This window comes from Papio anubis, chromosome 4, assembly GCF_008728515.1.
Source record: "Papio anubis isolate 15944 chromosome 4, Panubis1.0, whole genome shotgun sequence".
In the NCBI taxonomy this organism is placed as follows: domain Eukaryota; kingdom Metazoa; phylum Chordata; class Mammalia; order Primates; family Cercopithecidae; genus Papio; species Papio anubis.
This window is the reverse complement of record NC_044979.1, coordinates 61,475,163-62,628,595: the sequence shown is the minus strand read 5'-3', so window position 1 is coordinate 62,628,595 and position 1,153,433 is coordinate 61,475,163. Positions and strand designations below refer to the sequence as shown.

Genomic DNA, 1,153,433 nt, shown 5'->3' with positions numbered 1-1,153,433 from the left:
CCCAGAGAGATGAAGAGGCAAGAAATGAAAAGCAAGTACTTAATACAGGGTTACTTATGGCTTTCTCATTTTGGCTTTTAGGTCTAGTGGCTCCTAAATTTTGTAAGATATTCCAGTATCCCTCTAATAAAATTATTCTTTTGCTTAAGTGGAAAAAGCATAACGTAAGAAGAAGGGATAGAAAGGGTGAAAGGGAGGCAGGAATATAGTCCAGTCAGAGGAGTTGGGGCATGGAAAAGAGCACAGAAGTGTGAGACTTGGTCAGTGCTCTATTTATTTTAATATAGTGTTGTGCTTTTTGATATTTTATTAATTTGCTACAGTATTGAAGTCCTACATGTAATCATTCATTATCAAACAATATATTTTTGTTAGAGAAAGTCTGATAAAATCTCGTTTCCTAATAAATTATTTACCATACTGCAAACTTCCAAACATCAATGAGTATAAGAAATCAATGGGTATAACTTTTTTTTTTTTCCCAAGATGGAGTCTTGCTCTGTCTCCCAGGCTGGAGTGCAGTGGCACAATCTTGGCTCACTGCAACCTCTGCCTCCCGGGTTCAAGCAATTCTCCTCTCTCAGCCTCCTGAGTAGCTGGGATTACAGGCATGTGCACACACATTGAGCTAATTTTTGTATTTTTAGTAGAGACTGGGTTTCACCAAGTTGGCCAGGCTGGTCTCAAACTCCTTACCTCGTGATCTGCCTGCCTTGGCCTCCCAAAGTGCTGGGAATACAGGCTTGAGCCATCGCACCAGGTCAGTTATTCTTACTTCCAATTCTTCTCTGAAAATACAAGTTGTTTTTGGAATAATAGTGGATACTGTCCAGTTTTTTCTGGAATATTTATAGCACAATCTACATACTTGTAATTAGAAAGAAGATAATCAACAGAATAATTTTATCCTCTGCGTCAAAAATGTAAGTAAAAAACTTTTTAAAGTTTTTATTTTTTAGGGATAGGGTCTCTGTCTGTCACCCAGGCTGGAGTGCAGTGGAGCCATCATAATTCATTGTAACCTTGAACTCCTGAGTTCAAGCAATCCTCCTGCCTCAGCCTCCCAGGTAGCTAGGACTACAGGTGTGTGCCAACACACCTGGCTATTTATTTTCTTTTTATGTAGACATGAGGTCTTGGTATATTGCCTAGACTGGTCTCTTAACTCTTGGCCCCAAGTGATCCTCCTGCCTTCGTCTCCCAAATTGCTGGGATTATAGCATAAGCCTTTGCACCTAGCCTAAAAGACATTTAAATTCGAGATTTGGGATTTTTTTTCCCAATGTCTAGAGCAAAAAGTAAAATTACTTCATATTCAACTCATATATATGTAAGAAATGTAAAAGGATGCACAAGTGAGAACTGATAAAGAAACAGTCGGATTAAAATACTGGAATAGAACAAAGATTTTTTTTTTTACATGGGAATATAGAGAAGTCATATTTTCAGACCCTCAATTAGGTAATTTTAATGAAAAAAATATAAATATCACTAATAACTTCCTTACAGTTTGTTTGTCATTTTCTGAAGACTTTTAGCCAAGAATGAAAATCTTCCAGTTTGTTTTGTTCATCTGACACTTTGTCTAACACCTCTTTGCCTGGATTCATCCATATGCATTTCATTATCCAACAAACTCTTCCTATTACTGTTTAAAATTTAGTAAAAGACATGATTGTTTCTGTATTACATTGGAATGTAGATCCTCAAAACCTTTGCTATAAAGTAGCCTTAAGTCAGCATGTACAATGTCATTATAGCTAGTGTCATTTCCACAGCTAGCAAACTGCAGCAAAAAAAAAAAAAAAAAAAAAAAAAAAAAGAAGATGGCATTTAAATTCTTAAGCCAAGTCATCTATGCTTTACATATGTAATTCACACATGATTTTGAGTAACGTGTTAGAAGAGGGACTCAATGTGTCAACCAAGTTATGTTTCCAAATAGGAACACTTCATACATTTGAACTAGGCTGGTGGATGCTGATAGTTTGTTCTTAATTTTCTTGCTTCAAATAGCTGATTTTTTTTAACATTATAGCTCTAATTTGTAAAAATGCTAATGTCAGTTTATTCTTCTATAAGTAACTGTATTTAAGAATTACCTATTCAGTATATCAGCTTGATTCTTTGTGTCTGACATGTATAAATGTTCTTGGGAGGATGGTCGTGGAGCTCTTTACATAAAAATATATCAAGCTCAATGTCATTTACGTAAACATTGTAAATTTCAAGTATCAATGGAAAATACAATAAAAAGTAAAGTCACATGCCACATAAACCAATTTCCTTTAATTATTTCCCGACTATATACGCCGTATCTTCTCTTTTCTCACTATACTCTGTCTCTCTAGTTGGATTCTATGTCTTCTTCATCATTTGGTCTCCAGAGTTTGGCACAGTGCCTAGATAGGCACTCATGAGTGTTTATTCACTCCATTCCATTAATAGTAACTTATTAAGTCCCATCTATTGTCAGATCCTGCTTAAGGTAACGGATTATAGCAGTGCACCAAAAAGTCACAGACTCCTACCTCCATGAGGCTCACATTCTAGAATGGTGCAAACTATAACAAAAAAGTAAAAATAGATGATATAGTACGCTAGACGTTAGTAAATGCGGTAGGGAAAATATGGATCTCTGAAAGAGAATAGTAAATGACAGAGTAGAAAGAGTTACAAATTGTAAAAGGGGTAGTTATGTTAGTTCTCCCTGAGATTATATTGGGTAAAGACCTGGAGAAGAGAGATGGTCAGCCATGTGGATATATGGGGGACAAGCATTTCACGAAAGGAGCATGTGCAAAGACCCTGAAGCAGAAGGTTGCTTAATGTTCAACAAAAGCAAGGACGCCAGCATGGCTGCAATGCAGTGAGCAAAGTGGGAAACAATAGGAAATGAAGTTAGGAAGTTAACAGGGAGTCAGATCCTGTGTGTAACATCTAGGCCATCCTAAACACTTTAGCTTTTAAAATAAGTAAGTTGAGAAAACATTGAAGGGTTAAAGAAAAGGCATGATATAATCTGATTTGTGTATTTTACACAATTACTCTGGTTCCTGCATTGAGACTCAAAGGAAAAAGCATTGAAGGAGAGAGACCGGGGCTATGTAAAGGGAACAGAGACACCTGAACCACAAGAAACTGAAGAAACAAATATAAAATAGAATCGAGGGATAGAGGAGAGCTGCCTGCAAAAACCTAGCAGAGTGCAAACCATCTACTGAGCTCTCAGTATATCATAGAGGAAGGGGTCACACACAGTGGTGCTTGTTTGTTTGGCCTCCCACAGATATGTGGATGTTAAAGGGAGTAATCACTTTCTTAGATAATAGTGGATAGTCTTCTTTGTCACTCCTGTAGTGTAGCCTTTTAAAGGCTAGTTGTAATGAAACATCTGAAGTCATATCAATAAACATTTTGTACTTTGTTACACTGAAGTCCGTTGTTCTATCTTGTTCATTCGTTGGATTTTTTACTCATGCGTGACTTGATAGCAGCATGTTTCAGTCATTTGGAAAATATTTGCTCACTGAGTTCTGCAAATATACAGTATTTTTTTAAAAATCACTTTCATTTATATCACCCTTAATTTCTTCAGGGAAAAGAAAAAAAAAAAAGCCTTTAACTATTAGGGAGCCCTCTGTGGCAGACAAAAGTTGTCCACAATTCTAATTTTCATTTGAAAGCCAGAAATTTATCACTGGCAATAAGTCACGACAGTTGCTTTTCTTGAAATGAAAGACTCACTTTCTTCATTTGTGAGAAAATGTCTGCCAAATACCCAGTTATGAATAACAATAATTTGTCGGTTGTTCTTTCAAATAAAAACAGTGTTCCATGAAATGGCACATGTGTTTTTTCCAGAGACAACTCTTGAATTTTAGTATCCAGCAAAAATACTTTGTGTCTCAAAGAATAGTAAAAAGACATATATCCAAGGGTTGAGATTTAGTATTAATAGTTTTACGGCTTCTAATAGGATGTTCTTAAGTGAAACTGGCTTTTAAAATTTAAGTGAATATGCTTTTTGGAGATTTCAACTACAGTTTGGTGCCAGTGCCTTAACTGTGTTAAGACACAAACAATTTTATCCTCGAATGCTTTTTTGCCTTTGAAGCTAATGTCAACATAGTAAAGCAAGCAAACAACATGTAAATATTAGCATGAAAATAGTTGTGATCTCAAGATCCCCTGCAAAGGTCATGGGAACTCTCAAGGGACTGTGGATTCAATTTTGAGAATCACAGGCCCAGGAGACTGGGAGAGGTACTGGACAGAGGAAATATAACATGATCATTCAGGTCCTTGATCATGAACATAAAATGAAAACTGGCAGGATGGTTGTGTGTTTTTCTCTAGATTTGTTCAACCATATGGATATTGTCTAGGATTAGACAAAGGATTGAACTAAACCAATTAAACGAGGATTATAGTTTGATTCAGCAAATCTACAGAAAAGAGAAGGTCAAGAGAGTTGAGTGTACATGCCAAAGAGTGGTAAGGATTGACTCTAAAATTTAAGCTGGATAAGGAGGAAGTAAAGACTTGATGGAGTAAGTGACAATAAAAGGATGGTAGAATTAATGAACTGTACGTCAAAGGATTGCTTTATTTGATTCCAGCTGATTCAGAGCTAGAAAGTTGGGAGGTGACAGCTGGCAAATGAAATATTTGAAAATGAGATTAAAGAGGTTTGCAATCATAGAGAGATCTAAGGTATAATCAAAGGACTGAGCAGCTTTGGTAGGGTCAAGAGTAGAGTTGTTGGAGGAGAGGAGATCAGGAACTGAAACACCATCTACCCACTAATATTTCAGAGCAAATAAGAGTATAGACTTTTGAGCCTTAATGCTTTGACTCACATCAAGTAGTCTTCTTAGCTGAATGGCTGTGGACAATTTGTTTGATTGTTCTGTGCCTCAGTTCTCCATCTATAAAATGGGAATTATAGTATCAAATGATGATTATAATATCTAATTAATGGGCTTGTTATGGAAGGTAAATGAGTTAATATATGTAGGGTACTTAAAACAGCGCCTGGCATAAATTGATACACATTTCATCTGTGGTAATTGTCACTAAAGCTATTGAAATCACCCAGAATTTGGGTAGAAGTAATAATGTTGGGGAGAGCTTCAATAAAGCATGAGCTAAAATCTTCATAAATGAAAGGCCTATTTCCTAGGGGCTGCAAAAAGGATGGGAAATAGATCCTTCAAAGTGATGACGTGAGATTCAAAGCTGGGCATGGTAGGAAGAAGGAAGGTAACTTGGTCTGGAAGTGACAATGAAGACCGGTATGAATCAGTAAGGCTCAGCAACATGAGAAGTACTTGTGAGCACTGAGCACTTAAATATCAGTGATTAACAATCAAAAAGTACCATTAGTACATTGAGGAAGATCTGGAGGATTAAGCCTGGTCCTCTTGTCCTCAAGGGACATCATCAAGGGAGGGCCAGGTTTAATCCTCCAAATCTCCCTCACTGTACTAATAGCACTTTTTAATGTTACTCCCTGATACACAAAACTTTAAAGCCAAACTTTACTCCTTCCTCCATGTATGCATGCCACCATGTTCTCTTGAGTTTATCTTTGCACAATCTTTCATTTCTTTTAATTCTCTCCCATTGTTTTAATTCTCACTGCCACCAGCCAGGCCTGAGCCTTCACTACTGCATACCTGGCCGTGTGTTATCATCAAGGCTGTTGGCTTTAACTCTAGTCTATCACATGTCTATCCTATGCATTTTGTCCTAATGCAGATCTCTATCTGATTTACTTTTTTCTCATACTTAAAAGGATAATAAAAATTAATGCCTTGTTATCATTTGCAGAAGAAAGCTAACTTATTTGGCTTGGTATTCAAATTCTTTCTTCTAGCCATTAGCCTTAATACCCTCCAAGCTTTTCTTTCCATTCTACATTATAGAGCATTCTCAGTTCTAAACATGTCTTTCCTCACCTTCCCACAAAAAAAAAAAAAAGTGTGATCTTTGTTCTCTCCCTTTTCACCCTCCCATTGCCTTCTGAGGGTTTTATCTTTGCCAGCTGTGTTTTCAATCTTTTGGGATTCAAATTTTGGAGAATTAAAACAGAAAAGAAGTGGGGGGTCTTAACAGGGGTGAGCCAGGGGTTTGCTTTTGAAGGGTGAGCAAGTTTTTGTAAGAAAGCATTCAAAGACTCAGCATGAGAGAAAATCCACCACTTTGAATCCAACAGGACACTCCTTTCTTTGGAGGACTGTTTCTCTGCCTTACTAAAGCCATATGACAATTGGTTAGGAATGAAATTAATATGTTTAGATGATAACCATGTAATTAACATCTCTATGGTAAGACTGAAAGGAGTAGTAAAGCAGTATCCCGCCCCCATCCCCCAGCCCACACCTCCGTACCCTGCCATGGAGGGAGAGCTGCATGTGTTGGTTAATAAGAATAGGTGAACCAGATTTGTTCAAGAAAGAGTTTGTGTCAGCCTTGGTCCTCCATAAAACCCCCATGAACTTTCTGAAATGTTGAAGCTAATAAGCGTTAAGGAAGACAGAATGGCTATCACGATGCTGCTCCATAATCAAGTGCTGAATGCTGGAGCTAAGGCCTGCCACGCTGGTAGCTTTGGTAGTTGAAAGTAATAACATATGCTTACCCTTTTCAATTATAGTCCAGCCGTCAAGGTGCTGGTGATCGGAATTACATTTTTCCATTAGTGGTCAGGGGAATCTTTCTCCCTCCCACTACCACCACATCAAACAAGGCAAGAGCTTAGTAGGAGGCTGTGCCCATTCATCAGGTTCCAGTGTGGCAGACAGGTCAGCAAGTGGGCACCTCTTAGGAATTATGCAGTCACCTGATGGTATTTTAGAAACAATAGTTAGTGTGGGCCAAACCTAACATTTATTGCTAGACAGCTGAAATATTTGAGTGAGATTAGCATTTCTTTATTTGTGACACTGGGGAATATATAATGGCAGTCTGCCTTCAAGAGGGGAAGAACTCAGATTATACACTGTATTTCTTATCCTGCTAAGGACACAGACCTTGAAGAAAAACTCTAACATTGATGCATTTATCCCACAGGAAGCCCCACATTTCTTTGCTCTTAGATTTCTAAGAAGAAAACTTTGGAGACCAAGTAAATAGCTTCAAAGGCATACCAGTAAATATGGAAGAAAGGAATGAGATAGACCAAATTAGAAAGAGTCACTAGATGGCACAATTAAAGATTGAGTCCTCTCATGATGATTCACGAAATGGGGGAATATGTGACCGGGACAATATTTATTTGTGTGTATATAGTCTCCATATTTTACATACTTCTGCACAAATAAGATTGTAATATTTGTTTATGATGATTCTACTATGCCTTCTCTCTCTCCCCTAAAGCTTGGCAAACCATTTCCAGGATGTTTTGCAATTCAGAATTTGAAGAGTAGTAGGCATAGATGAAAGGTCAGAGCAAGTGGGAAAGAATTTAGCATAAAATTGAGGGGGAGAAGGGTGAAGAAGCCTTGCTGTATGTATAAAGTTGATCTTTCCTTTAATCTTTCTCAAGAAGATTGAATTTGATATTGGAGTTGTGTGTTGTTTTTTCTTTTTTTTTTATTCCCTCCAATTTCTGTATATTTTGAGGCAGAGTCTCACTCTCTTGCCCAGACTGGAGTGCGATCTCAGCTCACTGAAGCCTCCACCCCGCTGGGTTCAAGTGATTCTCCCACCTCAGACTCCCAAGTAGCTGGGATGACAGGCACCTGTTATCATACTCAGCTAATTTTTGTATTTTTGTAGAGATGGGGTTTCACCATCTTGGTCAGGCTGGTCTTGAACTCCTGACCTCAGGTGATCCGCCCTCCTCGGCCTCCCAAAGCGCTAGGATTACAGGTGTGAGCCACCACACCCAGCCTCTGGATTTTTTTTACATGCTAGTTCACAGATAGACTAGATTGTGTAAGCCCTTCTTTCATTGGGGCTTTTCATTTACAGTCTTACATGTGGCTCACACTGTAAACAAAACATAACAAAAACTCCTTTGCCAAAGTCTGAATGCATTATAACCAAGCACACTATAACCATGCTTCCCAAACTGAACAGTAAACCAAAAATTAAATTCTATGCTTCCCCACCCTCCGAACAACTGAATTAAACTTTTCTCACAGGCAAGGGCATTTCAAAGTTGACCTGAAACATGAGTTCAGACCATGATGGGAAAGCATGGTTGGACATACCCCATGATACCCTCCTTCCTTTGTAATTCAGGCAAAATTGACCAGCATTAACATTAAAATGAGACCTTAAGATAATCTATTCTTTCCCACTACCTGGAGGTTTCATCTGCATAATAAAACTCTTGGTCTCCACAACCCCTTATCTTAACCCAGACACTCCCTTCTATTGATTCCAGGTCTTTAGATAAAGTCTTTCAACCAATTTCCAACCAGAAGCCCCCAGTTTGAGTTGTCCCATCTTTCTAGACCACACCAACATAGTCTAACATGTATTGATTGATGTCTTATGTCTCCCTAAAAAGTATAAAACCAAGCTGTAGTGTGACCACCTTGAGCACATGGTTTTAGGACTTCCTGAGGATGTGTCATGGGCATGTCCTTAACCTTTGCAAAATAAACTTCTAAATTAATTGAGTCCTGTCTTAGATACTTTTTGGTTTACAGAAGCAAGGGGCCGTGGGGCACCTGAGTAAAGATCTCAGTGGAACAACAAGATCTTTAAATATTCCAAGAAAGTATGCTGATATTTGTTGCATACCATGTGAACTATAATTTGTTTGGACTTAAACTACTTAATAAATTAATCTCTCAAGTATTTCCTTTGGCGTAAGACTGATGTAAAAAGTTACTGACACACCAATTGGGTCATGAACCAGAAAGTTCTAGAAACACTATAGCTTTCCAAATTCCATACCTTTTCTCCTTGCTTTCATTTCACCTATAATAATTTATTCCACCATCTTTATTTGAAAAATTACATTCTACTAATTTCCCTATTCAATTTCAAATGCTACCTTCTCCAAGAGGGCTTCCTATTAACTAGAAGATATTTCTGCCACCAGAACATTTTTGATTTATTATAACACTTGTAACATTCTATACTATCCTCTTCTCTCCTAATACACTGTGAAACCCCCAAGAGCAGAAACCATGTCTCAATTGTAGATTGAGATTCTTTCTCACAAATGAGGACAGTGAAACAGAGAAAAAATAGTTGATTAATTAGAAGGCAGCACAATAACTTAGTAACAGAATTAGAACCAAATCTTATATCTCCTGACTCTTGGTAGCATATATTTCTACAGAGAATTTCAAATAATAGATGCCTAAAAATATTTGATGAATATATTATCAAACAAATAATAGAATTAAACTGATTTTTCAAATAATAAATTTTCAAGATACAATCTAAGAAAAAATTAGATCTAATGTACCATTTATATTACTTTGAGATTAACATTAAGATAATTAAATAATTTTTATTCACATTTATTGCTGAGTGAAAAATCTGGGTTTTAAGAATTTCTCATACATTTCTAACTTAATAGGGTCGATGCACAAGTATAAATATTCAGTTTATTACATTCATTTGAAAAATATATATTTATGGAACATGTAATGGTGTAAAGTTTTGCAGCCACATGTAAATCAGCAATTTTACACTGTAGTTAAATGTTAATGCCAGCTATGTGATTTTTTTTGCCATATGTAATTTTAGCTTATAGTAAACAAGTTTAGAAATTTTTGTAAAATAATAAAGCTGTTTCTTTTCATTATCTACTATTATTTTTTCATAATACTCACATTTGTCTTTGCTTCCCTTGGAAAATAATATTTTGAATGTTGTTTGATAAATCATAATTTAAAGCAACACCATTTTTATTAGACTTGTATAAAGTTTAACACTAATTTTCAACACATGTTATGATTCAAATGACATATTTATTTATTTTTTTATTTCAATACTATATCTACCCTATACACTATGGACAACTTTTCTTAAGCAACTCATTGTTTTTTTTTTCCTTTTCTAGATTAAAATGGGCCCTAAAGTTACCAAACCCCATCATAAGCTCTGAGAGTGTTTATATATAAATTGAATGTACATCTGAATTCTCTCTATCACACATACATGCAATGTAGTAAATTCCTAGAATTTCATGTTGCCTCCACATCCATTTTGAATATAAGTTTAACTTTCTCATACCAAAAGCCTAGCTTGACAATTTCCAGTTCTATACCTCTTCCCAGTTCCTCAGTGTAGTGACCCATATATCTGCCTTATACAACTGTCTCCTAGTAATCACCTCTCTACAGAGCTAGATACAACCTACTTGACTTGCCCCACAGACCCCCATACCCTGCAAGAAGTTTGCAGATGTGCTGCAGTGACCCCCTCTCAGTGACAGCATGACTCTGTGGAATTCATGCCTGCTTACTCCAAACCCAAGGGAAACCTGCTTGAGTAATATCCTGGGCCCCAACAAAGGCTTCAGCCCATTATCCCTCTTTTTCTCTCTTTCTGTCTACCCTGCTGGTTGAGTATGCTGTCTCCTACAGCTCCCCTCTTCCCCTTGGTCCTGTGATGCTGCTCTCTTCATTCTGAGATCTGTAAATAATCAACTGATTCAGTTATTTTAAGTGTTTTGTTGTGTTGCCTCCTCTGTGCCTCACCTGACCAACACACTTAAACGTAACATCTTTCCCACTCACGGCTCTCCAAGAGAGCGGCAATCTTAGTAGGAATAAATGAGACACAGGTAAGACACAAGCCATAAGAGCATCTGCCACTACAAAGAAGTTTCCTGTGAACAGGACACCTGGTTACAAGTTGAACATATAGCTATCAGGCTGTCCACCAGGATCCAGAAGTATCCCATGAAATACATACTATAAACAACCATGACCAGATTCCCTGGAGCCCCATCTGGGCACGGCTAGATTTTATAGCCACTTTCCTAAGAGAGACCTCAAAGCCAACTTAGAAAAACCAAAACAACATATACATACATATTAGAGTATATGCAGATATCTCTAGTTATGGAGCTATAAGTTTTATCAAACCATTTTTTAACACTTTTAATAAGTTATTTCTTATGTTTCCACAATGCTATAGTGAACACTGCTCATTCCACAGCAGTATTCACTATAAAAAACTGTTCACTCAAAAAAGTTTGAGTTTTCAAACAGATTGCTTCAAAATGATTTACTGCCTATTTAAAATTATTGTATCAACTGTTCACAGTAAAATATAATATAGATCCTTTTAAAACACTATTTAGATTTGCTTTGTTCTTGATTTCATATATGTTAAAGTTATTGCATGTATCTATTTTTTTTTTCCCCCTACCCAATGACTTTTCAGATATTAAGGAGTCACATTAAAGGATCACGTTTTTACAGAAGAGCCAATTACATGCGTTAGGTATTCAAAGTAAGATTGGTTTCTCTCCTACACCAAATAAATGTCATAAAAGTTTCAGTAAGAATTTGTTAATATTATATCAAATTGTAAACAGATCAGCTGGTGACCTGATTTTATTTTAAGCTTTGCATTTCATTGCATTTCACAATTGACCTGCTGGTTAACACTAGCACAGAAAGGTGTAGGAATTCAAATAGCAAATGCCACACATATCTCAGCCTTTTGGTTTCTGTTTGGATGACATAGGTGTTTTAGACTTTCAGGCAACCAAATTATTTGCTTTAATGATGAGGGATTGAAACTATTTTTGCAATGTAGCAAAGATTTCACTCTTTGAGCCACAGTTGTGCTTAACACAAAATACACTAGTCATCATCTCTCTTACTCCTAAAAGGTTCTTCAAAATGTTTGTTTTAGGTAGAGAAATCTTCTTAAATATTTCTGAAATGAACCATTTAAACAAAGAGTATAAACAATATAGTTTGGAATGGATATTACAGACATACAATTGTCATTACAACAGGCAAACAAGCACAAAGTAAAAGCAGATCAAAAATAATGTTTTTAACTCGACACCAAAGCTGAGAAGCAAACTATCAGGAGATAAAAAGCAATTAAGATAAAAAGATCAAAATGGCTTATTCGAGTAGATTTCTAAAAGCCTTTCTCCATTATACTCACTTCATAACCTTGAGCAGGACTAAATAGATTTAATCCCTTGTGTGAATCTTATTTATCTGAGAATGCTTTATGATTGAAAATCTCAGTATCTTTTAAGATCAGCTACATACTTTTAGAATATTTGCCTTTGATAAAAGTAAAACAACCTCTTTGATTGCCTAGCTTTCATTAAGTAGTTCTAGTCTACTCTAGTGATTATTTTAAAGCTTTTACAGGTTTATTTTTAAAAAGCACTCCCTTCGTTTTAGCTGATTTGAACTAAACTCTGCCATTCTGCAGCTGATTTGCTAAATAACCTTGGGGAAGTCACGTAACACTTCTGTGACTCCATTTCTTTCAGCTATTTAAAGAGGGAGAAATAACCCACACAACTTGGAGAGGATACACAGGCTCTATAAAATATTAAGATTTACATGATGGAAGACATTTAATACATATGCACCTTTTGTAAAACAAAGGTATAATCTTACTTAGTATCTTACTGATCAGTATGCTTAACAAGAGCTAGCTTTCGACTTACAGTGCAAAGGGCTCATCTGCTAAATAGTGACCAAAACAAACAAACAAACAAACAAACAAACAAATAAATGAATAAATAAGATTGGGATAAGTATTACACTAATAGAGAAACCATAGAACTCGGTTGGGGGAAAATTAGCAAGCTAGAGCAACTCACCCATTCCAGAAAAATGATAAGAAACAGAACTCATCCCACACCTCCTAATGTTTTTAGGATAGAAATGTATGAGACTAAACAAATATTACCGGACATAAGAAGTACAAGGTTAAAACTATTTTCACTCAAATAGTATAAGTGGTGAGTTTCAGGTGATCCTTGTATTGGGATGAATTTGTGATGTTCTGTAAACATACTGCAAATAAAACATGATGAGTTAAGACAAATAACGGGATTATGGATGAAGAGCCTCAAATCTGATTTCAATCATCCACTTACTAGGTTTTTTTTGTTGTTGTTGTTGTTGTTTTCAGGTAAGCTGGTCTTTTATTAGCTGTTTGGCATAACAGGTTTCCAGTAAATAGGCATGGAGTTGCATGGAGGTGACAGAGGCAGGTGCAGGCACAGGGCAGCATCTCTCACTTCTTCTACTCGTTCTTTTCGTAGTCCCACTTGGAGGCTAAGCGCTGGATGGGATTCACCTTCATGTCCAGCATCCTCTTGGTCTGTATGGCCACCCACTCTTTGTCGAAGGTTTCTGGGAGGGGGCCGTACACATAGCTCTTCTGCCACATGATAATGAGCGCGGTGAAGCAGATGAAGAGCGTGGCACTGACCACAACCGTCTTCCACTCATTCGAGCCCCTGTTCATCTCAGCAAAGCTCTCCCTGAACTTAATGCGGTACAACTCGACTTTCTCATCCGTGGAGAGGCTGCTCCAGGACGCCTTCTCCTTCTTCTTCAAGGCCTTCTAGCTGGCAGACAGTTACTTGACATGGGCCACATCCGGCAAGGCATAGTCACGCCGATCCACGTAAGTTGGGAGCGAAAAGTCTTCGCTCTTCACAACACTTTCATGTTCTCCTACACACACAGAGGTGGAAATTGCTCACTTGCCAACTAGGCTTAATACCCTGGTAGCCAACATTCTGACGCCACTGCCCTTCGCGACCGCCCTCTACGCCCGGTGTCCCGCGACTGCACTTACTAGCTTTTTAATCTTGGGCAGGTTTTTAAATAATTCTATGCATCAATTTTTACATTTCTAAAAAAATCTTAGGGTGGTAAGAATACTGAACATGAAATCCACCATCTTAACAATTTTTTGTTTATTTTTATTTTTTATTTTTTTGAGATAGAGTCTCACTCTGTCACCCAGGCTGGATGGAGTGCAGTGGTGAGATCTCAGCTCACTGCAACCTTCACCTCCCCAGTTCAAGTAGTTCTCCTGACTTAGTCTCCCGAGTAGCTGGGATTACAGGCATCCGCCATCATGCCTGGCTAAATTTTGTATTTTTATAGAGACGAGATTTCAGCATGTTGGCCAGGCTGGTCTTGAACTCCTGACCTTAATGATCTGCCTGCCTCGGCCTCCCAAAGGGCTGGGATTACTACAGGCATCAGCCATCGCAACTGGCTTCATCTTAACAAATTTTTAAGTGTAATATTGAGGGTCAGAATATGATACCCCAAAGTATGGTGCCTTGGTGTGTTGAGTACTTTGAACTGAAGGATACTGGAACACCTCAGAAGCAATCTATCTCTCATTTTTTCCTGCCGTCCTGTCTCCCACTCCTTCTTTCAGAAGCAAGTCTTGGAAGTCAGAATATAACTTCCCCAAAGCAGGTCTTAGAAATGAGAACCCCTCTTTTGCAAAGCAAGCCATAAAACCTAGAACGGTCACTGTCCCCCTTCTCTCTTCTCCTTTGAAAATGCTCATTCCAGACGGGTCCTGTCCCCTACCCTGGAGGAAGGAATGCTACACAGAGAGGCCAAGAATAATCTGAACGGACAGTCCTTGTTAGGTTTCCCTCCTCAGTCTATCACCTTTAGATCATGCCCTTTTGTCCAATCACATTTCCTCATAACTCTCCATTCTTCATCAAATCTAAGTATAAAAATGGACATTTTTTTTTCTGGGTCTTTGGGTCTTCATTTTTGAAGGCTCCTGTGTCATGTTAAACTTTGATTAAGTAATTGGTTTCTTGTTAACCCATCTTTGTTATAGGAGTGCGGCCATGACCCTTATGATGAGTGAAGAAAGGTATCACAACTTTCCATCCTTACAAGACAATACACATTATTGTTGACTATAGGTAAAATGTTGTACTGCATTTCCCTAGAGCTTATTAATCTTTCTTGACCCAAAAGTTATGCCTGTTGACTAGTAATTCCCTATTTTCCTTTCCTCCCAGCTCCTGGGAGACACCATTCCCTTGTTTGATTATAAGAATTTGTCTGTTTCAGATACCTCATATAATTGGAATCATGCATCGTTTTGTCTTCTGTTACTGGATTATTTCATTTAGTGTGATGTCCTCAACAATACCTCTTCTTTACACAGGCACAACAGAACCTACAATGCAGAACTCCTGTTTTCTTGTTTCTTTCTTTCTTATTTTTCTTCTTGCAAATTTAACAAAAAAATGCATTTAAGGCATAAAGCATGGTTCCTGATAAAAAGATGTTTTTAAATGGTAGTTTTTACTAATTTGTAGCCAAATAGTTATTTCTTAGTTGGTACCAATCCAGATTTTAGAAAGTAGTTACATCGATTCTATAGCCTTAGACCATAAAATTCTCTGGGATCACTCACACACAGTGTGTGTAGAAGGAGAAAAAAATTCATGTGAGCCAAGAGGGACAGCAGCCCAAGGCTCTTTACTTCTACCCCAGCCAGGTCCCAACGTAACGGACCTGCTTGGTGTATGTTTCTGCTAATCACTGTATGAGAAATTCGGGACCTGATTTTAGCACTTAGTCCTTTCTCTCTTGCCCCAGTGTGAGTGACAAATACACCATTACTTTCTAAACATATTCTTGCAAATGCATTTAGTCTGAGCAATATTAAAAGGTATATTTACAGAAAATCACTTAATGGAAGTTCAACAAAGTAGTACACTAAAATTATGACTAAACATGATTTTTGTGTATTTTATAAAATTTATATATGTTATTTAATTTAAAAATAGTTGTCACATTAAAACACACACTCACAACTCCGATTTCACAATTCTACTTCTTGGAATTTATCTTATGGAAATACTCAGAGAAATTCATAACCATGGGTGTGTAAGTGTACTTACCGAAGCATAAATAATAGCAGAAATAAGTAACTTAAATGCACATTAATAATGTTATTGAACATAATCTATTGATATTTATTGATAGTCTTCATCAGCATTACTATGATTTTTTAAATAAAAGATGGCTTATACACAAAATATACATGCAGAAAAACACTCAACCTTTATTAGCAAAATTAATATAATCATAGAAAATATATCTGATTTTTTTTTTTTTTTTTTGAGACAGAGTCTCACCCTGTCGCCCAAGCTGGAGTGCAATGGCGCAATCTTGGCTCACTGCAATCTCAGCCTCCCAGGTTCAAACGATTCTCCTGCCTCAGCCTCCCAAGTAGCTGGGATTACAGGTGCCCACCACCATGCCCAGCTAATTGTGTGTGTGTGTGTGTGTGTGTGTGTGTGTGTTTAGTAGAGATGGGGTTTCACCATATTGGCCAGGCTGGTCTCAGACTCCTGATCTCGTGATCCGCCCGCCTCGGCCTCCCAAAGTGCTGGGATTACAGGCATGAGTCACCACTCCCGGCCAATACATTTTAAGACAAAAAGTGAATAATGAAATAGCATGAATAGTATAATCCCAATTTAATAAAATGTGTATGTATTACAAGAAGTTTATACTTACAGACACAAAAATATTCACTTTAGATTTGTTAGGACATTGGGTTTATAGGTTTTCCTAATTTTTTAAAACATTATCTGATTATTTTTTGTACCAAGCATGAATGAATTTATACTTACAAAAATAAAAAACTAAAATAATACAAAAACAATTAGTGAATCATATACTTCTTGTAACTTGAAAATACACCGATAGTTATAATGAAAAACTTCAGGCCTTGAGATAATAGGATTTTGAACACCTGGTCCAACTTCTTTATTTTTCAGAGAGTCCAGAGATGTAAAATTATCTCCCGAGGTTATGCAACTCATTATTATTATGTATCCAATATATACCAACCCTCTGATTCTCAAATGCTTGAAGTCAGCTTTCTTCAAGCCACATAATTAGGTAAATGTTACACATGATTACATTATTTATGGTCATAAAGATTACACTACAATTTTGTGTAACACCATTTTCTGAGTACACAATCTGGCCCATGCTGAATCTATAGACTTTTAAGATAATATGCTTGTTTACCTCCACTCCTATTCTTCAATTTATTGTTTGGTTTTAATTTTTAAATATATGTTGAAATAAAACCGAGATAATTGTGGTAAGTTCTAATTATGCAGCATCCTCACTTTGATTTATGGGGAAACCCTGGCCCCTCTGCCTATGAGTCTTAAATACCTCCAGCTTGCTAAGGCCTTAGAGATGGTAAAGAGCTCCCTGCTGTTTCAAAGCCCTAGGTAAAGTGGAGAATCCACATTCCATCCATTCCTCCCTGGGAGGAAGGGAGTTCGTCAGACATTCAGTACAGATCACAGCTGCTGAAACCACCAACGTGATTCCCACAGCCCTAGACTTAGATTCCCACAGTCTTAGACCTTTATGAGTCCTGAAGCTCTGCCCCGGGGTTCCTCCACAGGAGCACACCTCAGGCACCTGCTCCCTTCATCTTCTGGGAAACAGATGGAACCCCGGGCACTTTGTTATATTTTCACAGTTGCCTACACTAACAAGTTTGCCCCACCCCATTTCTTATTATTTCAGTTGTGTCAAACCTTCAGAAATTTGAAATTGAGGAAACAGCCATGGAATTAGAATCATAGCAAAAAGTATGATTTCCTGTAACTTTTCAAGAAGTCCTTGGGATTTTATAAAGATAACCACTAACTTACACAATGGTGGAAACCAGAGAGAATTTTAAATAATTTGGCAGCTAGTATCAATTTAATTGTTTCTTAAGAAAATGTACAATCAGGCAATTATTTCCACAAAATTTATTTAAAATTCACAGATGAACACATTATAACTTTCTAATGACTATGACAAAAATATAAAACTTTTTGACAAAATATGATTTCTAAGTTCAATGACTCATATTATTGCAGTATTCAACAATTTATATGAGCAGAATAGGATTTGGTTACATAAATATGTGTGGTGATAGTAGATACCTCACTGTTCTCAATGATGACCCCAAAGTGTTTGTAAGAGTATAAAGCAGTGAGGTAATTATGTAGTCTTTAAATCTCCAGAAAATTTCACCAAATATTAAAAAAAAAAAATCAGAAAATCAGGCCAACCACCTTGTTTTATATGTTTCTTCTTTTTCTTTAAAAGTGTGTATGTTTGCATTGTGTTTGTTAGTTAATGAAAATGATGAAGAGGATCTACATGTACTTGAGGGCCATTCTTTAACAAGGGAATTAATGTCATATAATGTAGAGTCCTTGCTAAGTAACAAGTCTAAATACTGAAATACCTTTTGGATCTCTCTCAGTCTCCCCTGCCAGTTTAAGAACAACCAGAAGGGTGAATATTTAGCTGCAAGTTGTCCCCACGGGGGCCGTAAAAACAAATAAGCTTTGAAAAATTTTGATTTCTTGGTTTTAGGTGTTCATAATGCTTGTTAGTGCATGCAAATAATCACATCCTCAGATTGTAAAATAAAGTTTTAAATTATTGAGTGACATAGTGATAATTGCACAGATTTGGTAATTTCTAAGGCAATAAAAATTATAGAACCTACCACAATCACTACCTTTAAATAATTATAAGGAGAAAAAAACCCAAAATGTACAGATACAAATAAATAGTAGAAATCATTCTGAAATACCTTTATATATTGTACATTAGCTAACCATCCAAAGATTATATGTAAAATATGTATATATTTTATATATATAAATATTATATATAATATGTAATATGTATTATATAAAATATATTATATATCATATATGTTATATACATATATTATATGTTATATATTATATAAATATATTATAATATATATTATTTTGTATGTAATATATAATATATAAGTTTATATAATATATAAATATATATAAAATATGTAAATATTTATATATATGAAATCATTAGATTGTTAGCTAATATATACCAACATTCTTCTCTCCTGGTGATGCAAATTACAGATGATGTTTCTCCATATAATTTCAAATGGAAACTATTTCTGAGAATATCATAGGTTAGTACCAACTGATAAAAATATGTCACATAGATTTACAACATAACATTATTTTGCCTCTTTAATTTTAAAGCTTTGATTGTAAAACTGCTGAGAATGGTGATAGAAATCATGAACTTCCCTCCCAACACAGACAGAGACCAAAGACAGCCACCTACAGAACACGTTCAAGGCGAGGGTCATTTGGAAAAAGAAGGAATTCATGAAATCCTAAACCTTTTACTCCCTCTTCAAGCAACTATAATCTGGCTTCTATGTCTACTGAGAGTGACTGCCCCATTAAGAAAACCAACAACTCCCAACCCCCACTGCCAAATCCAAAGGTTCTTGTGTTATTAGAGTTTATATTTAAAGTTAGTTTCTATTTCCTTTTTGAGATTCTCTCTCTACTCCCATGGATCTTTTATGCCCTATCATTGGTTAATAGTTTATTCCTCTTGGGCTCTTCTGTCTGAAACTTAAATGTTACTGTTCTCCTGAGAACAAGTTGGAGCTAGTTATTGCCCATAAACACCTTTCAGTCTGTATCTCCCTAAAGTATTATACATTCTATTTTTTACCTTACGCCTCCACTATATGTCCTCCTGGAACCTTGTTTAGAATTTAGTGCATCATCTTGAACTTACAGTTGTGTTTTCTCTTAATTTTGATAACAACAAGGACTCCGTCATCCAGGCAAACCAGGAGATGACGCCTTCTTTTTTGCTCACTACTTACCACTAAATAGACTAACACTTGCTGATTTTACCTCTTGCATGTTTATACATATGTTCTCTTTTCCCAGACACTGTAGCCACTCCTCCTAAAATCATATATTCTTTTTCTTGGATCTCTGCAGCAACCTTCTATTACCAAATTTTCCCTTTTCAAACATAGCCTCCTCAAAGCTGCCAAAGTGATTTATGTAAAACATAAGCTCAAACATTTGAAGTTTGTGCTTCAAATCATCAAAAGACGTCTCATTACATAAGGGATAAAGTCAAAGCTTTTGGTAGATCATCCAAGCCCTCCATAATCTTACCCTTTCCTAGATCTCTAGCTTCATCTTTGCTCTCTTCCTCTTCCACTCTAAACTCCTCCCTGCCTTCTTTCCTCATCCCATTCTCTCAGTACGGATCCTTTGCCCTTTCCTCCAGCCTTTCATCTTTTGGAAAATTTCTATTTGTCTTTCAAGTTCAATACAGCTCTTATTTCTTCTTGTAAGCCTTTTCTGAGCCACAGCCCACCTACAACCCCTAACTTATATACACTTCATTTCCCAGCAGGAATTGATAACCTTGACAATTAATAAAATCTAATATTACCTGTCATTTTATATAAATTTAATGTCTTCACTTTAAGACTTTGAATTCATGTCTTAACCCACGAAAACCTGGCACTCACTATCCCACTCCATTGAAGTTAGTAGAAACAGAATAATTTTTAGCCTTTTTACAGATAGACAATCTGAGTCATTTGACCATATTGGCTTCTTCGTGGTATACTTGAATCACATGTAAACACCAGCTTAGCCTTTGGTTCATTATACAATCTTCAGCGAGTTATTTGACATCTCTGCCTTTGATTCCTCATCTATAAAATGGGTTAATAATATAATCTATGCAAAATTTGTATAATGTGTTAATACATAGGAACTGTTTAGAGCAGTTCTTGTCCCATCATAATTATTATTATTAAGAGTTGATACATGTAGTAGATATAAGTGTAGAAATGTTGATGGCTATTGTGAAACTTCTGTTGTTGGTCTTCTTAGTTTAAAAGAATTTAAACAAGAGACAAAATAAGAGACATATGCAGCATACAGCAATTTATTGCAAAGGAAAATAATATTTTGAAAGTTAGGTGTAGAATATACAGTACACCCTGAGAGAGAGGATTCGAGGTGGGCTGCTCATAAGGATGAGACAGCAGAGACTGGCACTAGGAAGATTCCCTTTATGGGAGTTTTACGTAATTATTCATAAGGAGGTGGAAAGAGGTGTTACTAGTAAGCATGGTCTGGGTAGTCCACACGCGCAATGGCTGTACATGCTTATTCGTACATCACATGTCTCATTAGCATTTTAATTCTCCATCCAGGGGTGTGTTTTTTACTGTTATAATGAGCAAAGTTCAGTCGGAGGACAGGTAAAATAAAAATGCACATGCTCTGTATGGGGGAATTTCCCTACTGGAGTTACCTTTGCTTGAATGAGCTGGATTACAACACGAATGCTGGAGCTTACTGTGTTGACTGTGTGGTCACCATGGTGGCCACATCCTGAGAACATGGTTATTTCCTTGACTACCCATTTGACCTCATAAGTATACAAGATTATTCAAAAGGAATAAAATAAGTCTTTTCCTGAAGAACTGACCTTAGCAGGGATCTAATAGATCTGTTCTAAAACTAGTTTAGTTATAAAACTTTTCTTTAACTCAGGATGCCTTCTAAATGAATGACAATATTAAAATAATTTTCAAAGTTAATAAAATAATACAGATAAACAGTATTGAATGTTTTTAGTATCCAATTTAGGCACAAGAAAATTCTCTCATTTAAAATATGTCCTTCCTTGCCCACCTCAATTAAATCCATTTTGGTTTTGTAGATAATAATAATGTTGAAATAACATTTTTATACATAATAACAAGTTTTCTTGGCCTTTACACCGCCTTCATTATTCATAAAATTAAACATGTGTGTTCTTTTCCCCTCTAAAAATGTATTCTTTTCATTATAAAAATAATCACATTGTTACAGAAATACATATTGCTGAAACTCTCCTTACACCTTTATTGTTAAAGGTATTATGTAATTTGTTTGCTTTTCTAAAAAAAAAGTTTTTAAACCAAGATCATAATCATTTAATAAAAAATATACATATGCTCTATTTTAATCAAAAGAATTACTACTAGTGTTGATGAGGTTAACTGTTAAAGTAGAAACACTGACAGGCTCGGTGGCTCATGCCTTTAATCCCAGCACTTTAAGATGGTGAGGCAGGAGGATTGCTTGAGTCCAGGAGTTCAAGACCAGCTTGGGCAATATAGTGAGACCTCTGTCTCTACCAACAGTGAAAGAACCAAGCATGGTGGCCTGTGTCTGTAGTCCCAGCTACTCAAGAGGCTGAGGTGGGAAGATCGCTTGAGCCCTGGAGGTTGAGCTATGATCGTGCCATCACACTCCAGCCTTCCAGCCTGTGCAAAGCGTGAGATCCTTGTCTCAAAAAGGAAAAAAAAAAAAAAAAAAAAAAAAAAAAAACAGGTAGAAAAGTTGTCTTTCTTTTCTTCTTCCAAATGAGTATCTCAACTCATTGACACCATATTGTCCTTGTATTATCTCACTTGGGACCTGCCTCCCTTAGGTCATTCTTTTTTTTTTTTTCTTTTTTTTTTTTCTTTTTTTCTTTTTTTTTGAGACAGGGTCCCAGGCTGGAGGACAATGGCACAGTCTTGGCTCACTGTAACCTCTGCCTCTCAAGCTAAAGTCATTCTCACACCTCAATTTTCCAAATAGCTGAGACTACAGGTGTGCACCACCACGCCTGGCTCATTTTTGTCTTTTTTACAGAGAAGGGGTTTTGCCCCATTGCCTATGGTGGTCTTCAACTCTTGGGCTCAAGCAATCCAGCGATGCACCTGCCACGGCCTCCCAAAGTGCTAGGATTATAAGCGTGAGCCACTGCATGGCCCATTCCTTTTTCTTGAGATCTTTTTCTTCCCATATGCTCCAACAAAGCTTACTTGATCAATGCTTAATTTCTCCATGACTTTTCTGCTTTATTAATAGATGACAATAGAAAATAAATTAGGGGTATCTTAAACCTCAAAAGTAATGCGTAGGTTTTGAACTAGGGATCTTTGGACACACAATAGAAATGGATTTAGTGGTATATATTTCAGTGCTCGGGAAGGTCATATTTTGGAAAGGTGAGCTATCTGGTATCTCAAATTAAACATAGGGAGATAAGAATCCAACCTCCTTCCTGTGAGATTGGTTATACATATAAAGTATTTGTATGGCATGAATTATACATATAAAGTATTTATATGGTCTGAATATCAACTATTCACATTCATTTATTTTAAAAATATACTTTAGGAAAATACAATTTTATCGTAATCTACTTTGTAAGAATTAAGTGGTGTTGGTAAAATGATTTCATAAAAGATTGCCACTCATTGGATTCATATTAAAATTTTAAATTCTGAATGTGTGTTCCACTTTTAAAAATAACACAAATTAATAATTAACCTTTAATCTCTATATTAATACATTTTATTTCATTTTGAAATCCTTTTATAATACAGTGACTCATGGCCCAAAGATGTGCTTTGACTGCTAACATGGGACAATCTATTTTATTCTGGGAATGATCAAACGTATCCCAAATAGGCAAATCCTATCTTATAAAGTATTCAGATATTAAGTGTTGAAGACTTTAATTTTTAGATAATTAGAACATCATTCAGTCCTTAAATTAATAATTTTTTTAAAAAACATTATCTAAAGCTAATATTGAAATAGACTATAGGAGAGTCCCAGAAGCTAGCCTCTCTTAAGAGCTCTGCTAGGACATGTTCTAATAAGTTTTTCAACTTCAGGAATCTAGAGTTGATGTTTATTAAATTATTCACCCCTCCAGTACTGACTCCAGTAACCCTGCAGCCTCACACAGACCTACAGTCCTTGATCCTACCACCTCTGCACTTCCCTCCCAGTCCACCTTGATCATTCTTCTGCAGCCCAGTGACAGTCTATGGTCAATCATTATGATCAGTCTTCTGGATACTCTCTCTACTCTCTTGTCTCTCTTTCTTCACTATATTTGCCTAGGAAAAACCTAAACCTACTACACCTACTGCTTTCTGCATTTCAGCTAATAAATCTCCATTCTTCCAAATGTGCAGGCCTGACCCAACTATTTACTTTACATATAATTGATTAGCAAATTCTATCAGTTCCACCTATAAAATACATACAGAATTGATCATTTTCCATCGGTTTCAATACTCTCTTTGGTCCCAGCAAACATTATCTTTTTTCTGAATTGTAACAGTTTCCTGACAGGTATACCAGATTGATCGTTCTTCTCCCGTTTTGTTCCCAGCCTATTTTCAATACAAAAGCCAGAGTAATCTCTTTAAAAACATAAATCAGATAATGTCTCAACTCTATTTGAAAGACAATTGCTTTTATTCTCGTCTGAGTAGAAGCCTCTACTTCCCTGCCTTATTATCTCTCAGGTCTCATCTTTTTCTAGCCTCTCCTACTTGTCACTTCACTACAACCCATCTATCTTCTTGCTCCTCTTGGGTCATTCTAGCAATGCTCCCAGGTGCTTCACAGCCTTTAAACTTGTCCCGTTGGCCTGGAATGCTATTTTCCCTGGAGGCTAGGTTGGTTGAGGATGGAGAAGGGCTTGTTTCTTCATCTCCTACAGGTCTTGGTTTAATTATCACCTTCTCGGAAAGATTATTACTAATTACAGGATTTAAATGTTATCATCTCAATGACCCCACTTGCTTTTCTTGAGTTTTTTCTTTATCACATTTACACAATACAATTTATTCTACTCATTTGTATTATTTACTTTCCTCATGAGATGTAAGTCCATTATGTCATTTGTCAGTTTTATTTATTGTTGAATTCTCTAACTAGCACAGTGCTAGAACACAGTTTTTGCTCAACATAAGTTTGTTGAATATATTCAGGAAAAAACATACAATTGGTTTTTAGTCATCATAATTGGTAAGAACTTGGGCTTTGGAGTCAAAGATCTTGTGTTCATTTTTTGGTTCCAACGATTATGAGCTGCTTGAGCATGGAGATAATAACCATGTCCATCTCACAGAGCAGTTGTGATATATTAATGAAGAACAAGCCCAAAGGGTATGTTTTGGAGTTCTTGGCCAGAGTAAACACTGGTCACTGTTTTTATGAAAGTATTTTTGAGTGGGCAGGGAAATGTGCTGTGTATCCTGTATGCTGTATCTCATTAAGTCTACTTGCCCATAAGTTAAATGTGAAGTGCTATTGCCGCCAAGGACTCCAAGAATATCCGGACTCCTCCAAACTTTTAGACTAAATGAAGATATGGAGTAGGTTGATGTTTTCTCTGGGGTTGTGTCATGTCAAGTGTCTACTGGACATTTCTTAATTTATTCTGCAATTACTCATACTCACCAGTACTTATTGGAAATGTAAATAAAGAATACTGTAAATTATGATGAAAAGGATGGGGAAACATAGGATAAATAAAGAGGAGCTAAAAATAATCTCTGAAACCTGAGCCAGTCCAGAGACTGTGGTAGGTCCCAGAGGGGATTCCTGGCTCTAGGGATCCCCTAAGGCCTTCAGGGTTTACACTTTCCATTTGGGTGTGGACCTGTGACTCAGGCTGAATCATCCCCACTGAACTAGTCCAGCTGTTTCCATTTCCAGACCTATGAGAACTTCCTTGGCCTGCAGGTTGTTAAAGTAGTCATTGAAGTGAATCTTTTGCCTTAGAAAAGCAAAAAATAAACTCTGCTGTTTTTAGAGGTATGAATCAACCTGGGAGCCCAATCCTAAATTACAAAAAGTGGAAACAATTCACCCTAACTCTCCATTTAGAAACCACCTTTGCACCTGGACTTTTTTGGCTTAACAGCACATTCTAATGTGGAAGAAAAAGAAAAGAAGAAGAAGAAAAAAAACCTCATTAAGAATGGTAACTTTGCAAAAAAAAAAAAAAAAGCCTTTGTCACAATTTAGGAGTTGAAAAAAAAAGAAATTAAAACTCTTCTCATTCTAACATACAGTTCTATAGGATTGTTAGGATCTGCAAATATATTTGAATGGAAATCAAATTATTTAGGAAGAATATATTTTATTACTGTTTGTGGAAGATTTTGCAAGGCAATATGTGGTAGAATATTCAAAGTACTAGAGACGAGTTAGATCAGACTCTGGCTCATTTCCCAGAAAATATAATATTCTATAAAGAAAAGCAGTATAATCAGTTTCTTATGCTACCTATTCAGGTGTCTCACGTTTACTAGAAATTTAAAACAGATCTTCAAAGAGAAATCTACTTAACATGTAAAAGAATAAGACCAGATACCAACAGAAGCTATTGTTCTTGTGTATAAAAATTTTGAATGCATAAAATTTATAATTTTATAGAATTAGTAAAAATAAATAGAAAGGAATGTTGATAGATGTAGTGTTAGAATATGTTCATTAAGAAAAAAAAAAAAAAAACAATTTTACTTCCATATCGAATATAATCAAATAATCCTGTTGCAATTGAAAGACTAAAGCAGATTAAGAAATGCTACCACTGTGTTAGGTACAGCGATGTCCTCTGTAGATGTTGAACCAGTAAGTAAAAGAAAAATTAGCTGTAAACCAAGCTCAGAATTAAGTGGGCAAAGAAGAATGAGAAGCTAACAAAAATGCCTGAAATTAATGAATAGGTAGGTTGGCCCATATTAATATTCAAATATTCAACTTGAACTTAGAGAGATTTTTTTTTCTTGTGCTTTTGAAGTTATTTTTAAAAGATATGTATTTTTTAAGTCACGGAGATAAATTGTTACCAGAAAGGTTCAGGTAAGAGATCGTGAAAACTTAAGTAGTATTATGATTATTACTAATTCTGATATTTTGCTTTATAGCATAGATTCTTAATAGGTTTTGTATCATCAGCTTTTGCTGTTTGTAAGGCATTTTCGGTTCACAATGACTGCTGACACTGTCAGTGGTTATGGATGATAGCCAGGGGTGCTAGCTATCCTGCAATTCAAATCAATTAAGGCTTAAGGAAAGCATAAGGCATAAGGCATAAGGAAAACTTTTTTTTTTTTGACACGGAGTCTCACTCTGTCACCCAGGCTGGAGTGCAGTGGTGCGATCTCAGTTCACTGCAAGCTCTGCCTCCTTGATTCACACCTTTCTGCCTCAGCCTCCTGAGTAGCTGGGACTACAGATGCCTGCCACTGCGCCTGGATAATTTTTTGTATTTGTAGTAGAGACGGGGTTTCACCGTGTTAGCCAGGATGGTCTTGATCTCCTGAACTCGTGATCCACCCCCCTCGGCCTCCCAAAGTGCTGGGATTACAGGCGTGAGCCACCGCACCCGGCCTAGGAAAACTTTCTTACATAGTTTTGGAATATTTCGCTTTGAGAGACAGGACTAGCTGGATTTGCTAGGCCAACTTAGAATCCCTAAGCCTAGCTGGGAAGGTAACCATATTCACCTTTAAACATGGGGCTTGCAACTTAGCTACACATCAGGTAGTAAAGACAGCTCACTAAAATGCTAATTAGGCAATAACAAAAGGTATAGAAATAGCCAATCATCTATTGCCTGAGAGCACAGAGGGAGGGACAATGATCAGGATATAAACCCAGGTATTTGAGCCCTCAGCAGCTACCCTCTCTGGGTCCCCTCTCTTTGTGTGGGAGCTCTGTTTTCACCTATTAAATCTTGCAACTGCACTCTCTTCTGGTCTGTGTTTGTTAAGGCTAGAGCTGAGCTTTAGCTTACTGTCCACCACTGCTGTTTGTCGCCTTAGCAGACCCTGTGCTGACTTCCATCCTTCCGCATCCGGCAGTGTGTCCGGCCGTGCTTCTGATCCAGGGAGGCACCCGTTTCCGCTCCCAATCGGTCTAAAGGCTTGCCATTGTTCCTGCACCGCTAAGTGCCTGGGTTCCTCCTAATCGAGCTGAACACTACTAGTCACTGGGTTCCATGGTTCTCTTCCGTGACTCACAGCTTCTAATAGAACTATAACACTCACGGCATGGCCCAAGATTCCATTCCTTCGAATCCATGAGGCCAAGAACCCCAGGTCAGAGAACAGGAGGGTTGCCACCATCTAGGAAGCGGCCCACCACCATCTTGGGAGCTCTGGGAGCAAGGACCCCTCAGTAAACAGCCTGACATTCATATGGTTAAAACACTCATGATTATTTGAACCTAGAATTCATTCTATTTTACATATAAGCCAAAAATTACTTTTGTATGTTTTTCAAATTTACCAGATTTTTCAGGAATGTGCTCTAATGTAAATGTAAACATACATTTATTTATGTTGATTTGTTTTTATGATCTCCAAATACTATAGGAATTCTACTGTCTCTCTAGCTTAAGGTCTAAACTGAAATTAGCTTATTGGTCTTTTTCCTAATCTTGTTCCTTGGTGCAACCTTCTGTGACTAGAGACAAAGATTCCTGACCCAAGAAAAAGAATAGTTCTCCAAAGGCCTAGACAAGAGCTGCTATACGGTAACCGCTACAGGTCTCCTTTCCCTGGTTTCCCTGAATCTTACAGGGACAAAGAGACCTCCCATGGAGAAGTAATCACAAACTCATTTTTACCTTACCAGCCTTAGGAAAAAGGAAGCAATTTAGAAAGTGAGAAGAATCTAAATAGAGTTCTTCCCTGGGAAAGCTCTTCTAACACAATAGCCTACTTTGTCCATCTGTTAATGGTGGGAAAGAGTGGCCTAGAGCTACTGCTACAGCATATAGTCAACACTTATAATAAATTACCAGAGCTACTAGTTTTCGGGTGGTGATTGGTTTGTTTTTATAAACTACTTTGAGATAACTTTCTCAAAAAAGGAAAAGAACTAAATAATTATAACCTAATAATTTTTACAGATTTTATATGCACATTTATTATTAGTATGTAAGAAGTGATAATTTAAATATCTTTGTAGGCACATAACTTTTTTATTTTTTTATTATTTTATTACATAAAAAAAAAGAGACCTTACACTCCAGCCTGGTGACAGAGTGAAACCCTGCCTCGAGAAAAAAAGAAAAAAGAAAAAAAAAAAAAAAACTACAGTCTCCATATCCTGGCATATGTCATTATATTGAATATTTTATATATGCTATAAGATTTATAAACTTTCCACTAAGCATTTACTGGAGATCAATGCTCTATAACCATTTCTTTTATCATATATTTTTCCTATCTTTACTTAAACCACTTATCCAGATCCATTATTATTGATTTTCAGTAAAAGAGGGATGTGAAGTCACACATACATGTGCGCGCGCACACACACACGTACACACATCCACTGGAAAACATCCTGGGAATGATGGGTTTCAAATAACTCTTACATTTTGCAGATTACATCAAAATGGCTATCCAGAGCTTTATTACCTGGAGTGTGGTTCGTGGAAAAGCAATAATTGACATCACCTGGAGCTTGTTTGAAATGCAGAGTTATAGGCCACAGAATCAGAATTTGCATTTTTATGAATTTCCTCTTATGATTTGTATACATACACAATTTAAGGAATGACAATCGTGAAAAGGGTCAGCAAGCTTTCTGAAAATGGCCCAGTAGTAAATATATTAAGCTTTATAAGCCATTCAGTCTCTGTCTCAACTGCTTAACCCTGAAGGTGTAGTGCAAAAGCAGTTGGAGATAATATGAAAACAATTGGGTACGGCTGTATTCCAATAATACTTTACTTATGAACACTGAAATTTAATTTTCACATGTCAACAAAAAGTATTCTTTGAATACTTTTTCAAAGTATTCAAACTATTTTTCCTTGAATACTTTTTCATCACTTAAAATGTAAGAATTCTCCTAGGTCACTGTGGGCTGCCAGACTTAGATTGTTTGCTGCAGATCCAAAGCACAGTAACCTTCCATAAGGTGATATTCTATGCAGAGTTAACAGAATATCTGAGAAGCCAAAAGTAGAATTGCAAATAAAAGGAATCTGGTTTCAAACTCCTGGAAACCATGTTAAAGACAAAATGACAACAAAATAAGATAATCATGAAAAGAAAATAAATTCCCATTATTATCTATGCATATGTAACATATATATGTAATATATGTGGGTATGCATATAAAATATATGTATATATTTATATATGAATATACATATATGTATATATTCATATGTATATATGTATACATTGTATGCATATATGTATATATTATATATGACATATTTATATTATATATGATATAATATATACATATATGTATATTATATTTATATATTTATATTTATATGTTTATATACATATGTATTATATACATATATCTATATATGCATTGCATACATATGTATTATATATGCATATATTTATATATGTATTACATGCATATGTATAAAATCTATATATAAAATATATACATATATTGTATTTAAATACATATATAAAATATATACATATTATATGTAATATATAAATATATATTATATATTAATATATTGTATTATATTATATGTTATGATATATAATATAGATATATTATAAATATGAATATATAAATATTAATATATAATATAAATATATTATATATTTTTATATATTTATATATTATATATAAATATATGTATGTAATATGTGCTTATTATAGAATATATTAAAAAATGAAAATATTTAAGCTATGTAAATTATTTCCTCTGAGACACACTGTTAAACTCTCAGTCTATTTCCTATATTTTTGTGTGTATACACAACCACTACTCTATATATTAAATTTTATATTCTAATTTTCCCAGGTAATTCTATTTCGTAAACTTTTTATATATTTATAAATGAGCTTCCAAAATACATAATTTTAAAAGACAGCCTAATATGCTAATATAAGGATCCATTGCAATTCCTTAGACTTTGGTACTTTAAAAGACTTGTAGAAAACACAGTGAAGATAACTGAAAATTAAGAGAATGTATAATGATTACTCAGTATAACAAACTAAACCTTAAAAAAGGAGTGGTTGCAGACATGCCCAGTTGTAGAGTACAGAAGGATCTCATTTGATGCTACTCAATCGAAGAGCATTAACTGAAGAATCACCTCCAGGAAGGGTGGATACTTGTATACCCAAAGGGGAGATAACTAGGTACATTTTTCTTTGTAAAGTTAATGCGTATTTTAAAAAGCATTTTTTAAAAGTAAGTATTAGGTATTTGAAAAATCCTAATCCTTCTCGTATGTCCCTGTAATGCAAACTAGAAGGAAAGTGATTTCAAACCTAGTCTAATCATAATAATTTAAGACAATAAAAAGTTATTGAGATCATACAGAATAGCCGCTAGGATGTTTACTGTATATTACCTGCATGAAGAAAAACAGAAACAAATTGTGTAAACAGTGTGGTCCCTCCTGTTTGAAAATATTAAAAAATCTCTGTAGAGGTGTGATGACAAAGATAACACAGTTGACCCTTGAGCAACACGAGTTTGAACTGTGCAGATCCATGTATAGGTGGATTTATTCAGTAAATATATTTTAACCATTTCTTGAGATTATGACAATTTGAAAAAGACAAAACACATGGCCTACAGATATGAAAAATTAACAATAATCTAAGTATGTCATGAATGCATAAAATACATGTAGACATTAGTCTTTTTATCATTTACTACCATAACATACACATAAATTTATAGAAAGATAGAATTCATCAAAACTTAGGCACACATATACTTAGAGACTTTACATGGCAACATTTGCAATAGAGAGAAATGTAAATAAATGTAAAGATTCAGTATTAAGTCATAACTGCATAAAATTAACTGTAGTGCATACTATGCTACTGTAATAATTTTCCAGCCACCTCCTGATGCTATTGCAGTGAACTCAATTGTTGAGGGTATCTGCTCAAATGCCAGATGACACCAATCATCTCCATAAAAGCAGTTCATTTCTCTAGTAAATTGTATGTAACAGTAAGAAGTGTTTGTCCATAGTTCTGTGTTTTTCATTGTGTTTAATGCAGTACCTTAAACCTGGCATAACACCATGCGACCCATACGAAGTGTCACTAGTGATGCTGGAAGTGCTCCCAGGAAGCGGATAGGTCATGACATTATAAGAAAAAGCTGAATTCCTTGACATGTAGCACAGATCGAGGTCTGCAACTGGGGTTGCCCCCCATTTCAGACAGATGATTCATCTAGGAAATAGACAATGTAAACTTATTGTATGGACAAAGACAGTAAAGTACTGCAAATGTATTTTCTTTTCCTTGTGATTTTCCTAATAACATTTTCTTTTCCCTCGCTTATCTTATTATAAGAATATGGTGTACAATACATGTAACATAGAAAATATGTGTTGACTGTTTATGTATATGCAAATTTTTGACAATTTGGGGGATGGCACCCCAGCTCCCGTGTTGTTCAAGGGTCAATTGTACATCAAGTATTAAAACACTGAAATAAATTTTGTAATTGTATTGGCTTTTTACCAAAAGTGTATAATTTGCAATTCTGACTTTCCTTCACTTACTGTTGTGAGTAAAAAAGATGACACTAATGTATTTCTTTTCATTAGAAAAATAGTTCATCGTCTTCCAGGTTAGGAAGGGAAAGAACCAAAGAGTGGAATTTTAGTTAAATTTTAATTGATTTTTAAATTGTCTAAATTCCAAAAATCTAATATTTTATATAATTAAACTTAATTTTAATCTAAGTTATAAGCATTTCTTCAAAGCTTTCTTCAATATCTCCAAATTTGTTCACAGGTAGTGTGTGCCTCCATGCATGCATATGTATGTATTATTTGTTCCTTAATATAAAACTATTCTTAGGATTTATGCTGTGAGGATTGCCTTATAGATGACACATAATTTAATAAAAGATCCTTCAATGACTGGATAAACTAACATCCTTCTTGTGTCCAAGATACAATTATGCATAGTTTTATGAAAGAGTGACTTTTTATTTAAGACAACAGCAAATTATTAAGTTAGATGTAATTTTAGTTACAACTTGGCTAAAATCTACCTATAAACAATGTTAAAAATTGTCAGAATAAAAATAGAGTCACTTGTGTTAAAAAACAAAAAAAAAGAAAAAGAAAAAAAACCCTGAAAATGGAGCAGAAAAAGGACATGAAAGAATGGTTTTCATGCACAATTGTCTGGTTAAAAAAAAAAAAAAAAAAAGACATCACAAAAGGCTCTTCAAAAAACTATAACCTTGCACAAAAGCTATCACAACCTTATGCAAATAAGTAACTAGCTAACTAACTAATTAAATCAGTCAATCAAAAAAACTTCTGCCAGAACATCTACCCAGAAATTGCCTACTCAACTTTGCACTAACTCCACCCTTGTTATTAATCTTTGCAATTAAGGATAATTATCTCACACTAATTATGTAATCCTCTTCATTTTTTTTCTTTGAAAACATTTGTTTTATTTTACATCTCTGAATATGCACAGAGATGACTGTGACACACAAATACCCATTGCAGCTCCTATTCTGGACTAAGCATCATTTCTTTTAGCATATCCCTGGCCATTTGTTATTTAGGTTGATAAAAATAACAGCAAACTGCATAGTCTACAAGCCTGGTTTTCCTAATCTCCCAGTAAAAATAATGTACCATCCTTCAAGTTGCCAAATTTTCCTCATCTCTCCCCTTTTCCTATGAAGAAGTGTATATATGCATGCACCTGCACCTAATTGGGTTATTGGATAATCATTTCCCTGTGGCTCCCCCATGCTATGCACATTAAATAAATTGGCAATAATTAAAAGAGAGACAATTGAAACACAGTTATAAAGATAACTGAAGTGAATATGGTCAATCTATTTTTTTAGCTCACATAGATCCTAAATTGCCTTTTTAGTGTATCTTTTTTTTTCCCCCAAAAGAATACTAATAACTGATTGGAATCCCTTTAAAATAGCAAATGCTTCTCAAGGAATACATGATTTCAAAACAGTTATTTAAAGAGTAGGGTGAATGGCAAAGAAAATGCTATGCACATGTCATGAAACAAACATTTAAATTTTTTCTTTAAGTAAAATGTGTCTCACTAGACATTAGGGTACATTTTCATCTTACAGGTGAGATAATTACTGACTATAAAAGTACATTTATGGCTGGGCATGGTGACTCACACCTGTAATCCCAGCACTTTGGGAGGCCGAGGTGGGCAGATCACTAGGTCAGGAGTTTGAGACCAGCCTGGCCTACATGGTGAAACCCTGTCTCTACTAGAAATACAAAAATTAGCTGGGCGTGGTGACAGGCATCTGTAATCCCAGCTACTTGGGAGACTGAGGCAGCAGAATTACTTGAACCGGGAGGCAGACATTGCAGTGAGCTGAGATCGCATCATTGCATTCCAGCCTAGGCAACACAGTGAGACTCTGTCTCAAAAAAAAAAAAAAAAAGTACACTTATTTTCAAGGGTGGATCTTTAAAATCCACTAAAAGAGGCAAAGAAGGAAAGTTTCCCCGTTCACTTCTTGAAGGTTTGTTAAAAATGAACTGACAAAAGGAAGATTAATAGGAGAGAAAGGCATACAAATTTATTTAATGTGCATAGCATGGGGAAGTCACAGGGAAATGATCACCCAATAACCCAATTAGGTACAGATGCATGTATATATACACTTCTTCACAGGAGAAGCAGAGAGATGGGGAAAATTTGGCCACTTGAGGGATAGTAAATTATTTTTAGGAGGAGATTGGGCCTAAGGCTCAAACAATAGTTGCTAAATAATTTTCTTTGGAAATCGAATGGGATGTAGAGCAGACAATAGTTTGGGATGAAGTTTATCTGGGCTTTAAGTGTGGTGTTTAATTTTCAGTTTCTTTCTCTGCGATACGAGTTTAATCTTCTCTGGTTAATGAAATTTCAGGAAAGGCAAATGTGTTCTTTGCAGATCTCGTTTCTAGCTAGATAAGGGAACTTCAGAGAAAACTTCACTTTGTGCTTTGGGAGAGACAGAGGATTGAAAGACAGCAGGTAGGTGTTACAGGGGTGGCGGGAGAATCAGAGAAATCTTGAGTCTGCTTCATGTAAATGCACCATATTCCAGGGTTACATTTTCTGAGTCCCAACACACTCAAGTTTTCAACCAGTTCTAGAGTTTTCTGACTGAGGCAGAAAACACACTGATGTTAAAGATGAACATCTGAAATGTACCAGAGTCTGTTGCTGATATTTTGTTGCTTTGCATTTTCTTCTTCTAAAAGGAAAAAAAAAATAGTAAGTGTGGATAAAACAAGTTTCACTGTGGTGGACAGATAATATTTTTGCTATAAAATGTTTTTCCTTTAATATGCCATGAGATATCTTGATTATATATTTTCAAAAGTGTTTTTCTAGACACGTCTCCTCGTCCTTTCAAAAGAATTTGTAAGACTTTCCAGTGCAATAAGGGATGCTGGATCACAGTTCTGTCCACCTTCTCTTTTTGAAAGCAAAACAACACTAATTATTTCAGTGGTAATACATTCTTAACTAATAAAGAAAATCATCTGCAAATATCAGAAATCTAGTTTTGAAATGTTTGCATTAATTTCGATCTGAATCAGCATTTTGTGAGGTTTTTTTTTTTTTTTTTTTTTTTTAAAGGCAGTAGTAAGACCCACAACTTGCTGATAAACACATTTCTGCTGAGGAACGGGAAAGAGGAAAAGAGAATTCTGCATTTCTTCATTGGACCTAAAAGTGCTAATTTCACTAAGGAATACATCAAAAGCAAACAAGCAACGATTGTTTTAAAACTTTTACTGCAATACAACAATGAAGTAAACAGTAATCAGAAACACACCAATGTTTTTCCCCAAACAAAAAATGTAAGCAGGAAAATAACTTTGTCTATACTTGTACAGCTTGTTAGATCATGTCAGAAGGGCACGTCTGGCCGGGCATGGTACTTCACATCTGTCATCCCAGCACTTTGGGAGGCCAAGACAGGAGGATCGCTTGAGCCCTGGCATTTGAGACCAGTCTAGGCAAGGTAGTAAGATCTTGTCTTTACAAAAAATTAAAAATTAGCCAGGCATGGTGGTGTGTGTCTGTAAGTCCCAGCTACTTGGGAGCCTGAGGCAGGAGAACCACTTGAGCCCAGGAGGTCAAGGCTACAGTAAGCCATGATCAGGCCACTGCACTCCAGCCTGTGTGAAAGAGCAAGACTGTTTCAAAAAATAAAAATTTAAAAAGGCCTGTAATTAAGTTATCAAGAAATTTTAAAATAGTTAAAGTAGTTATTTTCATTGTAAGAAAAGCTTTCCTTTCTCCCCTACCCCACCCCAGGTATTTAACAGGAAAGAATGGGCTTTCTTATACATTAATTTTAAACTTTTGTGAAGTAGCAACAATTAACCATCAATAATTCGGCATTTCTCTTTACAGTTGCCATAGAGTTTCCTTTTAATTCCACAAAGCCCTTATCCAGTGTTTTCATGAAACAAAGACTGAAAATTCTACATACCAATGATTATTTCTGAAACCAATGCTAAGTCAAAGAAATATAAAGCAGAGCATTACACTAAATTTCTGAATCTAGTACACTAAAAGGAGTGAAACCTAGAGATAGTTACCTACTTTATAGAAGAAATAAAGACCTGCAAAAGCAGGTTGTATAATCATACTGTTTGGATGTGCAGCATCTAATTGAAGCAGACGTGTACTGTATTCATCCCTGCCCTATATCCTAGATCCCACCCTCCCCACCTCCAACAATCTATCATATACAAAGTATTGTGGGTAGGATTCCAAGGCTTTCCAGACAACCCACTGGATGTAGTTAGTGTAATGCACTGGTGTGAAGCATAAGATACAAAAAAGTCCCTTTCAATCTTCATTCGAGTTCTGCTATAGAAGAAAATTGGCAGCCAAACTGATTCTTCTCACAAACGAAATATGCTCATAAGTTTTTCAGGAAATCTTAATGCCTTTAACCTTTCTATGGCTTCTTTATCCTAACTACTAGAATGTAGTCCATATGACCATTTCCAACTTTGCATTTCCTCTCCTGCCACTTCCACCTCTTCCTCCACGAGCACCAGCTTCTTGAACTAGTTCATTTACCATCCGAATAAAATGCTCCTGGTATTGGCTAATTTGCCACAGCAATTAAGGATTCTCTTGACCTATCTGTTATAGCGATGCTGGAAAAGCAGGGAAGGACTCTATTGAGTAATTTGTCTCATCTGTCAAAACTGAGGCTGATTCTATAAAATTTCATGGGGATGTTCCCCAGAACTTGTAGTTGTTGCTGTCATAGTTGCAGCAGCTGAAGACACTGCTGAAGACTGAGGGGTCCTAGTAGTACCTGATTGGGGGTGGGGGACTGCTCAACCACAGCCTGACTTTTTCTACCTCCAGGGATTCCTATTAAAAGATACTGCACTGCTCTGTCAGGATTGTTGAAAATGGCTCTCAGGGACACAATTTCTTGCTCTTGTTTATAGCCCATTGACATGATCTCAGTTACCATATTCTCATAGGACTGACTTTTTACAAGTGCATTTGCAACTTCAAAAAGGTTTGGCAGAGAAGAATCCCCTGCTCTACTCTCAGTTAATGTTGAGCTAGTAGCCACTGGTATTTCTGCTGACTTTTCTGCAGGTTTATCTTGTTTCATTGCACTAGAAGGTACATGTTCAGGACATGCTGTTGTTGGTGGGATGATAGATGTAGGTGTGGATGTGGGAGCCAAGGCAGAGATGAGGGTTGCAGCCTGAGCCACAGCAGCTGCTGTGGAGGAACTCACTTCATAGTGGTGGCAGGATTTGATTGCTGCATTGTAGCTGGAACTGGTATTGTCACTGCTTTGGGTTTTATCACCATAGACTCAACAAGTTTATATTTTTTGAGAGCAGTATCATCATTGAGGATTTTGCCTGCATAAAATAATTTTTGACCTGCTACCAGAAAGTCATCTTTCCTCTTTTCAGATTCAACCTTCCTTTTCAGTACTTTCACTGTCTCTTCAGAGTCGATGTTGAACTTGAAGGTTGGCTGCCTAAGTTTTAGGGTGATCTGTGTGGTGCCCCTCACAGCTCCACTGCAGGCCCATCGCTGGTGCCAGCCAGGCTGGGTCTGTGGCCCAGCCAGGCCTTGGGGTCATCTGCGCTCCTTGTGCTCTGGGAAGGAAGGTGGTGGGGTTGGAGGCTTGTCATATTCACCCATCTGGGTGGTCTCACCAACAGCCCAGGCCCAAGGTCATGCTGATGCCTCCTCAACTATGGCTTTCCTTGTGAACAAGTGCATTGAGTCTGCAGGAGGCATGAGGAACTCTGTGACATAAGAGAATCCATTAGTCCACCACAGGATGGTGGTCGTCATCATCATGACCTGCCTCTCAGTGTTAGACAAATTCTTAAGGTGACCCCAGAGATCTCCACCTCCTAGTGTTCGTGCTCTTGTGTGATCCTCTTCCCTTGAGTGTGAGTGAGACACTTGACTTCCTTCTAGTCAATAGATAATGGCAAAGGTGATGGGATGTATATGTTTATGTCTATGTGATTACATGATTAAATGGTATTAGATTGTAGTGCTCATCTTGTTGGACTCTCTCCCTTGTTCACTTTGAGGAAGCTAGAGGCTATGTTGGGGAGCACCATGTAATAAGAATCTGTGGGAGACCTATAGGACTGAGGGCAGCCTTTGGAGTGACAGGCTATAAGAAACTGAATCCCTCAGTCCTACAGTTACAAGAAGCTGAATTTAACCAGCAACTTGAGTGAAGCAGATCCTTCTCTTGCAGAGCCTGTAATGAGACTTCAGCTCTAGCGGACACTGATTGCAGCCTTGCTAGACCCTGAGCAGAGGACCTAGCTAAGCTGTGCCAGCCTTCTTCCCCAGAAACTATGAGAGAGTTAGTGTATTGTTTTAAGTCACTGAGTTTGTGGTAATGTTGTTCCTCAGTGACAGATAACTAACATATCTAGAAAACCATAGTTCATAGATTCAGTATCTATAAGCTTGGTGTAAGAATATTGAAAATAATTTTTAAAATTCATGTTTATGAGGCAGGGCAACATAGTGAGATCCCATCTGTAAAAAAATAATAAAAATAAAATTAGCCAGGCAGGTTGGCACCTGTGTGTAGTCCCAGTTACTCAGCAGGCTGAGGTGGGAGGATTGTTTGAGCCCAGGAGGTCAAGGCTAAAGTGAGCTGTGATGACACTACTGCACTCCAGTCTGGGTGACAAAGTGAGACCCTGATTCAAAAAAAAAAAAAAAAAAAAAGAGAAAAAACATTTTCAAAGAAAACTATTTAGAAATAAACGTTTGTAAAGTTGGTGATTAAAGAGAGTAGGTCTTGGACAGAGGGAAATTATTATAGACTATTGGTTTCTTAGTTTTCCTTTTTTATTTGCATATTTTTTTGTAAGAGCTGAATAATGAGCAGTGGTTTGTGACATGAAAGCATCACTCACCTATTTAGTGATGTGATAGGATCAGCGGCCTAACAATAGCAATTTGAAAAGAAAGATGAAGTACAGAAAAAGAGAGTAAAGAGGATGTTAAAGAATGCTTTGCTGTAACAGGGACGAGGCTGTCGAGGAGATAGATAGTATAGAGAATAAGAGTTTGAAGGAAGACTGCTATTTTTCTTTTTCTTTTTAATATGAAGACTTGAGCACATTTATACATCTACTTTAAAAAGAGCAATTGAAAGAGAAAGGGGATAAGCAATTTATAATGCACAGTTTCTAAGAAGGGGGAAGAGATAGAATTCAGCCTATAGCTAGAAATATCAATGACAGATGAAGGAGGGATACCACATCCCTCCTTAATCAATTATTAATCAACAGAAATGTGTGCAGGAAATGAAAGCATATATGCATAAGTTTTTAGCTTTTTCTATGAAATAGACATCCAGGTTATATGCTATAAATGAGGAAAGATTTTGGGGAAGGGTAGCTTACACATTTGAGAAGGAATGTTTTGGGAAAGAGTACTGAGAAGAGTGAGACTATGGGTTTAATAGCCAAAGATCCTGAATTTGCTGGACAGTGAAGAGAGCCCAAGTGAGTTACTGTTTATACCTTCAGTGTAATATCCATCCTCCTTGTCATGGCTTTTTGAGAAAATACCTAGCTACTTTGTGTCTAGACACAGAGAAAGCAGGTGTATTAGTCCGTTCTCGCACTGCTGTGAAGAAATACCCGAGACTTGGTAATCTATAAAGAAAAGAAGTTTAATTGACTCAGAGTTCTGCATGGCTGGGAAGACCATAGGAAACTTACAATCAGGATGAAAGTCACCTCTTCACAGGCTGACAGGAGAGAAAAGGAGTGCCAGATGCTTATAAAACCATCATATCTTGTGAAAACTCACTCACTATCAAGAGAACAGTATGGGGGAATTGCCCCCATGATTCAATGATCTCCCACTAGGTCATCATCATGACATGTGGGGATTATGGGATTAAAATTTAAGTTGAGATTTGGGTGAGGACACAAAGCTAAACTATATCATTAGATAATCATGTTAATGCAGAGCTTGTGTTTTGCCCAGTAGTTGAAGAATAAGAGAGAGGGACTAAGGAGTTTAGGTTATCGGCAATAGCATTATTGAAACAGGGAAGTGTTAGACTCTAAGCAGGATAAGGAGGAAGTGAAGATAAGAGAGGCTGTTGGATTGAAAGAAAGTCAAAAGATAAGTAATCTAAAGGTTCTGATGAGATATTAGCTTTCTTTTATTCTGAGAGAGTATATTGTCTTTCTGCAGAGGTTTCATTTCATGAATGAGAGTGAAGAGGTATTAGGATGCTACTTACATCTCTTCAACAGTACACAGGAGACATTCTATATTTATAGCAATGCCTTTGAAAATATGAAACACTAGGAATAATACAAGAGCTAAGCTATTTCGATCCTGAAAAACCAATTATGCTGCTTCTTATGTTATTGTCGTAAGTTTTTTTTTTTGTTTTCTGTTTTTTTTTTGTTTTTGTTTTTTTTTTAATGGAGTCTTGCTCTTTTGCCAGGCTGGAGTACAGTGGCGAGATCTCCATTCACTGCAACCTCCACCTCTCGGGTTCAAGTAATTCTCCTACCTCAGCCTCCTGAGTAGCTGAGATTACAGGTGCACACCACCACGCCCAGCTAATTTTTGTATTTTTAGTAGAGACGGGTTTTCATCATGTTGGCTAGGATGATCTCTATTTGTTGACCTCGTGATCCTCCAGCCTCAGCCTCCCAAAGTCCTGGGATTACAGGCGTGAGCCACAGTGCCCAGTCAGGAAGCAGTTTTTAAGGGAAAAAAATAACCCACTGTTCAAATGGTACAAATAAAACAACTAACATATTTATAAACTTTCATGCAGACCTTTTCATAATCCAAAAATTGAAACAGGAAAACTTATTTAAATATTTGAATATGCTAATATTAACATGAAGACCATATAAAAATATAGAAATATTTGCATATTAAAAATTCGAGTATAATCATATGTGTTTCAGAATATGTATTCTACTTAAGTTATTATTATTACATCTATGATACAGGTGATAGAAAATAATACTCAGAAAAGTTAAATATTTTGATCAAGGGTACCACTCAGTCACATAGTATTAAACCAGGATCCAACACATGCTCTTTTACTGTAAATATTGTTTTAAAAAATTATTTCCAGTTAAAAACATTATTACAGACGCTTGTAGATAGTTGAAATTAGTGTTTAGCATTATACATTATAATTAATTATATTCAGTATTTATTTTCTTAGTAATTATACTTTCTTAACTTTTTGACTTCTGATAAAAATTTAGAGTTACTACGAGTAAAACAAGTATTTCTGAGGGATGAGCTTTCTAGCAAGAGGAAACAGCATGCACAAGTCCCTGAAGTGGGAGAATTATCAACGGACTCAATGTGTCTTGAATGGGGTGAGGAAGAAGGAAAATGATGGATAAGGTCAAAGATATAGTAAGGGTCCACATCAAGAAAGACCTCCTAGACAACTATAAGGATTTGATTTTTATCCTAATTGACATGGAGCAGAAGAGCGTTTGTGGGAAGGGATCTAGATGTGTTCATTTATTTAGAGGGAGGAAGTAGGTTTATAGATGGGGGGAATAAAGGGCAAATTAGAAATCAGAACATATTAAAGTACAGATGCTTATTAAACATGCAAGTGGAGATATCTAGAAGGCAAGAGGATATAAAAACTGTAATTTAGTGGAAAGGGTTGAATGGGTTGAGTTTATTGGTATAAATTTGGGATCCTCCGCACTTTGATGTTATGAAAAGTCATGGTCTTGGATAAGATTTCTAGAGGGTGTACTAGTCAGGGTTCAATAGAAGAAGCAGTTTCCCAAGAAGATAAATACAGGTTTGTTATAAGGATTTCAAATTATACATTTGTGGAAGCTGATTAATAAGTCACTGTAAGGTAGTTATCTTTATGCCTAACAATATAGCTTGGGCCAGGCGCAGTGGCCCATGCCTGTAATCCCAGCACTTTGGGAGGCCGAGGCAGGTGGTCAGGAGATCGAGACCATCCTGGCTAACATGGTGAAACCCTGGCTCTACTAAAAATACAAAAAATTAGCCGGGCATGGTGGCAGGGCCTGTAGTCCCAGCTACTAGGGAGGCTGAGGCAGGAGAAGGGCGTGAACCCAGGAGGCGGAGCTAGCAGTGAGCCGAGATTGCGCCACTGCACTCCAGCCTGGGCAACAGAGCGAGACTCCATCTCAAAAAAAAAAAAAAAAATACGAAAGCTTATTTACAGAGTTGGAGTGAGTGGAAAAGAAACACCAAATGAGAAAGAGAGAGAAAGAACAATCTAAAACCTCCATGCATGGACAATGAACAAGAGCCCAATGAAGACAGACCAAAAAGAGTATCAGTTTTTGTCCCCTCTGGTTTTGGTGATGTGGGTGTTCTGCAGAAGCTGGAGCCCTTAGTCATGGAGCTAAAGACACCCACCTGGCCCAGGAGACAGAGAAGCTGAAGGAGGTTCCTTGGACGGTGTACCAGTGGCAGGCCTGAAAGCTGCCACTGAAACCAACATGTAAGCAACCAGTGTGTTTTACAAAAATGACTGTTGTTTCTTTTCCACCCTTCAATTCTCCCAAGAACCTCCTTTTTGACTCAGCCTAATCGGAAATAAACACAAAAAGGAACTCTAGGAAAGGTAGTTCAGTTTAGCCAAGCTGACATATTGCAAATTTGCCATATTGGGTGAGTATAGATGGAGAACAGATGAAGTCATAGGTCTAAATCCTGTGGCACTCAAAAATTTAGAGGTCGGGAACATGGGGGCTTCTATGAAGTGTCTTTAAAAGCAGAAGGCACAACTCTCTTAGTCCGTTTTTTTTGCTGCTATAATAGCAAACCATAGACTGGCTAATTAATTAATAATAGTTTATTTAGCTCATGGTTCTGGAGGCAGGAAAGTTGAGTTTGAGAGGCCACATCTGGTGAGGATTTTCTTGCTGCCTCATAGCATAGGAGAAGACATCACATGGTGAGGAGGTACACATGTTTGACAGCAAGACAGAGAATAAAGCTGACTGACCTCATCCTTGCATCAGGAGCCCACTCTCAAGACAATAGCATTAATCCAGCCATAAGCGCAGAGCTCTCAGGACCTAATAACTTCTTAAGGTCCCACCTTTTAATACTGTCATAATGGCAATTAAATTTTGACATGAGTTTAGCAGGGGACATTCAAGCCATAGCTATACCCTTCTTTATTAATTCTTAATTATTGTTGCCCACAAAAAGGATGTGATGGCTGCAGTTGGGACTATGCGATGGAGGCTACCTTTTGAAGATGAATGAAATACAAGATAGAAAATGCTCATATTGGTAAAGATGCTCACTCTGGAACACCAGCCTTGGACTTAGCCCAGGACTGTGTTTACAAGAAGGAGAAGTCAAATTTGTCGTATTTAAATCACTGTTGTTTGGGTTTTCTACCACCTGCAACCAACCAAAATTCTAACTGATAGAGTAGATTCAGGAGAAAATGAGAGGTGAACAAATGAAGACTGAGTATAGACAGTATTTTGAAGAAATTAACTGTAAGTTGGAACCAGAAATGAATCTGTCACTGGAGGATAAGTGAGATTAGGGGAGATTTACTTTTATGATGGGAAACTACATTTTTTCTATGCTGTTTGAGAATTATTCAATAAAGAGGAATCATTTGATTATGTAGGAAAGATATGAAGAAATTGCATAATGAATAATGGAAAAAAATGAAAAATTCTAGAAGAAATATTTAACTAACTTGATTGCTTATTCAGAATGAGGAAATTTGTACTTGAATGATTTTTATCAAATGTCAATGTTAATATCATTATAGTTGAAAAACTATAGGAAACAGTGCCTTCTGGGAATTTAAATGAATTTCCATAAATTTTTATCCTATCATTGGAAATAAATAATATGTCATGTTTTTAATACTGTAAAGCTTACTTCATTGAAATAACTGGCAAGGTAGACTCTTATTTAAAACTTGTATCACTCAGGAAATCTTTAACTTGATTTTCACCCTTATTTGTAAAACATATTATTGTTTCTTGCATTTTAGCCCTGCATAACTCTTACCAATTTTATTGTACAAACACGATGTACTAGTTCGCTTTTCTTACTTAGCTATTAAAATTTCATACAGTAGAGTTTTAATTGAAATTCCATTTTTGTAACTTTTCTCAATAATGATTAGTGATCTACCTTGAGATCATTAAACAATGCATTGAAATTCTCCTGCAATTAATTTTAGGCATAGCTCTGCGCACATATGCTAATTTCTCTTTGGAAACATGATAATTTCTTAGTCCTATATAATACAAAGTAAAATTCTAGGTTGAAAATATTTTTTCTATTTCGATCTCAAGGGAAACATATTGTTTTATTATTTTGTTTTTATTTTTTGACAATCAAGAGGAATGAGGTTAGGGGTTAGAACAGTTTATATTTTGTTCATATTTTTGCATTATTTATTGCTTACTATAAACATGTGATTATACAAAGAGGACATGCAGGAATTATATCATTGTCTCATCGTAACAGTAACAGTAGAGATGCTTTAAGTATGAGACATGATGGTTAAAAATCAGGACTGATTAAATTTAGAGTTTTCTAAACTATAAAACTTAACTGAGTTTGCTAAATTTTAATCAACACATTTTCACAAAACATATTTGTCTATTTATCACCTTTGTTTCTGATATATTTATGGTCATCTTTTAAACATTCTGAGCCACTTGTTAAGCATATTTCCTGAACAGAATTCTTGCTGTTAACACTTAAAAATTTCACCCTTAACTAGCAAGACCCATTCTTGAAAACTAGCTATTTTCAGAACATAAAGTGTCACATTATCACTTAATAAAGCAAATTCTTAATTTTGTTATAAGAAACAAATTGTGAGCATAAATAGGCTTGTAACTATATTTCCTGGACAACTGAAAACATGTAGTACCAGTCCTGGCCTCCACATGGTGCTAGTGTTATGCACTGGAGCATGAGAAGCCAGAACTACCTAGTAATGCGAAATAACCACTCATCTCGCCCATCAAAAATAACCCCAATAGTAAAACAACCGATTCGAACAAAGAGGCGCTGTACCTGAAATCCTTGCTTATGCAAAATCTGGCTCATTTACAACAATCATCTGGTTCGTGTACAAAATGATTTGCCAAATCATTTTTAGAAATTATAGTAAAGCTGAATAAAAGGTGGCAAAAATAATAATTTTAGATTTCTTGTTCCATCTTTGGGATCTCACCAACATCACATTCTTTTTTCCATGTGTTGTCTCTTCCATGGATGGTTATTTGGAATTACGTTAAGGAGAGGAAGTCCTTATGGGGTGGTAGAGGGTGGGGAGAAGTGGCTTCATAGGCCTTCTGCCAGGTTTTCTCCTTGGTCACTGTGATTCCTTTGAACTATAAAATTCACTTTCAAAGCCAAAATATAATTTATTTTGAATATTCCTATTTTCAGTCATATTCTTCACAACTTTAAAGTCAATGTATGTTCCTCTTTAATGTAAAACAGGCATATTCATTGAGTTTATGTCAGTTTTATGTGATATGTAAAATTTTACATCTCTCTGCCAATTGTATGACAGTTGAAAATGCTATAAAATATTACACAATATTTGGTCATTTTGCTCAGTTTCTTGACAGCTGACTAATGGATAATTGCATTGGTTTTATCTAAATCCTTCCTCGTCTTTTGTGATGGAATATAATTGTTTTCTTCACTTTACGCTGACAATTGAACCTTCATCCTCTATCAAGAGAATCTGAGCAACTAAAGAAGTGCTCCAAATAATGAACAAGAAGAGACTGATGTTTGGTATCTAAGTATCTTAAGCCGTTGTAGATTGCCTTGCAAATAATACAAACTGAATAAATATTTATTGAATAAATCACTCAGTACCAACTGGTTTGGGTATGGCATTAACAAGGGCAGTTGAAAAATAATGGAGATTATAGAGAATATGAAAGAGGACACAAAACTTGGAAAAAAAGAGAAAAATTAGAAATGTATTACATTGAATTATGATTTACATTCCTCCCTCCCTTCCTTTCTTCTTTCTCCTCTTTTTTTCTGCCTCCCTCCATCCCTTATTTTTTTTTCAAGTACACAACTCAGAAACTGCTTGTCAAACAGTTAGATCACTTATTGCCAGGAAGAAAAAAACACATGGGCAGTCTTAAAGTCTAGAATAAGATTAAAGAAATCAGTGGATAACTTCTTTACTGAAGTTTATGGCATTTATTATTGGTTTCATAGTGAGTCAATTTCTTAAGTGGACAGAGTATAAAATGTTGTCTTTAGTTTAGGTACATTAGTGGTAACATTGTTTGAAAATGTTGGAATCTTTTGGACAAAATAATCTAAACATCAGTAACTATGTGTAAATGATTTATTACCCTTAAACCTTTTCTTGGAAACTTCTTTCTTCTTTTGTGACCATAACTAGAAATATGTGTCTTTCTCTCTGTGCATTTCTTCAGATATTTATATATGTATATATATTTCCAGAAATAAGAATAACCATTATTACCTGACAATTTTTCTTAAAACATTTATTTTCTTAGTTCCCTTAGGAATTTGTTCTTCAATAATTTTCCCTACGTTATTTAGCCATCCTGTTATTCGTGTTTGCCAAGCCTGAAAGACTAGCCAAAACCCAAAAGCCTACAGGGGTCGGTATTCAATTAACTAACGAAATCACTAATATGTGTGCAGCTGGTCACTCTGCAAATCACAGAAAATGTGTTCTGCCATCTGACACAACCTGGAATATAGGACTTTATTTGCTGAGTTCAATCACAGACACTGATTGTTGAAGCACCAACTGCTTTGAAAGGTTTTTATTTTAAAACTCTATATAGTTCATGATTAGCATTTATTAAGGATAAGTTCCTACTAGTATAGTATTTGGAGAACTAATGTGAAGTCTTTCTTAAATCATATTCTCTAAAAAAAAAAATTGGAATGGTTGGAACATGGACCCTGGTGTCTGGATTTAAAATGGTGATTATGCTGCTTACTGGTGTTTCTCTTCAGGCAAGTTATTAACTAAGCAGTTAACCAACTAACTAAGTTACCGACATCTGTGTCCTACATTCTGTTTTGTGTAAATGACTATAAAAATGGTACCTATCGCATCAAGTGATTTTCTGGGTTTAACTGGATTTTATATGAATATGCCTTGCATGCTGCCTAGCATATAGAGAATAAAAAGTTAACAGTAATCATTTTTATTCCTTTTAAAGTGGAATCAGTTTGGAATATAGTGATAGATGTTGAGAGTAATAATAACATAATATAACCAATTCACTGCTGGTGCCACCAATAACTCACAAATATGTATAAAAAAGACATAGAAACTCATCTATTATAACATATTATAGAAGTTTTTTTAGAATGTTAGATTTTTTCTTTTTTAAGTAGAATGTTAGATTTTTTAAAGCAACTGATTGGAGTTCTGTCTCTTTAAGGAATTATCTATAACCTATAAGGAAGAGTATAGGTAAACCTCCCAGGTCCTGTATATTATAGAATTTTCAGAATTAATCTTTTCATTTTGCCATAAAAAGGCAGGAAAATCATGACTGCTCTTTGATTAAAGTTCATTAAAGCTTATACATGGCTCCAAATGCTGCTTCTGCTTTTCTTTATTATTAAAAACCTAAAAGAAAATGAGAATAAACCTAGTATAAGTCAGAAACAAAGAATTTTAAAATTTTATGAGAGCAATTTCATTAAAATTTTATGAGTCTTTTTTGCTTTTTAGAATAGCTGGTCAAAATGGAAAAATACAAGGCCAACTTATTGGATTGTCAGCCATCCAAATGATAACATCAAAATAACATTAGCCAAACCTGTTTCAGGCAGGTGAATGATTGGATCTTATATGGTACTAATTGATGGAATGCCATTCTCTGGGACTACCCTTAGGAGCACACAAATCAGGAGTAATGTAGTTATCTGTCCTTATCTGCCTGAATCACTGAATGTGTGAAACAGTCAATCTAGACCCTAGATCCTTTACAAATTCTGTGATATAAGGCATATGAATAGAATGACCGATACAAGCATCAGCAGTCCTGACCTGTAAAACCCAGAAGCAGCAATGGTGGCAGCAGCAGCAACAGCAGGTCTTATTGGTGGGACATTTGAGGTGCTCCAGACTGGAGGTCATTGGGATAGCAGGGCTAGCAGGAATAGCAGAGGGATTAGTGAAGCTGAAATGCCATAACTACCACAGAGAAGTTATGTTATCTAAGTATCTTAAGCCCTTATAGATTTATAAAATTTATGTATTTCTGTCTTTAGTTATAAAAAGGATAATTATCATTGCCATTTTGATACTTTGATTTTACTGTTTTTAATCATAATGTTCTTCAGATGTAGTACTATGTGATGTTGTCCACCTATAAATAATATATATGTCATCATTTTTGTGTAAATGTTCAACTGCAAAAGCTAAAGGCATATTCCACCCCATTCTACAAGTGGCACAGGGAATTACTTTACCTCTTACTTGGCTCTCAAGTATCCACATCTCTCCCTGTCTGTATGCAGCTGCTGAAGTAAGTTTTAGTGGCACATAGAATGGAATACACCGTAATACACTGTCAGCAACTTGTTAATGCTGTAAGTTGGTCCAAAAGCACGTTCCCTAAAGCACAGCAGGTACAGTGTGTGCATTTAGTCAGGAGAGGCTACGCTCTGCTGTGGTAACAAATAAACTAAGCAGCTTAACATAACATGTTTCCTCCCATTCATACAAAGTCTCTTGTGGGTCTGAATAACTTTCTAGAGTAGCTGTCTCCAGTGGTGATTTAGTAATCTAAGATGATTCAATTTCATCATGCCACCATTTCAATGTAAGTTATCCTCTTTTGCTACAGAAAGGGCTTCAGAAAGACCAAATGATTTCTTAGGAGTATTTCACAGCCTCAGCCCAGATGTGATACATATCACTTCTGCTCATATTTCTTTGGCTAGAATTAGTCAAGTGAATTCACATGACTGCCAAGGAGCTGGAAAGTATAGTCTCCCATATGCCAAGGAATGAATATTGATGATACGATATTGAAGGAATATTGATGAGTACTGTCTCCCACAGTATGCAAGATAATTTTAAGTCACGCAGAAATAAACTTTTACTACTGTTTGGTTTTTGCATATATTTGAAAAATACAAGTAGGACATCAAGTCTATGAGGTAATGATTTCATTTTATATTAAATTAAGTTTAATTGCAAATACTAAATATTATATCAAAAATGGTGAATGTGGTAAACAGATGTCTAAAGTGTTGGTAACACTGCCCTAAAGGAACGTCTGTCAAACACAAATTTTAGCATGTGAAATTTCAGGCAAACTGGGAACATGAGGTGGGGCATAGCAGGCTGTTCTTTAACAAGGACCTGAGGTTGATTCAGCAGCAGATGGTATGGGATTGCCTCCTGGGAAGGCTTGTTCTAGAAGCTAGTTGACTTTCTGCTGTTGAAATTGGAGAACCAGTGATGGAACCCATCATGGGGGAGACTGGAACTCCTGATGAACACCCAATTTTCTTTTCTTTCTTTTCTCCTTCTTCTACCAGACTGAGATTGCTCTTCATACAATGATGTAAGACTAGCAAGAATGAGGGATTTTGGAATAAAACCCTTGATCTGGCAAGCAGTACCTTCCTAATTGGCATTTATCTTCTCACCTGGTTTTCCTTGTCTGATATTGTTCAAACTGCTAGCCTGGATCCTCTCAAATCAAATAGAGTAACATCACCCAATATTATTGGTAACTCCAAAGTTTTTCAGTCCACTAAAGCTCTTCCCTCACTGTTGGTGGTAAGTCAGTTGTTGTTGATGTTGTTAATTTTCTATTTCCTTGTTTCACAAGAGTATCTAGAAAAGGGTCCCAAGGGTTCAGATTTTGATGTTGTCATTTGTCTATAGTATTATTGATTTGTATGTAATTATTAAAAGCAGCCTCTTTTATTCTCAAAAAAAAGTCTTGTTTAGATGATAAATTATTTGATGATTCTGCTTCTGAGGATTATTCTTGTTTTATTTTATGATGTAGGTGACTAATTTTGTCCCAAAGACTCTTTATTCCACTGCTAATGCCACATGGGGGAATCTGAGGCTATAGATAGTTCTGAATGTTTAGTTTTCCTAACAGTCATTTTTTGGCATCATCTATATATTTTCTATAGGATAAAGATACAAGTAAAAACACATAAAGAGGAGTTAAAAGAAATAAGTAAGGACATTGGCAACTGGTAGATAAGCCAAAGCACATTTTGAGGAATCTAAAGAACCCATTATTCTGGCATTTACTTCTAACTTGCTCCAACTTAATCTGAAGGATGACACATAAAACCGAAGACAAATCTTGGCATTCATAACATTTATTCCCTTGTCAACATTTTAGAGGTGCATATTTTGTGTACAATGAAATGATTGTAATGTCTCACATTGTCTCAATTCTATAGTAGAGTTAGGACAGGCACTGTGCAATCTTAAGTAGAATTTCAGTTATGTGAGAGTAGCCATGAATTTGCAATAAAAGGTATAGGCACCACATTTACTTTTCCTATAATCCCACTGTTAGATAACATGTATAATAGCTGCTATTTATTTTGTCATTTGCTTCCATCCTGGAAGAAAACAAAAGAGAATTTTGAAGGTACAATGTATCACATTTAGAGCAACCTTTAGGTCTATAGCTCATCAGACTGGCTTTTAAAATATGCAAGCACTCCAGGTTAAAAGTCTCTAAATACTTCATGTTGTTTTACTGTTAAATAATGTTTAGAGTTTGCTATCTTTTGTAGACCTTGGAAATCTAATTATTTATAATATCCAGTGACATTTACATTTTGCTAAATATACTCTGCTTGTACAAGAACATCTCATGATGAGAAAAATGGGTAGAGAATGCCTGGCTGTACATTTGTTTCTATATAATGCAAAAATATCAAGGTGACTTATGTTATCTTTTTGTTGCAGTTTCATGATTTTAAAACATAATTCTCAAAAAGTGTTCCTGGCCGGGCGCGGTGGCTCAAGCCTGTAATCCCAGCACTTTGGGAGGCCGAGATGGGCGGATCACGAGGTCAGGAGATCGAGACCATCCTGGCGAACACAGTGAAACCCCGTCTCTACTAAGAAATAAAAAAAATAGCCGGGCGAGATGGCGGGCGCCTGTAGTCCCAGCTACTCGGGAGGCTGAGGCCGGAGAATGGCGTGAACCCAGGAGGCGGAGCTTGCAGTGAGCTGAGATCCGGCCACTGCACTCCAGCCTGGGCTACAGAGCGAGACTCCGTCTCAAAAAAAAAAAAAAAAAAAAAAAAAAAAAAAAAGTGTTCCTAACTATTAGCATTTAAAATACAGAATAAGAAGAAGTTATCATAGTTGAGATCAGGGTTTACCATTTAACTCTCCACTGTCAAATCAAACATCTATTCAAGTTTATTGGTATCTTAACATAATACCATTCATTTCCATGCCAACAGCTCCAGAGTGTTTGGCTTCGTTTTTGAGATTGATTGAAGGTAGATTGTAAAGTTGACCTATTGTGTTAAGCTTATTTACACAAACACAGTGTCTTGAAAAATCAACTCTGGAAATGCATAGCAGTTGAATCCTAAGGTATTTCACATTCTAAGTTTTCTAATACCTGCTTTACAGAAATCTCTTGGGTGGTGAACCTCGACTTTACCAGTTACCTTACCTGGGGGAAATTACTTCAACATTCTTAAATTTGAAGTAAATTTTAGGAATTGCTTTAGGAAAAAGGATTTGCTTTTAATTTCATTTGACAAATTTGCTTACGTAAATAATTTATTATTTCTAACAAATTTATGAGACAATCACAGATGAATTTTTTTTTTTTTTTTCAGGCTCTTGGAATACATTTTTCTTCAAAGACTTTAAAAATAGCATCCCTAAGATATAAGCAATACAAAAAGACTGAATTTTGAAAATACCTATATGGCAACAGTGAAAAACAGAATTTGGATCCTGGATGGTTACAAATAGATTATTTTAAAAAGAAGTTGGATTTATTCAACTTAGGTCAATTTATCTTGGTAAGAATTTAAAAGCGCTTTCTGATGCCACATCCTTGTCTGTCACCTATTCTTAAATAATCAGCCTGTTATGTGTCATCACCCCTCCCGAACTCCCCATTTCCCCCATCAAAATGTGGAGTTCTCTCCTGCTGCTGAGTAACGTGGGGCTGGTTATGACTGGGAGGGAGGATGGGAGCGGGGCACGTGGACCAGAAATACTTCCTAGAAACAGCAAGTACGCTGCTCAACCCTGCCTGAACTTTCCTGTAAACAGCCACTGACAGACTGCATCCCTGCTGGGTGGATCCTACGACTCCTAGAGGGAATGGCACTTCTTGTTTTTAATTAGCAAGGTGAAAGGTGAATTAAAACTAGCAGTTTGGCAAGTCAGTGCAAGAGGCTGACTTCTGAGAGGCTTCCAGGAGCCCGAAGAGAGGACCTCCACGGGAGAAGGGAGTGCGTGTGCGTGTGCGTGTGCTCTGGGTTTTTTTTTTTTTTTTTTTTTCTGAATGAACAGCTTTGCCTAAGTGACTGAAAAATACAGCTTCTTCCTGAATCTACCGGCGTAGTTGCTGAAGAGAGCTCTAGACAGGACATGGCTCTGAAGACTCACTCTTTGGAATGTCCTCTTGCTCCCGGCTTATAAACAACTGTCCTGAGGAAAGAAAGGTTTTACATAGCCAAATACAGCCTGACAAATGGCACTTCGGAACTGTGCTTTCTGATGACAACGCGTTCGATTTCTGACAAAGCCTCTCGCACGCTGCCCCTGGAGGGAAGTCCTAAGTAAAACTCAGACCCTCCTTAAAGTGAGGAGCGAGGGCTTGGACGGTGAACACGGCAGCATGGCATCCGCCGGGTACATTATCACCTTGCTCCTGTGGGGTTACTTACTGGAGCTTTGGACAGGAGGTCATACAGCTGATACTACCCACCCCCGGTTACGCCTGTCACATAAAGGTAGGTTACCTTTCCACATCCTTTTGTTTAAAAGAAAAAGAAAAAGAAAAAGAAAGTCGTTTAACATAGGCTTATGGTCTTCAAAGACCTTTAAAATGCACCTGAAAAATTTATTGCAAAACTGACCTAAAATTCTAAGTACCTCTGATTAATATGTCATACTCACCTCATCTGAAAACAGTGCAAAATCACATGTCAACTTAGAGATGTTATTTTTGTCTGTAAATACTGGGTTTTATTAATGAGGAGTTCACTCACTGGCAGAGGGAACACAGGAAGGGAGGAAGCAGGTTGTAAATAGCCTTGAGAGGCTGAATCCACCAAGTTAACAGTAGGTATTTAAATATCAGTTTATGCATGTGAGAAACAAGGATGCTGGGGAAGGGCTATAGAAATAGGGGTGCAATTTGTTCTTTTTGTTTTTGTTTTGTTTTGTTTTGTTTGCATAATGGAGGTAAGAGGAGGAGGAAAGAAAATTCCTGAGGAGAAAAATGATGCCCTATCCATAATAACTGTCATCATCATGTAATTAAAATGATTAACAACTAATATAAATTAGTTTTCCAGTGCAATTGATTATTAGAATTTTTTCATGTGTGGCAAAGCAAAATAGTTTATGACAATGCTTGTAAAATGGCTAATATTGATTAAAGTATTAGTATTCACTAGCATTTGTAGTGTTAATTTATATTGCCTTAATGAAGATCTGTCTAACAGCGAATGTTTAAACATTTCATTCTACAGTTGTCTTGTAAAGCAACATTATACTCATAAATAAATGATTAAAAGATTTTGCATCAGGACCAATACAAGCCAGTCATGAATATGTTTGATAACTCCTCCTGTAAACAAACAATCAATAAACAAAACCATGCTCAGAGAAAGTGACTTTGCTGACTTAAAATAAGTTCAGAATAAATTGTCAGCAAATAAGTATTTATTATCACCAGCCATTGAGACATTGAGACAGAAAACAGATGTAATACTCAGGATTACATAAGAATCATTTTTCAATTGTGTAAGCTTTTAAATTGACCCCCATTGTAGAAGGAACAGAAGCTTGCATTTTCTAAGTATAGGTAGAATATTTGTCAGGAGAAACAAAAAGGGAGTCCTCGATTTTATGTGACATGTTTGGTCTTTTTGTCTTTTTACTGGACAATCTTCACTAAATGTTATAGAAATTTTTCATTTTTAGAGTAGTTAAAACTATGGATATTTTCTTAGTTTAAATACATTTCCTATAATACTATCTAGTAGATAATACAAATTTAAGAAACACATTGATACTAAATTGGCAAAGTGTTTAAAATATAGTGCCCAGAATTAACACTAATCTTTTAACTTGGGAAGATGTAGCATGGTATGTATCAAAATGCCTATTCCAAAGAAGTTTATCATCAAAGATGTCAAGATGTACAAATTTGATGTGATGGAATATGGACAAATAAAGATGCAAAAAAATATAAATTGATTGTTTTTCTTATGTAGATGAATGGACAAGCTACCGGTTTTTGCAAGCTACAATTCTGTTACATCTAGTATTAATATTTTATACCTTGTTATTGGGGTACTTGTGTTTTCATGGTTCAATATCAGTGTGTTTTCCAACAGGTCACATTTTAATATTTCATAAGAGAGTTAATAATTTGATCAAAGAATACCAAAGTTCTCCGATACAAGTAAATGTTATGCATAATACTGCTATTGAGTTTGTCTTTATTATGTCACTTTTAATCAAAGAAATAATTGTAACTGATGTTATGAGTGGTGTCATATGGTGTGAGAGTAAAACTGCTAGTATCTATATGTACACTAGACTGAAAACTCCCACAGGATTTCCTTTACCTTTGAATTTAGTGGAACCAGCTGAAAATGCACAATATGATGTTTTTATACAAAGGCAGAATAGAGAGAGTTACCTGAAAATGGAATGTTCCTACTTGTGCAATTTTGTTAGTGAAGTCAGCTAAGAGATCACACTGGAGATGCTACCTGAAGCAGCCAATGCCTACTGCACCTCAGGGGCCTTAGTGAAAAGAAGAGCATATACACTGTCAGAGCAGGGTATTCAGTCCCACCAATATAATAGGAACAGCCCATTTATCTCTCTACACTCTGGAATTCAGTGAATATTTTAGAGGTCTTCAAAAACTAGGAATAAGATATTGCAGATTATTCTTTTGTGGTCTTGAATAATGTCAGTAATGGCAAATGTTCAGTAGTGAGTGAATTAAGATAATTAATATATAAATGAGTTTATAATCTTTCAATATAAGAGGCACTAGGTATATGTAATATAACACCTCTGCACTGCTGCCTGACCACTAGCAGGGAAATCCAGGAGGTTCCCTGGAGGTAGTCTACTAGAATAATTCAGAAATTCTTTTCACAGTTCATGATCTAAGCTGTATGGGAGAAAGGCAGGCATTTTTCTCATATTCTTCACTTTTAAGATGGCATTTGAAAATACAAACCTATTGTTTCTTCTCAAGGAGGAGGAGAAAGTTTATCATATACAGAGTTTGAGTTAAATTATATAAAAATATGTTCAGAAAAAAAAAAAAAAGGTCCAGAGATTTGCCTTTTTCCTCTCCCCTTCATTCTCCATTACTATTTCTTAACTAGACATGTTCTTAACTAGAGCTGGAAAGGAAGGGATCATTAGGATTAAAGAGGAGAAAAGACAGAGAGAGAGAGAGAGAGAGAGGCAGAGAGAGAGAGAAGGAGACAAGGTATAAGGGTAATATGAGGTGTGGAATATTTTCTAGTTGATTTCCTACTGCCTTGTACCCCAATGGGATAATATTGAATCCCTTCCTCTTCTAACTGAATATCTCACTCCACACTAATATTAAGAAAATATACTGGCTTAGGGCAAGTCTGGTAGATAAAATGATGAGATAATTACTCTTGTTGAGGCAATACATAAATCTTTTAATGTATTTTCTAGTTACAAGGTAAATTACATTAATAAGTAAAAATGTAGCAAAGATTAAGATGGCAAGATGCTGTCCTGCTTTGTAAAAATTTTCGGTCAAGATTCGAGTTGAATTTGGCTATATCAGGCAAATATTTAAAAGTTCATGAATAGTTATGCATTATAGCTAACTTTATCCCAGCTCAATAGGGTAACAATGGTGAGATTAATGCAAAATTTTAATATTCTCCCCCAAGGGTTTCCTTGAAAAATACTGTGGTCCTCAGGACAGAAACCAAGGAAGGAGGGAATGAAGGGAGAAGAGTCCTGGTGGATTCATCTACTTCCCTTTGTTGATATCTGTTCTCTCCTTATCTTTCACCATCCTGCACTAATGAGGTTACAGGGAAGGCAAAAATAAGCTTCTTGATAATGGAGCTCAGAGAAGAAAAAACAAATAAGCCAAGACCTATGTTGAGAAAGAAATACCAATGTACATGGAAAGCCCCAGAAATTCAATCATGGGAGCTTGGCAGACAGGCTAGGTGTTTGAAGTCTCAATAAGGATGAATGCTATTGCAGAAATCAAGGAGAATGGCTGCTTAAGCATAATATGTTCTCCTAGAATAGTTGGTGAAGAGACAGTTAAATAAAGGCATGGATATGGCAGAAGAACATTCCTAAAATATGTTAACACTACACATGTAGATTTAAACATGGAATATATACTTATGCAGATAGAACTTGCAATAGAGTGTTAATTAGTGTATCTGTATTGGGTATTATAACCAATTAAATACAGATTTATCATAGTTCAGAGAGCTCAGGATTTGAAATCAGAGGCCTCTACTCCAGCTCTAGTACTTCCCACTTAAAATAATGATAATTAATTGTCTGCATCTCAGTTTCCTCTATTTGAAAATAGGGGTAGTAATGGTATTTTGCCTGTATATTTTACTGGGTTTTTGAGATAATCAAGTGGAACAACAATATCTGTGAATGTACCTTATCACCTAAAAACTATTTATATTATTAATGTTTTTGCAGACTGATACAAAGTGAGAGTATTGGAAGGAAACAGGTCCTAAAGAGAAAAACCTTGAAAATGGTATGAGTTTATATTTCAACAAGTGCTAGGATAATGCTAATATAGAAGACAGAATAAACTTGCTCTTAAATAGCATAAAACATATGATTTATCTTGATAGATTGCACTCACTCCAAATCTCATCTTCCATATCTTTGACCTCTAGTTATAATAACTCAGAAGATGATTACATTGTCTGTGCATTTTCCAAGTTTCATGGCCTATATATTTTTTTGCTGTAGTGTACATATATCCATTTGTTACATGTATTCACTCTACAACACACATTTTAGAATTCATTCCATTTACAAGAAAATAATTGACAGAGAATTCTAAAAGAGCACAATGTTAAATAAACATTCTGAATGATCATTCTGGAGGCCGTGGTATTTATTTTATACCCAAGGCAAATAAAAAATGAGGTAGTGACTGAGCCAGTTTTTCCTGACCCAGCTCATAGCTTTGGTTCCTCTTCCAATAGCTTGGTATTATCAATAGTGACATTAGTCACACATCTCTGGGTGTTAGTAAATAAAAACTGGTCATATGACATGATTCATAAGCGGAGTGATTAAATAGGACCCAGGAGGAAACACTAGCCTATGTGCCCAGAGCTTCAGGGAGAGACAGTGAGAATTAAGTGGTGGATTTATTAAGAAATAGCTTATATTATAAAAAATACCACTGGATAAATTGTGAGGAATTACAATATGTTTCGTTGAGTCTGGTTTATACAAAATATGCTTTCTGTGGAGAGAGTCTTCCTAAGAATTTTAGATAGTGCTATTATTTGTGTTTTTATATTTGCTACAGACAAATATTGTCCATGTATCACATTGAAAGTCCCCGAATGGTTCTATGAATTATTAAATTCTTATCTGGATGTTGCACTTTACAGTGGGAAAACAGTTATCTTTTAGTATAGAAATAGGATGAGGGAAGGTCTGGGTTAGAAAAAAATAGTAACTGGAATTTATATATGAACTGGGCCAGTTTTGGAGTGGAAAATGTATGTGTATCAAACAATTTTTTTTTCTGCTTTGCAAGGAAAGTATTCTATACATAATATATAACCAATGCCTGTTCTTTATTAATAAATATATTCAACAGCTGTGATGTCATAATGAAATATTCTTTACAAAAATTATGTTGCCATATTGTTGTTTTGCTATCCAGGTCAGATTTGTCATCTAGTCAGAGCTGAGAGTATTACATAGAGAGGGCCTCTGTTTCTTTCTGGGATGAGATCACTTGGTGGCCTCAGTTCTATGACCACATAATAAAGCACCAAACCATGAAATTGGTTGTTACTGGTGAAAAGTATTGCTAACAGTCTGCTCAATCAGTTTTATTTCATCAAAGACATTTAAAAGAATCATCATTGGGACTTCTTAGTGGGAGTGTGTGCAAAAATGTATTTCTTTATCTTTGTATATAAAACTCTTCTGTGGTTTAATAGAGGAATTTAGTCTGCAGGAATCCAGAAATATCACTTTGCATGCATGCATGCCCCTTCATACGTAGCCATCCCAGTGTAAAAAGTCTTATAATTTCAGTCTCTGAGAATTAAAAACAAAACTAAACTAAAATTATACCATTTATAACGTTTTCCAAAGGGTGCAGAATAGATTTAGATTATTTTCTTGGTTTTAATAGACAGGGCCATAAGTTAGTAGTTTCTAGTATAACATATGACACTTTGTAATACTCTATACATTATACAAACAATGATGGTTATTTTGATAATTTTGTTTTCACAGTAAAGCCTTACATAACATTGGAGGTATAAGAGTAAACATCATTGTTATTATTAATTCCTTAGTCTTAAGTGAGCATTATTCTTTGCACTCATGATAGGAATGATAGTGACAAGACTGGATATTTTATAGTCTGGATATTCTGGACTAGGAATAAAAAGGACATGTCCATATCACATTTACTCCAAGTGTTGCAGTCTCTGATATTAAGAGAACGTTTTTGGTCATAAACAGTGATGATTTCAAGACAAGACATCTCTGCGGAACTGATAACTTCCCTTCATATGGCCCCTATGGTGGCCAAGACAACTGATTACTCGAGAAGTTTTCAGCCCTGGTTCTAATGCCTATTTCAGGATATTCTAACCATAGGGGTCCTTTGCCTTGGTAACCTTACCTCCACAACTAATAAAAGAGAAATCTATTGTCATGCCTGATTTCTGGGACTTAGAAATGTGTTTCATTTCCATCCTTGGTACCTAAACTCTCAGCCATCACTGTGCTCTGCTCAAGGATTTAGCTTGTAGCCTTGGCATAGGAAACACAGTAGCTAGAAAACACTCTTACATTCGAATTGCAGTGGCCTAAAAACCCTAGACTTTGGATGAGGCACATCTAATTTGAATCTGGCCTCTGACTGCACGGCATGAGCAAGTTACGTAGGTTTTCTGAATATGCATTTTCTCATCTTTAAAATGGTAAAATATAATCTGCAAAAATGTGAAAGGATTACATGAGATAATGCAGATTAATGTGCAGAATACTTAACCCTTAGGAAGCTTTTTATAAATTACTCAATAAATCAGATGAGATTCAGAGATAATTAATCTATGCTGTTCTCTTTTTTATTCTAAAAGCAATCATGAGCAAATTGTTAAATTACAACTTAGGATGAAGAGAGATCCTTAATCATCAGATTTTTACTTAAAAGCAAAGATTTTCTTTAATGAAAACCAGCTCTTACTAGAGTAGATAACTAGAAGGAACAAAGAATATAGATGTCTCTCATGTTTGTAAGTTATTGTAAGAATTATTTTGTTTATACTTTAAGGAAAGTTGGAATTTTATCTGATGGCACCTTGGAGACAACAGACCAAATCCACAAAATAAACAGTACTAACAAAGGTAATTGTAGGCCCAGCTTTGTGAAGCACAATAGAACTAATATTACTAAGGCCAGACCACACTGCCTAAAGTTAAACTAAACAGTGTCCTATAGGCAGCTATCAGCTCAGCATGTGTTGTTTACTTGGAAAGTGAAAGAAAGTCTCCCACTTTGCCTTCCCTTAGATGAACAGGTAAGATATCTGGTGCCATGCACAGTTCCTGACACTTCATAGGCATTCAACAAGTGCTCATCAAGTGAGTATCTGAATAAAACAAAATGATTTAAAACTATGTTTTTCAAAGGAAAAGGTGATGGGGTGGGATGAGCAGGAATACCATGAAACTGAGGAATCCTGGACAACTATTTATGGCCCCTTTAGCATAATATATGTTAGAGAAAAGGCTGGAGGTTTCTGTCTATTCACCTTCTTTCTCATCAGTGCTGCATTTAGTGAAACAGCTGGGACCTCCAGGCACCCTCCTGATACATCAGTTGAATTCTTTCATCTACATTCTCTCCTCCACCTTTTTCTCTACTTCCCCTTCTTTTTCTTCCTTCCCTTTCTTTTCCTCTTCTTCCTCTCTTCCTCCTTCTTCTATATATGTTGTGATGTCCTTGTCATTTCTGGGTTATCACTATACCCCCTCCTCCCTTTCTCTTTTCACTTAATTCTGTGGCTACCCTTTTGTGCGACTGGCAGTACCCCTTCTTTCTTTTTCTCTTCTTCTACTTCTCTTCCAGATAAATATTTTTGATTTCTTCATCACCTTAAGCCAAAAGGGGAAAGAAAACATACTTTTGGTGAAAGATATGTATTCATTGGTCTTCTGTGTACCTTCAATATTTGTTTCTTTTTTGTTGTTTAACACAATAAATACAAAACATAACCTTTGAATTATTTAGAAAAACTTTAAACTTACTAGGTATTGAACATTGGTTTAAATCCATGATGTAGGAAATAATGAAATACTAAATAAATAGCTTACTAGCTGCCTGGATAATGTACCCTCTTTTTCCAACCTGTTTTTCTTCTGGGAAGCTGATGCTCACAGGCACCGTAGGATTGTGGCAATTGCAGAGGACAGGAATTAGGGCACGGCACAGGAGAGAGCAGAGCCTGCCAGCCAAATATTCTGTAGCTAAACTCGGGTTAAATGTCAGTTAAAATATTATTGATGTAAACCTATTTCTATGCACTTTTGGTTTGTTTTCTCTGAGTTTTGAGCTTTAATTTAGGGAACCAGAATAAAAAGGGGGTTTTATTTACAGGATAGAGTGGTGGAACAGAATCCCTAAGAATAAGTCTCAGGGGTGATTTTAGGTAGCCAGATCAACTTCAGAACCGGAAAAGAACAGCAGCAAAGAAAATGAGAATAAAAGACGGTGAAAATAGAGGTCAGCTGAGGACACTGACTCTTTCCCTCCTGATTTGTTCTTTCCCAGGAAATGATGGGAATGGAGAGGGGCTTTAAGATACCCTGTGGAAGTAAAGTCAAATAGGAAATGTGCTCCCAGCATTGTGTATAGCTGTTTACTCCTCTTGATTGCTTTTTTTCTAACACTGAGTCAAAAAGTTTATTATGAACCTCAGGTCCTTTCCAATTATAGAAATGTAGGGCTCCTTTCTTCTCCTTACCAGGCTTCAAAAGGGTTTCTCCAAAACACTTTTGAAACTGGTATTAGGAGATAGTATGTTGTAGTGGAAAGGGTATGGACTTCCAGTTTTTGAATCTACAGTATATTTTATTTGATGCTGTCTTATTCTCGCTGAATCATTGAACTGAGGCTTCCTCTCCTCATCATTATAAAGGGAGTAATGGACACTGTCTTCGTATCTTGTATGATTTTGGTAGAAAAAAATTTAAATGTATCACAAAGATGAATGACATGGTGTTGTAGTATCTTATAATACTTTCTAATTTATGTAATTGTTTTTAAATATATTTAAAGGTCCTTCAGGGCAAGGAGTAATTTTTTGTAAGACCCTTGGGGATGGAATAAATTCACTTCAAATCATTCCTAAAGGCTATAATTACCGTCTGGGTTTTGGTGTCTATTGAATTGAAATGTACATATATTTAGTTGGCTTCCATATTATGGTCAAAATAACACAACTATAAAGGCCAACTTTATTTTTTTATAAGGTTCAGAGCTACTGCTAAATAATTCACCTGCAGGATGGCTTGATTGAACTTCATTGCACAGGAGATGATGCTACTATTATGGAAACTGGATTTAAACGAATGCTACAGAGTGTGGTCCATGTACTGCAGCATCAGCATTCCCTGGGAGCTGCTGAATCAGATCTACTGAGTCAATAATTCTGAGGCTCGGGAATCTCTGTTTTAACAATTCCTATGGGTGATTCTTAGTGAAGACTCAACTATGAGAAACCCTGGGCTGTGTGTGTGGAAGGATGCTACAAAGGAGCCCCAAGTTCATATTTACCGTTTTCATTTATTCCTCCTTTAACTTCATCTCCTAGGTTAAGGGTATTGTCAAATGTCCAAATGACAGCCTTGGTCTTGATAAATATACTTAGATTCATAGATATCTAACTATATCACCATTATCTGCTTATTTTTGTATTAAATATAAAGTGTACCTATACATTGATGATAATTTAGCATATAATTTAAATATTTTAAAAGACTATTGATGGTGTAAATTGTAGCATGTTGTAGCTATGATTGAGTTCTGATGAGAAAACATCTAATATTTGTCGATTGTGGAAAAGCATTTTGAAAAATTCTTTTATGCCTCAAAGAGAAGTTTTCTGGGACAAATGAAATTAGATGTCGCTTACCACTTCATCCTTTTGTTATACATCTTGATCATTGCCTGTATTAATCTGCTCTCACGTTGCTATAAAGAACTGCCCAGGCCGGGCGCGGTGGCTCAAGCCTGTAATCCCAGCACTTTGGGAGGCCGAGACGGGCGGATCACGAGGTCAGGAAATCGAGACCATCCTGGCTAACACGATGAAACCCCGTCTCTACTAAAAAATACAAAAAACTAGCCGGGCGAGGCGGCGGGCGCCTGTAGTCCCAGCTACTCGGGAGGCTGAGGCAGGAGAATGGCGTGAACCCGGGAGGCAGAGCTTGCAGTGAGCTGAGATCCGGCCACTGCACTCCAGCCTGGGCGACAGAGCGAGACTCCGTCTCAAAAAAAAAAAAAAAAAAAAAAAAAAAGAACTGCCCAATACTGTGATAAAATTAAGACATTCCATTAATTCCGTTATGAATGACCTCACTGCTCACCATGCACGATAAAGCTGTGTTGTTTTCACACAATATACATAATTAAAACATATAATTCATTTCAGAGTGCACAGAACACTATGTTATTATAGAGAAAGCCTTTTTAAAGTTTTTTTCCCTTAAATTCTTTTGGGGTAGAATCAATGGATATAGCTTTGGGACATAGTGGATAGCTATATATAATGAGAAATTAACAAAGTTTATTGCTTTAAACATTTTAATTTTAATCACATTAATAATAAGTAAAGTGACCACGTGCATTTGTTAACTATCATAATCTTTTCGAGGGACAGAATACAACAATTTCCTCCTGGATGTCTTGGACACCAGCCCAGAAACCACTGTCCTACCGCCTTGTAAAGAACTCCTCTTTCTAAAATATATGTTAAATTAGCAGAATATTTTGAATGGAAAAAAAAAAAAAAAAAGAACTGCCAGAGACTGGATAATTTATAAAGGAAAGAAGTTTAATTGACTCACAGTTCCGCAGGGCTGGGGAGGCCTCAGGAAACTTACAATCATGGCAGAAGGGGAGGCAAACACATCCTTCCTCATATGGCAGCAGCAGAAGTGCAGAGCAAAAGTCGAAAAGCCCCTTATAAAACCATCAGATCTCCCGAGAACTCACGCACTGTCAGAAGATGAGCTTGGAGGAAACTGTCTTCATGATTCAATCACCTCCACCTGGTTCCACCCTTGACACATGGGGATTATTACAATTCAAGGTGAAATTTGGGTGGGGACACAGAGCCAAACCATATCATTGCCTTCAGAGAATTAAAAGAGCCTATAATTTTAAAGTATAATTGGTTTGTTATTCATTCATTTATTCCATAATTATTTGTTCGGCTTCTTCAATGCTTTAGGTATGGAGCATTATGCTAGGATTTTAAGAATAAAAAATCCAGTTTTACAAACATAATGTGGTATACTGTTTGGAATCCTGGGATAGTAAAGGATTATTAGATAAAAACTAAGGAAATCTGAATAAAGTATGAATTTTAATTAATAATACTGTATCAATACTGGTTTATTAACTGTGATAAATGTACCATATAAATGTATAGTGTAAACAAGGGGAGCTAGGTATAGGTATAGGGGAACTCTCTGTACTCACCAAAAATGTTCTGTAAATCTAGAACTATTTTAAGAAGTTTAACACACACACACACACACACACACACACACACACACAGCTTTTAGTCAAACCCAATTCTCAAGAAACTTAAGATCCAGTTGTAAAAGGAGACAAGTCGTAATAAAGTAGGGTGCTTTTTTTTATATCCCAAGGGATGCTATAAAAGCATGAAATTGGGGCTGAAAAGAGAACCAAAGCTCAGTATTGAAGATGAATAAGAGGAGCTTGGGCAAGATGTTATGAACAAATTAGCTATGTCATACTCTGCCTTGCACCATCCTGCCATGTGCCCACAATCTTCCCATGGCATATAATGCATTGTATTCTCCCAGAAATTAACTTAATTCCACTGTGTTCGTGACTCTACCACACACACTACTATCACACGTTCTTTGTCCTTGCTAAATTTAATTTCCCCCGTTTCTAGATGACTTTGAGGAATTTTCAGATTTTTTGTATGAGTAATATATGATTACTACAAATTCACAGTTAGAGTTTGAAAATACTGAGGACAATTATATTGCATTTTATTGCTTGCATTCTTAGAATCTAATAAACGTTAGGTACTGAATATATTTTATGTATTGCATTTGATATACAGAATTTAATTGCTATATCTATTCACACTAGTGTTACCAATCTTAATTCTTTTGCTGGATGCCACATACAAATACATTCCTAACAGAGATAGCAGAAAATGAAATGATGGGGTTGGGAGAGCATTGAGAATACAGGAGATATGATGAGAATAGTTCTCTTCTGACCCTTTTGCAACACATTAGGCACTAGTTTGGCTTCAACTCTTCTATTACAAAGGTTCCGAAGAGAAATCCAGGACTGCTTAGAAATTATTCAGAAAATATCTGTAAATTATTAAAAGATATAGTTTGAGGCAGTGGCAGAGGATTGTATGACTTCCTCTGGGCCATTCAAATGATTATTGTCACATTTGACTCAACTTTTCTTCCCACTTGCTCCAATCATGATCTCCCAATTTCCAATGCAACACCTCATTCATTTCTACAGTGACAAACTATGAAGAAACAGAAAAAAAGAACTAATGCATTAATACCATGACAAAGCAGAAAGCAAAGAAAGTCAGAACCTGGAAAGAGTGATAACATACCCAACATCTTTGTTTTTTCAGAAATGCTCCAATTGACCAAAAGCAAGATTTTTTTTTTTTTTGTCAGTCTGTCCCTGTGCAACAATTTTATGAATAATTTGGCCATTTGTCTTTCATTTTTCATTTTAAAATTACAGCTATTGGTAGTAACATAGTGAGAAGGCAAAGCAATGACTAGGTTTTATCATTCTAATTAGTTTATGCAAGGTATTTTACTTTCTCAACCCAGGTTATTTGAGAAAGAACTTGTGAAAATTTCATTTTACTAAGATTTTATTATATCTATAAGCCAAGCAAAAATGTTTTTTCATGTGCTTCATTTATCAAAATCAATTGATAATATATTTTGAAATGTTATATCCTTATTTTTTTTTTCTTTTTGGTACTATACTATAATTAATGAAATACAATGCACTTAACACAAACTGTAAACTAATGAGCATAAGCAGAAATGTCATATTCAGAAGAAAGTACACAATTGTCACCATACCTTATTATTGTAAAGAGTAAATAAAAATGGAAATGGGAAGCACTGGATTATTTTATTTTTAGAAACTAAAGACAATCTATAAAAAGAAGTGTATAGAAATTAGGATCACTTCTATAATCCTGAGCAAAGCAAAAATGATATAGGTTTAAAGAAAATGTTAGGAAAAATAATGGTAAAGAAAAAATGATTTCTTTTGAAAACAGCTCTATTATTGATGAAACTGACATAATTTATTTTTCCTGATCCTAAGCAAAATAAATAGTACAATAAGAGCAAATAGAAAATAAAGAAAGGAAAAAGCAATTATAAGCTTGACATTGTCACAAAGCATACGTGTTACACATATTTCTGGTCAGATGAATGGTAACTACAAATACTTTTTAATTGGTTAGAATGAGTACTAGAATATTGAGCTTGCTGTAAGTTTCAGGTCTGGATAAACTTGAGCTAACCATATGGTTTATTCTTAGAATAGCCATATCACCCATAATCAAAATGTAAATTATAAAGAGAAAGAACTTTTTTCAAAGTCAGATGTTATAATTTTAGCTGTTGGGACATTCAATTATCCAAATCATTGTACATTTCCATTAATATGAGAAGGAAAATCTTTTTTTTCTTATTTTTGTCCAGAAAGAAGAAAGTAGATGGAGAAGATAGGACTATGAAACACTAGAATGGATTTAATGAGCCACCCAAAATATTGATTTTATTATTATATTGTTACAGTCATAAGAAGTTAATGTGTTTAAACTTCTATAACACATTCATGTGGTTTAATATCCTTGTAATTCCCCAAAGCAAAATTCGCTTGTAATAATATTTAAATAATCATAATAAGAAGGAAAATATTATAGGTAAGTGAACTGTACAATTAAAAAACAATCAAAAGAATGAAACTGTTTTGTCATTATACTGCTCAGAAGTAAGACAAAAGTTATATACTGGGCACTGTTTATGACAGATTTTTTTGCCAAATGTTTTTTACTTGTTCCAAAATGTGTATGCCCAAACTGAAGTCTGATATATTTTAGGACTGCAGAAGGATTTTTCCTATCTGTAGAAAAAAACTGAATTATCTATGATTTAAAAATCAATAAAGTTAAACAAGAATAAAAATGAGACATAAAACTAAAGAACCATTACCAATGAGATAGCTTACACACTAATAAAGCAGTTATCACTCAGAAACACGTTAGATGCCTTTTATAGTATTTGTCTCAACGGACATAATATACAATTCAAGGATTTTAATGTATGTGGTTATGTTTAGAATATAATACTATGCTTATTAGATACTTAAGTTTTTATATTAGTCAACAAATAGTTATATTGTTTTAAGTTAGAAATGCCATTTGTCCTTTTAGTTAGCTAATTTATATCTATAGGATAGTTAGAAGAGTTGGCAGCGCTTCAGTTTTGAATGTCTAGAATACCATTAATGTGAGAAAACAAATACAAAATTACCACTGGTTGTTTTGCTATGGGTGGAAAAGAATTCTTGCCAGTTAAGGAACTACTGCAGGGAGTGCTCTCCCTGTGAATGGTGTGTATAATATTGCAATTTTGTTGCTGACAGCACTGCTGCTTTTCACTTCTGCAATTCCCCAGCCAAGCTCCAAGTTTCCACTCACACTGCTAGCCACCAAAATCTCCCTTTATCTTCTATGACTATTTTTTTTTCCTCTTAACAAATAGGCCCAGCTGCTACTGCAGCCGGTTGCCCACACTCTCTCCCATACTGCTCTTGCTGAGGATGGCAGGCAGAGTAGAGAAGAACAGCTGAGATTGGCTTACTCTGGCATCTAAATAATTTTGGGTGGGTCCTTTCCTAACTTTATTATTCCATTTAATTTTATAATCTTTCCTTCTGTTGAACTTTAAAAAAGCATAAATTCTGTTTCCCTACAATGTTTTCCTCGTCTGGCTGCGACTGTCTTATACCTGGCTGCTCAAGACAAACAAATTGGTTCCTTTTGCACATTGTTAATTTTTTCCCAATGTTAAGCACTATTTAGGAATCAAATGTGGTAGAAACAAATTTATCGGTGTGATCTTGGACATGTTACTTAATCTTTCTCTGGCTAAACGAGGTGTATAATAAATATCATCTTCTCATTGGTTATGATAAAGATTAAATGAAAGAGCTTTTAAATGTATTTAGAGTAGTGCCTGGCACATAGTAATTGCTAAGAAGATGTTTGTTAGAAAGTCAGAGAGAAGAAGAAGAGGTAAAGAAGGGGGCATGGGAGAGGGAAGAGCAGAAGTAGAGAGGAAGGAGGAAAAGGAGGAAGGAATAATTGCTAAATGGAAAAACTAGTAATTGCACTTAGGGAATTAAAATCAACCTTACGGATTTAGCATTGTATGTCTTATTTCAACAACAACAACAACAACAACAACAAAATTGTTCATTGGAAAAAGACTATAGTTTAGGAATATTGTATAATTTTGCCCAAATCGGATAATTTTATTGAGGGTAGGAACTTTAGTGATTATTTCCCACTCTGTGAAGTCATCATGTCCATGGCTTCCAGATAGGTGGTCACATGTTTATCATTTTGAATTTGTGCATTTTCGTGGAGAGGGAGATGACTGCCTGACAAGGAATTCCGTTTCATTTTGTAATAGTCTAGTGAAGAGCAAGCACTTACCTACCTAATCTCAAATCATTTTCCATATTTTAGTCTTAGTTTTTTTCTTTAATGCTAGCAAGAAGGGCATAAGTCATGATGGCCCTCCAAATATATAAAGATAGTGTATTAGTTCATTTTCATGCTGCTGATAAACTCACACCTGAGACTGGGCAATTTACAAAAGAGGTTTATAACGTATTTACGGTTCCACGTTGCTGGGGAAGCCTCACTATCATGGCTGAAGGCAAGGAGGAGCAAGTCACATCTTACATGGATGGCACCAAGCAAAGAGAGAGCTTGTACAAGGAGACTCTCGTTTTTAAAAGCATCGGATCTCATGAGACTTATTCACAGGAACAGCATGGAAAAGACTGCCCCCATGATTCAATTACCTCCCATCGGGTCCCTCCCACAACACGTGGTAATTGAAGATGAGATTTGGGGGGAGCACAGTCAAACCATATCAGATAGTTATCATGCTTTTTTGTCATAGGTGAATATTCCTCAATCTCTTAACTGTTCTATCAGTATTTTGGCCATTCTCCGGTTTGTTAATGCCCCTCTTAAAATGGAGCAACAGAATTTATATTCCAGAGATGCTTGCTTTGTTTACAGAATAGTGGTGGTGTTAACCAATGACTTTTTTTTTTTTTTTCTTTTTTTGAGATGGAATTTTGCTTTTGTTGCCCAGGCTGGAGTGCAATGGTGTGATCTTGGCTCACAGCAACCACTGCCTCCCAGGTTCAAGCGGTTCTCCTGCCTCAACCTCCTGAATAGCTGGGATTACAGGCATGTGCCACCATGCCTGGCTAATGTTGTATTTTTAGTAGAAATGGGGTTTCTCCATGTTGGCCAGGCTGGTCTCAAACTCCTGACCTCAGGTGATCTGCCTGCCTCAGCCTTCCAAAGTGCTGGGATTACAGGCATAAGCTACTGTGCCCAGCCTACCAATGACTTTTATTTATTAAAGCCACCCAAGTTGACAGCAGCTTATTTGGCAAATATGCCATTTTATTCGATTACTGTCAGCCTTTCCAATGGTTTTCTCATAGGCTCTGTTGAGCCAACTTTTTCCTTTATTTCATGCGGGTGGTTTGTTTGCTGAAGTTAAGAAAAAACCTTCTTCTACTCCCTCCAGTCTAGAATGTAGATATGTGTAGTAACAATGTGTGGTGCCCTGAAAAAGACATGCACTTTGGAGTGAGACATTCCTATATTCAAAGACTATATAGTTCTGCTATTGTGTGTCTTTGCTTGATTTGCTCAGCATCATTTTCCACATTTAATGTCTTCAGGAAACTGGCTACTTAAAATGGTAAAAGTTGCATTCACTGTCTAAATTCTTTTAAAGTTTTTTTTTTTTTTTTTTTTTTTTTTTGTTAAATTTAAAATACACATTTCATGGACTTTATCTAAAATGTCAGTATTTGGAAGGAGTTTAACATACAGTTGAAGCAAATTTTAATTAAAGTATATAAAATATATGCTTTTCTGGCTTTCCTGGATGATGTAGACCAATAAATGTCATTGCCGGTTTTCTTTATAAATATTATAAAATTATTTACATACTTATAGTGAATGAAAGATCAATTTTAAGGTCTGGATAAACGTGAGCTAAACATAACCATTTTTTAATATGAAGAAACAAAACCATCTTTCTTCATGGCTAAAATAAACAGAAGCCTTTTTAAATGTCTTAATTTTTTATTTAAAAAGAATCTGGAATGGTCACAACAGAATGGCAGAATTAAAATACCATCATAGCTGTGATTGCTTAATTTTGTAACTTGAATTTGCTGTCATCTTGTAGATTTGCCAGTCTCTCTTGTAGAAAGTCTCATGTTTTTTTAAAAAAGCATATAATTTTTCAGAATAATTTTTAATTAACTCCTTGTAAGTCAAATGGTAATCTGTAAAAAATAATTTCACAAAAGACTTTATGTGTTAAAAAAATTCATAATTTCTTCAAAATTTAAAATAACCCCACATTTTAGCCAAATCTCTTTGCAGCCTCTATTTTGTTTTTGTTATAGGATCAACTTCACCAAATGCTCTTTTCCTACATTACCAGTTTATGAGCTGCTTATACTGTCTTAGAATTTTGAGTATACAGGAAGAACTATTTTAAGAATAGTAAAACATCATCAGTATAAGGAATATCACTAATGATCATATGCACCTATCCATACTACAGTTCTTGTAGCAATAATGAATTGACGATATTTCAAAATATCACACTGTGATAAACAAGGATGTCTGATCTCAGAAGATAACACACGACAGACTCAATGCTCTACCATAAATCATTTTGAATTTGTGTACCTTGTCAGATATCTTCGGGATGTTTTTCCGTCTGCTATCAGCATATTGTCTTCAGGTGCTTTCAAGTATGTTTGAATACAATATTAATCCTCTGACTTATAGACATTAATTAAAGTGATAGGGCCAACCTTTTGCTGTCTTATTTTATTTAATATGACAATCTCATCAATATGAGGAAATACAGAAATAAAAGACACATTCCTTTACATTATTATAGAGATTGTCAACGTCAATTTTTCTTTAAGAAATGAAATAATTTTTATTCCCGGGCAAGATGGCCGAAAGAAATAGCTCCCATCTGTAGCTCCCAGTGAGACCAACACAGAAGGTGGATGATTTCTGCATTTCCAACTGAGGTGCCTGGCTCATCTCTTTGGGACTGGTTAGACAGTGGGTGCAGCCCACAGAGGGTGAGCCGAAGCAGGGTGGGGTGTTGCCTCACAGGGAAGTGCAAGGGATTGGGAAACTCCTCCCCTGGCCAAGGAAAGCCATGAGAGACTGTGCCATGAGGGATGGAGTTACCAGGCCCAGACACTATGCTTTCCCCATGGTCTTTGTAACCCACAGACCAGGAGATTCCCTCAGGTGTCTGCATTACCAGAGCCCTGGGTTTCAAGCACAAAGCTGGATGACTGTATGGGCAGACACTGAGCTAGCTGCAGGAGGTTTTTTTCATACCCCAGTGGTGCCTGCAACACTAGTTAGGCAGAACTGTTCACTCCCCTGAAGAGGAAAGTGAAGCCAGGGAGCCAAGTGGTGTTGCTCAGTGGATCCCACCCCCACAGAGCCCAATAAGCTAAGACTCACTGGCTTGAAATTCTTGCTGCTAGCACAGCAGTGTGAAGTTGACCTGGGACACTCAAGCTTGGTGGTAGGACGGGCATCCGCCATTACTGAGGCTTGAGTAGGCAGTTTTCCCTTCACAATATAAACAAAGCCACCAGAGAATTCAGATAGGGCAGAGCCCATCGTAGCTCGGCAAAATTGCTGTAGCCAGACTGCCTCTCTAGATTCCTCCTCTCTGGGCACGGGATCTCTGAAAGAAAGGTAGCACCCCAGGCAGGAGCTTATGGATAAAACTCCCATCTCCCTGGGACAGAGGACCTGGGGCAAGGGGTGGCTGTGGGTACAGCCTCAGTCGACTTAAACGTTCCTGCCTGCCGACTCTAAAGAGAGAAGTGGATCTACCAGCACAGTGCTTGAGCTCTGCTAAGGGACAGACTGCTTCCTCAAGTGGGTCCCTGACCCCAGGTCTCCTGATGGGGAAATACCTCCCAGCAGGGGTCGACAGACACCTCATACAGGAGAACTCCAGCTGGCATCTGACAGGTGCCCCTCTCAGATGAAGCTTCCAGAGGAAGGAACAGGCAGCAATCTTTGCTGTTTTTCAGCCTCTGCTGGTGATACCCAAGCAAACAGGGTCTGGAGTGGAACTCCAGCAAACTCCAGCAGACCTGGAGACGAGGAGCCTGACTGTTAGAAAGAAAACCCACAAGCAGGAAGCGATAGCGTCAACATCAACAAAAAGGATGACCACTCAAAAACCCCATCTCAAAGACAAAAGTTCGACAAATCCACGAAGTTGAGGAAAAACCAGCACAAAAAGGCCGAAAATTCCAAAAACTAGAAGCCTCTTCTCCTCCAAAGGATCACAACTCCTCACCAGCAAGGGAAGAACGCTGGACAGAGAATGAGTTTGATGAACTGACAGAAGTATACTTCAGAAGGTGGGTAATAACAAACTCCTCTGAGCTAAAGGAGCATGTTCTAACTCAATGCAAGGAAGCTAAGAACCTTGATAAAAGGTTACGGGAACTACTAACTAGAATAACCAGTTTAGAGAAGAACATAAATGACCTGATGGAACTGAAAAACACAGCATGAGAACTTCGTGAAACATACACAGGTATCAATAGCCAAATCAAGAAGAAGAAAGGATATTAGAGATTGAAGATCAACTTAATTAAATAAAGCATGAAGACAAGATTAGAGAAAAAATTATGAAAAGGAATGAACAAAGTCTCCAATAAACATGGGACTATGTGTAGAAACAAACCCTACATTTGATTGGTGTACCTGAAAGTGAAGGGGAGAATGCAACCAAGTGGGAAAACACACATCAGGATATTATCCAGGAGAACATCCCCAACCTAGTAAGATAGACCAACATTCAAATTCAGGAAATACAGAGAACACCACAAAGATACCCTTGACAAGAGCAACCTCAAGACATATAATCATCAGATTCACCAAGTTTTAAATGAAGGAAAAATGTTAAGGGCAGCCAGAGAGAAAGGTCAGGTTACCCACAAAGGGAAGCCCATCAGACTAACAGCAGATCTCTTTGCAGAAGCCCTACAAGCCAGAAGAGTGTGGAGGTCAACATTCAACATTCTTAAAGAAAAGAACTTTCACCCCAGAATTTCATATCCAGTCAAACTAAGCTTCACAAGTGAAGGAGAAATAAAACCTATTACAGACAAGCAAATGTTGAGGGATTTTGTCATTACCAGGCCTGCTTTACAAGAGCTCCTGAAGGAAGCACTAAATATGGAAAGGACAAACCACTACTGGAAACTGCAAAAACATATGAAAATGTAAAGACCATCAACACTATGAAGTCACTGCATCAACTAATGGCAAAATAACCAACTAGCATCATATTGACAGGATCAAATTCACCCATAACAATATTAACCTTAAATGCAATCTGGCTAAATGCCCCAATTAAAAGACTCAGACTGGCAAATTGGATAAAGAGTCAAGATCCATCAGTATGCTGTATTCAGGAGACCTCTCTCACATGCAAAGACATACATAGGCTCAAAATAAAGATTTGGAGGAAGATTTACCAAGCAAATGGAAAGCAAAACCAAAAAAGCAGGGGTTGCAATCTTCATCTCTGATAAAACAGACTTAAACCAACAAAAATTAAAAAAAGAAAAAAAGAAGGACATTACATAATGGTAAAGGAATCAATGCAATACGAAGAGTTAACTATCCTAAATATATATGCACCTAATAGAGGAGCACCTGGATTCGCTAACTACCCTAAATATATATGCACCTAATAGAGGAGCACCCGGATTCATAAAGCAAGTTCTTGGAGACTTACAGGGAGACTTAGTCTCCCACACAATAATGACGGCAGACTTTAACACCCCACTGTCAATATTAGACAGATCAATGAGACAGAAAATTAACAAGAATATTCAGGACTTGAACTTAGCTCTGGACCAAGAGGACCTGATAGACATCTACATAACTCTCCACCCCAAATCAACAGAATATACACTCTTCTCAGCACCACATCACATTTATTCTAAAGCTGACCACATAATTGGAAGTAAAACACTCCTCAGAAAATGCAAAAGAACAAAAATTGTAACAGTCTCTCAGACCACAGTGCAATCAAATTAGAACTCAGGATTAAGAAACTCACTCAAAACTGCACAACTACATGGAAACTGGACAACGTGCTCCTGAATGACTAGTGGGTAAATAATGAAATGAAGGCAGAAATAATTAAGTTCTTTGAAATTAATGAGAACAAAGACAAAACTTACCAGTATCTCTGGGACACAGCTAAAGCAGTGTTTAGAGGGAAATTTATGGTACTAAATCCCCATAGGAGAAAGTGGGAAAGATCTAAAATCGACACCCTAATATCACAATTAAAATATCTGGAGAAGCAAGAGCAAACAAATTCAAAAACTAGCAGAAGGCAAGAAATAACTAAGATCAGAGCAGAACTGAAGAAGATAGAGATATGAAAACCCTTCAAAAAATCAATGAATCTAAGAGCTGTTTTTTTTAAAAGATTAACAAAATAGATAGACTGCTAGCCAGACTAATAAAGAAGAAAAGAGAGAAGAATCAAATAGACACAATAAAAAATGATAAAGGGGATATCACTCATGATCTTACAGAAATACAAACTATCATCAGAAAATACTATAAATACCTCTATGCAAATAAACCAGAAAATGTAGAAAAAAATGGATACATTCCTGGACACATGCACCCTCCCAAAACTAAACCAGGAGGAGTTGGATCCCTGAATAGAACAATAACAAATTCTGAAATTGAGGCAATAATTAATAGCCTACCATCCAAAAAAAGCCCACAGGACCAGATGGATTCACAGGCGAATTCTACCAGAGGTACAAAGAGGAGCTGGTACTATTCCTTCTAAAACTATTCCAAACAACAGAAAAAGAGGGACTCCTCCCTAACTCTTTTTATGAGGCCAGCATCATTCTGATAGCAAAACCTGGCAGAGACACAACAACAAAAAAAGAAAATTTCAATCCAGTATCCCTGATGAACATTGATATGAAAATCTTCAACAAAATACTGGCAAACTAAATCCAGCAGCACATTGAAAAGCTTATACACCATGATCAAGTTAGCTCCATCCCCGGGATGCAAGGTTGGTTCAACATACGCAAATCAGTAAATGTGATCTATCACATAAACAGAATTACAACAACCACATGATTATCTCAATAGATGCAGAAAAGGCCTTCAATAAAATTCAACACCCCTTCATGCTAAAAACACTCAATAAATAAGGTATTGATGGAATGTATCTCAAAGTAATAAGAGCTATTTATGACAAACCCACAGCCAGTATCATCATGGATGGGCAAAAGCTGGAAGCATTCCCTTTGAAAATCGACACAAGACAAAAATGACCTCTCTCCCCACTCCTATTCAACATAGTATCAGAAGTTCTGGCCAGGACCATCATGACAGAGAAAGAAAGAAAGGGTATTCAAATAGGAAGAGAGAAAGTCAGATTGTCTTTGCTTGCAGATGACATGATTGTATATTTAGAAAACCCCATCATTTCAGCCCAAAAACTCCTGATAAGCAATGTCAGTAAAGTCTCAGTATCCAAAATAATGTGCAAAAATAACAAGCATTCCTATACAACAGTAATAGAGAGCCAAATCATGAGTGCTTGCTACAAAGATAATAAAATACATAGGAATACAACTTACAAGCAATGTGAAGGACCACTTCAAGGAGAACTACAAGCCACTGCTCAAGGAAATAAGAGAGGACACAAACAAATGGAAAAACATTCCATGCTCATGGATAGGAGGAATCAATATCATGACAATGGCCATACTGCCCAAAGTAATTTATAGATTCAATGCTATCCCCATCAAGGTACCATTGACTTTCTTCACAGAATTAGAAAAAGCTATTTTAAATTTAATATGGAACCAAAAAGAGCCCGTATAGCCAAGACAATCCTAAGCAAAAAGAATAAAGCTGGATGCATCACACTACCTGACTTCAAATTATACTACAAGGCTACAGTAACCAAAACAGCGTGGTACCGGTACCAAAACAGATATGTAGGCCAATGGAACAGAACGGAGTCCTCAGAAATAATACCACACATCTACAACCATCTGATCTTTGACAAACCTGACAAAAACAAGCAATGGGGAAAGATTCCCTATTTAATGAATGGTGTTGAGAAAACCGGCTAGCTATATGCAGAGAACTGAAACTGGATCCTTTCCTTTCACCTTATACAAAAATTAACTCAAGATACATTAAAGATTTAAATGTAAGACCTAAAACCATAAAAACTCTAGATGAAAACCTAGGCAGTACCATTCAGGACATAGGCACGGGCAAAGACTTCATGACTAAATCACCAAAAGCAATGGCAACACAAGCCGAAATTGACAAATGTGAACTAATTAAACTAAAGAGTTTCTGCACATCAAAAGAAACTATCATCAGAGTGAACAGGCAACCTACAGAATGGGAGAAAATTTTTGCAAACTTTCCATCTGACAAAGGGCTAATATCCAGAATTTAGAAGGAACTTAAACAAATTTGCAAGAAAAAAAAAAATCAAAAAGTGGTTGAAGGATGTGAACAGACACTTCCCAAAAGAAGACACTTATGTGGCCAAGAAACATAGGAAAAAAGCTTATCATCACTGATCATTAGAGAAATGCAAATAAAAACCACAATGACACACCATCTCATGCCGTTAGAATGATGATCATTAAAAAGTCAGGAAACAACAGATGCTAGAGAGGATGTGGAGAAATAGGAATGCTTTTACACTGTTGGTTGGAGTGTAAATTACTTCAACCTTTGTTGAAGACAGTGTGACTATTCCTCAAGGACCTACAGCTAGAAATACCATTTGATCCAGCAATCCCATTACTGAGTATATACTCAAATGATTTTAAATCATTCTACTATAAAGACACATACACACGTATGTTTATTGCAGCACTGTTCACAATAGCAAAGACTTGGAACCAACCCAAATGCCCATCGAGGAGAGATTGGATAAAGAAAATGTGGCACATATACACCACCGAATACTATGAAGCCATAAAAAAGAATGAGTTCACGTCCTTTGCAGGGAAATGGATGAAGCTGTAAACCATCATTCTCAGCAAACTAACACAAGAACAGAAAACCAGACACTGTATATTCTCATTCATAAGTGGGAGATGAACAATGAGAACATATGGGCACAGGGAGGGTATCATCACACACTGGGGCCTGTCGGGGTGGGGGTCAAGGGGAGGGATAGCATTAGGAAAAATACCTAATGTAGATGATGGGTTGATGGGTGCAGCAAACCACCATGGCACATATATACCTATGTAATAAACTGCACATTATGCGCATGTATCCCAAAATTTAAGTATAATAAAAATAAAAAAGGGAAAAAAAAATAAAACCGTTTTAAAATTTAATCTATCTCAGGTAAGTAAAGAATAATTGTATTCTAAAAATATGGTAGCAAATATAATTTCTAAACGTAAATTCATGTTAAATGTGAAGTAGCATTTTTTTTTCAGGTAGAGATTTATAAAGCAGAAATGTTATTGCTTTTACAGATAGTTAAGAAAAATATAAATTAAAGTGCCTGAAGTAACAATGTATACTTATGAATCTCACTACAGGTTATTAATATGTTGGTATGTAAATTTTCTTTCAGATATGTAGCAATACATTCGAACACACAGGTTATATTTATAAGAATGGGTTCATGTTGTACATGTTGCTTTTTCATCTGCTATGAAGCGCTTTTTATGCCTTGAATGAGAGATATGCTTCCTCCATTTTATCTCATCATATTCCTTTTATTTGAATGTGCCATAATTCATGTACCCAATTTTATTATTGCAGAGAATTTTGGTTGTTTCTAGTTTTATTTTCTTTTTATAAATTATATCGCTGTCATCATTAGTATACATATGTCTTTATGAACTTGTTTGATTATCTCCCATGTATGAATTCCAAAATAAAATTGCCTGGTGAATGAGAAGGTATTTTGGGAACCTCCTCATATAGATTTAGAATAATATTATTTTTCCATTTTATTCCACCATCTTCTTATCCAAGCATCACCCTGAAATCAAGGCACTTTAAAATGCTTACTTTCTTTTTTAATTTATGTATCAACTTTTATTATAAGTTCCAGGGTACATGTGCGGGATGTGCAGGTTTGTTACGTGGTAAACATGTGCCATAGTGCTTTGCTGCACTGATCAATCCATCACCTAGGTATTAAGCCCAGCACCCATTAGTTGTTCTTCCTGATGCCCACTCCAACTTTTCCCCACCCTGACAGGCCCCAGTGTGTGTTGTTTTCCTCCATGTATCCATGTGTTCTCATTGTTCAGTTCCCACTTATAAGAAAAAACATGCTGCGTTTGGTTTTCTGTTCTTGTGTTAGTTGGCTGAGGATAATGGCTTCCATTATCTCCATCCATGTTCTGCAAAGGACATGATCTCTTTCCTTTTTAAGGCTGCATAGTATTCCATGGTGTATATGTACCATATTTTCTTTATCAAGCCTATCGTTGGTGGGCATTTGGGTTGATTCCATGTCTTTGCTATTGTGAATATTGCTGCAATGAACATACGTGTGCGTGCATTTTTATAATAGAAGAATTTATATTCCTTTGGGTATATACCCAGTAATGGAATTGCTGGGTCAAATGATATTTCTGGTTCTAAATCTTTGAGGTAGTGCCACAATGTGTTCCACATGAATGAACTAATTTACATTTCCACCAACAGTGTATAAGGGTTTGTTTTTCTCCACAACCTTGCCAGCATCTGTTGTTTCTTGACTTTTTAATAATCACCATTCTGAGTGGCATGAAATGGCATCTCATTGTGGTTTTTATTTGCATTTCTCGAATGATCAGTGATGTTGAGCTTCTCATGTATTTACTGGTTGCATGAATGTCTTCTTTTGAGAAGTGTCCATCCATATCCTTTGCCCACTTTTAAGTGGAGTCGTTTTTTTGTTTGTTTGTTTGTTTGTCAGATGGCTAGATTGCAAAACTTTTCTCCCATTCTGTAGGTTGTCTGTTCACTCTGATGATAGCTTCTTTTGCTGTGCAGAAGATCTTTAGTTTATTTAGATCCCATTTATCAAGTTTTCCATTTGTTGCAATTGCTTTTGGAGTTTTCATCATGAATTCTTTGCCACGCATATGTCCTGAATGGTATTGTCTAGATTTTCTTCTAGGGTTTTTATAGTTATGGGTTTTACATTTAAATCTTTAATCCATCTTGCTTTAATCTTTGTATAAGGTGTAAGGAAGGGGTCAGGTTTCAGTTTTCTGCATATGGCTAGCCAGTTCTTCCAGCACTATTTATTAAACAGGGAATCCTTTCTCCATTGCTTGTTTTTGTCAGGTTTGTCAAAGATGAGATGGTTGTAGATGTGCAGTCTTATTTCTGAGTTCTCTATTCTGTTCCATTGGTCAATGTGTCTGCTTTTGTACCAGTACCATGGTGTTTTGGATACTGCAGCCTTGTAGCATTGACGTCAGATAGTGTGATGCCTCCAGTTTTTTTTCTTTTCACTTAGGATTGTCTTGGTTATATGGGCTCTGTTTTAGTTCCATATGATTTTTAAAACAGTTTTTTTTCTAATTCTGTGAAGAATGTCAGTGGTAGTTTAATGGGAATAGCATTGAATCTACAAATTACTTTGGGCAGTATGGCCATTTTCACAATATTGATTCTTCCCATCCATGAGCATGGAATGTTTTTCCATTTGTTTGTGTCCTCTCTGATTTCATTGAGGACTGGTTTGTAGTTCTCCTTGAAGAAGTCCTTCACATACCTTGTTAGCTGTATTCTTAGGTGTATTATTCTCTTCCTAGCAATTGTGAATGGGAGTTCATTCATGATTTGGCTCTCTGCATGCCTGTTGTTGGTGTACAGGAATGCTAGCAAATTTTGCATATTGATTTTGTATCCTGAGACTTTGTTGAAGTCGCTTATCAGCTTAAGAATATTGGCAGCTGAGATGGTAGGATTGTCTAGATATAGAATTATGTCATCTGCAATAAAAGACAAATTGACTTCCTCTTTTCCTATTTAAAAACCTGTTATTTCTTTATGCTGCCTGATTGCCCTGGCCAGAACTTCCAATGCTATTTTGAATAAGAGTGGCGAGAGAGGGCATTCTTGCCTTGTGCTGGTTTTTAAGGGGAATGCTTTCAGTTTTTGCCCATTCAATATGATATTGGTTATGGGTTTATCATATGTGGCTCTTATAATTTTGAGTATGTTACTTCAATATCTAGTATATAGAGAATTTTTAACATGAAGAGATGTTGAATTTCATCGAAGGCCTTTTCTGTATCTATTGAGAAAATCATGTAGTTTTTGTCTTTAGTTCTGTTTACATGATGAATTACATTTATTGATTTGTGTATGTTGAACCAACCTTGCATCCCACTAATGAAGCCAAGTTTATCATAGTGGATAAGCTTTTTGATGTGCTGCTGGATTTGGTTTGCCAGTATTTTATTGAGGTTTCTTGTATCCATATTCATCAGGGATATTGGCCTGAAGTCTTCCTTTCTTGTTGTATCTCTGCCAGATTTTGGTATCAGGATGATACTGGCCTCATAAAATGAATTAGGAAAGATTCCCTCCTTTTCAATTGTTTGGAATAGTTTCAGGAGAAATGGTACCAGCTCCTCTTTGTACCTCTGGTAGAATTCAGCTGTAAATCCATCTGGTCCTGGGCTGTTTTTGGTTGGTAGGTTAAACATGCCTACTTTCTTTAAGCTAGGTTTATTCACATTATTTTTCTCAATATTAGGTATATGTCAGTTGTGCATTTTGATTAGCAAATACAAATCAGAAATACACCAAAGTCAGTGAACAAATTTATCTCACAAAATCATGTGTTCCTTTCATCATTTGTATTACTTTTTTTTTTTTTTTTTTTTTTTAGTATGGAATTCTACAGACAACCTTATTGAATATTTTAAAATCCCTCATTTCTATCACTTTATTCATTCTGAGCTATAGAGGCCATATAAGATGAGAAATTCCCTCTTTTCTCCCAGGATTCATTAAATAAAGAATAGATCATTTACTTAACTAGTTACAGTGAGCCTACTTAATTATTGATTACCTATTAAATGTCAGGATATTATTTTTAGAGGTTTTAATAAAAGAGAAACATGGTTTTGCTTATATCTCTCTCTCTTTCTCTCTATCCACAGGTACACAGATATATATTTATATTACCCACAGTTAATGATATTATATCCTCTTTTCCAACAGTAGCACTCATTTTTTTTTTCTAATTTATGTACTTTCATTTTGTTTCTCCTTTTAAAATATGTAGTGAGGGAAGGATATAGTATTATCTCAGATGTGACAAATTCAAGGCAAATGTGATAACTCCTTCTTAGTATATCCATAGCAGGTATTATTAATAAGTTGTGTCATTTTTTTTCCCTTGTAAGTCAAGAGATAGCATCAAGATTCTTAGTACAGGGCTTCAGTGAACACCACCAATATTTTCTTCATTTCTCATTTTCTACTGAAAACAAATAGAACTGATGGGCCATTTAAAATAACAAAAAATGTGTTAATAATAGGTTGTTGTAGCTCAAGGGATCACATTTATGGTTGCTTGATAAAATATAAAAGTCAATTAAGTAAACTTCAGATAAGCAACACGATGCTTTTTGTTTTTGGTTTTGTTTCTGGGTTTTTTATTTTGTTTTGTTCAAGTGTGTTCCAAATATTGTTTGTAGACATACTTATCCTAAAATTATTTGTATTTATCTAAATATTTTTATTTTAATTTCTCGGCTAAATTTGGCAAATCAAAGAATTTTTTTTCTGTATTTTAGAAAAATGGCCAGAAAAATATAAAATTATAATAACTATTAAAGGTTGTCCCATAAATTTAATACATAATAAGAACAAAAATAAGCATCCAGAAGACATTGAATAACCCAAAGATCTGCAAGACTTGTTAAATAAGGTATTACTATATAAAAATAAAAGAATGATTTTAATAAAAGGAGTTACAGTTTTCTAAAAGACAACTTTCTAATATCTATCAGAATATAAAGTTTTGGACCATTTTTGAGCCACTATGTAAGAATGCATGACAGGTATGTTTTTCTATGTGTGGATACAGTACACATATAATATACGTGTCTGCATATGTGGATGTCTGCAGTATCATATATGATGAAAATATAAGATATTTGATAAACCATTATGTATAATAATCTCATGTTTGAGAAAATATATATTCATGTATGTGTATGAAAGATATCCCCAATTTTATTATATTTTATTGTATTTATCTTTGGGCAGCAGCATATGAATTATGTTCACTTTCTCTTGAATACCTATTTAATTGTCTTTTATATTGACATTTATAATTAGAATGCCTGTAAAACTATGTTATTTTAATAACAGCAACAAAAATACTAGCTACTCAAGTAATAGAGAAAAGAAAGTCATTGAGGTAAATTTTACCAATACTTAATCAAGCCCTGTCCAAATGAGAATAACCTTGAGCCAACAGACTTTGTGTATTCCTGTTTTATTGATAATGCCTCTCTAGTTGTAATATGCATCCTGAGGACATCGTTGCTGATACTACTAAATACAAATTTTTATAAGTTTATTATCAGAATGAAGTAGTAGCTATAAAACGAAGTACTAAAATCAAAAAACACACTTGTCACTTACACAAAGGCAACCAGCTGTATAATAAGGTCAGAGAGAAGATAAAGATTCCACGGTATCTGAGAAATCTGAGTTTAAAATCTCAGCTGTTCTAATTTTTCAGATTGTGTGATTTTGGTTTAATTACTTAACCTTCATTAACATCAGTTTTTTCAACTACAAGTAAAACAGTAGCTACTTCATTGTTAAAATTCTGAATCATAATAGGTACTGACAATGTTCACTTTACCAGTTTCTCATTGCCTTTCTTATTCCGACTTATTTCTTCTCTGACTTCTCACCACTCCCAATGCTGGTGCCATCTCTTCTGTCATCGACCATCCCACTTTGACCATAAAAGGTGATGAGTAAAGCAGAATGCACAAAGGGTTATGTCTTATTTGTTATCTTCCTTATGGAATATAGTATTCTATTCTATTTATAGCGGATGATCAGTGAATGTGTATTGATAAGACAACATTTTATTTAAACAATATTTGATTTAGGAGCAATAGAGAAGGCATTATTTAAATTTTAGGTTGTTGGTGACGTAGTCATTCAACTCCTTATTTTTAATCATTTTTAGGTGGATTATTACTTTTTTAATTGTTGTGAAAGAATGCTTTTTAAACACTACTTTACTTTGTCATAATTCCAGATCAGCATCTGATAAAATCTGGCACATGAGTCGACCTTTCAAAGCCCATCAAACAGTGATTTACAATTTCCTCCTTCATAAAATGACTAATATAAATAATAATTTATTCTGACAATAAATTCCAGTCAGTGAAATGGAAGCCCTTCAGACTCTGTGACATGATTAAGGAAAAATATTTGGTGGGGTTAGTTTCATCCCTTTATACTTAACCTCAGGGCATTTGCTATCTGTCATGTATGAAATAGAAATTAGTCATTCTCAGAGGAGGATTATATATAAACCTTGCAAAATGAAGATTATATAGGGACATAAAATATTAAAACGACAAAAATAATAGAAAGACATTTGTGGGCTATGAAATATTTTAAATTATTCTAAAGTACATTTTTCACTTTGTGTTTTCTATTTATAACAATAATTTTTAACGTATAGTTTGGAATGTTAACCAAATTGATTATCAAAAATGAAGAAAATAAAGAGCATAAATTGGAATATTTAAGCACGGTGGCTCACGTCTGTAATCTCAGCACTTTGGGAGGCCAAGGTGGGTGGATTACCTGAGTTCAGGAGTTTGAGACCAGCCTGGCCAACGTGGTGAAACCCCGTCTCCACTAAAAATACAAAAACTAGCCAGGCGTGGTGGCAGGCTCCTGTAGTACCAGCTACTTGGGAGGCTGAGGCAGGAAAATCGCTTGAACCCGGGAGGCGGAGGTTGCAGTGAGCAGAGATCGCGCCTTTGCACTGCAGCCTGGGCGACAAGAGCAAAACTCTGTCTAAAAAAAAAAAAAAGAAAGAAGAAGAATGACAAACGTTTCTTGTCAGAGGCAGGATCTCATCTGGGCCTTCACAACTTGAATGAAGACACGGAGTAGGAAATTGCAGGCTCAAGTAAAAAGGCAAGAATGAAGTAGAAGTTTTAGTGGAGTTTCAAGGGAAAGCTGCACTTTTGAAAAACAGCAGGGATTATCATTGAATAAGTAGACTGGAGCCAGTTTGCCTGCTGTTTTCTTTTTATTGGAATCTTATTAAAATATATTAAAGCAATTTTTATAAAAATAAAAATTCAAATATACTTCCCCTTCCTATTCTGGTAAGATTTCATCTCAAGGCTAGTTATCTCTAAGATGTTTGGCATTTCTGTTTGGTCTGTAATACATATATACAAAAGTAGGAAATGCAAAACAGATTTATTTTTTCTTATGCAAAATAGGACATAGCATGAATGACGATTGCCCTAGCTACCTCAAATTTTGTAATAATCCAAAAATTTCTATATTGTGTACCATAATTACTACCATAGTTTGAAATGGTTTTGTAATACATACACTGTCTTTGCCAAAAGGTTAAGAAATTAGACTTACACATAATTATCGGGAGCTATTTATCCCAACTGAACATAATTACTGAAATCACAAGAACACAGATTTGAAAGGAACCCCAACAGGTTATCTAGTTCATGGTCTAATCTCTTCAAGGGCATACATTTAACCCACCACAATTTACCAATTTTTTTTTTCCTTTTCTTAATCAAGTTAATCCATTTTTCTTACTTTAAGCAGGATTGTTTAAAACCTCTCCTGATGAAAAAATTCTGTTTAGTAAATAAAGCCCTCTGGAGAGAGAGAGAGATTCCACAACAGCCCTTGGTATTTCGCTTTGGCTTGTGTTTAACAATATGCTTGCTGCAAACATTTCTTCAGGATATCTAAGGTAATTCCCTCATGGTTCTTCCACCGAGGACCGTTTTCTCTAGTCTTGTGTGTTTCACTTACAGCAATGGAAGTATTACTTTATAGTTGCTATAATCTGCATTTAGGTGGGAAAGTATGGGTGATAGGTGCAAATCTTTTCCATCTGTAGTAAAAAGTGATGGGGGTGTATAAAGAGTGACATTATTGATATTATTCTTTTTGACCCCCAAAAGTTTCATGTAGTTTTAACCTATAAATCTTTCCTTAAAAATAAAAATATCCTTCTTCCCCAGTCAGCTTCTAGGGGACCCATACTCACCTAAGGTTGATCACATTTTGGTAGAGCTTATTTTTTTTCTCTGGGTCATAATCCAAGCTCTTACATTTTCCCTAAATTATTCCCATCATCATCATTATATTATTCTGTTTTCAGGGCCTTCATTCCCACACTGTCTGCTAAGTAAGGGGTTTAAAAAAAATCTCATGTGAATTGAAAGTCATCTGTAGTGTAAACTGTACAATTTGTATGTTTACATTTTAGAACTATTTGGAGGAATCAAATCTCAAACTAAGGATAACAGTGGTAGTAATTTCAGGCCCCCTGTTGAAAGATAAGGTATAAAGGTGCCCCAGAAGCCCATTGAACAGTGATGGACACAGAGAAAATGCCCTATTCTATTAGCTATTGTTATTAGTTATGATGAAGATTGTGTTGTTGGTGGTATTGTTTAAATATGTTAGAGCAGGAGTTGTATCTTACTTGCTGTCTTTCTCCTGGAGTATAGTGCTCTGCTGTATTTAGAGTGGATGATCAGTGAGTGTGTATTAATAACACAATATTTTATTTAAGAGCAATGGATAGGACGTTATTTAAATTTTTAGATTGTTGGTGAACTAGTCATTCAAACTATTTATTAATCTTTTAATTCTTAATTGGGCATTCATCGTTGCACATCCCTGTCATTCTTTGGAAGTAGCTTGGCTTTTTGGCTTGTTTTGGCCAATGTAATGAAGCCAGAATTGATAAATGACACTTGTGCACAGAAACTGTGAACTTCGAGACTGAGAGTGTAATTTGTCACGTTTTCTTTTCCTGCCTCAGTAGTCATGAATGCACTTCCCAAGATGTAACTTCTGTCACCCTGGGTCCCAAGGCTGCTTGCTAAGCAGGATCTCATTTGAACACCTACTTCAGATATGCAAACTGGGTTAGAAATAAAAGTCTGTCGTTTTAAGCTACTAAGATTTTGGGGGTTTCTTTTTTATTGCGGCATAACCTGCCCTCTCTTGACTGATAACTGGCAACATGCGTATTTGTGAAGAAAATATTTTTGCTACTAGACATGACTAAGCAAACTATTTTCTCTGCACACAAATAAATTATGTTCAGGTGTCACTCCACATAACTGATTGTGCCATGCCAACTTTCTCTAAAGTAAATGTGGTGAAATCCTTTCCTTACAAGGAAGAAACACAGCATCTGCTATATTTGAATGGGAAAACTACTTCTGGCTGGCTGTCCATAGTGCTGAATGGGGAATAAAATCTGTCTGGCTGTTTATGTCCTGAATTTTGGCACTGAGGCAAAATGTGAGCAGCTCAATTTACCTATGTTATTGTATCCAGAATTCCTTCTTCTCCCATCTTAGGCATTAAAAAGTACGCAGTGCAATGACTTATCTTTCAACAGGTGCAATTGTTAATTACTTGAGATTTTCAGGGACAAACAGAGAAAATCTTCTCTCTCTTAGTAACATCAAGAAAGACTGAAGGGTGGAGAAAATAATTCTCGCTTCCATTTTTCAACCTCACGTACCTGATACTCCAATTAGAGACTCAGTGATATTTTTGAAATTTTATTTTTCTGCTTTTATGTATGAATATTTTTTTGTGTTTTCAGTGCTTTAAGAGATGCTACATCTTTAGAAGTCATTTTTTTTTTGGTAATTTTTTGGTAAATAATTATAAAGAAATGTACATTTTTTACTTTTTAATGGGGATGAGTAGGAAACTAAGATGAAAATATGTAGTTTCAGTGGAAAATAAGAGAGATACATAAAAATCATTTTATTTTAAAGAACTGCCTCAAAATTTGTTTATATCATCCCCAAAGTGCTGTTTTAAGTTTTTGTTTTACATTAATTTTACTGTCTTGATATTAGGAATAAGATATGATCAAAACAATTGAAATGTGGATCAAAAATACTGATAATCTTAATTCAAAAGCTTTGTTAATCATACTAATATGAATTATTTTTAAGCCTGAAATTTGGTTTTAGGTTATATTAGAGTAGGCCCATTTCTTTATGCAGATGGTAGATAAGGCTCCTTGTTAGTTCAATTTTAGATGAAATGAGTAAAGAAAGAGCACTTTCTGAAAACAGTAGTCATTTCATATTGTTTTGTGGTTTACAGTGCTCCATTAAAAACACATGACATTGTTAGGCCTATTTTAGGCAGTCATACAGTCTGATTCACAAGGAAGAATTGATAATTCCTTCCATGTTTTACTTCTGTATATTTTTAGATTTTGTTTTCTGTATGTCATTTTCTTACTGACAGGAGGATGAGGAGAAAGGCAGGATGGGTTAAATGGATTCATTAAAATACACAAAAAGGCAGAGTCTCCATTGTTTTCAGACTATAGAGTAGTTGTAATAGGATGCTTTTTCAAATATGAATAGAAATTATTTTCATAAAATATCTACTATATCTCAATGCTTCTGTTGTACCATCTCCAATCTCCACAATGTCTTCATATCCTTATTCGTATTTCACATACAAGCTAAAAAATTTCAATTATTTAAATGTATTTAAAATTAAAATCATATAGCTAGCAAATGACAAAACTGAATTCAAATTCAGTGTCTGTACTGGCTGAATCATGGATATGAGTTTTGAAAGGTTATTCCTACTTTATATATCAAACCCTTTTCCAATGGTAGAGAGGTTAGTTTTCTGAATGAAATATTAACTGTTATAAAACGTATGTGTTAAGGATGAGGAGATCTTATTGGGGAATTGCTATATAAACTCCAAAGCAAAGTTTCCAATGGGCTTTTTTCCAAGGGCTAGCGTGTGCTTGTCCCAGAAATAGACATGTATATTTTTTACCCACCCCTAGTGACACTAGAATACTCTGTTCTTTAAAATCTAGGGCTAAATTAGGCAAGGAAGGTTCAAACTGGACAAACCTACAATTATCAAAATCTCCTCTTAGAGCTTTAAGAAGGCAGTCGGGACTCAGCAGGTATTTTTATTTGCTTATTTTTCTCATCAATTGAAAACACAATCAAATTCTGGCTGTGTGACCTTGGGTATTTTGCTACCTAAGTTTCAGTTCTTCATTTGTAAAATACACCTATTTTTTCCATAGGATTGTTCTTTGGATTTATTTAAGTATCATATTTAAAGTTTCTATCACAGTGCCTGCCACAGTATGACCTTAAAACTGTATTTACTGAGAGCATGGGAGCATACATTTAAGAAAGAAATTGTATTATTACCATTACAGGTTCCAAGGATATAACAGAGAATAAAACAGACAAATTTGCTGCCCTAATTAAGCTTATAGTCTGGTAAGAGAAGATATTATATATTCTATTGGTTGAGTGGTACTCTGAATATAAATAAATAATAAATAAAACAGATTAAGGGGGATAGAGTGTTCCAGGGATTCTTTTTTACATAGGGTGATGAACGAGTCTCTGATAAAGTGATATGTGAGTAGAGAACTACAGGAAATTTGGAAACCTGGAAGGAAAACATTGTGGACAGAGAGACTGACTGGTGCAAAAGTATTGACGTTAGAATACCTTCTGTGAATTCCAACAGTGGAGGGAGCAGGGAGGACAGTGGGAAATGAAAGCAGCAGGAGAGCTGGGGAGCTGATCACATGGACCTTGGCCGCCATGCTGAAGGTAAGACACAGGCTGTATGATGGAAAGCCATTAAAGAGTTTTGAAGTGAGGAATGACTTGGTCTGACTCTCAGACTGAGAAGATCAGAATCCTGGTTGGCAGATGATAGATTTTACGGGTAACGCTTGAAACAGGGAAATAAATCTGTAGGGGATTTTAATAGTTTAGGTAGAACATGATGGTTACTTGAATGAGTGATATTGATGAAGGAAGAAAGAAAAAATATTATGGATATTAAAGGTAGAACTGGCAGAATTTGCCAATAGATTCTTGTAGGATATGGGAGGTAGAGAGGTACCAAGGATGCTTCCAAGTGTTTTGGCCTGAACAACTGGAAGATTGGAGTTGTCACTTCCTGATGGGGAAGGCTGCCGGAAAGGAGCAAGCATGAATATGAAGAGAAATGAGTGGTAGCTAGACGAGGACCTAAGTTCAAGGGGAGTAATGATTAAAGATGAGTGACATATAGCATAATATATATCACCCATCTGGATGTGAGATATATACTATATATGGAGTGATCTGGGGTGAGGAAAAAATTGATGATGCAAAAGAGGGGCTGATGTCCTTGAGTAGGTAAGAGATGGGATTTATTGAAGCAGAGCAGAGGCTGGGCTGCCATAGAGATGCAGAGGGACAGCAGTGTGGAGGTAATTGATACAGGTTGTTAAGTATTTGCCTAAAATTTGTCATTGAAAGTAATGGCAAACCCGCAATTACTTTTGCCCCAACCTAACAGATTTGATGGTGGTGGGGGAACTTGGAATTTCTCTTAAATATAAAGCAAGTTCCTCCATTGAAGGAGTGGAGGAAGAGAGAAGGTGTATATCAGTTTGTTAGGTCTGCCATAACAAAGTACCACGGAGGGGTTGATTAAAACAACTGAATTTAATTTTGTCACAATTCTGGAGGCTGTAAGCCTGAGATCTAGTTATCAGCAGGGTTAGTGTCTTCTGAGCCTTCTCACTTTTGCTTGTGGATGGCCTTCTCCCTGGGTCTTCATTCTTCATGTGGTCTTCCCTGTCTGTGTCCCCGCTGATCTCATTTTAAAATAATCACTTCTTTAGAGTCTCTATCTCCAAATATAGTCACTTTCTGAGGTATTGGGATTTAGGACTTCAACATATGGGTTTTATATTAATGTTAATATTAAGAGGGACATACTTTAGCCCCTAACAAGGTATTTAAAATTCAAGGAAAGTAACATATTGCCTAGAATGGTCTAGGAAAATGTAAAATTGCAGAGCAGCATTTAGATTAATGTAGTAGACCATTCATAGTTGAAACATTTGTAATATCTATAAGATTAAAAAATTTAAGGGACAATTAAGTTTAAATTTTAATAACTCTATGTCGTTTAAATTAAATAATTATTTTCCTGAAAATATACTCTGTATTCTAAGTAGTCCAGAAAATAAAATAGAAAATAATAGGAATGGCACTAGATTTACTCAGTATGCACACATATTCCAAGTATATTCATCAAGTGTTGTATATTCATTGTATCAGAAATTTACCTACAGAGGGTAAAAATTAGAAAACTAAGAAAGACAGAATAGATTGGTAGAGTGAGCTTTCTACATCTTTTTCATTCTATGACCCTCAGACTAAAATCTAGTCTGCCAATCTATAATACATTCTTATATTCTGTAATTAAAGTCTTGTGCTTTATTTGTCTCAGGTATTTAAAACATTGTTTTCTCAATCTCTTTGTAGTTTATCTTTAAATTGATAGATAATATTTTCCAGAAATATTTTGATTTTATTTTGCAGTTCATTGTACTGTATTTTGTTTAATTTCCTTTCCAAAGAGAGGGGAGTCTTTTTGGCTTTTTAGAAATCTTATTGTCCATAATTATTCAATATATACAATATTTAATTTTATAAATGTAAGGTTTAAAATACATTAGAAAATAAAGTAAGCATTCAGTACATAATTTAACTATGATTTTGAAGAATAATTTTGTTTAGTTAACTTAAAATATTTATTTTGTTTCAGATAAGAAAGTGATAAACAAGTTTTATGCAGGATTGTTTTTAATGAGTTTTAAATAAACCAAGTTTTAATTTATATGCGATATAGTTGATTTGGTAAATAAAATCTATCATTTTATTGTTAAATTCATCACCATTGATCACAATATATAGCTTGGGTAGGAGATTATGGTTGCTTGAATGAGAGTGGTATTGATTAATAGGGTAGCATAATTTTGTTAGCTACGCAAAGTACAATATTGATAATTTTCTAAAGCCCAAGATATTTATTTATATTTGGAAGAGTCTATCTCAATACAATATTAAAATAAGTTAAGCAGAAGTCTACCTAAAGTATTCACAAAATTTAGATGCCATCCAACTCAATCACTTTGTCTCTGAAAACATAGATTCTAAGCAAAAGTTTGAGAAAAGTACATACATGTACTTTTAAACATGTGTTTAAAGTAGACAGTGTGCCTGATCCATATCATAATTTTTTCTAGTAAATATGAACCTTTGTTGTTGTTAAGTAGAGTTTTTCTATTTAAATATCATCATTTAATGAAGCAGGGGACTGACATATACTCTTTCAATATAACCTTTTTTTTACTATTGATAGAGCATTTTTTGAACTTTATGGTTATCCTATGTGATAAAATATACAGTAGAGGTTAAAACATTATTTGAAATGTTTTTAAGAGAGGTGAAATGTGTGTGTAGGAAATACATTTTATATAACATTGTTTAAATTATCTTTCTCAATACTTAGCAATTTGTCAGAAGTTTCTCTACAATTTCTTGTTACGTTGAGATTTGTCAGATGGCTTTACTTTTACTTCTTGACAAGACTCCCTTGAATCTTTCAAATGAATGAAATTCTATGCTGCAAGTTGTACCACGGTCTACTTTTTTTCTCCTATCTCTCAAACAATGAGACTTGGGATTTTACCAACTTCGAGTGTTTTAATATGCCCATAACCATTTTGGGTTATATACCAGTTGAAAATCTAATGAATTCTCCAGAAAAACACAAAACTTACATACACTAAAAATGTTCCACACAAATTCAAACAATTCATGGATCCCCAAAAGACAATCCATGAATATTTATGGAATTCAAATCATAGTGCTTCTAGACCCACAAAGAAGTCTAGTTATAACAATTTTCACTTATGATCTTGATGGAATATAATATACAGTGAGAACAAGAGCGGGGTTGTTTATGATGAATTGAAAGCTCACCATACTAAAAGTATGAAAAATGTAAAGCTCAAAATTATATATGTACTGTAATTTCAATGATATAAAATGTGCATGCTCTGGACAAAAACTTAAAAAAATCGTGAAAAAAAAGAAAAGTAGTTTTGAAAGAGTAGTAGGATTATTAATAAACATTTCCTTTAAAAATTGAATTTTAAGCCTCTATTATTTTGTATTTTAAAAAATACAGTAAAAGGAGAAACCTACAAAAGAGACAACCTATACCCTGGACAAATGCAGTAATCTCTTACCTATTCTTTGAGTATCCACTCTTGCTTCCTTTCTTTTTGTTCTGTTGAACGAAGCTAAAATAATCTTTTTTTTTTTTTTTTTTTTTTTTTTTTAAGACTGAGTCTTGCCCTGTCACCCAGGCTGGAGTTCAATGATCTTGGCTCACTGCAACCTCTGCCTCCTGGGTTCAAGCACTTCTTCTGCCTCAATATCTAGGATTACAGGTGTGTGTCATCATGCCCAGCTAATTTTTTGCATCTTTAGTAGAGATGGGGTTTCACTATGTTGGCCATACAGGTCTCAAATTCCTGATCCCATGATCTACCCAGCTTGGCTTCCCAAAGTGTTAGGATTACAGGTGTGAGCCACCACACCCAGCCAGCTAAAATAATCTTTAAGAAATTCCAATCTGGTTTTACCACACCTCTAATTAATACTCCCCAATGGTTTGTAATTCCTCTCAGAATAAAAATCCTGAATGGGTCTCCAAGGCTCCTCCTCCCACCATTTCCTCCAGTTCACCAGCTTTTCCTAGAAAAAGGCTGTCTTACTTTATATATGACTTTATGCATTCATTCCTTTGTCTTCCTTCCTTCTCTTCTAAACCTTATTCATCCTTTACACTTCAGTTCCACATTTACTTCTTCTTTGGGAAAGCTCCTACTGATCTTTCAGCTTGATCATACTTATCGTATTCCAAATTTTTATTTTATAGCATTTTTCAAGTGAATAAATCATGATCCAATTCATATTTGTATAGAATCTTATACAAATTAAAAATATTAAGTTTTCTCTACATAGGTAAAAACGAGGATGAAGAACTACCATACTCTGGCTAAGTTAATCAATATAGGCGCCTAGCCTTCTCCCGTTACAATTAACATAGGCAAAGCAAAGCCTCTACAAGACAGTATGGCAATGAAATTACAAGAGTAACGAACATGCTCAGTGAGTGAGTGGAGAAGAATTTTACAGTTAGGCTGATAACATGACCCCTAAACCTCCAGTGATTTTCATATATTAAAAAAGAGAAAGTCAATTAAGCTGTATAAAGAATAACTTAAACACATTATCTGTTGTCATGTGGACATAATAGCTGACTGGTTGAATCTGTACTTTTTAAAAGTTATGTAAGGACAGCTTTAGGTCACTTCACACTAGGGGTTTCAAATGGAAAGACAAATTCGCTCAGTGGGAGCTCTTCAGCATCACCCAAATGGTTGAAATAGGAACTATTTCCAGTTTCACCAAACAGAAAGTGTTGGTACAATTGCACATAGAACCATTTGTGTGGACTTAACAGTTAAAAAAATAGGAATATTTGTCATCCCCTACATTATACTTCAGAAGCCTAAATATAACAGAAAGATTGTGAAATTATAGTATTTTTAGCTTTAATATCAGTATTTTTTGGAAGCTTCACTTTAGCAAATCTTATTTTGTAATCTAATATTGGCCACAATATAATATGTAAGTAGAAAATACATACATTAGTTAAAAATAATAATTTCAAATCTGATTTTAAAAAAATCTTTAGATTGCCAAAAAATGGACAAGTTGCTAAAATATTAAGGCCAATGAATCAGCAATTCAATAGCCTCTTCTAGGTTACCATGACAGAAAGAATCATTATCTACTTTGTTCTCTTTCTTCTGTAAACCAAGACTTACAAAGATTTTGCAGCTTGAAATGCATCCCAGACAGCAGTCAATTTTCAATTTTGTCATCAAGTACAGTTACCAGCAGGATGCTGAATGCTGACAAAACATGTAATGATTGCTACTCACCAAAGGGTAATTGGGATTCTGGATTTCAAAATGTTAAAATATTTGAGATGTGGGCAAAGATCGCATGACGAAAATACCAAAAGCAATTGCAACCAAAACTAAAATTGACAAGTGGAATCCAATTAAGCTAAAGATCTTCTGCACAGCAAAAGAAACTATCATCAGAATGAACAGGCAACTTACAGAATGGGAGAAAATTTTTGCAATCTAGCCACCTGAGAAAGGTCTAATATCCAGAGTCTACAAGGAACTTAAACAAATTTACAAGAAAAACAACCTATCAAAAGGTGGGCAAAGAATATGAACAGATACTTCTCAAAAGAAGACATTTATGGCTGGGTGCAGTGGCCAGCACTTTGCGAGGCCAAGGAGGGTGAATCACCTGAGGTCAGGAGTTTGAGACCAGCCTGACCAACATGGTGAAACCCCATCTCTACTAAAAATACAAAAACAGCCAGGGGTGGTGGTGGGTGCCTGTAATCTCAGCTACTCAGGAGGCTAAGGCAGGATAATCGCTTGATCCCGGGAGGCAGAGGTTGCAGTGAACTGAGATCGCACCACTGTGCTCCAGGCTGGGCGACAGAGTAAGACTCTGTCTCAATTAAAAAAAAAAAAAAAAAAAAAAAAAAAAAAAAAAAAAAAAAAAAAAAGGACATTTATGCAGCCAAGAAACACATGAAAAAAGGCTCAGCATCACTGATCATTAGAGAAATGCAAATAAAAACCACAATGAGATACCATCTCATGTCAGTCAGAATGGTGATTATTAAAAAGTCAGGAAACAATAGATACTGGCGAGGCTGTGGAGAAGAAATTTACACTGTTGGTGGGAATGTAAATTAGTTCATCCATTGTGGAAGACAGTGTGGTGATTCCTCAAGAACCTAGAACCAGAAATACCATTTGACCCATCAATCCCATTACTGAGTATATACCCAAATGATTTTAAATCATTCTAGTATAAAGACACAAGCACACATATGCTTATTGCAGCAGTATTTACAAGAGCAAAGACATGGAATCAACCCAAATGCCCATCAAGGAGAGATTGAATACAGAAAATGAGTTACATATGCACCATGGACTACTATGCAGCCAAAAAGAATGAAATCATGTCCTTTTCAGGGACATGGATGAAGTTGGAAGTCATCATTCTCAGCAGACAAACACAGGAACAGAAAACCAAACACCACGTGTTCTCCCTCATAAGTGGGAGTTGAACAATGAGAACTCATGGACACAGGGAGGGGAACGACACACACCAAGGCCCATCAGGGGGTCGGGGGTGAGGGGAGTGAGAGCATCAGTACAAATAACTAATGCACGTGGGGCTCAAAACCTAGGTGATGGGTTGATAGATGCAGCAAACCACCATGGCACATGTATACCTATGTAACAAACCTGCATGTTCTGTGCATGTATCCCGGAACTTAAAGTATATATATTATATATATAACATATATAATATATATACACATAAATATGCCAAAATTTTTAATTTTTTAAATTGTTATTAATTTTAAAATTCCAAGATATATATATACACACAAACACATATATATATAGTGAGAGCAAACCACTTAAGTTTAAAACCAAATTCAAAATACTGTGTCATTTCTACTTAAATTTAGTCAAAGACTTTTAACATTCAAGTACTTTTTACAAATTATAGACAACTTGATTCAGAGCATAGACATAGAATGTAAATGGAATAAAACATCTGAAGAAAGAAGTTTCCTTTCTCTGTATATGCTTTTTACTTAATAAACCAATTTTGCTTCACTTTAAAGGGAGAGAGTAACATTTCTCTGTCCTCCTTCGACCTATTTGCTTTGCAAATGTACTTTATTGTAACTTTTAAACAAAGAAAGTCTTCTCATCAATTGTTAGAAGTTTTAGCTTTCCAGAAACTGTGGTTATAGTCAAGTTCATTAAGAGAACCATGCAATTAGGGATATGAATCTCTTCATTCTCTCTACCTGAAGAAATTTCTGATAGAAGATAACTTGGCAGGATAATTTCTATACAAAGTTAATTTCCTATTCAGTTTCTCAGCACCTAATTTTCTTCTTATAGCCTTTAAATAACACTCACGCATGTAAAGGGAGTAGCTAAGTCCAATGGAAAGTATGAAAATGCTTGTATAAGCACTTGTTACAAGTACTTTTGTGTTGCAGTAGACTGCTCCAAAGATAGTTAGATTTTTAAACATTATTTTAGAAGAATGCAAAGCTCTACAATAGAAGAAACAATATGGCTTAAAGGTTAGAACGTATTTGCTTCTGTGAAAAAGTTCTTAAGCTTTTGGTCTTTTTCTTTACACTTTAAACAAAACTATATGTATCTCACTGCTGTTATTAGAATCAATTTGCTAAATAACTAAACTGAAACTAATATTAGAGATGCAGTACTTTCTCATCTTGTTAATAAAATGCTTACAGTAGCATCTAGTTTTTTTCTGAAAAGATGTGTCATTTTTCTGTATTTAAAGTTATGAATTACTTAAGTAGTATTAGCTTTGTCAATCATAAGAATACAAAGCTTCCTCCTCTCATCCCTTCTACCTGGTATCAATTTACAGATATTCCTATTCATAGCATAATTTTTTTTCAAAAAGGACCTGTCACAAAGTTTCAGGCTTTTTTGTTCTCTTTTATGTCTTGTGTTTCACCTCCCTAATATGGTCAGAAAGAACTGAAAGCAATCTAATACTCATTAGATTATGTTCATGTTCCTTCGCGTGAACTTCAGGGCTTTCTTGGGTGGTATTTGGGTAAGAGCTATTGATGTACACATTCATAGTACATTTCTAAATGCTTTATTACTCCCAGGAGTAGAAGACTTTGACCACTGGGTTAATAGTATATCACAAAGAAATATAATATTGGGTTGAAGTCTTACCAAAGAAAGCTTATACAATATAGCTTCTTTTTCTTGGACCTACGCATAAAGTAATAAAAATGACACATTTTTGGTAGGTTAAGTTTTAATCTTAATTCAATTTAACAAATATTTATTGCGCACCTACTATATGCTATCTATAATATTCAATTGAGTCAAGTGTACTTTTATCTATTAAGAAAATTATAATGTAAAATAATAATAATACATGTTAAAGTAGGAATCACATGGGCAAATTGTAGTACTACAGTATAGAATCATTACAAACAAAAGGTGATGAGAGCCATAAAAAGAAAATGAAACTAATATTTAAGAGTGCTTCTAGGCTGGGCACAGTGGCTCAAGCCTGTAATCCCAGCACTTTGGAAGGCTGAGGTGGGCAGATCAGAAGGTCAAGAGATGGAGACCATCCTGGCCAACATGGTGAAACCCCGTTTCTACTAAAAATACAAAAATTAGCTGAGAGTGATTGTGCGCACCTGTAATAATCCCAGCTACTTGGGAGGCTGAGACAAGAGAATCAGTTGAACCCGGGAGGCGGAGGTTGAAGTGAGCTGAGATCAAGCCACTGCACTCCAGCCTGGCTACAGAGGAAGACTCTGCCTCAAAAAAAGAAAATAATAATAAATAATACATAAAAATAAATAAATAAAAAGTGCTTCTAAATGCCAGGTATTTTAGACTTCTCTAGGTGAGATGAGGGCACATCTTTTTGGATGGGAGAGAAGCAGCAGAGATAGACATGCTCATTTGAAGACTGTTGAGTACTTACTATGCGAACAAAAATTTCAGGTAGAGTATCAAAAGAAGTTGTGTGAAGGCAGCGGCAGTTCATATGCTGATGAATTATGATTTGTAATTTGTGACACTTTCAAACTGACAGAAAATATGACTTGTTTCTTTCACATTTCCCAGCTTTGTCTTATTGGTGTTATCTACTTTATTGTGACTCCCTATGATTAGACAGGGATGAAAGCAAAAACTACATTGCTCCTACCCTGAAACTGAATTAGGGAGACAAAAATCCTCACCCATCCCATTCCTCAGGTAACCCAGAGCATACAAGAATCCTCTCCACTATTTAGAGTGAATCATAATGGCAGTAGTAATAGAAGTAGTAGTACTAGTAGTAATGAGAGAATTCAAATAAGCACAGTTGCCATTTATTGAACTCTTAGTATATGCCCAGGAATATGCTCACATTGATTAAATCATTATTTATCTTTACATTTCCCCATCAGGGTATGTTTTATGTCAAATCATTCGTAAGTGAAAGAAAATAACTTCTGCTAGATTAAACATACAAGACAAATTTGTTATTAGATAAGGGGATGTTTCATGAACCAGGGATGGTCAGTGTAACTGAGCCTCAAGAAGGGAGAAGCCTCAGGACCTGACAGTACATTAAGAACTCAGGAAGGAGGCTCCCTCAGTCTCTTATCTTTGCTTTTCTCTCTATATCTGTAGCTTGACTTTCTCTATTTCTATGTATGCATGACAAGAGAAAGGTAGTCACTTTACAGCTTCAGGAGGCTAACCAACATTAATTGCTATCTCTCAAGTCCCATTCTAAATTTTCGGGAAAGAATATATGACTATAAGAGCTTGGATCAGATACACAAAACTAAGCCAAAAAAAAAAAAAAATAGCTAGTATATCAAGTTCACTTAGAACACATATGGAGGAAGAGTTCACAAAGAAATAAATCATGTATGCATTCTCCAGTGTAAGAATGATTAAAGAAAAAAAAAAAAAAGAGTAAGTAATTTGCCCAAGTTCACACAGCAAAGAAATGGCAAAATGTGATTTTAAATACAGATTTTTGTCTGAGTGGTTTTCATTGAATGCTACCCAAGTAGCTCTCGCTGAAGTCTGTTGACTCCTGTATTAGTTTCCTACTGCTGGTAGGAAATGATCAAGTAGCAAGTTGCCATAAACATAGTGTCTTTAAACATAAAGTAATCTGATGGTTCTGGAGGTTAGAAGCCTTAAGTGGATTGTTAGGGCTGTGTCACTTCTAGAAGATCTAGGGATCACCCATTTCCTTTCCTTTTATTGCTTCTAGAGGCCGCCTGCTTTCCTTGGCCTGGGGTCCCTTCCTTGCACCATTCTGACCTCTGCTTTTGTCATCACATCTTGTTCCCTCCCTAGAATTCTCCTGCTCCCCTCTTAAAATAACCCTTGTGATTGCATTGGTTTCACCCAGATAATGCAGAATAAACTGCCCATCTCAAAATTCTTAATTTAATCAAGTCTTTAAGGTCTCTTTTGCCATAAAATATTCACAAGTTCCTGAGATTAGGGTGTAGACATCTTTGAGGAGGCCATTATTCCAAGTACCATGAGTCTCTAGAGTCTAGTCTAAGTAATTCCTACTTAGTACTGCACTTTGGGATTTACATTTTAGTCTTTTTACAACATCACATTCTACCCATTTCTTATTATTTTTATTTATCTGTGATGACTTTGACAAAAAGTACTATTTTTTTTCTGTTTCATCTTAAAGTTATGTGAGATTCTGCCATGCTTATAAGAATTAATATTTCTTGCTCCTGATAATTCCCAGATGCTTCATTTCTAGTGTAACTCATTCATTATTTGAGATGGACTTTGAAGCAGAGTTCTAATTTTGACAAAGATGAGAGCAAAGGATCCATTAAATTGGAAGAATTTTTATGAACAAAGCTGCCAGAGCAATGTAAACATGGAATATGAATAGAAAAGTCCGTTATGGAGTCTGTAGGGATTATGTAATGGAAGGATGAGAGAGTTAAAGTAGATTAGGAGCCATATCATAAATTTTTTCAAACTGATCTGTAATGCATTTATGTAATATGATTTATGGGAAAATGATAATTACTCAAAATTAAGTATTTTACAAATCTATTACTTTTAAATGTTTTTGTGTAGAAAAGGCCCATTTAGCTATTCGGGAAGCTGAGGCAGGAGAATGGCGTGAACCCGGAAGGAGGAGCTTGCAGTGAGCCCACATAGTGCCACTGCACTCCAGCCTGGGCGACAGAGTGAGACTCTGTCTCAAAAAACAAAAAAAACTTGCCATTCTTTATGTACACATGGGTTCTGCCTCTAAAATTTCAAACACGGTCTTTTAAAAATAATTGTACTATTTATTGTTTTGAAACAGACACACAAACATACACACACACACCACCATCAACACGTTAGCAAGACCTCATGCAAGACTGGATGTAAAACATGATTGGAACACCATAGACATATCCTCTTAAACAAAGGCTTGCTTATTCTGCTTATACCATTCTGTAGTTCTAATGATTTTTAATAGTATTAACTGGTTTTCTGAATGTAGGTATTTGTCTCTATGTAAAGTGTTAGGTAGTAGTTGCCCAATGGGCAAAATATATACTCATTTCCATTGTATTCATCTTGAGTATAACTATTCATACTTAGGTTAACAAAAATAAACTTAATTTTATTGTTATTAAAAACCAGCTATGAAAGTATTTAATGAATACAAGTCAACTTTGGAGCAAAAGCAGGTTCCTTGAATTTGAGCTCACAGTCTAAATGAACTATTTTGGCATCCACGAGATTAAAATGATTAAATTACTTCTCTCCTGTGTCTTATATTCACATAGGAAGTTTTGTACTTTTGCTCAACCACAGAATACTTTACCCTCCAGAAGGGGGGAAAAAAAAGTAATTCCATAGCTAATGAAAGGGACATTGTGTTCTGTGTAACTTAATGTTTCCTCTAGATTTACTATTTTAGAAAGGGTTAGAAATGGAAAGTATTAAGCACTAGTGACTTACAATGACATCATTCTGTATTTAATAAAATGTGTCCTTACTATTTTACCAAGACTTTCAAAATCATAGAACTTTATCTAATTTTATTTTTTACCTTAAAACTGAGAGTTCTTAGAATTTTTATATCTGATATGCATTTTCTGAAGTATGATAAAAGATAAGTTTAAATATTTAGGCAAATTTAACTGTTTTGCCTATGAAAATTTTCCCAGTGTACTGTGTTTATTAAAAAATTCCCACAATATTTACTGCTTATTCATTTATTTAACTGACATTTAATGAGTGTCACATATTTTATGTCAAAGGTATAAAGATACATAACATATAGATTTTGTTCTAAAGAGTAAATTTATATACACGTAAGTATATAGCATGTATTGAGATAAGTGATGACAAAGATATATACAAATGATTCAGAAACACCAAGAGGTGTCACAACAGGTTTGCTTGTGGCAAATATGTTAGTGGAGCTCTAGAAGCTTAATTGACTCTGAACATTTGGTCCCTTTAAGAAAAGATTGGACTTCTCCCAGTTTCAGCTCTCTCTGCAAATGCTTGGAGCAGCAAACTGCTAGCATTATGAACACAGCAAGCTTCCAAAGGGAGGACTCTAGCCTGTATAATAGCATCAACTCACCATTGATATTTCAGAGATAAACACTGACTTAGTTATCTATATGGGCAAGCAAAGAATAGATGAATAAAACCCAAGGTCACTTTATAAAAGCCACTAGTATTCAATTCCTTATATTATTTAATTCTTTCAATGCTTTTCCTCACTAACTCACTGACGAAAATTGACCAACAGAATAAAATGGCATCATTTATCATGGTGGAATTCTTAGAGTCTTTTAAAGGATCTCTAAAACAATTACATTTTGATATAATGAACATTTGAAGTCTACAGAGAAATACTAGAATAATGCTAGCTCCAGGATCTTACTGTATTTAGGTTTTGGCCCAGTCCTGGTGCCCATCTGTACCATCTACCAAAAGGCCTGCCACTAAAGGTAGATCTAGGTTACCTCTGCTTCAGCACTCTCAACCCAGTGGAGCCAACTACCATAACTCTCCATATTGAGGAAAATAAATCTAGTTTATGTGAGAACTTTTCGAAACCTAATATATTGATATGAAGCTTTGTTACAACAGTACAGAGTTAGTTGCAATGCCTTTGAAATATTTTTCTTCAACTTCCAGAAATGCACCACCAAGTGAACCTGATCATTTTTCTAATCTAAATTATTTCAAACTGCTTGTCTCTTACATACATTCTTTTATACTTATACATATAATATTTTAGTCAATAGGATAATTCTCTCTTTATACCAGAGTATGAAATATAAAAGTTCTATAGGAACATCAGGGTTAGTACTGTGAGTATTAGAATTGGGTTTGATGTTAGATTGCAATGACTTGGCTCCAGACTGCCTACATCATACATTTTTGATGAATTCATATCAGTTTACCATAGCAATAACCAAGACAAGTATAGTTGTGCTATATTATTTATACATGCTGAATCTATGTTTGGACAAAGTGAATGTAAGTCCAAAAAAATGTAGCATCGATTGCTGATTGATAATGGGCAAGATAATTAGAAAGCTTGCTAAGGCTAAGTAGGACAATTTAATGAGTGAAAGCTGGTAACTTGGGTTGAGAAAGACACAGTAAATGGATGAATATAAAGAACCAAATGCTAATACAGAGCATTGATTTGATTGAAGCCTTACCAGAAAGTCCACAGACACAGAAGATTACAAAATGAGCATCACATTTTGTGATGGGACACATTTCATTTAGCAAAAATAATTATCATAAAAGAGTGTCAAGACTTTTTGATGTAAGGCCTGAGAAATACAATGACCAGAGACTTTCATGACCAAGAATTTGGTGGGACTTAAATCATAATTTTAAATGTCTTTGTCTGGTCTTTGTCTAGTCTGGCACACTGTGGCTATAGAGTTTTTTAACCACATTGTTAGTATCAGAGGAGGTACTCATGTGGATATGTCCCTTTCCAGGAGTATAGATATGTGGGTGATATCCATAAAATAGATAGCACTGGTGGTTCTGTAAGCTAAGTATTAGTGTTCTTTCTTGTAGTGTTAGGCAGCCACCTGTTCAATTGGTCTAACTCTCAATCCACAGATTTGATGAGACACTGTAGTCATAGATTTGAGTGTTAAATGGGCATGCTATAATTGGAACAACTGAAATGACTGATGGAAGAGGAACTGTAGGATGAGAGAGTTCCCTAAAACCTTGCCCTTAGGAACCTATCACTTTCAGTTAGATTATTTGACCCTGCCGATATTACTTATCTGTGTCTATGACAAGTTTAATAAGCAGTTACAAGATTAACACACATAAATATAGGAAGGTCTAAGATGCCATCATGAGATCAGAGATTACAGAGAGAGCAAGAAAAGAGATTGGGACTTCAATAAAAAGAGATCCTATGTCTGGTAGAATGATGAATACGAATGTGGAACTGGGTATGGAGAGACTTGTGAGCAACATCTGCTAAGGTATTGGAAAAGCAGGTGAAGGAAAAGCAGGGTGGAGATTCAGGATTCACAGATTATTTTTATGGATTTTTCATATATATATGTCTATACACACAGAGCTAGCTATAAAAGCAAATTATTCTGTATTCAGTTATATATTTATTATATAGTTAAACTACAACTATATGTATGACTATATGTATGACTGTGTTACTATATATATATTACTATATATATATTACTATATATATATATCTCCTTTCTTTAGCCACTGAGAGCCTAGAAGCAGTGACACTAGTAATGAGCATATCCACTGGATATCATTCTTCATTAAAAGAAGCCAGGGTTCCTTGGAGAAGTGGTTGAAGTGGTTGAACTGGAGCAGGAAAAATATAAGATGAATCTAGAGCATTAATATGCTTAAAAAGAAGGAAAAAGAAAGAAAAGTAAAGATGGATGTCAAAAGAACATAGGAACCAACCTGAAAAACCTCACAATGGCTGAAGCTGGAACAATTTGGGCAACAAAATCAATTATGATATTACTAGATCATAACCCAAATAATAATATAAATATATGAATCATACAAATATAAATAAATAACTGAATAAAGAAGTAAATGAGAGAAGAGACAACTCTTCCTTGCAGAATAATTACAATTAAAAATGTAGATGAAATGAGGAAAATAGGAAATCCTCATTAGAACGTCACAGTACTAACTGCTGCAGGCAAGACACAAGGAAGGGCGCTAAAATTAGTGGACAAAAGTTTAAGGAGGAATGGAATATTTTCATAGTCATAAATGATTTCTCCCTAAAATACATTAATTATAAAGAAAAAAACCTTTTTAGTGGAGAAACCTGGCAGACACCACCTTAACCAAGTGATCTGGGTAACTTATCAAATCATGAACTCCCTACCATGATGTACTGAGATGTGATTCATTTCTGTGGTATCCTTCCCAATAATGCATTACCTCAATCTCATTATGAGAAAACACCAGATAAACCCAAACTGAGTAACATTGTACAAGATAACTGACTTGTCCTTTATAAGTATCAAGGTCATGAAAGGCATGGAAAGGATGAATATATATCACAGAATAGAAGAGACTAAGAAGATATGACAACTAAATGCAATCTGGGATGTTGAATTGGATTCTGAGAAAACAAAAGGACATTAGTGGAAAAATCAGTGAAATCTGAATAAAGTCTATAGTTTAGTTAATAACATTATGGCAGTATTAATTTCCTAGTTTTGATATGTGTATCACAGTCAAATTTTAATGTTAGGGAAAGCCAGGTAAAAGATGTATGTAAACTTTGTACTGTTTCTGCAAATCTTCTGTAAATATAAACTAATCTGAAAATAAAGTAAAAAGAAATGTGTGACATACAAAGAGAAGCCATTTTATGTGTCATGGAATTGTGAAAAACTGCTGTTTAATCATTAGTATTAGGATGCTTTTGATAGCAAGTAACAGAGAAACCAATTTTTTTTTTTGTCTTAATGACTTATTGAAAAGAAGAAATCTTGAAAGTAGGTGATGCTCAATCAAGATGTCATTCAAACATGACTCTAACTTCTTTTCAATTAGATTCTCTTTAGTTTAGCCTTCCCTCACAAGCTGCTTTACCCTCAACCTGGTGATGAGAAAACTGCAAAATTTTCAGGTCTATCACTAATGTCCAGGGAAAGAGTCCTACCAATTGCTGTCTTTAAAAAGCAAGGAACTGTTTTTTTTCCCAGAAGTTCTCTGGAAAACTCACCCCTCCCCAAACATAACTGGAATAAATTGGGTTGGATACTCATTACTAAGCAAATTGCAGATGCAAAGTGAATCATTCAGACCATTTATTTTAGCCTTGATTTCTAAGAGCAATCACTGGCCAGCAAATTCTGACTACTATGCCCACCCAAGAGCTGAGGATGGGGTGCTGAGCTATGTGGGAGCTGGTTTAAATAGACAGACTAAAATCAGGTTCTTAGAGAGGGGAACTGGATAAAAGGAATGAGCACTGTCCACAATAACATATTTTCAAAACAAAAATCATACATGTGATCTGGTACTAATAAATATTCTAATATGGGAGCAAAGACAGACTCCAAAATTCATACCCTTCCAGAAAAACCTAGGAAGGTTTGCGCTCATCCTCTCTACAGCACAGCGCTATAATTATTTTGGCAATCTGGGGGAGACCCAGTAGGTTAACTTATTAGTCCTTTAAATTCCAGCACTGATTAGTCTGATCCTTTTCCACTTGTTTCCTTCAGCAGTCTTGGAAATGGTTCGTTTGTTTACATATATTTGGCACATTTCCCATCTCTAATTTGATCACCTGCACCTGGAAAGTCCTGGTAATTTCATTCGAAAATTCAGGTGCCCTCATTATGAAACAAAGCATTAAATAAACTTCCTGCTGGCTGCAGAAATTTAAATTGTTCTCACGTAAGCACTTCACCTTCTTACACACTGAATGTTATATGAAAAGCAAACAAAAAAGTGTCTTTTGACAGAGAGCATAAAAATACTCCATGCTATCTAGAGAAAAAGCAATCTGTAATTGGAATGAGCTGGCAAAGTTCTCCATATTGGCATAATTCACCATATGCAAAAGCCTCAATACTAAAGATGCTGGTGATAGTATTGTAAAAAAGTACAGAGCTGGTTTGTGTACCTCCAAATATAAACACTCTTTAACCAATGTGAAATGAAATATTTTTATATATCTTATCTTTTGAATATAGTTTAATAATTATTATATGAAGGTAATTATAGTTATTCAAATGCCATCAAAAGAAGCCAACTTTCAGTTACACAGTACATGTTATGCTATGTATTTCTATAGTAAAATTGAAAAATATATGGATACACTGCTCTTGCACTGAGGGCCAATTGGATACATATTTGTACATCTGAACTCTCTGTTATCTCTAGACCCAGGCATCTTACTGCTTGTTGGATTTCTCCATTTGGATAAACCTTGACTGCCCAAATTCAGTCTGTTTAAAATGAAATTCATTACAACACAACCCAATCCTGTTTCTCTCTTCCATCTTTACTTTCAGTTAAGAGCACCACTATCCTTATGGTGGCCTCAGTCTCTAACGTCCAGGGTCATCTCTTATTCTTTCTCACTCCTTCTCAGCCTCTACTCACAGGTACTAAGTGTTCTGGATTGTATTTCTAAATATTGTTTTGATCTGTGCTTTACTTTCTAATCCTACAATGACTGTGTTGTTAGAGCAGATTATGTATTTCTAGCTGATCTCAACTCCAAAAATCTTCCTGCCTCCTCCAACACACAACACACGTGCACGCATACACACACACACACACACACAGAGCTTTCAGAGATAATTACAAATATGTAAATTTGATTTTATGATCTTGCCCCTCCCCACTTCAAATGATTTTATGCCCTACTACTAGCTAGTAACTAAAGTTTATTGACCAGTTGTGGTGGATCCCACTTGTAATCAAAGCATTTTGGGAGGCTGAGGTGAGAGGATTGCTTAAGCCCAGGAGTTTGAGGCTGCAGTGAGCTGTGATTGTGGCACTGCACTCCAACCTGGGCAACAGAGCAAGACCTTGTCTAAAAGAAAAAAAATGTTTATTAAACAAGGTCTTTCATAATTGGGCCACAAACTACCTTAGCAGCTTACTACAATGAATATCTTTTAGATCTCAGCTTGATTTTATTCATGTCCTCCTTTTTAAAACACTTGCTTCTCTCATCCTCCAAGACACCTTTCTCTCCTATTTCTCTTCCCTCTGGGACCAGACTTTACTTCAGTTGTTTTATTCACTCCTTTTATTTTAGTTAGCACCTTTATGGCAATTACTCCCAAATGTGGTACCTTCAGCTGAGATACTTTTCTGCATACCAAACCTACGTATTAACTGCCTATTACTTAATATGTCCTCTTGCATAGCAAATTGAACCTATCACTTTCTTCTCTCCATTTAATTTGTCCCTCGATATGCAATCATCAAATATTCATAATTTTAACTCCTAAATATTACTGTGATGTTTGAAAATGTTTCAGGTCTTTTGGTTTGATCTAGATAATGGTCATTGGTAAAGGATAGGTGGAAAAACAATATAAATTTAGATCTGTTATTTTAAAATTACATAAACCAAAAAGACTACTAAAAACACAGAATAGACTCAACAGTACTTTAAAACCTAGAAATAATTTACACTTTGCAAGTACAGCAAACAAATTATTACCAGCAACATACCTATTATAGATTTATTCATTTTATCTAGCTTCAATCCAGATTTTAGCATGAAATATGTTTGATATTGAATAGTAATTCTAACAGTAAAATAAGATGTGTGAATTTCATTATTTTATATGTAAATAACATTTAAAAAATAAAACCATTACTATATGCAGTATTTCTAAACTTTATGGTAAAGAATTTTTCATTATACTCTCCATAAACTGTTAAAATATTCATTAATATATAAACACCATGCTATTTTAATATACAAATACTTCTGAATATTGCTATTCTCACAATTGGAACAAAACATTACACTTACAAAGCAATATTATGGTTGTATTTTTTGCATGACTGTATTTGCAAGCTAGGTTTCATGTTATAACTGGATCAAAATGCTTGATTTAAAATTATATAGAAAAATTGATGTGAATACATAAAAAAAATGAAATCCTCACTCACCCTGTCTCATTTGTTGTATTCCAGTTGTTGTATCAAGTAGAGCTCTAGTTTGGTTTCTCAGGGCAAGCGGCATAAGAAGTCTGCACTTACTTATTTTCAAAGACCCTTAAAATACAAAGATAAGTATTTTTATACTTTTTGCAAAAGTTTTACGTGTTTATTTTGTTCAAACCATATGAGATTGCCCATCTGTGAATATTTTGCCTACAAAAAGTGGCAGTTTCATATGGTTCTTATATAATTTTCTCCTATTCTATTAAATTTACAAAAACTATTTTCTTAATTTACATGTGTAAAAACCATAAAATAGAAATGTTCAAAGAACATTTGAATTCAGCTTTACCAAATTGTAGCGAAAACTATTTTTTGTTAATATTGTATCATCTATGATAAATATATTTATTGATTCATAAATATAATAAATTTTATGTTACCTTTTATTCAGACTTGGAGCTGGAATGCTGGAAAAACTCTTTAAGCCATATACAGAATGTAGCATTGTAACAGTAACAAAATTACCATACTATAAAAACAATTTTGTTATGGCAGCAGGTCCCATGATATCCTATAATCCAATAAAGATTTGCATGTACTCAAAATAATTTAAAAATAAATAATTCTGAGAGTGTGTTTATATTTTGCTTATCTAAATTTTTTAAATGTTATTTCTACTGGCAGTAAAACTAAACATTTACTTGTCTGTTCCTTAAAGAATTGTTCTTTTTTTTTCTCTTGCAAATAACTCTAAGATAAAGTTTATAATGTATGAATGACATTAAGAAATAAATTAACAGAAAATTAAAACTTCCTGCTCAAGAACGAGTAGCTTAAAGCTTCATTTTACTAATGGAAATAATTCCTATTTCATTTTTATAAAGTATATAAAACATTTTTCTTCATGTTTTGTATCAGTTAAGATGCTTTAAACTCCGAGTAACACAGACATCACAGCTAACAATGAGTTAACACATGGGAAGGTTATTTTAATCTCACATTCTGTTAAAGCAGTAGTTTTGTGGTGATGGTGATATTAAAGATCCAGGTACTGTCCATGATTTCACCTTCTGATTCTCTCTGTATGTTAACTTGTACTCTTAGACTGAAACCTTTCAGAAGCCCAATATGTCTACAGGCATCATAGCTAGACAGCAAGGTCCAGAAGAAAAGGAAGACTGCTTCTTTCCATGCAGCTAAGTTTTCTGAACAAGAAAATCCCTTCCCCTTATCCCTCATTTTAATTGGACAGAATTACATCACATATGTCTGGCAAAATCAGTCATGGGCTAGGAAAGGGAATTACCTAATTGGCTTTAAATGATCAATATTCTACTTTTTAGTGCTTCTCTATACACATAGCAATGGTGAGAGTGAACACTCAAACAAAATAGGGGTTCTGTTATCAAGAAAGAAGGACAGAGCAATGCCTTGCTTTAGGCAACCTAATGTTTCCAATAGTCATCAAATATATTTATGCTCCAGATTTTGCCAATGAATCTATGCATTTTTATTTAGGTGAAGAAAACCTACATACAATGTTGTAAATGAATCTGAGTTTTTAATACTCTATTCTTAATATCTCTGATATAGAAAGTTGCCTAGAATGATACATAATAAATTTAAAGTTAACTCTTGAAAACAGAATAGGGACTATGAGGGGAGAGCACTTTCACTTTTTAATTCATGTTTCTAGGTGTCTGACATTTTACAATGAAAATGTGTCACTAATTTTGTATCTTAAGAACAAAAAAATAATTGTGTTTCCTAGTAATGTAGTATACAACAAAAATGATTGCAGTGAAAAGAAATACAATTTCTGCAATTCAAAAAAGAAGAATAAAGTGTATAATTTCAGACAGTATGCTATGATATATTGATCTGAGGAAGCCATTTCTCAAGGTGTGGGAAGTCTATCCCTGAACATGGTATACAGGAGTTTGATATTTAATAAAAGTATTAAGGCTTTTAGACCAAGCATACACTGCTGAGTCATTTCGAAGCCAGGTATTTCTGGATCATTCAGATTTGAATGATCCAATATAGTAGCCACTAGCCACATGTGGCTACTGAGCACTTGAAGTGTAACTTTAGTCAAAGTGAGATGTGCCATAGAGTGTAAAATACATACTCCATTTCAATAAATAAAAATATCTTATTAATAAATTTTGACATTAGTTACATATTGAAATCATATTTTGGATAACATTGGGTTAATAAATATATAATTAAAATAATTTTCATCTGATTCTTATTCTTTGATTGTTAATGCTGCTTGCAAAAGATGTGAAGTTTTAGATATGGTTTAAATTTGTGGTTCACATTATGTCTACTTTACGGCTCTGGTCTAGATGTCTCATGAGTGGGAAAGGTTAGATTGCAGTCTCCATAAGAGCTGAGCAGGCCCATGTAAAAATCAGTGGCTGAATGTGCTTGGTTTGAAGTTATATCTATGAAACTTGAATATTTAATTCTCTCAGGAATAAGATTAATTTTTAATCTCATAGATAATTATACTCTGGATAGATATAATCTGGATAAATAATAATCTCAGGTAGGAAAGGAACTCACTCTGAAGAAACAAGGGAGGAGTGTAAAACAGAAAAGGAATAATTATTCGTCAGAAATCTGAAGAAAGGAATAGTGTTGAGAGTAGCAGGCAACCCTGCCAATCAGATTACCGTCTGGCCTAGCCATCATAATAAAGATGGAGTGAAATTATAATTAACTTAAGAAATTGATAATTGGCTGAGCCAATGAAGTACCCAGAGCTGAGGCGGCACCTGATGCTAATCTAATAATTAATTGAGCACAGATGTGAAGGAGAGCTCTCCTTTCCAACTCATGTGCTTCAGCTTAGTAAGCAGTCAGAGATGAGGGAAGTGACAACATCACCTCCTCAGGAAGTTTCAAAAGGTGTCACCATAGAGACTCAAGAGCTTTTCAGCCTCTCTTTGGGGCATCTAAGGAGCAGCATGCTATAGCCGAAAGATCTCCCAGGAGCTTCAGGAAGTAGCCCTAGGGATTTGGGGATGAGGTTTCCAGATTATACAGCTGTGCTGTGGGTAAGCTTTCATGTTTTCTTGCTTTTATATTATGACTCATTTACTTTTCATGCTACTGTGATTCAAGGTAAATATGAACTATAATTTAAAACATTTAGAAACAAAATTAAATCATTTTAAGGTGAGTAGGATAGAGGAAAAAGGTTCTAACACTTAAATTTTAAGCTATTTGGAAATGCATCTATAGTAATGAGTGACTTCTGTGATCTACTTTACTACTTTGAAGTATTAACAGATGACATTGCTTTAATATTCAAATTATACACTGGAGAGTCTTGGCATTTACTGGGCATTCCCTCTTTCTCTGACCAAGCCACGCTTAGATCACTCAGTACTGCTTTAGAATGCCAGTTTCTTAATGTTCACCTGCCCAGGCTTTCAACTTCTGCCCCTCCTCCTCCTCCTCCTTCTTCTTCCTCTTTTTGAGACAGAGTCTTGCTCTGTCACCAGGCTGGAGTGCAGTGGCACGATCTTGGCTCACTGCAACCTCCGCCTCTGGGGTTCAAGCGATTATCCTGCCTCAGCCTCCTAGTAGCTGGAATTACAGGCACGCACCACCACACCCAGCTAATTTTTGTATTTTTAGTAGAAACAAGGTTTCACCATGTTGGCCAGGATGGTCTCGATCTCCTGACGTCATGATCCACCCGCCTTGGGCTCCTAAAGTGCTGGGATTATAGACGTGAGCCACCACGCCCAGCCTCAGCTTCTTTAAACATATGATAATCAAGTATTATATCCAGCATAAAAACAGAGAAACTTTAAAAATCATCAGGTAAAAGATTATTAGTATAAATATTGTCAGTTTTTACACAAAATATAATTAATTTAAATACATAATAAGCAAATTAATCTAGTGATAACTGAAGTATAAAAGGTTATAAAAATATAGAATGTATTCCTGCTTAAGAATAGCATTTACATATTTTAATTATATAAGTAAATCTTGAATACCTTATTGGTTTGAAAAAAATTACACAACATAGTTGCCTATCTTGCCACTGAAATTCATCTTCTTTCCTTTTATATAATCATGATTGTTAAATATTTTATATTTATACTGTCATTTTTCTGAACAATATTATATATTTATAAATATACTATCTATAATTATGGGTATCTATAATGTATTAACACAACCATATATCCATAACTTTTTATATATCTACAAATAGTTTTTAGTTTTTTTCTAGTCTTTTTTCTAAGTGGGATCATACTGTATAATAATGTTGTATTTGGGAACTGGAATTTCTGTCCACAATGTGTCTGCGAGTCTTCCCGTGTCATCACATCTTGAATCTACTTAATTCTTTTAAAGGGCTGCTTAGGTTTTCATAGTATAGACAAAACATAATAAATAACATTCAACTTTCAGGAAAGTTGATGAAAGCAATGTGTTTTACTTTTGAGAGAATAAACTGTATTTTTTACTGTAGAGTCTGTAAGTTTCCAACGGTTTCAGATTTGAGAAGCTGATGTGTATTTTCATGATCATTTACATATAAGGAAACCATGTCCAGTGAGCATAAAACTTACTCCAAATCAAATAGTTTGCAAGTTGTGTGTTGATATCTGACTATACTTGGCAGCCTTCCATTCATGTCAATGAGCTAAATTACCGATGTTAGAAAAGGTTAGTTTTTAGAACTGAATATGTAGTTGTGATAAAGCACTATTCATGATTGAGGAAAAACCTTGAGCAAATACCTAATAGATGTTGTGGAATATAGATTGTGATTTTTATCAAAATAAAATTGAATTGTGAATTCCTAGGTGTCTTGAACAGCCTGGTAGCAACTATCCAGCATAGGCACAGATATATTGTTCAGACTAATTAGCATTTTTGTGGCAAAAAGTCATGTATTTAAAAAATATATTTAAGTAATGTCTTCCTTTTGTAAAAAAAAAAAATTGAACCCAACAAATTTCGCCTGAAATTAAAATGAATTATTTTTAATTCCTCAAGGTTAATATTTGAAAACACATTGTATAGCTATGCAGCCTGAAAAAAGAAGTAACATAGACATACCCCTAGTCCTTCTCTTCTTGCCTTCTAAAGAAAACTCAGAATCTGCCAGCTTGGCTCCTGGTCTTCCGCTAAGCTTAATGAAAGTAATGGGTAGAAAAAACATAGATGCCAGGAGTGCTAGATTGAATTGGAAAGGACAACTTTATTTCTAGAAGAGTAAGGGAATACATCCATAACGGAAGGGAAGAGAAGAAAGTTTCTAAAATGTGGAACAATGACAGGTTTTGTAGACACCTTCTGTGTAAACCAGTTAAGGAAACAAGGAGAAATTTTTGCTGTACATTGTGAATGGAATCTCTTTTGGGGATTTAAAAAAGACTTTAGTTAACATTGATAAACCTGTTATGATTTTTTGAATATTAAAGTAAAGAATAATTTGAAAAACTAAATTTAATCTAACAAAGAGTATTTAACATGCAGTATAAAGGGTACCATTAGGTGAATAAAATTAAATAAAACAGCTGGAGTAAATAAAAAACTATCAAGGATAGAGATAGAAATTATTGCAAGAAGAAATACGAGTACATTACATATTTGTTCAAGAAGCCTTAAAATAAATAACAGGAGAGGAGTTTCAGTTGGAGAGTAATGTGATCTTAAATATTTCAACATAAGAAAGAAGTCACATGATGAAACTGAGTTGTAAAAAAATGAATCTTTTCACAGGATACAGGACAGATATCTCTGAAGAGAAATAGAAACTATCTCAGAAATATATTAACATGAAACAGGTGCAATTAATTAATAAAGGGTTAATTATTTCCTAAATATACTATTAAATACTAAAATTTTAAGTCAATAGATAACACAACTTAAGACTAAGGCATATAATAGAATATTTTTAACTAATTCAGATTTATTCCTATGAGTTATACTAAATGTAAAATAAAATTAGAAATAAACTTAACCAGGGTAATGGGTATATGTAAAATGGAATTAGTGGTACATCCTATGTAATTTGAATCACATACCCTTAATCTCTGAAAATTAGATACATGAATGAGCAATTAACATGATTCATAACACATTATAATTCTATTTTCTATAAACCTCAACACCATAATATTGGTATAGTGACATTTGCATCAGAAAATTATGCATTAATAAAAAAGATTTTTCTATAATTATTTCAATAAAATTATAGCTAACACTGAACACTTATTATATTCTACGAATTTACTAAATTCATACTAAGATACATATATTAACTCATTTGATTCTCAAGCAGCCCAAAGAGTTATCTACCACTTTTACCCCTATTTTAAAGAAAAGAAAATTGAGACATACACTAGTTAATTAACTTAAGTCACCCAATGTGTCAACTTGTCTGGGCTAAGTTATGCCCAGATAGCTGGTAAAACATTACATCTGGGTGTTTCTGTGAGGGTGTTTGAGGAACTTAGCATTCGAATCAGTAGACTGAGTAAAGTAAATCACCCTTACCAACGAGAGCAGGAATCATCCAATCCGTTGAAGTTCTGGATAGAACCAAAAGGCAGAGGAAGGTGAATTCCTTCCTGTTCTTGAACTAGAACATCCACCACCCACCTTCTCCTGCCCTTGAACATCTGGACTCCAGATTCTTCGGTTTTTGGGCTCTGGCGACTTACACCAGCAATTCTCCTCCCCCTCCCACCCCTCCTTCCAATTTTCATGTATTGGATTGAAAGTTATACCACAGGCTCCTCAGATGTAACTCAGATTGAATTACTCCACTGGCTTTCCTGGTTTTCCAGCTCGCAAATGACAGAAAAACTTCGCAGCCTCCATAACTGAGTGAACTAGACAATTCCCATAATAAGTCTCTCTCTCTTTCTCTCTCTGTCTCTTAGTGGTTCTGTTTCGGTGGAGAATCCTGACTAATGGATTCCCCAAATGAATTCTCAAAATTCTAAGTGATGGAGACAGCATTTGAATCTAGGAAATTTAGTGCAAAAGCTTATACTCTTAATCACTACTCAACAATGCCTTACTCAGCAGTTAATCCAAACTTTTTTTTTTTTTTTTTTAGACAGAAGCTCACTCTGTTGCCCAGGCTAGAGTGCAGTGGCACAATCTTAGCTCACTGCAACCTCCACCTCCTGGGTTCAAGTGATTCTCCTGCTTCAGCCTCTGAGTAGCTAGGATTACAGGAATGAGCCACCACTCCTGGCTAATTTTTTTTTTTTTTTCAGTAGATGTGGGGTTTGGCCACGTGGACCAGGTTGGTCTCGAACTCCTGACCTCAGATGATTTACCCACCTTCGCCTCCCAGAGTGCTGAGATTACAGGCCTGAGCCTCGTCTAATCCAAGTTATTTTTAAAAGCCAAAGCAAGGTTTATTTTTAGGGGAAAACAATCTCTCTTTAAATGTACAGCTTCTAAGACCAACTTGATGACTTTTAAGTGGAAGACTTTCATCCACGTAACTTTTTCTATGCTTTGCAGATAATGAGGGACGCTTGTCCATAAGCCCTGTAAAATGAACTGGTATGCCAAACTTACAGCACCTTGTTATAATCTAATAATTTTATTTACATTCCCTATATTATTCTTATATATTCCTGGTGAATAAACTGAAAACTAAGTTTGCTTCAACTTTCTAGAGGCACTACCTAATTTCTTACAAGCCTCAAATTGGTTAAAATTCTACCTTGAGTTTGTAAATATATATATACACACACACACACACACACATATACACACACACACACATATATATGTATATATATAAATCTTTAAAGAATGTTTGACATATGATTTATTATATATTTGTACTGTTGACATTTGCTTTCTATGATGATATTGTGTGGAAAGTCTTTAAGTTTCTCTTTGGTAAACTTTAGAAAGGAATAAAACACAAACTGAATTCTAAGAACTTCATAGTAACTAATTCTCAGATATATATCTATTATAGCCTTTATTTTATAGCCTTCAATTTACAAAATGCAGAATCACAGCTATTCCAGTAAGCATGAAATCTCCTATGCTGAAAGAAAAAAGGAAACTGTGTACTTGTCATTTACTGTCTTTTCTCTGTCTTCATGCATCTATGACCTTTTAACTTGAATATAGCAATTTCGGAGTTCAAGGAAACCTGGAGTCTGTACTTACATTGTTGACTATAGAGATTATTTCCTTTGCTAGAGCATGCTGGGTAATGATAGACTGTACACAAGGAAAGGAAAACCTGCAGATTTTTATTATAATGTTGCGAAAGATAAGTTTACTTAAAGAAACCTCTATTATAGTCCCTTCTTCTGCTTGTCTTGGTCTTCAAAAGAGAGTCTTATGATTAAAATAGCATGCCAAATCTCTTTGGCTGCTTTAAAGTGATATAAACCTAACATATTATATTAATACAACTAGAAAGAACCTTCAAGAGTTTCCAAACTTTATTACTCTTTTGGCAGTCCCAAATCCATCTGAGATCTAATGAAAGCTATGCACATTCTCCCTAGAAAAAGGAACATTTCTTTTGGATTGGCAGGGATTCAGGAACCCCCAGGTGTCCCACATGGTTCAGTAATGCCAGATTCACAACTCCTAATCCAGCCAATGTAACTGTTTCATAGATAAAAAAAATGATTCAGCAAGATTATGACATGGGGGTGTATGTCCAAATTATCTTGTAAATGCATTTCTATTTGCGTATACACATGCAGTGATACATTTGCTTGCTGTGAAATATACAATTTGAGCTCAAGTAATTCAGTCTATGCCTCCTTTGTCATAAGGATTTCTTCTCTCAGTATGCCTCTTAAAAGAAAACATTTATCATTGACTTTAGGCTACACCAGAATGATGTCATCTAGAGATTCATAATTTTATTTGCAAAGACTTTTTTCCAGTTAAAATCACATTAACACATTCTGGGATGTGCATGTGCATATATGTTTGGGCCAGGGGACACCATTAAACCCACTACCCAAAGTTGCCATTTATTGATCATTTGTTGATCATTTATTGATCAGGCCATTGAATTAGTATTTCTTCTGAATTTACCAAAATTTCATGAAGTAAGTAGCAAGGCAGGTCCCACTACAAATGAGGGCATTAAGAAGCATAGAGGTTAAGCAACATTGTAGACTTCACACAGCTTAGTCAGTGTTGGAGTTTTTGCGTGACCTGTATTCTCAGCGCTCAGGGCTTAATAGGAAAAGCTCAATTTGTTTCTCAAAGAAAACAAAACCAATGATGTCCTTAAAGTCCTCTTGGGCTTTGTGATTTAATAAAATAGAAAATATATTAACACAAATAGCTAAGATACAAAATAGAAAGCACATACAGTGAAGAGAAATGTACATAAATTGTTTAGAGAATTCAGAAGGAGCTGATTTATCCAGCCATTTATCAATCTGTGGTGTCTTAATATCCTAATACAATGAAGCTGACTATAAATTCGTCATGTAACATTTTATCTCTTTAATACTCATGAATACACATCTTCACATTCTGGCATAAAAGGCCTTCAATCATTCGCTTACTCACCATTGATGGAGTATCAGACAATTGTGCTTCAAACTCAGGATATATTGATAAAACAAAACAAGCAAATGCCGGCCCTTCTTCACGGAATGTACATACTGGTGGGAGAGACAGACGACAAAGAAACAAGAAGGCAAATATGTAAAACAATTGCTAATTTTAGTGAGTGTTATGAAAACTATGGGAGGCTCTGGTAGAGAAAAGTGAAGGAGTCTTTGTTTAGGTGGGATGGTGAGAGTGGTCAGGGAAGGCCTCTCTGTAAATGGGATACTGTTGCAGAGGTGGAAGCACAGACAAGGAATTACTCCTGAGAAGAGCAAAGAAACAGCTGTGCAGATGGAGGGAACAGCACATGCAAATAACTCATGGTCAGAGAATGCTTAGTGTCTTCAAAGAACTGATAAGGATTAGTATTGGGAATGTCACCTACTGTGACCTAGGCAGGGGCCAGGGGATGTTGACTCTTGCTTACAGTAAGGAGTGAGAATTTTTCTCAGTAGTAAGGCGAAAATGCTGCAAGACGTAAACAGGGAAACAATATAACTGAGTTTTTTGGGAGAAGATTGTGTTTGCTGTTCTAGGAAGAATAGATTGGAGGTGACAAGAGTGCAGGAGAAGGGACCAGTGAAAGGGCTTTGAGAACATCAAATTATCTGTCAATATTCAAACTTCATTTAAATAATGGCTTGACTCATGTATCTAGAGATTACACTTACACTATTTTTTTAAAGTTTACATCTATTGTCAATATTACAGGAACTACTAACTGTAGCTACTCTGGGGAGTGACATTGGCAGGAGGAAAGTGGGGAAGGCGTAGTGGGAAAGCTTGCTTTGCATTATATGCCTGAACTGCTTGGAACGTTCTGAGCCGGTACTTTAACTGCTTCCTGAGACAGCATCCAACACCACCTATTAAAGTTCTCCAGCATACCAACTGACTGAGAAATAATACACATTTTAGTTTTCTATCAGTGGTATTTTTTTAGAAATTAGTGTTCGAGTCCTACTCATTTTATAAATCTGTCAATGAATCATTAATTTGGAAATAAATTTATCAAATATTGGGTTCTATAGATATCACAAGGTCAACTTATGGATGTTAGACAACAGGCAGAGTGCACAACATTTGAGTCTGGTCTTTGGCATTCATTAGCTGCATAACTTGGGCAAGTAACTTCTTTCCAAGATCATTCCCCACATTTGTAAAATGTTTATTATAGCTGTGAGAAAGAACATATGAAAAAAAGCTTTATTACATGTATAATAGTAACATTGATTTTTATGGTTAATATATAGCAATTTTCTTTGATTTTAATCCCCTTCTTACTTAGAATAGAAGTTAGAATGCTGTAACATGCAAATAATAGAAAATTCTACCTCAACTGGGTAAAACAAGAACATTTATAACCTAACTTCGCACAAAATCCACACATAGGAGGCTCCAGAGTACAAGAGTCTAGTCCCTCTTTGTACACATTAGCTGTGTAGGCTCAACAGTGTCGCTGAGGACTCAAGTTCTTTCTGATTTCCCAACGCCTATCCTAAGCTCACTCCTCAGAATCCTCCTAGTCACAGGTTGGCTATGGCAGCATCAAGCATCACACTCACCCGCCCAGGCATAATGAACATTTTTGAAAGAAGAATTTATGTCATCTTGAATGTATCTTTTTAATAATGAGGGAAATTTTCAAGGAATCCTCCAGCCAAACTTCTTTAACATATCACATGAAAGACAGAATTTCACATATCAACATCTAACCAGTTCAGAATTGTGTCATATGTCAACATCTAACCAGTTACTGACAAGAAAATGGGGTTGTTATAATTGGGTGAGAACAGTAGATATTTAGCTCCTGAGATAGGGATGGAATGGAGTGGCTAGCCAAATAAATATGGGGAAAGACAAGAAGAAAGAAGAAGTGAATGAATGGTAAGCAGATAAAAAGCAGAATCTGCTACAGGAGAATGCCCCCAGCTACTTTTGCTCGTGCACAGGGATTGATTGACAGTTGATTTCTATACTGCTTCTCCTCCTTCAGAGACAAGCCCTTTCTCAACATCCACTCACATCTTGAAAGATGCCAGTCCCCAGTGGAAAGAAATGATAAGTGTTTTAAATGATGAAAATGCTAATTATCGTAATTTGATCATTACACATGCATACAGATATCAAAATATCACACTGTACCCCATAAATATGTACAATCAGCTTAAAAAATACTAGTCAAAGTTTTCTAAAAACACATCAGTTTAACTCCACATAGTCTTAGAAAGAATTTAGACCTACATAAACATTACACAAAATGTCTATATCACTTGATTCAACAATTCACTAATAAATGGGCAGAGATTTGTGAGGACACCTGTCAATAAGTAATTTTAATGTTATCAGAATTTTTATATCAAATTCAGAAAAATAATGTTACTATAATAATATAACTGATTAATCCAGACAAGGAGATAGCCACAAAAAGTAAAGCACATTTTAAATTTTGTTTATATAAACATATGTCTATATACATGTGTATATTTACATACATATACACAAAAAGTGAATGAAATATTTTATTTTTCGTTACTTATGTTTTCATATTTATATGTGTATTTGTGTTTGTATATGTGTATATATAACATATAAATGAATATTTGAAACATTGTTTCATTGTTATGCAAAAAGAAAAAGTATCTAAAAAAAATTCAAGGGAGAGATTAGCCATATTCCTGTAGTTAGGCAATCTAATTCTTCTGGCATCTGCCAATCCAAATAGATACTAAATTATTTTGATAAAATATTGGTCATTATTTTCCTGCTCTGTGCTGTTGGGAAGTTTTGCTTTCATCAGCCATTTATCTCAGGGATTTTACCTTTCCAATTTGAACACTTGATCAGAGGTACAACTGTCTACAGAATGGAATGGCTCCTGATTCTCAGAACTTCATTCAAACAGAGGAAAAAGGTGGTTTACCATCTTATTGTCTTGAGGAGTCTAAAACACAGCTGTAATTTGTGTCTTAGGGCCACTCACGTGACAAGTTTCAAATTCCACTGTTTATTGGGAGTATGGTCTTTTAATCTCAATTTTATTTTAAAAATAAAAATAAAATTTTAATTTTCTGTTATTTTATTAGTTCATTAATCACAAATGAAGCCTTTATTAGTTTATTATTTATATGTATATATTACTATTTATTTTTATTTAGATATATTTGTTTAATATAATTTTATTTTTATATTTACATTTTATTGACATTATAGTCTTTCTTCCTTTTGTATATGGGAAAAATGCTTACATTTGAGACTGCAATAGAATGAAATATTCTCTCCATGACTTGGGAGTTAAGGGTTAGTGTAGAATTATGATCCCTCATTAAGCCTGCCTTAAACACTTCAGTATTCTTTAGAAGTGTAATTCTATTTCTTTTAGCAGCACATGAGGAAAAATAATGTTAGTATTTTGCAGTTAATTCAATTACTTTCCACTTGTGAAAATGGTGACAGGATTTCCTATTGCTCTGAAAAGCCCTCCAACCATTATCCTTGATTGGCAGTATAGAAAAAATTCTGCTTGTGAATGAAATGAAAACATTGACTGTACACTCTGACAGATTGTTTTACAGGGAGTTTTAGTCCATTTTCTGATACTCTGACTCCAGTAGCAGTTTAATGATCAATTGATTAGCTAATAGCTTTGATCAAATTCCAGATTGAAATTATCACTTGCAGCGATTTTGACGTTATGTGATGTCGTTTTATTCCATATTTATTTTTGATTTAAGCTACTGATATTTGCAAAATTGCTTTTCTATGATGCAAAATTCAGTTTATTAAATTGGGAACACTAAAAAATAGTAGTTTAAAAACATACACTTTTTAAAATGCTATACCAGTTAAATAAACATACCATTAAAATGTTTAAAAAGTATGTGTAGCTAAAAACCCAGTAGTATTATTTCCTCATTAGGACTGGTCCTTCAAATGGGCAAATTGATAGAGTTCACTTCCTTGTTCTTGCAACTCAGAAGTTTAAATTACAAGAAAAATAATTAAAGTTCCATGGCTGTAAATATTACCATGGGCAGTGCAGTGATCTGCTGCAATTGTGTGTGGACCATTAAAAAAATGATTTGTAATTTTTACTGGTGGAATGATACACAAGGGGCAGGTATCTGGAAAATATGTGTTGAGTTTTATTTTTAAAGACCTGTGAGGAGTTAAGGATATTAGTTATGATATGGATCCCTAGACAGATGCTGAATTTTGTGAAGTTATGTCTTAATTTCACTTACTATATAGAAAGTAACATATACTGATGTTACTTTTGACAGCCTAGGATAATACGCCCATTTCAAAGTAGACATTTATGAGGTTTAATTTATGAAACTTTAGACTACTGAATATTAATTTACCCTTGTTTTTAAAGTCCTAGTTCATCATCTAGGGAATATAAAGAACTGCAATAATAAAGATCTAATACGATTTTTGACACGAAATTCAACATATTAATAGCTATGATAATCTTAAATAAATTTTTTGGTAACTGTATTTATTGAACAAATATTCACAGCATTTAGTGCCTTATATTTGTTTGGAAAAGAAGTTAAAAATTAAAATAATATAAACCCTATCTACCCTCAAAGCAAATAGGAGAGGGTTATATAAATTGACAGTTATGGTTCAATGGCATAAGTACTATGATACAGAGGATTAAGGAAGCATGGAAAATAAATTTATCATGTGGAAAAGTCAAGGAAGACTTCTTGGAGATGTTTCGTGAACTGTGCTTGATGAGTTGGAATTAGCTATATGAAGGAGAGTTGGAAAGTGTGTTCTAGACAAGTGGAAAATAATCAGTAAGTTACAACCAAGAAAAGATCATAGTCTAAATTCTGAATTTAGGAATAGGTAGTGAAAGTAAAGAGGTGGGGATGCACATGATAGATAGCAAATAACCAGAGCATACAGCATTTGTTGAGAGAATAGAAATGCAGGAAATGATTGAAAGGTAGCCATCTAGAATGATTCTATTGGTTCTAGCATTTTAGGTAAGGTGAAGATGATGGAAATGAGGTCAGTTTTAACTGTATTACTTAGTTTGTAGTAGAAGTGAGTAATTCAAGGAAGGTAAATTTGAGAGAAATTAATAACTTACAGGCAATCCAAACATTTTAAAAATAAGAAATAGAAGCATCAGAATATTCTTTCTATTTGTAAGTATTCCTATCAAGTTTTACAAATAATTTTGGATAAAGAGATTTACGATGTCATCGACTTCATTATCTTATCAAAGTTCAGATTGTTGTCAGTGTACATGGTTTTGTTTTTGTTTTGTTTGCTTTTTTAATGGAATTGACACATAAAATTAAATTGATTGCTGCTTTAGGCACAGAGTAGAGTGTGCTTTGGTTGACTCAACTGAGCAAAAGCAAGAACATTTACCATGTTCCCCAAAATGACTCATTCTCTCAGGAAGTTCATTCATGACTAGTTTTCCAAAAACAAACATAACAAGCCAGATTTATGGGCTACTATTAGCTACTTTTCTAGCTAGCCAATTAAAAAAAAATTCAATAGTTTTTGAGGTATAGTTGGTTTTGGGTTACATGGATAAAATATTTCGTAGTGACTTCTGAGATTTCTGGGATTTTAACCTTGCTGTAGTAAATGTGAATGAAGAAAGAAAAAGAATAATTGTCAAAGCAAAAACTTGTTTCTAGAGTTTTCTTTCAAATCTACATTATTATCAATTAACTGGGACCTGGTACAAGTCATTTTGCATTGTCCTAGCATTGCTAATAACAACATTTTCTTTTCCCTACTTTTTACCATGTACCAATGGTTGTCTTGCTACAAGTGAAATGCAGAAATATCTGCCAATGTCAGTGGGCCAATTTTAATCATAAGTTGACTTAGTTTATTTCAGAATATACTGAACAGCTATACAACCCTAAATTCTACTTATTTGATAGACAATGATTTCTTTAAAACAAACTTCTCTAAGACTTTTTAAAATTTAAGTACTTTTGAATTTGAAATAGATTGAAATTTTTGAAAAAGAATACCTAAAGTTGTTCTGCTAATCAATTCAAAATGAGATTGTCATACTAAAGCATCTTAATTGTACAAATAGATTGCATTTACATCGTTTATTACATAATACCTAGTTTATGCATAATAAATAACCAATCATTTTTAGTTTTAAAAAGTTTTCCACCCTGATAGATTTAAATACAATTAATTAATTAATGTATCATTTTTGAAGCCTAACATAACTACTCAATTCAACATGTATCTGCAAATAGTTAAACTTTATAATAGAATAACATGTTCTCTCTTTTGAAATCTATACATCTTAATAAAGCATGGCCACACTTTGCTCTCTTATATTAAATACTATAATATCAATAGTTATTAATTTAATTTCTATATATTTCTGATTAATTCAAATCATGGTACTAACTGATTCCAGAACTTCTGTAATTTTTATTATTCAAAGACTCACAAAGCTCTAAATCTAAAGGGCCAGTATTTGAATAAGCTGTCTTTTGTTATGTCTATATTTAATTGAATTTAGGCATAATCATTTCTATTTTGAAGTCATTTGCTTTTTATTATAGTAAGTCCTGGATTTCTTGGTTTTCTCTTCTTAGTTACAACTGATTCTACTAAGAGAGGGAGTTTGTTTGGGAGTAGTGGTGTAGTATAAGAAAATAAATATTTTCTACCTTCTTTTTTTTAATAACCAGTTTTTTCTACCATTTGTTTTATGAATTTTTAAGAACGAATAAAACAATTTTCTGTGTTGGTCAGTGCCTTTTAATAGACCAAATTACAGATTCTATCTTTTTTTTTGAGATGGAGTCTCACTCTGTTGTTTAGGCTGGCATGTAGAGGCATAATCTTAACTCACTGCAACCTCCGCCTCCCGAGTTCAAGCTATTCTCCTGCCTCAGCCTCCTGGTTAGCTGGGATTACAGGCATCTGCCACCATACCTGGCTAATTTTTGTCTTTTTATTAGAGGTGGGTTTCGCCATGTTGGCCAGGCTGGTCTTGAACTTCTGATATCAAGTGATCCACCCACCATGGCCTCCCAACATGCTGGGAGGATTCTATCTTTTATTAACTACAATAGTATAAAAATTCATTGGCATAGCAATGTTAACACAATATAGCCATGAAGCCAAATTAAATATCAGAAATCTAAGAAAACTCCCTGGTGGTAAATGAAACTTTTTTTTTTTTTTAAATCATTTAATACTGTATTTTTTAATGAGAAAACTCTTACAGTCATAATTGGATGTAAATATATTCTCTCACCAAATCCTAGTAGAAATTCTAAGGTAATATTTTTTCTTACATGTGCTAACAATATGAGTTAATGTTTAGATACTTTTTAAATTCTGGAAGCTATTTAGATTACACACGGTTTCTCAAAATGAATGTATTTTAGATGACTTTATTTAAAGATAAAAAAGAGTCATATCAAAGTCGAGATAAAATTGTAAATGAAGACTTTTTGCTATTGTTAAATATAAGTGTTATGAGATTATTTATAACTATGAAAAATAATGTATTAAATTACTTTCAATCTTCTGAATTGAGAAATATTCCTATGACTTTGTAATAATAATAAAAAATCACTTTACATTCTCTCTCCTAGAGCCAGTTCTCCTCTATTAATGCTTTAAAACCTCTAACATCTATCTCACATTTCATCTGTGTTTGAAATGAGAATGTGCCAACACTTTATTGTCAATATCAATTGCATCCAGTTTGGTATATTAGAGGATTATTAGAATATAATTCATTTAAGCAAAACATTACAAAATATACATACAAAATATAATATTACAGTGATTTCTCCTACTTGTAAAATAAATAAATGCAGTATTGATGAAATGGCTACTCACAAGACTTTTGTGAATTTTATGACCACTAGAACATGTCTTGGAGATTACATTATCCCCTCTGGTAGCGTTTTGAGTCTTGGTAAGTTACTTACACCCTATTATTCAAATTCTAACTTCAGTTAAAAGAGTAATGATTATTGAAAGCACAAACTTTCAAAACAAAGGGAAAACATGCAACATATGCTTTTCAAAACTGTCTTCAAATTTTTGGTCTCCTTGGACAAAAGGAGCGGTATAGATCAATCGGTCGATCTGTCTATCTATCTATCTATCTGTTTATCTCCAATCTGTCATACAGGCATATCTATCATTATCTGATGATATAAACGTTTACATAAAAATTTTAATTATGATATTTATATTTAAATCAATGTCTAACTCTGGTGTTTTGAGTAGTGATTAGGTGGACTATATATATATATATATATATATATATATATATATATATATATATATGTGAAGTGAATGTAAATCTTCCATTGCATAAGGGAGAAAGTGTTGAATCCAGTTTACAACTATTGAAATGATATAAAGCAAACTTATTACCATGATGGAAATTATTTGGAATTTTAGCTGTTGATAATTATTGTTAAATATAGATGAGTTGGCTGGGCGTGGTAGCTCGCACCTGTAATCTCAGCACTTTGGGAGGCCAAGGCAAGTGGATCACTCAGGAGTTTGAGACCAGCCTGCCCAACATGGTGAAACACCATCTCTACTAAAAATACAAAACATTAGCCTGGCGTGGTGGCATGTGACTGTAATCCCAGCTACTCAGGAGGCTGAGGCACGAGAATCGCTTGAATCCTGGAGGTGGGGGTTGCAGTGAGCCAAGATTGCACCACTGCACTCCAGCCTGGACAATAGAGTGAGACTCCGTCTCAAAAAATAAAATTAAAAAAAATATATAGAGAGATAGATCGATAGACAGATGAATTATGCTCTTTTGACATAGCCATTCTTACACTTTCATCTCGGATATTGAAAAGAACATACATTTGCATGGCAAACTGACGTATAGAAAAAGGTCAATAATTAGAAAATGCTTGGCAAGTTGTAGTCATTCCATGCTTATATATCCTGTGATATATAAGCATGAAGTCGTTTTAGAAACAGAAAGTCCAATTTTAGCTTGGCTTATTACTGCCCACTTTAAAGCCTACATTCCCTATCCTTCATTGTAACTAGCATATGAGTTACTCAATATTTACATGTTTGCAATTTTCCAATAAAAGGTTGATAAATACTGTCTTAACTCAGTTGATAGATAAACTTCCAAAGAGTACTGTTAAATTTGAAAACTAATTGAGCAAGGTATTGCATATATGCTAACAAACATTTCAAATTATTTTAACAAGATGCTGGTTATGAGAAACAAACCTTTGGATAGTTGTCATCTGCATAATTCTTACAATTCACTTTTATACTTTCTAATAGATTTGTATGCCTCTGTATATATGCCAATACATATTATTTGATAGTCATATGACATCATTCACTTGAATTTCTGTTTTCTTTGTAAACTAAAGTAGCAATACATTGTTTGAAAACTTAAAACTCTGCAATTCAATAAATACTTCACCACCTGAGTGCTACATTAACAAAATTTTGTTGTGTTTTAAATTGCTCAACTTAACTAGTTGCTTACAGGTTTGATGCAATTATACTCTGAAGGTCACAGTATATGTATCTCTGTCCTTCCAAAAAGGAGTTATAAATTGGTATTTTTCCTTATAAACACAATAAAAATGTTAAGATTTATTTTCTTTTTCAATTAGTCAAAAGCTAGAAAAACCAAAGAAGAGAGATGGTACAGATCTTTGGTGTTCAGAAAGAAGTGACCCACAGCTTACAATACGATTTAATGACCAGTGAGAGCAGATCTGCTATAGCTGTTCCAGATAATTATGAACCCAAGGGCTGACATAAAAATAAACAAATAGTTTCTTTTTTGTGAGAGCTTTGTATATTCAAACTCAAAATGGGTAGAAAACATAAATATTAGTAACATGTCAAGCACATTAAAATGACTTTAATAAATACCTGTTGAATTTAATGTGGAACCAAATAAAGTATATCCAATAACACTTAAGTAAAATTATTAAATAATATTTACATGATAAAAATTGCCACGTATTTTGTCTCTAAAATATACCTTGTACTGAGAATCTCATAGTCATAGAATATAATACCTGATCTTTAATTTGACCCTATCTTGTGTGCAGGTAATACTGTGATCTATTTCTATCTAAAGAGCAATTTCAAGATGTTACTCCATCCTTCCTGCCACTCTCCTTCAACGGGGGATAGGTAGTGGGAGTGTAATGTTATTTTTAGATTTTTCAACAAATACAATTTGCAGGGTCAAAACAAACTTATAATGAATTGAACTTATTAAACTAATGCATATTTCAAAATGAAGTGAAATAGTCACCAATTCTGAATCCAACATCTAAACTAAACCAGCAAGTAGAAAAATAAATAAGCTTAACTTGTTTGATTTCTCATCAAAAGAGACAGTCTCTAATTTCCATTTATTGTCCATTGTGTCCATTAACTTGTGTTCTATATAAAACTACCTCAAAACTTAGTGACTGAAAACACCTCAGTTACTTTAGTTCGTGGTTCTGTGGTTGAACAGTCAATACTTCTGGTGGGTGATCTCTGCTGGCCTTTCCCATGTGACTGTGGTCAGCTGGCTGTTGAACAATCTAGAATAGCCTCTCATACATGTCTCGCTGTTGGCAGATGATTGACTGTGGATTATCGGCTGAAGCACCTCAGTTCTCCACATGGCCCCTCATTCTCCAGCAGATTAGCACTGGCTTGTTCACTTAGTGGTCACTAAGGATTATAATCACAGAAAGAAACGGGGACTCCCAGTAGCAGACGTGATTAAAATCTCTTCCTCTAGTGTTTGTTTTTGCCTCATTGAGCAAAGAAAATCACATGGCTAAACCCAAGTTTATGTGGGTAAAGAGTACCCAAAAGTACAGATACCAGGAACTGAATTATTGTGGCTATTTTGCAAACAATCTACCTTAGTGTGTGTGTGTGTGTGTCTCTCTCTCTCTTTTTTAACGTTTACTACTCCTCCTCTCTTTTTCTCGGGGTATGACCTCACTCATTGTGTATATTTATGTCTTTGGAATCTGTTCTTCATAACAAAGATTTCTCTCCCCTGGCTCTATGCCGTATGATTTTCTTTTACTCATTCTCATTTATCCTACAAGAAAAAAATTTAAATTCAATATTTTCCAAACTCTAGTAATGGCATTTGACTATCTGTTGCTTTGTTCTTCAATTTTAAACAGTGCTGGAAACAAACTTGAGATGTCCTTCAGACAGAATTAGCCTGAGTGATTAAAACTCTGCATTAAGATGTTTTAATGCAAATCCTTCAGGATTTGGCTAGCATTCATATTTAGTGAAGAACTGGGAGAAAAAGTCGAGGCTAATATTTGAAGATCAAATTGCAGTGTTAATATTTGCATATAAAAACATTAAGCACTTACAGAGATTAAAGAGAGCATATAGTTTTGAAATTTACATTTTAGTTCATTTTTAATGCCTTTCTCAAAATGCTAATATTTTTATAAATGATTTTCAGTAGCTAGTAATAAATTAGAGCTTTAAAAAATTGTTTCATTCTATAAAATGCTAAATAAAATAATATTATAAAGAATTAAATATTTTTCTGATAAAAATAAAAATCCAAGAAGAGTATAGTATCTGATATATAATAAGCAGTTATTTTTATTATCACTCAAAAAAACTTCAAAGAATACCATGAATCATCTACATGTAGACATTTCTCTATTTATGATTAGTAGTTACCCTAAAAAGGTAAGGCAAGGAAACTTACACAATAGATATTAAGTAATTTGAAATTCCCTAGTTTTGAAGATTTAATTGCAAATAATGAAGAACATTACAGATGTTTATTATTTATGCTTCAATAAAAATGTCTTTATCCTCCTGTTATTTTTATAACTGACCAGATAATTTCAGAATAGTGATAGAAACAAACAAGATTTTTTTTCCCTCCATTTCCAGAATTGCAAACTTTACTGGACAATATCAATGTTTTCTATGAAAATTTTTAAGACAAATTATACATTTGTATATATATACAAACACTTTGTCAAAGGGTATAAATTTCAATTTTTTAAAATATGATAGTGTATAAAAATATTAATTTGAATATTAGGATAGTTGAAAAAATACTGACGACAATAAAAATGACAATGACATTGTTTATGTATTTTATCAATTTTTAATTGAATTATTTGTTTTTTGTTTGTTGACATAAGTTCCTTATAGATTCTGGATATTAGACCTTTGTTGGATGCATAGCTTGTGCATATTTTCTGTCTGTAGGCTTTCTGTAGGCTGTAGGCTATATGTTTACTCTATCGATAATTTCTTTTGCTTAGCAGAAGTTCTTTAGTTTGATTCAGTTTCACTTGTCAATTTTTGTTTTTCTTGAAATTACTTTTGAGGACCTAGCCATAAATTTACCAAACCTGATATCCAAAAGGGTACTTCCCTGTTTTTTTTTTGTTGTTGTTGTTGTTGTTTTTCTAGTAGTTTAATACTTTGAGGTTTTACATTTAGATCTTTAATGTATCTTGAGTTAATTTTTGTATATGATAGAAAATAGGTGTCCAGTTTTATTCTGTGTGTGCAAGCCAGTTATTCTAGCACTATTTGTTGACTAGGAAGTCCTTTCCCCATTGCTTATTTTTGTCAACTTTGTCAAAGACCAGATGGTTGTAGCTGTTCAGCTTTTTTTTCTGAGTTTTTTATTCTGTTCCATTAGTCTATGTATCTGTTATTTTTGTTTGTTTGTTTTATTTTGTTTGTTTGTTTTGAGACGGAGTCTCGCTCCATCACCAGGCTGGAGTGCAGTGGTGTGATCTTAGCTCATCGCAGTCTCCACCTCCTGGGTTCAAGCGATTCTCCTGTCTCAGCCTCCCCAGTAGCTGGGACTACAAGCGCCTGCCACCAGGCCTGGCTAATTTTTGTATTTTTAGTAGAGACGGGGTTTCACCATGTTGGCCAGGATGGTCTCCATCTCTTGACCTCGTGATTCACCAGCCTCGGACTCCCAAAGTGCTGGGATTACAGTATATCCGTTTTTGTACCAGGACCATGATGTTTTGGTTACTGTAGCCTTATAGTATAGTTTGAAGTCCGGTAATGTGATGCCTGCAGCTTTCTTCTTTTGCTTTGGATTGCTTTGGCTACTCATACACTTTTTTTGGTTCCATATGAATTTTAGAATTTTTTTTTCTACTTCTGCAAAAAAAAAAAAATTGATGTTGATATTTTGATCAGGATAGCATTGATTCTGTAAATTGCTTTGGGCAGTTTGGCCATTTTAACAATATTGATTCTTCCTATCTGTGAACATAGAATATTTTTCCATTTACTTATGTTGTCTCCAACTTCTTTGAGTTTGTGTTTTATAATTCTCATAATAAAGATTTTTCACCTCCTTAGTTAGATGTATTCCTAAGTATTTCATTGTTTTGTGGATACTGTAAGTGGGATTGTGGTCTTGATTGGCTCTCAACTAGAATGTTCTTGGTGTATAAAATGCTACTGATGTTTGTACATTCATTTGGTATCCTGAAACTTTACTGAAATCATTTATCAGTTCTAGGAGCCTTCTGGTGGAGTCTTCAGGGTTTTCTATGTAAAGATTCATATTGTCAGCAAAGAGAGATAATCTGAATTCTTCTTTTTGTTTTTGGATGCCTTTTATTTCTTTCTCTTGCCTGATTCCTCTGGCTAGCACTTCCAGTACCATGTTGAATAGGAGTGGTGAGAGTGGGCATCCTTCTCTTGTTCCAGTTTTCAAGGGGAATAGTTCCAGCCTTTGTTCATTCAGTGTCATGTTGGCTGTGGGTGTGTCATAGATCGCTCTTATTATTTTTGAGGTATGTTTTCTCGATGCCTAGTTTGTTGAGGGTTTTTATCATGCAAGGATGTTGGATTTTATCAAAGACTTTTTATCATACCTGTGGAGATGATCATATGGTTTTGTTATCAATTCTGTTTGTGTGTTGAATAACATTTATTGATTTGTGTACATTTAACCAAACTTGTATCCCAGGAATAATGCCTACTTGATCATTATGAAATAATTTTTTAATGTACTGCTGGATTTGGTTTGCTAGTATTTTGTTGAAGTTTTTCTATCTATATGTTCATCAGGGATATGGGCCTGAAGTTTTGTTTTTTCATTGTCTCTCTGGAAGATTTTGGCATCAGAATGATGCTGGCTTTGTGGAATGAGTTAGAGAGGAGCTCTCGCTCAACTTTTTGGAATAGTTTCAGTAGAATTTGTATGAGTTGTTTGTATATCTGTTAGAATTTGGCTGCAAATCCATCTGACCAGGATTTTTTTTTTTTTTCTTTTTTTTTTTTTTTTTTGGTGGGATTTTATTACGGATTCAATTTCAGCTTGTCATTGGTCTTTTCAAGTTTCCACTTTCTTCTTAGTCCATCCCTGATTCACACAACCAGGAGGTTGTCTGTTTCCAGGAATTTATTCATTTCCTCTAGATTTTCTAATTTGTGTGCATAGAGGTATTTATAATAGTCTCTCAGGATCTTTTCTTAATTTTATTTCTGTGGGCTCAGTTGTAATGACATTTTTATCATTTCTGATTGCACTTATTTGGATCTTCTTCTTTTTTTTTTTTTTTTTTTTGTCTGTGATAATCTAGCCACCAGTCTATCAATATTGCTAATTCTTTCACAGAACCAATTGTTGGTTTCATTGGTCTTTTATATGGACTTTTACATCTCAATTTTTTTCAGTTCTCCTCTGATTTTAGTTTTATTTTTTTCTGCTAACTTTGGTGTTGGTTTCTAATTTTTTTCCTAGTTCCTCTAGGTGTGATGTTATATCATTAGTCTGAGACCTTTCTAACTTCTTGATAAAGGTATTTTGCACTATGAACTTTCTTCTTAATGCTGCTTTAGCTGCATCCCGAAGATATTGGTAAGCTGTGTCTTTATTTTTATTAATTTCAAAGAATTTTTTGATTTCTGCCTTAGTTTTGTTTTTGACCCAAGGGTTATTCAGGAGCAAATTTTTAAGTTTCCATGTTTTTGTGTAGTTGTGAAAAATCTTTTCGTATTGATTTCTATTTTTATTGCACTGTTGTCTAAGAGTGTGCTTGCTATGGTTTTGATTTTTTGAGTTGATTAAAACTTGCTTCTTGAACAAGAATGTGGTTGATCTTAGAATATGCTCCATATATGGGTAAGAATAATTTATACTCTGTGGTTTTTAGGTGGAGTATTCTGTAGATGTCTTTTAGGTGCAATGTGTCAAGCATTGAGTTTAAGTCCAGAATGTCTTTGTTAGTTTCTGTCACTATGATCTAACACTGTCACTGGGGTGTTGAAGTCTCCCACTATTATTGTGTAGCTGTCACAGTCAAAGAGAACTTGTTTTATGAATCTCAATGCTCCGATCGTGGGTGGATATATGTTTAGGAGAGTTATGTATTCTTGTTTATTGAATCCTTTATTGTTATGTAATACCTTTTTTGTTATTTGTTATTGTTGTTGGCTGACATCTACTTTATCTGTTATAAGAATACTGACTCCTGCTCTTTTGTTTTCTGTTTATCTGGTATATCTTTCTCTGTCCCTTTACTTTGAGCTTGTGGGCATTGTTACATGTGAGATGGGTCTCTTGAAGATAGTAGTTGGGTCTTGTTTTTTAATCCAGTTTGCCACTCTATACCTTTTAAGTGGAGTTTTCAGACCATTTATGTTTAAGGTTAGTATTGATACGTGAGATTTTGATCCTGTCATTTTGCTATTAGCTGGTTGTTTTGTGGACTTAATTATGTAATTGATTTATATTGTCTATGGGCTGGGTATGTAATTGAGTGTGTTATCAATGAGCTTGGGATATCTTTCCATTTGTGTTTCCTTGTAGAGATCTTTTACCGCTTAGGTTAAATTTATTTATGAGGGTTTTTCTTTCTTTCTTTCTTTCTTTTTTTGTAGCTATTGCAAATTGGATTGCCTTCTTGATTTCTCCCACAGCTAGCTCATTATTGGTATACAGAAATGCTACTACTTTAATAATAGTATGTTGATTTCATATCTTGCAACTTTACTGAATTCATTTTTCAGATCTAGGAGGTTTTTTTGGTGAAATCTTTAGGTTATTCTAGATATAAGATCATATCAACAGCAAAGAAGGATAACTTGACTTCCTTTTTTCCAATCTAGATCCCTTTTGTTGTTGTTGTTCTCTTGTCTATTGCTCTGACTAGGACTTTTAGTACTATGTTGACTAAGAAGAGTAAAAGAGGGCATCCTTGCCTTGTTCCAGTTCTTAGAGATAAAGGTTTTCAGCTTTTTTTCTTATTCTGTAAGATATTAGCTGTGGATTTGTCATAATGTGACTTTATTATGTTGAGGCATGTTTCTTCTATGCTTAGTTTTTGAGAGTATTTATCACGAAGAAATGTTGAATCTTATTACCTGCTTTTGCTGTGTCTACTGAGATGAGCATGGCTTTTGTTCTTCATTCTACTGATGTTATGTATTATGATTATTGATTTGCATATGTTAATCCATCCTTGCATCCTTGGGATAAATCATGTTTTATCATGGTGTACTATATTTTTTATTTGCTGCTGGATTCATTTTTCTAGTGTTTTGTTGAGAGTTTTTGTATCTATGTTCATCAGGAATATTGGCCTACAGATTTTTGTTATTGTTGTTGACTCCTTGCTGGTTTTGTTATCAGGGAGATGTTGGCCTCTTAGAATGGGTTAAGGAGAATACCTTCCTCCCTCTTCAATGTTTCGGAATAGTTTAGGAAAATATGGGTTAGTTCTTTACACGTTTGATATAATTTGGCAGTGGAGCCATTAAGTCCTCAACTTTTATTTGTTGGCAGATTTTTTATTACTTATTCAATCTTACTGCTCATTATTGATCTTTTCAGATTTTCTGTTTCATCCTGATTCAATCTTGGTAGATTGTGTGTATCCAGGAATTTATCTATTTCTTCTAGGTTTCAAGTTTGTTAGTATATAGTTGTTCATAATAATCCCTTATGATCTTCGGTATTTCTGTTGTGTCAGTTGCAGTGTAACTTTATCGTTTTCTACTTTATTTATTGGAGTTTTCTTTCTTTCTTGATTAGACTAGCAGTTTATCAATTCTGTTTATCCTTTCAAAAAACAACTTTTTTATTTCATTGATTCTTTGTGTATTTTACTCTCTATTTTGTTTAGTTCTGCTCTGATCTTTATTATTTCTTTCCTTCTACTAATTTGAGGTTTGGTTTAACATTGCTTTTTTAGTTCTTTGAGGTGCGTTGTTAGATTGTTTATTAAAAATTGTATTTTTTTGATGTAGGCATTTATTGTTATAAACTGCTCTCTTAGCACGGGTTTTGTTTATCCCATAGGTTTTTGTATATTATGCTTCAGGATCCATTTGTTTCAATATTTAAAAAAAAAAAAATTAAGCTTTTTTTTCCTTGACTCAATGGTCATTCAGGAGCATGTTGTTTAATTTCCATGTATTTGTACAACTTGCAAAGTAATTCTTGTTACTGACTTCTGGTGTTATTCCATTTTGATCTCAGAAGATACTTGATATGGTTCCAATTTTAAGAAAATTTGTTGAGACTTGCTCTGTGTTCTAACATATGGCCTATCCTGTGGAATGTTTCATGTGCTGATAGGAAGAATGTATATTTTGTAGCTGTTGGATGAAATATCTGTGAATGTCTGTTTGGTTCATTTGGTTAAAAGTACAGTTTTAATCCAAAGGTAATTGTTAATTTTCTGTCTAAATAGTCTGTCTAAGATTGAGAGTGAGGTGTTGAAGTCCCCAAAGTTTGTTGTATCAGAGTCTATCTCTCCCTTCAACTAATATTTGTTTTATACATCTAGGTGTTCTACTGTTGGGCACATATACATTCACGATTGTTATGTCCTCTAGTTGAATTGATTCTTTTGTCACTATATAATGGCTTTCTTCATCTATTTTTACTGTTTCTGACGTAAAGTTTGCTTTATCTGATGTAAGCAAAGCTACTGTTGTTTGCTTCTTGTTTCTGTTTGTATGTAATATCTGTTTCTATCCTTTTGCTTTTTGTCTATATGTATCTGGAGACATGAAGTAAATTGCTTGAAGGCAGTCGTTCTTCTTTCACTCATACAGTTTATATCCTTTAGGTGGAAAACTTGCATGTTTACATTAAAGCTTATTATTGATATATGAGGGTTTATTCTTGTCAATCTATTAATTGATTTTTGTTTGATTTATATGTCCTTTGTTCCTTCTTTCTCTCTTCTTGTTTATCGTTGTGGTTTGGTGGTTTCATGTGGTAATATCTGAGTCATTTCTATTTCTTATCTGTGTGTTTGCTCTAGCAGTGGGTTTTATACTTTCATGTGGTTTCATGTTGGTGGATATCATTCTTTACCTTCCAGATTATGTTCTTAAGGGGGAAAGTAATATTTCAAAACATGTTAAAATTTAGAAAAGGTAAGTATGTTGGGGCAAATAACACTAACAACATAGACTAAGAGATTACCATTTAGGTTTAATGGCATGAGATTGTTTTGGACCTACAGGCTGAAAGTAAACAAGTATTTCACTACTCTTAAAGGGAAAAAAAGCCAAATACCATATTAGGTCATATTAAAAATTGTATATGATAATGGGGCCAAGAGTTAAAATATGTGAACCACTCTGAAATAGTAATCTCACATATGAAAATAAATTGAAAAAACATGAGCAAATCCAAGAAAGAGTCCATCATTGATTATAAGGTTGTAATAACAGTATACAAGAAAGGGTTAAATGAGTTTAATATGTCTAGTGCAAAAGAATGGAAACACTGGGCCAGGCACGGTGGCTCACGTCTGTAATCCCAGCACCTTGGGAGGCCGAGGTGGGCAGATCACAAGGTCAGGAGATCGAGACCATCCTGGCTAACACGGTGAAACCCCATCTCTACTAAAAATACAAAAAAAAAAAAAAAAGCCAAGCATGGTGGCGGGCGCCTGTAGTCCCAGCTACTCAGGAGGGTGAGGCAGGAGAATGGCATGAAACTGGGAGGCAGAGCTTGCAGTGAGCCCACATAGCGCCACTGCACTCCAGCCTGGGCAACAGAGTCGAGACATCTGGTAAGTAAGGAAGTGTATAAATTATATATAATTTTTATATGTGTTGTAAAATTGAATGATGGTAAGATTTACAATTCTATTAAAAGGACTTTTTAAAACAAATAAATTAAGAAGCTATCTTGTGGTGGCAAAAGTAAGAACTCCTTTGCCAATAAGATAAAATGCAAGAATTCCAAAGAAGGTCATAAAATTTTCACCCTTAAAAAGTGGAAAAAACATGTACAGCTGTTTTTTCTGGACAATGTAGTTATTCTGTAGCCTTTGGTCAAGGAAGCTGTAGCAGAAACACTCTCAAGTCCCGTCTAAGAAACAATTTTTAAGTTTGTATATTAAATATATATTCTGAATACTCCATCTACAAATTGATAAAAGATCACAAAGCACATTAAATCTTCATACATTTGATATTAATTCAAGGATATATTCTGAATGCTTAATACTTTTCGTTTTCTTTTTACTTTAAGTTCCAAGATACATGTGCAGAATGTACAGGTTTGTTCCATAGGTATACATGTGCCATGGTGGTTTCTTGCACCTATTGACCCGTCCTCTATGTTCCCTCCCCTTGCTCTCTATCCCCCAGTAGTCCCTGATGTGTGTTGTTCCCCTTCCTTTGTCCATGTATTCTCATTATTCAACTCCTGCTTGTGAGTGAAAACATGTGGTGTTTGGTTTTCTGTTTCTGTGCTAGTTTGCTAGGATGATGGCTTCTAGCTTCATCCATGTCCCTGCAAAGAACATGATCTCATTCTTTTTTATGGCTGCATAGTATTCCATGGTGTATATGTACCACATTTTCTTTATGTTTTTTTATCTTCAACTTCTTCTTGATTTACTCTTGAGAGGGTGTTTGTGTCTAAGAATTTGTCCATTTATTCTAGATTTTTTAGTTTATTTGCATAGAGGTGTTTACAGTGTTCTCTGATAGTAGTTTATATTTCTGTGGGATCAGTGGTGATATCCCCTTTATCGTTTTTATTATGTCTGTTTGATTTTTCTCTCTTCTTTATTAGTCTGGCTATTTTGTTAATTTTTTCAAAAAATCAGCACCTGGATTCATTGATTTATTTGGAGGGTTTTTCATGTCTCTATCTCTTTCCATAAAACTTTTAAAACCCATGATTACTTTCTTCTTTAAAAAATTATTTGTATCCTTTTTTTTAGCCGACCATATAAGTGTCATCTTTTCTATTACAACATTCCTGAACACATACTGTGAGCAACAATTGTAAGTCAGATGCCAAGTCAGGTGTTAAAGTTATAGAAGTTAAAAAAACAGACAAGTTTCTACTCCCATGTATCTGACAGCTAATTGGGAGAAAAAGTGATTGTGTAAACGATTAACTGTTAGCAACAACAGTAACTAAAAAGCAAAACATTTACTAAAATATTTTAGTAAAGATTAGGGTAATGTATTGGTGGAAAACTTTTAAAAATATACTAACAACAGTACAAAATAGAGAACACTGACACAGAAAAACTTGGCCATGGCATTCAAGGAATGTGTTTTCAAGATTTTTTTTTTTTCTTTTTTGATACAGACTCTCACTCTGTCACCCGGCTGGAGTGCAATGGCGCGATCTCAGCTCACTGCAACCTCCACCTCCCTAGTTCAAGTGATTCTCCTGTCTCAGCCTCCTGAGTAGCTGGGCTAACAGGCACGTGCCACCAAGCCTGGCTAATTTTTGTGTTTTTAATAGAGACAGGGTTTCACGTTTTTAATTTCTTGCAAAATAGTTGTCCTTGCTGGGCGCAGTGGCTCACACCTGTAATCCCAGCACTTGGGGAGGCCGAGGCGAGCGGATCACAAGGTCAGGAGATCGAAACCACGGTGAAACCCCGTCTCTACTAAAAATACGAAAAATTAGCCGGGCGTGGTGGCGGATGCTTGTAGTCCCAGCTACTCAGGAGACTGAGGCAGGAGAATGGCCTAAACCCGGGAGGCGGAGCTTGCAGTGAGCCGAGATCGCGCCACTGCACTCCAGCCTGGGGGATAGAGCGAGACTCCGTCTCAAAAAAAAAAAAAAAAAAAAAAAAAAGTTGTCCTGCAAATTATGCTTAATATTAAAAAATGATTTTATTTGCAAAATATATTTCGAAAGGCTATGTAAAACAATGACTTTTTAGAGAATGAGAGTTCACTGCCCACTCAGATATAATATTTTAATCCTCTATGTTATCACATTTCCATTATTGGCTTCTATATATAATTCTAGGAAGTTTGACAGCTCTTATTTGGCAACTATCTGCATGTACAATCGGTTGAACTGGCTGAGACATGAAGGAAGAAATAGTCATTGAAATGTTTTCATATAAAATTTAAAATTGATTATGTTTATTTTTTGGTGAAGTGAATTGTAGGCACCATTTCAGACAGGTATTAAATAGGAGTGGATCAACAGCTTTGACTCCTATGGGTAGGTGGAAGATTAATGGAAATAATCTAAGTTTAGAGAAAGGAAGGCTAAATGGAGAGGAGAGAATCATTTTTAACAGCTGTATATTTATATTTTCATAGGACTCAATATTTACAAAAAATTTAAAAAATAACTCATTGAAGTTTCTAGGAGGCAGGTAGAATAAAGGCAGACTAACATATCTGGATTGAAGACATAAGAGCAGGGGCTTTCACCTTTGGCACGCATCAGAACATTGATACAACCCAGCATGCTGGGCCCCACTCCAAAGTTTCTGATTAAGTAGGTCTGGGATAAAACTCCAAAACTTGCATTTCCAATAAATTCCTAGCTGCTGCTGTTGCTGGTCCAGAGACCACCTGTGAGAGGCATTAACATAGAGTATGTCTGGTTAAAAGTTGCAGCATTTGAGTATAAAAGGTCATCAGAACAACAAAAGCAATAATACTAACAGTAGTGGCAGAGGTAAAGCAATGGCAAAATAATAAGCTACAGAGAAATGTATTTTGTCGAATGCTATGTCTCTAGCTGATTCATAGCCACAGTCCTTCTGCCTTTAAGTGACCATGTTCTATTACAGGTGATAATCATGACACCGTAAACTGCATGAGGCCAGAGACCTTGTCTGTGCTGATCATCGCCATATCTGTGATAACCTTCTTAATTGCATAGTTTACTCAATCCAAAGGCTGGCCAACGATCAGATCCTGACTCTCAGGAATCTGAACTGAGAGGCAGAAACAGAGGATGCCTGTCTACAGTAGACACTGGAATTATGAAGTGAATGAGTAAATGAATTCAGCCAAAATCATGAGACAGTGAAAATTATCAGTAAACAAGGGAGTCAGTAGTGGAGAGGAGAGGAGAGCTGAGAGGGTACAACAACATCCTTGAAGGCAACTGGTCTGTTTCAGATGACTTTCCTGTGTCATGAAGGTAGCTTTATTTTGTTTCCTCTTGGGATTCTTATGAGATTTTTCAGTATCTGCACAATAACTCTCACCTCTCTCTCCTTTTTTGGAGACAGATTGGATATGATTCTTCTTCATGCTACTAAAAAGCCCAGGCTAGGACTTAAACACTTAGTTCCCTGGAATAATTTGCAAATAGTCACTTGTAAAGGTCTTAGAAGCCAGGGTCAGCTAAAACCAAATTTCCTCTGCCACAGAGGAACAGGTTGTCTAAGAAAGTTTCTCTGGGATAAAGATCTCCTGCTTTAACTGTCCATGTCTGCCAATTTCAGGGAATAGCTAGGGGAGAATATTACTTTCTAAGATAGCGCTCTTGCTGTAGTGGTTCCATTACATGTTCAATGAAAAAAAAAAAAAAGGGAAATTCAGAAAGCCTTCCTATGGCCGCCACTACCTATAACCCTGAAAGCATGCCTGGGATTCTGAGTGCCTCTTGGCAGGAGCCAGAGCTAGGTGGGAAAAGATATTGATTTACCCACCCTCAATTACATTATACAAATGCAGTTTATAGTCAATGTTGGAAAATATCAGGCCTTTTTCTATTTTCAAGTTGAAACTCTGAACTGAAAAAAAATCACAAAAAAATACAAAAGTACCTCTGTAACCAAAAATCATCCTTCAAGGTAAAGATTTCCACTTTAAATTAAGGTTAAGAAAACTCTGTGCTTTTAGATTTAAAAGAAAAAAAAAGAAATCCTTTTCCGATGTTTCCTTTGAAAGGTTTTCATTTCAAATATACGTATCCAATTGAACTAAAATGTCAGACTTATGAATATGCTGGGTTATCTTTTGGCATTGTGTTTTACGTATTGTGTACATAAGAGTCTGATATAAGCCACTGAATACATGCCCCCTCCAAATCAATAGTGAGCTTAGTGGGGATTTCGTGTCTGATTTTCTTTCAAAAGGGTTCTGTGACCAAAAACTCTTTGAAAATTCAATCTTTAGATATTATGTAGTAGACTTTCACAGTCATCTAAACTAAAAATTCTGATTTTCAAGATTTCTATGTGTTAACTATAAAATTAGTGATGCTATTGATATGAGTAATAGGATACCTTAAAATATATTTTCATTAGCATATTGTTGAAATACTTACCTCAAATGAATAGACCAACTTTTAAAGTCAGTTTGTCATCATGCAGCTACAGGTAAGATTGACATACAATTTTCAAAGTGAATTGAAAATGCTCTCAGCTGGTTACTATGAGAGTGCATGAGATTATGTAATGGGGCACTCTTGAAAAGGGCAGATGCTTAAAAAAAGCAGCTTAACTCAAAGCAGCAATTGATTCCTTGAGGGCAGGGTGTTAAGAACAAAGTTGTCTGCCAGAGGAAAGAATATGATTAGGGATTAGGAGGCAGGCAAAAAACAGGAAAGAGAAAATTGAAGTGTTTGCAAAAACCTGAAAAGTCTACAGTGAAATTATTTTGGAAGGAAGATAGGTAGTCAGATTTCTAAGGGAATCAGGAGAACCCTATGGGAAACATTTTATCACACATGGAGAATAGAAAGATGAATAATTTTTCACTTGAATATACTCATGTATTATTTTGTGGAAAATTAAATCTCACTTAAAACAGATGATTATAGAGATCAAGGTGTGTTTTCATATCCTTCCTGTTGAAAAACTGTGACTAACTCTCAGCTCATTAACTTATTTTCACATTGGCAATATTGTGCACAATTTGGTAAATACAAATTCCTGAAAACCTGTTGGTTTTTAAAATTCTGTTAGAACATTTGTACTTTCTTAGCACTATTAATGGATTCAATAAAAGGGCACTAACATTTCCATAATCATATATTATAATGTCTTCAGGATTTCTAAATTAGTAAATTTCAGGAAATTGAATCATAGTTTATAATTTTTTTAAACTATGCTTTGGAAAGCAGTGTTATATAATTGACAAAATAAGTTTACCCCAATCCATATGTTTGAAAATCTGTTACACACTTTATAAAGATATTTAGTATGAAAGTTTAAAAAGTATGATAAGTATGATAACCTATACTCAAAGCAATCTTCTGAAAAATTATTTCCTGATATGCAAAGTTCATTGGCACCTAGATCATATAGTTTATTAAAAATGGAGAGTACTTTTAAAGGATTTTAAAGACTAAAATATCATCTCATATAAATATTAAGTAAACATTCGTCAAAATTTATTTAGCTTAGTAATTAAAGAGAAAGCTAGTTAGACGATATAATCAGTTCAAAGGAGAATTCTAAGAACCACACATGCATTGGAAACAAGGAATTTTGAAACGAATTTACAAATAGATGCAAAACATGTCTATCCACAAGGCAATAATAAATTTTATATCATCACACACAATTTATCTGAATTTCTATGGATACAAATAATTAGCATTATCAGTTTTCATCATGAAAAGCAGTTAAATGAGCTGGACAAGACACCACTATTTCTTTAAAAAACAACTGTTTTGTTTAGAGTAGTTTTAGGTTCATGGCAAAATTAAGAGGAAGATACGGAGATTTCTCATATACTCCCTGCCCCTACACATGCTTAACCTCCCCTCTTATCAATATTCTTCACCAGAGTTGTACATTTGTTAAAATTGATGAACCTACATTGACACATCAATGACACCCAAAGTTTATAGTTAACATTAGGGTTCACTCTTGCTGGTGGATATTCGGTGATTTTGGACAAATGCATGATGACATGTATCGATTGTGTTAGTGTCATACAGAGTATTTTCACTTCCCTAAACGTCCTCTTTTGTCCATTTATTCATCCCCACCCCACCCACCACTAGTCCCTGGCAACTATAGATCTTTTTATTGTGTTCTTTGTTTTGCTTTTCCCAAAATGCCATATAGTTGGAATCATACAGTGTGTAGTCTTTTCAGATTGGTTTCTTTCACGTGCATTTAAGGTTCCTCCATGTGTTTTCACGGCTTGATAAGTTTGTTGTTGTTGCTATTGTTTGGTACTGAATAACATTCCATTGTCAGGACGCGGCATAGTTATTTTATCCACTCATCTACTGAAGGACATTTTGATTGTTTCCAAGTTTTAGCAATTCTGAATACACCTATAAAGATCAGCGTGCAGGGTTTTGTGTGAATATACATTTTCAACTCCTTTGTGTAAATACCAAGGAGTGCAATTGCTGGATTGTACGGTAAGAATGTATTTAGCTTTGTAAGGAACTGCCAAATTGTTGTCCAAAGTGGCTGTCTCATTTTGCCTTCCCACCGTTCCTGTTGCTTCACATCCTCACAGGCATTTGATATTGTCAGTGCTCTGGATTTTGGCCACTCTAAGAGGTGTGTAGCAGTATCCTATTGTTTTAATTTGCATTTCCCTAGTGACAGATGATATCGAGCATCTTTTCATTTGCTTATTTGTCATCTGAATACCTTCTTCTGTGAGATGTCTGACATCACTGTTTTTTTCTCCTGTTTTAAAAGTATTATTTCCTGGCAGTAATAATACTTAGAATATTAAAACAAATATGGATATAACTAAACATTTAAGATGATTTCCATTAGAGATTACTTTTTATGGTTGTGCAATGCTAGAGACTTGTATATATCATCTTTCAATCCTGTCAAATACCATTTGTTAAAGCTATCCGTCTGCAGAAGAAGAAACCAAGGCTCAAGCAGGTAAGTTTGTTGAACTCCTGCAATTAGCAACTGTCCTAGCAAAGATTTGGACTTGTTCTCAGCTCCAAGTCCAATACTGTTCCTGCTACATCAAAACTGATCCAGTCAAAGATGAGCACCAATTACTGGTGCCTTATTTATAATTCATAAACCACCAAAATGGGCTTTAATCTTCAACCAACCACATAGCTGGTTAAAATTATACTCTATTTGAAATTTTTGGACTGAAAAAGGTCAAAAAACATCATTTTCAATTGGTGAGTTAGCTAGAGTTAACCATTTAGGGAAAGCAAAAAGGGGAGCCAAATTTAAATCTTATATTTGATTTATATTGTGTTCCTTTTTTCACTAAAATATTTGTATTTCTTAACAGTTTTATTTTTGTAGTGACGCGACACACTATTAGTCATTCCTAATAACACTTAAGGTAGGAATTTTATCTTTCAATATTATATTTTGAAAGTAGAAGGTTTATTATCTCATTTTATTGTGGTTTGTCATTGTAGCCTTGCTTCTCAGCCATATTTTTATTAAAATGTACTAAAATAGTTGGTTCATTTATGAAATGTAACCATAATTTTAAAAATGCATCTCGAATACATCTTTACTGATATTAATAGCTCTATTATTTTCTTCTTCCTTCATAATTTGACAACTGTACTTTCTGAAAAATTGATAAATGCTTATTTCTGTTTTCCTCCTGAAATGACACAGTTTAAATTTTAAAGGGAAATTACTAAATAAATGCTCTTTAAGCAACCCTATATTTGTCTTTTGAAACCAAATACCAGTAGCACAGTAGACCATAAAATTATTCAGTAAAACCTTGGTGCCAGTTCCTATAAATTCAAACAATATGCAAAATGTGCATTTTGAAAAATCAAGGCTGGCATGTTTTCACATACATAATTATTTGAATCATTGCCCATGGCAAAGTGGCAGAATGTGGCATCTTTGGTGATTTCTTCAAATCTTTGTCTTTAAAAATATATATATCTAGTTATCTCAAGGCTTTGCCCCACCATTTACTGAAATTGTTTACTACATTGTACTCCTCTCCCAGATTGTTAAATTACAAATATTATGAAAGCTATTATTAGGAATATATGTTACACAACAAATCAATGGATAACTTACTTGGAAAAGGTCCTCAAATGTTTCCTATAACCTGGGTACACAGAAGGAACACTTATCCTTCTGGATCATGTTCAAATAGAAAAGCCATTGTAATGAGTTTTACAGCCTTTCTTGGGCATATGTGCAAATGAGAAGCTAATTATTTTGGAAGCCTATTGTGTACATTTTGGACAAAGTGCTAATGTCATATACCTAGGAATAAAACTGAAGTTTGTTTCCTACCTTCTTCCAAGTATAATTCTTAGAGCAGTTGGAAAATAGAGGGATGCACATTGAGCTGACTTACTGTTAGGCTGAAGTCGAGACATAAGTTGCTGACAATAGTAATCTCATTCTTCTAATGAATAGGTAAGAGGTAGGAATATATTTTCTTCATGTAATTGTTAGCATCTTTACTGACATAACATAGAGTTAAATTCATTGTTTTAATTTATAAAAATGTGTGAAATGATTTTTTGAATACCTTATCAAATATTAACTAATGCTTGTTTCAAATAACTAATATTAGTTTAAAATATTAATGAAAAAATCTCTGGTAACTGGTTTTCCTAAGAATTAATGAATACTGTTTAATATTTTTACACTGGAAATAATGAACACTGAAATGTTTATAATGTGAATTAAAATTAATTTTAGTTGTTTTACCATAATAAGAGCATATATTAAAATAAAATCCTATTTTGATGTTAATTAGTTTGAATTATTGATCAAAATTTATGTTGATACTTATTTTTAATATGCATAATAGTAATAATTTTTATTTTATATATTTTTATAGATTCATATAAATTACTTTCCTTTTATCTGTACAGTAAAAATTAGTAAGTTTCATTTTAATGCCAAAGCATTTAATTGAAGAAATATTATAAATATACTTGCTACATAAATTTAGTAATAAAAAGAATATTTGCTTTCAAATAAAATACTTTGACATAAGACTTTTGATCTTCAGTATATTATATTATTTACATGTATTCAGTAATTTATAAACTCTGTAAATGTCTTATTTGGTTTATGCTGCTATAACAAAATACCTGAGACTGCGTAATTTATAAAGAACATGAATTTGTTTCTTAGTTCTGGAGGCTGGAAGTCACAGATCAAACTCTGGCAGGTTTGGTGTCTGGTAAGATCCTAGTCTTTGCTTCCGAGATGGTGCCTTGAACACTGTGTCCTCACATGTCCAAGGTGAGGATGGAAAGGTAAAAGGGCCAAAAAGGGCCTGATCAGTTTCCTCCAGCCCTTTTATAAGGCTCAAATCCTTTAATGAGGGCAGAACCATCATGACCTAATCACTTCCCAATGACCATACCTCTTAATACTGTTTCAGTGGGGATTAAGTTTCAACATCAGTTTTGGAGAGGACATAAACATTCAAGCTGTAGCAGTAAACTAATTCCTAATTCAGATTATAAATTTGCATCTTATAATAATTAACTTGAGATCCCCAGATGGCATTCTACACCATTATGGCAAGCCTACAAATGCTTTCACTGTATATACTGTATCAAACAAGATACAGTCATTAAAATTGACAGCTTGTTCCCTGCACCCTCAATGTCTAGGTCTTTTTCCAAACACAATTTTCTCATGAAATGTAACATACATGATAGCATGAATCATTGTCTGTTTTGTTCATTAATGACTCTTAAAACGACCTGGCATTTAATAAGGGGCTCCATATATAGCTATTGAATGAAGGACTAATACTAGCAGTAGGCATTTAGTGTTGATAATACAGGTTATTTGCGTGGACATATGTAATATCCATACAAAGTCCTTGGCAACCTGGAAAGCACATTTTCCAAAGATACATGCTAAAGTATTATCAATAGTTACCTCAAAACGAGAAGATAAGTGCAGGGAGTGGAGGGAGAATGTCCGTTTTAAAAAACAATTTCATGTTACCTACATGAAAATCAGTATGTTTGTGAACATATAAAAACATATAACATATAATGTAAACATATAAATGTTTATGAACATTTCCTGTTATACTGGAAAGAGAACAGAGAAAATGCAGTTAGTGTTTTCTCATTTATTAGAAGTTGGATTAAGGGCAATTATAGGGAGCGAAAACAGAAGTTAAAAAGTATCCAGTTTGAAAAAGAGGACGTCAGAGAAAATGCTGGAGGTATGGCATAAACCCTCTTAGTGTGGAAATTTCTTAGTAAGGTCTCCACCTTCTTAGTTCTTAAATGTCCATGGATGAGCGGGTTATAATGAGCTGACTTCCATGCTACCAAGCATGAATTTGAAACAAGGAAGCAAATTGAATTTGCTAAAGTATAAAATAGATTACCATGTTCAGAGAAAAAAATCAGAAGGCATCATGAAGATGCCAAACAGAGATACAATTTTTAGAAAGACTTAAGCTGGAGTATCTCTGGTACCTTTTATCTCTAAAAATTATGAGTCGATTGATTTGCTGATTTGTAACAAGACATGAGCAAATCGCAATCACACTTTACCTCAACTTCTTTAGGCCTCATTGTAGACATGGAAAATATGTTTGCTTCTAGCGGGAGAAAGTGGTAGATGAATAGCAAAGAGAGTCGAATAATTCAGGATGTGACAATTTTATCTAATAAAACACATACTTTTATCTTTATGGGTGAGAGAAATGCTGTGACTTCTACCATGTGCTTTATTTTTTAAGCCTATTTACATGGGAGAAAGAAAAAAGAGAAAAGTAACACATCAATTCACTTCAATATTTAAAAAATAGATTTAGGGGCAAAAGTGCAGTTGTGTTACATGCATATATTATGTACTGGTGAAGTCTGGGACACTTCAACTTTTTGATGCAGAAAGCAAACTAGCATTAGATGGGTTTACTTCTATATCTCAGGTCTGGGCAATTTTTTTTTTTTTTTTTTTTTGGTCAAATGCATTTTTGATCTACAATAAATAATAGTAAGAAAATGGTACTTAATGAAATTCAAGACCGAACCTATTCTCTAGAATGAATAATTCCTGCACTTAGAGTTAAATTGTTTCTATTAAATGGAATTGTTTCTATGAAAAGCAGAAGTCTTTTTTTTCTATTTATTTATTCATTTATTTTGAGACAGAGTCTCGCTTTGTCGCCCAGGCTGGAGTGCACTGGCGTGATCTCGGCTCACTGCAAGCTCCGCCTCCCAGGTTTACACCATTCTCCTGCTTCAGCCTCCGGAGTAGCTGGGACTACAGGCACCCGCCACCACGCCAGGCTAATTTTTTTCTATTTCTGGTAGATACAGGGTTTCACCATGTTAGCCAGGATGGTCTCTATCTCCTGACCTCGTGAACCACCCACCTCGGCCTCCCTAAGTGCTAGGATTACAGGCATGAGCCACTGTGCCCAGTGAGAAGCACATGTCTTTAAACTTTTAGTAACCTTGTTAAAAGTGAATGTTCTGGAATTAAAAAGAATAATTCCAACGAGATACTTTCTTCTTATGATATTATATTACTACATTTGGAAACTACTGACATACTCTTTTGCACACTGGGTTAAAAAAAAAAAAAACTGCCCCTATTATTTTTTCCTCTCCAATTTTGTTGAATGTGTCTACATCTCTAGAATGGTCAGAAAAATTGTCTTAGCTCTAGGTAGAATTTGAAAGCAGTATTGCATGCACTTATCTTTACCCAAAGGCCTGGAGGAACACAAGTGTTGCCTCATTTCAAGTCATTTGGTTTCAACTTTTCTTTATTATTATTATTATTATTGTACTTTAAGTTCTAGGGTATATGTGCACAACATGCTGGTTTGTTACATATGTATACATGTGCCATGTTGGTGTGCTGCACCCATTAACTCATCATTTACATTAGTTATATCTCCTAATGCTATCCCTCCACGCCCCCCACAATAGGCCCCTGTGTGTGATGTTCCCCTTCCTGTATCCAAGTGATCTCATTGTTCAATTCCCACCTATGAGTGAGAACATGCAGTGTTTGGTTTTCTGTTCTTGTGATAGTTTGCTGAGAATGATGGTTTCCAGCTGCATCCATGTCCCTACAAAGGACACGAACTCACCCTTTTTTATGGCTGCATAGTATTCCATGGTGTATATGTGCCACATTTTCTTAATCCAGTCTGTCACTGATGGACATTTGGGTTGATTCCAAGTCTTTGCTATTATGAATAGTGCTGCAATAAACATACGTGTGCATGTGTCTTTATAGCAGCATGATTTATAATCCTTTGGGTATATCCCCAGTAATGGGATGGCTGGGTCAAACGGTATATCTAGTTCTACATCCTTGAGGAATCACCACACTGTTTTCCACAATGGTTGAACTAGTTTACAGTCCCACCAACAGTGTAAAAGTGTTCCTATTTCTCCACATCCTCTCCAGCACCTGTTATTTCCTGATTTTTAAATGATTGCCATTCTAACTGGTGTGAGATGGTATCTCATTGTGGTTTTGATTTGCATTTCTCTGATGGTGAGTGATGATGAGCATTTTTTCATGTGTCTGTTGGCTGCATAAGTGTCTTCTTTTGAGAAGTGTCTGTTCATATCCTTTGCCCACTTTTTGATGGGGTTGTTTGTTTTTTTCTTGTAAATTTGATTGAGTTCTTTGTAGGTTCTGGATATTAGCCCTTTGTCAGATGAGTAGATTGCAAAAATGTTCTCCCATTCTGTAGGTTGCCTGTTCACTCTGATGGTAGTTTCTTTTGCTGTGCAGAAGCTCTTTAGTTTAATTAGATCCCATTTGTCAATTTTGGCTTTTATTGCTGTTGCTTTTGGTGTTTTAGACATGCAGTCCTTGCCCATGCCTATGTCCTGAATGGTATTACCTAGGTTTTCTTCTAGGGTCTCAGTTTCCCTTGGCTAGGAAAACGAATTCCCTTCCCCCTTGTGCTTCCCAGGTGAGGCAATGCCTTGCCCTGCTTCAGCTCTCGCTGGTCAGGCTGCACATGCTGACCAGCACTGACTGTCCAACACACCCCAGTGAGATGAACCCGGTACCTCAGTTGAAAATGCAGAAATCACCCATCTTGTGTGTCACTCATGCTGGGAGCTGGAGGCTGGAGCTGTCCCTATTTGGCCATCTTGGATGCCCCCCGTCTGGTTTCAACTTTTCTACAATGATTCATTTTTCCATTGTTTACTATTTGAAATTTGAAAATCTTGATTTAAGATTACTGTTGAAATTTTAGAAGATAGTATGGATTTTGTATACCAACTTTTAAATAGAAAATCAGTAATCATTACTTTGGTCATAAAATGTAAAAATATAAAAATGTGAAAATCCATGTATAATGTACATGAATTTAGGGTAAACACATGCTGTAAACAACTCATTATACATATTTCTTAATTTATTTTAAATATGTAATTATGAGAATAAATTCTTAACATATTAAAGTGTTTTAGCATTGCATACTTAAGTATGCAGCAGTGAAATATTTCAGATATATGGGATTTTGAATTAATAATTCAGCAAATTTTTTAAAAAGTTAAAAAGGATAGGGAAAGCAATTAGAGCAAAATCTTGATAACATTTAGATTTGAATGATAGGTGTGTATAGATTCATAGTACTATCCTCTTAACTTTTGCATATTTTTGGAAATTTACATAATAAAAAATAAACATTTTGACCTAACAGAGACACATAGCTCTTCAATGAGTCACTGAAGATTTTTTATTTGATTTATGAAGTAGGATTGACAACTTCGTCTATGTGAAAATAAACTTACAAAAATATGAAAAGAAAATCTTAAACAAAATGCTTAGTTTTGAACATAAATAATGCCAAAACCTTTTAGTTAACCCTAGTTAGTTGTTTTGAGGTCCCTAAAATCCCCAAAATTCATTCATTCATTTATTCATCTGTATATATTCAACAAGCATGTGTTGATTACTCACCGAGGCCAGATATTAAGCTAATGTTTGGTCATATAAAGATGAAGAAAGCATGTTACTAGCCCTGAGGAAATCAACTAGAAGAAACCAGATGAATGAGAGTGTAAATGTATGTGTGCGTATATATATATATCTATACCTGTTTGCATATACGTATAAAATTGTAAGCATGTGGATGATTACAAAGTGGAGGACTGTAGGGAGTTATATATGGATGCAAAGAGGAGGAAAGAGATGAAAATTGTAAGAGTGTGGATGAGTGCTAAGTGGAAGACTGTAGGGAGTTATACATGGATGTATGGAGGAGGAAAGAGACTATGCAGTATCAGGGGAACCCACCCCCAATATTTCAACATAGGTTCTTTCTATATTCCATAAGTGCCAGCTGGCTGAGAAATAAAGAGAGACAGTATAAAGACAGGAATTTCACAGATGGACCCCTGGGGGTGACATCACGTATCGGTAGGACCATGACACCTGCCTGAGCCCCAAACCAGCAAGTTTTTATTAAGATTTTCAAAAGGGGAGAGGGTGTAAGAACAGGGAGTAGGTACAAAGATCACATGCTTCAAAGGGCAAAAAGCAGAACTACTAATAAGAGTCTAACGAAGATCACATGCTTCTGAGGGAATAGGTGAAAGGGCAAAAGCAGAACTACTGATAAGGGTCTATGTTCAGCACTGCACGTATTGTCTTGATAAACATCTGAAACAACAGAAAACAGGGTTTGAGAGCAGAGAATCGGTCTGACCACAGATTTACCAGGGCAGAGATTTTTCCCCATCCTAGTAAGCCTGAGGGTACTGCAGGAGACCAGGGCGTATCTCAGTCCTTATCTCGACCACATAAGACAGACATTCTCAGGGCAGCCATTTATAGACCTCCCCCAAGGAAAGCATTCCTTTCCCAGGGCATTAATATTAATATTTCTTGCTAGGAAAAGAATTTAGTGATATCTTCCCTACTTGTACATCCATTTATAGGCTCTCTGCAAGAAAAAAAATATGGCTGTTTTTGCCCGACCCCGCAGGCAGTCAGACCTTATGGTTATCTTCCCTTGTTCCCTAAAAATAGCTGTTATTCTGTTCTTTCTCAAAGTGCACTGATTTCATATTGTTCAAGCACACATGTTTTACAATCAATTTGTACAGTTAACACAATTATCACAGTGGTCCTGAGGTGACATACATCCTCAGCTTACGAAGATAACAGGATTAAGAGATTTAAGTAAAGACAGGCATAAGAAATTATAAAAGTATTACTTGGGAACTGATAAATGTTCATGAAATCTTCACAATTTATATTCCTCTGCCATGGCTCCAGCCAGTCCCTCCATTCAGGGTCCTTGACTTCCTGCAACAATGTAGGGTGGCAGTAACCCGAGCAGAGACAGAAACTATTCCTGATAAAATAATGTTTGCAAGTTTATGAAAGAGTGAGGGAGTATATATGTTTTTCAGGGTCAGAACTATGGTAGGGCATTAAAAGTGCATGGTATTTGCAGACTTTTGAGTCACTTTTCATGTATAATACAAAGACACTGTGACAATTAAAAATACTATGTCTAATATAAAATTTGTAGATGGTAGAGGGCATTTAATAGCGGCAGCAGTGAGGTTTTTAATGTTCTATATTTGGAGACATTTTTTATTGTCACCTCTGTGAATTTTCTATTGGCAACTAGCAGGTAGAGGCTAGGGATGCTGCTACATGTCCTGCAAAGCACAAGATAGTCCCACACCCCCCAAAATTATCTGAGCCAAAATGTCAGTAGTGTTGAGCCTGAGAAAGTCTGCTCCAAGATTCTTATTGATCATGTTTTGTAAAAAGTCCAAGGAAAATGATGCTCTGAGTTCTGTTATTGTTCATTTATCCAAATGTTTTAGTATGAGTACATTATACTATAAATCATAAAATATATATACCTGTGAACCTATTTCACACTTAAAGATCTAAAACCTTCCCTGTTCTGTGATATCTACCAGTGTGCTCTCTCTCGGTCTCATCCTCCTCATTCTTTTCAAGGGGTATCACTATCTTGAGTTTTATATTTATCACTCTTACCGTTTTGTTTAAAAAATTGTTCTTAAATAGTTTGATTTTGCTTGGTTTTGTACTTTATAATAGCAGTATTATCATCTAAGTGTTCTTCAGCTATGTGTTTTTATTGCAATCAATATGAAGTTTTAAAGACTTTCACACTGTTGAGAGTAGCTATATTTTGTTGTTTTTCCCACATGGTGATTATATGCCAGATTCATAAGCCCAAAAAGTCACTTTTCTTTCGATGAACATTTAGGCTGTTTTCAGTATTTTTTTGATATTAGAAACATGTAAAACCATTTCTTTAGTGTGTATACTTAGAATTTGTAGGTCAAAGGGTATATGGATGAATGTTTAGATAAAGGCATACTTTTCCAAAGGCTATTATAATATATAGTTCTACCAACAGACAATGTGAGTATTCCCCTTCATCCACATGTTTGCCAACACTTAGTAGTTTCTGATTTTTTATTTTTTCCAATCTGATTCATCTAAAATAACTCATTGAGGTTTTAATTATGTTATAGTTTTATTACTAATGAGGTTGAAAACTTTTTATATGTGTATTGAAATTTGTGTTCCCTTTTGTGAAAGTCTAATCATATTTCTTGCCTATTTTTTCTAGTGGGATGTTTGCATTTTTCTTGTTAATGTGTGGGACTTCTCATATATTTACCAATTATCTTGTACAGTGTCACAGATTAATGATTCCAGGAAATGGTTGGAGTTTCTATTAGGCATCTTGTCAGAATTTCTTGATATAGAAATGAATTTTTTGATGAGTAGATGATAAAATCATGGATATGATAATAGAGTAAGATGCTAAAACTGGTGGATATTCTGTCATATAAGCAAAAGAAAACAAAAATTCCTTTTAAATGGCATGTGTTTTCTCAATAAATGAATGTCAGATAGTAACTTATCATTTATATTTAGAATATATTCTTTTGTTTACCTTTTGAAAAATATATGCCACAATTATTTTTTAAAAATCAACAATGGTGAAGAAGGAAGAGCAACAACTCTAATTTCCCCTAATTGGAGCAGATTCATATAAAATGTTGAAATGAAGTAATGCCTGTTCATGCCTTTCTATATATGTCAGCATTCCACTGATATCACTGGGTGCCACACACATGCACAGGAATTCAGAAGTTAGCTTACTGGAATTGGATAGAATAACCATTGTAAGATCATAACAATTTGATTAGTTCTTCAAAACAAGGATTTGGTTCAACACAAAATACCATCTGTCTAATGCAATTGTGAATGTGGGTGTTACCCCTTCTCTAAATGATAGGTGAACTATATAGTCAATACCATATGTGTTTAATATGGAAGCAGATTAGATGAATGAAGACAGTTGATTTTCTTGGCTTAGGATGTTTCTTTAACGTATTTTTTGTAGATTGATTTGTGTAACCTCAAATGGCATAAATAAAGCTGTGGTTTTTACATTGCAAAAATTATGGACTAAAGTAATTTACTGCAGGATAGGCAAGGGTATTTTGACATGCCAATGTTAATAATGTGGATGCTTTAACCTAGAAAAAAGATTGATTTTTGGAAATGAAACTCCTAAATATGATTATTTACCATTCATTGCTGAACTGAAACAGTTACGGCCATAAATGCACAGAAGAAAAGGGAAGAAAGAATGGGTTTGAAATCATGATGATTATATTCTGGAAAAATGGAAAAGCATTCATGTTGCTGACACTCATGAGGAAGCTTAGAACTTTTAATACATTTGTCTGGGATCTAGCAGAAGATGAAAATACATGGATAAACTCATTTTTACATACTGTTTATCTTTAATAGTAATATTGGTGAACATGTCCTATGGATATAGAATTAAGAAAAGGTGAGTTAGACATTAGATACAGAGACAATAATGATTCAATGGAAATTGATGAAATACCTAAATATGAGCAGAGGTTCCATTCAGTTTTATTGATAGTAATGGGATAAAAATATATTTTAAATGAAAAATAAATCATTAAAGAAGCTGTGTTTTTGTGTAAAGGAAAATAGTGACAAATGTCAAAGACAGGAAAAGCATAATTGGATTTGATAATCAGACTAATAGGTGGTAAAACCAGGACTCTAACTCAGGTCCATCTGATGGATGGACTGTTCCATTTATAATTAGCACATAGCCTTTGTGATATGTAAAAGTCATACTTGAATAGAGATAAGAGTAATGGGCCGGGCGCGGTGGCTCAAGCCTGTAATCCCAGCACTTTGGGAGGCCGAGACGGGCGGATCACGAGGTCAGGAGATCGAGACCATCCTGGCTAACACGGTGAAACCCCGTCTCTACTAAAAAATACAAAAAACTAGCTGGGCGAAGTGGCGGGCGCCTGTAGTCCCAGCTACTCGGGAGGCTGAGCCAGGAGAATGGCTAAACCCGGGAGGCGGAGCTTACAGTGAGCTGAGATCTGGCCACTGCACTCCAGCCTGGGTGACAGAGCGAGACTCCGTCTCAAAAAAAAAAAAAAAAAAAAAGAAAAAGAGATAAGAGTAATGCTAGTTTGTTGAGACATTAAATGAGAAAACATGTTAAAGTATAATGTCAATTAAAGAGCTATACAAATATAAATTGGTATAAAATATTGATATGAATGTTTCCATATACCTCAAAAACTGAGTTTTCATTATGTAGAATACCAGTATCAAAAGTTTCTATTTGATTGGAGAAGAAATATTGTTTAATATGAGATTTTAGTTTCTGTTTTGTCCTTCTTATTTTCATACTTGCACATTCCCAGATGGTAGCCAGGCCTTTGGGCTTCTTTGTCTTGGGAGCATATGTTGTGATAGGCTGAAACAGAAAGTTGCTTGACAAAGGTAAGCCTTCTTCCTGGCTTTTGTTCTCTAAATCCTAAATGTGGAGAGTTTATGCCCAGAGGGGGAGAGGGAGGAATAGAATTTATGAATAAGATGGGTCCTTAGGTCAGAGCTGGAGCAACTGGGAGTAGTGAGGACTCTTATTTTCCTTGCTCTAGGCATGAAATCATGCCTAAGAGGAAAAAGCTGCGTGGTGTATTTAGGACCAACAGGTTAGTGTGCTAGGCACTAAGGCTGTCAGCCTACGTAAGAATCTCAGTGGTCAAGTTTTAGAAACACCAGAGAATTGACAGTGTCTTAAGGGATTATGCAGCCTGGGACTACAAATTTTCAGAGGTGACCAGGTGGACCAAAGACCAAAGGATCCGCTTACAAAATACTCTTTCTAGATATAAAATAGTCTAAAGATCTTTAGACTCTCTAGAGAGGGAAAAAAAAAATCTCAATAATGCACACAACTGAAACTCCTCCTTTCTGTTTAGTGGAGTCTCAGAGTCGTGGATAATTTAATTTAGATAAAGAGATAGTTTTTGGACTTAACTAGAATATTGTGATAGTCATACATCTATAAAGAAGACAGGTCCTGGGGAAGTAGTAAATCACAGATCTTTATACCTTGACTTGTTTCTAGCAAGCCATGAAAAACTTGACGTAGAGCTCTAAGGTGGAGAAAACTTAGTCATTAAATATTTTTAATTGCTTCCAAAATTACAGCATCAATGTGGGTGTCAGAAGTGATCAAGTTCATCTCAGTTCTCTGTTTCTCTAATATCTCTTAAATATAGATGTGAAAATGGAGAAAGGAAAGGCCTCAGGATAGATACAGTGTGTTTAAAAGGAAGTAGAGAGAGATTAATCCTGGAACAAAGACAGGAAATAGAAGAGACTAAAGCTCTGGTTCATGTGCCCACCTTGGTCTCACTGGAGCCAGATATGGAAGAGGATATTCTACTGAGGATAGCCAAGTTCACCCCTCTGGATCTGGCAGCCTCATCCAGACTGGGAAATGCTACCAGTTCCTCATCTTGTGTATTTATTTTCTGTTGAAAGATTAATGATTACTGTAGCCTCAGAGTGGGTGAACTTTTTCATATGTCTGCTTTAGTAAGCCTACTGGAGTCTGGCTGCTTGCCTCACCTGGCAGTTAAAAGGCAGGATATACCCCTCTGAAACTCTGTGGGTGGAAGAAAATTCGCCTTGGCCTGTGTTTGCTTTAGACAAACCTGCTAACCAACATCTCTAGCAGCAACCAAGAGGATTTGGCAAGCAGCCAATTTCCTAAGGTTAAACATAAATCTTTAGATATGATTTGATAAGAAAATAATAATACCATGCATTCATTATTTTGGTGGCAATTAAACCAAAGTGTGTCTGACCACAGCAGACCAGCTCAACTAAACTACCATGTGTTACCTTCCTTATTTAGGCTGTGAAATGTGGCAGAATAAGTGATTCCATTGTTAAGGGAAATCACACCCATAAAGAAAATCAGCATTGATGGATTTGTTACATAGATTTGGGCTTTGTGTTAAAATTCTAGCTGCAATTTTGCAAACTGGAGAAAAATTGGAAAAGTTTATAGAGCAATGATTCTGCTGATAGCATCTGATGAACTAGTCTCAGAATGTTAGACTTGTGTGGTGTTTATGGGTGAATAATGTGAAGTCCCATCAACTGTGATGTCTGACTGCCTAAATGCTAATTAATAATAACTTAAAATATTACTTTTAAAAGATTACCAAAAGGTGTTATTCAGAAATAAAATTATAATGTTTATTAAAATATACTTATGACATTAAATCAGTATTCTAAGAAAATCTGGCTCCAGTTAACATTTGGTAGTTTTTCAAAACTCTCAGAATGTATCACATAGGCACTTGGTTGAAATTTTAGGAAAGATAGCTTATTAGTTCATTCTCAGCCTTGGTTATCATTGCTTATCCTTTTCAAATGTCACCATTCTTGCTTTATAATCAGACATTAGGCTTGCTTAATTTCATTTTAAATTTATCATGCACTTTTTGTTTAAAGAAGTTTGAGTAAGGTATCTTCATCAATAAAATTTTGATGTAGGATTTGGTAACATTTACTTCAACCAGTTTGCTATGCCTTTTGACACAAATCAGCCATATCTTTATTGCTAAGCAGATATGTACACTCATAACTTGAACGTGCACTGTGTTACTCAACATTAATTTATTTTCCATTGGAATATGAGACACAGTGATATAATGAACATGAAATCTTTCGTCTAGACTCAGTGGACAGCATGAAAAAGTTTAAGACACTAATAAGAAGTTATTTCAAAGTACATAATTGGGTATTGATACAAATCTAATGTTGATCCTAAAGTGAAATCTAGATCAGCTAATGGAAGAAAAACAAATGAATATAAGATTTGTCTTGAGTAAAATTGTTAACATAGGAAATGTTGGTTATTTTTTGTCTTTGTCTTCTCTATCCTTGCCAGTTCATACTCCCATGTTACCAAGAGACTGGACTCTGTGCCTTTGGCAGCTTCCTCCTCCCCACTAGCTCTGGAGCTTGGTCCCATGCTCACCATATTCCCCTCCTTTCCCATCTCACACACACACACACACACACACACACACACACACACACACCCCTTATTACAATGCATCTTAACATGTTTCATTAAGCACCTCGTATTCAACTAGTTAAGTTATCCAGTCATCTAGTAAGCCTATAGTTATTCAGGGTAACAAGATTTGTAAATCTTGGTGTTTTAGTGGAACATTATAAGATACCGGTATAGATAATTCTATTAGTTAAACATGAAACTTTTTTTCCCAAATAAAAGCCTGCAGTTTTTTTATCCAATCTTATCCAATGCTGATACATTATAATACTTGTCATCATGGAATAATATGTGTCCATATATAATTATATATAGTATATGTTATAAAAATATAATATATAATATATAATATTTATATAATATGCCCCCATGTAATTTATTGAATTATGGTTCCCATTTCTAAACATCCTTAACAATAAGTGAAGCATACATGCACAATAAAATATATATAATATATAATAGTTTTATAATATATGATATATAATATATAATATATGTGTGTATATAGATATCAATCATACTACGGGAGATATATATTATATATAATACTGGATATATATTTGTATGTATATACACACATTCTACTGGATACACACATACACACACACACATACATATACAGCCATACCGTATACTACTGGAAAGTGGTGCTAACATATAATTTTCTTCTGACCTATCCCCCGTAGAGGCAAGAGAGCCCTGTGAAATGTCCTTAACAGTTGAAAGTTCAAGCTGCACAGCATTTTCCTAGTTTTAACTGGCACATCTGTTTGTTTTCTCCACTGTTTCTTTTTTTTTTTCATTTCTCTTCAACAGTTTTGACCTAAATAGCTGGGGAATTATGCCAAGGCAGGGTATCACACTGGATATAAAACTACAAGTTTAATAAAGCCTTGAAAAGCTTTCAAGACAAATCATAGTAGGTATTTGGGGAGTAGGTATTTGGGGATTGGGGGAAGAATTTTGTAATTATGAAGCGCATGATAAAAATCACTGTGGCCTGGAAGGACTGACTCAAAATGGATAGGAATTGGAATGGGGGAAGCCATGGCCCCAGGAGTTTAGTTGATTTAAGAGGCTTGGAAGACAAAGGAAGAACATTTGCCATCTTAGCAAATGAACATGGTTCTAGATGGGCTATTCCCCCATGTAGCTTATTCAATTATGGCTCCCATTTCTAAACATTCCTAGCACCAAATGGGGTATAAATGCACAATAAAATCACATCTTCAAATATTCATTTTGGAATCAACAAGTAATAGCTAACTTGTTGATTTAGCAAGGCCATCAGATCCTAAGTTTCCTATTAATGTATTTCTGCCGCTGGTTCATTAATTTTGTCAAATAGTAGCATTTATTAACTGGCATCAAATGTTTATGATTGAAAATGCTTTCATCTAGTAGCTTAATTATCCCCATGAATTGGGAAAAATATTAAACATTCCATTTTTCCAGCAAATATATTTCATTCAAGTAAAGGAAACCATTAAATCATGGCTTTAAAAACACATGACTAATCCAAGGAGTTATGAAGCAGTGACATAAAGAGTCCCACCTAGATGAGATGGAAACAATATGAAACTACAGCCTAAGAATCCTACTGGCCTATGTTTAAGAATATCAACTTCAAGGCTTAGATTCAGAGATACTTGGAATCCCACCTCTACCTGTTTATAGGCAACATGTCTTTAGGGAAACAATGTAAATCATGACCTTCAGTTTTTCCCATGAATAAAATGAAAATTTTATTTGTATCTACAATACTGAGTTGTCACAATAATTAAATAAGACAATGCACGTAAATTACTTAGGAAAAAGCGTACATGTGAGCACTTAGTATCTGCCATTGTGCTAACTGGAACTTTGGAACACAATACAGCAGAAACCTTTCTCTCTCATCAGTGAAGCTTTCATGCCTCCCCAAGTGGATCTCTCTAGGCTCCTACAAATCATACGAGTAAATAGTCATCAACTTGGGACTTAGAACTGATTATTATTTACAGGCATAGCTGCTCGAATGAAGAATTAACACCACTTCTAAACAACATTATTATTTGATATAATATATACTGGATTTGTTCAAGCACTATACTTCTCAATTATCTGTAATTAAGGTTTTAAATAAATGGTGAAGTAAGGAAGAATGCAATAAAAGAAATGTATATACTTCTCTTAAATGTATTTTAACAAGCCTGCCATTAAAGACCCACAAATAGTTAGTTATTTTCTACTGGGCAATGATACAGGTGCCTATTTCCAAGATGTCTCAGGAAATCTCAGGAAATAATTTAATTGGTATTTTATATAATTTTTTTGTTAATGTCTTTATGCTAAGGGAACTTACTCTGTGAAAGAGAAAAGAGAAAGTGACAATTTAGAAAGCGTTTGTGGGAGGGAAGTTTACATCGAAACTATAATGAATAAAGGATGTTTGACCTAACTAAAGTTTAAACGTTAAGGTAAACCGATAAAGAAGTGTGAAAATATCGTGGTATAAACATTACTCTGATATTGAAGTTTTAGCTTGTGTTTTCTCTTTTGTCTATACCTAGCAAAATGGGAGTATGTTCTCAAATCTGAAGTCAACATTGTTCATTGTATTATTTTATAGGCATGCAGAACAAGGAAAATAGAGTTATTCATCTGCTTAGGAAAAGAGCCATATTTAATCAATTTCCTCACCTCTTTCCATCTATATCATCTTCTGCCAGGAGGAATTCACTTTACTGTTTTAGTTACAATAGAACTGTCTTAGCTTGTAAGGAATCAGCAAGCATTTTTACACTCATATATCACATTATATTTCTAAAGCTATTAAATCACAAACTTTCCATTACAAAACAGCTTGTTAAGGGAATGATATTAGATGGAACTTTACCACATTGAGAAATCAAAACACAGCTTCGAGTTTATATGAGTCTGGATGCATAGGCAGGCTCTCTGGAATCAGAGAAGTATTTTGGTACTTGCAACCCTAGCAAATTTGGCTTTTTGTCTTGTTTAATAAAAAAAAAAATCCATTCAGTTTTATTTTATTGCTGCCTTTGGAATAACATGTTAAATATTCAAGGGTATTCATGGAAATTAACTGCCTTAAGACTGAAGTTTGTGAGCTTTTATTTTCTTTTTGACTGACTTATCCAAATAACTTTACATCTGTTTTTTCTGTTTCCCCAGAACTAACATTTTGTCAATCCATGTGTTTTATCAGTGCAAGACTATCAGTAATAATAACCATCACTTACTGAGCACACATTATAATAAAAAGAACTTACACTATACCAGTCCTACAGGTAGGTATAATTAGGAAAAACTGAGACCCATATTAACATAATAAGTAACTTCTCAAAAGTCTTACGACTAGTAAACTTTTTTAAAAGTCTGTATATATATAAAACATCACACTTTTTTGGACTTTTAAGCCACAAAAAGACTTTTGTTCAAAATTCTCTACTATCTTCCCTGATTACAGTAGGAATTTATAACTTTAAGATGTGTTAAATAGTTTTTCAAGATCTACCATGTAACAGTTATAGGGAATTAGAGGCAGAAATTTATCATGAAAGCAGATAAATTACTACCTAAACCCTGCTATTCAGGAGTTTACAGTCTAGTGAGAAGATGGCATTTAAGCTGATTATAAGACCAAGTAACTAGAAGGAAAAGGGAAGAACATAATCTGTGTTAGCCACAAAATTCCCCTACCTTCCGCTTTCTAGGGTGAAATATTACATGTTATTTCAAGTTTTACTTTTGAAAAGGTCAGTTTTTTCTTTATGGATTTTGTTTATGTTGTTTAGTCAACTATTCAAATACTGCAAAATTCTAACGAACAAAGTCATATAGAAAATAAAATGAAATTGTCTTTTATGTTAAAATATTTTAAATTTAAATTATAAGAGTTTGCAGATATGAAATAAGATTTAATAAATAAAATATTCACTTTCAATGAATACAAACTTACTGACACTCCTCACGGTTTTCTGTTGATTTATCTAATTCTAGTTATCAAGAGTTTGACCTTATTATTATTATTTTGAGACAGAGTCTCATGCTGTGGCACAATCATAGCTCACTGTAACCTCAAATTCTTGAGCTCCAGTGATCCTCCCACCTCAATCTCATGAGTAGCTATGACTACAGGAGTACAGGAGTGCGCCACCATGCCTGGCTAATTTTTTTTTTTTTCTACTTTTTTATAGAGACAGATTCTCACTATGTTGCCCAGGCTGATCTTGAACTTCTGACATTAAGTAATCTGTCTGCCTAGGCCTCCCAAAATACTGAGATTGTAGGAGTCAGCCACAGTGTCTGGCCATTCTTGACTGTCACTGAGTCACTACACAGTAGGAGTATTCAAGAGCTAAATTACAGGTAAGGATGTGGCTGACTGTAGCACCAAGCAACATTATGCCAGACTCTTCCCACCTTCTCTTTGCAGATTCTATTTCCTTAAAACTAGTCTTTCCAGGGCCTCTTCTAGAGTACGTTCTCCCATGCAGTCATCTTCTAAGGGTACTCTTTGGAAACATGAGAGGATATATACTCCTTCCGACTTATGAAATCTCATTTCATCATTCTGTGTGTTTCGGTCAGCATTCCTTGAGGTCTCACTCTCAAGGACTTACATCAGAGTAGTGCTATCCTCTTTCACTTTCTCTGAAAGGGAGCACCATGACTGCTGGTTTCTTGCATTTGCTGGCAATGCTGCATTTGTTGTCCAAAGTTCTCCTATCTGCTTAAAGAGGGCAAAGTTAAGCCAAAATGACACCCCTTCCATAATCTCCCATTATTATCTTGTTGCTGCTTCATTGGCCTTTGAGGATGGTTCTCAGATGAGCTAACAGTGACTTCTATTTCTGCCCTTTTCTTGAGCAGAGGAGAGAAACTGACAGAGAGAGTGAGGCTCCCAGTACCAACTCTGGTTGAATCCAGCAGCATCCACCCTGAGAAACATCTCCAATTTCTCAGTATTGTAGCCCCTCATGGTCAAGTGTCTTCTATTTGTTTATTGATTCAGCAAATGATTACTGACCCCTACTGTGTGTGGTAGGCACTGTGCTGAATGCTAAAGATAAAATAAGGAGTTTGATAGACATGATCCGTGCTGTTGTAATATATAGAAACTTTACATCACTTCCCATCACTTCAAAGAATTTTCAAATAGTTGAGTCCTGCCCAGTACCTCAAGCAAGGAAGTTAGTGTGATATGTGAAAAGCCATCTATATTCTTAATACTTTTTCTCCTAAAACTGATAAGGTGGAGCACAGGCCAGAACCTCCCTCACCAAACTCTCTTCTAACTTGATCACAGTCATTGTTTAATCCCTCCCCTAAGGATGTATGCATCTGAAAGTACTCAGTTGTCCCTTTATTGTGGATCTTGGCAATTCATCTCTTTCTTTTAACTATTTTTTGTGACATCTAAGTCATCTGGATACCACTTTGTCAAAATTTTTATTCCAGAAAATAGCTATATTTAAACAAACACCCTGTGTTTTATGCCATTGGGGCTACATAAAAACAAATTCATTAAAGCTCACAGATAAAACTAATTTCATAACCTCATTAAATGCATTCTTTTTATTTTAGCATTATTCTCTCATTTAATTGTGTTTCAGATTTACCTGGAAAGTTGAATCAAAATGCAGACCTTCTGCTTTCACACTCAGAGATATATACATAGCAGTTCTTAAGTGGGATTAACGAACCTACATCTTTATTTTTAAATTTTGCATTTTTGTTGAAAACAGTCCGTGGATCAACCCTTGAGAAGTACTACTTTAAGTAATACATAACTTAGTTGCAGATGTAGAATATCTGATAGGACATTAATATTCATATCTACTTACTAAATTATTCTGTATTTTTAGAATGATCTATTTAGAATAGGTACATGCATTCTAGGGACATAATATATGGCTGAGTCTAAGGGAAAAATATTAACAAAGCATATTTTAATCATAAATGTTCTTAGAGCAATGTCTTAGCTTAACATACATTGGTTTGTTTTTAATTTAAAGACCAGTAGTACTGTTTAATTTCGCAACTGATATAATACATCAGATTAATGTGGTTTAGTAGATTAATGTTTATACAAAGATTATGCCTGGTAGCTATTTCTGATCTAGAATAATATACGTGTTCTTGTATGCAAAGAAAGTGTTAGTAGAATAGCTAATTATATTTGTTCTACAACATCGTTCAAAAATAAAATTAGGCCAGACGCGGTGGCTCATGCCTGTAATCCCAGCACTTTGGGAGGCCAGCGAGGGTGGATCAACTGAGGTCAGGAGTTCGAGATCAGCCTGGCCAACATGGCAAACCCGTCTCTACTAAAAATACAAAAATTAGCCAGGCATAGTGGTGGTGAGTGCCTGTAGTCCCAGCTACTTGGGAGACTGAGACAGGAGAATCGCTTGAACCGGAGAGGCAGAGGTTGCAGTGAGCTGAGATTGAGCCACTACACTCCAACCTGGGCAACTGAGTGAGACTCTGCTTTAAAAAAAAAAAAAAAAAAAAAAACTAACTTAAGACACAAAAGGAAGGCTTTGTCTTATGTTTGACATATTTAACATGCAAACAAACCTTCACATTTTCTCCAAAACTCATCAAATGAAAATAATCGCAATAGAAGAGAACTTAGCAGAAATATTAGGAAAAGAGAATGGGATAGGAAACATGGCAGCGATGACATTAGGAAAAGAGAATAAGAAAGGATTTCGCAGCAAAAATGGTTTGGAAAGCTGAAAGACAAACAGGTAAGTAGTAACTGATTTAGCAAACCAAGAAAGCTGGATCCAAAACTGGAATAAAGAAGGCTTAGAGCCAATTCAATCTACCAGGGAACACCTCAAAAGTTTAGGAGTTGGAAGTACCAGATTATCAAAAATTGGGACAAACTGGCGCTCTACACAGGAAGATTTGCTGAAAGTCTCTCTAAAAAGTAATGAGATCATCCGCCTCTCCCTTGCCTACAACCAGATGTCTGTTGCTTTATCACTGGAAAAGTTAGGTTACTTAACTGTAGAAGATAAAGCAGAAGCTGACTGACTTGGGGATACCAGGCACTGTTGATGGGGGATAACTCTCCTAAAAATCTGAACATTAAGGGAATTTTTACTAGAGCATGTTGAAATTCCAGCTTCCCCCTGGGCTCCCAGAGCCTGGCATTAGACTTTATCTAACATAAAAAGATCAAATGCATCAATTGTGATCAATGCAAACCGCCTCAAAATAAGATCCTACACATCCTTAAAATGTTTCCACACAAAACCATTCTGTAAACTGAAAAGCCCCACCTACCCACTCAGAGCTTCCAATCAACTTTTTAGTGGCCCAGTTTTATAGATGAGCAGATAGCTATGAGTCTTACAAAGTATTTGAGGAAAGACTTAAAGTCATAGGATCCAGGAAATTAAGTCTCCAACATAAGAGAGAGCGTTGGGAATCCCTAGGCAATTGCGAAGAAAGATCCCAAAATAATATTTGTGTAGCTGACCTACAGCAGAGGAGATGCCTCCTGAAAAGGTTTATTCAAGAAGATGAAATTTTTTAAATATTGAGAGGAGATTGATACAACTGAAACAGAGTTCTGGGATATAGTCGTGAGAAGTACAAAGATAACCAAGCTAACAACAACAATATAACATAATTTTTCCAGAGGGAAAAACTTATGAAATTATATGTTTCAGGCATCAAAATTATTGATATATTTTATATCTTAATCATTTTTATAATCATGTAAAAATATTGATTTAACAATTTCAATATATTGGGAGAAGGAGATGTGTGTGTATGCCTACTGGATGTTGGTGGGGAAGGATGAGGCAGATAGAATTCTCAGTGGACATTCCTCCAAGGAAGATATGCAAATGATCAGTAAGCATATAAAAAGATGCTCAACATAACTAGGCATTAGAAAAATGCAAATCAAAACTATAATAAGATACCCCTCATACCTGCTATAATGGTTAGAATCAAAAAGTCAGATGAGGCCGGGCGCGGTGGCTCAAGCTTGTAATCCTAGCACTTTGGGAGGCCGAGGTGGGCGGATCATGAGGTCAGGAGATCGAGACCATCCTGGCTAACCCGGTGAAACCCCGTCTCTACTAAAAAAATACAAAAAACTAGCCGGGTGTGGTGGCAGGCGCCTGTAGTCCCAGCTACTCGGGAGGCTGAGGCAGGAGAATGGCGTGAACCCGGGAGGTGGAGCTTGCAGTGAGCTGAGATCCAGCCACTGCACTCCAGCCTGGGAGACAGAGCGAGACTCCATCTCACAAAAAAAAAGAAAAGAAAAGAAAAAAAAAATCAGATAAAAAGTGTTGGGAGGATATGGGAAATCAGAACTCATACACTGCTGGTGGGAATGTAAAATGATGCAGCTGCTTTTGAAAAATAGTCTGGCAGTTCGTCAAATGATTAGTTTTCCTACAACCCAGAAACTCCACTAGGTATATACCTAAGAGAAGTGGAAACATGTTCACACAGAAACTTGTATGCAAATGTTTTTAGTAGCATTATTCATAGTAGCCAAAAGGTGGAAACATCCCCAATGTCCATCAACAGATGAATAGATAAACAAAAAGAGGTATATCCCTACAATGAAATGAGTGCATGCTGATATATGCTACTATTTGGATGTACCTTGAAAACACACCAAGTGAAAAAAACAAGTTATAAAAGTTCACATACCAAATGATTCTATTCAGAAGAAATTCCAGAATAAGGAAATTGATAGAGACTAGTGAAAAAGGTAGCAGATAGATTAATGGTTGTTTAAGGCTGGGAAAAGAAGGTGGTGGTGGAGGCAGAACAAGTGATAGTTAAAGAATACATGATTTCTTTTAGAGGTGATGGAAGTGTTCAAATCTTGACTGCTGTGATGTTTGCACATATCTGTGACTGTACTGAAAACTATTTAATTGTGCACTTTAAATGGGTGAATTGTATGCTATGTGAATTATAAAGCTATTTATAAAAAAGAAAGATTGAGAAGCAGGAAAGCAACCATATTGTTCAGAGATTGAAGGTAAACACTAAAAAGTTACAGCATTAAAATTGGTTGCTTCTAGGGCAGAATTCCTCACCCTATTGACATTCATTCTTTGCTGTCCAGAGCTATACAGTGCATTATAGAATGTATAAAAGCATTCCTGATTTCTACCCACCAGATACCAGTAGCATCTCTCTCTCCCTTCACCATTTGTGACAACTAAATATGTCTCTAGACATTGCCAAAGGGCTCCCAAGGGAGGGGGGATTTCCCCAGTTAAGGACCACTGCTCTAGGGATTGTGAATTGGAGGAGAAGAAAGCTGCAATATGTAGGTATGGATATTTTTATAACAAATATTGAAAAATTATTTAAATATTTGTCTATTTAAACTGTGAATGTGTGTATCTTAGCTCAAGCTACCACAGAATGGATGCCTCAAACAACAGAAATGTATTTCTCATAGTTCTGGAGGCTAAGTCCAAGATCAAGTTTCGTGGCGATTCTGTTTCTGGTAAGGGCTGTCTTCCTGCCTGTAGATGACTGCCTACTTACTGTATCCTCATATGGCAGAGAGGAAGAGAGAGGTGAAAAGAAGAGAGAGAGAGAGTGAGAGAGAGGAGGGAGAAGAGAGAGAGATAGAAAAAGATTTTTTAAATATAAGGCTGCCAATCCTATTGGATTAAAGTCCCACCTTAATTACTTTCTAAAAGCCGTTTCTCCAAATATAGTGACATTTGGGGTTAGGGTGTGAACATACAAAATTTGTGGGGACACAATTCAGTCCATACCAATATATAACTTTGAATAAAATGAAAACTAAATACTGGATATTTCTACCGAAAATCTGTGATAAAATTGACCACAACAATTACTTCTTCGCCAAGATGCCAATGAGGTCACTGTCACTGAGGATGTTATTAACAGTATTAAGAATGCCGTTTTATGTTGTTGTCTGGTTTTGTTATTTTTTAATATTTACATTGATTTAACTAATCTTCCCAAAGTTTTACTGTAACTTTTGTGATGTGTTTTTTAACAACTATCTCAATATATCTGATTTTTAAAAAGGTCAACCAGCCTGTTTATAGGCATGATTTTTTTTATTGTTTTACTTGTTTTGCTTTAGGTAGACTTGAACACAAACCTTTATCATATGTTTCAAGAGACTGATGAGAAAAGTTGCCATTTAAGATAAACATTAACCTAATTTTTCCTCAGGCACGTTTATATTAGAACTAAAATGTATAGGTAATTGTACTATTTTTAAAAATTGTTATCTATTATTCAAAGCCTTAACATTTGATATGAGAAACAGATATTATTTTCATTGGTCTAAGACATTCTCCTGGCCAGCTAAATTCCTTCCAGGTACAGGTATCTCTCTGCATGTTCAACCCTTTTAACAGAGATTCAGTTTAAAGATGTCATTGGGTCAATGCATTAAAAAAAATCAAAACTTGGTAAACGTGATCAAAGCTTTATTTATATTTTTAGCAAATAATTAATCTTAGTTTTACTGTGTACATCATCAACATATAAAAGAAACAACAGAATAGGTACTTTTGAAAGAATTACCCCATTTATCAAGTAGACATTTTGGCTGCTTCACAAAAAAAGCCGATTCCATCACTGGTGTATATAGAGGAAAATTCAAATCAAATCATTTGTGCCACTTGGGGAAGTTTGATTAATGAGACCCTGCTTGGTTTTATTAATCTTTCCACATTCTTCACTTCTCACTCTTGACACCTAACCATCCTTTTTGGAAATCACCTTTATTTTCTTCACACTTAGTGAAGCTTTAATAATAATTTGGGTTTGAAATTTTTCCCACTGCATTTTTTTAAATAGACTATTTACAAGATCTTTATTTCTAAGCTCTTCATCTTTCTAATTTTCTAACCTCTTGTTAATAAAATTCACCTGGTAAAGAAACTAAAACATTAAAATAATTGAGCTCTTTTACCTCAAGCATTTTCTTTTGGCCATACTCCTTGGATTATAAAAAGGTATAAATATGCAACTTTGGATTGTAATATCGGAACAATAATGACTTTAGTACTCATTCTCAGGGTCATTGATAGGTTCTTTAATGCTGTCTTTGAAGCAAGTGTGAATAGACTCTAAATTACCATGAAGTATTCTGTGACTGCTGTGATTACCTAAGCAAAACATATTTGATAGATGGCATAAATGTTTGCCATGTCTGCTTAGTGAATGAATGAAATATTGCCTGCTTGAAAAAAAGTAACTTTTTAAAACTGGTCTCTTGGTCATGTTTAATTGCATGGGTTTATTGCTTTTTTTATGTACTGGCAAAAGCACAGTAAATGATTCAGGCAGGAAGCATGGTTGATGCCCGACACCACCCCTCGTTAGAGAGCAAGGAAAAGCCAAATTTAGGTGGAGTCAAATGGTCCACTGAACCTAGTCCCAAGCTATGAAACTCTTCGATGAGACTCAGGTAGGAGTCTTTATCTAAAAATAGATAGGAAGTTAAAAATTCCAGCAGATTCATACTCAAAATTAGGCAAAGGCTGATTTCACATTTAGCATATTTACAGAGAACACCAACCACTGGAGCCTGGAAATGCACAAGAAACAAAACAATTTTATTCCTGCCTAAGAGTGCCATTTTCAGGGTTTCAGAACACGGTGGGAGACCGTTGATTAGAAGGGAGCTTCATTCCTACAGAGGAATGGTTTATTATTGCCCCGAGGATAAAATCCTATCCCTACTTTGGAATACCACTCATGATTTACATCCTCATTCCTTTTCCAACCCATTACTTCACCTCCAATGCAAAATACTTACTTTAAACCAAGAATTGGCAAGCTTTCTGCAAAGTCAAATAATAAATAGCTTATAGGCTTTGTGGGCCAGTCACTGTCACAACTACTCATTTCTGCCATTGTTGCAGGAAAGTGGTCGTAGATAATACATTAACGAATGGATGTGGTTGTTTGTGATCAATACAACTTTATAGAAATAAATGACAGACCTGCTTTGGCTTATGGGCCATAGTTTGCTGACTCTTCCTCTAGACCAGTTTATTTACAAACTGCAAATTGTGACCACTTAACAGGGTGTGAAATCAATTTTATAAACTGGTTTTTAAAAACAGATCTTTACTTTTATTAATATTAATATCACTCTTAAAATTCTAAGATACAGTAAGACAAAAATAAAATATATAATGATTGTAAATAAAAAGATAAAATGTACTGTTATTTCTAATGGTAAAGCCATAGTCCTTAGAAACCCAAGAGAATTCACCTGAAAAACCTCTAGAATGGTGCTTCCCAAAGTTACCTACACATGGGAATCACCTGCAAGAACTTCAAAAAATCCTAATGCCCGAGCCTTGCTCCCAGCAGATTTAATTGACCCAGCAAGTGTTTTTAAAAAAATATGAGATAGAATAAATCAGAAAATATCAGTATTTATTTTGTGTTGTAACTCTTGTAAAGGAAGCATTGTTTTCAGATTTATATTACACAAATATGTGTATACTGACTGCTAAGTGAAATCTATTTGTTACCTCTGGGCATGGTCTAAAAAGTTTGAAAACTGCTCCAAGTTAAATAGAATTGGCAGAAGCCTTAAAAACGGAAACTTCATTTTCTTCCCATATGATATGCTATTTAGAACAATAGTTGAATTTTCACTAGAACTTGGGAGAAAGAGGAGAGTCCAGGCAGAAGTCCTCACAGAGAGTACAATCATGAAAACAGGCTCCTCTTTAGGACAATAGCCTAAACCACAGCTGGGAAGGCAGGCAGGGAAGGACCTTGCCCATCAGCTGTGCCTGGGCCAGACAACCAGCCACAATTCCAAATATCTTTCTACTTTGCCTTTGCCTCCTCCTCCTCCTTCTTCTTCTTCTCTCTCTTCTCTCTCTCTCTTTTTTTTTTTTTTTTTTTTTTTTTTTTTGAAAGAGTCTCTCTCTATGCCCTAGGCTGTAGTGCGGTGGCGATTTCCAGCTGGCTGCAATCTCTCGCCTCGGGTTCAAGCCGTTTCTCCTGTACCTCAATCTACTGAGTAGCTGGATTACAGGCACCACGCCACCCTGACAGCTAATTGCATATTTTTCGGTAGAGGGCCGGGTTTATGCGTTTGCCAGCCTTGTCTCTAACTCCTGACTTCAGGTGATCTGCCCACCTTTGCCTCCCAAAGTGTTGGGATTACAGGCATGAGCCACTGCACCCGGCCCCCTATTTTGCTTGTTTTAATTCTAAGCGTGATTCAAACAGAAATTAAGATGAGAAAAGGGAACTTCCCCTTTTAGGTTGTGACTCTTGGGACTGCACATGGTGCCCTAAGGAAATTTGAGTAATGTCAGTTGTACAGGTAGAGGAGAAGGAGGAGGAGAGAAAGATACAGAAGGTCACAGAGTGGCTTGTTGTGATGACACAGTGTTTGGGGGATAAAGGAACCCTAGAGATTTGTGGGGTGGAGAGAAGTGAATGAGGAAACTATGTAAAAATTAATCATTTTATTTTTTGGACTTAGTCTTCATTTTTATTAAAGATGTAGAACATCTTTAGTGATAAGAGTTCCTGAGGTGAGAATTTCTATTACAGATCACATCACATGTTAATTAATTAACAAACACACACAATGGTCGAAGCAAGATAAAGGCTCATATTTGGTGTTTGTTACTTTTTTCTCTTAAAAAAAGAAATGGAAATAATTTCAGTTAGGTTATATCTCAAAACTTTTGGTTTGTTTGTTTCAGTTGCTTATTAAATTGAAGTATTGAGAGAGTAAGTCAGAATGAGTAAGCACAGAGAAGAAACTTGATCCCAGGTTTCAAGATTCCTGGTTATGGAGTGTTTTTACCAGAGCAATACATTTGTCTTTATGTTCTTCTTAAAGAAAGGGTTGCAGCCTGCTATACTGTACACTGTAATGCAGTCCAGTCACACATTTACTAATTCATTCTTTCACAGACTATTGATTAAATTCCTATGATGTGCCAGTCACTACTAAGTGCTTATCTCTAAAACTAGAATGCGTCATCTTGGTGTGTGTCCTCATCACTTATATACTGTAGTAAGGGAAATAAATATTAAATCACTTTGAGAATATTCAGTTCTGGACAGGAAATATAGTTGAGTGTGGATTTCCTAAAGTCTTATCTGCCAATTATCTCTCCAGAATGTGAGAACAGCGTTCTAACTCCATTTTATGTTCTCACATCCCAAGAAAATAAGGACTTTAAAAAAAAAAAAAAAAAAACCAAGAAAAATAAAGAGGTGTTGAAATGAAGAAATCTTAAAATCTAAAAAGATTCCTGATTTTTTTAATGTTGTCTTAAATTTTTGCGTTGCACTATCTCCTTCAAGTTTCCCTAATTTATACATGCTTTACCCAGAAATAACAGTCAGCAATGCATACTAACTTTAAAAAGTCACGTTTATCACATGTTGATTTCAGAACCAAAAGCCAAATGTCCTCTCTCCTGATGATCCCCATATGGAACAGTTGAATGCAAATATTTATATTAAAATTATTTTCATAGGTGCCAATCTTATGCCTTAAAGTGGTTCAAATTAATAAAAGAGAAAACATACAAATCTTTATAATTTTTACAGTGCAAAAAAAGTGAACTATTTGTTAAGTAAAATATTTTGCTGTCTTAAAATTTATTCATTTTTATACTCAGTATCTGTTCTAACTTGGAAAATAAATTTAATGTCATGCAAACATGAAAGAAAAATATGAATATTTGAAGATGTCTCTATGAAGAGTATTCCAATTCCAACTGGCCGGGAACAGTGGCTTATGCCTGTAATCCCAGCACTTTGGGAGGCCGAGGTGGGCAGATCGCTTGAGGTCAGGAGTTCGAGACCAGCCTGGCCAATGTAGCGAAACCCCATCACTACTAAAAATACAAAAATTAGCTGGGTGTGGTGGCACGCACCTGTAATCCCAGTTACTCTGGAACTTGAGGCTGAGGCAGGAGAATCACTTGAACCCGGGAGGCAGAGGTTGTGGTAAGTCAAGACTGCACCACTGCACTCCAGCCTGGGTGACAGAGTAAAACTCCGTCTCAAAAAAAAAAAAAAAAAAAAAAAAATTCCAATCAAGAAGCACACATGCACACAAATGACTTGTTAAAAAAAAAAAAAAAACTATGAATTTTCCCAAGTTGTTTACCCCTTGTTTGATTTTTTTACAAAGTAGAAATAAATATTTATACTTGAACAAATAAAATATTAACTTTAGATGCTTTATTATAGAGTTATTTTAATAGTAAGCACATATTAGGGCAAGATGATTTTATTTTATAAATATGTTTTATTGATAATGTGTGCTAAGATAAAACTTTTCATGCAATTACAAATACTATATTCTCTTTCTTAAAAAAACTCTTGGTAATTTTATTGGAAAATGTCTGTGTGTATGTGAAAATGTAGGTATGCATGTGTTTTTGTGTGTAATGTATAAAATAAGTTATAAAATATTAATTACTTTATAAAATACAAACTACATCAAATTCATGTCTGCTGACGATCTAGAACCTTGATTTTTTTTTTTTATTCCCCCAGTGGAATTTTACTCTTGCTGCCCAGGCTGGATTGCAATGGTGTGATCTCAGCTCACTGCAACCTCTGCCTCCCGGTTCAAGTGATTCTCCTGTCTCAGCCTCCCTAGTAGCTGGGATTACAGGCATGCACCACCACGCCCGGTTGATTTTTTGTATTTTTCATAGAGATGGGGTTTCACCATGTTGGTCAGGCTTGTCTCGAACTCCTGGCCTCAGGGGGATCCACCCGCCTCAGCCTCCTGAAGTGGTGGGATTATAGATGTGAGTTACCACATCCAGCCAAACCTCGAATATTTTTAAAAAGAATATGTATTGGAAATTGTTTTGTGTAGAATGAATAAAATTTACTCCTGCCTTTTAATGGCTATCTAGTGTTCCACTGTAAAATTCTTCAATGATTTGTTTAACCAGTACCTATATATGTATTATCAACTTTATCACTCAAGATTTTTTATGATAACGTAATAAAAGTGATTTCTGATATATGTTTATAGTGAAAGTTAGTATTACGAAGTGGTTCTGAAGACATATTTTTAGGCAGAATACCTGATTTATGTTCTGCTACTGGTTATTTAAGATGTTTTAAAAATCAATTTTTTTTGTTCTTCAGTTTTCTAATATATAAAATTGAGAAAATCATATTACCTATTCACAGGGTTATTGAAATGAATAATAAGCAAGGTTTAAGGCCTTAAGTAGTGGCAGGAACCTTATAGTAAAAAATCAACAACGTTACATCTAGATCTGTACCCTCTGAATGTAAGTTTCATTCTCATCAATGAAATGTCTCACCAGTGAAATCACTGCATTATGCCCACAGCCTAGAAAAGTTGGCAGCACACAGAACTCAATATGATGTGAACTCAAATATGATGTGTTTATACACACAGAAAATGCCTTTATTTAATATTTTATGTAATAATTTTTAGATTATAAATAGATATTAAGTGGGCTTTACTACAGATGGAGAGAAGAAAGTACAATCCGACACAAAGATTAGGGAAGGGGAGAGAAGGAGAGATGGAGGGAAAGAAAGAAATTAAGGGCATATGAGTGCCCCAAAGTTCCTTTTCTAAATGTTTGATCTAATTAGAGCTGAGTTTGCATCATTGAGAGAATACTAATACTTGATTTTTGCTTAGTATCCCTACCTAGCATTTAAGTTCCATGGATTCCAGCCACTTGATTAGAGTCTGTCTCACTCTGCTCAGCTTTTTTCTGACATCTTTCCAGATAACACTACGTCCTGGATAGACTAGCTAGTCTGGTATGAACGGTCCAGTTGCTGGAACCGACCTAACTCGTGGCTATATTAAGATTAAAATCTCTTTGCATGCATAGATTAACTGGGTTCACAAAATGCTTGTAAATTTTTTGGAAGTCAGGATCTAATCTTTTAAGGAACTAAATCTCCTTACCATATGCTTTTATGTTTATTTTATAAAACATATTTGCTAGTTTTTGACAGGCCGTTCAAACTACCTTAATTACCAAGAGTATACAGAAACAGCTATTAACTCCTCTATACCTTGGTTAATGTCTTCATGAATCAGTCACTCGTAGAAAGAAAACAGGGTCATGGGCGAACTAGGACAAACGTATTAACACAATAACTAAAGTACAGTTTTAGGCGAACTAGGACAAACGTATTAACACAATAACTAAAGTACAGTTTTAGGCCATGATCTTATTTATAATGTGCATGCCAAGTTAGAGTGCTCCGTGGTAGAAATGACCTTTCATCCCTTTTATCAAGCATGCAATTTTCTAGTCATCTGAAGAGCTGCTTCTCCTGGTAGTTGTAAATTCTTTAATTACTATTTTAAACACTTATGTTGCATTCCAATGAATACTGTGTGAATGATTTCAAATACTCTACCAGAATGATAACTTATAATGAGGGTAAATGGGCAACTTGAATACTCTTTTAATCTCAGACCTCGTCTGGAAGATTTTAGCAGAGATATGACAGTTTCATTATCTAAAAAGTATTTACCTCTCCACTTGAGCATATTTTTCACATACTTAAACACTTTATAGTATAATTCATTAAAAAATCTAAAAGACTATCTGAAGATAGAGAAAACTAATAAATCATTTTTTCATTTAAATATTATTGCATCCTTTTTGTTCTGATAGTATTCTCTTTCTGAAAATGTATTTGTTTCAAAGATTTATCAAAAATTTGATACCCTAATTATGTCAACTAGATTATATTTTATTTTATTTGTCATAGTTTGCAAATGAAGTTAGTAAGTTAAAATGTTGAAAACATTAAAGATTTGGATAAGAAAAGCTTTTACAATGAAGACTTGGGTTTTACTTTTCCAGTCTTTTCTTGCCTGTATAGATAATTGAATGAGTATTTAATATTAAAATCAATAGTAAATTGAAGTTATAAAGAAATTTTGGCAATATTATTTATCTATGCCAAGCTTTGTGCTCTTGTTAACAGCACCTTATAATTCACAGTTTACTACTTGAACCATTTTCATGGTCTGATCTCTCATAAATCCCAGCTAGTCTTAAACAGTCCTTATCATCAGTTCCAACAAAGCTCTTTTTCAATCGCTGATAATGTTGTATTTCTAGTCTAACTTCAAAGAAATAGATGAAAATATTTGTTGCTACACTTGTGATTTTTGATATTTCAAGTTTTAAATTATTTTTTCAAGATTTATTTTTGTTTATTTGAGTTTCCAAGTTAGAAATGCTTCGTAGCTCATTTGCTAAAGATTAGTTCTTATAGTATATATTATGTAGAGACTTTAAATTTTATTTATATTCAGTATTGTCAGTAGGCTAACTTAGACCACAGTTACTTTTGCCCTACCAAAAAGGGCATTATAGTAAGAATTCTGACAAAAATTATAGGTAAGAATATATTTTATAGGTTCAGTAATTCAGTGTAAATCAGATAATCATTTTCATTGTGTGTATAGACATGGGTCATAACATTTTTGTTTAAAAGGTCATCTGTCTCATTATAAGTAACTTATTATTTTTCTTGATTTTCTTAACCTTAGATGTTTTTTTTTTTTTTTTTTTTTTTTTTTTTTCCTGAGAAAAACAAGAAATGGGGAAAGGATTCCCTATTTAATAAATGGTGCTGGGAAAATTGGCTAGCCATAAGTAGAAAGCTGAAACTGGATCCTTTCCTTACGCCTTATATGAAAATTAATTCAAGATGGATTAGAGACTTAAATGTTTAGAGACCTAATACCATAAAAACCCTAGAAGAAAACCTAGGTAATACCATTCAGGACAAAGGCATGGCAAGGACTTCATGTCTAAAACACCAAAAGCAATGGCTACAAAAGCCAAAATTGACAAATGGGATCTAATTAAACTAAAGAGCTTCTGCACAACCTTAGATGTTTAAGTACTCAATTACTTTAGGCAGAAAACAGGTTTTAGATATAATCACTGTGTAAATATTTTTATATTAATTGCCACAAATGATATAATTTATTTCCCAAAATATCACTAATGACCACAAGCAAAAAAAACTTCACAAAAATTCTACATAAATATTAACAATATATATGATTCTGGGAAAATACTTCATGAAAATGCTATCTTAGCTCAAGAAGTCTTTGCTACCATTTATGATTGAAAATTGTCCATTTGAAAGATGAAATATTGAAATCCCAAAGTTGATCTGCACTTATAGCTTCCAATGTTTAAGTATAAATATCTTTGAATATATATATCTGAGGCCTTACAACTAGGGTATTGTTGTAACCTAAATTCTTGAATAGCTAAGATAATTGAGCAGCAGCTGGCAGAAGCAGGGACCTAACCGTCATATCCTCCACACGAGCAGGGCTTAATGCTTAAAGGGTCATAGTGGGACTAATGGCCTAGACTTCCCTTCTCCTTATTTGTTCACCTACTCCAAGTAAAGAGCGAAGCCTTGGGAGAAGATCACTGGTGGTTGTATTAGTTTCCTAGGGCTGCCATAACAAAGTACCACAAATGGAATTGCCTTAAGAAACAGAAATTTATTTTCTCACAATCCTTGAGGCTGGAAGTCCAAAATTAATATGTCAATAGAGCCATGTTCCCTCTGAAGGATCTAGAGAAAAAAAAACTCCCCCCCCCCCCCTTCTTAGCTCATGGTGGTTGCTGCCAGTCCTGGGCATTCTGTGGCTTGCAGATGCATTGCTCCATTATTTGCCACCACTGTCACATGGTCTTCCCCACACCTCTATGTCCAAATTCCCCTTCCCTTACAAGCACACTAGTGATTGGTTAAAACCTAATCCAGTATAACCTCATATTACCTTATAAGACTCTATTTTTGAAGAAGGTCACACTCAAAATGCTAGGGGTTGGGGCTTGAACATATCATTATGGGGTCACAGTTAACCTCCAACAGGGCATGGAGATAGTCAGAGCTGATCCACGTACAGCCACAATATGAGATTACTTGGGACCCTCCCACAATTTAACTGGTTGATTGAAAATTCAGTTGAATAAAGATAGATGACAACATATACACCTTTTAAAAATATTCTCCTATTCTTTCCAAAACACAAATAGAGAACTTTAAAAGCACAAACCACTACACTATAACAAGGGGAAAGAAAACGATAACAACTTAATTTTGGCAAGTGGATAGCACACGGATGAGTGTAATTAATTTGGCAGAACCCACGTGGCCAAATTTTAATCCCACAGAGGCACAAATCAAGAAAACATTTGATTTGTTCCATGGAATCTCCTCCAAAGCTTGAGAAATTGAAAGTGCCAAGCACCTATATCAGTGAGGGCAGAGGTTGGATTCAGAACTTTGGTTAAAAAGTCTGTTTAATAAGCAGTTGGAATCCCAGATCTTCTACCTTATCCAACGTAACCTTGCTACTTCCTCTCCACTATCCCTGAAAATAATGAAAGAATTTTTTTTCTTTGAAGTAAGTAGAACAGACATCTTTGCACTGAAGTGCAGGACTGAAATCAGGGAAACAAGTGAAACAATAAATATTAAATATCAAGACAGATACTGTGCTGATATGTGTTTAACAACCATCTCTCTGGGAAGAAAGAGCTTTGATTTGTAGTATTTTCTGACCTCTATGGTGTAAATCTTACCACCACAGCCAATTTCTAACAATCAACATGATATCCTTGAATGTCAACTTGGGAAGAAATGTGTACAGGCTCTCAGTATCATTGAATTCATGCCAGTTACACTGATTGAGAGCCATCTAGCCTTCTTTTCCTAAGGCTTCAGAATGCTGGCAGCTCTCCAGAGACACAGTTGAAATATTCTCCTCAGAGGAATCTGACCAGTCTAAAGAAATATAATGATGCTGGACTTCCTCAAAAAAATAATAATAATCTACTAACCCTTTCTACAGCAAAGCTTACAGTTGATAAGCTCTACCCATGGACTTAGAGATTCAATTCTTGAGCTGCTTTGAAACATAAGTACACAACCCAAGATCACTGGATAGCTAAGGAAATCATCTAAAATGAAATATAGACACACACACACACACACACACACACACACACACACACACCCAAAAATGAAGGAACTTGGAAGAAACAAACTATTCTGGAAGAAAGTAAAGATCTTCATAAAGATTAGAGAAAACATTGCATCCATGAAACTAGATCAAATTGCTACTTTTAAAATGAGCAGAAAATAAAACAGCTCTTTGAATTTAATAAGAGAAGAAGAATAAAAATCTCAGATGAAGTTTTAAAAATTAAAGTTGAGGAAATAGTCCAGAAGTAGAGGGAAATGATGAAAAAAAAATACGTGAGAAGATAAGAAAATCTGAGGTCACCCCAGAAGTTCAAAAAATAAGCATCGCAGAAAGAGAAAACAGGGCCTATGTGAGAGAAGTCATCAATAAAGTAACGAATAATTTTTTTTAGTAATTAAATACATGTATTTTTAGATTGAGAGAGCCCAGTACAATGGATGAAAACAAACTCATACCAAAGAAGGTCATCATAACATTTTAGAACACTGGAGAAAAATAAAAGGCTCTGTGAGGTTCCGGGAAAAAAAAAAATTAAATATAGAACAGGTTACATAATTTTCAGGGATTAACATTGCTTTGTTCTTCATAGCTTCAAATTTGGAATCCAGGAGGCAACAGAAAATGCTATCTAATTTCAGAAGAAAATGTTTTCCAATATAGAATTCTGTATTCAAACAAAGTATCAATTAACTTAGGACATTGAATAAACATGGTTCAGACATGCAAATTCTCAAAAAGTTAAGCTTGATGCACCATTTCTTAGAAAAATCTTAGATTATGTACTTCAGCAAAACAGGATAGTTAGCCAAGAAAGAGTAGCCAGTCCAGAAAGGAAGGATTCAGGTCAGGAAGAAGCAAAAGGAATCCCCAGAGTAAGAGTGATGTGAGATCTCAGGATGAGAGCTGCACCAACAGAGGGTGGCTAGTCCACTGCGGAGGCTCCGGGAGAGATTTTCTTAAGGTGATGAAACTGATGGACTACCTGATGCATCCCAAAGCATTGAGAGGTATTCAGACAACCAGTAGAGAGTTGGAGGGTGAATTCCTAATTTACACTTAGAAAACTAAGCAGATTTTAAAAAGAGAGACAGAGAGAGCACTAAATTCCAGAAGTAAAAGTAGATCAGAAAGAAGAAAAAAACCATATTTATATCATGTATAACTTTTTTTCAGGGATAAGCTTTTAAAATGTCACAATATTTTAATAGCCCAAGAGCTCACAATTCTATACTATGTACAATGAAGGACGCGTTAAATTCATAAAACACACCACCTGCTTCTAGGAATGTTGTGTGGCCCCTGCACAAATGTGCTTTCTAAATTCCTAGAATTGCTAACTTAGTGAGTAATGAAACAATTTGGAACTTCTTTTTCCTTTGACTGAATGTTCAAATTGATATAAGATAGGTCTCAGATTTCAAAATTTTTGGTCCAAGACTTATAAAGACAGGTTTGGCCTTTTTATTTACAAAAGTATTTCTTTTATTTATCTGCTGAAGAAGATTAGAAAATATTCTTTCCTCTAAGTTACCTCAGGTGGACTCACAGAATATTAGCACATTAGTGATTTATAAACTTTTCTACTGATATGACTTCCTTATTAAGGGAGAAAGAAAACTATTCTTACAAGTTCTGTGAGGCAAGCTTACCTAAGTATAAATCAAAATGTGATTTTTGCTCAAAGCTGTATTCTATTTTTACTAAGGTAATCTTGTTGGTTTATATTGTTTATGAAGTATTAGATAACAATATTTAAATTAATACATAGACATTTGATCGAGCAAGTGTAATGTTTCTCTTTTATGAAATTTTAAAACGTGATTTTTGAAGCATTTTCTCAAAAGAAATGTGAACTATTTTATTAAATATTTATTTGTTACACATATCTGTTACCACGCTTTCTATGTCCTAGGCAGTGTGAATGCAAGGACAAAACATGTTCTTGCCCTAATAATGCAGCATTTAATCTTAAGAAAGAAAAATACATGTATATTATTTACTGTAATTTTATAAAATACTTTGGAAATCATAGATACAATGTATGGACACCAAAGGAAAATACATAGACAGGGAAAGGCCTTAATAATATTATTGTTTCTGGTAAAATGGAGGAAGATAAATCCACCAAGGAGACTAGGCGATTGGCCAGAGAGGGAGAACACACAAGAAAGTGTCAGGAAATCCAAAGCAGACAGAGTTGAAGATGGCAGAGTGGCTAAGAGGAGTACATGCCACTGAGAGAGAAAAGCGATAATGACAGGAGAGTTAGCAGTCAATTTCACAGGACAGGGCTGTTTGGTTACCTTCCTGGATGTAACTATCATGGATTGGTGAGACTGAAAAAACAGATTTTATCCATTAAAAATGAAATTTGTTACATTTTTTAAAACATGCCCTCTGACTCCCTCCCTCTCCATCCCCTGACCTCTTTCCTGAATAGTTTCTCCTTCTTAACACAACTAAAAGCTGATACCCTCTTGAGATCACTCTTTTATCTGTGACAAACACAAGCAAAAACTGTTCAATCTCCAACTCAACAAAAGTCAAGGTCAGGAAGACGAAAGGCAAACCTCTCAGTCCTTAATAACATGATTATAAGAAGGGGCAGAACCGCCACTGAGTGCATAGTGTGTACCCACACTGAACAGGAATGTCTGATGCTCATTTGCTCTGGTATACTCCCTGTAGCTCTTTTTGCCCCTGCCATCTGCCAACTTCCTATTTCCTTGGATTCACACCCTTCTTATGCTGGTGTTGCCGTTAGCCTGTGCTGTTCAAGTCTCTGTGCATAGTTGGTTAAATGCTACAGCTTTATAATTCCTCACCTTCCTAACGTATTTCCATTAATCCTGAGAATTGTGCTTAGGGGCTTACAAGAGTAACAGGATTGTTAGAAAAAAGTGGGAATTCAAGTGAGACTAAGCCTCTCAGGCAGACTGAGCAAAGTGTGAGGAAAAAAGTCTTGGATGAGACAGGGAACCAAATAAGGAGGGACTCATTATTGAGGTAGGAACAGAAAGGCAGCTAGAAGGATATCATAGTAAAAGATGGTAACATTTAATATATTCTATTTTTCTCCATTGTATCTTCTTAATAATGTCATGGATGTTATCTCTCATGCTGTCTTAGGTTGTGTTCCCAAAAAGACCCTAAAATTAGGTGTGCAAATGATTTATTAAGGAAGTGATGTCAGGAAACACTGGTAAAGTTCTGGGGATCAGGACAAGGAAGGAGGGGAAAAAACAAATAAGGATGCAATCTCAGGCAAAGTCCCTAGAGGGTAGCTTCAGCCTGATCCTACAGAGAACTTTATGTTATAGATTAAGCCCTAGATGTACCCTGATTGAGTCGAGGGACCTAGGCTTTTATATCCTTGTACCTGTCAAGTATTGTTCAATGGCTGTCCGAAGAAATAAGTTCCCAGGCACGTCTGGTTCTCTGTTGTGTTGATGAAATAGCTCCATTACCTAAAGACAGTCATCTGACGGTAACCACAAATAAAAAAATGTCAGGAATAAAAGCCCACCAAGTTAGAAAGAAACATATAGAAAGAAACAAAGGAAAGCAAAAAGTAATTTGTAGGTGGAGTACCTTTATATAAAATTATTGCTTAAGGTAGCACTGAAATTTAGGAGAAAACTGATAATTTCTGAAGAATCAACCATGAGACACATTTATGATACATCTATATGACACTTCTAAGTAGCACATCTTTATAATATATCTGTATAAATATCTTTATAATAGATATAGAGCATAATCTCTGTAATAGAACATAGCTGTCAAATTTTTGTCTCTTCCCTGAGTGCCATCTTGGCATCATGACTTTAGATATCATGTGGCTTAATTTCTGTAAAAGTGCCTACAATGAACTGAGTTGAGTCCTCTTAAAATTCATATATGAAAGCCCTAAACCCCTTAAGCCACTATATTTGGAGTAAGGAGATAATTAAAGTCATAAAGTGGGGCCCTCATAGGATTAGTGTCCTTATATGAAGAAACAGGACTCTTCTCTGTTTCCCATGAGGACAACACCAGAAGGCAGCTATATTCAAGCCGGGAAGAAAACCCACACCAAGAACCAAATTGGGTGGCACCTTGATCTTGAACTTCCCAGCCTCCACAACTGCAAACAATACATTTCTGTTGTTTTAGCCACCCAGTTTATGGTATTTTGTTATAACTGCCTAAGCAGACTAAAACAGTACCATATGCCTGTACTCATGTTTAAACATGGTTTATTTTCTTCAGGGAAAAAAAAAATGAAACTTAAAACAAAATTCCAGAAAGACTGTTTTTCCATGTAATATCAACTATGCCCTAGCTAATGAACAATAATGCAATTTCTGAGCCATCCTTATGTAATTTTCTCATATTCATTGTTATAAGTTGTGCAAGATTGGAATAGACTTCTGCCCTAATTTGCTGTCACACGTTTCCAGGTTGAACCTCAATGCTGCCTGTTTGTCTTGGTAAAAGTGTTCTTTCCATGATTTCCTTGCATCCTGGCAGAGTCTGGTCTCTAAGACACTACAGGAAAGACTATGATTTGAAAAGAAAATTCTTATTGGCAAGAACTGCTACTTATTGGCAAGAACTGGCAAAGCCCCCATAAAACTTTTACCAACCTTTTGTACATCTATACACAGAATCCAAAAAAAAAAAAAAAAATCTTAAAAGTTCAGGTCCTTCTCAGAACAGGGACCAAAGTATTCATTAACTGCAATGAAAACAATCTATTTACAGGCACACTGCAGAAAAGGGAGTTAGCCATGTGGCTGACATCTCAGTCACCCCACAACCTAATGCCCCATACGTGTAGGGATGAAAACAGGGCCAAGGCAGATTGCTACTGGGAGCCAGCCATCAGTGCTGGCAATATTCCAGCTTATTCTCTAGGGCAGGTATCTTTAACTGACCAGTTACAAAAAAAAATTAACTTGTCCATTCAGTGTGATCAACAATCTAGCCCTAAGTATGACTTAAAATTGTTTGTGAATGGCTATCTTTAAATGGACTCAAAATAATTTCTATCTAGCCCTGTGAATAGTTGCCACATTGGAAATGCTAAACTTGTGTCTATTAAGTATCTTAAATACGGTGTAGGTTGGCACTCTAGGAACTGATGATAGAGGTGGGTTTTGTTTTTTGGGCAGTTTTTGGCCTTCTATTGCTGCAGACCCAGTCTTGAGCTCGTTCTCATTGATTCTACCCAGACTTTTTCTCATGTCTACTAGTACTTCTCTTTTTGTTCAATTGCCCACTGGTGCAGTAGAAGTGGTAGTAGAAGCAGGGGGTGTTGGGAAAACTGGGTTAACTTTTGTGCTAGTTTATAAGGAGAAAGGAATGGAGAAAGGGAGAAAATTAATGTTAATTCTGTTGCCAAGTCTTTCTCTCCAAGGTACTTTCCTTGGTCCTTAGAAGGAGCTCAGTAATTGAGACGGGAGCAGCTGTCTAGCAAAGCCCATTCTTGAGATTCCCCAATCTGCTAATGAATGGAATTTTTAAACTGTACTTTCTTAGGCATAACTTGAAAGAAGAGATGTAAATTCATTGAGTAATAAATATTTAAGTAAATGAATGCAAGATCTGTGGTGCAGAATAGTTTTAAAGTTTACAGAAAACAGAGAGATCAGAAATTGCCTGAAAGAAGGTAGCATCCTAGCAGGGCCAATGACAAATGAATATCAGGGATGATTTTATCGTAAGCCTTATTTGTAATGTACACATTATTTAATTGTTCACATATTTATAGAGCACCTATGATACGACAAGCTTTAGATTGAGAGGTTAGTAAAGTTGTGGGGAGGACTGGACAGATCAGGTAATCTAGTCATGTCTTAGTTCTACACCTTGAGTCTGTGTCTTTGGGGCAAGTAACTGAACCTCCTCATCTCATGGTTTCCTCTTCTGCAAAATAGCAAAGATGAGAAAGATACATATCCCATGTGGCTGTTATGCAGGTTAATTGTGTCATTGTTTATGCCAGGTTCTACGCATACAGAAATAAGACAAAGCCTTCAAGATTTTCATGGTTTAGTAGTGGCTAAAGATAAGAAAAACAGTGATTAAAACTCAGCATGGTAAATGCTATAAGAGGAGACACATACCAGAGCTATGATACTCATAGCAGTGGTTACTCAGTCTGAAGAAAGGGTGATGGTTTTAGAGTTTGGTATGAGTCTTGAAGACTTTACTAGGGAGACAAGAAGACAAGGACTCCAGAAAAGACACAGAGATATGAGAAACATGGTGACTTCTAGGAATTGTAAAAAAATTTAATATATCTACGGTTAGAAGAGACTCTGGGAGTATGCTAGAGAATGAAGCCGGGTGATAGGGCTGAGTCATGCTAAAATGATGCAAACTTTTTTGTAGGGTTTTAGACAAGTCAGATTCTGGAAAGATGGTTCTAGGTGTAGTGAGGAAGATGTATTTGAGTTGATAATTCCAAGACAACTTAGTAATTCCTAAGAAAACAAAAGAACTGCAGCAAGAAGTTTCATTATGCTGTGAAGCAGGGAAACAGACACTCCAATGGAAACAAGGGTTAAATTTCAGAGCTGTGAAATAGTAGAAAGGGGAAGTAGGGAGCTTTCCTAAGAGGAAGATATGTGCTAGAGTCTGGTCCAATAGGTTCTTTGGACATCACCAAGCAAAAGCAGGAATGCAGCAGGACAGAGAAGAGGCCTCCATTAACATTCCGAGATCTGTCATATCTTTACCTCTCTTTCAAATAATGAATGTAATAGTCAACTATTATCACTTAATTATTACAGGATATATCATGTAATTATTATAGGATATTATTGTGATAGGATTATCACAAAAATCCTATCAGGCAAATACTATCATCTTTATTGTATGGATGAGCAAACTGAAATAAGTTTAAGTGATTTGCCTAAGATCAAATAATTAGTAAGAAGATAAGATTAGATATGAACCCACATTAGACTAAAACCAAAGCCCATTTCGATACAACTTTTCCAAACTATCAGCCTCTTTCCTGGTTGTATGTCCTGTCACCTTTCTCCAACCTATAGATTTCCTTGTATTTTTTTTTTCCTTTCCTCACCTATGACTTGTACGTACTCACTCATCTGCTATCTCTTTTTTTCTGAGCTAGTGAATACATTTGGCAAATGAACACATTGTTGATTCATGTTCTGCAACCTCAGTCGAATTCTTAGTGTTCCCCAAACAATTTTCTGTGTGCATCTTGTCCATTCTATGATCTGTTCCCCATAAATACCTCTCAGATTGAGACGATGGTCCTTGTGTACTAACTACAAATAAATCCCAACTCTCAGCTGCCATACTTTTCTCCTTTTATGAAGAAAAGCAGGGACTTCACATGGATTTGTTCACATTTCTGTGCCATTTTTGCACCCTCCATGCACAGACACATTTACCCATCTCTGATGGAAGTAACAGTTTGGTGATTTCTAAGCCCCTAATGGAATTAGCTCTGTTAATTACTTTTCTCACCCAGAGGCCCCAAACCATTCTTCTCCACCATGGTCCTCATTTGCTACCACTGTGTAGACACATTATCATTTACCACAGATCTCTCTTGTCTTTCAAATTACTCTTGTTCAGATCCCAATAACAGTTACAAACCAGGAAATTTCATTTTCCATTGCATAACAAGTATATGGGGTACTTGTTATGATTAATGCCTAAAGTTTGATCTCTGGAGGTTTTTTTGCATACGCATTGTTTCTCTTTTCCTCATTCCCTATTTTTCTTTTTCCCTTCCTCTATTTACAGCAGTATTGCAGCTCTAGGCTTCTGCTACCTCTCTCCCTAATTCTCACTCCATTCTACATAATAATGGTAAAGGAATAGCTAAGAAAGAAAATTATTCTATCTCTACAGAAGTGGGTGTAGTGATAACAATGGAATCTAGTAGCTAATGCGTTGCAGATTCTTTACTTAGTGGTTAATCTTTTTCTTTTATCCCTGTCAAAAGTTGCAGGAGTAGCAAAAGCAGCATTTCCTAGAGTATCATTGCAATTAAATTCCAAAATGTGAATACTTCTTCTTTTCCTAAGTTTTTGGGTAAAGCTCTCAACGTTGTTGGTGATTTTAGTACAAATCTCTCCAAGTGACAGTGCTTCATTGCTTACTCCTCCTCTGCTTCTGCAAAGCCAATTTGTTATTTGGAGAATGGAGTGTGTAAAGGCCATAGAGCAGTCTTTCATGCTCCGTCTAGCATAAAGCAGCTGCAAAAACACATGATTTGGAGCATCAAGGCTATTGCTGAAGACTTTTCCGTTAATGCAGATGTTCAATTTAAATGCATGTGCTTATAGACCCTGAAAGGAGTAAGGTCGACTTGCTATAGGAATACTAAAGATACATGGTGTTTCTTTCATTTTGGTAGTCACAAGGGTAAATTGTATCCAGGAAGTAAAACACTCTATGGAATGCATACCTTTCTCTGACAGTAGCAAATTCCCTTTCTATATTACATATATATATACACACACACACACTCAATAAATGTATATATGTGTTTATGAGTGTACATCATTACTGTTATTGCTGAAAGTTATTATTGTAGTTTCCCTGGAAGGTACTGGTAAAAGCAAACTCTCTCAAGCATTTTTGACTTTCATGATACAGTTAAAAACATAATGTAGCAGGGGAAGAAGAAAATATTAATTTTCTACTACTATTTCAACACACTATTTTGTCTCCACTAATGTTGAATATTAATGTGCTGAAAATATCAGAATACATTGGCTTAAATGGTTATAGTTAATGTATGTGCTGAAAATATCAGAATGCATTGGCTTCAATGGTTATAGTTAATGTATTCTCTCTGTTCTAAGCAATTTAGATGATTTGTAATTAAGAGTTTACATAATATTGACGTTTCTTCAGTTACTTAACCAAATAGCATCCCTCAGCAATGTCAAAATGAAATAATAGAAACTCCTCCCTGTGTTAAGATTTGCTAAGTATTATTTACATTCTGGAAGAGTTTATATTTTCATTATGTTTTTGTAATGGAAATATGTTTTTTTTTTCCTAAATACTTTACCCTTACCATAAATTATCTTCTAAGTAAAATCACTAACTTGAAAACGTGGAGGAAAACATTTTTACATTGTCTTTGTACCTTTGTCAAATTTTATTTTAAACTTATGTGATTGTCTAAATGCCTGTTTAGAAAGAAATATATGTTTCACTTTAAAGGAGGGAACCTGTGAAGCCAGAGTTCATGTAACTGCATGAGTTAGTGTGCCCAGAAATTAGTCCAGTGTATAAAAATATGTATTAAATTAATGAATAAAACTAAGTAGAAAAGGATTACTTATGTGGTTGGTTTATGATGCTATATAAAAATGTCAGTTTAATGATCTGAGGGAATCACTGACAAACAGTTGTTTTCCTTTTTTGGGGGTTTTATGGTTTTCCGTTGTTGTTGTTGCTGTTTGTTTTGACATGAATCTTACTCTGTCGCCCAGGCTCGAGTGCAGTGGGGCAATCTCGGCTCACTACAACCTCCACCTCCCATGTTCAAGCGATTCTCCTGCTTCAGCCTCCCAAGTAGCTGGGACTATAGGCACCTGCCACCACACTCGGCTAGTTTTTTTAGTTTTAGTAGAGACGGGTTTTCACCATATTAGCCAGGCTGGTCTCAAACTCCTAACCTCAGGTGATCCGTCTGCCTCGGCCTCCCAAAGTGCTGGGATTACAGGCATGAGCCACCATGCCCCTCCTACAAACAGTTGTTTTATGTAAAGACTCAACATTTGGGAGAATGAAATATTACATACAATTTTTTATAGTCTAGGGATCTTCCCCATTGCTGAGGTGGGCAGTCTATATGGAAGATTCCAAATAATAATTATTTCTGGAGTAAACTCTAAAGATTAAACAAATGAATTAATTATGGTGTAGGCAATCTGTGGACTTCTGGAAGCACCCGGTAATGGGAAGATGGTGCATGTTAGGAATATCTCATACTCTCCACTCCTCTAAGCAGCATAGGAAGGATGGATGAGAAGGCAATAGTTTAAGAAAATCAGTATCGGCCGGGTGCGGTGGCTCACGCCTCTAATCCCAGCACATTGGGAGGCCGAGGCGAGTGGATCACAAGGTCAGGAGACCGAGACCATCCTGGCTAACACAGTGAAACCCTGTCTCTACTAAAAATACAAAAAATCAGCCGGGTGTGGTGACGGGCGCCTGTAGTCCCAGCTACTCAGGAGGCTGAGGCAGGAGAATGGCGTGAACCCGGGAGGCGGAGCTTGCAGTGAGCCGAGATAGCGCCACTGCACTCCAGCCTGGGCCACAGAGCGAGACTCCGTCTCAAAAAAAAAAAAAAGAAAAAAAGAAAGAAAATCAGTATCATTTTCTGCTAATTTTCCTAATAATTTGCACTCATATTTTAGATAGTCTTTAAAACAAAGGAGAACAGCTCATCTTAAGTAATTTGTAACAACACTTACTCAGAATCTAGGACACTTCTTTTTTTTTTTTTTTCCACAAGAAAAGTCATTTATTGAGTTTAAAAAGTGTTTCACAGAGTAAAGCACCTGCAGCACAGGAACTTTCCTGAGAGGCCTTTGCTCCACTGCCTAGAGCAGTGAGAAGGCCAAGGAGAAGAGGAGGAGTGCTGGGCGAGGGTAGCTGGGTGTGAGCTGAATTTCCTGTTTCTTCACCCTAACCAATACTGTTGCTTAGTTTAATATCTTATCTGCTCCGGCACGGAAAATAAATATTTCAATTAGTAAAACTTCTACTAGTAACAGTGGTTGCTATTTCAAGGCGGAGGAGAAAATAATATATGGAAAAATGATTTTCCTCATTTATTATTTTCTGTGTATACACATATAAGTACACACCCGTAGGCAGGTAAAAATATGTAAGTAAATATGATGTCAAATTATTATCCAAAGTAGAATTCATATTTTTACCATTCCTAGCTCTCCTGATTATTAAAAAAGAATCCTGATGGATTCAGGTGAAAGATATATATTTCCATTTAATTATAATTTGTTACAGAATGTCTAGTTAAAATGGTCACGTACCTGTAACTTCATTTGCTTTTTTTCCCCTTTAGAATAAGAATAGGGTTGTTTTTCTACTTCTGCAATTTGGATACTTTCCAATTAAAAAGGAAACAGAATCTGGGTTATACATTAATTATGATATTCTACTGGCTTATAAAATATATACAATGTATGTAATGTTTGGTATGCAGTTACACTAAACAACAAAGTTTTTATTTATCTTCTTTTTTTAAAAAAAAAAAAAAAAACCCAACAACACCACAACATCTTTTTTAAAAATTACAGCAATATTGAAAGTTTTTTTTTTAAATGATCCTGAATTTGCACTCATGACTTTACAGGACAGAGAAATATGTTACAGGAAAGGGGTCCCGATCCAGACCCCAAGAGAGGAGTGGATCAGGGCCCCTTTGGTCTTGGATCTCACACAAGAAAGAATTTAGGGCGAGTGTGCAGTGCAAAATGAAGGCAAGTTTATTAAGAAAGTAAAGGAATAAAAGAATGGCTACTCCATAGACAGCAGCCCTGAGGGCTGCTGGTTGCCCATTTTTATGGTTATTTCTTGATGATATGCTCAACAAGGAGTGGATTATTCATTCCACCCCGCCCCCTGCACTTTTTAGACCATATAGGGCAACTTCCTGACATTGCCATGGCATTAGTAAACTGTCATGGTGCTGATGGGAGTGTAGTAGTGAGGACAACCAGAGGTCACTCTCGTGGCCATCTTGGTTTTGGTAGGATTTAGGTGGCTTCCTTACCGCAATCTGTATTATCAGCAAGGTCTTTATGACCTGTATTTTATGCTGACCTCCGATCTCATCCAGTGACTTAGAATGCCTTAACTGTCTGGGAATGCAGCCCAGTAGGTTTCAGCCTCTTTTTACCCAGTTCCTATTCAAGATGGAGTTGCTCTGGTTCACATGCCTCTGACAATGGTACATTTATATTAATAGTCTTGAAGAGATTTTACCAGCTTGATCAATATAGCATGGCGTTTATTTGAAGCATATATAAGTTATTAATATTTGAAAACCTGATTTTGTAACTTCTAGACATGTGATATGATTATTGATTGTCTAAAATTACATATGGAAATTACCCAGCAAAATCATTTCTCTTGTATGTGAATGTACATGTGCATATGTTTGTATGTGTGTATTTTTCAAGAAGACCCAGTGATAATGTTGCCTTTAATGCTAAAAGATAACCTAAATATAGTCTCCCAGACTTTTAATTTTGTGGCAAGGTCCCCTTCACTTATAAAGGATGTAATTAATATATAAGATTTTAAAATATGTTTGTGCAATCAACATTGGGCTAATTGTATTCATTAATATTCTGCTTTTAGAAATGCATATTTTTTGTTGTTTCTAACTTAAAACATTTATGGCACTGCTGGCTGATTCCCTGGGAACTCTGTGTGGAGCATTTGGAAGTGCTATGGAAAGAGGTAATTATGCTGTTCAGGGAATTTGTCAAGGAATAGCCCTGGAGGAAATTAAATTAGATATGATGGTTGCAGAGGCCACAGCCTTGATTTTGAGCCAAAACTGACTACCACTGTTTTAATTGAGCCTGAAAACTAGAAAGCTGGTAGCCACCTATTACTTGGGAAGACACATCTAATCGGAAATCAGTGTGCATGGTTCTTAATGACTCCAAAAACAAAGAACTGGAACAACCAAATATGAATGGCAATTCGTTAAAATCAATACTGTGATAAATAGAAACTTTCATATTATAATTGATGTGATGCTCTCTCTTTCATATTGCAAAAATATAAATTTTTTACTATCCATGTTTCAAAGAATATGTATGTCATTAGTTTAGCCTTTAGTAATGTATGTGATTACTTTAGCCTTTATGTAAAAAAACTGAGTAAAATGCTTTCCATTAATGGTGGAAGAACGTTGAATTCAGAGTATTTGGTTTTAAATATTAAAGTTTTAAAATTACATTGATAGTATTAACACGTCGTATTATTTTTATTGCGATAATACATCAAAATTAAAAGACAGGCACAATGTATATATGTTGTATCATCACATTCAAAGTACAGAAATAACTGTGCTGTGATATTTAAAACATCTTATTTATCTGATTTAGTATAATTGCCTTTATAGTTGTAAAGAAATTTGACATATTTTAGACTTTCTTGTTAAGTGCAAATTAATGTTAAACACAACTGTCTCTGAAATATAATTATCTGACTTCTTATTCTGTTTCTTCCTTTAGAAGTTACAGAGCATCAGAACAAAATGTAGTATCTGTTTTGAATGTAATGCCCATCTCTTTGCTTTATCTTACTCAGCATATATGCACACAGTAAGATGAATGTAGCTAATCCATGTCCTGTATTTCAAGAGTTCCCTACTTTGTGAGTCCCTCTAGGTAGACTCATCAAAAGTTTCAGCCATAAGTAATTTAACAGTGTACATCCAGCTTCTGTGGGTTGCTAGCTTGAGAGAGCTGCTCCTCTCCAAAGACTCTTCTTTCTTTGTCTAGGAAGCGTGCTTGCTTCTTCCATGCATAAAATTTCAAGGGGGTAGTGTTTTTTAACAAGCAAGCACACTTCCTAGACAAAGATCAATTGAGAGGGTGGAGGAAATCAGTCACTTGGATTACCTTTTCAGTGAAATAAAACCATTTTTGGACAAATTTGTCTTCATGGGCCTAAAACCATTCTTAGCATTTATGAAATGATAATTTTTTTTTTTTTTTTATTTCTTTGGGGTAAAAAAAAAAAAATAAAGTTAGTGAATTGTAACTTTTAATCTCTTGTACCAAAATAACAGTGACATTGTATGGTTCTTTCTTAGAAAATACTTTTCATATGTTGCAACAATTGGAACATGCAACAGTCTCTTCTTTATTTATTTTAATTACTTTATTTATTTATTTATTTATTTATTTATTTATTTATTTTGAGATGCAGTTTCACTTTTGTTGCCAGGCTGAAGTGTAATGGCATGGTCTCAGCTCATTACTACCTCTGCCTCCTGGATTCAAGTGATTCTCCTGCCTCAGCCTCCCAAGTAGCTGGGATTACAGGCACCCACCACCATGCCTGGTCAATTTTTTTCTTTTTTGTGTTTTTAGTAGAGACAGAGTTTCACCATGTTGGCCAGGCTGGTCTCGAACCCCTGATCTCAGGTGATCCACCTGCCTCACCCTTCCAAAGTGCTGGGATTACAGGCATGAGCCACTGCATCAGGACTCTTCTTTCATTTAATGTTGCTATTGGAGAATAGAGGGGAACCTTCACTTTGACTCCAACTTCAAATTCTGAATGGAGATTTGATTGCTCTAGACCGTTACCCACTTAGAAATGTTTAGCTGCAGGTAGCTAAGAAGTAGATCAGCTCAGACCTTCTGAAAATGCTCATCTACTGAACAGAGAACTGTAAGCACTGGGGCAACTATGAATGGTGTTTAATACTGGTTTTAGTAGAAAATGAAGCATTAGAATCCTTTGATATTTATTTGAATCTTTTCATCCTAAAATGTCTGCTTTATTTCTCATTGAATAAAAAAAAAAAAAAAAAAAAAAACATATTTAAGACTAACCCAAAGAAGGCATTCATTTCTAACATTGGCACGCACTTGGTACAATTGTCCTGCCACCATTTATAAGTGCATGAGTTAAATATGGCTTGAAGTATTTTAGACAGCTAGATTTCTTACTTTAGGGTCTTAAAAACCTTACAGACTACAGGAGCCACAAAAAGTTTACCAGAAAATTTGGAAAGTTGACAGCTGCTAAAATCAAACTTGTAGATTTCAACACAAACTTTTTTTTTTTTTTTAAGTTTAGTCCCCCTTTAATTATAATAAATCTGAGTGATGAAACACCATCTTTTAAAAATAACTTTCTGCCAATGGAATATTCAGATTAGCCATTATACAGAAGTGTGATATTATACATGTAATTATTTTCTTGAACATTGTACAAATTAGATTCATCACATGAGGGGTATCCTATTGGCTAGACAAGGGACATTTCACCAACTATCAACTAACCACATCATGGAATATGTACATAAACACCTAGGAGAAACCACATTTGCTTTGTAGCTTTCAGAGCAGTTTTACACAACACCAGATTTTGTGGTTTTAATAAATAGAGTGAGTTTCTATCTCTACTTTTGCCAGGTAAAAATCATAGCGATTGATAAGGAATATTCTATCAAAAAATCCTTTTTCTCTGTGGAGAGGAGAGAGATACATTTTCTCTACTAGAAGAGGACAGTATTGATTACATTGGAAATCCGTGGCATTTCTTCAGGGTTCAATGTTTGAAGGAAAAAGTTTGGAAGCATGCAAATACACTATGTTAGTATCTATCTACTGGGATATGCAATATTGTATTATTCTACCTCTTACTGTAAAGATGATGTGTTAAAATAATAAAAATGTATAAAACCTCTAGAAATATGAGAAGTTTACAATGCACAATTAAGTTAAAATCCTCTTGTGAAAAGATATAGACCAAAAGAAATTGGTAGATACTGCATATTCTCATCAGAGCTGAATTTTTATTCCTGTACAAATTGAAGAAAATACCTTATTATCAATTATAGCCATAAAAAGGATCTATGAATATTTTCTAATTCGTCTAAAATAAACACTTGCTTAATTAAAAATGGAGTGGATTCGACAGGATTAAATCTCATGAATGATCAATTTGTACTTTTATTAGATGGTTTGATGGCCATTCCAAAAAACAGACAATAATACTCAGGAATGTGAGGATCAACATTGTTACATCCATTATTAATATGTTGATGTAATATTCAAGCAAGATTTTTTTTCTCTCCCCTTCATGATCTTGTCTACAATGTCAAGCAGTGATTAGTTTTATTTTCCTACTATTATTGACTTGGGACTAGGTAATAGCTGGAACATTCTGGCAAGTTTGGTATCTTGGCAATTCTTTGTAACTGATCTACAAGCTTGTGAACCTGGGACTAAGTAAATACTATGTATGTACCTTATCTAATAGCTGAGCATTAGCAGAAACATTCTACAGCAGAGGTTCTCAATCTTTGTCACATTAGCATTACCCGGGGAAATTTTTAAAAATTCCAGGGACAGATCAAATAGGTCACACTCTCTTGGCAAGGGTCCCAGGCAACAACATTTTTAGAGCTTCCAGGAGATTCCAATGTGCAACCCACGTAGAGAATCTAGAAGATACGGAAGCAGAGTCAAAATTGGCAATGAGGAAAATCCCCTACACTGACACTGAATGTACCATAGATATAAGTTTTTTTGTTGTTTTTTGTTTTTGTTTTTGTTTTTTTCTGCCAGGGGAAGGGATAAGGTAAATTTTGGACCAAATTACCTAGACTTTTGGGACATACTCTCATGTGTCACAAAGTGTGTCTTATTGCCTCCAGGAAGCTGACACAAAAGTGAACAGTGTAATTGGCTCTGGCCTCCTTATTGTGGCAAAAGAGCAAATCTGTGTGCCAGGGCCTGTCAGGGCAACACTATGAAAACTACATTTGGATCAACCTTCATGTTGTCCCCCTATCCCCAACACATAGCCCTAGCCTAATATTATCCTCATTTTTCCCTTGAAAATCATCCCTCTCCTAGGTTTATCTAGTGTTATATTTATGCTAGATCTAGTTCAAGTGTTTAGACAAAGCAAACTTATTAGTTAATAAAGGTTTAAGTATAATACCTCCCAGGGGTCCCAAAATTTTAATAGAGTCTCTTGAAAGTCAAAAATATAAAAGTTGTAAAACTTTAATGACAGGAGTAACAAGGAGAGGATTAAATAATTGGGCTCAAGGGGCCCTTTACATTTTCCCCCTTCAAATTAAACCAGGTGTGCAAACTTGCCTATTAGATTAAGCCCTACTGAAAACATTAAGCTTCTGTTTATAATGCATTTAATGAATTTGCTGTTATCAGATCAAAAAGTATGTTTTTGTCTTTTTGGAGGAAATATGGAGTATTTTTGGTCATATAGTAGGGTAGTCAATTATACCGGAAAGTAATTATTATTTTACTCATGCCAATTTGCCACTGTGCATTACATTTATCTTTATTTACTAAGAGAAATGTGCTAAATACTTGTCATCCTGCATCCTAAATTCTCCATAGATAATTTATAACATAATGTAATTTAAAATGTCAGATGTACTATGCTATGTCATTGAATATTAAAGAGATGAAGTACAAATATTGTGAATATAATTGATTTTATAGAAGAAGTTACAACTTCTGACAGTAATTTTGTCTTTGAAAAATAATGCCATCAATCAATCATTTAGTTTATATGTTTATATTCAAGAATGTTCACACTAAAAATATTTTAGCAGTTCGAAGGCATTTAACAATTTAGGTATAATAATATTGTTTTAATCTTTACAAGGAAAATTAGGAGGCTAAGGGCTGTAATTGACAAGTTTTACGAAAGCGGGCTGAGACTTGATAGCTTTAAATGCCTCAATATAATGTCTGTTAATTTATATTATTTTTAGTACTGTGAACTATAACTGATATGCTCATTCCTTGATACTATTTGCATCAGTTTTGTTTGTTTGTTTGTTTGTTTGTTTTTTGAGACAGGGTCTCGCTTTGTCACCCAGGCTGGAGTGCAGTGGTGCGGCCATGCTCACTGCAGCCTCAACCTCGCAGGTTCAAACTATCCTCCCACCTCAGCCTCCCAAGTAGCTGGGACCACAGGTGCACACCACCATGCCTGGCAAATTTTTTTTTTTTTTTTTTTTTTTTGCAGAGATGAAATGAGGTCTCACTATGTTGCCCAAACTGGTCTGGAACTCCTGGCCTCAAATGATCCCCCAACCTTGGCCTTCTAAAATGCTGGGATTACATGTGTGAGCCACAGCGACCTGGCCTGCATCAGTTTTAATTGTCATGTTTCTTTTTGCTATTGCAAAGTGAAAGAATTATTGTTGAAGTAAAAGTTTTTCCACCACCTGCTTGCCCCTATTTGCTGCTACCCCAACATTCAGGTTCTTCATTTGTCTCTGTCTCTTTGTGTCTCTCTGTCTCCGTTTTTCTCTGTCTCTCTCTTTCTCCCATATGCACACACACACACCCACACACACAGAGTTCTGTTTTGAAGTGATAAATCCCAGCAGTCATTCACCACAAGCACTGTGAAGAATTATATCATCACTTTAACGGGTAGCTGCCAGTCAGGGAGGTTAATGCATTTGCTCCCTTCCAGTGGCAGAGGCTCCCTCTTCTTGATCATGGCAGAAAAAGAAAATTGACCTCCTGTTCCCAATTTTATAGGGAATTTTTCCTTCCAGATAGGGGTAGTGACCTTGCCAGAGGATCCAAGTATTTTTAAGATCATATTTGACTAGATGATGGATGGCCAGTTACCTGGGCACAAGCATCTGTTCTGATAAAGTTGGGGTCTGGGAATAGGGCAGCTACATGGTAATGAATTTTGCTCTCGCCTCCAGCTGGCAGGAATGATATTCTCAGAAATTTAGTTGATTTTCAAAGGAGATGATTGGCAGTCCTACAATAAAATACAGAATGTTAAGAACCTGATCTTCAATTTTATGACACAACTTCGGTTTCATTCTTGAAACTTGCTCTACTAATAAATTGCTTGTCTAGAACTAATTTTATGCTTTGAAGTTTATCCAGTGAGTTCTATAATAGATATTTTAACTTGTCATATAAAAGTGTCTTCCAAGTTTTCCATACTTTAAAAATTTATCATCCATTCTCTTGTTCTCAGTGTGTGTGGAAAGGTGTTCACATTTGCCTACTTACTTGTTTTCTAAGTAATAATGTTTTGGCATAGGAGATTACATTATGATTTTTTTTTTAATGTTTAAGCGTATATTTACTTATCGAAACACTACGTGAAATCAGGGTAAAATCAACTCAAGGAAAAATAGTTGTTTGATTCATTTGTACTTAAACCGACTAAAGTAGTACTAATGTCATTATGATGCAGCAAATACAAGACCTCTTTCTACAAAGATTAGCATAACCAACAAATTCGGGAATATAGTAAAACTGAGCCAAAAAGGGTGAGGAAATCAATTAAGTATGTTACAGCTTAACCGTTTACCTCAATAGTTTTAAAAAAATAAGCAAAGCCTCCCAATCCCAAAATAGGAATATCTTCATCACACCAATTTGTACTTGTATTTCTTATTCTTGAGGTTAGATTCTAAACTCTAAAGATATCCAAACTAGTATTAGATCTACTTATCTATAGCCAGAGACAGCTTTTATCATGTTGTTCTTAGCAGCCAAAGTTATTAAAATGTCTTTTCTCCAGGAAGATCCAATAGGAAAAAAAGAAACTTCTCTGATTAGGCTCCAGCCATACTCCACCCTCCATCAGATTGACTGGATAGGCATAATGGAACCCAGAACATGTGGTTTCCAAACTAGAAAAATCCTATCAGGGAGGGGAGGAGGGAAAAGGAAGGTTCAGCCAGTGCCCAGACTGAAATTGAGTAATATCAATTTCACTCATCTTCACACATCTTCAGGTTGCATGTTCGTGGAGTAGTTTAGGAATAAATCCATGGTTTGTGGAGTACTACAATACCTAGTCGTCTGCTGTATTACATTAAGGCCTTCCCCAGCAGCTTCCAAGGCAGCCTCCAAGTCACTGGCAGGAGAATTTGGCTGGAACTGCAAGCAGGACTGCAGAGATTCCTCTCCACAGTTAGAGAAGGGACTGTTCCAGGCCTGATTGTTCCAGGACTGGGTGCACCAGGTCTGAGCGTTCCAGGAGTGGTTGCTCCAGGACTGGATGTTCTGGGTCTGGTTGCTCCAGGATGAATTGTTCCAGGTCTGGTTGCTCCACGTCGGAAGGTTCACAGTCGGGTTCACCAGGCATCCCTGGTGGCAGGAAGAGTAGAGGCTGGGGTAGGTAGGTGCTGAGGCCTTCTGAGTCACACCATTGCTATTCTTTGGCCAGTTGTTTTTCTGCCACCTCTTAGATTTCATTCTCTGGTTCTGGAACCAGGTCTTCACCTGTTTGTAGCTGAGGTTCAGGATGTTGGAAAGTTCTTGCATCTGCTGGAGGCTGAGGTATTTCTGTCTCTGAAATCTATCATTGAGTACACACAGCTGGGCGGAAGAGAACACAGTTCTGGCCTTCTGTTTCTTGACGGGGACCTTGTCTTCCTTTTTTGTGGCACTATTCTCTGCAGCAGTAGGTTGTTTGCCTTTGGGACTGGTGGAAGAATCGGGGCTGTCCTGAATAAGCAGATCCATGGAGGAAGGAAGAGAAGAGACAGTCTCCGTGTGAGGCATCTCAGCAGAAGACATTTGCAAGGATGGATAGCTTTCTTCAGGCCCACAGATCACAGGCATAGGTGAAGATTCTTTGCCGTCGGATGCTTCCAAGCAAGGCAAGCTTTGGGGACAAGCTGGATCCACACTCATGTTAGTATTGAGGAAGAGGAGAAAAAAATGTAAGAGGTGGACTGGAAAAAAGGTTAAGGCAGCTTTAAGACTTTTCTGGAAGATGTTAGAGAAATATGACCTCCAGAAGCAGAAGTATCAAGAAGTCGGGATAAAGTGAGTCGCCTACACAATAACAGGAGGCAACCAGCTCAGTCCAGCAGAACCTACATTATGATTTATATGGGTTTTGTAAATCTTTCAGTTCTTCTAATTTTAGCATGACCTAAGTTATATTTTCTCATTTTCTTAAAAAGTGTGTGATACAGGTATACAGTTATGAAATATATTTTATTTCTTGCCCCTTATGGTTTTTCTAACCATGCTGTGCTATCAAATACTAGGTCTTATTTATTCTATTTTTTTCAATCCATTAACTGTCCTCACCTCCACACCATAAGCCCCCAATTCCCTTTCCCAGTCTCTGGGAACCATCCTTCTACTATGTCCATCGTTCAATTATTTTGATTTTTAGATCCCACAAATAAGTGAAAATATGTGATATTTGCCTTCCTGTGCCTAGCTTATTTCATTTAACATAATGATCTCTAGTTCCATCCCTGTTGTTGCAAATGACTGGATCTTGTTAGTTTTTAAGGCTGAATCATATTCTATTGTGTGTATGCACGACGTTTTCTTTGTCCATGCATCTGTTGATGGAACTTACGTTGCTTCCAAATCTTAGCTATTGTGAATAGTGCTTGCCACTGATGTTTGAAGCTTATCAAAAATTACAGGAAAGCAGATCAATAAGAATAAATTGGTTACTTTTTTTGTACCCAAAGCAATACACTTTTTGTGACAGCTTCACAAGAACTGAGCAAATATACAATTGTATCTTCAGCATAAATTCTTGTCTTTCCATAATGATAGAACTGATTTTGTAATTCTCATGGTTTCCAAAACTTAACAAATAAAAAATTTCTGGAGAGTATCCTCTGGACAATTTCAGTTATTATTCTATCATTTCTGTAATTATGAGAAAAATGTGATATTGATAAAGTGTTCAAATTATACAATAGTCATTGCTTTGGTAATATGTCAGTCTGAAAACTACAGGTTGAGGTTAATAGACTTAGGTTTTTAAATTAATTTTATTTGTTTCTGATCTTTATATTATCTGATCCTCTGTGTTAATTTTTATTTATTTGTTTTGATTGGGTTTGTAACATAAACTGCAATGAGATAGAACTTAGGATGAGTGAGACTGAAAATCAGGTTTTATGAAAAAAGGCTGAAATACTATTTTAAAAATGTGTACTTCCAAAGGTATCTATGACCTTTTATTAAGGGTAATATTATTTGATAAGTCCCTAAAATACGGGAAATATCTGTAATGCCCATTACTGAAAACTTATGACTCATCTTAATCCACAAAGAAACCACTATATAATTTATACAACTTCTTTTGTTATCGTAACTTGTAATAAGCAAAATGAATAATATCCAGAAATGTCGATATTCAAATGATAGGTGACAATAGGAAGTTTTATAACTTTCTCCGTGAGCTTCTATTTTTCTAATTTGAAAAATAGAAGCCATTTGAATCTACTGGTGGAGTGAAGGGTCAGTGAAATTACGTATATTGAGTATTTCACGCAGTACCTAACAGATAAGAGCCTTTCTGTGAATGTGAGTTGCCCTCCCTTCATAGCTTCCAGAGAAAACACGGGTGGTCTTCTTAGGTACTATTTGCCTCACGACAGGTTATAAACAACAGGGATTTCTGGATAGTAAATCAATACTAACTGAGGATTGCCAGAAAAGGAAAACAGAAGAAGAATTTAGTAGCAGCTTAGTCACTAAGGCAACTTTTTGTGAAAGAAAGTCATCAGTGAATTGTACACACAGCATTGGTTTGTCTTCTCTCTTCATGTTTCTCTTAGCCACATCTAAAGAGAACCCATCTACCCAGGGGGCCTATTACCTAGTAAGAAGCATCCGGCTCACTTGGTAGCTGCTACGGTAATTGAGGCATGCAATTTAACAGCAAATAAGATTTTGGTGATTGTCTGACAGTTCCAAACCTATGAAGTAATGGTAAATCGCACACAACTTCATCTCTATATCCACATAGCATCTACCGACAGCATTATTTTCTTTGTTATTATAATGTAGATGAGTAGGTTCAATTTCTATTAAATTAACAGGATATAAAATATTATAAAGTTGCACTTCATTCTACCTGAATTTGAAATTCAGTTATTATTCTATCATTTTTGTAATTATCAGAAAAATGTGATATTGATAAAATGTTCAAATTATACAATAGTCATTGTTTTGGTAATATGTCAGTCTGAAAACTACAGATTTTTAAAGGTATAACCATTTCAGATGTCAGATTGCAAACTCCTGGTATATCTGGAAACCATGTGTTTTTAGAAAGAATGTTTTACAGGATTAAATTACGTGAGTTGAGGGAAGGCTTTATTTTTATAAAGATAAGACTGAAGATCTTTATTAGAGGTCAAGTGAGGAAAATGTAGAGGCTATTTTGCTGTGATGCTGTAACATCACTTCAAACCATGCGTCTGTAAGAAAACTGACAATTCTGTTTCTGTCCTTACAAATCAGCCACCAAATTAAGTACAGTCTTGTGCCTCGTAACAACATTTAGGTCAGTGGCAGACTACTTATATGAGGGTAGTCTCATAAGATTATAATGCAGTATTTTTATTTTACCTTTTCTGTGTTTAGATATGTTCAAATACACAAATACTTATCATATTACAATTGCGTATAGTTTTCATCATAATAACATGCTGAACAGGTTTGCAGCCTAGGATCCATAGGTCATATATAGCCTAGGTGTGTAGCCATAGGTAGCCTAGGCTATACCATCTAGGTTGGTGTAAGTGCACGCCATATTTGCACAAAAATGAAATTCCTTAATTATGTATTACTCAGAACGTATTCCCATAAATAAGTGATAAATGACTGTATTAGAAAACTCATAAAAAATTTAAAGTTTAATAGTAATAGTAAGAATAAAATATTTAAATAATTTTTGCCTGCCAGTCTGGCACTTAGAATTCAAATTTCAAGGGTAGAGTAGAAATGCTTTGTATAATTTATTTCAGGTTGAGCTTATAAATTAATAAATAAAGAAATAAAACAAATTTCCTAGGAAATAAAGACAAATTTTTCTCTTGCAATCTGAGACGGGTATGGATAAAAAGAAGAAATATAAAATTGACCCAAATTATTATTGGTAGAAAATTGAGGTTTTAACTTAAAATATACAGTAGCTGTTTACACTGATCACAGTAATCACGTACTTGTGAAATTTCCTATTTAACTTTAAGCCTGTATGATGAGCCCTGAGAGTAACTATGTCCACTTGACAAAATGTAATTAAGAAAGCCCTATTTCAACAGGGGAAATTTGCTTTCACTGCCCTTGACCCATAATTTATTGACATCAAAAAAATAAAAATAAAAAGAGAAAGAAACTCATATATATTTGCTGGCCATTGGGTACTATGAATCATTTGATTCTTACAGTAGTCCTACCAGTTAGTTATTATTATCCCTATTTTACGATGAGGACAGGGAGACACAGACAAGTTCATTCATTTAACATATCGTTATCTAGTGCTTACTAAATAAACCATAAGAACTGGTCTAGGCCCTGGGGATATCACAGTGACCAAGATGGAAAGGCTTACAACTTCTCATGGAACATGTTTCTTGTCAGAAGAGAGAAAACATATATAAGTAAAGAAAAACCCATCAAACAAATTTAAAAAAAAAAACACAAAACCTAGCAGCATTCATGCATTATAGGATATGAAAAGAAAATGGTGCAACTTAGAATGCTTGGTTGGAATCTTTAGATTTCTTAAGACTGGGAAGGCTTGTTTATTAAGCCTTATTATTTCTTAAGACTGGGAAGGCTTATTTATTTCTTAAGACTGTGAGGGCTTATTTCTTAAGACTGGGAAGACAGAGGGAAGATCCAAATGAGAACAGGAGCCAGCTGCGTGGAGGTCCGAGGGAGGTGTGTGGCAGACGGAAGGAGAGTCCAGGCCAAACTCTATAAAGCCCAAGCCCTGGAGCTCTGTGAGGAAAGGAGAAAGTGGCGCAACACCGGGGCTGGGGTAGGCAGCCAAGAGATAGTGACAGACCTTGAGCCAGGTTTTAATCTAAGGGAGTTGGGAAACAGTGGGAGGAACATCACGACCCAATTTATATTTTTAAAGAAAGAAGTGATCACTCTCGCTACTGTGAGGTGAACTCATTGGTGGTGGTCGAGGGAGGCATGGAGGGGAGAAGACAGAAAAATAGGAAGAGCTTTCAGTGGTCCAGATGAGAGGTGGTTGAGGCGATGCTACGGACAGATAGTGTGGCACTCAAGAAAGAAGAATCAGGACAAATCCTTAGTTTTTGCCAAGAGCCAAAGAACCATTTACTGAGTGGAAGCCTGGGAAAGGAGTTGGTTTGTCTCTGGTAATCAAGACCTTATTGTTAATTTGCTAAATTTCAGAAGACTTTTAGACTCTAAGAGAAGATAGCTATTAGGACTTGGCTGAACAAGTATGTATTTAGGGGTCAAGATAGGAGACAAAAATTTGAGAGTCATATTTGAAAAACTTAAATTATCAAATATTCAATCCCACATGTGAAGAAAAAAATGTGATTCCAGTTTTAGCTAATTTACTTCTTTGTTGTTATAAGATGGATTATTTACTAGACAAAACATGTTATAGGCCAAAGGTCAATAAAGTTTTTGCTAGAGAAAAGTACACAATTTCAACAAAAACATAAAAAATTTTATATGTATTAAGTTACATTAGACCTGTCATTAAAATGATCAAATGAAGATATAGACCAGTCTGGCAATAATACCCTGTCTCAACTAAAAATACAAAAATTAGTTGGGTGTGGTGGCATATGCCTGTAATCCCAGCTAGTTGGGAGGCTGAGGCACAAAAATTGCTTGAACCCAGGAGATGGAGGTTGCAGTAAGCTAAGAATGTGCCACTGCACTCCAGCATGGGTGACAGAGAAAGACTTCCATCTAAAAAAAAAAAAAAAAAAAAAAAATGAAGTAGATGATAGACCTATTCAACTTCTTAGCATGACTTAAATTCAATTAAAAACACAGATTGTAGAGAATACATTAGTTCTATAACAGGATGTTTTTGAGTTGAGATAAAACCAAAATATATTTATGATTTAAATAATACGTAATTATATTGCAATTATGTATACATTAGCCAACTTTGTTCATAAATCAGAAGGCATCTAGCAAAATGCATTTTGTTTTATGGTGGTGCAGATTAAGTGAATGCAATAAAAATTGTTAAATATATATTTTAATGTGAATTAATGAAGAAGTAACCAGATATCATCCATTTATTTTAGACCTAATCCTAAGAAAGAATATGATGTAAATGTATAAAATAATGGTAACTTATTAAGTTTTAAATATTGTATAAGAGCCAATTTTCTGTAAAATGGCATAATCCAGAAAAGCTGACTTTTAAAATATTGCTGTAAAATGAATCCTACCTAAATATGCTTAACATTAAAAAATAAGTACCTAAATAAAATCAAAGCTTTGTTACCGCAGACAATTTCATAGGATACATGAAAGTATTTTGAAAGCAAGAGGTTGGGCATGGTGGCTCATGCCTGTACTCCCAGAACTTTGGGAGGGCGAGGCAGGTGGATCACTTGAGGTTAGGAGTTCGAGACCAGCCTGACCAACATGGTGAAACCCCATCTCTACCAAATACAAACATCAGCCAGGCGTGGTGGCGTATGCCTGTAATCCCAGCTACTCGGGAGGCTGAGGCAGGAGAATCGTTTGAACCCGAGAGGCGGAGGTGCAGTTGAGATCACGCCATTGCACTCCAGCCTCGGCAACAAGAGCTAAACTTTACCTCAAAAAAAAAAAAAAAAAAGACTCCTAGAAATCTGTTTTCTTTCTCTCCCCTCCTTTAAATATGTTTTTTGTTACTGCTGTTTTTTTTATTTTTTGAGACAGAGTCTCATTCTGTCACCCAGGTTGAAGTGCAGTGGCCCGGTCTCAGCTCACTGCAACCTCCACCTCTCAGGTTCAAGTGATTCTCCTGCCTCAGCCTACCAAGTAGCTGGGACTACAAGCACCCGCCACGATTCCTGGCTAATTTTTGTATTTTTAGTAGAGATGGGATTTCGCCATATTGGCCAGGCTGGTCTCGAACTCCTGACCTTGTGATCCGCTCACCTTGGCCTCCCAAGTATTGGGATTACAGGCGCGAGCCACTACACCCAGCCTCTTTTAAGTACATTTTAAGTGGCTAATGTTGCAGAAAAATGCCACAGTAGTTCATGTATATTCTTGGCTTCCTTAACTTCTGCTTTGGCTGAATATCTATGACATCTTATTATAAAATACTCGTTAGTCAAAATTCTGGAATTCTCACAAACAAGCACTCTATTTTGGGTAAAACCACACGTTTCTTATTCCCACATAATTTGCCAGTTGAATAGGAGTGCCTAGGACTTTGCTGATGTCCAAACTCAGCCTCTGGAAGACTGAGAATGCCCCTTGGCCACTTCTGATGAATCACATTGTGTGTGTGTGCCTGCGCACACATGTGCATATGTGTATTTAAACTTAGAAGCATTTTATATAAGCTGTTAATTGTTAACTTGATTAATTACTCTAGATAATCAAGAATTAAGTTTATGAAAGAGGCTGCATGAGATAAAAAAGGGAATTAACTCTATTTTTAAAAATAAAACACCTTTAAAATATCTTTCCAACATAAGTGATACAAAAATTTCTACATTTAAGGGTCCAGTTTCCTTCATCTCTCAGCCATGACCTTCATAATATAAAACTTAACAGTTTAAAAATTCCTTAAATTCAAATATGGACAAGCAACTTTAATCCAACAGAAAAATAGACAATGAATGTAATAAGAACAATCACAAAAGTAAAGTACCCTAAGATATATGAAAAGATGCTTAACTTCACCTATAATAAGAGAAATTCAAATTATATTGTCTCAATCAAATTAGCAAAACACCCTAAACTTTAATTACATATGGTTTATGAGGTATGGGAATACAGGCACTCTTGCATATAGTCAGGGAATTTTAACGTGATATAATCCCTATGGAAGCGAAGTTGGCAGTATTTGTTAAAATTACAAATGCTTTTGACCTGGTAATTCCACTTTAAAATTTATCTTACCAATATATTTGCACATCTGTGAATGGACATATATTCATATATATATATATACATTGCAGTGCTGTATTAGTAGTAAAAATTTAAAAGATTTCAAATGCCCACCACAGTGATCCATAAAACAAGATGTTTCTTGCAACTATAACCTCTCTAAGTTTTGATACACAAATACTTCTCAGATATTTTAAGTGAAGTAAAGAAAAGTAAAGAAAAAAGTTTATATTATGATTCCTTTTGACTGTAAAAAAGCTGAGAATTAATAAAGATTTATACATCTAATTTGCTGCATACGCATAAAAACTTGAAGGAATGCCCAAGATTTTAGACAAGATTAATCCGTTGAGGGCAAGGGAGTGAGAACTAAACAGAAGGAAAGTCCAGATGGGAGGAAGTTTATCTTTATGACTCTAAACCTTGATATTCTTTTGGGTTTTGAACCATAAAATGTATTCTCTTATAAAGGGCTGGGCACGGTGGCTCACGCCTGTAATACACGACTTTGGGAGGCCAACGTGGGCAGATAATTTGAGGTCAGGAGCTTGAGATCAGCCTGGCCAACATGGTGAGACCCCATCTCTACTAAAAATACAAAAATTTGCAGGGCATAGTGACACACTACTGTAATCCCAGCTCTTCAAGGGGCTGAGGCAGGAGAATTGCTTGAACCCGGAAGGTGGAGGCTGCAGTGAGCTGAGATCGTACCACTACACTCCAGTGGGGGCAACGGAGTGAGACTCTGTCTCAAAAAAATAAAAATAAAAAATAAAAAAATAAAAAAAAAGTGAATGTGCCTGATTTTATTAAGTACACAAGTTTGAAAAAACCTTGTTATCTAAAATTAATTTTCAGAAATAAAATGATGGATACTAAAATCTGATTTGTGTTATGTTTATAGAATTATATTGATCTTTAGTATTCCTCCGAAACTCCAGATATAGTTCCTAACACAGTGGATGTTCAATATACAGCTGATGCTTAAACAACTTGGGGGTTAGGGATGCTAACCCGCAGTGCAGTCTAAAGCTAGAGTATAATCTTCGAATCCCCCAAAACATTACTAATAGCCTACTGTTGACCAGAAGCCTTACAGATAACATAAACAGTTGAGTAACCCATATTTTTATGTTATATATATTATATACTATATGGTTACAATCAAATAAGCTAAAGAAAAGAAAATGTTATTAAGAAAGCCATAAGAGAAAATATATTTACTATTAAGTAGAAGTAGCTTATTATGAATGTCTTCATCTTAGTCATTAAATACATCTTAACTTTCGTTTTTACTTTTCCATATACCATTAAATAATAATTTACATATGACAAGAACACAAGGAATCTGAAAATTACAAATCACATTATTTTGTTTTCTTTGAAGAATTAAAATGCTATTTAATGTCTAGGCTATTCCTATGTATATTTGAACTCCTGCCTTCTTCGGAAAGTGGTTTATGACTGAGCAACTTGAAGTACGACAATGCCTATTGTACACCTTTGACTTGTGAAAATAATAGAACCTAAAAGTTCAAAGAATGCATGAAAGACAAGCCGATTGTCCATTGCTAAAAAGAGCAATTAGCAAATCAATGAGCTGGTCCTTGTTTACACTTTTTAAAAAGTTAATTGCTTATTTCTTTACGAATCTGTTTCAACATTATAAGCCACTAGTGATCATCAGTCAAATCTGTCAAAATCATCAAAGCATGTTGTGAGAAACCTTTTCTTTTGAACTATTACAAACTTAAAGAAAATTTCTAATGGCTATTTCCATATTTCATTCTCATTAACAATGCTTACTGCCTGAAATTCAATTTTTTTGTTGTTGTTGAATTAACCTTAGGACAATATTGAATAAGGTAATTAACTCAGAAAACCATGACAAGTTTAGTTAAAGTATTGAGTCTCAGGAAATCTTTAGTTGGCAGGTGACCGTGGAACAAGAAATGTGTGTTTAAGAAGGAAACACCTCTCCCCTGGTAATCTCTTTTTGTTTGAGAGCTGAAAAATGTGTGTTCTCCTCTCCTTCATCTTACACAAGAAACTATAGCATTTAAATATATTCTGACAAAGTGTAGAGAACTGTCTTTGTAATATAGTGATGTCAGTGAGTTTTAAAACTGTGTCTCTTGCAGGTTAAAAGGAAAGGCCACGAGAGGAAATGACTAAATCCTCAGAGTATATCTTCATTGACAGCTGATAATTAGCATGCAGCTTAGCAATAATAATTAGTTCCCTCTTTAGAAAATTTCCGGATGAACTCTGAGTTGGTGCATTTCAGTTTCATCTTATTTCTTTGTCCATTCCCTCCCCAAGCAATTCCTGTTATTTTTAGAGTAGGAAAACTCAAGAGGAGCTTGCTTCATTTAACTGAGTCAGCACTGTCCATTATTTGCACTGTGTTTTCTTGAGATAACCTGAGAGTAGAGTTTCTTCTGTCCCCATCTTCCTGCATATTTTCTGTTTCTTTCATCCAGGCAGCTTGAAGCAGTATGAAGGGATTTAAAGAAATCAGCCATTGCTTGGTAAATATGCCAAGTCCAGGGACCATGATTTGGAGTTCAGATAATTAATATGACTTAAAGGAGTGACTCTAAAACTAAGAAAGGAAAAATTCTTGAGGAGGGAAGAAAGCCTTGCTTGCCTTTATATTGCCTTCATCATATGCAAAAAATATTCAATACATTTTGAAACTCCATGGCAAATTAGGTAAAAATATTTACGTTTTCTCACAAGTAAGATATGTAAAACTAAAAATGTCATGAATCAATAAGTCAAAGCAACAAAAAATTTTGTAATTATTTGAGATAGTTTATAAAATACACAATAAAGGTGATTAAAATTGAATTGATATTAACCTGAATTTTTCTATTTATGTCATTGCCATTAAATTATTTTGAATTATCTCAATACAACCTATTAAATATTTAAAAAACCTTCTATTGTATTATTTATATCAGGCTCTGCAAAAAATGCATTCATTTCTGATGCATTATAATCTCTTAATAAACTAGACTTTGAATTGCTAGGGTATTTTTAAAATAATATTTAGAAATCTCATGTGCATTGTAACAAAGCTCTCCAGTCAACTTCTGTTGTTCAAATTTTGTCACCAACACTGACCAAAATAACCTTAACTCTGTACTGAATCTCTAATAAATTCTCTTTTTGCATGCAAAAAATGGGGAGAATAGTGTTTCTGAGGAGGTGTCACAATGATTACATGACATAAAAATGTCTAGCCCTTAGATAATACATACTATGTAACTGATCAATAAATATTTATTAACTGTTATTATCACCTTGAGAGTTAGGGTGGGGAGGATCAGTACCCGGATATAGGAGGAAATTTGGTTGCATAAAAAAGGAGACATCTCATACGTCTTCCCCTTTTACTTATATAATTTCATTTTGGGTAAAGTAACACATGTTCACTGGAGAAAATTTGTGTAATATAGAAATTTTACATAGATCTCTAGAAGAGCCTGAATTCTCATTTTCACTAGTTATTGTAATTTTTAAAAATACCACTAAAATGACATTTTCATCCTCATTCCTTTGAACATTTAATGAAGTTGAATTCTTTTTATGCAAATTCACTTTTTGTGTCCTCTTTGATAATGTGCTATTTACAGAACAGAGGTGATATTTTTTCTTCTTTCTTTAAAATAGTTTTTTTAAACATATTAAAGGACTGTATTAAAAACAATTTGTTTCCATTTGTGCTATATGTATATTTTCTTCCCCAGATTTCCCCTAATAATTATGTTTCTGCTTTTTTCTTAAACTTCAGAATTCCATGATTTATCAAACTTTACTGCTTTGATCTCATTAATTGTTTTATGTTTATAATGCTCTCTTTACAAATAAAGCATACTTCAATTTCTATGAATTTCATATGAATGAGATAGATGAAAGTCTGCTCATTCTAAAATAAATTGGAAATAGAAGCATTCTTCTCTATTCAGATATGAAATTTATTCTCCAGTCATGTGAGTGACTTTCACAATCCAGTTATTATCAGGAAAAATGACTTCAGATCAATTAATGAAAACTCAAATTTTGATATTTGGCAGATACTCTCCAACATGCAATATAATTATATAGTCATAAACATCTATATATGATTGAACATCTAACCATCATGAACACCTAAACATGATTATATAATCATGAGAAGCTATCAACAGCAGGCCAACTTATTTAGTCTAGCAGAAATACAGATTGCAACAAATTTATGGTATTATAAATTTGTTCATGAATAAAGACAGACTGGCTAAGTTTGCTATGGAATTGAGACATGCTTCATGTTGACTGCTCTGACCCCATACACATTAATTATAGAAACTACACATTTTGCCATGTGGCTTCCACATTTTAACCACAGATGGATAATTGTTCACAACACATCCAATCTAGAGGAAGCCAGTAACCCATGAATTATGAACACTAGCTGACACAATTTCATTATTTCCCTTGAGAATTTGAATTGCGAAGTGCAGGAGCCATTGTCACATTGTGGTGATGTGGGAGCTGGAAGGTTATATCTTACATATATATAATAAATATATATTACATATAGGTTATATATAATAACCTATTAAGTCATTTTTCCTGATAATAACTGGATTGTGAAAGTCACATGACTGGAGAATAAATTTCATATCTGAATAGAGAAGAACACTTCTATTTCCAATTTATTTTGGAATGAGCAGACTTTCATCTATCTCATTCATATGAAATTCATAGAAATTGAAGTATGCTTTATTTGTAAAGAGAGCATTATAAACAAAACAATAGGATATATTATCTGTGGTCATGAACAAACTAATGAATAAGCCCTTTAGAATCAGTACAGTGAAGCGGTGGCATTAAGAGAAGCAAGAAGCAAGAAGCAAAGATGCAGCATCTCCTAAGAGATAAACTACCTTGGCTTCTTTTTGTTTTCTGATTACCATGAGGCCAGGATTTCTGTCCTCACATTTACATTACTTTAATTTAATCTCTGTTCATTGCAATCATTAATATTCCAAATAATGTGGCTACCCAAGGCCATAAAGTGACTTTTGGTGGAGTGAATTTTGATGTTAGTTTAGTTGTCTTTCATTACGGGATGTAATTATAAGCACAGGTATGGAACTTGACACCTTAATTCTTAGTGATGTTGAATGTCGACCACAGTATTTTTCAGTATACCTATTACAACCTTAGAAGAAATTTCTCTTAGTTCTTAATACTAGATAATGCTCCTAAGCACTTGATAGTTTTTTTTTCCTTGTATTACAATGACTTCCTCTACTTTGGATTTTGGGAAGCCTGAGGCCAAATTTGGGATTCATTTTAACGATGTATTAGATATTAGAGGATGACTTCCAGTTAAATTTATTACAATCCACTCATCTTACTGTTTTTCTCTTACCCTCACTCCCCTAGAAATATATTTGTTTATTTGATTGGATATATTTGTATAAGTCATCTCAGATCCTTTTTGGAAAGAGGCAAATTAATCAAATAAAGTAGAAAAATCGAGTTAACATGGAATAAATAGTAGTAAATATATAACAAACATTCACATTCTTTTCAAAAATAGTTTCTATTTTAGAATGGCTCTGTGTCCATTATTACAGATATATGTCTAAAGCACAAACATTCATATATAATGGATACTTCTAACCTTTCTTAACTTAAAGTCAAAGATATTACAAAATTGTAACCACTTGAGAAAAGCAGTCTAGGCCTTAAGAGAAAATTAAAGATCAAGACAGGATTTATGCCAGTGAAAGTGGACAAGAAAAATATAAACCATGGCATTCATAAACTCTAGTTAGTGCTATGATTTTAAAATAACGTCTATCTACTGACAAGTCTTAATATCTTAGGAATTAAATTGTTGTCACTGTTTTGTTGTATGGTGTTGGTCAGGGTAGAGATAAGTCGAAGCATTCAATGCATTTTTTCTTTTCTTATATTATGAAATGTTTAAAGAAAACTACAGCCTGTTCATTAGGTTTTATAAATTTAAAAAATGATCTTAGAAATTATTCTAAGAAGTATCTTCATAAATAAAATGATATTTCTCAATTTATTACCTATGGTATGTAAGGATATTCAGTTTTATGTATCCAAACATATTTTGGCAACAATTTTCTCTGAGGCAATATGAATGAATCAGGAAAAGTAATCTCCAAAACTCCTTATTATATAGTTTTTTCACTGACCCTATAAACATTAGGGTCAGAGAAAAAGTTGTAAATGAATTTTCTAGCTACTTGACTTTAGGCAAACGTAAACATGAGACATCTGATAGTTAGACTTGCTGTTCACCACCCCTTCCCTTTGATAAGCTTCTAAAAGTGTGAAAAACAAAAATACAAGCTCAGCACTGTACTTTAAATGACTCCATAAAACATCTAAGTGTCGATTTGCTTCTTTCTTTTTTTGCACTCTTTCATCAGCTTCATTTTAGAAATGCAATTTAGTCAAAGAATTAAGAATTTTAAAGGTGGAGGGGTGATTAACAGGTGAAGAATCCAGTCTAAAGAGCTTAAGAGGTTGTTCAAGTTTACCTACGCAATTATTGTCAAAGCCAAGACTAAAACCTGGCCTTCCAGATTCTCAGTCTACAAAGACCTTTGGTTATAATATACACATCTGTTATACTTTAATTCTCATGTTTTTAGAGGTAAATTGAGTGATTTTTATTGTAATAGTGTATGACCATAAGATAGTCATTAAATTTCTGGGCACCTAGGTTTCTCCAGTAAAATAAAATACACTGGTAATTTAAACTGTTATACAGTAGTTGTTTACTGTTTTGTAAAAGACAAAATATATATATGTAAATGTACAGATCATTGAAAACGAAGATTCACAAAATTTGCATTTGTTGTATGCACACTTCGGTTCTTTCCCTTTGCTTTCTCCAAAGTACATATCTACAAAAACATGGACATTTTTGTGATCTCATAGGATAGATTTGGCCATTGAGAGGAAGAATAGGTTACAAGAGGTGATACATCAGAATAAAATAAGATTGATGATTCAATAATTAGTTTCCACTATTATTTACAAAGAAATAAGAACTACTACTTTTAGACTGTTAGAACTGTAATATACTTAGCAAGTAGGCAAATTGGTAAGTGGTAAAAGCAAGTAGAAGTTGGTGTCTATCTTGCCATGTGCATGCAGGGGTAATGAGGTACTAATCACCTCATTGGGCAGCAGGCAAGGTCATCCCTAGATGGAGTCACTCATGGACTGCCTCCTTTACTGACTGTGCTGCCTCTTCCTAAAATCCCTCCTAATTGAATCCTCTCATGACTTTGTCTTATTTCCCAGCTTAGTCCCCTAAGCTCTACACCTGAGTGTTCTGGGTAGCTCTGCAGCCTAGGAACCTATTCAAGCTAGTGTGTAACCATCCTTTCATCAGTTGTACCCATTCAGATTATTTCACTGTGCATTAAAACTGAAAAGTGTTGCCAACTATTGGAATAACTGGGGAAACTTTTCTAAAAATCCACTTAGCAGCCCTGATATAAAAATAAATGCTTATATATAAAGACAAAGTATAATGATAGCAGACCATTTTGAGCTATATTTTTGTTATGCCAGTGGATTCCAACCTGTGCTTCTCTTGCTGTATGTAAAGGAAAGCAGTATGATTCTACTTGGACAAAATTATTAAACGGAAAAAAATTGTCTTCCAGGATTTAAGAACCTCTAATTTTTCAAACGATTTTATTTTCCTTCCCAAGTAAGTTGTGAGGGTGGGAAAAGAAGGAATAATAGGGAATGTATTTTCTACCATTGAAATTTTTGCTAATACCCTTGCTTTCATGCCTATATCAGAAGTTTCAAGCTGTATGTTTTACCTATACATATTTAATTTTAAAATATCAGAATCTGGCAAACCTCTTATGTGTTATACCTATTATTCCTTTTTTCCCACCCTCAAAACTTATTCTCAGATTATTTATTTAGGTGAATAGGCAAAAGACTCAATATCTCAAAGATAACTCAATAAGAAAAAGTTTTACCTTTATAAGGGATATATTGATTTTAGCAGTATTGTTCATTTCAAACTAAAGATTTAAATTTAACTCTACTCCACAAAGTTTGGAGCATCAAAGTTTGAGGGTAGAGATATAGGTAAGAAATATATTATTAATACAGAGGAAAAGATACTTTTAGCAGTATTGTTCATTTTAAACTACAGATTTAAAGTTAACTCTACTCCATAAAGTTTTGGGCATCAACAGTTTGAGGGTAGAGATATAGATAAGGAATATATTATTAATACAGAGGTATATACTTCATCTCTTCTTTCTCAGAAACAGAAAGTGTAAGAGTGGGCACAGTGCTATAGATTTGTCCTACTTCATAGTATCGTTTGTTTAGATTTTAGTGTCCTAGTCACCAAGAATTCACATTATCTGTTAGATGCATTAGGCATTGATCTTTGGGAAAAAAGTTATCTTCTAATTTGTCAACATTTGCCAAAGGGCCTCTCCAGGAATTCTTCAGCATGCAGAGTCTAGACTTGGGGTTTTTATCCTCTCTCATCACCAAAGGCTCTCACCTATCATTTTACCAGCCTTAAGCACTGAACTGCCATATGCAATTAAATATCTTTAACAAACAAATGCACACACGAGAGGTTTGCCAGATTATGACTTCTTACAATTAAATGTATATAGGTAAAACATACAGCTCAAAATTTCTGACATAAGCACAAATGCAAGAGTATTAGCAAAAATTGCAGTGATTGAAAATATATTCCCCCCAGTTTTATCAGTGATCCCTACTGTAACTGTTACCACATCAATGCCTCATTGTATTAATGATGCTGATAGTTTGCAGACTGGGAAAATTTGATTTTGGATGTGACTATCAAAACCAATTAGGAGTAGAAACATTATTTTTCTGAGTGGCGTTTATCTGAAATTCAATAAACACACTCTGGTGGGTTTAATGTAGATTTGTAACCATTATACATTAGAGGAGCTGTAAAATGACTTTCACCAGCACTTTATGTTAAAGATTGTGAAGGATGACTATTTTTCTGGGTTTAAAAATATAGAATATTTTTCTTACTTATTAAATTGATGAAGTTTTTAGATTCATAAATTTATGAAATATTTTACCTTGTGCACATTAAAATTTGTTGCCAGCATATTTATGATAAAATGCATGTTAATGACTTGGTTCCAACAGGGATGAAAACAGAGCTATGAGAAAAGGGTTATAAAGGTATTTACATTTTCTCATGTGCTTAGTGTACATATCATTTTGCATTTCAGAGCTCTTGAATCTGAACAGAACATCAGTATTTCATAGCCCATTTGGATTTCTTGATCTCCATACAATGCTGCTGGATGAATATCAAGAGCGGCTCTTCGTGGGAGGCAGGGACCTTGTATATTCCCTCAGCTTGGAGAGAATCAGTGACGGCTATAAAGAGGTATAGAAATATCCAAACTGCATTTCAGTAGAGAAAGAAAAGGGGGGAAATTCCAAGAATGTTCCTTGTCTTTTTTTTAATTGTATTGACCACTTTAAAATTTTGAGTGATTACTTTTTAAATAAAATATTAGTTAAAACTAAAATCATTTTGAGGAAATGATTTCTAAATCATGTTGTATGAACTTTTCTAGTACAACACTGATACCTGGATTTCCAGACACTCTTGTCTGGCGCATTTGACATTCCTCTTGCGTGGTGGACCTTGTCACCACACCCACTGTCCTGAGACCTGGGTTTGGAGCATGATGAATCACCACCAGTTCCTCTGGGCTTTACTATTCCAAAGCGCAAGCTTGAAGAAATGTGAATATGGGGCCTCGATTTAACTACCTCATATAGTTCTGCTGGTAATATCACTACTTCAGGTGGATGCTCCTTTAACATGGTGAAGTCATTTATAAATTTAGAACAAGAAAGTACCAACATCTTTTGGAAAAAGAGAAAACTAATCTGTAATTAGAGTCTATAATTATACAAATAATTAAGCCAAATTTTCCTAGACCCATATAAATCTTACACAAAACATAAATATTTGGAACATAGTATTTTTGGCATAAGTGCATGTATTATGTAATACATTTTCTTTATAATTGATTTATTTTTATGTTTATGAGCCATGTCCATATTTTCTAAAGTCATTTAAAAAATTATGACATAAAGCATCATTCCTTGGTTTCTGCCAGTTCCCTATCCCTAGAGGTAATAATTTTAAACCTTTTGTTGTTTCTTCTGGTTCTTCTCTACATATTTCAAAATAACGTTTGTGTACTGTTTATTGATATGTTTCATTTTAGGCAATATCTGTTAAGAAATACATCTTTAAGGAAGATGAGGATTTTAGCATCCTTCTCTTGCAATACCACAGTTAAAATATCTGTGTACTATACTTCATCAGCAACCCTCCAATCACTTGCCCTCTATCTTCCCAAAATAATTATACCACAATTTTTGGTTAAATACCAGTGTCTTTACCTTATTATGATTAGGAAGATAGTATTCACCACTGAGCCACATGTGGGAAGTTTATCACATTTTTCCCTCCCTTTTTTCTGCCCTTGTTTCCTTCCTTCTTTCCTTTACTTCTTTCTGCAATTTTCTTGTTTCTCTTGAAATTTAACATTATCCCATTTTTTTTTCCATTTGATAAGATTTTTATATTAGTTTCACTAATTTTTGGGCTCCACAAATCTCTCTACAAAAGTTTTTATACTCCTCTCAATGTAGTAAAACTTACCAGTTTTCATCAGTTCACATTGTTTCCATTTTTTAATTGAAGGTATCCTCCATGCTCCACTTGTCCAGCTGGAGCTTAGCTTCACCATTACCTGGAGCATCCTCTCAGCCCCTGACTTGTATAGAACTTCAGTTTCTCTGGCCCCCCACCTATAGTCTGCCATACTGTGGAAGCACATCCTTTCCTAGCTTCTGGAAGAAGGATACAGAGTCCAGTGTTGAGTCTTGTATGTTTGAAAATTGTATTATTCCAATTTCACACATTATTGATAGATGGATATAAAATTCTAGGTTGAAAATCACTTGCTTCAGAATTTTGAGGATATCAATCCATTGTTTCTAAACTTCTAGTATAGCCGCTGAGAAGTCCGATTCTTTCTAATTTCAAAGTTTTGGATGTAACCTGTCTCTCATTCATGCATTTAGAATCCCTTCTTTAATCTCTGTGTTTTAAAAGCTTCTCCTATTTCTCTTGCATCTCTCTTTTTACACCCGTTGCACTGAGACACAATGGACCTTTCTACCAGGGACCCCATGACCTTTGGCTCTAGAGAATGCTCATTATTTCTGTTACATCTTTTCTTCTCTTCATTCTCCTCTTGACTTTCTTCTGGGACTCCTCTAAGTCAGATTGTTCCCCCTTTATTGTCTGGCGTTACTGCTTATTATGCATACTTTGAAACACTTCTCCTGACATCATCCACACCCACCCCTCTTCTCACTCTAGGCTTCTAATTTCTGAGAATTTCTGGAGTCTTTTTTATGAATCAGCTTGCATATTGGCTCCTGTCACCTTGCAGGCAGTTAGATTTCCGCTTTTCTAGCGTGCAAAGTGCCAACACTTGCCCATATGTTTTAGAGTTTTTAAAATGTTGCTGATATTTCTTTGGCATCTACACTCCAGTTTTATTTGTCCTTTTTGGATTATATCTTTTTAATCCTTTTTCTATCGTTTTAGTGATTCAGGTTAAAGTAGAAGCAAATATTGCATTTCACCCTATCTTTCCTTTCTTTCTAATGTCTTTATTTTCTCCGTAGTTCTCTTTTGACTTCAAACATATGTATACCAATTGCTCTCTTTCACTCTTCCTCTCTCTCCATATATAAAAAATATGAATACACACACACACACACACACACACACACGACCTCCTGCCTGTCAAATTCAATGGGTTTTTCTCTCACTTCTTGGTTGATCTCTTTCCAACTTTAATCCTAACTGCCTCTGCCATTATCTCTTTCTTTTTCTTCTCTCTCTCTCTGATATAATCTACTTACTCTGATTTTCTGTGAAGGAGTATCTAACCTAGGGATCATAAATAAGGCTGTCATAGATCGATCCCTATATTAAAATTAATATGTGAATATTAGAAGAACCTATAAAAGATCTGTCATTTCAGAAAATTAACAACATTTGCATTGAGGAAGTAGTTCTTAAATTATCTTCCTTGGACCAAAATATTATGTGACTATCATGGAGTGGTTCCCTGGAATCTACATTTATAACAAATAGGTGACTCATGTGCACAAAATTTAATGACAATTTTCCTGAGCTGTTGTTTCCTATGTGGACCATAAGACCAAGAGATAGCAGCTTCTCATTGTAATGTGAATCCCCTTCAGAGCAGGGGAAATTGAATCGCCTACTCACTCTCATGTATTGTTTTGGCCTAATTATACCCTCGGCACTTTAATACTAGGAAGCTGGGCTTTCATGGAGGAAATGACCTGTGAAAACTATATAAGAGTAGGAGACCCAGAGGGTGATGAGGCTTTATGAACTGCATCTTAGGGAACTAAATAGAGTGGTATGTGGTCATTGAGCTTCAGGGTGCCATCTAGCCAGGATGTCAAGGAAAGTAGCTATAAAACCTATTTGAGTACCCCAAACTCCAGGGTAAATCCTTATTTTGCGGAGCCCAAAATGTATACAACTGCAGGGGGGTGATTTTAAGTACTATAATTAACTCAAACTTAAAAATTTTCAAAATTGCAAAGGCTCCTTTCAGGTCTACAGTCTGGGCAGGTGCCAGGAAGGAGTCCTGAGGCTTGTTATGCTTCATTAGCTCTGATGTAACATCGGCCCCACCTGCATATCTTATTTTGTATTTGTTCTTTCTGCTTCTTCAGAATGATCAGCAATAAAACTCTCAGTATGCCCTCTGAGGCTGTTTTTAGTAGCAGCGGAGTAGGAGTAAGGTCTACTTTATGACATTCTGCTTAAAAGAGTGAGCTTAAGAAAACGGTCAGTTCTTCGGTGCTCACCAGGCTCTAAAAATGTAATGTGTCTGCTTTAGGGCCCAGCTCTCCTCCTATCTTGTCTGGACCTTACTCTCTCAATTGTTTTCCCGATAAACTATATTTTTTAAATCTCTCCCGCTTTGCTTTCTCTATCTCTGAGCTTCTCAACCTTGGTACTGCTGACATCTTGGATAATTCATAGTTAAGGATGGGAGTGCCATGTTCATTGCAGGATGTTTAGCTGGCTTGTACCCACAAAATGCCAGTAGCACCCTCCCCACAGTCATGATAATCAGGAAAAGTCTCCACATTTAATTTAGCCTACCTATCTACAAGACTCAGACCCTCCAAATGAAGATACATATATGATGCATGCCTGTAGTCCCAGCTACTCTGAAGGCTGAGGCAGGAGGATTGCTTGAGCCCAGGAGTTTAAGATCAGCCTGGGCAGCATAGTGAGACACTCTCTTAAAAAAAAAAAAAAAAAAAAAGACACCCACACATGTCCCCCGTTAACCACAGATCTACTCAGTGATACATCTTTCCTTCTTTCCTTCAAATCAAACACTTTGAAAATGTAGCCAAAGCCTTTTATTTTTTCACTTTCTCACTTCTTGTTTATTTCTTTATTATCTTTTAAAACATAATATTTCATACAGAAAGGGATATACATAACATACATTCATTAGAAAATATAATAAAGTAAATACTTGTGAACCCAGCTCCCAACATCTGAATGAAAATATCACCAATCCCATTGCAGGGGTGGCTACCTTCATCTTCTCCCCGTTTCTCCCCACATCCAACCTGCTGCCCAGGAGCAATTATTACCCACTGCCCTTTCTCATTTTCATTTTTAGAAATCATTTTATTATATATTTTGCCATACAGTATATATTCTCTATATACTGTTTTCCTACACAGTATATTATTTAGTGTCACTACTTTTGAGCTATGTAAAAATCATATACATTGGTGTGTTGCATTCTTCTGGGATTGCCTTTTGTTTTGTTTTCTTTTATTTAATGTTATTTCTTATATTTAATTATGTCACCTGTACCCATGCCTTATTTGCTGTAGAAGTAGAACAGTGAATTGGGAGCACTCATTGGGGATTTTGGTGTTTAAGTCCTGGCTATGCATGTATAATATTGGACAAGTTCCTAAATGTCTTTGTGTACCTATTTCTTTATTTGTAAAAGGATAAATATTATTCCTCTTTGAAGATAAAAATTAATTATGAATTAATTTATGTAAAGTACCAAGAGCAGTGCTTGGCACACAGCAGTATGTATAAGATCTTATTATTTACTCTGTATTTTGTGTAATATGTTCCATCATATGAATATAACACAACTTATTTATCCATTCCATGTCAAAGGACATTTGGGTGGTTTCCTATATTTCATTTTATCAATGCTACTATGATCATTTTAGCAAACTTCTCCTGATGCATGCATATGGGAAAGGATCCAGGGCATATATATTCAGGAGTAGAGTTGCCAATGATAGAATATGTTAATGTCAAGATAGTGCCAAATAGCTTTCCAATGTGGTTATACAAAGTTCCATCAGTGCATGAATTCCCAATGAACTCACACACTCTCTCACACTTACTCTGTTGTTCTGTATGACTCCCACATTCCTCAACACTCTTCCCTTGATTCATTTATTTATCTCTGCACCAATACTTCTCTATTTTAGCAACTATAATATTATTTTAAAGTATTTTTAGCTTTATTTGATCATAACTTTAATAACCCTAGAATTATGTCAGAATACATTGCATATAAAATTAGGAAATACACTGGAAAAAAATTAAATAATATTATAATATAACTCCAGGTATGATACATGCTATAAAGAAAATAAAACAACTTAGTGGAAGTAAGACAGTAGAGGTTGGTGAGGAGAGTAGGGTGGTCAAAAAAATGTTTTCTAGGGAGGTGATATTTAAGAATATAACAAAATTAAATTCCCACTATCCATATTTCAAGGCTCAATGACCAGTTCTGACTAGTTACACTGCAGAGCTGGTGAAGTAACATCAGAGCATGTGCCTCAGGCTGATTTGAAGGACCAGGTCATTGAAACAGATGGACAGGCATTGACTTGCAAGTGCGGTGGTTGATGAATCATCTTTGTGAAGAGAAGGATAGTAAGCTAGTTGAAAAAATATTCAATTAATGAGGAGAAAGTAGCAATGGATGATGGTAGATGACCACAAGGAGGAAGGTAGCAGGTGGTATGGTTGTGACCACGTGAACTTTAAAGCAGCTAGGGTTTTATTATTTTAAACCTTTATTGAGTAGGTGAATTTAGAGGGGAAAAAATTAGTGAGGAGAAGGGGAGAGTGGTCAGTGAAAATATTTTCCTCATATGTGGGTTTAGAGTAAAAAAGCCACCACCATATCTGGTAGAGAAACAGTATTCTCAGGGGACAAGCTGATTTTAACCAGAGCAAGAAGGTAAAGGAACATGGGGGGAGAAAGACTGAAGTCGCAGGGATTTTGTCAATGACATTCCAAAGGACTTCACAGAAGGGTTTGAGGCCTCAGAAAGGTGGGGTCAGATTGGGGGTGGTACAGAGCTATGTGATGTATGAGTCCAAGTATTCATTGTTGACCTGGAAGTGGGTCGGGTCAATACTTCCCATGGTGACTATGCTCAACGGGGGTATGTCATGATGGATTAGTCCTGATGATGTCTTCAGGGAAGATAAATAACCTTCAATTTTAACTTCGTTTACAAAATGGAAACCATTGAACGTGTTGATCCTCACCCTCCCATCACCAAATCTACTGTTTCCGCATGATGTTTTCCACCCCCTTCCTTGTTATATTGGCAGTACTCCCTCCTTTCATGAAATGTCACTCCTTAAACCCATGCTCTGGGTTCTAGCTTGTTGACCTTTCTTAAGGGCTGGTTATTTTCTGTCTTTTCTACAGTATTATTTCTTCTTTTTCTTTCTACAAAATCAACAACAAATGTAGTTTGTATAGGGGTGCTTAATTTCCTTGTGAGACATGGATTCATTTGGCAGTCTGGCAAAACCTAAGGACCCTCAAATGTGTAAAGTAAATATGTACAATTACGAAGCAAAATATTAAAATCAAGTTAGCAAAACTATATTTTTAAATACAACTATTATGACATTAAAATAGCAATTTATGATATGATGACATGTACCTTCTTTATTAACATATTTAGTAATAAAACCTAGCAACAGGTCTTACTTATAAGCACCCGCATTTCCAATTAATGATGAGTGTTAATGATATTTTGAGATAATTGCAGCAACTCTAAAGTAGCATTGAAATGTATTTTCTCTTGGTAATGAAACCACAGATACTGCTAATACTACTATAGTTTGCTTTCTACATTTATATGATATTATCTGACAGAAATGCTAAATTGCAGTTAGAACTTAAAGGCTAATGCATAATGACTTTTTTTTTTTCTGATTTCTGAGGTGGTGCATTCCCTGAATTCTTTTTTCAGGCCCCAGTTAACAACTCCTGCTCCATAATTTTCACTTTAGAAAGCATTCTAATTTTTTTGATATAGATATAAATATATAAATTATATTTATATAATTTATATAAATTTATATAAATATAAATATAAATTTATCGGCTGAGCAAATATAGTTCTTCATGATTTACTCTCATCTACCTTCTTAGGACAAGCCTAATCTCCACTTGTCCACCAATAACACATTGCTAGTCAGACCATTTCTATTTGCTCTTTTTCGTACCTCTGTATTCTTACAGCTCCCGTTTCCTGGAATAACCTTCAAACATATCCAATTTTTAAAAATCTATTTTCTTTCTCTTTTACCCTAGATTTGGAGAAGGTTCTCCTTGCCCTTCCTTATTCTAAGGTCTGATTTTGATTCCCATATTGTATTAGCTTTGGCTGTTCAGCTGTCAGTTTACTTATAAGATGGGTCCTTAAGAGTAGGCACTGTGTTATGTTCATCTTTCAAGATGTAATGAAAGAATGTTCTCTTCACTGTCTGCTTTCTTGTAATTTTTTTTTTTTTTTTTTTTTTTTTTTTTTTTGAGACGGAGTCTCACTCTGTCGCCCAGGCTGGAGTGCAGTGGCACGATCTCAGCTCACTGCAAGCTCCGCCTCCCGAGTTCAGGCCATTCTCCTGCCTCAACCTCTCCCGAGTAGCTGGGACTACAGGCGCCCACCACCACGCCAGGCTAATTTTTTGTATTTTTAGTAGAGAGGGGGTTTCACTGTGTTAGCCAGGATGGTCTCGATCTCCTGACCACATGATCCATCCGCTTCGGCCTCCCAAAGTGCTGGGATTATAGACGTGAGCTACCGCACCCGGCCTCTTGCAAATTTTATTGTACTTATTATCACAACCACTTTCAGACTAGGTATTGCTGAATTTCATTTAGGTTAATTTTGTCTGCCTGCTACTTACCCTTATATCCCAAGCCACCTATCCACCACCTACCCACTTATGCTCTGGCAAACAGGATAAGGATCCTGTTTCACAGTGTGGCGGTAATTGCAACCTTGGCTGCACGTTAATAAACACCTGAGGATTGTGTAAATAATATTTGTGTCTTGGCTCTACCTCTAAACTGATGTGAGGACTAAATAGTGGTACTTTCTGAAACTCTCCCAGGTGATTGTAATGTGCATGAGGATTGTGAAACGCTGGGATATTAAGCATCCTTGCTGGTCCTGGAAATACCAGTCCTATATGTGGTACTAAATAATTATTTTCTAAGTAATAACCAGAACTTATATGAATATACACACTTATAAGGATAATTTTTCCATACAATTTTGAAATAGATAAGAATCTGTAATTTAATAAACTTATTGTACTGTATTAGTGTTTTTAGATAATGGCTTTGCTTTCTAACTTATTTAACTCACTGCATTTCCGAGACCATGGGATAATACTCTTTCCAAATGAATTTCTGCCTGTTGTACCTATGTAACATTCATTAAAGACCCTAAACCCTCACTACAAACTGCAAAACTCAGTGCTGATGCTAAAGCGTACTCTTCACTCTAAAACTTCCAATTTCGTAACTCCATTTGCATTATCTAATGTGAGCATCTCCCACCTCCTCAAAGAGAATAGCTTTTGCATTTTACTCTATCTAAAACTCTCTAAAATCCCCAGATAATGTAAGACTTCTTAGATGAGAATTCTGGTTTCAATCAAATTCTGATTTAACATTCTAAAAAATTGAAAAAAATGTGTTTTTGTTGTTGTTTGTATGTATTATTTATTTATTTTTCTTTCTCTAGTGTCCTTTAGTACAAAAAGACCTTTGGCTGAAGTAAAGAAAACTATTATCTAAGTAAAAAATTAAAGCATCTGAGACTTTCTGATCATAATGTGACAATATCAGGACCTTGTATAGATAGAATACTTGGAAAGGGAAAAACAGAACATCCTCGTAGACTTTTTTCACTTGATTGACCATAGATTCAACCCACATCTGCATTTGTTTCTTTAAAAAAAAAAAAAAAAAGTGTTTATAAGCTTCAAAGTCTCTAAATTGGGATAGGGTTCTAACTATTGGCATTCATGGCTATTCATGTTCAAATTGCCTTTCTTTTTTTTTTCTTTTTTTATTAAAGAGTCCTCATTAAGTTTTCTTTCACTTGCTACTCAATTGTTAAATAATAGTTCTGTATTGAGGAAGAACATCCAATCTATTCATAGATAATTTGAAAATAAATGTATATGTTTCTTCTCATACCCATTCCCTGCAATTTATTTATAACTCTTGTAATTTCAAGATGCGACCAGAAGAGATAACGACATTTTATTATGTTATGACTAGATTTTCTGGTTAGGAGCTTTCATTCAGCAGCATTACATTTTATTTCTACATAATGCATAGTTATTTAAACTTCAGTTGCTGGTATAATTTAATTGAACCTAAGTCTAAGAAGATTTAAATAGATTAAGTAAAATTGTTAAGTTTTAAATAGCTAAAAAAGCAATTCATGGTAATTGAATATTTTAGCTGTATCAAAAATACATTTAGGGAATTCCAAAAACAAAAGTAATAACTACAAAATATCTTGGTATTTTGTTACAGTCAACCCACTATTTACACAACTATTCTGTTATCTGTAATTCAAACAATTATTTGAAAAAAAAAAAAGTATGGAAAAAAGCATTCCCTGTGACTTTAAAACATTTTAATACTATGTACTAGCATTTTATTTATTTATTTTAGACAGAGTCTCACTCTGTCACTCAGGCTGGAGTGCAGTGGCATGATCTCAGCTCACTGCATCCTCCGCCTCTAGGGTTCAATCGATTCTCTTCCCTCAGTCCCCAAGTAGTTGGGATTACAAGTATGTGCCACTACTCCCAGCTAATTTTGTTTTATATTTTTGGTGGAAACAGTTCACCATGTTGGCCAGGCTGGTCTCGAACTCCTGACCTGAGGTAATCCACCTGCCTAGGGCTCTTAAAGTGCTAGGATTATAGGTGTGAGCCACTGCACCCAGCCTGTAATGGTATTTTGAAATAGTGGTTGTGATAATATTGTTTAGTCAGCTAAAATTAGTGTTAACCAAAAATAAAATTCCTCTGGATATTACGCATGGTAAGGTTTTCCACATTGCACCTAAAATTGTTGAAAGCATTTCTCTGCCACTTTCTCTTTTCTATGAGAAAAGCTTTTTTAGTTATTCATATTCATCATATTTATTTATATTTACCAAAAAGAAGCACTAGATCTAGTATATTTGTTTGTGTTTCCTTATTGTTTGTGTTTAACAATTAAAGCCAACATGTTAATTTTAGTTTTTATTTTATTTTAAATTATTTTAATTCAATTATATTAGAGGACTTTTTGAAGAGAGCAGAAACCAGAGTGTAACAGCAAAGAACACAGATTCTATAGCCATATTGTTAGGGCTCCCATCTGAACACTACCTCTTATTAGATGAGTGATTCCGGGCAAATTAGTCCACAGCTCTGTTTCTCAGTTCTCTTAACTGTAAGAACAGATAGCCACAGTATCTTTCTCTTAGCTTTTGTGAGAAGATTAGGTGAGTTATTAAGTGCCTAGAACAGTGCCTGGAACATAGTAAGCACCGCCTTAATATTTGCTGTTTTCATTGTTATTATTGAAGCTAGATGATTCTAATGTGCTACCATAGAAAGTGAGGGATAAAAGTATTACGTATTTTTAGGTGTTATTTAACTAAGTTCTAGAAATGTATATGGGGACATGAAGTATGCAAAAAATGAATAAAACAGTGCCTACCCTAAAATATTTATAATATAATAGACAAGATAGATAGATATACATGTGCCATATGTGGCACAATTTGAATAGACAATAAAGGTTCAAATAAAATGCTAAGAAAGTATTTTAGTAGTGGTTCCTGGAGGAGATATAATTTCAATTGGACTTTGAATAATAGAATTTTGACTGGGAGTGAGAACATAGAAAGTAGGAGTAGGAAGGACAGAAATTTCAGAGGAGTGTAGAATAATGACTAATGTTTTTGGGCTGAAGTAAATAGATGGATTGGGGGCATGTGGGTGGGAAAAGGGTATGCAGTAAGAGTTAAGGATGGGAACCACAGACTAGTTCATGAAGAATACTGACTGCAATGCTATTGAAACAGAATCTTCTAGGCAATGCAGGAGTCACTGGCAATGCAGGAGTCTCAATATGGGCATAAAATAGTTAAAATTGTAGTTTAGTGATTACTTTGACAGCAGCATGATGAATAAATGGATGGAAAATGAGAATAGAGTCATGAAGCCAGTAAGTGGCAGTTAGAATTTAAAACCAGGTACATCTGTACTAGAAGCCATCACTGAGAACCAGGTTATTGCTTTGAGATCAACTTCCATATTGGTCTTCAGTGTGCCATTAATTTTGCTAGTTCCACCTCTGTTATGAGGTGTTTCTTTCTCCTTAGCTCTTATTCCCTTTGCATGCCTGCATTTTACCCTAGTAATGGTTATGAACTAGTATAACAATTAGTTGCTGGTGAGAGTAGTAGAGAAGAAAACACTGACTGGTATTATATGTAACTGTACACCTTTTGTTTACTTATAGTAAGGGTTGAGAGCCCCAGGAGACTCCAGTATTCAATCACAGGTAACAGATTATCCTGTCTATGTTCTGTCTGAATATCCCCTTGCAATCTGTACACATTTGAGAATTACTAAGACTTCTTAAAAAATAAATCAAAATTATTCTCTGGAAGATATGAATACTTGTTTAATGTATAAAATTTATTTTCTTTTTTCCTATTTCATGAAAAAATAAAAAATGAATATGTTTATATATTTAAGTCATATTTTGGCAGAACTCATAGAATATTTCATATTTGGTAATAAACTTTCAGTTTTAGAAACTCTGATCTATAGTTTTTATCTTTCTAAATTTCAGCTGGTTTTTCTAAAATTATTCTCACTACTATAATTTAAAGCTAAAACTGGGCCCGGTGTGGTGGCTCACGCCTGTAATTCCAGCACTTTGGTAGACCAAGGTGGGCAGATCACCTGAAGTCAGGAGTTCAAGACTAGCCCGGCCAACATGGAGAAACCCTGTCTCTACTTAAAATACAAAAAAATTAGCCGGGCATGGTGGCGCATGCCTGTAATCCCAGCTACTTGGGAGGCTGAGGCAGGAGAATCACTTGAACCTGGGAGGTGAAGGTTGTGGTGAGCTGAGATCGTGCCATTGCACTCCAGCCTGGGCAACAAGAGCAAAACTCTGTCTCAGAAAAAAAAAAAGAAAAGTCAAAATTACACTACTTAATTTGGATATGTATACATATTATAGTTCTGTTAGATAATTCTGTTTATAAAAATATTCATATCTTTCTCATTTATTCAACTTCATTGTATCAAAGGTGAAAAAAATTTATTGTATTTTAGAATTTAATTTTTTATTGAGTAGAAAGGCATTTATGTACAATTTGCACATAAATGTCAGATGGCATTTCACATTAATGATACCAATTGAATAAATTTTATCCATACAAAAGACCATACATCAGGCTAAAAATGTTTGTGTGTAGTTATCATATTTTTCTAGTTCAAATGCTCAGGAGAATAAGCTTTTTAAAGTACAAATTTTGTCCATAGTTCAAAATATTATAATTCTGGCATATAAACTACTTGAATAATGACAGTCATTATAATTAAGTATAAAGGCATAAACATGATGACAGATAATGTGTGTCAGGTTAAAGATTATCATTTATAAACCATTAAGATTATTTTAATGTGTTATATTCTAAATATATTTTCTTGTTTTTAATAATATTTATGAGATCTATAATTAAGATGTACATTGATGGACACTGGTGCAGTACATAGATGTAAATACAGAAAGAAAACCCCAAATATAGGCAAATACTTTTCATTAGAATAATAGAAATAGGAAGAGAATATAAGATAAAATTATATAGGCTTAGTCACTTAAAACATATTCTATGAAGATAGACTTGTATTAACTGGATTGTTTTATTTACTATTTTTAAATAAAAAGATAATCTAATTTTTACAGTTAAAAAATTATTTCACATTCATTAGTTTGTTTGTGCTCTCCTAAATCTCTGAGTGTCATAACATCTTGTAACAATAAGCTGTTAGATCCTTAATCGTGGTATAATTATGTGACTCAATAGGGAGTCCAGAAAAAAAATTACCTTGTAATTTAATTTATACTTTATTTTATTTTTCTCCATTGAGATATGCAAGAATAGTAAATGGCTTGTTAATGTGCAGTGGAATGATTAAATTATATTGTGGAGGTATTGTGATGAAATGATGTGTATTTAACCTTTTGCTTTTTGTATCTTTTTTGGTACAGAGATTTTGGAAATCACATTACACGCTGTTGTTTAACGGCCTTTAAAAATGTTTTGTGCAGAACAAATAGCCTAATTTTATGGGTTTTTGTTGATGCTAAACTCTGGAGCAGAACCAAAAGGCATCCTGACTGCCAAGACAAATGAAGAAAATCATTTCCCTTACTAGCTTGGCAGAATGTTTTTATGTGATGGTTTTAAAAAATAACTTTCCATTTCCAGTGAGGTCTTTCTTTGCCATATATTGTCACCTGAGTTAACGTTTGGATGCAGTTCTGAGCCTATTAAACTATTTAAAAATACCAAACAAACCAAAACAACAACAATAAAACTTTAGTAAACCTATATTTCTGCTACTCCTTTGGAGAGTCCCCATGTGTTGAACTTTAAAGAGTGTTCATACTTATCTTCTGCCTCTCTTCCATCTACTCAGAGTGATCTGTTCGACATCCGTCTACCTTTCCTCAGAAATCCTATGAGTCTTTAAGAGCCTAGGTTATTGCTAACATCCTGTGGTATTTCCTTCCTGATTAAACTGGAAATTTTTACTTGTTTTATTTATTTAACATGTTACAGCATTTTCATGCCAACAAACCTGATCTCTCAAACTTCAGTGTAATCTCCTTTGACAGATTGACTTTACCAAGAATGTGATAAAAGGCATATTGACTGATACAAGCCAATCAACAGACGTTGAAAAGCAGAGACTGTGCTTAAGACATTGTGCCAGATAGGCACTGGTAGTGAGACAGAAATAAGTCACTGCCTTGCCCTCTGTAATTTATAGTCTAATAAGAGAGCTAAAATTAAGTACACATCATTGTTGTCCTAGATAGAGAAAATAAGAACACTATGAGGGATTAAAGGAGCGAGAAATACTATCTGTTGAAAAAATATCAACAAAGATTTTGTTGTGAAACTCTTTGGGAAATGCGCCTGAAAGAATAGGTTATTCTTACAGCAATTGCCATTATTAGTTTTGCTGCTAGGAACAATGCATGTTCTGGCAATCCTAGAAAAGCCATTATTGTCTTCACCATCACATAATATCTTTCTGACAAAAACTGTGAAGGGTCTGAGATTTTATCTTGCTCTCAAGACAGGTTAGCCTGTCACAGTTTCATAGATGTTGTCAGAAAACATTAGACTCTTGGGTCAGAGACAAAAGACTCTATTACTCATGGCACAGCAGGCAGCAAGAGCTTCTTGTTTCCATCAGTGTCCTTGCCCCTCAAGTCCTGCAGGGGGTGATGCGTGGCAGCCTAGGTAGACGCTGCGCTCAGTGGATATGTGTCACATCTCAGGGACCCCAAGCTTAGGAAACTCCCAATCTTATAAGGTGACTGTTAGCAAAACTGTCTAAACTTTGTCTAGAGAAAGATATAATCTTTACTATCCTGGTCAGGAAACAAATCTTTCATTTGCCCTGGAGGGAGATTCTATTTCTCTCTTTTCAGGCTATTTGAAAAGATATTCTGGAATAAAAGCTGTCAAAAGATGTATAAAAATGCTGTGGAGAATTAACCCCTCAACAGTGTGTTTAACTGGAAATGGTCATTTTGAAGCCATTATTTAGGGGAATACAGAGCAATATGTGATCAAACTAAAGTTTAAAGAAGTCTTCATTTTACATAATAATGAAAAATGAGTAAGAAGGGATGGTACTATTGTAAAAAGAAGCAGAGCCTGTATCTCGTAAGTTATGTTATAAACATAATGCATTATTCTGGATTATGGAAGAGGTATTATCTAATCTAGTTATATTGATAAGGGAATTAGTAATGAAAATCTTTCCTGATAGATGATCCTAAATGAATTTATATTTTATTATATATGATAAAATACATATATTTGTAAACATAGTCTATATATACATGCACATGTTCTAGCATATCTATTTGAATAATTTATACTTCCACAATAAAATCATAATTCCCCAATCAATTTGAATCTCAAATTAGAATGGGTCTTAGAGGTTATTTATTAAAATCTATCCCTGAGTTCAAGAATGGTTTTCCAAAATAATAGATCAGGTCAAGTTTATAAACTCTGCAGCCTCACTTCTAGAATTCGCCCTATAGTGGGGTCAGTGACTCCACTCAGGTGTATGCAAAGCTGCACTTGAACCGGATATTGACTGATATCTTTCCTAAATCATACATGACCCACTGATGGATTTATTGCCAACATCAACATCTATTCTAGGATTTTATGCGTGTGCTTTTTGCTTTAGGGTTGGTTTTATTTTATATCACCATTCTTTCTGTGTTTATCTTTTCTTGTGCTGCAACATCAAAAACAAAACTGTGTTTTCACTTAAAGTTTATATGCCAAAATTGTGTTTTCCTTTAAAAGTTTATACACTGCACTATGAAAATTAAAGAACACCTCATGCTGAATATTGTTAGTAAAATACTGCTTGGGGCTCATTGCACCAATGAATAAGAACATAAAAGTAATATTTTATACCTATAATTCAAACCACAGAGTGCTTGTTTCTATGATAATAAATTAAATCAGATAGCATTTATCACTATAAAATGCTATTATCACCACTTTGATAAATTCCCAATATTACTCAGGTATCAGGAGCTGGATTTGGCTACATAATGTATAAGTTAAGTGACACGCCTCTTTCACTTGTGGGATATACATGCCTTACCTGATATTTTACGAGCCATGGCTTTAAGAAAAAGAAAAAGCGTAAGTCTTATTTATTTTTCCTTCTTTTTTTTTTTTTTTTTTTGAGATGGAGTCTCACTCTGTCACCCGGGCTGGAGTGTAGTGGCGGGATCTTGGCTCACTGCAAACTTTGTCCCCCGGGTTCAAGCAATTCTCCTGCCTCAGCCTCTGGAGCAGCTGGGACTACAGGTGCACACCACCGTGCCTTGCTAGTTTTGTATTTTTTATAGAGACAGGATTTCACCATGTTGGTCAGGCTGGTCTCAAACTCCTGACCTCAGGTGATCCACCTGCCTCGGCCTCCCAAAGTGCTGGGATTACAGGTATGAGCCACTACACCTGTCCTAAAAAAGCTGAATCTTGAAGATATTTAGGATTCAAACAAACGTGAGATTTTGGAAACTAAAATGCCTGTAGGAATCATTCATGTAAAAGAAAAGTCTGAAACAAATCAAAATATCTGTTCCATTTCAACTCCGGAGGAAAGTTGCCACACAGGAATGCTTGCCTAGTGTTGCATTTCATCATATTTTTCTAGGGAAATCGGAAATAGGGATTTTTATGCAAGATTTTTAAATTTTTAAATGTTGGCTCCTAACCTAAAAATAATTACAATTTGCCACTAAATAAAAAAATACCACCAATCAGCAACGTCTAATATTTTGTTTGATAATCAGAATGTCTTTCCAGGCTGACAGAGCATAAACTGGGATGGTGATGGATAGAGGAAGGGGAGGCAGAAGATAATAGAGACTTTAAGGGAACAAACAAACTGCTGTAGACAGAAGAGTCTGTCTTGCTGTCATAGGCCTACCAATACAGTCTAACAACAGTAAACACTGACACTGGACTGGAAAAGGCTGTACCTGAATCCTTCTCAACCAAGGTCTCTGAGGATTCTTAAGCATCCTGAGGAGAAAGAGGTTGTTTGTAAAAATGTTAATGATGTCTTGAGAGGCCCATGCTACTTGGCTGTGTTATTTTGACTCCTTCATCAAATTCTTAGGTAGCCTGGCGTATTAGTCCATTTTCATACTGCTATAAAGAACTACCGAGATTGGCTAATTTTTAAAGGAAAGAGGTTTAATTGACTCACAGTTCAGCATGGCCAGGGAGGCCTCAGGAAACTTCCAATCATGCTGGAAGGTGAAGGGGAAACGAAGCACCTTCTTCACAAGGTAGCAGGAAGAAGAAGTGCCGAGCTAAGAGGGAAAAGACCCCTATGAAACTATCAGATCTTGTGAGAACTCACTCAATATCACGAGAACAGCATGGAGGAAACTGCCTCCATGATTCAATTACCTCCACCTGATTTCTCCCTTGGAAAGTGGGGATTATGGGAATTACCATTCAAGATGAGATTTGGGTGGGGACACATAGCCTAACCATATCATCTGACTTCTATGGAGGCAATTAAGTAAAAACTGTAGAGTATTTTGGTGAGAACCAACATCTCTCCAAGATAAATCACCTGACCAGCTGAGCCCATGAAATTGATATGGTCGCATGAGATGGTGCTCCCTTGAAACGCCCAGGGAACTTAAGAAAGGAGGTGGACTGAGCATTTTCATTCTGGTGAGGGAGCGATTGATCCAGCAAATGTGGGGATAAACAATGTTAAGTGGAGACTTAAGCTCTTGAGCCACAAAAGCATTTGGGAACTGACCAGTTGCTGCAGTTACTCATATGGATCACATTCCTTTGTTTCCACCCATAGATTTATTGCAATGTGGGTTTGCACAGATAATAAGAATTTTTTAAAGAAACTCCCAAAATAATAGCATCTCTTTGATAAAGCTGTGGTAAGGATTAAATTAGATATTGTATTTAAAGCACTTGGCACAAAAATTGGAAAACTTGATAATGCTAAGTGAGGGTATAGGGGCATGGATTGCCTGTATAGACATGTAGCCATTCTGGAGAGCGGTCTGGTACTACATTCACAGATGCAATACTTACTTGCCCTGAGACCCAGTAATTCTTATCTCATGTATATATACCAACGATTTTCTTACACAGATCCAAAAAGGGCATGTACAAAAAGGTAACAATTTATTTGATGTCATAGAGACTTGGAAGCAATCTGGGTATCCATCGTTTGGAGAGTTGATAAGAAAATGTGGGGGAACCACACCTTAACATTACAAAACACTCAGAAACAGCAGACTATATGTGTGCATAGGACTATTGAGGGACCTCAAAAACCCAGTTCTTAGTGAAAAAGATAAGAAAGAGATAAGATTTAACTTCAATACTATTTACATAAATTAGAAATATATGCACAAAAAGCAGTAGTATACACTTTATAAGAATATATACAAACAAATAAGGTACCTGGTAACAGGATACAATAGTTGCCTCCTGGGGGGATGGAAATAAAACATGGAGTGGGAATAAGGAAATAAATAATTAACTAAAATAAAAGAGGAACTCTTTAAGAGTGTTGATGAAAAGGAATCATGAATTAAGTAATATAACAAACTCAAACTTCTGCACATAAATTGATAAAGCAAAAGAAGGAAAAAAAAATAAAGTTCTTAACACAGTGCCTGGCACATAGTACAATTATTCTATAGATTAAGCAAAAAGAGGACCAAAAGGAGTCTGAGAAAAGAAAAGAAAGTGATAAAGAAAAAAAACTCTTTGAAAAATAAATTAGGTTTTGCAATTAGAAATTTGTGGAACCAGTTAACAAGTATAGTTATACTGATTTCTGCTTGTGGTCTCAGGAAAGTGCTAGATACTATTGCAGGTAAAAAAGAAAAGTTTGATATATTCTCCTTATCAGAGAATAAATCAACAAACTTAAAACATAAGTTTTAAGGAATGTATAAAGGAAGAAAACAATAAACTTAAAATGCAATGAAAACTTTTGGAAATCCAGTTGGAAATTGGTAGAGTTAAACAATGTTTTTAAAAAATAATCACTCTGGGAGGCTGAGGCGGGCAGATCACGAGGCCAGGAGATCAAGACCATCCTAGCTAACACTGTGAAACCCCATCTCTACTAAAAATACAAAAAATTAGCCAGGTGTGGTGGCAGGCGCCTGTAGTCCCAGCTACTCAGTAGGCTGAGGCAGGAGAATTGCTTGAACCCAGGAGGCGGAGGTTGCAATGAGCCAAGATCACGTCACTGCACTCCAGCCTGGGTGACACAGCCAGACTCCATTTCAAAAAATAAATAAATAAATAAATAATAAATAAATAATCAAAGAGACAATATGGTGTATTACTGGGTGATACATTATAAGTCAACATTAAAGAGTCATTCATCCTTTAATCATTGTATGCAGCAAACGTTACGGAGAGCCCTCCACACAGCAAGTTCTATGTTAAGTAGTAAAAACAGAAGAAACTGCAGGATGTGCCTGAGTTGGAGGAGCAGTTAGGTTTAATATGGGAAAGGGCTGGTTAAGGCATGGCTGTCCTCTGAAAGGCCAAGACTTGAGGTGAACTTTCAAATATAATTTTTTTGAAAAAAGGATTTATCATAAAGTAAAAGCCCAGAGATAAGTTTCTTAATTATGCAGATAATTATGTGAATAACACAAAGCCCCATTGTATCTTATCAGAAAATAGAAAAAAATGGAAATGTCTTGAACTATAGAAGAAAGCGAAATGGTTTTCAGTGTGGTTTATTTTTATATGTAGTTATCATAATAGTACATTATCTTTTATTTTAGATACACTGGCCTAGTACAGCTCTAAAAATGGAAGAATGCATAATGAAGGGAAAAGATGCGGTAAGTATTATTCATTGTAAATTAAACAAATCATCAATTACATCCCTAGTTAACCACAAAGAACTGAATCACTGAATTTTTATTTGCTCTTATAAAAGCATGTGTGCAATTTGGTTCATGAAGAAAAAAATGTATAGGCATATAAGACATAATTATGTAAAATTAATTTCAATGTAGAGTTAAAGGAAGCAGAGATGCCATTGAGATCTTGGTTTTTATTTTGTTTTTAAATATCTTAATCAACTTGGGTTTATAAATTCCTTATACTAATGCTTATTTCCCATGTATTTGGCAGAAAAATAATTACAGGTAATTTTTTTTTTTGGTAGGAACAGTTAAGCACATTCTTTGTGAGATTTCACTTTACATTGTTTAGTAAATTAGAAAAGAATGAAGAAAAAAAAGTCAACAAAAAGTTTGAAAGAGGCAATAAACACATTTTACCTATTCCTAAATATTTTTAGGGTCTCTTCTACTTTAAGAAGCAATATTCTCTTTCTCTATAGTTTCCCTGCTAGTGTGAGTGGCAAAAGGCTGTGCGTCAGCCCGCCGACACAGTCCCTAACACACTAAGACGTCAGTGATAGGACTTTCACATACAAGCAGTGTCTAGCTGATTTCGTGACACAAATGCACCCTGGAGGAAGGCCTGGACATCTGCCTCTGAAAGTGAACTTATCCTTTTTTTCAGTAAGGAAAAAAAAAAAAAAAAACTATATAAATGACTAACACACATTATACTAACTCCTCATTCTCTGTAGCAGCTGGGTCACAGCCAAGGAGTGAGTCAGCACATTCCTGTTGCCTTAGCCCACCGCATGATGCTGACTAATTGAACATATTCTTAGGCCACGTCAATCTAAGCTCAGCTGAGCCAAAATGTGGTCTAATAGGCTCCCTGTCAGATGTGACGGTGTGTCAAGAGAGGAAATGCAGGTGCTTATGGAAACAAACAACAGATATTTTCATCATTCCTGAATGATCAGATTCTACCAAATATATGGGTCACCTGAAGAATAAAATATCATGTGATTGCAAATTTGAAGAAATAAATATACCTGTGTGCTCTAGATAATCAATTCAATAGTGCACTCCTCGTTCTTGCCAAGTGATTCCGCTGGCCTTTTCTCCTAACACTGTTACAGGATAAACTTTAAAGTGCTGAAATTGCAACAGGTCCTTATAAAACATGACATTAATTGATCATTACGTGTATTGATTTCAAGTAATACTGGGCACTAAAAGAGTTTAGTATTCATTTCATAATTTATTTTTAATGAAATAGCAACACCTAATTTCTCAAAAGAATGCTTACTAAAATTAATTTAGCCAAGTTGATTTTGAAGCAATTGTAAATGTTTCTTTAATTCAGTATACTGATCATTAAATTCACTTACTGATGGATATATTAAAATGTTATTAACATGTGTTATGTATTAGGTGCTGTGTTCAATTAACTGGGAAATGCCGAGATGTGTAAAACAGATTCTTTCCTCAAGAAGCTCACAGTTGAATACCAATGTTGACAAACTAGAGCGTCTAGGCCAAAGGTGGCTTGTTGCCTATTTTTGTAAATAAAATTTTATCGGAACACAGCCCCACACATTTAGTTTTGTATTGTTTATGGCTGCTTTCATGCTATAGCTGCAAAAATGAATAGTTGCAACAGAGACTAGATAGCTCATCAAACTAAATACATTTACATTCTGGCCCTTTACAGAAAAAGTTTGCTGATTCCCAGTCTACTACTATTTCCTACAGTAATATAGTAATCTTATCATAGCCCTACAACAAAATGTTGTTTTTATTGGTTAGTTTTCCGTATTTACTTAACAATTCTCTCTGAAAGTGCTTTATGTAAATTTGTGAGTGTGAGAATGTAGGACTTACTTTCCAAAACATTAAAATTCTGTTTGTCCTAAATACTGCATATTTAGAGAGGCTAAGGCAGGTATATCGCTGGAGCCCGGGAGTTTGAGACTAGCCTGGGCAACATGAGGAAACCCCATCTCTACAAAAGATACAAAAAGATTACCTGGGCCTGGTGGCACATGCAACTTCCTCCAGTAGTTGCAGCTACTCTGGAGGCTGAGGTGGGAGGATCACTTGAGCCTGGGAAGGCGAGGCTGCAGTGAGCCAAAATTGCACCACTACGTTCCAGCCTGGGCAACAGAGTGAGACCCTGTCTTGGGGAAAAAAAAAAAAAAAACTGCATATTTCCATATGAATAACTATGTTTTTTCTAATTTTTGGTTTTAATGACTTTATGCTGATTCATTGTTTATACTGTACTTAAAAAACCAACAGTGTTGGGAACAGCTTAATTACTTAGTGGAACATATTACCATGAGAATTTTTACACTTGAAGAAATTTCTGAATAGTGCTTTTTTCATTCCTCAATTGTAAACTAGAATACATGAAAAATGATACACTCTCATTATAAAATGTAATTTACACATCACTGCTAACCAAAATGTGTTTCAGTAACCCCACTTTCTTCTCCAACTTCTTGTCCTCTTTTCTTCTACCCCTCTTGCCTCCTTCGCCCAACAGAGATTTATGGTAAAACATGAGCTTTCTAGGGCTAGGAAAAACAAAAATCAAAAAGGACTAAACGTGTTTATTATACTGACAGATTCCTTCCTTTTTTTTCCTGCTTTAGGGTGAATGTGCAAATTATGTTCGGGTTTTGCATCACTATAACAGGACACACCTTCTGACTTGTGGTACTGGAGCTTTTGATCCAGTTTGTGCCTTCATCAGAGTTGGGTATCATTTGGAGGTAAGATGTTTCATTCATTGCTATCAATAAAAATAATGCTTAAAACAACCTTGTTCTCAAAGAAAGACTGCAGCATTTCTTCCCAAGAAAGATAAAAGCATTTGTGATATACTGAATCAGTTTGCTTGAGACAGATAAATTGTCTTTCTGGGCCTTCAAAATTCTTGTCAGGTACAAAATCTGTGAACCAATTAATTCGCTATGTACTCAATTCACTGAACAATTTTATTTGCTTAATTCGCCCACTTAAGAACATCTCTTAACATCAAACTGTGTTCTCTATTGTGTTATATTAATATTTTCATTGATTTAACCACCAAACTGGAATATGTATATAGGTGTGTGTGTATGTGTGTGTATATATATAATTTACATAAATAAAATATAATATTTTACAGGGGCATGCAAAGACTTTTTGATTCTGTAATTATTTTCTTATGGTCAGATGAGGTAGGGAATGCAGGAGGAGGGAATATTTCAAACTGAGTTAAGGTAAATATTACTTGGTGCCAGTTACAAATCTCTTCCGCTAAGACTTTGCCACTAGGTGATACTGCCTAATAAAAGCAAATCCCAACTGAATCCTGCCACACATATAATACTTACTAGCAAGCAGGCTCAAAGATCAGTCATATAACCTATTCCTGTAAGCTGAGTGAATCTCAACTCTCATTAATTTTAGGTACATTTTGAAGCACTGTATATCGCAATTTTACCCTGAAGCATATGAAACAATATATTCATGTAGAATCTGTTATTTTTCATCTACATTGGAAGGCAGAGTCCTACATTAAGACAAGGCACAGATAAAATAGAGTTCTAGGTATTCTGTTGTTAAGCAGCTAGACTCATGATTCTTATATTCCATTTATGAAAATGCAGCAGTGGCCATAAAATATTAATATTTTAAGCCACCACATACAAACAACACCGTTTCACCACTAAAATATTATTTCTGATATTCCTTATACTAGTTAACACTCAAGTGCAAATATAATTCGAAGTATTTGAAGTGCTTAATAGCTGCCCCTAGAGAGTGCCCGTGATTTAACTACTTCAGCTGTTAACTATCTGTATAGGCAGATGCTATCGTTAGCATATTTTAAATGTTAACTAGCCACCCCTAGTTGTAGATTAAATTAAGTAACATCTAAAATACATCATGGTGTATTTACTGAATCATTTTAAAGAAACAATGCAGATGATATAATAGAAGAATTTTAGGTATATGGAAGGCGAATCAGGCCACTGTAAGGTCAGAATATATAGATGTATACAACAAAGTATACATAAGTATATAAGTGTGTATGTGTAGACACAGAATATATACCTCTTGTCGTGCAAATCTGCTAGAAACCAATTCAGTTTCATTTATTTTAAAATGCTTTTGTTTCACCTGTATTTTTAAAGGAATTTTCCTTCTTATAGAATTCTGGGTTAAAAGTTGCTTTGTGGTTTTGTTTTGTTTTCTCCTTTCAGTATCTCAAAACTACTTTGTCTTCTAATTTCTTTCTAATATAAAGTAAAGCTTTATTCCTATTGATGTTTCCCTTTTAAAATTGCTTTTATCTTTTCAGATTTTGTCTTTATCATTTGCTTTTCAACAATTTCAATAGTGTGACTTTATGTGTGAAGGAGTGGGAGGGATCGGTATCTGTATTTCTTAGGATACTAAGATTCTTGGATACCTAACGTTATTCTTTCCATCTAATTTGCTAAATTTTGATCATTATTTCTTCAAATAATATTTATCCTTCATTTACCCACTCCTTTCCTTCAGGATACACACACACACACACACACACACACACACATACATGTGTGTGTATATATATATGAAATATATATATGCATATATATACTTGTATATAAATAACAGAAAAATAAATATATATATGTATATTTGTTAGACTTCTAGGCATTGATCTAAGACACACAGTTCATTTTTATTCAACCTTTTTTTCCTCTACTTTTCAGATTGGAAAAATTCTATTGATTTATATTCAAATTCATGTACTCTTTCTCCTGATATCTCCAATACGCTACTAAGCTCACCCCATTGGATGTACTATACAGAGCGTAGTTTACTTGAAAGGCGTATTAGCCCATGTAAATTTGCAATGGGCAGTAGCCACCTTTTTCAGCTTAGCAGCCACTGCCTTTTATGTACTTGCACACACAGTTCAGATGTTGGACAGCGATGTTGAAGATAATTTACAAGGATACATACCATAGCTTCTAGATTTCACCACTCACTTTTCTGCTTGAGTTCTAGCCATTCATTTCCACATGAATTAAGGGATTTCCTCAAGTGAAAAATCTCTCTAGTCTTTGTCTATTCTTAATTGATCTCCAGTGCCTTTTAGACGTTTTAAAAAATAAATCTCATATGTATATACACAAATATATAGTTTATCATCATTTTCTTTGAAAGATTTGTCCAATATAAGATGCATTATCAGTAGCAGAACTGGAAATTGGTGTACTTTAACTTCATACACATGATAGTGAATAACTTTATCTCACATAATTATCTAAATATTAAATATGATTGAAATATTTGAGTCATGTTAGAATCTTTAAATATGATTGAACATTATTTCAATCAAATTCCAATAGTTGAATGCTTATATGATTGAAATACTATCCCCCATAATTATCTAAATATCAGATATAATATATTTTGAAAAAATTATATATATACATACATGTCACAAGAGGAACTGGTGGCCATCCAATAATAAAAGCAGTATGAGATTTATCCCCAAAACACCATTTAAAGTCTTGATACAATTTTACATGAGGGAATGAAAAGTTACAAATCATTTAGTCAAGGAGAATACTTTGATTAAGTAGTGAAGAGGCAGTGATGTATGGAATCGGTTTGCAGAAATTTATGTTGGTTAGAGAACAGCAGGAGATAAAACTGGGATAAGTTGGTGGAAGATTTTAATACTAGACATTGGCACTCTGTGTTATTGTAAAGACAGCATGGAGACCATGAAGGAGTTTTGAACAGAGTATTTGATTGACAAGACATTCATAATATTTAAGATTGATTCAAGCAGGGAGAGATGAAAAGCAGAGAGAAATTTAAGGAGGCTATTACATGATCTTTATGAGAGATCGTGAAGGTATTTAACATGGTTGTTGCAATAGTAAAGAAAAGGAAGTGTTGAACTCAAGTGAGAAGCTGCTCAGCAGGAGAGTTTCTGTAACTTAGCATTTTGTCTGATGTCAAAGATGAAAGGGAATTAAAAAACAGTTCTAACTTTATTTCTTGCTGATTGGGAAGAAATACAAAGTTCTTACCAGCAAGAGAGAGCTATGGAAGCGGGGTAGGTTTTTGTAAGAATCTAACAGATGTCCAGTATTTCTGTTTTAATTTTTTCATTTTCACTTATGGTTATTTGAAAGATTGAGTCTGGAGCTAGGAGAGGGTGTTCTCAGAATAGATTGAATTATTAAACCCTGGGGGAGTAGTTAATAGTTTCCTCTGAGAGTCTGTCTTCTCTTCCTCTCTCTCTCTCTCTCTCTCTCTCTCTCTCTCTCTCTCTCTCATACTGCTTTCACTTTTCTTTTTCTCACTCTCGCTTTCCCAAAATAACTTGAAAAGTGCCATTATTTAGGTGCTGGTAGAATGTCTAGGGACTATCATGAGCACTCAGAGAAAGATTGGATATAAGGTAAATCAGGTTAGTGCAAAATCAGAATTACATTTGTAAAAGAAGAACAGTTTTAAAATGATAGTTAATATTATGAATGGTACAGTTTTAGTAAGGGGATAAGTAATTAGAAAGGGAATTACTGAATAGTGACACAATAAATGCAATAATGTCATTGATTTAATCAAGAAATAGGGTCGTGCTGGGCACAGTGGCCTGTAATTCCAGCACTTTGGGAGGCTGAGGCTGACAGATCACTTGAGGTTAGGAGTTCCAGACCAGCCTCAGCCTGGCCAATATGGTGAAACCCTGTCTCTACTAAAAATACAAAAATTAGCCAGACACAGTGGCTGGCACCTGTAATCTTGACTACTCGGGAGGCTGAGGCAGAATTGCTTGACCCTGGGAGGTGGAGGTTACAGTGAGCCAAGATCGCACTACTGCACTCCAGCCTGGGCAACAAGAGCGAGACTCCAACTCGAAAATAAATAAATAAATAAATAAATGAAATAAACAATTGTTAAATAAAATAAATATAGAGAAGAACATAAAAAGTGTAAGAATGCTGAAAGAAGATTTTTCTTAGAATAGCAGATAGGGAAAACTTAAATTATTTATTTTTTGCTACAGGCGTTGTTGATGAGCTTTTGATTTTGCATCCTACTTAATCCCTCTATTTTATGGGGGGATTTCATGGAGAATTAAATGAATGTCCCTGCTGCTATTCTCTCAAAAGTCTGAGAGTACTTTTTAAACAGTAAAAGGTGATACAAATATAAACTACTACAAGTTTATGTCTACCTCTGATTTTACTCATGTCTCAAAGAAAACAGAAATTATGTGTTGAATGTAGATGCTCAGACAATAAGAAAGAGAGTTTTAGGTATAAAGCACATATTTCTAGATAATTGGCAGAGACCTTGAACTCTTACAAAATTAAGATGGTTTTCATTACTTAATAGCCAACATTTCTCTTAAGAATGAGAAGACTTTAACACAATAATATTAGCATGTTACTATTTGTATTAGTTTTCTTTCTTGCAAACAAATTACCAAAAATGTAGCTGATAAAAACACAGCTTCACACACTTATGATCTCACAGTTTCTATGGGACAAGAGAGTCCAGGCACTGTTTAGTTGGCTTCTCTGCTAAAGGTCTCCCAAGGCTGAAATCAAGGTGCTGCAATCTTTCTGGAACTCAGGGTCATATTCCAAGTTCATGAGGTTATTGGCAGAATTCATTTGCTTGCAGTTGTAAGACCAAGGTCGTCATTTTCTAGATAGTTGTCAACCAGGGCCTGCTGTCAGCTTCTAGGGGCCACGTGCAGTTCCTTGCCATGCGGCCCTGTCATAACATGGCTGCATACTCCTTCTAGGCCAGCAGGCAAATCTTTCTGTTCAGCTTACTAGGAGAGAATCATACAACACAGCTTCATCATGACAATGACTATCCCATCATGTCTGCCATATAAAGTAGTATAAGGAGTGATTTCTTACGATATTCACAGGTGGGCCTACACCCAGAGGAAGGGGATTGTATAGTACAGCTATATTTGAGAGTGGGATTCTTGAACACCATAAGCATTCTACCTACCACAGTATTCTTTCCATATCTTACATGTGAAAGAAAGGTTGCATTAATACAGGTGTTTTTAGAAAATGTTTCTGGGAGACACAAGGCATAGGCCCAGAATGAAGGATGAGAAATGAAGCTGTTCTTTTTTTTGAATTTTGTAGTGCTCCTCTTAAAAGAAAACTGCATTTCTCCTTGCAAAGATTAAGGGATGAAAGTGTGGACCATCTCCAGAATTTTTCTGCCCAAACCTGGGAAAATTTGGTTGTCCTTGAGAGCATAAGCATTTGAATATAGACTGCTGCCATATTTTAACAGTGTACAGTATCTTTTCTCAGTCTATATTTACAGCATATTTGTATTAAGTATGCAGACTAAATTAGTCATGCAAATATCTTTTGCATCAAGCAGTGTTCTCTATGATTTTCAGTAGATGGTTTTGATAAAAGTTTCCTCTAGTGCAGAAAGTAGCAGCGCGCTATTTGGATAATCATAAGGGTTATACATATACCTCTGAGAGTACAAATCTCTCTGAAAATATGTTAGACACTTTACACAAATAATGTTTTCACAAGGTAGTCCACAGTTAAATGTTATAGACTGGAAATATGTCTTTTTCTAGTTGCTTGTATTCTGTAGTTAAATATTTTGTATAATGACAGCAAGAGATTGCTATTTAGACATAACAATGTTCTTGCCTTTTAAAGTCATATGTGTTATATGTTATCTCATTGGTCCCTGAAAGCTTGAACTCCATATTTTAAGTAACTATTGAAAATACATTTTTAGGCAATGATTATTATTCCAAGTAAATTAAAACATACATGCTACAAATACATGAATTTTAAAATCAGATGTTTTCCTCAAAAGTATTTTATTAATGTTTGTTTCTTAACTTTGTTTTGGTTCTGTTTATAGTACAAAGTAAAAAATTCATTGGGATATTCAGCAAAACTTGTAAGTTTATGAGGTTCACCCATTATGTGACTGAAATTTGTCTTTTCTCTTTCACAACTAAGATCATTATAGCCATGCATTTAATATTCTTTGTCCTTTCACAAAGAAATATGCATATCTTAATTTCACAAACCATTTTCTTTAATATCAATTCTTCCTGTACCCAATTCTAAACCCCCGAAATTCTGAAGATTTCCACATTTGTTATTTTAATGAGTTTCTGTTGTATCTGTTTATTACTGCTTGTTCATCAAAATTATCTTAATAGTATGTAAAAATATTAAAGATAATCATTTTAAAATAATTTGTAAAAATCTAGAGTTGGTAATAGCCAATTGAATAGAATAAATATATGAAAATTTACATTACTTTTTATAACATTTATACTTTCAGATAATTTTTATATACTAAACTAGACTTTAGTTAACCAAAATGTCCGGTTTATAATTTGTACCAAGATTTTTTATAAACATTTAATAAACATTTTATAAACATTATTGGTCACATGATGTGAAGAATGACTCTGGTATGTAATTTCTTGATCCATTTATGTGAAAATAATACATAGAAATGTTTTACTGATTTTAAAATCATGGTAATTTTTAATATTCTCATTTCAAATAAGTGATTAGAAGGTAATGAGGACCCCCTATGAAGTCAGGATATGTTTTGTTTTAGTCTATGAGAGTTTCATTCTGCAGACTAATTACTGTATATGGTTTTGCTTGTTTTGTTTTGACTTTTGCTAGAAAAATAATGGAGATTAAGGGTCATAAAAAGGGAGATTACCTGACAATGGTATTTTTTATTTTTCAGTAGGAGAAATGGGAGTATTTTATGCATTGGATTTGATATTGAAAGCTAAATGTGAAAGAGAAAATTATTTACACTAATATAGTAGCTATCCGATAAATATCCAGCTCATGCCTGTAATTCCAGCACTTCAGGAGTTTGAGACTAGAGTGACCAACGTGATGAAACCCCATCTCTACTAGAAATACAAAAATTTAGCCAGTCATGGTGGCAGACCCCTGTAATCCCAGCTATTCCGGAGGCTGAGGCATGAGAATTGCTTGAACCTGGGAGGCGGAGTTTACAGTGAGCCAAGATCGCACCACTGCATTCCAGCCTGGGTTACAGAGCAAGACTCCATCTCAAATATATATATATAAATACATAAAAATATATATAAATAGTATATATAATATATAAAATATACATTTATATAAAAATATGTAATATAAAAACTATATAAATGTATATATAAATTAGCATTAGAAGAATTCAGTGGAAACCAATACTTTAAAAGAAATTGTGCATTTTATCCATTGGAGTATGCCATTTTCTACATTGTTTCTTCTGCTTTCTTTACTGAAATCAAAAGATACTTTTCAGTGTAGCTAATAGAAAAGGCACTGTTATGTTCCCCGGGGCATTAAAAGGTGAGCCTGACACTTTCTCCAGAAGCTTGCAATCTATTATTTTTGTGATTTTAAAATGCCCAAGGTTATTTAAAAATGTTCCAGAAGAGAGGGACTGTTCCTTCTGGCCTTCCTCTCCTGTCAATCTTATTAGTGAAAGCTGGTTAAATGTTTTTCTGATGGGAAGGAAAAGAGGATTCCCTGTGCTAATTTTTGTCTAAAAATGATTATATGAAAGCTATTGGAAAGGTAGACTTCTTGACAAACGTCACTTATGGATCACTCTTTTGCCTGCTCCCTGTGTGTGAGGCAGTCAGTAAGAAACCCCACTCTCTAGCACCATGTGCCTGTGAGCAAAGAGAAGGCCCAGAGAGAAACAGCATGATGCTTATGTTGCTGAGCAGCCTTGCTGGTGGCCGCTAGGGAATGAGGGAGCGCGAGAGGCATATGTTGAACCAGAACTCCGTAACTAATTAAAGAACTAGGAGGCTAAATTCACAGGGAGCAGTGAGTGCTGCTATGAGGACTTTTTTTTCCCCCCTACTTGAACAAATATAAATACATGGAAGAAGTCAAAATAAGGAAAAGTGAAATGCTACAAAGCCAACGTTTGCCCACCCCTTCCATGGCACTCCTAATTCTGATTTTGTTGATTTTCACTCAAAATATTTCATGGACATTCATACACACACACACACCCACACCCACACCCACAGACACACACACATACACATATGGATATAATTCTATCTCATTCATTCAAATGCCTGCCTAGTATTTCACGGTAAGAATAAACCATAATGTGTTTAATTAAGCAATTTATCTTTAAACTGTTAATCCTGAGGCTACAGCAAACCAGAAGAAGGAGAATGAGTGTGGTACTTTGAGTGATTTGGCACCTAAAGGGCAAATGAGCTTCTCATGGTTGCGACCCAGCAAGCATTCACGTCTCTTTAGTTTGATCAGACGTTAGAAACTGGCAGCAATATGCCCAATTCAGCTCACAGATGTGCTTTGTTTGTCACAGACAGTGTTTCTTGTTTGTTTTCTTGCAAAGAGCCTACATTTAAAAACCGGTTGGTTTCACATAGTAAATTGTGATTTTCAATGGACCCGCATAAAAAGAACCAGTTGGTGCTAAGTAGTTGCAGCCCCACTTTCCAATGGGACATGTGCTTAACAATGTTCCACAGTTTCCATCAAGCACACAATGCACACTTGCACCCAGGCTCTTTGCCAGTTTGCCATCTCCACCTGGCCCTAAGAGGCATTTGCATTTGCTGCTCAAGTACTAGAAGGAATATGCACCTCCTCAAAACGCTTAAGTGCTTGGAATCTAGTAGTAAATAACTATGGAATGAGTGAATGTGTGAATTAATGAATGGGTTTGTTACATTTATGCCTTGATGTAAAGATCCAAGATTCTAAGTCTAAATTTAAAATTTTCAGGACTTAATTATCATATATAAAAGATTTAGTTAAATTAAGTACATTTTTTTTTTCTTAAACACTTTTTCAGTTAAGTTGGTTAAAGTGTTTATAAAAGGAATTTGCAAATCCCCCTGTATTAGTCTATAAAGAACTGCTTGAAACTGGGTAATTCACAAAGGAAAGAGGATTAATTGACTCACAGTTCCATAGGGCTGAGGAAGCCTCAGGAAACTTACAATCATGGTTGAAGTGGAAGCAAACATGTCCTTCTTCACATGATGGCAGGAAATAGACATGCTGAGCAAAGGGGGAAAAGCCTCTTATGAAGTCATCAGATCTCATGAGAACTTACTCACTATCACAAGAACAGGATGGGGGAAACTGCCCCAGTGTTTCAATTATCTCTACCTGGTTCCTCCCACGACTCGTGGGGATTATGGGAGCTACAATTCAAGATGAGATTTGGGTGAGAACACAACCAAAGCATATTGCCTCCTCCCCTGACAACATTTTTCTTTTAATTATATAGATTCTGTCAACTCTTGGAAAGGTTTAGTGGTAACATGATAATATGTATTTGTTTTTACTTTTCTGGTCTTTAAAATATAAATTAAGCATAACATAAACAGCAGAGACATTCGTTAAGTGCACCTGTTTTGTTAATTTAAAATGAATAAAGTATACGACAAAAAATTGTAACCTATGATTCTTTTCAAAAATTGAACACATCAGTTTAAGTAGCATCTAAATCAATAAATAGAACACCAGTGCCCCAGAATCTGTTGTCCCCCTTCAATAACTACCCCCCAAATAAACACTGCTGTGATTTCTATCATCATAGATTAGTTTTGCCTCATTTAGAATTTTATGTAATGGAATCATACACCATGTATTTTTTGTGCAGTTGGCTTATTTTGCTCAACAGTTATACAGAGATTGATCTACGTTGTGTGTAGTTTTACTTCATGTGTTTTCATTATTCTATTTTATTTCTTTACATGGATATAACACAATTTACTTTCCCACTCTTTTTCTGATCATTCTAATTGTTTATAGCAATTGTGCTGTAATTATGCTGCTATGAGCATTCTTATCCATATCTTTTGGTGAACTTAAGGGTATGTTTTCAGCTAGTATATTTCAGTAATGGAATTGCAGTACCATAGAGGATACATTAGTAAATACTACTAAACTGTTTTTGAGTCATTGTACCTATTTTGTGCCCACAAGTGGTATATAAGTATTCCATTTACCCCACATTAAGCATTGTCTGTCTTTTTCCTAGCATTCTAATGGCTGCATAGTAGTATCACACTGTGATCTTAATTTCTATTTTTCTGATTCTCAAGAAAATTGTGTGCCTTTTATAGGCTTATTGAGGCTTTGGGTCACTTTTGAGCTGAAGTCTTCAATTTGTCATTTAAGAGCTGTTTGACAGTTGCAAATGGGTTTGTTGGGGGATTTTATGAGGGAACAAGTATAACATATACAATTCAATACTCTGCATGCAGAAAATAATCAATGAAAGATAATTCCTATATGGCCCCCTTTTGTGCCGTTTAAAACAGAAAATTTAAAACCAGGGCCAAAATAAAATTGGGAGGAAACAGTAGAAGAGAGCAGTTGATTTATATGTATATATAAGGAGGGGGTGGGAAAACAGAAACAGGGAAAGAGAACAAAACCAACATTTTCTGATTATGATATTGAACTTCTTGACAATCAAGGTAAGTCTGAAAGAAAAGATGTGCTGTATAGTCCTCATTAGTGTGTAAGGGAGTGGAGATTAATGGTATAAGCTTTTGATTCAAGAATACTCAGGTTTTTATTTTGTCTCTGTAATTTAACTAGATCTGTTATGAGGTTTTTAATAATATTGTCTTCATAAAGGCAGTAGTGAAAATTAAATTTATATATGTACGAAATTAATTAAATACAAAAAAGAATATAAAATATTTTAAGCATAAAATATTTTTAAAATTCAGAATAAAAATTAGGTTAGTTGTGGTGGCTCATGCCTGTAATCCAAGAACTTTGGGAGGCCAAGACAAGAGGATTACTCCAGCCCAGCAGTTTGAGACCAGCCTGAGCAACATGGCGAAACCCTGTCTCTACCAAAAATACAAAAGTTAGCTAGGCATGGTGGTGCATGCCTGTAGTCCCAGCTACTCAGGAGCCTGAGGTAGGAGGATCACTTGTGCCCAGGAGGTGGAGGCTGCAGTGAGCCGAGATTATGCCATTGCACTCCCGCCTGGGTGACAGAGCCAGAACCTGTCTCAAAAATAAATAAATAAATAAATAAATAAAATGTTAAAAAAATAAAATTTAATTGTATAAAAATTCAAACCTAAAATGTAAGTTATGTGTGTGTACTTGGCCAGTAGCAAATTAAGTACTTAATATAAAGTAGCTATTTTTATTGACTTTTCTATCTTTGAGCCTTGAGACATAATTGTAACATAATTCTTGATACAAGGGGCAGTGTCCATAATAAGTTAATTACAAGAAAAATCTGAGGCTTTCTATGTATGAACTTTTGTGTCTCATACTAAGAGCTTAATGTCATCCTAGTTCATCACTTTTGGCATTTATGATACTGTTGCAACTAGATGATTTCTTTCCTTTATGTGGCTACTGAGTAATGATGGATGTTTTGTAGCAGCTACATTAGTCTGCTTTAGGTTGGAAATGTTATCAGACTCAGTTTTCACATTTTCTTTAAAGGATCTGGAGAAACTTTGAAAAAATATACCCGAAGACCTTAAAATTCTGTAACTCTAAAGATGTATTTCACATTTGTTGAAATAATGACTCTAAGAAGAAAATATGCTAGCCTGGTAGGACTTTCTTGGTTTTTGTTTTGTTTTGTTTTTGTTTTAGAATAGGGTCTCACTCTGTCGCCCAGGCTTGAATGTAGTGGCACGATCATAGCTCACTGTAGCCCTGGACTCCTAGCCTCAAGGGATCCTCCCACTTCAGCCTCCCAAAGCACTGGGCTTATAGACATGAGCCACCACACTCAGCCAGAAGTTTTTTTGTTTTTAAGAATATGTTTACTAGGGCCGGGCGCGGTGGCTCAAGCCTGTAATCCCAGCACTTTGGGAGGCCGAGACGGGCGGATCACGAGGTCAGGAGATCGAGACCATCCTGGCTAACACGGTGAAACCCCGTCTCTACTAAAAATACAAAAAAACTAGCCGGGCGAGGTGGCGGGCGCCTGTAGTCCCAGCTACTCGGGAGGCTGAGGCAGGAGAATGGCGTGAACCCGGGAGGCGGAGCTTGCAGTGAGCTGAGATCCGGCCACTGTACTCCAGCCTGGGTGACAGAGCGAGACTTCGTCTCAAAAAAAAAAAAAAGAATATGTTTACTAAGATATTTGGATAATATTAGGTGATTAAGTAATACATTGACTCCTTAACAGTAACTTGAATTTTATTAGTGTAGTCAAGTTGAATTAGTTATAAATTCAGTCACACACTATATTGCTAATTCATGGACATGATATGGAACAGATGTACCTAGAGTTAAATTTGGTGGGCTAATTAAAATATTGGCTTGATTAAAATGACTTGCTTTTTCCGGGCTGGCAAGATGAATTCTGTCAGGTTTTACTTTCCAAATGGAAATTAAAGTATTTTAAATATAAGTCAACTCTAATTTTACTCATTTATTGTGTTAACTTTCAAAATTCCACATTGTTATAGATATTTTGTCCAGAAACTTTATTTTGAGTGTGTGGATTAAACAGCTGGACAGAGAAAGATAAAAAAGAGAAGTGGATGAGTTCAGTAGAAAAACAGAATTCATTGTGTTCACATTAATTTCCTATTAGAAATTGAAAAAAGCAATTATGAGCCTCAAACAGAAAGAAATCTTTTTATTATCCTACTGTTGGAAAAATATCATTTGGCATGGCACTTACCACTTTGGCCACTGTGCCTTTGTTTACTGGCCTATCTTCTCCAGCATTTTCCATACTAACTGCATCTTTAATGAGAGATATGCCCCCAATGTTTCTATCTCTCTTCCTAAATGTCTTTTCTATTTTGCATTTGGAGTAAATAAATAAGCTTCCGTGTTCATCTTTCACTTTTCTCCAGTGATAGCCTTCCTTCCGCTAAGATGAAAAATGTTGCATAGACTTTGTTGTTGTTGTTGTTGTTGTTGTTGTTGCTGTTTTTTGAGACACAGTCTCACTCTGTCACCCAGGCTGGAGTGCAGTGGTGCGATCTCAGTTCACTGCAGCCTCCACCTCCTGAGTTCAAGCGATTTTCCTGCCTCGGCCTCCTGAGTAGCTGGGACTACAGGCACCCGCCACCATGCCTGACTAATTTCTTTTGTATTTTTAGTAGAGACGGGGTTTCACCATATTGGCCAGGATGGTCTCGATCTCCTGACCTCATGATCCACCTGCCTCGGCCTCCCAAAGTGCTGGGATTACAGGCGTGAGCCACTGGTCACAGCCAAAATGTTGCATAGAGTTTTATATGTCTGCCCATATTCTCATATTTGAACCATTTGACAGACTTTGTAGTCTATATTGATTAATTGATCAATATATAGATTCAGTTTTATTTATAGAATAAAATTCTGGAGCAAAATTAACAAGCTGTTCTCTCATCCTAGTCCAATTTCCTCAGGACAGTTTGTTTTTCTCTATAATCCTTGATTTTCTCATTTGTAGAATTAGTTAAGAGGGCCTCAACTAAATCCAAAATAGCATGTAGTGAAGTAATATTGTCTATCTCACAATCTTATTGTAAGAATCAAATTATTCCAATAAGAATCTTAATAAATAGAGCTAATACATATTAAGTACATACTCTGTGCCAGATGTTTTTGTTTATTTATGTTGATACTCATAACACTTTCACAAGGGAGGAATTGTTATTCTCATTTAACAAATGAAGAAAGTAAGAAATGAAGTCACTTCTTAATGCTATACAGTACTGGAAGAACTTGAGCTTCATGGTCAAAGGCCAAGTTATTTTCATTATAATGTGTTGCTTTCCCAAATTACATACTATATTGATGCATTTTGTAAAGCTACGAAGGGTCACATGGAGAGTTTAATGTTGGTAACAATTGTGTCTAAGCAACATCTGTTGTGTGAATCTACACCTTCCACTGCTTTTCCACTCTTTCTTTCAATTTGATCTTCATCCTCAGCTGTCAGTAGACATCTCATTTTCAGTCTTTCAATACCCCCAGATTTTGCTTTCTTTTGACACAGGTGAGACCTCACTGCAGTGATATTCACAAAACACCACCACAAACTACTTGGTTCTTTATGTATCTGTGTATTCACCTTTATAATTCATTAACCTTGGTTCAGTTGAACCTTTTGTTTTCTCCACTGCTGTTTGAAACTGCTGAATATCATTAGAGACAATTGTAGGATGCCTTCACTGTTATTCAGATGAGCCTATATATTTTAGCCCTTAATTAACTCTTGGCATTGTCCAAGTTGCTCCTATTCTGGAGGGTGGATGGGAGTATATTAATGTAGTGGAAAGAATACAGGCTTTAGGAGCAACAGATGAAATTTCAAATCCAAAGTCTGCTACTCACTAGCTGTGTAACCCTGAGTTAATACTTAACGACGTTGAGCTTCAGTTTCCTCATCTGTAAACTTAAGACTTCATTTTAATGAGTAGCTTGTCAAAGTTGCATGGATTTTCTGACATCATAAATGGGAAAGCAGCTGCCTTAGGGACTGGAATGTAGTAAATGTACAAAGATGCTACTTTTGTTCATGTTAAGTCTCCAATGCTGCCTTCATAGTTTTTTTAACTCAAAGCATTTGAAATATCTCCTACTTAAAAAAGCAAATGGAGGCCATAAAGTAAAAGTCCATAACTTCCCCCTCTCTTTCACTTCTAAATTTAAATATTTGGTGGTACCTTTCCCCCTTTCTCAGATGAAGCCCTCACTCTTCTTTCTCAGATTATTTATTCCATCTATACTTTTTTTATTTATTTATTTTTTGAGATGAAGTCTCCCTTTTGTTGGCCAGGCTGGAATGCAATGATGCAATCTCGGCTTACTGCAACCTCTGCCTCCTGGGTTCAAGCGATTCTTCTGCCTCATCCTCCCAAGTTGCTGGGATTACAGGTGCCCGCCACCATGCCTGGCTAATTTTTGTATTTTTAGTAGAGATGGCATTTCACCATGTTGTCCAGGCTTGTCTTGAACTCCTGACCTCAGGCCAAACGCCCACCTCAACCTCCCAGAGTGCTGGAATTACAGGCGTAAGCCACTGTGCCCGGCCCCAACTACACTCCTGATCACATCTCTTCATTTCTTCATTACTTTAATCCACCAAATATCCTTTTCTTTTCTTTCCACTTCTACCTTCCAGCATATAAAAATGTTTTAGAGTTCTCTATTCTCAAAATAAAAATTGTAAAACAAACAAAAATTTTGCCCCAACCTTACTCAACCTATAAGCTGATTTATTGACTCCAGCATTTTCTAAAATGTCTTGAACAAATAGTTTGTATTTGTTATCTTTGCTTCCTCAACTTCCATTTACTCTTCGACTCAAGGTGCATCTATCACTTTGTTGAAATGGACTGGTTATTGTTACCCACAGCCTTCTAGTTGCTAAATATCTTCCTTAACTCATTTTCCTCCACTGCTTCCTTGCTGCATCTGACAGTATTAGTAATTTTCAAATAGAAGCTTTCTCCTTTTCATTTTTAGGAGCATGTTTTCCCCATAGTTTTGAAATGCTGAGACTGGTCACAGTGGCTTGCCCCTGTAATCCCAGCACTTTGGGAGGCCAAAACGGGAGGATCACCTGAGGTCAGGAGTTTGAGACCGGCCTGGCCAATATGGTAAAATCCTGTCTCTACTAAAAACACAAAAATTAGCCGTGCTTGGTGACCTGTGCCTGTAGTCCCAGCTGCTCTGGGGGCTGAGGCAGGAGAATCACTTGAACCTCGGAGGCGGGGATTGCAGTGAGCCAAGATTGAGTCACTGTACTCCAGCCTGGGTGACAGAATGAGAGTCTGTCTCAAAAAAAAAAAAAAAAAAAAAAAAAAGAATGCTGAATATTCTGCCTTCCCAGCCTTTTAAATGTTGATGATCGCAGGAATTCTGTTCTTGGTCTGTGTTTTCCTTGGTATTCTTATTTCTTTACATAGGTACATCTACCCACTGTTGACTGACTCCAAAATCATATTCCCATAGTTGATCTTTATATAGAAATCTATAATCACATTTTCTATGCTTACTGGACATTTATCCATAAAGTAATTTCCTAGAGACAATGTAAGACAACCATGCTTTTAATAAATAAAACTCTGCACATTCAGGTTGACAAAGGAGGGAGGACCTCAAAACAAGAGGAAGAGACAGATCCTACCCTTCCTTCATGACTCTCCTCTCCAAAGAAAGAGGAGAAATGTTGTGCCGTGTTTCAAAGACAGTACATTCCCTAATTTGTCCATGTATTCACTATGCTGATTCCTTTACTTGGAAAACTCTTATCCTTGTTCTCTGTTTGGAACATCCTAACTCATCCATCAAGACTCAGATCATACATCATCTCCTCTATTAAGCTTTTCTCAACCTCTATCAGATGAAGCTAATTCTTTCAATGATTAGTGATTAATTTGGATTTTAATTGTACTTAAGACAAAACTTAATGTTGAATTAGTATCTCTAGAGAAGAGACTGTCATTTCTATCTCTATATTTTCATGCTTCAACATAATGCTGGCAGTAGTCATTGAAATCATTCATTGAAAACATGTAATAAACATATATATGTTTATTATATATGTATATAGATACATATATATATATCAGGTCATTATTTTACTTAACATTATTTAACATAGCCTTGTTATTTATAAATTATTAATTACTAGAATTTTAAATAGTTGTTGAATTAATATAAATCAATAAAAGATGCTTCTGAATAGAATTGAGTATTGTGTTGACTTTTAAGTTTAAGACTGGTATGTTCAAACATTTGAATAGTCTTTCAATATTTTTTAAATTTTAAAAATCAATATTGAAAATCACATATATGCAAGTATATATATGTATGTATAAATATAAATGTATATATGATGATCTTTCCAGATTTCTGGACTAATTACTCTTTGTTTCCTCTTCCACACTAATCATTTATAAATCATCATGTAAATTTTTATCTCTTATACAATGTCTTTAGTGAACTGCTTTTATTTTAACCCTGATTTGGAATCAATCATAGGCTATCTATCAGGCTGTGCAAATAAACCTTTGCTGAACTCAAATTAACAAAGCCTTGGTTGAATACATCAGGGGAGGCAGTATCTAGTCTGTCTTGCGGTAATTCTGTTGTGACCTATGCCAGTTCATATAACTGATGCTTTGTTATTGTGATGACACTTTCACTTTCTATCAGAAGTGGATACCTTTTCCATCAGAAGTGGATACCTAATGGGCTGTTTCATGTTCCAAGGGTTTAGATTTTTGTTCAGGAACTCTAATCCAACCCTTGGGGTCCTACTTTTGGTTTTGACCCGTCTTCAATCCAATACCCTGTCACCATGTCAGAAAGGTCCTGTACAAAGGTACTCCACTACCCTGTCTCTTCCTGAATTGATGGTTAGTATGGGCAGTAACTGGATGTCTCTTTGCTGTGTCAGCCTTACTCTATTCTTATCGTACTTGTTCTGACTTTACCATCACAGAGCTGCTCAAGCTCTGGGGCTCTGTTCTGACAGTCTCTTCTCTCTGTATTCCCCTTCTGGTTTCCCCAGTCCCTAATATCTACACCCTCACAACTCGGTCTACTTGCATCAACACAAGTTACTAGGAAGGAGAGTTGCTACAATGTACTAGAAATTCCAAGGACATTTTATTAGCTATGTTGCAGAATTAGACAGAGGAAAGTGCTAAAGTTCAAATAATTCTACTTGACAGAGCAGTGCTTCCTCATGGAGAGCATAGAAGTTCTGGTAAACTCTCAGGAGGGTGGAGAGTTCCTTGCCAGGAACATCAGGAAGGGGACTAAGTGAAAAAACGTAAGTGGTAGGAAAAAAGGCTGTAAAGACAAAGCGAAACACAACACAACACACAAACAAAAACCTGACCCCCAGTGTAGCAGCTTTAGCAAACATAGAAGAAAAGAGAAAAATAACAAGCAAGTAAACTCTTCGCTGATGATGTTCTTCTTTGGAGACTTTCCATAGGATTCCCATCCCTTAAGTGGCTGAATCACTGTTGAGGTAATAGAAATTTACATTGGCTAAGTATGTGAGAGTATAAAAGTAAAGGAGCCAAGTGGACAATGAGTAGTTAAACAGAAAATTGCGTGCCTTGTTTCCAAACAAAACTTAGTCTGGTAAACATCTCTTCAGCCCAGTGATGTCTAAATAAAAATCAGCAAACCCTGGGGCTAAGGAAAGGATTGGCGTCCAAAATGTCATAGCACAGGATATTGAAAAGAGATTGAAAAGTATTTATTAATTAAATAAATGGAAATAGAACATAATATGATTTGTTTGACTTCTAAGTAAAACTCAAATATAATGTGAATTTTTGGAGCAAGATATGAAGCTGCTGTAAAGGCTGGAGAGGAATTTAACACATCTTCAATAGTGGTTATCTCCAAATATTTGAATTATGAAAAAATCATTAATTACACGTTTATCTATGTACATTCTACATTTTTTTCCTCCATAAGATGTAGATTTAATTTATAAGTAATCATGTTGCTTCATTCATTTATAGTTATGCAAGTTTTTGCCTTCCTCTTTGTAAAGAATTCAAAGAACAGGGACAAATTGAAAGTATTGATTGAACATTACCCCAATCATAGTCTTTTTCTCGGAAAAAAATAAAACAAAAAAACACTACCACCAGTTTACATTATCTTGCAGACCTTTTCCTCTCTGAAAGGACGCAATCCAAACTGATGACAATGGTGATATTAATTGTATATAAACACACATGTGTATATGTGTGGATATCCATACCTGTAGGCTTAAAAATCTGTTTCTTGCTGGATGTATAACATGGGGCAGATTACTCTTTCTGATGGTGGCTCAATGTCCTCCTCCATAAAATGGAGCTTACCTCACATATAGGATTGCTGTGAGGAATAATTTAATGTAAGTAAAGCACCTAGAATACTACTTGGCAAATAATAAATGTTGTATGACCATAGCTATCATTGTCACATCAATGGCAGACCCAGCTGCAGCAGCAGCAGCATCATATCTTTCTTTTTTGTACTTATTTTCTAAATTCTTCAGTGGCATCAACTATTGCATTGCATGTTGGTTCACAAATCTGAATCTTAGTGCTAACATATATTTTGATATCCTATATCAAGTTTTTATTATTTTCTGCCATTATTTAAAAAAACATCCAAATTGGCAAATCACATTCCCCATATGAAATGTTATCAGGTTTTCTTAAAAATCTGTCCTTTCATTCATTTCTACTATGCTTCCACTTTTTTCCTTTTCATCCAGGCTTAACACCTAACTTTTGTAACCTAACTTTTCCCCAAGTTGAATCAGTAGCAAAATCCTTTTGGCTGTATCCATAAACTGTTTTTCGAATCCATTTCTTTTTCTATTCCTCCTGCCAGAACTATCATTATCTTTGACTGCTATCTCTAGCTTCCTTGCTGTTTTTACATGCTTTTTTAATCTCACTATGTCTCTGCTGTCAAATTAATCTTGCCATCCAATAAGTCTCTTCAAAACAACCATGTTTACCATTGCACACTGAGTGAAGAGTTCAAATGGTGTATCTCAGATAGCTGGTGTCCTTCAGAGTCTGGCTGTAATAGAACTTCTCAGTCTCCTCTCCCTGTTGCTCATTAAACGTTCCTTATATGTGTTTGGTTACAATCAGTCTGGGCTACTCACTGCTGTCCTACAGACTCTTTTATCTTTTTTTTTTGAGACGGAGTCTTGCTCTGTCACTCAGGCTGGAGTGCAGTGGCACAATCTCAGCTCACTGCAACCTCCGCCTCCCAGGTTCAAGCAAATCTCCCTGCCTCAGCCTCCTGAGTAGCTGGGATTACAGACGTGCACCACTACGCCCAGCTAATTTTTATCTAAGTCTTGAATGAGAAGCTTTGTTTTCCTTCTAGAATGTCTTCCCATTATAGGGGAAGGGTTTAAAAATTTTGGAATAAGATCAGCCTGCTAGTAGGTTGCAAATTTGCATAAATTTCTTAAAATCTCTGAATCTAAGAAACTTTAGATGAGGATAAAATTATCTGTCCCATGAGGATGTAGTAACAACACAATAAACAAGTAAGAAATATGCTTATCACAATACCATATTCCGCCCCTAATATGTCCCTAATATTAACTCTTAGCCAACTGGTATGTTCTTTTCTTCCTTAGGAAAAATATCCCAGATTACCACTCCCTTCCCAAACCAGACCGCCCTACCACCTCCAGGACAAGAAATAGGCTCCTGCATTCTCATGTTCTCATAACACTATGTACCTCATTATAGAGATTTTTCACATTGAGGCACTCATTATAGTAATTATTCTTCCCTATGTTGAGCCCAGAAAATACAGTTTCTACCCTGTGATGTTCTTTGGAGGATTACCGTGAAGGTAGATACTTCTATTAAATATTTGTGATAAAGCAATAAAGGAAAATATTTAGGAAAAAATCATTTTGTGTCTTGTAAAGTGCAGAAATTGTTTGCAGGACCTACCAGAATTACCATATATTGTGCACAAAGTAGTGAAATGCACATTGAGTTGAAAAGCTGGTGTTAGATACTGTGTTTATTCTACATTCTTTTACCACTGATCATGTAGTTCTAGTGAAGCAGAACCACGTGCTAGTTACCTACCTCCGAGTTTTACATATTTCTATTCTATTCTGCTGTCGATAGAGAGGCATAAGCCACCATAATATCATGCAAGAAAAGAAAAAAATGTTAAGGATATTATCATGTCTCTTTTGCTGCTGTAGTATAAGCTAATTTTTGTGTTTTGATAAAAGGAGGAATCAGAAACAAGAAGAAAAGTGCAAAATATGCTCTCACACTGGAGACTGTCATAGAGCAGGGTTTCCCATTTCAGGTATGTAACAGATTAGAACAGGTTACACTGTGGCCTTGAAATCATAAAATCAGAAATAATTATTTAATTGTTATCAACTTTGAAAATAATTTTGGAATAAAATTCTTCTTTAACTGTATAAGAATAGTACACTATGATGTAGGTACATTTTCTCCTCTCCCTGAGAAACGACCACAAAGCCCTTAGCCTAGACTCCTCTGATGATCATGAAAGACTTTGCCCATTAACCTTAATTTTCCAAAATTTCCTTTGTTGAGACTTTTAACTCCAAGAGAGCTGTATGGTTCCAGCCTGGCCTGAATGACAAATCGGCTGTTAGAGAAAGCGTCCTTTCCCTCGCAGCTGTCCAGTTCTTACCGTGCAGATGGTGGATTTATGTTTTCTTTTACTAGCAATTCCTTTCTTTCTTCTCCACACAGGACTGTGATCCTTTGTGATCATGTATGACTCAGTCAGCAATAGGAACACTCATAGGATTGAAGAGTTTTCAAATGCATCCAAGTAAAAGGGAACAAGGGATTTAGAACTGAGGAATTGTTCCGAAGCCTATCTGCATACTAAAACGAGACTATGACTTCCTTCCCATGAAAAGTAGATATTCATGGTTTTATAAAAAGCATCTTTGTTCTAAAAAAAGAATTCTGATTCCTGTTCCATTCTGTGTGGTCAGAATAGCAGCAGAGCAGTCAAACCCAGAGAAGGTGGACAGGAAAGACACAGAAGAGAAAATCCACATCTTAAAGTTAACTTGGAGTCAAGATGGTTCTTTCCTTGACATGTCTAAATGTCTAAATAATTACCTCCATCCTTCACTTAAATTTTTGAATGTATATACATAAATGTTTACTCATTTTATTTCTAGCATTCTCCCATTCATCTTACATATTAAAATATATAAATGCCTACTTTTATTATATATAATTATTTAGTCATATTAAATTATAATATGTATCGCATATATGTTTTTCTAAGAGACAGTTACGGTGTAACCCAAATGCAAATTTGATTTGCTATGCCTTATCATGCATTGCGTAGGTAATATCATAAGCTAATTGTCTGTTTACACTGAATAAATGCTTATCACTACTATTGTTTTCTATGAAATTTGTCCTAAAATATCTATAATAGTAAAGGCCTGTCCATAACTGTTAAAAAATAGCTAATCATAATCACATTTATTAAAGTTCTTGGTATTTTATTAAGTGATTGAAATTATGATATCTAGACCATGAAGTCAATTACTATGAAACTTTATTTTATTCTGCTTTTTAAATATGGGCCTGCTTTGAATAGTGTGTACTTTGTTTATATAAAGAGATTCCAGGTAAGCTACTTAAGTAATTTATTATAGAAGGTTCTATCATTTTCTACATGAATTATAAATTTAAAGGCAGGTTAATTTGGTGACTCAGGTAGGGATTGACTAGCCATATGTGATGAGTTTTCTATCACATTAAATTTGACTTAAAACAATAAAACACAGGTGATTTTAAAGCGAATGAATCAAAATCAATACCAAAGCTATTATTACATTCATAAGAAGACTGCCTGTGCTGTTTTTTCAAAGAATTAAAATACTGAATTTATTTTCTTAATCTCGGAACTTGATATTTAATTATAATATGACATTTTCTGATGTGGCCTCACAGAATATTTCCAGCACATATTGCCAACGTTGAATTTTTTATATTCCTAGGCTTGTTTAGGCTTATTTCAATCTGTTGCAGTTATTATCCTTATTATGAACAGGTTGTCCTATCTCTTCCCAGTAGGTATCTCTTCAAGTTGATATCTAAGTCTTTGTGATGTAATCCTAATAGTTTTAATAGTTTCCTTGCTTTCTAAGAATGAAAAATTCTAAGCCCATCTTACATATTTATGGACCAAGGTCTGAGGTCAGCCACTTCTCCAAGAAGCACCGGTTCATTTTAATGGAAAATGTTATTTGGGTGAAGACTAAGAGTGCTATTGCTTCTTAGTTTGTTTTAATTTACATTTCACATATTATGGCTGAGATTGAGTATTTTGTTTTACATTTTAAGAGTCATTTGAGTTTCCTTCTCTCTGGACTGTTCTTTTCCTTTGTTCATTTTAAAAATTGAACTTTCGTTGACATTTATGTTTAAAATAAGAAAAAAAGCCTCTGTTTTTTGCGTGAAAAAAATGTTTATGTTATTCATGTAGGATAGTTTTCTTTAAAATTTTAAGTCACACAATTTATCAATTTTTTAGTGTCTTCTGGATTTTGTGTCTTATTTTATTATAAAATGGCATTTCCCACAAAGGTTTTATACAAACTTTTAGTGTTTCTTAGTTACTTTAATAGTCCTATATCTTATGTTTAAATTGTTGATCAATATGAAATTTGACTACAAGGCTGTAGGACATGAAGTGAAAATCAAACTTTTTTTTTTTTTTTTTTTTTTTTTTTTTTCTGGATGACAATCCAGTTATCCAAACAACATTTATGGAAGAATCTATCATTTATCCATAGTGCTTTGAAAGACTACTGATATGATTTGACTGTCTCCCGATCCAAATCTCATCTTGAATTCCTACCGGGACCCAGTGAGGGGTAATTGAATCATGGGGGCAGGTCTTTCCCATGCTGTTCTCATGATAGTAAGTCTCACAAGATCTGACGGTCATTATAACGGGGAGTTTTCCTGCACAAGCTCTCTTTGCTTGCTGTCATCCATGTAAGATGTAACTCGCTCCTCCTTGCCTTCCACTATGATTGTGAGGCTTCCTCAGCCATGTTAAAATTAAACCTCTTTATTTTGTAAATTGCCTAGTCTTAGGTGTGTCTTTATCAGCAGCATAAAAACGGACTAATACAACCACCCATATAGATGTACATTCTTTTACCATATTGGCTTCTTACAATATTGAACAAGGTTTTAAAATTAACTGTAGAACAACAACAAAAAGAAAATAATGCTGAGTAAAATCAGCATTACTCACCGCTGGGTTTGATATAAAATATCTGCTTGCAAACCCTTGGATTTGTAAGACATCAGTTTTCTTTGTATACTTGCTTGTATCATGTATTCAAATTTTCCAGTTCCTGAAGTTTGTTGACTTTTACTTGCATGTCTTCCTCTGATTCTCATAATAGTCACAGAAGATAGCAGTAACAGAAACATAAATACATATACATGTATATGTGTGTGTATATATGTGTATATATATATTTTACAAGTAATGAAATTGAGTTTGAAAGGTTATAAAATCAAACCAGAAACTTCATCTTTCTTATCTGCCACTTGAGTTAACTCTCTTTATAAAACATCTTGATTCTTATTCTCATTCTTATTTTTATTTCTATTCTTCTCCTCTTCCTATTCTTCCTCCCCGACATTTTCTTCTTACTAGTTTATTAGATCAGACAACATTTTTATTTTCTTATTATGCCTGACCTTTTAGACTTATTTGTATTGTATATATTTAACATACATGTTATATATGTATGTGTGTGTGTACACACACTCACATATGTTCGAGAGCTACCATAGAACATAATGCCTAACTTTTGAATAGTGACATGTATGATAAGAAAAAATATTTCAGCTGAAAGTTTCAGATTACCAAATGTAGTATTGATATTATGATCCCCACATAAACAATTAAATCATATGATATAAACACATCATGAAATAATTTAACATCAATGTAATCTATACAAAGAAAGGCTCCAACATGAACTCAACTTGTTGCTACTTTAAAGTTGAATATTGACTTTCTAATAGACACAGAAAAGGGCATATTACATATATAGAGGGAAAGGAAAACATTTATTTAATGATTTTGAAAAATATTAGGATACAAATTAAAATGTACATGAAGATAAAGTTGTTTAATTATATTAACCATGGGATTTTACATCATGAAAGACTAATGATATAAATAATATTGCTAACCAACTATAGATGAAGATGTTACATTAACTTAGAGTATCTGATATTTTTGTTAGAATATTCAGGTGAGGTTTAGTGTGTAAATATTGAAGAATAAATAAAAATTCAATACTTTCTTTCTTTCTTTCTTTCTTTCTTTCTTTCTTTCTTTCTTTCTTTCTTTCTTTCTTCTTTCCTTCTTTCTTTCTTTCTTCTTTCCTTCTTTCTTTCTTTCTGAGATGGAGGCTCGCTCTGTCTCCCAGGCTGGAGTGCAGTGGCGTGATCTCGTCTCACTGCAGCCTTTGCCTCCCGGGTTCCAGTGATTCTCCTGCCTCAGCCTCCTGGGTAGCTGGGATTACAGGCTTGTGCCACCACACCCAGTCAGTTTTTGTATTTTTTTAAGTAGAGACAGGATTTCACCATGTTGGCCAGGCTGGTCTCGAACTCCTGACCTCAGGTGATCTGCCCGCCTCGGCCTCCCAAAGTGTCAGGATTACAGGCGTGAGCCACTGCGCCAGGCCAAAAATTCAATAATTTCTTCATTAAGTAAGGAACAGTTTATGGCCAGTTAACCAAAACATCTTTTGGATAAAATGTGCCTACAGGTCATTTAGGATATTATTGTGCAAAATCATCATTACCTGTATTAACTGAGTCACACAGATGAACAAAAGTGGCATCCTCAATGAGAAAGAGAATAAAACTTTTTCAAGGTCTAACATTTAGTTTGTTAAATCTACACAATATGGACTAAAAGGACACTTATTTTTAGATAAAGATTTTTTGTAAGAGAATGCTATTAGAATTACGTCCATAGGAAATACAGTTGAGGATAAATAAATCTATCCTCAAATTAGCCAGTTCTGCCAAAGTGTGGCACAAAATGGTAATTGGCATCAGGAAGAATAAAAGTAAATTTGGTTTATTGTACACATTTATCTTGAAAGTATGTAGAACACAGAGTTTAATTTTTTTTTTTTACTCTTTTTTTTTTCTACTTTTTTTTTATTATTATTATACTTTAAGTTCTAGGGTACATGTGCATAACGTGCAGGTTTGTTAAATATGTATACTTGTGCCATGTTGCTGTGCTGCACCCATCAACTTGTCAGCACCCATCAACTCGTCATTTACATCAGGTATAACTCCCAATGCAATCCCTCCCCTCTCCCCCCTCCCCATGATAGGCCCCGGTGTGTGATGTTCCCCTTCCCAAGGCCAAGTGATCTCATTGTTCAGTTCCCACCTATGAGTGAGAACATGCGGTGTTTGGTTTTCTGTTCTTGTGATAGTTTGCTAAGAATGATGGTTTCCAGCTGCATCCATGTCCCTACAAAGGACACAAACTCATCCTTTTTTATGGCTGTATAGTATTCCATGGTGTATATGTGCCACATTTTCTTAATCCAGTCTGTCACTGATGGACATTTGGGTTGATTCCAAGTCTTTGCTATTGTGAATAGTGCCACAATAAACATATGTGTGCATGTGTCTTTAGAGCAGCATGATTTATAATCCTCTGGGTATATACCCAGTAATGGGATGGCTGGGTCATATGGTACATCTAGTTCTAGATCCTTGAGGAATCGCCATACTGTTTTCCATAATGGTTGAACTAGTTTACAATCCCACCAACAGTGTAAAAGTGTTCCTATTTCTCCACATCCTCTCCAGCACCTGTTGTTTCCTGACTTTTTAATGATCGCCATTCTAACTGGTGTGAGATGGTATCTCATTGTGGTTTTGATTTGCATTTCTCTGATGGCCAGTGATGATGAGCATTTTTTCATGTGTCTGTTGGCTGTATGAATGTCTTCTTTTGAGAAATGTCTGTTCATATGCTTTGCCCACTTTTTGATGGGGTTGTTTGTTTTTTTCTTGTAAATTTGTTTGAGTTCTTTGTAGGTTCTGGATATTAGCCCTTTGTCAGATGAGCAGATTGCAAAAATTTTCTCCCATTCTGTAGGTTGCCTGTTCACTCTGATGGTAGTTTCTTTTGCTGTGCAGAAGCTCTTTAGTTTAATGAGATCCCATTTGTCAATTTTGGCTTTTGCTGCCATTGCTTTTGGTGTTTTAGACATGAAGTCTTTGCCCATGCCTATGTCCTGAATGATACTACCTAGGTTTTCCTCCAGGGTTTTTATGGTATTAGGTCTAACATTTAAGTCTCTAATCCATCTTGAATTAATTTTCGTATAAGGAGTAAGGAAAGGATCCAGTTTCAGCTTTCTACTTATGGCTAGCCAATTTTCCCAGCACCATTTATTAAATAGGGAATCCTTTCCCCATTTCTTGTTTCTCTCAGGTTTGTCAAAGATCAGATGGCTGTAGATGTGTGGTATTATTTCTGAGGACTCTGTTCTGTTCCATTGGTCTATATCTCTGTTTTGGTACCAGTACCATGCTGTTTTGGTTACTGTAGCCTTGTAGTATAGTTTGAAGTCAGGTAGCGTGATGCCTCCAGCTTTGTTCTTTTGACTTAGGATTGTCTTGGAGATGCGGGCTCTTTTTTGGTTCCATATGAACTTTAAAGCAGTTTTTTCCAATTCTGTGAAGAAACTCATTGGTAGCTTGATGGGGATGGCATTGAATCTATAAATAACCTTGGGCAGTATGGCCATTTGCACGATATTGATTCTTCCTATCCATGAGCATGGTATGTTTTTCCATTTGTTTGTGTTCTCTTTTATTTCACTGAGCAGTGGTTTGTAGTTCTCCTTGAAGAGGTCCTTTACATCCCTTGTAAGTTGGATTCCTAGGTATTTTATTCTCTTTGAAGCAATTGTGAATGGAAGTTCATTCATGATTTGGCTCTCTGTTTGTCTGTTACTGGTGTATAAGAATGCTTCTGATTTTTGCACATTAATTTTGTATCCTGAGACTTTGCTGAAGTTGCTTATCAGCTTAAGGAGATTTTGGGCTGAGACAATGGGATTTTCTAAATATACAATCATGTCATCTGCAAAGAGGGACAATTTGACTTCTTCTTTTCCTAACTGAATACCCTTGATTTCTTTCTCTTGCCTGATTGCCCTAGCCAGAACTTCCAACACTATGTTGAATAGGAGTGGTGAGTGAGGGCATCCCTGTCTTGTGCCAGTTTTCAAAGGGAATTTTTCCAGTTTTTGCCCATTCAGTATGATATTGGCTGTGGGTTTGTCATAAATAGCTCTTATTATTTTGAGGTACGTTCCATCAATACCGAATTTATTGAGCGTTTTTAGCATGAAGGACTGTTGAATTTTGTCAAAAGCCTTTTCTGCATCTATTGAGATAATCATGCAGTTTTTGTCTTTGGTTCTGTTTATATGCTGGATTACGTTTATTGATTTGCGTATGTTGAACCAGCCTTGCATCCCAGGGATGAAGCCCACTTGATCATGGTGGATAAGCTTTTTGATATGCTGCTGAATCCGGTTTGCCAGTATTTTATTGAGGATTTTTGCATCGATGTTCATCAGGGATATTGGTCTAAAATTCTCTTTTTTTGTTGTGTCTCTGCCAGGCTTTGGTATCAGGATGATGTTGGCCTTGTAAAATGAGTTAGGGAGGATTCCCTCTTTTTCCATTGATTGGAATAGTTTCAGAAGGAATGGTACCAGCTCCTCCTTGTACCTCTGGTAGAATTCAGCTGTGAATCCATCTGGTCCTGGACTTTTTTTCGTTGGTAGGCTATTAATTATTGCCTCAATTTCAGAGCCTGCTATTGGTCTATTCAGGGATTCAACTTCTTCCTGGTTTAGTCTTGGAAGAGTGTAAGTGTCCAGGAAATTATCCATTTCTTCTAGATTTTCTAGTTTATTTGCGTAGAGGTGTTTATAGTATTCTCTGATGGTAGTTTGTATTTCTGTGGGGTCGGTGGTGATATCCCCTTTATCATTTTTTATTGCGTCTATTTGATTCTTCTCTCTTTTCTTCTTTATTAGTCTTGCTAGCAGTCTGTCAATTTTGTTGATCTTTTCAAAAAACCAACTCCTGGATTCATTGATTTTTTGGAGGGTTTTTTGTGTCTCTATCTCCTTCAGTTCTGCTCTGGTCTTAGTTATTTCTTGCCTTCTGCTAGCTTTTGAATGCGTTTGCTCTTGCTTCTCTAGTTCTTTTAATTGTGATGTTAGAGTGTCAATTTTAGATCTTTCCTGCTTTCTCTTGTGTGCATTTAGTGCTATAAATTTCCCTCTACACACTGCTTTAAATGTGTCCCAGAGATTCTGGTATGTTGTATCTTTCTTCTCATTGGTTTCAAAGAACATCTTTATTTCTGCCTTCATTTCGTGATGTACCCAGTAGTCATTCAGGAGCAGGTTGTTCAGTTTCCATGTAGTTGAGCGGTTTTGATTGAGTTTCTTAGTCCTGAGTTCTAGTTTGATTGCACTGTGGTCTGAGAGACAGTTTGTTATAATTTATGTTCTTGTACATTTGCTGAGGAGTGCTTTACTTCCAATTATATGGTCAATTTTGGAATAAGTGCAATGTGGTGCTGAGAAGAATGTATATTCTGTTGATTTGGGGTGGAGAGTTCTATAGATGTCTATTAGGTCTGCTTGCTGCAGAGATGAGTTCAATTCCTGGATATCCTTGTTAACTTTCTGTCTCGTTGATCTGTCTAATGTTGACAGTGGGGTGTTGAAGTCTCCCATTATTGTATGGGAGTCTAAGTCTCTTTGTAAGTCTCTAAGGACTTGCTTTATGAATCTGGGTGCTCCTGTATTGGGTGCATATATATTTAGGATAGTTAGCTCTTCCTGTTGAATTGATCCTTTTACCATTATGTAATGGCCTTCTTTGTCTCTTTTGATCTTTGATGGTTTAAAGTCTGTTTTATCAGAGACTAGTATTGCAACCCCTGCTTTTTTTTGTTCTCCATTTGCTTGGTAAATCTTCCTCCATCCCTTTATTTTGAGCCTATGTATGTCTCTGCGTGTGAGTTGGGTCTCCTGAATACAGCAGACTGATGGATCTTGACTCTTTATCCAGTTTGCCAGTCTGTGTCTTTTCATTGGAGCATTTAGTCCATTTACATTTAAGGTTAAGATTGTTATGTGTGAACTTGATCCTGCCATTATGATATTAACTGGTTATTTTGCTCGTTAGTTGATGCAGTTTCTTCCTAGCCTAAATGGTCTTTACATTTTGGCATGTTTTTGCAATGGCTGGTACCGGTTGTTCCTTTCCATGTTTAGTGCTTCCTTCAGGGTCTCTTGTAAGGCAGGCCTAGTGGTGACAAAATCTCTAAGCATTTGCTTATCTGTAAAGGATTTTATTTCTCCTTCACTTATGAAACTTAGTTTGGCTGGATATGAAATTCTGGGTTTAAAATTCTTTTCTTTAAGAATGTTGAATATTGGCCCCCACTCTCTTCTGGCTTGTAGGGTTTCTGCCGAGAAATCTGCTGTTAGTCTGATGGGCTTCCCTTTGTGGGTAACCCGACCTTTCTCTCTGGCTAACCTTAGTATTTTTTCCTTCATTTCAACTTTGGTGAATCTGGCAATTATGTGTCTTGGAGTTGCTCTTCTCGAGGAGTATCTTTGTGGTGTTCTCTGTATTTCCTGGATTTGAATGTTGGCCTTCCCTACTAGGTTGGGGAAGTTCTCCTGGATGATATCCTGAAGAGTGTTTTCCAACTTGGTTCCATTTTCCCCCTCACTTTCAGGCACCCCAATCAGACGTAGATTTGGTCTTTTTACATAATCCCATACTTCTTGCAGGCTTTGTTCATTTCTTTTTCTTCTTTTTTCTTTTGGTTTCTCTTCTCGCTTCATTTCGTTCATTTGATCCTCAATCGCTGATACTCTTTCTTCCAGTTGATCGAGTCGGTTACTGAAGCTTGTGCATTTGTCACGTATTTCTCGTGTCATGGTTTTCATCTCTTTCATTTCGTTTATGACCTTCTCTGCATTAATTACTCTAGCCATCAATTCTTCCACTTTTTTTTCAAGATTTTTAGTTTCCTTGCACTGGGTACGTAATTTCTCTTTTAGCTCTGAGAAGTTTGATGGACTGAAGCCTTCTTCTCTCATCTCGTCAAAGTCATTCTCCGTCAAGCTTTGATCCGTTGCTGGCGATGAGCTGCGCTCCTTTGTCGGGAGGGATGCGCTCTTATTTTTTGAATTTCCAGCTTTTCTGCCCTGCTTTTTCCCCATCTTTGTGGTTTTATCTGCCTCTGGTCTTTGATGATGATGGTGATGTACTGATGGGGTTTTGGCGTAGGTGTCCTTCCTGTTTGATAGTTTTCCTTCTAACAGTCAGGACCCTCAGCTGTAGGTCTGTTGGAGATTGCTTGAGGTCCACTCCAGACCCTGTTTGCCTGGGTGTCAGCAGCAGAGGCTGCAGAAGATAGAATATTTCTGAACAGCGAGTGTACCTGTCTGATTCTTGCTTTGCAGGCTTCCTCTCAGGGGTGTACTCCACCCTGTGAGGTGTGGGGTGTCAGACTGCCCCTAGTGGGGGATGTCTCCCAGTTAGGCTACTCAGGGGTCAGGGACCCACTTGAGCAGGCAGTCTGTCCCTTCTCAGATCTCAACCTCCGTGTTGGGAGATCCACTGCACTCTTCAAAGCTGTCAGACAGAGTCGTTTGCGTCTGCAGAGGTTTCTGCTGCTTTTGTTGTTTACTGAGCCCTGTCCCCAGAGGTGGTGTCTACAGAGACAGGCAGGTTTCCTTGAGCTGCTGTGAGCTCCACCCAGTTCGAGCTTCCCAGCGGCTTTGTTTACCTACTTAAGCCTCAGCAATGGCGGGCGCCCCTCCCCCAGCCTCGCTGCTGCCTTGCCGCGAGATCGCAGACTGCTGTGCTAGCAATGAGGGAGGCTCCGTGGGCGTGTGACCCTCCCGGCCAGGTGTGGGATATAATCTCCTGGTGTACCTGTTTGCTTAAAGCACAGTATTGGGGTGGGAGTTACCCGATTTTCCAGGTGTTGTGTGTCTCAGTTCCCCTGGCTAGGAAAAGGGATTCCCTTTCCCCTTGCGCTTCCCAGGTGAGGCGATGCCTCGCCCTGCTTCAGCTCTCGCTGGTCGGGCTGCAGCAGCTGACCAGCACTGATTGTCTGGCACTCTCTAGTGAGATGAACCCAGTACCTCAGTTGAAAATGCAGAAATCACTGGTCTTCTGTGTCTCTTGCGCTGGAAGTTGGAGACTGGAGCTGTTCCTATTCGGCCATCTTGCTCCGCCCCCCTCAGAGTTTAATTTTTTAGAGCAAGAAGCATATGGTTGTTACTATTGAAAATAAAATTAGGTAAGACGCTAGTTAGTTTTGCTGTGTTAACGTATTGATAAGTTGAAAAGATATTGGATGAATTCTAATTGACTCTAATAAAGTTTGTTTTGAGATTGCATACTGCTTGTTAATGCATTTAGATCTCCTATTTTATGTTGCATTTGAAAATGGCAATCCCCAGAGCAAAAGAACTTAATCCAAAATACTATCAATATTATTTTATAACGTCTTCTTTGTAAGAGAAATATTTTTTTATCACATTAATCAAGTTGTTTTCCAGGGAGTCAATTTGCAGGTTTTTGTTAGGTAAGAGCAGTATATGAAACCATCTGAAATTGCTGATTCCAGATTATTTAGGCGTTCATTTGACTGAAAGTTTCTCAAAAGTATTGCTAGAATTTAAAATTTATATATAAGTAGTAGGTTGGTGCAAAGGTAGCTTGCAGTTTTTGCCATGAAAACCATAATGGTAAAACTGCAATTATTTTGAACCAACCCAATATATGAAAAATATAGTTTCTAATGAATTTCTTCATAAATAATCATTTTAAAGAAAAATATTAAGTATAGAAATAGAAAATCTATGAAATGTTCTTAAATTAAATTATATTATTTCCCAAAATAATGAGATTTGATTGAGATCATCATATATTTTATCAGTGAAACGTGTTTAACTGTTCTTATGTCTAACTTTGATAAGCTATAGATCTATAAAAACTTTTGAGCTACACCCTCAAATAAAATCTTTATTAGCTCAGTGTTGTATCGTCTTTGTCTTGTATCCTCATTTACAATTAACTATTCACATTTAACACTTCTAACAATTTTGTGAATCTATGCTTCAAAATTTTAGATTTTGGAAAATCTGAAAGCTTTTTTGTAGAACGCAGAATGTACTAATATTTCAACAAGTATTTAGGGATATATTTTTATGGAGTAGACATTTTTGTGAGTGTTCAGAATGTGAAATCTCCAATTATTAATTTAAGAGATGCTTCTAAACTAATTGGGAAGCATTGTTAAGATTGTTGTACTTTGACTTGATTGTAGAAATTTTAGTTAGGAGCTTGTCATAAAGATAAGAAGAATTTCGGTTAGTAATTCTAGTATATGAGCAAGAGTCAATGTTGTAAACAGTCAGTCCAGGAGTGACTTTTATTGGTGATTCACTGGCAACACACTGTGAAATATAAACCTCAATAAGACACCCAGTTCCCTTTCTAACTATTAGTTTGAAGCAACCTCCAAAAATATATACTACATTTACATTAACTGATAATCATTTTTTAAAATCGCTTACTTTGAACAAGACATTTTTAACACAGATCACACCATATAATCTTTGCAACAAGTGTGTGAGTTTGGTACTAGTGTAATGTCCCGTTACAGAGTTGTCTTTCAAGTGAAAAAAATTAATGTAGTTAAAATTATTTGTTTAAAAATTCAATATATGTACAATGCAAAAATTGCAAAAGTCCGAACACTCAGAAAGATATAAAATGCATAGCAAAAGTTTTCAGAAGCTACTGTCCTGGACCCCCGCACCAAACCCTGCTGAAATATATTATTGTTTTCTTGGGTGATTTGAAAAATTAAAATAAGATTTATGCATTCAATGTATGACTGTACTATAAATTATTTTTTCTGTATTGATTAACATTTATGTTGGATATCTTTTTTTCTATTACACACATGTGGCAGATAAAGACTTGTACATTTATCTTGGTTTGGAATAGATTCTAATCAGGAGAATTTCTTGATAAAATGATCAGGCTGTCTTTGAAATTAATAGGCACCCCTAAATTAATCTTCAAAATCATGGCACTAATTAGTTTTCTGAGAAAGCATATATGATTGCGTAACTTTCTATACGTGTGTCAATTTTGTGTATCTACCTATATATCTCTATATATATGTTTTCATTTCAATGACTCTTACCAGTAAAATGACAGTGCATTGTTTCATTTAGGTGATAATGCTCTTAAGACCTTTGACAGTTATTGCTAAATTGTTTGCCACAGCTTATACCATTTCACACTTTTATTAGCAAAGTGTGAGAACATCTCTTTCAACATTCTTTCACTCCCAGACATTATAATAACTTTTTATTTGTCTTATTTTGATAGTCAGTAAATGCTTCATTTGACTTATTAGTAATCGTGTTAATAGTAATGACTAACTCTAAATAATATTTCTTCTATTTAAATCGTGCTCTCTTGCCACACACACAAAAAATACCCTCAAATGCAATTGTGTAAAACTATTTTTTAATAGTAATGGATTCTGTGGGTCAGGGATTTATTCAGGGCCTGGTGAAGGTGGCTTGTCTCTCATCCACAATTTTTAGGGCTTCAGCTGAGAATATTCAAATGGCTGCAGACTGGAATCGACTGGAGACATCTTCACTTATATGTCTGGAAATTGTGCTGTGATGATTCAAAGGCTGCGCTACACGGGAACTTTGAATTAGAAAACCTACACATGGCCCCTCCAAGTGCTTTGAGCTTCTTACGTGGTAGCTGGATTCCAAGAGGGAGCATTCCAAAAAAAAAAAAAGTCACCAATTAATTGGGGAGTGAACAGGCGGCACCTGCACAGAAGAGCACATTGGATGAAAGACCTTGTTGTTATAGCCAATACTGGACAATACAATCAGCCACATTAATTTATTATACGTTATTGAGCTAGAACATTTTCCTGCAAATTTGCCACCTATATGCTCTTTAGTATAGATAGTTATTAACACCAATTGCCAAAAATGTCATTTGGAAATTACCCATTAATACCACTTGCTTGGGCTGGGTACAGTGACTCATGCTTATAACCCCAGCATTTGGGGATGCTGAGGTGGGTGGATCACTTGAGGTCAGGAGTTTGAGACCAGCCTGGCCAACATGGCAAAATCCAGTCTCTACTAAAAGTACAAAAAGTAGCTGGGCATGGTGGCATGTGCCTGTAATCCTAGTGACTCGAGAGGCTGAGGCAGGAGAATGGCTTGAACCCGGGAGGGGGAGGTTGTAGTGAGCTGAGATTGTGCCACCTTTCTAGAACAAATATGATAAGCCTTAATCATATTGTATTAATTTTTTAACTCACCTGTTAGCGTTTCCAGCTCAAATTAAGATATATTTTTAAATTTATGTTTATTTTTTCTAATAAAAATTTAACTTTCCAAGGAAATTTAAACCTACATTAATTAATTTTTACATTTCAAATGCAGAGAGACATTCCTTCTCAAAACTTTATTTTATTTCTGCCATTGAAATTATTTATCAAATATAAATCAACCATTAAAACGTTATTAGCTTTTAAAATATAGTTAATATATTGAAGAAAAAATATCCTGCTGCATTATATATTAATAGCAGAAATCTGTTCATTTTGGGCTTTTCTTTTTCTTTTCTTTTCTTTTACTTTCTTTCTTTCTTTCTTTCTTTCTTTCTTTCTTTTCTTTCTTTCTTTCTTTTTTTTTAGCAACGCAGTGAAAATTTATTTCAGAGTTCCAATAGGCAACTATTAATAATCAATGTTTTCATGCAATGACTATGTGGCCACTTCCTGTTCAATTTTGTTCCACTCAGTTATTTTGTGCAATGAACTTTGACCACTTGTCTTTGAAATTTATTCCTTGGCCATAGTAACTTTTGGTTTTATATAACATTTTAATGTTCAAAGATTTTACATCAATTTTTTCACTCTTTTTTTTATTTTTATTTTACTTTAAGTTCTGGGATACATCCGCAGACGTGCAGGTTTGTTACACAGGTATACATGTGCCATGGTGGTTTGCTTCGCCTAATAACCGGTCACCTAGGTTTTAAGCTCCACATCCATTAGGTATTTGTCCTAATGCTCTCCCTCCCCTTTACCCCGACCCTTCGACAGGCCCGGTGTGTCATGTTCACCTCCCTGTGTCCTTGTGTTCTCATTGTTCAACTCCCACTTATGAGTGAGAACATGTGGTGTTTGGTTTTCTGCTCCTGTGTTAGTTTGCGAAGGGTGATGGTTTCCAGCTTCATCCATGTCCCTGCAAAGGACGTGAACTCATTCTTTTTATGGCTGCATAATATTCCATGGTATTCATTTGGGCTTTTTTTTTTTTTTTTTTTTTTTTTTTTAACGTCACCCAGGCTGGAGTGCAGTGGCGGGATATCGGCTCACTGTAACCTCCGTCTCCTGGGTTCAAGTCATTCTCGTGCTTCAGCCTCCTGAGTAGCTGGCATTACAGGCATGCACCACTCTGCCCAGCTAATTTTTGTATTTTAAGTAGAGACAGGTTTTCATCATGTTGGCCAGTCTAGTCCTGAACTCCTGGCCTCAAGTGATCCACCCGCCTCGGCTTCCCAAAGTGATGGGATTACAGGTATGAGCCACTGTACCCAGCCCATTTTGGCTTTTCTATGTTAAATTGACAATTAAAGAGTCTATTTTCTCAATTTTCATGGGGTTTAAAAAAGACTAGCATGCATCAAACTTTCTATATTCAATATTGATTGAATACCTGAAACATAGTAAGCTTGAAACATAGTAAGCTTCTTAAATGTTTATTAAGTTATCCATAAGTACATAATCACAATGCAATGTAAGTAATGCTACAAGAGATATACAGCATCATCCATGGGAGAAATTTTGATTGGAGATTTCTTAGAGAATATCAGTGAAGTCATTTTTTTCTTTTTTTCTTTTTTTTTCCAGCAAAGTCATTTTTAAACAGCATTTTCTTTTGGATAAGTAGGAGTTAGTGTTGTAGGAAAACAAACGAATAAACAAAAAACTTTCCCCAATAATCAAACAGCTATAGATATTATCATGCATGCAACTTTAAAGAAAGTCACTTGTGCAGGAGTGTCGATTGGATGAGGGTGGGGGAAGGGACAAAGCCTGAGGGCAAACTGTGAAAGGCCTGAACTGCCCATTCTTGAGGTTAGACTTCATTCAAAAACAGAAGCACTGCAGGGTTTTTGAAAAGGAGACGGGCATGATTATATTTGAAAAGTTGGTGAGGATGACATAGGCAGCAAAGGATGATGTTTCTCCAGTGAAAGCAGGCTTCAGAAAAACATCATAAGGTTTGAAGGATATTTGCTTCAAATACTCTAGGACACCCTGGCATACATAGCCAGTAGGCAGAGCTGTCAGTGTGAAATTTAAGAGTTTGAGAGGGTGAGTGTGGGAGTTGTAATATTGGCATAAAGTTAGGTCACTTCGGGTGAGGAAGAGAATGGAATCCTGACATATGATTAGAGGATACACAAAGGAAGGGAAAACAGAATTTTGCTTTCAAATGTGGCTCTAAGCAAATATTTATTAAAAGTTCTAGGACTAAGACAATTGATTTTACTTAAGTGTATTATATTTATGTGCTGAATTGTTAAAAAATGTTAATAACAGCTGCCAGCTATTCCAATGATATTAAAGGACTTACAAACATTTGAAACTGCAATTTAATTAATTATAAAATTGATTTTTTTAAAAAAAACTTAATACATATTTTTGGGCCTTGATTATGCATTAAGTACCTTATAAATAACACTCAACCACACCTAACAACATAAACACATATACCCCTCTCCAATTACAGTGACAAGTAAAGTGAGTAAAACAGTAAATGAATATGGAATTGTTAGTTAGAATACACTGAGCCCTGCCAAGCCTCACCCTGCCTCTGATTCCTCACCTCTAAAAAGAAAGTAATATTTCTGGGGAATATGATTGACCCTGTTTACTTAACAGGTTCACTATGAGGATGAAACAAGACAAATACATGCAAAAGTATTTCATAAATTTTAAAGTATTATACAAATATATTACTTTTTTTAGAGAAAAAATGTTAAAAAGCAATTAAAATGCAAAACTATTAGCCTTAAAGTCAAAATATTTACTTACAATTTTACTCTTGTTTTGTATTTTTTCTACTTGTTTATTTAGTCTTTGGGAAGGTTTCAAATATCCTTTAATAAATGTTTTTATTGCTTGGCAGGAGAAACAAAAAAAGAAATGGTAAAGTGAATCACATTCAAAATTAATTTGTAATACACATTATCATGTAGCTATTATTTAAAGAATTAAACTGAATATTATGTTTATTTGAGACATTGTGTAACAATACTGCTCTTTCACCTATTTTCTATTGTTGACAGAAACATATGTAATGAACACTATGTATTTTACTATTTTTCTCTAATCACTAGAAATACCAAATAAAATAAATGATTATTTGTTTTGTCCTGTAGTACTTACAATATTCTAGTTGTCTTTCAACATGTTTCAGAATATCCCAGTGGCACTGAGGACAAGCAAAAAGGGTATTAGTTCATGAAGCTGATTTACAAATGGAAAACTCTCATTTTATTGAGTTGGCATCACATGTGGCACCTGCTGTGCAATGACTCACACCTATTGAAAAGAGCTTACAGCAGACATTCTGGGTTCTGAGGGCATCCCTCAAGGCCCGAAGAGGAAAACTCCCCTGGAGATATCTACCATTTATATTTTAGAGACATTTTTTTCTGACACACACATGTATCTGCCCACATTAGCGGTTACTTTCAAGCACAAGAGGAGCCATTGAAAAATTTCTCCATATCACATTGAAAAAGAAAATGCAGCCCACATGTTAATACTGGGAATGCCTTGTAAATTTAAAACACACTACTCAGGCAGAAATTCCAGCTGTTAAAACAGAGATAATAGAAAGCCAGTGTAAGTCGTGACCAACATTTTCAATAGGGTTAAACACCAACATTACACATTGCTTGAACCATAAAGGCGATTGCTTTGGGGTCACTGACAATGTCATCATGGCTCAAGTTTTCCAGTTGGTTTGGTTACTGAATTCTACTTTATGGAAGAGAATTTTATCACTGTCTTTTTAGTATTTTATTGGGTTGTGCAATACATGAAACACTGTGTTTAAGACCACAATGAACTCTCAAAATAACGTGAGAAGCGTCCTTCTGGAATATATAGCTAATATTGAAATTAGCTTGATCTATGCAAAGCAAATCAATAAAGGTTTGAAAACTGCCTGCTTTCCATCATAATGTTAGTACTATCCAGTCTATGGTAAGTTTTCTTCTTTTTTTCTGCTTTTAAAAAATTTCCACATCTCAGTTGCATAAAATTGCAAAAATATTGTATTGAGACCTGAAGAATTAAGATAAATCGGATCAATTTATCTGTCATGTGTAGCTTCACAAGGGAAAGAAAGCCTCGGCTCTAAAACCATGGAACAAAACATCAATGAAATTATTAAAAACTACCGTCAAGTCAGTAATTTGATGAAAATGAAAAACTCAGGTTTTGCTCTCTGTTCAGTATTGAAGAAAAAGAAAGAAAAGAAATAGAGAGAGAAAAAGAAAGAAAGAAAAAGAAAGAAAGAAAGAAAGAAAGAAAGAAAGAAAGAAAGAGAGAGAGAGAAAGAGAAAGAAGAAAGAAAGAAAGAAAGAAAGAAAGAGAAAAAGAAAGAAAGAAAAGAAAGAAAGAAAGAAAGAGAAAGAAAGAAAGAAAGAAAGAAAGAAAAAGAAAGAAAGAAAGAAAGAGAAAGAAAGAAAGAAAAGAAAGAAAGAAAGAGAAAAAGAAGGAAAGAGAAAGAAAGAAAAGAAAAGTCATGTGGGAAAAGGGAATCCTTAAGTAGCAAATTATTGTACCTCCTTATTTCATCTCCACATTACCTTCAAATTACATGCTGTCACTAACAAGGTCTTTGGGGATAAAATAATAAATCATTTTTATATTTCAATCTTTGATTTCATTTTTTAATAAGTGTCATGTCACACTATGTTATGTTAAACAGAAACTTTATTAATCCTAGCAAGAGTCCATCATAAATTATAAGAGTACAGATTAATACAATAATGTATTATCTTTTTTGGGCGTCTGAAGAAATTAAGAATGTGTCTATTCTTCCCTTAGTTGTTCTACCAATCTAATCAGTTTTACTAAAGCCAATGGCAATCAAACTATAGAAAAAAATAGAAGTATGATTTTACTATCGAGGCAGTCCCAAAGAAGCATGTACAACATAGCATAATAATTTTTACATGTGCTCTGAAGTAAACATACCTATCTGCAACAATGTGTTTGTATGTTTTTAATAATTTCAGCTTTTGTTTTGGAGTACGGAGTACATGTGCAGGTTTGTTACATGTGTATATGTACTGGGGTTTTGGGTCTGATTAATCTCGTCGCTCAGGTACTGAGAATAGTCCCCAAGGGTTAGGTTTTCAACCCTTGACTCCCTCACTCCCCCTAGTGATTCTCAGTGTCTATTGTTGAGTATGTTCTATAAGTGAGAACACATGACATTTGGTTTTCTGTTCTTACATTAATTTGCTTAGGACAATGGCCTCTAGCTGCATTCATGTTGCTGCTAAGGAATTATTCTATTCTTTTTATGACTGCGTGGTATTCCATGATGTATATGTATCACATTTTCTTTATCCAATTCACTGTTGATGGGCACCTATGTTGATTCCATGTCTTTGCTATGGTGAATAAAGCTGCAATGAACATACAAATGCATGTGTCTTATTGGTAGAATGATTTATTTTCCTTTAGGCATATACCCAGTAATGGGATTGCTGGGTTGAATGGTAATTCTGTTTTAAGTTTTTTGAGAAATCTTTAAACTGATTTCTACAGTGGCTGAACTAATTTAAACAAATTACTACTGGCAGCGTATGTGTTCCCTTTTCTCTGCGACCTCACCAGCACCTATTATTTATTGACTTTTTAATAATAGTCATTCTGACGGTGTGAGATGGTATCTCATTGTGGTTTTGATTTGCATTTCTCTGATGATTAGTGATGTGGAGCATTTTTTCATATGGTTGTTGGCTACTTGTATGTCTTCTTTTGAGAAGCATTTGTTCATGTCTTTTGCCCACTTTTTAATGGGGTTGTTTTTTGCTTTTGAATTAAGTTCCTTATAGATTCTGGATATTAAACCTTTGTTGGATGCATAGATTGTGAACATTTTCTCCCATTCTGCAGGTTGTCCATACTCTGTTGATAGTTGTTCTTGCTGTGCAGAAACTCTTTATTTTATTTAGATCTGACTTGTTTAGGTCCCAGCAAGAGATATTCAGAATGACATCTAAGCACGAGAAGTTCAGAATGACTGATACGCAGACTATAAAAGCAGCATGTAAGAGATAAAAATGTGCATAATTACCTAAGTACATATAAAATCCCTTATATAAAATTATAGGGATGTAATACTTTATTCTGGAGGCTATGGGTAGTCAATGAATGACTTTTAACCTGAGGAATGATGAGAAAAAATTCACAATTCAGAAACAACTCTTTGTGGCAGAGTACAGAATTGATGGCTGGGACTCAGAGACTGTTCAGGAGGCTGGTGTTAAAATAAAGGTGATAAGTGGTAAAGGAGCAAAATAAATAAGTGCCAGAAAGCAGGTAACAGTGTCAAATATTGAAGAAAGACACAGTAAAAATAGGGCAGAAAAGTATGTTTTGGTTAATTTTATGAAGAAAATAGAACAATGGTTTGGGGCTTTGTTTATTGCTGTGTTTCTAGTTCCAGGCTTAGTTTCTGGCATACAGAAAACATTATTTTTTTTTTCAAGTATTGAATAGTATAATGTTTAACATTCAGGAAAGTAAAAGAAAGAGACACCTCTGCAGCAGCTCATTAATAACTGGTAACCCATAGAGGTCAAAGTTCCAGAGCTTTAAAAAAGTATTGATACAGGCCGGGCGTAGTGGCTCAAGCCTGTAATCCCAGCACTTTGGGAGGCCGAGACGGGTGGATCATGAGGTCAAGAGATCGAGACCATCCTGGCTAACACGGTGAAACCCCGTCTCTACTAAAAAAAATACAAAAAACTAGCCGGGCGAGGTGATGGGCGCCTGTAGTCCCAGCTACTCGGGAGGCTGAGGCAGGAGAATGGCGTGAACCCGGGAGGCGGAGCTTGCAGTGAGCTGAGATCCGGCCACTGCGCTCCAGCCTGGGCGACAGAGCGAGACTCCGTCTCAAAAAAAAAAAAAAAGAAAAAAAAAAAGTATTGTTACAGTTGAACACCCCTCCACTATATCTGGATGGAGCACTGATCCATATTACCAATGACAGGTACTCCTAAAATGCAAGCAGTCACATCCACCCTCCTTCAGGGGATAGATTCACCATACTTGTCATGTAGATCAGCTACATTGTCACTGGAGACTGGATCCAGCCATCCTCCCACATGTGGTAGAGGTTGACAGCACCTCCTGAGTAGGCATCTCTGTTGGTCATGGCCCCATTCCTCCATCTTCAAAGCAAGCATTTCTGGATCTAGTTTTTCTCCCACGGCATCATCTGGGTTGGCTCTCTGCTTTTATCAACACATCTTATCTCTTAAGGACCCATGTGATTATACTGGGTCTACCTGGATAAGTCAGGGTAGTCTTCCCTCCTCAAGGTCTTTCACTTGATCACATGTGTAAAGTCCCTTTTGCCATGTAAGGTAACATATTCACAGGTTTCAGGATTATGACAATGACATCTTTGAGGCTCCATTATTATGCCTATTATGGAAACAATTATTCAATTAAGGTAAAGAGATTTTGGAAGCTTCTTGCAAATTGAGTGTGTTGTTAGGGATTTAATTACCAAGAAAGAAGGATTTTAGAAGACATGATGGAAAGGTTTGAGTAGGCCAGAAATATACTTTTAGTATTCATATTATCTCCAATTAAATGACCTTTTCAAATGGAGCTCTCTGTGGTATGTAATGACATCACACTGTAGTAGTTTAAATGTTAATCTAACAATCAAGTTTCAGGACAGGGTCGAAGAATAGCTGTGCAAAATGATTAGACAGAGGAATTATAGTGCTTTCATGTGTTCAAAGCACCTCTTCATTATTTCGTTACAAATATTATAGTCTTCAAAATACACATTACAATATTCTTCAAACTTGAGAAGTACCCCAGTCTACAATCTAATTTGACATTGTCTACTCTTTTTGTGTTATTTGACTCCTGGAGCATTATTAACCATCTATTGGTATGCACTGATACAATGACTGTATCCTCCAAAGATGTGGACCTTTCTTCTCTTTTTATATAAGGAGAATGGTACTTTCCTACTGCAGTGATGTTCCAATAGCTTACATTATTTAAAAAAAAAAATAGGCTAATAAATTATAATCTGCAGAAAACATGCATTTTATTTTTTGTATTTTTATTTTATTTTTCCACAGGTTATTGGGGTACAGGTGGATTTGGTTGCATGAGTAAATTATTAATGGTGATCTGTGAGATTTTGATGCACCCATCACCTGAGCAGTATACACTGTACCCTATTTTGAAAATCGATGCCGGATGCAGTGGCTCACGCCTGTGATCCCAGCACTTTGGGAGGCCGAGGCAGGTGGTCAGGAGATCGAGACCATCCTGGCTAACACGATGAAACCCTATCTCTACTAAAAATACAAAAAATTAGCCAGGCGTGGTGGCGGGCACCTGTAGTCCCAGCTACTCGGGAGGCTGAGGCAGGAGAATAGCATGAACCCGGGAAGCAGAGCTTGCAGTGAGCCGAGATTGCGCCACTGAACTCCAGCCTGGGCGACAGAGTGAGACTCCATCTCAAAAAAAAAAAAAAAAAAAGCGAAATGATAGCTATGTCTATCCTTTAAGGTATTAAAAATGTAAATTCTTCATAGTGATGCAGAAAGAAAACCAGAAGAGTTTAATTTAACCTGTTTATTATTTTAAAATGATTACTTGTTGACTTAGTTTTAGCCATTAATCATATAAATGTGAGATAGGTATTTGAAGTCTTCTGGAGAAAAGTAAGAAAGGAGGGTTTAGTCAAGGTACATCTGAGTTTTGACCTGAGACATACATCTCTGAGAATGCATGTGCATTCAATATTCAAGGCTCAAGTATGCTCAGTGTCAAGCTTGAGATTTTTATGAAAGAATATATCCTTTCACAGATTTACATATTGCACAGATTTGTGTCTCCTGCATAACTAAAAATTTCGGGATGATTCTGGGTGCCATTTGATTGTTTTCAAAATGTTAGCCTGGCAGATTTCTTGGTGCATATAGTTTCTTGTCAACTCAATCAATTTCCTTTGAAAGTTGAACACACTGGTATGTAAGATACTTAAAATCACAGTCACATGCTGAAATTCACTAGTCAAATACAGCCTCAAGAACCTATATTATGATTTCTAGTCATGAAAACCTGTAACTGTTCTATGAAGTTGTGACTGCATTTTATTCATCTATGCCTGCAGTTCTGCAAACTCTGGGATTCTCTTGATCTTAAAATTCTTTCAGTTTTCATGTTCTATTTGCTTCACCCATTTGACACCTTAAACGAATGTATTAAAATTATTTGAATAAATATGCAGTGTACTTGTATTGTTCTTGCAGTTTCAATTTTAGTGTATAATGTGTCTAATTATATCCATTAGATAAAATAACCTCATCAGTCATTAAACATCCAAAGCTGAAATAAGCTATAAAAAAATGTTGATTTTTGAAAGCAACCCAGTATCACTGTCAGCTTTCCATGACGCTGATGTTTGACTATAGTAGAACAAATATAATATGTATATTCCTGATCTATTATCTATATTTTATAAAGTGGCAATGACTGAAGGGGCAAACAAGTATTATATTCCTATACTTGGTCATTTCCTCCTCCATGAAATGATGTGGGTCTCTTTTGCAAATTTTGGTGAAACTTCTCCAGCAAAAGTGTTAACTGGGCAGATCTATAATTTTTTCTCATTTGGACAAATGTATTCTCATGTCATTGCAAACTGTCATCTGCAGGAAATAAACACAAAACCTCTCTCTACTGTCATTCCTGCTTTCTTCAAATTGGTGTAGAGTAGCTATGTAGGTAAAACTGTTTTGGCTTAGAATATAAGTTTAGCCACACCTCTGGGTCAGGAGGCCACATTTGTTCTATAGGCTATGTTTTATTATTTTTTAAAAAATTTATTTATTTTTGAGATGGAGTTTCACTCTTGTTGCCCAGGCTGGAGTGCAATGGCATGATCTCGGCTCACCGCAACTTCTACCTCCCAGGTTCAAGCGATTCTCCTGTCTCAGCCTCCCAAGTAGCTGGGTTTACAGGCATGCGCCACCATGCCTGGCTAATTTTGTATTTTTAGTAGAGACAGGGTTTCTCCATTTTGGTCAAGCTGGTCTCGAACTCCCGACCTCAGATGATCTGCCTGCCTCGGCCTCCCAAAATGCTGGGATTACAGACGTGAGCCACCGTGCCCGGCACTAGGCTATGTTTTAAATCCAAGGATAAGACTGGATGGTAATAGTGGTTGGGTGAACTCAGCATTTACTGACAAGGTTTCGTAATGGCAGGATCAGGAGGTAATTTTAGGATATCACAGAGAAAGAGAAAAGGGTGCTAAATAAGAATAGCAAGACAGAGACAGAACAGATAATGTGGGTAAATCAGGTGACTAGCAAAGTTAAGATCAAGTTTGAGAGAAGTGCCATCAACTCTCAGAGGTTACTCAGGACTTTTAAGATTGTTTATAGGTTCGTGGTTCACAGATGAACAGGGCTGTACATAGTTGTCAGATTGAGCAATATCATGATGTTCTATTTTAAATTATTTTTTTCTACAGGTTTTTCAATATTGTCAAAATTGAAATATTGTCAAAAGTGACTTTTATTGTCACTTTTCTAAACTACTTTTTTTACTCAAGCCACTTACAGTACACTTAATGGAGATTAATTATACAAAACAACCTTTTATAAGAATTTTGAAACCTGGAAACATTAAGGGACAAGTTCTATGGTTATATGCTTGAAATAGGAGCCAATAGAGTAGTTTTTCATGAAAATATTAATTTTCATTGTCTTATCTGTGTGAAGCCTTATATTAAAATTGAAATAGTGTACATATGGCCTTTGTTGATAAATATTTACAGTACTTATGCATTAATTACTCTATTAATTATTAAACATTGAATGTTTATACAAATACTATGTGATGAAGAATAAAAATGAAAATAAACATTCCAACTTATTGAGAGCAAGTTTTGTTATTCTTTTCCAAACTACTAAAAAAACAATAACACTTTTTAAGTTCCTTATACACATTGGATATTAAACTTTTGTTGGATGATAGCTGGCAAATATTTTCTCGCATTCTGTAGGTTATCTGTTCACTCTGTTGATAGTTCCCGCTGTGCAGGAACTCTTTAACTAGGTGCCACTTGTCAGTTTTTGCTTTTGTTGCAATTGCTTTTGAGGACTAAGTCAAAAACTCTTTGCCAAGGCTAATATCAAGAAGAGTATTTCCTAGGTTTTCTTCTAGGATTCTTATAGTTAGAGGTCTTACATTTAAATCTTTAATCCATATTGAGTGAATTTTTGTATATGGTGAAAGGTAGGGGCCCAATTTCATTCTTCTGCATATGGCTAGCCAGCAATCCCAGTGCCGTTTATTGAACAGGGAGTCCTTTCCTCATTGCTTATTTTTGTCAACTTTATCAGAGATCAGATGGCTGTAGATATGCAGCTTTATTTCTAGGTTTTCTATTTCATTCCATTGGTCTATGTGTCTGCTTTTGTACCAATACCATGCTGTTATAGTTACTGTAGTCTTGTACTATAGTTTGAAGTTACATAATGTGATGCCTCCAGCTTTTCTTTGTTGTTGTTGTTGTTGTTTGCTTAGCATTACTTTGGCTATTCAGGCTTTTTTTTTGGTTTCATATGAATTTTAGAATAGTTTTCTTCTAATTCTGTGAAAAATGATATTGATAGTTTGATAGGGATAGCAATGAATCTGTAGATTGCTTTGGGCAATATGGCCATATTAACCATATTGATACTTCCAATCCATCTGAATGGAATGTTTTTCCATTTGTTTGTATCATCTATGATTTTCTGCAGCAGTGTCTCCTTACAGAGATCTTTCACCCTGTAGAGATTTTTCACCTCCTTGGTTAGATGTATTTCTAGATATTCTGGTTTTATTTATTTTAAATTAGATTGTTTTCTTAATTTGGCTCTCTGCTTGAATGCTATACGTGTAGAGAAATTTTGCTGATTTTTAGACGTCGATTTTGTGTCTTGAAACTTTATTGAAATCATCTATCTGTTCTAGGAGCCTTTCAGCAGAGTCGTTAGGATTTTCTAGGTATAGAATCAGACAGTGAAGAGAGATTGTTTGACTTCTTTTTCTGTTTTGATGCTTGATTGCTATTGCTAAGACTTCCAGTGCTATGCTAAATAGGAGTGGTGAGAGTAAGCATCCTCATCTTTTTCTTGTTCTTAAGGGGAATGCTTCCAGCTTTTGTCCATTCATATGATGTTTGTGAGTTTGTCATATGTGACTCATTATTTTGACAAATGTTCCTTCAATGCCTAGTTTGTTGAGGGCTTTAATCACGATAACCCCATTAAAGAGTGGATGAAGGATATAAACAGGTACCTCTCAAAAGAAGACATACAGGAGGCCAACAAACATAGAAAAAATGCTCCATATCACTAATCATCATGGAAATGAAAATCAAAACCACAATGAGATATCATCTCACACCAGTCAGGATGGCTATTATTAAAAAGTAAAAAATAACAGATGCCAGAGAGGCTGTGGAGAAAAGAGAAAGCTTATACACTCTTAGAAGCAGTATAAATTAGTTCAGCCACTGTGGAAAGAAGTTTAGAGATTTCCCAAATAAAACAGAATTACCATTTGACCTGCAATCCCAATTACTGGGTAAATATCCAAAGGAAAATGAATCACTCTATCAAAAAGACAATGTGTGTTTGAAATATTTTGAGCTCCTCTACTAACTCACTCTTATGTTCATTCCAGAATTATTCACAATAGTTAAGACATAAATTCAACCTAAGTGCCCATTAATGCTAAATTGAATAAAGAAAATGTGGTATTTATACACCATGGAATACTACAAAGCCATAAAAAATAATGAAATCATGTCCATTTCAGCAAAACCGATGTAGGTAGAGGTCATTATCCTAAGTGAATTAGGGCAGGAACAGCAAACCAAATGCTGCATGTTCTCACTTGTAAGTGAGAGCTAAATATTGGGTACACACAGACATAAAGATGGCAATAATAGAGACTGGAGACTCCTGGGAGAGGACGAGACATAGGACTGACAAACTTCCTATTGGATACTATGCTCACTACCTGGCTAATGGGATAATTTATACTCCAAACTTCAGCATCACACAATAAGGCCATATAACAAACCTGCACATGTATCCCTTATATCAAAAATAAAAGTCTAAGTTATTAAAAAAATCAACAACAGCATTCTTGATATGCTTAATAAAAGCCCACTATCATTTTTAACACTGAACCTCCTTTTCATTAATCTTTTTCCAGCAAGTTTCAATTCCTTTCAAATATTTAATTGACACATCTCAGAATAAATAATACAGTCTCATAAAACGATTTAAAAAGTGCTATTTTCTTTCATCACCTGCATACTTTTTCAGAGGCATGAGAGAACTCATATGGGCCTGTAAAACCCATGTGCTTATTTATAAAACCCAGTTTGTCTCTAAATAAATTGATGCTACTGGTGCCCTATTTAGAATACATGCTTTATAAATAATCAAAGTTTAATATGTTTTACCTAAGCAATTAAATGATTATTAGAGGAGACATGTTCATAATGATTTTTCTGGTTTTCTTTCAAGGATCCTCTGTTTCACCTGGAATCACCCAGATCTGAGAGAGGAAGGGGCAGATGTCCTTTTGACCCCAGCTCCTCCTTCATCTCCACTTTAATTGGTAATTATCATTGCCACAGACATCAGGTGGTAGTCATAATGATTCTAAAACGTATTTTTCAACTTTAGTTACATTCTTTCAGCATTTCTTTATATACTATGCCTTGTCATATCTATTTTCTGGTGCTCGAAGCAATGATATTAAATTTCAAGCCATGTTAACCTGAGCAATTTGACTCTAAAATAAGTGCAGATGCTATAAAGTATGTGTATCTCACTCTGAGAAAACAAATTGTCATTTAATATCCCACATATTTGCTGTCATTTGATGCTTATAAAATGTAATTATATGAAGACTTTATAAAAATTTTGCCAGAGAAAACGAAACTATTTTAATATATATGTTAACTGTTCATGTTTCAATTACTTTGTGACTTTAGAGAACTTTTAATATTCTTTATGATATCTTTCTCTGTTATTAGTAGAATTCAGCAGAAAGTCATCTCTTTTGAGAACTTAAATGTATTTATCTAAATTTCTGTTAATCTAGAATGCAAACTATAGAAGCTGACTTGCTCAAACTATCACTAAATGTACATGTTGAAATAATGGCATGAGTTGATAATGTTGGATCTGGAGTTCAATTCGATTCAATTTAATTAGACAAAGTGCCAAACAATCTCACTTAAGACACAACTGAGTAATATTTTCCTACTATTTGGGGTTAAGAATTGCAAACTTGGCAAACTATTTCAGTACTGTGACAATAAAACCTGATGAATGAGCTCCTAAGCATGCAATTAAAAAGAGCAGTCCCCAACGCTAACATAGGTGCTAACGGTAATGATTTTCTTCCCTCAGTGTTGAGAGGTTCTGATGCGCATACGGTGCAGATGTGCAAGGTTCTATTATCACATTTATAATGTTTACAGTTATATGCTAATATTAGGTCATCTTCTTTGCAGAAAATGAGAAAGGACAAAATAAGATGTAGAGACTTCACATTCTAAATAAACCATTAAAACTTAAAACTCTCTCCTGATGATTAAACCATATTATACTTGATTTAGAGTTGATATAGATGCTACTGTGTATTCTTGAGAATCTAAGTTCCCTGAACATATTCGAGACAGTTTATTTTGATGGGTCTTGCATTCTACTCCTTACACTCCCCTATCCCACATCTGGTTCTCAGGTGTAGAAAAGTAAAGCTTTTTAAAACCTATGTATTATATAGCAAACACCTCATGTTAACTCTAATTAACGGGAAAAGTTTGACTTACTTCAGCTTCAAAATTTGACAAGGCTATAAAATGAGAATGATATAGTAATTAAGTTCTTCAGGGGCTTGAATAAAGAGGTACAATATTTGAGAAAAATAAATATTAAAGAAAAATATTACTTGAAATATTTTGAGTTTATCTGCCAATTCTCTCTCTCTCTCTCTCTCTCTCTCTCTCTCTCTCGGGGTGTGTGTGTGTGTGTATAAACAGAGTATTAAAAAAAGGAAGACTTTAAATATGGGAAAAGGGTTGCCTAAGTCAGGTTAGACTTAGTAAAAGTCAAAACCTTAGAAATAACACTTTTGGGGGATGCCAGGTGCATAAATGCAAGAAATTCCAATGCAATTGACAAAATATATGTTAAAATTTATATATCTGATAGACTCATCTTTTTCTAAAGTTGTTAGTGAATTTTCTTCATAAAGATTGTACTATGTTTGAAAAAAAAGAGACTTTCTTATCTTTCTTGTGCCATATAGTATCTTGCAAAGACTAAGTCTCCTATAAATACTAAATGTAATTCTCACTGAGGTTCCTAAACAAATGAAAAATTAATTTTGGAATATTGTTCCTAAGAATCATAAAAAGGGAATAGGAAATTAAAAATTACACATCATATACTGCTGCTATAGTGAAATCCTTAGAATATTAGAAGACAAATTATTTTTTAACATTTCATTTAAAGAGTTAATAATAATTTCTATGACCACCTTGCCACTCACTACTCAGTCTCCCTTGGAGTTTGTTTCTGCATGAAGCCAAGAATTTAAAAGTGAAATTTCTAAGAGGGGAAATATTACTGGAGGGACATTTCCAAGTGAGTTTCATTGAACTTCCAAATCAAATTACACTATGCTGAAATCTGAAGTGCTTGCCATCTGGGTGGCTGTTTCGCTTATTCAGAAGAGAAATCAAATCAAAAGAGCCCTCCAAGCTAAACATAAAAGTTATAGAATAATCCCTCCAAAGAGAAGAAATAAAAATATAATTCTTCACATTTATCCACTCACTTTCATCCCAAAGTACCTTGGAGAGATCATTCACTCACTGTGGAAATGCAGCAGCCACTGGATGGAAACCTGATAACCTATGTGAGCCAGAAACTCTTTAAAAGAGAGGAAGTGAAAATAATTCACCCAATTGCAAAAGCAGCAGGAATGTGGGCTGGAAAAATGGAGCTACCTGAGTTGGAATTTGGCAAGCTAGGTACAGCTTACTCTGACTGTGAAAGAATGTATTAATGTGGTATTTTGTGACCACACATGTTCTCTGCTGATGGGTTAAGACAAGCCTCCAACAAAAAGATGACTATCATTAGATTATTGCTACTTCTTGGTTTCATGGTTAATTATATGTCACACAATGTTCAATGTTTGTTCACATGAAGACAAATTTAATGATAAAACACTGAAACTGGTAGTATATTCATAAAGCTACTTGACCTAAAAAAAAATGGTCCTTGCACATTAGAGAAAGTTCTATGTAATTTCCTAATTTTAGATACAATTTTAATTCAGTTAACTTAAATTTAGCTGACTTAAGATCATATAAAGAAGAAGTTAATAAAAAATTGAATAAATATTAAAGCTTATTTGATAGATGAAAGATGAGCTATAAAGCACATTTTTATTCCATTTATAATCTAACTTAGAAATGAAAGTTTGATAGCTTGCAATAATTCTATGTGACAAAGGATTTAAGGAGTAGAAACAAGCTTCTTATTGAACTATGTCGTATATGTTCAGAAACTAATCAAAATGAAATCATATATTAAATAGGCTTGCTCTTCCAATGTCTCTTTGTACTAACACAATTTATCTTGGTAGCATATCAGTTCATATCTCGGGTGCCATATTTCTGCATGTTTAGCCAAGTTTTCCTCCAGTGTGATTACTCCTACTGTATTTGAAGTGGTTTGAAGTAACTGTCTGAAGAAGACAAGGCATTACAACTTGATTTTAAAAGCAGCTTGTTGAAACAATAAATTTTTCAGTATAATGAATTGCTGCATTGCTTATCCATGCCTTTCAAATCATCCAAATATACTTAGTAATTATCTTGCTACTAACTTATTAAGTTTGGTAATTGGCCAAATAAAAATCCAGGAAATAGTGTTCTGTATGTCATATGTCATTTTGGCCAAGAAGCAAATATTTTTGCTGACTCTTTTTATTAGTTATATTTGATATAATATTGCAATATTCTAATTAAGTTGATAATATCTTCAGTAACGTTATAATCCCCCATAGTTTCTCCTTTTAATTTTATTGCCATTTTATTTTTAAATTTTATTCTGACCCATAGTTGTATTAGCAGTTCTAGGTATAATTTAATCCTACCATTCCTGAAATGCCTAAGGTGTGATAAGACACATGTTGCTAGTGTTTGAGGAAAAAAAAAATCCTGATTTGTCATGTGCCTTTTGACACTTTGCTTTGAAAGTATTAACTTTGTTGTTGGGGTATTTTTAGGGATGCTTTTCAAAGTAAATGCACACTAAATTTTATTTTAACAAGTAATTGCTAGTAAGACATTTTATAATCCATGAATTTTTTTTTCTACACTTTTTTCCTATTTACTTTTTTCAGAAAATAAAACTACAAAGTTTACAGCTGCTGAAATCCTCTTCCTGACTGAACTTTTATCCATAATAATAATACCTTTGTGAATATGGATCCTCATTATGAATTTTGTAAATTAAAAGTCAATGTCAATTGAATGAGTGGGAGTTGGAATGCATGCAGAGACCATTTAAGTTATTGTTTCAAGTTGTTAATAACATTAAAACATTTTAAATAAATAATTGTTTATTTTTAATTAACTATATTTACATTCAGGGAATAAACTGGCAAAAAGTAAGGTCATTTGTTAGAAAAATAAATGAAAAAATCATAAATGAAGTTAGAATATTTGTCTTTATGATAAGTTCTACAAACATAATAAGTAAATGTTCTGCTTCGTGTTTTGAATTCACCTCAACTATATAGAAACATAGACTTCAGGTTATTCCCTTACCACTTTCCTGTCCCTAAAGAATATCTATAATTTCTTATCCAAGGCTGCTGCGCTCTCTCTCACACTTGGCAGAATGCCCATTATCCACATGCTTATTGTAGCTTCTGACCATGACTGCTAGTCTCTAAGGAGCTATTTGAATACTTTGCTTATGGTTCCTTCACAACGAAAAGAGGTAAAGGAAGAACAAAAAAGCCCCACTCTTCAATTCCCCACTTATATTGTCTCCTTTGAGAATCTGGTTTAACCATCATGGTATCAATATCATCGGTTTGCCAAAAAGAAAACTCAAGAGTATAGCCATGAGTGCTGGCACACACAAATAAACAGATTCATAAGACGTTTTTATTGTTCCTTCATGCCTCAAAACCACCTTCTTAACATTGAGAGCTAGTGCTAATCATCTGCCCAAACCAAAATAAACCGAAAGCCCAAACAACAGCTAAATGCCTAATAAAATCACACATTTAGAATCACACATTCATCCTGGTTTCTTTCAGCATCCTAAGCAGAATATGAGTGCGAACTGGGATGTTGAAATATGTGGATCATTTTCATCCGTCCTCATCCTCCCAAATGCATTTTGTTTCTCTTCGTAGCTATGCAGGTCATAGTGATTCTGCAAAACAATCCATCCACAATAGAATAATTTTCTAACAAAATTATAAAATTCAGTTATAAAGTGAGGCAGCTAAATCAGTCTTTAGCTATATGCTGTTCCACGAGGCAAATGTGTTTCATATTATTTAGATTTGCAGAACATACATTTATAACATAAACAGAACAAATGCTTGAGTAAAACTTAACAAGATAAGAAGGTCATGAAACACTACTGTGAATTTTTCTTGTTGTACAATTAAAATCCAACATGGTAAATAAAAACTCAGATAATATATAGTCTATGAACAAAACTCTTGATACATTCCATAAAATATTAAGGCAATGCAATGCATTTAATTACAACTTCAACTAGAGTTTACACTGTAAAAAAAGGAGTTACAGAAAAAAGTATTTTAATTACACATTTTAGAATCATTGTAAAGAATTTGTTTTTATCTATTTCAAAGAATCAAATGACTGTCTTATTTTCTTTCACATAAGCAACTTAGTGTTGACACAGTCTTTTAATCATAATATAATGTCCCTTGGGCTGAAATTCTTGGGGACAAATTTTTGAAAAAAAATAGAGTTCCTGTTTTAATCTATTAAAATTAATAGATAACATAAGGCCCTTAAGGAACAAAAATTCAAATTTGTTATCCATGTAAATTCTCAATAGCCTTTTCTTTCATTTGATATTTTCTCTCTGAAACAGTTTTTAAAAGTTAGGATCTTATCCTGAGTGGTTTATTTTTCTCTTTTTTTAGGCAGGATCTGGCTCTGCTGCCAAGGCTGGAGTGCAGTAGCACAATCATAGTTCACTGCAGCCTCTACCTGCCGGGCTCAAGCGATTCTCCCACCTTAGCCTCCTAAGTAGCTGGGACCACAGGTGCGGGCCCCCATGCCCAGCTACTTTATTTATTATTATTATTATTTTTTTCTTGGTAGAGATGGGGGTATCTTTATGTTGCCCAGGCTGATCTTGAACATCTGAACTCAAGCGATCCACCGGCCTGGGCTGCACAAAATGTTGGGATTACAGGCGGCAGCCACCGCACCTGGCCCTGATTGTTGACATTTCACAGCCTTTCATAACCTTTTTTAAATCCTAAAGGGAGCTTCTGATATATTTAATTATTAACTCATTAAGCCATTCGTTGATTCAACAGTATTTATTGAGCATTTTTTGTATTTCGGACATTAATGAGGCATCATTTCAAACACGTAAGGAGTCAATAAAAATATAGTCGGATGAGCAGTAGGATAGAAATAGGTACCAGAGCTACAGTGGCACTAGGAACCACTACACTAACAAAAGTTTGGCCAGACAAGGCGTCATGGAAAAAGTGGACAATAACGAGGCAAAAGGAAGGTGAGGTGGGAAGAGAGGCGTGGAATTCTAGGCCAAAGAGCAGAGAGAATATAAAAGCTTGGCAGGTTCTGAGAATTACATGGAGGTCTCTTTGATTCTACAGATAACTGAGACCTTAAGATTTTGAACAGTTTGTGGTGGTAAAATAGCAGATTTCGAGCTGAGGACCTAGCTTGCCAGATTTCCACTGCAGACCTAATTCTACTATTCTTTCTTCTCTATATAGAGACTATTGTTGAGTATGACAAGAAGTTAAACTCACCTGTCTCCATAGACATAGAAAAGTAAATCCTTAAATAGTTCTTCTGTTATAATTGAAGCTCTAAAACATATTTTAGTATTTTTATAAAATGTTTTTCTATTTTAATCCATGAAAATATGATGTATCCAGATGTTATTTTTGCATTCTATAAAAGATCAATGTACTGATTCACAAATTTTCTGACACCAAATAATTAAAATAAATTTAATTAGAGACTATGTATTTACTACAAATTGTATTAAAAATTATAATAATGCTCAGTATTTTTGCTTATTTAATTACTATTAGGTATTATTTTACCTAAGGCTTTATTAATATTATTATTTTTCACTAATATGTTGTCTTTTCTAATTTTCTTAGGAAAGTATTTTGCCAAACATACAGTTTTTAGCACCTATATAGTGTCTTTGAAATTTAAGTCATGCAGTTCATATTGTGTTATGGTAATTGCTCACAATTTTCTCTGCCCTGAGTGCAAAATGGGAAGCTGGGTAACATTGGGAATATATTATTTTTTCTCTTGTGCAGATAATCGTCCTTGGATATGGTATTATCTAGTATCATGGGGCTGCCATCTAGTGGCTCCAAGGAGTGCTTGTTTGTTAATTTTATAGTATTGATTAAAATGATAATTCTGAAACAATGTTCCAAATTAGGATAAATCCATTAAAATCAATGTGTACTAATATAAATATTATTTTCCCCTAACAATATTTTCAGTTATCAAAGTCTAAAATACTTTAAAATATAAAACCAAATATTAAAAATTTAAAGAATAGAAAACTCATGATTTTAAAGAAAGCTAATCTTTATTCCCACTATACATTAAAGATTCAGCCCAGCCCACATTAGCAAAATAGATTATATTTACAACTATTTCACAAGATGGCCTTTATATTTGGTGTGGGAAACATAATTCAACTATAATAATTAAAAACAAAAATATTTCAGAGAAATTCTCACTCATGTGTTAATAGTCAATTTTTTAAAGGATCAACTTGGTTGTTTATGCCACAGATGATTCCAAAGTCCTTTTAATGACTCTCTTTTATCGATGTTCAAATAATGCAGACTGAATTCCAGGTAACAGGTCATATACCTAACCACTGAATGCATTTGATCTCAAAATACTGCTTCTTCAAACAGACATAAAATTTCTGGGGAAGACAGCACTAATTAATCGACTTTGATAAAAAATTATGTTAATCTTTTCCCTTTCTATTACCAAATAACATGACATGCTTAAGTAAGAGTTCTGACCTAACTTTTCTCTACCAAATTATATATTGTTAAGTCCAGATTTAAATCATCATTTCATTTTTGTTATTTTCCTTGCATCATACCTCTCACTTAGCGTATGTTGCATATACTAGAAGAACTCAATAAATATCTCTTTTTAAAAACCGTTATCTTGGAAATTTTCAAATACAAAAAAAATTGAAGTAAAAGTAACACCTGTATACCATTTACCTCGAGTCACCGATTGTTAACACTCTGACACATTTACTTTTTCCTCTCTCTCTCATATAGAACATATAATTTAAAAATGAATTATTTCTTGGAAACCATAGATTTTATTTGTTTGTATCTCATACAGTATTTTAAGAATCCATAGAGGATTTTGTGAACAGAGAAAAACTAATTAGAATTATTTATCTTTTTAAAATGAAAAAGACTATTATAGTAGTAATTCTAAAGCTTAATTTTTTAATCTTTGAGTTTAATTTATATCTTATTATTCTAAATTTGATATAGCAAAAGCAATCATCTTTACTTTAAAAAAATTAATAGTTAATGCAAGTTGAAAATAAATTTCCTTTTAATTTATTGTATATATAATTTAATTGATCATTTTCCCAAATGTTAAACCATACAAATATGCTTACACTTCTGAAGTTTTCCAAAGGGTTTTTGTTTGTTTGTTTTGTTTTGCTTTGTTTTGTTTTTTGTTTTTTGAGACGGAGTCTCGCTCTGTCACCCAGGCTGGAGTGCAGTGGTGCAATCACTGCAAGCTCCGCCTCCCAGATTCACGCCATTCTCCTGCCTCAGCCTCCCCAGTAGCTGGGACTACAGGTGCCCGCCACCATGCCTGGCTAATTTTTTGTATTATTAGTAGAGATAGGGTTTCACCGGGTTAGCCAGGATGGTCTCAATCTCTTGACCTCGTGATCCTCCCGCCTCAGCCTCCCAAAGTTCTGGGATTACAGGCGTGAGCCACCGCGCCTGGCCTCCAAAGCTTTAAAGACCTTACCTTGGGAAAAAAAATCCTTCATAAATAATGAAACCATTTTTAAAGTTCTAATAAATAAGATTTATAAATAAAGTATTCAAGATCTTTTAAATTCTGTTTATGTATTAGGTCAAATTCTTATACCTGTAATTTTAATAATCCTAATTATAAAATTAATTACATAATTAGATATATTAAGTTGGAAATACAATTAATTTTGAAATCTCTTAACCTTTAAAGCACTTTAAATATCATATGTATGCATAGATACACATTGCAAACTTAAAAAAAGCATTAGTACCATGTAATATAATAATCATATCTGTTTTAGAACTAGACCAATATTATATTCCACTCATTAAGAAAACAGTTTTACCACTCTGCTTTAAGGTTGCTGTTTCCCGAAATCTACTGTTATCATTTGTTTCTTGGCCAGAAATTTTTGCCCCAGACAGGACAACTGAGTCTAGGAAAATAAATGAAGCAAAGTTATTTACCAAAAACTCATATAGGTCTTACGATTTACCAGCTATTCTTACAAGTGCTTTACTCTTAACTACCTTACTGAATGCAATTACTTTTCTAATTTGTAAATGAGGAAACTGAGGCACAGGAAACTTAGCAACTTGCCCAAATTCACACCTAGCAAGTGACAGACTCTGGACTCAAACCCTGGGACTCTTACTGTACCATCCATGCTCCTAACACCAATAGTATTAATGTCGTAAAGTACATGTTATAGATACACATATTAAATATGGATGTATTTAATATAATTGTGACTTATACCTCGTCTTCAAATTCAGAAACAAACACTGACTTCTTTTTTACTGATGCTCCCATGTAGGTGGTGAATTGTTTGCTGGACTCTACAGTGACTATTGGAGCAGAGACGCTGCAATCTTCCGCAGCATGGGGCGACTGGCCCATATCCGCACTGAGCATGACGATGAGCGTCTGTTGAAAGGTAGGGATGAGGAGAAGAGTATGTGAATTAGGATTGAAACCAACTCTAAAACTTATGGAAAATATTGCCATCTTGATAATAATAAGAATATAAATACATTCCTTTACAAATTTCAGAACGTTTTACTAACAAGATTCTTGAATTAAAATATTGTATGTGATATATGTATATCATTTTCTATCAAAATTGATTGACTTAATTATAAAATCAGTATACCTTTTGAGCAATGCTTAGAAATCAGTATTTAAATAAGGAAAACAAAGCAAATGTATGAAAGCTGAAAAGTCCATCATCCAGTAAGCTGTTTTGTCTACTTTTATCAATTGATAGAATTTTTGATTAATTGATTGCCCTGCTTTGCTTGTTTTAATAGGATTGCATTACACTTTAGAGACAAAACTCTAGGAAAGTCACTAGACATTCATTGATACAGAATTCTTTGTAAGAAGTACGTTTTATATTTTGGCACACCGGTATATGGAGGTGCTAGAATATTGTTTTATGGTGAGCATTTTAATTACTTTCCACATTTTTATTAAGCTGTAAAATGCACAGTCGTTATTAATGCTACCATTCATATATTTTACGTACCATATCAAAGAACATGTATTCAAATCTCTTGGACTACAATCTCAAAAACATAAAATAAATGTTCTACTTTGAATCTAAAATGATCTATGCGCTATACTGGTAGATAATTTATGAATTAAAAATAAATGATGATATATTTATTTACTTTAATATGTTACTTATACTTACATTTAGTTTTTACCTACAATGGAAGGAAATTTTTAGAGATTATCTTCATCATGCTCCTAATCTGTTCTTTCCTGTATGCATTTTAATTTCGCATTGCCTGTTGTTTGAAATTCTTCTTCTCTCCTTGATTCTTTTATTTTCCAATTAAATATTCTTGTAATATTTCTAAAAGGGCTGTTAATATGCAAATAAAGTGGAGATATCTACAGCGTTTTCCATGTTTGGTAAAAAAATTCAAGAAAAATATTTCTTTATGAAATGGTGAAAGTTAAACTTAAGGATTCAGATGATATGGAATTTATTGGAATAACTTGTTAGCATTTTGTTATAATATCTATTTCACTTTTTCTCCTATTTTTTGCTCCTATAGAACCAAAATTTGTAGGTTCATACATGATTCCTGACAATGAAGACAGAGATGACAACAAAGTATATTTCTTTTTTACTGAGAAGGCACTGGAGGCAGAAAACAATGCCCACGCAATTTACACCAGGGTCGGGCGACTCTGTGTGGTGAGGCTTTCTCTCTCGTTATGCTTGCTTATCTCACAACTTATGGTCAGGCCTTTATTAAGTTTATAATAAGTTTCTACTTTTAAATATTTTCTAGTATTCTTTAGACTGCCTACAATTGATATTTACTATACCAACCTCTACACTTCATATCTAGTGAAAGGTGTATCTTAAAAGGACCTTGTATTTTGTATGATTTTCCCCATTTTTGAAGCCATACCAAGAAGAAATAGTCTATAATTATACTGTCCTTCTTCCCGTGCAGAAATTTGAGCTCGATTTTTCTTAATGAATTTAATCAAAACCTTTTTTATTCCTTTAGTACACAGTACAAATAATATACATAGCTATGTTTGAACAATTCGATTGGTTGAAGTTATTTTTTTAAAAAAGCCATCTGTAATTTACTGAATATTTAGAGAAGTTGTTTGGGAACATTTAAAACCAATAGTAGTAGCAACATAATCTAAGAATCTAATAAAATTACAAATGTAAAGTTACCTTGGCATTTAAGAAGATGTTCGAAAATAAACTTACATATAAATATGTGTGTATATGTATTTTGTGTGTGTAGTGTGTGTATATATTTATATACATATATAGCATGGGCATTATGTGTGTGTGTGTGTGTAAGTCTTTTTCCTTTAATAAAGGAAGAAAAGAAATGGATGTTTCTATATTCCTGAGAGAAGCAAATTATTTATGAACAAAGTAATAATCATGATTACTGTATCTCCCCACTATTCTGTTTAGGAGAGATTGCTGTATTAATATTGTTTAACGTCTGCAAAATATATTTAAGGTATCAGGGCAAAAGTGCGCTGACAAGGCCGAATTAAGAAACCAAAAAAAAAAAAAAAAAAAAAAACCTAAATTATGGGGAATTGCACCTATGACATTACTTGAGAATTATGCCAAATTTTCCTAGTTAAATAAAAAAGTCATAACTCTTGGCAACTGCATGTTTAATAATATAAAATCTGTGGTTGGTCAGAATTCTTCAGGTAACTATTTACCTCCTTTTTGGTTTTCACAGAATGATGTAGGAGGGCAGAGAATACTGGTGAATAAGTGGAGCACTTTCCTAAAAGCGAGACTCGTTTGCTCAGTACCAGGAATGAATGGGATTGACACACATTTTGATGAATTAGGTAAATGTTTTTAGGTGAATTAAATTTGCTCTTTTATGTATATGCTTCTTTATAACTTTATCCCTAGGACACATAGAAAACTTGTTTTCTGTGTATTTGACCTCTATCTAACACAGAGCAAGTTTCTGTTCTTTTCAATTTGGACAGGCACAAATGCTGGGGGAAAAGAGATTGCAAGAACTCAAAGAGGCTCATCTTGTTAGCTTAGTCCATGTCTGGCTCCTTCCTGTTGTTCAGCTCAAGGTCACCCAGAACAACTGAATGATTAGCTCTGTTATGATTGATCTTGGTTATATAATTGTATATGAAAATATACATCTTAAAATCTATATTGGGTTCTAAACAAATTTATGTGAATACATTTTCTTTGCATGCAAAGAGAGCTAAAAATACTAAGCTATGGAATGGTCTTTAATTTTTCAGAGGACGTTTTTTTGCTACCTACCAGAGATCATAAGAATCCGGTGATATTTGGACTCTTTAACACTACCAGGTGAGAAATTTATACAGTCAATAAAAACACTATAAAACAAGAGATGCCTCACTGGACTCTCCTTTCACAGTGTATGTAACTTGTAAGACTACTGACCCAGTTGCTGTTCTCATTTCCTATACTTTATAATCACCAATTGATTTTTATTCTCCAATGTTTGCAAATGTACTTTCGTTTTCAAAAGCTCAATCTCAATCCAAATCTTGTTTCTGTTTATAGTGCCCAGAATCTTCCTGTGCTCAGTATCCTAATCTCTTCACTCTCTAATCTAGAACACAGTGATTTTTTTTTTTCCACATACAGTTTGTAAGATATCAGTCCTTACAACGTGTTGTTATATGTTGTAAAGTCTAGGACAATTCCTTTATTCATCATACAGAATTTTCCAAGTCAGGCTTTTAAGGTTCTATATCAACTGTTACTCACTCACCATTGTATGTTTTCCCTCTGAGTTCACTAATGGTCTGATGTTGACAAGATAATGTCTTGACAGATGTGAGGCAGTGTCTACTTTGCTAGTTCCCATTACTATATTTTTATTTATTCACTTATCTTGCTTGAAATAACTTTCTCCTCCAACACTGATTTAAATCAGTTCTCCAATACTTACCAATTGCCATAGCCAAGAAAAATTCCTCAATTTCTTAAACACAGAGCACTCTTCTCGCTCTTTTATTCTGATTTTCCTGCTCTTATGTTGATTCGTAGTGAACACATGTTGATCATTGGCTCTCTGTCTTTTAAATTTGCTGCTCAAGTTTAAGATGTATAATCTATTGTTTTCCCCTTTATGTTTTTGTATTTTTTTTACCCATGGTAAAGTGCTGTAAAAATGGATAAAATATTATTTCATGTATTTTTACACACAAATAAAAATATTAGAATCAGTTTTTGTTAAAAGGTTATATATACAATTTCCTGAGTCTCTTTCTAGGTAAGGCACAGTGCAGGTAAAATGATTAGGATAAAAAATAAAGAAGAATATACCTCAATTCTCTTGACAGGGCTAGAATAATATTACTGAATTCCTCTTTTACACCATATAAGCCATAAACTGTCACATAATTGTGTATACTGTGCTTACGTGGGGGTCTTTCCACACAGCTTTAGTTTGTTATTTTTCAGCAGGTGGTTTCTAATGTCACTTAGAAAAAATAATACATCTCTGTAGACAAGAATCCTGCTGTTGCAAAGAGACTTTTTCTTCAACAGAGAAACATGGAAACAATTTGTCTATCAATTATTTCTTGATGCAAAGAAAAATAGTTAATGTAGATTGGTAGTTATCACAGTGCATGGAGAGTACTTATTTTAACTTCATCTCCTCCCTTATGCTGTGAATAATTCATACATTGCATGATAATTCAGTGAATTTATATGATAAATTTAAGCTATGGAATAATCAGTTTAGTTTTTCTATGGGTTAATATGATCAGATTATAAGCTATTTTCCTAAATGATAGCATAATGGATCTTTCTGAGAAATCAAACATAAGACATGATTTTCTTCTATAATTTCTCTTTTGACTGTTCAATTTATATAAATCTGAGAACAAAAGCTTTCCAGCTGTTACCTGACATAAGGATTGATATTTGTAGAATGGTGATCAAAGGTGTGCTACCACTTTAGTTAGGAGACTATCTCAAGTGTTCCCTGCGTCCTAGGCATTTCCAATTGCTTCAAGGTGTGTTATAAAATGTGTAAATTGGGGGTGTAGGACAGTAACATAACTGCTGTTTTACAGGTGTCTCAGTATGTAGGAAACTTTATTTATATAGAACTTTGAATTTTGCAAAATACTTTCACAAACATTAACAATTTGGATTCTTACAATACAGAGATTCTGATAATGTTAAAATTCATTCATTTCATGCTAAATTAAGGAATATGGCAAGATTGTTTAAAAAATAATTTTTAAAGATATCCTTTTGTAGAATCTGATTACAAATGTTTTCAGTAAAAGTTGCCATAGTTAGTCAACTACTGCCTTTATACAGTCAAGTAGAAATTTTAGTCAAGAAAATTATTTTGCTTGCTGCTTGTTCTGGAGATGAGGGATCTAAGTTTTATATGGTTAAAGTAATTTTGTCATGCTTAACATATTCAGCCCAGTCATCTTTTTACTATAGACACTTTTCAGTGGCTAAAGGAAGGAATATACAAGTATATTAATGTCTACATGAACCCCAGCTAAAAAATGGGAAAAAGGCCTAAATTTTCATAAGACTTTAAATTGTTCTTTAAGTCATATATATTAAGAAACTTAATACATCTTAATAGAATTTGTAGCAATATTAACAGCATAGTGAGTAAGAGAACACTGTCTACTTTGAAAATAGAACAACATAAAAGGAGATAATACCTAAATGAATAATTCAGCTTGGGAATAAGTCTTTATTAATATGAAGGCCCGATCTCTCTTAATAAAAAAAATAAAAAGACAACACAAGGTTTAAAAATAAGTGAAGTGACATTATTTTTGTCATTCTAACAATGTCACTTTCAACTGTATTAAGTAGGCAATTAAGAAAATGGTAAGTTTCAGAGTTTCAAAATTGGAAATATTGCAATAGTTAACATATCTAGACTATTCTTTGCTTAAAGAAATTGCAACTACTTTACTCAAAAGACTTGACTCTTATCTTTGTAGGCTGGGGTGTTTGGCTAGGTGACCTGCTAGTTAGTTCCAGAATAATAATTAACTTTTCTGTATTTTTCAGTAATATTTTTCGAGGGCATGCTATATGTGTCTATCATATGTCTAGCATTCGGGCAGCCTTCAACGGACCATATGCACATAAGGAAGGACCTGAATACCACTGGTCAGTCTATGAAGGAAAAGTCCCTTATCCAAGGCCTGGTTCTGTAAGTTTAGTAATATAACAAGTAATTCTTATTTTTAAGGACTCTTTTGGTAATATTTTGTCCACTGTTTCATGTGCTTTACCGACTTTGCAGATAAACAGTTAAGGAATACCATACCTAAAAGTATACCGGTGAAAAGTATATGTAGCAAAGAGATATCCTTTCCAATCTCAAGTTTTTGCTTGTTATTTAATAAAAAGAATATAATATATAATGGACACAGCAGTTTTATAACATATATATTATTATTGATATTTTGGCTAAGTAACACCAATTAAAATTTTATTTTTTAAAGTACTGGTGAACACAGAAACATTCAGTAACATGAACATCATATTTCTCTCAGCCTCTTCAGAGGAGTTAGTACCACATATGATTTCCAAGCAGGACAATGTCACCAAATTTTTATGTTCTAATATTTAAATCAGCCTCTAATTTCCATAGGCCAAACTATCTCCTTACTTCTCATTGTAGGAAATCTATAAGAAGTTTTTTTCTCCAGCTCCTCAGAATACTTAACACCTCATTTAACATCCTTGCTGGCCCCTTAGGAAAGAAATGCCAATAGAAAAATATCGCTAGAGTACAAAATTTCTACCACTTGTCTCTGAACTATACTATTAAGATTCTTCTTATCTGGGCATGCAAACTTTTGTGCTTTTAGCACACATGGCTAAAACTGGTGATGATAGTGAGGGTGACAATGAGATGATGATTTTGTATCATTCATCCTGTGTGCAAATAGGTTGGAAAAACTTTGGATCATTGTATGTGCTATGTGAGCCATGGAGAGCAAACATTTAACTTGTCACACAAGTCAACATCTATACTTTTACAAGCAGCTGGTGAAATCCCATCACTACACTGATTCCACAATTACTTGCAAGTTGAGTAGAAACCGTTTTTGTAGAGCAAAAACTCAAACTGGAAACAAACCTTACCTCCATTAACAAGTGTTAAGGCTTTACCATTTCAATCACTCTCTCTCACTAGCTTAAAATTATTACTTCCAGTAAGACATAAAGTATATTTTATTTCACTCTATTGATTGAAATTACAATTTTAAATGGAGAAAACCTACTCCTGTGGCTTTGCTGGAAATGCTTCTTGAAACCACATGGTCTTAAAGGAGATTTGGAGGAAGTGACTGGTTATGGATCTGCTTCCAAGCTAGTCCAAAATGTTTCCAATTATATATCATGAAAGTACACTCAAGTGAAAAATCCATGCCAAATTAGGAAATATGGTTTGATTTTAAAAACCACACCATTATAAATGTCCTCTTTGTGGAATCTGATTACTAAACTACTGTATTTATATTCTAAAGTGGAAAATTTTTATCAAGGTAATCATTGCAATTGCTGCTAGTTCTGGAGGAAAATATATAAAATGAGGGAGCAGTTACCAACAAGCAAGAATCAACACATTTAAAGGTTTTCCAATGAGTAACTTAAGCTACTGTTGAGTATTTAATTTTATAGTCAGTGGTTTAAAAACTGACGTTATAGCACATATTTCTTGTTTTCCAGTTTATTTTGTCAAATCCATTAAAAATACAAATTCATATAGACTATATGCCATTGATAATTAACAGTGATAACATCTGAATAGGTTTTTATGTTGAACCACTAAAATTCTATAGTCAGTGAGCCAATCAGAACCATCACTCATCATATTATCATAGACTCAATAGTGGTAAAGCTATTTTGTACAGTTGTGATCCTTAGTTAGAGAGAAGTTTCTGCACAGCAAAGAGATTTCTTCTCTTTGTATGAACAATAGATTGTTTCCCTTCAAAATGTAACTTATTACAAAAAGCAAATTTCAAAAACAGAGAAAATGATTTATTTATGATGTTTTGACCATCCCCAAACATTTTGACCATCCCCAAAGTCTTGATATTAACTATAACTAACTTTTCCAGAATTCCTCTAGTTTCTCTGTATTTCTAATGCTGCATGTTTGCAAAAATTTAGTCTTTCCAATTTCCGAGGAAGATTCCATTTCTGTAATGAAAAATGTATAGTTACTCACATGGACATAAAGAGGGAAATAAGAGACACTGGGGCCTGCTTGCAGTCAAAGGGTGGGAGGAAGGAGAGGATCAGAAAAAAAGAACTGTTGGGAACTAGGCTTTGTGCCTGGGTGACTAAATAATCTGTACAACAAACCCCTGTGACATGAGTTTACCTATGTAAGAAATCTGGACATGTACCTCTGGACCTAAAATAAAAGTTAAAAAAAAGAAAAATATATGATTACTATATATTTCCAAATGAACAATTGACTAATTTGACATCCTCAATTTTTCTGATTCTTCTCGTGGTTGATTATAAATTTTCTCTTTAGGTGTAAGGCAAAAAGAATTATGTAATCCACTTGTTTTTCAGTGTGCCAGCAAAGTAAATGGAGGGAGATACGGAACCACCAAGGACTATCCCGATGATGCCATCCGATTTGCAAGAAGTCATCCACTAATGTACCAGGCCATAAAACCTGCCCATAAAAAACCAATATTGGTAAAAACAGATGGAAAATATAACCTGAAACAAATAGCAGTGGATCGAGTGGAAGCTGAGGATGGCCAATATGATGTCTTATTTATTGGGACAGGTAAAGAGATGAGAAAGTACTCAGAGACGTTTAAATTGACCTTTAAATTCAATAATTTTAATAGTATTTCTAAAAGCACCTATCAACAAATCTGTCCAGCCATTAACCCATTTCACACTCCTAATCCAAAATGAGACAGATTGAAATAGAGACCTCATGTGACTGCAATAGTAAGAGGTTAGGCCAATTGTCTGAGAATATTACCACTTTCATTGTCAGAAGGGTCATGGTTTGACCAACAAAAATGTGTTTTTTTTCAGATGTGAGAAATATTGAAGTTGCCAAAGAGAGGATTTGGGGCTTGCATAGCACATAATTCCTTATACATAATCAATACTTCATGCATATGAATAAATGAATAAGTAAAGAAATGAATAATAGATGTTAATGAACAAAGTTGGTTCCAAATAGAAGTCCTCATAGTGGAAGCAGAGTGTCATAGCAAGAATAGTTCTGTCAGGTTCCTGGCTCCATTACTGACTTTGATCAGTGAGTCCTGGAGATTTTGTGAACAACTTGGAACTTGGGACAATAACTTCACCTAAATCTCTAAACACAGCAATTCTTATGAGTCCATGTCAAGATCAACCATTTGTACCAAGCAAGCCAAATGTTACTCGTAATATCCTGCATTAATAAAACAAAGTATGATAAATATACTAAAAGTGATATTTTCAAATAAATTTATAATTTCAGTCAACCCATACATTAGATCTAACGTGTAGAAGAGAACTTGAAATTTTTCAGCCTCCAGAGTAGTTTGTAGCAAATTCTTTGAAGTGTTTTAAAATCCTATAGTCATTTTTAAAGTGTTTAAAATGATTCTTTCTTTCTTTCTTTGTCTTTCTTTTTATTCAGCATAGTAATTGCTACAGTAGTTGATCATCTTTAGAGAAGTGAGCATTCTATCACACATGACTTTAATCATAGATACATAACTCTGAAGAGATACTGGCATAAGCCTGGATCAGGAAACAGGATGTAATATTAATATTAATGTTGGTGCTTGGGCTTCTCCAATAATCCTTTTGTTTTCATTTTTGTTTTGTTTTCTGTGGCTTTTGTTGCTGGTTTTTTGTTGTTGTTGTTGTTGTTGTTGCTTGTTTGTTTGTTTTTTCTTGAGTCAGAGTCCTGCTCCGTTGCCCAGGCTGGAGTGCAATGGCACGATCTCATCTCACTGCAGCCTCTGCCTCCCAGGCTCAAGAGATTTTCCTGCCTCAGCCTCCTGAGTAGCTGGGATTACAGGCATGTGCCACCATGCCTGCCTAATTTTGTACTTTTAATAGAGACAGGGGCTTCTCCACTTTCGTGAGGCTGGTCTCGAACTCCTGACCTCAGGTGATCCACCTGCCTTGGCCTCCCAAATTGCTGGGATGACAGGCATGAGCCACCATGCCCGGCCATCGTTTTGTTTTTTGAAACAAAGATTTAAGCAAGAAAACATCTATCTTATTCTTAGAAATTGATTCCTGGTACGGGCTGTATTTTGTTCATTCATTTCAGGAAGTTAATGTTAACAATGTGCTCTGCACTGTGGGTTCGAGATTAACATGCCATCAGATTTCTTCAGCAAACTTGAAATTAATTGGCCATAAACTCACTCATAGTGACTTCCAACAAAATTTTTTACAGTTGCATAATCAATACTAATATTTGATAAAAGTAATTAAAGTATTAGTTTGCTATAAAAGTAATTGCGGTCTTTTGCTGTTACTTTAATGGCAAAAACCGCAATAACTTTGCACCAACCTAATATGTTATTTTTAAATGCCCTGGAAAGCAGAAGTCATATATAACAGTCCAAGAATGTTTTTAGAAATACTTGCTTGTCATATTGATCAAAGTGATTCCAGAGAATTTCAGAAGTATCAAACATATTCGTTCTGCCATATACACCATGTTTAATTCAAGGGTATCATCATATTGAACCACAGATTTTCAGAAAAAAGAACATGTCTGATGAATGTAAAATGGGGTCAACATCGAGAAGTCCCACAAATAATGGTTACTTTGTCCAATATTTACTAGACACCGGCTTTGATACAATACATATATGGTTCTTATTAGAAAATCACTAATTGCGAATTAATCATTTGAGTCTCATCTTTGCTTTCTGCCTAACATAATTGTCAAGTATTTAATATGTGTGCTTAGTTTTTAAAATGATGACAATTTTTTGTTTCCTTTGGGTAGTGTACAATACAGGTAACTGTTATATGCTTAATTATAATCCAGTTTTATGAACTCATCCACAAAACTTGATATTTCAACAAACTGCTGAAATAGTATGATAAATATGCAAAAAGTGATTTTTTTTTCTAAATTAACTCTAGCATTATACTAAATTATTTCTATCGGCAAATTAATGTTTTGTTAAAATGTTTATAGGAAGGAACAAGTTCAGAATATCAGGAATGATAAAAATGAGATGGAATTTTAAAATACAAATATAAACTTTAAAAACAAATGATAATTATGGAGACTAAATGATTGGTGCAAACACTTCTCTCATTGGTGTATACTTGGATTTTTTTCTTGCCAAAACTGTGTGTGATTGCATGTATGTGTATGTTTTATATACATGGTGAGTTTCACGGTGTGTTGCTTGGAATATTCCCTAAGGTATAGTTTTGTACCATGAATGTAGCTTTCAGTAAAAAAAATTTCTTCATCATGCATCACAGAAAAAGTAGCTAGAATAATTTGGCATCTCTCTTATGTTTTATTAATTCCAAAAGACATTTTGATTTTTGAATCTATGATTGGATTTTTGGATCAAACTATTTGGAAAAATCGTTATTTCCTCTTATTTTTTGGTCAGGCATATAAAATTAATTTTGCTAATTAAAAATATGAGTTTATAAGTAGTCATATTGTTTTAAACTGACAGTGATAAAAATGTTTCATGCATCTGGATGTCAAATCTTATCTGAATTTATAGTCGCTACTTTTTTTTTTTTTAGATGAAGGCTTCTCTGTCTCCCAGGCTGTAGTGCAGTGGCATGATCTGGCTCACTGCAACCTCCGCTTCCCAGGTTCAAGCGATTCTCCTGCCTCAGCCTCCTGAGTAGCTGGGATTATAGGCGCCCACCACTATCCCTAATTTTTTTTTTTTTTTTTTTTTTTTAGTAGAGACAGGGTTTTGCCATGTTGGCCAGGCTAGTCTCGAACTCCTGACCTCAAAAGATACACCCGTGTCGGCCTCCCACAGTGATTACAGGCATGAGCCACCGCACCTAGCCAGCTACATGGTTTTTAATTATTTGAAAACCAGACTGTGACATAGATTCTAGTTTATTTCTTGTTTTGTTTTCTTACAGATAATGGAATTGTGCTGAAAGTAATCACAATTTACAACCAAGAAATGGAATCAATGGAAGAAGTAATTCTAGAAGAACTTCAGATATTCAAGGTATTTAGAGTGAAAAATACAGACCAAATTTATGCATTACAACTACAAGTGAGATATAAATAGGAAAGATACTATGTCCATTTTCTTTTTCCTAACAGGTGTGTTGTGGATTCACAGCTAATATAAGTGAAGAATTATTTCGAATTCTAGTGCATGTATTTGATTGTTACAGACTTTTCAACTGAGAGATCAATATTTACCTAGCATGGAAAGAATTTCAGTGAATAAACTGTGACTATAAAGAAATAACATTTATACTACATATAAATTTTCAGAGCCAGTATTACAGTCACATTTTTTAGAAATGTACAATCAATACTGACAAAAAATAATAATACATTTTCATATTGTGAACACTGTGGCAAGATAAGCATACTGCTTTTTATTAAGTGCATTAATTATACAAAGAATTTACTAAAAAAGAAAAACAATAGAAAATGATAAAAAAAGATATGAAAAAACAATTACATATTCAGATACACTAACATACATAGATGCATGTGTGTGTATATATATGTGTATGTGTGTATGCACATATATATGTGTGCATGTATATATAAAGAAATATGCACTTACACACACACACACACACACACATATCAGGTCACATCATTTGCAGCAGTTTTGGTCTTTAAAGTTGTTATAACACTGAACTAGTGAATACTGACCACTGCTCCCATGGGAAATAAGGGGTTATGTTCCAGCAAATTTCTAATTGTAACATAATTATCAACAGATCAATACGTAACCTTCTTTTATGTGTGTTTGTGTTTAAAGACACCTTATTTAATATATATTGCTGATGGACTAACATTGAACTCACAGCCAACAGCACTATAATCCATGCCTGAATGAAGCTTATCTAAGGAAAGAGTTTTCAACGTTAAGGCACAGCACAGCTTTTTTGAGTTTAGAAATATTAAACAGCACTTCAGCACTATGTTTGGGGACCATTTTAAAAAACAAAACACCAACAAAAAGTACAGAGATGTGAAAACTTTGGCACTACATACTCCATGAAAAAGATACTTATTTACACCATGAAAGTTGAAACAAGAAGGCAAGAGTGACAGCTTGTTTCATCTCAGCTGGGAATGTGCATGTCCTGTGACTCAAATTTTTTGCTGCTCTGAGCATGCATGTGTCCATGAGTGAAAAACACAGGATGTCTTGATATCGGGGTTACAATTAATTTTAGTAAGTAGGCTAATTTGCAAATACACAATCTGTGAATAACAAGGATTGGCTATATATTTTTATAATGGGTAGATGTGAAAGATTTTATAAATGAAAAGCAGTACATTTTGCCTTTGCTGTACTAGAACACGGATGCCCTAGAGCCACACCCAAAGCTAACCACCATCCTATATCAACCAGAGCAGCTATGCTTTTGTTTATTTAGCACTCTGGGACTCTACATAAGATTTCATTTCATGTTATAAAATGAAACATGTTTAATATTCACTCACCACAGTGTTTTGTTCATGTAAACTCTTAAGAAACATTGTTGCCTGGATGAATAAATGAATGAATGTATGAAAGCATAAAGATTCTGTAGTTTAAAATTAAAAAAAAATTAAGAAAACACTGACATAGAGGATCAAATGTTCCCTTTTAACAACCAGCTCTTCAAAGGGTAATCATCCCCAGAGTGGATTTCACCTGCCCTGTGGTTTGCCACTTGCACAGCTGATCTGAGTTTATTGTGCTCCTTGGGGATGCACTACCCTTACTTAACAATCCTAAAACAACATATTGGTTCTCAAAGCTATGGTATAAATTGTCCTTCCTCTGGTGCAGTTCTAAGAAAATCAGGTTATTCATCCTGTTCAAAGAATCCTGGGTTAATTGTGATTCACCATGATCACTCCAACAGAAAAATATTTTGTTTAGGTTTGGGTTGAAATGTTTAAGATCACCTGGTTTATTAGCAATAACACCTATTGAAAGACATAGTGGTTCCATTTTAATGATTCAATTACTTTAATAGAACATTCTGACTTTATTATTTTATTTAAAGATACTTGAGTTTCCAAAGCACAAGTAATATTCAAACGCAAATTCAAAAACCGTATTCCAGAGACAAACAGTAAGCTGATTAGATTGCCTGCTGCTCTTCTCATCTGCATATCTGCCTACCCCATTAGAAAAAAGTTTTAAAGCTGTATTTTAATTGTATTTGCTTATTGATTTACTAAAATGAAAGCTATACAGTACTTAACATAGAACCATTTATATAAGTAATGTAATTTCAGGAATTTACAACCATATTAAGGTAAATGTTTTTATATTATTTTCTTAAAAACAAAACCTTTTTAAAAATTTCAGGATCCAGTTCCTATTATTTCTATGGAGATTTCTTCAAAGCGAGTAAGTTGTCTATGTGTGTATGTGTGTGTGTAGGTGTGTGTGTTCTATATGTAAGCTAAGGTCAAAGGATATGAGAACATTAGTTCATGTGCTTAAATATGGACTTATTACAGTTTTATTTTTCTTTTATTACTTTATTTTATTGTAGTAAGAATTTTTAACATGTGATCTACCCTGTTAACAAAATATTAAGTATACAATACATGTTTAATGGCTCTAGGTACAGTGTTATACTGTAGACCTTCAAACCTTATTAATCTTGTTCGATTGAAACTTTATGTCCATTGATTGATTCTGACAAAAGTATATCATGATTTACATTTAATACATGCCTTCATTTTCCATCTCTATAGAAAGGAAGATGAGAGTAGTTTTACTTCTACAATCATGATAGCACTTTATTCCCTGGTTATTTTTCACTAATGTTTTTCATTAACAATGGTAACAATGATAATCCAAGAGTGTGCAAGGAAACACACCTCCTTTCCACTTCATTGAAATCAGTTTGGTGTAAACTTCTTTAGAAACAGTTGTTGCATATATTTTCTCAAATTTATTTATAAATAATCCTCCATGTTCAGGCAAAAGGAAAGATATGATACTAAATGTTCAGCTACTTGTTCTGTAAATAGAGAGATATATACGTCACTCTTCTAAATGTTATATGTCAATATTTAAAAGACTATTTGCTTTCCAAATCTCTTATTAATTCTTTCTATAGATTTGTTTTCTGTTTTCGAGATAAGGTCTCACTATGTCACTAGGCTGGAGTTCAGTGGTGCAATTATAGCTCACTGTAGACTCGACCTCCCCAGGCTCAGGTCATCCTTCCATGCCAGCCTCCTGAGTAGCTGAGACCATGGGCACATACTACCAGCTAATTTTTGTAATTTTTGTAGTTTTTGTAGAGACAGGGTTTTGCCATGTTGCCCAGGCTAGTCTCAAACTCCTGGGCTCAAGCAATTAGCCTCCCAAAGTGTTGGGATTACAGACATAAGCCACTGAGCCGGGCAGTTTCTATAGATCTTTAAAGGAAGATCCACAGTGTTGGATAATGCAAGATAATGAACACAGCTTCTTGAGTTCTTGTCAAGTTCAGTCTAGCAATTTTGGTGCTCCTGCATTTATGTCTATGAGTGTTTCTCAAATATTAGAGAAATGAAAGTATAAATACTCTATTAATCTATATTGAACAACTGCTATAATTTTTTTTTTTTTTTTAGACGGAGTTTCTCTCTTGTCTTCCAGGTTCCACCTCCACATCCTAGGTTCAAGCAATTCTCCTGCCTCAACCTCCAGAGTAGCTGAGATTACAGGCACCTGCCACCATGCCCAGCTAATTTTTTGTATTTTTAGTAGAGACAGGGTTTTGCCATGTTGAGCAGGCTGGTCTCAAACTCCTGAAACTGCTGATTTAAGTGAATTAAATTTAAGTGAATTTTTTCTGAGGTGATTGTGTATAAATGTGAAAACTAGGTGTAATAGTTCAGTGAAAGTGTTGTCCATTTCTGCTAGTGACCTCTTTCTGATTTCTGTAGCAACAGCTGTATATTGGATCTGCTTCTGCCGTGGCTCAAGTCAGATTCCATCACTGTGACATGTATGGAAGTGCTTGTGCTGACTGCTGCCTGGCTCGAGACCCTTACTGTGCCTGGGATGGCATATCCTGTTCCCGGTACTACCCAACTGGCACGCATGCGAAAAGGTGAGATATGATACCTGATGAACTATTTCCCTTGCTTAGGAAAACCCTAACGCTTTTTTTTTTTTTTTTTTTTTTTTTGCTCTTTTTTTCCCCCCACACATTCCATGAAAAATAACCATGCTCTTTTTATTTAAATAAATCATCATAGTTATATTTTGTTCATAATAGAAACTTTGAAAACTTGAAGTTTTCCAGAAAATATCTGTATTAATTATTGTATGTATACAGAGACTGGAGCTGAACATGCTGTTGACCTTCCATTTTTTCACCCAGGTTTGAGTCAGTTCTTCCCTCTTTTGAAACTTCTGCTGCAACACATGAAACGAGTTCAGATAAACTTAAAATGTGGAAATGGCAAGCCACCGCACATGAGAGATTCAAAGACTTAAAAGGAAAATAAATAAAGAAATTTCTAAAATACATCCTGCATTTGCCCCATGTCCTCTCTACCAGCTGGTCTTCATTTATTTCATTTTGAAAGTGAATATTTTAACTCCTAGGCAAATGCATGACCTGTATAATTAATGAAATGTGTGATTTAATTCAACACAAATGAAAGGTACTTAAAGACCTCCAAACTCCAAGGTCTACAATTCTGTGAGGTCATTGCCATTTCCTACAGAAGGTAAATCCCAGGATTCTTTAAGCAGAGATCTTGAGGTTCAGTTAAGTCTTTTGAAGAATAAGGATATCTCTTCAGTCAAGCCGTATAGAGTTGTGCATTCTTTGTGGAAATACCTCAGGAAAAAAGTATTATTATTTCTCACAGAATAAGCAGTTTCTTTCTTGCGATAAAATGACCAAAGACAAAATAAAGCAAGCAATAGAAGTATAGGTAGTTTTCCTACTGAAAAACAGTTTGTATTAATTTCAATTATTTTTATTATTTAACTTTGAGTTACTTTTCTGTAAACCTTTTTCAGAATATAATTTAACCCAATTTAGTGTAGTTCTTGTTTTATATGTTCAAATATATAGTAGAATCTCATTAAAACTTCACTAATTCAAATTTTGTTAATTTTCCTTGAGCTAAATTAATACTCCAGTGAGTATTTTTTTTAAAATGATATAATAAGCAGATAGTAAAATTATGCTTCAAGAGGACATTTTTAACTATATTTACCAATTGTATTAAAGAATTGAGCAAATTAATTGATTTTGCAGAAGTGTTTGTTGTTGGTTGAAAACAATTCTTGAAGAATATAGTCATGTAATTATTTGAAAATATCAATCATGAGTGGAGTGTATTCTCCTATTAAGCCAATTACTGTACTATGTGCAAGGGATATGAAGAAACAAGCATAACCTCTTGCCTAAAGGAAATTGGAACTTAAAGTGAAGAATAGAATTGTAAATAATAATAGTAGTAGCTTGCTATTCTGCACTTACTATGGATGAGGTACTCGATTAAGAGCAATGCGTATAATACTTTATTTAATTCTCAAAATAATCTCACTTTTGAGCTTAATCTTGAAGGTAGAGATATAAGAAGATTCCAGTTAAAGGGAATTAATTTTCTATACAAAGAAATAGAATGCTTAAAAACAAGCACACAGTACCATGGGTCGGGAGTGAAATAGAAGAATATGAGGGTAGAACGTGAATTTAACCACAAATAACAGTATTAATTATTTTATTGTCATCAGCAACAATAAAAATGTTTACAAGCCTTGCACCAAATGCTTATGAGTGACAGGGTTTTGTGTTAGGCATGCAGTAGTGATAATGAATTTTAATTGAGCAGTTTCCATAGTTAATTGTTTTATATGGTGCATCTTTTAACAGTGTACAGTCCTAAGCTTGATAATACAGTAGATGTGGGAGACAAAAAGGGTTACTTAGAAAAAGTCAAGTGAATGAGAAAAATAGTAGATAAGAAGGCATGAAATGCTGGAATCAGAAGCCATGCTCGTAAATGAATTATTTCAGTTCAGTGACATGTAATGGAGATCTTTCAGTGGTGTCAAATTCTTTTGAACCATCACTCACCCCTGGGGGAGAATTTTTGGATAAGTTTCAACACATGAAGGTAAAATAGCCTGCTTTTATAGCAGATCGTTCTTGCTTAAGACCTGAATAGAAGCAGAAATTGAAAACTGGTCATTAAAATAAATAACTTCTCTGCTCACAGAGTGAAAATGAGTCAACAGGGGAAAAACATTAATTCACAATCCAGACCACTTGTTTAAAATGATCTTCCAAAATACACTAGGGTTTATAATGCTAGAATCTTTTTCTTCCCCTTGCTCTTGTATTTTGTCTATTTCCAGTGTTCTATTTAAAAATTTCTAAGAGACTAGAGATGTAAGAATAATACGCAACGTTGAGAATGAAAGCAACTTTGTTCAACCTTTCTGAAACTTTTCCATATATATATACACATATATACTATACACATATATTTGTGTGTATATATGTATATATTACATATATACACACACACTGATATATGTATATGTAATATATATACGTGTGTGTGTATATCTATACTGAAATAAAGGACAACTATACTGGGATAGTATAAAATGAACTGAAACTTTGCTGGAAAATGTGATATCTTTCTTTTTAAATGTATGTTTCCAATAACTTTCAGCAATATTTTTGCACTCAGTTCTTGACCTTGCTTATCTAGAATTATTTGATTGTAGCTTCCTTATCCTCATATCACTTGTATAATAATCTTTATACAACACCATCTCTGCAAAGTGTAAGCCATTTCTCATTTCATTGATTTTATTCCTATCCATTATTCATTATTGCTCATCAGGCTTCAGGTTCTCAATATAGAAGCAATACTCCACAAAGTGAGGGATTAACAACAGCATTTTAATTATCATCTAAATCTGCTATTAGTTGTATAATAGTTGTACATGCTAGTGTAAAACAATATAGAGTCATGCAACTTTCTACTTTTGCTTGTTGTTTTGTCATAAGCTCTATTTTCAATCTAGTTCAGTAGAATGATACATGTGGCAGATCTAATATTAACTTTGTAAAATCTCAGGTTTTTAGGTAAGATTTTCTAATCAGCGATCTCTGCGTTAAGAAAAGCAAACAAACTAAAACTAAAACGTACTTTTGTATACAGGTCATAATTCCAAAAATTGATTGCAGATGTTCATCTGCCCCAGTTTTCAATATCTATTAATTTGTTAAATAAGGTCTGAACTCCTGTGTGAGAAAGCACTTGATCTCTTGAAATAGCATTCTATTATTGTTATTTAGAGACAGTAAGGACACCCTAAAATGAAAAAAAAGAGAGACTGAAGTAGATTTTAGGTGTCATTTTGCCACCTCTATTTTACACGGGAGGACACAAAGAGCCAGGAAAGGGAAGCAATATGCATAAGATCATACAGAACATTAGTGGTGGTATTGGGAATTGAATCTGGTTCACTTTTCCAAATTTCATCATTGCATATGGTTAAAGCATCTCATTGTCACTTTGGGAGCTATGCTCTCACCCTCTAGGGTAAAACTTCTGCTTTGCCTTCTGTTTTTCCCTCAGTCTTGAAGAAATGCCATGAATTAGAGAGGCAAGTGGTATTTTCCACCTTTATGTAATACTTCTATTTAAATCTCTGAGCTAAATTAAGTATGCCAGAGTTCTTGATTTTATAATTTCAATACTATTAATACTAATGATAATTCCCATTGTTTAATTCCTCAAAAAAATGCTTACATATTAAATCACTTTTTATATAATGTTATATTATATACTTAAATATATATCTATATCTATCTATCTATCTATCTATATATATATATATATATTTTTTTTTTTTTTTGAGATAGAGTCTCGCTTCATTGCCAGGCTGGAGTGCAGTGGCACAATCTTGGCTCACTGCAACCTTCACCTCCCGGCTTCAGGCGATTCTCCTGTCTCAGTCTCCTGAATAGCTGGGATTACAGATGCACACGACCACGCCCGGCTAATTTTTGTATTTTTAGTAGAGGTGGGGTTTCGCCATGTTGCTCAGGCTGGCCTCGAACTCCTGACCTTGTGATCCACCCGTCTTGGCCTCCCAAAGTGCTGGGATTACAGGCGTGAGCCACCATGCCCGGCTAATGTTTTTATATATATTCAAAACATTATATTGTATATATCATATATATATTCTTGAATTGCACATACATATGTTTTATATATATTCAAAACATATGTATATTACATATATTCTGGAATTTTTTATATATAATGTTATACATATATATGTGTGCGTGTGTGTATATATATTCTGGAGTTTCTCCAGAGATACAGAATATTGTATTTTTTTCAGTTATATATCTAAACAATCTATGAAATAAAAAAATACTAGAAATGACTCTAATTATACTAGGCAGATTGAGGGGGAATATACTAATATTTCTTGAGTCCCACTAGATGCACAACATCCTGCTAAACATGAAAAACACACTATCACATTGAATAAAGGCATGTACTTCCTCAATGTTACATCTGAATAAAAGTAAGCTCACTACAGTATATTATTAGTTTATCTCTTATTTTTAGAAATTCTATTTGTACTAATTGATTATGATGACTATAGAACAAACTATTTGGATTTTAACACCTTTTTCATTTGCACTTTATTACATATGGGAGTTTTATACTCAAAATAACTGTTTTGTACTCAATAAATACTTTACTTCAAATCACATTGTCTTTCTCTGCCCAAATACTTTACCACTCAAGACATTCTCAAACTAGAAGATTTCTTGTTGAACTAAATTTTTAACAAAAAGTAAAGAGAAATATATTCCATTGTTGTTTGAGTTTCCAGAATTCAACATTATGTAAATAAAGAACAGGGTAACATAGATCTTAACTACTGAAGAACATATAATGGAAATGTGAAAAACTATGAAACTTGGATTTTATTCTTATTTCATATGAATGATCATTTTTTTTCAGTAGCAGAATACTACTTGTATATTTAATGCAATTGGCTGCATTTTAAAGCCTGGAAAATTGAAAATATGAACATCTAAATGCATTTACTTTCTTTCAGGCGTTTCCGGAGACAAGATGTTCGACATGGAAATGCAGCTCAGCAGTGCTTTGGACAACAGTTTGTTGGTAATCCATAGAAAATCAATTGTTCTGGGTTACTCAGAGAATACATTGAATATAAACTGCAAACTTCTTAAATAGAGTCCTTTTTTCTTTGTGATTCATGTATACTAGAACAATATAATAAGTATTCTTTTTCTCTGACATGTAGTTAAAATTTGGAAAAAATGACATCTAATTTTTATCTGATTAGGAAAATAAATTATATGTACTACCACCAAGCTTCATTATTAAACTAATTATTAAAACAACGAAACCCTAGAACAAGAATGCTGCATACTTTAGGTGATTGATGCCACGGTGACTCTTATAACTTACCTCTTTATCTCATACTGGGGACTGTCTTCACCATGTTACGTAGCTTCTGGTGATTTTATCAACTGGTATTACTTCTATCAAGTCATCTACTAAGCTTTGGGATAGATAAAGTGAAAAAGCTTTTACTCTTTTATCTAAGTTGACTAAGGTTAGGGCTAGGGTTGGTGGTTCAAGAAAGGTGATAGAGTGGTGGTATCTGATGGGTAAGGAATTGAGGAAATTTTATCTTTAGGCAAAAGTAAGGAAGTTAAGACAGAACTTCTCTGTTAACTCTCTCCTGACTCTTTCTATTATGGTGGTAACTGTTGAATAGGCTGTATTTAGTGTCACTAAGCTCACTAGGAAGTAGTAATAAGAAGGGACACCATAAATAAGAAGCCAGCGGTGGCTATACACAGAGCCAGAGACTGTGCTCCAGCGTCACTTTGCTGGACCCCAGGCTGACTCAGGATTCAGTGGAGGACTCAAGCCTCTGGGAATACTGGCAAAAGAAAAGTAGGACCTTCATCTTAGGGAAGTTTAGGCGTCAGTTCTGAAGTTGAGTAGGACTTTTTTTTTTAAGAGAGTAATCCTGCTTGCTTTTATGCCCTACTGCAGCTAAGTGTACTTGCCTGTATGCAAATTTGAGTTCAAGTCCAGTAAGAGCCTTTCCGGTCCAAAACACAGATTGTAATCAAGCTCTGTTTCACACAGTCCCTGATTCAGTCTCATATTCTCTTCTCACTGCAGCAGCCCAACACCCAGATAAATGCAATCCCTTGTCAAGATATAATTCACATTTACGTTTGTGTGGTGGCATTTTGCCTGCATTTCTGGTTTCTGCTTTTGTTCGTAACCACAAATTTTGTCCTATGCTTTGGTGTTCCCTTTCTCTTCCCTCAATAAAGGGAAGAGACTTTCCATGAGTTTAACACTGATGCTTCTTACTGCTTTGACTATCCTATCCCGTCCTTTGGAACCAGACTCTCAGTTACCTACTTCTTTCCCACCCCATAGCCTGCTTGCTTGTTTCGTGCCTAAACTTTGGTGTGCCATTCTTTCTAAATAATTCCTTTAAATTACCGTTTACAGAAATGAGCAATAAGTAATGAGTTAATCATGTTACTGCAGGGATCTAAATAATGTTTGAAAAATTTATTTACCTGTAAAATCTAAGTCTCAAAGATGGCATTAATGTTCCTGTTGTAGGGGATGCTTTGGATAAGACTGAAGAGCATCTGGCTTATGGCATAGAGAACAACAGTACTTTGCTGGAATGTACTCCACGATCTTTACAAGCAAAAGTTATCTGGTTTGTACAGAAAGGACGGGAGACAAGAAAAGAGGAGGTAATTCATAGCTGCACATTCACAACGTAGTGTTTTGCATACAGTGTGTGGTCAGTAAATAGACGATTTATTTGGATGCTGAAAAATGAAGTTAGCTGTTGTACTATGCTTGTCTTATTTAATAAGTCAGTTTTATTTATTATGTGTGATTTATATACATACAATAATTTAAATATATATACATATAGTTTTTATAGACATATACTGTATAAATACACATATGCTATACACATATATAGAAATCATTAATTTGGATCTTGGAAATAGGAATTTTTAAAAGAAGTACTTATAACTCATTATTTTATGGTCATGTTGTCAAAATGATAGTCTTAAATCATGACACCCAAGGCAATGTTGTAGAGAAATAGCAAAACTTAATTATCATTAACTCATATGTCTTAGTCATATGAATAATAATAGAATTAAAATAACAACACAGCTGCAACATTAAGCTCGTTGTGTAAGAAAGCTTTTCAATCATATATGAGACATTGACATAAGTGTTCTTGATCGTGGGGAACAAAGGAAAGACCCCCACTCTTTCATCCTTTTTAGCAGTTGTAGTGGTGGCGATTGTATTTCTGTAATCATCTTCTGCATGATGGGAGAGGAATGACTTGGATGCTTGTAGAGATGGAAGGATAGGCAGCTTTAAAGCACATGTGTAGAATAGGAGGCAGTTACTGGATAAAAGAATGTGAGTCAAGGACTGTCTATAGAAAGAGTCCAGGGCATAAAGAGGTCCAGGGCATAAAGCAGACAGGTAAAGCAGATCACATTGGTGATGTGGGCTTTGAACTCAGTTTTACAAAAGTGGAATTACAAAGATAGCAAGTAGAAAAAAAAATGAATATTTTAGAGGGAGAAAGAATATTGAATATAGAAAAATGATCCTCGGTAAAGAAAAGGTTGCAAGTTGAATAATGAAAATGAGTTCTAGAGACCTGCCTTAGGTCACAGAGAAGAGGTAGTAAGTACATTTTGGATGGAGAGTGAATCAATGGAAGGCTTCACCTCATTTTGGCACTGGAAATTAAACATTTCTCATTGGAACACAAAATTATTGATTCCAAATGCAGAGCACTTTGAACTTTTTATTCCTTTTTTCCTAGCCTATGGTGGAATTTAAAACCTAAAATGTTTTTAGTTCAAAATCATACAGTACATTCTGGGAGATAATTAAATTTGTAAATCCTTGGTTCTTTGGGTAGGTTTTAGAAAGAAAGTCACCTCAACTTAACAAAGGCTATTAGAAATAATATAGAAATGCAATCAGGAAAGGAAAATTTTCTTCATGATGTCATAAGAATAAACACATGTCCAAAAATGTTATAGCATATTGCACTGACTTAAATTGTTGATTTAGTATTAAAGTATTTTCCACTTCACAAATCTGAGGTGAAATGGCTTTTTAAATTCCTCATAATTCCCTTGGCAGAAAAGGACCTGGTAATATTCCATAGTTCCTCCAAGCCGAATGGCTTCAGAAGACAGTGAAGTAATTCTTTTATCAGTGGTTTTCCTTACTCAGTATGTTCTGTTTCTAATTTGGAACTCACCATAATCTGCCTCATTTGGAAATCTTTACCAAATCATTTGACATGCTGCATCCATCAATGTTCAGTTATAAGGTTCTTTCTCATATTGTTGATATAATCTACTTCTCCATTCCTATAATTTTTAGTACCTATTTTCAACTACATTCAAATTTCCCCATTAAAAGTTATGTTATAATCAGCTCTTATTAATACTTGGCTTTTTTGGACCTAGCTATATATGGATTGATTTATTCACAATATAAAACAGGCAAAACACAAAATTCTGACTTTATTAAAGGCTGAACATACGTGATGTATACACAAAGCAGAATAACTTTGCATGTGAGTTCTCTATTTAATAATAATTTTTGCACTATTGTCATTTATATGTCTCTTTTTTGTGAAACATAATTGCCTATGAAATCTTTATTTTGATAGGAAATCACTTTCTTATCAAATATAGACCATTTTAAGGGATATTTATTTTCACCTAGTTAATTCTTACCTCCTGGGTAAATGCTTTATAAAGTACTCCTGACGATGCTCATCAAGGTTCCTCTCTGATGCTACAAACCAGGAGAAGTCATTGATTTATCAGACCACAGAGTATATACATCTTCCTTTTATTTAACTGAAATTTTTGATTCTGTAATGTCTGTCTATTCAGATTGAAACTCAGCCCGCTGGAGTTATCCAGAAGCAACATACTCATGTGGATAAAGTTTTTGCCCAAATTAATCTTTAGAAACTGAATTAATCTTTAAAACATACCTGAATTGTTAGAAAGCACTTAGAAACTTAATTAATCTTTAGAAACATACCTGAATTGTTAGAAAGCACTTACAAACTCAATTATCTGCTTTCTAAACTCTGGATTATAATGATTCTCTCAAATAGGCATTTTATAGACTCCTGCTTTCTTAAAGCAAATGGAACATAATCTCTATATATTTTATTAATTCTATAAGTATTTATTGAAAGCCAACTTTTCTAGATACTTCATAGGGAGCATTTTCCCTTGGCTTGAAGACCTTATTAATTATACTGAAGTAATAATAAGCTACTATGAATTATAAATGTAAATTAAATATATCAGATACTATATATATCATCAATTATTATGATATCCTGAGAGAAAAGACACTTAATAAACAGAATTGACAACTGAGGCTATTATTTATATGTACCTATTGCACACAGGAACTGAGTAGGTACCAGGTTATTCCTAGATCTCACAACTGCATGTTAGACATGATATTCTTCATCTGACACATGCAGAAACTAAAACTCAGAGAGTTATAGCTCATACACAAAGTCAGGGACAGACCTGACGTTTGAACTCAGGTATTCCTAACTCAAAAGCTGAGCTCTTTCACATTCATTGCCACAGTACCAAGGACTGTTCTATGTGCATTTTATGGAATATACCGTTTTATTATAAAGAATTGGTTTATAGATGAGGTAACTGAGGCACAGGATATTTAATAACTCCCCTGGTTACTTGCAGCTAGTAAAGTAGGTTCAAATCCAGGTGTCTTTGTAATTTCTGCTAAAACACAAAATCTTCTGAAATCAAAATTCTAAATACAGCTTCAGATGCTTTGGAACATAAAACAAATGGAAAACTGCTTATAGCAGAAGTTCTGGGATTCAATTTCTAAAAAATGTTCCTGATGTCAGATTGATCCTTATATAGATTTTTCTTTGTCAGAGTTTAGTGGAGCATGTTGCTGCAGCCTTGATGACAAAGGCACTACTCCCCATTCTCAGATGTCAGAGAACCTGCCCTTAATTTGAACCATCCCCAATCTAAGCACTGATGCCAGGAACCATCGTTACACAACATACACAATATAGACATCATTGTATTTCCATTCTCAAATTGCCTTTTCAAGCTTCTACTATATGCCTATTGGTGGTACAAGATGACTTCCATATCAAAGAAAATGTGAGCCACCGTTTGAGCCTATGTAGATATAAAATACAGAGTACCCCATCTCATTTTGTTGGGTGTTTTTTCACAAAAAGAAATGTTTTATTCATTTGTTTGAATTTATTTATTAAGCCCTTACTATGTCCTGTTTTATAGAACTTACATTCTGAAGAACGTGGAAAGAAAATAATAACAATAATGACAAAGAATGATATTAAATATATCAGGTAATGATAAAGAAAAAAATGCAAGGGAGATTAAATTATAGGGAGAGGTTGGAATTGTAAAAGGGTGGCCATAGAAGGCCTCACTAAGAAGGTCACGATAAAAGTGACATTTAGAAAAAAAAATCTGAAAAAAGTGAGGGCATAGGTCATGTAACAGTATGAGATAAAAACTTTCTGGACAATGGGAACAGCAGATGCTAAGACCCTTGAGATAGGAGCATATGTGATGTACTCAAAGAACAGCTGACTGAAGAACAGTGTGGCTGGAGGTTAGTGAGCGAGGGAGACTAATAGACTACGCATCAGAGAGGTCAGGTCAAGGAAAAGCTCATGCAGGGACCTATAGCATTTCGTAGGGTTTTGGTGTTCTGAATTAAAAAGGAAACCATTGTGTATTTTCAGCAGAGCTGTGACACCATTAACATTTGTGTTTTAAACGATCGTTTTGGTTATTGTATTAAGATTATAGCAGGTTGGGGTGGGGATAACGGTGGGAATAGGTAGTCACTGAGGTTATAGGAACGCACAGTATTAACTATAAATCTTCATGCTTAAAGACAACTCTTAATGTGTTCATGCCTTCAAGACCAGATGATTTGCAAGTAATTGCCTCATACACATTATAGCAATGTGCTTTGCTATATTTTTCACTATTAAGAAATGTGAAGGCTGTTTAACATCTCAAATGGAATACTATTTCGGACCTTCTGTTCTCTTCTGTTTAACTGTCTGCAATTGGTGTTTTGAACTCGATAAATATCTACTCAGAGCCTAGTTTAATAGGCAATGAATAAATCACGGTCTTAGCTTTTGTGACGTTTACAGTCTTGTAATAAAGACAAGAGTGCAAGCAGATAATTATACATGTTCCTTAAAGATTCTATTGAAACCAAGCAAAAAGAAAATTGTCTCAACCAAGCGATTGGGTAGGGAGATGGCATAATAACCAATCGAGAAAAGATTCATGGCAGAGAAGACATTTGAGCCACATCTTAAAGGATAAATAGAGGGTAATTAGTAGAGAGAATAATGTTAGCTTATGTTATGACAATGAAAAACAATATGGTACATGTAAATTATGACTGGAAATGAGGATGCAAAAATGAGTACACAGATCAAGGAATCCATTTCAGTTTGTCTCTAAGCCAATGAGAACAACTTAGCTTGACTGTGTACACAAATTATTCCAGGAACTGGCACACAGACTTAGGAGATAAATAGAATGTCAAGAACATTTAGGATGATATTTCAACAGTCATTGAAAAACATGTGTACCACATGAACTGAACAGTTTTAGTAGAAAGAGAGAAGACAGGTTTCAATTTTTATGAGATAATATTAAGTGAATTTCATATTTGAGATAAAAGAGAAGCAATCACAAAATATTCACATGTTTATTGTCTGAGCGTCTGTGTGGCTAATGGCACAGTAACATGATTCCAGTAACACAGGGGAAGAAACACGTTTGGGAGAAAGTTATTGAGTTAATTTTTGGCTGTGTTGAACTGGCAGCTCTTATAAATCATCCAGGTGGAGCTGTCCTGCTATGTATCCATGTTCAGGAATATAAAACCCAATGGAAAGATTTGGCTTGGCAAGAGATGTTGGAGAGATATCAGCAAAAATGTAGTATTCAAATTCAGAGGAATTAATAAAAGTAAGAACAATATAGCAACAATCAGTACTTAAATATGACTTACTGTGTACCAAGCATGATTAATATTTTTAATCCTTGCAACAGTCCCATGAAGGAGATATTTTTATTGTTTCTACTTTACAGATTTAAAAAACTGAAGCACAGAGAGACTGAGTTTCTTGCTTAAGATTACACAGCTTGTGAGGTCAGTTTGCATTTGAGCCCGGACAGTCTGGTTTTAATTTGAGGCCCTTAGACACAATGCAGTGATGCCTCCTTTAGTATAGCTTACCTTAGACAGTGATGAAATAAAAAGCAAAGTGAACTAACTCCAAAAGCAAGGGGAAAACACATATTTAAGGAAAAGTTAGAAGACAAACTCAAAAAGAGAAAGTAGAAATAGAAAATAAGTTGTAATTAGAGTTAGCATTCATTTAGTTCTTACTATGTGCCATGCTATTCTAAGTGCTTTATATGTAGTAACTTGCTTAAAACTAACAAAATTTCTCTGAGGTAGCTAGTAGTTTTTAAATTACTTTTACAAATTTGGGGGTTATAGGTGCATATTTATTACACTCATATATTGCATAGTGGTGGAGTCTCACCTTTTAGTGTACCCATCACCCAAATAGTGAACATTATACCCAATAGGCAATTTTTCAATCCTCACCTACCTCTCACCCTCCCACCTTTTGGAGTCTCCAGCCTCTAGTATTCCACTCCTTATGTCCAAGTGTACTCACTGTTTAGCTTCCACTTATAAGTGAGAGTGCAGTAGTTGACTTTCTGTTTGAGTCATTTCACTTATGATAATGTCCTCCAGTTCCACCCATGTTGCTATGAAAGACATTATTTCATTCGTTTTTAATGGCTGAGAAGTATTCCATAGCATATATATGCCACATTTTCTTTATCTAATCATCCATTGATGGACATTCAGGTTGATTCCGTATCTTTACTGCTGTGAATAATGCTGTGATAAACATAAGAATGCAGGTATCTTTTTGATATAATGAGTTCTTTCCCTGTGGGTACATTCCTAGTAGTGAGGTTGCTAGATTGAATGGTAATCCTATTTTTAGTTCTTTGATAAATCTCTATATTGTTTTTCATAAAGGTTGTGCTAATTTACTAAAGTTAAGTAAATGGCACAAAATACTAGTTATGGCGCAAAATACTAGAGATACTAGTTAGGTACTAGTTAGTACCTCTAGAGTGGTATGACTTAAATAAGTAGAAACAGTGAAGTTAGGAGGTGTGGTGTAATAAAACCCAGGAAAAAAGGAATTGGATAAGATATATTAAACAATATTCTTTGAACAATGCATAAAACAAGGACGAAGTTTCCAGGGATAATGTGTTAAGTGGGGTGTTAAGGCAGGATTCGTCTAATAACAGGTTAAGTAATGAATGGTACTGTTGAACCAGAAACTGCTAGTTTAGTGTACTGTACCAAAATATTTGAATGCCAAAGAGAGAGATCCACAAAGGTAGACAATAGTAGAAATAAATTTTGTTTTGTTTTCTTTTTAGTAAAAAGGTGACTTGGTCATGTTTATAGGTTGAAAGGAAGTAGCTATAAAGAGGAAATGTGCAACTAGTTGATGAAGCAAAATAAAGAACATGTGGGAGAGAATATAATCACAGACAAAATTTAAGGCGTAAATTCTTAGAAGGAAAACAGAGACTCTTCATTCTCTAAATTAGGAGAAAATAAAATGGCTCATTTATGTGGATAATGTAATTTCATCAACAGAATTTAAGTTTAGCGGTTCCAAAGGTCAAATTCAGTGGCTATATATATTTCCACATACAGTTTTAATCTGAAATACAAGCCTAAATCTTCCTTCTATGAAGGTTGTATAAATTATTTTTTCTGTAATAGCAGAGGACAAAACTGTTAAAATTATAGCCAAATCACCACTATACCCTGGTTTTGAAGTCTCAATTTCTGCAATTCTACATACTTGAATTTATAAACCTCCATAATAATTGCAAAAATTTTAATACCGAATAACATCCCTAAGTGAAGAAATTCATTCTTGTTAAGACATATAGTTAAGGTGATATAGTTGAAATATATCTGTATGCACTTCTCTTTCTATAAAATGGATAAGCACTACATTTTAAAACTGAGTAAATGAGGGAAAAGTTAAATATGCTTTATTTATGTAAATTTAACTAGTGATTGTGTGTAATTTCAGTTATAGTAAAGAAAACTGTAGTTTCTTCAAGCTACTCGGAAGATTGGTACGTAATTCTTCACTTCATACACATTTTACACATTTTAAATGTTCTGTTTCATACACATTTTAAATGTTCTGACTTTGGAATGTGTTATTTTTAATCCAGATTTTTTTTTTTAAAAGTAGGTTCCTCTGAACTTGACAATTATTTAAAGCAGAAGCTGAAAAACCAAAGACGTGGGGGCCAAATTTGGCCCTCTGCCGCTATCGTAAATAAAATTGTATTTGAAAACTGCCACACCCATTTGTTTACCTAATGTCTATGGCTGTTTTTAGGCTACAGCTACAAAGTTGAGTAGCTACAACAGAGACCACAGGACTTGCAAAGCCAAAATTATTCATTATATAGCTCTTTACAGAAAAAGTTTTTGATCCCTGATTTAAAGGCCCAAATAAAAATGCATACAACAGTAAAGTCCTATAAAATGAATATTGTTGTGAAAAATGCCGCTGTATTTTTTTGGGAAAAAGTCTTTTTGTGCAAAAACTCTCACTTTGTTCTAAAACTAAAATTTCATTGCAATGGATTTTCAAGAAAATCAATTTCTTGAAATACATTCTTTTGGAGTTTAGTCATTTGCTGACAAAATCAAAGTATATCCCAAAGACACAATAAATGAGATTGAGTTCTAGGAGTGAGTTAAATAAATTTACACAAATCTCCTGTAGGGGAATTTGGGGGCAATCTCAAGACACATAAACTAACATCTATGCCTATGTCTGGCTGGCGTAAGGTAGAAAAGAAAACTGCTGGCCCATAAGACCAGCATTATAATTTGTAGATCTCTTTGGTAAGCATGAAATAATTAATTTTTCTGTGATCATTATTGATCTTTTTATTGTGGATTCTCTATTTAAGAGGAAATATGTGTTTGTGTGTCTTAAAAATAAAATGTGTCACTTTAAAATAGTTAATTGTATGCATAGACTGCTTACATAATGCACAAATATGCATGTTTATTGTAGTAAATGCAAAAAAGAATGTATATTGACATAAAAACTCTTAAACTTTAATTGCACTTTGCTCTCAATTTTTTGTTTTACTCAGTACCAAAATTGGCACTTTTCAACTCTGCCTTCAGACCACCTACAGGGTAAAATAAATTCACTAAAGTCAGTTAAACGCTGTTGAGTAATCTAATAACCATGGTTAACTTCTCAATGAGCAGCTCATTCCACATAACTTAGAGTTCATTGTCTCTTTGCTAAATTTCTATAGTCTAAAATAAAACATAATTTTATTGATAATTCAATGCACTCTGGAGACAGCTTCTTCTACAAAAATGAAACAATGAAAAATGGAGTGCACAAATTACAACTTTTAATACTGGATTATGTCATCGAAGCTAGGAGAATTATGAAGTAAAATCTCCTTTTTATTTTACCATTTTGTTTGTTAGATGACTCATATTTTCCTTACCTTTACCAATGCTATCCTATGGTAGTAATTCCAAGGGATCAAAACCAGCCATAAGTTTACATTTTTATCTTTATGTATGACACTGAAAGCATCAGTTTTTGTTCCACATTAATATTATTTCTTTGTTTTTCTTGTTTTTATAATGTAAAGTGCATGAACTCTTGCCTCATTTGAACCATCTGTTTAGTAGTTTTGACGTTCTTTTTCAGTCTATTTAAAAAATGTGCTCATCTTTCTATACTAACAACTCTTTACAACAGGTAAATATTCAGAATTTAGTTTTTTAGCCTTGACAAATGTATTTTTATAATATCATTTATCTCATTTTTTTTAGTTGTGCAATAATTAGAAGGCTAGTCCATTAATTTCAAGTTTCTTCCTTTTACAACGGCAGAGACAGAGTTCCTATTGTATAAATGGAGAATATAAAACAACTTGTGGTCATAAGAAGAGGAATGAATCTAGAGTTTTTAACTGAACACTGTTCTGTTAATTTTCCAGAATATTCAAAATTAAACATTTTCTCTTAGATCTATGATATCAGTTATGGATCTAAGTCTCATGCCACTGACACCATTCTAGCTTTGTGCATCTGATTAAACCGGATAACATGGTAATGCAGAAAGTCCAATGCACATATGTACAGCAGATACTCCAAAATACCAATTCCCTTCACTTGCAAGTTCCTTTTGTTCTAGTATAGATTATAGTTTATATGGTCTTCCAGATCATAAAAATATGCATGTGTATGAAGATATCCCAGCATAGAACTGTATATCTGGACTACATTGTTTTAACTCCACAGAATAGCTATAATATTGAACCATTCTCAGGCATTGTCTCTTCACCCTACACTGAGATGTTGCCTAAAGGAAATGTATTTATTATGATGCTGTTGTTAGAAACCTGCCTCTGTTTTTATAAGAACATGCAGAGAGATTTTTCTCAAGTCTCAGTGCCAGGAAAGATGTACTTATTATAAGGAGTAATTTTAAAAATATATTTTAGGGACATTTTAAATCTTAGAATTTATCACACTTTCTTCTGTCTTTTGGTTACTAGGAAATTTTGGTTACTAGGAAATTTAGTATTGAATTTCTACTTCAGTTATAGTCATTGCACAGTTCCTTATATTGTGCAATTTTGTTTTCAAACATTGTCTTTACTTTCATCCTCTTTAAACTTAATTTCTCTTCATTCTGAGATTCTTATCTATGAAAATTTTAAATAAACCATTAATCACAAACTTCTCTTTATTTAATTTTGAGCAGTATTTCTAAAATCCTATGATTATAGTATACTAGATTTGAAGAGATCTTATAAACAAACTTAGTTTATTGGTTGTCAAACCACATTAATCATTACAAACAACTGGAGATTTTGTTTTTTTCTTTTTGTTTTGCTTGCTTGTTTCTGGCTCTTGGTTTTTTTTTGTTTTGTTTTGTTTTTTCCACTTCAGATGCATAATTTAGTTAATCATACGACTTAGTTTATGGCACATTGTGATGATTGGTTTATACAAATTTCTCGTTTGACTTTGTTTTTCCTGGACCTCCTTTTTCTACTTTCATCCTTGTTTCCCCATATACATCTGTTGAAATGATTGGAGTAAGTCCAATACTATGTTTGCAAATTGAACAGGTATATAATATTTGAGTATGCATGAACTGTTAAAGTAAATGTATTATGTTATAGATTATATTCTCCTTCTTACTTTGTAAACTCAACACTATGTTTTTATAGTTTATCCCTGTTGCTGTTTGTGTCTCTATTTCATTGCTTGACTGTTACTTAACATACCATAGCATGTATACATTGCTCTTAATTCATCCTTAATTCTCCTAAATGTGGACATCCATAGTGTAATTAACTCCTGCTATCACAGCTTTAGTAATCATCTCTGCAAATAACCCCTTATAGATCTGAGTGCAAGTTTCTGTATTGTTATTTGTCAACATCCTTCATTTCTGTAATTATTGTCAGCTTGCTCTCAGAATTTCTGCACCGTCTAGACTCCCAAAGCAGTTCATGTGGGTTCCTGTTTCCCCACATGCTCACCAATATTTGTTATTATCTTGTTTTCTAAGTTTTGTCTTTCTTCGAGCTATAGGGTAATGCCTTGTTCAAATTTGAATTTTCTTTCTTTCTTTCTTTCTTTCTTTCTTTCTTTCTTTCTTTCTTTCTTTCTTTCTTTCTTTCTTTCCTTTTTTTTTTTCTATATGGAGCTTCGCTCTTGTTGCCCAGGTTGGAGTACAATGGCATGATCTCGGCTCATCGCAACCTCTGCCTCCTGGGTTCAAGCGATTCTCCTGCCTCAGCCTCCCGAGTAGCTGGGTTTACAGCCATGCACCACCATGCCTGGTTAATTATGTATTTTTAGTAGAGACAGGGTTTCTCCATGTTGGTCAGGAGTTTCTCCATGTTGATGAGGCCGGTCTCGAACTCACGACCTCAGGCGATCCGCCCGCCTCGGCCTCTCAAAGTGCTGGGATTACAGGAGTGCAACACCGCACCCAGCCTAAATTTGAATTTCTAACTTTACTAGTAAGGTTGAATGTTAACTTGCATTCTTACTAAACATTTGGGTTTCTCCCTTTCTGAAGTGCCCATTTATATGCTTTTTCCATTTTTTCTCTTTTATTTCTCTTTTTGTTGACTCAAAAAACTCTTTTGCCTCTTCTAGATATTAATTCATTCTTGAATATAAATGCCTGAAATTTCTCCTTTGATATCGTGTATGTTTTTGAATATAATATGTTTTACATGTTATGGTTTTGGGTTATTTATAATGACTTTCTTTCCAGCATAACCTTGTATTAAGATTTTTTTTTCCACATTTGTTCTCCTCCACGTAGTGTGATAGGTTTCCCCGAATGAGCTTTTAAGCAATTCACTGTGTCTCTACTAGGTAACCATCGGTATCATATTTCAGGTTTACACTGGAAAGTGTTTTTAATAAAATAAATATGTATTTTTATGCTGTTATATTAGGTATATTTTCTGTAAGTAAAATAAATAAATATATGTACACATATATGTGTAAGTATAAAATTGGTCAAAGGCAGACCAGATAAATAAACAAACAAATATATAAATTGTTTTCTCTATTTCTTAACTAAAACTGATTTTTTTTAATTAAATGTATTCTCAAGTAAACCAATTCAAGGTCTCTGTCTGTCCCTTTCCTGTGAAAGTATGGAACCATATGGTTGATAGACATGGAAATGACTGCTTCTTCCTGAGCAGCTACCAGATGTGCAGAGTTCTTTGTTCAATTACATTTTTTTAATAGAAATTATAAAACATACTGAATCAATCTTTATAGCTAAGAATAATAAAACCATTCTCAGCAAAAAATGTGTATTTATATAGATTGCCTATAAGAATATTTGATAGAAATGATGTATTATGTACTATCTTCTTGGTGGAGAAAATCTGGTCTGCAGACATAGGAAAAAACACAGATGGATGAAAACAATTCTGTAATCAAGATTGGATGTTGGAGGTACCCAAGTAAACTGACAATGGAAAGACTAAATTGTGGAAGAACTTCAGATACAAATTTCTAAGTCGTTTTATATTTTTAGGTATTTATAGTCTATATAAGATACATTTAACTTTCTAGGTGATTTAACCTACATAATGTATGGCCCTCCAGACAGAGCATGAAAACAGCTTATATTCCTGTCTTTGTAATGTGGATTTGTCATAACCAAGAGTGTGGATCAAAATTCTGAGAGGCAGTATCTCTAACATGCAAATAAACAATGTAGGACAGTTTCTATGGTAATTGTCATGATTTCATATCTTGAATCTTGACCAGTCTAGACTTTATATGTACATAATGCAGTGTTTCTCAAACTTGGATTTCTTATTATTCTTTTTATACCCTGCTTTTTAAAAATACCAAATTTGAAAAAACAAGCAACAAACAACCAACCATAATTTTAGTGGTCAAGAATTTGTATTTATTTTTAGTTTTGCTTTTTGCTTTGTTTCCAATTACTTTCATAAACTGCTTTCCATAAGCTGGAAACTAGGCTAGATCACTTTCATATTTTCTCATGTATTATTCAGTCTCACAGGAGATGTAATAGAGACAACAAAGGATCACATTCAATAAGGATGTTTGTACGCATATTTTTTTTTCAGGTAAAGGCAATGTCCTAAGAATATCTGTGATGTAGCACTCTCATCAGTTACTAAGTGCTCCTGAAACCATGTTTGCTCCTTCTTATTCAAATTATTATTGGATTTACCTGGAAGTTGTTAATATCTTTTGGATATATCTGTATGGGTATACCCCATTGCTATACATGTTTGTGCTCTATAAATGAATTAGTGTGTTCTCATTTTACACTATCTTCTGAATTCTTTACTCATTATAGAATAATTCAGAAGAATAAAGAAATAGGTCTTTGCCACTTAAAAACATGTTTGGAGAGACGAAACTTTCATGGAAAAATAATTTGAAAAGGAATATAAATAACAGCTTTTGAGCTACAAATGTAAATGGTATTGTGTTACAAAAAGAAGCAAAACACCTTCAGGGGCTATAAAGGAAGCATTTATAAAGGAAGGGAAAGTTTAGTTAAGCCTGGAAGGAAATGAAAAAACAAATGGGTTGGTAGACAGTAGAAAGGAGTTTATTTAAGGGAAAAAGAGTATGTTCAGAATAAGAGCTGAGAGTGGAAAGCAGGGTGGCGATGCAGGGGATGGCAGCAGAAAGCATTACGAAAAGGAGGGTTTGATTCTAGTAATGTACAGGTTGCCCCCACCACCTGCCCTTAAAAGTGAAACATCTTCCTGGGCTGCTGGCACGATTTATATTAAAATGTTCATTAAATATTCACAAGAATAAAACAACACATACTTTCCTTATGCTTGTAGCTTTTATTAAAATATTGAGCCAAAATTAATTTAAAGATAAACTATAAACAAATTGATGCATCATTAAAATGTTTATTTACTATGCGTTTTGTTTTTACTGAAATATGTATCTCTATGACTGTAAGATGAGACACAGATTGCCACATATGTGTATGTATAACACTTTCTGCCTGTAGCTATACCATGTGATGACTCCATCCTCCCAACACTTTATTCAAGTGACCTTGAAACTTTTCATGTGTATTACTACATGGGGTTGTTGTTTCATTTTCATTTGGCTGTAACTTGTCATTAACATATTATACCCATCTTGGTTCTTTTTATCATTTGGAAACACGGCCTTGAAAGCGGCTCAGAATCTATGATAAACATAAACACTAACACTGAGATTGATCTTTCACATGATTCCAAATATAGTTTATTAATTTATGTTGATTTTTGTGTCAATAAACACAATAATTTTAAAAATCCTTATTTAAAAAAAAGTTGATCTCCAGATCTCCAGAAATGCACCTCTTCCACCAACCCTAGTTTGAGAAACACTACATTAAGCAATTTTGGGATCTGGATTTAGAAAGGCAGGATCTGGTTAACGGAGCAATTCTTACTGCTCAGGCAAGAAACAGAGATCTGAATAAGTTCTAAATCAGGATGTTGACAAAAGAAAGTGAGCTTTAAAGAAGAGTAAATGAGTATCCATTTGTTGAAATAAGTGGGGAAAAATGATCCAAGAAATTTACTTGAAAGTTTATTGTTAGATACTTGAGTGTAATGTTGCATGCTCAAGTGTATGAAGGTTAACAGGCAAAATGATGGTAATAAAGGAGAGAGGACACTTTTACAGGGGTGTGAGAAAAGCCAGTTTGGGAAGATGATATTTAATTCAGTTATGCAGGATGAGAAGTAACCAGCTTTAAAGAAGTGTCTCGAAGCAGAGATACACACAGAGATCCTGAAACAGAATCAATCTGGGTATGAAAGAAGAAACAGAAAAAAAGGGAAGATCTGGGGAGTTTGGCATGAGATAAGGTCAAAGAAACAGTTATAAGGTATGAGAATTTAACACTGCAGCAAAAATGGTGATGAGGAAGGGATGTTTTAAGGCTCACCACTGAAGAAATGTAGACAGGAATTTGTGATAGCATATAATGAGAGAGAAGTATAAATGATCAACAATTGAGGATAGGGAGACTAGAACAATAATGATGTCATGGCCGGAAATAGGGAAGTTAGTAAATGGAGGGCAGTTTGAGTGGAAAGATACTGAATTGTACATATTAAAGGATGATATATGTTTCTTTTAGTCAAAAACACCAAATCCATTGTTTTTTGTTTGTTTGTTTTTAACTAACAGAAAACACAAAACAATGGATTATCTATGTGTAAGATGTACCATTTTAGGGAAGCTGGCTGAAACAAAGAAATAAAAGTGCTATCGAATGGATGGAAATAAAACGTGAGATCAGTGAAGGATGGAGGATTGCACCTTGAGGCAATGAGAAATCTGTAGAAGAAACCAAGAAAGAGTAAAGAAAATAAGGACAGTATAATGGCCCATACCACACAGAAAATAAAAGATGTTTAAGGAGGCAGGTTTCATCCATATCAAATGCAGCCATAAGTTTTAAAACAATGGAGGCTTACTTCAGAGTCAGTATCATGTGAGACACAGGTTGGTCACAGGTTGCAATAGATGGTAAAGTTATGGAGAACACTAGTGCTGGAAAATAAGTTTGTCCAGAAGCCTGGCCTGGAGGCATGAGTAAATAAGCAGAAGTACACAAAGTCCTGTAAGAGTTAGTTGCCTGTAACAGTTGCTAAGGATATTCTGAGAAAAACCTATCAATAAAACAGATTGTTTCTATATAATGAAGATGGTTTTGCTTTGAGGGTCTTCTTGGTTCCTCACTGGAGGATTTTGCTCTCGAGTTAATGGCTACAGCATTCTGCCTACCAGGACATGGTCCTGCCAAGTCAAGGGAAGCACCTACAAAAGACTTATGGAGCCTCTTTTATTAGCCCAACTAGGACACTCTGAAGCTTCTGAGTAATTAACTTACTTTACATGGCTGAAAAAAATGCCTTTGGGATGCCACATAATTTAAAAATGACATGCCTATTTCTTACTGTACTATACTACTACATTTTGCCATCTGTTCCACAAATTGTGGTTTGTGGATGCCAGTTTCCACACCTGAGTAATCACATTGAAACTTCGTGTATGCCGGGTCTGATCAAGGCAGGGAAGAACTGAGTCTGGCATTCCTGGCCAGGACCTATCACGGGGACAAAAACGTGCTTATCATTAACAGCCTTTATTGCCAAAGTGTTTGTAATTATTGCCTCTACATTTCTTTTATACTGAAAAAGATGAATATTGCTTTCATTTTTGTATTCTCAAGGGTGAAATCTGTCAGCATACTGTGAACCACCTTTATACCATTATCAGAAGATCCTGGGCCATACGAAAACATGATTGTTTGTAGTTAGATGAATGCATAGAAGAAAGGTAGAGGTAGATATTGATAGCACTGTGCAAAAACTCCTCACCTATTTTATTTAATCTTCACAACAGTTTTTCAAATTATTAAATTATCTCCATTTTACAAAGAAAACTAAGGCAAGAAATATACATGGAATGCCCTACATCACACAATAAATAGTGGTGCCAACATTTGACTCTAACTCTGCCGAATGTCAGATCATTTACTCACTAGTCCAGCTATTTGTGATAAAACATGAGCTATTCGTTGAAAGCCTTATCTTGCTCTTCTTACTCTGAATTATACTTATTTATTTATAGAAATAATGTGAGTAATTTATTATATCAAAAACATAACAAAAGACATTTGAGCACTGAAAGTATATTAAACTTAATATTTGCTAGACTATCTGATCCTTTAGAGCAGGAACTGGATTTTACTTGTTTATTTTTTAATCTCCTGTAAAGGACAGCCTATGAAAATGTAAGGGATGTTCACTGAATTGATTAACTGGTGAATTTTTTTGTAAGAAGACAAAGTGAAAGGAGTCTAGTTCTCTAAAGAGAGGTCCTTGTAGAAACATTGGCCACTACACTCTGGAGGGCATAATAATTCCTGAAAGAATATGGGAAGTGGTATTTGTTCTGTGCATGGAAAAACAAATGTTAAAAAATAAATTTTAGGAGTTTTCCTTTCGCTCTTACTGTGACTGCTATACTGAAATGTATTTTTTCTAATGATTAATTGAATCATTAGGGAGAAAGCCCTCTTACTTTACAATATTAATATAAAATGATCTTGAGGTCATTGATACGAAGTGACCACCAATGTAAATATCTTCAGAATACACACACACACACACACACACAGATGTAATTATTTAGCATCTTTGTGTATGTATGATTTTCAGGGTTTCATTATGTGACAGTGAAAATGAAGAAACTCAAGATAGATAGTGGAAAGGGTGATGGATTGTTGTTTTCTCTCCTGTGTACTTCAGTGCCATTTCCTTTTTTGTTCTTGCAGGTGAAGACAGATGACAGAGTGGTTAAGATGGACCTTGGTTTACTCTTCCTAAGGTTACACAAATCAGATGCTGGGACCTATTTTTGCCAGACAGTAGAGCATAGCTTTGTCCATACTGTCCGTAAAATCACCCTGGAGGTAGTGGAAGAGGAGAAAGTCGAGGATATGTTTAACAAGGACGATGAGGAGGACAAGCATCACAGGATGCCTTGTCCTGCCCAGAGTAGCGTCTCACAGGGAGCAAAACCATGGTACAAGGAATTCTTGCAACTGATCGGTTACAGCAACTTCCAGAGAGTGGAAGAATACTGCGAGAAAGTATGGTGCACCGATAGGAAGAGGAAAAAGCTTAAAATGTCCCCCTCCAAGTGGAAGTATGCCAACCCTCAGGAAAAGAAGCTCCGTTCCAAACCTGAGCATTACCGCCTGCCCAGGCACACGCTGGACTCCTGATGGGGTGAGACTATCTACTGTCTTTTGAAGAATTTATATTTGGAATGTAAAAAATAAATCATCCAACTTCTTTGCATTACTTAAAAGAGATTTCTGTAATACAGGAATGACTATGAAGGTGTTATAATAAATTATTCTACATACTCATTTGACTGGATAAATTTCACATAAAATTAACTAATTTTTTAAATAAATGCATTGCTTAATGGTTTCTCATTATGTTTATCAAAAAACAATATAGCTGTAATTTTCAGTACTTGGCTGCTTTTCCGTGAAGATTATTATTTTAGTTTTGGAAGACTTAAGAGTATTAGAATATTGAAGGAAAAATTGGAGAATTTTATAATCATGGTAAATATAAAACTAAATATGTTTTAATATTTCAGAATTTTTCTTTTCCACCACATTGTAAGATATGCAGAATACAAGATACTTTGTCATTCTCATGTGAACTTTCTGTACTCTTTAAGGATTTTTTTTATTAGTGTTGTTTAAGTCATGAGTGTTAAGTAGCAGGTGTGTTGTGACTGCTGTAACCCATGAAAGGAAAAATGTGGTCGTTCTGAGGCTTGTGCCCTTCGTAAAATATTCATTAAAGCATACTCACAATATTTTTGCTTTATAACACAGTCTTTAAATTTCACTCACTGTGGAAAGAAAAACTAAGGTAACTTCTCAGAAAGATATCAAAGAATGTCAAATCAGATGAAGTTATAGTTAGAATTCTAACTACTGTAAAAGATTTTTGCTGCTCTCTTGTGGTAAGAAAAAGTATATTCTCACACATTTCTTTTTTCTCTACAGATGGGTATCTGTTTAGGAAAGATTTGAAAGCAGATTATCAGTAGATACATCGATACATGAAGTTCATTTGCAGAAACAAATAACTGAAATAAAAAACACATTAATCCTTATGTCATACTTTAATATGAAAGTATTGTTTATAGATAATTTATTGTCTCACAGGTCAAAAATGGAGATTTTGCGGCACTGAAGATCTATTAAAGCCCCAAAGTTTAAGTTTCCAAATAATCTTCGCTGAAATCTAAAATATATTATAATGACCATGCTTTATTTGTGAAAAAGTATTAAAGTGATTTGCTCTCAAATACCAAATGTTCTTCTCTATTTTATATTAAGAGACAGGAAATTGTTTCATGAGTTCACTTAACTACTGAGATATTCAGAGCATTTTTACCTCCCTCTTAAATATTATAAAAACAATTGTATTTTTGAGAATGTTTATTTATCAAAGTCTTTCCTTCTCCTATTAAATATTTAGCAATTACTTTTCTCAAATATGAAATTTTTATAAGATGTTTTCATCTAAATAAAAATTAAAAGCAAGTGGATTACACAGGGAAACCATTGTGAACATTTATTTAGATATTAATCTTACATTGTGTTTATTTCAGTTTTCAAAGTTAGCTTATAGGTTATAGATTTCAATTAAAGCGCTGATAACTCATAATCACTTGCAATTTCATTGTAAAATTAACAAATACATAAATATTTTAAGAAAAATTTGCTTGTTCAGATAAGTCACCATGTTTCAAAAGATCTAAGAAATGCAAATATCCTGAAAATTGATATCCTCTGAAAATTCCACTTGCTATTTACCTAAAAATCCACTGGAGGTCATTACTGCCATTAAATAATAACTGAAAAGACTATGTATTGAAATATAATTTTAAAAACTATATTCAGTAAAAGCCTGCTCAATCTGGAGAAATAGAACCATAAACACAGATCGCAGGGGCCTTACAAAGTTTATGTCTAAACAATTAAGTCAATTAAGTACACTTTATTGAAAGTAGTCTTTCATTAACACACAAGAAAGAAAGCAGGATTTTCTCCTGTATGTGAATTTTAAATTTAAAAAGTAAGGCAAGTGAGACATAAATAGTTATCATTTTAATCACAATAACACAGACAAGTTGTTAATAATGATAACAATGGTGTAACTTGTAAACTAAACATTTGGTAACAGAAGCAATAGACAGAGGAAAATAGCTTTTCTATGACACAAGTCATACGTACATGCACTGAACAGCCGTTTGATTAAAATAAACTCATTATTAACCAGAAAAGAAACATTTTAAATAAAATGCTAAAATTGATTATAGGAAAATAAATCAAACCCAAAGAAAGTTTATACAATGCTAATTTGAAAGAAAACTGATAAAACTTTGAGGGCCCAGGTCCACAATTTAGGGAGACCACTAAATTTTATATATAATTATACACATATGTACATATATATGTACATATATATATAATCTTGCTTCCTGCCTGTTTATGGCAGTACTGAAGAGAACTGGGAAAGTAGAGGGAGGGAGAGAGAAAGATGAAGAAGAGAGAAATCAGTTTCCAAGGGTATGTTTCATGTCCCACCATTTTTTCAGTTTCTCCCTCTCTCCCAACACATGCGTGCACGCACACACACACACACACACACACACACACAACTCACATACTATAAAATATTCACTACCCTATCAAAATACAAATATATCAATGTATGCTGTTTTGTCCTTCTTGAAAATCTAAAACGTACCACAAAAATATATCCCCAGTCTTTTGTTCTGTCTGAGGTTAGAATTCATTCAAATTCAGAATCTCTTTTGAGAAACGCCCAGGCTTAGAAAATTAGAAATGGATGGATCTTCTCTGAACTCAAGGAGGGCACATACTTAGACACCTGCAAGACTTGGAGGAATTAAGAGTTCACCTTTGATCTCACCAAATTTTCCCTATTTTTCTCTTTCTCGCAGAAGGAGAGAAACCATGCTCTCTAACATTGAACAAAACTCATAACCACTCATCCTAATTTCTAAGGGGCACCTCCATCTAGGGCCAGTCTTCTGCTTCTTTAGACCTCTTTTATCTTTGTTACAGGAGAGGACCTGTGGATGGAAAGAGTTTTGACATAAAACAATGCCCATTCACTTGCTCCTTCAGCACAATGTCACCCATTGAGAAATAGATCCAGATTTGTTAACAAGAAAGATTTTACTTCGTGATTTGTGAGGTCTCTTCCATGTCTATAATTCTACATTGTTCATTTTTTTCTTTTGTGTGAATTACTGAATATTTCAGTGCAAAACTATCAACTTGGAGAAACAGGGATTAAAGGATAAACACTAATAAGAGCTGTAGAAAAAAGGGAACAGAAAGTCTTTGCCTGTTTAGTAAGTGGCAATTCCATACATATTTTAGAGTTTTTTTCTAACTAAAATTAAATACTTAGAATGTTTGTAATGAGTGTTCAATATTTGCTATAGGTTTTAGGGTTTTGTAAATCTTCCTAGTAATTATGAACATTTGTAAAATTTGTAAAATATAATAAATCATTTTGAGTGTTGGTGTTAAGCATGAAACAAACACAGCAGCTGTTGTCCTTAAAAATGAATTGACCTGTGACATCTGTAGCCTAATAAATATATTAAGAAAAGTACTTAGTATTGTATAAATATTTTGTTTCCAGGAGAAAATGCGACACTCAAGAAGCCCATATTCTTTTTCTTACAGCAGAGCATTACGCCGAGTTCCATTTTAAAGAAGGACTCATTTTTCAGGCCAACAACTGTTGCATTTGAATCAGATATAAATAATAGATTTTCCACAAACACTCAGCTGATTGTAGCAGTGCTATTTAAGCTGGTATGTTTATTTTTGTTTTCTTGGAAGGACAGCTTTATATTTTGGCTTTCATTATAAATTGATTGTGTTCTGCTTGTGTTTAAATGGCTTAGTTATAAGCTAGAGCACTATATGGGAGTGCTCTTTTCTGTATGGTATCCTTTTATTTGCTTGGCTGGGTTCATAACAGTGTGTGCCATATTCTTTCTTTTCACTGATTCTAAGCCGTGAGACTTATTATCATCTGGTGGCAAGCTGCAGGGCTCATTAACGGTGTGTCTCTTTGACTATAACGTGGATCTGCTACTACGCACTACGTAATTTGTCTGTACCATTATGTACAATCTCTATTTGGCTCAACTTCGATGAAAAAGAAATAAATATTTGCTAAACTCTCAAGTGTCGTCTGGGGAGCATTTTCTAAGTTTCTGCCAACTGAACTCAAGTTTTTTATATTAAGCCTATATGTAAACATACAATGCCAGACTACCACGGAGTTTTGGGTTTTTTTTTAGAAGTTAGAAAAGAATTCAGTTTTCTTTCCTGTGATATTTATAAACCAACTTTCCTACAAAGGAAAAAGTCTGTTAACCTCATTAACTTGCAGCAGTTGGGTTTATTTATGCAACCCCGTGTTGCTAGGACCAGCAGCCAGAAATTCCTTTCAAAGCTTCATCATCCAGATAAGAGATATGAAAAATGAAAGATTTTAGAATGGTAACTAGTTGAGTGTTTACGATTTTTGCAAGCCTCAAGTTCTAGCTTAATGTATCTGAATTGCTATTTTCTCTGTTATTTTTATAAGACCTTGGGAAGGTCATTTAAATGAAGTGTGGTGTTAAGTAAACTTTTGGGGGCGCATTTTGTTTCCGAGGCAAATTTTATTGTATTGGTAAGTAATTAGCTACAATGTTTTAAAAGAAAAAACTGGCAGCAGCTCATGGAGTGTGTCTCTGGCAGCTTTCTGGCGTGACAATGACATTAATGGTAGTTGTTTATCATATTTCAACCTTGCATTCATTTATAATATAGGCCTACTTTTAGTATAGTATTTGATGAACTAATTGAAACTGTTCTTCAGATACATTTTCAGTCTTTAGTCAAAGGAAGAAGAGAGACAGTTATGGTAACTAGTAATCTGTTGCTTACTATTCAAATGAAACAAAAGTATCCACCCATCTTTTTATTCAAAAATGGTATGCCAGGCGCTGAACCAGGCACTGTATAAACTATAGAAATGTTAATAATCCCATTATTACACAGAAAAACAAAAATTAAATTATATTTTTAGAGAATATGTTTGCACTGTTTATTGAAAAAAAATCCCAAATCTTCATTTTACTTTATAGTACATGAAATGCAACAACAGTGTCGTTTAATACAAGCATTTATGCTTTCAGAAGTACAGTTGGTATACACAGGGGATTGGGTCCAGGGCTCCCATGCATACCAAAATTCATGAATACTCAAGTCTTGAGGTCACCCCTGTGAAATCAAATACAAGAAAAGTCCCCCACTCTGTGTATGTGGCTTTCATATCTTATAAATACTTTATTTTCCATCTGCATTTGGTTGAAAAAATTCACATATACATGTGCCTTTGCAGTTCAAACCAGCATTGTTCAGGAATCAACTGAACTTCTAATTATGAATATTGAGACTCCTGGTCAGGATGGCGTTTAGAAGTCAGGCTTGGATTCAGAGGAGTTGCAATAGCGTAGCAATAATAAATGGTATATAAAAAGATAAATAATTTAACAAAAAAGAAAGAGACCAACATAGAAGCCTAACATCTTTATGAATCTGCCCTACATTTGCCCCCTTCTCAGCCATCTTTACCCAACAGCCAAAGTCATCTTTCTACCACAAATTTGATCCTTTTATAACTCTACTTGAAGCCATTCAATGGCTTTTGCATGGTTGATATGGTTTATTAACCAGCAATGGAACAGAAATGCAAGGCAGTGATTGGACTTGAAGCCAAACTCTGGACATGTGTTCTGCAGAAGATAGTGGTAGCAGGAAACCCAGATCCTGCTCAATGAGAGGAATACACATGACAGATGCCAGGTGAAATGTTAGGGCTTTTCACCGCTTTGGTCAGATACAGAAGCCTGAAATCTGGGTACCTACCATTGCCTGGGGTTTTGTCATATAGGAGCTACATGTAAAGCCATCTAAGGCTAGGACACAGACTCATTGCAGGTCCCAGGACTGACTTATCCCCTTTTTCCTCTTCACTTCTCTTCATGACCTGGGATCCCTGGAGCATGAGACTCCCAAGTCATCTCAGTACTGGAGCCTAGAATAGCCAAAGAACCTTTTCTGGTTTAGTAGCCCTGAGGTGGGGATAAGGAGGTGGAAGCAAAAGTAAAAGCTACAGGCAAAGTACTATAGACTGAATTCTGTCATGTCTCCCTGGTCACCCCCAATTCACAGGTTGAAGTCCTACCCCTCAATGCGGTGGTATTTTGAGATGGAATTTGGGGAGGGTAATTATGGTTAGATGAGGTCATGAGAATGGGGACCTCATGATGGGATTAGTAGCTTTATAAGAAGAGGCAGGGAGGTGGATAGACAGAGAGAGAGAGAGAAGCCTGGAAGGGTACCATCTGCAAACCAGGAAGATGGCCCTCACCAGGAACCAAATCTGCTGGTACCTTGATCTTGGACTTCCCAGCCTCCACAACTATGAGAAATGTGTGTGTTGTTTAAGGCACCCAGTCTATGGCATTTTGTTATAGCAGCCCAAGCAGATTAATACACACAAGAAGGCACAGAGAAAGGTAGGGAGATTAAGGATAAACAGAATATTCGAACCCACAAACAAAATATTTCAAAACATTTCAAGATATTCAAAGTTAAGTAAATAATAATATCCAGAAAAAGTGATGAAAAGTAGCCTCAGGTATGACATTCTGAAGGCCCATAGCTTTTATTAATTGTTAAAAGGATAATTGGCCCAAAGGTCAAGAACAACTGTACTAACACAATTTATCACATTATAAATTAAGACCTATGACCAATGATGTTAAACAACTTCTTAAAGGTAAAAAGAAGATGCAGAATGAGAAGAGAAAATAATTCTCTTCATCAAATGTTGTGCATTCTTGTAAAGAACACACTGTATGTCTTATAAGATGAACTTTAATATAAAATACTGTGTATGTCCCGGCGGAGGCTCAGAGTGTGACTATAATCAGAATGAAAATTTGTATTCATCATAGTAATCTATAGATCTCTTGGTTCATTGCTCCTAAAGCCCAAGATGAAAACATAAAGTTCACTGCTTTAGCTGAATAAAAGAATAGATGAATGAGTGGATGATGAATGAACAAATAAGTCAGAGGATAACATCATTTAGATTCAAGTAACCAAATACAAGTAAGAAGTTATTTAAATGAAGAGGATAAGTATTACCTAATGTAACTAGAAATCCAAAGGAAGGCAGTCTCAGGGCTAGTTAATTCGGTGACCAGAGGAACGTTTTCCAAAGCTCAGGTAATTTCCATATTTCCTGTCTGCTGTCCTGTGAGTTGGCTTTGTCCTCAGGCAGGTGCTCTAGATATCTACTTTTTACACCCAAACAGGTACAAATGGTAGTACTTAAGATTATCTGCACATCTTCTACCCCAACCACACCAAAGCCCCACAAGACTTTACCAGGATTGGGTAAATACCCATATCAGGAAATCTGGAAAAGCTCATTTCTAATCTTATAATAGAAGACAAAGTATATCTGTAAGAAAGAGAGCGGGAGGGACAGCTGTTTGTTAGAAAAACGGCAAGATCAGCTGCAGACATCATCTATTGAGGTAACAAAAAGTAGGTGGAAAACCAACATTTAAATTAAAATAAGTAACACTGGTGTGGGATAGGCTTTTCCTACTTCCTGAACTGAAAATTTAGAGAATTAACTCCCAACTTAAGAATCCAAGTTTTGACCAAATACTATACTCAGACAATGCTAAAAATATCAGGGTTTTTTTTTTTTTTTTTTTTTTTTTTTTTTTTGGTAAATTCTACATGTTTGAAATTCTGCTGCAATAGTTTGTGAGAAAGTAATATTTGAGTGTTTGAGTGTGCTTTCTGAAGATAGGTTAATCATGGATAGATTCATTATAAATAATTACAACAAAATCAGAAAAATATGGAGACCACAAAGAATATTCAGTTACATTTTACAAGACAAAAAAAGACCGTACATTTTTTTCTTCTTGTGCAATCTTTGAAGAACAGATGGCAAAAGTGGGGACACTTCAGGAGCACTCTTAGAACATCTGTTCCTGTCACTGTTAGGAAATTTAGTCTCATGGACTACAAAGCAAAATCTCCAGAATGTGTGAAAGGAGCCCTGGCCTGAGCCAGAAGATCAGAGCTCTAGTTCTGATTTTGATAAAACTAGAAAAACCTCTTTGTTTCTTTGCTTCCAAACATGTAAAATATATTTCAGCTTCCAAATACGTGAAATGAGGTGGTTGGACCAGATGATTTTGAAACGCATACCATTTATAACATTGTTTCATCCTTTAAAATGAGATTTCAATGAAAAGACCATGTTCAAATATCTTCTGCAGAAAAATCCAACACTTTAGTATGGAGACCAAATTGCCTTTTCTTTAATTTTTTTTACAAGTTTATTGATGTACGATTGATGTGAAAGAAACTGCACAAATTTAAAGTATATGATTTGGTAAATTTTGACTTATCTACTACACATCTGTGAACCCACCACTGTCAAAATAATGAATATATCTATTATCCCCAAAGCTTCCTAGGCGCTTTTAGTTTCTCTCTCCACTTCCTCATGCACTACCCAGGAAACCACTCATCTGTTTTCTGACACTATTGATTAGTTTGCATTTTATATAATCATATATATAGAAACACACAGTTTGTCCTCTATTTGCCTAGCTTCTTTAACTCAATATCATTCTTTCCAAATTCTTCCATATTTTTTAGTTTTCCAATAGTTTACTCATTTTTATTACTGAGCAGGATTCTACTATAATGGATATAGAAAATTTTGATGGACATTTTAGTTGTTTCCAGCTTTTGTCTATTGCAAATAAAGCTACTTTGAATGTGTGCAAGTAATTACATGGACATACATTTATTTCTCTTGGGTAAATACTTAGGAAGGTAATTTTCAAATTGTGTAGTTGATGGTTATTTAACTTTCAAAGAAGCTACCAAATAGTTTTCCAAAGTGATTATACAATTTCACATTTTCACCAGCAGTGTATGAAAGTTCTATTTCTTGTGTATCCTCCCTAACACCTGATATATTGTCTTTTTAATTTTAGCCATTCTATTAAGTATGAAGTGACATCTCATGGTGACTTTTTTTTTTTTCTTTTTGAGACAGAGTCTTTCTCTGTCATCCACGCTGGAGTGCAGTGGCGCTATCTTGGCTCACTGAAAGTTCCATCTCCCGGGTCCAAGTGATTTTCCTGCCTCAGCCTCCCAAGTAGCTGAGATTGCAGGCATGTGTCACCAGGCCTGGCTAATTTTTTGTATTTTTATTACAGATGGGGTTTCACCATGTTGACCAGGCTGGTCTCGAATTCCTGTCCTCAAGTGATCCACCCACCTCGGCCTCCCCAAGTGGTGGGATTACAGGCATGAACCACTATGCCCAGCCCTCGTGGTGACTTTCAATTTGCATTTTCCAAATGACCGATGATGCTGAGCATCTTTTCATGTCTTCTTTGGGGCCATGACTGTTCAAATGTTTTGCCTATTTTTACTGAATTGTTTATCTTCTTTTTATTAAATTGTAAGTGCTCTTAATACAATTCAGATGCAAGGCTTTTGTTTTTTTTTTTTTTTTTTTTGAGGCGGAGTCTTGCTCGGTAGCCCGGGCTGGAGTGCAGTGGCCGGATCTCAGCTCACTGCAAGCTCCGCCTCCCGGGTTTACGCCATTCTTCTGCCTCAGCCTCCCAAGTAGCTGGGACTACAGGCGCCCGCCACCTCGCCCGGCTAGTTTTTTTTGTATTTTTAGTAGAGACGGGGTTTCACGGTGTTAGCCAGGATGGTCTCGATCTCCTGACCTCGTGATCCGCCCGTCACGGCCTCCCAAAGTGCTGGGATTACAGGCTTGAGCCACCGCGCCCGGCCCAGATGCAAGGCTTTTTTCAGATAAAGGTTGTGTAAACTTTTCAGTCTATGGGTGTTTTTGTTCACTTTGGTAACAATGTCTTATGAACAGCAATATTTTTTATAAATCTGACTTACTGACATTTCAAACCTTTTTTTGAGTTTAAGAATTTTTTGCTATCCAAAATGTTACTAAGATTTCCACAATATTTTATTCTAAATGTTTTCTAGTATTAGCTCTTACATTTATATCTATAACTAATTTTGTATATGCTGGAAGTAAGTGTCAAGATTTATTTCTTTTAATGTGGCTATCTAATCATTTGTTGAAAAATAATTCTCCTGTTGAAATTTTCTTGGCACATTTTGATGAAGGTAATCAGCTATTTAAAAAAAAAAGGTTAGGTTGGCTGAACCAGGCTAAACTCTCATGCTTGATGGTATATCCCCGTCCCAAAATGTGAAACATTTTGAAAATATGAAAGTCTTCTGCTCTAGTTTTTAAAATTATGTCAAATAATGATGCCTTTGATTTATTATGCACATTTCTTTAAAATGCAAATGACTTAAGAATTAAGTGAGCTGGAACTCATACAAGCAGTATCAGATCAAGCTAACAGCTGGGGTCACCTGAACTTCTAAGAGGACATTTTTGATTGGGGATTGTGGCAGAGGAAATAAGTAGAAGAAAATTATAAGTAGGTGTTTGGCCTTTTAGAATAGAACACTTGTAGGGAAAAGTAAGGTCTAGGTTGCTTTGCTTAATAAACTTTTTCTATGAACCATTCTAGCTACAGTTGTCACCATGGCAAACTCCATTTCTTGTACTCATTTTCCTCTTTACACTTTTGCTATTGGTGGTACCTTTCCCTAAATCATATTTATCTCTCAAAATCCTATCTTTTTTAAGACTGTGACGACTTATGTCTAGGTATGCAATAATCCAGGACCTTGCCTTAAAGGAAAACAATATAGAAGTAAAGTAAGCCAAATGGGACCTGTTTACTAGGGCAAAGAACTGGAAGTCACCACAGTCAGGGCAGCCAGACAACCCCACAGGCTAAATAAATACCAGGATCTTCCTTACTAGTAGGGCACAGCTATAGGTAAGCTCAAGATTTTGGCTGTGTCTAGTTTAAAACTAAGACAGTGTTAGAATAATTAAATTTTTCCCTTAGAAAATGAGCCTAAGAAAATATTTAGAGGGAGTGGGTAAAAGGTGTAACACGGTAATTTCTTTACTTTCTGAGACAGCCAAGAAAGTAAGCTGCTCGGAACTCTACAAATAGTAGAGTCAGCTTATGGCCTCTATTAGTCCTTTCCTAGGGCAACAATGTGATTGGATGTGGTGAGAATACTCGATCCTGGTCATCACTTTCTTTTTTCTCTCATCCCAGCTTTATAGAGGTATAATTGGTATATAAAAACTGCACATAAGTAATGTATACAGTTTAAGAGTTTGGACATATGTATGCATTCATGTTACCATTACCACAATCAAGGTAATAAACAAATCCATAACCTCCAAAAGTTTTTTAATCTCCCTGTTTTTTTGGTGGTAAAAATACTTGACATGACATTGAGATTGACTGTTTTAAAAAAAATTCCTAAGTGCACAATATTTGTTCTTAAGTATAGGCATTATGTTGTACAGCAGATCTCTGGAAGTACTAATCTTGTATAGTATAACTATAACTTTATACCCATTGAACAACATCTTCCCATATCCCCCTCTTCTCAGCTCCACCATTCTAGTGTCTGCTTCTATATGTTTGACATTTTAGATGCCTCAAAGAAGAGCAATCATGTAGTATATCTCCTCTACATGTGGTTTCTTTCACTTAGCGTTAATGTCCTCCAGGTTCATGGATATTGTCACATATGGCAAGATTTCCTTCTTTTTCAAGGCTGAATAATATTCTCTTGAATACATATATACCACATTTTCTATATTGTCCCATACATTGATGGATATTCAGGTTGTTTCCGTATCTTGGCTATTGTGGATAAGGCTGCAATGAATATGGGAGTGCCAATATCCCTTAAAGATTCTGATTTCAATTCTATTGGAAATATATCCAGAAAGTGAGTATAGGCTGGATCATATGGTTGTTCTATTCTTAATTTTTGAGGAACCCCCACACTGCTTTTTGTCATAACTGTACCATTTTATATTCCCACTATCAACGTACAAAGGTTGCAACTTCTCCACAACCTTGCCAACACTTGTTATCTTTTTTTTTTTTAATAATAGCCATGCTAATAGGTGTGAAATGATATCTCATTGTGGTTTGGATTTACATTTCCATGATAATTAGTGCTGTTGAGCAAATTTTTATGTACGTGTTCACCATCTGGATGCCTCTTTTGGAGAAATGTCCATTCAAGTCCTTACCCATTTTTTGAGTCAAGTTGATTTGTTGTTGTTGTTGTTGAGTTGTAGGAGTTCCTTAAATATTTTGGAAATTAATTCTTTATCATATACACGCTTTACAATTTTTCTACCATTCCGTAGGTTGCCTTTTCACTCTGTTGATTGTTTCCTTTGCTGTGCAAAATATTTTAAGTTCGATGTAGTACCACTTATCTATTTTTGCTTTTGTTGCCTGTGTTTTGAGTGTCGTATTCAATAAATCATTCTCAAGACCAATGTCAAGATGATGTTCCCCTATTTTTTTTTCTAGGAGTTTTACTGCTTCAGATCTTATGTTAAAATCTTTAATTCTTTTGAGTTAATTTTTGTGTGTGGTATAAAATAAGAATCTAATTTTGTTCTTTTAGATATAGACATAGAGTTTCCCAACACCATTTATTGAAGAAACTATCGTCCTTTCCCTGTTGTGCATTCATGGCATCTTGGTTGAAAATTAACTGACCATACATGAGTGACTTTACTTCTGGGCTTTCTATTCTGTTCCATTGGTCTGTATGGCTGTTTTATACCAGTAGCATACTGTTTTGATTATATTTTGGAATCTGGAAATGTGACACCTCCAGCTTTATTCCCACTCAAAATTGCTTTGGTTATTCTGAGTCTTTTGTGGTTGCATATGAATTTTAGGATTGTTTTTGTCTGTTTCCATTAAAAGTGTCTTTGGGATTTTGATAGGGCTTGTAGTGAATCTAAAGATTACTCTGACTAATATAGATAGTTTAATAGTATTAATTCTTCCAATCTATGAGCATTGGAGGTCTTTCCATTTATTTGTGCCTACTTCAGTTTCTTTTATCACTGCTTTATAGTTTTCAGTATACAAGCCTTCCACCTTCTTGGTTATGTGTAATCCTAAGTATTTTCTTTCTTTTTTGTTTTCCAACTTTATTGAAGTATAGATGACAAAATTTTATAAAGTGTACAGCTTAATAATTTAATATATATATACACACATTGTAAAATACCACAATCAGGCTTATTAACATATTCATCACCTCACATAGTTACCTTTGTGTATGTGTGTGTGTGTGTATGCTGAGAACACTTATCATGTACTCTTTGCAAATTTTAAATATAAAATACATTTTTAACTATAGTCACATTATTACACATTAGACTTTCAAAATTTACTCAACTTGCATAACTGAAACTGTATTTTATTTTTTGCATTATTTTATTATATTCCTTTTGATGCTATCGTAACTGTGAGTGTTAATATCTTTTTCGTATAGTTTTTTGTTGGTGTATATAAACACACCTGATTTTTGTGTGTTAATTTTATTTTCTGTAACTTCTCCAAATGTATTAATTCTAATGATTCATTTTCTGTGGATTTTTAGAGATTTCTACATATGAGATCATGCCATCTGCAAGCTGAGATCATTTTTCTTCTTTCTTTTTGATTTATACGAATGACTTTCATTTATTTTTCTTGCCTAATTGTTCTATCTAGGATTTCCAGTATAAGATTGAATAGAAGTGGTGAGACTGGGCGTTCTTGCCTTGCTCCAGATCTTAAAGGAAACGGTTTGGGGTTTTCACTGTTGAGTACGATGTTAGCTGTGGACTTTTTGTGTATGGCTTTTATTGTATTGAGATAAGTCTCTTCTCTATGTAATTTGTTGAGAATTTTCATCATGAGAGGGTAGGCTAAACTCCCTACTGGATACTTGAGACTTTATTTGAGGTACAACACAGTCAGAGACCCTTCTTCCCATATATTTTTTGCCACATCTGTTCCTCTCATAGGTGTCAGAACTGTATCATGCTCTTAAGGTATTTATCTGGCCACCTCTCCTCACTCTTCCCCTTATTTTTTATAAGCATTCCTTTCAATCACACTTTTGCAATTTTGATTCCATCCTCGTGTCTGCTTCCTGAAGAACCTACACTGACTCCACTCCTATTGAAGTTTTCAAAGAACTAATTATGGAAGGATGTCTGAGAACGCATTCTATGGCATAGGAAGATATTCCTATCTGATGCAAAGTCTTAGCATAAGGGATTCCTGAGAAAGAAGGAGAATATTGTATAGGATAAGAAAAGAAAATCTCATTCTTTATGGCCTAGGAAATTGTGAACAGAATATAGATGTAGGACAGCAAAGTGTCAGGAGCATACATGAACATTCTGTTGGGAGAGTCAATCCATTATGGGACATGAATATCCCTGCATATTCTTGCTGGATGTGGCAAGAATGCCAAAACTAATATATACTTACTTGGGACACCTCTGTGGAGAAAAGTAAAAGTAAAAGGAAGCTCAAGATACTGGCAGTTAACTCATCAGAAGAGGCAATGTAGTACTACAAGTAGATTCTTTGGGCTGAACATTGAGTGAGGGGCATAGACAGATCTTAGAGTAACTTATTTCCAGAGATTTTGCGGGTCGAGTCATCAAGATCGTGAGAGAAAATGTTTGGCATTGTAATTCAGCTGAAGACTCTGGGATGCCAAGGGCACCCTAACGCATCACTTGGACACAAAGACACAGTCATTCACAATGACACATGATCACGTAAGTCTTCCTTCCCACATATCCCCGGGTGCTCCTGAGAGAACTTGGGTTGAGACAGCACTTGGCCATCTGAGACTGAGCATTAGTGAGCAAAAGGGATTGAGACCAACCTGAAAGGACTGTCAAAGTCATGTCATCATACTAAATTGTAATTGAAAGTGCTAAAAAGTGTTTTTCCTAATATCTAGGTTCTGGAAGCTTGTTAAAAATACCCAGGCATTGACATAGACAGTAAATAAATCATGTTTTCTCTGCCTGTCTGCATTGCAATGTGAATAGATTTGTGTCTCTATCTTGTAACACGCCAGGAGATGAGGATAACAAGGTAAAAAAGTAAAATCAGCTAAATTTAATCGCGAGTTTTCTCAGTTGGTGCATAGTATACAACACATGAAAGGTAATGCAGGAGCCTTGAATGTCAGCAAAGAAGTTTTTGTTTCATTCTGTACAAAAAGTAGAGCTTTTGGAGGGTTTTTAAAAGGATAATTCGTGATAGAAATTGAAGAAGTTTCTTCAATTAAAAATATATCTATGCTTACATATGCCAAAAGGATTAGAAGGAGAATGACATGAGGCAGAAGATTGCTATTAAAAGCCTGCATTGAGACAGTCCTTTGGTGCAGAAATAATTTTTACATAATACAAAGAAAGCCTTGTACTGTATGGAATATAATATCTACCATATGCCTCAAGCTTAGATAATGAAGAAATATATTTAGCATAACAAATAGTGATCTCCTCAATAAAGTGTGTTCATTTCTCATTTATGGATTCTCTGAAAACATTCTGTAGTATTCTTTGGCTATATTGGGCTATATCATAAAATGTGGCAAAATGAATGAAGTTTTGAAGTTTCCTGTTTAGAAATGCTTTGACTGCTTCTCTACCTATAGAATGTGACAAACTGGAATAAATTTACAGTGTTCCAATGTGTGTATTCTATAAATTGAATTAATTAATTGAAGAAATGAGACATTCTCACATTTTAAAATAAACTCTAAGCTAATTTTCAATTTGCTACCAAGAATATACTTACAATAACACTCCTGACAGAATAAAAATGATAGACTAAACTTCCATTGATGCACAACTTTTAGAAATGAGTTTATATTTGACATATTATTCTAGTCATTATAATACACAGATTAATAAAGCACATACTAACCAAATAAGAATTTCAAATTGTCGAAGATGACATTGCAGTAAAATATGTTAGCATTAAGATCATTTTGCATATAATTAAATCTTTGAGAATTTAGATGACATTTTATGATGATATAACATAGGAAAGCCTTCAAACCCATGCCCAAAGGAGCAAGTTGCATTCCTTTGCAAAATAGTTTAACTCAAAAAGTACTACCCCTAAGAAAATAATGTTATAAACAGCTATTGGATTACTTTGAGAGCCCAGAAGAATCTTTTTAGCTGATATATCCCTGAAATACTCCACCTATATTAACTAGTTTTCTGAGAGTGGAGGTCTCAAACGCAGAAAGAAGAAGGCATGGGCATCAGAGAACTCAGGAAGTGGACAATAGGAGACATAAAGAGGTTGTAGAGAGCACATTTAAATTGTATCCCTTTTCCTGAATAAAGGGCAAAAGAAACATAAAGAATATTGTATGATATCCTTGTACTAATTCCTAGCTTGTTTTTCCTTACCGCTAGGCGCACCTTTCTCCTTTGTTATTCTAACACTCTGTGTTAGTTTTAAACTAGACACAGCCAAAATGTTGAGCTATGCCCTACAAGTAAGGAAGATCCTGATACTGGTTTAGCCGGTGGGGTTGCCTGATTGCCCTGACTGTGGTGGCTTCCAGCTCTTTGCCCTAGTAAACAGGTCCCATTTGGCTTACTTTACTTCTATATTGTTTTCCTTTAAGGCAAGGTCCTGGATTATTGCATACCTAGACATAAGTCGTCACAGTCTTAAAAAAAAGATAGGATTTTGAGAGATAAATATGATTTAGGGAAAGGTACCACCAATAGCAAAAGTGTAAAGAGGAAAATGAGTACAAGAAATGGAGTTTGCCATGGTGACAACTGTAGCTAGAATGGTTCATAGATAAAGTTTATAGAGCAAAGCAAGTACGAATGCAATAGAAACTAAAGTATTGACTTTGTGTGAGGAACCTGTACTCAAGTTGATGCTCATCCCCAATTTTCATTTTCTCTCTCTTCCTTATAATAATGGAATCATGTCACTTACAGCTGGACACACAGACAATAAGCTAGACTCCCTTGCAGCTAGGTAGAGAGATTTGGTTTCTCTCAGGCTAATTAAAACATAAGCAGAAATTACATGAGGAATGTTTCCTACAACAGCAGTTGTTTGTTTCCCCTCTTTCCTTTCACTGCTGGCAGAAGTAGTATGAATTGGATCTGCTGCCTTGGACCCCATCTGGAATTCCTGTTGAGAGTGTCAAGGGCACCCCATTAGTCCTGGACTCTTCACTTCTAAACTTTTATGTGAGAAAGAAATAAAATGTTATATTCTTTAAGCTTCTGTGTTTTGGGGTTCCATTTTTACACAAGTTAAATCATGTCCTTCACTAATAAAGAGCTTTGGAAGACCTCTGAGCATATAATGAATGAGAAGCTCAAGACTACTAAGCCAAAAATAATGCCATTAATCAAGTGGAGGTTATCATGAAATATGTTCAAACTCTGACACTGATACCAGGCTGAGCCTCACATTTGCTCTGGAACAGTGCTTTCTCTGGCCAATATCATGTTAACATAAACACATCTAGCAGAAACATCTCTTCCTCTTTCTCATTGAGCTTGATTGATGGTATTTTTAAGAAAACTAATTGACTTTAGAACAGTGTTATTGCCTTTTAGTGTCAGCCCTCAGTAGCAATGCAAGCAGACAGCCATGTTTGCAATGTGATATTCACCCTGAGAAAACACATCTCTTTTGTATTCTTACCAAAGTAACTTAGTCCTTCTCCCAGGCATTTCAGTTAAAACATTGCTGATGTTCATATGATCCCTAGAATAAAGGATTTGGTCTTCTAACATAGTACCCATTTACTCAGGTAAATTGTTTCATTGGGAGTTACTTAGAAAACATCAGAAAAGTAGACAGGAAGTAATTCAATTTTCCTAGGAGATTTGGTACATGAAACCTTTTTCCCAACAAAGGGGGGTTGTGTGAAGAGTGCTCTCGGAAGTTCTTTGTCAATGGCTAGCACTTAAAATGGACAAGGCCCCATACATGCAATATCTCATTTAATGTTCCCTCCAACCCCAAGTGGGAGGACTTTTACCACCCATTTTACTGCAGAGAAGTAAGTGGTAGACCTGGGGTTCGAACTCAGTAACATTGACCTCAACCCCAGGTTTAACCTACATACTATACTCCCTTAACATCTCATGGCTCAAATGAGGACCTGAGTAAAAGTTTTTCCTTACTCTTGGTGTGTCAGGGAGTAAGTCTTAAAACCACTGGGTATGAATCTCTCAACTGTACGCAGTTGACTTTACGGGGCAGAGCAATAATACAATTTTCTTTATAATGCCACTTGCCCTATCCCTGGGTAGGCAATGGTGAGAAGAAAAATACATACGTAGCACCATCAGTGTTCACTACATGTTTCCAGGATAAAAGTTATGTGCAGCTTCTAAAAACATCTGAGCCTAAACTGTCATTCCATTAGTTGGTTATAAAACAGGTCGATGTTCTTAATGAAAAATCTTGCAAAACGCAGTTTTAGGATCATGTTCTTTGAAAATTTACTCTTTTAGGCCAGGCGAGGTGGCACATGCCTATAATCCCAGCACTTTGGAGGCCAAGGAGGGTAGATCATCTGAGGTCAGGAGTTCACAACCAGCCTGGCCAACATGGTGAAACTCCCTCTCTACTAAATACAAAAAAATTAGTTGGGCATGGTGGCACATGCCTCTAATCCGAGCTACTTGGGAGGATGAGACAGGAGAATTGCTTGAAACAAGGAGGTGGAGGTGGCAGTGAACTAAAATTGTGCCATTGCACTCCAGGCTGGGCAACAAGAGCAAAAATCCATCAAAAAACAAAATTTACTCTTTTAAAGTTTAAAAAGAGACATTTCATAGACTTCTTCTAAATATACCATTTTGTCTTTCATTTAGAGATTGATTGTATTTGAAATATAAATATAGCTTAGAGTGACCTGGGTACAGGAATAAGAGCAGCCCTCCTTTTGCTCTGATTTAATAAGTAGGTCTGGCTGTGAATTTTTCAAGTGAGTGGGCTCTGTAATGAGCTGCTTATTTCAACAGTTATCATAATAGAAAGGGTATAAACCAGAAACTGGTTTCGAGTAAGTGCCTCGTGACTGTCAGATAAGAGGAGGAGCTGCTTTACAGAATGTGCCTGTGACTCAGCTCTGTGAAATTCACCAGCATCCTTCTCTGAGATAAAGACTAAGTGACAGAATGAGAAATCTGTTAAGGTCCATTAGTGGAGAAGGAGGACTCTGAGAACTGAACCTTCTTATAGAGGTGTCCATAGCTGATCTAGATAAGAATGGGTTGAAGTCCTCATTTTTTATGACTCTTGGCTTAGGACAATTTATGGTCCTGTAGATTGCTATGATATTAGCAACGTTGGCTTGACATGTGGCTGACAGCCCAGTGTGATTTCTTTCCTCTCAGCTGTAAGAATTTTGTTATGTTGTCTTCATTAGACCAACCATATTGTGCCATAATGTGCCTCATAATATACTTGTTTTATATAGATGTCAATAATCGATATGCTTTATTGAATTAAGTTTCTCAGTTTCTTGAGTCATATTTATATTTGTATATCACATAGATCAGTGTTTTGCACATAGATGTAAATACTGTATAGTTATTGAATAATGAGGGAAAATAATTAGTTTGTTTTTTACTATATACTTTAAGTTCTGGGATATATGTGCAGAATGTGCAGGTTTGTTACATAGGTATACATGTGCCATGGTGGTTTGCTGAATCCATCAACCCATCATCTACACTAGGTGTTTATCCTAATGCTATACCCCCAACCCCTGACAGGTCCTGGTGTGTGATGGTCCCTTCCCTGTGTCCATGTGTTCTCCTTGTTCAACTCCCACTTATGAATGAGAACATACAGTGTTTGGTTTTCTGTTCCTGTGTTAGTTTGCTGAGGATGATGATTTCCAGCGTCATCCATGTCCCTGCAAAGGACATGAACTCATCCTTTTTTATGGCTGCATAGTATTCCATAGGGTAAATGTGCAACATTTTCTTTATCCAGTCTATCATTGATGGGCATTTGAACTGGTTCCAAGTAATTGCTATTGGGAACAGTGCTGCAATAAACATACGTGTGCATGTGTCTTTATAGTAGAAGATTTATAATCCTTTGGGTATATACCCAGTAATGGTATTTCTGATTCTAGATCCTTGAGGAATCTCCACTCTGTCTTCCACAATGGTTGACTAATTTAGACTCCCACCAACCATGTAAAATCATTCCTATTTCTCCACATCTTCTCCAGCATCTATTGTTTCCTGACTTTTTTACTGGCATGAGATGGTATCTCAATGTGGATTTGATTTGCATTTCTCTAACGACCAGGGATAATGAGCTTTCCTACATATGTTGGTTGCCAGCTTAAATGTCTTCTTTTGAGAAGTGTCTGTTCATATACTTTGCCCACTTTTTGATGAGGTTGTTTTTTTCTTGTAAATTTTTTTAAGTTCCTTGTGGATTCTGGATACTAGCCCTTTGTCAGAAGGATAGATTGCAAACATTTTCTCTCATTTTGTAGGTTGCCTGTTCACTGTGATGATAGTTTCTTTTGCTGTGCAGAAGCTCTTTAGTTTAATGAGATCCAATTTGTCAATTTTTACTTTCGTTGTCATTGCTTTTGGTGTTTTAGTCATGAAGACTTTGCCCATGCCTATACCCTGAATGGTATTGCCTAGGTTTTCTTCTAGAGTGTTTATGATTTTAGGTCTTAAGCTTAGGTCTTTAATCCATCTTGAGTTAATTTTTGTATAAGATATAAGGAACGGATCCAGTTTCAGTTTTCTGCATATGGCTAGCCAGTTTTCCCAACAACATTTAGTAAATAGGGAATCCTTTCCCCATTGCTTGTTTTTGTCAGGTTTGTCAAAGATCAGATGGTTGTAGATGTGTGGCATTATTTCTGAGGGCTCTGTTCTGTTCCATCAGTCTATATATCTGTTTTGGTACCAGTACCATGCTGTTTTAGTTACTGTAGCATTGTAGTATAGTTTGAAGTCAGGTAGCGTGATGCTTTCAGCTTTGTTCTTTTTGCTTAGGATTGTCTTGGCTATACAGGCTCTGTTTTGGTTCCATATGAAATTTAAAGTAGTTTTTTCTAATTCTGTGAAGAAAGTCAATGGTAGCTTGATGGGGATAGTATTGAATCTATAAATTACTTTTGGGCAGTATGGCCATTTTCACAATATTGATTTTTCCCATCCATGAGCATGGAATGTTTTTCTATTTGTTTGTGTCCTCTTTTGTTTCCTTGAGCAGTGGCTTGTAGTTCTCCTTGAAGTGGTCCTTCACATTCCTTGTAAGTTGTATTCCTATGTAGTTTATTCTCTTTGTAGCAGTTGTGAATGGGTGTTTACTCATGATTTGGCTCTCTGTCTATTATTGGTGTATAGGAATGCTTGTGATTATTGAACATTGATTTTGTATCCTGAGACTTTGCTGAAGTTGCTTATCAGCTTAAGGAGATTTTGGACTGAGACGTGGGGTTTTCTAAATACACAATCATGTCATCTGCAACCAGAGACAATTTGATTTCCTCTCTTCCTATTTGAATACACTTTATTTCTTTCTCTTGCCTGATTGCCCTGGCCAGAATTTCCAATGCTATGTGGAATAGGAGTAGTGAGAGAAGGCATCCTTTTCTTGTGCCAGTTTAAAGGGAATGCTTCCAGTTTTTGCTCATTCAGTATGATATTGGCTGTGGGTTTCTCATAAATAGCTCTTATTATTTTGAGATATGTTCCATCAATATCTTGTTTATTGAGAGTTTTTAGTATGAAAGGGTGTTGGATTTTATCGAAGGCCTTTTCTGCATCGATTAAGATAACCACATGATTTTTGTCATTGGTTCTGTTTATGTGATGGATTATGTTTATTGATTTGTATATGTTGAACCAGCCTTTCATCCCACGGATGAAGCTAACTTGATCATGGTGGATAAGTTTTTGATGTGCTGCTGGATTTTGTTTCCAGTATTTTATTGTGGATTTTCGCATCGATGTTCATCACGGATATTGGTCTGAAATTTTCTTTTTTTGTTGTGTCTCTGCCAGGTTTTGGTATCAGAATGATCCTGGCCTCATAAAATGAGTTAGGGAGGAGTCCCTCATTTTCTATTGTTTGGGATAGTTTCAGAAGGAATGGTACCAGCTCTTCTTTGTACCTCAGGTAGAGTTCAGTTGTAACTCATCTAGTCCTCAGCCTTTTTTTATTGGTGGGCTATTAATTACTGCCTCAATTTCAGAACTTGTTATTGGACTATTCAGAGATTCGACTTCTTCCTAGATTAGTCTTGGGAGGGTGTATGTGTCCAAGAATTTATCCATTTCTTATAGATTTTCTAGTTTATTTGCTTAGAGGTGTTTATAGTATTATCTGATGGTAGTTTGTATTTCTGTGGGATCAGTAGTGATATCCCCTTTATCATTTTTTATTGTGTCTATTTGATTATTCTTTCTTTTCTTCTCTATTAGTCTAGCTAGCAATCTATCTATTTTGTCAATATTTTCAAAAAACAGGCTCCTGGATTCATTGATTTTTTGAAGATTTTTTGTCTTTCTATCGCCTTCAGTTCTGCTCTGATCTTAGTTATTTCTTCTCTTCTGCTAGCTTTTGAATTTGTTTTCTCTTGCCTCTCTAGTTCTTCTAACTGTGATTTGAGATCTTTCCTGCTTTCTTCTGTGGGCATTTAGTGCTATAAATTTCCCTCTACACACTGTTTTAAATGTGTCCCAGAGATTCTGGTATGTTGTGTCTTTGTTCTCATTGGTTTCAAAGAACTTATTTATTTCTGCCTTAATTTTGTTATTTACCCAGTAGTCATTCAGGAGCAGGTTGTTCAGTTTCCAGGTAGTTGTGCAGTTTTGAGTGAGTTTCTTAATCCTGAGTTCTAATTTGATTGCACTGTTGTCTGAGAGACTGTTTGTTATAATTTCCATTCTTTTGCATTTGCTGAGGAATGTTTTACTTCCTTATGTGGTCAATTTTAGGATAAGTGTGATATGGTGCTGAGAAGAACATATATTCTGTTGATTAGGGGTGGAGAGTTGTGTAGATGTCTGTTAGGTCTGCTTGGTCCAGAGCTGAGTTCCAGTCCTGGACATCGTTGTTAGTTTTCTCTCTCATTGATCTGTCTAATATTGACACTGGGGTGTTAAAGTCTCCCGTTACTATTGTGTGGGAGTCTGAGTCTCTTTTTAGGTCTCTAAGAACCTGCTTTATGAATCTGAGTACTCCTGTATTGGGTTCATACATATTTAGGATAGCTAGCTCTTCTTGTTGAATTGATCCCTTTACCATTATGTAATGACCTTCTTTGTCTTTTTTGATATTTGTTGGTTTAAAGTCTGTTTTATCAGAGACTAGAATTGCAACTCTACTTTTTTTTTCTTTCAATTTGCTTGGTAAATCTTCCTCCATCCCTTTATTTTGATTGTATGTGTGTCTTTGCATGTGAGATGGGTCTCCTGAATACAGCACACCAATGGATCTTTACTCTTTATCCAATTTGCCAGTCTGTGTCTCTTAATTGGGGCATTTAGCCTGTTTACATTTAAGGTTAATATTGTTATGTGTGAATTTGATCCTGTCATTAGGATGCTAGCTGGTTATTTTGCCCTTTCATTAATGCAGTTTCTTCATAGTGTTGACAGTTTTTACAATTTGTTTTTGTTTTTGTTTTTGTTTGTTGTTGTTGTTTTTGCAGTGGCTGGTACTGGTTTTTCCTTTCCATATTTAGTGCTTCCTTCAGGATCTCTTGTAAAGTAGGCCTGGTGGTGACAAAAATGTCTCAGCATGTGCTTGTCTGTAAAGGATTTTATTTCACCTTTGCTTCTGAAACTTAGTTTGGCTGGATGTGAAATTCTGGATTGAAAATCTTTTCTTTAAGAATGTTGAATATTGGCCCCTACTCTCTTCTGGCTCTTAGGGTTTCTGCAGAGAGATCTGCTGTTAGTCTGATGGGCTTCCCTTTGTGGGTAACCCGACCTTTCTCTCTGGCTGCCCTTAACATTTTTTCCTTCATTTAAACCTTGGTGAATCTGACAATTATGTGTCTTGGTGTTGCCCTTCTCAAGGAGTGTCTTTGTGGTGTTCCCTGTATTTCCTGAATTTCAATGTTGGCCTGTGTGCTAGATTGAGGAAGTTCTGCTGTATAATATCCTAAATGTTTTCCAGCTTGGTTCCATTCTCCCCATCACTTTCAGGTACACCAATCAAATGTAGGTTTGGTCTTTTCACATAATCCCATATTTCTTGGAGGCTTTGTTTGTTCCTTTTCATTCATTATTTTTTCTAATCTTCATGCTTTATTTCATTAAGTTGATTTTCAATCTCTGATATCCTTTCTTCTGCTTGATAAATTTGGCTATTGATACTTGTGTATGCTTTAAGAAGCTCTCATGCTGTGTTTTTCAGCTCCATCAGATCATTTAAGTTCTTCTCTAAACTGGTCATTCTAGTTAGCAATTTGTCTAACCTTTTTTCAAGATTCTCGGCTTCCTTGGGTTGGATTAGGGCATGCTCCTTTAGCTCAGAGGAGTTTGTTATTACCTACCATCTGAAGCCTACTTCTTTCAATTCTTCAAACTCATTCTCCCAGTTTTATTCCTTTGCTGGCAAGGAGTTGTGATCTTTTGGAGGAAAAGAGGCATTCTGGTTTTTGGAATTTTCAGACTTGCTGTGCTGGTTTTTCCTCATCTTTGAAGATTTATCTACCTTTGGTCTTTGATGTTGGTGACCTTCAGATGGGGTTTCTCTGTGGACATCCTTTTTGTTGATGTTGATGTTAATCCTTACTATTTGTTAGTTTTCCTTCTAACAGTCGGGCCCCTCAGCTGCAGGTCTACTGGAGTTTGTTGAAGGTCCACTCCAGACCCTGCTTGCCTGTGTATCACCAGCGGAGACTGCAGAACAGCAAAGATTGATGCCTGTTCCTTCCTCTGGAAGCTTCATCCCAGAGGGGCACCTGCCAGATGACAGTCAGAGCTCTCCTGTATGAGGTGTCTATAGGCCCCTATTGGGAGGTGTCTCCCAGTTAGGAGGCATGGGGGTCAGGGACCCACTTGAGGAGGCAGTCTGTCCCTTAGCAGAACTCGAGCACTGTGCTGGGAGATCTACTGCTCTCTTCAGAGCCAGCAGGCAGGAACATTTAAGTCTGCCGAATCTGTGCCCACAACCACCTTTTCTGTTAGGTGCTCTGTCCCAGGGAGATGGGAATTTTATCTATAAGCCCCTGACTGGACTGCTGCCATTCTTTCTGAGATGCCTTGCCCAGAAAGGAGGAATCTAGAGAGGTAGTGTGGCTACAGTGGCTTTGCCAAGCTGCAGTGGGCTCGGCCAAGTTTGAACTTCCCAGAAGCTTTGTTTACACTGTGAGGGGAAAACCCCCTAATCAAGCCTCAGTAATGGTGGACGTCCTTCCCTGCACCAAGCTCGAGCATCCCAGGTCGACTTCAGATTGCTATGCTGGCAGCGAGAATTTCAAGCCAGTGGGTCTTAGCTCCCTGGGCTCCGTAGAGGTGGGATCCACTGAGCCAGACCACTTGGCTCCCTGGCTTCAGCCCCCTTTCCAGGGGCATAAACGGTTATGTCTCACTGGCATTCTAGGCACCACTGAAGTATGAAAATAAACTCCTGCCGCTAGCTCAGTTAGCTTGGTAACTACCCAAATGGTTGCCCAGTTTTGTGCTTGTAACCCAGGTTACAAGTACATGTGAAAAATACTACCTAATGAAAAATGTCAGTCCTAGGATTGCTAATTATTCTATACCCTTGTGGCACAGGCACCCAAGGGAATCTCCTGGTTTGTGGGTTGCGAAGACCATGGGAAAAGCATAGTATCTGGGCCGGAATGCACTGTCCCTCAAGGCACGGTCCCTCACAGCTTCCCTTGGCTAGATGAGGGAGTTCCCTAACTCCCTCACTTCCCAGGTGAGGTGATGCCCCATCCTGCTTCGGCTTGCCCTCCGTGGGCTGCACCCACTGTCTAACCAGTCCCAATGAGATGAGCTGAGTACCTCAGTTGGAAATGCAGCAATCACCCGCCTTCTGCATTGATCTCTCTGGGAGCCGCAGACTGGAGCTGTTCCTATTTGGCCATCTTGCCAGACACCTGCTTCTTTTTTTATAGTATTCTGAAGAAGCTTCCCTTTAGTTGTCTTGTGTTATTCTTTTACTTATTGGATAAAGATGGCTTACTTTTAATAAAATTGTTTACATTTGACCATTTATGATCTATAAGACAGCAATATCTATGGTTCCATTTAAAGTTTCTACAAATCACGATAGTCATGACTTAACATTATGTCCCATTAATGAACATAACATAATATGACCTATTATTATATTTAAATTCTCGTGTTTAAATTTCTGTGGTATGAATTTGGAGGATAGTTCCCTGGATATACCTCTCAATATTATGGAGTCTAAACACATAGATTCTCCTTTCCAAAGAAATTGTTTATCTTGATCTATGTTCCAGAGTATGAGAAGGTACTAGCTGCCACCTAGATTTATTTATATATTATTCTGAGAAACTTATACAAATATATCTAGCTTGAATTCAAGTTGTGATCATAGGGGTTATTTTATTTTTGCTCAGGAGGCTGCATAAATATTAAAATAATTTTTATTGCATTATAAAATATAAAATATTTACCCATCCATTTAACAAGCATTTCCTAACTGCCCAAAATAGAAGAGACACTGTGCGGATACAAACATAAGTGAGATGCTCAATATCCTCCAAAGGAATTTATGAAAAACAGATCAACAATATCTATGTTTTCTCTATTTCTGTCACTTATACTTTTAAGTTATATAGTGAATCATGCTTTAATGATTAAACCTCCAATTATTTGGTAAAAGAAAGTTATTTAATGTATTATTGTAGCTCACCTTCTAAGAAATTGTATACCTGTGTACTTGTGTAATTGTGTAAACATGTGTACAGTATTTTAAGTCTTAAATTATATCACAATGTTCAATTTTTTTCTCATTTCTAAGCCTATATCTTAGTGAGAGAACTACTTTAGAAACCAAATACTGTTTTTACTCAAGGGAGACTTTAAGAGATCAAAAATATAAGGGCAAAGCAATTCATGGAGAAATCTTAATACTAATTAATGCTAGCTCACTGTTACTGCTTTTTCTTCAAAGCTGTTTAAAACAGCTATCTACTACACTTGGAAACGTCACCATTTATAAATAATGGGTTGAAGGATCTTCTGCTGCTCTCAAAGCCTGTGACAAGCCTAATGTGTTTGAGTGGGCAGCAAGTGCATTGCCTACGAAGCAGGTGATTATGGCCACTCAGCATTTAACTAGAATAATGAATTCCCAACCAAATTAGCAGTTTTGAGGGAGGCTTGTCTGTTTGATCACTGAGGCTTCATCATGATGAATTCTGTGAAAAGAGATTTTCTAATTACAGGCAGAAGATTTCTAATTCGCTTCCAAGTGTGGAATTTGGAGTTCACATTTCAGAAATGAAAGCCATTTTAACACCCACTCTTCAACACATATATAGATCTGAGTCTGTGACCTGCTATCTTAGTTAAATTCTGTCAAAGTTCCTATTTGGTGCTGCCTGAAAAGGATTGTTGTTTTCCAAATATTGGTGGATATTCTGTATATTTTTCACAGTTGATTTTTCCTCTCATCTGGCATTATTTTTTGACCTATATCGATTTTTCAAGATGATCACGTGGGGCTTTAAGGCAGCCAATATCAGCAACCCAAACAGGGAGGACAGAAATATAAGCATGTGGAAAATACTACCTAATGGAAAATGGCAGTCTTAGGATTGCTAATTATTCTATACCCATAAAATATAATAGTTGAAGAGCAACAGAAACCAGCTCTGTGTAATTAAAGTAGAAAAATAATTGGTTAGAAGGATATGAAGACCCTCACAGGACTGAAAGGAGAGCTGCAAAACCAGGCTTGAAAGGAAAGGAACTTTGCATGTAGAGAAGGTCTCCACAGCAAGCTCTTGCTCACTCAGGTACCATTGCTGGACTGAATAAATAAATGACCAGAGGTGTATGTTTTTTTCTGCTTTTCCTTTTCTCCTCACTTTTTGACATTTTACTCAAATTTCAAAGTCCTCAGAACAAATGTCACTGGAGGAGCTTAGGTCAATTGGACACACCTTGTTTATATCAGTGAAGTGAACTAAAAGACCATGGAAGGAAGAGACACGTGCTACCCCTTCGGCTTCTGAAGGGGAGGTCAAAGCATCCTAAGTCATTTTCCTTCCAAGACTATTCACCATGGAGAAGAGAAACTTTAAGGAAATCTCAGGGTTCTAGTGGGAAGTAGAAAGAGATACTGGATGATCCCAAATGACAAATATCTACCACACAGTATTTTTAAACACTCATTTGACAGGAATGAAACTCACTTAAACTATATGTAAAATCTAGGCTGTGAAGTTCCGTTCTGTCATCCTGTCAGGTGAGAAACAGTAGTTCGTGATGACTTAGAACACAGACTCTAGAGCCAGACTGAATGGAATCAAATCCCAGCTGTGTAGCTTAGTAACTATAAAACTTCGGCAAATTGTCTAACTTTTCTATACTTCAGTTTCTTTGTGAAAGGGAACTATTTATAGTACTTACTTCAAAGGCATGCTGTAATGATTATTGTGTTGTTCTATGCACAGCAGCTAGTAAACGCTCAATTAGTATTACTATTGAGGTGAAAGAGTGTGGTTAAAGTAAACACCTGGTATCATGAGATCCAGGATAATGTTTAATTAGGCTGGTTTGATGATCACTGACTGGGTTGTTATTCAATGGGCTGAACACGAAACAACAAACTGCAGGAGAAGGTAGTGTTTTAAAATCAAGGCAGTGACAAAACTCAGGAACCAGAGATACTGGAGGCCAGGGCCAGCTGTGAGAGTGAAACCAGGTGATCCAGCATGAACACGAGAAGTGGGACACGTAAGACATAAAGTGAAGGGCAAGGCGAAACCTTGAATTCAGAAAGCATTGCATATAGAAACCAAGAGTTTCAGAGAAGCACAGAGAAAAGCAAAGCAGATAAAACAGGTGCATGGATTCAGCATCAAGGAAACTTGGTCTGGGTAATGCTCCTTGTTTCTGCCGAAAGCTTCCCATAATTTTACTGTCAAAACTAATGAATCCTAGGTTTCCAGGAAGAGATAGTGGGTTGAACCACATGCAGAAAGGGTGATATAAAATAGGACTTGTGAGGGCTGGCCTAGAAGAAGCAATGGACACATTGGCTTTATAATCTCTGATACTGTTTGGCTGTATCCCCACCCAAATTTCATCTTCAATTGTAGTTCCCATAATCCCCACGTGTTGTGCGACGGACCAGGTGGAGATCATTGACAAATGGTGATGATTTCCCCCACCCTGTTCTTGTGATAGTGAGTTCTCATGAGATCTGATGGTTTTATAAGCGGCTTTCCCGTTCACTGGGCACTCATTCTTCTCCTTGCTGCTACCATGTGAAGAAGGACCTATTTCTTTCCCCTTCTGCCATGATTGTAAGTTTCCTGAGGCCTCCCCAGCCATGCTGAACTGTGAGTCAGTTAAACTTCTTTCCTTTATAAATCACCCAGTCTTGGGTATGTCTTTATTAGCAGCAAGAGAAGGGACTAGTACAATCTCCATACCTATCCATTTAAAAATGATAATGATGCTGCTATCACTAATTAATGATAGTGTTAACGATGGATAACATTTACTCTGCATTTGTCATGTCCCTGGCACTGGGCTAAGTGCTTTATATCTATTATATCACTTAATTCTCACAACAAATCTTTGAGATGATTACTAGAACATAAAGTGTTTAAGGGCATAGAATGTATATGTTTTCTTTACCACTGTATCCACCACACTTAGAATAGAGCTCAGTATCTAAAAGGTGTTTCTGAAGTGTTGAATTGTTCACATTTTTTAAAATGAGATATTGATTGTCCAAATAACTTTCTCAAGTCAAATAATGGTATATTATAAAGTTGAAATTCAAAGTAAGGGAGCTGAACTCCAGAGTCCACAAACAAACTGTACAGTTTCTATCCAACACTGGCCTGTCCCCAAAGCATCACCCACAGCTACACGCTCTTACTTCTCCCCTCGTTGCTAACTTACTTTTATTGCCAAAGAAAATAAATCATTATAAAAAGGAACAATCATTGAGAAGCTTGTTATATAACAGGCTAAGGAGCACACAGTACTGACTGCCCCAAATCAAAGTTTTTATTTATTTATTTATTTAAGACAGAGTCTCGCTTGTTGCCCAGTCTGGAGTGCAATGGCATGATCTCGGCTCACTGCAAGCTGTGCCTCCCGGCTTCAGGCAATTCTCCTGCCTCAGCCTCCCGAGTAGCTGGGACTACAGGCTCCCATCACCACACCCAGCTAATTTTTTTTTTTTTTTGTATTTTTAGTAAAGACGGGGTTTCACCGTGGTCTAGATTTTCTGACCTCATGATCCGCCTGCCTTGGCCTCCCAAAGCACTGGGATTACAGGCATGAGCCACTGCGCCCAGTCCCAAATCAAAGTTTTTGGTACTATTCAAACATGAGTACTTTGAACCCATTATGGACAAGGAATTGCATTAACTTTATCATAAAAATATGAGCAAAAAATGGCTCTGAACTTGAAGGACTCAGGTTCTAGTGGGAAAGACAGGTACAAAACCAAACAAATAATCTAAGTGCAGAAATAGCGGCATTGAATATTTTTGAAATCTAAGCTAGTTCTAGCAGTAGTGAAACTCATTATGTCTGGGGCATGAGGACCTGTGCAGAAGTGCTAGGAGGGAGAAAAGAAAGGTAGTTGATAAAACACAAGAAGTAAGAAGGGTTTTAAACATGATGCCAAGGATATTGTACTTTATTTTATCAAAAATGAAGAGACAGCAGGATTAATGTTTTAAAAAATAACTCTAGTGATTTGAATGAACTAAAGAAAGATGGACAAGAGGAGCCTCATGTAGTAATGAAGGACATAGACGATTAGGGCCTGAAATAAGTTTGTAGCAGTGGGATCCAAGCCAAATCAACAGGATTAAGTGGCTGATTGAAGTTTAGCATGACAGACAGCTAGAATCAAATATGCCTCTGAAGTTTCCCATTGGGAAAAATGGGTAGATGGTAACACTCTTAATCCCAAGAACAGAAATAAATAGGAAAAGCAGATTTGGCCGTGGTAGGGAAAACAGTCTAACATAAATATATTATACAAAATATCTGAATAATTGCTTTAATATGAAGAAACCATGGAGGCATATATAATGATGTGGAAATTCCTATTTTTTCTCATAGTACTATATGTTAAAAGTAATCCAATTATTTCAGCACTGTTTTTGTTGCTATTTTTCTAGGAACTTAGCTTTAGTGGTATAAGAATTTAGTGTAGTTTATTTAAGGTGCTTTAATATTTAAAAAAAAAAAAAAAAAAAAACTTCTTTATTTGGATGCTGTTCTAATCTTTTGGAACTAATTATAGACCTGCTCATAATCTGCCAGGGATAGTTTGACTGTACAGTACTTAACATTAAGTTAGTGGGCAGGTCTCATTTTGATACATCTTTGAGAAGATAATTTTCTTGTGTGAAGCATCATTTGCAAAGTCTTCTTTATAACATTTTACTTGAAAGAGAGTAATCCTAGGACAGAGGACAATTTGCCTAAATGCAGGATCAATCAGGAAAAATGCAAGAAATGTAGGTGTTCTGAGGACAAAGCTGTAAGACAATTGGGAATAGATTTGGTAGAATGAACAAGGGGCACTGAAACCTCCCTATAGTTGGCTGATGCTTCACAGTGTGATGGCTGACTAGCCTCATTAGGATGATTACACTTGGAAGCCTCTTACTTCATTTTATTGCTTAGCTAACTAGAGATTTTTAAAAGTTTACGTATCTCTAGATCCAGAGTTAGAGAGTTTAAATTTGACAGAAAAAAAAAAAATGTATTTTTGTTTAAGATGTAGAGAATATAGGCCTTAATATAGCTATCACAGAATTTCAGTTGTTTATGTTGTTTTGGGGACTCAAAGCTTTTGATTTCTTTGCTATTTTATTACTATTGAACAGACCTATTAGAGACTTTTGTTTCTTAAGGGGTGTAATTAAGAGAGCTATCAAGGAAAAGTTACATACATTGAATTGTTAGATTTCTTTATGGTAATATTTAATGCAGAGAAAATCAATTTGCAGATTTTAAAACAGCATCAAATTTAAATAACTAAGGGACTACAAAAAGTAGACCATGACCTATCAGTACATGTCAAAACCTGAAAGAGTGTCTATGACCATGGTCACCACTTGCGCCTCATTCACCTCCCCCTTTTCTGTGGTTTTCTGGTATCCCCTCTAGAGATAGATGAACATATGATCATGCTATCTATTTGTCTTAATGGTCATGATTTTGCTCTAAAGGCAGTTTCTTAAAATAAATTAGTTTTCATTTAGTTACATTTCTCTTTTTATAGATTGTGGGGAAAAGAAAAAGATCAGACTGTTACTGTGTCTATATAGAAATAAGTAGACATAAGAGACTCCATTTTGTTCTGTATTTGAGATGCTGTTAATCTGTGACCCTACTCCCAACACTGTCCTTGCAAGAGACATGTGCTGTGGTGACTCAAGGTTTAACGGATTTGGGGCTGTGTAGGGTGTGCTTTGTTAAACGAGTGCCTGAAGGCAGCTTGCTGGTTAAAAGTCATCACCATTCTCTTAATTTTAAGTACCCAAGGACACATACACTGCGGAAGGTCGCAGGGACCTCTGCCTAGGAAAGCTAGGTATTGTCCAAGGTTTCTCCCCCATGTGATAGTCTGAAATATGGCCTCGTGGGAAGGGAAAGACCTGATCATCCCCCAGCCTGACACCTGTGAAGGGTCTGTGCTGAGGAGGATTAATATAAGAGGAAAGAAGGCCTCTTGGCAGTTGAGATAGAGAAAAGCATCTGTCTCCTGCCTGTCCCTGGGCAATGGAACATCTTGGTGTAAAACCCCATTGTATGTTCTGTTTGAGATGTATGAGATGGAAGAAAACTGCCTTAGGGCTGAAGGTGGGACGTGCTAGGAGCAATGCTGCTCTTTATGCACTAAAAAGGTTTATGGAGATGTTTGCATATGCATATCAAGGCACAGCACTTTTCCTTAAACTTATTCATGTCACAGAGATCTTTATTCATATGTCTTACTGCTGACCTCCCTACTATGATCCTATTATCCTGCCACTTCCCTTTTCCAAGATGGTAAAGATAATGATCAATTAATACTGAGAGAACTCAGAGACCAGTGCTCGTGCGGGTCCTCTGTATGCTGAGCACCGTTCCCCAGGCCCACTTTTTCTTTCTCTATACTTTGTCTCCATGTCGCATTTCTTTTCTCAAGTCTCTCGTTCCACCTAACGAGAAACGCCCACAGTTGTGGAGGGGCAGGCCACTCCTTCCATAGATGATGAGTTGGGGTCAATTAAGAAAGTTAATGGTAGTCACAAAGCAGAATGAGGATGAAGAGCATCACTTTAATAAGTTAGAAGCTCCTCTTTGCCTCTTTGAAACTTTTGAATGCTTGATTAATAAATCCCTTTATTTATTTATTTTTTACTTTTACACACCAAAATAACATAGAATTTATGAATATGACCATAGAATCTGCTCATTGATATATCAAAATCTCTGCTCCCCCAAACTGTTTCTACTTCAAAAGGGTTTGGTTGCTCGCTACTCTGTTGAAGTATTTTATAAAGGTTTTAGTGAAATTGTCATCATCACGACTACTGCTTTCAAACATTAAAGTCTCTCACGTAGAAAATCTTTTGAAAAATGAGTGTAGAAAGGCAGAAGCCTGTTCCTGAAAGGAACAAAACAACCGCTTTTCTGTGGGGCATGTTACAAGTACTAAATATAAGTTGACTATTTATGTCTGATTCCTGATTAAAATTCACAACAGCCAACCTTAAATTTAGTTTACATTACTTAATTGTCACTAGAACATGCCAACTATTATTAACAGACTTAAATTATATTGATTGGTATGGTATTTAAAAGTGGCAATTTAGTTATGATTTAAGTTCTTGCTAAAAAATATAGTATTTAAATCATTTTTACCCAGTAGTAGTCTACAAAAGTTCATGAAAAATAAAAAATAAAAACTTTATGGAAGATTGCCTGAAAAACCTTCAGTTTCTGTGTTTTCCTGGATGACCTGAAATCTGCTCCTATGTTAATCTGAAGTAGCATTAGTTACATAGTAGACATTTACCTAGTAACTCCACTCATTATAACTACAACTACTGAAGTACAGCTGCCATCCTACACTTGACTTATATTGAGGTCCTGTGTTAAGAATCTATATTATGAGGTACCTTTATAAAACTTGTTCCTGAATTGACTGTAAGACTATTGAGGATATATTTTGTTACACAGTTTCCTCCTTGTGAGAATTGTCAGAAGAAATTAATTTTAATTTTTAGTATCATGAGTTGCTGAGCTTTTTGTAAATAATTGATTTATCTTATGGATTCTACAAATTTGGTAACTCAGAAAGTTTCAAACTAGATGTCACAATCACCAAGAGAAACTCAGAATTTCAGACCTTTCCTCAGACCAACTGAATCAGAATATGGAGGATATAGGTCCTAAAAACTTGTGTTTTTCATGAAGCTCTTCAGGTAATTGTCTATGATTGGACATTAAAAATCAATGAATTAACTGATCAAATTCCCCAATTTCCACTTCCAGTTAGAAAGCTTAAGAGCCAAAATTGTGATTTACCTTTAATGAGTCTATATAATTTTGTATCATACATATATTTTTAAAATTTACCATAAAACTATTTAAAAATGTAATCTATCTTGATTTATTTTTCTTCATTTTAGTATTAATTTCTACTTCATATACTCATGTTTGACAAGTTTTTGCTTACCAACTTTAATATTTAAGTGAGGTAAAATTATATATCATAATATACACAGATTTTAAGTATCACTTTGATAAATATTGATAAATTACATACAGTGTAAGACCAAATCCAGAAAAAAATTCATAAACCTAGAAAGTTGCCTAATGTTGCTTTCTAGTAGTTTCTCCTTCACCTATCCTCTGATTATAGCAACAAATGATACAAGTCGCTATAATTAATTTAGCCTGTTCTACAACTTTGAATAATGGAATAATATAATATATACTCTTTTGTAACTTGTTTCTTTCACTGAAAAAAAGGTTTTTAAAATTTACTCATGTTGCTGGATCCATATTATTAATTCATAACTTGTTATAGCCAAGTATAATAGTAATCCATTTTGAAGCATTTATCAAAATGTATTTATCATTTACCTGATGACAGACACTTGTGTTGTTTCAGGTTTGGGCTCTTATGAGTAGATCTTTCTGAACATTTTTGTGTAAGACTTTTATGGACATTCGTTTGATTTCTCTTGGGAAAATCCTAGGTGTATAATTGTTCGGTTACAGAGCAGCTTTATCTTTAACATTTTAGAAACTGCTTTCCAAAGTGGGTGCACCATTTTACACTATCATCAGCAAAGTATGAAAATTCCACTTGATCAATAACATTGCCAAGAGTTGAAACTTTTCAGTCTTTCTAACATTTTGGCCATTCTCATGGTAAATAGCAGTAACTCACTGTGGTTTAAGTTTGCATTTCCCTGATATTTAAGGATACTGAGAACATCTTCATGTATTTGGCCACTTGCATATACTCCTCAGTAAAGTTTCTTTTCAGATTTAAATTTCTATCTTTATTGACTTGTTTGATTTTATATTATTTAGTAATAGGAATTTTTCCTTTACTATGTTTTGAATACAAGTCTTTTTCAGATATGTGTCTTACAAATATTTTCTTCTAGATTGTGGCTTGAGTTTTCATTTTTCAATGACGTCATTTGAAGAGCAGAAGTTATTAATTTTGCTGAAGTCAATTTTATCAAGTTTTTCTTTTATTCTTAGTGCCTTCGTTGTCCTTTCAAAGAAATCTTTTCCTACGCTGTTTGCAGAGATATTCCTCTACATTTTGTTCCAGAAGCTTTGTGGTTTTAATTTGAACATTTATGTATGTGTTCTATCGTGAGCTAATGTTTGTCTAAGTGTGAGACAGGACTCAATTTCAAAATTCTCTCTACAGATATACAATTATTCCAACACCACTTGTTGAAAGATGATCTCTTCCTCATTAAGTAACCTCAGTACCTTTGTTAAACAACAGTTTTATATATATACACATATTATATATACATTATATATGACATATATAATATATAATGTATAATCTATGTATAATGTATGTATATATGTATAATATATGTATAATGTATAATATAACATATATATTATATATTATGTACTGGAACATATATATTGTATGTGTACATATGTATTAGGGTTTAGTCATGAACAATCTATTTTATTTTCAATTGATATATTTATTTATCATTATGAGAATTCCATATAATTGACATACATTTTAGAATCAGTCACTCAAATTCTCCATAAAGTTTGCTGGGGTTTTGTAAATCTACAGATCAAATTGAAGAGAACTGGCATCTTAATAATATTGAGTCTTTAAATCTATACATGGGGCATATTTCTCCATTTATTTGAGTCAAATGTTTTCCAAAGTGGCTGCAGCAGTTTACACTCTCATCAGCAAAGTATGATTTACTTTCAAATGTTGAACTCAACGTACATTACTGATGATACAGTCATCAGTAATCACTGCTTTCTGATGATGTACTGTCCTTTGGAATATTCTGGATTTACTTTGTAAACATTTGGCTGCAGATTTTTTAGTACTTTCATGGGTGAGAAATGATTTGTAATTTTTTAAAACCTTTTTGATGATCTTATTAAGTTTTGCTCCAAGGCTTATGCTTTATTCTACTTTACAGTTACCTCTTCAGTCCCCAAAAGATATGGAAAGCTGATCATGTCACTGTTGTGTCTTAGCAGAGTATATATGTCTCCTAGGGCTGTTGTGAAAAAAATTACCAAAAACTTAAACTTGGTGGCTTAAAATAGCAGAAATGTATTTTCTCACATTCTAGAGGCTAGAGGTCTAATATCAAGGCATCCTCAGGGCTGCATTCCCTCTGAAGCCTCTAGAGGAGAGTCCTTCCCTGACCTTTCCAGGTTTTGGTGGCTCTAGGCATTCCTTAACTTGCAGCTGCATAATTTCAATGTCTGCTTCCACCTTCATGTGGCCCTTTCTGTGTCTGTATCTTCTCTTGTGGATCTGATAAGGATACCTGTTATTGGATGGAGGTCACACCCAGATAATCTAGGATGATTTCATCTCAAAATCCTTCATGTAATTATATCTGAAATAAATTTTTCTTCTGAATAAAATTACATTCAAAAGTTGTGGAGGTTAGGAAATGAACATATGTTTTGGGGGAAGTGTCTTAGTCCATTTATGCAGCTATAACAAAACAACTTAGCCAGGGTCATTCATAAACAACAGAAATTTATTGCTCACGGTTCTGAAGGCTGAGAAGTCCATATTCAAGATGCCAGCAGATTTGGGGTCTGCTAAGGGATCTCTTCCTCATAGAGGGCAGCTTCTAGCTGACTTGATAGAAGGGGAGAGCAAGTTCTTTCACGCCTGTTTTAGAATGGTACTAACGTCATTCATGAGGGTAGAGCCCTTATGACCTAATTACCTTCTAAGCATCACACCATTTAATACAGTTACATTGGGTATTAGGCTTCAACATATTAATCAGAGTGCAGGGTAGGAAGAAATAAACATTCAGACAATAGCAGGGGGCCACCACTGAACCCACCACACAGGGTTTAAATATTTTTGTGTGTTTTAAAAAAAGAGCTCTTTATGTATGTTCAGTGTTAAGCCCCCAAACTAGATAATGTACATATTTTCTGTACTGGAAGAAATATAATTAATATAGGGCAGGGGTAAGTCACTTAACCTACTAGTTTAGGTCATCTAAAAAAGAGGAAGCCAAGTTGGAATTAGACATGGCGGACAACAAGAGGCAGTCAGAAAAGATGGGACAGTCTGAGACTATGTATAATACAGTTCTGATTCCTGGGAAGAAATAGAGAAGGAGGGAGAGTCGGATAGGTCATCTCAGATTGCAAGTAACTCTGAAAAGGTTTGGTCCAGTTTCATGGGGAATCTTTGAGCCAAAATTGTGCATCAGACAAATTATACACTTCATGGCCTTCTTTAGTCATTGGCTGAGATGAGCCCACAGGGAAGTGAGAGGATAGAGAAAACAGGGGTGTGGAAAGATCAGAGCACAAGAGCTCGGGCTACCAGTCCAATATAGTAATACCAGTCTTCTGCAGGGGGAGACCTGAGTGAAGCATTATCACGGCTGCCAAACTCAATATGTGTGAAGTTAAAATTTACTTTCACTTTTGGGCTGAAAGTGATGTAAATTATATCTAAATATTGATTTCTGTCCATCCACTCCCAAGCTCTTTACCCAACCTGAAATGGCCTTTAGGGGTTTTTATTTTGTATATAAAACATATTTTTTCCCAAGGAAACAGGATGACTCCTAAGATGATAAAATATCTATTATTTATAATCTATTTATAAACTAAAATAGGCCTTTTTTTAAATACACAACTTGATCTATTGCTGAATTAGTTTTTAACGGTACACCCCTTAGAGTTTTTTTGGATATGCTTTATGCAAAACTGGGATTAGACTATTATAACATGCCATTTTATTTCCTTTTGTCATCTTTCTATCCTTTTCCAAACCAGAAAAAAAAGTGGAGAGATCTAATTTGTTAGGTCACTTTCCATGCCCATATGATATTGTGTAGCTGTGAATGCTGTTGCTGCTACTGCCATTCTCACCTGAACAACCCTCTTCTTTTTTTTTAAAAAAAAAAATATTTTTTCTTATACTTTAAGTTCTAGGGTACATGTATACAACATGCAGGTTTGTTACATATGTATATGTGTGCCATGTTGGTGTGCTGCACCCATTAACTCATCATTTACATTAGGTATATCTCCTAATGCTATCCCTCCCCAATCCCCCCATCCCATGACAGGCCCCGGTGTGTGATGTTCCCTTTCCTGTGTCCAAGTGTTCTCATTGTTCAATTCCCACCTATGAGTGAGGACATGCCGTGTTTGGTTTTCTGTTCTTGCAAGTTTGCTGAGAATGATGGTTTCCAGCTGCATCCATGTCCTTACAAAGGACGTGAACTCATCCTTTTTAATGACTGTATAGTATTCCATGGTGTATATATGCCACATTTTCTTAATCCAGTCTGTCATTGATGGACATTTGGGTTGGTCCCAAGTCTTTGCTATTGTGAATAGTGCCGCAATAAACACCACGTGTGCATGTGTCTTTATAACAGCATGATTTATACTCCTTTGGGTATATACCCAGTAATAGGATGGCTGGGTCAAATGGTATTTCTAGTTCTAGATCCTTGAGGATTCACCACACTGTCTTCCACAATGGTTGAACTAGTTTACGGTCCCACCAATACTGTAAAAGTGTTCTTATTTCTCCACATCCTCTCCAGCACCTGTTGTTTCCTGACTTTTTAGTGATCATGATTCTAACTGCTGTGAGATGGTAACTCATTGTGGTTTTGATTTGCATTTCTCTGATGGCGAGTGATGATGAGCATTTTTTCATGTGTCTGTTGGCTGCATAGATATCTTCTTTTGAGAAGTGTCTGTTCATATCCTTTGCCCACTTTTTGATGGGGTTTGTTTTTTTCTTGTAAATTTGTTTGAGTTCTTTGTAGGTTCTGGATATTAGCCCTTTGTCAGATGAGTAGATTGCAAAAATTTTCTCCCATTCTGTAGGTTGCCTGTTCACTCTGATGGTAGTTTCTTTTGCTGTGCAGAAGCTCTTTAGTTTAATTAGGTCCCATTTGTCAATGTTGGCTTTTGTTGCCATTGCTTTTGGTGTTTTAGACATGAAGTCCTTGCCCATGCCTATGTCCTCAATGGTATTGCCTAGGTTTTCTTCTATGGTTTTTATGGTTTTAGGTCTAACATTTAAGTCTCTAATCCATCCTGAATTAATTTTTGTATAAGGTGTAAGGAAGGATCCAGTTTCAGCTTTCTACATATGACTAGCCAGTTTCCCAGCACCATTTATTAAATAGGGAATCCTTTCCCCATTTCTTGTTTTTGTCAGGTTTGTCAAAGATCAGATGGTTGTAGATGTGTGGTATTATTTCTGAGGGCTCTGTTCTGTTCCATTGGTCTATACCTCTGTTTTGGTATCAGTACCATGCTGTTTTGGTTACAGTAGCCTTGTAGTATAGTTTTAAGTCAGGTCCAGGAGCTGGTTGTTTGAAAAGATCAAAAAAATTTATAGAGCACTGGCAAGACTAATAAAGAAAAAAAAGAGAGAAAAATCAAATAGATGCAATAAAAAAATGATAAAGGGGATATCACCACCGACCCCACAGAAATACAAACTACCATCAGAGAATACTATAAACATCTCTACACAAATAAACTAGAAAACCTATAAGAAATTGATAAATTCCTGGACACATACACTCTCCCAAGGCTAAACCAGGAAGAATTTGAATCCTTGAATAGACCAATAACAGGCTCTGAAATTGAGGCAATAATTAATACCCTACCAACTAAAAAAAGTCCAGGACCAGATGGATTCATAGCAGAATTCTACCAGAGGTACAAAGAGGAGCTGGTACCATTCCTTCTGAAACTATTCCAATCAATAGAAAAAGAGGGAATCCTCCCTAACTCATTTTATGAGGCCAACATCATCCTGATACCAAAGCCTGGCAGAGACACAACAAAAAAGAGAATTTTAGACCAGTATCCCTGATGAACATCAATGCAAAAATCCTCAATAAAATACTGGCAAACCGAATCCAGCAGCACACCAAAAAGTTTATCCACCATGATCAAATGGACTTCATCCCTGGGATGCAAGGCTGGTTCAACATATGCAAATCAATAAACATAATCCAGCATATAAACAGAACCAAAGACAAAAACCACGTGATTATCTCAATAGATGCAGAAAAGGCCTTTGACAAAATTCAACAGTCCTTCATGCTAAAAACTCTCAATAAATTCGGTATTGATGGAACGTATCTCAAAATAATAAAGAGTTATTTATGAAAAATTCACAGCCAATATACTGAATGGGCAAAAACTGGAAACATTCCTTTTGAAAACTGGCACAAGACAGGGATGCCCTCTCTCACCACTCCTATTCAACATAGTGTTGGAAGTTCTGGCCAGGGCAATCAGGCAAGAGAAAGAAAGAAAGGGTATTCAATTAGGAAAAGAGGAAGTCAAATTGTCCCTGTTTGCAGATGACATGATTGGATATTTAGAAAACCCCATCGTCTCAGCCCAAAATCTCCTTAAGCTGATAAGCAACTTCAGCAAAGTCTCAGGATACAAAATCAACGTGCAAAACTCACAAGCATTCTTATACACCAATAACAGACAGAGAGCCAAATCATGAGTGAACTCCCATTCACAATTGCTTCAAAGAGAATAAAATACCTAGGAATCCAACTTACAAGGGATATGAAGACCTCTTCAAGGAGAACTACAAACCACTGCTTAATGAAATAAAAGAGGACACAAACAAATGGAAGAACATTCCATGCTCATGGATAGGAAGAATCAATATCATGAAAATGGCCATACTGCCCAAGGTAATTTATAGATTCAATGCCATCCCCATTAAGCTATCAATGACATTCTTCACAGAATTGGAAAAAAAACTACTTTAAAGTTCATATGGAACCAAAAAAGAGCCCACATTGCCAAGACAATCCTCAGCCAAAAGAATAAAGCTGGAGGCATCACGCTACCTGAACAACCCTCTTCTACCTGCTACCTTGACACTAGCATGCTTGTGTCCTGCAAAGTCCAGTGAGGGCAGTGAAATGAGTTAGGATGACCTTTAAACTCAGGTGAACCAAATATTTAATTTCTTCTTTAGTCACTGTGGCCATTTTGTGGCAGAAGGAACCAAATTCTATAGGTCTCACCTCTGGTTTGGAGCACTCTGTTGAAGTTTCCCTTTTCCTCTATGCTGTGTAATTTTACAGCAGAATCTCTCCCATGGTTTGAGCTTCATATGATTGTCATAAAAATGTACTGTATTTCTTCCTCTACCTGTTTACTGTAAAATACATCTCTTATTATCTCTTTTTCTCTATCTTGTCAGTGGGAAATTGGGTTGAAATTTGTAAGAATGCATGATGTAACTTCCTAGAGTTTTCTGAAGCTAAATATTTAATGTTTCTGGGATTTAGATACTTGCTCCTCCCAGTGGGGGTTAGACGTCTCTTTTATAACTTTCTAGCCTAACAAGCTTTAGTACATTATAGTTATTTGGATAATGCCACATGCATTATTAGTAACCATTTTATTAATTCAAAAATACAATGTATATGTTTAACTAAACGAGCTAGCAGAATTTGAGAAAAAACTACTTATAAACATATTTTTAGGGAATGTCTAATATGTGCAAGGAACTATGGAAAGTCCTTTGTGAAGTAAGATAGAGTTATTCCCCCTATATGCTACAGTCAATCCTGGATATAGACAAGTAATTACAGTTGCAACACGCATAGGATGTACATGCATGTATACATGCCTATTGCATATATTCCATATCATTTATATAATTTCTTCCTGGGAAATCTATGGTTATGACATCTGAATAATAATATGATGATCAGTATAAGTGTATTGGGAACATAAGGGAAGAAAGCTATGCCAAAATAAAAGAATAACAAACTGAAGTTTATATTATATTGAAGTTTGTATACCATTTGCTGTGGCTAGAATGCAGCATGTAATTGCAAAAACAAAGCAAAACAACAAAAACACAGGAGTTGGGATTGAAAAAGTCAGTCACATTCTACAGACAATAGGTGCCACTAGAGATTTCAAAACAATGGCAAAGAAGACCTCAGAGTCCAGCAGAATACTGAAAACTAAGATTCTAACAATCCTAAGGACATTTCCTGAGGAAACTATTGTAAAAGACACATAATAATGCAACAAGCAACTGGGGAATCTCTGAAAGTTTCACTAGTAGAGAAAATTCATCTAAGCCAGTTCGGATGCCATTTATAGGTGAAATTTTCCCAGCAGGTGTCTGGGGGTGTGAGATATAGTTTGACTTTTCCAGTGCGGACAGTCAAATATGACCATGGGGAAGGAAGTATCCTATGTAAAGCTCCATTCTGTGACCCAGAGAGAGAAATATTCATAGCTAATTCTGAGTCTTCAAAATTCTGTTCTGCATTTTATTTAAGGATGATACAGATGGTTCAATGATCTCTCCTCTGTAGTAAATTTAGACCCTTTATGATGTACACGTTAGTCAGAAATCACTTCTTGGAATCCTTTTTAAGATTCCCTTGCCTTTCGGCAATGACTTCCCAGGATTTTCTCAATATCTCCCCTGCCCACCTGCTCAGTAACATTTACTTGATTTACTCATTTTGCAACCTGCCTTTCACTGTTGTTGTTGTTGTTGTTAGTGCCATTGTGCACATATAGAGCAAACATGCGCACACTCTTCAAGAACTCAACACATTTGGTCTTGACAAACTGTGATCCCATATTTCATTTTTAGCAGATACCTATTTCTGACAAGTATTTAAAAATACATTTTTACGTCAGTAAAATCTTGGAGTCATGCTGACAAAGTTGTTCAACCTGAGAAAATAAAACACGCCTGTTTCCTACCACTGACTGATTGATTTAATCTGCACTCATCACAAGAGGAAAGTGAAATGGCTAGGTGGATGCCTGATGAGACGGCTATTTCTAGCACAGGCAGCAGCTTTGATATTGGAAATCTGGTATCATAACAGGTACAGCAGCTTTTCTGCTCCCTGGATTACCAGCCCCTTCCAAGAATTTTGTGATACATAGATTCCTTTTGTGGATTTATACCTTTCATGTCTTTTCACTTCCAAAATGTTGTAGATTATAGACCATAGAAAAGAGAAAGAAATAAAAGGAATCATGCTCCATACATAGGTAATCAGTCATAGTTATTGAATGGAATGTAGAAAATTTTTCTTTTTGAATCAGAACATTTATTTATAAGATGTGTGATTAAAAAATATGTTACTTGGTAGATTTAAATACATTGAAACACTTACAGACTTTACCGTGTATTTGACATTTTTATTCTAAAAGTTTTTATCATTTCCATCAACAAAAAGATCATATTGAACCATTTGTTTTCTACCACACGCCAGGCAATCACAGAAGGCATTATTTCTGCTATATTTGCTATAAGGCACTAAATTTTATTAAAGTAGTTTGAATTCTTCCTAAGGTAATTTTTCCCGTTGTTAATATTGAGTTATTTCTATATTTATGCCATCTCTAGAAATGCTATTGAAAAATGAAAATTATACTAAAAGTACCTTGATCATTTTATATTTATAGTTATGAAGACTTTTTTACATTATCCATGGATCTTTAATTTTAAAAACATGTTAGTATGTAAATATTTGAATCTATCATATGATATGTTCTTCATAGATCAATCAATAGAAGATTTAAGCTGTGTCAACTTTTTCTTCCTTCCTTCACTATGTGCTACTTGTTATCTACAGATGAACACTGTGGTTTCTCTGCCCTGTCTTCCAGTTGGGTTCAGATGATGGCAAGCAACAAAAGGAGATCAGAGAAGGGGAACTGTGAGATTGAGGGCAGGTATTCTCTTTCCTTGTGCCCATCTTGCTGTGATTCTGAAAGTTCCTCATCAGCCACATGTCTAGCCATGTGGTGCCTCTTTCACAGCTCCAGCTCTCAATGTTACATCACATCACTCCTTATAACTCTTCTCTTGACATTTCAGGCTTAGCAGTAGTGATGGCTTCTAGTCTCATTGCCTGCTTATGATTTCCTTAACCCTTCACATGCCTCTGAAAATAGTTCATTAACTGAATGCTCTCCAATAGAATAGCTTTAAGTGTTCCTTCTCTCTTCCAACCAGGATACTGCTGAAAACAGAATCAGAAGTGGCCCTAGGAAGCTTACAACCCCTGTGATTAGAATTCTAATACTGGGTTGATCATATACTTAACGGGCATATGAATAACCATCTTCCTGGGAAAGATGGAACACTGATAATTTATATTAGTCAGTGGGCATCACAACTATTTAATTTATGAAGAAGCGGAGTGCTTCTTTCTAACAGCAAGGTGTGCAAAATGAAGACGTTGTAGCACTTAGTTGCCATGGCAAAGGTGGTGATTGCAAAGAAGGGTTGGATAACAACTTATTACACTGGGAATGTTACAAAAAGAAAACTACAAGATTAGGACCTTGGCCTCTCCGTTCAAAGCACAGGTAGAAAACCAGACAAACTCTCTGGTGTCCAAGAGTTTTGTAATTTGCATTACTCAGAATAAATAAGTTTGAAGATCCTGTTCCCAAACCTGACTGTGTGGGCTGGATTGTTGGAATACCAGCTAAATGTGCAACCCCACCACGTCTCTTGTGCTAAAGCAGCACATCTCAGGGTGTGCTCTGGGGACCACTGGAGGTTCCTAAGATATTTCATAGCGTCCCTGAGGTCAAAATTATTTTTAAAATAATAACAGTAAGCAACATAGATGAAATAAAATCATTGTTCTAATAGCTAATGAGATGTGTATTGGTGCATTCTTACGTATTAATATTTTATGATTTAAATTTGAACTATTAAGTATGGAATATGTATTCTACATTAACAAAAGATCTTTGAGGTTATCAATAGCTTTTAAAGAGGGACCCTGAGACAAGGAGTTTGAGAATTATTGTGCTAACATGAGGGCACTAGTTGGTAAGGAGTAATGTGACATAAGACATGAGATGAGACCATTTGGACAGATTTAGATGCCTCTGAGAATTGAAATGTTCAAACTTTCTTAAAGCTTATTTGCCAGTAGAATCCATTCCTCCCCCAGTACCTGAGGAAACTGGCATTCCAATGAAAAAAAAACAAAAACAAAAACAAAACAAAACAAAAAAAACCCTTCTATTGACTATACCTAAAGAATTTATCTCAAGAGAGTAACTATTCTCAACAACAGCTTTTTCTCAGACATGTGCACTCATATTTTCTTGAGGCATATTCCAAAGGTTAGATTCTGGCATAGTTGAGAAAAATTAAAGTGAAGTTTCCTTCAGGAAGAGGAAGTGATTACATGAAAGATTCAGCATCTTGCTAAATAGCATCATTAAAGAGGACTGAAAAGCATGTACAGGAATATAGGCTGAGGATATAAACCCAAGAAGAATAAAATATAAGTGGGATCAGGCTAAATGTCTTAATATGGATGTGTTCATCCAGAATTGAAGAATTAAAGTGTTAGCTAGGATGCTTAGGAATGAGCTTAAATGTTGTGTTAGTTATTGGAAGCTTGTACATAGCAGTGACTACAATCAATCAAATTAAGATTATAGAACAACCCCAGTACACTAGAAAAAGGAGACTAACATTTGGGGCAATAAGACTGATGAAGTGGACCCATTGCATTCAGCTTGTTCAGCCACACACTAACTATGTCCACTGGGGGGGCCCTCTTTGAGGCATTTAGAACTTCATATAGTGAGTGGAACCCTAGCATCCACAAAAGCTCTGGGTTGTCTGGACATGAAAGAAGATCACCAGGAAATTGTTTTCCCTTGTAAAAATGAAAATAATAGCCAAAGGTCAAGGTCAAAGACTATATTTGGTCTAAACAATTAATGACACACCTCCTTCATCAAGGTTTATCTGCCTACTACTGCTGGATATTCAATTTGATTTTAGTAAAGGCTAGCGGTGGGCCTCTGATATGGCACCATTCCCCAGGTGACCCACAGCTATCTAGCATCTGGTTGATTACATTGGACTACTTCCATCAAAGAGAAGGCAGGAGTTTAACATAATTGGGAATATATGTGCATTCTTTATGCCAATTTGCTATTCCTGACTGAAATTCTTCCAGCAGGACTTCCAGAATGATTTAATCAACACCATGAACTCCTCTACAACATAGCCTCCAAACAAGAATCTTAGTTTACATTAAAAGAAGTGCACCAATGACGTCAGGCTTATGCAATCTCTAATTTTACTGAGTGCTCCATTACCTGGAAACATCTGACTCAACAGAACAGTGGAACTGTCTACTGGACTCATTAATGGCCCCAGCCATGGGATAGTATCTTGTGAGACTGGATTGTTGATGTATAGGATATATTAATAAACTATTAATAGCAACAAATATATGGTGCTGCATATTAAGAATACTTGGGTCTGGAACCAGTTGCTATTACCTTTGATAACTTGCAACGTTCTTCTTTTGAGACAAAGAAGACATCAGCCGGACAACTAAGGGCAGGAGGAGTGAATGAGTTTGGCACTTTAATTCTCCCCTTTCTTCTGTTGCCTCATTGATATTCTGGTAGTTGTTGTGTTGTTCTGTGAGGACAGATTAAATCATGTGAACCCTAGTCCCTGATTTCAGTTATCACTGGGCTCTTATAAGACTATACTTTCCCTATGCCATTTCGAGGCTAAAAACCATTACAGATCCTCCAGCTTTCCCCTGTCAATGGTCCTTGGAATTTTACCTCCTGTTAGTTATCAGAACTCTTTCCATATTTCCATAGATAACCTATAAAATTAATTCTATTTCATTAAATTCTTTGAGTGTTCTGTCTATTTTACCCTATGACCCTAATTAATAGAATAAGGGACTATTTCAGGTACCTTGTATGTATAACGTGGAATCACATGTATAAGACATCTTCAATGAACTTAAATATAACAGAGAAATAAGACAATGTTATAGATGAAGTAATCATAAAATACTTAAAAATAAATATTTAACAGATAATTATGAGTATGTAGCTAAGGCAGAAGTTATTTACTATTTCAAAATCACAGAAATCTACATGGCGAACATTTGAATAGGACATAGAAATATTATTCCAATTTATACTGTGATGATGCAGGTGTAGGGGTGAGGAAACCTCTAGATGTGACTGAAGGCTTGGAGAAGCATTAGCTAGGCACATGGTTTGGACCAGCCTGAGAGGTTAAACACTAGCGTGAAATGCATGCAAATTTAAATAATATGAACTTTAATATATGTTAAGAATAATGCTAACCAAGGTAATGAAGAGAATGATATTATATTTCCTTACACTTTAATTTTAATTTCAGTAAAAGAAACTGATAATTTTGTATTTGTCACTCTTCACCCTTAGAAGTTCATTTTGTGAAACCCTATCAATAAAAATAGATATATCGTTGACTGTTTATATGCAAGGGTTCCATATCTGTGGATTCAACTAAATGTTGATGAAAAGTATTCAGGAAAAAAAAAATTCCACAACGTTCCAAAGAGCAAAACTTGAATATTCTCTCTGTGCCATGTACTGCACTGAATCTAGGCAAATGAGATATGTAGCTGTTGTATTAGGTATCACAAATTATCTAGAGATAAAGTATATGGAAGACGGCATTGGTTATATGCAGAATTATATTGGAATTCATATAAGGGACTTGAGTATCCATGGATTTTAGTATCCTCTGAAGCCCTAGAATCAATCCCCCATGTATACCATGGGATTACTGTATGCCTTCATTTCAACCTTTACAAATTGGCAAGGCACTTTGGAAACTATCTTGTCCAACACCATCATTTTTTGTCATATGTTTTTACTACCAAAAGTGCTGAGAACAATTTTAATGGCTGGTTTATCCATTTGTACAGAATAATGAGGAAATATTTTTGATGGATTTCTTAATCCTTTTTTATAATATTCTGTGAAAATATTTAAATTTATCCACCTCTACAATCCAAGCACCAAAATATGAAATACAGTATTACTGTGTAATATGTGAGGATTTTTTTCTAAGTAAGAAAAATATACATAAAAATACAGAATCATGTTGCTCATAAAACCAAATGCTAAATTATTATTGCTGGGTGGTTTACCAAGAATTTAATGAAAAGAGATAATAAGAAATTGCCTTGAACTCTAATTGTTTTACTACTGTAAACTCCTTAGGCAGTAATAAAAAGTATTTTTCCCAACTCTCTCCAGCCCAAAGGTTGCCAGGTCTTTCTGTTCTTAATGTCCAAGTATTACTTACCTCAGGAAATGGCTTTGGTGCTTCTAGGACCTGTGTCTGTCTGTGTGAGACATTAACATTTTCATCTTTTAGGGAACCAGCAAGGTCTATTATTTTAGAAAGGGAAAATAAAACTTTGTGCTCAAGGAAACTGGGGGGAAAATTAGAGTAGCCTGTGGGTATTCCCCAAGAACTAAGAAGAAATACAAATTTGTATGACCTGGGAGAGAGATGAGGAAGTTAGACACCTCCACTCCACTCTTACCTAGTGCTGGGGAAATGAGAAGATCTCAGAGACAAGAGCAGGACAGTAAAGAGAAAGATCTCGTTAACTGAGATATTGAAAGGAGCCGGGCACATTCCTCAGCCCCGGGCTCAAAACAAACAAGCCCAGTACAAACACATCCCATCCTCCCATCCCACCACATATCGCCATATATCTCTCAAACTTCCTGAGCTCCAGTACAAACATTATCTCATCCTCCCATCCCACCACAGCACGCCATATATATCTCTCAAACTTCCTGAGCCCAGTACAAACATATTCCATCATCCCATCCCACCACATATCGCCATATATCTCTCAAACTTCCTGAGCCCAGTACAAACACCACCTGGAAAGTCTCTGATAAGGAGACAGCCTTTCAAAGTTTTATTGAAAGCACTGGGAACCAAAAGAATTCCTTTGTTCCCTGTAACTTCGGGCTATGCGCAAGCACTCGTGATTTCACCAGCCTCTTGTATGCTGTGGAATGGAGGGACCAAGTTCGAACTTGCAGTAAAGATCCTTGCCGCTTGGCTTTGACTCTGGACTCTGGTGGTCTTCTTTGGGGAACAAACGGTCTGGGCATAACAATATGGGCTTCAGGATCGATGGGAGGAATAGGTAAAACCACTACGGAATGGCCTAGTAAGTCTATACTAAATAAGAATTAGCAAGAGTGTTGAGCTGTCTTGTTATATGTCAGTTTTACAGAAAATTTCAAAATTTCAAATGGTAAATTCTGTAGCCCCTTGGACACAGTATTTTCATCAGGCAATCCAGATAAGTATTCAACAAAAAACACACAAAAATATGAAAAGTCAAAAGGCAGCGAAATTCTTATGTTCACACAAAAGATTATACATTTTTACTATTTTCTTGAGTAGTAAAAGGGCCCCATACTAAATTTTTTTTTTTTTTGAAATACGGTCTCACTTTGTTGTCCAGGCTGGAGTTAGGTGATTCAATCTTGGCTCACTGCAACCTTCATCTCCCAAGTTCAAGTGATTCTCCTTCCTCAACCTCTGGAATAGCTGTGATTACAGACATGTGCACCACCATGCCCAGCTAATTTTGGTGTTTTTAGTAAAGATGGGGTCTCACCATGCTGGCCAGGTGATCTAACCTCAGGTGATTCACCTGCCTTGGCCTCTCAAAGTGTTGGGATTACAGGTGTGAGCCATCACACCCAGCTTCATACTAAATATTTATAAAGATTATGCTGGTTAAATATATTTCCAGATAATACATAATATATCCAATATTTTTAAAACATCTTCCATTTACAAAAATTTCAAGTCTTGTGATGATTTAAAGAATAAACACTGTACAATAATACAGCTCTAGGTCTGTGCCTGAAGGTAAGAAGCAAAATGATGATGTACTCTCATATACTGTATACATAACACAGTCTCTGAAGGAAGTAAACAAGTCATAAGAGATATGTGAGATTCAGTAGATGAAGTCCCAAAGAAAAGACACCTGTACTTAAAAGGAGAATGAGTCAAACAATTTCAATAGCAAGGTAAAATAGTAGAAGCTAAAAGAATTCGAATTTGCAAAATGTGGTAAGTAAAATTTCTAGAGCAGTGCTTCTTAAGCTTCTCAAATTTTAACATGCATTTGAATTATCTAGAGTTTTGTTGTTGTTTTTCAAGTGAAGATTCTGACTCAGTATTTCTGAAGTGATGTTTGAAATTTTGCCTTTTAGCAAGCTCCAAGGTGCTGTCAATGTGCTGATCTGTGGAATAACAAGAGTCCTGATAACATGCCTATGACTATGTAACTATCAAAAGAGCAAGCTCCAGACAAATTAGCAGACTTCAACCATACAGACATGAGTTAGAAACGTTCTGCAGTTGAAAACAAATTATCTGACAAATTTGTAGTCTGCCTTAAAATATTTCTCTCAGAAAATGGAAGAGGGAGTAAGAATATCAGTTAACTTATATTGAACCTTTATTATATGCTATGCATTGATTTGACTGCTTTATATTTATTATTTCATCCAGTCTTCCTAGCAACCTTTTGAGACAGGTAATACAAAGATTTTTTAAATGACTTCCAAAGACAACTAATGCACAAGACAATACATAAAGACATTAAATAAATTTCCACTTATGTAGAAATGTAATTCCACACAAATATATGATTATAGTTGTCTTAGTACAGAAATTCAAGTGAAAAAGACATGGTCATGATAGTAGACCAAATATTTAACATAAACTGTTAGCATGTGGTCATTCTGAAACCAAACAAAAAGCTTGCTATGTTATATGTGTTGTGGAGAGTTAGAGAATTTAGCAGGGACATTTCAAATGCAGTGTTTAGCTCAAGGGCTATAAATTTTCCATTGTGCTCTGTACTAGTTAGAGCATATTTGTTGTAACTATTGTTAATTCCAGGAGCCACAAATCAGAGGTATCGACAAAATGATGTGCATTCAGAAAAGAATAAAGCAGGATTTTAAAGTAACTGAAAAGCAAACAGAACCTGAGCATCTTGAAGTCATTCAGCCTGTGGTATCATATGCGATATAATAAACTGATTCATTCAAGCTTCAATTTCAAGGAGTGAGACTTCGGAGTTTTCCTGGGGGGCTTTTCATGTGTCGGGTTAACTCTCACTCCAAATACCTGCTTTGTTCCCTGAATTATAGATTTCCACTTCTGCTTCTGTTTTGTGAGGCTCTTGTCCTATTTCCATAATATTTTGCCTCATTCCAGGCCACTGCTCCTTCTCTTTAATTCTCCAGAGCGCCATTAATACAAAGCTGTTGTATGTAACATCCTCTTTTTTCTGAGGGATTAAGGATAATTCAGTGTTCAAAACACTAAAAATCCTACACTGCTCTTCTCCTCTAGGCATTTTAAAATAGGAGAAAAAATTAAATGAGTAAGGAAGTCTAACAAACCACTGGTTTTTCTATATAACTATTTTTATTTCTATTTTAAATTATTTTATTCTGGAGTAGATAATATAAGCATAGGGATATAACTTGAACAGTAATTCTCCTCCTGTTTCATTTCCCAGACAACTACAGTCTTGTTTCCTAGAGGCAAACCTCATTATCTTTTTATTGCATATTTTTCCAGGATGATCTATCCTTGAAGATTTTGAAAAATAACAAATACTAAATTGAGTCCAATTGGTAGGTTGCTCTAGGCATATTCTTAGCCTTTACGTTGGGTAATGAGATACTGGTAAAAGCCCAGCCCTCTAAAAACCTAAAACTCTACCACCTAAAAGTCTTTTTGGCATTCCTCAAACAATAAATTTATTATCTGTAACCTCATTATTCTCCAAGACACTTGTACCTTCCCTAGGGATTCGTAGTCTCTGCAACTCCTTATTCAGAATATTCTCTTTTCAAGAAAACTCCTCTCACTATACTAGTTCTTATCAAATCTTTTGTCTCAGTCTACCTGCTTACAATTTCAGTTACTTTATTTTACAGAACAATTTTACTACTCTTTAATTTTTTTTTCCTCTTGGCTATCCGCAAAGGGCACTGTCCTCGCATTAAACAAATAAATAAATAAACAAACAAACAGGGACAACAACAGAGATAGTCTCTTTCTAAGAGGATTGCTTACTGCCCTCTTAAGTAATCTTTCAAACAGCAGCCACTTTAAAAAATAAATCCCACTCCTTCTCTACCTCCAAGCAACCTCATTATTTTCTTCCCCTGGCAAAAGTTTGTAAATCACTATACAGTCTCCAGGACACAAATTATTTGCCTGAGTGACAAGAGAGCAGGGAGAGAAAATGTTATTTTCTCATAGAACGTGGACATGGATACTAAGCTTAATCTAAGGGGTGCTCTCTTCCTCAGACAGAGTCCTCGATTCTGTGGAATTACTTGTGCTCAGCACTACAGAACAGAAAAAGTGCAACAGAGTGAAAAAAAAAAGGGGGATTAAAAAAAAGTGAGCATGATGTTGGAATAAAATTTTTCCTCACCTCTGGAAATCTTGCTTATTACACCTGAGCTCTCTTATTCAAATCCTTCCGGACAATTTAGGAAGCAGGATTCTGAGTCAGAGAAAATACTGGGCAGATGGCAGACCTCATGTAGCATGGATTGGGCAGATTTCCTTGCCACAGAGATAGTAGCATTAGAGTTAAATATGGTCAAAAGGGTGATCAGATTCATCATGTTAAATCCTTGACTTATTTCCTTTATCTTTCATCTACCCTGCAGCCTGAGTGGAGAGAAATCAAAAACATAAATTAAGTTGCATACATCCTAAGTAAAATAACAGTAAACCAAATATAGCAGGTTATTAAAATAATAAAACTCAATGACAAATTAGGCTTTATCCCGGAATAATGAAAGGATAATATTCCAATGAATTAATAATAAACAACTGGAAATCTAGTAATTCTAATCTAATCTATTAAAGCACTGCTAAACTGGCCTCATTTAGTATTCATTTCTTATACAAGCCTTTTAAAAAATATAATATCTAAAAACTGTCCAAAAATCATAAAACTATCTTAAAAAGCACCATCAAAGCAATACCAATCAGAATAATATCCTTTAAAGTTGTGAACAAAACCAGGAAGCTGCTATCTTTGCTACAATTTAACAATATTATCAATTCCATTATTCGAGAAAGAACAGTCTATATGTTTTTGAAATTAAAAATTTGTCAGTGTTTGATAGGTTTAGTTATTAGAAATATCTGTGCTCTGTGGAAAACTATTTTAAGTTTTATAACTAGTAAGATTTGATTCTAAATCTAGAAATGTGAAGAGAAAATGAGTAGAATCTTACTGTTATATGTAATAAAGCATATGTTGGAAATACAGAAATAAAGGCATTAATGTAATGGACTAGTTTGTTAAGGAGAATTATGTATATATGGTATATACACTATATATAAGTATATATACAAATATATGTATATATACACACATCACTATCACATGTACATAAAATGAATTTATAAAAAGCTGAATTTTCCAGCTAGTGGAAAATATAGGAAAATTAGGAATTAAACGTTAGAAACAAATAGATCACTTCCTGATAACATAGGGAAAATCACTTCTAGATGATCATAAGGTCTAAGTGCGGTGGAGTAGAGGCATGGGATTCTAATAAAACAATCTGCAATTAACAACTCTGTACAGAAAAAAAAAAAATGCTGGGGGCTCTGTAGACTCATCAGAAGGAAGATGTTGTTAAAGAAGCAATAAACTTGGAGCAAGCAACTTGCATACGGTGAGTTTACTGTCTTATTGTGGCTTTACTTTGGGGAGATAAAGCCTGGTCAATAAATCTCTGATTAAGAAGTGATTTAACTGATTGGTAAAATTGGGATCAAGAGCTAGTCGCATTTACCTCAGCACCAACAGCTTCCCTCCCATTCTCCTAAGGATCTGATTTCCTGCAGAAAATATTTATTCTCTTCTGCTTTTCTCTCCAAATGTTGCAGAAACAGGTACTGGACTTTCAGAGGGACGCCCGTGGTTGTTTAGATCTTCTAGCAGATAGATGGGCTGACTCACTCTTCTTGGGGTTCAGTCTTGAAATCCATACTACAGCCACATACTGAAAAGACTTCTTCTCTATTAGCTTTTATCAATAGCAAACATGATATATGATCGCTATCTGCTTTATTCTACTGCCTTATCTTACTTGCATTAATCTCCAGGATGGAACACAGCAGTGTCCTTTATTAGAATGCTCAATCCCACTATTTATTAGTAGAACTGATTTGGGCTTTGAATTTAGACAAACTTGTTCTCCAACCCAGATTCTCATTTCTCCTTCTCAGATTAACATATTGGAGAAGTTTGTTTATGTGCCCTTGCTGCCTTTTTTTTTCCTGAAAAGAGGAATAATAATCTCATAGTTATCGTATCACTTGTTCGGAAATTCTATATAAAAGGTAGTTCAGGACTTTAAGCACATAATAAGTACTTAATTAATCAATTCCCTTATCCTTCTACTCTCTTACAAGCAGGTCTGATTTCCAGTAGTCAGGAACATTCATAGATGAGATTCTTATGACGGGAATTTGGAGTATATTAGTGGTCTTCAAATCCTTTGTCTGTGGACCTGTGGGGAAAAGAAAGAGAGATCAGACTGTTACTGTGTCTATATAGAAAACAGTAGACATAAAAGACTCCATTTTGTTCTGTATTTGAGATGCTGTTAATCTGTGACCCTACCCCCGACCCTGTCCTTGCAAGAGACATGTGCTGTGGTGACTCAAGGTTTAACGGATTTGGGGCTGTGCAGGGTGTGCTTTGTTAAACAAGTGCCTGAAGGCAGTATGCTTGTGAAAAGTCATTACCATTCTCTTAATCTCAAGTACCCAGGGACACATACACTGCCAAAGGTCTCAGGGACCTCTGCCTAGGAAAACTAGGTATTGTCCAAGGTTTCTCCCCATGTGATAGTCTGAAATATGGCCTCGTGGGAAGGGAAAGACCTGATCGTCCCCCAGCCTGACACCCATGAAGGGTCTGTGCTGAGGAGGACTAGTACAAGAGGAAAGAAGGCCTCTTGGCAGTTGAGATAGAGAAAAGCATCTGTCTCCTGCCTGTCCCTGGGCAATGGAACATCTGGGTGATTGTATGTTCTGTTTACTGAAATGGGAGAAAACCGCCTTAGGGCGAAAGGTGGGACTTGCTAGCGCAATGCTGCTCTCTATGTACTAAAAAGGTTTATGGAGATGCTTGCATATGCATATCAAGGCACAGCACTTTTCCTTAAACTTATTCATGTCACAGAGATCTTTATTCATATGTCTTACTGCTGACCTTCTCCCTAAGATGATCCTATTATCCTGCCACTTCCCTTTTTCTAAGATGGTAAAGATAATGATCAATAAATACTGAGGGAACTCAGAGACCGGTGCCAGCGTGGGTCCTCTGCATGCTGAGCGCCGGTCCCCTGGGCCTACTTTTTCTTTCTCTATACTTTGTCTCTGTGTCTGATTTCTTTTCTCAAGTCTCTCCTTCTACCTAACGAGAAACGCCCACAGGTGTGGAGGGGCAGGCCACCCCTTCATGGACCCATACTTAAAAAAAAATCATTTAGTTCCTCATACATTTTAAAGTTGAAATATAAAATTTTTTATCGTATGTTTAAATAGTTGCAAAGGTTGTAACTTCTAGCATACTATAAATATATGCACTTCAAAAATAATTACAGTGTATATCATCCTTTTAGCTATATCCAGTAGAATTTAAAACCTACAATGTTATATGGACCAGGTCTTTATATCAGAAATTTTACAGAGGCTGGGCGCGGTGGCTCAAGCCTGTAATCCCAGCACTTTGGGAGGCCGAGGCGGGTGGATCACGAGGTCAGGAGATCGAGACTATCCTGGCTAACATGGTGAAACCCCGTCTCTACTAAAAATACAAAAAACTAGCCGGGCGTGGTGGTGGGCGCCTGTAGTCCCAGCTACTTGGGAGGCTGAGGCGGGAGAATGGCGTGAACCCGGGAGGCGGAGCTTGCAGTGAGCCGAGATCACGCCACTGCACTCCAGCCTGGGAGACACAGCGAGACTCCGTCTCAAAAAAAAAAAAAAAAAAAAAAAGAAATTTTACAGAATTCGTTTTTCCAACTCAAACTTGTATATATATTCCTTTCCCTTTCCCAGAAATGTCCTCTAATATCATATGAACTTATGTCTCTAAAATATTTTGTTGATAATTCTAACACAGTATTCTGTAACAAAACACATATATATAATTACAATGCTTTATTTTCTTTAATTCTAAGATGCTAATTGTTAACATATATTATCTAAATTAATTTATTGTTATATCTATTTTTAGTACAGAATGAGAGAATTGATAACTTGACAATTTTTAAATGTGAAAAGTACCTTTTTTGGAACTATGTCACTTAAAGCAATAAATTGAAAGAAATATTTATGATGCCTAGATTATAGCATTAGTTTAATTTTCCCTTTGTATGGTATACCAGGGTTTTTGGTTTCAGGTCAATAGACAATAGTAAGATTTAGAGTGGGCAAAAAGTAGACCATTATTTCATAAAAGATATAAAGCCATGCCATTATTTCATAAGGGCTTCTAGAAAAAAGAAATCTTCAAAGCAGATCTCATTCTCAGTTAGTTTTAAGAAACTGGGTGAAGGTACCAGGAGGAGTGAATTAGAAAGACAGAACTTGGTAGTCAGAGTGTGGGAAGCTTGAAGTCGAGATTATGGAGGTGGCACAAAAATTGTAACAAAGTCTAGAGCGTGATTATGTAAATGGGAGGTAGAAGTGAATTGAAAATAACTTCGTTGTCTTTGAGATCAAGGGACTGGATGTTCTACATGTGTATTGAAAGCAGGCAGCTTTATTATAGATACAGTGGTGGATAAAAAGACATGAAATGTGGTATAATCTAGTGTTAGTATGATCAAAATAACTTTTTTGTTGTCGTTCACCTGTTTGATTGGTTTTGGTTTTCTAAGATAAGAGTGAGGAATAATTATCAGGAAGTAGTAATGAAGAGCAAGAATAAAATCCCCTTACTAGACTTAATGTTACTGGGTATAAAACAAACAAATAATAATAAACAAGACAACAACCAGATGAGAAGAATGCTGAGAAAACATTCATTTACTGACTAGGAAGTCCCACAGTGTTCTTCGATATGGACTCTTGGCATTTTAGGCAGAACAAATCTATAGGAATATTGAAGCATCAAGGCCATTTAGCATTCCTGACTCCTGTCTACTAAATGCTGGGAGAACTCCTGACCATGTGGCAGACATTCCTCCAAATATTTCTAACCCCATGCATTGGGAATCTCTCAGAGCCAAAGGGATCCCTGAATTAGAAGTTGTTGGGGGATTTTGTATATTATGACAGACTGTAATTTCAGATGGACTAACAAAAGGTATGAGAAATTCTGGCTTTGGTGGTCTACTAGAGGCAATACAGAGATACATAGGGAGGAGAGCTGCGGCAAGGAGGACTGGGAGGCTTGGCTTTCTGGTACTGATTGCCCTAAATAAGGATGTGGGGCTAGATGGAATTTTGTTGATGAGCTCTTAGAAAGTGGTGAGTGGTAGGTTCTAATTGAAGCTTCCTTGTGGAATTCTTCTCTTAGGAAGTTTCTAGTGGTGAGGCAGATAGCACAGGCCTCAGGGAGTTTCACTGGGAGCATTTAGCAATTGGTGGATCCTTACTCTAGAAGTAGGCAAGATGCAGCCAGCAAAGGGACAGCCTAACTGATGGAGACATAGTGAAAAAACATGTATTAGCAAGACTAACCAGATGTTTATTATTTCAAAAGAAATATATCTTAACTTACATTGTTTCATGAGCCCTCTTTCACAATTTCATGATTTCATACTTCAAATCCAGTTTGGAGCATTAATCATATGACCCAGGGTAATAATTCCTGTTGGACAGCTGTACTTCTGCTATGCTGTTTTGGGCTGCTTTAACTTACCATGTCAAACCCTTCTGCAAACTGCTACCAAGTCAGGATATCCTGATTGCAACTTGGTAGAAATCAAAATTCCAGTACTTCATATACGAGGTGAATGTTTTGCCTAAATATGATTCATTTCATATGCTTCTGAATTTTAATTAAATTTAAATTTAAATAACTTAAATCTAATTGACTGTAAGATTTTAAATTTAAATTTCCAACTTAGCTGTTTTTTTTATTTCAATTTAGAATTTTAATTTATCTCAAATATAAACTAATTTAAATTGATTTAAAAAACTCAGATATCTGTTGGATCCAATTTGGATTGGCCTGCTTCCATTTAAAGCCATAGGACCAGATGAATCACTTAAGAAGATACAAAAGGGAAAAAAAGAATTTAAGGAGAGAAAACTGGGATGTCCCACCATTCAGAGATCTGGTAGAAAAGATAGAGTCATAAACTGCCTCAAAAGGAAACTTGTGGGGTTGCTTGAAATCTGGAAGCTGAAAGAAGGATGTTTTAAGCAGTTAGTAGTTTATTTCTTTAGCTGGAGGAGGTCTGTGGGCCAGAGAAAAGTCAGGGTCTTTCTCAAAGACAGATTTACGAGGTCCTCCATGTCCTGTGACAGTTTGGCAAAAGGATCCTAAAATGGCTGCTTTCTCCTAGTTCGCAAGTCTTAAAGCAGCCTGGGACACCTGATAAATTAATGATCTCCTGATTAACTAATGCATGGTAATTGAATTAATTATTATCACCTGATAAACTATTATATAAAAATATAAATTATATTCAGATTATTATATAAATTATTAAGAGTTATTAAAACTTTTCAAAGGTTGTCTCTTTCCTTGGAGTCTGGGTCTAATTGATGTGAGCATGTAGGGATTAAAGACAGATTTAGACACAAATTAGACTCGTTGGCAGACAGAAGCAAGGAACACCTGGATACCAAGAGGTAATTGTTGTCGTGCACGCATGTCCATATCAATTTTTTATCCAGTCATCTGGAGGATTTTACAAGCTTGGTATATTTGGTGTCTTATATCCTGCAGGTCCAAGATGTTTTGTTAATTACTTTTTTTTCTTAGAATGGCTGATACTTGAGTGGCTATCTGTAGAATAATGTTCATGAAATTCCTATTATTTAAAATTTTTGGTAATAGTTTTCCACAAAACATCCACATACTTTCAGACTCTTATTTATTTCAAAGTTGCTGCTCATTAATGGATTAACATATAATTTTCTAATTTGAACATAGTAATTATTGCAATTTGTGGCATCTCAGATTATTATTATTATACTTATGACTTTTAATCTGTCACAGATGCTTTGACTAATTTATTACTATTTCAGTAATAATTAATTACTATTAGCTTTGTCATATCCCAAAGCAATATTATTTACTTTTATGTAATGCCTACTCCCTCAAAAATGCATAAAATTAGATGGCAGGAATATATGTGAGTGATATTTAATTTAATTATCTTCATGAATAAAAAGAAAAATTCCTCTAGGCATAAGGAAGAGCTAAAGAAATGTTATATTAAAAATGTTAAACTCTATATATTGTATCCATATTTGATATGCAAACAATTACTTTATTTGACAAGTGCACATCCCACAAGACACTTTGGATCAGAACAGCTACTACCCCTTCCTAGTATTAACATAATTACTATTTCTGTTGGTAGGAATGTTAAAACAGGCATAATGTTCAAAAATCTGTTATGTCTGTGAATAATTCTATATTCATTTGTCTGTAGGTTAAACTCATAGAAATTTCCTGTAAAGCTAATTCTTCTCCACAGGAGAATAAATCAATATAGAGATGCATATCATTAGGAAAGTAGCTTTCTGGTACATATGTATTCATTTAAAATGGTACTTGGTAGATTTCAATAGTTATTTACCTACTTGCTCTGCTTGATATAGAGAAAAATATTGCCCTCCTCTTAGATTTTGTATTACAGCATTTACTTTGTTCTGTGATTTCAACCTATCAGAGTAGACTAATTAAAATTATTTTCTTTTATTATATATTTTATTACTTTCCCTCCTTGCCTCCAGTGGACTTACCAGAGATCAAGAGAAAAGAGCAACCTGCCTAGGTGCAAGCAAGAAGGATTTGTATGATTATATAAAATTAGTAATAAAACCAACTGAAAGACAGTTATTTTATTATAAGGCACCAGCAATTCTAAAAATTGATAAATTCTACAAAAAAAAAAATTCTACTTTCTACTCTGATAAAAACTTTTATTGTATTGATGTAAGTTCTTTTTTTGTTTTGTTTTGCTTTTGAGAAAGAGTTTTGCTCTTGTGCCCAGGCTGGTGTGCAATGGCGTGATCTCGGCTCACTGCAACCTCCCCTACCCCCCAGCCACACCGAGCTCAAGCCATTCTCCTGTCTCAGCTTCCTGAGTAGCTGGGATTACAGGCGCATGCCACCATGTCCAGCTGATTTTTTTTTTTTTTTGTATTTTTAGTAGAGACAGGGTTTCATCATATTGGTCAGGCTGGTCTCATACGCCTGATCTCAGGTGATCTGCCTGCATCAGCCTCCCAAAGTGCTGGGAGTAAAGGCGTGAATCACCGCGACTGGCCTATTGATCCAAGTTCTAAACAATAGTGTGTTCTGTATACGTCAAATCAGCACAGTTTTATTACTCGTCTTTTAAAAACATTTTATTTTATATGGGAGTTAATCTGGAGAACTCCCTATTGTACATATGCGAACTCAACTATATGTTCTCATTGGAAAGTAAATTTATAATGGTTGATGATTATTCAAGGTTACTTTTGTTATAATACCAGTCTCCACCTCTAGTTGACATTAAATAGTTCTGTGTTTAAACACTAGACTCAAAATAAATGACTGCAGAGTTATTGTAAAGATGAAGAAAAGACCTTGAGTTATTTCAATTCTATCATTCTACATAACCACCTGGAGTTATTTTTTGTATATAATTTAAAAAGTAAAACAGAGTACAAAATGCAAATTTTAATATTTTTCTTCGATAAATGCAAATGTTAGTTCAGCAATGAAATATTTTATGGAATTTGAATAATATCTTTTACATTGAAATTTAATTTAAAAATTGTTTTTCTTATTCGTTATTAAGCTGTAATGTTATCATATATCATGGAAATAGACCAATATACAGGGATGTTTTTCTCACTTTATATAAATGTGTTAGTGTAATCAAGACATAATAATCATATAATTTATTTTTTGACTGTGAATTTTTTGTGTATTCAAATTCAATTTAATTATAATTATATTATAATTAAAATAGGTATAAATATCTATTTATGGAGGGAGGGAGGGAAAGATAAAGGAAATAATCTTAATTATATATAGTATATATATTTCAATAAAAGAATTGTAATTGTCTTGCTTGTTTTCTAGACATTATTAATTTATTTTTAGTTTACACATACAGCACTGATATTTTATTAATTTTATTTTGTGATTGATACTGAAGAGAATTTGTCATGATCAGATTAAAAATGATCTGTTCCATCTATCAGTGTCATATACACTAGTAACACCATTCTATTCCTCCACATCTTCCATCCTCCTTCTTTTCTCAAATATATTCTTTGTAACCAGTGTGTACTAGACACCAAAAAGGTTAAACTTCATATAAAATATACATGTCAACTTTAGATTATTCATAATAAATAGAATCATTTTCAGATATACGAAGGTGAAAACAATGCTAATTTGTAAGAATAAAATTAAAATTAATTAATTTTAGTATCTCTATAGAAATACAGTTGAAGTAACTTGGCAAAATACAGAAACTGCAATAATTTATTGGTACTTGCCAATACTCATCCCTATTCACTTACCAGGCTTATAACTCAGGTGACTGTATGTTCCAATTTGCATAGAACTGTTCAGGTTTGCTTGGGATAGTCCCAATTTATGTCTGTCATTTTGATATAATTATTAATAGTGCTTACTTTCACTTTCAAAAGTGTTCTAAATTAGGCAATGAAATAATAAATGGCCTCATGAGGTCAACCCTTAATATTTGTAAGTCTAAAAGAAGAATGAATATAAAGGTCCATATGCCATGTATAAAATATTTTGAGGTTATAAATCAGTCACCTATTAAGCTATATTATTTTTCCTGGGTATATGCACATTAACAATAAAATCTAAAAATACATTTAAACCTATTATTTAAAAAAATACAATTGAAAGTCAGCAAAATATTCACAACAACTGAATTTGATTAGTATTATTGCACATGTCTAGTTGTTCTGTTTATGGCACAAATATGATACTTTGATTAGTGATAACATACAAAATACATAATTCATAGGTTATTTTATATTTACCCCAAAAAAGTGTGCTCTTTAAGAAAACTCACTGTTGTAATACCTTTTAACATAACTCGTGTTCTATTGACAATACAATAAAGTTCAACGTTTTTCAAGTCACAAAATGTTTCTTAAATAGTTTTTATTAGCTTCATGCTGTAAATCATTGCAAATAAAAACCATTAAAATTCTTATGTAATATTTTAGTTTGTACCTAGATTTTACTACTCACGTTTAAGCATCTTAGTGTAATAAATTTTGTTATTGTAAAAACATTACAAAATATTTCATGTATCTTACAAGTTAGCACTTATTAATATAATTCAAATTGTACTGTAAAATAAGAATCACTCTTCATGAGTACTACATTCAGAAGTATACTTTTAAAACTCTTAGTGCCATATGACTTTTTAATAATGTGGAATGTTCCTCAGCTGCCAATTGCACCTGCTGTGAATATAAACTTATTGGACAATAAATGCAAACTTTAAGATAAGCAAAACATTATTATCACACTCAGCATTACTGGGAAATATTACTTTGCTATTCAAGAATATTTTATATTCATTCTTTCAAAAGAAAATTATTTCCCAGTTAATTATGTATTATCTTTCCATTGCTTCTGCCTGCAGTTCCGATAGCCCTTGCACCCTAGGCAGTGTCTGTTCCTAGTACTGGTTGCAATAAACATCCCACATGATCTAGTCCTTGTCTACTTCTCCAGTGGTCTTCCAGTCCTTTGCTAGCCATCTTCTCATGTGTTCAACGTACCATGATTATTCCATCATCCAGGACTGCAAATCTGGTCTTTCTGTTTTCTGGAAGGCAATTTCTGTTGGTCTTGTGTAGCTTCCTTTCTTGCTCATCAAGTCTTAGCTCAAATGCTACCTCCACTTGGGAATCTTCTTGCCCACCTGTTGTTCTTTTCTTTGAATATAGCACTCTATCTCATTGTCTTATTTTAGTTATTGCTATGGTCTGAATGTTTGTGCTCCCCCAAAACTTCTATGTTGAATCCCAGTTACCAAGATGTTGGTATTCCACGGTGGGACTTTGGGGAGACAATTAGGTCATGAGGTCTCCAGAATATGGATAGTGCCTTTATAAAAGAGGCTATAGAAAGCCGCTTTGCCCCTTTACCATGGAGGACAGAACCACAGCAAGAAGGCACTGCCTATAAGGAATTGGCCTGTGCTGGTTAATATTAGGTATCAGCTTGATTGGATTCAAGTATGTCTACATAGCTGGTAAAGTATTGTTTCTGGGTGTGTCTGTGAGGGTGTTGCCAGAGGGGATTAACATTTGAGTTAGTGGACTGAGAAAGAAAGACCTATCCTCGGTGTGGGTGGGCACTATTCAATCGGCTGCTACCATGGCTAGAACAAAGCAGGTGGAAGAAGGTGGGATAAGTTGGCTTGCCGAGTCTTCCAGCTTTCAACTCTCTCCCATGCTGCGTGCTTCCGATCATTCCTCCTGCCCTTGGACATCAGACTCCAGGTTCTTTGGCCTTTGGATTCATGGACTTATACCAGTGGTTTGCTGGGGGCTCTCGGGCCTTTGGCCACAGTCTGAGGGCTTCACTGTCGGCTTCCCTACTGAGGTTTTGGGATTCACAGCCACTACTGGCTTCCCTGTTCCTCAGCTTATGGATGACCTATCGTGGGACTTTGCCTTGTGATCGTGTGAGCCAATTCTTCTTAATAAACTCCCTTTCATACATACATATGCCCTATTAATTCTGTCCCTCTGGAGAAGTGTGACAAATACACAGCCCTCACGAGTAGCTGCTGGTGCCTTGATCTTGGACTTGCCAGCTTCTAGAACTGTGAGAAATAGATATATTTTGTTTATAACTTACCCAGTCTGAAGTACTTTGTTCTAGCAGCCTGAACAGATTATGACAGTTATTTACATCTTTTGTTTCTATATAGTATTCATTTATTATTGTTATTTGTGTAATCCTTATTTACCCATGAGAATCTGAGGTTTGAGTGTACTTTGGTATCTCTGCTGAAACTAGAACATGTATTAGGTGCTCAATAAACATTTATTATGGAATAGCACCCTGTTGTCTCAATTTTCTTTATTTCTGTCTTGGGTTATTATTTAATGACAACAAAAGAATAATTAAATGCCTACTGCACTTATTACAAGTTGTCGTATTAATTGGGATTCTACTTTAAGTAAAGAAAATGCACTGTGATTATAACAAAAATCTATGAAATTCTATTCAGTGAATGAAATAGAATTGGCTCAGAAAAGGTTGTAAAGAGAAAGTATTAGAGAAACACAAATCCACTACTTCACCCTATTTGCATACTATACCTCCAAGTTCCTGAAGAGTCTCAACAAAGTTCCAATTCTATGATGTAATACATGGAAGTAACTGTGATTTAATTCATAGACTTAAGTATGTTTTGTTGTAGACGAATCTGAGCAAACAGTTGGAGACTTCTCTACACTTGAAAAACTAAGGCAGGCTTTATATTCTGACACTGTCATCACTAGAAATGAATAAAAAAGAGGCCCTAACCATTAGAAATAAGTACCTTTGAGGCTTTTTATAAAGTGAACTTCATTTATAACCTTTACAAGTAGGGACTCTGGAGACAGACATCTTTGGTCAAAATAGCATTTCTATCACATAGCTATGGCAGGTTACTTAGCCTTTCATCAAGAAAAAAAGTTGTGCATGAGTATTAAATGGATTAATACATGCAAAATATTTAGAACACCATAAATGTTTATTAGTAGTTTAATAATACATAATTAATATATTTAACTTTTATATGTTTTTGATTATTTTAACCTTGTGAAGTATGACTAAGGGTGGTGATATGATTCTAATTTTCTAAAATGGAATTTTGAATTTAGAAAAGCAAATGAGTTTTTTCAGGTCAGGACAATGGAGTTAGAAAAAAATATGTTCATTCTTTCACATCGTTTGCTACAATTGATGCATTGAGAGGGTTGATTTTAATATTAAGAAACATTTTACTTAGTTCTTCTTTTCCAGAACCATTTATGTAACCTGTAATTGCCAGTATTTTTTGTGTCACAATCTTGTGACTCATGAATGATGTGGACAAGAGCTCTGATTAAAAGGAGTTGTTATGTAACATGGGAGTTGTTGAAATTATAATGTTCCTAGGAGAATATCATCAATGGCTCCACAAGAACAGGGGCAAGGTCAAGGGAACACAATGTGTTTAAAGCACATACCCAAGGCCTTATTACAGGTACAAAATGACTAAACATTTTTTCTTCTGAGCAATTGCTGCCTTCTTCCCAATGATACCCTTTTCTTTATATTCTCCCACCTCATAAACATAAATTTCTAAGATACCAAATTTCCCCCAATTCTCAACAAAATAAAATTTTAAATCAGCCCTCACTTTCCTTCTCTCACCTTAAAATTACCCAGCACAAGCCAAAACCTTATAAAGAAACACCCTAGTTTCTATATGTGTTGCTCATGCTTCAGTCAATCAAAACTGTGTTTTTAAAAGGTATATTTCCTGTGAGCTGTGATCAGCAGGCTTTAAATTGTCCTTTAGCTCAAATAATATAGAAAGTGATGAAGCAGATTTGCACACTGTGGGCACAGCTTCATTTCATCTCTCCCTGTATTTGTACTACTACATTGTAGTCTAATGGACCAGAGTTAATCATTAATTAACTTATGAGCAAGAAAGTTAGGAAAGATGGTATTTTATTTGAACTAATATGATTTTAATAGACCAATAGTTTGTCTTAAAAAGTGTATTCTGGGCCAGGCGCGGTAGCTCACGCCTGTAATCCCAGCACTTGGTGAGGCCAAGGCAGGTGGATCATGAGGTCAGGGGCTCGAGACCAGGCCAGCAAACATGGTGAAACCCTATCTCTACTAAAGATACAAAACATTAGCCAGGCATGGTGGCATGTGCCGGTAATCCCAGCTACTTGGGAGGCTGAGACAGGAGGATCTCTTGAACCCAGGAGGCAGAGGTTGCAGTGAGCCAAGATCACACCATTGTACTCCAGCCTGGGCCACAGGGTGAGACTCCATCTCAAAAAAAAAAAAAAAAACAACAGTATATTCTGTTAAATGTCTTAGATTGATACTTTACTCTGATTGCTCTGTTTAATAGCATATGTCAACTATGAGATTAAAATACATACACATAATGGAGCACTATTCAGCCATTAAAAGAAAATGAGATCTGGCCTGTAATCCCAGCACTTTGGGAGGCAAGGCGGGCAGGTCACCTGAGGTCAGGAGTTCGAGACCAGCCTGGCCAACGTGATGAAACTCCTGTCTCTACTAAAAATACAAAAATTAGCTGGGTGTGGTGGTGGGCACCTGTAATCCCAGCTACTCGGGAGGCTTAGGCAGGAGAATTGCTTGAACCCCAGAGGCAGAAGTTGCGGTGAATGGAGTTCGCACCACTGCACTCCAGCCTGGGTGACAGAGCTATCTCGATAAATAAATAAATAAATAATGAGATCTTGTCATTTGCAACACCAGGGATGTAACTGGAGCTCATTACGTTAAACAAAATAAACCAGGCCCCGAAAGACAAACTTCACACGTTCTCATTTATTTGTGAGAGCTAAAAACTGAAACAATTAAACTCATTAGAGATACAGAGTGGAATGATGGTTACCAGAGGCTGGGAAGAGTAGTGCGTGGAGGCAAGGAGTGGGTATGTTTAATGGTTACAAAAAAAAATTGATAGAATGAATAGGACTTATTATTTGATGACAGGGTGATTATAGTCAACAATAATTTATTATACATTTAAAAATAACTAAAAGAGTATAATTGCATCATTGGTAACACAAAAGAGAAATGCTTGAGGTGATGGATACCCCATTTACCCTGATGTGATTATTACACATGGCATACCTGCATCAAAATGTTCCATATACCACATAAATATATACACCTACTCTGTACCCCAAAATTAACAAATTTAATAAAACAATTTTAAAAATTAAAAAACACTTAACAGTTCTTCAACTTTTTTTAGATAGAGTACATTTACAGGTTTGTTAAAGTGGTATATTGCAGTCAGGTAATCTATATAATACACAATAAGATGTTCAACCCATGCCCTCCTCTGTCCCACCTCTACTATTAATAGTGGTGTCTTTCGTACCCATGTTTATGTCCACGTATGCTTAATGTTTAGCTATCACTCGTAAGTCAGAACATGCAGTATTTGGTTTTCCATTCCTGTGTTTATTATGGTCTCCAATCCCATCCATGTTGCTGCAAAGGACATGATTTCATTTTTAAAAAATATTTTTTGTCTAGATTTATTTTTTTAATCAGGGCTCAAACAGTAATCCATGGATACATGCTGATATTAAATTGAGATTATAAAATTACCAAATACTGAATTATTTTTTAAAAGGGTCATTGGAGTGTGTAATTTTATTTAGCAGTATATAAATTCATATTTTGTGAAGTTAGTTAATTTTAGAATTTATAGTCTGTCACATTGGGGAGGATGCTGTCAAATCCACCCCTCTTTCTCTTTCCTTTGTGTTTCTGCTTGACAACAGTGATATACTATTGGCAAACACAACTTTAGTACACTAAAAAAAATTAAAACAGTCATTGCTGTATGGTCTAAATATATGTTAGTAAGAGTAGCATTTAGAAGTTCTTTTACTCTATTTTTTTCAAAAATATTTTTGCCTTGTGTTTCTAGTTTGTTTTTGCTTATAAGCTTTATCAGAAATTTTCTCAAAGTGCTTATGCTTTCAGAATAATCCATGGGGTTAGCTCCCCAATACCTTTATCACTTAGTGAAAATAATATCGTTCTATAAAAGGTCAAGAATAGAGAAAATGTTTTGGCCATAACAGAGTGAAGAATTCAAGATGGAGACAAATCGCCTTAACCCACCGCTTCCTAAACACTCTCCATTTCCCCATTTCCTCAGATTAATGTTTTTTTTTTTTTTAATTGGAGTTTCTTATTCTATTTGATGACTATGGAGATGAGGAATAGTGGTGACATTTGGGTGGCAGGCTACAGTACATTATGAAATGAAGCTGCAAAACATGATAATACCTCCGTTAGAAGAGCCCTCAGAGATAATAAGTGTCGTAATTCTATTACAGATAGTGATCAGGTTATTAACTTTAGGTAGAGGCACAACTTACTTACAATTTATTGAATTTTAATCTGATTCTGTATTTCTGCATGTTAAACCGAGCTACGCAACAGGCCTGTCGTTTCACTAAGAAATACCGTAAACCTGAGAAAAATATCCATTAGCAATAGGAAGAACAAGGACCCATTATTGTTCAATGTTAGCATTAAAGCTGAACCTGAAAGAACCTCATCACTTTAAATCAGAAGCTGAGCGAGTAATATATTTGAATCCCAGTGATTTATCATCAGTCTAGATTCTAGTACCAGGACCAGGTGACTCAGAAGTGGTTACACAGGGTGACTGGAGTCAGGGAGTGATGGCAGGACCTAGCAGACCTAGCATCTAATTTTTCTCACAGCATACACAGTATAAAACTAATTTTACTAATATTATTGGGCTATATTTTAGGTTTTAGACAATGTCTCCTGGTAGCATTAAAAATAAAAATAAAAAAACCCTTAACATTTCTGATTAGGCATACTGAAATCCACAAAAAATGGCACATTGTTAGTAAGCATTCTATCTTCCTTTATGGGAGAATATTTGAAGTGCAAGACCAAAAGATGGAAAAATACAACTCCATTTAAAACATAATAAAGCTTAGACAGGGCAAAGAATTTAGAAACATAAATTTCAGCATTTCTATGAGATCATTGCATCAAATATTATTAAAGTTTAGATTTCAAGGGTGAAATGCAGGTCCTATCTAAATTCTTTTTTCTTGCAAATTCATTCTCTTTCCCAGTCTCAGAGGACCTGGTTGTGATATGCTTACAAATTGAACTAATACTTGGGAATTTATTCAACACAAAAGTTTGTACTGTGTGCCAGAAATTCTTCTAGTTGTGGAGGCTAGAGCAATACTCTGTGGAAACATGTGTCAAATGTACATCTGCTCCTGCATTGTGGCAAAGTCATATTCTACAAAGGCAGAAATATTTTTAATGTCCTAGAGAGCCTCTTAATCAAAAGTGTAGCTGACCAAGTATCAGCTTAAATATCATCTCTCCAGAGATGGTTTCTCTCACTGCTCTTCCTAAATTAGAATTGCACTGTTATTTATTCTCGATTCTCTTTCCTTCAAGCATTCATTTGATTTCAATTTTGCTTTTTATTTTCTGTATACCCATTATACTTTAAGCTTTCCGAGATCAGGAACCAAATCATGATTAGTCAGCAATGTAACTTGCCTTTAGCACTATGCCTGCCCCAAAGCACGTTGATTTTGTCTTCATCTAGGGTTTCAACAACATTTTAGTTTTGGCCATGGTATTATATATCATTTTGATGGTACAGGATGGGTTTTTTTAAATTAACTTTTGTTTCATTTGTGTTGAGTCATAACCAGAGGAGGAAGTAAGGAAGAAAAGCAATGTCTGCCACATGTTTCTACATGCTATTTCTTTTTTTAAAGAACAAAAGAAATAAAACTTTATTTGTTATGAAAGAATTGCTCATGATAACAAATTTTAATCTACAGAAAAAAAGCTTTAAACTTTTCAAATTTTGAAATAATTATAGATTTACAGCTATTGCAAATATAGTATAAAGAGGTCTTGTGTACCCTTTCTCCAGTTTTCTTCAGTGTTCACATTTTGCATAACCATAGTAAAATATCAAATTCAGGAAAATGACGTTGGCACAATATGTGTAAAGCCATATATCATGCTATCACATGTGTAAATTCATTTGAACACCACCACAAAAGATACAAAACTAGTCAAACATCACAATGGTCTCCCTCATGCTACCCCTGATAGTCACACTCACCCTCCTCCCCACTGCCTTCCATGAACTCTGACAACCACTAATGAGCTTCCCACTTCTATCACTGTTTTTGAGAATGTTATATAAGTGGAATTACATGGTATGTAACATTTTGGGATTGGCATTTTCAGTAATCATAATGACTTTGAGATGTGTTCAGATTGTTATTTGCATACTTTCATTTCTGAGTAGTATTTCACTGTATGAGTATAACACAGTTTATTCAACCATCCACCCACTGAAGGGCATCCAGACTGTTTCCTGTTATTTTGCTATTACAAATAGAGCTGCTGTGAATAAGTACATAAAGAATTTTGTGTAGACACAGTTTTCATTTCTATTTTTATTTATATATTATTTTTCAGTGTTCCTTTTATTATTTCTAATAAAACAAGTAAAAGTTTTATGAAAAGTGACTCACTATGAAATATTTGAAGCTATAGAAAAATTTAAAGGAAAAAGAATGATCTACATTTCTACAAATGAAAGTCACTATTACTCCATTGGTATTTTTCTTTGCATATATATATTTTTACTTTTAATGTACAAGATTCTTATGCTGTGTATAAATAGTTCTAGTTATAATATATAAATACAATATCATTCCTGATTTTTTCTTTACCATTTTAAAATAATGATTATAAATAAAGAATGAAGGAAAGATACTCACATATACAAATAAACATAATGTATTTGAAATGAAGCATAATAGTAAAATATATGCCCCCCAACCCCACTACTCAGTGTAAGAAATAGAACATACCACTACCATGGACACTCCCTTCGGGTCTCTTTGTTTTATTCATTTATTTTAGATTTTTTAAAGAACATCTTCTCAATCATACTACTCAAAGCAGATGTCATGTTTCCTAGACAAAAATTTAAATAAGGAGATGTAAGAGACCCACTGGTTTTGTAACTCACCATGGTTGGTAATACATATTTTACTCTTCTTTTCAATGCCTTAAAAAAAATTCTTACTGAAACCATCAAAATTGTCTTCCTTTGAGAATCCACTGATTTAAATCTCTTTCAAGTAAAGGGCCAGTTAGTGTTAGACTGTAGTAGATCTTTACAAACCAGTGGAATTAAAAATCTTACCTGTGAGTATTTTTTTGTAGTTTTTGTTTGTTGTGCACTTAAAGAAGCTGATTCATCTTTTTTTTTCTACTTTATTATTCAAAAGAATGCACTGTTCTTGAATTGTGAATATAAAATTTTTGGATATAAATTAGTTTCATTCTACGTGTTCCATCAGAAAGCTATTTTTGATCAAAATTATACTGAAGTATATGATGTTTACTTTGTTTTATGTATTGTACTTTTGCTAAATATTATTAGGTTTATATAGTTCAAACTATAATTCTCTAATTTTTCAAGGAATATGAAATTTATATTTATACATATTTGTTTTTTTCAATTTTTTGTCATGCCAGACTCCTCCTTACTCCCAGAAAAACCATTATTGGTAACGACAAAAAAAGAAAACTACAGGTTTGATAAACATAGATGCAGAAATTGTTAACAAAATACTAGCAAGACAAATTCAACAGCACATTAAAAAGATCTTTCACCATACCAGGAATCCAAGGATGAGTTCACTGTAGGCAAATCAAAACAGCATGCTACATAAAATTAACAGAATGAAGAACAAACATCATATGATCATTTGAATAGATGCAGAAAAAAATTCAACAAAATTCACATTTCTTTATGATAAAAATTCTCAACAAATGAGGTGAAGAAAGAATGTACCTCAACACAATAAAGGCCATATATGACAAACCTACAACTAACATTATACTGAATAAAGAAGAGTTGAAAGTTTTCCTCTAAGATCTCAAACAAGACAAGGATGCCCAGTTATACCACTTCTATTCAACATATTACTGAGAATCCTTTTTAGAGCAACCAACAAAGAGAATGACATAAAAGGCATCCAAATTGGAAAGGAGGAAATTAAATTGTCTTTGTTTGCTGATGACATAATCTTATTTTATATCTATCTACCTATCTATCCATACACACACACACAATGAAATACTATTCAGTTATAAAAAATATTGAAATCCTGTCATTTGTAACAATATGGATGAACCTGGAGGACAATGCATTGAGTGAAATAAACCAGGAACAGAAAAACATATACTGCATTATCTCATTCTTATGGAATCTATACATGTTAAACACATAGAAGTAGAGAGTAGAATGGTGGTTATGAGAGACTGGAGTGGTTAAGGGGTGGAGAGTTGGAAAGATGTTGGTCAAAGGATACATAATTGCAGTTAGATAAGAGGAATAAATTTCAAGAGATCTATTGTACAGCAAGATGACTTTAGTTGATGACACATTGCACTTTTGAAAAATGTAAAGAGAGTGAATATTATGTGCTCTTACCACAAAAACCATAACTGTGTGAGGTTACACATTTGTTAATTGCTAGATTAATTAGCTAGATTAACCATTTGACAATGTATATGTACTTCAAAATGTCATGTTCTACATTTTTATATGTAGAACATGACATTTACTCCAAATACTGTATTTGCTGATTTTTGAAAAGAAAGAAAAACAGTCATTGCAATACAATTTATTTAGAGCATATTAAAATTTAATAAAGACAATTCACTGTTGATGCAATCGGAAATACTACAAAATCGAATTAGGGAAGCCCTATATAGATTCTAAGTATTTTCTATCTGTTATTATCTTCTGAATATTTGGGAAATTTAATATGAGAAAATGCTTCTATTGAGATCTGTGTCAAACATGGCAGAAATGCAACGATCCTAACCCCTGTACCCCAGATGTCAGAGAGTTTTCATTTTGAGAGTATTAGGTCATGCTGTATATATATATACACATACACATACATTCATATTTAATTTTTAATGAATAAATTATGCAAACTTTAACCCATACCAGTTTGATAGCTGGAAATTAGTTCCACTCAAAGTGTCAGCCCATTGTTTCTATGAGTTGTTTACAGAGCTTCTCATGTATATTTAGAACCACTCTGTCAACTGTGATCACTCTGCAATATTCACCTCATTTTTTTCCTTGTCTATTCTGGCTCTCACATGTTCACTTCTTCTGGGTGCAGAGCCACTGGATATTGCCAGCTATTTCCTACCCATGACTGATTACAGATTTTTTTTTTTTTTTTACAGACCTCAAGGTTTCAGAATTTTTATTCCCTAATTATAACTATGCCTTTGTCTCCAGAGCCTTAAAATAGTTCTCACAAACTTTTTCTGCTAGCTTCTGACTATTCTTGCCTAGATATTTTCCAAGACTTATAAAGAGCAAGCAAACAAACCAAAACAAAACAAACATACAAATGAACTCCAATTCTGTTCATTTCTGTACTCCTGAAGCCACAGAAGTCATATTGAGTTCAAAGGACAACACTTGGAATAGAAACTATAGTTATATCAGTTTCTCTATTTGATTGTAAGTGCATCTCCTTCATGTTTCCCAGGTATCATATGTATGTGATGTATGTGTAAATTTATATAAATGGTAAATATATATTTCTCTGAATACAGAAAAAGCCAAAGTCTTCCTTCCCACAATATCTGTACATAGCACCTGGGACCTAGACCAGCAATCTATTCATTTATCAAATATTTATTGGGGGTGACTAGTATGTCCTAGGTATTGTGCAAGTGGGGGAACTTACTCTCATAGAGTTTACATTCTAGAAGGGAATAAAAGGCATCCCAATGGGAAAGGAGGAAATTAAATTGCCTTTGTTTGCTGACGATATAATCTTATATCATATATATCTAGACACACACAATGAAATACTATTCAGTCAAAAAAAGATTGAAATCTTGTGATTTGTAACAACATGGATGTTGGGGAAGGGAAGATATAACAAGTAAGAAAACACATAAATTTGAGAGTTGGCATTTGGCAGGGTATGAATATATGTTAACAGGAAGCGGGGGGTGCAAGTCATTTAAATAGGGTACTTAAGGAAGGATAGTCTCTGAGGAAAGATCTTAAAGATGAGACTTTGCAAACAGCTGAAGAAAGAACATTCTGGAGAGGGCAAGATTCTATGGGGGAGAAAGTGGTAGTGAACTCAACAGAAATAAAACAGGTATGCTGAAGTTTACAACAGAAAGAAAACAGGTATGCTCTTCCAGGGGAAAGAGTGAAAGTAGATGAGATCAGAGAAGGAAGCCAAGTACCAAGTTTTACTATAAAGCATATAGGAAGAATTGGGAAATTGCTGGATTGAGGTACGGGGTCACTGTGGAGTCTATAATATTTTGGTTGGGGTGGGGGGCAGGGGAAGGGGTTTGCTTGTTTGTTTGTTTGTTTATTTGTTTTGCACTCTTTAAAAGATGAAAGTACGTTGGTAGGCTAAGCCAGTGAACAGGGAGAGTCTAATGTCACAGGATAGAGGCTATGGCAGAGGAGCAGAGAATTTTAATTGGAAGAAATCCAGAGGCATCTGGAGAGATTCACATTTGATAGAGTGAGAATAATTTTCTGGTTGTAATAGAATACTCATATAGGCTCAAATAGGTCTGTAGATATAATGAAGGAAATGGGGAAATTACTGCTATGAAGCAGCAAAACTGCCTTTGTGAGATAAGAGAAAATAAACAGATACAAGTATATATGACAATGAGTTACAATGATATTTGAGTAGCAGCAAGATTTTTATTTCACAAAACAGTCTCAACTTTTTTAAGTCAATATTTCTTGCTACAATGTAAATATTCAACTGATTATTTTTAAAAGTTGAATATAAATGTAATCATTTGTGCTTATTGAATAACTTACTGTGTATTAAAGACAAAGAAAAGAAGCTTTAGGTTACTTGTCTGGTAGAAATCTTAAATTTGTTGTATGCTATGTAAGAATAGGTTGGGCCTGTTTCACTAACACAAAATGGCTTGTCTTTTCAGCTGTAAGATGGTTCAGGCCAATTGGTATATTCTGAAATTATTTGCTCCAAGATAAGGCTGATCAACAGGAAGCAGAGAAAAGATAATTTTGACATAGAGAATAAGAATATTATTCAGATTTTTACTTTTAAACTCACATAAGGGAAGAGTGTTCATAAGTTTGAGCACTTCTCTTAAAAATTGTTAATGAGTCAGAGTAAGTTAGGAGAAGTTGTTATTACCATATAAGTATTTTACAAATATCAATGAAATTAATTTTATGGCATGATATTTCTCTATACATTACTTTTTATTTATAAATCGTATATGCTTGCTCTGGAATTAAATTGTATTGATTAAGTTTGTTTAAACATTACTTAAAGTGGGCTGAAGAGAGATTGGATTTCAGAATGACAACATTCAGAACAGTACATATAATCATTTGTTTGATAAATGGGAAAAATACATATGTATTTATATTTAATTTATATATATATTTTGTGGAAAAAATTAAAAAACATAAAAGTAACTCTGGAAAGATTTAAAAACAGATATTGTTTTCTTCAGGAAGAGGAACAGAATAATGAGAAGTGAGATGAATATTTTCATTCTTGCATTTTCTACCTCTTGATTATTGATGAACCATTGAAGAGGATAAGCACTCATAAGGATACTTACTTGAATGTAAAATTTTGCAGAAATAACACATATTAAAATATAAGCACTTGCTGTTTATGTGGCTGTATTTAAAATCTATGAGTTTTTTTCTTCTGGTTGTAAAAATCTCCTGAGAAGTAAATATAATGAGCAATATAACCTAGAAAGTAATATCCATTATTTTTAATGGTCTGGTTAGCCCTTAATTAAAACTTTAATGTTAAAACAGAAGGATATTATTAGGCTCTGTGAAATCAGGGGTATGTCAAAAGTGGTCTCCTATCCCAAAAAGTCACGTTTATCTCACATTCTCTATTTAATGGATACACTTAAAATTGGTGGCAAATTTTAATGGAGTAGAAAGACTTTCCTACATAGTGGCTGCATTTAAAGTTCCAAGAAAGATGTTTCAAGAATAATTTGCACTAAAGATAAACAACTAGATAAGCTGTGAGGCTATTCAAATTCCTTAACCTGATGGGTAGAGTTTGTTAAGTTAAACTTATATATTGGTTTGAGAGTGATTGGTGGTGACAAAAATCCAAAATAAAGAGTCATAAGATATTTGCACCTCTAAAAAGATACCGCACTCTTTTAAAATACCAATTTTAATCTATTAGGAATTGGTCAAATTTAAATACACGTTTTATATTATATGTTTCAGTCTATCTAGTTTATTTTTCATAATGGCTTTTGAAAACTATCACCATAACCAGACAAATCTGGGGGAAAACAGAAAGGCATATGTGGAGAACCAGGGCCATCAAGTGCCTATAAACATATGACATCTCAAAGTCACCACTACTTGGTCACATAACTTTTCTTCATTGTGCTATCTCATTACCACATGCTCCAAACTTGGGAAACAGAAGCATTGTGATTATTTTCAAACCAATTCCCAGAAAATCTGGTTCTTTCTTCCTTTAGCACTTCTCTCAGCCCCATGCAAACCCTCTCACCCCCACATACACACTTCATTACAAATTGGTACATGCATGAAGCCACCTTAAGGAATTTAAAAATTTTTAATATAAAATAGCTCTTAAAAGACTTTAGTAGGCATAAAGTCACATGGAGTGTTTGCTGTTTAAAGCATATTTTCTAGCCTCCTCATAGAGCTTTTAATTTTACAGTTGTAGGTAAGAGATAAGCATCCTAAACAATTATTTCACTGATAAATAATTTGATAAATTCTGGTATAAAGGATTTTATACCTTTGATAAATTCTGGTATAAAGGAATCTCAATTACAAATTATGTGCACACAGAAGAGGTAAGTTAAAGATCTACAATTCCGAACATTTCAGAAGTTAACTTGACAAACTTGGCAACGGCTCTCTAATGCCTTTCGTCCTCAGTGGTTGCCTCTAAGACCCAGAAGGAAGTCTCATACAGACTGCGTGGCTTCAGTTGTTTTCCTGTAAGTCATGAAAACCTCATCTCATTAGAATTCCTTATGTTAAGAGCACAGTCATAGTCTTTATTAGCCTCCCCGCTCCTAAACAGTATTATTGGAATCCTGGCATCTTCCAAATTTCTCCCTCATTTACTGTCCCTGTCTAGATCAAAAGATCTCATCTTTCCTGATGTGAGCCAGCTCTGATCTTGCTCATAACCCTGATACCACAGAATTATTAACAGGAAGTTTCCAGCTATCCATCCTGTGTATCCACATGCACTGTGCATTCATAGCTGAGAAGAACTTGCCTGTACCCTAGCTTTAAGGCTATTGTCTCTTCTCAGACCACATTTTAGTAGCAAATAACATTTTTCTATTGTTAGCAGAACAGTGGAAAATGATTTTTTTTGAAGTAAAATAGAACAAAATACAGTTCCTGATCAAAATCACCTAGATGATTTTCATGCTAGAATATTACCCCTACACACCCACATACTCACACCTACATTAGCATTTTAAAATGCACACTCACAAGTTTTTAGCTAAGAAGTCCTGTAGTTATTTTTTTAAGTGTTTAATTTTTACTTAACCAAAATGTACTTCACATATTTGCTAATTTAACCTTGTATTCCCCGCTGTTAAACATTCTGTGAATGGGCTGTGAAACACGATTTGAAAACTACTGACAGAGAATGATAGCATTCTCATAGCTGAGTATTACTGCAGTGTCTTGGTCATCAGCCAAAGGGTAATACTAAATTTAATTATGAATATATAATTTAAGAAAATCCTATGCTGACAAATTCAAGACTCTTCAAAACTAGAAGCAGCTCACCTGAATTGGATAGTTTTAGATTTATGACTGAGCTAATCTTAGGGAACTGGTTTTTGAACAGTAAATCAACTTGCGTAATTCAGCAATAAATAAAATCAATCAGACAAAATTGGACTTTGTGTCTTCTTAATATTGGATTATTCTGTAAAATAATTATTTCTTTGTATAAGTCAGAATAGAACTAAAACAGGTGAGTCAGTAATATTTGTAATATTATGTTCTATGATATATCTGCATTGTGAAAAAAATAGATGGAAGGAGATGACTTGCTGAGAAAATGACTTCGGGTGGCAGACAATGTGCTATGCATTGAAATACAGAAGTGAATGATGCTAGTTGCTGCTTTCATTTTTATTAGTTCCAATCAGAGGAGAGTGAAAATCAAAAAGGGTAATACAGTGTTGTAAGTACTATGATGGCCATTAGCGTAAGGCAGAGTGGCACCACAGATCATTAGAATCCATAAAATATTACTCTTTTTGGGTTTATAAAATTAAATCAAATTTCCTTTCTGGTCATTTTTATTTTGAAAAGTGAGTGTGAGGCATGAAATTACTTACTTTTATTTACATTTACTGCCAGTTGAATAATGGATGAATAGCATAGGCAACCTACGATCAGGATTTGGGGTGACAGACATAAAGTTAAAAACAGTTGACATAGAAATAATGGAAATAGTGTTTATGGGCCATAATGATAAGAAATGGATTGGATTTATTTATGGCATCTTTGCCAAATCATGTGGTAAACCAGTGATATAATTTTATTTGGTTATTAGAAAATTGTGTTTCTTTAAAATATCAAAAATAAATGGCTATGTTTCATGGATTATGCTATTAAATAAAGGACACTTTACTTATCCTAAGTCAGGCAGAATAGGAGAAAAAAATCTTGGCATTTGAAACAAAGACAGGAAATAATTTAGCAATATGGTGAATTAACTCTCCTAAGGAAGAGGGTAATTTGATAAGTTGTCCTGTCACAGGGGCATGTTGGGCATATGACTTCCTGATGACTGGGGAATTTTTAATTAATTAAAACTAGTGAGAGAGTGAGGCAGTGGACATTTTGTTTATAATGGACATTAGATCAGAAGCATCCAGGGGCCTGTGGCCAATCTTCAGAGATTTTGCTGAGTAAGGATGGCTGAGTCTGTGATGAGCCACATTAATTATGGGCAAGGTCCAGCAACAAGGAAAAACCACTTCAGGGGCTACTTAACAAATGCGAGTGGGCTAGAATAAACTTGGTTCTGGAGATTTTCATCAGCTTGATAAATAGGTAAGACTTCAAGATAATTATTTTGGGATCGTTAATATTTAGTGTATAATGTTTCTCAAAATGTGAACCATCTGATTCCTGTCCTTAGCCGAGCTCAACCCTATACTGAGCTCCACTTACTATCTTTCAGACTGGGTCAATTAACAAATGCCCATGTGTATTTTGTGCACATTGAACTTTGAGAAACACTGGTGAATATAGGCAGAGAGACTCATCACACTGCATGCTTTACTTGAAATTTTACGTCTTTTATTTTTATATCTTGCAGAAAAATGTTCACTCGATTTATGCCGTTTGGCAACAAAAGATCTGTATTGTAGACAAAGAACTATTGTCCTAGATTCCCCTAGTCACCTAGTAAACACTATTTCCAACCATATTATTTCCTGGCTGCTAGAAGGAAATAATAAGGCTGAAAATGCAGAGATTCATTTTTCTCTACCTTCAAGCCCAACATGGAAAAGGGAAATTGAAAATTTTCCTGGAATATTTCTTCTGTGATACAAAGACATAAATAAGGAGAAAATCTCTTTCCTTCTTCCTTTGCATTTTTTTTTTTTTTTTTTTTTTTTTTGGTGTGTGTAAGTTATAGTGCTTGATGCTTTGGTGCTTATAGGTATTAAGTGAGTATTAAGAGAAGCCAGGCCAATGAGACTGACATCACTGAATCATGTCTACAATAACCTATTCTGAATTTCTTGTTATGTCACATATTAAACTTTCATTGTTTAAGCCACTTTTAATCAGAAATGTGTTATTTTCAAATGAAATAATCTTAGATGATCTGTATTTTGTTCAATTTATTTATTTCAAATTACCATGGAGAGATGTAAATTCCTGGTCAGCATTCTGAATCAAATCTTTCTTTTCTCCAATGCAACTGCTTGAAATAACAAACAATAAAAACAACAAAAAACTGTATAAACGTACCACATGAATCTTATTTTGCATTACTAATATGTTACTGTGACCATAAATGAATGACACAATAAAAAATAATATCTTTTTAAACCTTCATAGTAGTAGAGAATATGTAAATTGAATTGTGTTGCTATAAAATATGTAAGTATTCCAGAGGCTTTTCTGTCCGGGCAGTAATTCAAACTTAATCCTAACTGCAAAACGATTAATGCTTCTCTCTCATTTTCTTATTCTCCTCTTTCATCTTAACATATATTGGGATATTAATAGATGCCTTCTTTAAGAATAACTAACACGCAAAACATTAATACAGATAAATTATAGAATAGTTTGTTCCTTTTATTCACTCATTTATTATTCACATCACAGAAGAATTAGACATATTAATAAAAGTTTCTTACAACTCATTTGTCTGGTAGTTCACAATCATACTGTACATTAACCCCCTTGAGGATCTTTGGAAAAAAATACAAATTAGTACCCACAGATATTATTATTTAATTGGTCTGGGGGAGGATCAGTGGATTTTTTTTTTTTTTTTTTAAGTGCCTCCAGCTGGCTTTAATGAACTGCCAGCACTAAGAATCATTGCACTGAACCTTGTTCAAAGAAGCTACTACCAGGCTGGATGAAATGAGTTGCTCAGATTGCAGAAGAATCTAGGAATGCTCCCCAATCCTCAGGTTGAAGTTTGTAGCCTGCTCTTCATCCAGGCCTGGAGATTTAGTTATTAGCTTGGAAAGGACTTAAGAAAACTGGCTCAATTTTAGAGGAAAGCAATGTGATTGGAGAAGTCCCAGGTTGTCTTTGTTGCTTTACGCAGAGAAATTTGGAGGAAAACAGATAGTATAAGATGCCATCCTGTTTAATAAAACTCCATAGACATAAAAATATCCACATTTAATATATATAAGTTAATATGGAAAAGGATAGGTGAGTTATAATTATATCAGCATCAGCAAGAAATCTAAAATTGAGGTCATTAACAACGTTGCACAGTTGGATGCACACAGAAAATACTGAGTATTTTCTTAATTATTAATGTAATCCAAAGGGATGTGGCACAATCCAAATGCAGCAATACCCATGGTGAAAATGAAAACACGTATACCCAGGTGAAAATGAAAGAGATGCTGGAGAGATTCTCTCTGTCTTTTAAATTCATTTGGTTATAAAATAACACATACATAAAAACACAACCAACGAAATAAGTAAATACATAGTTGAATGCATTATTATGAAGCAAACATCCTTGTAATTAGCAAACAGATCAAAATAAAATTTTAACAGCAAGACTGTCCTTGTGGCCCAACGCAAACACAACTGCTTCCCTCCCCATAAAAGAAACTACTAACTGTTTTTCAGAGAAGTCACTTCTTTGCTGCCTTTTAGCCTTCTTTGTCTAGCTTGTCTCCTTAGATAGTATAGTTTAGTCTTGCTAAAACAACTAAACTGAACATTTGGTATATCTCTTTTTTTGCTTTTTAACCTTCAGCTTCTTTCTTTATCCCTTTCATTTGCTTACAATTTGCATCCTGAAGAACCGAGGCCAATTGATCTTAGAATTTCCCACAGACTAGATTTTAGAGATTGAAATCTCATAGTATAGTTCATCATGTTGATATGTCCTTTATGTTTCCTGACAATTGGCAGCTGGATCCAAAGACTTGACTGGACTCAAATTCTATCTATTCAGTAATACAGCAGATGGTATTATATTCTTTTATCAACAATATTATTCCTGGGTGTCACTTTTTCATGGTATTAGTAGGTGTTGATGCTCAATGCATGGATCCATTAAGAAGCAGCAAAATGGTGATATTCTAATGCCATCATTTCTTATACTGTGTTAGACATAAAACCTCTATAAAGGGACATTTTTCCTCATCTGCTCCTTATTTAGAGTTCAAATATAGAGAAGAGACGCATAATACATTTTCTCTTTTATTTACTACTTTTGAAGATCAGTTGTTTTCCTTTCTTCACCCCACATGAGCATTTATTTAATATTGTGATGACCATATGAAATTAAACATATTTTATGGATTTATCCATTTCAAACATTTTTATTAAAGCTCGGATGGTCCTGGCTTTAGCCAGAACAAATTGGCATTCAAATAGAATCTTGAGTCTTTTCAATATGACTCTAGTATCCTGATGACTTCCTTGCTATCTACTATAACAAAAATATTTCAAGATTGTATTGGTTTTGTATTGTGATGTAACAAATATCACAAATGCCAAGCCTTAAAAGAACATACACTAATTCTCTCACAGTTCTGTAGTGCAGATGTTCAGCATTGCATGACTGGGTTCTCTTAGGGTCTTATAAGGCTGAAATGAAAGTATTAGATGAATTGCATTCTTATCTGGAGGTTCTAGATAAGAATTTACTTTCAAGGTTATTAAAGTTGTTGACAGATTCAGGCTGTCAGGCTGACGTCCTCATTTCCTTGCTGGTTTGAATGATCGTCACTCTGAGATCCTAGAGACCTTGTTCTAGTTCTTTTTGCGTGCATTCCCTCCATCTTCAAGCAGGCACTGTATGCCAAATCTCCCTCATGCTTCGAACCTCTAACCTCTTTTACAACCCACAGAAGAAAATTCTCTGCTCTTAAAGTGCCCCTGTGATTCAGCCAGCTAACCAGGATACATTCCATATTTGGGGGATGATAATTACATCTACAAATCCATTCACAATATTATTGAGATTAGTGTTTGATTGAATAGTCAAGATGGAAATCATAGGGTACAGATACGCACACACATACACATACATATGTAATATATAATATTAATAATAACCTCATGAGTTTAAACTGATAGTTTCAAATCAAATTCAGGACTATCACATTTTTTGCTTAACTTCTTCCACTTCTTCTGTATTACATCTGTATCTTCATTCTTCCAACCAGGAATCTTGGTTTTCAAGAACATATGATTAAAGGAACTTGAGTTTCCTGTAACTAATGACTTGCTTTATAATACATTTCACACACAAGTATTTCAGAATGATAGTGCTAATACTACAATCACTGATAAGCTTACTGAAAAAAAATGAACTTGTAAAATTTAATAAAATATCTTTTATGTTTTCTAACCATTAAAATGGTGGAACTATATTGTATTTTTGGATCATATAGCCATTATTACACTCCTTCCTTTTTTACACTCATTTTGTCTTTCTTCTATGAGTAACTGTACCACAAGTTTTTACACATGTGACTGTACTTGTTTTGATTGTCTGAAGCTTTTTCCTTGGGAAATGCCTCAGGATTCTTGAGAAAAATATCCCTTGAGTTCTTGCATGATGATAAAAGTTTATCCATGTCCATTATGATTGAAAGTCAGTTTTGCTAGATATAAAATTACTTTTCCACATTTATTTGTCCATATTTAGTATCTTAAATATATTCTAATTTAGTCTGGCATAGAAAAATTGCTGTTGAAAAGTCTGATGACAAGATAATTTTATTTCCCTTATGAGTCACTTGAGCTTTTTGCAAAATCAAAGAGCTCTTTTGATATCTAAAAGAATTTTCTATTGATTTATATTTTTACAAATTATCCAGTAATATTATGGACTATGTCTTGGTTTTATTCACTTTAAGTTATATTCTCAAGTATGTAGTGTATTTTTTTCATTAAGCAGTTACAGATCATTCTTTAAAATTCAGAAATGTTCTCTTAAATTATAGCTTTCAATATTAGTTTGGTTTATTTGCTTTTGTTTTTATCTTCAGGGATTTCTATTATTGCTAAGTTGGATATACTTTCCCCACTGATATATATGTGTATGTATATACACATATGTGTCTATATAAACAGTCATGTGTCATTTAACAAAGAAGATACATTCTGAGAAATGTATCATTAGACAATTTTGTCATTATGTGAATATTGTAGAGGGTACTTATACAAACCTAGATGGTACAGGCCATAACACACCTAGGCCAAATGGTACAACCTATTGTTCCTAGGTTCTAAAACTGCACAGCATGCTACTATACTGAAAACTACAGGCAATAGGAACACGATAGTAGGAATTTGTGTATCTAAACATATCTAAACATGGAAAAGGTACTGTTACGTTTGAAGGGAAGGCTAGGGTTAAAGAAAGACACACAGAGAGGAGGCGGCATAAACAGCAACACAGGTATATTGCAGACACTGCAAAAGTGGGGGACCAGCTTAACGACAGAATCTACTGCTACTTACAGACTGGAGGGGCTTGCGGGGAAATGGCCTGCTGCCCGGCAGGATATTGATAAGATGTTCCCATAATAAGGCAGTTCTGGCCCTTGTTCCAGCGAAATGTGGTGTTCCTTGCACTTTCTCCCAGCAGAATATGATAGAGATGTTTCTTTACTTGGGTCTTTGCCTTTAGCTGGGCCTTTGTCTGCCTTGTGGTCAGGTGGTTAGGCAGGATGTTTCTCACTGCCCGAACCCCTGTAAAATGTTTCATTTTGACCAAGGTCCGCAAAATAGCAGGAAGCTTATAAAATGGTGCAGTTTGGACTACCAGGTACAGTAAAAATATGGCATAAAAAACAAAAAATGGGACACTTGTATAAAGTACTTATGAATAGTGTTTGCAGGACTAGCAGTTGCTATGGGTGAGTGAGTGAGTGACTGGTGAGTAAACGTAAAGGCCTAGAACATTACAGTACACTACTCTAGACTTTATAAACCTTGTACAATTAGGCTACAGTAAATTTATAAAACATTTTTCTTCAATAATAAATTAACCTGCACTTATGTAGCTTTTTTCTTTTATAAACTTCTAAATTTTTAAACTTTCTTATTCTTTTACATTTAGATTAAAATGAAAGTATATTTTGTAGCTCTACAAAAATATTTTTTGTTTATATACTTATTCTATAAGGTTTTTCTATCTTTAAGTACATTTACTTTGTTTTACTTTTTAATTGCTTTTGTCAAAGAAGAATAAGACACAAACACACACGTTATCCTACGCCTACAGAGGGTCAGAATCATCAATATCACTATCTTCCACTTCCACATCTTGTCCCACTGGAAGGCCTTCAGGGGCAATAACAAGCACGGACCTGTCATCTCCTAAGAGAACAATGCACTAGGTTTGTTTACAACAGCATCACCATAAACATGTGAATATGACCACTATGATGTCACTAGGTGATAGGAATTTTTCAACTTTCTCTTTATATATACACACCTATACACACACACACACACACACACACAAAGACACACATATACACTACATTGTTTTCATTTTTTAATCTTTTTCATCTTTAAAATATTTCAATCTTCATATTGTTCTGAAGGCATTATTTATTATTTGTTCATTTTTATGTCTTTCCAGTTTTGGTTTTAATGATTTTTAAAAGTTTCTAAGGGTTTCCAAGTTTTAAAAGTTTCCGTGTTTCCAAGTCATTTCTGTTTTTTAAAAAATTCTTATTTAAACTCTTTTCTCATGGCTTGCGTCATTTTCCCAATATCTTTTAGCTTCTTTTGTTTCGTTCGTGGGCATGTCTTCATTATCTGCAGAAATGTTATGTTGTTCTTATTAATAATTCTATTTTGTTGTTATAAGTATGTATAGGATTAGATCTAATACATTTTTCTTAGTTTTCCTAAACTTTTAGAAGTAGGTGTGGCTTCAAATAGCTTTCCTGCCTTCACAGTATTTCCCTTTTCTTTGTTTTCCACATGGTATTAAAAACATGCCAGTTTGCTTTCTGAAATTTCCTAACTCTATCTCCTTTTCCACTTTTAACCTGATGTCACGTTAAAAGTATATATACACATACATACACACACACACACATATTTATATATGTACATATATACATACACACACACACATTATCACTGGTGAGTTGCCTCACTAGTAAGTTGTGTAATTTCAGAATCATTCTAAAATAAACCGAATTTGATAGGTCAGGCATATCAAATCTACAAGGACATTATTCTTTCTTTCTTATTCCATCAACATTATATATAGGCCTATTAAATTCAAAGATTAGCATGTTTGGTTATTCTACTTCTGGATAGGATCTATTTTTTCAAGAGTCAAGCTCAGGTCAAATGAATATACAATAATAAAATGTCCCATTCACTTTTTTCAAGAACAGGGGACCATTTCTGTTTTTTCCTATATTGTATGTCTAGCAGTTAATAAAGTGCCTGGCACATAAGAACTCAGTAAATATTTGTGAAGAGAAGAATACATTTATAAATGAAAGTATACTATTGTACAAGTATTCCAATTATGTCAGTTTTAGTCTGGCATAACAGCTCAGTTGAGGTGATAGATAACTGAATCAATCATTAAATAAATAAACATTTTTTTTTTTTATAGATAGGGCCCTAGATTAGGTAAGATCTGCTATTTTAGGATTTACTTATTCAATATTGTGCTAGGAACTGCTACTGAAGCACAAAAAAAGTAGTCTTTGCCTTTTATAGCATAATGGAAAACCTGTGATAGATATTTTTATGGAGTAAACATACACTATTTAGGATGTGCATAAAAGGGGTGCCAAAATTCTTTTCTCTTTGAGGTCAGCTTTGGAGGTGGGTTAAGAAAGTTACTTGGAGTATGTATTAATTGTGCTAAAGTCTAAAACAGTGTAGACATTGACCAGCTGAAGGAGATGTGGGGCTTTGGAAAGTGTTGCAGAGGAAAGATCTGGAGAAAGGCTTGTAGGTGAAAGGGAAGCATGACAAATTTAGAGAAAATGCTAAGTTTGTCTTTGTGTTCAACTCCCACAATATTATGAATTCATTACGAAAATTTATAACATTCACTATAATACAGGATAAAATGTCAAGATTTTTTATTTTGTTTTGCTTTCCTTTTGGCTTTTTGTTTGTTCATTTGTTTGTATAAAACAGTTGGATTTCTTATGGAGGCTCTGCCTAGTCTATAATAGACTAGAGGATTCAAATTGAGGGTATGGCCTTCAAAGGTACTAGATAGAAATGTGCAATTTCTGATTTTGTCACCCCTATCCCATATACTTTCCGGTTGCCCCAAACCTCTTTATTGTTCCTCTGAAGCCCAGGGATGCTTGACTCTGCTTCATAACACCTCAGATAGGATGTTTTTAAGTGCTTCCTATGAGCACACACTCTTGTAACAGGAGAAAGCAACTTTAAAGAAATTTATTGAGTGGTTGAATGATTCATTCAGTTCAATGTGCTAATTCTAACTACATCTGCTCTTTTTCAAGAGATTTCCTTTGCCTCAATTAATGAATCTTTAACAAAGTTTCCTTTTAGCAAAGATTTCTTGGGTCCATGCTTTGCTGTTCTTTAAAAATTACATTATGCAGAATTGTTAGTACAGAAAGATCTTTCTGTCCCAAACCTCTGTAAGCTTGATATTTCTATTCTCCCTTGAAGTAACTCTCAGCCAGAGCACTAAATTTTAGTAACCTGATTAAAATTATAGATGCCATCTTAATGTTTCTTCTCCCCCAGGAACTAGGATAATGCATGCAGCAACCCAGGAAGTTAAGCTCAGGTCACATGCTTGCATGTCTAAATTGGCTGATTCATTAAAATATTAAATTTTTAAGGATGAAACTGAGTATGCATGCTTTACATTTTGAATTTTTATGGAAAATTTGAATGCAAATAGAGTTAAACTAAGTACAGATTAAACACAGCTGTCCAGATGTCTGAATTATCACAAGACTTCATAAGTAAGCAGTTCTTTGGGAAAATGAGCCCTTTTGTTCAATTTGTGCAGCAGAGTCCACATTTATTTGTATAGGAAAATTCCATTTCACAAATAGAATAAGAATAGAAATTAAGGAACTTTTAAATACATGTATCACTTTTTTTTTCTGAGTCTATAAGAAATAACCAGCATCCCAGGGAGTTGGGGAAATGATTGTGATAGATTTACATTAATTTACATATTTTTTTAATGAGACTAAGCATACTTTTGAATGTAGAGACTGTGTTATATTTCATGTTGTATGCTCAACACCTAGAACAACATGTAGCACCAAGCAAGCCATCCATGAATATTTTCCAACTAAATGAATAAAATTCTAGTAGTGAATCACACCTGACATCTTCAGAAGGATGATAGGCAAAAATTTGCATAGCTTTCTTGATAATAACATGTAAATTCCATTTTAAAAGCCCATAGTATTCCTGAAGTTTCCTCTGGTATCTCCTTCAGAGTTTTAAACCATTAACACACTTTTCAGTAAAAATATATCTTAAAATTGTAACATTTAAATTTTATTTTTCCCCCAAGATGGTGGATTAGAGGTAGTATTGGCGTGCCTCTCCCACTTGGAAAGACAAAGAAGCATGTAGAGATTCACATGTGAAGATTTTTTTCCAATAAGCAATGCAGGAACTTAACAATCTGAAATCCACAGACCTTTTGAATGAAGCAGCATGCTACAGCAAAAAACGTAAGTTCCCAGATTGTAAGAGGAAGAGAGACTGCCTCCAGGATGTACACCCCCACAGGGAAACCTGGAAATCCAGGCCATGGTGGAAGACCTTAACCTTATGCAGTGCTGGAACTGACTTAGGGAGTGGTGAGGAATATAAAAGTAGCAGCAGAAGCAGTAGCTGCATTTCCAGTCTCCAGTATGGACCGAGGGAAACCATTCCTCATTCCACCCTACGGGTGACCTCGCAGAAGTTGGCTACCTAATTCATACAGTGGTCACAGGCTGAAAGAAGCTCCCAGCTGAATTTCACAACATAAGCTCCAGTGGGGCTTGGCCAGAACCAGGGGCGAGTGGGAAGTGTGCTGCAACTGCAAGCACAAGAGCTGGGTGTCCTGGCTTTGCAGGGCAGACTCAGAGGGGGTGGCCTGAAAGCCATAGTTACTATTTCTGTGGGGAAGTCTTATGATGTCCTGGGACGGTTTGTGTACTGAGCATAGATGGCAAGGAACTCAGCTCGCTGCTGCTAGAGGAACACTGCAGATGTTAGATCTGCCTTGCCAAGTGCATGGGAGCAAGGTGGGGCTTACTGTGCTGGCTATTCCCTTTCCTACACAAACTCTTCTGTGTAGCAGAGACAGCTACACTTCTTTCTGGAACTTTACCCCTGTGGCCAAAGAACTGCCCCCCTGACTCCCACAGAGGCCACTGCTTGCCCCCTACATGGAGAGCCAGAGTGCTGAACTCCCTGATCCAACCCCCATCTGGCTTTGCCCCTCCACCTGCCCTGGTAGCAAATAATAAAGGACAGAAACTTTCACAAGCTTTATGGTTCTGCCTAGCACCTGAGAAACTAGAGTACCAACCCTGGGTAACATAAGGCAAGCACAAATCCCATTGCTACTACTGCAGCTGGTGCTGTTTTGTAAGCACCACCTCCTGGCCAGAGGCCAACTGACATAGTCCATTACAGAATCTCCAGGTAGAATAACACTGTGCCCAGAAAGGAGAAAGCTTTGCGCATGACCCCATCTATCACCATGGTCTGCACCACTCTGGCTAAACAGGGGGTCTTGAGTCTATTCATGTGACCAGTTCATTACTACTACAACCAGTATTTGAGAAAGTCAACAAACTAAGGCTATCTATAACCAAGAAATCTCACACAGTCAACGTCACTCTTCTACCACCCCCATCAGAGCTGGTACTGGTATCTGCTGCTGGGAGAGTTGAGGACAGGGAACATCACTGGATTCCTTGTAGTCACTCCGCAGCATGACTCTGGAATATGACAGCCCCACTGAGTGACTAGACCCAGAGGAGCAACAACATTCACAGTATTCTGGGTCTCAGGGAGTCCTACTCCTAGGAGAAGGAGGAGTGCACTACATCAAGGGAACAACCCATGGGACAAAAGAGCCTAGACAGCAGGCACTGAGTCCCAGATCTTTCCACTGGTAGGAAGTTTCTTTCAACAGAGGCACAGTTGAAGTCCTGGGCTCAACAGGAAAAGTCTACAGGCAACAGTCTGGCAGTCCTCGTACTCACGAAGGATCTTGGAGAAGGGGACTTCTTTTCCTTCTCATCCACCACTGAAAACAGCTGGAGCTTTTCCCATGAGATTTTGGCATGAGTGCACCTATCTATATACAGCCTTTCTGGAACACTTCAGGGTGACTGCATCCCCACAGGAGGAGCACCTTCCAGGTTCAGGTTTTCATGAGAAGTAGAGTCACAATTCCTCTCTACTTGGAACATCAACATTCCTGTAGATTAAAAAAGGTGCCCATCTGATCTGAATAGCCAGAACATTGGGTCAGAAGTGTGTCTGGGAGGTAGATCACTTTCCTGCTGGCCTGGCAGGGGAGCTGAGGTGACTCCAGCCCTTCCCTCTGATAAGACCTTAATGTGTTTCACTGAAAGCTTCCCCAGTCACCTCTGACAAGGCTGAGACCTCTACCCTCCATTGGGTATTGCATTCAATCACCTGCTTTTGTCAAAGCCAGTTTTTACCCATGGGCACCTCCCCTATTGGCCTGAAGCCTGAACTATTCAATCCAGTAAATAAAATAATGGGGAAAAATAAATCAATGCAAAAGTGCGCACCATGGGAAAATGAGATAAGCTTCAAGAGACCTCTGCCATTCCAACCCTGTAAGAGACAGTGAACTCGCTCACACACAGAGTACATTGCTATTACAACCAGCATCTGAGAAAGCCATCATAAAAAGACTCTCTATAACCAAGAACTCTGGTTTATTCACCCCTATAGCACCAAGAGCTGATTTAGGCTACGATAAACTATAGACATTAAAGTTATATCCTTAAGGGGGAAAAACAAAATTAAGAAAAACCACACAGTCAAATACAAAATAAATTCAAGAATAATTAGAAGAAAGAGTATACCCAAATGAGAAGGAATCAGAACAGTGATTCTAGTAATATGAAAAAATAGGGTTCTCTAATACCCCCAAAAGATCACACTAGCCCCCCAGCAATGGATCCAAACCAAGATGAAATCTTTGAAATGCCAGATAAAGAATTTAAAAGATTGATTATTAAGCTACTCAAGGAGATAGCAGAGAAAGGTGAAAAGCAATATAATAAAATCTTAAAAACAACTCAAGTTATAAATGAAAAAATTTTCTAAATAGATATCTTAAAATCCAATCAGAACTTCTGGAAATCAAAGGCACAGATAGAGAATTACAAACTGCAGTGGAAAGTTTCAACAATAGACTATAACAAATAGAAGAAGGAATTTCAGAGCTGGAAGACAAGGCTTTTTAATTGACTGAATCAGGCAAAAGCAAGAAAAACAAACAAATAAACTGATTATGTAAAAGAGCCAAACCTTAGAATAATTGATGTTCCTGAGGGAGAAGAGTAAGCAAAAAGTATGAAAAACTTATTTGAGGTAATAATTGAGGAAAACTTCCCTGGCCTTGATAGAGATTTAGATATTTGAATACAAGAATTTCAAAGAACTCCTGCGAGAGTCATTGCAAAAAAGCTCATCAACAAGGAGTATAGTTATCAGGCTATCTAAAGCCAACATGAATGAAAGAATTCTAAGAGCAGTGAGATAAAAGCATCAGGTAAGCTATAAAGAAAACCCTATCAGAGTAACAGCAGACTACTCAACAGAAACCTTACAAGCCAGATGGGATTAGAGTCCTATCTTTAACCTTCATAAACAGAATAGCTGTTGGCCAAGAGTTTTGTATCCAGCAAAACTAAGTTTCGTAAATTTAAGAGAAATAAAGTCATTTTCAGATAAACAAATGCTGAATTTGGTACTACTAGACCAACACTACAAATCTTGAAACAGGTATTCAATATGCAGCAAAATAGCATGCAACTCACAGGGCCTATAAAACATTAACATAACAAAAAAATCAAAGTATCTAGATAATAACTAACATGATGAATGGAATAGTACCTCACATCTGAATATTAATGTTGAATGTAAATGTAGATAGATTGGAAGATACAGATTGCTAGAATGGATTAAAAAAAATCACAAACCAAATATCTGCTGTCTTTAAGGGATGTACCTAACATATAAGGATTTATGTAAATTCAAGGTAAAGAGGTGGAAAAAGATATTCCACCCAAACGGAAACCAAAAGTGAGCAGGAGTAGCTATTCTTATATCAGATAAGACAGACTGTAAAGTAACAAAAGTAAGGAAAAAAAAAAAAAGACAAAGAAGGTCATTATATAATGATGATTAATCAAACAAGAAGCTATTACAATCCTAAATTTATATGCACCTAACACTGCAGCTCCCACCACACTAACAGCCCTAGACAGATCATCAAGACATAAAGTCAACAAAGAAACAATGGATTTTAACTACACTCTAGAACAAACGGACCTGTCAGATATTTACGGACCATTCTACTGAATAACTGCAGAGTATACATTCTCCTTACCAGCACATGGAAAATTCTCTGAGATAGACTATGTGATAGGCCACAAAACAAATTTTGATAAATTAAAAAATAATCAAAATCACATCAAGTATCTTCTTGAATCACAGTGGAATAAAACTAGAAATCAACTCCAAAAGGAACTCTCAAAACTATACAAATACATCAAACTTAAACAATATGTTTCTGAATGATTTTTAGATTAATAATGAAATCAAGATAGAAATTTAAAAATTATTTGAAATGAATAATAACAGTGACACAAGTTTTTAAGACCTCTGGGATACAGCAAAAGCAATGCTAAGAGGAATGGTTATGGCACTCAGTGCTTACCTACATCAGCAAGTCTACAAGATCACAAATTGACAACCTAATGTCACACTTCAAGGAACTAGAGAAACAGGAACCAACTAAACCCAATGCTAGCAGAACAAAAGAAATAATGATGATCAGAGAAGAACTAAATGAAATTGAAACAAACAAAAAAGGACAATGCAACAAAAAGCTGCTTCTTTGAAAAGATAAACAAAATTGATAGAACATTAGCTAGATTATAGAACATTAGCTAGATTAACCAAGAAAATAAAAGAGAAGTTTCAAATAAGTTTAATTAGAAAGGAAACTGGAGACATTACAACCAAAACCACAGAAATACAAAGATCAAGACTATTATGAACACCTCTGTGTCCACAAACTAGAAAACCTAAATGAAAGGGATAAATTCCTGGAAACGTACAACCCTCCTAGATTAAATCAAGAAGAAATAGAAACCTTGAACAGACCAATAACATGCAGCTAGATTGAATCAGTAATTAAAAAAAAAAAAAAAAAGCCAACAATATAAACCTAAGGCCAGATGGAGTCACAGCTGAATTTTATCAGATATTCAAAGAATAATTGGTACCAATCCTACTGAAACTATTCCAGAAGATTGGGAAAGAAGGAATCCTCCTTAAATAATTCTATGAAGTAAGTACCACCCTGATACCCAAACCAGGAAAAGACATAACAAAAAAAGAAAGCTACAGACCAATATCCCTGATAAACATAGATGCAAAAATCCTCAGCAAAATGCTAACTAACCAAATCCAACAGCACATCAAAAAGATAATATACCATGATCAAGCAGGTTTCATCCCAGGGATGCAGGGATGGTTTAACATATGCAAGTCAATGAATGCGTGTGATACATCGTATAAACAGAAACAAAAACAACAAAAAAGATAATTTCATCAGATGCAGAAAAAGCATTTGATAAAATTAAGCATCACCTTATGATTAAAAACCATCATCAAACTAGGCATAGAAGGAACTTAGCTGAAATTAATAAAAACCATATATGGCAAACCCACAGTCAACACTATATTGAATGGGGAAAAATTGAAAGCATTCCCCTGATAAATGAAACAAAACGAGCATGCCCACTTTCACCATTTTGATTCAGTACAGTACTGGAAATTCTAGCCAGAGCAATCAGGCAAGAGAAAGAAATAAAGGGCATTCAAATTGGAAAAAAGTCAAACTATCACTGTTTAACAATATGATCGTATACCTAAAAATCCCTAAAGACTCCTCCAAAGGACTCCTAGATTTGATAAATGAATGCAGTAAAGTCTCACGTTATGAAATAAATGTATATATCAGTATATCTCAGTAGCACTACTAGGTACCAACAACGACCAAGCTGCAAATCAAACCAATTCCTCAATCCCTTTTACAACAGCTGCAAGAGAAAAAAAAACCACCTAGGAATATACTTAACCAAGGAGGTGAACGATCTCTACATGGAGAACTAAAAAACACTGCTGAAAGAAATAATAGATGTCAAAAACAAATGTGAACACATCCTATGCTCATGGATTGGAAGAATCAATATTGTGAAAGTGATCATATTGCCCAAAGTGCTCTACACAGTCAATACAATTCCCATCAAAATACCAGTATCATTTTTCACAGAATTAGAAACAAAATCCCAAAATTCATATGGAACCAAAAAAGAGCCTGAATAGCCAAAGCAATTCTAAGCAAAAATTCTGGAAGCATCACATTATTGGACTTCAAATTATACTACAAGGCTAAGGTTACCAAAACAGCATGGTGCTGGTATAAAGTAGGCACATAGACCAATGGAACAAAATAGAGAACCCAGAAATAAGCCCAAACGCTTACAACCAACTAGTACTTAACAAAGCATACAAAAACATAAATTAAAACCACAATGAGATACGACCTTATTCCTGTAAGAATGGCCATAGGTCAAAAAGCAATAGATGTTGGCAGGGATGTGGTGAAAGCAGAACACTTACACACCACTGTTGGAAATGTAAATTAGTACAACCTCTATGGAAAAGCTCATGAAGATTCTTTAAAGAACTAAAAGTACATCTACCATTCAATCCAGTAATTCCATTACCCAGAGGGATTGTACGGCCAAAAGATAAAGGGGAGTAGTGGAATTACTGGATTGAATGGTAGATGTACTTTTCCTACCCAAAGGAAAAAAGTCATTACATAAAAAGACACATGCATGTGTACATTTATTGCAGCACAATTCACAATTGCAAAGATATGGAACCAGCCTAAGTGCCCACTGACCAGTGAGTAGACAAAGAAAATGTGGTATATATATACCATGAAATACTATTCAGTCATAAAAAGAATGAAATAATGCCTTTTGCAGCAACTTCGATGTAACTGAGGCCATTATTCTTGGTGAAGTAACTCAAGAATGGAAAATCAAATACCATATGTACTCACCTATAAGTGGGAGCTAGGCTATGAGTACACAAATGCGTACAGAGTGACATAATGGACTTCGGAGACTCAGATCGGACAGGGTGGGAAGGAGGTGTGGAACAAGAAACTACATATTGATTAAACATACACTACTTGGGTGACAGGTGCATTAAAATCTCAGAATTCACCACTATATAATTCATTCATGTAACCAAAACCACTTGTACCCCCAAAACTATTGAAATTTTTTAAAAATTATAACATTTAAGTGTGTATTTGAATGTCAGCAGTTGAATTTATTTAATCAGGGGTTTATTCTACTTCACCAGAAAAGGGAAACAATGGAGAAATGCTGTGATTGTTCCTTGCTTCCATGGTTAACATTTTGCATAATCTGAAGTCTCTCTTCCTTCTTGAGCATATTCACTAAAAGACTTACTAAGTTGGGAGTGCTAACCTATTTTATGCAATTCTCTGTGTGAGGTCAAAACAAGCTGGATTCTTAAACCGGCATTTGAGGACTTTATGACTAAAAGAGCAACATCTACAAATAACACTATTTCACATATTGCATACCATTCAATAATATTTAGCAGAAAATATTTTCCCACTATTTTATAAAGAAAATATTTCCCTTCTACAGAATTCAAAAGTTTCTATCTTTTTTTGTAGGTGTTTTCTAGACAAAGGTGCTAAGCAGAACAAGGGTCATGATTAACAAATCAGGACTTTGTGTTCACAATCATATACACAGAAAATTCCTCTATTCCATAAAGCAATGTGTTGTGTTTAGTTGAGAATAACTGTGTGCTGACTATAAATTGTATACTGAAAATGAAGAGAGTAACTTGGAGACAGGATCTCGCTCTGTCACTCAGTGGCGCTATCACAGCTCACTGCAGCCTTGCCCTTCAGGGCTCAAACAATCTGCCAGCCCCTGCCTCACAAATTCCTGGGACTGCCGGTGTGAACTACCACACCTGGCCACAAAAGTAAGTATTTATCTTGCTTGTGGAGCAGGGCTCTTGGGAAAGGGTCATCACCTGCGATGTCACCAGCATAAGGTTGGAAACTTAAGCCTAGGAGATATTAAATATTTAAGTGCATCATTAACCTCTAGCTTACTTTTTCATTAATATATTTTTTTTTAGTAAAAGTAGGATATAACTTTTTAGAGAACATTTTTAACATTGAATAATTCAAAGGTTATTGTTTTCTACTTTTTACTTCAAATTCTGGTGGAAAAATAACGTGAAATCCCAAGATACCATATCTGTCCCTCACTGCTCACTGACTATAAAAAACTCTGGGTTGAATTATGCAGAACATCCGATAGTAATGTGCAGATGCTCTTCTCTATAAGCAGTTACTTCATTTGTCACAAGATGGTGCTGCACACAACTCTAGATAGGCTACTCTTAGGGAAGAAACTTCACAGCATTCACGAGAAAGGAGCACAGTCCTTGAACACTTCATATTTTGCTCACAGGGTATGGGAAAGTATATTGAACAAGACAGAAGGAAACATAGCTTTTCAAACTCAAAGTTTGTGTTGCAAGGAATAGAAGAATTAGAATTCATTCCTTAGAATAATTTTAATGTAGAACAGTTCAGAGAAAGAAGAGATATTCTCTAATAGATTCTGCCCAAATAAGTCTTCTATTCATTTCACTTTTGGGTACAATAGAAATAGTATGACCAAAAATGAAAGGGAAGGATGAAAAATTAGAATATTAAAATGGTGATACTGAGCCCTGTATACCCACTTTTAAAATGTGTAGGGGACATTAACACTGTGAAAAGGAGAATCCCTTACTTCCCTTTTCTTTCTCACTGGACATAAGTACAGTCAGATTTGTCAACAGAATGGGCAACATTACATTGTACATATGCAGGCATAAGCAACGTTAGGGCAGAAACATCCATCTCTGGTTTTTATCACCTTCAAAGTGATTTTTTTTTTTTTTTTCAGAATGAGTAACATTTTTCTGCTTAAAGATACTCAGTGGCTTTCCATTGCACTCAGAATTAAGTCCAGGTTCCTGGAGTTTGACTTAAAGTACCAGAATATGAACTGTTGTTACAGATTTGCTATAACATAATGCACTGATGACACATGGAAAAATCAATCATGTCAGTAAGCACACACTGTTTAATTCAGCTGACCTTTTTCTTTCTTATCCAGACTTTCTCAATGAAGTCATGCCTTGATTAACTATGAACACTGCAGCGCTGTCTTAGTGTGCCCCATGCTTACATCTACCTCTGCTGCTTGGTTTTTTCTGACCCAGAGCTTCAGATGCTCAACCCACTGTGGCCTTTCAGCACCAACTTTTTATCATCAGGGGATATGCACGTACTGCTTCCTCTTTCTAAAATATTTTCCCTTCCTCTCTGCGATTTCTTCTCATCCTTCATCTCACACTTCAGATCTCAGAGAGGTGTACCCAGGCCACCCAATCGAAAGTGGGTTATTGTATTTCATAGCACCGTATTCTTTTCCTTTTATTTCTGCTATTGTAAATTGTAGCTATATACACAAATTATTCACACGTTTCATGTTTCAAATAGATTTGAGAAAGGTGTATGATGGACCCCTCAAGTGAGCCACACTGTTTATTAGCCTATGATAGATTCTGGGAAGTCCTAATCTAAAGAAACCTAATGAATTATGTTAAATTCAGAGCTTCCAACATTTTTTTTAGTATTAACATTCTAGGAAGCCATATGGAATATTCTGTAGAAAACACTGCTCACATCCATCCACACTCTGCATTTTATAGAAGAGCAAACAGGTTCACGTTAGTGATTGCCCATGCTATAAATTTAGTTAGCAACAGTTAAGGGCTGTCTTTGATGGGCACAATAATATTGACAGTAGATCTATTTCCATAGAGACTGATTCCATTCATCTTTACTTTTTATTACATTTGCCTTACTATATTTGGGCTGTTTTTACCAATCTTTAGTCTAGTAGCTTTCTTTAAAATAATCATGGAGTAGATTTTATCTACAAAAATATTTATTTGGATATCTGCTTCTTATTTTTCTCACCATTCCTACCCCTAAAAGCTGTAATTCATTATTCTATTGCAGTTTGGCAGGTCTCCTTTGTAGTATGGATCAAGTAGAATAACAAAAATTTATTTCAAAGCTGTTTCCCTTTTTAAATTTGAACTCTAAAAGGGAAGGGAGTTTATATTATTTACTTTTTATTCCTCACATTTATTCAGGGCCTTACAATAAATAAATGCTAGAGGATATAAATACAAGAATGCTTCCCTAGAGGGACTCAAAGTCTAGAGAGGAGATTGCCATAAATACAAGCAATTATAATTTGTCAGACTTAGATGCTATGACAGAGAAATGTTAGCAGTGATGAAGGTTCTTGGACTGTTTTTCAAAGATAGCCATATGTGACTTTGATGAGACAAACAAACAGTATTTCACCATGTGAAGGGGAGAGCTAAAGGTGGAGGTAACACCATAAGACAGTCATGTCGCGTTTCTCTCCTAAATGTTCCATCCTGGCTAAATGCTTTTAACCTTTAGGACTAACTGTCACACTCAAAGAGAAGACTTTCTGGGACCCTCACAAACCAAACCAGTGCCCCAGTTATAATTTCCAATCCCAACTTTTATGTCATATAATTCGAATCTAATATCATCCATAATATTATGCAATTTTTATCAATATTTTCTACTATTTCCCATGAGTGGCAGACATGGTATTTTGTTCATTGGTGTATCCTTAGTATCTAGCAAAATGTATTGTACATAGTAGGTTCTTGATAATTATTCATTGAACATATGAAAAAGCTGAAAAACAGATGAGTTGCCTACTGTGGGTTATGGAGTGACAGAAGTTGAAACCATGTAGAGAAGAAGGTAGATTGTGAAGGCCAAGCTGAAGAGTCAAGATTTTATTTTATCACTGACAGGAAATCGCTTAAGGCGTTTTGGGAGAAGAGTAAATCGACCAAGGTAATGTACAAAAGCATCCTAGGTAAGACCTTGTATCTAAGTTTTCTGACTTACTAATGAACTATTCCACAGTAAAATCACTGAACCTGACAGAATATACTATATCAATAAATAGACTTTATTTATGTGTGTATATGTACTCTCATGATGTGAGTCAACCATATGGAGTTGTTTTATTAACAATATAGTTATATAGTTACTGACAATATAGTCATTAACAAGTTACTTTCTTAATCTAAGAGGTTTTCAAGATAGCCTATATATATATATATATATTTAAGATAGTCTACCCCGGAGAAGTCTAGAAATCTAGGTCTCATTCATGCTTTATCTCTTCTAGACTTACCTAAATTATTAGGTTCGTGGTTATTTTCAAGTGTTTAAAAACAGTCTTAGTGTGAGGCAACTAAAAAAACAATGTAATGCCTTACAGCTGTGTTGTCTGATATGGTAGCCTCTAGCTATATGTTCCCATTTAAATTTAAGTTAGTTAAAATTAAATAAACTTAAATATTTAGTTCCTTACATCCACCACATTTAACATGCTCATAGCCACATTTTCAAGTGTTTCTTTGATCACGGCAGAAAATTCTATCGAAGAGTATCATAGCTTGGAGGGTTAACTAAAACAAAAAACAGAAACATCATCATGGTATCTTTCATTTTTGCAGTACTATATGTTTTTCAAAATCCCTTCTCCTGTGACATTTTACCTGACTCTGAGAATGAACTGTTGAGGTGGAGTATGCAGGGAATATCATCATCACCACTGCTAAGACTAGAGAATTGGGGGGGAGAGAGAGAGAGAGAGAGAGAGAGAGAGAGAGAGAGAGAGAGAGTAGCTCTGCTGACCCATCAACTTCACGTTGGTAACAACACCAAGGCTTACACGGAATAATTTTGACTAAACTGCAGACACCTCTCCTGGGTGAGAGATACAAAGAAATACTTCTTGGTCATGGAGACTGAAAAAAACCCATTCTAAGAAAAAGCTAAAAGAAATGAAGAAACTATGGGATGAATATTCCTCCATCATAAAATCATCCTTTCTGGGATTTTATGAGACGATTTCTTAGCAGCACACTTTAGAACTGCATGACAAGATAAGATGGTAAGAGAAATATATGCATTTTAATCAAATTGAAGGAAATGTGGCTAGGAAAGCAATCTTCAGCAAATAATATAAAGAGCTGAAAACCCCCCAGTCATCCCATGCAAGGTTGTTTATCTGATTGGCTGTAATGAGTGGCTAATTTACAGTGAGAGAGCCGCAGCAGCCTCCTAGCAACATCCTTAAGTCTAGCATTTCACAATCACTCAGGCATCCAAGCAGCCCTGCCATTTCATAGTTCTCTATCTTCCTTTTGTTTATATATGCAAGCAAATGAGGGGAAATAAAATGGGAAGAATATCACAGCAGCTCTATTTATGAAGATACACTCTATAAAATAGATTAACAGAAAAAAATATATTTAACAAATAAAACATTGTAAAACCTTCAGGTTAAGATCCAAAGCTATAAATCACATAAAATTCATGACCCATAGTACAATGTGTGACTCATAAAATTTCAATTTGTGTAAGTGAATGTTGTTCCTGGTTACACACAGAGATACAAAACTGTCATACAGTTTCCATAGGAGACAGTTTTCACAACATCCATTCTTTCTTTACATGTGGCCTGAAGACATTTTGATTGAGGACTTCAGGATATACATTTGGGGATGCTAAGAACAGCATCTGAGTCATGAGATTAAAAATAATATTCCATGTGATGCATATTAGGCTTAATATTATAGGGAAAAGTTAAAGCAAGGTAAGATTTCTAGGCTCTTTACAAATGAGTATAAATATTTGTTGAATGAATAAACATTTCTGAAGGATGTCTTCTAACTTTTAGGTTATCTCTTGATTGTTCATTATGTTATTCATCACAATAGAAAAGTTGCTTAGTAAAATAAAATGCAGTAGATTTTATACTGATTTTAATCAGCTTCTCTTCTCTCCCTTGTTTCCTCCCTCCCTCCTCTTCTCCTGCCCCACTTTCTCCAAACCTTATTATCGGGATGATTCTATTCATACTCTTGGCATGATTAAGAATTAGTTGTTTATTTTAACCCAGAAAATTTGTACTTTAACATGCATTAAGTTAGAAAAATATAAGAATTAACAAATACTTTCTGGAAGGAACATTGAAGGGGTGAAGACTTTCAGTTGTCAATAAACTCAATTTCATAATCTGTTTGCAGATGTTCTGGTAATGGGACAATTATTTTGGTGTATATATATAACTATATGTGTATATAATATATATAACTAATATTTTCCCTAACTAGCCTTTCTTATATATACATGATTACTAGCCACCCCTAAGCAGGTTGACCCTATGAATTGTTGCCCAAATCAGGAAATATTTAAAAGTGAAAGGGAAACTATTAATAATTACACAGACAGAGAAGTATATCCAAGAACAGTACCAAATAAACTGTGACATGTGTTCGTCCTACTCCTTATCTTAAAAGATTATTATCACCAAAACATAACACTTTCTATATACCCTTGTTGATCATTGTAAAATGTTACTTCTTAGTAATAAACACTGTAGAGTACAGCTGAGAAGACTCTTTCTGTTTATCTCTTGGTGAAACGCACAGTGATGATATTCATTTACAAGTATCTGAAGGCTCAGCTAGTTAGAAAGCAACTTTTCTTCCATAATGCTCAAGAACCCATGTCAATGGTTTCAGCTTCAAATTCTGAGGCTCTTTTCCTCAGTGGCTTTTATCTGTCCAGAATTCATTTCTCTTTTTGGTACAACATCACAAGTCTGGAGGACTCTGAAAATGATTGCAGGTGCTTGATTCAAATATTCAATATTCTCTCTGTTCAGAAGTATATAAGCCGTGTTATTACATGGCCATTTTTATGATTCATATTTTAGAAGCTCACTGAATAAAACACAGAAATATAGCATGAAATTTACCACATTGTAATTTTCTTTTTGAGTTGAATTCATGCTATCTCTGAACTGGTTAATGATCATAGGCTAGGTTTAAAAACTGCATACTTTCTTTTATTTTTAATTTCTTCTCAAAAAATGGAACACATGTGCAGGATGGGAAGGTTTGTTTCATAGCATACGTGTGCCATGGTGGTTTACTGCACCTATGGACCTGTCTTCTAAGTTCCCTCCCCTCACCCCCCACCCCCAACAGGCCCTGGTGTGTGTTATTCTCCTCTCTGTGACCATATGTTCTGTGTTCAACTTCCACTCATGAGTGGGAACATGTGGTATTTGGTTTTTTGTTTCTGTGTTTGTTTGCTGAGGATGATGGCTTCCAACTTCACCCATGTCCCTGCAAAGGACATGATCTCATTCCTTTTTATGAGTGAGAACATGTGGTATTTGGTTTTTTGTTCACATGTTAAAAAAAAAACTGAATACTTTCAAATAATGTTTTGAAGCTGAAAAGTTCCCATTAAAGTGAATAGAAAAGTAGCATAATCTGATAGGGTATAAATTAAAGAAAGCTTATAGAGGTATCTTCATTGTGACACAGATGTATAAGGAAAATAAGATAAAGAACTGAAGGCATAGGGACACCAGCATTGAAAGAAAACTAGGAAGGAAGGACGTATGTTGATAGATACGGGCATACAGATAAAGATAAAGATACAAATAGTGATGTAGATTCAGAAATATGATATATAATCAGGCTGGGCGCAGTGACTCCCGCCTATATCCCAACACTTTGGGAGGACGAGGTGGGCAGATCACCTGAGGTCAGGAGTTTGAGACCAGCCTGACAAACATGGGGAAACCCTGTCTCTACTAAAAATACAAAAATTAGCCAGCTTGGTGGTGTGCACCTCTAATCTCAGCTACATGGGAGGCTGAGGCAGGAGAATTGCTTGAACCAGGGAGGTGGATGTTGCAGTGAGCCAAGATCACACCTCTGCACTCCATCCTGGGTGACAGAGCCAGACTTCATCTCAGAAAAAAAAAAAAAAAGAAAGAAATATATAGGTATAATCAGAATTATGTTTACTTGTTTACTTGTCCATTTTCAAAAGCATTATACAGAGAAATTCAAGAGAATTTCTAAATATATAATTTATGCAACAGACCAGGGATAACTTCCAGCTCTTCTCTCTCTCCTAACTTCCTCTTCCCCTTCTTTTTTATTTATATTCATGAGGATACATCCAAACTGAAAGAAATAGAAAACACAAAGCAAACCAATGGAATATTAAGGAGGATATTTTGGTCATATGCCTAAATGTTTCAGAGAAAGTATGATATGCAGGCATGGTTTGAACAGGGCTCTGGAGCCAACTCACTGTGATCCCCATGGGGTGCACTCCTCTGTGGCCACCTTCATGCTCAGGTGGCACCCTTCATGGTGGCAACATGGCTGTTGCAGTTCTAAGTTTGCTGTCTATACTCCATACTGTTGAGAAGGGAATAAACAGTCACGCTATGGTATTCCTAGCCAAAGTCTCAAGTTCAATGAGGATTGTTCAGTCTTGGGTAAAAGGAACAAACATTTTTGGTAAAGAAATACTCTGCTTCCAGAGTCAAGAGTAAATTCAGTCTTACTCAAACTGCATGGCTGCCACACCATTTGGTAAATGTAGTGCACATGACAAATTAGTTTTAATAAAATTTCCCCAAGATAAATCTGGATACTAATAAAGAGGGGCAAGAGAAAGACTCAAAAACCATGCAATGAATGCATATTTATTTCCACCGAATGCTGCTCTTTTATTATAACTATTTCACCCACGAACTTCCATATTCTTGTGTATTTTTTCCATTAAGAGAAGTTAAAATCATAACATTTTTATGTTGGGGTGATCAGACCCAACACCAGGTCATGGGGGTGACGAAGTCTGGCGGAGTCAAAGGATTGAGAAAAAGACAGTTTGAGAAGTAAAGCTGGGACCAAGGGGCCATCGTGATCGTGGAGGCTGTGAAGTCCCCGAGCTCTGGGAGCCCATGCTTTTTATTGGTAATCCAACAGAGAAACAGGTGGTGAGAATGTGGAGGTCAAAAGGGCAGTTGCGTGATCTACAGCTGTGACGGTTTAGCACTTATTAGGAACATGTTCTGCTACTTGAAATAATGGAGAGCAGGGTCTTTTAACTCAAGATACAATCGATCCTGGGAGAGCAATGAGCAAGGAGCCAGCAAGTCTAGACACATTCCAGAGCCAAGAGCCCTGGATTGTATCCAAGCCACGAGGGATTGTATGCCCTGGGCTTAGACCATAGTGCATCAGGGTAGCCTTCTACCCTTTAGAACAGAACTTGGTGTTCCAAAGGCCACAAGGGGTTTCAGACCCTGGACCCTGGACATGTTCCAAGACTCTTCTACATTATGTCAGACATGCAAGCCCTGCCTCAGCTTCTCCCAACACTCAGCTTTTCCCAACATTTTTACTTCAACAATTTATAAAATATATTTTTCAAAAGATAATTTCCATGGTAGAGTACAACCTCCCACCATCATCAGTTTTGTTTTCTTTATATCATAGATATTAGAGATCTCTCTCTATCCAGTCCCTAATATTCAATTTGTCCTCTTTTAGCACAGTTACATTTTCCCTCCTTTCAGCACAGTTATATTTTCCCTTCTGCCATCCCAGCTTTTTTTCAGTTATTCCCCAGGTGGCTTGAATTCCACTCTTCTATTTTAGAGAGCAGTTTCAATTGTTTTATTTTTTTAAAAGTGAAGTGCAAGCAACAAATCTAAACATATTTCCTAAGATAACATTGATATGTCCAAATTTAATAGTAGTGTTTATGAAGCATATTTTGTTTTTGCCAGATTAAAATATGATGGAGACAAATGTGAAATATGGTATTTTAAAAAATTACAGAAAAATACCACTAACAAATTATACAATACCTTTACCTACTTGGAATGGTGCCAATAGTTGGATATCATATATTCAGAGAAATATTTTTTAAATGATATATCCATAAAATGAAATCCCATGAGCTATAAAAATTGAAGAAACTCTTTGTATGCTAATGTGAAATGATGTCTACAATATTTTGTTAAGAAAATATGTTGTAGGCGAGATATATGTTATTATTTTTGCTGAAAACAACCAAGAAGATAACAATCAATGTTTATTTACTTCAGTATGCATAATGATCTTTAGAAGTATACATAAGAAACCAGTGGAAGTGGTTCCCCTCGCTAAGTGAGAGGGCAACTGGGCAATGAGGGGACATTTTACGAAATAAAATTTTTGATACATTTTAATGTCAAACTAAGCCAAAGAGAGTGTAATGTTGATCTACATATGGTGGCAATGTAAAGCTGTCCTAACTTTGGGGGCAAAAAGCTGAACTCTGATTTTGACAACTATAGCATATGTAATATAATGCCATCTTTTTTTATGCTTCAAAGTCTTGAATTACTCTGTGGTTTTGTACTGAAGATTGATTACCCTCATAAAAATCTCCAGAAGATATTGCAGAGAATTGTTATTTCTTAGCAAAATCACCATCCGGAATGTTTCGTTCTATTCACATTTTCCTCTCCATCACATCTCACTGAATGAAAATTCCATGAGGTAAGGATATTTCCCTATTTTGTTCATTGCTGTATCCTAGCACATAAATTAGTGCCTGATGACTAAGCCGTAAGTATTTCTTACAAGAATAAGGATGCTTTTGAATAAAATACTAGTTCCACAAAGATAATAAGCCAATCACTACTTTAGGAAAATTGCTGTGGGATTTTTAAGGTTTGCTTATTAATTACTTATATAAGTATTTTGCTTGACTCATTACATTTATGAACATTTTTTGTGGTTTATATTGAGGAAACAGCCACAATAGTGAATCAAGAAAGATACAATCGAAAAGTCAGGCAATCTTCATAGATTTTCATAGGATAATTTTCTAAGAAATTGACAGATTATCCTCCAAAAATAATTCCTTATGTTTAAGATAGTAACTAAGGTGAAATGATGGATTATGAAACATTGTATAAGATTGTGACACAGAGGGAACTTTAAAAATATAATGTCTTTGAAACATCAGTGTTCCCCATATGCTGATCATTCTAGATATTGAAAACATAGAATATAGGCTCTGACAATATGCTTTAGATTCTTGAAAATGTATGATGCTATCTAATGAACTTAATGTTCTCATATAAACAAAAAGCATCTTGTAATAACAAGTTTCTATTAGTGGTTGCCCATTTATCCTTTCCGGATCCCACAAGGGATATTCCAAGCGTTTTATAGACTCCCTGAAGAGTCACATTAAGTCATGATTATCTTCCATAAGCACAATGATGAAGATAATCTTGATTATTGGCTGGGAAACTTGGAAGTAATGCATGTGTGCAACTGGCAGTAATAGCATGTGCTTAATCTCAAGCCACAAGGATTGGTGCTGACAACATAGATAGTTATGATACCATGGTATATTTAATAGCAATGTTAACCTTATTTATAGAAAATATTCTTGACAATCCATTTCAAATATACCAATGTTTTTTCCTCAGTATGTCACAGAACTTCCCCTTATAGATATAAATGATGCTAGAGAAAAGTCGTTTGACCTTTCCTAAATTGTTATATTAATTTTAGTAATGACCTGGGGAAAAATATCTAAGCCACTGCTAACTGCTTTGAGCCTTTTCCCTGAGAGTCTAAATATACTGCAAACTCCTCAGTCATGTTGCAGGCAGCCTCAATGTTGGAATATGAAGGCTTCTGTAAATATTGAACCACGAATTTTTAAAAAGCCAACAAGAAAATGGGAAGAGGGTGTGGATACAAAGTTCATTTAAAAAGTTAATTTTAAACATGAGAAACTGTTCACTATAACTCATAAAGAAAAGCAAATTAAATTGCCTACAATGTATTTTTGAGCAGTGAATTGCCAAAGATGAAGTATTTAATGAAATATAACCATGCTAAGAATGTTGAGGAAAGTAACATGTACACATTATACACAAAGATTGTACAGGACAAAATAAATTTTGCAGCTTTGATTATAAACATAACTGATTGTTAACAATCAAAACAACCATCAACATTTCACTAAAATGAGTATAATATATTCACCCATTGGAATACTTCGCGACTACTAAAAGAATGAGGTAGATTTACATGTGCTAATATGAAAATATCCCCAACGTTGATTAAGAAATACAAAATTCAAAGTGAAAAATGTTAAGTATAATCTTCTCCTATTTTTGTATGCATATATATTATCTATACAAACATCTGTATATAGGTAGATATTATCTACATATATACATATATATTATCTGTATATACACATATGTATATATAATCTATATTATATTGATATCTAGATATATCTAGATATATAGATATATATTATATAGATATATAGATATATAATCTATATTATATATAGATATATGTGTATATATAGATAATATATATTATATAATATATAATACACATATATGTATGTATATAGATAATATATACACACACATATACTCACACTTAAATGGAAATTGAATATTTTTGGAAGTATTCAAGAATATTAACACAATGGCTTTTTCTAGGGAAATACACTGAAGTACTGTGATAGCAAAGAGACTACCTTTTTATTGTATATGTACTTTTTATGCAGTTAGAGTTTTTATGCTGGTGCACATAACTTTATTTTCTGAATATAAAGTTTATATCATTTAAAGATGTATAATCAATGTATAATGGAGTTTTCTATGTACTTCAGGGCTCACATAAACCTATTTTTATTGATCTCTCTGTGTCATGAAAAATGACACAATATTTAAAAGTCAAACATGTCAGATTTTTACGTGACATTCATGTTCTTTGAGCAATGGTGGTTGGTGGTGGGATTAATGTTACAGTAGTAGAAGCATGTGCAGAACGATGCTAGGCCAAGGCATCAGAAACCAGGGTAGGGAGAAGAGGCTCTAGTATCTCAAAGGTGTGTTCTGTGGTTAAGTTTTACAAACAGTGAATAGAATTTCAAACCCATATATATGTATTTGAGAAATGAGTTAAACAGGTATTTTTTTTCTGGCATTATATTTAAAAGTTTTGTACACCCTGGAGTAATATTATTTCCACCCAGAATGTTCTTTCTTCTTCCAGCCAGATAGTATGAGTGGCTGACTGATTTGATCCAAACCAATCAATAGTTAAGCTGGATCAGATCTGGCTTACTGCTATAGTCAGTTTCACTTGACTTCCTCATTCAAAAACCAGTAAAGACTACCTGTTTGTAATTATTACAGGCCTCTACTTCCAACAGAAACTGAAGAATTGGAGAAACCTGTTTCTGTTTCTTCTTGCTAGGCAAGTCCCCAAACTCTGTTGCACTTACACTTCTCCAAATTCAGCAAAAATCCCATACAGCAGTATTAGAAGGGGAATGAAGAGATCTAGCTGATCAGCTAGGCCTCATACTTATTTCAGATACCAACACTAGCCACGCAGATATTAAAAGCCCCTCTAATTTCTCTGACATGTTTTGATTTTTTAACATTTAAATATTTTTTGTCTTTGCCCACTATCAGCTATTCCTTTATAGCAATGTTAATGGATCCATATATATATATATATATATATATATATATCTCCAATATATCCATATATATATCCATATATGTATATACTTCTCTAAAGTTCAGTGAAATTTTATAAAATGAAGAGCCTATCCTAAGATTTTCAGTATTGTTCAATTTATTTTCAAGAATGGAATTAATGCAATAATAAATATGTAGTCTAAAGGCAATCCCTGGAGAGCTCTTCTTTCAGGTGAGAGGGACATAATCTAAATAGAAAATGACTCCAGCCACAACAGCCAAAAGTGTGTGTGTATGTACAGATATATATTTGTAGACACACCCACACACAGAATCACGTGTTTATTAAAAGCACTATAGAGAAAAAAAAAAAGAAAAAGGAAATAAATTCCAACAATATATAAGTAGCCTCTGTGCTAGCAGAGCTCTGTTGCCACTGTTTTGCTAGTCCCGGCCCAGGTGAGTGGAAGACTGGGCCGTTAACAACCCCTCCCCGCCGCCGCCACATATACACACATCAAAGTTTACCTTTGGGGATTACCTTTTAACATTGGATATTACCTTTCAAATGAGATTTGGAGAGGACATACATCCAAACCATGTCATATATTGTATCATTTCTTAGGGGTATATTTTGACTCTTTTGTTTCTTCTTTATAAATAGAAAATTATTGAGGCAGTGCAAAGATAAAACATTATGAACATAACAATATATGCTAGTCCATAATTCACTAAAGTTTATTTTTTATTATTTCATAAAACACTTACCTTTTATGCTGATTTTACTTTAGTTTAAGAAGTTATTATATTTAGAAATCTCTACATCTAGTATTCTCAAATCTGCACATTTTCCTCTCTTTTAGGGACCATTATTTTGTCCTGCTTTCACTTTCAAAATTTACTACTTATTCAGCTCAGTAAAGACATTTCTTTTTTCTCCCTTTTGTTTTTTTTTTTTAAATTCCTTCTTTATGAGTCATTTAAATTCATGCTGTACATAAAATGGCAGAAAATTGTTTTTGAAAAGAATGGCTCAACCTTACCAAAGAGATGCTGATTTTTATTCCTTACAAAATTTCAAGAAAATTTTACCAGTTATTCAATGCAAACTATTTCTTGCTCAGTCAGCTTTCTTATTGAATAATTTATCTTAATTTCCATAAGTAATTACTAAGATCTCTTTCAGATAATATAATTCAAATCTACTAAAATAGGAGGGAAAAAATCTCATTTTTAATTTAATGGCTTATGAAATTTTCTTTAACCAAATTAATGATTTCTCTATTCTGTGTCACCTGATAGACTCCCCTTTACTTTCTTTCAATTCACATTTAGAGATATGAGTCCCCTTTCCCTATTGGTGAACCTCCCTCCGTCAAGACCATCACAGGTAATTCAAAAGGCCCTAATAATGGTTGAACTGCAAAGGGGATATTTAGAAATCTTGAATAGATTTCTCCCAAGAGCTTTTTTTAACCCCTAATAAAAATGTTAAAATGTATTTAGCTATGTATATTTTCTTTCAATCTTCACAATAAGCCCTATAGCTCCTATTATATCATAGATAATTTATTACAAATAGTTTTATATTACAGGTAAAGAAACTGAGGGTTGATCAATTAATAAAATTTCCCAAAGTAATAAATAAACAGTTTACCCTCAAACAACATGGGTTTGAACTGTGCAGGTCTGCATATATGCAGATTATTTTCAATAAAACTTATACCAAGTGTGTCTTCTCTCCTGCCTCCCCTTCCACCTCCTCCACCTTTTCTGCCTCTGCTACCTGGGAGCAAGATCAACCCTTTCTCTTCATCTTCCTCCTTAGCCTACTCAATGTGAAGACAATGAGGTTTAAGACCCTTATGATGACCCATTTCTACTTAGTAGATAATATATGTTCTCTTCCTTGTGATTTTCTTAATAACATTTTCTTTTCTCAAGCTTACTTTATTGTAAGAATACGGTATATTATAATTTTAATATGTGTTACAAAGTATGTGTTAATCAACTATTTATGTTATTGTTAAGGCTTTCAGGCAACAGTGAGCTATTACTTAAGTTTTTGACTGTGTAGGGGGGTTCATAGCCTCCCCTATGTCATTCAAGGGTCAACTACATATGTGTGTGTGCATGTGTGTATGTGTGTTAGCATCAGAATCCATTAACAGTCTGACTCCAGAGCTTGTCCTCTCAATTACTACAATATGTTGCTACTTCACGCTTGCCTATGTGCTATCTAAAAATCTACTCAACATACAAAGGATATTGAAAAGGGATGCTTCATCAATACCTAAAACAAAAAAAGTTCCTTCCCTAGGTACTTCATTTATATAATAATGACCACTGAAATCTAATTTTTTTTTTTTTTTTGCAGAGAATGAAAATCTCTTCTTAGGTATACTTTTCTGTTTTCTCTTAGAATAAAAAGTGTCTGCCAAATTTTAAATGACACCTTTTTTGCATGTTAAAAATTCTCCTTTTCAGGAATCCTGATATATATCTCTAATTCTAGATTCAATAATCTTCATATTAACTTAAGAAAAGGGTTGTTAAATAAATGGAATTTAAGACAGAAAGTATAACTATATAGGTGGCTAATTGCTGACAGTAAATATGAAATTACAGTAAATTGGTGAATTTCTGACTTTTTAAATGTAATGAATTGTGATATTTTCTACATCATTTAAAAAATAAAATTTAGTCTAGCTTCATGTTTGCTTCTCAATGAGTTTGAGAGATAGTCTATTTCAGTGGTTTGAGAGTTTGTATTTGTTTGCATATTATAGTGGAGATGACCTTTATCTCCTTAGGGAGATATATATACACACACACACACACGTACATATATACATATACATATATATGCATATACATACATACATATATATGAAAAGATATGTATATGTATATATGTACATGTAAGTATATATGTATATATGTACATATATGAGTATATATGTATATATGTACATATATGAGTATATGTATATATGAGTGTATATGTATATATGTGTGTATATATGTATATATGTACATATTTGTGTATATATGTGTGTGTATATATGTATGTTATGGAGAAGTTGTGACTGACTTAAGCATAGGGGAATTTGTTGGAAGAATATTGGGTTGGCAAGGGTGGTGTTGAGGAAGCAGGCTTTAGATGGACAGGAATTAAAGGAGTCCTTAAAGAAAAAGGAAGGAAACAGCAGCCAGGACATCTGCTATCACTGCTACTGCCATCAGAGTCACTATAATGAATATTGTCCAAACTTTCTTTCCATCCTGGTGTTACTGGCTCAAAATTTACAATCCCAGGAGAGAGCATCTGGTTGTCATATTTTAGTCTCATGCCAACCTCCTGGTTATGCCAAGGTATGAAAAGGAAAGATATCTTGCTTCTATAATGAGGGCCAGGCACCTAGAATCTTCTTCATGCCAAAATTAGACAACTCAGAGGAAAGATTTCCCCAAAGAGAGATTGGACAAACAAATGATTACACAAGTTAACTGTAAAAGAGAGGGAACTTTCTATGCTTTAGTACATCATGATTGCCACTGGTGTATATATATTGTGATTGCTCAAGTCCACCTATTTTCACGAAGGCGGCAATTCAGCTACATCATTACCAAGTTGCAGTACCTTACCAAGTAGGAGTTGCTAAGCAATCTCAACATGACCCAGAACAGCCCCACAAATGCACTGCAGTTTCATCCCTCCTCTTCTAGATTACTTAAAGCTGCAGTTGTAAAACTTTAAAAATTACTTTCTCAAATGTCGTTGAGTATATCAAAGAACTCTTGTTTATACAGATTCTATCCTATTGATATTTATCATATTGGAAATGAAAGAAGAAACTTTTAGAGTACAAAAGTATGCAAGCACACTTTCTGTTTATTGTCAACACAATGATATAATTTGTAGTTATTAAAAAGGAATTGTTATGACCTTGCAGACCCCTACAGTGATCTCATGGATCCCCAGGAGTCTCCAGATACATTTTGAACATCGGTGATCAAGTCCAAACTTCTCAGTGAGTTTACACTTTTATGAAAGATAGAAGATTTTTACGAGAAAATTGTCTTCAAAAATTTCATTTTTTAACTCCACACACAAAAACATCTGGTTATCTCCTGGAATAGAGAAATAATAAAATACTACAGTAATAATAACAATGTCTTTGAAATATTTACAGTGAAAGAAAATACAATAAAATATAATATGATATTGCCCATTATATTTCCTCTCCAGATAAAACCACTGCCTATGAAAGAAAAAAATGTAACTGCTTTCAATACATAGACTTAGATAAGTAGTGTTTTGCCTCGTGGATAAATTTAGGAATTACCTAAACATACAGAGCCATAACTTTTCCTGTATTGATACATTCCTTCATTCCATTTAATTACTAATGAATTGTGAACCAAAATATAATGAAGAACACTTTTTAGATTTGATATTTTATACATATGAATCAATTGCTTCCAGCATAGCTCTACAGAAATAACAATGTTTCTTTAATTTTCATTTTAAGAATTGATGTGCATGCACAGGTCAGTTGCTCTGAATAATACTGGTTTTTTTTGCCTTGATATTTGACTTGGGAAATATATATCCATATAGAGTCTGATTATTATTATTACAGGCCAGTAGTAAACTTTGCCAAAGGCTACAAGATGGATCACATATATCTGGAAGGGAATACTTGAATACATATAAGAATCACTTGTAGGTTTTCTGATTAAACAGAATTTACCTAATAAATTGCCACAAAATTGCAGATTCAGAATAAGAGGAGGTAAATAATTGAGAAAACTTCTTTTGAAGACTTTTGTTTTTAAGAATGAATTTTAATCAAAAATAATAAAAAGTAGTTACTTCTTGGAGGATTTATTTTTCGATCATCTTATTTCTCTCGTAAGAGAGCTTCCAATAAATTTTTTCCATGGAGTATACCTCACACATACACCCAGAGGAGTATAATTTCTTGAGCATTCATAATCTATATTCCATCAGGACTCTGTTTTTGAAAAGCTGCAGATAGTGTAGTTTCATGTCTATAATCTCATTGTTTTGATGTATTAAAGGTTTTCTTAATTCTTTTGAGAAACCATTTATAAGCTTTTTAAAAAGGTAGTGAGGCTGTGCTTTTATGTCTGAAATTTAACAACAGATGATTCATTAACCATGAAGTGAGGTCAAGTTGACTGCTAGATTCTCTGGGGCAAAAAAGACAAAAGAACAGCAAAAGCAAAAACAACAACAAAAACTCCATAAAATATTAGCAAAACAGTATTAGACTTTTTGCAGTGCTGTTTAGCCTTTATTTTTCTTTTGTGACATTAACAGATAAGTATTGTGATGAAAAAACTTAAAACAAATATGAAATTTAACATATCTGTTTATAAAAAATGGATTTGCAAATGTACATCTATTTTTTATGTTTTATTTTATTTATTTATTTTGAGACGGAGTCTTGCTCTGTCACCCAGGCTGGAGTGCAATGGCGTGATCTCTGCTCATCACAACCTCTGCCTTCTGGGTTCAAGTGATTCTCATGCCTCAGCCTCCCAAGTAGCTGGTATTATAGGCATGCACCACCACACCCAGGTAATTTTTTGTATTTTTAGTAGAGATGGGGTTTCACCATGTTCGCCAGGCTGGTCTTGAACTCCTGACCTTGTGATCTTCCCACCTTGGCCTCTCAAAGTGCTGGGATTACAAGCGTAAGCCACGGTGCCTGGCCCACATTTCAGTATTTTTTAATTAAAAATACAATGCTGCATATAATCAATGGTTACTTGGTGTCTTCTGTACGTACATTTCAAAGGATTGTGTGACATTTTTAGTTGGTAAAAACAGAAAGAGGTGAGTTAACAATTTTGTTTTATTGTTGTTGTTGTTGTTTTTGTTGTTGTTGTTGTTGTTTTTTGACAGAGTCTCACCCAGGTCAGAGTGCAGTGGCATGATCTCAGCTCACTGCAACATTCGCCTCCCAGGTTCAAGCGATTCTACTGCCTCAGCCTCCCGAGTAGCTGTGGTGGACTACAGGCACATGCCACCACATCCAGCTAATTTTTGTATTTTTGTAATTTTTGTATTTGTGTGTATGTATGTATCTTGATAGTGAAAAAGATGTGTCCAATAGGTAATAGACATATTATACATGTATAAATACATACATATATATCTACATATATGTATCTTGACAGCGAGAAAACATGGGTATCTCCATAAGCTTTTGAATTTAGTGCCCTTTCACCAGCCACCAATTTATATTCTCTAGATAGCTTCTGTAGGTACTTTCTTAGTTTGGTGTAGATTTTGTTTTAATTAACAAACAATTCTTAATGATCTGTTTTACACCAACACTATTCTCAGGGCACAAAGACATAAGCAAAGGCGTGTACTCAAGTGAACCAAAAACCTGTATCTGCAAACAGACTTGCACACAGTTATTTATAAAAGCTTTATTCATAATTGCCAAAACTTGCAACCAAGATGTCCTTGTGTAGGTGATTATATTAGTAAACTGTGGCACATCCAGACAATGGAGTATTATCCAACAGTAAAATGAACTATTAAGCCATGAAAAAACATGGAGGAAACTTAAATGTCTATTTCTAAGTGACAGAAGCCAGTCTGAGAAGGCTACATACTGTACAATTCCCCAACTCTATGACGCTCTGGAAAAGACAAAACTGTGGAGATAATAAATCAGGGATTGCCAAGGGTTAGGGAGAAAGGGAATAAATAGGTGGAACGCCGAGAATTTTTAAGGTAGTGAAACTTCTCTGTATGATACTATGAGGGTGTATACATTTCATTTTACATTTGTCTAAACCCATAGAACGCACAACACTGAGTGAACCCTACTGTAAACTATAGACTTTAGAGGATAATGATGTGTCAGTATAGGTTTAGCAAGTATAACAAATATATTCTTTGTTTGGTGATATTGATAAAGTGAGAGGCTATATGTGTGTGTATATGGGGAGTTGCTGTATCTTTGGCTCAATTTTGCTCTGAACCTGGAACTGCTCTAAAAATAAAGTGTATTAAAGGGAATGGTAGTGGGTGGGGATGGGGGAAGGAGGAATCATTAATGGGTACAAAAATACAGTTAGATAAATTAATAAGATCTAGTATTTGATAGCACAACAGGGTGACTATGGTCAATGATATTTTATTGTACATCTTAAAATAACAAAAAGACGGCTGGGCACAGTGGCTTACACCTATACTCCCGGTACTTTGGGAGGTCAAGGTGAGAGGATCACTTGAGTTCAGGAGTTTGAGATAAGCCTGGTCAACACGGTGAGACCCTGTCTCTACAAAAAAGAAAAAATTAGCTGGACAAGGTGGCTCACACCTGTAGTTCCAGCTACTTTCGGGGGGCTGAGGTAGAAGGGTCACTTAAGCCCAAGAGTCTGAGATTGCAGTGATGTAAGATGATGTCATTGCACTCCAGCATGGGCAACAAAGTGAAACCCTTCCAAAAAAAAAAAAACTACCAAAAAACTAACAGAGTATAATTGGATTGTTTGTAACTCAAAGAAAGGATAAATGCTTGAGGTAATGGATGACCAATTTACTTTGATGTGGTTATGGCACATTGTATGCCTGTAGCAAAATATCTTATGTATCCCATAAATATAAAAACAATTATTGAGCAGCTCAAAGAACTTTGGTTTATGTAAATTATATTATTGATATTTACCATATTTCAAATTGAAAAACAGAATCTAAAACATACTTATTAATTTGTTTTCATGTTTTGGTGAAAAAATGTTTTCCAAAACAAAACAAAAAAATTATATGAGAACTGAATGCTATCTGTTTCTGTATTCCACATGTCATAATATGTTGTATATTTGTAGTATAAGAAACGAAGTCCAGCCTCATACTGATATGAATTTAGAAAAGAGAGAGCCTCACAAACTCAAGAAGGCTTGAGGACCTCAAGAATCTTTAGACCATGATTTGAGAAACAGTATTCTAATTCTACCTCTTTTTCCCACTAAAAGAAGCATGTGTAAACATAAATAAATAAGCATAGCAGTTTTAAAATCAAAAGTTTAATTTTTGAAGACATGCTTTGTAATATTGTATGCCTTCTGATACACCTTACAGCGGATCATGCCCCACCTGCATTTCACAACGCTTACACTGACCTTTGCTGTTATAGAGGGTCTACATTTAAATCCTTTCTGTGGGTTGAGTTCAGAGGGTCTCATTTGCCTTTTTAATTTATTTTTCTAAAGCTCCCTATGTTGTGAAAAAAGGCAAAAGATAGTTATAAAAGTAAGACTCTATACTAATGATGTTTAAATCGTGTCCTTTTTAACTTTCACATCTCTTAAGTTGTTTAGTCCTGAAATTCAGATGCTGCTAGAGTAAAGTGAAATGCCGAATTAAGATCATATCCTTTTATATAGTCTCCAGTGGACACCTTGCCTCAAAAAAATTTTTTTTTTCACTTTCTAATCCTTTTCATGAACTGTGTGCTTCTTCCCTTTCTCTAGTCCCTAAGTACTCAGGGCTCATAAAGCTGTCCAAACACATAACCACACCAAAGCCCATGGACCTGGGTTTTCTTGAAGCCTGGATTTAGGCTCTGAATATCTGGCTTCTTGTGACCCTACAAAGGGATTATATAGATATTCCTGCTTTTATTACTAAGTACAGAGGTGCTGATATTTTTCTAGATATCAAATTGAAAATTTTGTGTATTAGTTTATAGAACGTGTATTGCTTCAAATCTCCCTTCAAACTCCTAGACTTACCCTTACCACCTTTATTAACAATATCCATTTTTGTCCTGCTAAAATGAGAGCCATTTGCCAGGAATTACAATTATGCTTTTATCCACCCTGAAATCATTCTGCACCTTCATCTTCTATCAATCATTCTGTCTCATATATCAGGAACCCTTCCTTTTATTCTATTACCCACTCATGCTCCCCCATCACATACCTCTCCATTTGTTCATTTAGCGTGTATTGATGAATCAAGAAAGTATTTTAAGCATTTTGTTAGATTTCAAAGAGCTATGTTTGCCAGTAGAGATAAAAGTGACAAGGTACACTGTGAGTTAAGAAGATGGAGTGGTTACTCAAAATGGGTGTGGGAGGAAATGAATAAATAGCATATTGTGGAATATGTAGCATTTCACAGACTCTTGCTAGACAGATAAAACTTGAACAGGCCAGGCGTGGTGACTCAAGTCTGTAATCTCAGCACTCTGGGACGCCGAGGTGGGTGGATCACCTGAGGTCAGGAGTTCGAGACCAGCCTGACAAACATGGTGAAACCCCATCTCTACTAAAAATACAAAATTAGCCAGGCATAGTGGCAAGTGCCTGTAATCCCAGTTACTCTGGAGGCTGAGCCAAGAGAATCATTTGAACTGTGGAGTTGGAGGTTGCAGTGAGCCAAGATTGTGCCATTGCACTCTAACCTGAGCAGCAAGAGCAAAACTCTCTCTCAAAAAGCAAACAAACTAGAAAACAAAAAAAAAAAACCAAAAAACAAAAAAACAAACAAAACAAACAAAACTAGAACATAATGAGATGGGGCAAATGAAGGGTGTAAGCTTGTTAGGGAAGCCACAACAAAATAATGCAGGTGGCATTAGCAACAAAATTGAGGTGTTTTTTGTTTTGTTTGTTTGTTTGTTTTTTCATTTCTGGAGGCTAGAAGTCCAAGATCAAAGTGTTGGCAGGTTTGATTTCTTCTGAGGTCTCTCCTCCAGACTTGCAGATGGCTGCCCTCTTGTTGAGTCACCATGTGGCTGCATTTTAACTTAATCACCTTTTAAAGACCTTTTCTTTAAATACGTTTACACTCTGAAGTACTGGAGGTTGGGTCTTTGAAGTATGCATTTTGGGAGAACACAATTCAATTCATAACAAGGAGTTTAGGGTATTCCAAACGTAAGGGGCAAATGAGTAAAACAGAAGGAAAGGAGAGCAAATCAATGGAGAATAGATATTTCCCCCGTTCATATATAAAATATATATCTTCTTGAGAGCTGTACATTCTAATACATATTTTTTGATATTGATAATAACCATGAATCTGAATGATCTGAAAGAGTTATCAATATCAATAAAATTTGAAGTTATTTTAAAATTATTATAATAAATGTGTTTTAGAATGGTCTGATATTTATATTCATATGATTAACTTAGAATAAAGCTTTACAATGCTTAAATATATTTATTGGGTTTTCAATACTAGCTCTATTTTATTCTATCTTGTTTGAGTTTCCATCACCTCAAACAACATCAGAGGATGTTTATGACTAATGAATGAATGACAAGCAATTATCAGGCAAAGATACAATGTGTAATATTAAATTGTAACTTAATTTCTTATCCAAAGTAAATGACAGTTGGTTCCCAACTTATAATGGTTAATTTATATGATTTTGCAGCTTTACATGGGTTTTGTTAGGACATAACTCCATTACAAGTGAGAGCATCTGTATATATCAAGCATGATACTATCCGTGTCATCTTTCATTAAAATGTAATATTACATATTTTGTAAATTTTGTAATATAAAACAGTACAATATAAAAATATTTAGAAAAAAGATGCAATAAATATCCTTTAAATTCATTAAGTATAGATAAGATTTCTGAAAGAATAGACTTCTAAATTATCATATGCATATATAATATATGTATTGTATATGTTTATATGTACATATAGTTAAGTATATATGTACCTTTAAATTACACATAAACTTACATATTTGATTGCCTACACGTGTTAACCATTTTAAGTGAATATGAACTTCTGTAGTATGAATTCCTAAATAAATAATGAATAGGTTTGCATTATATTTATTTTTTAAAAAAAATATTGTAAAATATGTGTTCCCATTAGAGACCAAAGGATTCAAAGAGACTCAAACCAGTCTCTCATGTTTCTTGAGCTTGATTTGGTAAATATTTAATAGGAAATTTAAAAAAATGATTGAATTAATAATATTCTGTAGGTGATTTCTGCTGACTGTAGTACAACTATACTTAAGTACCTATTTAAGCTTCTCTAAAAGGCTACCAAAAGGCTATTATATTTAAACATCTTTTAGTCATAACTGGCCAGGAATAGTTTGGAAATACTAATTTGTAAGCAACTCAGATAACATTCTATATGACTTCTGAAATCAGTATTGTGGACATATATCAAATAGAAATATTAATGGAGAAGAGAATTCTGGGAAGATAGCAGAATAAAAAGCACCAAGAATCTGTCTCATCATCTAAATAGCAATTGCACTGTCAGAGTCTAGCTGATGTAACTTTTTTTGTGAATTATGGTGTCTATTGAAGACTTTCAACTTTCAAAGGTAAATTTGGACTTCAAATTGTGATTCGTTTCAGTCAATTAGAGTTCTAGCACAGTAGCAGTTGCTTACCACCCAACCTCAGTTCCACAGCATGCATCTGTGCATGTGTTATGGAAGCCAGAGGGAAAAACAAAACAAAACCTGTGTTCCAAATATTAGTGATCTATGCTCTTATCATTCATTGCTGTTTCTAATCACACAAGTTTAGACAAAGAGATGGTTAGTCATTGTTGTAGCATTCACCCCCATTTCTGAGAGCCTATCCCCCACTGATTGAAGTGACTTCCAAAAGATTTGGAGGGCAGCTGGCATTCTTTTCTTCTCTACTCTTTATTTTTTCTGTTTTCCTCTTTTGGGAGTCAGACATTAAATACTAGAATATTCAAAAACAATTGTATATACAGAGAAATATAGAAAGTGATATCTCAAACCCAGGGAAATGCACAGGTTCAGAAAAGAACTAACACCTTAGGTTCGTACCTCTGGTTGATCTTTTCCACAAAGACAATCTACAACCATAAAGAAAGAAACAAAAATAAAACTCAGGAAAACCAGGGGAAGAGGGAGAATCTGATTTCCAAAGTTATCACATTACTTGATTCAAGCATTCAGTTTTCAACAACAATAAAACACATCAGGCATACAAAGAAGCAGGAAAGTATGGCCCATTCAAAAGGAAAAAATGAATCATTCAAAACTATCCCCCCCCCCCAAAAAAAAAAAAAACTGTTGGTAGATCTACTAGACAAAAACTAACACAAATAACTTAAAGATACTGAAAGAACTAAAGTAAGTTGTGGAGAATGTCAAGAAAATTATGTGTGAACAAAATAAAGTATCAATAAAGAGATAGAAAAACCTAAAAAGAATTCTGGAACTGAAAAATACAATAACAGATGAAATGAAAAATGTACAAGAGGGCTTTTTAGGCCAGGCATGGTAGCCCACAGTAATCCCAGCACTTTGGGAGGCTGAGGCGGGTGGATCCCTGAGGTCAGGAGTTCAAGACCAGCCTGACCAACATGGTGAAACGCTGTCTCTACTAGAAGTACAAAAATTTAGCCGGGTGTGGTGGTGGGCACCTGTAATCCCAGCTACTCAGGAGGATGCGGCATGAGAATCACTGGAACCTGGGAGGTAAAGGCTTCAATGAGCCGAGATCATACCACTGCACTCGAGCCTGGGTGACAGAGGGAGACTCTGTCTCCAAAAATAAAAAAGAGGACTTTAAAGGCAGATTTAAGCAAGCAGAAGGAAAAAATCATCAAAGTTGAAGATAGAACAATGGAAATTATTAAGTCTCAGGACAGAATTAAAAAAAAGAATAAAGAAAAGTAAACAGAGTCTACAGGACTTTTGGGACACTATCAAGTGAACCAGTAACATAGAAGGAGAAGAAAGAGATAAAAAAACAGAGAGAATATTTAAAGAAATGAGTGAAAATTTGCTGAATTTGATTAAAGATATGAATATAAACCTTCAAGAAGCTTAAGGAACTCTGAATAAGATGAACTCAAAGAGACCCTCTCCAAGACTCATTATCATCAATCTTTTGAACGCCTAAGACAAAATATTGTAAGCAGCAAGTGGTAAGTGCCTCATCACACACAAGGGGCACTCAGTAAGATTATCAGCAGATTTCCCATCAGAAACTGATGAGGGCAAATGTATTCAAAGTGCTAAAAGAAAAAAACACTGTAAACTCGTACTATATCCATAAAGACTATCCTTCAAAAACAAAGAACAAATTAAGACTTTCTCAGATTAAAAAAAAAAAACTGAGGGATTTCATTACCATAGAACTTTCAGCAAGAAATAGTCAAGGGAGTCCTGCGGGATGAAATGAAACAACTTTAGTTGGTAACTCAAAGCCATATGAAAAAATAAAATATCAATAAAGATAAATATGTGAGCAATTACAAAAGCCAGTGTGATTATAACAATGGTTGATAACGACTCTTTTTGTTTTCTGCATGATTTTGGACATGTACATTGAAAAAAAAACAATTATTTGTCTAAAAGCAAGTATTATTGCAACTTGGTTCATAACTCTACATTTGTTTTCTATATGATTTGAGATTAATACATTTAAAAATTATTAGTTTATGGTTTGGGGTACACAATGTATAAAAATGTAATTTTGTGACATAAATACCCAAAGATCTAGACCTGATGGGTTCACTGGTGAATTATATCAAACATTTAAAGAAGAATCAACACCACTTCTTCTCAAACTTTTCCTAAAAACTTGGAGAAGAAAGAACTCTTTGTAGTTCATTTTATGAGGCCAACATTATCTTGATACCATAGTAAAAGATACAAAAAATGAAAACTCCAGGTCAGTGTTTCTTATGAACTTTAATGCAGAAATCTTCCACAAAGTTTAGTAAATTGGATTCAGCAGCATACAAAAAAGGATTATATATCATGACCAAGTGGGATTAATTCATGGAATACAAGGATGCTTTAACATATAAGAATAAATTAATGTAGTATACCACATTAAGAGAATGAAGGGAAAAAAATCCCAAATAGTCATCTCAGTTGACATAGAAAAAACATTTGTCAAAATTCAATAGGTTTTCACAATAAACACACTAAATAACATAGAAATAAAAGGAATCTACTTTAACACAATAAAAGCTATATATAAGCAACCCACAGCAAATGTTAATAGTGAAAGACTAAAAGCTTTTCTGCTGTATTGGGACCAAAGCAACAGTGCATGCTTTCATCTCTTATTTTCAATATAGTACTGGAAGTTCTAGCCAGAGCAACTAGGCAAGAAAAAGAAATAAAAGACATATAGGAGAGAAAAAAGACAAATTATCTCTATTCTTATATGTAGAATACCCTAAAGAGTCTACCAAAAAAAAAAAAAAAAAAAGGAAAAAGCTATTGGAACTAATAAATGAATTCAGCGAAGTAGTAGGATACAAAATCAACACTAGAAAATCAATTGTGTTTATACACATTAACAATGACTAATTTGAAAAAGAAATGATAAAAATAATTCTATTTATACTAGCATTAAAAAGAATAAAATACTTTGAAAAGAAATTAAAGAAGTTATAAATAAATGGAAACATCTCATGTTCATGGATTAAAAGACTTCATATTGTTACAATACAAATATGACTCAAAGAAATCTATACATTCAATGGATCCCTATAAAAAATCAAATTCTAAATATGCTTTTTGCAGCTATAGAAAATTCTATCTTAAAATATATATGGAATCTCGAAGGACCCTGAATATCTGTAATAATCTTGAAAAAGAACAGGCTGGAGAATGCATACATCTTGATTTTGAAAACCTACTGCAAAGTTACAGTAATCAAACAGCATGATAAGAACATAAAGATAGACATATACACCAATGGAATGCAATAGAGAGCCCAGAAAGAGACCCTCACATCTGCTGTCAAATGATTTTGGCAAAGGTATCAAGACCATTCAGTGGGAAAGGAGAGTCAGTCTTTCCAACAAATGATAATGGTAAAATTGGATATGCACATGAGAAAGAATAAAGTTGAACCCTTACCTAACACCATATGCAAAAATTACCTCAAAATACATCAAAGAGCTAAATATAGGACGTAAAACTATAAAACTCTCAGAAGATAACATAAAGCAAAACCTTTATGACATTAGATATGGCAATGGTTTATTGGATCATCTAACACTAAAAGCATAGACAACCAAAGTAAAAACAGACAAACTGGATTTTTATAAAAATATAGTATGGGAGACAAATCTGTACACCTTAAGTATATACAATAAAATTTATTTTTTTAGCAAGACAATAGCAACAGAGTAAAAAGACAACCCACAGAATGTGATAGAACATTTGTAAATCATATAAATGCTAAGAGATTGCTATCCTGAATATATAGACAGAAAGCATAAACTCAACAACAACAACAACAAAAAACATGATTCAAAATGGGCAAAAAAGTTGAATAGAAATTTCTCCTCCAAATAAGGCTTACAAATGGCAAATAAGCACATGGAAATACGCTCAGCATCACTAATCATTAGGAAGTTCAAATAAAATAACAATGAAACATCACCTCACACCCATTAGGATGATAACTATAAAAAAAGACAATAACAAGTTTTCCAGAGGAAGTGGAGATATTAGAACACTGTGTAAAATGTAAAATAGTGGAGCCATTGTAAAAAGCAGTATAGGAGTTCTTCAAAACATTAAAAATAACATTACCATATGATCCAGTAATTCACTTCTGGATTTATACCTAAAGAAATTTTAAAATAGGGTCTCGAAAAGATATTTATACACCATGTTCACAGCAGCATTATTCACAGTAGCTAAAATGTGGAACCAACCAAAGTATCCTTTGGTGTAAATGGACAGACAAAATGTGATATACACCTCTAATGAAATATTATTCAGCCTTAAAAAGGAAGGAAATTCTGACATATACTACAACATAGATGAATCTTAAGGACATTATGCCAGGTAAAATAAGCTAGTCACACACACATACACACACACACACACACACACACACACACACACACAAAAGCTGCATGATTCCATTTATGAGGTAGGTAGTATAGTCAAAATCATAGAGACAGAAAATAGAATTCTGGCTGCCAGGGTCTAGAGGAAGAAGGTAATAACGATTTATTACTAATAGGTAACAGTTTCAGTTATACAAGATGAAAAGATATGGATGGTGATGATGACTGCACAATATTATGAATGTATTTACTACTACTAATCTATAACCTTAAAAAGATTAAGATGGTAAATTTTATGTAATGTGTATTTTTCCACGATTAAAAAATGAAAAAAAAGTAAAGCCCATGTAAAATGTATACCTGTCTATAAGCTTTCAGTAAATTGTAACTCTTGCTTTAAAACTGCTGCATTGTTTTCTTACTTCCTCTCTTTTTTGTAACTCTAATGGCTGTAGTTAAGTATTCACCTTCTTAAATAATAAGATTAATTGCAGACCATATTATAATGGGTTTAACATGTTTAAATTCATGTCATATCCTTCAGTGAGTCATGAGAAAAGTTAGTAAAAGATAATGGACATGCATTTTAAATAATTAAATAAGATATTCTATTTTTCTCCTCTCACCATCCCCACACTCTCATCCTCATTTTGGAATATTTTTCCATTAGGCTTCCACTTTGTTTCCTTATGTAGTAAGGAGTTAAAGATGGCTGAAAAGGCAGTCATATCTATAATTCAAGGCATGACCTGTATCATTCTTTTAGTTTTTAAAAAATGCTGAATTTTTATTTTAAGATTTTTTATTTTTTGGGTAATAAGCTTAAAAGATATTATTCTTTTGGAATTGAATTCAGAGGAAGATTAAGTCAAACCTAGAAAATTACTGTTTCAGCCTAGTACTTAGGGGATTAAAAACAAACAAATAAATAAAATCTCCAATACTCATTTATCTGAGTAGCTTCCTGCTGTGAGCATGTCTAGTTTTCTACTTCTACATCTCTTTTTACTACAATCTTGCTATATGTGCAGAGTCATGGTAACTATGATTTTTGCTCCCCAGCATACTCTTTTTCATTTTTATGATAACAAATTGTATATTTGGAAGTAGTGGATAACCACTTCCTGCAATTTGAATGTGATAGACACAGAGCAGTCACATAATGGAATTGCCTAGCCTTGGTTGCCACAGTTGTTAGTTCAGGGATTGGTACATAATGCAGATCATAACTAAGAAATTCACCATAAAAGGAAACTGAGATGAACTACTGAAATATTAAAGGTGAGCCTGTATGATGGAAACTGTGTAATCTGTTCAATTTTCAAAATGTTCTAAACGTTTTTGAAATGTTTGTAATCTGACGATAAACGGGCATACTTAACAAGTGAAGTGTTGTCAGGGACTGGATATTCGTGGAAGATGAGAGATAAAAGGATAGAAGTAACTACATTGCTTGTGAAGAAATGAAGGCATTACAATGGGAGACATTCAAAGGAGTAAATATCTTCTTAGCAAATTACGTAAGTGTTTTGTGAGTGTATTAAGGTTTTCAGTAAATCTTTCAGGGAAACAGGAAAGATGAGGATAGATAGCCAATGCCAAGTAACCATGGATCCCAGAAAAACAGAAAATTGATGGAAAGAGCTCCCCACAGTAAAGCATTCAATAAGTTCAAAGCAGGACGGTTATGCTCTATTGATGATGAGTTGCTAAGGGAAAGACTCCATGTCTTAATTCATGATAAGTGAGATGATAAACACATAGACAATTTGAAATAGACATCATATGGTGAAAAGAGCATTTAAAAATAATTATACACACATACATACATATGTGTACATATACCAATACCTAAATTATTATTAAATACAAATTTTTGTTAATTGAGCTTCTCTCTATATTATGCCAAGAAAGTTTTTAGGACAATATAATATATTATAATTTATGATTATTAGATTAAGATACTGGAAGAAGATATTAACATGAGTTGGACTGTGAGGGTTAATTCTAGCAGGATTGAAATTAGCCTTGTATGTTTCACTGAAATAAGAATGTACTGAGCACTGAACTATGGTCAAAGCAAAAATCATACTGATTATGAGTGTTGCTTTGTAATCATGGGTCTGAGAAGTTTGGGGACAGTCCATATCAGCTTGTCAGGATTAAAGACCTGCAACTTTTCTCAGTGAGACCTTTTAAGGGCTCTGTCACTGGGGCTGATCACATAGCAAGAATATGCCAGCAGGATTAGCAGGGAATGTGTAACCCTGATTGAAGCTCCATTTAGACTCCCTGATTCTGAGGTTTCTGTATATTTGCCAGTGGTTCCTGATTTAAGAGAGAAAGTTCATCTAGCATGACCTTTACAAATGGAAGTCAGGTGGAGCTTGTACCTGCAGATTGGAACTTGGCCTTTCTAGATTAATTGCTGTGAGGCAGTCATTGGTTATAATTCATATCCTTGCTTTAATGCTGCTGCTGAATCGTATACATTCCCAGTAGCAAATTATAATTTTGTAAGCATTGTCATGTTGAGTATTGTGAGTCTTATTTAGCAACTGAATACTGTCCAGTTAGTAAAGTTGGTGTCAAAGTGGGATTTATTAAAAGATCATTTACTCACTGTTGACCAATAATATGACTAAACTATTATTCAGAAATAAAAAATGATTCTTTAAATGTGTTAAAATGAACCACTGATGTTTCATAGTTGCCTAATACAACTTTGGAATCAGAACTGATAATAATACTTGCCATGGAATGTAAAAATGGTAGAATCTGAACATCAGGAGCTATGAAGAAGAATTAAGAGGAACTTCAAGCTGATAGCAGATCAGCTAAAAATTGAGTTCAATAGGTACTGCTTTCAGCACTAGCTAAAGAAAATCTTTTAGTTGAGCTTTGCCCTCAGGCAAGAGGAGTTCCAACCATAGGAACTTGGGCAACTACAACATTTGATAAATTGGCTACATCTATGAGACCAGTTACAATTAAAATGGTAGTTAAAATTGGGCAAGTTGATAACAAAAGGAAAAAAATTCTTGAAAATAAAAAGTAGTATACTGAAGAAATCAAGTAACTGCAGATCATTAAAAGAAATTCTCTCATGAGCCCTTGTTAAAATGACCCTTGAAAACTTTAGATCAAAGGGCTTTGTCTATGGCATTGAACAACTCGGATTAGAGGAGAATGTTTGGGCTCACATGGATACTAAAGTGGCTACTCTCTTTATGGTGATGATTTGGATACAAGCAATATTGGATTGCCTGTATGACAACAAAAGCAACCTCACTAATGATATTCCACTCACCTAGGTAGTAACTGCTACTGCATTAAAAGAAAACCCACCAGCATGGGCAGTCCATGTAACTTTGTTATTGGATCCTCAGGAGTATATAAAGAGGTAGTTTCAGAACTTTCATCCCAGCTATCTCACATAAAACCTTGATATGGTTTGGCTATGTCCCCACCCAAATCTCATCTTGAATTTCCACCTGTTGTGTGAGGGGCCCAGTGGGAAGCAACAGAATCATGGAGCAGGTCTTTATGGCAGGACCATAAGCCTCATGAGATCTGATGGTTTTAAACATGGAGTTTCCCTGTACAATTTCTCTACTCTTGTCTGCTGCCATGTGAGACATGCCTTTCACCTTCTGCCATCATTGTGAGGCCTCCCCAGCCACATGGAATTGTAAGTCCAATAAACCTCTCTCTTTTGTAAATTGCCCAGTCTCGGATATGTCTTTATCAGTAGTGTGAAAATGAACTAATACATATCTGAATGTTAGGACTTTATAAACAGAAAAAAAAAAAAAAAAGAATGGGGACAACAATTCATGCAAACGGTGTAGAAGTTTGGGAATGACTCATTCAAATGGCATGAAAAAGAAAGAAATTGATGGAGTACCGAGTAAAGCCTCGATAGAAATTTTTTTTTTTTTTTTTTTTTTTTTTTGAGACGGAGTCTCGCTCTGTCTCCCAGGCTGGAGTGCAATGGCGCGGTCTCGGCTCACTGCAAGCTCCGCCTCCCGGGTTCACGCCATTCTTCTGCCTCAGCCTCCGAGTAGCTGGGACTACAGGCACCCGCCACCACACCCGGCTGATTTTTTGTATTTTTAGTAGAGACAGGGTTTCACTGTGTTAGCCAGGATGGTCTCGGTCTCCTGACCTCATGATCCGCCTGTCTCGGACTCCCAAAGTGCTGGAATTACAGGCTTGAGCCACCGCGCCCGGCCTCGATAGAATTTTATAGAAGCTGAAGGGGCTCCCAACTGCCTCTCTATAAACTTTCCAGGATGTGAAAATTCCAGGGTACCTAGATGATTGATTTATTTGCGCTCAGAAGAAGTTCAAAGGAAAGGTTCAGCTGAACCTCCAGCATTAGATGTAAAAATACTATGTTTAAATATTAATATGGTGATACAGGAAGAAGAGTGACATGATTGACATGAAAAGCAGTCTCTTGACTCAGTCCCTGTTGGGACACTTGATGCCTTTTACAAAGCTTGGGTGAAATGTCTGTGGATAGAGAAGAAATTCTTTTTGGTCTACTGCTCTGTAAAGAGCAAAAAAAAAGAAAATCTGAATAAAGGTTGAAATTATGATTTAAAAAGTATACTGTGGTAGCATCTTTTTATGTCAATAAATAATTGGCTATAATAACAAAAAGGTACAGATATAATGTGCGAATAAAAACAATAACTTGTAGATTTTCCCTCTATCTAGCATTAGTTGGAAATACAACATGGGTTCCTAAGCAATACAAGTGATATATTTGAAGCAATTCAGAATATGTGGAAGGCAACAATAAATTGCCAGAATAATTAAGGCAATGTGAAATGTAAGTGTGTTAATGCCTACAAACTTGCCATACAATAGACCAGCACAGCCAGTGAAGCAGGTTGGTGTGTGATGGAGAATGATACTAGAATATGGAAGATTAAATGAACAATGTGCTCAGTAGCCTTAGTAGTCCTTGATATGGTGCTATTTCACTAACACAAGATAAAGGTAACTAGTATTCTGTAGTTGAATTTGACTGATGGGTTATTCTTAATATGTCAGCAAAGACAGCCAACGACATTTTCAATCACGTTAAACAGTTATCAATATGCATTTATTGTACTAACAACCTCAAGGGCATTTGAACCTTCCTGTAAAGTATTACAATCTGGTAAGGCAGGGCTTAGATACAAAGCAAATTGACTGTGTTCTACTACAATATGTTGATGATGATAGAATTATTTCTGAAACTAAGGATCAAACTAACAATGACCATACTAAAGTCATAAATCATGTGACTGACTGGGGATCATTCTTTAATCCTACTAAAACTCAAGACACTGCACAGTCTATGGAGTTCTGAGTAATTACATAGGCTGGAGCAATATATGACATACCATATAGCCTTGACATAAACTGTTATTGCTCCTCAGACTAAAAGGAAGGCTCAATGCTTAATCTATTTGGTTTTTGATGAAATCATACATCTTATTAAGCATTCTGCTAGCCCCCATCTACAAGTTTCCTCAAAAGAAATATATATATAATATATATAATTTATTATATATGTATATATACATATATATTTCATGTTATATATACATATGCATATATATGTGTGTGTGTATATATATAATTTAATATATATATATAATTTGATTGGGCACCCAACAACCATAGCTTTCTTAAACTGCAAGAAGCTGCAGTCCAAGTCATTCTATTAAGGCTATATGATCATAATGCTAGAATCACATTTAAAGTGTTAGCCACAGATTCATGCTATTTAGAATCTCTGGCAAAAGCTCATAATCACTGCTCAACAGCAACCTCTGGGCTTCTGGACTGGAAAATTATTGTATATAGCTCTCAAATACATCCCCTTTGGAAGAAGGAAAGAAAAAGAAAAGGAGTTCAAATTGGGCACGTTGAGGCTGAATTAATTTAAAAGTAGTTATTGTGCACTTACTGAGACAGTCCCAATAAATGAAGTATGTGATATTACATTAAGACCTCAAATACCCACCATATCATGAATGATGCCAGAAAAGCACTCCAACAAGGCAATCAAAGAAGTTTTATCACAAGAAGAAGACATACACAGGAGCAGGAAACAATGGTTGCGATACATCATAGAAAGTTGCACTGGCTAGCTCAGGCTGCCACAACAAAATATTATAGAATTCCATAAACAACTAAAATTTATTTTTGTACACTCAAGGAGTCTGAAAGCCCAACATCATGGTGTCAGCATGGTCAAGTTCTGATGAGAACCCTTTTCTTGTCTTGCAGATAATTGTCTTCTCACTGTGTCCTTACATAATGGAGAGAGAGAGAGAGAGCATTCTCTATCTCTTCCTTTTCTTAACCACTAATCCCATCATGCAGACTCCACTGTTATGACCTAATCTAATCCCAATTACCTCCCAAGGCCCCATCTTTAATTACCATGACGTTGGATTGTATGATTTGAGAGTATGTGTCCCTCCAAAATTCATATGTTGGAACTTATACACCAAGCTAATGGCATTAAGAGATGGGGACTTTGGGAGGTGATTAGACAATGGGAGCTCTGCCCTCATGGATGAGATTAATGCCCTTATAAAATTATAAATTATGGGCTTCAGAAAGTAGCCTATTTCTTCTGCCATATGAGAGCACAGTGTTCATCCCTTTTTGTTCCTTTCTACCATGTGAGGAACTATCAAGAAGGTACCATCTTGGAAGTAGAGAGAAGCCTTCAGTGGACACTGAATCTGCCTGTTCTTTAATGTTTAACTTCTCAGCCTACAGAACTATGAGAAAATGAATTTATGTTATTTATAAATCATTCAATCGCAACTATTTTTAGAGCAACACAAAATAAGACATTGGGGATTAGGGATTCAACATACATATTTGGAAGGGACACAAATGTTCAGTCCATAACAAATATCATTATATTTACAAACAAGTAGCTAATTTACCTCTAATAACAGTACCTAACTTAGATTTTTCCTAAGAAGTTACCTACTGCTGCTGGTAAATGGGCCCCTCCTTTTGACTAATTGACCAAGGTTGCCAGGCAGTTGGCTTAGTTCAGATAGTAATTCCAGAATCAGGGGCCAAGGCTCATCATGGAAAGCTACCACTGCTTTCTTTTTAGCAAATAATAAACTCCTTATCGAGAAAGTTTATAGTTGGTTAGCCTAGTGGCCTGAATTACAATTTCTGCTTCCAGCAATGATAAAAAAAACTGCACACACACACACACACACACACACACACACACAATTTAATTAATTATAGTCCTAACTTATGGCATGTTATCAAAAGAATTGCAACTTAGTCTGGAAAATGGTCCATAGCTACCTGCATGATAAAAGATACTCTCATGTAGGACATTGCTACATGTAAATCCCTAGGGAAAATTTGAGGGCAGATTGAAAAGGACATGTAACTGTTAACCAAAGAAATCCTATACCAAAATCTGATGATGATTGAATCAAAATGTTCATGTCCTAGATCTGTGTCTTAAAATGGCAACCCAGTTCCATGAAGTGAGTACACATGAGGGAAATCAGGCCATGAAGAGACGAGCCAAACAATACATATCATTAACCCCTGAAAATGCACAAACTGTTAATAAAAATTTCCATGTATACTAATCAGAAAGACAGAATTTGCAGCTCACCCTAAGAATTAATTCCAAGAAAAGTCTAGCAACCGGTGTCAAGTAGACTGCGTTGGCTTTTTCTCTACTTCTTTGAAGGATATAAATGAATATTGGCAAGGTTTCTTAATAATATACTCTGAATTTGGTTTGGCATAGGCAGTGACTGAGATCAATGTTGCTAATACTATCCAATAAGTGGAACAAAAATATTGTAAATAGTCTGGCCATTCTACTTACACTTCATCAGATCAATACGTTCATTTCATTGCCCACATGAAGCACTTATGCATGAAGAAATATATTCAATAAACTTATATTTTTGGTGCCACTCAAAGTAATGGGTTAATAGAAAATTGGAATGGCAAAATATAACCCCTTCTTAAAAATATGGGGGTTGCCAAACGATTGAGGAGCTAGTCTCCAAACATAATTCTGCTTACCACTGATTATAAATTGATGAAACTAAACACAAGTCTCCATTAGGTAAATTATTATATATTTGTGGTAGAAATAGGAAAGAAGGACTGGACAATGATACAGCAACTGACATAAAAATAATTTGTACTTCAACTTAGTTTTCTTTTTCAATGAAAAAGGCCCAATAGTCCTTGCACTGACACTAACACTAAGGATCCCAATGGCTGGTAATACTGCACAACAAAATTCATGTCTATTAAGTTGAACACAACTGCAAGAATGCCAAAAAGATTTATGAAATGTTTTATCTGTTACCTACACATCATCAAGTTGGAAGTGACTGTTCCATTTCTTTGTACTCATCTATTCTTATTTCCTACTATGGAGAATAAAGTGAAAGCCCTAGCACAGTATATCTCGATGCAAGTAATATGAAATACACAAGAGGGTAAACCAGGAGGAACTACTTCAGGAGTAAAATTAATGATCAAAAGAAGAAATTTGTGACTGTTTCTGAAAGAAAGAGAGCCAACGAATGGGTTTTATAAAAGGGATTCTAACATATAAGCCAGATAAAGGCTTAGAGCAAGAGAATAATAAGCTTTCTTGACTTGGGTTGAAAAGTGCCTTGGGGTAAAGTACTTTGTCAAAACCTCTTCTTTTAAAGAACCAAGAAATTAGCTAAGCAATGGCCAACCTAAGGAACATGTTTTTGGAAATGATCTAGAGCCTTACTCTTGTCTTTGGCTATGTGGAGCAATACAAACGTGGCTATTTCTTTCATTTCTCGTTTCCAAAGTACAACTATTACCAAGGACCTGTATTTTGAAGCAAATGTGGGAATGTGTGTTCCCAGTTGAATCTGGAGAACACTGTGTGTTAATTCACAGTCTCAAAGAACATGATGTGGCCATTAATTGTGATTATGGTTTAATGACAGTAGCAAGTCCCATCTGTCATAATATTATGTGAGAAACTAGCAATTTGCCTTATTGTATGTGGAAACTCTAAAGTAGGTGGAGGAAAAAATGAGTTGTGAATCATTAACAAAGGAAAATAACCAGGTATACCTTGGTAAGCCTGCATTACTGGAAATGAGAAGTCAGAGATTTGATGTGGATAATAATGTAAAATGTGGGTAATGACAACCACTACTAATGTGACCTTATCTTGGCAGATTCAACAACTTTGTTCCCAGATTTATTTCCTATACATTCTGAAGTGTTTAATACCTAATGGCAACATCAGTTTTAAGGGATTAAATGGCACTGGTCAGTTAAAAAAGAAGATCTTTAAATAATTCGAAATAAGGATAGGAATAATTGGTTGGTGAAGTTTGCTTTTAATTAGGGAAGATCTGTTGGGATCAAATAGAGCATGATCTTCTTCCAGAAGATGGTAAACCAACTAGAATGATTTGACACTGACAAAAATGAACCTTGCAATTCAAGCAAACATTAAGCTAATATGTCCCAAATCAGCAAGTGAAATGCGCTTGCATGTTAGTTAGCATGGCTGCCTTCTTGCTGTGTCCCTTACATGGTCTTTCCTTGGTGCATAGGCATCCCTGGTATCTCTTTGTATATCCACATTTCCTCTTCTTATAAGGATGCCAGTCAGGTCGGATTAGTGCTCACCCTACAGCCTCATTTCAGCGTAATCACCTCTTTAAAGGCCCTATCTCCAAATATAGTCACATTCTTGGTACTGGGGCTTCAACATATTAATTTGGGAGGGACAAAATTTAGCCTATAACACATAGTCTTTAACCTATTATCAGAAATAATATATTATATATGAGAAGGGGTAAATTTTATTGGAATAAACTAATTATATTGCGGTAATATTTTGTTTACTTTACAACCGTATATTTGGAGTATGCCATGATGCTCTTATACAGAGTAATAGAGGTCATAGGTAAATTTAATATTATGGAACCTAGTAATACTTTGAACACTAACATTGAAGATCAGTGTATTGAGAGACTGAATTAAAACTCTTTCAGCATGTCATCCCTTTGAAAGGGAAGTGGCCTGAAAAAAATTTAAACCTTATCAATGATAAATATATTATGATTCTTAGTCATTCAGCAGATGCAAACCCTAAAGTGCAGGTATATATAGATCAAGGAAGAAACAAGCAACTTAGGTTAATAGAAAACTATGAGAAAGTTTGTGCTGGTATTATCATATGGTTCTGATTCTATTTTCTGTTTAAATCCATGTAACTCCTCAATGGTTATTACAAATGTGTGGAATAGGTGTGTAATTTTGTTTACAGATTCTAGTTACACAATATGGCAAGTAATTGCTGTCAAACTAGAGTGATTGTTTTGTCATATCAAGGCCTTGAGCACAGATAAGAGACGTGGATGGTGTTACTGTGAAGGTTAATTCCACAAGTCAGTAATGAGCCTGATCTGTTTAATTAAAATAAGAAATATGAAAATAAGATTAATAGTGTTGATTGCAATCATGTTCCAAAGAGTTTTAGGGAAGTTTATACTGCTTCTTAGCACTGTTTATTGATAACAGAGAGATTGGTGAATTATACCTAGTCTCAGTGAAGTACTTTTGAGGTTGTGTTTTTGGGATTGGTTATGTAGCAAGGTTGTCTTTTGGGGGCTGGTTATGTAGCAAGGTTGTGTTTTGGGGGTGGGTTATGTAGCAGGAATAATTTTATATAATCAGTAAAAATATCCCAGTTTTTCGGATATCCCAAGTGAGACTCCATGTGGGCTCCCTGTTTCTGAGATGCTCTGTACACACGCAAGTGGTTTCTGATCCAGGAGTGTATCCAGCACACCATTATAGAAGGGAAATAATTGAAGCTTGTACCTGTGCCCTTGTTGAGAGGCATATTTTTACTTCATGCATATCCTTACTTCAACAATAATGCAGCAAACTGTAGATTTGTAAGCATTTCATTTTGGGTCCTATGAGTTTTCCTTAATGATCCAACCCTGTTTAACTCCTACTCATAGTCTAAGAATGTAAGCTATTACTGTTAGAGAATACAATGGTAAAGTTTGTTTACAAGCCATTGCTATTGTCTTACCACCTCTTAGTATTTAAATAGGTCTCTAAGATCGTTTGCTGACTGTCTTTCACCACTCAAATGAACTCCACTGAGAATATTTATAGAAGTGGTAGTAATTTACACTAAAATCTTCAAAACCCTCAGTAATTTTTAGGACCTCTTACCATCACAGACAGAACCTTCTAACATTAAAACACATTGCATGGAATGAATGCTAGGATTCAGTAAGTAGAGACCCTATGGAGTGGAAAACACATTGAAAAAGCAGTCAGGAGAAATGGTCTTAGTTTTGCGTATTTCACCCCAAGTAGGAGCCACTCAGCAAGTCATAACTTCTTTCTCTGTATCAGTTTAATTATAAAAGAGACGTGCTGGACTGTATGATTTCTATCTCCCTGGTTCTAGAATCATTTGATTCAATCATGGTAGGCAATAAGTTACCTAAAAATAATCTAAGCTTAAAACTGTAAATTAAGGAGAATTTTAAACATAAATTTAGAGGCAACTCGAAGGAATGCTAAGAAATTACAATTGTTTTAAATGATGCATAGTGTCTACTGTTTTTCTGCAAGTCAGGATCTGCTATTTAGAAGAAGACACTTTGTAATTAAATTTAATTTTACTAAGGAAATAATAAAAGAGGTATCTATTATGTTTGCAGAATATTTGCAAAAGAAATAATTGGCTGCGGTAATTTTTACATACATTCTAATTAATTTATTCTTATTGATAATAATTCTTATTAATATCCTTATAGTCCTTTAAGAAAGTTATTATTCCTACTTTATAGGTAAGAAAACAAAGTTCAAGGAGTTTCAATAATTTTCCTCAGATCAGTAAAAAGTTACAGCTATTTGTAAATCATAGGTATGTATAGAAAATATATTTGAGCTGTCTGAAAAGAAAGTAACTGTTGAAAGGATAATTCAGGAAACTGCAAAAAGGGAGTAAAATAAATGAAACTTCAGATCAGCTTTGTAGTTTAATATAAGAATATGTATTACAAATAATTAGCAGAAAAATTGGTCACAACGGTTCACAGGTTCTTGGCTCTTTCTCCTTTTGATCTGTTTTCCTACCATTTCTAGTTCTTTTGGTACATATTCTTATCAGAGAATACTTGAGCCTGACTCCAGCTCCTTCTCTACTTTCATACAGGTGATTTTGTTTTGTTTCATTTCTGCCTGCTAATTTACTTAGCTCAAGAATACTGAATTCCAGTTTCATTTATGTATTCCAATTCTCTCTTCTGAATATCCACTATTCCGTTAAAGCTCTGTATCTGCATAAGGTTCTTCCCACTTGCAAGATACACCATTTTTTGGAAACATAAAGACTGTATTATAAGAATTTCTTCTCTGAAAACAGAACAGATTGGACGTTTGGAATAAATTTCTGGTATAGAACATACATAAATGCCAGGTAAAATATTAAAAGGAGCTTAAAAAAATAAGTGAGCAGGATGAAAATAAAGAATATAATGGGAAGCAAGCAATGACAAAGTGCTAAAGCAGAGAAGTAAAGAAGGTAAAGAATAGCACGTGTACTGTGAGAGAATGTGCTCATGCTTGGACTCTTTAGGTTTTAATGGGTTTGTTTCTGAATCATAAGAACCAAAGACCTGTGCCTACTTTAGACCCACCAGAACGAAGCCTTTAAAAAAGCTTGATAAGATTCACAAGACAGACATAATTTGAAAGTTGGGTTCCACTAAGTTAGACGGACTTGGGGAAGACCTTGGCCTTTTTGCAAATTCAGTTTCACAAGGTCATAAAACCAAGTCTTTGCAAGTACAAGGTGATCCATTTTAAGTAAAATTTCTACTAATATTGAGTCAGAGTTTTTATATTAGATATTGAATTGTATAATTCAAATATCTAATGTTTTCAATAAACAATCAATAAATATATAAAGGGACTGAAAAACAATCAATTAAAACCAAATCCAAGATGTCACAGATGTTTAACTTAGCAGCCAAATATTTCCAAGTGGCTGTTACAAATATATTGAAAAATTTAAAGAAAAATGTGCTCAAATTATTAGGTAAAATATTTTATTATTAATTCCTTAATGTAGGAAATTTCAGCAGAGAAATGGAATCTATAATATAAATTAAATAAAAATTTTAGAAGTAAGTAATAAAATGATTGAAATGGAATTTTCACTGAATGAGCTTAACAGATGATTGCAAATAAAAGAATAGTAAATGTAAACACAAATCACTGGAAACTACTCAATCTGAAAATGTTAAAGAAAATTGAGCTTCAGGGATCTGTGAAACAATATCAGAATTTTATAACATATAGGTAATTGAAGTCATCGACAGAGAAAACTATTGATTGGGGCAGAAAAAGAAAAAAACGATTTCAAACATAAACGGTGAAAACTTCCCAAGTTTGACGTAAAACAATCCTGATTTATAGATCAGAGAAGTTCAGCAAACTGTTACAAACATAGTAAGTGAAAAGAACTATTCTTATAACAGATAGTTGAACTGCTAAAAAACGAAAGAAAAAAAGAAAATCTTGAGAGCAACCACAAGGTAAAAAAGACCCTAAATACAGAGAGGAACAACACTATGAAGGATGATAGATTTTTCATCAGAAAAGATGGAAACCCAACCTGATTTTATATGGCATTTGCATATTTTTTTTGTCAGCATTTTGTTTTCGTGATTTTTCTGCTATAAGTTTGTACATTTGTCTTTTTTATTTTCAGGAGCTCTTTGTACGTTAAGATTATTAAACCTTTGTTACATAAGTATCAACATTTTTAATACGGATTTTCATTTTTCTTTTTACTTTGCGTATGATGTCTTTGCCATGATTTTTTCTTTTTTTAATTTTATGCTTTTGAGTGTTGTGTCATAGTTGGGCAAGTCACTCGTATTTTCATATTTTTGTGGTTTCATTATTTACAGTTAATTCTCTATCCTGGCCTATGATATGAATTATGGATCACATTTTACCTTTTTCCATAAGGCTATTAATAAGTGGTATTGTAATAATACCACTTCATATGGAAAATGTTTCACTCTCTCAAGAAGCAGTAATAAATGTGCTTTATTTGTGAAACAGCATTTAAACTTATTTTATTTTATTTTATCTTTGTGGAAATGGGTTCCACAAAGATGTTGCCCAGGCTGGTCTCAAACTTCTAGGCTCAAGCAATCATCCTGCCTCTACCTCCCTAATTGTTGGGATTATAGGCATGAGCCACCATGCCCAGCTGTTTATGAAACAGAGAAGACTAACTACAGTACATAATCATGTTAGGAAACAATAAGGACATTAAAAGCCCAGTAGTAAAAAATAAACAAAAAACTATATCAATATCTCCTAGATATTTTGTACAAAGAAGTAACTGGATAAAATTACTGTTTAAATACTATTTATTTGGTTAGATTGTTCAAAATGTTAAATTTTTGTGTTTGTTGAATTAGTTCATTTGTCCTAATAGGAAACATGAAATCTATGAATCAGAAAACAGACCATGTACTTACAGAGCATCTTGGCAGTGCTTCAATCCAGTTCCCCAAGTTTTGCACAATGAGGACCTGATGTCATTTGTGCACACAGCATCGTTTGTATCACAAGAAACCACAAAATTCTGAGACTTGGAGCTTCTATATTAAGGCTCACATGTCATACCTTCTTCCCTTTAGAGAGTGAGAGAGAGAAAGAGAGACTGGCTTTTACTCCATAATGTAAACAAGTAAATCCTTTCCAGGAAGGAAGAGGGCACTGCCCTGGAAGAAAGTAACTGTCTTTGGGGGTGGGGGTTGGGGGGAAGCATATCTGGGTTATATTACTTTCAGAATGTAAGCAAATGGCTTTGGGAGATAGCTTAGTTTGTTCAGGCTACTGAAACAAAATATTTTAGACTGGGTAACTTATCAACAACAGAAATTTATTATAGTTCTAGAGCCTGGAAGTCCAAAGTCAAGGCAACAACAGATTTAGTGTCTGATGTGGGCTTGCTCTCTCTTTCACATCTTTCACAGATGCCACCTTCTCATTGTGTCCTCACACCATGGAAAGAACAAGCGAGGTCCTTTGGTCCTCTTTTATAGGGTCACTAATCTCATTCATGAGCGCTCCATGTTCATGACCTAATTACCTCCTAAACACCCCACCTCTTAATACTATTTCTTTAGGGAGTAGGTTTCAACATATGAATTTGGGGGATGGGGTGGAATCGCAGGAGATGTCTTCAAATTTTTCCAGAGCAGTTCATTATCTTTAACTCCCAAGGCAGTTTACAATTCAGTCATCATTAAACCCAGGTTGTCAGCAGTCTGTTCAGAAAGCCCAGACTGTGTAGAAATGTAAAAATATTAATAGAGGATTATTTTCTGAATAAATACTGGTTATAAAGAAGACTGATATTAGGAATCTAGCTAGGAAGATGCTTAGCATTTTAGGTTCTAAGAAATGATCCAGATTCAGATCACCCCAGTGAAACTAAAGAGAGTAAAATGGATATAAGACATATTTTATGTAAAACTGGCCAGGACTTTGTGATTGAATAAATATTAGGGAAAATGGGAAAGATGAATTCAAGTATTTACTTTCAAAGATATTTAAAGGGAAACTTTTAATAGTAGGAAATAGGATTGGATTTGAATGTACATTATTTGAAATATGAGGGAGAGAATTGGGGTACCACATCAGGCTTCACTTTATTAGGCACTGTTAGAATTAAGGAACTTCTGAGACACAATTGCATGAGACATGTAGGTAGAAAAAAAGGATCTAAAAAGCAACAAAGACTTTTTAATAAGATCAGAATAATTAACAGAGCAGTATTTGTCAAGGTAGTGGAAAGTCTTGCATTCCAAAGGAGACACATTCCAGAGAAGTGGAATTCATATGGCACACAAAATACTGAAAAAGATTATACACAGAATATATTCAATTTTGCAATAGGCCATCCCTCCATAACTGTGAGACAAAAATTTTATTAGAGTGGCTGAGGCAGAAACCAGCAGTATGGTTAGAAGAGGCAAGTAGAAAAAAAATTAAATATATTGATTTTCACAGGGGAAAGTGTCTAATTAATATGAATAAAACAATTCCCCACTCTTCCTATATCTGTGACTTTGCCTCTCTAACCATGCCTACTGTCAATGACTTTACTCTGTTTCCCTCTGAGACTCCAAACTACAAATGAATTTAAAGAAGCAAGTATCTGTACTGAACCAATAAGCCAGGATTTTCTTTAAATAGATTACTGTGTCTTTAGATGAGTACTTGTGGGATTATATCTGGTCTTGAGGATTTTTTCAGTAATTGAACTCACTAAATCAGCAAAGAACAGTCGCAATGGGTTATACTCTAGGGCATTAAAAATGGCTCCAGCAAATAAAAATCTACATTTAAAATGCATTAATTGGAAATATGACACTATCTATAAAAATATAATACATATTTTAAATTGTTCCCATAATTGTTGTATTATACTTAGAAATTCCTTGCATTGACAAAAGTAATTTCTAGAGGATCTTTAACCTTTGGACATAAGTAGAATTGAATATGATATATGAGTATAAATATAAAAGAGAATCCCTTATGTTGACACAAGGGATTAATATCCAGCTCCAAATCAAAAGTCTAAACAATTGATTAGTGGTAGTTGTGTCAGATTAAAGCATTACACAGCCATCTGCCTATCTCCTGGGAAGAGGTGAGCATTACAGGCTGTTTATCACGTTTGGTTCTGCTCTTTCAAATAATACATACATTGCCATGATTCCCAAAAAATCTTACAGTAAACATTTCATGTCTAAAGCATCAGTTTCCTTGCACAGTTTGAAATTCTATTAGAGTACCTAGCAAACCTTTGTAATTTTGTAATTCACTTAGATGCAAGTACAACATGTGGCTTTTCTCTGCCAACTAATTCATTCTGTCCAGCCAAGCTTTCAGAAGAAATTTCAAAAAGTTCCATGGTTTCTAGACACAAGCATATGTCAATATGGTTGCATAACATAGCTAAGTTATTCTCACAACATTTTGTTCAATCCTTTTGTCACTGTTAAAAAAAAAAAAAAAAAACAGCAGAAAAGGAACTCGCACGCATTGTCATTAAAAAAAAAAAAAAAAAACTTTTAAAAAATACAATGACTAGTAATTTGTCTTTTAAATATGACCAGAATATTGAGGGTATGTGACACTCCAAGGAAAAAATGACTAAACAAATATTATTTTAGTGTCGTGTCAGAAAAGACTTACACTTAGCACATCATTATTTATATTATTTCCATGAAGAATTTTGAAAGTAAATCACAGATAATCTCATTTTTTACCAAAGAAATTTAGTAATTTACTCAGCCATATCATCATTGAAGTAGAAATATTTTACTTAGACATCTGAATTATCTGATGTCCATCAGATAATCTTGAAACTTCTCACAGTACATTGTGAAGAGCCTAGACAGCAATCAAATGTATCATGGCTAACTCTGGTTTCTATTCCTATACACTGAATTAGTCTATGAGTTTTAGATCTACTAATTCACCTACTCAAGCAACTTCATGAGGTAGTTGCTATTATTATTCTCATTTTTACAGAAGAGAAATTGAAGTGACTTGCCAAAAAGAACAAAATGTAATCAATCAACAAGTTAGGAGGAAAAGGCTAAATACAATATTACTGTTTATACAACAGTTTCTCACCTCCTCAAATTGTTGTTCACAGATTATATACATCAGAATTTTCTGAGTGCTCTTCAAAAAATAGATATTTAGCTCTGTTTCTTCAACCCGGGGAGTACTTCAGGCTCCACTCTGGTTTCTCCTCCCTTTACCATCATCTGGAAATTTTCTCAAGGTAATATACTGGGGCAACCCTAGGAATCAGTTTGTTGACATTTTCTCAGAACTCTTTGCCCTTCATTGATTAATGTCCAGTGTCTTGAAGCCCATTGATTTATATATTTTGTCTGATGTTTGTTTTTCTAAGGCAATAGGGTAAATCTTGTCCCCCTCTTGCAAATTGGTCAAAACTAGATGTCCCCCTGAATTTTTAAAAAACATTGCATTGTAATTGATATCCATAAAAACCTGCCCCTATCATAAGTAGGCAGTAAGATAAATTTTCAGCCTATAAATAAAGGATAAGACCACTACTCAATACAGAGTTTAAAAAAGAGTGGAAAGTATTGCTTATTTTTATGAAGGAGAATTATATTAGTCGGTCAGTGTCTCTGAGCAGAGCAGATTGGTGGTTTTAATATAAAGTTTTTGGGAAAGCGTGGAGTTCAGGTATTGACATCCTTGTAGAGGTTAAGTCATGTTGTAGGGTTAACATCAGCTGTAGTATTCAGCCGGGTGTGATTTTTGGTTGATTAGCTGTCACTCAGAGGTGTGCTTTATTGCAGACAGTCTATTCCTGACAGACTAACTTTCAGAAGTAAAGGACTGTCACTGATTTTAAAAGCACATTCACTGATGTGAGTTTGTGATCAATGGAAGAAGTTAAAAACTGGTTCTGATAACTGCTTATTACCACAAATAAAAAAGAATCAGTTTTCACCTACCAGTGTGAGAACTTATTTTTGTCACCAAATTCATCTATGTAAAAAGTACAGAAAAACAAACACACAAAATTAGAGCATCACCAGCTCTCTAGAAGCCCTACTTTGTGCTGTCATCCAGTTCCTACCCCCCTCTGAAACTAGTCAGTATCTTGATCTTGATTTCTAACAACATAGATTAGTTTTGCCTGTTTTTCTACATTATCTAAGCAGAATTATGCAGTACACAAGGTACAGGTACTGGGTACGGACTAGGTTCTAGGTTGTTCTAGGTTCTTTTGCTAAACGTTTGTAAGATTCTTTCATTATTTAATCTAAGATGAAATCTATAGGAATATGTATACAATTGTTGGCTATATATTAAGAAGTGGGATTGCTGAATCATAAGGTATGGATATGTTTAGCTTTAGTAGGTTTTGCAAAGCCGTTCTCTAATGTGGTTGAACCAATTTGTACTTCAATTAGCACTGTGTGGGAGTTTCAGTTGCTTCTCATCTTCACCAACATATGCTATTTATTGTCTGAGAAATATTATTATATTACATTGTACTTTTAATTTGCTTTTCCCTGGTGATTAATCTCCCAAATCTGGTCACCTATTGGCTCCTAGAATCTAAAATTAAGGTGATTATTAACATTTTAAAAAATGTTTGCTTTCAACTTTTCTTTGATTTTTTAAGAATAATACAGATGTAGCCTAAGTCCCCATACCCATATATTTTTTTCCTCTTCATTCCCCCCAATTTTTTTTTTATTTCAATATGGATTTGTGAACTCTATTATATCAATATAACTGTGAAATCGATAATTGATATATGGTTTCAGGTGGTATATATAATTTTGCAATTGGTGATCCCCCATCACCATTAAAGGTGATGTGTACATGTTGATATACCAGATCTAGTTTGGTTACTTTTTTTTTTTTTTTTTTTTTTTTGAGACAGAGTCTCGCTCTGTCCCCCAGGCTGGAGTGCTGGAGTGCAGTGGCACTCTCTTGGCTCACTACAACCTCTATCTCCCAAGTTCAAGCGATTCTCCTGCCTCAGCCTCCTGAGTAGCTGGGATTACAGGTGCGTGCTACCGTGCCTAGCCAATTTGTGTATTTGTAGTAGAGACAGAGTTTCACCATGCTGGCCAGGCTGGTCTCGAACTCCTGACCTCAGGATCCGCCCACCTCGGCCTCCCAAAGTGCTGGTATTACAGGCGTGAGACATCATGCCTGGCCCTAGTTTGGTCACTTGAACTACCTTATAATAATCTATTGGATTAATAAACTACAATTTTTCTAGTCTCCTCCTGAAGAGTTAACTTTAAAAAATATTTTTTATATTAATAAAGAGTGTTTCTATGAACATTCACATAAATATTTCTCTCTTATTTCTATTTCAGCCATTCTATTTGATGATTGGGTATAATATTGTGGCTTTAATTTACATTTTCCTAATGAGAACTTGATGTGCCTTTTGACCATTTCAATATTAACTTTTCTGAAGTGACTGTTCACATCTTTTGCCTATTTTCATTTTTTATTGTTATGCTTTCTTTTTCATTTCTATTTTTTAAAATATCCTTTATGTAAGCCCTTGTCAGATATAAATATTTAGAATATTTTGTCTCTCTTGATGTTTCTGGTTAAGAAAAGTTATTAATGTTTATGAAATCCAGTTTTAGTGTTTTTTTTTTTTTTAGACAGTATGTCACTCCTTTACCTAGGTTGGAGTGTAGTGGCTCAACCACGGCTCACTGAAGCTTCGACCACCTGGGTTCAAGCAATTTTCTCTCCTCAGCCACCCAAGTAGCGGGCACTACAGAAGCCTGCCACCACGACTGGCTATTTTTTTTTTTTTTTTTTTGTAGAGACAGGGTCTCACTATGTTGCCAAGGCTGGTCTTGAACTCTTAGGCTCAGATGATCCTCCCACCTGAGCCTCCCAAAGTGGTGCGATTATAGGAATGAGCCACTTGCCTGGTGATCTGCTCTTTTATGGTTAATATTTTCTGTGTCCTGCTTAAGATATCTTTCTCAGGCAGATATCTTCAATTTTTTTCTTTGTAAATGACGAATAGTTTTACCCTTCACTTTAAGTTATATGATTTTTCCCTCTTTTGCTATACTTCTAAGGCAGGACTCTGTATTTTGTTTTTCATTCAGATGCCCAATTGTGCCAGTTCCTTTTATTGAATATATCCCATTTTCTCCACTTATTTGCAATAGCAATGTTGTTGTAAATCAGGAGACAGCATACCTGTACATCTTTTTCTGAACCCCTGTTCTGTTCTATTGATCTTTTCCTCCTCAGGTGTACTGTTATGTGTATAAGCCTTGATCTCAGGTGCTATAATTTCTCTTTGTTTTACTTAATATTTATAAATAATGTAAATATTAACATAATTTATGTAATTATATAATTTAAATATAATATAAATATATATTACACACACACACACACATATATATATCTTATAGTAACTTGATTTATTTATTTATGTTTAGAGACAAGATCTCTCTCTGTTGCCCTGGTTGGAGCGCAGTGGTATGATCATAGCTCACTATAGCCTTGAACTCCTAGCCTCCAGGGATCCTCCTGTCTCAGCCTCCAGAATAGCTGGGACTATAGACACATGCCACCATAGCTGGTTAATTTTTAAAATATTTTGGAGAAATAGGGCCTTGCTCCCTTGCCCAGGCTAGTCTCATATTCCTGGCCTCAAGCAATTCTCCCAACCCATCCTCCCAAAGTGTTTATAGTAACTTTAAATGAACGACATTGAAATTGTTCTCATTTATTTTATTTTAATTGGGTTATATTTTTCTGAATCAGCAATATCTGGTGATCCTATGGGCAAGTGGTTGGGAGAAACTATGCAAGTCCTTTAGTTTTTCAGTCCATTGCTTCTTTCTTCAATTGTTAGCGTAAAGGATAGTCTCCTTATAATAATAATAAATTGTGCCTTTTGTTATGTCTGTCCTCTTCTAATTTTTTGAGAACTCTTTTTAACCTCATTTTGTTCTTTCACCAATAAATTTCCAAAAATGTCTTGCCTTCCAAGATGCCACTTTCTCTCTCAGCACCAGTGCCTTCCTGAAACTGCCACATTAGATCCTGTACATTCTCCAGGACCCTCCCCTTCAGGTACTCAGCACAGGATTATCATCTACCTTGACCTAGAAGTGATTTCAGTAGTTTCTACTAATAGTCCTTTGCTTTCTGGGAACAAAACCTAACTGATGTTATCTGTGCTCCATTGCTGCTAGAACCTGCGACCCTTTCCTTTCTTTTGCCCAATCACCTCCCACCCCACTTGTTCTGGACTCTGGAGCCATCTCTGCTGGTCTGCTGACAATCTCTGGCATTTATTTTCTCAATGACACATAGATTGGGATGTGTAGACTTCTATTTGTCTAGAGGTGTGAACCATCAGAGATTTTATTTGCTGTACTAATCTACAACGTATACATGAGACTTTTTGGACTGTTAGGAAGTGATGTAAGCAGCCACTATTATCTTACAGGATTCTCAAACACATCTTTCATTTTTTGAAAAGTCACTTCAAAACAAATGGACAAACAGCATATCTATATAGATTTCTTCCTCTCAAGTGACATATTTCATACTTGCCTCTACAGGTATAGACATAATAATATCTACTAAAGACTAATGTAAATTAGGTCACTCTGTTATTCTTTGAAGAGATGAAGCTCATACCTCAGAATACCTAAAAATAAGCCCAAGAGCTTTAAAAAAATACATATTTGCCCCTAGTATCTGGTCTGGGATGGAGCCCAAGAAGCCACATTTTTAGGAAGGCCCTGTCCTGAAGAAGGCAGAAACAAAGCAATGTTTTCTGATTCGCCCCATACATTATGTGATGGGATAATGAAAGCTAGTATCTTCTTGCTGACAATCAGGATACCTTATATACAATAAAATATCCTTAGACATATTAATCCAAACTCTGTCTAAAGAGAGGGAAATATTAAAATAGCTCTTTAGGCTCAAATTTTTCTGTCAGAAATGTTCAGAATTTCTGCTGGGTAAGTGCTCTCTGATCGCATTCCCAGAAATGCTCCATGCTGATAGGCTATTTTCTAAGAACTGGTTTAAAAGAGATAATATATGATTCAGCAGTTTGTGCTGTATGTTCCGAATTCTCTAATTTTTAAGATCAATAATAGTGGAGTTATGTGATATCTCATTTAATAATTAACATCTCAGAAAAATCCTTAAATTGCAAGCATCTTTTGTAGAAGTTCACCAAGATGTTACGACTTAAGAGAATCAACAAAGGACTTACATCAAAAGATATGAATGTCTTAATTTAAAGATGGAAGTTCTATTATGATCATAAAATTTTACTTTTCCTCATCTATTTTTTAAAATACTAGTTTTTAACAAAATCCTTTAAAGTATATTTTATTATATAATTTAATTCTTGCACTGAAGAATGGAGTAATTTGCCTAAATTTTCTAATCAAAAGATAATTTACCATTTCTATGTAACATTTTTTTCACATAGAAATATGGCTATATTTTGCAGTGCTGTTTTACATTGAGAAAAAATGTACCTGAAATTTAGAGTTAATAAGAATTTTTAAGTGGCTTCCTTCTTAATTATATTCACTTAATTTTAAATAATATAAATGTTTATTAGGTGATGCCAAATTTAGGTTCATATTTTCCTAATTAGAATAACCCCCAAATGTTGTGATATGCATTCTTACGGATCTAGATAAAATTATGTTCTTTCATTTTTAAATTTAGTTCTATAAATATACTAAAAATATCATATATAAAGCATTTTTCAAAGTATTATTTTTATTCCCACATTTTATGACACTGTTTTATTCAATGTCTTCACACATAAATTTGACATTATACCTTTTTTGGTACTAGAGGCACTTTTGGACTCATATAACAATTTTTCAGAACCTACTGTCTTTATTTCTGACTGACTAAATTGTTCAGATACAGCCCGTTTTGAATATCATTTGAAATTTTATTTCAAGTGATAATTGAAACTCAATTGTTCATTCACATAACTTTAGAATAGTTTGTTTTTTGGTTTTGTTTTTAACATTTTCCTTGTGGGTATATATTGAGACCTCCATAACATATCACTTAGTGTGTATCCTTAGAAAGAATTTTAAAAGAATTTTTCATGATAAAATTGCTTATAAGTGTGAGGTCAGGCCGCCCTAAATTACTAGCTCTATGCTAAATTTTGTTTCTCTCTCTCTCACTTTCTCCCTCTCTCTTTCACTTAATGCACCAGGTGAGCTCAACATGCATTCAAAGTAAAATCAATTAAAGCCATTGCAGGCTAATCATTTCTAAACAATACTTTAAAGAAATGCTGACGAGTTGGTGGGTGCAGCACGCCAACGTGGCACAAGTATACATATGTAACAAACCTGCATGTTATGCACATGTACCTTAGAACTTAAGTATAATAATAAAAAAAAAAGAAAAATGTTATTAAAAGTTTTTTTCTCTATGAAATAATACCTGCTCGTTAAGATGTTTTGAACATGTAAGTGAATATTAAAATACTCCCTAAATCCTAAAAAAAAAAAAAAAAAGAAAAAAGAAATGGAAAGGATCTACATCTCATCTACAATGAGATGCTAAGGACTTAAGAACAAGCAATTCCCTCTTTCTTGGAGATGGAATTTTGGAAACAAGAATTCCCAATCATGTAATCTACACTTACTATTTATTTGTGTCACAATTTATTTCTTCTTCAAAAATATTTGCAATTCAGCATCAACCATAGTTTAGTGTATTAAGCATTATTTACTGCTTTTCTGGCTTAAATTTAAAAATAAGCAAATTTTAGCTTCTTCTCTAAATCTAGAATTTATTTTTATACACTTTGAAAAGAAGTAAAAAATCATTTTCTTTGTCATTAGTTTTTAGTTGTAACTTATGGGAACTATTCAGCAATTTTCACTGCTGCTCGTCAAGATGTCTACATTTACTTCAGAAGAGGGTCTCTGTCAGCCTGTAAACACTCAAATGTTTATCTTTCTCAGTTCTTATCTGTAAGTTTTAAATATTGTAGAACTTTGACTTTCTTCTAATAGTTCAATGATTGCTGTTTCCTAAAGCAGAATGACCACCTTACCTTTTGTTTGCAATCAAAATATAAAAATGAATTAATAAAGGTGTCATTAAAAACAATAAAGCTTTTATAATGCTCTAGGTAATGAAATATGACTTTGCTTTTTTACACATGCAGAACATCTAAAAGAATTCAGCAAGCAAAAGACTGTACAGGTTAGTACAGTCTTCTAAAAAATAGTAAAAAAAAACCAAAAAAAACAAAACCCTTAGTACATTATTTAAGATTCCACATAGGAATAAGTGATAATACTATCAACCAAAAAAATAAAAACCACCGTAACTACTTCATAAAGAAAAGCTCTTGGCCAGGGATGGTGGCTCATGCCTGTAATCTCAATGCTTTGGGAGGCCCAGGTAGGGCATAGCTTGAGCTCAGGAGTTTAAGACCAGCCTGGGCAACATGGTAAAACCCTGTCTCTACCCAAGAAAAAAAAAAAGAAAAAAAAAATCTGGGTGTTGTGGCACATGCCTATAGTCTCATCTATTCTGGAGGCTGAGGTGGGACAATCAAGTGAGACCAGGAGGTGGAGGTGGCAGTGAGCTAAATCACGCCACTGTACTCCAGCCCGGGTGACAAAGCGAGACCCTGTCACACATACAAAAAAAAGCAAAGCTCTTCTTTCCATATATCAATGTCTGTCATTGTCAATTAGTCACAGCCTAGCAAGGCCACTCTATATCATATTCACCAAAAAAGTGAATATAATTTATTCTAATCTCATTTCTTAGTCATAATTAAGTGTCATAAATTAGAGTTAGTCTTACTTAAAAATACAATTACTGATACCATTTTATGACCACATGTATTAATGTAGAAAAATATAAACACTTATTTGAAGGCACAAGATTGAGCTTTTGAATGTGTAGGCTCAGTCATATCTTCAGAATTTAAATCAGACATACTTGCCTAATATATGAATTTTCACATTTTTCACAGATTTCAATAGTAAAATGATCATTTTCAGGGGCTTTGTTTGTGTGTTTGTTTATTAGAGATGAGTTCTTGCTATGTTGCCCCAGCTGGCTTTGAACTCCTGGGCTCAAGTGATCCTCCTGCCTCAGCCTTCTGAGTAGCTGAGATTACACGCATGTGCCAATATGCCCTGCCTCAGAGGGATTCTTAAATGTGTGCATTTAGGAAGATTGTAACCACTCAAATTCATTAATAAATATACCTTGTTAGTGTTTATATTCAGGGAGAGTGTGCCATATTAAAATCCCTACTTCTCGGCTGGGTGTGTTAGCTCATGCATGTAATCCGGCTCTTTGGTATGCCGGGTGGGAGGATTGTTTGAGTCCAGGAGTTTGAGACCAACCAGAGCAACATAGTGAGATCCCATCTCTTCAAAAACTAAATAATTGCCAAGCATAGTGGTGCACTGCTATAGTCCCCAGCTACTTGGGAAGCTGAGGTGGGAGGATCAACTGAGCCCTGGAGTTTGAGGCTGCCGTGCAGTGAGCTGTGATCACAGTACTGCACTCCAGCCTGGGTGACAGAGTAAGACCTTATCTCAAAAAAAAAAAAGAAAAAAGAAAAAAGAAAAAAGAATCTACTTCTCTTGGTTACCAGTGCAGTGTACTTTGAATAATACATAAACTATCACAAGTTATAATCATTTTTTCTAAGTTTTGTTAAAAAAGGAAAACTTTCTCCATAATTTATAGGCTGAATCAAATGAATCTTTACACAATATTTGTGTTTCAAATGTACATCTTTAAAACTTAGTAAATATTTTAATGTATTGAGAGTTTTTATAATGTAAAAAATTCTCTAATGTATCCAATTTGCATGTTTTAATGTATATATTTTTGTGAATAAAGGATATACTGTTTTAGTTCAGGTATTTGCCTAGTGTTTATTGAGTACTTCTACGAGAAAACACAAAACATATGAAATATAATGTAAGTTTTGATAGCCATTTCATGCAGTCACATGACATCTGGAGGTCCATCTTTTCAGGGTCAGATTCACTTTTCTTAAGATAGTCTATCCCATAAAATGCTTATGACTCATGGATTAAAATCACCTTAATGAAATGATTTATATGTGCTGTTCTCTTGTCACTTACAATTTCATACCTGGCCCAAGTACAAAATTCAAATCTGCATGGGGCATCTTGTTGTTGAGTGTATTGTTGATAAACAATTCAAAGTTAAAGTACTTGATAAAAGCAAATTTAAAGTGTTGTATGTACTGTCATCAGGACAACATAATCCAATGAATTGTTCTTCTCCATTCCCAGAATTTATCTGCTTAAAAACTGAGACTTTTTTAGAATAGTAGCACTCTCTCCTGATGTGAGCCAGAAAAATATGACGTATTTTTGTTCTTCAGGTCTGGTTTTCACTCTTCACTTAAAAAAATTGTCTGTACATAACATTTTTCCTACTTCATGGTACTTTAACAGCATCATGAAAACAGTTTTTCACCTTTGCATTTTAAATGATAAAATAAAGAAATATTTTTTCACTCTTTATGTTTTAAATTATCAGCTCCCCGATGACATGGAGGAAACCTCTTTAGAATGAGATATGGATAAAAGAAAAAACACAGCTTAGAATCTAAAGCATTGAATCTCAGAGTTAGCCATTAACACAATGACTACATAATCATAAATTTTAAAAATTCAAAGATTCTGAGACTGTTTTGAATGGCTTTCCTCACATATAAAAATAATAAGGTAGATTAAATAGTCACTAAAATGTCACCATTTAACTACCTTGGAATAATAAAATTAATAGATGTCTGTCTAGAACTTGGCAGTTGATAAAGCTTTTTCACATATATTACTTTATTTAACAGTGTTGCTAGGTCTAATTTGTCTCCCAAATTGCAATAAATATGCTAATTCTAAAGATGAATATTTTCCATAAATAAAAAAGTTATTTGGGCAAGTAACCTAACTTCAGTTTCTTCATCTATAGAAAAGATGATAATAATAGATGTTTCACAGTGCTATATAAGCAGAAGTTCTATCCACAGTTTCTTTAAAAGAATAAACCTCAACTCTAATTAGCTACTTAGTTCTTAGCCATGTAATTGCTATTGCATGTAATTGTATTTTTCCTCTAGAATTCAATATCAGGTTTAAGGCTATGGATCTCTGACTTGAATAAAGTAGCAAGTGTATAATAAAACATGTCAAGCAATAAGGATCAAGATAAGACAATTGTACCATTTTATTTGTGGTAAATAATTATCTTGCTAACTAGTGATGCACCATTCAGATTTTCCTTCAGTGAAACAATGAATATCTTGTTGTCCTTACTGTTGCGAGTATGTCCGCTGCCACCCTTTCATAGCCCTCTGAAATTGTGTTAACCCAGCCTCCAGTCCAAGGCTACATGGCTCACATTCAATGATGGATGGACCTGGGGCTACAAAGGATTAATTATCTCTTTTGAACTCAAGACCACTACGGAGGACCATTCTTCTTCCAAATTTTTCCTGTGGTCTGAGTTTAGGATGTAGCTACCCAACACTTTCTTTCCCTTCTCCTTTACAGATGTTGATCCCAGAGATTTCTAATAAACATTGCGCATACAAAATCCTTTCTCAAAGTCTGCTTCTTGGATAATTCAAACTGCAAAAAAATGTTTATGAGACATACCTATCTTCCATAAAATAGTATAATGATACTTAAATAAGTCTAGGTTACCTAAATGAAAAGGATGTTAACTCAATGATGATAAGAGACTATGTAAGTGGGTGAGCATATGTGTGCACATGTGATACAATACAAACAAGTACATAGGTCTGTGACTGACAAAATTAACTATAAGCCAAATCTTAAATTCCTCCCTTCTTTTTTTACTAACCAAAATATAATTTTATTTAGAGCAATATTATTTCTTATCCCATGAAAAATATTCATTTGTTGAGCCTCTCTAGTGCTAGGGAATACCATGTAATATATTCCAGGTCTGTGAGATAGAAAGAGCATCTTTTTGCAAGTACTAAGAGGGTTTCTCTTTGTAATTAGTGGAAAAATGAGACTGTCACCTCTCTTTCTATCCTTCTTTCTGCTTTGAGCACAGATGTGCTGTCTGGAGATGAAACATTATTCAATAGACAACGAGGAGAAAGAAAGGAGGACGAGGCTAAAGATCAGAAACGCTGACCCTGACATTCCTGAGCTACTGAACCAGCTTCAAAAGTCATTGATTTCTAGACTTTCTGGTATACATGGAAAATAAATACTTTTGCTTAAAACAAAGGGACCTCATGTTAACTTTCAATTACAAGACTAGCTTTCTTGATTCCTTTGAAGAAATTTTGAAAACTGTAATTTGTCATGAAATTAAAAAAAATTCTAAATCCCTTTGGCTCTACTTTTAAGGTATTAAGAACATACTAGAACATCAACTTTTATATAAAGGATGAGGAGAAAGAGAGAAAAATCCAATCGTTCATGTTCCGGTAGATGATTGGGAATTAAAAGGGAGAGTGAGAAGGAGCAATGATATCAGAGGCAGAGTTTCATCCTCCCTCATGCACCCATCTGGTCCACGGCTCAGGTTGGGTGCCATAGAGGTTTCCCAAATTTATTCAGGGGAGGACAGTGTCAGAAAGCTGCAGGCCCTTAGGAAATATTCCCCCCTCAGTTCTGCCATATCAAAATGCCCTATTAGTAGGTACATGAACATGGCAGAGAAAAGCAGATAAATAGATGAGCCTAAGACTGTGGTCTTGGTTCTTCAGAACTTGTTGTTCCATTTTGGAAAAGATGGAGTTAAACAACTGTCCTGTAATCCCTATTAATCCCATAGGAAGGGAGGCCAGGATATTCCTGGGGAAGAAAAAAGCAGGCAATCTGGTCTAATCTTCTGGTAAAAGTACTAATAACAGACCTCCTGGAAAATAAACCAATATTTATCAGGAAGAGAATTTTACCTGTGGAATTCTTTTAACATGATAGTCCTGGTTTACAGTTGCTTATGGTAAATAGTTGCAGAATCTACAGATTCATGAAGCATGACTCCAGACTGTATCATGTGAGCTATGCAAATATATAAGTATAAATGAGGATATTAAGTAACTGAGATGTTCCTTGTTGTGTGAGGCAGCCTTGTGCACTCTATTAAAGATCTCATGTATTTTTCTTGGTCATAGAGCATAATTGATCTGTGAAGGAAGCACCTGGAACTTGGGACCTGGTATATCCAGACATTTTCCTTCATCTGGTTACTTACTTTTGTTTTTGACATTGTTTAGGAAAGTTAGACACTGCGTAATATATCTGACTTGTGTGTCACTTGGATTTGACAATATGATCCTTTGTGTTGACTCACAAATAAAGGACTCTAAATTGCTCCTGTGCTCTACAAAGAAGATGCAAAGGTGCTAAGAGGGCCAGAGAACTACCAAAGACCTTACACTTAAAAAAAAAAAAGTCACAGTGTTCAGAAAATAAACATTTGGTCCAATGTTGGTGAACTTACTGTGATCCAAAAATTTTTGTAGAATAAAAGCTTCATAAGAATGGGAATTCATTATTCTGTTTTGTCACTCTATTTCTAATATATATACTAAGCACATAGTAAGTTCTCAGTAAATAAAAATGATACCTATAAAATAATAATATTTATCAATAAATATAAATAATTAAATGTATAAGTAAGTAATTGCATATATCATAATTTAAATACTCTTTTCAGGTAATTCATCCTGTGCTTGGATGTCTCAGGGATGTGCTCAAATGTGTCCCAGGTATGGTGCTCTCTTGCTCCTCTCTAGACGGTATCAATGTACGTGGAATAGGAGTTTATGTAACCATGCAATAAAAGAGAGATTAAGAAGGTCATTGAATTAACGCTGGAATTATCTGAGTCCCCTGAGATCTCTGCTGTGGTTAGAGTAAGAGAGATCTCAAATATCAATATGCTAGCATCTAAAGTAATTTAGAAACTTATTTCCTTATAAGTGTTTCTAGTATTAATAATCATTGTCATGCTAAAGATGTGAAGAAATTCAGCCTCAGGACTCAATCCTGAAAAGTGGCTTCTTTCTTCTAGGATTTACCTTTCTGTTTCTTTCTTCATAATACACTATGGGATTAGGACATGAATTCAGAAGGCTGCAAAAGAATATGTTTTGAGGGCAAAACAAAATCAAAGATTTAATATTTGCAAAAGATGATCTCTCTTATCTAAAGTCATAAAGTCCCTCCTGCCTATCCTAATTTGATTTCTCCTCTCCTACATATTTCTGCTGCCTCCCTTTACACAGCAGCAGAAGAAGGTAGGCTCTTCCCATTTGGAGATCCAAAGATTTCAAAGAGGTAAAGGACGCAGCCTTGAAAAAGAGAAGTGGTGAATGAAGACATGGAGAAAAGGTTTGAGGAAGAGAAAATCAACGAGAATACATTCTTCTCTAGTCAAAGAAATAGCCCAGCAGGTACACTGTTCAGTGAGTCACCCATTTCAGGTAAATGGGTTTAGACAAAGGACGCCATTTAACTATACCTCCCAGATCTCCTCCCAGATCTTTGACCACTGACAGATATGATGTCCTGACAGACAGGATGACCACAGTCATCCGCATGGTGAGCAACAGAAAGATAAGAGAGCAAGTTACAAAGATTGTAGAGTGATGGGAATTGATTAGAAGTGCCAGAGGAAATTCAATTCTTCAAAAGGTGAAGAAAATGGGTTACTTAGTTGAAATACAACGTAGAAAGGCAATGAATTCAATGAAATAAGTAAGGTCAGCAAGGCCTTGGAAAGAAATAGAGAAAATTAGGAAGAGGAACATTATTGTGTTTATATTCTTATGAGAACAAAAAGGAAAGAAAAAACACAGTGGGAGTTTAATCAAGTAGTTAAGAGCTTTTTGCATAGTTTTGAAAAGAGAGAAAATATGTGCACTTAGAGACTGGGTCATACAGGGACTAGTTAGACCCATTCTGGAAAGTGCCCAGGAAAAGTTTGACAGGATTTTTGACACAGAAAGATGAAGCTCTGGAGACAAAAAATAATTCAGCTTTATCAGCCCTCCCACTGAGAAGGATGCTTTTGTGAGAGACAGATGACACAACTGCTGAGAAAATCTTTGCTGGCCACCTAAATGTATGTCTAGGAAACCAAAGATCAGCACAATTTAGGAAAATTAACAGCATGAAATGGAAGGCTTAATCAGAACAAATGACAAGGAAGAGAACAGATAATTTAGGGAACAAAAGAAAAAAAATTCTGATGGTTGTCCTTAGAAGCATTATAGAGGATGCTGCATCCGAAAACAAAATCAAGCTTCTATAAAAAGAAGCAATCAGAAAACAACAAAAAGTTTCAGAACTATTCAAAATAGATCGAAAAGGTTTTTTTAATCAATGAAAGGGCTGGATATTAGATTTAAATAATGACAGGCCAAATGAATAACCCAAAGGTGAGTCAAGAAGATGCTCCAAAAATTTTAGGAAATGAAAGAACTCGCCATATCTTCCTAAAAAGAGATATTGGTGGAAACAGATAAAAAGATAAGAGACCGGAAAATCAAACAAATAGGAAAAGAAGGTCTCCTTGACTTGAAGAAAAGCATCCTTCTTCAGACTGAAAGGAACTCTTTGGATTGAGCAAAATAACTAAGAAAAGATCAGCACTTATACAGACCCAGGAAAAGTATTGCAACCCCTAAAACAAAATATTCTACAACTTATCTATAAAGAAGTTCAAAAAACAGGTGGACTTCAGACATCTTATCTTTAATAATAGATACAAGAAGAAAAGGAAGTATGTTTTCAAAATCTCAAAAGAAAGGTAAAAGAAGAACTCAGAGTTCATTATTCAGACAAATTCTCATTTAAATATAAGGGAACAATAAATACATTTTTAGATGTCTATGGATGCTGGTACTGTGCTATGTTCAGGCCTTCTCTGAAAGATTTGCTCAAGTTGGTATACTACCAAATATGAACAAAATAAGTTCAAAAACTGGAAAGACATGATAGATAAGAAGCAGTCATTAGAAAAGAGATAGTGGTTATTAAAGGAAATTACAGTTATGTCCAAAGAGTTTTAAATTTAGGAGGGCACACATTTCCTGAACAAGAGAGTTAATATTAGCTGTGAAGGGTGATATATTTTATCTTGTGTGGATCAGAAGCAGCTTGGGTAGCTCTGGACATGAAAGGTTGGTGGGTGGATTTCAATAGGTGTTACAGGTCTCTTGGTGGAAGATGAGCTGTAAACAAAGTATAGAGATAGGAAAGAAAAAGTGATTTTAGGGAATGGCAAATGGATCAGTCACACTTGAATCATGGCTGGAAAATAGTGAGAGATCAGAGTGAAAATATTGATAGGAATACAGTGATCTTGATATTGAAATTAAGGTGAACAAAATAAGATGCATTTAATACCTTTTTGTATTAAAGCAAAACAAGGCAAAATCAAAATTAAAAGCAATCTCAAAGTTATACCAACTGTTCTTTTATATTATTTCTGTACCTTAACTAATGCTTTTTTTCTGTGAGAATACAACTACAATTACACTAATAAATATTATGCTTTTCTATTCCATATATTGGTTCTTACATGCAATTCTTTATTTTGTCTTTGTGTTGGTCTGATTATAGTCCATAAACTAATCACAAGAGTCAGATAGTAGAGAAAGAAACTTTTTTACCTATGTGTCATAATTCAAATATTGTTAAAGTTTATTGTAAGCATTGTAATAATGAATAGTATATGTTGTCTCTAAATATTAATGAAAAGATAAAGGAATAGATGTGAAAGTAAAAGAGAGAGTTTTACAAAACACTTTAGCTGGCATGTGCTACCCCAAATTTGATCTTACCTATATGAAGAATATGTGTATAGCATATTCGTAACATATATTAACATAATCATATTAAATTATGTAGTTTTTTGTTTCCTTATACTATTATCCCCAAAAATTCACCAGGGAAATCTTTCTAGAGATGTCTTTAGTAATGTGTGCAAGCTAGTCATTATCCAATAATGAGTTTGATCAAATTACATTGGTCATAGCAATCTTTCTTCTTAAATCTGTGTGTGTCCACATATGGACACCAAGAATAGCTATCAAAGACTACCACAGTTATTACTATGAGTGGCACTACAAAGAACACTACAAAAAATTGTTTACAAGCTTTCAGATCTACAATAGAGAGGACAGGATTTTTAAATAAAATGCCTTGCCAAATTTCAGTTTTTGTTTAAAAAAATATTAAAAATGGAGGGAGGGAGGAAAAGAGAGAGGGAAGGAGGGAAGAAAAGAAAGAGGGAGGGAGGAAGGGTAAAAGAAAGAGACACAAAAACATTTTTTGTCTTTTAATCTATTTTGCCATTGATGTCATTTTTCAACTTATAGATTTTTCTCACCTTTAAGTGACAAAAAGCCAAAATAGGGTATAAAAATTATATTTCATAAAGGAAAATTTATTTCTTTGACCTCAGTTTCTGGGTCAGCTTGCGGCCTCCGAGAACTTGATACCAAGTTGGGACTTGTCATTCAAATCCCATTTATGCAGGGAAATTCTTGTAAAGGAAAGGGAGTAAAGGAAAGTGTAGATAGCCTTCAGATAGATGTGTGCATAATGCCTGATACTAGACACCAGAAAAAAAAAAAAAAAAAAAAAAGATGGCTGTTGAATAGGAAGAATTTAATATTGCAATGCAGTTCTGAGAAAGTCTTGGTGAGGTTTTGAGCAAAGGTTGCCCTATAGAGGAGTCCTAGGTACAGGCAGAAATGAGCCAGCTCTACTACTGCTGCTTTGCACAGTCAATGGCCAGGAGCTACCCAGCGGAAGTGTGGCCTCAGCAGTGTGGACTTGAGTACTCTCCTGAAGGTAGAGATGTAGTCAGTGTAGATGTAGTCAGATCTAGTCAGAAGGTAGAGATGTAGTCAGGTGTAGTCAGTGCTGTAAGTCAGTCAGCCAAGCTCCTTACAGCAGGCTTTCTTGAAGGGGGTTCTGAGCAGTGCAACTCCAAAGTCCCACATCATCTTTTACCGATCCTTCCATTTTCTCTTATTTTTCTCTCTTTTATGTTGTGGCAGCACCAATGAATAAAAAATAGTGTTTTCCTGTTTCTATATTTCTGAATATTTATAACACTCACCCTCTTTGGTCCAGTGTTGATTTATTTTATAACATAATAGGCCACCAAATAATAGCCAAAAAGAGGTATTTCATGGAAGTGATACTTTGGACTTCTTGCTCATTTAACTCCAGCAATTTGGTTGCTAGTTTAAGGCTATTAGAGAAATGAGACCGATTAACAGGTTTCAGACCTTTGCTTCCTATGCCTTGGGAAAATCCTAATGTGTACGTGTTTGTTACCACACACTTGTGGGAAGCAAATGGGGACTAACTATAGTTGAAATTCTCTTAGCTCATATAATTACAGAGAATCTCATCCACGAAGTTGAAATCATTTTACCTTCATTAAGTTAAAATTCTCTAACTTAGTTACCACATGGTATAGTCTGACCAAGGATTGTAGTGAGCTATATAACTAACAAGGCTGGCTTTATGAAGAACTATAAAAGAACATTGATTTGGCGAATAGCTGTAGGTTGTTGTGGAGGCTTCAATTTTATGTAAAAGGAAGAATGCATTAAAAAGAATTTATTACATGAAAGTTCTTGACCAAGGACAATGAAAAATCTTGATAGACCTTAATGGAGAAGCTATGAAGGTTAAAATACCCATTTAAATAATTTGGGGTGATTTGATTTTCAACCATGGGAAAAGGATAAAATACAATTTCTTAGCTGTCAAAGAGGTTAGCACTGAGATTTGAGTAAAACTCCACAAAAATGTTGAAATAAAAAGAAATGTGCATGTCTCTGGAATATTACAATTGTTAGACATAATAAATGAGAGTAGAAATATGATCATTGCTGGACAGATGATTCAAAGACTCATGTTATGCATATTTAAAAGGACAGAGTCACAGAGGAAATCACTAGCATCTCGTTGGCAAATGGTGTAAATTTTTCAAGAAAAGCATATTCATACATAAAATATGAATGTCTTCATAAGTACAATATCCACAGAGGCACAGCCAATAATTCAGAGACCATGTTGGCACACTAATATGGACTCTGCCATGAAATGGTGGTATATTTTATGCTACTACTAGAATCAGTAGTAAGTGCATAAAAAATAAAGCACAAGAAATTAATCAAATTAATGTTTGAATTGATTGTTTTGTTGAAAGATGTATGACATAAATGTGTGCAGTTTCATATATTTTTATGTAGATTTTTCTTGTTTTTATTTTTTATCATTTAATAGAGACTAAATGTGTCATTTTCATCACTGCAAGGGCACATGAAGTATGTATTCATTTGGTCTTTTTTACTATAAGTAAACCGGCTTAGGCAGAAAAGAGAAACATACTTCAAGAATCCACAGGGGATTATATTCAAGTGAACCTGAGGACAAGGATGTAGTCAGACTTTAGAAGTGAACTGGAACCGGGAATCTGAATGACAGCATAACCCAGTATTGCCTATGTTCTTTTCTATGATGTGGCTTATTTCTTCTCTTGGTACAATTGCAGCTTTTTTGATTAACTGCCAACATGGCAGAATGAAGCTGTCCAGAGTTCTCAGGTTTTCATCTTCCCTATTCTAGAGACCAGCAACATTAAAAGCAAACATTAAAACTAGATAGTTTTGGTCTCAATTCCAAATTCTTGGTGGAGGAAGTATGTCCAGGACTTAGGTCAGCTATATGGCCCTGGACAATCAACTGTAGCCAGGAGGAGAACAGTTTTGCTCCATTCACACAGTTGTTCCCACTGTAAAAATGTGAAAGAATATGTTAAGGAAAAGCATAACTTCACAAAAGTTGGGAGCTTGGATAGGTAAAACTATAAATGTCTACTTTAATGTACTAGAAAATACGTTAACCTTTTATATCTGACTAGTTTTGTTTCGAACATTAACTAATTCAATGATCTTATCTAAACCACCTAGACTCTCTGAGAGTCAGTTTTCTCTCAGTAAGAGAAAAAAAACCCTTCCTATCTTTCCAAAGCCCCTAAAAGCCCTAAATTTCATGAATTTACTTACCCTTTTCCTACTTCAGCCAAAGGAAGTTATTGGAGTACTCACCAATGGAGATCCAACAAATGAATTCATTGCAATAAAAATGTCAAGACTTGGAAAGATCTATCGTAAGTTCCTTTAACTACCCACAGGTGGTCATCGCCAAGAAGTATTCCCTATCTCTCAGGAAAATGTTCAGAACTGAGATGACTCAAGCTTTGCCCCTCCTTCTTCCACTGAAATAATAAAGTATTTCAGTAGCATCTTTTCTGAACCTTTCAGTATTAATACACAAAGTCCACAACCATCCAAAATTTGGAACTAAGAAATTAACACTCTCCCAAATGAAAAAAAAATTAAGGCTTCGAGATTTCAGTGTTTTTCAATGGCCCTGATTGGCTGTATTTTTTTTTTTTTTTTTTGGCTTCAAAGTTTACATTTTTTTAACTTCTATTTTAATTTCTGGATACATTTGCAGGTTTGTGATATAGGTAAACTTGTGTCACAGGGGTTGCTGTACATATTATTTAATCACCCATGTATTAAGCCTAGTATCCATTAGTTATTTTTTCTGATCCTCTCCCTCCTCCCAACTTCCAACATTTTCTATGACTCAGTATCTATTGTATCCCTTTTTGTGTCCATATGTTCTCATCATTTAATTCCTACTTATAAGTGGGAACATGAAGAATTTGGTTTTCTGTTCCCATGTTAGTTTTCTAAGGATAATGGCTTCCAGCTCCATCTATGTTCCTGTAAAGGATATGATTTCACTATTTTTTATGGCTGCATAGTATTCCATTATGTATATGTACCACATTTTCTTTATCCAATCTCACATTGATGGGCATTTGGGTTGATTCCATATCTTTGCTATTGTGTATAGTGCTGCAATAAACATGAGTATGCGTGTGTCTTTATGATAGAACAATTTATATTCATTTGGGTATATACCCAGTAATGGGATTGCTAGGTTGAATTGTATTTCTGTTTTTAGGTCTTTGAGGAATTGCAAAACTGTTTCTACAATGGTTAAACTAATTTACACTCCCACCAACAGTGTATAAGTATTGCATTTTTTCTGATATCTTGCCAGCACCTGCTATTTTCTGACTTTTTAATAGTAGCCATTCTGACTAGTGTGAGATGGTGTCTCATTGCATTCTTGATTTGCATTTCTCTAATGATCAGTAATGTTAAGCTTTTTCTCACATGCTTGGTGGTCACACACATGTCTTCTTCTGAAATGTATCTGTTCATGTCTGTTGCCCACTTTTTAATGGGGTTGATTTTTCTTGTAAATTTATTTAAGTTCCTTATAAATGCTGGATATTAGACCCTTGTCAGATACATATTTTGCAAAATTTTTCTCTCATTCTGTAAGTTGTCTGTTTACTCTGTTGATAGTTCCTTTTGCTGTGCAGAGCTGTTTAGTTTAATTAAATCCCATTTGTCAAGTTTTGCTTTTGTTGCACTTGCTTTTGGCTTCTTTGTCATGAAATATTTGCCCATTCCTATGTCCCAAATGGTATTGCCTAGTTTGTCTCCCAGGATTTTACAGTTTTGGATTTCACATTTACGTCTTTAATCTGTCTTGTGTTAACTTTTGTATATGAGATAATGAAGGGGTCCATTTTCAATCTTCTGCATATGGCTAGCCAGTTATTCCAGTACCATTTATTGAAAAAGGAGTCCTTTTCCCATTGCTTGTTTTTGTTGACTTTGTCAAAGATTAGATAGTTGTAGGTGTGCAGCCTTATTTCAGATCTCTCTATTCTGTTTAATTGGTCTATGTGTCTGTTTTTGTACCAATACTATGCTGTTTTGGTTACTGTAGTCCTGTAGTATAATCTTCCAAAAATATATGCATCTAACATTTGTAGTTTCCAAACCCATGGCTCTCCATGACTTATATAGGCCAAAAGTCATTTGTGAAAATCACAAGTCAACTACCATCATTCATGTGTACTAATCACTGTTTTCCACATTGTATAATTTATTCCCTCATTCTGAAAGCTAAGAATTTCATAGCTTATTATTACATTGTCTAAATTTACAGAATTAACTTTGAGACAAATTATGCTATTTTAATACAAAAGAAGGAAAACCTGAGCAATTTTTTCATGTAGAAATAGAAAATGGAATAAAGCTAGCATAACCTTGAGCCCCATCCCCTTTCCCATGTAAGGTGCAGTCTGGATGCCGTCATTGATCTTTAGAAGGAAGACTTTTTCCTGTCAAGGACTGATTCTGAATTCCAGTCTTTCTTGATTTCTCATATGCCACTCCTGCACAATGTAGATGAACCCAACTAAATATTATTGTTGTGTGAGATCATCTCAGGACACAAATTATATGCTCAGCTGTTAATTCTTCAATATGCACTCAGATTGTTCATTTAATTCAGAACAAATTTGAAGTCTAAAGGAGTTCCTCCTGGGTGGCCTCTATCATTAGGTTTGTTTAAAGTCAAACATTTTCCCTTCAGTTCCAAACCATTTGATTTGCTTTTATTCGCTTTCTTTATTCTTTTAATGAGTATCAATTTCACTTCAGGAACTGTGTCATATACTTCTCCATATGTTTTCATTTATTTTTCACAATACCAATTGTGAGATGTATTATTTTACAGAATATCTAACTGACCGATTATGATTGTCCTTCATTTCAATTCTACAACAGCATTCATCAGCTGAAAGTTCAGGTCATTGCACATCTGTGCCCTTTTGGTTTCTGGTCAAAGTTTTGAACAGTTAATTCATTCATGAGTTTTCTAAAAAGTCAGTAAATATATGTGTGTGAGATTTAATAGCCACTATACCCTGGATATTTGCCATCCTTCTTATCTGAAAACTTTAAAATGCTTAAGGCTTCACATTCAATTTTTAGTATTGAGAACTTGGTAGCTGGCCTTCAAAATCTCTCTCTGAAGTAATCACTTGAATTAATTAAATTATTGAGCTTGTCTTGAGAATCTACTTGTGCTTCTGAATGCAAATGGTATCAAAATATAAGTACAAAACATTGCATTTTTCAATAGTCCATGTTAAGGCTTGTATTCATTTGCTAGGGCCACCATAAAAAGATACCAGAGAGTGGGTCTTTTTTTTTTTTTTTTTTTGAGATGGAGACTCACTCTGTCACCGAGGCTGAAGTGCAGTGGCACAATATCAGCTCACTGAAAGCTCTGCCTCTTAGGTTCACACCATTCTCCTGCCTCAGCCTCCCGAGTAGCTGGGACTACAGGTGCCCACCACCATTCTCGGCTAATTTTTTGTATTTTTAGTAGAGACGGGGTTTCACTGTGTTAGCCAGGATGGTCTCGATCTCCTGACCTCGTGATCCACCCGCCTCAGCCTCCAAAAGTGCTGGGATTACAGGCGTGAGCCACTGCGCCCGGCATGAGAGAGTGGGTCTCTTAAACAACAGAAATTTGCTTTGCTTTCCCACAATTCCGGAAGCTAGACTTCTAAGATCAAGGTGTTGGCAGGGCTTTCTTCTAAGGGCTTCTCTTCTTGGCTTGTATATGGTTGTCTTCTTCCATTGTCTTCCATTGGCTTTCCCCTCTATGTATGTCTGTGTCCTTATCTTTTTTTTTTTTTTTTAATAAGGATGCCAATCATATTGGATTAGAGTTCACCCATATGACCTCATTTTACCTTAAAATTACCTTTAAAAGTTCTATATCCAAATGCAGCCACATTCTGAGGTACTGTAAATTTAATATATGAATTTTTGGGGAAAAGAATTCATCATAACAAGGCTTATCATATTTGAAAAAGTCTTTAGATTTGGAATTAAGAATCAAGCTTAATTGCATAAATAAATATTTTTACAATACATCACTTTACATTTTTTCCTGATTTGTAGTGTGTGTGTGTGTGTGTGTGCGTATGTTTAAGTAAAATCCTTATAGTATTACCAATTTACTCAAATATATAAGAAGTAAAAACTGAAGTTTTTGGAATTCATTTCAATTTTACAAAATTGTTCAAATCTGAAAAATTTGGCAGGGCTCAGCCTTTATTATTATTAGTTATAATAGCAACATAATTTTCTTGTCATTTGATATTTCTTATATTTTTGAACATGAGCATCACACTTTTAATGTGATTTTCCATGCAAACTGTTTAAACAAGATTTGGGTGCTGTTGATCCTATTAGCAAAAGTTTCTGTTAATGATTTTTCAATTTCATGAATTTATCATAAAAGGAAGTCACTAAACAAAGGAGATTATGGGGGGCATCTGGTAAAATGATATCTTTTTGAAACAACTGAATATCAAATTACTTCTGAGTATGTTTAACTGGAGCATGAATCAGAAGCATTTACTCTTCATTAACAACAAATCTTATACACTTGAGTTTGGAGAACGTAAATAAGTGATTATTTTCAATCATAATATGGGATTTGGGAGAAGTATATTGCAGAGAGTACCTGAAAACAACAAGAATTCTCCAAAACTTTTAGCAGTTGCCTGTTTCATGGACAAACTTATCAAAATATTAACATAATTACAAAAAGGGCATGTAGATATGGTCAGCTAAATTTACCACTAGCTGCGATTTTTTTAAGGTATATATAATTTATTTTACACTATAAGATCATCTAGTATGGCACTATTCATTGATTTTCTTTGTTAGGTCATCATTATATTTGGACCATTTTGAGATTAATAGATTAATTTCTCCAAATGTACCCTAACAGAATTCTTTCTTTTTCTTGCTTCACAGTTAGTTAATCCTTTTATGATACTCAGAAGAAATTCTCATTTATGGCCAGGAAGAGAACAAAACAGGGAGTTGGCTCTGGCATTTAACATATTATAATATTTCCCAATAAGTTGCTCATCTATTTTAAAATACATGTTGTCCTATCTCTATCTCTCTGGCTCACTGAACTGTGATTTTTTTGAGGAAAAGGGCTGCATTTTTATATCTAGTCACCGTATGAGATTTCTTAACTGATTTGTATTGGCTGTAAGCTGTATTTAAAGCTTAAAGAGTCTGTATATGCACAATGTCAAACATGAATTTATTTTCATAAATTTGAAATAGTTGAGTAACTAACATGATCGGGGGAAACATTTATATAGATGATTGCAATAGCTCACTTTTTAACTCTACCAGTTGTAGTTTCAAACTCACAATAATTTAAAGTGTTTATTTAGGAAATGACCAAAAATTTTTGAAAATGTGGAAGAATGTATTCAACAAAGGAAGTCATATCAGACAATTGTTTTGTTAGAAAGACCAATCTTAAGTTTCCTCTAGCTACAAAGGAAACATTTTTGGTAAAATTTTTTAAATAAAGCAAAATTTTATATATTTATTTATACTGTAGAAATATAAATTATCTTACAGCCCACCCTTATATATAAGGCCATGCATATATATGTATATCATGTATGTAAAGCTTTACATATCTGAATCTGAATGCAAAGCTTTACATATATCCCAAATGGCATATGTATCCCACATACTATGTGTAAAGTCACCTCCTATAACCATCTCTGGTAACACTTTGATTATGTATCTCTTCAAAAATCTGTTTGTATTTGAATGTATTTCTAAAACAAAACAACATAAAGGAGACACTGTCCTCTATATTGTCATGTGTCTTTCTCACACTTTGTATAATTTTTTGGACATATAGTTCCATCTCATTATTCTCAATATTGTATTATATTTAGTTGAGTTTCTATTATTTATTTTAATGAAATTCCTATTTATGATGTGCGTATAACTTAGTTCTTATTTGTTTCAACTCAACTGAAATCTGTACAGGCCCCACTAAGCTAAAAAATAATTAATTAAATGGTTCCTGGGATATCCCATGAAGAGCTGAAATGGTCAAACTGGGAAAGGTGATACCAGTCAGCTTTCGTGAAAGTCTCAAAGCAGCAATGTAATTTTTAGAGCCCAGTCTTCAGTGAGCAGTTGTCCCAGTGAAAGGGCTGCCAAGCTACCTAATAGATGGTTTATTTACATGTTTAAATTGATTATATTTCTTTTACTAATACAAGTAATATTGTAATCACAGATGTAGTGATTATCTGAGAAGGACAGGCTACATAATTTTCAAGGTCCTGTGCAAAATAAGAATGGGGGGCCCTTGTTCAAATATTAAGAATTTCAATATGGTGCCAATGGAGGATTAAAGCAAGAGCAGGGTCCTTCTAAGTGCAGACCCCTCTCTGACTGTGCATGCTGCATGCTCATGAAATCAGTCTTGCATCTGAGCGATCTGTCAACATTGCAGAAGGTATTTTTTTTAACAAATTTTACCAAAAATGGAAAGGTAAGAATAAGTGTGAAATTTATATAAGTAGGTGTGTATTGTCATATGTCCTTTTTCAACAAAATTATTTTCCAAGAAAACTTTGAAATAGTTATATGTGAAACATTTTTATTAGCTAAATAAGGGTACACAGTGAAAAGTACATATGGCAAAAATAAAATATTTTCATAGTATTTTTAATTCAAAGTTTTATTTTGCTCATGTAGGCCAAAGTATATTTCTAGGAGCATTTACCTCCTCAGTTGAACTCATATGTCACTATAGATCAATGTTGTCATCTCATAGTAAGTAAAGGAACAATTTTATGGTTGGTTTAACAGATGAAAGATTTAATAGTAAATTATTCAAGGCATGTGAATGTTCTATTATTAGTAGACAAACACACCTGAGACACTAGTTCAGTAATCTAGTTATGTTAAATATTATATCTTTAAAATTTAGCCTATTTGTTTTTGTTTGTTGACAACCAAAGCTGCTCATTTTATTTGAAAGTGACATTTCCACAAATTAAAAACAATGTTTATGTTCACCGAGGATAAGGTTCTGTTTATTAAAGACTGTTATGGTGCCACAACTCAAGTAACAGCTGGATCCCCACATTCAATAGAACAATAACACAAGTGTGATGGTAGTCGGGGGGGAAAACTGTTAAATGATAGGGCAAGAATTTAGAAACCGTCTAAAAGAAAATGATTTATAACAGACAATTTTCTTAATTACCCAAACTTGGAGGCATATATGTATGTTTTTAAAGCATGAAAATCTTTTTTTAAGCACACAGTTTTCTTTTTACTTGCAATATTGTTCTATTTGGATTTTCATTATAATGTCTTTGCTTCTTGGTTTTCCTCCCTATAAATTAGCTCCAAAGTTCTTGCTAAAAAGTGACAAAGAGTAGAAAGCAAAGAGTAGTTGCTTAACTAGTAGTAACGAAGAGTAGTTGCTTAACTAGTAGTACTTTTAATCAAGTTCAAGGAAATTATATTTAGTATATCTGAATCTTGTAAGCATTTTACTTTATGACATTCTCAGGTCATTTTTCAAAGCAGCTCCTGAAAGGCAGACATTAATAAAGCTTCTGAAAGCTATACTGTCTCTGTGGCTAAAAAAACATTTTATTTTGTTTTAAAATTACTGTCAAGATTTAGTTGCCGTCCACGGATATTATGTGAAGAAAGCTAAAAATGAATAGCAGCAGTATTACATATAGAGAAAGAGTTATGTATGAAAGTGTTGAGGAAACACAAGAGTTCTCTGAGCTGATAACACTGAAACACTGATGCAAATATTTTAATTTAAGATTATCCAGTTCAACTTTCTAGCTGAAGATCATTCAGTACTAGCTTCTGGCTCTTAGATGACCAAACATCTCCTATAGACTTATAAATAAAACATGTCACATATAATCAGTCTTTTTAGACATATAGCCAGTTCATTTGCATCTGATTCATTATTGCTCCTTCTTTCCTCAACCTCCAACCACAATACACACTCACCAAAATACAGTGTCAGCTCCTCAGTTCATTAAATTATAAATTTATCTACATACATTCAGGACATGAATCAAGACTATCTTGAATAGTTCCTGGCATATCAAAGTGTTCATGACTTCTTTCTTTAAATAAAATACCTTATGCTCTTAATACAGAGGTTCAACAAAGATTAGTGATCTGCTCAGGGTTATGCAAACTGTGTCTAGAGGATAGGCCTATGGTTTCCCCGACCACTGCCCTCTTCAATTCACCAAGCTACCCGCTAGTGGTATCTGTCGTATCTGACATTTATATGACAACCAGTATTGTATATGAGTGGAAAAGCTATGGGTTTAACATTACTGGGACACTACCAGGCCATCAATCAAATAAATTGTGTGCTGGAATTTATTATTCTATCATATCAATGTCAATCAAAAACTTTTAGATTCCTGAATTTGCCAATTTGGGTAACTATTTTTTAAATCCTTTGTTGCATGTGAAATATTCGTTAAGTCTTTCTCAAAAGTCAACATTCCATGCAATACCAAAGTTGATATCTCAAAATTAGTTTATTTGCTTAGCACAGTCAGTGGCTTTGAGAAGTCCATTCACTTTTAAGATTAGATTTTATTTATCTGATTTGGAAATCTAAATTTAATGGAAGAAGACAATCTCTAAAACTCCATTTTATGATTCCAGGCATTGTATCTACTCTGCTTCCAGCTTTGCAATTGTCTATACTTACCTAAAACTTATTATATGAGAGGTTTCAACATCCATTTAGCCATAATTAAATTTATTATGACAGTAAACAGAGCCTACAGTCATACTCATTCATGCCCTCATTTTGTATGGTTGTAAACTCTAACTTAAAGGGGATGTAGATCTGTGGTTAAGGGTATGGGAACCGGAGATGATGACTTGAAATAAGATCCTAACTATTAAAGTGAACAGAGAGAAGCAAAGTAACCCTGACTGATTAATCTGTAAAATAATATTTTTTAAAGCTTAAGTGAAAATGACATAATGCATGGAACAACACCTGGCCCACTATTAGTGCTCTAGGTGGGTTGGTTATTATGCCTATTCAGCAAATTGCATAGGTCAAGGAGTAGAAATGGGTTTTGAACCCTTGCATTGAAGCTCTGGATAATAATACTGTCTCTCTGTAGCTGTTTTTTCCCCTCCTTTATCTCACTCCGTGCCTTGATTTCTTGTGCCTTGTGCCAACAGGAAAATGTATCCCCGAACATTTGAGGAGCGATATCTGAGTGCAGAATGGATCTGTTTCTTCTTTAGAAGGGGACAGGATTATAATGGCCACATAATACTATTTTCTCTTCTCTGAGGGTCTGCTCTGTGCCCACTGACTAGAAAATTCTGTTTAATGTTTCTGCTTTTTAAAATTCATATTTTAATTATTTATTTTTCTACTATAAATAAATATTTTAAAATATGAAAAAAGTTTTTGAACTCTGGGCAAGGGAAACTAGACAAAAATTTCACAGTAGTTACCAAAATACACAACATAGAATATGCTCACTGAATGTAAAATGGGATTGTGAAGAATCTGGAACTGGACTTCTAAAACTAGTATAACTTGCAAAATGTAGTTTTAAAATGTAAAACTCATTTCTACTTATGACCTACAAATAAACATTATTATTATTTGATAGCATCTTTATTCACTTTTCTGTCCAACTTAACTACCTTCCCATTATTTACTAAAAGAATATGTAATATTTCTGACATAGCCATGTAAGAAGCAACCATACGCTCAAAAAATTACATTTCAAAGTTTAATTATGCTATATTTGGTATTCATTGAGTGTGCTATGTGTGAACTTTATAATTAATTATATACACTTATCTATTTATTGAGCAGGTTTTCTTAACAATGGGAAGTATAATGTATTATAATTTCAAAAATCAATATAAAATAAATATAAAAATAAATACTGTAGTCTAAATAAATTTTATTTATAAAAAACATTTATTTTAAATTAAAGGATTGCATATTTTACAATCTGTATGTAGTATTGAGTGAGAAAATGAATTCATTTTTTTCCCAAGGAGACTATAGAGTAGTAAGACCAGTGTATCACAATCTGACATGCTTGTAATGAATGTATACCACGAGAAGAATTATTATTCCACCTGTTTTTAAAAAACAGTTTCACCAAGTAAAGTAAAAGAGTTTTGAATGTGTGGAACCATAAGAATTAAAAATATGACACCCTTTGTTTATTAAAATATGCAGCCTAAACAGAAAGCCTTAGAAAAAACAAAATCAGTAATCTCACACATCTAATATTAAAAGACTTAGTAACTAAAAATTTTAGGTCTAGAAAAATGCCATTGATATCACAAAAGACTTTTTTGGTTGTATCAATAATTTTTAATGCTTTATATGTAGGAAGAATCAGTAGGGAGTACTGTTACTCATATAGAATCCCTTAAAAATTCTAGTAAAGCCTCCTGTGTATTGTCACATGTTTTTAAAGTCAAAAACAATGTATTCCTAATGTAAAATTTCCACTAATATATGTTAAAATAATAGAAGGCTTTCTTAATTGTTTGTTTAGTCAGTAACAAAAAAGTTAAATTGAAAATCTCTAAAACTAAAGAATTTTAGTTGCAACACTAATTTAGTTAACCAGTCTCTCAGAAAAGTTTTCAGCATAGAAGTCAAAAGTTGTGTAATTTGATTTTGAAAAAAATATTTAATTTATTATTATTTGACTCCAGAAAAAAGTGAAATTATATTTTAGTCTTCATTTTTACCATAACTCTTGATGTGTCTCTCATTTTAATAATACATTCTAACATATGAACTGCTGAGCCATTGGCATATTACTTTTAACATAGAGAATGAACTAAACCTCTGAAATCCTGTGCCACCTTCTTTATTAAAGGTCTTTTCTACGCTGCTTTATAAATGTTGCACAGTAGCTGGACAAAGGGAAGGTAAAACATACTTTCAGGGACAACATAAAATAAATGAATGAATATATCAATTTAGCTCCAATTTCCTAAAACTTTATTCCTTAGACCATAACAATTCAGGTGCTCTAAAGCAGTGGTGACGAAATAGAGGATGAAGTATCATGGGAATCACCATAGCCATTTCAGACTTCCTCTTTAGGGCCCCAGCTTATTTCTGCTGCTCCCTGGTTCCCCCATGGTCTTCATAAATCCCGGGCATTCACTTTTCATTCTCTAGGTTTCTCTCACATTCTTTTCCTTCTGCTCCTAGCATTTGTCTGCCTTTTTTGTTTAATCTGGACCTCAGTTTTACTCTTTTAAGTGGGTTAATAAGCAGGTATATTAGAACTGCTAAGGTGTAAATATACTTCTCCATCTCAGTCAAGATTTAGCCATTTTTCAATCAGTAGCAATTCACACACAAAAAAAGACAGTTTCATTAAAATGATACCAAAAAGGTGAACTGTGAGACATAAAGTTCAGCAATAAGAAGACATGATTTGGATAATGTCCTTGAAACTGTGCCTGTATAAGCCACCCCCTTTTCTTCTGTTAACTTGTAGAACTAGTTGTGAGTTTACATTAAAAATAAAATAAAATGCCTTCCTATGATATATGAACAAAACAGAACATAGGGGAGCAGGGTTGGTTGTAACATTTCATTAGCTTTTCTTTAATGTTTAAATTCTAAAGGAATTCTCGGGTCAAGAAATAGAAATTCTAAATATCTCAAAGGGTTATTTTCTCTGGATAACACAGCTTCCAGACTCTCCTAGATAATTATTATTTGGTGTCTTAACTATATTTTTGAAAAGAAGGTGACTCTAAATTCCCAGGGTAAAGCGTAAAAGTCTTCAAATCATTAGTTTAAAGCTATGCTTTATCAACTGAGTTGAAAATCAAGCAATTTTCCAAATAAACAACTCAGGGCAAGAACTTTGCACAACTAAAACTCAGTGAAGCAGAATATATTGATGCATTCACTCATACATATCTTTATAAAAGGCAGCACAGATTTTCCCGTTAAAATTAAAGTCACTGAATTATTGATTGATTTATATTATGCAATAAGACCCCTCAGTGAGTTCTTACATCCTTATTCCTTCTCCAGCTTCATTCTCATACAATGAATTGACTTTCTAATGTGTTCCATTAATTTTATAGTAATTAGATGAATCACTAAAATTTTGTCAAACAGATAAGAAAACTGAGTCAAAACAGAGACATTATATTGCTTGAACCAGAGGAGAAAACTTGCCAAATGATGATACAATTATTAAGTGGAAGATATAGAATCAATCCAGGTATGTGACTCCAAAGTATACATACGTAACCATTATGCTATCCTCCTTCTCATACTCAAGGATTTGCTATGGATTTAATGAGGGTTTACTATGTGCCAGTCACTGCGTTGGGGGCTGGAGACACACTGAACATGATCACACAAAAGTTTGTGAAGCCCAGAGCTGCTCCTATTTGCTTCCTGATCTGAAGCTATAGATTATAGAGCAGATTTTCAAAGTCAAGGTTATAGGTCAGCTACTCCAACCAAGCCTGTCAGCTAGTGACTTTGTTTAACTCCAGCCTTGCCTCTCTGCAAAGCTAGCCTAATCTTATTGGAATCTCTTTAAGACAAGTTGTGTCTATTTGGCAAAACCCAGCCCACCTAGAAGATACTATATTTTGTTGTTATAACTGTTTTCTTAATAAATCTTTTGTTTTAGAATAGTTTTAGATTTGCCAAAAATTTGCCAAGATAGTACAAAAAGCTTGTATATACACATTCGATTTCCCCTAATATTAATATCTTACATAACTGCTACATTTGTAACAAAGAATAGATGTTTATATCTTTTTATTAACTAAACTCCATACTTTATTCAGTTTTGTTTTCTTTTATTTAATGCCCTTTCCCTATTTCAGGATTCCACGCAGGACACCAATGAACATTTATTTACTATGTCTTCTCAAGGCTTTTGGCTGTGCCAGTTTCTCATATTTTCATTTTTTTTTTCTTTTACGGCCTTGGCAACTTAGAGTCGGGTATTTTGTCAGCAATGTCACTCAATTAGGATTTGTCTGATATTTCCCTTTTTATGTGACAGAGGTTGTAGGCTTTTGGGAAAAAGACAACAGAAATAAAGTGTCTTTTTCATCACATCATATCAGGTCTACACACTATCAACATGACTTATTATTGTTAATGTTGACTATGAACACCTGACCGAGGTATTGTTTGCTGGGTTTCTCCACTGATGAATCTCTCACCCAGTTTCCATACTGTACTCTTGGAATAAAGTTACTTTTTGCAGTGCATATTTAAGAAGTGGAGAGCTATGCTCCATCTCCTTGAGGTAGAATGACAAATTTTTCGGAATTCTTCTGCTTGACAGATTTGTCTCAATCTCCCCTCCCTCAATTTATTTATTCATTCTTTCATTCAATTACATTACTATGAACTCAATGATATTGACTTTATACTTTGGATTATAATCAAATATTAGTTTGTTCATTTTGTTTTTCATATTGTTCCATCTGTGGCCATTGAGAGCTCTTTCAGTTGGCTCCTGTGACCTTTTAACATATTCTATTATTGTGGACTTTCTTAGGACTTTCTTACTTTTAGACACTACAAGATGCCCAAGAATTTTCTTGCATATTCCATGCCTCAGCCCTGGAATTAGTCACTTTTCCAAGGAGTCCTGGTTCTTTTTATTAAAGAATGATGTGAAGAACCAAAAACTGGGTACTAGGTGTTCTAGTTAGTTCTTGTTGTTACTGAGATAATGCTTTTTTTTTCTCCCCCTGAGACAGAATTTCACTCTTGTTGCCCAGGCTGGAGTTCAGTGGCACGATCTCAGCTCACTGCAACCTCTGCCTCCCAGGTTCAAGTGATTCTCCTGCCTCAGTCTCCTGAGTAGATGGGATTACAGGTGACTGCCACCATGCCTGGCTAATTTTTTGTATTTGTAGTAGAGATGGGTTTTCACCATGTTGGCCAGGCTGGTCTGAAACTCCTGACCTCAGGTAATTCACCTGCCTTGGCCTCCCAAGGTGCTAGGATTACATGCATGAGCCAGATATTGCTAAGTTCTCTCTTCAGTCAGAGCAAGAAAATAGCTATGTGTAAGCTAACTCATGTATATAAATACCTATAAATAATTCTGTATGTAAATATTTGTGTCTATACTAAGGTAAACAAGAGTTTATGCTGATATCTTCAACTCTGATATATTACTACATGGATCATTACAGTCTTCTCCCCTTGCTTGCCTGTAAACTCCCAAATGTAATAGCTTTTGCAACCTGAAGTCATTGTAACTCATTCTCTGGTCAATATATTACAAGGAACTGGCAATAAAAAGACAAATAAAACACTTCTATTATTGATACTTTAAAAATTGCCCTCCACACAATTTCAGAATAAACTTTGAAAAATGTAAGTCAGAACAACTATGGAAATTGAATCACTAATAAAAACTTAAAAAAAAAAAAACAAAAAAAAACCTCAGTATCTCATGGTTTCATTGCTGAATTCTACCAAACATTTAAAGGACAGCTAACACCAATTGTCCTCAAACTATTCCAGAAAACTGAAGAGGAGATAATATTTCCAAACTTAGTTTATGAAGCCAGTGTTACTTTGAGTCCATAACTAGACAAAGATATAACAAAAAAAGAAAACCTGTAGGCAATATCCCTGATGAACATAGATGAAAAAAAAATCCAAAATAATTTACTAGCAAGCTGAATTCAACAGACCATGATAAAGATCATACATTATGATCAAGTGGAATTAATCTTAAGAATGCAAAGATGGTTCAACATATGCATCAATAAATGTGATATATTACAATAAAAAAGGAAGACAAAACTACTTGAGCATCTCAATAGACACAGAAAATGCATTTGGCAAAATTCAGCATCCCTTCATGATAAAAAATGCTCAACAAATTAAGTATAGAAGTATTCGGTATAATTTGGATTTGTGTACCCACCCAAGTCTCACATCAAATGGTAATCTTCAATAAGGGCCTTATAGGAGGTGATTGGATCATGGGGGCAGATTTCCCCCTTGCAGTTTTCATAATAGTGAATGAGTTCTGATGAGATCTGGTGTTCAAAAGTGTGTAGCACCTCCCCCTTCACTCTATTCCTCCTTCTCCAGCCATGTAAAACATGCCTTCTTCTCCTTCACCTTTTTCCATGATTGTAAGTTTCTAGAGGGCTCCCTAGCCATGCTTCCTGTACAGCCCACAGAACTGTGAGTCAACTGAACCTCTTTTTTTAAATAAATTACTTAGTCTCAGGTAGTACTTTATAGCAATGTAAGAATAAACTAATACAGAAAATTGGTACCAGGAGTGGGGCATTGCTATAAAGATATCTGAAAATATGGTGGCAGTTTTGGAACTGGGTAACAGGCAGAGGTTGCAACATTTTGGAGGGATCAGAAGAAGACAGGAAGATATGGGAAGGTTTGGAACTTCCTAGAGACTTTTTGAATGGTTTTGAGCAAAAGGCTGATAGTGATCTGGACAGAGATGGCCAGACTGGTGAAGTCTCACATGGAGATGAGGAACTTATTAAGAACATTGAACTTGAGAGTGATGATTTAGAGTATCTGGTGGAAGAAATTTCTAAGCAGCAAAGCACTCAAGATATGACCTGGCTGCTTCTAACAGTGTACGCTCATATGCATGAGCAAAGAGATGATCTGAAACTGAAACTTATATTTAAAAGGGAAGCAGAGCATAAAAGTTTGGAAAATTTGCAGTCTGACCATGTGGTAGAAAAGAAAAACCTATGTTCTAGGGTAGAATTCAAGCCAGCAGTAGAAATTTGCATAAATAAAGAGGAGCTGAATGTTAAAAGCTAAGATAATGGGGAAAATATTTCCAAAGCATTTCAGAGAACTTCATGGCAGCCCCTCCCATCACAGGCCCGGAGGCCCAGGAGGGAAGACTTTTTTGTGGCCCAGACCCAGGACCTCACTATCCCATGCAACCTTGATATTCTGCTCCCTCAATCCCAGCTGCTCCAGCTCCAGTCATGGCTAAAAGGGACCCAGATATATCTCAGGCCACTGCTCCAGAGGGTTCAAGCTGTAGGCTTGGCAGCTTCCATGCAGTGTTAACCCTGTGGGTGCACAGAGGACAAGAGTTGATGGTTGGCAGTCTCTACCTAGATTTCAGAGCATGTATGAAAATGCCTGGCTGTCCAGGCAGATGTTTGCTGCAGGAAATAGCCTTCAAGGAGAACCTCTACTAGGCCAGTGCAGAAAGGAAATATGGAGTTGGAGTCCTCATATAGAGTCCCTACTGGGTCACTGCCTAGTAGAGTTGTAAAAAGAGGGCCACCATCCTTCAGACCCTAGAATGGTAGATCCACTGACAGCTTGCACCACACATCTGGAAAAGCTGCAGGCACTCAACACCAGCCCACAAAAGCAGTCAAGGGGACTGTGCCTTTCAGAGCCACAGGGGTGGAGATACCCAAGACCTTGGGAGCATTCCCAATTGCATTATTGTGGCCTGGATGTATGACATGGACTCAAAGGAGATTGTTTTGGAGGTTTCAGAGATAATGACTGCCCTACTGGGTTCTGGACCTGCATGGGGCCTGTAGCCCCTTTGTTTTGACTGATTTTTCCCTTTTGGAATGGGTGTAGTTACCCAATGCCTGTATCCGCACTGCATCTTGGAAGTAACTAACTTGTTTTTGAGTTTACAGGCTCATAGGCAGAAGGAACTTGCCTTGTCTCAGATAAGACTTTAGACTTGAACTGTTAGGTTAATGTTGAAATGAGTTAAGACTTGAGGGACTGTTAAGAAGTGATCATTGTATTTTGCAGTGTGAGGAGGACATGAGATTTGGGAGGGGCCAGGGGTGAAATGATATGGTTTTTTTATGGGGGGAACCCACCTCCAATAGTTAACTTGGGTTCTTTTCTATTTCCCTAAGCATTGGCTGGTCTGAGAAATAAAGGGAAAGAGTGCAAAAGAGAGAAATTTTGAAGCTGGGTGTCCGGGGGAGACATCACATGTTGGCAGGTTCTGTGATGCCCCTGAGCTGTAAAACCAGCAAGTTTTTATTAGTGATTTTCAAAAGGGGGAGGGAGTGTACAAATAGGGTGTGGGTCACACAGATCACATGCTTCACAAAGTAAAAAAATATCACAAAGCAAATGGAGGCAGGGTGAGATCACAGGACCGCAGGATGGGGCAAAATTAAAATTGCTAATGAAGTTTTGGGCATGCATTGTCATCGATAACATCTTCTCAGGAGACAGGGTTTGAGAGCAGACAACCCATCTGACCAAAATTTATTAGGTGGGAATTTCCTCATCCTAATAAGCCTGGGAGCACTACAGGAGACCAGGGCTTATTTCATCTCTTCATTTTCGACCGTAAAAGACAGCCATCCCCAAAGCAACCATTTCAGAGGCCTACCCTCATGGGCTATTCTCTTTTTCAGGGATGTTCTGTGCTAAGAAAAAGAATTCAGGGATATTTCTATTTGCTTTTGAAAGAAGAGAAATATGGCGCTGTTCCGCCCGGCTCACTGGCAGTCAGAGTTTAAGGTTATCTCCCTTATTCCCTGAACATTGCTGTTATCCTGTTCTTTTTACAAGGTGCACAGATTTCATATTGTTCAAGCATGCATGCTCTGCAAACAATTTGTGCAGTTAATGCAATCATCACAGGGTCCTGAGGTGACATACATCCTCCTCAGCCTATGAAGATAATGGGATTAAGAGATTAAAGTAAAGACGGGCATATGAAATCACAAGGGTATTGATTGGGGAAGTGATAAGTGTCCATGAAATCTTCACAATTTATGTTCAGAGATTGCAGTAAACACAGGTGTAAGAAATTATAAAAGTATTAATTTTGGGAACTAATAAATGTCCATGAAATCTTCACAATTTATTTTCTTCTGCCATGGCTTTAGCCGGTCCCTCCGTTCAGGGTCCCTGACTTCCTGCAACAGGTTTTATTTTTGTTCCTGCCCAATCTCATGTGGAATTGTAATCCACAATGTTGGAGACAGGCCTGGTGTGAGGTGATTGGATCATGGGGGTGGATTTTCCCTTTGTTGTTCTCATGATAGCGAGTGAGTTCTCATGAGACCAGGTTGTTAAAATGTATACAACACCTCCCCTTTTGCTCTCTTCCGCCTTCTTCAGCCATGTAAGATGTGCCTACTTCCCCTTTGCCTTGTGCCATGATTGTAAGTTTCCAGAGGCCTACCCAGTCATTTGTCCTGTACGTCCTGCAAAACTGTGCATCAGTTAAACCTATTTTCCTTATAAATTATTCAGTCTCTGGTATTTCTTTATAGCAATGTGAGAATGGATTAGTATGGAAGTTTATGTATCTCATCACAATAAAGGCCATATATGACAACCTACAGCTAACATCACACTGAACAGGGAAAAGCTTTCAGCTTTTCCACTATTATCTGGAACAAAACAAGCATGCTGACTTTCACCACTCGTATTCCAGATAGTATTGTAAGCCCTAGTCAGAGCAAATAGGCAAGAGGAAATATAAATTACATCCAAATTGAAAAGGAGGAAGTCAAACTGTCCCTGTTTGCAGATAACATTATTCAAAAAGAAATCTAGAAAGCAATTCCTTTTTTAATAGCTACCAAAAATATAAGACAGAAATAAACTTAATGAAGGAAGTGAAATATCTCTACACTGAAAACTATTATACATTGATAAAGAAAATTGAAGAAGACAAACATAAATGGAAAGATATCCTGTGTTCATGGACTAGAAAAATTAATAATGTTAAAAGGCCATACTACACAATGTTATATGCAGATTTAATGCACTGTCTATCAAAATACTAATGACATTCTTCACAGAAATAGGAAAAACAATTATAAAATTCATATGGAACTACAAAAGATCCCAAATAGCCAAAGTACTCCTGAGCAAAAAGAACAAAGCTAGCGGCATCACAATACCTGGCTTCAAAATATACTACAAAGTTATACTAACCAAAGCAGCATGGTACTGGCATAAAAAAACATAGGCCAGTAGAACAGAATACAGAGCCCAGAAACAAATTAACACAACTACAGCACACTATTTTCAAAAAAGGTGCCAAGAACACACAATGAGGGAAAAACAGTCTCATCAATAAATGGTGCAGGGAAAATTGAATACCCACACGCAGAAAAATGAGACTGCATTTCTACCACTTACTTTATGGATGGATAAACTCAAATATTAAAGACTTAAATTTAAAATCTGAAAATATAAAACTACTAGAAAAAAAAAGAAGCAAGATAAATGGTTTACCACACTGGGGTGGGCAAGAATTTTAAAAATAAGACCTCAAAAGCATAAACAATACAAGCAAAAGATAGACAAATGTATTACACCAAACTAAAAAGCTTCTTCACAACAAAGGAAACAATTAAAAATGTTGACTTGACAACCTACAGGATGCAAACTAATATTTGCAAACTATCCATCTGCAAAAGGGTTAATACTTGGAATATATGAGGAGCTTAAACAATTCAACAGCCAAAAAACCAAATAACCCAATTTTTAAAATAGACAAAAGACCTTCATACATATTTCTCTAAAGGAGACATACAAATGACCAATAGGTACATTAAAAAGTCCTCAACATCACTATTTATTAGGGAAATGCAAATCAAATTTACAGGATACCACATCGTTTTACCTTGAATGGTTATTTCAAAAAGACAAAAGAAAACAAGTGTTGGAAATGATGTGGAGAAAAAGGGACACTAATATACTGCTGGTGAGATTATAAATTAGTAAGGTCACTATTAAAACAGTATGAAGGTTTTTCAAAAAAAACTAAAAACAGAACTAACATATGATCCAGGAATACTGGGTATATATCCAAAGGAAATAAAATCAGTATATCAAAGAGCTATCTGCACTCTCATGTCTATTACAGCACTATTTACAATAAGCAAATATAGAATCAACTCAAGCATCCAACAGTGGATAAATGGATAAAGAAAATGTGGTAATTATACACAATGGAATACTATTCATCCCTACAAAAGAATGAAATCCTGTCATTTGCAACAACATGGATGGACCTAGAGGACATCATCTTAAGTGAAATAAGCCAGACACAAAAAGACAAATATGACATAATCTCACTCATATGTGAAAACTAAATAAGAATAATCATAAAGAGAGAGTTGATATCATAGAAGTAGAGAGTAGAACAATGATTACTAGAGATTGGGAAAGAGAAAGAAGGGGAGGATAGACAGAGATTGGTCAAAGGGTACAAGGTTACAATTAAATAGAAGGAATAATTCTGGTGTTCTATTGCAAAATAGGGTGATGATGGTTAATGGTAAGGTACTGTATATTACAAAATAGCTAGAAAAGAGGTTTTTCAATGTTCTCACCACAAAAAGAAATGATAAATGCATGATGTAATGGATGTGCTAAATATCCTGACTTGATTATTATGCAAAATACATATGTATTGGAACATCAGCGCATACCCCATATAAACGTATATATAAATGTATAGTTACAATGTGTCAATTTAAAAAATTCTTAACTTAAAAATTATAAGTCAGAACATGTTTCTCTTATCATCAGTAACTTCCCATGGCTTCCCATTGCTCTTGGAATAAAATCCAAATCCTTTGCCCTGGCCTAAATGCCCAACATAATCTGGCTTCCACCTACTTCTCTCTACTTCATCTCAGATGCTTTCCCTCATGTCTTCCTTTCAAACTATAGAAACTTGCCTGTTTTTTCTATTCCTTAAACTAAGTTCTCCGCTATTTAATGATTTTTAGACTTAGATGCTTTTTCTCCATTGAATACTTTTCCCCCAAGTCTTCACATATTCAACTTTTGGGTCTCAGCTCAAATGTCACCTCTTTGAAGACACCTTGCCATGCTATTCCATCAGATGTTGTTTCCTCTTGTCACTCCATCTCATTTTCCTATTTGTTTACTTCCTGGCATTTGACAAAGTCTGTAAGTTTACTGTTAGTTGTGTATTTACATGTGGTTAACAATTCTTATTCTAAAGAATGTAAGCTCCACTAGGAAAGAACTTTCACCAAATACTTTACTGCTATTTCCACCCCTAAGATGTCCATTTCTATGAAAAACTTGGAAGAAACTGTTGAACATTCTTTTATAAATTCTGGCTCTGTGCCCAAACCCCTTATCCTCAATCTGTACTCCTGTTTACACATCTGTAAAGAATGTGTGAATCCAAATGTCATTCTTTGCTGGATATGGGTTACCATAATAGGGTCACATCCAAGGATAATAAAAGTAGAACACTCTTATGGGTATAGGGAGGGGGAGTGGATAGAGGAATTTGCCTAAAAAGTTATTTCATACTAAAAAAATATGTTAACCCCTTTGATTGTAATCATTTTATACTGTTCACAGTACAGCTACCACAATGGCCTATTAGAGAGTTTTAATTGCTGAACAGGATAATGTAAGAGGAGATGTTTCTTTGGGAAAAGTTTCTGGAGATGAGACTTTAACTGTTTTGAAGATGGGGAAAGGCATGCTATACTGTGAAAAGCATGGTTAGAATTCAGCCACTACCAGACTTGTCCATGCCAGTATAGTATTTCGCCTGCATTTGTGGAGCAGCTTCTAACTGGTCTTCCTACTTCCATTTTTGCTCACTAGAATCTATGCACAACAGCCAGAGTGATCACATACAAATTTATGTCAAACCGTAACACTTCTTTGCTTTAAACTCTCCAGTAGATTTCCATCTCACCCAGGGGAAAGTCTTTACAATTTACTAGCTTCTGTGTGTCTGTAGCTCCTCAACGTCTTTCTCACGTCATCTCCCATGGCTTCTACCACTTGCTTTGTCTCTCCTAGCGACACTGGCCTCCATGTTCCTCTGTATCAACAAGGCAGCCCCAATTCAGGTCTTGCAAGTTTGCTTTCTTTGGCCTGAATTATCTGTCTCCAATTATATGCATGGCTTGCCCACACATATCCTTCAAATCTTTGCCTAAATGCCCTCTTGGTGCAGTCTTCCCTTCCATTTAAAACTGGAATCCTTGCATTTCCATGAGGCTAGAGATTCTTCATTAATTCATTTATTAATTCAGGAAACTGATGACTTACTATCTCTAGGAACTGGGGATAAAACATAAAAATCCCTGCCTTCATGGAACTCACGTTCTAAGGCATAGAGATGAAGAGATTTTTGTTTTAAGTGTGTGTGTGAGGAGGTGGTTGTGGGGAGAGACAGAGAAAATTGGGGAGACAAAAAAAGGAGGGAAAAAGAGTGGAGGTGCTAAAAGTGAATGTGGAGGTTGTAATTTTATATAGGAAGGAGTCTTTTAGCCAAGACTTCTTATATTAGTATTCATTACCAATATAATGAGAAAAAAAAGAATTATACAATTAAACATATTTTTTACAATTGAGTTAACACCTAGGTGGGTTTTACAACCTCCTAAATTATCATTGTGTATTAATGTATACTTATTTTAATGAGAAGCTCTATATAGTTTTAAATGTGCAGACTCTGTATCCCAACTGACTGGTTTAGAATTTCGTCTCCTAAATTACTAGCTGTGTGACCTTAACACACTCTACTTCATTTCCTCATCTGAAAATAGTAGTATCCACTGGATTTTTAAAAACTTCTTAATTTTTGAAATAATTTTAGACCACAGATAAAATTACATTAGTAGTAGAGAAAGACCTTGTATACTCTTTACTGAGTTTCCTCTACTGTTAAAATATACATAACCATTGTGTTTATTAAAACTAGGAAGTGAACATTGATATATTATTATTTACTAAAGTACATATCTTATTCAAATTTCATCATTTTTTCCACTAATATCCATTTACTCATCCAACATCCACCCACGATCCCACATTGGATATAGTTTTCATGTTTCCTTAGTCTATTTCAATCTGCAATATTCTTCAGTATTTAATTGTCTTTTCTGATCATGCCACTTTGGAAAAGCATTGGTCAGATATTTTGCAGAATGTCAGTCAATTTGGGTATATATGATGATTTCCCATGATTAGATTGAGGGTACTTCTTATGGATAGAGTGCAAAAATAATGTACCCTTCTCACTGTATTATATTAGGCAGTAAATTAGGCAGTAGTGCATGATGTTAATATGTCATGTGATGTTAGCCTTGAACATTTAGTTAACCACTTGCTTTGTCTGCCCATAGCCACACTGGCCTCCATATTCCTCTGTATCAAGAAGGAAGCCTGCTGACTCAGGCCTTTTGAATTTGCTTTTTAAAGTCATATCTATTGAGGTTCCCTACTTTAAAGCTGCCTTCATGGAACTCACATTCATGGAACTCTTTTCCAATTTATAATAAATATTTTGAGGGAGATACATTGAGAATATGCAAATATCCTACTTCTTAATCTTTCACCCACTACTTTTACCATTTATTGGTAATCTGGTCTGCATTACTATGATAGTACTCTAATGATGACTTTTCTATTTGATGGGGTTGTTCACTAGCTTAAATAAGCTAAATAATGTAAACACAAAGTTCTTATTTCATGTTAAATATTTGTTTTTAATTAATGAATATTAATAATGGCTACTATTTATTTAGAGTTTACTATGTGCCAAGTGCTGTACTACACATTTTATTAGTAGGACTTTGTTTAATCATCACAACAACTTTGTGAGGAAGGTACCATTGGTAACCAAACTGTATACAGGAAGAAAATGAGGCATAGACTAGTTTTAGCAATAAAACCAAGGAAAGTCTTTTACTCACTGAAATGAAAGGACATTTTTGGGAAATCTTCTATGCAGTCTGGATCTCAGAACAAAAGGACATTGAGAAACACACATTATTGCTGTAGTGTTCTTGCCAAAAATGCATAATGTAAATCTAATCATAAGAAGACACCAGACTAACACAAATTAAGCAATAATCTGAAAAATAACTGACCAACCCGCTTCAAAAGACACAAATAGCTTTTATACAACCTTTTCACATCCAGTGTCCTATATTTGTTTCTAATGGTGCATAATCAGGAAGTCTACAAAGCCTACAAAAGGGAGGTGTTTCTGCCCTTTGGAATTTCAAATTTAAAAAGTCCAAATAGCATTAATAAGCATGCAATTTTATTTATTCATTGGAGTAAATAAAACAGTTCAATTTTGAGAGAGAAATTAGATACTTTGAAAGGCAAATATTAAATTTAAAGAAGACTTATTGGGCAATACAAACTTTTCTTAGAATGACTGATGGTCCCTTAGAGATAAGTATGATAACCATAGAAATCTTAGTGAGATATAGTTTATGTAACTATTAAAATCTAACCCCTACCTTGTATGTTCTCCATAGTCAATCCCTACCTTTCACTTTATGCAAGTAAGAGGCAGCAAAGGGTATGACTCTGGGAAGGGTGGGGAAGATACGCTTGTCACAATTCTGGGTCATAAAAGCAATTATAATTTTCTGATTTGGGCTACATCAAAAATGCTCCTTTGTCAAAATGGATGCATTAAAATGACTCATGTACTCAGACTTATAATTTCCTCCCCTTGTCCTCTTTCTGCAACTGCTGCCAGCTCCTATTCTGTCTACTTGCTTATCTATGATTTTAAGTTACTGGGGAGACTGTGACCTTAAATGAGTTGATGTTATTCTGTTTTGTTAGTGGACAATTCTATTTATTAAATGTTATTTGAAAAAGGAGAAATGAGAGATGAAAGAAAAGACCATACTTTCCCAGGTTTAAAATGTATGATGAAAAATTGCAGTCCTTAGAGCTTCAAAGCTTTTTAAAAAATAATTCTAGTTCAACCGTTGTGGAAAACAGTGTGGCGATTCCTCAAGGATTTAGAACTAGAAATACCATTTGACTCAGTCATCCCATTACTGAGTATATACCCAAAGGATTATAAATCATGCTGCTATAAAGACACATGCACACGTATGTTTATTGTGGCACTATTCACAATAGCAAAGACTTGGAATCAACCCAAATGTCCATCAGTGACAGACTGGATTAAGAAAATGTGGGACACATACACCATGGAATACTATGCAGCCATAAAAAAGGATGAGTTCGTGTCCTTTGTAGGGACATGGATGTAGCTGGAAACCATCATTCTCAGCAAACTGTCGCAAGAACAGAAAACCAAATACCACATGTTCTCACTCATAGATGGGAATTGAACAATGAGATCACTTGGACACAGGAAGGGGAACATCACACACCGGGGCCTATTGTGGGGAGGGGGGAGGTGAGAGGGATAGCATTAGGAAATATACCTAATGTAAATGATGAGTTAATGGGTGCAGCACATCAACATGGCACATGTATACATATGTAACAAACCTGCACGTTGTGCACATGTACCCTAGAACTTAAAGTATATTTTTAAAAATGTAAAATAATAATAATAATAATTCTATAGTCATTCTGAAATAAAGTCTTTTTCTGAAGTTCTAGTCACCCTAGTGGCTTTGTTTTTCAAAAGTGAGCGAGAGAGAGACTGCCTATTGAGTAAAAAGTATAAATTTTAACCTACAAATGCTGAAATTCCATGGATATTTATTTTATTTAAGTAAACTTAAAGCTGACAGAGCTCCCATTCTTCTAGGCTGGTGCAACAGTCAGTTTTAGTCCTTGTTGAGATTCAGTACTCCTTGTGTTTGCAACCATTCAATATCTTGTGCAGCAATAAGGGAGGTCACTCGTCTTTCTGGTTTCAATATGTGTCTTTGTTCTCGTCTGCATATAGCCTGAAGTCTGGAGACTTTCCAGCTCTCAGGTCTCATGAAGTGTATGGCTCTTTGGAGAGTCTAAACACCACTATACATAGCATAGCGCCTCTGCAAACACTATGTCCTTTATATAACTATCTGTTCTCATGTCTTAGTTGTTCATCTCTCTCTTTTTTGCTTCTTTACTCCTTCTGCCCCTGGATTTCTACATAGCTTCTTCTTTCTACCATGGAAAAGTTCCTGTGGCAAGAAAATACTTAAGTGTTTATTCTCCTACTTAACGTGAAAGAGCAGAGAAAAATGGGGGAAAAAAAACCCACACAAATAACACTCTTAAAAATTATCTTTTCACATTTGCTTTGAAAGATAAGGAAAAGGGTGGATATGCCTTCAATTTTTATGTTTGGAGTACTTAGATGCACTTAGAATGAAAATTCTAAGACAATTGGCACATATCTGGCGTGGGCAAGAAGTGTAGCCATCTATTGACATACTTAGCAAAGCAGAGTGAGAGGGTTTGAGGAGGTATAGTAAAATTTGGGCATTTTGAACTTACAGTGCTGGAGCAACATTATTGTGCCTTGTCCAGCAGAGAGGTGAGTATAAAGTTCACAGAAACAGTGAAGAATGAAGACAAAATTATAGTAACTGAACAGTGCATATGTGGTACTTAAGTCCAAAAAAAAAAAAAAAAAGCATGATTTGTACCACACAAAGATAGTATGGGAATTACCCCCAGAATTTATCAGAGGAAATGTATTATAATTCAGTTTCACCTAGAATCTAGTTTTGTTATAGGTAACCTGTTGTTACTCATTCATTCATTCAACTATTCCTACATTCAGAAAATATTTACCAAATATCTATTATGTGTGAGCCAATATGCTGAGGATTAGAGATAAATCCCTAATTTATATTCCAGTTTGGAAGACAAAAATAAGTCAAACAAATACTATATCAGATGTAGATAAGTGATGTGAAGAAAAACAAAGCAATGAGGATAATAGGAAATGCTAAGGTGGGTAGGAATTAACATTTTAAAGAGACTGTTCACATAAATTCTCACTGAAAAGGTGATGCTGATGCTAACTACTGATGAGCAAAGATATAAAGGGAGCTATATACTTACAGGAAGGAAAAGTATTCCAGGCAGAGAGAATGGCATGTGCAAAGGCCCTGAGGCATAAGCATAGATGGTATGTTTGAAGAAGAATACATTGGCCAATGTGGCTGGAAGGACGTGAGCAAAGAAGAGAGCACTAGAAGTAAAAGTGGGTGGGTTTAAGATCACATGGAGCTTTGTAGAATTTGCAAAATCTTTGGTTTTTCCTTTGATTGAGATGGGAAGCCATTGGATGAATTTGAGGCAGAGGAACTAACATGATCTGATAGCATCACACTGCTTACTTATTGTGTAGAGACTAGATACACTAAACCTGAGCAAAAGTGGAAGCTGGCAGACCAGATGGAAGCTATTGAAATTATTCAAGTGGGGTTAAACAGTCAAATACCAGTGTCAGAGATGAGACATGTTTGGATTCCAGATAAATTTTGAAGTTGGAGACAATAGGATTTCCCACTGGCTTAGCTATTTTGTATAAGAGAAAGACAAGTTAAAATGATCCCAATATATTAATATCTAGCTTTAACGATGAGAGAGGTGAAATTACTATTAAATGATATGTGGAAATGGAATAGCAGGTTTTGGGTCGGAATTGGAAATCAGTGTTGATTTTGGACATGTTAATTTTTATATGAGTATTAAATATCATACAGGCTGGGCATTTAAATCTGAATGAGAGCATCAATTCAGCTATAAAGAGGAACAGAGAAACGGGCTGTAGTTGGAGGGAGAAATAAGGTCAAGGGAAAATTTAAAAAAACATACTGGGACTGGAAACACGCTTGTCTGTTGATGGCAAAGATACTCTAGAGAGAGAAAATTTGATGATATTGGATCTTTGATTTAAGCTATTAGATCTCAGAACTAGGTTAGCCACTGATGAATATTTATGAGTTTTTCTTATGAAAAGTAATTTATTGGATTAAAAAAACACACGGAATATAGGACATTTTTGTAAGCATATTGCAAAAGGTATTAAAACATATTTACTTGATAAGATAAATAATATTTCAATCTAGCACATGATGTTTGCCAAATTATTGAATCAGAGAGGTAGAGTGAGCACGAATGATTTCATGGAGGATGTGCATTTGAGAAGGTCCATGAAACTTGGGCAGGATTTGAATAGACTGGAATGGGGTGCGAATACAAATGCTAGGGAATGTCTGAACATCACAGAGAGGTAATATGAGATATATCTTGGAAGGGAAAAGGAGGTTCATGTGAGGGGCAAGGGGAAAATAATTAGGAAGGGTGTATTTGTGCTAGAGATTGTAGGGTATATAACTTTTAAGCTGGCAGTAAAGGAAGGTATCTCAAGTGACTCACATACTCTGGCCTGGGCCAGATTTTTTTCTGAAACAAGTTAAAAATGTATTCTGGGCCTGAAAGGTTGAATAGGTTTTTACATTAGTATCAAATTTATGGTCAGACGCAAGGCATGTTAATCTTTTAGAATATCTTTAAGGGGTTTCAAAATATTGCTAACTTCTTCTAAAAGTTAGTAAGACCTGTAGAATTTATGAGCTCCATCGACAGAGCCTTATAAAAGAAGAGTAACTAATGTTAGTTCTTGACCTCAAAGAGATTTCTAGAAATAGAAATAGTTACATGGAAAGCAAGTTGACATGTGACATTTGTTAGAAATTATTTTGAAAGCAAATATTCTTTGTAGGTAAAGGAATATATTCACTACAGAAAACCTCCAGACACTAAGTTAGGAGGAAGTTTTTTTTTTTTTCCTTTATATTGTCATCACTATTATCCGACCTACATGATTGTTAATTGCAACTCTGACACATACAGGAGCAGAGGAAGTTCAACCTGTCACTACTTATAATTCAGGCACACAAACCAATGTACTCAAAGGAAAATCAATAATAGGAATTAATGGAGATGCAAAGAAGAAAATGTGGCTGACGTCTATAATATATTGTGTATCTTGTCCTCTATCTTTTAAAAATGTAGTTCAGCGGACAGGACTAAAATCAATTATGAAATTTGTAAGTCCTTGCTAGATATTTCTAATTGGTAGAAAGATTGCATCCTTCCTTGGTGAGAAGCGGAGATTGTAGAACAGTCAAATACATAATGACTACAGAAGACAGGCTATGAACATAAATTAAGAAGCCAGGTGGGTGCAGGTTTAAAGGGGAAGGCTGCTACCCAACTGCAGTAGGTTGTTGCCAAGTTATAATGTACTCAGTGTTTCAGATTTCATTTTTCCTAAGAAATAAGAAATCTATAATTTGTAATGGGCAATCTCCCAATTTAAAAATATAACACATGAAAAAATACTGTGTGGGGAGGACAAAACACGTCCATGGAACACGTTAAGTCCCCTGGCACTTGGCTTCTCATCTCTAGTCACTTCTGAGGGGGAAATGGACATGTGATCACCATATTATCCTGACCTATACCTGAATAAGGATTTCTAAAACTTCCCAAACATTTTTGCCTAAATCGAATTCTCAAGATGCATTTTTCTCCCTTTATTAAACTCAAAGATTTGTTCCCGTCCTGTTTTTGTTTGTTTTACATTTAAATTTAATTGTGTTATAATATTGGCTCTGCATGTGATAATCAATGTTTTGGGAACAAATTACAGTACAGCATTGTCAGAAAAATAATAGATGATAAAAAGAAGTTGTGAAATATTTTAATAGCATGTCTTCATGCCTAAAGTGACATTGACATTTATCAGAGTAGCACAAAAATTTCTAGCTTTTAAAACATTGTTAAATTCTCTTCTATATTTGGCCTTGCTCATCACTCTGTCTTATAATATGCTCAGCAGAATAAGGACCAGCTTCAGACTCAAATAGGGAATTCCAGTTACAACTCCAGTATAACCAAATATATGCCCAGTCTAAATGCCCATATCCACTAAGCCAATAGCATACAGGGGAAAAAAGAGTTACAGAATATTGTTTCTGTCTCCTAATCAGCTTGTGTATGCCATGGATTGAAAAAGCATGTTAAAGCACCACTTCCCGGGTACTTAAGTTAGAAACTACAGTCTGTTTATCCAGTCTAAGGCCTCTAAAATCAGAATATATAACATCTACGTTTCCATCAATCCTTCTCCTTACCCATTCTCACTGATCTAGTTTAGAGTTTATTCTTTTCACTATTTATTTCAAACTGTAAGGTGCACATGAATCACCAGGGGGTATTGTTAAAATGCAGACTCTGAAGCAGTAGGTCTTGGGTCAGGTTTGAGAGTCTGTTTTCCTACAAACTCTTAGATGCTTATGTGGAAGGTCCAAGAACCCTACTCTTCCCAGAAATATGGAATTTTTTTAAAAACATCTGTCTCCCCGACTAGAATATAAATTCTAAGCACAGAAATTAGGTCTCTATTGTATCCCACTATACCTCTAGCATCAGCACATAGTAGGTGGTTTAAATAGTTGCTAAATGAAGAAATTCTGCTCCGCTGAACAAAACTAGGAGATCATCACTAACTGGCAAGGGAGATGGGCAAGCAGTCAAGAGACAGAGTTCCAAATCTTGCTACTTGGCCACCTAAAGTGAATTGGTGAGCTGTAAAGTATGGCCATGTTTTCGGCAGTAGATGGCCCATCTTTCCTCAGTATGTCTGCTTCTTGGCCACCTAAAGCCAACTGGTAAGCTATAAGGTACAACCATGTTTCTCACAGTAGATGGCCCATCTTTCCTCAGATTGTCTTTCAGAATGGAATGAAAATACAAATGCCTAGAAAGGAACTATATTCATCACTTCAGAAAGAGCCTTCCTTCTGTGGAAAATCTCTGGAACAGCTTCTCTTTGAGTCTTTTACTATCTATGATTAAAAATAGCCACCACTTCTAGCCAAGAATTGCAAGAAAATCAATAAGACCATGATGATCTATCTTGGAGTGTCATTTATTAGATTGATACAATTACTTTTCTTCTATGAAGGGCTCAGCTTTTGAATCTGTGATTGGTACGTCTTTGGTCTTATGAGATGAATGATGAGATAAAATGTGTGAAAAATTAAACTTCTATAGTGGCAAGTGTAAGTGACTCAAGAGTTATGCTGGAGAATGGATCATTGCTTCACTTCTACAGTTTAAAAATTTATAAAACCAACCATGGTTACTGCAGTATTATATGGCCATCAGGTTTCAAAAGTTTGAGACTCCTGCAATGAAGGCCATTAGAAAACATGGAATATTATTATTACAGACAAGTTATGGACCATCTTGCCAACAGCTGACACTGATCTTTCTATGTGAGCAGTAAGTTGAGTGGGGAAAGACATGGGAAGCCTCAGGCAGAATTATACAAAATATCTTCCATCCTTGTGGCTTACTCATCAATAATTAACCTGGCAAACCTAGAACTTGGTTGGAATAAAATTAAACATTCCCCAAATGGCTCCTGAAATGGTGAATGATAAAATTATTGCTCTATGATTTGAGGTAAAGATATCTAACCCTAAGTGCAAATAAAACATGGAAAGTTGATAATAATATTTTTAGTGAATAATATTATGAAATTAGAATAGTGAGAAGTTTTGTTATTGCGTTTTTTTCAACATCTGTATTAGCCCATTCTTAGCAGCTATAAGGAAATACCCAAGACTGGGTAATTTATAAAGGAGAGCAGTTTAATTTATTCACAGTTCCTCAGGGGTGGGGAGGCTTCAGGAAACGTACAGTCATGGTGGAAGGGGAAGCAAACATGACCTTTTTCACAGGGCTGCAGCAAGAAGAAATGCAGGGCAAAGCAGGGGAAAGCCCCTTATAAAACCATCAGATCTTGCGAGAATTCACTCACTCTAACAAGAACAGCATGGAGGTAACTGTCTCTAAGATTGAATTACCTCCCACCAGGTCCCTCCCATGACGTGTGAGGATTATGGGAACTATATTTCAGGATGATATTTGAGTAGGGACAGAGCCAAACCATATTACTATCCTTATTTTTTATTCTTCTTTTTGACTGCATGGAATATTTCTCAAATAAAGTACTATGTGTCATTTTCCAATTCTTATTATATGTTTTAGTCAGCCTGTTACAAATGTATATAGATTTCCAATATACTTAATGCACTATCAAGCCCTAAAAGTGGCCACAAGAAGTACTGTCCCATGGATCTATACATTCTTTAGCAGGACTATCTTTTCCTATTAGAAATTGGAGGCATTTTAATAAAAGGGAGAAAGGAGTAGGTTTTAGATTCTTGTTAAGCTAAGTTTGAGTTCTCTCTTGTTTGAGTTGAGTTCTCTCTTGTTATTTACTGGTTAAATGAACTAAATAAATTTAAATAAATTTTCTGAATCTCAACTTTTTAATTTTTAAAATGGACAGAACAATAGTTACATGACAAGATTGTCGAAAGAACTGAGATAAAATTGATAAAATACTTAACAGTGGGTCTTGTAATATATTAAATGTAATACAATATGTATAGGTTAAAATTGTATCATTATAAAAGATAATTCCTTAATCATTACAAAAGAATTCCTTTATTTTCCCTTTATAGATGTCCTCTACAAAATAACCTATTGCATTTTTTTGCATTACTTACACTTTTAACCTAAAGACTGGTCACTAAGCAATGCATTTAATGTCTGTTGATTTGAGCATTCACTATGTGCACTAGGTAGTGATGGTATTGCAAAAGAAACAGCAATATTTTGCATCGTTCTAAGAAATTAGTACTGAAAACAATGAAGGAAATAAAGCAACATGATCTGTAAATAAATATCAAATAAATAATAATATTCTCAAACAATAATTGAAAATAATACTGGCTTCAGACTAGAGAAAGGTCTGACTATGGCGAATGGGCCTTGAGCCTGGCCATGAAAAATGCACAGATGGATAGAGCAAAGGGGACAATCCTGCCAAGTTGATGAAGAGCAGAACTAAAGAAGAGGTTCGCATGGTATGTTTTGAGGTCAATGAGTGTATTAGTCTGTTTTCACGCTACTGATAAAAACATACCTGAAAGATTATTAGGTTGAAATTAACACATGAGAAAATTATGGGGCCTTCTGAAGACCATAATAAACCTATATTTTAGTACATAAAATAATGACTAAAACATATACGTCAGATGTCTTTTTTCTCTCAGTTCCTGTGTATGTACACGATATCTATATTGCATATATTTTTAACGTGTATTTACATGGATATAAAGCCCTGCACTCTTTCCGTGCCTTGAACTCCCACCCTATCCTTTCTCAATAAACCATGCATATATTATTAGTCAAAGTTCTCCAGGGAAACAGAATCAATAGGATGGAGAGATATATACCTATACCTATCTATCTATCATCTATCTGTCTATATATTTGGATATGTAGGTATATGGATATATTTTTTATTATATGTATTATATATATACACACACACATATATATATGTGTATACACACATTATAAAATAAGAAAATGACTCACATAATTATGGTGGCTGAAGTCTTACGATCTGCCATCTGCAAACTGGAGACCCAGGAAAGCTGGTGATATCATTCAATTGGAGCATGAAGGCCTGAGAATCCGGGGGTTGGGTGATCAATGATGTAAATCTAAGTCTAAGGGCAGAAGACTGATGTTAGCTCAAGCAGTCAAGCAGAAAGGAAAAAAAAATCTCCCCCTCTTCTGCTTTTTGTCCCATTCATGCCCTCAATAGGATGGATGATGCTCACCCACATTGGGGAGGGCAATCTGCTAAATCCACAGATTCAAATGCTAATCTCATTTGGAATAATTCTCACAGACACACCCAAAAACAATGTTCAGCCAAATGTCTGGCACTCCATAACCCAGTTAAACTGACACATAAAATTAACCATCACAATGTACAAACACTTAAGCAACATAGACATTCTTGCCTTTGCATGAGAGAGACGAGGCAGGGTTTTACAGTGCACAGTCCACAGGAAACATCTTGCAGCCTCACTGACATGTTGGTCCTGCAAAGTCCCATAGGTCATATTGCCAATGGAGCTAGCAGTGGGAACATTTCTCTTTCACCTTTCAAAAATAAGTGGCATCAAGTCCCCTCCTTCTCTTACAGATTTCTCTACTTTTGTCCTCCAATTCATGCTACTCTACTAATACAAGTTGTTTTATCTTTATTCTGCAGAACACTTAAATAAGCCCATGCTGTTTTAAAAATATCTGAACTCCAGGCCAGGTGCTGTGGCTCACATCTGTAATCTCAGCACTTTGGGAGGCCAAGGTGGCAGATCTCCTGAGGTTAGGAGTTTGAGACCAGACTGACCAACATAGAGAAATCCTGTCTCTACTAAAAATACAAAATTAGCCAGGTGTGGTGGTGCATGCCTGTAATTTCAGCTACTTGGGAGGCTGAGGCAGGAGAATCGCTTGAACCTGGGAGGTGGATGTTGCCGTGAGCCAAGATTGTGCCATTGCATTCCAGCCTGGGCAACGAGAGCAAAACTCCAACCCCCCATGCCACCCCCACAAATTAAAAAACAATATGTGTGTGTGTATATATATATCTGAACTCCAATCCATCACCAGGCTCAGAAAAACTGAGAATCTCCTAGTTGATTTGATCTCAACTCCTTTAGAGGTTAATGTGACTATTAACAGATTTTCCTGGATAAATACTAAAAGTACTATTATATAACACACAGTATATTATATTAACTTTGTAAAATTCGACAAATAATTTTGAATTTCTGACCCCAAGGGTTTTATCCAGGCAGGGCATGTAGACCTATAATCTAATCCTCTTGAGTAGGACCTTGAGACTGTCACCTGACTCCAAACAATTTCTCAAATAAATACATTAGTGTTCCTCAGAAAATTCTTATAAGTAAATCTTCCTTTTTCTCTTTCTTTCTTTCTTTCTTTCTTTCTTTCTTTCTTTCTTTCTTTCTTTCTTTGAGACGGAGTCTTGCTCTGTTCACAGGCTGGAGTGCAGTGGCGTGATCTTGGCTCACAGCAACCTCCACCTCCCGGGTTTAAGCGATTCTCCTGCCTCAGTCTCCTGAGTAGGTGGGACTACAGACGCCTGCCACCATGCCCGGCTAATTTTTTGTATTTTAGTAGAGACAGGGTCTCATCATATTGGCCAGGATGGTCATGATCTCTTGACCTCATGATCTGCCTGCCTCGGCCTCCCAAAGTGCTGGGATGACAGGTGTGAGCCACCATGCCCTCCCAAGTCTTCCGTTTCCTATATAACTTTACGTCTGGGTAATGCTACATCATTTAAAAATTGTCTTCACATATATTTTCTTGTATGAACCTTTCATGAAACACACATATAAGTATTTAAGATAATTGCGTTCTTTTCCACTTTATAGTTTAGCAGGGTGGTATTTAGAAATTTTGAACAAACAACTCAAGTGCAGCTGGAGAGTAAGTGAGAAAATTCACTAAAAGAGTGAAAGGAAACTTTGAAGGCTTATGTATAATCATAATGTGCAAAACCTGGAATATCAGTTTTATAGCTTAACTAATCCCCCCAAAAATCTTATTGACTTAAAAAAGCATCTCACGATTATCATGATTATTGTTAATTCTCTAATTCTTTCAGTTGATTGTGCAGTTCTTCTGCTGGTCTCACTGGGTTCATTGATGTGATTGCAGCCAGTAGGTAGCTCAGCTGGGGTAGGTTGTGCTAAGGGAACTCACTAAAGCCTCAGCTGAGACGGATAAAGCCAGGGCAGCTAGGATCCTCTCTCCATGTGTCTCACCTCCGTGGCTTCTTCAGAGCATGGAAAACTCAGTAATTTCCCAGGCTAGCCTGGTAACCATATACCACATTCTGATAATATATTTCTAGTTTACAAGTGCATTCACAACTTTTTCTAATTTAATTGTCACAAGCCTGAGAGGTAGTAATGTTAGTAGTATTATTTTCTCTGCTCTTACAGTTGAGGAACCTCAACATCTGAAAAGCCAATGACTTACTAATCCAAATAGCTATTTGAATGCAGAGCTAGGATTTAAAATCAGACAACGTCAACAGAAAAATCCTGAAGAATAAGACATGCACACATGTGCCCATTCTCCAAAGAGTAGGTTCTAAATTCTAAAGTCCATTTATAAAATGATTGAATAAATAATGCTGCTCATCTAAGTTATAACTTCATGTCTTAATATTTTTTCAATTTACAAGTATTGTAAAGTGACAAAACTAACTGTATTACTTAATATTTTATACATTAAGGAACACATTCTAAATATGACTTTTTCTTTTATTTAAATTACAGATACACTTTGGACTAAGTATAAAAGAAAAAAATTGATGTTTCATATATTAAGAATTCAAAACTAAATTTATCAAACTTTTCACTAAAATACTTCTCATGATTTTTCTCTCAAAATTGAGAAGCCAGTTTATAATCAGTTGTAATCTCACTTGAATTTCTTCCACTCTAGCTGTAAATCCCACTTTAAAGTAGAGCTAACAAAAATGGCTGAAACCAGCAATTCAGAAGCAATTCAGCCTTAACAAAAAATGAAGCGTTGGACCTTAAGCCACTGCAGGTTCTTGCTCCATTCAATGAACACAATCCTCTCTCACCTTCTACTAGAGAAGGAATATTAATAAAAGACCTTCATATGCATCTATATAAATATTACAAGCCATATTGTCTATAGTTATACAAGCATGTAAATTCATACATACACAAAAATGCGTGGACTTTTAAACATACAAAGGATGAGAATAGCTTCAGTTTTATCACTCATTACATCACACACAAAAGCAGTTATGGTATTAATATACACTATGTCAGGTTTTTTTTGGCATTTGTTACAAAAGATGTTAGCATTTGGTTCCCTCATAAGAGACTGCGTTCTTTTTGTTGTTATTTTTTTAAAATCAGTTGTAATTTTTGGTGCTTTTATACTGGAAACTACAAATTCACTTTGGAAGGTACAAGATTGAACTACGTAATGATTATTGCAAAAATCTGGACTTACTTTCTGAGCAACTTATTCATTTCTGTTTGATTTATTTATTCGTTATTGTTCCCTAACCTCAACAGCTAAGACATTAAGTTCACATTCTGAGGAAAGGTAGGTAACAACATTGAGGCTGCAGATTCAGTGCTGAACAGTCCCGTCTAAGAAATGTAACAGCAAGAAAAGCGTAGGAGTGATAGTCGAGAGTGGGTCTGAAAAAGTGGTTATTATGATAATGTGCTGCTAACCAATTGTGTGACTATAACTTAACAGTCACCCATTAAATTAACTTTTTGGGGTTCTTCTGTCCACATTTGTTAAAAAAGGGGTGGGGGAATAAAATCATGTTTTCAAAATTTCATACTAAAACATTTTAATATTTTTACAATCTGGATATTACTGCAGAACCCCACGTCCACAACTTCCCGTAAACTTTTATTATTGTGTAGTCCCTCCCTTTAGAGAACAAGTTATAAGCACTCAAAACCTTAGCTGCTTACTAATATTGTATCATTTAAAATAATCTAATTAACAATCGAATTGTTCTGTGAAAGTTCTAAATGAAAAGGGCCATTCTTAGCTCCCTTGGGAAATGTGCCTTAAAGGTATCAGGGTCTCTCTTGCTACTCTTCAGTTACTCGAACCCTTTCCTAGAATGTTTTAAAACCTTCTTTTAAAGAAAATAAATGAAACTACAAATCCCAAGAGCCAAAGCTGAAAACAGACATTTCCTCTCCTGCTCCTCCCGCCCCCTTTAAATCTAGGAGTCTAGAAAGCTAAAACTCAAGTTGAGGCATCCTGAAATATGCCTGAAAGAAACGTCGCCTGTTTCTTCCGTTTTTAGCCAAGGGTTCACTGGGCTCCTTTAAATCGGTGCTGAGAGCGAGGAAGGATCCGGAGCCACGTAGGATGGGGTGGGCGTGGGCCGCGGGCATCACCTGTTCCGAGAGGCGCCTGCGCACTGCGAGGGCGCGGGCGAGGAGGCGGTGCGCGGTGGGAGGGGCGGACGGCGCCCGGCTGGCACCGCTCAGATCTGCTTCTCCCCGGCTCCGGGCGCCGAGGCGGCGTCCAGGAGGCGTCTTCTGCAAAGGTTGCCTGGCGCTGTCCAACATGGAGGAGGCACCGGCAGCGGGCGTTACCTGCGAGCAGGACTAACTCCCTCCTGGCGTTCCGGGAGGCAGTGCCTGGTCCGGAGTCCGGGGACTCGACTGCCTGCACGCCCCGAGGCGGACCCCGGCTCTGTCTGCTCCCCTGGCCGCGGGCTTCTCGACTAGGACGCGGCGCGAGGAGGGAGCGCGGCGGCCCCGAGTCTCCCTGAGCCATGGGCAACGAGGCGAGCTTGGAAGGGGAAGGGCTCCCGGAAGGGCTGGCGGCGGCCGCAGCGGCCGGAGGAGGGGCTAGCGGGGCGGGGAGCCCCTCGCACACCGCGATACCGGCCGGCATGGAAGCGGATTTGAGCCAGCTGAGCGAAGAGGAGAGGAGACAGATCGCCGCTGTCATGTCAAGGGCGCAGGGGCTGCCCAAGGGAAGCGTCCCCCCGGCCGCTGCGGAGTCGCCTTCCATGCACAGGCATGCACAGCATGATGTATATGTCCGGGCATATATGTACAGCTTCCCGTGCACATATGTGCCAGCCCGTATGTGCCAGCACGGCGGTACATATATGTCGCCTCCCGTTCATTTTATTCTCCCCAATGGGGTGGTGATAAAGATATCCTAAGCCTTTTGATGGGCGGAATAAAAATGATGCATTGTAGAGTTTCTGGTGGGATAGTCAAGGGTTACATTCTTGGAACTGTGATTTTAGGTTGTGATTTTTGGCCTTTTGGAGCCCTTTCCCTCTAGGATGGCGTGGAGGGACGCCCTCCAGTGTTTTACTAATCTGGAAGTCTTCCATTAATACAACACGGACGTGTTGGGAAATAGATGGAGCTGGGTGTTTACCCGTCTCTATTTAAACCTCTTGGCCATTGCGGGGTCTTTTTCTCTGTGAATGATGTCTAAATATTTCTGTAACAATACTTTAATCCCATTGTAGGTGATTTGTCCTCTCTCGCCACCCCACCCCCAGAGGAGAGCAGAAGCTGTTTAGGTAGAAGGAATATAATGAATATACCTTTTATATTAATTGAGGAACCCTAAAATATGTGTGGCATTAAACAGATGGTTTGGTCACAGCAGAGCAGGTGCTGTACATGTATTTCTAAATTAGCATATGCTATTTTAAGCCACTGCTCTTTTTTATGCAAAAGTGGCCTTCAGTTTAGGGAAGAACATGTGAATTTTATTACCTTAGAAAATAATTTTGAATACATACTTTTAAAAACAAAGCAAATAAATGGCAAGTATAAGAGCTAATCAGTAATATGAACGTATTCATTTCCGCCTGTAACTCTCCATTTTCCTTCATCCCAATAGATTAGATGTTTTCTAATTAGAGTACTAAGAGGGTATAATCATTGTGCCTGCCTTGCCTTTCTTATTGTAAACAAACCCTTTAACTTCGCACCCTCTAGTAGAGAACAGTTTTCTGTCCGTGGTCCTGAAACAATTTCTCTTTTATGACAACTGAAGGAAAACCTACAATTTTCATTTGAGATATTGTAAGCACGAAAGACCTGGATATATAGGTGTAGGTTCTTGTCCTCTACTTTATAAAATGATAAAAACATAACTTAGTCACTATCACGTAAGCATAATTTTGCCAAATAATCATAGGAGAAATGTAAAATGTTTTATGGGTAGTGACTGTTTTCACATAAAATCTTAAATGCTTAAAATCTACGAGGTAAAAAGCCTATTTATCTTGAAACCGCTAGTACTAGTGAAAACTAGCCCCTTTATGTTAAGTATGTTTTTCTGTATTTTTAAACTATGAAATCTATGGGGCTATTTCTTTGGAAAAAGTCTTTCTTGTTCTCTTATCCAGTTTATGATATGTACTGTTTTCCTCTACTTGATGAAAACTTGACTAGGAAAAAATAATTAGTGTTCATTCACTAGACTTTCACAGGATAATAACAAGGTACAATACTTTTATTAGCCTTTTAGAACTGTATGCCCGATCTTTTATATTTTTTCCTAAGAGACACAAGCAACAGGTCTATCATGCTGGTTAACAATACCAGTTACAGTGAGATCTTTGATTTCTAGATTTCTAACTTTTCTTCTGTTCAGAGGGTGGCTGAGAAACATTATTTCCACCTATTAAACTGTTGCTTCATGCAGTATTTGTATCAGATAGTATACTTTTAAAGCTCTCTACTGATAATTTTATTAGGGTGGAAATCTTATCAATAGGTAGTGTGTGGCCCAAACAGTTATTGGTGAAAACTTTATCCAAATACTAAAAAATAAACAATAATTTTCTGACTTTTACAACTTGCTCTTAAATTTTACTGAAAGATTTCTATAAAAGGTACATAACTTTTTAAAGTTGTTTTCCCTATGTATGATAACCAAAGAAACATTTGGTTTATCACTTAGACTTTTAAAGTTATAGAGTTGTGTACATTTAATTAATATAGGAAGGCATACACAAATTATTTGAAGTTTTAAGCATTTAAGTGGTGTGAATTGAACATAGAATCTTAAAAATAAAGACTGAGAGCATGAGTTTTTATCCTATTGACTTTAACCAACTCAGCAAATTACAAATACTTCTCAGTCAATGTGTCTCATGTTCCTTGCCCTTAAATAAGGCTAATAATACCTATCTTACCTGTCTTAGAGAGTCCATTGAGGATCAATTAAAAGTTGACATGAATGTTTTTGTTTGAGTTGTAATTTACATGAACCCTACAAATATAAAGAGTGGTAATATCAATATCAACAGTGGATGACACTGTCACTGATGGCTACAGGCAAATTGTTGAATTGTACATTGTTTTTCGGTTATTTTGATATGCGAATTTTCTTTTGCATGTGGAAAAATCAGTTCAATGGAGTGTAAACCACCTCCTCTTCCCACAAACCAGGAGTGAGGATACCAGATTTCTGTGACTAACTAGTTTTATGACCTTGAATTAGTCACTTAGCTTCTCTTAGTCCCTATATCCTGGCACTTAGAGCATAAATGCATAGATATTTGTTTATATAATATATATAAATTAACAGATAGTCCCAAAGTTGCTTATATTTCTAATATTATAAAATTTTGTGTGACTCAGCACTGTCAAGTGTCACTGCTTGTTTTGTTCCATTTATAAAAGATTTTATTACCTCAGATACTTTTACATTCCTATATTTGCATATATGTTTTCCTCATCTTAGGGGAAATATTTTGTTTTCTGCTAACAATTTGAAAGAAAAATTCTAAGGATGACAATAGTAAAATGAAAAGGGAGACAGTACTAAATATAGGTAGTTACAAGCTAGCAGTAGATGACAGGTTACAAATGAAATGCTCGTGGATTTTTTATTCATTGTATACCCAGAGAAGTGCAATTTCATTACTTTTTCTACTCATTCTATTTACAGTTCCAGATATATCATATGAGAAGGGCTTTATTGAAAAAACTTCTCTGATTAGTAGAATATTTAATAAGAATTCTAACTGAACTGATTATTTTCTTTACTACTTTCAGCCTCCTCTACTGGGCTTCTTCCTAAAGGTGTAGGCCAAATCCAGGTTCTAAAAAGAATATAGAATTTATCCATTTATATCTCAGAAGGCCTGTAGAAGAATTTTTAAGTGAAAGCAATTCAAGAAACATTAAAGTAAAACAAATACATGATATATTTATTCCTTGGTTCACTCATTGGTAATCATCCACTTATTCATTAATTCATCAAATATTAATGCTCATCTACTAGTTGCCAGGCTTGATTCTAATGATGCAAAGATAAGTGAAATATATCTTTTCTCTCTAGGAGTTCATAGTCTAGTATATAAGGCGGAGATTGCATTTCAATCACTTTTTCTTTAACAGTAAAACTGTTACGCCTAACAAAATTTCACCAAAAGACAATAGCACCTTTACACTTTTGTTTGGTATTGACAATTTTTTCTCTTGATTTTGTTTCCATTTCCCACTCAAAGATCTCTGTGTTTTACTTTTATTTACATAGTTACAGCAACTAAAACTAAGTTTAAATTATAGGACAGTCTTTAGGGTTGTATGCCTGTTTTCTAATGGGGATTCTATAGTAAAGTACAACTTATACTTGTGGGAAGTACATGCAATTATAATCCCTGGTGCAAGCAGCTTGCTTTCAATTCTGCTGTTTCTGATCATCACAAATATTTGGCATTCATGAAGTTTATTTTTTGGTGTTTTGCAGACACGATGGATTAAGTGAAATATTAAAACAATGATTAAAATACGTTTAGTAGTATTTTCAAGAGAGAAAAATTTAGCATAATTAAGGATAGATTTTTTTTTTTTTTTTGGTACTCTGCTTAAAGTTAGATTTAGAGGACTCTGTACAGGGAAGTTATTTAAACAAAATGCTTAATAATTACTCATAGGATTGCCATACCTGTAATCAGCCCTAAGCATGTGCTCTTCAAGGGAATGGTACAATATATTAAGTAAATATAGAAGATTTATAGAATAATGTCAAGGTCTGAATAGTGTAGCTATAAAGAAATGTTCAGAATGATTTTCTCCAAATGGAAATATGTAGCAGTGCATTTTAAGAGCTACCTTGGAACTATTGGAATTAACTAGGGTAACACTTTTAGTACTGTTTAAGTAAAGACTACAGAGACATGGTAGAATATATGTATTTTTGTAAACTTTTCCTTGGAGGAAATTGCAAAAATTCAGAATCTACTTATTTGTCTTTTACCAGAAAATCACTTTATGCATACATCGCCATTTATAGATTATTTTCTTTTCTTCTAGGTGTTTGCTACCTAGAAGTAATGCTTCTCTGCTTCTTTCTGCTATCCCTTACATCCTGACCTGTGTTCAAATTTCTATGTCAGGAAATTTGGAAAAAGTTAATTCATAAGAAGTATTGATTATGAAATAAAATATTTGTAATATGTCTCATTAGCAGATAAATTTTTGTTAAACCAGATTAACCTATAAATCTCTATTCTCATATTATATTTTAGGTGCTACTAAGTTACTTTCTTTATTCTTGTTTCCTTCAATGAAAAAGAAACTTATATTTTTCAAAATTTAAAAAGCTTCATATATCAAACAAAAGACTTATAATCTGATTTTCTCCATAATTCTAATATAGAATATTCTTTTAGCTGCAACTTTATCAATGAAATATGAATTATTTTAAAAGTTTCTGTATTTAATATGACTTTTGGCTAAAACAATAGATATATACAAAGTAAGAAACTCCTATTTTAATTATTTAACCATAGTCATTTAAAATGTATCATGTTTCCAAGGCTGTTTTAAAAAACACATCTTATATATTTGTCTATGAATTAAGCTATATCTTGAAAATTAATTACTTGCTACATTTAATCTCAATGTCAATAATAAATTAGATTACTAATAATCGATCAGTGGCATTAGGAGATGATGTAACAAACACTGAGTAAAGAGATATATGGATACCAAGATATATCTCAAGACGATTTAAGCATCTATTGTTGCTTCCCATAAAAATTTCGGGTTAAGAATTAGTTATTTTTTCAAAAAGATAACACTGATCTTGAGAATAAAGATGGGATTGTTCCTCAAGAATGTCTAAATCATGAATGTAGAAATTCTTATTCTGTAAAGTTTTTTAAGGATAATAGTTGATGAATAGTGCCTTTCTAGGTGGTGGCTTGGGGATAATCCCCAGTCACTCTCTGGGGCTCTCAGGATTTTAGGTACCCACATCTGTGTCCCAGTCTCTCCTGGCCAGTGATCTGGATCCCTAGAAGCCCAAGTAAAATTAAATAGATTATAAACTTTTTAGCATTCCTGGGAAGACATCATGTAAACTCCATTATCAGAAACTCCCCTTATTTCACATTGTATTCCCTATTTAGCTCATGTATATTCTCAAAATGAAGTTTTAAAAAAGTCTCAGCAGACTCCTACATTTAAAAATGAATATTTTTAATTCTCAATGCTGCTAGCATTTGGAAGACTTTCTTTGATCATAACTTTTGATAAAGTGAAAAAATACACTCTGTGAACATGTATGTCTTATAATATGACATTGCATTGATTTATTGAGGTTTTAATTTAAACCTATATTTAGTTAAGTTTTAAGGTCAGATTCTATTAAGTGCAAAGATCAATTACTTTTATTATAAGTATTTTCTAATTATATATTTTAATTTTTATCAATCATAAGAGCAAATTTTTTTTTCTTTTCTTTACCTCCTTGTTGAAAATCTGTACCCATTAAAAGAAAGAAAAAAAAAAGTATTAAAAGTTTTATGAACACTTAAAGGATGCTACAAAAATGGGTCTTAGTAATATTTATACATTCATAATTTTGAAGACATAAGCAATAGCTTTTTCATATTACTTTGATTTGAAATAATTTCCATTATTTTCACTTTTTTTTTTTTTTTTAACTCTTCTAGGAAACAAGAGTTGGATAGTAGTCATTCTCCAAAGCAATCAGGAAGACCCCCGGACTCTGGGCGTCCAGCTCAACCTGGTCTCAGTAAAAGTAGAACTACAGACACTTTCAGGTCAGAGCAGAAATTGCCTGGGAGGAGTCCTTCCACTATTAGCTTGAAAGAATCAAAGTCCAGAACTGATTTTAAGGAAGAACACAAATCTAGTATGATGCCTGGCTTCCTCTCAGAGGTTAACCCTTTAAGTGCTGTCTCCTCTGTTGTAAATAAATTCAACCCTTTTGATTTGATATCAGACTCTGAGGCATCCCAGGAAGAAACCACCAAGAAACAAAAAGTGGTTCCGAAGGAGCAAGGAAAACCTGAGGGAATCACAAAACCTCCTTCACAGCAACAGCCACCCAAGCCGGTTCCTAAGCAGCAAGGACCTGGTAGGGATCCACTTCAGCAGGATGGCCCTCCCAAATCAATATCTTCTCAGCAACCAGAAAAAATTAAATCACAACCTCCAGGTACAGGAAAGCCAATTCAGGGTCCTGCCCAGACTCCTCAGACAGACCATGCAAAATTGCCACTTCCACGAGATGCATCCAGGCCTCAGACTAAACAGGCAGACATAGTAAAGGGAGAATCAGTTAAACCCTCTCTGCAAAGCCCATCCAAACCACCTATTCAGCAACCAACTCCTGGAAAACCTCCAGCACAGCAGCCTGGACCTGAAAAATCACAGCCTGGGCCTGCAAAGCCCCCAGCTCAGCCCCCAGGGCTAACAAAGCCACTGGCTCAACAACCAGGGACAGTGAAACCCCCAGTCCAGCCACCAGGGACAACAAAGCCTCCAGCTCAGCCTCTTGGTCCTGCTAAGTCTCCAGCTCAGCAGACTGGGTCAGAGAAGCCTTCATTGGAGCAGCCTGGGCCAAAAACTCTAGCTCAGCCTCCTGGAGTTGGGAAGACTCCAGCTCAACAGCCAGGGTCAGCAAAGCCTCCAACCCAGCAGGTGGGGACACCAAAACCCCTAGCTCAACAATCTGGGCTACAGTCTCCAGCTAAGGCACCTGGGCCTACAAAGACTCCAGCTCAGCAGGCTGGGCCAGGAAAGATTCCAGCTCAACAGGCAGGACCCGCAAAGCCTTCTGCCCAGCAGACTGGCCCAACAAAGCTTCCTTCACAACTGCCTGGTCCAGGAAAGCCCCCACCTCAACAGCCTGGCTCAGCAAGGCCCCCACCCCAACAGCCTGGCTCAGCAAAGCCCCCATCACAACAGCCTGGCTCAGCAAAACCCTCAGCTCAACAGCCTAGCCCAGCAAAGCCCTTGGCTCAGCAATCTACAAAACCAGTAAGCCAAACAGGATCAGGAAAACCTCTGCAGCCACCAACAATGTCTCCATCTGCAAAACAGCCTCTTTCACAAGGCCTCCCTAAAACCATCTGTCCTCTTTGCAATACCACTGAACTTCTGTTGCATGTTCCAGAAAAGGCCAATTTTAACACATGCACTGAGTGTCAAACCACTGTCTGTAGCCTCTGTGGTTTTAATCCCAATCCTCATTTAGTGGAGGTAAGTGCATTTATTCACTGAGTCCATACTCTTCAGCCATATCATTGTCTTACACAAATGATGCTTAACTAAACACATACATGACATGATGGCATTGTCTTTCTCTGAATTCTCCCCTCCTTCCTTTGTTTTGTTCTCTGTCAGTTGTAATTTTTTTTTAAATATTTCTCTAACTAGAAGCCTCAAACATTGCCATGATTTCTGAAAATTTGACATATAAGACAAATATAAATTGACTGAAAGATGATGAGCACCTACTCATTTCACTCTATATGTAAGACCAACACTGTTATTTAGCATACAGTGACATTGCTTTGACTTTTACATTGGTCTTCCTACCTATCAAAATTTTGGTACTCATAAATGTTATTTATATTTGTGTTAGAAAGGTAGATAATGTTTTCAAATTCTGAATACAATTTTAACTTAAAATTGAATATCCTTTGTAATGTGCACATCCCTTTTCCCTGCCACTAATTCTGATATATCAAATGAGGGCATGTTGAGAGTCTTTAATAACAGTATTAAATCATTTCACAAAAGGAAGAAGTTGTTAGAGCAGATTCAGAATGTATGGGTGACTTCTCAGATTACAGTTTATATCTCCTAGGCTTGAATCTGGGTAGCCTTATGTTTCCAAGGGTTAACTGGGTAATACTTTCTGACTCATCAAATTATAAAAGGGTTAATTGTGATATAGATGAGTACAAGTTTGTTTATTCAGATTGAGGATAGAAGAGTAGTTCTCAGCAAGTCAACTGACTGTATTAATATTAGTTCAGCATGAAAAGGCCTGGAATAATGTAGCATTTTAATAGGTAGAGATTCAGAGTTCTTTTTAGGGGAAGGGACAAGAAGACACAAAGCATTTTTAAAAACTCAGAAATTCTCTGGCATTAAGGAATAAAACAGTGAAGATGGTATAAAGAAATGGGCAGTGAGGTTGGAGATAGGTTAGAGTCAGACTTTGGCTTTTCACATTTAGTAGGTAATGATGAGCATATAAATAGAGAAGAGGTTTAAGATCTAAGAGAATATGAGAGATTCATTTTTTAAAGAGATCTAATAGCCTCTGCTTAATGAGAAGACACAGAAATCATTTAGCCTGTCTGGAGGACAACTGTTAGTGGACTATCTGCATTACATCTGCAAGCACCCCAGGAAGTAACTGATAGCAGGCAATGAAGGATTATGTGATTTAAATATCCCTGAGACGTGGAGCTTGTATACTTTTGTTATAAATGAAATATATCATGATAATAACAATAATGATGATCATTGCTAATTTATGTTAATGTGATACTTATGAAAAAATGATGCAGGTTTAAAATATATCAACTTTTGGGTTTTCTAAAGTAACTTACTTTTTTAAACAAAAGTAGTATTGAGTAATTTAACTTTTCAAATAAATAATCATTTACTTATAAAACTATAATTAATAAGAATATGCTGCATTTGATTTTACGGAGAAAATCAGAATATAAGTATTTTATATATATACATATATATACACAAATGTTTTTATATGTACATATATGTAGCTTTTTAAGTTTTGGTGAAATATGCTTCTCCCCATATTATACTCTCCTTATAGGAATGTGAAGTAATAATGACTTCAAATGATAGATGATCATTTTATAGTGTTTGGATTTGTCTTGGTTTTGTGGCAATTTACAAGGCAGAAATATGCAGCTAGAAATTTAAGCTGTATATGTTATTTCTACACCCAATATAAGAAAGACAGATATTATTTGAATACCTACTATGTGAAAGATATTCTGTTATATGTTTGGTGGGATATAAAGATAACTAAAACATGAATATTGATCTTAACAGATTAAAAATTACTAGATAATACATGCACAAGAAAATAGAATATGTGACCAGATGATAAGAGCTGTGAGAGATATGAATAAATATTATGGACTTCAGAGTAGAAAGTGCTCATTTCCAGGGGATGAGATTAAGGAAAACTTCATGGGGAAAATGGCATTTGAGCTGGGCATATAAGGATGGGCACTATTTCAATAGATATAGGACATGAAACAGTGTAATAATTTGGGCCCAAAGTTGGAACTCCAAAAGTACAGAGTGTATTTTAGGGAGTCAAGAATAAATGTAGGTTAGCTAGGGTGATGGAAAAGAAATGGGCAGTGAGATTGGAAATAGGTTGAAGTCAGATTTTTAGCCTTACACGTTTAGCAGGTAGTGATGAGCTTCCTACTTTTTGAAAGGTACCTCAATTAATATGATATACATTTGATAGTTGATTGTACTAATTTGTATCAAATGCCTCGTTACAAAGCATTATTGAATGCTATGGGAGAATCAAATATTTGTTAGATGTGCAGTCTTCTCTCAACCATACATAGGGGAAATACAACTTGCACATAAAAAGAACATCTATATATTTATTGCCATACAAAGTAACTTTGAATAGGGCTTTCTAGTTCACAGAGTCCTTTGTTTTATTAAAATTAAACTCATAATTTTATGGACATATATGTTTCTTCTCTATTATACCAATGAGGAAGCTGGCATTCAAATAGTTACTATAGTTAGTTTAGTTGTGAGGATCACCCAGATAGTATATTCCCAAACAGAAGTCAATCATTCTGATTCCAAATCAGTTTACTTATGGTAGGAAGAGAGATGAAATGTTATAGGGTCAAAGGAAGAAACCATCACCATCAGTGGGGATATTAGAGCTATCTTCATGAAAGGTGAAGTATGTGAGCTGGGAATAAGAAAGATAAGACTTTGAACACACATAAATGAGCATGGAAGAAGCTGGGAATATAAGGGCAGGTAGAGGGACTCATTAGCTATGTAAAGGCAGGCATTTCCTTACTGACTGAATAAACTTGGACAAGCCATTTACACTTTCTGTTACAGTGGCACCATTTGACATATGAAAATAATAACATGCTCTCTGCTACACACACTGGAAGATTAACTGAAAATTTGCATGAGAAAGTATTTTAGATATGTGAAGTTCTTTTAAAGTTGCAATATATTGCAATAGATAATCTTAATATTTGAAACAAATTTGGCCTTTAAATTTATTGTACATTCTTTTTTACATAGATAACAATATTATAAATTCTTAGATGCTGAGGCAGCCATCTAAAGACTTTGGATCAATAGTATTAGTGATATCATTTCGTTTTAACGTTCATTGATTTTTTTCCCTTTAAGAAAAAATGCAATCAAAAGTTCCAATTCTGAACTCTAGAAAGGCATCTTTTCTAATACTGCCTACCAAATGGCCAGTTTCTCAAAATCCTAAATTATATGGCGGTCAGAATTGAGAAGTTAGAGCTCTAGAGAGAGACTCTAAACTTCTGTTATAGGAGATAAGGTAGGTGAAATTTTGGGGACAACCACCACTTATGTTGTGGTGTAAACACCGTATCTTTCATATGTATCCATGAAAAAGTAAATCTTCATCTTCCAAAGAGGATGTAACACTCTAGGTAAAGTTGCCCTCAAATATTCAGATTGAGTAAACCGTTTTTCTATGCAAGATAGAGACAGAAGCTGGACATCCTTTGGTACAATTACATGAATTTATTATTTTCCAACTTGATGTTTATATGCACGTAGCTCTTTGCTTGCGTGATGTATGGGTGAAATAGATACATTTACCATTCCTTGAAAAAGGAAGAATTTCTCCAACATTTTTTGTTACCAGTCTATCAGAATTATGACTATGTTTGCTTGTGACCATCATGGCTCTCTAATGACTACCAGGTCTGGGAATGAAGGAAGGACTGGATAATTAGCTACACTCAACCACAAGCTTTAGGGAAGGGGACGTGTTTACTCCCTTAGTTCCGAACTTACCAATCATCACCCCCGGACCCGCCCCTGCCACACATGAGCACTTTAGGCAACCCAAACATCTATGTGAAGAGGATTGCCTTTAAATTAACTGCCCTCTCTGGAGGCTATCAAGATGTATGCTGTTCCAGACAAGCCTTAGGAATCCACTGGCTCCAAGCCTAGACCTTTGATGCCTAGACCTTGACCAGTGGGGTGTATAGCCGCATCTCTTCTTGTGGGCCCATTAATTGAATAAATCTCTCTAGTATTTTCCCTCTCTTTGGGCTTGCATGTTGACACAGAACCGGAACATTTGCTTTCTAATTGGAGGCAGAAGTATGTTGTTTTTGTTGGTTTACTTTATCTCTTTTGATAAATAGCCTTACTCAAGATATATTTAGGAACAGAGATCTAAAGGCCTGTCTCTAATGTTTGGTAAATTTCCCAACTCTTATTAATTTTTATAATAAGTGAAAATGACTTGTCACTTTTCAGAATGTTGAAAATAAACCAAATGTTAGGGATTAAAATGGATTAAAGCAAAGTTTTCTTGACATTTTTTTTTTTTTTTAGTCACTATGGCACATATATGAGTCAGTTTTTTTGCAGAAGCCAGATATTTTGTCTAACAAATCCATAGCCACCTTTAATGAGCTAAAACAAACAAAAAACTCCTTGACTTGCATATATCAACTTTCATATGAACTTTCTCCACTTAATGAAAAACAAAACAAAACAAAAAATGACCGAAATTCTTTAGTTGAGTAAAATGGCTTAACCGGCCATGACCTTTCGGTGGATAATCCTGTTGCATCTTATTTTTCTAGTAAGAGAAATGGAGATAAGTTGTTCGGAAGAGCTGGTAGAAAATAGTGGAGCTATGCCAAATGTCAGGAGGCTGGAATCTGTGGAGAGAAAAAGCCTGTAAGACATTCCTGATGGTGAAGTAACTGAAAGAACTTTTAGAAAAGAGGATGTTCTCTTTTTAGTTGCTTGCTGTTTTTAGCACAAAGACTTTTTTTTTTTTTTACCTGAAATTCTAAGCAAAAACTGCCACACAGTTCCTCTTAAAAAGGAGGACTGAGCACACACATGCTCATGTCCTCTATCTTCAAGTCCCACTTTTAAAAAGATTTAAAGTGTAGTCATTCCAAGAAATGTGAAAGAGCTCCAAAAACGTTAAGTTGGTATGTTGAAGAATTCCTTGAAGGTAGAAAGAAAATTGAAAGGACAAAGAGCTGAGAAAACCACTGTCCAATTGTCTACTCAGGAAACCTCAGAGAAACCCTAACTTGGAATCAAAAAATATAAAAAGCAGTAGTGAGATGTGGGTAGCAATCAAAGAATAAATTGCAGAACTGCAGTAGGAACAAAAGGACAATTGGTCTCTTAATCTTCACTGGGAAGACAAGATGTAGGAGGAACCCCTTCAGGCTAAAGCCAGAGATTAATCCACAAATGAAAGGCTGACCTGCCTGAGGAAAGGCCCCCATGAGAAAAATAGAACCTTCAAAAGGAAGAATAGAAGTGGAGGTGATGCTCCTCTTCCACAAAGGGGTATTGCAAAAAAGAAAACAAATAGAACATTACTCATCTGTGAGTCAAATGCTCTAAATTATTACCATCAGAGTAAAACCGTCCTTACTCAGATACCGACCCCCTGCCGTCCTGTTTTCTCTCATTCTAAGTAGAGAACAAATGGGGAAGCAGAACTGTCTACAAACAGACAAAAAACTGTTGATTACCTATGAGTGGATTAAAAGCCTAACTGGACATTTTTGCAATAACACCGCATGAATGACATACATGAACTGATAGAAACAATAACAAAAATAACAACCCCATAGGAAAAAGTTCATTCTTCAAATAATGTAAGAAAATTGTTACTATTCCTGAGAGATATGTAAGAAGGTATTTCCTTTATAGTTAACATACACAAATTTCAATGGACTGGCTGAGGGTAAACAAAAGGAACTCAATTAATGGTCTGAAAAATAAGGACCTAGAATTTTCCCAGATTATAGAGTTAAAAAACAAAAGAAAAAAAGTATTTACTTACTTAGCATCTACCATACTTCAGTCATGTTCTTGACTCTGGGAATACAAGAGTGAACAAAGTTGGCAAAATCCTTCCCTTATGGAGCGTGTATTCTAGTAAGAGTCACAAATAAATACAACATATGGTGAGACAGATGACAATGTGTTATGAAGAAAATTGAAGTAGGGGACGGTTGTAGTATGTTCCAAGAGAGGGATGGGGTTGGGTTGTAGGGTTCCCTCACTCCCTTCTATTGGGTGATTACAGTCTGAAATTGATGAGTTACTTGGCAATCTAGAATTTTTAATGGTGACTAAAATTCTAATCGGTGGCTGTAGTCCTAACTGAGGCTGTGGGTCAAGGGTGAGGGTACTAAGGAAGGAAAGGGTGTGAATGTACCCAAGAGTGTGGATAACTCTGAGATGTTTTCTTCACTCCTGCCTGTTGTAATGTGGATGTAGAGGAATGAGCATTTTAAGAAATCCACAGCATAAGGAGCTATTTCTATTCCTAAAAACAGGTAATAGTGTAATGTTGTCTTATGAAAAAATTCACCTTGGATAACAAGGTAAAAATATATTAGATTTTTAATTTATATATAAAAAATAAAATCAAAACCTACTATTTGATATTCTAATGGCAACCACAAGAAAAACTAAAAGCAAAAGTTAATATTGACTGATTCCTGAAAGTAAGATTTGGTAGTAGTGAGAGAGGATTTTACTTTTTATGTTATACATTTATGCACTATTTTTTTTATTTTTAAAATTCATGTTATAACTAAAATTAACACTGGTATAATTTAAAAACTCTAAATCATCAAATGCTTAAACAAGTATATGATATAAAGGGCTAAAGGACTTGATTCTTCGTTTTTACATCTTCAGCCTTGGTATTCTTCTTAGTGAAATGTCAAGAATTTTTCATTCCAAATAACAATGAGGATTTGAAATATTTTAAGCCTGTGATGCCAAGTTTGGTCAGTTTCTTTGTTCATTCTTTGCTTGTCACAGCCATGTACGCTTTAACTGGTCCTAATGTTTGCATGAAGCCAATAGAGAAAAATAAAGTACCTAGATTCTATGCATAAGGTTTTTGGAAAACAAAGTATTTTGGTTTTTTTGCAGTTCTCTGATAATCTCTATGGTATTGTTCATACTATTTAAAGTGAGAATATCCTAATTATAACAAAATGAATTTACCTTTATTTAAAGTAGTTTTCTAATGAAATTAAATATAATTCAATCATTTAAAAATATGTATTGTTTAATTATGTTTACAAACACTATATTTGTTTATCTCTCATCTTTGATGTGATCCAATTTGCATATTCCCTGGATTTATATTTTAATATACACCTAGGCATATACATTATATGTAATATTAATATTATATACATACATAAATTTAATCATTAGAACCAAAGCCTTTTTTTTTTTTTTTCTTTTACTTTCAGCTTTTAAATGACTAGATGTTTCAGGTATCTTTCTGGAGAGCCAACTTTCATAATGTCTAGTAAGCCTGTTGTTATGTATTATTAGCTTGGTAGGAACAGATGTTCTGCTGTGAAGGCAGGTACCCACCGTTAAGATCATTTATTGGGTCTAGGCACAGTGGCTCATGCCTGTAATCCCAGCACTTTGGGAGGCTGAGGTGGGTGGATCACCTGAGGTCAGGAGTTTGAGATCAGCCTGGACAACATGGTGAAACCCTGTCTCTGCTAAAAATACAAAAATGTAGCTGGGCATGGTGGTGGGTGCCTGTAATCCCAGCTACTCTAGAGTCAGAGTGAGGCAGGGGAATCACTTGAACCCGGGAGGTGGAGGTTGCAGTGAGCCTAGGTTGCGCCACTGCACTTCACCCTGGGCGATAAGAGTGAAATTCTCTCTCTCTCAAAAAAAAAAAAAAATATATATATATATTTATTGGATCAGTAAGCTGAATATAGTAATGGGGTAACTTGCTCATTGTTTATATTCCTTAAGAAAGCACACATATCTAACAGTTCCCTATTTCACATCTTTATAACTAAATTCTCTTGGTATCTTAATTTTAGTTTAGATACATGAGCTACATTTAGAAATGATTCAAATATATTATTACATTGAAGATAAAGAGGTAAATAATCTATTAGAAGTCTATACTAGTTATCCTTAAAGTAATAATAGTATGAAGTGCATCAGTAAGGTGTCAATCAATATGGGTTCTGGTCCTAGCTCTGCCTCTCACATATGTCCACTCTTAGTGACATGACTATGAATTCACTGAAAAGTACGTCTTGTTACCTTTGATAAGGAAGCAACATTTTCACTACAAACAATGTTTCTTGTCTTTATCTTATCTTACTTCAATAAGAAAGGAGTTTGGTCTCTTGTCACAGGGAAGAGAGATTGTAGTTAGAACACCGTGCATTTCAAACTGTGCACTAGGCACTTTATATGCATTTCATCATTTTATGCTCTTTTAATGAGGTGGTATCCACATTTTAAAGATGAGTAAAGAGATTAAGAAAATCAGAGTTCATATTATAGTATTTTGAAATCTGCCATGTTTCTTGATCAATTAATCATAAGATGGTGCTTTGGAAAACTGGAAAATATGAGATTTTAAACTTGGGCAACGTGGGTATGAATCCTACCTAGATCAGCTACTTATTTGTTGTGTGATTTGGTCAGGTGACTATTTTTTTTTAAGTGTTTAGTTTCATTATTTGTAATGCGAGAGTATTCATTAGCTAAAAATCACATTTGGCAATATAAGTGGAAGGGCTCTGAAATTAAAATTATAGGTAAACATTCATTTTTATTACTATTAGCACTATTACCACTACTGATAAAAATCTTTATAACATTCTAGTAGGCAGATAGGGATAGCACCATCATTATTGACTCCATTGGTAGATAAGAAAACTGAGTTTAAGAATTTAAATGACTTTTGCATAGTCACAGAATTACTTGGTAATGGATCCCATACAAGAAGTGAGATTTGCTGACCCAAAATTTGTTACCTTTTTATGGGAGATCACATTGTCCTTGATTGGATTATTTGATTCCATTATTTGATACCATTTTCTAAATTTCTGGGTTATGGCAAGTGTATGCATGTGTATATATTTACATATCCTTAAAGTTAAAAAGAAATTAACGTTCTTGGCAGGGATATTTTCAGAATACTTAGTTTAAAAAAATCGAGGTTTAAGAGTACTTGTTTTTTGCCTTCATACATACTTCTGTCCAAACCAGAGTCTTATATTGATTCATACTTCTTTGCTCTCTAAGAAAGCTGTGAACTCCTACTCTGAGCAGGCCACTCTGTTCAAAATTGAGACTAAAGATGATGAGGCCATAACTTTAACGGGCCACTGTCAGAAGTAGAATTCAGAGTCTAAAAAGAGAACCAAATGCTTAGCAATTTAAGATGGAATCTTGTTTGTAAAGGAGAATATGAAAAAGTACATATAGATGAGATCAGTTCTCACTTCAATATAAAGTAGTAAAGTACCTTTCCTATTCTTTCTTTCTCTCTAATAAAAAAAATCACTTGCAATACAATTTATAGAAATATGGCACTTCTCTTTGTTCAGCAAAGTAAGCATTACCAGTTGAATACTTAAAACAACTCTTATGAACAGATTTCTACTTATGCAACACAATTTAAAGAAATCAAGTAGCAGGCTTTGCTATGTGAACACGTGATTAGGGTTCTGTAATTGTACTTTTGGGGAAAATTTTTAATGTGTAGATCTTTTTAAATTTATTTAAAGTTTTTAACTTATTGACAGGATAGTTAATCTATCCTGTAAATGGCTTAAAGAAATAGACAGAAGGAAATAAATTACAACGAAAAATGTAGGTAAGATTTGTAAAACATTTTTGAAAATAATGTAATGCAGATTAATCATGTTAAAATTAGATTTTTCCTAAATATACTATTAAATGGTTATACATATATCTATGTAAAATTTTAATAATTGACAGTTGTAAGGAGTGTCTATTCACAGAGCTAAAATAAGCTAAAAGTTCCCTATGAACATTCTTTTTATAGAAGCCTTAATATATTTAAGGATTTCATATAGTTTTATCTTTTTTTTGAGATGGAGTTTCACTCTTGTTGTCCAGGCTGGAGTGCAATGGCGTGATCTCAGTTCTCTGCAACCTCTGCCTCCCAGGTTTAAGCGATTCTCCTGTCTCAGCCTCCTGAGTAGCTGGGATTACAGGCATGTGCCACCACACCTGGCTAATTTTGTATTTTTAGTAGAGACAGGGTTTCACCATGTTGATTAGGCTGATCTTGAACTCCTGACCCCTGGTGATCTGCCCCCCTTGGCCTCCCAAAGTGTGCAGATTACAGGCATGAGCCTCTGCACCCAGTGATTTCATATATTTTTAAAAATATGTTTATTTCCTTCTCAAGTCAACATGCAAGTAATTGGCTTAATTCTAGTGAGCATCTGATTTAAAGATATGCTGCTATCAGCATATAGAATGAGTTCACATTTAAACCTTTGATTCTTTTCCCCAATGTAATCTTTTGTTATTTCTAAATGAAATAATAAGAGGACAATGCAGTAAACTATTCAGATACTTACACAAACACTGTCTAATTGGAACCCTTGGATCACAGGCTGCAATATTTTGTGTTAGACCTAGGTGTGTGTTAATCAACTGAGGTGTAAAGGTTTGAATTCACCGCATGGGAGGCAGTTTAGAAGTGTTAATGCATAATGTATGTAAGTCCAGTTTACTGATTTGAGATCCTCCTCTCTTTGTGTAATTGTGATACAGTATGGATACACTTTCATATCTGTGTACTGTAATTATTTTATAAATTGTGCTTTGGTGAAAGTGTCATTTTTTTTTTTTTTTTTTTTTTTTTTTTTTTGCTGGGGGGAGAGCAATCCTGACAAACATATTAAAATATGCTTTTATCACTTGATCCTATTTGTAATGATTTAGAAATGTTATTGCTAGCATTCAGTTAGCATCATTATGGTGAAAAGAGGGCGTATTTAGTTTATGTTTTACAAAGTTTGTTTATGGCTACTGAATTACATAGCAGAAATTGTAATCCATGCAATTTCAGAGAGGAGATATCCATTCAATTTCTAGATGTATTATTTTAAAGAAAATTGTTTTATTAAGTTGCTGAGTATGCCGTCACAGTTCTGAGGAATGCTATTGTCTAGTTTTTAACCAAAATAAGTTATGCATGAATATGAATAGCTAAAGATGTCGACTACAGTGAGTGAGTCATCTGAATCCAAACTGCTGTTGGGGACTAAGTGCCTCTGTGGGGAAGCTCAGGTGGCTTGAGCAGTCCTTGAGTCGCAGAAAACATAATCTGTTATCAAGCCTTATCTCAATTTCATCTTCCTAATACTGATTTTTAAAACCTTTAGTCTGGTTGTATTATGTATTTTTGGTATTCAAAGTAATTGAAGGTCTTCAATAAGTATTTTAAAATAATATGATGAGAAATAGGAGAAAAGCCTTTTGCAGAGTTTGCCATTAAATAATATCTAAAAATTATTTGGTATCCAACATAGAGGTAAGAGTAAGCATAAGTGTTTGCTCTTTTTTTTTCTTTTTCTTTTTTTTTTTTTTTTTGAGATGGAGTCTTGCTATGTCTCCCAGGCTGGACTGCAGTGGCATGATCTCAACTCACTGCAACCTCTGTCTCCCGGGTTCAAGCAATTCTGCTGCCTCAGCCTCCCCAGTAGCTGGGATTACAGACACATGCCAGCATGCTGGGCTAATTTTTGTATTTTTAGTAGAGACAGGGTTTCGCCATGTTGGCCAGGCTGGTTTTGGACTCCTGACTTCAGGTGATCCGCCCGCCTTGGCCTCCCAAAGTCCTGGGATTACAGATGTGAGCCACCATGCCCTACCATGTTTGCATCTTTTAAAAGTTTATATGAGGAGACAAGAGGAAACAATTGGAAAATACTGTAAACCACTACATACTTGAATTTAAATGCTGTGGTTCAGGGTATAATGGTACTGTGATAGTTGAAAAACAGCAGATGTTCATTGATGATGGAATAATACATGACAAAAGAGGAAATTCAATGTGGATTGTAAAAGATGGATAGCATTTACGTAAATGTGAGAGGAGCCCAAAGTTGACTGGGAATCATGACTCAGGTAAGAGAGGATGGGAATACTGCTTTGATGGAGTAAATAGTCCATTTAGATGTTATGGTTTGCAGAAAAGTTTAGTTGTGATGAGTTTAAAAGTAAGAGCCCAACAGGTTCCATTGTACAAAGACAGGAAAAGAGCACGATTGAAGAAAATGTATTTAACAGCTGATGTGAACAGTACGAAAAGGAGCAAATATAAATTCCTAACATTGTGTTTGTTCTTTTGATGTTTCATTATTCCAAGTACTATTGCTATGTAATTGAGCAGAGATCATATTATGAATATTATGTAGATGTGTTTAAATTTTCCAGTTAGAGTTACATAGAAGAGAGGATGTTAGTCATTATGCTTTCTGGAATTGTGTATGTGTGTGGCAGGGGGAAAGGGCTTCCATTCTGTTTTGAATCTTAATAAATTAATAATAATTCTAAGCAGGAATATGCTTTAGTTCTGAAACCCCCAAATCTATCAATTCACTTCATCGCTTAGATGTATCAAGTTGATTATTTTGAGTCATTATTGAAGATACACTCTTAAAAATCAGAATATAATTTTTTGGTAATCAATAACTTTGATACTTTATTTTCAAAGTGACACCATTAATTGATACTCTTTACGTGAAGTTCACAATTAAACCTTCAAGTAGTACTTCTTGAAAAATATAAATAGGGTGCTTATGATTATGTATCAAAGGCTTTAGCCAATGAACTTGTATTACTATATTTGACATCTCTCATACATAACGAAACCTTAACAAAATATAACTGCAGGAATTGAATTAAGCAGACAGGTGTGTTGGAATTATATGCAGATCCACATTAGAATACACGGTGGCCTCAGAATAAGCAGAAATCCTGTCTGATCATCTTCTTACCCCCATTTATATAGCATATTAAATCAGAAGACTAAAGGAACAAATACTTTTATGCCTTTCTTTTGTTTCTTTCCATAGAGATAATTGAGTTTAAATAGCTCATTAAACAGTTGTATCTTCACACCTTGAATTTCATTTGCGCACCTTCTGTAAGTAAGGCTATAGGTAGGGAAAGCAAAGATGGCTATTTTTCCTTATTTGTCATACAAAATCTAGAATGTAGGAAAAGTTCAGGCTTGACAGATCTATCTAAGACAGTTGGATTCTTTCCTTTTAATGTTTGCACATTGAAGTAAGAGTCATTTCAGGACACATTGATATGGTTGTAGGCTCTCCTGGTAGAGTTTATTCCATTTCTTCTACTATTTGTCAAATGGATGTGGATGGTAGTATAATGTTGGAGAGGCAGTGCCACTTTTGACAGGGCACTTGGGAAGTTGTTTAGGAAATCTTTGTGGAAGCCATCTTCTGTGAATCAGGCATAGCTGCAGAGATTGTCTGTCTGACTTCTCCATCTTCTGTGAATCAGGCATAGCTGCAGAGATTGTCTGACTGACTTCTCCATCTTCTGTGAATCAGGCATGGGGAGGAAGTGATAAGGACTAAAATCATCTAAGGTTTTCATTTATGGCTCTAGAAGATGAAAACCCAATCACGCAGAACGAAGGGACCAAGTGTATTATAGGTACTATGTGTAACTGGCAGAAAGTATCTGTGGCAGGTATGTCTCTACTCAGTATTGGAGATAAAGGTTTAATTTTGGAAGTGAAACAAAACAGTGATTATCTCCAGGCAGGAAAAATATTTATGGCTAGCAGATGTTGTAATTATGAGAGACTCTTCAATCTGAATCAAAATGAGAATAGGTTTTCAGTGGCCTAAGGTACAAAGTAGGGTTCTATGGAGAATGGCATGCATCTTGAGAATGCTGTACAGGTTGGCTGAACAGTGGGAGATTCACAGTAAACACAGAGTGCAGTTAAACATTTTAAATTAATTTGTTTAATTCAAACCAGTTCAAAAAATGTTTATGAACATAACTGATGCTTAAAGTGTCATTTATACACTGGAGATTAATAGAAAGACTACTATGAGTAAGTCTTTACAGTTTGTTGTTTTGAGTCTTTGGGGAGATACAGCCTTGAAAATTACAGAATTACATAAATACTACCATAAGAACACCAACAGAATTATATACGTTAAATTTCTTGTAAAAATTTTTACTTTTCATTGAGGCATTGAGGTTAGAAGGGGTGTGATCGTATTAAACAGGCTTAATGTGAAGTGTTTGAGGAATAATAATGGCCAAATGAGAGACAGTGGCTTTGGAAATGTGAGAGAACCTTTCACAAGCAATCCAGACCCACTTCGGAATAAATTGGAATGTGGTAAAAATATTGTGAGATTTTGAACTTGGATAACTGAGAAAGCAGTGGGAGTGTTACTATCCATTGTTCACCCTAAGTGCACTGTGAAAGACCTGACTGACATCAAAGATGGTTTGTGATGTTAATGCTGGGGCTGGTTATGGACTTTTTCATTTGGTCAATATATAGGAAAGATCCTTTGCTTTTTTCTTTTTGTCAGTTGAATCAGGGGCTTGCAAATGCGCTGTTTTCAGTATAAGATTGTTAAGTGCTGAAATACAAATCGTTTCTACCTTCAACAGATTTGGCCAGTATAATTAAATAAAAAGAAGGTGCTTTCTAAAAAATCCTAAGAGGATAAAAGCTTTTTATGTTGTGCTAGCCATAGATAATGATTTCAACCTGTATTATAGCAATGAGGGGCAAAAACTGATGGATCAAATATCTTTTCTGTGTTGTTTCTCAAAGTTAAAATAAATGTGGTCATTTAAAGGACAAAAGATGAGGGGGTGGAGTCTGTTCAAGCCAAGGGTATATTAGGAGAGAAGCAGAATTCTCTCCCTGTGAAGGGACAGTGACTCCTATTTTCCACCTTCTTTTACTAACTCTCCTAACTCTGCTTAGGTAGAGATATATCCATGTACATTTATAAACCACAGAGAATCATTTGATTTTGGAATAAAGATAGTATAAAATGTGTCCCAGTGTTGATATACATCATACATTAAATATGTCTGGTAGTGTTCTAATTTTATAGTTGTCCAAAGATAATGTTAGGGCCTACTGGCTATGTATGAAGCTTCAATGTTCAGATTGCAAAGAAACTTAGAATTTTACCAATCAAACCAAATACATCCCAAGAAATTTTTCAGAGGAAAAAAAGAGAAACTAGCAGCAAAGAATCACCACAGTATCATCAGATTTTTTTTTTATATGTAGAATATTTATTCAGTTCTTTTTTCGAGTACATCTTCTCTTCATTCATTGTACTTTATTTTTTGTGCAGGTTTAAATTTATTTCTTGTATGTGTTTAGTGATGCTTAAAATTTTTATTTAATCAAGTCTATCAGAAAATTCTGTTAGAAAATATGATGAAGCTTTAATTCTGCCATCTGTATAGTCCACTGACTATTATCTAAAGATAATTGTTTTCTCTTTTTAAAGCAATTTGAATTGGGATCTTATGTCATAATTTTTTAATCTCTTTTTTTTATTATACTTTACGTTCTGGGATACATGTGCAGAACGTGCAGGTGTGTTACATAGGCATACACGTGCCATGGTGGTTTGCTGAACCCACCAACCCATCATCTACATTAGGTATTTCTCCTAATGCTGTCACCCCCTGTCTCCCCACCCCCCAGCAAGCCCTGGTGTGTGATGTTCTCCTCCCTGTGTCCATGTGTTCTCATTGTTCAAATCCCACTTATGATATCTGCCATAACCTTGAAATTGTCGTATGCATTCACTTGTTTGGTTGTTATATCGCCTTCATCAGGACAGGGATATTTGCTGCTTTTTTTGTTTGTGTGTTTTCTTTTTGAGACAGTCTCGCTCTGTCACCCAGGATGGAGTGCACCTCGGCTCAATGCAACCTCCGCCTCCCAGGTTTAAGCAACTCTCCTGTTTCACCCTCCTGAATGGCTGGGACTGCAGGCATGCACCACCACGCCTGGCTAATTTTTGTATTTTTAGTAGAGACAATGTTTCACCATGTTGGCCAGGCTGGTCTCAAACTCCTGACTTCAGGGGATCTGCCCACCTTGGCCTTCCAAAGTGCTGGGATTATAGGCCTGAGCCACAGCACCCGGCCTGATTTTTGCACCTTTTATTCAGTGGTATTTGCCTTGTAGAAGGTGCTCAATACATATTTGAATAAAAGAATAAGTATTGTTTATTTTGAAACTACTTTGGTTATGACACTTGTTAAAAAGCATAAAAGCAATTAATGTTAATGAAAATTACTAATCCTGGAAATTTATAAATTAAACTAGTTAATATGGATACAGATCTTGCATGTAATAGGTATTTTATAGAAAAATATCAGTGACTATACATGTAAGAATTATGCCTTTAATTATATTTTTCTTATTTTGTCTGGCTGCATGATTATGAGGTGATCATGTGAGGCTATGGAAGAAAATTAATGAGAAAAACACAGTAGAACAGCAGAGTTGACATTGATAATAGGGGATATGGGTGAGTGGGTAGATGCATATTTATAGACATATTTCCTTCCATGAAAGAAAATGGAGTGAAATTGTTCTTACATTTTTGCCTGCCTTTTGTCATGGTACTTGCAGAAGTAGCAATTGTTTGATTGTTTTGGGACTTAAAATATTTATATGTATAAAAAGCTATTTATTTTGTGAAATGCTTCAAACATATAGAAAGGTTAAGACAATATAGTGAGTACAGAGGTGTATAATACCCATATTGAAAACAAATATAATGAATATCCATGGCTGGCACGGTGGCTTACACCTGTAATCCCAGCACTTTGGGAGGCCGAATCGGGCAGATCACGAGGTCAGGAGATAGAGACCATCCTGGCTAACACGGTGAAAACCTGTTTCTACTAAAAAATACCAAAAATCAGCCAGGCGTGGTGGCGGGCGCCTGTAGTCCCAGCAATCCGGGAGGCTGAGGCAGGAGAATGGCGTGAACCCGGGAGGCGGAGCTTGCAGGGAGCCGAGATTAAGCCACTGCACTCCAGCGTGGGTGACAGAGCGAGACTGTGTCCCTAAATAAATAAATAAATAAATAAATTGAATGAACGAATGAATATCCATATACCTACCACCCATATTTAACAATATCATAATTTTACTTTTTGATTCAGATTTTAAAACAGAAGTATAACATTTCAGTTCAAATTGAAAATCTCATTTAACCTTCTCCAAACATAAGTTTACTTTCCATGAGAATGCAAAATAAGCCTTGTGATACTGGTATATGAGTTTAAATAATTTCAAAGAAGTTTTAAAATGTCTAGGAATGATTAATTCAATTTTTTTTTCAAAAAGAAATTGTTTGAAAATAGAAAATGTACTGTTTGCCAGCTGAACACTTTGCAGTTTTGTACTGTGGGAAATTTGGTGCCTGTGCTCTTTATATTTATATATATTTTTCATTGTGCAGCATTCTGTACAAAGAATTTCAGTGCCAAATTATTTACATTGGTTACATTGGGTGGAGAAAGTTGGATCATGGTATAATTATATATTCTAAATTATTTTGGTAATATTTAAAATAGTTATAAGGAAACATTATTTTAGAATAATAAAAAAGGTAAATGTTAAACATAGGTACTTTTAAATTATCTTCTAAAATATAGTATTAAACACAACACCTTTTCACAATAGATGCAATACAAAAAAAGCATTTGCATATTGTGTATATGTATATGTATATGTCATATATATACAAATCTCTGCCATTCACATGCCTACACGTACATGTATATATCACCAGTCAAATATGTACATTCCTTACTCATATTGCTTTTTCAAGTATCTTCACAAAATTTCTAAGGAAACCATGTTTCCTCTATTAAATCATGCTATTTGTGATCATTTGAGGGCGTGCTATTATTTTTTATTTACTTTGTTAATAGAGAATATCCTATTTCTAACTCAGCATGGTTAACAATTTGTATTTTAAAATATTTGAATTTCACGTTGGAGGGGGGAGTAATGCTTTGCCAATTTTAAAAATTAGCAATATGTTCATAATTTAGCAATCTTACTCTGGGCTGTATATCTTAAAATTGATTATGAGCCATCAATAGAGGAAATAACTCTCATAACTGATTTATGGTATCTAACATGTTTTATTCCCAGAAATAGTAAACCATGTATAATCTAAGAAAAAACAAGTTTTGTGAAAGCTTGTTAAGAAAAAAAACATAAAACTTGCTTTTTCTTAAAATTGTACATGGTTTTCTATTTCTGGGAATAATAAAAATTTAAGTAAATCAAAGGCAAAGAATAACAGAATTACTATTAGAAGAAACACAAAACTATATTTTGATTTTTACTTTATTCCTTAAAATATAGGGTACTTTAGCCCCTGAGGAGATATATATATACACATACACACGCACATACACATATACATATATATACATATAGGTATATATGTATATATTAAATATAAATTTTATATATGTATATGAATATATATATAAATTTTATATATATATAATTTTTTTTTGAGACAGAGTCTCACTCTGTCTCCCAGGTTGGAGTGCAACGGCATGATCTCGGCTCACTGCAAGCTCAGCCTCGTAGGTTCAAGCGATTTTTTTGCCTCGGCCTCCTGAGTACCTGGGATTACAGGCGCACACCACCATGCCCAGCTAATTTTTGTATTTTTAGTAGAGGCGGGGTTTCACCATGTTGGTCAGCCTTGTCTCAAACTCCTGACCTCGTGATCCGCTCACCTCAGCCTCCCAATGTGCTGGGATTACAGATGTGAGCCACTACGCCTGGCCCACTAATTATATTTTAATAACAATTTATTAAAATAATTTTCTCTGCATTTTCTGCTTTGAATGATGAGAGACATCGTTTCAAATGGCAGTACGCATGTTTTGAAAACATTTTTGTGTTTTTACAGTATTATTGTCTTGGTGACCATTGTTTTATTTTATTTGTAGGTAAAAGAGTGGCTCTGTTTGAACTGTCAAATGAAAAGAGCTCTAGGTGGGGATCTGGCTCCAGTTCCATCGTCACCCCAGCCCAAACCGAAGGCTGCACCTGTTACCGCTACATCAGCAGTGAGCAAATCATCCCCACAGCCACAGCAGACTTCCCCAAAGAAGGATGCTGCACCAAAACAGGATCTCTCCAAGGTACCTGAGCCTAAAAAGCCACCACTAGTGAAACAACCAACCCTCCATGGCTCTCCTTCAGCCAAGGCCAAGCAGCCTCCTGAGGCAGATTCTTCATCTAAGCCAGCCCCTCCCAAAGAACCTTCTGTCCCATCTGAGCAGGACAAGGCCCCTGTTGCTGATGATAAACCAAAGCAGCCCAAGATGGTAAAGCCAACCACAGACTTTGTATCTTCATCATCAGCAACAACACCTGATATTCCAAGCTCCAAAGTACAGTCACAAGCTGAAGAGAAAACAACCCCTCCTCTAAAAACAGACTCTGCCAAACCCTCACAGAGTTTTCCACCAACAGGGGAAAAAGTCACCTCATTTGATTCTAAAGCCATACCTCGACCTGCATCAGATTCAAAAATTATTTCACATCCTGGTCCTAGTTCAGAGAGCAAAGGTCAAAAACAAGTTGACCCCGTACAAAAGAAGGAAGAGCCCAAGAAAGCACAAACCAAAATGAGTCCTAAACCAGATGCCAAGCCAATGCCAAAAGGGTCACCAACACCCCCTGGCCCACGACCTACTGCTGGCCAAACTGTCGCCACACCTCAACAGCCCCCAAAGCCTCAGGAGCAGTCAAGACGTTTCAGTCTGAATCTGGGAAGTATTACTGATGCCCCCAAATCACAGCCTACAACTCCTCAAGAGACCGTGACTGGGAAACTCTTTGGGTTTGGAGCATCAATCTTCAGCCAGGCATCAAATTTAATTTCCACTGCAGGTCAACCTGGACCTCATTCACAAAGTGGACCAGGGGCCCCAACGAAACAAGCCCCTGCCCCTTCACAGCCACCTGCTTCACAAGGGCCACCCAAATCCACAGGTCAAGCACCACCAGCACCTGCAAAAATTATACCTGTGAAAAAGGAAACAAAAGCCCCAGCAGCTGAAAAATTAGAGCCCAAAGCTGAACAAGCTCCAACAGTAAAAAGAACAGAAACAGAAAAAAAGCCACCACTTATGAAGGATAGCAAATCTTTAACAGCTGAGCCTCAAAAGGCTGTCCTTCCCACAAAACTGGAGAGATCTCCCAAACCACAATCAACCTGTCCTGTCTGCAAAACTGAACTCAACATAGGTTCTAAGGATGCTCCTAACTTCAATACTTGCACTGAATGCAAGAATCAAGTGTGTAATCTCTGTGGATTTAACCCTACACCACATCTGACTGAGGTAAGTAATATGTGTATATATATATTACATATGCAGGTGAGTCTATGGGTTTATTTTGAAATGTTTGGGTGGCCAAATATCTGAGCAAAAAATACATTTCTAGTGAATAAAATAAATTGATAATCTTAGAAGTTTCAATTACTTATTACCAGCTTACCTTCTTACTAAGAGTTCATGTTATTTGTACTTTCCTGGGTTAATGTACCGCAAGTAAGAAGATGAAATAAGCTAAGTTAAATGAACATCTTAATTATTAAATTAATATAACAGTGATCCAATCATTCATGAAATAAAGAAAAACAAATAGCTTTTGAGGACTATTTGGTTTTCACATGTAAACTCCAAATAAAAGGTTTTAATGTTTTATTCCCATCTCTAATCCTTGTGATCTCTGTAATACATTAATAAAAGAAGTTTGTTTGGTTGAACAGGCATAAACACCATAAAATCTATTATGTTAAGAACAGTTAAAAACTGTTAAGAACTTTGTGTAAGTTAAAAATTTTGCCCAGTAGAAAATAGTGGTTCAAATATATTATATCTAGGCTTTTTATAATTCTGTTTGAAATATTATTTGGCATCCATATGAGATGGCACTTTACTAGGAGCTGTGGAAAGAAAGAAAGGTATATGGATTTCTATAACTAACATGAACGGTTTTTTTAATGGAATGATAAGAATACTTTTTCTGCAATGTAAATGACTAAAAGGCAGATGATGAATTTCTAATATAGTTATAAAAGAATGAATCTATTAACATTAATAGCATGTTAAGGCTATTAGAATATTTAAATCATGGGAGACTAGGGGGTTAAACAATTACTGCTGTCTTAAATAAGTAACAACAATGTTTTAATAAACAGTCTGGGAATTAATCTAAATAATTTTTCCAAGCTTTTATACAAACCAAAAATACATAATAATTTCACTCCACTGTCCTTGGTTTTGTTATTCATTATGATGAAAAAACTGAATAGATTTTAGCATTTATATAAAATAAGCTTTAGAGTTTATTTGTTTTTGGTGGTGTTCTTGAGTTAATTTTTTTTTTTAAATAAACCATAGAAAAATTTCATTTTACTTTGAAAAGACGTTTGTTCGCTTTGATCTAATTAACACTGTATGAAAATGTTGTTGCTACAAGTTTAAGCAGATTTTTTTCCTCTTTAGCTATGACGAATAATTTTAACTGACAGTCATCTTAAAGGGACATACATTTTGGTTTCTCTCAGCACTTCATGAGTGGTAACAACTATCATTATTAGTTACAGTGTTTTGGATTCAATGTAAAAGCAAAACCAAAAACAAATCTTAAAAGAAAACACTTTTAGAAGAGAAGTTTTTGGTTGTCAATTCATGAGAGAAAATTTTCACCAATACAATTGTATTTATTTTATATATTAAACAAAATTGTACCTTTTGGATGAGGATCCCTATGATATCAACACAATGAAGTTATAAAGCAAACTGCATTTCTAAAAACAAAAGTATACTTTTTGCATTTCAAGTATATTTTTACACACTTAAAAATGGGTGTGTAGTATAAGTTGAGCACTATAACTTAAAATTTTAAGTTTTATGTGTATGGATATGCATAGATACATATGTATGTGTACATTTGAATTATAGAAATTATTTATTTCTCTCAATATTAGGAAGTCTAATGAGAGTTCCTTTGGTAGAAAGACAATAAACCTTTCAGGGAAATCTTTGATTTTCTGTGTGTTGGCAAATAATATTTTGAAAGTGGTAATTTGGAAAGGAGATTTATTGAATGAAGCAGAGAATTACCAAGGACATGTGTGGAATTTCAGTACTTTGAATAGTTTGAAAATCTAAATTTTCTCAAGTATTTAGATGGGTTGGATGAGGTCATACTTGAAATGTGGTGAGTGATCGTATTAGATAATCAGTCATTGTTCAAATTATTTTGCTCTGTGGCAATTTCTTTGAATTAGGAAGATTAGGTTTCAGAGGGAAGAAAATCTAACAAAAGCAACTAGTCTTCCTGGCTCACCTTGACTATCCTAATGTACATGAAGTTTTCAGTTAGTATAAGGTCTTGGTGACCTCTGATTTCTAAGTAAAGTTCACCTGGCATCGGGGAATGAATAAAGGTTAGCTGAGTTATTACATGTTCAGGTAGTCTCTATCATTGCTCCACAGGACTTTGGAAAAATGGCAAAAGGAGTTAGTTGAAAAGAATGGCATGTGTTTGCCTATGTGTGTATATGCATATATATACACACCTTTGTACACATATACCTATATAAACATATATACATATACCCTTATGTATAGATGTATATGTATCCAGCAAACTGTAAATACTGTTAACAGGTGTAATTTATGCTACAATGTCAGTGTTCCTACTAATAAATCTTTCTTCATTTCTCTCAGTTAGGAGTTAGGAAAGCATCTCCTCCTAGATCTTTGTTGTGTGTCTACGTTTTCTTTATTCTGCTTGTAATATGTCTCTTGTGACCTAATATTTTCTGCTTGGCTGGTTAGTACTGTCCTTCCATGCCAGTCTCAGAGAGGACATTCTGAAAATACTCAGATTTTATGCCTGAAGTCCAAACAAATGGTATTCCCTCAAGAAAAGATTCAATAATTTCATTTATTTTCTAATAAAGTATGTCCAACTCTCTAATACAAGCCTCTGCTTCTCCTATACTGGTCTCTGTGAGACAGGACATTTTTCCTGCTGATGCCACCCTGACCCCTTCTCCCTTTGGCTATTCTGTTTCTCTGGTTGTGAGAAGGGCTTGTCATATTTTGTCATTGGTTGGGAAGCTGTAGATGGTTTCCCTCTTTCTCCCTCATTAATCAAACACACCTGTCACTAAGGTTGTTTCCTGTCTCATACACAACACCTCCCACTGAACCTGAGGAGTGCCAACGGCTGCCTGCAGGCCCTGGGGTGCAGCCAGACCTCAACCTAAGCCTTACTGTTTAACTGCTTGATGCCCGGTTTGTATAAATGGTAGTATAATCCCTTAACCTGTGATGGCAAGAGCCAATTATTTTAGGCTTTAATTTCTGCCAAGTCAGGAAATACCTTGTCTTGGAAGGAGTTTTAAAAATGGCAGTTGAGCTTTCTTAAAAAAGCTAGTCTTACAGAATTTGGAAGCATGCTGAGAAAAACAGCTTAAGTTGGCAATCAGTTTACCTAGTGAATTTTTTGTCATTCTGGTAATCAAATTCAAAATGAGTCAGAATTACTCATAATGGATATTTATTGTTGTTAGCACCCTTTTCTACGCTAACGTTTTACTATGAAAATAATATTTAAAAGTAATTATGTTTCCTCATATTTCAAGAAGTCCTGGATTCATAATTTTGCTTCCTTAGCAAGATGATTGTGCATGGCCTAAATAGTGTAGGAATTGCTGTAAGATATTTGTCACTATGCAACAAATGAGTCTTTTAAGATAAGACCCAGTGATGTAACTGAGATTTTTTGAGATCTTTACTCTGTCTGGGTGGCTTCCACATTTTCCATTAAATACTCAAAAATGGCCCACTGGGGATATCCTACATTTCTTATTTTGCAAACACATACCTTCCTTTTACTTTAATGGCCATTGCTTAATACATTAAAAAGCATATATTCAGTACTCAAAAGCATTTTCATACACATACACACAAAAGAAATTAAAGGCTGAAAGAATTATCAATAAGGGGAAATCAGTAAGGAGAAAATAATTCTACCATTAATTAATTTCAAAAGAATTATGTAATGGACTGATCAGAATGGTGGCTCATACCTGTAATGCCAGCACTTTGGGAGGCCGAAGCGGGCAGATCACTTGAGGTTGGGAGTTTGAGACCAGCCTGGCCAACATGGTAAAACCTTGTCTTTACTAGAAATGTGAGAAAGTCGGCATGGTGGTTTGTGTCTGTAGTCCCAGCTACTCAGGAAGCTGAGGCAGGAGAATCACTTAAACCTGGGAGATGGAGGTTTCAGTGAACTGAGTTTACCCCACTGCACTCCAGCCTGGACAATAGAGACTTCATCTCAAATAATAGTAACAACAACAACAACAACATAATGGAGGTCTACATTAATTAAAAATTTCTGGCACCCATGGCAAAGAAAGACACCTGATAGCACTTTTAAAATCAATATAAAAACGTTTATAAGCTGGCCAGTAAAAAAATAATTAGGAAATTAATGTAAGTCATTGATTTTTATTTAGTTAAAATATTCAATGATGAATTCAAAATAAAGCTGTATTTTTGTTTAAATAAATTTAAACCAAAAGTAATTTTTTTCTTAGTTCCCATTTTTCTATGCATTTTTATATAGTTAATGTTCTACTCTGTATGGTAGTTCTGTATCTCAGTAAACATATAACATTTCTCCATATAATTAAACTCCTTAAGCATCATTTTAAATAATTATTATCTAATTCTATGGATGTATGTTTTTGTTATGCACATTTGTCTCATATTCAGGATTTTGGTTGTCATTTTTCATGAACTTTTTGGACAAAAATATTAGTATTTTTAACTATTTCCCAAGGGAAACTTGTACTAGGGTTACTAAATCAAGGGATAAGGACCTTGGAATAACAAATTCTCTTTGGAGATGTGATAGCAGTCAACATTGCCACCACTAGTATATGTGATTTCTTTCTCACTATAGTCTCTCCAAACTTGAATAATATCTAAAACAGTATTTAATTTGGAAGTCTAAAAGTGCTGTAATATTCTTCCTTTGCCTTAAATTTTTGATTACTAGACATTTTTATTTTCAATATGAGATGTAAATAGATGAATCTAATTATGATCCAGAAAAAATAACTGTGCAATGTTTGAAAGGTAAATTGATATCAATCATACGGCTTAAAAAACTTCTAATAAGGCAGCTATTTTTACTTGGCCTGTGTGAGGCCATTGTGCTAAGCACTTTTCTCAGCACAACCCTGTGGGATAGGTTTTACTTGTATTTTAGAGATCAGGAGAAGGAGTATCTGAGAGGTATAGCTATCAAGCCACAAAGGTATAGTTCACAGGCTAAGCCAGTGGTCTCTTTACTATACTGTTTAGGAAACCTAAGGCACTAGGTAATAATGCCACTTGTTCAGTGCTCTCTTAAAGTTGTATCAGTTGGTAATTGCTAGGATTTTAATACTAACAAATTTGTAAATATATGCATAAAATCCAGGTAACATTTGGGGTCCTTGGAATAATGATGGCTGTGTTACATGGTTGAATTTAGAAGAATGGAACAGATTCAGAGGTTCAGAGAAGCATAGAGGCTGGCATCATTGTGCAAGTGTTCTTTCCAGCTAAGTCTACCAACTGGCCACCATTCCTAGGTGAAATCATATGGCTCAATGATCAAATGATTTATCTGCCTTTCTAGTATGAGTGTATAAAACATAGTTATTCCAGTTGCGAGAAATACTGTTATATTCTTTCCAATGCATGCAAAGAGTTTAATCCATGAAAATGATAAATGTCTCAGTGTTTCATTGGTGGTGGTGGTCAAGTCTTTGCTTCTATGGCAATGGAATGGAATCCCATTTCCATAGAAATGGAATTATTGGGCCATAGGTTATGCGCATTCTAACTTTGTTTTCCACAGTGGTTGCATCAACTAATATTCTAATAAAGTTTTCATGTATGCCACTGTTTTTCCAGAGATGATCTGAAATAATAGTCACTGGTCACATGCTGATGAACGCTATGGCTAACTCAAATTAGGATGTGCTTCAAGTATAAAATACAAATTGGATTTCAAAACCTTAGTATGAAAAAAGATAAATATCTCAAAAATAATTTTTGTTGATTATATATAGAAATGATATTTTACAATGTTGGGTTAGTATTGTTCTTACGACTTTTTCATTTTTTCTGGTTACAGGCTCCCACCTTACCTTTTGCACAAGCCATTTCTTTGTATGTCCCCAGTCTTGGCTTTATCCCTGTCTCAGTGGTTTGATTGTTGTCTTTTTTGGATAGTAATTTATATTTCTAAAATGTATAAAAGATGTAAGACTTCCTTTGGCTCCTTCTGAATTCATTCAAGTCCAATTAATATTGTGTAAGCCTTCTGTTCCTTAAATATTGTTGTTACTATTGCCTTTCTATCTTTTAACTTTGACATTGCATATGCATGCAGTGTAGCATATTTGTGTGGTTATTTTTATATGGTCTACAGAGAAGATAGATCTCAAGGCTCTCTTTGTCAAGAGAGACACTGCTGCTGCCTGGTGTGGCCTAAGGATTAAAGTACTTAGGTCCTGCTATTCATTAGTAAGCAATATACACATTACCTACTAGCGTACTGTGGCTATACCAAACTTTAGGTCAGAACATCCTATATTTTCTACTGATCTCTCTGGTTCCAAATGATTCTTCTGTTCTTTTCAGAACTCTTGGGTCTGTTTATACTATTTCTGTGGCTTTAGGGGAAATGTTCAGCTATTGAATTAATTGCTACCAGAAGACTCAGAAATGCAGAATATTAGAAATTGAATATATCACCATGTCCAGTATTTTCTTCCTTTCATTTTTTGATGGTCATTCAGTTTACTTTTAAAATTCTATTTCAATAATTTTAATTCCAAATGTACTATTCTTTCTTTTTTTTTTAATGAAACACTTAAAATAATGTCTTTATTTTTATCTTTATGAATCAGTGGTGAATATTGTCCTTTGTAAGTCAGAATGATTCTGAACAGACTTCTGAATCACTCACCTAGACCAAACTAAAGTGTGTGTCCTCCCCAATTTGCAGTTATTCATTACCCCAAATTCAAGACTTTGTCAGTAAAACATATTTTAGTTCTACAGGACACCTACCATGAAAGTACTTTCAGTAATTAGCTTGCTGGCATTCTGATAATACAGTACTTTAAACTTGTTCCTGGTAGAATTACTTTGTTGAGCATTTAGACTTATTTTTTCTTATTACACTCCACAGAGTAGCGAAATATCTGAAGGAAAATGAATGGGTTCCTCTTCCCTCTGCACCCCTGAAAGTGATACCTATTTAAACGTACCTTCTAATGCTTTTTGCTTGTTTTTATAATGGTTATACACACATAATGACATGTGGAAGGATTTGACATTTTTGAAACTTTATTGGGATAGTTACATTTTTGAAAATTATTTATTTTGAAACAAATATGTGAATTTATACATATTTTCATTGATTTTTTTTCATTAAGCATTATACATTAGGCATTCTCAAGTGAACACTCACTGACTTACCTCACTATATTTATAAGGTATCATTGTATGTGTAAGGTAAATAGATCTACAAAATCTCACAGTACTCACAGACATTCTCCTCTTGAAAACTAAGAAATTGGGAGTGTTTCTAGCTCTTGTTACTTTATAAACAAAGCTGTAGTAAAATGTCTGTACAAATCTTTTACATTGTATTTTTAAGTGTTATATAAATTCCTTGAAATGGATATATAAGGTTAAGGCAAATGGGCTTTAAAATTTTATGGAAACTTCCATATTATTTTGTTAAATATTGATAGTAATTATAGTCCTGCCAACAATGCATAAATGTCTCTTTTTTCCTACATTAACTAGTATATAATATTTATCAATTTCATGAGCCAGAAATTATATTGCATTGTTGCACAAATTTGACTTTCCCTGCCTATTTTGAGGGTGAATGTCATATAAGTTTTTATCAACATCACGAGTTTATTAACCAGTTATATTTCTCCTCTTAAAAATTTCCTTTTTATAACTGTTGGTGATTTTGGGGGAGGGAGTGTCTGCATATTAGGTTTTAGATAATTTAATTCTTTATCACTTTATCTATCTGGAAATGATTTTCCCTTATCTGTCACTCATTTTTAAATTTCTTTATGAGATTCATTCTTATATGAATTTTTTTATTTTTATGCAATCAAATATTTTAATTTTTCTTTATGCTTACTTATTTTAAAATTTTTAATTTTATGGGTACATAGTACATGTATGTATTTATGAGGTACATGTGATAGTTTGATATAGGCATACAATGTATAATAATCACATCAGGATAATTGGGTTATCTGTCAGCTCAAGCATTTCTCATTTATTTGTGTTAGGAACATTCCAATGTGACTCTTTTAGTTATTTTAAAATATATAATAAATTATTATTGACTGTAATCACCCTGTTTTGGTATCAGATACTAAATCTTACTCATTCTATCTATATTTTTATACTCATTAACTATCCCCACTCCCCTGCTCCACCCACTACCCTTCCCAGCCTGTGGTAACCATCATTCTACTGTCTATCCCCATGAGTTCAATTGTTTTAATTTTTAGTTCACACATATGAGTGAGAATATATGAAATTTGCCTTTCTGCAACTGGCTTATTTTGCTTAATGTCTTCCAGTTCTATCCATGTTGTTGCAAGTGACAGAATTTCATTCTTTTTTATAGATGGATAATATTCCATGGTATATATGTACCACATTTTCTTTATCCATTCATCTGTTGATGGACACTTAGGTTGATTCCAAATCTTGGCTATTGTGAATAGTGCTGCAGTAAACATGGGAGTGCAGATATCTCTTTTATGTACATATTCCCTTTCTTTTGGATGTATTCCTAGCAGTGCTATTGCTGGATCATATAGTAGTTCTATATTTAGCTTTTTAAGGAACTTCTATACTGTTCTCCATAGTGGCTGTACTAACTTAACATTCCCATCAACAATGTATGACGGCTCCCCTTTCTCCAGATCCTCACCTACGTTTAGTTTTGCCTGTCTTTTGGATAAAAGCCATTTTAAGTGGAGTGAGAGAATGTATTGTAGTTTTGACTTGCATTTCTCTGATAATTAATGATGATGTTGAGCAGTTTTTCGTATGCCTGTTGGACATTTGTATGTTTTCTTTGGAGAAATGCTTATTCAGATCTTTTGCTTTTTTTTTTTGGAGACAGAGTTTCTCTCTTGTGTTTTTAGTAGAGGCAGGGTTTCACCATGTTGGTCAGACTGATCTCAAACTCCTGACCTCAGGTGATCCACTGGCCTCAGACTCCCAAAGTGCTGGGATTACAGGTGTGAGCCACCACGCCTGAACCTTTTGTGTATTTCTTAAACAGATTTTTAGATTTTTTTCTATGGGGTTGTTTGAGCTCCTTGTATATTCTGGAAATTAATCCCTTGTCAGATAGATAGTTTGCAAATATTTTCTCCCATTATATGGGTTGTCTCTTCACTTTGTTCTTTCCTTTGCTGTGAAGAAGTTTTTTAACTTGATGTGATCCCATTTTTCAATATTTGCTTTTGTTGCCTGTGCTTTTGAGGTATTGCTCAAGAAATCTTTGCCCAGACTAATGTCCTGGAGAGTTTCCCCAATGATTTCTTCTGGTAGATTCATAGTTTCAGATCTCAGATTTAACTCTTTAATCAATTTTTATTTCATTTTTGTATATGGTGAGAAGCAGGGATCTAGTTTCATTCTTCTGCATTTGGATATGCAGTTTTCCCAGGACCATTTATTGAAGAGACTACACTTTCCCCAACGTATGTTTCTGGGCATCTTTGTTGAAAATGAGTTCACTGTAGATGTATGAACTTATTTCCAAGTCCTTTATTCTGTTCCATTGGTCCATGGGTCTGCTTTTATGCCAGTGCCATGCTGTTTTGGTTACTACAGCACTGTAGTATAAAGTCAGGTAGTGTGATTCTTCCAGTTTTGTTCCTTTTACTCAGGATGGCTTTGGCTATTCTTCGTCTTTTGTGGTTGTATATACATTTTTTTTTTTTTTTTCTATTTCTGTGAAGAAAGTTACTAGTATTTTGATAGAGATTGCATTGAATCTGTAGATTGCTACGGGTAGTATGGGCATTTTAACAATATTAATTCTTCTAATCCATAAGCCTGAGCTATCTTTCATTTTTTGTGTCCTTTCCAATTTCTTGCATCAATGTTTTATAGTTTTTACTGTAGAGAACTTTCACTTCCTTGGTTAAGTTTATGTCAAAGTATGTAATGTAATTTGTAGCAATTGTAAAAAAAAATACTTTCTTATTTTGTGAGGTTGTTTGCTGTTGGCCTGTAGAAATGTTACTGATTTTTGTATTTTGATTTTGTATTCTACAAATTTACTGACATTGTTTATCAATTCTAATTGTTTCTCTGGTGGAATATTTAAGTTTTTCAAAATATAAGATATTATTTAAAGACATGGATAATTAGACTTTTTTTCTTCCAATGTGTATGCCCTTTATTTCTTTCTCTTGTCTAATTGCTGTAGCTAGGACTTCCACTACTATGTTGAATTATAGTGGTGAAAGTGGGCATCCTAGGCTGGGCACAGTAGCTCATGCCTGTAATACCAGCACTTTGGGAGGCCCAGGTGGGTGGATCACTTGAGGTCGAGAGTTCAAGACCAACCCAGCCAACATGGTGAAACATTGTCTCTACTAAAAATACAAAAATTAGCTGGGAGTGGTGGTGGACACCTGTAATCCCAGCTACTTGGGAGGCTGAGGCTGAAGAATCACTTGAACCTGGGAGTCAGAGGTTGCAGTGAACTGAGATTGCACCACTGCACTCCCACCTGGGCAATAGAGCAAAACTCCATAAAAAAAAGGAAAGAAAGAAGGAAAGAGTGCATCCTTGTCTTACTATAGATATTAGAGGAAAGGTTTTTTAATATTTTTTTTTCATCCAGTACATCAGCTGTGGGTCTGTTTTATATGGCTTTTATTGTGTTGTGGTATGTTCCTTCTATCCCCAGTTTTTTGAGGGTTTTTGTTATGAGGTATCTTGAATTTTGTCAAATGCTTTTTTCAGTATGAATTAAAAGGATCATATGGTTTTGCCCTTCTTTCTGTTGATATGATGTATCACATTAATTGATTAGTGTATGTTACACCATCCCTGCATTCTTGGGATAAATCTCACTTGGTCATGATGGATGATTTTTTTAATGTGTTGTTGGAATTTGGTTTACTAGTATTTTGTTGGGGATTTTTGCATAAATGTTTATCAGAGATATTAGGCTGTAGTTTTTTGTTGTTGTGTCTTTGGTTTTGGTGTCAGGGTTATAGCCTCTTCCTTAATTGAATGCTTTATCATTATATTATTACCTTCTTTGATTCTTTTCATTCTTTTCTCCTTGAAATCTATAACATTTGTCTAAGTATAGCAATCCATGCTTTTTTTTGTTTTCATTTGCATGAAATATCTTTTTCCATCCCTTTATTTTCAGTCTATGTATGTCTTTATAGGTAAAGTGAGTTTCTTATAGGCAGAATTTTATTGAGTCTTGCTTTTTAATCCATTCAACCACTCTGTCTTTTATTGGAGAGTTCAGTCCATTTACATTCAATGTTATTATTTATAAATAAGGATTTACTACTGTTATTTTAAATTTTGTTTTCAAATTGTTTTGTGGTTTTTCTTTCTTTTCTGTCTTCTTATGTATAAAAGTGAATTTTTCTGGTGGTATGTTTTAATTTCTTGCTTTTATTTTTTGTTTGTTATTGGTTTTTGATTTGAGGTTACCATGAAACTTACAAATAACCTTCTATTACTGGTTATTTTAAATTTTCGAGAACTGTTGTTGCAGTAGCAACAACAAACAAGCAAAAAGAGAACTAATAAAAACTCTATGCCTCAACTTCTTCCACTTTCTCCCTAGTGTCCCAGTTTTTAACTTATTGTTTCTATTTATATCTTTTTATACTGTGTATCTTTACAAATTTTTTGTTTGTTTCTTTAGTAGAGATGAGTTTCACCTTGTTAGCCAGGATGGTCTCGATCTCCCGGACTGGTGGATCCACCCACCTTGGCCTCCAAGGTGTAGAATACAAAAGTGTTTTTTTTTTTTTTTTTTTCAGGACGGAGTCTCGCCTGTCACTTCAGGCTGGAGAGTGCGGTGGGCGCCATCTCGCTCACTGCAAGCTCTGCCTCCCGGCTCACGCCATTCTCCTGCCTCAGTCTCCCGAGTAGGTGGGACTACAGGCTCTCGCCACCACCTCTCGCTAGTTTTTTGTATTTTTTTTTAGTAGAGACGGAGTTTCACCATGGCCAGGATGATCTCACCCTTGACTCCTGATCCGCCTCGCCTCTCGGGCCTCCCAAAGTGCTTGGATTACAGGCTTGAGCCACTACCGGGCCCAAAAGTTTCTTTATAGTTATTTTTGTTAAGTTTATTTTTCTATTCAAGTTATAAGTAGTTTACATACCACAATTACAGTGTTAAAATATTCTGTATATATTTTTGTTATCATTGTTACTAGCAAGTTTTGTGCCTTCAATTTCTTTCTTTCTTTTTTTTTTTTTTTTTTTTTTGAGACGGAGTCTGGCTCTGTGGCCCAGGCTGGAGTGCAGTGGCCGGATCTCAGCTCACTGCAAGCTCCGGCCTCCCGGGTTTATATTCTCCTGCCTCAGCCTCCCGAAAGTAGCTGGGACTACAGGCACCACCTCACCCTCACTCGCTAGTTTTGTATTTTTAATAAAGACAGGTTTCACCGTGTTAGCCAGGATGGTCTCGACCTCTGGATCTCTGGATCCGGCCTGCCTCGGCCTCCCAAAGTGCTGGGATTACAGGTCCTTCAGACAATTTCTTATTGCTTGTTAACATTCTTTTCTTTCAGATTGATGAACTCCTTTTAGGATTTCTTGTAAGACAGGTCTGGTATAGATGAAATCCCTCAGCTTTTGCTTGTGTGGGAGTCTTCATTTCTCCTTCATGTTTGAAGGACATTTTTGCTGGATATAATATGCCACAATAAAAGTTTTCTCAGTGCTTTAAATATGTCATGCTACTCTCTCCTGGCCTTTAAGGTTTCCAGTAAAAAGTCTGCTGCCAGATGTATTGGAGCTCATGTTCATGTTATTTTCTTCTTTTTTCTTGCTGTTTTTTGGATCTTTTCTATATCTTTTAATTTTAGAAGTTTGATTTTTAAATGTCTTGAGGTAGTCTTATTTGGGTTAAATCTGCTGGTGCTCTCTGACCTGCTTGTACTTGAATATTGGTAACTTTCTCTAGGTTTGGAATATTCTCTGTTATTTCCTTGAATAAACTTATTTATTTATTTATCTTTTTATTTATTTATTTATTGAGGCAGATTCTCACTCCAACACCCAAGCTGGAGTGCAGTGACACAATCTTGGCTCACTGCAACCTCTGCCTCCCAGGTTCAAGCAATTCTTGTGCCTCAGCCTCCCAAGTAGCTGGAATTACAGGTGCATGCCACCACACCGGGCTAATTTTTGTGTTTTTAGTACAGATGAGGATTTGTCATGTTGGCCAGGCTGGTCTCAAACTCCTGACTTCAAGAGATCTGCTACCTTGGCTTCCAGAAGCACTGGGATTACAGGCATGAGCCACCATGCCTGGCCTCCTTGAATAAACTTTCTACTCTGATCATCTCTATCTGCACTTTAAAGTCAGTAACTTTTAGATTTTCCCTGTTGAGACTATTTTCTAGATCTTGTAGGCATACTTTATTAGAATTCTTTTCTTTCTCCTGTGACTGTGTTTTCATATAATCTGAGCTCATGTTCACTAAATATTTCTTCTGCTTGGTCAGTTCTGCTGTTGAAACTAATGCATTTTTCAGTTTGTCAATTGAATTTTTCAGTCGCGAAATTTCTGTTTGAATTTTAAAATTACTTCAATATTTGCTATTTTTTTTCTGATAGGATTCTGGATATCTTCTCTGTGTTATTTTAATTTTGTTAAGCTTCCTCAAAACAGCTATTTTGAATTCTCTATCTGAAAGGTTGCATATCTCTGTTGCTCCAGGATTAGTCACTGTTGCCGTATTTAGTTCATTTCGTGAGGTCATTTTTTTTTTTTTTCCTGGAAGTTCTTTATGTTTGTGGATGTTCATTGATGTCTGGGCATTGAAGAGTTCAGTATTTATTCTAATCTTTGAAGTCTGGACTTATTTATACCCTTCCGTCTTGAGAATGCTTTCCAGGTATTCAAAAAGGAAATGAGTTGGGTTTTGATCGAAGTCTTTGATCACTGCATTTGTATCTGCACTAGAGATCACCCCAAGCCCAGCAGTACTGTGACTCTTGGAGACAGCAAGACTGCCTTGGTGGACTTCAGTAATATCCAGGAGAATTCCCCACAATAACAGTCAGAGTCTCTTGTTCTCTTCCCTCACTTTCACCCAAACAGAAGGAGCCTCTCTCTCTGTGCTGGGCTGCATGGAGTTGAGGGAGGGATGACACAAGCCGTCCTATAACCACCACAGCTAGGATTGCACTGGGTCACATCTGAAACCAGCACAGCACTGGATTTCACCCCAGGGCTATGGCTACCACTGCCTGGCTACCACTGATGTTTATTCAAGGCTTAGGAGCTCCTTATTTGGCAAGCAGTGAATCCTGCCGGTAGGCAGCAGGTTCCCTTTTGACCCATAGTGGGTCCAGAAATGCCATCTAGGAGTTAGGACCTGGAATCAGGGGCTTCAGGGCTCTGCTTAGTATTTTATTTTACTTTGGCAGAGCTGGTACTCAAGTTGCAAGATAAATTCTTTTTTTGTTTTGTTTTGTTTCCCTCTCCTTTTTGCAAGAGGAAAGAGTCACTCCCCGAGTTATACTGCTTAGAGTTGGGGAAGAGGTAATGTAAACATCCCCATGTTTCCCCCAGATGGTGTCTCATTGGCTCGAACGCACCCCAGCTCCACTATTCCGAGCCTAGCACACCACCAGTCCTTGTAGTACTTGAGCCCTGCTCCAATCCTTGTGGCTTAGACTGCCTTTCATATTTATTCAGGATCCTAGGGCGCTTTAGTCCACTGGTAGTGGGGTTAGTAAGAACTCAAGTTCCTACTGCTGGAGTGGAGGATTCCCCTCTGGCTGGGGCTGCTCAAAATGCTTCCTTCTAGTATGCCAGCCAAATTCTGCCCTCTGTTGTGTTCTGCTGTGACAGGGAAGCACTGAGTTCCAATGCAAGGTCCCACAATCGCTTTGCTCTCCCTCCTCCAAGGGTAGAAATTCTCTCTGTCTGCTCACTGCTGGCAGATGGGGCCAGGGGCTGTTGTCAGCAATTCAAGACTGTCCTTTCTACCCTCTTCTGTGCCTCTTTCCGTAATATGATATTAAATATGATATGAAAATCAGGTACTATTATTGCTCACTTGATTTTTGGCTCTTATGAAGGTGCTTTCTTGTATGTGTAGTAGTTCTATTTGGTGTTCCTGCATAGAGATGATCGTCAGAGGGTTCTTTTTGGCCATTTTGCTCTGCCTTCCTGTGATTACCTGTTTGATAAATAAGGCATTTTTTCACATTTATGTTATAAAAATAACCTTGCACATGTTCCCCTAAGCATCTGTAGTTTTATTTTATTCAAATTAAAACTCTAGAAATCTTTTGTTTTGGTATAGTGCGAGCTGAAAGGTCTAATTTTATGTATTCAAACTGCATAGCTGCTTGTCCCCAAATTATTTACCAAGTAATTTATCCTTTGTGCTCTGATTTGTAGTGCCACATTTATCATGTAATAAATTTTCATGAAAACACAGTTTACTTTCCTAGATTCTTTAGTTTGTACTGTTAGTTATATGTTGTTCACAGTGTCAGAACCTTACTATTTTTATTAGACTAATTCTAAAATTAAGTATTAAATATCCATGTAAACCTTGGCAATAAAAGCCTAGTAATAGGTTATTACCTGTCCTGGGATTTGACTTTACCGTACTTCACTAATAAGTTAACCTGTTATTGTTTCAGAGAATCCAACTGTAGACATGAGACTCCTAGGTCAAAGAAAAAGACCTTTCTTACTCTCAGCACATCAGGCAGCCTAAGCATCAGCATATTTACATCTGTTTCTCTTTGTCCCTGACTCCCATGGGGGTGATACAATATGGGCTTAGATTTATGCTGTACACATAGTGAGTTTGAGTCACAGGTGAAGAACACTGAGCTTGTAGAATCTACCTCCTTCATAGCAGCAAGTGAGCTAGCTCGATTTTGTCCCAGAGGGAGATACGATGTCAGCTCTTGAGGCCGCCTGTTGCAAACACATGCTTGAGAACTGGCCAGGATAAAAAGTGGCCAAGGCCTTGCATTGTTGACATAAATAGCAAGTTGTGTGGGAGAATATTATATTATGAACTGTTTCTTTACACAATGCTAAATATATAGACCTAGTATAGAAAACAGGTAAAAATTGAAAGTGCACCACTGAGGCAAATTTCAGCCAGTTGTCTAAGGACTGGAAGCTGCCTATTTGGCAACCACTCTTGCTGTTGGGCCTGCCTCTAATCCAACCCCAAGAGACTCTTCTGAAGAAGGATTACTTTGCAGGCCTTCTACATTAAAGATGAAGAAAATTAGGCTCAGGAAAATGAATGATATGCCTAAGGTTGGGGCCACTAGTAGTGATTGCTACAGTACTAAATAAAAATACCCTTTTCATTAAGTTTGTTTTCAGTAACTCCTTTAAAAAATTTCATCTTTAACATATGTCCTCTGAGTTTATCCATGTTGTCACAAGTAACAGCATTTCAAAATCTTTTCCTTTTATCGCTGAAAAGTATTCCATTGTGTATACATACCACATTTTCTTTATTCACTCATCCATTGATGGATACAGGTTGATTCCGTGTATTGAATATTGTGAATAATGCTATAATAAACATGGACATGTAAATACCACATTACTTCCTTCATGTGTAATTTTAGAAAGTTGGTATCACAGAAGTGGAGAGTAGGATGGTGGTTACCAGGGCCTGATATATTTGGCGTGGGAGTTGAGAAGATGTTAGTTAAGGATACAAAATTTCAGTTAGAAGGAATGAGCTCAAGTGTTTTATTCTATAACATGGTGACTATAGTTAATAATATGTTATATTCTTGAAAAATACTGAAAGAGTGGATGTATAAAAGTGTTCTCACCACAAAAATGATAACTGTGTGAGGTAAAACATACGTTAGTTACCTAGATGTAGTCATTTCACAATTTATGCATACTTCAAAACATCACATTGTACATGGCGAATACATACAACTTGTTAAATTTTTAAAATTCAGTAAAAAAATTTAAAAAGAAAAAAGTTTTTTCCTTTACTGAAACTTACTGAACAAAAGAAACAATAGGAAAACTTGTGAAACAAATCACTCAATCTTATATTCGAATAAGAACATCTCTAGCAGAAAATACATGTTCTATAATTTAATATATACTAACATTTTCTTGCTGCATTATGTGTGGGTTACATAAGCCCACATGTTATTAAAATGTTAGTATGATTTTAAAATAAATTGATTTGCATTTCTCCTAGTCAGCCAAATTTGTGGACGTGACTATGAGATTACTCCTTGAATTATAGAAATCTGCCTGATCAAATAGCAAAACAATATTCCTGATCTAAATATGGCAGTCTGCACTACTGATGATGAAATTTACATGGTAGTTTCATGCTACTTAATGTAGATCTATCTTACTATTGGAGAAAAAAAGGTAATACTAGACATCCACTTAATTAATTGAAATAATGTGTTTTTCTTTAATGTTAATGTGGGAAAAATGATATACATATATGTATATGTGTACGTGTGTGTGTGTGTGCATGTGAGTGTGTATATGTGTGCTTGTGTGTATTATAAGATCTAAAAACAAAAATTTCTCTGGGAAAAGTTTAGGACTGAAAACACTACAAGGTTTAATTTGGGGGGATGATATGACAGTGTTGTGTATTAATGCATAGAACTGTGAATAACATCTGCCTTGTCATCTTTGAAAAGGAAGGTATACTGACAAGGGGAAATATAAGAAGCAGGACTATTTGAAAATGGCTTATACATGGAATTAACCACAAGGATAAAAATAACCTCCAATCTCTATGTGTGGAATGCCTAAAGCTGGACTTAAATATATTTTGCTTCTCTGTTGTATTTTTTTTTAATTATGAGAAAACATGTTTATGGATAGTTAGGTATGAAAAGACATCATTTTGAAGTATCAATTTGCAAAGCTACAGAAAGAAGAGATGTTCGTTTAAAACATTTCCATTTTTGCCTTTAAAAATACTGTAATAAGGTTTTAACAGCTTATAAAAGTCATAGGTCAATGAAGATTGTGGCATTTATCTTTTAAATCCTAAAATTAGACATATATTATTTAGATTACCTTTTAACCATGGCAGAGTAACTATTATACATTTTCACCCAGTTTTAGTTTACCTCACTATTTTATAACATAAGTGGAATCTTTTTTTTCCAACATATTGTCATTACTCTCATTATCTCAAAGTACTTCACAAGCAATTTTCTTTTGTACCTGCTAAAAATAGAATTACTCTACCTGAACCATACTTCCAAAGGGAAGCCAATTAGAACAGTCGGTAAACAATGTACCTTTTCATTGAGTAAACTGTCTGCAAGGATGCCTGTTAATATTTTTTTTCTATTTACATAGCATTCATGAAACTCTGTGGATGTCTGACATCCATTAACATGTCTTAAATTTATTGTCTCCTTCTTGTTTAATTCATCAACATACTGCAATAACGTGAGTAACTATTAGAAGGATAACCAGTCTCCACTTAAAAAAAAATCACATTTATGCAGAAGTAATTATGTAGGTATTATCTAAGTACTATATAAAACCCTTAAAATAGACTTGAAAGTCTCAAATAAATAGAAGTGAATAGAGTCAACTGAGCCATGTGAAACAAAATATTGAATATGTTGCATGACTTTTATAAAACAAATCATCCTTATAACTTTCCTCATTTATCAGGATACTAAGCTACCTAGAGTCAACTTTCTCATGGCATTGTAATGCCATTTAAAGACATATACAAACTAATGGTCCCAATCCAATCTGATAATACATCTGGATGAATAGTAAAAACTAATTTTACTTTTATAATCTAGGATAGTTTTTTTCCCCCAACATTTTATTTTGTTAAAATGTTGCCACCTAAGAAGCTACACTAAAAACATGTTTCTTGGTCAAAAGCTTTGCAAAAGTTTCTTTAAAATTCATCATCTAATAGATGTCTGACGATTTTTGCAGTCTCCCTATTTATCATGTTCTATTGAATCTTTAATCTTTTCTAATGTAGGACTATACTCAGATCCAGGAGCAAAGTATATACTTTTAATTCTTCATCCTCTGCACATTCACCAAATGCTCTTCACTACCCCCATATCTTTATCTTTCATTCATTCTTTGAGATTTATCTCAAATATTACTTCCTCTTGACCCCTACATCATGTTCCCTAATACTCCAGTCAGCCCTCGTATATAGCATTGCAATTACCTGTTTATTTGTACAATCTCTGCAGAATATGAATTCCCAGGGCACAGGGAATTAGTCTCCTCAGGACTATCAAAATGGCTGCACATGGTCGGTAATCAATACATGTTTATTCAGTGAAGAAAAAACAGCATTTAGGTAAATGGCATGTAGAGTGAAATGCAGGCTTTCTCTTAATAGAGTTATAATTGTAGTTAAGACTACAATGGAGACTTAGTTATTTGGTCCTATATTGACTGTCAGGATTTTTTTAAGCGCTCATAAAAAGTCTCAAGTACAAATATGTATCCCCTTGTATATTTCTTTTAAGGTATAGAGGATTAGAAAGGAAATGAGTTTTTTAATATACGAAACATTAAGAACTTTATATTTTTAAATTATTTGAGTAAATATGATTTCAATGAGGTCTACTCTGACTACCTTATTTAATACTATGACCTGCTTTCCATAATGCAACCTTTTCTTACCCTGCTCCTTTTTTCTTTCGTTTGTAGCACTTAATATCTTTTAACATACTTGTTCATTCAGTAATTTATTGTATTTTTACGAAATGACCTGTCTACCTCACTAGAATGCAAGTTCTATAATTGCCAGGCATTATTCTGGGTGTTTAGCATGCAGTAGATGCTGACAAAATCTTTGTAGCATGAGTGAATTAATCCTATATGTTATTACGGATATAGTAGCTGAATAAAGTAAACTGGAATATTGGTCAACTTCATATCTGGTTAGCTGTAAATATTTTAACCAGCTTCCTACCTTGCTTTTTCCTGTTATGCCTATTTCAAATGGTAAAGAGAAGCAGCACCATACCACATATATTGAAAAATGTTCTCCAAATAAATTCTCCTTATAAAATCAGGTCTCTAAGGTAGAATACATCTACAGCTAAGGCTATGGGATAAATGAATGAAAGTAAGCTTCAAGAAAAAAAGAAAACAGGCATGGTGATCCCTGCAGAGAGAGCATAGCAAGAGTTGTCCAGATGGTAACTATGGTGCCAGATCATTAGGGCTTCAAAATCATTCAGTAGCTTCCTAGCCATCTTGCTAGAACAAATTGTTTAACCTCTTATGGCTTTCCTCATCTGTAAAATGACATGATGATAAGAGGACCTTCTGTGTGGGGCTGCTCTAATGATTAGGAGGTAAATACATGTACAACTTTCTGAACACTACATGACTCTTGATAAAGCTCAATAAATGCTGGCTTTGATAGCTACTGCTGCCAGATTTAGAAGGTGTGTGGTATCAAGATATACTTATTACTAAAGAGACAAGATAAAAATTATCACTTTTTGACTGAATTTTCCTTCTAAGAGTTAAGCTGCTTAATGAAATGAATTTTGATGTTAGAAGGCAAATGGAGATCTTTACTCCAGACTTGAAAGATTATTTCAGATTATTTTCTATAACGTGGTAAAAAGTAATGGTCCTTGGCTAAAATGAAAACACATGCCTTGCTGTGTTCTTTCGTTTGTGATGTCAACACTGCTTCTAATTTTTACTTATTTAATGAGCTTTTCCTCTCATGCCATATTAATATGAATGCTTTCTTTATGTGTGAAAGGAAGGAAAATATCTCTAAGATTTTGAAAAGAGCTTTCTGGAGAGAAGTTTTATCATAAATTGGCTTAAAATGAGTATACTTTGGAAAGCCTTAGAAAACTGCTGAGAAGAGATTACCAACAAGAATATACTGACATGAGAAATATTCTCTGAAATTTATGGCTAAATGGCTTCATTTTTCAGCTGTGGTCTGAGATCTCTTTTCTTTCTTGATATTTACATGAGTTGTTCATTCTTTTGTATGTCTAAAAAAATTGGATTAAGAAAAAGCTTTATTGTTGTCATTACTATTTTACTAAATGATACCCAGTAGCCAGAATGTTATAATAGTTTATTCCTGTTCTAAAAAAACCAAAACAACAACAAAAACAAACAAACAACAACAACAACAAAACCTGCAGGCCGGGCGCAGTGGCTAATGCCTGTAATCCCAACACTTTGGGAGGCTGAGATGGGCGGATCACCTGAGGTCAGGAGTTCGAGACCAGCCTGACCAACATGGAGAAATGCCATCTCTACTAAAAACACAAAAATTAACCAGGTGTGGTGGTGGGCACCTGTAATCCCAGCTACTCAGGAGGCTGAGGCAGCAGAATTGCTTGAACCCAGGAGTCAGAGGTTGCAGTGTGCCGAGATCATGCCTCTCTGCACTCCAGTCTGGGTGATAAGAGCTAGACTCTGTCTAAAAAAAAAAAAAAAAGGAAAAGAAAAGCAGACATTTCCTAACTAAAACACTCTGTCACTCTCAGTGAAATTGTAAATATACTTTTTGACATATAGATGTCATTTAACTTACACAAAAATAAGCAATCATATCATTTGTATGTTTAAAGATTATGTGATTTGCTCTACCTTTAAAAAGTTAACATTTAAACTTAATCTAAACATAGAATCCACTTAAAAGCAGACATTAAGTTACAAAGTAAAATTTTTTTCTGCAACAATGTTAATTTTATATTGCTATGTAGCAAGTTGCCACAAATTTAGCAATTTATAACAATAGCTCATAGTTTTGTAGATCAGAAGTTCAGTATGGTAAGGCAGAGCTTTCTAATTAGGGTCTTAACAAGACTGCACTCAAGGTCTAGTTTTACTCAGGTTGTACTGTGGTTGTAGGAATGAGGTCTAGTTTCTTTGTGGTCTGTTAGCTGGGAATCACTTAGTTCTTGGAGGCTGCTGACATTCCTTTTCTTGTGGTTCCCCATCTTCAAAGAAAGTCATGAAAATTTCTGTCACATAAGATCCTTTTCACACTAAATCCCTCACTAGAGAAAGGGCTCAGGTCCTTTGAAGAGCTCACCTGATTAGATTTAGCCTAATTGGATGGTATCTTTTTTGATTTACTTGAAAGTCAACCGATTAGTAACCTAATTGTGGAGTAATAGCCCATAATATTTAGTTTCTACCCACACTCACCTGGAGGGAATTAAACAAGTTGTATATTCCAGACGGCAGAAATCTTGGGGGTAGAAAGATATGTCTTAGAATTCTGCCTACTACAGTAACTGAGTGATTGAATTTAATAAAATAAAATGTTGTGAAGGAGGGAATGTCTGTTTAATTGATTTTGTCACAAGGCATGCATATATAAGTATATAGTGATAATTCATTGACATAGGGATGGAAATCAGAATAAATTAATCTCAAATCACATGGAAGGGAGGAGAGTGAGTTAAAGCAGTATCAGAATTTCTCTTTATGACAGCATCTCTCCTTTAAGGTCTTCCATACTAAAGTATTAATGCATCATTTTCTTTATTTGGAATAGCAATAATAAATTTACAGTTCAGTGCTTAATCTTATTTTGTAATTTTATCATTACTTTGCTAAATGAACTAGATTATATAGGAAATTAGCTTGTATAATTTTCTCTAGTGGAGGTTATGGGTTTGACAGGGTTTAGCAACTGACTGCATGTATGGAAGTGGACAGATAAATATAACTGTGTACTTTTTACCCTGAGATATTGAAGCAGCAATTGTAAAATCAGGTAAAGTTGGAGTAATATTCATGTATAATGGAATTTTGGTGTTCATAGGGAAGTTAGATTACTCAAGTCTAATTCTGAGAAGATATTTCAGGGACAGCCTTTTGTTTTGGATGTTATCAGAATAGAAATGATGTCAAAGATATGAAATTGGATTGTGATAACAAAGAAAAGGGCATAGAAAGGAAACATATGACCCAAGAGCTAGGAAAGGACAAATTGGTCAGGAAAGAAGAACGAGGCAAAACATGGCATATTGAGCGATTAGACAAAAAGGGAAAACTAGGAGAGGGCATTTTGAAGACAAGAGACATATTTGAGGAAAAGAAGTGATTAAGTGTCAACAATATTGTGATAAAATTGACATCTTAATAGCTGTATTATAAATTGTTACAAATCTTTTTATTTGAAAAAAGCATATAGAGAGCATCTGTGTTCTTCGATCTTGTTAATATCATCCTTGAGAATTTCAATAGACAAATGATTCTGTAGATGAAATGTCCATGTTTATTGCAGTATTTTCTTTAGTAGCAAGAATTTTAAAAACTATAAAGACCTACATGTATAGCAATAGACATGATTATATAAAGAAAACATGGTACATTGTAAGTTATATAATCTATATGTACTAAGAACCTGCTTGGGTTCCAGGTTCCAGGCACAAAATATCCAAAACCATATATTTTTGTTGTCCTCATTTTATAGATGAGGAAACTGAGCACAGAGATGTGGCTAAACTCCCAATGTAATGTACATTTCAGAATAAAAATGCTAATCCAGACAGTCTGGCTCTAAGTTTTGAAGTTTATCTGCAAAACTGCCCTTCAAAAATTTGATATAATGTTATGAAACCGTTAAAATAATAGCTGAGTATTATTTGGACAAATTATGTACTTATAATATTAACTAAAATGTGTTTTTGCTATTAGTGTACAAATTTATAAGGACTAGAAAGGCATTTCTTAGGTGAAAGAAATGTATTAGAATGATGCATTTATATTCATTTTGTTTTTTGCTTTTTAGTCTTTTAAAGATATATGAAAATGAGAGGCTGTCAATAGCATCATGCAGAGGAGTCATCAGCTAGAATGTGAACAGTATAATGTTAACGTCACAGGAGTAGCATATGGGTAGGTAGCTAAAACATAAATCAGAAAGATGTCATTTGAGTTGATACATTTTATTTGTCTTGAAGCCAGACAGCTGGAAAGATCAACTACATTAATATCAAGGTCAGAGAAGACAGGATGGAAAAGCAGCTGTAAGTTGGGATAAAAGCTATTGAAAAGATGCTGAAGGTATATGGAAATGAGATTCATATATTGGCAGAATAACTGAACAATAGAGATTTCGTAAGAGGAGAGTAGTTTGTCAGGGATGAGCAGTGGTTGGAAAGTGGCAATGAAGAGTGGGGAACATACCACTTCCCAACTCAATCATGTACCCAGCAGATATTTTTGGAAATCAGTCTAAGAGGAAAGTATAATTAGAGAAAAGCAATCAATTAAGAAGAACACTAGAGGGACAGGTTGTAGGATGAAAACAGGATTTGCATAGTACACATGGAAAGTCAAATAAAATTGGAGGCCTTTTTTCTAGTCAATCTGGCAAGGTACAGGATTAAGGTTTGGATATAGATGTGGGCATGTGAGTTTGAGTGGTAGGGCTAGTACTTCCATCTATGATTATTGTTTATAGGCACAACAAAGTGAGGAAGAGGCCAAAAGAGAAAAAGGGGATAGACAGTGAACAGGTAACAGAGAGCATTAGGTAAAAAGAGTTCAAAGTTTCCAAGTATTAGGTTAGTGCAAAAGCGATTTCGGCTTTTGCCATTACTTTCAATGTCAAAAACCAGAGTTACTTTTGCACCAACCTATAGTTCTTTCAGAGCCACTTCAGGTAGCCACAGACATTTCTAACTCCAGTACGTTTTGTATACATCACTGTGATTAAGGTAAAAATTAATGAAAGAGCTCGCATTACTATTACCATTAGAATGATAATATCTCTTTCATTAATTGATAATATAATATAATTACATTATATAATGATGATGTATATTGATTAATCCTGACCCAGGTAAAAAAAAAAAAAATGAGGAGATGGAATATATTTTACAAAGAAATATAATCAAAGTAGCTCATGAAAAATATTGAACATTAATCCCTTTGTGACTTTAATGATTAAAAACTAAGGATGGAGTTCAGTCTGTTTCAGGATTGTGTCCTTGCATTGAGTATTTAGAAAATATTTTCTATCTCATTTGGGCAATATTATATTAAAATATAAACTTTATATATAAAATTTTATTTAAGTTTTGACAGCACATACAGTTAAAATTGAACTTTTAAAATGGCAATTTCTGGTTAAACTTTTCTTGTGAAGGTATTTCTATTTCTCTGGCATATGTCTTAATTATCATAGATAGATAAGTAAGTAGGTATATAGATAAGTAGGTAGATGCTATCTGCTGAGATAACAGTTAAAATATTGTAATGTGAAAAGTGACTAAGTAAATATGAACTTAGACTCTCATACCAATAACAACAAAGGAAAGGAAAGCACATTACTTGCCTCATTAATCATGATTTTTACTTCTTTCTCAAGTCAATGTATTCTTAGGGATTTTTTTCTCTCGCATGTATGCACAGACACACAATTTCTTTGACTTTATATAAACTATAATACTTTATCTGTGGCCACCTATCAATGTTCATAACTATTGCCAAAGAATTTTTAAAAACTATTATAATTTGAAACTTTAGAGTGAGTCCTCCCTCCCTCCCTCCCCCCTCCCTCCTCCCTCCCTCCCTCCCTCCCTCCCTCCCTTCCTTCCTCTTCCTTCCTTCCTTCTTCCTTCCTACCTCTTCCTTCCTTCCTTTTATTTGCCACTCTGTCGCCAGGCTGCAGGGCACACCTGCCACCCACTGCATCCTCCACCCCGGTTCAAGCCGGGATCCTGCTTGCCCTCAGCCCTCAATAGCTGAGACTACAGGTGTGCAATCTCACCATGCCCTAGCTAATTTTTGTGTTTTTAGTAGAGACGGGGTTTCACCATGTTGGCTAGGATGGTCTTGATCTCTACCCCTCGTGATCTGCCCACCTTGGCCTCCTAAAGTGCTGGGATTACAGGCATGAGCCACCGCACATGGCCAGTTCTTTCTTTTTATATTCTCTTCTTATATTTTCTCTATGTATATGTGCGCACTAATTATATATAATTATTAATTATTACTATTAATTATTATTAATTATAACTAGTTTTATTTTTGAGTTAAGTATCTTCCAAGAAATATTTTTTAATAAACTCAGCTGGGTATATCTATATCTAAATATATATAATTCAAAATAGCAACTAAAAATTAATTTTATAGGTGATTAAGAATTGACTTTTAATAGCTATTTGGGTCATGATTAATTTATAACTTAAGTCATATTTAAATCTCAGCGAAGGCCTAAAAAAGCAAATGTTATCATAGTTTGTACATTTGACAAATGATGGAGGGATGGACTTAAGTGAAATAAATTCGTATTAGTTTTGATTCAATATTAATTGTTGTTCCTTACGACACTTAACTCCAATGGGATGGATATTCTACATAGAAAAGGTAAATAGAGATACGTTATATTTCCTATGGTTATTCAGTTTAATAGAGTATAATAAATTTATTTTGAAGGGTAAGGACTGAAAAACTACCTATCAGATACTATGCGTATCACTTGGGCAATGAAATAATTTGTACACCAACACCCTGTGACATGCAATTTACCTGTGTAACAGACCTGCACATGTACCCCTGAACCTAAAATAAAAGTTAAAAATAAAAAAAGAATTTGAAAGAGACAGGTAAAATCCACAGGCTAATAGATGGTCTTAAGTGTTCTGTAAGACTAGGTAAAAGTAATAAATCACACCACTAATGAGCACGTATGTTTCATATATTAGATCATATTGATTAAATAAAATTAAATATTTTTCTTACTAGAGAGGTGACTCAGAATTTTTGAATGTCACTAATGTACATATTGAGGAATCTTCAGTAAAGGTTGTTTATACCTTATGTTAATACTTATTTTTATAAATATGCCCAAGGATTTGTGTTACTTGAGACATACTTCTGGGAATGTTGACTTAGTTAAATTTGTTATAGTCTATTAAACTGAATAATCATAGGAAATAAAAAATAGTTATATTTTCATTTTCTATGTAGATATTTTATTGTTTCATATAAAATTTTGATTAAAATTTTAAATGCTGTGCAAGATCTTTTTTAAAAGAATGGCATGACATCTACTCTCACAAAACTCATAATCCAGTGAAATAGGAAAACACATAAAAATGGCTAATAAGAGTTAGAGATTAGTTCTTATTATAGTAGAAATATTTCAAAAAGTCATCATACAAATATAAGGAAAGTAGGGGTTTGATGAGCAAATCAAAGTATTTACTTTGCCAGAGTGGAATTTGAGCTGTCATTGAAGGTGGGCAAGCATTTTGTGATGGACACTTGATGTATTGTTTTAGTTTTCCAGAATCCTGACATCTTTTCAGCTGAGGATAATGCTCCATAGGGTAACTTTAGTGGGAGATACAGTTTTGCCTCACACTACACATAAGAAGGGCAGCTGCTCCTTCTCCTTACTCTGTTCGAGTGAGGCTTGTTTACTGAGACTCTTCCATGGGACTTAGCACCTCAAATGATGCTAAGATGCAGCAGTGTAGGATTCACACTTGCCCTTGGTAATGGAATTCAGCCACAGCAGTGAGGAGAGTTGTAGTGGCTATTGTGCCAGCACAGCATTCTTGCATGGCTGCCTCTGCATCTTGATCTCTTTACTGTGGGTCCTGTGACCTAGTCTACCTGTTTCCTGTCTGTGTTTTGAAATGTTTCTCTAACTTCCTCCTGATTTTGAGAACTATCCTGTATTCCAAACAAACAAACAAACAAACAAAACTTTTCTTGTGCATTTGTCAGAATTAGGATTTTGTTACTTACAAGCAGGGAACCTACTAGCTTAGCTTTAAGATAAATTGAGAAAAGACAAAGAAGAAGATACTGTAGATAGGGCTTCTTTGTTGAAACAGAGAGAAAGCCCCAGAGATTTATAATATTTCTTGGTTCATGGCACCCTTAGTTCTCAGGAATTTTTTCATAGTGCTCCTAGACAAAATTAAATATCTAACTTCATTTATTTAGTACTTCAATTCAAACAACAAAATAGCACTTTGCACAGTGTCCGTGTCCAGTGGCTGTTGCTGTGATTCTCTTGAAAATTCAAACAACATATAGTGTCCCTCCAAGTTCACTACAACTCTCCAGAGTTCCTTGGCACTCTGCTTGGGAACCACAGCCATGAAAGATGCTTGGTATTTTACTGGTTTTTTTTGTTTTGCTTTGCTTAAGTTTCTCATTACACACTTATAATATTCCGATGAGATTAACGTGTAAGAATTAAGATTCACATGTAAGTAATTGGACAGAGGATATATAAATAGTTAATATGCAGGGATATGATCCCAAATCTTTTCATAAACTTGACTTACTGTAGCAATTAGACTTTGCTTCTGGTGTAAATGTGTTTATGTGGCTAATACCATGAAAATGGAGGACATTCTGATTTGAGAATGTGCAGAGATACAACTTTCAAGATGAGGAATTTGTACATTCCATGAGAAACAATAAAATTTTTGTTAAGTGGTGTGTTGCTTTCTTGTAATTCTAGACCATGGATTATTTAAACATAAGGATCATTTGTCATCTGTATCATAGCTAATACTATAGAACATGTCCTATATTTTGTATTCAAGTCAGTCTTTGCTTAATTTAAACTTCTATACATGTTGAAAATTGATGTGTAAAAGTAATGTTTTCCACTAATAAGATTTGTGCTATAGTAGGAATATTTTGGATCTTGCTAGTGAAAACTCTGATCTTCTTGAATTTCTGCCTTTTGATGATTTCTTTGCTCATTCTTTATTCACACATTCAACTGACAGGTATTTATTGAGTACCTCTCAAAGGTTTTCATGTTACTGAGAAAGCTGAGGGCAGTGCCCAAGACTTAGAAGACTTTTTCCAGGTCTTTGTTTTGATCTGTGGCATAGTTGTGTCACTTCTTTCCTTGATCTCAAGTCAATAGAAAAAGTAAAATTTAATACAACTTTAAGAAGGTACTAAATAATCTAGAAGTCACAGAAGTTCCACTGTTATACTGTAAACTTTAAAATATTTAATTCTGAATTCAGAAAAAAATAGATATATTTTAAGATAATTAAAATCAGCTTTTTTTGATTGCTTATGAAAATATTAATTTTAAGTGTTAGGTAGCTACTATAGCCAGGTGACACAATTATTTTAGCCATGGTATGATTTTGTTTGGGTGCCTCAGCAATATTGTTATGACTGAAAATGAAAGCTGTATTAAGTAAATCTCTGAAGGAGATTGTGTATTACTGAAAACTTAGTGAAGAATCTGGTTCATGGATTTATGTAAAAGAAAAGTGAAAGTGAACTATATGTGTATATTATTAAATGGCTGAGAAAAGATCTACTGAAAAAATTACTTACTTTGTTTATTCCTCCTAAAGAAGATATTTTCCTTTAAAACATAATCAAGTATGATTTAAGACCACATAAGACTTTTGAATTTACTTGTGTGACCAAATGTAAACTCACATTTCTATGGTGCATATACATATGTAATCAAATAAGTTTTATTTAATGTCTTTCTTTTATTTTTCTAAAACAAACACTCTCTTAAAATATTTACAGGTAAATTAAAATAAGAAAATGTTGTTCCCTTTTTCAGATTTCCTGCACTGTTACTATACTTGTTTAGAATATATATTTTAGAGAATATAAAGCTTTAATGACAAGAGGTTCTAAATGTATCACTTAATGAAGACAATGATTTTCAACTTTAAAAAGTAATCTTTGGGTCATAATCCCTTAGATGAGTCTTGGGAGTCAGTCATTGCTTAAATGCATTGATATTTCTGAAATTGTAATTTTATTTTTACCAAATACAGGAAAATATCTTTATTTGGGGAAAATGAGATTTATTTTTGAGGAAACCCATGAGACAGCTTAATACAATAAATTGGTTTGTAACTATATAATAAATAATGATGGCAAGGAAGGTATTTTCTGCATTTGTTGTTGTTTTGTATATTGTGATGTACTCTTAATCTTTATATTAAAGCATATACAATTATTTTGAAATTTTAGTGATCATCATTTTTTTCTGTGACAATGTGGTAAGCAGAACAGAATATTGAAGTATTTATTATGGTTTGGCAAAGTTAGAAATTGATTTTTGTTTAGTTGAGATTCTAATTTTAAGTATGTATAGATTAAGACAATTGTTGGACCCATAATAGTATATATCCTAAATACTGGAATACATAGGGATTTTTGTATATAGCTTTTCTTCCTGTAATAGAAGAGAATGACGTTGGCTACTTGCTAGAGGAGGGAAGTAAGGAGATGATCTCTGAAGGTCTCATTGGTCAAAATTTTATATCATACTTCTTATATTCTGGCCATAAGCACTTTACCCACATTACTAGCCTCAGGAAGCTCATGGAAAAATAATGTAGTAACAACAGGGTAAAATTTCTTGTTTTTTAAAATAAGAGTTCCTACCAGTTTTGTAGTTAATTGTGAGCTAAGTTAAAAATAGATTGGAGTAGATTACAGTTAGTGCATCTTCTCAAAAACAATCATTGCTTTTTTAACAATGGCAAAAAAACAACCAAGTGGTTATAGATCTGGCAAGATTCATAGCATAGACACTTTCCCAAAATTATTACATTAAAGCCTTCTCTATGATACTTACTTGTCAATATGTTCTTCTCAAAATAGCCCATCAATATTATAGTGATCAGCTTTGTAAAATATCACTATAATAAAGTTTCCAAATTCCTCAGGAAGGGAAGTAAATGTACCATTTTTGGTATACAAATTAATAAATGTCTCAGATTTGTGGAAATACGTAGCTACTATGTTTTCTTCTGCAATAAATACCACCCATCACTTGGATGAATTATGGAAACAGCTCTTCAATGTGCAATCAGAAGTAATTAATTATTCCTTCTGAGTAATTAGAAAAATCATAATGAACTATGTCAAAGTTGAATTTACAAGGCTGATCTTTTTTTATTTAAGAAAGCAAAAATAATATTTTAGCTAGACATAAAAAATCAAGTTTTGTTTTTTCAATAAGAAATGTATCCAATATGTATTGATTGTATGATTCCTCTATGAAAATTACTTTAGGAGATAATTTACATTATTATTATAATATAAAGTGAATATTGCCATTTCAGTTTTACAGTTGAAATAGCTGAATGTCACAGATTTTAAGTAACTTGCCTGATATCACAAAATGGCAGAAGTAGAAATCAAACCCAGAACTTTCAAATTCCAAAGTCTATATTTTTCCCTCAACCTAATAACTATTCAAATAAGAAGCAGCCATGATATGGTTTTGAGTTAAATTGTTTATATAATCTGCATTGGGTTGGTAGGTGGATGGTTTAGAAAATCATTAAAATTTTACAAAACTTATGATTTTTCAATCACATAGAAAAATATTTTGACCTTTTTTTTCCAAGGCTTGAGGTCATGAGATATGTAAATAATTCCAGGAGTTGGTAATTCTGATCCAATTTTAGAGTCTACAAGTGCCATACTTATAGCTTGATTTCTCACAGGCACAGCAAGTGATATTTACTAAGTGAATTTGTTTCTTTACTTTATTATATTTATTTATGATCATTACATTTATTCTTGCCCATGCTGAAAATGGTTGAACCTTACAAGGCATATAACAATTTTTCAACTCTAACAAAAATGTTTCCCCAGTTTTAAAATACAGTTCTTTGAATTGTCTTAGATCTACTTCTCTGCTTGATTAAAATCATGTTCTTTTGACTCTGAGTCACAAAATGAAGTAGTGACATTATCTCTTCAGAAAAAAAGTATGGGTTTATTCAAGTTTAAGCTTTTATCAGTGGAGCATTTAGATGTCTACTAAGAAATGTTAGATTTCAGAATATCTCTGGAGAGGATGATTCTGAAATAAACATATTTGGAATTTTTTGGAGTGCGTGATAGGATTGCCTCGTGATTGGCAAAGTTAATTTTGGAAGATTTATTCTTAGAAGCAACAGATTTCAGCCACTGCGGTACTGAAATGTCACAGTTTCTTGTGCCAAAAGTAAAACACATACCATTCAAATTATTCTTCACTTCCACATACATTAGCTAACTAACACTCATCAACTGTCAGTGGGTATAATTTACACTATACCATACCTATTCTAGTCAGTTTTTGGAGTAAAAATACTTAGTTTATTTTCTATCATCATATTTTTTTTCTATCAATTTTTATTCTTTTTGTCATTTGAAATTCTTTTCCATTATTGGTGAATATCCAGCTAAGTAGAATTAGTAGGTAAATCACTGATGATGCAGATTTATTTAGCTATGGTGTTCTTTTCTTTGTAGAAATATTTAAAATGGACTTACATCCATTCCTAAGTAAAATATATAATAGAACATTAACATGTTAGCTTTCCTGTTTTATTTTTATTTTTTTACTGTAAAAATTATTTTTTGGTTGTTTTTAATGAGCTGTAACCTATCATGATTGTCTTTCATGGGATATATAAAAAGGAAAAGTGATTTGAGATTGATTATGTTCCTTTTTTGTGGTATAGAAATAATGCTTATATTTAACCATGAAATAAGAAGAGCTATTATGCTAATTAATTTTAATAACTGGAAAAATCTATTGTTAATCAGTTTAGTAAAGGATCTTGAAAAGTAACTACAAATAAATGCAAAAATCCGTGTTTGTTCGTTTATAAAAATGGCAAAATATTTTATGTTCAAAATTATCCAAATATTAATATTTTGTACTTTTAATAAAAAGGGGACTCAAAACTACTATAAAAAATGAATGAGTAAAATTTGTTTGTGTATCTCTGTGTGTATTGATTTGTTGTTTTAGAATAATTCCAATATCCAGAATATATAAATTTTTTATGTATAAAATAACAGTTTTTTATCTTTTAAGTTTAGGAGTACAAGTGCAGGTCTGTTACACAGGTAAACTTGTGTTGTGGGGGTTTATTATAGAGTTTATTTCAGCAGCCAGATATTAAGCCTAGTACTCATTTGTTATTGTTTCTGATCTTGTCGGTTCTCTCACCCTCCATCCTCTAAAAAGGCCCCGTGTGTGTTCTTCCTCTCTATGTGACCATGTGTTCTCATCATTTAGTTCCCACTTATAAGTGGGAACATGCAGTATTTGGTTTTCTGTTTCTGTGTTAGTTTGCTAAGGATAATGGCCTCCAGCTCCACCCATATCCCTGCAAAGGACATGATCTCATTCTTTTTATGTCTGCATAGTATTCTGTGGTGTATATGTACCACGTTTTCTTTATCCAGTTTATCAATGATGGGCATTTAGGTTGATTCCATGTCTTGCTATTGTGAATTGTGCAGGAATATATACATGTATGAATGGTTTATATTTTGTGGGGTATATTCCTAGTAATGACATTGCTATATTGAACCGTATTTCTGACCTTAGGTCTTTGAGGAATTGCCACGCTGTGTTCCACAGTAGCTGAACTAATTTACACTCCCCGCAACAGTGTATAAGTTTTCCTTTTTCTTCACAACCTCGCCAGCATCTGAAAATAACACTTTTTTTTCCTCAATTATATTATTTTTTAATTGAGCAACATTGTTGACACAGTTTTTGGATAGATAGATTTAGATAGATGGATATAAATATATCTGTGTGTGTTTGTGTATTTCTAGAATATCAGAGATTCTTTTAGTTATTAAGCAAACAATATTATTTAATATAATAAGTATAGTAAATTATAGTCTGGTTTCTGTTATATGAGTAGATTTAAAATAAAAAGTATGCTTTCTTATAAACTTCTTCAAAATGGCTTTAGCATGTTAACAATTTTAGGATTTTCTTTAAGATAGATTTAATGAAAATAGCAGCAGAAGAAAGTATGGTTAGAGGTGTTTTATGGAGTATATATCATGTTCTAGATGTAGATATGGATTATATCTAAAAATTTATGTAATCTTAGAAGATTTGCAAGTCTATCATACATTTAGAAAGATACTTTAAAAAATCTACTGTATTTGGCCAGACACAGTAGCTCACGCGTGTAATCCCTGCACTTTGGGAGGCTGAGGCGGGTGGATTACCTGAGGTCAGGAGTTCGAGACCAGCCTGGCCAACATGATGAAACCCTGTCTCTACTAAAAATACAAAAAATGAACTGGATATGGTGGCCCCTGCCCCTACTCAGGAGGCTGAGGCGGGAGAATCACTTGAACCTGGGAGGTGGAGGTTGCAGTCAGCCAAGATCATGCCACTGCACTCCAGTCTGGGCAAGAGCAAAACTGCATCTTAACAAAACAAAACAAAACAAAAAATACCTACTGTATGTTAAAACATAGTATTTATTTCTTCAAATCTTTTTTGTCTCCATTTTTTTTTCTTTCATAATCCTTGTTTGGATCCTTGTCAGCCCAGTTTCCTAGCCGTCAGTATCTCATTGATCTGCATGCCTCCACTCTCCCTCCCACCTCCATCAAGCTGCCACCAAACCAAAGCTTTGCGCACACACATTCAATGAGTTTCCTTTGTCTACGGAAGATATTTGAAATTCCTTTGCCTGATACTTTTAACCTATTAAACTTGTATATAATTTCTATGGTTAACGTTTCTGTAAGCTATTCAAGTTATCAAATTTGCAAACCTAACCCTACAGATGTACTTCATTGGCCTTTAGATATGTCTTGTGTTTTTCCACTCCTTGTTCACACTCATCTTGCTGTTGTAAATCCCTTCTTTCCTATCCAAATTCTATTTATTCTTCAGACCTGATTTGAATACCTCTTCTTGTGTGGAAAAGTTGCCAACTAGTCTAGCTCGTTATAGATTTTTTTCTATGCTAACTCATAGTCTCTGTGAGTCAAGAGACATAGTATAACACCAAGTCAGCAATAAAGGAAGATTATGTGTTTACTTGAGCATGAGAGGTTTCCCCTTGAGTATAAAAGAGTAGTTGGTCAGAGAAGTTAACTCTTCTCAGTAAGAAAATGCTGAAGGATGATCATAGAGAGCAGAAAGTTAGAAGTGCACATTTTTTAACGAACATATGATAAGAAATAACGGAGGTGAATAGTTTGGGACTAGTTAATATAACTGGTGTTATGTTGAGTCGTTTATTCCCTTTATATATGCCATCCAAAATTCTAATATTTACAAGTGTTCCACAGACATATAAAGTTTAAGATTCACTATTAGAACCTACAGTTGTCATGTTATCATGACTGTAAGCTCCATCAAGGCAAGAATTTTGCTTTCCCTTGGTGTCTATCACAAGTCTTTATGTGTATCAGATGATTAATGCATTTCTATTTTAGTTACTTGATCATTAACAATACACTAGTAAGTATGATTGTATGTAGTGCATCTGAAAGACAAAGAGTACCTCCTATTTTCTCTCTCCAATATTTACCATAAGTATAGCATTTCTTCTCAAAATTTTATTAGTATTAGTGATCTTTATTCTGAGTGTCTTAATTAATAGTATTAGTAAACAGAAGAAGCTATGATCCTTTAAGCACTTCAAAGTCATGACTCCCCTAAGATTAGAATGAAGATTTTGACATCCATATGAAGCATATTGAGAGACATTTATCTTACCTTTCTTCAGTGAATAAACTATCGAACTATTCTCAATTTGTTTCCTTAATAACAAGGTAGAAATACAAGGCATTTCAATATTTATTTTACATTTTTATATTATTATCAACAAATGATATAAACCAAGTGTCACTTACTATAAATACAGATATTAATGTAAAATATAATCCTAAAACACTTTGGAGATTCATTTTATTTGTTAAAGAAAGAGGAATCTTTTCCATCTCTTATAGAGTATAGTGTGTATAGTGAAGATGTTCAGCTTTTCTTACTCAGCTAACAAGTTTTTAAAAGATGATCATGCTCACGGACTTTTGTGGTTTATTGAGGTCTAAGCATGTTTTGTTTTCCGATACAATAACAAGTGCTCTATTTCACAATTTTCTAAAGCAATTTAAGGGGGTTGCAATATTAAAAAGTGTCGAAGATCAAAATTTTTTGTATGCTGAACCAGTTTTTAATAGACTAAGTTTAACGAGCATTCTGGGTCACAGTTTATAAAGCATGATAAGTGAAAAACCACAGGAGAAAGCCCTTTAACCTGATACAAATAAATGTTTTTATATAATAAAAAAGATTGGACCTTTCCATTTAGGTTTATTTACCTTGCTGGTTTACTTTATTATGTTTAAAAATATTGAGAAAATAAGACAGATTAGAGACTATAAGACAAAATTCGACATGCTGAATTTTGATGACAGTCTCGCTTAATTGTATCCTAAGTTAAATGTAATCATAGCTGACATACATAGCTTGTATCCCCTGTGCCTGGCACTGGTCTACAAATCCTTCACATGGTTTAATTTTAATTCTTACACAATCCTTTGAGGTATTTAGTATCATTCCAATTTCAAAGGTAAAGTCACTGAGTTAGAAGACTGTTAAATAACTTGTACAAGTAATTTAACTCATCATTTTCAGAGCCTGGGCCTAAATCCAAACACTTTGCTATATTAATTCAGATAACGAAATTTCTGAAGTGCAGATGTAGAAAGAATGTGAACCTGGAGTTTAAATCATAGGTGAAATCTCTTTTGCAAGGTCTGTGGCTTATCTCTCTGTGTACTAGTTTAATCAGCAGCAAAGATGGAAATGCTAGGCAAATGTTTCAAAAGCAGTAGTGTGAAGAACAGGTTAATTACTACATAGGAAAACACTGTAAAACTTATGAAATGAGAGTCATAGTCTTTCATACATACTATTAATAATGTGTAAAATCTCAGAAGATAGAGTTAGAAAGTTGAACTTGAAGTGTGGTAGGTAACATTAAATTTATTTTCAAAAACAAATATATCTATGAAGAAAGTGATATAAAGTCCCTGATTTAGTGAAAGAATGTGCTTTGTTTATGGAGAGAAAAAATGTGTTTGTAAATTTTATAACCAGGATCTAACAGACATTTATAAAACACTCATCCAACAACACAAGAGTCTACATATTTTTCAAGCAGCAAGGGAATGTATTCTAAGAAATAACATATCATAAATCATAAAACAAACTCCAACACATTTTTAAAAACTTAAATCATATAGAATGAGTTCTCTAGCCACATGAAAATACACTAGCAATTAGTAACAGAAAGATAAAAGGAAAATCTCCAAACCCTTGGAAATTAAACTACATACTTCCAAATAATCCATGAATTACCAAAAAAGCCCCAAGGGAAATTTAAAAATATGAATTAAATAAAAATGGAGGTAAAACATGAAAATTTGTGGAGCTCATCTAAAGCAATGCTGAGAGGAAAATTTATAGCACTAAGTACCTACATTATAAAAGAGAAAATGTCTCAGATTAATAATCTAAACTCCTACCTTAAGAACCTAAAACAAACAAACAAACAAAAAAAAAAAATAGAGCAAAATAAACCAAAAGCAAGCAGAAGGAAAAAAATAATAATAAAGAGCAGGAATCAATGAAATTGATAACAGAAAAAAGTAGAGAAAAATCAATAAAATAAGGATTTTTTTTTTAAAGTTCTACATTAACAAATCTGTAATAAGAAAAGAAAAAGAAGATACAAATTACTGATATCAGTAATGAAACAAGGCATATCAGTACATATCCTGTAGAAATTAAAAGAGAAGGAAATGCTACAAACAACTATACATGCATATATTCGGTAAGTTAAAAAAAAAAACGATTCCTCAAAAAACACAAACTCCCATAATTCACGTGCCTGAAATAGATTATTTGAATAGCTCTGCAACTATTACATAAGTTGAATTTAAAATTTTAAAACTTCCACAAAAAATTTCCAGGTCCAGATTATTTAATTGGAAATTTCTACTAAACATTTGAAGCATTAATGCCAATCCTATATAGTCTTTTCCAGAAAACAAAAGAGGAGGGTGTTCTTCCCAATTTCATTTTGTGAAGGTAGCATTACCCTGATATCAATACAAAACAAAGACAGTACACATAAAAGAAAATTACAGACCAGTTTTCCTCATCCATACAGATACAAAAATCCTTTAGAAATATTATAAAATAGAATTCAGCAATGTAGGAAAAGAATTATACCCTCTAGAAAACAGTTTGATGGTTTCTTAAAAAAACCAAACATGCAAGTACCATATAACCTGGCAGTTGCACTCTTGAGTATTTACCCCAGAAAAATGAAGACGTCTGTTCATACAAGCACTTGTCCACAAACATTTATAGCAGCTTTTTTTTTTCTCATAATAGACCAAAACTGGAAATAAGCCAGATGCCTTTAAGTGGATAAATGGTTAAACAAACTGTGGTACATCCATACCGTGGAATACTCAAAACAAGAACTTAAACTATTGATACGACAATCTGAGTAAGTCTCCAGAGAACTATGCTGAGTTAAGAGGTCATTCCCTAGGCCGGGCGCGGTGGCTCACTCCTATAATCCAAGCACTTCCGGAGGCCGAGGCGGGCGGATCACGAGGTCAAGAGATCGAGACCATCCTGGCCAACATGGTGAAACCCCGTCTGTACTAAAAATACAAAAATTAGCTGGGCATGGTGGTGCGCACCTGTAGTCCCAGCTACCCCGGCAGCTAAGGCAGGAGAATTGCTTGAACTCGGGAGGCAGAGGTTGCAGTGAGCCGAGATTGCACCATTGCACTCCAGCCTGGGGACAGAGGGAGACTCCGTCTCAAGGGGGAAAAAAAAAGCCCCAAAAGGCTGCATACTTTACAATTCCATCTATATAACATCCTTGAAATGATAAATTATAGAAATAGGAAACAAATTCGGGGAGGCCAAAGGTTAAGGAAGGAGTGGGGCAGAGGGAAGTGAGTATGGCTATAAAAAAGCAACACATGGCTACATCACAAGGGTCCTTGTGGTGATGAAAATGTTCTGTATCTTAACTGAAACAGTATAAAAATTCTTGTTGTACTGTGGTTTTGCAAGATATTATTGGGAGGAAATAGGTAAAAGATATGTGGGATTTCTTTGCTATATTCCTTGCAATAACATTTGAATTTACAATTCTCTCAAAAAAAAAAAAAAAAATCGGTAAACAACCTAGGAATTAAAAAAAAAGATATATATACATATATATTTGTGGTGGCCAGGCACAGTGGCTCATACCTGCAATCCCTGCACTTTGGGAGGCCGAGGCGGGTGGATCATGAGGTCAGGAGAAAGAGACCATCCTGGCCAACACGGTGAAACCCCGTCTCTACTAAAAAATACCAAAAAATTAGCCAGGCGTGGTGGCGGGCGCCTGTAGTCCCAGCTACTCGGGAGGCTGAGGCAGGAGAGTGGCGTGAACCTGGGAGGCAGAGGTTGCAGTGAGCGGAGATCGCGCCACTGCACTCCAGCCCGGGCGACAGCGAGACTCTGTCTCAAATATATATATATATCTCTGTGTGTGTGTGTGTGTGTGTGTGTGTGTGGTAATTGATAAAATGGCACAATATCTTAGAAATAAGGCATGTATAATAGATTCTAAATGTGATATTTTATTAATTGATCTAGTCTTTGCCTACTTTTTTATAGAATACTTTATAATTATTTTTGTCTTGGAAAATTTGAAGTATAGAATGATGACTGCTTTGTTAGATAAATGGTATTTAAAATGAGTGGATTTATGCATTAAAACAACATTTACTATTGGTTTTGAATATGAAAACATTTTGCTCTTTGATGTCATACTGATAATTTGAATTTTTGTTAAAATGTGAAATGATATTTTTTCTGTATTTAAATTGCAATTGAAGATTTAAAGAAGACACAGAATTCTGGATTCATGGAATTTAGGGTTTTCTAGGGTGTCGATATTCTAATTTCTGAGCCTAGCAATAGTCATGAATACAGTGGACATAATATTTATCTTTCTATTACTTCAATATTATTATCTGATATCCCTTGAAATTTGCTTCATTTTGTTTTGTTTTGTTTTGTTTTGTTTTGAGACAGAGTCTTGCTCTGTCACCCAGGCTGGAGTGCAGTGGCGCAATCTTGGCTTCACTGCAACCTCCGTCTCCCACACTCAAGCGATTCTCCTGCCTCAGCCTCCTGAGTAGCTGGGATCTCAGGCATGCATCACCATGCCCTGCCAACTTTTGTATTTTTAGCAGAGACAGCGTTTCACTGTATTGTTCAGGCTGGTCTCAAACTCCTGATCTCGTGATCCCCCTTCCTCGGCCTCTCAAAGTGCTGGGATTACAGGCGTGAGCCACTGCTCCTGTCCTGCTTCATGTGTTTTTGTTACATTTAGGATTGTCCTGATTGTATAAAATGGTAGGGATCACTACTCTTCCACACTTGACTGGGTTTGTAACAGAGCATCCAGAACATTAGAAAAAGATGTGAGAAGGTGACCTAGGTTTAGTTTTGATTCTGACAGTACATTTGGGAGTACAGTTCTTGGGCTGGCCCCCAGCTAAGTAGCAAAGTAGATAAATTCTGTGTTTGATGCTTTTATCTGGGCTTCTGTTTGTCCTTATTCCCGTTGTATATTTGTTCCCAGGTCCATGGGTCTTCACTCTCAAGTAGTTGTCAATTCTGGGCTATATATGAATAAGGGATAATGACTTATGGTGTTTTATTTTCCAGTGGATTCAAGTTTCGTAGAGAATCAGGACTGAAAAGCTATCAGGTCTCTAATGGCAGTATTTCAGATAGTGAAGACGATATTTTATTCAGGAGGGTTCTGCAGGGTGACTTACAAATCATATTATATGGGTAGCTGCCAACTTTAGGGCATCCTAAGTTATTCCTCACTTAGTGAGTTCCTCATGCTGCATTGGAGTTTCCTAAGTTGAATTTTAAAAATTCATTCTCTATCCTCTCTCCCTCATTCAAAATGTAACATCCAATAGTCATGTTAAATTCAAATGTGGAACAGGTACATTTTTAATGAACCAGTGAAAAAAAAATTTGGAAGTGAAACTTCCATACTACTCTTCTTCAAGTGGTTAGTCCAGAGTGATTTTTGGTTGTAGCATGTAGGAAGTTTTATAATAAGTAGATTTTTTTGATATTTATTCACCAAACCAGAGGCATTTATTTCATATGGTATATAGTTAAAATCTTCATGGTAAAATATTTTTAAATGGCTTGGTAATAAATAGATTGGCTTACTAGTATGGATAAAAGCTTATTTCTTACATTATTTAAACACATTTTTCTTGCAAACTCTGGCCTTCTTTTTCAAAATGCAAAATCAATTGAACATTTATTATAAGCAAATGTACAAAACTGACATCAGTATGTGGGGAAAAAGATGAAGAGAAGAAATTATGAAGCAATTCCTTCCCAAGAGTGTTTAGCAAAACTCATACAAATTGGCAGTTGATTAGCGGTTTTAGTTCTCACAATCATTTTGGTCCTTACTTGTGAGATTACACCATTTTTATTTTGAGTAATTCTCAAAATCAGGGCTTTATTTCTGCTAAGCCTTTATAGAAGTGGCAAAGTACTGAGGAAAAAACTTTATTTATCCTAAGCCCTCACAGAAGTGACAAAGTACTGACATTTTCTTCAATTGCCTGGAGAGAATATGATTCTATTTTCCATAGCTGTTTTTGTGTCACCAGTCCTTTGATATACTTCGAAATGAGTGTTGTTTACCATTCTATCATTCAGTTGGCAAGTTATTTTGTAGCTTTCACACATGGATTAGCATTAAAGAGATAAACATTTTATTCTTTTTTTTTTAATCCCTTCATTCTACAAATCCTCACTTAATGGTAAGGACTACATATATGCACACATATTCTTGAATTCTTTTTCAGTGAGTGTAGGTGGGAAAAGGCTCTATATTTTTTTAAAAAGCTGATTAATTTCTAGGAAACTAAAATAGATTGTTTGGATCAGCACACTTCAATGCTCATTAAAACATCATCTAGGCAAGGGACTTACATTATATACATACTGTTTTTCTAACTGGTACCAAAAAGTACTCTGTATATACATTTATTCCTCAGATACTAATGTTTTTTGTGGCTTCGTTATTAATCAAAAAGAATTACTCCTAATAGGAAAGGGAGGCAATGATAGGAGGGTATAATATTTTGCATTTAGCACAGGATTAAGACAATTATATTTAATTGTAAAATGGAATTTTACTGAAAATATACTGTGTTTCAGTTCCAAGTTTATCAGAAAAAATATAATTAAAAAATATTTTAAAGTATATGTTAGTCTTAAAAATGGGAATAATAGTTAATTTGTAGGTTCTCTTGGTTCCTCTGGAAACCTGTTTTCCCTTTGTACCCATCACAGATTTGTGTGTTTTTGAATCCTAAGATTTTAGATCTGGAAAAGGACCTAAATGAAAGGCAAATTAATTTAATGATGAGGAAGCTGAGACTCACAGAATTTAAGTGTCACAATTAAGGAGTCAGATTATTTAGGACTCCTGATTTGGAGTATGTTATGCTTTGTGTGAATGAAGAATGTTTATTGTTGGTTGAAAACTTTTTGGAATGCAACATTCTAGTAGCTTCCTAATTGATCAATTTTTTGAGACGACTTACATTTTTGGAGGGACAAATGTCACCTTTTGTTTACTGTTTCTTGGATTTCTGGCTATATGTACTGTATTTTGAAATCTTTATGTCTTCAACACACGTCAGTCAGTAAACTGCAGTGGTTTACATAGGTAGTAAGTACCTATGACTTTTGTGTGTGTGTGTGTATTTGAGACAGAGTCTCGCTGTGTCACCAGGCTGGAGTTTAGTGGCATGATCTCGGCTCACTGCAATCTCTGCCTCTGGGGTTTAAGCGATTCTCCTGCCTCAGCTTCTCAAGTAGCTGGTACTACAGGCACACACCACCATGCCCAGCTAATTTTTGTATTTTTAGGAGAGATGGGGTTCACCATGTTGGCCAGGATGGTCTCGATCTCTTGACCTTGTGATCGATCCCCCTCGGCCTCCCAAAGTGCTGGGATTACAGGTTTGAGCCACCGTGCCCAGCCAGTACCTATGACTTCATTAGTAAGAGATAAAATTGTTGACTTCTACTTACATCCGATGTTAATTTGGGAAAATTAGTTGCAAATTTTATATTAATGGAAACTACTGGATATTCATGAACTGAAAGAAGTACTTAATTTAGAGTGAAATCTCCTTACTCTGTAGTCTTGGCAGACATAAGGGAGGTGATTCAGAAGGCTAGGGGGGCTTAGCAGATGACAAGACATGATGTGGTACCTTGGAACCCCATGTTTTGCCTTAGTGATCTCAGGGCAGTAGTGCGGAAGCTGCCCGCCTTGCCTCTTTCCCCCTGCTCCAGCCAGTGGTTATTGCACCAGGTTTTGTAGTGAACCATACCAAATTCTTCTTTCAAGTAAGTGGAAGGACATTAAATGTTGAGTGGAAAGTTTGATAAATACTGGGTATTGTGGTTAGCAAAGATTGTATGGCAGGAAATAAGTAGAGAGCGTTACCTACAGTAGTGTGTGGTTTGATGCCTGAGCCAAGGGAGCCATTCTGGAGAGGTGTAGCTGCACCGACTTTATTGAATTCATGGATATCTTTCCAGTAGAAGGGAGAAATGACCTTTTTGGTCAGGGGAGAGAAAGGACAGAGTTATATAGGCAAGAGGGAGCACCGTATGTTCTAGAATAAGAAGCACTGGAGAAGAATTGCCAGGGTGTTAAAGTAGAGAGAGATGAATCTGGTGAAATAGAACCTAAGTTGTCTCATAAAGGGCAGAGCAGAATTCATTCCATTCAGAAGGTTTAAGCACTTCTATTTTTTTTTTTTTTTTTGCCCTGAACATGTAATACAAAATAAAAATAATACCTTTAATTAAAACATAAAAAATATTTAAAACATATATGTGTATATATGTATGTATGTATGTAAATGTACATACACACTAAATGAGAATACCTTCTTTCCAAATTTTGGTTGAATTTTAGAGAAGTTACTTAAAGCTGAACTTGACTCATTACACACTTGTCTCCAAGTGTGTAATATAATCCTATTGAAGGGACTTGTAAATCATCATACAGATTTGAGAGTTTATCCTGAAGGAATTGGAGTGTTATTGAAGGATTTTTCACTAGGGATTTTTATGATCACTTTTGATTTTTCAAAAGATTATCTCGTCAGCATTGTGGAGAATAGCCCAAAGATTGAGATGAGGTAAGGAGAGGCCTCGTGAGGGAGGCAGCACTGTATGTTCTCTGTGGTAAGGACATCACAACTCAGACAGTGTCAGTGAAGGTGAAAATGAGAAAAAGGACCTGAGAGGTATTCGTGAGGCAGGGGCTGCAGAACATGCTGGCCAATGAAAGACTGCTGGTAACAGAGAGGGAGGAACCACAGGGAGGTCTGCATTCAATGTGGAAGAAAGATGATGAATCAGTGAGGGGCTTGCAGAGTAATGTTGCTTGTGCAATATACTAGTGGAGTCACCCCACCAGCCCTTCTATGTACCAGTCCACTAACTGGTCTGGTACATTCCTTGATCTGGAAACGTCGATAGAAACAATGAAATGGGCGAGAGATAGGGTTAAAAGGGAAGAGGATGATTTTTCTCCCTATTCCTTCCACTGTGTTCCCCAGGGATGCAAAGCCTTCACATCTCTTGTCTAGTATAGGCTCTTTCTTCACCCTCTTCTTTTACCTCAGCTTTTCATCTTCCTAAACTCCTGCTTTTGTTGGGATGTACTTGGTAAGTTCCATAGCTTGTGATTAATGAAAACATACAAATTGGCATTTCACTAGAGATAAATTTTCAAAACTGGCAATTTGAGAATGAAGTGACTCGTGGGAAGTAATTGCTTCATGATAGGAACATTTCAAGGTTGCTTATTGTGTACATTTAAAAGGAGCTATTTGTAAAAGTATATTTTGTTTAATATAAAATAATATCATTACATTTTATCAATTGTATTTTAGCATAATATTTAGAGTATGCCTTCAGAATGAAATGGTAAATCAATTCAGCAATTTATAATGCAATTAAACACAAAATGTCCTAGAGTCCATGAAAATCTTTTTATGAAGTTGTGGTGACGTTAGATGATTTTTAAAAACTACAATAGCCATGAATTATGTCAAAACTATATTAAGCAAATATATTTTTTGACCATAATACATAATTTAGTAGAATCAGAATTAGTCTTTGCCTGATATAACTCATTTTGATTTCTCACAAGTTTATTAGATCTTAGGTTTAGTAACATTTACTTTTTCTTATTGTAATGGAATTTTATATTTAAAAGAATATTTTAGAAAAATTACAAAAGGTATAAAGAAAAATGATAAAATTCACCCATTATTAAAACCTATACAAATATAAATTATGCTTTTTATATATGTTTCATATAACTAATTTTCCAAGGCTACTAAGTATTCATTAGGAACATAATTTTAAATAGTTTAAGAATTCATTTTATAAATGCACATACTTTTTAATTAACCTTGCCTGTGTATCTATTGGGTATTTATATCTTTCACAAATTATTACTAATATAAAGATTTTGATGAGTAATCTTGAACATGTGGCTACTAAGTATCTCTGTTGATTTCCTGTTCAGAATTATTCAGTCAAAGGATTTGAAAATATACATTGATGCACAATGTCAAATTGTCAAGGTCGTGCCACATCCAAAAAACTCTTAAATATTTTCTCTAGGCCAGATTAATGCTGTACTCATGGTAATCATTCTCCTAAATCATCATAAGAAAAATGAGTTGTTTGCCATTTAAATAAAAAAATTGTCAGGTACTAATGTAGGCCTCTATCTTAGGAAATATTTTGTTTTTTTCCGACTTGGTGTGGTTGTACCTGTCGTTATCAATAAGGAAGTTTTTCAACCCCTTTATTTAGTATTTAAAGAAATTCTTGGCCAGGTTCAGTGGTTCACTCCTGTAATCTCAGCACTTTGGGAGGCTGAGTCTGGTGGATCAACTGAGGTCCGGAGTTCAAGACCAGCCTGGGCAACATGGTGAAACCCCATCTACTAAAAATACAAAAATTAGCTGGGCATGGTAGCACATGCCTGTAATCTCAGCTACTTGGGAGGCTGTGGCAAGAGAATCGCTTTAGCCTTGTAGGCGGAGATTGCAGTGAGCCAAGATTGCGCCATTGCACTCCAGCCTGGGTGACAGAGCAAGACTCCGTCTCAAAAAGAAAAAAAAAAGGAAAGGGAAGGAAGGGAAGGGGGAAGGGGGAAGGGGGGGGGGGGGGAGGGGAAGGGAAGGGAAGGGAAGGGAAAGGAAGGGAAAGGAAAGGAAAGGAAGAAGGAAGGAAGAAAGAAAGAAATTGTCAGCATTCAGATAGCAATTGTCAGATTTAGTGCACCTTGACACCAATTATCCCATCATTGGTTGAAACCATGTTGTTTTACCATCTAAATCATTTGTCCATCAAGTCACATTTGGCAAATGTATTTGTGTCAAAATTCCTTATAGTGTTAATACAATTAATTATAGCATTAATACCATTAATACTGATAGAGGTATTAATACTAAAATATTGCTAGTAGTGTTTTAATACTATAATACCACAAATGGAAATTTTATCTGGGCCACAGTCCTGCAGAAAAAAAAAAAGGATACAAAATTAACTACTTATTATTTACATTAGCATATAATATAAAAGAAACTTGGATTAATGTGTGTTTTTTTTTTAAAGTATTCTCAGTTTAATGAGAAGATTGGCTCCCTTTTGTTCATTTTTTAAAAAGGAAACTGAATTTTTCAAACATTAGAAACAATGGCATGGTAGCAGTCCTGTTAGTAGAAATTCATCCAACAAGTATTTCATCCACAAGTGCCTCTTTTTGGCACTCTGAAATATGAACACAAAATCATGGAAATAAGGGAGACTGAGCATGCTGCAGCACTTAGCTCATTCTGAGGCATGTGGTAAGAGTGTGGGCTCTGGTGGCAGACTGTCTGGTTGTGAAACCTGACAAGTTTTTACCAGTTGTGTGGCCCAATGTCACTTAACCTCCTGCAGTGTGCCTCAGTTGTCTCATCTGTAAAATTAACTTTACAGTAAGTTTTTAAATCATGAGATAACAGCAATTAATGGTTTTAGCACAACAGTTGGTACATAGTAAATACTAGATAAATGTTATCTCCTACTTAGATCAGAAATAGACTAAAATTACACAAAATGTTTCTTTCCACAAGTTGCTTTTCTCCTGAAATGGCACACATTTCTGGACCTGTTGCAGGATTATAAAGAGACTAATGTAGAACTTGGCTTATGTAAAGCTGTGCTGGGTAATGCATGAATTGTGCATCATCAGTAGTGTATGTTTTTATTATCTTTGAGCCAACCGTGATAAGCACAGAGGGAAGACAAGTTGATTTTCTTTTCCCTTTTCAGGCCAAATTATTCTAGGTATGATTTTGTTTCACATGTATATTATAAAGAAATTATAATGAGTCATATTAAAAGAGAGATTTCTACTTTGGTCTGTCAAATCCCATTTTAGTATGCTTTGCAACTGCCAGTGTGAATTTGATAGATAAAGAGGTAAATCTCTGTGTTGTCAACCCAAATAGAATTACAGTTGGAGGCTTGAAAGCAGTCAGGACTCTGTTCCTGGTGCTAATTGAAAGTGTTCGAATACGTGCAAAATTGATCAAGAAGAAGATGTGTACAAATATCTTAAAATCTCTTTAGTTTGTTTTGTTTGTTTTTTGTTTTGTTTAGTTTTTGAGACGGAGTCTTGCCCTGTCACCCAGGCTGGAATGCAGTGGTGCGGACTCGGCTCACTGCAACCTCTGCCTCCCGGGTTCAAGCAATTCTCCTGCCCCAGCCTCCCAAGTAGCTGGGATTACAGGCACATCCCACTATGCCCAGCTAATTTTTGTATTTTTAGTAGAGACAGGGTTTCACTATGTTGGTCAGGCTGGTCTCAAACTCTTGACCTCGTGATCTACCCACCTCGGCCTCCCAAAGTGCTGGAATTACAGGCATGAGCCGCAATGCCCAGCCCTCTTTGTTTTTTATTTTTTTTTTTTTATTATACTTTAGGTTCTAGGGTACATGTGCACAACGTGCAGGTTTGTTACATATGTATACATGTGCCATGTTGGTGTGCTGCACCCATTAACTCTTCATTTACATTAGGTATATCTCCTAATGCTATCCCTCCCCCCCAACTCCCCACAATAGGACCCGGTGTGTGATGTTCCCCTTCCGGTGTCCAAGTGATCTCATTGTTCAATTCTCACCTATGAGTGAGAACATGCGGTATTTGGTTTTCTGTTCTTGGCGACAGTTTGCTGAGAATGATGGTTTCCAGCTGCATCCATGTCCCTACAAAGGACACGAACTCCTCCTTTTTTATGGCTGCATAGTATTCCATGGTATATATGTGCCACATTTTCTTAATCCAGTCTGTCACTGGTGGACATTTGGGTTGATTCCAAGTCTTTGCTATTGTGATTAGTGCCACAATAAACATACGTGTGCATGTGTCTTTATAGCAGCATGACTTATAATCCTTTGGGTATATCCCCAGTAGTGGGATGGCTGGGTTAAATGGTATTTCTAGTTCTAGATCCTTGAGGAATCGCCACACTGTTTTCCACAATGGTTGAACTAGTTTACAGTCCCACCAACAGTGTAAAAGTGTTCCTATTTCTCCACATCCTCTCCAGCACCTGTAGTTTCCTGATTTTTTAATGATTGCCATTCTAACTGGTGTGAGATGGTAGGTATCTCATTGTGGTTTTGATTTGCATTTCTCTGATGGTGAGTGATGATGAACATTTTTTCATGTGTCTGTTGGCTGTGTGAATGTCTTCTTTTGAGAAGTGTCTGTCCATATCCTTTGCCCACTTTTTGATGGGGTTGTTTTTTTCTTGTAAATTTGATTGAGTTCTTTATCAGTTCTGGATATTACCCCTTTGTCAGGTGAGCAGATTGCAAAAATTTTCTCCCATTCTGTAGGTTGCCTATTCACTCTGATGGTAGTTTCTTTTGCTGTGCAGAAGCTCTTTAGTTTAATTAGATCCCATTTGTCAATTTTGGCTTTTGTTGCCTTGCTTTTGGTGTTTTAGACATGAAGTCCTTGCCCATGCCTATGTCCTGAATGGTATTCCCTAGGCTTTCTTCTAGGGTTTTTATGGTTTTAGGTCTAACATTTAAGTCTCTAATCCATCTTGAGTTAATTTTCGTATAAGGAGTAAGGAAAGGATCCAGTTTCAGCTTTCTACTTATGTCTAGCCTATTTTCCCAGCACCATTTATTAAATAGGGAATCCTTTCCCCATTTCTTGTTTTTGTCAGGTTTGTCAAAGATCAGATGGCTGTAGATGTGTGGTTTTATTTCTGAGGACTCTGTTCTGTTCCATTGGTCTATATCTCTGTTTTGGTACCAGTACCATGCTGTTTTGGTTACTGTAGACTTGTAGTATAGTTTGAAGTCAGGTAACGTGATGCCTCCAGCTTTGTTCTTTTGGCTTAGAATTGTCTTGGCAATGTGGGGTCTTTTTTGGTTCCATATGAACTTTAAAGCAGTTTTTTCCAATTCTGTGAAGAAAGTCATTGGTAGCTTGATGGGGATGGCATTGAATCTATAAATTACCTTGGGCAGTATGGCCATTTTCACAGTATTGATTCTTCCTATCCATGAGCATGGTATGTTCTTCCATTTGTTTGTGTCCTCTTTTATTTCACTGAGCAATGGTTTGTAGTTCTCCTTGAAGAGGTCCTTTACATCCCTTGTAAGTTGGATTCCTAGGTATTTTATTCCTTTGAAGCTATTGTGAATGGGAGTTCATTCATGATTTGGCTTTCTGTTTGTCTGTTACTGGTGTATAAGAATGCTTGTGATTTTTGCACATTGATTTTGTATCCTGAGACTTTGCTGAAGTTGCTTATCAGGTTAAGGAGATTTTGGGCTGAGACAATGGGGTTTTCTAAATATCCAATCATGTCATCTGCAAAGAGGGACAATTTGACTACTTCTTTTCCTAACTGAATACCCTTGATTTCTTTCTCTTGCCTGATTGCCCTAGCCAGAACTTCCAACACTATGTTGAATAGGAGTGGTGAGAGAGGGCATCCCTTGTGCCAGTTTTCTTTTTTTTTTTTTTTTTTTTTTTTGAGACGGAGTCTCACGCTGTCGCCCAGGCTGGAGTGCAGTGGCACGATCTCGGCTCACTGCAAGCTCCGCCTCCTGGGTTCACGCCATTCTCCAGCCTCAGCCTCCTGAGTAGCTGGGACTACAGGCGCCCGCCACCGCGCCCGGCTAATTTTTTGTATTTTTAGTAGAGACAGGGTTTCACTGTGGTCTCGATCTCCTGACCTTGTGATCCGCCCGCCTCGGCCTCCCAAAGTGCTGGGATTACAGGCGTGAGCCACCGCGCCCGGCCCTTGTGCCAGTTTTCAAAGGGAATGCTTCCAGTTTTTGCCCATTCAGTATGATATTGGCTGTGGGTTTGTCATAAATAGCTCTTAATATTTTGAAATATGTTCCATCAATACCGAATTTATTGAGAGTTTTTAGCATGAAGGGCTGTTGAAATTTGTCAAAGGCCTTTTCTGCATCTATTGAGATAATCATGCGGTTTTTGTCTTTGGTTCTGTTTATATGCTGGATTACGTTTATTGATTTGCGTATGTTGAACCAGCCTTGCATCCCAGGGATGAAGCCCACTTGATCATGGTGGATAAACTTTTTGATGTGCTGCTGGATTCAGTTTGCCAGTATTTTATTGAGGATTTTTGCATCGATGTTCATCAGGGATATTAGTCTAAAATTCTCTTTTTTTGTTGTGTCTCTGCCAGGCTTTGGTATCAGGATGCTGTTGGCCTTGTAAAATGAGTTAGGGAGGATTCCCTCTTTTTCTATTGCTTGGCATAGTTTCAGAAGGAATGGTACCAAGTCCTCCTTGTACCTCTGGTAGAATTCGGCTATGAATCCATCTGGTCCTGGACTTTTTTTGGTTGGTAGACTATTAATTATTGCCTCAATTTCAGAGCCTGCTATTGGTCTATTCAGGGATTCAACTTCTTCCTGGTTTAGTCTTCGGAGAGTATAAGTGTCCAGGAAATTATCCATTTCTTCTGGATTTTCTAGTTTATTTGCATAGAGGTGTTTATAGTATTCTCTGATGGTAGTTTGTATTTCTGTGGGGTCGGTGGTGATATCCCCTTTATCATTTTTTATTGCGTCTATTTGATTCTTCTCTCTTTTCTTCTTTATTAGTCTTGCTAGCGGTCTGTCAGTTTTGTTGATCTTTTCAAAAAACCAACTCCTGGATTCATTGATTTTTTGGAGGGTTTTTTGTGTCTCTATCTCTTTCAGTTCTGCTCTGATCTTATTTATTTCTTGCCTCCTGCTAGCTTTTGAATGTGTTTGCTCTTGCTTCTCTAGTTCTTTTAATTGTGATGTTAGGGTGTCAATTTTAGATCTTTCCTGCTTTCTCTTGTGGGCATTTAGTGCTATAAATTTCCCTCTACATACTGCTTTAACTGTGTCCCAGAGATTCTGGTATGTTGTATCTTTGTTCTCATTGGTTTCAAAGAACATCTTTATTTCTGCCTTCATTTCGTTATGTACCCAGTAGTCATTCAGGAGCAGGTTGTTCAGTTTCCATGTAGTTGAGCGGTTTTGATTGAGTTTCTTAGTCCTGAGTTCTAGTTTGATTGTACTGTGTTCTGAGAGACAGTTTGTTATAATTTCTGTTCTTTTACATTTGCTGAAGAGTGCTTTACTTCCAACTCTGTGGTCAATTTTGGAATAAGTGCAATGTGGTGCTGAGAAGAATGTCTATTCTGTTGATTTGGGGTGGAGAGTTCTGTAGATGTCAATTAGGTCCGCTTGGTGCAGAGTTGAGTTCAATTCCTGTATATCCTTGTTAACTGTCTGTCTCATTGATCTGTCTAATGTGGACAGTGGGGTGTTGAAACCTCCCATTATTATTGTATGGGAGTCTAAGTCTCTTTGTAAATCTCTAAGGACTTGCTTTATGAATCTGGGTGCTCCTGTATTGGGTGCATATATATTTAGGATAGTTAGCTCTTCCTGATGAATTGATCCCTTTACCATTATGTAATGGCCTTCTTTGTCTCTTTTGATCTTTGATGGTTTAAAGTCTGCTTTATCACAGACTAGGATTGCAACCCCTGCTTTTTTTTGTTTTCCATTTGCTTGGTAGATCTTCCTCCATCCCTTTATTTTGAGCCTATGTGTGTCTCTGCATGTGAGATGGGTCACCTGAATACAGCAAACTGATGGGTCTTGACTCTTTCTCCAATTTGCCAGTCTGTGTCTTTTAATTGGACCATTTAGTCCATTTACATTTAAGGTTAATATTGTTAGTGTGTGAACTTGATCCTGTCATTATGATATTAACTGGTTATTTTGCCCGCTAGTTGATGCAGTTTCTTCCTAGCATCGATGGACTTTACATTTTGACATGTTTTTGCAATGGCTGGTACCTGTTGTTCCTTTCCATATTTAGTGCTTCCTTCAGGATCTCTTGTAGGGCAGGCCTGGTGGTGACAAAATCTCTAAGCATTTGCTTGTCTGTAAGAATTTCATTTCTCCTTCACTTATGAAACTTAGTTTGGCTGGATATGAAACTCTGGGTTTAAAATTCTTTTCTTTAAGAATGTTGAATATTGGCCTCCACTCTCTTCTAGCTTGGAAAGTTTCTGCCGAGAGATCCGCTATTAGTCTGATGGCCTTCCCTTTGTGTGTAACCCAACCTTTCTCTCTGGCTGCCCTTAACATTTTTTCCTTCATTTCAACTTTGGTGAATCTGACAATTATGTGTCTTGGAGTTGCTCTTCTCAAGGGATATCTTTGTGGCGTTCTCTGTGTTTCCTGAATTTGAATGTTGGCCTGCCTTACTAGGTTGGGGAAGTTCTGCTGGATGATATCCTGCAGAGTGTTTTCCAACTTGGTTCCATTTTCCCCCTCACTTTCAGGCACACCAATCAGACGTAGATTTGGTCTTTTCACATAATCCAATATTTCTTGGAGACTTTGTTCATTTCTTTTTACTCTTTTTTCTCTACACTTCTCTTCTCACTTCATTTCATTCATCTGATCTTCAGTCGCTGATACTCTTTCTTCCAGTTGATCGAGTCGGTTACTGAAGCTTGTGCATTTGTCACGTAGTTCTCGTGTTATGGTTGTCATCTCTATCAGTTCTTTTAAGATCTTCTCTGCATTGATTATTCTAGTTATTCATTCATCCAGTTTTTTTTCAAGGTTTTTAGTTTCTTTGCGCTGGGTACGTAGTTCCTCCTTTAGCTCTGAGAATTTTGATTGATTGAAGCCTTCTTCTCTCAACTCATCAAAGTCATTCTCCGTCCAGCTTTGTTCCATTGCTGGTGATGAGCTGCGTTCCTTTGGAGGGGGAGATGCGCTCTGATTTTTTGAATGTCCAGTTTTTCTGCTCTGCTTTTTCCCCATCCTTGTGGTTTTATCTGCCTTTGGTCTTTGATGATGGTGACGTACTGGTGGGGTTTTGGTGTGGATGTCCTTTCTGTTTTTAGTTTTCCTTCTAACAGTCAGGACCCTCAGCTGTAGGTCTGTTGGAGTTTGCTTGAGGTCCACTCCAGACCCTATTTGCCTGGGTATCAGCAGCGGAGGCTGCAGAAGATAAAATATTGCTGAACAGCGAGTGTTGCTGTCTGATTCTTGCTCTGGAAGCTTCATCTCAGGGGTGTACCACCCACCGTGTGAGGTGTCGGTCTGCACCTAGTGGGGGATGTCTCCCAGTTAGGCTACTCAGGGGTCAGGGACCCACTTGAGCAGGCAGTCTGTCCGTTCTCAGATCTCAACCTCTGTTCTGGGAGATCCACTGCTCTCTTCAAAGCTGTCAGACAGGGGCATTTACCTCTGCCGAGGTTTCTGCTGCTTTTTGTTTAGCTATGCCCTGTCCCCAGAGGAGGAGTCTATAGAGGCAGGCTGGCCTCCTTGACCTGTGGTGGGCTCCACCCAGTTCGAGCTTCCAGGAGGCTTTGTTTACCTACATAAGCCTCAGCAATGGCAGGAGCCCCTCCCCCGTCCTCGCTGCCACCTTGTAGTTAGATCTCAGACTGCTGTGCTAGCAATGAGGGAGGCTCTGTGGGCGTGGGATCCTCTGGGCCAGGTGTGGGATATAATCTCCTGGTGTGCCATTTGCTAAGACCCTTGGTAAAGCACAATATTAGGGTGGGAGTTACCCAATTTTCCAAGTGTTGTGTGTCTCAATTTCCTTTGGCTAGGAAAAGGAATTCCCTGCCCCCTTGCACTTCCCAGGTGAGGCAATGCCTCGCTCTGCTTCAGGTCTCGCTGGTCAGGCTGCACTTGTGGACCAGCACCAACTGTCCGACACGCCCCAGTGAGATGAACCGGGTACCTCAGTTGAAAATGCAGAAATCACCTGTCTTCTGTGTCACTAGCGCTAGGAGCTGGAGGCTGGAGCTGTTCCTATTTGGCCATCTTGGGTGCGCCTATCACCTCTTTGTTTTTTAAAGTATGTGTTCAAGAGACAGAGAGGAAGAAAATATTCTGCAAAGCAAGAATGAAAACAAATGTAACTACAACTTAAAAGGTATATTGAACTTACCTTACTTACAGAAGTATTTTTCCATAGTTGACAACATAATAGCATAGCATTTATTCTTTCTGAAAAAATACAGTTTAATTCTGGCTACCTATAGAATCTAGCCTTTAATTATTATTTAATTTTTAGCATCAGCATGCCTTAAACATTATATAGGCAGAATGAGACATGGTGCTTTTAAACTGGGACTAACAGACACAGCTGTGAATTTTAATGAATTATTTCATTTGCATTTGTATAATTTCTCCCAGTCTCCTGCTACAGGGCTTCAAATATTTTTTACATACTTGAGCCTTAAAACGGTCATTTTAAAGTATTAATTTATAGTCATTCTTTTTTTTAATAGGATGCTTTCACACTACCTCCAAGTCCAATTCCAAAATTCATAAATATATATGAAGCAGAGCTTATAAAAGTTACTGTAGTATCAACTCACAAAACTAAGAATGTCTTCATGTATGAATTTCCTCATTGATAGATGGTCTAGGATTGTGTGTTGTCAGGATCTGTAGTTGACAAAGTTGGACATTTGGAAGAGATCCTCTTCATTATTTCCACCTCTTCATCCAGCCTTCATCTTCATCTTTCCTCTGAACAGGGCTGCTCTGACAAGTTTCCCATACAGAGGATGCTCTCTTGTCAACCCAGTCTCTCTACAACTTGTTCTCAGAAAACGTTTTAAAAATTATATTCACTCTGTTCTTATTCTTACAAATGCCAAATGAGAATTAAATGTATTAGCTCCTTTAAAAGATATAACAAGAAAATACATCGGCACTGGAGGAATTTCAAGAATCTGTTCCAATAGTTGCAAATATGTTTGAATGGGCAAGGTCATCACTGGTACTATCTGAAGTCATGACAGCGACCTGAATTTCTGTTTTTTCTGCGTGTAGAGTTAGGGATATACTTCTTACAATTTTTAAAACTTATTCACTAATAGGCAACAGACTCATTTACCATCGCTTGAAATGTGGGATCCAGCTGTTACAGTTGTGATTATAATTTATCCATGAAAATATTGAATGTTTCCTTATCAACTTGGGGGTAATCAGGGAGGACCCAGAAGTAAAGGTTAACAGAGAGGGAAAACAGATTGTCTAGATTATTTTTGTATATATTATGCAGTATGAAAAACCTCAACTTACACTATATTTTTTTGTCAGTGTAAAAGGAAACCCTCAAAAATATAAAAGCTAGAATTTCACATCCACAGATAATTAATAATTTTGTTGTATTGCTCACTTTTTCTATATATTGTTTTTTTTTTTTTTTTTTTTTTTTGAGATGGAGTCTCGCTCTGTCGCCCAGGCTGGAGTGCAGTGGCCGGATCTCAGCTCACTGCAAGCTCCGCCTCCCGGGTTCACGCCATTCTCCTGCCTCAGCCTCCAGAGTAGCTGGGACTACAGGCGCCCGCCACCTCGCCCGGCTAGTTTTTTGTATTTTTTAGTAGAGACGGGGTTTCACCGGGTTAGCCAGGATGGTCTCGATCTCCTGACCTTGTGATCCGCCCGTCTCGGCCTCCCAAAGTGCTGGGATTACAGGCTTGAGCCACCGCGCCCGGCCCTATATATTGTTTAATAAAGTTGAGATCATATTTGATTTGGTACATTGCTTTTCAAGCATGCAATTATCCATATTAAAACATTGAAGAATTATAGTGATTATATATATATATATATATAATACTTTAACATTTAGTTGTAACATAATTTAGTTAACCAATATAATATTATCTATTTAAGTTACTTCAAGTAAGATAAACGTATTTCTCAATAAACATTTATTTTTACTTCTAACATTTTTGACAGTGACTACATCAATCATCAGGGACTTATTTTGTGGGTGGGATATAAAATAAAGTGCTAAAGTAATTTTTTTAAGAAAATAGTCGATTGTGTCAGTGTTCATTATTAAGTAAGTTTTTGTCCTCACTGATTTATGAGAATTCTTTATCATACACAAAATGCATCAATCTTTTTGACATCATTTCTAGATATGTTGTTCCTTTGGTGAGTTTGACTATTTAACATAAGAGTTTTTAAAATTGTATTTTTATATACTTTATAGCTCAAAGAACCAGCCTCTCCACATAATTCTTTGTACATTTTTCATACCTATTTTTCCGGCTTACTTTTTCAGATATTTTTTTATTTTTAATTATGAATACATAATAGTTGTACATATTTATGTGGTGGTACATGCTATATTTTGATACAAGCTTATAGTGCATAATGATCAAATCAAAGTAATTAGGGTATCTATCACTTCAAGTCTTAATGATTTCTTTTATTAGGAACATTCCAATTCTACTCTTTTAGCTATTTTGAAATACATAATAAATTGATGTTAACTGTAGTCACCCTATTGTGCTACCAACATCAGATACTATTTCTAACTCTATTTTCTATCCGTTAATCATCCCTTCTTCATATCCACTTCCTCACTGTGCTTCCTAGCCTCATGTAACCATAATTCTACTCCCTATCTCTGATATTTTTCTTTTCCAAGTTCCAAGTATGTAAGATTTTTATTATAAATTGATAAATTTATAAATCTATAGATTAATTTCAAAACATGAAAATTTGTCTATTACTGTGACTTCTCATCATGGTTATCCATTTAGCTTTTTCTTTTAATATAAAGAAAAATATTTTTACACACATTCTGTATATGAAACATCTATAAAATATATATAAGTATTATAAGTCAAAAATAAAATGATTTATTATTATTGAGAGCAGTGTTTCTTCTATTGTGTATTTTAACTAATCATTCCCCTTATGAAAAATTTTTATTGTTGAGGATTTTATATATGCATGTGTGTGTGTGTGTGTGTGTGTGTGTGTGTAGTATAGGAAATGTATAAGATAAATAGAGGAAAATTTCTTAGGAAATTACTACCTTAAAACAATCAGTATCATTTCATCTAATCTCTTTGGTGTTTTTCATATATAAACAGAAACTACAATTTTTTGTTCCTTTTTAATGGTAAAATATATACATTAATAATTTTCACAGTCATATTGCTGAAATATTTATTTTTTACTCATTTACAGTCAGCAAATATTTAATAGGAGTATTATTCTAGGCATTTTATGGTATCTAAAAATAACTTCTTTTTCATAAGCTTCGAATCTACTTGATAGAAGCATTTATGCAATGCAAAGAATAGATTAGTGATAATTAGCATAGGTGTTAGGAAGCAATAAATGAAACAAAAAATTAATATTTTAACCAAACTATGGCTGGCTCAAATATCTATATACTCAGCCTATTGTAGCTCAAAATTCCTGTGATTGTATGATAGATGCAATGCCATAGGAAAAATAGCAATCTAAGTTAACTTCAATATTTGTTTAAAACACAGTTTAATGTATACAGTTGGATCTATTTCACAAGAATTTTGGATAATTTGTGAGATTTAAGACATCGTCAGGTCTAAATTTTTCAGATATCTTTTCCTCATTTTCAAGTATTTGAATATAGTCTGGGTATTTTCCATTTTCATTCAGATTATCTGGCACCATGGTGATATGATGCTGAAGCTATTTGGAGTCTAACCTTTTGTAGACTGTCTAAAATGATTCATTCATTAAGTTCATCTTTACATTGTTAAATTTCTGTATGGAATACATGTACATTAATGTTATTTCCATTAATTGTAAAATCTGTATTTGTCCATTAGAGTAATATGAAAACATTGATACGTTGTGGGGTCCTGGGCATGTAGTACAAAGTTTATTTGTATGTTTGTATGTGTGTATGTTGTTTTAGTTCAAACAAAAGAACACAAAATTGCAAAATGTTGGAAATATATCAATTATTTTTCTACTTTGTCAAATTATCACTTTAAATCCTGAAAGCAGAAATTGAAATCAATATAATGAAAATACAGTAGTCCACCCCTTATCTGTGGTTTTACTTTCTACATTTCAGTTACCTGCAGTCAACCGTGATTCAAAAATAGGTGAGTACAATACAATAAGATATTTTGAGAGACAGACCATATTTACATAACTTTTATTACAGTATATTATTATAATTATTTTTATTTTATTATTAGTGTTGCTAATCTCTTACCATGCTTGATTTATAAATTAAACTTTATCATAGGTATGTATATATGGGAAAAAATAGTACATATAGGATTCAGCACTATTCAAGGTTTCAGGCATCCACTGGGAGTCTTGAAAGTACCCCCCACAGATAAGGGGGAACTATTGTGGTGTAATTCAGTATTTTAAATTAGGATATATTTCTAAGGATATCCAGGAAAACATTAAAAATATGTTCACTAATATTTGATAATATTTGTCCTTTATTAAAGATAAAACTGATATAAAAGTAAGAATTCTGAATTGAGTAAGAAGCTAGAGTTCACAACACTGGGGAGAACATTCAAGTGACATAGGAAAATAGACTTTAAAATTAACTTTTATGATGGGTAGATTTGAGTTCATCTGTATATTAACATATTTTGAGGGCAAATAAACATTGCTTTGTTTATTAAGTATAAAAAATCTTATCTTAAATGCAAATCAAAACCATAGGGACATACCATCTCACGACAGAATGGCAATTATTAAAACTTCAAAAAACAACAGATGCTGGTGAGGTTGTGGAGAAAGAGGAATGCTTTTACAGTGTTAGTGGGAATGTAAAGTAGCTCAACCATTGTGGAAGACAGTGTGGTGATTCCTCAGATATCTAGAACCAGAAATACCATATGACCCAGCAATCTCATTACTGGATATATACTCAAAGGAATAGAAATCATTCTGTTACAAAGATGCATGCATGCGTATGTTCATTGCAGCACTATTCACAGTAGCAAAGACAAGTAATCAACTCAAATGCCCATCAGTGATAGACTGGATAAAAAAAATGTGTTACATATACACCATGGAATACTATGCAGCCATGAAAAGGAAAGAGATCATGTCCTTTGCAGGGACATAGGTGGAGCTGGAAACCATTATCCTCAGCAAACTAACTTGGTAACAGAAAACCAAACACCATATGTTCTCACTAATAAGTGGGAGCTCAACAATGAGAACACATGGACACAGGGAGGGGAACGACAACACTGGGGCCTGTCGGGGGGTAAGTTGCGGGGAAGGAGAGCATTAGGAAAAATAGCTAATGCATGCTAGGCTTAATACCTAGGTAATGGGTTGATAAGTGCAGCAAACCACAGTGGCACATGTTTACCTATGTAACAAACCTGTGCATTCTGTACATGTACCCCATAATTTAAAATAAAAATTGAAATAAGAAAATCCTCTCTTCATTATATAATTTTATTTAATATGCATGTGTACTGAACAAGAAGTTATATTCCTGCTGAGAAACAGTCACAGCCACCAACAAAACATGTGTATGAACGTAGACTTTAATTTCCTAGGATGAGGCCTCCAGATACCAGTTAGCTATTTTATATTCAAACAAAACCATATTTAGAAAAAGTTAAAAACTGGAAATCGGAAGGAAGTGCTGAAAGAAGAGTTTTTCTTTTCTTCTTCGTCTTCTTCCTTCTCCTCCTCCTCAGTGGTTCCAGCAGAGTTATTTCTGCCCCTTGAATAACAGGAAGGCAAAATGAAAGCTGGTTATTCATCACCACTTCTATTTTTATTTCAGTTGACCCGGTTTAGAAATAAGAATAAAAATAATTTCTGGCTTATTTTTATAGGCCATCCTGTAGTTTTTATGTTGGTTTTAAGTGAGCACTGGTTGCGTGGTTAACAATTGTGTTGAATATATTGCTGTTGCATGTATTGGTATTCATGTGATGCTACCCCATTAAAATACAGAAATCAATTTTTTAATGTAGTCCTTATTTTAATGCCATCCCTCTATATATATGGCTCTGATAGCAAAATTATGTCAAATGGGAGTGCAAAATAATGATGTTTGGAATGTTATTTATTTTAAATTTGAATATTAACCTCGTCTCTGCTATCTTTCTTGGATTTAAATAATATGAGAATCTTTCAGTAAGTTGCTTTCTCTAAGCATTGCCTATGTATAGTTTTAACAATGTTTAAGATAGTTGTATTCATAAGCTCGTATTTTTGATTTCCTGGTACTATTTTATAAATATAAAGTTCTGTAAAAATAGATTTATATTAATAATTAATGCTAGTGGCCAGGAAGGGTGGATCACGCCTGTTATCCCAGCACTTTGGGAGGCCGAGGCAGGTGGATTTTCTGAGCTCAGGAATTTGCAGCAAGCCTGGGCAATGCGGTGAAACCCCGTCTCTACTGAAATACAAACAATTAGCCAGACATAGCGGCATGCACCTGTATTCCCAGCTACTCAGGAGGCTGAGGCAGGAGAATTGCTTGAACCCAGGAGGTGGAGGTTGCAGTGAGCTGATATCATGCCACTGCACTCCAACCTGGGCAACAGAGTGAGACTCCGTCTCAAAATAATAATAATAATAATAATAATAATAATAATAATAATAATGCTAGCAACATATTGAGTATAGTTTGAACCATAATTATTTAGTCAGATAGGGTCATTTTACACAAACTGTATGGAAAAGTGTACTTCCATGTGTCATAAAATATGGTTCTTTTTGGGGTACATCTTCACAATTTCTGTTCAAAAAATAGAGCAGCAAAGGTTGACTTAGGCTATTTTGGAACTACAAATAAGAGCTGGTGCAGAGCTGCCAGACTAAAATTCTATTTGAAAATAACTCCTTGAAAGTGAGGCTTGAGTGCTTTTGATATCTAGCAAATCTCTTTGCTAAATGCCTTCATTTTGATGTTTTAATAATGTATGTCGATTGTAGGATGACAGTGATCGGTACAATTTCCATTTATCTGTTTATATTTGAGAATTTAATGATTTATTTCTCTTTATAGCCATTATTAGGAGGTATCTGGGGGACTCAAGAGCTCAGAAGGCAGGGCAGAATCTTTTCCTGTACTCTGAGTGCTGGAAATGGCTCTTCACAGACTGCTTTAAAATGCAATTACTGACCTTGAATTGACCTCTAACAGCCTTTATCTGTCCTACCCTTCTCCATCAATTGCTGAGAGGATTTGGATCTTTCCCATTAAGCGGCTGCATTTTTAGACTTACCTGTTCTAACTTGAACATTTATTTTGATGAATCTCATGACTTTCTACTTGTTACTTCCTTGAAATAAGTCTTCTTTTTATGTATTCACTTTGCTGACTTTTATGGAAAACAGTAATCCATTTGTGGAAATGATTAATTCAGGTGTGATTAGATTCCATTGAGAGCTGGAACCTACTCAAGTCAGAACACAACAGGGAGAACGCCTCCTGGCACTAACAAATATCTGTACTTCTCACTGGACTGAACCTTATCTAGACCTGATTGCCTTTATTACTAAAATAATGCATCTATTCCTTAAACATTTTTATTTGTGGTTAGAGTTATTCATTGTTTTCATTTTTTAAACTTGGCATGAAGTCTGGCAGAAGCTGGTTCTGGCTTCCACACTTAGTTTTTTTGATGATGAAACCACTTAAAAAGTCTAACAGTAACAACAACAACAACAACAACAATAACAACAACAACAACTACAACAGAAAGCAGTTAGGATGAGACCAGGGAAGGAGTGGTAGATGAGAAAAGTTATGAAGCATTCATGAGTTTACAATGACCCCTTTGCAATTGAATCCTATTATTAATGACTAAGAACGAGCCCTTTGCCTTCTCTGGACCTGTTTGTCACACAAGCTGGAAAAGAGAAGAGGTAACAATAGAGCAGTACAGACCAAAGAAGTGGAAACAATTATTAAAAGGTAGGAGGACTCTTTCATGAGGTAGCAAATACCACTTCTTTGCTATATTCTATACGCTAGCTTCTTTGCGAAGGGCTTCCTATTATGTAGAATATAGTCATATTTTATTCAAAAATAAAGAATTTTAGGTGTTTCTGAAGCTCTTAGCAGTTTTACATACAAATGCTATATGCAAAATATGTATATATTTATGCAATGCATTTTTAATTTTAAAATTATTATATTATACTTTTAATTGTTTAAAGCAGGATATTATGCTCTAAATGTAGGAGCAGTGCTCAAAAAATATTGAGAGTAACCATGTTAGATTTATACTGTTTACTATTCCACATGTATCCCTTGTATCTAGACTAGATACAGGCTTGAGAGCTGATTATTGGATAGCTCCTTAAAGGTAAGAAAGTCGCATGTTCCCCAGAAAATTGTCATTCGTTGCTAAACATAGGATTAGGAAGATTCGAGATTTGTTTATTTGCTTTTTTGTTTGGTTTTGGCCAAAGGAAAATAACATTAAACAGAAAACAGATGTTTTGCATGAGGTTTTAGGAAGTGAAATTTCTCTGCTGGGTGTGGTGGCTCACGCCTATAATCCCAGCACTTTGGGAGGCTGAGGTGGGTGGATCACCTGAGGTCAGGAGTTCAAGACCAGCCTGGCCAACGTGGTGAATCTCTTTCTCTGCTAAAAATACAAAAATTAGCTGGGCATGGTGGCAGGTGCCTGTAATCCCAGCTACTTGGGAGGCTGAGGCAGGCGAATTGCTTGAACCTGGGAGCCGGAGGTTGCAGAGATCGTGCCACTGCTCTCCATCCTGGGTAACAGAGGGAAACTCCATCTCAAAAATAAATAAATAAATAAGAAGTGAATGGCTCCACCATTTACCCTTTGAAAGATTCTTTTGTTGAAAAGCTGCATAGAAAGAATAAATTATGATAATAAAATGATTTATAGACATTTCAATATGAACTGGTATAGGAGACTTGTGAAAGGTATGAGTTTTTTTTTTTTTTTAAAAACCAAGAAACTGGTGTGTAGGAATGGTTTGCAGCGGCATGCTGAGATAATATAGTGTTAGCCATTAAATATAAAGCATTATTAGCCATCAATTTTTAATTCATTCTTAATATTTATAGTAAAATTATGGTTTGTTACATTTAAAATGGTCTGCTAGTGAAAAATAAGTTTTCCCATGTAAAATTCTTTAACACTCTTTTGTTACACACATTATTGTCTTTCATTTCTACCTCCTATTTCCTGGTAAACTATAAAAGAAATATCAAAGAAAATCCCTTGGACATATTACATGTGTTTATTTAGAAGACTTAAATTAACTAGGCTGTATTGTGCTAATATTTACAATTATTTAAAATGTCCTAATCATATTAAATCAAGGTATATATATGTGTGTGTGGATGTATAGTCATATGAATAATTTCCCAAAATTTTAACTTGTCATTACACAGAGAACATCACTATGACTTACTGTTTTGATGTGTAGGGTTTAAAAATGCATTAAAAGTCTAGGGACTATTTCAAAGTAATATCCTACTTTGATCCTATCAGTCCTTAGTGTCATTTAATTTATTTTGGACAGAAACAACACTCGTCATGTTTTAGAACTCATGGATTTTTGCTGTTTACTGTCTTTACTGCAGTCATTTTATATATTAAAAATGTTTAGAATTCAGTTAGAATTCAGGCTTCTTTGGGGTGAAAGTGCTAAACAAAAGACCAACTAAACTAAGTAAGACCTGTTATAATTGACCAAGGCCTAATCTCACTGAGGTCCTCAGAAATGGACAAACTACACTGTTGCCTGATTGATTGACCCCTCATCCAAATCTATCAAGTTAAAAGTTGTCATAGATTTAAAAAAAAAAAAAAAAAAAAATACCCCTTAGAAACTCTGGCTTCTATTCCATAAAATGTCTTGATACTACTTAGCACTTGTACTTGGTGATAGCTCTCAATTTTTACATATCTTTTTAGGTTTGATAGTAACAAATGAACCTCTTTTTCAAGCAAGTACATTTTGTTAAATACAATAGGATGGCAGCAAGGGTCTCTAAGGGACTCAAAATACTAACTTGGTGACATGATCAAGGAGTTGTTTCAGATGTACTTTATTCAACTATTTATTGGATTGATTTTATCCTTCAGCTAGAGAGCACTAAGATTTATATTTGTCCTTACATTTATTTAGGTGATATTTTGTGATTATCACCTTATTAAAGTAACTCAGTAGATACTTCATTATTGTTCAGGTTATAAAACCTAAAGAAATTATTCTTTGATTAGTGGTGTATTTCCCCTTTATTCCTGTGAATGCATAAATGGCAAAGGCCAGAGTGTGAAGTATGTGCTTCATGCAGTATTCGGATCAAGAATATTCTCTTTTTCCAAACAGATGGATTTCATTGTGTGTTGGTTTTTGAACTATCACCTTTTGTTAGTTATTTTATGATTTTCAAATGTCTAGTGCCAATTCATCTAATTTTCCCACATTGGCCTATACCACTGAACATGTAAAATGAAAAGAAATTGAGAAATCATTGCTCCATCCAGTTTCTTCATGAGAAAACTTCCTTTAAAAGATTTTAATGGCTGGTGTGGATCAGATCAGTAGACACTCTGTTCTTTGACACTCATTCTACGTCTCAGAGGTGTCCATTCCAGCCTATCTGGGAATTTTATCTGGGTATACTTTTACATAATTGGGCCTCACTAGATTGTTATCAAAGGTAATTTATGTCATAATATTCCTCAGACAGGTCTAGAAACACTTCTTGGTTAACAAAATTCCTTTGCGCAAATGATTCTAGGATGTACTAACTTTTGTGTGTCTAGAGGATCAGTTTTTACCTATGCAACAAATCTAGGTATCCGGATATCTATTAGGGGTCTCCTTGTCTCTCTCTGTTTCTGTCTCTCCCTGTCTCTCACTCTTTCCTGGCTTGAATGAACCTTGTAACAAAAAATAGTAAATGTATTGCACATATTAGATACTAGAAGTTTTACAAGGATATAATGAGAAAATTATTTTAATAATGAGTTGTCTTGAAATTCCTTATGGTTTCCTTGCAATTATAAAGTGCTAGCCTAGACATATACTAGAAAGATAACGTTCTTTTCCAGAATTATATGTGTTTATTTTGTATTTAATAATATGCTGAATTAATTTTTTATATTTAATATCTCCCAAAAGATATTGAGATTTAATTGTAGAAATTTTAGAAACAAATATCTAAATGGGACTTGTTTTAATTGCTCTGAAGTTCTTTTTATCTGTAATCTCCACATATAGTTTGATTGCATGATCATGATTTCAATTTAAAAAATTATTAAAATTAAATATTTTAATAAAATATTTACTAAAAAATAAAAAAATTATATTAAAATAGTTTTTAATAGCTTTATTTTTATTAAAAATTAAAAATAAAACTCAATTTCAGCTTCAAAGTTATAATATCACAGCATCTGTAGTTGCATTCCAGTAATACTAGGTACTTCCTAAGCAATTTAGAATTAATATGTTTCACTAAATTCTTACAACAAAGTAACAAGATAAATAGAGGGTAGCAGCTTTGTTTGCATGAAAAATGTTCTTTCTTGGTGACTGAAGCTGGGGAAAGCTAAATATCAGGCATAATGTATGTTTCTCCTCCAATACAGGATTTTGTTCTATTCATATTGTCATTTATCTTTGTTTACATTTCTATCTTCTCTACAAAGCAGTAGGCTCTTAAAGGCAGAAAATATTACCTCTCTTAACATCTATCACAGTATTTGGTACAATGAATGTACTCAACAAGGTTTTCTTAGAATGATTCATAAGCTACGAAAATATTTGTTCCACATTATGTTATGATGGCTCTTAGTTTAACCATAATTTTAATGGGCTATAATTTTAACTAATTTATGAGATATTCAAGACTTTGGGTAAATTGACATCTCTAATTTTTGAATATTGTGTATTATCTTATATACTATAGATGAGAATGGGATTATTCCTGCATTCTAGTGATATTTCCAGGCTATCACTAGATGGCAGGGAGGCTGTCAGCAGGGACATAGGATTGGAACCTTAACAATTGTCCAAGTGAGTAGCAATAAAGATCACAAATAGCATGGTGGAAATGAAATTTTAAAGATAATAGACTAGTAAAACAGACAGAGGGAATGGGGGGGAAAGAGAGAGAGAGAGAGAGAGAGAGAGAGAGAGAGACAGAGAGACAGAGAAACCATTTTGCAATTGATTTGATGTTGAAGATAAAAGGAAGGAAGGAGTCAAGAAATTATGGATTCCCAAGTCTGGATAATGGAGAATTATAATGTACTGATCAGGGAAAGCAGAGAATGGCTACATAGAAAAGAGCTGATTCATTAGTTTGAATAAATTTGACTTTGAGGCATCAGCAAGTGGAAACATGTGTAGTACAGAGGAATACTGGAAGCTTTGGCATTCAGGAGATATAAGATCTGAATATCAGATCTGAGACTTATAAAATGCTGTAGCTGAACAAAACTGTTACAAATCTTAATTTGGTAACTGAATAAGGTGACTCCCAGAAAAAGGAGGTAATATGCACACGGTCTCAGAGATAATGGCAAAGTCAGGACTGGAATCATTATCTCTTTTCTCAATTCATTTTTCCCCAATTTCTTACATATAATTGAAAACATAGGAATGTAAATACAATATTTTTGGTGATGAATGTGGTAAAAGAAGAAGCCATAGGACTAATTCATCCTATTTTAGATGCAAAAGGAAGAAAAATAACATTAGAAATTTTGGATAATATTATTTTTTAAATCAAAAAAGAAAGGACTTTTTAATTCTAATTTTGTTAGATTTTGGCAGTTGTATAAAATGTTATCTTTAAATAGTCAAGTTTTGATTCTAAAATATATGTTCTTCATAAAATATTTTAGTGGTTTTCATGTTGAAATTCTCATACATGCATACATCTCATAGATTTTCTCATACATTTTTCTTATGAAACATTATTGCTAGAAATAACAACAAAATCACAACAAAATCTTTTTCATGTAATTATTGAAGAATCTAGGCAGTAATGATAAATAATTTTTTTTAGAACATTTTTCTTCAACTTGCATTAAGCTATTATTTTATTATAATAAACAAAATATAACTAAAGCTTAAAATAAGAAATTTGAATAATATAACCTGTTTGAATCACATATTCAGCAGAGAATAAGTGAATTATCTTCCATGTAGAAAATATTCAACGTTTTATAGCTCTCCTCTTACATTTCAGATAGATTTTAAGCAGAATTGTACCCTGAAGTCAGATATATATAATTATTGTTGAGGTTCTCTGAAGAGTATTTTCTTTAATCATTTATCTTCCAACAACATGACCAAATAAAGATCACTATATTGTTTGTGTATTTATTTGAAAGTTTATTCAAAAGGAGAAAAAAATTATATCCTTCTAACTTTTGTTCTTCCTCACTCTCACCCACGGAAAGCTTCTTTTCATTAGTAGTAGTGGAAAGATTCATGATGTATTATTAGTGACAGCATTTGATTATTGTCTAATTAAAAAACACTGTGCTCCCATCTGTCTGACTGGGGAGGGAATGACAGAGAAAGAAAGGGTGAGGGAGAGCAGAGATATTGAGATTAAAATAATGAATAGGTATTGTAAAATGTGGCATTGTTTTATTACTTGAAGAGTGAGCCACTTAGAAGCAGTCACCAAATTTCTTTCCAAACTGATAGATGATTTCAAGTACAATGAATACATTTACTTTAATGTTTAAAAGGTCTCTCAATCTAACAACCATTACATGGAAAGACAATAGTACTGCACATAAGAAAATATAACTATTGTCACATTTAAGAAATACTTTAAAGCAGTTTAAGTAGTTTCATTGAAAATTAAATTAAAACATAAATATCAGCAATAATGATACTTACATTTGTCTTCTGGAGTCATTTAAGAGATGAGTAGAATGGTGATAAATAATATTAGACTTTATTAAAGAAGTTGAGTTTGAGCAATTTATAAGGAAGTAGACAGAAAGCTGGCGCTCCATGTTGAAATGGCTGAGTCCACAACTCCAAAATCCCGTTTTCTGGTCTCATTCCATCACCATTTATTTGAATCAGTTTCTGTTGTCACTGTTTAGGGGTGTGTCTTAGTTGTTCATTTTTGTGTAACAAATTACTGTGTAAAAATTACTGTGTAAAAATACCACAAAACATATAAGAGCAAGCATTTATTACTTGCCCCAGTTATTAAGAATCAAGAATGTAGGAAGAAGATTGTTCTTGCTCTAGGTGTCTCCCGAGGTTGCAGTCAAGCAGCTGGTCTTGGCTGTAGTCTCCGAAAATTAATTGGAGCTAGAGGTTCCACTTCCAGACTCACTGACATTACGGTTGGCACAAGGCTTCATTCCTCACCACATGGGATTCTCCATAGAGTTTTTCCCAACATGGGATTTCCCAGAGAGAGAGAGATTGAAGTGAGAGAGTGCGTGCGAGAGAGCGCGAGCCCAAGATGGAAGCCAAAGTATTTTTATAAACTAATCTCCGAAGTGATATCTCGTCATATCTGCTATAACCAGTTCTTAGAAGTGAGTCATTAAATTCAGTCCACACTCAAGAATGCAATCAAGCTTCACCTCTTGAGGGAAGAAGTATCAAAGAATTGGTCAGCATATCTTTAAAACCACCACAGGGCTTGAATGTGTACTTTTTGCCCCTCCCTCATGGGTTCTTTTCACTTCCATTATTGTTTTATATCATCAGTCTTTTTGTGTGTGTGTGTATTATCTTTAGAGTACGTTGTGAAGAGCCAAGAATATAAAGAGTGACATTTAGAGTACGTTGTGAAGAGCCAAGAATATAAAGAGTGACATTGATGATCATGTGTATTTATATATTGACATATTTATTAAAAACTAACTATGTCCTAGTCACTGAACTAGGCACTTTACATTCATTATTTTACTCTGCACAACAATCCTGTAAAATAAATGTTAATATTTCTGTTTTAGAGTATGTGTGTATGTGAAAAAGTACATGTATAACTTGACTTTAAAACTTAAAATTTATATGAAATTTCAAGCTTATAATTCTTTTTAAAAATTTTTAAATTTTAAAGCACTTGTCAATAAAGATTGAATATATTCAAGGTATAAAACATGATGATTTGATATATGTATACATTGTGTAATTATTACCACAATGAAATTACAGTTGACTCTAGAACAACACAGGTTGGAACCCATGGGTTCACTTATGAGTGGATTTTTTTCAACCAAATGAATCGATGATACAGGATTCACAGGATGCGAAACCTGTGTCTTCTATGCCAGTTCTGCAGGCCCAACTGTGGGACTTGAGTAGGAGTGGATTTTTTTGTATGAGAGTGAAGGATGCGGGAACCTATCTGCCATGTATATTCAGGGACAACTGTAATTAATGTATGTATTACCACCCATAATATGCATTAGTTCTCCAGAACTTGTTTCTCTTACAATTGAAAGTTTGTGCCATTTGATCAAAATCTCCCCATTTCCCACACCCCCTAACCCCTGGTAACCACCATTCTACTCTCTGCTTCTATGAGTTTAACTTTTAAATTCCACATATAAGTGAGATCATATAGTACTTGTCTTTCTTTGCACTGAATAATATTTCACTGTGTGTATGTGTATGTATTATGTATATAGTCACAATTTCTTTATCCATTCATCCATCAATAAATACTTTGGTTGTTTTCATGTCTTGGCTATTGTGAATAATGCTGCAGTGAACATGGGAGTGTAGAGATATCTTCAAAATACAGGTTTCATTTCATTTGCATATATACCCAGAAGCGGAGTTGCTGTATTATATGGTAGTTCTATTTTTAATTTTTTGAGGAAGCTCCATACTGTTTTCCATAATAGCTGTACTAATTTACATTGCTACAGTGTACAAGGGCTCTCTTTTCTTCATGCCCTTACCAAAACATAGGTCTTGTCTTCTTATAATAGCTATTCTAACAGGTATGATGTGATATATTATTTGTAATTTTGATTTGCATTTTCCTGATGATTAGTGATGTTGAGAACCTTTTCACATACCTGTTGGTCATTTGTATGTCTTCTTTGGAAGAATATCTACTCAGGTCCTTTGCTGAGTAGATTTTTTAATTGGATTGTCTGGGGGGTTTTTGTTTGTTTTGTTTTTGTTATTTTGTTGTGTGAGTTCCTTATATATTTTGGATATTAAAATGTATGGTTTGCAGATAAGCTTATAATTATTAAAGGATACATGTTTTATTAAAAATCAGTGATTTTCTCTACTTACCTTTTACTATGACCTAACTATGATACTTTCAATATGCTGCAGACTCTCATTAATATCTTTTTTTTCTTGTTTCCTTGTTGTCTAGAACTCTTATGTTTCAGGCTAATTTCTTCATCTGCAAAGACCTAATAAGAAGAACTTTTTACTTTGGTTTAGTGTGTATAAAATCTGGAAACGGCTAAATTTCAGTTTTAATATAAACTTTTGACTTTATATATTACCCAACATTGTTAAAAGGAGAATTCTTATATATACCTATCTGTTAAAAATATTGCTTCTTATTATATTACCTGCTTAAAATAACAACAGCAACAACAAAAACTTAGCAGAAGGTAAACAAAAAGTAATCTCATTAAAACATAAAAGAGAAACACACCTTGGTTTCAGATATGCACAGAAAGTATGTAAGCTGTACCCCAGAAACGTTCCTTATAAATTTTGCATGTCGGTTTCTCTGACCTTTCTTTACACAGGAGGGATTTGTTGTATCAATCTTTAATCTAAGTGTGATACACCAACTTCTTATTGAATTGCCTTACAGCAGAAGGAAAGGTACAAAGATGATGCATCTCATTTAGAAATGAAAATATAACAAAACAAGTCATGGTAAACAAGAAAATATATGGATCTTTAATAACGAACCCAAACCAATGCGGTGGCTGAACAGAGAACTGTGGGAGCCAGGCCAGTTGGCATGACAGTACGTGTTCAGCTGCTGCGGAATGAGCCCCTGGGCTGAGGGTGTTCAGTGTGGCTTTGGTCAGGGGATTCAGTGGTGAAGAACCCTCTTGCTACTCTACTCTTTGTCTTTATTACAATACTAGTTCAAAAGTTATACCTAGAGACACAGACAAGTAAAAAAAACTCTTTCTAAAAAGGAAAAATAATAAACTCTCTGCTTTGAAATTTATTTTGAGGGGTCTCTCAAGCAATCACCTGAATTAATATAGATGAATAAATATTTCAGAGAAAGTCTCTGAAATACAGATAAAAATTAAGAGTGGGAAGACAAAATAGGGAGCTCCTAACTAGGAAATCCAGTCTCTGTACTAGCCCTTTTCATGTGTAATCTCTCATTAATCCTTGCAGCAACTCAATGATGTAATTGTTAGTACAGATTGAGTATCCCTTTTCTGAAATGCTTGGGACCAGAAGTCTTTTAGATTTCAGATTTTTAAAATTTTGGAATATTTCATATACATAATGAGATATCTTGGGGATGGGACCTAAGTCTAAATATGGAATTAATTTGTTTCATATATTCCTTATACACATAGCATGAAGATAATTTTATATGATATTTTAAATAATTTTGTGCATAAATAAAAGTTTGCATTAAGTGCTTATGTGTGAAATTTTTCGCTTGCAGTGTCACGTCAGCACTAAACATTTTGGAACTTTTCAAATTTTGAATTTTCAGGTTAGGGATATTTAATCTGTGTTGTTATTTTACAGTTCGGAAAATGTAGGTACAGAATACTTGTTTATCTCATATGTGAAGAACAGCGCTGCATCTCACATTTTATGTCTAAGGCCCATATTATTTTTATTTGTCCTTCTGCCCCATTGAACATTCCTCAGAGCTGATTTCAGTGAGATATCCTGACAGAACATGTTGCAAAACTGAAAATGTACATTATTCAGTTCTCAACAGTAATCTAAGTTCAATAGCTATTTCAATAATCTAAACCCACCAGAAATCTAACATAATTAAAGGTATAGGTCTCAGCATACAAAAAGGAAAATATGAAAAGTATCCTAAAGTTAACTTTCTAGGAAATAAAAATGAATTAAAATGGAATGTAAAAATACAGATGGGACAAAGTCCTAGTATCTTTTGAACTGAGCCCTTTTCTTCAACTTGTATTTATAAGTGTGTGTTCATGCAGGTACACATGTATGTGAATAATGGTTTCTTCCATGAGCACATATTTCAAGTCTTATTACAGAGTTGCAGGAACAAAGTGAACATAAAAATGGAGAAAATGGTATGGATAGACATAGCAGATAAAAAGCTGAGACAGTGAGAATTTAACATAATCAATACAATAAACGTTCAAATCAATATAAATGTAACAAGTCAGACCTGAATTGATAAGTTTTGACCAGTGATTCTTAAAGGGTTTTAAAAGTTTCAAAAATTAACTTCTTGATTAACTTCTATAGAGCTGGAAGTCATTGGGTTAGCAATAACTTTTCATAGAAAAGCATATGTAAGAACTAGAGCATTGTGTTTATTCACAAGAATTGAAATACATGAAAGCATTAGAGAGCTTCAGAAGAAAATGTAAGTGTTAAAGCAACATTCCCTTGACTAGTCCTGTCCCAGAAACATGGATGAATACAGCAGGCAGAATACAATTAAGGAAAGATAATCTTCTATGAGAGTCTACTGAAAACATGATGTAAAACCAGCCACAAGAAAATTATCAAATTAACGTTTGCTCCCCATTGTTAAAGAATGTCTCATGACCAGATTTCATCACAGCTACTGACCTGTTTTCAACACAATTCACTTATAACTACAGCTGTTCTGATTTTCATGTATTTGTCCATTTAGCTGAGGCACAAGAAAGACAAATGAAAGCTTTCCTGTTTTATACTGTTTTTTTTTTCTTCTTTTGTATAATAGAAATAATTGCAATTGTTATTTATTTCTGTTTCTTCATTGTATCTGCGTATTTATCTAAAATAATGTATTATGCTTTAAAACAAAGTTTATTTGAAAAAGAATTTTTATGAGACAGGAGAGAAGTTTAGTTCCCTTTTTGAAATCTTCAACAGATAGTTTAAAGCCTGGGGAGTACTTGCTTTTTTTTTTTTTTTTTTTTTTTTTACCATTTTGAGCTGCATTTTCGGAAAGTGTTCCCTTGAGAACACTCAAACCAAATGGAAAAAAGCTTCTTCAACAGCCAAAGAGTTTTAAAGATTAAAAGCTTTAGTTCTTTGTTATCTTTTGAGGAAAATAAAGTTGAAAGCTCCCCCACAAAATTGTGTGTTTAGTTTACTTAGAATATTGGGAACTTCAAGAGTTTTTATTTAAGTGACTATTTAAATATTTAGTACAATTAAGAAAAAATATTTAGGAAAAAAGTCATACAAAATGGGAGAATTACTATAGCAAGGAAATTATGTAGAAAAAAGGCTTATAGAAATTAAGCAGAAGAATTTTAAAAGAGCAAATATGGAAGAACATACTGAGCTGACTGTGGCTACAAGAAGCCTGCTCCCCAGGGAAGGAGAGAGCCATCGACAAGTTTTTAAACACTTGATGAAGTATATGCCTCTGAAAATTGGAAGACTGAAAGGCTAAAACCTGTTCCTTTCCACTTAGTCTCTTTCTTGGAATCCAAGCTTTGCAAAGATGGTTAGCCTGAGGTAAGTACACAAAATGATTCCAGTGAAGGAAATGAAATGTCTGAGTTACTGGAAAGGGCAAAGCAATAGTATTCTATGTTTCCAACAGAATCCATCTCCCACCATCAGAATGTATTGTTCCCTTTGGAGAAAAATGTGACTATTAAAGGGAGTATTATTTAGAAATTATAGTTCTTATTCTTTTCCAATTATTTTCACTTCTCTCTGAGAGAGCATGAATGTCCATGATGTTCTAAGAAAGACAGATGGACTCATGATTTTCTAATTGCACCCACTGATATTTATTGAGTTTGAGTGCCCTGAGAATCTATCTGTCCTTTCAGAGACACATTAATAGGTGGTCTGCCTCAATTTCTTCCTTCTGTCCTCATCCTGTGGAATCTTGGCAGTTTTATGTTTATAAAGCAGAACTATGATGGATGAATAATAACAAGGTACTCTTTGATGAACACCTGTTATTTTCCAGGCCGTATGCTAGTATTTTATGAACACTATTTTCTTTAATCCTAACAGCAGCTATGTGTGGTGAGATGCTGTGTTCATTATGAGCTGATACTCACACCATGCTGCATCCTCAAAGAGAATCCGAAATCCATAGCCTGCCATTTAAAGTGTTGCCTGCTTTGTTCTATCTGTTGTTTTATTAATTTCTATCCTTTTGTTTCCTGTGTTACATTTTTTGTCAGACTAGTCTATTCATTCTTCCTACAGTATATGACCTGTTTCCCTACTCATATTTCTTGTTTTTGTTCCCATACTGTGCATCATCTCCCCAACTGTAATTACTTTACTAAATCTTTCATGAGTCTCTCTTATGGTATATGTAAGTATTTATTTTCCTGTGATTATTGTGTTTTTGTACCATAATTTGTATCTTTATCTCATAACCCCAGAAATTGTTTCACAGAAAGGAAACTCTTTCAGAAAGGATGTTTATTCACTTTTATATAGAGGTGAATTCACCTTACCATTCTCATTGTAGGAGCTTGCCTATGGATGAGCCTTAATAGGTTTGCATTGAATTAGAGCCTACTGTCTTCAAATACTTTGTATTTTCTCAACAAGTAAAATGTTACACGGTATAATAAAATAACCAAATATCCACAGTTTAAGAGATGTTTATCAGTGCAAAATTGAGGTAGATGTTTAAGAACTTTTAAAGAGGGGGACATCACAATAACCTGAGGCCTGAGACAACCTCAAGGTAGAGATAAAACTTGAGGTCAGGCTAAAAGATAAATCAAATTTGAATAGATACAGAATGGTGGCCTTCCAAATGTCAGAAAAAGGGCAATAGAAGAAGTGATTTATATACAGAGCCTCTTCCCCAATGAGGTTACATCCTGATAAATCCATCATAAGTTGAAAGTATCGTAAGTCAAAAATGTCCTTAATACACCTAAACTGCTAAACATCATAGTTTAGCCTCACCTTCCTTGCCTAAACACTCAGAACACTTATACCAGCCTAGAATTGGGCAAAATCCTCTAACATAAAGCTTATTTATTTTTTTGAAAAAGTTGGATATCACATGTAATTTATTGAATACTGTACTAAAAGTAAAAAGTAGAAGGGTTGTATGGGTATCTGAAATATGGTTTCTAATGAATGCATATGGCACCATTGTAAAGTCAGAAATCACAAGCCAGACATCATAAATCAGGGAACATCTATATTTTCAGGGATTAACAAAAGAGCAGATTTGAGCTCCAACGTGAATAACTTGGATTTAGCTTCATAAGTAGTGTGCACTGTTCCAGGTTCTTAATTTACATGGGGAGACAATACAGTAGTAAGTATAAGAAGCTTTAGCATCAGATACCTGGATCTAAGTTAGCATTTATTTTATTCAATTTCTTCTAAGGAATTTATACCAAGAAAGCTTCCTTGGTAATTATTTAGTTTCTTCCTCTCAAAAATGAAAATAATAAAATTTTACCTAGATTGTTGCAAAACTTAGATAAATACATATAGTTAGAGCAGAATCTGGCAAATGACACTGAAATATAATATGAAGAAAATAGTAGCTTCTATTAGGAATTTAGGAATATTAATATAGCAGTTATATATGTAAAAATTTGGAAATAATTTTAGTAATTTTAGGCAGAAAATCCAGTTGAGTACTAGAAAGTAAATGCAATCATAGAGAATTATGGTACATCGTTCTTAACAAGAGTGCTGGGAAAATAAAAATGAAAGGAATTCTGTGATGGGTATCACAATAAAACTACCAACAGGATTAGTTATGGTAAATGGAGGAGATGGGAAGTTCTAAGGAAATACAAAGTTTTGAGTTTGAACAACAGAAAACGTGATAACACACAGATTTAAACAGAGAAGTAGAAGTTGAATTTAAGACAGTCAATGTTTAAATAGGGTGGCATTGAATCTGGTACATGCCTCACACATAGGAGTCACTCAATGAATGTCTGCTGTTGATAAGCAGAACAAGTGGGGTCTTACGCCAGCTATTGGCAGAGCTATTTTTGCTTTTATTTAAGTAATAACTCTACTTAGGTGTTATTTTCACCCAATTTAGTAATATCACTATGAAAGAAAATGAAGAAAAGGCATATAAACACTGACTTTTATCATCAATGAAGAATTCTTGTTCAGATTCAAATGATTAGCTCCTTCCCTTTTATTATGAGCGTACATATGATTTGCCTTTTATATAGAGAGACATTGACTGTTGTAGTTCAGGACATTTTAATTTTACCTATGATTTAGCATATTGGTGAAAGCAAATGTTACTTCTTAGCAGGAGCATTGATTTTTCATAATCCTATAATGATCCCAGTTAGGTGAGAACTTTGAGTTCAGATCCAATTGTAGATAACAATTATTTGTATTGTTATAAGATTTTCATTAAGACAGCCTTCCAGGAGGACCTGTGTTGAACTCCATGAAATAAAATCCATATTTGACATATCCAAACATACTTCTTAAAGCCTGGTGCACATTTTTCTTTGCTAACTATTAACCTTATGCCAATTGGCTCTTAGTCACCAATGTCATATACATTCTGATAACCTGAATAAGGCAATGGAAAGTCTTCTTCCTTTTCTTTGCTGTCAAATTAAAAATCCTAAAATGTTTGAAATACATGACCTTGATGCCAAAATAGCCTCAGGTTCTCAGGAATAGAATTGAGCTAAGCCATTTCTTATGTATTCAAAGTCCCCTGAAAGCCAGGGTCAACCCAAATGGTTAGATAGTGAATCCTGAGTTGATTCAGCACTATACTTAGCTTTAAAGCTAATGGCTTATGATTGTGTCTAGTTGAGGAGTCATTTAGGGTAATACAATTCACTGCTTAACTGTAAAGGCAGAAAGGATCCTATTTTTTTAGCAAGGAAATAAACTTACCTGTACTAGAAAGGGAGTTGAAAGTTGCATGTATGGTAAGCAAAAGTAGTTAACCAGGCCACTTTTGGTAGAAAGAATTTTTAAGATGGTCCCTAAGATTCTCTCCCTTGTGCCCATGCCTTTTATAATCCTTTCCCTTTGGATGCAAGCTGGACTTTTGAATAAGATGTGTTATCACTCTTTTGATTTTATTATGTTATATGGCAAAAAAATGTTTGGCAGTTGTAATAATAAATCCCCTAGTTAGTGGACTTTAAAGGTTATCCAGACCTAATCAGGTAGACCTTCAAAAAAGGCAAAGAACAGGAGCAGTGAGCAAGAAACTGTTCATAAGCTGGCCTTTAAAAAGCAAATTCCCATGTTGTAGAGAGACCCACATGGCAGGGAATAGCAGGAGGCCTCTAATAAAAAACTGAATTCTGCCAACAAGTTGAATGAGCTTGGAAAAGGACCCCAAGCTGTAAACGAGAACATAGCTCAGCCAACACTTTGATTTTAACCTTGTGAGACCCAGAACAGAGAACTCAGTTACATCATTCCTAAACTTTTGGCCACCAGAAGCAGGATGAAAAAGTTTTGTTGTTTCAAGCCACTAAATGATAATTTTTTACACAGCAGTAGAAACTGCTACACAACCCATATATCTGTTGTGCCCAGTAATTTATATGGGGGCAGAAAAGACTTCTGGGAAATTAATTAAAACCTTACAGTGTTGATGTTTAGACATATTCTGGTATATCTACCACACTTTATGGATGAGTAGTTTGTGACTGATAGCAGTGGCGGAAAGCAAACTATCAGGATGTATTACATCACCCATCAGAAAGTAAAAGTCTTTTAAAATGGTATCATTGTGGAGCTGGATTCAGCATCTGTGGCTAACAGGGAAAAGAGAACAGTGCTTCAGTGTGCTATATTTTGAAACTGTCTAGAACCAAGCTGTACTCACCCCACCCTATTGAACACCAACACCAGTGACTTTTATACACCTAAGAGAAGTAACTGCTTGAGTAAAATCGAAGGAATTGACCCTTGGTGTGCCTTACGTTCCAATAGTGCTAAGAAAGTTAAATTTAGAGGATTGGGTAAGTTCCCCACTGACATCAGAGAAGAGAGAATGTAGTGGTGGAAGGTACAGTGGTGAGGTCATCAAACTGAGGGAAGTGCTGAGCAGCAGCTGGAAGCAGAGGGATAGCCCTATGTGCAGCAGTCTGGGACAGGTCTCTAGCCCTTGTCTGGTGGCAGCTGCAGCAGAGAGTAATCAATAATAAGCAGCAAGGTCAGGTGGCATTTTTGGCAGAGCAACTGGCAATTACTTGGAGCTACACGGCAGTCGAAAAACAGCAGCCTCAGCACCAAGGCAGAACCAAGCAGGAGTAACATCCTGATTTGATTCCAGGAAGCATGTAGGACACCTAATAGAGAGTGTGTTGGGAGTGTTATTTAAAAGGAAGCTGAGGTCTGACCATTTCACCAATGAGGGCTCACATACTAATTTGGGTTTCGATTTTCAAGGGGACATTTGTTACCTGCTGTCTCTGCAGTCTGGAATTACTGGGTTCTGCTAGATCAAAAATAACTTTGCCAGGGAAGTTTATCTATGCAGCTATTTTCTTGCCATGGGAAACATAATTTAAGCCGCAGAAAATGAATGTTGCAACTCTCTAGAAGCCACGGAAATCATTAGACTGTTTTTGTTTCTCCTCAGCGTATTGCACTCCAAAAATGCTACAATCATCTTAACCTTGCATCACAAACTCCTTCAGACTCAGCACACTTCTAAAGGACTTAAATGTTCCTTAATTCCTTTCATGTTATTGCACGGTTTTCTGTATGTCTTTCCATTCTGCTGTCCTTCCTACTTTCCATCTAATTGGGAAACCTTGATTGCTCTCTCCTTCACTGACTTCTACCTGACCTCCCTGCAAGATTTCCATCTTGGTACTTCTTTCAGATGGCATAGCTCTTCACCTCTTAACCACGAAGCTGAATGGATCCCATGATTTGGTACTTAGATTAATGGCTTCCGTCAAGTTCTTTGTCAATAATGCATAGAGACTGGTTAAATAAATTTCTGTCATGACTGTATTTTAGGCTTTCTCTTGTTTTTTATTAAAAATAATTTATAGTCACTTGTCTATATTAGGATGAAAGTTTCCATGATTTTTATTTTTGTGATCTACATATTTTTGTCTTTTAAAGCCAGGAATTTCACAGTGATAAATATGTTTTAGCCAAACCTTTCCTTTATTGGTTGATCTCATCTTATTTTTAATTTTTATTTTTTATGTATATATATAATCATATATATATATATATATATGATTTTATACACCTAAGAGAAGTGACTGCTTGAGTAAAATTGAAAGAATTGACCCTTGGTGCACCTTATGTTCCAAAAGTGCTAAGAAAGTTTAACTTAAAGGATTGGGTAAGTTTCCTACTGACATCAGAGAAGAAAGAATATGGTGGTATAGTATATAGTATATACTATATCTTATATATGGTATATATGTATGTTATTTTCTCAATTTTAGAGATGCTATAGCTCATAAAACTATTGGTGATTGTGCTTCTGACAAGAATAAATGTAAGAAGGAATTTTAGTTCCTTCTAATCTGAGATCATTTATAGTTTGCATTCCTTTTAAGGAGGGAGGAGAGAGGTGCTATTTATTAAGGAATAGTAATTTTGCCCAAATGAGTATTGTCATTGCTCATGTTGAATAATGCTTTTATAAATGCTGACTTGTCATTATTCCTCTTGTGTAATATCCAGGTAAGTCCCTTGCTGCCTGCGTGGAGGTAACATTGCATAGTTGTTAAGAGGGTGAGCTTTGGAATAGATTGCCCAGGATTACACACTGATATTATGAACTTGGACATGTAATATAAATCCCCTTTCCCCATCTCTCAGATTCCTTACCTATAAAATGGGAAAAATACAGTAGCTGTGAGGAGGATTAATGAGTTAATTTAGGCAATATTCTTAGAAACTGAAAGATTGTTTGATAAATATTAGCAATTATTATTGAGGTATATATATTCAATTGATCTATATTGATATATGGTAGTTATACTGCATAACAATTTATCGAGTTTTACTGTTGTCTATAATTTAATGGTATATTGATGTCAGACTGTATGTTAGAAAAGTGCCTCAGCTTCTTTTATGGTTTCTGTCTTTTAAAAGGATGTAATACTTTTGAGAAATTGTCAGCTCTATGTACCATTAAAGTGGTTCAAAATATACTGCACTTTGACTTTTAACAGCAGAAAAATTGGCAGAGGATGCTGTTTCCTTTGAGGTTACTTGCAGCAAGTGATTCTCAATTCCCTATTAAATGCCTAAGTCCTCAGTGGAGCATCTGAGGCAAACTGTCCCAATTTCAAACTACTCTGTGAGAATATTATTCCAAATAATGAACTGAAATGTGTATTTTTTCAACTTCCACCTATAGTTACATATTCTGTAGCCACATGAAATATGCCTGAGCCTTAAATATATGTGGAAGCTTTTAAAAGAACCCACCCAGCTTCTCTTCTTCAAAGCAAACTTCTCTGGTTAAGCTTCAGAAGCTCCAAACTGCTCATATTCTATTCCCTGAAGACAGTCATACATTTTGTCTCATCCTGTTTGGCTATTGCAGTAAATTAAGGATCAAGTTTTCTGATATCTCTTGTTATTAGGAACCAAACTACTTGATTGCATTTTATCCAAATGATTTAGAGTAACACTATCTGTATTTTTTTCATCATACTTTGAGATGAATTATAAGAAACCATAAAATATGCAAAATGTAAGATTTTGATTTTCTTTCCATTAAAATTTTTAGTAAGTTCCATGTCTGATTTTATGTTTCAGATATATAGATCAATCGTGATGTAGGTATAAGATCCTAAGAAAAAGATTATTTAAAAGTTATAGGGGCCGGCCGCAGTGGCTCACGCCTGTAATCCCAGCACTTTGGGAGGCCGAGGAGGGCAGATCACTTTCATCCTAATATAGACAAGAGTGACTATAAATTATTTTTAATAAAAATAAGAGAAAGCCTAAAATACAGTCATGACAGAAATTTATTTAACCAATCTTTATGCATTATTGACAAAGAACTTGATGGAAGCCATAACATACAAAAAATTAGCCGGGCATGGTGGCGGGCGCCTGTAGTCCCAGCTGCTTGGGAGGCTGAGGCAGGAGAATGGCGAGAACCCGGGAGGCGGAGCTTGCAGTGAGCCGAGATCGTGCCACTGCACTCCAGCCTGGGTGACAGAGTGAGACTCCGCCTCAAAAAAAAATTTAAAAAATTATAATTATTATTTTCCTTCAGGTAGATCGTTTGAGGTCAGGAGTTCAAGATCAGCTTGGCCAACATAGTGAGACCCTGTCTCTACTAAAAATACAAAAATTAGCCAGATGTGGTGGTGCACACCTGTAGTCCCAGCTACTCAGGAGGTTGAGGCACAAGAATCGCTTGAACTCGGGAGGTGGAGGTTTCAGTGAGCCGAGATCTCGCTACTGTACTCCAGCTTTGGTGACAGTGAGACTCCATAAAAAAAAAAGAAAAAGCATTTTAAAAGTAGTTGTATGGCTTAATAACACAAATGCTAGTAGATACTGCTGCACATAACATCTCTGTACTATATTTAATTGATGGAATATATAGTTTAGAGCACATGTTAGATGAATATAAAATGTTAGCTATACTATTTGCAGTAGTCCGAACAATTAAAAGCTGTCAAAAGAGAAGTTTTATTATTTAAGGAATGTTTAAAACAACAATAGAAGGCCCTGTAGTCTAGACAGTGATAAATAAAGAATAGTGGATTAAGCATCAAGAATTCTGTCTTGCTCGCCTTAACATCTGTGATTTCAACTTTGTTAAATGAAGCTGCTGGTAAAATGACCCCTTAGTTCCTTTCCAGTCTTAATCTCTGTGGTGCTAAAGTCTTCATCTTCATTAGTTTGGATTTGTGTAATTTGGAGATTAAAATAATCTTTTAAGGCTATTTGAAATAACCTCAGAATATATATATAGATGAGAGTAGGAGCTGAATATTTTCTCTGGTTAAATCACAAAGTGACAGTTCTGACCACTCATGACTGAATAACTGTGTAAAGACAAGTGCATTTATTATCCTCATTTGACGTGGATATTGACTAATTTGTATTATTTCTGTTAACATTTAATCGAGGGCAATTATATATAAAAACACATTTTCTAAACTGTTTGAGTACAACTTAGTTTAAACTCTAACATTTTAGAAGTCTGTTTATTGTCTGTTATTCAATCCAGAATTATCTCCCAGTGAAACCTAGAGTAAATCTAAGAACATGTATACTATGTATTTGTTTTAATGCAGCGAATCTCCAATTTTATTGTGCATAAGGATCTCAAAATGGAGTTATAAAAATATAAGCTTAACATAATTATTAATATCTAGTGTTTACTCCAAAGTGATTCTGAGATTCAATCCAAAGTGATTCTGAGGTGTAAGGCCCAGAAACTTACATCTTAAATAAACACTCCTAATCATTCTGCTTTAGAGCCCATATACTTTTTTGAAAAACACAGCTAAATTGCTGAGATCATGTATACCATAAAAATGTGCAATTAATACGTATCAATAATAAATGAAAAATCATGTTGTGCCCTGGTTCCTAATTCACTGGCTATAGCCTATGTATTAAAACGTCTGTACCTGTGCAGATCATAGCAGCACCCACCCAAGAGAGAAGATGGATGTCTTGAAGCATTCTGGTTACTAGATTTCTAAAGAATAGTAGCATTTTTAGATTTGACCTGAATTTACATGTTAGATTTGACCTGAATTTACATGTAGAAGAAATATTTAATTACTTGGATTATCTTTCTTTTGTTTACCTAATAGCTTTTCCTTACTGTGTAGAATCAAAAGTAGAAACAAAACACAATATTCTAGAATTCTCAACTCCAACATGTTTTTTAAATATATTCAGCAATAATTTTTCTTGTTTTTTAGGAAATTTATAAATTTGCAAAATCACTTATACCTAACAACAACCTCCCTTATTACCCTTCATCCCTGCAAATAATTGACTTTGACAGCTTTGCAATTGCCTGCCTTTCAAAAATAGATCCAAACAGTGTCTAACTGATAGAGACAATCATGAAAAGTCCACATGCACACTAGAAATGCAATGTTGGGGTTAAAAGATCAACTAAGTAATTTTAAGCTGACTTTTAAGGTTAAAATAGAGTCTTCATAAGGCTCCGTTAGTTCCCAAAATAATAAAAGGTCATCACTTTTTATTTTGCTTTCCATAAAGCCTGTGGTGAGTCTCTTCAAATAAAATCAATAAGTAATTGTGACGGAATGTCACAGACCATTAGGAATCTCATTCTAAAATTCTTCTCTAGGCACTTTCCTCTCCACCCTATCTTACTGCCCAATGGGTGAAAAGGTGTCCTATTTATTCCACAGTTTATGTGACCCTTTAGGGTTTGAATTTATTTTGGGATTATTTGCAATATTGCGGGAAATAGTGTTGAAAAAAGTCAAAGTTTTTATTAGCAAAAACGTGCTGTTTCCTATAGTGATGAAGTTCTGATAGCAGTGTAGTAATATACAAATCCTTCAGGAGATTTTCAGGTGTGAGGAGATGGAGCTTACAATTAGGATGACTCTAATTTAGGCATTTCAGCAAATAAAAATATGTAAGATACCTGATGTTTAAACTAATTGTGGAATGGAGGAAAAGTTAAGAAATGTTTGGATTTGCAAAGTTATCGTTACTTCATTGTGCTATGGTTGGAATATTTAAATTCCATTTGAATTAAAGTATCTACCTGTGAAGTTTCTCGACTGATTAAACAAAATTAAATTCCCAAGGGGGAAATTTCTCATTGGCAATGCTTCTGCCTTAATGCACACTTGCCTTGCCAATTATTTGTATTAAAATTGTACTCATTTTTCAGCCAATTGACCTTTGATTTTATGCTGATGATCCACTATGTAAATTTTGATCTTGATGATGCATCCTGTCCAGAAGGGAAAATTTTTGTTCAGCCACTCGATGTTTGTGTTTCTGGTTTAATGCTTGAATTGATTTTTTGATTTATACCATAAAATTAATATCTTTATAATTTTAGTTTTTAAAATAATGCATCTTCTCATGGCTAAAAAATGACTTCACCCTCTAATTTATTAATTATGCAGATATTCAAACAATGCTATAATATTGGAGAAAATAATACTGTGAAAAATTAAATATATTTGGCATTTATTATGCCAATTCTTTATTTTATTTTATTTTATTTTATTTTATTTTTATTTTATTTTATTTTATTTTTATTTTGTTGTATTTTTTATTTTTTGAGGGCCAGTCTGGCTCTAGCCAGCCAGGCTGGAGTACAGTGTGGCGGGATCTCAGCTCACTGCAAGCATCACGCCTCCGGGTTCCATGCATTCTCCTGCCTCAGCCTCCCACAGCGTAGCTGGGACTACAGGCGCCCACCACCTGCAAGCCCGGCTAATTTTTTTGTATTTTTTTAGTAGGAACGGGGTTTCACTGGAGTTAGCCAGGATGGTCTCGATCTCCTGACCACCTGCATTGATCCGCCCGTGGCCTCTAAAGATCACTAGGATGGAAACTTGGCTGCCTTAGCCCTATTAGCATTCACCAAAAAAAAAACTATTATCTTTGTATCCGTGTATTGCATTGAAGCACATCTAGGTGTTGGTTTTGCATCATTTCTTTTTGCATGAGAGAGTTCCTAAGAATTGATAGAAAAGGTAGAACTTTTTTCTTTTGTCTTTTGTTTCCAGAATAACTGGTTTTAACTGAACTTGTGAACATTTTGTAGACTTTCTGAATCATGTAAATTATCATGTTTCTTTCTTGGCAATGACTATTGAAAATTTTTGAACCAAAGTTCAGATCATTGTCGTTATTCTGGCTATTTGGTGCTTTTTATGAGTACAAGCAATGCCTACAAGTTTCTCTATTCTTTTGTGGTACATGATTAATGGTCTACAAGAATTTGTTTCACTTTGTATATGCCTATATTTCATAGATTCTACAATGTATTTTTTCCACATTTCAACATCTCTGAAGTGAAGATGTGTCTGGTAGTTTTGTTAAAGTTTGACATTTTTTTCCTCTGGGGTATATAAAATATTATCATCTTAAAATGAACTCTATTTTCAATTAAATAAAATATTGCAATATTATTGCAGCTTAGGAAGTAATTAGATTGAAGAGTAGAGAGTTATTGAAAATTCAAAATGACTAGATGGATTTAGAATTAATTTCCAGACCAGTGTGGATACTTAGATAGCTCTAAAACATGGCTCAATTCCCTGGTCACTGTGGAACTCACTAAATGTTTTACTGTCTCTTTGTTTAAATGAGCTTACCAAAGTAGTCTCTGCTTTAATTTTTCTTCCATTCTTTCCTTCTTCCATCACACCTTACTACCATCTTTTCCTCCATACTTCCCTCCATCTTTCCTTCCTCCATTCTTTTCTTCCAACATTCACAGATATTTGATGGGCACATTTTGTGTCCTAATGACTTAGCTAATTATTGAGATATTTGTTTGAATTGTTGATGCCAGGTTGCTTACATTTAGTTTGCAAGGATAGGAAAACAAATTTTTCAGTGTGTTATGGTTAGCTGGAGTGGTACAGAAGGGAAGACATATTATTTGTAAGAGCAGGTTGGAAAGGGAAGTGATTTAGTGATGCCTAATCTGGGTATCAAATATAAATAAGAATTATCTAGATGAAAAAAGGAGAGGGGAAGTGTCTCAGGAAAAGAGAATGACATGAGTGCATAGAGAACGTATAGTAAATTTCAAGTGGGCTAACATGACTGAATACTGTACATAAATCTGTAATTCCAAAGAGGTAAGAAAGACAGATTAGGCATCCTACTGGGAAAAAAAGAACTTTCCCAAGAGGAAAATATAAACCCATTTTAAGAATTATAAGTAGGATATTATTTGGCTTTTAAAAAATTATTCAGACAGCAGTGTAGAGGATGAATAAGTACAAAGATTGCACTGAAATCTGAGACTTCAATTCGGAGGACTATATAGTAGATTAGATTAAGATGATTAATACAGAAATATGAAGGGAGAAGAGGTTGGATTATAAAACTAATTACATGATAGGATTAAAATGATTTTGTGACCAATTATGTATGTGAAGTAAAGCAGAAGGAAAGTCGTCAAGATTATCTTTGTTTCTAGATAGTACAAATATGCTAACAGCTATAAAACTACTAACGAGGTAGAGGCACAAGAGACAGCAGGTGTGAAAGCAGAGGAGTAAAGATAATTTACTCTGGAGGCTTGTTGATTTTTGATTCCTGTAGAACATCCAGTAAGTAGTTTACAAATATGAGTTTGGAATAAAATAATTTGAGACACTATGCTCAATACATGATAACTATTATCTTATTTAAATATCAATATTATCAATTAACAGGACTATCAGCGTTTCCTTTTTACCAGTGTAACTGTAGTCTTATGGAAGTTAAGTAATAGCTGAGCTCAAATAGCTTGAAAGTAAACATAGTATGGGTTCCAAATAATTCTAGCTCTAGAGCCTGTGGGTTTTGTTTTGTTTTTTATTTAATAGATTTTATTTTAAAGCAGTTTTATATTTACAGAAATATTTTTCAGAAAGGACAAAGAGTACTTTGTACTTATCTCCTATCTCACTCTCTCCCTGGCCATATTTCCTCTATTAATGTATTAGTGTGGTACATTTGTTACAACTGATGGGCTAATATTGATGAATTTTTTTCTTTCATGAGTCTTACTTTTGGTGTTGTATTTAAAATGTCATCTCCAAACCAAATATCTAGATTTTCTCCTACTTTGTCTCCTAGGAGTTTCATCATTTTACTTTTTACTTTTAGGTCTTTGATCTGTTTTCAAGTTATTTTTTGTAAAAGGCATAAGATCTAAGTCTAGATTCTTTTTTTTTTTTTTTTTTTGCATGTGAATATATCTCTGTTCTAGCACCATTTGTTAATAAAAACATCCTTTCTCCATTGAATTGCCGTTGTTCCTTTGACTATGTGTGAGTCTATTTCTGGGTTCTCTATTTTGTTCCATTGATCTACGAGTCGTCTTTCTTGCCAAAACCACACTATCTTTTTTCCTGTAGCTTTATAGTAAGTATTGAAACTGTGTCGTGACAGCCCTTCAACTTTCTTCTTCTTCTTCAGTATTCTGATTGCTATTCTGGGTCATTTGCTTTTCCATACAAACTTTAGAATTAGTTTGGTGATATCCACAAAATAACTTGCTGGGATTTTGATTGGGATTGCATTGAATCTATGAATCAAATTAGAAAGGTTGATAATAATCAATCTATAAATCAAAATAGAAAGGTTAACAATAATGTCTTTCTATCCATTAATTTGAAATGTCTCTATATTTATTCAGATCTTTAAAAAAATTCCTTAATCAGAGCTGTATAGTTTTCCTGTAATAGATTGTTTACGTAATTGTTAGATTTATACCTAAGTATTTTACTTTTTCTAGTACTAATGTAAATGGTATTAAGTTCTTTATTTCAAATTCTAAATGTTCATGCTGGTAGATAGAAAGATATTGAGTTTGATATGTTAGCCTTGTATTCTGCAACCTTACTATAATCACTTATTAGTTCCAGGAGGTTTTTTTTGTTGACTCTTTGGGATTTTATACATAGAACATCATGTCATGTGTGAACAATCAGTTTAATCTCTTTCTTCCCAACCTATATATCTTTTTCTCTGTTTTTATTGCATTAGCCGAGAATTTTAGTACACTGTTGAATAGGTGTGATGAGAGGTGACATTCTTGCCTTATTCCCAGTCCTATGGGAATAGTGTCTTAGTTTCTCACCATTAGTTATGGTGTTAGCTGCAGATGTTTTGTAGAAGTTCTTTATCAAGTTGAGAAAGTTCCCCTCTATTCCTAATTTGCTGATTTAGTCCCCCTGATTAGTTCCCCTAATTCCTAATTTCCAATCCGGTTTTGTATCATGGATTGGTGTGGTCAAGTGATTTTTCTGCATCTATTCATATAATCATATTACTTTTCTAATTTATCCTGTTGATGTGAAGGATTACATTAATTTTTTTGAGAGAGAGAGTTTCACTCATGTCACTCAGGCTGGAGTGCAGTGGTGAAATCTCAGCTCACTGCAGCCTCCACCTCCCGGATTCAAACAATTCTCCAGATATATAATATTTTTAGTAGAGAGAGTTTCACCCTGTTGGCCAGGCTTGTCTCAAACTGACCTCAGGTGATCCACCCACCTCAGCCTCCCAAAGTGGAATTACATTAATTTGTAAATGTTAACCCAACTTTGCATACGTAGGATAAATCCAACACTTGGTTGTTGTATATGATTTTTTTATACTTTGTTAGATTTGATTTGCTAACATTTTGTTGAGAGCCTGTATTTTTTAATCATTTTCTTATAGATGTCTAGGAAAGAAATTTCAATTTAGAAGTCAACAGTGTATAAATGATAGTTAATGCCAAGGAATACAAGTAGAGTGTGGTGTTTGAAGCCAAGAAATAGTAGTATATAGATTAATAGTATTACTCCCACCACTAATAACTTACATTATTGAGTGTTTTATGCCACATAATATTCTAATTGGTTTAGAAAGTATTTACCTTTTTTTTTTTTTTAAAGCACTTCTATTTATTTATTTATTTATTTATTTTGCAGTTTTACAGATGAGGAAAAGTTCAAGTATAAGTCAGTCAAAGAATGTACCCTAGAACTGGCTTTCAGACCCACATTGCCTCTCCTAAGGACTCAAGCCCTCAACCACCACACAATATTAATGATTGGAATCCCCTTTGGTGCACTGAGAACAGAGGACTGGAGCTAGTACTTAGGGAAAGAAGACTATATACAGGTCAGGAAGCAGAAGATCATATGAAGAAATTACAAATTTGAGGAAAGATAGGAGAGAATGGGAACTAGAATTTTTGTACCATTTATTCACAATAAGCTGATGAAACCTCAATTTATCTTATTTTATTAAATTGTAGCAGTGAAAAGGAGGCCTAGCATGACTAACTCCATTTTGCTTCCAACCACTCACTCCTCACCAAGGTGATACCTTTAGCTTAACTGCTTTTACTTATCTCTGCAGTAGGCCCAGCTAACCATGGAAGGAATTTAGTTTATAGTGTAAAGCAAGGGAAGTTCCCAAAACTAACCCCTAAGGAGATAAGGAGGGCATACATAGAAGTAACAATGTTGTGTTAAAGATTTATAGGAGCATTGTGACCTGACCAAGACAAAGAAGCTTCACAAAGCCCCCAGACCCTAGACCCTTGTTGTCACACAGATGTCTGTAATCATCGGTAACCTCTTGACCTCAGCTCCTTCACTCTTCCATCTTCCACTAAAATAAAAGGAGCCAGAAATTCATGTTAACTTAAGATGCTTCTTTAGGACATTAGTCTGCCATCCTCTTGGTTTGCTGGCTCTTGGAAATAATGTCACCTTCCTTGCCCCAACATCTTGTTTCTCAACATACTGGCTGTTGTGCACTGAATTGTGGGAACTTGGCCTTGACTGCAGTGTTAATAGGGTACAACACATGTTGCATCATGTTATCAGACCACAAAGTGCTTTTGTATCATGCCTTGCTGGTCAGTGGATTTATTTTTCATATATTGCCGCTCTCATCTTTCAGGAAGTCATATTTCATCAAAATATTATATATTAGAGACTGTCAGAGCAGGCTGAAAGTGTCTTATTTTTCTTTCTGTTCCCTAAGAGGTGAACTTGGTGACTGTAGGAGAAATTAGTTTAGTGAAAAATCAGCAGCAGGTGGCTAAGTCAGCTTGATCAAAATGCAAAGGAGTACATTATTGTTGTTTGGGAGCACATTCAACCATGACTAAGCAATCTGTTCTAATAACTTCTATGTGTAGGTTACTTAACTTTCCCAATCGTGTATAAGATAAGAAATACATTATCATACAAATATAGGTAAAGTACATGTTATATAGTCAAGTAAGTGTATTATAGTGGGCTCAGAATAGTTTTTTTTTTAAGCTGAAATTTGAAAAAGGATAAAGGAATATGTGAGCTTTGTAATGTGGTGTTCTTTAAACCAGCAGTAGGTGAGAATAGAGAGTCTGGAGCATGACAAAGCTGCCATAAATAAAGGAAAGGATGAGTCTCACATGTTTCACAAGCCTATAATCATACCTTTACAGACATTGTGCCAGTCAGCTACTTAGCTGTCTTCTTCAGGGAATACTGATTTCTTTTTAAAGAATGTCAAGTAAATTTGCAGTTACCTGCAGTATTAGTGTGGAATGGAGGGAAAAGAGTAAAATATTATAATTACCTAATCTCTCCAAGGATGCTTTGATTTCTGGGTGACCTGGGGTGTGAATGAAACCGCAATTAACCAAGAGCTCAGTTGGCTTTATGTCACTGAAGAAGATCCTGAAATGTGATCTGATTCATGGTGGTTTCATCTTCTAGGTGGCAAGATAATTTAGTCTAGGGCACCTGAACTGATCTGGCCTTCAAAAAATTGTCTTTACTATGGATTAACGACTCATCCAAGTTAGCAAAGTGTTTATAAAAGAACGGGTATGGTATTCTTGTATAAGAGCTCTGGACACATAACATAAATACATGTTATAACAATACTAGATATAGCAATGCCATAATCCTATAACAATCTGAAATTTAAATTCTAAATAAATGTGGGAAAACAAGACAGACTAATATAAAGCAGCAAACTAATAAGGCAATATGCAACCCAGCACTAAAACATGTTGTTTAGATTGTAAATCCCAGCAAAGTTCAGTGAAGGAAGATGAGTGTATGCTGGAGTTGTGCAAAAAAAAAAAAACTTTGAAACTCCATTCTGAAACAAAATTTGGACCTTCTATCTGGTCCTCACATAAAATATCTGTTGCTTGCATTTCTGAGTTTCGTTAAGACAATTCTGTGGTATATCCTTGAGGTGGGTGTGGGGGTGTGTGTGTTGTGTGTGAGAGGTAGATGGATAAATTATTGGTTAAAACTATAGACTTTGAAGTCAAACAAACCTGGGTTCATATCATGGATCTCCCAGTTATTCATATGTGACTTTAAGAATATTTAAATTCTTTAATTTATTATTTTCCTATCTATAAGGAGTGAAATATTTCTTCAAAGGACTTTTGTGGATTGATGTGATCATGTTTATGCATTTATTAAAGTGCCTGGAAAATTGTAAACCCTCAACAAGTGAAAGTTGTTACTGTGTGTGCTAAAAATGTCAAGATTGTAAAGATATATATATATACACATTTTGAGGGTTCTTTATAGCAGTCTTCTTTCCATTATTAATAATGTGAAAACCAAAAGAAGTGGACTTTGAACTCAATATGCAAATCACATTGACTATGATAATGTAAAATGTCTCCAGTATCTTCAACATCAATGAATATTTACAGGACAATGTAAGAGATGAAGGAGCTCATTTTTAATATCTTATTTTATAATAATGTGTTATATTTGGCTTATGGAATAAACTATGTGTGATACTCCCTAAAATTTAATCATACATCTTTTTTGATGTTAACAAATGTCATGCCTGTACATATAAAGATATATTCATTTGTAGGTAGATGATAAGCAATTCTTTCATAAGCACTTTGATGTTAAAAATATGATCAAATACAGGCAAATTATTCAGTGTCACTCTTTTCAAAGGAGTGGCGGTGTTATCTGTCAAAAAGTGTAAACAAATTTGATTTATGTAATAAGAAACATTCTTTGCCTTGCTTATCTATATTTAGTACTTAGAGTTTGACCTGTTTCCTTTTTTGGCTTTTGCTTTATATTCATAGTAGAGTGTTAGTAGCTCTCAAGATAAGAAAGAACAGATGAAGATACTATACCTATCTGGTGCATTTAAAAATAACTAGCTATTTTTATCCTTTAGTGCTACTTCAATAAGTTTGTTGTCTGATATTGATTTTTCTTCTTACTTTTAAAATTCTTGCTCCTGGACAAAACCTAGCTATGCTTTTCATGTTCCATATTTATGAACAAGTAAAAGCAGAGTATGAGAAATGCCAAAAGTACCCACAGCTCTTTTTTTAAAAAAATTGATTTTTCAGACATGGAATCAAATCCCTAAATTATATGCACCCATTTATATTTGGGGCCTTGGATATAAACAAAGTCTTATTCCTTCAGAAAAGGAATATTTTGGGGTCAGAACAAACAGGAATGAAATAAGAATTCACAAGATATGTATGTATTCATATTCTGTGATTTATAATACAAATTTGAAAAAAAAATACTATTAAGATCCAAAAACACAGGAAAACCTAATTCTGGTATTTTAGAGAGTCACTTAGATAAACAGTGTTTATGAAATACTTTCAGATTCTCTTTGAAAAGTTCTGGGGAACTAGAATTCTTACCATTCCCTGAGAGATATTATTTCTTATTTAAAAATTAGCATTTCTTTAACATAGGTATACAATCGGAAACAACATGGTAAATATATACAACAGAAAACAAATACAAGTTGTATATCTGTATTCATTTTAGGACTTGCCATGGTGAAATATTAAGGAAAATGGTATACTTAGACATTTAGAAATTCAAATAGGCAGTGTGATAGGCTGAATTGTGTTTCCCAAAATTAGTATGTGTTATCTCTGACCCTCAGTGCCTCAGAATGTGACTGTATCTGGAGCTAAGGTCTTCAAAGAGGTAATTAAGTTAAAATGGTATCATTAGGATGGGCCCTAATCCAATATGACTAGTGTTCTTAGAACAAGAGGAGATTAGGGTACAAACAACACAGACTGAGAAGTGACTATGTGAAGACACAGTAAGAAGGCAGACTATCTACAAGCCTAGAAGAGAGGCCTCAGAAGAAACCAAACCTGCCAATATATTGGTCCTGGACTTGCAACCTCCATAACTATGAGAAAATAAATTTCAGTTGTTAAAGCCACCCAGTCTGCGGCATTTTGTTATAGCATCTCTAGAGAACTCATACAGGCAAGAATCTAAGTGTCGTAACATTAGTATCTTGGTCCTGAGAATCCCCATTGGTGATATTCCTACTGAGAGAGGTCTGCCTCTTTTGCAATATTGAACAACCATCATTTTGGTGAATAAGTCAAAGAATTTATCTTCTAGATCATCCTCATTTTTCTATATTTCTAGGAAACTCATTTGCCTATGGGCTAAGGAGGAGAAATATTATTAAACAATAATTGAATATTTCTATATTAGACAAACTGAAGATTAAAAGATAGGGTCATTGATACAACTAAAGAACTTACTAATAGGGAAGATAAGTTCTGCATACAAATAGCTATCATGAGTCAGAATATGCCCATCACCATAAGAAAGATCCATGCATATATGCAAATATCTGAGGAGAAAATAAAAAGTGATATCTGTTCCAGAAGGAAGATTAAGGAAGTCTTGGAGAAGAAGGCATTTTAGCTGGGTCATAAGAATGAGTAGAACTTTTGATGGAGGATTTTTAAGAGTAAAGGACATTTCAGGCAATCACATTGCATAAGGAAAGTACATTCATGGAAAAACTACTCTCTTTTCTCTCCACCCCCAATACAATTACATAACCCCGTTTCTCTTTTCCTTTTCTGGAGTGCTGCTCTTTTCTCTATAAAAGGACATGGGTTGGACTTAAAAAGAAAGTAGACACTGTAACAATTTACCACCGAAGGCTTATTAGATTGTCATATTAGCAGTGGCTAAATGATGTCATTAAAATTGAATTACATCAGATATACCTGTGCTTGAGAAAAATCAGGGCCTAATCAGATGAAATGTCTGCTTTTCAGTCAGATTTTAAAACTTTCATTAGTTTGTAAGAAATACTGAATAATTTAAGCATATGGTGGTTTTACAAATTTTTTTGCTATATACTGTGGTTAGGAAGATTGACTTTATTCTGTAATTATTGCTTTCATATATAGCCATGTTAAATGATGAAAGAAATATTTCCTCTAAAACTTTGACTTTCAATAAGCCAAATAACATTCTCCCAACCCACTATACCCCCATTTTATAGTTCACATAATATTGGGAATATTATTATTTTAGATATTGAATCAATATATATTTGACCACTTCTTATTTTTGTACATATGTTATGTGTGCAATTTAGTGTTCCAAAGTAGGCAATTTAGTGTTCCAAATTACCAATCAGTATAATATTTCCTTTCTTCTCTATTGTAGAGAATGATTTTTGTTTGCTTCATTATGTAACCCTCAACAAATTTTATTACGTATAGCAGGTTCATATAGTACTTTGTACAAAAAACAAACAAAAAACCGACTTAGGAACTGTTAAAATTTTGATGGTAAAAGACACATTTATAATTTAATTTTACTTAATAATTCTTGTTAAATTTTAACCACTCAAACAACCAGTTAATATTTTATGAGATTATCTGCTTTGTGGAAAGTGCTAGCTACTTAACTACTCAGATTTCTGTTTATTAGTTACCAAATTGAAATAATTGTTATTTTTCTCACAAATTATTATACTTGCACACTTTATGGATGGTATGGTTTGGCTCTGTGTCTCCACCAAAATCTCATCTCCAATTGTAATCTCCATGTGTGGAGGGAAGGACCTGGAGAGAGGTGATTGGCTCGTGGGGGCGGTTTCCCCCATGTTGTTCTTGTGATAGTGAGGGAATTCTCACAAGATACAATGGTTTTAAAAGTGGCAGTTTCCCTTGCTATCTCTCTCCTGCCACCATGTAAGGCGTGCCCTGCTTCTCCTTCACTTTCCACCATGATTGTAAGTTTTCTGAGGCTCTTCTAGCCCATGCGGAACTGTGAGTCAATTAAAACTCTTTTTTTTCTTTAAATAAATTACCCAGTCTCAGGTAGTATCTTATCGCAGTGTGAGAATGAACTAATACAATGGAGATTCCAGATTCAAATATAGAATGCAAATAATAATAATAATAATCATAAGATTGAGTTAAGGCTCTCTTTTTTGCCTCTTATGAAGAAAGCAGGGTTATGATTTCTTTTCTATAATTGGAAAGTAAACCATTAATTAAAAATGGCTTTGTATACAGTGAGCATTCCTAGCCATTTTTGCTTATGGTAGACTTCTGTCTACCCCAACCACAGCCTGAATCTTTAAGTTGCTGTCAGAAGCTTTGAGAGCTGTGTAAATGCAGGAAGTCTGGTGTGTGGGATGTAAATGAAAATTGAGGGCAATTCAAATGGTGCATGAAAGAGAAAACTAACGCCACTTGAGTTCTCTGTTAATTTGCCACTTCCACACTTATGTAAGAAGTTGCCGTATGAGTTTCAAATGTAATCTTTTGGCAATTTTTATGCCTTGTTGGAATTTAAGAGGATGTACATAATCAAATATCCAATACATTTTCCTCTCTGAAAATGAAGTTATTTTGAAATAATGTCATTTCAAACGAGCTTATTTATTGTGTGTATTTCTTCAATATGTTAGGGCTTTGAAGAAACAAGAATCAACTAGTCATATCCCTCTCTATATTCAAGGAGTTTATACATACTGAAAGGTCAAAGGAAATAGAGGGCAGGCAATCAAATTCACTTTTGTTTTGATTTGTTTTTTCTCGACCTCTTGCTATCTTAAGGCTTTCTCCACAATTTCAGCTTCATTAATGCTAAAGCAATGGTTAAAAAGTTAAAGTCAACTGGTGGAGATTTTACCCCCTAGAGGATATTTGGGAATGTCTGGAGGCATTTTGGATTGTCACAACCGGGGGAAGGGAAGGGATGCTACTAGCATCTATTGGACAGAAGCCAGGGACACTGCTAAACATCTGACAATGCACAGCACGTCCATCTGCAACAAATCTTTCAACCCAAAATGTTAGTAGTGCTGAGTTTGAGAAACCCAAAGAAATAACTTCAGTGGACAGAATACAACATTGAGAGGCAGTTGTTTCTGGTTGTGTCATCTATTCTGCTTTGACTACCCTGTCATCATCTTTGTTTGTTGTTGTTGTTTGTTTGTTTGTTTTGAGACAGAGTCTCACTCTCACCCAGCCTAGAGGACAGTGGTGTGATCTCGGCTCACTGCAACCTCCGCCTCCCGGGTTCAAGCAATTCTCCTGCCTCAGCCTCCCGAGTAGTTGGGATTGCAGGCTCCCAACACCACAGCCAACTAATTTTTTGTATTTTTGGTAGAGATGAGGTTTCACCATGTTGGCCAGGCTGGTGTTGACTCCTGACCTCAGATCATCCACCCGCCTCTGCCTCCCAAAGTGCTGGGATTACAGGCTTGAGTCACTGCGCCCCTGTCATTATCTTAAACAAGTGATTTTCCTACCCTCATCTAATTTCCTCATTTATGAAGTTAAAAGTTTGACTAGATCATCTGTCAAGAGCCCAAAGTCTATAAATCTTGCCAAATTTATTTATACTTTTCTCATTTTTTGAGGGGAAGAGACATGCAGAATTATTTCAAGAGATTATTTAATTAAGCTATTCATTTTATTGTCATTTTTAGGTTATAGTTTTCGAGAAACATGCAATATATATTTATCAATGAAGAAATACAAATATGATTCATGTTTTGTTTATCATTAGTGTGCAAGAATGGAAAGATGCTTGAAAATATAGGACTTAATATTCCTTCTTTATACGTAAAATAACTAGAGTAATATGATGTATTAATTTTAAAAATAATATTATTAACCTTGTCTAATACTCCTCAATCAGAGGAAAGTGATTCAAAACAAATGTTTTAAATCAACTCCCATAGCAATTCAAGTTCAGCTATAGCACCACAGAATATATCCATGTTCATGCTTCAAAATGAATTTGGCTTTAATCATTAAAAGTCTGAGTTCCACTAGAAATTTTTATTGCCTCCTTTAGTCTTTTCTCTCCTTGTTAAACAAACATATGTCTTTGAAAGCCCTAGGGGATGCTCGTATATTACTATTCAAAAATACTTTCTGATTAAATTTAGTTGTATGTAATGAGAAAATGTAGACCAAGTCTCATAATATTTTTATTTCTTTGGGAAATGTAATTGTGTGAATTAAACTGTTATCAAAACGAAGATTTTGATATTGTCATAACATATTCTTGAATATTAGAATGGACACTTGATTAAAGGCTATATTGGAGCGTCGTGTTCTTGGCTGACCCATTTTTATGCTCCACACTTCTAGACTGACTGTGAAAAGATACTAAAAATCAGAATTTCTAGATTTCTTTAAATGTTTGAAATGTAAAAGTTGGTCACTAATGGCTATGTTATATAATTTGGTTATGAATTTTGGATTTCATTAACCAAGTTTTTTCTCCCTATTAGAGTAAATAATTGGAAGTTAAACTGATGCATTAACGTGGGACAGTTTAGACAGAACTAAGAAATAGTCTATACTGTTATGAAAATGTAAGTGTATTTTAAAATATAGACTTTAACAGCCTCTGGAATATTGACAGGAGATGAAACAGCAGGTCTTTAACTGTTTGAATCCAGAAACTGTAGGCTCATTTTCTGTACAATATATACTTATTGTTTCATATGTCTGACTGAATCTTTATTTCTTTTTATATATAATTCATATTGCCTCATAACCACCTAAGTCATTTCATGTTTTTAAAGGATATGCTTTATGTTTTACTTTTATGCTTAATGTATATTGAATATCATCAGCATGATGTTTGTGGTTTCAATATAATTCTAAAAGAAACAATGATAAATTCCACAATTATAATTCTTAAGAGACAAAATAATTATTGTTTTGTCATAAAAGCTATGACATTTCACAGAAGTTAAATTTCCTGATTAAATAGTATTCTCAGTCTAAAACCTATTCACAATTATCCTTTTAAAAAATTTTATTTTTAATTGACAAAAAATAATTACATGTATTTATGGAGTGCAATGTGATGTTTTGATATATGTTTATGTTGTGGAATAATTAAATCACATAGCCATTGTTCTTGGGCCCAGAACCTGTCCATCGCTCAGAGATTTTGCCTGCGGGGGAGAAACAGATCTTAGAAAGGAGAGCTCTAAATTCCTGTCCAAAGAAACTGACATCATTTGTAATAGAGTATGGAGAAATTCAGCCTAAAGACAATTGGAAGTTGATTGATAGATGTATTAGAGATATAGGCTGAACTGTATGTAGGTCAGCTAGTCTGCTGGAAAAAAAATTAACTGGGGAAGAGACAGCTGGAAGGACCCCTTATGAGGGCAGAACAAAATTTAAACATTGACCTTGGGAACCATCCTTGCAAAGAAGCTCAAATTCGAATAGATTAGCCTGTGAAACAGTTTATGCCCCAGGACATTGTTGAAAAAAATAGAAAAATCCTCTGCACGTAGTGGAGTTTAACAGCCAGTGTAATCTGTTGAAAGAGAAAGTCAAAGAGAGCCTACCCAAAGCCCTGTCATCCCAAGGTAACAGTCAGCCTACCAAGTCTGTGCCCTGTGATGGGCAACATTTGAGGCTTCACATTGTGGACAGAGTGGAGAATAGATTTCACTAAAATAACCTAACCAGCCACTGAACAAGTAGCCAAATAGATAATAAGTGTCTGAAGAATGATCATTACTATTACCTAAAATGTCCAATTTCTAATGAAAAATTATGCAAAAAAAGAAAACATGACCTATATTATCAGAAAATATTATCTTATATATAGACAAAACCTAAGAAATTCCATAAAAATGATTAGAATTAATGAGCAAGTTCAGCAATGTTACAGGATAACAATATTTTTGAAATCTATTTAATTTGTCTATATTTGCAATGAGCAACACAAAAAGGAAATTAAAACAATTCTACTTATAATAGCATCACAAACTACAAAATACTTAAACATCAATTTAACAGAAGAAATTACAAACTTATACTCTGAAAACCACAAAACATTGTTGAGAGACAGACATTAAAGAAGATAAATGGAACAACATCCCACATTAATAGATTGGAAGACTTCTAATTTTAAGATGACACTACTCTCCAGATTCCTCCACAGATATAGTATAATCTCTATCAAAATTTAAGCTGGTTATTTTGTAGAAATGCACAAGGCAATCTTAAAATTTATATGGAATTACAGGGGACCCAGATTATCCAAAATGAGCTTGACAAAGAACAAAATCATTTCCTGATTTCAAAACTTACCACAAAGCAGCAGTAAGGAAGTTAACGTGGCACTACATAGGATAGACATCGATCTTAATTTTAAAGTCAGAAATAAACCCATGTACCTATGGTCAACTGATATTTGACAAGAGTGCCAAGAATATTCAATAGGGAAACAATAGTCTTTTCAACAGATTGTACTGGGACAGTTTGATATTCATATGCAAAATAATGAAATTGGAACTTTACTTCACACTGTATACAAAAATTAACTCAAAATGGGTCTGACACTTAAATATAAGAGCTAAAACTAGAAAAATGTTGTAAGGAAACATAGAGGTAAGTCTGCATAAAGTAGGATTTAGCAATGGATTCATAGATCTGGCCCTAAAAGTACGAGCAACAAAGGAAAAAAAATCGACTTTATCAAAATTAAAAACTTAAATGATTCACATCACACTATCAAAAAGTAAAACAGATAGCCCACAAAATGGGAGAAAATGTTTACAAATCATAGACCTGATAAGGGATTTGTATATTAACTATTAGAATGCTCTTTAAAGTAAATAGTAAGACAAATAACCCACTTAAAAATGAACAAAGAATCTAAATAGACATTTCTCTAGAGAAAATAAGCAAATGGCCAATAAATGCATGCTGACATCTTTAATCATCAGGGAAATGCAAATCAAAACCACAGTGAGATAATACTTCATACTCACTAGAATGGCTAGAATAAAAAACTCAGAAAAGAACAAGTATTGGTGAGGATCTAGAGAAATCAAACCAATCCCTAATATACTGCTGGTGTGAATATAAATTGGTGCAGCCACTTCAGAAAACCATCTGGCAGTTCCTCAAATGACTAAACATAGAGTTACCATATGACCCAGCAATTTTACTCCTACATAGATACTCAAGAGACATAAAGTCACATGTTCACACAAATCTTGCAAATGAATGTTTTTAGTAGCACTGTTCATGATAGCTACAAGGTGGAAACAACCCAAGTGTTCATCAGTGGATGAATGGATGAACAAAATGTGATCTGTTCATACAATGAAATATTAGCCATAAATATGAATAAAGTACTTACACATGCAGAAGCATGGGTGAATCTTGAAAACATTGTGCTACACAAATGAAGCTACCAACAGAAAAGACTGCATATTATATAATTCAATTCATATATAATGTCCAGCATTGTCAAATTTATAGAGATAGAAAGCAGATTAGCGGTTGCTTAGGGATGAGGAAGGATGGGGAATACGTGAAATGGCTGAGGGTGATAACTAAAGGTTATGGAGCTTATTTTGAAGTTATAAAAATATTCTAAAGTTGACAGTGGTGATGGTTGCACATGTCTGTGAATATACTAAAAACCATTAAATTGTACATTTTAAATGTGTGAATTTATGGTATGTGTATATATAAAACACATATGTGTGTGTATGGATATATGTTATATATGTGTATACACGTGTGTGTATGTGTATATATATATAAAAGCTCCTCCTTACTACACACGACTAGTACAAGAAACTTACTCAAAATTTAATTCACCAGTTAACAAATGGTACAGCGAACCAACATTATTTGGCAGCAGTTAATATGCACTTTATCCTTCAATGGTCCCCGTGAAAACAGTCATTATATGTAGATTTTAAAAGATTTATAACTTGTGAATTATCAGTTGGAGAATTTTAAAATGGAATTAAACAGTGTGACATCATTTTCACAATTGCCACTGAATTTTGAGTTTTTCTGGAAGATATTTTAGGGTAATATGAGAGAAGCCAAAGGAAACTAGAGCCCCAGGATATGCCTTTTCTTCTTTATTTACTATAAAAAAAAGTCAGAATTGGCATTCTATTTAGGAAAGGTATGAGTAAGAGGTATCATCTGAAAAATAACTGCTTCCTTCCTTTTAGTCTATTCCTGATCAAAGCTCAGTGTTAATTCCTTCTAGCTAGCCATCCGAAACAAGTAGAGTACACGTTCTGATGTTCTTGAAACAGATTCTCTAACTTGCAAGCTCCAGTAAAAATCTAACAAACCTTTAAAACCAACTACTATTCTACATATATTAACACTTACAGCATCTTATACTTTGGTTTTATGATGTGGTGATAGGCTGGGTGGCTATTGGAAAATATAATAAGAAAATGATATGGCAGAAAGCTGTTTCATTATTTATTTTATTTTTCTTTAGTCTCTGCTGATTCTCCTATAGAAAACTATTTAAAAGCATTTTTGCAAGCCAGACTTCTGTCAGTATTGGTGCGTTAGATATAAAGTAGTCTAGCAACCTGCTATAGTATGATCACAAACTGGTTTGCTTAACTGCTAAAGGAGGTTTGTTTTGTCAAGAAATAATAAGCAGTATTTCTTCATCTTTTATGTTTCTACTCTTTTTTTTCCCAAAATGAAAAGCTATTTTTCTTGTACCTTTGTTCAACACTGGTGGAATAGCATCAGAGAGTTGAATGTCAAATCTGTTTACTTCTTCATTTCTTTTCCTGTTTAACCATTATTACATTGATCCCATAAATCATTAGTGCTAGACGAGGAGATAACTTTGAAAAAAGGACACAATGTCCATAAAGCTCTTTGGCCATGAAGAAGCAGCCTTGGAGCTAGGAAGCAGTAGGGGATCAGATGGAAGCAATTACAATAGTAGTGGCGGTAGGAGCAATGTAATTAGTAGGGTAGTCAAGGGTAATAATTTGCAGACACTGTAACAATAAAAAGTTGATATTCCAAATAACTTCTCACCCCATCCCCCAAAATGTTTACTGTCCTATATTCAGACTATAGCAGGTGTGACAAATAGGGCAGTGTACTGGAGCCTTTAGGAGAATCAGTTGCTATACTGAGGTCACCCCCCAATACATTTCACGATATTTGCATCTATAGTTATATTAATAACAACATATATGAGGACAACTGCTTCTACAATAACAAAAGCAGGCAGAAGAAAGGTTAGACTCATCCAGAGAAATCAGGTGAGCAATATAAGTATTATGATCAAGAAATAGATGACAGCCTAATCTAGGTCAATTAGCAATCACCCTGCAGGAGATTTAGCAATATGTACTAAGACAGTGGTTTTCAAAGTGTGACCTTCAGAGGAGAGGCATCAGCATCACTTGAGAAATTCTTAGAATTCCAAATTCTCTTTCCCCACCCAGACCTACTGACCGAATCAGAACCTCTGGGGCATGGAGCTCAACAATCTATTCTATCAAGCCTTCTAGGTGATTCTGATGCACAGTTGAATTTGAGAACCACTGTGCTAAGAAGGTGTTTTGTAAGATTTGAGGGTCACCTCACAGATTGGACATTACGCATTGCTTCGAAGCAGTAAGATTTAACAGTTAATGAGTGTTAGCAGGAAAGGGATCAGGACAGAACCTCAGTCCCAAATAAACTAACATATTTTATAGGAAGGCATGGGCTTGGAAACATAAAAATATACAGTATTTATAAAAGGTAACCTGTAGACTCAAATAAAAATATTTTGGCTTCAAATAGAGCCTTATAACCTTCAGCAAGCTAGACTGCTTGTACCTCAATTTTTCACTCTCTAAATTAGTGTAATAAAAATGGGGCTAACCTCATGGCATTACTGTGAAAAGCAAATGAATCAGAGAGAATACTCAGAATAAGGCTGTTATAGAGTAAGGACAGAATAGATGTTAACTCACGTTATACTTTTTATATTATAAAAATTTTAGCATAAGAATTGTTATTTCTGAATTATAATTTTCAAAAGGTTAAAAAATGACTCATACAATATAAAATAAACATGTGTCAAATATGTTTTTAATTCATTAATTAATAAAATAGTAAGATCAAGACTGGGTTTTCAAAAAAGGTCTTGGAGGACAGAGATTAATATAATCTGTCAAGAATGCTGAAATGAGTTTCTAATGGACATAAAACCAGTTAATATACTACAGAGCAATACACTGTAATGTTAGGAATTATCTCTTTTTTATCGAGTTAAAACCAATTGCATTCTTGTGCACATTTATTTACATTAGTAGAGACAAGGATTATTTTCATTAATGAAATTTGAATTTATCACATTTTTCTGCAAGATAACCTCTAGCCCTACAAAATTGTAAAAGAGTCTAGTCAATAGAAAGTTAATAAAAGATACATCCTTGAACTACTCTGAAAGAACATGCAGTAATTGATTTTGCCTGTCTCCAATTGTGGGACATTTTTTCTTGACGGATGTTTCATAAACAATAGTGCAAAAGACAAGTTATTGGAACAAATTTATAGGAATGATGCAGGACCAGAAGCAAAGGTGACATGGCTAGTACTTGTGAATGCTGGAGCCTTAGAGACTTGCAGGAAACAATAATGGGACTCTTAAAGACTTGCTGCCAGAGCACTCAAATGGATATTGTATCACCTAAAGAGTTACACATTTTGAAGAAACAGAAATACACACATAAATTTGAAAAATATTTTGTATTATAATTGACTGGCAGAGACCAGTTGGAGCATTATCCTCAGCAGTAAGAAACATTTATTTATTTTGAGGTAAAACCATCACCAAGAGTACAAGATAGTCAAGGTCTTATTTAGGAGTCACTCATGACAGAACATTCAGTGCATTTTTCTCTATTGCAAACAGAATCAGTTAATAAGTTGGGTATGATTGCCTCAGCTTTAAATTCTTGTCACATAATAACTAGAAAATAAAGTATAGATACTGCCAGATTAAGCCCAATAGAAAATTTATATGGTTATAATCACAAATATGATCAATGTTGAACAATGATTTCAATATAGCATGTGCACAGGATTAGATTAATACATCTAATATGTGAGAGACTTGGCTAAAAGAAGCAGTCCTTGATTAAGGAGATGAGTTGTCATTTGCTTTTCTAAAAAATTCTGCATCATTATTGGAAAGTTACGTTTGACTCTTTTTTTCCTCAAAAGTATTTTGTAGAAAACAGCATGGGACCAGTCATGATGGCTCTTGCCTATAATCCCAGCACTTTGGCAGGCCGAGGCAGGCAGATCACTTGAGGCCAGGAATTTGAGACCAGCTTGGCTAACATGGCAAAACTTCTAAAAATACAAGAAGTAGCCCGGTGTGGTTATGCACACCTGTATTCCCAGCTTCTCGGGAGACTGAGGCACGAGTATTTCTTGAACCTGGGAGGCAAAGGTTACAGTGATCTCAGATCATGCTACTGCAATACAGCCTGCCTCAAAACAAACAAACAAAACAAACAAACAACAAAACAAAAGAAAAAAGGAATCAGCATGGGTCTAAGTTAAATTGAGTTATTTTTCTATGTATTTTTTGATTTTCTGTCATGGAATGGAACAAGAGATTATAGTAAGAGATGTTTTGGATTTTTTTCTGAACTGTATTGGACTCATTCTCAATTTATAATTCTTCAATTTAGATTTATTTAACAAAAAATATATTGAGCATTTATTTGAATAAGGGTAAGTATTATGCACTGAAGACAAGAAAGGATAAATATGACACTGTTTTCCAAGGTAGTTACCATTTTATCTGGGAATGAATTAAATGACTTTAAATAAAGAGAGAAGGAATATGGTAAAATTAACAATAGCCTGGGTGAGCAATAGCATTGTATTTGTCAAGTCTTGGGAAATACGGTGGTGAGAAACATGTCTAGTCTACCAAATTTAAAAATATTGAAAAATACAGGAGATAAAGTGGCTAAAGAGTAGTACAAAGTAGTACAAGTAGTACAAAGTAATATATGTCTAAGGAAGTAATAGTGTGATGAAAGGAAGAAAGATTGCAATATATGTGATGAAAGGAAGAAAGAGAAGTACATAGTAATATATGTGATGAAAGGAAGAAAGATTGCACTAATCTAGAAAGGTAGTTTATCAGCAAAGGCTTCATAGAGGATGGAATATTTAAGATGGATGTTGAATGATGGGTGGGGTCTAAATGGTGTGGGATGGAAGGATATTCTAGGCTAAAGAAAAAGCAGGTATATATGTAAATAGACACGGCCATTTAGGTGCTCCTACTTGAGGAATAGGTTACATATAGATAAATGCTGTACCAATAACAGATGACAGGTGTTCAGCTTTCCAAATATTATCTTATTGTGTTTAATATTCACAATAATCTATTAGATAACATCATAACTATCATTAACCCTTCTATTAGACCATTTCCACACTGCTATAAAGATACAACCTGAGATTGGGTAATTTATAAACAAAAGAAGTTTAATTGATTCACAGTTCTTCATGGCTGGGGAGATCTCAGGAAACTTATAATCTGGCAGAAGGGTGAAGGGGAAGCAGGAATCTTCTTACATGATGGTAGGAGAGAGAGAGGGTGAGTAGGGGAAAATGCCAAACATTTATCAAATAACCAAATCTCATCAGAACTCCCTCACTATCACAAGAACAGCGTGGAGGAAATCACCTCCAGGATCCAATCACTTCCCACCAGGTCCCTTCCCTCCACATGTGGAGATTACGATTCAAGATGAGATGAGATTTGGGTGGGAGCACAGAGCCAAACCACATCAACCCTATACTTCATTGTCACCCACCTGCATCTCAGACATTTGGAGTATTACAGGTGTTAAAACCTCATGATTCAACTCTCAATTTTTGGATGTGGGGTATAAAGAAAAAAAGTAGTCAAAAATAATGCCAGTATTTTGTGGCTGGGTGATTTTGCAAATGGTGATACCATAAATGAAAAGGGTTTCATTGTGGGCATGGTAATCAAAAATTACTAATAGCCCTTCAGGAAATTGTATCAAATAAAAACACTCTATCTGGAATTCAGGAGATATCTGAGCTCAGGGCAGAGAGGAAAAGGATAGCAAGAGAATACAATCATAGAGAACACCAACGTTAAAATAGAAAGGGAAGGAAGGAAGGGAGGAAGTGGAGGAAGGGAAGAAAGGAGGAAGGGAGGGAGGGAGGGAATGGAGAATGAAAATGTATCCAGGATGAAGAGGGAGCCTTGTGCTTTTGCGTTAGAAGGTGAAGTAGGATGGAGTTTTAAGAAGGAGTGCTAGTAAAGTGTGCAATACTTAAAGGATAATGAATTTGTCAATTGAGATACTCAGGGTGACTCAAAAGGCTAATAAGACTTGTACAGTGAAAACAGAAGCCAGATGGAAAGAATAGGAGTGAGTGTTTGGTAGGCAAACAGATACGAGGGACATGGGCTGAGAAGTTAAAACTTAGTCCTACTGCATGTCTTAAGATGACAGTCATAATTTTAGTATGGCAAGACAAATTGAGGTGAAAACCTCATACTATTGAGACAACCACAAAACAAGTCCTACATCTAAATTGAAGAAAGTAGCTAATCAAATACAATTCTAAAATGCCTAGGAGTTTAGCAAATGCTGACATATCAAGGGTAGTCCTGAAAAGGGTTTAAGTAAAGTAAGGGAAACTATTAAAAAGACTATATGAATTGTGATCTTAAGCCTACCTAATGTTAGTGATTATCTTTGAGGGACTTATTCTTTCTAGTAGGTCTGAAATAAAGGTCAGTGATTATGTGTGTGTGTGTGTGTGCGTGTGTGTGTATGTGTGAGAGAGAGAGAGAGAGAAAGAGAGAGATTAAGCGTTGCTTTTTAATGTACCTTTTCATTCCATATTTAGTTGCTTTATGATTCTTAGAGAAGAAAATCAATCATTACAGGTGCGCTTAGAATCTGATTCTGAAGACTGTTCCAAATGTCTTTACATTTGTTCGGAGACTCCATCTTAATTTTACCATTTCCGTTTTTTTGGTGTAATACGGAATTTTATCAATGAGGAGATGAAATTGTACCCGTATTACATCCAGGATATAGAAGCTAACAAGGGGGCATACCTGGCATAAAATTTTAAATGATAGCTTTTGCTCTGAATATAAAATATTCCAAGATATTTGATCTAATTTTTTAGGGACTCCAGATCATTTCAGTCTTGTAGTAAAACATACATTTCCATGTTCAGAACCCCAAGCTACTGCGGGAAGAGTACCGTTGCCTATTTCTAGTAGTGTGGTATTTGGAAGAGGATGTTTGGAACATGCATATAATGTCTCTGAGTTTGAACTGATCAGAAATCGTTAAATTGATATAGTATGAGCTGTAAAAATTGTTTAATTTTTATGTTTTAAAGGTATAAATCTCTTTCAAATGACTTTGCTCACAATAACTCTGCAGTTAGGGTAGTTGCTGTTATCCCTAATTTACTAATAAGTATGAACAGTGCAGCTCAGGAGAGCTAAGTGACTCCTCCCAGATCCTAGAGTAAGTTAAAAACCGAGGTGGCCAGGGAATCTTGCAATGCAGTGCCTGCCTTGTGATACCATATCAGAGCCTGAGGAAAGAGAAATAATTCATCCACTATAGATAGTTAACAAAATATCCTCCTGTTTTTGGAACCAAGTAAACAATTTAATAAAAGCTTTACAATAAAAAAGTGATTATTTGCATAAAAGTCTTTACTCCCATTTTGTATGCCATTGTCAGTCTCTATAAACCTAGCCATTGTAAGAACTGAAGGGTACCTGAAGAGACTGTGCAGGCTGGAAACCTTTGGGCTGATTGAAAGGATTCCTCCCATTTTGCAACACTGCCAGGTTATGGCAGCGTCTCTTTATTTAATGTTTTTATGCTTCATTCATCATAGTTTTTTGGCATTAATTTTGATTTTAAAAAATATTACATGGCTACTGAGCTTTTCCTTGCAACCTTAAAATTTGCTTCTGGTGTGTGTTCCTCATTTTCATCACTGTAATTCCAGCCCTGCTGCATGGTCCTTTCTCTTAGACTACACTGCAGTGTAAATTGAACAGACACAAAAGGGCTACAGAGATAAAAAATTGAAAAGATTAAGGGTAGAGGCATTTACTATTGTTTTTAGAAGACACTTCATAGACCATTCACGATGTTCTAACTTGACTATGCCTTTGCTCATGCTGTTAAATATGTCTAATATATCTACTTTCCTCTGATTTTGTTGTAATCCTAGCGTTTGTTCAAGTTCCAGATCAAAGAAGGGATATCCCCTGTGGAGTTTTTTTTTTTTTTTTTTTTTTTTTTTAATATTGAGACAAGATTAATTATTTATAGCTCTCTGCTCTATACACAGCACGATGTGTAGATCTCAACTCTTGGGCTTCTCAAATTGTATTAGAGTTTTAAAAGTCTCTCTCCCTCCATCAATTGTGAAGCTCTTAAAGCTGAGCTGAGCCTTTTCTTATCTGAGTATGTATCATTAGCACCTAACCTGATGACTGGACCAACGCCAGTAAGCAATAAATGATCACTGAGTGAAAGAATGGTTAAGATGAGTCAGCTCTTGGGAGTTACTCAACAGGCAGCATTTCTGTCTATTTTGTTTGGTATGCATTCCAGAAAAATAAAGTTTCTAGGAATGGCTATTGGAATTTCAACTTATTGAGAAACCGTAAGGTTTGCCATACATCACTTCTCTACTATCAATGACATTAATAATTTAGAGAGTTATTAGTTTAGCTCCTCTTCTGCACTGTGGTGGGCATAAGACATGTTTACTTAATTTTTTAAATGAAACTATTAAATTTTATCTGAAACAATCTTAAGCTTTCCATAATCATGGCACCCATACAAGACATGTTCAGTTTTGAGGGGGCAAGTGAAAATACTGTTGCTGTAAAGGTAATCCTTTGCCTTGATACTGAGTGGCACAGTCTTTTGTGCTAAAGCATTTAGGGACATGTACTTATAACTGTTTTGAATTTTTTTGAATTTCAAATTCAGATATGTCCTATTTGATGGTTCTCTAATTCCCAATCAAAACATCATATACTTGGCAATGAACATCGGATTTCAAATGGAAGACTATGTGGATAAACTGGGCAAGCTGTTAGAATACATTATTGAATTCTAAATGTGTCTTAACCACCTCTATTGGGTGTTCATTTCAGATTGTTTCTGGGTTGTCATATTATCAAAGTCATAATATTGTAAGTAGTTCTGAATTGTTTGACTTTTAAGAATAGTCACTTTTTGTATTGTTTACATACAGCTACAATTTTTACATTATGATCTGCAAAACCAATCAATGAGTAGATTTGGAAGTCATAAAATCATTTTGCCATATACTCTCAGCTTTTTACATGCCATTAATACTTTATATTTTAACATTGACATGTTTTTTGACAAATTTTGTAGGTCAAAATAGCAAGTGGTAACAGTTTTTGAAGTTTTGAAGTTTTGAAGTTTTGAAGTGGTAACAGTTTTTGAACAGTTTTTGTATGTTTGTTACACAAGGCAAAGAAATGTACTATAACCTTTTCCCATTTAAAGAACTCATTCAGTGCAGGCTTAAAAAAAGACCTGCAGCTAAAATAGTTTCTACTCTATAAATCTAAAAGATGAGCATGCCTATTTTGAAAGAAAATATGAAAGATTATATATTATTTGTTTCATTCATTCAATCCACATTTAATGTTTAGCTATTATATATTTTTTTCATGTTTATCTCGACTAGGATTGGCAACAACATTAGGTGGTGATTCGAAAAACAATCCTATGGTCTTCAAGTGAAGACTCCTAGCTGGTCCTGAAGAACAGGATCCTGGCATTTTTTGATCCTTTAAAATATTGCCATCATTTTCCAGCTACCTTTGCTTAAGTCCATTTGCTTTTGAACTAAATATTTTCAAATGCAATTTACAAATAATTATTTTATATACTATTTTAGTTCATTCAGGCTGCTCTAATAAAATACCTTAGATTGGGTAATTTATAAACAACAGAAATGTATGGCTTTCAGTTTGAAGACTGGGAAGTCTAAGATCGAGACACTAGTAGACTTGCGGCATCCATTCCTCATAGACAGCACCTTCTGTGTATCCTTGCATGGGGGAGGAGACTAACAAGCTTCTTCAGGTCTCTTTGATATGGGCACTAATCCCATTCATGAGGGCTCCTCCCTCATCACTTCATTACTACACAAAAGGCCTCACCTCTTAACCCCAACACATTGTGGGTTAGATTTTGGCATATAATTTTTGGAGGGACACATACATTCAGACCATAACATATCCAAAAATAATATTTTTAAACTTGTTTATATAATTTTATCTTGCTAGACTGCTTGCTTACAGGCCAATATAAACAACTTCATACCATACACACTACAGTTCCTTATCAGTCTTTAAGAAATGCTTATAAAATATTCTATTTTCTTGCCTCTTTTTTATCTTGTGGTAAAGATTGTAATTTTAGCGTTCATATATGAACTTCTTATGTGAAGATTAAATAAAATATGTCAAAACGCTTACAAGGAACCATCCCCAGAATTAGACACTGGTACGCGTGGGCGTGGACGTTTGGGCTGGTTGCGTTTGCTGCGTCGAACTTGGTGAAGGGGCGCAAATTGCGGAAGGACCGGTATGTGGTTTGTGCGGCGGTGTTGCGGAACAGCGCTATTCGCACTCATTTATTCGGCGATATAGATTTAAAAATACTTTTCCTCTTCCATTTAACTAGACTAAGAAAAAGCAAGGGACCACGCCAAACTTTAATGAATCCCGCGTCCGCCAGTAAATAGGAGAATAAATTTGGAAGTCGAGACTCTCTGTGAAGTGGTTTCCCTCTAATGTTGGGATACTAGGTTCCCATGCCTGCTGCACAGTAATAGACAATACCTGAATAACAGGGTTTGCAGAGAAGTGTTTAATATTGATTGCAGGGCAACCAAATGGGAAATGGGAGAAACCCTCAAATCTGTCTTCCCGAGGAGTTCTGGGCTGAAGTTTTTTTTTTTTTAGACGGAGTCTTGTATTAACTGAGCAGTGCGTGGCCGGATCTCAGCTCACTATGACCTCCGCCTCCGATTTCTGCGTATTCTCGCTACTCAGCCTCCCGGTGCTTCTGGGACTACGATACCGCCATCCAGCCCAGTTGCGTATTTTTTAAAGTGGGGAACAGGGTTTCACCGTGTTAGCCAGGATGGTCTCGATCTCCTGACCTCGTGATCCACCCATCTCGGCCTCCCAAAGTGCTGGGATTACAGGCTTGAGCCACCGCGCCCGGCTTGGGCTGAAGTTTTTAAGGACGATTATAGAGTGTGAGAGGCTGTAAAACTGAGGTCATTGTTTGGTCAGAGTAAGGATGATAAAATCATCAGGATGTGGAAACTGCATTCTTTGGGGTTCAGTCTTTTCTGGGGTTCTTCAGAACAGCTGATATCAGTAGTTTCACTGGTGTGCAGGCCCTGAAAGAATATTTCAAAAGGAAAACTTAACATTTCACAATGCTCAAGTTATCTGTAGAGCAGTTAAGGGAGACTATCATGTAGTATCTGCATGATTCTGAGGCAATAGGTGACAACTATGAGAAGGCAGGTCAGAGAGCAAGCTGACCTAATGATTAATGCCAGATGTACCACAAGCTTGGTTTATTCTCATTTCTACCCTTCCCTTCTTCCCTGATTAATTTTACAAAATTTATAGAGACCACTTCATTGATAACTCTTCTCAATGTTATGGTTATCTTCTCAGTTTATTAATGCTGCTATAACAAAATACTATACTACAGACTGGGTAATTTATAAACAACAGAAGTTTATTCTTACAGGTCAGGAATATTGAAAGTCCAAGATCAAGGCATGAGCATTATTTGTCTGATAAGACCTTGCTGTGTTCTTACGTGGCAGAGCAGGAGGCCAAAAGAGACAAAACACTATGCCCTCACATGGCAGAAAGTGGGAGGGTAAAAGTGGTGTAAGCTAGTTCCTTCCAGCTCTTTTCTAAGGCACTAATCCATTCATAAGGATGGATCCTACATGATTTAATAACTCCCTCAAACCCCCCCCCCCCCCCCCTTACTACTACCACAGTAGGGATTAAGTTTCAACACTTACATTTGGGAGAGGTCACATTCAAACCATAGCAGTCACCATAACATTAGTTAAGCTTCATCAAGTGTCAGCAAATTCTGTACCCTCATGAAAGATGGAATGTAACAGCATGCATCAACACACAAAAACTAGTTTTTGTTTCCTACACTTCTCTCAGAGCAATTAATAATATAAACTCTTAGGGGTCAAACTAGATCCAAGTAATAAAAGGTCTACTTTAGATGTGTGCCATTTATTTAATAATTTTTGTGTGAAGGGCCATGCTAATGCTTTCCATCTAGGTTAAGTTCAGTGGTCTAATAAAAAGTTTGAATTCACCTAACTACAAAGAAGACATGAAATCAAGACTATTATATTCTTCTTCATCATGTAGACTCTTACTTCTGAGAGCTACATACCCCCTAAGCATGTTTAACTAAGAGAGTGACTTTGAAATGCTTGAAGAGTCATTCTCAGGTGCTTCCTTCCTCTGCCTCTTTTGAAATAAGATATTGAATCTTTCTGGTATTTGAATTTCCTTTGCCGCTGCTTCAGTCTTTGCCCCAGAGTCTGACTGATTCTCTAGTCATAATTTATTCTATAGAAAAAGTGATTTGGGATATAGGAAAACAACACAGTGCTTCATAGAGATAAAGAATAATAAAGGCCACTTGATGCTTCATGCATAGAAATGATGTCTACGTAATAAAAATGAGACATTGGTTCTCCTAAATAGTAGCTTTGTATCTTCATTTAATTTATCAAGATTTTATATGGCTGATTTAGCTGAGAGTGCCTCTGTTGTCCTCCAAGACTGACCTGGAACTCTTGCCCATCATATGAACACTTCTGGGATAATAAATCTGACTTTTGAAAATATGCCCACTAGGATACTCTTTGTATAAATTTACATTACTTATTTCCTTAAAATACATTTTTTTAAACACTTATGATTGGGAGACCACAGATTACAATAAAATACATGCAATATATTAGATTATAAAATATAAGCTTTACATAGTTTTTGCCTAGATAGGTTTAAAATTAAAACAAAAGAAGTTCTTATTTCTGTTCTTCTTCCTGCCTTACTCTACCCCGCAAAAGATTTAAAATACATTTGGTCCACTTAAGCTAAAATAGCTACACTATTTACAAGCAAAGCAAAACACACATATTGAGGGAACTAAAAATTCTTTAACATTTTTAGCAGTTCACAAAATTTACATTGACATTTTCATTCACTTATTCATTCACTCATTCATTCACTCATGTATAAATGCCTTGATTTCAGGAATATTTATGGAAAATATAATAAATTATAGTTCTTTGTAGGATGTGAGTAAACAGGAAGTTCTCATATACCTTTCTGTGTGCCAGTATGCATCATTCATTATCACTTCTTTTATTTTATCTTCCAAAGAGCTATTTTCTACATAACTCAATGTTTTAAAAAAGCAGGTTTCCTCTAATATGCAGTCTAACAAAATCCAAAAGAAGGTAATGTATAAAACATAGAATACTTTAAATTTGCTTTCAATTCTTTGATGCTGTGGCATCCTTTACTAAGTGCATGCCCATTATCTCCTTGTTTATAAGCTTCCAAATTGAGTTTCAAAAGTGTTTGTATAAAAGCAAAGCAAGCAATCAACCACCAACTCAGACTACAGTAAAACTCCTCCTGGACATTAAAGAGAAGTTAGTATTATACCTAAAATATTAATGATATATAATATGTACATATTTAAGGTATTTGTATATCTCTAATTGAAATGGGGTTTATAATGATTTTAATATAACCATTATGAGCATTATAAAACTATATAATTTTGTCAGATGTATTCTAGCCTAAATATAAAAATACACAATTCTTCCAAGAGAATAACAAAATTCAACATTATTTTAGCTCTCTATATTTTTTATTATAATAGTGCTCATTGTAGAAAATTTAGAAAGTGTAGAAAGTTATTTAACAAAACAAAAGCAGGAAACGTATCATAACTGATTCCCTGAAGACAAAAGTACTCTTAATACAACTTATTTATTTTATTCCTCATATTTATTCTGACATTCTGTATGTATTTGACATTCTTTATATATGTTTATATTTTCTCTTTTTCACTTAACAGGATTGTGTGGTAAATGCTTTTTGTGGCATTAAAATAACTTTGTAAACATTTTGATACCTAAATTTTATGTCAATGTGTGACCATTTATTGTGGAACACTTTGGTTGGTTCCAATTTAGGTTTTTATAAATAATACTTCTGTAAGGAATTATTTGTATTTTGGGAAAACATTCTTTCAAATGGAGAATAAATTTAATTCATGTATTAGTACAATTTCCCATTCTTTTTTGTTTGCTTGTTTGAAGCCTACAGCACCCAGCAGTCCCAGATAATCTCTCATCCCAGTACTAACCAGGCCCAACCCTGCTTAGGTGCCAAGATCAGATCAGGTGAATTCAAGATGGTATGGCTATAAATAATCACAGAGTTTTTTTATTTTAACTTCTTTCTTAGCCATTTAAAATGTGTTAAATAGTTTTTCCCATCAAAATTTTATAGTTAATATTATACCGTAAGTCTTTATATGCTGTATAATGTGTTTCACTGTCATTACACAGGAACTTCAAATGGGTGGTGTATAGTTGTTTTAAATGTCTCTTTTCTCTGAAAATGGGTAAACAAATTTTTTATTATTCAGGATACAAAATAGTAATATGATTTTGTAGCTGTATATGTAATATACATTTTAATATATCATTAGGAAAAGGATGCTAAAATAATAACTTTAAAATAATAAATCTATGATTTCTTTGGAGTTCAGTGATCCGCATGATCTGGTTCTTTTTCCACCCAGGAAAGATATTGGCAAATGAGTCCTGCGTGTTACTCCTGTTCTAGTTGTTCTGGCTTTGTTCTCAAGAATGAATTACAGTTCTTTCATCATATGTGCTTTAGTTGTCCATCTCCATTTTTCTTTCTTTGTCCTATTCAATTACACCCTGGTAAAGTTTTTTTTTAAAAAAAAATCTTTAATGTTTATGCTGTTCTTTTCTAATATCAAAATAAAACTTAATTCTATGACTGCATTATGAATTTATATTCTATTTTATTCATTTCTCACCATCTCCGTTACTTCACAGAAGATACATTTTCATTTCCCTATCTTCCTACTGCTAATTCATCTAAAGCATTTTTTTCAACATTATATTAAAACTGCCAAATCATCTTAAAATTATTTCTTCTGATTCTTTAGTAAATCATTTTTTGAGGTCTATTTTTCTTCCAAGTCTTTGGAAAGATTTTCACCTTTCTTGTTCTCTTTCAGTGTGAATAGAGCCATAATTATTCACAAATTAAAAAGAGCCCATTTCCCCACTTTAAGCCATTCTTAAGTGAGGGCTAATCATTCCTGACATGGTTTCCCTAAAGGCATTTGAATTGCCGTTGGCTCTGCTCTCTGTCCTAAGGGGTGCTAGTTTTTTGCACAGCCTAAAGGAACAGTTGATATGTAAAGTTTTTGTCAACCTCCCAATATCTAGCATACTTTTCAGCTAAACCCAGTACCCATTCTTCCTATTTCAATCTATACCATATAACTCAGAATAATTTTCATAATATTTACTTTTCTCATGTTACACATGGTACTTTTATACTCAGAATACTCCTGTAATGTCTCTCTTCCTTAAGGGTGACTTCTATATTCATGAGCCTAGCATAGAAGGCCCTCCATAGTAGACCTATTTCTCAAATGTCATCTCTAGTCTCTGGAGTAGATCTCTCTCCCAGTCCCACAAATTGTCTAAACAATAACCTTCCTTTGAAGCCAAGGTCAAAAGACACATTCTTCAATGGCTGAGACTTCTGTATTTGTTTTTTAGCATCGATTCCTAAATCAACATGAGGAAACTATAAGCAACCCTCTTTATTCTTTGTTATAACCCTAACACATGAACTGAGTTCTTCTTACAGAAATGGAAAGCACATTTTACATCTTGCTTCCTTCAACATTGATTCTGATTTCAGGTTACTAGTTTCACACATTTTCCCCCCCATTTTACTCAACCTGTGTGCATTATTCAATTTTATTTTGACATTTCCTGATTTTGGCATCACTGCTAATTCTTAGTCAGTCCATCTGTTGTTGGGCCTCTGATAGTGGTTGTCCAACCCTGTGCTATGTCCTTTCTTACATGAGGAACTCAGTGAGCTAGTGGGAAGAACATCATTTGCTTTCTGATGTTTGATTTTCTACCCAGGCTGTGCACGTTCATGAAAACAAATCAGGAGCTGGTGCTTGAGTGCTGCCAATTTTTGCATTTTTTTTTTTTTTTTTTTTTTTTTTTTTTTTTTTTTTTAGCAAATAGACACAAGAATCTGTGATATTTCAAAATTAAAAAGATTCTTTGAAGAACTGTTGTGTTAAGGACAAGATTTTTATTCTTGGCTTTTGACCATGCAAAAAACATATGTTCTTTAGGATAGAATTAAGATAACATTCTAGGACCTTTTCTAAGAACATGTGATGTTGTAGGAAGAAAACAAACTTTGAAAAAATAAATAAATTCGTAATGTAGTAAAATACTAGTCCATTACACAGCTAAAGAAACTGAAAAATAATGGCTATATATCATTTAGCTGCTTCAAAATAGTTTATTTAAGGGTAATACATGTTATATTTATTTGACCTTGTTTTCACAATAAACATTTTTAATCATAATTGGTTATAGATTATATGGCATCTGTTTATATCAGGACGCAGTATCTTTTTTATACAACTCATTGGCAATTATTTATTACCAAAATGTGTGTTAATTTGAAACAAATGCTATCTTATTTCAGAGATACAAAGTATTATGTTTTATCTACATCATATAGAAATAGATGAAAATATATGGAACTTGGGAGAACGTATGTGCACAGTAAAGAAAAGAAATCTCATGTAGTGGTCAGATTCCCTCCCACTCTAGGAGGCTGACTGGTCACTACAAAATGTGATTAAAAGAAAAAAAAAAAAAAAAAAAAAAAAAAAAACCCTAGACCTAGCATTAAAAGCCCAGAAATTTGATTTTCACAGGGTCCAGAACTGTTGGGACATTTAAAGACACTGATTTATGTCCACCAGGCTCACAGAATTATTTTGTATAAATTATAAATATCAGTATGTTACTGTGCAAAGCAATATAGTGTCATAGTTTTAAATGATCAAGGACTTTGGAGTCAGACTACCTGGGTCCAAATCTTATCTTAGTGTCTACTGACTGTGTGATCTCGAAAAATAATGTTACCTCTCTGTGCCTGAGTTTCCTCATTTGAAAAATGGGGACTATAGCTGTGAATAGCTGATAGGATTATTGTGTTCGTTTAAAGGGTTATTTCAGGTAAAGCACTTAGCACCTGGCACATAGTAATTGCTCAAAAAGTGCTCCCTACTATAATTACTTTTATTGTGAGAAATGTGACTAAAAAGAGGGAGTACATATTCCCATCCTTTTTCTAGTATTTTCCTTGTTCTTGGGAAGCTCTGTGGCAATCAAAAATTTTCTCTTTTAAGCAGGCAATTAGGACAAAGGTGTTAGTTACATAATTTGACTGTCTGCTGCCTCTAGGGAGCGGTAGCCTGATATATCCACCTTCTCAAATGGTGCAGCCTGCCTCAGGGAACTGAATAGTCAATGTCTGGGAACCAAGACTCTCCCCTGTTTGGTGCTTAGATGAGCACTGCTAGTTTTGTGACTTTGTGATTCTTTTTTTCCTTCTATCTTGCAATGTTGAACAGCTATCCTTTTCTACTCCCTTGTGACTTGCACATTCTTTTTTTAGGTGTATTACTTTCAGGAAATTTTGCTGTGGACTGGGAGTTTCACAGAAATATATTCTTTGATCCATTATGTATTGAATATATAGTTAAACCTCTGCAGGCAGAGTTACTTATCTCAGCATTCATGAGGGGAATTTATTTTTATCTTCTCACGTGCTTTATTCATTATATCTATACATGCATAATTAATAATTCTTGTAAATTCCTGGCAACTGACAAATACTTCTGCTTGTTTTGACAGTAGAACAGGATAGATATTTAATTGAAGACATTTTGTGGCATGGCCTTACCTCTTGTTTATATCATTAATTCTGGCATTTGTTCATTTACTGACTTGTTTTGTTATCTATCTCAAGTGTGTCTCTTGCCTTCCTAGGAAGACTGTACATATCTTAAGGGAAGATACATACAGTATCTTTTAATACGGATGCCTTTCCTCACAGTGGCAAGTGTAAAGCTAGACCCAGAATGGATGTTCAATAAATACTTGGTTGCTCTCCATGTGAAATCATCAGTTGCTTGTTTTCTCTTTGCAGGTGGTAGTGGTATAAAATGGTACACTAAGATTTTTTAAAGAATTGCTATTCTACATTGGAAACAGGAACAACAATAACAACAAAATCAAAAAGCTAAATTTTATTTAATAACAAAGAATACTTCACATAATATGAATATCTGATATCATTTTTATAATTTTTCTCTAATGATTATTGTGCTGTTTCCAAAAACACTAAGTGACTTGCAATTTTGTTTATTCACACAAACGTTCCATTTTAAATCCATTATAAGACTCTAAGAAAGCAGTCTCAGAAGTTACATTTCCATCTATTGTCTCTTTCAGAAGAAAGTTTGAAAGTCTTTTTCTCTGGATTGATTAGAACCCAACTAAAAGATCAGGGCTCCCCTACTGTGAAATATTCCTGGTCAGGGATGTGCCTTATTTAGATTGGCATCTCTGGCATCAAGCATTCAGCTCCAGCTCTGGGAAGCACCCAGTAAGTTTATTTACCCAAAAGTAAATAGGTGCACCTTGTTGTAGACACTGTGCAAGGCATTTCTATATACACTTTTAATTTATCCTGACAACAGCCCTGAAAAAAGCGGTATTATCACTGCTTTGAATGAAGAAACTCAGACATATAGAGGTTAAAAGACTGACATGCCCATGAACTCAGAGAGAGTATATGCCAAAGTAAATATTTTAACCCAAGTTTTTTTGTTGTGTATGTTTTAACCTCAAATGAATGAAGTTTATCTTTGCCACTTTTGTTGTCTACTATAATCAAATTTTCAGATATCTGATTTATTCACTTCTAACTACATCTATTTGAAAGCATAAAATATCCATATTAGAAAAGGTTAAATAGTGATGATTGATTCTGTTTCTTCTGGTTAGAAATTTCATTTCTTTTAAATTGTGAGATCTTGAACTTTAACTGAGTTAAATCAAGAATTTAATGTCGTGGCCGGGCGCGGTGGCTCAAGCCTGTAATCCCAGCACTTTGGGAGGCCGAGACGGGCGGATCACGAGGTCAGGAGATCGAGACCATGCTGGCTAACACGGTGAAACCCCGTCTCTACTAAAAAAAAATGCAAAAAATTAGCCGGGCGAGGTGGCGGGCGCCTGTGGTCCCAGCTACTCGGGAGGCTGAGGCGGGAGAATGGCGTGAACCCAGGAGGCGGAGCTTGCAGTGAGCTGAGATCCGGCCACTGCACTCCAGTCTGGGCGAAAGAGCGAGACTCCGTCTCAAAAAAAAAAAAAAAAAAAAAAAAAAGAATTTAATGTCGTAAAACTAATATTAGAGCTAGTCTCTATTTATATGATACTGTATTAAGGTAATATTAGGCATTGAAAGTTTGGGTTAAACTTTTAGCCTAATTCTGAAATAAGCAAATATTTTTAATTATCATAAGGAAAAATCATTAAAAACTGAAATTTAGTAGATATACGGGCTGCTCATTCCTCTGAGCTATCTCGATCTTTGCTTTCCTTTAACTTGGCTATTTTGCAACTTTACAGAGGTAGAAATTAAGTGGTAGAAAATTGATAGTAATCATTTTCTGTGGACTGCAATTGATTAGCAAACTGTAGATAATGATTGTCAGCTTTGTGTCAATTTGTAAATTCATTCAGTATTTTTATATGTATATAAATATATGGTTGAGTTCTTTTTTGAACCAGTTGTAACATCTATTCATTTCCTCATTAATTAACATTTCTGACATGTTTATTTAATATCTGTGTAAGAATTGTATTTGTGCCTTTTACTTAGAAATGTGTCTCTTAAGACTATCTTTTTCTGCTGCATTTCTTTTAGCCTTCGTTTACCTTTAGGTGTCCAATGATGTAGCAATCTCTAAATCTTAGAAATCTAACATTAGACATATATAGCAAGACAATTATCTCACCCAACATTATACTGAATTTCACATCTTTTGATGATTTACAACTAATAAGAGTCGGTTAAGTTCCGAGTCTATGAATAATGCAATGAAGCCTTAAATGGTACCAAAGTTCCTTCACTCCATTGTATGTGTATTTTTATACAAATTATGTATACTTGCTAATATTGTAGATGGTATGAGAGATATTTATTTCCAAATTGGTTTATTATAAAGAGAGAAGGCAGCTAAGTAAACATTGTCAAGGAGGATAATGAAACAGTTTCTGCTAGGTGCCGTGGCTCACACCCATAATCCCAGCACTTTGGGAGGCCGAGGCAGGCGGATCACGAGGTCAGGAGATGGAGACCATCCTGGCTAACACGGTGAAACCCCGTCTCTACTAAAAAATACAAAAAAATTAGCCGGGCGTGGTGGTGGGTGCCTGTAGCCCCAACTACTCAGGAGGCTGAGGCAGGAGAAAGGCATGAACCTGGGAGGTGGAGCTTGCAGTGAGCTGAGGTGGCGCCACTGCACTCCAGCCTGGGTGACAGAGCGAGACGGTCTCAAAAAACAGAAAAAAAGAAAAGAAACAGTTTCTAAAATTTACTTCAGGATTAGAATACATCAGGAGGCATATATAATTCATGAGGTATCATGCAATAATGCAGTGCAGTGTATCAAGGAGAATTTCCTGTTAAATTCTGAAATATTTTACATACATTTTGCCAAACTGAAAGGTAAAACTTATATTATTAGTGGTGTATTAAATTCTCAGTTTATATCAGACCCCTTCAGAAATGTACTTTTGTATCATTACAGAATATCTCACATGTGATCAATTTTTATTTTTATTATAAATGTCATATTCATTTTCATTTATATCCCTAGCTGGAAAATATATGGTATATGTATAATGATCTTAAGAATTAGAAAGCCGACCAGCAAGGTATATATTGAGAGCAAGGAGGCGTGCAGTGTGGGATGAGTATTGAACTCATATAGCAAACGTAAAACTCATCACCTTCTTTCCAGTGTGGCAGCACAGGGAAGTCGTGACTTTCCTTCTCTGCGTAGGCTGAACTCCATTAGTATCTCATAAGTTAGATAACTCATTTTGGTTGTGCTTTCAAAACAAATCTATAACTAAAACACTTGGTCTGTTTTATTATCTCAGATTAGAGTTTAATCCAGAGGTTTTAATCTGGTAGCCTACAGGCCAGAATCAGTAAACAGGGATGTTTGTTTTCTTTATGAAGAGGTTAATTGATTATTAGTATTTGGGCCCCAAGGGATTTCATATAAAAATCTGGGCTTTTTTTTTTTTTTTTTTTTTCTTTTTGACAAGGAGTTTCACTTTTGTTGCCCGGGCTGGAGAGCAATCAGGGCTGGTGCAATCTCAGCTCACCACAACCTCTGCCTCCCAGGTTTAAGCGATTCTCCTGCCTCAGCCTCCTGAGTAACTGGGATTACAGGCATGCGCCACCACGCACAGCTAATTTTGTATTTTTAGTAGATATGGGGTTTCTCCATGTTGGTCAGGCTGGTCTCAAACTCCTGACCTCAGGTGATCCGCCTGCCTCGGCCTCCCAAAGTGCTGGGATTAGAGGTGTGAGCCACTGCACGGCCGGCTTTTCTTTTTTTTTTTTTAAATATTTGAAAAGCTTTATTTTGAACCAAGTATGAGAGACCAATGGAGCCCCCAGGAGATCCTGATAACATGTCCCTAAGGTGGTTGGGATATAACTTGGTTTATACATTTTAGGGAGACATAAGATATCAATCAAAGCATGTAAGATATACATTAGTTTGGTCTGAAAAGTTGGGACAACTGAAAATGGGGGAGTGGTGCTTACAGGTCATAGGCAGATTAAAAGATTTTCTGATTGGCAATTGGTTAAAAGAGTGAAGTTGTTGTCTAGAGATTTAGAATCAATAGAAAGGAATGTCTGGGATAAGATAAAGGGTAAAAACAATTATCAGTCAACTCTGGGCTCCTATTTCCTCCAAGTAACAATTGATAGGAACTCAGTAGTAACTTCCCCCAGATGAAGGATGCATATTCTGCAGTTTACAATAGTTCACACCACTTCCTATTATACCTCTGAAAATACTTATAATATTTATTATTGTGCTGATGTAATGGTTTTTCCTGTATCTGATTTGCTTTACTCATTTGTCAATTATTTGAGTTTGTGAACAGTGGTTTGTTAAGTGTGAGTTTTTAAAAATAGTGCATGTGAAGTCAGGAGATAGAGACCATCCCGGTAAACACAGTGAAACCCCGTCTCTACGAAAAATACAAAGAATTAGCCGGGCGTGGTGCCAGGCACCTGTAGTCCCAGCTACTCGGGAGGTTGAAGGAGGAGAATGCCGTGAACCCGGGAGGCGGAGCTTGCAGTGAGTCGAGATGGTGTCACTGCACTCCAGCCTGGGCGACAGAGTGAGACTCCGTTTAGAAAGAAAGAAAGAAAAAAAGAAAGAAAGAAAGAAAGAGAGAGAGAGAGAGAGAGAGAGAGAGAGAGAAAGAAAGAAAGAAAGAAAGAAAGAAAGAAAGAAAGAAAGAAAGAAAAGAAACAGACATTGTGTGACAGTTACCCCTTTAATCCTCATGACAATTCTATGTAATAGGAACAGATATCATCCACAATGTAATGTGGAGTTTGTTAAGGCACCAAGAGGCCAGGTAACTTGCTCAATAGTGAGAAGTATCCAGAAATGTCAAAGAAAAATAGAGTGGTACTCACCACTTGTCATATTACAAATTAATGTATTTTCAAAAATAATATCTTAATTGACTATTTAGAGAATCTTTAGAAAATGGTTATTATATTCTAACCTTAAGACTTTGATTCTAGTATTTAGAGAATGCTTTTAAACATCATGCATAGGCAATCTGTAAATAATGGGTGTGGAACCCAATAATATTTGTCTTTTTCTAGAATAAAGAAGCTCTTACATAAAATTTTTCTAATCTAATTTAAATCTTTCCCTAAGAAATAAGTATTTACTTTAAATTTATATTATTTCCATTCCAGGCAATAGCTTATATCAAGAAATCATTGAATTTGATACAAGCTTTGTATTCTCTGTATATTATCAAATGCATTTTAACTAATCTCTTAATACAGAAATTAGAAAAGGATTTCATTATGTACTTTCAGGCCACAGAATAAAAAATGCTCTTTGAAAAGCAAACTATTATCTCTTTCTCATTAGACTTCAACCATTTATGTAAAGTTGGTGGAATTCATAATTAAATAGAAATTGGAAATCTTTGGCACAGATGGGCTAAATAACTTGCTCACAAATCACAAAGAAAACACACTGACTTCAGACTGTCGTCTTTCTCTAGTGTTAATTTCACAGTACCAAAATCATTTGTCCAAATAATTATTTTCTATCTTTATATTAAACATTATGCCAATGAGTTCATTTGGTACTAGTGGAATTATTTATCTCTAAAAAATTCAGATATTACATACTATTCTGAGTCTGTGGTTGATCCATTGCTTGCTATTCAGAGAGCTAAGCATGGAGACAAGAAAGAACCAGTAGACATACTATATTTAGAAGTTTTAAAATATCTTTTCTAGTACCCACTAAAAAGGTTATTTTGAAATAAGTTAAAATGCATTAAGGTATAGGTAATTTTTCTGTGTGGGATATTTATGGGTATAGAATTGCTGGAGAGATTAACTTTTTTTTGGCCTTTATATAAATGTCTCAGGAAACTGATTTTTTTTTATATTTGCTTAATATATCTTTTCTCCATCGCTTTAGCTTTAGATTTCTATGGCATTTTGAGTGTTTCTTATCTAAACATATATATTTATAATGTATACATTATACATACATAAGGATATATATTTTTTCTTTTTAACTAGTTATTTTTGTCTATGTATATCAATATGATAATTGATATATTTAGATACATTTGTTGAAATATTCCTGACCTTGTCAATACTAGCTGTACTATCTGAGTCAACCTATTATACAGTTTTAGTCTTTCCTGCCTAACCCTGCAAAGCATTCTTTTTCCTTCTCTTGGCTACACATTCTTAGCCTTTTCAAGAATCCATGACAGCAAACACTAGATGTTGGTATTGAATGGTAGAAAGACCATGAACTTTGCAGTCCAGTCAACCTGAATTGGCCTCAGTTTCTCATTTTACTAACAGTAACCTTGAAACTTGATGAACTTGTAAAATAGGGACAATATCCACCTTATAGAATTAGGTTTATATTAAATTACAAAATACATAAATGTCTCATATACAGGAAGCATTAAAAAAAGATGAGATTCCTACTCCCACAAGTTATAGCCTATTAAAACTTTCAGAATTTCTTGTTGGTTTTATATTAACTGGTTTTTAACAAACAGGGTCATTCTATATTTTAATGACTATTTTGACCTTAAAAGAAGATATTTAGGCTCTTAAATGTAAAACATTAAAAATAGTTAATTCTTTTGTGGACAAATTGCTAATATATAATCTTTATTTTTCACAGCAGGGAAGAGAGTGGAATCCTACAATAAACAGTTTGGTCATGTGTTTTACATATTGCTTATGCCTTTTGTGTGTATGTGTGTGTATTACACAAATAACAGGTATTACTTGGAATATAGGGTAGACTTTATAAAGAAATAAAAGTATAAAATGATACACTAACCAATCTTTAATAATTATAATTTTTATTATATATCATTCTGTATTTTTCCTCACACATATAGATGTCCAAATAAAGCATGTAACAATAGCAGCAGCTAACATTTACTGACCAGGTCCATGTCTCAGACACTGTTAAGTACACTACATAGATTTTATCACATAATCCTAATAACAACTCTCTGAAGTAGATAACATTATGCCCTCATTCTATAGATGACTAGACTAATGTTTAGAGAGGTTCTACTAAGTGAACTAACTTGTCATTATTTCATAACTGTAAGTGATGGAAAATAACCAAACCCAGGCAGTCTGACTCTACAAACCTACACTCTTACGTTCTACCCTAAATGTCCTCCCCCAATAGATATTTTATGATATATATATTTTCTTACCTATTTTTTCCACTGGCTAATAGGAAATGGATATCTTATTGTAATTTTTAAAAACTGCTACATAATATTTCTCTATATAGAAATAAATTACCAAAGTAATCCTTTATTGTTGGAAATTTAAGTTGTTACCATTTTTCCATAGCTGTAAAATATATAGTACCTTCAATTTTTGCATTATTTGTCTAGTTATTATTTTAATATGCCCTCTATATTAACAAAACAGCTGATAAATATTAAACCACTTTACACAACAATGTAATTCACCTGTTTCCCTAACTCATTACCAACAGTGTTTTACCTTATTTTATAATTTTTCAAATGTTATCTCAACACATTATTTTGCATTTCTTTGAGTACTTTTGAGGTTGTGTTTCTACACTTTTCTCCCTTGGGAATTTTTTGCTCATATGCCTTGATTGTTTTTCCTGCTGGAGAATTTTTAAATTTCTAAGGAGAAGACAAATTACTAATTTAAGTCCATATCATTCCAGTGACTATTTATTAAGGCCCTACTAATTTACAGGCAATGGTCAAGGACCTTGGGATACATCAATAAACAAAGCAAACAAAAATTCTCTGTCCTTGTGACATTTATATTCTAGTGGTAGTAGGTAGACAGTAAGTAAATTAATATAATAAATATATAAAATATAACATGCTATAATGTGACAAATGGTAAGGAAAAGGTAAAAAGCATACCAGCATAAGGGAGACTGCGTAGGCCAGGGAACCAGGGAGAATTTCAATTTTAAATATGTGGTCATCATTAAGGATTAAATATTTGAGTTTAAAAAGACTTAAAATGATTTTGTGTAATAAAAACAAGGCGGTGGCGGGTAACAAGTCATGAGTTTAATAAATATTATAGAGACTTTTTTTGTAACTCTTGTAGAAATTTTCATCTATAAAGTATGATCTATGCAATTTCCCCGTTATGAAATTCAAGTATACAACACTATTCATAGGAGCACTTAATAGAAATGAAAAAGAGAAGTATACTCAGCATGTTGAATAAAAATAATACTGTCTTTGTTTAATTTTTTTTACTGTATTTCTAAGGTTCAACGAAGGAATAATTATTGTTTTGCTGTGCAGCGTCTCTTATGAAACAGCAATATTAGAAAGGAACTGTAGATGTTTTAAATTGTTGTTCCTGTATTCTTTGTGTAATTCTTAAATCCATAAAAATAAATTATTGTTCGAAATATTTGTAAATAAACCATAAAATTATCTATTAACTTTACCATGTGATGTGAAACATATTCAAGTATTTTTAAGTTTTTAAAACATACAATTCTAAATACTACATTCTGTGGATTAAGGTTTTACATTTCTATTATGTTATTAACTCACCGATACCTTTTAAACTTAGAAGTCCAATCTAAATCTGATCTCATTTAAAATTTTATAGAGCAAATTGTTTTTAAAGCTGTGGCTCTTTTCCATCAAAAGTTGCTTGTGGTGTTATTGTCTTAATTAAATCCTTTGGAAGGAGGGGGGACATTGTTAATTGTATTAACTGAAGGCCATCATATGCATTCTGTACAGTTAAATCAAGTGTCATGTTTGCCAAGGCAAGTAGAGCTTGAAAAGTGTATCTATTCATAAGGAAACAAACAAAAAAATCATACTTTTGACTTTGCTCCTATATTTTACTGTAATAGCTGTAATTAGAACATTGCTCCAAATTACAAATGAAGGTATTTGATATATATTTTTCCTTACTTTCAGAGTTGTTTGATTCCATATTATTTTCTTTAAATAGATAATTTGGCTAGGTGATTTGACAGTTGCATTCCTTTACTAAAATATGCAAAATATTTAACTCGGCTTCCCCTCACCTAGCTTTTTAAGGCATAATTAACAAATAAAAATTATGTATATTTAAGGTGTACAACCTGATATTTTCATATACCTACCTGTACACTGTGAAATGACTGCTGCAGCCAAGCAGATTAACATATTCATCATCTCATGTAGTTACTCTTCTTGCTTGCTTGCTTGCTTGCTTGCTTGTGCTTTTTTGTCCCCTGGGTGGGGAGGGTACTTAAGATTTACGGTCTTAGAAAACTCAAGTGTACAGTACATTGCAATTAATTATAGTCACCATGCTGTACTTTAGATCTCCAAAACTTATTCATTCTGCATAACTAAAACGTTTTACCCTTTGACCAACCTCTCACCATCTGTTTCAACTTGCAGCCCCTGGCAACCACTACTCTGCTCTCTATTTCTATGAGTTCAACTTCTTCAGATTCCACATGTAATTGAGATTATGCAGTATTTTTCCTTCTGTTTCCATCTTATTACACTTAGCATAATGTCTTTTAGGTTTATCCATGTTATCACAAATGATGCAATTCTCTTCATTTTTAAGGCTGAATGATATTCCATTGTGTATATGTAATTCCATTGTATGTAATGGGAGTACAGATATTTCTTTGACGTATTAATTTTATTTCTTTTGAATATATACCCAAAAGTTGGGTTGCTGGATCATATGATAGTTCTTTTTTAAATTTTTTGAGAAACGTTTATACTGTTTCCCATAATGTCTGTACTGATTTACATTCCCTCCTACAATGTATCTTCCTACCCTTTCCAACACATATGACTTTTTGATAATAGTCACTCTAACAGGTATAACGTGATACATCATTGTGTTTTTGATTTGCGTTTTTCTGATAATTAGTGATGTTGAACACCTTTCCATATACCTAATATTTACTTGTATGTCTTATAATTAAAAAACTACCCATGTCTTTTGCCCATTTTAAAATCAAGTTATGTGTTTTGTGCTATTGAGTTGTATTAGAGTTCCTTATTTTTTTTGGATATTAACACTTTATCAGATACATGTTTTTCAAATATTTTCTCTCATTCTGTAGGTTTTTTAATTTTATTATTATTTCCTTTGCTATGGAAAAGACATCTTAGTTTGATGTAGTCAACTTGTTTACTTTTGCTTTGGTTGTATATGTTTTTTGGTGTTATATCTAAAAAAGCATTGCCAAAACCAATGTCAAGGAGCTTTTATCTGTTTTCTTGCAGAATTTTTATGGTTTCAGGCTTTATGTTTAAGTCTTTAATCCATCTTGAGTTATTTTTTTGTATATGGTGTAAGACACATGTGTAAGGGTCCAATTTCATTATTTTCCATGTGGATATCCAGTTTCCCCAATGCCACTTATTGAAGAGATTATTCTTTCTCTGTTGTATATTCTTGTAGTCTTTGTTGAAGATTAGTTGACTGTAAATGCTTGGGCTTATTTTTCTACTCTATTCTATTTCATTGTTCTATGTGTCTGTTTCTATGCCAATACCAGACTGTTTTGACTATCACAGCTTTGTAATATAATTTGAAATCCAGAAATATGATACCTGTACCTTTGTTCTTTCTCAAGATTGCCTTGGTGTTTGGGGTCTTTTGTGGTTCCATACAAATGTTAGAATTTTTTTTTTTTTTTTTCTATTTCTGTGGAAAATGTCACTGGAATTTTGACAGGGGTTTCATTTTGCTTTTCATCATTGAGAATGTGGTTAGGTGTGAGCTTCTCATGTATGACCTCATAGAAATTATGAGCCTACAAATAAGAGGAAAGAAGATTGAAACGGCAATAAACAATTTCCCAACAAAGAAAAAGCCCAATACCAGATAACTTCATGAGTGAAGTCTACCAAACTTTTTTTTTTTAAATTAATACAAATCCTTCTCAAACTCTTCCAAAAAAGTTAAAAAGGAAGGAACACTTCTAAACTCATTTTGTAAGGCAAGAATTACCCCGATATGAAAGCCAGACAAAGATGTTACAAGAAAAGAAAACTCAGGCCAATGTTCCTGGTGAACATAGATGCAAAAATCCTCAACAAAATGTTAGCAACCCAAATTCAACAGCACATTAAAAGGATCAAGCAGCGTAATCAAGGGGGATTTATCCATGGGATGCAAAGATGGTGCAACATATGCAAATCAATAAGTGTGAAACACCACATTAAGAGATGAAGGATCAAATCATATCATCTCAACAGATGTAGAAAAAGCATTTAATAACAGTCAACATTCTTTCATGATAAAACCTCTTAACTCTGCTTTTAACCATTGACATAGTCATCCATATTTCCATATTTTTATGTGTTTCCATCCCATTCAAGCTGTTTAGCAATGATTCTACCATACACACACACAAATACACACAGAAGCACACATACTCTCAACACAAAAATGATCAAAGCTAACATGAAATATTTGTTGAGTATGCGTTTAGAAGAAATCTTAACTATAAACACAGGAAACATTTTATTCTTAGTCTTTTCTCAACATTCTAGTTTATTTTATAAAAACTTTATTTGTTAAAATATTAATATATAATATTACATATAAATGTATGCATAAAATAATATAGATTTGAGATTTCTTATCACATATTTTAAAATTGCTTATTAAATTATTTGTATTTTCTGATGGGTAATCTACATATATGCTAATGGGAGATAAAATATAAAATATAGGTAAGAAAAAAATTGAAAACCACCTGTAGAAATCCAATTGTAGTTTAACACTTAAAATATGAGGATATGATCTTTCAGACATGTTTCCATTAAAGTATATGGTAAGGAAAAATAAATCTAAAATTACAAATTTAAAATATCAAATGGAAAAACATTTGCAGTACATAAGACATAATATTTTTATAATATAAATAGGGAAAATATATTATGATAATATTGTTATTTTTAATCTCTTGCTTACCATTAGACCTCAGAACACCAAACAGTATCTGGCACATACGTAGTATTTTCTTAGTAAATATTTACGAGTAAATGAATGAATGAAGGGGTGCTTCTTAATCAGCTATTTTCACTTTTTGTGGAGTCTTTCCATATCAATAAAGGCAAATTTGTATCACCATTTAAATGACCCTACTGTATAACATTATCTTGTTGAACTATGATTTGTTTAATATATTTTCTATTGTTGCATTTTAATGCTTTAACAATTCTGAATATTTTAAAAGATGCTGGAGTGGTTAATATTTTAAAACACTTTTGTAAACTCTTTGGAATTCTCATTTAAAAATTGAAATTATATATATTAAAGCCAAATTAAAATAAATTGAAGGATGATTTTAGAGTATGTAAAAATTGCATTGTCAACTACAGAATAGAGATTGTGTGCGGTATAAAAGAATAAATGTGAAAGACAAACAATAACACACTATCAGGAATGATCAGTAAAATTTAGATCCAAAAGAAACTTCTAGAAATGGAAGATAAAATTATTACATTGAAAACATTAGACCAGGCGCGGTGGCTCAAGGCTGTAATCCCAGCACTTTGGGAGGCCGAGACGGGCGGATCACGAGGTCAGGAGATCGAGACCATCCTGGCTAACACGGTGAAACCCCATCTCTACTAAAAAAAAATACAAAAAACTAGCCGGGCGAGGTGGGGGGCACCTGTAGTCCCAGCTACTCGGGAGGCTGAGGCAGGAGAATGGCATGAACCCGGGAGGCGGAGCTTGCAGTGAGCAGAGATCCGGCCACTGCACTCCAGCCTGGGTGGCAGAGCGAGAATCCGTCTAAAAAAAAAAAAAAAAAAGAAAAGATTAATGGGTTAAAGACATAAATAGCTATAGCCTAACAGATAATTGGTGAATGGGAAGCCATATAATAAACAATATTTAACAGAGAGAGAAGGATGGAAAATATAAATGAGAACTTAGGAATATAGATAATAGAATGAGAAAAAGATCTAGTATATGTCCAATTAGAGATCCAGAAAGGAGTAATAGAAAGAAAGGAGAAAGGCAGCATTTGAAGATAGAATAGCTGAAAATAAGGAGAGAAGTGGAGTCACAGAATCTGAAGGAACTAAGTATCCCACGAAAGAGAATTAAAAAGAAATCTATAGCTAGACTCATCATAGTGATACCAAAGAAGTCAGATAGGACCTGGGCATAGAGTCCCTGTGGTAGGATATTATAGTAACATGCTCCCATGAGTCACACCTCTCAGAATCCCAAACCTTTGTGTAGTCACTTAGTCCTGTGACATACTTTTGTGAATTGAACATCGGCAAACATAATGCAAGCAGAGGCTAAGTAAGTGTGTGCATCCGAGCCTGTCACTTTAGAATGATTCCCTGAAACAGCCATGAGATGCCAGAATGAAAATTCAGTGAAAAGATGGATCCAGCTATAAATCAACACCATGAGGCAGACATGCACGTGAGGCCATTTTGTTCTGCCTAGCCCAGTCCACTCACCAGCTGAGTATAGCTTCATGAGAAACACCTGCTAACATACAGAATCATGGGAAATACAAATGGTTTTGTTCTCAGCCGCTAAGTTTGAAAGTCAGGAATATGTATCTGATTAAGTCACCAAGTCTTGTCTTGTCTTGTCTTGTCTTGTCTTGTCTTGTCTTTTTTCTTTTCTTTTCTTTTCTTTTCTTTTCTTTTCTTTTCTTTTCTTTTCTTTCTTTTCTCTTTCTTTTCTTTCTTTTCTTTCTCTCTCTCTCTTTCTCTCTTTCTTTCTTTCTTTCTTTCTTTCTTTCTTTCTTTCTTTCTTTCTTTCTTTCTTTCTTTCTTATGTTAGAGTGAACAAAGCTCTTCAGCACAGGCTTGAATTTGTTTTAATTAGACATACCTGCTAATGTGTTGTTCAGTTATGTAACATGTAATGTGAATTAGTCATGAAGATTTTTCTGTTTATGCAAGAAATTATTTTTTTCGCTCTAACATGTGTTAAATATTCCTTCAGATAATTGGCATTACTTCTTATCCATCGCAGGAATATGTAGGGTTTTGGCTATTTCTCTTTCTGTACCCGTACCTCTTAGAATCTTTTTACCTGCCATTCCACTGACATACCATAGGACCATGGTTTCCAGACTTTCAAAACTCATAAATCATTAAAATTGAGGGAAAATAATGTGTCTGAAGTTTGTCAAATTTTTATTTTACTTGATGTCACAGAACAAACAAGAAACAAAACCCTACTAAATACATTATTATTTTGAAAAGATACAGATATTTTTAACAGCAAAAATGTTGGAAGGACAAAATCTCAGAAGAAAGTAGTAGCCTTTAATTTAAAAATGTCTGGCTTCATGAAAAACTCAGTAATTTCTTTCTCATTATGCTAGAGACTGGTAAAAAATGATTTGACAGTAACCTATATATTGAATACACTGTTACTATTATTGTTTTAAACAAACTTAGTTAAATTAAGAACAAAAACCTTTTTATTTTACTCCACTTACTCCTTTTTGATACTCTTAGTTACTTGATAGAGATCCAAGTTAATACCTATTAGTTTCCTTTTGTCTGAAGCAGGGGTCCCCAACCCCCAGGCAACAGACTGTTAGGAACCTGGCCACACAGCAGGATGTAAGCAGCAGACCAGCGAGCAACTGGCATTAGACTCCCACAGGAGTGTGAACCCTCCTGTGAACTGTGCATGCCAGGGATCCAGGTTGTACACTGCTTATGAAAATCTAATGCCTGATGATCTAAGGTGGAAAAGTTTCATCCTGAAACCATTCCCCACGCTCCCCACATCCATGGAAAAAAGTTGTCTTGCATGAAACTTGTCCCTGGTGCCAAAAAGTTTGGGGACATCTGGTCTAAAGGACTTCTTTTAATATTTCTTGCAAAGCAGGTCTACGGGCCACAGATTTCCTCAATTTTTGCTTGGTAAGTTCTTTATTTCTCTTTTACTTTGTAGGGATAATTTCAGAGTGTAGAATTCTAGGGTGGGTTTTCTGGTTTCTTTTTTTCTCTCTCTCTGTCTCTCTCAACACTTTCAATATTTTACTCTACTCTTCTTGCTCGCATGGTTTCTGGGGAAACGTGAGATGCAATTATTATCTTTGCTCCTCTGTAAGTAAGGTGTTTCCCCCACACACACCACACTGGCTTTTTTCAGGATATTTTTCTTTATCTTTGATCTTCTGTAATTTGAATGTGATATACCTAGTTAAGGATTTTGTTGGTGTGGTTTTGTTTTTTTGTTTGTTTTTTGGCATTGATTCTGCTTGGTGTTCTCAGAGTTTCCTGGATCTGTGGTTTGGTGTCTGACATTAATTTTGGAGGAATTCTCAGCCATTATTGTTTTAAATATTTCTTCTGCTTCTTTCTCTCTTCTTTTTCTTGTATTTCCATTATGTATATAATACATATAATATATAATATATATAATTATGTATGTTATATATAACATATAATATATATAATGGAAATACATGGGAGATATATATGTTACATATTTAATAGATGTAAAGAAAGGTATATATGTTACATCTTTAATAGGTTTCCCACAATTCTGGAATATTCTATTCCATTTTATTTTTCAGCTCTTCATTCTCTGCTTTTTGGTTTTGGAGTTTCTATTGATATATTCTTAAGCTCAGAGATTCTTTAATTTGCCCACTATCCCATATACTAACAAGCCTATCAAAGGCATCCTTCATTTCTGTTACAGTGTTTTTTATCTCTAACATTAATATTTATTCTTTCTTAATATTTTCATTTCTCTGCTCACACTGTCCATCTATTCTTACATGTTATATACTTCATCTATTAGAACAATTATCATATTAATTATACTTGTTTTAAATCCCCAGTCTGATCATTGCAACATGCTGTCAGGCCTGGTTCTTGTGCTTGCTCTCTTTTCAAACTGTTTTTTTTTTTTTTTTTAATCTTTAAGTATGCCTTGTAATTTTTTATTGATATCTGGACATGATGTATTGGGTAATAGAAAGTGCTGTAAATAGGTCTTTAGTAATGTGATGGTAAGGTGTGGGGCAGAGAAAGCATTCTCTGATCCTCTGATTAGCTCACAGTCTTTAGCGAACGTGTGTCTCTGGACTGTAAATTTCATGTTTCTCAGTCCACATTCTCTCCTTTATATGGGATAGGATATCTAGAGATGCCTCGAGTTAGGTATTTTTCTTTTCCTGTATGGAAGTCTAGAGCTGACTGGAGTTAGCTGTTTCCTTTCCCTCTGGTCAGTTAGACTGTAGTGAAACCCCGGCAGTTTAAGGACTGGATTAATAGTTTTTGTTGTTGTTGTTGTTTAAAGGACAGACCTAGTTGTGAAAAACAGAGTACACTGGCATGTTTCAGCCTGGTTCCTTTTCCTCTCCCTCTGCCTGAAGCGTGAGAGGATTTTTCCCCAAAATTTACTGTGAAAACCTAGAAGGTTTCTTCTTGATAAAACACATAAAAGCGTGACTCCCATTAGTGACTTGGTCTTCCTGGAATTTTAAACTCTCAGGCTTGTCCACACCAAGACTCCAGCAATTTGACAATTAAAGTTCAGGTTTTCCAGCCCCACTACTGGTTTCCATAGAAGTTTTTGCTTCTGAATTTCTGCCCTGGTAAGTTGTGCTTCTCTGTATCTACCTGTCTGTCTCTCTAATTCTGAGGGTATTTGTGTGTCCTGTGACTTCACATCTCTTACAGATCTAAGAAGAGTTGTTGGTTTTTCAGTTTGTTCAGCTTTTTGGTTATTATTAGGATGAAGTAGTGACTTCCAAGTTCCTTACATTGGAGATGAACCAAAAACCAGAAGTCAGTATTTTAAAATGACATTGTGCTTTAACTTTTCAATATAAATCTCTTTTGGATGTAACAGAAATAGAAAAATATACATGAATCCAACACTCTATATGTATTTGGCATTTAAATAGCAGAATGGAATAAATTTACATTAATTCTTCGTTCACTAATGACAGTACACTGCCAGGTCTCTTAACTCATTCTGCCAGAATTGAGGAGAAATCTCATGTATGTGACTAATATGAGGGTGAGGCATCTGGCTGACCTATAAGAGAGCTTTATAAACTTTTCTTTGGGACGTGTGTTTATACCATGAAAATTTTTGTTTATGCAACTCTGCTTGCTTACAAGTAATTTATAGATTATAGGGAGATCTTTTTTTTCAGATTTGTAGTTGTCACTAATCAGTTAGTATAGCTTGTTGGAAGAGTTATTTAAGATTTGAAGGATGGCAACCATAAAAAGAAAGACAAAAGTATTTTTTCCCATTTTTTTCCCCTAAACATAGGAGAAAGATTATAATGGTGATAGCTATGCCTGCATTAGGAATAAAATAATCTCATATAAGCAGGTGAACTACCAGCTAATAGCTTTAAGTTTAGTCTGGAATGGATCCAACAGCATCTGACCTTGTGCTTTTTTCAGATAGCCTATAATCGCTTTTCCTCTTTAAGAGACTGTTGATACCCTATTTAATGGTACCAAAAGAGGGATCAGCTGGTACACTCTTATTCCCTGATCTAGTCTTCAGGGATAAGAGTCTGTTCATTGAAGTCCCAGGTGTTATTATCCATTGACGTGTAGTGATGACACAAACGGGTTTGATCTATGACTCTAACATATTCTCAAGTCTAGTATTTCCTGCTTAAATCCTTTGATTCAAAATTAATTCTAGGTTCTACCTTGGACATAAATGACAAAAGTGTAGGACTGTTCTTTTTCAACGGTACTGTTGAAAGCTTAAAACTTGCTTATCAATTTTTCACAGGGGCTTTAGCATTCTTAGGTCCACTAAACACCAAATAAAACACAACTTATTTAGTATAATGTTTTCAGCTAGATGCTTAGATATAGAAATTGCGTGTACATGGCCACACACATGTCCTTTCTTGAAAGTGGTTAAGAGTCTAAGGGAGACTTAGACAAAGAGAAAGTCACTGTGGTATCTTTTGGAAACATTAAAAAACCTGTTGTTTGGAGGATGGGTTGAATTTGGCTATGTATGAAAGGAAAGGAAGGACTTCTGGGCAAAGAAACCATGTGGAAATCAAACCATGAGAGAGTGTGTATTGAATGTGTATGGCAGGGCTTACAAATGGGCTATTTTATTCATAAGGAAGGAGGGGCAATATAGGAGTTTGCCATACAGGCATTTACATTTTATCAAGATTGTTTGGACTGAAGTGTAGGGCTAACAAGATTATTGCCAAGCATCAAGGATTTGGATAGAAAGTCTGGTTGCTGACACAGTAACCTAAAACTGATGGGTTTAGTACTTCTATATTAATTAAGTACCTTTGGACTTTAATTAAGTCCTAATATTTGGACTTTCAAGTTCCCAATAAAATATATTTAATTTTTAAAATAAATGTTTTCCTCTTATAAAAATTCATTAATGCCAATTACAGAAAACTTAGAAAATACCTGAGTACTGAAATAAAATTGAAACAATAACCTTACCATTTATAAGTAGCTACTATTAATATTTTGATAAATCTTATTTTAGTATTTTTCATAATTTTTAGCAAAATGGGATCATATTTATATTCCTGTTTTGTCTTTGACATTCGTTCCTCAAAATAATTTACCCAATTTTAATGACATGCAAATTTTTCTAAAACAATATTTAGTATTTTTATTATAAAAGCTATAACATGAAACTTACAAAAAATAGAACCTAATGTAAAGCAAAAAGGATAAGAATTACCCAGTACCTCTCCCCTTAAGTACAATGATAAATATATATTTTATTTTCGTTCTCCTTTATTGGATTCTTCCAATAGACATTTGTACATGCTAAACATATTTATATGTTGAACAAAATATTAAGCAATACTCATGTAATATTTACCATATATCATGCATGGATCTAAGTACTTTATATATGTCAATAAAATTTTTTCACAAAACCGAATGAGAGAAGTACTATTATTATTACCAATTTTAATATGAAGGAAGTGAGACACAGAAAAAAATGGGTAACTTAGTGAAGACCACACAATTAGGAAGTAGCAGACTTTGGGTCCAATCAGAGACCGTCCTTGAAAAGTGTCACAAATATATTGCTTTTCCCTTGATATCATGTTCACATTGAGTAGTTGCTATATTTCCACCCACTCCTTCATGCTAGATTTCTCAGAAGAGCTACTTGTTTTTTATGATTGCATTTTCTCATATTCTAGCCACTTCATGACACACCACAATCCAACACTTTCTTACACCAATTTATCAAAACCATTGGTACTTGCAGGAGTGTCCTGAATTTCAATCCAGTGGATGCCCTGGGTTCCAATTTATTTGCACTGTTAACCAACCCTGGGAAAAGCCTATTCCTCTTTTACTCTCTTCTCTTGGTTTCTGTGGTGCAGCTCTCTTTCCTGTGTTCCACCTCTAGCTTTGCCTACCCCTCGGCATCGAATACTGGACCATTATCTTCAACCTAGATTCTAAAGGCTATATAGCTTCAGTCATAGACTTTCATGTCTTCTCACTGTGCATCTTTTCCCAAAGAGTTCATCCGTTTCCATGGCTTAACACATCATGTATTCACTGCAACTCCCAAATATGCATCTCTGTATCATATCTCTTTTCTGAACTTCAGACCCATATATTGAATTACCTCAGCATCATCACTTGATAGCCCAAACATTGCCTTTAAAATATTGGAGGTCATAATATTTTTTTCTCCATATTGTTGCTATCTTAGTAAATAACACAGTAATCCACCCAGAAATCCAAGCCAGTAATTACAGACTAATCTTTACATTTCCTTTTTTTCTCACTACCGACATTCAAACATTAAATTCTATCAGTGTTGTACTTTCTTTCTGAAATTACTTTCTTATTCTCATCATTTTTTCCCACTACCTTCAGTTTCTCACCTGATCTATTGCACTTTGGTTTCTCACTCCAATCCGTTTTTCACCTAAAGTGATATATTGAAAATGGTTGTCTGTGAGTGATTGGATAATCCCATTTTCCATGATGTGATTATTATGCATTGCATGCCTGTATCAACACATCTCTTATACCCCATAAATATATATACCTACTACGTGAACCCCCCAAAATAAAAATATATAAAAAAATTGTCTGATCAATTCATTTCCTGGCCAAAAACTATTTGATGGCCTGTTAACTGCTTTAGGATTATGTTTAAAATCCTTCATGTAGTTTACAAGGCCCTTTGCCCGAGAGCCTCAACCTCACAATTTAGCCACCTTACTCTTTACATTACTTAGTTCTTATCTCTTATGTCACTTCCTTGGAAAGACTTTCCTTTCCTGAATATCTAAGTTGCACCTCCCATTCCATAACCCGGAGAACTTCTTTTTCCTAATATTATCCACAATTTTAATTAATCACTAATGTTGTCATTATCAGTTTACCATTATCTCACTTAAACTGGGTGTGTTCACTGTTGTATTGCCTTACACATTAATCAATATAGTTATTGAATGATTAATATTTTCAAATATGTTTGCTGTACTTTGAGACTTTTTATATTTGTGTTATATCTTATATTGAGTCTAAAATTATGGTTTAACTTCATGTAGTAAGACAAAACTTCCTTTCATTCAAAAATTTCAACATTTAATTTATTTCAATATTTTAAATGCCCTAACTTCAACCTTTGTCTCTCAAGTTAGTGATGTGTTATTGCATCAACAACCTTTCCGAAATATTTATCTCTTTTATTTCTTCCTGATAGTTTTCTCTTTTTATGACAAGAGCTAGTTTATTATCATTCTGAAATAGTGTTAAAAGTCTCATTTTAGTTTGCTGTGAATGATGGCTTCCAGCTTTATCCATGTCCTTGAATGACTGAAAACATGTGTGAATGAATGGATACATGAATACACGTCATTCATTTATTCAAATATACTTTTGAATACAGGCATATCTTACAGCTTTGCTGGTTTGGTTCCACACCACCACAATAAAGCGAATATTGCAAAACAGTAAGTCACATGAATTTTTTTGTTTTCCTAGTGCATATGAAAGTTATGTTTACAGTATACTGTAGTCTATTAAGTGTTCAATAACATTATGATGACTTAATAAAAAACACAATATACATGCCTTAATTTAAAAAGACTTTATTGCTAAAAAAAGAGTCTGATTTTGCTGCTTGTTAATTATTTCCACCATTTTTCCTAAAGTGAAAGAGAAAGTTAGAATGATTAAATAATATATACAGATTAAACTACTAATAAGTGGCAGAACCAGAATTCAAATTCAGGGCTTTGTTAAAAAAATGCCGAATCCCTACTATATTCCATATCTGCTCCTGATTATGAAACAAAACATGTCAGCTTAGTTCCTTGTGTTGCAGATTCATAGCAATGAAGATCCTGTAATTACAAATATCTTTGTAGACAAGGACAGATCTTTCACTTTTTTTACATTCTATAGAAATATATTGCATTTATTATATCTCTATATAAATTTTGTTTTTGAGTAAGACATATGAAAAACAATTAGCCAATATTAGACATTCTATATTGAGATATTAAATTGCATGGAATATATAGAACTTTGAAGGTACAATCTAGAGGAAGGGGGAAAAACTACATATTTTCAATAATATGTGGTTAGAGTTTCAGCTTGGTTGGGAAGATCAAATACAATGTTCAGTGACTCTAAACATGTGGCTTTCACTGTGCCATGTATGTATAGAGACAATACTGAGCACATATTGATTACCAAATGTGTTGTTAACTTTAGATATATTTAATCATTTAAGCGGCCCTCAAACACATTTAATATGGATGCATTGATTACCAGATGATTTTTGTCCTATTTCGGAAAACCTCTGAAATTACTTTAAAACGATTCTTTGGTGAATGTACTTTAAAAGAGTAGCAGTAATACAAATGTCAGTAATCTGTGGGAATTCACAAAAAGTAAGGCGTCATATTTTTTGTCTTTTAAGTTCCGGGATACATGTACAGAACGTGCAGGTTTGTTACATAAGTATACATGTGCCATGGTGGTTTGCTGCACCTATAAACCCGTCATCTAGGTTTTGAGCCCTGCATGCATTAGATATTTGTCCTAATGCTCACCTTCCCCTTATCCCATATCCCCGACAGGCCCTGGTGTGTGATGTTCTCCGCATGTTCTCACTCATAAGTTGGAGTTGAACTATGAGGCATCAGTTTTTATTGAAGTCTTATAAGGTAGCCAGGCTTGTCTGTCTGGTATGATGACTTTAAAATCCAGGCTAGATAGGATGTTCCGTTATTACAACATAGTATAATAAACTCTTGGAACAACTTGTGGTCATCATCTCATCTTAAATAATGACTGTTTTATTTGGCATTAACTGTGGAGAGCAGCAGGCACAGAGAGAGTCGTCATTTGTCTTCTTTCCCCTCCAGAGATGAGTCTTTTTGATCTTTGAGGTAAACAAGGAGGATGAACCTACATCTTTCTTTGTAGCAGTCTGCAGAACAAAGGCCACAGATACTAGGACACACAGTTCCAATGGTGGAGGACCAAGGTAGTCAGTTTACCATTGTTAGTCACTCAGGCAAATGGAAACAAGAAGACATTTCTTTAATAATCATCATTCTGTTTATGAAAAGGTGTTCATGCAATGATTTTATTGAGATGAAGATGAAAAATCTTTCTTAAAATATATTTTTTTTTGACATAGGCAAAATAAGATGTCTGAGTTCTGAAACTTATAGTGGTATGTCTCTTGAGCCACTAATAGATTGTCATGTAATATGCAGTTTTCAAAAGTTTACAGGGTAATGTCATAAAATAGTTTAAAGTAAACATAGGATTATATAAGAAGGCTGACATAATTGCCCTATGAAACTAATTTAAGCAGGTGTTGATACTCAGAATATTTTGTATTTGCTTTATGAAGTATTGCCCCTGGGAAGGGAGGCTAGAAGTTGTTCTATGGCAACATGATTATGATAACTTGTTTTCAAATGAGCAGTATCTCCTTTGAATATGGCCAAAACGCACTACAAAAGTTTAATTAAAATCACTTAGTGATCCCACAGTGTTTAGAATTTACATATACTTCCTATTCTAGTAAATATCTTTGAAAGCTCTTTAAAAAGTTTCAATACAAATTTTATTTAAATATATCGTTATCTCAGCATTAAGGTAGTTATGAACAAAGACTTTCATTTATAGGGTTCATGATAGTAAAAAGGAATAGTGGCCCCAAGAAAAAAGCCACAGCTAATTGACATTTTATCCCCACTGGATAGAAAGAATTCTTAGAACATTATTGTTTATAGTTATTTTTATGAATAACATTCTTGTTCGTCAACGTTTATTGAATAATTAAAATAGAACAACAAATGACTACTTTTTACTGAACTTAACTAAATATTACTTCTGGTCTATTAGCTCATTCTAAAATTAATAAGCAAGAAATAAATGAATATCAATTTTGAAAAAGAAATAACTCATGCTTTGTTTGATAATTTGTTTTATTGTTATAGATATATAGGGCATTGGGGGTGATTTCATTTGCCTGTTTTACCATGATGCTTTTCTAATAATGTTTTCGCAGTTTATATGCTATATTAATTGTATCAGTGCTTCATGATGTTTTTCAGAGAGCATACTCACATTTAAATATTTCTAGGGAGATACCATATATAATCAATAATAACACCAAATATGCAAACAGCTCATACATTATTATATAAAACAAAGTCTTTGTTAAAGACATGGTAGAGGACAAAATTTTTTCTATTTATAGTAGTTATGGATTTCTGTCAGCAATCTTGGATGTGCAAATGACAAGTTATCCTTAATTATTTATTTGTCTGTAACCAAACTCAAATTCTATTTTGAGTCCCATCATTAACTCAGTAAAAACTTAATCTGAACCAATTTAGAATCCTCCTAAGGTAGGTCCCACTATGTACAATATCCAGTGGGTATATAAAAAGTGAGAGTACGGGGTGGTAGTTAATTACCTTGTCTGGTAATTAAATTATGTCTATAAGATAAATATTGAAAAATCCATCTTGTCCTTGACCTTAGTCCACACATTTTAGTAAGTCATCTATCTTCCTGTTTCTATGGTTTAGTTAGTTTAGGAGGCCATAAAGGGCGCACAGAAATGTTTCTGTTGCTTTGATGTCATTCTTGGGTACGTAAAAGTCTACTATATCCTCAATGGCCTTGTATACCTACACAGTAAATTCACTAACTCTCTGGGTCTTGCCCTCAACTCCTACAACCTCTCTGGGGGAGGGTGTCTTCATGAGTACCGATTGAGGCATTTTCCTAGAAAGTCTAACTTAGGGTCCCCTTCCCCCTTAATTTCACTATTCTCCCATAAACTTCTTTCAGTCTCTCTCATTACTTGGCTCTAGGAAATCTTTTTCTACTGAAGAGGAAATTCTTTACTTGTAAGCTTTAATGTTTTCCAATCTGAGGTACCACCTATATGATGCTGCAGACAACCAAAACATAATCTCCTTAATGGTTTGAGGTTTGGGGAAGGAATTCGAGAGACTGCCAGGTTACCAAATCTTTGGACCATAGCATAACTCTTCCTCATGACACTCAACATGGAATAAACTGTCTGATGGAAATAAAGGGAAAGGAGAAGGGAAATTTCACAAGAGAAGTGTATCAGTTGCTATTTCAAAAATAGCATCTCACTGTCTACAGAGATTATACATCTGGTAACTTTATAAATGTTTTACCTAAAATAACTTCTCGTATTAGTAGATGTAAGATCATATTATGAGACTGAATATATTTACTTTTTATTTATTTAAAATTACATGTGAAAAATAAATATCTCAATTAAAAATTATTGTTTTTCTTTTATTGAGAAAGCCATATTTTTATTTGAATAAATTATATTCAAATAAACATATTCAAATATATTCATTTGAATCAATTATATACTTTTAAGGAATTAGAAGCAATTCATATGATTATTATAATTTTCAAGTTCTCTAAAGTATTTTAAAATAGATTTTGTTTATAGCATTTATTTTTCTGCCTCCAAAGAGTTAACAAAATGGTAGAACCTTTCTTAACGGGAAGGAATTTATCAAGAAATTCAAGTGTTTTCTTTTTTTTTTTTTTTTTTTCTCGAAACGGTGTCTCGCTCTGCTGCCCAGGCTGGAGTGCAGTGGCCTGATCTCTGCTCACTGCAAGCTCCGCCTCCCGAGTTCACGCCATTCTCTTGCCTCAGCCTCCCATGTAGCTGGGACTACAGGCACCCGCCACAGAACCTGGCTAGTTTTTTGTATTTTTAGTAGAGACGGGGTTTCACCGTGTTAGCCAGGATGGTCTCGATCTCCTGACCTCGTGATCCGCCCGTCTCGGCCTCTCAAAGTGTTGGGATTACAGGCGTGAGCCACCACGCCTGGCCAGAAATTCAAATGTTTTCTTTTTTTAGTTCCGGTACTTCATTGGATTGCTTTTGCCCTAAATGATTTTGTCTTTTCTGTAAAGAAGAAAAAACAATTACTGCCTTTCACCAGATAGCAGTTAACAATAATCTCAAGTTTTACATTTTTTTTTTCCGTTAGAAAGATCTACATTTGGTTTAGAAATTCAGCTCCTTGGCCAGGCGCGGTGGCTCATGCCTGTAATCCCAGCACTTTGGGAGGCTGAGGCAGGTGGATCACCTGAAGTCGGGAGTTTGAGACCAGCCTGACCAACTTACAGAAACCCGGTCTCTACTAAAATTACAAAAAAATTAGCCGAGCATGGCCCAGCTACCCAGGAGGCTGAGACAGGAGAATCGCTTGAACCCAGGAGGCAGAGGTTGCGGGGAACCAAGGTCACTCCACTGCACTCCATCCTGGGCAACAAGAGCGAAACTCTGTCTCAAAAAGAAAAAAAAAAAGAAATTCTGCTCCTTGAGAAGTAAATGTTCTGAAAAGAAAACCCTGATTCAATCAAATAAGTGTTAAAAATAGATTTGTGATGGCCCTAGAAACATAATTTAAGAGCTCTGGTAGTGAAAACAGGAAACACCTTACATGTATAATAATTGAAGAATGATTAAATATTTTTATGTTTTAATGTAATATTACTATATTCAGTGATATAAGTGAAGATTTTTTTTAAATAATACCGATTGTACTCATGTTATAAGGTTAAATGGAAGCAGCGAAAACAATTATGTAGGTACTAAATGAACATATAATTCCCCGGCGTACATGATTGATAGAGTGAATGAGTATTATATGATCTCAACTCTATTAAAATATTTATAGAAAAATAGATCAGAATAATATAAATGTTAAGTTTATGTCTGATTATTTTTTCTTTCTTCCACTAAGTTTTCAATAATTATTATTTTCTACTTTTAAAATATCAGCTGGGGCCAGACATGGGAACTCATGCCTGTAAGCACCTTGGGAAGCCGAGTTGAAAGGATGGCTTGAGTCAGGAGTTTAAGACCAGTCAGGACAATACAGGGAGCCCTCATCTCTACTAAAATTTAAAAAAAGAAAGAAAAATTAGCTGGTCATGATGGCACACACCAGTAGTCCCATCTACTTCAGAAACTGAGGCAGGAAGATCACTAGAATAAGAGACCAAAATAACCTAAACCTCATATAAACTATTTAATAGTATAGAAAACAGTGTATAAATAGTATATCCCTACTCATTCATTTTGTCGAGTTATAATAATCTGATCAGTTTAACTTAGGTGTTTGATAATATACTGTCTCTATGTTTCTAAACACTGTTCACAGTGTTAGCTACCATTAGCAAGTAAGATATGACTGATTGTACCTCATTTTACTTTGTTTTTCCCCTTTTAAAACTGTTGTTCTGTGTTAACTAAAAACAACTATGTTTGTGCATGGGGAAGAACCAAGAACGTGGGGAAAATAAGATAGTTAATATTTTCTACTTTTAATTTCATATTTAAGCATAAACCTATACTGATTGTTGGTTACAACTGATAGGTTTAAATTTACTAAATGCAAAACATATTTATGCAAAGATCTTTGAATTCGGATTTTTTTTTCTGTGAAATTCTAGTATATTATTAAGCCTTTTTTTAGATCAAGTTTTATCTGTATGTTTGGCTGCACAACTTAATTCTATTTAAAATTGCACTTTAGGAGTCTTCTGCCTGATGCCAAAGTATTACCAGATTAACCAGAGTTCTGTTCAATAAGTGCAATTGTATCTTCAAATACTTATATCTTGGTGTACAATAGACTTTATGATATAAAGCAAATAGATCAACCCCAAATTATTTATTTTTTTCTGCATGCACACAGTATTACCCCATTTATATCTGACATACTATTGACAATTGTTTTGGTAAACATTATGCATGCATTACTTTACTGAAGCCCCCCAAAACTCATGTAATAAGTCTGTTGTCTCCATTTTAGAAGCTCAGAGGATTTTTTTTCTAAAACTCAAGTAACTAGAATCAATAAATATGAAGATTTTATTTTATGTCTTATCTATGCCACAGTATTAACTACTTTGTCTTAATGTTATATGGAAAATCCAGCTAAAATGTTGGTATCCTCAGATTTCCGTCTGTTGAAATTGATAGTTTAAACGGGTCCACAAATTACATGCGTCATATGTTTCTACCATCTACCATGATTCATTTAGGTATAAAATATGTTTAATCTGAAGAAATGGCGTATGCTTCCCTTTATAAATATGTTTACCTGTTTTGGTATGAAAAATGTATGTTTAATAGAGATTGTGAGAACAATTATTTTACTATTAAAGTCTTGCTCTGTCCTTGCAAATTTTCATTTGCCTCTCTGAAATATCACAGACTCATTTAATGGAATGAGACTCATTTCTAGATGTAATAAAATTCCTGGGTCATCAATAATTATATTGCAATAATTTGATATAATATCCCATATCATTCCCTAAATTCTGTGTTTGTAAAGAATTATTCATTTTGAATTTCAAAATTATGAATTTCCTTCATTAGTCTATCCCCGTTTTAGAACTCAACTTTTAATTAAATGTGCTTTAAATTGTATTTGTAAAATGTTTATATTTAAATCATTTGAATGAATTTATTCAGCATCTTGTGCATCTATATAAATAAACAATGCTAGAATTAGATCTGCTCTTAATACTAATAATACAAAGTGAAAAACAGGTAAATGTAAAAATGAAGTTATTTTAAATGAGTAATTGAAATATAAGAGTTAAGAGAACCCCTCTTCCGTGTGTTGGTGAATCACCTTACTAATCAAATATAGTTCAGTCTCTAAGGAGTACAAATTGGTTTTCTATTTTAGAGCAAGCATATTTGGACTTACAAAGAAATCCTATTTTGTTCATTAAAAGAGAGCATATTTCTAATTTGTTTCGGTGCATATTTAAAAAATCTGTTTGGGGAGAAAGCTGTTACAAACCATGTATGAACGAGGCCATCTGCAAAAATGTGCATATAATGATCATAACTTACTAAAACAGGTTTAAAAACAAAAGGAACCTATAATCTATTTTATGTTTCCAATAATCCTTTCATAATTATTGGAGAATTCTTATGTCTTTTCTCATTCATCCTTCTTGAATGTAGTCATAACCTCATTCATGACTTTTCTAAGTGACTGTAAGAAAAAATTAATCTCATCAAAGGACTTACCCTAAATTATAAGGTATTAGTAATCATGATATAAAAAGGCATATGAGAAATAAGAAAACATTTGATTCAACATTTACTGGATATATTTTCTCTTTTAAAGTTAACATTAAAATGAATATCTGTTTCTAAAATTAATAGATTTATTCCGATTTAGAAAAATGTAAAAAGTATGCATGACATTAGACAATAATATCTCTAATTTTAATTACATGGCTGAAATGCAGAGTGATTTCTAATTACATGTTGTAGACATACTGTGAGGTATTTTTAATAAATAAAAAGCCTCAACTTTCTACACTTACACATTCTTAAAACAAAAGACGTTTGTATTTTATTTTTTCTATTTGATCTGTAATATTTTTACTTCTTAGGAATATGTGGAGCTTTGGATTCATGCCAATTTAATGCCACATGCATTGCCAATTTTGATTCATTATTTACTTAAAATGCTTTATGAATCTGTGGTAGACATCACAGAAAGCAAGTAGAAAAAGACACAGTCTTGTCTGTCCAGCATATGCCCTTGTTCAGCTAATCAGCATTCACAAGATAATATAAAAAATATCAGTCCTAACCCCACTTTGGCTAAATATTAAAACATATGGCTCTCCAATTAATTGGCTGCATGGAATAACTGCACTCCAGGTGCCTGTCACAGAATATTCCTGAATCAGCCTCAGGTCAAATTTTTCTAAAGCTTGGCCAAAATAAATACCATGGCAGTTTGCTTGAAGGATGTTCAGTCCATTCATTCTTTTGATCCTCTTAAATGCACTCTGTGACTAAAACAGAACATCAGAGAGTCTGTATACTCTTATCTTCTCTGTCCTACCTCTGTGCCATTATAATTGCTTTTCATGGATTGAGCTTTGGCACTGTACCGTCAGCCTTTGTCAAGGGCATTTTCAGAAACATGGCCATGTATCAGGTCAGTAGGTGCTCTCTCTGAGGATCTATTTCTAGTTTCATACCAACATTAGTTTGGCTAACTAGTTTCAGTCAGTTATTATAAGAAAAATTCCAGTTTAGGAATGATTGGGGGATAAAATGGAAATAGTAATTGTAATATTCTTTCAATTTTATCAGTAGAATCTATCTTAAATTTCATTCTTGATTTTATGCAGTACTCTAAGAATATTTCTAATTTGACATACATTGCCTACTCAAGGATAGTTTTCAAATCAAAGTATAATCAGTATTATCGTTTAATATAATACTCATTCCAATAGCTGGGTTCCTGGCTCAACTTCAGAAGTAGCAAGAAGCAGGCATAGGCCTTAATAAAAGACAAGTTTTCCCAGGGATAGAGGAACCACTGTGTTATATTACACCCAAATTAAGAGAAAAATAGGCCTAAATGTTAGCTAAGTGAGCAATGGATTTAGCAGAAAACTGTGAAAAACAAATAAACAAAATAACAAAACAGGCAAGTTTAAGGTCATTGTACTGGACCTTGTCACGTGGTGAATGATGCACTTTTGTTCCTGAAGTTTGTTATAATAATGACAGTGTCTCTGGAGTTATGCTCAAGATGTGTACTCTTTGGTCCTTGACCGCAATGCTTATTGTCCACCTTTTAAAATGAATCCTCTGCCTTCCATCACACACACACACACACACACACACACAGACACCACATTTGAAATAAACTAACGTGAGTAGACAATTTTGACAATACCATAAGAGAATTAAAGTCTGTTTTGTAATAATTCAAGATAATAATTCTCAGTGACAGGTAATGATCGAATAATTAAAACAAATATGTTCCTTGGAATCTTAATATTTGAGAAGGGTACCATAAAAGTAACTAACTCTTGGAAAGAGAAAGAAAATTTTTCACATTAAGAGTCAACCTTTGAAATGACTTGATTAGTGTAAGTACTGAGATTAATTTCTTCACATAACTAAATTGTATGTATTTGTCATAACCATAGTTAGATATTGTGATTACAGATGAAAAATTATTTTAAAAGGCAACATTTTTTTTCTCCTAGCTAGGATTTGAATCTAACAACATTTTTTTTAATATAGTTAAGTCCCAACAGAATGTCAAATGAAGCTGAATTCAGCTCTTTCTTAAGGTGTCAGTTTTCCTCATTTATTTTCCTACTAGCTGCCAGAATATATTCATGTTTTAAGGTAGCCCTATTCAGTCTAGGATGATAACATCTTCACTTGTTCTTAGAATTGCTGCAGTGAGATTATCCTGACTGTCACACAGAATGTAAAAGAACATACAACTCAAATACATTTGGAAAAAATGATTCTTTTGAAACAAGCATTGATTATGTCCTTAGAAATACTGTTTTCTTCTTTCATTTTTCTGTCTTGTCCAAGACTTCATTCCCACCTGCTAACATGATGATATATTTTATGAACTCGTGTTTTAAATAATTATATAATGTATACATATATACATATAAATATATGTAAAAACTTACAATTTTGGCTAATTATAAAATATAATTTTAGCTAGATCTGTAATATTTTTGCTAACGCCATTTGTATATTATGTAATAAAATGTTAACATATATAACATTCCTTTTCCCAAATTTCTAATTCTTAACAAATTTAATAGAATGTGCAATAATTATTATAATAAACTAAACATTAGCTATAATATTGTTTATTATGAAGTATATTTTATTAAATAAAGCCAGAGGGAACATATATATTTTTTAAAACCCTATACATTGGTTAATTGTCATAGAAAGATAGTTTTTCAAAACTGGATAGAGTGCTAATTATGAGTATAGGTTAAACCAAAAAAATTTAAAAGTAGTTTTAGGATTGATTGCCTTACAACTTAACAATACAAAATGAATATAAAATGATATTTTGATTAATAAATTATATATTTATAAAAGGCAATTTTTTGTACTCAGTGTGAATAAAGAGTAATTATAAACCCATTTAAAATCATGTTTTAGAAACATAAATAAAAGCAATTTTAAAATATTTTAAATTTATAGACTGCTTTACAGTTTACCAGGTAACTTTTACCTCATTATTTTTCATAATACATCAGTGAATTAGAGTAGGTGTTAATTTAATTTTCCCAATTTCACAGGTGAGAAAATTAAAATATAGATAAAAATTTTGTATAAAATAAAATTACATTTAAAATTCTATTATTTCATTAACATTGTATATCTGAGCACCTCACTATGGGATCATAAAGATTAGTTGTAAATCCTAACCCTGTGACAATGCATACAGTAAATATTCTGAATTTCATAGATTGTACCAGAATATTAGTAATATCAAATTATATTAAAATATGACCAAAATGTTACTCATATATTAGACAATATTAATTTTACCATAAAAGTAATGCATACCTTAATGCTAAATAGCCAGTCTACCTTAATAACTATTCAATATATATTTATATTTGACATTTAAATCTAAATGTAAAATTTGTGTTGGTTTTTTTAAAAAAAAATCAAAGTTTTAATATCTAAAGGTCTGTTTTTTATCTTGAATCACAAAATAAAGGGACTATTCTAGGAGATGAGGGAGAGCAAAGGCCTGCTTATTGAGCCTCCTCTAATGTTTCAGTCACAATCCCTCTTCTGTGCACATTTTCCTGTGGTTATAAGAAATACCCTGTCAAACTTGCCTTCAATTTAGCATGCTCTACTTTGACTGGTTAACACTAATTCTTCATGGATCAACTCAGTTGTCACTTCCTTCTGAAAAACCTTCCCTGAGTCTCATCCCCGCTCTGTATGAGTTGGATCTTCATTGATTTCCAGAGCATTTTCTGCTAGTATTATAAATATAGGAGACAATTCATATTTTCTTTTTCTCTGCTAGACCTTGGGATTGCTGTGATAAGCAACCATGCTTCTAATCTCTATTAACAGAACCCAATACAGTGTCTGGTGAAAATATGTGATATTTCAGTAGCTTCTTCAGGAATAAAGATTCCTGCAGTACTTTCTACATAAGCATTAACATACAGAGCATACAGAACATTCTCATTGCTTGCTTACTTTTAACCAATGTTTCCACTTTCAAAACCAGAGAAGAAAGATAGGAATAAGTATTAAGCCACATTCTACAATAACTAGTCTGTATGGTCTGATTATTTAATATTCTATAAGGAAAAAAAATGACACCTACAAATAAACTTCTACTTCAGAATCCAATGCTGTTCGAGGCAATATTCTAACATGAAGCTTGAGTTTAATTCTAGGACTTCTTTTCATTTACATGTTTAGATGCTTATTCTTATTACATAAAGATGAAGCAATGTAATATCCATCATAACTCATTTTTTAAAGTATAGGTACATCCCTGAATTACAAGTAAAACAATTCTTATAGTCAATTATGCAGGATACCTGAGAAAAATCGAAACAATTATTGCAAAGGTGACAGAAACAAAATGAAGGATTAAGAAAGAAATATTAATATGTAGAGAACTCAGTTCCATTATAGAAAGAGACATCTGCTAACTTTTTTGACATATTTCTCACTTAGTCTCATTACTATATTTGGTGATATTGCCTATCACTTTCTTGAAATTCTGATCTTCACTCAAATCTGCTAAAAACTACTGGTTTTCCTTACACTTTTTGAATGATACTGTTGAATATGCTTTGCTGGTTTCTTGTTGAATGAAGCTATTCTTCAAGATCTGCCTGCTGTTCTCTTCTTTTGCGTATCATCTCTGGGTAATTCTACCTCTAACTCTGGCCTAAGTACCCTCTGTATTCTTTAAGATCTGAATCTTTTTTTATGGTCAAGTGAATTTATTGTTATATGTCCCTCCCACCCCCAGAATAGTACCCTATAATTTATGAAGTGTGTTCATAATGAAGTTATCTGTTGCATATACTCTTTTTTAACACAACTATTTATTATGGTTCAGTGGATAAATATTATTTTTACTGTACTTTAAGTTCTTGGGTGCATGTGCAGAACATGCAGTTTTGTTACATAGGTCTTTAGCTATAGACTCATCTCTGAGATCTGCTTACTAGCTTTGGCTATTGAGTAGAATATTACTTTTTAGTTTCTATGTTTGAATTTCTTCATCTGTGTAATGAACATAATTATAGAAACTCCTGGGATTGTTGTGAGGATTCAATAAGATAAGCATATTTACAGGGTCCTGGAGCTCAACATATTCTAGCCTTCCCTCCAGAACGTGTTCCTCTTCTATTTTTAAATCATCATGTTCTGTATAAATTAGGAAATTTTTTCTTGGCAATGTCAGTTCCCTCATTCAGTTCTTCTGCTGCTGCCACAGTCATCTATATAAGCTTGTAACCTCCACAGTGCATCTGTCATTCCTTCAGGGTAAACTTCTCCTCTTCAAATGCAAGTAGCCTAGGGAGGAAGTTCCATGCTAAACGGAAACCAGCTATGTGTTCAAAATGGGAATTCTATTTTATAGTTCTATTTTTCAGCCAAGTCCACAGAGCGTAATCAAAGGCTTGGAAAGCACTGTCAATTTTTTAGGGTACATTTCTTTACCATATTCTTTCCAAGATGACAGGCTCAATCATGCCACTTTCTAACTCAAAAGTCTTTATTTGACTCAGCTGAACATTTCAGGCAGTGAGACTCCAGCTGACTTCCCCCATGGAGCAATTTTATCTCGTATGTTCCAGGAGCTTCAGAGCACCATGTATTCCCGGTGACACCACTCCTGCAATGGTCCTGATAGCAATATGGACAGGTGAAAATAAAGCATTCCACATGTTTCTGTCAAGACTTTCCTCTTTCTCTCTCTGGGCTCTTCCTCTTCTCCCCTGACTTGTTCCAGGCCTCACATCCTCACTTTTCAGGAAACACTGAGCAGGTATGAGGAGGGGGGAGAGGGAGAGTCTAGGTAATGAGGGTTGATTGGGATGTCTCAGGTATCTTGAGGTGACTGAGGCAAACAGAATGGACTATGTTCTAGGGTTACTCCCAGAGAATCATAATTGTAAGGATGTGAGGCTTGGGACCTGGTTGTTAGGATCCATCAGTAAATATCTCTTGTTCTTTAGCATTTAAAGAAATTAATTGAACTTAGGCCCTTTATTCAAAGTTCGGTTTATGTAAACTAGTATTCACTTTTGGTTGTTATGTGTCCCTTAAACTATTCTGTAGTGCTAGAATTACTAATGTTAATGTATATGCTGCCTAACACACAGTATTTTTGCCAATGTGACTTTCTATATTATCCAGTTTCCCTTTCTCAGTTCCAAATCACTACTTCCCATCCTTACTGACTGAGACTGGAGACAGACAACACATGAGAAAGTTAAATCTATTTAAAATATCTATACTTTCTCAGATTCCTTCAATGGCTAATGGGTCTTCAGCCTTATATGGCTGTGTCTACCTGTTTGCTGATAGAAACAAAATGCCTGCAAATATGCTGAGCGAAAGATTGGATTCTGAATGTTTAGAATCTATAATACACATTTTTGGCATACTGTTAGGTACCAGGTAGCAAAGTAAATAATAAGTATTTTATTTATGCAAACAAAAAACTACTTTACAAGAGGACACAAACAAATGGAAGAACATACCATGCTCATGGATAGGAAGAATCAATATCGTGAAAATGGCCATACCGCCTTGCTATTATTTATAGATTCAATGCCATCCCCATCAAGCTGCTACCAACTAGTTTCACAGAATTGGAAAAAACTGCTTTAAAGTTCATATAAACCAAAAAGAGCCCGCGATCTCCAAGACAATCCTGGGTCAAAGAACAAAGCTGGAGGCATCATGCCACCTGACTTCAAACTATACTACAAGGCTACAGTAACTAAAACAGCATGGTACTGGTGAAATTAAAACAGAGATCTAGGACCAATGGAACAGAACAGAGTCCTCAGAAATAATACCACACATCTACAGCCATCTGATCTTGACAAACCTGAGAGAAACAAGAAATGGGAAAGGATTCCTATTTAATAAATGGTGCTGGGAAATTGGCTAGCCATAAGTAGAAAAAGCTGAAACTTCTGGATTCTTTCCTTACTCCCTTATAATGAAAAATTAATTCAAGATGGATTAGAGGACTAAAATGTTAGACCTAATACCATAAAAACCCTAGAGGAAAAACCTAGGTAGCACCATTCAGGACATAGGCATGGGCAAGGGACTTCATGTCTAAAACACCAAAAGCAATGGCAGCAAAAGCCAAAATTGGCCAAATGGGATCTAATTAAACTAAAGAGCTTCTGCACAGCAAAAAGAAACTAACACATCAGAGTGCGAACAGGGCAACCTATACACAGAATGGAGCACTTTGCAATGTACTCATCTGACAAAGGGCTAATATCCAGAACCTGCCAAAGAACCCAACAAATTTTACAAGAAAACAAACAGCCCCATCAAAAAGTGGGCAAAGGATATGAAGAGACATTTCTCAAAAGAAGACATTCATACAGCCAACAGACACATGAAAAAATGCTCATCATCACTGGCCATCAGAGAAAATGCAAATCAAAAACCACACAATGATACCATCTCACACCAGTTAGAATGGCGACTATTAAAAAGTCAGGAAACAACAGGTATGAGTGATGTGGAGAAATAGAACACTTTACACTAAGTTGGTGGGATTGTAAACTAGTTCAACCATTATGGAAAACAGTATTATGATCTCATGATCTAGACCAGATGTACCATGGCGACCCGCTTTCATCCCGTTACTGGTATATACCCAAAGGATTATAAATCACTGCTATAAAAGACATGCACACGATAAGTTTATTATGTACTATTCACCATAAAGACTTGGAATCAACCCAAATGTCCATCAGTGACAGACTGGATTAAGAAAATGTGGCACATATACACCATGGAATACTATGCAGCCATAAAGGATGAGTTTGTGTCCTTGTAGGACATGGATGCAGCGGAAACCATCATTCTTAGCAAGCAAACCATCACAAGAACAGAAAACCAAACACTGCGCATGCCTCACTCATAGGTGGAACTGAACAATGAGATCACTTGGACTCGAAGGGGAACACCGCCACCGGGCCTATCATGGGAGGGGAGTGGGGGAGGGATTGCATTGGGAGTTATACCTGATGTAAATGACGAGTTGATGGGTGCTGACGAGTTGATGGGTGCAGCACAGCAACGTGGCACAAGTATACATATGTAACAAACCTGCACGTTATGCACATGTACCCTAGAACTTAAAGTATAATAATAATAATTTAAAAAAAAACTACTTTAAACCTCTTACTGCTTCTCTGAATTTACATTTTGATGTATGTTTGTATAGCTGTATTTACAATACTCTTCTAACTGAAGAATCATTAAATAAAATGCATCCATATGGTTGGTTATTATGTCATCAATACAAATCATGTTTTCAAATGTAATAACATCAGAAAATTCAATATAATTTTCAATGATAGTTTCAAATTTTTCAAATTTACCATGAACAGGCAGTACTTCCAGGTTATTTATTTATTTATATGTTTTTAAAGAAACACAAATGAATTTCAGCCTCAATATATGACACTTTGGATTCTCAAGTCTATGAACAGTTACAAGAAAAGGAATAACTTCTATAAATGACTAGCTTTAAAACAGATGCCAACAATCATGCCTTAACTGAAGAGCTAAGTTCTTCTTAAATATTGACTTAAGATTGGACTTTTTTCTATCCTGCCAATTTCAGCCTAAATTCTATAACTGATATTTATCTTCTGCATATGAATTATACATTGTTTTCATTCTCCACCTAGCTTTTTACTTGTTTCTATTATCCTAGACCAAGAAAGATACTCGTTTTGTGGGGGGGGGGGGGGGTGTTTTTCTTGTTCCTGGAGCTTTTGTTCATTTTTCTTTGTTTTCCAAATCCAGTTGGTCTGCCACAGCTCATAATAAATTTCACTTTATTAAGGTTTCCCTGGTGACTTCAGCCAATTAGTTGCTCTATTCCTGATTCTGATTTGATCATTCTTACCTTAATTGTATTATTTTGCTAAATGAGGATGTAGACATGAATATGTATGGATATGTTATATATTCATGCATATAGTACATATGAATATATATTCATTGTATTTTTGTTAGTTCCTATATAATTACTTTGATTCTTCTGAGAGCAAAAATTATATATAGCACTTAGAACAATAGGAATATCATAGAACTTGTGTAATAATTATCTTATGAATGGATTTAAACAACTTCAAAGTCTCACAAAGATTTAATACTGATTAGCCATTGGGTGTCAAATAGAACAGAAGGATTTTTTAAAATGAACTATCCAAATTTTTATAAATTGTATCTTCCTGTTTGAGTATTTAATAATCATATCCTTTTTTTAACAATTTGCCTCATATTAATTGAGCAATCTGTAATTGCCCAGATTGTAGGATCTTTACTACTTTTTTTAAAATTTAAAACTTTCCTGGTGAAGAGAGTGTGTACTGGTGGCTCAAAACCTGAGTTTCACACAGAGTTTTGGCAGGGATGTCTCTAATATTATAAAAATGACTTAAGTGAGTCATGAACTCTCATTTCTCATAGTACCTACATCTAGCTATGGTCTTATATATTTATCTATCATTATTAGCAATATTTGCAAATGGCATTAAACTTTACTTTTAGGAAATACTTTGATTTTAAAAGATATATATGAAAAATGATACTCTGCAACTCTGACTCTAAAATTACAGGGAGCCAAAAGAGTAAGGTGTCCAAACACATAGAGCAAAAATAAGCCCCCAAGTATCATAATGATAGACATAATACTTAGGACAGTAGTTAACTCAAAGGAGGATATAAAGGAATGAGTTTGAAAGAAGCTTCAAATGTAATGATCGTATTTCATTTCTGTAGTTGGATCAGTGGCTCATGGTGTTCATTTTAAAGTTACTCTTTGTGTCCCACACTTGTTTAATAGATGAATTTTGGGCCAGGTGTGGTGGCTCATGCCTGTAATCCCAGCACTTTGGGAGGCCAAGGCGGGCAGATCACCTGAGGTCAGGAGTTCGAGACCAACCTGGCCAACATACTGAATGAAACCCTGACTCTACTGAAAATACAAAAAATTAGCTGGGCATGGTGGTGGGCATCTGTAATCCCAGATACTCGGGAGGCTGAGGCAGGAGAATTGCCTGAACCTGGGAGGCAGAGGTTGCGTGAGCCGAGGTCACACCATTGTACCCCAGCCTGGGCAAAAAATAAAAAAAAGATGAATTTTGCACCCAGGCAATGTTTACTGTAAAAACACAAAAAGGTAAAAAAGGCACAGAACTATTCATATATTGTTCAAAAGTATACAAAAGTAAATAACATAAAAAAGTGTATACTATTTAAAGCATAGTAAGGAACAAAGATCTAACAAAACAAAAATTAAAATAGTGGTTATTCTTGGAGGATATGTAATAGGATGTTATTGAAAACAGCACCTGCATGTATCAAACCCATGTATTAGATAATATTGGCACTGTTCTGTTTCTTAAGTCGATAGTTGGTGAGTGGATATTTACCTCCTTTAAATTTTTTTTGAATTTTTATTTTATATCTAATTTACAAATAATAATTTTAGTCCAAGTGTCGTGGCTCCTACCTGTAATCCCAGAACTTTGGGAGGCGAATACAGGAAGATGGCTTGAGCTCAGGACTTTGAGACCAGGCAACATAGCGAGACCCTGTCTCTACAAAAATGATAAAAATGTTTGAAAAAGAAAAAAAAATAACAATTATAATTGTATTTGTTTATGTGGTACAATATGATGTTTCAATAGATGTAAACATTGTGGAATGATCAAATCAGGCTAATTAACGTAACAGTCACCTGACATGTCACGAATTATGTTGATGCTTGAAATAGCTCACCATAATTTTTTTTTAAAACTAAACCTTTGAAGTGACTACTTATGCATGTTAACACTGACTGAAACAGTTCGTATTTCTCTTGAATTCCAGTAAAATGCACTTTCTTGGCCATGCAAGTTAATATCCAAAATAGTTCGTTAGAATTACTTTGCATACACAGCAACAATCATGGATAAAAGTGTAAAAAATTATCATCCCTTGAATAACAAGTTGACTCAGCCTGACTGTATCACTTAGATTTTAATCAGAAAAGCAGAATGATTAGGAAGTTTAAAATATATATAATAAGAGATTTGGTATAGAGCTTTGTTCATACACAGTTGTGAAAGCTGTTTAAGTGATTGCTGAAGATTGCTGGAGCTTCAGTCTGAAGGGCAGGCAGAGGAAGGAAAGAAATATTTAAAGTAGGGGAGAGGAAGGACAAACTGGAACCCATGAGGTCAGAATGCCTGTCCCTTCTCACTGAACTCCAAGCTAAATGCCTATGGACAAGCTGAAGGGTAATCTAGAGGAAAACAGATTAGCTGCATTCCTGCTTCCTATCCCAAGCAAAACAATAACTGACAACATGGGTAACCTTTAACAGCCCCTGGTGACCCTGCTCAGATTCTCTGGGTGTACAAAACCCAGTATGGCTACTGCTTTTCTTCTACTACCTGCCAAATCCCATACAAAATATTTCCTGTTATACACTGTATTAGACAGTTTCACACTGCCATAAAGAACTGCCTGAGGCTGTGTAATTTATAAAGCAAAGAAGTTTAATTGACTCACAGTTCCGCATGCCTTGGGAAGGCCTCAGGAAACTTACAATCATGGCAGAAGGCAAAGGAGAATTTAGTACCTTCTTCACAAGGTGGCAGGAGAGAGAAAGCACAGGGGAAACTGCCACTTTTAAACCATCAGGTCCCATGAGAACTTCCTCACCATCACTAGAACAGCATGGGGAAACTGCCCCCGTAATCCAATCACTTCCCACCAAGTCCCTCCCTCAACACGTGGGGATTACATTTTAAAAAGAGGTTTGGTGGGAACACAGAGCCAAACAATATCATACACTGTAATGGGAAATATTTAGGGCAAATGATTCTGGGAAACATAGTTCAACCTAGACAAGTTTACACCTTGCAGAATTGACATATTGATTCTTCCCTGCAAGAAGACCTTCCAGTACTGCACTGTGTTCTACCACATCACAGGAGGGCTTAACACCTAACCAATCTCTCCCACCACCTGTATCCATTGTGCATTATCCAGACAGTCTAGTGCGACCCACCCTCTTATTCATTTCAGACTCCCTAGTCTGTGAAATTATTCTGTCTTTAAATATTATATCCACAATGAGGCTTAAATTTGTAAGTGAGGGGATTGATTTTTATCTTGTAACATGTTCCACAAATTTCATTTGGCTGTAGTGTGTTTTAAATGATCTGTCTTCCAAATGCATATTTCTTTGTAATCGTAACAAAACATAAAATTTCTCTATGATGAAGTGCGTTAGATCTTTTAAATAAATTTTGTTTTAAAATTCAATTTTTCATTGCTTGTAGTGCTGTCTAGTGACTAACTTAGACTTGAGTCTAAGTTTTTTTGCTTTGATGTAATTATTCTCACATGCAAAATCAATATACAGATCTTATAATAGATATACCAAAATACACCTATATAAGAGCAGAGGGAGGAGAACTGTTTACATTTTAAAACTTAACTTGGTGGACCAAGATGGCCGAATAGGAACAGCTCCAGTCTCCAACTCCCAGCGCGAGCGACACAGAAGACCGGTGATTTCTGCATTTTCAACTGAGGTACTGGGTTCATCTCACTGGGGAGTGCCGGACGATCGGTGCTGGTCAGCTGCTGCAGCCCGACCAGCGAGAGCTGAAGCAGGGCGAGGCATCGCTTCACCTGGGAAGCGCAAGGGGGAAGGGAATCCCTTTTCCTAGCCAGGGGAACTGAGACACACAACACCTGGAAAATCGGGTAACTCCCACCCCAATACTGCGCTTTAAGCAAACAGGCACACCAGGAGATCATATCCCACACCTGGCCGGGAGGGTCCCACACCCACGGAGCCTGCCTCATTGCTAGCACAGCAGTCTGTGATCTACCGGCAAGGCAGCAGCGAGGCTGGGGGAGGGGCGCCCGCCATTGCTGAGGCTTAAGTAGGTAAACAAAGCTGCTGGGAAGTTCGAACTGGGTGGAGCTCACAGCAGCTCAAGGAAACCTGCCTGTCTCTGTAGACTCCACCTCTGGGGACAGGGCACAGTAAACAATAACAAATGCAGCAGAAACCTCTGCAGACGGAAACGACTCTGTCTGACAGCTTTGAAGAGAGCAGTGGATCTCCCAACACGGAGGTTGAGATCTGAGAAGGGACAGACTGCCTGCTCAAGTGGGTCCCTGACCCCTGAGTAGCCTAACTGGGAGACATCCCCCACTAGGGGCAGTTTGACACCCCACACCTCACAGGGTGGAGTACACCCCTGAGAGGAAGCTTCCAAAGCAAGAATCAGACAGGTACACTCGCTGTTCAGAAATATTCTATCTTCTGCAGCCTCTGCTGCTGATACCCAGGCAAACAGGGTCTGGAGTGGACCTCAAGCAATCTCCAACAGACCTACAGCTGAGGGTCCTGACTGTTAGAAGGAAAACTATCAAACAGGAAGGACACCTACACCAAAACCCCATCAGTACATCACCATCATCAAAGACCAGAGGCAGATAAAACCACAAAGATGGGGAAAAAGCAGGGCAGAAAAGCTGGAAATTCAAAAAATAAGAGCACATCTCCCCCGGCAAAGGAGCGCAGCTCATCGCCAGCAACGGATCAAACCTGGACGGAGAATGACTTTGACGAGATGAGAGAAGAAGGCTTCAGTCCATCAAATTTCTCAGAGCTAAAGGAGGAATTACGTACCCAGCGCAAAGAAACTAAAAATCTTGAAAAAAAAGTGGAAGAATTGATGGCTAGAGTAATTAATGCAGAGAAGGTCCTAAACGAAATGAAAGAGATGAAAACCATGACACGAGAAATACGTGACAAATGCACAAGCTTCAGTAACCGACTCGATCAACTGGAAGAAAGAGTATCAGCGATTGAGGATCAAATGAATGAAATGAAGCGAGAAGAGAAACCAAAAGAAAAAAGAAGAAAAAGAAATGAACAAAGCCTGCAAGAAGTTTGGGATTATGTAAAAAGACCAAATCTCCGTCTGATTGGGGTGCCTGAAAGTGAGGGGGAAAATGGAACCAAGTTGGAAAACACTCTTCAGGATATCATCCAGGAGAACTTCCCCAACCTAGTAGGGCAGGCCAACATTCAAATCCAGGAAATACAGAGAACGCCACAAAGATACTCCTCGAGAAGAGCAACTCCAAGACACATAATTGCCAGATTCACCAAAGTTGAAATGAAGGAAAAAATCTTAAGGGCAGCCAGAGAGAAAGGTCGGGTTACCCACAAAGGGAAGCCCATCAGACTCACAGCAGATCTCTTGGAAGAAACTCTACAAGCCAGAAGAGAGTGGGGGCCAATATTCAACATTCTTAAAGAAAAGAATTTTCAACCCAGAATTTCATATCCAGCCAAACTAAGTTTCATAAGTGAAGGAGAAATAAAATCCTTTACAGATAAGCAAATGCTTAGAGATTTTGTCACCACCAGGCCTGCCTTACAAGAGACCCTGAAGGAAGCACTCAACATGGAAAGGAACAACCGGTACCAGCCATTGCAAAAACATGCCAAAATGTAAAGACCATCGAGGCTAGGAAGAAACTGCATCAACTAACGAGCAAAATAACCAGTTAATATCATAATGGCAGGATCCAGTTCACACATAACAATCTTAACCTTAAATGTAAATGGACTAAATGCTCCAATTAAAAGACACAGACTGGCAAACTGGATAAAGAGTCAAGACCCATCAGTCTGCTGTATTCAGGAGACCCATCTCACACGCAGAGACATACATAGGCTCAAAATAAAGGGATGGAGGAAGATTTACCAAGCAAATGGAGAACAAAAAAAAGCGGGGGTTGCAATACTAGTCTCTGATAAAACAGACTTTAAACCATCAAAGATCAAAAGAGACAAAGAAGGCCATTACATAATGGTAAAGGGATCAATTCAACAGGAAGAGCTAACTATCCTAAATATATATGCACCCAATACAGGAGCACCCAGATTCATAAAGCAAGTCCTTAGAGACTTACAAAGAGACTTAGACTCCCATACAATAATAATGGGAGACTTCAACACTCCACTGTCAACATTAGACAGATCAACAAGACAGAAAGTTAACAAGGATATCCAGGAATTGAACGCATCTCTGCAGCAAGCAGACCTAATAGACATCTATAGAACTCTCCACCCCAAATCAACAGAATATACATTCTTCTCAGGACCACATCGTACTTACTCCAAAATTGACCACGTAATTGGAAGTAAAGCACTCCTCAGCAAATGTACAAGAACAGAAATTATAACAAACTGTCTCTCAGACCACAGTGCAATCAAACTAGAACTCAGGACTAAGAAACTCAATCAAAACCGCTCAACTACATGGAAACTGAACAACCTGCTCCTGAATGACTACTGGGTACATAACGAAATGAAGGCAGAAATAAAGATGTTCTTTGAAACCAATGAGAACAAAGATACAACATACCAGAATCTCTGGGACACATTTAAAGCAGTGTGTAGAGGGAAATTTATAGCACTAAATGCCCACAAGAGAAAGCAGGAAAGATCTAAAATTGACACTCTAACATCACAATTAAAAGAACTAGAGAAGCAAGAGCAAACACATTCGAAAGCTAGCAGAAGGCAAGAAATAACTAAGATCAGAGCAGAACTGAAGGAGATAGAGACACAAAAAACCCTCCAAAAAATCAATGAATCCAGGAGTTGGTTTTTTGAAAAGATCAACAAAATTGACAGACCACTAGCAAGACTAATGAAGAAGAAAAGAGAGAAGAATCAAATCGACGCAATTAAAAATGATAAAGGGGATATCACCACCGACCCCACAGAAATACAAACTACCATCAGAGAATACTATAAACACCTCTACGCCCATAAACTGGAAAATCTAGAAGAAATGGATAATTTCCTGGACACTTACACTCTTCCAAGACTAAACCAGGAAGAAGTTGAATCCCTCAATAGACCAATAGCAGGCTCTGAAATTGAGGCAATAATTAATAGCCTACCAACCAAAAAATGTCCAGGACCAGATGGATTCACAGCCGAATTCTACCAGAGGTAGAAGGAGGAGTTGGTACCATTCCTTCTGAAAGTATTCCAATCAATAGAAAAAGAGGGAATCCTCCCTAACTCATTTTATGAGGCCAACATCATCCTGATACCAAAGCCTGGCAGAGACACAACAAAAAAAGAGAATTTTAGACTAATATCCCTGATGAACATCGATGCAAAAATCCTCAATAAAATACTGGCAAACCGGAATCAGCAACACATCAAAAAGCTTATCCACCATGATCAAGTGGGCTTCATCCCTGGGATGCAAGGCTGGTTCAACATTCGCAAATCAATAAACATAATCCAGCATATAAATAGAACCAAAGACAAGAACCACATGATTATCTCAATAGATGCAGAAAAGGCTTTTGACAAAATTCAACAGCCCTTCATGCTAAAAACGCTCAATAAATTCGGTATTGATGGAACGTAATTTCAAATAATAAGAGAGCTATTTATGACAAACCCACAGCCAATATCATAACGGTCTGGCAAAAAACTGGAAAATTCCCTTTGAAACTGGAGTAATAAGATTAGATGCCCTCTCTCACCACTCCTATTCAACATAGTGTTGGAAGTTCTGGCTAGGTACTAGGCAAGATAAGAAATCAAGGGTATTCAGTTAGAAAAAGAAGAAGTCAAATTGTCCTTGTTTGCAGATGACATGATTGTATATTTAGAAACCCCATTGTTCAGCCTAAAATCTCCTTAAGCTGATAAGCAACTTCACAAAGTCTCAGGATACAAAATTAATGTGCAAAACCAAGCATCCCATAGACCTAACAGACAAAACAGAGAGCCAAATCATGAATGAACTCCATTCACACACCGTTTCAAAGAGAATAAAATAATTTTAGAATCCAACTTAAGGGATGTAAAGGACCCCCTTCAAGGAGAATCCACAAAAACCACCAATGAAATAAAAGAGGACAAACAAATGGAAGAACATACCATGCCCATGGATAGGAAGAATCAATATCGAAATGCACATACTGCCTGGGTTGTTTTATGGTATAGATTCAATGCCATCCTATCAAGCTACCAACGTGAGTTTTCTTCACAGAATTGGAAAACCTGTTTTAAAGTTCATATATGGAACCAAAAGAGCCCGTGATCTCCAAGACAATCCTAAGTCAAGAACAAAGCTGGAGGCATCATGCTACCTGACTTCAAACTATACTACAAGGCTACAGTAATTCAAAACAGCAATTGGTAATTGGTACCAAAACAGATATAGACCAATGGGAACAGAACAGAGTCCTCAGAAATAATACCACACATCTACAGCCATCTGGATCTTTGACAAACCTGAGAGAAACAAGAAATGGGGAAAGGATTTCCTATTTAATAAAATGGTGTTGGAAAATTGGCTAGCCATAAGTAGAAAGTTGAAACTGGATCTTTCTCCTTACTCCTGCTAATGAAAATTAATTCAAGATGGATTAGAGACTTAAATGTTAGACCCACCATAAAACCCTGAGGAAAACCTAGAAAAATCATTCAGGACATAGGCATGGCAAGGACTTCAAATGTCTAAACACCAAAAAGCAATGGCAGCAAAAAGCAAAATTGACAAAATGGGATCTAATTAAACTAAGAGCTTCTGGCACAGCAAAAGAAACTACCATCAGAGTGAACAGGGCAACCTACAGAATGGGAGAAAATTTTGTACCGTACTCATCTGACAAAGGGCTACTATCCAGAACTCATACAAAGAACTCCAACAAATTCTACAAGAAAAACAAACAACCCCATCGTGCAAAGGATATGAAGAGACATTTCTCAAAAGAAGACATCTATACAGCCAACAGACACATGAAAATGCTCATCATCACTACTAACAGGAGAAATGCAGCAAATCAAAACCACAATGAGATACCATCTCACACCAGTTAGAATGGACATCATTAAAAAGTCAGGAACAACAGGTGCTGGAGAGGATGTGGAGAAATAGGAGCACTTTTACACTGTTGGTGGGATTGTAAACTAGTTCAACCATTATGGAAAACAGTATGGCGATTCCTCAAGGATCTAGAACTAGATGTACCATATGACCCAGCCATCCCATTACTGGGTATATACCCAAAGGATTATAAATTATGCTGCTATAAAGACACATGCACACATATGTTTATTGCAGCACTATTCACCATAGCAAAGACTTGGAATCAACCCAAATGTCCATCAGTGACAGATTGGATTAAGAAAATGTGGCACATATACACCATGGAATACTATGCAGCCATAAAAAAGGACGAGTTTGTGTCCTTTGTAGGGACATGGATGCAGCTGGAAACCATCATTCTTAGCAAACTATCACAAGAACAGAAAACCAAACACCGCATGTTCTCACTCATAGGTGGGAACTGAACAATGAGATCACTTGGACTCAGGAAGGGGAACATCACACACTGGGGCCTATCATGGGGAGGGGGGAGGGGGGAGGGATTGCATTGGGAGTTATACCTGATGTAAATGACGAGTTGATGGGTGCAGCACACCAACATGGCACAAGTATACATATGTAACAAGCCTGCACGTTATGCACATGTACCCTACAACTTAAAGTATAATAATAATAAATTAATTAAAAAAAAAAGTTGAATTGATTAAGATACTCAGTTTGGCTTCATAACAAAAAGAAATTAACTTGACACACATATGACATAAATGATATATTTCTAAAACTATTGATTGTTTTTATACTACACTTATAATACATAAATAACTATCTGCCTAAAACTTAGTACACTAGAAAAATCACAAAGAAAAGCTATGAACCCACAGATAAGCCTTTCTTATAAGTCTTATATTTTCGCTAAAGTTAGCTAAAATCAGTGCAGTAAGTTGTGTGATTTCCCATAAGTTTAGTGTATCATTGGTTACCAGAGAGAAATCAGCTGTGCCCTTGGAGTTGTCCTTTATACACACACTGGTAGATGATCAGATAATCTAATGACTCTAATTAAACTCAGATCAAGTAAACTACTTGGTTGAGAATCACACAGTGACATGATCTCAACGCATTGCCACCTCCAAATCCTGGGTTCAAATGATTCTCCTACCTCAACCTCCTAAGTAGTTGAGATTACAGGTGCCCATCACCACACCCGGCTAGTTTTGTACTTTTAGTACGAATGGGGTTTCACCATGTTGGCCTGGCTGGTCTCGAACTCCTGACCTCAAGAGATCTACCCATCATGGTCTCCCAAGGTGCTAGGGTTACATATGCGAGCCACTGCACCCAGCTATATATATCTTTTAAAAGAAAACTAAGCATATGATTTTCTTCAGATCTGTCAAAATTGTGTTAATGTAATAATTCACAGGTATTAAAATTAGAGCAAGTTTTCATGTATGTGTTATTTATGTAATAGTATTGAAAACATCAAAAATTCAGAGATTGTTAGTTTCAGAAGAAATATATAAATTATGATGAGAAAGCAACCAGAAATATGGTTCTGGTTTAGTCAAAATTAACACAAAAAGAGTATCAATCAAGAGTATGAAATCATATTCTAAACACAGTTTTAATATCTGGTTGTAATATACGTAATTTTAGTTGGCATGCTGCTATTTATGGAAATATTTGTTAATGTATTTTACATTATACAGAAACCTACATTGCAAGTTTTTTTGTTCGTTTGTTTGTTTGTTTATCTGTCTTCTGCTGAATGCAAGTTCTAATGAGGGAAGCAAAGAGACTTCATTTGGTATACGGAAGAGTGAGGTCTTGCAGAAATAAGCATGCAGATAAGAGATGGGTAGGGACATGACCACTAATCAACCTAGACCGAGGAATGTTAATTCTCGTACAAGTTTCTAACAGTATCCTGTATTCTATTAGGTTGTATTATTAATTTATATTCTTCACATTCAGCAATTCAACTGGAAATTAGTATTTTATGTGGACTATTTTTATTTCTCAACACTGTATTCATATACATATTTATGTTCTAATATAATTTGATATAATCTTATGTCTATATATGAGAAAGAACCTCAATCATTCAATTATATATTTTGAACATGAATTATTCTGGTATCAGTGGTTTTAAAAGAAACAAAATATGAATGAAGTTGCACATTCTAGATAAAAGAATATAATGATGAAAGGACCTGACACACGTTTCATTTATTTTTTGAAGGGACAGAGTAAGCATAGAAGTATCACAAATACATCATTATGTATACTTATAAACTGCGGTCTCAGGAATGATCATAGATTTCTAATGTCCTGATCTTGTAGTCTGAATAATTGATTGTGTAGTCTGGAAGAAGAATGTGTCAACTATGAATTCAATCCTTCTCCCTTTTATAGATGTCACAAAGGGAATGAATTTATAACTAAAAAACCCAATTATCAGAATGTCACATTGTAAGAATACGTGGATCTGAGTTGAATAGAACACCATATTGCCAAGATTGTAAATAACATTGATAAAAATGACAAGTTACACGTCACATTGCTCTCCAATTCGTGTATTTGTCAGTGAGTAAAAAGATGAATTCTAAGCAGTTTATTAGTGTAATTATTTCTCTTTTTGAAATATACCCTGAATGATAAGCAAAAATATAGATAAACGAAAACCTGTGTAAAATTTGTGTTGACTCAAAAGCTTCATAGTGGGCAGGGAGCTCGATGTTACAGTACCAATCTCCTTCATTGCTTGGATTTCTTTACAAAATTTTGAGACGTGACCTACCTAGTCTTTGATTAAATACTTCTATGGGTGGAAACGATATAAGCTTCCTAATCACTTCACTTGATCTTTAATTAAATTTAATTTTAAGGTAGTGTTTGGAAGATTTCTCCAATAAAAATATGAATGCTCATGTAGGTTTTGTGACCACCATTTCTTTACCATTTTAAGTCGAAAAGCAACCTTTCAACCTCCTACAGGTCTTACTATTATGCTTTGGAAAAGATCCTTAGAAAGATAAATAGGCAGCCCTGAAGTTCTGAGATTTTCCTTAATGGTATTGTTGCTATAGTTACAGCTGAAATGTTATATAAAGCAAATTGCTTATTGATGGAAAAATGCTGAGTGGCACAGTAGCATCCCTTCTCTGGGTTATTATTGCCTTCATTTTCTACTTTCCTTCTTAAGATGAATGGATTTTTTTAACATTGTTTTCTTTTGAACAAGCTCTGGTGAATTGATGTTAAAATAAATGTGTTTTATTAACATGTACTAGCTGACAATTGAATAAATTTGAGTATTTTGTGATCGGTGTGGTGTTATTTTATATATTCTACTTGTCAGAATTTTTCCTACTTGGAGATGAATTTTGATACCCTGATTATTAATGTTATAGCACTGAATAAATAGTGATTGGCCTCATAATTTGGGGGCCTCTGAGTTTGTTTATATTTAATGATAACATAGATGAAACATAAACTTTTATTGTTTTATACCATTAGAGAATACTTATAATAGCATATTCAAAATATATTTTAAAATCACAGGGAAAAAATGGAAGCAGTCTTAAAGCATCCACAAGGATGATTAGCATGTTTTTTTTAAAGCCTCCTTAAGCATCTATATTTTGTATTTTTTTATGTAGTAAACTCAGTAATATAATAGAGATGTTCTCAGTACATATATATGTGGTTGATGCAAAAGTAATTGTGGCTTTTTCCATTACTTTTTCCATTCAAAGTAATGAAGAAATTTGTATTGGAAAAATCTTGCAAACATCACCTTAAAATGAGATTTTATTTTATATATATCTGTACTATATCATATACCATATCGTATATGTTATATAATATATAACATGATATATTATATGATATCATACAGATAGATCTATATACACATATAGAATGAAATTGTTTTATATATATATATGTCTATTATTTCACATAACAGACAACCAGCAGTTTTATGTGTGTATATACAGATGTACACACGCACATATATATAAATATATACACACACATAAAACTGCTGGTTGTCTTAGTATATTTTTAAAAAGATATTTCAAAGATAAAACTTTAACTCATTTGATTCTTAACCTTACGGCAAAATATGAATAATCATGTGTATCACAATTCTAACTGTTACAGGAAGAGTTAATGCTATGTCTGGCTAAATATTTTCAGCTAGTAAAAGTCGTATATGGCATTGATATATTGAGTTGTTACATAAGTGAAATACTTTTGTTTAATTGATTTCCAGGTTGCTACTGGACCAGAAACAATATGAAAATGTAATGGTGTGGCTATTTAGGAACTAAGAGTATAGATAACATCTTTTGGAACTATAAACACAGTATTTCTTAACCAAATTCCTGAATACAGTGATACAAAAATCTTTGGATTATTTTTGTTAAAGAATGAAAAAAAAAATTGTGACCTACAAATGTTTATATCTTACGTGGTTATAGAGTATTTCCAAAATTTTGGGAGAAGCAAATTTTTCCAGTCAGTTTGTTTATAATTAATGATGATATGATCATGATGATGACCCATATTGTCCAAAATAAACTTTCTTGAAAATTTACTGTTATTCTTTTTTACTCACTGTGAAAAACCTGATCAATTTTTCTTTTCTCATTTCCTCTTTGTATTTTACCTAGCTTCTGCCTTTTCCTCCAGTGATACTCCTATGCTCCCCCTTAATAAACAAAATTTGAATTTATATATTTAACTATAAAATGTTTGGTGTTACTGTAGGGCTTTGTTCCCTTTCAACTCTTTATTGACTTATAGTTTCCTCTGCTTGTTGAATTTATTGACATTTTATTTTTGGTCCTAGGGCTACCAAAAAGAGAAGAGACACATATACGACCACCAGTTTAGCATTTCTAGTTGTTGAAAAACATACTCTTTGTGGCTTATAATTTATCAAATTCCTAATGTTTCAAACTAAATTCCTCAGATAATCCTGTTATATTCATTCCATCCTTTCCATTTGCTCTAATAGTTTCTTTCTACCTCTAGATTTAATTTTTGTCAACATAGGTAGGTAACCACATTCTGCCAGACTGATCTTAACAAAGCAGATTTTACTCCTTTATAGGAACCGTCACTGGATTCCAGTTTCTTCTACAAAATGTCTACTTGTGGCAATAAGTGCCATTTATTTGGGAATAATTGCCACCTAACAGAGAATCTCAACTTGCCTCTCCAACCTTATCTTCAATTATCTTCTTAAAGCTAAAGAACATTTTTATTGTTTAATTTTTATCTAGATTTGGTCAAATTTAGTGTTTTTAATCATTGCCTTTTTTCAGGCATGTATTATATGATTTTTGCTGTGCCTCATCTCTTAATTATTGAATTTCAATGTGAATGAAATAAGGCCTTAGCCTGATGTGTATTTACATTTTGACTGATTGCTATCAAATATGAATAGACATTTTCATTTCATATTTCTATTATGTCAAATAGTGACAAGACATATTTTTGGGAACATGGATTTATTTCATATTCACAGTTTATTAATGTATCTATTTTAAGGCCAAACCTTCTTGGAAAACACCTAACTAGAAGTGGTATCTCCCTCTTCTGCATTGCAACACAATATCTCCATCTCTTTGTTTTTACTGCATATTTTACTTATTTTCAACCATGCATTATTTCTTCTACTTGAATGCTGGTTCCTTGATGAAATAACCTTTGCATATATACTTTCCAACTAATAGATATAAACCAAATAGTTACATACAGAATAGATATATGAATGAATTATTTTGTCATAATCTGACATAATGGAAATATCAGCTCCAAATTAATTTTGGTGGCAGTTAGTCACAGTGTAAGTTCAAAAGACTGGCTGCCTTCTTTCCTTCCCAATGAAAATTAGTCATGCACCCAAGAGACTGAGTATAGCAACATTACGTTAAAAATAATTGCAAAATAGCAATTACTTAAAATGCTAGGTTTAACTGAACATGGATGGCTATTTAAGCAAAACATTAATTTGAAATAGTCAATGAGGCTCTCAGGATAAGATCTTTTATCTCTCAGATTTACACTATTGCCTTCTGTTTGCATTACAAACGTTAGTAGTTTAGTGGTTATCACCACTTTATAGGTTTACTAAGCATTACTTTAAATCGGGACAATGAAATATTTTATGTGACAAAATAGATTGCATAGATGATACCTTTTATCCTGATACCTAAATTTCATATTATAGGAAAATAATGAGTATACTACCTTGAAATTATCACTATGTTTTATTTTCTCAACACATTTTTCTTGTACCTAAAGCCATGTACCATTGTGGCCTCATATGCTGTAAAGTAGCAAGAGATGGCAATTTTGTAAGAATAATTTGTCCCCGTCCCCAAAACTCAGATAAAAGAGTCACACTTTTTTAAATGACAAAAATTTCCAATAGAATGAAACCTGTATTTCTGGTATATTAAAATTTTCTAACTTATTTATATTAGAACATGGCCTATGGAGACGCTTAATACACACCTGTATTTCATTTTTAGAATCCATATGGCAAAACTGCACAGTAATGCAGCCATTTGTATCTGTTTTTGTGTTTTAAAAAGTCAGGCTCTGGGACTGGGCATGGTGGCTCATGCCTGTAATCCCAGCACTTTGGGAGGCCAAGGCGGGTGGATCATGAGGTCAGGAGATCTAGATCATCCTGGCTAACATGGTGAAACCCCATCTCTACGAAAAATACAAAAAAATAGCTGGGTGTGGTGGCGTGCACCTGTAATCCCAGCTACTCAGGAGGCTGAGGCAGGAGAATTGCTTGAACCTGGGCGGCAGAACTGCAGTGAGCCGAGATCACGCCACTGCACTCCAGCCTGGTGACAAAGCGAGGCTCCATCTCAAAAAAATAAAAATAAAAAACTCAGGCTCTGAATGAAAATCTCTTAAGATGTGTCTCAACCAAGTAATTGTTTTTAAAACTACGTTATCAATTAAGATTGATTTTCTGTAGGTATTACGGAAGTTCTTCCTTCGGGGACTGTTCAACACAAGAGCTAGAACTTTTAGAATTTGACATAATGAATCAAATCTTCTTTCCTATGACTTTTATATAAAGACATTAATTAAAGAAGGCACACAATTCACTTCAGAGCTCCTTAGACATGAAATTAACAAGAGAACTGATATTGAGTGATTATATACACAAAAAACAAATGAGTCCATATATATCCTAATATTTTATTGGCAGCATTTTACCACATTTACAGAATTGACTTTTGTCTTTACTCTTTTAGATCAGCAAATAAGAATTATAATGGCTTACATATTGCAAAATAATCATAGTTATTAAGCAACATCGTTAGTTTCTAAAGTAATTGGATCCTGAAATAAGAAATGAAACTTAGATATCTGATAGTATTCTAGAGCAATAAGTGATTTTTGTATCTAAAGAATTTAAGATAAGCAACTGGAAAGAGTGAGCCAGCATGAAAAGCAATTTGAAATTGAACTTCTCAGAGTACAGTGTAATACATGAAAGCAATAATATTTGTATGACACTTTAACCCTGTGCCTTATAGAATGGGTACACATTCAATGGTAACAATTAGAACTACATACATAGCCTTTACTTTTAAACAATAGAATAGATATAATGTAAGAAAAAATATAACACACACCAATCAGGGAGGAACTCTTTCATAATATTATTCTAACATAATCTGTCTCCTAGGTGATCATTTGTTCTGTATTCTTATCGGAGAGTAGTTTTTAGTATTTAGTTTGCAAAAATTCTTAACCAGTTTATGAAAAAGGCAAGTCTTTCTGTTTCCTCTCCCAGGATTCTGCTAAAATGGTTTTGGTGTACTTCCTAGGAATTTGTATGTCTAAAGAGCCTATCAGTTGATTTAGTGCAGGTGACCATGGCTTAGACATTGAAGAGCAGAGATATAAGAAAATGTTTGACCAAGAGCAGTGGCTAACACCTGTAATCCCAGCATTTTGGGAGGCCAAGGCGGGCGGATCACCTGAGGTCAGGAGTTCAAGACCAGCTTGACCAACATGGAGAAACCCCATCTGTACTAAAAATAAAACATTAGCTGGCCGTGGGTGGCGCATGCCTGAATCCCAGGTACTCAGGAGGTTGAGGCAGGAGAATCACTTGAACCCAAGAGGCGGAGGTTGCAGTAAGCAGAGATTGCACCATTGCACCCCAGTCTGGCAAAAAGAAAAAAAAGAAGAAAAAAATGTTTTAGTCAGCAAATCAGAACACTCAGGGAAAAAGATACCAAACAATTAAGCCTTGGAGTGCTTCTTGTTCAATTGCATGAGGAAATGTGATAAGTATTAAGAATGAAATTATGTTCATAATCTGGAAGCAGATAGCAAATTATGCACAAGTGATTCTTGAAAACTATCTATACCTATAAAGCTCTACTCTGAAAGGTAGAACTATATTTGGCCCAAGTCAAGAGATAGGAGATAATAGGCTAAATCCTAAAAGAACTTTTGATTAATTTGTTATTATGAAATGTAATAGTCTTTGAATAAATTTTGGATGAAAATGCTAATTTTGAAGAAACTAGGCCTTAAAATAATTTTATTTGGAACAAATGCAGATTTTTTTTTCTTCCTGAAAATGAATATTTCTCTGGGTCCACGTTTAATGCAATTATTTCTTTTTCTTTTTCTCATTTAATGAAGATAGTGAATTGCTAGTCTCTAGAAATTCTATACATTTTTAGAGTTCAAATAGCCTTTTTGTAATGTTTTAAAAAATTACTGTGTCATTGATTTGGAAAACAGTGACCCACCTTCTCCATATACAAAAACAGATAGGAATTACCAAATTTTCACTTGGGTAAAATGACAGAAACAGATACATTATAATACATTTAATCTGTTCATTGCTATTTTTTTTTTCACAGATTCAAGAATGGCTCTGTTTAAATTGCCAAACCCAGAGAGCAATATCAGGACAGCTTGGAGACATAGGCAAAATGCCACCTGTGCCATCAGGACCCAAAGCATCTCCCATGCCTGTTCCTACAGAATCACCATCTGAGAAAACAGCAGTGCCTCCCCAAGTAAAATTAGTGAAAAAGCCAGAACAAGAAGTAAAAACAGAAGCTGAAAAAGTCATTCTGGAAGAAGTAAAGGAAACACTATCAATGGAAAAAATTCCTCCTATGGTAGCCACAGATCAAAAACAAGAAGAGAGTAAACTAGAGAAAGACAAAGCTTCAGCTCTTGAAGAAAAAAAGCCACTCCATGAAGAAAAAAAACTAATCTCTGAAGAAGAAAAGATATGTTCTGAAGAAAAAAAGCAACTCCTAGAAGAAAAAAAGCCAACCCCTGAAGACAAAAAGCTACTCCCAGAGGCAAAAGCATCAGCCCCAGAAGAACAAAAACATGACTTACTTAAATCTCAAGTACAAATTGCTGAAGAAAAGCTTGAAGGCAGAGTGGCTCCAAAGACAGTGCAAGAAGAGAAACAACCGCAGACCAAGATGGAAGATTTACCATCTGGCACACCTCAGAGTTTACCTAAAGAAGATGATAAGACAACCAAAACAATAAAAGAACAGCCACAGCCATCGTGCACAGCAAAACCTGATCAGGTGGAACCTGGGAAAGAAAAAACAGTAAGTTAAATTTTCCTACACTCTCATGTGTGAAATTATTAATTTTTAACCTAAGTTTACAAGTTGCTCATTGGTAATTATATAAGTGAAGTTCCTCAAACAATGAATGACATTCTTAAAGAAGTATAACAATTGTTTGACTATAATGAAGAACTTTGGCCTTTTCACAGCTTTATGAAGTGTACATAAAGCATAAATACAACATTTATTTCCCTGTTTCTTATGCCTATCAAATAGTCTATCAAAATCATATGGAGTGATAAAGAAGTTATCTAGTTTTATTTTTTTTCTCTACTATGGACACAAAACTCAATATCCCCCTTTAATGTAAAATAATGTGTCTTTATGTAAGTTTCTGTTTACTTAACCATTTGTTTACGTAAGCGTCAACAAGGTTTTTCCCAGTTGAAATCATTTTAAGGTGTGGTCAGCTATAAAGTGATTGCAAAAAAAAGAAAAAAGGAAAAAAAGTGATGTAACTAAAATCCAAAGTAAAAGTCTTTCTAAAATTTCACAAAACAGTTTAATATTTAGCATGATTTTTAATATAATGTATTCTATTAGCAGTTTTATTCAATGTGTTTAATATTGAAAGGTTATTTATAATCAGCATAATTTGGAAAAATATTCTTTTATTTTTCTTTAATGGGAAATTTTCATTTAACCCATTTTAATGAATATTTTCACAAGCAGTTACATACTTTTCAGAGGAACTCTGATATTTTTTGGAGCTATAAGAGATCTTACATTATACCTAACTGAATACATTTAATTCACAGAGGACAGCAATGACTTACCAGGAAATTAAATAATTTAATAGTATTAAAATTCCAACTAGAAACTATAGTTTGTTTCCCTGTGATTCAGTTGTGTTTTCTTTAGTTTTAACACATGCTTACCAACCCATCTCTGCTATCTGATGCATCACACATTATCTAAGTAAATCCTGGTCTCCTTTCATTAAATGAGTTTTATCAGAGTCAAAAAGATGCCTATATGTATTCTCCATTCTAATGACTGAATCTAGCCACCACCAGCACCATGAATTGCTTCTTCTAGCTAACCTTTGCAGAGCATGGTGCTTGGTACTGTTTGTCCCTTTGTGGAACTTTCTGTGGCTTTCATGACCCTCTACTTTCCTTCTCTTTTTGTCTTTCTGATCATACTTTATGAAATCTGCTTTGACTATCTCTATGATTTCTCTTTGCAAATTCCAGATGATTTTCCTTTGTTTTGCTTTGAGCTACATGAACAATTTTTGAATACACGTATGTACTTCTTGTCCCTCTTTTGGGTGTCAGACCTGCATTTTCAAGTACCTAGTCAGCAGTTCTACTTCAAAGCCTCTCTGTAAATGCAAACTCAATATGTCTGACTCTTTTCCTCTTCTCTATAGAAACAGTTTCTGCTTGTAACTTTCTATTTCACCATCAAGCACCTGTCTCCTGTCTGCCGGTTACTAATCTTCTGAGTGATTTAAGGTTTCTTCTTACCTGCCCTTTGTTCTCCACAATGAAAGTATCACACTTCTGTCTATTAACTCCTGTTCCTCAGGGCACTACCTTACTTACTGCTTTCATGACCTTTTGCCAATTATTTGAGCAATCTAATTACTGGTTAGGATGCCTTCCTTTTATCCCTTCTCCAGTCTATAGCTGTCAGGTAAATGTTTTCTAGGGTTCCGATAATTTAACTCCATCACTCAGATGTTCCTAATGATTCCCTATTGTGTTTTAAATATATTCCAAGGAAGAAGTTTTTAAATATTTCCTATATGCAGTACTTTTTCTTTTATTTTTTACCTTTATCACTTTCTTTTTATTACTTTTTCTTTCATTATACAACCACAATATGTGTATATGTATTTATTTATAAATTTTATGTATGCACTATTTGACTACTATTTACCTTATAAAACATTCACAAAGAATAGTGAAATAAACTAAAATTACCATTGTTATTATATTTATTTAAATGCAGATAGTAAATACAGATACATTTGATCACCTTAAAAGGTGTTTAATAGTGATATTTTAGAGAGAGCATTATGTTTTGTTTTGTTTTTTTTTTTTGAGACGGAGTCTTGCTCTGCCGCCCAGGCTGGGGTGCAGTGGCCGGATCTCAGCTCACTGCAAGCTCCGCCTCCCGGGTTTACGTCATTCTCCTGCCTCAGCCTCCCGAGTAGCTGGGACTACAGGCGCCTGCCATCTCGCCCGGCTAGTTTTTTGTAATTTTTAGTAGAGATGGGGTTTCACCGTGTTCGCCAGGATGGTCTCGATCTCCTGACCTCGTGATCCGCCCGTCTCGGCCTCCCAAAGTGCTGGGATTATAGGCTTGAGCCACCGCGCCCGGCCGAGAGCATTATGTTTTAATATTTTTTAAGATCTTGGTGTAAAACTTTATGATATAGTTGTTTGAAATCCAGCTTCAAAGTTAAGCTTATTTTGATACTTTGATGTTCAGTTTTAATGGCTATTCAGAGCAGGAAAAAAGATAATTAAAAAGAATATGCTACAAATGGAAGAAGTAGCTCACAGTTTGTTCTCACTAAATATTGCTACCTTTTTTTAAAGTGTGGATTGTAAACCAATTATGAAAAAAAAGAATTGGTAATTGCACAAATAAGTGTTAACCTTCCTTAATATCAATCATTTGTGTTTGTTAACTATCAGAAAATGTGGGGCTTTTACAATACTTTTTCAGCAAACGATTTTCAAACCCATTGCATTTCTTTGTCTAGAAGGTTTTTAAACAGATTAAAATATTCTGTTTTAAAGTTTGTTATATGAGCAGATACGATAACTTTTAAAAGTGACATATGTTATTTTGTATAGCATAATCATATAATAATTTCCAAATATTTATCTTCAAAGAGCTGTTTCCACATTATAATTTTCTCAGAGAAACAGGTATTGTTTATTTTGCTTTAAATATCAAATACCAAGCATATTGCTGACAATTAGTATTTATTTTCTTGCTGTCTAATAAGTATTGTATTACTGAAAAGCACTTGCAATCCTCTATTTTTAAGTAAGGATCAAATCTCCACATTCTGCAGCTTTTTAACTAATTTTCCATGAGATAAACAGTAAATATCTGTGTCATGGTCAAATATAATGTCATATTCTCTGTCCCAGTACAAAATAAATGTTCTTCAAAATATGAAGTTCTTATTAGTATACAGTGTACTACATCAGTAATATCTTGAGGCAGTCTGTCTAATTCTGGCTTACTTGTAATGAATAAATGTTTTTCACATGTACTGCCATCTCCCTAACCTTATTGTTTAAAATTATAATTCCAATCAGAGAAATTACTTCTCAATTTTTAATTTTTTTTATTTAAAAAATACACATTTTTTTGAATTAAACAAATCAGTCCACATTGAAGCTATGTGTTCATTGGTGCATTTTTCCTTGAAGGTTCACAATAGCAATTCTTAAAATATTTTATTGTTAATTAAAGAGAAATAAGAACTATTGTGAACTGAGTATGTAAAGAAATCTCCATAGTTGGATTATATTATTATTAGATCTTTTACTACTAAATTTGTTCTAATATTTTTTCCCAAACCTTCCACAATTATTTCTTTGTTTCTTCCAACAACATTTGCTGACAAAGGAATGTAGTTTGATTTGTCACTATATTGATTCCACATATTACTTTAGTCATTTTTTCATGACAAAAAAAAAAATTCCCCATCTGTTATGTAATTTTTCTTATTGAGCAAGAAAATTCAAAAGAATATTCCCAATGGTTATTATTCAAGTTAGTGAAAACTTATAAAGTACTAGAAAACTTATTTGCTGAAAATTACAGAAGTTTGTGATAGTGTCATAATACCACTGGCTTTGATTCAAAGCACGTTCTGTATTTAGGGTAAGGTTTGTTATTAGCAATAATAGATGCAGAAACAGATTTCAAATAGCTTTCCTAATAATGTCAAGCATTTTTTCCTAACTTCAAGTCACATCTGATTTAATCTGGTGATCACTGTTCTCACCTTGTTATGAAAACTGATGAAAAGCTTGTAGCAATATGAAAACTGTTAGCTTTCTTATGACTGCATGTGTGTATATCTTACATTACTAGTTTGATCTTTAACAAATGATTTTTTTTGCAGAAATTTTTTTCTACTCCTTAGCTATTATAGGAAAATTGGTTTAGTTAAAGCTAGGTGATTTATTGTAACTACAAACCATAAATCTGCATAACTGAACAATAAGCTTCAACATAAAGGTGAGCAAGTGAAGTGATTGCCTCACTATAACTTCGCTTTATAGTTAGTTGCCTCATTATAACTTCCGGCCTTCTCCCAGGAGTCCTCACAGACCATGTGACCAACTGACATGACACGTGAGATAATAGTATTGCCCATCTATTGATTAAATATTAGTGCAAATTAATTTATCCTCTATTTTGGATTTAAAAATACAACTAAAATCCTAGTGTCTTCTCATTGTATTCCACTGAAGCTCTTTGCATAGCTACCAGGGTATATGCACCCCACAGCGGAGACTCCTGTCTAAATGGCTTAGTTGGCTTTCTCAGCCTTCTGGAATCTGGCTCCAACACAACTTTCAAGCAACTGCTAACGTTCCCTATGGGGAGACATTAAAGAAAAACAGCCAAATATGCCTTGTGTGTTTCCTGAACATAGCTTGTGCTTTCTCCTTTGTGAACCTGTTCTCAGTTTTTGTATGTGCACTGATGCCGCACCTTCACATCATCTGGCAGAAAAACTCCCACCTGAACCTCCACACCACTCTGCTAGCATGTCTTCCATGAGTCTGCCCTTCTATTCCCTAGTGGTAGTCAGTTTTCCTGATGCAGAATTTTCTGCAATGATTAATTTCTTAATTAGTTTTTATTTACAATCAAAACAATACTCTTAATTTACCTCTTACTATTCAGGCTGCTGTGTTAAGTACTTCCTTATACAATGATTGATAAAGTTAATATTATGATAGCTTTAGTAAAGATGGGGAAACTGAATTTCTGTGCCCAAGATCACATAGCTGGAAGGCAGAAGTACTAGAATTATAGTCCAGCTCTGATTACAAAGACTGTGCTCTCATCCACTGCACAAGATGTTTTTTCCTAGGACACTTTTAGGATACTGGCTTTCCATTATTATAATCATCCATCTCTCTTGGCAACCCTCACTGCTATACCAAACACTTGGTATAATATTTACTCTATTTATATATGTGTATTATTTATTCATTAATTTAGCTGTCATTTGTGTTGTTCATATTATTATAGTACATTGTTTACATTTCGTTGTTGCAACATCATTTTGTCACTTCATTCATTTCTGTCTTTCAAAATGTTTGTTGAATAGCATTAAAATTAATCCTGATGTATAACAATTTGAAAATTACATACACACCTTTAAATTTTTAGTTTAACATTTTAAAATTCATGTTTGCTGTAGAATTTTATCTTTTTACTTATATACATAAACAGAATACTGTTTAAATATTTATTTGATATAGTACACCAAAATACTCTCCCCATAGAAACCAAACTTGGAACACTCTTTAGCAGGTACTTTTATTTCTGGTTAAAATGATCTGAGGGTTAGTATTCAAGTCACATATAGCCAATAAGTGACTGCCTAATCAGAAAGGATGAAAACTAATCATGTTTTCTGTAGTGAGAAGGACTCCCATATTATAGTGCTTAGGTGTGAGCGTCCGATCTTTCACTCCAGGTCTAGTGAATTTTATTGGCTTCATTTTGTTTGGAGCGTTTCAAACACTCAGATCAATAATCTGCATTCATGTAGACTTTATGTAAATTATAAGATTTGCATTCATTGTTTAATTTTAGCCCATCAAAATAAATGGCTTTGGGAAAGTTAAACAAAAACTTAACACTGTATCCTTTCTTTGCACAGTTTTATATGTCATCTAGAATTCAGTTCGTTAATAATATTCAAAACAATTCTGTTTGCCTTCAATATGGAAGGCTTTTGTGAAAAGAGCAAAACCAAATTTGGCAGTGCAGATGTGTCTTGGCACATTCTCCACTACTAGTGAAGGCCTCAAGATACATCACCATCGGAAGAGATCCAAATGGGGCTCCGTTCATCAGTGCCTCTCACTGACTGGTCTGCAGCTCAATAAATGGCAGGGGGTTATTGGAAGGAAAAGGGAAAAAGCCTAGAGAGTAAACACTTTGCAGACTTGCCACCTTATAATATGCAAAAGTCATTTAGGGGGAAAAAAAAAATCATTGCAGTATCACCACCATAGGCAGCTTCACTGTTGCTTGCCACTTCAATATAAGAAAGGAACTGAAATGAGTTAAGTGCTTATCAACCCTCCTACTATAGTCTCACAACTGCAGATAAGAAATTATTTATTGGGGCCGGGCGCGGTGGCTCAAGCCTGTAATCCCAGCACTTTGGGAGGCCGAGGCGGGAGGATCACGAGGTCAGGAGATCGAGACCATCCCACAAGCCTTGTAGGTAGAACCCGTCTCTACTAAAAGCCAAAAAAACTAGCGAGAGGCGTGAGTGGCAGAGCCTGTAGTCCCAGCTACTTTCGGAGGCTGAGGCAGGAGAATGCAAGCGTGAACCTGGGAGGCGGAGCTTGCAGTGAGCGAGATCAGCCCTGCACTCCAGCCTGGAGTGACACAATGGCAGGGGCTCGTCTCAAAAAAAAAAGAAAAGAAATTATTTATTGGAAAGACATTCAAATTGGTACAGTGTAGTTAATTCTAGCTGCACACTGAAGAGTAGGCATTACTTTTTGCACTACAGTTGTTAAGAATATATCACACTGTCTTTTTTAATTAACATTGTGAATTCAGAAAAAGCATTTTACCCTATAATATGCTCAGGATAGATCATTGACCATGCATAATAAAGGTATGTATTTGGATGAAAATGAATGTAAAATGAGCATCAAGCCAACAATATTTATATTTGATAACTCTAACTAGAAAAAGGAGAAGAAAAAAAGGAAGGAGGGAGGGAAGGATGGGGAAGGGAGGAAGGGAGGGAGGGAGGGAGGAAGGGAGGGGGGAGGGAAGGAAGGAAGGGAGGAAGGAAGGAAGGAAGGAGTATGTTTGTTGTGCAACCTTATATCTGTTTATTTGGGCCATAGTTAGATCAGAAGAGCTTATGCCAACTCACACACTGATAATATTGAAACAGTTCAAGATACGGATGTAGTGGAATTAAGGTGGCCTCATAGGCTACAGTGAGCTGTAGCATGCTCTTAGGCAGCTGTTCCCCTAACCCCTCCTTTCTGTAGGCTGTAAGACTATTGTGTCCTCCTTTAAATAGGACAACTAACTGAATCAGTTTTATTTTACTCATATATTTTTTACTTAGCAAAAAAGTCTTCATGAAACAAGTCTCTATGTTTAATTTTTATTTAAGGCCTCTCTGATTCTTGAACCTAAATTGTTGTCATGGCATCATCATAGCCCAAAAAAGGCAACAAGTTCAGGGTTGTGGTGTGTCGCTAAGGGTCCCAGATCTCTGGAAAGCCCATGCTCCTGCTCACAAAAGCTATTTATTTTTTAAGGAAGCTGCTTTTCAAGATAAAACAAGATTTCAAAATCAAAAGGTATTTGTAAGTGACATTAGTGAAACACCTTTGAGATGGGATGCTGAAGATACATGTGATTAACAACTCTACAAAAAATTACAGCTGGATATTTCTCTTTAGCTGAACTGATAAGTCAGACCAATTATTGCATAACTTTTTCAAAGTACATAATTTATAAACATTCATTCCAAGTGATATAGAGTAATGATATTAATAATATCAAGTATATATAGTGGTTCATAACTTTCAAAATGTCTTTTAAAAGCAATGCCTTGCTTGAATCATTTGACAAGAACGATAACCATGTATTTGTGGTACATGGCACATATGTTATTATGGCATGTTACTTGCTTTTTTTGGTTTAGTGAATTCTCCAACATCCCTTACAACTTGCAGCCAGGCACAAAGCCCATTGTCTGATACTTTCTTGAACTTTTCCTGACCTTATAATCCAAAAGTAAATTATGTTAATAGAAAATTTATCTTTAAACATCTTCATCACAATTTATAAACTTTATCTTAAAGCAAATTTATTGAGAAAAATAATCATATTTTTGATGGAAAATGACATTGAAATGTGAAAGGGTATTTATGAAAGAAGATCAAATGTCATTGAGAATTGACATTTAGTGAAATTTAGTTTAAATGGAAACTAACCTTATCAACACATATCAACAATATTTTTCTCAAACTTTGAAAAAATACTAACATATGGTTGAAAATATTTTCCAAAATTATTTTTCAGTTCCTAATAGTTATTTGATAGTAATGGAGAGGCCATGTTTTTAGTTTAACCATGTTAAGTTTTCCTGTATCTTTATCTCCCTGCTTAGGAAAAGGAAGATGACAAATCAGACACCTCAAGTTCTCAGCAGCCTAAAAGCCCCCAAGGTCTGAGCGACACGGGATATTCTTCTGATGGAATATCAAGCTCACTTGGTGAAATTCCAAGTCTTATTCCAACTGATGAAAAGGATATTCTCAAGGGACTCAAAAAGGACTCTTTTTCACAAGAAAGCAGCCCTTCCAGCCCCTCAGATTTGGCTAAATTAGAAAGTACAGTCCTATCTATTTTGGAAGCTCAAGCAAGTACACTTGTTGATGAAAAGTCAGAAAAGAAAACACAACCCCATGAAGTTTCTCCTGAGCAGCCTAAAGACCAACAGAAAACTCAGAGTGTGTCTGAAACCTTGGAAATTACTATTTCAGAAGAGGGGATCAAAGAAAGTCAAGAAGAAAGGAAAGACACTTTTAAAAAAGATACCCAGCAAGATATTCCTTCCAGCAAGGACCATAAAGAAAAGTCTGCATTTTTTGATGACCTAACTACTAGAAGAGAGCATTATGATTCAGTTGAAGAGAGTAGTGAAAGTGAAAACTCACCTGTTCCACAAAGAAAACGAAGAACTAGTGTTGGCTCATCAAGCAGTGATGAGTATAAACAGGAAGACAGCCAAGGATCAGGGGAAGAGGAGGACTTCATTCGAAAACAAATCATAGAAATGAGTGCTGATGAAGATGCTTCAGGTTCTGAAGATGATGAGTTCATCAGGAACCAGCTCAAAGAGATTAGTAGTAGTACTGAGAGCCAGAAGAAGGAAGAAACCAAGGGAAAAGGCAAAATAACAGCAGGGAAACACAGACGACTGACTCGAAAAAGTAGCACAAGCATTGATGATGATGTAGGAAGACGTCACTCATGGCATGATGAAGACGATGAAGCATTTGATGAAAGTCCTGAACTTAAATACAGAGAAACTAAAAGTCAGGAAAGTGAAGAACTTGTAGTTTCTGGAGGAGGAGGGCTACGCCGATTTAAAACAATTGAGCTCAACAGTACAATAACAGATAAATATTCTGCAGAGTCATCACAGAAAAAAACAAGTTTGTATTTTGAGGAAGAGCCAGAATTAGAAATGGAAAGCCTGACAGACTCACCTGAAGATAGGTCAAGGGGAGAGGGGTCTTCGAGTCTGCATGCTTCCAGCTTCACTCCTGGTACATCCCCTACATCAGTATCATCACTTGATGAGGACAGTGACAGTAGCCCGAGTCACAAAAAAGGAGAGAGCAAACAGCAACGCAAAGCTCGGCACAGATCACATGGCCCTCTTTTGCCTACTATTGAAGATTCTTCAGAGGAAGAAGAATTGAGAGAGGAAGAAGAATTATTAAAGGAGCAAGAAAAGCAGAGGGAAATAGAACAGCAACAAAGAAAGAGTTCTAGTAAAAAATCAAAGAAAGACAAAGATGAACTTCGAGCTCAGAGAAGAAGGGAAAGGCCAAAGACACCACCTAGTAATCTCTCTCCCATTGAAGATGCATCTCCAACAGAAGAGTTACGTCAGGCTGCAGAAATGGAGGAGCTCCATAGATCTTCTTGTTCTGAATATTCACCTAGCATAGAATCAGACCCAGAAGGTTTTGAAATAAGCCCGGAAAAAATAATAGAAGTACAAAAAGTTTATAAATTGCCCACAGCTGTGTCATTATACTCACCAACAGATGAGCAATCTATTATGCAGAAAGAAGGTAGCCAAAAGGCGTTAAAAAGTGCTGAGGAGATGTATGAAGAAATGATGCATAAAACACACAAATACAAAGCTTTTCCAGCTGCAAATGAACGAGATGAAGTGTTTGAAAAAGAGCCTTTGTATGGTGGAATGCTAATAGAGGATTATATTTATGAATCTTTAGTAGAAGACACGTACAATGGATCTGTAGATGGCAGCCTGCTAACAAGGCAAGAAGAAGAAAATGGATTTATGCAGCAGAGAGGAAGAGAGCAAAAGATAAGACTTTCAGAACAAATTTATGAAGATCCTATGCAGAAAATTACAGACCTCCAGAAAGAGTTTTATGAGTTAGAAAGCTTACATTCTGTTGTGCCTCAGGAAGATATTGTTTCAAGCTCTTTTATCATCCCAGAAAGCCATGAGATAGTGGACCTGGGTACTATGGTAACTTCTACAGGAGAAGAAAAGAAACTACTAGATGCTGATGCTGCCTATGAGGAACTTATGAAGAGGCAACAGATGCAGTTAACACCTGGATCTAGCCCAACCCAGGCCCCCATCGGTGAGGATATGACAGAGTCCACCATGGACTTTGACAGAATGCCTGATGCATCTTTGACATCAAGTGTTCTCTCAGGAGCATCTCTTACAGATTCGACCAGCAGTGCAACACTGTCTATCCCAGATGTTAAAATAACCCAACATTTTTCAACAGAAGAAATTGAGGATGAATATGTAACCGATTATACAAGAGAAATTCAAGAGATAATTGCCCATGAATCGCTGATTTTGACCTACTCGGAGCCTTCAGAAAGTGCTACATCTGTCCCACCCTCTGACACACCTTCTCTCACATCATCTGTTTCCTCAGTCTGTACCACAGATAGCTCTTCACCCATTACTACCCTGGATAGCATAACCACAGTTTATACAGAACCAGTGGACATGATAACTAAATTTGAGGATTCTGAGGAAATTTCTTCATCAACTTATTTTCCAGGCAGCATTATAGACTACCCGGAAGAAATAAGTGTATCTTTAGATCGGACTACCATATCAGATGGTAGAGCTAGTGCTGATCATATTATTTCCTTATCCGATATGGCATCTTCCATCATAGAATCTGTAGCACCTAAACCTGAAGGGCCAGTTGCTGACACTATTTCTACTGACTTATCTATAGCTGAAAAGGACCCGGTGAAGAAAGCCAAGAAGGAAACTGGGAATGGAATCATTCTGGAAGTTTTGGAAGCTTACAGAGATAAAAAGGAGTTGGAGGCCGAACTAACAAAAAGTAGCTTCTCTGAAACTGTGTTTGATCACCCACCTTCTTCTGTAATAACCCTTCCAATGAAAGAGCAGCTTTCAACTACGTACTTTACATCTGGAGAGACCTTTGGTCAGGAAAAACCTGTGTCTCAGTTACCATCTGGCAGTCCTTCTGTTTCCTCTCTTCCAACTAAACCTCGCCCATTCTTTAGAAGTTCTTCTTTGGACATATCAGCTCAACCTCCTCCCCCTCCTCCCCCTCCCCCTCCTCCTCCTCCTCCACCACCACCACCTCCTCCCCCACCACTTCCTCCACCAACTTCACCTAAACCAACTATTCTTCCTAAAAAAAAGTTAACAGTTACAGCTCCAGTGACTACAGCTACACCTCTGTTTGATGCTGTTACTACTGTAGAGACCACAGCTGTTCTGAGAAGTAGTGGATTACCTGTTACAAGAATATGTACCACCGCACCTCCTCCTGTTCCTCCTAAGCCATCTTCAATTCCATCTGGACTTGTATTTACCCACAGGCCTGAGCCAAGCAAACCTCCAATCGCCCCCAAACCAGTGATTCCTCAGATTCCAGCAACTACACAAAAACCAACAGATATACACCCCAAACCAACAGGCCTATCTTTAACTTCAAGTATGACCTTAAATTTAGTGACTTCAGCAGATTATAAATTGCCTTCCCCTACCTCCCCACTTTCTCCACACTCCAACAAGTCCTCACCAAGATTTTCCAAATCCCTCACGGAAACTTATGTAGTTATTACATTGCCATCTGAACCTGGGACTCCAACAGATGCTTCTGCTAGTCAAGCAATTACCAGTTGGCCCTTGGGATCACCCTCCAAAGATCTGGTTTCTGTTGAACCTGTGTTTTCTGTAATTCCTCCTATGACAGCTGTAGAAGTTCCAAGTTCATCAGAACAGACCTTCTATATCTCTGGAGCTTTACAGACATTTTCTCCTACCCCTGTCACAGCACCCTCTTCATTTCAAGCAACTCCCATGTCAGTTACACAGTTTGTCACTACTGAAGTTTCCAAGACTGAGGTTTCAGCAACCGGAAGTACAGCTCCTAGTATTGGTCTCAGCAGCATTTCCATAACAATTCCTCCAGAGCCTCTTGCTCTAGATAACCTACATTTAGAGAAGCCTCAGTATAAAGAAGATGGAAAATTGCAACTTGTTGGTGATGTAATTGATTTGCGTACAGTACCAAAGGTAGAAGTTGAAACAACTGATAAATGTATTGATCTTTCTGCTTCTACAATGGATGTGAAAAGGCAGATCACAACAAATGAAGTTTATGGGAAACAAATTAGTACTGTCCAACCCTCTATTATAAATCTTAGTGTAACATCATCAATAGTGACTCCTGTATCTCTGCCCACTGAGACAGTGACCTTTGTCACATGCACAGCTAGTGCAAGTTACACTACAGGCACAGAAAGCCTAGTGGGTGTAGAACGTGCAATGACAACACCACTCCAGCTTACAACATCAAAGCATGCTGAGCCCCCATACAGGATACCAAGTGACCAAGTCTTTCCTATAGCTAGGGAAGAAGCGCCGATAAACTTATCTCTAGGTACTCCAGCACATGCAATGACATTGGCTGTTACAAAACCTGTCACTGCGCCTCCTGTTGGTGTCACAAATGGATGGACTGATAGCACCATATCCCAGGGGATCCCTGATGGGGAAGTAGTGGATCTCAGTACAACCAAGTCTCATAGAACAGTCGTAACAATGGATGAGTCTACTTCAAGTGTGATGACCAAAATAATAGAAGATGATGAAAAACCCGTTGACTTAACAGCAGGGAGAAGAGCTGTGTGCTGTGATGTGGTTTATAAATTACCGTTTGGAAGGAGCTGCACAGCACAGCAGCCTGCAACTACTCTTCCTGAGGATCGTTTTGGTTATAGGGATGACCACTATCAGTATGATCGATCAGGGCCATATGGTTATAGAGGGATTGGGGGAATGAAGCCTTCCATGTCTGACACAAATTTAGCAGAAGCTGGACATTTTTTCTATAAAAGTAAGAATGCTTTTGATTATTCTGAAGGAACTGACACAGCGGTAGATCTGACTTCAGGGAGAGTTACTACAGGTCAGTATGATGTGGCAGCAGACCTTTCCTTGAAATATAATTATGGTATTCCTCATCTCATTTCAGGATGAAAATGTGGTTCCTTTTCCAGTTTTGTTACTTTTTCTCTTTCTTTGGATGTTTTAGCAGCATATTTTGGAGTACATGTGCGCTTTTGTTCCTTCATGTTAAAAAAAATTTTGTTCTGCTCAAAATCACCTGCATGTGCCTGCATGTTCAACATTGCTTTCATTCCGCATCTAATTAGGTTAACCTGTGGATTTGCATGCAGTCTCATTCATTATGTTCATCAAGATGAGAGGGTTTTCAAACTCAAAAAGCAGCATTCATTCTGGGAACTGGACTATAACTCTGCCCTGTATTTCAGGTGAGGTAATGGATTATTCAAGCAAGACTGCAGGTCCATATCCAGAAACACGACAAGTCATTTCAGGAGTTGGGATTAGTACCCCACAGTATTCCACAGCAAGAATGACACCACCGCCAGGACCCCAGTATTGTGTGGGGAGTGTTTTGAGGTCATCTAATGGTGTTGTCTATTCTTCAGTAGCAACTCCGACACCCTCTACTTTTGCTATCACCACACAACCCGGCTCCATTTTCAGCACCACAGTGAGGGATTTGTCTGGTATTCATACAACTGATGCAGTGACTTCATTACCTGCCCTGCACCATAGCCAGCCAATGCCTAGATCGTATTTTATAACAACAGGTGCATCTGAAACGGACATTGCAGTAACTGGTATTGATATCAGTGCCAGCTTGCAAACTATTACTATGGAGTCTCTTACTGCTGAGACAATAGACTCTGTTCCCACTTTAACCACAGCATCTGAAGTGTTTCCTGAAGTGGTGGGAGATGAAAGTGCTCTTTTGATTGTCCCTGAAGAAGATAAACAACAGCAGCAGCTAGACTTGGAGCGTGAGCTCCTGGAGCTGGAGAAAATTAAGCAACAGCGCTTTGCTGAGGAATTGGAGTGGGAACGTCAGGAAATTCAAAGATTCCGAGAACAAGAAAAGATCATGGTTCAGAAAAAGTTGGAGGAGCTGCAGTCTATGAAGCAACACCTTCTCTATCAGCAAGAAGAAGAGCGGCAAGCCCAGTTCATGATGAGGCAGGAGACGTTAGCTCAGCAACAGTTACAGCTTGAGCAGATCCAACAGCTGCAACAACAGCTTCACCAGCAGCTGGAGGAGCAAAAGATTCGGCAGATCTACCAGTATAACTATGACCCTTCTGGAACTGCTTCTCCACAAACCACTACAGAGCAGGCAATTTTGGAAGGTCAGTATGCTGCCCCAGAAGGCAGTCAATTTTGGGCAACTGAAGATGCAACCACTACAGCTTCAGCTGTTGTGGCAATTGAAATACCACAAAGCCAAGGATGGTACACCGTTCAGTCTGATGGTGTTACTCAGTACATTGCCCCACCTGGTATCCTGAGCACTGTTTCAGAAATACCTCTAACAGATGTTGTTGTAAAAGAGGAAAAACAGCCCAAAAAGAGAAGTTCTGGAGCTAAAGTCCGAGGACAGTATGATGAAATGGGAGAAAATATGGCAGATGATCCCCGAAGTTTTAAAAAGATAGTGGACAGTGGTGTACAAACGGATGACGAAGATGCCACAGATCGGAGCTATGTGAGTAGGAGAAGGAGAACTAAAAAGAGTGTGGATACAAGCGTCCAAACTGATGATGAAGATCAGGATGAGTGGGATGTGCCTACTAGATCAAGGAGGAAAGCTCGTGTAGGGAAATATGGTGACAGCATGACAGAGGCTGACAAGACCAAACCCCTTTCCAAAGTCTCCAGCATAGCAGTTCAAACGGTAGCAGAGATATCTGTGCAAACTGAACCAGTTGGAACCATAAGAACACCCTCCATACGGGCACGAGTGGATGCCAAGGTAGAAATAATTAAACACATTTCAGCACCTGAAAAGACTTACAAAGGGGGCAGTTTAGGATGTCAAACAGAAGCAGATTCAGACACACAAAGTCCTCAATACCTGAGTGCCACATCTCCACCCAAAGACAAGAAACGCCCAACACCTTTAGAGATTGGTTATTCATCTCACCTCCGGGCAGATTCCACAGTACAGCTGGCTCCTTCCCCACCCAAATCCCCCAAAGTCCTTTATTCACCCATCTCACCACTTTCACCAGGCAAAGCCTTAGAATCAGCCTTTGTACCTTATGAAAAACCCCTCCCTGATGATATAAGTCCACAGAAAGTACTGCATCCAGATATGGCTAAAGTTCCCCCAGCAAGTCCTAAGGCAGCCAAGATGATGCAGCGTTCTATGTCTGACCCCAAGCCTCTGAGTCCAACAGCAGACGAAAGTTCCAGGGCTCCTTTTCAGTATACCGAGGGCTATACGGTAAGAGTGATTCTTTTCAGTTGGAAGGCAATGGATGAGTTGTTAATCATGTGTTTTCAGACTTTTAGGAGGTAGTCAGACTCCTGGTACCTTAGAAACCTAATACTAGATTAGAGTGAAGATTATTGCCTTAGAAATTTACACTATGTATGTGTGTGTGTGCGTGTGTGTGTGTAGAAAACCATACATTCCTTAAAAATACCAAAGAAAGAAAACATTATGTGAAGAAAATGATTTTATTATTTTAAGACAATGAAATCGAAAGTCTTATTCTTATATCAAAATCTCCCAAATGTCAACGTAACTGTGATTTCAGTAAACATAATATTCATTTTCAGGCATTATAGGAAACATTAAACAGATAATGCAAAAGGTGACTATAAATTTAGACCATGGATATTTAGTGGGAGAGATCATCTTGTCAGTATCCTCTTCCTCCAGCCAGAATGTTTTCATTAAAAGGCTTGCAACACTTACTGGTCAAAAGAGAACATTTCTGAGGCAGACAGATAAAAGTGTAATATAATCATCATAGTTCATCCATGCTTATTATATTTCTGGCAGCTTTATTAATCTAAACTCAGGTAAACCTTAGTCCTAGTGCTCACAGAAGCGAAAATAATTTTTCATGTTTCTTTGGATAATATAATTATTTTCAAATATATAGGTATACTTCAAGGGGAAAAGAACATATACAGATGTATCTGTGAAGATCTGTATAACAGAGAATAAGAAATGTTGATAATCAGATATAAACCAGATATTTCCTACTTAAGAAAATCTAATATACATAACTATCCAGAAAGTGATTGACAGATGTAATAGCTCAATTTAGAACAAGACTTCTGTTCAAATTAGAAGTTCCCCTAATGCATGATTACTGAGCTCTAGGTTTTGAACCCTGAAGCTTCTAAGTAGGTTTTTCTGAGACAGTGTTACATTTCCACTGACCCATATGTGTTAAACACTGGCTGTGGGCTGAAAAATATGTCATGATATATGACTGTAAGTCTACTTGTAGGTATATAGCCATCAATGGTCATAATAGTAAATTATAAATTTATGTTTGTTTTCTAGTTTTCTAGTAGAATTGTATTATTACATATTTACATAAGCTAAAAGTAAAGCTGTTTTCACGTCAAGGGGAGAGGTAATAACTATACAATCAGGAAACCTCTGGTATATTGAGATTTCATCCAGTATACGGAGAATTATTTCATGCGTAGTGTTGTTTCCAGAATTTAATCTATTAATATTGTTGAAAAGTGATTTTTAAGTTAGTTATAATATATAGGGTTTTTTTTTTATAAGTTTGTTCTAGAAATTCACTTAAAGAGTTATATGAACAACTTTGAAATATGATTTTTGGCAGTATTTTCAAAGCAATAGTGAAGACTTCCATTACTAGAAAGAACAGGCTTTCCAGGTGGAATATTTACTATTTACATAATATGTATCCCTGTACCCTTAATTCAGATGAACTCAGCTAACAAAGAGTCTCAAGTTATCAATATTTTTTTCCTCACAAAGTATGCACTTTGGATTTGGAAATGTATCCATTTGGAAATTGATACAATGGGTTGTAAAGGTTGTATTACTGATTGTGTCAACAATATTGATAAGCTAATCATAAAGGAAGTTGAGTAGAATTAGCAAATAATACCCAGAATCTGAAAAACCCTAGGTGTTTTGAGCCTCAAAGCACAATTCAGTGGTTCTTTTTCCAGTTGGTCAAGTTAAATCCATACTTTAATATGGAATAGTACAAATTCAAAGGTATTGTCTTATTACATGCACAGGTAGATCATTTTATACACAGGCAGTGTTTTTAACACTCTAGAGACTATGAGTCTAAGATGTGAATTTTATAATTTCTAGGCAAATGTCTAGACATACTTTGAGCCTATTTTAAAGTAAATAAATTTCTTAATTATAAGTGTGAATTACTAAGTATTAACTATACTGAAAAAAATAATTTTCTTAGGGATATTTGTAGTAATGTGAATTTAAGAAGGCTAGCTCAGTAGTTTACAGGTTGTTAATTTTCACAGACCAGTAAGATTGAAAAAACTTACACCACTCAGTAGGCACTGAAACAACACTGTGACACATATAATACAGGTTAAAAGATAAGTTTTATACTCTATCAGATTCTGAATCAATCTGTCCTCCTCCTGAAAGTGTCAGGAGAGGTTGCAAAGAAGAGGTCTGAGTCATGAAGATTGAGACCTCTGCTGGACCATGAAGAGAAAAATGGAGGTGATTGGAACTAGAGGGAATAAATGGACAAAGTTTCAGATTGATGAACAGACATAAAGCAAAGAGGAGGAGAAAAGGGTTTACTGTAAATACAACCAGAAAGTCGAGTGAGGGCCAGGTCACTGGAGATCTAATCTGCTGCCTTACAAAGTTTGGATTTATTTCCTGTGGCTATGAGGATCATAGACCAGAGCCACCATCATCTTTCATTTAGAATGTGCACAGCCCTTGGACTCCTTCTACACTTGCCTTTACTACCATCAATTCTCTAAACAGCACCTAGAGTGATTTTTTAAAATGTACATCAGATTATGTTACTTGCAGCACAGTTTAAACTCTATTAAGAGCTCATCAAATTCAAAATACACTAGAAATTTCTTAACAAGGCCACATGTGATGTGATCTCTGCTTGTTTCATGACCTTATTGATCACTGTCCAAACTTTTTCCCCTCCTCACTCTGCTCCGACCATAGGCCGTGCTGTTCGTTGGATGTGCCAACCTCACCCCCACCCAGGGCACATGTCTGTGCCTTTCTCTCCCCAGATATATGTATGCTCACTCCTACATACAGATTTCTGTTCAGAGTGGTGGCATTACAGGCGTGAGCCACCGCACCTGGCCCAGCGTTACAATTTTTACTTCTGTTTCCTGTTTGTTTTTCTTCCATTTTGTACATGGACCACACTATACTTTCTCCATTTATTTCCATCTAGTATTTTTGCATGTATCTGTGGATTATCTCTAGCACCATGTTTATGAGGATTCCATAAACCAGAGCTCCAAAATGCCTTCCTTATACCCTTTCTCTTTCTTCTGCACAATGAGACTGATTCACATCCTAACCCAGATGATCAATAACTTCAATCAGAAGGTTACTGTAGCATGCTGTCTACAAAGTCAGGGAGAAAAGTGACATTATCTATTGCATAGCAATGTAAATTCAAAGAATTTTTTAGAGCTAGAAGTTACCTAATCTTGAAATAAATTTTCAAGATTTATCTCTCTTAAAGTATAACATTTTTCTTAGTGATTTTTCTATCAAAAAAATAGTTTGTATATTTCAGAAATATCACATTTTGGCAATGATAGGACACACTACTTTTTGTGCTAAAAAAATAGCTACAATTAAAATGTTATCACCTCTATGTGGCCTTAAAAGTACATAGGCTATTAATCATTGAAGCTATTTCGTCCCCTTAGACTTGTTTAATAATTTTAGAAAGTTTTTAGTAATAGGCAAACTTCTTATTAAAATCTTTTTGTTCTAGTGTTTAAGCCAGTATCCTATTGCAAAGCAGATGGCATTCATGAGCTGATTTTTACAAGAATATGCTTTGCTTCGCTGATTGCTGTTTTGATAGCTATTTTTAAAATTTTTGGAATCCTTTAATGTCTATTTCTGAAAGTAATTTCCATAACCTAAATTGAGAGATTGTATTTCTGTCAATTCTTCCAGAGTATAATGATTTAAGAAATAATGGCTCTGGTGGCCAAATGTGATTTGAATAATAATAATATTTATTAGAGGTTATTTTTCATTATTATCTTTGACAAGCAATATAAGAAAACAGTCTATTAAAACTAACTTTAAAACTGTTTTATAATGGTGGTATTTATGTATGTCAGAAAAAAAAATCATATATTAAAGATTAGCTTTGTAAATAATAGAAGCCTCATCTTTCTATAGCTCTTACCTTCTTCATTACTAATGTTTTTCTCATTATATTTCTTCTTGATTAAAATATTGCATTTTAACATCCAACTGTTTTAAAATTAAAATACAAAGTATTATTTTGAAGTACTTTTAAAAATAAATGGCAGTAAAATAATTTATAGTCATTAGTGATTGGAAAGATATTATTTAAAAAATCAATTAAAACAAATGTACACAGGTATACAAATGTCAGTGAGTCAAAACCAGAAAGCTTTTAAGTTGATCTCAGCAATTTAGTATTCAGTAGTTAACATTGCTATTCACTATAATAAATATCTAAGGATAGATAGAGTTTTCGAAAGAAAACTTAGAAGGAAAAGATTTTCAGAAAAAAATCAAATCATTTGTGTTATCCTTTCCAGAATCCAAATTTCAAAATAGGCAAATTAACACGATTCTGAGAAACAAATTATATTCTTATTGTTCATTAAAAGACTTCTGTCAGAAGCGTAAAACTAAATATTATGAAATGCCAGTTTAACATGGGAGGATTCCAACTTAATAGAGCATTGAGTATTACTGAAACAGTTTAAAACCAGAGCACTATTTAACAGTAATTAGTTTCCTATGTATTTCAGCATATTTGTTTCTTAACAGTTCACTACCCTTTCTATTTCGAACATTGTGTACTTTATAATTGACTCAAGCAATGATGTGATCTCAGCTGATTGCAACCTCCGCCTCCCGGGTTCAAATGATTCTCTTGCCTCAGCCCCCCGAATAGCTGGGAATACAAGCACCCGCTGTGATGCCCAGTTAATTTTTGTATTTTTAGCAGAGATGGAGTTTCACCATGTTGGCCAGGCTAGTCTTGAACACCTGACCTCAAGTGATCCTTCAGCCTTGGCCTCCCAGAATGTTGGGATTACAGGCATGAGCCACTGTGCCCGGCCACACTTTTGTATATCTGTTTATATTTCTACATATTACTAATTATTTAGGATTCTATATTATGCTACATTAAGTCTTACTGGGAAAAATGAATAAGCAACTAAAAGGATTATAATATAAAAATTTGGAAAAGTGTGGGGTATATTTTGAAATATAAGATATGTGACATCACAATTCTAATACTTGTTTGACACTTTAACATATTTAATATTATACCTTATTGATAGGCATATACGCATATACATATATACATTAAAACATTACTTTTATAGTCTCATGTAAATAATAAAATATTTTCACATGCAGTTGCTTGGTTGTGATCCAAATCAATTGTTTTCTGTAGGCATTATGTTTCTTTTATTTCATATTTTAAAGATGAGGCATGTGAAGCCCAGAGCAATGTCCTTTGCACACCTGTACCTATTCAACACCAATTTTATTTGCACTAAACAAGACCCCACTATTAACAGCTTTTTTTCTCCTGGTACTATTATGTATTGTGAATTATATGTAGAGTTTTAATTAGGAGAGAACTTGAACAAGTGTGGTATGGTAAGGTGGGTCTTTTTCTAAATGTTTTAAGTTATTTTTAAAAAATGTTATGGGTACATAGTAGGTGACTATAGACAGTAACAACTTAATTGTATATTTTAAAATTACATAAAGAAGGTAAGGTGAGTCTTAGATGAACTGGCTAAATAAACTGAAGTTCTTTAGCCTGAAGCTTTAAACAACAAAGGGATTTTCTTCTATTTTAATTTCACCTAAAGAACAAGTTACAAAGAATTCAAATTAAAGTATTAAAAAAACCCTTAATGATTGAAAGCAATATAAGAAATCATTAATGCAGATTATAGAACTGATGTCTCAGTATGTTTTTGGCTAAAAAAGGAGTACTTCTAATTTTATAAAATGGCAAATAAGAGCTTAGCCTGTGAAGAATGATAAATAACTCTCATGAGGGAGTAAAAGTTCATTAAAAATAGATTTGAAGCTAAAGATGATTATCCTTGCCATTCCCTCTTCCTTTCTTTCCAATCAAATGATTAAATATAAATGTGAGAAAAAATACAAATATTGTTTTAGCTCTCTAATAAATCATTTTAACTACATGAATAAACTACTAGATTGGATCAAATCTAAATTTCTGATCCATTAGATTTTTTTTAATATTTTTTAGATTTTTGTGGGTACATGGTGTATATATTTATGGGGTATATGGGATATTTTGATACAAGCATACAATGTGTAATAATCACATCAGGATAAATGGGATATCCATTTCCTCAAGGATTTGTCTTTTGTGTTACAAACCATCCAATTATACTCTCTTAGTTATATTTTTAAATGTACAATTAAATTATCATTTTTTTTTAACATGACAGGAGCAAGGCAAGTCTCCATTGTTTTTTCTGACAAAATTCAGTCCTAATCAAAGAACTGTCTCCAGGGATAGGGGCTACTAGTATGTTTTAGTCATTAGCTTCCTTAAACTGTAAGCTGAAACCATTGTTTAAAGTACCAATTAATGTTCATTGTAAAGAGTTTCAAAATACTTTTTCAAGGAATCAACACCACAACATTAATTTTTCCTTTTGACATGAATAAATGTGCATAAATGTATTCAGTGTGACACATATTAAAATGATAGAAATCATTCTAATAAAAACAATAATGGTATTGTATTTAGAAAAACCTCTACTGGTGATTTCAATCAGTTCACTTGTGGCAGGAATCGAGCCTATAAATGCTCTCTCAACTGCACACCAACCAGCATGCTTGGATTTCATTGATTATCCATTTGGAAAATTATCTAATCGGCCATTCATTTATACATCCATTCTCATGGCACTGGATGTGTAGAACTGAGAACTGAAAGGAAAAGTTAACCTCTTAAAATGACATTTAGTAAAAATGTTTTCATTTTAATATAAGTCCATAGGCTTTAAATTCTAGAGGACTGAATAAAATATTTCTTGTCATTGATTTAATTTAATTTACCATCTTTTAATCAAAAGTGAATAGTATTGTCTTCTAAAGAACTAAATGTTTCTGCAGTTTATACGAAATAAGGGCCATGTTCAGGCACTTTCAAAAAATCTTTGTTACTTAATTTTAAGGGAGCTATTTCATATGGTTTAGGTTTATGAAGAATGAATATTTCTTCTTCATAAAAAATATATTTATATTTACATATTTATATATAATTAATATATATTTTATGTATAATATATAATTCCAGTGGAAAATATATCTATATGTATTTCCAGTGGAAAAAATAAATATATATATATATTTCCAGTGACAAAAATGTATATATATTTCCACACACACACATCCCTGAACTATTTTAATTTCATATTCCAAGGTTGTGTTCTAGGCTAAGTGATAATCAATGAACAAGAAACAAAACATAATAGAGATTACTGTAATTTTGAGCTTAGGGATTTCAAGATTGTAAACATAAAATATATTTACCTCAACATAATTTAGTGAAGGCTTTGTGTCACTATTAAAACTGTCATGTTTACCATGGCTTTTGATAGGTAATTATGTAATCATTCTTCAAATTGGTAATGATCTGATGCTTCCATACCTAGGTAGTTGCCCAAGAGAAATAAATACATGTTCACAGAGAAAAAAAAAATACATCATATAACATCATAATTCTAATACCCCATGTCCAGAAATGTAAAATAGAGATTTACATTTTGCAGCATTTAAAATAAAGTTAATTTTTTTCTGATGAGAGTACCAATAAGTAAATATTTTATAGAAACATTAGAATCACTACAGTCTCTCTTTATGGGCCAATGATTTGCTGTAAGAATGGAATGTTTCACTGGCAAACAGTACTGCAACATTAAGCATCCAGAGTACAAAGGAATGACTGCTGAAAAGAAAAAGGGGAATATGCATTTTACTATTTTTAATTTACATTTATGTTTTAAGAGAAGTTTTCATGTTAATTCTTGGAAATTATTGTTAACCTATTATTCTACTTCAGACTGCCCACTTAAGTTATTTAACACATTTTCTGATAAAGGAATAAATTTATCATTGTAGCATATTAGAAATGTAAATGATTTTGCCCTTTGAAGAAGGAAACAACATTAGGTAGTCGTACATAACAGTTAGTATCTTAGTCGAACAGCACCATATAAAAGTTAAATGGTATAACATAAGAAAATCAGAGCTATCTATATTCATTTTCTATTGATCTGATCTGTTATTTTCATCCTTATATTATCATGTTTTAGTAATAGTCTTTAAGTCAATGTTTTTACATTTCTTCATTGTTTCTCCTTATGCTCACTGTTCACCAGGCTTTCCTTTAACCTAGCTAAGAGCATGTGGGCAAAAGGTGCCCCAATAATTTTTTGAAATAGGGACTACAAAAAAAGTGGTTTAAAATTTTAGTAATAACTTGCCATTGGGAGACTAAAAGGAAGAGAAAAAGGAGGTCATCTGTACCTTTAAGCGTTTTCTTTTCTGCTAGAAAAATAACCAAGGAAATATAATGTTGAATGAAGCAACAAACCAGTTAAAAAATACATGTATAGCAATGTGCCTTTCTAACAAACATGTAAAAACTTAGAAACATAGTGTCTTGCTTCTAAGACATGTGCTTTAAATATTATACCCTTGTAGTTAATAAATGCTTCACTTTACAACACTGAAATGTCAAAATGTAATGTATTCTTTAAAGCAAATTAATCATGTCTGTATTTCTTACTGATACTGTTTATTCCAAGTCTTCATAGTCTTTGGAAGAGAATGGCTCTTGCATTTAAATGTCTAGCATGGCCCATAATGCTTTATGTTGTTTTCAAAGCCATGACTCTTAAATGTCCTGTCATTGACTTTGTCATTCAAATAGACCTTAGATATATATCTACAAGTAGTAGAAGATAACTTTGTTGGTTGGGTTCTGTAACTCAAAATACCCATTAGCAAAGTTCTCAGATTTGGAATCTAATGTGGAGATACCTTCATGTGATTAAAAAGGGAGAATACCTATTGTTACTTTAATCTCATAGCAAGAAGGACAAAACACAACTGAAATTTTTGGGTAAATTATTTAATCACACCTTCAGTAATTTTGTATTAATGAAACATGAAAGTAAAGTTTGGGTGGTATTGGTTAATCGCTTGCAATTGAGTCTATTCTCTCCTTTAATAACAGAGTGACTGAAATAGAGCCTGCTGGTGGATAACATTGTAAATATTATAAAAAGGGAAAAACTGTTGATTTCTTTTTAATATTTACCTAGCATTGAGCATTTAAAATATGCAATGGGATACTATTGCCAAAATTAGATAAAGTTTCCAAAAGCACATCAGATCATAATTACTCAGATGAGAAGTACAGTTTATAATATTCTAGTTAGCACTATGCCAAAGATTTTGAATAGTTCCGGGAAATGATACCATTTAGAAATTTGAGGATTTTTATTTTCTACCACTGAAATAATTAAACGTATTTTAAAAACACTACAGTAAAGTTTATTATTTTACACAAAGTGAGGCACAACATTGTTTGCCAAATGCAAAAAACTGTAGTATAGATGTTAAAAGGCATTACCATGAAATGTGACATTACAACACAATTTTCACAAAAACATGTAGGTTTCAAAAGTAAAAGCATTTTAAAATGTGCATAAGTTTTGTTTATATTTCAAAATTTGGACAGTAATGATACCTTTTAAAGGACTGCTATTTTAACTGAGGCGAAATTCACACAACATAAAATTTAACCATTTAAAAATGAAAAATTCAGTGACAAATTCAGTACATTTTAATGTGGTACAATCACCACTACCTCTATCTACTTCCAAAACATTTTCATCATGCCAAAATAAAATCCTATACCCATTCAGCCATTACTTTCCATTCCCTTCCCTGCTTAGCCTCTGTCAACTACCAATCTGTTTTTGTCTGTATGGATTTACCTATTCTAGATAAATACAAGTGGATTCATACAGTATGTGGCCTTTTGTCATGGGCTTCTGTCACTTCAAATAACATTTCCTACGTTCATCTACTTTGTAGCAAGTATCAGTACTTTATTCCTTTAAATAGTTGAATTCCATTTTATTCTATGTGCCACAGTTTGTTTATTCATTCATCTACTGATGAATATATTGGCTATTGAGAATCATGGTTCTATAAATGTTAATATACAAGTATTTGTTTGTGTATCTGTTTACAATTTTAAGGGTATATGCCTAGGAATAACTAACTCCTGGGTGTTATAGTAATTCCATATTTAACTTTTTGAAGAACTGTCAACCTCTGCCATAGCAGCTGAACCATTTTACATTCCCACCAGCAATGTACAAGGGTTGCAATTTCTCTGCATCCTTTCCAATATTTATTTTCCTTTTTAAAGTAAATATTATTATAACTATCCTAGTGGATGTGAATTGGTATCTCATTGTGATTGTGATTTTCATTCTTCTAATGACTGATGTTGTTGAGCATCTTTTTAGGTGCTTCTTAGCCATTCATATTTCTTATGTGAAGTAACTATTCAAGCTTTTTGCTCACGTTTTAATTGGATTGTTTTTCTTTTTGTTGTTTAATTTTTACATATTTGAGAATGTTATAGTTTTTCTTAATTGATTTCTAGCTTCATTCCTTAATTTATTGATTTCTAACTTCATTCCATTGTGGTCAAAGAAGGCACTTTGTATGATTTCAACTTTTTAAAATTTATCAAGACTTGTTTTGTGGCCTAACATATGGTCTATCTAGAGACTCTTCCAAGTGCACCTGAGAGGAATGTGCACTCTGCTGTTTGGTGGAGTATTCTATATGCGTCTACGAGGTCTACTGTTTACCATGTTGTTCAAGTTCTATATTTCCTAGTGGATCTTCATTTAGATGTTGTATCCAAGCTAGAGAATGGAGGATTATAGGAGAATGAACCAAAACATCACAATGCTTTCTTACTGAACTTTAGAACCTTCTTTCTTCATTAAGCCCTCTTCTGTTTTCTATTTTTGATTGGATTCCAGAGTTCCAGAAAGGTTAATTCTGTCAGTTTTTGCCAGCTTAATTTTTGCTTTAATAGAGGGATCAGTTCCTGAAGTTCTGAACTCTGTCGTTTCTATGATCTTACTCCAGTCGTGGCATAGAATCTTAATTTATAATTTGCTCTGTCTTCATTGAAATGAAGTTTCACTTTTGGCATAAATGTAATAATTGATAGCTTACCCGTTTCACTTTTAGCTTCATGTGAAGATGTAGTGAAGTGTATTAAACTTATCTTTGTGTAGACATAGATTTTTTTAACTTTAAACAAAAGTGTGAACTGTATGTTGTAGAGGTTTTTTGTTGCTTTTTTGCTGTGTGAAAAGCAACATACATAACTGCATTTGATTCTTAATATAATAGTAACTATAATAACAGGTATTTTATGGGTGTTTCCTATATCCAAGCAAACTACTAGGTACTTGAAAGAACTCAGCTCATTTTATCTTTGCAGCAAACCAATGAAATGTAGGTATTTGATCTTTTTAAAGTCAAAAACTCAGAATAAAGAACATTGAGTTGTTGAAGGCTATCCTGAACAAGTAAATTCCAAAGACATGATTAAATTTGTATGTCTGAGTGCAAATACTAATTTTTTTTTTTAGTATACCAGGTGCTTGCTTCCTGGTCACTCTATATATGGTCTTACCTACACTTTTTCTAATGAGTCATTATTAAATTAGATGGTGAAATCCAAGGATTGTCCTTATTTTAGGAAAGGCATTTAGTTTATGAATTTTTGAACACTTATATGAAAAAATCATAATTTTTATTGACTTCTCATAAGCACAGTTGGTAATATAATATGCATGCTAAAATATTACAGACTTTCTAATCAGAAGGAATTTTGAGTGATACTATTAGAGAATTATGGCTTTTGTTATTAAGAAATGTGTATTATAATAACAATTAGCCATTTATCATAATATCTACCATTTATTGAGTGCTTAGTAGTAGTATTTTTATGTAAGTACTATTATATAAAAAATGTTTTATCAATTGAAAATAATTGTTGTTTATGGTTAGAAATATATATCTATTTTCTGTTTCTCTTAGAGCAAAGACAGGTGGACCTAGATAGATATAAATCTAGAGATCTTGACTTTGCAGGTAATATACCATATAATCTTTTTCCTAGACATGCTCTGGAATTTTCTGAAGCTTTGAAGCCAACATACTGTGGAATTGGAAAGCTAGGTGAAATCTCAACACTACAGTTTCTTTTTTTTTTTTTTAAATTTATTTATTATTATTATACCTACTAGGTATATGTGCATAACGTGCAGGTTTATTACATATGTATACTTGTGCCATGCTGGTCTGCTGCACCCATCAAACTCGTCATTTACATCAGTGGCAACTCCCACGCAATCCTCCCTCCCTCTTCCCATGATAGGCCCCGTGTGTGATGTTCCCTTCCTGAGTCCAAGTGATCTCTATTGTTCAGTTCCCACCTAAGTGAGGAGAACATGCTGTGTTTGGTTTTCTGTTCTGTGGATATTTGCTAAGAATGATGGGCTTCAGCTGCATCCATGTCCCTACAAAGGACAAACTCGTCCTTTTATGGCTGCATAGTATTCCATGGTGTATATGTTACATTTCTTAATCCAATCTGTCACTGATGGACATTTGGGTTGGGATTCCAAGTCTTTACATAATAGTGCTGCAATAAACATACGTGTGCATGTGTCTTTATAGCAGCATAATTTATAATCCTTTGGGTATATCCTCAGCAACATGGCTAATATATGGTACATCTAAATTCTAGATCTCTGAGGAATCACTTATAATTGTTTTCCATAATGGCTGGAACTAGTTTACAATCCCACCAACAGTGTAAAAGTGTTCCTATTTCTCCACATCCCTCTCCAGTACCTGTTGTTTCCCTGACTTTTTAATGATCGCTTTATTCAAACTGGTGTGAGATGGCATCTCATTGTGGTTTTGATTTGCATTTCTCTGATGCACAGTGATGATGTATATTTTTCATATGTCTGTTGGCTGTATGAATGTCTTCTTTGAGAAATGTCTGTTCATATCCTTTGCCCACTTTTGATGGGGTTGTTTGTTTTTTCTTGTAAATTTGTTTGAGTTCTTTGTAGGTTCTGGATATTAGCCTCTTGTCAGATGAGTAGATTGCAAAATTTTCTCCCATTCTGTAGGTTGCCTGTTCAATTTGGATGTAGCGTTTCTTTTTGCTGTGCAGAAGCTCTTAGTTTAATTAGATCCCATTTGTCAATTTTAGCTTTTGCTGCCGTTGTTGGTGTTTTAGATATTAGTCTTTTGCCCATGCCTATGTCCTGAATTTGTACTACTCTAGGTTTTCTCTAGGATTTTTATGGTATTAGGTCTACATTTAAGTCTCTAATCCATCTTGAATTAATTTTCGTGGGCATATAAGAAAAGGATCCAGTTTCAGCTTTCTACTTAGTGGCTGTGCCAATTTTCCCAGCACCATTTATTAAATAGGGAATCCTTTTCCCCCATTTCTTGTTTCTCTCTAGGTTTGTCAAAGATCAGATGGCTGTAGATGTGTGGTATTATTTGGAGGACTCTGTTCTGTTCCATTGGTCTAGATCTCTGTTTTGGTACCAGTACCATGCTGTTTTGGTTACTGTAGCCTTAGGCATAGTTTGAAGTCAGGTATGATGCCTCCTAGCTGTGTGTTCTTTTGACTTAGGATTGTCTGGGAGATGCGGGCTCTTTTGGTTCCATATGAACATTAAAGCAGTTTTTCCAATTCTGTGAAGAAACTTCCGCTAGCTTGATGGGGATGTATTTGAATTCTATAAATTACCTTGGGCATGGCCATTTTCACGATATTGATTCTTCCTATCCATGAGCATGGTATGTTCTTCCATTTGCTTGTGTCCTCTTTATTTCAGTGAGCAGTGGTTTGTAGTTCTCCTTGAAGAGGTCCTTTACATCCCCTGTAAGCTGGATTCCTAGGTATTTTATTCTCTTTGAAGCAATTGTGAATGGAAGCTCACCATGATTTGCCTGTGTTTGTCTGTTATTGGTGAATAAGAATGCTTGTGATTTTGCACATTAATTTTGTATCCTGAGACTTTGGTTGAATTTGCTTATCAGCTAAGGAGATTTTGGGCTGAGACAATGGGGTTTCTTTAAATATACAATCATGTCATCTGCAAACAGGGACACTTGACTTCTTCTTCCCAACTGAATAATTTCTGATTTCTTGCCTCCTAATTGCCCTAGCCAGAACTTCCCAACACTATGTTGAATAGGAGTGGTGAGAGAGGGCATCCCCTGTCTTGTGCCAGTTTTCAAAGGAATTTTTCCAGTTTTCGCCCATTCAGTACATGATATTGGCTGTGGGTTTGTCATAAATAGCTTCCTGGCTATTTTGAGGCATGTTCCATCAATACCTGAATTTATTGAGCGCCAGCATGAAGGGTTGTTGAATTTTGTCAAAGCCTTTTCTGCATCTATTGAGATAATCATGTGGTTCTTTGGTTCTTTGGTTCTGTTTATATGCTGGATTATGTTTATTGATTTATGAATGTTGAACCAGCCTTGCATCCCAGGGATGAAGCCCATTTGACTGTTTTTAGTGGATAAGCTTTTGATGTGTTGTTGAACTGGTTTGCCAGTATTTTATTGAGGATTTTGCATCGATGTTCATCAGGATATTGGTCTAAAATTCTCTTTTTGTTGTGTCTCTGCCAGGCTTTGTATCAGGATGATGTTGGCCTCATAAAATGAGTTAGGGAGGATTCCCTCTTTTTTCTATTGATTGGAATAGTTTGTGAAGGAAATGGCAACAACTCCTCCTGCCTCTGGTAGAATTCAGCTGTGGAACCATCTGGTCCTGGACTTTTTGGTTGGTAGGCTATTACCTTATTTTCCCAATTTCAGAGCCTAATACAGTCTATTCAGGATTCAACTTCTTCCTGGTTTAAATTTTGGGAAGAGTGTAAGTGTCCAGGAAATTATCCATTTCTTCTAGGTTTTCCAGTTTATTTGCGTAGAGGTGTTTATAGTATTCTGATGGTAGTTTGTATTTCTGTGGGGCCAGTGATATCCCCTTTATCATTTTTAATTGCGTCACATTTGATTCTTCTCTTTTCTTTCTCTCTTCATTAGTCTTGCTAGTGGTCTGTCAATTTTGTTGATCTTTTCAAAACCAACTCCTGGATTCACATTGATTTTTGGAGTGGTTTTGTGTCTCTATCTCCTTCAGTTCTGCTCTGATCTTGGGCTATTTCTTACCTTCTGCTAGCTTTCTGAATGTGTTTTGCTCTTGTTTCTCTAGTTCTTTTTTAATTGTGATAAGTGTCAATTTTAGATCTTTCCTGCTTTCTCTCTTGTGGGCATTTAGAGCTATAAATTTCCCTACACACTGCTTTTTAAATGTGTCCCAGAGATTCTGGTATGTTGTATCTTTGTTCCTTATTGGTTTCCAAAGAACATCTTTATTTCTGCCTCATTTCATATGTACCCAGTAGTCATTCAGGAGCAGGTTGTTCAGTTTCCATGAAGTTGAGCGGTTTTGATTTGAGCCTGGTCCTGAGTTCTAGTTTGATTGCACTGTGGTCTATATGCTTCTGTTATACTTGCTCTTGTACATTTGCTGAGGAGTGCTTTACTCCAATTATATGGTCAATTTTGGGAGGCACATTGCTGAGAAGAATGTATATTCTGTTGATTTGGGGTGAGAGTTCTATAGATGTCTATTAGGTCTGCTTGCTGGTGAGATGCTGCTCAATTCCTGGATATCCTTGTTAACTTTCTGTCTTGTTGATCTGTCTAATGTTGACAGTGGAGGCTGAAGCCCCTATTATTATTGTGCTGGGAGTCTAAGTCTCTTTGTGTCTCTAAGGACTTGCTTTATGAATCTGGGTGCTCCTGTATTGGGTGCATATATATTTCAGGATAGTTAGCTCTCTTCCTGTTGAATTGATCCCTTTACTCATTATGTAATGGCCTTCTTTTGTCTCTTTTGATCTTTTGATGGTTTGTAAGTCTGTTTTATCAGAGACTGCATTGCAAACTCTGCTTTTTTGTTCTCCATTTGCTTGGTAAATCTTCTCCATCCCTTTATTTTGAGCCTATGTATGTCTCTGCGTAGATGGGTCTCCTGAATACAGCAGACTGATGGGTCTTGACTCTTTATCCATTTGCTGTGTCTGTGCCTTTTAATTCGAGCATTTAGTCCATTTACATTTAAGGTTAAGATTGTTATGTGTGATCCGGATCCGCCATTATGATAGTTAACCTATGGCTTCTTGCTCGTTAGTTGATGCAGTTTCTTCCTAGCCTCTGATGGTCTACATTTTGCATGTTTTTGCAATGGCTGCTACTGCTGTTCCTTTCCATGTTGAGTGCCTTCAGGGTCTCTTGTATGCATGGGCCTGGTGGTGACAAAATCTCTAAGCATTTGCTTATCTGTAAAGGATTTTATTTCTCCTTCACTTATGAAACTTCTAGTTTGGCTGATATGAAATTTGGGTTGGAAAAATTTTTTCTTTAAGAATGTTGGAATATTGGCCCCACTCTTCTGGCTTGTAGAGTTTCTTCCAAGAGATCTGCTGTGAGTCTGATGGGCTTCCCTTTGTGGGTAACCTGACCTTTCTCTCTGGCTGCTCCTTAAGATTTTTCCCTTCATTTCCAACTTTGGTGAATCTATAATTATGTGTCTTGGTTATTCTTCTCGAGGATATCTTTGTGGGCGCTTCTCTGTATTTCCTGATTTGCCACCGCCCTACTTCAGGGTTGTAGTTCTCCTGATGATATCCCGAAGAGTGTTTCTTCCAACTTGGTCCGGCTTTTCCCCTCACTCTCAGGCACCCCAATCAGACGTAGACGGTCTTTTACAATCCCATACTTCTTGCAGGCTTTGTTCATTTCTTTTTCTTTTTTCTTTTGGTTTTCTTTCTCGCTTCATTTCATTCATTTGATCCTCAATCTATTGATACTTTCTTCCAGTTGATCGAAGTCGGAGCCACTTCGAAGCTTGGTAGCATTTGTCGATTTCTCAGTCATGGTTTTCATCTTTCTATTTGCTTTAGGACCTTCTTCTGCATTAATTACTCTAGCCACACCTTTCCACTTTTTTTCCAAGATTTTTAGTTTCTTTGTGCTAAGTAATGTGAATTCTCCTTTAGCTCTGAGAAATTTGATGGACTGCTTCCTTTCTCCCTCATCTCACAAAGCCATTCTCCCACCAGGTTTGATCCGTTGCTGGCTTATGAGCTGCTTTCCTTTGCCGGGGAGATGCGCTTATTTTTGAATTTCCAGCTTTTCTGTTCTGCTTTCCCCATCTTTGTGGTTTTGTCCGCCCCTGGTCTTGATGATGGTGATGTACTGATGGGGTTTTGTGTAGGTGTCCTTCCTGTTTGATAGTTTTCCTCTAACAGTCAGGACCTCAGCTGTGGTGGGTCTGTTGGAGATTGCTTGAGGTCCACTCCAGACCCTGTTTGCCTGGGTATCAGCAGCAGAGGCTGCAAAGAGGCCATTTCTGAACAGCGATTGTACCCAATTGATTCTTGCTTTGGAAGCTTCCTCCTCAGGGGTGTACTCCACCCCTGTGAGGTGTGGGTGTCAGACTGCCCCTAGTGTGGGGATGTCTCCAGTTAGGCTACTCAGGGTCAGGGACCCACTTGAGCAGGCAGTCTGTCCCTTCTCAGATCTCAGCCTCCGTGTTGGGAGATCCACTGCTCTCTTCAGCTGTCAGACACTGAAGTTCGCAGAGGCCGCTGCTTTTTGTTGTTGTTGTTGTTGTTGTTGTTTTGTAGCTGTGCCCTGTCCCAGAGGTGGGAGTCTACAGAGACAGGCAGGGTTTCTGAGCTGCTGTGTGAGCTCCACCCAGCTGGAGCTTCCCAGCAGCCTTGTTTACCTACTTAAGCCCCCAGCAATGGGGGCGCCCTCCCAGCCTCGCTAAGCTGCCTTGCCGGTAGATCACAGACTGCTGTGCTAGGCAATGAGGGTGCCCGCAAGTGGGACCTCCGCCAGTGGGATATGATCCTGGTGTGCCTGTTTGCTTAAAGCACATTGGGGTGGAGTTTACCCGATTTTCCAGGTGTTGTGTGCCCCATCCCTGGCTAGAAAAGGATTCCTTCCCCAGGCTTCCTAGGTGAGGCGATGCTCGGGCCTGTTTCAGCTCTCGCTGGTCGCGGGCTGCAGCAGCTGACCAGCACTGGATCCTCCCCGCACTCCCAGTGAGATGAACCCAGTACCCCAGTTGAAAATGGCAGAAAATCACTGGTCTTCTGTGTCACATGCTGGAGCTGGAGAGACTGGAGCTGTTCCTATTCGGCCATCTTGCTCCGCCCCCCAACACTACAGTTTCATATTAGAGCACATACTTGTCAAGCAGTCATAAATTTAGGAAACCAATTATTATTTGTTTTCATCTTAAGATAAGTGAAAATAAGCATTGTTAGACTAAATATATATATGTATTACCACTTAATCAAATTTATGTTATAGTTGTCATCATGGCATTTTGATTGCTAAACTACACAAATAAATATTTAGATTATTTGAGGTATAAAATGAAGCCTAGGTGGGTGGATCCATGTGCAGTTTAATTAATATACTAGAATTAGTTTTATTTAGAATACTTATCTTGCTGAATGTGATCATTTGTTTTGATTTTTTTTCTGGAATTTCAAAAAACACAGCCCCAACTAAAGAAATGGTAATCATTAGCAACTTATAAGAGTCACAGGGAACATCTTGATGGCTGTGCATGTCTATCATAAATTGGTCATCTCTGTATAAGAACATTCTAAATAATTTTGCCCATAAAAATCATTAATAATGGTAGTTTGTAAAAGTTATATTTTAATATTACATCATATGCAAAGACAACTGAAAGTAATAGCTAACTTCTCTAAAATAAAATCTTACTTGCCTCAATTGGCAAGTGAGGTGAACATAGGTAATGGTTTCAGAGAGGTACTAGACCAAACCCATCAAATATTAATCTCATCATATGACATTCTATCATTAGATTCATTTCTCTGAGTAATCTTAAGGCACCATATTAAACTTTACATATTCTTGAGAGGGATCTGATTTTTAACCGTTATGAGGGAAAATTCACTTGTAAAGACATAAGAATCACAGAAAGCTCAAAGGAGACCTTTTGGCTTTGGCCTTATTTTGACAAAGGGCCTCAGCATTTATGCTTCTTATGTTATCTCCAAGTATGAGTCATTACATGTTTTTATTTGTGTGTGTTTAAAAGCATAAATGTTCAATGTCATCACTGAAAATATATCACAGTTTTGTAACCTTATCTGGAGCATTTATTCATTTCTTATGTATAAGGAATATAAAAAAAATGGACTGGACCACTCAGTGCCAGTGAGCCCTGCATTTGTTGATTTAGCCCTGCATGTAAGGGTGATGCTGTGAAGGCTGAAGACTGTTCAGGAAATAGGAAGACCTAAAAATACATTTTTCCCACAGCAAACTGTTTCAACTTCCTATTTTTTCTCAAAGTACCCAGTATAAGGAACACTTAAAATAATTTTCACTGAAAAAAAAACTGACCTTCCAGCAAATGGAAAACCTCAGGGTATACTTCAAAAGACAGAAGTGCTAAGGTTTCAACTAAAATCTTGAAGTACTATTACAAGGAAGTGTTCCTTTGCTGTTTAATTAACAACCTAATAAATTATTCTCATTTCTCAGAAACAGCTCAAAGACTAGTCCAATCTAACCTGATAGGAACTGTCAGCCAGGTAAGAAAACTGAGGCAGTAATTCAGAGAGGGTCCTGCTGACTCTAAAGTGAGTCATTTCTGGATCTTGAATCAGGGCTTTGCAACAGAAAATAACCTAGAGAGGTAAGGTGAAAGAAAATAGTGGAGAGTGTACCAGTTAACTGTCTCTTCAGGGAGAACTTGTCAGAATAAATGAACTGTCTGTCAAAAAGATACACGACCGAATCATATTCAAGACCAACAGATATATATGTAGAAGTTCAATAAGATGGGAAAGACCAATGAGCTTATTAGTTTTCTATTACTATGTAACAAATTACCCCAAAACTTGTTTTTAAAAAATGAAATGTAAAATAAATCATAAAGAACCTAAGGGTGTTTGTTTTTTCTCTCCAAGAATATATTTGCATTAACAGTGCAATCTAGCATGTTTCTTCTACAGGCATACTTGTCATGTGACACCACCTTTGTGTAATAAAAGTCATCAGAAGTCCTGCCAGATCCTGACTTCAACATCTGTGAGGATGATGATCCCACACCCAGTTTTTCTGTTTCTTCACTTTCTTAAAGCTCATCTACCATAATTATTACTTCTCCTTCATGATATTCATCCATTTCCACAAATACCCTCTGAAATTACCTGAAAATTATTTAACTCATAAATCATACATGTCGCTAGCATGTAAACATTCTGTCTCAGAACTTGTTCACTAATGTACCCCCTTATATTTGCCCTTCAAGTTCATCCTTATTCTATTCAATTGGAAGTTCTACTTTGTCTGTGTTTATCAACCTTCCTATATCTACCACTTTCATGATCCAAGGTTCAGATTTACCACAACAAACCTTTTGCTGTTACTCTAATTTATCTCACAACCCTGGCAACAAGTTTACCCTGAATGAATCCAAATAGCTGCCACTTTCTTATCTACATCTCGCCTGGATGTAAATAAGAAGACCCACAAGTGGAAATACTAACTAAAAGTTCAGAGAGCCATGTACTCAATCAGACCATCCACCTGCTAAACCCTCCTCCTGCAAGGTTTAACTACTCAGTTTCCTTTATCATTGTCTACTCTGCTCAAATCCCTGATAATTGCTGCCTTGATCACAGTGAATAAATATACTTCCTACATCACAGTGAAGACATAAGCTTTCTCAAATTTTACCCACTGAATATGTCATCATTGTACATCATTTTAAGGAGACCTCTTTGATTCTACCCTCTACCACATATTTCACATATAATCAATCATAAAATCAATTCATGTTACGTTGTAGACAGCTTCTATATGGTTCCTAATCAACTTTATATCCTTGTATTTATGCCCTCGTGGAGTCCCCTCTCTTTAAGTGAGGGCTGGAGTTAATAAATTGGTTCTAATGAGTAGAATATGAAATAAATGATAGGCTGTCAATTCCAAAATTAGGTTACAAAAGACTATTGCTCCCATCTTGCTTGCACTGTTTTTCTTGCCATCTTGCTTGCATGCTTTCATAAACAAGCCCCCATATTCTGAATTGCTCTACAAAGGCCCACATAGAAAGTAACAAGGGAAGCTAATAAGGAACTGAAGCCCCCAGTCCAACAGGCCTGCAGTGTCCAAATCCTGCCAGCAACCACATGAGTGAGCTTAGAAGTAGAGTCTTCCTTAGTCAAGACCTCAGATGATAACTTCAGTGGCAACTTGCTTGCAGGCTTGTGAGAAACTGTGAGCAAGAGGACACAGCTAAACCATGCCTGGATTACTGACCCACAGAAAATGTAAATATTGTTGTTTTAAGCTGCTAAATTTTGAGGTGATTTGTGATACCTTAGCCTGTGTTTGATAATTAACACAATCTATCACCTAAAATGCTCTACTGAATAGCATGATTACCGAAATGCTTTTCTTCAAATCTCTTCATTTCCCCAATTCAAATCTTACATGCCATGCAGAACAAACTTGAAGTTACTTAATTTTGCTCTGCCTAAATTTACTCATTTCTAAATTGAAGGTAATAATAGTACTGGACTTATATGGTTACTGTATTTTAAAATGAGTTAATATAAGTAAAATGATGAAAACAAATCCTGAAATCCTTAGTCTTTTATATGTCTCAGCTGTAATTCCCTGGTACCACTCTGTTTTCAAAAGTGCATCAGTCTTTTTCTCCTGGACCGTTAACAGACTCTTAATTTGTTTTCTTTTATCTCTGTTCCCATCCTATGCATTCTGTAGTTCAGCCAGATATAACTTTTCATATATAAATGTATTGGCACATTCATTCCTGTTCAATGGCTTTCCATAGAAATTAGGTTGAATCTACAAGTTATCAATATGGTTTGCAGGAACCTTCCTACCTTTCTAGATCCATCACATACCATTAGTGGAATCCCAGAGGAGCCAAAAGATTCATGAAACATTCTTTGACTTTAAGTATCATGCGATAAAGAGCACATAACCTAGTAACTATAGTTTCAAAAAGGTATTATCTGGATGTGTTTGAAAAACAAATTACATAAGAAGTCAGAGACGAGGTTTCAAAATTTTTAGGTAAGAAATTATCTACCAAACAGATCAGAGTTCATGTATTCTATTATAACCTCTTTGAACATTGGTTTCTGCTTTTGTAGAAATGAATAGAGTGTTTTTGTATTATGCTAACATTTACCTCTTGGATAATTTGATATTATTCAGAATTTTTAGTAAGTTTTATAACAATAATAGTAAAATTCTGCCAAATATGTCTTCTAATAAATACATATTATGTTGTCATTTCTGAACTTTGAATCTTCAGCGACCTCTTGCTTATTTGATAAAGTCTAAAATTTGCATGACATTCAAGGCCCTAGATGGTCTGATATATCGCTCTCTAGTTTCACCTCCTGATGCTGTTTCTCCCTCCCTCCATGCAGGCTTCTACACTGTGCCGTAGACATTGCAGGTCCTAGGCCATATGTGTACCTGTGTTTTCATTTATTTGTCCATGTGTCCTGCCACCAGGAAATCCCTCCCCTGTAGCCCTTGTGGTTTCCTTCTTAGTACTTAGAACTACATACAAGGTGTCTCCTGGGTGCTTCATATGCTTCAGCTGTATCTGAGATTCACACGCCTTCCTCTGCATTCTCTAAGATCCAGATAGAAGCTTTTATTATAAAGTTTATCATGTTAAAGTAAAGTTCCTAGCAAAACATCTCTATTACTTTTTCTAAGCTCTGAAAGCTGCATGAAGGTAGAAGCAATACCAGGGTCATTCATCTTTGTGTCATAATGGCCTAGCCCAGAACATGGTACCAAATAGAGAATTAGTAAATATTTATTAGACAGATGGACAGAAGGACAAACAATTAGAATTCACTAATCCTATATAGCTGAAGTAGTGAATTAGAATTTGCTAATCCTAAATAGTTTAATATTAGACTACACAATAATTCCAGCTCATTTTATAAAATAATAGTTGTTTTTGAACATATTTTCTAGAAATTTAGGAACTATATATTTAGAAGACAAGGATTGATGGCTTGAGAAATACCTTATGATTGTATCAAGGAAGTTAAAAACACGTTTTATATTCACGTTTGTTTAATTTTTTCTCATAGTTATGGCTTACTTCCCCCAAATCTTTAAATATAGCATTGATTTTATGTATGAGATAAGAATGCATTTTCTTAACACATGTTCGTTTTTATCATATATGCTAATGTAGAAATTTGCATTGTAGATTATTTTTTCATTTTTTATTTGCACTTTAAATGAATCACATTGTACTTAAACTTGAGCAATAACATTAGGCAAACATAGAGTAAGTCCCAGCACTGCCACTTAGGAGTGATGCAAGTTTGGCAAAGTTACATACTGCCTCTAAGGTTATCAGTATCTGAAACCTGGAATTATAGTAGTTCCTCTCTAATAAGGGTGTATTAGAGATTGATAAGATATTATATATGAAACTGTTAATAATGCTTACTACATGGTAAGCTTTAATGTATTTTAAATCTTAATCTTTTAGTTATTACTGTTAAAATAATTTATTTTCCCCCATTAAATAATATCATTATATAAAGGCCTTATCAGCTTTCCCTTCTCTCTTATATGTCCTCAAGTACTTCCCTTTCTTGCTCGTGACCCTTAGACTGTTTCTTACCATGCCTCTTTTCCCTAAAAGCTACTCTTTCTCAGAAGCCTCACCTTCAGACAACTACCTCGTATCTCAGTTAGCAAGCCATAAATAGTTCATCTTCTCTGGTTAAACTTTCTCTCTTATCATTTATTCTTTAACCTAGTATAATTGTTCTGCAGAAACCACTTTTCTCAGGATTACCAATGGCTTTCTAAATGATAAGCCAAAAGCTGTGTCTAAATCTGCCTCTTCATGACACTTGTATAGTATGTAGTATGGATGAGCAATTACATCTTGATTCCACCACCTATGCTTCCCATAGCTTCTCAATTGCTCCATTTCAGAATTATCTTACTTTTGTTTCTATGTGCATATTTAAAATATTTCCCTTCTGGGCCGGGCACAGTGGCTCATGCCTGTAATCCCAGCATTTTGGGAGACTGAGGCAGGTGGATTACCTGAGGTCAGGAGGTCGAGACCAACATGGTGAAACCCCATCTCTACTAAAAATACAAAAAAATTAGCCGAGCATGGTGGTGGGAGCCTGTAATCCCAGCTACTTGGGCGGCTAAGGCAGGTGAATCACTTGAACTTGTGAGGTAGAGGTCACGCCACTGCACTCCAGCCTGAGTAACAGAGCGAGATTCTGACCCCCCCCCAAAAAAAAACCCAAAAAACAAACAAAAAAAGTCTTTTATGTGCCAGTTATGTTCATTGCATCATTTTGACTATTTTCATTTATTTTTATTACTTTTTTCTTTCTCTAAACAGTTTCTTAACAGACCTGTGTAGTTGTGCTAGTACTTTGTAAGCTTGAAGTGAATGGACACTGTTATATAAATAAATAAAAGATTATCTACAAATTGGCCTAAATCACTGACAAAAATATAAATCATATCATTTATTACATTAACCCTTTTAGTAATGTGTTTCTGAATAGTAGTCGCTTTAGTTGCAAGGACATTATTCTTTTGTTTAAACATTTGCTTCAAGTATATATAGCAAACACTTGAATGCCTAGTCTATGCTAATAGTTTTGCCATTATAAATTGTATGTTATATTTATATATATAAATATAACATACATATAAATTGTATATATATTATAAAATGTTCTTAAATTGGTTAGCCTGGCTTTCCTCTACTCACCCACAAAGAAATAGTATTATGCTAACTGAAATAACTACCCCATGCATATGAGGACTGCTTTTACACACATAGACAGATCAATAAATAAATTTTAGTTAAATTAGACTCAAATTTATTTAATGATTTTTATGGTTGAACAGTAAATTCAGATCACCCCTCCCATTTTTTAAAGCTAAAAGCAAATGAACTATAGCATTGCTTTGAACTTTGGTCTATATATCCTAGCTAAAATTATAGGATGCAATTGAAAGCAGGTATAAAATGCTTACAACTGAATATGTTGAAATAGATATTTATGTAGGGAATGCAATATAAGTGCCTAGTAAAGAAATATTAATTGGTGTGTATAAAGATACAGTGCAAGAATGAATAAGCAGTGAAATTATGAGCAGTTTTACTAAAGTGAGATTTAAAAGACCATGATGAGAAGAAAGAATAAACAAGATGGGTTTTTGTGAGCTTTTACCAGATCCACGAAATCCTGGCAAAACCATTTGGATGTCATATAATCATCAGTAGAGAAACTTGGAGAAGAAGAAAAAGGATTGACGTGCAGATTGTGGTCCCTCAGAGATAGCCAAGTGTAAGGACACTTTCTAGAAAGCTATTTTCATTTTCATTTTCCAGTTATGAAATGACAAGGCCCCAGACTAAAAATTCAGAAATGCGAATGCATACATGGATTGTTCTAGGAAAGAGCAAGAACCTCTGATTCACACATAGAATGATAATTAACAAATTGATTTTTTTTAAAAAAAGTAGTTATCTCATGAAAGCGAAATAACGAAGGATCGTATGTGTGATAACTACTTTAAACCTACACTAATTATATAAATATTGAAAGTTATAGATGAAAACCCCAAAGGCAGTGTACAATTGGCCCTAATTTTCTTATGGTGCTGGATCTGCCATTTGACAAAAATGAGTATCCGAAAGAATTCATCTTTTACTAAAGCACTCTCTTGTTACAGAGTGTGAATGCTCCTCTTGAACTCTATATGTGTGTGATAGTTAAATAAAGAAGTTGCCAGACAGGAAAAAGGAAACCTAAATATTTTGTCTGTTAAGCAGAACTATATTCAGGAACCATATGAACAGAATATATGTTGTTCCCTTTGTTGTAGTATAGTCTTCCGATTTAATAGGAAGGAAGGAAGCAAAAGGAAGAGAGGGAAGGATGGAAAGAGGGAGGGAGGAAAATGTACACATACACACATATATAAAAACAATGCTTGCCTTAAAAAAACTTTTGAAAGGGTCTTACAAAATATTTTATACAGATTTTAGGAAAGAAAAGAAATTAATCTCTTTGGGACTTTCCAGAAAATATAATGCAATAAATTTCACACAGACTGGCATCTCTAATGCTTCTGTCCAGTGAGGTAGAAACTAGTTTTCTGCTTGACTGCTCAGCCCAAGAGCAATGACTTTAAACAAGAAAACAAAACAAACTGGGACAAGAGGTGCATTAAGGAAAAGCTTAGAGATGTTTGATGAAACACTGAGTGCCGTTTTCACAATATCAATTAGAGAATATTTTGTCTATATTACTAGACTTCGATAAATAACTTATACATGTACAACTTTTAAGTATGTTCTATTACTTTTTTTTTATTCTGTTATTAATAGGGTCCTGTAATTTAGCTTCTCACTCTCACATTTTTTGCCACTAGAATCTTAGAAGTAGAGAAAAACTACTTTAATTTTTTTTTCAATTATATTCACAAATGGTAAATTGTTTAATGGCAGTAGACATTCAAGACTGTTTATGAATAAAGATGTCTATAATTTTTAATAACTCAAACATAGTCCCATAGTGATGATACTGCTACTTATATATTGCCTCAGTTCATAGAAACAATTATTAAACAATTTCACAATACTCTAATTGAAGAATTTGATGGTCTTGTTTTCTGTATGCAAGACACTGTGCTCTATTGCAATGGTAATGGGTTTTAAACATTTTATTCATGTTGAAAGTATTTTTTCACGAATGGTATCATTTAGTCTTTCCTTATTCACAGGTCACTCCTCTGTTATCATTCCTATTTTTGTATGTCTTGAAGCAATAGGCTGGTGGTGGCTCACACTAGTAATCCCAACAATTTGGGAGGCAGGAGGATCTCTTGAGCCCAGGAGTTTGAGACCAGCCAGGGCAACATAGTGAGACCCTGTCTCTACAAAAATAAAAATAACCTAGGCATGGTGGTGCACACCTGGAGTCCCAGTTACCTCAGAGACTGAGGTGGGAGGATACTTGAGTTCAGATCAAGGCTGTGATGAGCCATGATTGCACCACTGCACTTTTAGCCTGGGAAACAGAACAGACTTTATCTCAAAAAAAAAAAAAAAAAAAGCAACAAAAATTCTTGAGCTTTTGCACTAAACATGTATGTTTTATATCCAAAGAGGGTAGAAGCAGAGGATAGAGGGATGGTGATTAATAATGGGTCTATTTTGGTAGCACATTACTAATGGTATTGTGCGTAAGATAGACTGCTGAATATTTCTGTATTTAACTGTGATTTTATCTAAAAACAGGAAGCTACTGCTGTTGGAGTGCAGGTGGGGACCCCTAAAAGCTGTATTGCTGTTTTCATTGACATTTCAGAGAGTAAAACTCTGCTTCTAGTCTATTTAAAAGGAAGGAGGTGTAAAGGGATGTTTCCTAATTTGTAGCCTTATGCCTGCCTTACAGCTTCATCATCCTCTCCCAACTTAAATTCCTAAAATCAAAGGAATATGTTAATTCCTTTAATGAACTATATTTATATATTTTAAAGACCTCTCATTTGGAAACAAACAAACAAAAAATACCCTGCATATTTCAGTTCCCTTCCCAATGCTTAAGGGGCATACATAGCTCTTTTTAAATGATTTTTACACCGTAAAAAGAATGGCCAGGAGCAGAGCAGAAGAAAATAAAGTCAGAGAGGAGTATAGTATGTATAAGTATTACTCTTCTTATTAAGGTAAAGAAAAGACTTATTCTTGTATTCAAAGTCAATGCAGTTCCTGAATGAAGAGAGTTCAAATAAAATGGGACAAATGACCCTAAGGGCATTTTCTATTCTCAAGTTCTTTTTAATTTCTCGTACAATTAGAGGGAGGAGACCATGTCTTATTCATCATTTTAATCTCATTATTTATTACAGTGAACAGTATGTAAATGTCTGTTGTTCATTAAAAATGTTTCCATCTATTTTTTTTTACTTTTTTTGAGCTATCAGATTTTTTTGCTCTAATTCCTTTTTTTCTTAAGTTATTTTTAAGATAGCAGGAGTTTCTTGAATTTTAAAATTAAGCTTTGCTATGCACCTGATCTCCTTTAGTGATTCTGGTATTTAATTTCTCAAACTAAATAATTACTTTCTTTTTTAAGGTTTTAATCTCTTTTTAATTGCATCATTGATCTTTCTTATAAACTTAGAATAACAGACAACTTTTAACAATGTACTAGGACTTACATGATTTTTCAGTCGGACTGGCAATACCTTACACTCGAACTTTTCCATAATTATTGCAGTTGGGAACAGTTTTTCAAGATTTTTATGGGGTTAGGCTAGAAGGATTCATCTTCTTCACTGAGTATGCTCATTGTAGTAATTGTAAGCATCTTGTTTTTTTTCTTCCTGTGTTCTAATAAAACTATATTATTAAAATAGCTAGTTGGATACCTTTTGAATATTAGTTTGTGATAATGTAATAAGAATTTTTCTATATAATGAAGGGATTAATTTTAGGGTCCTAAGAATTTATAACAAGGCAAGATAATCAGGTACATTCCTATTCTTATTAATTTTCTCCTGTCATTACCATAACCTAGAATGTATCTTTTTCATTTACCATTTATTCCATCCAATTCTCTTTTCAAGGCCCTATTTAATTTCTAGTTACTCTAGGAAGTCAGCCTTTTCCCATTCAGAGTAAGGCGCTATGATAAACTAATAGTAGGATTCTCATCATCAATAAATATATTAATTAATAGTCAATCAGGATTCTCTGCCTGAGGACACTATCTAGTATATCACATGCATTAGTGTCTTTCAACAAGGGCTATTTTTCCTTCCAGGAGACATTTGCCAATGCATGGTGACGTTTTTGATTGACATGGTATACTGATGGTATCTAGTGGGTACAAGCCAGAGGTGCAACTCAACGTCTAACAATATAACATCATCTGGTCCAAAATGTCATTACTGTCAAGGGTGAGAAAGATTTATTAATCACCGGCCGGGCGCAGTGGCTTACGCCTGTAATCCCAGCACTATGGGAGGCCGAGGCGGGTGGATCACGAGGTCAGGAGATCCAGACCATCCTGGCTAACACGATGAAACCCCGTCTCTACTAAAAATACAAAAAATTGGTCGGGCGCAGTGGCGGGCGCCTGTAGTCCCAGCTACTCGGGAGGCTGAGGCAGGACAATGACGTGAACCGGGGAGGCGAAGCTTGCAGTGAGCCGAGATTGCGCTACTGCACTCCAGCCTGGGCAACAGAGCAAGACTCCATCTCAAAAAAAAAAAAAAAAAAAATTATTAATTACCTATATTGATGCTGGACCACAAATATCCATGGTTGGTATGTGAATCCCTGACAAATTATATTACTACTTTCCATCCTTATGGCCAAAACTGTGTTGATGGCTGTCCTGGGAAAACATTAAATGTTCTGCTCAAGCACTGCTAGAATATATGTATTGCTTCTGTGTTATCTACATGGAGTGCCACATTATAATTAAAGAAAATTAAATTGAGCTGTCACGATTTTCTCTTTGACAGAGCCACACTGATTGCTACCTAGCATACTGCATTAGAAATCATTGTCACTGATTGCACATTTATAGTTTGAAGGTTTCCCTGGATTTCATATGGTATTGGAGTTAATTTGACTGGTATGTAATAACCAGCCCTACTTGTTCCATCAGTGAAAGAAGAAAATGAATAAAGATTTAAATATATAGTTAGCTTTTGAACTTTTGCTTTTTTTTCTGTATTTGCTCTTCCATTTTTCCTGTCTCTGTTGGCACAGAGCATTCTCTGGATGTGTTTCCATCTCACAGGAATTAAGGCATCACTAGCCCTAAATGAAACCAGATTATCCTTCATATTTTTCAAAAATTTATGTTTCATATTTTCCCTCCACTTAGAATACATTCTCCTGTTTAAATACCATCCATTCTTTAAGAACCAGGCTTCCTGTTGTATCTTAATCCATCATTATCTCTTATCCAGTTCCCAATACATATACATAATTATATACTCGTCTAACTCACCTTATGTCGTGTCATATGGAAAACCTCTTAAGGAGTATGTATCAAAATATCTTGTTTATCGATAAATTTTTGTGGAATTCTGCTGTTTGAAAAAGAATCCACATCTCCACCATCTAAATAAAGGGCCTGCATACAAATATTTCCTGCTTAGTTGAAAGGACAAATCTAAAAATCCAAGGTCTTATCATGATGAACATTTATTTCTGACAGTAGGTATGGCTTTCTATACTTATAAAATGAAATATATATTGCTCTGTCTCTCTAGCAGTGCGATGGTTTTAGAATGGTTTAGAAGTATATCTTTGATATTGACACTGATAACTATTTAGCAAAAGACTGAGGTAGTTCCTTTTTTTCTTTCCAGCTTCTATTTTAGGTTCAGAGGGTACATGTGCAGGTTTGTTACATGGGTAAATTACATGTCACAGGGGTTTGGACTACAGATTATTTCATCGCCCAGGTAGTGAGCATAGTACCTGATAGCTAGTTTTTCTATCACCACTCTTCTCCCACTCTCCACCCTCAAGTAGACCCCAGTGTCTATTGTTCCCTTCTTTGTATCCATGTGTACTCAATGTTTAGATCCCACTTATAGGTGACAACACCTATAGTAGTATTTGGTTTTCTGTTCCTGCATTAATTCACTTAGGATAATGGCCTTCAACTCCATTCATGTTGCTACAAAGGACATGATTTCATTCATTTTTATGGCTGCGTAGTATTTCATGGTATATATGTACCACATTTTCTTTATCAAGTCCACCACTGATGAACATCTAGCTTGATTCTATGTCTTTGCTGTCATGAATAGTACTGTGATGAATATACACATGCTTGAGTCTTTATGGTAGAACGATGTATATTCCTTTGAGTATATACCTAGCAATTCCATTGCTGGGTCAAATGGTAGTTTTCTTTTAACTTCTTTGAGAAATCTCCAAACTGCTTTCCACAGTGGCTGAACTAATTTTCACTTCCACCAGAAGTGTTTAAGCATTCCTTTTTCTCCACAACCTAGTCAACATCTGTTTTGTTTTGTTTACTTTTTAATAATAGCCATTCTGACTGGTGTAGGATGGTATCTCATTGTGGTTTTGATTTGCATTCCCCTGATGATTAGTGATGTTGAGAATTTTTTCTTTTGCTTGTCAGCCATGTGTATGTCTTTTGAGAAATGTCTACTTGTGCCCTTTGCCCATTTTAATCGGATTGTTTGTGGGTTTTTTTTTTTTTTTTTTTTAAGTGCCTTACAGTTTCTGGGTAATAGACCTTTGTCAAATGTATAGTGTGCAGATATTTTCTCCAATTTTATAGATTTTCTGTCACTCTGTTGATAGTTTTTTTGTTTTTTGGGGGGTTTTTTTTTGTGGTTTTTTTGTGGGTTTTTTTTTTTTTTTTTTTTTTTTTTTTGCTGTGCAGAAGCTCTTTAATTAGATCCCACTTGTCCACTTTTGTTCTTACTACAATTGCTTTCAGAGTCGTCTTCAAGAAATCTTTGCCAAGTCTCATGTTCAGAATTGCATTTCCTAGGTTTTCTTCTAAGGTTTTTATAGTTGTAGGTTTTACATTCAAGTTTTCACACCACCTTGAGATGATTCCTGTATATGGTGTAAGGAAATGGTCCAGTTTCAATCTTTGGCATGTGGCTAACCAGTTGTCCTAGCACCATTTATTGAATAAAGAGTCGTTTCTCCTTTTCTAGTTATCATCAGGTTTGTTGAAGATCAGATGGTTGTAGGTGTGCAACTTTATTTCTGGGTTCTATATTCTGTTCCATTGTTGTATGTGTCTGTTTTTGTACCAGTTTCATGCTGTTTTGTTTAATATAACCTTGTAGTATAGTTTTAAAAAGTTGGATAGTATGATGCCTCTAGCTTTGTGTTTGTTTGTTTTTGCTTAGGATTGCTTTAGCTATTTGGGCAATTTTTTGGTTCCACATGAATTTTAGAATAGTTTTTTATAATTCTGTGGAAAATGTTGTTGGTAGTTTGATAGAAATACCATCGAATCTATACGTTGCTTTGGGCAGTATAGTGAGGTAGTTTCTTCAAACAACAATTTCCCAAAAAATATTCATAATTTATTAGTTATTTGTGGACAAAGTATACATTTGTTCCATCTAGTGTCTCTTGTATCTATGCCTTTAGCATCTAGAGCAATGCATTTTAGAATTATACTTAACAACTATTTGAATACATCAATAAATTGAATGTTTTCATATTTATTATATATAATACTGGATGAATAATTTTGGTCTAGCATCTAGGACTTTAAACAATAGCCCCTATGTATTTTTAGTTTTTTTCAATGTTTAAAAAAACTACAGATCCTTCTTTTATCATCCTCATGTTGAGCTCAGAGAATTTTGACAATGAATTAATGCGTATACATATATTTAAGTCACTTAGGATAATGTGTCTAGGTACTTTACTTATTATTTTCATTAATATTCTTGACACTCCAAAATAAGCAAAATTTCCTTTCCTTTGCCATATAGAAATGGTATAAATTGCATTATATAAATTAACATTCCTAAGGAAAATGTTCTTTAAAATTACTTTGGACAGCAAACCTTATCCTGAAAGTTATTTGCTTGTTAGCTTGATTACCTCATTGATGTTGCAATCTACAGTTGGTGATTTTTTCCCAGTCTTTCTTCAACCTTTATTTTATCACTATGGTTTTTTTGTTCTTCTCTCTTTGTCTATTTTCACAGCTATTTTAAAATATTTTAAATTTATATATCCAGTATATTTAGTACGATTTGTTTTCTAGATTAAAGGCACCAGATCTATCTGAAAACAACTTTTAAGAGCTGGTCAACACAGAAATCCATAGTAAATAACAAGTTTTTTTCTAGACTGTCTTGTCTCATCTTTAGTCATGGCTTCCAGCTACATCATCTTTAATCATAATAAACTTTATTTATGCAATGTTGATCTTTTTAAAATAAATAATATTGTATTGCTTTTATCTCTGTATTTGGAGTTCTGAACTCTTATTTCATGTTATATTGATTTAATTAGAAATAAATACCTAGTTGAGAGGTTTTTTTAATTAGAATTAAATACTTAGTTGAGAAGTTTTTATTGTCTTTGTCAGAGTCAGTTCTTTTTGAATTATAAGTTGGTAAGACATTACTTCAAATTCTTTATTATATATCTGTCTGCCCTCTTAAGTGATACTAACAGTCCTAAAACATAGTACACACCCCTCACAGACATGCTTAAATTTAAATCTGTGGGGTTCTAATGGTTCTATAGTTTGGATCCTCTTTGTGTAAGTGTGCCTAGCAAAGTGCTTTGAAGTGAGGAGACATTTAATAAATATCTGTCTAAGTGAATTGAAGAGTTATGTATTTTAGGGAAAATCTAAAAGAAAATTTATGCTCTGGAGGAAAATTCATGAATGATCATAATTACAATTTAACCAAATGATGACAGAAAACTCTAATAAAGGACTGAAGTTTTTCTTTAGGGCTCTTGTATTCTTCCCACATCCTCCTTCATTGTTTAAAATCTATTGCTTTCTCTCAACTAGCCATTAATGCTGTTTGATCCTCTAATGGTTTCTCAGTGGGCATCCATTTATTTCTTTATTTCTAAAGAAATAAATCTCTTCTTTAGAACAAAGATTTATTTCAAACTGTCAGTGCAGCTAAAAGCCTTGGTTTCTTTGGGCTGAACTATGTTTTAAAACCATTTAAAATAGAGACCAAAATTTAAAAATATGGATTTCCTACTTCTCTTGAATGAAACAAATCTCATCACACTGGGTCTCTATTTCTTCATGGCAACAATATTCTGGAGCCAGCCTTGACAGATGGAACTTAAATTCTCAGGTCAACACATTCACTCCATTACCTTCTGGCTCCTGTAGGCTTTTGGGTTATAGCCTTTGCAATAGTCAAGTAATCCTCCATTTTCATTCCCAGTAGAACTTTCCTGATATGACCTATAATTTTTTCTCTTTTTTTAAAATTATACTTTAAGTTCTGGGATACATGTGCAGAATGTGCAGGTTTGTTATTTAGGTATACACATGCCATGTTGGTTTGCTGCACCCATCAACACATAAGAGCATATGACAAGTATAGTGATTGGTCGGTATTTGCTCTCTTTTTTCTCGCCTAAGCGCAAGAAGTGCAAGCCTACCTTACAGATGCGTACAATATATAATTATTTGTAATGTGCATTTTGAAAAGAAGTGACTTCCAGGTTCAAATATAGCTTCTACTCAGGGCTTCTTTGGGACTTGAATTTTCAACCATTATTAAGTTCTTTGGACTATGAAAATGTTATCAGTGGTTATATTTAAAACTTCTGATAGTCACCAAACATTAGAATAAAAGATTGGTCATGTTTTTCGTTTCATATTCTCTTTTTATGGCATCTTTGTTAGGCATCACAGTCTTGAGTAACACAATTAAATACCCTTTTGTCAAACCATTTCATAATCATAATCATGTAGAATAGGTAAACATTTTAAATTTTCAAATTCTTATGCATATACCAGATCTACCACATACATAGTAAGAAAAAACAAATAGTATGTAGGTTTTAGCCTCCTGTTGAACAACATTATAATCAGAGGACTGAAGATGTTGTTGTGGAACAACTTTTTTAAAAACATGACATATCCATGTTAATATTTTGGAAAAATATCAAGAAAATTATTGTAGGATCTTAATTTTTATTTTATTACCATTTAATTATGGCCCATTGATATTCAACATGTTACATGTGCACTTTTTTACAAGTGAAAAAAAAATGTAGAGATCTAGAATGTGGGTTAATCAAGAAACCATAGTTTTCTATAGAAATACAGAGACTTTTAAAGGAACTGATATTAATGGGTACCTGTAATGTGAAATAAGTATTTTACATAGTTGTCTCACTTGATCTTTATAACAATTCTGTGACTTAATGTGAGTGTTTTATAAAATGAAAAGAATTGAGGATGAGTAGGAAGAAATAAATGACATGTCAAACAGCTGCCTTGGGAACTTCAATACCCCATATACCTTGGGATTGCTCTATGAGGAAAAACAAACTACTGCACCAAAGTCACTTTACCTTATTTCAAAGATTCATAACCTTTATTCATTTCCATCCAAATATTTTAAATTTTAGAAACACATAAACTTCAATAAACATTTAAGATTTTGTTTCATATTATGATGTCTATTAAGGGAACAAATAGTGGGGTTACATGACGGGAGCAGAAATATGATAACAGAAAACAGACAAAAACTATCAAGGAAATGAATTTGGAAATAATTAAAAGGCAATGAAAGTACAGAGTCTTGGAAAAATGTGATCTAATTAATAAGGTACAATTTTCAGGTACAACATTTATAGACTCTTACTTTTTCTGTTTTCTGCCCTCAATATTTGGTGACTGGGGAAAAATTGGAGAATTAATGTATTTGGATTACAATAGAAAGAAAAGAAAAGAAATCATCTTTTAAAGAATATGCAACTGGATAGCAAAAGACCTGAGATCTAGTTGTAAATGTGCCACTGAACACTTAGGTAACTTTGAGTACATCAGTTTATTTTAACTATAAGTGCTCAAAGCAATCTCTCATGTCTTTTGATATTCTAAAATTGTATGATTCTCAAGACCTTCAATTCTTAGAAAGCAAGTTTATGACAAATTAACCAAATAAAATGAAAAATATCTGAAAACTCACCAACTTTATACTTTTATCTGATTTTTTAAAAGGTTCCAGTGGATTTTTATTGGTCAGTTATTTTTGCTTCACATGGAAATTACTAGAGTATTAAAAAGAAACTATACTGCAGGATAATAAAGTCAAAGAAAACATAAGATCCAAATAGTCATGAAAATCTTGAAATATTAAATAGAAAATTAGTCCAGACTATCCCTTTTTTAGAAAAAAAAAAAAGTATTAGATAATTTGAAGATGTAATTTAAAAAATAGGAATGACAACCACTCCAGGGGTCAAAAGTAGGAATGAGAAGATAGGCGTAATATCAATGTCACATGGTAAATGAACATCTTCAACAAATGTAATTTAAATTTTAGATGGTTAACAAAACACTTGGGAAATAGATTCAGTAAATAATCTTATGTATATTAATTTAGATGAAAAATGAGTTTTTATAACTGCTAATGTTATAGGAGTTACAATTAACCAATTTATTTAAAATATTATTTTTCAGTTAATTGTATTGGTGACCAGTACTTGAAATTATATGTATATATTTTATTTTATCATGCTGTGATAGCAAAATCATATGGGAAATCATTTTTATTAAATATAATTCGTGGAAGTTGATTTGGTTTTTATTTTATTTTTCTTTATAATAAAGTACTATATTTTGTTTACTTGATTATAGACTAAAGGTTCTCAAACCATGACACCCTCTGGAGCCCAGAAAAAAGTTAAAAGAACTCTGCCAAATCCACCTCCTGAGGAGATTTCCACAGGAACTCAATCCACATTCAGCACAATGGGCACAGTTTCCAGGAGAAGGATCTGCAGAACCAACACAATGGCACGAGCCAAGATTCTCCAGGACATAGACAGAGAGCTTGATCTTGTGGAAAGGGAATCTGCAAAGCTTAGAAAGAAACAAGCAGAGCTTGATGAAGAAGAAAAGGAGATTGATGCCAAGCTACGATACCTGGAAATGGGAATTAACAGGAGGAAAGAGGCATTATTAAAGGAGAGAGAAAAGAGAGAACGAGCTTACCTCCAGGGAGTAGCTGAGGATCGTGATTACATGTCTGACAGTGAAGTAAGTAGCACAAGACCAGCCCGAATAGAAAGTCAGCATGGCATTGAGCGACCAAGAACTGCTCCCCAAACTGAATTCAGCCAGTTTATACCACCACAAACCCAAACAGAATCTCAACTAGTTCCTCCGACAAGTCCTTACACACAATACCAATACTCTTCCCCTGCTCTTCCTACCCAAGCACCCACCTCATACACCCAACAATCTCATTTTCAGCAACAAACTTTGTACCATCAGCAAGTTTCACCTTATCAGACTCAGCCAACATTCCAAGCTGTGGCAACAATGTCCTTCACACCTCAAGCTCAACCTACGCCAACCCCACAGCCTTCTTATCAGTTACCTTCACAGATGATGGTGATACAACAGAAGCCACGGCAAACTACATTATATTTGGAGCCCAAGATAACCTCAAACTATGAAGTGATTCGCAACCAACCCCTTATGATAGCACCTGTTTCTACTGATAACACATACGCTGTTTCCCATCTTGGTAGTAAGTACAATAGTTTAGACTTGAGAATAGGTTTGGAGGAAAGAAGTAGCATGGCAAGCAGTCCAATATCAAGCATATCCGCAGATTCTTTCTATGCAGATATTGATCACCATACTCCACGAAATTATGTCCTAATTGACGACATTGGAGAGATCACCAAAGGAACAGCGGCGTTAAGCACCGCATTTAGCCTTCATGAAAAGGATCTGTCAAAAACAGACCGTCTCCTTCGAACCACTGAGACACGCCGGTCTCAAGAAGTGACAGATTTCCTAGCACCTTTACAGTCTTCCTCTAGATTGCATAGTTATGTGAAGGCGGAGGAAGACCCAATGGAGGATCCTTATGAGTTAAAGCTTCTGAAACATCAGATTAAACAGGAATTTCGTAGAGGGACAGAGAGCTTAGATCACCTCGCTGGTCTTTCTCATTATTACCATGCTGATACTAGCTATAGACATTTTCCAAAATCTGAGAAGTATAGCATCAGTAGACTCACACTTGAAAAGCAAGCAGCAAAACAACTGCCAGCAGCCATACTTTATCAAAAGCAGTCAAAGCATAAGAAATCACTAATTGACCCTAAAATGTCAAAATTTTCACCTATTCAAGAAAGTAGAGACCTTGAACCTGACTATTCAAGCTATATGACTTCTAGCACTTCATCTATTGGTGGCATTTCCTCTAGGGCAAGGCTTCTTCAAGATGACATCACTTTTGGCCTCAGAAAAAATATTACAGACCAACAGAAATTTATGGGATCTTCTCTTGGCACAGGACTAGGCACATTAGGAAATACCATACGCTCAGCTTTGCAGGATGAAGCAGATAAGCCATACAGTAGTGGCAGCAGGTCCAGACCCTCCTCCAGACCTTCCTCTGTCTATGGGCTTGATTTATCAATTAAAAGGGATTCTTCTAGCTCTTCCCTAAGACTGAAAGCTCAAGAGGCTGAAGCTCTAGATGTTTCATTTAGTCACGCATCATCCTCTGCCAGAACTAAGCCGACCAGTTTGCCAATTAGTCAAAGTAGAGGAAGAATACCAATTGTGGCCCAGAATTCTGAAGAAGAAAGCCCACTCAGTCCTGTTGGCCAGCCAATGGGAATGGCCAGGGCTGCAGCTGGACCCCTGCCACCAATATCTGCAGACACCAGGGATCAGTTTGGATCAAGCCACTCATTGCCTGAAGTTCAGCAACACATGAGGGAAGAATCACGGACTCGAGGCTATGACCGTGACATAGCCTTCATCATGGATGACTTCCAACATGCCATGTCAGACAGTGAAGGTAAATTGGGCCTCAAACTACCCTGTTACTCTCAAAACTCAAACTCTTATTTTTCTGCATGTTTAATTTCCCTTCTCCAGAGATGTATCCTACTTTTCTTGGTGTGTCTTTTGCATGTTTACTTCAATTTTATTTCTTGTAAATGGAAATTTTATCTTGTGTATAGATTCTATAGCATGCTTTTCTTTATTTAGTTTTAGTTTATTCCTTTATTGTTCTGTTTCTTGATTGTTTGCTTGATTTGTTTGGTGTCTGCTTTTCTAAAACCATTATCAAATAATTCTGTCAATAAAATATGGTCATCCTATAAATCCATAGTTGAAAAGTTTTTCATTGTATGTTTCTTTCATTTTTTAAAATACATTTTAAAAGTTACTGATCAGTTTCTTTCAGTTTCTGGAATTATTAAAGTTTAGAGCCATGAAATACTATTCTGATAGACTTTGTAATAGAAAATCATTTATGGCATCTTTATGAGATCAGTGTTCATTAGTTCAGAAGATGTTCTATTTTTGAGAACTTTTGTATAAGTTCTTGATGTTAGTATAATGTAGAATTTTGTTATTTTTCTTAAATAAAAGATTTCTGTTTTATCTTTCTCATTATGAATACTATTATTTACAAATTTGTAATTTTGCATTATATGCTAGGAAGTTTAGTACTAAATAAGACATGAAAATAAATAATTGTATTAGTATGTATGAAGTATTCTTTAAAATTGAAACCTTGTAAACTTCTTTTGTGATTTTAGTTATTTAGAGTTCAAACTTTCCTGGTTTGCCCATTTAGCCTTTTCCTTTGGTTTCCTGGGTTTTGTTTTGTTTTGTTTCGTTTGTATCATCCCATGTTTTCGCCCTAAATTGACTTGCTAGAATTCCATGTTAAACAAGTGCTTTAATACAGTAAATGCTTAACTAAAAACTCATTTTAAGTAGCTCTGTTTTTAAAGATACACAACCATAAACATTTTTGAAAATTATGTAGTCCAAGTCTGGGATTGAAGAAGAGGGAGAAATGATACAAAGGTGTGAAGAGGCTAGCCTATACCAAGAGGATTCATGACTCTTGACTCTTGGTCCTTTTTTTTTTCACCTTCTTTCATTTACATTTGAATGGAGATGTAAATGGAGTTTTGGAAATAATATATGTTTGATCAAATAAAAGCGTTATTATTTCCTTCCTTTAGAGACTCCAAAGAACTAAGCTAACATGAACATCTCCCCTTTTAAACCTAACATCTTTCTTGAGGACTCACGGGAAAATACACATTTTTGTGAAAAGGAATTTTTTCCTACATCTTTGTCTAGATGAATCGGATTTTAGAAATTCAAACCTGAATTTTAATAGATTTTTTATTGAACTAAAGTAATCGCTGTATCTGAAGGAGGACAAACTGCTTTTGTTTGTGAAGTTCAAATAGATTAGTCATTTTCTGATTTGTTTTCATCTCTACAGGCTATTGGATTGACCATTTTTATTGACAATTAGTTAATTGAATAAAATACTCAATTTGTGGGTTCTTTATTTAGATGATTATTTGAGTAAATGTACATAGCAGGAATTGTGATATTATGTGGAAACAGTCTTTAATATTTCCTTACTTTTTACAATCCACATTTTATAAACATTTTATACATAAAAAATGACAATTGCAGAAGAGTAAAGAGATTGTTCAATAGTCATGTCTATAAAATAACATAATCAAACAAAACCCCTAGAGGGTCTATGGCATAACGAAATGCCTTAAGATGGTGTGTACATGATGAGCATATGTCTAAAGAGAGTTTGACAAATTGATTTATCATCATATATATTCTGTCCACGTGCTGCCAGATATTTAGATGTTTCTATATATCCTGATATATGGCATTTTCTTATGTGTACAGCCATATAAAAATAACAGAATATTCTATTTCCCTTTTATATGTTTGAATGATGTATAGGTCATAATCATCAAAGACTGTGTGAAAAACATTGTTTTGATAAAATAGAGGATGAGATACCATGCAGCATATAAAATTATGAAGTGTGTAAAGATGATACCAAATAAGTAAAGCGATTAAAATTTAAATGAAATTAAACTAAAAAATATTTTTAAATTAAGCAGACAAGGAAATCATTCATAAAGATTATGTTGATGTAAATTTGGGCAGGAAAACTATAACAATTATATATGACTTATATATGTAATGGTATGTGTGTGAATTGTAGTGGTTACTTCTAAATGATGTATGTAGTAAAATGTTATATATTTTCTTTGTTTATATATCACATAAACATACTATTTTTCTTCTAATGAGTAATGGTCTACTTTTCGTTTGAAATCTTGAATTCCTTCAGTATTTAAAAAAAATAGAAACTACTTTTTTTTCCAATCAATAATTCCCAACATTTATTAACTCATGAAGTATTAGGAATTTTTAACAGATTTTTAGCAAATATATGCTATATCTATATTTGAATGTACTAAGATAACTTTGAACAGTATAACATTCTACAGGTTATTTAGTATCCTGTGAACAAAACAAATTTAATTGCTTTCAAACTATTTGTTGTGTGCTTTTCCAAATTCAATTAAACTCTGTAAGTTATAGGATATAAGACAGTCATTAATATACTCTAAAAGACTCGTTGATGTTGAAATATCTTTCTTGAGGAAAAATCTATATAGACAGTTTATGTTGCTTAATATTTATTAATATTTTTAGCTTGAGGCAAGCTAGAAACAGGCCGGACTTGGTGGCTCATGCCTGTAATCCTAGCACTTTGGGAGGCTCAGGCGAGTGGATCATGAGGTCAAAAGATCGAGCCATCCTGGCCAACATGGTGAAACCCCGTCTCTACTAAAAATACAAACAATAGCTGGGCATGGTGGTGCACACCTGTAGTCCCAGCTACTTGGGAGCCTGAGGCAGGAGAATCATTTGAACCCAGAAGGTGGAGGTTGCAGTGAGTTGAGATCGCGCCACTGCACTCCAGCCTGGCGACAGAGTGAGACTTCATCTCAAAAAGAAAAAAAAAATGTAATTCATCTCATGTCCTCCAATATATACAGTCTTTTTAAAGTATATATATTTGACCAATATGAGAAGAATTAAACTATTTATGTAACTGTAGCCTGTGGGCAGTACTAGATCCAGAAATAACTTATTCATATATTACTTTTAAGAATTCAACAAAATAATGCCAAGTTTTAAAAAAAGATATTGTTAATCTCCTTCAAATGATTTGAACTAATTCCGAATTTTTTTGTTATAAAATATACTTTTTCACTTAGATTTTACCATGAAAGGTGAGACAGTTATAAACAATTAGCATTTATATACAACTGGTTCTAAACAATGAAAACAAAATTCAATACAAAAGCAGATTGATTTCATCTACTTGCTGTTGGTTGATTATAAACTCCTGTGCAACGGATGATAGTCATCCTTATTCAGTTACACATAGTGTTATTATAAAAAATAACAGAAAATCAAAATACATAATCAGAATTATTGGCAATAAATTGACAGAATTTGGGTCAGGTTGAACTTCTACTTTATTTCTATAGACACAGCCAAACAAAACACACATTTTAAAGAATTGTATTTCAAATGCAATTAAGAAAGTTATACATTCAAATGAAATCATGTACTACATTATAAAGGATATTAATTTATTAAAATAAGTATAAATTATTTTTCTATTTTCATGAGAAATCTATAAAATCCTATAAGAAGTAAGACAAAAGTAGTGTCAATGTCATTGAGAATAATCTAATAAATTTTAAGAGATGAATGATTAAATAATGAATTTGTTTTGTATTTACTTGTCAAATGTCTATTACACTAAATTTCTTGGTAAGTTCAGTCACTTGGTTTCAAATTAAGACTTTGGAAAACCATAATTATTGAGTAGATTGTGAAAAATATCTGCATCAATGAGGTTCAAAGGACAAATTAACATTTATTTTTAAATGTGTTTATCATAATTAGGATGTTAACTACTTTTTCTAGTTGATGACTAATTCTGTGCTTCATTCATGCCAATATTTATTCGATGTTATGCCTTAGGCAGGGCATTGATTTTAGTATTGAGGGAAGGGGGAAAAAAAAAGGACAATATGAGCCTTGTCTTTAAGCAGCTTAGAATAGGTGAGATCAGTCAAGTACGTATGCAATCACAAAACAGATAAGTATTAATGTATTTTCTGAAATCTAAGACTGATGAACCCACGACACATCACTGTTCGTTTTGTATTATGGCAGCGAAATGCTGTGGTTAAGTAGCAGTGTTGACCACAGGAGGTATAGAGGTGACTAGTAGTACATATGCTGTGGGTTTGCCAGTCCCAACAGCAATGAAATGATGGAAATGGCCTAGGGGAAAAGATTGGGAGGAGGTTTTGGAAAAGATGATAGTCAGGAATGCAGATAGAAAAATAAGAGTATATTGTATGACCTTCTAGAAGCTGGAGTTTAGGAAAGTAGAGGTTGACAACATCATCAACTAATCTAAGCATCATCAACAAAGGATAAGCACTTGAGAAGCGTTGTTCCTTCTACTGTTTAGGAAGCAACAAAGTATTTCCAGAGACTGTTAATTAGAGATTCTTTTACAAAGAATAAAACAATTTATTAAAAGGCAAATTCTGTATATTAGGGAAAATAAGATGTTCAGTCATTATAGAATATCTTGAAAAGACCTATGAAATACTAATGAATGAAATTTAATTTAAAATAATAATTGTGTACCTTAAATATAGTTGCATTTTCAAAAAGGTATGCTGTGAAATTTTGTCACAGTGTAAGTATAAAAAGCATGCAACCAACTCTTCAATCTACTAAATCAGTGCTTCTCTTCAAAAAATAATCATTTTATTTTTATTTAACAATTATAAAAGAGATATTTTTAATATTAGGCTACTAAGTAATCATGGCGCACATGTTCCTAACAATAACACCAGAATTCTCTTAGAAACAAATGTTTTTGTTCGTTGTGAATGTCATAGAAATGTCATATTTTCAAAAAATAATGTTAAAGCCAGCAACAACCTATTGGCACTGGATTGATGTAATGGTGGGAAAGTGACAGAAACTTCCATACACAAGGAATCCTTTTTTGTTTTCATTTTTTATTATACTTTACGTTCTGGGATACATGTGCAGAACGTGCAGGTTTGTTACATAGGTATACATGTGCCATGGTGGTTTGCTGCACCCACCAACCCATCCTAAATTTTTTTTTTTTTTTTTTTTACTAGTGGGTTGTGGGTAGAGTATGGGAGAGAATGTGTGGATGTGGGAACTGATGGGCTGAGGTTAAGTAGAATGACCCTTTTGAAGAATGATCACTTGTTCATTTATTTATTTTATCACGATCTAAATTTCTTTTTTCTCTTGATTTGAAATTTGATTTTGTTTTGTTTTGCTCTGAGATTGTGAACATCTGTGTGCGTCATTTTTTCTAGGCTATTCTATGGTTTAAAATTTTTGACATAATTTGATTTTTGATGTAATAACAAAAATAATTTTTCTAGTCCTAACGGGAAATGTGTTTGAAATGCATGTATGGTTAACAAGCCTAGTGCATGCTAGTACTACAGAACATCTGCTGCCCTCAATCATCTATATTACTTGCCGTTGCAATGTATGATGTTTCCTTGGTGTCCAAAGCCTATCATCTGCGTCGTGAGGAAACAGATTGGTTTGATAAACCCAGGGAGTCTCGTCTGGAAAATGGACATGGTCTGGACCGAAAACTGCCAGAAAGATTGGTCCACTCTAGACCACTCAGCCAGCATCAAGAACAAGTAAGTGCTATATTTAGCAATTTCTTTTAGATTTATCAAAAAAGACTCACTTCTATGTTAGAATGGTCTTAGTTGTCCTAAAAGGAATGAGATATTTGTCCATTCATTTCACAATTTTTTTTTTCCAATAACATAAAGGAGTAACACAGCTTGCTTCATCAGCTATGACTGATTGAAATTGGACTGTGATACTTCTACCAATTTAAGTGATTGATTCCTCCAACAGACATTATTAAGTTTGAATAACATATCCAGCACAGCTATACAACAAGAATATATGGAGCTCTGAGAGCTTACAAGTGACTGGGTGAAATGGATTTGGGTAATTTTCAATGCTTGTTCAGATGCTAAGAACAAGTGAGAGGATAGCCAAACCAAGTCAGCTGGGATAGAAAGAAGGCTTAACCTGGGGGAGAAAGGAAGCTGATATTTTAGTGGATCTATTGCATGGAAATATTAGCTGGTTTTTTTTATGTATTTTTGAATTTTATATACAGAACAACTCACATAAAGTAGATATTACTAATCAATGTATTCTTATAGATGAAGAAATTGAAACTTAGAGGTAAATTTCACAATTAAATATGACACCAAAATTCATGATCTTACTCACTTTTGAGCAAATGAGGTGATGTTTGAATTGAATTTTGAAATACATCTACGAGATTAAGAGTTGAGTGAATTGAAGGAGAACCTTCACGTAAGCCAAGTGGCCTTAAATCAGTTGCCTTACCAGATCAGATATTTGCAGGTTGTATACTCATTATGATTATTAAAATATCCAAAATAAATAGTTGACTTATTTACATTAACTCCTAAATCATCCTGTTTAGTGATTCATTGATATAGAAAACAACCGTATTTTGAACAACTGAGAAGATCCATATAGACTTACTATAATTTAATTCAGTGTTTGTCATTTTGAGGTATAAAACAAGGCTTTGACATTTATAAGTACTGTCTAAAATACATTGTCTATACTCTTAGATTTGATTTCTTTCTAAGCAATTTAAGTTTTCATAGACAAATTTCTACCTATTAAACAGAATTTTTTCTTAGAATTTTGTTCTGTTTTTGTATATGCTATCATATTTTCTAGAATTCTTAGAATTCCTCTCTACTATAAATTTCTGTCTTTAGTTCTTGATATCTTTAATACATATTTTGTTTAGGCTTATGTTTACCTCCATTAAAATGTCAATATAATTCCATTTTTTTTACTTCATGTAAACATATCAGCCTGTATTGAACTATGCTTTCATTAGCTTGTCTTGTTATTAAAATTGTATTTGTGGTTGTGTTTGAAATCTCATCAAATAGATCTGGCTAGAAAGTAAGAAAATTAATGAAATTATTCTGCACATTTAAAATCTTAAATTTACCTCCTTTTATCTACAAATTTGTCAGTTAAAAATAACTTCCTTAAATGTGTTTATTATATGAATCTCTCTAAAATGGAATATTTGTTATATCTTACCCATCTCATTTGCTTCTCTGAAGTTTAGTGTTTTCCACAAACCTAGAACAAGTCAAAGAAAACACAGATACTTTAACAAAATCATAGTAAGATCAACTGCATAAAAAGGGCAGCTTGTTTAGTAATTAACAAACAGGAATATTTATTATCAACACTACTGTTTCCATGGGCACTGAGAATAGTCTTTTCCACCTAATTTATCAAACTAATATTCTTTGAGGATATATTTAAAGTAATTTAAAGGATATATATTAAAGTGTCCAGCCCAAAAATATGTAAATGAAATATTCATATCTTTAAGGACATTCTTGTTTCAATTTTATGTTACTAACATACAGATTTATGGTTTTGGTCTACTGAGTACATAGTAATAATGGTTTAAATAATATATAATTATAGACAAATATAATGTCAAAATTAAGCAGAGAAGGTATTTTTGAGAATCATTTAATAAATTTCTTGCTATGTCTTCTCAAGTAGAAACATAAGGATTCTTGTTAGGTGAGTATAATTATGTGTATATTCTTGCTAAAAGTAATTTTTTACATTTGTATAATTTTTTACATTTTCACATCTAACATACAAACAAACAAACAAAAAACTATGTATGTACTACTGAAACTGCAACTATGCAAAGTTATAAGCTAGTTAAAAGTGAACAGCCATAAAACTGCCACACAGGCCAAAAAAAGGAACATTACCTATCCCCAAAACCCCTGTATGTCCCTTCCAGATCATAACCACTCCCTTTCCCAAATAAGTAACAAATGTGCTGAGTTTTGTGAAAATAATTTGTTTTTCTTCATCATTTTTTTCTAAATAGATTCTACTATAACATACATTTTAATTACGTGAAGTTCAAGAGTTGAATTATATAAAATTCAAAATTCATGCTTTTTGCATTATTATTTATCTTCAAATACTATCTCCCTCTTTAACTCATCATAACTATATTTTGACTTGGAGAATCACAAAATGGCATTCTCATGTTATTAACTTCTTTGCATCTCTAATCATAAAAAGCTAATATTGAGCTCTTGGTACTAATAAACTCAGATGCTTTTATTTGAAAACATATGCATAACAAGAACTCATATTCATAAAATACTTTGGAGGCAAAAGTAATAAAACCAATAATACTAATGCAAACACTAATTTATCTCCTTTTAAAACTCATTTGCATAAAACAAACATTAGAGGGATAGAAGAATATTTCTGAAAATTTTTATTAGACACACAATCATATTAATTATAAAATAAACCAAATCTAAAAATCCATATTTGCTTCATTTCAAATATATATATATATTCTTATATGTGTGTGTGTGTGTGTGTGTGTATCTATCTATCTATGTATCTATCTATGCTTAACCTCTGCCTTCTTCAGGAGAAATTCAGCTCTGCTTTGTGAATTGCACAGATAGCCTAATCTCTTATTTTTTAGTTTTACTTTAGTCACTTACTCTATAAATAAGACTAATACCTTTCACAGGGTAGTTGTAAAGGTCAACACTTCTTGACTATTGTAAAATCCCTTCGCTTTCTACACTTATACTCGCATCATCTGCAATTCCTCTGCAACTGCTTGATTGAGGTACATTAAGTTCCCATGAAAGAGCCACTCTTTCTCTTGATTCTAGGAATTCGAATGTTCTGTTTTCTCTCCTTGGACACTTTTCCTCCACTCATCCCTTGGCAAACCCTAATCATCACCCAGGTGTCCGTGTACATGCCCCATCTTGCAAGAAGACTCCCCTGACACTACCACCCCTACTTCCCCAGAAATCTGGGGTAAGTGTTCTTCCTTTGTGCTCCAATACCCCATGTATTAGGTCTTGGGCTGTGAGCTTCTTGAGAGCCAGCAGCTCTCTATCCCAACTACCATGTTATATATGTGTACAGTGCTAGGAACCCAGCAGGGCACTCTGTCTCCTGCATCTAGAATGTGTGGTATTTAAGTGAGGGAATGGGTGAATGTCTGTATGAATACACAGTAAGTTAACAAAAAGGGCATAAAGGTTATCTGTCTTCCGTGTATGAAGTAAAGGGCTCAATTCATTCCCTTTTTGTTAACATACTCTTTATATATACAGGCTTGATTCATGAAAATAACTCTTTTTGAAATATTTGTAGGTAGGGAAGAACAGCCCTCTTTCTGGGAGGCCCATAGGCAGTAATCCTATCAATGAGGAATCACCAAAAGACAGTGATAACAGAGACCATCCCCTTGGGGAGAGGAATATAGCACCACTTGACATCAGTTCTGCCCCTTGGCTTTGTGCCTACTCTTAGTTGGCAGTAGCAACACCTACCCATAACCCCATCTGCTATAGGACTCTCTCAACATTCACCCTCTGTGGTTACTAAAAAACTGAAATTCATCTAGCTCATACATCTAATTCATACATGGAAGACATATAGACTTTTGATCATGCTGATCATAATTATGGCAGTTGCGTGTTTCTGATTTATTAAGTGGATTTATGAAGCTGCTTGCAGACAGCGTAGACAGTCTCTGAAACTATAGGAGATGATATGAGATGCTGTGAAAGCAATATTCAAGAAAATTAAGATGTGCAACATTCCTTCTACTATAAAATAAAAGGCAATAGTGGCTATTTGATAAAACGTTGAAAAAACAAGGAAGCCTGATGATGACTCTTCTAAACTGTGTGATAGATTCACTATGAGATTACATCAACATCTCCCCAGTCTGAAAATTGGAAAGAATACTAAAAGACAAAATTGTGTTTTCTTAGTTTATTTTTGACCAAATGGAAAGAATAATGTTTTGGAATTATTATTAACTAGTATCTGAGATTAGAACAGATTGAAATAAAAAGAAGTAACATCCAATTTTACTGAATTATCTGCAGTACCAAAGCAAAGTGTAGTTACACCTAATAGTTACAAAATTTTCAATACACACGATTTTATTTTTAGTAAAAAATAAAGATTTTTAAATGCAGATTAGGAAAGGAAAAGAAAGGAAGAAGAAGGAAAGAAAGTAGGAGAAAAAGATGTGGGGAGGGCAAAGTAACAGAGAAAGGAAAGAGTGAGAGGCAGACTGAGAGATAGACAAAAGAGATAGAGACAGGAGAGAAGTGAACAGCAGGCAAGAGACGGAAAAAGAAAAATGTAAGCACTTATTACAAACATGAATAAGGTTTTCAATGGTTTACTAAGTTAGCATTAGTATGAATTATCTGAATTGACTTATTATACTTACCCTAATGTTTTTATAATTTAGTAAACAGTATTTTTGTTTTACTCTGCAGAATTCACATAATATTCCTGGATTTAACAGGATTTCGCTATTGTTTAGGGAATATTTTATGTTAACCTAAGGCCTGCTTAACCTTATTCTTTCCAAAAGAGAAAAAAAGCTAAAGGCTAAAATTTTAGCTTTAGTTTTTAAAATACCTGTTTTATTTTTAAAATCCAGAATCCTAACAATTTTACAGCTGGAAATACTAGGACACATTAAGGTGACAAGAGTTTTCTAAGGAACCTTTCTTCACAAAATGTATACCTCTTTAGTCCTAAATTCTGTTTCATCTTTTGGAAACACACTTCTTAAACATTCTAAAATAGGTAATATGAAATCTTCATCTATATTAACTTTATTTTGGTTGTAATTTAAGTCAAAAATTTTCTTATGACAATACATACAAAATTCCATACAAATAAAGTCCTGTTAATACAGATAAGAGTAAATATTTTGCCATTTCTGTCTTTCATTATTTCATAAATCTCTTTTGAAAGCAAAGTTCCATAAAATATAAAGTACAAGTTTGCATTTTGCAAGTTACTTTTGTTTCAGAAACTTCATTTCACCAGGTGGAAACACAGATAATGCAATCTATAATATTCTCATATTCAAGTCTCAATAATGAGAATTGAAATCTCAGATTTGCAACAGTAGCTTTAAGTGTTACTTATTCTACCCTAAGGAATGTCTAGGAGACATAACACTATCAATAATGCAAGCTTTGAATTTTAAAAAGTATTAAGTGAACAAAGACTTTATTTATTTATATAGAATTAGCCTCTGCATCTAGTTTACAATGAAACTTCTAGTACATGGGCTCAGCAGAAGTACAGTGCCACAATAAATCAAGCAACATAAACATAAAGCAATCCTGATTATGATAATAGAGATGTCAAAGTAGGAGGATCTTCTCTGTTTTTTTCTCCCCAGCACCACTTAATTGCTGAAAATTAAAAATGCTTTTCCATTCCTAGGCTGTCCAGAGCAAAATCAGCAGCTGGCATTTTCCATATACATTCTCTATCCGAGGTCATCAATATTGACTGCATACTACTGTAGTAACAAACATTCTTCAGAACCTATTGCATGCACTTATTAATTTTTCAAATACAACAAATCAGTTTGCAACAGCCATTGGTTACAAATGCAAAAACCGTAAGAACTCAGAACCAGCAATATCATTATATAGTGTTCATGTAAGGTGTTTAAATTGCCATCATGTGAGAATCTCCTACTATGTTCCATTAATTTAATCAATGTGCTTTGAAATAAACCATTCTAATTATATATATTGCACTTTAAGTGTCTTTAATGTTGGTTTTTTACCTTATTACATGTATGTCTTAGATCATACAGATGAACGGGAAAACTATGCACTACATCTTTCCTCATGCAAGGATAAAAATAACAAGAGACTCAAAGGATCACACAGTTTCAGGTAAAGCAAATCATATAATCTAATTTTTTTTTATTCTAATGTCAGATTGACATATGTACTGACATTTGGGTTTCATTTTAGATGACTCAGGACATTTTGGAAAACTTTTTATATCAAAATTGTGTTTTTAGAAATGTAAAAAAACAAGCAGGATATACATTTGAATATAAAAGACATTTATGACATGATCATCAATATGAGGAGGTACTAAATGGTACCTATTTGCATCATTCTTTTCATTAACCATATGTTTTAATGCACCTGGTATTACAATGCTCCGCAGGAATTGCTGTATTAAGAAATGTGGTCACTGGTTGTAGGAATACAAGACATTCTTACACAGGAAATTAAAAATCTGTCTTGAATTCTTCTAAGGAATAAATTCCCCTATTTCTACTCAACTTGAACACTGTCAATTTATGCTGGGGTTTTGTTTGTTTGTGTTCCTTTATAAGCCAAAGCTAATGGTGAACTTTTTATTTGGAAATAATTTTGGATTTCCAAACGTAATACAGACATTCCTTTTGCCCACTCTTTGCCCAACATTACTAATGTTAACTTCTAATCCCAAAAAAGTGATCAAACCCAGGAAATTAACATATATATGATAATATTAAAATATCTATAAGCCTTATACAAATGTTGAATTTCTCCACTAACCCACCATTTTTTTTTTTTTTTTTCTGGTCCAGGATCCAGTTCAGGATCTAGTTCAGGATCCCACATTGCATTTAATTGTTTGACTCTTGCATCTCCTCCAATCTGATAGGTCCTCAATCCTCCTTTGCCTTTCATGATCTGGAAGCTTTTTGAAAGATATATGAAATTTTTATATTATAATTAAATAGTCCATATTTAAATCAATGAGATGAAATATAAATTGTTCCAAGTTAATGAAATTTCAAAAAATGAATATTATCTATATTTTTAGTAAAGTATGTTCTTCGAATTTCATGGACAATGTGCATCAATAGAAAAATATTCAAATACATATAATTTATGTATTATATATGTATAGGCAGTACATCTAACATGGTATATGTACTGTATTTTCTTTTTTAAGCACTGATATAACAAACAGGGTCTTTCTTCAGTGTAATTGCTATTGTTCCTTGCAGATCTTAGACAGTGGAACATGTGGACGAGGAACAGGTTTTGCTTTGAGCAAATTTCTTCTTATTTTCACAGAAAATGAATTGATTAGGAGTCTAATGTTGTTTTCCTTTTAAGAGTAGGTAACTTTTCTTCTACCAGAGACAGATAATTCAGACTTTCAAGTTTTATTGCTGTTCAAACTGTATTTTAAGTACTGATGAAAATTCCAGGGTGAATCTTAAAATCCAAGGGCTCCTTTTGTGGAAGTAATTACTTGCTAAAAACGATTTCAGTTTCCTCCAGCTCATAAAGCAAAACAACATAATATTTTCTAACAATGCCAAAATTATTTTTTCATGATGTACAATGGAAATCTTAAAATCATTTTTTTCCTAAATCATCAGAACCTATGCCAATGTGCCTGTTTTCTAGCTGTATTATTTTATACTCTATTAAGAATTATTCCTGTTGTAGGGTGGGTGGAGGGGGGAGGGATAGCATTAGGAGATATACCTAATGTAAATGATGAGTTAGTGGGTGCAGCACACCAACATGGCACATGTATACATATGTAACAAACCTGCACATTGTGCACATGTACCCTAGAACATGAAGTATAATAAAAAATATACATATAAGTACTCTACAAAAAAAAAGAACTATTCCTTCAACCTTATTATTTATCTTTCCTACTCTTTAGTTATTCTTTTACTTTAACTAGAAACAAGTTTTAAAACATAACATTGCAAAAATAAATGCTAGCTCTTTAGTAAATATTCTAGTCTCAAAAGTAAATTTAATTTCTTCCGTATATACATTTCACAAAAAGAGAAAAGGTTATTGTTTTGGACAATAAATTTGCTAGTAATGTACTATATCTTTTCTCTGAATGCCGCTTTTTCTTTTGATATCTACCTAAAGTAATACTAAAAATGGTTTCCTTGTTATAGTTACCCTGTATTGATTACTACTGAATACATTTTCCATATGTCTTAGGAAAAATAATCCCATACTATATTAAGTCTTTTAAAACAATCTGCATTTTATATTCTACTTCTACTTTTAATTGTTTTAAATACATCTCCATATGAGGCTAGAACCAGAAGTTACAATCTTTGACAGTGTCTGGAAGTTTTAAACCAGTGCCAGGGAAACGATGGCAAAGAACATTTACACTCCTGGCTAGTCTCTGTGTCATTTTCTGCTCAACAAAAAGCCTAGTTTGATTGACTAAATATTTGGTAATATTAAGGATTTATTGTTAGCTATACTTTCATTTATATGTTAATGTTTTAATTGAATTTATGTATTTTTTAAATTGTCTGATAAAATGGTATCATATACATCATGATGTTTTGAAGTATATATACAAGTTTATATGTTTCATGAAACAGTGATAACTACATGAGATAATGCTGATATTAATTAGCTAGAGTTATTACAACAACTGTCTTAGCGTTGTTCTATAATACAATATATTGTTATTAACTATAATTACCACTGAATGTATCTTTTGGAAATGCAAACTAAAATATTTACAGATTAAATGATATCATCTGAAATTTACTTCAAAATTAGCTAAGGGTAGAGAATGGTGGAGATGTAGATGAAATAAAATTGAACATAATTTGTTGATTGTTGGACTTAGAGATTAACCACATTGGATTTTATTGTAGTCTTATATTACATTTCCATATGTTTAAATTTTCCATAATAAAATTGTATAATTACTGTCTGTTTTTCATGTTCACAGTGAAACAGCGGTATGCAAAAGCTTCATCAATAGTGAAAAAGCTAGCAAAACTAATAATTTAGCTGTCTTTGTGAGACAAGACAAAGATTTAAGCAAGGAAGTAGTAAAGAATAAAATGTAGTATATCTGTTCTTTTATGGTGGAAAATGGCCATTAGTGAATTTTAATTTTGGTTACATAAACTCATTGATAGTAAAACTACTATGAACCTTTTATAATATTTTAATAGACAGTTCTAACTTTATAAATAGTTTATAAAAGTTATATAAAACAAGCATACCTGGGAAATAAAAGAAAAAAATTATTTAGGAAAACAAAAATAATTTCAGAATAGAAGAGAGAAGTAATGGTTTGTTTTGTTTGGTTTTCAACGTTCTCCTGTGTGGTTCTCAAAATAATGTCAGTGGGACCCTCATGATCTCAAAGATTCTTTCAGGAGGGGTCCACAATTCAAGACTATTTTAATAGTAATGCAAAGGCAGAATTTGCCTTTTTCACGCTCATTCATTTATGAATATACAATATAGTTTTTCAGAGGTTATTTAATGTGTGACTTCACGAGAGATTTGATACAGAAGTAGCTGTGAAAATTCAGCCAGCTTCTGTTAAGTCCAAATTAAGCCGATTTATAAAAATTTAAAACAGAATTCCCCTTCTCATGAATTTTGCTTATAAAATAGTTATTTTTAATAAAATATTTATTTTAACATGGAATAAGTTTATTATTTTAAATGTGTTAATATTTTTAATTCTCAATTTTAACTTATAATATGGAAAATATACTTTTTTTATATAGCTGTAACATATATAAAGAAAAACTGCTTGAGATACTCAGTAATATTAAAGAGGATATATGTTTCCCCAAACCAAAAGCTTGAAAGCCACTGCTATAACAATATCTACAGTGAAATTTTTTTCAAAAAGGAAATATACTTTTTTCTCGTTATTAAAAAACGTATATAGCATAAAGTAAACTGTTTCTGTAACTCATAGTGGATACATTTTTAAATATTTATTCATTGATGATCATTCATTTATCGTCCATGGTGTGACTTAAATTTTGTTGGGTACTAGATTAATAGAATGAACACAACAAAGACCCAGATTTTTAATGTACTAACAATTTAGTAGGAGGACCTGAAATGTAAGTAATTATTACTACAAAATTTTAGGAACAACTGAGACAACAGTCAAGGAATTTATACAGTTATTGTTCATACCCATAACTATGTATGTGTGTGTATACACACACAGCTATACAGGTGCACCATGATTTATAATTTTTAATTTACCTAGAGAGAAACACAGGCATGTAATCTTCTATTAAGTGGTTCACAATTTTTAGAAAATATATCCTTTAACTTTTAACCTGTTAACTTCAAAGATATAAGTGTTTATCAACAACTGTACAATAGTTTTGAAAGTCCTCAGCAAAACACAAGGCAACAGAGTGGAGAGAATAGGTAATAAGTTTTGGAATTATAAATACCTGTGTTGAAATTCAGCTCTAACACATGTAAATTTTGAGAATAAGTTTGTTCATCTGTAAATAAAGTGAACTCTGCGTATCTCATAATTGTAAGTGAACCTAACACAAAGTATTGTACTTACTGTATGCTCAACAAATGTTATTTCCTCTTCTCTTAAAGAGAAATGAACAGAAAAAAAAAAAAGAACAAAATGTGATGCTCAAAAAAATGAGTCTCCTTTTATTTCTTATTTGAAACTCCATCTTATGGCTTCAGAAACACAGCTGTTTGAAACAAGCCAAAGAAATTCTTCTGGCTTTTAAGAAAGGCATTTGCTATGTACAGTTCTATAATGGACTGGCTACATCTGCAAGGCTAGAAAGACTTAGCAATTATAATAGTGAAGAACACTAAAAATGTTGTTAAGTTTGAAAAGATAGCATTGTCTTCTTAGGAAATAGGGGCTCATTTTCTGTTCTGCATTAGTCACCATCTTTATGAGTTTTTAGAAATAGAGACAAATTATAACAGAGCTCATTGGATCCTAGTTGGCAGTAGTACCACATGTGGATAACTTTATTATTATTATTATCATTATTTTAACAGTTTTCTTGGATATAGCTTACATATCATAAGTATCTATTGTTAGTGTACAAATCAATGACTTTAATACATTTACAGAGTTGTGCAATCATCACCACAATCCTGTTTTAGAGATTTCCATCTTTGCAAAAAACTCCTTTGAGGCCGTTAGCAATCTCTGCTTCCAACATCCCTCATCCAAAAACTAACTACTGATTTACTTTTTGTCTCTGTAAGTTTGCCTTTTCCAGGCATTTCATATAAATTGGATCATTCAATGTACAGTTTTGGTGTCTGATTTCTCTCATTGACCAGTTTTTTAGGTTACTAGTTTTTAGGTTAGTTGTAGCATGTGCCACTGGTTTGCTCCTGTTTATTGCTAAATATGTCTCATTGTTTAAAAAGTCAACATTTTGTTTTTCTGTGAGATTTTTCCCCATATTTTAAATAATATTTGCATGCTCGTTTTAGTATAGATATATAATATGTAATTTTTGTTGGGTAGTTTACTAGACATAAAATTTGTGGGTTGTATGATAAGTTTCTGTCTAACTACTTAAGAAACTGCCACATAGTCAAGGTAAGTGTGTCATTTTGTGTTCTTGCCAGCAATGTTTCATGATTTAGTTTGCTTTAAGTAATTGTATGTTGATATTCATGAGTGATATTATTCTGTAGATTTGTTTTATTGTGGTATCTTTGAGTAATCTCATAATACTGACCATGTAGAATGTGTTGGGAAGTATTTCTGGCTCCGTTTTTCTATAGAGTTTGTGAAGAATTAGTAGTATTCATTTTTTGAGTATTTGGTAGAATCCACCAATGAAGTCACCTGGCCTAAGCATTCTTTTGCAGTAAGAAGACATCCAGTTACTAATTCAATGCCTTTGTTTGTTATAAGACTATTTAAATGTTCTCTTTCTTCTTGAATCAATTTTGGTAATTTGAGTCTTTCTAAAAGTGTATTCATTTCACCTATGTTTTATAATTATTGTCACAAATGTATTCATAATACTTTATTCTTTTCACTTCTCTTAGGTCACACAGTGAAGCCCTTTTTTATTCCTAATTTTTATTATGGTGTCTTCAATTTTTTCTTAGTAAAGCTAGTTGAAGATTTGTCAATTTTGCCAATCTTTTCAAAGACTCAACTTTTGCTTTTATTGATTTTTTCTCCATTATTTTTTTTGTGTTCTATTTTACTGATTTCTGGTCTACATATCATCTATTTCTTTTCTTTCATTTATTTTTTAGTTAGCTTTTTTCTCCTAGATTCTTAAGGTGAAAAATTAATTAGTTGGAGAGCTTTCTTGTTTTCTGACATAGACATTTAAAACAAAGTATTTTCCTTTAAGGACTGTTTTACTGCATCCCATGCATTTTTTTTTTTTTTCATTTTTATTCAGTTCAAAAGATTTCTTAATTCCCTTGTAATTTCTTCTTTTACCTATTGTTTATTTAGAAACATGCTTTTACATTCCCTAATGTTTGGGGATTTTTCCAGTCTCTTTCTGTTCTTGATGTTTAACTTAGTTTCATTGTAGTTGGAAAACCTATTTGTACCTATTTTTTATGATTTAATTATTTTGACTTCATTAAGATTTGCAAAACTTTGTTGATAAATTTGTATATAAAATGGAGAGACATTCAAAGCACAAGCAGTTTGTGAGTCTGACAGTTTCCAAGTATGACTATGATTTTACTTTCCACTGAAACTTCTCTCTGTGCTGCACATCTGTGTAACCTTCTTTTGGTTAAATTTGTGTGAACAGTTTGGGCTCTCTCTGGTTTCTGCCAAACGTGCACTCAGCCTCCATTTACCCAGGGATATATTGAGAACTTATTAAATCTATTTATGGATGTCCCAATTCCTAGTCTCCCAGTTTAACCCCCAAATAATTTGCAAGTCTACCACTTGTTTCATCCCCTCCAGCAATAAAGCTTCTGGTTTTCATACCCTGCCCTGTCCAATTGAGCTATCATGACAACTGAGCTGGGGATGGAAACAGCCCAAGCCAATCACGACCAATATTCCCACTTGATATGGTTTGACTGTGCCCCCCACCCAAATGTCATCTTGAATACCCACGTGTTGTAGGAGGCACCCGGTGGGAGGTATATGAGTCATGGGGGAAAGTTTTTCTCGTGCTGTTCTCATGATAGTGAATAAGTCTCATGAGATCTGATGGTTTTATAAGGAGGAGTTTCCCTGCACAAGCTCTCTCTTTGCCTTCCGCCATCCACTGAGGTGTGACTTTTTGCCTTCCGCCATTATTGTGAGGCTTTCCCAGCCACGTGGAACTGTAAGTCCATTATAAACCTCTTTCTTTGGAAATTGCCCAGTTTGGGTATGTCTTTATCAGCAGTGTGAAAACAGACTAATACACTAGTGTTCTTACTTGAAGATCAGTAGCTTCTCATGAACAAATGCTGCTCAGTTTGTTATAAACTTTTGTTTAATTTCCAAAATGCTGAAATGGTTGGTTGTTTTTTAACATTTTGTCCAGCTATACAACTCATTTTTTGGGAGAAAATTTTATTTATTTTATTTTATGATCTTTCTATTTAATTATAATTTTGGCAGCTTTTATAATGTATTTCCTGAAATAGTAATAAAAACACCGTATTTCTCTGAATTTTTTTAGTCATTCTCAAAATTGTTTTGATTGTACAATTTTTTTATACTTAAATATTTAAAGTATTACATATAAAATAAAACATAGGTAATGAATGAATTTTGTTTTGGCATAAGATTCTATAAATGATGGTTTCTAAATATTCCATTATAGTATTGATTTCATGTGCATAAAAAAGAAAGCTGCAGGCCTAATGTACCTCTTTCTAATATACCAGCCAGAATTACTCATCTGACAACCTAATAACAATTCTAAATAATTGAATCAGACTGAAAGAGACAACAATATTCTGAGAGATCTCAGAAATCTGGAGAAAATAGTTCAGATATCTTATCAATGTTTCATAAATGAGTCCATTAAGTTTCTGAGGAAGATTGTGACATTCTTAGAATCCTAAAGAAAGTTGACAATTAGCCATGATTAAACTCACAGACTGTGTCCTCATCCTGTTATAGAATTCTTACCTCTCCTTGCCTTCATTGCTACCCAGTGGTAAAGTTTTTCTACCTAAAATTTTAAAAATCTGAGTAGAAGTGATTAAGAACAGCTTTTAAAAAAGACAAAAATAGCTAGTCAGACTTTCCATTTTCTTGTATTTATCAATGGAATTTCCACCACTGGCAATATGTGAAAACATTGAGTTGATTATTTATTCATTTTGCAGGGAAGGTACATATATGCATACATACAAATAAACACAGCAATAAGCCCTCTGTCAAATATAGGGGAAGATTTTTTGAATTAAATTTATTACACTTGTAATATTGATCTTATTTGCGTAAATTTATTAGTCCCACTATGCAACCAAGTAAATTATACATGCAGAAATCTAAAGAAAATAGTGATAATCATAAATATTTAGGGGACATGAAATATAAAAATAAATATATTACTTACTTTGTAGTTAAAGGTTTTCTATTTTTTTCTGAAATAACTTGAAAGTATGATTATTTCTTCCAAATACAAATATTCTCCTCTTTTTTCCTTGATTATAAGTGTTTATAATGAAAATCTACAAACCTAAAATAGAAGTTATTCAGAGATTTATATTCAGACTATAGATGAAACGTGGTAAGAATAGTTCTATATATCCTATTGACAGTTCTCAAAGATATAATATTGTGATCAGCAGATTAGTTTTAAAAAAGCAACTACAACAAAATTCTCATGTTCTATCTAAATAATTAAAAATACTATATGGCCGGGCGCGGTGGCTCAAGCCTGTAATCCCAGCACTTTGGGAGGCCGAGACGGGCAGATCACAAGGTCAGGAGATCGAGACCATCCTGGCTAACACGGTGAAACCCCGTCTCTACTAATAAATACAAAAAACTAGCCGGGCGCAGTGGCGGGCGCCTGTAGTCCCAGCTACTCGGGAGGCTGAGGCAGGAGAATGGCGTGAACCCGGGAGGCGGAGCTTGCAGTGAGCTGAGATCCGGCCACTGCACTCCAGCCTGGGCGGCAGAGCGAGACTCCGTCTCAAAAAAAAAATAAAAAATAAAAATAAATAAAAAAAAAAATAAAAATACTATAAACACAATTTGTCCACCTTCTGTAACTGATAAATCTATTTTAAATAATGTGGACTAACAGAAAGAAGAGTCACAATAAATAAAGAACTATCTCCTACTATAAACAAGTAGATATGTAATATTGAATATGGAATCAGCCTTGAGAAGATGTTGAAGGAACGTCCAAAATATCCTTTTCCTTTTACTCTCTAATTTTACTTCTGTAAATATATTGTAAGGGAATAATAAGCAATAAGGCAGCATTTTTTGATAGGTATGGGAAAAGTCTGTGGTAGAGTCCTTGCTTAAAGAAATTACCACTTGAAGTGGAGCTAATGTACCTGAAACAATGAACACATGAAGCTATATGTTGAAAATTAAAATACGTTTCATAAACTATGTGTACATATATTAACATTTACAAATTTTTGCAATGCTGTTTGTTCAAATAATTTTACCAATGGAATATAGAGAACACATATTTCCCCATTTTCTCATGAATATTTTTGTTACTCTGCTTTCCTTTATAGCTGGAGATCTCAAAGGCAAATGTCCCCCTAGCTTTCAGCTTACAGTAGCTAAATGATAAATGCATGTATCATTCTCAGCCTTCTTCTTCTATGTATACTTATAAATGTATATATTTGCATGTATGTATATATAATAAAATAATATATTTGTAATATGTAAAATATTTCCTATAAAATATGGTAGTGGTAAAAATTACAAAGCTAAAAATAGAAGCCATAATTTTACAATTTATAATTTTTCCTTTACTTCCTGCCTTTTTTATACACGTGTGCACACACACTAAAAGTTGAAAGTACATTGTAATATAGTTCAGATACATATCTTTAATATGGTATAAATTGCCCAGTAAATACATTTTCCTTTTACCTCAAAAGCTCTTCACAAACATAAATGTAATGACTGGATTTTATTACATTGTATAGATGTTTAATTATTTACTTCAACCACTTTCTAATTGATTGGCATTTATGTCTTCTCCCCCTTTCCATTATTACATAAACAATGCTGCAATGAAAAAATGCTGCCTTATTGTTTATTATTCCCTTAGAATATATTTACAGAAGTAAAATCAGTGAGTAAAAGGAAAAGGATATTTTAGACGTTCCTTAAACATCTTCTCAAATTTCTTATCAGAAAAGTTCTACTACTTTGCACTCCCAAACTAAGAAATTGTTTTTCATTCATTTTCCACTATGGAAATTTTAAATCATATAATTGTCACAAAAAGATACTGTAACTTAGTTCAGAAGCCAAATTTTATATCATTTTGCTCTAAGTATTATTTATTTGGTTAGTTATCAGGTTGATATTTTGTCCAATACTTAATAATTTAATTGCCTCCTAGTCATCCTGGTGGTGAGGGACAGATTCCTGCCTGTCCTGGGGTTATGGCGAGGGCTGAGCACATTGCACCTGACACTGGCCAGATGACATCAACAGCAGCTTATTAGTCACATATGCTCAAAGTTTGGGGCAACAGGACACCACACATGACACAGAGCCACACGGGGTTGTACTGGGGAACACTGAACAACCAGAGCCTGTGCAAGGCTGGGTTTTTAGTATCAGAAGGTTGGAGCGCCCCTAGGTCCTACAGGGAAACTTGGTTGGCTCCGCTGAATAGTTCCTCAGACTGGCAGGAAACGGAAATTCCTGACCCCCTTGATAAAGAGGATTTTTCAGCGAGGGAACCTGATCCATTAGAGCAGAGTTGGGGTTGTGGGGGAGGGTGTGGGATGGGAGGGAGCTTGTGGTCCGACCCTCGTTATTTTATCAGAAAATTAGGCAGCATCTAATATTGAGTCTTAACTATAACCTTTAGACCACAATTAGCTCTGTTTCTTTCCTTTCAGTGACTTGTCTACTTAATATGCAGGATAATAGACTATTTTTATTTTGTTTGTTTTGTTTTGCTGCAACACAGAGTATATGAAAGGGACCAGAGTATATAAAAAGCTAGGGCCAGCATATGTTGGGCCCAGTAGACAAATAAATAGTCTAAGTTTAATTTGATAGGGAAGATTGGCATCTTGAAATCATTGAAAATATAGCTTCGTTTATGAGGTCTGTTAAAAAAATTTGTTTTGTTTGCTTCAGAGTTGAATTCTGAAGGAAGCTTAATCATAATGAATGAATAAGATACACAAAAGTTTGAATAAATAGGTTGGATCACCTTTGCTTGTGAGTCTACTGCTGCTCTCAAATGCGGTATGGTAAATAAAGAGGTACTGAGGCAAAATATGGTGAGCTACTCCATGTGATTTGGATAAGTTATGGCTAAGAGTCACTTAACATTTCTCCAATATCAATTATATGAACATTTTATGAGAAAACTAATTTTTTTCAGATCAGCCAATTCTTAAAATAGAAAGAGTTAAAACAATTATGCCATCTCTTCTGTTTCTTGTAGAAGACCAAAAGAAAGCAAAGCTGTCACCCTCAGGACAAGTGTGTTCTACCCTAACTGCTGGAACTAAACAGATCCTACAAAGTGGGCCTTAACACTGAATTTCTCCTTTCCCATATAAAATGGCTTTTTCTATCTTATTATTTTGATAGTGCAATTACATAGTATTCATTTCCTTTTTTTTCCTCTTTTTTTTTTCTTTTTATTTATTTATTTATTTATTTATTTATTTATTTATTTATTTATTTATTTTTTGAGACGGAGCCTTACTCTGTTGCCCAGCCCAGGCTAGAGTGCAGTGGCACAATCTCGGCCCACTGCAACCTCTGCCACCCAGGTTCAAGTGATTCTCCTGCCTCAGCCTCCCGAATAGCTGGGCTTACAGGTGCCTGCCACCACGCCTGGCTAATTTTTGTAGTTTTTTAGTAGAGACAGGGTTTCATCATCTTGGCCAGGTTGGTCTTGAACTCCTGACCTCGTGATTAACCTGCCTCAGCCTCCCAGAGTGTTCACTTTTTCATTGTAAGCCTTGTTTAGGAATATATTGAGCATAAAGCTATGGAAATAGAGTAAAGCTCAGATTGAATCTCTTTTGAAATCACAATTTCTTCCTGGTAAATTCTGGTGAAAACATGGATTTATTTACTCAGTAACAAAGGAAGTTTTTATTCTCAGGGTGAGTTTCACAGAAACATTATCATTTCTCCTGACAGGTTGCTTGGATATTGTGTTCCTGCTAAGGAAGTGACATTATAGGCTTTGCTTCCAGCTGGAGGTAGCTTAGCACATTTTCTTATCCCCTCTTAATAAAATAAAATTAAAGGAATGAATAATTGATTACATGAGAGTGAAGACATTCACAATATTCAAGGATAGGAGGATAGATGGTAATATTAATGTGAAACGTAGGCATATAAGTGTAAAATGTATGTGAACTGGCAGTAGAAAAATAAGCAAGGAGAAGTGGGATTCAATAAAGGAGTAAGGATTTATATTGATTTTCTAGAATATTTTCTTGGCAATTGGAGTGATGATCAAAGGTAGAAAGAACAAGGATGTGAAAGTCAAGAGAAAAACAATGAGTTATCAGCTTTTTTGTATGCTGGACAACCTACGGCAAGTTTCTAACTCTCCTTAGCAGTCTCAGCTGCTTTGTCGTAAAACTGGTATGAATAGTACATAACTCAAAATTTTGTGGAGGTGGTTAAAGAAAGGCAATGCAAAAAAAAGCTACGGGATAGTGTCAGACACATAGGAGACACTTTGCAAGTGTTACTCTTTTCTTCCATCCCTAAAGACAATGCTGAAGAGATTGTGAAAAATCAAATACACTTAACGTAAAATAGTATTGGCACAAACAACAAAAATCAAATAAAATCCATCTGTTCAAAGTCATGTGTTTTGAGATGTTTTGACAAAAGATCAATACATCCTATAGAATAGAAAATTAGATGAAAATAAACAAAAGCAGCTCACTTTTTGCTTAAAGCATAATTTCAATGGGATGTTTGAATATTTTTAGCCCAGTTATTAACACCATGAAATACATTTTTTCCATTCCAGATAGTAGTAATTATTTTTAATACAGTAACGAAAATAACCAAAAATAACTATACTAAATGACTCTTCAGTGAAAAATTAGCCCCTGATATATATAGGAAAGTAGAAGCTGTTGAATTATATTGAATATCTCCTTCACCAAATGCAAATTGATTTTGATGAGAACAGGTTCAGCCTGTAGTGTAAAAATAATTTGGCATCTGGATTTTATTTATGTACCTAAAATGACTCAGCAAATTGAGAACTTTTCTCTCTAAATCAGTTTTCAACTCCCTCCAAAATATAGGTTAGTATAATAATTATTACATAATCAGACATATATGGCACTTTGTTCTATACAGATATACATACCAAGATATAGAAATATTAAGCCAATTACTTATTCATTTAACAGATATGTATGCAATTCATATTTGGATTATAATGCTGAAAGCTATAATATTAAAAGATGTAATAATCTCATCTTTATAATATTGGAAAAATATAGATATAAACATACATAAAAGTATATGCAGTAATAGAAAAATGGAAATTATACTGACAAAACAAATATAATGTTTCCTAACTAATTAGTTGCAGCTTCTGCAGATTAAACCATGTAGTATAACTTGTGGGCTGCCTAAGCCAAAAGCATTTCCTCTGCTTAGTCTTGACTGAGAAATGCTGGCTTCCAACACCTTTTTTCATATCTTGGTACTTTCTCTTTTATTATTTGGTTGCAAATTCTCCCATCACTCTTCTCTAAAATTGAATGGGGAAAGGAGGGACTGGAGTGTGCTACTGTCAAACCTATGCCTTCTTATTCTAAACCAAGTGAACTGGCATAAACCAAACAGGAGACTCACTGCCAAGTCACTTGTTTGGAGAAAGAATATGTGCTTCACTCCAGATTTCCCTCATATTAGCTGTGTAGCCTGGAGTTTTGAACCTCTCAAAGCTTCATTTCCTCACATGCAAAATACAGGGCTTTTTATTTTTTTTCCGTTTGCTCTTTTTTTTAAAAATCCAATGAGATAATGTAATTTTAAAGGCATTTTCTAAGAATAGAATACAATATGCATATACTATCTTACCCAGCCTATTTCCCTTCTTTCCTACCCTCTATCACTACTCGATCATTGTTGTAACTACTATAAACACAAATGTCTTGCACATTTTGCTACCAAAATAATGTATACATATGTTGTGTGCACAACAAATTTCTGAGTATGATTTTTATCCTTGTATTAGTTTTCTATTACTGCATAACAAATTTAATGAGTTAAAACAACAGATATTCACTATCATCATTTTCATGGGTCAATAATCCAGGCATGGCTTCAGTGGGTTCCCTGATCACGAACTTATGAACTATAATCTATGTTACTTGTGCTGTATCCCTTTCTGGAGCTTGGGAGACCTCTTCCAAACTCATGTGGTTGTTGGTAGGATTCAATTTCTTGTAGATGTGGAACCGAATTCCCCATACGGTTGCTGTCAGGCAGGGGCCACTGACCCCAAGTGGTCTCTCTCAATTTATTGCTATGAGGTCCACTAACATGTGACAGCTTAGTTCTTGAAGGCCAGGAGGAAATCTCTTACTCTAGCCTCTTAAGATGGAATCCAATATAAAATAATTATGGTAGTGGCTATCTATCACCTTTACCAGATCTTATTGATTAGAAGCATGTCACAAGTTCTGCCTTCACTCAAAGGGAAGGGATTATACCAGGAAGTGGCTCATTGGAAATCATGATAGAGTATTTCTGCCACAATCCCATATTAAGTCAAGAAATCCAACAAAAGACTCTATATTTAATTTTGAATCAGAATAGTATTTTTCTTCCTACTTACATTTTATATAAGGAAAACTGACATTTATTTTGTCAAGTGCGTCATAGCTTTACACTAACATAAGTTTACACCATTTTATTTCCATCATCATTGTAGAGTTTCTTAAGTGTCTCTCAAAAAAACAATTTTCTTTAACACACAAAGTGAATGACCTCACCCCACGTCCTGGCCTGCCATCAATTTAGTATCAAGGCCAAACCTATAAAGTGACCCTATTTTCCAGTTTTGTGACGTCTAGCCTCATATCAAACAATCATTTTGTTTTGGACCCTAAGTACTGCTAAATGAAATAAATTTCCTTTTCATTGCCTTTTATAGAAGAATCTGGCAAACTCTTCAGATGTAGTCTTTATGCTTCTAATTTTGCAATTGTCTTATATAAGCTAAAATGAAGGAAAAAGAAAATCTTTATGTCATTACATGAATGAAGAATGCATTTATGAATGTGGCAGTCCTGACAAATTTTCTTGGTAGGAATTATTCCAAGTCTTTAAGGAGGAGAAAATCCTGTGTGCTTTGAGTAAAATTACTTTAACAGCATACATCATCTGTCATTTGAAAAGTGTGTTCTACAGAGCCAGAATACCAGTGTCATTTTTGTGTATTTTTTAACTTGTCTTCCTTATTTCCCATGCCAATGGTCATTTCAGTCATATGGCAGGCCATCTTGGACTCATCTCATGCAATATACTGTGAATATGGAAAGGCTTTTGTACAGTCTTTGAACTGTACATAACATTTTAATATTAATATTTAGATTACATTAGAAAAGAGGTGTGAATGCAAGTTCATGGAAATGTGAGATGAATTGTTCCTTCAAATTCTTCATGTACATAAAGGATATACATTTAAAACTGGAAACAGGCCAGTTGCAGTGACTCACGCCTGTAATCCGAGAAGTTTGGGAGGCCAAAGCAGGCATCACCTGAGGTCAGGAGTTTGATAACAGCTTGACCAACATGGCAACACCCCCTCTCTACCAAAAATACACAAAATTAGCTGAGCCTGGTGGCAGGAGCCTGTAATCCCAGCTACTTAGGAAGGCTGAGGCAGGAGAATCGCTTGAGCCTGGAGGCAGATGTTGCAGTGGGCCAAGACTGCACACTGCACTCCAGCCTGGGGTACAGAGCAAGACTCCATCTCAAAATAAAATAATAAAATAAAACTACAAACAAAGGGATGCTGAACAGCAGTTTTCATGCCTGGAGCAATTGGCTGGATAAGAAAAAGCTAATGGGCATAAGTGAATTTATTATTGGAATACTCAGGATTAGAGTTGGATTAAACTTGGCATGAATGTGCTGTTTCCGTTTTGATGTTGCTAAAAACTGTAAGGTATGGATTGTTATTAAGGTGATTGATGTACATTGTTGTGTTTATAGGAACGTTTTTTAAATACTGACCAATAATTAAATAAATAATGAAAATTATTTAGGTCTTCATGTTTGAGAATTAATGAACAAACTGTTGCATTTCATAGGACAAAAAGGGAAATCATTATGAATTTTTAATATAATTTGGTTTACTTTCTTAAACACTTTTATGTATAATTTACAACACAGAGATAAGTAAGTGAAATAATATAAAATTAAATTCTCACAACCTTACTCAAGAGTGTAAGTAATGTGTAAACTACATAAAAATCAATTTAATGAACTATCCTTTGGGGACTTTTCTATTATTCTTGGAACTTTATAGGCATTATTATATGTATCATCTGTCTTCTTCTTTAGCCCAACTAATGATATAACTGAACTAAGCAATATATTTTTATTCTAGGATAGCTTTATTATAAAAAATCAACACAGTTGATTTAAACTATTCATAAGAAACAGTATGTTCATTAATACAAATTTTGCTTTCCCTTGATGCTTAAGTATAGGATATGAGAGTATTGAAATTAAACAAGTATTTTAATTTTATCCAAATGCAGTGTTCTAATTATAACCTCATAATATTTTAATATATATTTTAATGTTGAAAATGAAAACATTCTTTGTGATACTTTAAAATACTGGAGCTTTCATTGTAACAGATTAATAAACACGTAAAATTGGATTTAATCTGTAAATTTAAATGCAAATGTAAAGATTTTTCCTTAGTATGCTCATGTTTGTTTTGTGCATAGTTTATTTTTAAAGTGACTCCAAAGTAGCATATTTATCAAATACTTATAATGTACGTAGAGACTTAAATTGTAATTCTAAGGTTAGTAGAGGTAATGCTTTTTCTTAATGGTTTTGCTACCTTTATCATTGAATTTCGCTTTTCTATAAAGATCCCAACCTTTGAAGGTTTTCTAAATTTTAAACTTCTTGGTAAGACTTTCTTAACCACAGATATGCTTATATATCATGAAATTACCACAACTTATGACTTTCTTTTTTAGTAAAGCACTTATGTTATCTGGAGTAATTATTGGTTTACATGTCTCTGTATGCTGTCGTACTGTGAACACAAGAACAAGACCATTTTCATGGCATCTGAAGTAGCATTTCATCAATGTTTTGAGATGAAACAAAAGCAGAGAGATGACATTATGTTGATAAAAATTTGTCAAAAGTTGAAAAACAATACTATACACATCACTTGTCAAGGATCATTTACTTCTAAGAATTTCAATTCAAAATTAATGTTGCTTCTTGAGTTTACAAAAAATTCCATTGGTATTCTGCTTTCTAGATTTGAGGAGTGGTGTTACATTTTTATAGAAATATTTTTATTCATTTTATCTATATTTGAAATAAAAAACATTACAGTGCAACTATAGAAATATGAAATCAAAATATCCAGATTTAATTCTTTAAAATTACATAAATTTAATTTCTTTTCATGACATTCAAATTAGGGTAGAAGCAGCTACTATAAAACAAACAAACAAATGTTATTTTCCCTGGGTCTATTTATTTTCTAATGTTCTATTCTACAAAAATTTTTAAATCTTCCTATGCAACTTAATTGTCTACATGAGAAACAATAGCAGATGGGCACATTGGCTCATACCTGTAATCCCAGAACTTTTGGAAGGCTGAAGTAAAAGGGTCACTTGAGTCTAAGAGGTTGAAAGCAGTCTGAGCAATATAGCCAGATTTGGTGTCTGCTAAAAATAAAAAAACTTAGGTGGGCATGGTGGCACTTAGTAGTCCCAGCTACTCGGGAGGCTAAGGTGGGAGAATCCCTAAGCCCATGAGTTTGAGGCTGCAGTGAGCTATGATCACACCATTGTACTCTAGCAAGGGCAACAGAGTGAGATTTTGTCTCAAAACAAAAAACAATATAGCAATGTCAACAAGAGGAACAGTAATTGTTGAAAATTAACTATATGACTGAAATTGTTTCTATGTATATAGTCTCATTTCTCACAGGATCATTTTGACTGTATTATTCTATTTACCAAATACATGAGGCTTGTGAAGTATACTTCAAAAGCATTTTTGAGTATTTGAATTCACTATTGTGAGACTATATATTATAAAATTAAATAATTATTGTGTCTGTGCTACTTTATTGAGATGGTTCTAATTACAGTTTCTCATCACTGATCCTTTACCACAGGGTTTGAGAATGTGCTTAGCTACTAGAAATCCAATGACTCTAAGGACCCAACTACTTCACCTTCAAGACACTGTCATTTGCAGAATGAAACTAAAACCAAATTTTTAAAGTCCTTCATGCCGATGAATAGATTTTGAAGTTCCACAACTACACTCTTTTGTTTGTTTTCTGTTTTTGTCTCCTATGTTGGCAAGGCTGGTCTTGAACTCCTGGCCTCAAGCAATCCTCCTGCCTCGGCCTCCCAAAGTGCTGGGATTACAGGCATGAGCCACCACACTCAGCCTGCAACTACACTTTTAGCCATACCTTTATAAAGTATAGCAATCTTAAGTCTATTTGTGGATTCTGAGTTCTGATACGGACTTCCTGGGGGAAAAAAAGTGTTTTTAAAGGTATTCAAATAGAAGGAAAGCCCCAAAATATGTGACTAAAGTATTAGTGTTATATATAGGATCTGTTCCCATATTTGTAACCCATTCGTTTCTATAGAAGGAATTCTGCAAAAGGATTTTCTTGTTTTATTTTTATAGAAATGTCAATCTTTCTAATTTTTATAGCTTAAAAAATCAAGATTGCTCAATAGTCACATTAGATTTAAAATAATTAACATGCATTGCTTTCATTAAAACAGGAGTTTTCAACCTTGGCTCTAGTGACATTTTGGCCTAGAGAATCCTAGGAAGATATCCTGTGCATTGTAGGATGTTTATCAGCATTCCTGGCCTCTACCCACTAAATGCCAGTAGCATCATTCCATGTTGACAACCAAAAATGTTTCTAGACCTGGACCAATATAACCTGGGAGGAAAAGTAACCCCCATTTGAGAGCCACTGCTTTAAAAGAAAAGGGTTCCTGCCTATAATTCTAGCACTGTGAGAGGCCGAGGCAGGAGGATTGCTTCAACTCAGAAGTTTGAGGCCAGCTTGGACAACATAGTGAGACCTTGTCTCTACAAAAAAATAAAAAGAATAGAGCTATTCAAATATTCCATTATTTGTCATGATTAATATGTGTTTGTTTCTTGCCTTTCAAAATAATGATCTTAAAACTGCTATGCATTAAAGCATACTCATGCACCATATAATGTTTTGGTCAATGATGAAGCGTATATGCAATAATGTCCCATAAGATTACAGAACAGTACATTCACTGTATTTTTCTATGTTTAGGTATGTTTAGTCCTCTATATACTTGCTAATTTTTAGCCCTTTTTTTAAAAAACACAGAAACTAAAAATATCTACACTTATATTTATCTCAATTAGGTTTCTCATAATAATTATTCACCCTGGTCTTTTCATGTGGCTAATTCCAGAAGAACCTGTACTGCAAAGTAAGAGGCAGTTTACTAAGATGTTCATCAGTCAAGAATAATTTTATTGTGTCTTGTAGTAAGTGTCAGGTTAATACACAAACAATGTTAGTTGATTAATTAAGGCTGAAAAATGAATAATAATTTATAAATTACGAGCATGTTTTCACTTTATAAATTACAATTGTTTGTATGATTGGTTTGTGTCTTCTCAATTTTGAATAGTCATTACTGCTCTTCTGTAAGTAAAATGTTTCTTAATTTCATAAGTGAATTGTATGCTCTGGGAACACTCATAAAATTTTTACAAAATACCTAGTCAAAAATTGGCAAGTCCTGGGTATATTACTGAATATGGCTGAATTCAAAAAATTACTTGTTAATATCAGGTCAATCATTGGAGAGTCTACCAAGATCTCAGAAAATCCTATTTTATATTATTGAAATCAGAATGACATACTTTGGTTTTGGTGTCCAGTTCCAATATTCATGTTATATTTAGCTTCTGGGTACCTGATCTACTTTTTGTTATCTCTATAACTTGTGATAACTATTATCCCTTCTTAAATTAGTACTAATAATTTGCTAATTGTTTACTACAGGTAATGGATTAGGAATTAGAATTGTGGGTGGTAAAGAAATCCCTGGACATAGTGGAGAAATTGGAGCCTACATTGCCAAGATTCTTCCTGGGGGAAGTGCAGAACAGACAGGGAAACTTATGGAAGGTAAGAATAAGGAATTTTACAGTAAAATAAAATGAATGCACTCATATTAAATGCATTTTAATTTAATATGCAAATGTTCTCACCATTCTCTGTGTAGGTAAACCTCTCTCCTTATGGTTAGTTGTGAAATTTTGGTATAGTAATGTAAAAGAAGATATGTCCACAAATATATTCATTTTATTTTCAATTGCATTGTCCTTTTGGCAGTTAGCTACAGAAGTATCTTGTTTAAGAAACACTGGTCAAAACTTTTTTACTGACTGGGGCAATTTTATTAAAAAACACTTGAGTTATCTATGATAGTGTTTCACAAACACCAAGAAAAAATATGTTGGAATTAGAGCTAAAAAAAAAAATCAAATGATTCAGTACACGCTAAGGTTGGGTAAACAAGTATGGATGGCCCACAGGCTTTATCCATCTGCTGCCTGCTTCTGTAAACACTGTTTTATTGGAACACAGTCATGATCGTTAATTTACATATTGAGCCTGGGTGCTTTACCAAAACAATAGCAGAACTGCATTCATGACAGAGAATGTATGGTCTGCAGCATCTGAAATACTTACTCATGGCCCTGTACAGAAAACATTTGCCAACCCCTGTCCTAGGTGTGGTCTGTTTTTAAATACTAAATGCCTCAGTACCTCAAAAGTGTTTTAAAGTAATGATCATTAGAATAGGAGATAATGGGCCATAAAATATGTACTTAATCATTTTCATTCAGTAAAATATTGAACCTAGATTCTCAAAATACATAATGAAAATTTTTCATTGTCAATCAGATAATATGGTCATTTCCATTCTCCAGATTCTCTAACATAAATATAGTTCGCAAGGTTTTGGTGATTTTTTTTATAATGAACATTGTCACAAAGTAAGTGCAACCTTTTTATTTTCTCTCTATATATAATATTATTTGAAAAAAAGTTTTTCTGTCATTTCATAGTTTAATAAAATTTTGTCTGCTGTTGCTTAAAAACTTTAATCATGTTAAAATTGACTCACTGTGATTTTCTCAAATTACATATATCGGAACCTTCCAAAAAATGTCCATGGACATTTTGATAGACTATTAGAATAAACACAAATTAGAAGCAGTATTTATTCATCACAGTGTTGTGCTGGAGCCAGGTTGCTCCATATCAATAAGACATTCTATACAAATCTCTTCCCAACTTCAAATTCAGTAACATCATGATGATAGCTTGAATTGGCTATAGTGGCAGCATTTACAACGTGGAAATAGGCAAATGCTATAACGCAAAACTTTATATTTGCTTGCTTGCTGAATTATTTACTTTCAGAATGCCAGCTTACCAGCACATCACCAAATAAATAACTAAAAGCATATTGTTGGCCGGGCGTGGTGGCTCACACCTGTAATCCCAGCACTTTGAGAGGCCGAGTGGGCGGATTGCTTGAGACCAGCAGTTCAAGACTAGTCTGGCCAACATGGAGAAACCCTGTCTCTACAAAAAAAAAAAAAAAATACAAAACTTACCCGGGCGTGGTGGCGGGGAGCCTGTAGCCCCAGCTACTTGGGAGGCTGAGGCATGAGAATGGTTTGAACGTGGGAGGCGGGGGTTGCAGTGGGCCAAGATCACGCCACTATACTCAAGCCTGGACAACAGAGTGAGACTTTGTCTCAAAAATAAATAAATAAATAAATAAATGAATGCACATTATTAAAAATATTCTAATGGCATTCATAAAAGAGGAGAAGTTAGGAGAGCTTGCCAGATAGCTCAATGAAAGGAAAGACTGTACGAATAAAGAAATAACAGTTATAAGCAAAGTACTTGGCGCATAGGCATTTTCTATTACTATAACTCTTTTATGTCCAATGATAATTTTTGGTGTTACAGTCTAATAAGGATACATAAATTGAGACCCATTTTTAAGGATGAGAGTAATAGGATCACTTTCACCTAGTATACCTTAGAAGAAGATTGAACATGCTATTTTCATTTTAAAATAAAATTTGCAATAACAACTGTGTCTAATATCATTTGACAAAAATACTTGAATAATTTATAAATATCGTATACTTTTTTGGATTAACACCATGAAAATCAACAAATACTACAAATTAGCATGATTCTAAAGACAATATCAACACAGGATATACTATGATGAAGCGATGCTCTCTGCACTTTGTAGTCTAGGTGGCGTTTATTAAGTTCATAAGTTTAATTTTAAAAATAGATACGATACTATCTCAAGAGAGAAAATGAAAGTAAATCTAAAATTATATTTGTGATTTTACAAGCTCTAAGACTGATACTAAAGTCTTCTTATTTTATTTCGGAACTAGTATTTTTGCAGTTTATGTAATTGGTTTAAGTGAGAAATCATTAAAAACTGTATGCATAGGATTTAAGATTTTATTTTTATTAATTATGGTATTTATTCATTCTCTCAAAATTTTGCCAAGGTGTTAAGTCAGGCCTTCCTATGAGTATAAATCCTCTGATTGAAGTCCAGTTCTTGTATAATCGAAACCCATAATTTGTTATTTATAATTTCCAGCTTTATTTACTCTTATAACAAACCTCTTTAATAAACTACTTGTTAATATTTCTATTAGATTCATGATACTGTCTTGACTGTCAATATTCAAATACTGTTTTTGAGCATTAAATATTTTGGAGAATAATGTCGACATATGGTACATCATATCTTTCCCCCCCCTCATAAAGGTTATACTTGTATTCTACACCATCAGGTGACAATGATAGAAGTTTATTCCTTTAGTATCCAAAGATTAACTAGCTAGAAGTTTACAAGTCCAAAAGGGTATACACAAGAATTCACCTTGTTTAGACCACTGCATTTACTGGTACGTGTGTGTGTGGTGTGTGTGTGTGTGTGTGTGTGTGTGTGTGTGTGTGTGTGTGTGTTTTATACTTGTTTTTGTCTATAGTTCTATGTTTAATTTTACACTATATCCTTCATCCTCAATCCCTTATAGATTATCCCAAAATTCCAAAGGAGTTGATTGGTTGAGATACAACCCTGATTTTTATGCCTTATGTGAGGTATTATCATGATGTCAATTGTATATCACTGGAGGTTTTTTTCCAATTAAAAAAATTCATTATTATTGATTTTTTAAAATTTATTTGTTGAAGGCAATAAAGGTGTTGAACATTTCATAGTTTGAAGTTAACTCTTTCCTAAGGAAAAATTATACCTACGTTAATAAAAGATAGATGGTGTGTTTATGTAATTGGATTTTTCCCCCTGTTTAATGACTTGCAGGCAGACTTAGAAATTGATCATCTCTTTCATATATATCTGTTTTCTGTATTTCTGAATATAGAATTATATAGACTGTGCCCTTACAGATTCACTGTCATCTTCCAGTTTATTTAAAACATGAATGACAACTTGGTTGCCAATAGAATTCTTAGAGCGTACTGTTTTCTACCCTAATCTACAAAGCTGTTGTTCGGAAAAGCTAAGTCTCCTGCTTTTCCTGAGTTTGTTCATTTCTCTTATCACAGACTTTTAAAAATATTTTGGTATAGCTTTTACTTTTAGAGTTTTATTTTTATTTTTAATTGACAATAATACCTATATAGATTTATGAGTTACAATGTGATGTTTCAATTCATATATATATTATGGAATGATCAAATCAGGCCACCTAGCGTACAACAGGATTTTACAACATCAGATTCTAACATTTTAACACTTTTGCAGCACTCGGTGTCATAGACTCTGACTATGTTGGCTTTGGGAAAACAAGAGTATTTTCTTTTTTTTTTTTTTTTTTTTTGAGACGGAGTCTAGCTCTGTCGCCCAGGCTGGAGTGCAGTGGCCAGATCTCAGCTCACTGCAAGCTCCGCCTCCCGGGTTCACGCCATTCTCCTGGCAGCTTTTGTTCTATATATTCACTTACAATACATTGAGCAGTCATATAGGTTTTCTGATGTTTATAAGCCAAGTGCTATTGGTTTTAAAACACTCCTAATGGTATGTGTGCCATCTCCTAAAATAAAAAAATGCAGTTCAAGAACTTTACTATTAAAAATTTCCTGAGCTATTTTTTAGTTTTCAATCAGTCTACAATGATTTTCTGAAAGAACTCAGAGAATCAAGTACTTGAAGGATTATAATGTCCCAAAAAAACTTAAAATTTATTTCCCGGTAACGTTTAGTAAGCATTCCTACACAAATACTGGACAGACAATAATCTTTTGCCACCTATTATTCTTTGTTTTAGTTGCGTAAATTAGTCTTTGTTCTATAAAAAAGATGAAGACTAAAGATCTGGGGAATTTACAAATCTAAATTTCTGAAGTGCTATTTCTTGCTATTTGATTTAGGATACAATATTAACAATTTTTTGACCAGCAGTGTTGAGGCTGTGAGATGTTCAGCAATGTTGGAGTATTAAATGGTATATAATGTTGTCTCTCATTTTTGTCTTTGTCATTGGTATTTTTTGTTGAACTAGTTTGAGCATCTAAAAGTGTACTAGAATATATGAACTTTGAATAAATATTTACAACTTTCATTTTAAATCTTTACCCTAGATTATTATAAACCTTTTTATATTTAAGTTAAATATAACCAACATCTTACCTAATAGACTTTAAAAAAGTAGATGCTTCCTCTATAAATAACTGTATTTTCTCTTGACTGTTTTACTAGGTAAAACCTACTGATTACAATTTTAGGAAGTTTTGCATTTATTACGTGCTTATTCTTTAAAAATCACTATCTGCATATGTTCATCTAAGATCAATGTTCCAACCCTCTCCAAATTTGGGAAATTTGTAAACAATTGTGAAGATCTCATGACAAATGGAAACTTCGATTTTACTCTGATAAAGACCAGATTCAGGCCGGTCACAGTGGCTCACTCCTGTAATCTCATTGCGTTGAGCCCAGGAGGCGGAGGTTGCAGTGAACCGAGATTGCGCCCCTGCACTGTGTTCCTTACCACTTTGTGCACACATCTATTGTGTACCTTGACCTTGTCAGTTTTTTTTTTTTTTTTTCCTGCATGCTCAGTGTTCAACACAATGCCAGTAGCAAAGATCCAAGCAATATATAAAGAAATAGGTGATTTAAAAAAAACAAAACAAAAAAAAACTTTGTTTTCAAAAGTCGGATACTTATTAAGACCTCACTCCTCACAGGATTGTGTGAAGCAAATAAAATGATATGTGTGGTTTATATACTACTATTTGTAATTAATCATATACATTTAAGCATTTAAGACAGCATCAATATTTCTAAACCTTTTAACTATCTTTTTAAAATAGTATACAGGATGCAAAGTTACCTCTGTGCACATGTTCTCACAACCTTGAACTTAACTGCTCATGTATTTACATACATTTATTTTAGGTTTATTTTTTTCCTTGGTGTTACTTTGCTTTGAATTTAAATTCAGATCTCTGGGATGGGAGAACAGGGTCATTACTGACAGAAAAACCCTCCAATCTAGAACTACAGGACCATCTTCCTGTGCAGTGACTGAGTATGAGAAGGAGATTTTTCTCTGCCAGTTCTTCTTTAGTCCAGAAGATCCAAAATTGTCTTTATGCTGTGGCTGAGCAAGGGTAAGGACACAGAAGAGAGGGGTTTTAGATTAGAAGTTAAGATCTCAACTCAAATAAGTACTTTGTGCAAGTGTTTTCTGCCTGACACATCTGTTTGTGATTCGTTTGCACTTAATAGTGAGTGAGTTTTGCTCTCAATCTTGTAAATTTTCATTGAAACAACTCAGTAGTTGAATTTCTCCATTACACAGTAGGCACAGAAAGTCAAGTTTTGATGTTTAAAATGCATAGAACTGGACATGATGTTCCTTCCTTAAGCTGAGCCTCTTCCCCAGTCAGCAAAATTTCCATGTAAGACTCACATAGCTTATTCGTACTTTTTTCTCATTTCACTTATTAAGATGCCCAGCACAACACCTTACATCTGTGATTCCTTCTTTGATTCTAATGAGAATGGAGGAGGATGGCAGGAGTGTGGATGGGGGGTGGAGTGTCTCAGCTTTCTCATGGTCCAGTGCATGCAGTTTAACACTTAATCAGGTGATGAGCTGTAATTTTCATTAAAAAGGTTCAAATGTGCAAAAAAATAATAATAATAACAGAATAATATAGCAAACAGCCATGTACCTATCATACTGTTTTATTGTCTCACAATTTTACCATGTTTCTTTCATATTTGAAAATGAAATAGGCCCCTATAAATTAGTTAAAGCTTCCTGTAGTCACCCCTCAACTCACAAACCTCTGTTACAATCCCAGGATAAAATATCAGAATTAATTTGGGTTATACTTTTGCTTACATTTCTTTACTGTGTTATGTATGTATCCACAACTATATAAGATTCATTTTGCTTGTTTGAAAAATTGTATTTAAATAATATCTTGCCACACATGTCTTTTTGCCGCTTTTAAGTCACCTGAAGTTTTGGAGATTGATCAAAACGTACATGTAACTCTAGTTCATTTATTTTCACTACTGGGTAGAATTCTGTTACTATATGTCTCTAATACAGTTTAATTTAAGCATTCCCTGGTTATTTAGGGCATCGTAGTTTTGGTTTGCTTTATTTTCACTGCTTTAAACAATGCTATAATTAGTTTTTCATGTAGTCTCCTTGCGACCATGTATAGGAGTTTATTCTACAGTACAACTTAAATTTCTGGGTTATAATGACTATCAATCTTGTCAAATAACGTGGAAGAATGTTCTGTGGCTTCTTCTACTAGTTTATTTTTTTTCCAAATTTCTCTCCCAAGTGTTTCATACTATTTTTACATTTGTCAGTGTCAGATTAGTGTTCTCATCTCTATACATACTTGTTCCTCTTTCTTTACATTTCCTTTTATCAAATCCGTTGTGCGATGGTTTCCCATTGTTGCTTTCATTTACTTTTCCTTCAGTAGTGCTCAGTATGATCATATTCTATTAATCTTGTTAGCTTGTGGATTTTTCTCATCTGAGATTTGACTCATCTTTTTGCCTATTCTTTAATTGGATTGTTTGTGAATTTTTAATCATTTTAGGGCATCTTTATATATTTTGAACATAATCATTTGTCAAATATGTAGGATATAAATAGCTTTTACCAGTATATGGCTTATATTTTTAGTTTCTGTCTCTTTTTTTTTTTTTTTTTGTAAAATTTGAAGTTTTAATATAGTCAAATTTGTCATTTTGTTTCAAGTAAGTTTTATAAATGTGTTGTATTGTTTAGGAAATTCTCCATGCCCTGAAGTCTTAAATATATTATTCTTCATTTTCTTCTAAAAACTGTAAAATGTTACATTCCAGAAATGTTCTTAAGCTCACAGAATTAAGTTGTTTTTAACGTATCTGTGGTCCAAAGTAGAAAGTTCATATTTTAGTTTTGTTTTCTTTCTCAATATGTATAATCAGTTTTCTATGCACCATTTTATTAAAGCTTTATATTTCAGAACTTTAACAGGACTTTTGTCTTGTTGTTTCAACAAGCATTCCTGAGCCGTCTCTAGAGTGGCTCAGCTCCTGAGGGGCTATATGCCTCTGGGTCATTTTTTTTTTTATTGGCACATAATAGTTGTACGTATTTATAGAGTACATGTGATATTTTCATGCATGCATACAATGTGTAATGATGAAATGTGGATAATAGGGATATCCATCACCTCAAACGTTTATCATTTGTTTGTGTTGGGAACATTTAAAATCTTTCCTTCTTGCTACTGTGAAATCTGCAATAAATTATTGCTAGCTATATATTTACTATATTCATGAGATCAATTTATTTAGCTTACACATGTGAGTGAAAATATGTAATATTTGTCTTTCTGTGTCTGCCACTGTTTGTGGCAAACAGTGTATGAGCATTTCTCTTTCTTCAGATCTTTGCCAGCATTTGCTATTTTCATCTCCTTGCCGGCATCACTATTTTGAAAATAGCCATTTTTAATGGGGTGAGGTGAAATCTCATTATGGTTTTAGTTTGAATTTCCTTTATAACTAGTGATATTGAGCATTTTAATGTATCTTTTGGCCATTTGTATGTCTTCTTTTGAAAAATATCTATTTAGATCTTTTGCTCATTTTTTAAATCAATTTATTTGGGGGGTTTGTTGCTATTAAGTTGTTTAAGTTCCTTATACATTCTACCTATTCATCCCTTGTCAGATGGATAGTTTGCAAATATTTTCTCCCATTCTGTAGGTTGTCTCTTCACTTTGTTGACTGGTTCCTTTGCTGTGCAGAAGATTTTTAGGTTGACACAATCCCATTTATCAAATTTTGCTTTCGTTGCTTATGCTTTTGAAGTCTTACTCAAAACATTTTTGCCCATACCAATGTCCTGGAGTATTCTTTTAACGTTTTCTTCTAGTAGTTTCATAAGTTCAGGTCTTAAATTTAAGTCTTTATTTAAATTAGAGTTTATTTTGATATATAAGAGATAGTGTTCTAATTTTAATCTTCTGCATATGAATATCCAGTTTTGTCAGCATCATTTCTTAAAGACTATCCTTTTCCCAGTGTATATTCTTGGCGCCTTTGTTGAAACTGTGTTGGCTGTAAATGCACGTACTTATTTCTGGGTTCTGTATTCTCTTCCATTGGTCTATGTGTCTGCTTTTAGGCCATGCCATGCTCTTTTGGTTACTATACCTTTATAGTGTATTTTGAAGCCAGGTAGTGTGATGCCTCCAGCTTTGTTCTTTTTACTTAAGATTACTTTGTCTATTCACGGCATTTTGTGGGTTCCATACAACTATTAGAAAAGTTGTTTTATTTCTGTGAAGAATGACATTGATTGGTATTTTGATAGAGATTGCATTGAATCTGCAGATCATTTTGCATAGTGTGGACATTTTATCAGTATTAATTTTTTCAATCCATGAACATGAAATATCTTTCCATTTTTTATGTGTCCTTTCAATTTTTTATCCATTGAAATTGAAGAGGATACATAAAAATGAAAAGATATTTCATGTTTTATGTTTCCATTGTAAAGATCTTTCATTTGCTTAGTTAAATTTATTCTTAGGTATTTTATTATACTGTAGCTGTTTTAAATAGGATTGCTTTCTTGATTTCTTCTTCTTTGCTACTACTGTGCGCCATTTTTTGAATAGTGTATCATTACTCACACTTGTCTACTAGTCCCATCTGTCATATATTAATTTTTTTAAATGCATGCACAGATCTTTTCTGAGTTCCCTGTTCTGGTCTGTTTTTCTATCCTACTGGCCTATTTGTCTATCCCTACACCAATATCACACTGTTTTAATTGTAACATCTTTATATTAAGTCCTGGCATTTGGCAGGTGGATCCATCCTAGAGCTGTTCATCAAAATGCTCTCGGAACAATTCTTGACCCTTTGGTTTTGCATATAAATTCTAGAATCTGCTTTTCAATTTTCATGATAATCTCTGTTGAGATTTGATAGTGATTTCATTGAAGAGACTGATTACTTTGGAAAAAATTTAGACATATAGTCATGTCCAGTTGAGTCTTCAATAAGTTGACAATGCAGGATTTTGCTCTACTTAGAGACTTAGTCATTGTATTCTGAATTAATACAATAACATGAGTTAGGACATTAAAGCAATTATCCATAGCAAGTGTTAAACTTATTAACAATATTATATGGTTTTATCAATTTATACCAATATTATATCTCCAGAAAAGGTAGAGTAGAAGATATAGATAAAATCAATTTTACTTGGTAATATCATGAGCTAAATCTAAACTTTTATGTGCATATCATTGGTTCTAAGCTTTATTTAATCACTGGATATTTTGAACTAGTTCTCCAAATTCATTTTTGTCCTAGTTGTCTGTGTTATAACATAATTGTGAAATACATTACCATCATGATACTTTTAAAACTTCAGCAATTTTTGTAAGAGGACAATGAATCCACAAGGACTAAATATCATATATTCAGTGAACCTAAAACACCGTTTATATTGATAAGTTATTCAACTTTGTTAATTTAATAAAATCTTTTGAAGATAACTTGTATCTATATTATGTATCTATATTATTGTATCTTGTATCTGTATTAATTTATATTATTATAATTGGTAAATTTAGAAAATTTTTGGAAAACTCTTTGGAGTTAAGATAGAAATATAACATTAAAATCTGAATGTGTCTTCAAGAACATTCTGAATGGAAGAGCACAAAGCTAAAACCAATGATATCCAAGGTTTGCTTATAGATTTAGCCAGAGCTACATGGCAAGTAAGCATGTCCAAGGCCATAAGACATGTCATGAAATGAGAGAAACTTCATTGTTTGTCCATAGGTATTCTCTGAGGAAATGCCTCTGCGATATTAATTATAATTCGTGCATACTTTTATATTCTTAGTTTTTAGTTGTTTCAGAGTAGGCGATTGAAATTGGTCCAGCTAGCTTGCTTTTCTTCTTAAAGATGAACTGACAGGGTTTCTGGCAAGAAAATGCTGTTGGATTTATTGTTGAGAATCAGCGATTGAAGTAAGGGTGAAAGTTAGCTGTTTTTGGAGTGGTGGTTTTGGTTTTAGAAGTTGGCCTCTGGAATTCCTTGTCATGAAAAAGTCTTTGGTAGAAGAGCTAATTCCAGTAGCATTATTAGAGGACAGAGGACGCACTCCAGCGTAACATAAGGAAGAATGTGCCTAGGCAAGAAAGTCTCTATTTCTGCTTATGCTTTTTTGGCATATGTTACAGATGACATGGCAGTGATCAAGGTTGGAGATCAAGAAACACAGCACACAGATGAGTGAGCTTCCTTGTTCTTGTTCCAGGGGGATTACCAGGTACGGATTGGTCATTAGCATGAGATTTCTCAAAATTCTCTAAAACTGGTGTGTTAGGTACACATAACACAGACCACAATTCATGTTGATACGAAGATTTTCTAATATGTATTTAGGAAACTATCTTCTTTGAAGAAAAATACAAATTATTGGTCCCTGGGCTGATAGGTTGTAATATATTATTTTTAAGATGTAGTGGTATCACACCACATCAGGATATTAGTGATTAGATACATTGCCAGTACGAAGAAATATGTTTCTCTTCTTTATCCATTTATTTTGAAATTTATCAGAGCAAAATTATGCTTACATTATAATTTTTGTGATAGGGACATGAAGGAAACTAAATAATGTCCTGTTTTATGCAGTCCAATGCCCCAAATCCTAATTTGATTGCCTTCATCAAGGGTGACATACTTTGAAATATTTGTGTGTTCAGTGACATTGCTTCATGAGGAACAATTGTTCCTACAGTTAAATTTCTGGATTTGTCTAACCAGTATTTCATGGAATAGACTGCACTTTGTTGTAAGCTTGGAGTGGTTACTTTGGAAGCAAGGATGCTAACCTATCTTTTAATATCCATACCAGATCTTCAGCCAGCCAATGCTTTAGTATCTCCAGTGATTAGTAGAGAGCCATGGTTTTAGAGTTAGATCAGGATTTAAATTCAGATCTGGTACATATTGCCTGTATTTTTTAAAACTTTTAGTACCCAGGTATTCTTGGCTGGATAACTGGGATAATAGTTGGCAAAACTGTTATCACATTTAGGAATAAGATATAGGAAACATAATGTCATGCTTAGAATATTGTAAGTAGTAAAAAGAAATCTGTGTTTACTTTCAACTTTGAAGGTCTTTGACAATAAGAAGAATATTTACCATATTAAGTTTGAATTCTGTGTCTTCCATATTTGTGCATGCTTAAATCATTGACCCTGATCAGGCCTGAATTCTGAGTTACAGGAGGAGATAATATTTCTGATGAATACAGCATCGAACTCGGAGTCAGAAGACTCTGAATTAATGCTGTCTTCAGGAATTTAGGGAACTTACTTGTGTTTTCTGTAATTCCTTTTATATCATCTGTATAATTAGATTTCAGGATCTAACTCACATCATTACAATGAGGATGAAAGGAGCCAATATCTTTTATAACTGTAAAGCAATGGACTAGCTATAGAACTATTTTGTTAAGGATAGGTAAAATTATTTTCATAAATAATATTAATCTTATAAAGCCTAGACTTTATGTAAGGGAACATTTAAATGCTAGAAGTATCTGATATAATGAAATATATCATTTTAAATACCAGGCCCACATTAATAAAAAATTATAATGCCTAAAGCGATTAAGTCATTTCTCACATAAATATATCGCCTCTTAACTGGAAAATCATAATTTTGGCTAATCTTTTTTTTTTTTTTTTCTGAGACAGAGTCTTGCTCTGTTTCCCAGGTTGGAGTGCAGTGGTGCAATCTCGGCTCACTGCAAGCTCCACTTCCTGGGTTCACACCATTCTCCTGCCTCAGCCTCCTGAGTAGCTGGGACTACAGGCATCCGCCACCATGTCCGGCTAATTTTTTGTATTTTTAGTAGAGACAGGGTTTCACCATGTTAGCCAGGATGGTCTCGATCTCCTGACCTTGTGATCCACCTGCCTTGACCACTCAAAGTGCTGGGAATACAGGCATGAGCCACTACACCCAGCCAATTTCGGCTAATCTTTTAGAAGGCTTTCTAAATTTTTCTTATCAACAATAGGTTAATCAGTAAACCTTGTGTTCTGATTGAAATCTATGACATATGTACAATGGATGTTTGTGTATATGACTTTCTTGGTATGTTGGTCAGTGAAAACACATCTTGTTGATAAATAGATTCATGATATAGGAGTCAGATGATTCCGTTTCTGGACCACTCTTTCTCATCAACTGCTAGTGTGACCTTTGTCAAATCACAGAAACTCCCTGGGTCTTTAGCATTAAACGTAAGAGACTTATGAGATATGTTACCTTTTGAAGAGATGTGAGGGAGAGATTGAACATTAAGAAAACCATAGTTTCTTAAGGCTTGGAAATGGGAGATGAGGCAGCATCATACAAGCAGTGATAAGCTGAGTATGTTAGATGAGATGGAAATCCAAGAATTAGAATTAAGGATGTGATACTAATTACGGTAAATGAAAAAATAAGTGAGACCAGAAGTGGATAAATCGTAAGAGAAAACAGTTAAGTCTTAGGGCACCTCCCTTCCCTATAAGCCCATTACAAGGTTTTAAGACAGGTTTAGAAATATGTGGTGTTTGTGACATTTGTCAGCTTTTTAACATTTGTGATTTGTTATTTCTTATCTCCTTTTTAAAAATATTCACTTATATCTAATTTTGTACTTATAATCTTACATTTTTTCTTAAAATTTTATATGTTTTAGGCCTTAAGAAACCTGGATTCATTCCTGCATGAGATGTTGTCTTAATGGTGCAGGACTTTGAAGTACTTACTGCAATACTGATGTGAAGTAGTAATATACTGAAAAGGTGGATGGAGGTGACAAACAGGAAGTTCAGAGAGATGGTTGTTGTAAAGGAGTAGAAGTGAAAATACTAGGAATACTGGAAATAATGCAGAATGCAAATAGAGCAAAACATTTATTTAGTAACTACACTGTACAAGTCTATCCTAAAATAATATAGAACGATATGGTTTTTCCTTGCTTTCAAGATGCCTACAGTACAGAAATGCAGTAGATGTAAGATATACATTGTAGGGGGAGAGTTGGATCAGGGTCTTAAGTATTTTAGAAAAATATAAAATAAATATGAAGAACTAGGACAAAGATAGTTTTAATGGAAGAAAACTCTTTTGTTGTTGTTGTTGTTGTTGTTGAGACAGGATCTCACTCTGTCACCTAGGCTGGCGTGCAGTGGCGCAATCACTACTCACTGTGGCCTCAGCCTCCTGGCCTCAAGCGATCCTCCCACCTCAGCCTCCCAAGTAGTTGGGACCACAGGCATGCACTACTACATGTGCTACTTTTTTAAAAAAAATTTTGTAGAGACAGGTGTGCTGCCATGTTGCCCAGGCTAGCCTTGACTTTCTGGGCTCAAATGATCCTCCTGCATCAGCCTCCCAAAGTTCTGGGATTATAGGCCTGAACCACCACACCTGGCCCAAAACTCTTTTTTTTACAATTAATGATGTTTGTCTTCTGTTTAATTTTGATAGATGTATTCTTTTAGTTTCATTAAAAGAAAATACAGAACTAAAGAAGTGCAGAATACATTGGTTGACTGCTTGCATTAGAATCAACACCATGACTAAATGGAGCTTACAGATTTTTCCCCCACTTGAAAGAATTCCAGGTAACTTTCAGGTAGTTTCTAAGAGCAGACTATAAGCTCCTGAAGGCAAGACACTGTCAAGGAACTATACAGATCTTTTAAGGTTCTCACTTATTTTAATTAATTTTTAATTGTTCAGCATAGTAATGGAGTACTGTTCCAGATACAATGATAAGTGCTGAAGTGGAAACAATAGCTTACAAGAATGTAGGTTTTTACTTCCGTACTTAAGAAATTCATACTAAAGGGGTGTGTGTGTGTGTGTGCGCGCGTGCGTGTGTGTTTATAAAATTTCACTGAGAGTAGTGAAAGAAAATAAGATTCCTTTATTTCCTCTTGAGCTGCTTTTGTTTCCTTTTATACTCTACTCATTCCCCAAATCCTAGTTACTGTCAGCCACAGCACTTGAGTTTGCTGAATGCCATTATTTATTCATTCATTTTTTCAAAGATTTTTTCTTTAGTACATATTGTATAAAGCAATTTCTCTTCTTGGACATGTGAGGGCTTCAGTGAAGAAAGCATGGGTTTTATATTCTAATAGCTAAGACAGATAATAACAAATATTAATATATATAAATGTTAAATATATTTCATATATTATAATATATTAAGTGTCATACATTAGATGGTAATAAATGCTAAGGAGAAAAATATAGCAAAGAGGGTGGGTATGGCATGTAGGAGGATGTGATTGCAGTTTGAGATGAGGTGGTAAGAGAAAGTTTTGGCAAGAAGGCAAAAATTCAGTAAAGCCACCAAGGATGGGAAAGAATGATCTGGGAGTTGTCTTGCATTATAGGCAGAGAAGTGACAAGGACACAAATATCCCGAGCAAGAGCATGCCTGGTGTGTGCCAAGAACAGCAAGACAGAAAGGAAGCCAACATGGCTGAAACTGAGTGAACACGTGAGAGAGCGAATACCAAAACTCAGAGAAGTAGCAGGGGTCAAATCCTGCAGGCCGTTGTAAGGATTTTAACGTCTATTCATGTGAGATGAGAGGCAATTGACCTGACATAAGCTGAATGATGTTTAAATAGGATCACTCTTACTGCTGTATTAAGAATAGTTTTAAAGAGGTAAAGAGTACAAGTGAGGAGAGTTGCTAAGAACCTATATAAGTTAAGACCAAGGTGGGAACGAGGAGGTGTTGAGAAATAGTTATATATATGTATAATAGATATACATATATATCAACACAGTATGTATATTTAGTTAATGAAAATGATCTCAATATGTTCATTCATTTGTTAGGTATTCACATTTATAGGACAAAATCCCTTCACCATTTTTTTAAAACTTAAATCCTTGCATAATACAGCAAACCAACAGAGTATTTTGCATCTAAGTCTTACATCTTATTTTAAATTAACACAATAAATACACATATTTTAGTAGGAATTATACCATATAAATGTTTATTTGTGTAGTTCTCTTTTTTTTTTTTTTTTTTTTTTTTTTTCGGCATCTTGCTCTCTCGCCCAGACTAAAGTGCAATGACGCAATCTCGGCTCACTGCAACCTCTGCCTCCCTGGTTCAAGTGATTCTTCTGCCTCAGCCTCCTGAGTAGCTGGGATTACAGTCACCCGCTACCATGCCTAGCTAATTTTTGTAATTTTAGTACAAGCGGGGTTTTACTATGTAGGCCAGGCTGGTCTCGAACTCCTGATCTCAGGTGATCCGCCCACCTTGGCCTCCCAAAGTGCTGGGATTCCAGGTGTGAGCCACCAAGCCTGGCATTTGTGTGGTTCTACAGGTGGCAGTTCAATATTTTTTTATTTCTATCATTTGTAATTTGCATCTCAGTAGGATAAAAGGCAACCAAGAGCCACAGTTTTAATATTTATGAAGGAAAATCATTCTCTAATAGTTATTTATTTAAGAAAATTATGTCTGTGTCAATATCACTTTATTTATGAGAACAAAAGTGAATAAAATCTCTCAATCTCTTAGAGTGCTTAGACAGTTTGCATTCATAAACTGTGGATAAAATGAATTTAAGTACTATATTGATTCCAAGAACTGATTCGCAGCAGTCCTATTTTTTCATCCTGACAATATTTTCTGAAAATTGTATTTCATGTAAGAATTAATAGTCAATTGCAATTTTGAATTCCTGTCTTATTTTTGTTAAATTTTAACCATTCTCTGGGCTTCCAGTGTGTCTCTGATTTTATCCATTCATTCATTCAGCAAATTGTCATTCACTAATGTCTCCATTGTCACAACAGAGGCAATTACATAAATGAATAAATTAAAATATAATATTTTGAGGATAACAGTAGAAGTATGTACAAGAAACAGAGAAAACACAAAATAAACTGACACTAACCTGCTGAAGTTGGAGGAGAAATGCATACATCCTCTCCAAATGGCAAGAAGTTATTAAAATAATGATCTAATTATTGTAAACCTTTCCTTTTATGTCTTAATATTAGCAAATTAATTAAGTCCAAATACAATGTTAGACGTAAGCCTTCCACAACGTATTCCAGCTATACAAACTCATCTTTATCCATTCTCACCTCCAATCTACACACCCACCAGCCCCACTCTGATCCCAGAGCCATGATGCTATTTGCCTTCTGTGGGCATTTGTTCATGATGTTCCTACTCCATAGTAGGAGTAATCATGTCAGAAGTTATAACTAATTGATATAAGTGGCCCAGAATTTAGTACCCTCTTTGGCACATACTGACTAAATATTTGTGGCATACTGACTTGATGTGATGTTTTATTATAATTCAATACATTTATTTATATTGATTATGTACTTACATCTAAGATATTAGCCATAAAATAGCCAGAAGTTTATAATTAGATATTCCATATAACTTAAACATTTAAAAAGACTTTATAATACCAAAATTACGTAATTTAGATGAGGAATGAGGAGACTTGGCTTTACAAACTGCCACCAAATGTGGCTTCTAAAACTATGGGGGTTTTTATTGTGAAAATGGGGATTTACTTACCCTATCTATTTTATTGGATTACTGTGAAGATAAAATGAGAAAAAAAAATGGGCAAAATAACTTTTTTGTGTGAGTCCTGTATTGGTGTTCCTTATTAATACCAGAGGTATTACCACAAGTGAAATGGGTTAAATTTTACTCCTTTTAACTGAAATGACCACCAATCAAATGGTATACATATGAAAACCCTCTATTATTCATATAAAACTGTATTGCCAATACTTTTACAGTTGTAATCCTGTTTACGATTAGAGAAATAATTTCTCTACATGAATATTAGAAAGCTGGAGGGAATGTAGTTAAGTTGTATTCTATTCAGTTGGCAGAAATTGCTGTTGAACTGTTTTCTTCTTAGCCAATTCTTATTTTTCAATGGAAAATCAATTATTGCAGGATGTTGTATACACTCTAATATTGATTGATAGCATTTGAAATTGAATTCTGTTTATTAAAGAAATTGGTAACTTCTCAAATAGAATTCAATGATCAAATGACATTTGTTATTTATTAAACATCTACCAAGTCAAAGTGAATTATTTCCTAATTCTTCATTGTGATACAAAGAACAGAATATTTACACTTTTTATGAAATAACTTGACACATAATTTTATTTCTTTGAAGATTCTCTCAGGATGATAAAATGGTTACTGATATTTTTATTGTTTGAACTGATGTCTCTATGTTATTTACATCTTTTGACACTTCCGATTATGAAAGAAATTGTGCATCCATTTTACCCTTTTAATTTTGATTATGTCATTCATAATAATCATGTAGCATAATTGGCTCCAATATAAGCAAAGTATAACTTTTTAATTTTTAATTCTTTGGATAAATAGTAAATGTATATTTATGAGGCACATGAGATGTTTTCATGCAAGCATGCAAAGAGAAACAAGCACATCATGGAGAATAGGGTATCCATGCCCTCAAGCATTTATCTTTTGAGTTACAAACAATACATTATTTTCATTAGGTTATTTTTAAATGTACAATTAAGTTCTTATTGACTGTAGTCACACTATTTGTGCCATTGAATAGTAGGTCTTATTTATTCTATTTTTTGTACCCTTTAACCATCCTCACCTTCCCTCCAACCCCCTACTACCATTTCCAACTTCTAGTAACCATCCTTCTACTCTCTATATCCATGAATTCAATACTTTTGATTTTTAGATCCCACAAATAAGTGAGAACATGCGATGTTTGTCTTTTGTGCCTGGCTTATTTCACGTAACATGATGATCTCCAGTTCCATCGTGTTGTTACAAATTACTGGATCTTGTTATTTTTTATGGCTGAATAGTACTCCATTGTGTATATGTACCACCTTTTGTTTATTCATTCATCTGTTGATGGACAGTTAGGTTGCTTCCAATTTTTTTTTTTTTTTTTTTTTGAGACAGAGTCTTGCTCTGGTTGCTTCCAATTCTTAGCTGTTGTAAACAGTGTAGCAATAAACATAGGAGTACAAATATCTCCTCAATAAACTGATATCCTTCATTTTGGATATATACCCAGCAATAGGATTGCTGGTTAATATGATAAATCAGTTTTTAGTTTTGTGAGGAACCTCCAGACTGTTCTCCGTATTGATTGTAGCAATTTACATTCCCACCAACAGTGGACAAGGGTTCTCTTTTCTCCACATCCTCATCAGCATTTGTTATTGTCTGTCTGTTGGACATAAGCCATTTTAACTGGGGTAAAATTATATTTCGTTGTAGTTTGATTTTCATTTCTCTAATGATCAGTGGTGTTAAGCTCTTTTTCATATATCTGTTTCAAACAACCAATTTTTTGTTTTGTTGAGCTTTTGTATTTTTATCATTTTGATTTCATTTATTTCTGCTCTGTTCTTTATTATTTGTTTTCTTCTACTAATTTGGGGTTTGGTTTGCTCTTGCTTTTCTGGTTCTTTAAGATGCATCATTAGATTTTTCATTTCAACTTTTTTCTCTTTTTGGTGTACACATAGCTATAAACTTCCCACTCAGTAATGTTTTTGCATAGGTTTTAGTATATGTTTCTGTTATCGTTTGTTTCAAGAAATTTTTACAATTTCTTTTTTTTTTTTTTTTTTTTTTTTTTTTGAGACGGAGTCTCGCTCTGTCGCCCAGGCTGGAGTGCAGTGGCCGGATCTCAGCTCACTGCAAGCTCCGCCTCCCGGGTTCCCGCCATTCTCCTGCCTCAGCCTCCCGAGTAGCTGGGACTACAGGCGCCCACAACCGCGCCCGGCTAATTTTTTGTATTTTTAGTAGAGACGAGGTTTCACCGTGGTCTCGATCTCCTGACCTTGTGATCTGCCCGCCTCGGCCTCCCAAAGTGCTGGGATTACAGGCGTGAGCCTTACAATTTCTAAATTTCTTTATTGATCCACTGGTCATTCAGGAGCATATTGTTTAATTTCTATGTATTTGAATACTTTCCAAAATTCCTCTTGTTATTTCTAGATTTTTCCATTGTAGTAGGAGAAAATACTTGGTGATTTCCATTATTTTCATGTTTTAAAACTTGTTTTGTGACATAACATGTGGTCTATCCTTGAGTATGATCCATGTGCTGAGGAAAAGAATGTGTATTCCACAGCTCTTGGATAAAATGTTCTGTAAGTATCTATTGGATCCGTTTGGTCTATAGTGTAGATTAAGTCTCATGTTTCTTTGTCTGATTTTCAGCTGAAAATGGGGTTTTGAAGTCTCCAACTACTATTGTAATAGAGCCTACCTCTCTCTTTAGCTCTAATATTTCCTTTACATATCTGGGTGATCCAGTGTGGGGTGCATATATATTTAAAATTGTTATATTCTCTTGCTGAATTGACCTCTTTATCATTATATAGTGACCTTCTTTGTCTCCTCTTATAGCTTTTGTCTTGAAATCTACTTTTTCTAAGTATAGTGACTCCATGTATTTGAATAGTTTCCAAAATTCCTCCTGTTATTAATTTCTGGGTTTCCATTTTTGGTTTCCATTGGCATGAAATATCTTTATCCTTCCCTTTATTTTCAGTCTATGTGTGTCTTTACAGGTTAAGTGTATTTCTTGTAGGCAACAGAACAATGGGTCTTGTTTATTCACCCATTCAGCCACTCTATATCTTTTGATTGAAGTATTTAGTCCATTTACATTCAATGTTATTACTGATAAGTTAGAATCTACTCCTGCCATTTTGTTGTTTATTTTCTGATCTTCTCTTCCTTCTTTCTTTCCTTCCTGTTTTCTTCTAGTGGATTTTTCTCTAGTGATATAATTTAATTTGTTGCTTTTTATTTTTTGCATATATATTGTATGCTTTTTGGTTTGAGGTTACCTTGAGGCTAGCAAATACTATCTTATAACCCATTATTTTAACCTGATAATAACTGAACACTATTTGCATAAAAAAACAAGCAAAAAGAAAACCAATAAAAACTCTATGCCTTAATTTCATCCCCCCCACTTTTTAGCTTTTGGTTGTTTCTGTTTGTATCTTATTATGCTATATATTGAAAAGTTGTTGTGGTTATTATGTTTGATTGGGTCATCATTTAATCTTCTACCTAGAATAAGAGTAGTTTGCATATTACAGTTACAGTGTTACAATAATATGTGTTTTTCTGTATACATACTATTACCAATGAATTTTGGACCATCAGGTGATTATTTATTGTTCATTACTGTCGTTTTCTTTCTGATTGAAGTGTACCCCATTTAGCATTTCTCCATGTTTTAAGGATATTTTTACCAGATATACTATTCTAAGGTAAAAGGTTTTTTTCTTCAGCACTTTAAATAAGTCATATCACTCTCTCCTGGCCCGTAAGGTTTCCCCTGAAAAGTCTGCTACCAGATGTATTGGAACTCTATTGTATGTTATTTTTTTTTCTCTTGCTGCTTTACCCTTGACCTTTGGGAGTTTGATTATTAAATGCCTTTAGGTAGTCGTTATTGGGTTAAATCTGCTTGGCACTCTATAAACTTCTTGTTCTTGGATATTGATATATTTCTCTAGGTTTGGGACATTCTCTGTCTTTATCCCTTTGAATAAACTTTCTATCTCAATCTCTCCCTCTATTTCCTCTTTAAGGTGAATAACTCTTAGATTTGCCCTTTTGAGGTATTTCCTAGATCCTGTAGGTGTGCTTTATTTTTAAAATTCTCTCTTTTATGTCTTGGTGTATGTTAAAATAGCCTGTATTCAAGCTCACTAATCCTTTCTTTTGCTTGATCAGTTCGTCTATTAAAGACCTCTGATGCATTATTCAGCTGTGTCTATTGCATTTTTCAGCTGCAGAATTTCTGCTTGATTCCTTTTAGTTATTTCATACTCTGTTAAACTTATCTGATAGAATTCTGAATTCCTTCTCTATGTTCTTGAGTTTCTTTGCATTTCCTCAACACAAATATTTTGAATTCTTTGTCTAAAAGGTCACATATCTCTGTTTCTCCAGGATTGTTTCTTGGTGCCTTATTTAGTTCATTAGGTGAGGTCATGTTTTCCTGTCTGGGCATTGAAGAGTTAGGTATTTATTGTAGTCTTTACTCTCTGGGCTTATTTGTAACTGTCCTTTTGGGAAGGCTTTCCAGATATTTCAAATGACTTGGTGTTGTGATATAAGCTGTGTATGCTTTAGGGGCACCCTAAGCCCAGTAATGCTGTGGTTCTGGCAGACTTGTGAAGGTACAACCCTGATGGTCTAGCACAAGATCTGGGAGAATTCTCTGGATTACTAGGCAGAGACTCTTGTTCTCTTCCCTTACTTTCTCCCAAACATAAAGTTTCTCTCTCTCTGTTCTGAGCCACATAAAGCTGGGGATTGAGTGACACAAGCATCCCTGTGGCCAACATCACTATGACTACACTGGGTCAGATCTGAAGCCAGCACAGCACTGGATCTTGCCCAAGGCCTACTATAACCACTTCCTGTCTACTGCCTATGTTCACTCACAGCCCTGGAACTCTACAATTATCAGGTGGCTAAGCCAGCCAGGCCTGCGTCTTTCCCTTCAGGGTGGCGAGGTCCACCAGGCCCCAGGTGGGTCCAGAAGTGCCATCCAGGAGCCAGGGACCAGAGTCAAAAATCTTAGAAGTCTACCTGGTGTTCTATTGTATTGCAGCTGAGCTGGCCCTCAAACAAGACGCAGTCCTTCCCACTCTTCCCTGCCTTTTCCAAAAGCAGAGGAGCCAAGCCTCACCCCATAGACAGCATATCTCTTGTGGTTCCACATGAATTTCAAGATTTTTTTCTATTTCTATGAAATATTACATTGAGATTTTGGTAGGGGTTGCATTTAATCTGCAGATCACTTTGGTTAGCATGGACATTTTAATGATATTAGGTCTTCTGATCCATAGGCACATAATATTTTTTTTATTTGTGTCTTTTTTAGTTTCTTTCATCAGTATTATCATTTTCAGTGCATAGATTTTTCACCTTCTTGGTTAAATTTATTCCCAAATAGTTTCTTTTTGTAGCTATCATATATGATATTTTAAAATCTCTTTTTCAGATAGTTTGTCAGTGTTTAGAAGTTCATAGTGTAGGCTGAGTATAGTATAGGCTGATTTTTGTATGTTGATTTTATATCCTGTAACTTTACTGAATTTGTTTATTAATTATAACAGTATTTTGGTGGAGACTTGACTGTTTTCCATATATAAGATCATGTCATCTGCAAATACACAATTTTACTTTTTCTCCTCCAATACAGATGTATTTTATTTCTTTTTCTTTCCCAGTGCTCTGGGTAGGACTTCCAGTACTATGTTGATGGAATTAATGAGAATGGATACACACGTCTTAGAGAAAAACTTTCAACTTTCCATCATTGAGTATGATATTAGTTGCAGATTTGTCATACATGGATTTTAATATTTTGAGGTATATTCCTTGTATACACAATTTGTTGAGAGTTGTTTTTTTTTTTTTTATCATGAGAGGATGTTGAATTTTGTCAAATGCTTCTACATTTATTGAGGTGATCATATGCTTTTTGTTCTTCATTTTTTTAATGTGTAGCACATGTATTGATTTATGTATGTTGAAATCTTGTTGCATCCCAGTGATAAATCCCACTTGATCATGGTGTATGGTCATTTTAATATGCTGTTGAATTCAGTATGTTAGTATTTTATTGAGGAGTTTTGCATCTATGTTCATCAGGGATATTGGTCTGTAATTTTCCTTTGCAGCATCCTTATCTGGCCTTGGTGTCAGGGTAATACTGGACTTATACAATGAGTTTTGAAGTGTTTCTTCCTCTTCAATTAAAATATTAATCTTTAATTAACATTTTTATACATAGCAATTGACCGTGTTGTATTATTTCTTGTGAAGCATACTTTTAATATTTGGGTTGTGATAAAACCTATCTCCTCCTTTGTCAAAAGAAACATTTTATTTTCTTATACTATAGGATGAATACGTTTGAATTTTCCTTTTACTCTTAAATTTTGATTGAGAGATTTCTTTCTTATAACTTCTTTTTTCAGAAACATGATTTCCATTTTGCCTCATTTTACACATGATTTAAAGTTATACTTTAGTAATCTAAGCAAACTTCTGGGTATTTTATCTGTCAAATGATGTTATAAAATGAAATTTGTATTGTCCCTATATCTATGTCCAGTGGAGATGGCAGTGGCAATGATGATGATTTTGCCACTAGTTCAAATAGCATTTATATTTGTTAGGAAACACTTTCCTAGTATAAATTGATAATATTTTATGTTAAAATCTATCGTCTGAGTAGTAAGATACATTTAACTAACAGTTAAAAAGGAACAGTACGGAATATATGAATATCATAAAGATTATCAACATAACTAAGGTTAAATTATTAATAATTCAGTAAGGATACTTAAAGCAGAGAAGGCAACAGTTAAGGCAAGCATTTCTCATTCCTAAGTGCATCAACTACCCTAGCTTCCTAAGTCCATTCAATTAATTATTCATTTCTATGCAATCCATATAGTATTGGTTTAGTTTATTATTGTTAACTGGTTATGGTATTCATAAGATTTGATACTATTTTAGTCTGTTTTCTGCTACTATGACAGAATAGCAGAGACTGAATAATTTATAAAGAAAAGAAATTTATTTCTCAAATTTCTTCAGGCTGGTAAGTCTGAGATGACAGTGCTGGCATCTTGAGAGGACCTTCTTGCTCTGTCATGAAATAGTGAAAGGCATGCTCTTTCAAGTAAGCATACAACAGAGAGAGAGAGTAAGGAAATCAGGTTGAACTCATCCTTTGTACCTGGAACCCACTTTTGGGATAACTAACCCACTCCTGAAATAATGGCATTAATCCATCCATTAGGGCTTGTCCTTATTATCTCTTAAATGTCCTACCTACCTCCCAATACCATAACTTTGGCAATTAAATTGCAACATGAGTTTTTGAGGAGGCATTCAAACCACAGCAGACCAGTATTAATCTGTTAATATCATTTTATTAGAAAGTTAGTAAAAAGCATCCATTCTGGGCATTCTAACAAATAAATTGTGATATTAAACTAAGAAGAAGTTATAAACTGCAATCTACCTCAAATGAGATAATGACATTACATATCTGTTATTGGATAACTCCACATGTAATATTATTTTCTAGGGGTCAATCAAATTATACTAATGTACTCATATCCCTTATTCTGCCTCATTCAGCTGCTTTCTGATTCAGTCTGTTTCAAATAACACATAGAATGAAAAATACAATGAACTGTAGCTATAAAGTGGCTTTTGACATCTATACCAATCCTTCAAGGAAATACTGGACTGGATTGTTTTAGTGGTTGTAGTGATTAGAAATCGAATCCTATCATGATAATCTTCTAACAGGTTAGTCCACAAATCATAGCTAATTATATTCCCTTATTCATGCGAAGTATGTTTAAAAAGCATATATTTGCAAAAGTCATATTCAAGTGCAAGAAATATTACTTTTTCTGTAAATCAAATGTAATCAATTCCAATCTTTCTTTCATCTGTTGGTAGGAAATTGAATTGCATTCATCATTTGGTCCTTCCTGCCCTAAGTGCCTTGAGGAACTTCCAATTGAGGGTATTACACATTCTACAACACTGGAGTTTGGGCCTCTGCACATCAGTCCACACCACTAAGAGTGCAATATCAAAGCCTGCACACTTCCCTGATAATGAGTGGCTCCCTTAATTGTGCCCAAGTTTTCACAAAAGTAGTTTTGCCTTCATTGAGAGTCACAGAATCTAATGTACAACTTTCTAAAGGCACCTCTTGGCAATTTTTATTTAAAAAAATATGCTAGACATCTTCCATAGACAATATAAGCAAGCAGGATGCCAGTCCCTACTTCTTTTGGAATCTCCAACCACCATTTCCTCCCTAGCACTGACTCTGCACCTCCTATTCTTTTCATACTTCTTACATTATTTTCCTTCCCAGTAAGGTTCAGCCTAATTTTGCATCAATCTACCTTGAGAAATATGATATTGTCTTCTCTTCTGGGAGTGGAATGGGGAAAAGAGATAAGAGACCCAATCAAATTTTATTCATTTCTGTCACTGTTTACTCACCATAAGTGATATATCCCACAGCAACTTTCTCTTCATTCAATAATGTCTTCAGTTTTTGCATGTCCAAGTCTCCAAATAATATCAGCAGGTAGGCAATTAATACAATTTCCAAATTATCATGTTGTGTTGTAATTTAAATGGCATTACAAATAATATATGTTATTTTTGCTAAGTTTCACTTATTTGAACATAGTTTGCCTTCGAGTGGGCTAGCATGTAGGTTTAGTTGGCATCAGTTTAATGAGTTTTTCTATTTACTGATATATGTATTGGCCTGGGAAATGGTTGGGGTTCATATTTCTGTACTACCATTCTGTGGGATATTAGATAAGTCATGTCACCTCTTAGGTGTCACTTTTTAAATATATAGTATAACAGATTAAAACTAGAGTACTTATAAGGATCTTGCTTACCATATAACATTAGCCTAAAAAATGGTTGTGACTTGTGCTTTTGTAACACATTTGATTCATGAAATCCTTTTGAACAATATTTTTGTTGTTAACCATTAATACTGTAATATAAGTAAGAATCTGTTTATTTTACAATTATACTTTTTTTTGTGATTGGAGCTAAATCTATTTTAGATAGGTGAGTAAAAAAGTCATTGACTCTAAATACTTTCGACATACTTAGATCCAGAAAAGAAACACCAGTCAGCTCAGACCATTCAACTGTAGTCTTTGGTATTTCTTAATATTTTTTATTCAAAATGTAATGAAAAGTTTTAAAAATATGTAAATTTATTTCATTTGGGAGTTTATATATACAAGCCACACTTTGCTAATTTTAATTGCTTGTTCTTCACAAAATTTGAGCATGAAAGAAGGTACATGGAAAGTAAATTGTCCAAGATCACATCCCAAATCAATGACAGTTTCAAATATAGAATTTACCTTCTCTAATTCTGAGCAATTTAAAAAGATATCCAGGCTGTATAACATTTATCTAAAGAATTATTGTCAACAGTCCTGCCTAAAGATGGAAACAGAGTAGATTATCATAGCATATAAGTTTACATAGCAATCTGTTTCATTCATTTTATATTCAATATAAAAATACAGTGACTTAAAGCAAAAGAGTAGGGTGATACCACAAATCTCCTATATATGTATATTTAATACTACTAAAATTTGGAAGAATATTCATTTATAAAATTTGTGTTAAAATTTTTAATGAGTTTAAAATTATATTATCTTTATATTATGAAGAGATAAGATTATGACTTATCACATTTTTAAATGTATAATGGAGTAAAATTTTGGTATTTTGCATTTAAATCAACTTTGGGTTTAGTGGCATTAATGATAAATATTTGTCTGCTTGGCATGTAGATTTAAACCATATTTAGATTCAGACTGCAGATTGGATGTCCCATGCTGAGTTAACCAATCCAAATGTTACAAATCTAACAATGTAACAATGCTGAGAGAAAAGGAACTAGGTAAGGGGGATACCATTAGAGCCCTGGGGAGCCAAGACCAAGCCAAAGAACCTGGACAACTGCCACTGAGAGGGCCGTGAGAGGAGATGTGGGAAGTGCAAAAAAGAAAAATTAGATGACATGATTTCTATGCTTGGGGAAGTTTTACTATATATGTCGAGAACAGCTATAGATAAGGAAAATAATTAAGAACAAAATGGAAATTTTAGGATCCTAAAGTATTTTTTAAATTTCTTATGTAAACCTTCAGCTCAAAAAATGCATATTCACAAGTTGTAAACAAGCAGTTGTTTTGTGTTTCCCATTCTGTCATATTGTATTCTCCATCATAGGATGGAAATAAAACTAGAGCAGTCATCTAGCAAGTACAATCCCCTTGAGGGAGTCAAGGATAGAGGATTAACCAACTTGCTCAAGGGCGCCACAACTAGTAAATAACCAAACTACATGTGAACACAATTTGATTAGGGTGAAAAGAAAGTGTCAACAGTCAACTACCAACAGCAAGGTGGCTCATAAACCTTCTGATAAAGAAAATATTTGTCTATATAAAAGTAGTGTGTATTCTGTTTATTGAGAGAGAGGCAAATTTTAACTTTTAATGCTAAATATTACACAGAGCTCTATTTGAAAGCATTATTCCTATAGTTATTGGGTAAAAAAAAAATTATTATAGTTTTTAAACCAATTAAGATTTCATTTTCAATAAACTGAAATTCAGAGTACCTTCCTTACAGTACATCTCAAGCAACAGTGTCCTAGTTAATAGCAATTGTTCTTATGCCCTTATTCAGGTTGTGATGTTATTTTAAACTCACAACCCATGTACATCAGGGAAACAAGGTGTATCTAAGGGTACCTATTGAATAGGACCTGGAGAATGGTGAGGGGGCTAGAAGGCAGATTGAGCCTACTTTGATGAAAGTAGGCCAATTTTTATATATTTTGTATATTGAGGCTCTATTTTAAGTTTTGTTTGAACCATGAGTAAAAAAAACCAAAAATAATAGCAATAGTAATAACGAAAAATGGCAATATTATTATGAGATTAGCTCTTCAACACAATACTTTTCAACTTCACCATTTTATAAATGGGTAAAGAGATTGTACATGTATACACCATGGAATTCTATTCATCCAAACAAAGGAATGAGATCTCATCATCTGCAGCAACATGGCTGGAATTGGAGGTCATTATGTTAGATGAAATAAGCCAGTCATAGAAAGTAAAATATTGCATGTTCTCACTCCATATGTAGGAGCTAAACATGTTGATCTCATACAGATGGAGAATAAAATGATGGTTGCCAAAGGCTGGGAAGGATTTGAAGTGAGGCATGAAGAGGCTGGTTAATGGGTACAAAAATACGGTTGGAGAGAATAAATAAGATCCAGTTTTCAATAGCACAGTACAGTGAATATACTTAACAATAGTGTATTAGTCAGGGTTCTCTAGAGAGATAGAACTAATAGGATATATGTATATATGAAAAGGAGTTTATTAAGGAGAACTGACCCACACGATCACAACATAAAGTCACATGATAGGACGTCTGCAAGTTGAGGAGCAAAGAAACCAGTAGTGCATCAGCCTGAGTCCCAAAACCTCAAAAGTAGGAAGCCAACAATGTTCAAAGGCCCAAGAGTCCCTGCAAACCACCGGTGTACATCCAAGAGTCCAAAAGCTGAAGACGTTGGAATCTGATGTTCTAGGGCAGGAAGCATCCAGCACAGGAGAAAGATGAAGGCCGGAAGACTCAGCAAGTCTTCTCTTTCCAACTTCTTCTGCCTGCTTTATTCTAGCCACACTGGCAGCTGGTTAGCTGGTGCCCACCCAGACTGAGGGTGGGTCAGCCTCTCCCAGCTCATTGACTAAAATGTTAATCTGATTTGGCAACACCCTCACAGACACACCCAGGAGCAATACTTTGCATCCTTCAATCCTATCAAGTTGACACTCAGTATTAACCATCACAGAGAGTTTATTGTATATTTCAAAATAAATGTACTCAGGAAAATATACCTTAGTTTTGAATCTCTTATTATGACTGTGTCTCCTTATTCTGTAAATAAGCAGGACACTATTCAAATACTAATTTTTTCCTTTATCAAAGATTCTCCCCTTACTTTCTTTTTACTACTTCTTTTCATCCTTCTTTCCTTTCTTCCATCCTTCTTACCTTTCTCACTTTTATATAAATAGTATCAAAATTATAAAATGTGAAAAATATATAAAGTTTAAAAATAAAATCCACTTATCTATGTCTTTCTCATACGTTAACACTGCCTAACATTAAAATGAATGAGCAATTAGTATAATTGATTTGGACAGTTGTATTGAAACCCACTTGCAAGATGTGTTTGCTATTGACTCAGCCAGGGGAGATGGCCACGTTCAGCTGATCTTTTGCTGCTGCTGCTAGTGCTTTATAGAAGACTCCTGAGAGAGGTTGTTCAAATTTGGAAAATTAACCTATAGTCATGATTAATAATCTTAGTATGGAAAAGATAGCAAACAAATTTCAAACAATTTATACTACATATTTTTAAATTATGTTTGGGCTTTTATTTTTTTCAAGGTCTACTCCTGTGTTTTTTCATTTATTTATTCATTTATTAACATATTCATTTTCCTTTATCTTATTTTATTTTCCCATTCTTCTCTCCCTTCTGTGAACAACTATTATAATTTATGAGATGCTTGGCATTTATTCATAAAATATGTAATGATTTATTTTGCATGCATATTATTTAAATCAACATAAATACCATTACCTTATAGGTCAGATCCTGTTTCTCACTTGTTTTTAACTTGGCAAAGACTTTAGGATGGATCCACCTTCTGGTGTTAACACCTGGTATGGTCTGTTTCTTCCAGCCTCTGCCAAGTATTTTCATCATGAGCTTTCACAGTACTCTCAATGCCTCTTTCGCTTGATACCTCCACCTCCTCACAAATACCTACCCACAAAGAGAATTTTTAGGTGATAGAGTGTGTATATGCTTAATTTAACTACATTCTGCCACATTGCCCTCCAGAACAGTTTCACTCATGTGCATTCTCATTAAAATAATTACATGTTTATAAATTGTAAATAAGAGGTTGTTTTATTTTATCTACTTATAGTCATAGTATTCTCACATTATAGAGAGAAAATAAACCAGAACAACCATCTACCAAGAATATCTCCTTGATGAAGTCAAGGTCACCAATCCCACATCCCAATCAACACATGGCATTTTATGGTTTTCAAACGTGTCCCAATATGATGACAGTTAGGTAATATATTATGACTTCAATTTGCACTTTCTAATGACTAATGAATCTGGGGTTTTCTTCATATACTTGCAGAAGTTTTGGAACTTCCTCCTGTGTGAATGATCTTTATTTTACTAATTGCTTAGATATTTCCAACTGTTTTCTAGTAGACTATCATTTTTATTAACTTTTATAACATCATAAAATGTTAGACATAAACAAAGGGGATGAATTGGTGTAGTGCCTACCACATATGAAGTGTTAGAAAAATACATGTGGAATGAATAAAATGAACAGAAATCATGAACTTTTGTGTGGCATATGTTTGGGTGTAGAGTAACCTGTAGGAGTTTTAACTACCTGAATAATTTTCGTCAATAAGATGTTTTTGATGTAATGGTAAATAATAAATATAGATCAAGAAATAACATAACATGAATTTTTGTATTATAAAGAGAGGAATAACTTTTGCCCATTTAAGGAGCATAGAGTATTAAGTAATCCTAGAGATTATGAAAATACATATTTCAGAATATTTTATGTTAATATTTTTAAAGTTCTAGAATTACCTAATTATTGTCTTTTTCGGTGTTTAGTAGCCTATTAAGCCAGAGACTTTGCAAAAAATCCTATCATCACTGCTACACATTCAGCAAAAATCCAGACTTTCTTAATTTCCTGTTAAAAGCTATTAAAGGCCAAGCATGGTGACTCAAACCTGTAATCCCAGCACTTTGGGAGGCTGAGGCCAGTGGATCACTTGAGGTCAGGATTTCAAGACCAGGCTAGCCAACGTGGTGAAACCCTGTCTCTACTAAAAATGCAAAAACTAGCTGGGAGTGGTGGTGGGTGCCTGTAATCCCAGCTACTCAGGAGGCTAAGACAGGAGAATCACTTGAACCTGGTAGGCGGAGGTTGCAGTGAGCCTAGATCATGCCACTGCACTCTAGCCTGGGTGACAGAGCGAGACCGCGCCTCAAAAAATAAATAATAATAATAATAATAAGCTATTAAAATAGGTACTTTCAAGGAATTTAATTGAAGTCTCATCTGTGCAGTTTCATCCCTGAAATTTGTAATAATCTAAATACTTTAAATAAGTATTTAAATAATTTAAATAAAAGAAAATACAAATGTTTACTCATAATACTAAATAATAAATATAATTCACATGGGTACTATTTTCCAGAAAATCTTTCTAAAACGCAGTGTAAAAAGCTGTCTTGAGATAGAAAATGCTTACATTCAAACCTATTAAATGATAAAATACATTATTGAACATCCACAGAGCATAATAATTTTCAACAAATTTTTGCATGCATTTTTAAATAGTTTATATAATTTTACAATTAACAAATATTTTTCATATATATTTGAAATGCCATATTTAATTTTCATACCTACTAGGACCTCTTTTGAGATAAACAAGGAGTGATTTGTTATACCTGTACATCATTCATTATTTTAATATGGCTCATAGAATTTGTAGGAAGATAGACAATAGAAAAGGGAAATATTACTAAATGACTGTGTTCAGTGGTCATCTTCCCTATGGTGTCTCACTGTAGGCAATGAGCCAGGATAAAAAAATTGTCCCAATCTTTTGAACTGCAGCACTGAAACAACTAGGGTGGGAAACTGAGGTGGGGCAAAAAGAATTTCCATTGGTGTATTGTGGTATGGAGCAGATCATGTAGTTTACAGTGTCAGGTATATATCCAGGCAAGACCCTAGTTATCTGTATAATTTTTTCAGAAATTTTATTAACGATAGTAGTTTTTTAGAAGCATTTTTAAAAATTTTACAGGATAATTATGTTTTGTAAATTTGCCCTTTTATTTTGGCATGTGAAGAATGAACAGGTAAATTCAACAGAAAAAGCATGAAAATAAGTGACTATTCCTTTTCATAGTATGTGCTCCTGCAGAAATGTGACAATGCAATTTCTGAATTATAATAACTTTGAATTCAAAATCATCTGTTTATTAATGTAATCTTCTTCCTTATTTTTTTTAAAAAGTGCTTTATTTTCCTCTTTCAGCGTGCTATATTTTTCTTTAGTGGTGTTGTCACTGTCTTTTACATAATTTTCTCATTTTATATGTACAACAGCCTGGGATTGTTGAAATAAACCTAAGGCCCATCTGAAGATAAAGTTTCCTTGGAGTAAGTTATAGAAAAGTCATTCTTGTTTGTGTTATTGTGAGCCTTTTTATGGACTTCTTTTACTATTTGACTATAGTTTAAAAGCTTTTCCCTTTCTTACTTGCAAGTGATAATATGCTTTCTAATATATATCATAATCATTAAAACTTTTAAAGATACAATCATGCCATGTTTAGAATTTTCCACTGGAGCCAATGATGATCAATAGGTAATTTCACATAGGCATCTGTGAAGCTCGTTTTAAACCTAATGGTTCAGACCAGGCATGGTGGCTCATGCCTGTAATCCCAGCACTTTGGGAGGCAGAGGCGGGTGGATCATTTGAGGTTAGGAGTTTGAGACCAGCCTGGCCAATGTGGTGAAACCCTGTCTCTACTAAAAATACAAAAACTAGCCGGGCATGGTGGCACACACCTGTAATCCCAGCTACTTGAGAGGCTGAGACAGGAGAATCCCTTGAGCCTGGAAGGCGGAGCTTGTGGTGAGCAGAGATCGCAACACTGCACTCCAGTCTGGGTAACAGAGTGAGACCTGTCTTAAAAAAAAAAAAAAAAAAAAACTAATGGTTCAACAACATAATTGTAGTATTTAGACATTTTTCTCAAATAAAGCTGGTAGAGTTCACAAATACTTGAGCACTACCTTGGATGGGTTCATCTACTATATATACCCAGTTCACATAGCTGCATGTCAGAACAATGTGAATCATGCCACACATGGACCCCTCAATGACTTTGACAGCTCACATAAAATGGACCAAAGGAGCTAGATGTAAAATATTGAAATATTAATTATGTTATACTTTTATTTTTTCTGTGAAATTATCTTTTTAGATAGGAAAAATGAAATGCCCTGACCAGGTCAGGCCAGGCCAGCTACATAATTTATAAAACCCAATGCAAAATTAAAATGTGGGTTCTTTGTTCAAATGTTATTAAGAATTTCAAGATGACAACAGTAGAGCAGTAAACCAAGCATAGGCCTTTCTGAGCACAGGGCCTTGTACTGGTGCACAGGTCACATACCCATGCAGCTACCCTTCCTATAACCTCCCTAGTATTCCTCAATTCAGGGATGTCTGGCATGCAGTGAAGAAAAAGACACGAAGTGGCATTCTATTTCATCTGGAGAAAATAGAAGCTACAACAGTTTCTGAAATGGAGAAATCCAAATGACTTTTTTCTACTACTCCCATTTCATGATAAAATACCAAATACATTCCTCTAGTAGCTTGTTCCCCACAGAAAAATTATATTGGGGGTTCTAATTGTTTGTTTTATTTCCTATACGAAATTGGTCTAAGCAGTATACATTCAATAATGTTTTTTATGGCAGTGTGAACAGAATGCATGCGTTTGATAATACTAAACAGATTTTCAAAAGCAAAATTTTGCATGTTGTATTAAATATATTTTATGTGTTCAGGTAAGTTAATGAGATCAAACTACATCATGGTTTTGGTATTAATGTTGCAGAGAACTTGGAATTGATGTTCTCTGAAATGGTGTGCTGAGTTGACTTCTAAATGCAAATAAATGTCTTCGATGCCCTATGTACCCAGACTGGAGATAGCACACATTTGATTTTATATTCAATTTGTCTTTTTAGGGATGCAAGTATTGGAATGGAATGGAATTCCCTTGACTTCTAAAACATATGAAGAAGTTCAGAGTATCATTAGTCAGCAAAGTGGGGAAGCAGAAATATGTGTAAGACTGTGAGTTTTTCCCCATCTTTCTGTTTCCATTTTTTGGCTATCCATGACTCTTTTAATTTAAAATTGTTAAGGTGGAACCTTTGCCAGTTAGCAAGATTTTCTGTAATTATAAAATAAAGTGAATCAAAGCCTAAAGCATAGAAAGAATTCAGCTAACTTAGTTTCTGATTGTGTCAACAGCCTCTTCCCTTTCATGCTTTTATGGAAACGTGCTTCATTTAAATGAAAGCCTGAACCCATTTAGATTTCATGGATATGTATTTACAAATGAACTTACACTTAATTCATAAAGATTTCACCTTAAATAATCATTTTTATCAGCTCTGACTTTTAACAGCATTGCAACTATATATTTGTTTAGGAGGGTAAGCATGCTTTGGAGTTGCTTTATATCATTAACCACTTCTCATTTACCTACTGAAAAAAATTAAGGGTAGTTGGAAAAAAGTGCTGTTTGTCTCAGATTTCCTCAATATCTTTCTTAATGTTTTGTTTTAATTTTTAGGGACCTCAATATGCTATCAGATTCTGAAAATTCCCAGCATCTGGAACTTCATGAGCCACCAAAAGCTGGTAGGTAAAAGAAATTTAGTTTCAACTGTAAATAAAGAGGTAGATATAGAAGTAGTTGGAGAGGCATATGTAATTGTAGATGAAGATATAGACATAAACACAGATATAGACCGAGATAAAGTTATGAATAGATTGTTAAATATATTTATATAATTATAAGCAAAATCTAGGGCATTGTAGCTACAGTTTTAGCATTCTGGGGAAATAAGTATTTGCATGTTAGTCCCCTTAAACAAGTTCACGTAAAATCCTTGCTGCATGAATTCACAGTTTTAATTCTTTAAATATGAATTCATCCTTTGAAAGTAACGCTTGGAGCCATTTCTTTTTGGGTTTACATAATTTTTAGAGCATACTTGATTCTTTTTAGAATAACTGGGTTTAAAAAAATCTTATTTCTGAACCTTTTCATTTCCTTTTTATAGTAAACAAAAATCAACATGTAATTTCATAAGTACACGGTGAGATAGATTTAATTCTTTCTTTGGATAACAAATATAATCTACAAATTTGTTAGATCTATTGTAAGATTAAAAATATCACCTTTTCCTATGTTAAATAAATTTTTGTTGAGCACTTTCTACTCTTACAGCCACAGTTCTAGTAGTCTGGCTTATTGCACTAAGCACAATAGACCAAGTGCTATACGAATTTTAATACATTTGTAAATATAAATAAACCCATTAAAACTTTCCCCTTAGAAAATTTTCTCCTTAGAGAAAGAATGATGTAAAATTTAGGGAAGGAAAAGCAGCTAATCATACAAATTAAATTCCAATGGATAAAATAGGATATTGCATCATTCAAACAATTCTCTATGTAAAATATTAAAAACATTTTTCTGAAGATGCAACAGGAACTTCACTATTCCTCTGTAATTCAGCATTATGTTACTCTTCTTGTAGACTTCCTTGGAAACTGATACATAGAAGTGCAATTAAGTTAATTTCATTTTTAAAGTTTAGCTTATTTTATAAGTAATGTTTTACCTTTGTCACCTAGAACTCACATAGTTCCATGGTATTATGGAGAAGTATGTAAATCTATTTCATTTTGTTGTAGTGGATAAGGCGAAATCCCCAGGGGTTGATCCTAAGCAGTTGGCAGCAGAACTCCAGAAGGTTTCACTACAGCAGTCACCGCTGGTTCTGTCATCGGTTGTTGAAAAAGGATCTCATGTTCATTCAGGTCCTACATCAGCAGGATCCAGTTCCGTTCCCAGCCCTGGGCAACCAGGGTCCCCGTCAGTGAGCAAAAAGAAGCACAGCAGCAGCAAGGTGAGGAGTGTTTGATGTGACCTCTGACCCACTTGTTTTCTAGCTCTTTTTTCAGACCAGAGATAGAAAATAAAATATCATTTTCTAAAGTATTTTTCTTATGATTTCTCATTTCCAGATGATCTGTCAAAACAAGAAACATTTTTTCTCTTCTGAGTACAAAACTCATCAAGATGTACCAGGATGATGTATTTCTACATCTTTTAAATATTTCAGTAGTTATTATGAGGGGCTTGAAAAATGTCTCTGATACTTTATATTTTCTGGCTCTCTTTGTTGTTGCATGTATCTGAGCTTTGTATATAGAATATTAGCTTTGCATCTTTTAGGAAACAAAAGGTACATATTACATTAGATTTTATAATTAAGTAAAAAGGACACAGCGATAAAGAAAATTTAAGACAATAACAAACAAGGAAAACCAGTAACATATTATCACCACTTTGAACTTTATCCTCAATTCCATATTAAGCACTTTTTATTGATGCAAATCTTCATTCAAAACAAATGCTTCCAATGCTATTGTTTCAAAGTGCCAAGGAATTTTAAAAAAAATAAAATTATTTTTTAACCTTATAAAAAGCAGAGGAAATATAGACAATTGATGATTTCCCTCATAGATTTGATTCTTAAGAAAAACTATCCCTGTAGTTGATAAATACATGGGGAAAAAAGTGTCCTTTTGTTTAAACATGAATAAAGGTTTATCTTTATATAGTGAAATATATGGGAAGGACAGGCTATATATGCTTAGGTCAAGTGACCAGACATAAAAAATAAAGTTTGTTTTTTAACTATAAAAATACAGCAGATGTCACCAAACAGAGAATCCTTTTATTCAGAAGCAAACAACAAAAGTAGGTTGACCTTAATCATTGCATCATAAAATGATTTGTTTGAAACTAAATATAGAAAAGCTTCATAAGCAAAGTAATTTCAAGGGCAGTTAGACTAAATTTTGAAATAAGTTTTAACACAACTACATTTTACCACAAGCAATTATGTGCTAATTTTGAATAATTACCTTATAGAGGCTCTATTTTGATAATCATTTAAAAATAATTAATAAACTAGCCAACTAAAATACCAACATAATTAATACTAAATTCTGTTTTGTAGATGTTTCTATGTTATAAAAATATAATTTGAACATATTTGAAAACAACTTCTTTTTAAATTAAGCAATTAACCGTCTCATACAATATTGCTTATATTTTTAAATTTTAAATTATTTTAAATTAACAAATAAAACTCATATATGTTTATACTGTACAGCATGAGGTTTTAAAATATGTATACATTGTGGCCGGGCATGCTGGCTCATGCCTGTAATCCCAGCATTTTGGGAGGCTAAGGCAGGCAGAGCACTTGAGACCAGGAGTTCGAGACCACCCTAACCAACACAGTGAAACCCCATCTCTACCAAAAAATACAAAACTTAACCAGGTGTGGTGGCATGTGCCTGTAGTCTCAGCTACTCAGGAGGCTGAGGTGGGAGAACCACTTGAACATGGGACACGGAGTTGCAGTGAGCAGAGATCACACCACTGCACTCTAGCCCAGGGGACAGAGTGAGACTCTGTCTGGAAAAAAAAACAAACAAACAAACATGAATACGTTGTGGAATGGCTACATCGAGCTAATTAACATGGATTACCTCACTTATTTTTTGTGGTCCAAACACTTTAAATCTACTCTTCATTCCTCTGAAGTATTTGGCTTAAAAAAAAATTTTTTTTAATCTACTCTCTTCACAATTTTCAACAATATAATACATTTACTATTAACTGTAGTCACCATGTTGTATAACAGAGCTTTTAACTTCCCCCTAAAAGAAGTTTGTACCCTTTGACCATATTCCAATCTTTCCTTTTCTCTTAGCCCCTGGTAACTACCATTCTTCTCTATGCTTCTGTAAGTTCAATTTTGTTAGATTGCACATATGAGTGAGATAATGTGGCATTTATCTCTCTATGCATGAATTAGTCCACTTAACATAATGTCCTTCAGGTTTATCCATCTTATTACAAATGACAGGACTTCCTTGTTTTTTAAGGCTAAATAGTATTCTGTTGGTATATATAACACATTTTCTTTACCTCATAATCAATTGATAGACACTTAGGTTGGTATTATATCTTGGCTATTGTGAATAATACTGCAATGAACCTGAGATTGTTGGTATCTCTGACGTACTGATCTCATTTCCTTTGCATATATGCTCAGCAGTGAGATTGCTGGATCATATGGTAGCTCGATTTTTAATTTTTTTGAGGAACCTCCATACTGTTTTCCATTATGGATATATCAATTTACAATCCCAACAACAGTGTGCAAGCGTCCCCTTTCTCCACATTCTCACCATCACTCACTATCTTTTTTCTTTTGGATAACAGTCACTTTGACTGGGGCGAGTTAATATCTCATTATAGTTTTAATTTGTATTTCTCTGATGATTAAAGTTGTTGATTTTTTATATACCTCTTAGTCATTCGTATGTCTTCTTCTGAGAAATGTCTATTCCAAATCTCTGCACATTTTTAATTCAGGTTATTTGTGTTCCTGCTGTTGAGTTGTTTGACTTTCTTGTATATTTTGGATATTAACACCCTGTCAGATGTATGGTTTGCAAATATTTTCTCACATTCTGTAAGTTGTCTCTTCATTCTGTTGATTGAAACAATCAGCTGCTGATTGGCTATGCAAAAGCTTTTTAGTTTGTTATACTTCTATTTTTTATTTTTGCTTTTGTTGCCTGTGCTTTTGGAGTCATGTCCAAAAAATCTTTTCTCAGACCAATGTCATAGAGCTTTTCCCTTATGTTTCTCTCTAATAATTTTAAATTTTCAGGTCTTATATTTAAATCTTTAATCTATTTTGAGATGATTCTTATACATGGTGTGAGATAAGGGTCCAATTTTATTGCTCTGCATGTGGGATGTCCAGTTTTCCCGGTACCATTTATTAGAGAGACTATCCTTTGCCCATTATGTGTTCTTAACATCTTTGTTGAAAGTCAATTGACTGTAAATGAATGTGTTTATTTGGGGATTATCTATTGTTTTCCATTCCATATGTCTGTCTGCTTTTATGCCATACCATGCTGCTTTGATTACTATAGCTTTGTGGTGGATTTTGAAGTCAAGTAGCATAATTCCTCTGGTTTTGTTCTTTTAGCTCAAAATTGCTTTGGCTATTAGAGTCTTTTGTGGCTCTAAATGAATTTTAGGATTGTTTTACTAGTTCTATAAAAATTTCTTTGGAATGTTTATAGAGAAAGTGATTGAGTGGGTGATTCACTCTGGAAGGGAGCCGGGAGGTGCTGAGCATTAAGCAAAGAAGTAAAAGAAGGACTTTTCTACCTTCTGTGCTCCTCAGCAGTTCTTGTATTAAACCAGTCTTTTACTTGATGAATGTATTTTAAACATTACTATATAGATCTTTAAAACCTGTAAATACTTAATTAAGTGCTTTAAACCTAAAGTGTTCATTTTCTTAAGTAATTGAAAATACTGCTGGTATAAAATTACAGCTTCAAAGCAGGCTTACCAAAATGAAAAACAGATTTATGCATCTATAAAATTAAATGTGTATTGAGAACCGTAAGTAGACACCATTATTCTGAAGCAGCCAAATGGATAAAATATATTTTCCAAGCAGTTGCTCTGACCAAATAGAAACTAATTTCAGAAGAAAGCCGAAATGATAAATTCTGTGAATAATGTATCTATTAATGCAATATGTGTTCTTTAATATTACAGCCTACTGATGCAACAAAGGTTGTCTCTCATCCAATTACGGGAGAAATTCAGGTATGAAGTTTTTTAAAAAGTCGCCATTATATAACTTTTTTTGGTTTATTGAAATTGTAAACACACTGTTAGGATTTTTCTTATTCTGTAACATATACAGAACTGTAAAGGAAAAATGCAATTTTATAGAATAGTATATTAATACAAATATATGTTTTATGAATTCCAATCATAGCTATGTATTTCTATACTTTGAAATCTGCCTGGTATCTTAGCAGTGTCAACATGTTTTGTGCCTCAGTTTCTTTATATTTGTCTAATGTATTTTAAACATAACAGATTCTCCTGGAAATTTGAAGTTTCCTCTTTAAGAGTTTCATAAGTCTACTGGATTTTTTCTTCTTTTAATCAAAAATTGCTTTAAAAATTGCTGAATAGTTCTTGTAGAGAAGTATTTTTCATACCATGGGTCATAACTGCTTTGTAATTTATAAAATTAGTTTAATAAATTTTCATCAGGAAAATAACATAAAAGTAGATAAAGAAAAATGTATAAAAATAAAAAGATCGTCATCTTTTAAAATTCTCTCTGTGTGTTTTGTTATTCATATATTTCTAATTGTGGGTCATAGTAAAAAAAAAAAAAAAAAAAAAACTTTAAAACCTGCACCTTAGGTGATACCAAAAAGTAATTTAGAGTGAATAAGAAATAGTATATAGAAAGAATTAACACTACGAAATAGTAACTAATTGAAAATAGTATGTTCCAGATGAAAGAGTAAGTCTTAGCTGCATCTCTAATACATTCTAGAGGAAATTTTCACAAAAGACTTCACACAGTATAACAGAAACTTGAATTAATTTGAAGATAAGCATAAAGAAAGGGAGATTATATTCCTAGGAGAAGAAACAGTACAATTAAAGGTACTGTTGTCCGAGAGTAATGGTTGAAGAATCAGCTTTGAGAAATAGGTTAATACTAAATTAAAAAGAACCTTGAACATAATCCTAAGAATGTTAGCCACTATGTAATATACCATGATCTCTATTTTGGAGTAAGAGAGAGACTATTCGAAAAGAATGTGTAATAAAAATTCATATGGCAGTGACCTACAAGAAATATTATAAAGGGAAGGACATTGAGGCAAAGAAACCAATTAAGTGATTATCCAGAACCCACTACAAAGCAAAAGTGGAGTATGAGTGTGGAAATGGAGAAAATGTGCAGAAGGTTGACACGTTACTAAGAACAAACTAACAGAACTACCCTGATGACCTCTATCCTCCCGATCTGCCTGTTTCTCTATTTCCAACTTCCAGAAAGCCTATTTTTCACTGACCTCATCTTTCTTCGTTTCACAAGCAGCAAAGAAAATGCTAGAATTTCTGATTCTTAATAGCCTTCTTTCTCTTTCCTACTATTTTGAAACTTCTGTCCTTGAACTAGTATTTCTTTTGGACTTTTTTTTTGTTTTTATTGTTGTTGTTTGTTCTAATTTTATTTTGCTTTCCCTTAAGGAGTAAGATGTAATTTTGTAGTTGAAATTTACCCTGCTATTATTTCTTCTTAATTTGGGGGATATTTTCTTAAGGCAGTGATTTCAATTTATTATTATTATTATTATTATTTTTAATTATTATTATTATTAATTATTATTTTCTTTTAGCAAAGGCTCATTTCTAATGAAACCTTATGTAGATACCCAAACCACAAATCTGTCAGCACTGGAGTCGCTGTGATTGAAGATTGCTGGGGCATTCCATTCTCTCTCAAAGCTGACCCTGAGCAACTCTAGATGTTTCCTAAGGCCATACAGAGCAAATTTTAAAAAGCACTCTCTTCGGGTGGCCTGCAAGTTTTCATTTCAATAAGAAATGGTTTGGGTGCTTCATCATTTAAAAGAGGATTCTAAGGCTGGCAGAGAAAGGAGAGAATGGGGAAGTTTTTCTCTTTAACTAAAGATCTGGAAGCTGTTTGAAATTTCAGTGGTATTAATTACAGGTTATTTTATATTCTGTATTTCCGTGCCAGATTATAGCATACAGTTGCTGCATGATGCCATACAGTTCTAAACTCCCCATTTCTCCTCTTCTTTAATGGTACTTTGCTTTCTTTTTCACTGTGCTTTTATTACGGTCAGGGACTCTAGTCTTTTCTAGATGGAGATAAGCAATTGAAGATGTATTTTCTGACAGGAAACATAATAAGATCAAAATTATGCTAAAATGAGGATTTATTTTCATTATGAAGTTTTACAGGAAAGTATGACTCATCTGAGTTATCCTATTTTAAATATAAATGCAGCATGTCTGTTTTATATGGATTATTTTAAAAGTAGTATTTTTCTATATGGATTTGCCCTTGAAATATGTATCCCTTCCCCTCTATTATTTAATAAACAAAAGTAACATCAAACAGAATTAAGGTTTATTCTAAATGATGCTGAAAGAGTCTTTCAATTGTAAAAGAAAAAAAATGCTTAACTCAATTATTTTGAATTATGCAGTTTTCTCAAATATTTGTTTGAATTATGTCTTTTAGTATTCAGCCACAATTGTGCAACAGCCAGTAAGCATCTATAAAACAATGCCTCTTCTTTCTTCAGCTTCTAAAATTAAAAGAAAAAAAGATTATTCTAGTATCTCACTCTATTAGGAAAGCTAGTACCGAAAGGTATCCATAGGTTTAATATCAGATAATGTAACATAAAAAAGAGGTAGTAATCTGTGTATTCTTAAATATTCTTACACTTCAGTGCCGACAGCTTTATCTTTAAATAACAGTTCCACCCCGCTGCTAATTATTTGGCAAAATGCAAATAATACTTTATAATAACTTACCAATTAGTTAATTTCTTTGAAAATTCTGGAAATTGTTGTTAATAAACATTAACAACATTTACTATTTTCCTAAGAGTAGCAATTTAATTAAAAAATATAACCAGCATTCTAATATATGATTTTCCTTCTAAATAAACTTTAAACAGGCCAGGCCTTTTCACCGTGGAAAGAATGAACAGCATGTTTGCTAGGAATTAAAATATGCCTGGGAGCTCTCAATTAAATTAGACATTAACTGGTCTGTTTGGCTTCAAATAAAATGAAAATGAAAGTTGATGCTTCTTACAAGAATTTTCTTAAAAACATATTAGTAAATATTGAATGATAATGTATAACATGCTTTAAAAAACTTATGGAATATTTTTCTGTCTCCTAAAGCTTCAAATTAACTATGATCTTGGAAATCTCATAATACATATTCTCCAAGCAAGAAATCTTGTTCCTCGAGACAACAATGGTTATTCTGACCCTTTTGTGAAAGTGTACCTTCTTCCAGGGAGAGGGTAAGTAAAATGAAGAAGTATTTCATCTCATGTTTTAAAACAATAGTATAGTGTTTTCTATTCTTTAATTTCAGCACCTCATTTTAATTGACTTTATTATCTTTTCCTTACTTTCCTCCACACGTCATATTTATTTATTTCCAATTAGTAAATAAGGTGGAATTAAAAACTTATAATTAAGCCTTACAGGGTTCTAGAAGAACAGTGATCAAAATGAAACCAGCCTCCAACAGAGCAAATCAGCCTTTCAATTCTGGAAATCACTCCTGTGATGAACTATCAGATTCACCATGAAATCATTTAAGGAATTATTTGTGTCAAAGTTAAAGAATTGGCTTACCTTCCCAAATTTATCTGAGAAATCGATATTCAAGGACTCACAAGTTACTGTTTATTTTTATAGGACATGTGTATTTCCCAATATGTTAGTGTTGATTAAAGGGTTCCCTGATGTATCCTTATTTATAGGCGTATTTCCAAATCACTGATTTAAAAATTATAAAATAACACAAAGTAATATTAGAAGTATTGACTTTGGTAAATAAATAAAAAATATCTCTTTGAATCTCTTGTGTGATGTATAAATTGTTGATATAGTCAAGTGTTTTTTGGAGATATTTAACTCTCACATAAGGCAAATTGCTGTGATCTGGTATATAAGTCAGTACTCAAGTATGGTTTTGAAACACTGATTTGAACCCTACAAATTATTATCCTTCACTTGAACAATTCATATCAGCCAAATTAGCAAGATGGAAACATAAGATCAACAAATGGAGGTAAAATAAAAAGAATTTTGAGTTGGTAATTTAAAGAAACTGGTTTTATTTTCTTTTCATTTTCCTTTTAATTTGTGGAGTGACATTTGAATTTTCCCTTTAACTTGGAAATTTTCCACTGTGGAACACAAGTAGAAGGAATACTTTGACCCACCATGTACCCATCACGCAACCTCAACAGTTATCACTTAGTGACCAATCACGTTTCATTTTTCCTCATACACTCATAAATCTCAGCTATTATAATTATTTCTGCAAATATTTTAGTATATATTTCTGAAAAATAAAACTCATTTAAAAATAACCTTAATACCTTGTATAAACACATATTTAAATTGTTCAAATAATTGTTTGGTTGCCTCATAATATTTTCCTAGTTGGTTTGATGATCTAATTGATATTTACAGAATATACTACCCGTCAATAGCAAATTACATATTCCCTTCAAGTACACATGGAGCATTCACCAAAATAGACTATTTTCTAGGACATAAAATAATCTCTGGCAAATTTAAAAGCATTTTAATTATGTGAAGTGTATTCTTTGACTGTAGTTGGTTTGTTTAAAGAAGATCCAAATTAGAGCTATACGCTGAACTTCAGTCTGCTGCTTAGTATTTATATCACCACAGGCAGATCACCAATTTCTTTGAAATTCAGTATTCTTGTCAACCCTGAGAGCCAAGGTACGCAGAATCATCATGTTTAGCTTGTCAGGAGAACCAAATTAGATAATATTCTGAAAATAATTTTTAAATTGCCAGGTGCTATGTCAAAGTTATTTCACAGCTTTTAATTTCATCCTTCTCAATAATTTTATTTTAAAAACTTGGAATTGTTGGTATGGTTGCTCTAGTTTTACTTTATTGAACATTTTGAAAAACCAATAATTTTATGTAGAGATTACCAGTAGTCACACAGTACAGGAACAGGTAGTTTTTGTTTTATGTTCATTCATTTATATCTATATATAGTAGTTGTAACTATAATTTGGCAATATCTTTCATAGTTTAAGAATAACAACAAGGCCGGGCGTGGTGGCTCACGCCTGTAATCCCAGCACTTTGGGAGGCTGAGGCGGGTGGATCACGAGGTCAGGAGATCGAGACCATCCTGGCTAACATGGTGAAACCCTGTCTCTACCAAAAATACAAAAAATTAGCCGGGCGTGGTGGCGGGCATCTGTAGTCCCAGCTTCTCGGGAGGCTGAGGCAGGAGAATGGCATGAACCCGAGAGGTGGAACTTGCAGTGAGCCGAGATCACACCACTGCACTCCAGTCTGGGAGACAGAGCGAGACTCGTCTCAAAAAAAAAAAAAAAAAAAAAAAAAGAATAACAACAAACTGATAACTTCATTCTGCATTTGATGTTTGATTTGAGTCATTAGACCTTCATTGTTATTTATCACAATATTATGATACAAGGGGAAATCACTGCCAAGGATTTGTCTGTAATTAGCATTTGTAAATGAAAGAATGAAGATAAAGCATTGTTGTTTATATTCTATATTCTCTAATGATATCCTGGAATACAGAGTACCTACCTTTTATTTATTACAGGATATGTGTCAAGTAGAATGTTACAAACTTAAAGAATCATGAAGGACAGGCAGGTAACACGAATCTGTCAGTCCATTCTGGGGTGAGCAACAAGGAATGGTGGGAACCATGGTGAAATGGAGAACAAACACCCCACCTAAAGCTATCCTCCTGTGGTTTGACAAATAAAACATCCCTACTTGGTGAGGTTTGACTCAAAGGCAGCTAATAAGCTGCTCCTATTCAATTCCTAGGTCTTGCTTTCAATTACACTCCTAATTATTAGACAAGCAGAGGCCTTGGAATGTATTACACTTGCAAGGTATTATTTTCACTGTAATTCTAGCATTATTTTCTGCCTCATGTCATTTATATGTTATGGAATAGCTCTTCTAGTTATTATTTTCATATTTTCTTTCTTATTTCTGTTCCTAACTATTTTCTTCCTATCTTTTCTACTTTCCTGTTTTACCCTTCACTCTCGCTCTTGGAATCAATGCAGTCAAGTCATGGTTGTCCAGAATGCAAGGTAGAGTTGTGTCTCTTTCAGTGTCAAGCTATGCTGTTATGCCTTGAGTTATGCTTTTTGCATTTTTATGTACATTCACTTGCACTTCAACATGGGCTGTAACTTGTATTTTTCTACATGTTTGTGTCTATTGAATCAGCACTACAACAAATTGTTCTGAGCATATTTCTAAATAGCTTTAGCAGATGTGTGCAATAGAACACAGAAAAGTAGAAAATATCAAAAACATAGAAACGATGAATAAAATATATTATTACCATGAAATTAGACATAACTAAAGTCTCATTTATAATCTATTCACTAAAACTCATTTAGCTTCTCACATAATAATCATGAGTTCTCTTGAGTCTTCTATTGAAATAAAAATATAGTCACTTTTCAAAAGTAATTAATGGATCTTCCGGATGTCCAGTGCAGGTGTGTATCCCATCAGGTGCGGTGACTCATGCCTGTAATCCCAGGACTTTGGGAGGCCGAGGTGGGCGGATCATGAGGTCAGGAAATTGAGACCATCCTGGCTAACACAGTGAAACCCCATCTCTACTAAAAATACAAAAAATTAGCTGGGGGCGTGTTGGCAGGTGCCTGTAGTCCCAGCTACCCGGGTGACTGAGGCAGGAAAATACATGAACCTGGGAGGTGGAGCTTGCAGTGAGCTGAGGTCATGCCACTGCACTCCAGCCTGGGTGACAGAGTGAGACTCTGTCTCAAAGAAAAAAAGAAAAAAGAAAATAGGTGTTTGAACTTGGTCCCTCACTTGAACCTAATGTTGAAACATTTTCATGCCTTTATAACTTCTGCCCCACAAAATTTCTGCTGTGCAATGTAGAATGCCATAATTGGCTTGCTGTAGTATATTGGCAATAAGATAATCTTCCTTTGTTTCCAATAGTAGGAGTGTTTTCTAATGCAGCTCATAACAAGTTGCATCATAACACTGTCAACTAAGGCAATTTCTTAGTACATAGCCAAAAGCATTATTTTGCACATCTCTCATTGCATTATAAATTAAATGTGTCATTTAGTTGGAAAGGCAAATCATGTAAGATCTGTAGCAATAGGGTGATGAGGATTTTAATCTCACCCAGATTATTAATGGTACAGCATTCGTTTTTGTCTATGACATTAAAATTTCATACATTTACTACTAATGAGCTGTTTCCCAAATGAGGCTATTTCTGATTTTTAAAAGCATAAATATGTAAATATTTCAAACAACAGGATTAGTTACCACAGCCTTGCTATTGCCCAGAAACTTTTTGTTTCCTTGCAGCCACATAATTGTGGCAAACAATGTAATCGACACTGTGATAGATTCCTCGTTATGGCTGGTTCTCTCATCACAGAACACAATCCAGGTCTCTCAGGCTGATATGCAAAATTAGTTTTGTTTCAAAGAAATAGTATTATTTTTAGAACAGATATTATTAATCACATTATTCAGAATCTCCCTATCTTTTATATATAGAAACTTGGGGGAAATTATCAGAATGATAGAGATTGTATTTAACTTAGAAAAGAGAGAATATTTTATAAATTATAAATAATGGCATGTCTTAGATAACTGTTTAAAAGATCTAGAAGCTACTCTCTTGTCTTTCATTTAGAAATCACTTTCACCATGTCTTTGAGAATTGTCAGTGTAAGAGGGAATTATATTGACAAGGTACTGACATTGTAAGTTAGACTATAGAAGCCAATGAGTGAGGTCCTTAAGAACTTGCGTTTGAATTTTAGCCCTGTCACTTAGAAGCTGTAAGATTTCTCTAAAACTATTTTTCTCTTCTGCAAAATAGGAATAATAACAGCTCCCTTCGCAGGCTTTCTGTGAAATACATGAAATAAATACATCAAAAGTGATAAGCATAATGTCTGGAACATAATAAGCTTTCAATCAATGGTAGTTGTTATTATTATTGCTAGGAACGTGTATCATACATTTTATGTAACCAATGGTTAGTTATCTCTGCAACAAAAAGGTACAGAATGCTTGAGCTACTGAATTATTTAAAAATACTATGCAGAAAATTAAACAACTTTCTTTAATAATAAAATGTAATACATCTTTCATTCTTAAATTAAAAATGAAGTCCTGTTAACTAGTTAAAAATTACACTGATATAGTTTCCTTGTCTTCTTTATTTTCTTCTTCCCACCTTCTGATCAATATACTCAAACTCTGAAGGGCCAAATGTCAGGCAAGATAAGGTGAGAGAATGACAAGGAAAAAGTCTGGGTCATGCATGAACTCAATACTTTCTCTTGGATAATTAAGAAATGGAAATGAGCATACATGAAGGGCCTCGTTCTGATTTTCTCTCATCACACTGTTGAGCAAAGTGAAAATATTTTCTCGTTACTGAGATTTTGTTATGAATGTAATAATTATTTTTAGCTATCATTATATCTGGAAGCCCAGTTCCTGGCTGAACCTTTCTCTAAACAGCATTGGTAGCCTATCAAACCATTTCCTCTGGGACCTATGGAAGGCAGGTACAGGTGTTGTGTATATTTACAATATGATGTCCAAAACGTATTTTACTTCAATAGATTTTAAAGGAAAACAATATACAAGCATGTTCTAAGGATCACTGAACATTTACTTAGCACAGACTATGTGTCAGACACTGTGCCAGGTGCAGGGGTTACAATTGACAATGTAGCCATAGTCTCTGCCATCAGAGAGCAAAGAGGAAAATAAAATGATAGACAATAAGCACACCATTACACCATTAAACAGAGCTTACAAAATGGGATACAGGTTGTACTTTTTCTAAATTAAGAGAAGCAACCTCAGAGGAGTAATTTTGAAAAACGTGTGTGTGTGTGTGTGTGTGTGTGTGTGTGTGTGTGTGTAGTAAGTTTAGTAAAGGAAAACCAGATAAAACATTAGAAATGAATACCTTCAATGTTTTAGATTATTTTATAAAAGTAGATACACCAAAGAAGCCTTCAAATTTCATTATCTTTTCTCAATTTTTCTTTTGAAATTAAAAAATATGTACATGGAAACTGTTTTCCTGCTGGTCTTGAGTAGAATAATTGAATTTCAAATACTCTTTCAGACAGCCTTAAAAGTAGATATACCTATGCACGACAAAATAGCCAATAAAAACAAATAAAAAAATAAACCACCAGTACTTTGGGAGCCTGAGGAGGGCAGATCACAGGGTCAGGAGATGGAGACCATCCTGGCTAACACGGTGAAACCCCGTCTCTACTAAAAATACAAAAAAAAAAAAAATTAGCCGGGGGTGGTGGCAGGCACCTGTAGTCCCTGCTACTGAGGCTGAGGCAGGAGAATGGTGTGAACCCGGGAGGCGGAGCTTGCGGTGAGCCCAGATCGCGCCACTGCACTCCAGCCTGGGTGACAGAGCCAGACTCCATCTCAAAAAAATAAACAAACAAACAAACAAGGCAAAACTTCAAGGGGGTGAAGTTTTAGATATTTTTTGATAAGCACCATGTCCCATCTTTATGTATTGACCTTTTTATTTTCCCTTATTAATAAACTTCTTTGATTATTAGATATAATTGTCCTAATTTCCCTAATATTAAATCATTAATGTAATCTTCCCTCAAGAGAATATAGTGTGTTTACTAGACAAGAAAGGAAAGGGAGGATGGACTCCACTTATTTCTCAGCTTGACTTTATGCTCACATTCAAGAATCCCCCTGTTTACCTGCCTACCTTCAACTTGTAAATCCACAGATTTTGATACGACTATTTTGTGTAGACTTTTAAATTGTGTTAAGTGGCAACACAGTTCATTGAAATTGTGTACGATATGATCAGAGCATGGTAGTTATAAAACAAGTGTTATTGAAGAATGGCTTCGTGTGACCAGCTCTGTGTGTCAGGAAATGCAAGTGCAAAAAATACTGCAAAGGCTTTCATTGGTGTTTAGGAGCAAGCTGTTTTTACTTTCATTAATTCTAAAGGCAATGGATGTTTTAGGTCTGTAGAGAATTGGAGAATCAAACTCATTACTATGATTAAGATAGTCTATTAAAATGAACATTTTAACTTTTGTCCAATCAGTTTAGGTTATTTCTAAATGTATATGGTCAAACATCAGGTATTTATCAGTATTTATAATAAGTAGGCCTAATTGTTCCACAACACTCGCTTAGGATGTACTGTTCAGGATTTCCCTAGGCAACTCTAAAGATGGCCTAACTTGCTCATAATGTTTGTAATGTGTGTGTACACATTATACATAATTTATATTATATGTATAAAAATTATATATTTAAATTGAGATGGAGAATTTTAGATTATAAAGAAGACAAACTCGATACTTCAGGTAGTGAAGCCTGCAATTAAGAAAATAGATGGATGTCACATTTTATGATGGGCCTAATCAACTGAGTTCATATAACATTTATTTAAGAGCAAAAAATCAAATTAACTATGTTTGAATCCTGGTCCTGCCAGTTAATAACTATGTAACTTTGACAATATGCCTTAATTTTTCCGAGCTTCAAGTTTTCTCGCCTATAAAATGGAATAAGAAGTAATACCTGTAAAATGGGGTTAATATGAGTATTACATGAGTTAATACATGAAAAGCACTTAGAACTTTACCAGAGGAAAGAATAGGCATTTAATAAATGTTAGTTATGATTTTAATATGCTTACTTTTAAAAATGCTTTTCATGCATGAATTAAATACATACTCATATGTCAATACAATACAAGGGTTTTTTAGTTGATAGAGATGTACAATTCCTGATACGGAGTTGGCATTCAATAATTTTTGCTAGGTGTATAAGTGAAAACAAAGACTAAATGTGGATTTGAACAACTTGAATAACAATTATTCACATGTATGGATTAAGAAAAGATAGGGACTGATAAATCCCTTCAAAGATACTTCAATACTACTGCAGACTATTTTAATATATATTGGCAGATCCAGAACTTTAGTGATAGTACATGGGTTTGCATTTGGTATTAATTCCCATCTTGTTAAACAAATTGCATATTTTTTAGAACTTAAAAAGCATAATTTTATTACTGTTCAGTATATTAGATAAATCTTAATATGGTTTCCATAACCTCACCACCTTGGTAAGTAAGTCCAAAACAAACAGAGGCTTTAAAACTCATACTACCATGTGTTTGTTTCCTATGTATATTCACATAGGAGAATAGCCATGATTCTCAAGTAGCAATCCACGTTTACTATTAACTGAAAAGTAGTCACTAATTCTTTCTATGTCACTATCAAAGTTATTAACTCTTTCTATGTATTAATTTCTATGTATTATTTCTGTGTAGACACTTTTTTGTAGACACGAATTCTATCGCGATCAAATTAAGTCATTAATTCTATGTTACCATCAAAAAAGAATCCAAAACTAAATTTAAAGCAACGTATCTTACTAAAAATTTTTGAATTTTTCATTATGAAATATTTCAAGTTTACTAAAAATTATAGAAAATACCCTAACAAATATCTGTGTGCTTGCTCTCCAATTTTGTCAGATCTCAAGATTTTGCTATATTTGTTTTAGATGTTTTAAAATAAAAGATAATACCCGGAGGCTCTCTGAAATCACTTCCCTGTCCATCAAAAAAACTCACTAAATTGAATTTAATATTCATAATTTACAAGTTTTCTTACAATATTAATATATATATGTCAAATATACATGTATATATGATGTGTAATCGTATTTCACATGATTTTATCTTTGTACCATTATACCATACTATATTAAGTGTTTGATCAAAACTTTTTTCAAGATATATCTATCTTGATATATGGAGGCTTTTAAAATTTATTTAATTGATTTTCAGTGCCACTTACTATTTCATTGAAATGAATATATCAAAATGTATTTATTCTTTCTTCTATTGGCTTACTATTGAAATAATATTACAATTAATATTCTTGAACAAATTTCTTGTTCACAGGTAGGAGAATTTATGGTAGAAGTGGAATTAGTAGAACTTGAATATTTGGATGTTTGGGTATATAAAGTTAAACTTCACCAGATATTGACAAATTTATCTAAAAAGTCTATATAGAAACTTCCTATCCACAGTCTATGAGAGCTCCTCTTTCTTTAAATCATTGTCTGTATATTTCCCTAAAATTGTTTGTAATTTATCTTGAGTGACAACTGTCAAATTGTGTACATTCAAATTGGTTGAAGTGGGAGGAACACTGCTTTATTTCAATTGGATTCAGCTCACAATGGCTGACTTGTGAAGTGTTATGAAACACCAACTCGGTGCTTCTTAATCTTGGCTACACATTAGATTCACCTCGGAGCCTTCAAAAATCCTAATATTCAAGCCTCATCCCAGACTAATTACATCAGACTTTCCTTCGGGGTGTAAGCAGGGTTAAGAGGGAAGTGGGTGAAGGGTTGACTGACCCACCTCCCACCACCAGAACTCAGGTGATCCCATTATGCAGTCAATGTTAAGAATTACTTCCCTTGTATCTGACTGGTAAGAAAATAAAATCAGAGAGACAGGGAAAGTACTTGCCTGTAGGCCCATCTTTAAAAGTAAGTGGTGAGCTGGAGTTTGATTCTCAATAGCTTTCTCTAGAATGTGTAGGTAAATTAGTGGCTGGGGAAAATTTCCAGGCATCCAGGATATGGCAGTATTTGAGACCAGGAATGTAGCAAGAGTTAGTTTGACAATAGTTTGGAATAGAACTACAGATTACAAGGGACAGGATCCAGCCCCTTTTAGGAAAGGCAACTTGTGAAGTCCAGACATATGTAAAGACTCCCAGACAAAGAGGCTGGTTTACAGGACTCTAGTGTCCACCAGAGATGAAGTATTATTTAGAACGTGAGACATAAGCTTAGGCAGAAAATGCAGAAAAAAAGCAGTGAGAGTTAGAGAAAGGCCTTGTCTGTGTGGGCACCATTTGGTAATAGCAAATGACAGTAATCTAATTTCAACCCCATCAGTTGGTGACAGCTATACATGTTCTGCCAGACTTAATTAGGATATGCTTTGAAAATTAAGTTGTTTTTAAATGTGTAGCATATAAGCTTCTAATTGGTGCTCAGAGGAAATGGAAAGTCAAGGATTAATGCAAATGTCCCAAGTTATAATAATTGAGGAAAGATTTTATTTGGTTCATCAATTGTAAAATAACATATTGACATAAACCAAAAATTTATATTTAATTAAAATTGCTTTATAACTGCATTAAATATACTTTACCAAGAGTGTTGGTAAATATACTTTAAATATCAGATAACAAGTGTTTATGGAATGTCAGCCACAGCAACAGCCATTCTTCATCTTTTTCTCAATCAGTACAGTCATTACAATGTTTTAGTTTTGCTTTTCCATACATGCAAAACTATAGGAAAGTTAAACACCAAATTACTGTTTATCGGGCAATAACATTGATGTTACCATTTAGTTCATATAATTATCTCCTACGTTCAGGAAAGAGTAAGATTTCTAAATTATAGTATAGTTAGAACACCTACAAGCATTTCTTTAAAAAAAAAAATCTTTAGGGCAAAGAAAACTACAAGCATCCAACATATTTTTAAGTTGTCACTGTGCATTCAGGGTTTAAGACATGAGGATGATGAGATAATTATATAGTGATTTGAAATAAAATATCTTGAATAGTCTGCATGTCCTTTAGTTTAACTGTGAAGTCATCAACTAAGGTGAATAATCAAGATAACTCTTTCTTTCCTCCCAATTCAGTGCTGAGTACAAGAGAAGGACTAAATATGTCCAGAAAAGTCTTAATCCTGAGTGGAATCAAACAGTAATTTATAAAAGTATTTCCATGGAACAGGTATGTAAAGATTATTTCTAGGTGACAGAATTAGGCTAATATAAGTACAGTGATAGCACAATTATTCAAAAATTGGATCTATATACATTTTGCCAATCAAACAGAAAAAGTTGAGTAAAATACATGTAAGAAATGTAGACAATGGAAAAAAAATGAGTGACATTTAAACATAGGGTGAAAGTAAATGTGCACATTTTGACAAAGCAGCCAAAACATAAACAAATAAAATAAGAAAACTAGTGGAATATTTTCCATTGATTATTACAGAATTTAAAATTTTTAATAGACTAAGCCACAGTTATCAAATTTGAGAGGGAAATATATTTTCCAACTGGCTATATTTTGACTTTCATACACAGTATACAGAAAAAATAAGATTCAATGCATAGAACTGTATTACTGCACCAGACAATATTTTAGGATCTCATCTCTTTGCTAAATTGAGGCCTCCTAAGAATCTGGCACTGTGGTGCTAAACTCTGTAGAAGAACACAAAATGATGACTAGTATAAAGGGTTATCACCACAGATAAGTAACTGTAGACAAAATTACACTAATGTGCTTCTGAAAATCTGCATTTTTATAACTTTGCTTGAGTAACAGACAATAACTGAAATGTATAAAGTTGAATTCAGAGAGAAGACTGCAAAGACAGTTCCCATATAAACCAATTTACAAGTGAACTGTCTTTCAAAATGAGGTTCTTAATTTGTCTTCTAGTAGATTAATTTGATTACAAAAACAAAGCTTGATATAAATTATAATCTGGGTTTGTGAATTTAAAATAAACTCACCTGCAGAAATAAGACAATGCTACTAAGTTTTTTAGAAATTGCTGAAGCATCTAATCCAAATACTTCATCTATATAATACTAGACGTTTTTGCAATCTATGAATTTCTTATATTTAGAGTACTTATAAATTGATTTCTATTTTTGAAAATGAGGTGGGGATACAATAAATAAGAATTATCATTTTATTCACAAAATAATGTTCCATATGATCAAACACTAGAGTGCAAAATCATTCAAATTTTATGTAATATTTAATATATTTAAACTACATAGTTTTTGGTAAAATTTTAAGTATTTTCACATAAATGGAAGGAGTTTAAGGAAATAAAAATAAATATGTCTACTGTATATGTATAATGAAAATGTATGATGGAAAGATAGGTTAATTAGGTTTCTATTTGAACTATATAGCTCAAGAAGAAAACACTGGAGGTGACAGTTTGGGATTATGATAGATTTTCATCCAACGACTTCCTTGGGGAGGTAAGCCTCTGACTTCCTTTCCCTTATTTGCTGCTATGGTAAACCACCAATTAAAGCATGATGCAAAGCATATTTCTGAAGTTTGTAAGATAGCCATTTCTGCATAAAATCTTTTGGCAGATAGAATGTATTTCCTGATTTACTCTTTGAGTAGATTAATACCAACTCAAGAAATGATTTTCACTCTATCACTTGATGTACTTTATAATTAATTTCTAAGATGAAATTTTGTTTCAATAGGAAGATATGCAATCATACTGTGAGTCCAAATGAGATTTGAAGTAATAAATTTATTATATTATAAAATGGCCTGGACTTTTCAAAATGCATTTACACATTCTTTAATTGATTCGATGTGACATATTGCATTGTTATTTATAATTAAGTTTCCTGAGAAAAATTGCTGAAAACATTTTAAGAAGCAAAACTACAAGTAGGAGAAAACAATAAAAACAATTTTTACATTAACATCAAGGAATCAAAATAACCTAATTGTATGCCTGTGTCAGAATATCTCATATACCCCATAAATACATACACTTACTATGTACTTGTAAAAATTTAAAAGTAAATAAATAACCTAATCATGAAATTGGTAGAGTGAACAAATCTTGTGATTTTTTAAATCTATTATATATATACACACATGTATAGATATATATACATTGTTTATAGATATGAACATAATACATACATTGTTTATACATAGGAACATATGTATAATGTAGATATGTACACATTGTATAATGTAGATTATATATTATATGTTGTATATACACATATATTATACATTGTATATACATATATTATACATTGTATACATAATGTGTATATACATACAATGTATATGTGTCTGTATACTATACAGTGTATACAATTGTATGTATAGTGTATATATGTTTATGTACACATTATATATACAATGTATATATACTATACATATATAATATATATACAATACATATATAGTATATATAATATACACACACACACATATTGTTTAGTGTTCTGCTTAGGGTAGAAGTTATGAATGAATATTAAAAATAATCTCCAAAACCTACAAAATATGATATCCTTTTGATAGAGATTATATAAAACGGTTGTGTAATCAAGGTGATAATAAGGCCTTGTTTGGTTGTTAAGACTTTGCACCTCTCTTTTCACCAAAACCGGAGCATTTGACCCTTACCTTCCAGCTCCATCCAGCTCTAGCCAGTTGGATGAATCTTGATCTTAGGCAAGAGTACTCTAGATTAGTATTATGTCTGACTTTATGTCTCAAAAAAGTGACTTATTGAAGTCCCTCTAATTTATGGTCTTATGTTTACATGAGCCTAAAGCATATATCCATTGGTCTGGTTTTCATTTCTTTTTAGCTCATCATATCTAAGCTGTCAGCAACTGCAAAATGCACCAATGTACTAAGAAAAAAAAAGTTGCCAATTAAACCACGACAAAATGTGTTAGTCATATCCCTATTTCAAATGTGAACTAAAGTGTGTTTTAAAATAGAATAAATAAATTTATAATTGCAACTTTCTCATTCTTTTCCAGTTTGTCTCTTTTGTGACTAAAATCAAACATTTTTCAAGGTTGCTAGTCCAGTTTAAGATTAGAATGAGTTATGAGTTTTTTTTTTCCTTTTCTGAGACGGAGTCTCGCTGTGTTGCCTGGGCTGAAGTGTGGTGGCGCGATCTCAGCTCACTGCAAGCTCCACCTCCCGGGTTCACGCCATTGTCCTGCCTCAGCCTCCCTCGTAGCTGGGACTACAGGCACCAGCCACCACGCTCGGCTAATTTTTTTTTTTTTTTTTTTTTTTTTGCATTTTTAGCAGAGACGGGGTTTCACCGTTAAGATTAAAATGAGTTCTTACAACAAAAAGAAGTTTTGTTTTATGAACAGATTGACTTGTGACCCTTTTAACATCATATCCAAATAATTTATTTAATAGTCAAAAATTTTATACAGTTCAGTTCAAGCAAACATTTATTAAGCATCTAGTATGTAAAAGACATTGTTTCCAGTATCATTGGTGAAGAAAAATGAAGAAGAAAGAATCATCATCCTCAAAAGTTATACTGTATTCCTTGGTTTATATCCTTTAATGAATTTTAGAACATAGAAAAAGTAATGAATTAAACGTACTTTAGTCCCTAAATTTCATTGATTTGTTACACTTTTTTTCAGGTATTGATTGATTTATCTAGCACATCTCACCTCGATAACACTCCAAGGTGGTATCCTCTCAAAGAACAGACTGAAAGCATTGATCATGGCAAGTCGCATTCCAGTCAGAGCAGCCAGCAGTCCCCAAAGCCATCTGTTATCAAAAGCAGAAGCCATGGTATCTTCCCTGACCCATCAAAGGGTAGGAAATATTTTTTAAGCAGAAAAAGCTCTGTGTCTATTTGTTCACTCTGTATCTTCTTAGTGTGAATGTTTGTACATTTAACATATACTAATAGACTAGACATGACTGGAAAATACTTAATATAATGTCATGCAAAGAGTGATGGATGTGGAGTCAGGAGAAATGGGCTTTATTCTCAGATCATCACCCATACTTAGGTGTAGGACTTTGTAATCTTCACTTCTCTAACTGTCCATTTTCCAACATGTAAAATGGAGGAGGTTGGACTATATGAGCTGTTTGGTCTATTCCACCTCAAAATCCATGATAACATGATTTCAGAAAATGCATTTGGGTATTTCATAAAGATAATAGAAAAATCCCTACTGGTTCATTGACTAGACATAATCATCATTACCATTAAGGTATAATCCTTCTACTTGTTGAATCTCTGGTTGTCCATAAATATTGTCTTACCCAATAAATATAATTTTGCATGCTACTTTTTATTTATCATACAAAGAATATTTTCCCTTGTCATCAAAACAATTGGTATGCTGAAATTTACTTAAGTCTTTCCTAAATGTTGAACTCAAGCTAATTTTTTAATAAATTATTATTTTTTAAATAACAGTGCCATACATTGGGTTTGACAATATGCAAATATGCACAGCACTCTCATTCAAATGAGCTTTTCCTTTGAGAGGTTCATTACCAGCTGTCCTACAACACAACATTAATCCTCATCATAAACTGAGTTACTGCCTCTGTGGGATAAAACGTGTGGTACCTTACCTACATATACTGAACTATTTATAAGTATTAAATATAATTTTTATATTGGACTTGAATATTACTTCCTTGTCACCTTTTCTAGGAAAGTCCATCAAATTGAAAAGTGGTTCTTTGTACATGAGATTCTCTGAATCATAAATGCAAGTGTTCTAGGAGATGAGAAAGTGAGTCCATGTCCAGTAGGCCACTGAGTTGGTATCATAAACCACTGACTACGAGTGCTGTAGATTATTTATTAATGAGTTTTATAGATCATTTATGGGTTCTACTTAGCCATCTCAACTCTATCTTGCTTAACATTCTGCAAGATCATTAGTATAAAGATCTCTTTCTATGACTGCCTTAGGAAATATGTGATCCATACATTCTCTACAATGGTTTGAGGCATGATTCTACAATCTCCACATTTAATATGTCCTAGTGACTTACATCCTTCATCCTGTTTTTACTTAAAACTCCTCCTGTGTACCGTCTCCTACCTGACCTGTACTGGAATTAGCAGAGGTGCTTGGTGAAACTAGAAGTTAACATATTTATTACTAGAAGCTAGTCAGAATGTATTTCTTTTTTCAAAGTTATCTCTTCTCATTGCTATCATCCTTTTGCCTTTCCTCCCCCAAATTGTTTCCCAGATGTTTAATCACAGTTCTCTATGATGACCAGTTGCATAAATGAATCATATAAGACCCAGAATTAACATAAAGTTTAGACAGTTTCAAATTATGTGTAGACTAAGCTTGACAGGAGGAGTGCTGGAACAACTTTAACTCATGTTTTACCCTTTTGTGACCAGACATGCAGGTTCCCACCATTGAGAAATCCCATAGTAGTCCTGGTAGCTCAAAATCATCATCAGAAGGCCATCTCCGTTCTCATGGACCATCTCGCAGTCAAAGCAAAACCAGCGTCACTCAGACCCACCTGGAAGATGCAGGGGCTGCCATAGCTGCTGCTGAAGCTGCCGTGCAACAACTCCGCATTCAACCAAGTAAAAGACGCAAATAAATTCCTCAGCATGGCAGCTTAATGTTCATCTGTTGCCTTTCTTTCCTGCTGTCCTTTCCTGTTTGCTTTCAGTTTTCAACATCCTCTGCTCACCCTGTTCTCTGTCCCTTCGTCTGTGTAAGAACGATATCAATACATTAATATGCTCTTTCTTATTTAGATTTTTTTTATTTACATAGACTGAAATAAAACTGGCTGTTTCTCCTTTGTTTACACCATCCATCCAACCTGGCTCATAGCATTTGATACAGTGTCTGTGATGTTTGGAGGCAAAGCAATGTTGTGTGTCCTTTTTGTTTGCGCTTAAATATCTTTTAGAATACAGAAATTATAAGCACAAGTGGCTGCCAGTTTTTCAGACCTTATACCAAAAAATAAAAAAGTGCACTCATATAAGTATTTAGAGCCGATTCACAATTAGATTCTTGTGTCTGAAAACACTCAAAAAGTCTAGGCAGAAGATAATGCAACCAACAGTCAACTTCTAGAACCTTGGAGGAAAAGCCATTTCAAGACAGTGCTTTAAAACACTAATAAATTATGCTTGTGAAATATGGTAACTTTCCATGTGCAAAAATTTGTAGTCTTGAAAAGTCTGTGAAGAAAATCTTATTTCTTATATTCTCAAAAAACTACATTAAATTAATATATATATAAGCATATGTCATGAGGCAATGCAACTTCATTGAGGAGCACAATTGGGTCCATTCTGTTGGATCACACTTTGTATGCGATGACAGATTTTACAGATTTTTTTTCTAACCATTGGAAATCAAAATGTACTATGTCTGGTAGCTATAAGTCAAGCAAAATATAACAATTGACCTATCTTAACTGCTGTATTTTCATTTCATTTGTGAAAATTTAGTCAATTGATATAATTATATAAAAATAATTGCAAATATTTCACAAATGTAGGTGCCCTGTTACTTCTAAAAGGCATTAGCCAGGCAATGGAGATAGATTGTTGTTCTCTGCATCTCCCTAGTCATCATTTCCAAAGAAACAGCCAGTTTTAAACCCCTTTAGTGCTGTGCATGTGGTGTCATTTTGGCATTTGAAAACACAACTTATTTAAATACAGCAAAAGAGCACTTCTGTTTGCATGAATAACATTTAAGCTGGTTCCATCTGAGGATACATACTCTGGGTTTCCATTTCACCCACACTGCCACAGCAGCACATAAAAGCGGTCAGTCTAATCATGCCAGGAAGCAGCACAGACACAGCATAGCAGGAGTCCTCCCCATTCAAAGAACTCAGTCTGATAATCTGCCTCCACCAGCCAATGGCAACCAAGACCAAAGCCAGCTAGCCCTCAGGAAGGTGATGTCTGATGGACCAGTCAAGCCAGAAGGAGGTGAGCAGAAAGGCCCTGTTCAAAGCACACAGCAAGAACATCCCCCAAATTTAAAGCTCTCCTCTTTAATTTTTAGAGATTGTCTGATAAAATATGTTTATCCACTTTTTAATGTGCTTTTGTGGGCATGGCATTTCAGGACTTCATCATCACCATGTAAGTCCCAAGACCAGTCCCGTAATATATTGACTACAGTGATTTGTATTTTTCTATGCACTGGGCATCTTTTGACTTTTGTTGGGAAATAGATTAACAATATTCATATTGCAGAATGGAATGCATGCTACTAACCTAATCTGTTCAAGCATGACTATAAATATGTTTCATTGTGATAAAAGTTTAAATTGCTCACAGTTCAAGTTAGCCTACCAGTTGGAATGTGGATCAGTTTTTGTTGCCTATTATTTCAAGTGTAACTTTTAAAAATTTAGTGGATTTTGAAAATTCTTAGAGGAAAGTAAAGGAAAAATTGTTAATGCATTCATTTACCTTTACATGGTGAAAGTTCTCTCTTGATCCTACAAACAGACATTTTCCACTCGTGTTTCCATAGTTGTTAAGTGTATCAGATGTGTTGGGCATGTGAATCTCCAAGTGCCTGTGTAATAAATAAAGTATCTTTATTTCATTCATAAACTACTGGGTTCTGAGCCATTGTTATATGATGCAGCTTAAAATGAATGTGTCAGTTTTGTTTTCTCATTTGATTTCATTGCAGTAGATTTTAATTACTGCTTCATTGCTAGTGACAGCTGTAATGATTGGACATTTGAGAGCAGGACAAAGTTCCATCTTGGAAACACTGTAAGATAGATGGAAAATTGTCACCAAATAAAAACATCAGAGATTACATTAAAATGTAAATAAATAATGGGATTGGGCTACCCTAGGCAACATTTCTGCTATTTCTGTCTCCCACGTCTGATCTACTTTGCAATCTTCTCAGGTTCCTGGATAGAGGAAGGTAAATTCCATTGCTTTGGAGAAGTGGCTAACCTTGAACTCATAGCTGTGTTCAGAAACGAAAGCACATGTACACCCATCTGTAACCTAACCCCAACATTTCTAGAATTTTCCCCCAAGAAAGAGTGCCACTGCCAGTGACAAAGAATGAAGCTAGGGTGACTATACAATTATCTTCAAATTTAATTCAAAAGCACATATTAAAATAATTTTTTTAAAAAATAGGATAGTAGTATTTGTCCCCTTGAGTACTACTCAGCCCTAAAATATTTGATTTTATGAGTCCATATTTGGCACAAAATTAAAATCAAGCCTTATACTTTCCTGTTGCATTCTTTTTATTCTCATAAAATTAAAAACATTTCATATGTCCTTCTCCCAATTAATTATATATGTGGTGGCAATGTAAGACATATGTCGCATTACAGAGGTAAACCACTGAGGTGTTTCCTAAATTAGGTAATTAAGGAAACAATCAGCTTAAACATTAGGATAATTCTGAATATGTGTTACTCAGCCCAGTTTATAGATTATCACCAAAGCACAATTTCTTTTTTCTTGTTAGCCTTACTAAAACTTTCATTTTTAAAATTCCACCTCTCACCTTTTCTTCCATCAAATAATTTCACTTGGTTTCTTCATGTTATTCACGTTATTACTTGAAATATTCTTTTAATTATAAATGCCACAGTAATCAAACACTTCCCTTATTTCACACCTTATTTTTAATTATTGTGACTTAAGTGTTTCTACATAACATTTTATATGATTTTCTTCCTAGACATAGTCCTTAAAATTTATATTAAAGTGTTTTAATCCCTTTTTTTGAATAGTGCTCTAATAGATATTCTCATACATTTAGTCTTGTGATTGACTTAGAAGTCGCTCTTTATTAAAATCGTAATCAAAAGGAAAACTAGATAACACAGCATGCTTTCATGTTTAATTTTGTTCTAATAGATGATACATGAAAAGCCTTATTTTCTAAAGTATAATTTTTCTGCTATAATAAATATACCAATATAATTGATCCATGTATATTTCCAGACACTTCATAGCAAACATACTGTAGTGTTAAATTTATATAAAATGCAATATAAATTCTTTAAAGTGCAGAGAGAAAAACTAGGCAGAGATACAAACATATAAAAAGAACCTGCAAGTTCCTGTTCACTAACTGCAGAAGTATTAATAATAATCGTAAGTGTTGGGATAAAAGTGTCCCATTTCAAACCTCAAAATGGAGTTCATATAATCCCATCTGCATTCTGAAAATAATACTCTGCATTTGAATAGTTCTTCATGTTGTACAGAGCGTTTTGTCATCCATTTCTCATTTTATCACATTAAGTGGATGAGATAGTCATTTCAATATTCTTATACTTGTTTTTTTATGGGTGAGCAATCAGAGAGTCAGAGGGGTAGGCTGGCTGGTATAAGAACACACAGCTAGAAATTTTCAGAACTGACAAATATAACATTGTCATGTGACTTTTCGAGTTACAATTTTTGAATACATTGTCTCCTTTAAAATCAAAGTCTCCTAGTTTTAATAAGAACAGTCACTTATGACTTCTCTCTCAAGTTCTTACAAATGATTAGCGGTAGCTAGAAATGATGGCGGAATTCAATTAATACTCTCTATCTACATGGTCCTCCTTTCTAAAGGTTGTTGATTTAACCTAGCAAAAGGAAGCCTTCCCACTGTGCAAGCCCAGTGAGGCATTAGGCAATGTTTGTGACTCCATTAGAAAAGGCTGTGGGTCCATCTGTAGGCATTTCTATCAAGAGTGACAAAAATTGTCCCTAAAGAGCTTTTCAAAGATTTTTTGTAAGCTTCTTAGCAGATTTCTGCTTGAGCTAGCATAAAATACGGGTCAAACAAGATTTATGGAGTAAGTCAAAAGGAATTTTTTCTTTCCCCCTGGGGTTTAGTTTCATACTAAAACACCTGATGGGAAAGTATAGACAGATTGTGCAAAACCATCCTGATGCCTAAACAAGTCTCCGTAGTTAAAAACCTCTGGAAATATTTTTGGTGGTTGTTGTTTTCCCCATGCTAGCTAGTTTGGTTGAACACAAGCCTTGCTATTTCAGAAGATTTTTTATTTGTTGGTTTGCTTGAAAACTATATCAAGACCAAAACAAGCTGAAGCATTCTTAAAACCTTGAAGATTTATTTAGTTGAAACCCAATATATTAAATTTAAGTACAGTTGGGAAAACCTGAGCTATTTTTGTTTGATACTGATTTTAAGTATGAGTTTTAAATTTAGAAACAGGCAATACAGGATGAGGAGAAACATACTGGTCAATAAAACAAGAGCCATTGGGACAGGTTGGAGAGATTAGGTGAGAAGATAAATCATTAGATAAGTCATGCAAGGAATATGATTTCGAGTTCCTTGATGTGGCCGAATTGTAGGAGAAAAGCCTGATGCTACTTCCACAGACCACTACTGGAAACTCCACTTTCAATAAAGCTCATTTGCGGCACCTGTCAAAGAAGAGTTTCATATCCATGCGTTGCCTTGGTGAACTCTTACTAAGCCATCACTGTGGGAGCTTCTGCCTTGGGCAAGTGGTAGTGGGTGGATGGGTTCGGAAGCGGGTGGGACTGGGAGTGGAGGGAATTGTTGGTTACAAATGATAGTAGCTAATTAGCACCCCATTTTCTTTTGACCAGAAGTAGATGATCACTTCTGGTCAGAAGGATTTTAGCCTTCCCTGTTTCTGTAAAGGACAGGTCCATAAGAAAAATAAAGGAAAAAGCATAAGAGAAATCAGTTTCATTTGGAGGTGAAGTCTTCTTTAACATTGTATGTACAAGATTAATAAAAACAAATTTTACATTCCTCATTTCCATGTGTTTGTGCAAAAAAAAATTGTTTAAACCTTGAGCAGTTTAATATAAAAAGAAAATTCAAACTGTAATGACATGTGCATAGCAAACATCCAACAAAATCTAAGAGAATCAATTTGGACAATTTCAGCTTTCAGAGTTCTATACTTGTTTATCTGGTGATAAGAATTTCATTTTGTTGTCTGTGAAAATCAAAATGCTCTTCTAAAGTTTTGGTTTTGAGAGCTTCTACATTTTCTTGGAATGATTGACTATGCATTTTCAAATATTTCTATAGTCATTTAAATTTATTGCTAGAAATACCTCTGCCATACATACAGAATCAGACAGTAAATGTAGAACTCTGACCATATCACACTATCTCTTGTTTATGGACCTTCATTCCTGAAGATGAATTCACTGGCCTACCATCAATGGGTACTTCTGTTCTTTTCCAGTAGTAGCCATGGAACTGCACTGAGCCATCTGCATACTTTGGTCTGGTCCACAATGGGGATTTATATGTTCGTTTCATCTGACGTGAAAAGTAAGACCAACTGGCCCATCTAAACACCAAACTTGGCTTCAAAATTGTTGTGCCTTAGTCATATGGTCTAGCTATGGGCCTAAATAATGAGGATGGGACTATTAATACATGATCTAAGAAGAAGAGAAAGGCCTAAATTTTACCATACCAAGATTTCTTAAATATTATTTATGACATGTCTTTTAAAATAATATCCATAAAGCCTAGTTTTTATAATGCAATTATTTTCAAAAAGTTAGTTGATCAGATTACCACCAGGAAGCAGGACCTGTGGAAATAAGACAGGCAAGTAAATGCTGATGGGGGAGGGAAATGAGAATGCCAATGGAGACACAGTGGGGGGCAGTCAGAGTACAATAAGAGCATGGGGCAGACAACTTTCTCACTTGGATAGGAGGATCATAGAACCAGGGATATGCTGCCCAAGGAGAGGTGGAGGAATGCCAAAGACACTAATTGTCAACTTAATAATAGTCCCCAAATCCAGATATCTAACTATCCATGAAATGCTTCGTTATTTTTCCACTTTTCATCCACATGTATTACATACATTATGTAAACCATAATATTTCACCCATTCTCCATTGTGCAACATGATCTGGGGAAAGAAACGTGGGTATGGGGTAAGATGAAAGGAATCTTCATGTATACTGAACAAGACCATGAAAACATTATTTTTCTTTTTTATTACTGTGATGTACATGTTAATATACAAGGAATCATTAAAAAGCCAAAAACACATGGATTTTCAAATGAAACCAAATTATATCAGAAATACAAAATTTTGATTGGGGTGTTGAGTTTGGTAGATGTTTGAACAGGAATGACAGATATAGCCATCATTTTATATTTTATCGTGTTTTAGACACTGAAAAATGCAATTTGTTAATTATAATTTGAACAGATTAATCAAAATAATATTAGGTTGGTGCAAAAAGTAATTGTGGTTTTTACCGTTGAAAGTAATGGCAAAACCCGCAGTCACTTTTGCACCAACCTATTACCACAACTCAAGCCAGAAAAATTTTTCAGAAGAAATGTTTGGTAAAAGTCAGGATCACCGGTTTCTATTTCCAAATGTGTAAGAAAGATAGTGAAATATAATTTCTACCATATTGTTCTTAAAAAGAACATAGCAAAATTCACTTTTCCTCTTTAAAGCATTTCAAATTCAAAAGCATGTATTTCAAGTTCTATAGATCACACTGTATTTTTATCTGATTCTTTTTATAAAAAGAACTTGGAATATAGAGAAATATAGAAAACATATTTTTACAACTACCTAATTCAAATGTCTTTCTATATAGGCCTATTATGTAGTTTTTGTTTCAAAGCATCCTCATTGCCAGTGACATTTAATAAACTCAATAACTGTTGAATCACCATTTTGCTTCCATCCAACTATTATTAATGTACAAAAACATTAAAGAGACTTTATGAACAGAAAACCTCTTTATGGAAGAATTTGCATTATTTTATGCTTGCCAATTATCATTATTTACTCTGGGTTTCTGTGCACCATAAAATAGTTATTTTCTTGTTTTGTTTGTTTTTAACCAAAGATAGAACAGACAAGTTTTTATGATACAATATATTTTTAATTCATGCCATATATGTCTAGAGTTGTGAAATTCTGAGTGAAACAAGTTCCTAAGAAGATTAGAGACCATTAAAATGAATGCTAATATCAATAATGAATCTTTTCAAGAAAGCTGAAAACTTGATATTTTTTCAGTACAAAACACAAAATTAAAATAAATAGCATGATAAAATGATCTTGACATATGTAATTGTTACGATGACTGTCAAAGAAACTGATGCTAATCAGTTTCTTCTCATTTTGGACAGTACTTCATTTCCATGAGTGTGGGTCTTGACCAGTAATTCTCACAGTGTGTCCACTGATTCCTAGTGGGGGCAGGGGTGTCCCAGAAACCCTTTCAGGGGTCTGCAAGGTCAAAATATTCTTAAGATTAACATGTTATTTGCTTTTTCGCTCTCATTTTTTTCTCAAGTGTACAGTGGAGTTTTCCAGCAGCTACATAAGGTGTCATAATATCATTGCTTTGATGACTAATGGAATATGTGCTTGACTATTTTTTGTTTTAATGTTTTATTTAGTTTGAATATGATAAATATCAGTAGATATAAATTACATAAAACAAAGTTCTTTGGATTATTAAATAAGTTCTAAGATCAAAATATTTAAGCCTGTTGTCCAACTTAAATATTTAAGTATATTAAATTATAATTTATAAATTATTATAAATTAAATTATATTAACGTGTTTAAATATATTTAAGCTTAAAAATATTTAAAAGCCACTGACTTAGACTTAGGCACAATCATAATTTTTACAATAGTCAAAGACTGAATAACCAAGGACTTCTTCCAAAACATGTTTATCATGTTTGTCTCTAAATTTTCTGTATCTTACATATCTCTCCTATTGCATTTCAGAACCCCTTCTTTCCTTTCTCATTTGATGTTAATTTATAATTATTAAGATTGACAAATGACATTTTTAATTTATATAGCATTTTTTTTATTTTATTGGGAATGATATAGATCATATTTATACATCCATAATTATTACTTTTTCCTTTTGAAATTTGGTAAGCTGCCTATCAGCTTTAATCAAGCCGCTTCCAAGCTGAAGTAGAGTGACAGGAGTGTTATAAAGATAGAATACAATTTTTTGTTCTTATCTTGAAAGTAACATTTATAGAAAAACAGTTGTTTATAAATTATCAATTGATTTTATCTTCCATTATCTACATTACTGATCCCATATAGTGGCAATTAATTGTATTGGCACAACAACAGAAACACGGAAGATGATCACTTTCATTCAAATTTGAGGATAAATGGAAAGTTTCTTACCAAATACTTGATCCTTAATTTTAAGTATATAATTTGGTAAGTTTCAAAATATTTAATGCTAAAAGGATATTTGCAAACGTGTTTATCATTTATGAAAAATATGATCTGAATTACTTTTACTAGGTCATCATTTTTACATACATTTGCTGATATTTTTAGTGCAAATAATATCACAGAACCTCTTCAAGGTGTTGGTGATACTACAACAAACAAAATAGACAAAAATTACTGTCTTCATGAATCTCTATGCTAGTAATATTTATTGAATAATCATTTAAAGATATCTGGAAAAAATTATGAACAGTAAGACAAGTGAGTTTTGTCTATCTTCAACTGAGATGGAAAAAGAAAAATGCAATCGGTCATTGATTTACATTTATGTGCAACCAAACATCATCATGTTTAAAAAATCTAGAAAATAGAATTAATTATAATGTATTTGTTCTGCCTCTGGTTCTGTCATAATCTGTACAGTCCACTGCAATATAACCATCTATACGTAGACAAAGTATTTTTTAAGGATCTATTTGGAGAAAGATTAATGAAATGATTGTTATAGATTAATAGATCATTAATATAATCTATTTGGAGAAAGATTAATGATATTAACTAGGGAGATTAGGTCTCGTGAGACCAGACATGCATTTATCAAATAACTGTCCAAACTTCCTCTTTACTTAGTGGCCATTGACCAAATTGGAATGATATGAAAACAAACTGGAAATGTGCTCAACCTTTTTCTTTTGGGCAGAATTTAATGAATTTTCAAAATGTTCGGATTCGATTTAAGGACAGCATTCTTGTTATCTAAGCAGACATGATGTAAGTTCTCACAGTTTCAGGATTATGTAAGAACTTTTTCCAAAGTGACTATTTTTAGAATGACTTTTTACTCAAACAAACCTGAATGTTTTACAGTAGTCTTTATTCCTGCTTGAGCTTTTTTTTTTTCCTCCAATTGTCAGTTGGAAATACCTGCCTGACAGCCTAATGCAAGTGTAGTGCAAACAAACAGCAAGAAAGAAAATGCCTCTGCTTCAAAAGAGAATAAAAGGAAGATTAAAAAATTAAAAATTGCCCATGAAAATTTGACGTACCTCAAAATTGAATATTTTTTCTTTCACATGTGATCCCCCATGCTATTAATGTTTTGAAGATAAAGATCATTATTGTATTTGCATTTTTTAGCACCAAAGCAGAACTCGGGCACGGGATACGTTCTTTTTTCATTCTATTTATTTGAACATAACTGGAATTATGGCCTAAATTTATTAAAAGACAAAATGAATTTACTTTCTTAATTTTCATATATGATAATGTCTTAGTCAAACTTTCATTATTTACTATAAAATTTTAATTCTCATGTAAACTATATTTTAAATGGTTTCTTCCAAAATCACTTCTAAACTAAAAACACCTCAAAAAAGGAAGACCTACTTAAAAGACAACATTATGATTTCCTTTTAAAAGCAAGGATTATAGTATACAGAGCCAGCATGTATTTTTTTACGTAAGAAAAAATTCCTCTATGCCATGTTATTAGTTAAGCTAACTTCACTTTCATTTGTTACATTGTCTTATATGATTACTTTTGTTTCCTGAAGTGATCATTGATCTTATTATCTATAATGAATCATTATAAACAAACTAAATTGTTCACTAAAATGTCATTAAGAATTCAGTCATAAGGCCAATGTGTATGGAGAGAGGAAACTGTGAATATAAGAGCTTTGCCATCTTTCTGGAACACAGCAAATGGAGGCAACATGTCTTCATCTTCTCCTCTAAAAGGAGCCACTATGTGAATGTGAAATATCTTAAGAGAAATATTTTTATTTTTATAAGAAAAAAGACTGCAACATTCCATTTCTCGTGACTTGTAATACCTTTATAATAGATATATTGTTTACATATATATATAAAATATACCTGTAATGACTGATATAATAGTCATTTAATAATTTGTCATTTAAAAATAAATTTTCAATGGCATCCTTCCTTTAACTTCCATTCCTAATGACTTACAAATGATTGATAGAGATATCAGAGTTTGAACACCTGTATTTGTGAAAACTTACAATTTGGTGGTGTGTGAAAACTACAAATAGCTATGTTGAAGCTACCTAGCCCGTTTTTCTAGTGTCCAGTTTGCTTTAGATTTTCCCAAATAGATAATAATTATACTGAAGTAGATTTGGAAAAAAAATTAAACTTCTAAATTACTTTTAAGATGCAATATCTCTTCTTAAATTAGAACCCCTGAACTGTAATAGAAAACATACAGAAAGTATGACTGTACATAATTCAAGGGAAAACATTCCAAATAATTCTGGTCACAATGACACTTAAAACCTGAAATTTTAAGGTCCACATTCAAAAGAAAATTAAAATCTGAGATAAAACTGCAAAATCCCTTTAGTAAAAATATCAAAAACAAAAACAGTAATAGCAATAACAACAGGTAGATGACAGAGACAGGAGGCGGGAAGGAAGGAAAGGAAAGAGGGATGGACAGCAAAAGAAACAAAGAAAGAGAGAGGAGAAAGATCCCTGAAGGAAATGCTAGCAAAATTAAAGCTAGCTAAAGGGAGTCAAAATTCCCAAATACATGATTTTTAAAACTGCTAGGTAGTTATTTCCGTTCCATCATTAAACTATTGGAATAAACAAAATTGTTGATTGATTTCTTTTAATTTCAGTTAATCTTAAAATTTTAGAGACTGTATCTATGAAGATATTTACTACTGCATTAACCAAGTAATTTGGGAAAGTACAAGCTACCTACATAATAAATTACTCCTCAGAATATTTGGAAATAGCTCTGTGCTGGACCAAAGATATAAGACCAATAATGGAACAGCATAGACAGCAACCTATATACATTCCAAACACTCAATTTTTGGAATTTAGTGAGACAGGCAGAGACCTTGCCTTTTACATTTTGGATAATTGGATGTGATATAAAAGTAGTTAAAGTGAAGTCTACAATTTGATCCGTGCTCTCAGAGCAAAGTGCTGCCATCATGTGGTAAGTACAGTGATAGCTTTGCATATTTAAGTACTGTATGGTAGAGGGAGGAAAAGCCAACAGAGCAAACTAATTGAAGACAGATGTGCAGTCAAAGAGACACTACTGATTTAATTAAGGTTAGCCACAATGGAGTAATAAAACACAATGATGTCGAACCATCTAACAGCCAAAGAAAGTAAAGTGGTCAAAGAATAATTTAAAACAGATTGAATTGCATCACAGAAGGTAACATTTGTTTACATGAAATGCCCTCTTAATAACTGAGTTACAAAAATGATTCAACATTCTAAGATTTATTCTTTTAGGGCACAGGACCTTTCTATGAGTGAGCTGATTCCATCATATATTTATAGCATCTACTCTTTCCTGTACTTGGTACTTGATAATACACTTAGGATTTCAAAAAGAAAGTAGGCACTATAAAATGTAATTCATAAAAAATGGCCCCAAAGATGTATCTTACTACTAAGAAAAGCCTCTCAATATTTATATAAACTTTTTTCATATGTAATACACAGGTGCATAATACATTCACACATAGTAGGTCCATGATTTCCGAAACTGTAATTAAGAGAGTTGGAAGAATAAAGCAGAGATAGAATATTTCTAAATTGTTGATTTTGAAATTATAAAATTATGGACCATTATACTTAGTTTTAGTGTGTTTAAAATAACTTAAAAAAAACATAGATATATTACACTTAAATATAACCCAGAGCTCTCCAACTATCTACATACAAACGTGCGATCAGGACAAGTTCCAGAGTCTGTAGTAGTGCTGGCTCCCACAGAATGTTACTATACATATTATTTTCTTTTGTCACTTTCATTTTAAATTTATATGTAGTATTTGTGATCTATATGAATTTTTTGAAATTCATAAGCTTATAATCTCCAATGTTTAGTGTATTCTCATTAAATATTTCCTTCAATCAAACCAGTGTTTTGGGAGATTGAGGTTAAAAAATATAGTTGAATGATCACCTTTTTCTATACAGTATGACAGATTAAAGTTACCTCTGATTTTAAAAGCTTAAAAAAAAAAATGACTCCCTAAAGTTTCTTTGACAAAGAACATGGAAAAATATCCTTCCATAGCAAGTGGCCTCTTGATGAGAGATTTATGATTTGCATAAAACACAAAGCTTGATTTAAAAAGTGAAATTATCTACTAACTCATTCAGATGTTTTGATTGTTTGGTTAAAGTATTAATGTATTATTATTACTATTTATTCATTAAATGTTGTTCAAACATGGTTCGGGGACAAGCTTTTAAGGAGGTTACCAAGGAGAAAACATAGGTTCTGCTTCCAATAACGACAGAGTATGTGCTACAAGAGTCCAGACACAGGACAGGTCACTTCTGAATGGGAAAATGAGGAAAAATGCAGGTGATTTCTGAGCTAGGCCTTTACAGATAACTTCAATTTAGACACAAGAAAGTGATGGGATAAAGGAGGGCTTAGTAAAGTTGGAAAGAACAAAGCCAAACCAAAGGGAGCCAGAGTGAATGGGCTGAGAGGGCTTCCATGTAAAGTGTTTGAAGAATTATGTGAGATATATTTGGAAAGGAGCAGACCAATAAAAACTCTTTTGAGAGGAAAAATAAAGAATTTGGTTGAAATTATTAGATGTCTTGAAATTACCTAAGATCCAGCTTCAGATAATAAAGTCCTAAATACACTTTATTTGTTACAAAAGTTTGCCTTTATGCAGATTTAGCTCAATTTAATAGAATTGATGCTTTAGTTTTGAAGTCTGTTTCAAGAGAAAGAAATGAGTAAAAACATGTTTCAAGTATCTGGAAAAGATATATTAAAATACGAATTCTTAGAACCAGCTTACCAAAACCTCTGCATTTTTTGTTTTATCACATTTTATGATATGTAGATATAGCCCAGTAAGAAGAAAAGATCTGTCGTGTGTTTTAATTTAATTCATTTTTCAGAAACTAACCAAATGTGAGGCTATGTATCTCTGCACTACACTTAGATACCAAGTTAAGAATACAGAATGTAACCCGGCACCAGATGTTTTGTTATGATAAGTCCAAATATCTAGATTCTTTTGAATTATTCACCTAACTTCTAACTGCCTAAAATTTCCGTAGACAGAACCTTAGATGTAATCGTGTTTTACAGAGATGTTAGACTGGTTCCATTACAGGTAAATGTCCCCTGGATTTGATTTTCTAATATATCTTATAAAATGTTATTTGTTTGCATTTAAAATATTGACAACGCTTGCACAGGCTTTCAAAATGAGAATTACATTCAAAGAGATTGGCAAGATGGAAAAAAAACTCTCTCTTCTTAAATTTATTTCTAGCTTTGTTTCTTTCTTCTTATTATGGTATTTTATATTCTGTATACATTTCTCAACTTTTCAAGAAGAGGAATAGAACTAAAAATTGCATCAGGTGAAACCAAAGTTGACAAAACAAAGGATGGACTATTTTGAAACGTAAATAATCAATCATTTTTATAATGTAGCTATTTTTGTTCATTGTGAGGTTGCTCTTGAATTAAAATTATTTTAATTTAATAAATATAAATTGATTAAATATTAGTGGCTAATAATTATGGTTTACCTTTGAAAATAGTAAATTGTGATTTTCCAACTGATGAAATTAATGTCTTCCAGTCAATGTCATACTAAAAATTATGAATTGGATTATAGAATCCCAGTCAAAAAGTATGACAGCTTTCTTTGGTTTATAATCAATTAACTAATCTGACTTATTATGTAGGTTATGCATTTTAATCTACTTTATACATGTCCATAATTTTACATTCTACTCATATTACCTTTACATTTTTTAAATTATTCCTTTAAGAAGTTTTTTTTTAACACTAACTACATCATCTGGGTTTCTTCTACATAAATTAAATATTCAGAAACATAACTATTCTGTTTCCACAAATCTAGTCCTGTGGGTTACTAGTAACTCATTGGTGACTGGTTGTTAACAGCATTCAGTTCAATTAGTCAATTGTATATCAGATGTCTATAAGTTAGGAAATTATAGACATCTAAGTTCTAAATAGCCATTTCTAAATTATACACATCTGATATACAATTGACTATTAAAAATTTCTTTCTTCTTCCTATTCTGGGGAAGGGATTCCCTATTCTGGGGAAGGGATTCATATTCTGGGGAAGAGATCCTACTGCCACTGGAATATATATAAAAATTCCTTGTGGCTTTAGAGAACCTGCTACTGCCGAAATCGAAAAAGTGAAGAAATGGGGGAAAAGTTAAATCCTTTGCAAGACTTAATGCTAGCTATCCTGATGGTGGATTTCCTGTCCTCAAATGGTTTCCCACACAATGTTTATATGTTTCACTTCATTTAGTTATTATATTGGTTAAAATTCCACCACATTAAGAATCATTGTGTTTTTATACATATCCTTAAGAAATATGTAACTATCTTAGGACCATGAAATGATTATCAACTGTTCACTCATTAGTGTAACTCTATCCAACTGGCTAATAAACTCCTGATGGGATAGGGATGCATTTATGAAGAAAAAAGACTCAAAGTAAAATTGTAGGTTTGAACACATCTAGATTTAGAAGAGAATAGAGTTAAATTCATTTTCAAAGACTATTTAAGCTCAAAGACAGTAAGAAACAGCCATTGATAGTAAAGCCCTTGAGAAGAGTGGGGATGTGGCAAATAATATCACAAGAGGAAAAAGAGTAAGTTACTGGCCTCCTACATATCTCACTCCTCATAACCACCATTTTATGAGGTAGGCATTACTTACTCCATTGTTTCCAAATGAGAAAAGCGGTGTGGAGTTGCTAAAGAGTGGGTTGGGAATCAAAACCAGATCGGTGTGACCAAAAAGTTCACTCTCTCTGGCAGAAGACAAATATCAACAATTTCAAAAACTTACTATAGAAACTTCTCCCCAGCAAAATAAGGGAAAACCTTGCCTTATCTTCCTTCTTCTTGCATCAAGATTTCTTCTCAAATCTGCCAACAATATTAGTACTATACCCCTACTGCATAATTTATTGCACAAATTTGTAATGTCTCTATGGGAATATGGATTCTTATATTCAAATATCAAACTTAGGAAATTCTTGAGACAAGTCTTGATGATAAACTAGGAAATGCCTGAAGGGAAACAAATATCTTTAAATTTTAAAAACTTGCTGGAGATAGCAGGCAAAGGTACATAAAAACAAACAGAATTTTCAATCACTTCTTAAAATTCTATTTTGCATCTTTGCTTCTAAAGAGAAAAACAGATTACTGTCTAGTAATAGGAAAAAAATAAGCAATTTTCTTTATCTTGCCATTTCTATCTACCCAAATCTTTCTAAATTATTTTCTCCATGAAATAGCAAAAATGCTTTTTATTTACCATATCATTTTTGCAATACTGTACAAGGAAACCACAAAAAATAATAATAGTAGCATAGTTACAAACTATTTAACTTGGTCTAAAAATTAAATATTTTTTCCCTAAAGGTGATTGTTTTTCCTTGATGTCCAACAAAAACAGTAAAATAATTTATTGTTGCCACTGTGCATTATCAGTAAAGGAAACGAAAAGGCAGGTTGAAAAATGTAGTTCTTCAGTAGCTGTTTCTTTACACATGTAAATTAAGAAGATGTATAATGATGCATTTGTAGATCAATGTCAGCTTCATTTATTGACTGTGGTGTTGAATCTTCCCACACCATGCAGCAAAGCCTCCCAATCACCGGCCTGCAGAAAGCTCTGTGTCCACCGGCTCCTCGGGCAGCAGCTTTGGCAGTGGGTATAGCGTGGACAGTGAAGGAAGCAGCAGCACTGCAGGGGAGACTAATCTATTTCCTATTCCGAGGATGTAAGTGGGTCTCTTTTTGTTACTACAAAGCTTACTCAGCATCATGAGTAAGGCATTCTCAACAGTTAACAGGAAATAACCAGACAATTATCCAATTCTGAGTCATTGTCCCTGAGACACTTCAACTGTTAATGCCTATGTAAAGATAGATAGTTCAAGAAAGATTGGATAATTCAGTTAATTCTAAGGATAAATGTTAGTCACTACCAGAACTACTTAATCAATACAATCTCTATTTGATGTAAAAACTGCTAATCATTTAGCCATGCCAGAATAAAGTCCAGCAGGAGTACAAAAATGTTTTAATCACATAATGATCAAATACAAACATTACTGGTATTTGAGACAAACATATATTAATTTACCTTGAATCAGGAGAGATTTAAACATATTCAAAGAATCCATATATCATATTTGAAATAGAGGACATAGTGAATAATTATAGAGACTTTTCAACTATAAATCCTTCTACAATTAAGATTGAAGGCATTGAAGTGTTTCCATACTTTCTAGAACAAGTACCGAGTAGTGCATAGGTCCCTGACTAGGTACTCTTGGAATAAGAATCATTCATAATATTAAACCTCAAAAAAAAAGTCATTTTGCAAATCAAATGCAAAACTTTAGCAGACTTAATGTGTTAGAATCACTTTGATCATATTGGTAGCATTTAAGATAAATATGTAGATTATGTCTATTCCAATAACAAAATCCAAACTTCCTGACCTTTCCTTCTCCTCCCTATTAACTAGTCTTCTGGATTTTGAAAATACCACTGGGCCACCCAGGTCCCAGGATTTAGGCCAGGGCAAATTTCAGTCTACCACCTGGTTTTCTAAGGCCGGTGAGCTAAAAATGGCGTTTCCATTTTTGAATGTGTAGGAAAAAACAAAAGAAATGTGATACTTTGTGACACGTGAAAATTATAGGAAATTTAAATTTCAGTGAATATAAACTAAGTTGTATTGGAACACAACCACTCCTATTAGCTCTGTATTGCCTGATGCTGCTTTTGTGCCACAGGGCAGAATTAAGTCATTAGAACACAGCCCATCTAAAATATTTACTAACTGGCACTTTGCAGAGCTTGCCAACCCTGAGCTGGGTTGTCGAAGGGTCTTTTCCATTTTCTCCAATGCTAAGTGAAGACTTTTCAGCAGGTGGATTTTCTATTTCTCTTTGTTTTAAAATAAGCGTTTTCATAAATCTTTCCTTTTGATGTCCACAACAATTGTAATATTTTGATAATGGCTCAGTTGCAAAGCATTAGGGAAAATGGATTTTTACAGTGAAAATGAGTTCATTTTGTTGTTTTTAACTACATTTTTTTTCAATTTAAATTAAGCAAATTATTGTTGTATCACCTGCCCATCTTAGCTTTCTTTTCTTTTATGAAATTTCATCTATGGATTCAATAGAGTTATTTGTACTTAATCAGTTCTATTTTATTGGAAATTCTTCCTAAAAGGAATCTAATCCCATTGGTCTTTGACTTCTGATGACCCAATTTGACAGAAAATAATTTCTACAGATTCATTACATTTCTCCCTAAGCTGTAAATGCCATGTGAATTTAGAAAGGTTTTAAACCACACATAATTTGCTATCCTTCCAATTTTTCTGCACCTTTCAAAATATATAATTTAACACTGATGATAAAGTTATAACTTCCAAAGAGTAAATACGTTATTTTGTCAATATCTGAATGTCTGTAGAATAAGTAGATTATGTATTTTATATATACATGCACCACATTCTAATTTTGGTTTTTCCCACTTTCTGTTTCTCTTGTAAATCAAAGCTTCGCACAACTGTCTAGGAGACTCTTGCTTTGCCATATGAGCACAACAAATATTTACTTTTGAAAACCACTATAGGATATGTGTAGGAAGTAGTATGTGGCAGTTCTTTTTTATCCCCCATTGTATCTAATAAAATTATTGCTTGGGCTAGTAAAAGTTTTTAATAAATATCTAGTGATTGTTTAAAAATATAAATTATAAAATGTATAGCAACAATGTTCTGAGCTAAAGTGTAGTCATTGGGAATTCAGAGAAACCACATCCTTCACATGACCCACAGTTACATTTCCTTTGCACTTAACTTAGCTTCACAATCCTGCGAAAGTTTTTTGTATAATCTTCAAAATGTACTTACTACACATATTGACTAAGTACCTATGTTAAAATCAGTTTTAATCGAAAGCAAAGACTGGCTGGGTATCACCCTTAACATATAAAGTCTAAGAATCAAGAACAACCCCAAAAATTATCAAAATGTAGTTGTGCTACAATTACTAAGACTTATAGTAACTACTTTTTAAAAGTCTGGGATAGTATAAGAATATTAATTTTTTAGTATTATCTACTAGATTACCAATACTAAAAAGACCCTCACTTTCAATAGAATTGGTTCAGTAACAAGGTAAGTTTTGGCTCACTCTACAAGCGTAATGTACTGATAAAAGTAAGATTACTGCTATTAAACTTTTTTTTCCTCTCTAATGCTAACAGATAGAGCAGAGTTCTTTTTTGTTTTCTTTTCTTAACTAATTGTCTTGAATCTTGATGAAGCAATTACATACGCTAAAATTTTGTGCGTTGCTTAAATATGTATGCAGATGTTGACCATGCAGACCACGGTTTAACATACTTATGGCAAAACAGAAATGTTGGAAATTGCTTAATTTGCATGAACTTGGTCCCTCACATACACACTTAATAAAAATTTGTACTTAAACCTTTAACCTAGAATTATTATAATGGAACAATGTAATGGTTTTTGAGATAAAATAATTTCTGAATTTACATGTGTTCCTCTTTTATTATGTGCAGACACATTTCAGCACCTTCTCTGAAGTAGAATAAGAGGATCTTTAGAGCAGTTTTCAAGTAAGATATGATTGGATTCTTAAGAAATAAATATGGTTACATTTTCAGCAGGTCCAGCAAACCAAACACTTCCTATGAAAGTTGTAATTAATTGTTAGTAAATCCTGCTATGCTAGAAGCGTTGCTTACAAAGTGCTCTTTTGTTCAAGCATCTTTCTATAACACTTAAGTTTTATAAAGGCAAATTCCAAACTTTTTCATGTGCCATGTAGCTTTTTCTGTAGCCAGAGAAATAAGCAGTGGCCTACAGTCCTTTAGCTGTTAAATTATTAACATTCTAAGCTTACAATCCTCAAAGTATCATGAATTCTTCATCTAGTTGACTTTCCAAAAAGTTTGAAGCTGAAAAGTAAAAGTGATTAGCAGATTTTAGCTGAATTCTAAGGCTGCTATGAGCATGCCTACCTATTAATATGCTATATTTATTGAATGCTTATGATTTTTCAGGCACTCTTTAAACCTTTTTATGCATTTTTCATGTGATTTTTTTCACAATCAAAATGTAGCTAATATTATTATCTTTATATCACAAAAGGAGAAACAGTCTTGACCAGGTACTTTGCCTTACATTACACACAGCAAGAAATAGCAAAGCCAGAAGCAGAGACCAAGCAGCCTGACTACAAAAGCCAGTTTGCTCAACATAGCAGAAAACACAGGAAGGAGTTGGGGGAAAAAAAACACATGAAATAAGAAATATTCTATTAAAATATCATTTTTATATAGTATTTATTTCAATATTGCTCTTTTCACCAAAAAAAAAGCTAGAATAACTCATCAGTACAATTTATAAAAATATAAAGCCCCTTCTCATTTTTGAGTTAGAAATAAATAAAAAATTCTAAAACAAAGTTTGGAAATGTCATGATGGTCTTATTTTTTGATAAATGAGTCTACAAATAAAAATTACTGAATGTTGAGGTATATATTTGGCTTGAATAGGAATAATAAACAAGTTCACATTTTAAAATCATGACATAGAGCAATTAACTGTGTATGTATGTGCCATTCAAATAATTATTACAAGTCCGAAAATATTTGGTTGGTGCAAAAGTAATTGCAGTTTTTGCCATTACTTTCAATGTTATTTAATTTATGCAAATTTAGCCTCCTTTGCATTCATGAGATCATAACTGAATATATCATTTTATTTTATTCCTAAACAGAGGGAAGATGGGACAGAATGGACAAGAGCCTGTAAAACAGCCAGGGGTAGGAGTAGGACTAGCAGACACTGAAGGTAAGTAAAAATTTACGATATTAGATTTTGGCCTAATCTACATTCTACAGTATAAATGTTTGAGTTATTTTTTCTTTTAACATGAATTTAAATGTTACATACTAATAGCAAAAGCAATAAGTAGTAAGACATCATTATCTATTAAATGAGAATGACTTTCTTTACAATTTCCCAGTTTTCTCATTTGTATCTAACATTGAAGGAACTTGGGGTACTAAAAAATTAAAAGAGAAAGAAGAATGAGAAGGATGACACAAAAAAGACTCAGAAGACTTTCCGAGGGTGGGAGGGAAATCTTGAACTTAAAATATATATTTTGTTTAAAATATCATGCAAATAGAAAATCAATCATGGAGCCTCATTTAAGTCCATGGAAATTCTTAAATATATGAAGCTGAGAAGAAATTAATAGTGTAAAAATCATTTTACAGAAAAATTCACTGCTAAACTAACTTCCAAAGAAAAACCAAATTTAATTTCAAATTTTGTTTTATTAAACAAATGGTAAGTTATTACCAAATGTGAAAACACCTTAACTTCAGCAAACATATAAAAAGAGTATCTATAAGCTTCATGATGACTAGCTTACCTTTCATAATAGTGTGATAAAATCTAGTATCCCTGGCTAGGTGTGGTGACTCACTCCTGAAATCCCAGCACTTTGGGAAGCCGAGGTGGACAGATCATGAGGTCAGGAGTTTGAGACCAACATGGCGAAATCCCGTCCCTACTAAAAATACAAAAATTAGCCAGGTGTGGTGGTGCTCACCTGTAATCCCAGCTACTCAGGAGGCTGAGGTAGGAGAATTGCTTGAACCTAGGGGGCAGAGTTTGCAATGAGCCCAGATCTCAGCACTGCACTCCAGCCTGGGTGACAGAGGGAGACTTCATCTGAAAAAATAAATAAATAAATAAAATGAATCTAGTAGCCCTATTGTCCTTCATGTGTCATTCCAACCTCTCTCAATACATTTAACTATTCTAAGTAGTTTATTCTAAGTACTTTTCATGCACTGTCTCATTTGATTCTTACAATTACTTATGAGGTAACTAATAACATATATTGGCGTTATATAAAAGGAAACTGAAGTGCACACATAGAACAAGGTCAGAACAAGTGAAAATGACACCAAATGTCACACTATTAGCGTGATTATGGGTGTGTTATCACAAGAACACTACCTAGGGAAATAGAATTGAAAACAGGTTTTCAATTCTGGCCTTTAATAGATATGTGACCTCATTTCTCTATCTTCAGAAATCTCATCTGACAAATGCTGGGTCTAAGTGATACCTAGGTTTTCTCAGCGGCTTAAGTGAATGCCACATTTTTCTTGTTCTACTCAAATTGTAAATTAATCTTTGGACTCCTTCAAAAGCTATGCTTCCTTTATCTCTTGCAAATACCTCAGGGTTCCACCCTCAATCTACCAACCTTTTTACCTACCCTATCTCTGTACACACTCATGAACTCTCTCTTACAAGTTGATTAGTCCCAAACCTGCAGCCCAAACTCCTGGAATTTAGACTCAGTATGTCAGGCATTTGTGTCCAACCAGGAAACTATACATGGCTCTGAATATTTGAAATAGAGGAAACAAATCACTAGCAATTGATTATATACTCGTGAAAGAAGCTGAGAAACTAAGTGGGGTATAGTGAAGCAGCAGAAAAATAGCTATTGTTCCAGTAAGCTAGAAGACAGTGAGAGCCAAAACCAGGACACGCCTGCTTTCTGGGAGTAAGAAACATGAAAGAAATTCAGCCAGTGCCAGAAATATATCCTGAGACAGACAAGGATGGGGAGAAATATCCTGGTTCTCTCTTCCTCCCAGTCTCCCATCTCTGCCAGTGCCTGATCAAATCCAATTGGAAGCCAGTTGACAGAGAGGTCTGCGAAACTGTACAGGGCAGCTACTCTGAGAAGAAAGCAAGGAAAAGACCGAAGAATGCATCCGAAAGCACATAAGTATAGGGCCGGCACAATATTTTACATGGATGCATCAAACTACGTATGCCCTGCACTTAATTCACTCTCTTCCCCATTTGCCTTCTTTTCCTTCTATGCTCTTAACACACACAGTTGACAGAATTTGCATATTTTATCATTGTTCTTTGATTTAAATCACCTATTTCTATTTTTGTCTCCTACATAAGGCTGAACAACTCTCAGACCAGAGAAAGCACTTACTCCTCTTGTTATCCCAGCACTTAGCAGACAGCCTTGCCCGCAGAGTTGCTCAGAGAATGTCTATACAATTAGCAGCTATTGATTTTCATGTTACTCTAGAATTTACATATATAGAGAAGCAATTCATGCATACTTTTAGCTACTTAATTTTACCTTTCTTTAATCCTAAAGTTTATAAATAAAATTGTTTTAGTATAAATGTTAACAGCTGTCAATGAACAGAAATTGTTCATCCTAATACTGCTTTCTTCTTTCATATCAGTCCCACACAAAACATGCTTGTTTTCCAAGAAGGAGCCAATCAGAGGCTACTTTATTTTTATTTAAACTTATGAGTCAATATGTTTCCCCTTTAATGAACTGACCCTGATCAACAGTTGATCTCAGATTAGTCATTGAGCAGAGGGGCGGGGGTTGAGGACAGGAACAAGATGGAATATGTAATATAATGTGAGTTATTTATAGTCAAGTGCCCTTTTGGTAGCAACTTTTTGGACAAGTTGTTTTTGACTGAGTTACTGTTAACATTTGACAATAATCAAATTTATAATCTACATAACCATATGAATTTGGCATGAATCACTGTAAGAGAAATATAAAAAAGAGTTAATAATATGGAGAAGAAAACTGCAATAATATTAGACTCTCAGAGGCAATTTTAAATTAGAAAGAATATATAAACAGAGTGAGGAGAAAATGATTAAGAATGTATTTGCTCTAGCAGATAGGAGGACACATCATTTTAAAGTGCAAGATTTTGTTTTGCCCACATAGAAATATGGAATCAACTTTGTGCTGTACTTGAGATATATGTATAATCTGTGTTTGTTTTGAGTGATCCAAAGAATTGTCTTTACTTTTGTTGTCAGTGAACATAAACAGCCAATTTAGTGGGAGAACAAAAACAAACAAGAGTCAATTCAATTTTTTTAGACAAAATATATAGTTTTTTATTGTATTTTCCCTCCGTTCAATCCTTCACCAGGACATTAGAAAAACTATGACTCTGTAGATAAGCACAGTTTTCTTGAAATTATAGATCCTTGAAATGTTCTACTTCAGCTTGAGTACTTATATTATTCATTTAAGCACTTTGCTTTATGAACAACTTAGTCCACTCTAAGAAATACTCATCTACAAAGATTTGCTTTAGGACAGCATACTTTAATTCAGAGTATATCATAGATTTTAAGTAATCGCTTTTAGACAGTTTGTTCACATACAATTTTTATTCTTGTTTTTGCTTTATAGGGTTCAGAATGTAAAAAGTAATGTTTTATGGGGTTGCAATTTCTGTTGAGAATGTTACTGTTTTTTAATGTTAAATAGCCATGTCCTTGTTGTTCTTATTAAGCAAGTCCATTTATTCTGCTTCTAATTTAAAAACAATAACTTTCCACTTAGTCATTTTCTCTAACAATGTTTTTCCTTATTCATAGAAGTTGTTTATGAATTTTAATCCCAGCATGAGATTAGTTCAATGGGTCAGAATGTGAGCTCTATGAAGGGTTCTGGGATTCTGACTTAAGTTGTAGTATAAAACAGTAACACTTTTTCAGACTATCTCCACTAATCAGTCATTGAATTTCCACAATTGAGAGCATATGTAAAGTGAAAATAAGTGTTATGTTTGGCATACAGTTAACATCCGTTAAGCTGTAGCTATTATTAAATTAGGAGTATATGTGAGACAGAGTCATTTTGGTCCCATCCAAAGAAATGATTATTATTCAGGATTGATAAAATGTTGTGCACCTGTTGACAATGAAAGCTATACAAGACCACTTTTCTTTAAGATTCAAATCAAACCAATTAGACTTTCAAATTGTACAGATGAATGTTTTCCCAATTTACACTAAAAACATCTAATTACATCCTTTAAGCTAGTTGACCCTTCTATTAGTTAAGATGGATGTATTTAATACTGTTATTTTTTGCCAGTGAACATCCATGTAGTAGCTGCCTTGATCCATTAAGTCTCCTAAACCAGGTGTTCATCATCTTTAAAAAGTATTACAATCACAACTTTCCATGAAGTTTAATTTTCTTGGCTGTATACCTTTCAAGAACAAATAACCCTAATAAATCATTTGTTTTCTTAAGTATCTTCATAAAATTCAATTTAGTTTCAGTAAGAATGGAAATTCAGTTTCCAGAACAAATAAACCTCAAACATTCTAGAAATTTGCTAGGCTCTACTCTCAAAGAGAAAATATGAAACCATTATGGAAGATCCTCAATTAGAGTATAATAACAGCTATTATTATGGCATCCAATAATATTCACTCCACAAATACGGGACCTTGCTGTCTTATTTTTCCCAATACTTATGCTACCTTTCTTATATTTCCAAAGTTGATTAGTGCTATATAGGAGTGTATCTATTATATGCAAAACACCATATTAAAACTTTGGATCCTACAGAGATCAATTCAATACATATGCTGATCTGAGGGAGCATACTGTCCATCTAGTATGATTGGTTCTATTTCATCAGCAGCCAGGAAGCATGCTTGCTGAACCAGGTGTGTATAGCCAGTATCCATTCAGAGAAGGGGCTTTAATAACCATGATGCAAAGAATAATTACAATAAAAATGTATAAACCAGAGGGAAAATTATGTGCTTTGGAATTTCAGCATTGAAAAGCGTGGCAGCATCTGTAGAAGTGATGGTGGGGAGCATGGTTTTGTGAAAGAGGTTACAAGTAGTGACTGCTTTGAAAGTTGAACAAGGTCTAGACATGTGGCAATGAATGAGGCCAAGTTCAGACTGAAGAACACCATGAGGAACAACACAGATGGAAGAAAAGATAGGGGGTATATAGGAGAGAAGTTATTCAGTGAAGCTAGAGCAAAGGGTGCAAGGGGAAAGCCTCCTCCTATTTGGGGGTGATTTCCCTGGACCCTTATCACCTTATCACATTTTCCTAAATTACGAGAATCTAAAATCCAGTGTCACTTATTTCCAGTCCTGGATTATTCACTGAGAATTTAAAATTAATGACATTTACTGCAAAATACCCTATTATTGAATTTTTTTAAAAAAATTTGTGTCTTAAATCTAAGTCAGATTCATCTCTGGAGGGTATTGATCAACCACTGAAAAGTTAAATGAATTAAATTTCTGGAAGTGATCTTGGGTATTTCTTAGTCTTAGCACACATCAAAGCATTGTCAATTGCTTGATGAAAGCCCAGAATATTTTAGACTTTCAAAGATTAATATCTGAAATAGTAGTTTTCAGTAATTTTTTAAATGTCTTCTTTACCTACAAGTCCCTGAAATGTTGCACTGGGAGTTGTTGCTCTGATTTACTTATGAGGGAGAGGCTTTTGAATCAAGATAAGAATACTAAAACTTAGCAAATAACACTGAATAAATATAAGCCAAGAATATTTTCTTAGTATAGATGTCGAAAATTAACAAAAGATGTATAAATATCACAAATATATAATGTTTATTTTGTTCTAAATACCTTCACATTGGCTGGTTCATTTGTCACAAGACAGTAGGAGATAATAGATATGGAATAATTGAAATAACAATTTCCGCCTTATACCGTCAAGGAAACAGAGACCTAGAGCAGTAAAGCCATTCAAGCAGAGTTTTATAGCCAACTTATTAGAGTTAGAATCTACAGGTAGCTAATCTAACATCACCTGACTCTTACCATTGTACTTACCAACATTTTTATTTTGATATTGATTGTTACACCGCTATTTTATGAAAAAATATTTTAAATTTATAAGACTATCTTAAGTGGTTTGTAAAGGAAAACATCCAACACTTAATGATTATAGCCAGCCAGCTAATAACACCATTTACATTACAGATGCTATGTAGCTTGCCAAAATTAAAAATCTTGTTTTATCAGATATTGAAAATTTCTGTATTCAAAACAACATAAATTAACACAAAATAGACAAACAGATAAATGGACAAATGGATAACTTAACCAGTCCATATATGGTTTTAAAGTAAACGATTATTATAAATTCCAATGGAACAGATATTTCATTCCATTGAAAAGCTGGTTTGTTTATCAAATAGTTCTGCCATAATTTTCTTCAGTAAGAAAAGAAAATTAGACTTCTAGTCATTACCATATACCAAGTAATTTTAAGGTTAATTAAGGCGATGAAATTTAAAAATGAAATAATAAAAATGTTTGAAGGAAATCCAAATAAGATTTGAACAGGCTTAGTGGAATATGAGGGGCAATTTCCTAAGCAAGATAAGAAGTCATAAGCCATCAAAGAAATAATAGCATTTTTGTTTACAAATAATAATAACACTTATATAGTAAAAGAAACCAAAAATAAAAGCAATGAACAAATGATAAATAAGACTAAAATATTGTAAGTTGTATGATCACTAAATGATCACTATACTAAATAAAGATCTCCCACATTTTGCTCAAAAAAGGACAAACAAGAACAAACATGGTCAAAAATTATAAACTGGAGAGCCAGGCACAGTGGCTCATGTCTCTAGTCCCAGTACTTTGTGAGACCAAGGAGAACAGATTGCTTCAGTCAGGAGTTCAAGACCAACCTGGACAACTTGGTGTAAACCCTGTCTCTACAAAAAATACAAAAATTAGCTGGGCGTGGTAGTGCATGCCTGTGGTTCCAGCCGCTAGGGAGGTTGAGATAGGGGGATTGCTTGAGCCCAGGAGACAGAGGGTGTGGTGAGCTGAGGTGGTGCCACTGCATTCTAGCCTGGGTGACAAAGCAAGACTATCTCAAAAAAAAAAAAAATAAATTATGAACTGGCATGTCAGTGACAATGGCTTTTCACTGAAGATAAATTCGCAATAAAAACAATAACAAAAACTTATAAATGTTAAAAACAATTAAGTGATTAACCTATCAGGCTCAAATTCTAACTAGCAGTAATTCCACAGAAAAGAGAGAGATGAAAAGAAACATTATTCAAACTACAACACATTTCTTTAAACTGAAGAAAATAAATCTCCACATTAGAAAGACAAGAAATAAAGAGACTTGCAGCATGAGACAGCATCATAATAATTCAGAAAACAAGAAACGTAGAGCAGATGCTAAATATTTCTCCAGGTAATTAATTAATGTACATTAACCAGAAAGAAGAAAAGATAAGAATTCAAACAATATTTCAGCAGCAATAATAGAGGCTTAAAAGGAAAAGGATAATAATTAATGCCTTTGAAATTTCAAATGGAAGGGATTGTAAACTAAAAATCTATACACAAACTATCCATCAAATGTAAGGGTAAAATGAAATGATTTTTGAGAAGGCTAAGAACAAAACTTTTACTTTCCATGCTACCTATCTCAGGAAGCTCCTTGAAGGTATGCTCCACCAAAATAGTGAATTAACCACATGCAAGCATACCCTGACCCCACACATGATACTTTGTGAATCAAGAGACACAAAGAATAGAGGACTTCCATGATGAGAAAAGGAGAATCTAAAGACAACAGCCATGCAGCAGAAATAAAGAACACCTGAGAAAATCTGATCAGATGTAGAGATATGGAGATCAAATATCAAATATGAAGAGCTCATTAGCAGTTACTAAAATTCTGAATTTGATTCCAATGTATTTTGGGGTTTTGGACATTTCTAGTAGCCCAATAAAAAAATATTGGCCCTCCACAGAAACTAGTGAAGTTTCGAAATTCATTCAATACTTCCAGGATCCTGAAAACCCAATTTCGAATGGCGTTTGTCTCCAGGGAGGTGAACAGGTATACACTGTGACCAAGCACTAGCAGAAGAGCCAGCCTGTGGTTTTGTTTTCTCAACATATGGGGGCAGCTGCTGCAGAGTGCCCATCGACTTGGCTGGAACTTAAAACCAGAGCTGATACTACTTTGCATCTTCACCTGAGCATCGGCCACACACATAGATACTACCTTAAAAAAAACTCAGGCAGGAAGGTCAAAGCCAGGGATCATTATAGATAGTGCTGGCATCGAATGTGAATCTTCCTTCTCTTTGACATCTCCACCACAACACGAATTTCAAAAACGAAAATATGTGGAGAGTTCTAGGCTGCACATGGGTAGTGAATGGGGTGCTCATGCAGGAGAGAAGAGAATTGACAAAAGTCATGATGTGTCTGGCCAAGTGAAAAACAGTATTGAAAGAGGTGCTCTTGGAAGTGTTGAGAACATTTAGAGATAGATACATGGAAAGCTGAGCAAATTGTAAAACAAAACAATTAATAACGTAAGGAAAAAAATAAAATTAAGTAAAGCCATATAAGAACCAAATTTTCTCAAAAATGAATATTAAAGAGGCAAGTTAATATAAATTGCAAATATTAGTTTAACCAAGATTGTAACATATGACAGGAATGAGAAAAGCTAAATCTTCATCTACCAAAATTTAAAAAGCCAATATATTATAAAGGCAATACAAAATTATTTTAAGAAATATGAATGTAAAGAATCCAAGAAACAGATTAAAAAAAAAAAAATTGGCAGTGGGTTTCTCTTAGCAATTTGACTATGAGTTCGGTAAAATAAATGATTGAGATATGTGAAATTTCAGATTTTATTTTTTTAAGAAAGAAGTCAAAAACATAAAATTGTGGTGGTCTGCGGTGGCTCATGCCTGTAATCCCAGCACTTTGGGAGGCTGAAGTGGGCAGATTGTGTGAGTCCAGGAGTTCAAGACCAGTCTAGGCAACATGGCAAAACCCCATCTCTAACAAAATAATACAAAAATTAGCTGGGTGTGGTGGCACATGCCTGTGGTCCTAGCTACTTGGGATGCTGAGGAGGGAAGATCGCTTGGGTTCAGGAGGCGGAGGTCACAGTGAGCCGAGATCATGCCACTGCACTCCAGCCTGGATGACCTTGTCAGAAAAAAAAAAAAAAAAAAAAAAAAAGGCATAAAATTATTCAACCTTTTGTTATATGAAGCAATAAAAAACAAGCAATAGGAATCAAACTGCATAATAATAAGAAAAAATGGTATTATTTGAAGTAAATAATTTTCTACCATTCCCCTAAATTATTATGAATATCCATTCTCTTAAAACTGTTCAGTAGTAGGTATTACAATTAAGTACTCTTTTTATCTGACACACTCATTAAACACCTCCTGATAGCACCATTGTTGAATTGAGAAAGTTTTTTTCACTTTTAAAAAACCTGACTTTGATGATGTAAAATACAAAATCTCTGGGGGGAAAAAAGTCTATGAAATTCAAACATTTTAACTTTTAGATTATTTTTCCAGTTCACTGAAAGTTTAAAAATAAATTTATAAATGTTCAGGAAGAAAAAAACTAGAAGTTTTAAAAATGACAAAATTTATTGAAGATAATTCACTTTCCCACCTTTTAGTTTATTACTTTCTCTAATGAAAAATTTTTTAAATTTATTATTTCTAGAAAATGCTGGAAGTTTACATAATTTTCTGTATAAGAAAATATTTTATAAGTAAGTAAAACTGGAAAAAGAAAAGATCAGCTCATTTCAGAAAAGAAGCCCGTGGTCAACCAAGTATTACTTTCCCTTAAGGAACCAGTTTTACAGATAAGAAAGTAGTATGAAAACGAGATAATAGACTCTGGAGAAAGTACAGCACTGCTGGTTTATTAAATGTTGACTGCTAGTCTCTAAAATAATCAATATATTTTATTATTTGTTTTTTACCACTAAAAACTGTGGAGGTGGATTATTCTGTTTAAATCTTTTACTTTGAAAAAAGAATTGCTATCTACTCAAGTCATGTTTTGTCCTGCACTAAGCAGATGCAATTTTAGGCTGTTATCATCCAACGTGAATGCTCACTTATCCAAGAAATAGCACACCATTGTGATTTCTCTAATTTACATTGCACTATGGAGCCCAGACAACTGTTGTTGGTGTTATGTAATGCTAAGTAGCAGTAGCAGGGCTTTATCTTACACATTGTATTATGATATTGTCATATTGAATGATTATATATATATATTCATTCTAAATGATGATTCATCTTTTTCAAAAAAAAATCTACACATACCCCTTAATAACAATAACAACAAAAATAACACAACTTTCATTTATTTGCCAAGCATTCGGCTAGGACCTTTAGAAAATCTGGTGGACTCAAATCTCACAAGAATACTTTATAATAAGGTATTACTGTATTTATGCTATTCCCTGTGTCTGGCTCAGGGACTTGCACAAAATGCCCACTTGATAAATATTTTTGAATCAAGTAATAAAAACTCAGAGAAACCAAAGGCTAAACCAACCTTAATAACATAGTTGCGAAACTGAAATAAATGCTTACACAAAAACATCGAGAGAGTCTGTTAAAACATTAGATTCTTTTCATATGCCAGCCATACCTAAGACACCTTGAAAAGTCATGTTAATCCTGTATGTTGTTGTACAGGTTTTAAGGAGTTCACCACCCTAAAACTGAACTCAGAGAGATTATTACTTCAATTAAAAACTACATAATTTACTTAAAAGTATAGTAACTCTGAATTTACATTGACTGTGCTTCTCTTTTCACAAGTGTAGCTGTATCTACAGAAGATTATTAATGCAGTGTCTCTACCAAAAAAAAAAAAAAAAAACAGTCTAGTAGGACAGACAAACATGTTCATGAACAATTGGCATAGAGTTCTGACAGATGTGAATGTATATTGAATATTAAGGTACTCTGCTTTAGGACGGATAAGGAAAGCCTTCCTGGCAGGAATTTTTTTTAAAATAGTTCTTGAAATAAAAGGAATATGTATTCATAGCTGGAGGAAGGCTGGCAAGGGTTCTAATATGGGGAAACATCATTGTCAAAGCCTTTGCAATATGAGAAAATATGTGATATTGGTGAACTTGTGGACACTTCTGCCTGACTGTAGCATAGTTCTGTGCTGGAGGGAGTAGTGGAAGATAGGATTTGAGAGTAGTCACAGTTCAGATAAATTATGAAATATCTGAAGCTGTCAGGAGGAACTTAGACTCCACACTGTAGGTAGGCAGTTGGAAGATACAGATTGATTTTAAGAAGGAAAATTACACAGATTTGGGGCTGTGAAGGATGGGTTAGGGAGGATCATATCTGAAGTTGGAGGACTCCTTTGGAGGCAATTCAACAGATAAGGACTGGAATGCAAGCAGGGGCAGAGGTATGAGATGCAGGACAGACAGCTCTGAGAGTGTTCTGGGAAGACAAATGAGGTTCTTTGTTCTAAAAATGATTCAGAATCAAAATGCAAATCAAACAGCTTCGGGCACCAGCATCATAAAGATGAAATGATATGATAATGGTCATCATGTAAAATGATCATTAAACACAAATATGATTTAGAAAGATTAAGAGAAAAAAAATGTTAACAGCAGAAGGCAATGTAAAAACTGATTTTAAAAGTCAGGGAAACTGTTGGAACATGATGAAAAGCAAACCTTCACAGGATTTTTAAGAAAGAAATTGACTATGCATTATAAGACAATACAGTACTTTAAAGATGAGTTAAAAGAGTAATTTGGAGTTTGAATTAGGTAGAATGTTTGCATTTTGCTCTCTTTTTTTGAGACAGAATCTTGCTCTATTGCCCACGCTGGAGCGCAGTGGTGCAATCTTGGCTCACTGCAACCTCTGCCTTCCAGTTTCAAGTGATTCTCCTGCCTCAGCCTCCCAAGTAGCTGGGATTACAGGTGCCTGCCACCACGCCCAGCTAATTTTTGTATTTTTAGTAGAGATGGGGTTTCACCATGTTACCCAGGCTGGTCTCAAACTCCTGACTCAGGTGATCCACCCGTCTCCATCTCCCAAAGTGCTAGGATTACAGGCATGAGCCACTGCGCCCGGCTTTCTTAGCTTTGTATAGATAATGACATTGACCTGTTGTTTCAAATATGGAAGAATCTAATTCAATTAGGTTCTTCTAATTGATCCTTCTTCAATTTAAGAATCTAATTGAATCAATCTAATTGATTCAACTATTTTTCACAGTTATGTGCGAGCTTATCTGAGTAAAATTAATATGAGCTGTTGCTCATTGATTTATGTGTGTTTAGAGCTCTGAATATTATGTATTTTCAGAATGTGATTTTCTTATGACTTTAGGGTTTTGACTTTAGGAACATGGATTAATAGTCTCAGATTGAGATTTGTCTAGCATTTCAGGAGATATTTTAAACTTTTATATAACTAATCATTTTTTGTTCATAGTTTTCTTAATATTTAAATATATTTTAAATAAAATATTCTACTAAAATGCTCCTGAAAATAATTGTGGGACATATTAAAAGAACAGAATGAGATAGAATGATTGAGTTATTTTAAAACCTGCTTTTAAAAGTTGTCTTTGTTAATTAATGAGTCACTATTTATTTTGCAGAAATATTATGTAGAATCAGTCTAGGTTGAATTGTTATAATGGCAAACATGATAATATGGAGATGTGTTATGGAAATACACAATTTTACGTTACTTAAAGAATTTATTCAATTACATTCTTCCATATTCTGATTAGTATGTGAGTGTGTGTGGAGCACTCTTAGTAAACGCAGAAAATCACTGGCAGACAAGTCTTAGAAGAAGGATTTGACGTTTTTAATTAAAACATTTAGGGCATATCCTGAAAACAGTAGAAGAATTAGTTTAATACTTTGTATTTTATGCATCTATGGTATTATACAAGGAGATCAGAAATTCAGAATGCTACCGTAAGGTATGAAAAGCAGGCTCATCACAAGAAATTACAATTCTATTTTTAGGAAGACTTAAATGTTGCTATACGTATTTCAAAAAGTTTGCTGAGAACATTAAGGAATTTCTTGAACCAGAAGAAATGTAACTGATCAAAATACTACATCTTCTAGAGTAAGGCAGCTAACTGAGTTATTATTTTGTTTTGTAAAAAATATTTCTTTCATTCATTAATGTGACATTAAATCAGAGAAATACACTTATTAGTTGAAGCCATCTTTTAGTGCTGAAGTGCCTGAGTCCATTTCACATTCTATGGTTCTATGTTTAGCTAAGCAGAGGCATGCTCTCCTTGACTTCTATTTTAATTGGTGGAAAAGGTAGTTTATAATGATTTCAGTTACTGCAAGAGGCCAAATGAACAGGAACTATTTCTCAACAATTTATTTTCAAGACAGCTTTTTCTTCAAGTGTTTATTACTTTGGGTAGTCTGATAGTTTGAACTCATTTCCTTTTAATTAATGATGACTTGGCTGGGTCAAAATGTAGGTCAAATTTTGCAATTTAGTTTGATGTTGAGACTGCTGTGTTATTCCTCAGTCAATTTGCAGGTTTTTTTATAGTCAGCCACGAGTTTATCTGAGTAAAATTAATATGAGCTGTTGCTCAAAGTTAATCGTTTTCTTGTTCATAGTTTTCTTAATAAAGCATTTAAATATATTTTAAATAAAATATTCTACTAAAATGCTCCTGGAAATAATTGTGGCACGGGTTAAAACAATAGAATGAGATGAAATTATTGAGTTATTTAAAACCCTGCTTTTGAAAGTTGTGTCATCTTCTCAAAAGAAGATATTTATGCAGCCAAAAAACATGTGAAGACAAGCTCATCATCACTGGCCTTTAGAGAAATGCAAATCAAAACCACAATGAGATACCATCTCACGCCAGTTACAATGGCAATCATTAAAAAGTCAGGAAACAACAGATGCTGGAAAGCATGTGGAGAAATAGGAACGCTTTTACACTGTTGGTGGGAGTGTAAATTCGTTCAACCATTGTGGAAGACAGTGTGGCAAATCCTCAAGGATCTAGAACTAGAAACACCATTTGACCTAGCCATCCCATTACTGGGTATATACCCAAAGGATTGTAAATCATTCTACTATAAAGATACATGCACACGTATGTTTATTGCGGCACTGTTCACAATAGAAAAGACTTGGAACCAACCCAAATGACCATCAATGATAGACTGGATAAAGAAAATGTGGCACATATACACCATGGAATACTATGCAGCCATAAAAAAGGATGAGTTCATGTCCTTTACCGGGACATGGATGAAACTGGAAACCATGATTCTCAGCAAACTAACACAAGAACGGAAAACCAAATACCATATGCTCTCACTCATAAGTGGGAGATGAACAATGGAACACATGGACACAGGGCGGGGAACATCACATGCTGGGGCCTGCTGGGGGATGGGGAGCTAGGGGAGGGATAGCATTAGGAGAAATACCTAATGTAGACGACAGGTTGATGGGTGCAGCAAACCACCATGGCACGTGTATACCAATAACAAACCTGCACGTTCTGCACATGCACCTCAGAACTTAAAGTATCAAAACAAAAAGTTGTGTCTTTATTAATTAATGAGTCACTAATTATTCATTGTGCAAAATATGATCTAGAATCAATCTAGGTTGAATTGTTATAATGGCAAACATGATAACATGGAGATATGTTATGGAAATATACAATTTTATGTTACTTAAACATAATTGTTTAAGAATAATTTGTTAATGATTTAAACATAAACTTTTAAGAAGACTTAAAACTCTAAATATGCAAATTTATTGTTATAGAAAAATATATCAGATTTTAGTTTTGTTTGTTTTGCTAAAGGATAGAAGAAAATATTATGGCTCTTAACCTGTAAATTTCTTCTCCTCCTGCATTTTATATCTCAGGTTTGGTTTCAGTTACATTATTCTTCTAATCACTGTCTCATTTCCACAGTTAGGCAATTGCCAAATACTTGCAGATTTTACCTCTTCAGTATTTCTTAAATCTCTTTCCTTTTTTTCATTCTAACTACTGCCTAAGTTTAGGTTTCCATCACATCTCACCAAAAGAAATGTCTAGTGTCCACATTGATCTCCTAATCTACCTTTGAAGTTTTTGAAGATGAATTATCATCATCTTCACATCTCTTTTACAGCACCTGTCTAATCTGATTTTGTCACTCTCTAGCATAAAATGTTTCTATGGACCCCATCAACCATATAACTCTAGCTAGGTTTTAACACAACCAGCCCCTCTTTCTACTTCTCCACTTTATCTCCTGACATGTCCTTTCTCCCACTTTACATCTGGCTATATCAAAATTGTGTGGAGTCTTCCACACAGGCTCTGCAGTTTCTCCTGTTACATTTGCTCCTGCTGTTCTCTTTGCTTAATGTGATCACCCCTTCCCAAAATGCTTGATCCTGGAAAACACCTGTTCATCCTTTGAGACCCACCCCTCAGCTTACCTTTTTCAAGAACCTATCTGTGGGCACTCTCCAGCTGGCTCTGTTAAGGAAGTTTTCTCTTGCTCCTGTCAGTGCCTCCATCATTGCACCAATGACGCTGTAATTGTAATGATCTTTTTAAGCTCTATCTCTTTTGCAAAACTATGAGCTGAAATGAGTGAGAGATTGGAAGACAGTGGGCTATAGAAATATATGGAATAATTTCTTAGCTTATAACTTTGAAAGCTTTATTTCTTCCAGTACAGGGGTCCCCAACCCTATGACCACAGACCTGTATTGGTCTGTGGCCTGTTAGGAACTAAGCCAGATCAGCAGTGGTATTAGGTTCTCTTAGGAATGTGAATACTATTGTGAACTGCGGGTGTGAGGGATCTAGGTTGCGTGCTCCTTATGAGAATCTAATGCCTGATGATCTGAGATGAAACAGTTTCATCCTGAACCCATCCCCTATAACCCTCAATCCATGGGATAATTGTCTGCCACAAAACCAGTCTCTAGTGCCAAAAAGGTTGAGGACCACTGTCCTAGGATAATAAAGAATAATTGTTTTGTGATGCTAAAGGAAAAAATGAAATATAAAATAATACCAAAGAAACTTAAATTATTTGGTAAGTACACATTTACAAAGGCACTAGTAAAGAAATGCTTCCCCATCTCTACTGAAAATATAAAAAATTAGCCGGGCATGGTGGCGGGCACCTGTAGTCCCAGGTACTCGGGAGGCTGAGGCAGGAGAATGGCGTGAACCTGGGAGGCGGAGCTTGCAATGAGCTAAGATAGTGCCACTGCACTCCAGCCTGGGTGACAGAGTGAGACTCCGTCAAAAAAAAAAAAAAAGAAAGAAAGAAAGAAAGAAATGCTTTCCATTTTTTGTGGTTGTAAAAGTCTGGAGGCAATATATTTATTTCTCCATAACTAGAGGAACAGATACATAAAATATATTATAGGCAGGTAATGGAATACCATGCAACTGTCAGAAAAAAAATTATCTAGATCTACATATAATAAAATCAATAGATTTCAAAAACATAGATTTGAGTGAGAAATAAATTAGTAAAAATAATGAGATTCATAGCATGATATTATTTTAGTTCAGAATAAAAAGAAAGCCAAACTAGATATTCTCACAGATACATCTTTTTGTAAACATTCATGTAAACAAATACATAGAAGTTGGATTGAAAAGAAATACACTAAATACTCAAGATTGGTTGCCTTTGGTTGGGAGCGTAATGAGGATGATAAAGTTAGTAAGATGCAAGGGAAAAATATAAACTAAATAAAGTACCAAACAAATACAGGTTATTGCAGAGACAGATGTTAATTGGGTGGCTGTGTGCTGTGAATTGATGAATACGGGCAATTCAATTGTGGGCATCTGCAATTAAAAAAAAAAAAAATACTAAGTTGGAAATAATGTTATCTGGAAAGGCTTCACAAGAAGATGACATTTGGGTAATCGCTGAAGAAAATGAGGGAGAGAACTGTATGAATCCTACAAATAACGTTCCCGGCTGACCAGCAGAAGTGTGCCCAGCACCTTCAGGAAAAGTATGACCCAGGTGAAGTGAGCAGTGGAGAGAATGGTAGGTGGTGAGGTCAGGGAGAGAATAGAAGCCTTGTTGAACACTTCAAGAACTCTCACTTACAACGTGGTGTGGGACAGTGTTGGAGGGTTTTGAGCTGAGGAATTAAACAGTCTGGCTCAAGTTTTAAAAGAATGATTCTAACTACTCTTTTGAGAATATTCTGAAGGGAAAAAAGGGTCAAAGAAGAAAGACCTCCAAATATTTGTTGCAATTATTCAGGAAAGAAATGATGATGTCTTGTATCAGGTTTATCATTTAACATAGTGAGAAGGGCTAAGAATTTGCCTTTGCTTCCAGATTCATGTATGTATAATACATACATGTAATACATATAGATATACACATATATATAATTAAAATAACAAGGTAATTATAATAATCAAGTTAATAATGATTACTTCAGGGGTGAGAGAGAGGGAAGCAATTGGGAATGGCTTACCCTATTGGCTTCATCTGAATTTGTTTGATTTCTTAAGCTGACCAGCCATTGCATGAGTTCTTATGATATATTCTTTATGTTCCGTTATACCTAAATTATTTTTAATTAATTTAAAAACACTATTGAATAATTTTAACATTTGTTTTTCATTAAATCTAGGGTGCAATTTATGTTTGTTTGTTTGGTTTTGAGACGGAGTCTCGCTCTGTTGCCCAGGCTGGAGTGCAGTGGCATGATCTCAGCTCACTGCAAGCTCCATCTCCTGGGTTCACGCCATTCTCCTGCCTTGGCCTCCCGAGTAGCTGGGACTACAGGAGCCCACCACCATGCCCGGCTAATTTTATTTATTTATTTATTTATTTATTTATTTATTTATTTATTTATATTATTTTATTTTATTTTATTTTATTTTGTATTTTTAGTAGAGACGGGGTTTCACCGTGTTAGCCAGGATGGTCTCAATCTCCTGACCTCGTGAACCGCCCACCTCGGCCTCCCAAAGTGCTGGGATTACAGCCGTGAGCCACCACAACCAGCCCTGTAGGGTGCAATTTTTTAATGTCATATTTCTTTAACTCTAAGATAAGGCAATATTTTTCATGGTAAGAGACGGAAAACTACACAAACAAATGCAAAACCAAAGAATGTTTACTGGTGGCCATACTAAGAAATTCACATGTAGATATTATAGTCTCAGGAAATACCAGCCTAAGCCTGTTTAGTTCTCACATCTTTTCTCAGCTTTTCTCTGAAAGTTGGCCTTTTCTCAGGCTGTTTTATGAGGCAAGGGATGAAGTTGCTGGCTGCTTTGAGGCCTAGTTTTACACTCTTGACTCAAAGGAGAAAATATGTCTAACATCCTCAGTGAAGCACTCTGAGTTTTCCTATGTGAGTCAGATGCACCTATCTGGAACAATCATCGTGACAAAGAAAATTGAGTATGGTAGTTTCCAGCTTAAGAGAACCATATGCATTTGGGAGTAGATATTCTCAAGATAGTGGTGAAAGAGGAGAAAAGATACTAGACAGATAAAATAAGAGATTGTGTTAGGGCATCTCTATATGTACTTACATATAAGACACTTTCAAATATATTTATATTATGGAAACTTTAGAAGAGTTTTGCTTGAAATGAAAAACATAACAGTGAACTATGGTAAATTTCTGAAATGGATTTTTATATTCTATACTATTTTATATTAACGTAAAAAAGTTTCAAAGCTCATTTAGAATTTATACATAATTCATTTAGTATATCATTTTTATATGTGACATGAAAACTATTTCCAGAAATACAGCATTCTACTCTCTTCTCTTTCAACTTCTTCTGGCTAAGCATATATTGCCAGAGTAGATTTACAATATTGGATGCAGTGTAAAATCAGTCCTCTAAAACAGAGATAGCCAGTCCCTGTGATTTAAGTAAAATAAATGAAAATAATGAAATAAATTAGTAGTAGTTTGCATGCTGTAACTGAGCATTTATATATAGAAGATATTTTCTGGAAAAGAAAGGGAATGTTATTTCAAGAAAACTCTCCTCAAGTCATGTTTTTCCACAATTCTCACACCACAAGCAACAGAGAAGGTTTCTGTGACCAAATGTCAGAGGTTAGGGGGGTGTTTTCCCCACACACCGAATTACAGATACCAGCTGGGTGGCCTCCAATTTAATTCCAACACTATCTACCTGGAGCTAATGTCAGATCCCACAGGTGGACGGCTCAGTCCCCAAGTCTGCCTCCCAATACATGTACAAGTCACAAGTCTGGGCCTTAGAAACTTCCGACCGACTGGCTTCAAGTTAGGATTCCTGTGGTCTCCTTTGTGGGTATGATTAATTTGCTGAAACAATTCACAGAACTCAAGGAAACCTTACGTTTACAGGTTTACTATAAAGGACACAGATGAAGAGATGTGCAGGGTAAAGTATGGGGGAAGGGGCGAGAAGCCTCCATGCCCACCCTGGGCATGCCACCCTCCAGGAACCTCCATGCGTTCATCTCTCCAGAAGCTCCCCAATCCTCTTGGGGTTTTATGGAAGCTTCATGATGTCAGCATTTCTTCCCACAGAGTACAGGGTGGGACCTTCCCTGGGGAGGGTCTTAAGACCCACATCAGAAAGGTGGGAGTAGGGTTCCGCCTTGAGGCAGCTGAAAGGATGGCAGGAGAGAGATTCTGTTTCCTGAGGCCTGCCCCTGAGGCCTCACACACCCAACATTATAACAAAAGACTGGAAGAAGGGCTGTGGGAGTTATAAACCAGGAACCCTGGATGAAAACCAATATATATCATAACAACACAAATGTAATTACATGCATTAGTGGAAATGGCAGTTACTCATTGAGAACACATGGACACAGAGAGGGGAACAACACACATCAGGGCCTGTTGGGGGTGGGGGGTGAAGGGAGGAAACTTCAAGGATGAGTAAATAGGTGCAGCAAACCACCATGGCACACGTGTACCTGTGGGACAAACCCACACGTTCTGCACATGTATCCTGTTTTGGGTTTTTTGGGAGACGGGGGTTGTTGGTTATTTTTAGAAGAAATAAACAAACAAACAAGAAATGGAAGTTTTTTACGTTGTAAACCATAATATAATAAAGATATTTAACTAAATTTATATTAAACATTGTCAGGAGCATGATCTTTACCTTACCTGAAATGAATTTTTATAAATTAATTTGGGTAAATGAAAATTTTAAAAAATCTATTGATTTTTTATTTATTAATTTATTTCTTTTCACTGCTTATTTATTTATTTGAATATTTTTATAAATTTGAATATTTATTAATGTTTTGATTATTTAAAAATAGTTTGCTCTTCTTCTTTCTCAGAAAACTCATACAAATCCACTATGAAGAACTATTTTTATTTGAGTCTGTTCCCAAGAATTAAATTATATGAGCTAAAGTTATAGCCCAATCCCTGCAGCATCAAATGGTGTACTCTAAACATACAACAGCCAATCTGAATATTATGATTCACCCATGTTATTTTTACAATTTCAAGCTTCTTTATTTATTTATTTTGAGACGGTCTCAAAAAATATATAAATTTTTGTAACAGATACTATCCTTACCATTTGAGGAAATGTCAGACATACGTGGGCTTAGAAGAATTCTAATATTGTTAGTAACCACTTATTTGTAGTATCACTATGTAAACTGAGTATAAGAACAAATAAGCTACTCGGGAGGCTGAGGCAGGAGAATGGCGTGAACCCGGGAGGCAGAGCTTGCATTGAGCGGAGATCGTGCCACTGCACTCCAGCCTGGGTGACAGAGCAAGACTCCGTCTCAAAACAAACAAACAAACAAACAAACAAAAAAACATATAAGAGGCTTATTTTGCTGTTCAAGCACTTGGGGAGATGACAGGTATTTTTTATTAAGAAGGCATCGTGGGAGAGAGTGGTGGTTAACTTCAATCAATCCAGAAGACTGAAAATTCATAGAAGGTTTTCAAAGGAAATGGGGAACCATAGCAATTAGTCCACAGAACAAACGTTCTATTAGTTGATTTAAGGTAGATTACTAAATTCTCTACTTAATAATTTCAACTTTAATGGCAATTGTATTTTGTAGTTATCAAGAACAGTAATAATCTTGAATGTCTCATTTAATAAGAGGCCTCAAACCAGTACTGCCCATAGATGGACAAGTAGGATGTAAACAGCCAATTTCAAGAGGCACTATTCACATAAACCAGTTTGTGAATGGTACCCTCTGGAGTTATCAATGTGGTGTTCCTGCCAACCAAATGTAGTACAGCATATTAGCTGAACTTTGAGTCAGAAACAGGTTTACAGTAACTGGATGGTAGGGAGTAATTTCTATTATAGAACAACTGTTGATAACTAACACCTATTGAGAGCTTAAAATATGCTGAGCACTCTATTAGTTCATTTCATCTTTGCAAGAACCCTGTGATGTAAAACCCTTATGTCCCTTACCGATACTATCGTCCAGGAGGCAAAAGTGATCCCTGGATATGTAGCAGGCATCTTGCAACCATGAGACAAAAATGATGAAAACGAATAATAAAAATTACAGCCATTGAACTCCAGTCTGGGCAACAGAGCAAGACTCCATCTAAACAAAAAAAAAAAAAAAAAAAAAAAAAGACAAAAAAAAGAAAGAAAAACAGAGCAAAAATAAAGAACAAACCCAGTTCCTAAAACCATTATTGAGGTGGTGAACCTAAACCTACGTCTAGATTTCTTGTTACATTAGAAAAATAATTTCATTTGTTTCTTCATTCTAAGTAAGATTTTCTGTTACTGATAGCTAAAAGCATTTGTTAAGGATGTAGAAGGGAAAGAGTGGAAAAAGTACAATGAAAAAGGAATTAAAAAAAAAAAACATAGGATTAATTCCAAATCACCAGTAACTCATGTTGATTCACTGAAATCATCAAACAAAAGACAAAGTTAACCAAAGTAGATTAAATATATCTAACTACATGTTGTTTACAGAAAATGTATCTAAAGTAGGATCTCATAGAAAGATTGAAAAGGGAGGATGAAAAGATATTATTCAGTTATTATTCAAAATAAAGCTGGTAAAAAAAATATGAAAACCAGACAAAGAGAAGAAATCAAGGCAAAAAGCAATATGTTTCCTATGCCACCTGCAATGACCACTTCAAAATATGGTTTTAAAAAGAACTTTTTAAAAATAGCAGCAGAAAGTCTAAGATTCCAGGAAATATATCTAACAAAATACTCATAATATTTCTATGAGAAAGTAGAAAAGATATTGTTGATGTTCACAAAAGAAGACATGAATAGAGTATGTCATAAAGATGAATATCATGGAGATTGCTTATTTAGCAATCTTTATCATGAAGATTGATAGATTAACAAGAAGTTAATATATAAATGTCATGACAGTTCAATTAAATAACAAAAATAAAGTTTGTTGTTGAATTTTGAGAGTTGACACTAAAATTTACATAAAAGACCAAAGAACCAAAAAAATTTGAAGAAAAATGATAAAATAGAGCTGTTTCTAGTTATCAAGTATAATATTACATAAAATATTTTAGTACAGCACAGGTATAATCTAGCAGACCAAAGAAACTGAACAGATAGCCAGGAAAAAATCCTCAAGGGTCAGGAAACTTTATTTATAACAAAAATTGAACGGCATGGCAGATAAATAAATGGTTCAGAGAACACATTGTAAAAAGCAACAAAAAATAATTGTGAATGGTTTAAAAGTATTCAAAATAAAAAGTAACACTCTAAAACTTCCAGAAGAAAATAAATATCTATCTGATGGCTGAATAATAAAGAATTTTTCAAACACAAAACCATAATGTAAAGACCAGTACTTAAAACTTTTGTTCAGCAAATGATGCCACAAACATAATAAAACAATACTCAATGAACATATGTATGCATGTGTCTTTATAATAGAATGATTTATATTCCTTTAAGGATATACCAGTAATAGGATTGTTGGGTCAAATGATAGTTCTGTTTTAAGAAGTCTTTGAGAAATTACCCAACTGCTTTCCACAATGGTTGAACTAATTTACACTCCCACTAACAGCATATAAGTGTTCTCTTTTCTCCACAACCTTGCCAGCATCTGTTATTTTTTGATTTTTTAATAAGAGCCATTATGACTGGTATGATATGGTATCTCATTGTGGTTTTGATTTGTAATCCTTGATGATCAGTGATATTGAGCTTTTTTTCATATGCATGTTAGGTGCATGAATGTCTTCTTTTGAAATGTGTCTGTTCATGTCCTTTTCCCACTTTTTAATGGGGTTGTTTGCCTTTGCTTGTAAATTTAAGTTTCTTATAGATGCTGAATATTAGACCTTTATCAGATGCATAGTTTGCAAAAATTTTCTCCCATTCTGTAGTTTATCTGTTTCCTCTGTTGATAGTTTCTTTAGAAACTCTTTAGTTTTCTTAGATCCCATTTGTCAATTTATGATTTTATTGCAATTGCTTTTGGTGTCTTCGTTATAAAATCTTTGCCCATTCCTATGTCCAGAGGGACCTAGGTATTACCTACCTAGGTAAATCTTCCAGGGTTTTTATACTTTTTGGTTTTACATTTAAGTCTTCAATCCATCTTGAGTTGATTTCTGCATATGGTGTAAGGAAAGGGTCCAGTTTCAATCTTTCAGTCAACTGGCTTAGCTGACCTCAGCAAGATCTATTAAAGAGAGATCCCTTTCCCCATTGCTCATTTTTGTCAGCATTGCCAAAGATCAGATAGTTGTAGGTGTATAGCCTTATTTCTAGGCTCTCTATTCAGTTCCATTGGTATATGTGTTTGTACCAGTGCCATGCTGTTTTGGTTACTACAGCCCTATAGTATAGTTTGAAGTAGGGGAACATAATGCCTCCTGCTTTGTTCTTTCTGCTTAGGATTGCCTTGGATCTTTATGGTTTTTTTGGGTTTTTTTGGGTTTTTTTGGTTTTTTTTTTTTTTTATTCCATATGAATTAAAATTTTTTTTCTAGTTTTCTGAAGAATATCATTGGTGTTTTGATACAAATGGCATTGAATCTATAATTACTTTGGGCAATATGGTCATTTTAATGATATTGATTCTTCCTATCCAGGAGCATGGGATGTTCTCTGATATGTTTCTGTCATCTCTGATTTCTTTGAGCAGTGTTTTGTAATTCTCATTGAAGATATCTTTCACCTCCCTGGTTAGCTGTATTACTAGGTATTTTATTCTTTTTGTGGCCATTGTGATTTGGATTGAGGCAGAAATCAAGAACTTCTTTGAAACTAATGAGAACAAAGTTACAACATATCAGAACCTCTGGGACACACCTAAGGCAGTGTTAAGGGGAAATTTATAGCATTAAACATCAACATTAAAAAGTTAGGAATATCTCAAATTAACAACCTAACATCACAACAAAAAGAACTGGAGAAGCGAGTGTATATATATATATATATATATATAAAACATTATTTTACGTATTGGATAGATTTTGGCTCATACTCTTGGCTCAATTTTTGTATTTTTAGTAGAGACAGGGTTTCATCTTGTTGGCCAGGATGATCTGTAACTCCTGACCTCAAGTGATCTGCTGGCCTTGACCTCCCAAAATGCTGGGATTACAAGCATGAGCCACCATGCCCGGCCCAGATTTTACATTTTATTAAAACATTATTTTACGTATTGGATAGATTTTGGCTCATGCCCTTGGCTCAACAAGGATGCCCACTACCTCTACTAATATTTAACGTAGTATTGATTTTGATTAACATATATGAAAAGAAAAGAAAATTAGATTCAAGGATGCATAAAAACTGCAAGGGGAAAAAATAAAACCAATTATTTGTTAACAATGTGAACATCTATATAGAAAAACTGACTAAATCAAGAGATCAGTGTTAAAACTAATAGGAATTTATTTATATCACCAGTAAGTAACCATAAATACATAATAACAGTAACAACAATAATAGTATTTTTCATAATATCAAAACTAAAAAGTATTTTATCTATTCACAAATGGTGCGGGAACAATTGGACATCTACATGCAAAAAAATTAACCTAGACACAGAACTCATGCTTTATAAAAATTGACATAAAATGAATTATAGACTTTAATGCAAAATGCATAGTCATAGGAAATAACATAGGAGAAAATCTAGACAATTTGGGGGATAACCCCAAAGGCACAATCTATGAAAGAAAAAATCAATAAATTGGACTTCATTAAAATTACAACATTTCTGCTGTGAGAAAGACACTGTCAAAGAATAAAACTATAAGCCCCACAATCTGGGAAAAAAATATTTGCAAAAGACTTAAAGGTCTGTTATCCAAACTACAAAAATAACTCTTAAGGAATGCAAACTACAAATTTAAAAAATGAGCCAAAGACCTTAACAGACACCTTACCAAAGATATATAGATGGCAAACAAGCATATGAAAAGATGTTCTATATCATATACCATCAAGGAAATGCAAATGAAACAACAGTGATATACCCATACACACCTATTAGAATGACCAAAACCCAGAACACTGACACCACCAAATGCTGGAGAAGATGTGGAGCAACAGGAATGCTCATTCATTGCTGGTGGGAATGCAAAAAGGTACAGCCACTTTGGAAAACAGTTTAGTGATTTTACACAACATTAAATATGCTCTTACTATATGATTCCACAATCATGCTATTTAATATTTAATCCAAAGGAATTAAAAACTCATGACCACAAAAAAAACCTGCCCATGGATGTTTATAGCAGCTTAAGTCACAATTGCCAAGTCTTGGAAGCAACTAACAAGTCCTTCTGTAGATGAATGGATAAATAAACTGTGGTTTATTGTTCAGACAATGGAATATTGTTCAGTACTGAAAAGAATGAGCTATAAAGCTATGAAAGACATGAGAGGAATTTAAATGCATGCTAAATGAAAGAAAAATGTCTAAAAAGTCTATATCTACTTCATTTCAACTACACAACATTAGGAAAAAGCAGAACTGTGGAAACAGCAAAAAGATTAGTGGCTGCCAGGGGTTTGGTGGGGAGAAGGAATCAATAGGCAGAACACAAAGGACTTGGGAGGCAGCAAAATATTCTATGATACTATAATGGTGGATGTATGTCATGTATTTTTCCAAACCCATGGAATGTACAACAAGAATGAACCTTAATTTATATGTTGGACTTTGGGTGATACTGATGTATCATCATGTGTCATTGTAGGTGTATCAGTTGTAACAAATGTACCACCCTGGAAAGTGTTTATAATGGGAGAAGCTATGTATGTCTGGGGGCAGGGTGTATACAGAAGATCTCCGTACCTTCCTCTCAATTTTGCTGTGAACCTAAAACTGCTCTAAAACCAATCTTTTAAAAAATTATTAAAGTATTTTGGAATTAACATGTAAAATAACCGAGATACCTATAGGAAAACAAAAGCAACTTTTTTGCTGCAGCAGAATCTAGTCTATCCTGACTTGTACAAGGATAAAATTACCCTGCAAGGTATCAAGATATAAGGATAAACATGTTCTGGTACTTGTACAAAATGAAAGGAATGATGGCATAGTGTACAAAGCACAGAGATAGATCCAGGAATACATGAGAACCAAAACTGGAATCACAAGTCAAATGGGACTGTCTAATAGATGGAATTGGGAGAATACCTCCCTATAAAGAGAAAAAAAAATTCTGTATTCTTATCTAACCTCATACGCAATAGTGGCTCTTACATAAGATCCTAGCAAGAATCAGCTGACATGTTCAAGAGGGTAGTTAAAAAGAATTTAATGAAATGAGCACTTACAAAGTAAAGAAGGTGAAAGGAACTAACTAGGGAAGATGAAGCAAGCACACAGGAACTAACCCCAACAAAAAGCCATTACTACCCTTTGGTCTAATGAATCACGAGGAGGCAGGCTGTTGCCAGAATCCAGCAAGAGCTATCGCCATGTTGGAGGGGATCCTGGATAAGAGCTACAGCCTTGTAGGAAGACACAGCCTCTGCAACACAATGCCACAACAGACAGGATTGGATGAGAGCAGGATATAGGTACCCTGGGCTTTCTCCTCTTACCCTCAGATTTCTTGCTGGTAATTATTACTGAAACCCTGGAAGTCAGAAGGTAAGGAAACCCAGGTGATGAAGTTCATAGTGTTCTTCTTCTTGGGACAAAAGAAGGCAAGAGACTAATGAAGAAGGGAACTGAAGAGAGAAAAAGAAAAGAATAACACAAGTGGATTAAGAACAAATAAGTGTGGTGGAATTAGAGTTTGCTCTTTTATCTAGCATGACAGTTAAGGAAAAATAGGGTTGAGAAAGGTTTTTATAGAATGGAACAGTAAAATATTCCTGTATGTTGCGTCTAAAGAAAGCATAAAACCAGTCAGTTAAAACTGCAAGGAGGATCACATTTATTGCATTTTAAGAGTGATAAGATTAATTTAAGGACAGAGAAGGAGAAATGATGCAAGTAACCTAATGGACCAGTGGAAACGTATGACTGCCACCACTATTTACGTTCATTCAGGAGGTCTTCACAGGTTCACTCAGAGGTTTTCTGACTGCAGGGTCACCACCATCCACTCCTGGGAGAAGCTGGAGGTTGTTCTACAGCTATTGGTAGCTTCCCTCTTACAGACACAGAGTATTTTTCCTCACAGGAGCTCTTAGTTTTTCCAACATTACACTTTTTTCTGGTTTTATTTTCTAAATGTATTATATGACGATGCTAATGTTATTCTGAGTTTAAAGAAGATATATAGACCCACTACTTTTCCTGGGTGGGTACTCCGCTTTTGGATCAAAAGTCAATATAAATGCTTGGGAGTTCTAGCCAAGGCCTTTGGAACTCAGGAAACTGCTTTGTTTTGTTAAGCTTGACTGCTGTCTGAAAGGAGACTTTGCGAGCATGTTGGTCTATGATACCAGCTCTACTACCTCATTCCTGGGCTTTGTTGTCTTGCGGCTTTTAGAAATTATTTCAAAACTCTAGATGTTTTAATGGTTTTAAATGTAATGTCCATTTAAAATTTCAGGTCTTCCTCTGTAATAGTGAAACATTTTTGTTGTTGTTGTCTCCCATAAAATAATAAGAAACATTTCCTTATTAAAAAAATTGAAAGAGATCTGGTTATTTTCAGACACAGTAAAATAAATGCTAAGAAGCACATACCAAAAGGACAAAAATGCCAAAAAAATAAATAAATAATAAAAACACTGAAGGAGATCAATCAGAAAAAGCTTTTTTATTCTGCTTAAAATTGTGTTCTTTCTGGCTTTATCTCAGAAAGAAAGGATTTCTTTATGTAACAGAATAGAGAGAGAATGTGCAGGCTTGTCCTACTTTCACAGAAGTTTTAAATCTTATTAGGCCAGAATGCCTGCCTTATTGTATAAAATATCTTCTTGAATCTGGGTTATTTCAAATAAAGGTATTAATGAAAACTTCCAGAATTCTTCCTTGGGGAAAAAAAAAATTAATGAAAACACTTTTAAAATGCCTCTTCCCTCAGCCCCCAGTTAGCCCTAAAACATGAGAATATGCTAGGAGGCCGCCCCATAGCTTTGAATAATACAGACTCTGATATACATATAAATAAAAATGAAATTAATAGATTGACAATCATTTATTTTGGGTAAAACCGTAGATTTGAAAAAATACATCCGAAATATCTCTCATCAATGACCTCAGCTTAGTAGCATGGGACAGGCATGGGTTTTTGATTTAGAGCTGATAAATTTCTTTCTTCCGAAAGAGGTGGAAATGATATCTACCTTGTAGGACTGCTGGAAAGATTAGAGAAATAACACAAATTTGTTTATTAAACATCTAATATAGACTAGTTGACTTTTTTATGGGCTAAAAAGATAAAGATAAATAAGGGACAGTCCTTTAATTTAGATGGAATACATAAAACATCTGATGAGCAAGCGTTGTTCAATGAATGAAATACATTGTTGTTACCATTTGAGTCAATTGTAACTCCCTACATAAAACAAACAAACAAAAAAAGAAGTATGCTTTCATAAACTAATGTTTTGGAAAGGAAATGGGTAAGCATTTATTCCCTGTCCTGATTGTACCTCATCTTTCCAGAATACACTCCCCACAAATCCTGGGTCCCCATTCCCCACTTTATACACATACTAATGCTAATCTCCCCATAAATTGCCAATCCTGTCTCCCCAACATCTACATATCTAGAAGTACAAACATGAATTTGGCCCAAAATTATTATCACATAATAAATAGATCACCACAATTTTGTCAATAATCCTGGGCTACCTCGATGGAAACATTTAATCCAGTTGTGTGACCTTTGTCAGTTAGTCAGTCTCCTTTTTTTAAAGTGAAGGTAGTAATATATCCTGTATTTAAAATGGTTGATTTAAAAAAACAAGATAAAATGGCAGATGTTTACATGTTATTCTTCAAGTGATTCAACTGGTATTTGTCATTGACAATAGTGTAATATCCACTTGATTACAGAGGAGTTTATACTATGAAAGAGTGGAAAATTACATTTTTTGAAAAATTTGAAGGGTGAAAATTCTTTTTAACTTGAAAACCAAATCCAGTGAGTTGCACTCTAAATAAATAATCTATATTTGAACCTAAAGAACTTAATAAATTTTGTCTTAGGAATTATCTTTATAACTCTTTAATCATAGTATGTGCTAGTAAAAACTGGACTCAAACATTTACAGTCATCTGTTAGATACTTAGGAAAAAAAGGGATCTGAATAAGGGAGCTAGTTAGTGGCTCCATTTTTATACAAATTTCATTGCATAAGCAGGCTAATTTATCCAAGCCGAACTTACAAGATCTTAAGATCAAGGTATGTTTATTTTACAATAAAATCTAACATACTATAGAATAAAACAAATTACCTACATTCTGCTTCCCTCTTTCAAACACACAGTAACTAGGATAAACCTTAAAAAAATATAGTTCTTCATTCCTTCTATGTTGTCCTACACATAAATTGTTCTGTAGAGGTAAGAAACTTTGTCCAGAAAACATATATCTGGGAATTAAATTTAAAACTTATCAGCAGCTTTAATACAGACTTTGTAAAACAATGATACACCAGAAGATAAAATCCAGTGCAAATAAGATTATCAGAATTGGTTTTTTTTTTTTTTCAAATCGAGTAGCTTGCTTTGCTACTCGAGGATATGGTATACAGAAAAGAAAAGCATTAATTGTAGATAATTCTTGAGTACCAGAGTCAGAAGGCCTTTGACCTTTTAGAGGAGAGATACAATTTCAGCATATTAGGTAAAATTATTATAGACCCCAGGGTAATGTTAATACACCTCATTGGAAATCATACAGAAAGACTAGTGAATAGGACAAATTATAGAGAGCTGACTTTCTCTAATAGATTCAGCAAAGTGAAAAATGTCCTTCCTTTTTTTTTTTTTTTTTTGAAATTTCTATTAAAATCTACCGAATATTTGAATACAAGATCTTGTTGGTTTTTTGTTTACTCTGAATGAACTGAGCAATTAACCTAATGTTTTCTAGGCCTAAATTGTCAAGTGCTTCTAACGGTCTTCCATTGCATCAAAAATTTTGTAAGAAAAAAGACAATTGTGTGAGATGATGGGTTTATTTCTTAGCGTGATTTAAACATTCCAGATGGTAAACACATATCAAACATCACATTGTACTCCATGAATATCTAGAATTGTTATTTGTCAACTGAAAATCTAATTTTCTAAAAAAGAATAAGGGAATATGGAAAAATAAAAAGAGTTAATGCTCATTGAGTAATTATCATTTCAGGGTTTGTTCTAACAGTTTACCTTTGTAATTTTGGCATTTGATCATCATTTTCATCACCTAGGCTTGAAACTGGTAGAATAGAAACCATAAAAGGAAGGAAAATCAAATTGCACATGAGGGAATATACATCACTACTTTGGCTATTAACAGGTATTTGGGCATTAATAAGACTTTCCATAATGACTGGGTTTGAAAACTAAGTAAATCAACACAATTATTTAGAGCAGAAGATTTAATAACTTGCCTGCCATCTCACAGGGCTAGAAGCCAGAATTCCTGGTTTTTAAAATCCATCTTAATTCTTCATTAGACTTTTCATAGATTTGGAATAAGTGATGGGAGCTAGGTAACAAATTATGAGGTGATAGACTGTCACGGCTAAATATCCATCTTATCAGACACCAATTCAGACTTCATTAGCTAACACCAGTGACCTATCTCATTGCTGTGTGGTATTTATTAGTGAAAATTCATAAATTTTCGCAGTGTAATGGGATGAGAATTTTATTCACTCTTTGCTTTTTTTCTTACACAGACTTTTCTTTTACAAGGCACCATTCTTTCCTTTTCTCTTCCACATTGTATTCATTTCCAGTTACTTAAAACTTGCCTCTAGAGAGACTTTTGCCTAAAACGGTCTTGCACTGGTAAAAGCTGCGGAGGTTGCAATAGAATTCTTAGAATTCTGAGAGATAGTAAACTCACTTTATACTATGCCCAGTTAAGTGTTACAGATACCAATAATGTAACAAAAAAGAAATATCTTCTCAATTAATATTCACTTTTCATGTTTTAGCAATTTCACATAATGATGAATATTTCAAAAATAGTATTGCTGTGTTTATTGTTTAATCTAAACAATTTTCATAATTGACCTAATGTGCCTATGTAGACAATAACTTCTGGAAGACATCTTCCGTTGTTTAAACAATTTAAAGAGTTGCTTACTATGCCATCTCCTCTTTCTAAAGTCCAGTATGTGGCTAAAATCAAAGAGCAAAATAGCCTCTGTAAACTCTTTTATTCTGATACTGTGTTACAAAAATGTTTTAAAGAGAATATTCCCATGAAGTCAGTGTTTTCACAATCTTATTCACGGAAAATCTAAGGTGGCCATGAGAGAATGGAGCCTCAGACTTAAAATCAGAAGACCTAGATTAAAATTCAGCCTGGGCCATTTAACAACTTGGCAAGTTACTTAAAATACCCAAATCACTTTTTACTCATGTGTAAAATAGAAATTATACCAACCTATGTCTTTTTATGAAATGATGAGATTGTATTCTGTTCATCGTAATGTTGTCCTAAAATATATTTCTCTATAAATACAGATTAGATCGCTAGAGAGAGAGGTATGTGTACAGATGTATGTGTATAGAGACCACATACACATATTTTTCAAAGATAAAATATATAGAAACTTTTTATCTGAGAAAATTCAAAAGTGAGAAGGCCATTGTATATATTGAGAATAAAGCACCAGAAAGTGATTTAAGAAATGCTCTGGAAGATAAAAATAAGCCAATTTGACAATTACATTAGTAGAAACACTTTAGCTAAAGAGAAAGCAGTAATCAATTTTGTTAGTGTAGAATTAAATTATTCATGTTCATCATCAAAAAATGATATTTTAAATTTATAAAATATTTTAAGAACAAATGAATGAGTTAATTTCAATAAATATTTTAGCCATATTACTTTATTTAAAATTTTCACTAAGTTTACGAGACAAAATTTAAAATATTGAGGTTGAATAATTATACATTTTAATACTTTTTTTTTTTTTTTTTTTTTTAGACATAGTCAGAGTCTCGCTCTGTCACCCAGGCTAGAGTGCAGTGGCACGATCCTGGCTCACTAAAACCTCTGCCTCCCAGGTTCAAGCGATTCTCGTGCCTCAGCTTCCCGAGGAGCTAGGATTACAGGCTCGCGCCACCGTGCCTGGCTAATTTTTTGTATTTTTAGTAAAGACAGGTTTTTGCTATGTTGGCCAGGCTGGTCTAGAACTCCTGTCCTCAAATGATCCATCCACTTGTGCCTCCCAAAGTGCTGGGATTACAGGTGTGAGCCACCGTGCCCAGCCTAATACTATATTTTAATTTTAAATTCTATCAATTGATTCTCTGTTTTAAAATGTGAGTAAGTTAGTTCTCTTCCACTTTCTTTTTTCATTATTTTATTAATTGTCTGGATTTCATCTTCAAGTTCTTCCTCCCTCCCTGTCTCTTTCTCCCTTCCCTCCTCCCTCCTTTTTTCCTTTCTTTCCTTCTTTCTTTCACTCAGTCATTGCTGTATCCTCTGCCATAGTCATATATTTCAGAATGACTTTCTTTTATACATCACTATATCTTTCAGAGAGCTTATTTCTTTTTCTCCTGAATCCTTTTAAGAATGATTCCTATATTCTTGAAGTATAATATGAAATGGGATATATCAGTGTATCAACTCATCAATATTTCCAGGAATATAGGATGCTCTTTTGGTTCGCAGATTTATTCTTCTGTTATTTTGGAGAAATAATTTGATATTTTTAAATAGATATTATTTTCTATTCTATTGAACTTACTTTTCCTGAGAAACCATTAACCGTATGATTGTTTTCTTCTCTATACCTCAATCTTTGTTCTCTACCTTTATTCTCTATGTTCTCTATGTTATCTTCTTTCTTTCCTCTATGTCAATAATCTTAATTTCTATCTTACCTTATTTTGTTCCATGATGTTTGTACTTCATTAATAGTTTTAAAATTTGATTATTAGTGTCCTTAGATCTGGCATCTCCATTTTCACCTCATATATTGTCATTTCATTTTTAACCATGACTTCTACATCCTCCATCCCTTCCTCTTCTCCTTCTCTCTGTTCTTAAGTTGTAGATTTGTGCCACATTATAGGATAAATACCTTCTCTAGAGTAGGATTAATTTTTATTCTTTTAATACAACCAAAGAAGCATAAGTTTCAGGACACCAGGAGACCAGAAGGCTGGTCAAAGCATTTTCTAATGCCATTTCACTCTTTATCCAAACCATATTATAAAACATCATCACATATCCTCTGTGTGTGTGATGGATTTTTGTTTGTTTGTTTGTTTGCTTGTTTTGTTCAAAGGCTCAAGCAGATCTGGAGCTGCCACCCAACCTGCAAACATGGAGGATTTTGCCTCCATCTATGTATTTGCTTCAAAAGAAAAAAACATAACAAACCTATAAAAGGTCAGATATAAGAGATAGCAATGGACCCACAATTAATGCAACCACCTGCTTTGAGACAACCTCAGTAAGCACGTCCTTTTTTCCTTTAGTAGCAAAGAACATGCTGGTCCAATCTTTGAACAGAGAGAAACTTTTAAAAAAAATTTCACAAGTATCATACTGTGAAGCCTGTGAAGTTAAGCGTTCCAAGAAAGAAACAAGCAATGTGATGACTTGAGAACTTCAATTAGCAAGTTTTTAATTACACTTTTCTCCCCAAGTGAGAAGGTGAAAAACAACAAATTTCACATATGCGGTGTGTTGAGATTTTAGGTCTATAACAGAAGACTATGACCTATAAAAGTGAATTTCTCCCAGATAAAATTTGTCTTGCTATTCTATTTCATCATGATCATTAGTGTGATCAATTCTATTCACAACTACTATTGACTCCAAATAGCAAGAGAGAATTTTCCTTGACTCCCTCCCTTCCATGTTAGAATCCTCTTTTTCCTTCCCTCCCAGGTATGGTTTGAGAGATTGAGGAGTAGCTATCTACTTTTCTATGGCTTTAAAGGAAAGAGTGAGAGTTGCCTTATAGACAGATTTGCCACCTTATTTAACTAGGTTTTTTGCTCCCTCTTTTACCATTTGATTAAATGTTTTCTGTCAGTGTTCACTCAATCAAGCTGAGGTTTATGTTATTCCTATGAAAAGATATACTAAGCTTTACATACGTCTCCTACTTTATCTTGGAGCTCCGGTAATGGGGAGGCATGGCTGTTTTTCCTGATTCTACTGAAACTCTTGCATCTTCATAGTGATAAGCCAAGGCTGCCACTCTCAAAGGTTTATTTTTATTTATTTATTTATTTATTTATTTATTTATTTATTTATTTATTTATTTTAAGATGGAGTCTGGCTCTGTTGCCCAGGCTGGAGTGCAGTGGCGTGATCTCGGCTCACTGCAAGCTCCGCCTCCCAGGTTCACGCCATTCTCCTGCCTCAGCCTCCTGAGTAGCTGGGACTACAGGTGTCCGCCACCATGCCTGGCTAATTTTTTGTGTTTTTAGTGGAGACAGGGTTTCACTGTGTTACCCAGGATGGTCTGGATCTCCTGACCTCGTGATCCGCCCGCCTCGGTCTCCCAAAGGGCTACGATTACAGGCGTGAGCCACCGCGCCAGGCCTATTTTGATTTTTTTCTAGGGCTGGCTACTCTCATTGTTCATCTACTTCCCTATGATGGGGGATTTAGTAATAATTCTCAGGGCTTTGTCAATTCATTTCTCGTTTCCTGACAAGATTTTGTGATATTGTTGTACTCAAGAATGCTGCTAACTTGTACCTTACCAGAAACTGCCTTTTCATTCCCAGACATCACTTCTTTGGATTTTCTGTTCAGAGACTATAGCCTATTCCTTGCTGTGTTGGTACTGATTAACACTTTCGTACATTTTACTTTTTTTTCTACTTACCCACCCCCCCCCCCAAATTCTCTAGATATTGAAGAAGGGAGATCTTAAGATCTCCGATTTTCTCATTTTTATTTTAGAGATTCTTTACTTTCCTGTGAAGGTCCTTTTAAAAAAGAGAGATTTTAATGGGCTTGTTTATGATTATTTAAAATGGTTAAGGAATCAGAACTGAATTTGCCCTCGCAAATTCAAAGAAACATATAAGGTGAGATTTGCAGTTTCCCATCTGTCAAGAATGTATAAACAAAATGTGAGTCAATTAGTATTAGGGTATATTCATGACACCAGACGTTTTATACCAAATCATTGAGAGGATAGTAGTGTTGCAGTTAAGTGAGCAAATGTCATTTCTAAATAGGAATGTTAAGAAGCCACGTGATGTTGACTAAATTCACTATTAAGTTTTCTAGTTTGCTGATGGATTTTTTCAAAGCACCAGAATTTTTATTTATTATCTACTTTTTTTCTGTTCTCTATTAATTTTAGTGGACATCTTTATTATTTTCTGTCTTGTACTTTTGTTTTACTTTGTTGTTCCTTTCTAGATTTTGAGTTGGAATTTAAACCAATTGTATTTTTTATTTTTTATTGATAGCAGATAGAAGAATATGTGTATTTTCTAATTATTACTTGAAATGATATAGGAGTTTAAAGCCATTTATTTTCATGTGATCATTTCTTTAACTCTTACAGATTCTGATATATAGTGTTTTATTGTCATTATTTTTCATAGTATTTTTCCATTCACTCGAAAGTTGGTTAGTTGAAAGCCATTGAGTGTATTATCACATAATGTTGATAATAGGTTCATTTTATAGAACTCACTAATGTCTTCTTTGTAACTCAATATATGATCAATTTTTGAATATGTTCCATAGATGACTGAGAAAAAGGTATATTCGTTATTATCAGGGTATAGTGTTTGATATATATCCATGAGATCTACTTTATTGATTATAGTGTCTCAATATTTTATCTAGTTTTTTAGTTCACTTGCCTTGTCTTATAATGTTAATATTGCATTATTATCATATTTACTCTTCCTTAAATCCTCTACATCCTTACATCTTACTTTGTAGTTTCAACTTTACATAAGTGGTACATGGATATTGATAAATGTTGTGTCTTCATTATAATTTATGAATTTCTAGTTTCATACAGTGTCTTTCTTTGTCTTGTTTGCTGCATTTTGGCCTGAATTCTGTTTTACATGATAATAAGATCTCAACCTCTGCACTCTTATTGATTCTGTATGCCTGACATACTTGCCAATATCTGTATTTTTTACTATTTGGAACAAAACTAGTTGTATTTCTTGTACATTGTATAGAACTAGGCTTTGCTTTATGAGCCAATCTGAAAAAAAATTTAAAATAGGCTAGCTAAAACTTACTCATGTTTAGTGATATAATAGATATGCTTGATCTCAACTCTGCATTTTATTTTATAAGCATTGTATATATTATGTCATATTTACGATATTTCTCCACTTGACCTCTGAGTTTTTAAATTTTCTTTTGGAATTAAGAAATTTTTGTATCATTGTTCTAAAGGTTTTCCTTTTATTTATAGTTTTTATAATGTCTAACTCCTGTTTCTCTTACATGACCATTGACTACCTGGTTTGTTAGTTTTAAATGGCATCCTTTGTTACCTATGACCCATACAAAAATCAATAATCCCATTCTGCTTTCCTGTTTCTCTCTCCCTTCTTTATTCATTAATTTTTAGTTTCATACTTTATACTGTCAGAAATATGGCATTTCCATACTATCTCTTCCACCAATGAATGCTCAATCTTCATTCTATAATTAATTATATTGAATAATTACCATCAGTCCTTTTGCTGAAGTTTCTCTAGTTGTCTCTTGGATTTGATAAAAAGGATCTTATGTACTTCTCAGAGAGTCAAACTTTATGAAGTATTCCTTGAGTTCTTTCATGCTGAAAATTATAGGCTTGATACTTGAAAGACAGTTTAGCTGGATATAAAATCTTTGACTTATACTTAGAGTTTCTTGAAAGTAAACCTCTCTCTACTGTGGACTAACTATCTGTAATCATTGGCTCATGAATTATTATTTAATTCTATCTAGAAGGTTTGTATTTTAGTTTATAAAACACATAGAAGAGAATTTTGTCAATTTTTGGGCTACAGTATTAGTTCTTTGACAGAGGAAGAGACTGAGGAGAGATATGTTATAGACATTTTTCCACATGTAAGGGTATATCTGGACTTACAAAATTTAAGTTAATTTAATCAAACAGTTGCTTAATCTAGAAAAGAATACATCTATCAATTATTTTCCCAAAATGTTACAAAATTAAACCAAAATGATCAAATAACTATAGCCTAATATTTTTAGAACTTTATTCACAGTGTTTTGTTATTTCATTTCTTTCAAAAATTACTCAACTATACTCTATAACAGTTGTTCTCAAAATGTGGTTCACAGAACTCCATGGTTCCCCGAGACTTTTTAAGTTCATAAAGTCAAAATCATTTTCAAAACACACTGAAATTATTTACCTATTTCACTTGGTTGACATTTATATTGATAGTGCAAAGTAATAGTGCATGAAAGTGCTAGGAACTTATTTCCAATGAAGGTAGAGGCAAGAAACTGTGCTTGTAGACACTTTATTTTATTTACCAACATGCTCTTACAGGGAAAAATATGCCAGTTTCACTTAAGGGTATCCTCAATGAATCAGTTCAACTGTTTAAAAATCTAAATCCTTCAGTGCATTTCTTTCTAATATTCATGTGATTAAATAGGAAAAATTCTTAAAGTGCTTATGACACATACCAAAATATAATGGTTGACTTAAGAAGTCTGAGGCTGCAGTGTGCCATGATCAGGCCACTGCATTTCAGCCTGAAAGACAGAGTGAGAACCTATCTCTAAAAGGAAAAAAAGAGGTGAAGTGCAGTGTGGCTCATGCCTGTAATCCCAGTGCTTTGGAAGGCCAAGGCAGGAGGATTGCTTAAGGCCATGTGAGGCCAGCCTAGGCAATATGGCAAGACTCCATCTCTACAGAAGGAAGGAAGGAGAAAGAAAGAAAGGAAAGAGAAAGAAAGAAAGAGAATGCAGCTGCCTTCTATTAAGCCATTCACTAATGAAATTGTAAAAATATAAAAGAGTACCTCTATTATATTTTTGTTTTGGAAAATATGGTTATGTTCATTAAAACATTTTCATTAAAGCAGTTATTGTCATTTAATTTGATTAATAAATATTTTTAAATATCTACTTTGGAATTTTAATTAAAAATTAGAAATTTTATATTTCTAATATTGGTAGTTATCCACATAAACAAATATTCTTTGAAGACCCTCAATTTCTTTGAGTGTAAAGAATTCCTGAGATCAAAATGTTTGAGAATAAATTATCTACAGCCATGTTTAAAGACCTTCAATAGATTCCTATAGATCTAAAGGGAAAAAACAAATTCTTAACATGGCTTCAATTTCCAATATGTTACAATCTCATAGGCATTTATTTCTCATGTTATGTTTCCTTTTGCGAACACACTGTTCCTTCTCTCTGGAATGTCCTCCCTAATCCATCTCACCTAATTAACTCTCATCCTTCTGGTTTCAGCTTAAGCAGCACCTCCCTAGATATCTGCTCCTTTGTTTTAGCCTCCATTGAAACCATGCTTCTGTACTTCAGAACCTTTCCTCTTTTTATAGTTATATATTTATTGATGGAAATATTTGATTAATGGCTTTCTTCCCAATAGATAGAAAAACCATGAAACCAATAAGCACCCACGTTTTGGCTTATCATTATATTCACTCTTCCTAGCAGAGTGCTTAGCACAGAGTAGGGTGGGAAATAAAATATTTGTTGGAGAATGAATAAGTGAATTAATGCATGAATTGATATAGAGTCGTATCTCTTGATAGAGTCATATCTTTGTGAATTGATACAGTCATATCTATTACTTCTTCTGCCCTAAAAGTCTACAGTTGAGTAAAATTGATGTACATGCATTTCTCCATACCTCCCTTGTTACTAAGCTATCATTATATTTAACATACTTTGGTGTAAGCATCGGTATATTTATCAGTCTGCCCATAAGATTGTTCACTCTTTAAGGGCTTTAAGGGCATGGGACTGTATTTTATTCATATCTAAATAAATGAATCTGTGATAAATTTTGTGTATTTTATTCATCCGTGAATAAATTTATTCATCTGTGAATAAGTACACAGATGAATAAAATACAGTCATAAGATATTTAGCACTTAGGATGTCATAAGATATTTAGCACTTGATAAACAGTAAATGAATGCATGAATGAATTATTGAACTAATGTATGAATGAATTCAATGAATTATTGAACTAATTATTGAATTAATGAATTCATATATGGCATTACATACTTCTTTACATTTTTATTAAATTCTCCCAGCTAAAACTCAGGTAATGGGAGAAATAAAGATTGCACTGAAGAAGGAAATGAAGACAGATGGTGAACAACTAATAGTTGAAATTCTCCAATGCAGAAATATTACATACAAATTTAAGTCTCCTGATCATCTGCCAGGTATCTAATTTTATTATAGTCATCAATATATCTAGAATTTTTTAGGGATGTGTCATATATTCTGGAAAATGTTAACTAAAATTTGAACTGTACACTAAATAGGTCAGAAAAAAGAACTGATTAACATATGTAACAAGTTGTTTTCTTTCGGTTTTTAGCTAGATATTTTAACATATACATTAGCGTGTTATATTCATTAGACAACAGAAGGACAAATTTAAATTGCTAAGAAAATAGATATATCAGCTAGATGTGGTCGCTCCTGCCTGTAGTCCCCACTATGTAGAAGGCTAAAGCAGAAAGATCACTTGAGCCTAGTAGTTTGAGGTTAAGTGAGCTATCTGGCCACTGCATTCCAGACTGGTGACAGAGTAAGACCCTGTCTCAAAAAAATAATAAATAGGCATATCTTTTAATCATTTTATGTTGTCTGAAACAAATTGTTTACAATCTGCTGGCTTGGTACAAAATGTAGGAAGAACTCTCAGTATACTGTTATAATTCTTTCAATAGAAATTTATACGATTGATGGAATTTAATAGGCTGAATTCTTATTTTCAGATTTATATGTGAAAATATATGTGATGAATATTTCTACCCAAAAAAAGGTGATCAAGAAAAAAACAAGAGTATGCAGACATGATCGAGAGCCTTCATTCAATGAAACTTTTCGATTCAGTCTAAGTCCTGCAGGACATTCTCTTCAGGTAACTCTGTATTATGTAGTTGATATGTAAAACTTCTCATTCATGTTGTATTTATTTTTATTCCATTATTCAATATTTATATGCTGATCATACACTATATGACATTTGAGAAGTTAATTATTTTTTAGCAGTATCTCCCCAGGAGTATTTTAGAATTCCATAGCCCATTCACCTCATCCAATCAGTTGCCAAGCCTTCTCTACTCTGTCTGCAGTTTATTTTACATAGATTCCTCTTATTTCCATGCTCACTGCCACTAAACATTTTTGGGTCCCCATCTTTGTTATTCAAATCATCTCATCTGTTTACCTGGCCAATTGTAATTTATGTCTTATCCGTTTAGTTCATGTCATCACAGCACTGCCAGAGTTACCTTTTAAAACCCTAGTTAGTTTACATTAAACTTGTTAGTTTACATTAAAGGTCTTCAATTATCTTGAATCATTATCTTGAATCATTCAGAGTCTTCCAAAGTGAGTTTTAATTGGATTGACTTAGTCTCAGCTCCTTGGATACTTTTCCACTCAATACTCCAGTCACAACAGACTCTCTTCAAGTCATGTTAAGCCTCCAATCCTTTGCTCATATTTTTCCGCCCTTCAAAGCTCCCTTTTCCAACTCTCACCATCTATTACAATACTCCACATCTTTCATCTCTCCTTACTGATGACCCTGGGTATAATTCATCATACTGTATTCACAAAACATTTTGCTTTTATTATTAGGTTACCAATTTCAGTCTGTCTTGTAACAACAATATCTGTACTTATCTGTCATTGCTTCTATGCTATCAGTTTCTCTAGGGCAAGGCCTAATTTTCATTGCCTACAGCCTACACAATGCTTTGCACATAGTAGGTCTTCAGGAGATATAGAGACAAGGAATGAAAGTAGAAATGGGAGAATGAGAAAAGAGAAAAAAATGTAGGAAGAGATCATGGTACAGGAAATTAAAGGTTTGAATTAGAGACAAAGATAAAAGATATTACAAAGCAAAAATGTATTGAGAAGATTAACTGATATTAGACTAGAAAGGAATAAAGAAAAAATGACACTCTGAAGTCTGTTTCAACAAATGTATTATTTCACAGAGATTACATAGTCAGGGGATTTGGAATAGAGAAAGATCAAGAGTTTTTCTGAAATGAATTTGATAAGAAGGCAGAGATTCAAGTGAAAATACACAATGTCATTTGAAATCCCTGAATCAGAAATCAGAAGAGACAGTCATATCTGGAAGTACAAATTTTGAAGTCAGAAGCATAAAAGTTAAGTTTTAGCCAGGAATAAGGGTAAATTATATAACCAAAGGAGATTCTGAAGAGAAAAAGAGAATACAATTACAAGGATTAATGCTTAGCTCCACTGAATGCTCTCTACCTTTCCTTCAACTCATCTTTAAAATGAAAAAAAAAAAAATTCTTTAGTTTGAGACCCTTGTGATAAGTTCTGCATATGACTTCAAAAAGCAGTTTGGAAGTACATACTGTAGTAAAATCATCAGAAAATTTAACACTAAATAAAAACAATGCCTGGTGAAGTTATATTTATTTGTTCAGAATTCAGATAATCTTTTATTTGATTTGGCTTTGTGTAAACTAGTAAAAAATTATTTGGCAAAGTTATTTTGTGAAACTTTCCATCAATTTAAGCATAAACTTAGAATTGGCTGGTTACACATTTCTTACCTAGTATTCTCATTTTCTTCAGAATGTGTCTTTTCCTTTGCAGAATAATACAAATGTTGATGTGAATTAATTTATATTACATGCAAATCTTTGGAGAACACCTTGATTATTAGTTCTCCTGCAAGTATATCTGCTACTTCTACTCAGCGTCACCCTCTTTTGTGCTATTTTTTTGATGATTAAATGTTCTTAAAAGAGGTTGAAAACTGTACGCATATATACGTATATAAATTAAATATGTTTATTTTTGACTATTTTTTCTAGATTTTACTTTTCTCCAATGGAGGGAAGTTTATGAAAAAGACCTTGATTGGTGAAGCCTGTATCTGGCTTGACAAAGTGGATCTCAGAAAAAGAATAGTCAATTGGCACAAACTTTTGGTCAGTCCTACTCAAACGCATTGAAGAAACACGTCTTCTCAGGGTATAGAAACTGCTCTAAATAGCCTCACATCAAGACTACAGTTGGAAACTAAGCTAAGTTTTGAGAGGCAAATGTAAGAATGGGAACAACAGGCAAAAACATGCTTAATACCTTGTACATTTATTGTTGTGTATGTATCACACAAAGATATTCAATTGAAAAAGTTCACATATTGAAAATAAAAAGGAATGGAGTTCTGAGACCTTTAATTTCCCATGGCTGTGAAGAGAAACTGTGAAACAAATTTTGATTACTTAAGGCAAAAATCTTTGAGCAGAGTTGAGCTATAGCTTAAGACAGAGGCTCAAAGATTAATGTGGTTTCCATGTAGCACAAAGGTAATTCTTTATGCAAAGAAGCCTTGGTTGAAAGGAAAGAACTGATGTAACAAATCTCAGTTTTCAAAACTTCAAAAATCTTCCTTCATCATCTTCTATTCAGACAACCAGATGCTTTCAGATTCGGACATAAGATATACCTACAATATGTGTCCAGGACTGGAAGTGAGGTGGCTATGTTCTTAGGGAAAATGGAATAGGAGATGTACAAATTATGCCTTTTAGGCCATATCTTACCAGTTTTCTGTGTGTCTAAATGTTACAAGGGTATACAACACTGACTTTGGAATCCATGTGGTAATAGCACATTTGTTTCAGTGTAACTTGAAATAATGTAGAGTGAAGATAATACTAGGTAAAAATAAAATTGAATTTATCTAGAAATAAAACTGTGACTGGCTAACAAAGAAGAATGTTGTCCCATAAAATACTGGAATTTTGTTTGAAACCATCAAAATCTTCATAATTTACCATTAAGCCAAGACATCTTCAATCTATGTACCAAAGGACCTAGAGTAAACTGATATGTTCTAGGAAGCATGATAACTTACTCTTTGTGAAACTGCAAATAAATGTATTATTCTGCACATTTCCTTTCTCTTGCGTGATGCATTGACAGAGAAAGAAAATTCTTTCTCTGGCAAACGAACTATATTAATCTTGTGATACTGATTAATTAAATGGATATCATTTCCTCATTTCATAATATTTTACCCTTTTTTTTCCTTAATGAGTTAATTCATTTACTGATTGTATCATGAAAACATGACACTAAACGAGTTCTTTCTAGTGCTCTATTTTCTTACTTTAGTGATAATATCACAGTGATCAAGTTCATCAATGTTGGGAAAATATGTGAAAAGTCAACACTTACCGGAGATTAAAATATACTTTGAGCTATTTTAATAATAATGAATAAAACAACTAATGTCCAAGTCTTAAAATCAAGCACCCTCTTCTCTATTAGCATTATTAATTAAGGAAGTAACGTGAAAGTTGTGGAAAACACACTCAGCAGGGAATAAAAGCCTGTCTTCTGGTCTTAGTTCTGCCACTGACTATGTCACCTTGCACATGTCACTTAAACTCACTTTACCCCAGTTTTCTTATCTGTAGGATAAAAATAATTATATATCCTTAACCTTCCAAATGAGATGTTGTGATGATAAATCAATGATCCATGAGAGATGAAAGCACATTTCCAAATATAGTTTTATACACAGAAGTGAGGAATAATTATTACATAGCTTTTTAATTCTCAAATTTGATATGTGGAAACCATCATCTAAACCAATGGCAAGGATTGACATGGATAAAAGCAGTAAATTAGCTGCAAAACTTATTTTTTATTTAAAATATAAACTTTAACCTGAATAAAGGTGAAGAATTACATGAAAAAGATTTGCAAATTTTGTTATCCTCAATTAAATGAATAATGCTGGTCTTACCCAATTCCTACATTCTACCCAAAATAAATAAATCAAATTGCTTCTTAGAGCATTCTGAACTTAAAACTTTCTGCTTTATTTAATGGTGAAGTGTTAGTGGGATTAGAGAAACCCATCTCTAGATATTGGTTGGATATTGAATTTTCTCATTTTTAAAGAAATCAGTTATATATATATATATAACTTCAGAATATAAATTCACTCTTCTGCAAACTGAGAAAAATAACCATAACTTTTCTTCCCTCTATTTTTTAATCCCCCTCCACTGACAGTACAATGTCATTTACCATTGACATTGCTCTAAAATGAGCATGGGAGAGTGGAATCATCAAAAACATTATATTGCTAGTATTTTATTTTTAGAAACTATTAGATCTGCTGATGGTTGCCATGGATATTTCCAGCAGAAACTAGCACTTGAAGAAGCCTATAATCATCACTCATAATTGGGGAAGAAAAGGTCCAAGAAGATCTCCTTCTGACATAAAAAGGCTCTGATATTTGCCCTTAAAAGAAAACCCTGACTCATCTCTGATCCTCTTTTGCAGCCACTCATATCCAGAGGTATGCATGAGAGTTTCTATAACCAGTTAGTTTTCTTCATTCCAGTTGCAATTTCTTTTAGAATAATATAAATGGAGGGATCACCAAAACAAAGATTATCTCTTTGGTAGCTATTTAACCTGAAAGAGTAGGAGTCCTTCCATTATAGAAGCCCCTCCGTTCCAAGGAACTAGTGATGGGGCTAGGTCAATCAGCAGAGCTGACAACAGGGCTTCTTTTTGTGCACCAGCATTCCCCTTCAGAGAGCATAAGATCCTGCCAGTGTGCCAAGTTTGAAGCTGACCAAACTTCTAGGTTGTACTGGAATTATTCTATGCAACACTGATCCTTATATGAATGCGTTTCTTCTGAATGATGTCGATTACCCTTCTTACAACAAAACTGTTTCTTTTTTATTGCAAATAGGGCTCTTGGTGTTTTTTACTTTTTTGTACATATCACAGTACATGGTTTTTCACTCTTTAGTTTATTTCATTTTATTGGAACTAACTTTTTTTTATTCTAATACTGACAGAGTTTGTAATCTCTATATAATACGTAATTACTCCAATTACAGCACTTTTACCTTGAAGAGCATCTCAATTTTTCCCACAATTTCATTGAGTCATCAGAGACTGATGTTGCTTCTTGGTTTAAAAATTGGTCCTAAGGAAACTTTCAGCTGTAGAAACAAAAGCACAGAGTGAATTTTTACAAAAGACAGGGAATATAGAATAGTCATTACAGACACAAATAACCCTAGTAGCAAGAAGTTGGTGTTTTCCCTGTTTTTACTTAAGATTAAGGAGATTTTTGGTGACTCTGAACCCTTTATTTATATTTCAGTTTAAAATATCAAGACTAAGGGGCATCAATTGTCTTTATTCCTTAATATTGCCCATATTTTAACAAATTACACTAATTAAATGCATATTTTCAGCATACCAGTGGAATTAATTTTGTGGATCACACACATTTAAATAGTCATATTGTGGGAATATTATAGCTGGTAACCAGCTGATATTGATTCTTATTATAGGAACGACTGTAATGATAGTGGTGGTAGCAGTAGTGATATTAGCGGTGGTGGTGATGTGAAGTAAAATAAAATTATATATTATATTGTGCCCAATTTATTAGAAATTATTTGATCAATGCTTCATTTCATCAAAATATCATAAAGATGTTTATAGTATTTTTTTACTTTATTATTTAAATCATAACAATATTTTTAAAAACTTATTTTCATTGCTACAATGTCAAATATTCCAAAATCAGCCAACTACAGCTATATATGTGTTATGTGTGACAGAAGTGATCTTCCTTCCCTCTTTTTGAGCTTGAAATGAAAGTGAAAGAAGACTCAATGAATAATTATGAGCTATTTATTTAATAATTACTTACCTTGGGTGTAATACAATAATGAATGAGTGAAACAAATATTCTCATTGAATATGATACAGTGCTGTTTTCTGTATGTTTCATGTTCTATTATTAAAGGTATCCATTAAGCCAAAATTATTTAATCAAATTCTTTATCTGATAGGTAGATTGAGAGCATTTTCTTAATTCATTACCTTGTACATAAGTATACATTTGGTAAAGTAGACCAAGTTGAAATGTTCATTTCATTTGGCATTCAGCATGTGAATATGATTATTATTTGATTGTGTCTGTATATTTGTTAGGTGACGTGCTCAGGTGCTCCCACTACTGATTAATGTGTGTGCTAATATCCTAACAACACATATGAGGTTTAAGAAAAAATTTTCTTGTCTGAAAACATAAACACCTTAATAAAACTGATTTTGAAATAAAAACTAAAGTACTTGAAGATATGTCTTGTTTCTGACTATATGTTGCATGCCATGTTGGTGATTTGCTAATGTGTTTTTTTGTTTGTTTTACCCAAATCCCTTTGGAAAATCTAATAGACAAATGCAAATTCTTGGACGAAGGACTGTATAAATTGACCTGAAAATAACATGAGAGTTGTATTTAAAAAAAAAAAATGCTTGTAAATCCATCTTGAGTTTTACTCTATGTAAAAATATGTCTTGGTTTTGTGATTGTATACAAGATGTATCTTGATAACTTATGTAAATTGTGCCGTATAAAGGCTGTTGCCTCAGCCTTACTAATAAATATTGAAAATATCACCTTTGACTTCTTGTGTTTATCAACTTGATAAATTCATCCTTAATATAAAGATAAAACTTTTCAGGACATCTTCTCTGAAAATTGTATTGTAAATATATTCACTCGCCCAGTTTTAAAATTGTATTGTAAATATAGCAGAGTTACAGAAAACAGAATTAAACAACTGCATAGCTTCATAAATGATCGGATGTCAGACATTCTTATAACCACCACCCAGGCCAAAAAATTGAACTTTGCCAGCCATCTCATAAGTCTTCCATTTAACCCATCTCTATCACAACTCACTCCCACCCTTCTAAATGTAACACTATCCTGATTTAATGATAACAGTTTCTTGATTTATCACTCACACAGCCCACAAAACACTAGTGTAGTTGTCATGTTCTATTTTTAATATTTTTCTAAGAGTCTTTTAATTTACATATTCTCCTACCCCTTCCTTCTTTTTCAGTGAGTCTCTCAAAAAAAAAAAAAAAAAAAAAAAACCACTTGGTCTTTGCACCTGTAAGATTCCTTGCAAACTGGGTTTTGCTCATTGCATACTATAGTGTAGTTAACAAGTTTCTCTGCCTCTGCGTTACTTGTACATTGGTATTTTTTTCTATATGCCTGGTCCAAATCATGTTCAATTTCTTTGTCACAGGTTGGTCTTGTATTCCTGTACTGGGAGGCACATATGTCTGGTGGTCTCTTACTTTGTCCTGCTTGTGGCCACTGATGCTGAATCCCTAAAATATATTTATTAATTAATTAAATGTTGCAAAATGATAATATTATATATCAATCATTATTTCTTCTTGAAATATTTAGAAAAAGATAAACTTCTTTTGAGTCAATATTTGGTTACCCCATGGTATAGTCTGTACAAGAAATCTAGGATAAAGGCAGAGAAAGCTGGACAATTTCCCTTTATTCGTTTACCATATTTCAAAATAATAGATAGTTCCCTACCATCCTCCAAAAATAATGAATTCCTTTTTGTTTTTACTTTTAATGTCATTATAAAACCAAAGATTGAAACATATTTAATATAATTCTTTGAAGCTATTATTCATATTAATGCTCAGATTTACCCTTTTTGGCCAGTTAAGGCATGTCTGAGGGGGCTTACATGTTTACTACATTCTTTGATACTCTCTTGCTATAACAAGTAAGTTATCTATCATTTTTTAACCTTAAAACAGTGTAAAAAACTAGTTGCTTTAAAAATTTATTTTTTATCTATCTATCTCTGCAATAATTAAATTTAGGAATGTATTGATACTGATTGATCAAATTTTATGTAATATACTTCTGGTAAACTTTTAAGGGCATTCTTAGGTGAAGTGTATCTTGGAGGTTTTCTTAAGAAATGCCAGGTCTAAAGAGTTATAAATAGATGAATGATTACCAAGTTCGGGTTTTTGACTATTTATTTTCTAGGTATTAAAAGCTGAAAATGCCTCAAACTACAGTCTAAAGATCTTGAAGACTGAGACAAAATAGTTATCTATTAAAAGATAGTGATAAAACTATAATTGCAAAAATGTTGAAATCTTTCCTTCTTGTATAACTAACAACTCCAAACAAATTTAATTTTTTTAATTTTGATATTTTTACTTTTTTGTATTATATTTTTCATTTTATTATTTATGAAATGAAGGAAGAATTTCATGGATTATTTATAAGAAAACGATCTTCCAAAATTTGATTATTTGAAAAGATTAATTAAATGAAAAAATCCATGCCAATCAAAAGAAAACCAAGCTACCATAATCAGATATGGGAAATTTTCATGGATGCCAAGATATCTAAGCAGTAATGAACAAAACCAATCCAGCAATGTATAAAAATGATAAGAATCATGATCAAGTTAAATTATACTATTTGCATAAGAGTATTTTAATATTGGGAAATAAATTAATGAAGTCTACCACATTAATATACTAAAGTATAAGAATGATAAGGTACTGTGATATATTTGATGAAATTAAAAATTCATTCGCAATAAAAACTTTATAGCACACTTGGAATGGAATAGTACTCTTTAAATCTAATGAATTGTATCTATGTATAAAACTTGTTGGTGAATGACTTTTCTTTTGAGACCAGAAACAAAACAAGTATACCTATTGTATCATTTCTATTTAATATTGCATCAAATATCCCAGTCATGTATCAAGGCATGGAAAAAAAATACAAATAAATTAACCAGAAGTAGAAAAGAAAAGAAAATTATAATTATTTATAGATTATATGTCTTTATGCATAGAAAATCCAAACACTCAACAATTTTCTTTAGAATATACAAGTGAATTTGTCAGTTCTACTAGATACAAATGAAATTGTTAAAAGATAATTTTTATTAGCATCAAAGGTATCAAATCCTTAGGAATAAATTAACAAAGTAGTTAAAGACCTCTACAGAGAATCTTATTCAGATAAAATATATTACATAAGACCTGAATACCATGTTCACTGATTGAAAAAGTTGAATATTGTAGTGATACTCAACTCTTCCCAAATCACAAATGCAACAAATGCAGGTATTCAATGTAACCACATTTTTCTTTTTTCTTTCTTTTTTATTGAGACAGAGTCTCACCCTGTCGCCCAGGCTGGAATGCAGTGGTGCGATCTCAGCTCACTGCAACCTCCGTCTCCTGGGTTCAAGCGATTCTCCTGCCCCAGCCCCCCGAGTAGCTGGGATAACAGGTGCGTACCACTACACCCGGCTAATTTTTGTATTTTTAGTAGAGACGGGGTTTCACTATGTTGGTCAGGCTGATTTCGAACTCTTGACCTTGTGATCCACTCGCCTCGGCCTCCCAAAGTGCTGGAATTACAGGTATGAGCCACCACGCCCAGCCCAATGCAACCACATTTTTAAATATATGTGGAATTTCACAAGAAGATTACAAATTTATGTTGATGCACAAAATGCCAAGAAAGTCAAAGCATACTTGAAGAGGAAGACCAAGTTTGAAAACTATTTTTCTAATAGTTATTAATACTCATAAAAGTAGACAAGTTACACTCTAGACAATCCTAAGGAATAATTTTTAAAAAGTACCAAAGTTAAAAGAGTATAGTACTAACACAGGATAGATAAATTGAACAATAGAACAAAATAGTGAGACCAGCAGACTAACACACAAATATATATGTATCAGAGGAGGCAAAATAGATCTGGATAAAATCATGAACTTTTAATGACTAGTGTGGGTCGATTAACTACTTGAAAAGATAAAACTGGATATTATCTCACACAATTAGCAAAAATAAATTGTATTTAATTTTAAAACTTCAATGTGAAAGTCAAATTTATAAAACATTTAGAGGATAATACAGAAAAAACTTTATAAACTCGGGTTATAAAAACATTCTTAAGACAGAAAAATACTAATCGAAAGGCAAATCTGATAAACACAACTACACAAAAATAAAGACTTCTGTTTCTCATAAATTATAAAAATATTGATAAGAAAAGCCACAAAATTCAGAAAGATATTTGTTATCTAAAGCAATTTTAAAAGGACTACTGTCAAGAATACACAAATAAATCAGAGGACAAAGAAATTCAAATGATTAATAAGCATGCATGGATGCCCAACCTCATTAGTTTCAGGTTAATTCCAGTTTAAGCTACAATGAGACATCATATGCACATTACATTGGCAAAAATATATTCCAGGGAACTTAAATGTTGGCAATGTATTAATAATTCTCATGTAAGTATAAACTGATATAAGCATAAATTGGTACAACCCTTTTTTTAAAATAGCTTGAAATCACCTTGTAAATTTAAATGTCTCTACAAAGTAAATGCCTTATAATTCAATAATTCCATTCCTAGATACAGATATCAGAAAAATTTTTGAAAATGTGCACCAGGAGACACGTCCAAGCTTCCACTCAGATGGGTTTGGCAACTGTTATGATTGGTATGTGACTTTGTCTTACCCATCATTAAATATTTTTGATATTATCCTTGCAAGCATACTTATATTGGTATCATTCTTTATAGCCCCAAACTCAAAACAGCCCAAACATCAATAATAAAATAGGTAACTTGTACAGTATATTAATACAACAGAATAATATGAAACAATAAAAATGAACAAACGAGAGCTATACATGTCAATATGAATGAGTTTTACAAATATGTGGATAAAAACTATAGTGTGATTCTAATAACTATGAAAATTCAGGGGATGATTATCACAAAAGAAAGGATAGGTTACCTCACAGGGGAATAAGTAGACATAATTGGCTAAGGGAAGAGAAGGAGGGAAGAATTAAGACTTTAATACTTAAATTCAATGCCTAAGCAAATCCTCTTCCTTCTCCTCTCCCGCTCCAAATACGTTTGTCATTGTCTTCATGACATGACAGGGAGGAAGGAATCCACTGAAATTCCTCTCTCCCCAGCAAGAGACTAGGAGATAGGGACACTATCTTCCTTGATGACTGCATTCTAAAGGGACGACTCCATCATCCTTGAGAAAGACCATCCTGGTATATAAAACTGAATTGAGGCAGGCTTTGAGTCTGGAAGCCTGTCTATTCTTTCTCCAAAAGCATTCCTGATTTTAAAAAGTAGGAGGAGGAAGAGGAGCAGGAGGAGGAGGAAAAAGAAGGAGAAGGAGGAAAGAAGAAAGAAGAAAGAAGGAAGCAGCAGCAGCAGCAGCCTGTCATGAGTGTGGTCAAGCTGAGGGAAATGTCAAGATCTAGTTGCTCACATTCCAACCACTTGCCAGCTCCAACACACGCACATACACACACACACACATACACACACGCCCCTGAAGCGGAAATAACCTTGAAAGTGAGTTGTCACTAACCTGACCAAAAGCATATTGAAATTGTAAATTTACCCTAGAATAGAAGATGAAAATAAGGTCGGTAAAATCTGTAACCTCTTCTCCAGAAGGTAAACAATCAAAAAGATTGTCCAGTGGTGGAATAGGTTAATTAACACCTTCTAAAAGACATTCACTCTCAAATCTGTGAACAAATAGTTGAGACAATTTAGTGATTTGAGAATTTTGTAAATTTTTTACAAATCACATTTGTAACCTTGTAACCATGTAACCATGACAACTTTTCTGTTGTCTTGCTTGTTGCCCATTTATACATAATTTCTCAAAAAAGTCACTATAATTAGCCAAGATTTAAAACTAAATTGTAATACTCACGCTGAGTCAATATCTGAATCTAAATACATGTAACCAATAAAATAAGGCTCACTTTCTGGGCAATGTATTGTGCTTCTGCTAGAACTCTGTCCAGTTCCATCATTTCTGGTATTTCCAGTTTTTTCTGAACCTCATGATTTGTTCATAATCATGAACAAATTTTCTTCCTTCTCCTCCCTCCTCTTCTTCCTTCTCTACCTCCTGCTCCTCCTCCTCCTCCACCTCCTCCTCCTCCTACTCCTCCTTTTTTAAATCAGGAATGCTTTTGGAGAAAGAATAGACAGGCTTCCAGAATCAAAGCCTGCCTCAAGTCAGTTTTAAAGACCAGGATGGTCTTTTATATTTTCATATATTTAGAGGGTCCAAATGCAGTTTTGTTACATGGATTAATTTGGGAATTGTTAACCTGCCATCATTTTTCATACTTTTGAAAATTACAACTACTATCTCATTTGCATTTTCCTTCTGTTTTGAAAGGACAAAACACAAGATTTATTCAAGGCCACCTCATTAAGATAAATTAAATGAACAGATCAGTTATTTCAAGGTATATGGATTTATGTGGGTAGCCACAGTATTTTCAAGTAAGGTTATTCTATGTATAAGAGACTATATGACTTAATTTTTTAAAAATACAGGATATTTAGTCACGAGAATGGGACTCTAAACCATAATTTTGACACTAATTAGTGCTACAACACCGGGCGGGTATCCTTAAGGCCTCAGGTTTCCCAAGTTAAAGAGTTGGACTACATCACCCGCAGTGTTCCCCACAGATCTAACAAAACCAACAATACTACAGCATTCTTTAAATAAAACCTTTCTGTTGTCTTGCTTGTTGCCCGTTTATATATAATTTCTCAAAAAAGTCACTATAATTAGCCAAGATTTAAAACTAAATTGTAATACTCAATCTGAGTCAATATCTGAATCCAAATACATGTAACCAATAAAATAAGGCTCACTTTCTGGGCAATGTATTGTGCTTCAGATAGAACCCTGTCCAGTTCCATAATTTCTGGTATTTCCAGTTTTTTCTGAACTTCATGATTTGTTCATATAATTGTCTTAGTTTTTAGATTTTAAGCACAATAGAAAGGTATGGAGGACAATTACGAGGCAAACTAATAAGCATAAGCATAATCTAATCTTTGGTCATGATCAAGAAATACCAGTATTATGACTGGGCCATTTCATGTATGTGCCCGTCATCCTACTTCTGGAGAGGTCATTGACAAAGGTGGCTAATGTCATCTAACCAAATCATTTTGTCTACTGCATTGTTCACTATATCTTCTTTTGTATATGCTTTCTTAGGCATTAATTTAAGATTCAAAACTCTTCACACTCTGTACCAGTTCCCATGTGTCCACCCACATGCTATCCTAGACCTTCTTGTCTCTGATCTTCCAGTCTTTTCCCCCTAGGCCCTTCACCAGCCATCAAGGCCATTAGTAAATGTCCAGAAATCTGTATATATTATCCCCTCAGGCCATTTCTCCCTCCTCAGACTGGATGACCAGGTTCTTCATTTTCACCTCCACATGTTGGAAAGATGTTTTCTTTCTACTGATTATCAAGTAATGCTACAGTCTGCTGTCATCCATTTTCAGTTTGAGCTCTTATACTGAGACTGCCTGTCTATAAATCAAGCATGGGTATTTTTCCTTTTCTTCAGCTGGTCTTAGAAAATGCACCGAGTAAAGGGCACTGGTACAACCATTCTGAGTGACATGTGGGTCTAGGCCACCTGCTCACGCAGCCTGCCTGTGCCCTTGTTGTTGCTTAAACTTGATCTCCAATGTAGTACTTTTAACTTGTGATGGACTGCTGCTGAGCCTGCTGACTTTATGACACCGTAGATCTAAGAAAGCCAGTTCATTATGGGCAGTTCCGGGAACATGCTTACATGGTGCCCACAGTTAAGTGTTTCATCTGTACTAGGGAGAACTCTCATGCCAAAAGATGATTCTCAAATGGAGTATAATTCTCCACTGCAGATGTTATGGCCTTGCTTCAGAATCCCAGTAGGATACACTAAGATTCTCCCACTGGGGTTTGCCATAAACTTACATTCCATCTTCTCCCACCACTGACATTTACAACAATTTAGAGCCTGACAGATTACATGACCCAAGTGGTATGGCTGCTTGACCCACATCCTCGACCAGCAGCCGCGCCCTTTTCTATTCTGGAACTCATTTAAAGCTATCATCCTTTCATATCACTGGACTTAAGGGCTAGACAATATTGCTATGTTCAAAATGTGTTCCAGCCATGACCCAAAAAGGTCTTTCAGGTGTGGTGCTTCCTTTTCTGTGATAAGGGCAGGAAGATACATAAATTTGACTTTTAGTTTGCAGGGGATACCTCAAATGCCCCTGATCACTGGACCCCTAAAAACCTGACTGAAATTGCAGTTTTCCAAAATGTGTCTTTGCAAGTCTTCCAAAATACTAGCCACTGTTTTTTGAATTCTTGAAATCAGCATAGTGTCATTAATAAAATAAATAAATCATAATAAATCAATAAATCAATGTAATAGCCTATGAAGTATCCAGATGGTTGAGATCAATTTTAAATATGTTATGACAAAGGGTTGAAATAATTAAGACAGTCCTAAGGTGAAACTGTAAGTGAATATTGCCGTCCATTCCACATACATGAAACTTTCCCTGATTTTTTCTGATCAGAATTTTTTTAAATCATGCATTCGCAAAATCCATGTCTGCGTGCTACATTACCTGAAGCCTTAATATCAGCTCTAGCAATAATACCACCTATGTATAGTAGCTGCAACCAGAACCATTACTTGGCTGAGCTTACAGTAGTCTGTAGTCTATACTCATTCTCCAGGATCCATTTATTTTATCCATGGGCAAGAATGGTAAGTTAAACTGAGATATGCTAGGGCCACACATTCCTGCATGCTTCAGCTCTTGAATAATGTGTTTATTTCTACCTTTTCTCCCTGTCCCCCAGAGACACACTGATTTACTGTCTTGGTACAGGTAGGAGGGAGGAGTAATTTCAGAGGTTTCCACTTGGTCTTTCCAAGAAGTCCAAAGACCAAATATGGGAAATACACCAAATGTCAAGTAAAATACCAATTGCATATTGAAGACCAGGAAATGACCACCAGATATGTCTGTGAACACAGTGAAACCACTCTAGGCCTGGCTTTAGCAGACTCCACTTATTACATGGCTACTGTAAATCTCCACCCTAACTAGAGGGCCCTGATGATTCATTGAGTCACCAGGTATCAATGTCAACTCAGAAATCTGTTCAATATTCCTGTGAGTACTTCTTTTTTCCTAGTAAATGGTCACATGAGTAAATAACTATAAGTCCCTTTGAGAAAAGACTTGGGGAATCGTTACAATATATACAGGCTGTGGTATAGGAGACTTGTTCCTTTATGGGCACATGGTCATCTCTTTAGTAAATGAATCCTGAAACTTAAAATTAATTTAGGCATGAGAAGTGGGCAAAGCATTATAACTTTATGTGTGGCAACTGGCCTCAGCCTCCTGCTTCTTCATTCTAGCTTGTTTCTAATTGTAGATGTCAAGCAGCTCACTCATTAGCTACCTGTGTATTTTGCCCGTAGTGATGCTGTATTGTATTAACAATCTCCATAACTCCCTGAAGGTCAAGCTCCCTTGACTACTCCAATCTTGTATGTCCCCTGCTTTTGTCTGTTAAGCCCTGCCACTTAGACTCAATTATTCACGTCTCAGCTTGCTCATGAATACTAATCAGACCTGCTCTGGGAGCCCCTTTCCATCCAACTGCCCTGTCATTCTGAGATGAGCTGCCACTGAACTTATGGATGATGATGCCCTCACCAATTGATTCCTGTTGGCTGAAGGACTCCCTGTGACCTCTCATGAAGCATATCATCTAATGGGGCTTCTGGCCCTACATGCCATACATTAATCAGGCCCACATTCTGAGCCTTTTGCTTCTGCCAGGCAACCCAGGCATTTCCACTTTGCTCCACCAGGGCCATCACTTATTCCTGGTTTCTAAGAGCCACTCTTAGCAGAAAGTTTATTCTATATTCTGGGATCCTTACCAGGATGTAAAATCAAACGTCTCAAAAAAAAAGTGTTGCCAAATCAATTGTTCTTATTCAGTCTTTCACTCTGGCTTCCTTGATCAAGCACCCTCAAACCTAACCCCAGGGGTGATCCTTTGGCTACTGTTTGTACATTGTAGCATATTGTTGAAATTCCTTCAGTTTATAAACTCATTTCCCCCTTATCAGCCCAGTATGTCTCCAGTTAAATTGTGCTAGAATTCAGTCATAGTTTTCAGCTTTATAATCAGGATAAGCAGGAGCAGCAACTCTTGAGAAGGTCACCTGTCATCTTGCAAAGGAGAGGCTGCTCTGTAACTTTTTCCTGCGGGGGAGCAGAGCTAGCTCTTACTAGGGAGGGACAGTCTTCTCCCTTTTGCAAATTCTGAGGGTCAGAGGCGTCTGAAAAGCCACAATTCTCAGGGATATTGTCAAAGTAAAAATTGCACTGGAAGACAAAGAAGACTTTATTCAAAGCTGCTAAAACAGAAGAGAGAGGTCGTCTGAGGTCAACTCCATTGAAACAAAGGGAAAGAGGAATTTTCACAACCGGGGTGATCTCCTGGAAAAGTGCTGGAGGACATGGGCTGGGGGTTGGGCGGTTGATAAGTGGGATGTGCTAATCCTGAGTTTGCAAATGCTTTTTTCTCAATTATGAGGGCATCTATGTTTGCTAATTGGTGCCCATAAAAGTTAGGCTCCCATTCTCACACAGAAACTGAAAATGAGTGCACTCTCTTTCCTCGAAATTACATGTCAAAAGAGTGGCTTCTAAGTAGGAAGAAAGACTTTCTGGGATTATAAAATTAGCAAGAGGCTTTTAAAATGATTTACATCTCAAAGGGGCAGAGAAAGAATTTACAATTACAGGTTTTCTAAAGTAAGTGTTCTAGTGAGAGGACCTCAGGGCTTTTAAAGCCACCACCCCAGTCAGCGTTTACTCAGGTGTTCCAATTCTATCTGGTAGGGTTCCGGAGATCCTAACCACAGCCCTAACCTTAGGGGAAACCTGTACTGTCTTTGCTGAATATTAAAATGTCTCTGGAGCTCTGCAGTTCTCACTATGAAATCCCGGTCTGCTTCTCAACAACTCTCAGCTCTTCCTTTGCAGTTTTTAGGCTTCTTCCTAAACTACCATAAAGGGCCTCTGGCTATCACACCTAACTTTACGAATTTGTCAACTTCCTTATCATTTATCATTATACCTCTATAAAGCAACAATTCAACTTAGTAGTAAATAGTCAGTTCTGCTGTCCTTACAAGCATTGTTCACTCTGTGTCTTTCAAATGCCTTGATCCTCACACCCAAGACATTCCTCTCCCTGGGGACTTTTCCTAAGTCATCACTCCTGAAATCAGCAGCAACTGGGCTGCCACCTTATTCAGAAATATCTATGCTTTGCATTTCAGATGATGTATTTCCTTTTTCAGTGTTAAATATTCTTTATTTGATATTACACATACACCACACTAAAATACCTTTCAATAAGTATAAGAAACTTTTTTTTTTTTTCCCAGACAGAATCTTGTTCTGTTGCCCAGGCTGGAGGTCAGTGGTGTGCGATCTCGGCTCACTGCAACCTCCACCTCCTGGGTTCAAGCGATTCTCCTGCATTAGCCTGCCGAGTAGTTGGGATTACAGGCACGTGACAACACGCCTGGCTGATTTTTGTATTTTTAGTAGAGATGAGGTTTCACCATACTGGCCAGGCTGATCTTGAACTCCTCACCTCAAGTGATCCACCCACCTTGGCCTCCCAAAGTGCTAGGACTACAGGCATGAGCCACCACGCCTGGCCAAGGAACCATTTTAGATACAGAAAATTCTAATTGGGTTGGTATAGATAAAATAAAAAATATAAAGTAAACATTGCTACCTTATCTTCAGCCCAACCTTTAAGAGGCAAACAACACAAAACACAAATGAGTCTTGCTTGGTTCTGAGAAAGAGGGGGGATTTCCCCAGTATTTAAATATAGTCACTTAGCCAGTTATATACATCTAAATATAAAACTAATCTCTAATAAGTTTTAAGATGGCATGCACCATCTTTGTGGAAAATTGAACATTATTAATAAAGTCCAATCATATGTTTAGAAGATGAAAATAGCGATAGCATTTACTGAATCAGAATTACTATTAACATTAAAATAACCACACATATTAATTTAACCACAAGCCAGTCTTAGTTAAGTCAGGACTGCCCAAGAAAAATATTCTGTCAGTCATTCATGATCAGAATTCTGATGTATGAGATCTATTAAATCATGGTACACATACAAAAGTCACAAGACATTCCACAGAAATACAAACTACCATCAGAGAATACTATAAACACCTCTACGCAAACAAACTAGAAAATCTAGAAAAAAATGGATAAATTTCTACATACACCCTCCCAAGACTAAACCAGGAAGAAGTTGAATCCCTGAATAGACTATTAACGAGTTCTAAAACTGAGGCAGTAATAAATAGCCTACCAACCCCAAAAAAGCCCAGGACCAGACGGATTTGCAGCCGAATGCTACCAGAGGTACAAAGAGGAGCTGGTACCATTCCTTCTGAAACTATTCCAATCAATAGAAAAAGAGGGAATCCTCCCTAACTCATTTTATGAAGCCAGCATCATCCTGATACCAAAGCCTGGCAGAGACACAACAAAAAAAGAAAATTTCAGGCCAATATCCATGATGAATATGGATGTGAAAATCCTCAGTAAAATACTGGCAAATCAAATCCAGCAGCATATCAAAAAGCGCATCCACCATGATCAAGTCGGCTTCATCCCTGGGATGCAAGGCTGGTTCAACATATGCAAATCAATAAATATAATCCATCATGTAAACAGAACCAATGACAAAAACCACATGGTTATCTCAATAGATGCAGAAAAGGCCTTCGATAAAATTCAGCATCCCTTCATGCTAAAAACTCCCAATAAACTAAGTATTGATGGAACATACCTCAAAATAATAAAAGTCTATTTATGACAAATCCACAGCCAATATCATATTGAATGGGCAAAAGCTGAAAGCATTCCCTTTGAAACCATGTCCTCTCTCAACACTCCTATTCAACATAGTATTGGAAGTTCTGGCCTGGGCAATCAGGAAAGAGAAAGAAATAAAGAGTATTCAAATAGGAAGAGAGGAAATCAAATTGTCTCTGTTCACAGATGACATGATTGTATATCTAGAAAACCCCATCATCTCAGCCCCAAATCTCCTTAAGCTGATAAGCAACATCAGCAAAGTCTCAGGATACAAAATCAACGTGCAAAAATCATAAGCATTCCTCAACTCATGAGTGAACTCCTATTCACAATTGCTACAAAGAGAATAAAATACCTAGGAATACAACTTACAAGGGATGTGAAGGACCTCTTCAAGGAGAACTACCACCAACTGCTCAAGGAAATAAGAGAAGACACAAACAAATGGAATAACATTCCATGCTCATGAATAGGAAGAATCAATATCATGAAAATGTCCATACTGCCCAAAGTAATTTATAGATTCAATGCTATCCCCATCAAGCTACCAATGATTTTCTTCACAGAATTTGAAAAAACTACTTTAAATTTCATACGGAACCAAAAAAGAGCCCATATAGCCAAGACAATCCTAAGCAAAAAGAATGAATCTGGAAGCATCACACTACTGGGGAGGCTACAGTAAACAAAACACTATGGTACTGGTACTAAAACAGATATATAGACCAACAGAACAGACAGAGGCCTCAGAAATAGTGCCACAACTCTACAACCATCTGATCTTTGACAAATCTGACAAAAACAAGCAATGGGGAAATGATTCCCTATTAACAAATGGTGTTGGTAAACTGGCTAGCCATATGCAGAAAGCTGAAACTGGACCCCTTCCTTACACTTTATACAAAAATTAACTCAAGATGGATTAAAGACTTAAATGTAAGACTTAAAACCATAAAAACCCTAGAAGAAAGCCCAGGCAATACCATTCAGGACATAGGCCTCGGCAAAGACTTCATGAATAAAACACCAAAAACCATGGCAACAAAAGCCAAAATTGACAAATGGGATCCAATTAAACGAAAGAGCTTCTGCACAGCAAAAGAAACTATCATCAGAGTGAACAGGCAGCCTACAGAATGGGAGAAAAATTTTGCATTGTATCTGACAAAGGGCTAATACCCAGCGTCTACCAGGCACTTAAACAAATTTACAAGAAAAGAAAAAAAAAAAATCAAAAAGCAAGCGAAGGATATGAACAGACATTTCTCAAAAGAAGACATTTATGTGGCCAACAAACATTAGAAAAAGCTCATCATCACTGGCCATTAGAGAAATGCAAAGCAAAACCACAATGAGATATCATCTCACGCCAGTTACAAAGGCGATCATTAAAAAAGTCAGGAAACAACAGATGCTGGAGAGGCTGTGGAGAAATAGGAACGCTTTTACACTGTTAATGGGAGTGTAAATTAGTTCATCCATTATGGAAGACAGTGTGGCAATTCCTCAAGAACCTAAAACCAGAAAAACCATTTGACCCAGAAATCCCATTACTGGCTCTATACCCAAAGGATTATAAATTATTCTCCTATAAAGACACATGCACATGTTTGTTTATTGCAGCACTGTTCATAATAGCAAAGACTTGGAGCCAACCCAAATGCCTATCAATGATAGACTGCATAAAGAAAATGTGGCACATATACACCATGGAATACTATGCAGCCATAAAAAAGGATGAGTTCCTGTCCTTTGCCTGGACATAGATGACACTGGAAATCATTATTCTCAGCAAACTAACACAAGAACAGAAAACCAAACACTGCATGTTCTCACTCATAAGTGAGAGTCGAACAATGAGGACACATGGACACAGGGAGGGGAACATCACACACTGGGACCTGTCAGGGGGTAAGGGGCTAGGTGAGGGAAGCATTAGGAGAAATACCTAATGTAGATGATGGGTTGATGGGTGCGGCAAACCACCATGGCACGTGTATACCTATGAAACAAACCTGCATGTTCTGCACATGTATCCCAGAACTTAAAGTATATATATTATTTATATATATGTGTGTGTGTGTGTGTGTGTATATGTGTGTGTGTGTGTGTATATATATATATATATATGGCTGTACACAGTGACTCAAGCCTGTAATCCCAGAACTCTAAGAGGCCAAGGCGGGCAGATGGGCAGATCACCTGAGGTCAGGAGGTCAAGACCAGCCTGGCCAACATGGTAAAACCTCATCTCTACTAAAAAATACAAACATTAGCTGGGCGTGGTTGTGCATGCCTGTAGTCCCAGCTACTTGGGAAGCTAAGGCAGGAGAATCATTTTAACCTGAGAGGTAGAGGTTGCAGTGAGCCAAGATCACACCCCTGCACTCCAGCCTGGGCAGCAGAGTGAGACTCCAAGGAAAAAAAAAAAAAAGTTCTATATTACCTTTTTAAAAAGCCTGACATATCTGTATAATATCCCTGCATTAAACATTTGCTATCTATAATGAGGTAAAATATGTATGGGCTTTTTTCCCCATGTTACAAAAAAAAAAAAAGAATTGCCTTAACCAAAAATGTGATATTCCCATGGTGGATAAATGGGGACAATAGTGAAGATTTTTCACTGTCCATGGCTACATTTAGATTAAGATTAAGATTTAACTCATTCTGTCCACCTTGCTTATGAGTTTATATATATTTTCATATGGCACAGCTCAGGAAGAGATTGAACTCAGATAAGCCATCATTTTGTGATCCTTATGATTGATGATCCTAACTAGAAAATGTTAAGAGTGAGAAGGGAGAACTCTTAATAACATGCCAGAGACAAACACCAAACAGGGCAGCTGGGGCAGTTGCCCTTCATGACCCAGAGCCAGGGAGAAGGGGTGAGGGCAGAGGCTGCTGCACGTTCTCCACACTCACGCCAAGAGCTGGCCTCAGGCTTTACAAGCTCTGGCCTTTGGTTAAAGTTTCCATTGCTGCATGGAGATAAATGAGAGGGGCAGGAGTGAAGTGGGTCCCAGGAAGAGGGACTGCTCCAGGAGAAACTGCTCCATGGAAAGTCAAGTTGGTTTGCACGAGGATGGTGGTGGCATAGAGGAGAGAACAGAGGGCATTTGAAGGTAGGATCTGTGGGACACAAGATGGATAGGATGTACAGGGTAAGAAATAAGCACAAGCCAGGAGGATCCCTGGGTTTGGGCTGAGTGGGTAAGTGGGCCTGGGGCGTTTGAGAGCATAGCTGGCCACAGCGCCCCTGCAGAGTTGGACATGGGCTCTGCTGCATGGGGTTGGTTGCCTTCCCTGCCTGATGTCGGGACCCAGCATACCAACTGCACAAACTCGCCAGCCTCACTCCGATCCAGGATGTTTGCAACCTTGTGTCTGAGCCTTAAGCCAGATAAATCCAGCCCCTTCATTTCACTCCACTTCTATCCAAGAAGCATCTCCAGTGCTGCTTATTCTGTGTCTGGTCTCAACAAGGTATCAGCTATGGCAATGCAGGGTCTCAGGTCTCAGCTTCCACCTAAGTACTGAGAGTCTGCATCGTAACAAAACCTCCAAGTCGTTCCCAGGCACTGTGAAGTTTTCAGAGCATTGTAGATATTTCCTGCCCATCCTGAAATCTTCAGCTCAGGGTCACCTTCTACAGGAAGCCTTCCCTGACCATCTTCATCTCCCTGGTCACAACAAGGACAGTGCAGTGAGAGAGGCAAGCATAGTGCCAGTACTGACTGCATCATTACACTCTTGAGCATTTCTCGCTCATGAGTCTTTCCCTTCCACTGGCCAGGAGATCTGGGTGCTAAACTTTTCTGTATCCTCGCCTGGTAGTGTCATCGTATGCCTTGTAAATGGATCCCATGTAAATGCAGGTTTGGTCCCAGAACATCACAATAAATAAAAAGTGGAAATAAAGTGAGTCACATAAATTTTTGCTTTTTGGTGCATAAAACAATTTTGCACAATACTATAATCTATTCAGTGTGCAATGGCATTACATCTAAAACACAAGGTACCTCCCTCAATCAAAAATAATGTAGTGTCAAGAAATACTATGATCCCTGGAGTCTTCAGCGAGTCATAACCTCTTTGCTGGTGGAGGGTCTTGTTGACGGCTGCTGACTGGTCAGGATGGTGGTTGCTGGAGGCTGGAGTGGCTGTGGCAGTTTCGGAAAATAGGTCAACAGCCAAGTGTGTCACATAGATTGACACTCTTCCTTTCATGAAAGATTTCTATATAAGCTGCACTGTTATTTAATAGCACTTTACTCACAGTAGAACTTCTTTTCAAAATTTGAGTTAATCTCCTTAAACCCTGCCACTGCTTTATCAACTAAGTTTATGACTTTTTTTTTTTTTTTGAGACAGAGTCTCACTCTGGCACCCAGGCTGGAGAGCAGTGGCGAGATCTTGGCTCACTGCAACCTCTGCCTCCCAGTTTCAAGTAATTCTTGTACCTCTGCCTCTCGAGTAGCTGGATTACAGGTGTGCACCACCACGGACAGCTAATTTTTGTATTTTTAGTAGGGTCGGGGTTTCACCACATGGGCTGGGTGGGTCTTGAACTCCTGGCCTCAAGTGATCTCCCCGCCTCAGCCTCCCAAAGTGCTGGGATTACAGGCGTGAGCCACCGTGCCCAGCCTATTTTGACATCTTTGACGGCATCTTCACCCGGAGTAGATTCCATCTCAAAAAGCCATTTTCTTTGCTCCTCCATAAGAAGCAGTTCCTAATCCATTGAAGATTTATCATGAGATTGCAGCAATTTGGTCACATCTTCAGGCTCCATTTGCAATTCACGTTTTCTTGCTATTTCCACCATATCTGCAGTGACTTCCTCCACTGAAGTCTTGAACCCCTCAAAGCTATTCATGAGGATTGGAATCAACTTCTTCCAAATTCCTGTTAAGATGGATATTTTAACCTCCTCCCATGAATCATCAGTGGTCCTCATGGCATCTAGAGTAGTGAATTCTTTCCAGAAGGTTTTTCAATGTATTTAGACTGGGTACACTTCTGAACAAAACTCTTCTTGCCTTTCTCAACGTCACCCATATTTAATTCTCTCTCATCATTGGTGCTATGAAGATTTCTGTTCGAAAGCCAGACATCTTGCTAAGTCCTTATTTTCCAACTAGAGAGTGAATGATCCAGTCCCCACAACCCCCTTCTTGCCACCCGTTTTCTCAGACCACTCTGTATCAGTTTGGGTCCTCTGAGTAGACACCAGGACAGGATTGGATGTCCAAGGGATTTGCGGGTGTATTGCCTTTGAAGGAAGAGCCTTCAGACTGAGATGGAAACATGATGACTGTGAAGAAGGAAAAGAAAAGGAAGGATTGGGAAGGAAGGGCTCCTTCAGACTGCAGAACAGTTCTGAAAAAATCTTGGGCACACTAAGGCAGTGGGGGGCGCTTCAGGGAAAATGTGTTCATTAGAGGAAGCATCACTTTGAGCAGGCATGCGCTGGTTCTACCCTGCTGTGCTTGGCCATTGTCTGGGAGCAGCTTATGGACGTGTGGCCTCAGTGCTCAGGACAGCAGCTAGAAATTGTTGGTCAACTGCCCTCCCACAGAAGGTTTTTATGAACATCTGAGCAGGGCATTTCCATAGCCACCACAGCACGTCATTTGTGAGAACTCTTTATAAAATATGAAAAAGTAGGATAGAGAAATCTAATGGCAATTAAAACTTAAGGCTATAGAGAAAAATGGGATTCAGTTTGGAATTAGAAATCAGTGCACCTCATATTTCATTCTGTCTTGGAGAGAAACAAACATTATTTTCTTCCTAGTATGTTTTAAGTATAATTTTGGTTTCCTCAAATAGTCTATTTCTTATACCAGATATGATATTGTACATGTGAAGTTTGCCCTTTTGAAAAATTTATGCTAAGAGAATGCTAAAAATGCTGAGATAACTAGAATAACATTGGCTCAATGCCTTCTTAGTTGATGGGTAAACAAGGAAAAGAGACCTTTTTCACTAAATCATTTTAGATAGCTTGATGTTCTTTTAATGTCTAAGAAAAAAATGGTTTAGCCTGGTGTAAATATGCCTTTGATTTTGGAATTTTAATGTTGGTTTTTAATGATGGTGCAGCATACTCTTAGCAGTGTTTGAAATGCCTCTTTAGTACATACTTCAAAGGAATGCTCAGAGCTGCTGCCTCTGCGATTGTTTAGTACTCTCAGAAAGTGTTATTTGAAAGTGTGTCTGCTCCCGGGGAAGAAAAAAAATCCCAGGACCTAGATACATTGATAGATGTAATTGAGATTGAAATTATTTTGTTTTCTTTGAGGTCTAGGGTCTCAGTGCAAACATATCTAGCCTGTTGCCATTCTATTGGGTACTTTTTATGCTCTCTTCTGTTCTTTTTTTTCCTATTTGTTATTGTTGCCCTTCATCATCACTACCGTCAATAACGTTATCAAAAATCACCATTAAAGTATCACTTTGCCTTTAATATGTTAATCATTATTGCTCAATGTGAGCTGAATGTTTTTAGTTTCCTTCCTATGCACAGTAGGAGAGAGTCAGGGCTGAAGGCCAAATATTTATAAGTTAAAAGTAAAAACTCAAACCCACAGCCCTCAGAAACATCAAGACCAAATGTTGGGGTCTTGAGTCAGGAGATGGAAGAGAAGAAGCGCTTAAGGAAAATGTTTTATTCCGGTCATCATGAAGTTCAGCCTGTCTTGGACATGAAGACCCCTGACAGGCACTCACAGTGGAATATTTTCATGAAAGCTGTTCTGAGATCAGCAGGGGCCAAGCAGTCTTGATGATGGGTGTTAATTCCTAAACATCTCAATCAGTTTCTCCATAGTCCCTGAATATTTTTGACATCTGGATTTTTGTAAGTACAAAATATGTATTTTAAGATACTTGCCTAAGGAGTAAAGTTCATTATGATTCAGTGATGTTTTATTTACTGATGTTTAGAATTCATTATTAGAAACTCTTATCAAGCTGTAGGTACTTGCTCACTACAGTCACTTTTCTTCCCTAATATATGCTGTTAACCTGGCATTTAAAAAAATTTTTTTGTTCTTTCCTCAGCTTCTGGACTCAATATCAATAAGGCAGCTAATATTAATAAAAGAAGACATACTCCATGCATTTTAAAGAAAAATGCAATTTATTTTTAAAACCTCATTCCAGTAAATATTTTTAAATGTTTTATTCAATAATTAATATCTCTCCAAAAACTCAGCATACTGCTTCTCATTGTTCTTTCACATTAGCTTGAATTACTGATTACCTGAATATAGCACGCTGCAAAAGGAAAAGATTGAAATAGGCTGGACATTCCAGATTCATCTTTACTTTTCTAGACATACACTGCTAAAGCGTCCCCTGCTCCAGCATTTGTGAATCACGCCCTCTGCTGGAGCCCCAGGAGTTCAGCTGCATCAAGTTCAGTTTAATACTGAATTAGTATGCCAAGTGCACTAGAAGAACTCTTTAATCAATGATGACCCAGTTAATAGAGAACATGCACAAAATCTGTGCCTAGCAGTGCCTCAGAAATGAGAGCCTTTCTGCTGTGATCTATTTACGTTTTATTTCTTAAATATCTAATGAGGCTAAGTCAGATTTTTCTGGCAGCTTTGGGTCCTCAGCTTTCTGCGTTCATCATTTCCTGTCCGTAACAGCAAAATCTATATTTAAAGTACTTTACTCTTTTCTTCAACCTATACAGATATATAGGTAGAAGATCTATATCCAAAAAAATATACCATTCTGTCTTTCCCTCAAAATATTTTGCAGAGACCTTTGTCCTCCACAAAAGGTGACTTTATGCAAAAAAGTATAGTAGCATAGTAGAATGGAAGAGAAGGTTCCCCTGTTTAAAAAAATACGTTTGATATCAACCCAAATCAATACTTTCTACCTTTCAACACCCCCAATATCTCACTCAGGCTGTTCTGAAAGGATCTACAAAGTAGTTCCTGTAGGAAACAGAAATTGGTCTGTTTGCAGTTTTTAAAAAACATCCTGATACTATTATTCCTCTGCATCTTGTGTCAAAAAAAGCACACAATTTCTATCAATATAAAGGATCATGTTTTAGAAAATCTGGATATACTAAGATTCATTTTTTTTCCTTTCAAATCTGTATTAGTCTGGGTTCTCTAGAGAAACAGAAGCAATAGGAGATAGGTAGGTAGGTGATTGATTGATAGATAAATAGATAGATAGGTACATGGATAGATACACAGACATCCATCTAGATAAATTTGCCATAAAGAGTTGGCTCACATAATTTTGGAGGCTGAGAAGTCCAAAATTTGTAGTCAGCAGGCTGGAGACTCTGGAGAGCCAATGGTATAGTTCCAGGTCAAGTTTGAAGGCCTGAGAACCAGGCAAGCAGATGATATAAGTTCCTGTCTGATTTTGAAGGCCTGAGGACCAAGACAGCTGATGGCATAAGTTTCAGTCTTAGTCTGAGTTCAAAAACAGAAATAGACCAATGTCCCCATTCAAAAACAGAGAGAAAGAATTCTTTCTTACTCAGCCTTTTGTTCTACTCAGGTCTTTCAGCAGATTTGGATGAGGCTCAACCACAGTGAAAAAGGGCAATCTGCTTTACTCAGTTTACTAATTCAAATGTTAATTTCATCCAGAAACACCCTCACAGACACACCCAGAAATTATGATTTTTCTGGGCACCCCTTGGCCCTGTCAAGTTGACACAAAAGTTTAACCATTACAAATCTACTCCTTGCCAATTCGTCACTCATATGCATCTTCTTAAACATATTTTATCTCCAAATGAAGAAAATAACAAATTTATAATTCCACCTAATGTGATAAAACTACCCTGCATAGAACTGAAAATGCACTAACCCCTTCCCCAGAAGAGGAAGCAAAGTCCTTGGGGTGTGTTTACTCTTATCCTTGATATCCTATAACTTAAATACTGAGATGTAAAATTAACGATACTTAAATACTATGATATAGCTGGGCGTGGTGGCTCCCACCTGTAATCCCAGCACTTTGGGATTACAAATCCTGTGTCTAATACCATGATGCTGGATAAGGCATTCTAGAAATCTATGGATGGTAGTTTTTGCAGACGCATTGTATGCAGAGAAGGCAAATTCATATCTACACTGTCTATTTCAGTAAGAACAAAATGATATTCCCTCCATGGCAGAAGTGGTCCAATATAGTCAACCTACCACCAGGTAGCTGGCTGATCACTAGCAGTGAATGGCTAACAAATTAGGCACTCTGCAATCAGGTCAGCCTTGGTGAATGAAAGTCCATGTTACTAAGCTGATGCATAATCTCCATCCCTGCCACCATGGCAATTTTGTTCATAATCCCATTGAGTAGTGATGGGGGAAAGGGCTAACTGGTATCCACAGAGGAGGACATTCCATTTACTTGATTATTAAAACTCTTCTCTGCTGATGTCACCCTTTGGTGAACATTCACATGTGACATAAATATTTTCACATTTTGATGCCTCTCGGCAAGATTTTCTTGTCACTAATTTTCTAAACATGTTCCCTCCAGGTCCCTGACAATTCAGCTAATCCATTTACCACAGTCCATGAGTTGGTACATAATCCCATTGCTGGCTATTTCTCCTTCCAAGCAGAGTAAACAACCAGGTGCACCTTTCAAAGGTTTTCCCACAGAGAGGATTTCTCTTTACCACTGTCCTTCAGGGATGGCCCAGAAAGGGGCTGCAGTACTGCAGCTGTCCACTTTCAATGCTGCCTGCATATCATGCACAACTCTCTGTAAAACAGACCTGAATGTCCCCTTCCTCTGTCAGCTGATCTTAGGGAACTCCCTACGAGGCCATAAGTGCAGGCTGGGAAAGAGAAGCCACTGCAGCAGAAGTAGAGACCATGGACACTTGAGTCACTTACTCATGTAATTTACTTGTGCCTTCAGGGCCTGCTCAGGCCTGTCAAAATGTATATCACTTCCATTTCATGATGAAGTGATGCTGTGTACACCCAACTTTATCACTTGGCAGATCAGAAAACCCCCAGTTTATGATGAGCAGCTCAGGTCCCATGGTAACTTCATGGCCCATGGTTTAGCATTCGGTCTCTACTAAGGCCCAACACCAGGCCAAGAGCTGTTTCTAAAAAAAAAAAAAAAAAAGTAATTTTCTTTGGAGGATGGCAAGGCTTTTCTCCAAAATCCTAAGGGGCTGTATTGAAATTCACATATATCATGCCTATCTGCCACTGACTCTTCAAGAACCATTTAATCTGCTGGATCATATGGCTCAATCAGCAAGCAGCTTGTACAGTAGCAGCCTGGACCTACTGCAGAACTCCCTCTTGCTCTGGGCCCCACTCAAAATTAGCAGCTTTTACAGTCACCTGATATGGGTTGGAATGATGCACCCAAATGAGTAGTATGCTAACTCCAAAATCTAGAGGCCCACAAGGCAGTGTCTCTTTTTCTTGCGGAAGCAGCCACATGCAACAACGTATCCTTCACCCTAAAGGAGTTATCCTGTCATGCCCCATATCAATGGACCCCTTAAATGTTCACAGATGCAGAAAGCCCCTGAAATTTTATTGGAATCATTTCTCGTCCTCTGATACACAAATGTCTTCCCATTCTCTGATACACAAAGAAGACTAGAGTAGTTGCAACTTCTTGCTCATTAGGTCAAATCATCATAATGTCATCAATGTAATGGACCAGTGTAATATCTTGTGAAACGGAAAGGCAATTCAGATCCTTGGGAACTAAATTATGAAATAAGCCTGAGAGTTGCTATATCCCTGATGTAGGAGAGTGAAAGGGTATCAACTTGTCAGCGAAAAGCAAATTGCTTCTGGTGGTCCTTATTTGCAGGTATGAAGAAAAAAGCACTTGTCAGACCATTAGCTGCACACTAGGTACCAGGGGATGTGTTGATTTGCTCAAACGGTGAAACCACATCTGACACAGCAGCTATAATTGGAGCTACTGCTTGGTTAAGCTAATAATAATCCACTCTAATTTTCCAAGATTCATCTGTCTGCTACACAGGATAAACAGGTGAGTTGAATGAGAATGTAATAGAAGTCACCACACCTGTACCTTTCAGGTCCTTGGAGGTGGCAATAATATCTTCAAGCTTTCCAGGGATGGAATACTGTTTACTATTTTCCTAGGTAAACACAGTTCTAGTGGCTTCCACTTGGCCTTCCCCGACATAATAACCCCTCACTCCACAGTCTGGGAACTAATGTGGGCTTTCTGCCAGCTGCGGAGAATACCTGTGTCAATTATGCATTCTGGAGCTTGGGAAATAACCATAGGATGGGTTGAGAGACCCACTGGGCCCAGTGTAAGATGGATCTGCTAAAACTTCTATGATCACCTGACCTCCATCAGGCAATACTCTAACAGGGGGACCACTGTGATATTTTGGGTTTTCTAGAACTAGTGTCATTTTAGAACCAGTGTCCAGTAATCCCTGAGAGGTCTGATTACTTCCTTTTTTTCCATAAACAATTACCTTATTAAAAGGCCATAGTTCCCTTTGGAAAAGGCTGGAAGGAAGATTAACAGTAAACATTTTTGGTAGTGTACCAGAATCCTTCCTCAAGGGGATCCAATCTCCCTTTCATTCAGAGGGTTCTGGGTCTGCAAATAGCTCATCTGGGAATTGATTGAGGGACCATAACTCTGCCTATGTAATCCAGGTTAGATTTTTGTCCATTTGACCTAAAAATATTCTGCTTATACAGGTCATGTAAGAATTAGTAGGCTTCCTATCTATTTCACTTCTAGGAACACAGGATTAACTAGCAAACACCTTAGCTCTGTATGAGTCACACTATTCTGATTGCTGCTTTGACTCTACTGTCCATTACAATAATTATATGCATTTTGCTTTTGGTGGTTGAGTGCCACCACTTGGCCCCTGCCACCTTGGGATCCAATTACTCCCATTGCAATTACTCCCATTGCATTGATCGTATATAGTGATGTCCTCACTCTAAAGCTTGGCCTACAGATAACAGTGATCACAGAACTCTTAAAAATGCTTCCCCCTCCCACACCTCACAGATTTATTTCTCATAGTAGTGGTGAAAAGTATGTCCTCTAGACACTCCCAGTGTGGGTATAAGTAGGTCTTAAAGGCAAATCCTGTCTAACATTCTAGTCTTCCTAAGCTTTGAATCGTTTCCTCTACATTAAATCACGGCAGACTCAGCACTTCTAATTCACTCACAGTAGGCCACCTTTTGGTCCATGTTTCAGTTCACCAACCAAATAGTTAGGAGCCCCTCCTAACTTCCTGAGCTGCAACCTTAAAAGGAAGAATCTCCACTTATTGAGCCCATATAAATAAATTTGGAGCTGGGCATTTTGGCACACACCTGTAGTTCTGGCTACTTGCCAGGCTGAGGCAGGAGAATCTTTTGAACTCAGAAGTTCAAATCCAGCCTAGACAACATAGTGAAACCCTATCTCAAAAATAAATAAATAAATAAATAAGTTCAACCTGGTTCCACTTTATTTTCCTTCTATCATTATCCTATGCCCTCAATATCCATTTCCATATTTTCCCCCAGATTTCTGTCTAAATTAGAAAATTCAACTAGTTCTTTTGGAGTGCAGCATACTTTCTCATGAGTCACACTTTGTACCTCACCTTTAGGGGCCTGCTGGGACTTTGGTTTAGTGAAAAGTCTAAAAGCATAAAAGGGTCATGGGTGGATCCTAAGGAGAATCATTGCTGCATGGCCACTGTCTCAAGGGAGGTCATTCTGTAATACATTTCTCAGGCAATGCAGGGTTAATGCTCTCAACCAGGGATAGAGAGGCCACTACCACTGAGTGTGCAGAAACTGCTCCCACTAGGGGTGGAAAAGCTGCTTATATGATGGTGGGAAGGCCATTCACTGGCAGAGACGACTCATTAGAATTTAGCAACTCAATGTCCCTCAGGCCAACTTAAAGGATCCCATTCCTTCTCAATCAATGACTTCACTTTAACAGTAGACACTCTTTGAGGCTGGGAGTTCAATTTGCTTTGTAATTCAGTCAATCACAGGATAAGCTTTTATGTTTGATTTTCAGCAATCTCAGCCCTGCAGCTACAGGAGATAAGTGTTTCCTTCAGAATATAAACAGAAGCTTTCAAGTCATCTGTGCAACATTTCAGCTGGGACTTTGAAAACCTGAGGTAGTCCTTTTCCTTCACCACTTTGTCCAATGCCACTAGAAGCAACCAGCCAACCAATCATTATATACGTTAGATTTTCAAAAATGTTCTGTCATATACACAGTCACCTAGCTCTTTGCTTCTTATAAGTGGTTGATTAAGAATATCCAACAGAGATATTTCGCACATCTGTATTGCCAGATTATGCCATGGACTACAAAAGCTCTGTTTACTACTAGACATAGAGTCTTTAGGATATTCGAATCTAATCAGATTTGATAAGAGAGGCAATTCCAGAAACCTCAGAAGCAAGTCAGAAACCTCCTCCTTAAAGTTCTATTCTTAGAACCACTCTCAGTACCAAAATCTGTCTTGGTCAGCTCTGCCTGCTATAACAAAATACGATAGACTGGATGGTTTAAGCAATAGATATTTATTTCTCACATCTCACAGACGGCTTCTAGCTGTGTCCTAACAAGACAGAGAAAGAGAACTCTGGTCTCTCTTCCTCTGTTTGTATCCTCTTTATAGTGGCGCACACCTCACGACCTCATATAAACCTAATTATCCCCCAAAGGCCCACTTCCAAGTATCACCACACTGGGGTTTAGGGCCTCAAAATATAATTTGGGGAGGGACACAAACATTCAGGCCCCATAACACCAGCTAGCCTAAAATAATAGTAATAGTAATCATTTATTGATAAACAACTATGTATAGACTCAATACTATATTATATAAATTATTTATAATCCTTCTAACATGCTTACAATGTATCTAAAAATAATTTTCATTTTTAAAATGATGAAATGAAAACTCAGAAAGACAACACTACCTGCTCAGTTACACAATTATTGAGTGGTAGAGCTAGCTGAGTCATATTCTAAAACATGTCTATATTAAAATAGTAAGACTGTAACTCTCTGATATTCAGTATACTTTAAAAAGCAAAGAAAGCTTAGAGAATGTAAAAATGTCCTCCCTATCAGAATACTAAGATGATCTTTAAAAGGAACATCATGACAAGAATCAGGCCATTAAGTAAAAATATTTAGTTGAGTACACAGATTAATAGTTGAAGGACATATTACTATTGACAGAAGAAAAGAATAATATTTTACAGTTATGAAATAAAATTTTTGTTTATACATTTAAAACACTTTAAAAGGAAAATAATGGTAATCTCAGAATGATAAAACAAATGGCACAATAAAATTTATTTCCTTCCTTAAACATTTTCAAAAGCTACTGTTAATAATAAAATCTTCATTATAAAGTAAGCTGGCTAGGCTAGCTTATTTGTACATTATGTTTATTTGTGTATAGATTTGGTTTTTAAAATAGATCTTTTATTATAAACATGATATAACTTAGTTGCTACAAATTCAAGCCATATAGAGAGGCATGATATTTTCTCTTTTTATCATATACTTCAGATTTTTTATTTTTTTATTCTCTTATTTCCTCAATATTTGATTTCTATTTAATTACAAAAATACTGGTGCAGTGCTTAGAGTATGTATTAGTCAGGATTCTCTAGAGGGACAGAACTAATAGAATATATACATACAAAGAGGAGTTTATTAAGTATTAACTCGCATGATCACAAAAGGCTGTCTGCAAGCTAAGGAGAAAGGAGAGCCCGTCTGAGTCCCAAAACTGAAGAATTTGGAGTCTGATGTTCAAGGGCAGGAAGCATCCAGCAAGGGAGAAAGATGCAGGCTGGGAGCCTAAGCCAGTCAAGTCTTTTCATGATTTTCTGCCTGCTTTATATTCTAGCTGCACTGGCAGCTGATTAGATCGTGCTCAACCAGATTAAGGGTGGGTCTGCCTTTCCCAGTCCACTGACTCAAATGTTAATTTCCTGTGGCAGCACCCTCAGAGACACACTCAGGATCAACACTTTGCATCCTTCAATCCAGTCAAGTTGACACTCAGTATTAACCACACACAGTGTCAAAGGGCTCTACCAGGCTCTTTAACCTCTGCCATCCCTTTCTTGCTTATGAGTGGCTACCACTTTGAATTTTTCAATATAATCCTTTTCTATTTACCGCTGTATATCCATAAAACATGTTAATACATATTCCTACTTTCTGTATTTTTTCTTTGAAATTACCTATTGACTTCCTTTTTTGGAAGGTGAGGATTTATATCTTTTAACAATGCCTTTTCCAACTCCACTACAAACACACACACAAACACACACACATTACACACACATCTTCCCAATTTACTTACAAGTGAAATTTTGGTTTTGGTTTATAGGACTAAACTGAGTATACTACAATTATTTTTTCTTTCTTGTATAACATTTTGCTTCCTTTGAGCTAATATTCATCTCTTCAATTTGATTAATTTTATATATGCTCTTCAACAAAAAACTCTTTCAGTTATGTAATATACTCCTTACTATATTCAAACATACTAGATATTCTCCCAATTTTCTCTTCTTAGAAAAATATCAACCCCAGCATGACATTAATCTTTTGCAGGGTGTTTGCCTTAGTCCATTCCAGCTGCTATAACAAAATGGCATAAATTGGGTGACTTATACACAGAAATTTATTTCTCACAGTTATGGAGGCTGGAAAATCTAAGATCAAGACACTGGCAAATTCAGTGTCTAGTGAAGGCTCACTTCCTCGTGGACATCTTTTCACTGTGTCCTCAGTCCTCATGTAATGGAACAGTGAACGCAGCTCCCTTGGGCCTCTTTTCTAAGGGCACTAATCCCATCCATGAAGACTCTGCCCTCATAACCTAATCACTTCCCAAAGTCCCACCTTGTAATACCATCACCTTGGAGGTTAGTATTTCAACAAAAGTCTGTCATGAATGAAATCTGTGCCTTTGTAAAAGAGCTCTCAGAGGGCTGTCGTGTCTCTTCTACCATGTGAAAACACAGAGAGGAGGCATCATCTGTGAACCAGGAAACTGGCCCTCAACAGACATCAAATCTGCCAGTTCCTTGTTCTTGGACTTCTCAGCCTCCAGAACTGGGGAAAAAATGCATTTCTTTTGTTCATAATCCACACAGGTAATGGTATTTTGGTATAGCAGCCCAAATTCCCCAGGTTAAAGTTCTGATGGTTTTCCATTACTGTTAGAATAGTTCCTATCAAAGGAGATGTGATTGGGCTTCAGCTGTCTTTTCTTCCATTACACTCCCTCTTTCCTCTCGGTTGTAGCCATGCTGACCTTTCAATTTCTAAGAAAAACCAAAACAAAAACAAAAACAAAAAACCTTGTTTATCCCTCTGCCCCACAGCATTTTCTTAGGCTATTCTCTCTTCCCAGCTAATACTCATACTTTAGACCTCATTTCAAACATCACATTTTCAATGTCTTTGCAATGAAGTGTGAAGAACAATTCACTTTTAGAGCCTGCAACCTTCAAGTAAATGTCATTTTATTATTAAATAAATTATGGTTCCCTAAATTGTATGCTATAGGCTTTAAATATATAATTGGCTCATGTTACATGAGCCAATTTAGTATTTGCATTTTCAGCCAGTGATATGTTTGAAATGTAAAACTTTAATTTGCTGAAAACTATCCAATTTAAATATTTGATGGAAGGGTTGGGTCTGGGAAATCACTTCCCTGAATTCCTTAGAAGTTTGACCAACATTAGGCCTGTTTTCAACTGGCTTATGGAAATAACAGACCAAATAACTGTCTCCTGGGGACATCCGAATCAACATGACACAACAGCGTCCATTATGCCATTCCTATTATATTTGGTAAGAACCCTACTGCTGTGTATTTTGTCTCCTCAAGCTTAGTGTGTTTATGTTTTTTATTTGAAGAACAAAATGACTATCTCTGATGTTATCCCTATAACTAGAAAGTTAGTGCCTAACCAAACCAATAACACAAGCTTTCTTTGACTCTTTAGACTGAATCTGACCTTTTAATTTTTCCTACCATTCCATATTTTTCCTTCATAGTATTGATTACAGTTGACCATTCTATAGTAAGATAATTATTAATGTCTCTTGCCCGATCAGCCTGGAAGCTCTGTGAGGGCAGGATCAGGACCCTCGCTCAACGCATATCTTCAACACCTATTACAGTACCAGGTGTGTATCTCAAAGTATAAGACATAAAATATGAAGTAGCATAGACTTCATTCAAATATTACTGGCTTAGTCAAGTCGTACTGAAAGTCAAATCCTTTTTACTCCTCTCTCTCTCCTTTCCTAAAGTAGAAAGGAAAGGAGGCCTATGGCCAATGCCACTGTAGCCAGGAATGTGCTGGTCACACCTGAAGCCAGCATGACACCGGAACTTGTTGAAGGCCCATGACAACTGCTGCCTGGTTGCTGTTCATGTTTATTCAAGGTCCAAGTGCTCTTTAATCAGCAGATGATGGATCCTGACAGGACTGGGTTCTTTCCTTCAGGGCAGCGAGTTCTCTCCTGACCCACGGTAGGTCTAGAAATGACATCCAGGAGCAACGTCCTGGAATGGGGGCCTCAGGACTCTGCTTGGTGCTTTATTTTACTGTGGCTGAACTGGTATCCAAGTTGCAAGACAAAGTCCTCTTTACTCTTTCCTCAAGGAGAATCATTTGAGATCAGGAGTTCAAGACCAGTTTGGGCAACATAGTAAGACCCATCTCTACAAATTTTGTTTAAAAATTAGCCAGGCATGGTGGCACATGCCTGTGGTCCCAGCTACTTGGGAGGCTAAAGCGGGAGGATTGCTTGAACCTAGAAATTTGAGGTTAATGTAATATGATGGCACCATTGCACTCCAGCGTGGGCCACAGAGTGAGACCCTGTCTCTAAAATAACTAAATAAATAAGCCCTTTACTGTAGATGGCAGAAGATATGATGCATATATATCTGTAGATGAGGATGGTATAAAAAGTTGTAGAACTACACATTTGCTGACCACAAGTTTCTCAAGGAAATAAAAGAGCAGAGAGAGGCAGAGAGTAGTGGAGATTTCTGTAGGAGATAGGAACAGGGATATTAACAGAGTGGTGTTCTTTCACAGCAATTGCCCAAAACGATGACTCACACCCATACTCCCAGCATACTGGGTGGCCAAGATGGGAGGATTCCTTGGGGCCAGGACTTTGAGACCAGCCTGATCAACATAGCTAGATCCTGTCCCTACAAAAAATAAATAAAATAAAACAATTGCCCAAAAGAATGAAGGAAAGAATTGAGCAAAGCCAACTAAAAATTGACTAGGGATTCTGGGTCCCAATGATGTCACCAAAAGTTCATAAAAACTATGAAATTTACTTTTATATTCATTCATTCAATAAAATTTACTATTTTATTCATTCATTTTAGTTCATAAAAACTGAACTTTTGGTGGCATCGTTTCACATTTGTTTTCTGATTTCTTCTCTGTTGGTGTTTTAATAGTCAATTATGTATACAAGCTGAGAAGGCAAATTTGGGGAATAATTTATTGGTAGTACTTAGTAGATGGGTTACACAGAAGGATAATGAGTTTGGAACTTGAAAATACTGATGGGAGAACGGTTCCTATTACTGGCTATGATACTTGTCATTGTTACAAGTAACCCCTCCCATCTCCGAAATCTCATAACAGTTTCTATTATGTATTATAGTCGTTCCAATGCTTGTTTTTGTCTCATTATTCCATAAGGTCATTGAGGACCATATCTCTAGTGTACAATTGATCGATATGTACAGATGCCTTATTGTATTACAATCTAAAAAATTTTAATAATTATTGATTAATAAATATTGTTCAAGTCTTATATAGTAACGTTACCAAACACAATAGCCAAAGATCTTTTTTTTTCTTTTCTGAGCAGCTGGGACTATAGATGCATGCCATCAGGTCTGGCTGAAACATTCATTTTATTTTGTTTAATTTTTTTTTTTTTTTTGAGACGGAGTCTCACTCTGTCACCCAGGCTGGAGTGCAGTGGCACAATCTTGGCTCAATGCAGTCTCTGTCTCATGGCTTCAAGTGATTCTCCTGCCTCAGCCTCCCAAGTAGCTGGGATTATAGGCAACCACCATCATACCCGGCTAACTTTTGTACTTTAAGTAGAGGCAGGGTTTCACCATGTTGGCCAGGCTGTTCTCGAACTCCTGACCTCAGGTGATCCACCCACATCAGCCTCCCAAAGTGCTGAGATTACAGGCGTGAGCCACAGTGCCCAGCCCAGCATTCTATTTTGTAAAGACACATTTTTTAAAAGCAGGAAAATTGTTACAAATTATATTAGCCTACGTACTATCATAGTTCTCTAAGTTTAAAGAACTACCTATTAAAAAATGTTCCCCTTCTCCATGTTATTCAGGAGTAATTTCCTTCTAATTGCTAGCATGGCAAAGTAGACAAAGGAAGCTGTTGTTAGTGTATATATTAATAGAGTGATAATTGAATACCTGTGGGTGAGAATTGAGTAGGGGATGCTTCGACATGCTCAGAAGAGTTTCGTTAAACACAAAATTAAAAAATGCTGAGAAGCTTGCTAGCAATTAATTAATTATTTTATACCAAATGTCTTTTTAAAGTTAATTTCAGCCAACCGATGCTGCTAACTTCTTATAAAAGTAAGTTCATAAGTAGTAAAATCTACATTTGAACTGATGAAATTTCATAAGAAAAAAATAATTCAGTGCACCATTGACAGTTCACATCAATGTGTTTCACATTAATGGCACATCGGATAAATGTCTCATTTTTGAATATTCATTTTGAACAATGAAATTGAAATAAAGTAAAATCTTCATGAAATTTGTGCTTTAATTCTAAATCAATAATTCCATCATTTTGAAAACTGTCAAGGAGAGACAAGATATGATAGGAAGGGGGCATAGAAAGACAAGATTTCACGTAAAATTAGTCTTAAATATTTCTTAAGTGGATTCTTAAAATATACATAGAATGATTTCAGGAATTTGAATTCTACATATAAAGTTCAACTCTACAAATAAAGTTATGATGAACTGGCTAACACATGTTCAATATTCTACCTTAGTTGAGTATCTGAGACACAGTGGGGGTTGCCTCTAACCCGAACTCCTAGTGCCCTGATCATGCTAACTTTTCAAAGCTCAGATTTGGCTTACTCAGCTCTATGAGGTCTCTGGAGCAATAAATGCACGTGGCAAATCATTACCTTGGCAGCATCCTGCCTGTGAAAGATTTGCAATTCTCAAGTTAGTATTTTATTTCTAAATTTTACTTCCCTGTTTAAAAACTTACTTTCATTCATTCATTCATTTATATTTACTGGCTAATATTTGTAAAGCTGTTTTCATGTCTTCACTTGAATAAATTTTGATCCCATGATCCCCAAGGGAGTCGGGTACTGTTGTCTTTGCTCTGCCCTCTTTGCCACAAGGTGGCAGTATAACTCTTTGAAAGCAAAAAAAATTCCAGAAAGTTTATTTCAAGATTTATGAAAACAAACACAAAACATGAGTACAGCATACTCTTATTTCACGATTCAACTTCTCTACAGCTTTAATAACTTTAGAAATTTTCCACTGTGAATAAATATTTCTTAAGTGACTATAAATCATAAGAATTGAATTTATTCTGTAAGAATGACAATGTTGACACAGCAATAATCACACTATTATCTAAGCCCTTATTTTATGCCAGATATTGTACTAGATGTTTTATGAGCATTGACTCAGTGTTCACCGCCCTATCTTTACTTAGGTGCAATCATTGTTACCATCTCTATAGGTGAGAAAACCAAGACTTAAATTAGTGAAGGTACTTATTCAAAGTTAGAAGTATTAGAAAAGGGGTTCTTATTTATCTTGCCTTTTAAGATTGTGTCTTATGCTATATTTTATATTTGAATTAGAGTTTTGCTTTATAAATTAATACGACAATAATCTGCAGGGGGTACATTTTACAAAAACAACATTTTTAGACTCCTTCTCTGAAGATTCTAGTTCAGCAGGTCTGGAACATGGGCCTAGCAAATTGTATTTTGAGGAAATGCCCCTTAAGATCCTTATCAACAAACAAGCTTGAAAACTACTGATTTACTGCTGCCTTTAGATTTAACTGATCTATTTATCACCTATTTACAGAACTGTACTTTATAATTCAAGATTTAAAAATCAAGATCACAAAATCAAAATAATATGAACTCAGGCTCTCCAATACTATGCGATGTCCCAAATTTTAAGGATTCAGGTGCGTAATGTATTGTAGAAAGGGTGATATGTCTGTGTATTTTATGCTCTACCATAAAAATATCCCAGTGAAATTTATACTACACAATAGAGTGAAATCAGATGCAAAAGCTTTATCAATTTAAAAGTGTTTAAAATATCTAATGGGTATTTTAATGGCATGCAAAAACTATTAACAGTTCAGATGTCATATCGCAATAGTGATTTAATAAAATCTCTTCTAAAATTATGACCTAACTCTTACAAAGCGTGTAATAATTTGACTCACTGATTTTGTAACCCTGAAGTAAAAGATAAAGGATCAAAATCACATGACAACAGCTAGCAGAATATTTTCCTTTAGGTCTAAAATATTTATAGTGCCATTTGTATTTAGATCCCTTTTCTCTTAGACAGTGTGTACTAATATTTTTGTTTTTCTCTCTTTTTAGAACAAAAATCCTCTTCTGTCTTAGATTCTTGTCTCCATCATCATCTCAAAAGCCTCTAACTGTATCATAATTTCCTGGAGAAAGATATTTCATCATTTCTGTAACTGTTAAGATTTAAGTACATGATGGAGTAGAAAATAATTTAACAATATAGTAAAGCATTGTAATAAAATGTACTTACTACAATGCGGTTGCATAATAGGCTATTATAATAACATATTTTTAAAGCAATACATTTTTGCCTTCTTTTTAAGGTGAAGACATTGAAACCTAGACTCACAGTGTGGACCTGAGTTCACAGTGGGACAGAGCTGGATCTGAACGCAGGGCTCCTGACTCCCAGAGCAGTGCTCCATCAGAAATACCCTTCACTTACCCAAATGACTGGCAGAATTGGCCCTTTATGGTTCAGTCAGTCAGTGAACAAGAAAATACAGTTGAAAATAAACCTCATACTAGCCTAAGATTTATTATAATGCAATTTTCCGATAGAAAGACGACACCAAAAATTGTGTCACAAAAGTTAAGATGAAGTGAAGAGAATGATCAACCAGTAAATTAGGTTAATTTTTTTAATGTAATTGCACTAAATATTTTGATGTATTCTCATTGCTATCATTAAGTGAGCATTAGTATTGTGCTTTCACATACTGGAATGATGGCTGCTTATACTTTCTTCACACTCTGAAACTTTTTTTTTTTTACATTCTTTAGCTTTGATACAACCTAAAAAGACAAAACCCTAATTCTGAAAATCTGCCTTCCGATGCCTGGTTTGGGGCGGTCGGGTTATCAATGTGAAAGCCATCACTCCCTTATTGATTAACTTTGGTTGTTTCCCATGTTATTGTTTTAACAGCCTTTAAATTCTTTGATTGGTTAATACCACAGTACATTCAAGGCTATCCATAATTTCTGCTCCTTTTATACCAATCTGACAAATATTTAATTCTTTTATTTGCTATACCAAGAAATGCCACTAGATGACACTAAGTGACTAAATTCCTGAATCACTAGAAAAATCTAAATTGGGAAGTAGCCAACATTAATGGAGATTCTGTAATGTGAGAAATCTGTGCTAAGACTGAAGTTCTGTTTGTATATGCGTTTCAATTACCCTTTACTTTTAGAGTTCAGTAGTGTATTTATGGAAAGTTTAACCCAAAACTGAATTTTTAAAATTAATTTTTTCATGTACTTTTTATAATTCCAAATGAGATGTTTATCATAACAAATTTAATAATACAAATGCATTTTTATGACCATTATGATGCATAATAAGAAATATCAAAGTATTTTCCATATTCATTTGGCTATTTCTATTGATGGAAGTGATTTTTGGAAAGAGAAATTTGATCAAATAAGTCATTGTGAATTCTGGAATGAAATACCTGAAGAAACGACTCTGTGGCGTGTGACGTCCGCTGCTCTGCTGTTCTCTCCCTTGCTCACTCTGCTCTGGCCACGCTGGCTTTCTTGCATGTTTTCTAACATGCTAGAGACATCGGCCTTGAGCTTTTGTTGTGGCTGTTCCTTCTAAGTGAAAACCTCTCCTTTGAGATGCTTTAGCAAACTCTGCCTTATCAAGGCCCAGCCGTTCTAAAACAGTAACATCTTGCCCACCAACCCCTCCACTACCCCTCATTCCTCTCACATTCTCAACTTTTTCCCTTTTACATAGTACCTCTCACTTCCTAACATATCACCTAGTTCAATTATTTATTCTATTCAATATATATTGTCTGGCTTCATCTATTAGAATGCAATCTTCACGAGACAGGAATCTTTACAGACAGATCACAAGCAACTTGAAAAGGGACTGACATGTAATAGACACTCAATCATATCTGCCGAATTTATTTGACTTGAAACCAGTCAAGTATGTATTGCGTACCTGCTATATGTCTAGCTCTGATACAGAAAGGAAAAAAAAAAAAGAGGTTATTTCTTCCAGTGAACTACAGCAGAGTTAATTGCTTCAAAGTTGTGACTTGAGTTATACGTATCTGTTCTTGGCATTTGATGTGCCCTAAATTAATGGTCAATAAAACCTCCAGTTATATGATACTTTGCATTGGCCCCATAACCATGATACATATATAGTTTACACTTTATATACCTGCAGTTATTTTCTGACAAGACTAGAGAGGGAAGAAATTGCCTTTCTGTGTTTGCCCAGCAAGTGGAAAAGAAAGATTCCAAAGAAGAAGCAGCACAGGAGTTGGTTAGAACTGAAAGCTGCGAGAACAGAAAGATGAGTTCCTACCATGTTGACTTGCCAATGAGAAGACAGAACTTCAACACATTATCACAAGGCAATGCATTTCAAAAGATTTTTATTCCTGTCTAGGGTTTTTTAAAAGGAGTTTTTAATTGGTAGGAATGTTTCCATATTATCCAATAGGCTATTTCAATGTTGGAAAAATTGTAGGTATAGATATAACCACAAGATAGAGAGTGTGAGGCTGTTAAATAGTAAAACTTTGGCCGGGCACGGTGGTTCATGCCTGTAATCCCAGTACTTTGGGAGGCTGAGGCGGGCCAATCAGCTGAGGTTGGGAGTTCGAGACCAGCCCGACCAACATGGAGAAACCCTGATTCTACTAAAAATACAAAATTAGCCGTGTATGGTGGTGCATGCCTGTAATCTCAGCTACTCGGGAGGCTGAGGCAGGTGAATCGCTTGAACCCGGGAGGCGGAGGTTGCAGTGAGCTGAGATCATGCTATTGCACTCCAGCCTGGGCAACAAGAGTGAAACTCTGTCTCAAAAAAAAAAAAAAAAAAAAAAAAATGAAGTAAAACTCTGAAATGCTATACCCAAAAAGTATTTTAATAATATTGCTCAAAAGAGCCAGCACGTACACACTATGCCCAGAGAGGACTGTGTTCATCACTCAGGCCTGAGACCGGGATCTGGCCACAAGGACTGAATTAAGAACTTCTTTGCATTTCCACTTGGAATGTTCTCATAGGATCTTATGATGAAAACAGAGAATAAGAGAAGGTGGAAAGAGCTATAAATGGACATTAAATATGGGGTAATTAGAGTTAGGCCAATCCTCCTTTATAGCAGAGCAAATCGCATCTGCATTTAAAGAGAAATTTGAACTATGCTGTTAAGCAGATCATCCCTTGAAATAGAAACAAGGGCCATAATACAATAATATGAAAATTGAAACAAACCTTATTCCCTGCCCTTATGACAAACAATACTGAGACAAAACATACTTTTATGTGATAGTGTTAAACAGTACTGGGAACAAGTAACAATAACTTACCTACCTGATCCAGGAAATATTTGCTCCTAGGAAATAACACTAAACAAATTAAAATAAAGGCATGTACCATATAATGGTGTTTCAGTCAAGGACAGATCACATATACAACAATGGTCTTATAAGATAATAATACTGTATTCTTCCTGTACCTTTTCTATGTTTAGAAAGACAAATACTGACCATCTGTGTTACAATTTGCCTACAGTATGTAGTACAGTAACATGCTGTACAGGTCTGTAGTCTGGGAGCAATAGTCTATACCATTTAGCCTAGGTGTGTATAGCCTATACCACCTAGGTTTGTGTAAGTTTACTCTGATGGTCACACAATGACGAAATCACCTAACGATGCATTTCTCATAACATATCCTGGTAGCTGGCCAGGTGCGGTGGCTCATTCCTGTAATCCCAGAACTTTGGGAGGCCAAGGCGGGGGAGTCGCTTGAGGTCAGGAGTTCGAAACCAGCCTGGCCAACATGGTGAAACCCCGTCTCTCCTAAAAATACAAAAAATTAGCTGGGCATGGTGGCACATGCCTGTAATCCCAGCCACTTGGGAGACTGAGGCAGGAGACTTTCTTGAACCTGGGAGGTAGAGGTTGCAGTGAGCTGAGATGCTGCCACTGCGCTCCAGCCTGGGCAACAAGAGTGAAACTCCATCTCAAAAAAAAAAAAAAAAAAAAATTCCTGGTAGTTAAGCAATACGTGACTTTACCTTAATTATCAAGACAAAAGTATTTGTTCATCAAAGTTCATTTTAGGATCTCCACCTAGTTGTACTCACGTTTCCCAAATTATTATGCCATTAAGGCTGCCCTGTCGCAACCAGTTCCTCACCTTGCAACACACACTTTAAAATCACTTACCAAGGACCTAAAGCCTCATAAATATCCTCCCCTAAATTCTACATTGTAAGACACCACTAAGATTCTGTCAAGCTAGAGTTCTATAGTAGATCTAATAAACTTAGTTTTGTTTGATAACAGGGTTTTTTGTGGTGGGGGGGCGGGTGGGGGCTTTTTGGAAGGTCAGTGGTCAACAGATAGAACTAGCTCAGCATTGAAAGACAAAGTGCCACCATCCAACAGCCTAACGCCACCACAAATAGAGCTACAATTGAGCAAAGTTGAGAAGGTTACCCATTTTAACAATGGAAAATATATACCAGTGGGAATTGTGGGTGTGTCGCAATACAAAGGCTGTTAAGAATGCATTATAAAACCTGGGCTTTTGTTAGGTAATTTGGGGACAGCTTGAAGGAAGTAGGGCTTTTTTATATACTGATTGTTTTCAGGAATTTGAGTTATAATTGATTCTATAATTCTATAATTGAGCATTGTATCTGCTATCTATAATTGCATAACAAATTACCACACATTTAGTGGATTAAAACTACACATTAATCTTGCTATATCTGTGATTTGGGACTCTAGATACAGTTTAACTGCATCCTCTGCTTCAGGGTTTTTCACAGGTCTGCAAGCAACGTGTCAACTGCAGCCGCAGTCTCATCTCAAGGCTCTACCAGGGAAGGCTCAATTTCCATGCTCAGGAGATTGTTAGCAGAATTCAACTCTTTCTGAGTTGTCATACTGAGAGCCTCAGGTCCTTGCTGGCTGTCAGCTGGGACTGCCCTCAGTTCCCTGCCATGTGGACCTCTGCATACAGCAGCTTACTTGATCAAAGGCAGCAAGGCAGAGTGAGAGAGTCAGTAATAGTCAAGAGTGTCTGCTGGCAAGATGGGAGTTAACAATCTTATGCAGCATAGTCACAGCAGTGAAATCACGTCATCTTTGCCATATTCTTCTGGTTAAAAGCAAGTCAGAAATCCTGTCTATATTCAAGGGAAGGGGATTACACATAGGTGTGACGACTAGGAGGTGGGGATAATTTGGGTCACCTTGGAGTTGGTCTTCTACAGCATCTTAATGAATCTCATCTAGAGTGAGGGAAGAGGAGAACACAGCTAAAGCTGTGATTGGCAGAGGAGCCACACATATTAGCCAGCAGAGGAGGAGTTTGGTCATTCTTGGATTTTGATAATATGCATGTTTTTGTCTGTTGTTAGGCATAATTATAGAGTCATCTTGTTTTAGTCTTTATCCATTACAGTCACAGATGTTGGTGGCATCTATGGTGTTGTCTGGTGTTGTAGTCATAAAATTGTTTATGTTCAACAGGAGAAGAGCAGACACAAGGTCAACAGGCAGCAAGATCGAGGGCTAAGCGACGGTTCAAGAACAGTTTTTAGCTGTCAGGGGCTGCCATCCTCTTTCTCATAATAAATAAGTGGGGATATATAGTAGAGGAATAACAAATCTTGGAAAACAAAGGAGAAGGAAAAAAAACAGACGATAGATAATTTTCTAGACAAGCAAGACTAATTATTAAAGTCAATCCTTTAGTTAAAATGAATTTGAAAATGCTCTCAGGATTCTTATATATAATTTAGAGATTATCATGCATAAATTTATAAAAGCTGCCATTATTAATGAATATTGTTTTATTCAATGATCTGAGAGTATATATCCTTTTAAATTATTTTTTATTTTGTTTTCAAAAGTCCTAGGTTAAAAAGTAATGAAAGATATTGGGAAAAAAAAGAACTTTACATTATTACTAAACTAAGGTTTCTGTTGTCCAAAACTGGCATCATAGAAAGTTCAACAAGCCTTTGTTACTATCTCAGAAAAAAAATTTAGAAAAATGTTTACATATGGATTTGCAAATAAATTGAAGATGTAATGATTTGAATATAATCAAATGAATGATGTAATGATGCCAATGGTAATGCCAGAGTTGTTGATTTAACCAGAAAGTATGAAAGAGTTGTCGTGGGAAGTGATTTGTGATTAGATTAACATTTTTAGGTTAAGCCTCTTCCTCCAATGTACAGTAGTCAGATGCTGAAATTATGTTTGTTTGTCACTGCCCATAATTATATACATTAAAAAGAGTCCCTGTGGAATCTACAATCATGATATCAAGCTGTAATCCCTGTTCCTATAGATAAACCTTGACAAGACAATATAATAATAAATAGCACCACTAGTATTTCCAGGCAACCCATAGTCACAATGTCAAGAATTATTCCCCAGTAGGTTGTCTTTTTCAAGCTATTTGAAGCATTCCTGCTGATACTAAAGCTGTGTCCTTGAGTCTTTCACTACTTAATTTGTTCCACACTTTGAGTCAGATTAATCCTTCTACAAAGAAAACAACTTTGCTTCCTACTCTTGCATTTGTTCATTAATCAGATTTTGTTCTTTTCTATTTACTGTTTTTGGAGTTTTTATCTCCTATCATCCACACAATAGCCCAATGAGGAGTCAAAGGCAGAGTTCTCCCTTTACATTGTTTTTTCTCCTTTGCTGTCTGATTACCTGTTCTTCAGGTCTCAGAAGGAATGTTCCTAGCATTTTCACATCTTCCTTGAAAACACCCCTGCTCATCACAGTCACCAATAAGTACTGTTTTGCTGCACAGTAGTCCCTTCTTATATATGAGGAATACATTCCAAGGCCTCCAGTGAATGCCTGAAACTGCGGATACTACCAAACCCTATATACACTATGTTTTTTTTGTTTGTTTGTTTGTTTTTTTAATCTGTCTGATAACTAAGATACTACTAAGTGACTAATCAAGCAGGTATCATAGTATGGATTTTCTGGGCAAAGGAATGTTTCATGTTGGGTAGAATGAAACAGAATGGTGTGAGAGGTCATCATGCTACTCAAAATGGCATGTAACTTAAAGCTTATGAATTGTTTATTTCTGGAATTTTACATTTAATATTTTCAGACCATGGTTGACCTCAGGTAACTGAATCTGCAGAAAGTAAAACCATGGAAAAGTGGGGACTCCTTTGGTTTTATAGTACCCTGCTCCTGCTTACATCAACGCACTTACCATAGTTTACTAATCTCTTGTTCCCTCTTCTAAGAAAAGTACCCAAAACTTGTAAACAAGCAAAAGAGATTGCAACGTTTCCTTTTAGTGTTTTTGTTGAAGATTGTCAGTCCCAGCCATGGCTGAAAGGGGCCAACATACAACTCGGGCTTTGGCTTCAGAGGGTGGAGGCCTCAAGGCTTGGCAACTTCCACATGGTGTTGAGCCTGAAGGTGCACAGAAGTCAATAATTGAGGTTTGGAAATCTCCACCTAGATTTCAGAAGATGTATGGAAATGCCTGAATACCCAGGCAAAAGTTTGCCCTAGGGGTGGGGCCCTCATGAAGAACCTCTGCTAGGGCAGTGCAGAAGGAAAATGTGGGGTCAGAGCCCCCACACAGAGTCCCTACTGGGGCACTGCCTAGTGGAGCTATGAAAAGAGGGCCACCGTCCTCCAGACCCCAGAATGGCAAACCCACCGGCAGCTTGCACTGTGAACCTAGAAAACCTGCAGACATTCAACACCAGCCTGTGAAAGCAGCCAGGAAGGAGACTGTACCCTACAAAGTCACAGGGGAGGAGCTGCCCAAGATCATGGGAACTCACCTTTTGCATAAGTGTGACCTGGATATGAGACCTGAAGTCAAAGGAGATCATTTTGGAGCTTTAAAATTTGACTGCCCCACTGGATTTTGGACTTGTGTGGGCCCTGTAACCTCTTGCATGGCCCTTTGTTTTGGCTAATTTCTCCCATTTGGAACAGGTGTATTTACCCAATACCTGTACCCCCATTGTATCTAGGAAGTAACTAGCTTGCTTTTAATTTTACAGACTCATAGCTGGAGGGGACTTGCCTTGTCTCAGATAAGACTTTGGATTGTGAACTTTTGGGTTAATGCTAAAATGAGTTAAGGCTTTGGAGGACTGTTGGGAAGATACGATTGATTTTGAAACGTGAGGACATGAGATTTGGAGGGGCCAGGGGTGAAATGATATGGTTTGGCTGTGTCCCCATCCAAATCTCAACTTCAATTTTATCTCCCAGAATTCCCATGTGTTGTAGAAGGGACCCAGGGGGAGGTAGTTGAATCAAGGGGGCTGGTCTTTCCTGTACTATTCTTGTGATAGTGAATAAGTCTCAGGAGATCTGATGGGATTATCAGGGGTTTCCGCTTTTGCTTCCTCCTATTTTTCTTTTGTCACCACCATGTAAGAAGTGCCTTTCAGCTTCCACCATGATCCTGAGGCTTCCCCAGACATGTGGAACTGTAAGTCCAATTAAACCTCTTTTTGTTCCCAGTTTCAGGTATGTCTTTATGAGCAGCATGAAAACGAATACAATGATACAAACTAGAACTTCTCTCCCACAAAGTGAGCCATAAAACCTAGAAAGGTTGCTCTCTCATCTCTCTTCTCTCTTCAAGACCCTGTTGTGCTAGACCCTTATTGGCTCCAATAAGTATAGTACTGTGTGCAAGAGGCCACAGAAGAGAGCCAGAAACAGCTAATAGGATTTATTGAGGATACATGTACAGGGGCAGTCCAGTGCAACTACCATTTGCAAAAAGCATGTAGTTTATGCAGCATTTCTACTTAGCACCCTCCACCTAGCAACTTCCTTTTAACCCAAAACAAAGGACCTCAATCCCCTGTATGGCCTGCATTCCAAGGGATGGGCCAAGGGTTCAAATGTCCTTCAGAGATAAGGAGTGAATCTCCAGATTGGCCATTTCCAGATATCTTAGCTCAGAACTCTGAACCAACACTTTTCTTAGACCATAGGATCACTCTCAGGGCGTGCTTCAGTTACAGCTGTCAAGTGCCTTTGCCAAACAGACCCTCATTTCAGAGGGGTACTGCCCTATACCCAGGAGAAGGGAATGTTACACAGAGAGAAAAATCTTGCTGAGTTTCCTTCCTCAATCTATTATCATTAGGTCATACCATCATCGTCCAATCACATTTCTACATGGATGGACATTCTTCAATAGAACCTAAGCATAAAAACAGACAGTCTTCCCTGAGTCTTTGCATCTTCATTGCTGAAGTTTCTTGTGTCACAGAAAACTTTTATTAAATAAATTTATGCTTTTCTCAGGTTAACTTGTCTTTTTTTTATAAGAGTGTTGGACATTACCCTTAAGATGGGTTGAGGGAAAGTATCACATCTTTCTGCCCATATGCTAATTTACTATTGATTTATGCAAGTTACAACTATATAATCACCAGACAGTAGATTCAAATGATTCTTGTTTTATAGTAATGTGGTTTTGTTGTCACATCTTTTGTAAGACATTAACTAGGGTTACATTTAAATCAGCAATCTTGTTATGAGGGAGGCAAAAAAGATTTTTCCTCCCGCCCTCCTAGATTCAATGACTGAGGCCCATAAATCAAACTGTTAAAAGCTAGATTAACAAGAGAAAAACCTGTTTTAATTACACACCTATGCAATGAAGTCTCACAAATAAATGAGCCTCAAGCCGGCAGGCAGGTGATTGGGGCTTATAAACCAATTTAGGCTAAAAAAAGGAAAAGGGATATGGGGCTTCTGCACAGGAGAGGCATGTTATGGGAAGGTAAGAATGGGGAGAACTGTATGGTAAATAAGGGTTGTCTTCTGCAGATAAGAGTTGTTCAGGGGATAAGCGTTATCTCTGGTATGAGACACAATTACAAATGTAAATTTCCTTTATAAATGGAAATAATTTTCCTTAGAAAAGGGAAAATTTGTTCTCTATTTTTAGGCAGTAAGGTAAAAGTTCTTTCTCCATCTGCTGGTTCCCAGTTGTCTTTAGCTCAAAACAATCCATATGCCAAAGAGACTATACTGGGGTGGGATGTTCTAATAAACTTCATTATTCAAGTGTTCCTTCTTTCAGCTACTCTAAATACTTGCTTCTTTCTTTGAACCACTGTTACCATCTTACAGATTCTATCACTATGGAGAAAATTAAATATTTGACGTGTTCACTTCATGCTCATTTGACAGGTAGATATTTAACCTTTTGGTTGCTTTTTGAGACAGGGTCTTCCTCCATTGCCTAGGTTGGAGTGGCACCATCATGGCTCACTCCTACCTCCACTTTCCCGGCTCAAGCAATCCTCCCATCTCAGCCTCCTGAGTAGCTGGAGCCAGGGGTGTGCACCACTAAGCCTGGCTAATTTTTTTTTTTTTTTTTTAATTTTACTTTGACACCACTAATCCCTTAAAGTCTGTGCCTTTCAACCCTATGGTTACAGTGTTTAGAATATAATAAGGGCTCAGGAAATGTTTATTGAGTGTTTGAACTGACTATTACAGAAAAAGAAACTGGATTTAGGATAAGAACTTGCTTAAATTCAAATGACTGTTGGTGTAATAGTGAAATTGGATTGAAAACTTACATTTTTAAATTTCTAGTTGAAGGACATTAGTAATGGAACATGACAGCTTGAACACCATATATAGGACTGGATATTCAAATACTGTGGTTACCACATGCTTGGAACAAAATATTCTGTTACCTAAAATAAAACTGAAAAATAGTATAACTGCTTTAGACTTTATTATAATACACAATCACCTTTATGGATGTCAAAAGTTATGTATGACTGTAATGTAAAGTAGGTAGTTAACATAACAATATCACTCATTACATATTAATCGAACAGTTTTATTACTGTAGTACCCAGATATTAAAATTTCAATAAGAAAATGTAATAAATATGAGTTATTTTTAGAAAAAGGAACACAGCTGGTCAAAACAGTGCCACATTTTTAAATGTTTGTGAATCATAATATTTATATCACAGCTTCAAAATGTGCATTTGTAGAACAAAAGAGAACATCACACAATCTGGCATAAACTTACATTATTTTTCAGAAAATAAATCTAAAAATCTGGCCAAAATAATACCTTTAATTTGATTATGTAAAGAGAGAGAGAAAATGCTTTTTTAAAAAACCTTATAGTTATTATGAAAGAGTCTCAGGAATGTGATTTTTAAAGATTGTTTAGAATTTCTTAACATAAATAAACATACATGCCATGATAATCACAATATTTTATTGACATGTCACACTGTGACAAAATAAGATACAATGAACAACCTCTTCCCTCTCTAAATACATGTCTGTAGGGGAGGAAAAATATCTGATATCGTTTGGCTGTGTCCCCACCTAAATCTCCTCTTAAATTTAGCTGCCATAATTCCCATATCATGGGAGGGACCCAGTGGAAGGTAATTAAATCATGGGGGCAGGTCTTTCCTGTGCTGGTCTTATGATAGGAATAAGTCTCAGGAGATCTGATGGCTTTATAAAGGGGAGTTCTCCTGCACACACCTCTTGCCTGCCACCATGCAAGATGTGACTTTGCTCCTCATTCACCTTCCGCCATGATTATGAGGCCTCTCAGCCATGTGGAACTGTGAGTTAATTAAACCTCTTTCCTTTATAAATTACCCAGTCTTGGGTATGTTGTTATTAGCAGGGTGAAAACAGACTAATATAATATCTTTCTCATTTACTCTTCTAAGTTCTCAGTTGGGCCCCTGTAACAAACAACAGATTTATAAGAGAAAAGCTTATAAATTTATAATACAGCTTTACATGACACACAGCCTTCATAAGGAAGTGAAGAATAAGTGTTTTAAATGCTAGATTTGATCAAGAGTGGAGAGTTGTAGAGAACTGTGATAGGACAAGGTATGAGCTATAGTAAACCAGGGGAAACAGTCAGGCCTGTTTGTTCAGATTTCTATTGGTGTCCCTTCCTCTTTGAAGATAAGGTTGCTCCATTCCTTCGGGTGGAAGGAGGATAGCTTTCACATGAGGGTCTTATGATCTGCTTCAGGGGAAGATCAGAAAGTTATTTCTGCGTGTGTGGTTTCTCAAATGATTCAGTTTAAAATAGTCAATATGCCAACGTGACATATTTTGGGGTAACATGTCCTGAATGCCATGTATAAATGTCACACCAAGAAATTTTTGCAAAAGTCTTCTCTCATAATGAAAAATTAAATTGTGGGTTATTCTATGACATTTTTTTTCCTCTCACTATCCTCATTTAAAGGAATGGTTACTCATAATAAAATCAGTGTTTGAATCACTGGTTCTCTATGGGAAGAATTTAATTTGATGGGCCAGTGAATTTGAGGTAGGAGGTAGGATTTTACTCTGGGCCAGGTTTAATACTGGCTGAAACAGGGAGGCGGCAAAACATCTCTCCATAAGACATGCCCACCCAGTGCCATGTCAGTTTACCATTGCCATGTCAACACTCACAAGTTACCACCCTTTTCCATGGCGACAACTTGGAAACTACCATCCTTTTTCTAGAAATTTCTGAATAACTTGCCTCTTAATTTGCATGCAATTAAAGTGAGTATAAATATGACTGCAGGCCTGACCCTGAGCTGCTACTCTGCACACACTGCCTACGGGGTGGCCCTTCTCTGCAGGAGCTGTCATGGAACGGTAATACGACTGCCTCAATAAAGTTGCTTTCTTCTACCACCAGCTTTTTCTTGAATTCTTTCCTAAGTGAAGCCAAGAATCTTCCAGGGCTAAGCCCCAATCTGGGGGCTTGCCTACCCTGCATCAATGTTATGTCCAACTTGATGCTGAAGAGAGAAGACTACAGTGTGAGGGATGGTGAGAGAAGTGGCCGTTAGCAGTCAGCAAGGCAACAACAAGAGACAAGAGACAGCACTTGGCAAGGTGATGGCAAGAGACAACAAGAGACAGTGAGCAGAGAGATGGAGATGGACAGTGAGACAGTCAGTGATCAAGGCTGCAAGAGCTGCGATGCTGAGGTTGTAACACCAAAGAGCTGCTAAAATTTCAATAATCAAAGGCTCTTTTCAGAGCCATCATTTTTCCTGGCAGGTGGAGCCAAGTGGATGGGCAAGTGGCCATAGTGCAACTGCCTCATATGGGACCTGCCCCTAGGGCCAGCAGGCTGGTGGGTTACTAGTGCCCACGCTGGCCTATCACACTACAGCACCTGAGCCCACCAAATCCTGGGGAATCTGGAGAGACCTTCACCCAGGTCTCATGTGGAAGATTAGTTGGCACCATTTTGGCTTCTGTGAATGGATGAGTGTCCCCTTTTGGCTAAGCAGTTAAAAGTCCCCCATCATTTGAGTGCCTCAAAGCATATCCTTATGATACGATTTGTGAATGAGGAGCAAAGTCACTGCTTCCCCTGGTCCTTTCTCTTCTGACTCCATTTTATTGCTCAACCAGCCATTTTACTTTCAGTTCTAAAATGTCTATTTTGTCTGCAGGGTTTTTGTTTATGTGTTTGTTTTTGCTTTGACTTTCTATTAACTGTATTTGGGCAATTGTTTAAGACAAGACATTTGGTTATGAGAGGTCCCCTGTTGTGTTGACTCTGGGACACCAGAGTCACATTTTTCTGTGTCCTTAAGCAGGCTTTTGGGGTTCCTGTTGGCCGCCCCACTGATGCTCTGGGGTTTTCAGCATTGGTCAGCCCCCAGATACTTAAGGTTTCTGACATTCAGTATGGTGACCCCCACTGACTGATGCTCAGCTATTCCGGGTTTTCAGCATTTGGTATTGTTGGCTGCCCACTGGATACTCTGGGATTTTGAGCATTGGCATTCCCCTAGGGGAATCTTGATCTTGCGTTTTCTTGTTTTCTGCCCTAAAGATATCATTTTCCATAAGAGGATTTTCTTATTGTCAGTTTATTTACACTTTTCATTCTATACTTTGCTTAATAAAATTACTTTTTTGTCATACTTTGTTCATTGGTAAATACAATCCACTTTCATAATGTCTTGCTTTCTATACTTTCACCTTCTCTGCAGTAAGTGAGAATCTCAAAAAGAAAAGTTGCAAGAGCCCAGTTGGTTTTACTCTCACTAGAAGTAGAAAAACTTCTGAGCCCTGCAGCAATCCATGGGAACAATGATGAGCATCCCAGATGACTTGCCACTGGAGTGTCTTTTAGGTTCTTGGAGCAAATTCAAATTTGAAACTCATTTTCTATTGCAACACTGTTTGGGTCTGCTACCAATTAGAAAATAAACAGATCCATCCTAGGCCTGGTTATTTTACATTTGTTCTGTAGAAGGAAATTGGGAGGAGGTCCCTTACGTACAGGCTTTTAGAGCTTTTTACTGGCTCATGTTACTTTCAGGCACCAGAAAGCCATGCCTAAGGGACCCCCTACTAGATGCTCCCTCTAGAAGGCCTACACCCTCTCTGGAGCCTCCTCAGTCCCCCAGTTCTGATGGGGGGGGGGGTCCTGCCAGTTCTCTAATAAAGGATTTCACCTCAAGGTCATCAGGTACCAGCTGATCTAACAATCCCCAACCGATACCCACTCTTCCCAAGAAAGCAAACCCAACCAGTGCCACCAGGAGTAAGGCCCCATATCAGCCCTGAAAATCAAACCTGTGTCCATTGCAGGCAGTAGCTGATGGAAATAACAGAACACTTAGAGTACATGTGCTATTGTCTATGTGCAACTTGGCTTTATACAATGAAAAATGTGGCTAGTTTTCAGAGAATTCAGAAAAGTTTATAGAGGAGTTTGCTAAGTTGACTATGTTCTTTAATTTAACTTGTCATGACTTGCAAATATTGTTGTCTGCTTGCCGTACCGTGGAGAAAAAGTGGAGGAAAGAGTATGCAGTTCAGCCCGTCAATTAAGACAAGGTTAGAGAAACAACTCAGGGAAAAATAAAAAATCCCACTCTGTTTCAGGGTGGTTTGGTTGAGACACTCAGGAAATACACCAATAGAAATCTAGACTCTTCTGGAAGGCAAGCTCTCCTGGGTATGTATTTTATTACTCAATCTGCCCAAGACAGGAGAAAGCTATAAAAAGCAGCCATGGGGCACTTGGTTTTTCTTTATGTTTCTAAATTGTCAGCGTAACTGGAAAACTTTTCATGTTCTTTTGCTATACTCATAATCTTAAACACACTTTTCCTGTGTTTGATCAAATTATTCTTTTTCTCTCCATCAAATTTAACTTTCAGGTTATTTAAGTGGGCTTCCCATAGGAGAGGTAATCATACTGCAGAGGGTGTTACCTCTTTGGATAAACAAGTAACTGTTGCTTACAATAACCTGTGGTTCCCTATTGATCAAATATTTTGAATCTTTTAACACCTTTGACAAACACCCTCAGAATCAAATCCTAGTTTAAATCTCTGGGTTGTTGTTGGGGTTTATCAAAGCTATAAAATTGATCATCACAAGGTTATAAATTCTTTTTTCAGTTTCTAGTCAGGTCATGTTTTCCAGGATCACCACCTCCAGACCTCTGACAAGTTCCTCATCAGGTAATCAAATTAGGTAACTTATCAGATAATCTTATTAGGTAACTAGTCCAAGTGCTGTTAAGTTACGGGGCTTTGACTCCCGGGTACACAAAGCTCAAATAGAGAAAGCACCAATTCCTTCCAGCACCTAACACCAAACTCAAGTTAACTAAAACATTGTCTTTAAACCTGGGCAAAGGGGAAAATCGAAGCAAAGTGTTTTCATGAGACACAGAGACAAGCTGATATCCATTTAATAATTTTGCCTCTAACTGAATTAACTTATTCTATGTCTTGATACTGAATAGCTTAAAATGTTTAGCTACCTGTGAGTCTCCTTCCCTGTCATTCTCAAAACTAGGCAAGGCTTATGGCCTTTTGTTTGAAACATTGCTGATTCTTTATGTTTTACCTCCAGAATTTAAAACAACTGAATCCTTCCAGACTTGGGGACTATCTCAGAAGAGGTGGGCATGTGAGATTGCAAAGACTGGGTTTTGAGGGAAACAATCCAGACCCTCCAAATCAAGGACAGGCACACAGATGCCTAAACAAAGCGCTTATGTCTTGTATAGCTAATTGCTACAAGCCAAGATTATAGCAGCTCAATGCACAGAATTTACAGTTAAGTCAGTTGTATAATCTTATTTTTGGTTTTTATTTTTTGACTCTTAAATTGCTTAAAATAGTTTTAAAGGCTAATGAGTTTCTACCCACTTCCATTCTTGTCTGGTCTAGAATATTTAATTGACTACAGTTTTGACTCTTAAGTCCCTTGGCCAAAGGAAATCCTCCAAAAAAAAATCTAAAAATATTTAAAAAACAAAAACAAAACAAAACAAAAAAACTAATTCAAGCCAAGATGGAAACCAGGGGTTGGACATACCTCACTATGCCCGCTTTAAAATTTAATCTAGGTTCACAAGGTCTTTCAAGAATATGAACCTAAAGTATTACCTCTAACCAGAATACTTAGTCTTACTAAAAACTTTAAAATTAAGGATCCTCCAAGAATCAATTACAACCAAAATAAAAGGGCCCTTATCAGTTATTAAGTTCCCCCACTGCTGTTAAACTTCAGGGAATAACTAGTTGGGCATACTTGTGCAGGATAAAACCTGTTTCTTATGAGTCACAGGCACAAAAGGGGGAAACCACGACATATATATCTGTGAACCTTTGGAAGTCCTCCACTACCTTTTTAAAAGAATCAGCACTTAGCCAGAAGTGGTAATGTGATGCTGTGGATGAGAAAAAGGGCATTAATTTTCTCCTGTTCCTGATTGTAATACCTCTTTTCTATCACTTTGGCCAACCACCTCCTCCTTGTTGAAACACCTCTTTTGTCCTTGTTGGGCGTAGAGGCAACTTTAAGTCCCACCCGGACACCATGCTCTTGTTATGAATCCTGTTTGCTCTCCCAGTCACCCTGATCCAGGGTGGATGGGAACCAAAACCCTATAGTCAATATTTCAAAAATTATAGCATCAGGAAATCTTCATGGTTGCTGTGTTTGTCATCAACATCCCCAGGATAGAGATTTCCACCTTCTGGTCTATCTGGAAAATCTAGGGAGTCTATAACTCCCTAGACCTCCTAACTAACCATAGCAATGCCAAAGAACCTGGACCCCTGCTTGTTAGAAAGAACTTTCCACATAACAGATTCTATCTGAACTCCCCCAGCTACTATTACCTGGACCTGGGAAGTTGGGTATCCATATCTACAGCGCACTAATGATTTTATCTTTTGCACTCGCTGTTGGGTTAATGACACAAAAGCAGAAGTTTCCCTGCAATGCTCTGATTCATCTCTAGTTGCCAAGTTCCCAAGGCCACAGCGAGGTAAGTGGGATTCCACTTGTAAGTGAGGAGACCTTATGTGGTGCTTTTACCTGGATCAGATCATATAGGGGGAAAACTACTGCCCGATCCAGGAAGCTGAGAGTATCACACCCTTCTGGAAAACAAGGGTTGTTTGGCCACCCTCACTGGAACAGAGGAAGAATATCTCATAGACTCTACTTGGAAGCAAAGAATAGACGTCACACCCCATAAGGCTTTTATTTGTGCCCCAGCTGGGCTCATTTTTGTTTGCAGCCACGAATGGGAAGAAGTCACACTCCATAACCGCTCCCAACTCCCCAGGGAACTGCCTGTTCTTTTAGGAGTGGCTTTCCCCTGTATAAAAAAACTTGGAACACAGGTAAATGTACACTGGCCACCCTTGCCTCTGCAGGCATTATAGTCTATAACCCCGTAAGACCCAAAACATCAGAAGCAAGCAGTGAAATTAATTCTTGTGAGAATCAGGGCGGCCACAGGACTAACAGCACCCTGGAGTGATGTTGCCTACCAGGAGTCAACATTAAAGAACTTGACTCAAATGCTAGAATCCTTAACCATCAACACAGGTCAGGCACTAAGGGAATTCATGAGTCCCTAGACTCTTTAGTAAATGTAGTTCTCAATAACAGACTAACATTGGCTTATTTACTAAATGAAAAAAGCTGAGTCTGTGCCGTTACTAACAAAACCTGCTGCACACCTACTAATAACTCTGGACAGGTTGAGGCTAACATGCAAAAGATCTATGACCAAGCTATCTGGTTACATAGATACAACGAGGCCACTGACCCCAATTATATCTCGTCAACTATCAAAAGTGCCTTCCCAAGTCTCACCTGGTTTTTACTACTCCTAAGACCTTTGATAGCTGTCTTGTTATTACTAATTGTTGGTCCTTGCTTGTTTAACCTCTTACTAAAGTATATGTCTTCTACATTACAGTCCCAGGTAACAACAATGCTGACACAAGGCTTCCACCCCATCCTGTCTACTGACCTGGGGAATGAAAGCATCCTGCTTTGGGGCCCTTTAGATCAGCTATCCAGAGATTTTTACTCTTCTGATACTAGGCAGGGCCTGCACCCATAAACTCAAAAGAAAGGAGTTACAGAAGATAGACCTCTGCCTTTCTGTAGCCCCCTTAAGATTAAGGAGGAGTATCTAATCTCTGAGGGGGTACTGCCATAGGCAGTGGGACTTTACTCTGGACCAGATTAGAGACTGACTGAAACAGGGAAGAGGTGAAAGTGTCTCTTCATAAGGCACGCCCACCTGTGCCATGTCAGTATACCATTGCCATGGCAACACTCAGAAGTTACTGCCCCTTCCATGGTAATGACCTGGAAGTTACCGCCCTTTATCTAGAAATTTCCGAATAACCGGCACCTTAATTTGCATGAAATTAAAAGTGGGTATAAATATCACTGCAGAACTGCCCTGAGCTGCTACTTTCCATTCCCAGCCTATGGGGTAGCCCTGTTCTGCAGGGGCAATCACAGAGCAGCAACATAGCCGCCTCAGTAAGGCTGCTTTCTTCTACCATTGACTTGCTCTTGAATTCTTTCCTGAGCAAAGCTGAGAACCTTCCCTGACTAGGCCCCAATTTGGGGGCTCACCTGCATTGCATCAATTTCTTTTTTTTTGAGACAGAGTTTCACTCTTGTCACCCAGGCTGGAGGGTAACGGTACAATCTCGGCTCATTGCAACCTCCACCTCCTGGGTTCAAGTGATTCTCCTGCCTCAGCCTCCCAAGTAGCTGGGATTACAGAAGCCCACCACTACATCTGGCTACATCAATTTCACTTAAATACTTGATGATTTCCTCCATACAGGTTCTTTACAGGGCACTAAGAAGATGTATGACATTAAAGATAGCATCACCTTTGCCCTCAAGAAGACTTACTTACCTTTTGTGAGGAAAAAATATGTAAATAAATAACAATTGCCATGAAAAACAAAGTAATGTCACAGTATTAGAGGAGGATCGGTTCCAGGACCCCTGAGGATACCAAAATCTACAGATGTTCAAGTCCCTAATATAAAATGCTGTCATAATTGCGTATATGCTATGTTCAGCCTCTGTATGCTTCAAATTATCTATAGGTTACTTACAATACCTAATATAATATAGCTGTTCTGCAAATAGTAGTTGTATTGTTTTTTATTTGTATTAATTTATTGTTGTATTATTATTTTTATTTGTTTGATGTTTTCAGTCTGTAGTTGGTTGAATTCCTGGATGAGGAACCCACAGATACAGAAGTTCCCAAAAGGGAGACAGTACTTTCCCATGGAGGTAATTGCTGTGAAAAGGGAAATATTTGAACTGAAACAATGCAACAATGGCTATCAATTCAACAGTTTTTCAACAAACTTTTATCAAGCTTCTACTCCCTTAAAGTAAAAATATGGTATGCTGCTGGTCATATGGAGGTGAATGACATTATTCTTGACCTCAGGAAGTGTATGATCTAATGGTAAAGACAAAAAATAGCAAACTGAAGTATGCTACATGCTCTGACAGAGCTGTGCATAGGAGTCCCTGGGAATACACAGAGGCAACCAACTCAATGTAAGTAGAGGGATGAACAGGAAAGGGAAAGACTTAAATACACAGAACTAGAGGGAACGTTTGGGAATAGAAAATGACTGAAACATTAGAAAAATCAAATTATTTTATATCCAATAAAAATGAAAAGCAATAGCATTCTTTTTATTAATTCTAGAAATTTTGTCGAAATTTATATTTGTTTTCATTTGGTACTAGAAAATGGTTTTTAAAAAGCAAAAGACATGCGAAAGGTTTTAAAATGGAACTAAGTTGAGATATCCTACACTGGATTATTTTATGCCTCAGCCACACCTTCCTTTAAAATTTTGATCGTAGATGTGCTGGGAGGCAGTGCTGGCACTTCTGCAGCTCTTCTGGGCAAGATGCATTGACATCTTTGTTTAAAGATGTTTGCCAAACTGCTCCAGAGCAGAGACTAGGTTGGCTTACACTCAGAGTAGGAAAGCCAGTCTCTCTCCCTGCAGATATTTCAGGGTACTAAAGATAGTGTCAAGAGGGGCAGGTTTGCCATCAGCCCCTAGACAAGATCAAGATCTCTTAATTTCAACCATGACACAAATCTACTACATGTGCAGTATTCACCTAGGCCCACCTCTGTGTTACCCTCATGGGATTTTGGACCAAAGGGAACCAATGGAAATTTGAAGTTTGTGCTGCCTGTTCTTCAGTGAGTAATAAATGATCCAAACCCATTTGGGTTTGCTGACTTCCTATCAGACAAATATACAGAAGTGTGGCCAACAGAACAGGCACTGCTGCTTGGGAACCACTTCACTACTTGACAGATTAAAAAACCATCATATGCTTATGAGACCATTTTAAATAATTTTGGACTGATCTCCTTTTTTCACTCTTTCACCCTTACAATTCATTCTCCACCCGGCACCCAGAGTAGACCTTAAATGTTCATGACGACACCTCTCCTACTTAGAAACCTTCAGTGGCTTCTGAATGTGCTACAGTAAAATCCAGATTTCTTTTCATGGTCTACAATGTGTATGATCTGGCTCCTGCCTGCCCCTCAGATCTTATAAAACCATTCCTAATTCAGAAAACTCTGAGTCTCAACTGTCTTCCTTTTGGTTCCTCAAACTAGCTTAATGCTTTTTGGTCTTCCCTCAAACGCTATATAATCTGCTTTTGATTCTTTTGGCCTCTGGTCAAAATGGTATCTGCTTGTAAAGTTTTCAGTTCTCACTCTGTGTAAAGCACTTGTTCTACAAAACACCTTCTATAGCATCACCCAGATAATTTATTTAATTCTCTTTATTTATTGTTTGACTCAGTTACTATCTCTCTACTCCCTACTGAATATATACTCCTTAAGTTGAACTATCTTATTTTATTCATCACTCTTTCTTTGTGCCTGGCACATATTAAGTATTTAATAAAAGTCAGCTTTTATCATTGCTATTTTAAGACAAATTATTTATTAATTGGCCAGAACGTTCTGGTTCCTTTAATTGTATTCTCTTTTCAATCTTCATAACAAACTTATGAGATAGAAGTGTTCTGATCCATATATTCATGTGGTTAATGGATTCATGTGTCCATATCCATATATAACTATATCTATATCCATGTATAATTTTTTTGTTATGGGAGCTGAATTCTTTCCAGGCTTATATTAACTAATAAGTAATGATGATATGAAGCCAGGATTAAAACCAAAAGAATCTGTGACCAAGGCTCATCAGTCTATTTTCAGTTGTCTCTTGAAAAATTCTATATTAGTTATTCCTATATCAATTCATGGTAATAAATTAAAACCAATACTGTACTGATAGAATTTTGGTAACTAACTGTTAATACTAGGATAAATTATGTTTTTTATATATGGAATGTGTGTGTGTGTGTGTGTGTGTGTGTATATATATATATATATATATATATGCAAAATACTACTAAAAAAATCCAGCCCTTTAAGTAATTCATAGTATTTACTATAGAAATAAAAGTTGAAATCAAGGGAAATAAAAAACTTTCAGCAATTTTCTCTTGCATGCATATCCTTTTATTAGATTTCTACTCAAGGGATTATTAGAGAGACATGAAATTTTTATTCAAATTGGAAACATGTTCAAGAATTTTTTTTGAGAGGGAAAATTTGCATCATGAGTGATTTATACAATTATCAACAATTATCATATATATTAATGTCCCATAATAGGTATTATTAATATATTTAAAGAATTAGGTAATGATTATTGTTTTCATGGAGAATTTGGGACAATTAAATGTGAATAATAACAATGATGTTTAGCTATAAAATGCTCTTGGATGTTCTTATAGTACTTTCATCAACTTGTCAGTGTCTTGAATAATTGTCTATGACAATGTTTCTTCACAAATCTGTGAGAGTTAAAAAAAATACAGTTTCAACAGAAATATATCTGATGAATATGTATCGAACCCAAACTCATTTTCCAAAGTTCATGCTAGCTGTTTATTTCACAAGCAAAAGGTCAGAAGAAAATTATGTTTAGAATATGAGCAAGAAAAATCACAATGAAGGTAACAAAATTTGAATGCCCATTAATTTATCTATAGTCTAAATGAATATCTAAGTTCATTTCAATAAAGAAAGAATATTTTAAGGGTCAAAGAACAAATATGTATGGCATGGCTTTTGAAATGTCTACCAGCATTCATTCTAATCTAAGGAAAATTATTACCAACAACCTTAGACTTCTCTACATATTCTATTTAGTAAGTGTTACCCAACTTCTCTGAACCTCAGTGACACACACATATACTATTGGGCTAATCTCAGTCAAGAAGACTTGGACTTATAACTGAAATGAGGTAATGTTTCAAACAGGCTAAATGTAAGGTGTTATAATCAACCTGGTTTCACCAAACTTTATCCATTCCATTTATTGTGCAACTAGATTTACAAGCAAGATGTATTAAATGATTGCTCTAGACTTTAATTTTGACTCTGTTTCTTGGGAAATTGTGCCTCATTTTGTCACCAGTGATTAGCATGCTGTAGACTATATTTGAACCAAAGAGCCTTACATTGGGGTCAAATGAGTGAGTGTCTATGAAGTTCGAGGGGTAGCAACATTTCAAACAAAAAATCTGGATGTAACTTCATTCTGGTTCTATTAACTTACCTAAGTTGAAATAAATTATTAAAGAAAAAGTCAAGTCAAGGGAAAAAGGTGAATAGAGCTTTGTCTGCAGAAAAACCTACAAAAAACGGAGCTGGTTAAGACGACACATGGTGTTCCTGCTGGCTGTTCTGGGAGGAAGCTCTGAAGTGTAAACATTGCCATTACCAACCCCTGTGGCTGACAGACCCTTGAAAGGGAAATGACCAATCATGATACCTTAGTTTGATACAATTATCCATTAAAATATGAAAATAAAGCCCTAGGTTGAAGTCAGTTCTCATCAGGTGAAAAGCAATGTGAAAATAATGTTGTGTCCCATACAAAAATTGTGATGCTTCACTTAGCAGTTATATTTCTTATTGTAATAAATAATACATCAAATAAACATACACACACAGAGAGAGACATACACGTACACACCTCTGAATTTTGCAACTATGAGTCAACTCTAAGCCTACCCACTTGGCAAATGTATTTTGAAGTCTGTACAAACTGAAGACAAGTCCTGGACTTAGTGACAAACAAGGCTTCCCTGAGTGACATATTAAATCATCTATGGAGAATGTAGAGAGAATAATATGACATGGCTACACATAATAATACAGAGAAGAACAGTGATCTTTACTCCAATTTTAGGTGAAGATCTTTTCAGGAACTTAGCTATGTTTCAAACTTTGACCTTGAGCGTTTTGATATGACTATACTAAGTATAAGTTAATACAGTAAATGAATTACACACCTGCATGGACTGGTACTGACCTAAATGCTAGAAATAAAATGGTAAATAGAACTTTGAAACAATAACTGTACTCAACCCTGAAATTGGTATTCGATTATTGAATGCTACCCTGTGTAGACTACCAAACTTACTTCACAACCAAAAGGAAGATGCCAGGGACTTTTGAACAATTCTAAACGCATATATAAGCTAAATGTTCCACAGCAACTTAAATAGTACAGTAATGAAAAGTAATCGTTATTGCTGGGGAGAAGTAGGTTATAGAATTGTTAAATGCTTATTTACCATGAGGAATGTTGAATTTGCTCAATTTAGTCCTTGCTTAGAGCTACCCACACATCACAAAGGCATTTATTCCTCAACAACTCAAGGCTAGTTAACTGCAGTAAGTACTTAGGGTGCAATGATCCCCACTATTGCTTTTATTGGACCCATTTATATGCTATTACTGCAGTGAATAATTGTTCTTTACTTCCTTTTAATTCAATTAAGAAATGTTTGCCCAGCTGTTCAAATATTTTTAAGCTGTAACTAGAATGTGGGCTCATAAATTACTTTCTTTTTCAAACTAAACTAGTGATGATTTCAATATGCTAATTCAAATATTCTGATGTGCTTAAACTATTGCCATCTTACAGATGGGAGCAGATAAAATAATGCCTAAGAAATGGCCTCTGAGCTTTGCCACAGCCTTTGAATTCTCCACAACTTTATATTAAAGATGACCCTGAAAAAAATGTGATAGGACTTCTGTCTTCTTACAGAGATGGGCAAGATAATGATATGGGGCAGTTCTATACCTCTAGAGAATAATCTGGAATCACTGAGTGAATGTGGCAGAGAATGTAGCATGCATTCTTGCGCAGATATTTAATTGCATATGAAAACTACAGATCTGAGATTCAACCAGCGTGTGAAAAATCACAGATAAATTTAATATTTACCTGGAGAGCCCTACAACTTTTGATTAAAGATAGTCAATGATATTTTACCAGGTTCCCCTCCCTAAGCACTTATGGAAGTCACTGAGAAAATTGAATATATTCCAAAATGCATTCTGGCTGTCATTTGCCAGCTCAGCCAGCCTCCTGTCTGCAGTCACTTGATCTGCTCTGCTGCAGAATCTCTCAAATCTCCTGTCACCCAGGACCTGCTTTGTCAAGCTATAGCTGCCTCTCCTATATCACTTTTCCACAATTCTCATGTAATTTTACTCATTACTGCCTGCAATCCTATTATATATTTTTCTAGTTTTCCACTCTTGAATACATGACTTTCCATACCCTTTTCTTTACCATTAACTGATAATCCTGTCTCACATTTCATTGATGGGAACACTCTCATTTCTCTCATGAATCTATAAACATTTTCATCTATACCCATCTTCTTCATTCTTATTACAACAGAGTACATGTTATTCCATTCAAAGACCAATTGCTCCATACGTGTTCAGAATCTCATTTCTTTTAACTGTGAATAACTTCCTTTTTTTCTTTCAATCTGAATGCTACTTTTCTGAAAGTAATCTCTCTCTTTTTTAGTATGACTGCTTTTAGGATTTTCTATTTGTCTTTTTCCCTACAGTTTAGTTGTGGTGTGTCTAGATATAGAATTTCTTATCAATCTGAATTAGCAATTTTGTTTTTTTTCCAGCTGCTTGAATTAGTAAATTATAGCTTTTCATCATTTCTAGAAAACTCTCAGCAACTATCACTTTGAATATCACCCCGTTCCAATCTATCTTCTCTCCTTCCAGGATCCTGATTGAATTTATATGATACTTTTTCATTATATCCTCGATTTCACTTCTCTGCTCCTTAGTATATGTACCGAATTTTTAAAAATAGTTCTCATGTATTTTTATCCTTATACATTTTTCAGCTCCTTCTTAATAATTCCATGTCACTTTATTTTACTGTTTCCAGCAGATTATCTTCAAGCCTGTCTGTTGCTTCTTTAAACATAGTTGGTACAATCGTTTTATAGTTTGAATCTGATCATTCTAATTTCTTCAGCATGTGAAGAGCTGTTTCTGCTGCTGCTGCTATTGGGCTTGCTGAGATCTCAGACATTTCTCATTTCTGAGATCTACCTGTATTTGTGGCCATTTTTCTGGTTTTGTACTTTAAAAAAAAAACGAAGAAATGATTTGAAGCCTACAATGTTGTAAATAAGATATTTCCCTCATTTGCTTCTGGCATGTATGTGAGGTCATGATCAGTTGAGGACTACCTCCAACTAAGGCCACACATTTTCTAGGCCAGAGATTTTTTTAAAACCAGACTGTAATTTTGTGTTATCTGTTTTATCCCTGGTTTGTTGTAATTTTTAAGGTACCATATTTATAAGAAGTTCTTCTCTGAAGTCTGCACAATCCATTATGATTGTCCTGAGTCACTTGTGATTTATTTAGATATGACTTTAAGTGATCTACTTAATATTACAATACTTACTTCACATTATTAAGCCATATAAAACAGTTAATTTTAAAAAACTAAAGATATAACTATTTTGTTTAATTCAAATAATATACAGTTCCATTAAAGAAGAGAATTCTATTGTAATACTTTAAAACTTGAACAATGAATATGCTAATACCCTAAATCCTACTGACAATGCACATCCTGGTAAATGTGCATTTTTTTAAAAATCCATTTATAAAATCTAAATAGCCACCTGTCTGCATTTTTTTTAAAGAATAGAAGATGATAGGTATATCACAAAAGCACTGGAACTGGAAATACTGCCTACCATAATGAAGCAAATACCTCCCGAGAGTTGCTGTGATCCTACTTTCAATTTTAAGCTTAAAAATCAGAGAGAATAGTTTAGTATTGATACTAAAAGATATTGTTCATTTAAACAATTTATATCCTTGATACAATTTAACAACCAGTGAAAAGTAACAAGGTGTTTTTATCAAGTTTTGAACTTTAGGTGATGTCTTCTAAAATAGGCTCCTAGAGAATGGATAGACAGGAGAAAGGGAAGGATGCTGTCTTTAGAAGGATGGGAACTAATCAGTGAGTATGTCTGCTCCATGAGGATGCACCAGGAATCATTTTTAAATCCGTCTATTCACATTCTAGTCCTAATCCTAGGATATTTCTTTAAATAAGGTGAAGATTTCAAAACAAGATTTGACCAGAACTAGGATACTATTAAATTCATCCTTTTAACCATCTGGGCAGTAATACAAATACAGAAGAATGTCACAAGGTCTTGCTATCCACATTGTGGTTCATGGCTCATGGAACTTATTAGAAATGCATATTCTTCGGCTATGCCCCAGATCCACTAATTCAGAATCTGACCTTTACAAGAATTCCCAATTGAGTCATGCCCAAAATTCATGCCCAAAATAAGGCATGCACTTGCCTAAGGGAATTCAATATTACCTAGTGAAGCTTGTAATATAGATAATATATTAATAAATATTATCTTAGTTTAAATAGCATAAAACATTTCCATTTGCTTAACCCTACTGGTCATTTCACTAACTGTTAAAAAGTACGAGTAGAGAAATAAGATGTACAAATGCTTACAAAAGGTATACCAAGGACATTTTTATTGGTAGGTTCCTTAACCTCATAAAATAAAAAGATGTTCACAAGGCAGGCATGTGTACAAAAATAAAGAGATGGGAGAAATAATAAATAACTATAAATACAGTCCTATCTTGGAAAGTGTATTGTACTTTTTAGAAGTTATATAAGAATCATTTGATCTGCTAATTATGCTTCCTATTTTTTTAAAGTTATGTAAGAATCATTTGACCTGCTAATTCTGCTTCCTAGAAATTTTTCATAAGAAAAATATCCAAAGGGAGAAACATGTTATATTCATGAAATTAGACATCATAGCATTTTTTAATAATCTCAAACAATTAGAGGCAAATAAACAAAGTAAAGAAGCAATAAATTGTAAGATGTCAGTAATATGGAACACAGAATTAGAAATGTAGAAACAGAAAATGTTCATCATACAATATCGAGAAAAATAATCACACTACAAATATTGTTATTATTGTATCATATGAAATGCATTTATATGAATGAAGACTAGAAGGGCATTTAGAAAAAATGTGATATGACTTGTTAGTGTTATGAAATGGTAGTATTATCTTCCCATTTGTAATGATAAAATTTGCAAGATAGAGGGCTAACTCCTGGAAAAGCAAAGTAAAGACTTCTGAAAATTCAATCTTGCATAAAAGTAATAATAACACTGGCAAACACTGTCAAAATGAACATTTTCAGAATTCTGGAAATTAACTAAAGTCATGCAACAATCTGAGGAGCATTCACTCTAGAAAAACAAGTGAATCTTAGCATGAACTGTGAGCTTTATGATATTTAATGTGTCTTTTATGTGTCCCTTCCCCTGCTCTGCAGTAGCCTTGGAAACCAAAAATCTTACAACTACAGCAGTTGAAAACCAGCAGCCCAGCAAGCCCTAGGAGAGGCCAACTGGTTTGGAGTGTCCCCAAGCCCCAACCTCAAAAACCTGTCACTATTTGACCTATATGGCAGCTTGCCAAGAAGCTCCATCTTGAGGGGCTTCTTTTCATTTGACCTGAATGAGAGATCCCTCTGCATGAACAGCACTCTTTTCAGAACATTAGTAGAAAACACCAAGTGATAATTCTTTGGAAAAGCAGGAATTGAACGTCCATAAAGGGCTATGAAAAGCTCAGACGTTCCTGGAAATGTAGAATTCCTCACGGACACTCAGTGCTGGGCCTATAACCAAGAAAGACGAAGACAGCCCAAATCTCTTGCCTCTGATTGACCTTGAGGTTCTGTGCAAGTTGGAAGTGAAGACTGAGAAGGAGTTGTAAATTGCCTTCAGGAGTACTGAAAACATACTGTTACTGGAAAGGGGTCCCCATCCAGACCACAAGAGAGGGTTCTTGGATCTTGTGCAAAAAAGAATCCAGGAAAAGTCCATAAAGTGAAAGCAAGTTTATTAAGAAAGTAAAGGAATAAAGGAATGGCCACTCCATACGCAGAGCAGCAGCTTATGCTAAACAAGGGGTGAATTATTCATGAGTTTCCTGGTGGGCAATTCCCAGAACTGGGGGCTCCTCCCCACTTTAGACCATATAGGGTAATTTCCTAATATTGCTCTGGCATCTGTAAACTATCATGGCACTAGTGGGAGTGTCTTTTAGCATGCTAATGCATTATAACTAGTGTATAATGAGCAGTAAGGAAGACCAGAGGTCCCTCTCATCACTGTCTTGGTATTGGTGGTTTTTAGCCGGCTTCTTTACTGCAACCTGTTTTATCAGCAAGGTCTTTATGACCTGTATGTTGTGCCAACCTCCTATTTCATCCTGTGACTAAGAATGCCTAACCTACTGGGAATGCAGCCCATCAGGTCTCAGCCTTATTTTACCCAGCTCCTATTCAAGATGGAGTTGCTCTGGTTAAAACGCCTCTGACAATACCCCAACACACACACACACACACACACACACACACACACACACACACACACGCACACACACGCACACACATAGTCAGCCCTTGGCCAGAGCTGAGAGACTTATTTATTCATAGCATTCCGGGGAATCTCTGTTTAACCATTACCAGACCACAAAGCTTAACAGAGAAGAAACCTCAGTGGCCACACATAATAAAAAATACAGACTTTAAAGAATTAGTTCCAGAAATCCACCACAACAAGAAACGCAAAAATAATAAACCTGAAGAAAGATCTAATTTCTACAGTTGGCACATTATATTATTTAACTTTCTAGTTTTTAACAAAATAATTAGGAGACATGCAAAGAATCAAGAAAGTATGGCCTATACACCAGAAAAAAGCAGCCAGTAGATACTGTCTCTGAGGAAGCCCTAGACATTGGACTTTCTAGATAACCTTAAACCATTTTTTGTAAATATGCTCATAGAATACAGGACAACTCATATAAATGCATTTTAATATTCTATTAGAGAAGAGCACAACTTATTAACAAACAAAGCATTGACATTTTAGGAGATTTTTAGCTTAATAAAATTTAATAGTTAGACATGTTAAATGAAAAAGAATATTAGAAAACAATATTCTTATTTCAGGTAATTACAGGAAACTGGATGAGAGACTTGAGGCCAGGAGATTGAGGCTGCAGACCCCATCTTTTAAGAAAACAAATAGCTTCCTGGTGTTGCTATAAATACATCTCCATAATGGGCAGAGTTCACCTGTAAGTGCTACTTTGTATTTTGAAAAAGAGACCAGGGAAAACCAGGTAAATAACAATGTTAGCAAATGATTAATTTCTAGACTAAAAACAATTCATGTAGGTAAGGACATTGCTATTCACTACTGGATCCTGAATACTTTGCCCAGAAACTGTCTGGAATATGTGATAATATTTGTTATAAATGAGTACACATGCATTTAATGAATGAATGATATGTCACATTGTCACAATGAGGTATTCTATAAAAAACCTGAGATCAAATTGGAGTTATTCAGCAACAACAAACTATGAACATTAAAACATGGATTGGGACGTCATGTAAAGCAGACCACTCATTACGGGTAGTGACCAAGCAGAATATGGATGGCCATTTGTCAAGTGTTGCTTTAGGAAGGATTCAGGTTATGGGGAAGATTCATAACTTCCTTTCCAAGATGATGAAAGAACCTTGGACTCACCAAGTAAAACCTCAAATAACAGAAGGTTATTTTCCCTAATTTATAAGGCCTCACTCATTATTAGGCAAATAAGAAGGTACACTTTACCCAGACATTAATACATAACCCAAGCCTACTACAAGTATTTTTGAAAAAAGTTAGAAATATAAAAGGAGTATATAATTAATGGGAACATTATTAGGAGATGAGAAAATAAATTTGTGTAGTTTTTCTTTAAATTATCTATGGATGGACCCCCAGTAAGGGCTAAAATTTGAGTGAAAATATTAAATGTTGATGAGGTTATAGAACAATACAAACACACATTGTTACTGGGAGAGTTAAATGGCACAACTTCTTTGAAAAATGATCTGGCTTTTTTGTATGATTTATATATGCCTTATACCTGAGGAATGAAAAACATATATTTACAAAAAGTGGGGTATTTTTTTTCTTTTACATATGGGGTCTCAGTCTATTATCTAGGCTGGAGTGCCATGGTGTGATCATAGCTCACTACAGCCTGGAACTCCTGACTTCAAGCGATCTTCCCATCCTAACCTCCCAAGTAGCTGGAATTTCTAGTGTAAGCCATCGTGTCAGTCCTACAAAAAGCCTCGTACAGGAAGGTTCATGGCATTTTTATTCATCATAGCAAAAAACTGGACACAGCCCAAGTGTCCATTATTAGAATGAATAAACAAATTGTGCTGTATCCACAATGGAATGCTACACAGCAATAAATGAATAATATACAACGTGAATGAATCTCAAAAACATTATGCTCAGATGTTTTTTAAAAAGCCTCACACAAAAGCCACAAATAATTCCATGTGTATAAAGAACACATGAATGATTCTATTTATGTGAAGTTCTAGAACAGGCAAAACTAAGTTATGGCAGAAAAAATATCACAATGTTCTTTAACTCACAAAGGATGGGGAGGAGGTCGATTAAAAAGAGGCATCAGAGAACTTTCTAGAGTGACATTACTCTTAAGATTGAATATTTCGTTGTATGTAAATTATGTTACAGAAGACATTGACTAGTCTACTTTTGCTGTACACTGGTATATTCTTGGAGCTGGGCATTCTGCGTGGTAAGTTATAGTATACAACTAGTAGTCATATGAAGGAAAGACTGAATAAATGAATTTAGAACAGTCAATACAAACTTTATATCTCGGTTTTGACACCCAGTAACTGATGGCTTTAGATAGCTATCTTCCTTTCTTGAAGTATGTCAGTTTTATAAAACAATGCATATACAGAAACATGGAGATAGAACTGATTTCACATAGCCTTTAGCTGTTGAAGGCAAGATGGCATTTAATTGGATATTTCCTCTTGTGTATTTGAAGTTTTGTTAAAGTATATTTCATACAGTGAATAATTACAAAAATGGAGATTTTAATTTTGGAAAAGTATAACATTTCAGTTTAATTTGCCTTTCTCCTCCACCATCCTGAAAAATGGAACAACCATCATCATTAGGTTTGTGATTACAGCCTCACAATGTGTGATGACTCTCAACACTTTTTCTCTTCACTTAGAATCTCATCTCAATTCCAACCATCCTCCTTTTAAGAACTCAACCAATCCAAAGATGCATCCTGCTTCTGATATCTTGCCCTAAGAACTCCAGAGCCAATTCATAAGCAATACAATTTGCTCTCATTTCCCCTTCTAAGCTCTCTTCTAAGCTGCTGTTTAGAAATTGTCAGTGCAGTGTTCTTCTTTGAGGCATTCCGTGTGGCACACACTGTTATCAGAAAAGAGGTCCCGATCCAGACCACAAGAGAGGGTTCTTGGATTTCGCACAAGAAAGAATTTGAGGCGAATCTGTCAGAAGTATTCAAACCAGAGTAACTCCATCTTGAATGGGGGATGGGTAAGATAAGGCTGAGACCTAGTGGGGAGCATTCCCAGGAAGTTAGGCATTCTAAGTCACAGTATGAGTGAGACAGGAGGTCGGCACAAGGCACAGGTTACAAAGACCTTGCTGATAAAAGGATTGGTAAAGAAATCCAAAACCTACCAAAACCAAGATGGTGACAAAAGTGACCTCTGGTCATCCTCACTGCTCATTATATGCTCATTATAATGGATCAACCTGCTAAAAGACACTCCCATCAGCATGACAGTTTACAAATGCCATGGCAACTTCAGGAAGTTATCCTATATGATCTAAAAAGTGGAGGAACCCTCAGTTCCAGGAATTGCCCACCCCTTTCCTGGAAAACTTATGAATAATCCACCCCTTGTTTACCATATAATTAAGAAATAACCATAAAAATAGCCAAAGAGCAGTCCATGTTGCTGCTCTGCCTATGGAGTAGCAATTCTTTTAGTCCTTTACTTTCTTAATAACCTTGTTTTCACTTTACTGTATGGATTCACCCCAAATTCTTTCTTGTAAGAAGTCCAAGAACCCTCTCTTTGGGGCTAGATTGGGACCTCTTTACAGTAACAAAAGTGAAAGCAAGTTTTTTAGGAAAGTAAAAGAATTAAGAATAGCTACTCCATATGCAGAGCAGCAGCCTGAGCTGCTGGTTGACCATCTTTATGGTTATTTCTTGATTATATGTAACAAGGTGTGGATAATTCATGAGTTTTCTAGGAAAGGGGTGGGCAATTCCTGGGGAACTGAAAGTTCCTCCCTTTTTTAGACCATAAAGGGTAACTTCCATGAAGTTGCCATGGCATTTGTAAACTGTCATGGCACTGGTGGAAGTGCCTTTTAGCATGCCAATGCATTATAATTAACGTATAATGAACAGTGAGGACAACCAGAAGTCACTTTTGTCACCATCTTGGTGGGTTTTGGCTGGCTTCTTTACTGCAAACTGTTTATCAGCAAGGTCTGTGACCTGTACCTTGTGCCGACCTCCTACCTCATCTTGTGCCTAAGAATGCCTTAACATTCTTAGTTAAGAATGCAGCCCAGTAAGTCTCAGCCTTACTTTACCCAACCGCTATTCAAGATGGAGTCAGTCTGGTTCAAATGCCTCTGACAACACTGTCATTAAAACTTGGTTTGTTTACATAGTAACATAATAATTATTGTAAAGGGCTTTCCACTCATTTTATTGTGATGAAACTTCCCTTAAGAAACTTCCCTTAAGAAGCTTCCCTTAAGAAAAGGAGACATTAGAAGAAACTCATCACATAAGTAAATGACCCTTCCAAAATGTACATCATTTTGGAGTAGAGCCTAGTAGGGGATTCTCTTTTAGTAAAATAACATCTAAATTATGTTAGAAGTGAAATAGGAATCTCATAGTTCATGTAGGCCAACAGAGGGCTTCATCTGGAAAATAATTCTATAAGTCCAAGATATTTCTACATTTTAAGTACTTGAACAAAACAGTAATGGTAATCTGAAAGTGTGTGAAACCCAGAGTCATTTGTCTTTCCAAGTACCTCAAACATCATCCATCTTACTTCCCAGTGACAGAAACTTAGCTCACTGCAACTTAGAAGGAGAATTTTTTGAATCACAGAAGGGAATCTAGAACTCATTGATTTTAGTGGGAGAGTTAAATGGTACATAGAAAATCCTTGTTGTTTGAAAGTGATAGAGACTGTGAAGGTGAGACTCTCATCTGTGAGACCCTAACAAGTTTAGAACAGTGGTTCTCAGTTTAACGTGCATATGATCTACCTGGAGATTTTGTTAAAGTGCAGATTGTCATCCTCAAGGTCTTGAGTGTCACCTGAGATTTTGTATTTCAAACAAGCTTCCAAATAATGCTCATAACTTTGGTTTTTGGTCCACACTTCTCCTAGAAAGGCCTCATGGAATACCTGCAATACCCTGAAGACCATGATGTTCAGCAGTAACAAGGAAGTGCTACAAGAAAGCATAACCACTGATCATTGACTAAATGACTTGGCTCTATCTGGATTTACGTAAGAAATCCTTTTGTAAGGATCTTTGCAAATTTTCCTTGGTAAGACCAAGATTTCTCGTACTAGCAAGTATCAAGGAGGCATGTTTAAGGTTTTTTCCTCCCATATGTATATGAAAATGTGAATTGTTTTTATCCTTTAGTGCTCAAAGTAGTTTTTATGTAAAAATATGATCCTAGTTAGAAATTTAAATTTGGTAAAGAAACAAAAGTGTTCCTGTATATTAAGTCAAGCGAATCTTTTCAATTTAGCTTTGTCAATCTTTTCCTGTGTGCTCCCCTAATCTCCATAGAGGTTTGAGGCTAAAGTTGTGACTAACAAAGTACTTAACAGAATGATTAAGCAGTGAAAGTCGTCTTGTTCCCCTAAAGCAGAATGTAAATTCATTCCTAGTGGAAATCATGGCTTTCAATCTCAAAGTGCCTTGTGAATTCATAAATCAACATCTCTGGCATGTCAATATTTGAACCAATTTAGGGAGTATTTCTCATAATGACCAATCTATAACTAAGAAATAAGTTTTTTTTAATAACTAAGAAATATAGTTATTTAATTTTATTTATTTTTTTTTTAAAATTTTTTCTTTTGAGACTGAGTCTCGCTCTGTCACCCAGGCTGGAGTGCAGTGGCGTGATCTTGGCTCACGGTAAGCTCTGCCTCCCGGGTTCATGCCATTCTCCTGCCTCAGCCTCCCAAGTAGCTGGGACTACAGGCGCCTGCCACCACGAGCGGCTAATTTTTTGTATTTTTTTTTAAGTAGAGATGGGGTTTCACCGTGTTAGCCAAGGTGGTCTCTATCTCCTGACCTCATGATCCGCCCACCTCTGCCTCCCAAATGCTGGGATTACAGGTGTGAGCCACCGTGCCTGGCCTAGTTATTTAATTTTTAATGAACTCCCATTCATAATTGCTTCAAATAGAATATACCTAGGAATCTAACTTACAAGGGATGTGAAGGACCTCTTCAAGAACTACAAACCACTGCTCAATGAAATAAAAGAGGACACAAACAAATGGAAGAACACTCCATGCTCATGGATAGGAAGAATCAATGTCGTGAAAATGGCCATACTGCCCAAGGTAATTTATAGATTCAATGCCATCCCCATTAAGCTACCAATGACTTTCTTCACAGAATTGGAAAAAAACTACTTTAAAGTTCATATGGAACCAAAAAAGAGCCTGCATTGCCAAGACAATCCTAAGCCAAAATAACAAAACTGGAGGCATCATGCTACTTGACTTCAAACTATACTACAAGGCTACAGTAACCAAAACAGCATGGTAATGGTACCACAACAGAGATATAGACCAATGGAACAGAACAGAGGCCTCAGAAATAATACCACACATCTACAACCATCTGATCTTTGACAAACCTGACAAAAACAAGAAATGGGGAAAAGATTCCCTATTTAATAAATAGTGCTGGGAAAACTGGATAGCCACATGTAGAAAGCTGAAACTGGATCCCTTCTTTAAACCTTATACAAAAATTAATTCAAGATGGATTAGAGACTTAAATGTTAGACCTAAAACCATAAAAACCTTAGAAGAAAACCTTGGCAATACCATTCAGGACATAGGCATGGGCCATACCAATCAGGACATAGACATGGGCAAATACTTCATGTCTAAAACACCAAAAGTAATGGCAACAAAAGTCAAAATTGACAAATGGGATCTAATTAAACTAAAGAGCTTCTGCACAGCAAAAGAAACTACCAGCAGAGTGAAAAGGTAACCTACAGAATGGGAGAAAATTTTTGCAATCTGCTCATCTGACAAAGGGCTAATATCCAGAACCTACAAAGAACTCAAACAAATTTATAAGAAAAAAACAAACAACCCCATCAAAAAGTAGGCAAAGGATATGAACAGACACTTCTCAAAAGAAGACATTTATGCAGCCAACAGACACATGAAAAAATGCTCATCATCCCTCGCCATCAGAGAAATGTAAATCAAAACCACAATGAGATACCATATCACACCAGTTAGAATGGCAATCATTAAAAAGTCAGGAGATAACAGGTGCTGGAGAGGATGTGGAGAAATAGGAACACTTTTACACTGTTGGTGGGACTGTAAATTAGTTCAACCATTGTGGAAGACAGTGTGGCGATTCCTCAAGGATCTAGAACTAGAAATACCATTTGACCCAGCCATCCCATTTCTGGGGATATACCCAAAGGATTATAAATCATGCTGCTATAAAGACACATGCACACATACGTTTATTGTAGAACTATTCACAATAGCAAAGACCTGGAACCAACACAAATGTCCATCAATGACAGACTGGATTAAGAAAATGTGGCACATATACACCATGGAATACTATGCAGCCATAAAAAAGGATGAGTTCATGTCCTTTGTAGGGACATGGATGCAGCTGGAAACCATTACTCTCAGCAAACTATCCCAAGAACAGAAAACCAAACACCGCATGTTCTCACTCATAGGTGGGAATTGAACAATGAGAACACCTGGACACAGGAAGGGGAACATCACACACCAGGGCCTATTGTGGGTAGGGCGGAGGGGAGATGGATAGCATTAGGAGATATACCTAATTTAAATGATGAGTTAATGGGTGCAGCACACCAACATGGCACATGTATACATATGTAAAAAACCTGCACATTGTGCACATGTACTCTAGAACTTAAAGTATAATTAAAAATAAATTAATTAAAATAAATAAGAAATTACGTTAAAAAATGGCATTTTTAACGTTTAAAACTTAAGTTTTTGTTTTCATCTTTCTGATATATTTTATAAAAAGCTCTTTACAAATTAGTGCATTCATTTAACTATAATTTTCAATGAGGGTTCTTCAGAAAGTATGGTTGAAATCAAACCTAAGTATAATAAGGAAAAACACACACAACAGTTCAGTTCACCCTAGACCCAAAGCTAAAGCATTCATTACTCCTGAACAAAACAAGAGTTACCTTTTTAATTCAACTTCCATTTCTCTATGCTGGAGCAGAGGGTTCTCATTATCATTGACTTTATCATCTTTTCTTGAGTCACAGATGACAACCTTTCCCCCCAAATTTGCATTTCATACCCAGCATTCCTGTAGAACTCTTACACTGGTCAGCATTTGCTTTAATTCATGGAAAAATCTGCTAGAAACCATGTAAAAATTGAACTCATCCTTCTAAATAGTTATTAATATTATTTTCATTTTGAGACAGGGTCTCACTCTGTCACCCAGGCTGGAGTGCAGTGGTGTGATCAAGACTCACTGTAGCCTCAACCTCTAGGGCTCAAGTTATCCTTGAACCTCAGCTTCTGGAGTAGTTGGTAGTATAGGCGTTGAACCATCATACCCAGCTACTTTTTAATTTTTTTGCAGAGATGGCGGTCTCATTTTGCTGCCCAGACTGGTCTCAACTCCTAGGCTTAAGCGATCCTCTTGCCTTGGCATTCCGAAGTGCTGGGATTACAAGCATGAGTCACAGTACTCAGCCTAAATAATTTTTAAAATTACTATTTGTTTTTCAGTTACCAGTTCTGGATGATGTGTAGTGAGACTAAACATTTGATTTTATGATTTTAAATAATTATCTCTATAGCATTGGGTATCTCAAATCTTTCCATTTTACCATGACAATGTGACTGTTTTTGTAACTACACTTTGAAAGCATATCTGATAATGTTTATATAATATGTCATTATATGGGTGTTTTGTATTTAGATTGGACAGTTATAATATATTTTCTATTTTTTTGCTTGCTAGCAATAAATATTTTCTTCTTGATCCTATGGTTTCTTCAAAGAGACATTTATGTGTTTTGTTTTTCTTTACTCTTCTGCTATATAACTAGGTCAGTTCTTACCTTAACAACATTATTTTACTTGCTCAAGCACTGAAATTTTCTGTTTTTAGCACTTTGTTTTAGAGTTATTAAATGTGTCTTTTAAAGCAATCTAAAGATTTCCTTCTTATTCTATTCACGTATTTTAAAAGGCTAGTTAACTTTGTTATCATGCCCTTTTTTGTTTCAAGGACAGACTCTATCTGATGTATTTCAAAAGATGTATGGAACTTTGCATTTTTATTCTAATTACCCTTTTTAATGATGCTTAATGTCATCACACACAGTGAGACTATAAAACACTATACACTGAGGATGCTGCTGTTAATGACTGCTTCAAAAGAAGGTAGTTTAGGGAATGTGCAGTACTACAGACAGGAATTATTTTTTCCTATCTCTGAAGGGATTTTCAATGCAGCAGTTCTCAGTGGAACTGCATCTATGATTTTGCTGAGTTTACCTCAAAGACATTTTCTGTTTTATCCTTTTTGTATTTGCCAGGCAGCATTCAAGCAACAAATTTACATGAGAAAACCATAGTGTACTGACTTTTAATTAAAACTTCACACTCAAAATGCATTGGGATTTAATTTAAATATTTAATTGACACAATTTTTAAATGAAAAATAAAAGAATATGAGACTAAGTTATGGCATGGCTAAGAGATACTCTGATTTAAACATGACAAGTACACTGATGATTGGCTAATGGGTTTTCCTGACCTTCAGACCACTCAGTTTTTCTTGTTAATGAATAGTATTAATAGAATGAATATCCTATTATGTATTTTGCAGTACCTAAGACTAAAGTCAACCAATATCGAAATCATTATCCCTTCATTCTCCTGTATTTTCTATTGTGATGAATGATAATGACAGCCACGTAGTTCCCCAAACTTGAGGTTTTGCTTTCTCCTACTCCCTCTTTCTCCTTGTCTAAGAATAATCTAGTATCTTTCATAAAGATGGCTGAGCATAAAGCTCTGCTTACACAGGTGCAATACTAATTTGCTTAGTTAATCGGAATTTCTTTTTCCAAAGCCTAACCAAGGAATTTAGAAGAACAGAAAAAGTAGTGGAGTCAAATAAATTCCAGAACACGCAATAGTAGACATTGTAGAATCAGAAATAGTAGAGATAATACCTTTCCTCTCCATCATGAGGGGTATGACCAACACTCATAACAAAATGAGAGCAATAGGAGGTAGACAAATGCCTAGGCAGACAGGGGAAGGTCTCCGGTGAAACCTCACCTTCAAGCCAAAAACAGCCCGAGACCTGCGACCTGGAGATATTCTATTCCTGTTTGCCTACTCTTTCCCAACTGGTTCTTTCTGAATAATGCTTTTAAATTAACCAAATATTACCTTTTCCAATGCTACCTACATCCCACCCCTCCCAATCCTGTGCATGTAAAAACTCTAGACTCATCCACGCTTGTAAAAACCCTAGAAACCACCTAACTTCGGGTGGGGAACCACCCCTGTGTCCCCTCTCCGCTGAGAACTGTTCCGTCACTCAATAAAATTCTTCTCCATCCTCCTCACCCTTCAATTATCAGCATATCCTCATTCTTCTAGGACACAGGACAAGAACCTGGGAATCACCAAACAGGTGTATGAGCTATAACACAGGTGGGCTGGGGCACACCTGGCGCAGCTGCGCCAGTGTGCAAGCCAGGCATAACCTGGGTGGACTGAGTGGGCGAGCCACCTCCTGCAGCAAGTAGCATGGCCAAGCAAGGCCCAGGCGGGGGCGTCACCAGCCGGAGGTTCCCAGCTGGCAAAGTGACTGAGAAAAATCCTGCATCAAAAAGACAGGTTAACAAGAAAAAAAGCATACCAGTTTATTTATTCAAAATTTTATGTGACACTGAAGCCTTCAGAAATGAAGACTCAGAGACTCAGGGAAAATTGTCTATTTTTGTGCTTAGGTTTGGTGAGGCACGAACAGCTGTGTAGCAATGTGATTGGACAAAAGGGGAAGACCTAAAGATAATAGACTGAGTAGGGAAACTCAGCAAGGCCTGTCCAGATTCCTCTTGGCTCTCTGTTGTATCATTTCTTCCTTCTTGGTATGGGGCAGGACCCATCTGGAATGAGGGTCTTATGACCTACTATTAAAGAGACGTAGGTCAGAGAATTTCTTTATAGTCGGCTTCTAGAGAAAAAGGTGTAGGAAGGTTAGAGCAATATTTCTAGGTTTTATGGCTTGCTATGGGGCAAAGGAGTTCTAGTTTCTATGACCCACTTTGGGGAAGAGGAATTCTGGTTTTCATGATTCACTTCAGGAGAGAATGAGGGGTGTGAGATAGGAGGGCAGGAGAAGGTCAGAAAGACCTTGGTTCTGAGACTGCTACTTAAGCCTTCCAATGTTCTTTAAAGTACTCAGCATACAAAAGCATCATACTTTGAGATATCATTTTTCTGAATCCCAACAAGATCAATGAACATTCCCTGTAGAGGGGGAATAAGATCATACGAGAACCAGAGTTGCACTGAATTCGGAATGATGTTGCAGTACCTTTTGAAGTATGGTTTTAGCAATTCTTGTCTCTTCACTGAAAGTTGCATGTGCGGATTTTCTGGGACTCAATGAGACCTGGCTGCATAAAATAATTCCTGTTTTCTTATGTAGTTTAGGAAACCTGAGCAAGTCTCTCCAGGTAACAATCAAAAGAGCCCATGCAATACACTGATAATTCGAAGCCATAAATATTAAAGGTATGTTATGTAGGTAGTGGTATCAAAAGGACATTGAGTCGTGGCTCTGACACTTACCTGCTGCATGACCCTAGGCAGATTACTTAACCTCTCTGTACTTCAGTTTTCTTATGTATAAAATGATGCTAATGAGGAAGAAAATCTAATAATCCAGTTAAAAATTAGGCAAAGATTTGAATAGACATTTCTCAAAAGAAGACATACAAAATGGCAAACAGACGTATGAAAGGTACTCAACATCATCTGTCATCAGAAAAACGCAAATCAAAAGTACAATAAGATGTCATCTCACCCCAGTGAAAATGGCTTATATCCAAAAGACAGGAAATAACAAATGCTGGTGAGGATGTAGAGAAAAGGAAATCTTTGTACACGGTTGGTAGGAATGTAATTTAGTACAACAACTATGGAGAACAATTTGGAGATTCTTCAAAAAACTAAAAATTGAGCTACCATATGATCCAGCAATCCCACTGGTGGGCATATGCCCAAAAGAAATGAAATTAGCATATCAAAGAGATATCTGCACTCCCATGTTCGTTGCAGCTTTTTGGAAGCAATCTAAGTATCCATTAGCAGATGAATGAATAAAGAAGATGTGGTACATATACAAAATGGAGTACTACTCAGTCATGAAAAACAATGAGATTCAGTCATTTGCAACAACACAGATGGAACTGGAGGACGTTATGTTAAGTGAAATAAGCCAGGCACAGAAAGACAAACATTTATGTTCACACTTATTTGTGGGATCTAAAAATCAAAATAATTGAACCCATGTAGATAAGGAGTAGAAGGATGGTTACCAGAGGCTGGGAAGGTAGTGGGAAGTGAAAAGGGGAAGTGGGGATGATTTGGTTAATGGGTACAAAAAATAGAATGAATAAGACCTAGTATTTGATTGCATGACAGGGTGACTATAGTCAATAATAATTTAATTGTACATTTAAAAATAACCAAAGGAATATAATTGGATTGTAACACAAAGGATAAATACTTGAGGAGATGGATATTCCATTTTCTGTGATCTGCTTATTTCACATTGCATGCTGGTATCAAAACATCTAATGTATCCTATAAATATATCCACCTACTATGTACCCACAAAAATTAAACGTATAGTTAAAAATTATAAAATAAAATGATGATAATGATAGAGTTTGCTTCACAGGAGTTTTCTGTTTATATGATTGGCTTTTTTTTCTCTCTAACGATGTTTTAGTTTTTCCTTTGTTTTGAAAGGGTATTAAAATATATTATGAATAGAAATTTGTATAGGCATTACACATATTTGGGGAAATATATTTTATACACTAGTTTCTTGATACTCCTGGCCTTGTCTATAGATAAGAATTATTCTGATCAATCGACAAACTGCTACGACATTAACCCAAGAGATTGTTGTGTACCACTGTAATGAAATTAAACGGAGAAAAACTGTTTCCATTCACTTTCTAATTTCCATGATTTATTTTTTCTAATAAATTTCAAAGTAAAGTGGTGCTTGCAGGAAGACCACACCCAAAAACAACCTACAATATGAATAGAGATATTTCGTGCCATTTTTCCAAAAGCTACTTATATATTTTTTCTTCTATATTAAAGGAAAAATGCAGCAACATTTTCCACTTTCGCTTAAAAATGAACTGTAATTATTTTGATCATGTCATTAATGAGCTTGAAGTTGATGGATTGCTAAAAATAAATATCATATTCTATTCACTGGTGTGCCAACTCATAATGACTCTTGCAAACCAGTTTAGGAATTTGTAAGCCAGTTGACATCATGTTGGTGACTTGAAAATAGGAAATAGTGAAAATACTACAGTAAGGAAATCAGAAAATGCCAAAAATCTGGGTGCTTTTTTTTTGTTGTTGTTGTTAACTTTTTCTAAGTTTTCAAATGTTTACCGGCATACCACTAAAGTCAGTCTTTCATCATCTCATGTTTTTCACATTTTGAATGAAAATGACTCTTTTGAACTCCAAATTAATACACTCAAACATTGGCTGTGATATCCATCCTATGGCAAATGTAAATAGATTTATGAGAGATGCCTGGCATCCTCCATCCTTTGTAGAAAACAGGAACATAAATCTTGTCTGTTCAGAGTGTACACGCAGAGTAAAGAATGTTGCCCTGGCTTTCTTATCCCGTCTGTGATCATAGGTAGAATTTCAACTAAATCTTTTGAGAAATCTCAATGGAATAGTTATAAAGCTTTATACTGTAAGTTGTGCTCAGCAATTTCAATTTCGGTAAAAGTAGATTTTCATCTAAGAAAAAAAAAAAAGAATGATCTCTAAAGGATATACACAGAAAACGGAATTATTTTGGCAAACACGCAATTCAAAAAACATTTGCTGCTAATCCTCACAAATTGCCTTTGAGATAATGATTAGGTCATCTTATTCTGATAACAGTACTTGGGTGTTCACAGAAAAACTTAGACATATTTCCCTTTAGTTTATGTTTGATAGGGAACATTCTGATAAGTAAAAATTAAACTTAATGGTTTGAGATAAATGCAATTCATACAACCTTTTAGGATTCTCTTCATATCTATAGAATCCTCCAAAGAGCTTTCCCAAATGTGAAGAAGTGACTTGTTAGTCCCTTTTAGAATTTCCAAATGTGAGCTGGAGTATTCAGGACAATAACCTCAATTAAAAAGCAGAAATTCTCGTAAAAAGCTAGATAATAAGTTTTATCCACAAAAGATAGAACATCCATCTTGTGCAAATTATGGTTTTAAAGAAGTCCTATTACCCTAGTTCAAGTATATTCGTTTTAATAATCACTATGTATAATGCATTTTTCTAAGTGTTCTTGGAGTAGTAAGACATGACTACAGATAGCAACAACAAAAGCTTATAATCAATTTTCAAACTGAAATGATAAGGAGCCAGTAAGTACCTCTTAAGTATTAACCCCAAGCAAGAACATTCAGCTTATACCAAGACTCCAAAAATTTTAGGAGGTTGCTACAGAAGAAAAGGTGGAAGTAATTAGAAAGAGTAATAATGTGATACATCATACTATATATTTTAGAGAGAGAGGAAAGTGGAGCCTAGAGTGTGAAGCTTCATTGACTTCATTGTTTTTGGTATTTGCCTTCACTTGCTAATATTTTATTATATTTAACACTTGTTTTGGTATCCCACTAACTGTAGAATCCATTTTCTTATGTATTTTGTGATAAAACATATTAATCTGGGATAACCTAGGTCTCTCAACTTTCTACATTTCACTGAGTCAAAACTACTTTCCATTTCTTGCACCAAATATGCTCTTCAGAGAAAACATTTCTGTCACATAATTGGTGCAGTTTCCTTTTTCACTTACTTCTTTCCTCTTTTCCACCTGAAAAAAACCTCTGCTAGTGCTACATGATTTGCTCAGCCTAAATATCACCTGTATGTCAAACTTTCTTTAACCCTTCCAGGTTCACATATATTTCTTAATATTTTATAAAAAACAAACAAAAACTCTATGAAAATATTTACATTGTTTTGAATTTTTGGCATGTATGCATTTTTATATCCTCTACTAGTAATTGAGCACTTCCAGGTCAGAAGGTCATCTTTCTCTCACTCTTGCCATAATACTTAGTACTTAAAATATTCATTCAGTAGATAAAAAATTTGGAGAATCAAGAAATAGTCTATCAGTCAATCAAGCTATATTTTTTAAAGGAGACACTTGATAATACATAATAAGAGCTAATATTTATTCAGTGCTTACAATTTGGCATTCCCTGTCCCAAGCTCTTTACTTCTCATTACATCTTCCCAACAACCCCATGATATGGAGAAACTGAGAGTTAAATCAAGTATTTAACTCAAGTATTCAGCTAACAAGCAGTGAAGCTGTCACTGGAAGCTAGGAAGTTGACTACACAGCTGAGTGAGTAACCTGATGTCATTTTTTTCATTTTGTTGGTAATAAATATAAAAGTTATTAATGGATATGTAGCAAACAGCTACATAAAATCACAAGTATATACCTATATATCTACAGCTTTGTGAATTATTTTCTCTTTTGTGTTATCTATTTATCCCTAGCATTATTTCCCTTAGGAACAGACTTATTTTGATGTACTAATAAAACACTGCCTAGTCTAGGTGTAATGATTACAATTTACTAATTTGCAGTGATTGATTGCTTCTGACGTCAAATTTACTTTCCTGTGTAGACACTCATTTTTTTCCAATGGCTTTGTAAGGTCCCTGACTTCGAGATCCAGGCTTTTAAGAACAATGATGAGGCCTTCCCTCACATTCACCTTCTTACCTCTATGGCATTCATTCACTCAATCATTTATTCATTCATTCAATATGACTGATTAAAATACTAGTTAGGTTTTTAAACGGTGATCTAAACAATAAAAACTCAGAAATCATTGACCAAAGTCTATTTTTTTTATAAAAATATACATATGTAGTTAAGAATAAATGTTTATTCCTGAAGAAATGTAATATGAATGTATTACATGGAAGTCATATTGTGAAGAAGTGTTCTCCTCTTAATAGATTCTAACCTAGACTTGGCACCTAGTCTTGTGAGCTGACATTGACTTAAAATTTTAGTTAAGTCTGTATGTAAATTTTATGTATTTGGCAATATTTACAGTTCAGAATGATCCATGCAAACTCTTTATTTCTGTTTTCTCTTTTAAAAATCAGATCTGCCACACTGGGCTTATCAGTCTGCAAGGCACCAATTTGTTCCTCTTGAGTAGTGCCAGCCCCTTTAGACCATGAATATAATCTCCTTTCCCTCCATCCTCCCCAACTCATTTTGTCCAATTTAGCCCATTTCACTTGTTACATAACCTGCCCCATTCCTGCAGACATTTAATTTTGTACCCCATATTCCAAACTGACTTTATTGTGTATAGGCACTACTAAATATCATTTATAATTTATAACTTATAATTATTAACCATAACTGTCATTATTTAAAACTCTTTCTTTGCTTTTCATTTCCTAAGCTTTAAAATAAGTGGCACAGAAGAGGCCAAAAGAGCTAAGCTGTTTTGACAAGCACTGTAATATCTTTGGATTTTCACACCCAGGTCATAGTGCTTAATGAAAGCGACTAGTCATCCTTGACATGTTAAGAACCGCAGAGGAATGCAAAGAAAAAATTACATGGCCTTCAGTTTGACAGCATCAATGTATCTTAAAGTTATAACTTTATAACTTCAATTTCTATTTTCAAGTGCAACAAAGAACATGAAATCATGCATGAAAACTTTTAGGACAACAAAAGTAGTTTTCTTGATCAAAGAACATTTGGAAATGAGATACAACTATTAAAGAAGAATGTAGTCTTGGAAGATAATTTCCATTATTAAAAGATATTTTTAGCATACTGAGTTGAAGTCACATTTTCATTAATATTTTAAGCATAATGTTAAATAGCTCCTAGAGTAAAAGATAGTTATTATGAAGTTATCTTTGTATAGCACATACCACTTACTTGTGAATGCATTCAGCTTATAAATATTGAATATCTACTATGTGTACTACTGCAGGAATATCATGCTAAGATAGTTAACAGTCAAGCAGAAGAAATGGACACATCAACCAAAAAAAAAAATGTGATGAAAAGTAACAAGTATTATTAGAAGGAAACTATATTGGTCGTTTATACTGGTAAAGATCTAGTTGCAGAGAATATGTTATAGTAAAATTAAATCTCTATTTGTTTTATATTAATAGGATAATTTGGAAAGCTGAAGATGCAGGCTTTAACTAGAACTTTTAGAAAGAATTCCCAAAGCTACAACACAAAACCAAGCCACTAAGGGAGCAATTGTCTCCCCTGTTGAACAGGGATGCTGCCGCCATAGCAGCCAGCTCCAGCACCATGACACTACAGCCAGGATTGAGAGGGATGAAATAACATTTTAAAGAGCAATACTTGAAAGAACTGGGTAGGCATCTAAATATAGCAAGCAAGGAAAAGAAAGAAGTAGATTTGGAGAAGAAATGTTTAATTTTAAGGAGATCTGGAGAGAGAATGTTCATTTTTGAAGCAGATTTGGAGAGTCGGATTTGTTCAGTCTTCACTGTGTGAAATTTCAGGAACCTGTGAGGCCTCTGTACCAGACTGAATATTTCTATCCCCCCAAAATTAATATGTTGGACATGTTAAAATCTCACACCCCAATGTCATGGTATTAGGAGATGGGACCTTTGGGATACCATTAGGATTAGATGAGGTTATAAGAAAGGAGCCTTCATGAATGGGATTAGTGTCCTTATGAGAGTCCTGAGCTTCCTCTCTCTGCTCTCTGCCATGCGAGAATCTAAGAAGTCAGCAGTCTGCAACCCAGAAGAGCCCTCACAAGAACTTGGCCATGCTAATATATTGATCTCAGATTTCCAGCCTCCAAAACTGTAAGAAATAAATTTCTGTTGTTTATAAGCCACCAAGTCTACAGTATTTTTGTTATAGTAAAGTACTAAGATGGCATCTAATAAGAATGAACTGACGAAGACAGGATCTAACAAGAATCTCACTGAGGTCATTGAATATATGAGCTCCAGAAATGAAAGAAGTTAGATTTCAAGATATAGGTTGGAAAATTGTGAGGTTAAAGGTGCTAGCAGAGGTTGTAAAGCTAGTTAAGCATGCTTAAGGAGGAAGGAAAGAAAAGGAGAAGAGAGCTCTAGCAAGGGCTACATTTATATAGTGGGTAGTAATGGAAAAGTCCAGTAAGAAATGAAACTCTAGGATGCAGCAGGAGACTTAGCAACACAGGAAAAGTGAAAAAAATGTTTAAGTTGGGAAATATGAGAAAGGGGCAACATTTTTTACTACTACAGAGAAGTCAATTAAAATGTGAAAGAAGATTATCAGTTGTTTTTTAATGTTGGCAAGTCATGAGTGCTTTGACTTGAGTGGTCTCTTGGGTATGAGATAAAGGCAGAAAATAGATTGCAGTGGACTGAAAAGAGAGTGGTAGGTAATGAGTCAGAGTCAGGAAGCAAAAATACACTCATTCAAAATGCTTACCCTGTAGCATAAGGATAATGTACTCTGATAGCCAGAAGTAAAGAAGATCAATGCAAGAGAATTTCCTTTTCTCTTTAAAACTTATTTTAAAAGAGGATGAAATAAATATATGCAGAAACGAGAAGGATCAAGAAGAAAGAGAAAAGTTGAAGAAAGAGGAGAATCATGGAATTCTTGATAAAACAACTTCTTCAATACTTATGGGTGGTGAGCCTTAGAAGGAGCCTTCCCCATAAAACCAGGAAAAAGAGTAAATAAGTGTCAGATCGAGGTATATTGTTATAGGGAAAGAAAGCTGAGGAAGCTCACATGTTAAAGTCTCAGACCTTTTAGAAGGAGAATACTGAGAATCATTGAATGGCTTTGGCTTGCAGTCATTAGGGGAAGCATAGCAAAGGCTGGACCAGCCTACTGAATCTCCATCTCACCACTCTCAAGATGTATATCAGCAACTTGGAGCAGAGAGTGCTACTCATCACACTGCCCTGAGCATGGGAGGTCAGTTTCACAAAAAAAAAAAAAAAAAAAAAAAAAAAGCTTAACTCATTCAAATCTCTCTTCATCTTGTAAGATCGTTCACAGTTTCTTTCATTTACCTCCTCACCCATCTCTGTAAGAACCAGTATTTAAAGATAAGAACTGTGGGCCAATGTTGGAGAATCTAAATAAATAAACTATTTGTTTTTAATCTCAGGAACTCATCTGTTTGTGCTAATTTAATCTTTGAACTCTTTGTATGGTTAAATACCCAGTAGGAGAAAAAACATCCAAACTGGCCTTCTGCAAAATTCTTACACTATAAACTCTCATTAAAAACCATAATTGTACCTCTTGAAATTTAATATCCATGGGTGAAAAATGAACCAACACTAACTTGTATAAAGCCTAATAGCAACTATTGTACATTAAAAAAAAAAAAAAAAACACCTAACTTTATTCCTTTACAGAAAAAAAAGACAATAAAACTTACGAGATAAATGGAATATAGGATGTTAGGTGATATGATGAAGCATACTTGAGACATTCAATGTCTGACCCTGAGGTAAATCATCATTAGACTTCATCTAACCTCTCCCCACTCCACCCCAGCTTTAATTCCCATGATGGAAATTTGCTCATATTTCAAGGGAAAAAAAGGAAAGTGTTAATATACAGGTTTTGAGAAACAGAATGGTCATTTGGGAAAGCTGATATGGGAAATAAGAATAGATAGGTGTAGTACCCAAGGTGCAGCACTGAGGAAAGGGCTGAGGAAAGGTGCGACTCTCCTATAATTTCTCCACCATCTTACAACATCACTACAACTTGGACAATTAGCCTTTTAAAATATTTGAAGGCAAGGGTTGATTACATATATTAAGTGGAATTAGATTTACAATATACTGTGAAGAATTATGTTTGAAAGTCTATTTCCAAAGTATCAATGAGGTTTTGAGTTAGCTAATAATCCATTGACTGTTTTGAAAATATTGGTTATTGGGACGGTGCACATTAACAAAGAGGTTATCGCTACCTTTATAATTAGTGTATTGACCACGTATACATTCAAAAAGAGCACGTAGATCTAGTGATTCCTCAATAACATACATTCAGAGGTTCACAAATATTTTAAAAAATAGTGGATGAGAGCAGAAAAACTGATGGAAACCAAGAAACCAAGATATATTTATCCACAAGCTGTTAGAGGATCATTTCCTTCGTTTTTAGCATTTTGTTCTCTCCATAGCTACCTTATGTTTAACACAATTTGGTACAAACCACATGCTCTCACTTAAAACAATTCTTGGGAATGGTATTACCTTTAAAAACATGTATTAGTGTGTGTATTTATATTTAAAATATTGATTTCTTTCTCAAAGTAAAGAATATAATATAAAATGGCCCCCAATCTTACCCATCTCTGTAAGAACCAGTCAAATAGGTGTACTCAACTACTGTGAGAAATAGTAATAATAACGTAAACCATTATATAATGTTTAAAAACTATATAATCTAAAATATTGTAAAATACTCGTCACCTGTTCCTTTCCATTTGTATATTAACCACTATATTAAAGCACCCACTGTTAACAGTTTCTTGTGATTCCTTTCCACCACCAAAATGTACATTGAGCCACAAATATGTAGCCAGTTTTACACTTATTTTCTCAAAAGAGATCTTAACATATTACCCTAAATCTTTCTTCAATTAAAATAGATTTTAGAGATCTCATCATACTAGCACATGTATCTACATTTCATTATTATTGTGGTAGAATATACCCTCATATTAATACATGATAATATATTAATCTATTCTCTTGGTGAACAACATTTTGGTGTTTTCAGCATTTCGTTCTTACAAAACTTTCTATAGTGAATACCCTTGCATATAAATTTTGACAAACTTTTTATAAGTACATTGATAAATTTTTATCAGTGGGCAAAGGCTAAAAGTATTTTAAATTTTGATAGATATTGCCAAATTGTCCTCTGGAAAGGATGTAGCAATTTTTGCTCTCAACAACAACCTATGAGACAGCTCATTCCCCACATCCTGGACAACACTGGGAAAATCAATCTATTCTAATTTTTTGACAGTTTAATAGGAGAAAAGTCCAATTTTTTTCTGTTATTTGCATTTCTTCAATTGTTACTGAGATTGAACATCTTTCTTGCAATTTATTGTCATTCCTAGTTTTTGGAGAATGCCTTCTTGCTCTTTTAGAAAAATGGTTAGTTCATCTTTTCTTACCAATTTACATAAACTTTTTGTAAATTGAAAATTACCATTTTGTCATATGCATAAAGTTTTGTTTCAAATTGTTATTAATTTTTCAATTTTGTCTTTGGAATCTATTCATTGCCATCCAGAAGTTTTGTTGTTAATTGTATAGGTCAAAATTTTCAAGCCTTTAATGGCTAATTTAAAAGTCTTTCCATGTTCTAATATTATAAATAGATTAATTCACACTTTCCTTGGTTTTATTTATGGCCTCATTTTTTAATATTTTATATCATTGAGATATTTGGAACTTTTAAAAATTGTTTCTTTTAATCAGTAGCAGTTTCCATACCACTTATTGCATAACACATTTTTTCCCCCAAATTTGATACGCCACAGTTATTATCAATCTAATTCCCCTAGGTCTACATAGAAATCTTTTTTTCTGGACCTGACAGGGTGGCTTGCACCTGTAATCCCAGCTACTTAGGAGGCTGAGGAGGGAGGATAGCTTGAGCCAGGAGCTTCAGATCAGCCTAGGTAATGTAGGAAGACCGAATCTCTAAAAAAAAGTTTAATTAGCTGGACATGGTGGTTTTATTAGTCAGGGTTCTCCAGAGGGACGGAACTAATAGGATATATGCATATATGAAAGGAAGTTTATTAAGGAGAATTGACTCACACCATCACAAGGTGAAGTCCCACGATAGGCTGTCTGCAAGCTGAGGAGCAAGGAAGCCAGTAGTGGCTCAGTCCGAGTCTCAGAGCCTCCAAAGTAGAGAAACCGACAGTGCAGCCTTCAGTCTGCAGAAGGCCCGAGATCCCCAGCAAAGCACTGGTGTAAGTTCAAGAGCCCAAAGCTGAGGCCCTTGGAATCTGATGTTCAAGGGCAGGAAGCATCCAGCATAGGAGAAAGATGAAAGCCCAAAGATTCAGCAGGTCAGCTCATTCCACCTTCTTCCACCTGCTTTGTGCGAGCCAGGTAGGCAGCCGATTGGATAGTGCCCACCCACATAGAGGGTGGGTCTTCCCCTCCCAGTCGGCTGACTCCAGTATTAATCTCCCCTGGCAACACCCGCACAGACACACCCAGAAACAATACTTTACCAGCTATCTAGGCATCCTTCAATCCAATCAAGTTAACATACAATATTAACCATCACAGTGGTGCATGCCTGTAGTCTTAGCTACTCTGGAGGCTGAGGCAGGAGGATTGCTTGAGCTCAGGAGTTTGAGGCTTCAGTGAGCTGTGACTGTGCCACTGTACTTTAGCATGGATGACAGAGGGAAATTTCATCTCCAAAAAAAAAAAAAAGAGAGAGAGAGAGGAAGGGAAGGGAAGGGGAAAAAAAAAATCTCTTTTTTGTTTCATTGCCCTTACTCTTTTCTTTGTTTCTGTATTTTATTGCCTTAAGTGTTCTCAATAAAAATAGAAACATTTTACTGGGTGACTTTGACTCGAAACACTTTATTTACTTTTTTATTTATTTGGTTTATTTTATGACTATAACTCCCTAAAGGTGAGAAACATTGGGGAATACCTGACATTCACTGAAGCCCCTGCATATGCAATCTCACCAAATTAATTTATTCCTAATTATAATACTTCTATGCAGGTATTCATTAGCTAATATTGCATATAAAACAATAAACTTCAAAGAGGTCAAGTATCTTGTGCAAAGTCATGTAACTAACAAATGGCAGCACTGAGATTCAAACCATTGTATGTCTGACCCTAAAGCATATGGTTTTCCCACAACCCTGCAGTTTCAACATCCTGTGTTAGATACAGGAAGCTACCTGACCTGGGTAAAAGACAAACCATGACAATGTCATTCTCCAGCATTAAGCAGCACACAACTGAGCTGAAACTTAAAGTAGAATGCTACGTATTATAAGGGTGACAGGGATCACGGCCACGGAACTCCTAAATCTCGTGTAGAGGACAGAGAATGGCTTATTTAGGTTAGTGTACGAGGTACATAAAGGAACGTAGGAGGAAAAAAATGCTGAGAATGGGGTCTGGGTCAGATGGCAGGGAGTTTTTATAACCCGCTAGAGTCTGGGGAGTACTTAGGTCTCGTTAGAGGGAAAGTTTTTTCTTTCTGCGCAATTTTGATTGCTCTTTTAATTTAATTAGGGCAAGGATCAGTCAAGTACATACTTCCTGCAGGGCAAGTTCAACCAGCCACTTTTTTGCATGTTAATAAATTTCATTGGAACACAGCCACCCCTATTTGTTCACATATGTCTGTGGCTATTTTTGTGCTATCACAGAGTCGAGTGGTTGCATATGATCCTCAAAAACCTAAAAATATGTCCTTTACAGGAAAAGCTTGACAGCATTTGTACTAGAGTATTTTCTCAAAACCTCACTATATTTAGCCTGCGTAAACTGATCAATTTTGTTTATATAAACAAAGTGTCAGGCAAGGATTTCCAACACTGATTCAACATTGATTATTTGATTGTTCGAACTATGTCACCATCAAAAGCTGCTAGAGGCATGTTTATGTTAAAATTTGTACTTAATTTTGTTGTCTAAGATGATACCACTTAAATACTTTAATATGATTTAAAAAAGAAAATAAAGATCGGAACATAAACTGATCAATGAAGTTGGCCAAAATATGTCATAAATTTTCTCTTAAATCTTTCAATGAAATGAGACATTTTAGAAATAATCAAAGGGATACATCAAGGGAAAAGGTGTCTAATATAATAAAGAAATAATCCTGCCTATACTATGCAAATTAAGCTAGTTTTGTTTAACAAGAAGAGACAGAATGGCCATTAATGGTACTGATTATTTACTTGAATTTTCATTATTAAAACACTAGAGTCATTAGCTAATTAATGTAAAGTGCATTTGCAGAGATGTGGGAGAGGAAAATGTTGCTAGAGTGCATCAAAAAGTGATTTGGTTCCAAGAGCCAACCGAGCTCTCAGCAGCTTCCGCCTCTTCTGCTCCGTGACTGGCGACCACATACTGGGGTGCTCAGAGCCTCTCCTCCAAATGTCACCTTCCTGCTGAATGACATCAGCTTCTAAATCTGAATGAAGCTTGAATTGTATCTAAATAAATAGCGGATAATTTTTAGAAATACAGAAACACATCAAAAGTTTCAGAGTGTTTTAAATTGATATGAAGTAAAAATTAATGAGGTTTTAATCAGGGTAGAAAATGTATTCCTACAATTATTTACTTTAAGAGTAAAGTCTCATATTTAATGGTGACCTAAATATTTTATCCCATTCCCTACCTCAGGGTTTTTCAACCTTGATGCTATTGATGTTTTGGGCTAGATAAGTCTTGGTTGTGGGGGCTGTCCTGTGAATCCTAGGATGTTTTGCAGAATGCCTGGCCTCTACCTGCTAGATGGCAGTAACAACCAACCTCCCACCACCACCTGCAAGTAGTGACAACCAGAAATGTCTCTATACATTGCCAAATGTCTCTTGCAGGGCAAAATTGGCCCTGATTGAAAACAACAGCCTTACACAAAGATTTGTGACAGATTGTGAGAGCATGTGTACTTTATCATCTAGTTAGTAACCAAAACCATGGCTTCAACAGGCAGCCTGCTGCTATTAGTTCTGCTCTTTTTCTTGGAAATTACATTTATTTAGTAAATCTTTTATGGCAAAGCAGTATGAAAACCCAAATGTTTAATCTTCAAATTAAACTGTCTCTATCACTAAGCTCTGCCATTTACTAGCGGTATGACTTGATAAATTACTGCCCTTTAGCAGGCTCGAGTGCCTTGTAATGGCAATAATTCCTGTGAAGTGCTTAGCACTATGCCTGTTACATAGTAAGTGATTAATGAGTTTTGGGTTATTCTGGATAATTATATTAAGTTGTATTGTGATTGAGAATATCTGCTGTCCTTCCCTATAGAAAGATTTTATATTTCTTTTTATCTGCTATGATTCACTTTTGCCAATAAACTGTAAGTGAAATTAGCCACTTTCAAAAAGAAGCTTTAAGAATCTTTCTGTGGTTTGACAACATCTCCTCTTGCTCTCCCTTGAGATAAGCAGTGTCTCATATAGGGACTGTTTTCTTCCGCCTGGAACTTGGAATGATGATGACTTGGAGCAGAACCACATCTGACCTGTGATAGGCATGTACCTTGAGCTAGAAATAAGCCTTGGTTGTTCAGAAACACGGAGTGCTAAGTTTTGTTTTTGTTTCAACTGCAGCCTAACTTGGCCTAAGCTAACTGTTGAAATAATGTATCAAACACTTCTTGAGCATGTACCACATCAGACATTACATTATTGATAACAAGAACAGCAAAACCCTCCATGCTGATTTGGAACATAGATTCTAGTGACAGAGAAGGAAAAAATATAACTAAACGTAATACAATCTGATGGAGGCCATCACTAAGTGGGAAAATGTTGTGCCTCTTTGAGTTGTAACCTGAAGCATTATGACTAGTTTGCTAGTACAGAAGGGCAGAAGAAGAATCAGGCTAAGAGTATAGCAGGGAAGTTTGGGAGCAGGGGCTGTGTTCCTTTTATGGTGAAGAGTTAGGAGGGGGAAGGGCATGCCGTGTGTGGGTACTGGAAAGGGAGATGCCGTGAACAGTTTAGGGTTCATGGTAAAGTCTATTGTGTCCATGTTCTGGGATGTAAGATTTATTTCTTTAGCCAAAGGAAAACCATCAGATATTTCTCTCTTTTTTTTGGCATTTGTAATTTATTTTCTTTTCAATTGACACATAATAATTGTACATATTTATGGGGTACAATGTGATGTTTTGATATATGTATCATTGTGTAATGATTATATTAGAGTAAGTAGCAAATCTGTAACCTCAAACATTTATCATTTCTTTGTGGTGAAAACGTTCAGAATCCTTTCTTCTATTTTGAAATATATAGTACATTATTTTACGGTGCAATAGAACACTGGAACTTATTCCTCCTATCTAACTATAACTTCGAACCAACTTTTCTTTATCTTCTTCTCCCCCTCAAATGTATTGTGAACTTTGTGAATCAGCTTTGGAATCCCTTGGCAGCCCTCACTGACAAGGTAAATATAACTTTATATATATAATGCAAATTTTATTTCTTCCATGCCAAACCACACATTTTTCACATTCTTGCTTTTCTGAAATCAGATTATACATGCAGCTCTTTTCTTTACCCTCCAAAAAATCTTTAATAAAGCAAAAGTCCTTCTTACAGCTGGGACTCTGCTTCTCTTGCAAGCCTCTAGATGATACTAATCCTGCTGGTCTTCAAATGCTACATTGAGTACTAGAGGTCTGGAGGAAATGTAGTGTTTCTTGGGAAAGTCAGGAAATTATCAATGGAAGACCAACTATAATATACTCTTTTTAAAAAAGATAAGTCTCAAAAATAACATTGGGCCAGTGGCAGTGGGTCATGCCAGTAATCCCAGCACTTTGGGAGGCCGGGGAAGGTGGATCACCTGAGGTGAGGAGTTCAAGACCAGCCTAGCCAATATGGTGAAAACCCATCTCTACTAAAAATATAAAAAGTAGCTGGGTATGGTGGCACACACCTGTAATCTCAGCTAGTTGTGAGGCTGAGGCATGAGAATCACTTGAACTTAGGAGGTGGAGGTTGCAGTGGGCCAAGATCATGCCACTGCACTACGGCCTGGGTGACAGAGTAAGACTCTATCTCAAAACAAACAAACAAACAAACAAGCAAACAAACAAACATTGGACCACTGTGATTTTAAAAACCTTTATAAAAGCATGGGCATTTTGATTTTGTAAGTACCTACTACATGGTCCACAGTAGGGTCTTATAAAATATTTAGTGAATAAATTAGAAAGAAAGCTATTTTGGGGAAAGATAAGTTCAAGGGGTGGGAGAAAGGGAGGTAGAGGGAGAGGAGAGGAAAAGGAAGAAATCAAACCAAAAAATAAAAAGGAAGGAACAAACGCGAAATGGTTGCTGCAACTTAAGTTATGATCCAATAAAATTGTTAAATATGAACTCTTTCTTAGGGAGAGAGAAAGTTTTACACAATTTTGCAGTTTTCCTGTATCATTTAGGAATGTCTTCTATTACATAAACAAAAAAAAAATCAACTATCATGGCTTTATTTCTCTAACTTAACAATAGATATAGTCAATCCAATGCTGGTGCAGTAACTCATCTATGTCATCCAGCCCTGAGGCTCTTTCCACTCCACCTCATAGAATATTTATTGCCATTCATATGTCTGTTGTCTCCTGGTCACAAGTCCTCCTGCCATCCTATCCACATGTGAGGTAACAAGAAGATGAACTGATAACAGAAAACTCCTTCTTAAATCTGTGTGTGAGGATGCCTCTTGTCAACTCAGGGGTATTCCCTGACCCCTTGTACATTCTCTTCTGCATCCTAGTGTAAAAGCCCACAGCGGTATCTCTCAGGATCTCTCCAATAGGATTCTGGCTTAGCTTCCGCCACCGAGGGACACTGCAAGCTAGCAATGTGAAGAGCTGAGGCGGAGTAGCACTTATTCTCTGATGGTAGCTCTAAGTAGCAGCTGAGATAATTGGAGATAATTTCCCTTGACTCTGGGAGTTCACTTGAGAATCAACCCATGCAGGGAGTCAGTGGGATCTTTAGCAAGCATTTCCTTGGCTTTTGCAACCTGTGATGTATCCAGCATGGTGCACAGGCAGGTGGATACATAGGTGACAGCTTCCCTGCCTTCCTTTATGGATTTCCTGAAAGCTATTTCTTGCTGCAGAACACACTCCTAACTGATAAATTATGACACTCAACCCTTCCAACAAGACAAGTGTATAGTCATTATATTATTCTTAATCTTTTATTATTTTATTCTTAAGTCTTACTATTCTATTTCACGTGGTTCTGCTTCCATGACCACACTCTGACAGATACAGTCTCATCAGTCATAACCGTGAAACACAAAACATGATCACTATTAATTGCAAAGGGATACTGAAAAAACAAGTTTTTAATTTTTGACCTCTATAGCCACTTTGTCCATTTTTGTAGCCATGAGCTACATGTGACTATTTATATGTAAATGTAAATTAATTAAAATTAAAGCAAATTAAAATTTAGTTTTTGGCTTCAATAGGCACATTTCAAGTGCTCAAAGCCACATATGCCTAGTGGTTATCATATGGGACAGTGTAGCAAACAAGGAACATTTCCATCATCATCATCATCACAGAACATTCTGCTGGAAAGTGCTGCTCTATAATAAAGACATAGGAAGGAAGAAGTTCTCCCAAACTTCCATAATGCCTTCGCAGTGTCTAACATAGGGAAGAGGCTGAATATTTTAAAAGAATGAATTCCATGATCAAGAGTTCTTTTGAAAGGTTACTTATCCATTTTTTGATAGCCCAAACACTTTACTCATTGATTAACATATTTTTATATTTAGAATGGAAAAAATAAAAATGAATTAATTGAAAAATAGTGACATTACTTGAAATTTGTCTGAAATTCATTGAAACCACCTACAAATTTTGATTCTCTACTGCTACAACAAAATTCGATTAAAAGCATGAAAACAAGACAGCAGTCTTTCGGAGATTTAACACCGCTTTCTATGCGAGACATTCTATAAAATATTAATGAGGACATTTTTGGTAATAAATGTTAACACATTCTCTTGATCATGTGAACACTGGCAAAGATTCTTTATCATGACATTCAGTAGTAGAAAGAGTTTATTAAAACAATATATTAATTTTCAAAAAGTTAAAAATAGTACTTAAGTTTATAACTGCAGTTTTTAATAGTTTTGGAGGGGGATAATATTTTGCAGTAGAAAGTGTTTTAAACCACGAATGAAAATACTCATCCATAATGTAGCTGGATCTTGCAGCTTCTGTTCACGATAACATTGCTAGGGTCAGAAAAAATAACAAGCATCTTATGGGTCTTCCAAACATAACTGGGAAACATACTAATTCATCCCATGTTACTGCATAGACATGATTTGAAATATAGTGTCACTCAACACGTGGAATTAAGAGACAGTTCAAGAAAGTCTCTGATATACTAAAGTCAACTCTGGTTTGCATGTATACAAGAAGAAATGAAGACCCAAAGAAATGGCTAAACTTCTTCTTGAAAGATTCCATATCATGTAATACATATATTAAATAAATTTGTATCCTTGTCTTTTGTTAATCTGCCTTCTGCTGTAGTAGCCACAGCCGTGAACCTATAAAAAGGCATAGGAAAAAAGGCATTTTTCCTTCCCTTGAAGTGTGGTTTCATTCTGGTAGCATATTGAAATCACCTGAAAGCTGTTATGGCCTTAATATTTGTGTTTTCCCAAAATGAATATGCTGAAACCCTTAGTCTGAAGACAGGTCCTTTGGCAGGTAATTAGGGTTGAATGAGGTCAGAAAGGCGGGATCCTCATGTTGGGATTATTGCCCTTGTAAGACAAGACACCAGAGAAGTAGCTCTGTCTCCCTGAACTCTCAAAGAAGAGATCATATGAGCACAGATGGAGATGGCAGACACATACAAGCCAAGGGACAAGACCTCACAATTAAACCTATCTTGCTGGCACCTTGACTTTGGACTTCCTAGCCTCTGGAACTGTGAGAAAATAAATTTTTGTTGTTTACGTTACTTAGTCTACGGCACTTTGTTATGGCAGCCCAAGCTGACTAATACAGAAGCTAAAAAATAAAAATAAATAAATAAAGCAAACAAAAACTCAAGCTCAATAACACTTCTAGATATTCTTGTCTTTTGAAAACTCTTCAGATGATTCTACTCTGCAGCCAGGTTTGAAAACTACTGTCCTAAAAAATAAATTCTCATTTTTTCTCCACACATCCGCTCCTAAAAGTTAAAATCCTCTTAACAGAGTTACTCTATGTGAGGAGAGGTATGGGGTGCAGCTTGTGAAGCTTTAATAAGACTCTCTAAGCTAATGTATCTTCGTCCTTCCTTCCCTACTCTCGTTGAGAGTCACTATGTAAGATAAAAAGCTGTTAAGGCAGAAAACGAAGATTTTCTTCATTAGAAGATTTTTTCAATACAAGAATTGCATCTTTGGTGTCACATGATTTTTTTTTTTTTTTTTAGTCCCAGTGTTTAATGAGAGGCCAACCTACATATTCTGGCTTTACTTCATCCCCTCTGCTAACTTCTAGCTGGAAGGGGCCTCTCTCTTCCCCACAGTTTTGACAAACCACAGGCTCACTAATAAGAGCCTGACTTGAGTGATGTGCCTAGCTTTGAGCCAGTCACTGTCATCGGTGAATGAATGTGTATATGAGCTAGCCTGGATCTTATGATCATCTCTCCAACTGGAGAGGGGTCAGACCACCCTGTCCACATCCTCTCCTCTCAAGAAGTGAAAAATAAAACCAGGATTCTACAACAAAAATACGAGAAGAGAATAAAAACAACAAATATTTACTATAAGTGCCTAAAGGTCACCCAGTATCAGTGGCAGAGTGAGACCTCACAGTGAAATGTTTCACTTGGAAAACCATGGTCTTAAGCACTCCAAAATACTACTTCTTGAAATTTCACTACATACCCAGCAATGTACTAGGTTCTAGGAGTGTAAAGCTGTATCAGACATAGTCCTGCTCTGAGGAGCCCTATATAATGGTGATGACAGGTGTAAAGAGAAGATGATAAGCAGTGATTAAGGTGCCCAGATAGAAACACGAGGGGCTCATTAATAGCAATTAGAAGTACTTTTTCTAGAATCACTAGTTCACACATTGTAAGTCCAAGATCTTCACCCTTCCCTTTGCCAAGAGAATATATTAACACAAAAGATTTATTGCCTAGGAGAAGAAGAAATTGTCTTTAGTTATTCTAATTTGGGTAGAGAAAAAAATATTTGTTGATGGTCAGTGTTAGAGAAGTTACTGTAGGGCTTGGTGTGGTGGTGCATGCCTATAAGCCCAGCACTTTGAGAAGCCAAGGTGGGAAGGTCACATGAGGCCAGAAGTTTGAGACCAACTTGTGCAACATAGTGAGACCTATCTCCACACACAACACACACAAAGAAAATAGAGAAATTACTGTAGTAGGTGACAAAAAATAAGGAAAAAAGCAAATAAAATATAAGGAAATTAAACATGCTACATGGATGTGTTGGAATAGATATTCTCCAAATATGGTTATCTTGATCTTGAAGCTACACATTTTTAAAAACTTTTTTTAATGCATCAAAGAGAGCTTAAGTTCATTCACAAAGGATAAAAAAAGATCCATTTTTCTTTGGCACTTAAGGGTGAAATTGTTCATTTAAAGTAAAAATGACACATTGGGCAAAACCAGCACCATCTGGATAAACTAGAGAGCTGACAGTGAAGCTACACTGAGCTCCAATCAGAGCTCTGCACTTGGCATTCAAATGCTCTGCTTGGCTTGCAAGGCGCAATGACCAGACTACAGTAGACGAGACAGAATTTTCATTCATTTCAAGCAAATTTTGTGAATTTATAATGAAAAATAAACACAATATACATGGCAAACAGCATTCCCTAGTTAAATTTATGAGATGTAGGGAAGAATGCAATTGTGATGCTACTAGTCTGCTTTGGAGTTAAATGAAGATTCTGGTACAAAGACAGAAATGAAAACTATTCTGGCATTTTTATGGAGCTTTAGCTATTAGTGAGAGGTATGCTATAAACTCTGAGGCTGTTAGAGCTGTTAAAGCATTCATAGTGGACTGGTTTAGCTGCCATTCTGGTCTGGCAATTCTTTAGGGAGAGCAGCACTCCTCTGCTCAATAGCCTCCACCTATCAATGGTCTCATTTTACAAAATCTGTCGTAGACATCTGCTAAGGAAAACTTTTTACTGAAAAAAAAAAAAAAGCATTCAGAACTCAACTGATTATGCAAAAAGAATGCGAGAAATAAAATGTGAAAAACCAATGCTATAAACTTGATTATAAACAGTACCAAGTATACTTTTCATTTAGTATTGAGCTACAAACAGAGAGTAAGGCTTAGCATTTGACCAAATTGGCTGATGTATCCAATTAAGTGACTGATGTGGTTTGGCTGTGTCCCCACCCAAATCTCATCTTGAAGTGTAGTTCCCATAATATCCATGTGTCATGAGAGGGACTTGGTGGGATGCGATTAGATCATGGGGGCAGTTTCCCCCATGCTATTCTCATGATAGTGAGTGAGTTCTCACAAGATCTGACGGTTTTATAAGCATCTGGCATTTCCCCTGCTGGCATTCATTCTCTCTCCTGCCACCCTGTGAAGAGGAGGCCTCCCCAGCCATGAGGAACTGTGAGTCAATTAAATCTCTCTCTCTCTCTTTTTTGTTTTTAAATAAATTACCCATTCTTGGATATTTCTTCATAGCAACATGATAACAAACTGATATAGTGACTGATTATTTTTATGGAATAATTGGCTTCACTATAATAACACCTTGGATGTAGACAGATGTTATGGGCTGAATATTTGTGTCTGCCTGCAGCCTTCTCCCTTCCTGGCAATGACCAGATTCGTATGTTGAAAATCTAACAGCCAGTGTGGCTGTATTTGAAGTAAGGAATTAATTAAGGCTAAATGAAGTTATAAAGGTGGAACCCTAATCCAACAGGATTAGTGTCCTTCTAAGAAAAAACACCAGAGAGCTTGCTTGATCTTGAACCTTCCTGCCTCCAGAAACGTGAGAAGATAAATCTCTGTTTAAACTGTCATCTGTGGTATTTTCTTATGACAACCCAAGTTGACTAATACAATAGATAAGGCCATTGTATGTGCATATATATATAGTTCTTATACCTGCCTGTTTATATATTAATGAAGCTATATAGATCTTAGTAAATATTTATCACTGAAATGATTTATCATCAGTGATAATTGTTTTTTCAAATTTCCATTTTGTTAGCCATCATAATAAAAATAAATGAGATTTACCTAGCTAAATTGTTCTCACTATTTCTACTTCAAGATTCTGCCATTCTCTACCCTGTCATAATATTTAATAATGAAATACTTACAACTGCTAGCATGCATTGATTTTATATCTTCATATGGTTAAGCATAATATTCTCCATACTTAGAATACATCCTGCCTTTTGTAGAACTAGCAGACTTCTAATCTTTCAGTATTCAAATTATGTGTTATATTTACATTCTTTGTGAAGCCTCACTTTAATAGGCAGAATAATCCTCTTTCCTGTGAGCACCAGTGTATCTTGTACATAGTTTAATTAATGCATTTAGACAATATACATAAGGCATATAAAAGGAGAGGGCTGGAAAAATAAGATAATGTTAGAGTTAACACTAACATGGAATATTTGTGAGATATAATTATAAAGATATAATTAAGGAAGAAAATGTTCATAAAATACAGAATTTCTGGGTGATGCCCATTCATACTGGAAATGACATTGTCTTCTAATGATTAATCGACAGACCTTCCTAGGCCAACTAGACTGTGAGCTTCTTAGGGAACGGAACATGGTCTTTTAAAATCTTGATATCTTTTTGAATCTTGATACCTTATTCAGTGTCTTTCATAGAGTAGATGCTCGGTAAAATATATGGGATAAATAAACATGCCATCCTGTAAGTTATTACTCTAGAAATCATACATCTACTTAAAAGGGGAGATGATCCAGTTGTGACTTCTTTTATTCTATTTATTTATTGCTAGAATTCTTTTAGCCTATCCATCTGGCCAGGCAGATGTCCTCCTTTACCCCCAGTTACTTATTTCATATATGTAATTTCCAGAACTGTAAATCAATAGAAAAGCTGATATGGACAGAATATTATGAATGCTTATATTAAAATAAATCTCATAATCACTCATTTGGAATTACTTATATATCACTTTCTATCAAAAATAATTATTTATGTTGCATTTTTCTTAGGAGACATTTAATAATTAGTTTTTAAATGAACAGTAAAAAAGTATTTCAATACTTACATCTTTCGACTATAGTTCAATATTTGAACTATCTTGTAGAGGTGTGATTAAATCAAATGACAAAAAATTCAATTATTTCCATTAAAGCATAGGTAATAAAAATATTGTGTAACACATGGGTAATTTATACCTAATAGGTTAAATGGAGACCACCTTTCTTAAATCTATGATCCTATTAATTCATTTCATTTAATGAATTACCTATAAATAAGATAACTAAAATGCAAACTTCCATTAGGATTTACTCAGCCCTTTTTTGCTATGCTTAGTTTAATAAACAAACTTCATAAACTAAAGGGGCATGCTTTCATTTTTTTTTTCCTGCACAGATGAAGCTTTAAAATAAACTTTCCCACCTTCTGTTAAGCTTTCAGGAGGCATCTGTGCCTCTGTAACTAAGCAGCTAAGAGGCTAAGCCACATATTTTTCAGCTGCAAAGTCCAATATGGATTCCTCCACTGTCTCATTTCCTATGTGAGATAATGGCAGCCCTGGCAACTCTACTCTGATGATGGAGGATGGTGAAAGAGAGGTTTGTAGACAAGTCTAAGTCGGTCTTGGGCCAGACTATTGTTGGTTGTTCATGCATTTCCTGTAATGTATGATTTTGTGAGATGTTGGCCTACCAACAGGGAAAATCATTTTTCTCAGGAGGAAGTAACTTAAGAGAGGTTAGAGAATGAACGCTAACATGCAAAATCACAAATGAAGTGCTGAGGAGATCTCTACGGAATAGCATAGAATTCTTATATTGTCATTTTGTGTTCCTAAGAATAAACACAATGTTATAGAGAAATCACTAAAAAAATTTATGAAATTGAATAGAAAAATGACCTATGGAATGATGTTGATTAATTCAAAAACTGCTTCTTAGCTCAAGTATATCTTAACACAGGCAACAAAGGTTCAATTTAAGCAATTATTTCAACCACCATTTTTAGACAATTAATATTAAACACATCAATTGAATTTGCTCTTTAGGAAAGAACTACATGAATTGCTTGTGAAAAGTCAATTATTTTGTGAGGCATATACTTGGATCCTCATTTATCTGAATAGAAATGTAGATTTTCACATCCAGCACTAAGGCTACTTCAAGTGATATCTAGAGACTATTTTGGCCACTTGGTCCATTTAAACTGATATTAAGGCAAATACAGTATTTTTATGACATGACCACTTTCTTATCCATCTAGTCTTATAGCTGCTAACACTTGGAAAATAAATGAAGTATATTTTATTCCCAGGGCAGACCTCTCAGCAGTACCTCTCCAGAACACTAAATTATAGCAATAAACTGAAGACAAAATAAATTGTCTCATCTGTGTCCATTTTGTAAGACATTTTTCTTCATAGCAAGTTTTGATTAATGCACTGACTCTTTTGAGGAGCCATATATATTGAAGAAGGTAAGATTGGAAAGTAAAACAAGGCCAAAGTTTCAGCCCAGAAATGTCTCAATTTTTAAATAAGTTATGACTGATACTATAGTGTATGCTTTTGCTTTTTAACTATTTCATAATAAATATATTCATATTTTAGATGTGGTACTTACTGAGGGACCACACTTGTGTTGCATCATATTAAGGTACTAGAATTATGGAACCATCTCCTTAAATTATTTCAAGCACCTTTATTCATAAACCTGAATTTGTTTATTTTTATTTTTAACACATAGATATTCGGGAATGCAATTTTCAAATGGCAAAAATTTTAATTTGCACAGCTACATGTTACTTATCAAAAGGGTTGAAGTCAGCTCAGTTATATCATAACTCAGTTAACTGTCATAACTGTTGAGTGGTTGGCATATACTGTGCTTATTATACTGTAATTGTGACAGCATTGGGGGATTATCATTTTAGCTTGTTCTTGCTAAATTGCTATGTATAAAATAGGGCCTTAAGGTTGCAAACCTTTTATTCCCTATATGCTAGGTTAGTGATCTTTACTGCAAGTATGATATCTTCAAATATCTGAACTTGTATATAATTCATCAGGAAGATATTTTATTATTTTTATCAAATAGTACCCCAATTTTGTAATGAAAAGCATGGTTCTTACCTCACAAGCATTCATTCTACAGGCAGCCAGATGAAGATGCCCATGGATTTAGTTTTGGCCTCTGGAAAAATGAGAAGTACAACAAATGCTTGATACAGGACAGAAAAAATTTAACTGTTTTAAGGCTATATTACAAACTTTTATGAATCCTCCAAATTTATGAATATACAACACAAATAACATAAAGGCCTGAGAATGTTCTTAACCAAGGCCTCATACCCAGAAGGAAAGGAACAGATAGTTTCGTTTCTTCATGTGCACTTTTTTCTTTATTTCCTTTTATGGGTTTTATAAACCTTATTCAAAGCATAAATCTGAGGAAATGTTAGAGCTGGCATTCTTCCGTGTAATTTGTGCAAAACTTTGATTTGCCCAGTTACGGCTTCTTAGATTTCTTGTTTTCTATCACTGGCAATGGCTTGCACACACACACACAATTTGTATCTCATTATAAGGCTTATTAGGTAAATTTGATAAATTAAAAACCAACACATCAAAATCAAAATTAGAAATGTACAGTTGACGAGCCTCAATGTAATAAGTTAATTGATTCTAAATCAAATTTCAGCAAGATTATAAATTACTATATCCAATGAGTTTTCCAGATAACTCATATACTTGAAACCATAATTATTCAATTTTTGAATATCAAAGATTTATTGTCATTTAAAAATAGACTACAAGAATAACTATTCTCAACTTGTATGCCCAAAAACATGAAAATCTATTTTACTTAAGGAAAACAAAAAATTTTTTGTGTTAGCTAATGTTGAATAGTTTTGCTAACTTAAAACTTTTTAACTTGCAAAACTAAACATTTTAAAGGTAAATTGTGATATGTAAGCGTCTTTCTTTATGTAGGCTCCTAATTTCCTTGACCAAATGCAACTAAAGTTATCTCAGACACAGTCTATGCCAATACCAACTTATATGTGAGTACGGGTATATTACATATATACACACATACCCTCTATAGTTGTTTCTTTTTCCCTCATCTTAAGATCTTCTAATTTCTATAGTTTTAATACATACATCCTCTTCTGTACCTTTTTTTTTAGATTTTAAAAAAATATATCTTGGAAATAATTTTACATTCATATTTTATTCTTTTCATCAGCCACACTGTGTTTCATTGTATTGTCACATCATTTCTTACATTAGAGTCCATATGTCATTAAGTATTGGTTTCTCTAGTCTTTCATTAATATGAAAATGCAGTAATGGGTATTTTTACTCATTTATTATAATGCACCTGACAGAGTAATTTTAATATAACTTCCTAAAAATGGAGTTGCAGTGTCAAAGAATGGGTACATTGTTATTATTGATCATCATTATCTAATTTCCTTCCAAAGAGTTTCCCACATCCCTCTTTGTTGAACAAAGCAAGAATGTCAAAGTCACACAATCCTGCTACACTGGTTTCAAATATTATCCCTTTCAATCATACAGGGGGAAAATGTCCCCACATTATTATTATTTTGATTTACATTTCCTTAATTATGAGCAAGGTTGAGCATCTTTTCATAGACTTTTGCAGTGAATTGACTGTTCATACACTTTATTTTACATTGTTTGCCAGTAGTTTTATTGATTTTTCAAGAGCTTTCAATAGGTTGCAAAACTCCATCATGCTTTTTGTTAAATATAATACCTTTTGTAAAACATATGATAAACACATCCTTTGCTTAAAATATACATTACATACAGACATGAAAAAACTTAAGTGGTCAAATTTATTAATAATTCTGTAATATTTTCAAGGTTTGGAATAACACTTAGAACTTTGTACTCACATTTTTTTTTTTTTTTTTTTTTTTTTTTGAGAGGGAGTCTTGCTCTGTCGCCCAGGCTGGAGTGCAGTGGTGCTATCCTGGCTCACTGCAAGCTCCGCCTCCTGAGTTCAGGCAATTCTCCTGCCTCAGCCTCCCGAGTAGCTGGGACTACAGGCGCCCGCCGCTACGCCCGGCTAGTTTTTTGTATTTTTTAGTAGAGATGGGGTTTCACAGTGTTAGCCAGGATAGTATCGATCTCCTGACCTCGTGATCTGCCTGTCTCGGCCTCCCAAAGTGCTGGGATTACAGGCTTGAGCCACCGCGCCCGGCCCACAATTATTTTTTTAAATTAATCTTTTAAAAACATGTATAAGGTATTATATTTTTTACAGTTAAATCTTTGATTCTTCTGGAATTTACAAATGATAACATACATCTTCCTGTAATTTTTTATTAAGACTTATTAAACTTCTTGGATCTATAGATTTAAAATTTCCTTCAAAATCAGAAAACTTTGGCAATTGTTTTTCCATTCTTTTTTTCTGTGTTCTGTCCCCTCCCTCTTTTCCTAGTACTCCAATTGTATGATGTTAAAGTGCCTGATATTTTGTCACAGGTCATAGATGTTCTTCATTATTTTTCAGTCTTTTTTGTCTCTGTGCTCTCAGGAGCTCAGCTGAGCTGAAAGAAAGAGGTTGAGCTACCAGGTGCTACAGTAGGCAATTAAAGCAACAAGCCAAAAAATAAAAATAACAATAAGATTTTAATCACTAATGCAGTGGTACAAGCAAGGGCCCAAAACTGGAGAAAGCACTGCCCGTCTTCCCTGCCTCCCACTTCCGCCCAGGAACATAGAGAGTCTTCTGGGTCAGCATGTAGGTGAGGGTCATCTCACCATGGAGAGAGCCACAGACAGGAGGCTAGGGCAGTTCTTTGGACTCTGGGTGGCTTACGGGAAAGTGGGGGACAGGGCCAGGAGTAGAAAGTAAAGTTCTGGGTACTGATTTAGAGTGAAGGAAAAGCAACTTCAGGATTTCTCCTTTCTTCTCTGCCTAGCTTCTTTCCCCAGTAAGAGGGAACTTCTAAATTCTACTTGAGTCTTTTGAATAATACCTTCCATTTCTCTCACCATATTTATGTTTTCTTCTACTTTCTTAAACTCAGAAAACACAGAATAGCTACATAATGTGTAATAGCTGTTTAAATATCTGCCGGTCTATGTTTGACATTTCATCATCTCTGTCCTTTCATGGTTGGTTTCTTTCTTTTTTTTTTTCTTTTTTGTGCCAGACAATCTTTTTATTGTTCACTGAAAAATGCAGGTCTGCAAAGAGTCAATTGCATTGTATATTGAATGCAAGGTCTGATATTACAAGTATATGTGACATAGTATAACATATAAAATATTACGTATTTTACATAGTGACAGTACCCACGTCTTCTAAAGACTAAAATGTAATAAAGTAAAAAGCCTCCTATTAAATGAGAAACAAACATTGCAATCATAACAAAATGCACTAAGCAAAGTACTTTAAAATTGTTTTGTGTGACGTCTATCTTGTCTACCTGGAGTTGGGAATGGTGGAGCCCAGAAAAAACTTAGCTAACAAAAACAGCCAACACCCTTAAGGAACTCTTCCCAGGAAGCAGGCTACTGATGCCCGCGACAGGCTGCCACCCTGTCTGGTGGCCCAGCCAGGCTTCAGGGCTGCCCAAGGGTGCACAATGAATGCTACTGCCTGTCTGGGGCTGGCTGAGGTGAGTGGGAGGAGTACCTGGCAGGAAGAAGCTCCTGTCACAACTGCTTATTCTGCATCCACTCTATGGATATGAACACCTACTGTTTTTGGTGTGAATCTGCCAGTCTTTGCAAACATTGAAACGTGATTGGGAAGCAAATGTTAACGCTGGGAACAAAAGCCATTTTCTATGCCGTCTGTGGATATCATCATTAATTCCTTTCAGCCATGTTTTCAATAAGATGTTCTAAAAGAGGCTCCTGCTATTATACTGCCAGCCAGGCAGGCCAGGATAAAGGTAACAAAACTTCTCCAGTTATATAACTACTAATTAAAATGAATTAAAAATAAATATAGCTTATACTAGAGAGCAACACAGTCTCTATTATTCACATGGTAATATATTCAATAACTGCAACAATATTCACAATTCTCCAGGTCAGCTTTAACTATATCCACATTTCCCTCCAAGCAGAAAATCCTGAATGGAAGGGAGTATATAACATCAATACCTCTGGTTCATCTCACATATTATGACAGCTCAGAGAGCTCATTATAGATAACAAACAAAAAAATAAAAATAAAAAAGCATTTCAATATATACACAGCAACAGAGGAGGAGTAGGCCCTCCCTCTGGGCTTCCTTGGCATAAGGCAAACCATGGCTATTTGCAAAAACAGTGTCTAAGCTGACTCTGGAAACCCTCACGTTTTAGGAGAAATCAGAATTACAAAGTTCCTTCATTCACAGGTAACAAAGGATTATTAAATAATTTCCTGAACTAAGACAACAGTCTCACCATCAAAGAAAATTTTATCTTCCTCTGAGTTTTTATAAATGAGATTTTACAATATCCAGCTTTTTTAGTTAATATGAAACTATCAGCGTATAGAAAACATCCTCAAAGCTCAAGATGAGTAAAGCTAATATTCTCAGATTTTCCACACTCTACAGATCAACAAATATTTTATCAGAATATCCATTTAACAGAGTTTTAAGTCCATAATAACCAACTATGTATTTTTCTTATTCAAAGAACACCATGTTAAGAATAATTCCAGTTTGATGAGTATCTTATTCCCCTTGATGTTGCACAGTAAATGTCACTGTTCAGTCTTTATATCCTTGACTCTTCCAGTCAAAGAAAAATCTTATATAAAGCTGGAAAACTGCAAACTCCAGCGGAAGCTCTGGTGTTAGTGCTGAAGTAAACTTTAGGGGAATAACCACAATTGCCTATCAGACGGTTTACAGAATTGCTGGAAGCCCTACTCTTCTTTTATCTCTGTAATCTCTATTTTATCTCTAAACATTCTAATATTTAAAACATGGGAGTTCACTGATATCGAAAAAGGTCTAGTTCATGAGTAAGGTTTTGGTCTCTGGAATGATGTGTGGCTAGCCCAAAATACTGGCCACGTGTGTTTTAGGCATGTTCATTTTTCTTCCCACCACAATCTGTCAAACCCACCCATCTGTCCTGCCACTGTCACTCCCCTAGCCCCTCAGCATTGCTGCTCCTCTCTTTTGAATGTTCTACTGCATGTATGGTATTCACTGAGACATCACTTTAATGTACAGGTCATTTGCATTTCATGCTACCAGCTCCCCAAAAGACATCAACTGGGAACAATTTCTAATAGTAAAGGCACAACATGCTGGCATTTTCCCTTTATAAAGGAAATCAAAGGGGCTGTCTGGAAGCTGAAAGAACACGTTGGGTATTCCGGTAAAGGGAATGCTGTATCTGCTACCAAAACCCAGAGACATTGACTAGATCTAAAGATCATACGGATTGTGCAACAGTGTGAGATTTGGCAGTTTAAGATCTATTTCCAATTTTACATTAAACCATTTAGGTGGAAGTGTTACTATCACAGGAGCAAATGAAAGTGTCAACAACACCCTTTTGGCTCATTTTCTCGTGCTTCTGCTTATACTTCCACTAGCTCCAATGAAGCCTGTCCCAGGACACATCACTCAGCAACCTGCGAAGCTGCTCAGAGATAAAACAATACACTTCACCTCATCTAGCCCAGCAATTTGCACTCAGGTGGTGAACGCTGCAGCCAAACAGCCTTAGGGCAGAGTCCATGGAAGGCTTTAAACAGGGGAACGACTTACAGACATTACATAAAAATTCTTGATTTTAGAATACCTTCCCCAGGAAGTCGGAAACAATCATTTTTTGTTAATAAAATGTAATCTATACCCAAAAAGAATGTAATGCCTCAGAAAGCAGAACCTGGAATGGAAGAACTTCAGAAAAATACGGCTTAATCAGTATGGAAGAACTTCAGAAAAATACGGCTTAATCAGTATGGAAGAACTTCAGAAAAATACGGCTTAATCAGTGTCTTACTTTGGCTAAATTACCATAGTCGGTCAGTGTAATTTATGATTGCATTTAGAAGCCCAGCCTACGGTGCTCTAAGATGGTGCTAGTGAAGTACACGAAAACAGTTAACAGAGGCGACAGCCCTTTAGCCTTTAGTGACTTCAGAACTTACAAAGATAAAAGCTAACCAGGATTTGACATTCCGACACTTACTTGCTCAGCACAAGTTGGGTTAGGAGACAAACATCAGATTGTCATTCACTTGTCGTATTCTCAGGGAGCTCCTATTTGAATACCAAACCAGTGGTTCTCCGCCTGGCTGCACATCAGAATCACCTGGGAGGCTTTTAAAACTCGCTGTGTGTCCAGGCCAATTAACTCTGGAAGGTGGAGCCCATAATCAGTAGGCTTTACATTGCCCCAGGTGATTCTCGTTCATCCAGGACACACACCACTGAGGCATCCCTTTTGGAGAGCGGTTGCGTGAAAGCCAAGTGAATGGAACTCGTATCTGGATAGTTTTGTTTTTTCTCAATTCCACCAGAAAAAGGGATTTTTAGAAAAAGGCACAGTTGTGCTTCCTCTAAAGATGTAGTCTGCAGTTTGGGAAGTACTGGTTCCCAGAGGTTATCTGGAGCGCTGGTTGTAAAGAAGAAAGTCCTTGTCTTGGCAGATTAGGCAGAGTTTCAGATTTCGGCAGCTGCCTTCAGCAAAAAAAGAATACCCAGATGCCCATGAGCACCAGAATTACAAATGCCGACACCAGGTTTATTCCATAATGAAGACTTTGTCGCAGGTGTGGGCTGACACCAGCAGATGGGTCAGGAGAACTATAAGAAGGATGTACCACTTTTTCTTCTCACAGCTATCAAAAAATGCAATGCCCCTGAACACGTGCAGCAAGATGATGACTCAGCGCGCAACGGCTCGGTGGCGATGGTGAAGACGTAGGGGGCGAGCGCAGGCCCGAAGGCAGTGAAGGCGCATCCCGAGAACACGGCCGCCGTCATGGAGACCGCGGAAGCCGACCCGGGGACCCTTAGGAGACGCCAGATGCTCTGGTTGGTTTCTATTACTAATTTCTCTCCTAATTATGGAATGTATTTTCTTGCTTCTTTACCTATCTGGTAATTTTTTATTGGAAGCCAGATATTGTTATTTTTACATGGTTAATTGCTGCATTTTGTTGTATTTCTTAAGATAGTTTTGGGTTTTGTTTTGGTAGGCATTTGATTAAAATAGGTAAAAAGCTTTCAAGGCTTGCTTTAAATCTTTGGAGGGCAGGTCCAGAGCAGCCATTATTCTAGGGTTAATTTGGCCCCACTCCTAACGCGATGCCCTGCTGAAGATTCTACCCAATGCCCATGTATTAGAAGGTCTTTCTACCATGGAGCACAAACTATGACTAGGTCTGTGTGGGCACATTAGTATTTAGCCGAATATTCAGAAAGACCTCTGCAAATATTCAGAGCTCTTTAGCAATAATTTCCCCTCAGTACTGTACCCTGTAAAATCCAGCTCTATTAGCCTCCCTGAACTCTGATTTGTCTCCTTAATTCAGGGAAACTGCAACCACCTGTTTAAATTTTTTCTTCCCTGCACTGGAGCCTAGATACTGACTCTAGGCAGAAAGCTGGTGAAATTACAAGGCTCATTTTATTTCCCTTACTGTGGGAATCACATTCCTGTGTATTGCTTGTTGTCCAGGCAGTTAAACTATTTCATATATTTTGTCTGGTTTTCTAGTTATTTGAAGTGTTTATTAGTTTCTATTGCTGTGCAACATGTTACCACAAAGTTAGTAGCTTGAAACAACACATACATGTATTATCTCACAGTTTCCATGGGCCAAGAGTCCAGGTATGGCATAATAGGGTTCTGTGGTCAAGGTCTCCCATGCTTGAAGTCAAGGTGTTGGGCAGAACTGAGTTCTCTTCTGGAACTGGGTGTCTTCTTCCAAGCTCATGTTGTTGTTGGTGGAATTCAATTCCTTGCAGCTGTAGGGCTGAGAGCCCTATTTTCTTCCATCTCTCATCCAAGGGCTGCTTTCAGCTCCTAGAAGTCACCTGCAGTTCCTTGCTATGAGTTCCTCTTGCAACATTACTTCTCGGGCAACTTTATAAAGTCAAGTCCAGCCATGACAATCTCCTTTTTGATTCACTCAGACTCAATTGACTTAGAACCTTAACTCTATCTGTAAAATCCCTTTATCTTTCCCATGCTCTATTCAGTTGAAGCAGATCACAGGTCCAGTATGGACTCAAGGGGAGGAAAATAACATGATTTATTGGTAGTAAACCTAGGGTGTGTCCATCACAAGACAACAGAGTAACTCTGGTCTTTATTACTTCCTTTTAGTCAAAAGTAGAATCTTCCTTTCTAATTTTAATTGTTTCATCTTTTTTAAATTGTACCTGCAAGTAAAGCCATAAAAATATTAAATAAATATTACACATTCTTCTCTTGTTGCCAATTGTAAGACAAATGTTTCCAATATTTTAATCACTAAATATTTGCAATTATGTATTAAGAAATTATAGATTTACAAGTTAGGAAGAATGCAAATCATGTTGAATGTTAGGAAATGTCCTTGCATATTATGAATTTTCTCATTTGGCCTATTAGTAAATTGAATTGTTAACATTGAACCACATTTGCATCTCAACAATTAACCTTGCTTGATTATGTTCCATATGATTTTTGTTTCTGGTATTTTAATTAGCATTGTTTTCATTAACATATGTAAATGAAATTACCCTAGTTTTTGTTTTATTCTATTTTTGTGATGTTTATATAATATATATTTTTTTCATTAAAATAATCTGGAAGTTTTTCTTCTTTTTATGCTTTGGGATGGTTTAAACAGCCTAGGAATTTTTTTCCTTTAATATTTTATACAATTCATCATGCCTGGCATTTTGAGGGAAATTGCAATTATTTGATTATGTTCTCAATTCCTTTTTGTAATAACCAGTTTGGTTAGAATTTCTAATTCTTCTGAAGTTAGTTTTAATATTTTGCTAGAAAATCATTCTATGTGCTTTCAAATATATTTTTATAGATTTTAGAAACCAAGCTTTTGTAGTTCAATTTCCACAGAACTGTCTCCCATTTTCTATCTTATTTTGTGTATTTGTATTCCTTTATTTTTACATAGGTTTTCAAATAATTTCTTTTACTATTCATTCACGAAAAGAAACTTCTTTTGGTTTGTTTAATAGTTGATTTAATGACCTAATTTTTCTTTTTTTAATTATTATTTTTTATTATACTTTAAGTTCTAGGGTACATGTGCACAACCTACAGGTTGGTTACATATGTATACATGTGCTATGTTGGTGTGCTGCACCCATTAACTCGTCATTTACATTAGGTGTATATCCTAACGCTATCCCTCCCCCCACCCCCCAACAGGCCCTGGTGTGTGATGTTCCCCTTCCTGTGTCCAAGTGTTCTCTTTGTTCAATTCCCACCTATGAGTGAGAACATGCAGTGTTTGGTTTTCTGTTCTTGTGATAGTTTGCTGAGAATGATGGTTTCCAGCTGCATCCATGTACCTACAAAGGACATTAACTCATCCTTTTTTATGGCTGCATAGTATTCCATGGTGTATATGTGCCACATTTTCTTAATCCAGTCTGTCACTGATGGACATTTGAGTTGATTCCAAGTCTTTGCTATTGTGAATAGTGCCGCAGTGAACATATGTGTGCATGTGTCTTTATAGCAGCATGATTTATAATCCTTTGGGTATATACCCAGTAATGGGATGGCTGGGTTAAATGGTATTTCTAGTTCTATAATGATCTAATTTTTCATCTTTACTGATTCCATCCTTTTCTTACTTAAAGCTAAGTTCACTTTATTTTCTTTCTTGAGTGGAATATTTACTTAATTTATCTAGTATTTTTTCATAAGTGACATTTAGCCTATATCTTTTCTTCTACTCTCTAATTTTACTGTATCACTATATCTCATATATATATTTTATATATGCAGGGTTTTATTTTTTTCTAAATTTGTGATTTTAGATGTTATTGCCTCTTTGACATAATGACTATTATGGAGATAGTTATTATTACTATTACTATTACTATTTTAATGTTAAAAGCGCAGAAATTTTGTTAGTTTTTATAGTTTCTTTTTTAAATTCCTAGTTTCATATCTAATGTGATAAAAGATGTTATCTTTACAATTTGTAGGTCTTCTAATAATATATTGATGTTCATATTATGCACAAATACAGGATCAATGTATATAAATGTTCTATGAGCTCTTGCAGACAGACATTTTTATGCATGCAAAGTTCTTTCACTCAAGTTTAGTTTTCAAAAACTACAAATATGTTCAATGTGATGCATAGAAGTTTGTAAATATAGATTTTTGATATATGTAAGTTCAGGAACTATGGTCCACTATTCTTTGTTTAGACCTCGATGTAGCCTATATTATACACTCAAAAACAGTACAAGTTCACAATCCCTTATCTGCAACATTAATATTCAAAGGAGGTCTGAAAACTGAGACTGTTTTCTTTATTCATCCAACTGCAAACCTTGACCAGAAGAAAAGGGAGAAAGACTGTTTAGTTTTTATTTATATTACTTACTTTAAATCTTAATGTTTCACTGAAGAAATGTTAACATGCTTGATTATGGAATGTTGCTCCAGGCCCCTTTGAGGTATTAGGCAATACTAGGTATCATCAATATCCTATCTTTTCAAAATCCAAACTATATTACATTCTAAAATACATCTGGCCCCCAGCATATTTGATAAGAGATTGTGTACTGTTTTCACTTTTGTCCAGACATTTCTTCTTAGAAAAAATGCATATGATATTTTGACTTGTTATCTTTAATAGCAGTAACACTAAGTTATAATCTTACTTAGTCTATTAGTGTTTTTTTATTATACTTTCAGTTCTGGGGTACATTTGTAGAAAGTGCAGGTTTGTTACATAGGTATACACATGCCATTGGTGGTTTGCTGCACCCATCAACCTGTCATCTACATTAGGTATTTCTCTCCTAGTGCTATCCCTTCCCTAGCCCGCCACCCCCAGGTAGGCCCCACTGTGTGATGTTCCCCTCCCTGAGTCCATGTGTTCTCATTGTTCATCTCCCACTTATGAGTGAGAACATGCAGTGTTTGGTTTTCTGTTCTTGTGTTAGTGTGCCGAGAATGATGATTTCCAGCTGCATCTATGTCCCTGCAAAGGACATGAACTCATCCTTTTTTATGGCTGCATAGTATTCCACGGTGTATATGTGCCACATTTTCTTTATGCAGTCTCTCATTGATGGGCATTTGGGTTGCTTCCAAGTCTTTGCTATTGTGAACAATGCCGCAGTAAACATATGTGTGCATGTGTCTTTATAGTAGAATGATTTATAATCCTTTGGGTATATACCCAGTAATGGGATTGTTCGGTCAAATGGTGTTTCTAGTTCTAGATCCTTGAGGAATCACCACACTGTCTTCCACAATAGGTGAACTAATTTACACTCCCACCAACAGTGTAAAAGTATTCTTATTTCTCCACACCTTCTCCAGCATCTGTTGTTTCCTGCACATTTTAACGATTGCCATTGTAACTGGTGTGAGATGGTATCTCATTGTGTTTTTTATTTGCATTTCTCTAATGACCAGTGATGATGAGCTTTTTTTCATGTTTGTTGGCTGCATAAATGTCTTCTTTTGAGAAGTGTCTGTTCATATCCTTTGCCCACTTTTTGATGGGGTTGGTTTTTTTCTTGTAAATTTGCTTAAGTTCCTTCTATTTCTGGATATTAGCCCTTTGTCAGATGGATAGATAGCAAAAATTTTCTCCCATTCTGTAAGTTTCTGGTTCACTTTAGTGATAGTTTCTTTTGCTGTGCAGAAGCTCTTTAGTTTAATTAGATCCCATTTGTCAATTTTGGCTTTTGTTTTCATTGCTTTTGGTGTTTTAGTCATGAAGTATTTTCCCGTGTCTATGTCCTGAATGACATGGCCTAGGTTTTCTTCTAGGGTTTTTATGGTTTTACATCTTACATTTAAGTCTTTAATCCATCTTGAGTTATTTTTTGTATAAGGTGTGAGGAAGGGATCCAGTTTCAGCTTTCTGCATATGGCTAGCCAACACCATTTATTAAATAGGGAATCCTTTCCCCATTGCCTGTTTTTATCAGATTTGTCGAAGATCAGATGGTTGTAGATGTATGGCATTATTTCTGAGGCCTCTGTTCTGTTTCATTGGTTTATATATCTTTTTTGGTACCAGTACCATGCTGTATTTGTTACTGTAGCCTTGTATAGTTTGAAGTCAGGTAGCATGATGCCTTCAGCTTTGTTCTTTTGGCTTAGGATTTTCTTGGCTATATGGGTTCTTTTTTGGTTCCGTGTGAAATTTAAAGTAGTTTTTTCTAATTCTGTGAAGAAAATCAATGGTAGCTTGATGGTGATAACATTGAATCTATAAATTACTCTGGGCACTATGTCCATTTTCATGATATTGATTCCTCCTACCCATGAGCATGGGATGTTTTTCCATTTGTGTCCTCTTATTTCCTTGAGCAGTTTTTGGTAGTTCTCCTTGAAGAGGTTCTTCACATCTCTTGTAAGTTGTATTCCTAGGTATTTTATTCTCTTTATAGCAATTGCGAATGGCAGTTCATTCATGATTTGGCTCTGTTTGTGTATTATTGGTGTATAGGAATGCTTGTGATTTTTGCACATTGATTTTATATCCTGAGACTTTGGTGAAGTTGCTTATCAGCTTAAGGAGATTGGGGCTGACATGATAAGGTTTTCTAAACAATCATGTCATCTGCAAACATAAACAATTTGACTTTCTTTTTTTCTATTTGAATACCCTTTATTGCTTTATCTTGCCTCATTACCTGGGCCAGAACTTCTAATACTATGTTGAACAGGAGTGGTGAGAGAGGTCATCCTTGTCTTGTACTGGTTTTTAAAGGGAATGTTTCCAGTTTTTGCCCATTCAGTATGATATTGGCTGTGGGTTTGTCATAAATAGCTGTTCATATTTTGAAATATGTTCCATCAATACCTAGTTTACTGACAGTTTTTAACATAAGGGCTGTTGAATTTTATCGAAGGCCTTTTTGCATCTGTTGAGATAATCATGTGATTTTTGTCATTGGTTCTATTTATGTGATGGATTATGTTTATTTATTTGTATATGTTGAACCAGCCTTGCATCCCTGAGATGAAGCCAACTTGATCATGGTGGATAAGCTTTTTGATATGCTGCTGGATTCAGTTTGTCAGTATTCTAGTGAGGATTTTTGCATCAATGTTCATCAGGGATATTGGCCTGAAATTTTCTTTTCTTGTTGTGTCTCTGCAAGGTTTTGGTATTAGGATGATGCTGGCCTCACAAAAGGAGTTAGAGAGGATTCCCTCTTTTTCTATTGTTTGGAATACTTTCAGAAGGAATGGTACCAGCTCCTCTTTGTACCTGTGGTAGAATTCAGCTGTGAATCTGTCTGGTCCTGGGCTTTTTTTGGTTGGTAAGCTATTAATTGCTGCCTCAATTTCAGAACTTGCTATTGGTCTATTCAAGGATTCGACTTCTTCCTGGTTTAGTCTTTGGAGGGTGTATGTGTCCAGGAAATTATCCATTTCTTCTAGCTTTTCTAGTTTATTTCTGTAGAGGTGTTTATAGTATTCTCTGATGGTAGTTTGTATTTCTGTGGGATCGGTGGTGATATCCCCTTTATCATTTTTTATTGCATCTATTAGCTTCTTCTCTCTTTTCTTCTTTAATAGTCTGGCTAGTGGTCTATTTTGTTGATCTTTTCAAAAAACCAGCTCCTGGATTCATTGATTCTTTTTTTTTTTTTTGAAGGGTATTTAATGTCTCATCTCTTTCAGTTCTGCTCTGATCTTATTTCTTGCCTTCTGCTAGCTTTTGAATTTGTTTGCTCTTCTCTAGTTCTTTTCATTGTGATGTTAGGGTGTCAATTTTAGATCTTTCAGTCTCCCCAAGTGCTGGGATTATAGGCGTGAGCCACTGCGCCTGGCCTAAGTTGATTTTCAATCTCTGATACCCTTTTTTCCACTGGATCGATTCAGCTATTGGTACTTGTGTATGCTTCACGAAGTTCTCGTGCTGTGTTTTCAGCTCCATCAGGTCATTTATGTTCTTCTCTAAACTGGTTATTCTAGTTAGCAATTCGTCTAACCTTTTTTCAAGGTTCTTAGCTTCCTTGCATTGGGTTAGAACATGCTCCTTTAGCTCAAAGGAGTTTATTACCCACCTTCTGAAGCCTTCTTCTGTCAATTTGTCAAACTCATTCTCCATCCAGTTTTGTTCCCTTGCTGGTGAGGAGTTGTGATCCTTTGGAGGAGAAGAGGCATTCAAGATTTTGGAATTTTCAGCCTGTTCATGCTGGTTTCTCCCATCTTCATGAATTTATCTACCTTTGGTCTTTGAAGTCGGTGACCTTTAGCTGGAGTCTCTGAATGGGCATCCTTTTCGTTGATGTTGATACTATTCCTTTCTGTTTGTTAGTTTTCCTTCTAACAGTCAGGCTTCTCTGCTGCAGGTCTGCTGGAGTTTTCTGGAGGTCCACTCCAGACCCTGTTTGCCTAGCTATCACTGGTGGAGGCTGCAGAACAGCAAAGATTGCTACCTGTTCCTCTGGAAGCTTCGTCCCAGAGGGGCACCTGCCAGATGCCAGCCAGAGCTCTTCTGTATGAGGCATCAGTCAGCCCCTCCTGGGAGGTGTCTTCCAGTCAGGATACAAAGGGGTCAGGGACCCACTTGAAGAGGCAGTCTGTCCCTTAGCAGAGCTGGAACACTGTGCTGGTAGATCTGCTCTCTTCATAGCTGTCAGGCAGGGATGTTTAACTCTGCTGAAACTGTGCCCACAACCATCCCTTCCCCCAGGTGCTCTGTCTCAGGGAGGTGGGGGTTTTATCCATAAGTCCCTGACTGGGGCTGCTGCCTTTTTTTCAGAGATTCCCTGCTCAGAGAGGAGGGAATCTAAGAGAGGCAGTCTGGCAGCAGTGGCCTCGCTGAGCTGCAGTGGGCTCGACCCAGTTCAAACTTCCAGGTGGATTTGTTTACACTGTGAGGGTAAAACCGCCTAGTCAAGCCTTAGAAATGGTGGACGCCCCTCCTCCACCAAGCTCTAGCATCCCAGGTCGAGTTCAGATTGCTGTGCTAGCAGCGAGAATTTCAAACCTGTTGATCTTAGCCTGCTGGGCTCCATGGGGGTGGGACCCACAGAGTCAGACCACTTGGCTCTCTGGCTTCAGCCCCCTTTCCAGTGGAGTGAATGGTTCTGTCTTGCTGGTGTTCCAGGTGCCACTGGGGTATTGAAAATAAAAGAAATATAGTCCTGGGGCTAGCTGGGTGCCTGCCCAAATGGCCTCCTACTTTTGTGTTGGAAACCCAGGGCCCTGGTGGCGCGGGCACCAGCAGGAATCTCCTGGTCTGCAGGTTGTGAAGACGGTGGGAAAAGCTCAGTATCTGGGCCGGAGTGCACAGTACAGTCCCTAATGGCTTCCCTTGGCTGGGAGAAGGAGTTCCCTGACCCCTTGCACTTCGGCTTGCCCTCCTTGGGCCGCACCCACTGTCCAACCAGTCCCAGTGAGATGAACTGGGTACCTCTGTTGGAAATGCAGAAATCACCTGCCTTCTGCGTTGATCTTGCTGGGAGCTGTTCCTATTCGTCCATCTTGCCAGCAATATCTAGTCTATTAGTCTTACTAGTGTAAAGTATGATATGTTTTCCGGAGTTTTACAAAACATCTTATTCATCCAGTGTTGAAGTGAGCCGTTGTAAAATGTAACTTCAGTAAAAATAATTTAAAGAACTAGATTTTCTCTTATAGGGAATTAAAGTATTTTATATTTTTATCCTTATACACAGTTTTCAAATTATGGAAAATAATGTTAAAATGTCCCGGAGCTCAGGTTGATACAGTGGCATTTCCTTATAAAATGAAAAGGATTTTATAATAATAAGATCTTTAGTATTTTCCAACAAATACACTTTTGTTGAATGGGATCTGAAACAGGCTTATTGTTGGCCCTCTGTTATTTTCTTTTTCTGTCTTCCCCAGGATTGTACACTCAGCACTACAGATATTTCCAAAGAAACTGTCACCTCTTTCCTAACATTCACTACTCAAAATGTGTGTAATTTGTTCAATTATTCACATCTGCTGTTAACAGTCCGCAAATATTCCCCCAGGTGCTAAATTCCTGGTGAAAGGGAGAGAGGAACAGAAAACATATTGCAATATTACTACTTGTAGATGGCATAATGGGAGTTAGAAAATGCTTTGAGAACACAAAAATAAGAAATTAATTTGTCCAAAATATGAAGAAAGATGGAGACAAGAAAAATTTTGGAAAGATATAGATATGGAACTTGGAAATTGGTAGAAATGTTCTAGTCAATCACATAGGAAAGATGTTAATTGAACAGGAAGTAGCAATAGTGAGGCACAGAAATATTTAGGGTGAAAGAGCCGAAGATAGGCAGGAAGGAAGTTTACAAAAAGGTTTTTGGGGATCGTGTGTCTCGCTAGAGACTTCTGGCTCTCTTTCCATGACCATGTTTCTGAATGAGGACTGACTCATCATCTCTCCCTCCCATGCTTTGCTGCAGATTGCAAGACATTTTTATACTGAATGTGTTTTGTAAATCATAAACAATAATACAAATGTTAAGTATTAGCACCAATGTGATCCAAGATAGATCTATAGACTTAAATATGTTACATAATTATCCTAGCTTTTCAAATTGCAATGTCCTGAAAGTGATCATTGAATAAAATGAATAGAATGCTGATGGTAGTTATTTCAAATAGATGTGATAGTAGTGAAGCATTTTGGAAAGAAAGAAAATTGTGCATAAAGAAGTTAATGTCACAAAAGAAGACTTGGCAGTTTTATAAAAGAGAAGAGATTATTAGTCATTTGTATTTTTAAATTGTATATAGTCATTCTGTATTTCATGTTTTACTAAATGGTTCATTTGACATTATCCATTAAAATCTAATGCTTTATATCTCAGCACCTTTATTCTCATTTAATCATTTCAGTTCATCTTAACAGTATTGCTTTATTTGCTTTGCAATAATGCCTAAAAGAAAGTTCTTGGATTATATTTTGTCAGATAATGGGAACTACTTAGTAACAAGTTATTTATAGCAGGAAAAAAGATGAATACCCGCAAATTATTTTTTGCCTCCCTTTGCTTTCCTATACCCAACAGATTGCAAACTGTTTGAAAGTAATGAGTTTCTTCTCAACTTTAAATTCTTAGTGTCAAGCAGTATCTGGCAAAGAATAAAAATTCAATAAGTATTGTTGAATAAGTCAATACATAAAAGAAATTATAAAAGAGAAAATATTGATGATTAATAAATAATTAGTTTAAACTCACAAATATAAAGGAAAAGCCAACTAACTCAATGAGTTAATGTATTTTTTCCAGCACATTAACATAATGAAGATGATACCAAAGGCACAAAGAAATTGGTACATTCAAACACTGCCTATGAAAATTAAATTGAACCAGAATTTGATAAAAACTTTCATCACTAAAAACTATTCATATCTTTCTACCCTAACTTATTCTTCTGGGAATCGATCCTAAGGAAATAATATGATCTTTTCAAAACACAGAGCACTCTCTGTTTTTACTGTACACTTGGAAGTTGACTATATTAGCAGCTTAGCATCATGGAAGACACTAGAGTTAGATTCAAAAGACTAGTTGATGAGTCTCTGCTCTACTCCTTCTCAAAATGAGACCCTGGATAAATCTCTTCAATTACCTGTTTCAATTCCTTGTTTGTTTATCAATGATAATAAATATATATTTTAAGATATATAGAGAGATAAGGAATTGAAACAGAATGTAAGATTTATCAATATATTTTCAGAGATATATGTGGAGAGACAAATCTCTTAAATTCTGTTTCAATTCCTTATTAATCAATGATAATAAATATACATTTTAAGATATATATAGAAAGGGAGAGACAAATCTCCTAAACTCTGATTCAATTCCTTATCAGTGATAATAAATATATATTTTAAGATAGATAGATATATATAGACAGAGACAAATATCTTAAATTCTGTTTCAATTCCTTGTTTATCAATGATAATAAATATATATTTTAAGATATATATATATATGGAGAGAGAGAGAGAGAGACAAATGAACCTATCATTTGCAACCCTTCTAGCCTTTCCAGATTATGTATTCTGTCACTAATCAGGCTAGCGATGAAAGTAGTGAAATAATAGCGTTAAAGTCTTTCATCTGTGAAAGTGAAGGAAAAATTAGAAGAGGATTTCATAAACAACTTTTCCAAAACATTAGTGAGAGAAAAGCAAGAGAAGAAAATTTTTAAAAAGAGAGTAATTTAGGTTTCCATAAAATTATGAAAATATATAAATTCCAAATACTTTAACTTTGATATGGTCTCCTGGTACATGATCCAGACTTATAATGCCACATCGTCTTGGAATTTTTTCTAACCTCTACCTTTCTTTTCTTAATCACTGCAAATATCTTAGATTATCTCATATGCTTCTTTCATTTAAAAGTTGTGCAATGTTATTAAAATGAAGATCATAATGAATCATCAGCAGTGCCTAAGTGCCCTTTAACAAGCCATAAAGCAGATACTCTACACTTGGAAGTCGATTATATTAGCAGCTTAGTATGATGTAAGACACTAGAATGAGAATCAAAAGACTAGTCAATGAGTCAGTCTCTTCTCTACTGTTTGTCAAAATAAGACCCTGGATGAATCTCTAAAATTCTGTTTCAGTTCCTTACTTGTTTATCAATAATAATAAATATTATTGTTACTTATCTACCCCTCTATGTCATTAGTTTATTGTAAAGATCAAATAAGAAATGTAAATGAAAGTGTTTTCTTCATTAGAGTAATGTAGATATATTAATCATCAGCAGTAGTACTACTGATAACATCAAGACACCATATCTCACTTGTGACCAAAATGTCTTCATCTGAAAGAAAAGGGCAAAGAGTATTTCAGCATTCTTTCTACTAAATTTCTTCTACCACCTCTAAAATTCTTAAGCACTGTAGTTAAAGCAACTGTTGAAGAACTTCAACAGTTTAGAAGAATGCTATATAAATTGTGCTGCAAACAAGTTTAACTCACATAAGGAAAAAATTTCTACATGTGGTTTATTTTTACAACTGTGATCCTGATTATATGATAAATTTTATACTTTTATGTTGACAGATAGTTATAAAAGGTGGAATAATTGGATGCTGATGGAGAAATATAAGTTGTACTTCACATGGCAGCCTTTGCAAGGCTGTCTACAAATTATTCTTAATGTTCAAAAGTATTTCCAAATTTCATGAATGGTCTCTTGTGTCTTTGTTATTTATATTTTTTTCATTTAAAATACAATTTTTTATTTAAAATGAATTGGCAATCATTGCTATTAAGTGGGGTTTCTAATTAAATAACTTTTAATTTTATCACATGAAATAGAACTGAGCCTTTCAAGAAAGACAACTTTTCTTTTTGTGATATCTACTAAAGAGCGTAGCTCCCACTTAGACTGAGAAAGCACTAAGTGGTAGAGCAATATTTAATGACATTTATCACTGAAGAAATTCTGCATTTAGCATGCTGAAGGATTTGGATTTGTCAGTGAATCTCTGTGGGTAAAAAGCAATTTCTGTATGGCACATCTAATATTTATAGCATATGAGTCGGCATAAAAGTTCCATGAAATCATTTTGAAAAATCTATTGATTGATTCATGCATCCCTGATATAATTTTTTTACTCCAGGAAACACACATCATTCTTCCCCTTTGTAACTTTTAGATGGGAAGAAGACTAGAAGTCCACTCGTGTGTTTGTGTACATATATATACACACACATATATATACACACATACACACACACACACACACACACATATATATATATATTCATGTAACTAATGTTGCTTCTACTTGTTTACAGAAAGGGTATTTCAGGAGAAATGAAAATATATGGAAACATCCAGACCCCATCATTCTTCTCTCCTGCTTTCCTACTATCCTTTCCCCAAGACACACACACACACACACACCTCCACCCCCCACACACATATTTACCTTAATTTCGTTTAATCAAAGAAGTTACGGAACAATTTCTGGCCCTTACCTAGTGATGGAGTTCAGGAAATATTACCCAAAAATGGCATTTGAGAAAATAGCAGAGGCAGGAAGTTTACTCTCACCTTCTCTTTGCCTTTCCCCCCGAAGCATGCCATAAAACCTAAGAAGGATTTTTAAATTTGTTCCTGAAGCAAGTAAAAAGATCCTCATATGAGAAGTGCCACCCTATACCTAGAGGAAAGGGATATCCTTGTGTCTGAAGACATAGGGGTACAAAAAGAATCTGAACAAATGGGCCTTGCTGTGTTTCCCCCAGCTTATTACCATTAGATCATACCCTTTTGCCCTCCAATCATGTTTCTCCATAACTATTTATTCTTCATCAAACCTACTTTGAAACATACACAAATTTAACTGCTTCTTCAGGTCTTCCTTTCCTTGTAAAGGCTGCCATGTGAAGTACAACTTACATTAAATAAATGTGTATGCTTTTCTCTTGTTAATCTGTCTTTTGTTATTAGACTTTCAGTCATGAGCCTAGAAGTAAGGAAACTATTTTTCTTCCCTTTCACCCAGTCATATATAACCAACTTGCATTACATATTTGTCAGTTGTTTTAATTTTTTTGATCCTTAGAAATGATGAAAAATAGAACTCACAGAACGGTTTGAAAAGAGTTTAGAACTAGTAAGTTTTAAAAATTGTTCCCAGCTAATTTAAACAGGTTTTTAACTCACTCAAAAAGCTCTGTTTATACCTCATTACTGTACAATGTTTATTTTTTAATATATGTAATAGATTAAATATATATGAAAAGTTAAAATTATATATGATTTATATATATTATAGATTTGGGGAACGCAAGCCTAGTTTTGTTACATGAATATATTATCAAATGGTGAAGTCTGTGTTTTAATGTAAACATCACCCAAATAGTGTACATTATACCCATTAGGTAATTTTTTCATCCCTCACCTCCCCCCATTCTCCCTTCATTTTAACATTTTACTAATGGAACCCTTTTGGTAAGGTGGTATTATATAAATATTATAAATATCAATAACCGTGAAAGAACATCTGAATCAGTTGTTCAATATGTACCCACTAACATTCACAAATCTTCATGTTACCTTTAGAGAAAAAGCAGAGGCAAGCTAATTGCAAAATGATGAACACTTTCAATATTCAACACACTTATAATGCAGACCAAGTCTGGCATATTTGATTTACAGGCTTCATGCAAAACTATCCATATTAATAAAATATTGCCCACTATGCAATGCAGACAGTCCTTTTATCTGTGTACCTACAATAAAAAGGTAGCACTGCCAGGCAGCTAGTTGTGTTGTTTCAGATTCCAGATTAATAGCCAATCTACTTAGAAGTTAATTCTTCATTTACACTGGGGTGCATGTATTGTCTATATCCACCTTTCTGGTGGAATGGGTTTTGCTCTGATCAATAAGTGTATCAGTCTAGTTGTTCATCTTGTTGGAGAGGTCAAAGCAATGACAGAGGTACATCTGTTTTTATGTCAAATAATGTCTGAGGTAATGAATCCTCTCCAAGGAGCTAAACAACATTCTTGCAATCATCCTTCAGTCTCCCACTATGGACTTGATCATGATTAATCTGAAGCACTTGGGGAATTGAAAGTGTTGGCACTTCCCAAAACATTTTTAATATAAAATTTATATTCATCTGTGTGGTATTTTCAGCTCTTGAATAGTGACCCCATTGCATAATATACATCTAAGATGAGGCTCATATAAATGCATTTGCATATGTGGGAAAATGTAGCAGAAAGAGTGTTCTAAACTGTAGCCAGTAAAAATTGTTTTCAGTTACCTACATAACAATAAAACATATTTACAAGGGTAAATATTACACTTATTGTGCTAATAATAAAAATGCATCATGAATACAAAATACATGTAAATGCATATTAACCTATATATTACGTTAACACTTGGTGAATGGAATCCTAATATTGCTTCCACTTAAGTGACTAAATGAGGGCCACCACAAGTTTATAAGAAAGTAAAACATGAAGAGATGTCTAGGCAAATACAAAAAGTTTCTACAAGAAAGTTATTTTGAAAGAAAAAATATGAAGGCGACGTCTTGCTTGATGGATGGATAGGGCAGGTTGTTTCTGGGTGGATTAAGTTATTGTATTTCATCAAGCCTATTTCCTATAACAGAATTGGATGTGATAAATAGATTCAGCCACTCTGATTTGTAGGCACCTGCTGAATTGCTGCCATTTGTGTTAGCCCCCAGTTTGGCATTGATTGACCATGTAGTCTTGTCACTTGAAGCAAATCACTTAAGTCTTGTAGTCATCAGTGTCTAGACTGGTAAAACATGGAAAATAACTCCTCACCAAACAGCCATCCTTGGGGATGGTGCACTCTTCAGGCTGTAGGACAAAGTGCAGTCTTGCAAATGCACTTGGGACTCAATTAGCAGAATAATTAGCAACAAGTGGAAGTGGACCAGCCATCGGTGTCTGTGAGGTCTATAATGAGCTAACTGCAATTATCCAGAACTGTCCTTCCCCCTCTCCATGATTCTGGGATTTTATGTTCTAGTAAAATCACAAAACTTTAGGCAAACACTATTTTCAACTTACTTTTTCAACTAAAGACTTAAATATTAAACACTTAACACCAGCGTTATTTCACAAAGTTAAGGGCATTTCCACCTCAAAAATGGGAAGGACATCACAACTAATATATACATATATGTTATACTTAAATATAATATATACTAACATATAATATATAATAATATAACATATATTTAAATATATTAAATATTACATAATATATAAATACATAATACTATATACATATATATTATAATACTATATACTTATATATATTATAATACTATATACTTACCTATATACAGTATTGCTGTGTGTGTATATGTATAACAATTATTTTTCACTATAGTTTTCTGAATTTTCTTATTACAGAAAACTTGATCATTTACTGGACCCAGAGGGTAGATAGGCATTTGCGGGGCATCATTTCAGAACACTAGCAAGGCACTGCAGTAGAGATTCTGATGTTGGCCAGACTGTGGAGGTCCAGGAAGACAGGCCAGAATGCAGTGTCCAAGGTGCAAAGTAGGCAGCAGTGCCTTGGTTTCAAGCCTGGGGCTCATAGACAGCCTCTGATCCCGAGAGAAGCACCCTGGCCTTAGAGAAAATAGGAGCCTGCCAGGTTACTGAGGTCAGCCTCAGATTTGAAGGACAATATGTTAAAGCCAAATCTGTAGGTCAAAGGCAAAAAGTAATAATAATGTATCCCAGCTAATAGACTGGCATAAGAAGAGTAATAAAAGAGAAGCTTAACCCTGAGTCACCTTGGTTTCTCTTAAAGATTAGTAATACTCTTTAAATTACTGGGAACAGAAGGAGACTTGGTTTTCATCATGTGGCCAGAGTTGAAGCTTTATGTAGTGGTCATATTATTCCCAGATAAACAGATAGGGAGTTTTGGGATCAGGGCTCCTTGCAGTTCATTACATTGATGAGTGACATAGGTGATCCACATCATGGGAAGTCTCTCTATATTCTTTTTCTTCTTTCTCTAGAAAAATGTGATGAAATATTTACAAATAATTTTCTGTGTAGTGGTTTTAGAAGTATTTATGAATCATGAAAAGGAGTCAGAGAATCAGTAGCTCAGCTCTTAATCTTGAGGGAAAACTAGGTAGCATTATTATCATAATTCATCTGCAGACCAGTCCTTTCATTTGCCGACAATTACTTCTGACTTACTAGAGAGGTAATCAAGCATGAAGTTTATAAACAATACAACATATAGACCACAATTTTTCAGACATATCTATAGCTATAGTATTGGGTTTCATTACTGTTATATTTCATTGTCACATAACTAAAATTAAAATTTTTCAACATCCTCAACTATTTTTTAAATGTCCAAATTTTGTTGAAGCATCCTTTAACTCAGGCAGTGACAAACTATAGCCCACAGACCACATCTGGCTTTCTGTCTCAGTTTGTATGACTCTCAAGATGAGAATATTTTTATAAATGAACATTTGCAACCAATTTAATAATAGGGAACACTAAATTTGAATATTATTGATGGAAAATATGCCTCTAAAAAAGAATTTAAGTATTTTTGTTAGTTGACCAATATGACAAAAAATCATACTGAAATATTATATTTTTAATTTTGTCAATAAAAAATTGTGAAAATATTCTTTTGTTCTTTTTGTAAAAATTTTATTATACTTTAAGTTCTAGGGTACATGTGTACAACGTGCAGGTTTGTTACATATGTATACATGTGCCATGTTGGTGTGCTGCACCCATTAACTTGTCGTTTACATTAGGTATATATCCTAATGCTATCCCTCCCCGCTCCCCACTCCCCAAAATAGACCCCGGTGTATGATGTTCCCCTTCCCGTGTCCAAGTGATCTCATTGTTCAATTCCCACCTATGAGTGAGAACATACGGTGTTTGGTTTTCTGTTCTTGGGATAGTTTGCTGAGAATGATGGTTTCCGGCTGCATCCATGTCCCTACAAAGGACGTGAACTCATCCTTTTTTATGGCTGCATAGTATTCCATGGTGTATATGTGCCACATTTTCTTAATCCAGTCTGTCACTGATGGACATTTGGGTTGATTCCAAGTCTCTGCTATTGTGAATAGTGCCACAATAAATATATATGTGCATGTGTCTTTATAGCAGCATGATTTATAATCCTTTGGGTATATACCCAGTAATGGGATGGCTGGGTCAAATGGTATTTCTAGTTCTAGATCCTTGAGGAATTGCCACACTGTCTTCCATAATGGTTGAACTAGTTTACAATCCCACCAATAGTGTAAAAGTGTTCCTATTTCTCCACATCCTCTCCAGCACCTGTTGTTTCCCGACTTTTGAATGATTGCCATTCTAACTGGTGTGAGATGGTATCTCATTGTGGTTTTGATTTGCATTTCTCTGAACCTACAAAGAACTCAAACAAATTTACAAGAAAAAAACAACCCCATCAAAAAGTGGGCAAAGGATATGAACAGACACTTCTCAAAAGAAGACATTTTATACAGCCAACAGCCACATGAAAAAATGCTCATCATCACTCCCCATCAGAGAAAATATTTTCTTTCATCATATGAAAAACTATATAATATTTTCAAGTTTTCCTTTTGTCCACAAAGCCTGAAACCATTGCCATCTGGATTTACAGAAAAATTTAACAACCCCTGTTATAAATCATCAAAGAAAGTTTATCTTCTCATTATATATTTAGATACAGGATAATTTATTTTAGTCTTTAAAATAATATTTGGTATCTATGGCAAATTTGATTAATCAATATTCCTATATATGAGTAAGAACATCAATGATAAAGGCACTTGAATTTGATGGATTCTGTCCTGCTAAATAAGTAGAAGCACATCTACGTTGATGGAAAAAATTTTATGTCAAAATCTAAAATAACATAAGAAAACTCAGCACAAAGTAAATTCTGGATACTGTACTAAATATATTTGTAGGTATTTTAAATATATAAAATGATTAAAAATGAGATATGCCTAAGGATTATAGAGTGAGAAGATGAAATATATCACATGAAAATGAAAATAAATTATATTGAAAAAGAAAACATTTCTAAATGCTCTCAAAAGAATGAAAAGAAATAAAAGCAATAAGATCTATAGAAAAGAAAAGCTTTTTGTCAAAATAAGATGCATAATTTTAAAAAATTTATCCACTAATAGGCACACTAATCCATTAACAGATGTAAAATGATGTAAAATGTTAGAGAACAGCCAGTAGATCAAAATTATTAAAAGTATCTTACCAAGAATTAAAGACGAAAAAAGGAATGCTTTTTGTCTTTTGTTATTAAGTACTATGTATCTATGCTGCATATTTCATTTCTAAAAAGTATTTAGTGACATTAAGAAAAATAGTGACATGAAGATAATCATATTGAGAACACAACGACTAAAACTAACTCTAGTAATTAAAATATATATACAAACATATATGTACAAACACTCTTCTCAAAGGCAAGACCAAATCAAGACCACGAACCTACCTTTGAGCTAGAATTACAAAATTATATATTAAGTAATAGGACTGTGCCCTGTTATTTCTTTCTTTTAAATAAGTGGCTATATGCTTATTGCCTATTATAAATAAACTATTAAGATGGGAATATATAAATAAAATTTGATGTCCTTATTAATTAAAATTTTAAAGATGCCAAGATAGACAAATGTCACCTACTTTGTATTATTTTGTCTAATTATATTGATATTTCATTCCCCTGCCTGGTCTAAGGCACTGCAGGGATACGATGGTTAAGTGCATTAAGATGGTTACAGCCAATGATACAGGCTTACTGCCAATAAGTGGCAAAGCCTAGATTCTAATTTAGCCCTGCTTGAAATCGTAGGACTAGAAAGTGAACTGTTCATCACTGTTCCTTATTTTAAAGTTGAAGAACCTAATATATAAGAAGCAGTAATTTTTCCCAAATTGCCTATAAGTTGGTCATGCTCTGATAACCCTAAAATGTAGAAAGATACATATGTTATACCTAGAAATTATCATATTAAACTTTTATTCTAATCTATATGTTCACATAATTTTTCTATGCCAGTATGATTAATTAGTCTATAACATTAATCTCATTTCAACAGAGAATAATATTGTAATGTCATAAGAAATTTATTTCAGTATTGCTACTGGACCATAACCTGATAACAGCTGTCCAAAACACAGACATAGTTCTCCTTCCTAAGCTTTTTCCTTCATATTTAACAATCCTTTGAAGCTTTTTAATCTATATCCAAAAATTCAACTATCAATTTTATAAAAGGTTGATAACTTTAATATTTCTCTCTCACTCATCCCTGTCAATTATCTACAGAGGTCAAACACGTATATATGCCCTTTTAATAAAAACGTCCCTTTCAATTCTTTAACGGTAAAACTCAACATAACCTAAATAAACCCATTTTTCAAGCACTAATACCTGTACCCCAAACCTGTCTGTCTACTTGTAGCTACAACCACTGATTTACGCTGTTTTCTGCTGCTGTAAAAGACTACCTGAGACTGGAACAATTTTGAAAGAGATTTATTTGGCACATGATTCTGGAGGCTGAGAAGTCTAAAAGCATGTTACTGACATCTGTCAATGGCCTTCGTGCTGATTTACTCCATGGCAGAAGAGCAAGAAAGCTTGTGTGGAAGACAGCTTGCTTTTATAACAAACCACTCTGGCAGTAGCTAACCCATTCTCACAAAAATTAATCTATTCCTTCCATAACAGCATTAATCTATTAATGAGGGCAGAGCCCTCATGATCTATCACCTCTTAAAGTTTCCACTTGTTGATAGTATCACAATGGAAGTTAAAATTGAGCAAGAGTTTTGGAAGGGACATTGAAACCAAGCCATTCCATCCCTGGCCCCCTAAAACTTATGTCCTTCTCACATGCAAAATGCTTTCATTCTATCCCAATAGCCTCCAGAGTCTTAATATATTCCGGCATCAACTAAAAAGTTCAAAGTCCAGTGTCTCATCTGAATCAGACATGGGTGAGGCTCAAGGCACAATTCATCCTGATGCAAACTCACTCCAACTGTGAGTATATAAACTCAAAACATGTTATCTACCTCCAAAATACAATGGTGAGACAGGTGTAGGGTAGACATTCCTATTCCAAAAGGGAAAAAATGGGTGACAATAAAGGGGTTACTTTTCCCAAGTAAGTCCAAAATTCAACAGGGAAAAAACAGTAAGTCTTAAAATGCTGGAATAACCTCCTTTGACTCCATGTCCTCACATCCTGGGCACATTGGTGTGGGGCTTGGACTCTCAAGGCCTCAGGCAGCCCCATCCCTATGGCTTTGCAGGGTGCAGGTCATGTGGCTGCTCTCATGGGTGGGAGGTGGGTGCCTGTAGCTTTCCAACGCTGGTTGATATATAGTTCTGGGGTATCGATCATGATCCCACTTCCCATGCAATACCTCAGTTACAGTCCCAGTTCCCATGCACTACCCTAGTGGAGACTCACTGCAGTGCCTCCACCCCTGCAACAAGTCTCTGCCTGGGTCCCCAGACTGTCAGATACATTCTCTGAAACCTAAGTGGAGATCACTATGCCTCCAGAGTGCTTGCGTTCTGTAAGCCTGCAGAATTAGCACCATGTGGATGCTGCCAAGCTTAAGGCTTGTGCCATCTATAGCAGTATCCCAAGCTACCCCCGGGCCTGCTTGAGCCACAGCCGGCGTGGCTGAGGAGCACTGCACCAGAATGCAGGGAACAGAGTCCAGAGGCAGCTCTAGGCAGCAAGCTTTTGGAAGGTGTTCCAAGTTCTTCTCCAGAAACCATTCTGCCCTCCTAGAGCTCTGGGCTTATGATGGGAGGGGCAGCCATGAAGATCTCAAATTTTAGACTTTCCCCCATTGTCCTGATAAAGAGCATCTCTCTTCTATTGGTACTAATCTCTCCTGAAGATGCCTTTTCGCTCATTATATGACCAGGATGCAATTTTTAAAATTCTTCTTTTTCTGCTTCCCTTTTAATGATAAATTTTATCTTTAAATCATTCCTTTCTTCTCTGATCTTACTGTAAGTAGCCAAAATAAGCCACATGGCTCCCTCAATACTTTGTTCTGAAAATTCTTCTGCCAGGTATCCTAGTTCATCACCCTTAAATTCCACCTTATATTAAGCCCCTGGGCATGGACACAATGCAACCAAGTTCTTTGCCACAATTTAACAAGGATAATCTTTACTCCAGTGTTCAATTTCTTCTTCTTCAATTCTGTCTGAGACCTCATCAGAATGGACTTTACTGCTAGTATTTCTATCAGCATTCTGATCCCTTCCTCTTAGATAATAACTAAGAAGCTCCAAATTTTCCTTACAGCTTTTTTCTTATGCTCTTTCACTAGAATTGCCCTTAATGCTCTGTTTATGGCAAACTATCCTTTCTCTAGCCTGCTTCTCAAAGTTCTTGCAGCCTCCACCCCTTATCTAGTTTTAAAGTCATTTTCATGTTTTCAGATAATTTTTTTTTTTTTTTCCAGAAGGAATCTTGCTCTGTCACCAGGTTGGAGTGCAGTGGCGCGATCTTGGCTCACTGCAACCTCCGCCTCCCAGGTTCAAGCGTTTCTCCTGCCTCAGCCTCCTGAGTAGCTGGGACTACAGGTGCAAGCCACCACACCCAGATAATTTTTGTATTTTTAGTAGAGATGGAGTTTCACCATGTTGGCCAGGATGGTCTCAATCTCTTGACCTCGTGATCTGCCCACCTTGGCCTCCCAAAGTTCTGGGATTACAGGCATGAGGCACCGCGCCCAGCCAGATAATTGTTATAGCCACTGCCATACTTCTTGGTATCAGTTTTCTTAGTCGGTGTTCTGTTGCTGTAACAGAATACCTGAGATTAGGTATTTTATTTTTATTTTTTAAAGGGGTTTATTTGGTTTGTGATTCTATTGGAGTGGGAAGCCCAGGAGCATGGTACCATCATCTGGCAAGGGCCTCCTTGCTGCACCATTCCATGGCAAAAGGGCAAGAGAGCTCCTGCGAGAAAGTGCTCACTTTCATAACAACCACTCAGGCAATAACTAATCCACTCCTGAGATAAGAGCATTGGCAGAGGCTTCATAATCTAATCACCTTCTAAAACTCTCATCTCTTAATATTGCCACAATGGCAATTTAATTCCAACATGAGTTTTAGAGGGGGATATTCAAGCCATAGCAACCACCATCCCATTAGGTGCTCAAATCTGAATCCAGTAGTCAGTTTAGATGTTGACTTCTCCATCGTGTTTCATCTTCATTCAATCATTGTACTTCTAAACTATTTTTCTTGATCATCCCAAATCTTTATCCTCATGAAAATCATTTCATTTTACAGCTTCAACATTTTAAAAATCGGTTGCAATAGCCTCCTGTCACCCTAATTTTGGATTCTTTACACTGGAATTTCTTCTCCATACCACTTTCAGAATAAACATGCACACACACACACATATACATATACACAATCTGACTTAGGACACTTGACACTTGTCTATTTAAAACTCTTTAATATAGCTCAGTACCTGCAGAATAAAGTTTAGATTTCTAAGCATGGTAATAAGCTCTCCATGATCTGCCTTCCTTCCTCCTATAATCATTACCTTTTCCTTACCACATATTCTAATCTTTAGGTAGCTTGTTTTTATACATGAATTTAGTTATGTTACCTTTTGTTACTGTCCCCTTTTAACTTAGAATTCCTTTATATCTCCTACTCTCTTGTTCTTTACATCTAGATGTTCTCCATGAAGCATTTCTGGACCTGTCTGTCCCTTCTCCATATAAAGTTAATTACCTCTTCTTTTACAGTTTCATAACACTTGATAGAATGTGCAGTGTTTTATTACAAATTTTATCTTTCTGAATCCCTACTAGATTGTGCATAGCTAGATGTCAAAGGCTGAACAATGCTCATCTTTTTATCCTCAACACCTAAGACAAAGCTTGTTACTTAGCAGTAGCTCAAATATATTACAAAATTAATACATAAGAATGAATAAGAATTAATGAAAACTATCTCATTTCTGTTTGCCAAAAAAATGTATGTCCTAACTTCTAATCATAGCACCAAATTCTTTCACCATATAACCTAAACCTACTCTAGAGAAGAATTGTGCCTCCTTTGACAAAATGCCCTACTAAACTCATGCTATGAACAAACCATGTAAACAATATATGTCTCTAATTAACTTATGTTTAGAAACTTCAACAATGAATATATGTGTATTATGTAAGAAAGAATCTGTGCATTTGTAAACACTTTTACAATTATAGTACTCTTCCATATAAATTAATTTGATATGTTTTAAAAGCTTTATATTTGGCAAAACATATATTATCTCTATCTTGTAGAAAATGAAATTGAGCTTCATTAAACTGCCAAAATAATTATTCAAGGTCACAAAGTAAGAGATGAACCGTGATACCACATATGATTTCTGTTTCCCAAAGCATTCACACTCAGAAAAACAAAAAGGAGAAAATACGTAACAACGTAATCTATGTTTTGCCACCTCCTAGTTATAAATGTATATGAAGAAATATGAAAATAGATTCATTTCTAGTTGTGTGATTAGCTACTGGAAAGTTCCAGCACTGAAAAGTTGAAGGAGATGACAAAGGTAATTACATTGCTTGTACACAGTCCTTTCATTTTAAATTCTTCTTGAACTTAGCGCTACTGAAATTTTTCCACTCAGCAACCTCTTGCGACTGTTTACCCCCTTAGCTGTCAAGATTATATCCTAATATAAAGGAGAAATTTTGTATCTTAAAATAAATTTTCTCTAAGAACAAGCACAGTGAAATGCAGTCACCAAGTTCACTCTGTCCCGAGCAGTCCTCGATGAATATGCATCTCTCTGACATCCTAGCAGAGCAAGGGTTGAGGTCTTTTCTGGCAAACTGACAGTTGCTCAACTGAGGATGGGAAGGGGGAAAGGAGTAGCTGAATCTCTGATTGATGTCTTTTAAGCAGACTGTTTTTCCACTGAGTTTAACCTCTTCAAGAGAAAATACCTCCTAAAGTAGCAGGGCCATTCTTTCACAATATCTATGTGTTAAAGAAAATACCTAAAGTGATAGGCATTCTTCTATTTTATTTAAAAGCCATGGTATTTGAATTTGCAAATGATGGCTAGAACATTTGTACTTTTCAATAAAAACAGTTCTAAAATATTCTAGCCAGTATAGAGTTTAGGTAGAACAGATACACAATTTTTCACCTAAATCTCAGTAACCTAGAAATGACTCCTACTCAGTGACGGGAAGAATCAAACCCATTCTCTTAGAATTTATCAATATTAATTCAATCCATTTATTTATTCTTGAAAGAAAATTATTCATCTTCTGTGTGTCAATCATTATAATAGGCACAAATATCATATCCAGGCCAAAATAAGTAATGAGATGAGTATGTGAGGGAGAACTTTCTGAAAGATCCAGTGTTTTTGCTCATCTCTAAAAGAGAAGACAAAAAAATGGTTCAAGCAGAAGAACTAGTATGTGAGTAGTACTAAAGGCAAGAGAATAATTGGTACCTGTGTAAATAACTATAAAAAGTTTGGTAATACCAGAACTAAGTGACAATCAGCAGAGATGGATAAAAGGAAGCTGACTGTAAAGAGGTAGAACCAACAGGATTCAGTGATTATGTGTTGGCAGTAAATCAGAGACACATAATGTTTAGCTTTCTGACTTGGGTGACCGGCTGAGTAATAGTGCTACTTCGTGCATGGAAAAACACAGTTGGTGGAGGTTCAGGAGAAGGACGAAACATGCCTGGGGAATAAGGAACTAAGAACTATCTATGAAATACTGAATGGAGATATCAAATAAATAAATAAATAAAAAGCAGTGAGCATATATATTAAGAGAAATGTTGGGACACTACCTAGTAGAACAGTGAGAAGAGGGCCACCATCCTCCAGACCCCAGAATAGTAGATCCACTGACAGCTTGCACCGTGTGTCTGGAAAACACACTCAACAACCAGCCTTTGAAAGCTGCTGTGGGGGCTGGACCCTGCAAAGCCGCAGGGGCAGAGCTGCCCAAGGCCGTGGGAGCCTACCCCTTCCATCAGTGTGGCCTGGATGTGAGACATGGAGTCGAAGGAGATTATTTAGGAACTTTAAAATTTAATGACTGCCCTGCTGGATTTCAGACTTGCCTGGGGCCTGAAGCCCCTTTGTTTTGGCAAATTTATCCCTTTTGGAATGGGAGTATTTGGGCAATACTTATACTGCCATGGTATCTTGGTGTAACTAACTTGTTTTTGATTGTATAGGTTCATAGGTGGACGAGACTTGTCTTAACTAGGATGGGACTTTGGATTGGAATTTTGAGTTAATGCTGCAATGAGTTAAGACTTTGGGGGACTGTTGGTAAAGCACAATTGTGTTTTGAAATGTGAGAAGGACATGAGATTTGGGAGGGGCCAAGGACGAAATGATATGGTGTAGCTGTGTGTCCCCACCCAAATCTCATTTTGAGTTGTGACCCTCAGTGTTGGAGGAGGGGCCCGGTGGGAGGTGATTGGCTCATGGGGATGGACTTCCCCCTCTCTTGATAGTGAGTGAGTTCTCATGAGATCTGGTGGTTTACCAGTGTGTGGCACTTCCCCTTTTGCTCTCTCTCCCTCCTGCTCCAGCAATGAAGGACCTGCTGGCTTCCACTTTGTCTTTGTCTTCTGCCATGATTGTCAGTTTCCTGAGGGTCCCCCCACCAGCCATGCTTCCTGTACAGGCTGTGGAACTGTGAGCCAATTAAACCTCTTTTCTTTATAAATTACCCAGTCTCCAGTAATTTTCCTTGTAAATTTCCCAGTCTCTTTATAGCAATGCAAGAACGGACTAATACAAAATTCTGCTTTTCAATATAATTTTTAATTTGCCTTTTTTCCCCAAACATTTGCTATAAATACATGTTCTTAGTTTAAAAAGTCAAAATTTTTATGCCAAATATTAGTGTCCTGTCTCACATCTACCTGTCCTCTGGTTTCATTCTCAGAAACAAATTCCTCTAACTCTGAAGCAGCTTTTCTCAGTCATGTCCATATCCTTAAGAGCACACTATAACCATTTTTTTTTTTTTTTTTTGCCTTTTTCAGGTTTAGGTCTTATTATTTACTTCCTATTATGGAAGGTGAGATTGACCTCTTTCACATTTTCCCAGACCTTCTTCTAAATAGAGTTACATCACAATTTTAATTGGAAAAATAACCAGTGTTTTTATTACTATAACTATGTAAATATTATTTACAGATAAGCCATATCATAGCCATGCTTGTATTTCCTTTCTTGTACAACTCTTTGTTCTCTATGGAGTAAATTACTGCCAAATTTTTAAGTTGCTAAGTTTCCTATATATCTGTCTCTAATTCCTCCTCAACTATCTGCCAGAAGAGTAAATATTTTCTCAATATTTTCACAATTCAGATAAATCTGAAAGTTTCTGTTTTTCTTATTGCTATCACTGTGGGAATCCTCTATCTTGCTGCTTCAACTCGGACTGCTGGTTCTCTGGCCTGCCTGCTGCAGCTGTCATCCTGGGAATTTCACTAAAGCTTCATTTCTGGGAATTATGCTTCTTTACTACCCCTTTTTCTTATACCCCTGTCATGGACTGAACTGTGCTCCCCCAAAATTCATATTTTGAAACCCTAATTGCCAGTACCTCAGAATGTGACAAGATTTAAAGAAAGGGCCTTTAAAGAGGTAATTAAATTAAAATGAAGTCATTAAGTTATGCTCAAATCCAACCTGACAAGGATCTTTCTAAGAAGAGGAGATTAGGACACACAGACACCAGGGGCAGTATGCAGAGAAGGACCACTTCATGAAGAGACAGCATGTGTGCAGTCATCCGTAACTCAAGGAGCAAGGCCTCAGAGGAAACCAACTCTGCCCACGCCTTGACCTGAGACTTCTAGGCTCTAGCACTATAAAAATACATTCCTTACAAGTCATTCTATTATAAATATATATGTATGCATATGTTCTTTGCAGCACTATTTACAATAGCAAAGATACGGAATCAACCCAAATGCCCATCAATGTTAGACTGGATAAAGAAAGTATGGTACATATACACCATGGAATACTATCCAGCCTTAAAAAGGAATGCGATCATGTCCTTTGCAGGGACGTGGATGGAGCTCAAAGCCATTATCTTCAGCAAACTAACGCAGGAACAGAAAACCAAACACCGCATTATCTCACCTGTAAGTGGTAGCTGAAAGATGAGAACACATGGAATGGACACATGGAGGGGAACACATAGACACACTGGGGCATGTAGTGGGGGAGTGGAGGGAGGGAGAGCATACGGATACAGAGTTAATGTATCCATGAGTTAATACCTAGGTGATGAGTTGATAGGTGCAGCAAACCACCATGGCACACGTTTACCTATGTAACAAACCTGCATGTCCTGCACAGGTATTCCAGAACTTAAAAGTTTCAAACTTGTTTTCTTAAAAAAAAGAGACAAATTTTTAAAATTTAAAAAAAGGAGGCCGGGCGCGGTGGCTCAAGCCTGTAATCCCAGCACTTTGGGAGGCCGAGACGGGCGGATCACGAGGTCAGGAGATCGAGACCATCCTGGCTAACACGGTGAAACCCCGTCTCTACTAAAAAATACAAAAAACTAGCCGGGCGAGGCGGCGGGCGCCTGTAGTCCCAGCTACTCGGGAGGCTGAGGCCGGAGAATGGCGTGAACCCGGGAGGCGGAGCTTGCAGTGAGCTGAGATCCGGCCACTGCACTCCAGCCTGGGCGACAGAGCCAGACTCCGTCTCAAAAAAAAAAAAAAAAAAAAAAAGGAAAGAAAATATATTCCTGTAGTGTAAGCCACCCAATCTGTTGTATATTGTTAGGGCAGCCCTAGAAAATGAATATAACTCCATTTATTGTTCTTGCATCCCTGCCTCCCCACTTCACTACTTTTATTTTTTTGGCAGAGCATATTCTCCAGATGTTTTCTGAAAAAGAGGAATTAAAGAATATTTTGGAGGGGTTGAATACCTGAAAATACCTTTATGAAAAATTGTCTGGATATAGAATTCTAGGGTGATTATTTCCTATCATCCTGCCTATCCCCTTTCCTACTATGTTTTACACTGTATAGTCATTATTTCAGTGGTCACCCACAGACATAACTTACATTTGAGGATAATCACTACCATTTCCCTTTCCATATGGTACTTTAACCACACTTACTCCTTTTGAACTTATGTTATTGTCATCACATAATTTTATCCTCTTTTAATTCTTTAGGACATTATTTTATTATTGTATACTGTCTATGTGTTCAAATCATCAGCATATTTCCTGTACCTTGCTTTTTGTTTCTTCTTCATTCCAAAGCCTTTTATGAAATGGGGCCATTTATCTTCTGCCTATAGACAATGCTTGAAGCTTAAGATTCATCGACGACTCTGCAAATTTATATTTTTTATGAAATGGAAGGAAATTTTGGTCATTATTTTTTCAATTTTTTTTCCTACTTCTTCTTCTTTCCCTTGTCCTCTGGGACTCCAGTCCCAGGTATTGTTCTGCAGGCCATTGAGGTTCTGTTCTTTTAAAATATTTTTTCCTTGGCTATTCCTAATTTCTATTAATCAGTCTTCAAGTTAACTGATCCTTTACTTTGGTCATCTGCGGTCTGTCATTAACTTATCTGGTGAGGTTTAAATTTCAGATACTGTGTTTTCAATGCTAGAATTTTTTTGTTTGTTTTACAGAAATTATATATATATATATATTGTGTGTTTTTTGTATTTGGCTTCAAGTGATTCTTGTGCCTCAGCCTCTTGAGTAGCTGAGACTGCAGGTGCTCACCACCATGCCTGACTAATTTTTTTGTATTTTTAGTAGAGATGGGATTTCACCATGTTGGCAGGCTGGTCTTGAACTCCCGACCTCAGGTAATCTGTCCACCTCAGCCTCTCAAAGTATTAGGATTACAGGTGTGAGCCACCTCACCCAGCCTCATTATTTATATTTATAATAGTGATATAGTAAATAAAATTTCTTTAAATCAAACAAAAAGAAATTCCAACATATATAATATACACATATATATATATAATTTAAGAGACAATTTAAATATTAGCAAATATATTAATGCTAGACTGTTTTGGTTTAATTTGTAGTTTCTAATTTCTCTGCTGAGATGTACTGATTTTTTATTAGTGTATGTCTGTTCTTGAGCATAGTTATAATAGCTACATTAAAATCCTTTTCCTAACATCTACCATCTATGTCATATTATGGCTGGTTTCCGTTGATTGCCTTTTCTGTTGCATATGGATCATATTTTCTGTTTTACCGTTTCTTTACATGGCTAGTAATTTAAAATCACAGCCTCAACACTATAAAGAATATATGATTCTGCCATGTTTCTCAATAAAATATTGATCTGCTGTTTTAGCATGTAGTCAATTTGATTGGATGTAAACTCCAAACTACCTTCTATGAAGTTGGTGGCCGTTGAATTCTTATTCTAGTTCTTCTATACCTGCCTAGATTTTTATAGTTTATGCCAGACATATATTTTTCACAGGTCAGTGGAGTTTGGGTGCAGATTTTATGGACAAAATTTCATGATTTCAGAGCTATAGAAAGACTGCAGCTTTGCATTCACATTTCAGTTCAAGGATGGACTAGGCAAAGAGCCATTAATAAATGGGAACTTACCCAGTGTCATTTTCTTAATTAACTTTTACATTTTGCCAGAATTCATAGGGTGCTTTGGGTGCAGGGGAAGAAATAGGGACAGGAGGTTTTTTGATAAGGTCTAATCTACCCTCATGGAAAGAGGAATCCCAAATGTTCTGTTTTCATTTGTCTGAAAAAAAAAAAAAAAAAAAAAAAAAAAAGATTTCCAATGGATTCTAGGCCCACAGTTATTTTCTTGCATCATTTCGAAGAGGTAATATAACTATCCTCTAGCTTCTATTTTTACAGTTAAGAAGACAGCTTTTAGTTTAGCTGCCATCAGAGAAGTTGTCTTATATTACCCGGCCACACACAGCTCCCCATTCTCCTCTACCCGGAGCCAACCCGTCTTCTGGTTTCTATCAACTCAGCTTAGTTTTGCCTATTCTAGAACTTCATATTAATGGAATCATGCACTATCTGCTCTTTTCCTCTCTGACTTCTTTGGCCTAACAGTGTGTTTGAGATTTATTTATATGTTCTATGTGTTAGCAGAGTATACTTTTATTTTTATTGCTAAGCAGTCTTCCATTCTATGACTATACCATAAATTATTCATCAATTTAGCTGTGGATAGACATTTTGAAATTTGGAACAATTATAAATGAAACTGCTATGAAAATTCTTGTGTAGTCTATTTGTTTTACATGTGTTGTCATTTCTGTTGGGTAAACAGCTACAGTAGAACTGCTAACATTTAGGATCGATATATGCTGAAATTTGTAAGAAACTGCAGACATGATGGCTCATGTTTGTAATCCCAACACTTTGGGAGGCTTGAGGCCTGGAGTTTGAGACCAGCCTAGGCAAAATAGTCAGACTTTATCTCTAAAAAAATACAAAAATTAGCTAGGCATGATGGGACTCTCCTTTAGTCCCAGGTACTTGGGAGGCTGAGGCAGGAACATTACTTAAACCTAGAAGCTTGAAGCTGTAGTGAGCTATTAAAGTGCCATCCAGGAGAATGGCATGAACCAAGGAGGCAGAGTTTGCAATGAGCGGAGATCGCACCACTGCACTCTAGCCTGGGCGACGGAGCGAGACTCCATCTCAAAAACAAAAACAAAACAAAACAAAAAACAGTGCCGTCATACTTCAGCCTGCGCGACAGAGTGAGATCCTATCTAAAAAAAAAAAAAAGAAGAAGAAAAGCGACAGTTTTCCAAAGTGATTGTGCTATTTGACACTTCTACCAGCAATATATGAGAGTTTCAATTATTATACATTCTTATCAAATATTGGTCTTATCAATCTTTTGTGATTTTAGCAATTTTCATGAAGTTTATTCCATTATTACTTCACTAGAGTGGTAGTTTTATAAGTGTACACATTTCCCAAAATATATTAAACAGTACACTTGAAATCTGTTTCATTGCATGTAAATTATATGTCAGTAAAAATCTACAATATTAAAATTATTAGAAAACTTTACCTCTTATAGAAACAGCCATATCTAGATTTCAGAGCTATAGAATGCCATTTTGATCTTGCAGCTGTTTCACAGAAAGCTGTGGTAATAAATAATCATAATATTGAACAGTATGTGGTATATGGCAAGCTTTTAGTGATTATTTGTAGAATGAATGAATTAAGTTAGTGTTTTGTTGTTGTTTGTTTTTGTTTTTTGAGACAGTCTTGCTCTTATTGCCCAGGCTGGAGTGCAATGGTGTGATCTTGGCTCACTGCAACGTCCACCTCCTGAATTCAAACAATTCTCCTGCCTCAGCCTCTTGAGTCGCTGGGACTACAGGCATATGCACCACACCTCGCTAATTTTTGTATTTTTAGTAGAGATGGGGTTTCACCATATTGGCCAGGCCAGTCTTGAACTCCTGACCTTAAGTGATCCGCTCGCCTCGGCCTCCCAAAGTGATGGGATTACAAGCATAAGCCACCGTGCCTGACTGAATGAATTATTGTCCAAAAGTAATAAAAAATGATAAAATACAAAAGGAAAATAAGATAATTATGTATCTGCAAGTGCCGAAGCCAAAAGCAACTAAATAAAAACGTCTTCCAGTTACATATTTGTCCACAAAGAAAAAAAAAGTTGATCATACAATTGTATGACAGTGGTAATATTTTTGACTACTTATGCTCTTACTCTTAACATTGCAGATCCTCTTGATTCTAGATATATTCGATTTAATCCAAGGCAATTCAAAGTTAAGACAGATTGCTTAAAAGTTAGTAGTATAATGGTTGATCATATTAATATTAGTTTAGCAAGGATTATTGGAGTTTTATATTTAATAAGCTTTTTATAGACATAAAATGTATACTTCTATTTAAATGAATACTAGGGAAATAAGAAAGAAATTTGTTCTTCAGGACATTCTGGACAAAGTCAAACTGACATTTGTTATCTTTACTTTTTAGGCCATCTCAAAATGTAGTTCATCACATTCAAGAAAATATTTTAACAATCAGTTACAACCTATTACTACTAATAGAAAAAGCAACTCAGTTTGTAATACTGGTGGTGAATTATTAATCAAGTCATGATTATGAATATATGGATTATCTTTAAAAAAAACTTTACAAAAGCTATAAAAAATTCATACTAACAATGGAGGAAGTTTTAAAAAATAGGTACATCTAAGAAGAGGAATGTATCTGTTATGATAGGCTATGTTATGCTACAGTAAAGAACCACCTCAAATCTCTATGGCTTAAAACTGCAAAGGCGCGGTGGCTCACGCCTATAATCCCAGCACTTTGGGAGGCCGAGGTGGGTGGATCACAAGGTTGAGATAAAGACCATCCTGGCCAACATGGTGAAACCCCGTCTCTACTAATAAATACAGAAATATATATATATGTACATATACACATACACACACACACACACACACACAGCTGGACATAGTGGCGTGGTGGGCATGGTGGCGCATGCGTGTAGTCCCAGCTACTTGAGAGGCTGAGGCAGGAGAATAGCTTGAACCCAGGAGACGGAGGTTGCAGTGAGCCGAGATCACGCCACTGCCTTCAAGCCTGGCAATAGAGCAAGACTGTCTCAAAAACCTGCAAAGGTTTAAGTTCTCGTTTATGCTGTATTTCAGCTACTGGTCATTTGGGGTCTCTATACTGCATTATTTTCCTTCTGGGACATAGAGTAGCCTCCATCTGGAATATTCTTGTCATCATGGAAGAGGGAGAGAAAGGCAAATAATTGGCTTCTAAATTTTACCCCCAATGTAAAATGTATAGTTTCACTCGGATTTCGTTGGCTAAAACAAGCTGCATAGCCACTGTGTAATTCACAGGAGGACAGTACAATTCTACCATGTGCTCAGGAAGAGAACTGGAAATACTTGGTGAACAGCATTAATAAAAACTATAAGGAGCAATATGAAGAATGCAAGAAAAAATCAGAAAAACAAGAACTTAGCATTGAATTTGAGATGAATAAAAAACTGATGAAAATATTTCCTCAGCTGAATAAGTTTCCAATAAACTATTAACTGCAAAGTATAAGAGCAATGACAAAGTTCTACATTTTCTCCTTCATCTAGGCTTTTCATTACTGTTCATAGTGAATTAAACTTTGATTTTTTTTTTTTTTTTTTTTTTAGTAAGAAAAGCACAATAGAATATTCTCAACCTACAGCAGGACAGTGCCTGTTTTGAATAAGAAACCAATTTAAAATGATGATGGCCTTACCTAGGGCAATCTAGGCCAGATTTGAACAACAAATACAACCTATTTTATCATACTTTACCCACATTGCATAACAATAACCTGAAAATACGGCATCAAGACCTAAATTGAATCTACTGGGTTCTCTGAATAGGAGATATCTAACAATATGGAAACAGCATAAGGATTATTAAAACTATCACAAAGGAGGTAGTGATGTAGAGGTTATTCTTAACACATATATTTGGGGGATTTCTATATTTGCATATTTTCTCACAGATCTTTGGAGGTTTATTCACACTCAAGAGTACTGAAGGCAAAGGCGAATAAGACAAAGCTGTAATAATCCATGTGTACACTAAGGGGCGCCAGCACCTAATGTTTAACACTACATTTTTAGGAAGAAATTCTCAAACCTCAAGTACCCTTCATTGTGACACTAAAACGGAGCCATTATTGTTTACTAAATAGTTCCCCCAAACCAAGATTCATAGGCATTCTCGAGGGCCTAGCTGAACCATACAAAAAAAATGTCTTTTGTTGATATCATTAAAGTGTTTTATGTAAATTAACTCACATAGCAAAACCTTATTAAATGTCAATAAATTTAGACAATATCTTATTAAACATCAATAAATTTAGACAAATTCTTAATCTAAATTTTGAAAAGATTAAATGAGATAATGAAAACATTATTCTTATATATTCAAGGCTTTATCTTGAACATATAAGCCATATATATTAGACTGAATAATCCCTTGTGTCTTTTCCACTCTGTTTAATATTTCCATACATTAAAAGTCTGGTTCAAAGTCACATGAAGAGGCACAGCGCGGTGGCTCACACCTGAAATCCCAGCACTTTGGGAGACCAAGGCAGGCAGATCACCTGAGGTCAGGAGATCGAGACCAGCCTGGCCAACATGGCGAAACCATGTCTCTACTAAAAATACAAAAATTAGCCAGGCATGGTGGCGCATGTCTGTAATCCCAACTCCCTGGGAGGCTGAGGCTGGAGAATCGCTTGAATCCGGGAGGCATAGTTTGCAGTAGCCGAGAACGTGCCACTGCACTCCAGTCTGGGAGACACAGGGAGACTCTGTCCCAAAAAAAAAAAAAAAAAAAAAACAGAATTCACATCAAGAGATTTTTCTGTAAGAGAGACGGTAGCTATCACCTGAGATCTATATGGAGCTCTCATAACCCTCTTTCACTACTGCTGCTTGTAGTCCCCATAATAAACTTCCAAAAATGCCAGATCTTGGGGACTATCACAGTTCACTACACTGGAGGGAAAAAATTTTATGTATAATGATACTTTTACTCTAAGCAGGGAAGAAGGACTTTATAGAATCATATAATACATTCATAAATGAAAAACATTTAATAACTTCTGTAGATGGCAAGTGCTAGCCTTGTTCGCTGTCATTTTAAATGTTATTCCATGTAATCCTCACAAAGTCTAAGAGGCAGATGTTGTTATTTCTGTTTTGAAAGTAAAGTTTACAAAGATTAGGTAAACTTGCCCTGAGTCATAGAGACAGTAGGTGCTGGAGCCAGAATTTTAATTAAAATCTGTTTGGTCCCAGGTTTCTACTTCTGATATGCAATTCACACATTATTTGTTGCCAAACTGGTATACTAAGAAAGATTTTTCTGTATTTATGTCTATATTTATAGTGGTAATAATCTTACCCAATCAATTTTTCTTTAGAAATGGTACAAAAGCACATTGCTGCAGAGGAAACCTTTTAAAAGTTAGATTTACTGTGAATTTATGTGATTTCTTTAAAGTGATAACAACGATGAGATCCTATCGTTTAACAATGTCGTCTCTTTAAAAAGAGCCTGTTTCCCAGACTTAAGTTCAATGGGGTTATCATAGGTTACTGTAGTCTCGAACTTCTGGGCTCAAGCAATTCTTCTGCCTGAGCTTCCCAAGTAGCTGGGACTATAGGCACATGCCACCGTGCCCAGCTAATTTATTTTATTTTATTTTATTATTTGTAGAGACAGTCTCACCACATTGCCCCAACCAGTTTCAAATTTGATCATTAGAGCAATGAAATAATACTAATGATAATGTTGGTCATAATGATGAAGACGACAACTGGCACACATTGAGTCTACAAAAGGTATGGGCGTATAATATTCAAAAGAGAAGTTATAAAGTTTGTGGAAACAGAATGGTCAAACAAAACTAAGGTAAATAGGATATGACTAGTTTTTACATTCATTATAATATGTAGTTTAGTAGACCATTCATTTTTATGGGTATAGTGCTTTTATATGTCAGTTTTAGAAATATACATATAAATATGTTTCGATCTGTTTAATGCAAGCCTAAATATAAGGAACAATGGGTAAATCAAATAGTGCAGGGGAAATAGTCACTACACCAAGAACAGGAAGAACTAATACTGGTGGTCACAAAAAATAACCAACTATAAGGAGAGTCAAGAAAGTGATAATGGGTAGAAAGGTATTGTGTATTAATAAATAATGATCATTAGTAGTAATAAAGTCTCAATACCGTAATAGGAAATTACTATGTTCTCATGCTGTATGCACGCTAATACATTCAATCCTTCTAATAACTGTGTGAGTTAGATTTTATTATTATCCTCATTTCACAAATGAAAACTGAGACACAGAGGTTGTATAATGTGCTCATGATCACACAATTAACAGGATACACAGCTGGGATTTAACTTTAGGTAGTTTGGCTCTAGGGACACTGCACTTAACCAGTACACTACCATACATTCTACAGCAGCGGTGCCCAATATTTTTGGCACCAGGGACTGGTTTCAGGGAAGATAACTTTTTCGTGGAGCAGGGTTGGGGTGGGGGATAGTTTCAGGATGATTCAAGTGCATTACATTTATTGCGTACTTTATTTGTATTATTACTCCATTATAATATATAGTAAAATAATTATACAACTCACCATAATGTAGAATCAGTGGAAGTCCTGAGCTTGTTTTCCTGCACCTTGACAGTTCCATCTAGGGGTTATGGGAGACAATGACAGATCATCAGGCATTAGATTCTCATAAGGAGTGCACAACCTGGATCCCTTGCATGCACAGTTCACAAGAGGATTTGCGCTGCTATAAGAATCTAACGCTGCTGCTGATCTGACAGGAGGCGGAGCTCAGGTGGTAATGCCAGTGATGAGGAGTGGCTGTAAATACAGATGAAGCTTCACTTGCTCGTCCACCACTCACCTTCTGCTCTACACCCCCATTCCTAACAGGCCACAAACCGGTACGAGTTCATGGCCAGGGGTTTGGGGACCCCTGTTCTGCAGGTACTCCTTTGAACCTACCTACTCAGATTCCTTCCTGATTTCCCAGAAGGTCAAACCTTTGATGATCCTATGAATTGAAATCCTCTAAGGAGTTATCACTACATGCCATACACTGGCCAAATAAGACTTTCAAAAATCATTTTGGTGGCTCAAAATTATAAAACATATGAAAGGTGTGGACTTAATCCATATTGACAGAACTAGCCAAAATTTGGCTAGTAAAAGGAAGTTACATGATGATTAGTGCCTAGATTTTGAATTCCCATGGGAAACATAACCAAGAATTGATTGACTATTTTTCCATAGTTCTGTTGAGATATAATTCACCAATTTAAAGTATACAATTCAATGGTTTTCAGTATGTTCACAAAACTGTGCAACTGTTACCACAAACTAATTCTTGTCACTCCAAAAAGAAACTGTTGATCTTATACTAAGTCTCTGCAACCTCAGAGGGTCTGAGAAAGTATTATTTGTGTGTTGGGGCTCTGCATGCATTACTGAAATCATCAGGAGAAATCAAGATGATATCACTGAATCCCTAAGAGGTTTTCAAAATAAGATTGTCAATGATACCAGAAAAATACAAAAACAGTACCGGAAAAAGTAAGAAATGTAATAAGCCCATTGTGCTGATTTTTAAAGAAGGGGCATATACATATACTTAATAATGAGTTTTATAATCATTTTTGTGTATCTACTGTCTAAGGGGTTTGAAGACTTAATCATAGCAACTTATAGTTGTTTAACAAATATAATCAAATTTAAAATAAATGTTTAGATGCTCAAGAAAAAAATATTTTTTGCAATTTTCAGAGCAATACATTTAATATTAAAACTGTACAAATAACACTGTATACTCCTTTTTACAAACTCCCCCCAACACATTAAAATTTCTATGAACATTTGCAGTCTCATGGCGAGCATTGTCATTAAGGCAACATTTTATAAAGTATATGTGGAGTGCCTACTTTCGGGTCCTCCTAATTCAGGCCCCTGTCTATAACATTATGTAAAAGAAGTTGCTCTTGAATGTTTAGTTATCCAAAAGGAATTTACTAAAAGCGACTGAGGGGCTCTATAAGACGAAAAATACTTAATCATTTAAGCAGTTAATGTGAGCTGTGTGTGTGTGTGTGTGTGTCTATATGTGTATAAATACACACGAAGCAAACCAGAAATACATCATAGTATGGTTACAGTATTAATTTATGGAAGCTTTGTACTGAGGATTCAGTGAAAATGCATAGCCCTTCATGATATTCCTACTCAGATTTCAGCCTTCTTTCATCTTTTAGCTCTGCACCACCTACTGGCCTCTTCTAAGTCCCAGGAGGATCCTCTTCTGCTCTGTCTACATAAGAATACTTACTTTTTATGCCATGGCATTTACTGTCAGTTGGACAGACAATTGCTTGCAGTCTGGACTGTGTATACAGAATTTTTGTCTGTTTTATGTCTAGCTATGCATAGGTCTCTGCGCTGCCAGAATTTAAGTAAGCTTGCATTCCTTCAATATGGACCATAAGCTTTCTATAGCTCTTTATTATCAAGGAAATTGTATATATTCTGTACATAGTTTTTTAGCCCTGCAAACACTTACTTCTGCTTTGTCCGCTATGGAATTAAGGAGTGTTTTACACAATACCAGGGTTTTAGTAGAAAAATGGTAGCTCCTGGGAATACATTGATTTGTATTTACATAGTATGTAATGTGTTTCAGGCACTGTTCTAAATGCATTGCAAACATTGATTCATTTCATCTTTCTAACAACCCAATAAGGAAAGCATTATCATTATCTCCATTCTATAAGTTAGAAAGCCGGGGGATGTAGAGAAATTAAAGAAATAAAAGTCTTCACTGGAGCTAGATTTTCACAGAAGTTATTAAGATTTAATTGGTGAGAAAAATCTCCTGAGTGGAGATGCATAATCAGATCAATCCTAAGGAGTCACATTTACAAGGACATTATCCACTATGACAGCATCTCTAGTGTAACAATGGATCTTTTGTGACTTGCCCAAAGTCACATAGCCAGTAAATGACAGAGATGGCATTTGAGCCCAGCAGTCTCTCTCCAAAGCCCATGCACTTAATAATGGAGAGAGTGTCTCTTTTCCCACAAGTCATTGAGCTTTGTGATCCTTATAACCCGAACAATTAGCCCCCAAGTCTCACTGCCCAGGTTCCCAAATGCCCCTTATATTGTAGTCTATTCCATGCCCATGTCTGTGTATGCTTTATTATCCCCTCATTTGCAGTTATGTGAGTTTAAATTCAATAAATACTTGATGACAGAGATAGGGATTAATATTGCACTGGAGTGGATAAACGTCGTTGTAATTAAAATCTGCAGAAAATATGTGGTGAGTCTACTTTCTACATCAATACTCTGCCCGGTTACATAGTACTAGGGCTTGTGCAAATCTAGGAAACAAAACCAGTCAGTAAAAGACACCTGTTTCAGGCGAGCGTGATGGCTCATGCCTGTAATCCTAGCACTTTGAGAGGCGGAGGTGGGGGGATCATGAGGTCAGGAGATTGAGACCATCCTGGCTAACATGGTGAAACCCTGTCTCTACTAAAAATACAAAAAAATTAGCCAGACGTGGTGGTGGGTGCCTGTAGTCCCAGCTACTCGGGAGGCTGAAGCAGGGGAATGGTGTGAACTTGGGAGGTGGAGCTTGCAGTGAGCCGAGATCACGCCACTGCACTCCAGCCTGGATGACAGAGCGAGACTCCATCTCAAAAAATAAATTAAATAAATACATACATACATACATACATACATACATATATAAATACATAAAATAAAGACACCTGTTCCCTTTGTAGCAAGTTATACTTGCTGGGGTTGGACAAAATATTTTGGATCAAAGTTTTTAAAAAAGCAAATGTTGTAATAAGCATTTCTCTCTAGAATACTTAATAGATGATGACTCATTTTAAACTAGTGCATTCTAACTGACCTTTGGTGGTGCCGAAACAAGATTCTCACATAGGTTATTGGGATTTTAGTGGTGAAACAATTTCCTGAGGAGAAATGTCACAATCAGATCAAGTCTAAGGAGTCACATTTAAGAGGCCACTATTCAACAGGAACAGTTCTCTAGTTTGTCAGGATTAATATTGTGTAAAGAATAAACTGATGTATTTTAACTTCCTTCATTAAAAAAATATTCTATTTGTGGTCTCCTATCTCTAAAGCCAGGCTGAAGGACTGTCACTCAAGAGCAAAGGGGCTGGAGGAAATGGGTAAAAATGTATCTTCTGGCCAGGCACCATGACTTATGCCTGTAATCCTAGCACTTGGGGAGACCGAGGTGGGTGGACCGCTTAAGGTCAGGAGTTTGAGACCAGCCTGGCCAACATGACGAAACCTCATCTCTACAAAATATACAAAAATTAGCAGGTGCAGTGGTGGGCGCCTGTAATCCCAGCTACTCGAGAGACTGAGGTAGGAGAATCGCTTGAACCCAGGAGGCGGAGGTTGCGGTGAGCTGAGATCGTGCCTCTACACTCCAGCCTGGGTGACAGAGAGAGACTCCATCTTAAAAAAAAAAAAAAAAAGTATCTTCTTTTCCAAGATAGTAGTCTGCCTGTGTTTTTAATAAGGTAGTTTACTAAACAAATCAGAAGATCCAGCACCGAGGATTCCTCCACAGTCCTCTCCCAATACGTCAGGCACACAGGCATACAGCCGGCTGCTCCGGTTATAGGAGATTCTTTCAGGGAAGAATAATGTCTGCCTCTTCTGCTTCTGGGGAATTGTGGGAGGAGGAAGGAAACACCAGGGTAAAGGAGGAAGTTCAGGTATGTGTTTTCACCTCCCCTTACATATATTCCAACTGTGAACAGGTGTACCAGATAAAGTGAGGGAAACCCAAAGTGCGATGGGAGTTCCTGCGTATAACCTCTATCCCAGAAGCCTGAACAGACCCCAAAGAGTCCATGCTGGGGAGACGAAATGACCACCCTCTCAAAGATCGAGACTTTGCTGAAGAAGCGTGAATCCTTCAAGAAAGCCGCAGTTCCCTATCAGGATCCCATGGATCACTGTTGTTGCTTAAAAACTAACAAGCTGCATTAGTATAGCATGTACAGGTCAGAGGCCTTTTCTGACCTCCCTATTTAAAAGCTCCTCTCATCCACTGCTCATTCCTCTTCCATCAATGGTGGGCATCACATGGCAACTAACTCCACAAGTGGTAGCTGGGATGCTGTGCCACTGTGCAGAACTCTTGGCTGCCCCACAGGGCTGGGGAGGAAAAATTGGAGTTCAAGACTTGAGACTTTTTCCAGAACCTGAGAGCACTCCTAGTCTTTCAGTAGTAGTGGAATGAAAACAGACTAGCTGTCACTGGATTATAATCAGAGCCTCAAATTATTTCTACAACTCTTCATATGTAATCTGGCATTCAATCCAAAATAGTCATGCATTTAGGAAGGTAGAACTTGACAGAAAACATGAGGAAAAAAATGGACACTAGAAGCAACTCCCCCCACCACATACAAAAGCTCACTTTCTATCACCTTTATCTATTTTATTTCTATTATCACCTTTCAATTACATATTTATGTATTTGCTTTATGATCTGGCTCACTCATTACAATGAAAGATTCATTAATAAATAGGTTTTTTTCTTTTTTTTCTTTTTTTTTTTTTTTTTTTGGAGACAGTCTGACTCTGCCACTCAAGGTAGAGTGCAGTGGTGCCGTCTCAGTTCGCTGCAACCTCCACCTCCTGGTTCCAACTAATTCTCCTGCCTCGGCTTCCCAAGCAGCTGGTACAGCAGGAGTGCACCACCATGCCTGGCTAATGTTTGTATATTTAGTAGAGATGAGGTTTCACCATGTTTACCAGGCTGGTCTTGAACTCCTGACCTCAAGTGATCCACCTGCCTTGGCCCCCCAAAGTGCTGGAATTACAGGGCATGAGCCACTGCACCCAGCTCAAGACATGGATATCTTTCTATTTATTCACTGTTGTATTTGCAGTATTTAGAAAAGTGTCTGACACAAAATAGGTGCTCAAGAAATCTTGTTTAATCAAAGAATGATCAAATTAACTTACTTACCAAATAGTTGCTATGACAGTTTAGATATGGAGCTATTTCTTCAGGTTGATGACATAAGAAAAACTTCATGGATGATACTGAGGAAAGGAAAGGCTATCTTAGATGAAAACATGAGAAGAAAAAGAGAGAAAGGCATGGAGAATAAGGAATATATATATATATATATATATTTAGGACACAAGCATAGTAAATCCATTTGTCTTCAATGTTTATTAGTGTGGGAAACTGAAAAATACATGTTACAGATTAGGAAAAATGGAAAAGATAATAGGGAGTAGAGGGTTATGAATTCCAAGGAAATATTACAACATTTTATCTAGTAGCATGACTGACATCTAGATTAATACCTTCGAGAAATAATCAGAACAATATAAGAAAAACCAAACAATATAATGACAAATGACACAGAATAATTTTTATGTATTTTGATGAGCTAACTGAATCCAAATCAGTGATATTATACATATAGTTTTTCAATGACATGAAAGTGGAAAAGTTTGTGAGATAAGGATGAAATTAATTACAGAACATTTCATATTCAAACTGAACCCTTAATGAAATTGATTTCAGTTTCTTAGAATTTAAAACCTTAAATGTGTTGCAAAAGTCAAAATAAAAGATAATTTGTAAAATGAGACTCAACAAAAAGACTTTTTTAAAAAGTTTCTTTGGGGAAGGAAACTTTCAAAAATATGTAGAATATGTTAGCCATCACTGCAATTATTCTTAATGTACAAATGATAAAAATTTATTAAGATTACTGAGGAAAGTTGTAGAATCATCCTTTGTATTTTAGAACAAGAATCATAAGTGGGTTTTGTATCTCCATTTTCTAATTATTTGATTTCATTATTTATGCAATCATTTATTTATATGCTGTTTGTATTAGTCTGTTCTCACACTGCTATAAAGAAATACCCAAGACTGGGTTATTTATAAAGGAAATGGGTTTAATTGACTCACAGCTCTGCATGGCTGGGGAGGCCTCAGGAAATCCACAATCATGGCTGAAGGGGAAGCAGACAGCTTTTTCACAAGGCAGCAGGAAAGAGAGAGAATAGTGAAGGAGGAACTTGCCAAGCAACTTCTAAAACCATCAGATCTTGTGAGAACTCACAATCACAAGAATAGCCTGGGGGAAACCGCCCCCATAATCCAATCACCTCCCATCAGGTTCCTCCCTCAATTCCTGGGGATTACAATTCAAGATAAGATTGGGGTGGAGACACAAAGCCAGACTATGTCACTGTTTTCTACTTAAAAAAAAAAAAAAAAGGAAAAAAAGAAGAAAAAATCCTAGAATGTATCCATCAAATAAAAATTTTAAATTTTATAAAAGCAGACAATAGCTACATATTTTTACAATCTAATGTATCATGGGTGCTAAATGGTTACTGAATCATAGTAAAATAATAAAATCCAAACTGTTTGAGCCACAAGTTTCCTGAGGTACTGAAGTGATAAAAGATTTGAACAAGGAAAGTGTATTAGGGATTATACTTAGACAACTGAGTTTTTAATGACAAATCTCACATGAATGTAGACAACCTTAAAATTGCAAGGAAAGTAGAATATGTAACAATTCTCATTTTACAAATCACAAGTTTTAATCTGGGAAGATTTTGACAGTACTCAATGACCACAGAAAATTGACATGGACTCTAATTAATTATTCATCTGGAAAAAATCCCTGGGAGAAATCAACAAGAATCAAATTGCAGACACATTGAAGAAAATGGTCTAAGGCCAAAGATAATCTAGGCTTAGGCTGTCAGAATTGTCTGACTTCCTCTTAGGAGAAAAAATTAAATCTGATAGATGTGAGGCTTGCAACCCAGTATAATATCTTGACTTTTTTTTTTGGTGGACTGGGGGTTATTGTTTTCTAAATTTGTCCCCTTTCTTTTTCTGCATACAAAATTACTCCAGAAGATGTATTCTATTTTTAAGCAAAATGCACAAAACTATATTTAGGGTAAATTAAAAATAGGAGGGGTTGTACATAATTGCCTCTATTTAGTGGGATTTCAGTGGCTGAATTTGGAATCTTCCCACAGTCCTACCCTTCAGTCTGTTTTCTTCCTCACCTGGAACGCTTGCTCTTAAGACCTAAAAATAACCTGACTGGTTTAGCAAGAAGACTGATCCTGAAGGAATTGTTAGAAGTGAAGTCCCCCAGGGCTGTCCCGATATTGGAAGTTTTGTGCAAGAGGGATCCAGTGGAGTTAATGAAACAAAAACCAGGCTGCTTTCTATACGTTCAGTGTTACAGAGAACAGAAAAGCACGGCAGGGATCTTCACACATTGTTGGTTCTCCTCTCTTGCTTCTGAGCAGGGATTTTTTTTCCTTTCACTTTGGTTTGAGCACTGTTGTTTCAGGCAGTCAATATATACCCTATAGCTAACTTCCTGAAGGAAAAAATACTCCATCAGCTTTTAAATGTGGGCTCTCTGTGCTAGCCATTTAAGAGCACTACAGAGATGGAAGGATTTAAATAACTTCTCTTCCTCAAAATTCCTCACCTTCTATGTTTAATATCTAAAATAACTCTTAGCCATCCAGCTCAAATCTGGAGATATTGTGTCAGATTATATCTTCCTGTGTACTTTTCTCTATTTACCCAGTCAGCTTCATTGTGTTAAACATTCATTTAAAAAAAAAAAAAAACCCTCTGTATATTAAAAGTAAACTACCACAAAACAACTGGCTCAAATGTCCACAATGGCACGAGAGACTAGTAGGTTTATTGTCTATACATTTAAACACACGCAAATGTGTGCAGACACACATACACACACACAGAGGCATATACACGCAGGTTTATAATTTGGAACATGGCCATTCTATTTTTTGGAAAACATATCTTTTAAATAAATGGATCACTTGATGCCTGATTTATTCAGCACTAGTTTTCTCTCTTCTGGAGCTTACAAATTAGTTTAAAAAAAAATAACAAAAACAAAGTAAACCAAAAAGCTCTAATGATAATAGTTTTATGGTGCACAATGTACGTGAACCTAGGCATTAAGCTGGCATTTCACTCTGGTCTACGAGTAGTCATTAGTTACTACAACACCTAAAGGTTCCATATGCTTGTGACAATCCCTCAAGATAAATGTGCTCTATTATTTAAGATTTATGATTCTGCCCATGAATCATCACTATATATAATTCAAAAACTGGCATTTGCCCTTGTGCTGTTACATTTTATTTTCCCATTCTATCAATGTCTACATCTTATTTTTAGAAACTAAAATTAGTTTGTCTTGATAAAATAGGTAATGCTATATGTTAATGGGCCTAATGTTTTTGAATTAGAATTTTAATTTGCTAATTAGGAGAAATATTTATTATCTCACAGAAATAAATTATTTTATAAATATTAAATATGTATTACAATATAATTATTAAATAATTTAATTTTTTGAATTATTTGAGTAGATGTTTGGATAGAAAAGATTTGATTTCTAGAGGCTAAAAATTTTTGAACTAGGAAGTTAAACTGGAGAAGAAAGTTTATTGGTTTGAATGACTGAATGGCCTTTAGATTAATGAAAGTTCTTGTCCACATGAATAGTCTGCTTCTAAGAATCAAGACAAAAAGTGCAGAGCAAATTATTTATATCTGAACTGAAGCAAGTTTGTCTTTAACACACAACACAAAGTAGGTGGGTGGCTCTATAAAATGATTAAAAACATGGAAGATGCATTCTTATCTTGTAAACAGATAAAACAGGGCTAAGATTACCCATCAGAGAGTCACTTCACAACTTTATTTATTCCCCGCGGCTCTCTAGTGCTTAAAGGATGGAATTTCTGTTTCATCCTGTCATAAAATATCTCTTAGAATCCATCTTGACCTTCTTCCCAAATTTGGTCTGTCCTCTCCTATATATCAAATTTCTAATTGACTCCCAGGAAACATCTATGACTTTATAAAATTCTATTTTCTCAGAATTTTATTCCCATTTCTCTCTTAAAGAAAAATAAAACCAACAAAAACTCATCTTAGATGTCATTCAGGGCTGGAGAAAAATATACCCCTCCTCCTTAGGTTTCCTCTATTTTTTCAGGCAGAGCAATTGACTCCCTCTTCTGTTACCCGGGAACTTTCAGTATGTGTCTACTTGAGTTCTTATCACAGCATACAGTAAGTATATGCTTACAGGTATTTATTGCCCACTAGACTTTAGAAGAATTTAAAGTCTATGCAGAACCCACAAATTTGAATACATGCAAGAGGGCAGACAGGTAATGGAACTGGGCTTTTGGAAAACCACAACACAGGTCGTGACAACAAATGGCAGCCCACCCAGACAGGTGATGGAGAGTAGGGAGTGGTAAATATTGTGAATAATTGCAAAATGCATGCTGCGTCTAAGGGAGTTTAGATGCACTGCTGCTCCACTTTGGCCACCTGTGGTTCAGTTAGAATACCAGATCAATATGGTCATAGCTTCTGGTTTTCAAGAGAAGCTAGGAACGTGGAATTTTATGTCTAACCTCCCATTATATAAATGCTACCAGCCAATTCCTCCAAGAACATTTCTTTTATAGGTCAAATAAAACATGGATTGATGATGAAATTTGTCCATTTAATATTGGAGTTAATCAAGGGTAGCTCCTGGGCCTCCTTCTCATTGTATATTTTTTCCTCTAATCAATCTCATTTAACACATGAAGATTCATTTTCTTCTATATGCACATAACTCAGACATTTATATTCTTTTTTCTTTTCTTTTTTTTTTTTTTTACTTTAAGTTCTAGGGTACATGTGCACAACGTGCAGGTTTGTTACATAGGTATACATGTGCCATGTTGGTGTGCTGCACCCATTAACTCGTCATTTACATTAGGTATATCTCCTAATGCTATCCCTCCCCCTTACCCCATCGCCACAATAGCCCCCCGGTGTGTGATGTTCCCCTTCCTGTGTCCAAGTGATCTCATTGTTCAATTCCCACCTATGAGTGAGAATATATGGTGTTTGGTTTTCTGTTCTTGGGACAGTTTGCTGAGAATGATGGTTTCCAGCTGCATCCATGTCCCTACAAAGGACACAAACTCATCATTTTTTATCGCTGCATAGTATTCCATGGTGTATATGTGCCACATTTTCTTAATCCAGTATGTCACTGATGGACATTTGGGTTGATTCCAAGTCTTTGCTATTGTGAATAGTGCCACAATAAACATATGTGTGCATGTGTCTTTATAGCAGCATGATTTATAGTCCTTTGGGTATATCCCCAGAAATGGGATGGCTGGGTCAAATGATATTTCTAGTTCTAGATCCTTGAGGAATCGCCATACTGTCTTCCATAATGGTTGAACTAATTTATAGTCCCACCAACGGTGTAAAAGTGTTCCTATTTCTCCACATCCTCTCCAGCACCTGTTATCTCCTGACTTTTTAATGATTGCCATTCTAACTGGTGTGAGATGGTATCTCATTGTGGTTTTGATTTACATTTCTCTGATGGCGAGTGATGATGAGCATTTTTTCATGTGTCTGTTGGCTGTACAAATGTCTTCTATTGAGAAGTGTCTGTTCATATCCTTTGCCCACTTTTTGATGGGGTTGTTGTTTTCTTGTAAATTTGTTTGAGTTCTTTGTAGGTTCTGGATATTAGCCCTTTGTCAGATGAGATTGCAAAAATTTTCTCCTATTCTGTAGGTTGCCTGTTCACTCTGATGGTAGTTTATTTTGCTATGCAGAAGCTCTTTAATTTAATTAGCTCCCATTTGTCAATTTTGGCTTTTGTTGCCATTGCTTTTGGTGTTTTAGACATGAAGTCTTTGCCCATGCCTATGTCCTGAATGGTATTACCTAGGTTTTCGTCAAGGGTTTTTATGGTTTTAGGTCTAACATTTAAGTCTCTAATTCATCTTGAATTAATTTTCATATAAGGAGTAAGGAAACGGTCCAGTTTCAGCTTTCTACTTATGGCTAGCCAGTTTTCCCAGCACCATTTATTAAATAGGGAATCCTTTCCCCATTTCTTGTTTCTCTCAGGTTTGTCAAAGATCAGATGGCTGTAGATGTGTAGTATTATTTCGGAGTGCTCTGTTCTGTTCCATTGGTCTATATCTCTGTTTTGGTACCAGTACCATGCTGTTTTGGTTACTGTAGCCTTGTAGTATAGTTTGAAGTCAGGTAGCGTGACCTCCAGCTTTGTTCTTTTGGCTGAGGATTGTCTTGGCAATGCAGGGTCTTTTTTGGTTCCATAAGAACTTTAAAGCAGTTTTTTCCAATTCCGTGAAGAAAGTCATTGGTAGCTTAATGGGGATGGCATTGAATCTATAAATTACCTTGGGCAGTATGGCCATTTTCACAATATCGATTCTTCCTATCCATGAGCATGGTATGTTCTTCCATTTGTTTGTGTCCTCTTTTATTTCCTGAGCAGTGGTTTGTAGTTCTTCTTGAAGAGGTCCTTTACATCCCTTGTAAGTTGGATTCCTAGGTGTTTTATTCTCCTTGAAGCTATTGTGAATGGGAGTTCATTCATGATCTGGATCTCTGTTTGTCTTTTACTGGTCTGTAAGAATGCTTGTGATTTTTGCACTTTCATTTTGTATCCTGAGACTTTGCTGAAGTTTCTTACCAGCTTAAGGAGATTTTGGGCTGAGATGATGGGATTTTCTAAATATACAATCATGTCATCTGCAAACAGGGACAATTTGACTTCTTCTTTTCCTAACTGAATACCATTTATTTCTTTCTCTTGCCTGACTGCCCTAGCCAGAACTTCCAACACTATGTTGAATAGGAGTGGTGAGAGAGGGCATCCCTGTCTTGTGCCAGTTTTCAAAGGCAAGGCTTCCAGTTTTTGTCCATTCAGTATGAAATTGGCTGTGGGTTTGTCATAAATAGCTTTTGTTATTTTGAGATATGTTCCATCAATACCGAATTTATTGAGAGTTTTTAGCATGAAGTTGAATTTTCTCAAAGGCCTTTTCTGCATCTATTGAGATAATCATGTGGTTTTTGTCTTTAGTTCTGTTTATATGCTGGATTACGTTTATTGATTTGAATATGTTGAACCAGCCTTGCATCCCAGGGATGAAGCCCACTTGATCATGGTGGATAAGCTTTCTGATGTGCTGCTGGATTCAGTTTGCCAGTATTTTATTAAGGATTTTTGCATTGATGTTCATCAGGGATATTGGTCTAAAATTCTCTTTTTTTGTGTGTGTCTCTGCCAGGCTTTGGTATCAGGATGATGTTGGCCTCATAAAATGAGTTAGGGAGGATTCCCTCTTTTTCTATTGATTGGAATAGTTTCAGAAGGAATGGTACCAGCTCCTCCTTGTACCTCTGGTAGAATTTGACTGTGAATCCATCTGGTCATGGACTTTTTTTGGTTGGCAGGCTATTAATTATTGCCTCAATATCAGAGCCTACTGTTGGTCTATTCAGTGATTCAATTTCTTCCTGGTTTAGTCTTGGGAGAGTGTAAGTGTCCAGGAAATTATCCCTTTCTTCTAGGTTTTCTAGTTTATTTGCGTAGAGGTGTTTATAGTATTCTCTGATGGTAGTTTGTATTTCTGTGGGGTCGGTGGTGATATCCCCTTTATCATTTTTTATTGCGTCAATTTGATTCTTCTCTCTTTTCTTCTTTATTAGTCTTGCTAGCGGTCTATCAATTTTGTTGATCTTTTCAAAAAAACAGCTCCTGGATTCATTGATTTTTTTGGAGGGTTTTTTGTGTCTCTATCTCCTTCAGTTCTGCTCTGGTCTTAGTTATTTCTTGCCTTCTGCTAGCTTTTGAATGTCTTTGCTCTTGCTTCTCTAGTTCTTTTAATTGTGATGTTAGGGTGTCAATTTTAGATCTTTCCTACTTTCTCTTGTGGGCATTTAGTGCTATAAATTTCCCTCTACACACTGCTTTAAATGTGTCCCAGAGATTCTGGTATGTTGTGTCTTTGTTCTCATTGGTTTCAAAGAACATCTTTATTTCTGCCTTCATTTTGTTATGTACCCAGTAGTCTTTCAGGAACAGGTTGTTCAGTTTCCATGTAGTTGAGCGGTTTTCATTGAGTTTCTTCGTCCTGAGTTCTGGTTTCATTGCACTGTGGTGTAAGAGACAGTTTGTTATAATTTCTGTTCTTTTACATTTGCTGAGGAGTGCTTTACTTCCAACTATGTGGTCAATTTTGGAATAAGTGCGATGTGATGCTGAGAAGAATATATATTCTGTTGATTTGGGGTGGAGAGTTCTGTAGATGTCAATTAGGTCCGCTTGGTGCAGAGTTGAGTTCAATTCCTGGATATCCTTGTTAACTTTCTGTCTCATTGATCTGTCTAATGTTGACAGTGGGGTGTTAAAGTCTCCCATTATTATTGTATGGGAGTCTAAGTCTCTTTGTAAGTCTCTAAGGACTTGCTTTATGAATCTGGGTGCTCCTGTATTGTGTACATACATATTTAGGATAGTTAGCTCTTCCTTATGAATTGATCCCTTTATCATTATGTAATGGCCTTCTTTGTCTCTTTTGATCTTTGATGGTTTAAAGTTTGTTTTATCAGAGACTAGGATTGCAACCCCTGCTTTTTTTTTGTTTTCCATTTCCTTGGTAGATCTTCCTTCATCCCTTTATTTTGAGCCTATGTGTGTCTCTGCATGTGAGATGGGTCTCCTAAATACAGCAAACTGATGGGTCTTGACTCTTTCTCCAATTTGCCAGTCTGTGTCTTTTAATTGGACCATTTAGTCCATTTACATTTAAGGTTAATATTGTTATGTGTGAACTTGATCCTGTCATTATGATATTAGCTGGTTATTTTGCTCGTTAGTTGATGCAGTTTCTTCATAGCATCAGTGGATTTTACATTTTGGCGCATTTTTGCAATGACTGGTACTGGTTGTTCCTTTCCAAGTTTAGTGCTTCCTTCGGGATCTCTCGTAGGGCAGGCCTGGTGGTGACATAATCTCTAAGCATTTGCTTGTCTGTAAAGGATTTTATTTCTCTTTCGCTTATGAAACTTAGTGTGGCTGGATATGAAATTCTGGGTTGAAAATTCTTTTCTTTAAGAATGTTTAATATTGGCCCCCCACTCTCTTCTGGCTTGTAGAGTTTCTGCCGAGAGATCTGCTCTTAGTCTGATGGGCTTCCCTTTGTGGGTAACCCTACCTTTCTCTCTGGCTGTGCTTAACATTTTTACCTTCATTTCAACTTTGGTGAATCTGAAAATTATGTGTCTTGGAGTTGCTCTTCTCGTGGAGTATCTTTGTGGCGTTCTTTGTATTTCCTGAATTTGAATGTTAGCCTGCCTTACTAGGTTGGGGAAGTTCTCCTGGATGATATCCTGCAGAGTGTTTTCCAACTTGGTTCCATTTTCCCCATCACTTTCAGGCACCCCAATCAGACGTAGATTTGGTCTTTTCACAGAATCCCATATTTATTGGAGGCTTTGTTCATTTCTTTTTACTCTTTTTTCTCTACACTTCTCACTTCATTTCATTCATTTGTTCTTCAATCGCTGATACTCTTTCTTCCAGTTGATAGTGTTGGTTACTGAAGCTTGTGCATTTGTCACGTCATTCTCGTGTAATGGTTTTCATCTCTATCAGTTCTTTTAAGGTGTTCTCTGCATTGATTATTCTAGTTATCCATTCATCCATTCTTTTTTCAAGGTTTTTAGTTTCTTTGCACTGGTTACGCAGTTCCTCCTTTAGCTCTGAGAAGTTTGATCAACTGAAGCCTTCTTTCAACTTGTCAAAGTCATTCTCCGTCCAGCTTTGTACCGTTACTGGCGATGAGCTGCATTCCTTTGGAGGGGGAGATGCGCTCTGATTTTTTGAATTTCCAGCTTTTCTGTCCTGCTTTTTCCCCATCTTTGTGGTTTTATCTGCCTCTGGTCTTTGATGATGGTGACGTATTGATGGGGTTTTGGTGTGGGTGTCCTTTCTGTTAGTTTTCCTTCTAACAGTCAGGACCCTCAGCTGCAGGTCTGTTGGAGTTTGCTTGAGGTCCACTCCAGACCCTGTTTGCCTGGGTATCAGCAGCGGAGGCTGCAGAAGGTAGAATATTGCTGAATAGAGAGTATTGCTGTCTGATGCTTGCCCTGGAAGCTTCGTCTCAGGGGTGTGTCTGGCCGTGTGAGGTGTGAGGTGTCAGTCTGCACCTAGTGGGGGATATCCCCTACTCAGGGATCAGGGACCCACTTGAGCAGGCAGTCTGTCCATTCTCAGATCTCAACCTCCGTGCTGGGAGTACCACTGCTCTCTTCAAAGCTGTCAGACAGGGACATTTACCTCTGCCAAGGTTTCTGCTGCTTTTTGTTTAGCTGTGCCCTGTCCCCAGAGGAGGAGTCTACAGAGGCAGACAGGCCTCCTTGAGCTGTAGTGGGCTCCACCCAATTCGAGCTTCCAGGAGGCTTTGTTTACCTACTTCAGCCTCAGTAATTGTGGGGGCTCCTCCCCCAGCCTCGCTGCGGTCTTGCAATTAGATCTCAGACTGCTGTGCTAGCAATGAGGGAGGCTCCATGGGCGTGGGCCCCTCTGGGCCAGGTGTGGCATATAATCTCCAGGTGTGCCATTTGCTAAGACCCTTGGTAAAGTGCAGTATTAGGGTGGGAGTTACCCGATTTTCCAGGTGTTGTGTGTCCCAATTTTCTTTGGCTAGTAAAAGGAATTCCCTTCCCCTTTGTGCTTCCCAGGTGAGGCAATGCCTTGCCCTGCTTCAGCTCTTGCTGGTCGGGCTGCACCTGTGGACTAGCACCAACTGTCTGACATGCTCCAGTGAGTTGAACCCGGTACCTCAGTTGGAAATGCAGAAATCACCCATCTTCTGTGTCGCTTATGCTGGAAGCTGGAAGCTGGAGCTGTTCCTATTCGGCCATCTTCAGAAATTTATATTTCTAATTCAAGACCTAAACATCTAACTGCCTACTTGCCATCTCCTCTTGGATTGCTGATAACACTTCCATACATTTATATATTCAAAACTAAACTTAGGACAATTGTATCTCCCCTTTTTAGTGTAACATATTTTAACATGCATAACTGTCCATCTAAGTAGCAGTTATTTTTGACCATTTTTTTTTTCCCTCACCACCCTTTCCAATTCACCAACAAAGTCAATTTTTCCCTAATAATACTAACCTCTTAATTTCAGTCATTTCTTTGTTTCTCCACCATAACAACTCTGGTCAATAATACCATCATCTCTCCCATGAACTACTTCTCCCATAAACTATTCAGTGTCTCTCCAATATTCCCAAAAGTGCAGCTAAGTGATCTCCTCAAAATACAAGTCAAGCAATGTTTCTATATTGCCTACTGCTTCAGTGTTTTTCCATTATTATATGGGATCAAGAGGAAAATAGTTGGACAAAAATCTTGCAAAACAACGTAGCTAGTAAGGCCCTGTCTGGTTTGAAAATGTTTGTCCCAACATTTTTATCCTCATTGTCTGCCACACGTCTTGCACTGTTTCAGCCTTGCTGTTCTCATACCTCCAACCTTTCCACCACACAGCTTTTTACATGCTTTTCTTTTCTCTTTCCCTTACTAACCTCCATTCATCTCAGTTCTACCTCAGATTCCTCAAGCAAACCACCAAACGCCTCTGTTTGTACCATTAATCACAATATAACATGGGTTGTGATTGTTAGGTGATAATCACATCTGTCTCCCTATATAGATCCTAAGTTCCATGAAGACAAGGATTCTCTGTTTCTCCTTATTGTATCCCCAGAAATAAGCATAGTGTCAGGCAGGAGAAAATAATAAATATTTCTTAAATAAATGAATTCATGAATAAATAATACTAAAAATATTAAAATAAAAATTTTAAGTGGATGGATGAATGGAGATGGGGAAGTTCTGAAAGTCCTGTTTTTCTAGTTTCACTATAAGAGAATGGATCTGGGAAAAAGGAGACAAAATGTTTTAAGATCTTATTACACACTTAAATTATGCATTGAATCAATATTCCCATAGCAAGGAACTATTAAATAAAATACCTTATCTGTATATTATATGTGCCTATGTTTACTAATGTAGATATACATACTTTGATTTGAAAAACATAGCAATCACTTTTAAAAAGCTCTTTTTCAACTTCATTAGTGATGGAGAATAGATAGCTTGGAGAGAAGACATAACCTTTAGCTCTCAGAGAGGCACCTCTGTTTCTACTGCCAGATATTTTTCTGCTAAGGTTTCACTACATCTTTCTATTATAAACTGATCTTTCCCCTTTTGTGCTTAACTCTGGAAGAAAAATATGAGATTTCACCAAGTAAGATTTTAACCTGAAAATGCAAAAATCCATATATAAAAATAAAAATAAAAATTTCCACCACGACATAGGAAATAAAAATCAGTAATGATCAAGAAAATATTTGTAACTACTAAAATGCAAGAAAGAGAATAAAAATACTTGGAAGGTCTGATAGAAAATTACAGAATAGCCCTCCTGGCGATGTCACTGGTGCGGGCTATGGCTACCACTTCCTCATGTCAGGGCTGCTCCCTCCGCCCTCACTCCTTCCATGTCTCAGCAGTTCAAAATGAAGCTGTTGTCATTTCTGGAAGGAAACTGGCCCAGCAGATCAAGCAGGAAGTGCAGCAGGAGGTGGAAGAGTGGGTGGCCTCAGGTAACAAACGGCCACACCTGAGCATGATCCTGGTCAACGAGAATCCTGCAAGTCACTCCTATGTCCTCAACAAAACCAGGGCAGCTGCAGAGGTGGGAATCAACGGTGAGACGATTATGAAACCAGCTTCAATTGCGGAGGAAGAATTGTTTAATTTAATCAATAAACTGAATAATAATGTAGATGGCCTCCTTTTTCAGCTGCCTCTTCCAGAGCATATTGATCAGAGAAAAATCTGTAATGCTTTTCTCCAGACAAGGATGTTGATGACTTTCATGTAATTAACATAGGGCGAATGTGTTTGCCCAGATTCCACGTTAGCGGCTACCCTATGGTGTGTGTGGGAAATAATTAAGTAAACTGGCATTGCCACCCTAGGGAAGAATGTGGTTGTGGTTGGAAGGTCAAAAAATGTTGAAATGCCCATTGCAGTGTTACTGCACACAGTTGGGACACATGAAGGTCCCGGAGGTGATGCCACTGTTACAATATCTCATCAATATATTCCCAAAGAGCAGCCAAAGAAACATACAATTCTTGCAGATATTGTGATAACTGCTACAGGCATTCCAAATCTCACCACAGCAGATATGATCCAGGAAGGAGCAGCCGTCATTAATGTGGGAATAGAGTTCATGATCCCGTAACTGCAAACCCAAGTTAGTAGGAGATGTGGATTTTGAAGGAGTGAGACAAAAAGCTGGTTATATCACTCCAGTTCCTGGAGGTATTGGCCCCGTAACAGTGGCGATGCTATTGAAGAACGCCACTATTACTGCAAAAAAAAAAAGTGCTGAGGCGTGAAGAACGAGAAGTGTTGAAGCCTAAAGAGCTTGGAATTACCACTAATTAACTATTGTGTCTTCTATGTCACAATCAGCATTCCAAGCCAGCTCAAGAAACAAAGCAGGCCAATAGAAATGCATTATTTTTAATTTATTCTACTGCAATTGTTTAAAATGATGCTTTGTATTTATTGAAAGCTTAAATGAGTAGGTGTTTGTGCACACAGCTCTGCAGTACCTCACCAGGGAACATTACAGTATCATGCAGGGTCATGTGATCTAGCCAAGAGCAGCCATTAATCTAGTGATTAACATGGGAGACATTGTCATGTTGAGAATGGATGCTTAACTTTTGTCAAGCACCTCAGTTAAACATTTGCCTTTTCTAGAATTGCATTTCCCAAGTGCTATTCCAGTAAGAGTTGATACTCATTTTAGGTACTAAACCTTTGAGTTCAACTGATCAAAGGAAAAGTATTGCTAGATAAAATTAGGGAAAAGGTGAAGAAGAAAAAAATGGTAGTAATTGAGTAGAAAAAAATTAATTTATGTTTGTATTGATTGGTAACCAGATTTATCTAAGTATAACTGAATTGGCTAGGAAAACAGAAAAACTACACGTTAATCATTTTCCTAAGCTGTCTTTTGAAACTTAGTCAGTCATTGGGAAAATGTTTAGAGTTGTTCATTGCTATTAGGCCTTATTTTATGTATGTTATCCTTCAGTAAGTTCTTCCCATTTTAGTTTTCTAGCATTTAAAGGCTTATTTTAAACAGTATTTATGTGTCTTATTATATTGTTAAATTTTTGCATTGTGTAGTTTCTTTGATATATCTTAAAACCTATTTTTGAAAAAAAACTTGGCTTGTTAATAATTTGGGCAACTTGGGTAAGTATGCGACTTAATTTTCCACCAAAGAATTGTCAGCAGCTGCCTGCTTTTCTGTGATGTACCCTTTTGACTTTTCCAGAAAATGTTTAAGAGTTTGTGTTAATATTGAATTTAATCAGACTTTCTGATTAAAGTTATTATTTTTTCTTTTTTAATAAAACACATCTGTCCTGTGTAGTTAAAAAAAAAAGAAAATTACAAAATAAAATAGTTTCATTGCTTTAAGCATTTAAGTCTGAAACCTTTTTTTTCCTCAGCAAAATGTTGAAATGATACTAACTGAAATCCTTTTGGCAGAAATAAGTTTTGCTAAAAAACACATCTTAGATTTTGTTTATTTTGAAATATGTATATTGATAACTGTGAGGTAATGCATGTTAGTTAGCCAAATGTAGTAAAATGAAGTATATATACTTCAAAACATCATGTTGTATATGATAAATATATATAATTTTATCTGTCAATGTAAAAAATAAATTCCCCTGAAATCAAAACCAGACAAACACATAACAAAAATAGCAAGTTATAAGACAATATCCATGCTGAACGTCAACAAAATACTAGCAAAGTAAATTCAACAGCACATCAAAAAGACCATTCATTAGGTTAAAGAGGAATTTATCCTAGGGATGCAAAGATGGCTCAACATATGCAAATCAATAAACATTGATTTGCATTACATTACATTACATTAATAGAATGAAGTACAAAAATTATATGATCATCTCCATAGACACAGGAAAACCATTCGATAAAATTCAACATGACTTCATGGTAAAAATTCTTAACAAAGTATATATAGAAGGAACATATCTCAACATAATAAAGGCCATATATGACAAACCCACAGTTAACATAATACTGAACAGGGAAAAGTTAAAAGTTTTTTCTCTAAAATTGGGAAGAAGACAAGGTTGCCTACTTTTACTACTTGTTTTTAATATAGTACTGGAACTCGTAGACAGAGCAGTTAGGCAAGAGAAGGAAATAGCATCCAAATTGAAAAGGAGCAAGTAAAAGTGTTCCAGTTTGCAGATGACATGATCTTATATATAGAAAACCCTACAGACTCCACCAAGAGACTGTTAGAACTAATGAACAAATTCAGTACAGTTGCAGAATATAAAATCAACATATGAAAATCAGTAGTATTTCTATATGCAACAGTAAAATATATGAAAAAGAAATCCCATTTACAATAGCTACAACAAAATAAAATACCCAGGAATAAATTTAACCAAAGAAATGAAGTATCTCTACAATGAAAACTATAAAGAATTGATAAGGGAATTTGAAGAAGGTGTTAATAAATGGAAAGATATCCTGTGCTCATGGATTAGAAGAATTAATATTGTTAAAATGTCTACACTACCCAAGCAATCTGCAGATAAAATACAATCCCTATCAAAATCCCAATGACATTCTTCACAGAAAAGCAATCCTAAACTTTGGGGGAAAAAAAGACATTTTGAGTATTATATTATTCAGATTATTCAGAAATAGAAATAAGGCAAATATATTATCTCTGGGGTATTGTCTAGGTTGGTCTATTTTTCTGAAATTTCATTAATGAGTGTCATCTGTGAAGTGTGACATTAACATATCATGTATTAAAATTATTTTAAAATGTATTCCTTATCTCGTGTATATGTATATATTTTACTTTTTTGCTTTTGATTCTAAGACAAATTTATTTTTCCTCAATCATACAAATTAGTAGATGACAAAATAATCTCAAAAACTGACAATATTATTATAAATGAACCTTTTAACTTTCCCTAAGAATAAGTACCAATTTTGTGCTATGACGATGACTATCCATCAGATTATTGTATGTATCTCTGCTATGAGTTAGAATTCAATAATTGTACCTTCTGAAAATTAAATTTGCAGGGGAATGTAACAGGTTTCAGGATTTTTATTTAACATTTAACCTTAAACTGAACATTTAACCTTAAGAAAAATTAGATTTCAGAACTTTATCTCACTTGAAATCACCTGAAATAAAAAGATACAAGAATAAAGGGAAAAGCAAAAATGAGCTGCTGATACAGGGAAAATTTTGCTGCCAGGAAAATCAGTTCCACGGGATCAATCTGCCTGAGGCCCATCTTGACTTCATTCATAACAAAGGTGTGTAAATAAATGCTTATTTCGATGCTTTGTTAGTCGGTCTTTATACATTATGTTTTATTTAATAGAGAATGATTAATGCTTTTCTTATAGTTATAAATGAATATATTGTCTTAGATTTGTTTAGTGTTGATAAGCATGTTGCTATGTTGCATCAGCATTTCTTAACCGTTTGGGGGAACCATTCCAGAAACTTAGTTAAAGCAATGAACTCCTTCTCCCAGTAAAACACATGTACACAAATTAACATAAATTTTGCACAGGGTTTTGAGGTGTTACTGACACCTTATGCTCCTTTAGGGAAATCCTTTCTTAGAATTCAGTACAGGACCTGTTTAAAACCATGCTGCTTCTACATTTTTCGCATAATGACAAAGGAATCTGTAAGAGTGTGGCAAGATTATTTTTCTACAAGGCACATCTATAACAGAAATGTTATCCATTATGCTGATGTTCTTGCCAGCAAAATGATGTTGGTGAGATTTACTCATTCATTCTTGATGAATATATATATTTACCTATAACTATATCTTTTTACTATAGTTCAGTTCATTGTTACCATTCCAAATTAATGGAAGTTAGTAATTCTGTAATTATCCAAAATAATACATTATTCACAAAGCACATATTCCTAATCATATTTTAATTATTTTTAATATTCCATAACGTGCATTTATAAGCATCTATTACCCTAAAAGACACAAAAACCCAGAAATGTGTTAAATGATGGAAAAAAATTCTCATACATAATAGGATGATGAATGGAAATTTTTTGTTTCCCAGAATTAGTGATTAGAACTCAAAGCTGTGAACAAAGAGCTTCTAAGCACCCACTTTCTAAAGAGATACCGCAAAAATGGAGGTCAGAAGCCTCCTTGCAGGATTTATTAAACAGGGTCATAATCAGTCCTAGAAAGCAACAGAGTGGTTAATAGCACAAGTACTCTGCTATTGAATCAGCCTGGTTCAAATGCTGTTCTGGCCACATTAGCTATGTAACCATGAACACGTAACTGCATCTCCCTGTCCCTCAGTAAAAAGAATAATAACTATAAAAATAGTGTTTATAACAGTTGTATTTAATTCATGGCAAATGTTCAATGGTGCTTGTATCGGCATTTTGTAAGTCTTGGTATTTTCTGTGCTTTTTTTTTTTTTTTTTTAAATACACTCCATAGAGTGATTATGCAGATTAAATGCCAACATAGATGTAAATAAATAGAAATATGCCTGGGCCCTGGTATGTATTTAATAAATGTATTATATTTCATTGTTATTTTGCTCATAGTTAGTCCAATCATCCTCTGAAATCTGTGTATGTGCATGTGTGTGTGTAGAAAACTGGGAACTAGAAGAGACACTCTCAAAGGGATGGGTGTGGTGAGCCCCAATGGAAAGGAAAGTGTGTTCTTTGATGAGGGTAATTCCCTATTCCCAAGGTGCTTCCTCCATCTCCTAAGTAAAGTGAGGGGGAAACTCCATTAGAATCTGTCAGCTACTAATGCTCTCTGTAAGAAGGAGCAGGGGCTCCACTCCCTTACTAGTTGCCAGTTTAGCAACAGACATACTGACACACCATGTCACCAGTATTCCTCCCCATCACATTTAATGTCAGTTCATCCTTTAGATATTGCCTCAAGTGTCACTTCTATAGCTAGCTTTCCTTAACCCTCAAACCAGATAAATTCTCCTGTAATAGCATAAGACATGCTTCTCTTTATCAAACTGATCAGTTGAGATGTTTATAGTTATTTAGGGTTGATTTGTTTAACGATTACTTAAATCCTACTAGGATCTAGGTTCATTAAGACAAAGATTGTGTTTTTATACCTCACTCCGGTGCCTAGCACAATGATTGTCCCATGGTTCATTCAGTACTCAATATATATTCTGAGTACTAACATGACATATCACTGGGTTCCGTACTCAGTGATGCAAATTGGGGGAGAGAGTCATCAATGTTCAGTTGAAATTGAATAGTGTTGAAGAGATTCACATGATACTAAAGAAACAGAAATGCTAGATTAGTTTAAGTGAGAAAGAGGTCAATTCTTGTTGGATAATCATAGGAGGTTTATCATATTAGAGGAGAATAAGAATAAGAGTTTGAAGGAACATAAATTTTAATAAACAAGTTAGTGAGGAGAGAAATGTAAGAAAACTTACATGTGCTGCTAAATATACTGGATTAAGAGTAAATGAATTTGAGGAAAGCTGAATGAATTTATAGAAATATAAATGATGCTTCTATAATTGTAAGGTATTTGTCGTTATATAGATCAATTAATATCATGCTGATTATCTGGATGCTTTCCACAAAGAGTAGATAAGGACTGAAGTTTTTAAGTAGAGAAGGACAATAAGATACACATCAGACAAGGTTTAGTGCAGAAAACTAAAACTACTTTAGGTATTTTGGCCAGAAAGTGATTTACAACATTGGGTAATTTAAAAAATGGTTGCAACAAGGAAGCTAAGAACCTTGAAAAAAGTTTACAGGAACTGCTAACTAGAATAACCAGCTTAGAGAAGAACACAAGGACTATGTGAAAACACCAAAACTATGAGTGATTGGTGTACCTGAAAGTGACAGGGAGAATGGAACCAAATTGAAAAACACACTTCAGGATATTATCTAGGAGACCTTACCCAACCTAGCAAGACAGGCCAACATTCAGATTTAGGAAATACAGAGAACACCACTAAGATATTCCTCAAGAAGAGCAACCCCAAGACTCATAATCATCAGATTCACCAAGGTTGAAACAAAGGAAAAAATATTAAGGGCAGCCAGAGAGAAAGGTCAGGTTACCCACAAAGGGAAGCCCATCAGACTAACAATGGATCTCTGAGCAGAAACCCTACATTCCAGAAGAGTGGGGGCCAACATTCAATATTCTTGATAATTTTCAACCCAGAATTTCATGTGCAGCCAAACTATGCTTTATAAGTGAAGGAGAAACAAAATCCTTTACACACAAGCAAATGCTGAGGGATTTTTGTCACCACCAGGCCTGCCTTACAAGAGCTCCCGAAGGAAACACTAAATATGGAAAGGAAAAACTGGTACCAGTCACTGCAAAAACATACCAAAATATAAGGACCAATGACACTATGAAGAAACTGTATCAACTAATGTGCAAAATAACCAGCTAGCATCATTATGACAGCATCAAATTCACACATAACAATATTAACCTTAAATGTAAATGGGCTAAATGCCCCAATTAAATGACACAGACTGTCAAATTGGATGAAGAGTCAAGACCCATCAGTGTGCTGTATACAGGAGACCCATCTCATGTGCAAAGATGCACATAGGCTCAAAATAAAGGAATGGAGGGATATTCACCAAGCAAATGGAAAGAAAAAAAAAAAAGCAGGGATTGCAATCCTAGTCTCTGATAAAACAGACTTTAAACCAACAAATATCAAAAAAGACAAAGAAGGGCATTACGTAATGGTAAAGGGATCAATGCAACAAGAAGAGCTAACTATCCTAAATATATATGCACTCAATACAAGAGCATGCAGATTCCTAAAGCAAGTTTTAGAGACCTACAAAGAGACTCCCACACAATAATAGTGGGAGACTTCAGCACCCCATGGTCAATATTAGATCAAAGAGACAGAAAATTAACAAGGATATTCAGGACTTGAACTTAGCTCTGAATGAAGCATACCTAATAGACATCTATAGAACTCTCCACTCCAGATCAACAGAATATACATTCTGCTCAGTACCGCATAGCACTTACTCTAAAATTGACCACATAATTCGAAGTAAAACATTCCTCAGCAAATGTAAAAGAACAGAACTCATAACAGTCTCAGACTACAGTGCAATCAAATTAGAACTCAGGATTAAGAAACTCACTCAAAACCACACAACTACATGGAAACTGAACAACCTGCTCCTGAATGACTACTGGGTAAATAACAAAATTAGGGCATAAATAATTTCTTCAAAACTAATGAGAAAAAAGACAGAACATACCAGAATCTCTGGGACACATTTAAAGCAATGTGTAGAGGGAAATTTATAGCGCTAAATGCCCACAGGAGAAAGCAGGAAAGATCTAAAATTGACTCCCTAACATCACAAAAGAACTAGAGAAGCAAGAGAAAATAAATTCAAAAGCTAGCAGAAAATAAATAAGAGCAGAACTGAAGGAGACAGGGTCATGGAAAACCCTTCAAAAAAAATCATTGAATCCAGGAGCTGGTTTTTTGAAAAGATTAACAAAATAGATTGCTAACCAGAAAAAGAAGAAAAAAGAGAAGAATCAAATAGACACAATAAAAAATGATAAAGGAGATATCACCACTGATCCCACAGAAATATAAACTACCATCAGAGAACACTACAAACACCTCTATGCAAACAAACTAGAAAATCTAGAAGAAATGGATAAATTCCTGGACACATACACCCTCCCAAGACTATACCAGGAAGAAGTCAAATCCCTGAATAGACCAATAGCAAGTTCTAAAATTGAAGCAGTAATTAGTAGCCTACCAACCAAAAAAAGCCCAGGTCCAGGCAGACTATCATCCTAATTCTACCACAGGTAAAAAGAGGAGCTGGTACCATTCCTTCTGAAACTATTGCAAACAATAGAAAAAGAGAGACTCCTCCCTAACTCATTTTATGAAGACAGCATCATCCTGATACCAAAACCTGGCAGACACACATACGTACACAAACAAAAATTTCAGGCCAATATCCCCGATGAACATTGATGCAAAAATCCTCGATAAAATACTGGTAAATCAAACCAAGCAGCGCATTAAAAAGCGTATCCACCAAGATCAAATTGGCTTCATCTCAGGGATGCAAAGCTGGCTCAACATACGCAAATCAATAAACATAATCCATCACATAAACAGAACCAGTGACAAAAACCACATGATAGGTACAGAAAAGGCCTTCGATAAAATTCAACAGCCTTTCATGCTAAAAACTCTCAGTAAACTAGGCATTGATGGAATATATCTCAATAAGAGCTATTTATGACAAACCCACAGCCAGTATCATCTGAATGGGCAAAAGCTGGAAGCATTCCCTTTGAAAACTGGCACAAGACAGGGATGCCCTCTCTCATTACTCCTGTTCAATGTAGTGTTGGAAGTTCTGGCCAGGGCAATCAGGCAAGAAAGAAATAAAAGGTATTCAAATACGATGACAGGAAGTCAAATTGTCTCTGTTTGCAGATGATATGATTGTATATTTAGAAAACCCCATTTTCTCAATCCAAAATCTCCTTAAGCTAATAAGCAACTTCAGCAAAGTCTCAGGATACAAAATCAATGTGCAAAAATCACAAGCACTACTATACACCAATAATAGAAATCCAAATCACGAGTGAACTCCCATTCACAATTGCTACAAAGAGAATAAAATACCTAGGAATACAACTTACAAAGGATGTGAAGGACTTCTTCAAAGAGAACTATAAATCAGTGCTCAAAGAAATAAGAGAGGACACAAACAAATGGAAAAACATTCCATGCTCATGGATAGGAAGAATCATTATCGTGAAAATGGCCATACTGCCCAGAGTAATATATAGATTTAATGCTATTCCCAGCAAGCTACCATTGACTTTCTTCACAGAATTGGAAAAGACGACTTTAAATTTCATATGGAACCAAAAAGGAGACCACATTGCCAAGACAATCCTAAGCCAAAAGAACAAAGCTGGAGGCATCACGCTACCTGACTCCAAACTATACTACAAGGCTACACTAACCAAAACAACATGCTACTGGTACCAAAACAGATATATAATAGACCAATGGAACAGAACAGAGGCCTCAGGAATAACACCAGACATCTACAACCATCTGGTCTTTGACAAACCTGAAAAAAGCAGTGGGGAAAGGATGCCCTATTTAATAAATGCTGTTGGGAAAACTGGCTAGCATAGGCAGAAAACTGAAACTGGACCCCTTCTTTACACCTTATACAAAAATTAACTCAAGATGGATTAAAGACTTAAGTGTAAGACCTAAAACCATAAAAATTCTAGAAGAAATCCTAGGCAATACCATTCTGGATATAGACATGAGCAAAAGCTTCATGACTAAAACACAAAAAGCAATGGTAACAGAAGCTAAAATTGACAAATGGGATCTGATTAAATTAAAGAGCTTCTGCACAGCAAAAGAAACTATCAGAGTGAATAGGCAACCTACAGAATGGAAGAAAATTTTTGCAATCTATCCATCTGACAAAGGGCTAATATCCAGAATCTACAAAGAACAACAAATTTACAAGAAAAATAAAACATAAAAAGTGGGCAAAGTATATAAACAGACACTTCTCAAAAGAAGATATTTATGCAGCCAACAAACATATGAAAAAAAGCTCATCATCACTGGTCATTAGAGAAATGCAAATCAAAACCACAATAAGATACCATCTCACGCCAGTTACAATGGAGATCATTAAAAAGTCAGGGCTGGGCGTGGTGGCTCACGCCTGTAATCCCAGCACTCTGGGAGGCTGAGGCGGGCAGATCACGAGGTCAGGAAATCGAGACCATCCTGGCTAACACGGTGAAACCCTGTCTCTACTAAAAATACAAAAAATTAGCTGGGTGCAGTGGCGGGCACCTGTAGTTCCAGCTACTCAAGAGGCTGAGGCAGGAGAATGGCGTGAACCCGGGGGATGGAGATTGTAGTGAGCCAAGATTGCACCACTGCACTCCTACCTGCGAGACAGAGCCAGACTCCATCTCAAAAAAAAAAAAAAAAAAAAAAAAAAGTATGGAAACAACAGTTCCTGGAGAGGATGTGGGGAAATAGGAACGCTTTCACACTGTTGGTGGGAGTGTAAATTAGTTCAACCATCATGGAAGACAGTGTGGCGATAGTGTGGCGATTCCTCAATGATCTAGAACCAGAAATACCATTTGACCCAGCAATCCCATTACTGGGTATCTACCCAAACTATTATATATCATTCTATAAAGACACATGCACACGTATGTTTATTGCAGCACTATTCACAATAGCAAAGACTTGGAACCAAACCAAATGTCCACCAATGATAGGCTGGATAAAGAAAATGTGGCACATATACTCCATGGAATACTATGCAGCTATAAAAAAGAATGAGCTCATATCCTTTGCAGGAACATGGATGAAGCTGGAAACCATCATTCTCAGCAAACTAACACAGGAACAGAAAACCAAACACCGCATGTTCTCACTCATAAGTGGGAGTTGATCAATGAGAACTCATGGACACATGGAGGGGAACATCACACACCAGGGCCTGTTGGTGGGTAGGGGACAAGGGGAGGGATGGCATTAGGAGAAATACTTAATGTAGCTGACAGGTTGATAGGTGCAGCAAACCACCATGGCACATGTATACCTCTGTAACAAACCAGCACGTTCTACACCTGTATCCCAGAACTTTAAATAAATAAATAAATAGTTGCGATAGTTGGAGAAATGAGATCCAGGCTGGGCCTGAGTGGTAGCTACAAAATGCTCCTCAAAACTGAAGAAGCTAGAAAGCAGACACTAAAACTCTGCTGCAGAAAAACCTCTAATCAATAAACTTTATCACAAACAACAAATTTATATCAAACATACAAAATGTCTCCATATTATTTGTGCCTTTCAAATATCACAGCATTGCATATCATTGGAAAAACCTAATTTGTATCAAGAAATTCAGCAAAGAAATCTAAGAAATGTTTCTCTCTCTCTCTCTCTTGACTCTGTAGCACATAAATACACCACACTATAGGGAGGAGGACATGGAGTTTGATAGGCTCAATTCCTAGCATTCTTCACAAGGAGTTTATTGTTGTTGTTGTTTTAATTAATTCGGTAACAATGTGCTAGTTGGCTTGGAGTTAGAGATTCACTGAATAAAGTTGGCAAGGGAGAAAAATCACCACCAATTCCCTCTGGCTCACATGTCTGAATGCATCTGGTGCGTTCCAATTTAGCAGTCCTAACAAATGACTTTTTCTTTTCAGGGTTAGTATGTAATCATTTATTTCCTTTATAATGTATATTTCAATGTTTAAAAAAATTCTTTAGCAGCCAAACTTATACTATGGCAACATTTCAGTTTTTCTATAGTGGAGAGACCAAAATCTCAGTATGCCTTTGAATTATTTTCCATCGAAAGGAGAGGAAGAGAAAATGGGTAAAAAAAAAAAAGCCACAAAAATCACAATTTTTGAAAGCATACAATGATAGGGCCTAGCTTTTCAAAGAAAGACAAAATATTTGATGTAACCACTAAGATTTCATAAATTTTTGAATATCATTAAGGAAATATTACCTGTGAGTATTACATTAACAAGAATAGCATACACATTTGGTTAATCATCAATAATCCATTCATCCAGTTTATGTATAGCCATAGCCAGTCTACTGCCCACATCCCAGCCTACATTTTGCTTTTTACAGTCCTTCCATTTGGAAATGAAAGTCGGGAACCTTGCCAATAACAACCACCTCCAATGTTTTCAATATTGCCACCATCACCCTGGCAACACAGAAGACAGGACATAAATAGTTGCTCTGCCAAACATATCTATTGCCTTGTTATTCTTGTGGGAGTTAGTGTTGTCAAGGGAAGTTTATACCAAAGTTAAAAGTAAATTTTGACTTATCAATGGCAAGATTTTCTAAAAATTGCATTCATGCTTTATTTATTTAGACAATTAAGTGGAAGTGTAAATAAAATATAAACTCCATGAGGGCTGAGAAAATACTTGTCTTATTCCTCAGCACTAAGCTCCAGTAGATGCTCAGTAAATATTTACTAAATGGGTGAATTTGTTCAATGCAAGTATGGGTTTCTCAAGTTAAAGCATTAAGTTTGACATTGTTTATATCAGCACATTGGTAGCACTAAAATATTTTTTTAAATCATAGTCCAGAATAATTTTTAAATGGTAGAATTGTTAATGGGGGCAGAGATTACATAATCTAGTTTCAGTTGAAATATCTGGTATACCTACCAGATTGTGTGTATAACCAGATGTAAGAAGAAAAAAACAACTGTTTTTATTTTCCCTTAACTGACACAGTCACTCAATACAACACGCCTAACAACAGATGTGGGTTTCTCCCACCACACCAAGCAATTTTCCAGCAGACACCAGCTGAGTGTCCTCTAAGTCAATTCTGACATTATCTACCTGGAGATAGCATCAGATTTCACAGGTTAAGGGCTCAATCTCACAACACTGTGCCCACTTCAGATGCAAATTGCAGGTCTCAGATTGTGACCTGTACTTCTGACTGGCTCTAATTTGGGGTTCCCATGATCCCCTCCTTGGTTTCAATTAGTTTGCTCAAGTGGCTCATACAACTCAGGGAAACACTGTACTAACATCTACCCATTTATCATGGAGGATATTACAAAGGATACAGATGGACATTTGGAAGAGATACATGGGGTGAGGCATGACAGAAGAGATGCAGAGTTTCCAGGCCCTCTCTGGGTGTGCCATCCTCAGGAACCTCCACACGTTCAGCTATCTTGAAGCTCCCCATACACAGTCATTTAGAGGTTTTATGGAGGCCTCATTATGTAGGCATGATTGATTAAATCACTGGCCATTGGTGACCAACTTAATCTTCAGTCCTTCTCCCTACCTCGGAGGCCAGCGGATGGAACCTAAAGTTCCAACCCTCTAATCACATGGTTGGTTCCCGTGGCAGCCAAGGCCATCCAGGAGCCCACTGAGAGTCACTTCATTATTAAAAAAAGATTCTACTCAAACTCAAAAATTCCAGGGGATTTAGGAACTGTGTCAGTTCTTCCTATCATTAAAGAAATTATAAAGGTCTTAGGAACTCTGTCAGGAACTGGGGTCAAAAGCCAAATATCAGAACAAAAGATTCTTCTAGAGCCCCTATCTATGAGAGTTTTGTGCAAGGAACCAAGGGGCAGATACCAAATATATATTTCTTATATCACAGTATCACACCAGACGTTATTAGACATGATCAACACTCTTGACATTGAATTTGGTGCTTTTTATGCATTTATGGCATTTTAACCTCCCCCTTGCCACATGTGGTAGACATTTTGCAAATCAGAAAACCTAGACTCTAAGAGGTCAGCAAAGTTGAACATGTTTACTCAGCTTGTCAGAAGAGAGGGAGCAGGGTGTGAACCCAGGTTCATCTGTCTTCAAAGCCAGTGCCCATTCTGGTCACAAAACTGCCTCTTTTGGTGTCTCTCTTCAATCTCTAGAGCTCTTTGGGCTTTTCTGGAGTTAGAAAGCTAATCTGGAAGTCATACCACAGTGCCAACCCAGTCTCACTTCCTTCGAATCCCTGGCATCCCCACTTCGTGGTGGTGATCTTGGCACCTTTTCCCTAATTTGGAAACTCCTCTCTTTCAATGGAGAAGAACTGTGTTAAGTACAGCAGTAGCAATTTCCCACATGTTTATTGGAAGTCTCTTTTTGAAAGTAGAACTGACTTGTTTTTTTTGAAATGGCTTAAAGTAAAAACCATGTGTAGACTGGGCATGGAGGCTCACTTCTGTAATCCCAGCACTTTGGGAAGCTGAAGCAGGAGGATTACTTGAGGTCAGGAGTTAGAGACCAGCCAGTCTGGGCAACATAGTGAGACCCCATATCTACTGAAAATAAAAATAAATTAGCTGGCCATGGTGGCGCAAGCCTGGCGTCCCAGCTACTCAAGAAGGAGGCTGAGGCAGGAGGATCAGTTAAGCCCAGGAGATTGGAGGCTGCAGTAAGCTGTGATTGCACTCCTGCACTCCAGCCTGAATGACAGAGGGAGACCCTGTCTCTAAAAAACAACAAAAACAATAAAGACAAACCACATGTACAATACATTTTGCATCATTTTGTAAAGAGAAAAGTCTGGCATTTAAAAAGTCAAATGATAGACTAATAGGGAAAAAATAGATATATCCCTGATCTCCCAAATAAGAAAAGACTGTGGCATGGTAGAAAGAACATGAAATTCAGAATCAGAGATCTTAACTTTTGATCTTAGCTCCCTTGTACAAATTAAAGCTTATTTCTCTTATTTCTAAAATGGTTAATTACAATATTTGGCTTTCAAGGATATTGAGTTGAATTGCTAACATACAGAAGTCATTTGTAAATAGTAAAGTGCTACACAAATATAAGTTGTTGGTGATAATGATATTGCTATTATTGTGTTAATTCTAGGACAGAACATAATTTAATCGAACATTCCAATGCTACAAATGAGACAACTGGAGTATAGAAAAGTGAGGTGAAATAAAGATTCCCAATAAAGGTGAAATAAAAAGAAATTTGAAAATAGACAAAAACCAGTGTCACTTAGGATCAGTATATTTCAGTATATTAAATCTGACTATACTGCATGCTGTACAGAAATGTCAGTCCTTGCTTTCTATATTCACAATAAATCTAAAGCTTTCTTAAACACTGAAAAAAATAATGACTGCAAGTGCTGTTGTTCTGACTAGAAAGGTAAGTCCAATTTGTAAGATAATAAGTATTTGCAGAAGAGTTTGTCATATTTCTATAGAGTGGGGTCAACAGATGATTATTACAACCATCATTTTCACTAAAGGAATGGTGGAGGTAGGAAGAGCTTTTCCAAATACTGAAAACAGGAATTACTTGAAGAAGAAATAAAAAGACTTGGAGGCATGAAGAACACATTATATAGGCCAACACTTTAGAAATCTGAGAAAGCATAGAGTGGATATTAGTGAGTTACACCAATGCCATAGACTGGGTGGCTTGAACAGAAAACATTTGTTTCTCACAGTTCTGAAGGCTAGTGATGTGATTTGTCTGTGTCCCCACCCAAAATCTCATCTTGAATTGTAATCTCCACCTGTCAAGGGTGGGACCAGGTGGAGGTAACTGGATCATAGGAGCAGTTTCCCCCATGCTGCTCTCGTGATAATGAGTGAGTCTCACGAGATCTGATGGTTTTGTAAGCATCTGGCATTTCTCCTGGTTTCTCTTATTCTCTCTCCCAATACCCTGTGAAGGATGCCTACCACCATGATTGTAAGTTTCCTGAGGCCTCCCCAGCCATGGGAAACTGTCAGTCAATTAAACCTCTTTTCTTTATAAATTACCCAGTCTCAGGCAGTTCTTTATAACAACATAAGAATGGACTAATACAGTAAATTAACACCAGGTAGTGGCATGCTGCTGTAAAGATATCTGAAAATGTGGGAACGACTTTGGAATTGGGTAACAGGCAGAGGTTGGAACAGTTTGGAGGGCTCAAAAAAGACAGGAAGATGTGGAAAGTTTGAAACTTCCTAGAGACTTGTTGAATGGCTTTGACCAAAATGCTGATAGTGATATGGACAATGAGTCCAGGCTGAGGTGGTCTCAGTTGGAGATGAGGAACTTGTGGGGAACTGGAATAAAGGTGACCCTTGCTGTTTTAGCAAAGAGACTGGCAGCATTTTGCCCCTGCCCTAGAGATCTGTGGAACTTTGAACTCCAGAGATGATTTAGGGTATCTAGTGGAAGAAATTTCTAAGCAGCAAAGCATTCAAGATGTGACCTGGGTGCTACTAAAAGCATTCAGTTTTATGTATTTACAGAGATAAAACATGGAATTGAAACTTATATTTAAAAGGGAAGCAGAACATAAAAGTTTGGAAAATTTGCAAAATCCATTTTGAATTTAGACTTCCATGGGGCCTGTAGCCCTTTTGTTTTGGCCAATTTCTCCCATTTGCAAAGGGTGCATTTACCTAATGCCTGTACCCCCATTGTGACTAGGAAGTAACCAACTTGCTTTTGATTTTGCAGGCTCATAGGCAGAAGGGACTTGCCTTGCCTCAGATGAGACTTTGGACTTGGACTTTTGGGTTAATGCTGGAATGAGCTAAGACTTTTGAGGGACATTGGAAAGGCATTATTGTGTTTTGAAATGTGAGGACATGAGATTTGGGAGGGGTCGGGGTGGGATGATATGGTTTGGCTGTGTCGCCAACCCAAAATCTCATCTTGAATTAAAGTCCCCATGTGTCAAGGGCAGGACTAGGTGGACATAACTGGATGATGGGGGCAGTTTCCTCCATGCGTTCTCACGATAATGAGTGAGTCTCATGAGATCTGATGGTTTTATAAGCATCTGGCATTTCCCCTGCTTGCACGTATTCTCTCTCCTCCCATCTTGTGAAGAAGTTGCCTGTTTCTCCTTTGGCTTTTGCCATGATTGTAAGTTTCCTGAGGCCTTCCAAGCCATGCAGATCTGTGAGTCAATTAAACCTCTTATCTTTATAAATTACCCAGACTGGGGCAGTTCTTCACAGCAGTGTGAGAAACGACTAATATAGGTAGGAAGCCCAAGAGCAGGGTGCCAGCATCCACCTGGCTTCAAAGCATGCTCAGGTGCTGGTGAGGGCCCTCTTCTGGCCTGGTAGATGGCTGCCTTCTCACAGTGTCCTCACATTCAGTCCATAACTGAGAAATGCCGTTATTGTTGTTTAAACAGAAGGAGTTGCATACATTCACCTATTAAAGAGGGAAAAAATGGCTGGGGGCCGTGGATCACACCTATAATCCCAGCACTTTGAAAGGCCAAGGCAGGTGGATCGTTTGAGGTCAGGAGTTTGAGACCAGCCTGACCAACATGGTGAAACCCCATCTCTACTAAAAATACAAAAATTAGCCTGGCGTGGTGGCGTGCACCTGTAATCCCAGCTACTCAGGAGGCTGAGGCAGGAGAATCACTTAAACTCAGGAGTCGGAGGTTGCAGCAAGCTGAGATCGTGCCACTGCACTCCAGCCTGGGTGACAGGGACTCCATCTCAAAATAAATAAATACATAAAAATAAAAATGAGGGAACAAATGCCCTAACAAGGTGACTAGCTAAGCAAATATATTTTCCTCTCTTCCTTCTCCAAATCTCTTTGAAAAGATCACAGAAATGTACAAATAAAACTAAATTCAATTTATGGGTAGAAACCAATAAAATATACAAACTATATAAATAATAAAACAAAATCCAAACCACCGCTCCACCAGCAGCCAAAAGCTGTGAAAAGATTCTGGAAGTTCTGAAGCAAACACTGCTGTGTATGATAAAGCAATACTAAGCTGAGAAACTTGCAGCCATTACAGACAAAAAAGAATGAATCAGAAAAAGTGTCTGGGTACCCAGTAGAACCTTAAATAAAACCCCCAGACAAAGACAATGGAAACTGGAAGGCTGGTCAGCTAGGAAATTAATCAAGGGAAGAAAAAATCTATCTGTTTCTGCAAGAGTACATAACTCCAGCATTGGTCTCCAGCCTTAATTCAGGTTAAGAGTCAACCAATACTTTATGGATGGGTATACATTCAGTAAAATGCTGTGATAACACCAATTTGGATATAATGTGAATGAGAATTGGCTGTTGTACTCCTCCCATCCTCCATCTGAAAAAGTGGGAGAAATAGTGGATCCCTTCATCTGCAATATTCTCCTGGGTCAGACTCCTGGTGGAGAGTCTGGGGAGATGAAACAATTGTAAACTAACTAGGAAGTTTCAAAATCGCTAACGCTATCCTGGAAGTCCTTGGCACCCAGACACAGGAACCAGAATCAACTGCTTGCTTTTTAAACCAGAGCCTAAATTCCACCAGATGGCGCCAAACCACAGCAGGGACTCAAAGGAATGAGGTTAGACGCTGCAGTGAAACCGCCGGAAACGGGTCCTGCTGCAGCAGGACACATAAATCTGAATGAAAGAAACCCCTTATTTTACGCGATTGTATTTTTAGGGTGCACTTCTCGGGTTATGGCAAGGTTTTTCTATAGTTTGAATGAATGGTTCTTCCTCACTGCTTCTATACAGATATTTTCTTGTTAGAAAATAGGCACCTGCGAAATTTAAAGATCGGTTGAAGTTTCCTGACTTTTCCGCTAAGGCTTCCAAATACCCTTTTCAACTCGCACGATTCAAACACCATAATTGACCATGAGACTGTATAAAGTTTATTTCTCATTCTATTCGTTTTTCCAATTTTAAAATTTAAAAAAAATTAGAGAAATTTTGTATTTATTCCCAGAATTGAACGTGTGTCAACTCAGAGTGTATTAATATAACAGTGCTAATCACTATCTACATCTAACTTAATGTTGATTAGCCAAGCAGTACCCATGTTCCCAGTGTTCATTATGTTCGAAGTTCTCCAAAGAATGAAGACTTTAATTAACATTGCAAGAAGCTCTGAACTTTCAACCTTCCCTCTACAGCTATTAGGAATCTGCTTCTTGGGGCTTTGTCTACATAAGGCAAACATTCCCAAAAGCAGATCACTGTTCTCTTCTAGCCTCAATTCAACAGAAAAAGTAGGGGCCATGTAAGTCCTAGTGGCCTGCTCTTGTTTAAGCAATATCTGTTGAAACTAATGGAAGATCTTACCTTAGAACTTAAATACCTCTGTGATGGTCTTCACTACCACCCTACTAACATGATAGAAATCCAAAATGTATTTATAAAACCTCTTTATATTTTTAATATTTTATTGTAAAATTGATTCCTGAGACTCCAACTGGAATAAAATATTACTGCTGTATATTTATACATTTGGAGCAAACATTTATAGAATATTTTTTAAATGCTGCACTGGAAGTGTTCTTAGAAAAAATAAATCAAAACCACTATTTTTTCAAATTTTTTTTATTTTTTTATTTTTCTTGAGACAGAGTTTTGCTCTGTTGCCCAGACTGGAGTGCGGTGGCGTGATCTCAGTTCACTGCAACCTCCACCTCCTGGATCTAAGCGATTCTCTTGCCCCAGCCTCCTGAGTAGCAGGTGCCTGCCACCACATCTGGCTAATCTTTGTATTTTTAGTAGAGACGGGGTTTCATCACATTGACCAGGCTAGTCTGGAACTGACCAGAAGTGATCTGCCTGCCTCGGCCTTCCAAAGTACTGGGATTATAGGCGTGAGCCGCAGCACCCAGCCAGAAACATCCATTTTAAAACTGAGTAATCTGTGATACAGAAAGTAGTTGTTGAAAATTATACCCAGTTAGTGAAAGAGGAAGAATTAGAAGTTAATATTTGTTCTTGTCTCCTTATGCCTGTGTCTTATGCCAACAATTTAACAGCTTATTTTAACAGGAGACCTTAGGAAGACTCAGGAGTTTCCAGGTGGAAAAAATCCCTCTGATAAGTTTCATCATTGCCTGAATCTGGGTTTAGATTAATCTGATTCCCATCTTGTGGAGGTTATTATCAGAGAGATGACCGTTTTGTTGGTAGAAAAGTAAAGTGGCCAATATCAAAGCCACTGAAATCAGACAAATCTCACTTTGAATTCAAACTCTCTGATTTACTTGTGTAATCTTAGACAAATTATTTAATCTCTTATCTGTTTCTCGGTTTCTTTATCTTTAAAAGGGTGAAGCAATAGTATCTCTTTCATGAGACTAGTCTGAGTATTGTGTTTATGGTAGAGTCTGATGCATAGGAAATCTACAATAGTGTTTGTTAACTGTGACCATCATCATTGCTATACCAATCATCCCTGTGATGTTCATTCTAGTGTAAGTAATTCTAAATGCACTTATAATCATTTATTATATCAGTAGAAGGTGAATACAAAATCTTCAAATGCAATTGAAGATCTCAAGTATTACATTTCTAAACCCTCACTAAAGTGTACTAAACGAAACTAGCTAATGGAGAAGAAAAGATGAGTGTGATGAAGATATCACATATAACATTTACTATAGACTAATCATATCAGTGAGGAAGAATGAACAAGTTTATAAATCATGGAATTATTTAACTCCATTTGAAGAAAGCATTTTTTGAAGTGAGGTAGAACTTTATTATTGTTACATTCATTAGAGAAACTAAGAAACTATTTAGGTATTAAAATAGAAACTTTAAAAAATCACCTTAAATTCCACTCTCTGAAGAGAGCCAAATTAAGTGTGTATGTGTGTGTATTCTATAAACCATAATGATAAGATGTTGGTATATAATCTTTCATACTCTTTTCTATACATCTATAAAGACTTGAAGAGAACAAGGGAATAGACCATATGGCTAACACAGGGAATAGTGTTCAAGGCAGAGAAAATAGTAAGTACAAAAGTCCTAAATTGGGAACATGCCTAGTGTATTCTAGGAACATTGAGGTGGGGCTGTAGCTGAAGTAGATGGAGGAAAAGAAAGAGTAGACTAAAAAAGGGTAATTAGTTAGAAGTCTAAAGGTGAAGGTAGCTTAGTTCAGAGTGGTAGCTGCAGTGGAACTGAGGGACTGTGATTTGATCTGGATATATTTTTAAATTGTAGCCAAAAAGATGCATTGGTGAACTGGAAATGCGGTTTGCTGAAAGGGAGTCATCAAGGGTGACTCCAAGTTCTGTGTATGGATAATCAGAAGATTGGAGTTCTCATGTACTAAATTTGGAAAGAACAAAGGAGGGTCAGATTTGTAGGGAGTGGGGAGTATCAGGGGTTCTATTTTGTACATATTAAGTTTGAGATGTATGGTATAATTCCAAGCGGAGACATGAAGTGGACAGTTGTATATATTAATCTGGAATTCGTAGAGAAATCTGGGCTGGAGGTATAAATTCGAGAGCCATCAGCACATACATGATTTTTGTTGTTGTTGTTGTTGTTTGTTTTTTGTTGAGAGGGAGTCTCACTCTGTCGCCCAGGCTAGAGTGCAGTGGCGCAATCTCGGCTCACTGCAAACTCTGCCTCCTGGGTTCACGCCATTCTCTTGCCTCAGCCTCCCGAGTAGCTGGGAGTACAGGTGCCTGCCACCACGCCCAGCTAATTTTTTGTATTTTTAGTAGAGACGGGGTTTCACCATCTGAGCTAGGATGGTCTCGATCTGACCTCGTGATCCACCCACCTCGGCCTCCTAAAGTGCTGGGATTACAGGCGTGAGCCACCGCACCTGGCCGCACATACATGATTTTTAAAGTCATAAAAATTGGCCGGGCGCGGTGGCTCACGCCTGTAATCCCAGCACTTTGGGAGGCCGAGGCGGGCGGATCACAAGGTCAGGAGATCGAGACCACGGTGAAACCCCGTCTCTACTAAAAATACAAAAAATTAGCCGGGCGCGGTTGTGGGCGCCTGTAGTCCCAGCTACTCGGGAGGCTGAGGCAGGAGAATGGCGGGAACCCGGGAGGCGGACCTTGCAGTGAGCTGAGATCGCGCCATTGCACTCCAGCCTGGGCGACAGAGCGAGACTCCGTCTCAAAAAAAAAAAAATAATAATAAAAAAAATAAAGTCATAAAAATTGGTAGGATCACCTAGGGAGTGTAGGTTGAAAGAGTTTCAGATTTCCAGCTCGGGGGCACTGCAACTTACGGAGTTTGGGTAGATGCTACAAAACCAGCAAAAGAGGCTGAGAATGTCAAAAATTGATGAGGGCGGGGTAAGTAAGTGAAGAAAGTATTCTAAAAAGGAGAGCGTAAAGAACTATGTCAAATGCTATGTCTATCATTCGAATTTCCAGAGAAATGGCCAGTGGATTTAGCAATGCAGAATTCATTCGCTGCTTTCCCACTCGTATTAGAAACTTCTTTTTCATACTTTCATATTTCTTACTTTATATTTCTTTCTTTACTTTCATATTTCATACTTTCATATTTTAAATTTCAAGAACCTCCTTATTCTCAGTAATGACCTGCTACTTATTTCAATGTGAAAACAGAAACAATCAGAGGAGGAATTACATGATCCCACCTGTGTCTCTGCCCTTAGTGTAGCCTCTTTCCTACAAGGAGAAACTAAACTCTCTGTACTCTTAACCAAGGCAATTCCATCCATCTGTGCGAGATCCTGGTTCCTCTTGACTACTCATGAACATCACTTCAGCAGTACCCCTTTCCATTGTAACTGTTTTCTCCATATTTTAGTATTCTCATCAGCATACAAATTTCTAGAAGATAATGTATTGGACAAATGAGCATGCGCTTCTTAAGAAGTTTGACAGAATCATTTTTTACCTGAGTTATTCAATAACCATTATTGCTCTTTATTTATTTCATAAAAATCTCTGGTCCCCAATTATTCTTTTAGTCAGTATGAGAGTCCACCTGTGTTGAGATTTAACTTTCTTTTAAATGTGGCAAAAAGGTATTGTCTTAACTTAAATATGAGTTAAGTAAAAGTTTACACCCAAGTGTAAGTATAGGGCCTTGGCTTCTGAGTCTTCAACACTATCTGGTCATTAACAAAGATTCTGATTCCATATTCCTGGACTGGGAGTGCCATGGTTTTCTTTTTTGGGTAAGAGCTGCTTTATAGCGTTAGATCTAATTCCATGATCACATGGGCCTGGAATGGCCCTGATGCTCTCTGTTATGTGTCTCCTTCAGGCAAAATATCTTGGATATGTTCTATTAGGAGTAAAGAGTTTATTTTCAGTTCTAGGCATTGGGCTGCATAGTAGTTAAAACAGTGAATAGTATCCAGTTTCTTTCCCCAAGAATTTAAATTCTTGTGAAAATACCAACATGTAAACAACTCATTACAGTGCAGGATTTTTTTTTCTTTTTTTTAAGCAAGGTATTATGGGGACATGTAGAAGGGACATGTAGCCCACCTAGAAGAATAAGGAAATTTGGTCTAAAGAGCACTTACATGGAAGGAGTGAGGAAGATGTAGAAAGAGACAGCAGAAAGGACTTGGGGGAAAACCAGAGGATTCTGAGGTCATGGAAACAAAGGCACATTAATGTAATTCAGGGCAGCAGAGTGAAGAAACAGAAGCAGAAGTTAGAAATGGGAGGATTAAATCGACAGGTCAAATTTATAGAAAAAACACAAACCAAATTTCACAACAGAAATTTGACAAATTCACCACAGAGGTCACAGAAAAGCTAATTTTTAAAAACCACGTTATTGGCCAGGCGCAGTGGCTCACGCCTGTAATCCCAGCACTTTGGGAAGCTGAGGCAGGCAGATCACGAGGTCAGGAAATCAAGACCATCCTGGCTAACACGGTGAAACCCCGTCTCTACTAAAAATACAAAAAAATTAGTTGGGTGTGGTGGCGGGCGCTTGTAGTCCCAGTTACTGGGGAGGCTGAGGCAGGAGAATGGCGTGAACCTGGGAGGCGGAGCTTGCAGTGAGCTGAGAGAGCGCCACTGCACTCCAGCCTGGGCAACAGAGAAAAACTCTGTCTCAAAAAACAAAAAAAACCCAAAAAAAAACAAAAAACAAAACAAAACAAAAAAAACAACGTTATTACTCTGCATAGAGCACTGATATATAGTAGTTGTTCAGTACACATTTGTTAAATAGGAGTAAATGAAATTGAAAGGGGGCAAGCAAATAAAAACAGAAGCACACACAGCACCCTAAAAAAGCCTGTCTGGAAAAGGAAGTGAAATCTTTCAGAGTCTTCTAGTGGTCCAGTTTCCAAGATAAAAGTGTCTAAGTCTTAAGGTCACAGTGCCATTTCTGGCAGTTGCTAGAGCTAAAACTGACTTGTCTGCATGATGTCTCAGCAACATCTTTAAATGTGAAAGAAATTAGCCAATAGCCACAATATTTAATCCCTATAATGTCAAACAATCAAGTCTTTCACTGAATTGAAAGACTGTTTTGGCACCCGCAATCCATCCCATCTATAACCACCCAAAGAATTGATTTTGAATCAAAGTACTTTAGGCAGATTATGAAATTGGGAGTTACATTGAGCACTCTAAGATGCCAGGATGTGACTTCCTGAGAAGTCAGTGTTTTAGAGCTCTGACAAGGGCCCAACCTTGGCAGCTGTGATCAGTGGGCTGTGTGCCCAGTGCTTCACCTCTCTGTGCCCATTAACTTGTTCCTTGGCTTCTTTTTCCTCTCGTCCCATCAAAACTTTTTTTTTTTCACCCAGAGAGGATCTCATGTCAACCAATTATATCTTAATTTGAGTCTAGAGAGTATCTTCTCTTGTCCAGAGTAATTTGCATTTTAAGTCTTAACATAAATGTTGTGTCCACTCTTAAAAGAATTTCAGAAATAACAGGCAGGCAGGTTTGTGCAATGAGAGAAGATTCTTCCAGGGCCTCTGAATACGCTACCTCACAGATTTCAAATCTAGCTGAACATAGGCACCCACTAAAGGAGTCTCAAAGAGGTATAGAATGATTATCCTTTAACCATGGTGATATCTGTTGCTGTTAACCTGCTCCACATCCGTTTTCCCTCTCCTGATAACAAGCACCCTGCTTTTTCTTTCAGGGGTTACTAATCCCTCACTCTATCTGCGTGGTTTGTGCAAGGTTAACTCCAGCTTCTCAAAATGAGCATATGAATTAGGTCTAATTAATTTGAGTGTCAAATTTCCCTGCACTCAGTAATAACTTCTTTGGTAAGCAAACCAGAAGACTGTGATATCAGGGCAGCAAAGGCAATTAACACCGTTCTGGACAGGGCAAGCCAGAGACAAGGAAACTCAATCTTGGGACTCTGCATGGATCTACAGAGGGAAGAATGGCCTCTCTTTCCTTGAATTACCAAACAGAATGCACATAAGATGGAACTACTTGCTGTGAAAAGGAAGAGTATATCTGAGGTTGAAGCCTAGAAAGAAAAGCAGAGTTAAGAAACAGGAGAAAGTGGCGGGCACAGTGGCTCATGCCTGTAATCCCAGCATTTTGAGAGGCCAAGGTAGGTGGATCACTTGAGATGAGCAGTTCAAGACCAGCCTGGGCAATGTGGCAAAACTGTCTCTACTAAAAATACAAAATCTAGCCAAGTGTGGTGGTACGCACCTGTAATTCCAGCTACTTGGGAGGCTGAGGCAGGGAGAATTGCTTAAACCCAGGAGGCAGAGGTTGCAGTGAGCTGAGATCCTGCCACTGCACTCTGGCCTGGGCGACAGAGTGAAACTCTCAAAATAAAAACAAGAGGAGAAAGTGTCTTTAAACCATGAGGCCTCGTTTGAGCCACTGGTCTTTTCAGTTATGTGCATCAACAATTTTTAGTCAGTTTTGTTTCGGTCACTCACAACTAAATAAATCATCAAATATTGCAACAATTTCTATTTGATTGGACTTTTTCATCAAGCCCAAGCTAAACCATTAATAATGTTCTGACTATTATGAGAGCTCTCAGGATTTCAGACTACTAAACCTACTCCCTTACCATCCTAAAATGGTTTTCCCTTTACTCCAAGGCCTGATTTGTTTTGTACATTTATTTAACAGACATTTACACAGTTATTACTATTGTTTGAATTATTCTACAAATATTAACTCATGTTATTAATTTAGCAATCCCCTGAGACAGTTACTAGTTTCATCCTCATTTTATACAGGAGGAAAGTTGGCCAAATCACACAGCTAGTATGAGGGAGGGAGAGAAAGGAAGGGGGAAGCTGTGTTTCCACCACTGAGAGGTTTAATTCTTATTAAAACATTTATATCAACGTTTCTCAACCCTAGCTTGAAATAAGCATCTAAGGAGTTGAAAATTAGTGTATCTGGGGTCCCAGTCCTACAGGAGATATTTAATTGATCTGGATTGGAGTCTGTACATCAGTATTCTTCAAAAGTTTTATAGGTGATGCCAGTATGTAATTCATACTGAAGAAAATATCTGTTTATGTGAAAGGTCAACAATTATCTTCTCCTAGGTGTGGGCATCCCTGGAGCAACTCACTCCAAAAGCCTCATTGATTTCTATATAATGTTCACTAGAAACCAATTAATACTTATAAAAGATTTATTAAGACAATCCATTTCTATATATCTATGTAAGTTATAAATGATACTTGCCGAAACTAGAGTTGACACTATGGCACACAAAACTGTGAATATTCGTAATGTGAGAAATGGAGGGCAGCATTAGCAAAGTTATTTAAATTTAAATAACTAAAAATGACCGCATTTTAGCTTCTTATTCTTGTTAAACTAAGAGTAAAATTGGATCTTTTTCCATATATAACTTGTACCTGGCACAGATAAACTTAATAGCAGTAGAATGCTATTCATTTACATGTTGTTCATCTCTAAGGAATATAAACTGTTTCAAGATTGGTTCTCTCCTTTGTGTCTAGACTCCAAAATGAAGAAAGAAATTATGTCTCACTTTTCATTCTACCTCCTGCTCTCATATTCTCACATCTAATCCCTGAACTTTTGTCCAGTTCTTGGGGGACCTAGATCTGTTATGCTTTTAGAGAAATATATGGGTCAAATGTAGGAGTCAGGTTGTAAAGACATCTTAAACATTATAAAGAAAATATTTTGTTTTTAAAAAATCTCCAGTTGTATTGCTTCTGATGAATTAAATCTCCTTTATATTTTGGACGGCTTGTGTAGCATAATTAGTACCTCTAGTCCTCCTCCCATTCCCACTTCCAGAATGTCTTTAAATGTTACTCTTCCAGTTAAGTATAAATTCAGAGATTTGCATGCTCAAGGTTGAGAGAATAAATACTTAAGCCTGCTTGATTTCTAATTTCTCTTTTCTTAGGGGAAATAAAAAGCCATTTTCCTGAAACATCAAAGTTTAAGTTTTGTCAAAAAATGAGAACTAATCTGTGATCAGTAACTATATTCATATTTTTGATAAATATAATCCTAATGCCTAAATGTTTCCATTTATTATGTGGTTTTTTTTACTGTGGTTTTCTTAGTGTTTTTTTTTCATTGAGTGTTTTTAAATAAGAGCTTTTTCCTAAATAAAATCAGCAAATACTTATGAAAGTTTCGCTAAGCTCACGTCAGCCTAATGACACCTTGCCATCACTACTCCTTCCTCAGGCCCTCCAAAAATTATTTTGTCTTTTACACAAATACATTGCAATCCTTAGCAGAACATTGATTTATTAATTAAAATGGAAGACATAGAAAATAAAATATTTCCACATTCTCATTGTTTAAAGTTCTCAAGAATACTTGTTTTATTATACCCTAATTTGAGAAATTGTCACTGATTTGATAATTAGTAAAGGTAAAGCAACATTCACTCCTTTAAATCAGCAATATGTAAATATAGAATTAATGTTTAAAGTTTATAACCTGTCAAGGGGAATGAACCGAGTTGTCTCCACATAGTTGAAAGCAATGCAAAGCTTTGTTGGTATTTTTGACTTGTGAAAGACAGCAAGTATGTATCAATACATGGTTTTGATTGAGAGAAAAACTTAGAAAAACTATATTCTTACTTACTGAAAGATAATGCAATGTAACAATAGCATTTAGCAATCTTTTTGACACAGCACCAGATTCTGAATGAACTGATTGATTGATTGTTGAGGCATTTGTTGTTTGCGTGTGATGAAAAAGAATTTGTGAACTAGTGGTATCCAATGATTTTCTGATTTACACCTCCAGGGGCATAGTCAACAATTAGATTGCCCTCTACAAAGTAGTTCTCAATTCAATAATGACTCATTGTTTATGCTTTCTCTAAAGAAGTAAAGATATTCCATTTTCTTTTCTTTTTTCAACCACAGAAATTCCTAACATTGCTATCGAACATCTCAGCAGTCCATTCATTTCTTTCTGAGACCTCTTTTCCTGAGTTGACAATCTCTTCTGGCTCTTGGATTTGTATCATATATGTGATTATAAATACCAAGGATGTTATTCGTTTTGAAAATACAACAATAAGGTGGGAAATCTGCCCAAGCTCTATCTACTGAGTGAACTGGTTAGTCCCACATTGAACTGATGAAATAGGCCATTTGTCCCCATGTGAAGATGACCTCTTCACCAGACTCCTATGTAGTTCAATAAACATGTATTGACTTTTTACTGTATGCAAGGCACTGTGCTAAGTGGTTAAAGCTCAAAGATGGATGAGTCACTGTTATTACAGAGTCTGTTCTTTTGTAAGCTGAGATAGTTCTTCTCTAAATAAGGTCTCTAAATTCAGTGACTACATTCTCTAGTTTACAGTTCCCATTTATTTGTGTTGTACCAATATTTATAAGTCTACCTTTTACTCTCAAAGCATCTGATTTGATCTATATGTCTATATTTTCCTTTTGCCTTTTGTACTTAGTGACATCAGGCACCATCACAAAGAAAATGATGTTGATATTAATAAGAGCTTAAAATGTGGCTCTTGGTAGTTGTTTGTTTGTCGTTGTTTTAAGAGACAAGGTATCACTCTGTCGCTCAAGCTGGAGTGCAGAAGCATGATGATAGCTCACTGGCCTTGAACTGCTGAGCTAAAGCAATCTTTCTGCTTAAGCCTCCCAAGTAGCTGGGACTACAGGCATAAGCCACCATGTCCAGCTAACTTTGCTTTTATTTTTTGTAGAGACAACGTCTCAATATGTTGCCCGGGCTGGTCTCGAACTTCTGGCCTCAAGCAATCCTCCTGCCTTAGCCTCCCAAAGGGCTGGGATTACAGGTGTGAGTCAGTGCACCTGGCTCTTAGTAGGTATTGACTTACATTCAACAATGGCTTGATGCTGAGAAATAAATTTTAATTTTTTAATTTAATTTTTTTATTTTGAAATATACAAAAAAATTACAAAAATAGTTCAAAAAAATCCTATTTCCACCTGCAACCACACTCCCCAAATGTTAACACTTTATATAACCACAGTAAAATAGAAACCAGAAGGTTAATATTAATACAATAATTTCGAATCTGTAGATTATATTTAAATTTTGTCAACTGTTTCACTGATACACTTTTCCTGGTCGAGGATCCAAAAAGGATTGCAGTATGTTTACTTATAAATTCTTTAGTCTCAGTTAGTCCAGAAAAGCTCCTCGAGCTTTCTTTTCTTTCAAGATATTGACACATTTGAAGAGTACTGACATGTTATTTTGTAGAATATCTCTCAACTTCAGATATTGGACTATGTATTTTTAGCAATAATATCATAAAAGAGATATAGTATGCTCCTGCATCGTATCAGGGTATGTTAATAGAACTCCTTAAATTATACTACTAAGGCAAATTTTTACTTTTCTATTTTCTAGTGATATATGTACACGTATTTTTTAAAATTTGTGTAATAAAACTATGACACTGCTCTTATTTTTGTTAGTTTTATAAATCAAAGATTCATACTCCCCTTCTAGTAGGAGTTGACTTTGAGGACAGTTAATCCACTTACAAATTAAATATACCTACATAAACTACAACGGTGAGTTCTGATGTTAGAAATCTCTTTGCAAGGACTGCTTTATCTAAAAATTTGCCTGAACAAATATCCAGAGAATACTTCCTACACTTGCTCTCAATACATACATGACACTGATGAGTTAATGAAGTAAAGCAGTTTTGGAGTATCAGTCAAAAATTTAGCATTTAAATCTATGTTAAGGATAAGTAAAAGTGGAGGCTTTTATCCTAGAATCCAATAATATGCCTAATCGATAAACATTGCCCTCTTCAAAAAAAAAAAAAAAGTTTTTTTCTTTCCTTAGAGATTTACTCTTGAAAGTCAGATTTTTGGAATATTCAATTATTCGTGTGTATAAATAACTCATTTATTAGACTCGTTTACATCCTTTAAAAATTATGAAATGAACACTCTCTAGAATATCTGCAACTCTTTATTTGTTGACCCAATAAGAATAATTTAATATAGTACTCAACATTAAATTAACTCAATGCTCTATCACGAATAAGTTCTATATTCAGTTGTTGGGAATGGAAGTTTTTTTATCTTCTCAAAGACCTGTAACACTTCATTCAAAAAATGTGATAACTTATGTTATTTAGGTAACAAGTTTTTAAGGCTTTAAAGGGAAAATGAATAAATATTTTTCATCTAAAGATTCATAGAAAATATTATGACTACTGAATAATATTTGTGGAGATTTTATTTAAACATGGTTTTAAAAGAAAATATACCTTTTTACTAAAAATAATACAAATTATAAAACTCTACTTCATGTATTTTTATAGCAAAGCTGCTTTATTATTAATGAGTTTCCATTTATTGTAAATTAAGGGAAAAGCTGGGCACATAGTCAGCAAAGCATGGACATATGTGCAGTTGTGAGAGAGGAGATGGATTAATCTGTGTGATTATATATTCTCCCTTTGTACTTTGGTTCTCATACCCCATGTGTGCATAGGATGATGAACTGGAGAAAAAAAATTTTGTATACACACTGCCTTAAAAAAAACTGTTAAAGCGTCTTGTAAAATACAAATATTATAAATTTTAAAATAAACATTAAAGCAATTTTTATTTTACCAAAGCACAAATAGATAATTCTAACGACTTTATTCAACTTAATTTGTATCAAAAGAAACATTAAAATTGGGGCCATATGTTCATGGCATGGGATAATCAGTTAAGAATAAAGTAGTAGGAGGTTCTGATTTGTCACAACTTAATTATATGTTCTTATGACTACAGAGATTCAGAATTTCCAGTCCTGCTTTTTTTGATATTTTAAAATTAACAACAACAGACTAAATTACTCAAACTTTTGGTTATATTAAATTCAAGCATGATCCTATAGAAACAGCATAAGGAACATGGTTTTATACTGACAAGGCTACCAGTTGCTAGTAGTAACAGTTATTACATTACACATATTCTTTCTTGTAATATGTTAAATATTCCATCTTTGATTTCTACCTAAATTTGCATACTAAATTAATAGTGGAACTATATTTATAATTGTAAATGATTTAAATTCTCTGAAACTCAGTGTCTCATCTTCTAAAGTAGACATAGAAATACTTCGAAGTTTATTTGAAAAATTAAACGAAATAGTGTATGTAAAAGCACCTCTCACTTTGTGTCATATGTAATAGAAGTTTCTTTGCTTTTTTCTTTTTGTAGTTACAGTGTATCAGTAATATTTTATTTTCATTGTCTTTTTCTGATAATTTCACTGGATCCAAATTCATATTCATTATAACAGTCTGGAATGTCTTTGACCTTTATCATTCAGGCTATTTTATTTCTGTTTATTAGAGAGCTCTACAAACTATCATTCACAAATCATTATTTCTGACACCATTCTCTGAGGTGTGAGCATCTGCTAGCTGCTAACAGAGGGTGCAGCTGTTGTTCAGAGACCGTCTGTGTTGTGTTGCCAAGCAACTGCTGCAAACCAAATCCCGGGGCAGGTTGCTTGCCCAGGCGCACCTGCCTGCCGACCCAGCTATTTATTTAATTAAAAATCTGTTCCTGCACAACAGCTTGGCCGGAAAGGCAACAGCAGCAATCGATTACAACTATATTAAATGACCTACCCATATTGTTTCATTGACTATTCATTGCAAACCAAAGGTGTCTTTGACCACTCTGACTTATTCTTAATGACTCTGCAAAAAGTGTGTAAGAGCAAAGTATACATGGATTCTATTTGCATGTCATAGAAACTGAAAGCAATCTGTCAGGAGCATTGTTGCATGTAATAAAATGTGCCAAAAAAAATGTTTCAGCAACAAAAAAGCTTCTAACAAGAGGACACTGCATTTTTTATGTACAACAGAAAAAAGAGTTTAAAATATGTATTTACGATTAATTGGGAATTTGAAACATCAGTGTTTTGTAGTATAAGTTGCTTTCTTTTCCTTCTTTTAATTAAGAAAAACAGATTACCACTTTGGGTGCATTAGAGTTCACTCATAATATTACACTGGTTTTCTATTCCCATTCTGTTCTGCCCATTTTAAACATTGACAGAGGCTCTTTTATGTCAACCAGATGATATTAGAAATAAAACTGTCAAGAATTAATACCAGTCATTGAAATTTCTTTTAAAAGCCAGGGGAAGACTTAACAATGCTTATATACATGTCAACAGTGCTCTGTCCTTTGAAGCTCATTTCAGTTTCTTTTCCCTCTTAGAAACAACCAGATCTAATAAGAATTTCAAGGAAAAAACTAAACATTCTCAGTTGTGATTACATGACAGTTTTATTTGTAATGTCTTGAGGTAAAGACTTTAAAGTGGGACTCCAATAACAGAAGTATTTCTATTTTTTATGAAAACTATTAGATTCAATAAAGGTTTGTTATATTACCAAGAACAGCATGAATTATTATTTAAAAGCCTAGAATTAATTTTGTTTGCATGATGTATCAAATTACCCATACAAAAGAATCTTGTTTGCAGAAATGGTACTAAATAAAATACAAACATGATACTAAGGGGAGCTCACATTTTTAAAATATAATAAGATGTTTTTTAACATTATGTATGCATGTCTGTGTGTATGATTTTAAACTGAGAATGTTTTAAAGTTAAAATTGGGTTTAAAAAATTCTGCCAGAATATCAGTGTTCTTCCTGCTTTAATGCATTTTTTATTTCACTCACTTACACAACTCACAGGTTTCTGTTTTCAGAAAGAAAACATGCTGCTTGCCCATGCCATATTATATTAATATTTTTATTGAGATAAATATTATATATATTGATTATAGACAATGCTTAGTCTTAATAGGTAGCACCATAAGGCATTGAAATTTCACAGTATCTACTTCAAATACAAATTTCAAAGGAAGATTTGCTGCAAACCTACACGGTTTAATCTTCATTTATTTCTACAAATTGATGTAGTAGTCAATGATCTATTTTTGTTCATGCTAACATCAACCAGTTATAGACAGTCCTCTATATTATGCCTAATTACAGTATTTCTTGCTTTTTTCTCTGCGTTCCTTTTCCTTATAATGAAACAACACATACGGGTCTCTGAAGATCTTTTGAATTTCTGTGGGATCATTGTAATGTCACCTTTGTCATTTCTGATTGTGCTTATTTGGATCTTCTCTCTTTTTATTTTTCTTTCTTTTCTTTCTTTTAATCCATCTTGTTCTTACTTTCAAAACACCAACTTTTGGTTTGATGATTCTTTGTATGGATTTTGGGGTCTCAATTTCATTCACTTCTGCTCAGATTTTGTTTACGTCTTTTCTATTGCAAATGTTGGGGTTAGTTTGTTCCTGTTTTTCTAGTTCCTCTAGGTGTTATAATAGATTGTTAGAGAACTTTCTAACTTTTTGAGCTAAGTGTTTAGTGCTATAAAATTTCCTCTTAACAGTACTTTTGTTGTCTCCCAGAGATTTTGGTATGTTGTATCTCTGTTTTCTTTTCTCTCTCTCTCTCTCGTTTTTTAACGTTTATTTCAGGTTCCAGGGTACATGTGCAGGTTTGTTATATAGGAACACTTGTGTCATGGAGTTTTGTTGTACAGATGATTCCATCACCTAAGTATTAAGCCTAATACCCATTAGTTATTTTTCCTAATCCTCTCCCTTCTCTTACCTTCCAGTAGTCCTCAGTGTCTGTTGTTCCCCTTTATGTGGCCATGTGTTCTCATCATTTAGCTCTCACTTACAAGTAAGAACATGCAATATTTTGTTTTCTGTTCCTGTGTTAGTATGCAAGAATAATGGTCTCCAGCTCCATCCATGTTTTTGAAAAGGACATGAAATTGTTCTTTTTACGGCTGCATAGTATTCCATAGTATGTGTGTACTACATTTTCTTTATCCAGTCTACCATTGATGGGCATTTAAGTTTATTCCATGTCTTTGCTATTGTGAATAATGCTGCAATGAACTTACATATGCACATTTCTTTATGATAGAACAATGTATATTCCTTTGAGCATATAGCCAGTAATGGGATTGCTGGGTTGAATGGTAGTTCTGTTTTTAGATTTTTGGGGAATCTCCACACTGTTTTCCACAGTAATTGAGCTAATTTACACTCCAACAGTGTAAAAGCATTCTGTTTTCTCTACAACACCTGTTTTTTTTTGTTGTTGTTGTTGTTTGTTTTAATTTATTTTAAAAACCTTTTTTATTCCTGCTTTTATTTCCTTGGTTACCCAAAAGTCATTCAGGAGCGAATTGTTTAATTTCCATGTAATTGTGAATTTTGAGAGATCTTTTGGTATTAATTTCTACTTTTTTTCCACTGTGGTCTGAGACTATGGTTGGTAAGATTTCCATTTTTTTTTAGTTTATTTAGACTTGCTTTATAGGCCAAGCCTTAGTTGATCTCAAAGTATGTTCCATGTGCAGATGAGAAGAAATTACACTCTGTGGTTGACAGGTGGAATATTGTGTACATGTCTACTAGGTCCAATTGGTCAAGTGTCAAATTTAAGTCCAGAATTTTTGTTAGTTTTCTGCCTAGATGATCTGTCTAACACTATCAGTGGGGTGTTGAACTCTCCCCCTATTATTGTGTGGCTGTCTGAGTCTTTTTATAGGTCTAGAAGAACTTGTTTTATGAATCTGGGTGCTCCAATGTTGCATGCATATATATTTATGATAGTTAAGTCTTCATGTTGAATTGAATCATTTATTATTGTATAATATCCTTCTTTGGCCTTTTTCACTGTTGCTGGTTTAAAGTCTATTTTATCTGATTTAAGAATAGTGACCCCTATTCATTTTTTATTTCCATTTGTGTGACACATCTTTCTCCAATCCTTTACTTTGAGTCTATGGATGTTGTTACTTGTGAAATGGATCTCTTGGAGACACCAGAAGGATGGGTCTTGTTGTTTTACCCAACTTGCTACTCTGTGTCTTTTGTTTTTTGTTTTCTTTTTTGTTTTTTTGAAACACAGTGTCACTGTCATCCAGGCTAAAGTGCAGTGGTACAATCATAGCTCACTGTAGTCTCAATCTCATGAACAAAACCAATCCTCCTGCCTCAGTCTTCCAAGTAGCTATGATAACAGAAATGTGCCACCATGTCTGGCCGTTTTACAAACTTTTGGTAGAGATGATGAGGATTCATTATTTTGCTCAGGCTGGTCTTGAACTCCTGAGCTCAAATGATCCTCCCATCTTGGCCTCCCAAAATGTTGGGTTTGCAGGTATGAGCCACCACAGCTGGCCTCTGTGTCTTTTGGAGAGGGATTGTGGTGGGGGCATTTATACCATTTATGCTCAAGATGAATATTGGTATGTGAGATTCTGATCCTATTGTCAAGTTACTAAAGGGTTGCTTTGCAGTTCCTATTGTGGGGTTGCTTTATGGAATCTGTGGGATATGTACTTATGTGTTTTTGTGATAGCAGGTATCATTCTGTTATTTCCATGTTTAGAACTCCCTTAAGGATCTCTTATAAGGCTGGTCAAGTGGTAACAAATTCCCTTAGCACTTGCTTGTCTGGAAAAGTCTGTATTTCTCCTTCACTCATGAAGCTTAAATTGGAAGAATGTAAAATTTGTGGTTGGACTTTCCTTTCTTTAATAATGCTGAAAACAGGTCCAATCTCTCCTGGCTTGTAAGGTTTCTACTGAGAAATTCATTGTTACCCTGTTAGAGTTCTCTTTGCACATGATCTAACCTTTTTCCTGTAGCTGCCTTTAAGATTGTGTTATCATTGACCTTGGACAGTCTGGTGACTATATGTCATGGTGATATGCATTTTGTAAAGTATCTTGCAGGTGTTCTCTGATTTCTCGTATCTAGATGTCCACTCCTGTAGCAAAATTAGGGAAATTTTCTTGAATGATTCTCTCAAACATGTTTTCCAGGTTGTTTACTTCTCTGCACAAAAACTAGAAAATCTAAAGGAAATGGAAAACTCCTGGAAACACACGACCTACAAAGATTAAAACAGGAAGAAATTGAAACCCAAAAGAGACCAATATCAAGTTCCAAACTTGAATCAGAAAAAACAACCAACCAAAAAAAGGCCCTGGGCCAAATGGATTCCCAGCCAAATTCTACCAGGCATACAAAGAAGAGGTAGTACCAATTATAATGAAACTATTCCAAAAATTCTAGGAAGAAGGACTTCTCCCTAATTCATCCTATGAATCCAGCATCACCCTGATACCAAAACCTGGTAATGACACAAGGGAAAAAGAAAACTACATGCCAACGTCCC

At 35.1% G+C, this 1,153,433-nt stretch overlaps 3 protein-coding genes, 1 long non-coding RNA gene and 3 pseudogenes across 10 annotated transcripts; 3 read left to right on the top strand and 4 right to left on the bottom strand.

Moving 5' to 3' along the window:
• Nucleotides 1-9,766: 9,766 nt before the first annotated feature.
• LOC110742740 lies at nt 9,767-13,899 on the bottom strand (annotated as a pseudogene).
• A 22,016-nt stretch (nt 13,900-35,915) lies between these two features.
• Nucleotides 35,916-38,775, bottom strand: LOC101013175 (annotated as a pseudogene).
• A 13,375-nt stretch (nt 38,776-52,150) lies between these two features.
• On the top strand, nt 52,151-342,547 carry SEMA3E (semaphorin 3E). Its single transcript, XM_003896387.5, has 17 exons — nt 52,151-53,221; nt 216,653-216,813; nt 236,558-236,617; nt 239,281-239,400; nt 288,291-288,384; nt 297,933-298,052; nt 299,182-299,324; nt 300,361-300,475; nt 300,899-300,968; nt 303,690-303,834; nt 306,225-306,447; nt 309,768-309,859; nt 312,188-312,229; nt 313,768-313,934; nt 318,947-319,014; nt 320,515-320,654; nt 338,054-342,547. Exons 1-17 carry the CDS (start codon nt 53,107-53,109, stop codon nt 338,504-338,506), a joined length of 2,328 nt encoding a protein of 775 aa, XP_003896436.3. The 5' UTR covers nt 52,151-53,106; the 3' UTR covers nt 338,507-342,547.
• Nucleotides 199,076-200,334, bottom strand: LOC103883110 (homeobox protein NANOG). Its single transcript, XM_031665283.1, has one exon. The coding sequence runs from the start codon at nt 200,151-200,153 to the stop codon at nt 199,236-199,238; it is 918 nt and encodes a 305-aa protein (XP_031521143.1). The 5' UTR covers nt 200,154-200,334; the 3' UTR covers nt 199,076-199,235.
• Nucleotides 342,548-538,265: 195,718 nt separating the features above from the next.
• Nucleotides 538,266-955,359, top strand: PCLO (piccolo presynaptic cytomatrix protein). 7 transcript variants are annotated; one of them, XM_031665281.1, is made up of 26 exons: nt 538,267-538,833; nt 544,760-546,314; nt 565,221-566,621; nt 740,567-741,283; nt 749,682-754,761; nt 755,129-756,402; nt 793,632-795,819; nt 801,477-801,613; nt 807,709-807,799; nt 828,145-828,270; nt 862,401-862,509; nt 863,015-863,082; nt 864,145-864,359; nt 868,121-868,171; nt 871,331-871,455; nt 874,276-874,302; nt 882,006-882,099; nt 883,305-883,376; nt 885,564-885,744; nt 887,315-887,509; nt 888,704-888,886; nt 903,860-904,001; nt 908,058-908,131; nt 947,919-948,053; nt 948,615-948,760; nt 950,712-955,359. In XM_031665281.1, the coding sequence occupies exons 1-26, from the start codon at nt 538,586-538,588 to the stop codon at nt 950,850-950,852; spliced, it is 14,775 nt and encodes a 4,924-aa protein (XP_031521141.1). In that variant the 5' UTR covers nt 538,267-538,585; the 3' UTR covers nt 950,853-955,359. The 7 variants fall into 7 exon arrangements, 6 of the variants coding, with proteins under 6 accessions (XP_031521141.1, XP_031521140.1, XP_021791807.2 ...); XM_031665280.1 differs by having other exon boundaries at nt 755,129-756,669; XM_031665279.1 differs by having other exon boundaries at nt 538,268-538,833; nt 755,129-757,143; nt 888,707-888,886.
• Nucleotides 953,809-1,063,138, bottom strand: LOC110742875. Its single transcript, XR_002521113.2, has 3 exons — nt 1,060,977-1,063,138; nt 1,054,911-1,054,971; nt 953,809-953,882 (listed from the first exon to the last, which is right to left on the bottom strand). It is a non-coding gene; the product is annotated as an uncharacterized LOC110742875 (long non-coding RNA).
• Nucleotides 1,063,139-1,115,064: 51,926 nt separating this feature from the next.
• On the top strand, nt 1,115,065-1,119,008 carry LOC110742876 (annotated as a pseudogene).
• Nucleotides 1,119,009-1,153,433: the final 34,425 nt, after the last annotated feature.

Bases quoted from the DNA above. Each gene is read 5' to 3' on its own strand.
- PCLO (XM_031665278.1), top strand. From the start codon at position 538,586: ATGGGCAACGAGGCGAGCTTGGAAGGGGAAGGGCTCCCGGAAGGGCTG. The intron at 885,745-887,314 runs GTAGGAAATATT...TTTTGTGACCAG, and splicing joins CTTCCCTGACCCATCAAAGG to ACATGCAGGTTCCCACCATT. The intron at 948,054-948,614 runs GTATCTAATTTT...TCTTATTTTCAG, and splicing joins GTCTCCTGATCATCTGCCAG to ATTTATATGTGAAAATATAT.
- SEMA3E (XM_003896387.5), top strand. From the start codon at position 53,107: ATGGCATCCGCCGGGTACATTATCACCTTGCTCCTGTGGGGTTACTTA. The intron at 288,385-297,932 runs GTAATTATCATT...GCTCCCATGTAG, and splicing joins CTTCATCTCCACTTTAATTG to GTGGTGAATTGTTTGCTGGA. The intron at 300,476-300,898 runs GTAAATGTTTTT...TTAATTTTTCAG, and splicing joins CACACATTTTGATGAATTAG to AGGACGTTTTTTTGCTACCT.
- LOC103883110 (XM_031665283.1), bottom strand. From the start codon at position 200,153: ATGAGTGTGGATCCAGCTTGTCCCCAAAGCTTGCCTTGCTTGGAAGCA.